Below are 1,080,818 nucleotides of genomic sequence, written 5' to 3'. Positions count from 1 at the left end.
AGTAGCACATTCTAGCTTTCCCCCTTTCTGTGTTTGTAGCTCCCTTCTCCAGCAGGGAAATCCTGGCTGCTTCTCTCCTCCATGTACTTACGTAGTTCCTCAGTCGTCTCATATGTCACCCATCTCCTGACTGCTCAGCCACCATCCTCACTCTGGCCTTGCCTGGTGGTTTTTTTGACTGAATTATTCAGGAAGGAAAGAAGGAAACACTGTTTTATTCTTGAGCGTTTTAAACACTTCTTGTGAATTTAAATAGTCTCAAACAACTTAAACTGCAGTCACAGATTTGGTATGCCTGATTGTGTTGACCTTTTCAAACTCCTTAAACAGCAATGAAGTATGCTTGACATATTAGGGTTCTCCAGAGCCAATAGGAAATAGATATATAGGACAGGTATGTATAAATGCATATAAGACCAGATTCATTATGAGGAATGGGCTCATGCAATTACAGAGGCTGAGAAGGTGCACGAGCTGTGTCTGTAAGGTGGAGACCCAGGAAAGCAGTCTGAAGGCCTGAGAACTGTGGGAGCTGGTGGTGTAAGTCCCAGTCCAAGGGCAGGAGAAGACCGATGTCTCAGCTCTGCAGTCAGGCAGAGAGAACGGAACCTTCCTTCCTCCGCCTTTTGTTCTCAACTGATTTGGACCCTCAACTGATTGGATGATGCCCTCCACATTGGAGAGGGCCATCTACGGAGCCTACCGGTCAATTTAAATGCCAGTTTCATCTGAAAAGACCATCCAGATGCACCCAGACATATTTAATCTGGGCACCCTGTGGCCCCGTCAAGTCAACACATAAAATTAACCGTCACACTTGACTACGATGATAAACACGTTAAAAAAAAATCTGTTTTACAAATCAACTTTTGAGCTTTATGTCTAATAATTTTTTACTTTTAAAAATACCTACTATTATGGCCTTATCATCATATCTTTCTAGGGATTCAGTTATGCTTTGTTATACTTCCTGGGCTTATAGTAATCTTACCAAGCCTGAGCAAAAGGAATGCTTGTCAGACTAACCGCGACAACATAATCTGGGTTGTTGACTGATTCTGACGTAGGCCATGGAGCCAGCAGCACACAGCCCAAGCTGGTTCAACCATGGTAAGTCCTTTTGTGATTCATTCTTACTTGCTTCATCTTGAGATTTTTAATATGTTTAACTCTTTGAAACTTGGTGTCTTTCCCAGAAACGAAGTATGCTGTAATTTTGCGTGGCCAGCATCCCCTAATTCATTGTCTTGCCTTTATGATATATTGATCTTGTCCATTAGCATTACTGAAAACGTGGGTTTGCCTTATCAGTATCTGGTATAATTATTAGGATCATACTGAGGTTTTATCTACTAATAGAGTTATCAAGTCTGTGTGGTGAATTCTTTGACTTGAGACATTTGACTATTTTCTTGTATGTACTGTTGGGTCCTTTTAAATTTACTATTGTATTTGATCAACTGGACTCCTTATTTGCTTAGTTATTCTGTATGACCACTGATGGTGGTCAATCTTCTTGTACTATAGCTTTCTAGTTTCTTTATTGTTCTGATTTCCTGTGTTTATTCGTTCCTGTATGCATAGCTAGAAATAAGCACATGCCCATAATTCATGAAAATGTATATTCTTAGTAGAACAAACAAAAATACACTCATATACCAATATTCCCTTAAATATTACTATAATCATCCTTGTTTTGTATTACGATTCCTTTTTCTCTTGAGTATCATGAATCGGTGGCTTAGTCCTTTATTTTTATTTTTTGAGTTTTATAAAATATTGCTTCTAGCAGTTATGAAAGCATCCTTATTTGTTACAACGGTAGGATATCTCAGACCATCTTTTTTTTTTTTTTTTTCTGACTTAAGATGTAGGGCTACGTGCCTTTCAAGGAGTCCTGGTTCCTCTTGATGGAGAATAGAAATAGAGGTCAGATCTGTCATGAGAGGTGCACCAGAGAGTTGCTGGTGGACAAAAATGCTCCTGCACTTTGAGTAGTGAGTGACAGAGCAGAAGGACATGACGTCACCCTGGTTTTTCCATTTTAACCCCTTATTTGGTTTTACTCTATTACAGTATGAGTCTCATTGAATCAGAAACCTTTTCATTGTCACACTTTACTGAGAGATTTTCTTTTAAAATAAGTATTATCAGAGCGTACTTGCCTGACCAGATACCAAAACACAGTTTCGAGCAATAGTAGTTTAACTGGCTTAATACTGGCCCAGAGGAGACAAAGAGCTCAATGGAACAGAATAAAGTCCAGAAAGAGACTCATTTACATACTGAAATTTGTGATTGAGGTAGAATTTTATTTCAAATTATTTAGGAAAGGATAAACAATTCAGTGAAAGGTTTTTGGGCCATTCTAACCAACAGCTATGTATTCCTCTGTGTAACACTATATGTAAAACTAATGTCCAAATTTATTGAAATGTTTAGCATAAAAATAAAACTATAGAAGTATTAGAAGAAAATATAAGGGAATTTTTTTTATAATCCTGGGAGTAGGAGAAGCTTTTAAGGATGACATCTAACCCAAAATCTATAGTGAAGAAAACTGACTGATTTAGCTAGTGAAAATTAAACATTCTCAGATAAAAAAGGTTAAGAGACGAATAGCAGACTAAGATGTACGACATATATAGCAGCAAATGAATAATACCTACACCGCATACAGAATCACTGTAAATGCCAATTCAATAAAAATGACTAAATATGTAACAAATGGCCCAACTATGTTACAAATGGCCCATTGACACATGAAGAGATGCTCAGTGTCACTAGTATCAGGAAAATGCAAATTAAAATAATAAAGAGGTAATTTTACCCAAATATTCACAAAGCAAAAATTAAATAGATTGATAATAGCTATTCCTGGTGAGGGATGTGGAGGAACAGGTACTATTATATACAAATTGGTAAAATTGGGAGTACAAACTGGTAACGTCAACTTTCAAACAACATAGTCACTCTCATTAGAATGGAGATAATAAAAAAGACAAGTGTTGACTGGGATGCTGGTGGGAATATAAAACGGTGCAGCCACTTTGGAAAAGTCTGGCAGTTTCTTAGAAAGTCAAACAGAAATCTATCCTATAGCTCAGCAGTTCTATTCCTATGTATATACCCAAGAGAAATGAAAACATACATCCACCCAAAATCTTGCACACAAATGTTCATAGCAGCATTATTCATAATAGTTACAAAGCGGAAACAACCTAAATGTCTGTTCACTGGTGAATGGATAAGCAAAGGCAGTCAACCCCCGTCATGGAGTCTTCCTCAGCCATAAATAGGAACGAAGTACCGATCCACGCTGCAACGTCCATAAACCACAAAAACATATAAGTCAGTGAGAGAAGGAAAGCACAAAACGCAACATCGTCTATGGTTATATTTATAGGCAACGTGCGGAATAGAAGGAACTGTAGGGATGGAAGGCAGATGAGTAGCTGCCTGTGGCTGGGAACGCGGAGTGACTGCACGTGAGCCTGAGGTTTCTTTTTGAGGATGATGGGAATCATTTACAATAAAATTGTGATGGTTTCACAACTTTTAATATGCTAATAACCTTATTAGTATAAATATACCAATTCCCACTTAAACAGGGTAAGTTTTGTGGTATGTGCATTATACCTCCATCAAGCTTGTAAAATGCACGTATCATTTGATAAACACAATTGCATTGCTAGGAATTTGGCCTTCAGAAATATTTGTGTGCACAAAGATTTTTGTTCAAAGATGTATTTGCAGCACTTCTCATAATTTCTCTTGGACACAACCCCTCTATCTAGTACTAGTTTACTAGACTAAGTATAATACATCTCTATGCCCTATTATGGACCATAATGCATGTCTTAAAAATGCTAAGATTATTATTATGTTATTCTACATATACAGAAATAAGACTTTGAAGCTATGCTGTTGCATAAGAAAAGCAAGCTGCAGAACGGTACACATAGTATAATCTCATTTACATGATAAAAATTGAAAGTATATATATCCACACATCCATATAAATACTTACAAACAGGACTGGAAGTTTATCATGTTGACAGTGGGGAAGGAAGGGAATTGCGGTCAGAAATAAAGGGGGGTCGCCCATGATTAATCCACATATTTTTATATTCAAAAAGAAATTTCTACAATACGAATCATTAGCATTTAAAAGGGCATCAGAAGCAAGGAAAAAACTTGGAAAGTAAGCGTGCTTCATACAAAATCATTTCTTAAAGTTTAAACGATGTTCATTTCATAATTATTTGTGTGTAGCGTGCAGATCTGGGGAGAAATGATGACACAATGATTTCAGTGTTCCCAAATAACAAAGTAGAAGTGACTCTGTTTGAAGAAACCGTCAAGAATCCAATCATTTTAAGCACACAGACCTACAATTGATGGAGAGTCAAAGAGAAAAAGGGTCCCGTGAAGGAAAAAAGAGAAGCGTAGTCCAGAATGGCAGTGAAGAGCTTAGTTCTTTGTCGAAGCCCTAAGGGTGGAACAGAGACCAATGCCGGGCTCACCATGGAAACAGCTCTGCCCTTTGAATGTTTCCTCTGCTGCTGGAGTTTTAGGTCATGTGGTTACAGGATTGCTTTTTTCTACTATTGCTTTTGTTGGCCAAGGTCAAGGTGACTGGGAACGTGAGCAAATGCAGCTCAGTGAAGAACAACTGGTGCCCTGTGCGCTGGGCCTCGGCGGGAACGCTAGGTTGGCCAGTCAAGGTCTTCCTGGCACATATGCTCTCTTGGATGATGGTGGGACTTCTATGTACCTTCTCCCTGGCTTCCAGGTGGAGCCTTCATCATGTTACTAAGAATGCTTTTACAGTAGTACCTCGGTTTTCGAACGTCTCCGTTGACGAACATTTCGGTTTACGAACACCGTAAACCCAGAAGTAAATGCTTCGGTTGGTTCTCGAACACACCTCGGAAGTCGAACATGTCACATGGCTTCCGCTGAGTGCAAGATCCTGAGGCCTAGCTGTCGGCTGTTTTCCAACATTCCAGAACTCAAATGGTCTTCTGGAACGGATTACATTTGAAAACTGAGGTACCACTGTACTGCTTTTTGTGCTTCCGGATGAATGCTTCCAATTTAAGCTTAGAAAGGAAGCTAGCCGAGGACTGGAAAATGATGGCCCTTTAGAGGCTGGCTTAGACTCGAATCTACAGCCGGGAACATAGACAGCAGTGTCGTCTGTCTGACTTCACTATTACTGAAGCCTGACGTGCCCACAGTCTTGATTTGTTCATTTAAGAGATTTCAGGAAACCATGGCACCTGTCAGCCAGGTGCCAACAAAGATGGAAGCAGCATGACCAAAACATCTCCTGCAAACCAGGAGGGCAAAATCTTGCACAATGAACAGGGAGCCAGAATCAGGGTTCATCCATAGCCTCTTTGGGGCTAATAGCCAACCTAGGACCATAAGAACAAGGAGAAAATTTACTATGTAAACTTGAATGAGGAAAGGCGGCTTTCTGGCTACCGTAAATTGGCTTTAATTTGAGGAGTCAGTGCTGTTACCTGGAGAGAATTGTCCCTGTCAGCACTCTTTCTTTCTACTCCTCTTTCCTTCCTTCCTGATTTCCGTGTTTCTCAAAGATAAGCAGCCAGATCAATCAACTAGAATTACTTACAGAATATGTTTACAAGATATCTTGCTAGGAGTGGGTTCCAGCCCTTGAGGAGTTTATAACCTTGTTCAGAGATAAGACATTGCATAGGATATAACAAATAAAAACAAGCATTCAATAAAATGCCACACGAACACCTAGAAGATAACCATAGGAGCAAATTAAGAAGAGAAAATAAACACACTAAATCAAACAGTGATTTTGTTGCATAGATGCCCACAGAAAAGTTCTCTGGAGGAGGTAGTGGAAATTAACCATTCAAATGATGTGTTGAATTAAATGTGACTCTCAGTTAGCCTTGATCGTCCTCTTTGTTTCACAGACTCTTCTTCAGAAAATAAGACTGGATAGTTTGAAAACCCAGGTTCTTCTGAGTGTCAGTGTGGGGAGGGGGCCAGCAAAAAAGCCGAGTCTCCCCATCACTTGAGAGTAGTGTTGCCAGGTAACGTCTGTTACTCTTTATTTCCAAAGAACTTCTGAGGTGCTTGAGGTGAGGCTGTGGTGAGTTTAGATTTGCTTCCCAGTGTGAAATCAGAAGATCAGTGTGGTTTGCTGTGGCATCGCTAATAACAAGCAGGTGGCAGGCTGTCCCCCTGAATGGGTCTAGAGCTGGTGCACAGGCACGAAGGGGGTTCTGGGGAAGCATGCGTTTCGTGTCCAGGCTATTGGTTCCTTTTATCCCAATGCTCAGTGTTGGGAATACAATGTTGAGCAAGGTCATATTCAGCACCTGCCTTTTTGGAGTTTAAATCCACTGTGGAGACAAATAACATTCATAGAGTCACTCAAATGCATAGGAAAGGACAGCTGTGGCAAAGTCCCCAGAAGAAGCAGAAGTCCAGGCAGTGAGGGTGGCCTCACGATGAACAAACCTAACCAATTAGAAACTGCCAGACAGACAGAAACATCCACAGACACTGAATCCACAGGGCAAGTCATGCCAACAAATCTAGCCAGTTAGAAACTACTCAATAGACAGAAAAATCATGGACAAATACAACTAGAGCGACACATAATGGCCCTCTCGCTTTTACCTTTTATTTTTCAGGCAAGGGAATTTAACCTATAATCAAGACTTGGACGATTCCCAAATGTTGGCTATTTATTAACTCTTATTCATAAGCTATATTAGTCTTAAAAATAAGTCCCGTCTCCCTAATGCTCAACACACTCATTAACTTTCCCTCCCTCTCTCCTTCTCCCTCCTCTCCCTCCTTCTTACATAACAAAGCAAAAAAGATAACTGTTGATCATAAATTATTTAGCCAGGCAAGTTCTTTTTTTGCAAACCTGTAACCTGGAGGCTGTAATGAATCACCTTTCTGTGTCTGAGGTCACTGCTCTTTTCTCTTATTGTCCACAATGGCCTGTTTCTCACACATGGTCACGAGGGACCTTCCCGACGTGATGTTCAAGCTGGTCTGGCTCTTCCTGCCGTGCAGTCTAGTTTTCTTCCCGCCTTATTTTACACACGATGACTTTTGGCCCTGGGTATGCTTTCTCACACCCCTCCTGTTCTATTGGGGAACAGTGAGAGAGGACCAGCTTGGAGGCCCCCACAGGCTCAGCGAGGGAACCATGCATTGGAGGGCTGCCATCCCAGGCAGTGAGGTGGCAGGAAGCGAGAGAGACCCATTCTTTCCTGGGCCCACCCTCTCCTCTCGTACGTGTGCCCCCCTTTATTTGATGCCAACTAACATTTACTGAGCACCACTGTACGCTAGTCAGCATGAAGATCAAATGTGACAAGGACAGAGTCCCCACTCTTGAGCTTATACCCCTTGGAAGCGCTGTGAATCAACAGTGTCCCCAACGTCCTAGGAGCCTTCCGAATGTTGACCTTGACAAAGGTGGATACAGAAAGTGTTGCAGGAGCCATGAAAGTACAACTTCTACTTCCTAAGAGCGTAGGAGGCAAGTTCAAACCCGCGCACCACAAGGAAGTACCATGGTCTTACCTGTGTCCCACATGCACACACCTACGGGCTCACACACACATGTTGTTTGTATGAGAGCAAAATGCAGTGCAGCCAAAGGCAACAGCTAACTCCCAGGTCTTGGTGCTTTCTTTCCCCAGCTCAGAACTAAAAGTTGGACCAACTGTCACTGGCTGACAGCCCGAAGCAGGAGATACCGGGGACTGGCCACCTTTAGTAGAAAGGCAGTGTGTGTGTGTGAGAGAGAGAAGGGTCTGCTTTCCATAACCAAGGTCAGATGGAGTTCACATTACATGTGGGTTTGGAGTTTTGGGAAAAAATGAGTGGGCAGTAGAGTAAGGTCAGGAGCACAGGCCCTGGTTGGAGGCTCAGCCCTACTGCTTTGTGATCCTGGGAAAATGAGTTCTTTGGCCTCAGTTTCCTCATCTGAAAAATGGGGATAAGGAATGTGTCTGCCTCACTGAGTGGTTGCACGAATTAAAGGAGTGAATCCATATAAAACTCTTAGTACACATTAGCAATCGATATTGTTGCTGTTCCTTTATTTATGTTTGTTACCTGTAAGTTTTTGTATTTATGAATTTCTAGCAAGTCAAGTCTAGGTCATCAGAGAGACCTGTGCTGGGTGGAATGGCTGCAGGACTGTGCGGCCCACAGATTCAATGCACAGGGCAATCTTCTGTACAAGGCTCTCTGTCAGGCGGTAGGATTTAAAGCCATAACACCTTCCCGCCCCTGAATTCCTCTTCTAAAAGCCTACAGCATTAACCTTTAAAATCCAACCACAGTTTAGATGTGTTAAAATTCCAACTTGCCATTACCTGGGGAGATATGACACATTTGCCTGTTACTGCTTAGCAGAGACCCCCTGGATGCTTTCTCAAGCGCTGGGAACAGCCGGGACAATCCCCTTTGGGTTGGGGAGAGAGGAGACCAGGCCAGGCTGTGAGCCCTCAGGCCTGGGGACACCACGCAGGAGCCCTGAGGAATCTGGAGGTGGGTAGGGATGGATTGGATCATGGGAAGGTACAGACATGTGGGGTTGGAGGCTGGCGTTTGGGGCACAATGCCTGGTGCAGAAGAGGTGCTCAATAAATATTTGCTATTAAGTGACAGGTCCTGGAAAGAGGGATCTTGGGCACTGGCAGGCGTGGGCTGTCACCGTTGTACCCAGGCCTGGCCCAGCTCAGCTGAAGTGAGAGGCCAGGAAGGAAGGGAGATGGGAGGTGTCGCCCATTCTAAGGCCAGCGGAAGCCTCCATTCCTGCCTTGCCTTCTTTTTTTGTTTTTGTTTTTGTTTTTGAACTTTCTTTTTTCATTTTTTGACTTTTTATTTTGAAAAGATTTTTGAGTTACATAGAAGTTGCAAATATAGTATAGAGAATTCTTATACACTCTTCACCCAGCTTCCTTCTTAACTCAGAGAAACCCTAATTAAGAGGTTTCTAGGAATCAAGGCATTCCCTAGGGGCGACTTCAGTGACAGGCTCCAGCCTAACGAAACCTCTTTCCATGCCTGCTCTGGCAACAGGAAGGTTGGTGGCATTAGGCTTCTGCAACTCAGGATTTGATCCTTTGCTAGGAGATGCGAATCTATGGTATTGAGTGGTTGTGAGGCTTAAATAAAAGAATAAATTCAAGCCCTAGCTAAAGCCTGGTCTATACAGACCCTCAATGGAGGGGTTCAGCGGCTGCTCTTACCGTCCTGAAAATGATGCGAGATGCTGCCATCTAGTGTGCATCCCCAGAACTTTTTAATTAGAATTGAAATTCATTCATTCATTGTTATTATTATGTACTCAGTTGGTCTTAGAATTTTGTTGTTAGAACGCTAATTTTCTGTTCTTGGTCTGAGGTAAATTGTGTAAAGCAAAGTCATCAGTTTGATGGGACGGGCTCCTGTACAAAGAATAAAAAGTCCTTTTTTCTAGTCCCGGGGCTGCCTCTTACGGTGGGGTGGTGGGCAAGTCATCGGGCCCCCTGATGTTTAGTTTTCCTCATCTGTGAAATGGGCCATGTAGCCTTTTCCTTCCCACAGCTGAGTCGTGTTGTGAGGATCGCAGTTTCACCCATTCAATCATTCACCTGGCGGTAAGCGGTGGGGCCAGCTGTGCACCAGCACTGAACCCCCAGGGGAGTAAGGCAGGCGGGGTGCTGCCATCGGGGAGCCAGCGTGCTGTGGAGGAAAGAGACACATACACACCGGACAAACTGTTAAACTTTTCCTCACACTGACTAATACTGTGTTTCCCCGAAAATAAGACCTAGCTGGACCATCAGCTCTAATGCATCTTGTGGAGCAAAAATTAATATAAGACCCGGTCTTATTTTACTATAATATAAGACCTGGTCTATAATATAGTATAATATAATATAATACAATATAATATAAATAATATATAATATATATAATAAATATAATGTAATATAATATAATATAACATAATACCGGGTCATATATTAATTTTTGCTCCAAAAGACGCATCAGAGCTGATGGTCCGTCTAGGTCTTATTTTCAGGGAAACATGGTAGAAGGCTCTCTTCCTCCATCCTTGGCTTCCAGTCTTTCTCCTTTCATAACACTGTGTGTTCTTTCCTGAAACAGATCTCAGCATATTACTGCCTTGCTCAGAAACCTCCTCCCATGTCAATGTGATAGAGTCCAGTTTGTCTGTCACAGAGGCTCTGGCCCCAGTCACACCTGCCGACTTCATCATGCTACTTACAGTTTTCTGAAATAATAGCAGGAGACCTTTTCCATGTGTCAGGTGTTCTGTCAAGTGCTTTATCTGCTCATCTTCACAGCAACCCCCAAACTACACCCTGTTATTACCCTCTGTTTATCTATGGGGAAACTGAGGCAGAGAGCTGCAGAGAGCACACCTAATAAACTGCTGAGCAGCAGCCCTGGAGCTCAAACCCAGGTGCCCCTGACATCAGAGCCCACGCCCTGAGCCACCAGGTCACACTGCCGCTTTGATTCCTGCTGTGCACCTCTGCTCATTCCCTCACCTCCGGCATGCTTGCCTTCCCACCCCCACGCCACCTGTTGGACCCTTGCCCATTGCTCATGAACTAGCTCAAAGATTCTGACCACCAGGCTGCTGCCACCCCAGCCCTAGGAAAGTCACGGCATGTGTTGTGCCCTGTCCCACATAACAGAGGTGGGACACACGTGTGCCTCCCTGGGCACAGTGCAGGTGTCTTGTAAACATGTCCAATAGTCTGAGCTAAGTGAAGGTTTGCTGGATTGTCATAAATGGACCGAGCAGGAGGACGTGCTCTGTAAATTGTAAAGCATCAAAGCAACATAAGCCAGCAGATGCTTTTAAACTTTCTTTATAAAACAGAAACAGATTTAGAACAGGAAACATCCTTTTGTGCCTAAGCCTTTTCTCTGTTTTGATTTTAGGCCATTTTCCATGCCACGTAAGGATCACTTCTGCCCTTTTAACCAGAGGTTACTACGTGGCGAAATGTTCTATTACTGTGAAAGAGATTGGAAACAATCCTACACAGAGTTTGCCCCAAAGCAAGCCTGACCTTCCTTCAAAGCTTTGAGAAGCTCCAGTGAAATGACAACACCTGGGGGAGAACCTCTCCAGGTAATGGAAGGGATCCTGGCCTAGTTGTGAGGTACTGGGCTTGTGGCAGGGCCCTGCCCCTCACTAGCTGGATCCCATTAACCTTTTCAGTGTAACCAGGGAGCTCTAAAATGATTTCTGACGTGCAGTCCAGTCCTACGATTCTTAGCTTCAGATCTTGGCCCTGCAGCCTCATTACTTGGAGTCACTTAATTGATAATCAATTTCCTTGCCTATAAATTGGAGCTGATCTAACTTATCGGACAATGGTGGGCAATGCAGAGAAATATGAATGTAAATTGCTTGTGCAATGTAATATCTAATAAGTGCAGAGAAGAACGAAGGAGCACAGAATGTTGCCATAGGTGTGGTAAAAAGAATGGCTCCCTAATGGTGGCCAATTTTCTCTTTTTGGAAGATGACTCAGGTAGGTTAAACTTGAAATCTTTTTTCTTTGGGGCGAATAGTGTAGCATTTTGTAAGACAAAAATTATAAGGAAGATACTATTAAAATGATAATTGACAAATGACTCACATCCAGAATATGTAAAGAAATCTTATCCATTAATAAGAAAAGACAAACCACCCAATAGAGAATAGGGTTAAAAGACGTGAACAAATATTGCACAAAGGAAGGAAAACTCAGTAGTCGAGAAAACATGAGGGATGGTCAGCCTCATTGATAATTATAAAAATGCAAATTAAAATCAGCATAATACCAGATTTGAAATTTTTAAATGACTGACAATATCCCACGTTGGCAAGAATATGGAGCAACTAGAACTACTGTACACTGGGAGGGAGTAAATACTGTTGCAACATTTTGGAAAACAGTTGGTATTACTCTGTAACATTGAGCATACAAGTATACGAGTATGCACTCTCTAGGACCTAAGAATTTCACTTGTATGGATGTTGTATTAGTTTTCTAATGCCGTGTAACAAACTAACCAGAAATGTAGCAGCTTAAAATATCATACATTTACTAGCTCACCGCTAGGTAAGTCAGAAGTCAGATGGGCTTCACTGGCTTCTCTGCTTAACCTCTTCTAAATCCAACATCAAGGTGTCAGCTGGGCTAGGCTCTCATCTGGAGTCTTGGGGAGGAATCCACTTCCAAGCTCATTCAGGTTGTTGGCAGGATTCCCTTCCTTGTGGTTTTCGGACTGAGGTCTCTGGTTCCTTGTTTTCTGTCAGTGAGGAAGTTTGCGGGGGGGGGGGGGGGTCACTCTTAGGTCCTGGGGTCCTCTCTTTGGTCAGCAACAACTCATTGAATCTTTCTGCTTCCAATCTCTCTGACTTCTCCTTCAGTGACGAGCTGGAGGAAACCCTCCACTTTTAAAGGGCTTGTGTGATTTGATGCAGCCTCTGGGATAATCTGACTTTGACTCAAAGCCAACTGATTAGTAACCTTAATTACCTGTGAAAAGTCTCTCTTGCCACGTAACTTAACATTATCACGGGTGTGCTGTCTCCTCATCGTCCCAGGCCCAGGGATTAGAGTGGGACGTCTTGGGAGGCATTTAGCCAAATACAAGAATGTTCATAACCCCCAAATGAACGCATGTCAGAGTTTAGCACCATAGAATAGATGAATAAATTGTGATATTGCGTAAGATGGAATTCTATAGAAATAAGTAAACTGCAGCTATATTCAGCCACAGGGATGAATCTCACGATCGATGTTTAGCAGAAGAAATGTATCACAAAGGAATGCATACAGTTTGACTTCTTTTATATAAAGTACAGATAGAGACAAAATGAGACTATCTTGTGTGGCAAAATCTATTGCCTCAGGATGCCTTACAATACGGTACAACTACATTTAAAAAGGAAGGGAATGATTCGTATGGAAATCAGGATGCAGTTACTTCACTTTCCTCTCAGGAGTTGGGGTCGGAGGAAGCGTCAGGGAGAGGAATACAGAAGCATCCAAGTTACTCGCCCGTTCTACTTCTTAGCCTGGGTCGTGGTTGCATCTGCATTTGTTTTATAAGAGTGTGACTTTTCAATGAAACCTTAGGATTGTTGTTACAAGAAAAGCCCTGGTCACCTAGGAAGTGGACACGAATATGTCTGGAGAGAAGAAGGAAGCCGGGGCTGGTGATAAGAAGTCAAGCTGGAGGTTTTCACCATGTGATGGTCGTGAAAGAAAGGCTGTTGTATTTCATGTCGGAGCAGGTCCCACTCCCCCTGCTCTGCAGTGATAGCAACCAGCAGTCCCAATGGGTCTAGCAACGGTCGGTCGGTACGCAGTGGTGGAAATACAATTTTACTGTTTCCAGGGACACAGGGGAGACAGTTAGGGTGCATGAATATTGCAGCAAAGGGATTTAGATTAGATTGGCTTTACCTATTAGTTTTTTTAAAAATCAATGCACTGGCAACGATAGCAGTGAAGCCGTCGAATGCGTCTTGGCCCGCTATGTGTGTCAACACAAACCCAAGACCTCCTCACCTTCTGCTCCTTTTAGTGGCCCCTTATCACGAGACTAGGAGAGTACAGGCATCTCCCATACTTATGGGAAAGTTCACTTGGAATTCCCTGGAAAAACCAAGGTTCTGGTCTGCTGAAGGCCCTCTATTTCCAAGTCCTCTCTTCTTTGCTTATTTTTATGTTCTTTGTTTATTTCAGTGGAAGCTGGAGAGGCAGCGGCAACCTGAAGATGATTCTAAAAGGGCAATTACAAAATGGCAACCTTGTTACAGTAAGTGTCCTCTGCTTATTTGAGGGTAAAAACTAGTTTGGGTGTAATGCATCGGTTACAGTACATTTGTTAAGAGACAAAGCCCATTCCTTTGAGCACACCAAGCACGCTTCCCCAGGGCCTTTGCACAACTCTTCCCCCTGCTGGGCTGGCACTTGCTTCAGATGCTCATGTAGTTTATCTCCTTTTCACTCAGTTCTCTGGTTGGGTGTCCCTTCGTTAGAGGGCACATTCCTAAGCACCCTTGCCTTCTTCTGTCTTGCTTTATTTTTATTAATACTTTTCACTCTTTGACATTGTATTATGTATGTATCTGTTTGCTTTTCGCCTTTCCTCTCAGCAGGAATAAACTCCGAGAAGGCAGGGACGTCATCTGCCAACTTCTCTAGAACTGTGTCTGGCACATAGGAGGATCTGTCAGTATTTGTGAGTGTAGTGACCTGTGACAGTGGAGAAAGGTGACGAGGCCAGCTGGAGTAGTGAAACCACAGTCTTCACTTCCCTTTAGGTAATATCAGATCATACAACAACTTGACTTACAGTTTTAGTAGTTTTTCGTTCCTGGATTAAAAAACAAAACAAAAACAAAAAAAAACCTTGCATTTCATTGCATAGTAATAAATTGTCATTTTGGTTAACATATAAGCCCTCTGTGACATTGAGTTACAAAGCCTGGGGAGGTAACCACGTGTGTACCCCGCTGCCAGTCTTCTTGGTGACGGGGGTGTCCTGTGAGTGTAACCTTTTGTTTGTGAGCACAGAGCTCGGATCTGGCAGCTGGATGATCACTCAGAGATAATAAGGCAACACAACAGGTCCCAGTGGCTGTGTTTGGTTGGTTCTGTCCTCGGCTGACATGATTTTATTAATACCCGTAGTCACTTTTTACCATTCTGTTATTTTCCAGTGTGATTAATGGTAAGCTTGTGGAGGAAAGGAGCTTTACAATAGCAAGCGATCCTTTAAGTCGTGCTTTGACTACCTCCAGCTGCCTGTTCTAACAGAAACTAACTGCTCAAGGTGGAAAGTAGTTGCTAGATGTAGAATTGAAGCACCGAGAGGTGTTCACGTGGGACAGAAGGTTCTGAGGAGGACTGAGCATATTTGCACACCAGAGGCTGACCTTGCGGAACCACTGGTAGGCGATGGCAAAGGTTGGCTCTCTCTGCAGGTACTGCTGGTACTGAAAGCCGCCAGGAGAGAGCCATAAGCCCGGAAAACTACACGTTACAAGGAAGGAATAGGGGAGAAGATGAGGCAGAGAGGAGGAATGAAACAGAGCAAAGTGTTTTTGTTGTGAAGTAATCGAATATCCCAATAATAGAATCTGGCTCACCGACCTCAGTGTGAGGTCTTCTATCCAGAACACTTAGTAAGTAGGGCAAGAATGGGTTCTCCCTTTTCTGTTGATTTCTGGAGATAATATAATACAGAAGTCAGTGGAAGTGCTTTGAAGTTGCCCCAATTGCTTTAGCGATCTCCAGCTCTTGAAAGAGCATTTTCAGGGCTCAGCCATCGGGCTTTGAGAGACTTGCAATTGTAAAGTAAAGGTGATGTGATGGACGGATGCGATGGATGGATGCAATGAGCGTTCTGATGCCAGCAGCCATGTGGGAGCAGACTATGGATAAAGATTAAGGCTAGCTCAAAGGGTACATTTTTAATGAAAGCCATGTTAAAGGAAACTCCTTTCTCTCATTGGAACATTCTAGAATTCCCTCTTGGTTTAGCACCCCCTGTTGGCACCAAAAATCAGACGTGATATTAATTGATGGGATATGATCAGAGGACATGGGAAGAATCTCACTGTGCAAGTTTTGCCTCCGGGTCAGCCTTTAAGTTGCCTTCTTGGGTTCTTCTGGTTCATGCTGAGTTCAGAGAGCTAACACGCTATTAGCACTGGAAACTTTCCAGACTTGACCTAACGTGTTGGCCACAAAGGTATTACTTGACTCTTGCCCTACCATGTTCAGTCATAATCTCTCAGCCAAATAACACAATTGCATAAATTCTAGCAGGAGGGTCGGCCATCAACAAGGAGACTTGATCAATGGTAAATATATATATATATATATATATATATATATATATATATATATATATATATAGAGAGAGAGAGAGAGAGAGAGAGAGAGAGAGAGAGAGAGAGTTAAAAACATGACCTTAGGAGTCTGAATAATCCAAGATCTCCCACTCAGTAGCAATATGAACTTCAGCTAACTATCTAGCTTCTGGGGGCCTCAGTTTCTTTGTCTGTGACATGAGGAGCCTCTCACATGGGTTCTCAGGTGAGGTTCTTAGAACCAGGCCTTGCATATTCTAAATGTACAATTAATCATTGCAGTGGCACCATTACTACTGTTACGATGAATTCGAGAAAATAATGGGAAGAAATTTTAGCCCAAACAAAACTGATTCCAGATCTTCTGGTCAAATTCCCCCAAATCGAATTTAGTAATCCCTCAACAGAATGTACCTGTGATCAATACAAACTGGATGATTGTGCCCCTTCAATCCATCTTTCATACAATCTCCAGTTATTATTTAAGAGTGTAACTTCCCTGCCCCCTCCTCCAGAGTCCCCCGAAAAGGCCTCTAGATCTCCCCACTGGGGCCCCTGTCTTGGTCGCCTGTAACACCATCATTCTCTCACCTCCTGAGCTGGATTCTGATCGATGGAACCATACGGAGTGGTGTTTGCAGAGGCCAGTCTCCCGGCAGGGTGTCCTCCTCTCCCTCTCTGCTTCCTATTGTCCACGTTGGGCGCTGCTATTTATCTTTAAGGTTCAACCCAAACGCGGCCTCCTCTGTGCATCTTTGGCTCGGGTGCAGCCAGTGGCCCCCTCCGTCCTCTGCTCCATGCACATAGCTCTCTGGCTCTGCTTATCTCATGGTATAGTGGGTGGTTGTTGACCCGTCTCCTCCCACAATCGAGACTGAGTTTCTGAGGGTGCAGACTGTGTCTTGCTCCTCTTGGCGGCCTCTCTGCAGGACCCTGGGCCTGATAACAGAAAGCGTTCAGCAAGTCCATTGAATGAATCAATAAATGATAATCAGTGCCTCATAGGAGGAGCTGGATGCATGCGCAAACCTCCCTTCCTGCCGTGCCCTGTAGGAAGCCTAACTTCTGCCAGACCTGGGTACCACCTGTGCTTTCCCAGGTCCAGCTTGCTCACTCAGGCCTTATACTTCCCGAGGTCCAGAATATCCTTCCCTGTTTTCTCTGCCTGTCCGATTGCTGTCCACCTTTGAAGCCCTGGCTAGAAACGCTGTGGTTTGGATACTTGTAATGGGTATGCTTTCCCCGATCATCTGTGGGCCCCTGAGGGTAAGGGCCGTGTCTTTCATCTCTGTAGTTTGGGGCTGAGTGGGATGTGTTCCACAAATGTTTGCTGAGTACATAAGCGGGAGATAAACAGTAACCTCATTATTATTCGTTCAGGACTCACGCACTCCTCGTCTTTTATTAGGTTGGTGCAAAAGTCATTGCGGGTTTCTGCAATTATTTTTAACCTTTTAAACCGCAATGACTTTTGCGCCAACCTCATCATTGCCTTTTGCATATCTTAGACTTCTTGAAATTACTTTTAGTGCCCATCTCAGGGCTGAAGATGTAATAGGCCCTTCATACATATTTTCGGTGACTTCAGGCTTTCCTGAATAGTGCATGTTGCAGCTTCTATTTGGCCATTCTTCAGTGTGTTAAACTTATCCCAGAAGGGAAAGGCACATGCTTCCTTGGCGCATTTACATCAAGGCTTTCTCAGAGACACAGTGCTGTCATCATTGTAGAGAACTAGATAAACACAGGGCTCAATAGTGCTACTGGGAGGCAGAGAACTCTCCTGGCACTAGAGGTCCCTCTCTCCGTGTGAGCCAGTGGCCCTGCCGGGGATCTTCACCCGCTTCAGTGGCCTCTGACGTGGAACAAAAAGTGAGGAGCCAAGGAAATTTGAACCAGCACATTCTTTGTGGCGTTGCAAATGGGATTGTGTACATTAGGCTGCATTGCGGAGGCTTTGGCCGGAGCTGCAGAAAAGAACTGTTTTCTTCCCCCAGATCCACGCCCAAGTCAGTGATACTCTATTTATAGCTGGCTCTTGAATGAGCCATGTGACTTCGCCCAGACCCTTTTATCTCCCCTCTATCCGGGAGGTAGTCTGGGTTTGGTTGCTAGTTTTACACGGAAATGTCACCGTGGAATGAAAGCAGGGGGTGTTGCTCTCCGTTCTTCATAGTAGCATGTCAAATGATGAAACCAACAGGTTAGGTAACGTGTGTGATGTCCTGTATTCAAGGACAGCTGACCCACGGATTGGGGGAGCACAGAGCCTCACAAGCAGTGGAGCGCTCTTCCTGAGGGATTCTGGGAAGAGTGAGTTTCATGGAGCATTAGAAGAGGCAACTCAGAAACAGGGCAGGGTGAGCTAAGAGGGCGGGGTCTCCTTAGAAGGTCAGCAGGTGCTGTTTTCTAGGGCAAGGTGAGCTAACTAGACCTGAGGGGGAAGATTATGAGTGGTGTGCATTCGGTTTCAGGGACAGGTGTCTAAATGCAGGCTGACTTAGGTTTGGATTTGTGACACAGGCTGGGCCACTGAAGTGGCCTCCATTTTGTGGGACCCCCACGTCCGCATTAATTTTATCAGGCATGAAGGATATGGGAATAAAGTCAAGGATTGCCACAGTCTTGTAGCTTAGGCTGTGCCTTCTCCAGGGCTGGCTTTTCATCCCAAGGGTCAAGGGCTCCCCACAACCATAAAGCACCTTCATTATCCACACGCACCTAGCAAGTGCTGGAGAAGAGAACCGGGGTGGTTCTTTGTCCCAACAAGTATCCATAACTCATAAGAAGTCAGTGCAGGAGCACACGGAAAGGCTAAACATTGCCTTTGAAATGAGAAACAGGGAATTTAACTTGTCAGGAAGTAAAGAATAGAAAGGTGACTTTCCAGGAAATAAGAAAGTCAGGTTTCAGTGTCTGTCACGATGGTGATGGAGCAGTGGAGACAAGGCGGCGAGAGGTGAAATGGTTGCCTGTGGCCTCCTGGTTGCTGAAGCAAACGTAACTTCCCCAGCACTAATCGTGTATAACTCCCAACGGACAGCATTGCAGGGCCCAGGAAAGAGCCCATCCCCTTCTCCATCTGCACCATGGGGCCCTCCATCCCCTTCCCGGCAAGCAGCCTCCCCTTGTCACTCTGTGTCCCTGTGATCGCATGCAGGAAGCACAGGTCACCCTACAGAGCACAGAACTGGGGAGGAGGCCAGTGTCGGCCCTGGAAGGGGGCCCTGGGCAACTTGATCATGGCATTCTGGGGGCTAGAAGTAGGAGTATAAGCTCTGTGACTTGATGGGGACATCCTCTCAGCCTAGTGAACCCCACTGTCCATGTGAGGGGCTCAGCCAGAGAAGGACCAGCTCAGGGCTTGGGCAGGGACCCTGGTTGCCCAGGTATAAGGTGGTCCTGGGTGATCTCCAGGTTTCCATTCTTGGTTTCCTTGTCTCCTTGTTCCATGTCCAGTGCTTCCCTGAGCTAGAGCCTTCCCAGCTCAGGACCAAGGAATATCCTGAGACTAACTTAACCAAAGTTGCTTTTCTCTTACCCAGTGGCTAAGTCGTGGAGGATTTTTGCTAAAGCCTGTGGCTTTGGACTTGGCACAGAATGTGTGTAGCAAAGGAAATTTGACCCAGTAAGTGCATGGCCAGGGCAAGCTTTCTTCTGATGGAGAGTGGGGACCTGTTTTGGAAGTGGTAGAAAATTGTTCAAGTTATCTGTGCAATTCTACATAATCGCTGGTGCCCTGACTTGCTCCAGAGTGAGTTTTGACTAGTTTTCAAATGGATTAATCCCAAGAGATGAGGTCACACACATCTGGGGCCTGTGCTGAGCACCCTTGAGTGAGTTTTACATCCATCACCCAAAGGACGACCGCCATAGTCACTGTTCCTGGGAGTGTGAACAGCCAAATAACAGGCTGGGAGTGGGGTAGGGGTGCCACAGACATACCCTGGAGTTGGGAATAGAACGGTGCTCTAGACATTTCTGGCGCCTCAATTTCAAAAGCCGAATGTCAGATGAGAGGTAGGCTAGTTTTACCCCCCTGGAATTCTGCTTGGGGTTTTGGCAGAGCCTCTTCGCTGGCTGTGACAGACCACAAATTGGGAGGAAGTTAATGTGTTTCATATGTTATTGGCAACTCTGGGCCCACCCACAGTAGTGAAATAACTCAGGAAATTCCTTTGCTGACTCCTTACTGCTTTTATTTTCCCTACAAAGAGACATAACTCAGAGGCCTCTGTGATTTCCAAATCAATGAGCAGGAGCACCTGTGAGTTGCTAATGGCCTGAAACTTGGGGGAAAGAAGCAACGGTATTAATTTAGGGAGATGCCATGTGCACACCCTGGACCCCGAGTCAGCTGCATTTTCTCAGCATGTCCTACCTTGTTTGGTGATGAACACATACAACGTCCTCCGAGGTGCACACGTTCGGAAATGGAATCCAATTAACCTTTCGCGATATTTCAGCTGGGAGGCTGGAACACACATATGTTTCCCCTAATTCTGCAGTTGTCATGATGCTAATAGATGATAGCACATTGAGGGACCTAATTGTCATTGTGTTTTTATAGCCTGGCAATTAACTTCCCCATTTCACTGCAGCCCAGAAGGCTGGAACCTGCAGGCAGGGCTCTCCCTCACACCTTCTTTTGCTTCTGAGCTGAATCCCTTGGCTTCTGTGTGCTTGTTTGGCAGGTGCCCGGAAATCCCCCCTGCCCCCGCTTTTCTCCTCAACGGGATTACAGCAAAACAGCTGTTAAGCTTCAATGAGAAGAACGTGGGTTTCAAAACATTACAATCTCTTGTCTATACGAAATGCATTCCTTTGGAAGGCGTGGAGCCTCTATTTTGCCAGTAATTAAAAAATATGTATTTCTGGGAGATTGAGGTATTCTGTTTATATATTGCTGTGTATCAAATTATCCCCAAATGTTAGTGGCTTAAAACAGCAATATTCATTTATGGTCATTGTATTGACTTGCTAGGGCAGCCGTAACACGGTACCACAGAATGGGGGGCTCAAACAACCAAAACTGATCTTCTCACTGTCCAATAGGGTTGGTTTCTTCTATGTATTTGCTCCTTGGCTTGTGGATGACCATCTACTCCCTCAGGGTGTCAGGCTCCTAATCTCCTCTTTGTATAAGGACGTCAATCACAGTGGGTTAGCCCCACCCTAGTGACCTCATTTTAACTTATATGGACCTTCTCCAAGCTTGTCACATTCTGAGGGACTGGGGCTTTGGACGTCAACTTATGAATTCGGGATGGACACAATTTTGCCCATAGTAGTCATGAATGGACAGAGGTCAGCAGATGACCGATTTCTGCTCCACAGCCTGTGGGATCTCAGCTGGGATGACTAAAGTAATGGGAGGGGGACCAATGGAGGCCACCTACACTTTGTCTCCTCATCTTCTCTTTCCTCATGTGCCCTCTCCAGAGTTGGCTGCTTCAGGGGTACAGGCTAAGTCAGAGATCCAAGAAAGCTAGAGAGAAGCTGCAAGGTCTTTACAACCCAGCCTGAGAAGACATTATTGTCAGTGCCCCTTCTTCTTGCTTCTGCCAGCCTCACCCGGATGATTCTCGCCCCCCGCCTCGAGTCTCACTCCCGACTGGCTCTGTGATGCCCTGGTCTCTCCGTGTGACTTTGCCTCTTTCGGTCAGTTCAGCCACTATTTCCAGAACAACCATCAGAGGCCAGGCACAGTGTCAAAGTGCCAGTGGGGCATGGATCCTTTTGGTCTGTAAGAAGCTCAGGGTCCAGGACCCATAAACAGAGGTTCAACATGTTAGCGAAATTCTGTGGCGGACAGAAGGCGAATGGGGGCAGGATCTGTGCAAGGTTCACAGTCCAGACCCCTAGAGCTGTATGGAGATAGCCAGGCAAGAACGTGCTGCTGGCACAGGGCACAGCTTTGCCTGAGACAGTGAGGTGATGGATGTACAGGGAGTCATGCAGTAGGGTTCTCGGAGAGAGGTGCAGGTGTGAGGTGGCATATACTGAGTCACCAGAGGGCAGCTAGGGGAGCAGCTAGGGCTGTCCTTGGACTCAGGAGCCAAGGAAGGTTCTCAGAAGGGACACGGAACTTTTCGTTTTGTTTTTAAACATATTGCTCTGGGGGTTGAGTGGAGGGACTTGAGGTGGCGGTCAGGAGCTGGGAAATCTGTGGGGAGATTCTTGTGAGACTCCAGGTCCTCCTGAGTGGGACCCAGTGCAGTGGTCATAGCAATGGAGGAAGGGAAAGATTTGAGCAATGTTTTTGAGCTAAAATTGGTAGGGCTTGGCCACTGGTGTGTGTGTGAATAAAAGACTTTTTTTGAGACTGAAAATTCAAGGGTTTTATTTATTTTATTTTTTGGGAGGGTTTATTGCCTTTTTTTTTTTTTTTAAATCACCTTTTTATTTGGGAATAATTTTATGTTTACAAAAAAAGTTGCAAAACTGGTACAAAAAGTTCCCGTATATCCCTCCTGCATTTGTTTCCTTTGATGCTATCATCTTACACTAGCGTGGTACATTTGCCAACACCAAGAAAGCAACACGGGTGCATTACTATGAACTAAAACTCCAGGCTTTATTTGGATTTTGCCCATTTTGCCTTAACTGCCTTCCCCCCCCCCCCCCAAGGCTCCAATGGACCTAAGGTTCCGTCGTGCTCTCAGTTGTCACATCTCCTCGGTCTCCTCTTATCTGTGATCATTTCCCATCCTTTCCTTCTATCTCATGACCTTGACACTTTTGAGGAGTACTGGTCAGGCATTTTGTAGAAAGACTTTCTACTTGGCTTTGTCTGGGGTTTTCCTCATTAGGCTGAGTTTGTGGATCTTTGGGACAAAGACTGCAGAGGGAAGTTCCCTTCTCCTCCATCGTCTCGGGGGTACACAGGCTTCACTTGGCAGCCTGGATAATGTGGACCCCATCCCTTCGATCAGGTGTTTCCCAGGCATCTCCACCATAGAATTACTCCTTTACTCTTGCCCTGGTATAGCTTTCTGGAAGTGATACAATGCATGGTTTTAAAAATGCAGGGTGTGTTTACTTCTGTCTCGAGGACTTCAGTGCTGAGCTTGGAGACAGGTGTCACTTAAGCAGTTCTACTCCTGAGGTCTTAGGTACTAAGTGGATTGAGGGCAGTTCCAGCAGCTGCTGAGCTCCAGGTGTTCCTAATCAAGCAATGAGTCATGTGTATTGATGTCCTCTATGGGAGGGGACATGACTCAATGCACGGATAATGAACCTTGTGGCCAGAACTGCCTTCCCACCCTGGCTGTGTGATCTAGAACAAATGACTTAACCTCTCTTAACCTCAGTTTTCTTCCCTTTAAGGTAGGATTTCTATAACTCCTGAGGGCATGTGAATTGGGGTTCACATCTGAATTGGGGAACTATTCTCTGTTATTTTTCCCTACAGTGGGAGAAGCAATTCTGGGATAGAGCTGCTTTACTTAATATTTCTTTCCTGTTGCTATCTGTGCACTTACATCTTCTTATTTTTAAAATAGACACCCGTCATGTTAAGCTGCATTACATTTTGTCTTTGACCATTTTGCTTTCATGTTTCCCCTACGACATAAAAGATTCTAGATTTGGTTCTTCATCTGATCTGGAGGTAAAGGAGGGTCCCAAGACCTAAATCTTTGTCTGAATGTGATAAGATGACAGGAGCCCTCTGAGAGGAAATAGAAGGAAGCTTCCAGAACCAATGTTGAGAGTGAAAGTTTTTGAGAAACGCTCATGCATCCGTATCTCCCAGCCATTTTCTCCCAACCCTTAATATGGGCTACACAGTGTTGGGTTTGCTTTTTCATGGACAAGTCTTGGTCAGAATGTCCATGTGGATGTAGATATCCAGGTATGGTTTCCATGATGTCCAGCTGATGTATAATCAACAAAATCTTGGAACACTCGGGCCAGATTGGTTTCAAGCTTTAAATTACTTTAGGACCCCAGAGGTCTCCTGCTATGGAGTAAGGAGACCTGGTGCTGTGACAATGACAACTTGGCAAGGTTTTCAGGAAGATTAAAGGAGGCTTATTTCATTTCTATGAAGGGCCTGATACCTCATAAGTGGTAAACCAACGTTCATTTCTTTCCTTTTACGGTCTTGTGATAATTTATGGTCTTAAAATAATTTATTTTAAAAAAAAAATCAAGGTTTTTAAAAATAGTAATTCTACTTTCCTAGAATTTCAGACAGTTTGTTTTAGGCTTAGGCACAGTTTATAACTCTATTTAATAGATGAACCAGTTTAGCGGGGGTCAAGCCAACGCAATCACCACAAAGGTATTTGAAAACTGACTTGTGAAAAATCCTTTCCATGATTGTAGCGACTCTATTTTTTCAGTTGGGTGGAAACCAAGGCCCAAGAAAGTACATAAAATGGTCCCCAGAGAAACGGTAAAATCCATAGGGAAGGATGTCAAGAAGCTATTCGTCTGAGTGCCAACAAGAAAGAATAATAAACACTACAGTCTGCCTTGAATCCAAAGCATTGCTTTTGGAAAATAAAGATTTACGATCTGGGTATGAATGGTGATGAATCACTTGACAGTACATGTTTGCTGGCCCAGCCTGTCAAAAGTAACGAGCCGTAGTGTGTCCCAGAGTTCATTTGGTTGTAAGTGTTCCCTATAAAATATGGAACAGAGTGGAACACAATGTGTCTGAGTCTTTGCACAACTCTCCTCCAATTACTGTGCTTCTGTCCCTGTCGTCAGTGGAAATAAATGGGCTGATAATTGCAGCCTCAGATACCGTCTCGTAGCCTGCATTTCCTTGGCTGTCGCCAGCCTGTGTGTCTAATGGGGTTACATTATGAGTCATAACTCAGATTTTATTGTCTCCTGCTAATGCCCCTGGGCCCCTCTGCTCCCCCAGTGACCTCCATTTCAGTGCAAGGTTCTTCCTGCGCATCTCAGGAGCTCCCTGGGGCATGCCTCACTGGCCCTTGAATAAGGCTACTCTTTGGAGTACTGTCCTTATTCTGGGCAGGCAGTGTCTCCCTGGGCACATCTGATGTCCCACTGCTTTTCCTGGGCCTTATGGTTTTCCACTGACATCATTGTATCTTTCTCTGGCCACTGCCCCTAATTCACTGGGGCCCTCCTTGTGCCAAAGATGTGTAGTGGTCTGTGGCAAGATGAAGGAGAACCAACACCTCTCTCTTTGGCACTCTATGTTGTGTGTGCCCGGGCCCACGCATGTGCAATCTGTCATGTGTGTACCATGAAGTTTTGCAACTATTTGAATGAAACAGCCTAGTTACTTGCACCCTTTCTGCCGCAGACCCAACTAAAAGGTGGTATGCCCTTCCTGTGACCCCCTGCTCTCCATGCCTGGCTCCTTCTCCCCCTAGAATGGGTTCTCTCCCCAGGAACTCAGTTCTTTTCCACTGAGGGTTCAGTGCCCAATGCAAATAGCGAGCCTGTCCTACCAGTTTGCCAGACAAATTCAACAGCTATAAATCCCAGCTGAGGCTCAAGCTGGGACCTGCATTGCATGTTATTTTAATGAAATATTTGTAGTCCTATTGCAAAGGTTTTCATGGTTACCCATGAGTCCCTTCTTGGAAGATGGAGGAATGAGCCGTGTGGACACTGGGGCGTTGTGGTACTTCTCCTGGCAGGCCCCCAGGGCATGTTTAATGATTGTGCAAGACCTTGACCCTGGCTGTGTCGCTGTATGTCCAATAGACAGCTGACTCCACCCATTCTCTTCTGTCTCCAGCTGGCTGTTAGCAGTGCTGTCTGTGTCCTAGGAAAGCCACTGTGAGCCATCCCAGATATAATGTCCCTGCAGGCCGTTCTGAGGAACTGTGAGGACAGAATGCCCGCATGACATATTCTGATTTATATTGCCTTTCAATCAACTGTATTTACATGTCTAACTTTAGAGAATAGTCATATATATATATATATATATATATATATATATATATATATATATATAGGGAAATTGAGAAAAAAAAATCCAGGAAGTTAAAAAAACCTCTGAGCCACGTCAGGGTATCTTTCTTACAATCTTCAGTGACCTGCCTTGGAAATGAACTTGAAGCAGAGATTGAAAATGGAGAAGACATTAACGCCCAAACAGACTGATGCCTGTTTCCTTCGAAAGGCTGGGTTCCAGGGTTCCAGCACGTCGTCTGTCTTCTTCCAAGATGACTATGTCGTACTGTGGGTTTTCACGAGCCATGAAGGACGCAAGTCCAGGTCACAGATGGCTGGTCTCAGTGAGTCATGCCTCCAGTTCCAAGTTCTCACTGTGTGTGGATGATTGATGGGTGCTTAGGGAAGATTGCACTTCACCTTTCCAGAGGTTACCATAGAACCAGCTAAGCCAAGCTGAGATGACAAAAAAAATCGCGAGAACCGTGCTATAATAGCAGTACTAACAGGAATTTGAAAGAAAAGCACCCAGAATTCCAACATCTCAATAAGTAACTTCTATTTTTTCTGTGTTCACTTGTAGTATAAGAAGCAAAAATAAAACAAAAAAGTATAAAGAAAAAAGTAGTTGAGTGAATGAATGCACTAAATTGACTAAACACATGTGAATAAAGCTACTTGGATAAAAACCTATAGTTGCTAGTGGATCCCCCTAATTTATTCAAAAGGATTGAAAAAAAATGGAAAAAATCTATTTTTACACACCCCGATGGAGTTTCCTTTTGTCTTAAAAGAAGAGGGATCTTAAATCCTTTTCAATGAGCTTATTGCTTGATTATAAAAGGAATATACACTTAAGGTAGGAAAATCAGTAAACATAAGAAAAAATCAATAAAAATCACTTGTAATTTCACCACCAGGGACAACAATATTTTGTTTATTTTTTATAGTGTCTTCTCAGTGCATGTGTACGTTAAAAACTAAATTTGGTCATGCTCTACTGACAATGTTTATTTCTGCGCGTTTCACTCATTACTATTTTCATAACACTTCCTCAATGCCATTAAATATTATTTGAAGGCATCATTTTAAGTGTCTGCATAATAGTTCCTCACAGGCAGAGATTCTCCTATTCTGAACATTTGATTCCAACATTTGTTATTGTGAATATCACTGCGGTGAACGAGTTTATGCATTGATCTTTGCTTGAGCTGCAGATAAATTCCTCAGAGAAGACGCTTAGAAGATGTCTTGCTCTTAGCTTGAAAGTTGACATTCTTTATTGTTTTTATTTTTTAATTAAAAATTTTTTTCTTATGCTTTGGTGGTTATCGTAGGTTTTACAACATAATCCTTAATTTCTCAAAACCTGATTAATGATTGATACTTTCAGCTGTTTTTGGCTAAAACAAGGTCCTTATAACACTTTCCTAAATTTAACCCCTTTTCAACTCATATGCCATTATTGCTGTATATTTTAATTCTTTCTGTATTTTACATCTCACAAAACTTTTTTTGTTTTGTTTTTAAACAGTCAAAACTTATTAATTTTTACTCACACATTTACGCTTTTCAATGTGCTTTATTCTTTCTGCAACTGTGAATTTTATCTGGGATAATTTTTCTTCTGCCTGAAGAACTCCTTGTATTTCTTACAGTGCAAGTCTGCTAGTGATAAATTCTTTGCTTTTGTTTGTTTGAAAATATCTTTAGTTCACCTTAATGCTATTTCACTGAACATCTTTGGGACTTATTTCATTCTATTGTTTTGTTTCCTTTTTTTTTTTTCCTATTAGTCTAACTATTGCTCCTTTAGAGATAATTTGCCCCGTTTTTTCAGGCTGATTTTAAGATTTAAATTTTTGCCTTTTTTTTTTTTTTTTTTTTTTTTAAGTGGTTTTACTAATATGTACCCAGGTGAGCCATTTCTTCTTACTTATCTTGTTTGAAATTTTTAGGGCTTGAGTTTATGACTTGATATCTTTTGTTAGTTTTAACCAAATATTTCTTCTCTCCATTTTCTTTCGAATCTTAACGTATTACTCTAATTGCACTGTTAGTCTTTCACACAGTACCCTATATGTTTTCTACCTGCTTTTCTGTATTTTATAGCCTGTCTCTGTGGTTCATTCTGGATCTTTTATCCTGAGCTCTATTTTATTCATTAATCCTTCATCTATCTACTCTGCTGTTAACCCCATCCTTTGAGTTATGAATTTCGGTTGTTGTATTGTTCAATTCTAGACTTTTACTTTGTCCCTTTTTTCATTTCAAATAGTTTCACCCTATTGAAATTCTCGATCTTGTTTATCTCCTTGAAAACTTTTGCCATCAAGTCCGTGTCTGATAACTACCATATCTGTAGTCCTGTAGGTCTCGTTCTTTTGTCTGTTATTACTGCTCAGCTGCATCCATGTTGCCTGCTATATTCTGGTGCTGGGTTATTTTTTATTGTGAATTTACAAGAGGATTTGTAAAAATATTATGAGGCCTAGGATGATTTTTATCTTCCTTTGACAGTAGGCTGGGTGGCACCAACCATCTGAGATTTCCTCCATACATTTTCAGAGATTGAGATTAACCAGAAGCCTAGAAGCATCTCCATATCTTCAGGTCACCCTACTCCTAGGATGTAGCTCTTTAAAGAAAGGGCATTTGTCAGGAATTCTTCCTCTTTGGACTCTGGACCCTAAACCATTTACTTATTCAAAAACGGTGCTCAATCTTTCAGATATGACCTTAGAAATTGGCTAACAATTCTAGGGGCAATCATTCCTAAATACCAGCTAATCTCCCTGGATCTCTGTCCTCTCCCAGGTCCTGGCCCAGTAACTCTTTACTCTCGTTAGCTCTCTCCTCTCCCACCACGGTCCCTCTGCTCTTTTGAGTCCGAGAATAGCCCCTGGGGAGACACTGCAGACAAGACAATGCGCCATGACCAACCAGCTCTAAGACAGAAAATCCATTTCACTGTCGGCCTGAAATCTTTTTTCTACTTATATCTTGAATTTCAGGTTTCATTGTATTTTTTTTTTCTGCCTGAAAATGAAGTCTAATGAAATACCATCCTTGACAGCAATATATTGATGCTTATGTCTTTGTTGTATCAGGTTTGTCAGCTCTGCTTTACGTGGTGGGGGGATTTCTAGTAAGGCTGGGTCCTTTGCCAACCTCATATTTATCTGGGAAAGAATACCAGGTACCAACCCAGGATAAACAAAAGCAGGACGTATGAGTCCAAAACCACCACTTCCATTGTCAAAGCCAGTCATGAGTTGATCTCAGTTCTGGTGTGTTCCATATCCTCAGAACAGCACTGCCTTATTTTTCTCCATGCCCATAACCAGTCTGACTTTCAGATCAGAGAACGTAAGCATGCTGTCAAGAAAGGAATGACATGAGCTCAAGTCTCTTTGTTGCTTTTCACCCCTGGGGACAGCACAGCACATTTCCCAGAAAACCACATTGGTGCTAATCTTAGTCATGGTTTCACGCATGTTACGAATGTTAGGGCCCCAGAGTGCAGAACTGCCCACGATTTTAAGGTGGGCACCATATGACTTCTTGCTATGCTTGATGAAATATCAGGCTGTCAGTGGGAAGGAAGAGAAGAAAATACAAGTTAGAGCAATTGCATTTTTTATTCTGCTTCCTTTTTTTTCTTTTTAACAGTATATATTCAGTGAGAAATGACAACGTGGAAGCTGGGAGCACCCAGGGCTGGATGGAGAGGCTTAGCCAGGCCTGGGGAAAGCTGGTGGGCTTATGTTAGAAGAATTCCATGCTCCAGTCAGCACTTTGCTCTCTGTACTGCCTGGCACATTCGTTCCTGGCCCATGTCAAGTGCCTGCCAGGAGGGTTGTGTTCATTCAGCGTGGGGCACGCTGTGTAGGGTGGAGCCAGCCCTCCTCTCGTGGTGATGGAAATAGATATGATGGTGGAGCTTTTCCAATGGGGCCCTCCACTCCCAGGCCTGGGAACGTGGCACCTTCTCCATGTCCTTTTTCCATCTTGTCTCCATCACTCCCTGACTGCTTGTTAGTTGACTTGAGTGTAATCCCTGCAGGGACAGGTATCCTGCAAGTGTCATTTGTGTCTCGTCCCCAGCGTCTGCTATTTGCCCCACAGACAGGCACAATGCTATGTGTTAGGAATGCAGCAGTGAACAAAATGCTCCCTGCTTCGTGGAATTTACATCCTAGTGGGAGAGACTGATAAAAAATGCATATGAAGGCTGTAATGAGTGCTATTTAAAGACATAGCAGACTAATAGGGAGAGGGCCTCACGGGAATGGGCACTTTCTATAGGGTGTTCAGGAAAGGACTCAAGGCCACCTGTGAGCAGAGACCTGCGGGAAGTGAGGGAGGCAGCGTGGGCATATCTGCAGGCGGCGTGTCCTAGGTGAGAGCCTGAGGCAGGACGTGCTTGGAGAGGCTGAGGCCCTGTGCGCAGCTGAGGACGCTGGAGACAGGACGGGTGGGCGAGAGGCAGGCTTACGGGAGTCAGCCGGTGCAGTGCCTGGAGGGCCATCCTAAGGAACTTGAATTTCACTGTGCCAGATGGAATGCCATAGGAGGAGATGATAGGATTCAGTGGTGCTTTAACCAGCTCACTGTGGCTGCTGGCGGGAGAAGACACCAACTGGGCAAAGGCAGCAGTTAGAGGCGAGTGAGGAGATTATTCTAGTACGTCTCAGGTGTGCTGGGGATCAGCATCCAGTTTACTCCCAACGTCTATATTCTTTTCTTGTTCAAATCCTACCGCTCAACAATTCTCTGGTGTTTGGGGTGTAGCCCCTTCTTGGGCCCTGTGCCTGAATAGTCTGTTTTCATGTTTGCCTGGAGCCTCAAGGCTTTCTTTTCTTACCTGTCCCCACACCCCACCTCAGGGAGGGAGCCTATCTCTGGAACCCAGACTTATGGCTGGGGCATTGTTATCTGTTCACTTGACAGAATCCAGCGTTCTCTCTGCCTCTTTATTTCTTTATAGCTAAGAAATAAGAAAGTCAAATTATAATAAATTCTGTTCAGGTTATTTAGACTTAAAATAACATTGTGAGTGTGAATTCACCTACTTTTCAAGTTTTCAATACTCTGAACTACTTTAGTGTTCTGAAAAATGTTAGTATTAAAACTTTCCATAAAAACCTGTGGATAGATGTATGCATTTTTTTAACCTTTCAGTTTATTTTAAGTGTGTTTTTTCAGGACCCATCAGCTACAAGTCAAGCAGTTGTTTCAATCTAGTTGTGGAGGGCGCAGCTCACAGCGGCCCATGTGGGGATCGAAACAGCGACCTTGGTGTTAGGAGCACTGCGCTCTAACCAATTGAGATAACCGGCTGCCCAAAGGTACACATTTTTCGCTTTGCTTCAGGCTCAGGGATAAGTTGGTGTGGCACTGTGTATCATATCTTTATTTACAATTTTGATTGTGGGGACAGAGACAGGAGGGCAGTTTCCAGGCTCTCGGCCTCACGTGGAAAGGTGCTGGCTCGGGTAGTAAATGGCCATCAACTGTGATTGCATGGGCATCAGCTGTGGCTAGTTGGCCGTCAGCTGTACCCAGTGAGCCATTGGCCACTAATATAACTGCCGTGGCTATGCTAGCAGCAAATGGGGGCTAGCAAGAAGATGGTGGCTGAGCTAGCAAGAGCGGATTGCAGTTAGCAAGTGGGGTTGGTTGGTTGGCAGAAAAGTGGTTGGCGGGTTGAGGATTATGTGGCTCCTGCTTCCTGTGTCTCCAACCCAGCCGCCAGTGAGAATATAGTGGTAAGACTCCCCTACCTATGGCTCCATGGGTGTTCCTTTTTGGCCTCACTATGTCCTGCGTTCTTATGTGGGGAGCGGGAGCTGAGACCCCATGTGACACCCTGCATGACATTGATATTTTGTTCATCATGGAGATATTTGCATTCACTTAGCCTTTTAAAAAAATATTGCCATAAAATATTATTTATCTTGGTTCCTGTGTTTTTTTGGCACCATCTTTTATTTTGCATCCTAGGTGACCACTTGCCTCCCCCTAATTCCAAAGCTGATGGACTCGGGGGGTCAGTGAGAGCCAAGTGCAGCCTCCCAGGTTCAGGACAGGTAATTTGCACCAGGTGGTGGAAATGGGAATAGAGAACAAATTGAAAAGTATAAATGCATGTATGGTGGCATTTTGGTTGCTTGTTGTTCTGAGGATAATAATTTACTGGTTCTTACTCTGACTTCTTTGGTGATAGGAAGTTAGGATGTAATTTTGCTTCATCAGTAGAGTTTTGTGGAAGCCGAGTTTTGACATCACATATTCATTTTTCACTTTGGGCCAACTCTTTACACCCATAAAGCAACAATTTTCTTTTTACCATTTTGGATATTGGAATAGGAATGCAACGTATTTTGCAGGCAGTTCTCTCTCCTAGGTAGGCTCTGCATACCTAATAAATGTGGCACCAAAAGCAGCTGATCATAATCGCATCAAGGAAATAATCCATTCCATTAAAAAGACGTGTGCCATAAATAAACCAACATGGCTTCTGTAGCCTTTCAGGATCATTTTCCACCTGAGACCCACAAATGTGGATGGAAATTCAGCCTGTGGTGGTTGCTATGAGTGTCTGATGAGTGATTTTTGTTAAGTCTTCTACATTTTAAATAGTGGTAGGAAAGGGGAGTACAATAAGAGTGCTGTGAGTGGTTCCCATGGATATGATAATTCTGGCATGGATTGGGACAGACCCTGGTGATCTTTTTCTTCTGAATGTCTCATTAATTTTCTTTCTTTCCTTTTTTCTTTTTTCTTTTTTTTTTTTTTTTTAAGGAAGCTCACTCTGGTTTAAATGACATGCTCCCATGGAAAGAACATGTGCAAATGATCTTTCGTTAGAAATGAAAGGGCATGTCATGAATGCTTCTCCACCGTAGGGTTTGGAAGAACACATTCGCTTTTCTGGACATGAGAAATAATTGGCTCCGAATTAACTATGCAGTGAAGATTAAAATGTAATTTTCAGAGCAGGGGTTCTTCGGGTACCTTACATTCCTGACATAGGTGAGGCAGGGCTGCCAGGCTTCTTTCTCTCTTGAGGTGCCATGCAGTGACATGGGACACATTTTGAGTCCTAAGAGGGTATTGAATGTAGGGGCCACAATGGCAGTTACTCCATTGACAGTGACCTTATTATTTGGTTCTTTTGTGTTCATTTGGGATCCAGTTTGGAAGCTAATTCAAGTACCGTGTCTTAGGAGAACTGGTGACGTTAAATGCCTCTCTTTATTACATTTGTTCAATAAACATTTGTTGCATGCCCATAACGTAACCTGCATGGTGCTAGGGCTGAGCACGAGGGCTGAAGGTGCAATACCGACAAGGAGGTTTATTAAACACCTGTGGATTTAAAACCTTAGGATGTATTTTTGGGGTGGATCAATTACACTGCTTTGTAGAGAGAATCCTGGGATTCTAGATGGCAGACAGATCCCTGTCTTAGGCAGCGTGACTGCTACAACAAAATACCACAGACTGAGGCTTCAACAACAGACTTTTATTTCTCGCAGTTCTGAAGGCTGGTAAGTCCGAGATCAACTTGCTGGCAGATTTGGTTTTTAGGGAGGGCCTGCTTCTTGGCTTGTGGACGGTCACTACCTTGCTGTGTGTTCACGTGGCCTCTTCTTTGTGTGTGAGCAGAGAAGAGAAACCTCTTTTGTCTCCTCCTCTGCTTATCAGGGCACTGATCCCATCAGGGGACCCTACTCTCATGACCTCATCTAAATCTATTTTCTCCCAAAGGCCCCACTTCCAAATACCATCACATTGGGGGTTAGGGCTTCACATATGAATTTGAGGGGCCACAAACATTCAGTCCAGAACAGTCCGCCTCAGAGAGGGGACCAGCCCAGGAAACGCCTCGTGGAGGGAGGGATGCTTGCTCCCTGCGTGAGCTCAGAGGAACCTGAAGAATGGAGGGAGACTTGCTCTATGAGCAAATCCCTTCCTCCCTTTGCCGCTCCGATCCCCAACCCTGAGCAGGCCTGTTAGCAGTTTCCAACTACAAGGAGAGGAAATTTATTCCGGGCCTTGTTCCCAGGCCCAGGCCTGCTGATAGCTAGAGTTTCCATTCCCCTTGGTTAATTGGGGTGCGTTGGGCCACTCTGTGCTCTGAGGTGACATGTGTCAGCTACTCACTCATTTCCCCAAACATCCACTCACTCCCAGCTTACCACTTCTTTGCTGGTAAACCTTTCACTTCTCTTTCTCCTTCAGCTGTATTTCCAAAAGAAAGAGTTATTCTGTTAATCTGTTAGAAGGACGAAGGCCTTTCAGAAAGGAAGCTTCCCCTGCCCGAGCCTGCTTTCAGACCCAGGCGTGAACTCCTGGCTCCTCGTCAGTCCCTTCACCGCCCTGCGACCCGTCCTGGCACCTGTCTTCTGGACATGCCTCTCGGCGTCCATCATCCATCTTCCTACATCCTGACTGAGGCCGTGGCCACGTGACCAGTGCCCTTTAGGAGAACAAAGGGATTGCTTTCTCTCAGCAGCTGTCCTGTTCCTGCTCCTTTCCCAGGAGGCTTTAGGAAGCATCTCTCTTCTGCTTGAGGCAGCGCCAGAAGCAGGAGTTCCAGATGTTGCTGCATGAGAGTGTGGTTCAATTTTTAAAGCCTTATCTATGCGCACGATTGCATTCTGGTCGGGTTCCCTCTCAAGCCCTCGTTGGCAAAAGCAGACTCAGTGGCTGGAGGATTTTCACAGGTGCCTAGTGGCCCAAGCCCCAGTCTTCTGGGGGCCGCTCTTTCTCGTTTCTTCCAGCATGCCCCATGCTGAGGCCTTGGCCTCTGATATACAAGGGATTTATGGAGCAGGTGCCTTGTCCAAGGTGACATGGCAGGGGCTGGGGTGGAGCCTGGTCAGGGCAACTCAGTGCCTTGGTTGTAAGGTCACTTCTCTTTCACCTCATGACACAGGAAGTAGCTCAGAATAGCGGGAAGTACAGTGAGTGGGCTGGTGGCCGAGGAGCCTGACTGCACTTCCCAGCTCGCCCACTAATACACTGTGGGGTCTTGGGCAGCTTCTCTGGGCTTTAGGAGTGTCGTGGTCAGCAGGGGCATGCATGTATTCCTGTCCCCTGCCTCCCACTGGCTGCAGAAGTCTCTGGAAGGTTGCTACCAATGCCTGGACTCGCTCACACAGCCGAATCCTATTCGTCCAGTCTCTCCTCATGTAAAACGAGGGAGAAAGTATATCACTTGTTTTCCAACCATTTTTGAGCAGAATTCTTTCTTCAGATGATATCAGAAGTGGGAACCCTACATATAAGTACAGTCATCCTCATTATTCCTGGAGTCTGTATTTGCACATTCACCCACTTGCTAACATTTATTTGTATGTGCTTCACAGATATACACAGAATGGTGAGATGTTTGACTGTTCCCACGCACACGTCCCAGCTGACGTCCAAAGGGCACTGCCCTTCTGTGTCAGCCCCACCCAGAGGTGAGCAGAGGATGGACATGGAGCACAGGCTGTGCGAGGAGCTCCACATGTGGGGCCAGCGGACGGGGCTCGCATCCCCACTCGGGGACCTGCCAGTGGGGCGGCCTCGGCAAGTTGCTTAATGCGCTGAACCTTGTTTTCTGTTTTGTAAAAACAGAATGAGTTGTTTTTAGGATTTAAGATTATAATGTGTGAGTGTGTGTGTGTGTGTGTGTGTGTGTGTGTGTGTGTGTGTGTGTACATACTTCCTTAGAAGCAGTGATTCAGTAGTCACGAATGCAGAGTTCACGTGACTTCATAGAAGATAATTACTGTGAATAACCAGAATAGACTGGAAACCAGATGCCGAGCTGACCTGGAGTCCTGTCCGCTGACCTTTCTCGACCTGAAAGGGGGTGTGGGGCACCCAGCTCAGCAAGGCCTGGACACGTGACCCTCTGGAACCCCTCTGTGACTGTTATGCCTGGCAGGCTGGACCCCCTGTGATAGAGAAACTGCCCTGCTCCAGCCAGGCAGGATCCCTGCAGTACTTGGAGGGTTGCAAAGACTCTTTCCTTCCTGAGGAAGATTTGCCACAGCTCTTCCGGGGGGTCTCCACAGAATCAATGGACCCATTTTCTATTCGTGTGCTCGGAATATCAGATCCAGAAACTCCTCTGCACTTGGCTTTCTTTTCTGCTTCCTTTCCTGGAATGAAGTGTGGACATTTGAGCATTAAATGTCACAATATGTGCATATGTATCTGTGTGTGCATGCATGTTTGTGTATGTGCACATGTTTCTGTGTTTGTGTGTATATATGTGTATGTGTGCATACATTTGTGCACATGTGTTGTGTTATTTGTATGTTGGTAAGTATGTGTCTGCATGTTTATGTGTTTGTGGGTATGTGCATTTATACACGTGTGTTTGTGTGTGCTATATTTCTTTGTACATGTGTTTTCATAGCAGTGTTTATGTGTGCATATTTATATGTGTGTTTGTGTGTGCATGCATGTGTGTTTATGTGTGTACACATTTGAATGTGTTTCTGTGTGTGTACGTGTGTGTGTATTGGGGGGGTATTATGATTTGAGGGGCAAAGGCAGCCAGCACAAGGGGTGAATTCAAAGGCAGAAGAGACATGTGAACTTCTTCAGTGAGGTAGCTTCCACGGCTGGAGCCGAGTTGAAAGAAGTCAGAATCCTTTCCTATCTCAGCTGTTTGAACCACCGCCCAGATGGTGTCTTCAGCACGATCAAAAGGAGACAGGTTCCCTCCTCTCCCTTTCATCTTCCCTCTCTCTCTTCCTCCTGCACCTCTCTCTCTCTTACACTGCTTCCTCTGCCATCGTCCCCTCTCCTGCCCAGGTCATGACTGGTTTTCTTTGTCGATAAATGTTCGTGGCTTTAAAGCCAGCTCCTGCCACATGTCCCTGCCCTCCTTCCCAGCCTCACTGTCCTATTTCAGTTGTAGAAGGGAGACCTTCGTTCATCCCCAGCAATCTTGTGGGGGATCGTGGCCAGCGGCACCAGGCTCCCCCTTTCATCCAGTGGTTCACAGAGCCATAAGTCAGGACAAAGTGGGAGGCCAAAGGGCAATGCAGGAAAATCCAGCATCCTCAAAGGAAAGCCTCCTCCAATGGGAGGACACCTGTGTTAACAACATAGTGTGAGGGGATATACAGGGCGTCATGCTCTGATGCTCATTCATTCATTTTGAACACAACAGATTGGCTACCAGAGGGTCTTCGGCTTGGGTGCCATATTGGAGGGTGGGTTAGTTTCCTTCAATAGTCATTCCTTCGTTCATTTGTTTAAGTGACAAATAATCACCGGGTGCCTACTATGTGCCAGGCACTTGAGACTCTGCCCTCTCCCCTAACTCAGTCAACCGGGAATTGCCAACTGGCCTTAGAGAAAGTGACTGCATACTTGGTACCAACAAAACACTCATATCTGGGGTCTAGACTGATTGCTAGGAAAGCCCCCGACTTCTGTCTTGCGCTCACTCTCAGCAACCTTCAAGGTCAGGAAGAGTCTCTCTGGGCTGTCAGGGCTTCGTGTGTGACAATCAGTCCCTCTTTTCTTAGAAAGAAGGGGCTGAGCGGACTGTCCCCAGATCTTTCTGCGCCAGCCAGAGTCACGCATTTGCTTTATTGGTTAGCACTTTACAGGAGTTTCATGTGCAAAACCTTTTATGAGTTTTTTGTTTGTTTCATTTTAAAGATTGAAAACCCACTATCCTACCTTCTCGGTTTCAGATTTGGGAGCGACTTCTATGGGAGCAAGTTTCTAATGCTGAGTCAAAGTCTAGCCGATGGCAACTCACTTGCCTTGTTTCCACTTGTTTTATCTGCGGGGATGAGGATAATAATAATTGGCAATAGCTTACATAGAGATCCCTTTATATATTCGAAGTAATTTTATATACAATATATCATTAGATGCACGTTTCCCCTCTCTCATGGTTATAGTAACAATGGACAAAGCAGCGATTGCAGTTTCTGGAAGAAAGAAGCAAAAGTTTAGAGCATGTTTAAATGGATAGTCTCTGTATGATGACAGCGTAGGCTACAAGAATATATTCTTGCTATAGCACAGTCACATTATTAGAAAAAAGTCCATATAGATTTGGGCCTTCAACATATTAATAATTAAACAGTATAATCAAATAAATATTGCAGCAATAACCCCTTCTCTTCTTCCTTTCCACATGGCACTTTGACATTTTGTGCTGGCGCAATGGCTGACAAATCTGTTTACCACTGAAAAATAAACTGCTGCTCTAACCCTAAGGGGCACCCAAACGCGGTCCGCTCTTATAAGAAAACCTAAGATATATACTTTGATTAAAAGAAAATGTCAACGAAGGGAAATATTGGGCTTTTCTCCTGACTGTTGCCAGTAGCCCTAAAGCAAAGGTTGAGACCATGAGAAATTAAAAATGACTACAAGAAAAGCCTCAAACCCCTCAGCACTTTGTAACACAATGTGCTGAAGGTATATTTTGTACAGAAGCAAAACTTTTCCAATAGATCTAAATTCCATGGCTATTTATTTCCTCCATTTAAAAATATTTTTGTTTGCTAATTTAAAAATTACTATGAAATTTTTCAGATAGAAAAAATATGTATCTATGTTTAAGATACTTGTATGAAGGATTATTAACAGCCACACACCCTCCTTCAGTTTAAGGATATTATGAGAACTTTATGATCACATTCCCCTCTTTTGTCTCTAAGGATAAATTAAACACTATTTTGATTTTTGTGTTCCTCATTCCCTTGCTTTTTATGATAGGTTTACTACCTAAGTATGCATCCTTATACAAGATGGCTTTGTTTTGTATTTTTGACCATTATATGACTAGTATCCTGTTTTTCTTCTGTGACTAACTTTGTTTGCATTCCATGTTTCATAGATGCATTCTTAGAAAAATCTATTTGTGTATGTAAGTGTCATTAGTTAATTGTGACCGGTCTATAATATTCCATAAATGAATGGGATGGGCCACAATTTATTTATCCATTTCCCCTTGAAAGACATTGATTTCAGTTTCTTTGTTTTGTTTTCTGTGTTACAGACAATGCTGTTATGAATGTCCCAGAGCATGTGCCCGAGCGTCCCAGGGCACGTTCCTCTAGGGTATATATCCCCTAGACATAGAATTGCAGAATCACACAGCGTGTGCAGCTTCAGCTTTACCAGAGAATGTCAAATTGCTTTCTGAAGGAATTATAACAGCTTACACGCTCAACCGCAGTACATAAAGGCTACCCTTGTTTGGTAAACTTGCCAGCACAAATTTTTGCCTTTCTGGGAGGTATAGACTGATTTTTTTGTGTTGTGGTTTTAATTTGCGTTTTCTGGATTATGATTAAGGCTGATTATCTTTGCATATGCAGCCATTGGCCATTGTATTTTCATTTCTGGGAAAATGTTCGTATTTTTTGTCCATTTTAAAAAGATTTTTATTAGAATACAGCTAATATACAATATTATATTAGTTTCAGGTATACGCCATAGTTATTCAACATTTATATGCCTAAAGAAGTGGTCACCATGACAAGTCCAGCAACCATCTGACACTGTACCACACTGTCACAATATTATTGACTATATTCCCCATGCTGTACATTACATCCCTGTGACTTACTTGTTTTGTACCTGGAAATTTGAACCTCTTATTCCCCTTCACCCCCCGCCTCCCTTTTTAATTTTTCAATTACGGTTGACATTCAATATTATTTTATATTAATTTCAGGTGTTTAGCATAGTGGTTAGACATTTATATAATTTAAGAAGTGATCCCCCGACTGGTCCAGTACTCACCTGGCACTATACATAGTTATTACCGTATTATTCACTATATTCCCTACGCTTTACTTTACATCCCCATGACTATTCTGTAACTACCAATTTGTACTACTATATCCCTTCACCTTTTTCACTCTGCCCCCAACCTCCTTCCCATCTATCACCCCAATAAAACTAGTCTCCATCTGACACCATACATAGTTATTGACTATTACTGAATATTATTGAGTATTTCTTTATGCTATACTCTACATCCCCATAACTACTTTGTAACAACCAATTTGTTCTTCATAATCCCTTCTCCCTTTTCACCCACTTCCTAAACCCCCCTCCCATTTGACAACTATTGAAATGTTCTTTGTATCTGTGCGTTTGTTTCTGTTTTGTTTGTTTATTTTGTTTTTCAGATTCCACACATAAGTGAAAGCACGTTGCATCTGTCTTTATCTTTCTGACACACTTTACTCAGCACAGTACCCTCCGGGTCCATCCATGCTGCAGGTGGCAAGAACCTATTCCCTTCCATGGCCAAGCAATATGCCATTGTATAGATAGGTGTACCACCTATTCTTTATCCATTCATCCATCAACGGACACTCAGGCTGCCTCCATGTTTGTTTCTATGTATTAGTTAGGGCTGCTATGCCTCACAGTCTGAATAGAGTAGCCTTATGTAGTAGGTGTCCTACGGGGCCCAGTGGCACAGCCTCCCTGGTCACAAGAGCTGGGTGCTCCAGGTGTGTCCCTTGTGCAGATTGTGTGTGTCCTCCTGTTGTAGTTGAGCCTTGGTTGCTGTTTGAGTGTCAACGGAAGAGACTGACCCTCAAGCTGATTGGTTGTGAGGATTGGCCATGACTGCAGCGGAGGAGCTGTGGTGAGCGAGCTGACCCTACAGAGCAGGGTTTGTATTAGCCGGTTTTTGGTGCCTGCCCAGTGCCATCCTTGGAGGCAGCCAGGTGACGCTCTGGCCTAGTCCGAAGGTGGCCACTGGGCCTGCCAGCCCCGGGGCCTCCTGGGAGAGGACCTCCTGCAGACCAAGGTCAGCTGCAGCCTGTGCCTTGCCCAAGGCCCCCTGGCATGAGCCTTAAAGCAATCCAGAGATGGCCACCACATGTGCTGGCCTTGGCGGTTCCTCATGAGGCCAACCCGCAAACCAAGGCCGGCTGTCAGCAGTGCCAGGCTAAGGCTGCTCAGCCAGAGGTACAGGACATGCTGAAGGAGATTGTCATGCAGGGAGTCATACAGGTTCTCTGGTCCTGCTCCCCACATAAGAACGCAGGATATGGTGAGGCCAAAAAGGAACACCCACGGAGCCATAGGTAGGGGAGTCACATCTCTATAGTCTCACTGGCGGATGGGTTGGAGACACAGGAGGCAGGAGCCACAGAATGCACAATCCACAGTCCACCACACTCTGCCACACTCCACCGTGCTAACTGCAATCTGCTCCTGCTAGCTCAGCCACCATCTTCTTGCTAGCCCCCGTTTTCTGCTAGTGTAGCCACGGCAGTTATATTAGTGGCCAATGGCTCACTGGTTACAGCTGATGGCCAACTAGCCACAGCTGATGGCCATTTACTACCTAAGCCAGCACCTTTCCATGTGAGGCCGAGAGCCTGGAAACTGCACTCCTGACTCTGTCCCCACAGAGATGCTGCTTGTTTGGGTTTTGTGAACCTTTGAGAGAGTTTAGGAAAGTCTGCAGCATAAGCCAAGGAGGTAGTTTGTATGGAAAAGCCCCTGGAAGTAGCTTGGGTGTGCCGGAAATTAGGTGGGCGGGGTCTGAGGGAATAAGTAGGGTGGGGCAGATGAAGGTGCTAGCCAGTTTGCTGGAGAATGCCGGGAAGGGGGAGGGCTCAACAAAGAAACAATGACTTCCATCAGCTCCTCTGTTTGGGAGAAAGCTGCCCCTCCAGCTCTCTCCCTGAAGTTAGACAATTCAGTTCCTCCCACTACGTCCCTGGTGCCATTTGAGCTATTGTCCCAGCATTGGAGCTCAGAGCCAGTGAGTTTGTCAGCGAGTAAGTCCATGCCCAAGCCCTTTTAAGGAGTGCCTAGGACTCCAGCCACCTTCGTCTCACTCAGCCACAAGCTCTGCTGGTTTTCACAGCCAGAAATTATGGGTACTTCTCTCCCTGGCACTGAAACCCTGGGCTGGGGAGGGGCTGGGATCCCTTGCTCCACCAGTGGGTGGGGTGGGGAACCTCCGCAGCTGAGATATCCCTCCCAATTTTTAATGGTCGCACGCAGGTGTGGGACCAGACCATTTCGTGTTTCCGCCCCTCCTTCTAGTCTCCAAGTGGCTTCTTCTCTATGTCCGTAGTTGTAGGGCTTCAGGTGGTTCTCAATGATGGTTGTTCTGTAATTTAGTTGTAATTTTGATGTGGTCATGAGAGGAGGTGAGCACTGCGTTTACCTACTCTGCCATCTTGACTGGAAAATGTCCCCTTGTCTATTAGTTGTCTCAATATTTCATGAGTTCTTTATAGATTCTGGGCACTAATCATTTGTTGGTTATATGGGTTGTGTATCTTCTGGCTGTGGTTTGGTTTTTAATATCTTTAGATTGTTGCTGGATAAAGAGATGGTCTTAATTAGAAGGTTATAATGTCAGAATTGTCAGTGTTTACTATGTGATTTGTTGTTTTTGCATATTGAGTCAGAATGCCTTCCCTACCCAAAGCTCCAAAGATGTTTTTGCATGAAAATTTTAAAGTTTTGCTTTTTACAGTTACTTCTCTGTTCTACCTGGAATTAATTTTTGCATGTATTGTGAAGTACAGGTCAAGTGTTATTCCCTAAATGAATAACAGGTGTTCCATCACCATTTTTCAATAATCTATTTTCTTCCCACCGTCTGCACTGTCATGTCTGGGTTTTCTCTTATATTGCATTGGTTTAAAGACTTCTCCCCCATTCATTCCCGATACAGAGGGTGAAGTGAATCACCAAATGCCCCAGTTCATGGCATGTTATTGTTGGTTCATGCAAGCCCCTCTATTGCCTACTCTCATTCTCTCCCCCACCCCATCTCTTTTCTTTTCCCTTCTCTTTTACTTCCATTTTTCCACTCCTGTTTGTCTCCTTTTCCCACAGGCAATATTTCTAAACAATATAATATGTATACTTTTGCTTTTGGGTATGCTCTTATAAATATATATATGTATATACACGTGTGTGTGTGTGTGTGTGTGTGTGTGTGTGTGTGTGTATATATATATATATATATATATATATATATATATATATATAATCAGCTTAACTGAGCTACAAGTGACATATGATAAAATGCACCCATTTTAAGTGTATAGTGGGATAAGTCTCTACAGGTATATATCATCATGTAACTATCGCCATAATCAAGGTACGGAATATTTCCATCTCCTTAAAAATGTCCTCTGTGGATCTTTGTATCCAGTCTCTTTCCTCTTCCCCCAGCCACTGGTATCAACTGATTTGCTTTCTGTCACTATATATTTTTTCCTTTTCTAGAATTAAATATAAATGGAATGATACTATAGTCTGATGTGTCTGACTTTTTTCTACTTGGCATAATGCTCTTGATAGTCACCCATGTTATGGCGTGTATCAGTAGTTCATTCCTTTTCATTGCTGCATCAGATTCCATTATATGGATATATCACTATTTGTTTATTAATTCACTGATTGATGGATGTCTGACTTGCTTCCAGTTTGGGGGATGTTGTGAATAAAATAGCTGTCAACATTATGTGCGAGACTTTGTGTGGACATATATCTTCATTGTTTTAGGTGAATATCTAGAAGGAGGACGTCTGAGTTGTGTAAGTATTACAGAGGGTGCCAAAAAAAAAAAAAAGGATACGCATTTTAAGAAAGGAAAAAAACTAATCACAATATATACCAATTGGTATATAAAAACTTAATATATACCAATAACAAAAGATGAACACAAGTCACATTTGACTTCTGCAATTACAAGAGGTGCTCAGAGTGGTTACCATCAGCGTCTAGACACTTCTGATTATAGCGAACTACTGCTTGAGCATATATAACATCTCATAACATGTGTATACATGGGTATTTAGCTCAGTTGGTTAGAGCGTGGTGCTGATAACACCAAGGTTGCCAGTTGAATCCCCGCATGGGCCACTGTGAGCTGCGCCCTCCTTTAAAAAAAAAAAGTTTTTTTGGCACCCCCGTATTTAACTTGATTAAAAATTATCAGTGTGATTTCAAAGTGGTTATATAATGTGAATTCTCACCATCAAAGAATTAGAATTCCAGTTTCTCTGCATCCACACCAATAAAAATGTTGCCAGTATCTTAAATTTTTGCCATCCTAGTGGCCATGTTTTGATATCTTCTTGTATTTTAATTTGCATTTCATTAATGACTAGTGATGTTGAAATTTTTTTTTTGAGGGGCTGTTTGCCATTCTTAAGGCTGCGAAGTATTGGTTTAAATCTTTTGCCTGTCTTGTATTTTACCACTTGATTTTCTTTTTCTTACTGAATTGTAATAGTTCATTATCTACTCCACTAAAAGTCCTTTATCAGATATATTTTGCATATATTTTCTCCCAAGATACGACTTGCCTTTTTATTTTCTTACAGTGTCTTTCAAAGAGCAAAACTTTTAAATTTTGATTTATCAAATCAAATTATCAAGTTTTCTTTGATGGTTTATGTTTCTGTGCCGTGAGAAGTTTTTTTTTTTTTTTTATAATCCAAGTTCACAAATAGGTTTTCCTATGTTTTTTTTTCAGGATGTTTTATACTTTGAGATTTTACATTTAGGTCCTTGATCCATTTTGAGTTATTTTTTTATATGGTTGAGTTTTAGATGCAGCCTGCTGAGATTTGGAGCTTCCATTATGTATATAGATTAATTCAGAAAGAATCGATATATTAACAGTAGTGAGTCTTCCCTTTCATGAAATGGTGTATCTCTGTATTAAATGGGGTTTTGAAAAATTTTTTCTATGCAGAGTTTTCCAGTTTTCAGTGTAGTTTACTTTCCAATTTGTTTGTTGATTGTACATAGAAAAGCAGTTGATTTTTGTTGTTGATCTTGTATTTTGTGACCTTGTAAAATCCCTTATGAGTTCTAGTAGTGTTTTGGTGGATTCCTTAGAATTATATCAGCCATTTGGGTAAAAACAGAGTTTTCTTTCTCCCTGCTCCAGTTTAGTACTTTTGTCTTTTTCTTTTTTTTTGCCTTGCTACACTGGGTAGGCACAATATTGAATAGAATTGGTTATGGATATTCTTGCTTTTTTCCTAAATGAACATAACTATGTTTGATGTTATCTATGGATTTTCAGTAGATGCCCTTTATCAAGTTGAAAAAATTTCTTCTAATCACAGTTGGCAGAGAGTTTTCATCATGAACAAGTGTGGAATTTTGTCAAATGCTTATTCTGCGTTAATTTGAAGTGATTGTATGGCTTTTCTTTTACACTTGTCAATATAGTCAATTACAATGAGTTTTGAAGAAATATTAAACCTATCTTAAATTCCTGGGATAAATCTCACTTGTTCATGATGTAGTATCCTTTTAATCTATTGATATATTTAGTTTGTTAAAATTTTATTAAGCGTGTTTTCAACTATGTTATATTGGTTTTCTGTTGCCTCTGTAACAAATGACCATAAATTTACTGGCTTAAAACATGCATTTATTCTAGATCACAATTTAGATCACAGTTCTGGGGATCAGAAATCCAAAAGCCATTTCACTGGGCTAACGTCAAGGTGTTGGCAGGGCTGGTTCCTTGTGGAGGCTCTGAAGGGAGAATCCATTTCCTTGACTTTTCAGCTTCTTGTGGCCCCTTCCTCCATCTTCAAACCATGTCATTCCAATCTCTCCTTCTTCATCAATCACCTTCTCCTCTAATTCTGAGTCCTCCTTGTACCCCTTTTATAAGGACCACTATGATTGCATAGGCCCAGCTGGATAATCTAGAATAATCTCCCCATCTCAAGATTCTTCCTGTAGTCACATCTGCAAAGTCCATCTTGCCTGTAAGGTAACATTCACAGGTTCTGGGAATTAGGACATGGGCATATTTTGTGGGGGGAGGAGGGGCAATTATTCTGCCTACCACATATGTTCACAAGGGTGTCTAGTTATCTTTTTTTTTGTAAAGTGTTATATAGTTTTGGTATCATGGTAATTCTGACCCATAAAATCAGTTGAGAAATGGTCCCTCTTCTTCTATTTTTTGAAAGTGTGTGGGTTGATCTAGTATAATCTCTTCCTTAAGGGCTTAGTGGAACTTATCAGTGAAGCTGTCAACTCCTCAAATTCCTTCCTGAACCTCCAATCTAGATCAGGGCCTCTTGTTAAACGTTCTACAACACCTTATACCTTTTCCTCAGAGCACCCAACACAATTTATAATGATTTATGTATTTGTGAGATTATTTTATACATGTCTGTCTCTCTACCAGAATATAAACAAGGAGTATGCCTGTCTCTTTCACTGACGAATCCCCAGAATCTATTACTGAGCTTGGCATATATTAGTTACTCAATACATATTTTTTGAATGAATGAATGAATGAGTTCCTGTTCCATGAGACTCTCTTGTAGTCATATTATAAACTCTCCCTCCCCCTTTTAAAAATAATAAGAATACTTACTTTTATTTATTTTAGTAGTCGTCAATATTTTTTTCACCTTCATTGAGGTACAACTGATAAAATTATAAGATTTTTTGGATTAAGTTAGCTCAAGTCAGTTTCTCTTTCTAGTAACGGAAAGTAACTTAGAAATGGTCAAGGGAAGGCTAGTACTTTGTGGAAGGGTGAGGCTGATATTATTATGTTCCAAGATAAGTGTAGATAGAAAGCTCCAGAGGCCAGAGGATGATGGGAAACTACCACAGTAGAAAGAAGCCAAGTGTATGAGCTAAATGTTTGTATTCCTTCAAAATTCATGTGTTGAAGCCCTAACCCTCATGTGATGGTATTTGGAGAAGGGGCCTTTGAGAAGTGATTAGGGTTAAGTGAGGTCATGAGAGTGGGACCCCATGATGGGTTAGCATTGAGGAAAGGTCATGTAAAAATATAATGAGAAGATAGCTGTCTACAAGTCAGCAAGAGAGCCCTCACCATGAATTGAATCTGCCAGCACCTTGATCTTGGACTTCTAGCCTCCAGAACTGTGAGAAAGAAATGTCTGTTATTTGAGCCACGCAGTCTGTGGTGTTTGTTCTGGCTGCCCAGGGCTGACCAAGACAGTAAGTCATATGCTTTCTGTTCCAGTCACTCCACTCAAGCCTGCCTGGACCAGTGTCCACCCTGGGGCTGCAGAGACATTGGGGATGAAGGAGTAGAACTGAAGCAGGCTGCAGCCTCATTTCCTTTAGATATTCCCAGATCTTCAACCTTGCTTCTGCAGGTCCGTGCAATGATGCACTCTCTCACCCTAACTTTTCTCCTTCCTTTCCCAAAGACACAGGCGTGCGCACGCTCATGGACACACACACACACATACACACACACGTCCCTCCAACTTTGCAAATACACCTTCAAATGCAATAGATGCCATGGATAAACAAAGTTTCTGTTGTTTAACACCGAAATTTCTTAAAATATAAAGAAATAAGGATCAGCTCAGAATGAACTTTTATTTCCAACTTAATTTGTTTCTTTGTAGGAATTCATCGACATTCTCTATTTCCCCAATTTGGCTCTACCACTTCTAGCTTAGAGGGCCTAATGAGATGGTATCAGTTAAAGCACAGGGCCTGTGGTGCTTGCAGCCAGACTTGCCTAATTCATTGCTGTTGCCCTAAGATTGGTCATCAACTACGAAACCGTGAAAACTGGCAAAGAATTGAAAAACCTCTGGAGAAGAAAGTCAAGGAAAATAAATGTGTCCTCAGATGGCTTTCGCTCACTTGATCTGACAAGTGTAGATTATGTTGTTTGAAATACTTTCCAGTCTGCTAGGAAGTGTCCCCGAGTAGAGTCTGTGGGAGAAATGAAGTCTGTGTTATACACTGCTCTGCTATTTGTGAAATGACATGGATTTGAAATGAAAGACTTATTGAGTCATCTGGTCCACTGTGCCAGGACAGGCTTCTTTCTTTCTAGTACTTCATTCAGCCTGCAGTGTTTGGGCATTTTACTGCCTACAATTTCTGCCACATAGCAAAGCCGCACAAGGCCAGGGTAGAGTCCAATTTATCTTTTGATCTGTGGTACCTAACTCAGTAAAGGTGCACAGTAAATGCTTAACAAGTGTTTGTCGAGTGGAATTAAATTGCTATTTTATCTAAAGCCTAGTCTCTGGCACATTGAATATTTCCTATTTTGCTCACTGAATTAATATTTATTATTTGCAATATATGAAGTACTGGTTACCTTATTTTTTGATAAATTTTGAAACACACAGAAAAACAGATTCATCCATCTTTACAAATACATACGATAAAACACGTGATACAACTGAATGTTTAATAACTGACCTCATGTTGCTTACCTGAAAAAATAGAATCAATTCTCTTTTTAAAAATGAGAGAGAACTGTGTGTAAAGAATGCAAAGCAGACTCTGTCTTGTGTCATTTTTTTTCTAAAAACAAGTCTTAATAGACACTGTAGGCAACGAACAAAAAAGGCTAATGAGAAACTGAAAACTACTGAATCTATAAAATGTTCTTTGTAATATGACAGATCTTATAGACAAATTAGAAAAGATATATCAGGCTCCTATAAAAGGGGAGGTTGAAATAACCAAGAGATTTTCATTTTGTGTTCTGCATGCTCAAAATTTTATCAACAAGAAAAAATGTATTCTGTTTCAAAAATAAATACATAAACGTGTGACATGTACACAATATTTTTAAAGAAATGCTTGCTTATGGGCAATGCCTGCATTTAGGTACGATGATTGTTGAAGATTAATCTTAAAGGGATTGTTGTAAGATGACTTCCGTCCCCAAATTGTTACTTTGCATATTTATTCTCTGGAAACTGTGAGGGAAGAGGTGGAGATTTTTCTTAGGCAACACTGAATAAGGCATATGGTAAAATTAAAAATTGCAAGAGCAGAGACTTGCCCCTTTGAACATTTCGGAGCCATTCCAACATTCCTTTAAAATCTTCCTTGGTGCATTATTATAAAATGGTGTCATCAGTTTTAAAGAGAATTCCTTTCGTCAGAACTCCCATAGGAAAGTGAACAATGGCCTCCAGAACCATAGCCTCACCACTCTCCTGGAAGCGCTTACATCTTTGTTTATTAGAACTCAGCTGGTTCAATCTAGGACTTTATCCCTTTTCACTCTTGCTGTGATGCCTTTTGAAATCTTTGGTGATATCTGATTCCATCCCTTAATTTTAGTTAACAGAGCTTGGGAAATCCAAATCCTTAAATCATAATTTCATATCATACTACATTTTTCATCTGAGTTCACATTGATTATCTTGCCATCATCTCGTTTTTATTTGCAATAAGAACTGTTAAGGGAGAAAACACCTCAGTGTATCGCCACGCAGAGCTGGCTTCACGGGCCACGCTCCTCATGCTTCTTTTAATGCTCTGTTTTTGCCATCTTGAAACTCTTAATACTTAACTGAACAAGGGACCCACATTTTCATTTTGCACTGAGCTCTTCAAATTACGGAGCTGGCCCTGTCGCCGCCATATGCCCCGATAGGTTTGTCAGACAAGCCAAAAGCTGGCATCGGATGAAACCCTAAAAAGTCTGCCTCAGGGTGGCTGAGAACACAGGGTGCATTTTGCTGTGTTTGTTCATATTTGCTGAACAGAATATCTCAGGGGATTCCTGATTTTACTTGGGGAAAGAAAGTGGGAGGGTCCCTCAAGCCACTGGCTATCATTCCTTACAATGTACCTGAAATCCAGCACATGTTCCAGGCAGCATGAAAGGAAAAAATGTGAAAGAGAGAGAAGCATATGAAATCAGCACAGTGCATGTTGCCACACTTTTTCTAAAGACTTGGCTGCCCTTGAACACAGAGTATAGCCAAGTATTTTAACCCATTTTGTGTTAAGTTCTGATATATCGAAGTAAATACGATCCATATGTTTCTGAATCGTTTATACCTAACTCACCAAAATATTATTCTTAAAAGCCCTTTGAGGTTGAGAAAAATCCGAGGAGCTCATAGAAGTTTTCTTGACCCCATTATGCTAAAATTAAAAATAGAAAGTTGAAGAGTATGCCAAATATCTGAAACCAAGACATTGTAGAATGTGGTTTGGAACTCAAAATGTGGCCAAGTGTTTTCGGTTAACCAGGGTAGTCAACCTCATGCTGTCCTGCTGTCATCTCCAGCACAAACTCTGTCACTCTGTGCACAAGCATGGCAGCTCCCACCAGCTCTGGCTGACTTGTGCTGTGTGTAAGTCAAGATCAACGAGCCACCTCCTTCAAGATCACCTGCTGTCATAAAAGAGAGTCCTCAGTGGGGGTCTGAACAGAGAGATTACTATATAGTCTCTGATGAGCAGATGACAGGCAGGGTGTATTCCATTCCTACCTCTGGGTTTTTGGTGACTTTGGGTTGCCGTTGTCCTGCTAGGACCCGATTGTCAGGACCAGGTTTAAATGGTCATTCATGCTGCCGAGGCTGCCATTTGCTCTTTGCTTCCCATATTTGGTCCCCAAGGTACACTCATCTGAACCACAAAGGACGTTTCTTTAGCAAAAGGTAGGCTCAAGTCTACGCTATTGAATAGAATTATGACATTGCCCAACCATTGTAACATAGGATAGGGTTTTCTTTTGAAACCATGGTGGAGGTGTAACCCACCAAAGGATAAGTTTACAGATATGTCTTACACATGTTTATATCCCCTCATACTTCTTAGCACAATTCCTTGCAACAGAAAAGTCTCTCAGTACATATTTCTGTTATGAATACAATACTTTCAGTACCCTGAGTAAAAGCACAGATGGATATTTTTAGCGATGATTTCTAAGGAAGTGCCAGAAAACATTTGAAAACTCTTTCCCAAACCTCACAACATTTTCTGCTAAACAGAAATCGATATGTCAAATAATCAAAGAGTGTCCAAAATCATATTTCATAATTTCCTCCAGAAAGGAAGCTCCAGGAGAACAGGCATATTTGTGTGTTTTGATCGCTGATGTGTTCCAAGAGTTTAGAAGAGTACCTGGCTTATGTAGGTACTCAAGAAAAATTTGTTGAATGACTATCATTAGGAACGGACGTGACATTGCACAATTTCTAGAAGCCATGACTCCTCACTAAGGAGGAAGGTTATGATTCATCACTTGCCGTAATCCCTTTTTGCTCTCATCCCAATTAATAAAAGAAATTCTCAAAAAAAAAAAAAAAAAAAATCTCCCTCTGGTGCAAACCAGTATAAGTAGTTCAAGTGTGGTCGCCAGACCTACCATATAATAGCTTCGGAAAATGTTACAATTAATAATAAAACATAGCTACTTGAATTCACTATTATTTATAGGAAAGTGCAGTGAAGAAGGGATTGAAAGCATTGGAACTACATGTTATTTTTCAAGAGCCCCGGTTTTTTCTGATGCATTTCCTTTTATGCCTGACTCAGTTTATTTGTACTTTATACAGAGACATTCACTGTGGTGTCTGAGGCAACATCCATCCGTTATCATGTAATTGATGTGGCTAGGGGGATAGGGTTGCTTTCGTAATCTTTTAACTGCAACTCCATTATTAATTTTTCTATTTATTTTCCCCAAAAGGAGGTTTTAAAATTCCAGACAGAATAACAGGACCGTCAAGAGTTCCACTGGATTTTCCTCCGACATTGTTATTAATTTTGTTAATAGTAAGATAAATTTTACGTCATATACATGTGTCCTTTGTCTCTATAAGATGAAAATTTGGGGTTTATTTCAGGAGGCAGTGCAGTAGTGACCCAGATTTCAGGACAGGGCTATGGCATGGCCGGCACGCATGGACCTAGTTTCCTTTCTGTGCGTGCGGCAAACGCTACCCTTCAGCCTGGTTCTCCCTCCTGTTGCTTGTGGCCTCGGAATCCTCCGTTTCCTGCTGCCATCTCTAACCTAGGTTCTTTGCAAAATGCCCCTCTGAAGAACACATCGTTTCAAGTCGTTTTTGTGTGGTGAGAGTCGGTTTTAGTGGTGTTCAAGGAGGGTAGGGCCGATGGTTTGGTTTTAGGCAGAAGGACTTGGAAGCTGTCTGCCATGTAAGCGTCCTTAAACCGCGCCTGCTCATCGTGTCTTCGGAAGAGCCTCTACAGTGCAACGCTGATGAGCTCAGACCAGCTGCTTGTAGCACGAACTGTGCTTCTTGATCATTCCATCAGCTCCTTTGCCTCTCTCAGACCACTTAGCAGTTAGGTTGGTGACGTGACTAGTTCTGGCCAATGGTCTGTGTCACCTCTGGTCTAGGGCCATCAAGGGTGATCTCTTTCTTCCCCTGGTGCAGTGGTTTTGTCAACTTTGTTGAGATGGCAGCATCATAAGTTGCAGGGATCCTCAATCTCTGAGTCACCAGCTGGGAAAGAGTCCTCAGAAACCTGTGTCTGTCGGACTTCTATTGCGTTACATTGCCGAGGCTCTGGGCTTTCTCTAATATGAAAGTGCTGTGTGAGTGAAATCCCACCAACATACAAATGAGAAGTATTAATCCTAAAATCAGTGTCTGACTGGTCTTTACCTACCAGTGAAAGCCAACATAAGCCTTGAGTGTGAACCTATATTATCTGCCTTAGAAATAAGAAACAAACGGTAAATACCCCAAAGAAGTGAAACCAGGGATGTGAGCAGGTATTTGTACACCCCTGTTCTCAGCAGCGTTATTCACAATAGCCAAAAGGTGGAAACACTCCAAGTGCCCATCGATGGGTGAAGGGATAAACAAAATGTGGTAAATACATACAATCAAATATTATTCAGCCTTGAAAAGTAAGGATATTCTGATACATGCTATGGCATGGATGACCCTTGATGACGTTATGTTAAGTGAGATAAGCCAGTCACAAAAGGATAAATACTGATTCCACGCATGTGAAGTACCTAGAGAAGTCAAATTTACAGAGACGAAAAGTAGAATGCTGGTTGCCAGGGGCCAAGGGAGGGGGAAATGGGGAATTATTGTTTAGTGGGCACAGAGTTACATTTGGGAAGATGAGAAAGTTCTGGAGAGGGACAGTGGTGATGATTGCACAACAATGTGAATGTACCTAACGCCACTGAACTGTACACTTAAAAATCGCTAAAATGGTCAATTTTATGTTACGTATTATTTTACCACAGTAGAAAAGAACAAGGAACAGAGAGGATTCTGTAACTTCAGTTAGAGAGGGCTCTCTGATCTTTCACCTCTCTGGGATAGATGCTTCTCTGGTTGTCTCAATTCTCCTTTCCCAGATTCTCCACACTCGCTCCCCTTGTAAGCTTCCTCTCCAAGGCTGTTGCCTCATTTCTGTAACTGGACGGAAAATGCTGGGAGCGCAGAGACTGGGTCTGTCTTGTTCACTATTGTGTCTCTAGAAAACAGTGCTAATCCATCCCTAAAACGTGGTAAGTACTCAAGAAACAATATTTGAATGAAGGAATACAGGAATTCCCTTCTTCCTTCATTTGTGCTCTCAGAAACCGCCAGGTGGGGGCAGCACTGCTCTAATGAATCCCTCCTTGCCGCTGGTAGAGATGAGGGCTGGGGTCTGTCCTGTGGCCAAAGCCAGCCTGGGACGGACAATGATGGAACGGTTTGGTGGCGTTATGGCTGTTTGCCATGCTGTCAACCTCCAAGAATTAAAGAGCTACCTTAAACATCATTAACCTTCTGCAATTACTTGTTCCAGATTTATTATGTGTTTATTATATCTGAATTATTCTTAAATTCATTCATTCATTCATTCATTCATTCAATGCCTATTAATTAAGTGCTTATTATTGTCAAGTACTCTTCTAGGCACTGAGTGAAAAAAAAAAAAAGGCCATAGTCCTGGCCTTCACGGAGTTTGCCTTCGAGTGAGGGAATACTGCCTAGATGAATAAATGAGTGAACACGTAGTATATTGAACGGTGATAAGAGCGGTGGAGAAAAATAGATAAGAGAAGAGGACGAATAGTGATCATTGCATTAAGTTCTTCCTTTCTTTTTATTTTTCCTGAGGTTTTATCTTGTTCTTTTGTTTGGAACGTATTCCTCTGTTTCTTCATTTTCCCTGACTCACTGTGTTGGTTTCTAGATAAAACAGCCCGCTGTCCCAGTCCTGCAGGAGATGAATGTTTTGTTCAGCCCAGCCCTTGCTCCTGGTTGTCTCTCAAAACGTTGTGATTGTCCAAGCAACCTGCTTTACTTTCAGGGGCTCCAGTAGTTGAGGGTGTGTCAAGACCTGTCAGTGTCTCAAAGGGGACTTTCTCAGATTCAGGCTGATTGGAAGCCGGACTCTCAGGCTGCAGATTTCAAAGTAGGAAAATATGGACAGTCTGGGGGGATTGCAAGTGGAAGCCATACTGGCCACCAGAGCCGGGTGATTTACAGGCGTCTCCTGAGTGGCAGCTACAAAAACCAAGGTGCCAGAGGAGAATTCCATTTAAGCAAACAGCAAAACTTTGTAAAATCTTTCCCAGTGTTCCATTCAAATCCCAACTGCTTTCAATTGTTGCTTTATTCTCCCAACAGTTCTACAATTTCTCCCCCAAATGGTTTGTTCTGAGATTTTCTCACTGTTGGCACCTACTTTGAGCAGCTCTGCTTTTTCCAAATACAAACCAGGTCTAGTTTTTCCGGCTACTTTAATTCTGTACCAGGTATATATACAGTGATGTGAATGTGAGAGTGTGTGTGTGTGTGTGTGTGTGTATGTGTAGCTGTAAAACTCAATTGCATCATTTTACAACAGCACACCTATAGGTGGGGTTGGTGAATATTGCAGGTCATCTTTCAAAACCCAGTGGCCAGAAGTACAGCTGTGTGTCCCAGGGAGTGGGAAGCTACGAGGCATCTATTATCTCCATCTTGCTCTTTTTGGGTCCCCTCATTTCTTCTTCCCTCTGAAACCTCCCTCCCTCCTGTATTCCCCACTCAGTTAACCTCTTTCTCAGCCAGCCTCTTAGATTCTATTCTCCATAATTATAATAGATAGACTGTGTCCCCACGAAATTCATGTGTTGAAAGCTAACCCCCAAAGTGATGGTATTAGGAGGCGGGGCACTTGGGAGGTGACCAGGTCCTGAGGGTGGAGCCCTCATAAATGGGATTAGTGCCCTCATAAAAAGACCCCAGAGAGTTCCATCATCCCTTCCACAGTGTGAGGAATCAGTAAAAAGGCTCTGTCTGTGAACCAGGAAATGGGCCTTCACCAGACACCAAATCTGCTGACCCTTTGATCTTGGACTTCCTGCCTTTGGAATTGTGAGAAATGAATTCTTGTTGTTTATCAGCCACCTAGTCTATGGTGTTCTGTGACAGCTGCTCAAACACATTAAGACAGTAACTCTGCCTCACATGTGGTTTTGCGAGCCATGTGGATCTAACTTCCCATGAACTTTCAGCTGTAGAACCATTGGACTGATTCAGTCTGTTTCTCAGTTCCCGACTCCTGCGTGGGAAGAGCTGAGAGCCCTATCTAGATCAGTGTGTGCCTTCACCAATCCTAGCAGATGTGGGTAGCCACCCATTCTGAGCTGGGGGTGAGGCAGACTTTAGGAAGAGATTGTCGATGGAGAGGAAATGATGGGCATCTGTGGTCCAGCAACACAAGTCTATGCAGTTCATGGCGACACTTAATCAATATTAGGAAGTCCCAGCGTTAGGCTAAGACAGTGCCTGGAGCTCATTATTTCTCCAGAACAACTGAACTAATCCTGTGAGCGGATTAGCTCGGAAGCGCCTGCAAGCTTACCCTGCTCTGTGCCTCCTTGGTGATCACAGAGCAAGTGCACAGCTGAGTTTTAGCTTTTACCTTGAGTTGTCCTGGTTTTCACCCAGTTTGCTCAAAATATTAATATTTAAGTTATAATATCAGGGGTGGTCTGATCATAAACACTAAGAAAAGTTGGGAGCTAGTGTAGACTCCTAGAATGGAAATGAGCTGCTTACTTTGTGGTGGTTCATTAACGCTGGAGCAGTGGAGATATTAATTTTAATAGTTTCAAAGCCATTAATGAATATTTAGTGAGAGCCAGTGAAGTGTAGTTAATTTGGCACAATGTGAAAAAAATGCAGTGTTTTGCTTCTAATATTTGTTGAATGGTCATCATATGAAACAATAGTCATTTGCATCATTGAATTGAAAATGAGACCATTTTTATGTAGACAAAAAGTTAAAGAAAAAAATCTGTCTTTGTAGTTATTATTCTCTTAAATCAAATTGAAGACTTCAGGAGTGCTACTAATACAACTAAAACTCATCTTTCTTGAAATATAGAAAGATAGAGTTGACTGTGACCTTAGATCTAATTGTAGTCTCTTGTTTTTTAAGAGGAAATTGAAGCCTAATGAAGGTGCTAAGTGACCAAAGTCCCTTGGCCAACGGGGTCTCTTTCCTGAAAATCACGTTCCCTTGGTGACTATGGAGTGAGGTTTTTAGATGCTCTCTAGGTAAAGTAGAAAGTTGCTTGGTCAGATAGCCCGTCAATATTGCAAACTGGAGAGATGGTTTCCACACTATTTTTGGTGCTTTCTTATTAGATGCCTTAAGATTCCCAAAACACAGGATGATGACCAACTTTATATTGTTTTTTTAAAAATCCTATAGTGTGTCTGTATGCTATATTCTTTTAGGTTTTATTTTGTAGCTTCAAGTTGCTAGGTTGTTGTTTTCTTCCCCCCAGAAAAGCAAAACAAATCCAGTTATCTGGGAATTATAAATCATTTAAGCAAGGGCTAGTGGGAAATCGGACCAGTATATAATTACTAATCAAATTGCAAATAAATAGGCCCAGGAATAAAGGATTCCCAAAACATAAGAGTAGAGAAAGGGCCTTCTGAATAGAGAACAAAACAGATTTTCACATAGATTAGAAGCATCAGGCTGTAATCATTTCCTTTTTGTAATTGAGGATATCACCGATATAGTAACGTGTAACACTAATCTTGTGTTTCCCCAAAAATAAGACTTCGCTGGACAATCAGCTCTAATGCATCTTTTGGAGCAAAAATTAATATAAGACTCGGTTTTATTTTACTATAATATAAGACTGGGTCTTTAATAATATAATATAATATAATATAATATAATATAATATAATATAATATGATATAATATAATATAATATAATACCAGGTCTTAATATTTGCTCCAAAACACGCATTAGAGCTGATTGTCCGGCTAGGTCTTATTTTCGGGGAAACACGGTCCTCAGAGTTTATGAAGATGAGTTACTGTGTGTGATACATATTTCCCCATGTAGCCACTACCCAGATAATACATCCAGCATTCCAGAAGATATCCCTTCCCAGTCTATACTTTCATCCTTACAAAGGTAACTACTGTTTGACTGCCAAATCATTGGAGCATTATATTTCTTATCTAAAAGGAATTGGTGTTTTAAACTGAGTCCTATAATTTATTTACCACTCATTAATTTAACAAATATTTCGACTACTCTATAATGAGCTTTACACAAACACTGGAGACTCAGTGGTAAACACGACAGAAACTATCTCTCATTATTATAAATAAGGCTGTGATCATTCTTACTATATTTTGAAAGTCTTTCTTTCCTTAAATTTTATTCTCATTGTATATCTATAAGAGATATTACATATGCCAATTTATATTATCTCTTATAGCATTAGTATTCGGTTTGAATTTTTAAAAAACTTTTTTTCGAAGTGTAACAAGTTTGACTTTGGACATAGAAAGAATTATGAGAACAAGATGCAACGGTTCCTTAGTTTATGTGCTGAGAATTCTGGCTGTCGGTACCAGGCAGCCATAGCGGTAGCACCATTACCAGTGAGGGACACCAGACAGAGTCAAGTCCACGTTCTTGTTGTGAGGTGTATCCTGAATCAGAAGGAGAGGGACCAAGGCCAGTTGTAGGAAGATGAAGATGGAACGTCCCAGAACACTGCATGGGCAATGGCTCTCTGTAGGTGGAGATAAATCTCCACACCTCAGTTCATTTTTGAAATATGTTAGTTTTGCTCTAAGGGCAAAATGGGCAGGTGAGTCTTGACTGTCGTATGAGAGATGTGCTTGCAGTCCCCATATCTCAATGGGGACTCATATCTCATATGTCTGGATCCTTGCTGAGTGTATTTCCCCAGAAAGGAAGTCTGTCTAAAGGTCCTATTAATTACAGGTCCTATTCTGGACCAGTGCTCTTGGATATTTCAGCCCTATTGAAGGCAGTCAACTTGCAACTTTGTTAGAACTGGATTTAAATGCAGGTGTTTTGAGAAAGGGGAAACACACTTTTCATTTTTTTACCTTAAGAAACAGAGATATCTACTTTCATTCTTTCTAATAAACAGTGGGCACAACTAAAAGTAAACCAATCTATCTCCATGAGCAATGGCATCTGGGAAGTGGGACTTGATCTACGTAGATTTATGGGACCTCCAGAAGCGATCAATAGATTGGCCATTTACCATTTGCAGAAGAGATTTGGGCAGGAAATAGTGGAGGGAGTTCCCAGATTAGTGTCCCAAGTAGGTGCTCAGAGTTTGCTCCTCTCTTTTATTTTTTCTTAGAGGGAATGGAAAGCTTCCCCAGATGAACATTTGTTTCGGACAATTAAATTGAGAGAGTCATGACTGACATGTTTTCATGTTATTCTTTCTTGGTTTGACATAGAAAAATCTACTGGAATGAGACTAATTTACAAACAAAGGGTTTTCTTTTCTCTTTGGTTTGTGGGCATAATTTTCCCCATTAACTTTAATGGGAGTTTGGGGGCCTGGTCTGAAGGGAGAATGGATGGCTTATAGATGAGTCCTGGCTCTGTGCTATTAAATCCATAGGGAGGAAATTCAGGGTACCTCTCGGCACCCAACTTCCACGCCACGAAGAAAAGAGAAGCTGTTTGAAAGCATTCACATTTTTCTCTATCAGTGCCTTTCAAAGAAATAAAATGAAAGCCCAGTGTGCACAAGAACAATTTTATGTAGCCATTGAAAAGATTAAGGATCGTCTTAAAAAACACCAGGAGCATTTTGTCTTGAGTAATGGGGATGTGTGTAGCAATAAATGTGCACCGATAATGGGGAGTTCAATTTTTCTGCATCTTGTACCCAATACAAGTCCATATTCAAAAGGTCAGGTTGGCCAATAAAAACTTCCATAAAATTCTGAGAGTGGCAACCTAATCTCCTGAGATCTGAGTATGAGATATTATCAGGGAAGTATTTCACAGTGAGGGTCTATGTTTCACCCTTTCTAAGATTGTATATCAACAGTGGTTTAGGCATCTAGACAAGATAATTAAGTTACATTTAATTATGAAATCTGCTTTATTAATGACATACCCATCACATGGCATGGTGTACTATGTGAAAATGACAAAAGGGCTCTGGTGAACGCAACTCTACTCAGGATTTAATTCATCTCTGCAAATGTTGTCTTGTTCACTGCCTGATGCATATTTGGCACTCAACAGCATTTGTTGAATGAAAAAATGAGTGATTGGATGAATAAGATGTACAATTCACTCTCCTAAGGAGGCGAGTCAAATACGGTCCTTGCTTTCAAGAAACCACGTTCGAATAAATACACATACACAACTAAAATGTCCTTTGTCCTAGCTCTAATCGTTTAAATCCAAATCCAAAGCATAGTATTCTAAGTGCAGTATTTTTTAAAAAGTACAAACCAGATATAATGGGAGAACATAGAAGGGAGTGCTTAATGCTATCTGAAGGGATCTGAGAGAGCCTCACAGAGGAAATACTGGTTGACTTACACATCTTGCGATAGAAAACGGAAAAACTGAGCAGAAGATCAGAGACGTGAAGACGCACACCCTTTTCGGGGAATAGCAAATAGTCTAGTGTGTCCAAAAGCTCACTAGGTCTGCATGGGAAGGCAGTGGTAGGTAGAGGCCGGCGGAGGCTGGTAGAGGTACAAGTTCCAACCAAAATATAAAGGATCTTGAATATCGTATGAAACACTTTGAATTTTTTTTTTTTTTCAAATGATGAATAATTGATATTTTTAAGAAAATGGGATGATGACCTGATCCAATCTGAGTTTCAGATGGATGACTCTGACATCAGTATAGAGAATATGTTAAGAGAGAGAAAAAAGATTGTGGACAGTGATGTTTATTATAACAGCCATTGTAATAACTTAGATGGTAATGATGACGACCTGCGCAAGAGTAGGATCTTTGGCAGTAGGGATGGGGAAATAGTCTGCTCATCTGTCCATCCTCCCATCCACCTGTCCTCCTGTCTGTCCATCCATCCATCCATCCATCCATCCACTCAATCAACAAACATTTGTGACGTGCTATAGTCAACACCAGTGTTTCTTTAACAGCTACTTTGTTTCCTTCATTTTTCCATCAAACCTTGCTTTCTTTATGATATTGGGTGACCATGTACTTTTGGAGAGGCTGGGCTCTTCCTCAGTCCTGGGCAGTTGATCTTAATTAATCTAAATTATTCCTTCCTTCCTTCAATATTTATTGAGCACCTTCTAGCATACAGGCGCTGTATTCAGAAGTGGGGATCTAGCAATGAGATGAATAATTATGATTCCTCCAATTAAGATGCTCACAGTCAATTATTGAAGACATTTACCTCGACTGGAGTACATCAAAATCAACTGCATTCAGACTTGTAATGCTCGTCCATACCTTAAGCCTTCCTCCTAGGTGCACACTCCCTCTTGTAGTTAGGCAGGACCCACGTGACTAATCCATCGCTGTGAGGTGGGATCCCTGAGTCTGCATGGAGTATGGTGTCCTGCTCACCATTACCTGAGCGGATTTGGCTTGAAAGAGAAATGAGCTTTTGCTTTTACAATAACTAAGATTTGGGGCCTTGATTGTTTCTAGTGCATAACGTGGCCTAACCTGACTGACACAGTGGTTATTCAGGTACGAACTAAGCGCTGGAAGAGCCCGGGGAAAGGAGTAACTCACTGTCAGAGGGAGTCAAAAGGACTTTGGAGATGACTGTTGAGCTGGGTCAGGGAAAATGACTGGCAGTTAGTTAGGACGATAACTCAGTGATCGGTTTCAGTGTAGTGGGAACATCCTGGGCAAAGGCTTGAGGGCTTGAAAAGGCTGGACATGTCTGAAGATTTCTTTGGTGGCGTAGAGTGTGTGGCTGGGAGAATGGCTTTTGTCAGGCCACGAGTCAGCTCATCACTGCAGAGGGCTGTCCCAGCATGCTGCCTGGGGGTGGCGAAGACAGCGAGAGCCCGTGTAAAATGGCACATCTTTTGCTTAATCACGATAATTGAGGGTAGAATAAAGGGTTTCCTTTCCATTTCAGACTGCTAGCCTTTGCTGTCACTAAATACCATTAAAGGAAATGAAAGAACCTATTAGGGTCTTTCAGACACTTCCCCCCTGGGGCCACGGAGATCTTTAGAGAAAGTAAATTTGAGTTGTATATATTTATAGTCTAAAAAACGAAGCCTAAAAATACCCTTGGAGCAGTGACATGTTTTGTGGCAGATTTAGTTCTATAGAGAGGGACAATTGCACCAATCATGAGGCATAATTATTTTTTAAATGTCTTCTCTATGGCTCACAGACTTTATAATAAAGTAGTACATGCTATCATAGAACTTGGGTGTCTCAAGGTAATGAACAGGCTAGAAAATACTCTTTCATCAGTTTGCAAAACTAAGGAGAATTTTGCTTTTCCCTCTTTATTTCTTCACATTTTCAAAAAGGACACGGTAACTAATAAGTGATTTCCTAACACTCAAGACTATAAACTTTTCTACTTAGAGGCAGAAATGTGCTAGTCATTTTTATATTTCTCCCAAAGTGTAGTGCAAGCCAGTAAAATAAGTTAATTCATTCAGCCTTGCAACACATATTCACCAAGTGCGTACTCCAAGCCAGGCAGAGTTCTAAGAGCTTGGGGTACAGTGGTCAACAAACTGGGCAGAAATGGTGCCTGAAGAAACTTGGATTTGAGTGGGGGAAAGAGACGATAACCAAGTAAGTAAATATAAATACTGTTGGATGGTGGTAGGGGCTATGGAAAAAAATAAATCAGGGAAGGGGCAGGGCACATTGGAGTTGTTTCCTAGTATATATAGAGTGGTTGGGGAGGGCTTCACCTTGATAAACTGACATTCATACAGACCTGGAGGAAATAAGGTAAAGACCACGTGGGTATCTGGAAAGAGAGATCCGGGCAGAAGAGCAGCCATGCAGAAACCTTGAAGTGGGACGTGCTTGCATGTTGTGGGAACAGCAAGGAGGCAGGGAGGTGGGAATGGTGTGAGCAAGGGGAAAACAATGGGATACGAGGCTAGAGCCATCTTGGGGTCAGATCCCATCGAGCTTGTAGGTCACTCTAGGAACTTCTGCTTTTATGCTGAGTGTTAAGGGGAACCACTGACAGTTCAAGAGGAGTGGGTGGTCTGGCTGGTACGAGATAAATTGGGTTTTTCCGAAATTCTTATGTTGAAGTCCTAATCCCCAACACCTCAGACTGTATTTGGACATAAGGCCTTTAAAGAGCAAATTTAAGTAGAATTGTGTCATATGGGTGGGCCCCGATCCAATATGACTGGTACCCTTATAGGAGGAGGAGACGAGGGCACAGACACACGGAGGGAAATGATGTGAAGACACGGGAAGAAGGCAGCCATCTAGAAGCCAAGTAGCGCGGCATCAGGAGAAACTACCCCTGCCCACACCTTGATCTTGGACTGTCGGCCTCCAGAACTGTGAGAAAATAGGTGTTGTTTAAGCCGCTCAGTCTGTGGTACTGTGTGATGGCAACCTGAGCTGCCTAAAGCACCGACTTTCCTTTTAGACAGATCCTTCTGTCCTCTGTGTGAGTCCAGACTATGGGGGACAAAGGCAAAAGCTGGGAGAGCAGGTTGCTATTATTTTAATAGTCCAAGTGAGATGTGATGCGCTTAGTTTTGAGAAGCTGAAGTGGAGGTGTGAAGTGGTCAGATTTGGGATACATTCTGAAGGCAGAACAGACAGACTTTGTTCTTGGCTTAGATGCTGGGTATGAAACAAAGAGAGGAGTCACAACTGTCTCCAAGGTTTTGGGCCTGAGCAGCTAGCACAATGACGCTGCCATTGGCTGAGATGGGAAAGACAGAATGCGGAGCGAGGTTGGGAAGGTGGTGTGGGAATCAGGAGTGTGGTCTGGACATGTGAATCTGATAGGCTTATCAGAGAACCAGCCAGTGTGTCTCCAATGCCAGGTAATGGGAAATAGAAGAGCTTTGAGAGCATTTGTCTACTGAGCACGCAGTAGGTGATTTACAGTGCTGCTCACTGAAGAAATGAGTGGACGAATCAGAAGGGGAGGGTTTTAGCTTTGCTTTTTTTGACTTTGGGAAAAGCACGTTATCTCTCTGTTTGCATCTGAAAAAATGTAAATGGTACTGCAGAGATAGCTTGCTGAAAGCTATATTTTTACAAATTGTGATGTGATGGTAGCTCAGGGGTTCACTGTAAAAATATGTGTGGCATTATGGTTTTGAGGGAATTTTGAAAATCTACTGAAATAGGACATATAATTCAAATAACAAAACATTTGTTGTTCAGTAACCTTTCTGGAATGGTTCTTGGTCCTTCCCTCCCAGTAAGCATTTCATCTAATTAATCCAGTCTGTCCACGTGAGGGCGTCCAGGGAAAGTACCTTTCAAATGTTCCCCTATGGTGACATGGCTAACAGTGGCCCTGTAACTGTCCCTAACAGTGAAAAACTGCTTCAAGATGACATGTAGTGTCCTCGGAAGGTGCTAGTTAGAGCAGGTTAGAAAAATCTCAGAATTCCACCCAGCTGACATTGTGACACAAACATGGATTAAATTTTTTCCAGCTGTGATTTTTTTCCCCCTTGATACAATTTTAATAACATTTTAAACTTATACAAAACTTTCAAGAACAGTAACAGGAACTCCTGAATTCTCTTTACACAGAATCACCAATTGTCTACATTTCACCCTATTCTCTTTGTACACACACACGCACACAGACACTGAAATATATGAAAGTTGGAGACACCATTTTCTTTTATCCCTAAATACTTCAATATGCATTTTAAAAAACATGAATAGTCAATTACATAATTATACTATCATTATAAAACCCAAGAAGTGTAACATTAATACAGTGCTATTATTTAGTCCACAGTCCAACCATGTTCAGTTTTTTTCAGTGGTGACAATAAGGTCCTTTACAGCCATTTTTTCCCTGACTGATGCTCTGATGATCCAAGAACACCTTTCTTTGTCATAATTTGTTTTCTTTTAATCTGGTTTCTCAGCCTGTCTTTATCTTTTTCACCTTGACGTTTTTGAAAAGTAGAGACATTTTGTAGACTGTCTCTGCACTTGGCTTGTCTCCTGCTTCCTCACAACTAGATTCAGGTTCTGCATTTTGGCGGGAACAGCTCAGTAGTGCTGTGTGTCCTTCTGAATGCATCGTATCAGGAGGTACATGTCTTTTGTCCCAGTATTGGTGATGGTGACTTTGCTTACTTGGGACAGACAGAATCTGCCAGCTCTCCCCTTGTAAGTTACCACTCCTCCATTTGTAGTGAGTAAGTGATTTGTGGGGAGACACCATGAATCTTACGTACATGTCCTGTTCCTCATCAAGCTTTCACCTGCTAGTTTTAGTATCTGTTGATGAGTTTCTGTTTCCAGGTTGATTGACTTTTATTGGTCTCCCATTGATGAGTGTATGCCTCCAGGCTCATTAAGGTGTATGTATGACATCTACGGAACTAAGCATTTGGAGGATAATTTTTTTCTAGATCTGTCGGTAGAGCTCCACGGATCCTAAGTGAGGCACACATGTACTCATGGCTTTCGTTAGTCATGAAGGCCATGATTAATTAAAATGCTCTGGCAAGGTGTCATAAAGTTAATGGACCTCCTGGGAAGCTGAAGTGGTCTGTTTCAGCCCTTGTTTAATATTTGAAGACTATCTTACGGAGTTGACAGTTCTGTATGTGCAGAATGTGCGTGATCTACACGTACTTCTGGGTGGTATAAAATAAGTGTTATAAAATCCTTGACATGAGTTTCCGTTGTTTTCATTTACCTTTTCCATTTAAAAGTGGAATGAGCGGTATTCCAGTTACTCAAAGATTTCATTTGTGTTTTAATACATTGAAGTTGCATAGCTAAATTGTAGACATGCCACTTTCTAAGCAATTTTAAGACTTTATTTCTTATGATAACATAGCAGTATGTAGATGCCATCACCCACACACGTGTCTGATGCCTCTTCCTTCTCTTCCTGTTACATAAGTTTTATATTTCAGGGAACATGCATTGCACTTTTATTTCTCTATTTTCACGAAAAACAAACTATGCAAAACCATGAAAACCAGATTAAGGTGCAAAACATATATGTGTTTAAATGAAAATTCATGCAAAACAGTGAATGTCATTGACCCAAGAATATTGGACCAATTCATAAACAATATCTTATAAATAATACAATTGCTTTGTAACTATTCTGCAAAATGATAAAAAAAGTATTCTCAAAATTTTCAAGTTCTCCTGTACATCTCAATGGCTTCCAGGTTACCAGGTTTTCTAGGTGACTATAACATTTAAATGTCAATTTTGCCCTCGCAGGGGGCCTGGCTATCTGGAGAGATCCTGGCCTCGCCCACTCAGGGATCTGTTCCCCAAGAGCTGGCCCCTTTCCAGCCTCTCTCCAGCCCTCCTAGGTACCTACGCAGACCGGGGTCTTGCATGAGAGGTCTGAATAAAAGAAAGAACAGAACAAGCAGTAGCCATCGTGGGTAGTGAGTGTAGTGTGACAGACCGCTTTTGCTGTGCCATTTGCTAGGGCTTCCTGCAGGACCGTGTGCCAGGTGTGGTGGAGCCCGGTTTCTGTTTGCATGCTGTCATGGAGTTCATAGGCAAGTCTCAGACATCACTTCAGTGAGGAAATGCCAGAGTCTTAGAATTGTAAATGTGCTTTTGTATTGCAAGATTGAACTCACAATCTGTTCAGAGACAGCACGAAGCAAGTTATTCAACTCAGATCTTTGTTGTATGTGCTTAAAATGAGAACTCCTAGGGTACAGTTTGATTATAGTGGAAAGGATGGGAGTACAGCCATCTCCCAGAGGGCAGGGGCATTTCATGATGATGATGGTTCAGAGTTAAATCTTTTTGTCTGACGTGAGATCCAGTAAATCTTCAAAGAGAGTAACACACACAGAACTTGTACCCCTGCCGGGAGTATCGTCTCAAGGAACCCCTAGCTTCTCAGCATGAACTGAGAAGTATTGCATCACAAAAGGCTTTTTTCTAATGTGAATCTGTACTTTCCATGCTTTATGTACAGGAGCAGCCAACCCAGCACCACACAAGTGAATTAATTCTTTTGTAATGTTTGGCATATGTCTGGGGCTGAGTAGTCCCTAAGACGACTATGTTCTTTTTACTTATGCATAATATGTGCTTGGTAACATTTTCAGTGTTCTTGAATCTTTTGAGTACTCACTGCTTTTTAGAAGAACTAAGTTAGGGTTCAATCACACTGTGATTTCTTTATGCAAATTCCAACAGGACATCTACAGATTCAAAGTGAAATCTTTACCCTCTTTGCGAGATGGCTCATGGAACACAGGGAGCCCTGCGGCCTTGCGTTGGTTGTCCCCACAGATACTGCTTTATCCTCCAGTGCTTCTTTATTGAACTAGTGGGCTAATAGGCCACTGCTTTATTAAGTGGAAGGGTTTATGGGCAGCTAGATAGTCAATAACATTGACCATTCATAAATCAAATAATTAAGTCAAAGGGAGCTCACACAAGGTAGGCTCACATTCACATAGAAAGTTAACTTCCCAAGGGCACTTTGACTGGTCCGATTTATTTTGTGAGACTCCAGGTTTTTCTTGGAGTGGTAGCTTTGGGTTTTGAGACTATGCAGGAATACACACATCACAGCTGTAACTGGGTATTTGTGGTGACTCCCCCTCTGGAGTGAAATAGGGCTGTCACATTTAGTGAGCTCTTTATCCCCCAAGGGTACTCCACCAGGGACGTCTGAATCTGCCAGGACTCAGACAGGAAAACTGAAACCACCACACACACCTCACGTTCCTGCAGAGTTTTAGCTGTTTCAAAGAGGAATTCTCATGGGCTCTTTCCTCTGGGGAAGAACAGGAATGGTCTCAGAGCCTTTCCTCATCTCTCCACAGCAAGGTCAAGGGCAGGAAGTCAGGGAAACACAGGAACTCCCATTAAACTTAGTGCCATCTTTAGCTTTAGAAAACATAATGATAATAATGCTGTATTCGCGACTTTTGAAGCGCCTGTGATGTACCAATTATTGTGCTATGCAGTTTACACTCATTGGCTCAGAGGCTCAAAATGGTCTTACAGGACAGGTAGTGTCCTCACTTTACAGATGCACCGGGCTCTGAATATAAAGCGATAAGCCTGGGATTCAAACCTGGGTCAGACTGCCCTCGGCAGGTATTTACATGGAAGGCTAAGCCAAGGCCAGATGACTCTGAGGGTGGTGTGAACCAACTTTTCTGTAACACACATTTCTAGGACTTACTCCTGAGCTGCAAGTGTGAGAAGAGGATGCTGAGATACGGGAACAAGAGTTTCACAGAGCTCGGTGGTCCCAAGAAGACAATAACTATTACTCATGTAGTGTTTCGAAGGTGCGGGCCATTATTCTAAGCTCTTATGTATATAATTATGGGATGAATCCTCACCATGACCCTATGAGATAGATTACTGGAACCATCTCGATATACCTTAGGTAGCCCACAGGCTCCTCAGTGCTTCAAATCTTGATGTGACGGCAGAAGCACACTGAAATTGACAGGAGTAAAAACAACAGTTTTTTTTCTATTCATTGTCCCTATAAAATTCCATTTAATAACACTTTTGGGTCAATGTGTGCATTACCTAATAACATTGAAGACAACAGTAGGTATGCTCATTTTGGTTTTAACATTTGTGTGTTTTAATGACAAGAATGATTTTTTAAAAAATACAGTTATTAATTTTTTTATTTTTATTTTTAATTTTTAACTAAGATCTTTTCAGTGGGAGGGCACAGAATCTCAGGAAATCCTTACTCTTCAAAGGAAAATCTGAAGGAAGCCATTGCACCTCGGCCTCCTGCTGGACACCAGAATTAATTACGAACAGGAAGTTGTTGTTGCCAATGGGGCTTGCGGAACACAGGCCTTTAACTGTAGCAAATGGTACGCCAGGCACTTTACCATTCTTGATAAAAACTGTGATTTTTATCACTTTCAAAACTACTGTGTCTCTGAGTTCCATGGTAAGGCACCCACAGGATGTCTGAGAGAGATTCCGAAGTCAGCAGCAGTTCACTTGTCAATAGATGTAACAATCCAGTTATTAGTTTACATAAAATAGCATATAATTTAGAATCGAACAGCAATGAAAAAAACCCACAAACATACATCATCCCCCAAAATTACATATTATAAAAGCTGTCATGAAATTATTTCCAGTGTTCTTACTGTTCAAGCAATATATGTCCCTTTAAGAAAAATTGGAAAATTCAAATAAACAAGAAGTACACTTTTAACTTAATTTATTTTTTTAAATTGTTTTTTTAAAGATTTTTATTATAAATATAGCAAACATACAATATTATATTAATTTCAGGTGTACACTATTGTTATTCAACATTTATATAACTAAAGAAGTGATCACCATGATGAGTCCAGCAACCGTCTGACACTGTACTATGTTATCACAATATTATTGACTGTATTTCCCATGCTGTATGCGTATGTTACATCCCCATGACTTATAAGCGAAATCACATTGCATCTGTCTTTCTCTCTGACAGACTCCACTCAGCACAATACCCTCCAGGTCTATCCATGCCGCTGCCAATGGCAAGAACCCATTCCCTTCCATTGCCGAGCAATATTCCATTATATATATGTACCACCTAATCTTTATCTATTCATCCATCAGTGAACACCCAGGCTGACTCCGAATCTTGGCTACTGTAAACAATGCTGCAATGAACATATGGATGCACATGTCCCCTTGAAGTAGAATTTTGAGTTTCTTTGAATAAATATCCAAAAGTGGGATAATGGGGTCCTTCTTTGTCTCTCGTTATAACCTTCATTTTTAAGTCTATTTTGTCTGGTGTAAGTATTGCTACTACAGCTTTTTTGTTTGTTTCCATTTTCATGAAATATCTTTTCCCAATCCCTTTACTTTCAGTCTGTGTGTGTCTTTCAATCTGAAGCGAGTCTGTTGTAGGCAGCGTATGTAAGGGTTTTATTTTCTTATCCATTCAGCCACCCTGTATCTTTCGATTGGGGCATTTAATTCATTTACATTGAAAGTAATTGTTGATAGATATGTAGTTATTGCCATCTTATTATATTTGTGACTTTTTTTTTTGTCTTAAAGAAGTCTCTTGTAATACTGGTTTGGTGGTAAGGAACTCCTTTACCTTTTTCTTGGCTGGAAAGCTGTCCTTCAATTCTAAATGATCGCCTTACTGGGTAGAGTAGTCTTCATTATATGTCCTTGCTTTTCATCACTTTGATTATTTTCTGCGATTCTGTTCTGGCCTGCAAAGTTTCTGTTGAAATATCAGCAGACAATCTTATGGGAGCTCCCTTATAGGTGACTAGTTGCCTTTCTCTTGCTGCTTTTAGGGTTCTCTCTTTGTCTTTCACCTTTGTCATTTTAATTATAATGTGTCTTGGTGTGGACCTGTTTGGGTTCATTTTGTTTGGGACCCTCTGTGTTTCTTGGACTTGTGTATCTATTTCCTTCACCAGGTTAAGAAAGTTTTCAGTTATATTTCTTCAAATTGGTTCCCAATCCCTTTCTCTCTTCTCCTTCTTGTACCCCTATGACGCAAATGTTATAATGCTCGATGTTGTCCCAGAAGTCTCAAACTATCCTCGGTTTTTAATTCTTTTTTCTTTTTGCTGTTCCAATTGGGTGTTTTCTACTACCTTGTCTTCCAAATTGCTGATTCGATCCTTAGCTTCATCTAGTCTGCTGGTGATTCCTTCTAGTGCACCCTTCATTTCAGTTACTGTATTCTTCACTTCTGACTGGTTCTTTTTTGTGGTTTCTATGTCCTTCTTTATGCTTGCTATCTCTTTGTTGAAGTTCTCACTAAGTTTCTTGAACCTCCTTATAACAATTGTTTTGAACACTATGTGGTAGGCTGCTTGCCTCCATTAGCATTTAGTTCTTTTTCTGGAGTTTTCTCCTGTTCTTTCATTTGGGATGTATTTCTTTGTTTCCTCATTTTGGCTGCCTTTCTGTGTTTGTTTCTGTGTATTAGGTAGATCTGCTAAGTCTCCCACTCTTGACCAAGTGGCCTTATATAATAGGTGCTCTGGACATGTGCTCCAGGTTCTCCAGAAGTATCCCTTGTGTGGGTTGTGTGTGCCCTCCTTTTACAGTTGAGCCTTGATTGCTATTAGCATGTCAGTGAGTGGGATTGACCCTCAGGCTGGCTGGTTGTGGGGTTTGGCCACATCCACAGCTTACAGGCTGCTGTGCGGGCGCTTACCCCACTGAGTGGAGTTTGCTCCAGCAGGCTCTGATGCCTGTTGAGATCATCCTTTTTGTGTGCCAATGGTGGGGAAAATTGGGTGGTGCTCTGCTGTGGTCTGAAGTCAATCTCCTTATATGTTGGTTCTGGGGCATCTTGGGAGGGGCTCCTGTGCAGGCCCAGGTCACTCACTGCCTGTGACTGCCTGGGCACTACCTGGCAGGAGCTACAAAGTGACCCATGGTTGTTTGCTGCCTGTGCTAAATCTGGAGGTGTTTGGGAGAGGATGGCTGCCACCAGTACTGGGCCTGAGGTAGCTTCACAAAAAGCCAGCTGCCTGCTGCCACCTGCCAGCTCCCTTAAAGTTCAGCCACTGATAAAGCCCCATGCAGTATTGGAGTTGGGTGAGGCAAGGTCTCAGGGAGTCACTAGAGTAGGAAGAGTTATGTTCACTATGTTAATGTAGGTTCTGGTTTGGTACCAGTTCTGAGCCTGGAGTGACTCAGCAGAAGTCTCAGAGCACACCATAGCCAGTTGCCACCTTCCAGGGGTCTGTGAACCCTGATAGTTTTCTAAGAAAGAGTACAGTGTGGGTGGGGCTGGCTGCTCTCGAGAAAGTGTCTCCAGCATTAGGGCAGTTGGTGGGGCAGGGTCCCAGGGTGACAGCAGGGTGTAGCAGCAGAGCTCGCCAGCCCAATCAGATTCAGATTTGGCCATGGTCATGGGGAGTGGGCTCAACACAGGAAAGATGGCGCCTGCCTGCCTGTGCATGGGAGAACCACACCCAGGGAAAATGGTGACAGTCCCTCCACTTCTTGCCTCAAAGCCACACAACTCAGTCTCTCCCCATAGGTCTCTGACACCCCCTGAATCACTGTCTCTCCACTGGAGCCCAGAGTGAGTGCCTGTGAACAAGTGAGTCTGTGTGCGGGCCCTTTAAGAGAACATCTGGATTTCCTGCAGCCTTCTGTCCCATCCAGATGGTCAGAATGCCCACTGGTTTTCAGAGCCAGGTGTTGTGGGGGCTCCTCTTCCCGGCACCAGTACTGCGGGTTGGGAAGCCTGGTGTGGGGCTGCAGTTCGTTGCTCCACTGGAGGGAACTTCTGCAGCTGCGATATCCCTTCTGATTTTCAACTGCAGGCATGGGGTCAGCCCGTTTTGGGTCTCTGCCCCTCCACAATGCTTCTTTATATTCTTAGTTATAAAACTTCTGTTCTGCTAGATTTCAGATGGTTCTCCAGGTTGATCACTCTATAATTTAATTGTAATTTTAATATGTGCATGGAAAGAGGCAAGCACAGCATTTATCTATTCCACCATCTTGGATCTCTACCTCAGGCAATCTTCAGAAGTACATTTTTTTAATTGTACACAATCCATGACTCAGAAAAAAATCTTTGGTGGTTGTTTTTCATGGTTTAATTTCCAAGGACATCTGTGTTTTTCTGATACAGGCTAGCAACTGTGTGATTCACTTTGGTTAATTACTGTTACTAGTCAGAAGCTGTCCTGATTTCTAGTCATTTCCAACGATCTTCCTACTGAGGAAGGTGGGATGGTTGCACTATTTTTGCCAAATGGTAGGAAAGAAAATAAGAATAATAAACATATTGGTACTTAAAGAAGATCCAATTTAGTGAGGCATATACTGCTGCTTGTAAAGTGATACACCAAATCAAGGACAAAGCTAGGACCAAACCAGAGCCCAAGACTTTACATTCTTCACTGTTTCTTCTCCATCCTTTTGGTTGACACCAGGAATTCTGCTAACGATGCACATATTCTCCTACTTGGCTTAATCTCTGTCTTCATCTCAACTCCAACTGCCTCCTATCGCAGGTCCTCAAATGAATGAGTTTTCTGCTTAGGAGCAGCTCCACTTAGATCTTTGGTTTTTAAACAAAGACTTTTCAGTGAAAATTTAACAGGGGTTTGTATTTTTAGCTTTTGGTGTCCATTTTAGCTTAATTCTCATAGTAACAAATGAGGGACATAGGGGTCATTTGAGAGGACAAAACTAAAGGGGCAGACAAAAGAGAGACAGCCACACACTGCAGGTCAGATGGCCATCTACAGGTGAAGGGCAGAGAAGTGAGAAGCATTCGTGGGAGTGGTGTGAGGGTAGAAATCAAGGGACTGACGGACATGAGGAAACAGAAGGATCGAGAAGCCAAATGAGAGGGTCTGGGCTCAAGAGAATCCAGGTTAACACACTTCTTCCATCTACTTTTATCATTTAAAAGTAGTGGTAGAGGAGTGTTTTTTACTGAAATGTAATTTCTTCTCTTTTTTGGCTACTTGGACACCCTGAAGACTGACTATTGTCATTATGTCCCTTGCTAACTGACATGTATAGTGAACAAATTTAAATGTCACGTGATATTTGCCGTCTTTAAGCTTGTTCCCTGTAGTATAAGTATAGTCAATGATAAATTTTCTTATTTGATAATAATCCATGAAAGTATGCCAACATTTTAGAATTCGGCATGGCTCTGTCAAAAGTGGAAAATATGTTTTTGGTTAAGTTAAAACAAAAAAGGAGTCCTTGGTCAAATGCCTGTTAAAATATAAATAAGAATTGGAATGAAGGAAAAAATCCAGAGAGGGTTGTAAAATGGACTGGTTTGGCGATGATGCTCCTCATGATTTCAATGGCCAGGAAAAAGTTATTGTGTGTCCCGTGCCATCCAAAGGCGAATGTCACAATTTATGGACCATATAACATGTTTTATTTAAACCCCTGGGAAATTTAAAAACTATATACCAAGATAATACTCAAGAAAATAAAGAACCCCGTGTTTTAATTGTAGGAGACGGTATAAACATTATTAATGTGTGGGAGTTCACAGCTCCACGAGCCCCTTCAGCATCTTCTCCAACCCTGCATTTTTCAAGGAGGGGAGAAAAAAGACAAAAGCCACATGCACAGATTCATGTTAAAAAAAAATAAAAAAGTTTCTTGGATGTGGAGGGAGCAGAGGCAATGTGCACGGGGGGAGTGAGGAAACTGGGGCAAAGATGGGACCCCTCCGGAGGCAAATTTGGGGGATTTGGTTAGGGAAAAAGACAGCAAATCCTGGGAGATTTGCAGACCAGACAAGTATAAAGGAAAGGAGATGCTAAGAAGAGTTGCATGGACTAATTTTCTGACCTACCTTAAATGTTCGAGAAAAAAATGAGGACTGAAATTCCCATCTTGGCCATTCTTCTTTCACTGTGATCCTGACCAACAGTTATGCAGTGACGGTCAGGGCTAGAGAAGGGTGGTTAAAGCAAAGTGACTGGAGACTAGCTCCGCCCTAAGTTAGATCCATGTAGGAGGACAAAAGCCCATTGGTTCCGAGTTTAATGTATGTTCTCTTATTCAATCCTTGTAACAACTGTCTAGTGCTGATGCTATTTGAGTTCATTTAGGCAAGGAAGACTGAGACTTAGGCTGCATAATTTGACCAAGTGCTGACAGCTTGTATCCCATATCCGGTATCCAACCAGCCGGCCCCATGCTCTGACACCTTTCCTTGCTTCCTAAACAACCTTTCAGTTAAGGATCGAATCTTCTTTGTTTTTTCAATCTGGAAGCCAATCACAAGACTTTCCCTTCTCTCCCAGGAGACGTTTAGCAGAGAAGATGAGTCATGAAACACCAGTCCTATGTGACGTTGCTGACTGATTTGTTAGACCTCAGGGGGCTGAAAATCTCTGTCTCAGATCTTCCCAAGTGAGAAACTGACATAAAAATGTTGTTGTTCTCAGTCTCACACAGAGTTTGTGAAGAACAGCAAGTCACAGCCTACCGTAAAACTCCTTAGGAGAAAAGCACGTAGTGGAATCAGCAAAGATCACAGTCTGTCCTGTGATCGTCCTGAGGTCTTCCAGGCCCTCCGATAAATGAACGCCTTGGCCAATCAAGGATTCACTGGGACTCTGGGTCTGTTGCTGAGGCAGACTTCAGAATCAAAGTTGCATTTCTGCTGTGTGAGACTTGGAGGTGAGAAAAGATGAGGCCAGAAATGCTCTCCCACATGTCTGCTAACGGGCAGAGGTCTCTGAGTTACGCCATGATTGTGGACTGGCTTATCGGGCCTCATAAACTAAACCCTATCCAGTCACATGACACGATGGAGCCTGCCCAGAGACACTTGTCATATTATATACACAAGTCATCCTTTGGTAGCTTCCTCCTGTGATAAGTGGCAGTGGCAGTAATATAGACTGAAATTTTAGACCTCGAATTAAATAAATTCAGAATAAATTCTCTTGCCATATTAATTTCAGGATAAAAACACATCCAGCAGTGGGGCACTTCTTCCATTGTGAGCTTCCCTATAATTCAGGGACGGCTCTTTGATGCCAGAAGTTACTTAAAACCCATCTGAAAAATAACAGAACCCGAAATATTTGGCAGTGGGAAAGCCACTGGATCTTGTGTCTTTGTGGTCAGGCAGCTTGTGGTGGCAGATTGCCTAACTTTCCTGCATCCGAGAGCAAGAAACTCAGAAAGTACAGTCACTCTCTCCAGAGACTAATAATTTGAAAGAAACTTCTTTGCTTTTTGTTAGAGCTGATCCATCACTGATTGGCCCCCAAAGAGGAGATATATTGATTTGGTGTCCTCTGGCTGACCCTGGTGATATACTGAGGGTGACCTACCAAGTGTGCAAGACAAGATCTTGATATTTTAGCAAAAGACAACAAAGCAACACAGTAGATCACAGAATCCAGGTTGAGCCAAGGCAGTCAGTGGGCAGTCCTGGGCATTTTGTCCTGGTGACAGAGACAGTTCACTTTAGATATAGGGTCCTTTCTTTAAGGTTCTGGAAACTCTCTAAAGGAATAGTTCCTCTCCTAGCCCAGAATCTTTAATTCTTCGGCAGGGACTTTGTACCTGCCCCTAAGAAGGAGAGAACATTGATGGTAAATTCAGTGTCTCCTTAAATTACCCCTTTCAACATTTAAATGTGGTTCATTTGTTATTGCTCTTGTGTTGTTATTTTTAAGCCAGAATGCTTATGCATCCTTCCACTATCTATTTTGGGCTCCCATGAGACAAGGAGCAGAGGCAGAAATCATTGCTGGCTGTGGCTTTCCAAATTAGTTCAAGGGATGCAACAATCCTTACATCCTAAGCATTGTGTGTTGATAGGGTAATAATGACTTACACACGTATGTAATGTCCACTGGTTGTATGGTTAGGAAGCAATGCACACTTATTTATAAACATTAGGAAATTCATAGCAGCTTTTTGCCTTATTCAAGGTGTCCGAGAGGATAACGATTATCATGGGGTAGTTTTTGAAAAGCACAAAGAGATTCTCGTGTTGAAAAAGGATGGAAATAAGTGGAACAGAAGGATGAGATTCCGACCAGCACCTAACACTCCGGACTCACCACCAGTTTGTTTGGTTCCTTAGAGTCAAGCCTGTTCCCCTGACAGGAAGCAGAGGGATAGACCACGGAATCAAATGCCTAGGGTCTGAATTCCAGCCCTGCGCCTCCGTTTCTAGCTATGTAACCCTAACCAAGTTCCAAGGCATCTGCTCTCCTCCATTTCTCATCTGTAATATGGGGACAGCAGTGGAGCTACTGAAAGTGTTGATCATAAATGTTGGAATGGAGTTAATAATTGAACAATCAATAACTACTGTTTTTAAAAATAATAGCAGCTGCAACTTTTCTGGAAGAGGCCGGTTTGATTGGACAGAAACCCTGTGTGTACAGTCGATGGGGCTGCTTTGCCCGAGCTCTGTCGCAGGGAATTCCATCTGTGGAAATGCCTGCCTCCCCACAGAGGGCAAGATGCTAAAATGATTCCCAGGGAACGAGGCTGATGAAAATGTTCAGCTTTGTTCTGATGGAACAAACTCGGCCCAGGTTTATTAGTTCCTTTCAGTTTTTAAAATCAAAAGGGAAACAGGAGAAACTGAAGGCTTCCAGACAGACCTGCCTGACAGTGTGAGATAACCAACCTAGGGTGGCCGCTGAGTCTCCACGCTGTCCTTCCTGCCTGTGTCCTTCAACTGACAGCAGGTTCTGGAAGACAACCTGGCAGCCCTCACAGCCCATTAAGATAGCAGATGCAAACACACACAGAAGCCAACTGCTGAAATCAGGTTAATTTCAGCCTCATCCTGCGGCTGTCCTCTCACGGCCCAATGCCAACTCAACCCAGAATTCTGCAAGGTTAGGTCATGGTAAGTCTCCCTCCAATGGGCTTTTTCTCAGGAGGGCGTGCGCAGAATCAATGCAAAACTGGGCGGCTGGATGGCTTCTGTTTGGAATGCGAATTGCCAGCCTATCCTTAGGAGATGGAAATAGGGTGGGACACAGAGAATAGGAGACAAATGCTCCGAAGTGGAGTTGGATGAAAAGGAAAATGTCTTAGATTTGATCTGTGTTCATCTCCTGGAAGCTAAGTGTGTTTTAGGAACAGTGGACTTAATTGGGGTATGTGATTGAACCTTTTATGAGACAGCAAGGTTTATTTGTATTTTGCCCTCGTGACAGTAGTGTGTCCATGTGGACAAATGGGAAGGCAGAGTTGAGTGATTCAACGATCCACCACCAGCCATAGTTGGATTTTAGATCATTTATCCGTATTGTCTTTCTCTGTACTCTATTTTGCTCACTTGTTGACCCAGGTTTGGACTTAACATTGAGAACATTTGCTATTAGGTTTTCTTTTGTGACTCAGAGTCAAAATGATTTGAATTTAAATTTGGGGAAGATGAAAGGATTTGTAGGCTGCCATCTTTCTGGTAATAGTACCTTCAGGGAAAATGCCTTTCCCATGAAAGGAAAAATGATGGGCTTTTTCTCCCCTGCTGTTAAATTGCTAATGTTCATCCACGCCAGGCTGGGTGTACAGCTGAGCGCTGGGGATATGCTTGCCCATAAAAAGCGGATAATCTAGGGGTGTCCGATGTCCCTGGCCCCAGAGGGTAAGGGCACAGCAAAGAGAGTGGGAAGACCCCAAATAAATGCTCTTGGCTCTGCAGTTCTTACCGAGGATGTACCTGAGTCTCATTTGGGTGCTGGGCAGACACACAAGGTGAATGGAAGCTTGGTTAACTAGACATTTCTGGAAGTGATGATTTAAATAGAGCGCTGCCCCTGGTTAAGAGTCTGAGCACTGGAATTAGATAGGCTGGCTTGGAATTCTGGCTTTGCCATTAACCACTGTGCAACCTTGAAAAATGTGCCTACCCTCTCTGAGCATCAGTTTCTGTATATCCCAAAATGGGATAATAATAACTGCTTCATAGGGCCGTTGAATAACATATTGTAAGAAGTCCTAGCAAAGGGGCTAGCATATAGTGGTAGGTGCTTAGTAAATGGTAACTGCTAGTATTTTCTAGTTATGCTTGTGGGTGAGATGGTTAACGTCTGCGTACAGGGTAGAACTGTGGTATTAGGAGATGGTAGCTGGAGTCGGTGACACGTAAGCTGAGGTGGATGCTCAGGAATCAAGGTGGGTGTGAGGAGGTGGGGGACACTGATGTCTTTGCTTTGGCAGCAGCTGGGTTTTCTCCTATGGAAGGTCCTGTTTAAACTGGCCAGATAAATAAGCTGTACAGTCCGAGAGCCTGTTTTTAAATGGAGCTTTGCGAATGTGCTCTGTGCAGCCTGCAGTAATGAGATTCATGCCTCTTCGGTGGTAATCCTCCACTAGATAGCATTTTAAATCTTTTCCTATTTGATGCACAGAACTGAGGTCCAGGATATACATATTTTCAAGTGTCATTTTTAATTTAATGCATGATTGAGCATATTACCACTGGCACAGCTAAATAGTTAAACTAGAATCCATCAATTTGTCCCAAACTGTTGACATGGAGGGCAACGCTACGGTTAAATTAAATTTACATATCAGAATGAGAGGCAGCTTGGTTTGCTGGCAGCCCTGGGGCCCGCTTTGTTGGTGAGGCCTGGCTGCAGGGGGAAAGGACATTTTAAAATATGAGGTGCATTTCTCCCCGCCCCTCCGTATGCTCAGGGAATGTGCTGATGCTGTTGCATTTCTGCTTATTTTCCTTGGGTGGCAAAGCAAACCAGGTGTCCAGATTCTGGCAGGAGGGCACGGTGCAAATGGAAAAGCAAATCACTGTTAATAGGAAACATCTGGTTTGCAAATCTTAACATTTCAGAACTAGAACAGATTTGGGAGACCCCAGAATGTGAGAGTCGGGGAGACCGGCCAGAGCTCCAGTGTAGCTCGGAGGGGCTGGGAAACCTAGACAAGGACATCTGAGCCGAGAAGCGGGCCTTTGACCCAGAGCGAATGTTCTCACCTCTGTGTTTCACCGTGCTTTATGCAAACATGTGGCAGAGGGGCCCTGCTGCTTATTTCTGTGAGAACCAGGGCAAACGAGTGAGTGAACCACTCTGACTTCAGTATGCTTGTCCGTAAAATGGGGTAATGTTACTTGTAATCTCATAGGATTGTCACGAAGACTGCGTTCTAGGTGTGAAATGGTTCGCACAGCGGCAGGCACTTGGTAAGAGCCCAGTAAATATGAATTTCTCTTGTTGTTTACTAATAAAAATAACATACTTTTCTTACTGACTCCCCATTTTCTCTGAATTATTTTCCCACGCATGGAATGCTTGTGTCACTGAGTGTGTACTCTATAGCCTGCGTCCTCTGGTGTTCCCTCATGGAAGATATCTAAGATGGCCTGTGACCGGTCTCCTAGGGCGGCCATAAGACCTCACTGGGAAGCTGGTAGGTTAAAACAATAGGCAGTTATTCTCTCCCACTTCCAAAGGCCAGGAGTGTAAAGTCAAGGTGTTAGCTGGGCTGTGCTCCCCCGAAAATTCTAGGAGAGGATCCTTTCTTGCCTCTTCCAGCTTCTGGTGGTTCCAGGAGTTCCCTGGCTTCTTCCCACGTTGCTGCGTTCTCCACCTCTGTCTTCACGTGGCCTTCTCCTCTGCTCCATGTATCTGCCCTGTGTGTCTCTTATAAGGATGTTTGTCATTGGATTTCGGACCTCGCTGGATAATCTAGGATCTCATTTTGTCTCTGATCTCATTGTGAGATTCTTAACTTCATGATATCTGCAAGGATATGATTTTTCCAAATAAAGTCACATTCATATTCATAGTCAGAACATGGGCGTACCTTTTTTCGCGGCCACCATTCAACTCACCTCAACTGGCTATTGTTGGGGTGAGATCTGGGTATTGGAAATGGAAAAAAAAACCAGAAGGAATTAATCCTATAGACTTGGCTTTGGTTGAACTTTGGACTAACCCAGCATACGCTCTGGTACTTAGAGGGGTGGAAATGGTATCTGGAAAGATTTATCATTCGATTGATCAAAATGAAACATGAATTGTGACTAGTAAATAAGGTGGGATCTCACTCATTCATTCCTACAACAAATAAACAAACACAAATTGAGAGCCTACTATGTCCTGGCACTATTGTATGCTACATGTCAGATAGAAAGATGGAAAAGACACTGTTTCTATGCTTATGGAGCCAATAGCTGGGGGAGCGACAAACATGGAAAAAAAATAAAAGCTTGAGCTATTCTCAAAGTATTACAAGTGCAGAGAGGGAGCATGCAACCCAATCGGGGGTAGGAATGCAAGAAAGAGAAGGGTTGAGTGCTATGTCAGTCAGTTCAGACTTGCTAGGGGAGGTGACTGAGGGAAGGAGTCAGGTCCGACACAAAAGGTGCCATGGAGAAAAGGGACGGAAGAGCAGAAGGGCTCCCCATGTGCAGGAGACTGACTGCATGAGCAAAGGCACAGGGACAGCTCAACAAAAGGAGGGCCCCAGGGCCAATACAGGGTTCTTAAAGCACCCAGTGGGAGCAGGGAGTGCTTAGTGGGTCTACAGAAGTAAGCAGGGCAGGTTATAGAGAGCCTTGCTGTGCTAAGTAAGAGCACAGCTCTTATCCTTTGATATCCTTGAAGGTGCTTCAGTATTTTAAGCATGGTAGAGTCAGGTTGCTTTGTAGAGGACACACTGTTGGCTCTGTAGAAATGATTTGAGGGAGGGGGCTTAGAATGGGAGCCAGAGACCAGCTAAGGAGGATTTTGCAGAAACTCAGTCAAGAGATGATGAAGACCTGAGTTTAGTTACTGAATACTGTGAGAGAAAAAGAGAGATAAAAATTGCCTTCCAGATCTCCAGCCTGGGTGACGGGAAAAACCATGGTGGCACCGCTGAGTGAAGGGCAGAGGGAGGAGCAGATGTGGAAGGGACGGTCATGAGCTCTGCTGTGCATGTCCACATATAACATCCAGGGAGAGGAGCCAGGTGGAAACGTGAGTTGGACATGTGAGTTTGGGGCTTGGAGAGAGGCTAAGGCGGTAATAGAGGTTTGTGAGTTATCAGCATCTGTATTCATTTCCTAGAGCTGCTGTAATAAAGAACCACAACCTGGGTGATTTAAAACAACAAAAATTCATTCTCTCGGAGTCCTGGGGGCTAGAAGCCCAGTATCAAGGTATTAGCATGGTTGGTTCCTACTGGAAGCTCTAGGAAGAACCTCTTGTCTGCTTCTGTGCTAGACTCGGTGGTTGCCTGCAGTCCTTGGTATCCCTTGGCTTGTCAATCCCTTCCCCCAATCCCTGCCTCCATCTTTGCATGGCCTTCTCCCTGTGTCTGTCTCTGTGCTTCTTCTCCTTCTCTTATAAGGACACAAGTCATATTGGATGGAGGGCCTACCCTATTCCATATGTCCTCGTCACTAATTATATCTGCAGAGACCCTATTTCCAAATAAACTCACATTTTAAGGTTCCGGGAAGGACATGAAGTTTGGGGGGAACACTATTCAACCCAGGACAGCATTTATGTGGTATTTAAAACAATGGGAATAAGTGAGATCATTCAGGGGAAGCAAATTAAGGGCAAAACAGCTCCTGAGGGCAGCACAGACGGAGGAACCTGTATCCAGAGAAGAGAGGGTGCGCGACAGTAGTCAAAATGAAGAGTTCAGGAGGAGATTGGGAGTGGATGTTGTCAAGATATTTAATGGACAGGGCTGTTATTTGGAATTGTCACTAAGGGAAAGGGAAGCTGGCCGACAAGTAAAAGACTGATCGGCAAAGCTGAGGACCCTTCCAGGTACTATTGCGAGCTTCCCCCTTTGTATTCAGGAGCAGAGAAGGCAGACCTTAGTATAGCTGCAAGGACGAGGGTTTGGTGGTTCATTGGGCGAGAGGGACTGGGCGTGAGAGAGTCAAGTGAAAGAGAGGAGAGGCACTCAGCCATAGAGTTGAGGCTGGCTAGAGGTGATCAGCCATAGAGTTGAGGCTGGCTAGAGGCACTCAGCCATAGAGTTGAGGCTGGCTAGAGGTGATCAACCATAGAGTTGGGGCTGGCTAGAGGTGATCAGCCATAGAGTTGAGGCTGGCTAGAGGTGATCAACCATAGAGTTGAGGCTGGCTAGAGGTGATCAGCCATAGAGTTGGGGCTGGCTAGAGGCACTCAGCCATAGAGTTGAGGCTGGCTAGAGGTGATCAACCATAGAGTTGGGGCTGGCTAGAGGTGATCAGCCATAGAGTTGAGGCTGGCTAGAGGTGATCAACCATAGAGTTGGGGCTGGCTAGAGGTGATCAGCCATAGAGTTGAGGCTGGCTAGAGGTGATCAGCCATAGAGTTGGGGCTGGCTAGAGGCACTCAGCCATAGAGTTGAGGCTGGCTAGAGGTGATCAACCATAGAGTTGGGGCTGGCTAGAGGTGATCAGCCATAGAGTTGGGGCTGGCTAGAGGCACTCAGCCATAGAGTTGAGGCTGGCTAGAGGTGATCAACCATAGAGTTGGGGCTGGCTAGAGGTGATCAGCCATAGAGTTGAGGCTGGCTAGAGGTGATCAACCATAGAGTTGGGGCTGGCTAGAGGTGATCAGCCATAGAGTTGAGGCTGGCTAGAGGTGATCAGCCATAGAGTTGGGGCTGGCTAGAGGCACTCAGCCATAGAGTTGAGGCTGGCTAGAGGTGATCAACCATAGAGTTGGGGCTGGCTAGAGGTGATCAGCCATAGAGTTGAGGCTGGCTAGAGAGGAAGAGAGAGAGAGAGAGAGAGAGAGAGAGAGAGCGCGAGCGAGCAGGAGGCGCTGATAGACCAGGGAGAGAAAGGAAACAATTGATTAGATTATGAAAAATAGCACCAAGTGCCTAAAAATAGGGTGCTCACTAGTTCGCTACTAACAATAACTTTACTTTTCTCATTTCAAGCAAGATAACTTCATATTTCATGAATTATCCATCTCACGTTGGTGAAAGGGGAACATGTAAGCTGAGTGAAGGTGTCATGTGTGGGTCAGGAGGTGTGGCAAAAAAGAAATTTAGTGGAATTAAAGAAATACGTGCAGCCCCAAGGGTTACTGATGGCTCATTAAACCTTTTCTTGGATCAGAATTGACTTACCAAAGTCACACAGATTGTCAGTGGCAGAGCCATGGCTAACTAGGGCCACAACGATACCTGTCACCTTGACTCACATACACAATCCATTACCAAACCCTGATAACTGTTCCTTCTCAGTGACCTTGTCACCTAGCCCTTTCTTTCCTTTCCACCACCTCCACCTTCGTTCAGCACCTCATCAGCTTGTGCCACACTTACCTCAGAAATGTCTCCCTGTTGTCCACACCCCTAGTTCCCTCTCTCCCCTGATTTTGTTTCATGGGCCACAGAATCATGGAGTTTCTTGTTCAAAACTCTTTTGACTCCCAATTTTCTACAAGGCCTCTGCTATCTGACTTCATGTTACTATTCTCACATTGTTTTCCTACAAATTGTCTTTATAGCTAGACTGGCCGAACAGTTCCTTCCCACCTTGAAATCCCCCTAATTATACGCATGTGTACCAGAATTCCATACTTCTCTCCAGCTGTACCTATTCTACACATTTTCAAGCCCCAACTCATGTCCTATATCCTTTGTGAATTCTCCCGTCACTATTCCAGCCCACTAGCAGCCTTTTTTCTTCCGATTTCCTTTGGCTTTTATTAACTGTACTTATTTACACGGAATATTTCATACAATACTTTGCATTAGGTATTTTTTGCATTTCTTTTCCTCCCAGCTATATTGAAAAATTCTTGAGGAAGCCAGCTTGGTATGGTGGAAAGTCCTGAAGAGAGAGTATGATAACTTGAGTTACAAACCTAGTTTCATAAATTGTTGACTCTGCGATTTTGAGTAAATCACAGGACACCCATTGTTGTGCCATTGTATAGATGTAGGACGTATACTCACCTCTCCTGCCTTTGTCACAAGCTTGCTGAGATCCACTGAGGTCACACACGGGAATGTGCTGTCCTGGTGAAGTGCCTTCACATGCTGGGTGCTCAATGAGCCCCAGGAGCTTTATTCTGAAACCCCCTTTGATGACTGTAAAATAACCAACATCTAGGGGTGAGTGGCCACTTTGATTTTCCATGTGGCTCAGAACACAATGTCCAGTCAAGTGACGTTATACCCAGGTTACACCCACAAAGATGGTCTGTTTTTTAAATTTTCAAGAGAAAATAGACTCAGAGTATTTTGTTACTGCTTTCTTTCACTTGTTGTTTGCCTTGTGCCGGGTATTACAAACAGAGCAACCGCTGCTTACATATCTGACATAGAGCAAGAAGGTTTGCATTACATATGTTCATGAAAATGAAATGGAGGTTTTGCTAGGATCCCTGTTGGATTTTGCAAATCCAACTTCCTTCAGGACTGTGCCGCAGCGGGCAGGAAACTGATAAATGCCCTGGTTTCTGCATTGTTTGTGTCTTTGATTTCTTTTGAAGCCCAAACTCATGAGTAGAGTTACAAGGAAGGTGATGTCCGTCCACATTGGGGGCATCATACACAGCTGGCCAGCCAGCCTTGCCAGCCCTGCTCAGCCTGCTGTATGCGGTGTTCAGAGCAAGTGAGGTGGCCGGCCAGCCCTTGGTGTGACATTATCAGCTGTGCTGCTGTGGGCCTGGCACATCACTGCTTGAGCTTGGGGGTAGCCTGCCAGCCACTGAATAGCTTGTGATTAGGATGAGATGCCCAGCAGATGGGTCGGATTTAAGCCATGCTGCTTGTGGTCAGGAGCAGCCATTTTTATCTCTATTCTATTCATGGAGATTTAAGCACTTTGGGTGATTTCTTAATTTTTTTGGCCCCTCGTCTTTAAGACGCCAGTTACATTTTGTGAGCTCTTGACACTTTTTATAGTCACAATTTCCCCAGGCCTATACTTTCTAATCTCCAGAATTAGGTGGAGCCACTGATGCCATCACTTTTCAGACAGATTGTGCCATGATTAGAGTCTAAGAAACTTTTGGCATCTTACATGATGCCAGAACTTGGAGTGTTCTGATCTCAGAGGGAATTTCAAAGCCGACCTAACGAATTAAACTGTGAGTTGGGAGGTGGGGGAAATGGATAGCAGACAAGTCAGCAAAACGCTGGTAGATTATGGGGCTTCCTGAAGTGTGATGTCACCAGGAAATCCATTCATGGCCATCAGGTCAGTGAATCCTGGATTTGAATAGCTGAGGACCCTTCTTTTGACTTAAGCGTGTTCCTTTATTGAAAAGCAAGTGCTCTTTAGAGGGGTAGCCAGTTCTTCTGTTTTCAGATCTGTCTGCTTACATGTGCATGAGTTTATCAGATTACTTCCTGAGATTAGGGCTTGTTGGAAGGATAAAGGAGGGAGAAAGACGACGTTGGGCATCTGCGTGGTGTGAGAAACAAGCAGAGGGACCATTGGTAAGTGAGGGTAAAGAGAGTGATGCTAGCCTCATAGATTTTCCTAGGCTTGTCCGTGTTAAGGAACAGAGTGATGGGAAATCTGGGCAACTTGGATGACAGTTACAGTGAAAAGAAAAGGGTTAGAATTCTGCTTTCCTAGAGAGAGACAGGGAGCAATTCAGCCTGTAGCTTAAAACATAGCATTGCATTAAGTTCCAGGGTCCCTTTCTTATGTAATGTGTTCCAGATCTAAAACACAGTCTGATACTGCTTCACACATCCTCCCTACCTCGCACCCAACAAGGCATTTCATAGACCACATGTGGAAGCTTAGTTCCCTTTCTCAGTTCTCCTGACACCATATAAAAGTAGAACAGAACTTCTTCAGTCATGCTATGAGGATTAATTTGTAGAAAACACAATATTACATCTATATATAAAATGACAGGTATGAACTGTTCTATAGCCCTGAGGGTGTAGATATTAATCTGTCTCCTTTACTTCCCCAAATGAAATTAAAGCTAGCCTGTGAAAATAAAAAAAATGATAAATTTAAAATTACATTATGGCAATCTTTGTTAAAACTGGAAAAAATAAGGTTATGATGGCTTTGATGGAGTCAAATCTTGAAGTAGAATAAACTTTGTTGATAAAACTGGTTCAAGAATTCCGATTGCAGGGCTAAGCAATTACATATTTCAGCAAGATTAAAAAGATTAAGTTAAGCAATGCTTATCTTTGATGGTTCATATAATACAATGGACCCATCACCCTCAGCCAAAGGAAGAAACCTTGTCTTTTAGTTTAAATGTTTACATGTTCTGACTCTTGTAGATACCCTACTTTTTTATTCATGAAGGGCAACAAAATACTTTGAAGGAGATCTTGTCTCTCTTTCAGAGATTATTTATTTTTGGAAAATTATCACTCAAGTTTGGAACCTAAAATCACCCGCCTGTGTAAACCTCAAAGTTGATTAAAAATTAGTTGTTAAAGGAAATCATATTTGTTCTCTTAAAGTTAAAAACTCTTCCATAGGAAGTTGAACTTACTAATAACCAAACTTCTAAGACTTCATTGGCCACAATAATACAAGCTGGGTCAATTCTCTGGCTGCTCAGAAAACTATTTGGGAATCCAGGGTTTCCTCCCTGAGGCCAGCCGCATAAGTAAGTAAGATACTATTTAGGTCCACAACAATAAATGCTCATTTCTTCATAGCTCTCACCCCAAGATAGGTGGGAAGACCAGTCTTTCTTGGGGGTCCTCGTCCTCTGGGTGATGAGAGAACTCAGAGAGCTTACACGGTCTAAAATGACGACTGTCAGACTTCTTCTTAAGCCTGCATGAGAGTGCTGTACCAGGATGCGTTCAGCCACGAGAACGCGAGACGTGGATACTTGGTCTTATGACTGCCATGAAGCAGATCTGAGCGACTGAGAACGTGCATATACAGCCTCTTCAATCAGATACAACAGCTTCACTGAATTGCATGAGATTAATATGTATGGATTTGTCCATCTGTATCCAACTAGGACTCTACAAGTAGGAAGTCAAGGTTATGTACTGAGCATAGGGTGCTCACGTCATCACCTAACATGGTTAGGACTACCATATTCTAGGCCTTTAGAATAAATATAGCCTAGTAAATAGTGTGTACGTATGTTGGGTGGAGTGAGTGAAGGTTCCTTCCAGGATTTGTGTGGTCCTTAGGATGCAATATCGTTTACCCAGCTCAGTGCACATTCTGAAGTCTTGAATAATACCCATCAGGCTTACTAAACCCCTAAGTGAGCACCACTAGAAGTGATAACTTAATTCTCTCAAGGAAGCCAGTTCAGAAAAGCAAACATATCAAGACAAGACATTCTTTGCTTACCTTGAGCTGCTGAAAATATATCAAGTTGGGGAAGTATGCATTTGACAAACACTGAAGTTGAGTTTTTGGCTTATCACCTTCAACTGAGGCTTCTCCTTGGGCTTTTTCGAGGTGAGTGTCCCCACCCAGCCCACCGGGTTCTGTTTACATTTTTGGATCTTATGCTATGTGAGCAGGGGTTTGTGTCACATCTCTTTGCACTAAATGCTCCCCTGTTTGAAGGAATCTCATAAGCTCTCCTCTCTTATTAAGTGTGATTGATTGATTGATTCATTAATTTAGTTACTCCGTTCTTTATTTAATAAATAATGCCTAAACAATTCTTGGCCATTAGTCCAGAGTTAGTCAACATGTACTTTTTAAGCTCTAGGGATAAAATGGCAAGAAAAATAGACATGTTTTCCACTCTCACGGAGCTCACAGTTTAGCAGGAAAGACAGACAGTAAGTATATATGGGCAACTAATTAAATGCATGAGTGCAGGTAGATAACATACCATAAAGAACAAATGGGTGCTATGGGAACATTTAACAGGGAGACCTGACTGAGTCAGGGGAAGTCAGGGAAGGTTTCTTTGAGGAAGTTGAAGCTGAAATAGGACGGAAGCATTTGTATATTGGTGTGTGGCATGGGTGCTGTTTTCACTTGGTTTTAGATGTGCCTGGAGCCCTGTCTTCCTGTTTCTGTGTTCTAGTGGCGAACTTAAATTGGTCATAAAATGGCTTCCCTTGTCACTGCCTTTCTGGAGGCCAGTGATTCAATGAGACATGCATCATGAGACCTCTGCCCAGGTTGGGGATTAGGGGTTTTTCCTCAACTTTGTGTCATGGTTGTTACGGACTTTTATCCCTATCTTTCAGGATTGTCAATGAACTTATTAAGAGCTTCCTTTCTACCCTAGCACTATGACTAGGGTAATTCAGGTTTGCACTCCCCTGGTAGACTGAGGGGGACAACCAAGCAGACATGGGTCTCTAACAATGGCTCTAGTCAACAGCCCCCTTTGTGAGCACAGTTCATACATCCTTCGCATCCCAGCCAGGGATTCTTGGGTTCTCTTCCATCTACTTCGGAGATTCCTTTCCTGACCGACCCCAACTGATCTCCTCATGTCTCTCACCATGTGGTTTCTTAACCGTGTCAATACCTTTGGAGCGCTAGGTGGTGCCTCTTCATATGTTGTTACCTTGGGTGTAAGTTCTCTTGTTTTGTAGAATCAAGGCAGCCACGTGCGTCGGGTTCCTGAGAACGTCCATGCTGTAGTCTCCTGTTCTTTGAGTCAAGGTTCCGATTCACCACTACCAACCCACACCCCCTCCCGAACTTGAACAACTCTTCTGGAAAAAGACAACAAAGAAGCCACGGAAATGATCGTATTTGGTGCTGCCCACCTGCGAGCCCCTTTCCTAATCCCTGCTAACCCCTCATGCATACTTGTTGGGTGTCAGTGTAGACTCTTTAGCTTGGAGAAAGAGGTTCAACCAAAATGAAAGGACATCATGTCTCTGAGCTCAATGCAGATAATTTAGTGGAGCGGGAGCCCAGTCTATTATACACAAGTTTAAAATTTCTGAAACTTCGTTTAAGAGCTGCTGTTATAAAACCTGTTATCTTTTAATGGGATTTGAGCCTGAAACGCCCACATGCTGCTTTGAAATTTTCCTCCATCTGTTCATTTCTACAAAGCTTATTTATTTATTTAGGACAAGAGAAGTGGCCTAAATGTTGCCAGCTGAACAATTGGGATTGTAGATCTGCAGAAAAAATGGATCAGCTTTGCTCGGGGGTGGGGGGCGGGGTTCCTGATACATCTTCTTATACCCACTCCTCTGGTGTCTTCAGGTGGTTCTGGTAGAAGTGCAGTAGGCACTGCTGGTGACTTGTCTATCCTCGGTCTAGGGATTCCTACAGATTAATGGCGTGGTGTGAACACGTGGTGTGAACACGGGTCACTGGAACGTGAGGTAATGGGTTTCAGATCACCGCACCGTGCGGACCGAGAAGTGATGGGCAAGTGCAGTGCACACACCTGTGGAAAATAAGATCAAATAAATACTTAAGAGGTGCAGTTGTGAATTGACCCAACTTAGACCTAATTCAGGAAGGAGTTTGTTCCTTAATTCAGCTTTGGGAAATTTCACCATAAAGGTTAGCTTTTTCTTTAAAAAAACGCAAATGAACTTTTGGAATTTTTCTCTGTCTCCTTTTTGGCCATGAGTCGACTGTACCTAGAAGGCTTATTTTCCCAGAATCACTCGCCGTCTTTTTCATGCCAGGAGGGGTTCCGTCCTGATTCCCACTCTCAGGCTTTTTGACCCATGTCTCCAGCTGTTGTGGACAAAATGACGCTGACGCTTTCAGAGCCCTGACCCTTTCTCTCACCCGTCTGCTGCTCTTGACCACAATACTCCTACAGACCCACTTTTCTTTTCCCACACACACAAATCAGAGAACTAAGTCTAGCAGTTACTTCACAATGGTAAAGCACTTCTTGGATATTGATTCCTTTCGTAGATATTTACTGAATGCCTGTTATGAACCAAGCACCTGGGGATACAGAAGGCACCTGGGGATACAGAAACATAGACAAGATTTTTGCTCCCAAGGAGTTCACAGTCAAGAGGAAGAGATGGACATGGAAGAAAGAAATACACATATACACGTCATTGCCCACTGTGGAAAGTATTTTGAAGAAGAGTGGGGGGAGAGGTCAACACTGGGGGGTCTGATTGAGTTGGGGCCTCCCAGAGGAGGTGAGTTTCGGGCATGAAAGGCACTACTTCATTTGCATTACGTTTAGATTCTACTTTCATTAAGGGTATGAATGAGAATTAAAACACCAGCTCTCGTCACTATTAAAAACAAATTTGGCGGAGTGGTGCTCTCTGTCCCTGTAACTTTTGGTGCTTGATTCCTGAGGCCAGGAACTACAAAACACCCAGAGATAAGTTATTTTTTAACATCACAGTTTCAGTGTCTGAGTAACTCATTTGGAAAGTGCTAAATTCATAGTTCTCCACACCAGCCTTTTCTAGGAAGGTGCTGAGGTTCCTGGGGAGGAAATCAGCTCGGTAGATGGTAGACACATAGGAGGAAGACGACTGACATTGAGGCCACAAGTGACCCTGGAGAGACCCTTCTCCCTGGTCCTTTAGGTAATGACAGCTGCCCTATGGGGGCGGGGGTGGGATAGAGGAGAATCTATGACATAAAATCTCTGAGATCTACTCCTTGAGTGTTTTCCGAGGGAAAAGTCCCGGATAGGAGATGAGTGCCCCCTACAGCGACAACTTGGGGTGAGCACAAGGATTTGCATTTCCATCCAGTTCCCAGGTGGTACTGACCTGACACTGCCGGTCCTGCAAGCCACCTGCATAGTCTTTCTCCTGGGTTTTCTCTGTTGTCCCTCTCTCCTTCCCTCAAATTTCTCTTTTCTCATGTGGACACTTATTATTTTTTACCCACAATTCTCGTCACTGTTTCTCCTTTCTATAATTCTATCTGGCCACAGCCACCACCTCAGCTCACACCCAGTCTTTTCTGAAATGAGTCAAACAAAGAAAAGATACCCTTCTTGCTTTCCCCGTAACACAGATATTACATCTGGGGCTTCGGGGTGCAAGTAGGGTTACCCCATCTCTAGGAAACATATCCTTTCTTCTTGTGTCTTTCACCATCTCCATCAAGATTGTTTTAGTGGTATAGTTTTTTCCATGGCTACAGTTATTTTCTTTCTCACTAATAGTTTCAACCTGAAACAAACTGGTTACAGAACACGATTACATAATGTCTACATGGCTGCACATTTATACTGAAGTTTCATTATAGATAATGCCACGCCAGTGAACCTTATTTGGATTTATTTGGCAATGAATTTGGAGAACTCAAGAAAGAATTTAGGAGCAATGATTTATGCATTAGAGTTTGGCTTAAGGAGCTGGACTGCAGTACAGTAATCGTATGCAATGGTGCTATCCCCAATATGAGTCACATGCATAACTTTAAAATTTCTAGTAACCACATTAACAAAAGCAAATGAAATGGGTAAAATTAATTTTAGTAGTATCTTTTATTGAAGCTAATATATCAAAGATACTGCTTCTACATGTAATCGATCTAAAAATCTATGAATGAGATATTGACATGTTTTTAAAAAAACAACAACACCAAGTCTTTGAAACCCAGTGTCCATTTTACACTTATAGCACCTTTCAGTCTGGACCGGCCACATTTCAAGTTCTCAATAGCTGCGGGTAGTTTGTGGCTTCTGAAATAGCACAGATGGAGCATTGTTCTTTGTTTCTTCTTTGGGTGCTCAGGTTGAAATAATGTTCAAGTTAAAACAGTTCTTCAGTCTTGTTTAGCCCAAATCCCATATTTTACAGATAAGAGATTTGCGTCTGGGAGAGATAAGGTGACTTGACAGAGAGTGCACAGTGAGCTGGGGACTGAGTGGGCTCCAAGCCCACGTCTCCTGCTCCCCCGGCCAGGGCCCTTTCCAGAGCACCCTCCATCCCTGGGATGTGGTGACTCATGACACTTGTCTAGACGAGGAACAGGCCAACCTTTCCCAATGCTGCATTCTGTGCTCTGCCTCTGACCTGAGATAGGATCAGTCTCAAATCCTTCCCTTGACAAATGTACTCACTCACTCAATTAATTTGACTGCCTACTACATGCTAGACACTAGGAATGCAAACACACCCCAGAGAAACTCAGTGGGGGACAGACAGCATGGACTGCAGCATTCAAAACAATGTGTTAAAGGGTGCAACCTGAATGTACGCGAGTTTCCAAAGGCTCTGAGACCATCAAGGACAGGATGGATGAAGACGTATTCTGTAAAATGGCGTGAGGGCAGAGGAGAATCTAACAGAGTGGAAAAGGGCCCCTGACACCTAGGCTGGAATTTGGACCTTTATTCATCCATACAGTATGTGTTTATTAAGCTTGTATTAGGCACTGGGAATTGCAGTGACAAACAAGACACACAGTTTGCATATCAAAGACGGTTACTAGCTAGTGGGGGAAACATATCAAATCCAATGTGTTAAAACAAATAAATAAATTTTAAACTATGAAAAGAGGACAAGAAGCAACATGGTGACACAGAAAATGATGGAGAGAGGGATAGCTCTTAGACATTGGTGGGACAGAGAATAGCCTGATCTGAGATTAGAGTGAAACTAGCTGTTTTAACCCCATAGGAATGCTCCAAAATGAATAATGGCTCAAAGACAAGTTTTATTCCTCAGAGAAAATCCAAAATGAATATTACCAGTCAGTAGGTGGTTCTTTTTAATGCAATGATTGAGGGACCCTGGCCCTTTCCATCTTGTGGCTCCTTAATTTTCAACATATAACTTCCATTGTTGCCATGCGGAGGGATTCGCAAGCCCGTAAGTGATGCTTTGCTCACGGTCACTTGACATGCCTAAGGCAGGCTGGGAAATAAGGTCTAGCTGTGTGTGCAGGAGGAACAGAAAGCTTCTTGGTGAACATCTAGTTAGTTTCTGCTACAGATTCAAAGGATTACAAGAACTTATCCCTGCAAAGAATGGAGGGAAGAATGTTCTCAACAGTGGAAAAGGTACTCGTATGTGCAAAGGCTCTGAGGCCAGAAATAGCATGGCATGTCGGAGGAACTGAAATAAGAATAGGGTGGCTGAAGCGTGGTCAGCAACGGGTGCAGCAGTATGAGAGAGTGGTGAGGAAATGAGTAGGCATCAGGTTAGGAGAGGGGTTTGGGATTAAAAGTTTATTATTGTGATAAAATAAACATAATGTAAAATTTACATTGAACTATTATTAAGTGTACGCGTCAGAGGCTTTATGTCCAATTCACCATGTCTGCAACCATCACCAGTATCCATCTTCAGAACTTTTTCATCTTCCCAAACTGACACTCTCCCCATTAAAGAAGAACTCCCCATTCCCCCTTCCCCAGCCCCTGGCAACCACCATTCTGCTTTCTGTCTCTATGCATTTGACAATGTTAGGAACCTCAAATAAGAGGAATCATATAAAATTTGACATTTTCTGTCTGGCTTATTTTACATATATAATGTCTTTAAGCTTTATCCCTGTGGTAGCATGTGTCAGAATTTCATTCCTTTTCCAGACTGAATAGTATTTCATTGCATGCATATAACACATTTCGTTTTTCCACTCATCCATCAGAGGACATTTGAGTTGTTTCCACCTTCTGTGAATAATGCTGCTTTAAACACTGGTGTACAAATACTTGTTCATGTCCCACCTTTGAATTCTTTGGTACCTACTGAGAAGAAGAATTGCTGGATCATATGGTAATTTTATGTTTAATTTTTTGAGGAATCATCAGACTGCTTTCCACAATGGCTGCACCATTTTATACCCCCACCAGTGATGTACAAGGTTCCAATTTCTCCACATCTCACCAACACTTGTCACTTTCTGTTTTACTTTTGAATAATAACCCTCCTAATGGGTGTGAAGTGATATCTCACTGGTTTTGATTTACATTCCTCTAATGATTAGAGATGTTTAGCATCTTTTCATGTGCTTATTCACCGTTGTATATCATCTTTGGTAAAATGTTTATTCAAGTCCTTTGTCCATGTTTTAATTGGGTTGTTTGCTTTGTTGTTGGTGATGGTGGTGATGGTGGTAAGGGGTTTAGGAATTTATTCTAAGTGCAATGGAAAGGCATCATGAAACTCAAACCAGGGAATGGCATTTTAGGAAGGACCTGGGCCTTTCTCTGAGTGACTGTGTGATATTTTCCAGTGACACTGGTGCCTGGGTCCAGAAGCAATGTGCATGGATATTTATGACATCATTAACAAACCGCGGTCTTTGTTCATTAGGAGCTAAAAGTGTAGTGTAATTAGGGCAGAAGGCCTGCGTTCTATTTTTCCTTCTACAAACTTCAGCAATGTCCTGTATTTCTTGGCTGCACCATAGTGTCCCACAGTTCCTGTGTACTGGGGCTGAAATGGGTAGGGGTGGGGCGAAGACAGCTCTGAGTCCGTGGAAGGTGACCCAATCAATCTCCAGGATCCACTCAGGCCCCGGGATTCTTTAAGGGCCTGACAAGGGCAGTCCAGTTAGTGCAGGTGGTGCTGTGACGATAGCACAGACACCCGTTCTTTGGGAAGCTGGTGACATTATTCATTCATTTCCTACCAGCCTGATAGGAACAGCTGGATCAGAGCAAAAGATCAGTGATGGGGAAGAAATAGGATTTCCACTCTCCAGACAGATTCAGTCCCCCTCGCCCCTGATGTTATTTCAGGTTTATACAGCCCGGTGTGCTCAAGTCAGAGCTCATTACTAGACTTCACGTGGCACTTGACAATTTTACCCGGGTTTCATACTTTCTGTTCTGCTCGTCTGCTCTTATTTATCCACTAAGGCAAGTGGTTCACAAACTTCAGGGCATCAGAGTTACCCTGAAGGCCTGTTAGAGAGCTGGGCCCAGGCCCCCAAACTTCCGAGTCACTGGGTCTGATGGGGTGAAGGATTCACATTTCCAGGGAGTTCCCAGGAGACTCTGCCGCTGCTGCTCTGGGCCCACACGCGGCAGAGCTCTCTGGGGTCATCGAGCAGGCTGATTTAGAGTTCTTAAAATAGTGGGAATTGTAGCCGCTGTTCACGGTGGCCTGGTGACAGACTGCCTACCTTCTTTCGTGAGGTTTTCTCGTGCACGTGTGTGTTTGTGTGTACACAGACATGTGAGCCCTTGACATTTGGGGATTCTTCAAAGACCTGGTTTTCTGCTCAGAAGCAGCAAGTAAGAACCCCCAGGCCCTGAAGTGGCTGGGCAAAAATCACTATATTCTTTTCCTGTTGTTTGTTTCATGTGACGAGAAAGAAAAATGACATTGTGTCTATCACTCAGGAGTACATGAGAATTAATACCCATTAAAACCTTTGATTTCACTCATACGGTTCATCAAAACTTATTAACCAAACACCTACTTTATGCCAGCTTTGTTTACATGCTGGAGACACAGCAAGGAACCAAACAAAGGCAATCCCTCATCAAGTCAGACAGTTTTTTCCTAGTGACAGGGATAGGAAACAAACAAATAGAGAGGTAAATATGTCATGTGCCCAATGGTAATAGATGCTATGGGGGAAAATAAAGTAGAATACAGATGACAGGCAGTGGTGGGAGTGGAGGAATTTGCCATTTGTGTGTGTGTGTGTGTGTGTGTGTACACAGTGGTCAGGGAGACACCTGTGAAAAGATGCCACTTGGGCATAGACTTGAAGTGAGGAAGTGAACCATGTGGGAATCCGGAGGTAGGCTGCTCTCGGCAGTGGGAACAGCATGTGCAAAGGCCCTGAGGTGACAGTGTCCTTGGCATTTCAAGGAATAGCTAAAAAGTCGTGTGGCTCTAATGGAGTAATGAAAAAGAGGAGGGAGTGAGAGAGAAGTTCAGAGAGGTACCCGGGACCGCTTTGTGTAGGACCTTCCAAGTTATTGTAAAGATTTTGGTGAGGTGGCTGTTGGAAGGTTTTGAGCAGAGAGGAGGGTGCAGTGGGATTTACGTATTCCAAACTGCTGCTGAGTGGGCTGCACTGTAAGGAAGGCATGGGAGAACCATCGTGCCCTTCCCATAACCCTGGCAAGTGGTGATGGTTGATTGGATAAGGATGCAGAGGTGCAGATGGTGACAGGGGGTGGGGTTTTGAACAGGAGCCAACAGGATTTACTCATTTGGATGGAGGAGGGAGTGGAGGGAAAGGATCCAGGGTGACTCCAGGTGTTTTGCCTTGAGCAATTGGAAGACCAGAGTTTCCATTAACTAAGACTAGGAAATCTGCAGAAGAGGGAGGCCTGTGGTCTAGGTGTGAGCCTAAGAGAAAAAGGAAACATGACAATAAAAGGAAAACAATATAGGATATAAAAGAAAACCCCCCAGCTCCTACAACCTCAACCTCAACAGAGCTGATGTTTTTATTTTTCCATGATTCTTTCCATTTCATATTCATATCCATTCTTAGTTTACAAATAGATAAAGTTAACATTGAGTGGATAAAGTTAACAGAGAGCATTTTCCAGGCTCTCGGCCTCATGTGGAAAGGTGCTGGCTCGGGTAGTAGATGGCCATCAGCTGTGACTAGTTGGCCGTCAGCTGTAACCGTTAGCCATTAGCCACTAATATAACTGCCGTGGCTATGGCGGCAGGTTGGTTGGTTGGCAGAGAAGCGGACAGCGGGTTGCGAACATTGTGGCTCCTGCTTCCTGTGTCTCCAACCCAGCCGCCAGCAAGACTATAGTGGTATGAACCCCCCATCCATGGCTCCGTGGGTGTTCCTTTTTGGCCTCACCATGTCCTGTGTTCTTATATGGGGAGTGGGACCAGAGACCCTGCATGACACACTGTAATAAGCATGTCTCAGGCATTATCTCATTGAATCATTGCAGCACCCTGGAATAAAGATGACAAAAGCTTAGACAGGTTCGTTCATAGCACCCAGGTTGAAAGTGGGGAGCTGGAACTTTCACCTAGGACTGTCTGACTGCTAAAATACCCAATGATTCCCTACTGCACTCCATTTCTTTATACTTAATTTTTATCTGTGTAACCCAGAGAACCAGAAGTCTTAAGCTTTTGGAGTAATTCCTCACCTTCCACAGACTGCTATGTATTTTCAGGGCTCACTGTCCCTGGAATATCTAAAGGACAAACCCCGGCATCACCAGAGACAAACGTATTTCCACAGTGAGGTTCACTGACTTGTCACAACCTGGAAAATGCACCAGGGGTCAGAGAGTATCTCTTCAAATAGAGGAAGCAACGAGGTTCTCATGGGACTTGAGGAAATGTGGGATTTAGCTAACATTCAAATGAAGCCACGTTTTGATGGGCTGGAAGCAAAGTAGGGCTGCGAGTAGAGGAATTAACATCAGCCTGGGCTGAGGGCAGACTCAGCGTCCTGTATCCTTGGAAATGACAGGGTTAAGAGGAATGTAGAATGTTCTGTCCACAACCTTGTTATCTGAAGCTCTGCCACCTGAGCTGGAAATCCAGGCTGCTTCTCTGTGTCTCAGACGCCTGGGATCTCCCAGGTAGGAATGGGATATTCCATTCTTACTGAAGCCACTTTGAATGGAAAAGTTTCTGGAAAGCTCCACTTCTAGAAAACAAGGTGTCTTAGTGCCATATCTTTTCCCTCCTTCACAAAAGCTGTTTTTCACAGGCTGGCACAATGAAGCTGGCTTCACTGCTCCGAGACCTTGTCCCTGTGACGGCTGTGTTCCTTGCCGACCAGACTTGCCCGCTGTGGTCCTGTGCCTGTCCATTCCAGTAAGTTCCACTCCCATCGGCCTGTGCATGCCTGTTTGCACGTTTGGGGTCATGGCATGGGACTACTGTACAATGCAGATGACAGCGCTATCAAGATGACTGTCTAAAAGCTCGTTTCCTGCCTCGATATCCCACGTCCTGCTTTCTGCCATTTTCTTTGGTCCCTCTCCCTCCTCAGGTTTCTTCATCTCTTCCTCTCCCCCATTTTGGGGCTGCTTTCTGTTCCGCCCAACACAATATTCTCAACTATGCTCCACTTCTTTATGCAGTGCAGTTCCACTCTTTCTGTCCCTTCTCCTTCCAATGCTTGACCTGGTGGCTGCCTCACCTTTTCCAGGCAAAAAGACTCAGTGGGGGATGGGACAGGAGCCTGGCTGCGTGGGCTCAAGAGAGCAAGGGAGGGAGGGACGTGAGCTCAGAGGCTCTGTGGGGTACATTCGTAGAAGAATCTAGATCCTCTGATGCCCGTTATGCCATTACGACAGTCTCTGAAAAGGCAAAGGCAGGTGTAGCATGTTTTTATTTAAAACACTGATGCTTTTCTTGGAGTCACAATAGCATGATATTAAAAAATATTTACCTGGTTTAGAACTGATGCACCCAGAGTGAGGATCTTTTATCTCAAAGACAGACGTGGGAGAAGGGAAGTGGAAAGAGGGAGCTTGAGCGATGGTGTTATCGCCCCTGACCAGGGAGCCACAGCCTCTCCTGCTTGGGTACATGCTTTATTTTTATTTATTTAGTCTCTATTTTTTAAATTACTTTCAGGTGTACAAAACAACATAATGATTAGACATTTACACCCCTCACAAAGTGATACCCCAGCAAGTCTACTACCCATCTGACACCGTACATAGCTATTACAGTACCACTGACTATATGCCCTCTACTGTACTTTACATATTTAATTATAGTTGACATTCAATATTATTTGATATTAGTTTCAGGTGTATGTCTCATGGTTGGGGATTTATATAATCTACGAAGTGATTCCCCCGATAAGGCCAGTACCCATCTGACACCCTACATAATCTTTACAACATTATTGGTTATATTCCCCACACTACCTTTTACATCCCTGTGACTATTTTGTGACCACCAATCTGTATTTCCTAATCCTTTTACCTTTCTCACCCATCCCGCAACCCCCCTCCCCTCTGGCAACCATCAGTTTGTTCTCTGTATCTATGAGTCTATTTCTAATTTGTTTGTTTATTCTGTTCTTTAGATTCCACATGTAAGTGAGATCATATGGTATTTGTCTTTCTCAGTCTGACTTATTTCACTTAGGATAATATCCTCTTGGTCCATCCATGTTGTTGTAGATGGTAAGGTTTCATTCTTTTTTATGGCAGAATAATACTCCATTGTGTCAATGTACCACCATTTCTTTATCCAATTGTCTATTGATGGACATTTTTGTTGTTTCTGTATCTTGGCTATTGTGAATAGTGCTGCAGTAAACATAGAGGTGGATATATATTTTTGAATTAGTGTTTTGGAATTCTTTGGCTAAATACCCAGTAGTGGGATTACCAGGTCATAAGGTAGTTCTATTTTTAAATTTTGAGGAACCTCCACACTGTTTTCCATAGTGGCTGCACCAATTGCAATCCCACCAACAGTGCATGACGTTTCCCTTTTCTCCACAGCCTCTCTAGCACTTGCTGTTTGTTGATTTATTGACGATGGCCATTCTGACAGGTGTGAGGTGATAGCTCATTGTGGTTTTTATTTGCATTTCTCTGATGATTAGTGACACAGCATCTTTTCAGATATCTATTGGCCATCTGTATGTCCTCTTTGGAGAAATATCTATTTGTATCCTTTGCCCATTTTTTAATGGGATTGTTTGTATTTTTGGTGTTGAGTTGTATGAGTTATTTATAGATTTTGGATATTAACCCCCTCTCAGATGTATCATTGGCACGTATCTTCTCCCATTCAGTAGGATGTCTGTTTGTTTTGTTAGTGGTTTCCTTTGCTGTGAAAAAACTTTTTAGTTTGATGTAGTCCCATTTGTTTATTTGTTCTTGTTTTCATTTGTATGAAATATCTTTTTTCCATCCCTTTACTTTCAGTCTGTGTGTGTTTTTCAATTTGAAGTGAGTCTCTTGCAGACAGTGTGATGCATGGGTCTTGTTTTCTTATCCATTCAGCTACCCTCTGTCTTGGGATTGGAGCACTCAATCCATTTACATTCAAAGTGATTATTGATAGGTACATAGTTATTGCCATTTTATTATTCATATTTTTGATCTTTGTTTTCTCCTTTCTTCTGCTTGTAATACTGGCTCAGTGGTAATGAATTTCTTTAGCTTTGTCTTGTCTGGGAAGCTCTTTATCTCTCCTTCAATTTTAAATGACAGCCTTGCTCGGTAGAGTCGTCTTGGTTGTAGGCCCTTGTTTTCCATCACTTTGTCAGTGGGAGGGATTGACTTGCAGGCTGACTTACTGTGAGGATTGGCTGCGCCCGCAGTGTCTGAGCTGCTGTGGGGAAGCGGACCCCTCAGAGGAGGCTTCGCCCCTGCCGGCTCTGGTGCCCGTTGAGACCACCCTCTCCTTTGGGTGCACTGCTTGTGGGGCTAAGCAGGTAGTGCTCTGGTGTGATCTGAGGTTGGCCTCTGGGTGTGTTGTTTCTGGTGTCCCTTGGGAGGGGCACCCATGCAGGCCAGTTTCAGCCTTGCCTGTTACCTGTCCGTGGCTACCTGGTAGGAGCCACAAAGCTGTATGTGGTTGGCTGCTGCCTGTGCTGGACCAGGAGGCATGGGTGGGTGGCCTCGCTGTGAACCAAGGCCAGCTGCCACCAGTAGTGGGCCCGAGTCATCTTAGCAAAAGGCCCAGGGCCCCCTAGGCCTATTGCTCCCTGCCAGCTGCCCGTCAGGTCCAGCCGTTGAAAGAGGCTCAATAGGTGTGTGGGACAGCTGCCCCGTTATTCCAAGTGCCCTTGCAGGTGCAGCACTAGCTGGGCAGGATGTAGTTCGAGGAAGTCACGAGATGAGGCCTGTCGTTTTTACAGCATTAATGCAGATTCAGTTCTGACGCCAGTGCTGGGCCTGTGACCATGTCACACAGCACCCCGAGAACACCACAGCCAGCCACCCCTCCCTCTTCAGGGGGAACCTCTGCCACTGAGGTGTCCCTCCCGGCATTCAACCACCATCTGTGGGCTTGGGGTCCACACGCTTCCCGTCTCCCCCGCTCCTGCCAGTCTCCATGAGGCCGCTTGTTTATATCCTTATAGGGATAAGAGTTCTGTTCATCTAGTCTTCAGATGAGTCTTGAGGTTGATCTATAATTTATTTGTTATTTTGGTGTGATCCTGGGATGCAGTAGGCTTAGTGTTTACCTAACCCATCAGCAGCACATGCTTTACATAATTGCCAGTTCCAACCAAGCTGCGGGGCCGACCTAATCTAAGCAAGGACACCAGTGCTCACTCGTTTCACAGAGCTGACGCGCATTTATTGGGCATAATCTTTTTGAGGGGTGTACTTTGTGCCGGGCACTGTACAAGGCTTTTGGGCAGGAAGGTGAATTAAATACAGACTTGCCCTCAAGGAGCATCGCCTAGAGGGAAAGAGAGAGAACAAAATAAGCAATTTAAAGAAAATGAAATCCACAGGGAAAGAACTTCAGTAGCGTCTTGTCTGGGAATAACTGGACATCAGAGAAGGAATGGGACTTACTCTGGATTAAAAAGTCCGATCAATCAGGAGATGACGTTTGGACAGAGGCTTTAAGGATACCAAGGGGCAGAGGGGGAGTGGTGGCTGCTCAGGGTGGAGGATACAAGTAGGAAAGTGACTGGTAACAAGGCTGGAGAAATAGGCAGAGGCTGCGTGAGAAAGACTGTTTGCCAGGCTGAAGAGCCAGCAGTTGTGGGGGAGCCGTAACACCCATAAACTGCTCTTCTTGAAGACAGGGGTGTCTAGTTCCCCCTTTATTACCCATCAGACCTTGCTCAATAAATGTTAAACTGACCTGTGGTGAGCGAAGCGGTCCCACTTGTCCTTTAGGAAGGAAATTCTGGATGTATGTGGAGGAAGTACCAGAGGCAGGGAGACCCGTGAGAAGACACTTGGGACACCAGGTGAGGACTTGGGAGAGCCTGGACTGAGAGAGCAGGGGGAGAACTGGAGAGGAGCAGAAAAGAAAACCCAGAAGCCACATGTGAATGGCTGAGCGTGGCCACTAGGGAAGCTTGTGAGAGAAGCAGAGCCCCACTGAGGACAGGCACACGAGGCACTCCCCAGCTGCCCAGGTCACGATTGGTTCAAGGGGAGAGCATTTCAGAGTTTTGTTTTCTGTTTTGTCGGGCTTGTACGTCTGACTTCGTAGGTGGACTGGGTGGACTATTGCACCCTCATTGCACATTTCTACCTCATCGCAGCCAGGCCGTGCCCACCAGGGCGTGACTGATGCTCTCCATTAGGCTGCCTGCAGCCATGAAGGGTGTTCCGTGGTGTGTAATTAATAACTGCTAACAGCTCTATTATAATGTACACTCAAGAGTGAGCTGTCGCATTTATCTTCACCACATGAATATGAAGCATCATTTAATGAGATGCTAGAAGAATTTACTGAGAGAAATGCTCATGATACAGTGTGAAAATAAAGAACCAAAAGAGACCTGGCTTTTTATAGGTACCTGATATTATGTAGTTGCTCCATGGCCATTTATTGAGCACCTACTATGTGCCGGGCGCTATACTAGGCACTGGAGACACAGCAGTGAAAAAGGGAAGCAAGACCATCATTCTGATGGAGCTGACATTTGGTAGGAGAGGCAGGCCACAAACAAGTGACAAACAAGCAAGATAATTAGATTGTGGTAAGGGCACTGAGGACAACACTTTAACAGAGCGACGTAATGGGGCAGGTCGGGTAGGGTGGTCAGGGCAGGCCTTTCTGATAAGGTGATGGGGAGGGAGGTTGAGCCCAGAAGGATGAAGAGGAACCAGCAAAATAGGTGCTCAGAGGACAAGGGAAATCAAGAGAGCCTGGGGGCTGGGCTTGTGCTAAAGCAGAGCCAAGGAGGGAGGGCGTGTGAGGGGAGGCAGAGGAGGTGGGCTTCAGATCGCAGAACCTTTGATGCTCATAGATGGTAACTTTATTCGCAAAGTAATTGGGGGCCACTAAAGGGTTTAAGTGGAGGAGAAACCTGGTTTGCCCTGTCAGAGCCTTGCGCTGTTACTGAGGGGACGATGAATAAGAGAAGGTAAGGAGTGAATAATGTACAGCCCAGTTAGGAGATGAAGACAGTTGTTCAGAGCAGATGATGAGGGTGGGAAATGTTACTGAGGCAGAGTGGACAGGGCTTGTTGCTCGATTCAATGTGTGGTTTGAGGGAAGAGGGATCCAGGAATAGCCCTGAAGTTGGGCTTCCACGACCTGGGTGGAGGGGTGCATCGTTTACTATGATGGAGCGTCCAGGTGAGGTGCAAACAACCAGGACACGACATTGGACATCTGATGTCCTAGATGCCCCTTGGCCATCCAGGTGCAGACACCAAAGAGGCAAAGTAGGGTTATGGGCCTGTTGCCCAGAAGCCAGGTGTGGGATAAAGAGTAAAAGTCATGTGTACACAGATGGTTTCATTCAGACTATAGGACTGAAAAGTACACCTAACATGGAGAAGCTGGGAGAGGAGGAATCTCCAGCCAAAGAATAGAGAAGAAGCAGCCGGTCAGACAAAAGGGAAATCCAGGGCCCATGGCATACAAAAAGGCAAGAAAGAGGGGCTTCTGGAAGGAGGTAGATTGAATGCTGCTTCCACAGCACGTCAGAGGGGATCTGAAAAAGAGTAGTGGATTAGCAACCCGTGGGGGTTGGGAGGATTGGTGACCTTGACTTAAGGATCCTGAATTTTATTTATGGCCCTGGTTGGTTTAAGACTGCAGGAGATGGCAGAACCTAGAACCTCTATTACATTTCAAATTGATAATGGCACTGCCGTCATGGATCAGATTAATGTAAATGATTAAGATATGTTACACACGGCCAAAAGCTTTTCTAAAGGAAAGAGTTTATTGAGCCATATGCTAGCCAGAAAAGGATCAGGTCCTGGGGCGTGCAATCTAACCCACCAGCAGCAGGGCTAGACAGAGAGGGCAACATGTCCATCGTCCTTCCGTGGACGGGGCTTCTTTAAGACATTAAGTTTAGGGGAGAAAGATGTTAGTTGTTTTGAAAGAATTTATACTGATTATAAATAAAGGGGGTGGGACAAGGTGAAGCTGGCTAGTTCTGGGACAGTCCTTCAGGAAGAAGCGTTGCTCTTTTGGAAGGTTGTAGGCAACCATCCAGGAACTTCATGCATAAGCAAGATGGGATGGCACCTGGTGGTCTGCTGTTCAGCTATACTCTCCAGATAATCATAGAAATAGTCACCAGGAAGTTAAATCAAAGTTTCAACATCCATTTGGGAATGTAAGCAGTCTTTCCTCGGTTTTGGCCCGCAGCTGTTGACCGATGAACCTTTCTCATCTCTTCCTTCCATCCTCCGGCCTGCTGTTATTTAATTTAGGACATCTCAGAATTTATTTCTTGTCAGTAATGATTGTGGTAAGAGCCGAGGATGTCTAGTTGTCTATATTATTGTGAAACAGATATGGGCTTTTACCATTGCATCCGTCCTTTCTTCAAATAAGCATCAGAGCAGACGGCGTGATCTGACACAGCGTGGGTGCCAGAGAAACATGGCCACTCGTTCATCCAAATAACAGTTCAGATCCAACTGTAAATTAGGCTCAAACCTCAGAAGGCTCGATGAAAGGCAGGTTGGGAGCTCTGCTGGTCTAGGCTTCAGGCAGCTTTGACTTGGAATCCATCAGGTCTCATATACTCACCGTCTTGTGGTTGCCTCTTTCCATGTTCCTACGTGGCCCAGAACTATAGGCAGCTCTGGTCTTGATGAGATGTGGCCATTTTGAAAAGATGTCAGACTGTGTCTAGCATGACACTCTTGTGATCCGCGCAGGAAACAGGAGCACGGGGAGTGACAGACCTCCCCGAGGTCTCATGGCTGCCGTGGAGGAAGAAAGGCAGCAGCCGACGGCTTTGGGCTTCCAGCTCCTGTGCTGTGTGTGTGTACAGGTCGTATGTAGATACACACGTGTGTATATGTATATAAATATATTTACATCTAAATATATTTATATATGAAATTTTAAAGATGTATTTTATTTTATTTTAGATATATTTTGACTTTGTGCTAGATAAAATAAAGTACCAACCTCCATGAAGTCCCCATAGAATTGAAATCTTTTGAAAGTGACTGGTGTTTGGCCTTGATGTCAACTACACACGAACTAGGACAGGTTGGCTTTGGTGGAAGTGGTGGAAAAAGAGCAATGTCCCCTGCTCTTTGCTCATCAAGGTCACAGCACCCGAGCTGTGGTGGCCAGGTGCTCGGGTCACACTCGGCTGACCCTCCTCAGGCGGACAAGGTCTGAGCACCTCCCAGCACGTGACGCGGTTCCCTAAGTGTGACATCTCATGCAGTTCTCCCTGGCTGTGCTGATCCACGGCAGAGACCTGTGCAGCCCTTTCAGTCTGTCACTCCCCGCGGCTGACCTGGGGCAGGTGGCATGGCTGGGCCCTGGACGGCGAGGAACACCCGCTGCCCAAAATGATCCCCTCACTGCGGTATGGGCCACCAGCGTAGTGGCCTTTCCCTCTCTGTGCAACACGGGCCTTCCTTGTTCAGAATGCAGCAAAGACAACGCGTCATTTCTGATGGCACAGGGCATGGACGGGGAGAGTGATCCAGCCTTAGTGTGCATGGATTTTCAGATGGTTTTCTTCTGTCGCTGAGATGAAATGCATCTCCTCGTTCCTGTATTCATGGATTCATTCGACAAACATTTGAGGTCCTACTGTGCCAGGCACTGTTTCAGATGTGGGGAACATAGTGGAAAATAACACAGACAGTATTCCTTGTTCTCATGGAGCTTGGATTCTAGTGTGTGTGGGGGGGAGGGGGGGTTGGATAATAAATGAGTAAAATAAATAGTGGATATAGGTGGGAGAAGATAAAGCACAGGGAGGTGAGGAATTTGAGTGGCAGGGGGATTACTAACCTCTTAAGTAGGGTGGTCAGGAAAGGCCTCAGGGAGCAGCAGAGACTGGAAGGAGGAAAGCCTGTGGTGATGGGGGTGGGAGGTGTTCCGGGTGGGGAATGACAGGTGCAAAAGCCATGATGTGGGACTCTGATGGTGATGGAGAAGCAGCACGGAGGCCAGTGTGTGGAGGGGAGGAGGCAGGGAGAGAGGGAGGGGGTGAGGTTTAGAGGCCAGGGGAGGCCAGCTCAGGCATGGCCCTTAGCTCTGAACGAGATGGGCACCATCGCAGGCTTCTGAGCTGAATTGCTGCGTGGTCAGACTTAATTGGGGGAGGCTCACGCTGGCTGCTGTGTGGAGGACAGACGAAAGTGTAAATGGCAGGTCAGCTAGGAGGCTCCGGCCACAACCCAGGTGGGAAATGACAGTGGGGACACTGAAAAAAGCAGTCTGGACAAAGGATTCAGAGACCCTGGAGAGAAGCACTACTTCTCCATAACTTGGCCTGTGCCACACTTGGCCCTGTCTCTCTGCCTCTGGCAGACACATCTGGCTCCAGAGTCACCTAAGAGTCCACTGGAGGCGCCATGTACTCACCCTGCTGCCCCAAGCCCTGCAGCTTGGGTCATCTCCACCACCTGCCCTGCGTGTCCTGGTGTGGCAGCTCCCAGGGCTGCCTGCCAACACAAGCACGCTTGGATTTAAGACAGGGTCGGAGGCACTGACGCTCTTTACCTCTTTCCAGTCCTCTACACATGATTAGCCCTGGTCTCTCTGTGACCTGGGACGTGCTCCTAAACATGTGAGCTCCCTGAAGACCAGGTCTGGTGGGGAGGACGTGTGTGTGCTTGTTCAGATAGGAGGCAGGGATTCTGAGCTCGGAGAAGGGCATCTGTTGATGGGCACAGATGGACCTGGCCCACGGCCCGGCCCCAGCACATTTGCTGAGGTCCAGAGAGGCCGCTCGTGTGCCTCCCCACCCATGGACAGGAAACCACAGATGGCCCAGAGATTTGATTTGCTGTGATGTTTGCAAAGCTCCCCGGGTAGCATGTGCGGCTATACTGCTTCCTTCCAGGAAAGTGCCTCCAATGTGGGAATTTGTCATTTTTCTATAACTCCTTTAAATGCCGTGTAGTAGTACAGACCCTGGGCAGAAATGGCCTTTTTATAAATGCCAAGAAAATCACTGAGTTCAGATGCACTGTATTTGTAAAAATAGCTAAGCCAGAGGGATTTTTCATAGCTGGTGCTTCCTCTGGTTCACTGTGAATGTAACAAAACATTCCAGTGACAATGAGATAATGTGACGTGTCTTCTGGGTCTATTTCCATAGAAAAGGTGATTTTAAAATGCTCAGAAGATAACCTTCTTCAGACTTGGGTTTTTTTTTGTTTTTTTTTTTACATTTAGGAATGCTATCCCATAATAGCTACAAGAATGACAAATGTGTTTGCCCTTTCATGCAGAAATTCCCACTTTTGGAATTTATTGGTTCACTTCCTTGTATATAAAATAACATCCTCAGCATGGTTCATGACGAGAAAGAGAAACTAGTCATAAAAGCAATGCCATGCCCACAGAATGGGACCCTATGTCACTAAAAGAGGACTCAGGCTGTGCTCTGTTTACTGACATAAGGTTACAAGGACATATTATTCATTGGGCTAGAGAAAGAAGCAACACGGTGCATTGCTAACGTTTGCATCAGAAATGGAGGAAAATAGGCATATATTCACGTTTGCTTGCATATGTGTAAAGACACACTGGAAGGTAGAAAAGAAATGAAAATGGTTCCTTTAGCGGACAAGAGGAATGGAGTAGTTGAGGGCTTGATGCAAGGCCCCTCCATGTATTCCTTTGTAAGAGTTTTGATACTAAAGTCATGCAAATGTTTTAGCCCCACAAACATTTTTGAAAAATAAGGAAAGACACACCCAACCATGTCTAGGTTTCAGGGGCTCGCAGCTTCGCTTCTGACAGTGGCACAGGGAGTTACAAAGAGTTTTTATAAACATGTAATTTTTGAATGCCATCCTTTGGAAGGCAGAGACAGAGATGGAGTTCCAGAGGGAGGAACAAAGACCTAGGCCCTGTCCTGGAGACATTTGTAGCCTAGGAGAGAGACAGGTGAGTGAACACCTGGTGACAACACACTATACTGAGAGCCACTGTGTGAGGAAAGTTTGGGAAGCTGTGGGGCTCAGAGGGGCAGCTAGCTGGGAGGAGGGCTGGAGAGGGTCCCCCACAGGAGAGTGGAGCTGGAGAAAGAGGTAGGAGTGAAGACGTTGGGAAGAGAAAGAATGTACAGAGGTGAACCAGGCAGAGAGCAGAGGACCCGAGTGTGGGAGAGTTCAGTGTTAGAAATGCAGGTAGTTCAACATGGCTGAAATCGGGGTGGCGGGGGGTGGATGGGGGTGGTTGTTGATGTGGGATTGGTAGGATGTCAAAGGAAGCGGAGAAATGACCCAATCATCAAGGTCTTTATCTGTCACTCTGTGACAGTTGGTGCTTGTTTTGCTACCAACATCCTTTCTCCCTTTATACAGTTTCCCATTTTTACTTGGCATATGGCCTCTTGGAATAAAGACTATATTTACCAGCTTCCTTTGCAAATGAGTGTGGCCATGTGTCTAAATCCTGGCCTATGGGATGTAAATGGAAGTAATGTGTGCAACTTCCAGGAAATGTCCTTCAAGGGAAGGAAGGAATGGGTCTTTTTCTTCCCTTTCCCCTTCCTGCTGACTGGAGTGCAGATACCATGGCTAGAGCCAAAGCAGCCATTGTGGGCCCGTTGGAAGATACATGTAGAGGTGAATAGAGCCTTGAGACTTAAATGCCTACATTTATATAAGAACGAGAGAAATTTCTGACCCAGTTTAAGTCATTACAAGGGTTTTCTCTTCCTTGCAATACTAATTAACCTGGGTTTTAAATTTCTACTACATAGCACCCTTGGTGGTTTAGGACAACATTTCTGATATATCTAACTTCCCGTTACTAGAGCTATCTCAAGTTAGGAGCCCTGAGTTCTTTTCTGTGAAAGCTTTTGGTTTGTACAATGTCTCTGAATGAACATCTCCTTAGTCTTCTTATCTGTTTGGTACATTTTATGTGTTTGGTAATGTTTTTTGAACCATTGAAAAGCGGTCTCCTTCAAGTTTGATATCACGTGTTGAAATCAAGTCAGTATCGCAGAGGGGCTAAAAGTATGGACTGCAGCCCCAAATTGCCAGGATTCAAATCCTGCCTCCATCACTTACCAACTACTGTGTTTCCCCGAAAATAAGACCTAGCCGGACAATCAGCTCTAATGTGTCTTTTGGAGCAAAAATTAATATAAGACCCAGTCTTATATTATGTGAGATAAGACCTGGTCTTATAGTAAAATAAAACTAGGTCTTATATTAATTTTTGCTCCAAAAAGATGCATTAGAGCTGATTGTCTGGCTAGGTCTTATTTTCGGGGAAACACAGTATGTGACCTCAGATAAGTTATTTGTTCTCAATAAGTCCCAATTTCCCCATCTGTAAAATGAGGACGCTGATAGTCCTTCCTTTACAATCTAGGTGAGAGGGTCAACTTACGAGGTCGGACAATTAAGTTCGTGAACTCATTCTAGAAATAGTGCTACATACCTCATTGTTGAATATCACTATGGTTACCTTCCAAGTACTCCCCTTGGGAAGCTATGCACCGATGCCAGCGCCTGGTTCACCCTTCAAAGTAATTTTGGAACTCTTTTTCTGGAATGGCCATCAGAACTGTTGTATTACGCTGAATATCCAGAATGTCATCAAAATGTCTTCTTTTCAATATTTCCTTTATCTTTGGGTGAAGAAAGACGTCATTGGGGGCCAGATCAGGTGAATAAGGAGGGTGTTCCAATAGGGTTATTTGTTTACTGGCTAAAAACTCCCTCACAGACAGTGCACTGTGAGCTGGTGCATTGTCGTGATGCAGGAGCCATAAATTGTTGGAGAAAAGTTCAGGTCGTTTTTGTCTAACATTTTCACGCAGCCTTTTCAGCGCTTCCAAACAGTAAACTTGGTTAACTGTCCAGTTGGTACAAATTCATAATGAATGATCCCTCTGACATCAAAAAAGGTTAGCAACATCGTTGCAACAAGTTTGCAAACTTAATCCTCAGATCTGGTATACGACACAGGAAGAGCAGTTAGCCCCGTTACTGGGGCTTGGTCACTACGCAATAAATGTTAACTGCTATCACATTTATGGTTTCCCATTTCAGAGAATCTCTAAGCACATTTCAAAAATAGACTCATCACGATACACAACACTCCCTGCCAAAAGTCATGTGAATCAATTACATGTATCTTCCTATTTAGAGGTAGAAAGAAGTGAAATCATAGTTCCCACAACACATAGGCATAAGTGTCATTTGACTCTTAGCTGTAATCCAGTGCGTTTATATGCACAAGTCTTTCTCCCCAGTGAGATGTGCCCTATAGTTTCTTTCTTCTTTTATGAATCTCAGGAATTCGCTGTAAAGCCTAGCATGCACCTATGTCAGTTAGCTTTTGTGTAACAAACTACCTTAAAATTTATAAACCTAAAATAATAACTGGTTATTTGGCTCATTGTTTTGTAAGTTGGCAACTTGTGCTGGACTTAGGCAATTCTGGTCTATAATAGATTGGGCTCTGCTGATCTCAGCTGGGCTCACTCATGTGTCTGGTCAGATGGCTGGCCAGCTGGGGAGGGCTGGTGTGTCACAGCCTTACGGTGGATGGCTGGAAAAGTGAGCCTCCTGTGCACATGGCCTCTGACCCTCCAGCAGGCTAACCTGGGCTTGCTAACAGAATGATTGCAAGGTCCACGAGCACCAAAGCGGCACAAGCACTCTCCAAGACTCTGCTTCTGTCACACTTTTCTGCTGTCTTGTCATACAAAGCAAGTTATATCGTCAAGCCTACAGCCAGTGTGGGAGGGGATCCCAAAGCATGGAGCTAGGGAGGTGTGAACCAATTAGGACCCATTATTGCAACAGGCTATCACACACCTCGGAGTAGAATTTTCATAACGGTTTGCCAGTTGAGTGGTTCTAATCTGGCCTCTGGTCCAAGTTGAATAGCTGTCTGAAGCCACTGAGTCTTCACTTTGTTTGCTTAGGCCAGCCTACCAGTCAGCTCTCTCCAGCAGCTTGAACTCCACACTGGCAGCCAGGTGCGAACTATCTCTCTCTCTCTCTCTCTCTCTCTCTCTCTCTCTCTCTCTCGTTGACTCCACTTAAAAAGAGAAGGTGTGTCCCTTTCCTCATGGAGAAGCACAGGGATCCATGTTTCAAATTTTGGAGCTGTCATTCACTTAGTTGTTTGTATGAATGCACTCATTAATTGTACAGTGCACAGCCTGTGCAACCATATGTGCCAATGCTGAGCAGATTCTCGTTCTGGTGGATGTGAAGGGATTCCAGCTCTACTGGGGGGCCAGGTCACTGTATAATCAAGAGGGAAGGGGATATATAGGGACTTGCACAGCCACAAATTCCTATGTGTTTTAGGAGGAGAGTGGCCTCTAGGCTATATCTTTATCACCTGTACACTGAGTTACTCACACCAGAGACTCAGGGAAGTTTCCTTCCAGCTCTAATCTCTCAGTGATTCACAAACCGTATTACATTAGTTAATGCCACTCTAAGTGAGGAGGAGGAATGGAAAGGGAGCTAGCATCTCTCTGAGGCCTGTCATGTACCAGGCACTTTATATATATATATGTTATCTCATTTACTCTTCACACCCCAAACTCTGTGAGATGGATATGAGGGGCCCAATTTTTACAGACGTGAACTTGGATTCAGAGAGGATCAGAGAGAATAAGTTGATGGGGCAGGGATTTGAACCCTGGCCCACCTGACCCCAGAGCACTTTCCCCTCTAGCTGTCTCACAGCAGAGCCCAGGTGAATGGCAAGCGACTTGTCTGTAACACGCTCCCCGAGTATTCCACTGAGCAACGCAGCTTGCCCACGGGGAACGTCAGTTGTGGACATGAAACCTGGCTGGGAACAGGGCCTCCGCAGTGACAACGCGCTTGGCACAGAATCATGAGGGAGGAAACGGTGCAGCTGATCCACCGGCCGGAGGGCACACCATTGGCTGAAAGCCGACTCTGTGTGGGGAGAATTGGCCGTTTACTGGAGATAACAAAACAGGAAGCATGTCTCTATTAAGGTATATGGGTTTTGGCAGGGAAGAGTTGATGACTTAATGACAAGCCCTGGACGGTAATTAGAAAGGCGCCATCTCCAGCTATACCTAAAATAGTAGGCTTAGCCATTAACACAGAGTGTGTCGACACTCCTGGAGACAGGCCTGTTTCAATTGGATGGGACAGAGAAGCTCAGTGCCGGATGGTGGCTGTTTTCTATTTAGGATTAATGATGTGCTGCTCGGCCTGTTCAGGTTGGTGGCCCAGCTGTGTGGGTGGCACCTCCGCAACTCTCAGTTGACTGGAGGCGGCTGTCAGCCTTGCTGGAGGGGTCCTCTGTCTTCCGAAACCTGGAGGGCTCAGCAGCTGGGTGTGGGCATGCCTCCCATCAGTGCCCAGCCTCCTCCTCTGCCTCTGCCATCTATATAGCCAGCTCTTGGTTACCTGCATCAAGGAGGGCAGCGTGGCTGATGGGCAGGCAGCTCAGTCAGTGTTTTGACCGCTGCTGCTGCTGCTGTACTCGGCTGAGGTTGGTGCTGGGGTGTGAAGATGGATTAAATACCTTCCTTATCCTGGCCCTGCCTATGGCATGGGTACAGGAGAAGACAAACAGGAAAGCGCCATGAGAGAGGCTTGGTGGCTGGGTAGCGCTAGTAAAGGAGCCAGAGCAGTAGCAAGCACTGTGACAGTCCCTGTGGTAGGGAGACTGCTGCTCTGCAGCCATGCTTGTGGCCCGTCACAGTCTGGGTGGGACCTGACGGAAGAACCGTCGCTAGAAGCTCCACAGCCAGCAGGCATTTATTAGTGGCTGTCCGGTGTAGCTTGTCCCTCGAACACCCCCACTGCAACCCATTTTTATTATTTTCAGTTGTGAGCGGCCACCATCTTAAGGGCACAGGGGACTTCCCTTGTGGCACGAGTGGATCTGAGTGATGTAAGTGCTAAACTGGTGCAGAGACTTCTGGGAAGCATTCCTCTACACAGCGAAGGCAGCGCACGGTGAAAAACGGTCTTTGCCCAAAGAGTTCTTCCTGCTCCTGGGAGCACACTCAGCCTGCTTTCAGGGCAAGCCAGAAATGCTGGAGAGTTAGTAGCCCCAGGACCATCTGTGAACCCCTGACACATGGAGTTGGTGGGAAAACACTGGCTTTCGTGCCCCTCACTGTCTCCCAGACAACTCTGTGGATTAGAGTTTTAGTTGCCCTTGGTGATAACTGGTTTGATAATGGGTCCTTTACTGCTGCTCTCCTTTTCCTATTCCCTTACCAGTGTCTCCTGGGTCCACTTCCTGGATATCTCTGATTCAGAGTCTGCTTCCTGAGACCCCCAAACTGGGACACTTGGGGTAATGACTCTAGGCTCCCACATCCTCATGACCATCCAGTTAGGTCCTCCAAATTTAGGTGCTTTTGCTTAGCGATATCTAAGAAGGCTTTTAAAGAAAAACAAAACACCTCAAACATTTGGGAAGGAAGATTCATAAAGAAAAGTACACAGAACAAAATATACAGCTCATGAATTCTCATGAAGTGAGTACCTAGATCAAGGTCAAGAATATTACCAGCATCCCAGGAGGGTTTGCATGTGTTCAGCTCTACTAGATACTATCAAGTGGGTTTCCAAATGGTTTTCCAAAGTGGCTGCTCAAATCTGCATTCTCTTCAGCGGTATGTAAGGGTTTCACTTCTCCATATCTTGGCCAGTACTGGATATTGCCTGTCTTTTTTGTTTTAGCCATTTGGGCAGTTGCGTAGTGGTATCACATGGCAGCTTCAATATGCATTTCCCTGATGGGTAGTGATGGGGAACATTTTCATTATGTTCATGGCCATTTGTAAATCCTATTTTACGAAGCGTTAGATTCCAGTCTTTTGCCAATTTTTCTATTGGGTTATCTGTCCTTTTCTTATTGATTAGTAGGAATTCTTTGTATATTCTGCATATGAGTCATGCATCTGGTATATGTATTGCAAATAGGGAGTTTTGATGAGCAGAACTTCTTAATTTGAATATAGTCGAGCTTTTCCCTTAAGTTCAATATTTTTGTGGCCTATTTAAGAAATCTTTGCCCACTCCGATATTCTCACGGGACTGCATACGTGAGTCTCTATCTATCTGGACCTTCTATTCTATTCCATTGGTCAGTTTGTCTATTCTTGTCTCTTCTATTTTTATATTATCTTAATTACCATAGTTTAATGGGTCTCAGTATCCAGAGGTAGCTTTGTCCATCTTTTTTAAGACTGACTTTGCTCTTTTTGGCCTTTTGTATTTCCATAAGAATTTTAGGATCAGCTAGTCAATTTCCAGGGGGGAAAAAAAAGGAAAGGAAATTCTGGGATTTTGATTGGGATTGCATTAAATGTATAGACTCATTAGGGGAAAAATTGATATGTTTACAATGTCATGTTCTGCAGTCCATGAACATGGACGCCCCTTGATTCATTTCATTTTTTAAAAAATTTCTCGTTAGTGTATTTTTAGTTTTCAGTGTAGAGGTCTTACATACAGTAGGGGCTGTTGAAGTTCTGAGTTGTTTCAAAGGCAGCAAAAGGATCGATTGAGACACTAGACACATTCTATTCAATGAAAGTTGAAATGTTTTTCAATGAACTCAGCAACCGCCAGACTAGGCAGCCAGGACCACGGTACAAATTTTGAGTGAACTTCAATCATTCTGTGCAGAGGAATAAAAGGATGTCTGTGGGCTGAATTGTGTCCCCAAAAATGATATGTGGAAGTCCAAACCTCCTTTTTCTGGATGCAGGAGAGTCTGCGAGATGTAGTTTTTCACATTTGAATCTGTGATGTAGAAAGGCACACAGAGGAGCGGGAATGGACGGTGAGTGAGCCTGTCTGCAGCCTCTGCTAGAGGTGGGAGGACGTTTCTTAACTGTCTTGACCAGTGTCACGAAGGAAAAACCCTCCAGGTCAATTCAGAGAGACTTCCCCATCTCACAACTTCTCCACAGTTCCTTCTTTGAGCACACTATTAAATTCTATCCCCCTCTCGATCCTTGTGCTCTGGCAGTCTCCGGTTTTGAGATTTAACTCTTTCCTGCCCTTGTCTTTGTGAAGGTGACATTAGCACTCTGGTTTACACGTTAGAAGCAGAAGGTGATTCTGGAAACCTCTCACCACCACCTCCCTTTGCTATGGCTTTTGTTCTCAGTCCTATTCCTGGGACAAGCGGCAGCTCTAACAATAGTGCCACATGGCCTTCTGCCTCTGAGCCCACCTCCGACCGGCAGTCCGTGTGTCTCTCCCATGGTGCAGCTGACTGCCGGGTGCTTTTGAAACAGGATCAACAGCATATGCTGCTAACTGGCTCCAGTCCTCACTCGCACATATGTAATGTGTGTGGTCTAGCCACTGTCTTCCACTGTAGCAGTTGGGGCACCATACTTATGAGATCACCCTAGCACAGCCCATGGCAGCCAATGGGGCATGGATAGGCTGTGGCAGTGGCACCCATGTGACCCGGCAAGGAAGAGCTTGAGGTTGCCGTGGTACCCCGTCTGTCCCTTCTCTTCAAGTGTGAAAATGGCAGACCCTGCATTTGTATTGCTTCGGTGTGAAGTGAGGAGAGGGGTTTTTCATGGGCTCCTGTGACTGTTGGCTCCGTTCTCTCCCGAAGAGTAAACTGCTCTCTGATCTTTCCTAAGCAATTTGCCAGACATGAATTTGCTGCTGCAGCTGCTCAAATCCTATTTAATTTGGGAGAAGGAGGCGCTGGCACTCGCACCTGACACTGGGGTGTGATTGGCTGAGTCACGCTGGCTGTTGCTTTCCTGATTCTCCCTTCCACTTGAATTTGTTTTTACTATGTGTATCAGTCAGGGCCTGTAGGAAACAGATGGGAGACTCCAATGGAATAATTGCAGAGAGTTAATTAAAGGGACTTTTTATAAAGCAGAGTGGGGAGTCATCAGGGGGTACCAACAAGGGACAGCAAAGGACCATTCGGTGAGCTGATGCTGTTTTCTCCGCTAAAGGGGCAGGGGGAGGGAGAAATTCTGAGAGCCTAGGAGAGTGGTTGTAAGGAGAGGGCTGCCTGACAACTTTCAGTTCAGAGATGCAGCCACCCAGTGGAGTGGGGCTGGGGGAATCAACATACTAACCTCATACCCTCCTGCTCTCCAGCCTCTTACCCCTCGTTGGCCCAGCCCAGCCAGAAACAAGCAGGCAAAGGAACCCTTATGCGGCCTACTTAGGTCAGCCTCCTGAATAAATCAATGAAGGCTACAAAGTGAATGTGGAGAAACACGTAGAAAATCACCAGTGCCTACACTGGAACATGCTAGAATGAACGTACCCGGCTACATGTGTCAAGAAAATGTTTCATTGATTTATTTTTCTGCATGAAGGTAGAACCCGCTCAGGATGCCGTTATTATTCTAGGTCACGAAGCAGATTTCAATCATTAGGCTTCTCTGCATGACACTGGGCCATAGGAAAATCCTGGCTCCATGTGACGCTGGGAATAATTGTACGGGGCCATTTCCTTAGCTCACGGTGGTCCCTAGCTGTAGTAGACACCTGTGGTCTGGCTGGCATGTTCCTGTCTTTCAGGCAGTAGTCCCTCATGTTCGTTTGGGAAATGACTCCCCGCTCAGTTGTGTACTGCTTGGGGAAGATGGTCAACTAAGTGTCCTGCCCTTCCTTGGCTCCAGGATGGGCTTCCAACCTGCCAGGCCAGTCACCCTCAGTTTTCTAGGCGTTTGAGTTAGAATCGAGTGCTTGACACGTGGACAGAAAATAGACGGAACCAAAATACCCCAGCTGTAGAACCCCAAGGAAAAGAGACATTGCTGATTTTCTAGATATCCTGAACTGCCCTGACTTCTGTTCCTTCCCGAGACCTGGTTTTCCAATTTTCTCTTTGATTCTGGGAGACACCTTTTATCCTTTTTAATCACCAGCGTTGTTTTTGTTGCTTACAACTAAAGCATCCTGATAGTTACACCATGGTTGCCATGGCTACATCTGCTACTTGATGCTTTTGTTGCTCTGGTCTCCAGCCAGCTGCCTTGGGAGAGCTGCAGGGAGCTCCTCGCAGAGTCTCCCCCCCGACCACAGGCTGGTCCAGAGGGGACCCTTGCTGCAGCTCATAAATCTGTGTCCAGTCTCCCTGCCATCCTGTCTCCAGGGAGCTGCCTGGGGACGGAGGGCTTGTCCCCAACACTTGTGCAAAATGCTGTCTCTTTGCTCTCCCCCTGTCCTGAGGAATCAGGACAGGGTTGGGCCACTTCTCTCCCTTCCAATCCTCAGGTCTCTCCTCTTTAGGATGAGTCACTTCTCTTTACCTTGGTAAATTATGCTTGGAAACAAAATCTGTTAACTCCTCCCAGGCAAGACAAGTCTTGATTTCTCGAGTTCAAAGGCCTTGGACTATCTTCTTAAATGGTGGAGTGCTGGGAAAATACATCATTCTGTGTTGAGAAAACTTGGATATGAAAACAAAACAATACAAAAAGTAATTAATTTTGCAATTAGTTTATCCTGTAACATTACTTTCTATCTTTTGACAGAACGGAACTAAATCTACAATATGAGTATCTGTATCTTTTCTCTGTGTGTGTGTGTGTGTGTGTGTGTGTGTGTGTGTGTGTGTGTGTGTGTATAAATGAATATAATTTACTACTAAGCTATAAAGATTTCTGTGTTGAAATAAATTATATTTATCCATAGTTTAGTATACGATGTCTGACAATTAGGTTCACAAACTCATCCTAGAAAAAGTGCTGCATACCTCATTGCTGAATATCACTATGGTCACCTTCGAAGTACTCCCCTTGGGAAGCTATGCACGGACACCAGTGCCTACTCCACCCTTCAAAGCAATTTTGGAACTCTTTTTCTGGAATGGCCATCAGAGCTGTTGTCGTATTACACTTGATGTCCTGAATGTCATCCAAATGCCTTCCTTTCAATATTTCCTTTATCTTCAGGTAAAGAAAGAAGTCATTGAGGGCCAGATCAGGTGAGTAGGGAGGGTGTGTCAATACAATTATTTGTTTACTGGCTAAAAACTACCTCACAGACAGTGCCCCGTGAGCTGGTGCATTGTTGTGATGCAAGAGCTATGAATTGTTGGCAAAAAGTTCGGGTCATTTTCATCTAACTTCTTCATGCAGCCTTTTCAACATTTCCAAATAGTAAACTTGGTTAACTGTTTGTCCAGTTGGTACAAATTCATAATGAATAATCCCTCTGATATCAAAAAAGGTTAGCAACATCATTGCAACAAGTTCGCAAACCTAATTGTCAGACCCCGTGGTCTTTATATACGAACAGTATTTCTCTTGAAACTTCTGGAAAAATGAATGAAATCGTGTCTACAGTAAATGAAGCCCTACCAATTCACTGGCATTTTCTTGAATGATCTAAGTCAACACAACTAAGTGAGCACAATTAAAACTGACTGTTTTGCTCTGACTTTTCTCATCAGGCCCATTTGTTATCATTCACTCACATTCATCACCACTGTCTCCCCAGTCCTTCATGGGAGGCTTTCTTTCTGTCTGCCATCAGAGCTGTGACCATCAGGTCACATATTTTACAAAGAGATCATTAATGTTTTACAAAGAGATCTCCCTCCAGTAAGCCTTCTGTCCTTCCATTCTTTTTCACACCTAAGTCATATCTCATCACCTGAAAAACATTTCCAAGACTGACTGACCCTTTACCTTTATACTACATGAATGTGCAATACAAATCCAAATTCCTGTTCTGCTTCTCTTGCACTCGTCTGTGTTTATGCCTGCCTGTCTATCATCTATACAGTTATCATTTTATGCTTATATCAGCGGAGAGGTTGTTTATGTGTTAAACACTTAATTATGAACAAAACTCATTTATAAATAAATAGAAAAAGCCTCCTGAAAGACAGAAAAATTCTTCTTTGCGTTGAATATGGCAATTTGCATTTATTGAAGTTTAGACAAACAGGAATCATTTTCTTTAATTTGTTGTTTGAAGAAAGGGACTCGAAACCATCTGTAATAATATACTGGTCATAGATTAGGACTCTATTGCCACAGGAATCATGAGGGCACAAAAAGACACAATCCCAGAGGTAAGCAAAGTTGCTTTAGAAAGAGCTTATTGTTGTTCATAATTAGTGATAATTCTGGTGGTGTGGAAGATGGGACATTATCCTGAATGGCTGAAAATTCAAGTTAGTATGGGGAGAAGACAATACCATATTGTGATGTACAATTATGAATCATAAAATGTCAAATTGCAATATCAAAGAGAGAGAAAATTAGTTATGTTTATGTTTTCTGTCCCACAAAGCAGAGTGATGTTTAGTTTCTCTGTGGGTTATGTCTGTCACATGCCTTTCAAAGAATGCTTGTAAACATATGCACGCTGGCAGCCGATGACTAGACCGTCAGAAAGGACTTGTGGGTACAAAGAGTCCTTCTTTACTATACTCAGGTGTCACAGAGACTGAGATTCTGTTGGAAATGATGGTTACGTGTTGTCCATTTTTCATCTGTTTATTAACTTCGCAAATGTTTATTGAGTATCAACACCTTCAGGTTCCTGCAGGAGAACATAAAGAAGCTGAAGACACGGTTCTGCCAAAGGATATACCGCCCAGTGGGCCCCATAGGCGGGTTAGTAAGTAACTGCATAGCAAAACAGGATATGTGCCCCCAAGAGTATATACACACAGTGGGGAAGGAGTGAGGATGTCACATGGAAGGTGTCTGCTTATCACCTGCATAGGGACCCAGAGAACAGTGGGGTGCAAGGGCTGAGAGTCACCCCAGCATGGTGACACTGAGCCCTCAGGATGACTTTGCATAGGACTGGCACTGTTACAAAACTACAAATGGAATACAAACTGGTTTTGCACACATGCCCTGACGTTTGGAAGCCGGCCTTCTCAGACAGATTTCTGTGGGACCTCACTAAGTTTTTTGAGCCAGTGGTGGGGGTGTTAGCTGGCAGTCTGACCTGTGAGGGTGGCAGTTTACGCCAATGCCTCCTTCTCACTCCAGAGGCCTCGCTCCTTCGCTCCTTCGCTTCCGAATCCTTTTGAATTCAGTGTGAGTGCACCCTCCTGTCTCTTAGATTTGTCCTCATGCTAAGCTGTCAATGCACCGGCCATCTAAGGAGCTGGGGGAAGTCAAGTAGCGTTACAGATAGCTTTCAGGTCAGGTCACTGATCTCAACCCCGTTACAGATTTTCCAACTACCCTCACCTGCCACCCACTGTACATGTCCCTCGAATTTTCCTGTCACTACAGGAAGCCATACCAACCAAGAGGGAGTGAATGAAAAAAGAAAAATCAATTATATTACATTTCTAATAAGCCCGTTTCCCCTAGCCTACCAGGCTATCACTGGTTTGGGGTCTTTGGGCTCTGGGTCTTCAGGCCAGTGTTGCTTTTTTATATTTGGCTTAAGGAATTGAATTTGGACCCTGAGAATAAGAAGGGGTCTGAAGCCCAGCACAGGTTGCTGCAGAAGCAAAAAGTGCTGCCTGCATTTCTATCCTCCCAGCCAGGACTGGTGACTCAGCAGCACTGCCTCCGGGCTCCTGTAACAAGGGATTTGTCCAGGGCAGTGAGCCAGCCCACCACCTGACCGGCAGGCGCCCTGGCCCAGAAATCCTCCGTCCTCTCCCCACCCAGAGGGGCCCTTTGGGAAGAAGCAGTTGCATGACCCAGTATGCAAATGAAATCCTTGGGGCACACTTTTGAGACTCAGCAGTGCTGACCCTCTGCAAGTTCTGAAAGAAGGGCTAATCTTGTGTTTAAAACTCTTTAGAAAGTGTGTGAGCCTGGGAATGGTTTTACAGGACCTTGATGAGCAGATAATTGAGACATAATGAGACCTTTTGGTCACTTTGATGAAAAATGAGAGAGGGGAATAGATAATATGTACAATTCATCTTAATCTTAACCACATTTTATCCATATACTCAACACCTACCCCCCACAGCAGCTACAAATGAAATGGACAAAACTCTAGTAATTAAAGTCGGCTTCCCAACATTCGTATGTTTTTTCTCATTTTCATGTGAGCAAATGGCATATAGGAGCATATATATATATATATATATATATATATATATATATATATATATATTTTTTTTTTTTTATTTTTTTTTTTAATTTATTGGGGTGATAATTGTTAGTAAAATTACATAGATTTCAGGTGTACAATTCTGTATTACATCATCTATAAATCCCATTGTGTGTTCACCACCCAGAGTCAGTTCCCCTTCCATCACCATATATTTGATCCCCCTTACCCTCTTCTCCCACCCCCCACCCCCCACCCCCCTTATACTCTGGCAACCACCAAACCATTGTCTGTGTCTATGAGATTCTGTTTCTCATTTGTTTGTCTTGTTCTTTTGTTGTTTTTGGTTTATATACCACATATCAGTGAAATAACATGGTTCTCTGCTTTTTCTGTTTGACTTATTTCGCTCAGCATTACACTCTCAAGATCCATCCATGTTGTCACAAATATTCCTATATCATCTTTTCTTACCACCGAATAGTATTCCATTGTGTATATATACCACAACTTCTTTATCCATTCATCTATCGAAGGACATTTTGGTTGTTTGCATGTCTTGGCCACCGTAAAAAAAGGCAATGGAAGTAAAAGCTAAAATAAACGAATGGCACTATATGAAACTTAAAAGCTTCTGCACAGCAAAAGAAACCATCGACAAAATAAAGAGGCCACCAACTGAATGGGAGAAGATTTTTGCAAACAGTGCCTCCGATAAGGGGCTAATATCCAAAATATACAAGGAACTCCTGCAACTCAACAACAAAAAAACAAACAACCCAATTGAAAAATGGGCAGAGGACCTGGAGAGATATTTCTCCAAAGAGGACATACAAATGGGAAATAGACATATGAAAAAATGCTCAACATCACTAATCATCAGAGAAATGCAAATAAAAAACACAATGAGATATCACCTCACCCCAGTCAGAATGGCTATCATCAACAAGACAAATAGTAACAAGTGTTGGAGAGGCTGTGGAGAAAAAAAGCATTAATATTTAACATAACTGCATGGTTAAGACCATTTCACAATCGAGGGCTAGAAGAGCCTGGAATTTACAATTCAGGTATTAACCCTTTGAGCATTTGTTATTAGTTATTTTATGTTGAGCACTCTCTGCACTGCCTTCAGGGTCTGATTAGGTTGCATTTATGTTTCCATTTGGGGAACCTAACGGGGGAAGGGTGAATTGACCTTTGGAAAGTGTGTAATTCATTCTTTTTCAGTTTTCAGTCTAGCGAAAATAGGAAGTGAAGATATCTCTATCATTTTCCTGTACTCTCTCCATCTGTCTTTTGTGCTTGTGTTGGGGCCAGCACAGGGTCTCCTAGGCCCCTCTTGTTAGAAACCAGTTTTGTTTTGACTGTTTCTCAAGTAGAAACACAATATTTAAATTTCATGTTAACACTGGGCCTGCCCATATACAGCCCTGGGAGAAGAACAAGTGACAAACATGGAAATAGAGCACTTAATGACAACTATTTCATAAGACAGTATAATAATATTTAGGAGAGAATGGGTAAGCTACATTGCATTTGTTTTTCCTTTTGGATTATTTATATTTTTAAGGTTTCTCTGGCTTCTGTACTACATAACTTGAATAATTTTACTTTTAAAAATATTATGGAATGGAAAATTTTCTTATTTGCATATAGCTAATTTATAACAAGTTTTCCCTTTAATAATTTTAGTGTTCTTAAGTAGACTTCTTCCTGGGAACTTTAATAGAAATATCATATTTAGTACATTCCTATGAAATGCTAATATTGATATCTTTTTATATTAGTAAATATTATAAGTATTTAAAATATAAAATCAGTTTTTAAAATAGCATGTCTGTAGTGGATTTGCCCATGGTCATATTGTAGAAGCTAGACCTTTGGAAACAACACCTGACATTCATTCCCAAACTCCTATGTACCTCTTTTATATTAAAACACTTTCCTAGGGAGTGTTTGCTCTTGATTCTCCTGTGAGGGAAAAGTCAGACATTCACCCTGAAAGATACAGACATAGAGAACCACAATTTAGGGATTTGTTTACTCAGTTTCACTGCCATGTTGAATTTATAAACCCAAAACGTTCTTTGCTCCCAACTCTTCGTTTCACTTTTCTGTCTTGCCATCAGCTCAGGGTAAGGAGTAAAGAATGCTAACTTCATGTTTTGGGTTGTATGTCTTCAATTTGTTGAGAGGGCCCAACCCCCTTAGCTCCTGTGGGATGGTGATGGATTTATTATTTGTTGTCAAGTTGTAGGAATTTCTCCTTCTGGCTGATGCTCTGTGTTCACCGGTTTGAGCAGGGCCAGAGCTCTCTGATGCATGTGGTTGTTACTTGACTGGCTGGCACCTGGTTCCTAAGATGACCTTTGGTTTGACACCACTGGATATACTGTATAGATTGCTATTTGTAGAAGTATGCATTGCTTTTAGTAAAGACAGTGCACAAAAATAAAGATTTACAAGGAGAAAAATCCAATGGTCACATATTTTACAAAGAGATCATTAATTTTGAAAAAAACATTTCTCATAGCATTTTTTAAAAGTTGGATCAAACATGTGGTGATGAATGGAGAACTGACTCTGGGTGGTGAACACACAATGTGATATATAGCAGGTTGGTGCAAAAGGTATTGCGGTTTAAAAGGTTAAAAATAATTGCAAAAATCACAATTACTTTTGCATCAACCTAATAGATGCTGTATTACAGAATTGTATCCCTGAAACCTACGTAACTTTATTAACCATTGTCACCCCAATCAACTTAAATTGAAAAAAAAAGTTGGATACATATCTATTCCTTATTTACTGTTCCGTTCATTAGTTGGAACCAGTGTTGCTATCTCATTTGTTTGGGTTTTTATCAAGATAGGTTACTTTCACAAATATAAGCAACATGGAATATTAAGACAATTCTCCAGATAACTCAAGCCAAAAATTACCTTGAAGTCTTCACAAAATTAAAGGAAAAATGTACCTGAATCTGTGTACCCACTTACCAGTAAAGTATGTTATTCGGTTTTTCACATATAGGTTTGAAATTCTTTTCATGAGCAATTATGAAAACAAATTACAATAATAATTAAATTAATATTTTGGCTAAGTTTCGGCCATGTTCTATTCTATAATTTTATTGCATTTATATTTATAACAAATAATGACCATAATGTTAATTTTGGGTAGTGAGAGATTGCATAGGTATGGAATAAACCAAAACAACTTAAAATTGACGAAATATTTGAATTTCTGACCAGGATAAAATTTCATTTGATTTTTAAATATTTCCAATTGTAAAAGCAACACAAAAATTATGACTAAGGATTCTGAATCCTATACTGTTATAAACATGAATAAACACCAGATTTTGGCCACTGAAAGGCAAAGGTTAATGTAATTTATTCATTAAAATATTCTAACATTTCTCATGCTGGTGTCACAGATACCTGTTAGAATTAAAACCTACATTTCACTTCTCACCCGTAGGCTTATTATTTGTAGGAAATAGTAGGGAATAGGGAAACTGCTAGATGTTGGTAAAAGAGTCAGGTGATTAAGGAGTTTAAAAGGAATTATAACTCATGGATTATGTAATAGAACTATGAAACATTGTGTACATAAAAGTGGTTGTTGATAACTGGAACTCCCATCAACTAACCCAGACATAGTCATTTATTAATGTTATATACACAAGCAAATAAGACATATTCACAGGGGTCAATTTGAAATATGTTAGCAAAGCATTTTCTCCTCATCTTACTTATTTTTCATGCTGGCAAAATCATTAGAATTTCCTCTTCTTTGCTCTCTAGTGGATCAACTGTTGGCCTGTATCCATGAAAGGCAAGAAGCCCAAACAACATAGCCAATATTTTTAAGTGTATCCCTGGAGATTAATTTCATTTAATCATTTAAGGGAGAAATGTTTAGTGAAATATATTAACCCTCTGTAGGGTGACATAGTACATAAAATGACACCTGATTGGTGAATTGTTTAATAAAATTCAGCACCAATTCCTAATCAAACCTATAAAAAGAAGGAATAAAAATATTCTTCCTTATTATAATAGAGAATGCCCACTTAATATCATGAGTAAAGATCATACTGAATTTAGACGTATTCAGAATGAGTCACCCTCAACCTGATATATAGATGTGCTTTCTTTTAACGTAATTCTTTATTGAACGTCTATCATCTAATGCTGAGGATACAGTAATGGGCAAAACAGACAGAAATCCTTGCTCTCTGAAGATTGTATTTTTGGGGGAGTGCGGTGCAGGGAGGGATGTGAGAAGGAGGTAAGTAGGGAGATTAGAGATAAATACATACAGTAGTCCTTCTTTATCCATAATTTTGCTTTCCGTGGTTTCAGCTGCCTGCAGTCTATCATAGTCCAAAAATATTAAATGGAAAATTCCAGAAATAAACAATTCATCAGTTTAAGTTGCATGCTGTTCTGAGTAGCATGATGAAATCTCGCGATCCCACCTCATCTTGCCAGGACGTGACTCATCTCTTTGTCCAGCATCTCCATGTAGTTCATGCCCCGCCTGTTAGTCACTTAGTCACCATCTTGGTTATCAGATCGACTGTCCAGGTGTCACAGTGCATATATTCAATAAACCCTTATTTTACTTAATAATGGGCCCAAAGCACTAGTGACACTGGTTGGCAATTCGGATATGCCAGAGAAAAGACATGAAGTGTTTCCTTTAAGTGAAAAGGCAAAAAAGTTCTCGGCTTAATAAGGAAAGAAAAAAAATTATATACTGAGGTTGCTGAGATCAACAGGTAAGAACAAATCTATCCTTGAAACGACCTATTTATAAATTAAACTTTATCATAAATATGTGTGTATAGGATAAACACATAGTATATATAGTATTATCCATGGTTTTAGGCATCCACTGGGGGTCTTGGAACATATATGCCCCCACAGATAAGGGGGTATGTCTGTACATAGAATCTCAGATGGTGAAAAGTGCAACAGAGAAAAATAAAGCAGAAAAGGCTTAGGGAGCACAGCAAGGAAAAGGTAATTTTAAGTAGGGGAGTCAAGGAAGGATTGGATGAGAATTTGACATTTGAGTAAACACTTGCAAGGTGTAAAGGGGTGAGCCATGCAAATACCCAGGGAAGAACTTTCCAGGCATTGGGAACAGCAAGTGCAAAGGTCCTGAGGCAGAAACATGTTTGGTATGCTCAAGGAATTGCAGATTTCCTATAATTGGAAAGAAGTCAATGAGGAGCAGAGTATACATTTAGACAGATGGAGGAGGCAGACCATGCAGGGCTTTGTAAGGAGGAGCTATCAGGACTTTGGAGGGTTTTGAGCAGAACTATATCTGACTGACCTAAATTCTCAGTGATCACTCTGGCTACTCTTTTGGATTGCGGTTATGAGGTCATTGCTTAATCCACATTAGAGAGGATGGTGGCCAAGAATAGGGTGGTGGAGTGAAGATGGTGATAAGGGTGGGGTTCTGGGAGTATTTTGAAGGTAGAGCCCCTAGGTTTTGCTGACAGATGAAATGTGGACGTAAGTTTCTTTTTGGCATGAACAGCAGGAAGGGTGGAGTGGCTTTCACAGTGACTACTTTGTAGGGATTTATATTTTCTTCTCCATGGAATAAAACCCAAAAAAGAAATAAGCTTTAAAAGGAACTCCATTAAAAACTATGTTTATACACCTAGAAGAGCTATAGTAATCAACAGAAAGCTATTAGAGATAATACAACAGTGGAGAAAAGCTGCTGGTCAAAAGGTAGAACAACACCTCATTTAAAAGGAAATAAATAGAAATTAAAACTGTCCTACACTCAAATGCCTTTATTATCCAGCTAAAAATATAATAATAAAAGACTTCCAATTTATGATAGCCACAAAAATGAATTATGTGTTAATTACACCTGTGTGAAGGTATATAATACATACCCCCCCCCAAAAAAAAATCTACAAAATTTTAATGGTGAGAAAAGGCTTGACTACATAGAGAAATATGTCGTACTCCTAGATGGCAAGATCAAATGGAAGTAGCAGTTATTTCTGGTTTAATTTATAGTTTTAACACAACTTCACTTAAAATACCGATGATGTCATTGACATTTTATAGAACTCAAAATACTTGATTCTATCTACTTGGGAAGATAGACAAAAATATTAAAGGGTTAATGAAGAAATAATCTCATGAAATAGACTATTTTTTAAAAAAACAATAATAACTAGCAAATGTAACACTGGATTAGAAGGAGAAATATAGACCATTAAAATAAAATAGAGCATGCATAAATAACATTAAGTATATATGAAAATGTAATATATGGCAAATGAGTATAATAAAATTAAAAAGAATATAATTATTTTATACATGCTGCTAGAGTAACTTTATTTCAATATGGCAGATAACAAATTTATCTCAAAGAATTAAAAATAGAAAATGAAATCATATACAAAGAGGTGGTTTATTTATCCAAAGAGGGAAAACATTTTTTGTTAATTCAAGAAGTTATAAAGAAAAGATGGACAAAGGCATATGCATTAAATCCAAACATCTGTGTAATTAAATAAAACAAAGACAAAATAGCAAAATAAAATATTTTTAAGTACTTGCACGAGGTCCAAGAATCACATGGGCAGTGTTATTAAATGTTCTTTAGAGTTTCTGATATTTTATAAATCTAATGCAACAGATGCAATAGATAAAATACATAAAGAGCTTATAAAATCAAAATTACACCAAGTCTCAAATAGACATATATGTGTATATATACACACAATTAAGGCACACACACACACACACACACACACAAACCCTAACCTCATTTAAAAGGAAATAAATAGAAATTAAATTTGCTCTGAAGTAAATTACCTATTTAAAGTAAATATTAAATAAATTATTAAATAAGCCAACATCAGGGGGACTGATGGTGAATTTTAAAGGAAAACTGAGTCATGCAATAGAGATGACACTACAAGTGGGTTCAATCCTTCAATAGGGCAATATTTTAGGCAGCATTAACACATTTTTTGTTTTATTCTAGGATCTCATTATGGGAAAGTTATTACACAGAAATAATTTAAGGAGAGGACAAATGTTATCAGTACAAAGGTGCATTGTAGTAATATAACCATAACTAAAAAACAAACAAATGTTCAGCAGTAGTTTAATAATCTGATTCAAGGCTGTTTATTTATGAGTCTGAGGTGGGAAATTAGAAAAATATTTATCAGGTAAAGTTTATAGGGAAAAATAGCAGAACACATTTTGACCGTGATCCAAATACCGGAGAGCATTTACCTCGGGTGAAAGCTGTGAGGTGCTATTGAGAAAGGTAGTTGAGTCTAGGTGAAGGAATTTGGGGTGTCATTTGTGTAAAATGTTAAGTCAAGATTAAAGAATGAGAGAACAAACTGACGGTTACTATAGGTGAAGGGCGTTGGGGGAAGGGGGAAAAGGGTGAAGGACCATAAGAGGCACAAATTTCCAGCGGTAAAATCAGTAAGTCACAGGGATGTAACGTACAGTGTAGGAAATATCATAATAACCTGGTACGTACAGAGTCAGACGGTTACTAGCTGTATCGTGGTGATCACTTAGGTGTATACATTTTGAATAACTAGCTTGTACACCTGAAACTAATATAGTATCGTATATATTAACTTTAAAAAAGAACAAAAGAATTCATGCAAACATCTGCATGTATAAATGCATTAATTGGAGGCATTTCGGCGTTATAAGAAAGGTGGGGGGTGGGGAGTGGGAGATGAGGGTAAGGGGGATCAAATATATGCTGATGGAAGGAGAACTGACTCTGGGTGGTGAACACACAATGGGATTTATAGGTGACGTAATACAGAATTGTGCACCTGAAATCTATGTAATTTCACTAACAATTGTCACCCCAATAAATATTAAAAAAAAAAGAAAAGAAAAGAAATGCTTTGATTTGACCCTTTCCTATGCTTTGACTTCCGTAAGCAGTGTTGCCCATTTTGTCTTGGACCTGGGGTGGTTTGAAAGCACCAAGCCTGTTGATGTTTGCAGTCTGTGGGCCCTTAGGGGTGGGGATCCAGGCTGCTGTGTGGCCTGTGATCTAGGTTTTGAGGACAGTCTGGCCGTCTCTTATGGAACTGGAATTCTGGGCAGAGGGCAAAGGCAGATGCCAGGTATGTGGATCCAGACACCACTAACAAGAATGAAACAGAGGGAGCTGCTAGTCAGGTCCACTCGGGACAATACAGGAAACCAGTGGGCTTCTTGCTCTGGTTTAGAGCCCAGAGGACTGCATCTGCTGGTGAGAGGCATCTGTAACCCACCCCCATCCCACCCCCGGAGGCCTGGGCATGCCAGGAGCAGCCTGGTGTCTGAGCCTGGGACAGGACAGGCTCTGGGCTGGGGGCTCTGGAATGGCGTTAGGGTGAGTGTCCTGGAAGCTTGGCCTAAAGCAGGCCTAGTGCGGGGCACCCTGAGTATTCCTTAGGAAGTGGCAGGGGTGGAGGGGGGAGGGGTGAGCCATCCTTCTGAGACCAGCAGCTTGTAGGGCAGGTTATTACGGGATCTCTGTTGCGATAAGACCCACGAATGAAGGTGCGTCAAGTCCTTCTTAGCAGATTAAAATATCTCTGTTTACGTTCCTCCTCTATGTTGTCTCAACATTGCTCTGCATCTTCACCTTTCTTTTTCTTTTCATTTCACAGAAACAGGCAACCCTCTTCCCTATGAAAAATAACCCCTCTACCTGGGACTGCATTGTCCCTTGATTTCCTCTGTATTTACAGAATCTTTTTGTCTTGGTGTCTTTCTGGCTTCTTGTTAGTGTGCCTTAAAATACACCTGGGGCTCCCTGCCTTCAGCAGCAGTAACAAACTACAACGTATTCTCCTTCTTCTTCCAGCTCCTCAGTCTACACCTTCCATCTTATTTAAGTAATAAACTATTTCTAAGAACATCGTTATTTTAATTGTTGAAAATATGTAGGGACAAGTCAGCAAATTTGAAACGGGGGAGAAGTTACTCTTCATCCCACCATTCTCACAGAACTAATTTTATTTTATTGTAATTATCATACCATTCGTGTTCCTTACAAAACAGCTTTACTGAGGTGAAATTGACATACAATAACCTGTACATATTTGAAGCCCACAGTTTGATAAGTTATGACACATTTATGCATCCATGAAAATATCACCGTAATGAAGATAATGAACATACTTGTCACCCTTAAAAGTTTCTCTGTGCCCCTTGGCAACCCCTCCCTCTTGCCCCAGGCTATGTACTCACCCATTCCCACCCCACCGCTATTCCCCAGGCAACTGCTGATCTGCTTTTTCTCCCTTAGGTTCATTTGAATTATCCAGAATTTTATGTAAATAGATCACACAGTATATGTTCTTTTTTGTCCGTTTTCTTTCACTCAGTGCGGTTATTTTGAGACTCATCCATGTTGTTGCCTGTATCAATAGTTTATTTCTTCTCTTAAAATAAAGCTCCAACTTTGTAAAGGTATAATTTACATATGATCAAATTTTAAGTATACAGTTCAATTAATTTTGGTAAATTTACAGAATGGTGCAGTCATCGACACAACCCAATTCGTGAATGCTTCTTATCACCCCAGAAAGAGACTGCAATTTGCAGCCACTGCCATCCAGGCAACCACTAATCTACCTTTTCTAGACATTTCCTGTAAGTAGAATAAACAGTTGTAGTCTTTTGCATCTGGCTTCTTCCACTTAGCTTAATATTCTTGAGGTTCATTCATGTTCTCGCCTGTAAGAGTATTTCATTCATTTTTATTGCTGAATAGGATTTCATTGTATGGCTGTACAATCTGTTCAAACATTAACCCATTGATGGACATTTGGGTTGTTTCAGGGTTTGACTATGACAAATACAACTGTCATGAACATTCGTGTACATTAATTTTCATTTGGGATGGTTGGCTCATAAGGCAGGTGTATGTTTAACTTTTTTTTTTTAAAGTTCTGTATCTTTATTTACATAAAGTATATCACAGGTGTATGTTTAACTTTTTATTTTTTAAAATTTTATTGGGGAAGGGGAACAGGACTTTACTGGGGAACAGTGTCTACTTCCAGGATTTTTCCAAGTCAAGTCGTTATCCTTTCAGTCTTAGCTGTGGAGGGCAGTGCTCAGCTCCAGGTCCAGCAGCCGTTGTTAGTTGCAGGGGGCACAGCCCACCATCCCTTGTGGGACTCGAGGAATTGAACCAGCAACCTTGTGGTTGAGAACCTGCGCTCCAACCAGCTGAACCATCTGGCCACCCGGGAGCTGAGCAGCAGCTCATTGACTTCTTTCTAGTTGTGGAGGGTGCAGCTCGCTGGCCCATGTGGGAATTGAACCGGCCGCCCCATTGCCCAGAGCTCATGCTCTAACCAACTGAGCCACCCAGCCACCCGTATGTTTAACTTTTAAAGAAACTGCCAAACTGTTTTCCAAAGTAGGTATATAATTTTATATTCCCACTGGATATGGTCAGTCTTTTTAACTGTAGACATCGAGTAGGTGCATTTTGGTGCCTCATTATTATTTTGATTTGCATTTTCCCAATGACTGATGGTGACAGGCACCTTCTCATGTGCTTATTTGCCATACGTATATATTCTTTGGTGATGTATATGTGTTCAAATCTTTTCCACATTTTTCATTGGGTTGTTTGATTTCTTGAGTATAGAAGGCTTTTATACATGCCAGATATAATATCTATGCCAAAAATATGCTTTGCAAATATTTGCTACTATACTATGGGTTGTGTTTTTATTCTCTCTCTTTCTTTTTTTCAATTTTGTTGGGGAATATTGGGGGACAGTATGTTTCTCCAGGGCCCATCAGGTCCAAGTCATTGTCCTTCAATCTAGTTGTGGAGGGCGCAGCTCAGCTCCAAGTCCAGTCGCTGTTTTCAATCTTTAGTTGCAGGGAGCGCAGCCCACCATCCTGTGTGGGAATCAAACCAGCAACCTTGATGTTGAGAGCTCGCACTCCAACCAACTGAGCCAACTTTTTCAAAGTTATTCTGGCAATTCTGTGTCCTTTGCATTTCCATATCAGTTTAGAATCAGCTTGTCAATTTCCACAGTAAAAGTGAGATAGAATACTGATTGAGATTCTACTGAATCTATAAATCACTTTGGTGAGAATTGATATCTTAACAACATTGAATTTTCTGATTCATGAGCTCAGTATATCTCTCCATTTAGTAAGTCTTTAATTACTCTCAGCAATGTTCTATAGTTTTCATTGTATAGCTCTTTCACGCCTTTGTCAGATTTCATATTGTCTAATGCTATTACAAATTGCATTGTATTTTTAATTTAAATTTCCTATTCATTGTTGCTGTATAGAAATACAATTGATTTTCAAATATATCCTGCATCCTTCAACCTTGTTAAACTTGCTTATTAGTTCTAGTAGCTTGTTTGTAAATTCCATCAGATTTTCTACAAAAAGATTAGTTTGGCTGTGACTAAAGACTGCTGTACTTTTTCTTTTCCAATCTGAATAGATTTTATTTCCTTTTCTGGTCTTATTGCACTGTCTGGAATCTCTAGTATAATGTTAAGAGAAGTCCTGAGAGTAGATATCTTTGCCTTGTTCCTTAGGGGGATCTTAGGGGGAAAGCATTCAGCCTTTTACATTAGCTGGAATTTTTTGTAGATGCTCTTTATCAGGTTGAGAAAGTTTCATTCTATTCTAAATTGGCTGAATTTTTTGTTTTTTTAAATCTGGAATAGATGTTGAACTTTGTCAATTGCTTTTTCTGTGTCTACTGAAATGATTACGTAGTTTTTCTTTTTTAGTTTGTTAATATGTTAATGTACCCCGGTTGCTTGTAGAATGTTAAACCAACCTGTACTCCTAGCATAAACCCTGGATCGTCATGATGCATTTTTAAAAAATATATTATTGGCTTTTATTTTCTATAATTGTGTTTAGAGTTTTTGTATCCTTGTTAATAAGAGATAATGATCCTTTGTCCCTCTGTTTGTGATATATATTTGCACCACTGTGTTACTTTCAAAATTTTCTCTTCGTCACTGATATTGAGCAATTTGTCGATGATATACTTTGGTATAGTTTTTTTCATGCTTAGAATTTATTCAGCATATAGTTTGGGGAAATCTTAGCCATTATTTCTTCAAATATATTTTGTGTCTCCCTTTCTTTAGGGATACAAATTACATGTATATTAGGCTGCTTGAAGTTGTCCCACAACTCACAGATGCTCATTATACTTTGTTTCAAAAAACTTGTTTTTAAATCTCTGTGTTTCAATTGGAATAGTTTCTATGTTTTCAAGTTCACTCATTTTTCTTTCTATAATGTCTAATCTCCATTAATCCCAAGAAAAGTGGGATTTTTTTTTCATTTTTGAATAGTTATTAATCTCTGGAAGTTTAAATTGGTCTTTTTTATATCTTCCATGTCTCTAATAAACGTTTCAAACAGATTGAATAAAATTATAATAAGTGTTGCAATGTTATTTTCTGCTAACTCTAACATCTGTGTTACTTTTGGATGAATTTTTATTCATTTGTCTTCTATTTAGTGGTCATATTTTCCTACTTTCCATACCTGGTCATTTTTATTAGATGCCAGACATTGTAAATATTATTTTGTTGGATGCTGGCTATGTTTGCATTTCTTAAATACTCTTTAACTTTATTTTGGAACACAGTTAAGTTACTTGGAAGCAGTTTGATTGTTTCAGGTCTTGCTTCTCACATTGGTTCGGCAGACACAGGGGAGTGAGCTGTCTCTGGCTAATTAGTCCTTACACTGAGTCAAGACTATTCTGAGCATCTGCCTAATGCACCATGAATTATGAGGCCTTCCCGTCTGGTTGGGATGCACAGGCACTACTCCCGGTCCTGTGTGAGCACCAGTCACCCATCTTCCTAATTCTTTGAGGCTGTTCTTGCCCAGCTTCAGAGAGTCTCCTCTCGTGCATGTGGTGGTCAGTACTCAACCGAATACTCAAAGGGGCCCCTCGTACAGATCTGTGAAGTTCTCTTTCTCTGTCCCTCTCTCTTCTCTCGTGCGCTGCTCTGGGAACTCTACCCATTTTGTTCTCCCCTGTCTCCTCCATTTAGGGAATCCATTTGTTTCCACCTGGGTTCCCCTCTGGGTTCTGTGGCCTGGAAACCCTGGAGCTTGGGACAACTGTAAAGCTTATCGTGGGCCGTTGCCCTTGGATGTCCTGTGTCCAGTGTTTTGAAAACTAATTGGTTCATATGTTTCACCCATTTTTGTTTGTTTCTGGAGGGAGGGTCAACTTCATCCCTATTATTCCATCTTGGCTGGAAGCAGAGGTCCTTCATGTCCTCTTAAAATATAAATATTTGCGTGATTGTAATTAGAGTATATGTATCATTTCATGGTCAAATAAACATTATAGCTCAGACAGACAGTTTCCATATTTCTAACTGCTTTTCATAATTGCCACTTTAGTAGCTGCAAAATATTCCACAGTGAGCCAAATTTATTTGAGAGCCATTTATACATGAAAGAATGATTTATGTTGTACCTCTTTCCAAAAAAGGATTTCAGATGGCTTAGTGACAAAAATGCCTACCAAATAAGAGTGATATATTCTGAATTAAAAGGAAGAAAACAAGGTTGAGAAAAGCTGAGGAAGTAATAATGCCAGCTATGATAATATCTGCTCTAATTGAAAGTAAAATTGGGCTTTGGGTGTTCTGGCAGCCAAATGTGCCAATAGTGATTCGTTCTATTATTTTTATTATCAAAAGGAAAAGGAGACTTAAGGGGAACTAACCATTATTGAATGCCTATTATTTGCAATTTAGCAAAAGGTATAATAATATTTGATTTGATGTTCACCTCACCCTGGGTCACTTACCCTGGGTCACAGAGCAAATGACAGAATAGACATTCTGATTTCCAAGAGTAAAATAGGCCAGCAGGGAGTCTGAGAAGCGAATGCAGTCCACAGGCTACCTCAGAAGGGAGAGACATTTTCCTTGTAGTAAATTCCAGGAGAAATTTCTCACATGGGGCAATTTATACAGGCAGGAGTGAGTGATCCAATGATGGGTGTCTTCACAACAGCTTCATATTAAATGCAAAAGAAGGTTTTAATGACTGGTTTTGTGTTTGTTTGTTTGTTTGTTTGTTTGTTTTTGTAATGGCTTTTGTTGGGTGTGACATTGAACTGTCCTTGAACTGAGGAACTCTTGTTAGGAGCTACACTGAAAGGAATTATGTTGCTTTCTTGGGAGGTAGATTAGCCAAGATTGGAAAGTAGTTACTTAGAGGGAAGGATGGCCATCCCTCATACCTTCTTCCTTCTGTGATTTTGATTCTCTTGGACAAGGTTTTAAAAAGAAGTAGAGAGCTCATATCTCCCAGGCTTATTTTTTGTTTTTGCATGCGGGTCCGTTTTACACTAATTAACTCCTCTTCCTCCCCAACTGCTCCATAACCCTTCACACTTTGGTTTCTGAGTTCGTGACTCTGCTAAAAGCTCAAGGCGTCTTTGTAGAACTACCATTGTCACTGGAATTCTGGGGCTCCCTCTTTGCCTGACCCCTCCGTCTCTGTGCAGTGCTCCTTTTTCTGCATGCTCCCAGCGTGCTACCCACCCACCCCACAATGCTGTGCTTGCCCTTTCTCCTGAACATTTTTGCATCTCCATGGGTGCCCCGTGTAATGTTATTGAGCAGCTTCTGCTTTCTGAGCTTGATGCTCTGAGCTATATGAGTACACAGAGAGGGACGGTACTTATTTTTGACATCAGGCTGCTCGCTCTCTAATAGGGGGATGCTAAAGTGAATAACTGTCATAAAAAGCAGGCAGAAAAATAAACAGTACATTAAAATTGTGCAAACAAAGAAAATAGGAATGCCCAAATGGAAAAATCAGGAAATATTTCATGGAGGATTATGACATTGAAAGTGATGTAAACATATACTCTTTGACCAGACTCAGTTTATGAACCTCTTGGATTTTCTGGCTCCCCCATGGCCCCTGGGGTTTAGGTTTTGGTGGGGAGTCCAAGTGCTGCCACTGTCATTCTAACTCCTGGCACTGCCAGCCGTCCCAGCCTCCTCCAGGTGTGGACCAGGCTTTGGGACAGTTTCCATAACATGAACTAAGGAAGAAACGTCAGCAGCTCCAGTGCCCAGGTCCTATCTGACTCCCCACAAAGGCTGTGGCATCTCCCTTTGTTCTTGAGCTCAGATGCCATGCCCTTCCATTCGCGGTTACCTAGAGGAGCTGGTAAGGTCGCTCTGAAGCGAGTGGGAGTTCATGCCCTCTGGAGTCAGTTGGACCAACAAGAGTAGCTGATGGGCAGCAACAGGCTCCTCTCCTGGATGGTCCATCCCAAGGAATGAAATTCCAGGCCTGTCTGGCAGCCCTCCCTCACGACTGCGCATGTGTGCTGTGAGCAGGTAACCGCCTTGTACCCACGCGCATCCCTTCCCTGCTTCTGCTTCCCAGCTCCTTCTGTCTTGCGGCACCTCCCAGTAATGTCTTCACAGGAGAGCTCTGCCACAGGCTCTGTTGCCTAGGGAATCTGGACAAAGATTCGGGGTAAGGCTTTCTAAGCAGGTTACAGAGCGGGAGGCAGGGGTGCGGAGGCCTAATGACAGTGGTTGACACATCCCCTGTCAGGCCTACCTCTACCTGAGAGTGTCTGGGACGTCTCCACACTGGGTGCTGCTCTGTGGGGCACAGCCTCCTTCCGTCCACATATACTAGTTGCAGTAGCACCAGTATTAACTTTTTCCCTTATGCTTTCTGTATTTTCCAAGCACATAGTCCATGGAGAATTACGAAACAGAAGTTATAAAAAAAGACATTCTGCTTTTCCCTCAAGTTCCATCTCAAGAACTACCATGGTTCTTGAAGCCAGAAGTAAACTCTCCCTGCTCTGGGCAGCCAAGACGATTTGTTTTTTAAGTCACTTTATAGTACTTGTCACATAGTGTCTTGAATCATAAATGATTTTGGGGTATCGCTGCATCGTCTGGATAAAAACGCTCATGAAGGCAGAGACTGTGATTTAGCATCTTCTCCAAAGCTTACCGTGCAGTACTACACACAGTAGGCACCCGGCAAATATACTTGAATACTAGAGCCCTATTTGCAAGGTTAAGGCAATGCTACAGATGTGTTCTTTAAATAATAATAATAATTATTATTATTTTAAATTCTTTTGTGAAACCCACCAGCAAGTCCAGAATGTTCTGATAACTCAGTGCCAGGTCACCCATGTGACTTAGATCATGCTATGAGTCTCCAAGCACCTGATAGTAGGGAGTGATTCTCAGCGTTCCCTGAGGTCAAGGGCGTTAGATTCCAATCAGACACCTGGAACAGAGAGGTTCAACCCTATTGGGCCACCATAGGATAAACAGTGAGAGGGGAATCTTTTCATTCAATTAATAAACATTTTTCAGCACTTGCTTTGTGCCGAGTACTGTGATGGTCAAATAAATGCTTTTCAAAGTATATATAGGGGTAACAGCTATACTTGTCCATAGAAACATTTAAAGGTTATTCATTTCTTCTTCCTAGTTTCTGCTTAGAAATTTCGTTTCTGTGTTCCTACATTTCACATTGTCCAGTTAATTTCAAAGAATTTTTGGAGTCATGACAGCAGGTGAGTGAAGGAAGAAATCTGTAAAGAACATGAAAAAATGTTACCAGAGGTATTAGTAATGGCTATTTTTAGTTGAATAAGTGGATTCCATAAAAAGATAGAAGCTTGTCAGTGCCCATAAAAAAGATGCTTTAATTTTCTTAAATCTTTGACTCTGGGAAGCCTTTTGAGCCACTCACTAAGTAACAAGACTGGGCAGATTTCCTGTTTTGTTTTTTGTGTTTTTTGTCCTTCCATTGACATCTTCCAAGGAAAATGCTGCATAATATAATTTTCCAGGCTAATTTGCCTGTTTTGTCTTAAGCAGTGTCCCTTGCTACAAATTGGCCTCCCGTGCCTCCCTGAGCCAGAAAGGCTCCTTCAAAATTCCTCACAGGCAGCCTGGTGGAGAGATGGGAGGGAAAGAAGGGCGGGAGGGAGGGCGGGAGGAAGCGAGGAGAGAGGTAGAGGGTGTCTGTATTCAGTATACATGTGGTGCAGGCAGGGAGATCTGAGCGCTCACAGAACAGGCAGTGTAATTACATGTTCCTCGGAAGTACGTTAGCCCCACCGGGCACTCAGCTTGCCAGTCCACTGGGGGAGGAAAAGTAGATTTGGGGATGGTGGAAAGGTCAGTTCATAACTGACTTCCTTCTCAGTTATGATGAGGGCATTTGCTGATCTCCAGTGACCGCCTGGTGCTGGTGGTCAGGCTGGGCTCCCCAGCTCCCAGAGACTTGATTTTGCAAAAGGGACACACCTTTCTGCAGGAAAGAAGACACTGACCAGATTGCAAGCGGTAGGTTGTGACATGCAGCGTGTTTATGCAGCAGAATTGCTGAGAGATGCAGAGAAGGGGGGCTGGGGTGCTGTTCGGGCTGGTTGATTTATCTGCAATAGGGAACATTTTATTTTAATTATCAGTTAAAAGAAGAGTTGCTGCCTAGGCTAAGGGATCAGTTAAAAATTCTGTGTTCTGAGCTTTGATATTTGTGGTTGATGTGGTTTCTGTGCTTGTGCAGCTTTAGCGTAGAAGCTAGGCAGGGCTCACCTTTAAATAACCTGCAGCTTCCTATTTTCCTTCTTTTTTTTTTTTTTTTTTTCCCTCCCTAAGCCCAGTTCCCACCCCTTCTTCCCAACATCCCCCTGACCTTCTCCCCCACCCCATGTGAAATGTGGCCTGTCTTCCTCTTGAGCTTTTTGCACCCTGAGTCTGGATTTCTGGCTGCTTTTCTGCAGGTGTTTGTGGATGCTTTGCAGCCAGCCAGGGCCCAGGCGGACTGACCATACAGGAGCGTGTGTGCATGGGAATCAGAGACCATGGCCGTGCAGCTGGTGCCGGACTCTGCGCTCAGCCTGCTGATGGTGAGTGCTCCGGGAGGGGGGGGGCAGGCAGCGCCCAGCTCCAGCCTCTCCGCATCACACCCGCCTGTGGTCTGCTGCTGCTGCCATAGCTGCAGACATGTTAAAAATCGCTCTGTTTTATTCTGCAGGCTCTTTAGAAATGATTTCTTGAGTACAGAGTATCAGCCATGACAAAGCACTCCCAGGGAAAGGGAGCATTAGATTTGCCATTTTAGAAACTTGTTGCTTAATGCTATTTTGAGAGATGTGCTTGCAAACAGGTGCTAAGAGCTCCTGGAAATACATTCCCACCAACGCCGCCCCCTGGCTCTCAGCATCCTTCCTCTTACCCCCTCCCCCCTATGCCTTTTGCTTCTAAATCGGGGTAATCCTGTTTGTTTGGTGGTTTTTTTTCTAAGAGATATATATATATATATATATATATATATATATATATATATATATATATATATATATATATATATATCTTCTCATGGCAACTGTGGAAATTTTTGCCCCTGGGGCAATTGAATAGGATTTCTTTCTATGCGCCCACATATCTGCTCCGATTTTCCTGTAGAAGCAGCCGAGGTGGTTGTGGTGGCCTTTTGTGACACTGGAGCTGGAGGAAGCTCATCTCCCAACTGCCATTGCTAGGGATACCCTGGCAGGCCTTGTCCAGGCACTTGTCCATGTGTGGGCCACTGGCCTGCTGTAAACCGCTCTGTGATCTCCATCGTATTGCTCTTGGCATAGCTAAGCAACCACGGACAGTAGTATCGCCTTGTTTTAAACTGGTTGACTTTTTGCTTGACACTAGGTTCGGTTTGCTTTTGCTGTCATGTTGCTCCTCCCTCCTTCTCAGCAGCAGCCCATGTGCCAGGGTAATGCGGATGGAAGTAGCCCCTGCCAGCTTGGTGTGGGAATGTTTCTCACAGTTGCACAGGAGACGTCACGAACAAAGCATAAGTGCTTTTGCTGTGTATATTGATCTATGTTTTCTGACTGAGAAGGGAAAATGCAGCTTTGCGAGGCCTCATGAGTTCATTAAGTTCACTTGGAAGTGAAATAAGGGGGGAGCCTCCTCCCCTGGTGGCCAGTCCCATCGAGTTAAGAGAGACAGATATCTTGGTTCTTTATTACCCCAAGTGTCATGTAGGCTACAGAGGCGTTTGAAATGCCTGAGGTCTCATGGGCCTCTGCTGACTTCCGATTGCATTGGGGAAGGATTGGAATGAAGGTTGTTTTCTGGAGAAATTACCCTTTACTCATCTAATTCTATTGCTATCACTAATTCTACTGCCTGATGATATTTTATCCTCATGGTCTACCTGTGGTCACATAAGTGGATGCAAAGGCTCTGAGCATTTGTGACAGGGGCAGGCACTGAAGTGGCAGTATCCCTGAGGACCAGGAGACCCCAGGGTTCTATGCAAAAAAATACAAGTGCATGCGCTCACATGTGTGTGCGCACATGCATACTGTCTAACACTGTTAAAGGGAAATAAATCCTGCATGATGTTCATATAGAGAAGAAATGTGTTCTTGAAAAATCGTTCCTGGGAGAGCTGGGCCTTATCGCCTCCAGATTTCTGAGCACTCAGGTGTGTGTGTGTCGGTTTCACTTGTGCCTTCAGGACAAATCCTTGGTACCCAGACAGCATCTCAGCTCAGGATCCTGGTCCAGCTGCTCCTGTCCCCCCCCCCCCCCCCCCGCCACCACCGTGCGCGCGTGCGCGCGCGCACACACACACACACACACACACACACACTCCTGGGCCTCCCAAGTATTAGGGTCGCTGTACTGGGGGTCGTCTCTGCAGCTCAGACTTTATCCTCCATCGTCGGCAGCCTCTGCCCTCAGATCTCTCACTAGTGCTCACGTCCTGCCCGGATTAAAGGATTGTGTGCAGGTCTCTGTGGGAAGTCCGGGAAATAGCTCTTGACACTGCGATGGACCGTTAGATTAAAGAACCCCAGAGCACCGTGTGCAATTGGAGTCAATGCACGTTTTCTGCTTCACTACTGATTCTGGGGGATTTTGCCCTGTAGACGTCATTGCTTTTCCATTTTTAGGAGTAAACCCGAACGGAATTGCCTCCCTGACCTATTGCATGATGAGTCTCAAAGTTTATAGGCGAGTCAAGGAGGAAAGAAAGAAGAAAGAGAGGCCATTTAGCAGAGTTGCTTTGGCTGTGAGTTCAAGAAGGAAGGCGTCAACATTATTATTTATTAGCTAATCAATCAGCCAATTGGATCTCAGTACTTATGGACTGCGGCCAACTGAGGGAACTAGCAAAGTGTAAGAGCAAGAGCGGGAGGGACCTTGTAAACACCCCGTCTGAGGGGAGGTCGATATCAGGTGGCCTGATTGCAATTTTGATTCTGTGCCATAGACTCACTGGGCTTCAGGGAACCAGGGGAAAGCATTTGGCCGTGCCCCTTGCTTTTGATAAAGATGTACCATAAGTTACATTCAGTGTAGACGGTAATGATCCAGGGCAGAGTGTGTTTATTTGGTTCTGGAAAGGGCAGAGTCTGGAGTTAGAGACTGTGTGCTCTCTTCCCAGCTTGGCCACTCACTGGGTCATCCTGGGCGTGTCGCTTCCTCTCTCTGTGCCTTAGTTGTTTGCTAAGGCAGGGATCATACTCACCACTAGGGTCCCTTTCAGCTCTGTTAAACACCATTTAAGACCTCTAGGAATGGTGTTTAGAACAGAGCTCCTTGACAGGCAACTCTGACACTTTATTCAGCATTGTCTTATTTGCCTCCTCACACATGACCAGTGTCGCTTTTAGATGTTGGGATTTGTTCCCATCCATATGGCTTTTATGCCAGGGCAAGTATGTTTCAAATTATTTGCAGGAATGCATGCTCATTAGGGTTCATTCACACTGCTGTCAGGAGTCCTACCCCATGGGAGCCTGATTTATTCTGTGAGACAAGAGCAGATAACCTCTGAGAAGTACCTGAGGTGACTCTCCAAGCGGGTGCTGGGTGTGGGCATCTGGGAAGGGTCCTGCCTTGTGAGCACAGTCTGACTGTCTGGAGGTAGGAGCGTTTCACTGACGCTTTCAATGCAGAGTTAGCACAGGGGCTAACGAGTGTCTGTTCAGGATGGAGCCCCTTAAGCAGGGAGGAAAGGTGGAGTCGGAGAGAGGACAGGTGCCCAAGGCAGATATAGCCTCATAAGCCATGGAAAAGCCCATCTTTGCAGAAATACTGGCTGCGAGGAAAGCTATTGCTGTGTTCACCGCACTGTTGGGAGTCTTCGGCCTGATGTGACTAATTGTGGAGCAGGAAGCTCTTAGCTGTGTGCCATTTGCTGAAGTCACATGTGTTGGGGACCGCTGCAAGGCCTAGAATGTACTAGAGCCAGGGATTCGGTCATCATTTCTATGACAGGATATGGGCGCATAACCAAAGGGCTGCAGAAGTGGCATTATGGCATTTTGGCTCTTAAACTCTGATGAAAGCTCAGATAGCTGCATTAAAATCGTTTTTAATGTAAGTGAGCTGGCTAGGTTATAATGCAAATTAGTCTTTTCTGCAAAGTGTCATTATGTACTTTATCTCATCCAATCCCTTCAAAAACCATACTTTTTGGACAAAAAGAAACATTGATAATCAGAATTTGGGAACCTGTCAATGGTCGGTCACACAACTGAAATTGATGCTGCAAAGTCTCAAAACTGAGGTCCTCAGACTTTTAAGTCAGTGCTTTCTCTGAAACCATCATCAAAGCTTGAGAACTTGAGTACCAGGATCTTCTAACACTTGGGATCAGTGCCGCAAAAGGCCCTCACCTCTGAGCCATTTTGCATTTTCCACATTTCTACGCAGGTAATGCTGTCTTCCTGTTTATCGTTATTCTTTTCCATGTTGAAATGTAAAATCAAAAAGTGATACCAGAAGTCTGGCTCAAGACATCTGTTTTGACTCTTATACCCATAAAAGACTTGCCACGTTTTCAAGGTTTTATTCTCTTGGACTCTGTTTCTAAGAAATTGCCAAGAGTCATGTTTTACAATAGAAAAATAAATATGTACAAACTTTAATTCATAAATTAGAGATATTAGTGGGTGATTATTCCCAATGAATGAAGGGTATAAATTTGATTATCCTGAAGATTCTTTCCATTCCAAAAATTTGACTTCAGATTTCTGGGTTTCTCTTGCTCTCTTGTTTTCCCAAGTCATTGTTTAGTACTGTTGAAAATTTCCCCTGGCTACCTTACTCTCTGCCATCACAGTCCCTAAATTCCCAGGGTTATGAAACTAACATAAAGGTATATTGAAATGTAACAACACATTGGGTCAAACAAGCTTAAGGTAAGAATGCTTAGAAGTTTGTGTGTTTCCAGAAAATGTGTTCATTTTTTTCCTGACCATACTTTATGTTAAAATCTAAGTGGCATATTAAAAGTTGCCAACTCCTTGTTTTTTGTTTTTTTTTTTTAAATTAAATTTATTGGGTGACATTGTTTAGTAAAATTATATATGTTTCAAATGTACAATTCTATAATACATCATCTGTATATTGCATTGTGTGTTCACCACCCAGAGTCAGTTCTCCTTCCATCACCATATATTTGACCCCCTTCACTCTCTTCTGCTCCTCTCCTCCCTTACTCTCTGGTCACCACTAAACTGTTGTCTGTGTTTATGAGTTTTTGTTGGTTGGTTGGTTGGTCTTGTTCATTTGATGCTTTCAGTTTTATATCCCACATATGAGTGAAGTCATATGGTTCTTGACTTTTTCTGTCTGACTTATTTCACTTAGCGTTAATCTCAAGTTCCATCCATGTTGTTACACAGCATTTCGTCTTTTCTTACGGCAGAATACTAGTCTACTCCTTCTTAAACCACGCAAGAACCCATTTCCCTTTCTCATTGATGATGTTTGAATACTGCCTGATGTAAGACTTGCCTTTGGTACAACTTTGATCACCCAATTCAAAAATTCATATGTGATAGAAGAAAGTACGACACAGCCAAAGATTAAAGGTTAATGATGAAAAATTAATTTTGCCAGAACCTTTTTAATACTATCAACAGAGGAGGTGTATTTAAGGGGTTTTTCTTTTTCACAGATACTTCCTATTTAAGTCCCTGAATTGAAAAAGAATATAACATTTGGATGAAATTTGTTTTGGGATTTTCTTGAGTAAATCAGCTTTCTGGTCTATTTTGAAGAGATTCCAATTTATAACCTGCTATCCTATAACTTTACCTCTTTCATTTTATTTTCTTTCATGTAGATTCTTCTTTCCTCAGCCATTTTTCTCATTTGGACATTTTTTTCTTTTTAATTAACAAAAAAAATATGTGTTAAGTGTCTACTCCGTACAAGAAGGATACAAGCCAGTTGCTGGCTTTAGAGAACTGACCCTCTAATTGGAGAGACAAGATAGAGACACGTGCAGACTGTAATAACAAGGAAGTGACAGAACAACTTCAGAGAGTCATGTCGGAACTAAAATAAGACAACGTGTAACCCATCACCACGGGAGCCCTGGGTGCTCTGAATTCAAAGGCCCTGGATGCACTGCTTGTCAGCATGGAGAAACTGGTTCTTTAGGTAGCATGTGGAGAGATGGATGAGTTAAGAGAGTCGATTTGAAGTGAGGAGAGTCGTTGAATTACAATAGAGTTTGGACTGTGTTTGGGAGATGGGAAATCCACTGGTTTGGACAGAGTTCCTGTAGGTGACAAAGGGCGACATGCTCAGAAAGGCAGGTTGGAGGTGTGACCGAGGTCCTAGTTCTATCACTGTACCCTAATTTTTCACTACATTGGACCTTTGACAGGTCTCTAATCAGAATTTCTGATGGCACCTGTGGATTTTCTCCAGCTCCCAGCTGGTAAAAGGCGTAGGATAGAATCAAGTTCTGTCTTGAGGAGTCTTGCTCTTGCAATGATAATAATAATCCTTCTGTTTTTCAAAATGCTTTTGCACTTATTGTCAAACCAGACATTCTCTCCAAGGCAAGCGGGACAGGTATGACATCTTTCTTTTACACAATGAAGCCGAGACCCAGAAAAGTGAAATGGCTTGCTCAAGATGGCTCGGTTAATTAGTGGTGAAATTGAGATGCTACCAGGTTTCTGTGACAGTTAGCTCGTAAGTTTGAAAATGTGATATTAATGACCGTGATGGAAGTGTAGAGAATGATAATGATGTAGCAATACAGGGTGTAGCCATCTCTAAAGCACTGTATGGAGAGTGAGGCCATGGGCCCTGGGCCCTGCATATTCACATCCACAGGTGGGACTGGCTTATTATCATTTATCTTTGTGGTTTATTTCAAGTAGGATAATTGTCAAAAAGTCTATGGGGACTGTGTCACGGTTACCTCTAAGTCAGTAGCTAAAATCCTTCTTTAGCTGAATTATCCACCTTCTAAACTTTTCTAATACTTTTCTAATGGGGGTATATGAAATCGTGATATTAACAATTTTTGTAGTTTGTGTTTAATGTACACACAGATTCGTCTGTCTCAAGGTGAAGTTTGAAATCAATGTTAGTCACCTCTCTCAGATCATTTTTTTTTTTGCTTTGCTAAGTGTATTGGCATTTCATTTTATATAAATCTGTGTCTCTGGTTGTAAGTGACAAAGACCTACTGAAACTAACATTAGGGAAATGTATTGACGTAACCGGGAAGTCCAGGACCAAGAAATGAAATAGCTCCAGGACAAGTTGCATCAAGGTCTTTAGGTGCAAAGGTCGCTGTTTCTCTGCTTCTCCCCATGTCTTCATTCTACTTTGCTCTGTGCTGATTTTCAGCTCTGGCAGATTCTTCCCCCCTCAGCAGCTCCCCATTTGTCCTTTGACTCAGTGAACCCACGTAAATGAGCAGGACTTTCCTTGCAAGATCATCTCTTACTGTCTGTTTGGCCCTGTTGGATAATAGGTTTGTCCCAGGCTCATCACTGGGTCCAGGGATGGGTTCCCTGACCAGAGAAGTTGGCTTCTATGTCTAGACCTGTGGGGCGGAAGGAGGTGGGTCAACTGGCCGGTCACTCCACCTGAGTCACACAGAGTGGGAAGGGTAGGTGCCAAAAGGAAAATAATTCTTTTACCAGAAGAGGGGAAGGGATGTAGAAAGACAAGAACAAGAGCCTTTGCCTCTTACACGTGTAACATTATAGGGCTTCTACAGAACTAGTCAGGGAAATAAAGCATCAGTGAACCCTAAATCATAGGTTCAGCTTCCCTCAAAATAAATATAAATGGAAAACCCCAATAGTTTATATCATTTATGCTAAGTTGAACAAGCCTCCCCATCTATAAAGTGGGAAAACAATAGCTACCACATACATTTGGCATAATTAGTAACATGTGCGTGTGAAGTACTTAGCACGTTCCTAAATACAGTAAGTATTAGCATTTGCTTGTTTTATCTAAAATGATATGAAATGACCATCGGACTGAACTCATTTCACCGGACTCCTGAAGGAGCCACAGTCAATCTAAAAGAAAAAGTTGCCCAGTACTCTCTTTATCTGCATCCCAGTATACGGACAATCACTGACCATCTTTGGACAACTAGCCAGTAGTTTTAGAAAAACAGATGCTTATGGGGTCAGGCAAACCATTCCAGTCACGAGCACATTCAAATTGTTATTCCTGTCTTGAATAGGTAACTAAATTTTCTTACCCTTCGAGGGGAAATGACTAAAATATGAGCTGCAATATGTTCTCTCTGGCAAGTGCAGGATGCGTGCCATCCAGTTCTGCTACCCATGATTGCCTGGCTATTAGTGCATCTCTGCTAACAATTAATTGTACGCTGCTTTGCAAAGTTTAATAGTGGTTTGGAGAGCATATGTTACTGGTGCAGGTAGCATTTTCTCATTGAATTCTGTGCCAAAGTATGAAGTCTAATGGAACATACGGTATTTAGCCCAATCGTAATCAAGGTTCTGGAAACATGCTTGACTCAGGCTATGTGGTACATACCAAGTAAGGAGACTGAATTCCAGTGTCAAAGTAACACTGGCCTGGGACTCATGTTGCATAGTAACGACTGCACTCTATGACTCTGGATATTGAAATCTTCGTCCTGCAGTCTAGACCTGGAGATGCAATTTCCTGAGCCAGAGATCCAATTCCTCTCCCCAAGCAACGTCATGCGCGCCCATGGTTTCAACTGTCGTCTGTACAGTAAAGACTTGCTAATCGTGTCTGGGGCTCAGCGCCTGATGACTGCCCATCCAAAGGCTGATCAGCTGTAGCCTCCTGCTTATACCATGGGTACCTCAAACCCAATTCACCCCAAAGGGAATTTACCATCTTCTTCCTGGTCAACGGGTCTTACCTTCACTGGTGGTAACACCATTTTCCCTGTCATCCCAGGATTCACCTTTTTTTTTTTTTTTTTTTAATTCAACTTTTTTATTTTGGGATAATTATAGATCCTGTGCAACTTCAAGGAAAAGTATATAGACAGATGCCACGTACACTTTTCCCAGTTTCCCCCAAATGGTAACATCTTACATAAAGCAAGTGCAATATACGATGTAAACCAGTATGTTGACATCCACACAGTTGAGATACAGAACAATTCCATCACCACAGGGATCCTTCTGTTTCCTTTTTATAGTCACACCCATTCCCAGGATTCACCTTTGATGCCCTCCTCTTCCTATCCACCTTGTCCAGTGACCCCTGGTCCTGTTCCTTCTGCTTCCTCCTTTTCTTTCGAATCTGGCCCCTCCTCCCCTTGCGTTGCCACCACCTTAATTCAAGTCTATCATCGCTCACACCTGGGCTCTCTGCAGAGCCACTGACCTGCTTTTCTGCTTCTCATGCCTTCTCACAATGTTTGCTCTCCATAAATCTTCCAGAGTGATATTTATAAAACGAAGATCTACTTTCTTGGCCCGACATCCTCTGATCATACCTGATTATGCACGAGATAAGGCTCAAACTTTTCATGTACCATGTTGGCCACTTCAAGCTCTGGCCTCTGCCACCTGCTCAGCCACATGTCCCCTGTTCCATCCACCACACCTAAAAATTCATACAATAGTGGTGTTGACTGGGTCCTCCCCCGCAAATGCCATGCGGCTTAAGCTTGTGCCCTGTTGGATGTGTTCTTTGTATACACATTTTAAGAAAAGAAAACTATTAAAATTGTAATACTCAATATATACTGATAACAAAAGATGAATACAAGTCACGTTTGACTTCTGCAGTTACAAGAGGTGCTCAGAGTGGTTCCCATCAGCGTCCAGACACTTCTTATGATGGTGAACTACTGCTTGAGCAACGTTGAGTAAAGTGTCCACTTGTATACATTTTTTTGGCACCTTCTGTATCTATGTAAAATAAATATATGTATATATATTCTATTATTTCATGTATTGATAACACTGCTATATGATATTTGGCTTTGGTACCCGTTTTCCTTAATAGAATTTGAGCACATCAAAAGTATAGCGTATTTGTCACCCAGTCCTTCAACAAATATTTATTGAGCACCTACTATCTTCCAAATACTGTATTAATGTGAGGGAGGCAGTATTGAATGAGACAGACAAGGCTTTGCTGTCCTTGAGCTCATGTTCTCCTGGGGAGAGAGAAAAAATACATATATTGAAAATAGAGCTATCAGGGGGTGATAAGCACTCTATCAGAAATTAAAACCGATGATGGGAAGACAATATTGGGTGACAGCTTTGTCATGGGTGATCCAGGAAACCTTCTCTGAGGAAGTGAGATTTCAGCTGGAGGGTGACTGGCAAGAAGTAAACAATGGTGGAAAGTTATGAGCGGGGCATTCCAACCAGAGCAAAGGCTGAAGGGCAGGAAGGAGGTTAGCAGGCCTCAGCACCTTGCACTGTGCTCAGTAGGCTGGTCAGTTAAAGTGGGGATTGATGGCTTCTGGCAGCCCAGCACTGGACCAGGCTCTTGCAGGAATTGGGGGTGAATAGAACATGTGGTCCATGCCCCGGAGCTTACATCTCAGTAGAGAAATAAAATTACAGAAACACCACGTGGGAGGAAGTGACCCCACATTAAAGGGTGTCAGCGTGTGGGAAGGCATTCAGAGGAGTGGTAGGGGAGGGACAGGGAGGTGTGACCTAAAGATCTAGTTAAGACAGAGTCTGAAAGAAAAGGCCATCAAGCCATTTTGAAGGGTGCGTTTGTGCTTTTTCCAGTTTTATTGAGATATAATTGACATGTAACATTGTGTAAGTTTGAGGCGTAAAATGTGTTGATTTAATACTTGAATATATTGCAAAATGACAGTGACACCTGAGTGTTAGCCAACACCTCCATCCCCTCACACATTTACCACTTCTGTTTTTGTGGTGAGAACATCTACAATCTACTCTCTCAGCAATTTTCAAGTATGTAATACATTATTGTTCATTGTAGTCACCACGCTTTTCACTGGATCACATCCTCACAACTTACTCATCTCATAACTAGAATTTTGTACATTTGACCAACATCTATTCATTCTCCTCACTGCAGCCCCTGGCAACCGCCATTCTACTCTGTTTCTGTGAGTTCGGCTTTTTAAGATACCACATGTAAGTGATATCATACAGTATTTGTCTTTCTGTCTGACTTATTTCACTTAGCATAATGCCCTTAAGATCCTTCCATCTTGTTGCAAATGGCAGGATTTCTTTCTTTTTATGTGGTTGATATATATATATATATATATATATATATATATATATATATATATATATATATATAATCACATTTTCTTTATCCATTCATATGTTGATGACCACTCAGGTTGTTGCCACGTCTTGACTGTTGTGAATATTTCTGCAATGAACGTGGGGGTGCAGATATCTCTGTGAGATCCTGTTTTCATTTCCTTTGGATCTGTACCTAGCAATGGGGTTGGAGGGCATTTATTTTTGGTGGGGGAGGGAAGAGAGAGAGTGTCTTTCCAGCAAAGAGAACAAAGTGATGGGGGAAATTCAGGAGGCAATGATTATGAAGGGCCAAAGGTGGGGAGGGGATGAGGCCAGAGGTGGGTGTGAAGGAGAAGTTAGTAGGAAGGTTAAGGCACTGAATGAAGAAGATTTGCCCTGCGTTCAAGGAGAGAAGCTGAAGAAGCAAGTTGAGACCAGACAAGGGAAGATACTGCAAATGGTCCTCCGAGGACCTGGATCAGAGCCACAGGCACTTAGGAGCTTCTCTGCGTCTTGGATTAGAACTGACTTAATGGTCCTGGGTGGGGAAATTTCATCTGGTGGTTGTATGCAGGGTGCACTGGTGAGGTGGAGGGAGTTGTCTCTCACGCAAAGAGAAGAGCACGGACTCAAATGGGTGGTGAAGAGGCAGCGTGGTGGTGGCTGTGAGAAAAGAAGAAAGTGGATGAATTCAAGGAGCATTCTCAAGGCAGAATCATGGGGCCCACAGGGTGGATTGATGGCAGGGGCCATGCCACGCACCGGGAGGAGTCAGCCAGGACTGCAGAGTGTCGGACACTAGAAGTGCAGGGACTGGTGACAGAGGAACACCTGTGGGGGGTGGGGTGGGAAATGTGATTTGAAGGAGAATGTAGCTGTGAGGAACGTAGGACCACTGAGCTGAAGGTGCCGAGGTAGTGATGGGATTTCCCAGCAGAGATGGCTGATGGGCAGTTGGAAATAGTGGTCACGTTAGGTCAGTGATTAGATTTGGAGGGGCAGACCTGGCAGTGAGACTAGAAGCTCGGGAATCCTGAAGAAAGATTATAGAGAGGAAGGACCAGAGGGTCAAACCCAGGAAAAGGGAATTCTACCAGCCAATTTTTAATTTTTGGTCTATTAACACTTAGTTGCCTTTGCGTTTTCTGATTATCATCCAAACTGAACATCTAGGGAATAACATGTGTTTAGTCCTTCTGTGTTATACCTTCAGAGAACACCCAGAGAACACACTGAATCATGAGGAATGTCCTCACCTGCCTCCTCGGTGACCTCTACGGTCCCCAGGTTTAGTTTCCACTGATGATGGGGAGCTAATAAAGCAATCGTGTGGCTTCTATTGCATGCTTGGTACTTGGACTAATAACTTGTTTTGTGTCTTTATTGCCCATGTGTCAAGGTAAAAGAAGGGACATAGCTTGGTATTAGGACCGAAGTGATTTTTTTTCCTCATGAGGAGTGTGAGCATAATTGAGCTGTAATGAGCACGGCTGAGGTTGTTTCCCAGGGATTAATGAGGGGGAGAACGTGTTCATGGCCTGAGGCTCAGTCTTCACCATTAACCTCGTTGGTCATTAATATTGTCCGGAAATGCTTTATGTTAAGCCATTACAACCACGGCCATATGCTGCTACAACTGGGAACATGAACATTACCTGTATCAACAACTATTTGTTTCCTCTTCATTCCCCACGATGACTGAGTGAGGCAGCCCTTTTAATACCTGCTCCACAGGCAGGAAGCACCAAGGGCAGGACAGATTTGAAGCTTTCTCGTCCTTCTCTCCCTTTCCCTTCCCCCTCCCTTCCCCGCCTCTTCTTTTCTGTTTTTAAAAACATTAATGCAGGGTTGAAATCAGAGACATTGCGGTAAGCAACAAGGGTATGGGGACATATGTGTAAATACCACCTGGTCCCTGCTCTCAAGAAATTTGGAATCGAGTGCGAGAGTCCAACGCACAATTTCAGCAGTGATATACATGTTGTGACAAAGAAATCGTCAGAGTGCCTTAGCGCGCAGGCGCCCGGAGCGGGAACCTCTAAAGGGCACTGAGGTTTCAGGTGAGTTGTGAAGGACGAGGGGAGGGATAGGTGGATGATGGTGGGGGCAGTTCCAGGTATAGCGAAAAGCATACGCAAATGAGTTGCCTGTCCCTGCAACTATGTGACATGTTGGTATGGGCAAGGCCAAAGGGAATGAGAAGGTAAGGCCAAAATCCTGGCGACGGGCAGACATAAACTATCCCAGGAGCCCGTGTCACTCTGGAAAGTAATATGGAAAATGGCTTGAAAGAAGGGGTGACCTGAGGGGAAACCTGGATTAGATGATACGGAAGTCATGCAGTCGAGAGACAAAGTGGGCTTGAACTAATGCCAGCGGTGCCCCCACAGTGACATGCTTCATCATGTGATCAAATCAGAGGCAGCTTGCAAGTCATTGGAGAGGGAACAGGAGGTGAACAAGTAAATACAGAGAGGAGAATATAGGAGATGGGGAAAAGAGACGCTGGCTGGTAGCCTAAGGAGTCGGGGGAAACAAGGCGGGGAGTTCAGAGGTGAGCAACTTGGGAGCATTATTACTGATTCCAGGACGGAGGCTCAGAGAGATTGAAAGATGAAAAGCATGAGGGGTTTGGGGAGAATGTTGGCAGTGCTTGGAATCTCCTGGTGCCAAGATGGCTGCTGCAGCTCCCAACATCGTGTCCCTTATTCCTGTGTCCAAAAGCAAAAAGGAGAGGAATGGTAAAGAGAGCTCTCCTTGTCTCTTTATTTCTATCAAGAAGGAAACTCTCCCCCACAAGCTCCCCAGAATACTTCCCCTTGGTTTTCATTGGCCAGAACAAGTTGCTTATGTGACCTGTTGCATATTGGTTTGCTCAGCCCCCTCCCACAACCCCTCTATACAATGGCCTCCTAAACTTTAGAGACTGGGGACCTAAAAAAAACAAAAAACGCATATCCCAAGCTCCCTTTCAGCTAGGATTCTGTATGTGATCTGGCTCTCTGAGCAAGTTCACGGGTGCCAGGCCTGGGGAGGGAGGTGACGTGTACCTCTTGAAGTGGCAGTTGCAGATCAGATTTCGTTGCAAACAAGGTGACAAAATGTTAGGCTCTTTGGGACCAGCTTTTGTGGAGGTGTCTGGTCTCTAGTGTCAGAGGTGGTGGCTCAGTGACACTACAGGGTCTCTGCTCTTACAGTCTCAAGGGATGCTCTGGCCTTAATCTTGACTCTGTGGCAAATGACCTTGATTATCTGGTTTTCCCATATATTCTTAAACTGCTTAATACCCTGTAATAAATCCCATTGTGCTTATCCTAAGTAGAGTAGATATTTTGTTGTCTGCAACAAAGAAGCTTGAACAGCACACACAAGACCACTCCAGCTGTAAGGCAGGCTGGAGAAGACAGTACCTGGATTTTTTATGCTTTTTCCAGTAGGGATGAAGGTTCAGGGTGAGAGCTGTTACATAGGGAACCAAGAGGATTTGTTAAAGATACGTATAGACATAGGACAGACTAGGTGATTGCTTTATTTGGTACATGAGGTTTTCAGAGGGACATCAAAATATTTACAATATAACCGTCATTCTATGAAAGTGGCCTTTGTGAAGGAGCTATTAGTAGAAAACCTAAACCTATCTCATTTCTGTTGTCACTGCTGACACAGCTTCGGAAACACCAGTGAGGCCACCAGTCCAAATCCAAGGATGACAACTACAAAATAGAATCTTGTGAACCAGATGGAATGAGGGAAGGAGGAAATAGTGTATCTTTTTAATGAATATTATAATTTTAATTATTATGTAGACAAACAGGCAATAAGCTGAAGATATTTTGAAACTCTTGGTAGCTATTTATCCATACAAATCTTGGATCCGAATCCTTTCAACAAATTAATTTTTTACAAATTAATTTCTTTGGCTACTTTTTAAAAAATAAAAACACTTGCCTCTCACCCTACTTCCTAAATCCTTTATATTCTTATGTATCCTTCCAGAAATTCTCTACACATACACGTCTTTCCTTGTCATTCCCTAAAGTGCGACCTCATTCTTTGTAAAGGCTGTGTGATATTATATTGTGTGAATGCCTCATAATTTATTTAGTCACTCCCTTCTTAATGAACATTAGGCTATTTTCAATTACAGACAATCCTACAGTGAACATTTGTGTACATCCATCTTTTTGCAGATGGCTTCAGTATTTCGTAGGATAAATTCCTAGGTGGAGAATGCTGAATCTTGGGGATAGCATTGACATTTTTTAAAATAGATAGTGTCATACCTCTGTCTTCAATAAGGTACTGTGCAAATTTGTTTTTAAAAATTTGCTTCTATTTTTGAAGCTCTAGGATTCTTAACGACTGGTAGGGAATATAGGGATTAAAGGAAAGTGAGCTCCTCTCCAAAGGGTATTTAGAATCATACCGTATAAACAATTACAGCGTTAAATTTCTACAAAATTCAAGTGGCAAATGAGCAGTGAATATCAATTACACATCTGCTGCATCTCAAAGGCAGATGGCCTTTTAATTTTATGTCCCAAGAATTATACCCAAATTTCGTCTCTTCCTCAGATTGCTCTCCCCCCCCCTTTTTTTATTTTCATGATAAAATGGTTTATTGCACTTTTTTTACATAACCAATTAATTTTAACCAAAAGCACAAAGAAACTATCTTACACATTTTACTAAGCAGCTATGTGGGGTTAGGATTTAATTCATTAATATAAATTGAGTCCCATAATTATTTTACACCAAGGTGTGCCATACAAGACAAATTATAAGACATGGTCCCTGCCTTCAGTGACCTGACAGTCTGGGTTGAGAGATCAACATATAAAACTTAAATGATTAAAGGCCAACTGAAAAGCAGTATCTAAGTGCTCGGCTGTGTAATGTAATTGTCCGTGCTTGGCAATACAAAGAAGGAGGGGTGGCTTTGGGTGGGAGCTGTCAGAGATTCTGTGAGACAGACGGGTTGTGGCTTGGTTTTGTGGGCAGTTGGGAGTAAGGTGTGCTTGTCATGAGCAGATGGAGTTGAGTAAGTCCTGGGTTGAGCAGGGAGAGGAGAGTAAGTTTGGGTGGATGGGATGGGACAATGTAACGAAAAGGCCATGCTTGGTAGGAATAGATGGGAAATAATAGAAAACAAGTGTGAGATACTGGAAGGAGCGTATGAGGGAAAGAAGTTAGCGCACTGTATGCAGAGTGGCCCTGGAGAACCAAAACGGCTCCTGCTCTGAGCTCTCGCACTCAGCACTTTGAATTTGAAGTGGACCCTTCTAGTGTCCTACACATAAAAATGACATCTTTCTTATGTTCCAAAGCTTTGTGAATTTATCTAAATTGGTCGAGTCTTTAGAGGATGAGACAGCTGTTTTTCAGGACCTGGATAAATGTGCAAGAGACATTTCTTTAAGCAAGGACTTGGGGTGTTGGTGGGAGGAGAAGATTGAAGTTGGGGTGATGTTTGGGGGGCCTGGGAAGTACTGCAGGCTTAGAGTCTGTGTTAGTGGTGTGCTGGTGGGGATGGACCGCATGGGTGTGACTCAGGAGGAATTTCAAAGCCAGGAGCCACAGGCCTTGGTGATACATGAAGAAGATGAGGGGTGGGTCTTTATAAACAATCCAATAAGTATTCATTGAGGGTTCACTGTGTTCACACCCCATCCTGGGTGCTGGAGGGGAGTAAAAAGCTGACCAAGAGAGTTCCTTCATTCAAGGAGGAACAGTGTGTGCAAATTGAATGTACCAAGGACACAAGGCCAAGGTCAAATAAGGTGGGAGCCCAAGAAAGGTGTTAATAAAAATGAAGAGATTCAAAGAAGGAAGAGACCCCAGCTGGCTGGAAGTGTCAGGGTGACATCTGAGGTGGTGAGCCTTGGGGACACGTTGGAGTTCATCTTGTCAGGTTGAAGAAGAGGAGATGAGAGCGGGGACATCAGCAGGGAGATGACAAGAACACGGGAAAGCAGTGGGACGTCACTGGTGCATTGGAAGAGTAACGAGTCATTCCGAGGGTTTAGGTAGATGGAGTGGGGGTGGGACATCGGGCCAGAAAGGAATCGTCTCTCAGGCTTTGAATTCTACGCTGAGGAGTTTGTTTTGAATTAGGTAACAAATGACCCCTACGCATCCTTGAACAGAGGAGTTATATGGCAAAAAGATTTTACTGGGAAGGGGAAATGGCGGTGAGCCAATCAGTTGGGAAGTGATCACAGGCATCCTGAAAGATACAAGGAACCTGAGTGGTCACACTGGCATAACATCTACTGGATACAGAACCAGGAAGAAGGGCCAGGGGGGCTGCAGTTTCCAATGGCAGGTCGGCAACGCCCTAAGGACACTGGGCTACCATGGAGATTCTCAGAACTTGAGACAACCCAAGAAACACCTTGGGAGTTCATTTAAAATTCAACTTTCAGGGCCTTCATCTCTGAGATTCTAATTTTCTGAGTCTGGTATGGCTCTATAAATGTATAATTTTTTTAAAACCACCCAGATGATTCTGTGGCAGGTGGTCTGAGACTCACACACTGAGAAATTCTTTGTGCCCGGACATGTCTCACTGTGAACTGCCTGTGGCTTGCAGAAAGCATTTTATTTTTCCCCCTGCAAAGAAGAAGGGCATGGAAGGAAAAGCAGTGTCAGAGAGGAAATACTAAAATCCTTGAATAACCCTTCAGGTACATAAAAAGTGGGCATCGCTGAGTGAATTTTCCCAGTTCTTCCCAATATTCGCTGTGGCCTGTGACAGTGTCTTGTAGGATGATTGTTCTAAGGGTGATTTGATATGTCATGTGTTGAAGTTATGTGAAAGCAATCTGTCTGGTTTCTCCAACCCCAGCCCGATTGTGTCAGTATCCTGTTGTTACGGGGTAGTGGCCTTTGGCGTGTCTCCACCGGGAAGATGCCAGCCTATCAGGGCACTATTTCATGGCAAAAGCAGTGATGGCCATAAACACACCTCCCAATTCTTGAATCTTTTCAGGGTGCATTTGTCGTTCAACCTGAACATAGACTTAAAAGAGGTCCCATAACTACTCAGGGGCCAAAGATGTATGTGCAGGGAGAGAAAAGCCTTTGAATTTAAAGAGGAGTTTGCTAATTCATAGGAAAGCAGAGTTATATTTTCCCCTCAATCAGCTCCTTGCATAATTTTATTCTAGTTGCCTTACTATGGTAACAGAACAAGAAAAATCCAGACTGCTTTCACATTCTCACTACTTTCTTCCAAAAATAAATAAATTGGTAGTCAGTATGGGTGCCAGAGAAAGGGGAAACAAAGACCGGATGTAAATTTTCTTTGTCTGAGTTTTCCTTGGCACGGTTATCCTTCTTCTCTTCCCAAAATCATTTTAAAAGGGTGTCACTCAAGAGCAATTAAATGGATTTGGATGGGAAACTGAACGTACAGTTGGTACCAATCAATAGTACAATTTGTCCATCAATAGACTTTGAAAGGCTCTTCAGAAATGGCTGCATTTAACTGTGGCTAAACGATTAGAAAATGAAGTTTCATCGAGCAAATCCTGCTTTGTTTGAAAGACTGATCTTCAGAGCACTGAAAATCAGTTTTTCCCTTTATTGTTCATGTCAAAGGCTGTTGACTAGGTAAAAAGAAACTGGTGCATCTTAGATACTTTCCAACACAGGTTTTACCACTGACTTTCAACATGTGTCTCATAATAAATCCTGCAGAGAAGGGAAGCGATACATCAGAGTCAGGACCTTAGTAAAGAACTAGGAACCAGGAAAAAATTCAGTTCTAGGGAGAAGGCAAGTACGTCTTTCTTACCCAGTCAGTGTACCTGGAATTTAAGGTTCCATGAAGACTTATCCCCTTATCTTCTCTGGAGTGTGGTGAGAAGGGATGTTTGGGAAGGGAAATAAATGTCACCCAACAAAAACTGTCCATGGGGTTTCCCCCAATATTTTCACCTCCTTTCTGAAAGAACCTCAATGGAACCAATAGGCCCTGCCACACAAGTTGTCACTCTGGGAAGGGAATACTTTTATCTCTTCCCTTTGGGTTTTCTTTTGCAGTTATTAAAATAGGTGTAGCAGGTAAGAGAGGTGTTTCTCACCTCCAACATGAGAGTGGCAGGGTAGGTTTGTAGTTCTGGCTCTGGAAGGTGTGGAATTAAAAGGAGAAGAAGCAGAGGCTTAGCGTTTGCTCTTCAAGATAGGTTTCAAAAGCACTGTATCAATGTCAGTCATGCCAGCCTCGAGCCAGAACAAGTGGAACCTGTCACGTACTCATGGTCTTTTGCTATTCGTGGCTCATTTTTGGGGAGAGTGATTTCTCACGGGTTGGGAGGGGGGTCTTCTCTTTGACTGATATTATTATTAATCAGCGTGGGCTGTCATAAAATACTGCAGATGGGGGGACTGAAACAACAGAAATTTGTTTCTCACAGTTCTGACCGCTGGAAGTCCAAGATCAAGGTGCTGGCCCATTCAGTTTGTGGTGAGAACTCTCTCTGAGCTTTCAGGTGGAGCCTTCTCTCTGTGCCCTCACATGGCAAAGAGAGAACTCGGGTGTCTCTTCCTCTTATTAGGACACCAATTCCATCAGACTAAGGCCCTACCTGCAGACCTCCTTTTACCTAATCACTTCCATAAAGGCCCTATCTCCCACTATAGTCACATTAGAGGTTAGGGCTTCAGCATGTGCATTTCGGGGGGGAGGGGGGGACGCGAGCATCCAGTGCATAATAATTGGTTAGCATAGCATCACGCAAAGCCCAGCCCCTTTCTGAGGTGTTGATTTTCATCTCTGTGTAATTGTCTCTGATTCATCCTTCTGTTGAAATTAATTGTTTTACTAATTATATATATATTTTGTTCCTCATGACAAATGGATGCCAATGTTTTATCAAAGAGCAGTGTCAGAAGTCAGAAACCAAGAATCAAAGAAAATTAATGAACACTATTAATGACTAATAAGTGTGAATGAATTTGTAAATAGCCAAAGCATTTGCCTTCACCAACATGGTCACATTTCAACTAGTGTGCATTTTCCTGGCTCCTACGTTAGTCAGAGAAGTAACATCTTATTAGAAGCTAAAAATTGTTTTTTCTGTAGGGTTATTGTTTTGCCAAATGCTGTCTGGGACTCTCCCTGTTGCCCTCCCTTCTCCCCACCATGGCCCCACATACACACACTGAAAACACTTTGGGCTCCGAGGTTCAGATGTATAAAATGAAATCATGGCTTTTGAATAATAGACAAATCACTTTATCTTTTCAAGGGCTGGAGAAATTTAAATTAAAAATTGTAACAATTACACCTTAAACAGAGATGACTCCGTGGAAAGCTTACTGAGTCATGACCTCTGTATTTCTTCTTTTTTTTAACACATGAGTTCCCCTTACTGGGCATAGGTTCAGATTATGGGTTTACATCAACAAGTCAGAATAGACCTCCTTACCTCATTTCCAGGGAGAAAATGAGCAGGTGCCTGGTGGAGACATCCTCTGTCCCTGTACCCACATCCAGAAATTCAGAGTTACTTGGCTATCACAGCTACCTGTTGTTATAATGGCCATAACCCTGAAATGGAACATTGGATTTTTCCGATGTGATCTCATTTTGCTCAGCTGTTTGCTACATTATAAGCATCAGCTGGTTACTATTTCTGGTTCGCTTAGAGCCGTCTCTGGGTTTCTCCTGGGTAAATTTTACTTTCCCACAAGGATGGCACTGGTGACCTCAGAAAAGACATGCCCCCATTCCTTCCTTTCTTTTTCATTTTGAACTTGGCTAATTTTAATTTTCGTCCTCCGACTTTAAAATATGTCTATAAGTCCCTTCAGGAAAAATTTCTGTGTTTCTCATAGAACAGTGGCTTCCCATAATCTCACTCTTTACATAATGGTTCCGAACCCGATATTCATGAAGGTCCAGCTAGCTACCAAGAGCAACCCAGCACAGAACCCCTGGATGCAGGGTTGCCATGACTACCAAATGTATTGCCTTATTACTAGCGTTAAACACTGTGAAGACGTTTCCTTGACATGAGAGATATGTGGGTTCTAATATATGTTATATTGTTATACTGGGGACTCTGTTTTTAACAGGAGAGGGTATAAACCATATGACTTAGATAGAGAAACTGCTTTGTTACTTTTCAGCCATTTCCCGTGTGCATTATGGTACCTTCAAGCTTTTTGTAATTAGAGGAGAGTGTATGGGGTATATGAATCTCCTCCAGGCATGTGCATGTTTGGGGGAAACGCAAATGAGGGAACCTGACAGGTGGGTGAAGAGCATACACTCTCCTGAGCATTTTCACAGAATTAAAAATCTTTCACTAACTTTTCTTCACACCAACCAAGGCCGGGCATGTGCTGGTAAGAAGGATTGGTAGCAGAAAGAAGTACACTATTGCCTGTATTGATTTCAGTTCCCCCAGAAACAAACCCTGAGGCAAGGATTCGAACCCATGTTCTTTATTTAGGAGGTGATCTGAGGAAATACTTGAAGGGAAGTGGGGCGGGGAGGCAGGGACGGAGAGGAAGTGGGAAAAGGAGGTGTAGTCACACCAGCTTCCACTGTGAGCCTCTGCTACTCAGTCGGGAAATCCTTGGATCCAGTGTGGAGATACCTCAGCACCATCCCAGCATGGGGAGGAGGCAGCTGGGGAATGTACCCCCCAGCCTGCCATCCCCAGCCTGCCCCTCCTGCCATCACTGGTTGAAGGCTGCCCTGGGGCCATTCCTTCTCCAGAACGTCTCATTGGCACTTCCAACATACTCTGTGGTGAAAAGGATTCTCCCGCCTCCAGGCAAAAAAAGCCCTCAGGTGGAGACTTTAGAGAGAGTGATTGATCTAGCAGGACACAGAGTGCTTGCCATGGTATCAGCGAACCACGGGCCACTTTGGCTTAGCTGAGCTCACATGAGGCCACAGGAGACAGAGGACACGTCTCCTTGATTCATGCAGTCTGAGTCTAGCTGGAAGCTAAAGCCAACACTCCTGGTAGTAAATCATGGGAAGCTGCCTATAAATGCTGCGTGAGAAGATCCATTTTTATTACATCTACTCCTCCCAACACCACTGATCATTAGAGGAGTGCAAATCAAAACCACGATGAGATAATGACCTCACACTCATTAGAATGGCTACTATGTTTTCAAAAGACAGAAAGTAATAAGTGTTGGCAGGAATGGGGAGAAACTGGAATCTTTGTGCACTGTAGAGGGGAATGTAAAATGGTGCAGCTGCCATGGAAAACAGCATGGCGATTCCTCAAAAACTAAAAATAGAATCACCATATGACCCAGCAATTCCATGTCTAGAAATGTACCTGAAAGAATTGACAGCAGGGTCTCAAAGAGATAGTTGTACACTCATGTTGTTAGCAGTGTTTTTCATACGAGCTAAAGGGTGGAAGCAACTTAAGTATTGCTTAAGATGAATGGATAAACAAAATGTGGTCTGTACGTACAATGGAATACCACTCAGCCTTAAAAAGGAGGACTTTTGGACACATGCTACAATATGGATGAACCTTGAGGACATTCTGCTATGTGAAATAAGCCAGTCACCAAATGACAAGTATGGTGTCATTCCCATTCCCTATATGGAGGTATGTATGATAGTCAGATTCATAGAGCGAGAAAGTAGAATGATTACTGTCAAGGGCCAAGAGGAGAGGAGAAAGGGGAGGGGAAAAATGACTTCTGTCAAACACCTGGTTCCTCTGTCTCTTTTGAAGTCTTAGATCCCTTCATTCTGCTTACAAACGCTGCCTCTGTCACCCCGTCTCTGCTGCCCCAGCCCTGCACAGTTGAATTCTCTGACTGCCCATTTGTGCAAGTGAGACCTGCCCCAGCATCCTGACCATCCTGGGAAGGATGCGATGGATTTCAGGCTTCTTCCTTCTTCTCCACGAGGGCTCAGAACCAGGGCACCCTTCCCAACCCTCGGACCTAGGAGCCAAGCTGCAATTACTGAGCACCCACTTTGGGCTTCTCTCCAAATGCTGCCTGGGGGGGCCAGGCCCCAGCGCCCACGGTCCATCACCGGCAGCAGCAGTATCATCTGAGAGCTTGTTAGAAATGCAGAGTTTTGGGTCTCACCTTGACCTACTGATTCAGACCCACATTTCAACAAGGATCCCCGGTGATTCCTATGTGCATTATAATTTGAGAGGCAGTGGGGTGGACTCTGGATTGTGGGGATGGCAGAAGCTTTTCAAAAATGTCTAATACTCTGGAATTCTGATTTAATCATTTATTGAACAATTATTATGTGCTAATACTATTGTAAGAAGTCCATATGCATTAACTAAGCCTCACAAACCCCCAGGAAGGTGGGCCCTATTGTCTCTATTATGCATTGGAAGCACAGAGAAATCCTGTAACTTGTGTGAGGTCACACAGAAAGCCAATCTATGGCAGAGTTGGAACCCGGAGTCGGACTCCAGAGCCCATGTTCTTAACCATTGTGCTATTTTTGAATGAAGTTCCTTTACTACGAAGTGAGCAGGTCTTAGGGAATATGTTATATGATCAGACACTTAAATATCTTACGATGTGAACACCACACTGCCTAGTAACCACCATCTCTTACTGTGCAAATTCATCGCACTGTTGTTGACTATATTCCCCTTCACCTTTTTCAACCGTCTCCCTACCTGCCTCCCCTCTTGGGACCACCAGTTCGTTCTTTGTTTCTATGAGTCTGTTGTTTTGTTTTGATTTTTTAAATCCCACGTATCAGTGAAATCACACAGTATTTGTCCTTTTCCATCTAACTTACTTCGCTTAGCATAATGCCCTCAAGGTTTATTCAAGTTGTCACATATGGCAAGATTTCCTTCTTTCTCATGGCTGAATAATATTCCGTTGTGTGTCTACACCACATTTTCTTTACCCATTTATCCATTGACAGACACCTAGGCTGTTTCCACGTCTTGACTCCTGTGACTAGTGCTGCAATGGACATGGGACTGCAGATTGCTCTGTGATCCTGATTTCAATTCCTGTGTGTATACACCCAGAAGTGGGATTGCTGGGTCATAGACGGTTGTTCTTTTCATGGAGTCAGGAGAGTGTTGCTTTCCTCCTATTAATGTTTGACAATATGCATGGAGTATTACCAACCAGGAAGCTCACCTGGAGCCTTTGCTGTCCAGTGTTTTTACTGGCGCGCAATCATATACTTCCCCATGTGGCTGACCTTTAGTTTCCAATCCTTCTGGAGACAGAACTAACACAATGTGGCCCGAAGCCCCACCATAAATCGTATTGCTAGACTGTCCCATGACCAAAGCCCCTGGCAAACCAAGACACTCTTCCCAGCAAACCATGACAGTCCAGGGGCCGAGAGATCACCTCCCAGTAGGTGAGGGCAAAGATAAAATCTCTTTATACAGCACCTCACCTCCTGCCTCAGTTTCCCTGTTCTTTCCTCAGGGAAGCCTTCCTTTCTCCTCAGACTGAGCTTTCCTGGTGATTTACAGTCTCAAAAACACCACAATATTTTCCTTATAGTATTTCACACCATTTCCATCAATGACTTGAGGGAGTATCCCATTAACGTCTGTCTCTCTTCTTGGGTTATACATCCCATATGGGCAGGGACCAAGCCTGCCTTGATTTCACTACAAGCCCAGCTTTTAGCACAGTGCTGGGCTCGTAAAATGACCTAAGGAACAAGCAAGTATAGACTGGGGCCTGGAATTATATATATATATATATATATATATATATATATATATATATATATATATATGGTTGGTGCAAAAGTAATTGCAGTTTAAAATGTTAAAAATAATTGCAAAAACCACAATTACTTTTACTTTTGCACCAACTATATATATATATATGTATATATATACACACACACATATATATGTATATATATACATATATATATATATATATATATATATATATATATATATATATATATATATATTTGCAGGCTAGCTAACCACTTATGTGACCTTGGAGAAGTGAATGAAGGACTGAATGTCTATATGACCTGTGGTCTGATACAGGGCCTGGCAGGGTGGGTGCCCCCTCATCTCCAAACCTGTGCTCTCGAGTAATTGACAATGACTGTGTAGAATAAAAGCAATTCAATTCCAGGTGTGATGGACCTGGGGACATTCTGGAGGCTGGAGAGATGTGGGAAAGACCTTCAACTTAATGCTTTTCTGAGGAAATGCATTCCACTTGGAAAAAGAGAAAACAGAGCTCCTGAGCTTTCACACATTCACTGACCCTAGAAGATCTTTCTGGATTAGAACACACAGGGTGTGTGTCTAGACTGGGTGTCTCTCTGAACCCTGGGGCAAAATTTATTCCATAGGAGATCATTCTAGAACCTTCTCGGTATGCTTCCACTCTCGCATGTCTTCCTCTCAGCTATGCTACCTTATGCAATAGTGCGTGGAAAGTCCACCCATTCCGTGATGACTTTGGTTTCTTGTTCTTCCCCACCCCAGCCTCCTCCGCCCTCTGTCTCAGCTTAGCCAAACTCCACATGTTAAGTTTTCTAATCTTTTCTGACAGAGCAATCCTTCTCAGCCCTTAATTATTCATGTGGCTCTCCTCTGAGTTCCCTTCAGTCTGCTGCCTCTTTTCTGACGTTTAATATGTCTTATCTAAAGCAACTCATTTCGTTTGTGGGAGGTGGACGTCGGTACTTATGGCCAGGATCCCCAAAAGGACAGACGAGGGGATGACTGGAGTGAGGGAGGTAAGGGGTTTTATAGGAGCAGAAGTTATGATGACTCTCAACTTAAATTCTGGCTTCCACACTGAATATTAGGTTGGTGCAAAAGTAATTGCGGTTTTTGCAAATTTTTTTTTTTTTTAAACCTTTTAAGCCTCAATTACTTTTGCACCAACCTAAGAGCTGCGTGACGCTAGCAAGTTACCTCTTCAGCTACCTCACTTGCAAATGGGGTAAAACTAGTACTGGCATTGTGTGGGTTGTTATAAATAGTAAGTGAAGTACTGGGCGATTGCAAGTCCTCCCTCTGTGGGAGGTTTTGGTATTAGCAGCAGCGGCAGCAGCAGCCTTTCCCCCTCCTCCCCACAGCTCCCTGCCTGGTACCTCCTCCAAGGGCCAGCCTTATGCCCTCATTCCTGCCACGAAGTCAGTGTAGTCCTTTGGAGTAAGGTTTTGCTGCAAGAAAGTCATGGTTAGACTGCACCTGGAACAGGCATAAGGAGAGTAGAGGAGGCCATTCCTCTCCATGGAAACTTTGGTGTAGAAGTTGTATCCAGACAGAATGGATGAAAAGCTCCTGAGCCTACGTGGATGACAGAATAGCCTCCGGACAGGCCTCCTTGTCTCTGTGAGGCTGAGCAAGTGTTCTGTGCCCAGGACTGTCTGCACTGAAAGGCCTGCAGCCCAGGAAACTCTTCTCAGTCTTAGGGAAATGGGAACCGGATGTCACCCTACAGGAACCCTTTTCCTCAATTCCTTAGGTAATGCTACTGTAAAAATTGATCTCAGAACACCATTTTATCCTGTGAGTAACCCAGAGGCGCCACTTTGTTCTGTCTGGCAATTGCGGCCATTCCCAAGATGGACACACCTTGCCTCCCAGCCTTATCTGAGTGTCCCCGCCCCCCACCCCCATATTTGCTCTTGTCAGCTCCTCCCTGGCTGCCTGGTGTGTTCCTCCTTCCTTCCGCTGGCCCTCTCCCTTTCTGAAGTGCCATCTCCTGTAAAATCTGCTAACACAAATCCAGCCGATCAGAGAATAGTTAATCCCAAAGTCACAAGTGGTTCCAATGATGTCCCTGAAACCTGGTGTATCTCACTGATTTCTGTGACTTGTCTGATTCATGTAGGCATTGGGGCTTGGCCGTTAGGATATTGTTCAGGGTTGGCCTACAGTACTTTAACCTACCTTCCTCTGTCCACTGACTGCCACCTTCGGGCAAGAGAACGCAGACAGCTAAAGAAATTGGGAAAATAACACATGAAATAAAATGAGAATTTGATATAGAAATAGAAACCGTAAAAATAAACCAAACAAATATTACATCCCATAAAACCTAAAATATTTAGGGCTTTGTGGGACATAAAGCTACTGTTGTAGCAACTCTACTTTGTGCTGATTGTGTGAAAGCAACCTTAGATAATATGTAAATGAGTGAGCATGACTGTGTTCTGATAAAACTTTATTTACAAAAACAGTCATTAGGTTGGATTTGGCCCTTGGCCCATACTGGTTTCTATCTAGTTTATCTCCCTTGTTTACAGATGAAGAAACCAGAGAGATCACACCAGTTGCTAGTTTGTGGCAGAAATGATGCTAAGATCTTAGTTGTTTTTTGTTTTATTTTTTTTAAGTATTTTTTTTATAGGGGAATATTGGGGAACAGTGTTTTTTTTCCAAGACCCATCAGCTCCAAGTCAAGTCGTTGTTTTTTTCAGGTCTAGTTGTGGAGGGCACACTCCAAGTCAAGTCGTTGTTTTCAATCTAGTTGTGGAGTCATTTTCAATTCAGTTGTGGAGGGTGTGGGGGCGGAGCCCCAGAGAGTAGTTTCCAGGCTCTCGGCCTCACATAGACAGGTGCCTGGCTCAGGTAGTAAATGGCCAACTGTGATTGCATGGCCATCAGCTGTGGCTAGTTGGCCGTCAGCTGTAACCAGTGAGCCATTGGCCACAATATAACTGCTGTGGCTACGCTAGGAGAGAGGAGAAGGAGAAAAAAGAATGGGGCTAGCAAGAAGATGGCGGCTGGGCTGGTAAGTGTGGGTGGCGGTTTGCGGACAGTGTGTATCCAGCCTCCAGTGAGAGTATAGTGCCGCCAGAGAGAATAAAGTGGTATGACTCCCCCATCTATGGCTCCGTGGGTGTTCCTTTTTGGCCTCACCATATCCTGCGTTCTTGTATGGGGAGCGGGAGCAGAGACCCCGCAGGCCTCCCTGCACGACAAATGGCGCAGCGAGCAGGGTCTCCCGCATGACAAATGGCGCAGCGAGCAGGGTATGGTGCCGGCCAAAGCTCCCCGAAGGACGGTGGAGCAGTTTGTGTGTATGAACACTCAGTCTCAGGAAGACCCGGAGGAGCAGCTGCCGGAGACCTGGACCCCCGTGGAGGGGTGGGAGGACGTGGACAGTTCTCCCACCAGCACAGGAAAAGCCATGCAGCTGCTGGAGAGATGGAGCCCCGTGGAGAGGTGGAAAGATGTGGACGGTTCCCCAACCAGCACAGGCCGGAGAAAGCGAAGGTCGTTGCAGCCCTGTGGGCCGGGGAAGTTCCTGCTCAGGCAGCCCGGATGCAGGACTTACAGTCCCAGGAGGTAACGCTTGCTGAGTCCTCCGTGGGAGATGAGGGTGAGGTCAAGGTCATCCCTCACCCCCAGGACAGCCCTGGTGAATGACTATGGACTATGGGGAATTGCCTTCCATCCCTAATTTAATGGACCGCTTGACTGTTTGTTTGGGAACTGTTGTTAGTGGAACTGGGGGATATTTGCTTTTGTCTTGACTGGCCGCCATTGAGAATATGTAAGCACCTTGATTGTGAGTCGCTGTTGTTCCAGCAGGGTACCCTGAGAGGCACAGAGAGAGTGGCAGTGCGCTGAGAGGTCTGGCTGAGCCCTGAAGATACCCTGGCTGTGCCCAGGAAGTCGGGCTGTTCCCAGAGAGAGTGGCAGTGCCCTGAAAGCCCTGGCTGAGTCCAGGAAGTTTGGCTGAGCCCTGAAGATACCCTGGCTGTGCCCAGGAAGTCGGGCTGTTCCCAGAGAGAGTGGCAGTGCCCTGAGAGCCCTGGCTGTGTCCAGGAAGTGTGGCTGTGGCAGTGCCCTGAGAGCCCTGGCTGTATCCAGGAAGTGTGGCTGTGCCCACAGAGTGGCAGTGCCCTGAAAGCCCTGGCTGTGTCCAGGAAGTGTGGCTGTTCCCAGAGAAAGTGGCAGTGCCCTGAGAAATCCTAGCTGTGCCCGGGGAAACTAGTGGTACCCTAAGAAGTCCAGGAAGTCTGGCTGTGCCCAGGAGTACTGGTGGTGCCCTGAGAAACCCTGGCTGTGTCCGGGAAGACAGGTAGTACCCTAAGTAGTCCAGGAAGTCTGGCTGTGCCCAGGAGTACTGGTGGTGCCCTGAGAAACCCTGGCTGTGTCCGGGAAGACAGGTGGTACCCTAAGAAGTCCAGGAAGTCTGGCCGTGCCCAGAAGCACTGGCGGTGCCCTGAGAAACCCTGGCTGTGCCCAGAGAGCCTGGCTGTGTCCAGGATATTGCATGCACCCCCAGGCTCCTCGCACAGGTCCCCTCGCGGAAGACGCTTGTCACGTAGATTGTGAGGCGAGAGCCTGTAGGGGTGGAGTGTGGGGGCGGAGCCCCAGAGAGTAGTTTCCAGGCTCTCGGCCTCACATAGACAGGTGCCTGGCTCAGGTAGTAAATGGCCAACTGTGATTGCATGGCCATCAGCTGTGGCTAGTTGGCCGTCAGCTGTAACCAGTGAGCCATTGGCCACAATATAACTGCTGTGGCTACGCTAGGAGAGAGGAGAAGGAGAAAAAAGAATGGGGCTAGCAAGAAGATGGCGGCTGGGCTGGTAAGTGTGGGTGGCGGTTTGCGGACAGTGTGTATCCAGCCTCCAGTGAGAGTATAGTGCCGCCAGAGAGAATAAAGTGGTATGACTCCCCCATCTATGGCTCCGTGGGTGTTCCTTTTTGGCCTCACCATATCCTGCGTTCTTGTATGGGGAGCGGGAGCAGAGACCCCGCAGGCCTCCCTGCACGACAAATGGCGCAGCGAGCAGGGTCTCCCGCATGACAAGGGTGCAGCTCACGGGCCCATGTGAGAATTGAATGGGCGACCTGGGTGTTATGAGCACTGAGCTCTAACCAGCCACCTGATCTTAGCTTTTAACTCTCAAGAGCCTGGCATACATACCTCATGCCACCCATCATCCACTGCCAGGTCGGCCTCCCCTGCTGGACACAGTGATGTGATGGTAGCTGTAGGAATAAAGATGGAAGGGAGAGGGAAGGGAGCTTAGCAGAGCATGTGCTAAAGTGATCTTTCTCCCTTGGTGGTGTATGGCACCCTGACACTCATGTGCCTTAGAATTTCTACACCCTTCACTTTTGCTCCAAGTATGATTTCTTAAAGACGAAAGCCTGAGTGACATGCATATTCTTTATAGCTTCTTTATCTTTCTAAGAAAACAAATTAGAAAAAGAACATCTGAAAAATGCTTATGGAGAGCTGGGATTCTCTGGATCTAACAGAGGGGCGGGGCAGATGACAAATAAGTTTCATCTTGTAGGCTGTTTCTGTTCATTTGTTAACCAGCATCCAGGATGCCGGCAGCACGGTAGTGAGAGGGCTGTGAGGCTGTGTCCAGGCTCAGGGAGAAGAGAGAGCTCTGTGATTGACTGGTGATGTCTGCCATGGCACAGATTCCTTCCGGAAGGGGGCTCACAGGCTCTATATTCCCATCACTAATTTAGGACAGGAAGACAATTGGGGAAGGAGGTGTTGCAGTAGCTTTCTTCCCCCTTGCTGTTCCTCTCTGGGACAGTAATGAAGACAAATCTATAAGTAAGGAGGATGCTGTGATGGAGAGATGCCCAACAGGGGCCTGAGGCAGGAAGGAGAGTGGTTGTGAGTCATTGTAATGGCTCTCAAGAAAGTAAATGAGAAGGTAGGCAGGAATTCATCATTAATCTCTCTTTGCAATTAAGCACTCGGTCTCTCTCCTTCTCACTTGGTTTCCACATTCTCATTTTCTCTTAATAAGCAACCAGGGGTACTAACCCATTTTGCTGGTGAGATCATTTGAGTGTTTCAGGTATTGTAGGGAGTTGGGTCTCACTGATAACCCAAGGGTAGATGGAGGCTGATAACAAAGGCTTAGGGGTCAAAGACGTGACCTTGGGATGGACAGAGCCATAGGCCTGTCGAGCAAAGACAGGTGGGTCCTTCTGAGCAGACCGCAACAGGGATGTGAGGAGACAGGGCATTCCTACTGCAGGTCAAAGGGCGCGCACTGAACCCCACCGCCTGGAGCAGGACACCAATCATTAGTTCTTTCCATTGGGCACAGGCTCCTGTTTTTCCATCTGCGTGTGCCTACCTGTGAGTAGCCTCGTTGGGTCAGGCCAAATTTTATTGCTTTGGCCAAAGGCCTTTACAGGAAATATTCTCATCTGACAAATGTTTATGAGTTTGTATATGTTACCCAGTCCCCCTCGGCTCCTTTTTTATTTTTTGTGAGAGTGAGAGGTGAGTTATGACTACAGTCATTCCCCTGCCCTGCCAGGTGATTCAGTTTTGCATTTTCTCTTATAAATGTAAAGACACTTCTTGTTAAGTAAGTAAAAAGGCAGAAACAATAGGAAAAACAATTTTCTTAATAAAATGCTTAGACAAAGCAGGGGAACATGACGCTACACTTCCAAAAGGATTTTTTCATTTTGTTTATTTTGACCTAATTTAAACTGCCACATCCCATTTTCTGAAACTATTTTTGAGATAATAGAGATTTTTGTAAGCTTACAGTGTTGAATTTATGTACATATTTGTATATGCAGAGGCTTTTCACATTCAGCAGTTAATTTTATTCCTTGAAATATGAATTAAACTAGTTTCTGTATTGCCACCCACCTCCTTCTCCCAAACTCCTAGGGGAGAACTGCCCAGTCAGAGCCCTGCGGTAGCCATGTTTTATATGTCATGCCCCCTCCCCGTCTCCTCTCACCCCAGTCCCACTGGACAAGGGGTAGCCCAGAGTTTACACAGCGTCTTTGGCGTACGACTCTGATGCGCCTGCCTCAAAATGTGAGTGGAACTGGGGAGCATGGACAGACAGAGGTAGCAGAAATGGAAATGAAAAGTTCAAGAAATATATGGGGTCAGAGAGATGACAATGGGCCTAGTCTTTGCACCCCAAAGCAAACAGAAACAAAATCAGCCATATTTTCCTCTTGATTTGCGTCATTTGACTTTTTAGCAAATCAGAGCTTCCCAGGGAGTTAGATCTTTAGCGGAAGTGAGGTGTTTCAGCAGCTGCTGTAACTCCTGGGGCAGCGTTCCCACCTGCCTGTTGCTGCTGTTCCCAGGGATTGAGCCCCTGGGGCTCCCTGGGAGTGTCACATCACGTTGATGCGTCCTTATCCCTTCTGCTCCCCGTACACTTCTCCCAAAGCCTGAGTTTAGACAGGCTGACGCTCCTCGGAATCACTACTTTGAGGAGGGAGGAGTTCATTTTATTACTAAAAGTACTTTGTCTCAGACTCTAGTTTCCTCATTTACAAAGAGCGGGAAACCTGGCTTACTTATCCCCAGGTGGCCAGGGTAGATTGACGACTAATGTGAGACCCTGAGTGAGACAAGCTGAGTGACTCAGATGCTATGCAAATGGAGGATGCAATAACAGCCGGGCTCAGCACACCTGAGCCCACTGTCACCTTTGGGCGACCTTCTTGGAGTAAGATGAGAGCTGATATTTAATAAAGCTCATGTTTTTGAGAAGATTGTGGTTGGGAATTTTGCTGAGCAGATTTAGGCTTTGGTGACCTTTCTATGCCATTACAAATAGTGTCAGCAGGTTAATGCAATGCAGAATGTGTTCACTGTTGTAGAAAAAAACACACCTTTATGTCTTTATTAGACATTCCTCTTTTTTTTTGAAAGATACTAAAGGCTTCAGTTTCACTGGTTTGTCCATTTGAATCTGCCTGAATTCAGGGCCAGTTGAGGCTCCGCATGAAGGGAGCGTGGTAATCATTCCTGTAAGAAGGGTCAGTGAACTATGGATTGCAATACTTTGCAGAGATATTGCATTTGCTGCCACGCCGCAGGCATGGCCTTATTACTTTATCTGGGGGATGTGGAGGACACTTAATATGTTTGTTTACTTGTTTGTTTGTTTTTTACTAGTCCATGCTAGGCCATTTGGACCTCTGGTCTTTGAGACCCTGACTTTCAGCATCCCTGATGGCTTAAAGCAAAGCATACATATTTCTTTTATTAAAAAGTAGAAAATAGATCATACATACAAAAGAATATGTAAAATGTATGTCTAGTTTAAAGAGGAAAACTAAAGTAAACATCAGTGCACCTACCAATCTGAGTAGGAAGCAGAATGTCAGCAACACTTAGAAGTCACGGTCCCCTCCTGGCCACACCCTTTCCCACCCCACCTGGAGGAGGGAATCCTTCCATTGTGTGTCAATCAGTCGTTTCTGTTCTTGGTCATTGCAGCGTGTAGCTACCTCCAAACAATGCATTCATTTTTGCCTATTTTTGAATTTCATATAGATGGATTTATCCAGTGTGTATTCCTCCCTCACTTTTTCTTTAACTTAACAGTATCTTTGAGGTTCCTTCCCGTGGATATAATGTTCAGTTTTGAATATGCCCCAGTTTATTTATTCATTGGACTGTTGATGAGCATCTGGGTTGTTTCTGGATTTTTGTTGGTGTAACAATGCTGCGTGGACATTCTTGAATATGTTTCCTGGTGCACACATGCAAGAGTTTCTCCAGGGTTTATACCAAGGAATGGAATTGCTGGGGCTTAGCATAAATACAGCTCGCTTAATGCAGAATGCTTTATTAATTTAACCTCTATCCATCAGTGGTAACACGTCACCTGCTTTGTCTGTATCTTCATTAAAAGTTGGAATGGCCAACCTGAGAGTGTGAAATGATAATTTAACTCTAAGTGTGAAATGATTTTTGTTATTTCCCTGATTGTCAGTGGAATAGGGCATTTCTGTTCAGTGGACGTGCACATTTCCTCTTCTGTAAAATTCCTCTTTTGTACATTTTCTGTCACTATTCTTTTCCTTATTAATTTCTAGCAGTTTGTTGCATATATAATACTTACTCTTTGTCAGTCACAAGTGTTGTAATGTCTCCATTTGGTGGCTTCTGTTTTTCATTCTTCTTAACATAATAGCTTTTAGTGAACAGAAATTCTTGATTCTAATGTAATCAAATTTATAAATTTTTTCTTTATGGATTACACATTTGTGTGTTGTATAAGAAATTCTACCTGGCGATCTTAAAGATGAACTCCTACTTCCTCTAGAAGTTTTACTATCATTTTCCCTATGAAGCTTAATAAAATCTACCAGGGACTTATTTTTGTGTAGCATGAGGAAGATATCCAATTTAATTTTTTTTCATGTGGAATGATGTCCCTGTATCATTTATTGAATTGCCTATGCTTTGTGCCTTTCTGTGATAAACCAAATCCCCATATATGTGTGGGCAAATTTCTGAGCATTTTATTCTGCCCAATTGACCTGTTTCTCATACCCAGTGCCAATATCTCACTGTATTAATTACTATAGCTTCATAAAAAGTGTGACATCTATAAAACAAGTCCTCCTTCCAAGTTCTGTAGGAGCATCTTCGTTATTCCTAGCCCTTTATATTTCCATATAAACTGTAGAATCAGCTCATCCAGATCCATAACATATCTCTTTTGGTGTTTTCAATAGCACTGCATTGACTACATGGATCAATTTTGGGAACATTAACATTTTCACTACTTGAGTCTTCTTATCCGTGAATTATTTAAGTCTCCATTTATTTAAGTCTCTGAAGTCGTCCATTAAAATTTTCTCATTTTCTTTTTAATGCTCCTATAGGTACTTAGTTGGATTTATTTCTGAGAACTATGTATGTGTGTATAACTGTTGTAGTAGCTTTAATGCATAACATTTTAGAATTATTAAACCTAATATGTTATTTTAGTTAATTTTTGTAAACTCCCCTGTTAATTATTCATTCATCAAGTCTTTTGAGTTTTATGCTCAATGGTAAATGTTGACAGTTTGGGGTATTTTTCATTCCAATTTTTATGTGTGTATGTATTTTTTATCTTACTGTGCTAACTAAGACTTCTAATGGGAGTAGTCATGGTGGGGATTCTTAGTTTGGTCCTGGTCAATAGTGCAGCAGAATGTTTTTAACATTTCACCATTAAATGTATTATTTTCTAAAGGTTTTTATATAAATATATTTTATTAAGATATCAGGGAAATGAAGTTCCCTTCTATTCCAAATTTGCTAAGATTATTCTTACCATGAATGGATGTTAAATTTTGTTGGATTATTATTTTGCATCTACAGAGATGATCAGATAGTATTTATCTTTTAAGCTATTGATGGGATGAATTACATTAATCTATTAAGCCAACCTTGCATTCCTGGCATAAAACTAAGAAAGTATGATGGATAGCCTTTTTAGTACCTTTTAGTGTAGAAGAAAGATCCAAATCCTGAGTCCAAATATCTATTTAAGTCTCCTTCTTGCTTGCATTTTTTTTTAAATAATAAAACCCATGTCTCAATGTAGTTGTCAGCCACCAAATTTTAACTGAATAAACATTAATTCCCCTCTCATTTTCAGTTTCCTCATTTGTAAAAAGTCAGAAAACCCATTAAAAATTTTAGCTGGTATTACAAATACATATAATTTGTATATTTTACAATTTGTTATATATTTGTTATTACCATTACTCTGGATCAATGTCCTGGAAAAAAAAAATCCATGTTCTTCATTTTTACTATCTGGATACAAGTTAAAGATAGCAATAAAATCAGTGATTTAACTTGTGTCTTCCCTTTCTCCAGGTCTCACTTTTAGGAGGTAATGTTTGAGTGTAATAAAGCACAATCCAGGTTTTCTCATTTTAGTTTCTCTTCCCAACTTGCTGTGGATAAATTCCACATTTCTAAGGTATCAATTAATTACAATGGAGTCAAACCCCAATTTCACTAGTAGTAATAGACACCTCTTATTGAGTTCTTATGTGCTAGTCATTGTGCTAGGTATTTTTCATATATTTTACATATTTTGGAAAACTAAGACCCTGTGAGGTAGCTATCATCATTCCCATTTTACAGATGAGGAAACTGAGTTTTAAAGAAGTTGCATAACTTGCCCCAGATCCTACAAAATGGAGCCACACAAGACCATTCCCCTCTCACACCACTGCTTCCCTCAGTTTATTGGAGAATGTAAAACATGGAGATGGCTTGTTTAGACTGTGGAAAGTCTAAATTCCCAGTGTAAAACTGTACATATTCCTTCTTGTATGTAAAATTGTAATTTAAATAGAGCAAACCTATCTCCCCCTTCTTCCTTCCTCCCAAATCTAGGCAAACTACCTCAGAACATTCCAAGAAAGAGACTTAGTTTACGATTTTGCAATTTCTTTTTGGGAATAATGGAATAGCTTACTGATTCACTATTGGGATTGTAAACTTCATTATGAATGCTCCCACTCTTAACTACCTGTTTAAATACTCCAGGTCATACTCACATTTCTTGAAAAAAGTAATGGTGAAGATGAAAAGGTTGATGAGAGGGATGGGTCTTTCTTCTCGGGGCTAGTGTCTTTCTATCCCCATTTCTTCACTGGAGAAAGTAATTTCATCTAGGGAACCAATTCCTCTGAAAATGAAAGGTAAACATGCAGTGTCTCCCCAGGAGTCTAGGGAGGACTCCTGTCGTTAGTCTGCAAGGCTCTTTGAGCTTCTTAGTAAGAGTTGTTTTGTCATTTTTGACATTCAAGAATTATCGTCTGAACACCCTGTTTCTCTCAAACCTGACATTTACTATTCTTCCTATCTGCAAGTCTTTGCAAAAGGGACCTCAGGAACGGGCAGGGAGGAAAGCTTTGAGAAGGTAGAGCATGTTGCTTCAACAAGACAGGTGACACTGACAAGAGAGAGATGTGGGCAAGGATGATCAGAGACCCCGTGTCCTCATTAGTGAAAGGACAGATATCTGTATGACAGGGACTTATTTGTAAGAGTTGTTGGTGTGATTGAGTCTGAGAAGGCGTTGGGTGGACCATCCTGCCCCCACTGACTAATACCTCATGCCTTGGATCCGAATGGGCTTGTAATCCTTTGTAGTCTCTTAAAATGTATATCTGAGAAGAAATGTACTTAAGGTGCTGTCAAGTAGCACATATATTTGTTTTAAAATGTATTTAGTAACTATTAAGTGCCCAAACTGATGCTAAGGTCAGGGGATATCAAAAGAAAGGAAACAACCTTCTCCCTCAAGGACTTTGCAGGCTGGTGAGATACGCATAAGAAAGCTGTAATTGCAGCGGTGAGATCAGTGTCTAAACACACACACACACACACACACACACACACACACACACACTTTCTATAGAAACAAAGAAGAGGGACATCATAATGATCAGTTTACCCCTCAGAAGGGGTGACCTGATGGCCATTGGGAAGCATGAATGGGTCCCAGAGGAGGCATGTCAAAGAATAAGATGTCATCAAGAAGAAAGATTGGGACCCTGGTAGGTGAAACTAGAAGATAAACTTCACCTGCTTTGCAATTTTATGAAAGATTGGCCCTCGTAGAACAGAACCCCAAGGGCAACTGGACACACAGTCTTTGTGAGAATATAGATAAGCTGTTCCCATCGCTTAACAGAAGGCCATGTGCCCGCCACCATTTCGAGTCTTTCACTGGCCCCACTAGTGAGGCCACCCGGGTTCCTGGCCCTCCAGAGTCCTTGGTAAACTTCCCCACAGGGACTTGGTCTCCTCCCACCTCCTCCCGGGCCTCCTCCCTGCCTCTACACCAGCCTGGTCCTTTTGAAGTGTTAACCTTTAGGCTTACTTTATACAAAACATTTCAGGGCTTTCCAACTCCCCCTGCTGGGGAAAGACTGTGGCCTCCAAAAGACTCATTTGCAAAACTGAAAGTGGCTCTGGCATCTCGGAGGGCGTGCTCCTGCTCTCTAACTGGAAAGCACAGCTGCCTCACTTCTGGGGTGTTGTCAGATTCACTGCCTCACTAACCGGTGGGGAGTCGCGTTCCTCTTCATGTAGCTCTTTCCCCATTGTAAAAAGTTTCGTTTTTCTGGCACATTTTTTTCTCAAGCCATTGCTTAAGAGAGAGCAGCCTGGATGTGAATAATGCAGTTTCAGCAGAACACTTGTAATGGCACAAGGCCGAGCTGCAGAGGCTCCCCCAGCCTGGAGATTGGACAGTACGGCTGAGGAACCCAATGCTTTCCTGCCCCTGCTTTCATTTAAGAGACAAGTAGGGGAGAGTTGAATGAGAATAGAATCCAAAGCTATCATCTCCTTTCCCCACCTCTGTTTCACTATGTTTTTCAATGTTGAGAGGATGAGAGTAGAAATATCCACTGAACATTTGCAAGTCCTTTTCTCAGTCAGCCAAATACAAATCCATTTACTGAGTCCAAGAAGAACGGGGGCTTGGATGAGAATGCCAAAGCTTTGGAAAGCAAAAGATGGAAGGGCAATTTCTGATCTTAAATTAGCACCATAAGGCATGAGGAGAATTCTAATGGTCCATATGTTGTGTTGCATGGCTATGATATTTTGGGAAGTTTGAAGTTCTTTTGCAGAGCGGCCATTTTGTGGTTTTGATTAGAATCTGTAGTGAACTAGTATTTCCCAACCCCAATTGTTCAAACTGAAACATCATCACCGTCCTTTGATTGCTTAGTTTACTGGCCGCGGAGGCAAATGGAGACTTTGCCCCATCGATCCAATCAGCGGGCTCTGACCCATCGTCTTACATCATGACATGAGAGGATTCGGTTCCTTCAGGAGGAAAGCTGCCGTGGGGCAAGGAGAAGAGCAAGGAAACTGGTACTTACTGAGCATACTCAGCGCTATGTCCTACCAGAGGTGCTTCACATGTAGTACTTTCTATAATCCTCACAATAGCCTGGAGATATATTATTATCCCATTTCACAGATGGTCAGATAAGTTGAGTCACTCACTTATGGTCTCATACCACATGTGATAGAACCAGGGGACAGACCAGGAAGCTGCCCTCGTTGCACTAAATCACGGCTGAGATGGAAGCAAGAGGCTGCTTCCATATGCCACCATGGGTGGGTGTTGTCTCACTAGTGAAATGTTGGAAACTTCCATTCGGCGTAAAGTGAAAGCCCCCCCCCCCCCCCAAGGCCTCCGATGCTCTTGTCAGGGGCTCCAGTTGAACCTCTCTGTCCACACTAGTGTTTTCCACCCACGTCTTTCTCAGGTCTAGAAAATTGGTAGCTGCTGGAACATAGCCTGTAGCTCCAAAGCAACTCTGACCACTAGAGGGGGTTTTGTGAAGACAAGAATTGGGCTCAGACCCAAGAATGTAAATAGAGAAACTAGGCAGGTGAGTTGGAGAGCCTACTGGGTGGATTCACTTCGGGGTCTGTAGTCCATACGCTTTGCTAGCTGCTCCACACCTGACCCTTCACTACAGCCAGACAGAGAAATGGCATTGCTCATTTTAATGCAAAAAGTCTAATGAATGTTGGAATCTGCATTACTTATATATTAAACCTTGCTTTACATGACCTCAGGGATTCAGGTTATTAGGAATTCAAAATCAGCACAAATTGTTCCTTCATTAAATAAACAATTATTGTTCACCTTCTATCTACCAGGCCCTATGGTGAACCCGGGTATCAAATGTTTCTTAAGCTGTAGCCCTGCTCCAGAGTACCATCTAGTAGAGTTCTGTAGTAGTACAGAGGGCAGTTCCCTTTGCCTAAGAGAAGGCTTCCCAGAGGAAGGAGCATTTAAGATGGGCCTTGAAGGATGAATAGGAGTCTTCCAGGATGAGAATTTGGGAACAAGGACTAGAGGTATACAACCACCACCCAAGCACATGGAATAAGTACTACATGAGTGCATATAGCACCACACAAATTTTACAGTCACCACACCTACTTTACTGCTGAGAGATCAATGTGTTTAGCTCTGCAACAATATTCTATAATTGTTTTTTGTCATTGTTGTTGTAATATATCCCAGTTAAAATCATCCCTATCTAAAAGTGCTATTTGGCATGCCTACATCAAGATTGAGGAAGCAGAGCTCATTTGATGGCGATATGCATTGTGATAATTTTGGTCACCTAGGAAGGTGTACAATATTAGCAACCTAATATTCATTGTGCCCTACTTTGTGCCAGCCTCTATGCCAGTTACATATGTAACCTCATTTAAATTTTACAACAATCCTATGAGTTGAGGAGTTTTGTTCATATTTTACAGTTGAGATAATGGAGACTCAGAGGCAAAATACTATAGTTGAATTTTTTGTGTTAAGATAACTTTTCATTAGCTGTTTGTTTGACCGTACACAAGTTATCCCCTCCAAATATCAGTTTCCTCATCAGTGAATTGGGAGTAATAATAGTATACTTACCAAACGGTTGTTGAAGGATTAATTGAGAAGATCTATGTTCTGCCCTTGGCCCAGTTCGTGTAAGTGTTCAGTGAAGTATAGCTATTTTTACTACAGAGGTTAAGAAACTTGTTCCAAATTGATCACCATTCTATATGGTTCCAAAGTATGTACTTGCATATTTTAAAATTAGAGCTCAGATTCAATGACCTACAAGGCAGATTTGCAAGATAAAGTTGTTGGACAACACTTACCATAAAGAAGTAAGTCAAGGTATACTTATTATAAGTAAATAAGTGAAGGGCAACATTATACATAATCAAAAGAATTCTGGTAATTATGAGGTGGTGAGTAGATGGATGTGAACATAAGAGAAAATAAATACTTAAGAGTTTTGAATACCAATCTGGGGGGCCAATCCAAAAAACCTTCCCTTCTTGGATTTTTTCCTAGTCTCTGTTTTTGTCACACACACACACACACACACACCCGGCAGTCTTTTTCACCTTTACCCTGGATATAAAAATGTAAAGAGAAAGCAGTGCTATAAGTCTGTAATTAGGTGTGCTGTGGAATTTCTTTTATATCGAGCCTTATTTCTTTTCAGTGATCAATTTTTCTACCATTCACTATTTGAACTCTGCTGCCTTAACAATTGCAACATTTCACAGAGGCCATTCCGGTTTGAAGCCATTGCAACCCCGAAACCGTGCTAGGTTAAAGTCAGCTCCCACTGGGAACCCAAATCCGAGATTGAGAGCGTTAGCTGAGGGCTGTGGTTGGAGGAGAGACTTGTGAATGACGTTTAGGGAGCACTGCTCTCTGCTGATGCCAGTGTTGGATAATCCCTTCTTATTTGTGCATTTGAGCTTCAGGCTCATGCCCAGAAGTCACAAGAGACACCAATGTCCTTTGATGACACAGCTCAAAGTGTCCAATGGCAATGTTATTTGGACTTGAGCTTTCACAGTCCTTTCTGGAGGGATGCACATTGATGTGACGTCAAACCCCAAGAAACCACTTTTTCTGGTTGTAGCGAAGGCTTAAGCAGGGACCTGGCGCAACAATCGAGGGAAAGGAATGGAAAGGAAGTGTAAGAAGATCTCTCTGAAAGCAGTAGGCAGGAGGGAGAAGGTCATATGTACATTTTCGCTTGGAAGACCCTGTTTTCCAATTCTCACTACTGCGTGTGGTTGATCAAATGGTGAACAAAGTTGTACATATCCCTTTTCAGATGTGTTCTCATCCAACCCATCTCTCTGCAGTTACAAAGTTCACCTATGACCTGGTGTCTGAGCTCTGTTGATTCTCAGTTTCTTCATATAGTTGATTTCTGCATTTTGTCCTGGAAGGTTCTCATACGTTCTCGGATTGTGTTTAGCTCCATTTAACTCCATTTAACATTGGAGCTAACGCAAGAGGATCTCTTTGGAAGCCAGTGACAGGGCTGTATTAGAATGCATTCGTTTCCCCACGTCTCCTACCTAAATCTGCTGAGCTATTGTTGCTTCCTCATGGCTAAAGCACAGGCGATTACTCATTTTATTAGAGTACTTGTCTAGAGACTCCTGAGCCTTCTGAAAGGACAGATGAACTCCAGTTGCTAGTCTTTCTTGTCTGCAAGCAGGAGAGTTGACTTTGCAGGCCATGGGCTTCTTTGGATCAGGTCTGAATCGAATCCCAAAACCTTTCAAAAGAGCACTTGCCAGACCCTAAAAAATATCCTCACATGTGTTTCCTTTACTGTCTTGACCCACTTGTTCCTACATGTCCCTCTATGTCTGGGTTGGAATCGAGTTAAGAAGAGTTTGTGCTAGCTCAGATCTGGGAAGAAGTATGAAGGAAGAAAATTGTGAGTAGTCAATTCTGTGTTTTGCAAAAGTTGAAAAACCCCACTTCTTCTGGGAAATGGTTTCCTTTGATGGTGAGTTTGGGTTGGATCTACCACACGCCTTCTAACTACTCACAGATCAAGGGCAGCAGGGACACTGTGATGGAGCAGAGGGCAGGCGGTCAGCCCAGCCTGAAATGACCAGGACCCTGCTGGGTACCGGTGCCTTCGCCAGCTGATGCACCAAGGAAACTCAAGTACTAAAGGGCAAGGGGAGAGGTACACCAGCACCGCTGTGATACACTCGGAGAAAGAAATCTATACATTTCATCCTGAGAACAAAACATTAAATGCAAAAAAACAGAAAATAAAGATTGCCCTCCTGCTCTCTTAGCTGCTGGTCTCCTTGTAACATCTGTCAGACAGGATGCAATCAATTGCTTCATCTGACCAGGCACAAAACTCCAGGAGCTGTAAAGAGTGCATAGACTATTTCAGACGTTCAGCTGGAAAATGCTGGCCTCATCCAAACTCCAGGCCAGGGGCAGGCCAGGTCTTTCCCCATCTTCTCCTCAGAACCTCTCAATACCTGCCACTTCTTTGAGACGTTAAGTCCATTTCTAAGAAAATGGAGTCTGGCTGTACTTATTTATGAAAACATATAAGAATAAATATGTTCCAAGCTATCTAGAGTAGTGGCTAAAACATAGACTTCTGTGAACGTGGGGAGATTATTGAATTTTCATGTTGACTTATGGTAATCTCAAATAAGTATTTTCAAAATATTGGGGGGAAATTACTTCTTGCCTTTAAAGCCACCTTGGGGTAGGTGGAGACCCACCTGGGCATTGGGGACAGTTGTGTGATGAAGAAATTAAATCATGAGGGTTGAAGTTATTTGTAAGTTGGGGGGACAAGATTGGGGTGGGAAAGGCAATCTAGAAATAAGTTATTTACCTCTTTGTTTAAGTCTCTGAAAATGGTGTTTCAAGCAAGAACGGCCTTTAATCTTTACCTCTTGGACTCAGTTACTCAGTGATATTAGATTGGGGACCAACAGGGTAGATGTCTGCCCAGAGGGTTCCCCAATGTCAAACTCTCACAGCCTCCTAACTGATTTGAAATATACGGACCCAGACTGTCAGAGGTCCCTGTAGTTAGAATATCAGAAAAAGTGATTGACATTATCGTGGAGGGTCATGTTGCTGGGACAGGTTGACAGACAGGTCAGGGGTAATAGGGTGTCATTCAAAAACGGGCAAGTCATGATGTTCCCCCCTTGGTGTTCAACGTAACCTGCAATGTTTAGAACCAAACTGAAGTCTTCCTCGTGGGGAGCTTAGGCCATTAGGAGGAAATAACCTGAAGAAGTCAGAGAAAGCCTGACCTTCCCTATCCCTGGACCTGCACCGCCTTCCCTGGCAGGCAAAGAATGTGTGACTCAACAGAGTGGCCTCAGTAGGCAACTTGGCATGTGGAGAAGAGACTCTGGAAGGGGAGACCGGAAGGAGAATACAGCAAGCGTGGGTGGGGAGACGCCTACGCCCAGTGTTTGCTAGGATGATTCTGTCAATTTCAAAGCCAGGTTTCTCCATCTTTCCTGGGGCTCAGATTCAGATGTGACCTTTCTTCCCTGATGACTATGAGCATTTCATCTGGTGGGGACAGGAGGGTACTGTGCCTGCAACACCCCCCACAAATGTGGGAACTGTGGGACGTGAAGAATGGAGGGGGCAGACACACTGCTGATCACCTCGCAAGGGAAGGTCAAGGCTTAAAACCGTAGAGAAGCCAACACACAAACAAACAGAAAATAAAGCCCTCCCTGGCTCTGGGGGTGTGAGGATTCTCACCCCTTCCTCCTGCCTGTGGGGGCCCGTGACACGGAGGCCAGCTTTCCTCACATGATTTTATACAACTTTGAACTTCCCAGGGCAGGACTGGAAGCCAGAGGCAGAGGGCCAGAGCGACAAATTGGACCTTGAAAATGGGGACACAGAGTTCCTGAGCTGAAAGGCCAAAAGACTGGGCCTTCTCATTAAGAGATTCTGAAGGGAGCTCTCCCCTTGAATAGGTTTCCCAAGAGGTGGGCAGGAAGGCAAAGGAGGGGGGGGTGAGGTTTGTGCCAAGAGGCTTTTTATGGGGGTTCTGGGAAGGCTCCTTAGAGAAAGTGCCCAAGTTGAGTCAAACACAGATTGTGAAGCTGGTCACATTTAACTTCTACTCAAGTGTTCTCCAGCTCTCGGAAGCACACAGTGCCCTGGGATGGCCGATGTCTCAGGCGGTGTTTGACAGTTGTGACACTGAGGCATGACTTTTAGAGCTGAAAGAGTCCTTACAGGTTAACTAAAATACTACTTTCTGGTGGGAACTAAAAAAAAGAATCCCCTAGAGGTCATATGACTTGGCCAGTGTCAAAACCCCCAAGGCCATTGCTTAGGAGTCCTGAGGCACTGTGCCCTCTTGAGTGTTTAAAGACTTGGGATGGACTCCTGTTAGAGAAGTCTTAGAATTTTATCTAAACACAGAGATGTTTGCGTTTCACCACCTTTGTTATCCAAGGGCACTCTGGTTATACATAAGAAAAGGCAAAGATGTCAGGACACATTGAAATGACTTAGATATCATTTGAAGTGTAAATTGGCTTGATTCTCTGCTCTCCGACATTTTCCTTTGTTGGTCTTTTCTATAGTCTCCTTCTTTGTATGGCCTGATGTCTTTGCAAAGGTTTAACATATTCAAACGGCCACCAGTCGTGTGGTTGTTATGGAAATACAAGTTGTGTTTGAATATATTGACTCAAAAGGAAAGGCTATATTGCTGAACACACTTCCCGTCTATTTTGTCCATCTGTGCCGTGTAACATTGTGCTTTTTTGATACCTGCCCTATAAAGTTTAAGTGGACTTCGTTAGCTTTAGTCCTGGTGGGAGAGCCTGAGACTTTGGCTGGTCTAGGTCCTATGACCTGATTGTAAGCTCTGGAAAGTCTGATCCAGGCGAGGTCTCCTTGATGGTCTCCATTAGCCAGGATGGGGCAGAGAGCTTGGCACCCAGGAAGTCAGACTCTACCGTCATAGAGACGGGGTGGAACGACCTGACACTGGCCAGCAGCTAGAGGCAGAGTTTGGGTTTTGAAGTGTTGACCTGGGCAGGAAGTGTCCTACCGGAGACTGTGGGAAGCAGAGATTACCTGTGAGAATGGTCCAAGCCCAAAGGTTGAGATGTCAACCTAGAAACTGAAATTCCAAGGCCAAGACCAGAGGACAGGAGTAAGAACTGATTTGGGCTTCAGGTCTAAACTGGGACAAGAAAAAGGAGAGGCCCTGGAGAAGGAAGGGTCGAATAGCTCTTGGGAACAGGCTGGTTCCCCCTGGCCTGCCTGGTTGGCTGGTCCAGGTTGCTACCGTGGTGTGGAGTTGGGCCAGACAAGTAGCAGCTGAGAAATCCACATTTAGTTATATGCTCATTGTTATGTTTCTAAAATGTGGAAGCGGATCCTCTTCCTTCGTCCTTTCTTTCATCCATCTCTTCCCCTCCGCACCCTGGTTGGAGTTCAGCCCTTGTTTTTCCAGCCATGTAGATAAATATGGACTCTAACCAGGACTCTTCCTGGTTAGAGTCAGAATCTTTTGGCTGAAGCCACATCATCGTGACCCTAACAGCCTCCCAGGTGACGGGCTGCGTGCTCCTCTCTCCTTCTCCAAGCTTCAGGACTTCCCACAGCCTCTCCCCTCCCCAAAGTGGGCCGTGTGTCTCTGAAGGTAAAATAGCAGAGTGGATAAGAGCATGGGCCCTGGACTCACAGTCTGGGTTTGACACCTGGCTCTGCCACTGTGTGACCTGAGCTGATTACTTCCCTTTTCTGTGCTTCAGTTTTCTTATGTGTAAAATGAATTTACACACGTGCCATGCTTAGGGCTGAGATCAGTCCTCAAACCATAGTTTTGATCATAAGCTGCAAAGAGATGGCAAGAGGGTGGTTCTTGAGTTCTGCCAGTCCTCCAGGGAGTGTGTGTGACCCCCTGTGAACTGATGGCCTGTCTGGCACCTCCCCTGAGTTTGTGTATGGAACAGGACACCAGCCCTTTGTCCACACTGCTCTTCAGGGGGGCATTCCCCATTTATGCACAACACCTCCCCTTGGTACTGTCTGTATTAGCTAGTGTAATAAACATTAGCCCTCTTTATTTTCTCCATGGCAATCAGCATCACTCATAATTGATTTATTGGAGCTTGTTTCTTCCTTTCACCATCTCCCTTAGCATCATTCTCACCAGACTCTAACCTCCAAAGGTCAGGGATGGTGTCTTTCTTGTTCATTGTTGTATAAGAGATTCTAGCACAATGCAAGGGCACTGGTAAGGTCGCTAAAGAGGGACTGAATGAATCTCAACTTCTCTGTGAGATGGTCTGAATCTTGATATCCAGAGATTTTATCAAAGAACCCAAAGTCCCCGTACTCATTCATCCAGAGGACAGATAAGAATCCTAGAGCTGACTCTGACCATTCATAGCCCCAAGCTGAAGGTATGTGGTTCTACCATCACTCTTGTCACAACTGTATCTAGTTTGGATTTGGAAGGACCTATGAAAAGGTGAGAATTCACTTCTACCTTGAATCCAGGCTGTATTTTAATTCGTACAGGCAAGCAGGGTAGACTGCTAATTTCATTCACCACCACCACCCCCAGAAAAAAACACCAGCTTATGTGAACTGATACATTGTGTGTCGTCTAGTTCAATACTTCATTTGCAAAATTAACTTTGTTGAACTCTGTAAGAAGCAAGTGTTATGACTAAGAGACAATTGAATACTTGAACACAGACCAACAGAATAACAGGGAACCTTTAACTGGCATTTCTCCATCTGGCCGTGGAACTTCAAATCCCCATAGCTCTCTAAGTGGCAAAATTGGGTACTTCATTGTCCCAGGAGATGTATGTTTTGAAAAAGCAACAGGAAGCTCTTTCAGAGCCTAAGATGTCTGAGTAAACTATTTGCAAATTAAATTGATTAAAATCTTAACTTCAAATGTATTTGAGAAAGGGGCGTTTAAGCCCCTTGTGAAGTCTGAGCTTTGAATGAGTCAACCTTATTGACTATCCTAAGAGTAAATCATTCAAAGGGAGACAAACGGTGTGACTTCGAAGTGTAAATCACTGAAATTGCCATGACTTGGATGGGAATTAGTCATATTAGGCAACCTTGAGAGACTCTGTCTTAGAGGAAATTATCCTGCCTTCAGAAAATTCCAGAGCTGGAAACTGGCAGAACCCTCATGGAGGTGTTAGGACAGAAGGTGTCTTGGGTGGTTGAGCTGCAGATCACTTCTGGTTCTACTTCCATTTGCTCCTCTTTCACAACGAGAAGACAAAGGAAGTCAGTGAAGGGGATGAAGGGGATGGGGGGCACCGACAGTCCTCGCCAATGGACCATCCACCCCCCTCTATTTCCCAGCCTCCTTTGCAGTCAAGTGAGTGTCATGTGATTATTTCTGGCCAATGGCCTGTGAGGGAAAATGCCATAGGCTATTTTATAGCGGAGGCAGTTAAAAATTGGGTCTGCATTCTCCATCCCTCTCCTCCTGCCTACAGTGACCTTGGCAACCATACTTTCCTGATGGCGTAGCTACAAGATGGGGGAAAGATAACCTGAACTGCATTGGCTTTGAATGAGAAGAAATAAACCCTTATTTTATTAGATTTTTTTGAGATACTACGATTTGTTTGTTGTTGTATCATAGCCTATCCTAACCTGACCAGTATAATAGGTCTCTTTATGATTCTTCTGCCAAGGTGGTTGGGTAAAGCTCAAGTTAATTATAAATGTACTAATTAAACTAATTATTAAATAACAGCCAGAAGAGTTCCACTGATAAGACTTTAGAAATTCGATGACATTGGCAGTTTTCAGAGCAGTACTGGTTACTTTTACCCCAATAGCCACTTATAAAGTAGGTTTTTAACAATGCAGATTATGTCACAGAACACATGGAAAATGCCTCACTGCCCTCTCAGTTAAAGATTTTTGCAGATTGCTGATCATTAAATAAGAAAATGACTTAATACAAGCATATCCCAAACTCAATATTAAAAGAAGATGTTGCTCTTAAGAATAAAAAAGAAGGTTGTGATAGAGCATAGCTGTATCCTAAGAGGTGTCATAATGGCATCCATCAGGAAAACAGCTGAGGGTTTGTTATCAGGTCTGACAATAAAGTTCATGAACTTGTTGCAACGATGTTGCTAACCTTCTTTGATATCAGATACATTATGAATTTGTACCAACTGGACAAACAGTTAACCAAGTTTACTATTTGGAAGTGCTGAAAAGGCTGCGTGTAAAAGTTAGATGAAAACGACCTGAACTTTTCCCCAACAGTTCATGGCTCTTCCATCATGACAATGCACCAGCTCACATAGCACTGCCTGTGAGGGAGTTTTTAGCCAGTAAACAAATAACTGTATTGGAACACCCTCCATACTCACCTGATCTGGCCTCCAATGACTTCTTTTTTTACCTGAAGAAGATAAAGGAAATACTGAAAGGAAGACATTTTGATGACATTCAGGACATCAAGGGGAATACGATGACAGCTCTAATGGCCATTCCAGAAAAAGAGTTCCAAAATTGCTTTGAAGGGTGGACTAGGCGCTGGCGTCAGTGCACAGCTTCCCAAGGGGAGTACTTCGAAGGTGACCATAGTGATATTCAGTAATGAGGTATGTAGCTCTTTTTCTAGGATGAATTCGCGAATTTAATTGTCAGACCTCATACCTTAATGAGTAATGATGATAGTGGTTCTCAGGGTTAACATGCAGCAGGCAAAATCACTCATTTCCTGTTAAAGGGAATGATGGGTAATAGATTTAGAAATATTCAGATTCTGGACTCTTTTTTGGTGTGCAGGTTAGTAGCTCCCTAAAGATGTCCTCATCCTAATCCCCAGAACCTATGTATATATGTTACCTTTCAAGGCAAAAGGGACTTTGCAAATGTGATGATGGTAAAGGACCTTATGATGAAGGAGCTGGGGAGAGTAGCCAGGATTATCGAGGTGGACCCACTGTAATCATATGAATTTTTAGAAGCTGAGAACGTTTTCCACTGGGGTCAGAGAAATGTGAACATGGAAGTCAGTCAGAGAGATTCTTCTTTGCTAGTTTTGACAATGGAAAAGGGGGCCACAAGCCAAGGAATATGGGCAGCCTCTAGAAGCTGGAAAAGACAAGAAAACAGATACTTGCCAAGAGCCTCTAGAGAGGAACACAGCCCTGCTGACACCTTGATTTTAGCCCAGTGAGACCCATGTCAGACTTTTGACCTACAAAACTTCTTGTCCTACAAAAAAGGTAATACACTGGATTGTTTAAGCTGCTAAGTGTGTGGTGATTTGCTAGAGCAGCAATAGGAAACTCACCCAACCAAGTATATTTAGGGCTTCTCATAAAACAGCCATGTGCTAATGCAACTAACCTGTGATGTAGTTGCATTTCAAGCACCTCCTTTGTTGGGTTTATGACTTGTGTGGCATTCGGGATGCTGCCCACCTGTCCCTCACTCCTTTGCTGCCCACCTGTCCCCATTCGATGGCCTGCCCAACCAATGGCATCCACAGAGCTATTGTAGCATGACTTCACAGGTCGGTAAGCAATCATTTTAACACAAAGGGAAACAGACATTTCTCTTTCTGTTTCTGAGGGTCCCCTCTCTTGTCCCCTAATTTCTTGACCCGAGTCTCAGATAGTTTTCCCACTGGCCACCTGTCCTTGGATTTTCTCCCAAAGGGCTGTGCTTAGTGAACAGCTGTTACCCAATAGTTGCCTCAAATATGGGACTATTTTTAAAGGCAATTGCAATCTGATTGGGACCATTTATAAACAGGATAAGCACAAAATGTGTGGAAACTCTGAAAAATTAGCCTTGGCCCCCGGATGGTTTGACATCACAGGAAATGCTGACTTGCTTCTCTTGGCTATTGGGTTAGCCTGGGCAGAATATTGCCTCTGATTGTCATGTGCATGCACATGAATTGCAAATGAAAAGCCCCCAAGCTTTGCATTTCCATAGGGATATCACGTAGATTTCATAATGCATCAAAGATTTCAGAATATAAGTGGCTTTCTCCAAATATTAATCTTCACTAGTTGGTTTGAGCCTCTGGCAGGTAGGTGGCACATGCAGAACTATAGCAATTTCATTGCTATTTTTTTTTTATGAAGATGAATGAAAAAAATAAGTGAATTGAGGGAATCTTACAATGTATTACATTTGCAGTGTTTAGGCCAATTTGCAGAAAATAAATAGATCTAGGGCTGAAGCATTACGAATGAAGAGAATCCAAGGTGTTCATTGATTAGACGAAGACATCTACGTAAAGAAATCTACAAAAAGAAATTAATGACCTGTTGTGTGTGTTATCGTAGGCAGTACAAGTGGCTTATAATATTGGGAAAACCTGCTCTTTGCTGCATGACATTTTAATTGAAAAGTATCTTTTGTTTCTTAGTTTACAGCTATGCCATGAGTTGGCAACTGTATTTTAGACATGAAGCAAAAAATAAAACAAAACAAAGCAAGGCACATATATGTAATATATAACGCAGTAATTAATTTCTTAGTTGAAAATCACACACACACACACACACACACACACTCACACACACATACATTTAACTAACAATAATACCTCCCTTCTGATCATTTTCCAAGATACTTTGACACGTATTAGCACATCTGATACCCGTATCAGCATCATGACAACACAGGTGGAGTAAGTACCATTGTATGAATTATGAAACCCAGATAGATTATTCCACTAATAAATGGGTAAACCCAAGAGACTTAAAATCTAAGTATCCTCTATTTAATGTTAGGATGCATTCTAGCATTTATAAATCAGTTACTTAGAATCCAGAGGCATTATTTCCTTTACAATAATCCTGTGAGAGGTCTAGGTGGAATCACAAATGACAAAATCACAGTAAGGCGCCTGAGTCTCGACCAAGCTAAGTGACATTCCCTAGGAGACACAGCTAGTAAACCAAAGAGCCAGGACTCAAATCGAATTCTGAAAGCCTGTTTCCCTTCTTGTATTTATTTATACTACCACATACACGATTTATAAACATTTAATCCAGAGTTTTTAGACTTTTAAAAGTGGTTGTTTGTTAGCTTAAATGAACTTCTAACTGGCTGACTTGCAAACATTGAAAGAAAATGAAAAAAGTAGTCCATTCTGGAAATAAAAGGAGATATTTTGGCCAGAGAGCCTACCCAGACTGCCTTCTGAGTAAGAGAAGGAAGGGCCTTGAAATATGAGAGTCGAGCATGAACTAAAGTGTCTTCACTTTCTCTCTTGATATTGGGCAAGTTACTTAGGGGGTCCCTAGCTTCCTCTTTTTAAAAATGGATCAATAGCATCTACTTCCCAGGGATATTATAAGGATTAAATGAGATGATATATGAAGATACACCTCTGAGCTACATGTGTTTTCCCTTACTTCTTCTCTTCCTCCTTTGAAGCCTCCAGGCACGTCTTCACAAGAACCACATTGCACACACACAGCCTCATTTGTCTGAAAGAGGCACGTGATATAGAAAACAATCACTTCAAAAAATCCCAAGGTCTTGACCTCTTATTTTTTTTAGCCTCCCTTTCTCTCTTCAGCCATAGACTTAATTCCTAGAATTCGAGCCAATCATGTCTTCTCCGCCTGTTTTTGTTCTGACTCTGGTCACTGCGGTATCTGCCTGCCCCAGGCATTGAGTCTCTCCAATAAAATGTGTTTTGTCAGTACACAGTGCTAGCAACACTGAAACTTAAATGCTGCCCAGGAATTCCACAGAAATAGTCCTGTTCTTGATTGTTTCCATGGCACAGTGTGGGAATTCATTATACTTAATGCTCGCTCAATGATGTAAAGTGTATATTGACTGCAATGTGCACATTTATACACATCTATTCACCCTAAAATTCTTAGTGTTCCCCAGTGAGTAGTAAAGGAATATAATTTATAATACTGTAATTAACTTTTGACTATATTTCTAATTACATTTCTTGTAGTCTCTTCATGATAAGAAAGAAAATGAAGGCAGTTAAACTAATGTGTACTCTCAAGTATGAAAATGTTTTTTTTTCCTCCTTCCCCATTTTTTCTCTTTTATAAATGTATTCTGTTTATGTCATTAATCTTTTGGGGAATATTTTTCAAACAGTTTTTTGTGCTTTATGCTTTTCTAAGTGTTCGTGTGAAACCACCCTGCATAGCCTTACACACACACACACACACACACACACACACACACGTGCACACACACCTGGAGTTCTAAGCATCCAATGAAGCAGAGATGGGATCCTTTAATTAAGTAGGTCAATGGCGTTGTACCTGAAAATATTATTAATAATCTTAAGGTACCTCCTTAAACTTTATCTGACTTGGAGAGAAGCTCCCTGAGGGATAAGCAATGTTTTTTCAATTGGGGGCTATTTTATACCCCCAAACCCCATCCCTGAGATGACATTTGTCAATGTCTGGAGAAATTTGTGCTTGTCAAAACTAGGGGAAGGTGCTACTGTCATCTAGTCAGTGGAGACCAAGGATACTGGCTGTCATGCAGGGTGGCATGTGGGATCTCTGGTCCTGCTCCCCACATAAGAACGCAGGATATGGTGAGGTCAAAAAGGAACATCCACGGAGCCATAGATGGGGGAGTCATATCTCTGTAGTATAACTGGTGGCTGGGTTGGAGACACTGGAAGGAGGAGACACATGATCTGCAACCTGGCATCTGCTCCTCTGCCAACCAACCTCACTTGCTAGCTGCGATCTGCCGTGCTAACTGTGATCCGCTCTTGCAGGCTCAGCCACCATCTTCTTGCTAGCCTCCATTTGCTGCTAGCGTAGCCACGGCAGTTATATTAGTGGCCAATGGCTCACTTGTTACAACTGACGGCCAACTAGCCACGGCTGATGGCCATCCAATCACAGATGATGGCCATTTACTACCTGAGCCAGCACCTTTCCACGTGAGGCCGAGAGCCTGGAAACTGCTCTCTGGGGCTCGGTCCCCGCACTGGCAAACACCCTACAATGCACAGGACAGCCGCCACTACAAACAACCAACCAGCCCAGAAGGTCACGACATGGAGATTCAGCCCAGGTATTTTATACCCTCTTCAGGGATAGTCATATCAGTGGGGGAGCTGGGAATAAAGGGAAGACAGAAATCATGCAGCTCATGGACCTGTGCTCTGCTTTGCAGACTGAGAAGGGCTGCCGTGTGCCAGGGACTCCAGACGCGTGGTTCATCTCTGCTCAGGTAGCCCACCTCTGAACTGGGCATGATAATAAGTACCAGCTTCACAGGAGGGCAGTGAGGATTAATGAGCTCATCTGGCAAAGTGCTTGGCAGGTGAAACGTTCTTGAGAGATGCTGTGATTGCGCTCATTAGTTTTCGTCGACACTCCGGGAGAGAATCTTTAGTCAGGGGACGTGTCATTAAGGCAGCTGCTCTTTGTGCTTACCGGGATGCTTGCGCAGGGGAGAAGAGCCTGGTGCCGCGTTGACCGGCTTCTTCCTTTGATGCCCACAGACTGTGCATCCCTCTGCCCCAATCTACCTCCGTGTGCCTTCTCTGGGTTGCCTTTCCTGACAACTGACCTGGCTGCTGGAATGTCTTAATTAGGTTTGGGATTTGCTTATTGCCTTTAGTCTGCTTGGGCTGCTATGACTGAATCCCATAGGCTGGACGGCTTATAAACAACAGAATTTTATTTCTTACAGTTCTGACGGCTGGACATCCAAGAGCAAGATGTTGGCATATTTGGTGCCTGGTGAGGCCTTGCTTCTAGGTTCAGATACAGCCGTCTTCTCATTGTGTTCTCACATAGTGGAAAGGTCACGGGAGGCCTGCGGGATCTCCTTTCTAAGGGCACTGATCCCCTTCCTGTAGGCTCTACCCTCAGGACCCAATAGCCACCAAAGGCCCCAACTCCTTAAACCATCGCCTTGGGGTTTAGGTTTTAACATAGGACTTTGGGGAGGACACATTCATTCAGTATATAGCATTTCTGCAGGGTAGGCATGAGTCACAATGGAAATTGGGTCTTAAAGCTTTTCTAATGGCTCCCAGGTCTTCCTCACCCAAACTCTCACCCCAAACCCTCACCCCAGAATCCTAAGGAGTTTAGAGAATCAGCTCTGGGATCCGAAGACCCCACCACGGAGATGACACCTGTGTGACCTTCCCTGCAGCACCCTCCTGGGGCTGTGAGCAGATGGGGTGTGGTGCAAGGGCAGATTCAGGAAACTCAGAGCCCATGGTGAGTGGTGGGACTTTCTAGGGAAGGCGGAAGGACACTGACAGTGAAGAGCCTGGATGTTCTGAGGTGCCAAAGCACATGGAATGGAGCCACTCATTTAAACAAATCATTTTTTTAAAGTTTATGAATCCAAAGAAGAAGATGGAATTTTTGGCGATTCTTAGCAGCGAGCCTGCCCAGTGGCTTCACTTGATTTATGTGGCCAGCCCCCACGTCCCCCTGAACTAGCCAAAGTCAAGGCTACGAGCTCTGTTTCTGTGCAGGGGCCCTGGCTCCGCCAAGCAGGAGCTTTACTCGGACGGGGCTGGTGAGGAGGGAACCAAGCGGGGCCATCGGGCTGTCGTGCCAGCTCCTAAGAGTGGGCATCAGAGTCCTTTCTCAGATCAAGTTGGGCCAAACTTTATGGCTCTATCACCTTTAACACAGCCAGCGGCAAAGAGCCCATGGGTCCCCTCCAGGCCATTTGTCCTGAAAGGAAATTTCTGAGCCAGGGTGGGACAGGGACCCAGGCCAGGAGACTCCGTGCTGCTTTATTTACCGCTCTTGCTGGCTCTGACTGACAGAATGAGAACAGCAGGGACTGGCTTTGCCGTTTCCTTCCTTTATGGCTTGCCCTCTGGTTTTCCTGATGAATCAGAGAGCTATTCAGTATCATGACTTGTTTAATGTACTCGTAAAAGAAAACGTTCTTTAGGACTGTGTGCTCCTCACTGCGAGGCTTACACCCCTGAGGTCGTTATTAAACAGCAGAGCGGTCTGAGAACCCAGGCGTGTGAGGTGCTGTGTGTGTGTGTTTCCCCATCTCTAGAGCAGTATCATCTGTCTGTCCATCCCTCCAAGAAAGGGAAGAGGCTCATTTCAAATTCCTTCTGCTACTCACCACCCAGGAGCCTTTGTGTATTTTTAAATCCTGAGCTCTGGCAGGGGTCTGAATCAGGAAAATGAGGGCAATTTAGCCCTGTGGGGAAAAACACTTCGCTGAAGCCCTTCACGCCTCCGACCATGCTGACGGCACCATATAGACTCACATTCCAGGGCCTTGTGGAGAAACCTCATCACAGAAAACATCGCTGCTGATATTTACACATAATAATTACTCAGAATTTATACTGTGCCAGAGGCTAAAATTTTAACATACACAACTGCATGCAATAGGTATTTGAACCCCATTTTGCAGAACCAGGATTCAAATAAGGACGTAACTTGCCCAGCATTTACCTAGTTAGTATCAGGGTCCAGGACAAGAGATAAACAGGCTCGGTGGGTAATAGCAATTTCTCTACCGAGTTTTCATGTAGAAATTTGGAGAAGGCCACGGACTGAAATATGACCTCTGTCTGCATCTGTGGTTTTGCCATGTGAAGATTTTCTACTTGTGAATCAAAAATTACTCTTTCAATTTTTGAAGTTGGTACCATGTTTCCCCGAAAATAAGACCTAGCCGGACAATCAGCTCTAATGCATCTTTTGGAGCAAAAATTAATATAAGACCCGGTATTATATTGTATTATATTATATTATATTATATTATATTATATTATATTATATTATATTATACCCGGTCTTATATTATAGTAAAATAAGACCGGGTCTTATATTAATTTTTGCTCCAAAAGATACATTAGAGCTGATTGTCCAGCTAGGTCTTATTTTCAGGGAAACATGGTACAGGAAGCAGGTTGAGGAATAATAAAAAGAGATAGGGAGAGAGACAAAGAAGTAGAGCGTGGGAAAGGGAAATGAGGTGTGTGTGTGTGTGTGTGTGTGTGTGTGTGTGTGTGCGTGTGCGTGCGTGCGTGTATGTGTTGGGGAAGAGTGTGAATACCTGTCTCTCACCGGCCTCAGGTGGGGTAACAACCCCCCTTGAGACCACTGTCTGGATTTGGAGCCTCTTAGTTACTTTGTTTTGGATTTGAGTGGGCACTAAAGAACCCAACAGAGTGAGTATTAAAAGACCTTTACTAACTACATTAATTCTGGAAAACAAACAAACAAACAAACAAAAAAACAGATCCCTCCTGGCTTATCTATAACCCCTCAGGTTATAGATGAAGGGACTAAAGTGCAGAGAAGTTAAATGATTTACTCAAGGACACACAACTAACAGCCGGCAGAGCTGGAATGGACGCCCACATCTTCTCTGTTGCATGATACTTGCTTCTTTGCTCCCTGGGGGCTGAGGGACATCAGGTTGAAATGGGACAGGGTGGCACTGCAGTGGCATGCTCCTTGAAAGGGACAGTACTTGGAAAAGGCAGCTATTGGGAAACTGCTTCTCTAACAGCTATTTCAATGATGGAAGTGGCAGCTTTGATTTGTGTGCTCGAAAGGGAAGAGGTGGGCACTGAGGCCATTGGTGACCATCAGTTTTCCAGCAAAGTCCCCTCTGGGCACACAAGAGAGCATTGTCTAATCATGTTGCAGGACAGTGGTCAGAAAAGGTAATCACGGGAAAAGGATCAGCTTTAAAGTGATTCTGGATGCCAGGCAGGTACTTTGCAGTGCTATGGCAATGGCTGTTTCCTTTGAGCTTCCAGACCGTTTTGTTTCTTTGTATTTTCTCTCTCCTTCTAAAGGGGGAGCTACTCAATGGGGAATAATAACACTTCCTCTGCATTTCCCCCACCCCCAGATGTAGGAGTTCATGGGCAGGGCTGAGGACGTGGATGGAGGACTGTGACTGGCTGGGTTTGAATGCTTGCTATGGCTTACGCTGCGTGTAAGCCTAGAGTTAACCTCAACTTTTGTCCCTCACCTTCCTAGTCTGTAAAATGCGGGTTAGAATAGTACCGCGTTTCCCCGAAAATAAGACCTAGCTGGACCATCAGCTCTGATGTGTCTTGTGGAGCAAACATTAATATAAGACCAGGTCTTATTTTAATATAATATAAGGCTGGGTATAATATAATATAATGTAATATATAATATAATATATAATACTGGGTCTTATATTAATTTTTGCTCCAAAAGATGCATTAGAGCTGATGGTCCAGCTAGGTCTTATTTTTGGGGAAACACGGTACCTATCCCATAGGATTGGCCATGAAGATTAAATAGATTACCATTCATAAAATGCTTAGAAGGACCTCTCACACAGACAGCACTAGATCTGTATATGTATTTGTTAAAATACATAAAAATAATTAAGAACTACAAGCCAAACAGAAATGCAGAGGTTGTGTTAGAAGCTGAATGTGGGTGAAGGTTTCATGCAGTTAAGACAGGGTCCTAGATTCCCTTAGAGAAATTGAAGGTGGCCCTTGCATTGGTAAATGCTACAGCCGTGAAGATAAATCCACTCTTTCACCAGTTTGGGTGAGAGATCCAAATAGCACAGCATCTACCAGCCTCGGGTTAGTATATACCAGTCACTCCTTTTGATACCTACAGCAGAAGGAATGAGCTGCCACTGGCTTCACAGCTGGAATTAGCTCCTCTCAGTCATGTTTCCCAGTTGTTTCTGGCAGCCTTCCCCCCAAAGAGGGGCCTCATATGTCACACACACCCATCAATCCTTCCCTGTTCCCACAGGCCCAAGACAGCTGACCTCAGAGCTGCTTGGAGCAGCTGCGTCCTTGCTCTTGCTCTTCCTGGGAAAGCCAGCCTGGATGTCCAAATAAGCCAGTTCACAGAACTAAAATCAGGCCTGGCAAGCCATACGTGCTCCATATATGCACACAACCATCAGTGCTAAGACCATTATCTCTGGATGCTTCTCAGCCTTCTACCTCTCAAGGTGCCATTGCTCGTTACTTTCCGGGCAGACACGAGGAGAATAGATGCCTCCTACTCAGAAACCATTTATCTTCTGGGTATACCATGCCTAGTCATTTCACAAAGTTTTCCTTGAATAGTTGGGTCATTTTGTGGCCCATGCCTCTCACTCAGACTCTCATTAAGTCTCTCCTGAAAACCTTTTCTAGCTTTCCCTTTCCTAACCATATCCATCTCTATCCAAGAGGCCAAATCATAGTAACAGCCAACATTTATTGAGCTCTTACTATATGCCAGACACTCTTTTAAGTGCCAGGCAATGGTGATGTTATTTAATCCTCGCAGCGACCCAACACGTTGGATTATTAGCATCCATTTTACATATAATGAAGCTGAAACCTAGAGAGCATACCTTTCCCATGGTTAGGTAGTGGGGCCAGGAGAATTCAAACCAGAAACTGCTTCTGGATCCCAGCTCCTAACCAGTGCACCACACTGGTGGGGAACAGGTATCATGCTGCCCTCATCAGACTCTGACCCTCATTCCCTTCCTACCTTGCCCAATGATACCAGAAATCCTTTACTCCTCAGTTTCAGTAGGAATCTTTCCCAGGATCTCAAATTGATGGAAACATCTATTGGGATGGGTTGGGACGGAGGAGTTAATTATACATTTGGAGCCCCAGCTAGCCAGCAAAGCTAACCACTAATAGGGGCTTGGTATCATAAAACACAAATAGTTTATTCAAGTGGCAGAAGTCTTAATCCCAGCACCCAGACTAGTGTGAATACGTCTTCTGTGTTATCCTTAAAGACTCTGTCTATTGTTCTATATGCATCACTATGCTCATTTAATAATGGTGTCGTAATGCTTACTTTGTATTAATGATTACTCCCTATCTATTAGCAATGCTTACAAAAGTTCTCATCTTTACATTTCAAGGTCTGTTCTTTCATTTCTTGGTTTCTGCTGATGCCCAAGGAGACAAGAGCAGTCATGTTAGCGACATTAAAATGTGGTCCACAGAATTCACATTTCATTTGTTCATTCATTAATTCACTCACCAAAAATGTATTTAGCCCATCATGTGTAAGGAGTCCATAAGCAAGCATATAAGCAGATGTAATGCGGATAACATTCCTAAATATTTGATGCCCCCTTAAACTTAAATCATGATTCCATGTAACCTCTACTTCCAAGGCCCCAAGGAAGGAATGATTGGACACTGTCTGGAACAAAGAGACTGTAGGTCACTTGTAGGGCTCAAGACCAGGGTCTAGCCTCTCAATACCTTGAATCCACTGACTGGATGCCATCTTATGTTAGAATTGTCTCCAGCTGGTTAGCATAATTCTTCTGGAGATCGTCACTACAACACACTTATTTCACCAATGAGAAAACTGAGACCTGGAGAGGTGAGTGACATAGCCGAAGAACGTTAGTGGCAGAACCAAAACTTGACCCCAGGGCTCTACTTGGAATCCAGCATTCTGAACTGTCTTCTTTGTTACTTGGGGAAACGTCCAGGTTTTAGACATATCCATGGTTTACTGTAATGCATTTGTGTGGTCCAGGGAATAGTTTGCTTTGACGAAAGCCATGTGTCATCATTGCTGGCGTTTCTCTTAAAAACAAAGGTGAAGATACTGAGCAAGCCTGGGAATGTTTTCATGTCTTCTGTTACCTGACGGGAGGTAGCAGGGGCGGCCAATTTGGAGCGGTTAAGATCAGCGTGGGCCCTGAATTGTAATCATTCTGTTCATTCAGTTCTAATCTTAAAAATGATTCAACCCTGTCATTGAGGTGTCCAGCCATGAAAGAAAGTCCTCTTTAAAGTTGTGATTTAATGAGTATTTAGGACAACTGATAATCCTCTGATTGGATCAGTGTGTGAACCCTGAGCCCAAGAGGACAATTCCTGCCTTCTCTCTGTGGTTCCAGCTGTTCGGCGGCTTGACCCATTGACACAGTCACTGTTTGGTGTCAATATTTGCTGACTGGGCGGTCTCCCTCTGCCAGATGAGGCAGCTTGTGCGGACTTAAACTCCTTTATTAGTTTTCTTGAGAATAAGTGGATCTCCATCTACAAGTTGGAATAGTCTGAAAGCCGATGAGCGTCCGCATGGTACAGAAGGGAGAGATGGCAGTGGTTGGACATGGGATCATGGCAGGTTGTTATACCAGCAGCAGCCTCACACAGCTCTGTATTTTCTCTTGTGCTTGATTTAGTCTCGCGTTGTTTTGTAGAGTAACATGCTCTACAGGCTTGTAGCCTAGGAGCAACAGGCTGTACCATGGAGCCGGGGTGTGTGGTGGGCTAGACCATCCAGGTTTATATAAGTGCACGCAATGATGTTTATATAATGAAAAATATCACCTCACGATGTGTTTCTCAGAGCATGTCTTCATTGTTAAACAGCGCTCGACTGTATAATGTAATGTAAAGATCAAGTTTTATTTTTCCATATGGCTAGCCAATATTTCTAGTACCATTTGTCGAAAATATTTCCCTTTTCCCACTGAATTTTGTGTTAGTGTTCTAGGGCAACTGTAACAAATTACCACAAACTGGGTGGCTTAAAGCAACAGAAATTAATTTTTCTTAGAATTTTGGAAGCTGGAAATTCAAAATCAAGGCGTTGGAAGGGTCATGCTCCCTCTGGAGACTCTAGGAATGGATCCTTTCTTCTTCCTTCTCGCTTCTTGTGGTTGCCAGCACAAGAGTCCGACAACCCTCAGAGTTCCTGGCTTGCAGCTGTGTCACTCCAATTTCTACTTCCTTCTTTACATGATGGTCCTTTCTCTGTGTATTTCTGTTTTCTTTTCTTATAAGGGGGCTTTACAGCTTTCAGCTTGGTTCAGATTGATGAGCAGAGAAAGCAGACAATGGGAGAAGCAGGAATGGTTTTTCTCCCACTTTTAGGAGGATGGTTGGTTTATTTGCTAGCATTTTCCATCTTCCTTGCAGATATAGAACCCCCCCCCTTCGATTTTAGCAACACATTGATAACCACTTCTAATTTTGAAGGGGTTGTAAGTTCTCAACTTTTTCTCCTACTTGATCGGTATTTCGATGGAAAGCTGGTGTGCTTGCTTTTTGGGCAGCAAGCCGGATGCTCTTCTTAACAGGAAGTTAAACAGTTTGGAGGCAAATGAAATAAGACTTGGGAAACTAGTGTTCTGGAGATTGCCATCCTCCATCAAGAAACCTTCATCAAAAAAGAAAGAGGAGAGTTTTCTCAAACATCTGTACCGCTCCACCTACCTTTCCCCTTGAAACCTAGGCTGCCATTCTGATGAGAATTTAATCAGTAATGAGGAATAATGCGATTCACAAAGCATTTCCTTTAGAGCAAGTGTCAGACCACACTTTTCCTGTCATGAGGTCCAGAAGGTGACAAGAGCCTTCCTATTCTAAAGAAAGGAAAACAGGTGACTGAAACTGGTCCCTCTGCCCTTAGCCAGCTCTCACTTCAAGCCTATATATATAGCAGAAGGCAGGACTGAGATGGTGAGGGAGTCGGGAGCTCTTGGGAGAGAGTTGTCAGGTTATTCTGTGTTTTCCCTCCTGAGAGGGGAGGTGCTTCTCCCACCTCAGACCCAGTGAAGGGCGCTTCCAAAGAGTCACTTGGAAAGTCAGGATGCATTCCAGGAGGAGAAACTGGCATAGCATTCTCAGTACATGTGTTCTGAACTGGAGAAACCTATAGACCCACCCCAGGGTGTGTAGTGATGAGTTTCTGAAAGAAGCTGACCTTGGTTCCCTGGAGTCCAGCTAGGACATGGTGCTGCACGGACTTGCCTGGAAGGAAGTCTAATGGTGCAATGCCGATTGGAGCTTGGTGAAGGGCTGCGGTGGGAAGGATGTGGCCTCTACTTCCAGAGTTCGGGGACAAAGTCACTGAGTTTTCTCTCGAGGCAGTGGGTGTCACAGAAGCCAACAGAGGAGCCTAGTCCTGAGAGGTTAGTGAGAAAATGGATCAGCCGAAGAAGGGGACTACACACTCGAGGTACCTGAGAGGGGCTGTCTCAAATAGACCCACAAAAGCACCCTGTGAAAGAAAGAGTCGGCATTTGGGCCACTGCCTCACAGAGGACACAGCCACATTACATTACCAGTCAATGAAGGTTTTGCTGACTCCCCCAGCTTCCCCACCCCGCTCCTTCCCATCGTTGGCCTTGGAGGAGTCAAGGCAAAATCATGAATAGGAGGATAAGGAAAAGACTGAGATGATGGAAGAGTGAAAGAGACCGGGTTCCCTCTCCCCTGCTGCACGTCAGGGAACTTCACGTGTTTGTCCTGAGCTGAGAAAGGGGAGAAGCTTTAAAGCAAATGAGAGTTTGAAGTGTTTATTTCTGTTGGAACTTGACTTTTGGGTGCCTTAGTGAGGTTCTTCTGACATCAGAACAATTTGACAAAGCTACAGGATGTGTTCAGGACTGGGAAAGGGAACTTTGACAACATTTTTTTAAAGGAAGGAGTTTTTTTAAAAATGCATCTTTTCCCATTTTGCACTGTATGAATTCAGTCCATTCTCTGTATCAAATATACTTGTACAAAACTCTATACAAAAAAATATAGTCATGTTGGAATTCTTTGAAAAATTGCTGGTAAAACATTGGGATGGAACTAGGTTTCTTAAATTCTTAGAAGAGATGCCCACTGTTTATCTCCTATGCTTCTTGCTGCCATGTTCTGCAGGAATAATTAATTATGATGCCAGCCCAGTTTCTCAGTCTTCAGCACTAATTTTGACCAGACCAGAGACAAGGCAATGAAAAAATTCTTAACATGAGCAAAATCTCTGCTCTAATCAGAAGGAAATACACCTGTATCTTTTAGAAATGAATATATCTTTTCTTGGTCCATAAATGTCAAAGGAATCTATTTGACTCAGAGTTAGTAAGAATTATATTTGGTTTTAATACAAATTATGGATGGTAAAATATTATAACCCATTGACTAAAGTAAGAATCCATGAGCCTACAATAATATAAATAAAAGAACAAATTAATAAGTGAGAAAAATAGAATGCTCTTCCTTATAGCAGAATGTCAACTAATAAATGTAAGTGAGTTATGGAAGTAGATAAATACCATTTGCCAACCAGCACAGTAATAATTTGTTTTAACATAGTAGATCCAAGTTTGAGGAATAAAAGGAATATTTACATAGTCTCAAAGAGTATTCCCCACACGATACTTTTTGTTCCAAAGAGTAAAATAGTCAGATTACAGTAGAGCTACCTGGCAGACACTACCTAACCAATGATCAAACTGACATTGCCAGACATGGCACTAAGCCCCACCATGTGCCACGTGACACCCTGCACTGAGAACAAGGCATCACGGCGGGAGTATTCCTGCCAAAGGTGAAACCTGAATCTCATTGTGAGGAATCATTGAACAAACCCAAGTGGAGGACTAGTCTCCAAAATAAGAAGCGGTATTCTTCAAAAATGTCAGGTAAATAAATAAAAGAAAACACAAAAAGAAAAAAGAAAAAGAGTCAAGAACTGTTACAGATTAAAGAGACTAAAGAGACATGACCACTGAATGTAGCATGCGATCTTGGATTTTGATGATTTCCTGTGGTTTGGAAGAAGCATTTCTACTTTTTGAAAAAAAACATGCTGGAGTATTTAGGGACGCATTTTTCTTTAAATCAATCTGAAAAAAATATGAAAGGAAAAGAGGGAGAAGGCTAAAGCAAATTGAATAAAATGTTCACATTTCAGGAATCTAGACGAATAGCTGTTTATTCTTTCTCGAAATTTTTATATAAATCTGAAGTTTTGTCAAAATAAAATATAAGCAAATAAAATTTTAAAAATACAAAGAATGATACTGATTTCTCATTTTCTATTATCATATTTTAATTGTCATAATAACAAGCATGTATATAGATAGCACTTACTCTTTGCTGGGCACTGTTGGAAGCCATATGTGTATATATATTCACCTCATCTTTATCCTGTGAGCTAGGTGATATTTTATCCCCATTTTCAGACCAGGACATTGAGGGACAGAGAAGTTAAATAACTTGCCTGTAATCACATGCTAGTAAACAATGGGCCTGGGACATGCATCCCCAGGAATCTGGGTGCAGAGTCCATGTAAGGACTGAGTGAACCAGACAGACTTATCTCAAAACCCACTAACACAACCTGGAAACCCTCTTGGGACGTTTCTTCTATGTAGAGTGTGTATTTGTTATCTCCTTCTGTGTAACATGTTACCCTGAAACTTGGTGGCTTGAGACAACAGACATGTACTATCTCAAAGTTTCTGTCGGTTAGGAATCTGGGTGGCTCTCCTTCAGGATCAACTGAGTGGCTTCAGGATCTGGGTGGCTCAACTGAGTGGCTCTCCTTCAGGATTTCTCAAGAGGCTGAGAGTCAGGGAGAGAGAGAAAAAGAGAGAGAGAGAGAGAGAGAGAGAGAGAGAGAGAGAGAGAGAGAGAGACCCCAGGATAGAAGCCACCATTCTTATGATTGCATCTCACAAGTAACACCCCATTAGTATTCTATTCATTTAGAAACAAATAAATGTACCCCATTCTGAATGAGAGGGGACTCCCAGGAGGTGCAGGTCATTGGGGACCATTTTAGAGGCTGCTTACCACAGAATGTATGTATTAGTTGCATACTGTATGTGTTTTTCTGTCTATTTTTGTTGGGCATTACGAGCTCTTGGAAGAGGCCAGTGTTTGAATGCAGCTAGGAACCTTGTGACGGTGTGGAATGGTAAGCCTTGCCTTGCCCTGGCAGCGAACACAAATTGGCCTCACATTACCTCGTTCCATGCAGTACCATTAGCCCCCTAGGTACTGGACATGACTTCTACATCCCATCAGGTGACCAGCTGTGACTTTGGGCCACCTCCAGAGATGCCCATTCCCTTTCTGCTCACTGTATCCACGTCTTCATCAGCATGTCTGTGCTAGATGAGTGGACCCCCTGAGGGTGGGGAATGTGTCCATTTTGCTAAATCTGTTATTTCCCACCTAGCACAACCCTGAGCCAGGGCCTGGGTTAAAAGAGCCCTAGCTAATTCTCTCCAAAAGCTTGCTTGGGTTTGGGCCATAGCAGAGGGTCTGACATGTGGCCAAGTAGTCTGCACACTTAGTTGGGTCTGTAAGACAGGCTATTATACCTGTGCAGTTGTAATAGAGACCAAACAGATTTTGAACTTGATAGCTTCCCAGGATTACAACCTTAATCTTTTTTCCTTAATTGGAAAAATCCTTCCACAGGGCAATACCTTTGTAATAGTAGATAGGCAACGGTTTATAAAACAAGACGCCCAGGGATTTGTCCAGTCATTCCATGTGACACAGTTCCCCTTTCTTTACCCCCACATTCTGAAGGTTGAAATGTCTCTTTTGGAACCGGCAAGATTTGTGTGTGTGTTTGTGTGGTGGGGTGGGGTGGAGGGGCAGAAAAAATCAAATCAGCAAATAACTGTCTCATTTAATTCTATCACCCAGAGATTAACAACAGATTCTTATGTTTCCCTCATCATTTTTTGATGTATATATGGTTTTATCAAGAAATAAAATAAAACTAGGCTATATTCTACAACTTCTCATTTTTCTATTTAAATATTTCATAAATGTTAAACATGGCTGTTTAGCATCCCGTTGTGAGCATACAGATAGTTTAACATCTCCCTCATTGTGGATGTTTAGTTTGTTTCTAAGTTCTTGCCCTTAGACTTATGGGGGGGATCACTTCACAAATCGTATAAATGTCTAACCACTGTGCTATACATCTGAAACAAATATAAAATAACTCTGAATGTCAACTGTAATTTAAAATATGTATATATAGTCACGGGATATAAAGTACAGCATAGGGAATATAGCCAATGGTTTTGGAATAGCTACGTACGGTGTCGGGTGGATAGTAGACTACTTGGGGTTATCACTCTGTGAGGGTTGTAAACGTCTAATCAGTATGTTGTTTTGTACACCGGAAACTAATAATAATACGCTATCACGAATATCCTTGGGCTTAATTATTGTGCACATTCCTGATGATGTTCTGTAAGTGAAATTACTGGGTCAGAGGAAGGAAGGAGACTCTCATGGATTCTGAGAGCAGCACGGAAGCTGTGGAAAGGGACTTGGCTGCAGAACATGGACGTGAGGTCAGGGCCACACTGGGAGTCCATGGGCAGAGCAGCGGTAGGTGCCCCAGTGGCCTCCGGGCCTGCAGTCCCAGCTTCATGTCATTCAAGCACTAGCTCTTTGATCTTAGCAAAGTTCCTTCCATTCCTGAGCCTCAGTTCCATGATCTGTAAAATGAGATCTCCTTGATGATCTCATGTAAATCAGAGCATAGGTCCAAACGCCTTTACTAAAATCACCCCTTAAAAAACAAGGCATGTCCAAATACTGGAGTCCTCATAAAGTGTCTCAGATTTCGGGATGCTGTTGCATTTACTTAAACAAGACAAAACAAAAAACATGGCATCGTTTAAAGAAAATCCACGGGCCTGAAAGAGCTTCGGCCAGTGCTTGTTTGGGAGGCTTACAGAGGTCTCCTGATAGAATCAATGAACAGAAAAGAGGCAAATGAAAGGAACACAGATTTAGCGATTATTTCTGGGAATATGACCTCATGAATGCAGACATTGGAAGCCATTGTAAACAAACCTTCTGAATTTTCCTTTAAAAGGCGATAAGGTAAATGGTTACATTGTAGAGCTCATAAATATACACCTATAGTTTGAATCAATAAAACGGCTGTCCTAATGTTATAGTAATGGGTTTTCACATCTTGAGACAAAATTTCCAGTGACAGTGTGCTATATCTCAAACAACTGAGATGGAAATGAATATTGTATCCCAGAAAAAAAACAAATTGAATGACTCAAAATTGCCTCTAGAGATAATGAGCACATTGATGAATAAAATTATGTAATGATCTGTTAAGACTGGGAAAAAGGCAATATTTCTACATTAATGTATTATTTAAATAGTATGTGGTTTTAAATATGTATGTGCAGCTGAATTAATAAATTCGATTTCGTAAGTCATATTTACTTTAGCTGCAGCCCTGAATTTATGTCATTATCTAGAGAAAAAAGGAGTGTTGGGGGAGTCTTCTCATTAGGTTAGATGGGTCTCCTTATATCTGGGCAGATACGTTAGGTATCTAACACACAACAATGTGTGAGAATAAAACTGGGATGTTTATAACGCACTGAGCCCTCTGCCTAGCATACAGCAAGCACTCAATTAATGCTAGCTCAGGTTGTGCTGGCGGTCGGATGGCAGATGTGAACTCTGGGTGAGCACCTGTTGGGGTGCTAGGGATGGAGAGAATCAGGAGGGTTTTAGGACAGAGGCAACAGAAGGCAAACTTTGCTTATTTTATCATTTGGCTTAGAATAGGGTTTGGCCTGTTTCCAAAAGAAAAAACATTTTTTTTTTTTTCTTTTTAACTCATGAAAGTGCTGTTTTGTATGAGGGTCCATCCGAATTTTCTGTGCTTGCAAGCATTGTAAAAATCCCAACCAAGTTATCCAATGCACTCATAGCAAATTTCAGCAGCGGGTGGGGCTGGGCCTCAGTGCTAGGCCAAGACTTTTGCAGTCACAGCTGGTCTTGGGCTCCAGGAGGCCTTCCACTCCCTCTCCTTGTCTTAATTTGAACCTCCCTGATTGGGGCTAATTTCCCAGGGCATGGTGAAAGGAAGAGAATAATTGTGTCTTTCCTACCAGCCTCCTCAGCCAGGTTGTGACCGACCTATGACTCCTTGGGCCACTCTCCGGGAAACTGTGTAGCAGTGAGACCGGAAGAGAACGTGCTATCTGCGTGCTAAGCTAGCTAGTTTAGCAGAAAAGGGAAATGGCAAGAATGTTCATGTGACCTTATTTCTTTTGACAGGTGCTATGAGCTGAGTCTTCATTTTGCCATTGCTTGGGGGGCACTGTGTGAATGTCTGTCTCCCAGGGTCTGAGGCCTGAATTCAGTTCTCAGGTGCCAATGCTTAGCCGTGGGGGCCACTGGGGAGATACCCGACTGTCTTCTGGAAGTTCTCTCTAGTTGTGCAGGTAGTCCACCGACTTCCACCGGAGATGGTCATCCAGCCTCCCACTGGTCTCTTTGGGTCACTAGACCCTCTGTGTAACCAGTAATTTATATTAATATATGCGGTTGCTGGAGATCAGCTGTTTAGTGTGTACCCCAACTCATATTGGTGCACACACAGAGAGAGGGAAGTGGAGACGGCCATCTCTTTAGATCCTTTGGAGAAGCCTGCTTTGGAGAAGGTTTATAGGGCTTCGCGTGTCCCTAGAGGCTACGGCGCCCCTCCAGCTAAGCTGTGTGCCTGCGACCATAGCTTCCTCCCACGCCAGGCCCCCTTCCTGCCACCCGTTTCCTCCCACTTGAAGCACAATCTTTCTTCTCCTGCAAGCGTTCATTCCCTCACAGCCTCCATATTTTCTCTCTTCTTGATTTCTCTTGGGAAGGGCCCTCACCTCCCTCTTTCCACACATCGTTTGGGAAAGGAATTAAACATTTTTGTCAAGTGGACTTGGTATTTTGTCAAAATAATTACAGCTCAATGGGATAAAGGGTAAGGGTGTGTGTGTGTGTGTGTGTGTGTGTGTGTGTGTGTGCGTGTGCGCGCGTTCTTAGTTATTTCTGAACCAGCACTTCTTAGGCCCCTGTGTGTGCTCGAAAAGTGCTTTCCTGATCCTAGTAACATTAGTTTTTGTGTACAGCTGTGATATAGTTTCTTCTTGATAAATTGCCTTTGCCTCAATTTCTCTATAACAGTCCTAAATTGAAGACCTAGATCTTGAATCAGACCTGAGAAAATGGTGGTGGTTCAATAAAAAAACCAAACACTGGCCAACCATTTCTCCAGAAGGTTCCTGCTGAGCCTGGGACTGCATCAGTCTTTGGGGAGGAGGGAGCTGATCTGGGGCAGCTCCTGGGAGAGTCCTTGAAGCCTCATCTTGCATCAGTTCCCCAGACAATTACAGCCAAGGCAGGTGAAGGTGGGTGGGACGTGGTTGTTTGCCTGCTGTGCTGCTATGTGCTCTCTAGGCCTTAGGGCAAAGCCACGTTGGGTGGTCCAGCATCAGAGTATAATGAGGGTTTTCAGAGTTCTTCTGGCCACTGGGGCATCTATTAGTTTGCTAGGGCTGCCATACAAAGAACCACAGACTGAGCCGCTTAAACAACAGAAATTTATTTTCTCACAATTCTGGAGGCTGGAAGCCCGAGAGCAAGCTGTGGGCAGGGTGGGTTTCCCCTGAGTCTTCCCTCCTTGGCTGGGAAGGCTGTCTTCTCCCCGTGTCCTCACCTCGTCTTCCTTCTGGGTATGTCCGTGCCCTAACTTCCTCTTCATATAAGAACACCAGTCACATTGGATGGCAGCCCACTCTAATGACCTCATTTAACTTAGTTACTTCTGTAAAGATCCTATCTCCAAATAGAGTCACCTTCTGAGCAACTGGGGGTTAAGGCTTCAGCATATGAATTTCGGAAGGGGGACTCCATTCAGGCCACAACTGGGCTCAAGCAGCTTCCAGAAAGAGCTCTCCTCTCTTCTAATGCCCCCAAACACTGACTAGGTTTTTCTCTCAGAGTTATAACTGGGAGGAACTCATTTTCTCCACACATCCATCTTTTAGGGTAGATGTTACTTTTGTCCCCATTTCACACCTGAGGAAACAGGAGAAGGACAAGCTGTTGATGCCTCTGAGCTGGTACTTGGCCCGTGAACCAGAGCTGACTCCAGCCACATGCTCTTTCCCTGCACTGACCCACACCCCTCCCTCAAGCTGCCACCCTCCAGCACCCCCACTGATCCTGGCCATAGGAAAGGCTCACGCTGTAACCTCTTCCTTACGACCCAAGCTAGACTCTGGCTGTGCAGTGTCTATGAGCAAACTGCTCATGAGAAGAGGATTGCGCTCAGGAGCCCTCACGTTACACCTTGGGTACTAGGACATTGAGCCTTTTGGGCAAGATTCTGCATTCTAGAGCCCAGAAGGTCTCTGCCTATCAAAGAAGATTGTTCTTCTGGAAAGAAGGTGTTTATTTAAATGGTAACAAAGTGAGGCAGAGAAATCATCTATTTTTATCTTGAGGAGAAAGAACGTGATAGCGATTTAGAGGTGACCAAAATGACTCGTCATGGTTCTTAGTGGTTGGCTGAGACAGGAATGTTAAAGGCAAAGTTCTACTACGGTGGAAAGCGAACACTCTTGGAGTTTTAATCGTTAAGCTCTGTCTTACTGGGTGTAATGTTTTGGTCACAACTGCTTCATCTGAAAAATGGGTATATACGATCTCCCTGCAGGGTCACTGTAGGATTATAGATTATTTTTGTCAGATGCCCAGTTCACTAGGTTGTCTATTTGTTTTGCTTTGTTGCAAAAAATAGGCGAGGCTCAAGAAACTCCAGGGATAAATGACACCTAATTTTAGTGGTTTGTAACTACAAATATTTGCATCTCATTGTATGTCTACCCTTGACTCCGCCCTCTGATAGAAGAGCCACCCTCTCAAGCATTTCTGGGCACCAGAGGTCTCTGAAGAATCTTTGAGAAGCAATTAAATGCTTCAGTTTGGAAGTGACACAGGTCACTTCTGCTTAAAGCTCATTACCTGGACCTAGTCACAGGGCTCCACCTGACCAAGGCGGTGGGGGCATCGTGTGCAGACCTTCCAGTGCATGCAAGGTGGGCCAGGAGTAGCTGGTGAACAGCCGTGATGACACACTTCACTTGGAGAAAATGGTACCAGCATTTTTATGATGCGTCCCGCCTTTTCTGAAAGCAATTGTATTCTGTTCCATTTACTCTCTTTCATGCAAGACTTAATTAATCCTAATTAAGTGGACTAATTGATTTAACCATATGTCCTCTTGCCCCCCATCACCCTTGGGGAAAATTATCTATGAATATCCCAAAGTCAATTATTATTCTCTGAGCTGTCGTGATGGAGCTGTGTAGATTCAGTTATCAAGAGAAGGCCTTTTGACCGTACTTTAAAAGCAAGATTTTAGGCAGGTGTGACGTGTTCTGTGTCTCAGGCAGGGACTCAAACTCAGAGAGGGTCGTTTTTATTTGAGACGTATGACTGAGGCCCACACCACTTCTTAACACTGACCTGAATGTACTTAGATTGTAGTCCCAGGGCTGATTTCTTCCTTTTCCTTTTTTAAAAGGTGTAAAATACTCATAACATAAAAGTTACCACTTTTAAGAGTTTAGTTCAGTGTCATTAAGTCCATTCGCATTGTTGTGCAACCATCTCCACCGTCCATCTCCAGGACTCTTCTCATCTTCCCAGACTGAAACTCCATGCCCGTTACAATAGCTCCCCACCCCTCCTTTCCCAGCCCCCTGGTAACCACCATTGTACTTCCTGTCTCCATGATTTTGACTACTCTTGGTACCTCGTGCACGTGGAATCATACAGTATTTGTTGTGGGTGAGTGTGTCTAGCTTTTTTCACTTAGCATAAAATCTTCAAGGTTCACCCATTTTGTAGCATGTGTCAGAATGTCCTTCCTTTTTAAGACTGAGTAATATTCTGTTGTGTGTCTAGACCACCTTTTGTTTATCCATTCAGCCATCAATGGACACTTGGGTTGCTTCCACCTTTTGACTATTGTGAATAATGCTGCTTTGAACACAGGTCTGTAAATATCTGTTCAAGTCCTTGCTTTCAGTTCTTTTGGGTGTGTATCTAAAAGTGGAATTGCTGGAGCTTATGGTAATCCTGTTTTTATTTTTTCAGGAGCTAGCATATTTTTTTTCCGTGGCAACTGTCCCACTTTCTGTTCCCACCAGTAGTGTCCCTTTTACTCTTTGCTCCCTGGCTGAACTCCTCAGGGAGAGTTTGGGAGTACCAGTCGTTTCTTTCACATTACTGTACAAAGGACAAGGGCCCTCTTGCATCCCATCTGTCATGACTTTATTTGGCATTTATTGCCTCCTTATCCTTGTTTTACTTTGTAATTTTGTTCAGAGGTCATGTGCTGAAGGCATAGGTTATACTTTAAATCCTCACAAAGAACACGTGGACGTGGACGTTATCCCTTGTACGTCTTTATTGGGCTTTTGTCATTTTTCGTTATGTTTAATATACTGCCAATACCTGAGGGCTATCTATCACTGAATTTCTTCACCATTCTTAGTAACAGCATGTAAGAAATATCTGCAAAACCCAATATAGAAATGCAGCCCCTTAGAGATTTGTAGGATTAAAATGAATTTGAGGAATGTGTTTGATGTTTAGTGTCTGACTTTGAGGTGTATTAAATGTATCTGACTCTATGCTACTATACTGGAAAAGAACACTGGGGGGACAGAACTACATTTGTGGAAATTCTTCTCCCTCATGTTCATTTCCATGACTCTGGATGGTCATAAATAACCCATCAGTGGAGTTTGTCCCCATTTTCTCAAAATAATCTGCTTGCAAAATGGCGAGACGTTTTTCCCCACCATTTCAAATCCACCATTTTGGGGATCTCTTAGACCTGGGAGGGGGGTTAATGTGTTAAGATGGTGTGCTTAGCCTGGGAGGAGAGGTACAAACGCTTCAAGGAATGGTATAGCGACAACAGCAACAAGTTCTCCCCCAGTGCGGTTCTCACTTCTGCCCTCACGCTGTCTTCCACCAGCAGCACTGTCTTAGCAAACAGTCTTTCCCACCTGTGTGTCTAGCACTCCAAGAAAAGCAACTCCATGGTGACACAAGCCTAGGAAAATAAAAGCTATCCTAAAGATGGCCTTGCTCTTCCTGAATCACCCCCTACAATCCCTACATGGGTGTTCTTGGAGTCCTCAGGAAGCCACCTTCCCATCCTTCCAGGCGCAGGGGCACATGCAAGCCACAGTTCTTCTGTTACTTAACTTTCTCTTGTTTTTGCCATCTCAGTTCCTGGCACCGCCTCTGTTTAATTCTCAGTGGCTTTTTTGGGGGTGGGGGTGGGAGGGGGGGACAAATCCCCTTTAGTGTTCTGTAGAAGGGAATTAGAATCACTGCGAAATTCCATGCTGGCTAATAAATTAATTTGAATGTAAATTATATAAACTCTGAACACGTGTCTGAGCTCATGGGTGTCCTTCAAACCATCGCAATTTCCGTATTTCTGTTCTTTAAGAATGGAAGGCATTTTTAAAACCAAGCATTCAAAATTAACTCATAATTGAAATCCCTTTTATGCTAAATAGGAATTTTAATTATTGTTGAATGATCAGCCTCACCTAAATTGAAGGTTAGCCTCAAAAATGCAGACAATAACAAAAAGGTTCTAGTAGCTATTTCAGGTAACTAGTTCAGATAGTTCCAAATGCTTCACTATTGAGTAGGTTAATATACAGAGCTCATGTCAATCAAACTTGTTTGCTATACTTTCTCTTTTTCTCTGAATGGGGACTGATGGCGATTTTGTACATATGGTGACATGAAATTAAATTTTACACTACCTGGCTATTTATAGGCTATTTTTAATATAGGCTGTTTTATGATATAACCTCGAAAGCACTGCATTCTGATGGAAGATATCCTGCTTTCATTAAATCAGCAGAAACCTAGGTAGACTGAATTAATAGCCAACAGAACTGGCTTAACTGCCTCTTCATTTGCAAAATGCTGAGCCATTAAGCGGATCAATCGGTAGGGGGTGGTGTAATCCACAAATGCGCACGTTTTCAGCAAGGTTCTGTTGATGCATCTGAATGCAAAATTGTGCAGGTTTTTTTCTTTTTAAGTGCATTAAAGAGAAAAATATCCCAGCAGGGGCTTAATAAAACACTTCCCCCCCTCCTTTTTTTACTTTTTATTTTTATACCAGGCTTCATAGTATGGAAACCATTTGAAGTCAGTGGTGTGAATACTAAGCAGGGAGGGAGGTGAAGAAACCAAGCTGTTACCTTGTGGTGACAACCAGATAGGAACCCTTTCCCAGTGTCTGTGTGGATGGTGTGATATGCTTTAAATGACCCTTTTGATGTTGGGAAATGTGCAAATTTAGTAATAATGGTTAAACCTTATGCAAGTGCAAGGGGGGTTATACCTGGTGTGGATTTGTGAGGGAGTCCTAATCTCCAGGGCATAAACTTGAACCTCCATCAGGAGACCAAAGCTGTCCTGTTGCACTGAATGAAACTAAACATGCTGGTGTTGCCCCTAACAACAGTTGCTAGGCGACATTTGCCAGCATGTGGGGAGCGGGAATCACTGCAGATCATGGCACCATTTATCGTCATACACCAGCAGTCTTGTTTAGGGAAAGGCTTGACACAGATATTGAGTGTGCCACATGATAGAAATGTCACGCACATACTAGGAGAGGAAAGCATTGGGGGAAGGTCTGGGGAGTGAGAAATAGTTGTCATGTAGCTGATATCTGATTCCTGCCAGTGCGATTTCTGACAAAACTTCTAATGTGGTGTTTCAGTTGTATGACAACATTAAATTTGCTGTGTGACCATCCTGCTGCCATTGGAGGAGGCTTGGAAGGGAAGGGAAGACACAGTGGGAAAGAAATAATGATAATGTCATTGCTCTGTCAGTATCGGGATTGTAACTCTGGTGACAGTCAGCGTCATACATTATCAATAGGCAACCCAAGTGAGCACCCACTTTGAGCATCCTCTAAATCAACACATGACTTGATTGACAGATCACCAAATACCTCATGATGTCATTCACTCTCTGAGGTGCAAAGGACCCTATTAAGACTAGTTGCTCTTTGAGAGGTGTTACATCTAATCCAACACAAAATGTCACCACTGTTCATTGAACAGATGAGCTCAACGTAATGAGAACCCAAGCAAGTGTTTCCAAAAATCACACCACTCTGAGTTGAGCAGTTGCTTGGAGCAGCAGATTTCCTTTTTCCTCCTGTTCTCTATCCATTTGGCCAATCTGTGCAATCTCAGCGGTTGGGCTGGGACTCATGTGGTTTGAGTAGTTAGATTGTAGATCAATAGAAACCTGCCTAAACCGACTCTGCCTTTACCAGTTTTAAAGGAACAGTTCTCAACAAGACTTTTTTTTTAACCAATTAAAAAGCTACTTTTAATTAGAGCAAAAAAAGGTGGTTCTTAAATGTATTATTAACCCCTGTAGTGTTATACAACCTAAACAACCTCCCTGCTTCAGAGATTTCAACCTTTAAATGGTCCAACTATGTTATCACAAAGGAAGAGAAAAAAGCATCTCTAGGACATTTTTCTGTGAATGTGCCAGATAATTAAAATGACAGTAGCTTCAGGGGGAAATATCCTACCTACCTTCCTGTGTTCCCAATATTAGAACTGCATTTAGAAGAGACTTTTATAGGTCAGCAGGAGGGAAGAGCAGAAATAAATCAATGGGAAAAAAAAGTGCATCTTGCTGTAAAAAAGAACGGGGAAAGAAACACATATTTAAAAGGTCCTTTGGAGAAGGATAGGTCAGAGTATGTTATTTCCCTAGGGAAGAAATAAAATGGGTGATGATCTGATTTCTGGATGGAATGTCACACATTGGTTCAGGGCTCTGGCTCTGGCATCAGGCCTAGACTCATTTATTGTCACCACCACGTACTGCTGAGCCACTTTAGGCAAGTTATTTAATCTAGATATGATATATAATTGCAAGATTAGATGACACACAGTATATAAGGCGCTTAGTGCGGTCCCTGGCACATGGTAAGCTTGCAACAGATGTCAGAGCAGTTAACGCCTTATTTCACTATAAATGGCTGAGAAAGAAGTGCGTAGGCAGAATTCCAGAAGGAATAGTGAGTTATTTGCATGTTGGGGAGTGATGCTTGCAGCCTGCCTGTCCCGTTAAAGACCCTGAGCTGAAAGGCAGGTTGGAAAGATCCTGTGAGGGGCACAGACCTGCTGCGGGATCCTGGAATGACACGCGTGGAGAAGGGAGTGAGTGCCACCTCACACTGCGTCTGCCTTGCCGCTCAGAGAAGCTGTCAGAGGGGGGAACCTTCACCAATAACCTTAGCAGCCTCACAGTGTTCAATGCTCACAGACCCGGAGTAAATAATGGATTCCCAAAAGGGACCTTAAGTGGTCAGCATAATGAATAGATGAATAGTGTTTGCCCAGCGCTTCGTAGCTCCTCACATGATCTTGTTCCATCCCAGCAACAGCCCTGGCGCATACACAGGGCTGGGGCTCTTCCCTTCCTTTCTGATTCCAGAAGAGAGATTGATGCTCAACATCTGTGACGTCTCCTGATTAAATGGGTCAGCCCAGGAAATGTAAGGCCCAGGACCTAGCACACGTCTTGGGTCTCCGCATCCCACATCCTAGAGCCTTGACTTACTGTGACAGAGCTGATTGTGGCGGTGTCACATCCCCGTGTCCCATTTGGCTTCAATGCAGCTATGGGAACAGCACCTACATGTGGGCAGAAACTCACTGCCAGCGCAGAACCTTGCTTTCTCTCGCCCTCCTCTCGGATTTCCTCAGAAGCCTCCCGACCTTGAAGTAGGAAAGTTAACACCCTTGGAGGCAGCAGTCAGAGTGGGAGTTACTGGATAAACTCCCCATCTTCCAGTCCCTAAGGGGACCATTTGGGGGGACATTCTACAGGGCTTCTTAGAGGGTCCCCCATGAGACTGAGCCCCCTTCCACAGCATAATGAGCTCAGTAATAAGCCTTTTTTGACTTTCCTCCCTTCTGTCTCCCTTACCTGTGCTCTCACTGCTAAATCTTGGGATTTTCTCTCAAACTCCTCCCACCCTGCATTCCGGGAAGCCCAAAGGAGGACAGCTTTGTAAACCTTTAACAAAGAAGCTCTCACACTGACCTTAGGCTTTCTTTTATAATCAGGAAGGACCAAAGCCATATCATTGGGAAGGTGCCAGTTTAACATTGAAAGCTGCTCATTTTGTAAATTTTGGAAAATTGGAAAACAATTCTATTGGAATTTAAAACTCAGCAGGGCACAAGGAAGATTTGTTTTTGCCATGGGTTCAATGGGTTTGTCTTCTGTGGAGCCAGATGGCCTGTGTCCCTGTGGGTTGCTGTCCCTTAACTGTGGTCCTGCTCAAATTCAGGATGTACTGGAGCTCTGCCCTTTCAGGGCCCTTTCTGCTGCCCTAGAGTCTATTCCTTTGGCTGGATTCATGCAGAAATATAACAGGTTTCACTCCCCATCCCCCTTGGAAATCCCACCACACAGCTCTGTGTGTGAGACCAGTAAGGGCCAGTAAGGGGACCAGGAAGGGCTGAGCTCTTGGATTCAGGCACCTCCCCCCAGCTGGGCCCCCCATCATCACTGAGTGGGATTTGCGGGGATGTAGGGTTAGAATTCCTGGGTTTCAGTTCGGGCTCTTTTTACCGTGTGCTGTGTGGACACGAGCAAGCCCCTTAAGCTCTCTGGGTTTCCAGTCTTCATTTGTAAAAAAGGAGCTAAGATAATAAAGATGTAAGTATATACCTCCTGGGTTGTTGTAAGCCTAAAGGTGGAGTATATGTGAAAGCATTCAGAAAACCAAAGGAATAAACAAGTGCCAGTTTTTAGGAGGGGGATAGGAGAAAGAGGGAAGAAGAAAGGTGACAAGAATGTTGTTTAGTTAGTTCCATCCCCTAAGGCTGTTGCTTCTTCTGCCTGACCACTCCAGTATCCCCTCCATCTCCAGCCCCTTTTGCTGGCCTCCATCTCTCTACTTTGGTTCTCAGTTGAAAGGTTACTTCCTCCAGGAAGCCTGCTCTGACCACCCCTTCACTAATTCTCTGACAGGTGCCTCTTTGCCCTCATGCCACCTTGAACTTGACACTCGGAGCCCTTCCTTCATTGCCTGTTGTTTTGTCTGCATTCTCTCCAGCACCTCAGTGCGTAACCAGTGCTTAGCGCACAGTGTGCTCAAAATAGGGGATAAGTGACTAATACGAGAACGCACATGTTCTTTTCATCACACTGTAGCTGAGATTTTGGAGACCCCATATAGTTGGCATGAGTCATCTTAACCTCAGTAGTAATTAAATACTATAGTTACCAAGACACCAGAAAACAAAAACCATTGGGTGGAATAGTTTTCTAGAAGAGGAACAAATCATTTGTTTATGAGCATTCGAGTTGCTTTATTCAAGTTGAGAATGAGGCGCTCCAGCTTTTCCTCAAGGGTAAGAAAACCCTAAATTCTGCACTCCTGGAGATTTGATCTGTTGTGTAAACATTGCCTTTTGAAAACATGTCAGCATACAAAACATGCCATCAACAGCTTATCTAATCAATGTGCTATGTAGTAAACTTTGATTTCACTCCCATCTAATTTCACTTAGTAGAAGGGATATTTTTTCTTTAGTTAGTGCTGACAGCACAGCAAGCATTACGATAATAAGAGACAGAATCTAGTGGAATTTCAGCATGTACGTAATATGTATCTTTTAAAAATGCCTTAAAATCTAAATTAGGAAATACTTCTCTGTTCTTAGTGTCTAAATCTTTTTACATTTTTCCTTTAGGACAAATCACACTCACTGCAGTTAGTCTGGTAGCCAGTTTCTGTAGTGACTTAACACGTGTGCATGTTTTCTTGTAACTTGCATGTTCGTAACTCATCTTAATAAGTATACCTACAGTATTTCCCCAAAAATAAGACCTAGCCAGACAATTAGCTCTAATGCGTCTTTTGGAGCAAAAGTGAATATAAGACCCGGTCTTACAGACAATAGTTTAGTGGTTACCAGAGGGTAAGGGGGGTGGGGGTTGGGAGATGAGGGTAAGGGGGATCAAATATATGGTGATGGAAGAAGAACTGACTCTGGGTGGTGAACACACAATGGGATTTATAGATGATGTAATACAGAATTGTACACCTGAAATCTATGTAATTTTACTAACAATTGTCACCCCAATAAATTAAAAAAAAAAAGATTAAAGACAGATAAAGAAAAAAAAAAAGACCCGGTCTTATTTTACTATAAGACCGGGTGTATAATATAATATAATATAATATAATATAATATAATATAATATAACATAACATAACATAATATAACATAATAATATAATATGAGACCGGGTCTTATATTAATTTTGCTCTAAAGGACTCATTAGCGCTGATTGTCTGGCTAGGTCTATTTTGGGGGAAACACGGCACTACTGGCCTTGTGATGACAGCTGGTGATCTTGGCGGCCCAGCTAAGTAGCAAAGGCTGTGAAAGGTGGGAGGTGAGCCGTGGGTGCACTTGGCCTCACGTCCTGGTCCATGTGCATCACTGAATCCTGTGAGGCCTTCAGGTCCTAGCCCCACTCCTACCTTCACTTCAGCACGATTCACAGTTGCCACAATTTGGAAACAAGCTAGATGCCCCTCTGGAGATGCATGAATAAAGAAAATGTGGTATGTACACATCCAATGGAGTATTGTTCAGCTTTAAAAAGGAAGGAAATTCTGCAATGTGCAGTATATTGGCTAGACCTTGAGGACATTACACTAAGTGAAATAAGCCCGTCACAGAAAGACAAACACTATATGATTCCACTTAAATGAGGCATCTAAATTTGTCAAGTTCATAGCATCCAAGAATGGAATTGGTGGTTGTTGGGGGCTGGGGGTGGGGGGTGGAATGGGGAGTGACTCACCCAGGGGCAGTTGCAGTCAAGCGAGCTGAGACCTGCTGTACAGCGTGGTGCCTATCGTCAACAATAACGTGCCTTTAAAAATTGGAGAAGAGGCTAGAGCTTATATTAAGTGTTCTTACCACCATAAAATTAAACAAACCAAACAAAACCCTCCTCCTGGGGGGCTCCAACTACAAAGTGTTTTGGCACTAGTTGGGATTTGCTGTTTCCTGTGGTCATTCTTTATTTTCCTTCCTGAGGCAGAAAAGCAGATTTAGAAGAGCAAGGGGGTGAGGGGGTGGGGCGTCCAATCAGGATCTCTGCATTGGTTTCAGACGCCTGTTAAACATCAAAGGAGTGATTATGCACACAGTTGGGTGTACCAGTCCAGCTTAGGAGAGAGGGCTAAGGTGGAGAACAACATCCTGGCAATATGGACGCAGCCATGCCATGCAGAGCGTGGGCTGGCGCAGGAATCTAGGGCGCACAGCCGCCGGGGACCGATGGAGACTCAGCCGGGCCCTGCAACATTCGGCAGTTAGGCCGGTGCTCCTCCTGCGTTCCGCCCCCCTTGACAGTTCCTCTTAGCAGGGCAGCCGCCCACCCCCACCCCCCCAGAACTCAGGGCTCCTCTCCAGGGTGGAAAGAGGCCAGTGGGTACCCAAGTACAGTGACTTCGGTGCGTGCAGCGTAGTCGGCAGCCACAAGCCAGACACATTAGTTGTGCCACCGTGGGAGCCTTCGCTACAGCGTTCTTCCCAGGACCGCCTGGGACGTTCCCTTGGTCCTCCCCTGCATTTGCTCCTGGAAATGGAGGTGTCCGAAATGCCCCACATCTACCTCGCTTCTGTTCTATCTCTGTCAAAATACTCCGGCCCCCACGGCAGGTGGAGGGTGGCTGTCCCCTGCTTCTACCCCATGCCCCACTGCTGCCAGTTCTCTGCTTCCACCTGGCATTTCCACTGCAGATCCAGCCTAACGCTGGAAGTAGGGTGAGCAACGTTGCCTGGGCAGTGCCACATTCCAGGAACACCCTCCGTCCAGGACAAACTGGGACTGTTGGTCATCCTAACTGGGAGAAAATCCAGAAAGTCACTTCTACCACCCTCTTTCTAAGCGATTGTTAGGTATGTCCAGCCTGGCCGTGGACCTAAGCCATGGACTCCAGGTTCCTCATATCTCTCCACTCTGCTAGTAAGAGGTCTCTGCCCTCCACTGGTCTGGCTAGGGTGGTGCCCCCCAGCCCACGACTTTCCCACCCTGCATGGCTCTGGAGCACTGGCCTTGCCAGTCTCTTCCACAGCAGACTGGCCCAGGCTTGCGAAGTCATGAGGAAGTCTGTCTGACCACCAGCTCCTACTCCCTAATTCCCCCTTCCCTGCACCAACCTCACCTGCTTTCAGCTTCATTTCAGCAAGCTCGCCCTGCTACATACGGACCATGTGGAAGCTGCCTATCCCGCCCTCGTCCTTCCCTGCCCAGTGCCTCCCGATTAGAGCATGTGCCGCCTTTTTATGTCTTCAGATTGTGCAATTTTGCTTCTGAGACCCAGAGAGAAAGGAAATGACTCAAGAAGTGTTGACCTTTTTCTTACTACCACCTTCGTTGGTGAAGTCATTTTTCATGTTTGAATTAAGAAGAGTAAATCATTGTTGACTCCTCCTGTGGGCGCTTCATGGACAGTGTTTGTAAACTTCACAGCAACTCCTGAAATAAAACCTTTTTTCAGCTGTACTTTACAGATGAGTAGACAGAGACCCTAAAACCCTGAGTCATTTGACCAAGGACGGACCAGATTAAAGTGAATTTTTCTGGAAACACTAGTTGTCCTTATTGCTAAATATCATCTGTTCTGAACGTTTTGCCTCTTGGGTTGTTTGTTAATTTATTCGTAAGTCGGCCATCATCTGAAACCCCAACCTATTTAAGGGAATGTTTCACGCAATACGTAAGACAAGGTGGGAATCTGAGCAGGGCCGGATGTCTCCTCTCGCTGCCTTCTGGCAGCTGGACACAGGCACGTGGCCCAGACCCAGCCGATGGCCTGTCGTGCCTGGTTCTCTGCATTTGCAGAGACAATGCACCAGCACAGGGGCAGGTAGAAACCATCAGAGGTACTGCAGCATCCGTGGGGTGGGGCCAGCTGTCCTAACTAAGTGGTTGTGGGGGGACCTCAGCTGTCTCCTTTGCCACCTAGACGCCTCGCTCTCGCTCATTCTCTGACTCGCCCTCTGGTCTCCCTCTTGGTGCAGTGAGCTACGCCCCAATCCTCCCAGTGATGCCTCTTCTGCTTGAATCGGCCAGGGCTACTTTCTTGGTTCCAACCAAGAACTCTGATCCATGTGAATTAGAAATCAAGACCACATTCAACTGTCGGGGTGGTCTGCCTGGGATAAGATGCTCCCTTAAGGATCTATGAACAGGGGCAAGGCTGAGGCAATGGAATGGCACCAAGGACAAGGGCTTTTCTTTGCTCTTCTTCACCATGAGATTGAAGGCAAATACAGCAAGAGGAACAATCCTTTTAGAAAATCCTAAAGAATCTGAAAGAAAGAGTCAGAGACCCCATGGAGAAAAGCCACACATGGGACTACATGGAGCTCTTTCTGTTTCACCTTTGTCCTGGCCCTGCTGAATTCTTGTTATGGAGTTTGGTGAGACTCACATCTCTCTTTTGGTCTGTGTTGTTGCATCTTTAAATGTCAAAAGTTGGATTTGCTGCGTGATTCTTAGAAGAGTTGCGGCTGAGTATAGTTTGCAATGAGGATAAGACTTATTCTGTAGAGTGCTGACAAAGACATCTTAATTATTTCCTTTGCCTCTCAGATGGCAAAACCAGCAAATAGTCTTAAGGACAGAAGCTATCCTGCTGTACCCTGGGGTTCTCTACTCATTTCTGTGAACTCTGCAGCAACATACCTGTCTCAGGCTGACTGGAGAGTGATTGGCAGGAAGCTTGCCTGCGGAACACGTGGCAGCGGCTGACGCTGAATACACATGTGAACAGGCATAACAAACAAACATTCAATAACCAAACCCCACAGACGCAGCGAACGAGCAGCTGTTAACATTAATCTGGACAATGTATTAGAGTGTAATACGGGAAGTCACTCTAAAGCACACCACTTCCTAGCAGTGCCGAGGTGGGTGTGTGTGGGAAGGTGAGAGGTACCCAGAAAGGCCCCCCACAGAAGCAGCCCAGACCCAGAAAACATCACTGCAGTGAGCACAACAGGTGGGCTTATTGCTAACTGCGTGTATCTGTGTATTAGCAAATAAGAAAAAAGTTGCCAGCGCTACAAAAGTACGCTTGATAATGAGGACAAATGCTTTAAAGCCTGAGCTTGGAGCAAGTTGAGAGCAATGCTAAAAATTCCACTAAAAATTTCCTGTAATCATGGCTCCTGCATGAGACACAGAAGTGACTGATCTAACGTAGAGCCACAGGGGCTGCGAGTAGATGTGAGATGGTGAAGGTTGCAGAATTTGATCGTAAAGGGAGAGGATCTGAACACCGAGCACAGAGACATTTCCCCCGCTGCTCTTATAATAGATGAAAATGTTTGCCATCTTAGTCCAAAAGAACTGGCTGTTAGCACTGTAATCATTGGATTCTGCTTCTAGAAGACCAGTTTCCTTTTGATTGTGGTCCACATCCCACATTCACAGCCCAGAGCACACAGGACCTGCTTTGGCCTTGAACGTGCCTTCTGATTGGCCAAGGCCAGGGTGCTGGGGCTCCACTTGGGGCAATAAATCTGAATAGCCCTGTGTAAGGTGGGCTGCCTAAGAGAAAGTTCCTCCTGCCCATTTCACATCAACAGTGAGATCCCTCTGAGGGCTCCAGAGGACCAGTGACGAGAACTTCATATGAACACAAAGGTAAGACAGATGTCTGATGTTTTGATCAGTGGGATGGCTGCTCCAGAACGTACAGACTTTTCATCAGAGACTGACGCAAGCCAATCCAGAAACATAGGGTTGCAATGGTTGATTCAACCAGTGCTGATTTTTTTTTTTTCCCTTTCCCTGAAGTCCTAGCGAACAGGCAATCAATATACTAGACACTTATCTTCAGAGATGCTGTGTCAAGAGTTCAGAAAAAGAGATGCATTTCATTTATCTCCTCACTGCTCCTGGGCACAGTGAGCGTATGGAGCTGTCTGTGCTTAGTCTCACGACGGAATGTGGTAGCTTTCTATGCCATCAGCTTGGGATTTCTTTCTTTGCCTTTCATGTTGGCACGACTGCAAGGAAGACATATTTGAATTCTCTGCAATGGCAAACCATTGCCTATTTAGAATCGTTTCCCTTTGTCACATTGATTTATTATTTCAGATTCACTTATGAAAGCATCTTTCCGGCCCTTACATGCTGAATGAAAACCTGAAATGGATTGTGATGCTGACTTCTGCTCTCCAAATTGCAAAGGCCCGTCAGCTGCACGACTCTGTGGTCTGACTGAAGCTCCCTTTGCTCCCTATGCTGAGCGCACGCTTCTGTAGGGCAGCGAACCCAATGTGCCTCTCAGCTCACCTGTTTTTATTCTTTTCTAGTCTGTTCCTGTTCTTGTGAATTTGCATATGTGTTTTGTGTGAGAAGAATGCCACCAAATCAGACAGTTTTAGGGACATATATTTTTATGCCTTGGTAGAGGTAGCAGGGCATCGTTATTCTATTCTATTATTCTCGAGGTAGAAGAATATCACTGATAACAATATCAATAGCAGTCATGTAATGAGCGCTTACTCTCACTTTCCCAATTACCTTTACAGACATTACTTTTAATTCACAATAATCCTGTGAAGTATTATCCCCATTTTACAGATAAGGAAACTCAGAATAGTTGAGAAAATGACAGAGGGTTATATAACTGTTATGTGTCAGAGCTGGGATGGAACACAGATCTGTCTGATCACAAAGTCTGTTTTTTCTCCTGTACCACTCTATCTGTACAACTAAAAGTTACGGTGGGCTTAGCAGTGCCAGTGATAGCTCTGCTGAGCGGCAATCATAACAGCCATGACCAAAACCGACAGCAGCAGTAACACCTAATATCTACTGAGCACATACCACATACCAGTACCTTTCTTTGTGGTATCTTTCTAATCCTCATGACAATTTTGTGATTTGGATATCATTTTTATTCCGATTTTACAAACAAAGAAACTGAGACCTATGATGGCAAAGAAACTTGCTCAGGGACATGCAACTTGTAGCTGAGCTGGGCTTCACACCTGGTTCTACAGGATACGGACTCCAAGTTCTTCACCCTTCCTCAGGGACAAGAACGGGCAAAAGTGTCTCCACATTGGGTGTTTCTGGGCCGTGAAGGCTGGGGTAAGAGAGTGTCCCACATGTCTTATTTATGAAATGAGCAACTATAGTGAACCTCCTATAGATTGGAAAGGAGAGCTACACACCTTGGTTTGTGTGTTATTCAGGAATGCATTCACAATGTTGTCATTAGAAAGATGGGCAGTGACTCCCTGAGCGGTTGAGATTTGGAACCTTTCTGACCATTAGCAGCCTGTCTTTGGAGACAGGGGTGGAACGAAGCAAAGTGGATTTTCCAATTCTCAAACAGCATGGACTCAACTTTCATAGTTCACAGGACAATTCTAGTTTTGATTTGGGGCAGAATGACCTCCTGTGAAGAGCACAGGCTAGATAGATTGAGTGTTCAGTTCTGTTTCAATATCAGAGCCCTGGGGAGTCAAACGTTAGTTTTACATATAATAGAATCCATTGACATTAAATTGCTTGGTTTTAAAATAAAGTGTGTGTGTGTGTGTGTGTGTCTGTGTGTGTGTTCGTGATATTCTATAACAGCCCTGTGTAAGCCTTAAGAAAAAAATACGATATTAAAATTCATTTTACAAGGAAGTTCCTCTGGTTGCCATATTTCCATATCTGATTTTAGTTTTTAAAACGGCACCACTTAAAGAAGTGCAATATTTTGGAAAGCACAAGTTTAAGTGGTGGTTTAGACATGCGCAGACGTGCCCACATACCCACATATCCTCTCATGGAACCCACTTGGCCTTCAGTTAACATGTTTAAACCCTATGCTGAAGCTTACGCAGTCTTCACTTCCACTATTAGAACCTATGTTCCTGAATATGCTTCTAAAATGTAAACTACCTCAGTCAATAGATGGCATAGTAGTCTTATCCTGGATATGAATCCAGCCCACCTCCCATCATTAAAAAAGATCCATTCTTCTCTACAAAACATTCCTCCAACACTGGTGCTGGGGGGAATGGGACAAAAATAAGAAAATCCACATGAGCAGAGAACCCCAGCAGTGCTTACATTAGGCTGTGGGGCGTATTTTTGTGCTTATATTACACTGTGGTTCAACAGATACTATGGGAACTTCCGCTCAGCACTTGAAACTAAATCATAAAGCAATCTTGGGAAATCTGAAGTGGGATTCTGAAAGTCGACCTGCGTCCCCCTTCTAGCTTTTTGTTTTTGAACTGAGGGCTTGATCAGAATTTTTCCAAATATAAGAAATTCATTGGATGTATTTCTCAGTGACTAAAAAACCAAATAAGCAGATTTGTGATAGCAATTTGTATTAATTTAGAATCGAATCTGCTTTAATGCAATTACTCCACATACGTGAATCACAAGTTGATTCAAGCTTATTGTTTCACTATTTGCTTTCTGGCAAAAGTCTGCATCTTACAAACCTTACCACTGTGAGCCTCGTGTTTCTAAACCCCATTGTCTCAAACAAATTGCATTCTGCATTTAGGACCGTAGCTATTTATTTTCTCCTAAGAAAGCAGAGTTAGGAAAATACTATTTCCATCTACAAAATGAAACATTTGTAAACTGGCTTATGAGTAAGTGACCGCATAATCAATCACCCCAACCAATGTGCTTGTGAGAGTGAATCGGAGTGTTATTAATAATCACGCCTCGACAATAGACTGAACCCAACGGTCCCAATGAAAGGGGGACATATGGTCACCACACTTGTGTGAAAATATTGTCATTGTATTGCCGTCTGGGAGTATATAACTTCGATTCGAATTCCTAGGCCCTGAGTTTTGCAACTAAAACCACAGAAGTCTTCCAACATTATCGCCTGCTTTGAATCTAAATTGATTCCATTAAAATTCGATTTGATTAAAATTTGAGGTCAGACAGCTTTGGCAGAAAAAAAATGGTAATGAAATGATTCTTTTCAACAACTGTCTAGCGATGCTATTTGACACGTAGCACAAGCCAGGAACTTGTGCTAGGAAGTAGGGGCGTGATTGTGTACCAAATAGATACAGTCCGACACAGCGCGAAGCTTGTAGTCTAGCAGAGAGGACAAAATAGACGTCCTCAGTATTTCATGATGAGTGAAGGAAGGATGTCATGAGAATACAAAAAGATGACACTTCACACAGCCTTGATGTGAGCACTACCCAAGCTGAGAGCTGAAGGAGGCATAGAAGAGATAAGCAGAGCCCTGGGCCGAGGGAAGGGCGGGTTCAAAGACCTGGGGACAAGAGAGGTCTTGGCACCTTTGGGGGCCTGTAAGTGGGTCAGTCTTCCTGGGGTGGGGAGGGGTCTGGCAAGAAGTCTGGGTAAATGGGCCCCGACGCTGAAAGGCCTTAAAAACTGTGGTGAGGAATTCTGATTTTAGACTCTGGGTAAGGGGGTACCCCTGAAGTGCTTTGGAGGCAGTAACAAGTGCGGTAGAGAAAGACCTTTCAGTCTGTGTATGAAGAATGGATGATGGGTCCGGGGTGGGAGGGCATCAGGGGGCAGTGAGAAGGAAATGACAGCGGCTGAGCAGAGGGCAGGGGCGGTGATGGGGAAATAACTGGGAGGTGGAGTCAGCAAGACTCCTTCATGGCTTTGATGTGGGGGCTGAGGGCGGGCAGGAAATTAAAGATTTTCTCATGGGTTCAGTTGTGTTCCCTCAAAATTCCTGTGTTTAAATCCAAACCCCTCATGTCCTTATGAAAAGGAGAAATTTGGGCACAGGCATAGGCACAGAAAGAGTCATTTATAAGTCAAGGAAAAAGGTCTGGGAGAGTCTCCCTCACAGCCCCCAGAAGGAACCAAAAGCCTTGATCTTGGATTTCAAGCCTCCAACATTGTGAAACGATGAAGTTCTATTCCTTAAGCCACCTAGTTTGTGGTACTTGTTAGAACAGCCCTAGAAAAGCAATGCAGACGGCTACTCAGCTTTTAAGCTTGAACACATGGGTACGATTCCCTGAGCAGTTTTATGCAGGAGCAAAGGAGCAGGATCCCGCTGAGCGGAGGGTGATGACTCAGTGTGACGTGTTGGCTTTGAGGCTCTTGTCCAGTCTCTGAGTGGAGAGGTCCCACTGGCCGTTGGGCAGTGAGGCTGAGGAGGGCCAGCTGGGCTGGAGTTCCCGATCCGGAGTCATCACATGTAGACAGACAGTGGCATCGGGGAGTGGACTTCGGAGAGAGTGTGCAGGGTGAGAGGTGACCTGAAGGGAATTCCCTACTGTTACTTTGGTTCTGGACACTGTCTTCATGTGTCCAACCTACAAGAAGGCCCCGGTATATGTTATTTTAGAATGTTTGCGTGAAGAATATTAGCAAGAAAGGAGTATGTAGCAAGGTCAGGATGGCACGTAGAACGGCTGGCCACTGCAGGCCAGCTTGGCCACCCCTTTGCTTAAAGAATTGCCCCTTTGAGATGGTCCCAGAACAGACTAAGAGATTCGGACTCACACTCACAAAGCTTACAGGAGACAATATCTAGACCTCAAATACCAATTATTAATTTATAATCAGTAGAAGTAGCAAGTAGAGCTGATACATGTATTTGCCTAACCAGCCTCTTCTGTTATTTACCAGGAAGCTCCAGAGGGAAACCGCTGACCAGCACTAGGGGATTAGTTGAACGATTTGAGTTGGTAATGAAATCAGGCTCTCCCCGTGATCGAGGGGTGGCTGCCAAGTGAACTGTATGTCCTTCTGTCCCCATCAGCCATCAGCTGGCTGCCCTCTGCCCTGGACAGTGTGTGGGAGGCACTGCCAACTTCCATCTCTGCGATTTTCCTTGCTTCCACGGATGACCCACTCCATCTAATGAAGACATGGTTTGTCTTTGGAATATGAGTGTCTCCAATCAGATTAAAGGCTTGTCTTGCTGTCTCAGGACCCGTTCACTTTCTTTGAAATAATTCTGTATCTCTCTGCTTTAATCCATTATGTGTTGATTTTAAAGTTTCGTCTTCCTCATTTCTACATTCTTGGCCATGAAGTACGAAAGGGGCATTGGAATGCCGCACTGTAGCTCTCATTTCATTTTCTTAAATAGGTATAAACATAATATTTCCAAAGCAATGATTTTGGTAGTGATTATTTCAGGCTAAATGTTTTTAGGCAAATTGTAGAAGATGTTAATTTGTAAAATATTGTTTACTCTTACCTGGTTAATATACACCCTTTCACTCTTCCTACTAATTCTAAGAAAAATGCCAAGTTTCTTTGGAGTCAGGTGACTCTTACTCTGGGGACACTTTTGCTTTTAGAGCTCCTTATAATTCAGATCACAGGGTACGGTGGGAAAGACAGTGTGTATTTATTTAAGGTTTGCTATGATGCTGCTCTGAGACCACTTGAATATTTTCCTTTTGCTTTGAGGAGGTGACTAGTGTTTTCCTCTGGGGCCTTCCTCCATCCGTTGCAAGTTGGACTTACCAATAAGGTTGACAGATGGTCAGGCCCCTCTCCCCATAGCTTCAGGCCACTGAAATTAAATGAATCAAGTGTCTGCTCCTAACACAACCTGTCATCAAACTTCATAAGCTCTAAGGAGATAAACAACGAGTCTCTTTTAAGCTTCCTCTTTCACTTTTTGCTGCTTCTGGATGGTGATTCGGGTGGAGCCCTGAATGGTTGATCCTGACAGTTGGAATTTTATCCACGTAGGCTTGTGTGCAAGACGCTGCTGTGTTGGAGCTCTTCTCAGGAAAACTATTTCAAAATTTAGTCAAGGTGCAATTTTCACAGTTGAAAACACTCCCCTGGTAAATGTATTAGGTTGGTGCAAAAGTAATTGCAGTTTAAAAGGTTAAAAATTGCAAAAACTGCAATCACTTTTGCACCAACCTAACATTATGAACTTGTCTTTTAATTGGCTAGACCTCAAATCTTTCTTCCTGGTCTGAGGAGGGGTGGAAGCGAGGGAAGAAAAACAAAGTGAAATACAGCTTTGCTCTCCAGGGGCCCTCATCTGAGGGGAGACGGGACACACACACGCCAGTAACAGTCACAGAAGCGGTGTTCTGAGAAAGCCCCAGGATGTTTCAGAAGAATAAGGATGTACAGACAAACCCACTTGGGGGACGTGTGGTTCTGCAGATGTGCACGGCTAGTTTGGAAACAAGGACCTTTATTTGTAAGACACTCCTTAGAAACTAGGCTATGTCTGTGGAGGTGGCTTTCTGCATACTTTGGATGAGGGGACCTGGATTTGAAAGAGAGGGGCTAGTTCTTTCCATCAGAGGGAGCAGAGCAACCCAGGCCCGTTAGTGAGATGGGTGAGACTTCTTCCCTGAGAGGAGCGATGGACAGTGAATGTCACCTCAGCACAACACCAGCTTGTCAAAGGGGACGATTTGAAGGAATACAGGGCCAACATTCCACTGATCAGGTTTAGAGAGGAGTCCCTTGAAATCCTTTCAGCTCATCCCTTAGCAGGAACAAGTTAATGGAAAGGAGGGGGTATCCCTGCCACAGGAGAGTTCAATTATAGAGGTGGAGGGATGCCAGGGGGTTCCCTCCTAGTCGCAATTAACTCTGCCATATATCGCATTTGGCTGTTTTTAATATTTCTCTAAGAACCTCAAATAAAATACACAAGAGCCAACGGCAGTGGAGTCTGTTGTCTTCCAGAGAGCAGCTCCCCGAGAGATAACCATGGATTTGGCTTAAGTTTCGGGGAAGGAGAAGGAAGATTCTCCTTGCTCTCCACAGTGGGGGCGTACATGATTCTGGTACCAACGGAGAAACAGTGGTGTGAGGCAGAGGGCGCTGTGCTGACCTAGCTGAGCAGCTCACCTGCTTTCCCTCCAGAAGTGGGGACCATGGAGGTACCCCCCCAGGGGAAGAGAAAGTCACCAGGCCAGTGGTTCTTACCAGCTTACTAATTTCAGAACCCCATTGCAACCACCAATAGCCAGCAGTGCCACCTGAAAGCGTAAGAAAACAGGAAATAATGTTTACCTTTTCAAGGTGCTTTCTCTTCAGTTATCTCCTGGATGTCCTCATTTCAATGCCGAGGTCTAATTCTGCAGTGGGGAGCGGGCGAGTAGCACAACTTCGTGGGAAGGGGTCATGTGAAGAGAATCACATTTTGAATGTCATTATAAGAAGTAGCTTCTAATTTCTAAGTAGGTGTTCTTACTCTTGATTTAGAATATCCACTGTACGGATGGCTTAGCTCTCTCTCCCCTCCCCTCCCCCTCCCCCTCCCCCACCCCCACCCCCTCTCCCACCTTCCCCCTCCCCCCTCCCTCTAATCACATCAGGCTCTCATATGTTCTGCTCTCCAAAGATGATTCTGATTACTGAGCAACTGGATCACCACCAGGTGCCTTCTTCAGGTGTGTTCCGCGGTGGGCACAAGCTGAGCTGGTATTTGGCATGCCAGGGAGGGCCGAGCCAAGCTGCGCTCACACTGTATAATGAGACCTTTTGCTAAGTCAGGCTGCCTGAGGTTCGTTGAAAATTATTCTGCACTGCCGATGAAGAATCCTAACACACAAGAGTTTCAAATGATTTCACCACTGATTTATATGCACAACGAATAATTAGCATCATGTAATTTTCCTTGCCAGATTTATTCTCATTTGAATATCGAAAGCTATGTTATTTTAAAATAATTTCATACTTCACTGATGAACTGAAATTGAGATATTGGACACATACAGCCCATGTGTGCTAGTGGGCAAGCAAATCCTCTTCTTTTTTAGGAAGGGAGGGAGAGCAAAGCCCACAGGAAGGAATCACCTACTTTCAAGAGAAGCAGCCATCATTGTTAAGCTTGTTTTCTAGAAAAGTAAAACTGGGCCTCACTACGTGTTAGCCAACCGCACCCCTTCCAGTAACACAGATAAGTTCAGAAATAAAATCATTGATGTGAAAACTCCACGAATGAAGAATACAGACGCAGTGAGCGTTTCCACTGATCTTTTTAAAGGGAATGCTTTTAGAGCTACAAGAAACTGACTTGGTTTTGAAACAAGGAAGATGTTGAGATCCATCTTCCCAGATGACAGCCATCCATGGCTGGCCCTGGCACACTGGGATCAGACAGCCCCTCCTTGGTGCCTGCCCACACACATCACTTGGCATCTCTGTGGCATCCTGCCCAGCTACGCAGACCTCTGCCTCCACAGTTCTACGGAATATGAAATCAGGCCTCCGTTCATTACCTCCAACACTTCCTGCGTGGCTCCCTTCCTGAAAGTCCTCCCCTGCCCCTGGAGATGCTGCAGTCAGCCCTGAGCTGTCCAGGGCAGGCCCGGCGCCAGGCTCCCTCGGTGGTGCTCTTCTGGTTTAAGTCCCCTCTGGTCAGAAGGGCGGCACCCACGCGTCAGATCAGCTTGGCCTCGTCTCTGTCCCACCCAGGACCCAAGGTTCCTTGCTTCCCCTTACACCTGCGTCTCGCCACCGCTGGCTGCGTGATCCCTTGTTTGTTTGCTTGGTTTTCGCTTTGTTTGTTAGGACATCTTTCCGACTCAGCCTTCCTGCTCCTCACCCCAGTCCACGTGGCGGGCGGGGGTTCTGCTCCCTGACGTCACCGCGTGTGGCTGCCTGGTGGCTTTGCCCTGCCTCCCAGGTCAGGAAACCCCATGCAACCCACCCCTCCGATTGCTTCCTGCACGTCAGGGCTGCCGAACCTCCCACTCAACCACCACCCACCCCACCAGTCTGGCTGGTCCTGTGTGGAAGGACCTTGGGTTCTGACACTCCCATTTCCTCACTGATTTCGGCAAGAGTCACTTACGTGCTGAATCAGAACGCTTTCCAGCTAAGTGAATGTTCTCTCGTTGGTGGGACTTCAGAGCATAGGGCAGTGAGAAGACTTTCAGGCCATGTACCCAACACATACAAAAAGTCAGTTATTGGCAAAAAGGTTGGCAGTAGAGATGGGGCCACCCTGTCCCCTTTCTGGAGCGTGAGGGACATGGCTAACTGTGAGTGTCACTTCCCGAGAAGTCAGACTCACATTGCCCTGCCCACAGTGGACTTCATAGAGTTCATGTTGGCAACTGATTTCATTTCCGAATGACTAGTAATAGTATCAACAATGAAAGTAAAGTTAAAACTGTTGGCTGGGATGGGGCTGTATGAATGCGTCAATTCGAGGCTCGGTTTGATGACGTTCAGTCACGTGGACCTGGCTGTAGGGGCCTCTTTGGAGGAGAATGATAAGTTGCAGGTGGTCAAGGCTGAGCAGCTTTGTCACTTAGAAGGACCAGAGCAAACTGACGTGAGTCACTAGAACCTAAGTTCTGGGGTGACCATTAGAACAGAACCGAGCTCAAGCCTTCCAGGTCCAAGGGGTCACCATGACAGTGGGTATAGCCCGCCTGGCTTGAAAACACGTCTCTCACTTCGCAGGTACTCTCTATGATGAGATCCCTCACAGAGCATATACACATGTGTCCTAAGACCCTTCACATTTCCTCTCTCGTCTTGATAGAGGCCCTTGTGAGCTTCAGGCACCACTACTAATACGGTTCATCTGAAAAAATCAGGCCCTGACCACGATGGAATTTCCTGCAATCAGGTTTTGTTCCCTGAATGAGTTTGGACCGTGAATGTCCAAGGCCACTAGCCCTCTTTCCCTCAGCACTTCTGAAATTCTTAGCATCCCCGTCTGAAGCCATTCCATTGAGTTTAGCTGTGTCTGTTTGCTCCTCAGTTCTTGAAAAACCAAACCAAACAAAAACGTAGTTATGGGAGACAGCCAGGAGCACACGGGGCAGCAGAAGTCAGTTACAAGAGCAAAGGTGTGTCGCAGGAGACTTGCTGGGATCTCAGGTGGGCCACCGCCTGCTACAGTGCTCTCAGACAGATGTCTTTCTCTCTGGGCCAGTTTCCTCACTGGAGAAGACAGTAATATCCTAATAAACTAGGAAGAGCAATTGTTACTTTGCAAATCTGTGGAAGGGTTAGAAAGTGCTGGCACATAGTAGGTGCTCAGTAAACATTTGTGGAGTGTGGTGGATTAGCTCATTTCACAGAAGCCAGTCCTGATACATGCTCTGGGATGTTCAGATCCTCATGAAACGCCACAGGCAGAAAAGCCAGAAGGGGTGTCCTTCCATGGAGATGAATACCTGCCCCTGACAAAGAGCATCCGGAGACTCAGGTGCCCATAGTCACAAGGACAGCTCGCCCTCGTGCTGAGACATTGCAAAATAAAACAGAAACACTGACTTTGGAGATGTCTTTATGATTTTGCTACAGTTCTCATGTCACAGAGGCTGAGCCCTGTATTGCCGGCTTTCTCTTATTTATTCTTTGGCTTCCTCTTACCTCCTATTTTCTTAGCCCCCTTTTTTGTCCTTCTCTTCTTTCTATCATGAGTGATTCCATGGCTAAGATCCGTCTTAATCAGCCCTGTGACCTACCACAACTTAGGTGAATCCCATGAGACAGCATGAGCTTCCACATACAGAAAACTTTGTAAACTGTAACATCTTATACAAATGTAAAGAATTATGAAGTCGGTGGTAGGGATGGTGCTTAGAATTGTGACTGAAACCCAGTGGGTAACCCTAAGGATGGGAACTCAGGAATTTTGCATTCAAATCTAGGGTAGTTAATGAGCATTAAAACAACTGTGCCTTCTGGATGGAAGAAGAAATTTGTCCAATAATCAATTAAATTCTCTGCTGGTGTGAATGAGCGTGTGGGATGAAAAGGGGATCCGTGTGTATAATCTTTAGGAAAATCTTCAACTGCGTTTCACACCAATTTCACACAACTAAATCATCATGGAATTGGGAAGTGATTAAAAGTAGATAGCAGAAGAAAAGGAGAGAGGAGAGATAAATGATGTGGTTTCGAACCCTGCTAGCCTTCACAGAAGCTTTGTGAGTCCTTTCTGTGAATGGAAAGAGCCCTGTCCTGAGAGAAGGAACTGGTTGTGAAGAGTGGGCACCTCTGTAACCTGGGCAGACCAGACCTCTCAACTCTGCTGGGTGGTCCAGAGTGGGGTCCTCTCAGGATCAGTACTTGGGGGCTATTTCCTTTGACATCTTTTTAAGGTGTCTACAGGAAAGAATATACATTTAGTTTGAAAACTTACTCTGTATCATACAATGTTTGAACAAACGAAAACGAGTGCATCAGGCGTAATGACAGAAACAGGAGAAAGTGAAGGTACCGGGAGTAAATCATGTGGAGTTATTTTCAGGAAGAGATTCTAGCACCTTCCTGTGTCCTTGGCAACCAGTATGTTTCAGGCCCATAAGAGACCCTTAAGGAAATGTATGTGAAAGAACTAAAGGAAGGATGGGACATTGGGAAAAGGGGGAAAATACAGAAGGAGGTTCAGGATACAAAGGGTTTAAGGATTTAGTCCCTGCCTCTGGGATCTCCCCATCTCACCCAGGAGAAGGGCTCTCTGGTAAATTGGTCATTAGTATGAGACTGGAGACTCATACTTTGCATCCTCCTTGGAACTTTTAAAGCATCACTCTCTTCCTGTGAGTAGAGGTATTTCAAAAACCCACAAGTCTATTCTGCTTTTAAGCAAACCCAGGTCGTGTTCCTGCGTGGAACTGGAAGTGAGATTTCTGGGAGATTTACCTTGAGAAGAGTAAGAAACCAAGAAAAAGCCCTAAAATGTTGGGGTGTTTAGGAAGAGAGGAAAGAAATTGAACTGAGTTTGGTTGTTGGAAGTCGTTTCCATCATGAGTGGTAAGGCTCGGGTGACTACTTAGTCAGCAAATCTCAGAATACCGGAGGGAATTCTGGAATAACCACAGTGTATGCGAAGCTGGTGGGTTTCTGAAACCCGAACAGCATCCCCGTCCTAAAGCCACAGGACGTGGCTGTCTGTGTCGCCTTCAGAAAGCATGGTTGACCTTCTTTTCCCCAGTGGGGACTGCAACGCTAGCAAACGGTTTTCGAAAAGAAAAGAAATAAAAGCGTATTTTTTTTTTCTTGCAAAAAGAGGATGGAAAGACCTGCTTAGGTTTGCTAGCTAAGGACGTAGAGCAGCCAGGAAGCATGGAAAGTAACAACTGAGAATCAATCCCATGACTAAATTCTTAAAAAGTGTGACCATGGTTAATTTCACAGTAGGCTTTCCTTGTTCTTTGCTAAAACTTTGTGAATTTGCTGACTGCTTGATTAATATGGACTTGCACTCACTCATTTATATGATTCTTTCAAGCTTTCCACCAAGCTCTTCAAATAAGAAATCGCTAAGGAAAGCTTTCAACATGAGTGAAGAAACAGCTGAACGCCTCGCCATAGTATTCTGTAGGGGATTGTGTTATTACGCTCAGTTTTATTAAATTTGCCTTTCTTCCCACTTACACAATACTATTTTTCTCTAAAAGAGGGAAAGTAAAAAAAAAAAAGTCTAAAATCACTTTTGTTCCTTTTAGTTTACAAAGTTGAAAAATTACACCATAAAAGAAAGCTTTTTTTTAATGCTTTGGCTAAGATTAGGCATTCTGTTGTCCTAATAATTATAGTCTGGTGTTAAATTAACTTTTAAACAATACCCTGCAATTCAAGGAGCAGACGGCAAAGAAACTACATTGCACATGGTATTTCATTTTTTTTTTATGAGTCAGAAATATTGGTCCCTTTCAAACCTGAGTAGTTCATATTGATGGCTTTAATTATTTTAGGGTCTGGCTTGTTTTTCACTTACGTGTACACATGGAATTTAAAATAACTTTTGAGCTGCTGGACGGTACTTATTTTCCATGGCTTTTCCATTAATGTCAAGACAATGGCTTCTAGAGTTAATGGCATCTACCTTTTTCCTACTTAACTGGCTGCTATCATGCCGTTTTAATAGTCCAACCGTTGGCGTTTTTAAATTTCACATTCCTTTATCTTAAATCTAATCTGATTAAGTGACCCAGTTCATCATGCTTGCTTTAATTCAGCCACAGTAATAAACTGCAAAAAATTGGGATAATATCCTTTTTATTACATGCCTTTTAGCTTTATTAGTATGGTTCAGTCTTACAGATTATGATATTAAAGTGTAAATTAGCAAGGCGCTATTACTTAGATAATTCTTTGTTTACATGTAGGCACAATACAAAGAAGATTTTTAAAACCACAGTTGGTTTCCTTCCTTTCTGTTTTTCCCAGAAGGCTGTAGTTTTGCTTCTGTCCGTGTGATACAATGATGGTGGACTTCTAGAAACGTGGGAAATACGTCAAAGACAAGGTTATCTGTGGACAGTGGGACTCTGAACATCAAAATTCAATAAGTATTGATTAAAACTCTGGAGAGACCCTGCCTGCAAGAAACTCACAATTTCTAGAGAAATAGGCTAGAGAGAAATGGCGACGTGTGGAAATAATAATGCCATATAAGACAAATGTATACTAAGTACTGAGTTACGAATGTTTTCCATTCACAAGAGACAGGTTACAGAATTTGAGAGCTAGGAGGACCTTTAGACTCATCTAGTCCCATTCCTTTATTTTCCAGAGAAAAAAACTGAGGTCCAGAAAAGTTAAATGATCTGTCTAGGGTCGCCCGCTTATAATAGCACAGTTAAAGCCAGACCCAATGCCCGCTAACCCCCAGCCCAGTACTTTAGGTCCCCTCAATGCCACCCACCCTGCCCCCCACCATCTCCAGAAGGGCGCTCAGGGATTCATCGCTGGCACAGGATTTGCACCCAGCTTTCCACATTCAAGGCCTCTGGGTGGGGTTGTACAGGTTGGGCACTGAGCATCTCCACTAGGTGCCATTCCCAGGAGTCTCAGGACCACCTTCCAGAGGGTACGTTCTCACCCCGGGTGAGACTTATCCAGGCTGAGAACATGAAACGCTTGTATGTTGGGGTGCTTTCACTGCTCAGGCTCTACTGTTCCCTGGCTGTTTGGGATTGAGTAGACCACCTTAGCTGTAACCCTGAGGGACGATCTAGTCAACTCACAGGACGTCACTTCAGGGATTAGTCACTTGGCATTGCTTATAGCTTGATGAGGACTCAAATACAGGCTCACTTGCTTACTGTCTGTGTGATCTTGGGGAAGTGACTTAGCCTCTCTGAGTCACGAGATTAACATAGAATGCACTTCACAGGGTTCTTGTGAAGGTTAATTGTGATCATGCTTATAAAGCAATGATCAGAACTGATCTATAGGAACGGTCTTAGTCCGTTCTTGCTGCTGCAGCAAAAATACCATAGACTGGGTGGCTTTCAACAACAGACCCTCGTTTCTTATAGTGGCGGAGGCTGGGAAGTCCAACAGCAAGGTGCCAGTAGATTTAGTGTCTGGTTCATAGGCAGCTGTCTGCTCCCTGGGTCCTGACATGGCTGAAAGGAGAAGGGAGCGCTCTGGGGTCTCTTTTACAAGGGCACTAATCCCATTCATGAGGGCTCTACCCTCAACACATAATATACCTCCCAAAGGCCCCACCTCCAAATACCATCACCTGGAGAATCAGGTTTCAACATATGAACTGGGGGCGGGGGAGAGGGGTACACAGACATTCAGTTTATAGCAGTAAGTATAAAATAACTGTTTGCTTTTTTAACCATTAGGGTTCTGATCCACCCCAGATTTTGGAACCCAGCGAGTGGTTTACCCTGAGCAATCCCTCTGAGGAGTCTGTGTTCTTGGGGGAGATTTCCACTTTCTTCTTCCTGGCAGCAAAGTTAAAGGCATGTACCTGGGCCATCGTGAAAACTTGCTTTCATGAGCAAAGCCCTTCTGGTATCTCTCCCTCAGTGACCACAAAGCACAGGGCCATTCATTTAAGTGGCATTAAGTCAGTTACAGTTTCCAAATTTGAAATACCTTCTTTAAAAACAGCTTGCTGTGTTGCCCAGCACAAGCATCTCTCACAAACTTACCAAGAATCGTTCCCCTGCTCCCTTGCTCTGGTTTTGAGGCATCTCATGTGCTTGAAGGATGCCTGTAATTTCTTGTCCTGGTGTCCTGGAGAAGAGCTGGCTGAGCCTGTTGCTGGCACTGCAAGGACTAAACGATTTTCAGTATCTGGAGTGCAGATCTGTTCTTCCATTAAGGGGGAGATAAGATCCCTGGGGGCTGGGAGTTCAGAGCTGATATCTGATACAGCCCCCTTCTTCTCTGATAAGGTGGTGGGGATGGGCATGGGGGGCACTTAGGTGAAGCTGGAAGGACAGCGGGAGTGGTTCCACCTCCCACTAGAAGCAGGAGGTTTAAAGAGGCAAACGGTGCTGATGTACCATCTCTTATCATTTATATGCTCCCAAGGCTTTCTTACCAGGGCTGCCGATCCAAAGGCCCAGTGCCTCTGAGTGCTGAGCAGCCCTTGTTAGGGGGATCCCCTAGGGAAGGAGAGGGGGGCACTCTACAGGGAAGGACTGCTCCCTTCCTCCTCCTGGGGGAGGAAGGCCAATTGGGAGCTACCCTGAGGCACCTCTGCAGCCTAAACAAAGGCTTATTGTCTGGAAGCATCAAAGGGGATGTCTGTTCACACCCTGGGTATCATTTTGGAGCTTGATTCTGCCTCATTATACCATGTCGACTTCCACTGAAGACAGATGAGGAAAATCCTGCAGCCCATTTCCCTGTGCTGAGGCATCCCCGAGATACAGTGGGGGCTTTTAAGCACTTCAAATTTAAATCTCTCTCATGGCAGCCTGTCTACAGCTTCCATTAGGAAATTGGATTATAATGTGTTGTAATGTCTGACAGTTTTTTGAGTCACTTCATTTGACTCATTCCTGTGATTCTGAAGTGTTAGATTCTAGCTCCACACACTCTCTGGTCTTGGGAACTTCGAAATTCCTCACGATCCAACCTGGCCCAGAGCAGACACTCAGTTGTCATTTGCTCTTTCAAGGACAGTGGGTAAAGCTGCAGGGGAACCCAAGATAAGTAAAGTATAATCTGTGCCCCCTAAAGATCTTATCATTCTTATCGTGGCAGGGGAGGGGGAGGAGCAGGGATTTAAGAGAAAAAGTAAGTAGCCCTTTACAAACAATATGCATAAGTAAGTCTGATTTCTATCGCAGTGTAGAAATATTTATGGACCTCAGTTTCCTAGTCTGTGAAATAGAAATTGATCCCTCACGGGGCCCTTGTCCTCACACAGTAATTAAAGCAGAGGCCCCAACCCAGACTGTGTGAGTTCAAATCCTGGGTCTGCCGCTCAGATCCAGCTGATCCAAGTATTAGCTCTGGAACCCTGAGCAGGTGACCTAACTTCTCCAGGCTTCTGTGTCCCCACTTGTGTGGTGGGGTTGATGACAGTCCCCACATCAGGGTTGATGGGAGGATTAAATGTACTTAGAATACATTTGGCACAAGGTAAGCTCTGGATAAAAGTTACCTATTGGTATTATTCCTATTCTACACCATTATAAATTAACATACTTCACTAGTACTGATGAACCAGGCAAGTGTGAGTGGGAGAGAAACCCAGTTTGTCTAAGCTAAAAATCCCTTTTTCTTTCTGCTTTATAGTAATACTTCCCTAAAGTACAAATAACGATGGCACAAGGTCTGACATGAGTGCTGCTGTGTTTCCCCAAAAATAAAACCTAGCCGGACCATCAGCTCTCATGCATCTTTTGGAGCAAAAATTAATGTAAGACCCAGTCTTATATAAGACCTGGTATTTATTATATTATATTATATTATATTATATTATATTATATTATATTATATTATACCCAGTCTTATAGTAAAATAAGACCGGGTCTTCTACTAATTTTTGCTCCAAAAGACGCATTAGAGCTGATGGTCCGGCTAGGTCTTATTTTCAGGGAAACACGGTATAAGTGTTTTGAAGATGTACAGACGTCTTTGGGAGTCGGGACCCTAACTTCATCATCTGTGTTTCTCTGGCACCCATCACAGATGCTGGCACATAGTAGATGTTCAGTAAATATCCGTTAAGGACATATAAGAAGGCAGGATGTCCCATGGCGTTGTCAGGGATCTAAGTCCAGGATGTCTGGAGGTAAGGGGTTGTTTGCTAGGGCTGTGACAAATTGCCACAAACTTCATGGCTTAAAACAATAGAAATTTATTCTCTCACAGTTCTGTAGGTCAGAAATATGAAACTGTGCGGGTGGACAATCTTTTTTCCTTTACCCTTTTAGGTTCAGTGCCTGGAGCCCTGCAAATTAAACCAAAAAAGACAGATTCACAGGAAAAAAAGGCATACACATTTTATTTGATGTGGTCTTGGGAGCATCTTGGATGGGGGCACTCAGGGCAGCAGCTCTTTTCCATCCACCCTAGAAGTAGTTCCATATTTTAACACCAATTCATGGTTCAGTTCCCTTGTGTACTGGCTGAATGTCAGCTCTGCTTGAGTCCCCAGTTTCCCACAAGTGAAAGGAAAGCTCTGTGTTCAGAGTCTTTCTGGCCTCACATTCCCAGCCTGCAGGTAGAGGGATGACGGGCACACTGGGGAAACATACCAGGGTGGGGAGAGGTGAGAGGAGCAAGTGACTTCCCTTCAGCCCAGTGAGGAGGTTCACAGAGGCACCCCTCCTTTGTCCCCCAGGCAGGATGTGTCACAATGAGCTTTAGGCTGTTAGGTGTAACTAGACAAGCCCTCACTCACCCTTCTGCCGCTTCCTCGCACTGGTTGAAATGAGAATGTATGAGTATGAACATGGGTGTGAGTGGGTCTCCGAGCGTGTTAATGAAACTCTCTATTATGGAGGTGACGTCCCTCGCCAGAGCCCTGGGGTAGCCGAGAGCCATGGCAGCCTGATCAGATTTTATTTCTTCCTTTAGCAGTTATGACCAGAAACCTCCTGCGACCTCTCCAACAGGTCGTGTGATAGTTAAACAATAATGTTATTTTATCACATTATGGTGAGGTTTGTACTGTCTGCTTAGGATTGCCAAAGTAATACATGCTCATTGGAGAACACTGAAAATTGGAACAATAAAGAAGGAAATAAAAAAGGAAGGAAATAAAAATCACTAGTACTCCTAGTATCTCCTGATACTTTATGTTTGCTTTCTAGTCTGTTCTCTCTCTCTCTCTCTCTCTCTCTCTCTCTCTCTCTCTCTCTCTCTCTCTCTCGTGTGTGTGTTTTGTCACATATAATGACAACAGCTAACACATACAGCTCTCCTGCCAATGTTAATCGCTGTGCTAAGAGCTTACATGGCGTATTTCACTGAACCTTTACAGAAAGCCGAAGGCAAGGAGGGGACCATAATAACAGCATTTTACAGGTTCAGGGACTGGAGCCTTTACTGAGTTCCCATTTCATATACAGGTTTATATCATGCATTTGACACTTTAGAACACAAGCATCTTTCATAGTATTAAATATTCTTTGAAAGCATGGTCTCTAATGGTTGTGTAACATTCCAGAGTGTAACCACGTCCCTCTCGAACACTTCAGGTCCCCTCTCTGACTCTTCAGCATTAGAAATAATTCTGTGATGAGCATCCTGGGCATCCATGTGTGTGTCTTTAGGCTTGTTCCCCAGAAGTAGATGTATTAGGTCAAAGGTTGGGAATGATTTTAAAGCCATTTATTGGTCCTGATGAAATTTCTTCTCAGAAATATTGGACCATTTTGGATTCTTGTCAGTGGGGCTGAGCCTGTGGATCTTACCTCTAGCATTTTATGCAATTTAAAAAAATTGTTCTGTTTCTCCTTTTAAAGCTTGGGTTTTGAAATAGTCCTTTAATATGAAATATTTGGGCCCACAAATTAAGAGACAGTAAAAAGAAATGAGGACTAAAGTGGGCAATGAAGCCATATATATCTATATCTATAACTCTATCTATCTATCTATCTATCTATCTATCTATCTATCTATCTATCTAAGTGAGTGTGTGTAAATTTAAAACACAGGTCGCCAGTATGGAAAAGACAGATGCAATAATTTTTTTAAAACACCTATAGGTGGTAGATTCTTCTTTTAATTTTTTTTTTTCTAATTTAAGTGCTGGCTGGTTGTCAGTTTGTTGCCAGGATGGGAAGAAGAAATGTGACCTTTTATGTTCAGAACGTTATGAGAACCTCGTGTGTCTGTGTATTTACGGGAGAGTCTGTTCGATTATTCTGACTATTTAGCTTTGAAAGTAACCCAACAACCAGTCAATCTCTGGGCAGTAGCTGGCTGTGCTGTACATTGAAGGAAGAGGCAGATGGGGTCACTGACACGAAGGCTGGCCCCTGGGAAAACCGGAAAACCAGCCGAGAGCCAGCTTTTATCTGTCTGAATGCGCTCCCTCGAGAGTATGCTGTAAATCATGGGAAGAAGTGAGTCTTAAGGAGCGACCCATTCTGGGGTTAGTCGTTGTTGTTTGATAACCGCACAGCAGATCCAAACAGTCCAGACCAAACCAGTATGAAACCTCCCATCGCCCAGGGAACCAGGCTGGAGACTTGGCGCCCCACGTAGTTTCTATTCACCCTGATCCTATTTATCCTTGGTTTCCAAAATCTTCGTTGCATTTCAAAGACTGGAAGCTTGAGCCCTCCCCCTGCTAGGCATTAGCTGGTGTTTGTGCCCCAAGGGAGGCCCTTTGCAAGACCAGAAGGCCTCCTCAGCATCCTGTCCAGGAAGCTCAGACAGGGCAGAGTAAGTTTATGGATTAGCCTTCGCCCAGGCTTGAGCGAAGCATCTGCGCAATTGCACACTTACCGTGAGGGGAAGGCTGATGGGAATCGGCTCACGTGGTTATGGAGGCGGAGAAGTCCCCCAATCTGCCATCTGCAAGCTGGAGACCCAGGAAAGCTGGTGGTGTGATTCAGCCTGAGTCTGAAGGCCTGAGAACCAGGCAAGCTCATGGTGGAAGTTCCAGTCCAAGGGCAGAAGAAGGTGAGACGTCTCCGCTCAAGTAGTGAGGCAGGAGAAGAAGTGAATGCCTCCTTTTTCCTCCTCTTGGTCTGTGCCGGCCCTCAATGGACTGGACCGTGCGCATGCATGCCGGGAAGGACGATCCATGCTGCTGAACGCCCCTAGTCACCTGCTGACCTCAGCTGGAAGCAGCTTCACAGACACACCCAGAAATAATGTCTCATCTGTCCACCCTGTGATCCAGTCAGGCTGGCACCCAAACTTAACCATGAAAGTGCTGTCAGGAGGCTGCGTTAAAGATTAGGAAAAGTCTCCTTTTGCATCCCAATGAAGCAGGTGTCCTAGCCTGCCAAACTGAACACAGTTTCTAAATAATCCAAGTCAGGTAGGCCAGGGGAATTCCTGGTATCTGAGTCCACTTAGAGGTAACATCAGGGCCTCAACCAGGAAGCCGGGAAGGCAGACTCCCAGAGTGTCAGGAAGTTCATAGGAAAAGTGGAGTCATTGCCTCGAGAACTTTCTGCCTCGTCTTCATTAACCAATAGAGTAGCCACTATTGAGTACTTGAAATGTGGCTAGTGCAACTGAATGATTGAAGTTTTAATTGAATTTTAGTTAATTTTCATCTAAATGGTCCCCCATGGCTGTTGGCTGCTGCACTGGATAGCACAGAGATTATAAGCAATACAAAGCTTTTGAGTTCGATGGCTACCAATGTTTAAAGCCCAAATGCTGTTTTAGGTGAACTTTTGATTTATACAAAGAAGTAAAATGGTGTTACCATTTGTTCAAAAAAGAGGAGACTGCTGCGTGAGCAGCGTATTGGTAAACTGAGGCAGAGGTACATAACTGACAGTTGAGAGGCACTAATGAATTTGTTTGAAATGCAACCAAGTTTCTGTCCCTCTCTGTGCTTTGCTGGGGCGTTGATTCCTTTCCTTCCTGGTTAGAGCTTTTGATGCTTTCGTGTTCAATAGGCTTGATTTTTCACACAGCTGGGTTATCTTGGGCAGGAAAGCTCTCTGCTTAACCTTTTTGATTTCTCCCTGCTCATTCCAGCTGCACAGATGTGAGCGTGACGCTTTCATCTTTCCAGGCACTGATCAAGTATGACAGTTTCTCTGATGTGCCCACACAGAAAAATAAACAAAACGCGACTTTATGAAGAGAAAAGAGGGCTCCACGAAAGGAATTGCGTGGCCCCGAGTGCCACTTACCTTCTTATTCCTTGGTGAAGTGGGTCCTAGTGGACTCACTTTACAATCGTGAGAAAAGGGGATTAGCTCTGAGTGGCAGCTCACTGCGCAAGATAATTTAGTCTGTTGTGCGTTTCCACTCTTACATAAAGCCGTATTATCCCAATAATAATTGTTTATGGATGGATATAGTGGTACCTTTCATCGAGTCACCCTTTCTTCTTTTCAGTGCTTTTTCAAAACAAAGACACCTGGTTAAATAAGCAAGTTGACTAGCCAAGTACAACACTAGCTTTCCCATTGCCTACAGAGAACCCTTCCATCCACTTCTGCTCCGAGTATATGCAGACATGAGACGGAAGATTGGAAAGATTCCTAATGATAATGGGACACAGCCAAAGGACAAGGTGACAAACAAGGCATGTGACATCGTGGGAAGCACTGACTGATTCAAAAACCAAAATAATCAGGACCATAGGCAAATAAGAGTAAAGTGAGCTGAGTGGATATCTGTTATGTTTATTAGAGAGGGGCAAAAGCCTCTTGGCACTGTTATTGTGAATTAACTAATATCACCGCTGACTTTCTAGGTTCTACCTGCTTTCTAGAATCTGGTATTACCTTCCGTCAGATTTTTAGTGGGTCCTCCCTAGGACACATGTGACACTGCAGGAATATTCTCCATTAACTGCAGGAAGACAGCTTGTGTAATAATGAGGCTTATTTTAGGAGAGCCCATCCCTACCAAATTTGGAGATGGAAAATGAGAAAATAAGGATACCAGTTGTCAATATTTTCACTTCAATTCAATTCGCTTCACTTCCATTCACGTCTTTTTCTCCTCACTCCGGAGCCCCTTTACAGTGTCTTCTCCTGTCGGGGGGCATCACCACCTTCTGCCTCCTGACCAATGTCAGGCCCACGCACAGACAGGAAGGAGTCTCCCTGGTCACACCCTCCCTCCCCCCCTGCCTTGCACCCCACTGACTTGCTTTCCCAAATCCAATGGTTCCACGTGGCTTTCCGAAACTGGAAGGTGTTCCTATTCAGGACGGTTGGGGCGAGGTGTCAGGAAGCAGCCCTGCTGCAGTAGAGCCGTGCGCCACCTGTGTGGGGAGACCCACAGCCCCCGGGGAAGCACTGAGCAGGGGTCTCCCTTGCTTCTCAGAGTGGGGCGTCTTGCAAGGTAGCTTTGGAAACAGCCAAAGGGAACAAACCTGGGTTAGGTGAGGAGCTTCTCTTCCCCAGACCCCACTCTTTGCTGGGCGTTATGAAAAATAAATTAGAAGGTAGCAGAAACTAAGGGAATTGGAAGGGAAGACAGTATTAATGTAACTGAAACGTGACTGTCATTTTCTGAGATACCTTAGGATTTCCCCCCACTCGAACCCTGAATTCTTTGCCTTCCCCCTGAGAAGAAAACCCACTTTTAGTAAGTGTGTCTGTCAGGGTCCAGGTAGGAGACGGAACCCACACCAGTTATTTCAACAGGGAGAATTTGATACAGTGATTTGTTAACTGGGGAACTTGGAGGGCAAAGAGCAAAACGAAGAGATTCAAGAGGCAACCACTGGGGACACACAGTGTGGCACCACTCCCAGTGCAGGGGAACCAAGGGAGGAGGTGGGGCTTATTGAGACCTAGATGTTCCAAGGAAGAGCCATAGAGCTGCGAGTCAGACGTCTGAGGAGGGGGCACTGTGGTGCAGGGGCTGTGAGCTGGAAGGAGAAATCTGGGGGGAACGGACCCTCAGCTCTGAAAGGGGGTACTGGCACGTCTGAGGGTGTCAGCTTGAGGCTGGTCTGCCAGTGTTGGAAAACTGCAGACTGGATCCAGCTGCTGGCACGAAATGCCCTTCGCAGGTAGAAGCGGCCAGACTCCTCTGAGAACCGGAGGAAAACTGGATAAAGTAAGCCCCTCTCCCTACCCAGCCTTGCAGGCTCCCTCCAGCAACCCCTATGGGCAAAGACTGAAAGACACATGGGGTTAAGGTGACCTGTAAACCTGCACAGGCATCAGGAAACTGAGAAGCAATTGTTTCGCTACTAGCACAGCAAATCATACAGATTTTATGGAAGGTTCAGTGGAGGAGTCTGAGAGGCAATTTCCATTGAAGGGTCTTCAGCATTTTATGACTACCTTTTCCCCCAAATAAACCCCCATTAAGTCTCTTTCCTGGAGTTTCTTCTCTTACCCTCTTCTACAGCTGTATTCTCTTTTCATAATGACCCAAGTTGCCTCCCCCTACACCATCACCCAGTAAAAATAATCAGTCTCCCTCAGAAGATAGAGAAAATCTGTACATTTGTTTTTCTGTCAAAAAACAAGTTCTTTTCTTCACATCAGCAAAAGATAGAAAATAATTAAAGGTTAAGATTAAAAACTGTAATGAGATAAGAAGAAATTAAAAGAAACAAGAATAGAGAAATGTTTGAAAGAAGAAAATTAGTGGAAAGGACAGGCATAGGTAGACAAATACGGCATGGTATCACTTATACGTGGAATTAGAAAAAAAAGTCAAACTCCTAGAAACAGGAAGTAGAAAAGGCAAAAGTCATTGCCGGGAGGTGGGCGAAATAGGGAGAGGTTGGTAAAAAGGTACAAACTTTCAGATAGAAGATGAATAAGGTCTGAGGATGTGATGTACAGCATGGTGACAATAGTTAATAACACTGTATTGTGTAATTGAAATTATCTATGGAGTAGATCTTAAATGTACCAGAAGTTAATTAATTCATTAAATAAAATAAGAAAATTAAAAATTTAATGCATATTAGAGTTAATGTAAAATAGTAAAGGGTAAGTGAAATAAATGAGCGTTAAAACAATAACTAAAAACAAATGAGATGAAAAGTTTTAAAAATGAAACTTGAACGACATAAGAAAATCAACAGATAATATTTGAACATAACTCTAGTAAAGTGCAATTAAACTCTTTTTTGGTTAAGAAAGGGAAATTAATTTTAAGTTACTTTTTTTGTTGTTTTTAATTTTATTGGGGAATATTGGGGAACAGTTTCTCCAGGGCCCATCAGCTCCAAGTTGTCCTTCAGTCTAGTTGTGGAGGGCGCAGCTCAGCTCCAAGTCCAGTTGCCATTTTCAATCTTTAGTTGCAGGGGTTGCAGCCCACCATCCCATGAGAGAATTGAATCGACAACCTTGTTGTTGAGAGCTCGTGTTCTAACCAACTGAGCCATCCAGCCACCCCTTAAGTTACTTTTTAAGAGATGAGAAAACAGGGAAAGGTAAGATAGAAACAAAGAGCTAAATGTAATAGAAAATAATTTCCATTTATTAAACATTTAAAGAATGAATGATAGACACTGTGTTAAGTGCCTTCAATGTAGTGTTTCATTTCCATCTTGCAGCCCCGTTAGGCAGGTACTATTATGGAAGACTGAGACTTAGAGTATTCCTACAGCTCATAAAATTATGGAGCAGAAATTAAATTCAGCTAGATTTATTTAGATGCAGAACCCAGGTTTTGAGGAAAGCCCCAGGAAAATGAGCAGTGAAAGAGGAGAAAGCAAATTCATCAGTACACATTATGTCAGTGAGATCCCAATGAATGCAGTTACTGATTTATTCACCAAAACGTGTGATAAGATAAAGTGAAGGCGAACTCAGAAAAGAGGATAAGGCAAAAATGGTAGGAAATAAAATCACAAAAATCAGGGATCTGGGGAAATAAAGTTTCCTATGAAACTGATTTTTTCCCCAGGTCCTCACTTTCCTTGTTGTCTAGTCCCCTATTCACTAGAGCCTGGGGTGTGTCCTTTGACCTTTGCCTCAAGCTTAATGAAATGGCCTAGGCCCCTCCCTTAGCCTTGCTTTTATCTTACTTGAGAAAGAGGACTTACGAAGCTGGCCCTTCAGAGACTCCGGTCATGTCCCACTGCCTCATAGTTAATGGCAGTTGCCTCAACATCCGAGGCCTCACCAGCTTGTAGGTAATACCCATAGTTTCCTGGCCCTGAGACTCAATGCTCATAGAGTCAGTCCTTGCAGAGAGACCTGCTCCTCTAGGAACCCCAAAGGAAGGGTCTTCTATGTGTCCCAGCAACTACTCCCTCTGGTATCTATCGCTTCGGGTTGTGCCACCAGCTCGTCTTATGCTTTGGGAGCATGTTTTGAAAGTCTGGGAATTCCAGGAAACTGTGTGGGCACATTTCCTACTAGGATGTTCTTTGATGGGCTGAAGGTGAGTGTTGGAAGCCACCAGAATGGTATGGTTGGTCTGACAGACTCCAACTCACCAAACAGCCCGGGCAGAAAGATCAGGAAACAAGTTTGAGCTGGCCTGACAGGTGGTGGGTAATGAATAAGTAGGACTTTTCTGCCTCTTTGGAATGTTTGGGGGCATTTGTTCTCAAGTCTGAGTACTCGTACAGGTTCTGCTCATTTTCTAGAGTTAGTAAGCTATGGACACTCAGACGTTAGCAGGATGTTGGCATGTTAGGCACCAAAGTTTACGTGTGTTACAAATTACTTCAGAGCAATATAATTGTATAAAATAATAATGTTAATAATAATATAATAATAATAATGATAACGTAAGACTTGCCATGACATGTCCTATTTGCCCTGAATAATTTTGGTTTCTGTCTTTTGTTCCAACATTATTAGTGTGTCCTTTCACCCTTAAAAGTTATAACACAAGAACCATGACACGGTAAGTCCGTTCCAACTTACCGGCTGTATAAAATATGAGGTTCCTTAATTGTGAGGTTAACGCGTTGGACGAGTGAGCTTCTGGGTTGGGCTGTTGGTTGCAGCCTTATTGTGGCGCCACCTGGTGGCAGCTTTCTGAGCTGCCTTAAATATGCGCAGGGACCCTGGGGTATTGTGACTGGCTGAGACTTTGAGGATAGTAATAGCAATTCTAAGATTCTCCCAATTAGTTGGTCTCCAGTTCATGGAGATTGAGCTGGCAGGCTTGTGGGATTTCATGGACCCACCCTAGACAGTGTTGCCGGTCTTCTCTTGCGGATGCTTAGCCTCCCTGCCACGTCCTCTCTCAAGACAAGAACTTAGCCCACCCCACTTGGAGGACTAGGGCTGGACACAGAGGATGGGCGTGAATTGCCTATCACGTTATATGTGAATTCACACAGTTAGCGTTCCTAATCACAATCATAATTAACATTTATCGAGAGATTTCTGTGGGCCAGCAATTTACATTAAGAAAGGCATTACTAATCAAACACCAAATCCACAGACGCAGAAGTACGCTGGAGGCTGGACTGGGATACACACCCTCCAACCCCGTGGAGGTCAGGTCTCTCCATGTCTACGACATATATACTAAGTATTATTTTCATTGGTGCTTGAATTTTTGTTCTTTTGTAAAAATAGAACCTTTAAACTTTGATTTAAATTCAATTTTAGCCTTTGATTTGAGTCTTTCTTCATGTACCCCAAAAGTATTTGATAATAGGTACATTTTGATGTTTTACAACCTATCTGGAATTCCTGAAGCCTAAGCTATTGGGGCCATGGCTGAAAGTCAGCCCGGTGAGAGATACTGGAATCAGTCCTTGGAGAGTAGGTCAGGTTTGAGTAGGTCAAGTTTGAGTTAATGTTAACCGTTGGTCCCATTCAACCCCACGTATCCCAGGTTTCTACAAATGAGATGTCTGCCATATTCCTCTGTGATTACGTGCATGTGTGAGGGTGTGTGCACACACATGTGTGCTTGTCGTTATGTTGGAAGTGTTTTAACATGGAAATCAGAATATGTTTTTGCAGTTCCTGGCCATCAACTGACTTGCTTTCCCTAGGCAAGTCTTTGTTGAATTGCTGCCTCAGCTATGCTTTCACAAAATGTTAATAAACGATAGACATAATAGCTGGTTTCTGAACATACTGAATGAAAAATTTCAGTGTTGTGAAGTAGTACAGAATGAATTGGTTCGGATTCTTAGTTTGTATATATTCAATGCGCGCCCAGGAAACGATGACAATATACAATAGCCACCTTCCTCCATGTAACCTCTCCTGGGCTATTTGCATGCTGAAGGCTTTGATGGATCTAACCCAGGGAGTTGCTACAGTGAATTTTATAATGGGGGACACCCTCAGAAAAGGAGCCAGTTTCATTCTGATCTTTTTTGTCATGAATATTACACCTCATGCCTGGCAATCATGTAAGATATTGATTGGACCCAGCTTGACTCTTCCTGTAACAGGGAACACCTGGAGATCTCACAGCAAGAAAAGTCAGACTTAATGTTCAAAACTTAGCAAGTTTATTTATTATCTGAGGAGAGAATGGGATAAATGGGAAACCTTAGGGAAATAATTTTTACAGGTAGTTTTCAGTCTCTAACTGCAGCCCTGAGTCTCTCTGCTGTTTCCTGATGGCAACTGTTTTTTTATGCAAGGAAACACAGGAGAAATGTTTTATTTTTGTGCAAAAGATTTACTATCTCATGCAGATATGCTTCTGTCCCAGGAAGCATGTCTTTTTCAATTTCACAGAAATTCTGGGCGGGATTTGGCTTCTGAATCTTATTCTATTTCTAATTTATTGGATTATAATAGACAATATCCTTAAACCCTCTGGGCATTTGCACTCAAGCAAAAATAAGAATTAGGACATCTAGCCTACATAAAAAGGAATATCAAGGGAATATAGTAGATTATTTTAGATGTTATGGAAGAAAGAAATAACAGATACCACTAATAATAATTCTCGTTCTATTTAAAGCTGCTTTGAGAATAAGCATTGCCATTTAATTTTTAAGGAGTGAAGGGAAAATAAAAGAGAGCAGAGAGATGATTATTTCATGCTTTGATCAATCTGACGTGGAATAGGGGGCATTCCTCTCCAAAACCAAGATGTGGTTCATAAATTTCATCTAACAGTGTGAAAATCAGGTCAGGCATTTTTCAAAGGACATTTGAAATACAAATAGAATATTTTTTAAGAACAGAAAGAAACTTTTTACATTTTATTTAAAGAGATGAGAGAAAGAGGGGGATCATGAAATGAGATTTCTTACATGTCATCCTCTCAACATCTCAGATATGAGAAGGTCCTAAAGATAAGAAGTTCCTTATTTTTTTATCACCCCAGTGCCCTAGCCTGGTTGATGAATGAATGAAGGGGTGTAGAGGTGGATGGAGTAATATAAAACAAACGAATGTGCTGTCATCATCTCAGTGGTTTGTCGTTTACTTGTTTTTGTTTTCGCTTGATGTTATAGAAGTGCATTGTAGGAAATGTGAAAAATGAAGATAACTATGAAAATGAAAATAATAATCACAGAGGATCCCATTGTAAATATTTTGGCACATTTCCCTGTGTTTTTCAGACATGTATGCACACAGACACACACATATGGATGTTTCTGTATGAGTCTATAACATCATTTTTATAACTTGACATCATAATAGAAATGCAGTTGTGATTAACCCTTTCTCCAATTACTATTCTATTGTGAGTATTTTCTCAGATAAAATATTGTTAAACATGTGATTCAATATACCATGATATAATTAAATTTTTCTTGCAGATTGGACATTTAAGTTTTTACTATGAAAATAATTATGTAATGATTTTCTTGTCTGTAAATAGTTATGGCATCTTAGGTGACTTCCTGAGGATAATTTCTAGACTGAGAAGGGAAGCCCCTTCTTCCAGCTCTTGGTTTGCTTCGCCCTGTAGTCATGGCCCTCTTGGATTTCTCCTTTTGCCTCATCACATCCTCTGCCTACAGGTACCTGTTTTATTGGGGAAGATGAAACTTTTCTCTCCCATCAGGAAGCTACATATCCAGTTCTCTCCCCCAGTTACCTGCTGGGGGACAGAAGCTGGCAGAGAGCAGCATTAGAAATCCACATAGAAATTTCTGGGGCTCTCAGTACTTGCCAGCTGGAATCCAGTTGTTGGACCCAAATAAATGTATGCATGTTCATAGCAGCATTATTCACAATAGCCTAAGGGCAGAAACAACGAAAATGTCCATCGACTGCTGATTGGACAAAAATTGTGGTACATACATTTCGTGGATATTATTCAGTCATAAAAAGGAAGAAAATACTGATGCATGCTGCGACATGGGTGACCTCAAAAACCTAATGCTAAGGAAAAGAAGCCAGACACAAAAGCGTCACATATTCTATGATTCTGTTTCTGTAAAATGCCACATTAGGTGAATCTTTAGAAACAGATCAGCTTCGTGGTTGCCCAGGGCTAGGAAGAGGGGGAGCGAGCGCTTAATGCGTACACTGTTTCCTTTTTTTTGAATGGTTAGGAATCTCATTTTTAATGAGGTCACAACTGTTAACTTATTATTCTGTTTTCTCAAGACTATTACTATACATTACTAGGTTTCTTTTTTTTTTTTAAATTAAGATGTAATTGACATATAACCTTATATTAGTTTCAGGTGAACCATTATAATGGCTCCATATTTGTATATGTGGTGAAATGATCACCACAGTAAGTCAGTCTAGTTAACATCTATCACCACAGGCAGTTACAAATTTTTTGTCTTATGATGAGAACTTGTAAGATCTATTATCTTAACAACTTTCAAATATACAATACAATATTAACTGTAGTCACCATGCTATGCATTACATCCCAGGACTTATTTATCTTGTAACTGGGAGTTTATACCTTTTGACCCCCCTTCACCCATTTCACTCATCCCCCAACCCCCACCTCTGGCAACCACCAATCTGTTCTCTGTACCTATGAGTTTGTTGTTGCTTATTTGCTTGTTTGTTTGTTTGGTATTTTAGAGTCAACATATAAATGAGATCATATGGTATTTGTCTTTCTCTGTCTGACTTATTTCACTTAGCATACTGTTCTCTAGGTCCATCCATGTTGTTGCAAATGGCAAGATTCTCTTTTTTCACGGCTGAGCAATATTCCATCATGTATATGTACCAACTCTTCTTTATCCGTTCATCCATTAATGGACACATAGGTTGTCTCCATGCCTTGTCTATTGTAAACAATGCTGCACTGAACATGGGGATGCAACTATCTTTTCAAGTTAGTATTTTTATTTTCCTCAGATAAATACCCAGAAGTGGAATTGTTGGGTCATGTGGTAGTTCTATTTTCGATTTCCTAAGGAACCTCAGTGCTGTTTTCTATAGTGGTTGCCCCAATTTACATCTGGGTCAGCAGTCAGTGTACAAGGGTTCACTTTTGTCCACCTCCTCACCAGCACTGGTTATCTCTTGTCTTTTTGGTAACAGTCATTCTAGCAGGTGTGAGGGTATCTCACTGTGGTTTTGATTTGCATTGCCCTAACGATTAGCGATGATGAGCGCCTCCCATGTACCTGCTGCCCACCTATACGTCTTCTTGGGGAAAAAAATCCATTCACATCCTCTGTCCATTTTTTGATCACTTTGTTTCCTTCTTTTATGGAGTTGCAGTTTCCTTTCAGGTGTTGAAAATATTTGGAACCAGATAGCTTTGGTGGTTGTACAACATTGTGAATGTACTGAACGCCACTGAACTGCTCACTTTAAAATGGATACTTTTATGTTATATAAATTTCACCTCAATAAAAAGAAAAGAAACCTGAATGTTTGTGCGAAATGAAAACTCTCTTCTAGAGCCGGGGTGCAGCTTTATGCATATAGCACATACCTAGGTGAGCATGAGTCAACCTAAGAGCAAACTGTGAGGTCTGAGCACCTGGCAGGCATGAGGTGATGTGAGGAGCGTATGAGGTGGGAGTAACCGTTCCTTTGTGAATACCGTAATGGGAGGATATTTGTGAAGGTCCACATCCTGGAAGTGATTCTCTTCCCGGGAAAGTTCAGAGTCGTCAGTGTTTACCCCACATGCATGCACGCACACAAGTACGCAGGCGCACACACACACATACATGCACCCACGCATGCACACACATGCATACCTGTCTTTGCACGACAACATAGAACAGGGGTCATTCCTGGCTATCAGCAGCAGCAGCAGATCATTTTACAGAGTGCGTGATGGAGGGACATGACCCTCCCTTGGATTTTCACTTATGGGCACGTGCCTTCACCAACACATATAACTAGCTATATAAATCTGACACACAAAAAATCTATTTATTTAAAGTCTGATCTTGAAGGAATTAGGGAAAGAATGGGAATTTCCATAGTGTGTGTGTATGTATCAACCTTGACACAGGGAAGATTTCAGATAAACACGGGGCATGGGACACAACAGAACCAACTGAGAAAGAAGAACACAGAGGACTTGGAAAGAGGCAGTACGTTTCCTTCAGCCTCACCAAACTGAGAGGTGTGCCCATGGCTTAGTAGGAGGAGTCTGAAGTTCATAGTCAAACTTCATAGCAATAACTCTAAGCATGCACGTTTGTTCAAAAACTACAAATAAAATAGCGCTCTAACTATGACTGTGTCAATATATCATCTCATAGACGTATATACACACAGCTGTATATATACACACACAGGTAATGTTTAGTTTATTGCTAAGGTGCTATGCTAAAGAAAACTGATTAGCAAGGTTTCCATCTTTCATTCTGTGGTACTTAGTTGTTGTTGTTGTTGTTTTTTAAAATGAACCCTTTTGCTTTTATGAAGCCTCAGGTTTAAAGAACTGCTTTATCGCTGATGAGGCAAACAAGAAGCATACTAAAGATCTAAGTGACAATTTACGACGAACAATATCCCTATGCAATGGTGTCTAAGCAAGGATCATTCCGTACTGGATGCTTCTGTTATCTTTGCCCTGCATAGAGCTGTCCTTGGAGGTCATTTGTTCTGTCTTTCACTGTGCTGTCTCTGCCCTGCATCTCTAGATTCTGCCTACAGTGGAGAATCCAAACCACATACATGTCCAGGGGGCTCTGAAGTCTTCCCCCAAATCCCCTCTTTCACTGGCCTCTCCATTACAGCACTTTTGGTCTCTGCCATATCATCTTGTATGTTGCATAGACCATCTTTCATTAGTTATGAAAGGTTTCTGGTCTCTTTTCTACCCAACAAATTTGAAAACTTCTTGAAGACTCATCTGGGTCTGCTTCTGCATTCATTCCTATGGTGTTTCATTTACTCCTTACATTTTTATTTCACGTTTGGTATGTGATAAGACACGGTGAGGATGAAAAAGCAATGCACTGTAATAAGACAAGGTCTCCAGACCTGAAATAGTTAAGTGAAAGTGTCAGCAAAGCCCGTCATTGCCTCCACAGCACACAAGTTCTCAATCGCTCGGTACATTATTCTTGATTGATCGATTGATTAATTTGTTGATATTGATTTCCTGATTAAGAAGGAGAAAGCAAGGTGGAGTGCAGTCCATTGGTTTACAGATAGTCAAAATGTGTTTCAAAATCTACTGAAGTAAGGATGTGTTCTTCACCAGATTGCGATTGCCAGAAATGGAATTCAAAGAAAAAACAAAATTAGCCATGGTGGGCCCAGGGTGGAATTTCTGAACACAGTGTTTAACGTGACCTAGATATTGACAGGGAAACCTGTGCAGCCCTTGCTGCTGGAGTCAGCCAGGCTGTTATGCTTTCTTTCTTTTTGTGGCATTAGTCTCTGTGCAAATAGATCTAGTTCACCTTGCTATGTACACAGCCCTGGCAACTGCAGCCTGCTGGGGGTGAGTATAGGTGTAATCGTGAATAAATAAATCATCCAGAGGATAAATAAATCATCCAGAGGATTCAAGTGACCTCTGGAAGAAGGAGTTGACTCCAAAATGCTTAAGAACTCTTTCAAGGAATTCATTATATTTTTACATTCAGTGATGTAGAGGCAGAGATGTCAGTTCCTGGAAATTCAGAGAGAAAAGTCACATCTTGGTAACGCCACACTCACCCGTGCGCTTCAGTTTATTGTCTAATACTGTGGGGAGAGCACGAAGGCTCTTCTCTGGAGAGTTGTAAAGAGGGGAAGAAAATAAATAACCCTAAGAGATCCTGAAACTCTCTTAAGGGAACAGGTCCAAAGACGAAGCCTCTCACACAAATCAGAAGGTTTGGTGCAGATGCTGCTGGATGAACAAAAGGAAGGTGGAGGAAACTTACAACACAACAGAGTACTAACTTAACAGGTTTCTTAGAGCAGAATTTGTATTTCCTGACTATCTATTCAGAATTTTCACATTTTTTTCTGAGCTAACTGGGTTGTGAGTTGGTATTTTTAACAAGCTGATCAATTTATTTTAACACCTTTCAAATAAGATAAACAACATATTTGCGACTGTGTGTGTGTGTGTGTGTGTTTACTTATGTCCAAAATGGTGGTGCATAGAGTTAAACAAAATTCTGGTAGCAATTCTCATAGAGGAAAAGTGGAAATGACACACTTACTATTCTAGAACCAAAAGAAAGATTTCATACACAGCCTGGCAAAGAATCAATTGGGATCCCCTTAGATGATAAGAGGAGGGTAACTTCAGAGATAAACAACCATCAGGGGAGCAGCTACACACCTTTGACTGGGGCTCACAACTCTTGGCTATTGGCAACTAAGATTTACAGTGTGATCAGTTTGGGCCAGAGGGGATTCAGACCTAGGTAATGTTTCAACGAGGGCCTTGTAACATAACTAGGAATAGTCTGGTGGAAGTACAAGTAGGCAGCCACAGGGGAAATGATTTTAATTATAGAATAAAGAGAAAATAGAAAGCAAGAATAAAGCAACATCTAGGAAATTAGTATGTAAAGAGCTGCAATCACTCAAAAGGAGACAGAACATTTACCAGGAGAGAGAAAAAAAAAAAAATCCAGCCTGTTGAACTGAAAAATCCCATCTAAATATGAAAGCAGGGAATGTATTCTGAAGCTGGAAATATTCATCAATGTGTTAAATGTCACACATTCTAAAAATATGAGATAGATTTCAACAGCCCTATCGTTAAAGACTGATGATTGGAATTTTGCTTTTATGATGCCATAGCAATTCAGATGGTTCCGAGGTCTCCATAGCAACAGCCCAATGCTACTTTTTGTTCTTCTGTGTAGTCACATGATGCCTGATGCTGCATAGGAAACAGAGACACAGTTGATTGTATTTCCTCATTAATGACACAGAGACCAGGAGTCACCATGCAGGACTTTCATTAGCACTGGTTCTGAACCTTATAAACTAGAGCTATCCCGTGATAACCTTTCTTCTGCGAGCTGGCACTGATGCTGGGTATGAACCTTTGCCTTAATGAGCCACTGCTCTGTATCAACACTACTATTTATTCATGAAGTATATGTCCATCTACACAAAGTCTTAAGCAGACGATTCCTTCTTCTTATGATGCCCAATTGTCTTAGAAGTTGCCACCAATATATAAGTGGAGGTCATTAGCCATGAAAAGACGATCCTTCTCACTCGAGGAGGAGCAACAGACAAGTCTACTAGGGCAGAGCCACACTGCTGTGCCCTGAAATCTCAGACAGGTCACTGTAATGGTCTGTACCTCAGTTTGTTCATCTGTGAAAGCAGAGTGATGACCAAAGCCTTTTTCTTACTCACAGGGTAAAGTCTATAAAACATTTACACGTTTTGCCAAATGTGTTTTGGAAGATGACATACACATGGAGAGAACCCCGACCTTATAGGTTTATGCGTGAGAGGGAACAAGGCGCTGCTTGGCTTAACCTAGAGACAGGAAAGCACCATGAAGCTTGCAAGCATGAGACAGACAGACAGACGTCTCTCCAGAGCACTCGTTAAATTTATAAGTGTTTTCTTCCAGAGGCAGATGCACGTTCCCAACACTTGACCATCATTCTCATTAATGAGCATTAGGCTGAGGGAATTTCTATCTAAACTCACCTTGCTGTTGGCTGTTTTTCAGGGGGAGTCAGAAGTTGATGGGCTCCAGTCCTAAGTGATGGCACCAATGTTTGTTATCCTGACTGAATCAATTCGCTCCTTCATGTTACTTTTTCTTGGCACGAGAGGACATTTATAAAAGAACAAAGAATATTACCTCGTATACAGAAGGTAGCCAGTAAAAGTTCATTTCCTCCTCCTTTTCTCTTTGTCCATCTAACATTTTTGCACATATGGAATTTTGCTCTGGAAGTTAAAATGTGAGCCAGTAACATAAGCATGTTTGGAGCTAAGCATTACATTCTGGTGATGCTACAGCATCATCATCAATGCAGGAGTCCTGAGTATTAAGTAAGAGTATTAAGCTCTTTCTATGTGCAGGACACTATACATAGTGATGGAAATACAAACCTGAGAGCCTGTGCTGGAGGGTTAAAATGCAGTTCATGGTTAAACGATAACAAAGGTAACCTAAAGTAACTGTCCAATAGGCACTACAGAGAAGCAGTGGGCTGGGTTGCTGAGGAAAAGCTTCCTGAAGGAGCAGGAGTGGCTGTGGACTTTGAAGAGAGCTACTGTTTATTGAACGCTTATTAAGTAACGGACATTGGGCCCTTTGCCTGCTTTACCTCATTGAGGAAGGGGGAGATTCTTTTTTGTTTTCTGATTAGTTCATTCATTTATTCTTTTCTTTAGATTCCACATATACGTGAGATCATATGGTATTTGTCTTTCTCTGTCTGACTTATTTCACTTACATAATGTTTTCTAGGTCCATCCATATTGCTGCAAATGGTAAGATTTTATTCTTTATGGCTGCGTAATACTCCATTGTATACATGTACCACAGTTTCTTAATCCAGTCATCTACTGATGGGCATTTCAGTTCTTTCCATGTCTTGACTATTGTTTATAGTGCTGCAATAAACATAGGGGTGCATAAAGTTTTTGGATTTCTCTGGATAGATACCTAGGAGTAGAATTGCTGGGTCCTAAGGTAGTTCCATTTTCAGTTTTTTGAAATACCTCCATACTGTTTTCCATAGTGGCTGCACCAATCTGCAATCCCACCAACAGTGCACGAGGGTTCGAAGGGGGCAATTCTTGACAAGGGAATGAAAGTGGGATGGTGGATATGGTGGCCTAGAAGTGAGAATGACTGAATAATGAGTTTGGCAGAAGAGGAGGTAAATAAGAAAGAAGGTTTCCTATTTAGGTGACTGTAAAAGCCAAATTAAGGAGTTTGAACTTTATTTTAGTGTAATGGGGGGGGGGGGCGTTATACATATTTTAGTAGGGAATGTTGTGTATCCAATTATAAAGTTTAAGAAACAATGGGGGAAAATGGCCAGGAGACCACTGAAATGGCTCAGATACTGGGTCATGGGACCTTGGTATAAAAGCATACTCAGTCAACCTTGAGTATAACGTTGAATGGAAGAATTATTACCATTGGTGACAGCATTTGGAAAGTCTGGGGAGGGAGCTCATTTGGGAAAAAGAAGGTTAGAGTTGCGTTTTGATGTATGAAATTTGAGGAGACTACAGTAGATGGAGCTATCCTTCCTATGAAGTGTTAGAGATGGGGAACTTGCATTGTGGGGACTGCTTGAAAGCACCCCTCTCATCTTTCTTGTGGGGAATTGGGAAGCCCAGAGCTGCACGGCCCATAAGGCTAATGGCACATTGTATCCTCTCTTCAGGGAATAGCAGAGCTTGGCCACCACTGGAAAGTATCTTCTGCTTGGGCAGCATGTAATTCTCTCGGATTACTGGAGCAGAATCGTACCTCGCTTTTATTTTCTAGCAGTGCCCTAGGGGAATGTGAGCCATATATTTCTACTTACTTCTATCTCTTTCTTTTCCTATCTTTCTTTTCTCCTGGTGAATTATGGATTCAAAAAAACCCAAATTCTATGAATCTATTTCTAACCCCAAAGTATGTCATTCAGCAATTGTTCATTGAGCACCTTCTCTGTGACAGGCCCGCGTCCTCTCCATCATTTCCATTCACCATGCCTGGCTTTCCTTTTCCTTGTGTGCATTGGAGGGTGAGAGGAGAAATGCATTGGCCACAAGTCAGAGCAAATGTTTATGGAGAGATTCCAAGTCATTCCACCAGCATTTGTAAGGCTTGTCAAAATCAAATACCTTTATTTACAAAGGACATATATAGCTGACAGTATGTTGGAGAATTAGGAGGGCTGAGAACTCATGTAATCTTAGCAAATTCAGTGCACTCCCTGAGACTCAGTTTACTTATCTGTGAAATGGGTGGGTGGACTAGTTGATAAAGAATTCAGCTCTAATATCCTATGCTTTTATATCACGGAGTTAAGCTTATAATACCTTTGACAAGTGGCACGCTTATATTTACAGAATATTAGCTGTTTCTTATTGTAAATTATTTTCAAGGGTACCACTTATGTCCAGTGTCACCTTGAGCAGTAGAAGGCTACAGAGTCCCTTGGCTGAATCCTCTGCCCACAAATCTGGTGGCTCCACCCAATTGCTGCAGCCTCAGAGGCTGAATAACCCTCTCCTCTCTCAGGAGGATATGAATATAATTAAGCGGGATGAAGATACACGGTCTATTCCTGTGGGTCCGTTGTGGGTGACATTGAATACAAGAGCCACAGGGTCTCCAGATCATCATGTTTTCTTTACTCGACTGCATGGGTCTGAGCCCGCACCTGTTGCTTCGTTGACCACAGACTCTGTGCAGCTGAGCTTCCTTCTGTCATCACTCTTGGCCCAGAATGGTTTTGCTCTGGCTACAGTCTCGCCTGCTACTTCCTGGAAGCTGTTTCCATGCCTATCTCAGCATCACTGCCATTATCATTCTGTCCCATTCCATAAGGAACGTGGCCATCGCTTCTCCTGAGTCCAGCCCAGCTCAGCCCCACGCCTTCCCAAACTAGTCTGAATTACATTGTTTGGGCTGGTGCCACCCATCTCTACTGCGACCACTGTCGCATCCTTCGGTCCTTCAAGAGCTGCCCAGAATGCTTCTCCCTGATGCTACTACTGCAGACACAGTTCCCTTGTGGATGCTGGAGGTACTGCACCATGATCGCCAGGCACGTTCACAGAGGTGTCCTGGCTACTATAATCAGCCCACCTGGCACGCTAACTGCTGTCCCTATGGCTTCTTACCTAGAAGGCACACTTCCTCTCAACATTGTGCATCTCTTTTTCTTTTCCCCTCTACCAAAATATGTCTTTGACACTTTAGCAATATAGTGCTCTGGTTTGGTGGATCTAGCCTAAGTCCTCAAAGGGTTAACTTAGATCAGGAAAACCACAGGCTGTGGCAGGACTTGCCAAGGCTCTTGGGTCCCCCTCTGCTGCAGGCTTCTGACCTTTAGTGCCTCTCTTTTCGCTTAGGGTGGTTGCCCAAGAACACACTCTAGATGTTGGGGGTTACATCATACATATTTTTCCTGTGGATGTCTAGGATTAGATCAAAAAACAAAAAGAACAATTTAGTTCTTCTAAGTGTTTGGAAATCCTTCTTATGAGGTCTTCCAGGAAGCAAGAGCCTTATGCAAATAGCGTTTCCCAGGCTACTTAAAACAGACATACAGGTTAGACTCCACGGTGGCTCTGGGCTATGCCTTATTATACAAGTAATAGGAAAAGGAGGATGAAAGGTTATTTTGGAGCTATATACCTGGGAGAAACCTGTCTAGACACAGCCTCTGGCAAAGGCTGATCAATGTGTATAATAGCTTGCGTTGGTTTCGCCAAGAAAAAGTACGCGAAGTAAAAGCCCAGCACCCCAGATCCAAAGCATTTCTCTCTCTTGGGTATTGTTTTCTTTCATTCCAAGCTTTCTGGTTGTGTAACTGTCTAAGCATCTTCAGACATGAAAGGGAAACCCCCTGCCCTACTTTCGTGGTCATGTTTGTGTGTGCTCCGCTCTGCCCACAGAGTTGCATCCTGGCCATCGTTGGGTGAGGATACGGTAAGGAAACCCAGCACTTCCTTTAAAACAAAGAAACGTGCCTTGTTTCCCCAAACTTCTCTTCCTTCATTTCCGACGCATCGCCATGTAGCACACATCTGGGCTTCTGTGGAAGGAGGCTTCAGGAGATGCATTTCATTGCGAGGTGAAAAAGGAGTTCTGTCTTGCCCAGCCTGGGCATGTGCTTCTGCAAATATTCAGCGTGCCCCTCGGGAGGTGGGCACTGTGCCCGCAGAGAGAACTTCAGTCTTTGTTGAGCCAATGAATTCACTTCAATTGGAAAGAAAATACGTTTCCCTCCCACCCCCAGGGAGGTTTTGGAACATTTGAAAACGAGCCATTTTCCCATTTTGCGTTTAATACAATAGAAAATTAGCTAAAAGAAGCTAGGGGAATAACCAAGATTATACAACAAGCTAGATGTAGAAAGTACGTTTAGGTATAAATGCTTTGATCATCTGGTTTCGGAAGGTTCAGGCCCTTCCCACAGACCATGACCAGGTGGTCATTCCACGAGCATGCTCAGAAGCCACAGCAAAGTTTTCAAATAAAGACTTGTGTCCAGCAGCTCTGCTCCGTATCCCCTCATTTCTCTTGGTTCTTATGATTAATTACATGTTTAAAGTCAATACTCTTCATCTTCAAAGTTTGGTTTCTCAGATTCTGGCTGAGGCTCTGAATCAGAAAAATCGTATTTTATTAGAATGGAGGCCTCCTTTTCAGTTTATGAAAAAAGTCAGTAGTTTTGCTTTCAAGACACATACTTAGATATCAAGGTTAAGATACAGTGTGCAAAACAGAGTACTCTTCCAGGGTTTTGGATAAAAGATGCCCGTCAATACCTACCATTCATTTCATGATTTTGACACAGTGAGAAATGGAATCAAGCGATTATTTTCCTTTGTGCCTTGGGTCAAAACTGGGCAACAAAATTTTAAATGTAAGATTGATTTGAAAAACTCCTCAGAGCTATGAAAATGGTGCACATAGAGGCACATTCATTGTCTGAAAGGTCATATTGTTAAGTGTAATCCCATTAACTAGGTGGTCTCACTACTATTAATTAAGAGACCTTCAAGTACTGTGCAGGAATGCACACTTCAACTTGTAACATTAAAAAACTTAGAAGAATGAGCATTCATCACGGAAAAGAATTTCCTGCAGAATCTTAAATAAATTAACATGCAACTTGCAAGAGAACACTGATGGTATAAAGTGAACTGTGCCTATTATTTCATTTGTGCATGGTATATAGGGTTTTTTCCAAACAAGGTGAGATGTAAATTAAGTTTTAAATTAAGAAAAATAGCATCCGAGGTCATATAACCCGGAGATCATTTCTCAGCACTCTGCACACCTCAATGTCTTTACCTTCATCCTCAAACAATGTGTTATTTTCTGCCTCTGTATTTCCTCTGCAATCCCACGTGTCTCCATGCCCATATGCCATCCAGACACCCCTAAACACCAATAGAGTGACCTCCTTTCCGTGGCCTTGAAGCCACAAGAATAGCCCCCTCGATAAAGTTTTAAACCACAATATCAGGTGAATGAGTCCTTCCCCCAACCATGGGTTCTCCTTTCATTATCCAACCCTCTAAGCTCGTTCTCCCTCAGAATAATTCAGTTTGCTTGTTAAAGTGATTGTCGTATCCAATCCTTGGAATTCTTTAAGAGCCATGACCAGTGTTCATGACTGTGGTCACCTCAGGACAGAGGCCTGACATAGAGTCGGTTCTTGCTATAGACTGATGTGTATGTCCCTCCACCCCCCAAATTCATATATTGAGACCTAATCCCCAGTGTGATGCTATTTGGAGGTGGGACCTCTGGGAGGTGCTTAGGTCCTGAGGGTGGAGCCCTCATGAATGGGATTCGTGCCCTTATAAGAGGGACCCAGAGAGCTCCCGTCCCCTTTCCACCATGTGAGGGCACAGCAAGAAGCAGGCTGTCTATGAACCCAGAAGCAGGTCTTCCAAGATACCAAATCTCAGACTTACAGCCTCTAGAACTGTGAGAAGTCAGTTTCTACTGTTGATAAGTCTGTGGCATTTCTGTTATAGCAGCCCGAATGGACTAAGAAATTTCTTGACACGTATGTGCGGTGTGAAGGAATCCTGCAGTGTCCCAGTGCCAAGCCTAGATGAATGCCATCGTTAATGGGGTGCTTTTTGGGTGGCAGATGGGGGTCTCTTTCACATCGCCAAAGTAGGAGATGGGCCCATTGGAGACAAAGTGCTTGTTCTGTTTGTTCTGCACAGTCTCTGAAGCAGAAACTGCTTAGCTTCCCATCCATCTTGATCACTGTCATTTTGGTCCCATCCAAGACCAGGTTTTGATAAACAATTGCAGGACAACTTTGAATGCGATTTGTCTAAGACCTGACCTTCCTGACCATTTGGAGAGAAATATAAAGAAAAACTGTTTTCCTACATAATATCCTTCTGCACATGCTTTACTTTGGAGCCTTGGAGCCCGTGAAGAAACAGGAGGCTGTGAATATACTAGTGGATGCCCTTTTTGGGGGGAGGTGGGCAGAGAAGGTTAAAGGAGCATCTGACTGTTTCCCCTTCTGTGGGGATTAGAAGGAAGGAAAGCACCAGCAGCTTCTGGGTACTTTCCACCCGGTTGGCTGCCCCCGCTCAGTTCTCTCCTTATCTGAGCTCCCTGAGGTCTTCTAAGCAAACACCAGCGTAATGATCTGAGGCCACGCAGCTGTTGGTTTCCTCCCTCTTGACAGAAGCACTTAAACTAAAAACCTGAAAGGAAAGGAAAGGGAAAGGGAGGAAAGAGAGGGGAGGGGAGGGAGGGAGGGAAAGAAGGAAGGAAGGAAGGAAGGAAGAAGACAAATGTAAATACCTTTTGTCAAACACTTTGCAAAGTAATGTCACTCTATACTTTTTCATCAAATACATGGGTAAGTAGAGACCCATTTTCAGGATAATTGAAAAAAAAAGCAGTTTCTTCCCCCCACCCCCACCCCTGCTGTGTGATACTTTTTCCAGAAAGACACGAACTGCTGAAGGCAGAAGTCTCCCTGGGCTAGATTCCAATTAACTGCTGTACTGATTGCTGATAACGCTTGGCAATCTCTGTTCTTCGGAAAATGGGACAGAGTCTGAAAGATCATAAAAGACGACGAGGTGACCGATGAACCGACACACAGAACCTAACACCTCTGGCTCCCCAGTTTTCTGTCATTTTAGCGTGCACGCAGTGGAGGAAGAAACACATTGCGAATGAAATGCCGTAGGTCTGATACTTGACATTCAAAAACATGCAAGTTCTGCTATATGTGTCTCGAAACTCAGATATTGTTCCAGGGGTCTGGAACATACTTTCAGCGTCATAAAGTATTCCCATCACTCGACATGACTCGTTTTCAGAGCTGTGGCAGAGTGGGAAAACTTGAAATTTGGATTAGTACTAGGTCTGAGGTTCTAGTTCTACTGTTCGGGAGCTCTGTGATTTTGGATTAGTGATGGTATCTCATAGCTGCATGACGAACAACTGCTTGGTGCCTCACAGGGGCAGACGTCGGTTGTTCAGAAGTTTGCAGGGTTTCGCTGATCTAGACTGGATTCAGCCTCTCTTGCTTAGAAGTCTGCAGGCTGGATCTTCTCTCATTCTTCTCCTGGGATCAAATGTCCTTCCCATGGGTAATGTCCAAGCTTCTGTTTGTACCACATTTGTTAACATTCCATTGGTCAAAACAAGTCATCTAGCCATGCCCAGAGAAAGTGAGAGACTGTGACAAAGTGTGGACGGCAGATGGCATGGAGAACAAAATGCATGCGTACAGGAGACTAAATGATAAAATCTACCACAACACTTAATTCTCTCCATTTCAGTTCTCTCATCTGTGATATGGGGATAATCCAATGCCTTTGAAAATTAAATGAGATGACACTTAAAAGTAATGAATTCAAGGCTGGAAAAATGTTGATGCTCAATAATTGTTACTTTCTTTCTATTCACCTCTCCCACCTTGCAAAATGGAAATGAATGCCTGCCAAACTTAACAGGATTATTGTGAGGTTTTAAAAAGATAACACGTGAAATCCTTCGAAAGCATGTCAATCGCTATATAATTTTTGTATTGCAGTAACATAGGATGCTTAGCCTTACCCAGATACACGCATACATTCAAACATTTGGATATTAAATCACGTTTTAATTGAGCTCTCTAGCGTAGTGTGTAGTGAGTGGAAAGTTTCTCTGTGATGTGTCTTGATATTTGCAAAGCAGATAAGTGTGGCCTAAGATGAGGGCAGAGGCAAAGGAGAGTGAGAGCAGGCAGGGGATTTGTATCATTAGCTAAGTAACTCCCTTAGTGTTGCCCAGGATATCTGGAGCCATAAGGTCTTTTTTATTCTTTATCACCCTGATGCCTAGGTCTTAGTGAGGATATTTCCCAGTAAGAATTAAAGAGCGATGGGTCACAGAGGAGAAAACCTAAATGGTTGTTAAGTCACAATCCTCTTCCCTTAATAAATCGAACATTGTTTGTGAAACAGGCCAATACACTCCTCAGATAATGACCCTTAATTGTGCGCCTGGCTGCAGTCCCCAGAGACTCCAAGAGGCCTAAAGAAATTAACCTTGAAGATGACAAAGACGTGGGGAAGAAAGGGTCAATGTTTTAATGCAGCAAAGAGGGGAAATCTGAGCCTCTGGCCATGACCTGTCTAATGGCCTTTGTGACATGTCCGAGTGCTCCTGGTCCAGAGAGCTTTATTATGATTTCTTTTTTTTTAATGCCAAAATGGGGAAGAAGAATGGCCCATGGGACAAGGGCATTTGCTAAGACAGGTTCAGGGACATTCCCTCTGTAGGTCAGAAGCCCTCGCTGCACACTGGAAATTTCTTGAGTCAGATTTCAGCTAAGACTCCCTTCCCCTGCAGTGCAAATTTAATTGATTATTTTACCAGTTTCTACATATTTGCTATTTATTGACTTTTTCTTCTAAAGCTGAGTTAATCCAGATTATAAGTGCTGCCCTTTTTGCAGCTGAAGGAACTCTTTTGGAACATGACGTTGCAAGCACAGAGCACTCCATCTAAAGAAATCCGAGCTAGAGAAATGGGAATTATCATGCCTACCTCTGAATATTTTGGCGACACGGAACATTCTCCAGTGTCAGCATGGCTAATAATCTGATTATTGTGCACTGACTTTGCACATCTATTGCCCAGGTTGGAATGTTTCCTAAACCCCACCATGCTGCCATCTCTGCTCCTACCCCCCTCTCATCCCCAAATAGATCGAACTACTTTATACACGTATGTGAGACATGGAGTGATCGGTTCTTAACAGACTTGGAAATGATAGCTAATCAATTGACTGGTGCGCTCCATTTTACAGATAACTGTTTCTTTTAATAGCATAAGACTTTGTGTGTGATCAGTGTCATGTAGGGTAACTGGCATGAAGTAGATGACCAATGGATACTGGTTTCATGAACAAAGAAGTGAAGGAGGTACTAAGTGTTCACATAGTGGTCTAAAACGATACGGTTTCAAATGCTGAATTTGCAGCCCCTGACTAATACAGAATAGACCAGTAAATGTGCATTTAACTCTTTATACTCGTATGTCTGATATTGGTGGAGGAGATGAGAAGGAAAAGGCATTCTCATTAGTGGTGGCCTCATTGAGCTAAATGTCGGTATAGTCTGTTGTGTGGGCACATTCCTTAACGGAAGCTTCTGGGAAATAGCAAGAAGAGTAGGCCCTCCCTTGTAGGGTAGCTGAGAGAGTTGTATGAGCTAATGCGTGAACATCCTGGAGCGCAGTGCCTACCTGGTACAGGTGAGTATTCAACAGTGGTTGTCATTTGTATCAGCAACATCTCAAAGTCCTAATGTGGTTCTGGGACCTGTCAGCTCCCAGGGGTTTGGTGTAGCCAGGGACCTCTCAGACCACTGTGTAAACGCTGACTCCATGACCAGGGGGGCTGGGATGTGAACAACCAGAAAAGTTACATGTTTCTAATGTGCTGTGATGATATAGGGTATTCAAAATTCCTTCCTCAAAAGGCTCTTTCTCTCACTCAGGAAAGCTGTTCTGGTTCTGAAAACTGTGCTTGGAGTTTGTCAGAAAGCAATGAGCCTTAGACATGCAATCAATCTAATTTTTTTTTTTTTTTTTAACCTTGACATAGTCTCACTCTGTTCTACCTACTTAAAGTAACCCTTTGGGAGATTTAGGGTCAAACAGAGTAACAATAAGCATGGGTGATCAGTTGTGTCAAAGACCAAAAAAAAGGTCGAGTAAACTCCAGAGAAGTGGTCCTGATGGGCAATTCTGGTGAGAGGGTCTCCGGGATTAGGGAAGGACAAAGACGAGATCGGAATGCTTCAGACAAATAGTTCTTGAAAGAAAAAGCCAATAATGGATACACCTTGTTCAAGCCACTGTGGAATCAAAGAGGATGAAGGCTAAGTGTGGCGTATAGAATGAGTGGTGTCTCAACATTGGGCGGGTAGAAAAGCCTGTTTTAATGTGCAGAGCTGGTAAGGGAGGCAGACGAGGAATGATATCTTGACTTCCTCTATTCCCCCACCCCCCCAAAAAAAATAAAACCTTTGAGGGGATAGAGGAAGGATGTGAGAAGGGGAGAGGGAATAGAATTAACAGCGGAGGTAAAGGAATAGAATTCTTGTGGAACAAATCAGTTTTTAGTTGCCTCAAAGGAAGTTAGTAATGCGTATCCATTTAGGAGAAGGGTTGCAGAGACAGTGGAGCTGTATTAGCAGAAGGGGGATCTCACGGGAGTGTTTACCATCCTGTAGAGAAACACAATAACATGGGTAGAGGTTGATATAAAAAACGAGGTGACAGATGGAAGGGCTTGATGAGTTGGTTGAGCTTTGTATCAAACCTGCTAGAGAACATAAAGGCACAGGATGAGGGCCTTCTCTACCCTGTTCTCTACTGTTGCACCTGAAACTAGAATAGGTCCCAACACACAGTAGGTTCATTGCAACTATTTGTTGAATGACTGAATGAATAAAACAGAACACAAAGAGACCCCCAAACACTAGGAGACGGAGTAAGTAAAAGTAATGTTTAACAAGACACGCAAGGTCCAGAGGACCCCAGAAACGGCAAACATCTTTTAAGTAAGGACAGAGTGTTGCACTCCGTATTTTAGGGCTACTGAAGATTTGTCAGGATGTTACAATTTTGATCAAAGGATGTCAGTACCTGGTTTTGTATGACGTTGCAGTCATGCACCTAAAATATAGTAGAGAAAGGTTAAGAATGGAGAACTGGAGACTGGGCACAGACATGCATCAGAAGTGTAGGCTCTGAAGATATTTAGAAAGCAGATGTCTGAATTGGAGGAGAAAACATGGGTTACTCAAGAATTAAGAACATGAATGACTATACAGCTGATATATTATAGAATTGTGCTCTTGAAACCTATATAATTTTGTTAACCAATGTCACCCCCAGTAAATTTAAAACACTTTGTAAGCGGGCATTTTCCCGCCAAATCACATCGTAACGCGGGGCTTTTTTGACATTTTCTCGCCCAAATTAGACTTTCCGTAAAATATTCATATCTTTCTATCTATTTGATATTTTTCTATGAAACTTTCAGTGTTTTAGTTTAAAAAGAGGTCTCTATTTATTTACTTTGCAAAATTTTTGCCGGTTCCAACTAGAGGCGATATGGCGAGTTTACTCGTTTCCCGCAAATTATTAATTAAAAAAAAAAAAACATGAATGAAGAAAGAAGTGGGGTTAGAGGGCCAGCCTGTGACACCATCTGAAGGACAGAGTATGGCTTGTCCCATCTTGGAGATGCATTGAGAGCCAGGCGTAAAGACAGCAGAGGGATAAGTTCCATCCAAGGGATGAGGAAAGGGGGCAAGAGCTTGAAATATCATTGATGAGTTCTCAGATGGTGTGCGTGTGTCATATACATGATGTGACACTTTTGGTGATGGCCTTGTTCTTAGTGGCAACGAGGGAGTCACCAGCGAAAGGAGAGATGTTGAATTATTTCTACATAGAGAATTCCGCAAGCATAAGAAAGTTCAGGCAAATCTCATCGTTTCAACTTAATTATGCCCTGACCCAGGTCTTAGCAATATTTTTTTCATTGTCTACTTTTTACAAGTTACCAGCGGTGCTGTAGCCGATCCTGGTTTATTTTGAGTCCTATACAGCACGCACCCTTATTTTTTAATGCTCAGCTCTTCAGGAACCAAGTCCATTAATCTGGCTTTGAAACTTTTCCTGAGAAGAAGCGATGCTGATATGCTTCTAAACATCTGGTCAAACAGAAGAAAAAAAGAAAATCCAGTTAACGATCCAGATGTTATGTTAGCACTGAATTAAACAATTGGCATTTAGAAATATCCAAGTGGTGAGATTTCTTTTTCAATGTTCTGCACTCAAACCAGAAAACCCTCTGAGTAATGGTGGCAACTGGACTCACTGCTGTCAGGGTCCCAATTCTTACAAGAAGAATGAATGGGTAGCGGAAAACACTGTCTTCAGCTGTCAGCTCTGGAGAGCAAACCTGGGCAAAGCTCAGCCCCCCTGCCGCCTGTCCTGGGTGAGTGGCCCCTGCGCTTTGGTTCAGATCACTGTTCTTGGCTCCAATGTGGTACCTAAGACGGGGATCATTTGTCAAATGAGCATGGTACACAGAGAGCTCTAGGCAGATTATGGAAAGAGAGGGAGGAGAGAGAGGGAGGAGAAAGAGCGCGGGAGAGAGAGAAAGAGAGAGAGAGAAGAGGACACGGAGAGGAGCAGGCTTCTCTGGGAACAGCGCTTTTCAGGCACTGGGGATTCAAGTTAGACAGGGTGGCGGGGCATAGGCGCCGCTGGCTGGGAGAGGGGGGTGACGGGCGCCTCCCATCAGGGCTCTTTGCATGTGGGATGCTTCAGGACTGCACACAGAGGGAGTAACTTGGAGAGCAGAGCAGCTGGCATGAGGATTCCGCCAAAATGGAAGGGCTCCTGTCTCCGATGAGGACGAAGGTAAGGGGAGTGAATCTTGATTTCTCTTGATTCAGCTTGGAGCTACAGAAAAGGCGGCAGAGGTGCCCAGCGCCTGTGAACGGGAGGCTCACTGAGCTTTTGTCTTGTTTCAGAACTAGGCTGGCGAATGCAACTGGATCTCTCAAAGAATAGGCTTGCCTCTAAGGCAGCGCGGTGTGTGGGAAGGGGAGAGCAGGGGGGAGAGAGCCATCTGTCAGTGTGGACAATGGGAATCTTAGTAAATGAATTCTCCCCTTGGTTGATTAGACAGCCATATTTTAGCAGGATTTCCAGTCACTCTTCCTTGGGGGCTGTGCAACTCTGGGAGCTGTTCGTTGCAGGAAGTACCAATTGCTCAGGCTGCATTGCTATATAACAGGAGGAGTAACACGTTGGAGGAGCACGCCCAGCTCCCGCTTGAAATTTCTTTCCTCCTCTTCTTCACAGCAAGAAGGCCAGGGAATCTTCTGTGGAAAGTAGGTTAATGCATTCTGGAAGCCAGTGTGTTTTCAGAGAACTATCAGACTGGCAAAGGAGCGTGCTGAATGCTGGACTAACCTGACGTCTTGAACTTGGACCTGAAACATTCATGGGGAACTGCCGACCCTCTCCTGGAGGCTTGGGGAACTTGTTCTGCCTGGGTGGAGCTTGATTTTTCACTTGAGAAAGGGTTGCTTTGAAGACGGGGCTTTCCATTGAAAGCGCAGGTGGTGACGAGGCTGTTTGATTTTGGCTATATCCACAGAGGACTCTGAATGGGGGGGCCAAAAGTTCTAAATTGTGCTAGAAATATTACTTTTCTTTTTCAGACATTTCTAAAAAAATCAGGGAGAAACTGTCTGTATACCCACGTGCAGAGTTAGAGCTGATAGTGGAAGGCTTTGACTGACCTCGTCTCTTTGATGCTCTATATAGTGAGTTCAGCACAAATAGATTCTTTTGTCATCGAACATTTTCTTTTCTGCTAGTTAGGAGCACCGTCCCGGTGTTTTAAGAGAATGGTAAAACTAGGGTCTTAAGCATGAAAGCGTCCCGCCCGTGAGGAGCATTCCTGACTCCCTGTCGTGTTCCCCAGCCCTCTGACCGTCATTCATTAGAAGGATAGCCCCAAGTGAGAGTCTGTTACCAAAGGTTCTAATCCCAGCCCTCGGCTGGCTGGCTGGTCAGCTGGGAGAGCCCCTCTGTGACCCATCTGTTCTCCCTGAGCACGGAGCTGAACTCATGGTGCTTGCACGCAGCACACCTCAATTCCAGGTGCTGTGGGAACAGCATGTCGTGTCGTATAGAGGTACTACTGCAAACGGAATGGCAAATGGCACTAGATCCCTACTTCCCTTTTTTGACAGAATGGGGTTTGAAAGCTTCCGTGGATGGCATTGTAATCTGTTCATTCGACCTGCTTTGGTAATCGCTGCCTCAGACCCTTGGTCCTGGTATTGTGCACTCTCCGGCTCCCATCAGATCCATGCATCCGAGTTCATAACCTTAGGCAAATACAGTTCTCACAGACTTCGGGGGGAGTTCCCTATGCAAATGAGTCAGAGCCCAGCACTGGGTAAATCACACTGCTGGCAGGTTAAAATGATATGTGGTAGCAGGGGGAGAGATGGTTGGCAGTGGGTCAGGCGACTCATATATTATGTTTATCAGTTTCATTTACATCATAGCTTATTCCTTAACCATCACATCATCTAATGAACATTGAAACTTGGGGGTTTAGGTCCCACCAAAGTTCAAACATAAAATTTCTACTATAGATCTATAGTAAACTGACTTTCATTCAAACCCTTTAATTTTTAAGTTTCAGGCTGTGTGTTTTGTGTGTGTGTGTGTGTGTGTGTGTGTGTGTGTGGTGTGTGAGATTGCTTCTGTGAATTCTTTTGTAATCTTTTTATCTCTGGCTCTGGAAATTGACATTTCCCTATTGAAGATTCAAATTACATTTGAATTAGATGAACTATACTATCATCATGACTCAGAAAACAAGACCCAACTGTGTAAAATTGTAAAAGGAGGTCCCATTGCTGAGACTCAGCTTTAGTTCCAAAATTACTGTATCTTGTATTGTTGAAATTACCCAGTGATTTTTAAAAATCGATCCAAAGACATATCAGTGACAACACGTTGCCATTCTTAACCTTTGATCCACACTCTGCCTATTTAAGTGTATTCTGGAATATTCTCCCCCTTTAGTAAGGATTTAGCTTAAAGTTTCTGATTTCATGGCATCATGAAGGTTTAGACAAAGGAAGTCTCCTAGCGCTCGATTCTGGTGTGTTATGGTTACTTAATAACTTACTGACAGTTTAAAGCAAGTGTTGAGGTAAATTGGACATCATGCAATAATTTCATTATGCCATGTAATAGACTTAACCAGTCTAAATCATGGGTGCTTAATGCATTTTTATCTTGGGATTTGCATAATTGGCACATAAATATGCATGAGATTAACTGGAAGTGGCAAAATGGGGTGACCACAGTGTTCACGACTGTTAAAATTAAGGCAGTTGCACAGAGGGCAGTGCTGTCCCCTGGGTGGTGGTCACACTTGACATACCTAGAAACAGACAGGGTGGCAGCTGGTCTCCCTGGGTCCCAGTGAGTGTGGTGTCAGCGATGCACGGGCTTCGCACAGCTTTTGGCTTTTGGCTGGATTCACTTTGGGCACACTGCTTAGTCTTCCTTTTATATATATAATGCAATCTCATAGAGTCTCTAGGCTGATGGATATACTTCTGGCTGGCCTCCTGGCAGGCCGTAACACAGGCCTCAGGACTCTAACCATAATAAATGATGTTTGCAGAGGCAGGTGGAAAAAATGAGAACAGAGAAATGCTGATTGAGTCATTTCTCCAATGAAGGTAAAGGAAAGGATTTTATGATTAATCATCTTTGCGTACTTTTTAAACATCTCCTTTTTTGAATTTGATTTTTAATCCTCCGTCTTTCGTAATTCTCTTTAAACGTCTGTGCACCACCTCCAGGAGATGAGGTTGGCAAAAAAGTCCCCCCATTTTCAGCTTCTTGTGATTTTTGCTCCCCAATGCCTGCCACAAAATTTGCAATGAGCCACTGGCTAGGGCCACGTGAAATCAAGCCACATCTGTACTTTTCATCGAAGTAAGCAGCATGTTCTGGAAGAATTGCATCATCAAACAACAATGATGAAGAAGGAGCAGGGAGAGAAAAGAAAAGAGGAGAGGGGAAGAAAGGAGAGAGGAAAACAGGGAGGAGAGGAAAGATGGCTTGGTTGAAGGGCCGTCTTTTTTTTTTCTTTTAGTTTTATTGAGATATAATTGACCTACAGCACTATATAAGTTCAAAGTGTACAGCAGAGTGACTTGACTTACATACGCGTATATTGTGAAATGACTACCACAGTAAGTTTAGTTAACGTCCATCATCTCATATGGTTATCAAAAACATTGTTTTTTTCCTTACGATGAGAACTTTTAGGATCTACTCTCTTCACTTTCAAATATGTGTACCATGTAGCCGTGTTAGCTCTAGTCATTCATAGTGTCCATTACATCCCCAGAACTTATCACTCTCATAACTGGAAGTTTGTACGTTTTGACCCCATTCATGCAGTTCTCCCCTCCCCTGTCTCTGATCTCTTTTACTGTGAGTTGGGTTTTCTGCTTTTTTGTTGTTGTTTCGATTTCACTCTAAGTGAAGTCACACAGCATTTGTCTTACTCTGTCTGATTTATTTCACTTAGCATAATGCCCTCATGGTCCATCCATGTTGCCACAAATGGCAGGCTTTCCTTCTTTCTCATTGCTGAATAGTATTTGTGTGTGTGTGTGTGTGTGTGTGTGTGTGTGTACACACACCACATTTTCTTTAGCCATTCATCTGTCAGTGGACACTTAGGTTGTTTCCATCACTTGTCTATTATAAATGATGCTGCAATAAACATAGGGGTGCAGATATTGCTTCCATATAGCGATTTTGTTTCCTTGGGGTATTTACCCAGAAGTGGAATTGCTGGATCATATGATAGTTGTATTTTTAATTTGTTAAAGTATTGCAGACCCATCTTTTATATCCAAAACAAGGATACAGATTTATTTTTTTAATCAAATTCTTGCACAGTAAACGGAGAGTGGATTGACATGAACTTGGAGAGTAGATGTTAACTATGCTTATTGTAGTGATCCTGTGGCAATATATACAAATGTTGAATCATTATGTTGTATACCTAAAACTGATATAGTGTTGTTATATGTCAAAAAAAATTAACCTCTTTATAAAGGATGGAGTGTTAACTTTTAAGAAGTTGAATTTGACAACTCAGTCACTACTGTGTATGCTAACTAGGGTTTTTAGAATGCTGTGATCCTGTTGCCTTTATTATCTGCTCTCCTTTACAATTAGCTCACTCTCCAGAGAAGGTGCTTTTTATATGTCTGAACATCTCATTTCTGCCACAAAGACATTGTGTCATTTACGGCACTACCGTTACTTCTTTTTTTTTTTTTTAAAAAAAGAGATGACTTCTGATTTGTGGCAAAAGGTAGTTTTCTGAAGGAAGTGTTTTGAAAGGATCAGGCCATTTATAAAAGGGACACTTATTGGGAAATGGAAGCTGAGCTTATAAAGAATGAGTATTTGAAATTAACACAAAAACTCTGTCCTGCGAGTCCCTCTCTTGTGTACCCAGGGTAAGTGCCACACATAAATAGCTACAGTGAGTTCAAGAATTGTCCATCTCAACCACTCTGCGATTTGGGAAACGTGTTAGATACAGATGTGAGATGTGAATGTTCTAAAAGTGCAGAATGTGTAGATAGCCAAAGGAAGAATAAAATGACAGCACCAAAGGCTCTCTGGCTCTTCAGACCAATTATCATACAGTCTATGCAACCCTTCAAATCACTTAGAATTATACCAGATCTGCTTGAAACTTTGCCAGGTCTCCATGGAGAATAGTGCCTGAAATCCTCCATTTTGTCCCACCTACTTGATACATGGGTTCTGATTGAATATTGGACTCTCCCTTTTAAAGAGCTCTGTGAACTTAGACATCGGCGAGGACTGACGCATGATGGAGCTTGTGTAGGGTAAGACTAAGGGGGGAGGAGGGGGTCTTCACAATTACTTTCAAGCACATTAAATATACAGAAGATTATTCACCAGCTAATGACAGGCTATACTTTATCTGAACGGAGGCTTAAATAAAAGTAAACCTGCTGGAGTGGAAGCATGACAGGTTTAGATTAAATTCAAGGCAATGTTTCTTGACATTAAAATGCTTTCCAGAGGAAGGCTGATACAGTTTGCAGACCGGGGGCGTCTGAGACAGGTAAGGAGACTCCTACCTGAGAAGCCAGGAAGGAGCCTTTAAGGCATTCCAGATTTTTATGGTGCTGTGAATTTTTACCATAAAGCCAATAAAACCAGACTAGGTTTGTTTACAAGACATACATCAGATTCCTTTTCAAAGGGCTATTGTACTGGAGTGTTTTTATTGAACCACTGAACTCAGTTGGGTGAGAACAGGAAGCAACTTTATTCTTTTTCAAACGACCCCTTTCAAGGCATATGTGAATTGTGGAAAGGAAGTCGGGGGCTCTAGGACAACTGACTGAGTTAATAAAAAAGAGAGGTGCGAAGCCCAACAGCTTATTCTAATCACCCTCTCTAGGTTCAAACCCCAGCTCTGCCACTCAGTAGGGAGTAACTTTTCTGAGCCTCAGTTTCCTCCTGTGTGAGATGCATGCAGTAAGAGGACCTGTATCATGAGTGTTGTAAGAAGTAAGTTAACGCCGGTAAGCTTTGGGCACACCATAATACACGTTAGCTGCCACTAGTATGAACGTGTGAACAAATATACAGACGAATAGGTGCAGATATGCAAGACATGACACACATGTGCAGTGGCCCATCATAGTGGTGAATGCAGTAGGAAGGGCAGGTCATCTGTCTGCAGGAGGAGGCTGTTAGCTCAGACACAGAGGGACAGCTCCCTCCTGTGGGATCCCCGTGAAGCTGGGACTTCCTTGCCTGTCAAGAGCGCAGAATAAAACAGATGCTTTTGTAGCGTCAGTCAGCTTTCATTACAGTAAGGCCTTTCACAACAAATCATTATGATAAGTAGATTGTTTAGAAGAAACGACGTCAGATTCAGCCCAGAAGTTTCAATTCTGGGGCCTCAAGAAAATCATGTTTCTACACTGGCCCTTGGGTTTTGCCGTGTCTTGAGTGACCCCTTAATTAAACAGCAACAACAACAGCCTTTCTTTTATGCTTTAGATCTCGCAAAGTTGAACATATATTATTAGCTCATGTGGTCTTCACGACTGTAGTTACAACCCAGAAATCAGGCAGCGCCCTCCCGCCCAGGAGCTGGTTGTCAGCTATTTACCAGCACACCACTGCCTGGGGCCTGCAAGCACAGGTCCAAGCGCAGTATCTGGACTCCAGGCTCACCTTGACCCTCCCTCACGCCCTCACTCTGCCTCTCGCTCTTCATTCTCCTCCCAGACTCTCCCCTGGCAGTTCTCAGGCTTCTGCTGAACAGCCCTGTCACCTGGAGTGTATCTAACAGTACAAGTTCTCAGGCCCCTCTTCCAGAGATCTTGATTCAGTATGTCCGAGATGAGGCCCAAGAACCTGCATGTTGTCAAAAGGCTGGAGGACTCGATTTGGGTGATTCTTTCAACATGGGTCGAAGAAACACGGCCCCTACCCAGGAACCTCAGGGAAGGCCTTGCAGCTCCCTGAACATTCCAGATCTTTGAGCATGCCCTGCCCTCACCTCCCTGCCCTGTCTTACCCCTCTACCAGCTCGAATCTCCCCTCTGGCAAGTCTGTGACACCCCAGACTTAGGTGGGTCCACAGCATGCTCCGCCTACCTCAGCCCCAGCCTTCCCCACGGTCAGTCACCAAGTGTTTCTTTGTTTCCCTTCCGATGGACCGGGAGCTTCTTGAAAGCAGGCTTTACTGTACCTTGCTCATCCTGTCTGCCTAGTACCTCGCCTGGTGCAAGCAAAACTGTAGGCTTTCGCTACCTAGTGATTGATTAAAAGCAGGACCCAGAGCACTCACACCTCTCTAAGGGCTCGTGTAGGTCTGATAAATCCTGGGCTCGAGCAGATGTCATGAGGCCAGAGTAGCTGGTTAGAAACAGTATAGAACCATCTGCACAAAGTCAGTGGGGTGAATTCCACAGGGTGAGATCCCCAAAAGGCACGATTTTCAGGGACAGGTAGTGGGTAAGTTATTTTGGTTTTTCTTTTCCTGTCTTGCCTTTTCTGGTTAGGAATTGCAGTGAGCATTGATGGAGCACTTTAATAGCTGCCAGGGTGGGACGCTGAGGAGAAGCCCCAGCTGAGGACTACCACCAACTTCAGCCCGGGGTCACGGTTCTCCCTGACTCACAGTCAGAACTTTCTGTTCCAGAATGTCTTACGACTGTACTTTTGTTGAACAAGTAAAGAACTCTTGTCCAGGTTAAACCAGGCTGTGGTGACTCTAGGCAAATGGGGAAAAATGCTGACTTTTTCTTTTACTGCCCGAGTATCTCAATAGGGAGCGTAAACCAACTGAAAAATGGTAAAACAAGTTAATTCCTTGCATTATCACAAAGCAATATTAATCAATGCCTTGAAATAACTGAATTAATGGTAATATATTAATACAATGTAGCAATATATAAATATAATAGCTGTAATATATTAACAATTTAATATGATATATACATTTCAGTAGATATGTATTAATATATTGATAGAACATGTTAATATAGTTATATAATATTGGTATTGGTTGTAAATATAATATATTAATAAAGTACACTGATATATTAATATATATTAAAATAATATATTTTAATTATAGTAGTAATTGCCATTTGTTGAGCATTTACTATAAGAACAAGGTTTTTTTTATATATATATCTCTCTAATTCTTATAAGAATTTTGAAAAGCAGGCATTTTTTGACCTCATGTTGTAGATGGGAAATGAAGCCTCCAATTGATTGAGTTCCTCAGAGGTACGGAAATCATGAGTGGAGAAAGCAGGGGTTTCAACCTAACCCTCCCTGGCCCCAAAGCCCTGCCTCTTTCTGACGTCTCCCTGCCTGCCGTGACCAACTTAGAAATGAAGAATGTGGAGGGAAAGAGGCGGACTTCACCATCGCCTTGTTGTACACGGGCAGTAATGGGAGAGTGTAGTGTACAGGGTTAGCTTATTCTAATGCACCAGTTCATTTCATTTTAGCCACATGAATCCTGAGACAGCTTGATTCCTAAGAAAACCTTACCGTAGAAGCTGCAAAAACTGGTTCAGAATTGCCTGGGGTGCAGTACCTGGGGCTCTTTGGCAGTGTCCTGAGAGGAAGCGCGGGGGCCAGGCAGGGGATACCCCTTCTAGGTCTCCCCACAGGGAACAGCTCTCTTATTTCCCCACAATGACAGCTTTGACACTTTAAGATGAGGCCTGGGCAAATGCAGGAGGCAAGGCTTGTTCCACAACCCAGAAGGCAAATGAAAGAGACAGCGACATACCTCCAGTACCAGCCTGCTAAATGTGGGGCTCTCAAGGCCGTGGTTGGTTTAAAGCCCTTTTCTATCGTGTGCCAACAAAAATCCTGTTGGCCCAAGAGAGTTTATGAAGTCACTTGGAAATTCTCTGGAGAGCCCTGATGAATGAGAAAAACACAGGCCACTCGCTTCATCAAATGGGATAACAAGGCCCGGAGTGGCTACTCCCTGGGGCAGATAGGCCAGGGTACACTTGTAGGGAAGGGGCGGCCAATTGCTTAAAAGAAGACAAGAGAGAGCCCCCAGACCCCTGCCTCATGCTGTGTAATTAAACTGGAATATGAGTGTGGCAGGTAAAATTGGAAGATGACTGAGAGAGGGGAAGAGATAAGATGAGGATTTGTGACATACAGAAAACCGGGAAGTTGATTTATTGATGGTAATTCTATTCATTTTCTGGTCAGATCTGTTTGCCGTATCTCCAGCAGGGAGAGAGGAGAACTCTTAGCAGCAAAGCTGTGGAGAAGGAAAAAGTAATTTGGCAGTTCTTCTCTCCTATTTACTTATTCATTCAACAAGGATTTATTAAGTGCTCATATCGAGTGGCAGGCAGTACGCACGTTTCCTTCTGTCAAGGTTGTACAAACAAAAGGGGAAGTGTGAGAGTCCACAAACAAGACAAAACAGCACAATCACTTTCGCTTGAAAACAAATGGGAGACCGTGCGCTAGAAGCTGGAAGCAAGAAACAATCATTTTTCCAAAGGCCATACTCCTTTCCACTAAGTGTGATGCTTTTAATACAAGTGGATGATGGCAGTTGGTTAAATTAACTTCACATTGATATTCAAAGGGAATTTCCACATTAATATAATAACTGAGTGTCTTCAAAGGGATAAAAATGCCTGAAGGAGGAACCTACTCGTAGTGAGTCTTCGAAGGTTTCCTTTATTTTACACGGAGAGCATGAACTCAGGACATCTTTTCTAAATGGGGAAACTGAAATATAGTCATTTCTCCTAAGATTTCCAAGCAAAACACTGTATTTAACACTTGGCAAAGCAGTTTAGAAAACAAAGCGTGGGATACTATGCAATTTGATAAAGACTGAAGTCTTTAGACTAACCCCAAGCACATACATGGACTTTCTATTATTCTTTAGTCTCTACAGATTATCGGCGGGAGATTCAGATGTACTGTGTGTGTACGTGCAGTTGTCATTCACTTTCAAAATTGATGCTTCTGGCGGGGATTCCAGTGCCCGCGTCTGTGGGAGGAGGGAGCAGGATTTAGGGGCTACAGGCTCTAACGCAACCTTTCATTGATTTCATGGGTTGAATAAATCGTGGATCACTGTTGGGTGGGGCTCTTGGGCATGTCTATCCTGGGTAGATTGAAAAGATATTAACATTTACTGTAAGCTACTTTGTTTTTAATTTTAGGGATAAGACAACGGAGCGTAGTATGTGCCATAGTGTATGCTGCGTGGCCAGAAGTGAAGGACATCTGAGTTCTCTAACTCAGTGCTGGCCAGTAGAAATGTAATTCCAGCCACAATGCGAACCACCATGTATCATCTCGTAGATTTTCTAAGGAACCACATTAAAACATAAAAAGACACAGGTATAAGTCATTTTAATGATACATTTTATTTAGCTAAAGATATCCAACGTATTATCATTTCCCGATGTAATCAATATAAAACTATGAATGAGATACCTTACATTCTTTTTTTTTTTCATCCTGTCTGCAAAACCCAGGGTGCATTTTTTGCTTACAGCATGTCTGTATCCAGACTGACACATTTCAAGTGCTGACAGACACACGTGGTTAATAGCCACTGTGCTAGATGGGGCAGCTCTAACTGATTTATTAGTACAACCAAAGAAGCCATAAAGCTGGGATTTGTCTAATACTGGTAAATTGCAGTTGCTGTTCTAATAGCTTATTTTGACCATGTAGTCTCTCTCTCCCCAGGGCTATTTTGTAGCTGGGATTGGCACAGCCTGGGACCTCCTGTACAAGCCTATTTGGTGGGATGACTGCCCAGAGTGCTTTGCGCTGGGTAGTGAAAGCTGATGGTCACACACAAAGAATGAATTAGCTCAGTGTTCCCATTGTGCAGGAGGGACACAGGGTCAGGTCAGAGGGGACATGTGGACACAGGGGAACAGAGCACTTCTAACCAGTTAACATGGTTATTTTCCACACTTTCCTCCCAGGCAATGTAACACTAATCTCGAATTTCTTTCTTTCTTTCATTTTCTTTTTTCTTTTGCTATTCTGCGTGTTGTTTCAGATCGCTCTCTCTCTTTTGTATAATGGCATTCCTGTAGGGATTATCTATAGCTAGTTACTGCAGATACCCAGGTATTCCATGTAGAGCCATTGTCAGCTGAAGGGAAGGGGCATTGCCTCCATTCCCTGCAAAGAGCCAGGTCCAAGTTCTCGGCCTTGCTAAGCACTTTATATTATGTGAGGCTTCCAGAATCTCTACCCCTGAACCACACCTCTCTCACAAGTTTCATGGCTACACACCTGAATCATGGTTGATTTTTGTTATAGGTTTTTCATGTGTTTGTTTTTGTCAACACCAGGATATTCCAGAGATATTTTTACCTTCAAAGAAGCTTGGACTTATTGTTAAGCCTTCAAGCTGCTCCTCGGTCTCTGTCTCCTGTCTCACCAAGAGGCAGCCCCCTCCACCAGGCGCAAGCCAAAACCCGGATCTTCGCATACCTCTCCTTTGCCTTTACCCGTCCTACCCCACCGGTTCCCACACCTGTTATTCTTATCTGCTCAATATATCTTGGGGCTGTCCCTTCCCTTCATCCACGTGGTTGGAGTTCTGCTGCAAGGGGCCACTTTCTCGCTGAATTCTTGCCATAGTCTCCGAGCTGGGTTTCTGGTCTCCACGACTCACTCCCTCTTATCCATCGAGTCATTACTGATAGAATGATTGTTCTTAAACACAAATCTGATCATGTCATTTTTTTCTTTTCAAAATTCTTCTCTTAGCTGCTCTCACTGCCCACAGGAGAAAAATTTCCCCCAACTGTGCCATTCAGGCCCTTCGTAATTAGGTCCCTGCTTACCTGTTTAGTCTCTGCTGCTGCCACCGCCCATCGGAATGTTATGCTTGAGCATTACTGAGGTTTCACCAAAAATCCATGGTTTTCCTGGTCTCCGTGCCTCTGTACATGCCAAGTCTTATGCCTGGATTCTGCTCCCCTCTTCTCTGCAGGAAGATTCCATAATCCTCCCAGATGTGACTCAAGTATCACCCCTCCCCAGACATGAGGGCAGACATAGAGTCACCTTTTCCCATGTCTCCACTGTCTCACCATTACACACATTATACCTGTTACATAGAGTTGACGAAAAAGGAAAAGCTGTCATTTAAGAATGAAGGTCTGAGGACTGTCCCACATGGAAAGTAAGTTTGGCTAGTTGTAGTGTTAACATTCCATTCATTACATACCTGTCTCATGTGCTGTGTGTACCATACCATAGAAATATTCACCTACAGATGCATGGGTGCCAGATGCACAAGACCAGGTGGCCTTCACCTCAGCCAGAGCAGCGGGGCTCAGCAGCAACAGAAGTGGGTGGGTGCCCGTGTTGGCTGGGATCCAGGATGGTGGGGACGATGATGTCACCTGCTGAGTTCCAGCTGCCATTATTAGTGCATGAGTTATGTGTTTTCATCCTCATGGTAACACTGAGGAAACTGAGGCTCAAACAAGTCAAATAACTTTCCCAAGATCCCATAGCCATGAAGGGCATAGAGCCAGGATCTGAACCATTATTTGGCCACAAATCCCACATTCTTTCCACTGTAACAAATACCTCCCAAATGTGTCTGTGGTGGGTGGTATTCTGAGTATGACAGATCGGTGACAAAGTTCTTCAGGAAGAAGAATGAAGGATGAGCCGAACAGCAGTAGATCCTGGGCACATGTGGCTGCAGAGATAGACCAGGGGCCTTGGAGAAGACTCACAGGCTCTCTCTGCGAAGTCCAGGTCACACCACAGCACACGGTGGCGTGCCGTCTGTGAGACTGGTCCGACGAATGGGACCTCCTTTGAGGAGCACAAGGGAACTGCCTTCCAACTTAGTTTTAGATTCACATTAGACTTTTTTTTTTAGTTAAAGTTTATTGGGGTGACAATGGTTAGCAAACTTACATAGATCTAAGGTGTACAGTTCTATAATACATCATCTATATATCACGTTGTCTGTTTACCACCCAAAGGCAGTTCTCCTTCCATCACCATATATTTGACCCCCTTTACCCTCACCTACCACCCACCTCTCGCTTTACCCTCGGGTAACCACTAAACTATTGTCTGCGTCTATGAGTTTTTGTTTGTTTGTTTTTCTTTTTCCTTTGTTGTTTTCAGTTTTATATCCCACATACCAGTGAAATCATATAGTTCTCAACTTTTTCTGTCTGACTTATTTTGCTTAGCATAATAATCTCAGGATCCATCCACGTTGTCACAAATGGCACTGTTTCATCTTATGGCAGAATAGTATTCCATTGTGTATCTATACCACATCTTCTTTATCCATTCATCTATCGAAGGGCACTTTGGTTGTTTCCATGTCTTGGCCACTGCAAATAAAGCTGCAATGAACATCAGAGCACATATATCTTTATGGATAAATGTTTTCAGATTTTTTTTTTGGGGGGGGGTAACTCAAGGTGGATCAAAGACCTAAACATAAGACCTGAAACAATAAATTGCATAGAAGAAAACATAGGTACTAAACTTATGGACCGTGGATTCAGAGAGGATTTTATGAATTTGACCTCATAGACAAGGGAAGTAAAAGCTAGGGGACTATATCAAACCAAAAAGTTTCTGCACAGCAAAAGAAACCATTGACAAAATAAAGAGGCAACCAACTGAATGGGAGAAGATATTTGAAAACAACACCTCTGATACAGGGCTAATATCCAAAATATATATGGAACTCATACAACTCAACAACAAAAAACCAAACATCCCAATCAGAAAGTGAGCAGAGGACCTGAATAGACATTTCTCCAAAGAGGACATACAGATGGCCAATAGACATATGAAAATATGCTCAACATCACTAATCAGAGAAATGCAAATAAAGACCACAATGAAATATCACCTCATACCAGTTAGAATGGCTATCATCAACACGACAAGACCTAGCCGACAGTCAGCTCTAATGCATCTTTTGGAGCAAAACTTAATATAAGACCCGGTATTCTATTCTATTCTATTCTATTCTATTCTATTCTATTCTATTCTATTCTATTCTATTCTATTCTATTCTATTCTATTCTATTCTATTCTATTCTATTACATTCTATTCTATTACATTCTATTCTATTACATTATACCCGGTCTTATATTATAGTAAAATAAGACCGGGTCTTATATTAATTTTTGCTCCAAGAGACGCATTAGAGCTGATTGTCCGGCTAGGTCTTATTTTCAGGGGAACACGGAAGTGTTGGAGAGGCTGTGGAGAAAAAGGAACCCTCATACACTGTTGGTGGGAATGCAGACTGGTGCAGCCGCTATGCAAAAAATTAAGAATAGAGCTACCATATGACCCAGAAATCCTCTCCTGGGTATCTACTCCAAAAATCTGAAAATATTTATCTGTAAAGATATATGTGTTCCGATGTTCATTGCAGCTTTATTTACAGTGGTCAGGTTAGACTTTTGCTTCAGCTTTCAAACCTGAACCCCAAGGCTCCCAAGGGGTGACAGTTTTCGTCAGTGAAAATATATGTGTTCCTTTGTACGGCTCTCAGGAGCTTTTCCTCTATCAAGCAAATGAACCACCACCCGCAATAACACCAGCTACGTTCATAGGGTGTATTTGCTTTAAGAAAACACTTACCCAGATGGCTGTAAGTGTCTTTTGCTTTACAGACTAATGTTTTCACGTGGAGAGTCTTGATAGAATCAGAAAGGGGTAAATAAGCCTCTTTGATAGAGAAACCCAATGAGCTCATCAGGCAAGGCTTGTGCTCAGCTTTATGAGCTGTGTTCCAGGAGTCTGTGGAAGCTTCAAAGGTTTCCATTAAAAAGTTTTCCAAACTGAGTTGAGTTTTATGTAAGGCGACTGACTGGTTTTTAAAATGTTTTATGTATCATGACTTATTTCAAATGCACAAAAGCACATAAAGGGCATAGACCTATATACGCATCATCTGGCTTAAGAAATACAACATCGCCGATGGAGTTTAAGCCCCTGTGTACTGTCCCCAGTTATATCCCTGCCCTCTCCTCCCAGAGGGAAGGCCAATCCTGAATTTCATATTTATCATCTAATCATCTCGTACCTTTAATTATATATTTATTACAAACTTGTATAATAAAAAATAATAATAATAGTCTATGGACCTTTTAGTGTTTCCAGAAATGGTGCCTAAGTGTACTCGTATGTATTCCACAGGTATGAACCTTCTGCAACTCGTTCTGTCACTCCACAGTTTGTGTGTACGAGTCTCCAACATGAATGCGTTTAGTTGTAGTTCATTCTCCCTCCTGAAGGAACTGCTTGAGCACAACAGTGCATGAATGCACCACCAGACATGTATCGATTCTCTTGTGGTTGGACATTTCTCTCTCTCTTTTCAATCATTGCAAACATAGGCCATGTCCATTCTTACATGCATCTCCTTGAGCTCATGGGGAAAGCTTTCCCCAATGTCAACACGTGGGAGGAGAATGGCTGGGCTGGGAGGAACGGACATCCTCACATTGACTCGTAAATTGCTCTCCAAGTCAGTGACTATGGAAGCATGTGTCCCTCTACAACACCTCTGCCTTCACTGTGCTGTGTGGTATGAGGTAGGTACACAGTGAAGGACGATGCCAGCAAAGGAACAGGGTAATGTTCCTGTCTACATATTGAAATTGGTTATGCTTTCATTGCATCCTAAAAGCAAAAGTAAGAGATTGGATTACTTTCCTCCAAAACCTCTATCTACTATCATTCTACTCTTGACATGTACCTTCCACATCCTCGTCCCAGTATCTCAGTGCCCTCCCTAGTGTGAAATGTGTTATATGTATGGCGTTACTATGTCATTAATTAATGTATTCATCGGTGTGGCCTGACCAGGGGTTACTAGATTTTATTTTCTTTACACGAAATTCGTAGAACTGTAAGGAAACCTACTCGCCTCTGTTACTATAACGAAGCCCACGTCCTGTAAGGCTGTCCAAGGAAGAAGAATCTCTCTTTGGAAAGGGATGGCAGATAATCCTTCATTTAATCCTTCGAGCTTTCCTTTCTTTTCTTGAGGTCCAACTGCCCTGGGGATCGTTCATTATTTATTGCCACCACTACTCGGCTGGCCTCAGGGGCGTTAGCGCTGATTCTCAGCGGGCCTCTGTAAGAATTTTAATTTTACCTTTCAATACAATAATCTTCAAAACACAAAGAGCAGGAGAATCGTGCACCATCTGATGACCATCTCATAGCACTGGCCCACGATGGCACCATCATCATATTTCTTTCAGGCCAATGAGGAAAGAGCAGAGATTTAGTTAATAATAAATGATGTGGCACTGCCAAAGGTAGGTCAAGGGCATCACCCTGTATTATTAAAGGTTGTGCAGAGGTTTGAGCAGGAAAAAAATGATAGGAGAATTGACTCCTCACCCAGCACCTGGTAATATAGGCATGCCACACTCAAAAGAACCTGCCATGTGGGAGTCAGAAATGTATTCATGCTAAGAGCAGCAAGTTCATTTCAGTAAAACAAAACAAACAGAAACATCAGATTAAATCAACAGTGTTAATTTGAATTTTATTGATTATACACACACACATACACAGAGGGTACCAAAAAAAAACTATATACACATTTTAAGAAAGGAAAACTGTATTAAAATTGTAACACTCAATATATACTGTTAATGGGGCAGCCGGATGGCTCAGTTGGTTAGAGCGCGAGCACTCAACATCAAGGTTGCCGGTTCAAGTCCCGCATGGGATGGTGGGCTGTGCCCCCTGCAACTAAAGATTGAAATGGGCAACTGGACTTGGAGCTGAGCTGCGCCCTCCACAACTAGATTGAAGGACAACGACTTGGAGCTGATGGGCTCTGGAGAAACACACTCTTCTCCAATATTTCCCAATAAAATTAAAAAAAAAATTATAGATAGATAGATAGATAGATAGATAGATAGATAGATAGATAACCAATAACAAAAGGTGAATACAAGTGACATTTGACTTCTGCAATTACAAGTGGTGCTCAAAGTGGTTACCATCAGCATAACTTTAATATAGTTTTTTCCTTTCTTAAAATGTGTATACATTTTTTTGGCACTCTCTGTACATTCACATATATATGTATTTATTTAATTTGCAAATTTGGCCTTATAGTTATGTAAAAACTCTATGTATAAAGAGATTAGTTTTATGTTTGTACACATTTAAGTAACTAAACTTATGGTAAAGATAAATTAGGTCAGCACTAGACATCTGGGAGTAAGTCGTCCTTAAAAGGGGTCCACACATTTCCAAAGTGAAATCAGACCTCTTAGTGCACCTTAGACCCACCTAGCACATTGCCATCTCACCTTTAAAGTGTCCATGATACCAAAAGGGAAACAGGTTTGCAATGGTAATCTCTGTGAGGAGATTCACTCATCTTCAGCTCTGGGTCCTTGTGGCGTCTACTGTTTGCCCCTTTCTTTGGTGGAGGCCCTCCTTTTTCATTGCCCTGTAGTTCCTGCAAAGCTGATAGAGGCTCTCAAAATCCACACTCTAGAGCTTGAAATCAAGAGACACAGAGCCTCCCTGCCTGACCTCTTTGGGATCATTTCTGTTTCTGTCAGGCTCCAGTCAAGTATTTCAAATAGAGATCATTGAAGACAGGGAATTGGTTACCCAGGTGCTGGAAGAGCTAAGAAGCCAGGCAGGGGATGGGGAAGTGATAACAGGAAGCTACTACTCCCCATATGGCTGTCGGGACACAGGGAGGAGGCGAGGTGACCAGAACACATCAACCTGAGTCATCAGTCAGGAGTTAGAATCACGAGGAATTGCCTGCGAGGAGCCAAGTTCATGGAGGAACAGGCAGCTGGAAGGGGAGGCAGCAGTACTGGAAGCAGAGAGAAAGGTATTCCTTTTAATCTTCCTTCACCACTTCCCACTGACAAAGCCGCAAAACAGGCAAGTGAGCCTCGGGATATTCTTTCCTGTGACACAGAGTGGGGGGAAGGGAGGGAAATAGGCACATGAAGGCTTCCTCCCACATTCTGTGTTCTTGTCCCAAGACTCTCCACTTCTCTCAGATAACTGACACTAGCAATGACCTTTTATGGATGCCTCCACCTTCTGCACACTGGTATGGCTCCACCCTAGAGAAGGAAAGGCAAATAGGATTGTACCAGTTCCAATTGATTGCTCTGGCTGCCTGGAGCCCCATGTTGAAGATCCTGTGACTCTGTCTATCATGGATTGATCAGTAATGTCTGCCATGGGTGCAGAATGCGAGTTTTGGTACCCATATTTGGTGTCTACCATCCCTACCTTCTAGATTCACCTGAAAACTCTTTCAGGAGACAACATACAAAAGTTAGCATCTATATGTAGTAAATATTAATCTTAGTCTGTCCACAAATGCAGGCATGCAAGAATGTCTATTTCTTTATTTTCTTAATTAATTTGAATCGGAGTCTTCATCCCTCTGGATGGGCAGGGATTTCAATCTCATCACTCTTCTCATAGGGTGCATGGAAAGTGGAAAAAGACCTCTCCACTCCCGTCCATCGTGGTCACCACTGACCACTGACTATCAAGTATGCACAAGGGAAGTCAGGTAGCTCTCTGCTTTCCTACCTTGTTTGGGGCCCAGAAATCTTCGCCATGGCCTGGAACCCAGCATTCCCAGGAGCTCCTTGACACCACCTTTCCCTTGGATCATGCCTCCTTCCTAGGGCTCTGCTAGAGAGTGAGGTAAAGATCTCTACTACTCATGGAACACAGAAACACCTGACCTCTACAACCTCCCCAGCCTGGGACAGGCTCTCTTCTCTCCATTCTTAAATGTTCAACAAAGGGGGTCCAAAAGGAAGACATTTGTCCTTAGGGTCCCCTTAGTCAGTGTGACTAAGGTGCTAGCCAGACATTTTTATTTTGACCTCACGGACTGAGTCGTCATCTTCAGACTTCTGTGAGGGGAGTACCTGAGTATATCCTGAATCATCTACATGTTTATTTATTTCCTGGCAAATTCGAGTGTACTGAGAGACAGTATAAATGCATTACATGGCCTTCTCTTAATGCCACTCACAGTCCCATCTCCTCTTTCTTCAGCCCCCGGGACCCCTGGCCACACCTTTTCAAAGTGCTTGGTTTTAGAAAACTAGAGCTGGGGTCTAAAAGTTTCCTGTAACCAATTTCTGGCTTTGGACTGGGGTGGAAACTTTGCTTAAGGGAGGGGCACAGTGACCTGCTGCCTTTCTAAAACAGTGGAGAGAAAAATAGGAGGAGAAAATAATTAATTGAACATCTCCAAAAATTAACATACAGCATTTCCAAGAAATGTACCCTGGGGGTGGGAAGGAGGGAGGGAGAAAGGTTTAGCGGGCGAGTGGACTGCCCCCACTGGAAAACGTTCTGTCCTTTTAATCAGACATTTGTTCTGCAATGGGAAGACACTGTTCTGGATACGCCAGCAAATAAACCACCAGAACTCCCTCATGGAGCTTTGAACTGGGAAGTCAAAGAACTTCAATAATCTGTCTTAGCCTCTAAGCAATATGTCAAATCCCTAAGCATTTGACAAATCCAATACTTAGGATGGGAGGTGTGATTCTCAACTGAGATTTCTCTAGAAAAGCCTATCGTCTGCAATTACTTTGTCTTTCCATGAATGAATATGAAATCGGTGGAGTAATTTGTAGAGTAATTTTTAGAAGTGCTGATGTATTTTCACCCGTGTTACTAGCTAATGCTTATTGGGAGAGGAGGTGGGGAGGGAAGTGGAAATGTGTAGTTTGGAGTTCCCGGCAGTAAGCGTGTCTCCTAGGAAACCATGTGTGTGCTAGGCTCTATGAAATGGGAGAGGAGGAGTGAGAAATACAAAGGAGAATATGCACAGGAAAAGAAAAAATAAGTCACTGGCTGAGCCCCAATTAATAAAGAAAATGTTCTTAGCGGAATCTTTTGGAACTGCTGATAAGGTCAAGATGGGGGGTAGGTAAAAATGAGTACATTGGCTGGACAAAATACAGTCTAGTCTCATTAATACGCAAAATAGTAAGCAATGTACACATGAAATAATAACATCATTTCTCCTTCAGCTTTGCAGTGTAATGAAAATAACGTAATTATCCTCTGAGAATGAAGCTGCTACTAATTCTCTATCAGCAAGTCACAGGTGTTGGTTTGCTTTTACTAATGGAAGCCATGTAGTGCATGTGTGAAATGTCCCTGCTCCTATATCTACTTCCTTATATGCTCAACGGTACCGATCTAGGACCTAAATGAAAGAGAGCGCTGGCTAGGACAGGGCTGCCCCATAGTAAGTTAACCATCTGTACCTGCCCCCTTTCTCCACCCTTCCTGACGGTGGGATATGGAGCTGACTACCTGTTAAGGTGATGAGGGGGGCTATTTAAAAGACATTTACATCAACCCCTCTGGATATTTCTGTGCCTCTAACATAATTAATATTGAAATATTAAGCATATTATTGGAGGCATCCAGTTGCATGATGAATACTGTAATTTATTTCTCCAATTGAAATTCTTCTATGACATGAGTTTTCTGTGAAAGCACTGGTCCCTGAAAGTCTGCAGTTTAACTGTAAACAAGTACAGCTCAGTAAGTTTTAGGAACTTGGCTTTTGACTTGCTCATGATGTTTATTGTTTCCTAGAATCTTCTTTGTCAATATTTTGTCATGGCTGTGCTTTGGCATGTGAATTAGGTTTATTTTCAGTGATGTGGATATAATTATGTATTTAGCTCATTTGTAATTACAGGCGTGTGAACGTTTGCATATGTCTGGAGATATGTATATATCAAAATCTCAGTGTAAGCCACTAATAATCCAAGAAACATGTTAACACTATAAGGTCTTAGCCCAAATCTCAAAGTTAAACATTCTTGGATCTATAAGTCCTCACAGAATGAGGGGAGAAAGTTTATTTTCATTGTTTCTTTAAAAGGTGGGGAGGTTCTCTTGATTCTTAATCCCTTTGATAATGTCTTCATTGTTCATTCATTGTTCGCAAAGGAGAATTCCTGGTTGAGGCCATGGTCAATTTATGACCATGAGTTTTTGGTCAACTGTGTTGAAAGATGGAGTGATAGTTTCTATATAAAAGAGATGAAAAGAATAAAGCAGTCATGGCATATAAACTCCCTGAAGCTCATTAATCTAGAAACTGAAGAAGGGCAGTTAAAACACTTTATTTTCTTGCAACATCTGACTATATCTCACAGACTCCAGAATGGTAAATAGGGCGTGTGCTCTCATCAGATGCATGGGGGTCTGAGTCTTCTCCAGCACCTCAGAAACATTGTAACAATAGCATAATGCACATTGGCATGCGAGTATGGGATACCTCTTAAGGCAGGGGTGTCCAAACTTTTTTCAACGTTTTTTTACCAAGGGCCATATGCGGTAAAATACACAAACAGCCAGGCCACTCACTCGAGGTGAAGTACGTATTGCCTCACCTGGTTTATTTAAGTACACTAAATATGTTTTTGGAATTTCCTGCGGGCCAATTAACAATGGATTGCGGACTGCAGTTGGCCCCGCGGGCCGCAGTTTGGACACCCCTGTCTTAAGGGAATGATAACAGCCAACATTATTGAGAGCATATACTGCCCCAGACAGGGTCCTAAGAACTTGCTGGGATTAAATTATACTGAAACACCTTGAGATAGGAATTATGTAGACTATTTACTCCTTTAGAGACAAGGAAACTGAGGCACAGAAACATTAACTGTCCCAAGATCATATAGTAAGTGGAGGATCCAGGATTTGAACCCAGGCATTGTGGGTCAGAGCCCACTTGCATAGCTCTACGGCCTCTCTGGTCTGGAGCTGTGGTTTGGCCCCAGCTTCCAGAGCCAACTGACTGCCCACTGGAACATAACAAATGCCCATCAGTGTTGGCCCTGGACCATTTCACCCCCTACATGTCCTTCAGACTCGCACCTTTTTTGGCTCATATGCTATTCTTCAGCTTCAGATTGGCACGAGGAAAGGAAAACTTTTCCAAAAGATAATATGTCCTAGGGTTCCTAAATCCTGCAAAATCCAGGTCATCTTTCAATGAACTGGCCTGTTTGGCCTTTTGTTTCACTTGTCTATAATGCATACCTTGTGTCTAAAAAGGAGCTTGGAAGAACTCATAATAAAGACATGTATATATGTACTGATTGAGTAAAAATAGAAAACTACAAATTTGAAAAAGAAATGAAAGACATACATGATTATATTTACTGTATTTAATCATTACGTTAGGTTATTACTTTGTCATTTACCCCAGCTGATCACGTACAGAACTGCATATTTATTTTCAATCTAATCATCAACTCATTTTTTACTGGGAATCCACCATGTGCCAGGCAAGTGCTAGGTGCTCTAGATAAGACAAAAATGTTTAAGACATAGCTACACGTTGACATTTAGCCCCAGGGAAGGGCTGGCACACATGAGCCAATAGCTGAGAACTAGATTGCAGATAATACAATGCCTTATTGTATCAGATGCATAAATGTTATAAGTAAGGTTTCTGAGGTAAAAAACCAGTCAGGTATGGAAGAGCTAATCCCTAGGTTTTCGGGATTCTATGAGGTAACGGTCATTGTATATCGGTAATGGCCATGACAGGAGTCAAAGGCTAGAAGATGAATGGAGAGCTGATCAAAATGCTAGATCTTGTTTCGCTATGTATTGCATTATGTTGTGTTGTGTTGAACTGTATCATATTGTAATGTTGTTGGACTCATAGATCTTCGGAGGAAATGACTACCTTCCACACCATGTAGGAATCTTTTCCTTCCTGTGTCATTCCTGTCACATGGTCGTCTAGCTGCCACATTCTGTGTAGTTGAGGAATGATGACAAATATAAGAGCTAATGTTTATGGAGCACTTTCTGTGAGCCATCGTTAAAGCACTCCCCATGTTATCAACTCAATCCTTACAATGAAATGACTATAGGAGGTAAGTCCTGTTACTCGCCATGTTACCAACATGAGGAAACAGACGCGCAAAGGTGTTAAGTAATTTGCTCAAGGTCACATGGTCAGCAGAGCCCTTAACCTCAAGCCTTTTGAGATGAGTATCTTGTTTCTAGATTGTATTGTTAGGAAAGTGTTCTAAATTTCATTTGAAATCTGCCTTCAAGTTCCCACAATCTACTGATTCTCATTTGTTGTATCAGTACAGAGTAAGCCCACTCTTCCTCCAAAATGACAGTGCTCCCAACCCTGTGTCAGAGACCTGAAGTCCTAGCTTCTAAAGAAGGTGAACACCTCCCCCCCAATTTTTTGGATCAGTGTCTATCTCTTGAGAGGTTAAGAGCCTGTCTTCTGGATCCAGGCAGCCTCAGGTCAAACCCAACCATCAGCTTTGTGACCCTGACCATGGTGTTTATCTTCTCTGTGTCTCGGTTTCCTCACATCGTAAAGGGAATACAACTTTTGCAGATATAACTACGAACCTACTGATGGTAGCTGCAAAATAGCCTTGTCATAACGTTTTGATCATTTGCATATGGAAAAGATGCCCAAACACGATGCAAGTAGGTGTTATGACCCCTGGGACCCTTCCCCAGACACAGGATCTGAGGCACTAAGCCTCTCAATGATCCATAACTAGAACCCATTTTTTACATCCGTGAGTGTTAGCTAACTGTGTACATTATCTCGATATACAGGAGAGAGTGATGAGTTGATCTAGGGGAGGTTGATTAAGAGACTCTTCCACAGTAACTCAGTAAATCAGAGGTACAACTAGAAATAGAATTCTAGTTTTCTGTGGCTTTTCTTGCTTACCTAGCAGTTTTGTTCTGTGGTTGTCATCCTCCTTCTGTGTGCTATTTACACTTCTTCCACTGGTCCTTGTATGTTAGTATTTGTTCCATCTCTCTATTTCGGCGTAAACTGTCTGTTCATGATAATACCATTCTTCTCCAAGTCACCCTAGGAATGAACATTGAAATGGCCTTGGATTCCTTTTCCTTCTCTGCCACCAAAATCTACCAATCACCAACAGCTTCTCTAGGCCTCAGTAAAATAAAGGAGCAACATTAGATGTTTGTGAAGGACCTTTCAGTTCTAAGCGTTTGTCTTACCAAAGAAAATTAGAGTTAAAAGTAGTAAGAACAAATTTTAATCAGTACCTATTGCAATAGGGGAAAAGAGACCCAGGAAAAACGGAATTGGGTTCCACTTGCAATCCAGCATGAGATTTCTAGCCAAGGACCAGGGTGGGGTCAGTGAATAGAAAATCACTAAGAGATATCAGGAGTAAGGGGGCATTCTGGCTAAAATGACTTGGCAGGATTCTTGCCGAAGGGTGACCGGGGTATCAGGCATCATCTGGGGGATGATGAGGGAAGAGGACTTTGATCAGATATCGAGAGGGATCAGATATGGAGGGTGGGGATCCTGGCTAAACCAACTTGCCAGGATCCTCGCTACAACTGGGTGATGCTTGACCGACAAGACACAAGGAAGGACACTGAATGTCCAGTTCTAGAAAAGCCTAACTGAAGTTTCGTTGAGGAAAGAGTCTGTCAGTTTCCATGTCTTTGTCCTAATCCAATAATTTCCATCTCCAAACTTTCTCTTGATCGTCTCTGCAGTTTTGCCATCCCTACCTCGCCCAGAACCAAACAATGTGAGACAGTCCAGGTTTTTCTCATTCTGAAGCTACTTCCCAGTCGACCCAAGGCTGGGGAAATTGTCCCCTCTCTTTCAGGCCCCTAGATGGCCATTCCATCCATCAGAACAGATTCCCACATGGCACCCCAGCATGATAATACCCTTTTGAGTGACACAAATTATGCTGAGACAATTACCAAACTTAGGATAACGCCACCGGCAGCAGATATAAAACTGCCATAAAGACACATTTATTACCAGTGGGGTGGTTTAGAGCAGAAACCCATCAGGGTTTTGTACTTTTCAATTTGTGGAATGTAAATTGTGCATGATGCAGAGCAAAGATAATTACTTGTACTGTTTGAAATATTCACCTGGACGCACTATAGATTAAAAACAAAAGAACAAGAAAAGTAAGAATTCTTTGAGTTACTAGACTCTGCTTTCTCTCCTCCCCGCCTCCCCTCTCCTCTCCTAGGACCAGTTCCCAGGGGAACCCCTGACAAGTGATTGTGTGACTGATTGTACTGGGGTTCCCAGAAGCAATGCTGGTTGCATTTTAACACAACCTCAAGTCTAATGAATGAACTTCCAAGGAAGACATTTTGAATATCAGCCAGCAGGTGTAAAGAACTCCGGGCGGAGGGGGGGGGGTCTCCAATCCTCCCCAGAAACACATGGGGCCCCCTCTTCCACTTATGTATGTTGCTCACACTTCAGCATCTTTTCAGTTTTAACATTTTATTCCAGCTCTTCTAAACTCTCACCCTTTCTCCTCACTTAGTGAGAAAGATGCATCCATTGTAGCTCTGTGCTCCGTTTTTGTTACACCAACCACACTACCTGGGCAGTCAGAAACGGCAGGAGCATCCAAGCTCATATATCTCTGAGGCTTGGGTTGTAATTCTACCCATTAAAATACTCTCTGGCATTAAGTACTTCTCTGCACTCGGTTCTCAGTTTCCCACGTCTGCAAAGGAGGGTATTGGGTTATAGTATCTCTCAAGGTCTCTTCCAGCTTGGAAAGTCCTTCATGCTAATAATGATTCAGACTCTGGTTTGGGCAGCTTATTGTATGCAAACCCTTCAAGTCCATGAGCTAGAGACAGATTTCCAGTTAAGGATACATATATCGGTGTTTCTGCTTCTCTTCATTCTCTTAGGTTGTGTGATGGGTTTTTTGACAGTATTTGTACTCTAAGAAGCAGTCACCATGAGATTACAGTTTCTGAAGGGTCAGCATTTTACTAAGTCACATTTTCTGCTTAAATTGCTTGACAGTTTTCCTTAATAGCAGAGAATATGCTTTATGTAGAAAACCTGTGCTCAATGATTTAGAGAAGATCACCAGAACATGTACATAAATGATGCACACACCTTGAATACCCATTATTCCATGGCAGGGAGGAAGCCACTCAATGGGTTAAAGCTGAGAAAGCTGGAAACTTCTGACCAAAAAATTATTTCCTGTTCGTAGCACCTTTGTTTAAAAAAACATTTTTCCATTCCTTGTAATGTGTCCATCTGTAACAGAGCTTTTAACATATAGTACTGAACCCAATAAAAGCCAGTCACCCAAACCCTGCCATTTCATGAACCTTCTTTTCTGACAATATAGTCTATTAGAGCAAATACACATGTGGGAAATTAGATTTTTTTAGTCAACCATCCTTTATTGAATTCAGTCACTGCCAGGCATAGAGGATCCAAAGACATAGGAAGGTATGTGGGAGACACACACACACACACACACACACACACACACACACACACACACCTCTAAACTAGAACAACCACATGTTAAGAAGCACTAGCAAGAAGGAAAGTGGAAGCAACCAACTTCCATGTGAAAGTGTACAGGAAGGAAGCGAGTCATTTTGCCTGTGGGTGTGGACGAGGCGTGGGGAGGTGGGGTAACCTCGGAGGTGTACCTTAGTGAGAAGTGGGGACAAGAGCATGACGCCAGGCTGTGGAGCTCAAGGACCGGTTATCTACAAACCAGTCACCGTGAGATTACAGTTCCTGTGTGTCAGTATTTTAACAACCAGTACAGCCATGGATCTTGTACTAGCTGAACATCATGTAGATAGGTTAAAGTTAAAATTACTCGGCCTCCAATTTTCGACTGGTCCATTGTCCAAGCATGTTATTTTATTAATCTTGTCATCGTTGTCATCAAACCATCACTGTGTCACTAGAAATAGATCAAAAAAGTCATTTTAGGGAGAAGATGAGCCACTTACAAAGCAGTAGAGAATCTTTTCCACTAGACACAATGGATTCAGCCACTTTGTCCTGCCTGCCATGTTGTGAATTCCTGGAGAGCAAGGGCATGTCATGGTCACCTCGGTGTTTCCAACCACTAACACTGGGCTAGGCACATAGAAAGTGATCGATAAACGTTTCTGAATGAATGAACAAGCTTATTCTGATTCCTTCGGAATCCAGAGCTAGTTGAAAACTCAATGACCCATTTCCCAACCCCTTCAGGTAAATATGTTTGACACCTCTGGTCCCTTGGCTTACCTGCTAGGATGCTGTCCTGTGTTGGTATCTCACAACTGGCTGCTTCTTGTGAAGAGCTGGTCCAGGCTTCCTTATTGGCGGGTACAGGCAGAGCAGCTTTCTTCACAGTATTTTGGTGGCAAAGCGAAAAAGCACTAGGGGCTTAAAAAATTCCGTCTCATGAGAGAAGGAAAAGAGGCAGGTATGCAAATGTGTTTAGATAAAATTAAAATTAAATTAGAGAACAGAGAAGGAGGGCAGTAGAACATCTTTGCATATTCAGAGGTACAAAAAATATATAAGCAGTTAATGAGAAAAGAGATGATAAAGGGTTGGCGAGGAAGCTGGGGCCGGGAGGTCAGGGTGGGGAACCACATCTCAGAGGTGTTTGTATGCAGTGAGAGCAGGTTTTCCTGGGCTGTGGAGCATGAATTTTTATCTTGCGTCTCTACTCATCTCAACTTCAGTCACTTCACTCATAGCAGACAGACAGCTTCCTGATGTTGAAATCAGTGTGTGCTGATAGCTCTTGAGTCCCAAGGCAGAATTCAAAGGGTGGGAGTTTCAGTGGGAGAAGAAAGGGAGAAAGGCACCAAACCCACTCAAAGCTTCTATTCGGTCAAACTTTTTGTCACTTCAAACCACACACGTTCCCAGGCAGAATGAAAAGCCCAGCTCACGTGGCTTCATGTGGTTGCACGCAGACTGTGAATCTTGTTTCTGAGTCACAATGTATTTTGCCACTGGGTGGGGCGGGTGGGGGGAGTTCTTCCCACTAAGGAAGATGATTTTTAAGAAATTGAGGTCCACATGATACTTGTTCCATTCCATTTGAAGGGCAGCAAATCGAAAGCAGTGAGACCCTCCTTGTAGGAGTTACCTTCTGGAAATCGTCCACGTGTGCTGGCTTTTGGGAGATCAGAATAGCAAGACCCTTGGTGGCTTCTAACGCCATGGCTCTTGTTGAGCTGGAATAATCGGCAAGTTCTGATCATGGAGGGGGAGAGGGGGAGCGATGTTGGTGATATGAAGTTACCTGGTGAGGAGGTGGGCAAAGTATGTGCAGCCACAGGAATTGCTTCGCTGGCAGTGCTGGAGCTTCTCTCACTTTCACATTTCTTCAAAATGCAGAACACTAGTTATGAACACTTGCACCCTACCATTTCCCAGGGCTTAATTAAGGAGGTGATAAGAAAACCTTGAGCAGCTTCCCTAGAAAGGGCAGTGAGAGGGCCCGGCAGTGACCTTGACAACAAGAGGGAATCAGGGTTAGGGAGGGTCCAGGATATGTTCACAATTAGTAGAGTATTTAGAATTCATCTCTTGACCCTGAGAACATGAAAAAATGAATCAGAAAGCTGAAATTCCAGTTCAATTCCTGCTGATTATACAGAGTGTTTATTTTCTTATCTTAAAAATAAAACTTTTTTTTTTAATGGAAATGGAATAATGGCAGGTTATCTGTGTAGCCTCGAGTCCAAAAAAAAAAAGCAACCCTTCAAAATCTTTTTTATTTCCCTTTTACATCGTTATAAAGGGCATCATATTCTGAGATTTGCCATGATAGGGTTTGTGACCCTGTGTTTCTAACCTTAGTTGAGTTCTCGTCCTCAGTAATCATTCTATTTTTCTTTTATATCTTTTGTCAACAGTCAGACAGGGGTAGGGTACACTTTCCCCCACTGTCTAAGTGTCCATCACTACCTCTACCTCATTTATTTTTTTATGAATATGATTGTGCATCCATTCATTCATCCACCCACCCATCTATTCAGGCTTTCCAAGGCTCATTCCAGAAAGATTTAAAGACTTCTTACAGAAAACATGCTTTTACTGCAGAAAAGGAACAAATAAAGAAATACAAAGGGAAAATGATAAAAGGAAGCCCGAGATTAAGTTTGTCTGCAGAAATATTTACCAGAAGTCTTGTAAAAATTGTCAAAAGGTAGATCCCAGATGTGGCTCTAAATTTTCTAGTAGTCACAGCAAATAGAAGAGGTCAACCTATCCCAAGAATCACGGGTCAGACAAACAAATTCTTCAAACGTCACCTAATTTTCACCTCTCTCTGCCCATCACCACTTGGTCCCAACAAACTCCATTTTTCCATCTGAATTCCTTCTATGTGGAACTAACTTTTTAATTCCAGAGGTGGAGAAAGAGGTAGCCCTTTGTCCTCTAAATGATGGGCTTTTATTTAGAGGTTACAGATTCGTAAGACACAGGGCAAGTAAGCATGCTTTGAAGCCACCTCCCATTGTCCAAAACAGTGAGGAAGAACGGGGCGGGTCCTAGACAAGCAGGGAGAAAAGGTTTATCACGCCCAGCTCTCCACGCTGGCGATGGCACACAGGAAAGAGTGGACCATAGCGTCCTGGACCATAGCGTCCTTCCTCCTTTAGTCAGCATAGGACTGGTACATCTGTCAGCCAGGACTTGGCAGCCACTAGATGGATTTGAAGGGGTCCTGCTGGCCTCAGGCTGTCCTCCAGGCATGGCCGTCAGACCCTCCCTGTATGACCCATGGTCCTGTGTCTTACCGAGATGGCCAAACCTTAAGGACTGAAGGACTGCACATGAGGGACCCACGGATGCTTTGAAATCCTATGGCCAAATGCCCGCCTCACTTCTACGTTCCCAAACATTGCTTTGGCACTTAAAATCAAACTGTTTCATTATTTACTCGCGTCTCATAGCCAGCTTTAGATTTAAAGCCTGCAGGCTTTCACAAATTGGTATGAGCTTGTCCCAAAATAGCAATGTCCCAAGGACCCCTGAGCAAGACATCATCTTTCCCTGCTAATTCAACATCAGTTGACGCTGTCGTAGGCTATATGGAAATCACTTTTGTCAGCAACATTCTTCCTTCCACAGTCAAGTCCTGAACCAAATCTTCTGAAGTTTGGTAAGAACTAACTTATTCAAATGTCACTGATTTCCCCCTTATTCTGATCTTACTGAGGGCATGAGGATAGAATAGGACCAGCTCTTTATGAGTTAGATATCCAGGGTGGCTGCTTTGTCTGTCTAATTCTAATGGTACGAGAAAGTACTGTGGTTCAGTCTACTTGAGACGATGAGAAGAGCTCCACTGCTGTTCACTAGGTCACAGGAGGGCCAGATTGTCCCTAAGGTGGAATAAAACGAGCTTCCCCCATCATGATGTACCTCACAGAGGGCAGGACTGGGCCGGGATGCGTCACTCTTGTAGCGTCTCACAAACAGGCCCTTGCATAGCCAGGCCGGTGTCTGGGCTCCACAGTGGCCACAGGTTGTCCTGCTCCTCAACTCGCCTGGACAGTCACTGCCTGCCTGCCAACACCAAATGGAAGGTTTTAGAAGAGAGGAATGGGTGGTGGTGGGAAAGACTCAAAACCCAGCTGTTAGTCAGCTCGGGCTGCTATCATAAATACCATAGACTGAGGGGTTTAATCAGCAGACATTTATTTGCCACAGTTCTGGAGGCAGGGAATCCAAGATCAAGGGGCTGGCAGATTTAGGGTCTGGTGAGGGCCCATCTCCTGGTTTGCAGATGGCTGCCTTCTGTTATGTCCTCATGTGGCCTTCCTTTTGTGTATGCACACAAGGGGAGCCGGGGGGAGATTGATTTTGTGTGTCTTCCTCTTTTTATAAGGGCCCTCATGACCTAATCTAACCCTAACCACCTCAGAAAAGCTCCAGGTCCCAATACCATCACGTTAGGAATTAGGGCTTTAACATAGAATACGAGGGGGACACAAACCACCTATAGCACCAGCCATTCCTTCTTTCCTCCTGCCTCCCATTTCTATGGCGAGAGCCTCACAAATTTCCCAGGTGCCTGAGGGGAGGCTCAGAGTAAACAGTGTCCAGTGAGGTTGGCATCAGCGTCGGCGGGGTCAAAGACATTAAGAGGTGCCCGCTGCCTGCTGTCTGGTCCCGTGTGCTGTGGCACCCTCCTGTACCCGCAGCACACGCCCTCTGCTCTCCTTTCCCTTTAGTATTTTCCGGTCTGCTTAGTTAACAACTTGGAAAGTGCAGCTCCCTGGGACCTCCCACCTGACTGTTTTCTGCCCCATTGGTCAAGGATAAGAAATTGGAAATTGCCGATGTGACTGCAGACCAGAGGGTAACTGCCAGCAAAGCAAAGGTCTTCAGATGGCAGTACAGAGGTGGGGTGTTTTTGATCAGGAGTAAGGAGGTCATTGTCGTGGTTAAAAACACAGGACAGAGGTCCCTGATTTCAACAGCAAGTCTCCCGGCCCTGATAGAGTTTTGCAGGCCTTGCAGGAAAGGAAGAATGAGGCATCCTGAGCCGGCGAAGGACAGAAGATGGTCCCACCCACCTAGGGGTCCAGTATCTTCGGTGCTGCCATCTCCTGAGCCAGGATTTTAAAATGTGTTTTTGTCTGTGCCCAAATTCCTTGTAATGGGCCAATAAGCGGGTCAGAAACTTCAGATGAAAGCCCCAGGCATCTGTTTTGGGAGCCATCACTACTTAACTGCATGGTACTGTCTGTTTTGTTCATGTTTGGATCTGTGTCCTTTCCAACAGTCTCCAGAACAGACACACTGAACTGGAGTTCATTATCAAGGCTGAGCATGGAACCTAGGTGGCCCAGGAGAGACACCAAATAGAGGAGACGACAGAGTGTCTGGGGGATGGTGACTTGGGCTCACTCGCTGAGCAGCCCGAGGTTCTCCCGCCTCACATCTTCCGCCCACTCTGGTGCTTCTGTCCCTCAGGGCTCCCACATCGCCTCAGCTCTCTTCCCTCTGGTGATTTTGCCAGTCCTGGTACTTTGGGTGTGGCATAATTAGAGGAGGGAGTTGAGAACTCTGCAATTCATTGTTTCCTTTGTTCTAGCAGAAATATAATTTTGGGATCTGTGTGGTTAAATTCCGTATTACAAATGCCGCAGTTAGGTACTCCTGGAGTAACACGGCCAGTTATAGAACCGTGGAGATGGTACATGAGGGTTTAATACTCTGGTATGGCCGACCTATTCTGAAAGAACGGCTGTCCTGCGCTTCCGCTTCAGATGCCAGGCATACACACCAAAGAGGTGAGATCCTACCTTGGTACCGTACACTTATATGGAACCTTGAGCTCCAAGTTAGACTACAAGTTGCTACAAGTGTCCCATGAGAGAACTCAGACATGGGAGAGGCTGGATCCCAGGCTAAGCAGATTTAGGGCCTCCTGGGAGCCAGGAGTTAGGAGTTTTGAGATAAATGTATAAAGCCTTGTGTCCTATGTCACATAAACCTACACATATTTATAAATGCAGACAGGTAGCAATGGCTGTCTGTATCGGGAGACTTTTATACAGTATTGAGGTCTGTGATCACCCCATCACAAGCAATTGTGAGATTGCGCTTAACAGTCTCACCTGGAACTGTTTACCGACCAAACATTGCAATAAATCCTTAAGAGGAGATTTAAGATATTGACTGTGGCAAGTGTCACAGAGAAGACTCTCTCCGTGTGGTGGGGGGAAAAGGTCTCTGGATATAGTAAAACAAAAATGGGAGACATGCTAGGGAGGGGGAGAAAGAAGTGCTGGTGACTGCAAAAGGACGTGCTCCCTTCCCCTGTGGCCGTCACTAGGGGCTCGGGGAGAGGACACCTTGGGTTGGAGAGCAAGGCGGGTCCACAAGCACTGAAGCAGCTTAAATCTAGAGGTAGAACCACAGCCTCGAGAGTGAGCAGTGAGGACAGCCCCAGGGAACCATGAGAGTGGAGAGGGCATCTGCAACATGCAGGCAGCTGGACGGAACAGCTCTCCAAAGCCTCAGCCCTGGAGAGCCAGCAGCCAGGTGCCCACAGGCTGGAAAATGTGGCAGCGTGTGGGCAAAGAGGTTAGCTAACTTCAAATGTCAACTACTGGCTTCTTGTTGTTAAATGTTAGTTAAAGCTGTTAATATCTCCCAAAGATGAAACGGAAGACTTCCTGTCTTCTATTTGAGATATTTCCCATGAGTGCTGAAATGCAGAACAGGAATAGGTCAACTCAGCAACAGCACACAGGACCAATTACCCAGGGCAATGCATGCTTGCCCTACTGGCAGAGCCATTAGAACTGATTCTCTTGCCCAGGTTGGGGGTGGCCTGATGCCAGGTCTCCTGCCCAGTGGATGGGCCACCTGGGGATATTCCTTCCTAGCAGGGCACTATCTAAAGTCAAGCTTTGGTCCTGAGTGCTCTTTCTAGCTGGTATTGACCCTGTCTGTGACCTTAAGCTCGTTTTTAAATTGCTGATTCTAAATTACGTTCTACCGTTCACACAGACCCAGGAATAATAATGGTATTGTTATAAACTATTGGTGATTTTTAATCAGTAAGCAACCCTGAGGCTCTCAGAGGGACTTTCTGTGTGGTTGGGATTTTTTCCTGATTTAAATCAGATGATCAAAGAAAAAAATGTCTGTATGTGTTGGTGCTTTGAATTATTAACTAGATATACTCTAATGAGATGCTTCACTACCATTCACAATGGTGGGAAAAGAGAGAAAGATTAAAGGCTATTGGGATGGAGCTGCTGTCGAGGGAAAGGTCTTTCCATATCACGCAAGATATGGGGTCGGGAGGAAGGGCAGAGGAGGCACAAACATGGTGTTTGGGGAATAGCACCTGCACGGTTTATAGGCAAACTTGCAAAGGAAGCTTATTTTCTCAGCAAGAAAATAAGCAGTGTCCCTTCCATTCACGCACCGAGCACTTTTCACATTCATGATCACCTGATCCTCACAATCCAGTCATGAAAAATGTAGGGCAGATGAGGTTAAGTGAGGTCAAAGGAGGCTGAGTCACACTGGAGATGGTGTCAGGCCCGGGGGCAGTGATGCCGCCCGTGGTGGTGGTAAATGGCGGTGGTAATTAATATGCAGAGAGTGCTTTACAATCTACAGAGTCGCCACATGCCTTTTCTCATTACAAAACTAGAAGGCTGGTCTGCAGTAACAGGGGACACAGAGTAGGAAGCAGAACACCTTAGATCCTAGATTGCTCAGCGACAATATGCAAAGCCATGTGCAGACCAGCAAATCTGTTTAATTTTCACAGGGGAAACATACCTACATTTGCATCAGATTTGCGTACCCAGGATTCTTGGGATACAATGACTATGTAAATGGTGATTGCCCTCAATAGCTTCACGTTTGAGGGGAGAATTCCATGTGCCTATCCCTGTGTGGGAAAGCCAAAGATAAGAAGTGACGGGAAAAGTGGCCCAACGTATATAAGTGAGCTCAGAGGGAGCAAAGATGGCTGGGAGGGAGGCGTAAGGGAGGTGGAATTTGAATGGGGTTTTGGAAGATGAGTTGCATTTCAGCAGAAGACGGACCAGTTATTCTGGGAGGAGAACATGTTTTGAGCAAAGGCATGAGAGAGAAAAACGTGACCCTGATGAGGAAATAACGAGTGACCCAAGTGGGATACAGGCAGGGGAATAGCAAAGAGGGTTCCGAGTGAAAAGGTAGATAAGTGGTCCAATGGCTAAGGGTTTGGGGGGCAGAGGTGGATGCTATCATCATCCCATTTTACAGATGAGGAAATTGAAGACAGAGAGAACCCGGTCACCAAGCCGGGGAATGGACCTGGGTAGCCTGACTCCAGAAGCCGTCCTCAGGCTCTACATGACAGGGCTCAAAAAGCCTCCTCCACCTTTAGCTTCTCCACGTGTGGCGAGGCCTCCTAGCTGCCTCACAGGACCACAGTCAGTCATTTTGCTTTTGGTTGTAACAGACCCCAATTCAAACTAGCGGAAGCAAAAAGGAAATGTGTGACCTAAGAAAACAAGAAGTCCAGAGGTCAGGCGAGAGCCATCGCTGGTTAATGATGCCTTTTCCCGGATGTATATTACTATTGGTTTCTTCCCCTGGAAGCATTCTCCTCTTTCTCCTTCCATGATTTATTCAGATATCCATGCAATCCTTTGTTCCAGAAGGAGATTCTGATTATTCTACCATCTCAGAGCATTTGTCTGGCAACTGCTGTTGGCTCAGGAATGGCCCAGCACCTACACTGCCCAAGCAGACTGAGGGAGGGATATTCTCGTGCAGGTAAACAAGGCTGGTGGTTGCCTCCAGCTATTGCTGCTAGTCTTACAGCCGTAGTACTGATGCAACTGGAAAAAACTGGATAGAAATTTAGTAGGTAAAAGCCAACAGGACTTGGTGATGTTTGAGGATGTGAGGGATGACGAAGGTGGTCGTAAGGAAGACTCCTTGTTTTCTGGCTTGGACCACTGAGTGTGGATGGATGGATGGATGGATGGATGGATGGATGGATGGATGGAGGTTCTAGTGACCAGGATGGAAAACATGGATAAAACGAGTCATCTAGGCCAGACTTCCATGCAATGTTCCATAATTGGTTTATAAGTTAAAGTGAGTCCAAAGTCATCTCCACTTCTCGTTTGCTTCCGTTGTAGTGTGTTGGGCCATCTGGTGTCCTATTTATCACAGTCCTCCTTGTATCGGACTTAATTTAATAATGTTTGCCTTTCCTCCTTGGACCAGCCTGAGAGCTCCGAGATAGCAGGAGACTGGCGTGCACGTGGAAGCCTGTGCGTGTAGGATTGCACTCCCCAGGGAGATTATTGTTTAGTCCCTAATAAGTAAGTGATGAACAAATATTTGCTGGATTTGGCTGAGCTGCAGCATTGTGAAGGGCAGATAGCTACACGTTGGTAGAAAGTTGCATTTAACCTTGGAGCTGACAAAATGCCCCCCTCATCAGCCCCCTTCACTCCTGATGGTGTCTTTCATGGCTGCGTGTTTAGAGTTCATCCAGCAAGCTTCTCCAAAATGCAATTGGACCTTTGCTAGCCTCAGGCTATGTGTCAGGGTAGTCATGTCTTTGAAAGTCCTGGAAGGAAGCTTGTCACCCTTTTGTCTTTGGGAGGTAGGTGTACATGCACCCCAACCCCTTTTCTTGTTAGTGGGGTTTGCAATTATTTTAACAGAGCCAAAATAATATTTCAAAGGCAGCTGGGGGACATTACTTGTAATTGCTGAATATTGTTATCACATTTGCTTACAAGAAAAGAGAGGCAACCCGCCATCCATCAAGGGAGGGAATATTCATAGTCGGTGATGGTGGTGCATGCTTTGGAATGTCATGGCAACCGTCCCGCGGTTCAGACTTGATTACTTGCTGCTGTGTTCCGGTTGTAGCTGAGTTGCTTCATTAACGTTACTTTCTTCAACCTCATTTGTAAAAGGAAGTTGGAAAACAGCCCCACGTAGGGCTTCATGCTTCCCTGCTCAGCAAAACTGATGTGACAAAACAAAGTAGCACCCCCTGTATCCTTCTGCTAATAGAGTCTACAATTGTATTCAGAGGCTCAAGGTCCTACTGTGGGCCACCAAGGAAGGGCTCACCCAAAGGTGACAGGGAATTATACACAATCCAAACCTGTCTTTCTATAGGTGAGAAAAATGAAGCCAGGAGGCACGTACGCAGTGGTGGAGAGAGTCCTGTTTGGTGGTCAGAGACCCCTGGCTTCAAATCCTTCCTTTATCACTTACTGCCTATTAAACTACTTAACTCTATCTGAGCCTCAGTTTTCTCCTCTGTGAAATGGGAATAACAGCACCTGCCTTGTGAGAATCACAGTTCAAGCCATGACCGTGGTACCGGGCACAGAGCAGATGTTCATTTCCAGGGGACTCTAATTATGATTATGTCTGAGGTCGCAAAAGGAGTTTGTGGGAAAGCTGGGATGCATATTCATGTGTGCTCCATCTGGTCTGATTAGACCACACAGCTCTGCTCGAGTAAGGAGACCCCGGCATCTGGGCATTTGTAATGTCTGCTCAGTACACAGTTTCACTTATTTTATACTCAGACTAGTACTGTCCAGGTAGCGGGGGATACTGGTGTGGGTTGGTGGGCTTTGGATCGAATATTTGCCATGAATCCAGCTGTCTGTAGCGTTTGGCAGGACCCTCCATATCCTCCTATGGCACACTGGAAGAGTAAATGCGTTGTGCTATTAAGTTGCAAATAAAATGACCAATCAGTGAAAGACTCAGGGGGCTACCTAAATGAAGAGAAAAACCCCTCCCCTCAGATACAAGCAAACCTAAGTGACCGCTGAGCACGCCGGGGAAGATAAGATGCCATGCAAAGACATAATGATGATGGATATGGAAACATGAACTTCAACTCCAAAATAGCCTGGTGGCCTCTCTCCTAGGGCAGGAGCCAGAGCGTAGCAGAATACTTGAAGGTTCTGAGAGGTGAACAGGGTTTCTAGCGTACAGAAGGCTTTTCCACTGAGGAAAGGCTGTATGTGGAATGTAATTTAGAAAGCCCAAGGCGGGGTCCCTTCACAATGGGATATAAAGATGGGACAGAGGCAGGGGAGAGCCCAGTAAGGTGGCCCTAGAGATTGCAGAGGACACTGGAGAAGCCCCATTTCCTTATGTAAAGAGGGGACGGAGAGCTCTCAGTCCCGTGGGTTTCAGCTTTGTTTTCACGAAGTTAACCCTCCCAGCTATAAGAGAAATGGACGCTGGAGTGAAAGAAAACTCTGGAGCAGAGCAGAATCACAGAGCAAGCCTGTGCCTGCAGCTCGAACCCACCGCTTCTTGGCATATTAGACACTGGACCAGAGTGGCTCCAGCCGATTGCCTGGCTACGTGTGACAGAGCAGGAGTGTGTCTAAAGTACAGCTTGCTGTCATTAATTGTAGCAGCAGCTACCTATGAGCCAAGTAACGCTTTCTACACATTTTCTCATTTGATCCCCACGACATCCCTATGAAGCACGTACTTTTACTTCCATTTAACAAACGGAGACAATGAGCTGAGAGGGGTTAAGCAATTTGCCTGGGGACCCAGTTGGTAGGTAGATGAGCGAGCATTAGAACCCAAGTCTCTCTCCTTCTAAAGCCCACACTCGCACCTCTAATCATGCCGTAGTAACTCCTCACACTGATAGAGAATCGTTCTGTGCCAGACACACACTTGCCATACATCATATTATGCTCACAACCACTTGATATGGTAGATTCTCATACAGGCATCATGCCCATTTAACTGATGAGGAAATGGAGGCACCGGGAAGTTAAGTAATTTGCTCAAGTTTGCACAGCCAGTGAGTGTCAGGGCCAAGTTCAAAGCCAGCTGGAATGGCTCCCAAGTGCACGCTTTTAGCCATGAAACCCATGGCTCCCAGTGTGTGGTCCTGGGACCCACATCCTGAACAGAACCGTTGACCTTGTTAGAAATGCAGATTGTCAGGCCTGGCCCCAGAATCAAGGCCCCAGGTGATCTGGCCTTGCCCTGTCACACCTGTAAGTGGCATTCTCTCCAGTTGACCAGTGACAGTAGCTGACACCCTCGTCTTACATTCTTGCTCCTCCAAGTGTGATCTGTGAACAAGCAACACGGGCATTCCCTGAGGGTTTTCTAGAACTCAGTCTTGGGCTCCATCCTGATCTACCGGACCAGCACCTGTGTTTTACCAAGGCCCCAGGTACCATATATGTGCTTTAAAGGTTGAGAAGGGTTGACCCAGGCTAGCAGACTGAGATGGCACCAACAAACTGCTTCAGGTCTCACTACTTCCCAGACAGGGTCACCTGAAGGGACATCAGCCAGGAGACACAGTCCTTAGCGAAAAGGTTGTGTGCTCGTTAAGGTAGCAGCAGCTACTGTAATGGGTAATCTAAGTCTCCGGGACTTAATGTAATAGATATTTCTTGTGCAAAATCAAATCAGTGGGAGAGCTCTGCTCCCCAGCAGACTAGAGGTGATACCCATGACTTCCTCCTCACACTGCACAGCCACCTCCATCTGTGAAGGACAGTGGGCGGTGTGACCAAACCGTGTGCTCAGCAGGCTTCACCACGGGCCAGTGGAAACTTTTAGCTCTCGACTGTTTGTTTAGTCATTCAGTGAATGAACACATGTGCACAATAATGAATGATGAGTGAGATTGACTTATTCACCCATTTGTTCATTTCTTCATTCAACAAACATTTCTTAAGGCCTGGTACATGAAGGAACTTGGAATAACAAGGCGAATAAAGCCTTTCCTCCTGGCAAAGTGCCCAGCATCCACAGGGGAAGATAACGAGCAGCCCAGTGACTGGAAACTGTGATGGCAATAAATAGGAGCGCTCTGGGAACACAGGAGAGGGAATCCGCAACAGGCAGGGCCATCATGGAGGGCTTCCTGGAGGAAGTGACACTGGAAGGAGTAAAAGCAAAGAGTGCAGTTTGAAGACTCAAGACTGCCAAACGAGCAGCTCAGTTTGGGAAACAGATGTAGGTGAGCTGAATGGTGGTATCAGAGATGATGAGGGACACGAAGGATACAATCCAAAATGGCTGGGTTGCCTGCCTTCTGGGAGACTGAAAAAATTGAACCTGTGGTCTGGCCCACACTGACAGGAAGAAATGCAAATAGTTCTGACCACACACTTGCATGGCACCCTCACGCCTAGTCACCCAGGAAACAACACACGTGCCCCCGACAGTGAAGTTCCTTACTAAATTACCCTTTATAAGTCAGCAGGAATGAGGTGTAAGCTGCTTTAAACTACCCCATATTTTATAGTCCTGGAACAGCTGTCACCTGCCTCACCCTGGGGAACTCATTACTTAAAGAGCGATATGCAGATTTCACATGTTGCCTCAGTCTTGGGTGGTGATGGGCTTTTCTGAATCGCTGGAAACCACATCTCCACCCAACTGCGAGCCCCAAATATATTCTTTAGAAGGATAGGATACAATGTTCTGTCTTTCATAATTAGGGAGTGATTAATAACTTGATCAGAACACAGAGCAGTCCACACGATGTCACCTCCTCTCATTTGTCGGGCTGCAGGGCCCAATTAATCACAGGACGTTCCGCATGTGAAAGAGACAGGTTGATTTGAAGCTTAGTGTTGGGGTAACCTTGCCACCGCTCCCTGATCTGCTTCAAAACCGCTGCCAATATATCACAGCTAACATCACTGCCATTGGCCCAGCCTCTGTTCCTGATGAACATTTTGGGAACAGAATAGAATATCTGCACATCAAGGAAGCTTACGCCATCACTTCTCTTCCTTCTGTGGGTCCGGAAAGTTACGCCACAGTAAATGCACAGGTGAAGAAGTTTGTGGAGGTTGGATTCCAGCCAAGGTCCCACACTGTCTCCTGTAGACCTCAGGTTTTTGTACTGCAGGGTCAAGTCTTGTTTGAAAGGACCGTTGCTCCTTTTCTGACCTTCCCTTCTCTCCTAAGGATGCTCCTGCAAAATGCTTTCCTCAAAGCTCTTTGTGCACAGAAACCTATAGCCTTGGTGACAAGAGGGGTGAGAATGAGTCATCTCCTGCCATGTCTGTCACTGGTTGAACGTAGGTGCCCACCTGGCTTGCCCTGGCTGCTGGCAGGTGACTCCCTGATCCCTCAGCTCTGCTCATGGCCACTTCCCTGAGCTACACGCTCAGGGGGAAACCAGGACCTCCTCCCACAAAAGAGTACTCAGTCCGTTGGGGCTCCTAGTTCCTCACTGTAGAAACACATCTGACTGATTATACAGGAAGGAAATTTGTAAAGGGGAAGGTCACTCAGGAGGTCACAGAATTTCCACAAGAGCCAGAATATTGCTGGTTGCAGGGTAATATGGCCGGGAAAGATGCCCCAAATCCCACCGTCAAATGGGCACCCTGAGGACGTGACTGCCTCCACACCACAATCCTGTGCTGCAGCTTGTACCCCAGAGCTGCCAACCTGCACCCTAAGAAGACTGCCACTCCTGTCCTGGGGCCAGACACTGTCCCACTGTCACTGCCACTGGGATGTCTCTTGGTGCCCAGGATTCCTTGATGCCAGGTTCCCACTCCAGGTCTAAGGCCAATGTGTGTGCCCTATCTCCAGGGAGCCTGGGAAAGTGAGTGAGCACAAAATATTTTTAGCTTCCATGGCAGGAAATTGCCTCTGGCCCACCGGGACATCCATACGGTGGGCGTGCCCTAAACAGAAAGGAGGTTCGTGGTTGGCTGCTTCTGTTTACACTGGCTGGCTTGTAACATTATTCATCACAGGCAGTTAACAATTTCAGACCTCCACAATGGATGCATTGTCCATCTCTCCTGCCACTGCCCCAAATTTTTTGCTGGCAAACATCTGCTGTTGTCTCCTTAACCTCCGTGCTGCAGGGGCTCTGACGTTCTGAGTGTTCAAGGGAAGAAGGGCCTGGGAGCTTTGATTCTATTCGGCTACCAATGGAAGTTCTTTCAGTTAAAGTTCTGTCTGTAACCTCCCTACCTTTGCAGTTTGCTGCCAGAAGTGGGCTATGTCTCTCTCCAGATTGCCAGCTGTAGTGTTCTCAACATTGGCTGTGTGGCCTACATTTGGGGCCAAGAATTTCTTGGGTGCTTGTTACCATTCAGATTCCTGGGACCTAGATCCAGAATTATGGTGTAGTGTTTGCTAAAACTGGCCAAGAGCTTCTGAGTTAAAATTCTTTGGCAATTTCACAATCTCTCCGAATATCACCATTACTGTCCTCACGGCTCATTGCTTGAATATTTAGGGGATCTCTGCATCAACCCAGGCTCCAGACAGGATCACCCATCCAGAGCCAAGGAGATACACCCCAGTTTCCCTAGACTTCCAGGTTGTGCTAAATGTGCTCCATGAGTCAAGAGGATGGTCTATGGGGCGGAGTCAAGGCTTCCATTGCATCACTGGGTATCCACACTGTTGACGTTGAGATAGGAGCAGCTCCTCAACGTCTCCTTCTACCCTCCCTTTCCCAGGGTAACCAATCTGTCTTGATTGGAGAGAACTTCTGCCCTTACTTGGCAGTGCTGGTCTCTTGATGGGGCCTCCTCTCTCTGGCCCCACTGGGTGAAAAGGTAATGTTTTTTTGCCTGGTGCCTTAGGACCACAGAGGAAGTCAGCTGTTAAATTCTCAGTTAGAGTCTCAGAGACCTAGAGTCACTGTGACTACTCTGGCTTTGGAAGAACCCCTCTCCCCCTCTATGTCTAGGAAATAAGACTCCTGCTTTCTTAGGAATAGGGGACAGTGGACCTGATAAAAAGGAGGACAGTGTACCATGTCATGAAAAGATTCATCTTTATAGCTAGGCTACCTCCTTAGCAGTGTAAGGGTCTCTCATTCATTTACTCGCTCACTCATTCATTCAGCAAATACAGAGGGTGCCAAAAAAATGTATATACATTTTAAGAAAAAAAAACTGTATTAAAATTACACTGATGGTAACTACTTTGAGCACGTCTTATAATTGCAGAAGTCAAACATGAGGTGAAGACCCTCACCTCACTGTGCTGGTGCTCTGATCTGAGACTTTCAGCTTCCAGAACTGTGAGAAATACAGTTGGCCCTTGAACAACATGGGGGTTAGGAGCACAGACCACCCCAAACAGTCGAAAACCTGTGTATAACTTCTGACTCCCCCAAAACTTAGCTACTAACAGCCTACTATTGACTGGAAGCCTTACCGATGACATACACAGCTGATTAACACGTATTTTGTAAGTTATATGTATTACATATTGTATTCCTACAATGCAATAAGCTACAGTAAGGAAAGAGTTATTAAGAAAATCACTGGGAAGAGAAAATACATTTACAGTATTTGTTGAAAACAATCCATGTATAAGTGGACCCGCACAGTTTGAACCCATGTTGTTCAAAGGTCAACTGTAATTATCTGTTATTGATAAAGCCACCCAGTCTATGGTATGTTGTGACAGCAGCCCGAACAGACGAAGACAGGGAGAGAAGTTTGTGTGGAAGTGTCTTAACCTGCAGGAGAGCTTGAGCCGCTGGGAAGTGATTGAGCCTAAACTGGCCAACAAATGAATTCAGCTTCTTCCAGGAAGGGTCTCCTTTAGGATCTCTGCTGCCTTCAGTCACCGATGGGGGGCAACTCATGGAAGGCAAGGCCTCAGTGGCTTTCAGCACATAGCAGAGGGCTCCCGGTCAATTATGCCCTGTGCTGTCTGAGGTTTGCCAGGTACCTTCTCCTGGTGGCCACAGAGCCATGCATTTCACCAAAACCAGAATGAGAAGGGAACATGAGTAATTTTGGGCATGAAGTCAGATCTAACATAGGTGGAAGTTACATCCATCTTCCCAAGATGGCTTCAGTTTGCTCAGCCAATAGCCATTCCCTGTCTTCTAAAGGCAAGTAATAATTTAGGGCCGATGGCTATCAATTATGCCAGGTGCTGGTTTGAGTTCACTCTCTTATTTATGAAGGCAGGGGGACTGGAAAAAATGTTTTTATGAGATGGCCTTTGTTTACAGCTGAGATGGTCTTTGCATGGTGAGGAAGTTTAGTTCCAGGACCTCCAAGGCTGTTTTCTACCTCAATCCTGCAACCAGGAGCCCTCTTTCACCCCTTCTGCCATCTCATACATCAGGGCTTCTTTATCTGCAGTGTCAGAGGTTGGTAGAGCCCTATATTAGCAAATATTTGGGTATTTCTCAGTATCTGCTTACAGCAGAAGCAGAAAACACAAGAGGCATAACACTTGATTAAATCTGTTCAACCCACCAGTTCCAGTGGGTCCAATTTGATATTAACAGAGGAATAAACATGCACAAACCACCCACCAGTGTGCATTCTTCACTTGAATCCTGAGGTGAAAACCAAGCTGTCGTGGCAGCATTCATTCAGGTTTTCCCAACAGATGCTACCTACACACGTTTCCGGAGTGAAATATGTCCCTGTTTTTCCGTGTCAGCTCTGGTCCCTAATAGGGGGGTGCAGTGAGGCAGGGCATGAAATTTTCATAGCCAACCCCTCATTTACCTGTACGAAAGCCAAGATAGCCCAGGGAGAGAAACAACTAACGCACAGGAGATCTGAAGTGTTTTGGAAAATCGGTGCTTTTTCCCTAGTGCTTTGAACTTGATAAGTGCGGATGACAGTTACATTTTTCTTCAGTCATTCATTCAAAGATGTTTACTGACTATCTATTATGGGCAACGTTTTTAATGAGAGAATGTGGTACCACCAGAGATGCTGACAGACAGGGGGCTGGGCTCAGGGGAGATGAATGGAGTTTTCCACTGCTTTCTAAGCACAAGGTAGAGGAGAGAACTGTCATCTAAGCCATCTCTTAGTCCGTGGCAGGAAGACTGGAAGACAAGCCGTGCTCTAGCTAACTGGGTAGAAGAGCAAGTATTTAATATTTTTCCTCTGTAGTTTGTGATTTCCTGGGAGCTACAAGGTAAATTCGAAATAGTCCAACTGCACTGCATTAGGACTTTTGATGCTCAAGGAATAGGCAGATATGCCCAGATCTGCACTGTGCCTTGGGGTAGCCCTAGCCCCTCGTACAGGGGGCGACTGTACTCTTGCCACCCCTTGTCTGAGTTGAGGTGCTCTGAGCAGAAACCACACACAGAATTTTGAAGATGGGGCTGCTCTGGACTCAAAGCTTCCAGGAGATGAGTTCTCATCTTTCATTCTCGGAACACAGCACAATGCCTGTATGATGTGGTCCTTTGTCGGTTGGATGAGAGTGTGAGTTCAGTACATGACAATGCTGTCATCGATAGGAGACCATTTGTTACCTCACTGGGCACCCACTGTTAGCATCGCATTCATTCTCCTTCCAGAGGACTTTGTACCTTCTGACAAGCATACGCATATATCTGTTCTGAGGCATCTGATATGCCAACGTCCATCATGGATCCTGCACTGAAGCCCCGCCCCACTCCCACATGTGCTAATCCGGGCAGCTTAGATGGGGGTTTTGCAAGCAGAAACACCTACCAGCGGGTCTGTGGGATTCAGAAATCCTTTGAAGGGGGCTTAGCACTCCATACTCAAATTTCCCTTCCTGCTTTCTTACTGCTTAAATTTCTCGAAAAATTTCACTTGATCCAACAGAAGTGTGTTCCATCCTTTCTTTTCTCTGATCGTTATATAGCTGCCTTTCTTGTTTGGAATTCTTCCGACTGCTCCCTCATTGTCAGGTTTCCAGTGGTCATTTCTTCCTGTTCTTTGTGGCTCTGCCTCTCCTAAATTACAGGCTATAAAGGAATGAGAGCTGAGGAAACAAAAATGGGCTTTTTAGAACTGTGCCTAAAAATAAGAATAAATCTGTTGTGAGAGTGTGCCGGGCCATCTTACAAAGGATGCATGTAGGCTTTGGAGCACAGCCTCTGTGTCCTTTCTGATGGTTCTACCCAGGGCTTCTGCTTCCTGCCGGTCCCTGGCTATATTTGAAGACAGTGGTGAGCTCTGAAAAATGAGTTTAGGTGGTATCTAGGGTAATGAAATATTTGAAAAGTTAGAAGCGAATGGGGGGAGGTTAAGATACTCTTTGGCCAAGGCATTTAAATCTACCCAACCACACCTCCAAATGACTGTTTTAGGAACACATATGCACTGAGAACCAAGAACAATGAAGGAAGAGCTCACAGCCAGCTGGGCTGTGGTTGCCTGCTCCACTGCAGAGCTCCAGTAAGCTGAGGCAAATGCCCTCAGGGGGCTCTCTTGTTGCAGCCAGGGAGTGCTGTAGGAGTAAAGCAGGCTTGAGTGATGCTCTCAAAGCCCAACCACACCTCAGAGAACATGACCCCGCTGGTGGAAAGGCCCAGAGTTTGCCCATAGAGAGGAGAGTCCAAGGAAAAAAATAAGGGAGAACAGGGAACAGAACTAACTCCCTGAGTCTGGGTGGCACTTGCCCAAGCCATCCTCCCTGAATCTTTGTTGGAATGCACAGCGGGCCGTGGGCAGCGGCAAACTTTCAGAGAAGCCCTGGGGAGAAGATAAAATTTCCACAGGAAGCCATACCCAAGCATGCTGAGCCTTGAAAAGAGCCACCCACTGAGGCTGTAGCCCAATCCATGTGCTGGAGTCTGGCCAGCCCACAGCAGCTCTCAGCATCCTTGGCAATAGGAAGAGTTGGGGGTGCACTGGGGTACAGAAGAACAGATCTTCTTGACCCTTGACCCTGGAGGTCAAGAGGTCTGACTCCAAGACTAGTCAGTAGGAAACAAGGGTGTTCTCTTCAATAATAGAAATCTGCTGAGAAGAACAAAAACACATACATACATACATATATATGCATTTCTAATTAAGGCTTTACTAATTAGTCTTTGATCTGGAAAATTTGAAGAAATGGTCAACAAATGACTTCTGAAAATGGGTTTATTGTGTGTAGTTGCATTTTTTTAAAGGAATGTTTAATTCAATAATGCTGATGACAAATAAAATGAAAACCAATGCACTTCAGAGCATTCTTTGAGCTGGTAATTCCTTCAAGTATGCAAAATACAGTGCCATTCAAAAGGGTTTTAAGTACAAATCTGTACTAGACACAAAAGCTCCTCTCCCCCCAACCTCCAAAGTCATCAGGGTGCCCTCTTGGTGTGTATTTCCCAATCAGCCTGCACTGAGACAGAGCCCCGATTTAATAACCCCTCCGTATGCCTCCTTAATTATCATAGTTAGACCCACTACGTAAAGATGGAGATGGAAGCGTCAAATGGGACGTCCTCCTGAATTTGGAAAGAAATAAAGTTTAGTCATTACCTTCCCATAAGCACCGCCTAAAGTGTGAAGGTGGCGAGGTCCCAGGGGAGCTATTGTTATCTCTTAAAGGCCATCTCATGCTTCAGAAATCAATTGAGAGGAAGTGCAGACATGGCCACCTCTAGACCACGCGAGGTGTTCTTAATGGCACGCTCTTCCCTGCACTCATCCATCGCACATACCTGCCAGATTCATTCTCCTGAAGTGTCACATTAATCATGTTGCTCCTGCTCACCCATCCTCATAGCTCCTAATTACTTAGAGAATTGAATTCAGGAACGGATCTGGCCGTTCCAGGCCCTCCCCAGCCGGGCCCACGTTCTCACAGCTGGTGCCTGCACTCCGGGCGCCTCCACGCCATTCCCCTTCTTTCCCACAAACCAGTGTTTCCCTGCTAGTGTTTCTCAAGTAATCCGCGGACTTTCCCAACACCAGGCATTCGCTCACACGATTCCCCAGGCCCTGCATCTCTTTCGTCCTTCTCTTTGCCTTTTCGCATCCTACCTTCCTTCCTCCTTCTTTCAGTAACTGTTGAGCACCTACAGTGTATCAGGACCCCTGTGTGACCCCTATTCTCCATGGCCTGCCCTGCAGGACGGCCCGTGTGCTTCTTCAGAGCACATAGCACTTAATTTGTTGTCATTCATCTGTCAATCATAGGACCTGTGCCAAACTCTCATGCTATTACAGTACACTTTGTCCTGCCGGGCTGCTATAGCCTAACACCACAGACTGGGTGGCTGGTAAACAGCAGGGATTTATTTCTCACAGTTCTGGAGGCTGTTAAAATCGAAGATCAAGGTGTTGGCAGATGTTAGCAGTGTCTGGTGAGGGCCCCGGTCTAGGTTCATAGACAACTGTCTTCTAGCTGTGTCCTCACATGACAGAAGGGGCTAGGGAGCAATCTGGGGCCCCTTTATACATACTCTAATTCCATCACGAGGGCTCTACCTTCATGACCTAGTCACTCCTGAGAAGCCCCACACTGGGGATTACGTTTCAGCAGATGAATTTTGGGGGGAAGCAAACATTCAGTCTATACCATATATTATTCATTTTTTAAATGTTTTTACCTCATCTCTCAATGAGATTTCAAGTTTCTCAGTGCAAGGATCATGCCTTATTCCTTTTGGCACCTGACATAATGCTTTGCCTGTGGTAGGTATGCTCAGTAAACATTTCTTGTATGGATGAACTAATTTATCAATGGAAAACGATTTTGATACTCTGAGCTTTCCCACAGTAGGCCCAACCATAGCATTGCAAGCTTAGATTTTCCTCCAGGAAGAGACAGTAGTGCTGCTGAAGTATCCTTTGTCTTGAAGGAAGCACTGTGTGAGGAAACGGAATCTGTAAGGTAGACATCTGTGTACTTTATAACTATCCACTGGCAACAACAAAACCGTGAGCCAGATCACAGCTTGGGATATTATTCCATCATTCTCAGTGGATCCATGCCTCAGGGAAACCCGTGGGATGGAGGCCTGTGACTTTTAAAAAGCAGAAATAAATTAGAGCTCAAATATTACCTGTAACGGAGGACATTATGCTAAGTGAAAAGAGCCAGTCACCAGAGGAAAATGCTGTGTGATTCCACTTATATGAGGTTCCTAGAGTAGTCAAAATCATACTGAGGGCAAGGAGAATAGTGGTTTCCAGGGGTTGGAGAAGGGGAAATGGGGGGTCGTTTAATGGAGACAGAGTTCCAGTTTTGAAAAGAGTTCTGGAGATTGGTTTCACGACAGTGTGTATGTATTTAACACTACTGAACTGTATGTTTAAAAGTGGTTAAGATGGCAAATTTTATGTTATGTGTATTTTATGACCATTTTAAATTCTTTTTTAAATAACCATTAAAAAGGAAAAGGTTGCTCAAGAGAATTCTGAGACGTGTGTTTGGCAGATTAAAATCATTTCAACAGTGGCAAAAATTGTTCTTATCTATTGGTTATCAGCATAATAAAGGGATTCACAGGTGTTTTGTAAAATAAGTGAGAAATCTCCTTGAATATAGTTCAGGTGACTAAATGGGCCCTTCTTTGGGAGGCCTTCCAGTCTTGCCTTTTTAATAAATAGATGCATGCGAGTATATCTCAGTTGTCCAGAATGTTTATTTCTGCATTCTTGAATAATGAAAAAGAAGAAACCCTTATGAATCACTTTACAGCTTATAAGATCCCTCACATTGGCTGTTTTCAAAGACCGGAACGTCTCAGACTTTGTCAGCGTCCCATTTCCATATTTCATCATGGGCAAGAGGGAGTTTTTTGCTTTCGAATGCATTCTTTTCATTCTTTTTATAAACCAATTTCTCATTTGGTCTTCTAAACTAGACCGAAAGATCTTAGCAGCCATTTCGTAAAATCCTTCTTATATTTGAAAGCAGTGTTTGTGTGTCCATACATTGTTTTTTAACCACCACAATTTTCAGTGGCTCATAGGTAAAACATTTAGGAATAGAGGAGAGACCATTTGGAAGAAGTACAGATAAGTAACGACTTTTATGTGCCTATACTAAGCAGTTTGCCAATTGTGGATGAATTTTGCTACAAACTTTTCTGGCAGCTTAGACACAAATGGAAACACATTCCCTTATGTGTTTTGTTTTCCAGCAGTAGAATCTGTTCAAATTTAAGTGCACTTAAACAGGAATGGGACACCTCCTTCTTGCTTTTACTTTCTTTAGAAGAAACGAGTACACTTCTGTTTCCCTTTCCTGATAACACTAATTTCCCATCCTTTTGTTAAGTCCTTCTTCTTTGCAGATCTTTTACTTTCTTTGTAACTTCCATAAGACGGTAAACCAAAGTGGACACTAGAGAGCTGACTGTGGAAGAGAATAAATGAGTGAGTTCTTCTCAGCTTGTGCAAACTCCAGTATCTCCCCCATTGCTGTGGCCTCCGAGGCTTTCTCTGAGATGCTTTCACTGAACCAGCATTTTCCCAGCCCATATTTGTTATTCAATTCAGAAAGTACATGAATGCCTACTATTATTCTGGAGGCTGTGTAGCTTGAGGGACCTCATACTTGATGGGAATGTAAATTGGTGTAGCCACCGTGGAAAACAGTATGGAAGTTCCTCAGAAAATTAAAAAATGAAACTACATATGATCCAGCAATTCTGCGTTCTGGGTATTTATCTGAGGAAGATGAAATCACTATCTCACATAGGTATCTGCACTCCCATGTTCATTTCAGCATTGGTCACAATAGCCAAGACATGCTAGCAACCTAAATACTTATCGACAGATGAATGCATAAAGTCGTGGTGTATACACAGTGGAATATTACTCAGTCACGAAAAAGAAGAAAACCCCACCATCCATGCCAACATGAACAGACCTTGAGGGCATTATGCTTAATGAAGTAAGTTGCAGAAAGGTAGTTGCTGGATGATCGCACTTATACTTGGAATCTAAAAATGTCAAACTCATAGAAACAAAGTAGAATGGTGGTTGCCAGGGTCTGAGGGGTGGGGAAAATGGTGAAGTGTTGGTCAAAGAGTACAAACTTGCTGTTATAGAATGAGTAAGTTCTGGGAATCTGATATACAGCATGGTGAGTATAGTTAACACTGTATTGCATACTCGAAAATTGCTACGACAGTGGAGCTTTAATGTTCTTACCATAACAAGAACAAAATGGTAATTATGTGAGATAAAGGACGTATGAACTGACCTTACTGTGGTACACATTTTGCCTTATATACGTGTTTCAAATCATCAGGTTGTAGATGTTATGCTTACATATGTCCTACGTCAATTATAAAGCTGGGGGGAAATTTTTAAAGAAAAGGCCCAAAGAAAAGAGGGGACAGTGAGAACACATTAAGCTCAATATAACCCATTGCTTTTCTGTCAGGCTCAGTGCTAGGGACCAAGTGGTGGGTCAATGGGACTTCTGAGCTGCGATGCTAAGGATGAAAGGGAGCCTGCCATGCGAAGGTCTGGAATGATGGGCGGGCAGCCAGCAGAAAGGCACCCCGTGCCCGGAAGTCCTGCTTGCGGCGTGGAAGCGGCTGGTGTAACGGAGGTCGGGTCCCTTAAACACTGATAGTCCTTGATCTTCCCTCCTCAGAGGCCATGTAGGACGTCATTCTCAGCCCTGCTCCCACAGCACATGCAGCTCAGAATCTTCTGAAGGTCACTGTTCTGAGAGGATTGTGCGAGATGATTCTGTGTCTCCCCTCACAGGAGAGGCACAGACAGTAAGACCTACAGGAAGTACTGAGTTGAACCACAGGCCCTTGGCTGTTTCATGAGCCCACAGTGCTCAGCTCTGGGCAATTTCACAGGCTCCGGCCTCATCATTCTGACTATGGGGACTGGCCCATGGGGACAAGGGGCGGGGAGGAATCTCTTGCTTTATGTCTCTCACTGCTCTGCCCAGGCCAGGCTGGGGTTCCAGCACAGGCGTGGGGCCTGGGGCACGGAGCAGGACCGCGGTGGAACCCCAGTGCCAAGAAGACCTAGACAGGAGCTTTATGACCTCGCCTTCACTTTCTGGGGTGCAGACCATCTTGGAGAAGAGGGAAGCTGCTTTGGGAATAGATTAGGGCTCTGGACGTGCAGCAATTCTAACAGCAAGGACTACAGTCTGTGTAGTTCCTGGTAATACTCCGTTAGGACAGGCAAGAGGCGTCACATACGATCTCTATGGCCTGAGAGTGGCGAGGTCCAAGTAGTAGGGAAAACAGAATGAGGAAAGAGCTTTCGCTGAGCTGATGTTTGCTTCATTTCAGAGCCAAGGAGGAACTAGAATGCCCCATACTTTATCGATAGCAGGTTGGCTTAAGCTTAGCAGGAATTGTTGACAGTATGTACTTTATTTTGCTGTGTAAAATGCGCTCCCGTGTATAATGCTCACCCACGTTTTTGGCCCCCCAATTTTTTTTCAGCGAAAAAAAATCTTTCGTTTTAATTTTTTAATTCAAATTTTTATTTGCTTACATTTAGGTGTTGTTGTTTTTTTTTTGTATTATATAGGAATTTTAGCATTTATTTTTAAATATATTATGATACAAGAAATTTTATGTGTCAAATAATTACAAAACACAAGAACAGACACAAGGTACAAGAAATGTTATGTACCACTAACAAATTTACAGTATTTACGCATCACAGAAAGCCAAGAAATTTTCCTCGTTGCAAGTTCGTCATAAGTTCAACAAAACTGATTATCCTATTCCAGGCTATTATTTTGCATACGGATATCATTATTGATTTCTAGAGTTACACTTTTAACTCATAAGCATAAATAAAAGAATTTAAGTTATTTAGATAGATAAAGAATTAGTACTGCCCATGTATAATGTGCATCCTTATTTTTCCCTCACAAATATGGGCCAAAAAAGTACACATTATACACAGCAAAATACAGTAATTCTTGTAGCTTAGACTGGGTTTCATCACTTGCAATTCATCCTTTCAATGTTGTCTTTATGAAATTTGGAGGTGTTTTTCTTTGTTGTTGTTTTTTAAATTTCTAGGTGTTATTATAGAAAGAAAGATCAGTGACAGGAAGGAAAGTAAATATCTGGGTAACCTTTCAACTCACCATTCCAAATAAAATTCTGGACCATAAAGTGGACAGACAAGGTGAGCCCTCTACCCCCTTAGGTGCTGCTGCCTTAATTTAGGAATTATGTATGAATTGGAACCTGATATTTGAAAGATACTAATTATATCAGTTAGGTTTATATCCATCTGCTAAGGCTTCCCAGGGTTACTCACAGGGGCCTAAAGAGGAAAACTATTTACGTCTGTCTCATGAAGCACCACGTGCAGGCAGGCAGTCCAGGGCTGGTGTGGGGGCTCTGTGGTTAGCAGGGACCCAGCCTCTTGCATTTTGTGGCTCCACCCCCTTCAACATGTGACGTCATGGCCCCAAATGGCTACTTGAGATGGAAATATCACATCTGCATCCCAGACTGCGCTATGGAGGAAGGGGGAGAAGCCTGTGGCCCTCCTGTTTAAGGGCACTTTCACCAACACCCCTTTAGGCAAAGCATAGTCACAGAGCACGGCTGCATGAGAACACGTGTGTATCCCCTTTTAGACGAGCTCACTGCTGAGCTGACTAAAGCACACAGGGGGTGACATGGAGATGAGGACAGGAGAACGCAGGATGGGGTTGACACTGCAGCCTCTGTCCCTTTAGCAGTGCAACCTGCTGTTGTCCAAGACAACTGCCTGAAGGAAAGGCTTATGTCATGAAGCCAGATATGGAAGGCACCCAAATAGAACAAAAAGTAAATCATGTCATGCTCCATCCCCCACCCCGCTCCCCAACATACACACCTATTTTTTTAAGTGCCCTTGATTTTCTATAGGCTGGGTTTAGAATTTTAGAAAATAAAGCTTCAGGAAGTAGCTGTGACGTGTCCACATAGAACCTCCTCACATAGAACATACTCACTGCACCAGATATAATTGGGAGCTAATTTCATATTTCCTGCATATCATATTGGAAAATTGAGCTGTCAGATCTGTTTAAGGGCTACATGCCAAATGTGAACACCCAAGCCCTACTTTGTTCAAGAATACATTTCTGCAAGACTCTTTTTTTTTCTCTCTTCAAGACTTAATAATATGGTACTACAGCCAAATCCATTTAATTGAGTAAACCTTTGAAGTTCAGATATTTGCTGTATATAAAATTTAGAAAACTTACAGAAGACAGCATCGCTGAGGGAAATCTATTCCTAAGTATCTTTGCCCATAAAAAGTCCCTTAATTTCCAAAACTTTTAAAATTGTGAATTGTAATCCAGTAGACCAACATCTCATGCATTATATGAGGTTCAGGGAGGTCTGGATAGTCCGTGGGCAGGGTGCCCTGACATAACTGCATCATCAAAGCTTGGTTAATAAGAAACAAGCAGGGCATATTCAGTCTGTCCTTGGAGAGGGATTAAGCTACGTGCTGTGAATGTATGTTACGCAGCCTCCCTGCTTGTGGGGGCCCTTACGGGCTGTCACTTAGCAAAGCTTCTCCCTGTCACTGGATAGCTCCACCTGCGTTCTTTTCCCATAGCTTTTTCTGAGCTCTTTTGCATCTTGTGCTTTTTCAAAATACGCTTATCTGGGAGGAAATCTGCATCTTCTATTCCCTAACAGCAGGGTCGTCCTTGGGTTGGACTCCAATCCAGTAAAAAAAGCAGCTTGATTTTCTCATTTAGGGTCTAGAAATAGTTGAGAGATGATGGTCATCCAACATCTGGTGGGAGATATGCTTAAAATTAGATGAGATGACCTCAATAGGAAATGACAAAATGAAGAGGAAAGGAGGAGGTAGAGAATATACTTATGTGATTTGCTCTGTAAATAGTTTATGGGCATTGCTCATGAGGGAAGATGTGCTTGTGTTGTGCTGTGTTGTGGCCTGTTGGGTTAGCATTCGAGGCCAGGCTTAACACTGAAAGATAGGTTCTCAAGCATAGGGGTGGTAACCACACAGCCGAGGTCCAAAGACGGCCAGGACAGCAAGTAGGGAGAAGGTATCATTGGTTTGCTCTTCATCTCCTTTCTTCACCACTCTGCCCTTTACCTGATGTCCTTTCCCCTTCAATTCCCAGTGTCGTTTTTTCTTTCCTTCTCCTGTCTCAAAAAGATCTGCTAAAATTAATTCACACCGAACTTGCAATAAAGTGTAAATGAATTTCATTGGCATTTCAGCCAGCGGTGAGTAGAGGAAGGATCTTTTGAACAGCAGATCACATCGGCCTTTTAAACCTGCTCCTAAGACTAACTGTGCAGCACATAACTCTTTTAAGGAAATAGTCTGGGAAATGGCTTAGCAGAGTTAACTAAGTCAGTTCTGTCCTCTCATTGCCCCCGTGAAGGATAATTGTAGGAAGTTCTGAGAAATCCAGTCATTTTCATGAGATACAGCGTGGACGAAAGGATTACGAAATCCCAGGTGAGAAGCTTCCTAACTTTCCCTACCCCAGAGGTTTACAAACTTTTTGGTTATAAGTGGAATATTTTTTAATAGAAACAGCATGGGGATTCTTAACATATAAAACATAGAACAGACAAAGCAGAGCAGTTTGGGGAGAAACCTGGGTGGGCATCAAGTGGGTAGGGGGAGAGAATGCCAGAGGTTTTGCAGGTGCCCTGAGACTTGGGACCTGGAGTGCAAGCATCGCTTTGCCATCTATCCCACACGTTGTGAAGATCCAGAAGCTTGGTCTTTGAGATGCTAAAAGACTTGCCCAAAATTACATAGCCAGGAGGGGCAGAGGTAAAACTGGGTCCAACACTCCAAACTTCTTGTTCAGAGTTTTCCCACAACAGTGATCAAATGACAGATTTTCCCTTAGATGTTTATTTTTTTCAGATTATTAGAAAATCTAGAAAATGTAGGAAGTATAGGGAAATAAATGAAATCCATCTAAACTCCCATCAAACAAAAAAAATTCTATGCTATATTTCCAGCATGAAATAAACTTCAGTAATCTTAACTTCCACAATCTTAAACAGATCTGAGTTTTCCCATGTCAATTCAAACGTGTGGTTCATCCTGAGACCCAGTGAGTATATAAAATCAAATTCTAGTCCTACATGCATACAGAAAAGTTGAGCTGTTTCATTGATTCAGATTTTTTAAGGAGGTGAAATATATGGTAAAACCGTCTTCTTGAAATATCTCTTCCTAAAACCCCCCGAATTAGGTTTCCCAGAACCCAAACCCAGCCTTTCCTTGCAGGTAATGGTGGGATAATTTGAAAATATTTGCCACAGGGAAGTTTTCTCATCCTTTCACCCCAGTGTGTGTGTGTATCAAGCTCTGGCTACAGCTGAATATTGCTAATGAGTTCTTTGAAGCTCCAGCATGGATGCTACTTCCAAATAAAAATGTGATAGCAGATGACATCCTTCTTTGACCACATGTATGAGGTGATTTTCAAGCTCTTAAGTTGTGGTGAAGATGAAAGTGGAAATGAGGATGACGTAAATGGCAGGGTAACCCGAATACCGCAGCTGGCTTTGCTGGGCTGAGAATAAATCAAGGACTGGAAGAGCTACCCATTTTGGGGGTGGAAACCAGAGATCTGTGCTCACCTGAGAGTCTGCATAAATGCCAAGGGCAGGGAATCAAGGGGCAAGTCAGACAGTGGATGGGGGGAGAAGGTGCTGGTCCTAATGCCAAGTTGCCTTGCTTCAAATCGGGCTCCGTCGCTTAAAAGTTATTTAATCTCTGACTGTTAACATCTCCATCTATAGAGGGATAATAAAAATTGCACCAGTCTTTTAAAGATTTAATGGGTAAACACACGCGCATTACTTAAAGCAGGTGCTGACACATAGTCTTCAACGGGTATTGGCTGTTTTGATCATACTTATTGCACAACTTTCCCACTTTTACCCGCTTCTCCTTCCCATGACTCTGTCCTGTAAATTTCGACGATAAAGATTGTTTTACTGGATGCATCTGGAAGAACAAAAGGAAGTCGACTTTTTGGCTTATGCCAAAAGTCAGGCCTACATCAGATACTGATGGAGTATGAAGCTCAGTTGAGACAGAGAAAACCCTGTATGCCTGGGTAACCCCCCACCTTTCCCCCAAACGCAGATCTAAGAAAGGACAGAATTCCCCAAGGCAAATGAAGGTAGCTTCCATTCTGCTAAGTGGAATGAGTCTGTTATTTCATTTGATGCTCTCAACAATGCATGTTTCAGATGAAGGTTTAGAGAAGTGATACAACTAGTCCAAGGTCACACAGCGGGGAGGTGGCAAGCCGGGAATCCAATTCAAGAGCAGTCAGGTTCAAAGCTTACAGTCATGCTCACTATGCCGTGCTGTCACCCGGAAGGGAAGCCAAAGTGAGGCCATAGCATGATGGAAACTCTTGGGCCTTTTGAACATTGAACAGAGGTGTTTAAAGGTATGTGAAAGATGCAAAAGGACAGGAGGCTGGATCGCAGGGTCCTTGAGCACCATATGCAGAAATATTTGTCAGTCAAGTGAAGGGAACTTTGAGAGCTTTGGGGTATTGGAGGGAATGAAATGACCCGCATTTTAAGGACATAACTCGAATGGCAGCGTATGGGGATGGATTTGTTAGAACAGAGATAGGATTCATCGAGTGACCAGTTTGAAGACTATCACAAGAGTTCACAGAGCTTTCTGGGCCAGACAGGAAAATAGGAGTAGAGAGAAGTCTATACCCGAGGTGTGACAATTAACTTTGCTAACTTGTTGCAGTAATGTTGCTAACCTTTTTTGATATCAGAGGGATTATTCATCATGAATTTGTACCAACTGGACAAACAGCTAACCAAGTTTACTATTTGGAAGTGCTGAAAAGGCTGCATGAAAAAGTTAGACAACCTGAACTTTTTGCCAACAATTCATGGCTCTTGCATCACAACAATGCATCAGCTCATAAGCACTGTGTGAGGGAGTTTTTAGCCAGTAAACAAATAACTGTATTGAAACACCCTCTCTACTCACCTGATCTGGCCCCCAATGACTTTTGTCTTTACCCAAAGATAAAGGAAATATTGAAAGGAAGACATTTTGATGACATTCAGGACATCAAGGGTAATACAACAACAACTCTGATGGCCATTCCAGAAAAAGAATTCCAAAATTGCTTTAAAGGGTGGACTAGGTGCTGGCGTCAGTGCATAGCTTCCCAAGGGGAGTTCTTCAAAAGTGACTGTATTCAGCAATGAGGTATGTAGCACATTTTCTAGGATGAGTATGCAAACTTAATTCTCTGACTTCGTATATGACATAACATATCGATTAGTATAATAACTAAGGGCACTATTCTATCTTTGGAATCTGACAGTACAAAGTCTGAATATCAGTTCTGTTATATAGTAGTTGTTTAACCTTAGACATTCATCTTCCTCACGTGCAAAGCCGAGCTAATGATTGTCTTAGCCAGTTTGAGCTGCTATAACCAAATACCATAGACTGGGTAGTTCATAAACAACAGATGTCTATTTCTCACAGTTCTGGAGGCTGGAAATCTGAGGTCAGGATGTCAGCATGGTTGGTCCAGGTGAGGGCCCTCTTTCAGGTTATAGACTGCCAACTTTCCATTGTGACCTCACATGACAGAAAGAGGGCATGAGAGCTCTCTGGGTCCCTCTTATAAGGGCACGAATCCCATTCATGAGGGCTCCACCCTCAGGACCTAAGCACCTCCCAGAGGCCCCACCTCCTAACACTGTCACACTTGTGGTTAGGATTTTAACATACGAATTTGGGTGAGGGGGAACACAAACATTTAATCTATGGCAATGATGTTATCTTATAAGGCATTGTGAAAATTAGGATTAGAAAAGATGAATCACTTCAAAGCAATTATAATACGGTTGCCTAGCACAGAGTGCTCCTTTATTATCATTATAATAATTAACATTTCTCACTGTCTTAGTCCTGTCTGTCAACCAGAGGACAAAAGTCGGCAGAGAATCAGAATAAATGAATTAAAAATATTTTATTATGACTTCATTTAAACAATTACAAATTTTCAAGAATTCTATTTCTAGTGTTGTTTATGGACCAGTAGGGTAGAGAATCTGTCGTGTGTAGTATGGTGTCACCAAAAAAGGGACACATTTTTGTTCTCCAGTGAATAATAAAATGTAGTGGTGCTAAATAAGCTATGCTGCTGAGGACCTCCCGCTGAACGGGAAAGAAACCATGCATTGCTTAACTTTTTTATTTCACTGCCTGTTTGGCTCAGACCTATAGGTCCTTCCTGGGCTCCCAGTTCCTGGACAGCTGAGTCCAGCTCTGCCGGTCTCATTTCATGGCCAAGCAGAGTGAGCCCCATGCAAAATTAGCAGCTTAAAAGTTACTCTCTTTAAGTGAATGAGCTTTTGGAGTGAATTACCTTTTGGAGTGAAATAGCTAATATTGAAAAACATATTCGCAAAGTCAGGTTAAGAAGTAATTTTTCCGTGGGGGGTGGGGGGGTGGGAGATGAGGGTAAGGGGGATCGAATATATGGTGATGGAAGGAGAACTGACTCTGGGTGATGAACACACAATGGGATTTATAGATGATGTAATACAGGATTGTACACCTGAAATCTATGTAATTTTACTAACAATTGTCACCCCAATAAACTTAATAAAATAAAATTTAAAAAAACAAAAGTAGTTTTTCCAAAAGTTGTCCAGACGATTTCTGTTAGGTCAATTCCCTCCATCTAGTGGGATTTGGAGATCGCAGAGTGTCTCTATGTAGTTGCTGCCAGGGAAATAACTGATTAAGAAGGCTTGGCACTGTTTTCCTCCAAGAACAGGATGGTGATGGTTATTTTTACAGCCTCTCTCAATCGAACACAGATGATCCAAATTCACAGTGTTACTGTAGTGTTCCAGTTTTTCATTTTTACTCTTCGAATCTTGTTGTTGTTCTCCTGGCTTATTGATCCGTGGAGGGCGAGTGCTCTGGTTATTTCACACTGGTGCACTTCAGGCTGCCCTGGGTCGGGGAGTGGTGGTGGGGAGGGGGGGAGATCGCCAGCCTCTGGGAGAGGCCCAGAGCGATCAAGCTCTGGAGGAGCTGGTTATTGTTCGGGAAGCATGTTTGCTTTGCTTAATTATATGCATATCGTATCAGGCTAACACCTACATGTGTGGCCTTTGTTTCATTACTCATACTGCATAAGGATTTGATTGCTCATGCAGGACAGGAACAATGATTTTGGAGAAATGGATCCAGTGAACCACACTGGCCCACAGGCTGCAAATGCGTAAGTTGAGGTTACGTTTAGAAGTCCATTTATCAGATCATTTAAACTGAGTGATCCCCTGCTATACAGTCTTTATGCATTTGCTCTATTAATAGCTTGTGTCCCCACAGATAGTGCAAGCATTCCAACTCAATTGACAACTGTAAATTACAATACAAGTGGCATCAAATCAGTGAATGGCCCTGTGCCAAATGATATCCCCAGTTTTCAATGGGGCAGATCCCTTCTGAATAGGAAAGTGATGGCTAGCAGGAGGAACTCAGTTACAGGCAGAATCTTTTCAAACTTGAACTATTTCCTAGGGAGAAAAACATATACACTGGGGGATTCCTCGGGGAGAGATGTCATGAGTGGAATGGTCTCCTGAGTGAACAAATAAATCTCAGAGTCTCATTTTGGCCTCATTTAGTAGTTAAAATCATTGGGTTCTTTTTCTTAGTGTCTGAGCCAAATAGCCTTACCTATCACAGTCATTAAAATTGACATTTCAGAGACAGTGTGCAATAAGACGGTAAGAGACTCAGTGTCATCAATCAGCTCCTTAGTGTTCACACATGCACACACATGTAGGCACACACAGTTCTCACATGCACACATATGCACACACATGCACACACATGTCTATACACACATTCCAATGGCAATAGCCACTGCAAGTCTTGTGTTTCTCTCTAGAGTCCCTCACAGGAATTGCTCCCCGAATCTGAGTGGTCTGCTTTTCCAGCATGAGCATAGACACTGGGCAGGTGCGAGGGCTCTCAAAATTCCAGTAGAGTCCAGGGAGACGCAGAAGCAGAGGGGAGTTTCCCAGGAAGACCAAACTAAGCCACGCATTTCTCAGTGAATCAGCGTGCATGCCCACCTCTCTCATGCAGTTTTGTGTGTGGGTGATGGAGAAAGACGCATCCTTTCGGTGCTGGGTGACAGGATACCGGGTGTAGAAGGTGAGCCCAGCCTACTCTGGATTTGGGTTATTACAGCCTTTATGTTCGCACTGAGGGGAGCTTGGCCAATGACAGAAGTGGGGATGCAGGAAGGCTGCACACTATTACATTTCCGTTCTCATTACATTTCCTTCACTTCTGTGATCGTCCCCCCAGGGGGCCTCGTTAACATAGTTTCAATGCCTCACATGTACAGGCCTTGTCATTCCAACCACCCTTCCTCGATACCAAGCACCTAACATCTGCCCGGGCTGGGCAGCGCGACCTGGGGCCAACCAAGGGGCAATCAAAGGAATGACTGATTCTGTGGAACCAGACAGCCCTGTGCTGTCACGAATTGCTTCCCCCAGCCTGCTCTTTCCAGAAGGCTGCACTGGACAGTGACTTTGTTTATGTGTTCCGCTCCAAGGGGTTGATTTCATTATCTGCTCCACGGCTCCACTGGCTGGAGTTTCCACCTTCCTCCCCCAGGCACCCATTATAAGTTGTCAATTAAAGCCCTGTTTTTAGCTGTTGCCTTTTTATAAAGCATCTCCTCCTTTTCCATCTATAGTTTCTTTCCCAAGTAAATTCACTAGGTGGCAGTGGACAGTGAGGGAAAGAGGGCTGCTTCTGAAAGGCGTTCAGAGCCAAATGCAGCTCAGGGGTCCAGGATATTGAATCGTGAATTTAAAAAATCCTTCCGTGAGCCACGGGCTCCGACATACATTACTAATGGAGGACCAACTGCGGTTCTAAGGGGAACACTTTGCTTTTACCAAATGATGAAGTGCAAGATTTATTGTCAAACCTCTTCTTAGCACTTTGCTAAGTTCCGTTCTGGTTATATTCAGAATATTGTCAAAACCAAAGATATGTATTTATAGCCTATAAACAGATTTCCTTTACAGAAAATCATGAGTACAACTAAGTCCCACCCATTGGGTCAACACTTCTGTTGGGTGTGTAAGTGTGAGTGAGTGTGAGTGTGTGTGAGTGTGTGTGTGTGTTTTCTTTTGAAAGCAGAAGAGTCTCACGATCACTTCCAGGACTGAAGCATCATTGTTCTTTGATTCATTTCTCTACGTAACCATCATTTCCCTTTCTCAATCAGGAAGGACCCTCCTCTCATCCTATTAAACTCAGGGTCACAGCTTTCTCTGCTTAGGGAAGACTCTAAAACTTTAAATTCATGTAATGACACTACAATCTTAGTGCATACCCTCTCGATTAGGTTACTTGTATGCTGCCTGGCTTTTATTCAGAAGGGAAGAACACAATTATAAATCAACGGAAAAGGTGTTTTCCATAAAGTGCTGAGTCTTAACTGCGGCCGGAGAGATTGACCTCACCGGATCTGGAATGCAGGCATTGTCATTTCATCACCTTCGCACCCCTCCTCTCCATCCGTAGCCCTACCCTGGCCCTGGCCCGGGGACCTTATCAGAAGGGACACAGGGAGCTCTGGTTCTAGCCAAACATTCTTGAACTCACAGCATCATTGCATCAGTCCTGTCGCTGCTCTACCCCTGACCTCAGACTCCAGCTCTCAGGACTAGGCTTTCCCGACTTCTGAATCCTTTTCTACACCCAGGTCTCTGCCGTTTCCGAGGCTGGAGCCCGTATCTTGATAAGCTGTCGACCCCTCTCGCTCTTGCCAGGTCATCTCCGAGTTCTGAGGTCCTGCCTTTATATCCCATCCTGGTGACAGACGCCCTCTCCCAGTGCCAGCCGCATGCTTCGGATTGGTGGTTATTGCTAACTTCTGAGCCCCAGCCATGTCCTCCACTGAGCTGTCATCACCATGAAAACCTCCAGCTTTGCTGATGTTTGCACTCAACTAACATTTATGAAGGGTTACTGTGTGCTAGGCTTCGAGCTGGGTACTAGAGATACAGTAGAAATGAGACGCGGTTCCTCTCATCAGAGAGCTACCGCCTACCTCCAAGGTATGTTCTGCTTTGGCACCTTCTCCCGAGGCCACGGCTGTCTGTTCCCAGCCCCGCCCACCTTTGCTGGTAGATCAGTCAGCCCAGTCCTGTTGCAGCAAACTAGGCTGTGGCTGGTACTACGGGAAGCCATTGAAGTGTCCTGCTCAATTTCAGGTGAAACTCTTTCAATAGCTGTCCACAGGCAGGTTGGGGCTACCTTTATTCAGTGTGAGAAGGGAACCAGAGTGCTGAATAATCAACTAGTCACCGCCTTCCTGCGTCTGCATGGTCAGTTGTCCCCGCCAGCGTGGGCAACCTGGAGCAGACATGAGGAACTGGCCTGGCTTGGGATGGGAAACCCTGGACCACTCAAGTTCAGCTTGATTAACTTGCTGTAAGAGAGATGAGTATGTCAGGAGTATAAAATCACCCCTGCTTTTCCTTTGATCATGTAGGGGATCAAGAGATCTTCAGGTGGCACAGAGCAGAGCGTAAGCTAACCCTCGCTGAGAAGACGAAATCCTCTAAGGTTGTTTCCATGTGCAGTGCATAGTTATACCATCTAGGAAAACTGTGCTTCTGATACGGTGTTAATTATCTTGTAAATGAGCAGCGTGGGTTGTTAATAATCTTGGTGATTCCACTTGAGACTTAAAGATACACATACTAAATCTTAGTGATCTACTAGCTGAAAGCCAGTAAGTAAATGCCAAGCTCCTCCTTGGTTCTCCCATTGGAATGAGACAGATGTGGAAAAATACCCCCAACAGGGAAGCTAAGATTGGAAAAATCAGTTCAGGAAGAGGTGCTCTTTAGGGGGAAAAAAAAATCTTTACATACCTGGTGCAATTTTTTCATGCAGCTGTTTTCTCCAAGATTGGGTTATGGTAACATTTTGTTTTTAATGCTGTGTGGTAGAGACTTTTTCTACTACATACATGCACATGTACCACCTGATTGCTTTTTATTGCAGTTTTAAATGATAAAATGACTTAAGAAATTAAGTATCCAAGGAAATCCCTTTTAGGAGTCTAAACATCCTTCCCACTCTGTCCTGGAATCTTATTCATGCTTCGAAGTTCCAATCAGTTTGGGGTCATTTCGTGTTTTGCTACTCTGTGCTGTTAGGACGGAGGGTAACGAGTTCGGTGTGAATTTGGGTACTTCTCATTCGTGAACCCTGAAGCTCGAGAATTTAGAACAATGACAAAAAGATTTATTGCAACATACTGAGCCCATGCTACAAAGTACAACTGATTCGGTTCATAAAGTTGGAAACATACGAAAGAAATTACAAATAGTACCCAGGCATAATTGCAGGGTGCTTCCAGCGTTAATTAATAACCCTACTCCCTGGGCAGCTGGCGAAGGCTTTAGCACAGAGCAGCGGGGTGATACACCCCCATTCCACCCCGTTCTCCCTGACCCAGTTCTATGTTTCTGCCCTGCCTTGCACAGGTCCCTGCAAAGCGCCCACCGTAGTGCTGAGTGTGGGGTCCTCAGGCTCTTTCTCAGCCACTCCTCCGTGTGCAGGACAAAACGCACCTAACTACGCTCCTAATAATCTTGCTACATCGCTTCCTGTTTGCATCCCCTATGTGTCCGTTCTGTGCACAGGCTAGAGGAGGCATAACTTTTGTGCACTCTGTGAATACCGTCAATATTCTCTCCTGGGTGGCAGTGGAGGCCTGGCCGGTCCTCCAGGACTTCAGACAAAAGCAAGGATACCTTCTGGATCACGTGGCACCTTGGCGACCTGTCCCCTATTACTCAGAAAGCTTTTCCTTCACTGTTATTTCTAGGCCCCTGCTATAAATACCCTCCTGGCAGCCATCTGCCCCTGCGGCGGAGTTTTACTATTTTATGCTTGCTGTTTGGGTTACACGATCACAGTACTGCCATCCCTTCTAGAGCTGTTTCAACAATTCCCCTCTCTCCTAGAGGATATCAGCCCTGCTCTGTCAGGAGAGAGCAAGATTTATTTTAGTTACATGAAAAATCTGTGCAATTTATACAAAGCAATCAGGAGCTTATGGACCCATGAGGTTCAATCCATGGACTCATAAAAAGGACGGAGGAAACAAAACAAGGTCTGGAAATTACCTAGACATCTGGACCCATAAGCTCCCGCTCCATGGAGCTGGGCCAGCCCCCTCCCATAAATCCAAACAGTTGGCGATCACATCTCTCAAGGGGCCAGGTAGATATTTTCCCACAAGTGAAAAATTTCCAGTAAAACTAGAGCCTGGTTTTTTGTGTTTTTTTTCAAAAGCTTGAGAGGGTAAACTTTTTTTTCAATCCACAATAAATAAGGTGTTTTGAGGCCAAGACCCTAATGAGATAATCACCATGAACGTTGCCACTGAAATGAGCATGTTTGAAAACTTACTGAAAACATAGAAGAGGGCTGGCTCTGTTCCCAGGATACTGACTGAGAGGCTGGGGGAGAGGGTCTTTGTTGTCTCTAAACAGGTGACAGTTCAGAGTAGGGCCAGTCCATCCTCTCTGGGAACCGTGCTGATATGTACATTCGGGGCTGGTTGGAGGCCCCCAGAGGGGAAAGAATGAATAATGGGTGGGAAGCCCGCCAGCGGCAGTCACGCTGTTCACTGTTCTCTCCCCGTGGAAACAGAACCTTCTGAGAGTCATCGCCAGGGGCTTTGGGAAAATACGCAAAGTTGGGAGCAACCTTTGTGACTGTAAAATCAGCTGGGAAAGTAAATGGACTTCAAGCACTGGGGACATTCCAAGAAAGAGACTGTGAAGTAACGGTGACCCAACAAGTTGGCTGAATGAGATCCACTGGCTTTCTCATAAATAAGGACTCATCTTTAGGGGCCTTTCCCAACACCTCCCATCCCACCCCTGCCCTCGCTTTTGCCATTTCAAGACAAGCTGGCATTAGGCTCATCGTTAGAGCAACAGGGAGAAGTGATAGGAACCCCTTCCCCAGCATGCTTTTGGCACATGTGCCTGACCCCACACACTAGCTGTGTGCTTGTGCATGGTGACACACTTCCTGTGCCTCCGTTTCCTCGTGTGCAACATTGAGTGGCTTGGCGGTCCTTCCAGAAGCAGTCCCTGAACCAAGGATTTGAGTGGAAGTGATTTATTGAGAAAGTGCTTCCAGGAACAGCAGGAAAGGAGTAGGGTGAGAAGGATAGCTGGGCGAAGAAGACGAGTCAGGTGGGACTGCCGGTGAAGGAAGTCTCGGCTTCACCGGTCCTGTGGGCAGCTCTGTGCTGTAAATGTCTCTGAGCTTGCGCCTCTGGAGGAAAGAGGTCCAGGCTTCTGTATTTTCTCAGCAGTCAAATCATTGTGAGGGTGGTGGGGTGAACTTAAGTTCCCATGTACCTCTGGCTCTTGTCCTTTGAACCAAACAGCTCCAGCAGCCCCAGGATAACCCTCTGGAGAAGGCAGCAAGTGTGAGCTGTGAAGCCCACAGAAGCTGGGACTGGACACGCGATGGAGGGGCTCAGGGCCGGCACCCGCAGAGGTGTCTGCTGCACTGTGGCATAATAGTACCTACTTCATAGTGGTAATGTGAGGAGTAAGTGAATGGATTCCTGCCTGGAACGCTCTACATAGTCTACTTTCAGTAACTCTTTCTAGTCTTGCCCAGTGAGCGTCATACTCATAATACCCAACCTGTTCTTTACTCAGCATGCTGGGAACAGGGCCGGTCCCAGTCTATGTTTTTAAACATACTAGTTTCAGTGGCAGCTTTCACAGTGATTCCCTTATAAGACCACTCAATACCGTTGGGCGATGACATAGCTGGGAGGAATCGGGAACCTGTCAGTGACAGAATGAGTACCTAGAAGGGACACGAGAGGCTGGAACAGTGCGATGAGCACGAGAGAGAAAAGCTGACCAACCCTCAGTGTGCAGTAAACTGTGTGGAAATGGCACAGAGGATTTAGCTAACTAACAATAAGCTCCCCATGAGTCAACACATAGTTGAAATGGTCGAAACTGTTAATATAGACGTTAGCTGCATTCGTGGAACTGTCATTTTTTTTAACTCTACAAAGGAGCAGTTCAATCTGACTCCCAGTTTACCACGCCCCTTGGGAGTTTTATGAGCAATTCCCATCACTGCCCTCAAGAAGGATCATGGGAAATCTGCAATATTATGTTTAGATCAGGAGGGGGCCACATGTGGTTAGCCGGACAAGAAAAGTTCATGCAGTCAGGACAGCATCTTCAAGTATTTGAAGAACTGTCATATGAAGTAAGATGAAAAGCAAACGAGGGGGAGGCCTGATGGGAGGAAGTTGCATGAAAGTTCTTTATGAGCTTTCCTTCCGTCTACATGTTCCAAAGACAGCTTAACTTCCAAGATGTGGTGGGACAGAGTCTCTCCCATCACCCAGGGCACTGGTGCAGGTGCTGACACGCAGAGCATGGGACTCAAACATGCAATGGAGACCCCGAACCTTCCCCCAGCTTCCAACAGAAATAGTTTATCAAGGGTCAATAAGGCATAGAGAATACATGATAATACATGATACCATGTTTTCCCAAAAATAAGACCTAGCCTGACCATCAGCTCTAATGCGTCTTTTGGCGCAAAAATTAATGTAAGACCTGGTATATATTATATTATATTATATTATATTATATTATATTATATTATATTATATTATATTATATTATATTATATTATATTATAGTAGACTCGGTCTTATAGTAAAATAAGACCGGGTCTTATATTAATTTTTGCTCCAAAAGACTCATTAGAACTAATGGCTCGGCTAGGACTTATTTTCAGGGAAATACGGTAGGTAGTCAGATCAAGTAGATAGATGGATAGACAGATAAACATATAGATAGATAGGCAGGCACAGGAAGATAGATAGATAGATAGACAGACAGACAGACAGACAGACAGACAGACAGACAGATAGATAGAGCAATAGACATGTAGGTGGATGTAGGGCACGGGTTCCAATAGAAATAAATACCAGAGAGTCTATTATAACTAGCCTTGCTCCAGGGAGAGAAGTGAGTGGAGACTTCACTATGGTTTGCATAAGGTTTAGGGCTGATCATGGCACACTTCCTAGAGGCAGAATAGATGGGTCTGAGTTCTGACTAAGAGATGTGTGAGCAGGTGGGAGGCAGTGTCACGAATGCCCAGGCTGTTTGGTTTGCACAGCCTTCGATTCTGCTTTATGATTGTCTCAGAAAAATCTCCCTGTTTTCCTTCCCCTTCTTTACAGATAAGGATATTAATATAAGACGAGGCCAAGTAAATTAACATCCTAAACTGCTAAGTAGCTCTGATAGCTTCTGCGATCCTTCCAGACAGCAAGGTGACTTCATGAACACAAAGGAATCTGATTCCCACTCTCGTGAATGACAAATAATCCCCAACTAGAATTTGCTTTTTAGTATCCAACAGAAGCCGCTGAAACACAAGCCCTCAAAGGGAATTCTCTCCGTCTCTTTTATGTTTCTTCTTCTGTTTTAATAATGTGGTGTACATAGTACTATTTAGATTAATTCTTGATTGTAAATTACTTTGAAATCTGTGCTGCATATAGGCTGTTTAAATCACAGCCATCTTCTGAGTTAGGACTTACAGCACCATGTGAAATGGATTTTCACAGTTAATGTCTGTTTCTCAGGGAGGTAAATTGAGTAAGTGTACCAGGGTGGGTGCTTATTCCAGCCCTTCGATTCAGAAGGCTTTCTGTCTGCTCTGCATTTCACCAGGGACCACAGGACTGTCTCAGCCACTTCACCTTCTGGAGTCTAAGAGCTTCTGCCTGACTCACAGAATGGCTGTGAAAACGTATGAGGTACAAGCTGTGGAAACACATCAATAATAATAGCTAGCATTTACTTAGTGCTTATATGCCAGGTATATGCTAAGGACTTCACCGCAGTAAACTCCTTTTCATCCTCACCGCAACCCTCGGAGTTTAATACAGTTACTAACACAGCACGTAAATCAGAGCCTGTGCGCTCACGCACCACACGTCATGCACCCACCTTCCAGTCTGGTGGCCAGCATGTTCCGGTTTCCTAGTCTTTCCCAGGGTTCCCACGAAGAATCTCGAGTCTCAGGAACCCTTTGTAATTCTGGGCAAAGTGGGTCTCTCTCTCTCTCACACACACACACACACACACACACACACGCACACTCATACACAGACTTATGCACACACACTCATGTCCACATGGTCATATACACAAACTCGCACACATTCTCTCACATACATTTATGCACACACTCTCATACACGTCCACATACACACACTCATACACACACAAACTCTCACACACACTCATGCACACACACTCATACACACACACAACACAAGCATAAGGCACCATACATTCCTAGAATTCCAGAGTTGGGAAGGGCCTGAAGACACACCCAAGAAATCAGAAAGCTGAGCTGGAGAGCCGGGAGATCATTTATCAGCTCCCCGCTGGGTCTGGGTCTAGTGGAGGCAGGACTAGGGGTCTCCTGGAGTCAGAAAGAAGCCCGAGAAGGAGTCCATTCAGTGATGTGTGTGTCCTGGTGAGTGCCCGCAATTCTCAGAAAACATACATCACATCAATAAACTCTCAAAGGGGATTTACGCATAAGCGATTGTCGAGATAGGCTTTCCTGGGGATGTTAAACTATGCTCTAGTCAAGGAGGGCCACAAACTTTGCCTCAAAATCGACCCCGAGAGTCTGTAAACCCATTACATCAATGTTGGAAATAGCCCTTTCCCTTTGAGCAGAAGTTGAATAGGTTTATGAAAAAACACTTTTTAACCGACCTTGATTTTCTCAATTCAATTAGTGGGAAATAGCCCCCATTTTCCACTTATAAAAGGTAAGATGCAAAGCACAAAAAATAAATTATGAAGAATTTTTTAAAATAAGTTTTTTCTAAACTTTGTTTAGAATACATGAAAATTGACTAAAATCTTTTCAATTGACAGACTTGATGTTCATATTAGTGAATTTGAGGCACTATCAGAAACTGAATGATCACGGAGTAACCAAATGTTTGGTCTACTAAGGCAGGAAAGCAGACTGGCACATTGGAAAGATTTTTTGGGGGGAGTGGGGGCAACCACACTGAACTTCCTGTTTAGCCTGTAGTTAAATAATAACTAAATTAGTCAGTATATTACCTTCCTCAGACTACCTAAGCAGTTTTATTTCTTTAAAGAGAAATAGAAACCCTTATCATTTTCATTTATTCTGCACTTACGCTAAATGTGTGTACAGTTACTAGAGAAATATATACCTAGGGTGGAAATACATGCCTTTAAATATGGTGGAGGGCTCCTGAAAGACCTGGCTACAAAAGGCTCACTGCCAACCCCATTAAAGTGGAAGGCAGAGGATTTTGCAAAAAACAGAACAATTGGTTGCAATGCTAATTGAAATGCTAGAGCGATGCATGCCTGCAACAGTCCAAAAAAAAAGGTATGCCGATTCTCAAAGCTGTGAAATGAATTGATAATTCCTGTTGCTGAAATGAGCAGTTAATGAAATCCCTCCCAAGTTCATGAATCACACTGGGGACCAGGCAGATGGTCCATCCCCAAAATCGAGACTGCACCAATTTCACAGAGAGAAGGTTTTCACAGGACAGTGAGCGCTAATGAATAGATGGGAAAACACATACCCACAAGCTCCATCTCATCCCGCAGGCTGAGCTCCTGCTGGAGTGTTGTGGTGCCCAATGCGTGAGGCGGTCTCTTTTCCCAGCATACCTTTGGGCATTGAGTTGAAAGGCAAGCAGTTCTGAGACCTGCTCAATTTCCCTGCCGCAGAAAGAATTTCCTATAAGGACGCGTACTCCCTGCAGAGTGTAAAAGCCTCACCCAGAGGTTGTACTAAGGTATGACAGTATCAAGACCACTAATTGGAGAAAATCAGAACTGCTGAGAGCTACCCTTTGTGTAGTACTAACTGGAAGCCAAACAGCATGCTGCATTCTTTACATACGCCACCTCACGTAAAGCCCACAACCATAGGAGGTGGATATTCACATCGGCGTTTACATGTGAGAAAGCTGAGACTTAGAGGGAATACCTTGTATAGTCACACAGCAAGTACATAGAAGTTAGGATTCAACCACTTTCTCTGTCTCCATATTCGTAAGCATCCATATACTTAACCACTGTCCTATAATGGCACGGGATAGCCACCCTTCTGAGAAGGTTTCAGAGCTTGGGACGAACACCTCTTGATTTACAAACAGACGGAGGAGTGATTCTTTTAATAAAAATTAGGAGAATTTATTCTGGCATTTGGTAAGGAAGTGTTTCAAAACGTACCCAGGATGTTGGTTCTGTTCAGGTGTGGTGAGGCCAACAGATCGGGGGATGACTGCCACTGAAAGAGACTTTGTTACTCACCGTTCCTAAGAGGAGGGGGCATGGCACGCTGGGCACAGCCACACAAGGAGGCACCAGCACGGCCCAGGAGGCAGCAGGAGCAAGGAAAAAGCATGAGCAAAAGCCTTTATGGTGGTTTTTTCACGGGAAAGAACAGGCAAGGCCGGGCAAGCTGCTGAGCAGGCCCAGGATAGGATACTCCGATTCATTTTGGCAGGCTCTGAGCTGGACAGGTGTTTTGTCCTGTACCTGGCCCGAGGGTGATTTCAGGCAGGGGGATAATATCCCATGGGGATAATATCCCGGGCTGCAGGATCCTGACAGAAAGAGGTACGTGGGAGTTTGGACTCAGAATTTGTCGGTTTGCATACCAAGCTGGGCTTGCAGGCAAACCGTTTGCTACCTCTAGGAATGAGTTAACCCCCGGAGAAGCAATCTGCCTCCCAGTCCACAGGCGCCAAGATTTCAAAGCACCATAAAAATATAGAAAATAAAAAAATAGGGTTAATGAAAGAGGCACCTAAAAGGCCTCTGTGCATGTGCGTTTTTACTTTCCCCCGTGACAACATAAGCAACAGTCATGGCTACAAACATTTTATGGGACGATTTTACCATTTTCAGAACACACTGCATGTGGATTGCTGACAAGCCTAGGGGGACGGCCATGTGCCCATTGATTCTTTTCCTCTGGCTGTCACCTCCCATAATTGAGGCTTTATTAGCTCGGGTACTTGAATCATGGAAATATTTCTTTAGAAAAACAATCATCTGTTTCTTTACCAACCCAAGTTTTCATTACCTGGCATTTTGGTTGAACAGAGACAGGAGAAGATGCATAAGAAAGTTACTGATGTTGTTATGAGCTTCTCATATGACACATGCTCACACCACGTTTTGTCACTTCCCGGCTTAGCTCAGCCCTTAGCTGTGTCCCAAGACTGAAGCTGTGCCTGGAAAGGCTGCCTCTGTCAGCCTTCCCTCCACCTAGAGGTGCCTGAGGACCCAGATCCTTTTATGCTAAGATGAAACCCAATGGGGGCAATGACAGTTTGTCACACTCCACCCTCCCGCCGCACTTTCCTTGTTGCAGAGCCTGATGGTGGCTGAGGGCCAGCGCTGGGCAGCAGGACAGGACAGTTGCATTCCGGTTCTGACTCCACACATTACTAACTCAGTGACCAGGGCTGCTCGCCTAACCTCTCTGTGCTTCAGGGGGTGTTGGTTTTTGTTTTCTTAATCTATAGAATCCAATGATAACCATAGAACCTATGTCATAGGGTTAATGAAAGGATTAAATATTGCAGGGACAGAGTAAGGGCTCCAAAATATCAGCTGTTTATTAATGATCTTTAAACAGCATTTTCTCCAAGTGTGATCCATGGTCCACCAGCACCAAAATTACCTCAGCTGCTGTGACCAGGGTCCTAGAGAACTACAGTTTCTAGGGAAGGCTCCAGGATTTTGTACCTCTGCTGGTTCTTACGCGTACACAGCCCACTGACGTGTGAGAACCACCCCCACCCCACTGCTTAGAATTTAGGGTTGCAATGCAGGTGGAGTAGGGGCTTTGCAGGCATACAGACCTAAGTTCAGATTTCATCTTACCTCTTAGATCTGTGTGACGCAGATCTAGATTTAGCTTCTGGGAGCTGCTGTTTCAATACATTGAGATATTGATATCTACATAATTCACTAAATATTTATTAGTGATGCTATGTATAAGACACCCTGCTAGGCACTGGGGATAAAATAGTGAACAATCTTGAAAAAAATCTACAGGGGGGGGTTCCAAAAAAATGTATACAAGTGGACATTTTGGTCAACGTTGCTCAAGCAGTCGTTTGCCGTAATCAGAAATGTTTGGACGATGATAACCACTTTGAGCACCTCTTGTAATTGCAGAAGTCAAACGTGACTTGTGTTCATCTTTTGTTATTGGTGTATATTGAGTGTTACAATTTTAATAGTTTCTTCCTTTCTTAAAATGTGTATACATTTTTTTGGCCCCCTCTGTATTTGTTTCGATCTTTGTCAGACTTTTGCAGAGCACTATAAATAATTCACCATCAAACCCGCCCAAATTAATGCCTATTCATTGTGGCATTGGTAGGTCTGCAAATGCCATAGGAGAGATAATTGGTGAGTCATCTCTGGCTGCAGGGCCATTCTGTTTATATTTTAAGAGTGAAGAGCGGTCACCAACTCAAATGCACCTAAGTTTCTGGTTCCTCCTCCTCACCCAGAGGCAACCCTGGGGCCCTGTCTGTCTGCGGCTTGGATTACAGTGAAATGCCATAACAGTGGGTCATTGATTGACTCCTCAGCCCAAGAGATAGCACAGCATGGAGGAAGGGACCCCTGGGGTTAGAATAACCAACCCAGTACTGTCACCAACTGGCTGGTAATCTTGGACATAGAACTACAAACTCCTTGAGCCACCAAACCCTCTTGTGTGGAATAAGGATTTGGATTCAAAGACCTCTACAATCTCTTCTAACTTTAATAGCCCCTTAGAAATCGATTGCAAGTGCCACTGGGAGTGCTAGGTCTTGGCTTCCAGGATTCCCAATACCTACCTGTCATCTCCCATTCAAGTCTGCAGGTCTTGTAGTCACTCTTTGGGAAAAAGATTGAGTTCTGTATGAAGCCTTTTGTGTTGGTTATTAACAGAGATCGTACATCTTTTGCAGCATACAACCCTGGAATATTAATAAAAATATCCTAGGTTATAGCTGTGTTTTTAGCAATTATTAATAGCAGAAAATCTTTGACAAGTATGGGCTGAATTAAGACACCTGTATCATCATAAAAATCACATATGGAATGTTCTAGGGTAGTGCAAGACCATGACTGGACCACGACTGGAGCCAGACAACCAGCATTAGAAGTCTGAATTTGCCACAGTAAGCTAGCGGTGTCACCTCAAATGAGTTCCCCACCCACTCTGAGCCGGAGGACAGCAATATGTGCCTCCTAAGAGAACCGTGAGGACCGAAAACAATAACGAATGTCCAGTGCTTCACACAGTGTCTTACATGGTAGAAGACACTCCGTATATGATAGTTATTATTATTGTTGTTATTATTATTACTCTGTCCCATGACATAGAGCTTGCTACTGAGCTTTCACTAATTTTATCCTCAATCACCCCTATGAAGTAGGCAGAGTGGGTATTGTTTGAGATGAGAAGTCACTTGCTGCTGCTTCAGAGGATGCCATCGGAGGTGGCTTCCTGCGTGCTCTTCTGTCCAGCGAGGTGCTGGCAAGACCCTGTTGCAGGCACCCGGACCCTGGGAGAGGCACAGCGGCCTTAATCCAGCTGCCTAGTGGAGTCAGCTAACACGTCTCGTGGCCTAATCTTTGTTTTCTTATTGGCCTCTTCACCTTCACGCACACATGTACAAAAGAAAGTCGATATCAGAAATGTCACTTTAGCGCGGACCAAAAATTGGCCACTGTGGTTTTACAAGTCACGGAGAGTTTATTAAACACTAAATTGATAGCCAAAAAGGACTCTTGAGTAGGAGCAGTTCATAAACTTAATGGCGTGTGTTAATTTATGGGCCATTGTTACAAAGTGAGGACTATTTATACATAAGCATCAAAGACCCGTGATGTGGTTAGGCCGATGCCGGCTGGCTCCCTTTATAGAGAAGACTACCCACCACCCACCTGTGCGTCCGTCAGTAGCATGCTCCCCACCGCAGCCAGGGTGCCCTTTCTCCAAGCCTCTCTTTGACTCGACACCTTTATCTCCTTGAGATCCGTCCCTTACGCCGATGACACAAGCCCGGCAAGGGATCAGGAAGGCAGCAGATGGAGCCTAGAGATCACAGCTGGGCACTGAGCACCTGGGTTGTTTCCCTATATTCAGCCTCTTGTTGGCAGGATGTGCTCCCTCTGAGGCTTCAGTGTCTTCGTCTGCAAAGGGAGAGGCTTGCATTACTGGCCTCCAGTGTCCCTTTAATATTATGTCAGGATCCAAAAAGGCCATCTGGTCCAGTGAAGTGTTGTCACGCAGTCCCCAGGCCATGAGGGGCTTGTCTTCTTGGCACGGGCGCCACCGAGACCTGAGGAAGGAGTGAGGCAGCAACACAGAACACACTCGGTTTCTCAAGCCGCTGCTCTCGCAAGTAGGATGCAAGGGTGCCAGGCACTGGGGGGCTTCCTTCCCAGTCTGATCCTTGCAGAGGAGCCAGTCCAGTGTCCACAGGTGGAAAAATATGGAGGAACAGAGAGGGGAACATAGAACATCATAAAAGCCTTCAGTTGGTTCGTAGGGAACAAATTAAAAAGTGGGAAAGTAGCAGAGAAAGTGGATTGTTTGGAAATGCCTCTCCATAGGACACTCCGGGAGCAGCGGGAGGCTGGAGTACTCAAGTTGCCTAATGCTATTATCACAGTTTTGCTGAACGGTGGGCATTTGAGGGACCAAAGGACATATAGAACCTAGTCTACACAGCCTGATCCTCTATGGCCACAGTAAATTTGTTGCTTAACAACCGTATAGATTTCACACATTCTATTAAGTGCCATCACTCTCTAGGCTTGATTATCTGAAAATTAGTGCTGAATGTCAGGATAGAATCTGATGGAAATATTAGAAAACACTTGTATCATTTTTATCTCATTTATTTGTCTTTCCTTTTTGAGACATAATACCTAACGTGTATTGAACACTTACTCAACACTGGCCCCTGTTTTGAGTGCTGTCTATGGCATTACGTGTTTAATCTTCATGTTGACCTCCTGCGGTATTTTCTGTTGTTACCCCTGATACTTAGGTGAGGAAAGTGAAGCACGGGGCGTTTATGTGCCCAGGTGGCAAGAGACAGAGTTGGGATTTGAACCACCTGCCTGGAGCTACCCTTAACCTGCCCACTGGGAGCATAGGCTGGGCCCCTGCTTCTGTGCTGCAGCACTTGACTGCTGGGGTCAGTGAGAAGGAAAATGAGGTGTCTTGGTGCCCTGGACACTCTGAGATGACGAAGCCCTGGACGGTCCCAGTCTCTGGGGGAAATCTTTCAGGACCTAGCAGTAGTCATGCTTCCCTCTTCCAGTGAGGAATCCTTAGGACTCATCCAGAATATGGAGCCTTAATAGGAACAGCCAGCTGGAAGGGGCGGAATGCAGAAAGGGATGACAGTCCAGGGCAGAAAGAGGTTGACGTGGGTAGAACAGGAAACACATGGGTTTGGAGCCAGAAGACCTGAGTTTGAACTTCTCTGTCTTTGGACTTTGGACAACTCACATAGTTTCTTTAAGAGTCAGTTTCTTCATCCATCTTGATGAGAGCATGACCCTTATCATGCCCTAATAAGTAAATGTGTTGTGAGAATGACAGGAGAAAACAGACGTCAAATACTGTAAAGTGCAACATGTCCCAGAGAGTTCCTCACACATAATAGGTGTTCAATAAATGCCCTTTGAATGAGACAGTTTCCACTCAGGCAGTAGATCTCCTGAGCCCCTGCCTATTCTGGAGAGGGAGAGAAGTCAGCTTTCTTCCTTGTGCCACTGAAGATGAATCCCATTGCCCTGGTTGTGGCTGGCCCTGACTCAGTGTGAGAAGCATGGAAGATTTGACACACAGGAGGAGGGCTTCCTGACAGCGAGGGTTTTAAAGCATTGAGCATGTTCTCACAAGAGTGTCAAGGCGGGTCCTACCCCCATTTGAATTGGTTTGGGGGTGTTACCTAGAAACCAGGAAAAAAGCAGGGAAACCCTCTGGATCCTTCCTACCCTTGGGACTCCAAAAAAATGAATCTGGGAATGCTACACCCAGGGCTGTTGTTCACTCGGGGTCCAGCAAAGCTGATAGGGGGAGATGAATCTCTATATTTCTATGTATTATGTTTGTATTTATTATGATTATTCATTCATGGAAATGGTCTCCTTCAATGAGATGTTGTCTGCCTCAGAAATCGAATGACAAGGGTCATGAATCCCCAAAGCCAGGGAGATCATCAGCTGGATTGAGGCTGAAATTACTCACCATCACCTAATGTTTGGCACAATTTGGTTCATTTTATGACATTTTCTCATCTCCTGTCCTACCTTATGCCTTCCTGACACGTGGGTGGAGTGCACACACGTGCACACACCGCATAAGACATATATCTCCTAGCAACAAGCAATGGGAATATGCAAGATGGATGTTCCACCTATATGAGAATGAGACTCTTTTCTGAGTATTTCAGAAGATGCAATCTATGATTTAATTATATAATCCTCTGAGCGTTAGACAGAAAACCTCAGTTCAAACAGATCTGCTTGCCCTTGTGTTTGCTTCTCAAAATTAATGCATTCATCAAACCGTAAGGGAAGTTACTCCAAATGGATCATTCCTCACCCGATGCAACACCAAACTCCGGTGTTGCAAAGGGCCTCTCAGAATTGACACGAACGATCTCCTAATAGCAGGGTGAGGGAAAGGCTTTCCACTCGGATGGGAGGGCATGCAGCCATTGACATTTAGCCAATACCAATCGCAATGACTGCAATGTGTAGGCACTTCAGCCTTTACCAAGCACCTTCACATGCATTATCCCCTTGGAGCCTCATAACAACCCAGAGAGGTCAGTGCAATAGGCATTGCTATTGCAATTGTCATTATGACGATGATTATTCTCACTCGCTGAATGAGAAAGCCAAAGCTCCAGGGGTCCACAGGCATCAAGCAGCAAAGGAAGGACCTGCTTCCAGCTCACCAGGTGCAAGTCGTGCATCCCCGTAAGGAAGAAGAGCGTTTGATAGAAACAATTTGGGGCTCAGAGTACAATTCCCATCACGTGTATTTCTTGTTTCATGGATTGTCCTCAGTGTCTGCCAGCATTTTTAGTTCCTCGTGGTATCTACCTGGTACTGTGGCAGAACCTGGGGTTCCAGGCATTTCCGTACTTCCCTAAGTGTTTGAGTGGCACAGAGCTGGCCCCTATGAAAACTGCAAAATTCTCCTAGATCCAGGCCCTCCATTAAGACGATCAGAGCTCGAAACTCCAAGGGCTGCCTCCACGAGCCCCGGATGCTTCTCTCTCCTTCGTGCACGCTCCATCTTACACACCTCCTCTCTCAGCCCCACATCTCCTCATCACTCTGTTCTCTCCCAGCTCCCTACTTGAGAACTCCCTGAGGACTAGGACCATGCTTCATTCACCTTTGTGTCCTAAGACTGGTCATCATGGTTCAGGGAAGGTGTCTGTGAAATGAACAAAGGAAGGAATTAATTACATAATTAGTTATTAGCAAGAAAGACGAACAAGTGCTGCAAAAGGTAAATTTGTGGATTTTATCCATGTTGATACTTTCTTTCACCCAAAACCAGGAGTAATGTACTTGACAACTATCCACATTGCAGCTTCTTGAAATGAGGGCTTTAACCCAGCCCTGGAAATGACAAAGTCACACCCAAGCACATTGTATTCTTTAGCCATGCTCAGTTACTCCCAGGTTCTTAGTAAGCATGTAGGTGACCTGGGAGAGACTGGTAGGGATTTGTACATAGGCCTTTGGGACACAGCCATGGGCTGCTGCGTTAGAGCCACGCTGGGTGGGAGAACAGGAAATGGGTGTGTGCTGGGTGCGTTTTAGGCCAGCCTCATAGCAACGAGGCTGGTTTTCCAGAGGCTCAGGAGTAGAGGACGCACTTGATCAGGTAGCCATCCAGCTAAGGTCAGCTTCATCTGGTAAATATTAGTACCTCCTGTGGTTAGAAGTAAGTGGTATATTGCAAGACAAACAAGTCTTAGTCCAAATTATGCCCCGCATTCACACATTTATCAGCAAACAGTCACCAACATAGACACACAGCCCAATCTCAGAACTTGGGGAAATCCCACTCTCTGTCTTTATTTATTCTTTTTTCAATTATAGTTGACATTTCAATATTATTTTATATTAGTTTCGGGTGTACAGCATAGTGGTTAGACAATTGCATAATTTATGAAGTGATCCCCCTGATAAGTCTAGTACCACCGGCAGCAAGTATCCTTATTACAATATTCTTGACTACCTTTCCTATGCTGTCCTTTACATCCCTGTAACTGTTTTCTAACTACCAATTTGTACTTCTGCATCCCTTCACCTTTTTCACCCAGGCTCCCTACCCCTATCCCATCTAGCAACCATCAATGTGTTCTCTGTATCTATGAGTCTGTTTCTGTTCTGTTCATTTGTTTTGTTCTTTAGATTCCACATATAAGTGAGATAGTATATTTGTCTCTCTTTGTCTGACTTATTTCACTTAGCATAATACATTCTAGGTCCATCCATATTGTCACAATGGTAAGATTTCATTCTTTTTTATGACCAAGTTATATTCCATTGTATGTTCATACCACATCTTCTTGATCCAACTATCTATTGATGGGCACTTAGATTGCTTCCATATCTTGGCTGTTGTAAATAATGCTACAGTGAACATAGGGGTGCATATTTCTTTTCAAATTAGTGCTTTGGATTTCATTGGATAAATACCCAAAAGTAAAATTGCTGGGTCATAAGGTAGTTCAATTTTTAATTTTTTGAGGAAACTCCATACTGTTTTTCATAGTGGCTGCACCAATTGCAATCCCACCAACAGCGCATAAGGGTTTCCTTTTGTCCGCATCCTTTCCAGCACTTGTTGTTTGTTGATTTATTGATGATGGCCACTCGGACAGGTGTCAGGGGATACCCCATTATGGTTTTAGTTTGTATTTCTTTGAAGATTAGTGATGCTGATCATCTTTTCATATGTCCACTGGCCATTGATACGTCCTCTTTCAAGAAATGTCTGTTTAGGTTCTCTGCCCATTTTGAAATTGGATTGTTTGGTGTTAAGATACATGAGTTCTTTACAAATTTTGTATATTAACTCCTTATAGGATATATCACCGGTGAATATCTTCTCTCAGTCATTAGGTTGTCTTTTCGTTTTGTTGATGGTTTCCTTCACTGTGCAAAAACTTTTTAGTTTTATATCCACTCCTTGTCTTTATAACAATGCAGGAACATCATTCATTGATGCTTGTGGTTCCTAGACCAATGTTTAAAGGAATGTACATATATATATATATATATATGTATTCCTTATGTATGTATATACATACACAGATTTTACACACACACACACACACGCATAACATATTGCACACACGTGAATGCACACCATATATATTGCCTATATTTAAGGACTTTGCATCATACGTACCCAGTGAAACTTCACTCATTCATAGGTAAAATATTTAAGCTCACATGGGCTAAAGTATACTTTTTCACTGTTAGTTTTGAGAAGCAATGGTATCCTGGAAAGAACAATGGCGCTAGAAACAGATAGATGCAGGTTCCAATTCTGTCTGTCCTTAGTGGCTGGGAAAGCTATGTAAAGCATTTAGATCTTGCTTTCTTGATTGGAAAGTAGTATTACTGCTAAGTAATTCATAGTATTGTTCTGATGATTAAATATGATCATGGATGTAAAGTATTTAACATGTGCCTAGATTGATTAGATGCTAAGGAAACAGTACTTCCTCCCCTCTTTGCCTCTCCTCTTCCCAATATAGAAAATAATCAGATGAACAGGATTTCATTGGGGCATAAGTGCTTCCTGGAGAGAAAATAATTTTTTAAAGATATGTAGACCATACATTGTTTGTATGCAAATGTGATTGTCATTGAAAATAAGCCAGATCTAGTCATTGCTGATGGTCTTGCCGACCGTTTTCTTGGCAGTGCTATGTTAGCCAGAAGTTGGTTTGAATTACATAGTTTTTTAAAAAAATTATGATGGGCATGTTTCTTTGACTCTACTCTGTAGAATATGTAGAGTGTCAACTGAGTCTGGGTAATTTCTGGCCTCTGTCTATCGGACTTTCTGTGTTATAGTCTTCTGTTGTCTCCAGATTATACCAGCTAAGTCCAGGTTCCTTGAAGTGAGGACCTGCGGGCTTTTCTCTTCCACAGCCTCCTATCGCCCTGCCCCCTGGGTTAGCCATGGCTTACCCGTGTTACCTCCTTATCATCCCCTCCTGCCCTGGGAGTCTCCTCCTCTCCCCCAGGGGAGTCATCTCCGGTCCAGATGTGTGTGACCATAAGTAAACAGAGGAGCTAATTGCTGGACCCTTTCTGGACTCAAAAAATGTTTAAGGGGAAGGAACTCGTTCTACAATCAAACATGCATGCAGCTCCTCCAACACCCTGCTGGGTGAGACATTTCCTCTTCACTGTGCTCCCTGGGCTTGAACTCTGGGAGCATCAATCCCCGGGGTGTCCCAACAGGGCACAGAAGTGCTCTGCACACTCGTTTCCAGCCTTCACAATAGCTGTGCTGTCTTCTCAACTGTTGATTTTGATCACTGTTGTTTTTTTCCTCTGTGTATATCCAACATTACATTCACGAAACAGCTGATAATTCATCTTGTCGAAGACCCAGGTCTTAAACATTTGCACTGCCTGGTTCTGCTCTTCAGCTCCGGCACAAGTAGAAGATTCGAGCACAGAACTTAGGTCAAAGGGAAGGTGGCACACCCTTGAGGCCCTCCCCTACCCTCCCATTTTCTACTGCTTCCTACTTTGCTCTGTCCACTGACACCCCATTTGATAACCTGTACCTTTACAACTCACCTGGACCACCATTTTTCTAACCAGCTAAGTGTTTTGCTGGTTCCATGGGTACTGCCTACACAAAATTTAAGGGGAAGAACTTTTGTTGACTCAGCTCATACAGAGCACTTCCAGTCTTCCAACACCCGAGATTTCAACTTGACCATTTGATTGCTCATAACAGGATCATGGGGATGGCATACTCTTGTCCTTGAACTGCCCCTCCCTTCGTCCCCTCCCCTACAGCAGCCCTTGGACCAGGCAAGACACCACCAGTCACATTCGCCACCATGAGAGATCTTCCCATCATGGATACCAATCATCTAATATCTGACCTCAGGCCCCAGGTATATTTTCATTGTGGAGGGTATAGTCAAGGTCCTTTGCATTTAGTTTTAAGCACACAAACACAAAGCCAGCCATACAAGGACCGATTGCCTGGGAACTTGAGGAATGTTACATTTCTCATAGACAACCCAGTGTACCTAGTTCTCAATGAACTAGAGCACCTCCTTTCATACAGAAGATGCTTCCAGGCTTCATCCCATCAACTCCTTGCAACCCTTCCCTCATCTCCATCGTCAACCAGTGTGCACGCTATCCCCACCCCCAGCCTACTAAAGGGACTGTAGGTAATACATCAATCAGCAAGACCCGCAGGGAGGGCACATGAATAGAAGGTACTCACTGACTCGCACCAACGTCTGAGCCAAAAAATGGGGGCACCCTGGGTTGCCAGGGAAGCTGGCATGGGTGCAGGATACAGAGTGCCCTAATAAAACAAACCTTGTCCTTGTAGCTTTCCTCTTTTTCTGATACTGTGTTATTTTTCTTTCATACCTTCTCTTTGAATCTTTCTTTCCCTTATCTAATTATAATCATATGTGTATATATTTTTTGTAATGAGTATCCCCAGCTACACTTTACCAAGACTTGCATTGAAGAAACAAACCTCATAACTGGGAGGTGAGGAGTTAGAAAAGGGTAGAAAACTATTTTCCAGAAGCATGTTTTATTTCTTTTATGACTCACATATCTCCAGCTCACCTCATTTTCCTTTAAGGCTAAATATACAGCAAACTGAGACTTAGACTGATTGGGATCTCAGTGGGAAATGAGTACAGACGAAAAGCATATTAACATAGTTTCCTGTCTTCCAAAAAAAAAAAAAAAATCCTCCCTTTTCCCAAAATAACTGATAAGTGATCATTTGTGATGATGGTGGTGGGGCTGCTTCTACTACTGTCAAACGCCTACTTTGCGTCTTGCTGAAAATTAGAGCTACATGTCTGGACAGCAAATGTGGCTGCTGCATGTTGGGGTAACGCCACAGAGGCTCAGAAAGCACTCGGCTTTTGAAAACCAGTTGAGTCCAACTCACAGAATTTTAATCTTTTAGAGTTTTAATTTTCTAAAGAATGCTTAGAACTAAGAAGAGTGAGGGTTATGTGAATCCTACATTATATGAAAAATTGCATAGCCTCAGCTGTTACATTTGACGTATTCCTGATATCTCCTTTGCTAGGCATTTTGATGGCATTATCCCAGAGAATTAGAAACTTCTGATTTCCCAAGACCCCACTTGCTCTGGAACTCAGCCCATCATCTCCTTGACCCTAAATTGTCTTGCTTCTTCTTATCCACTGGGCTGTCAAACTCTCATTGTTCCACTGGTCTCAAGTGGATATACAGAAGAAAGCAGTCGTGTTAAACATTCATCGTCGCTCCTTCGGACCCACAGACCTGCTCTAGAGATGTCTTATATAGGCTGTTGGTTATGAATAAGTATCCAACACTCAAAAAAAATTCATCATAAAGAATGAATGGTCAATTGACTTGAAACTTCCCAAGAGAATTTTTATTCTAAGGAGGAAGCTATTAACATTAAATCAATGTCTAAGCGGTGGGACTTCAGGTATACACACCAACACCTATTGAAGGCTTATTACATTATCTCAGTCCTTTGTGCTTTGTAGTAAAGCCACAAAACTAAGAGAAGCAAATTTGCAATACAGGGGAAATAGTTCTTCCCAATACCACTTTCTTGCACTCTTCCTCTTCTCCCTGTCACCAGCTCCCACCTCATCCAAGTGTCCACCCCAATGTCCACCATCACCCAGTCTCTCCATCAAGTCTTATTCGACATGATTCAGTGCTCACTTTGGAGAAGATGCCCCGTAAGTGCCTATCTTCCCGCACACGCATCTGGCCGTTATCTCTGCCCATTCCTACCTGTATTGTAAGCCACCCCGAGCACGCAAGTCCCAGTATACTCACCTCCTAAAACAGGTTTAGGGACAGCAAAAATTTGGGTGTTAGCCTTTTTGCCATCCCACAACCATATCTTCCTTTCCTGATTTAGACATGTTCCCGAATCCAAAGTAGTTCCTTTCTTCTCCTCCTAAATTGGTTTTTTACATGAAGAATTGTCAGATGATTATTTTTTTTTTTTTTTACCAGAGGGTAAGGGGGGGGTGGGGGGTGGGGGGTGGGAGATGAAGGTAAGGGGATCAAATATATGGTGATGGAAGGAGAACTGACTCTGGGTGATGAACACACTATGGGATATGTAGATGATGTAATACAGAATTGTACACCTGAAATCTATGTAATTTTACTAATAATTGTCACCCCAATAAATTTAATAAAATTTAAAAAAAATTAAAAAAAAATTTTTTTAATCCCTGAATCATTTACAAAGAAAATGTTTCTGTTTAAAAATATTCTAATGTAGGGGGTGGCCAGATGGCTCAGTGGGTTAGAGCGTGAGCTCTCAACAACAAGGTTGCTGGTTCGATTCCCACATGGGATGGTGGGCTGCGCCCCCTGCAACTAAGATTGAAAATGGCGACTGGACTTGGAGCTGAGCTGCACCCTCCACAACTAGATTGAAGAACAATGACTTGGAGTTGATGGGTCCTGGAGAAACACACTATTCCCCAATATTCCCCAATACAATTAAAAAAAAATTCTAATGTAATTAATCCAAACCAAAGTTTTTTCAAAGTTTTCAGTGTTTTCATAACATAGGCAGGATATATGAAGGGCAAACGTATCTTTCAGCTGAAAAGGCAGGATTTACACAGTGGGCAATGTTACTATGAACTGATTTAATTTTGGTCTCTTGGAGAATTGGTTTTCTTTCTACGTCGTGGTTTTTCGTAGGGTGGTGGAGAGGCCATAAATGATGTTTGCTCCAGACTAGCTTTTGAGAAACTGAGATCTAAATGCCCTCACAGATGGAATGGCCACTCGTTGTAGCAGAGAGGCAAATCAAGAAAGTGAGAAGGACACAAGCGTTTGGGAATCTGGGGTCTTTCCTGGAAAAGGGGTGTTTACTTTGGTACATCCAGGACCTCAGTTTCTGCCTTTTCCTTAGAGAATAATTACTAAAGACTCACAGGAGAGATCTTGTCTTGCAGTCTTTGATTCCCTTTGATTAGTACATCAATCTTGGTCTGAAATCTTTGCATCTCCTTTTAAGACGCCAACAAAACTTCAAAACTTCCTTTGGCCATGAATCCGTCAACTCAGTGATCTGGAAACATGGCCTTCTCGATCCTGTTGACTTGGTGTCACTCGGAGCCGCTGCCGTCTGCAGCCACCAAGTCTGCATTTGCTCAGTTGCATCCCCAGTGCCTAGCACACAGCAGGCATCCTATAGGTAGTTGCCGAATAAGCGAATGAGCCAAGACGGAGCTACACTGCTACACGATGCCAGGCCAAAGAGGCATCAGAGCCCTGCAGTACGTGACTGGTGCCACACTCCCAAAGCCGCAGACAGACACACTCCATTATCAAGTCCTTTCCTGCTCTTCCCGTCTGGGGCTCTCCTCAGGGCTTGGCCTCCTTCTCTGCTTTACTTTCACCCAACTCTTTGCCAATGGGCTGCCCCCTATACTGCTAAGAAAATGTTGGTAGAAGGAACATACTAGGGGAAATAATAAAACAGAAAATTAAGATGAGGAATGTTTCTAGTCATCATGTTTGTGTCTCACTTATTTGAACCGTACAGGAGTCCCCCACCCCTCTTACCTGTGGTTTTGCTTTTCATAGTTTCAGTTACTCCCCGGTCAACCACAGTCCAAAAACATTAAATAGATAATTCCAGAAGTGAACAATTCCTAAGTTTTCAGTTGCATGCTGTTCTGAGTAGCGTGATGAGATCTCACCCTATCCCATTTAGTCCTACTCTGCCCCGCCCAGAATGTGAATCATCCCTTTGTTTAGCCTTTCCACGTTCTATACACTCCCCACCCGTTAGTCACTTAGTAGCCGTCTGGGTTATCGGATTGACTGTCACAGTAGGGCTTGTGTTCAGTGCTTGTTTAATCATGGCCCCAAAGATCAAGCATAGTGATGCCGACAAGTTGGGCATGCCAAAGGAAAACCATAAAGTGTATGTATGTTTAGGAAAAATTATAGTATCTATAGGGTTTGGTACTTACTATCTGCAGGGTTCGGCATCCACTAAGGGTCTTGAAACCTATCCCCCTCCGATAAGGGGGAACAACTGTACTTGTCTTACAAGATGGAGGATTTTATCTTCCAGAATTCCAGGAGGGCTGCTTGGGGGAGGAGGGAGGAGCAAGGAGGTAAAGTAGATGCTGGATTGCACCGCATTGGTGTCTGTGCTCCATAGAGAGGGGCATTGGATGGAGCATGGTGCCACATTCTGAAAGAGGTGGAGAATGCAAGGGAGGTTGGCAGCACAAGGACAGAGAGAAAGAAGCTGAGCAGTTCTGGTCATAGAGAGATTTGAGGGGAAAGAAAGTCTAAATACACTGCGACGGGTTGTGTGAAGCATCCCTTTAAGAACAGCCATGGGGGCGACCTATTCATTCTTCAAGGCTGATGGCTATTGATTTGTGTTGAATAGACTGGCCCAAGAGGCAACCCAATGATACTGGACTAATATGACTCTCAAAATAGCCAAAGACAGACAGCAAAATTTAGAAGCAAAAATAAAGGACCAGGAGAATATTCTATACAGGCTGTTTCCCCCCAATATTGGGTTTCATGAAGTATGTAGAAGATTTTTGAACCTCACTTTTAAATTTTGCCAAGGGAAGCCTGTGGGGCAGAGAGAGAAGTCACCTTCCTACATGACGCTATCAGAATGGTGAGGTAAACACCAAAAAACGGGAACATATACACTTTTAAAATAAAATACAGTCTTTAGAGTCACATACATTTAGCTGAGTGGAAACGCCCTTCCCATTGTTCTTATTTTTCACATTTTGTCATGGAGCAATGAAAACATTCTTCATGGTTCCCTGGACCAGAGTTTACGAACAGCTGCCCTGGAGACCCCAGGGTACAGAGGCTGCTGTGAACTCTGATGAAATGTGTGGATTACTGAGATCTCCCAAGGAAATATGCAAATGCACACACGCTTTTGTGAAGCACTGCAGAGTCCATCTCTACGATACGCACGGACGCTGCAAAGAACCCTTTGCGGTGTAGGGATCTGTCGTTGGAATGAAACATACCACGGCCAGAAGTTTTTACAAGCTTATGTTAATGTTATAGCTGTGCATACTAAGGCATGGCACTTCAGTAACTCATAGTCTCTCACCACGTGAATTAGTGGCAGACCAAGGAATACAATTCACATGACCTAAGTTCAACATTGACTGAGCCAAACTGTTTAACACGCTGAGAATATAACACAGAGGGCAAACAGTATTTCCCTAGCAGTACAGGAAAGTAAGTCAGCAAATCTACTTTCTCCCACCCCTGGAGATAGGAGTGAGGGTTGGGAGTCGGGGAGGGAGAGGGGGAAATTGGAAACTGTGACACTAAAGAGAGAACAGAAGCAAGGGGGCACTGTGCCATGTCACAATAATACACCCACAAATTATTCAGTAGATTTCTAAGACAGAACTGACTAAGACAGTTTCCCTCATCTCACTTAGCCTGGGGGAAAAAAACAGGAAACAATTCCAATTAACCCTAATAATAATAACGTCCTAATATGTGAAAATCCTGAGTTCAGCAGCTACCCAGCAATCTATGATAATATATGTGTGAGAACTTCAAACTCACACATATGTAAGTGATATCAAATGTAAAGTATTATTGTTTCTGTACATGTTAATTACTTTCAGTGGGAAGGAAACTTTTCCCCCATAACCTGTTTATCTATCCCAAGTTTAAGAATTCAGAATGTAGCTACTTAGCACAGACCAAAGTCAGATTTAAATACAAACACGGTGAGCAAAATACAGCAATATAGAGATATGCTAGATTATAATTTATCAAAGTTTGACTGAACTAGAATTTTTCTGCACCACATTTGAATTGTAAAAATCACAGGAAAACGGACACATATTTTGGAGGCGGTCTGGTGTATATTATCCAGTCATGATGTTAATGGGTTCACTCTCCCAAAAGTTACCCTCAGATATGTGCTATAATAACAACCTAGAGAAGCAACCCACGAAATGGCTCCCGTTCCTTCCATGGACACCAGCCGAGCCTTTGAGCACCCTGGAGCCTGATCCCAGAAAAGGTTACCTTTATCCCATGCCCAGCAATTCCAGCTCAGGTGTTAGTGGCTTCATACCTTACCCTCTCAGGCATATTTATATACCAAAAGATAATTCTAGAAAGCACATTGCTGAATTTATTAAAATGAATTTCTGGTGGTGAAATTTCAGGTGGAATAACTCCTACACGGAGGAGGTATTTGGGGTGGAAGGGAACTTTCCCAGCTCAAGTTAAGTCTCGCTATACTAGTGATTATTTTTGATATCTGGACTTAGCCCTGGCTCCGCTAGTGCTTACTATGACCAATGAGATGACTGTTGGCATATATGCATACATGTGTGGGTTCATTCCAGGGTTCTCAGTAATGCCGCAGGCCAGGGAACCGACGTGTTTGTGTTATTTCCTATTTCTGCTGTCATAAATAAGGCTCATGTTTTGGAGTTTAGCTTTTCTGAAAATACCTAGTCTTTTCATTTTCATTTTTCTCCTCTATGCTGGTTGTTAGCGTTTAAACGTTCGTTAATTTCCGTGACATACTTATTTTCTCTGTGCCTTACTGTATCCCTCGTTTTTGTTTGGGCTCCTGAGAAGGAGGTTTATTCCCTGAAGGATAGAAGGTTAAATGTGCATCTGTTGTTACACCCTCATGATTGTTAACATTCTCCACATTATGATTTGATTTTGTCAAACAGCCAGAGGCTAAAAGATATACATTCAAGTGTCTTGTAACAATAACATCTGTTTCTTTTCATTTCTATGTGTTTAATGGTTTTTGCTTTCTGTATTTTCAGGTTATTTGCTACATACAGTTTCCTGACTTTTATTGTTACTGTGGATGCTGTATCCTTTTCACATGTGCTTTGACCTCCTTAGTCCTCTGTGAGTCTTTGTAACACAAGTTCATGTACAGTACACAGATGTAGGCGCCACCTCTGATTCCTCCAACGCTGTGTGTCACATGTTCCTTGTTCCTCTATGTCCTTTTTTTCTCAGTCTTCTCCCCATTTCCACCACACATGTATGTAATTTCTATCCTCCTTAGTCATTCTATGGATCCAGACTCAAAGCATGTTCTTATTTCATTAACAAATATCCATTGCCTACCTAAGTTACAATCCTGACCTCAAGGTGCTGAGCCGAGATCCCTCCATACCCCGAGCACACAGGTGGGCCCCCCAGTCACCTTCATCAGAGGAAGGTGTGATGCTTTGGCTCAGTGGTGCTTTGGGGGAGCCAGTCCCCCATTCTGGTCTCCAGCAGGAGCAGCAGGTCTACGCGCACAGCTCCTCACCCAATTCCTAGTGCGGCTCTGTCGTACCAAGCTGGGTCTCATCCTTCATAGTTGCCCAGGTCTCTGCAACATTGAATCAAAGGAGTCTTTCTGAGCATACTTTCCCTCTCGATGCTTCTAGCAGCCTCTGCCCATTATGCTTCACATCTGAAGGTTATACATCACAGAGGCATCGAGCTGCCCTGTCTGTGTTCCCCACCCCCAGCAACATACAGACATGCCCACACTCCTCCCCACTTCACGTTTTCTCTTGTTTTCCGGAAGTCACAGGATGCTTATGCTGGTATAATTACGTTAGCAGGGAGAATTAGGGTCCAGGACTCTGGTCACCTCTAAAGCATTCCATGGAGAAGAACGTACTATGATCCTTTATTCAGCCCCTGAGTCTGTGAGCTGAGGGCACACAGAGGAGGCGGAGCATGTGTTTCTGTCTCCTTTCAGGGGGTAGGGCTTCTTTATTTCATAACATTCAGCACGACTAAGCCACTATTCATTTAACTTTCATTCCAACGGCCTTTTCTGATAGTCGAAATTTCTACCAGGTTCTATGTCTTGATGTTTCAGTTTGGGTACTTGAGTGAGTTCTTACCATTTTCTGTGACTTAGGTATTCCAGTGGGGGATTGGGAAAGACTGCATTAAGGTCTCAACTCAGAGGCTACTTCCAACGAGAACTAGAACAACCAAGTTGTACTGAATGAGGGAACGCTCCCCTTCTCCATCTGTCTCCTCCTGTTACTGGTGGAATGAAACACCAGCGATGGGTGTGAGCTAAGCCCTTAGGTGCCAACAACATGGGTTGAAGATACTCTTCCACTCAAATTAGCTAGCACTATGAAAATGCCTAAAAATGGTATAATATGTGATATGTGTGTGGTGGCATTAATATAATGTTTTATTATCCCTGCAGGTTTGCCTTCTAAAATTGCCCCTCCTGGTATTTCAGTGCCTGACCCATTTCCTCAATGTGAAAAGTAAGCATGATATTCTGATGGCTGCATTTCCCCAGAAGTACTACAGTAACGGGTACCAGCCAAGTGCCTTTAAAAGTTCACACAGAAGAAATCATCATTTCCCGAGAATAAGCGTTTATTGTTTCCCAAAGTCTAAAAGAAAAGCCTTCTCCTCCCGTGGCCATGGCAATGTCGGTGGAAGAATTAGATACTCAGATGGTAGCTTGCACATGGCACTGTTTTACAATAAGAAATATTTCTGGGGCTACTGGAAGTGCCTATAACAACATGTAATTTAAAAGCACTATGGGAGGAAAAGTGGGACTGGAAACACATGCATTCTTTCAGTGAAGCTGTCGTTGGGGAAAACACCAATGTAAAAATAGGCTATTTTTAGGACCTCAACATCTCCGCTCGGTGAATGCGTCTGAGTCATATTTTATGAAGACGACACACTTGGCTACTGTTGGGCTGTAGCTCCATCCAGCTGGGGTTGGGGGAGGCAGGGATTAAGTGGCATTCCATCCTGAACACTTCCTGCGAAATTGCTAGTACACTTCTGATTGCGAAATCTTTATCCTTGGTATTGACTGAAGTAGCAGGAAGAACATGACTTGACTTTTCAAATCCCTGGTAGATATACTGCTGCTCTTAAGCCTTTGAGTCATTCAGTTGGCCTCAGAAGTCTTAGGGAAGCTGTAAAAATTTCTAATTTCAGATTCTTAATTTTTCAGTGCCCTTAAAACTCCTGGGGTAGTTTTTTTAATGACACACATATAACAAGTAGATTTAATTCTCATGTTTTGACGACAGCGTCTTAGTGTCTTTTCTTTTTTATTTTTTTTTACTGAAGCACATAGCAAATCCTAAGGAGTTGAGAACGCATACCAGATGGGAGTTGGCTAAATCCAAATTCAAGACTGTGTGCTTTAAAGCAGTGGTCCCTGGTCTATCCTAGTTTGATTGGATAGTGGCTAGATAGTTATTAAGAGAAAACGACATGCCCAGCGTTTGATTGGACTCTGGTGGGTTTCAACAGAACAGAACAATAAGGAGTTTATCGCTAAATTAAGGTTATACAATTAAAGCATATAACATAAGACTTTTTTTTTTTAAATGAGGAAAGGGAACCCAGTGGAAAGAAGTTCCTTTTCCATGAGCATTGGCCATACAGACGCTGTCTACGTTTGTTTTTGGGAGTCTTTTTTCCTATGCATTTATGGCTCAGCCACCCCACACTCACCCTCAATGTGGTGAATATCCTTCTACATCTCTTTAATCGGATACATATAATTTTACATAAATGAAATGTTACTGACATATGCTTTTTTGTAATCTGATTCCACACCACCACCCCCCGAACACAATGTCGCAAATAACATTTTTTTGTCTGTAGATATAGATCTACATCATCATTTTATTGGCTGCGTAAAAGTGAATGATGTCACCAAATATTGAATCGATTTCTTTTTGAGGGGCATTTAAGTGGTTTCTGCGTTTTTCACTACTATCAATAGTGTGTTGTATATACATCTCTGGGTACTTGTCTGATTATCTCCTGGGAATCAAGCTCTAGAAATTACATTTTGGGTTCAGAGGGTATGTGCCTTTTGAGTTTTGATTCATGTTTTCAGCTACAAAAGAAAGAACAGGAAATCCAATTAAAGGAATAAGAAAGTATATAAGGAACTGATTATGTCCCTTAACAAGAAGTTTGGAAGTCAAGGCATTCTAGTGTTAAGTCAGCAACTCAGTAATGTCACTCACTGCAAGGTCTTTTTCTATATTGCTCATCTGGTATCTTCAGTGGTCGGCTCAGCCCTCAAGCTTGCCCCTCATGCTCACACAATGGCGCCACAGTTCCAGGCATCACATAACAATACTAGTATGAAGAAGGGCATTTCCTCCTAGTCATCTCTTTTTTTTTTTTTTTTTCACAAGGACACTATTTTCCAGAAGCTCCCAGCAAAATTTGCTTGGCATCATTTAGCCAGAATGGGCTGAGCAACTAATGGAAATCGGAGATCTGTCACCTCAGGAACGTCTTGGGGTGGGGAGAATATTAACAAACGATTTTCCAGAAAGTTTGTATTTTTACCATTGGTGCCTTCTTTCCCACCTTTTGACAATCTGATAATACACAAAGAATGATACCTTGGGGTTTTTCTGGGGTTTTTTTTGGAAGGGGGTATTTTTTTTTATTGAGAGATAATAATACCTTGTTTTTATATTAATTTATCTGATTATTGAATATCTTTTCAAATAGTTATCGACTGCTTTGGGCTCTTCTTTTATAAAATTGCCTGATTAGATCCCTTGCCCTTTCTTCATTCTTTTTCTTTTTTTTCTTTCTTATTGGCTTCTAAATGCTCTGGGTATATCAGGAAAAGTGAATGTTGTGTATTGGGATCATAGATATTGCTCATTTTCCCACTAATTTGTTATCTGTCTATTATGGTGGATTTTGCCAGACTGAATTTTTAATTTTTTGTAGCAAATTTATCAATTTTTCCTTTATGGTTTCTGGCTTCATGATCATGCTTTCAAGTCCATGCCAACCCAAAGATCAAAAAAAAGAAAGAAAGAAAGAAAGAAAGAAAGAAAGAAAGAAAGAAAGAAAGAAAGAAAGAAAGAAAGAAAGAAAGAAAGAAAGAAAGAAAAAAATTTCACCTGTGTTTTCTTCTAATGTTTCTTCTTTTGAGTGGCTAGCTATCTGTCCCAGAAAACGTTAATTAAATAATTCATCTTCTCCCCACTAACTAGCGAATGGCATCTTCATCACATACTAATTCCCATACACGGACACAATTTGTGGGCACCAGTTTTAAAAACGAGGTATTCAACCAGTATTTACTGATTTTCTCTTTCAGCATATGGCTGAAAGTAGAAACAGAGATAAAATTAGACCCCGTGTTAGTGTTTAATCATGCTTATGTCTATTATTAGTAAAAAGTGCAGGCATGTACCAAGAGTGACTGGTTTGATTCCCAAGTTGTCCACTTATAAAGACCGTGACCTCATAGGACCTCAAGCATAACACTTAGCTTCTCTGTGCTTCAGTTTTTTCTTAAGCGAAATAGGGTAATAATAATAGTACCTATTTCATAGGATTGATGTGATAATGAAATGAGTGAATTCATGTAAAATGATTAGAGTATGACTAGCTTTGCTTACACTTAGGGGTCTGGCATCACAGTGGTGCTTAAAGGCACAGCCTCTGGAAACAGACTGCATGGCTTGGAATTCTTCTCCCAACACTCACTAGTTGGATAACTTGGGGTCAGTTAGTTAATCTTGCCCTGCCTCAGTTTTCTCATCTGTAAAATGGAGATAGTAATAATAACATCAACTTCATAGGGATGTTGTAATGTTTAAATAAATTGATGCATGTAAAGTGCTTAGAGCAGTGCCTGACACTTAATAAGTAGAAAATATGTAAAAGCTATTTTTATTAGCCAAGAGGTGTCATCGCTACATTCCAGACCATTTCAGATCTTGACAATGGACTAGAGAAGGATGGAGAACGATTTGGGGGTGCTCACGGGAAACTTCCATTATTGAAAAAATCCATCTGAATAGGCAGAGGAGGTCATTTCCAAGAAATTCCACCTCTGGCTTCTACATTATTCTTTCTTTTGAGGTCATATTGGGGTTCCAGAGGAGACAGAAGCTAACACTGCCACCTGGTTTCATTTACACACAAACACTAACTCCACAATGATGTTTATAAAACATAACTAGACTTGGACGACCAGGTTTGCTCTCTCTTTCAATCCTGATATGACTTAGATTGAAAGAGCTTTCCAATCTAAGCTTTTTGTTTTTCAGTCTTCTTTTAACCAAAATGATCAGATAAATCAGGGACGCTTTGCATTTTGTTTTCTCCTCAATTATATCTAACTCCATCATTATCACCTTGACTGCAAGAAACATTTTTAGTGCGACCAGGGCATTTTCTCCCCTGTTCCCACCCCCTTTCTAAGCCAAGGGTAAACATTCTACATGACTGTGGCGACCTGAAACTCGGCATGTGGCCTCGGCTTGCTGCACGTTGCCTTAGGATCTGTGGTTTAGCTGGTGGGTGTGTGTAAGCCCACCACCCAGCATGCAGCCAGTCCGCTCTCGGAAAACCCTATAATTGCAGAGAGCTCTGCAGCTTGTTCCTTCAGCAAAGGGCTGCATGCTGACCATGAGGAGTGCCATGATGGGGTGTCTGCAGCATTCCCGCCAGCCCATCCCCTTCTGGTCACACAAGCTGTAGAGAAAGGACCAGGAGAATCCAATCTCTACTCACCTAAAGTAGGTCCTCAGTCGACAATGAATGTCTGTATTTATCCTTTCCGTGAAACACAGTCAATTTTTTCTCTAGTTTCTACCATACTATAGAAAACGGAACATTCTAGATGTGAATAACATTTACGTTAATAAATGTTTAAAAAAAAGAAAACTTTTACATTTCTTCTCGTTCAGACGCCTCCATTTTCTGCCAGTGTTTTATCGATCCAGATTATTAAAAAATATTTTTACAATGTACCTAAAAGATAAATGAGGAAAAGATTCCAGAATGATAAATGAAGATTTTGAAAGGGCGCATTTCAAATTGCATATCTCTAACTGCAATTTGTGCTTGAAAAAAAGCAAAGGATGTGTAAGAGCAAACTTCACATTGACTCGAAACCAATGAATCCTATGTGATAGGTGAATTTAGGATGAAAATAGCCAAAACTCCCCTAAGGGGTTGGGAAAAGAAGGACAGGCAGCCAGCATTTGGGGACAGACTGTATTTGGTAAGAGGAACCTCCCACCCTCCACGACCTCCCTCAACCAAGCTTGGATTTTTCTAATCATTTCTCTCCAGTTCTACCCATTGAAGGAACGAGAAAGCACACACATCCATGCCAGGCTCAATTTAAGACCTAGGTGAAAGTGAATGAATTGTTTCATTTGTAGGAAACTAGGTATTATTTCCTTGATCGAAACTGTTCTCTTATTTCTGGGAGAGTTTTAAGTTTTTAATGTCCACCACACAGACAAGCAAACGAAACTTGCTTCCAAGAGTTTGCTTCCAAACTAAACTTGATCCGTCTGACGCATCAAGTGAGTCAAGAGTGTAAACAAACACAGTAGATGGGAAAGGAGTCCTTTGGTCTTCAAATTGGCTGTAGCGTTGACTTTTGTCTTGTTTGATTCATGTTTCACTTTTCTTAACATGTCTTGGAGCAATAATGCAAAATGGACACAGAGACTGGTGTTCATTATTCTCTTATTTGTCAACATGACATATTCTCATAAACCTAGCTTTAGGGTGATGACGGTGTAGGAAGAAGATACTATATTCAGATTGTGCTGAAGAAGAAAAATCTTCTCTCTTATTGCTTTCATTTAATTAAGAATGTTGCTGTACTTATTGGAATTTGAAAAGTAAGGTACCACTGTGTGTTCTGAGAGGCAAATAACTGAGTCTAAGATCTGTATTGAGAATTTACATGCCTTAACTTCCACTGACCTAAAACCAAAATGCCTTAATTGCAATGCTGTTTGAGGCTTCATCCCTCCGCCTGACTGAAGAAGATTCTTGCATTTTTATTGTCTGCTGCTTCTTAGATATGACAAGCCAAAAGAGATACAGAACACATAGGTCCACTCGCTACGTCTTCAAGATTTTATGACAGAACATAATCAACTAGGCCCAGCAAGGCTAAATATTTATAACCACAGAAAACTCACTTGCTACCTAGGGACATGTGGGGAACAATGAATTTTCAAAACATCCTATAAGTAATAATTTTATTTTCCTTTGGAATTTATGAGGAGCTCTTTCCTCTCACTAGAAGAGACAAAGAAGCAGCAAAGAGCTTAGCCATGCATTTGAAATGCCTGAGTGTTTGCACTAGAATGAACCTCAGCAGATGGTGGGGCGGTCTCTGATGGACTCTGGGTTTGGATAGGGTCGCAGGTGTATGAGTGGCAGTTTAGAAAGCCAATGGCAAATTAGTGATACCACATATCCAACAGGGGGCCAGGAAAGTGGTAACTGGGACTGAGACTGGTACTGGAGAAATATTGGGGGGGAAAAATCTTTAAAAAACAAGTTTTTTTTCAGTGTAAGAAAGGGAATGAAGTAGGTGTGTTAAAACTGAAAAGAGCAAATATCTTTAGAATGAAGGCAGGCATGATTTACAGTCTTGTTAATCCTTCAGTTGTTATTTCAGAAGCTTTGTGAGAAAGCAAACAAATCTGGTGATGATTCAGTGCCTGCTGTGTGCACCTAATTCATGGATTTTAGGTCTTGAGTACATGCGTAAGTGTGTATGTATATCTCTGTGTGTGTGTGTGTGTGTGTGTGTGTGTGTGTGTGTGTGTGTGTGTAGCTTGAACAGTGTAGGGTTGGAGGGTATGGGGAAGTCAGAGGAGATGGAATACACGCCTTGGTCTCTGTCACTGAGGGTCTCATTGTCTAGATGGAACACAAGATGAACATGGCATCTGGAAAGAACAGATCCACTAACGCATATTCATGTAAGGTAAACTGATCATCTAAGCTCCTTGAATCTTCCTTGGAAGAAAGAAATTAGAGCATGAATGTGTTAATTTGTTAACAGAGGGACAGTAGTTGGGTCCCCGAGGACCAGGACCAAATGATAGTTACGTGGTTGAGGGGGTTTTCTCTGGAGTGAATCAGTGCTCTCACTTCCCATCATCCTGGGAAGAAGCACAACTTAAAGATCCAGTAAAGTGGACTTGAGATAGGAGTGGCCACAAACCCTCCCTCTCGTGGGATTCCAGAAGGCAGTTTTTCCTAAACCGAGACCTAGAGAAACCGGGGTCTGGAATTGGTAGGAGCCTCCCTTGTTCATCGGAGATTGTCCAGGCTCCAGGAGGGGTGCTGGCCATGTACCAGACTCTAGGGTGAGCCTACACCTGCAAAGCAATTTTACTATTTCTTTTCACTACTGTTGAATCTTCGATAAAGCCTTATTAAAAGCATTGGTCTAGTCTCAGGTGTAGTTTCGAAAATTAAGGCAAGGCTTGTGTCCATTCTCAGGACACAGTTATGTAGGCAAGAAAGAGCAGCGTCTGTCCTCTGTCCACAAACCAGAATTAGGTTGGCAGTGTCTGGGCCAGGAGAGGTGATCTCTCCAGGGTCACCAGCAGAGGAAGTGGCAGGGACATAGCAGTCGATGCAAGATCCAGAGCTGAGGAAACAGAACTGTTTGTTACAGAGCATACTGAAGACAGGGCCTCAGGAAGTACTCAGAAATACAAGGGGTCTTTCTGATGGAAGTGGGGTGATACCATAATAACCCGGGTATAAAAAGCAAGTGTGACCTTTCTTAGATATCAAAGGTGGTGACTCCTAGGTCATAGGGGTGAAAAATCAACAACTAAAACCAAGTACATTAGTCCATCCCTCATCCCCAGTTTTCTTTTCATGGTTTCAGTTACCCGCGGTCCACCATAGTCCAAAAATATTACATGGAAAATTCCAGAAATGGACAGTTCATAAATATTAAATTGCATGCTGTTCTGACGAGTGTGATGGACTCTCGTGCCTCCTGCTCTGTCCACCTGCATGTAAATCATCCCTTTGTCCAGCTTATTCACACTGCGTATGTTACCCACCCGTTAGTCACTTAGTAGCCATCTCAGTCATCAGATCCACTATCATGGTATTGCTGTGCTTGTGTTCAAGTGACCCTTATAGGAGCCTAACGCTGTGTCACAATGCCTATGTCATTCGCCTTACTTCATCTCATCACATAGTAATTGTCATCTCATAGCATCACAAGAACAAAGGTGAGTACAGTGCTATAAGTTATTTTGAGAGAAAGACCACCTTCATGCAACTTTTATTACAGTATATTGTCGTAATTGGTCTATTTTATTATTAGTTAGTGCTGTTAATCTCTTACTGTGCCTAATTATAAATTAAACTTGTATGTGTATAAAGGAAAACACATAGTCTGTATAGGGTAGAGTACTCCCTGTGGTTCTGGTATCCACTGGAGGTCTTGCAACGTATCTACCGTGGGTAAGGTGGGGGGGGATATTGTACTCATGTTATAGACTGCATCTGCATCCCCCCAAATTCACATGTTGAAACCTCATCCCCTACCCTCAATATGATGGTATTAGAAGGTGGGGTCTTTGGGAGGTAATTGGGATTAAATAAAGTCATGAGGATGGAGCCCTCATGAGTGGGACTAGTGCCCTTAGAAGAGTCAGGACAGCACTGGCTTCCCCTTTCTGCTCTCTGCCATTTGAGGGTGCAAAGAGAAGGCTGCCTCTGTAACCTGGAAGAGGGCTCACCAGAACTCCGCCAGGCTGGCACTCTGGCCTCAGACTTCCACCCTCCAGAACCGTAAGAAATAAACTGCTATTGTTTATAAGCTGCCCAATCTATGGTATTTTTATTATAGTCACCTGAAGGGACTAAGCCACTCAGGGAATGTAGAAGCAGTCACCTGAGTTGGGGGAGGATAGTGAGGTAAGGTTCATGGGAAAGGGACATTGGAAGTGGAGTTCTAGGGAAAGGAGGGACACAGAGAGGAAGAGTATCCCAGCTTCCAGCTGGGAGAAATCTGCGGGGCCAGGCTCTGCTGATAGCAAAGCCGCCTGATGTACAGAAGGTGCTTTCTGCACAGCCTTGCTCCAAGAGCCTCCCGTTTTGACCATTGTTTACTTATGCTGGAGCAGAATTACTCACAGTGATCTTATCCTCCTTGGATGCAGCCGGCCAGCCAGGCTCTGCCATCACGGATCAGTGGTCCTGGGTCTGTGTTAATATGGCACTGTGCGGAGAGAGATGCAATTCCGCGAACTCCTTTTTCTCATAGCTATTATTAGCCTGAGAGAGAAAACAAAAATCAGAAAACCGAAACATGGTGTTTCTGTGGTTCTGACCCCACCATCTCTGCAGGAATCCTTCAAAATGTTTCCCCATGTGGCCGGGGCATGCCCAGGAAGATGTCTAAGGTGTATGTGTCAGTTTCCAAGAGATGCTATAATAAAGCCCCACAAACTGGGTGGCTTAACCACAGAAACGCTTCTCTCACAGTTCTGGCAGTCCAAAACCAAGGTGTCGGCAGAATTGGTTCCTTCAGGATGTTCCAAGGGAGAGACCGTTCCATGCCTTTCTCCCAACTTCTGGTGTTTACCTGCAGTCCGTGGTATTTCTCGGTTATAGGTCCATCCCTCCAATCTCCCTCCGTCATCATACAGCCTTCTCCTCTCTGTGTGTCTGTCTCTGAATCTCCTCTCTTTCTCTTACAACTTTAAAGATAAAATCCAACAACCCCTAAGGAAATTTGGGAGGAAAAAAGATTTGCTTTAGACCACTATGAATTGTGAGGAGTGGAAAGACACTGTTTGGCTGACCTCTTTCCTAATGCGCCAACAGCTGCACTGGGGGCTTCCCACCGGAGTCCCCTTTTGTTCTTAAAATTCCAGAACGCTTGCCAGCACGGTTCTCCAACTTCCTCTTCTCAACCTATTTTAAAGACTCCATCTAGTGTGAAACTGTACACTTTACCATTAATTGCTGTTTTATATTGACAATTATCTCCTCAACCCCCCCCAAATTGCCCATTGTATATTTTTATTTCTAATGAGCTTCATGACTCTGTTTACCATCTTCAAACTTCTTTATTTGAAAAAGGTATGAGAGAAGTCTCAGGTACCAAATAAACCAGTGCATTAAACCAGTAAATCGGGAATGCCGCACTGGGCAACGCCAACACTTCTTTCCGAGAGTGAATGGCTTCTCAGCGTCTCTCCACACAATTCTGTGGGCCCCAGGTTCTTCCTGAACACAGGACACTAGTGGCCATGGGCTTTCCGTGCATCCTGCTTTTTGAGCCACAAGTGGGGTCTCCACATTCTGCCAGTAAGAGATTTTGTTTCTGCGGGCTGACTCCCGTCACGTTTTTGAGCAGACTTTCAGAACAAGAGGTGCAGTCAGTGAATGGCAACTCCCAGGCCCAGGAGGAAAGAAACATTTTTGACTTAGTAACAACCAGGGAGAGCTCCATGTTCTTTGTAACTCTGCCATCATGTAATAAGTGGGGGAGTTTCAAGAAAAAAATCAGTCGTGCGAAAAGGGGGGATTGTGCTATTAAGAGGCCAGTGCAGTGAATAAGGCAGTCTCCAAGCTCATTGACCAGAATTTCCTCAGTGCCTGTCTCACCATCCAAATCCACACAGCCCCAGCAGTTGTGTGCTCGGGCTTGAATATCTGTGGGGGCCATCCGGGTCCCTCAGCTGGCTGGGACTTTCAGCGCAGTGGCAGCCATCCTAGTAATATTGTGGGAAACTGGTTAGTTCTTCTACCTGATTCAGGGCCATTGGCTACTGCCCCACCCCCACCCCCCACAGTCCTCCTTTATTTCCACTCCGTTTCCTTCTCCCCCATAAGAACTCTAATACCCTCGCCCCTATTCTCTTGGGATCTTGCTGATTAACAGCACAGAATTAATGTCTATTGTTTCTTGAGTGACTGTGTGCTAGGCTGTGTGCTAAATGCCTTTCCATTTTTTATTAAATGGTTAAAGCAGCTCTATGAAATGGGTACTATTTTCCGCATTGGTGTGGGGAAGGAAGCTGAGACTGGACTTCAAAAGTCAGCCACAGATTCCACAGTGGGGAAGCACGATGGCACGATTTTCACTGTTCTGCGTAAATCCAAAGCCTTTCTATTTCACACCACTCCCTTGCTACTCTGTGGTATTAAAACCCAAGAGTCACATTCTCCCATGCTTCTTGGACTTGGAAATCCCTCAAAGGAGAAATTTATAAGATGGAAAGTACTTTTCATCCCTAAAGTTTCACATTTCATGTTACAGTCAGTTTTGTTTTCTGGATTCTTCCGTCCTAGTACAATGAGGTTCTTCTTTGAGTGTTCAGAGCACAGCTGGGAGAGAAATCAGCAGGGATATTTAAATCATCTTCCCCATCAGCTGATACTTAGCTGGGAAGCATTCAAGACTATGTAAAGATGGTTTAGAGTTCGTATCAACCCCCTTGCATGTACATTTATTTACACACATTTTGTGTACAGTCTTTGAGGGTTCCCAGTCCCCTTGACGCCAAGAGCCCCCAAGATAAGAATCCCTGTAAAGACAATCAACACTGAGTCAACAAGTTTTAAAAGGAGACGCTCCAGAAGTCATCCGATGCTCAAGGTTAGGCCCAGGCCATGATTATGGTGTGACTCTAGCTTTAAGACCCTCTTCTTCCCCTTCTAGCCATTCGCAAAAGAAATACCAAATTAGTCACCGCAGGCCTGGGCTCCAGAACACAACCTGTCACTTTGTCCTGGGCGGATGGGATGCAAGCTCTGGGCCACTTTCCAGTGTGGGCTGCAGAGTTCAAGGCCTGGCCCTGTGTCTCCTGCAGACCCATGTGGCTGCCACTCCAGAAATCTCCACCAAGGCCAGTTCCTCCAGAGCACTTTGAGGGTAGCATTCCCATCAGGGGACAAGGGGAGAGCTGACCGTGCCATGGACTACAAGCTGGTAGGTGGCCATAGGAAGGACCTGCTTGCCATACCCTGGAGCCCAGGCCTCCGTGACAGTGTTGTTTAGGGCTCCACTGTGAGATGCTGGTCTACTACAACCAGAGCACATCTGAATCTGTGGGCAGCCATCGCTCCTGAGGAACCAAGGAGCTGTTCTCCTCGTTTCCACCAGGCAAGGACAACAAGGAAAGCAAATCCCAAAGGATAAAGAAGTTAAAGCAATTCACACTGGCATATTTCCACCAGGAAGAATCTATTCTTTGCTTCACAAATCTATTTAATGGAATTGAAATTTTGACACCAGAGCCATCAAAATTCTGTTCCGATCAGGACGTCACTTTGCCTCCGGGGGTCATTCCACAATATCCCAGAAGTAGTGTCGGAGGTGGAAGCCTCACCACTGCGTCTGACAATGCTGAAGGAATGTGGGTAGCGTGGCCCCACGGTGTAACTCCTCAGCTTACGAAGACCTCGCTCTTTGTCTTGTCCAGGAAATCTCCAGGGATCAGCCCTGATGACCATGCTTCTCAAGAGCAGCAGTGACTACTTGCTGGGAACTTTATATCTCCATGTTTGGATCAATTTGGATGTTCCTCATTAGAGCAGGCCACAAAGTCATTCCCGTAACCAGTCTTTGGGCTGCTCTGGGGCAGAGCAGGTGGGCTCCTGCATCCCTGCCCATCCAAGCATCCTAGCGGTACAAGGTCAAGGGCCTGATCCTCACCCTGAACAAACAAAGTACTTCCTGTATGGAGTCAGAAACCAGAAAGGCTGGAGCCAGGAGTCGGATCACCAGGAAAAGTGTAAAGCTGAAACTCACCTTCACCTTGGCATTACCAAGTATTAAATTAATCCTGCCTTTTGTTTTCTTAAAATAGGGTCAAAGTAAGCCCTTCTGACGCAACTGGTCTAGAGAAGACTGTTTCACAAATAGTTACAGAAGAGCTTTGCACGTTCCCCTGTGTCCTTTTTAGAAGATTTTAGAGCAGTCCTGCAGCATAATATAGACAAGGAAGATCGTGGCTCCTCTTATTACATTAACACGCTTTCACCTCAAGGTTGTTGTGTAGAGAAAGGTGTCACAGTGCCTGGTGACTGCAGTCCCTTTAGAGCCACAGTGATTATGACGTTTGATCATATCTTAAGCAAATATTTGAATTATTTTAACAAATGTGTGGAGGAAAGTGAATCAGAATGTGTGTGTATGACAGAATACATCAGAGCTAATGATAACAAAGATTGATTGCATTTGGTTAGTAAACTTGAAAGTACATTTCAGTGATTCAATCTACTGAAACAGCATTTATTTATATTTGTGCCCTAAATATTTCATAATAAATTTCTTTAAAGTATATCAGTCACTATAAAACAGGGAAAGCTCTGATCAGTATATAATAGAGGTGCTAACCATTAAAAGAGGGAAGACCCACCCCTGGCTGAACCAAGACACTTCAGAAAGACAGCGGCATTTGAACATTTCAAAGAATGTCACAAGAAAGGCTTTTTGGAAAACGTCATAAAGAAACCAAGTTAGCCTTCCTTAGAAAACAACTCTGAAGAATTTTAAGGACTGAAAGAACTCTTTTTTATGTGGAGAAAGCAGAAGTGTTCTTATTGCCCAATTTCAGCCTGACAACTCAAAAACAAAATAAAACAGAAGAGTGGAGTATAACTCCACACGCGTGTACTCCATGACTCTTTCAAAGTATTGCAAGTTGCTGTTCTCAGAGCTTCATTATGATAAAATAAGTCATTTTGCTTTCTCACAAGGGAGTCATCTAATTCCTTTAATTAAGAGGAAGTACAACAGTTATTCCACTCTGAAGGCCTGGCACGTGCTACCTCACAGCCCGGAGAAATGTATTTACACAGTCTTGTTGGTAAGACACCTTGCTATTCCGTCTCCACACACCCTGCATATTTCTGTTTCCGCCACCTTCCCATCAACACCTCATTAAATGGAACACCTGCTTGAGTGAACACTGAGCCACTGTGTCCAACATAGAGCTGAACGCTGTCTCCTTCTGACCTCAGTTCCTGTGAAGAATGCATTTGCAGGGTGGTCAAGGAGACGCCTGAGCTAATCTGTGGTGTCTGAGGAGTCCACAGTTCTGGTAATAAGGGATGGGAGTCAGAGTACTGCACCTGGAGATAGGATGTCTGGATTTGGGTCACCGGCTCCAAGCTGACCTTCCAAGTCCCCGAGGCCTGTTCCCTCATCTCCAAAATGCAGTTCATCTCAGATGAATTTTGTACTTCTCCCAACTTTCAGAATTGCATCACTCTGTTTTTTGCTCTAACATTCACTTCAACTAAATTCCTTTAATGCCATTATTGAATCTCTCCATTACACAATGGAGATGCTATTAAGATGATCTTGTAAATGAATACCAGGCATTTTCCAGTAAGCCCCACCACCACACACACTTTCTAACCAACTTTGCTTCCTCACAAGAACTCTCTCTGTTTCGTTCAACAGACGAATGACTTTCCCTCAGTGACAAGGAACAAGTGATTGTTCACAAAACTGGATGGCTGGACACACACAAGCCCAGTGTGGTGGTTATGTCACCGATTCAGAGTCAGAGGGTGGGGCTCATATTCAGGCTCCACCATTGAACTGGTTGTGTAATCCTAAGTGACTTAACTTCTCTGTTTCTGAGTTTCTCCAGCTGTAAAATGTGGAGGGTAAAAATAATAACCACCTCATGGGGCTATTGTGAGGATTAAATAAGTTCATATTTGTAAGGCACTGAAGATCATGCCTGATACAGAGTAAAGACTAGATGGGTGATGGATAGATAGGTAGGTAGGTAGATAGATAGATAGATAGATAGATAGATAGATAGATAGATAGACAGATAGACAGACACTAAGCAAATGAGCAATCAATTAGATCTTACTTAGACATTAGAAATGCACTTTCTTAGATGTGAAAGATCTGCCTCACCTATAGAATATATAACATCTAACTCATTATGAGCAAAATGGATATTATTAAACAGCAGTACCAGTAAATGGTCTAAGAACAGGTCATAAAAGTAGCCTTCTAACAATTCACAAATCTAAGCATTTCAGCCACAGGATTAATAGCTTGGTATTTGCAGTACCTGACAAAGATCCCTACAACCTCAATGAACGTTCAACAAAAAGCAAGCTCAGTAAATATTTAATATGTATAATTAAGTTAAATTAATTAATTTAATGATTTAGTTTGTTGGCTGCTGTTCTGTAATGATTTTTTTATGTGTCCGAGAATGTAAAGGTGGTCCCTTTCAAACATGCTCAAGAAATGGTGTCCTGAAAGTCACCATTATTATTGTTTTGTCCAAACACAGCCAGTGACCTTGAGAATAAGTGGAAACAGAAAACAGATATTAGCAACAGAATAAAATAGAGGCCCGCCATAAATTTAGGGAGGCAGTAGGATCAGCCTTACTGATAAAAGTCATTAGTAACAAGTCTTTGCTCAACAAAGTCTCAGGGGGATCTGCAGCCCTACTTAAGGTGGTGACACTGTCGTATATCTTGGCACACAGTGGAAGTTCTAAGTACCTTTCTTGCCTGCACTGCTGATTCTTTTTAAGGTTAGCTTCTGAGTTTGGTAGCTTTGAAACTGAGTGGCTGACGGTCGTGAGTGGGATGTGGCTGTCCAAGTAGTCTCACACTCATCTGTGTCTTTCCACCATGTCAGACTTTATTAGGACAAAGCCATGGATCTAGTCCTACTGACTCGGTTTCCCACGGGCATTAACCAAGTCTCCGGCCAGAGGACAGTCTCCAATAGTCGAGGTAGAGCCATTTCACAAAAGAGGGTCACACAGGTTTGCAAGCGATAGGGTTAGTTTGGCAAGGCAAACAGAGTCTTACAGAAGATGGATGGGACAGAGTTTGGTGTTCAGCGAGAGTCCCTTTTGTACTGGGGTGTGTAGTGTTGGGTGTCAGGCCGGGCTGGTGAGATGGGTAGGAGGCAAGGCTTCAAGCGCTCCGTCTGAGACGAGTGCTAATGTGGCCATCAGCTTGTCAGTTGAGGTTTGAGCAATGAGCTGTCAGAGAGCTCTGATTTTATGCCCAAGACTGGCGGTGGTGCCCCCATGTACAGTCCAATAAAGCTATTCAGATGGTCCCACTCCACCCTGTGTCTGGAGTTACCTGGTTAGGGCGGTCACTGGGTACACCTTTCACTTGACACTCTGGCATGACTGTCACTTGGTAACTGACATAGCTATCAGAATTATCAATGTCCATTTTGTGTTCATAATTAATGCTCTACACACTGACAAATGTTATCAATTTTATACAGTCTGCATCTGATTAGGTTTCATGGTCCAAAGTCGTTCAAGATTCACCCTTCTCATTGCTTTGGTGTCTTTTCCTAAGGCCAAAGGGAAATTTTACGAAGGTGACTATTTGGATGAATTACCCTTTGTTCTTGCTTAGAGTAGTTTAATTTCCATTCATCCTAGCAGGTGTTTTTTGGGGCATGTAATACAGAGATGCAAAAGGGAACCATTAATAAAGATTCTTTTAAATTGCCTGTAAATGTGGCCCACCATGGGTAGAGGGATCTCACATCTCGTTGCTCATCATTAGTTTATGCCCATTATTAGAATGTTTATGGGACACGGCTAGACCCATTTGGATCAATGAAGCCTTGGTTTAAAAAAGGGAATTAATATTAGGGAACCTTATGAACCAGTATTTTCACTTATTGAAAGAGATTATAAACTGAAATAAAAATGAGATGCGATTTTTACTCATCTCTCTGCCCCAAATTCAAAAGTTGGCTGTCATACCACGTGGCTGATTGCAAGGCGCTCTTTATATTGTGGGGGTGTAAATTGGTACAACCGCTATGAAGGGTAAAACTTGCAGTATCTATTTATTTTTAATGTGCATGACTTTTGAGACAACAATTCTACTTCTAGAAGTTGACCTTATAAATATTTGGGCAAAATATGCAAAATACGTTTTCGTATTAGCAACACATTCAAATACCCATCGATAGGGGATAGATTAAAAGAAATATTTCAGACAGTGATGTACTATTTACAGTTGTAAATATGTTACCATTTGTGATATGTATTACATATACATTTTATATATGTAATATATATTCAGGCATAAAATTTTACCATTTGTATGTGAGATACATATCACACAAATGGCAATATTTGATGCCTGAGTGTATATATGTGTGTGTATATATATATATATATATATATATATATATATATATATATATGTAACATATTTACAATTTATTGTCTGGAATATTTCATTTAATGATGATATATATGTATTTACATACATAGATAGCTTCTCATTTCAGACTAGCTCTAAATGCTTTACCTAGCGTTATCTCATTCATTCTGAAGACAACCCTGCCAGGCACGGAAATCCTTAAATTTTGTGTAACTTTTACAGATGAGAAAGAGTCATCAAAAACCTGCATAAGATGTGAAAGAACGTGGCAAGGCTCTGTGCTTCCACAACCTGCAATGAGCTCTAGAAAGCACGGTGCCCCAGAACATGCAGGTGGTAGGGCTGAGGTTGGTATTCTGGCACATTCCTAGGGTGCCCTGCTGGTGCCAAGCTCGGAATCTCTACAAATCCCTTTTACTCCCAACAGTAGAGCCGGTGACAGGTGGCAAACCTGAGAGGTCAGGCGAGTTATTTTGTATTTCTCTCCATCATCTGCCCAGAGCACTCTGCGTATGCCTGACACCAATTTCACTGCCTGTGAGTTTTGAAAGTCTTGAAATTCATCCTTATGAACAGGCAGGGCATGAGGGTGTGAGAGGCAGGGCTGGAGTGGGATGGGTGGGACAGATGTGGAGGAATAGAACCTTTGTACTTGTCAGAGAGGCTGTCCAAATCGAGAATGCACTGTGAGTAGGGAAGACAAGGTTGGTTGTGTAAGCCGTCTGACACAAACATGGAGAGAATAGGGCAGACACTGCTGGCATGGTCTGCTGATACCACTTCCCTGATCCATGGCTGTGCCAGCCTGCGGGGGGCCCTATAGAGGCAGGCTTTTAAATTAACGTCTGTCCTGCGAGAGGCAGCTAGATCAGACAGGCAAGCTTCTGTAATGATAGGCCCAGACAGGCAGCAGTCTGTAGGGCCATCAAAAGAGCCTGTTTTACTTAAACAAGCATAATGCCTTTAAAAAAACTCATCTCTCTTTTTAGTTTTAGGGTAAGGCAGAAGCTTGACATACAAATACATCAATAGGACATTAATATCAGTCTCTTATACACGTATTGTTGGGGCATGGGGGTTGGCACTATAAACTGGGTATAAGGGACATAATTGAGTGATCAGAATAAAAGCCAGTGATTTTGCTTTAAAAAAAAAAATCTCAGCAATCATTTAATCCTTGTTTCAAATTGCTGCTTAGATTCACCAATTGAGGCACGAAAATGGTTAACTAGGTTATCTTCATGACCAATTCTGATCAACTCGATGGTAGTCTGATCCACTGCTTTGTACCTGACCTTCAGATAAATGGTTTTGCTGAGTAGAAAATCACTGCACCAGGACAGACAAAGAAACCATTCCAAAAAAACGTTTTTTGCATATTCAATTGCCTACTGCCTTGGGTTTGCACACCACTGTACTTCATAGAGAAAGTTTGGTATGAATGGAACTGTGGTCTAGTTGAACCATAGATCTTACCTGTGCCAAGTACTCATACTTTTGTAATATAATATAATGTAGTACCGGGTCTTATATATTAATTTTGCTCTAAAAGACACATTAGAGTTGATTGTCTGGCTAGGTCTTATTTTCGGGGAAACATGGTAGTTCTCTCTAGAAGGATGGTTTGCCCCCAGTTTCCTTAGGGAGGGCTGAGGGGTGACTGGCTTCTTGTTCATACAGAGAATTCAGCCAATGCCCCCCACCCTCCAAAGACTTTCCTTTTACCTAAGTCCCATCACCAAAATGTTGAGCCTGTTGGAGGAGATTTTTCATAGACGTAGGAGAGGGAGATGGTCGCCTGAGAGTCAAACATAAAGAAACTCAACATGTAAAAACATAACCATAAATGTTATTATTTAAATGTGCAGAATGAATTCTACTGTTTGCCTACCATAGCAGGCATGTCATTGATTAATTGTTCTCCACTAGCGAGCCCTGGTGCTGTGAGTCAGATCCTTGTCTGGTGGTCACTAAGCTTTGATCAATGGGTCAAGTGTATTTTTTTCCAACTGTGATGTATGCCATCAAAGTGATGTCTGTGGGGTGGTATCAGGATCTTGTGCTGCCGATATTGAGTCCTTGGCTGCCACATCCTCAAACCAAGTGGTCTCTGGGCTCAGGCCCCTAGGATACATCATGGCCCCCAGCCATGCACCTGTCACTGTTGCTGCAAACCCCTTCCTCAGGGGGTGTGTTCAATACCTCACTCATTCTTGATCATGGCCTTCCCTGTGGGGTGGCAGGAATGTTCTCCTCTCCTCTATTTTCAGTGAGCTCTCCCTTATCTCCCAAGTCCTGGAGTAAGTGCCGCCAATAAGGAAGTATACTCTTCTTTTATATACTCAAGAAAAGATAGTACAGTAGTCCCCCTTTATCTGCAGTTTCACTTTCCATGGTTTCAGTTACCCGGGGTCACCAATGGTCCAAAAACATTAAATGAAAACATCCAGAAATACACAATTCATAAGTTTTCAACTGTGTGCCATTCTGAGAGGCATGATGAAATCTCTCGCCATCTGGCTTCATCCCACCCAGGACGTGAATCATCCCTTTGTCCAGCGTCTCCACACTATGGACATTCCCCGCTCATTAGTCACTTAGTAACCATCTAGGTTATCAGATTGACTGTCAAGGTATCACGGTACCTGTGTTCAAGTTATCCTGATTTTACTTAATAATGGCCCCAAAGCCAGTCACATAACTTTTATTACAGTATATTGTTATAATTGTTCTGTTTTACTATTAGTTATTGCCATTCATTCACTGGAGGTCTTGAAACGTACCCCCTGTGGATAAGGGGGGATACTGTATAAAATTACAGCACATCTTGCCATCTCTTATCCAGATTGTGAGGTCTTGAAGAAGGAGCGAGGTGTCAATCTTCTTAGCAGAACTAATACTGGTCCTAGTATTTAGCCGAGTTGCTGAATAAATACTTGTTGAAAGGACGCATGAATAAATGAACGAATATATGTTCAGATTTCATATAATCATCAACAAAATTTCTCATAGTTACCAAAAATATATATCAATTAGACAGAATGTAGTTACTAAAAAAACTTCTGCGTTCAATCTGCCCAAGTCATCTTTTGTCGTATTCTCATATACCAACCAATAAGCACTGACAGCAGTGAGTTTGCCTTTTAATAATGTATCTTCAGCCACTTCCTTGCCTTCCGACTGGTGTGGTCCTCCTGCTTCTAGGGAACCAACTTACCCCACGTGACTCCTATCATCCTCTGACACCATCGTGAATGTGTCTTATGAATGACATCCATAACCCACCACCAGTTTCCTCATTAGCTCTTCATGCTAATTCCCTTCTGGTCAATTTCTCTCTTTGGGAAATGGTGAAAGTGATTCCGTTCCCAAAAGTAAGATGTTCTTAATACGGCCTCCTCAGATGCCTAGCTGAAGGATGCCAACCACTGACATTGCCCAAAGGATGTAGTTTCTTGTTCTTGAAGTTTTATGTTTATATTCTCGGACAAGCTATTGTTATGGACTGTCCTTAAAGCCTGAGAAATTGTCTTAGAATATAGCCATGTAAAGCCATTACTGGGACTGGAAAACTGACTGCCTTAAATGAAAAATATTAACTGTTCTCTATTGGCTAATCCCGGGTCCATCCCAGGAAAAGGATTAATGAAATTGACAAGTATATCTTTTATGGCATTCCAGCTATTTGAAATGTTTTGTCCAAATGTAATTCACAAGGAAAGAGGCTGGAGAAAACCTGATTTTGAAAGCCCTCCTGAGGTTTCTGGGAGACCAGAACGATATTGCATCTATTTAACACCTTTCTTCCCCAATAGTCTCCCAGTTATATGTCTGATGGTTCAGCCATCGCTCTCTTACCTGGTGAGAGGAGGTGTCTGGCTTTTTGAGTACCTTCAGGACAGCTATAGTTTTAACAGAAGATGGCAACTACATAGCGATAGCTAATGGAGTCTTTGTTGCTGACAGCGCTTGCTCTGGTCATTGCATGAAATGCAGACATGGCAAATGCATTAGCTGATCGGAAGATCTGTGAATATGAGTTCGCTCATCAGCGAAATATATTTTCTATACGTTGTTAGCTATTGGAGCCATTCATCACAGCATTGTCCCCCGCCCCCGGTGCCTTTGCCTAACAAGAAATGCCTGTCGTGAAGCCCACTCCAGTTCTTCTATTAGAGGAACAAAAAACAGAATCCAAACCATAACTCAAAGAACATTTATGTACAATTTATGACCGACTGTCAAGCCAAACTACTCGGACAGACTCCAAATCTGCTTTAGAAATAATACGATGCTTTTTGTCCATTTTTTCCTTTGTCCTTTACTTTATGGCTGCTTCGTTTGAATGTTAAATGCTAGATTAAGTGGGTCTGTCTCTCCTTTGGGAAAATGAAAATTCACAGGAAGATATTAAATTGGAGCGTTTCATCTGCTCCCACTTTAGAGAGCTCTGACAAGAAGAGGGGAAGTTTTATTACAGAGCAGAGACGTATTATATTTATAGTTCCTTCTTAAGTTCATGTGGGCTACCGTCTTCTTTGTCATCAATATTGACTACTGAATGGTCCCATCCTATTTGGAATCAGATACTGGAGTTTGCATGGGTCGTGCAGCTTGGAAATTGTAGACCAAGACTGTTTTTTTATAGGACAGCAAGAATGGCCACCACAAGCTTGACAGGCATTCCTGAGAGATTTTCTCAGCCCTGAAAAATTGTCCACAACAGTGGTCTTTCTTAGCATATAGGATTTTAGCCTTGAAAGAGAAAGGAATTCTGACACATGCTACAACATGGATGAACCTTGAAAACATTAAGTGAAATATCCAGACACAAAAGGACAAATACTGTATGATTTCACTTACGTGAGGTACCAAGAGCAGTCACATCCATAGAGACGGACAGTAAAATGTTGGTTACGGGGGTTGGAAAGCAGAGAGTATTGGAGAGTTATTGTTTAATGGGTACAGAACTTCAGTTTTACAAGATGAAAAAGAGTCCTGGAGATTGGTGGTACAATGATGTGAGTGTATTTAACACTACTGAACTTTACACTTAAACACAGTGAAGATAGTAAATTTCATGTTATGTGCGTTTTACCAGAATTCAAATTTTTTTTTAAGTAAAAAAAAGAAGCAAGATTTGGAGGCAGCAAAAAAGAAATGACATTTGCAAGATTTAGCGGATATTCTTTAACTGGCAGAAGCTTGAGGAGTTGACACAAGAGATTAAATTTTTTCCTTGATGTTTATCTACTCTTGCAGAGGAGGGGGTGGGGAGGACAGAGGACGGGGGAGAGTGTAAGGGATCTAATAATATTCCAAGGAAAAATGTAGTGCCCCCACGACTTTCGTTTCCTTGTTTTTCACAAGACTATGTGCTTTTCTGTCATCGCATACAGCACAAGGTCTGATGCGTGTTTTACAAAGAACTATTGATGGTGTGTCTGTGTGAATTGCCCTAGCCTTGGTCACAGCCAACTTTTGTGGGACCCACTGCCCCCGTTCTACAATACACTCCAGTGTGCTGGGCCATTTATGAAAGGTCAGAAATGAACTGAGAAATGGCTAGAGTCAAAAACATGTGGCCCTATAAATATCAGAGTCAGACGGTTGCTTTATTCCGTTTTTTCCCACTCTGCCTTTCCCCCCCATCTCACTGTCTCTCTCTTTCACCCACTGTTGAGTTTCCTTGTTTTTCGCCCAGCACCTCAGACTGTGAAGTTATAAAGAGCAGGCAGTGGCCCGAGTCTTCACCTGGTGACATCGCGCTGTGCCCAGACTGGTCCCGCAGCACCATTCGTATAGCTTTTTTTTTTTTTAAAGTCCTTTAAGATTTCTGGCTACAAAGCTCCGGCAATACAGTCTGCGATGTTCTGTTTTGTTTCAAGGGTTTCCACGTCCCATTAGTGACAATTCTGCCTTGCAACTAAATTTGACGCCTGCCGTGTTTTCTGAGTTGAGGGTTTGCAGGTTTGGGCTGTCAGCCTAAGAGCCAATCAGAACGCGCATGATGACTTTAGCTGCCAAACTGGAAGACTTTGAAGTGACGCTGGAACACCTGCTCATGGACGTGTTTGTAAGTAAAGGCTTTTGCTTATTCCATGCACAAGGGGTCCTCCTCTTCAGCCACTTCCTTGCCTTCAGCCACTTCCTTGCCTTGTCACCCCCACAGTCCTTGAGGCTGTCCCCATTACTGAATCTGATTCTATCCCACAATTGTCCAGTTCTCACACAGCATCCTTACTTCTTAATCATGTGCCTTGGAGGGAGAAAACTATAAAATCGCTAAATGCCTGAGTGGGGCGGGATGGTCTGTACAGATTGCACAGCAGAGAAGTGGCTTTTTAAATCAAGTAACTTCCAGGGGTCTGAAAAATGGGGTGAACATAAAACAGTTGCCAGAAGAGGAAAAAAAGCAGCTTCAGTACGCATTCTCTGGGAGAATCAGATTTGTGAAGTGAAGCGATCGTTCCAGAAAAAAAAAGGGGGAGGGAGGGCTGAAAAGAGTGTGTTTTTCAGATGGAGAGTGTTGAGGGCAGGATAGAGTGAGAACTTCACTCTCCACAGAGCCCCAGCACCTGGACTCCTGCCATTTCTGTAGATATTAGGTTACCAAGACTTCCAAAGGAATTGATTTTATGGGATGAGACTGTTTGACTGACTCATTTTTAAAGAAAAACCAGCTGACAAGGACATTTCTGTTCCTGTGATGATTTTAGAAACCCCATCTTTGAAAACCCTTGGTATTCATAGCAACTAAAACGTCGCTTCTCCCCCAAACCAACCACAATCATTCTTCATCTTTTCTCAGGGTTTTTTGTTGGTGACGGTTCTGTCCATTTTGTATTATTGATGGGGTTTGGGGAACTACAGACTGTGTGAAACATGCAGGTGGTAACACAGCTGAAAGGTGTTCTCCTTCCAAGAACAACACTGGCGCTGCCCTGGGAAAGGCAGCTGTGGTACAAGCCAGTCTGCCTCTCGAATCTGGAAAAGACTGTGGCGGGTGGGCTCGTGCACCATACATCACGGAGTCCCTTTCAGGAACCTTTCAGGAAATGGTGTGTTTTGGCAGACGGCAGAGTCTGGGCTTTCTTTTTTCTCTTCATTAATTTATAATTTGTCTTCAAATTGAGGCACCATTCTACTGGCAGGATTCCTAGAGGGAATTAGCCTTTCCAGGGCTGGGTACGGGGTCTCAGTGACTTGCATTCATTTGACCATAGGGTCGGGAGTTATGCCTTAAAGAAGAATGTGTCAGGAATGTGGAGCATGCTCTGGATTTCCAGTGATGGGAGATTCATGGCCAGCAGTGTCCTTACTTTATCTGTAGTACAAATAGAGATTGAGCAGCAGGATTGGGGAGTTTCTCTACCAGCTGATGTCCTCTGCCCAGCACCTCCACTTTCACGGTGAGAGTGTGGTAGGGTCGCTTGTGGGGGCAGTCTGTGGCATACCAAAGGGCTGCTGTGAGTTTGGTCATCTCTGGGGGAAAATTAATGAGAGAGTGGTTTAATTAAATACCACAAAGTCATTAATGTATTCCCCTTCTCTCCTTAACTGCCTCCACCCCCAGGCTGTTTCCCCAATACTTACGCCACCAGGATCTTGTTTGGAAGCTCCCAGGTACACTCCCTCTTGGAAGGGAATGCAGTCATACACACCATCCTTTTCTGTAAATACAACCCATAATGTCATGGCCCCTGTTGAGGTCCTGGCTACCTCTCATTTGGACTAACCATCTAAATGTTCTCCTGCATTAAGTATCTCTCCTCCAATCCACCCTACCCTTATTATCTCCAGAGCAAGTGCCCCACACTCTATTTTTCTAATTAATAAAAAATAATTGTTCAGACTAGTTTTAGGTTCACAGCGAAACTGAGCTAAAAGTTCAGAGATTTCTTATACAGCCCCCGTCCTCTCCTACATACACCCTACCTCACTATGGACGTCCTGAACAAGAGTTGTTACAATCGATGGACGTACAGTGATTGACACATCATTACTCAAATCATTGGTTTACATTAGGGTTCACTCTTGGTATTGTTCACTCTCTGGGTTTTGACAAATGTATAATGACATGTATCCATCATTATAATATCATACAGAGTTGTTTCACTGCCCTAAAAACCCTCTGTGCTCCAGCTATTCATTCCCCCCTTCCCTCTAACACTTAGCAATTATTGTTTTTCTTACTGTCTCCATAGTTTTGCCTTTTCCAGAATGTCAGAATCATATAGTACATAGCCCATTCAGATTGGCTTCTGTCACTTAGCAATACGCAGTTAAGTTTCTACTACGTCTTTTCATGGCTTGCTAGCTCATTTCTTTTTAGCACTGAATAGTGTTCCATTGTCTGGATGGACCACGTTTATTTATCCATTCATCCTCTGAAGGACATGAGTGAATAAAGATGCTATAAACATCTGTGGGCAGGTTTTGTGTGGACAAAGTTTCAATTCATTTGGGTAAACACAAATGAGCTCCATTGCTAGATCGTGTGGTAAAAGTATGTTTAATTTTGCAAGAAACTGCCAAACAGTCTCCCAAAGTAGTGGTGCCATTTTGCATCCCCAGCAGCAGTGAGTGAGAGTTCTGTTGTTCCACATCCTTGCCAGCATTTGGTGTTGTCTCTGTTTTGTATTTGTGCCAATCTAATAGGTGGTACCTCATTGGTAGTATCTTCAATAGGTAGTGGTATCTCATTGTTGTCTTAATCTGCAGTTCCCTAATGATACCTCATGTGGACCATCTTTCCATATGCTTCTTTGCCATCTGTATACATATCTTCTTTGATGAGGTGTTTCTTCATGTCTTTTGTCCACTTTTTAAATCTGGTTGTTTGTTTTCTTATTGCTGAGTTTCAAGAGTTCATTGTATATTTTGGATACCCGTTGCTTGTCAGATATGTCTTTTACAAATATTTTCTCCCGGTCCATGGCTTGTCTTCTCATTCTCTTGACAGTGTCTTTTGCAGAGCAGACATTTTTCATTTTAACGAAATTTAGCTTATCAGTTATTACTTTCATGGATCATGCCTTGGTGTTATATCTAAGAAGGCAGGAACATATCCAAGATCGTCTACATTTTCTCCTATGTTATCTTCTATCTTTTGTGTTTTACATTTGAGTCTATCATCCATTTTGAGTTAATTTTTTGGGAAAGAGATGAGGTCTGTGCCTCGGTTCAGTTTTTCTGTATGTGGATGTCCAGTTATTCCAGCACCATTTGGTGAAAAGACTATCTTTGCTCTATTATACGACACTTGCTCCATTGCCAAACCACTTGACTATATTTATGTGGGTTTCTCTGTTCCATTAATCTATCTATTTTTGCACCAACACTACACTGTCTTCATTGGTGTAGCTTTATGGTAAGTCTTGAAGTCAGGTAGTGTCAGTTCTCTGAATTTGTTCTTTTTCTTTGATATTGAGGTGACTAATCTGGGTCTTTTGTCTCCTATATAAATTTCAGAATCAGTTTGTTGATACCCACAAAATAACTTGCTGGGATTTTTATTGGGGTCGTGTGGAATCTGTAGATAAAGTTAGGAACAACTGACATTTTGAGACTATTGAGTCTTCCTTTCATAAACATGGAATATGTGTCCATTTATTTAGTTCTTCTTTGATGTCTTTCATTAGAGTCTTTTCATTTTCCTCCTTAAGGTCTTATATTTTGTGAAAATTATACCTAAATATTTTATTTAGGGGTGCTAATGTAAATGGTAATGTACCTTTATTTTCAAATTCCACCTGTTCGTTGCTGGTATAGAGGAAAGCAATTGACCTTTATATACTAAGCTTGTATCCTATAACCTGGCTATAATAGCTTACTAGTTCCTGGAGTACATTTTTCAATTCTTTCAAATTTTCTACATGGGCAATCATGTCATCTGTAAACAATGACAGTTTTATTTTTTCCCCAATCTGTATAGCTTTTATTTCCTTTTCTTGTCTTATTGCATTACCTAGGACTTCCAATACAACGCTGAAAAACAGTGGTAAGAGGGACATCCTTGCCTTATTCCTGATCTTAGTTGGACAGTTTCACGTTTCTCACCTTTAAGTATGATGTTAGCTGTAGTTTTTCTGTAGATATTGTTTATCAAACTGAGGAAATTCCCCTCTATTCCTAGTTAATGAGGGTATTTTTATTTGTTTGTTTGTTTGTTTTTTTCATGAATGGACGCTGGAGTTTGTCAAATGCTTTCTCTGCATCAATTTCTCTGGTAAATATTTCCTCCTGAGGGTAGATCTTGTTAAGAACAGATGCTCGGACGTACCTACATGTACACATCCCTAAAGAATATTGAGAGTGAGCTTAAAAGTTGCACGGACTTGGGTCTCAATCCCAGCTCAGCACCCTTCCTGGGCGTGTGACTGTTGGCAAGAGTTTAATCTTTTTCAGCTTTGATTTCCTCATCAATACACTGTAGTTAATACTACACAGTTTACAGGAGTACAGTGAAGATTTAAGGGAGGTAATTTAGAGCCAGTGCCTAGGGCCGTGCCTGGTGCAAAGGAGGAACTTGGTGAGTTAGCCCTCTGCCGCCCTTTGCCTTCCCCTAGAAAAGGAATCTGTTTTAAGTCTCTAACTACAAAAAGTTATTACCCATTCCTTTGCTCCTAAAGCACTGTCGCACTGTTACCACCTAACCTTGAATTATCAGGGGTTTTGATTCTCTCAAAGCACAGCATTTTCTCCCTACTTCAACTGCAGCTGTGGCTGTTTGTCCTGCCTACTACCAAAACTGCAGCAGGCGCCTGGTCCTGACGTCTGTAGCCAACAGGGCAATGGAGCCCTGGGGGACAGGTCTGTGCTTGGCTTCCTCTGCTCTCCAGCTGGGCTTCTGTGGTGCAGCCTCTGAGCAATGTGGCTTTTAGATGCATTTCCAGAGCCACCTCCTAGAAAAGAGTCAGGGAGAGTGTCTGACGTCCCACAGGGCTGGGGAGGATAAAAGCCCACACGAGAAGGAGGGCACTTGACATCCATAGACCAGTTTCTCTTCTCTCATCCTTGCTGGGGACTACAGGCTTTCTCACGCGAATCTAATTGTCTAGAAAGAATATTTCCATCAGAGTGCCATTAGCCTTGAATTTCCTCTATAGCTCATCGCATACTCATTAGGATGTCATCCCACTATCTCAAGAACAGCTGTTTCCATATTGACACTTCCTTTCCAGGATTTCAAAAGGCCACAGGGGGGGTTTGTGAGGGAATGCAAGGCTTCTGCAAGATGAGATAAAAGGGACACATCAGATCTAGTGTTTCCTAATTAGTTGTCACCACTCTGGGGCTTCTGTAGCTGCTACAATGCTGCTGGATTCGTGAGCAGAAATAATACATACATGAGTGTGCACGAGCACACACACACACACACACTCACACACACACACACACACGAAAACATGGTACCAAAGTAAAGAGTACAAAAGGTAAGGTCAGTCCCAGGGCATGAATGACTCTTCAGGACTAGCTCCAGAATGTTGGCAGTGCCCTTGCTGATGGACTTGTCTTGTTTCTTTTGTCTCTCTGTCCTCATGTTGTTTCAGAGGATTTCAGGGGCTTCTGTCTAAAGTAGAGTTTGGAGGCTTTGCATTCAGTAGCCATTTGAATAGCAGATCCATAGACTAAGAGCCCTGTAACATACACTGAAGGAAAAGAAAACAGGTAATCACACAGCTCTCCTGAAACCTTAGTTGTTGCATTAAATGACTCAATATCTAGACGCAAGTCTGTTCATTCAGAAAGAGGCTGGGCAGCGCTCGCTCTCCCTCCCAGCACTCCACGCACACCTTCTCAGAGGTATTGCTTCCAATAAACTCCAGATTTTGTAACAATATGTTTATACTGTGATGCTGTATACTGTTTATACTGTAATTACTCAATTTTGACATTTTATGCTGTTAAAGATGAGTCTTTAACTTGCTTAAAGCTTTATTCCACATCCCTACAAGCACACATGTATATCTTTCCCTCTATCTTCTCAGTAGGTCTGTATCAGTTTAAATCAGGATTCAGTTTTATTCTGACTACAAAATATTGTTTACAGTTGAGAAGCACTGTAAATTATGATTACATATCCTGGATTTTACATCTATATATTTTTCCAGGAGTTCATAATCACCTTGTTTCATTGTTTGCTTATTACCCATCAATCATTTTTCTCTAAGATCCTCCATAGTGTTGTGCGTCTCCTCTCAATTTGGTAAAGTCAACAAATATTCAACACATGCTCTTTTTTTCCTTCTTTTTGAGACATTCCTCCGGAGCCAGTTGGGCTAGCTTCTAAGTCTCATGCACAACTGTCTCCTTGAAGCTCGTCTTTTCCATTATTCTGGGAACTCCCTTTTCACCTCTCCTGTGATTAGTTCTCCTTTTCTTAGAACTCATGTTTTCCTCTCTGTAGGTCTAACTTTCTTTTGTTGGAGACTATCTTCCGGTAAATTCCTGAGAAAAGGTGCGGAAGAAGTAATTGTTTTGTTCTTAAATGTCTGCCCTGACACTTATTAAGTTGTCTAATGGTTACTTGTCTGCTATGGAAATTCAGAGCTGCATTTCCATACTTGACCCTTACGTTCCAGGTCAAAATATTCAGGTACCAGCTCTGTATTCCAGAACTAATCTTTTTCATCTCCTCATATCTTCCCCTCCTCCTGTGTACTTATCTTAACTAATAGGACCATCCTTCCTCTCGTCTTTCAGTATAGAGAAACACTGTGTACATCCTTCCACCAAACGTAACTCCCCGATATCTTGTATTTAGCCTCTCACCACTTAGTTCTGGGCTTAAACATTGCTTGTTTGGACAATTGCAATGACTTTGTAACTGCTCTCTGAGCCTCTAATATACCTGGGTTCTCCATTCTACAATTTATCTTTTGTCACTCAACTGCGAAAAATTTAGGTTAGGTAGTATCATTTCCTTCCAAAAAGTAACTTCTAACGACTTCCTCTTGCTCACAGAATAAGGTCTATAATATGTTTTTATATGCTATACAAGTCAGGATCTGGTCTCATCGTCATTTCTTCCCACCCTTGTTCTCACACATGTGATTCTATTGTCTCATTTAATTGTCCCAACAACAATGGATTGTCGTATTCACAGTGTCATGCAGGATGTCATGTGGGGTCTCTGGTCCCACTCCCCACAGAAGAACGCAGGACATGGTGAGGCCAAAAAAGAACACCCATGGAGCCATAGATAGGGGAGTCTTACCATTACATTCTCCGTGGTGGCTGGGCTGGAGACACAGGAAGCAGGAGCCACATGATCCTCAATCCACACTCTGCCACTTGCTAGCTCAGCCACCATCTTCCCCCCATTTGCTGCTAGCATAGCCATGGCAGTTATATTAGTGGCCAATGGCCAATCACTGGTTACAGCTGATGGCCAACTAGCCATAGCTGATGGCCATCCAATCACAGTTGATGGCCATTTACTACCTGAGTGAGCACCTTTCCACGTGAGCCGAGAGCCTGGAAACCGCACTCCTGGCTCTATCCCCCACATGCAGCTTTGAGGTTTAAAATTAAAGTAGAATGGAGTACCCCTAAGCAAGGAGTAACAATTAGAATCCCCTACCCATCCTCCTTTATATCTAAAGATTTGTCCATTGAAGGCATTTTGCCCATCTGGTCATGATCTCCTACTGGGAAATCCTTTGGCATTCCGACTCCTGGGATGTGCAAAGTCCTCTAGGGTACATTTAAGATAAACCATATTCCCACAATGTGAGACTTCTGGGCACCCATCTTTCTAATACAGCAAGTGCTTTCTTTCTTCACCTTGGGAAAATACGGACCATGTCTCTTATCCCAGAGACCCCTTGGCAAATGGGCAGTTGCCCTTGGGAGTGACGTGTTTCTGGGTACAGGAGAGCAAGTTATCTGATGGCCCCAAAGAAACCATCCTTTTTTGCAGGATGCAACGGTTACTTAAACCAAGATGAGCAAATCTCCTGTTGAAGAAAATGACATGTTGAATTTCTAGAAATGGGAAGCATAGAAATGAGAAGCAGATTTAAGAGTTGATCATTTGCCACCAATGCTTATCTAAGACACCTGAAATTTGGGAGCTAAGCCTACTGTATTTCCCCAAAAATAAGACCTAGCCGAACAATCAGCTCTAATGTGTCTTTTGGAGCAAAAATTAATATAAGACCAAGTATTATATTATATTATATTATATTATATTATATTATATTATATAAGACCTGGTCTTATTTTACTATAATTACTTATATTAATTTTTGCTCCAAAAGATGCATTAGACCTGATTGTCACACTAGGTCTTATTTTCGGGGAAACATGGTAGTAAAAATCAAAAGTCAAATCCATTGACTATTTGAAGGTGTATTATATATATTCCAGTAATCCTAGGTAGTCAATGCTATAGATAAGGACATAATTTATTTTGCCATTCTAGGTGCGATTAACAGTTTACCCTGTGCAAACTACACTTTATAAATATGGCAAATCAATGCTGGTTATCAAAATCCATCCACAACTGATAGCACAGGAAAACGGGCTTTGCAACATGGCCTTGAAAGCCAATCTACCCGGCCAGCCCCACACAGGTTGGCTTATCGTCTAGTTAATCACACAGGCATCCTGGCAATCTTATTGATTTGTCAGGACCTAGACATGACATCACTCCTAATAGCACATGCGCTAAGCCATTGCCACATACAGAATAGCATCATCCCAGCCTGCAGCCAGCCACTGACTGCATGACTTAGCCTCCTGCTGGGAAGGGCAGGGGCACTCTGGGGAGCAAAGCACATCAAAGGCAGATGTGAAGGACCTTCGTGCAGGGGGATAAACTCTTCTGCTGCTGGTGTGCAGATCTCTGCCTGCTCCCCTTCCCATGGATGAATAGTTGAATAATCCTGTCAGGAAGCCTGGTATTTGATGTCCGTGAAGCAAGGCATGATGCTAAGACAAAATATAGACTCATCGTTCATTAATATTTTCCATTTGACATTCTCTACAGCTTGATCATTGCCATCCAGATTGAGTAAGATGAGGTTTCCATCCAGCAAAGGCTACATTTTCTTCTCTACCCTGGCAGAAGGAAGATCTGGTTTCCTTTGTGATGGGGAGTCTGTTTTGGAGTTGGTTATAGAGTGATTTATTCTGGGCTAATTCTCTTCTCCTAGTTACTCAAATGAAGCATTCTAAACAGGGGCTTCTGAAAGGTCCAAGAAGAAGCCTGTTTATCACCCAAAGTATGTGACTAAGCCGGAAGACTTCTAGTGAGTTCAGAGGGACAAGACACGGATGTCAGAGCAGAACATGTACGAAGAGGGAGAGAAGTAGATGGTGAAGTCCAGGAAGGTTGTTGTGATGGAGGCAACAGGAAAACCGTGTGCAGAAGTGGGAGTGGAAACAAATGGTGTGTGAGAGAGAGAGAGAGAGAGAGAGAGAGAGAGAGAGAGAGAGAGAGAACTTTCATTCTATCCTGTTGGGTGGGTGTTCAGTAACCTTCCCAGTGCGAATTCAGGTATGTTTCTTTCACTTAACTATGGACATCATCACAGAGGGGAGCTGAGTTTGAGGAAGACTTCCAGTAAGCACAAGTTATCTTGCATCCTCAATTCTTTTCTGTTTTAAATTTTTATTGGGGAATATTGGAGAACAGTGTGTTTTCCTAGGGCCCATCAGCTCCAAGTCTAGTCGTTGTCCTTCAATCTAGTTGTGGAGGGCGCAGCTCAGCTCCAAGTCCAGTTACGGTTTTCAATCTTTTGTTAAAGGGGCGCAGCCCACCATCCCATGTGGGAATCGAACCAGCAACCTTGTTGTTGAGAACTCGTGCTCTAACCAACTGAGCCATCCAGCTACCCCTCCGGAAGTTCAGGGGCAGCTCGTTGTCCTTCAATCTAGTTGTGGAGGGCACAGCTCACTGGCCCATGTGGGAATCGAACCGGCGACCCTGTTGTTTCAGAGCTTGTGCTCTAACCAGCTGAGCCAGATGGCCACCCCACGTATCCTCAGTTCTTGGCCCAGCATCTGATACACAGCAGCCATACAGGGAAATACAATAGTTAAAGGACTCTGTAGCCTCTTACAATATCACCTGGGCAGATTACGTTACTTTTCTATGCCTTTGTTTCTTCATCTTCATCTAGGAAAAATAAGAGTACCTATTTGATAAGGTGTTGTCAGAATCAAATGAATTAATGTACTTTAAAACCTTTAGAATAGTGCCTGCCACAGAAGGTGCCATGTAAGGGGTTGCCATTATTTTATCAGACACTCAGAAAAATAATTGGTGAATGAACGATGTGGCATAAGCAATAAAAAGAAATAATAAAATTGCTTCAGGCAAGGGCAAGGCCAATATCGGAGAGCTTGGTATTGAATATTAGAGGAGTACAGACAATGTAATTTCAGAAACAAGTAGGAGATACACTTTTCTAGTCCACCAAACCTGTACCAACAACGATAATTGTTCAAACTGAACATTTCAGTTTAAACTTATTGTATTTTCTTTACCTGGGTGTCCACACAGGAGAACTATTAAATGAAGGCCACAGTGCAGCCCAAGTAGACAAGGGAAGCTTGGGGGCAGTGAGAAGGGAAGGGAGGGGAGGGGAAGGGAGGAGAGAGGAGGGGAGGAGAGGGGAGGCAGTGAGAAAGGAAGAGAGGAAAAAGGAGGGGAGGGGAGGAGAGGGGATGAAAAGGGAAGAGAGGGGAGGGGTAGGGAGAAGGGAGGGGTAGTGAGAAGGGAAGGGAGGGGAGAGGAGGGGAGGGAAGGGGAAGGGAAGGGAAAATTTATCTGCCCACCCAGGCTAGCTACAATTCTACCTGTAGTTTCTTCCCACTCCCATGGGAACAGGCAAAGTCTCTTTGAATACAGTAACGTGGACAGTGCACTGCATCAATGCAAACCTTAGTTAAAACCAAGACAAACCGATGCTCTCCTGCTCTGGTGAACTATAGATAATCTCCCAAGCCCTAGGCATAAGGTCTGGTGATAACTGTGTCGCTTGATATCTTCATCCTGTTCTTAGGGATATTAGGTTTCACGTTTGGCCTAAATTCCAGCCACTTGTCAAACAGAAAATTATGGATGTAGGCAGCATTTCTGTTTGCGTAACCTCAGTCACATCTTCCTCTAATAAGACACGACGTGAATTACCCAGGTTAGCTGAGTTAGGAGCTAATGGACGTGGTGATAGGATGGTGAAGAAAGACAGGCCTGCCCTTCCAAGCTTCCCTCCCTCTTACTCTAGGAATTTTCCAAATTGGTCAGGACTATGTTTTCTTCGTGTGTGTGTTTGGATCAATCTCATCCTATTTATCTTCTCACTTAGCTTACACGTCAATCATAGATAGACAGCTGCAAACTTCATTCAAGGCTCCAGCTTCTCCCCTCCCCCAGTTCAGGGTGCTGTGGGGTGATGCCTGCCGTGGGAAAGATGGGTGAGTGTCCTCCTGCTCCCTGAGCAGCCTCTAACACTCCAGGGTTGAAGTGGACGGGAGCAGCCAGGGCAGGAAAGTCTCTCTGGGACTGACAGATGTCTAAACCCAACCCTTGTTTTTGGGGAGCGCCTTGTGGGGTCTTTGAAGACCCTGCCTCCCCTTTCCCTTTGCTGGGGATTTTTCTCCTCAATTCCCTGGCACAAGTGATACCCCCTTCCTGTCAGTCATTTAAGATTCACCTCTTTGCCTGGGCCCCACACCCCAGCCTCTTCCAGCTGGGGTTCCCCTGCCCCTCACAGAACGCACTAAGCCCCGCCCACCAGGCCTTAGGTGAGGGGACATGAGCATGGCTCCCACCTCTTCTTCCTCCTCCTCCTCCTCTTCCTCTGACAGCCTTGAGGGTCAGGTCACCTTAGGGCTTCAGAACTGGTCTCGGACCTGCCTTCGCTAGCCCCTGAGTGGAGGTGGGAGAGGGTGGAGATGGTTGGTACCCACTGTTTCAAGACCGCCAATAAAATTGAGAAAGACCCCCCTTTGAACATCCTGCTAATTTACTTGAGATGACTGTCACGAGGGGCATCTACACTGTCGGCTGTCTGTTGTCTTTGTTTCCTTAATGTAAGCGAAGTTTTCCCTTTTTACCAGAGAAAAATGAAAAGGAACGAAAAGATAAGAGAGAACAGTTTTCGAATGAATTCTGCCCATCTTTTCCAGAAGGGCACTTCAGCTCACTGCCCTTTGCCCCTGACTCCGGCTCACAGTGGCCTGGGGCTGCCCTCTGACCCCACGCTTCATTCTGACACCTACTGTGTTCATTACGGGGCACTGTGTTCCCAGTCACCAACCCCTTCTCAAATGGAAACCTCTCGGTCCTATGACCCATTCTTTTCACATTCTGCCAAAGGAACAAAAAAAAAGCAGTGCAAATGAGCGTGCGTGGTGCCAGTGAGTTACAGTCTGAGGTAAGATATGCATACACGTGGTCTTTCAGATTGCCAACGGGGAGAGCCTCACACATGGTCATTTCAGGCCCTGGACCAATAGTTGGAACAAACACCTGAGGCCGATCCGTCAGGCTCAGTCTGAGCAGAGCCCAGAGGATGCAGTGACCAGCCCTCATTTGTGTGCCAGTGCCCAGTATTCTCAGGGATGACCCATCCTTCCCATGGGTTCTTAGCGATCCCCAGCCCTGCCAGGGCCTGTTGTGTAAGTCAGCTGTGACAATTGTGCCCACACACACTGGCCCTGGGGCATGCCATCCATCTCCTGCTTCCTTCCAGGAGCACCAGGGCTGTCAGATGCTTTCTGTCTGACCGGCCACCATCCCCATCCTCATTCCCTGCTATCTGTGATGGAGGGTGCCCGTTTGATTTGATACATCTTGCTTCGGTGTCACAAGACCATGGGCTTTCCTGAAGTATGGTTCAATCAATTCCTATGCATTTTTGTTCCAGAGTTTGAATGTAAACATTTTCATTGAAACAGGAAGGAAATGTTCAAAACAACCCACCAAAACCCCTGCCTGCTGGCCTTGAGTACCCTCTTCTAAGAAGCATTATAAGTAGCAGCTTCAGAGACCCTAGGGTGGAAGTGTGTCTTCTTCACCCTATGTCCCCAGGGTTCATCGACACCCTATCTCGGTCCCATCTTCCCCATTTGTCCCGTGGCCCTTATGCTGTTGCCTGGTTGCTCAGGTAACCCCCATCCACCACTCCAGCAGAAACATGGTCTCTGTAAGGGATACTCTGTTCTCTTTAAGTTACTCCTAATTCACCATCTCCCAGTCCTTTGTTCCAGTGTCCCTGGTTCCTCAGTGCTGGTTTGAGGCTGCTGACCCTCAGATCTGTTCCATAGCCTTTCCTTTCCCTGCCTGAGGGGCTAGTTCCGCAGCTCTCCGTCAATCTGTGGTTTCAGTGCATGGAAGACAGTGGTGGGTGAATGGAAGTAGGTGAAAAGAGAGAAGCAGGGCGGTGCTCCCCCCACCCCCACTCAGCCTTGGCAGATGGCTCCAGCAGTGACTGGGTCCCACCTGATGTGTCCACAGTGTTCCAGCCTCTGCCAGGTGGCCCTGGCCCTTGGCTCTAGGAACCAACTCCTCCCTCTGCCCCTTAGGCCAGGGCTTGTGCTGGCTTCCTGCTGCTGTCCCAGCTCTTGTGCGCTTCTGGGCTCTTCCACCACCTGCGTTTATCTCCAAGGATCATTGAAGCAGTGATTCCAGAGACTCCAGAACTGCTCAGTCTAACACCGTTTTCTGCATTTAAATTCTCTGTTTTTTACAGACAGATTTTTTCATTTTCTTGACAGGCCCCTTAGATATATTAATACCTCCTTTCTGGATTTCCAACCTGGTAATCTGATAAAATCCTCTGTGATAGTCAAGGGTATAACAGACCAAGCCAAACCCTGAGATCAAACATATTGACTTTGGTTTTTATCTTGACTCTGACAGTTCTAGCTGTGATACCTCCGTCAACTTACTCAACCTCTCTGAGCCCCAGTTCCATCACCTGTAACATACAGATAGTGAAACTCAATTCTACCATTGAGACAGCCCTTGGTAACCTTCTAGCCTGTTGCCTGGTAGCTGCTAGGCACTTAGTAAACATTAGCTCCCCTCACCTCTCCTCAAGTGATCATATCTGCTGAAGTATGAATGCATATCCCCTCCCAGGAAATATATTTGTACTATAGCAACGGCCTTCTAGAAATAAGTACCTTAGACTTGATCATTAATTTTAGGTGTGTCCATTTCAACCCAGAGCACCCAGTGCACCACAATCAGAAAGATAGTATTGGACACGCTGACCTTTGAGAGCCTTCACGTCTCTCTGAGGAGATGGCCACCTATTCTGTGGAAGCCTCCTGAGCCACCTTCTCTCCATTAGCTGGGCAGAGGCACCGGTGCTGATATGAGAAATGATCCTGCTCCCTGCCCCCCAGGAGGGTGGAATGTGTGGGGCTCCAACATGTGGGAGTCTGGCCCAGGCTTATTTTTGTTTCCATTAACATTCTCCTCTATATGTATTTTAACCTTAATCAGTTGCATATGTTTTAGTTTTATTTGCACTTAGTTCATCAAAGTGTCCCTTACGATCTGAACTATGCCATGAGGCCTTAAGCTCTTCAGTGAAATGCTCATTAATACCCCTGGGAAACAGGAAGTTGCATTTAGTCAAATATAAATAAAGACAGCTCCCAGGGGCTTTGCCCTGGCCTGGGTCAGGAAGGAGCCAGGGACTTCTCCGTTGATCCGATCCACTGCCCCCTCTCCAGATGCACTGGAGGCAGACATCACAGGACTCCGGACAAATAAGTGTTTTGAAAATGTGCCTGTCCTTTGTTCAACACCGTTATGCAGTCAAGCAGGGTTTTACAAAGGAAAGAGATTCCATTGATTTGGCCAAATCATTGGGTATCATTCCAGATTTATTTCCAACCCCAAGTAGCTTGAAACCAGGGAGTGTAGGAAGGAAGTGAGAAAAAGGAGAAAAGGTCTGGAAGCCTAAACTACCTCACCAAAGACGCTTACAAGTCGTGTTGTAGAGCTTTCCATCTTCCCCTGTCTCCCCCTTCTCTCTCACCCTCTCGCTAACTCTCCGACTGCACATATGGAACCAATTACCAACAAAGCCCGATTGTTATATATTTGGAATTTCCCACATCAACTTGATGCTTTCTTTAACTGCCTCTTAATGTGTGTCTGCGTTGGGTGACCAGACCTATAGCCTGCCCACCCCCGCCCCTACTCACAACCCCCCCTCCAAGAAACTCCCCCCCATTCATTTTCTAGTGGTGTAAAATTCCACTTCTTCCCTCGGCATCCCACCCTCCACTTCCTATTAGATTCTTTGAATAAACAGAACTTTCTATCGTTTTCAATAAACTGGTCTGTAGAAAGTAAATACAAGCTAGTTCCCAAAGCATGTGAGTGATAGCGGGGTAACACCAAAAAGCAGGGATTATTTACAAAGGAAATGGCATTTCCTTCATAAAACCCAGAACGGAGAGGAGCAGTGGATGCAGGAATACGTTTAAAAGCAGAAAAACTAAAATATGATACCTCCAATCCTGGAAGCCCCCTTACTTGTTTTTTCTTTATAGTAATTTTCTCTGCTATTTGAAACAAACAGATTTAGGGAAGAGTAGAGGTGAGGGGCCTAAGTGAACAATATATCAGTTACGAAATATTACAGAAAAGTTAAAACCTTCGACCATGTGTACGCTCAGTCAGAGAAGGTTGTCTGACATGGATAGTGCAGTAAGATTAGAAAATAATAGGCACACGTGATGGATGGATGGAAGCTTGGACAGCTTTACTCAGAGCCTCGTAAAATCAAACGTAACTTCTTCATGTGTACTGGAACACATGAACATGCATGTTCTAATAACAAACATTTAAATGACGAGGTGCCACATGCAAGTTTGCCTGCTAGATTTGATTTGATTCCTCTGAACCACGTGATACAAACGACACAGACATTTTTCCCCTTCCTTCTCTCACGCTTTCTCTTTGTGGACTGCATTCACATATATAATTAATTTCATGCTCGCATTTATTTTCTGTGCATTAGACAGCAGAAGGGAAAGCACATATGCATGTCTGATGCTCAGGGTCGTACATATAATTTATGACTGCAAAGAGGGATCTCCCCCAAGTTCCCACTGTGTTATGTCACTGGTCTTCAAATATTTCTTTTTCCTGTGCTGGGAACAGAGTGAAGTCAGAATGCAGGATTTTACAGTAATCTCCACACCAGATGGTGATGTTCCAAATAGTCTTTTTAAGGTGAGCATGTGACCTATGGTACAGCCAAGGGGCTTCGGCGTCACGTGATGGAATGAATAATACGTCTGATAGAGCTTTGATTAGACGACTGACCTGGTTACCATCTGTAGGCACAAGAAGCAGAATTGACATTTCTGGATCACTCTCCCCAGAAGCGTCACTTGCCCACTTCAGGGACCTGCAGTCTCACGGAGGGACTGACATACAGGGACAGACAGGAGGCAGCTAAAGTTATGCAGCTAAAGGCACGCTCAAGTTGCAGAACTTGGGCTATTTGTCTTCTTCCCCATCCCCCCACCTCCCGACAAACCACATCTTGACTCATGGTCGAAAGAAAAACTCTTTCAGTTATTTGATATTTGGGAAACCTCCAGGAGACCATAACTTAGTTTTGAGGAAGCCTCTGTCTCTCCCTTTGCCGGGAACGCGCGCGCACACACACACACACACACACACACACACACTCACTCCACTCACTCATTCACACAGCTCTACACCATGGTGGTTCAAGCTGCAGTGGCTCCAAATAGATCCCAAAGACTCTTACTGAAAATTCCTTATGGATCTCTGAGAAGACGCAGCGTGGAGAGGGTAAGGACGCGGCGGCTGTTTGTTTTCAGGGAGCAATTCCTCCAAAGAGGGAGATGTTTGTTTTCATTGTACGTAGCATCCCTGTGCTAGTGCCGTTTTCCTGAAAAAAATCAAGTTCCTGGGACTGTAGCATACTAAGTCATACGTAATTTTTTTCTTAACAGATAATGATGAGAAATTTGAAACATAAATTTTTGTCAGCTGTGCATGTGGGGGTGGGAAGGGGCATTAGAGATGAAAAACGGACAAGATTGGGGTGGGGGCTCCCCTCTGGAAGTGGTGTGGGAGGTGTGAGTGCACGCTGAGAAAAGCATTGGGCTGCGAAACCTGTTTTCTTCTACGGTTAGTAAAACCGATCTATTAGGGCAGCAGAGCTGCAAATTTCCTCCCTGGGTGACAGTGTCTTCAAAGGAGGTGCCGATGAGGTTAAGGAGCTAAAATGCCTTGAGGGTTGCAATTGTGCACCCGCTTGATTAAAATCCCCTCTGTTGTTTTGTTGTTCTTGTTATTTCAGATACCTTGATATCATTTTGGGGGTTTTCTGTTTGTTTGTTTTTACTCTTATGGATTTCGGCTCAAAATTACTCTGTTTTCTGAAAGCGTGCTGACTTTACAGTAGCCCCTGGTAGAGAAAATCCTGTAAAACAATGTAAAGGATTTGTCCTCTGGAGTGACTAGTGCAGTTTTGGGGGTGACTATTGTTAATGCAAAGCTGGTTGTCGTCGAGATGGTGGGCTCATTTGTGTGGTGACACGCAGGGGTGGAATGGTTGGTGGGTCTCGGAAACCCCCAAAGCCCCTGTTTGAATCATGCAGGGCCCTCTGTGAGCTGTGGACATGTACTCAGACAGCTAGGGTTAAGGTGTCATCTGAGATCGAAAAGGCAAAGAGCTCCCTTGATAGATAAGCAACCTGTCACATCTTATAAAGAGGGACAACGTTTAATTCAAATGACTTTTTCTGGTTTCTATATTTACTACTCCGTAAAACATAATTAAAGCTTTGAAAATACGAGGGGCTGTGTAGACTTCCAGGCTGTGTTGACTCCCTGGCTTTTGATGACTTACATTTTTTCTGCCATTTGAGGAATAATGAAAAAAACTTCACTTCCTGTTCTGGGTGTGTATAGGTCTTTATTTGGAGACATCTTTCTTGTGCTCAAATGAGGGTCATCAATTCATATGTATTCGATGTCTACTGCAGGCTCCCTTTTGCACCCAGAGCTTTAGCGCATAGGACCAGCAATTATTGCAAAAGTTACACATTTCTCAGGCTTATTATCGCAGATGTGATTTTAGGTTCTGGTGAAAATATTTTGACCTGTATGGTAAATCAGTTTATATAGTATGCTCTATTCATAAATACTCACTTGGAAATATGAATTGCATGCACTGAATTTGCACAACATAGCGATACAAATGACAGTGTTATCCTACACACAGGCACAAAAAAAATCCATAGTAACCTGGTAACCTCGGTTTAACCATTAGAATCTCCAGCTGGATGTCTGATAAGTCATATATGTTTAATAAATCAAGATGCAGTTACCATTTCTGCTTTTCATTGTTCACCGATTTAAGAAAAACTGACAAATACATAAACACAGAGTCATACATAAAACGTGTCGGTTGTTGCACATGCTGGCGTCTACTTACATTCAAATCACACAGACCTGTTTTCTGCCCTTGGCACACATTAGTGTTCCCCAGGCCTTAGGAGACTGATCTGCAAGCTTCTTGGCCCTTAAGAGAAGCACACCTGTCACTGGAGCATCAGACGTGCTGTTACTCTCCGTTGCCAGATGTGAATCAGTGGGGCTGGGGCACCCATCACTCACAGGAAGAGTCTACTATCTCACCCTCCACTGCACAGGAGAGTGAGACTAATGGAGTAGATGATGCTAGGTCATTTCCAATCGGACGTTTTATATGATTGCTGATTTTATGACAATTTTCAGAACCGGAGTCATCTATTTATATAAAAGGAGGGCAGGAAAGGTGAGAAACCTCATCTGCTTTAAGGGCAGACACTGAAGACCAGTTGGCTGTCTGTTCTGGGGACTCCCTGCATACAAAGCAATGACACCTTTTTCAGCTACATCAGCAGCCTAAAGGGTGACAGACAATCGAGTTGGCCTCTGTTGTCTCGCGATATTTAATGCTGTAAAGGCCTCACATTTCTATCATGCTTTTATACCAATGCATTTCCTTATCTATTACCTCACTTTCATTGCTAAGGAGACACAGAGAACAGGGGTTATTACCTTTGTCCTGTATGAACAGGGAAATCAAGGCATGGAGGGGTTTAATCTTCTGTCCAGGGACATACAGTCAACGACAGAGCAGGACCTAAGTTAGGGACCCTGCCCTCGAGCCTGTTGTCCATCACCTTTGCCCTCTGGGGAGCTTTGACATGGCAGCCTGCCCCTGAGAAACGGGTTACAACCAATTTGTGACCAGTACATTCCATGAGAGGAAATATGGAAGACTTACCAAAACCAGGAGACTCGTGACTTGTAGGCACTGACAGCCAACGACCCTTAGGTGTCCAGGATGAAGCAGTTGTTTCTGTTTCCCAACTGCCTAGCAGTTGAGTTGAAAGAAAAGAAACATGCCGTTTTCGTTCTGCTACCCAGACGTTTGTCAGATCCTGATTGTGGAAACCCTCGCTCAGGCTGGGAGACCAGGCTTAGTTCTTGTTCATATGTTTTCACAGACTGTCATGAGCCTATCACAGTGCCATGCAGAGCAAAATAAATAAATGAATGAATAAACAAATTAAATAAATAAATAAATAAATAAATAAATAAATAAATAAATAAATAAAAGAAATAGAAGATTTTTGTGTTTGGAGGTAGGAGAAATTAGGGATACAGGTTCATATAAATGAAACCATTTTAAGTCAGTATAATAGGGCTCTAATCCAGCTACAAAACAAGTAATGAAGACAATTTAGATGCTACACCGTGAAGCAAGGTACCCTGTTTCCCAGAAAATAAAACCTAGCCAGATAATCAGCTCTAATATATCTTTTGGAGCAAAAATTAATATAGGATCCAGTCTTATGTTATAGTAAAATAAGACAGGGTCTTACGTTAATTTTTGCTCCAAAAGATGCATTAGAGCTGATGGTCCAGCTGGGTCTTACTTTCGGGGAAACACGATAGGGTGGAATGGCTTGCAGCCATGCCATCCCTAACTATTTATTAACTGGGGCACAGTGTCCCGGGCTTTGTCAGCCTCGGCTTATTCCTCTGCACTATCCACCAAGGGTGGTTGTTAAGGATTAGAGATGCTATGGAAGGACCTGACACAACAGCTGCTGTACAGAAGGCCGTTGTTAACGCGAGGCATAGTTTTTAAGTTTGCTTGTCTTTGAGTGGATGAACACTAGGCTTGTATTTTTCATATAGCCTCGTACACACACTCTTAGTCACACCTCATTGTCACCCAGAGAGGTCCTTGAGGGATATTCATCTGATCGAGCCAAAACAGTAGTCTTTCCTGGGGATTACGTCCCCTTTTTGGAACTCCCAATGTGATGTAAGATGCGTAGAAAACAAAGTGTTTCTAATTCTTGGCGCACTAATGCCAAGTAACTAAACTTACTCAAGCCCAGATATGTCTACAGGGTCTCTTGCTTCTAAAGCTGGATGTTTTTTGCTCCAGAGGTAAAAATGTTCGTGGAAAATTCTAATGAATGTAAGAACATAACATATAATATAAATGAGTTAAGGAAAGAGCACATGTGGACATTTTTGTCTGGGAGTTTGCCTTGGGGAAGTGGAGGGATGTTTTTATTCAACTCCTATGACCCAACAGATGAGGAAACGGTTGCATGTTGGAGATTACCATTATAGATTCAAAACCTAAGAATACATAGGCAAGGCTTGGTGTGGCCCAGCCCGTGTTGTTTTAGTGTATGCTCATCTCCCTACTGATTTATTGTCTCTACCATCCAGGCCCACATATCCTAGGGGGATCTGGGCATCTCTGTCGTCTTGAATGTCTCGACACCTCAAATTTAATATGGAATTTATCATCTCACTCACAATCCTGCTCCTCTCACACGATGAGCTACCTAAACACCCACACTAGCACCCCGGCATCATCCCTGCCTCCTGCCTTTCCTTGGTCTCCCCCATCTAATCAGTTACCATGTGGCCAGTTCTAGCTCCAGAATCTCTCTCACACCTAACTACTCCTCCCCACATCCCTTAGTTCAGGCCACCATCGTTCCAGGAACAAGACTGGGTAGGTTGCCAGTCTTGTTCCTACCCAGTCCCTGCTCTGTTTTGCAGACAATGTGATATTTCTAAAGCATAAGCATGAGTATGTCACTTGTCTCCTTAAAACCTGTAAATGGTTTCCTGCCTCAAGATAAGTACAAATGTCTAAATGTAACTAAAAACCCTTCATAATAAGGACCCTGCTACCCTCTCTAGCTTCATCTATCCCTGTACCTTACCCTGGGTATATTATATTCCCACCATACTGAAATATGTGCAGTTCCTCCAAAGTACCATGCTCTGCCTTGCCTCGCCTCAGGGCCTTTGCATGGACTTTTGTCTGCCTGATACATACTGCCTCCTTCCACCTCCTTAACTTCCTATTCACACCCTGTAGCCCAAACATAACATCCGGTTGGAAACTTTGCCGGCTACCCCATCCCTTCCCCAAGTCTAAAAACGTGCTCTTCCTTCAGACCCCCATAACACTCTTAATTTTCCTTACAAGAGCACAAATCACACTGCACTGAACCCACCTTTTTCCATCCTATTTCCATTATGTCAGTCCTCCACATGATGACAAGCTCTGTGAGCGCAGGGAGCGCATCTTGGACCCTGGTTCACAACAGGAGGATAGTAAGTGTTCACTAAATGTCAGGATGAATGACATCTGAAAGTTTTTTTTTGTTTGTTTGTTTTTTTAAGATTTTATTGGGGAAGGGGAACAGGACTTTATTGGAGAACAGTGTGTACTTCCAGGCCTTTTTCCAAGTCAAGTTGTTGTTCTTTCAGTCTTAGTTGTGGAGGGCGCAGCTCAGCTTCAGGTCCAATTGCCTTGCTAGTTGCAGGGGGCACAGACCACCATTCCTTGTGGGAGTCGAACCGGCAGCCTTGTGGTTGAGAGGACGCATTCCAACCAACTGAGCCATCCGGGAGCTCAGTGGCAGCTCAGCTCAAGGTGCCGTGTTCAATCTTAGTTGCAGGGGGCAGAGCCCACCATCCCTTGCGGGACTCAAGGAATTGAACCAGCAACCTTGTGGTTGAGAGCCCACTGGCCCATGTGGGAATCGAACAGGTAGCCTTCGGAGTTAGGAGCACGGAGCTCTAACCACCTGAGCCACCGGGCTGGGCCCCTGAAAGTTCTTATCCACTTCCTGCAGTGAAATTATTTGGGAAGAGGATCAGAATTAAACAAGTCTCACTTCTTACGTTAAATTACTACAACCCCATTATTGCTGGTGGAAAATGTGTTCAGTTTTACATGTTAATACAAACTGAGAAGATGGATGCTGTTCTCCTATTTGTTCTGAACTGTGCCATGGAATGGGGAAGAACAAGACTGGCAACTTAAAATCTTACCATCAAACAACAAGTGTATGTGAACAACTGACCAGACTCAGATGGTATGTCTCTTTAGACTAACGTAAATTTAACATTTTTGTTTAAAAAAAAAAAAAAAAGATGTAAGAACGCACTCTCTTTTACCACAATTATTTGAATATTTAAGTGAAAGGGTTTTTGGTTTTAGTTTTTTTGTGTGTGGGTTTTCTTGTGTGTGGGTTTTTTTTGTTTTTTTTTGTCTTGGAAAGACTGAAATGGTGTGATATTTCTGGAGCAGTATTTTTAACAGTTAAATTAAACCTTTTTGCACCCACATTATTCATTATTTGATGTGTTATTCCAGGTTGACGTATTGCCAGTCTATTATTTTGCAAACCATTACATTATCACAGCTGCTAAGCTGAATAACTTAAGAATTCAGAATACAACAGAGTCTCTATAATCGAGTGTGTGGTGCTTACATTCTGAATGTATTCATGCAGGGAAGTGTAAGACTTTACCAAAAACACATACAGCAGACGGCTCTTAGTGGATATTTATTACCATTGAAAGCAGACAGCCAAAAAACTGTTCAGACAGATCAGTGCAGTCACACATATTATTATCCAACCCCTCATCCTGCATAAGGTTTCGTTCCTTCTATAAATATACACCGCTCTGGAAAAGAAAGAACGTGGACTCTCAGAGACTCCAATTCTCTGGTTCACAGGCTGCAATGAAGACTATTTCCCCCTTGTTGGTTAGTTCCATACGATTTTGAATGACCCCCATCTTGGCAAACCAACACTGATTTTATTTCTTACAGCAGCTTATGTCAAGTTAAACCAATGACTTTTATCCTGGCAGAATGAGATTGCATAGTGGAAAGGCTGTTCCTACTGGTTCCACTCCAGAGATTTTATTCCTCACGCTGGAGTGGAAAGCAGGACTGGGAATCTCTCTTCACCATCCTCTTTCACCATTCCGCACCAAATGGTAGCTGTCAAGCTGAGTGTGAAAGCAGGCAATGATGTCCCTCTTTAGACAACTCATTCCCAAGTCCTGACTCCTTCTTAGAACTCTCGCTGATGTCAGGGGCCGAATGCCGTGACTCCTCCTCAAGTAGTGCTTCTCAGCCTTGGTTTCACGTTAGAAGCCCCTGAGGATCTTTAAAACTCCCAATGCCCAGGCTGTGCCCAGACCACTGTGTATCAGAACCTCTGGAGAGGGGCCCCGCGCAGCAGTATTTAAGCCTCTAGATGACTAATTTGCAGCGACATTGAGAACCACTGCTTGAAGGTAAGATTATTGTCAAGATGGATCATCTGGGCACGATGCTGGCTTAAGGACATTAGCTAGTTTCTGTGCTTTTGTTGTCTTCACATGAAAAAGAAATACCTGAGTTCTGTTTGCTTTTTAGTCAAGAGTGTCATTCCCAATAGGAGAAAAAATATGTAAGCTCCTTGCAAGTTGGGTCTATATTCCTGAGACATCCTATGCAGTGCCCAGCACTTTGAGGTCACTTTCTGGCTAACTAAACGCAGCCTTCTGAAGTTATAGAGCTTGGGATCATGCAGGACTTCCAGGTAATCTGAGATCAGAAACACCCAACTCAGCTGCTCCTGCAGAGTTCCCCACTAGCACTTGGAAGAGCCCCTTCCGGGTTTCTCTACCCGCCATATTGCAGCTGTGTTCACAAAACCAGTCATGTTCTCAGAACACTTGCTATAGGAGTTTTGAAATCAGATCTCTTATAAATTGCTCTAGCAGAGTGAATACTATCCACCTGTGTAACATAAGTGTGCCTTTAAACACACAGTTAAAAACAGTCCACTTTCACTTGTATTGATTCATCAATGCGCCTCTGAGAACAATATTATGTTATGTGTAGGAAACAATATAGAAGAAAGTGTGGCTGTGGGTCTTTGTTTTCTAATCTGGGAGTAGATGAAACACATCTGTGAATTTTCATTCTTTTTTCTTTTCCTTTCTGGTCATTCAGTAATTAACTGCCTCAAAGGATTTGGTCAGTTTTCTCCTACGCCCCAGAGCCTAGAATAGTGCCTGGTGTGTGTGAGTGTGTGTGTGTGTGTGTGTGTATCAAATAAATGTATATTGAATGAATGTGAATAGATGAATAAAGAATGTCTTCATGGTCACAAACTCAAACATTTAATCAAACAGAATTGTCACCCAAAGGATAGGGTCGCCAAGTGCCTGCCTTTCTTATTCAGGTGAATGTTTCTGTCATGATCAGTCCTAACAAAGTGACTTATTTTGGGATGCTAGTTTTTCCTTTTCTTTTAATTTATATTTTTTATTGAAGTATAGATGGCATACAATATTGCATTAGTCTCAGGTGTACGACATAATGATTTGACGTTTATATACCTTACGATGTAAGGATGCCAGTTCTTCTTGGTAGAGAACTTGATCATGAAAAACTTCTTGAAATCCGACCATACAAGTGCATGAAAGCCCTTGTCCTTTCCAATCAGAATCTGTGTGTGGGTATTTTGAAACAGTCCATAAACACAACTATGATCATTTTCCTCCAAGTATTTACTGACTTTTCTCAAAAATGCCAGTCATACTTCCACAAGGAGAGATTACTTCAAAATGGTCGCTCCAATCCCTCTATTAGACTATTAATCAGGAAAACTAATAAGGCTTAGAAGTAAATTGGTCATTTCTGGAAAGTGTTGTCTAAGTTCAATCAAACCAAATCAGTCTCGGAACATAAATACCATGGGAAATGTAATATCTAGGCCCCAACACCCTACTTATTAATTCCAGACATTTTTTATTTAGTACCTATTACATGCCAGGCAGTGTGCTAGGCCCAGGGGACATAGCAAAGCCTCTGCTTTCATGTTAAGTAGTGATAAGGTCTCTAAAGAAAAATGCAGCAGGATACGGGGCAAAGAGAGATAAGGAGAGCTGTGTTCTGATGTGATGTGGCCTCTGTTAAGATGATGTCTGGGGACAGACACGAGGGAGTGAGGGAACAAGCCAGGCAGTCGTCTGGGGGAAGCACATGCCAGGCAGGGGAAAACGCAAGTACAAATGTGTGATGCTCCAGCACACTTGACAAATATGAGGAATAACAAGGGGGCAGCCAGAGGGGTGGGGGGACGTGGCAAGGAGCATCAGTCAGAGAAGTGTTAGGAGGCTAGAGCCAGAGGGCTGTGGGGACCATGGTGAGGACTTTGGGGTTTTACTCTGAGTGAGACAGAAGACCATTGGTTGGGGGGAGGCAGAAGGATGGTATCAGCTGACATGTTTTAAAGGAGTCACTGTGACCACTAGGTTAATACAGAAACAGCTGAAAGCAGAGTGACTCTTTAGGTCATTAGTGTAATAATTGTGGTAAGAGATGGTCATGATTTAGACTGGATAATACTCTGGAGGTGATAAGCAATTGGTGGATTCTAGATTTATCTAGAAGGTAGAGTTGATGGGATTGGCTGATGGATTGGATAGGGAGTGAGAGAGGAAGATGAGAGTCGAGAATGACTCCTAAGAAGCTGGAGACTGGAGCTGATGCTCACTCAGGTGGGAAATGCTGCAGGAAGAGCTGGCTGGCGAGGACGCCAGGGGCAGGGGAGATTAAGAGCTGTATTTGGATGTGTTAAACTTGAGATGATCATTAAAAATTCAAATGGAAGACACTTGAAATATAAGTTTTGTGTTTAGGCGAGATATGAATGTGGACATTACCTGGGAATGTGCTGGAGCTGGCTTCTCCGGGCTCTCATGAGCTGCTCATGTGCATCTTTACCCAGCTCACATTCAGTGATGACACGTGGGCAGCTTGAAATGAGCCCCGTGGGGAGAATTTACACCATGGAAATTGGCACACATTACAAATCAAAGCTTCCTTTTGTTTTTTGTTTTTTCTAGAGAGTTGATAGATAAACATTTACCAGTACACCCCTGGTGGATGGTGTTGAAAGCCGCAGGACAAGGTGATCTCACCTGGGGAACATGTGTGGATGGGCAGAAGGGAATGTCAGAGGACTAGACCCAAGGCCATGCTAAAATTGACAGTTCAGTTCTGTGGGGAGCCACCTACCAAGGAGACTAATGAGGAGCAGGCAGAGAGGTGGGAAGAGAATGGAGGAGAAATTCCCGGAAGGCCATGTTGCACTGTCTCATGCTGCTGATTGTCAAGGAAGAGAAGGACTAAGCACTCATCTTATTGCAGTGTTATCAGGAAGCTTGGGTGCAAAGCATGTTCATCAGCTTCCCCAGGTGTTCTTTACATACGAGATGCATGGTCTCTACCCCAGACATACTGAGTCTCAACTTCTGGGACATATGACATGGAGGCAACTTTGAGAAACAGGACCTGATATATAGTTTTCCAGAAAAAGGCACCAGGGAGGTAAAAAAAAAAAAAAAAAAAAAAACAACAACAACAAAAGCACAGCATAGGCGTGGGAAATGAGGCAGACAGGAAAAGAGGCAAAGTGTCAGGACGATTTTTACTCAACCTCGGATCAGAGCCAGACAGAGCAAGTTCAGGCCATGACGGGGAATAACGGGTGAAGGTTATGACAACGACGCCAGCAGGATTGCCCCCTATAACACCCTAGAAACACAGTGTGCCTATTCTAAGGAGGACCCCCTCAAACCACTGTGTCAGAAAAGTGGAACTGCAATTGTCCCTTAGAGCTTGTCCAGCCAAAAACCAGGCAAGAGAGAGACGATGGAAGAGCACAGATTTCAGTATCTTGCATGTATGTTGGTTCCCTGAGTCAAAGCCAGTACTCTGCTCCTAAGTCTTAGCTTTCCTAAGATCTATCTGAAGAAAATCTCTTTTGTTTTGTTTCGTTTAAAACATGGGTTGATGTTATAATGTGTCCGGACTTCATAACCCAGCTGAGTCCTAGAATATATATTTAGAAAGTATAATTTAGGGTTGAGCCAGCCACCAAATGCCAGAAATGAGCAGGTCCTAATTTGAAGGGACTCAGGCCTACTCTGTAAAAGCAAATGGATTTGACATGAACTCGAACAAATCATGTCTTTGCTATCTGTTTCTGCCTCCTCGGGTCTTCATGGCATTCTTGTAGAAGAAAAGCTTGCTCGTATCCGCCAATCGGGGCTCAAGGAAAGTGACAGCCTTTAGCAACTTGCACATAGTCCTTTACGTAGAGCCCATCAATAAAAAGTTTTCTATTTGGGAAAACGGAGAGTATTCACCCAGTTACAGCACGCATAGTTCCCTTCTTCAGCCCCTTTCATTTTCCTTTTAGGTAAGAAGGTGCCTCTAGCACATGAAAATTCAAATCAGTGAAAGAGTAGTTTTAACAGTAATCCTGTTGTGGGTTCCTCCCATGATTCTGGGTTAATGTGGGTGAATGAGTCTCTTTTGTTTCCAAAGCGAATTGTGTGGACAAGCTTAGCCGCCAGTGTGCTGAGAAAGCTCTTCTTCTGCCCATGTGCGCTAACACCCTTGCTTTTGTGCTGCCGTGTTGCATGGCCAGGTCCCTCCGTGAAGGCAGCTGTGCGGGTTCCAGTTCTGAAACACCTCTCCTTAAGATGTCAACCCTGGAAGAGGTGAGGACACCCCCTCATCCTACTGGGCCCCAGCTCTGGGTATTCAAGTAGCAGAACATTTATGGAGAGGAGCTACTAAAGAAAGGAAAAATCCTCTGGAAACACACAAGGGCACTTGTAGCTTTGAAATGAGCACACAGAGTGATGTACTCACACCTTGGCCTCCAACGGCAGCTCTGAGTCCCACCTAAGGACCAACCAGCAGGAGCCAGGTTCCCCTGGCCATGTGCCGTCCCATTCAGCGTCACATCTGGGGACAATACCCATAACCTGTGGCCTTTTGTTCAACCTCAGGTCATTCACAGATCACCTTAATTTTCCTTTATTTCTAGTACAATCCCTGGATGTGTGTTCTGTGGTCCCCTCTGGATAGTCCTGGACCAACACGTCCAACAGCAAATAACACTATCTTCCGGACGCGGTGGTTTCCTTTTTCCTTCAGTCAAATGACCTAGAGGTGGCATGAGAGAAACATGTGTGATGTGTCTCAGAATAGGGCCTGGGCTCGGTAAGACTTTTCTTGCTCCTTCTGAGACTCACCAATCAGACACAGGCTATTTTCAAGAGCTTATATCTACTTCCTACGGTAGCCGAAGGGCCTAATCCTTCATCGTAATCCTGGGCTGCCTCTATTCGCTCTAGTCACCCAGTAAAATAGGTCCCTGTACGGGTACTATCACTCAAATGCCTAGAGGAGCCAGGTTGGTGAAATACATGTAGGGCAGGAAGGAAGGAAGCACACTGCAGACTGGAGAACTCGTGTCCGAGCAAATGATGTTTGCCATCGGGAAACGGGCTGCTGTTTCTAGAAATTCTGATTTTTCAAAAGGAAATCTTTGTGCAATTTTCTTATAATGAATATATGTATGAGAGAGACAACATATCTCAACTTTTATATGCTGGCAACTAATCCGAGCTTAAAGAATACCACTGTGTAGTAAACAAAGCAGGTTTGCAGGCCACAAGATGCCAGTTTTCAACTTCTGCAAGAAACTGAGTGCCATCCCACCCTAAAAATCTATACTGTGTATTCTCGCTCCCCAGTCTTGAGTTTCATAAGAAGGAGACATCTCAATACAAAAAAAGTAATCGGAATCATCTCTCCAGCTGTCATAATCCTACTGCTAAATCAGATTTTTTTAAACAATACTCTTTTGACAGGTCACATGCAATTCTAAATTATATTTAAATAAATTGAATACATGTCCTCCAGCTATGGGACATAGAAGACAGTGTCACTTTTGTTGAGAGCATGGTTTTATTACCTAACAAAAGGAAAGAAACTGAAGCAACTGAACCCACAATCTAACCATCTCCGGATGGTTAGACTGTAGAGTCAGCCATACTCTTTTGCTTTTGGCACCTGTGCTCCAGTGGTAAAGTGGACCATAGCGAACAATTTCATCCAAGAAAGCGATCGCTCCACCACCTAGAGGTCTAGTTTGCTGCTAACTCAGATTTCCAGACCAGCAGTGTGTGGTCCTACTCTAAACCAGAGGCTGCCCGAGAGCCAAAATGAAGTTCTTTTAAGATCAAGGTGGTCAGCTGGCAACAGCTGAACTAAAACCTTTGTGTTCTAAATCATCTCTTTCATCCTCAAGGGAGGAAAATTCTGGGGGCTCAGCCAAGTCCTTGAGCAAGAACTTGAACGGATTCACAGCTCTTTTTCTGATGAATGCATGGACCTTACCCATAGGAACTCTGGACCTTACCAGGATATCAAGGTGGAATGGTGCTGCAACTGGGGGACAATACAAGTCACACTTCTCAGCTGTCGCTTATGAGTAGCAGCCCTCACCTGTCATATCCACAGCAGAGATGGAGCTCTTTAATTTTAATCTCGGAATAGCTTCACTTCTGCCTCTTGAGGGATAAGGCAGCTGTGAATTGACTGCCTTCAGCACTTAGCCAAAGACCTAGGGACATCTGACACCAAGAGAAGCAGGTCAATGGATATATTAGCTGCTCATTGCTTGAATACCTTTATACTATATCCTTATGAAGTTAAAGAGTCAAATATCAATATACCTGGATCATATGTTCTCAACTCCCTGCTGAGATTATTTCATTGAGCTAAGATTTAATTCATCTTTATTGAGGACTAATGTTTAGTAGCCTTTTTTATAGATGAAGCACCCTATTCTGGGCCTGAACTGGGGCCGTGTGACCCAGGCCTTGGGCAGGATATGGAGTGGGGTGGGCAGGATTTACAGAATATAAAACCCTGGCAAGACGTGAGACTGCTGGTGGCAGTAATCTCTAAAACAAGCCCACAGACAGGTGAACGGGTCACAAATCTGAAAGTGTGAGAGGGAGCTGGAGAAGTCTGAACTGCAACAGCTAGATGGAGACCAGAGAAACTAGACGGGAAATAGGTTCAAAGCAGAAGATAGAAGGAAGAGTCTTAAGGAATCATATGAGCCATTTACGTAGCTGCAGGGCTGTCTGGGCACAGCTGGGCTGTGTGCAGGGAGCAGTAGGTAAGGTACCTGGCTCAGAAAGCCAACTAAAGAAACATCTTTAAAAATGCTTCTGAGGCTTTTTTTTTTAACGACAGTTAAAGATAGTGTTGCTTACTTTTGTCAATCTCTCTTACTTAAATTCCACCCTGTTAATTCCTTTTAGGAAATAAATACATGATTCAATGTGCTTACCTTTTTTACCTTGGCTACCAGGAAACTCAGAGGTAACGTTGGGGTCCAACTTGTTCATTCTAGATGCCTTTTCACATTTATTGCATCCTTTTAAGTGTCTCGTTTCTTTTTTTTTTTCTATTTTAGATTATCCTTAATTTCCTACTTTACCCTTATTGTCCAAGTGTATATTTACGTGCATATATTTTGCATCCCTGCCAAGCAGCATGGAATCCTGTAACTTTCCCTCCTGTTTGTGTTAGTTTCTGTAAGGGAAGCCAACACAATGGAAACATAGTCCCTTGAGAGTGAAAAAATAGAACAAAGGATGCTACTTTCCTTCTCTTGGCAGAACTAATGAGCCCAACAGGTGTATCAAAAAATGCTTCATGGTAAGCTGAGACATGGGAACATCGTGCTCTGAACAAGGTGGTGCTTTTTTCCCAGACGAGAGTGAATTCGTCTGGAATGTTCGGCTCTGATAAAACAGAGCCACTCCATCCCACCCCATTGTGTGCTGTGTGTCCTCGGTGACACAGTACAGCTCCTGGTGGCTGTTGAAAGGCTATTCCTGGGAAGAACAGAGAATACTCTACAGAGGGAGCTCCCCAGTGGAGGTCAGAGGTGCACAGTCTCATCCTGAACCTCCGAGTCTGACGCCCACCTTCCATACAAGCTGCCCTGTGCCTAAGAATGACTTTTCTATAGAGTTCTCACGTGCTGTGCTGTGGGCCGAAAGAGGCGGTTTCTGCTTTGCAGTTCCCACCAGGATGTTGAAAGCCTGCATTTTTGTCCTTTTCACCTATACTTCTTTTCTCTGTTTTTGGTTTTTTTTTTCCTAGATTTTGCTGTCAGTGTGCTCTGTTATAAACTGTCAGATGCACAAATAACAATAGCTTCCTGGGAAAGACTTGCTGCTGCAGGGCGATGGGTCGGTGCCAAGAAGACTAGGGAAGCCAAGAACACAATGTTAGGAAAACCGCAGCGTTCAGGCAGCAGTTTCGGGATAATTGTCCCATTCCATTAGGGACGTAGGCTGGGAATATACCCTGGAAGTTGGCTCCAGTGTCTCCTCCAGAGGAACTTTGAGCCCCACACACCCCCAGATACCTTGGTTTTCTTGTTTTAAATTGTTTAATGTTTAAGAGAAGTCCATTGCCCGAATCTTGGGGTTCATAGAAAGAAAGATGGGCATGAAAGCTGGGAGACAGTGAGGCTTCAGTGGCAGGTCAGGCTTACACCAGGAGGAAGAAATAATCCTTTCCCAAATGCTGGCTCCAGTACTTAGCAGCTTTCTGAGAATTTCTGACCCTGAGCGATAAGATGTCACTGTTCTAAAGTTTTTCCCCTACCGGGCTGTTGGAACTCCCAATGCTCAGCCTAGTGTCCAGGAAGCAAGAGCTCACTCTCCGATTGCGAAGACGTAAGCCAAGAGCTCAGGCAAAGGAAGGTCTCCTGAACGTGCTTCCTTCCATCCTGGAGTGAATTAACCAGGTCAGCCAGGGTCAAGGAGCAAATATCAAGTGACACGTTTTCCTCCCTCCTTCCCTAGCAAATCGCCAGACACAGCCCTCTGGGAATGGGAGGAAGGAAATGCACTGACCGGAAGGAGAGAAGGACGCGCCAGGCCAGGGCCCTCGGGAAGGAGTAGAAAGCGCCTCCCTCTCCAGATTGGTCTCAGGTCCCAAGAAAATGACTGGGAGCAAATTCAGACAGCCAGGAATTCAGCGAGACTTGGAGACTCTGCCTTGGTAGATAGCAGTGTAAATAGGTTTTCTCAATGAGCTCCTACTGTGCGCAGCGTACTGTGCTTTACAGGTCTTTTCTCCTTTACTCCAAGACAGCCCTGTGAGGCAGGCTTATATGCGTGTCTCTACTTTATAGAAGAGGAAAACAATAGAAAGATTAAATCATTTGTCCAGGGTTGCACAGCCAGCATTGGCAGATCCAAGATTTGAACCCAGGCAGTCTGACTCCAGAGAACTCTCCGGAGGGGAATCTGCCTGAGGTCTAAATTGGAGTGAGGCTCTTGGGACCCACACTGCTGAGAAAAGTATCCTTGAGAGAGGAACTGGGGTTGCCAGATTTGGCAAATGAAAACACAGGATGCCCAGTGAAAGCTGACTTCAGAGAAACAACAAATAGTTCTTTAGTACAAGTATGTCTCATGTTATTTATCTGAAATTCAAATGTTACTGAATAGCCTATAGTGTATCCGGCAGCCATAGCCATGGAGTCACAGCCATTTCTCCGTCTCGGTGTCTTGCCTTCCTCTCATGTTAAGTCAGCTATCTCCCTGTTTTCTTTGATTTCTCCTCCTATGTCCTTCCAAGGATCTTCTGAGCTCTACTCCTGCGCACAACTTTGCTTTAAAATCAATCGTTAATCATCATCTGCTATAGTTTGACTACCCATAATATGCCAGTGCTCAGATGTTATTTGGAGGACTCCAAGTGATGGCCTGTGTCCTCTGGGTCACTAAGTGTTAGGGTACATGCACGAGGAATCCTTGCTGCCTCACAGAAGTAGAAGCAACTGCCGGAAAGAGGTGGTGCAGGTGGGGATGTGCCACCAGGGGCCTGGGAAGACAGACCCCTCACCCCTGCCTCTCTATCAGAGGCATTCTGCTTCTGAGATATTTTTTGTTTCCACCTAAGATTTCATTTGGGTGATTTCCATCACTGAAAACAAAAGTTACTGAAAATCACTGTTCCAGGCTGTTATGTTCTAAAGCAGTGCATCTGAAACGTAAGTGTACAAAGGAATCACCTGGGGATCTTGTCAAATGCAGGTTCTGATTTGGGGCAGGGCCTGAGAATCTGCATTAATGACAAGCTCCCAGGTCGTGCTGACGCTGGGGTCCATGTAGGACTCTTTGAATAAAGCAAGACTCTACTGTCCTAACTGAGGTACATGGACATAGATCACTTTTCTCATCTTTATTTCCGGGATCATCATCCATCATATATATATATATCTCTATCTGTGTATCATCTACGCATATCTATCCTATCTTTGTGTATCTCTATATCTATCTCTGTGTATCTATATAGCTGTGTTGTCTATCTCTCTATATCTGTCTATATCGATCTACAGTATCTATCTATCTATCTATCTATCTATCTATCTATCTATCTATCTATCTATCTATCTCTATCATCTTTACCATGACTACTTATACAAACATTTGGGCAAGATCAGTGTGACTGTCCAAGCCACTCAATGAGAAATGAAATTGCCGTGGTGTGTGTGGAGGTCGTAAGAGAGCAAGGAAGGGACGTCGCACATTGACATGTTACTTCTGAAAAGCACGCCTTCCTTGGATACCATGGGTACTGAAAAATGTTACCCACTCTGAAGTAGTCTCTCTCTCCTTGACGTCCTACCAAGGTCAAAGAGTCCACTATGAGAATTTGCCAATTTTGGAAGTCCTGCGGACCTGAGACAATCCTGGGTCTTAAAAAAACATCTGTAACCCTTGTGTGACCAGATGGGAATCTTTGTGGCTTGTGCATAACCCTAAATACACCCTCTCAAGGATTAGAGGCGTATATGAAGGAGATCATTTCCATTTCCCTTTATGTTTTTTGAAATATTAAATAACATAAATAGTTCTGAGACACCAGCCTTTACCTATTAACTAATCAGATTATTTTTTTAATCTATCATATCACAAACGTTCTTGTTTCTGTAAGATTTAGACCTTCTCCTTTAAAAAAAAAAAAAAAAAAAAGGAAAATGGAGTATTTATTTTTTGTCCACAGATGATATCAAGTGCTCCTGCCTTGGAGAGATTTAAATTTTTTTCCCCTCTTCCTGTACAGCTGTGACCTAGTTAATTGTAGGTGGGAAGCAAACTCTGACATCATTCTACTTTCTGCTTTGCTGAGAAATCTTGCTCCCTTAAATTGTAGGATGTCCTTAACAGGGAGTCAGGTTCTGAGATCAGCAACGTTTGTGTTTCTTGTGCACTGAGATAAAGAAGACTAAGTGTGTGCCCTGCAGTTTCCTCATGGTTAGGGGAGAGCATTGAGAAAAGGGAGATAGACAAGAAAATGACCGAGAGATGAGTCATTCATTTCCAAAAAGGAGTCTAAATGCTCTTTGTTGAGGGCAAATTGTAACCTCTGAATGTTCTGGCCTCCGGGCCTCTGGGACAAAGGAGTGAGTAATTCAGGGTCTGAGTGTGGCTGCTTCATTCCTGCCTTTGGGGAACTCAGGCACTGACATATCACATCATAAGAAACCATTTTAATTTAGAAATAAACATGTGTTGCTAACTGTCAGGCTTTCCCAGTCGACAAGTGGGCCCTCATGGTGAGAAGAAACATTCAATTCCTTTAAACAAAATGTTTCTTTGAACTACTTAATTATTTTTTCAGGGTAGAGGGCAAGGAATAATTGGGCAGAAGGTCCTTAAGTGCTGATTTTCCATTCTGTGTAAGGGGCAGGGGTCACTTATTAGCCCCTACCATGGGCCAGCCTCTCTGCTGGAATATTTCTTCCATGATACTCAGAGGCAAATGGCAGTTCTATAGAAACAGGTGTCAAAGAATGAAACTGTAAACAGTAAACACAGTGAGTGACACTGTATTTCTCACTTCCATTTCTCTCAGTCGTCCTAAATCCAAGAATTAAGGAGTATCGTGGACCTACATTAGTAGTTCTCAAAGCGTGGTCCCTGGGCCTGCAGTTTCAGCTTCATCTGAGAATATGGTAGAAATGCAAATGCCTGGGGCATTTGTGACCAGACCTGCTGAGTCACAACCTCTAGGGTGAGGACAGCAAGAGCTGTGTTTTCACACGCCCTGCCCTTCAGGAGATGTGAAGGCAGGCTAGCATGTGGAGTGGGGCCTGGGTGAAAGCATTTTGTAAAAGCTTCCCAGGTGACTCTAATGGGCAGCCAGGGTTGACAAACACTGGTCCATGGAAAGGAGGGACCAGGTAAGGGAAGGTTACTAACGGAGCTGAAATGATGATTCCTGGGGGAGGGAGCAGGCAGTGATTAGTGCGAGATTCAGGCAGGCCCTACACACTTGCCATTCCAGGTAATGGAGACCCCCAAAGCCACTGGTGGTTTCTCTGTCATCAGTGGGCACACTAGGGGTGGAAACGGGCCTCAGTTAGAGCCGATTGGCAGACCTCTCCTTGTAGTGCTGCCCAGCTAAGGTGTGAAAACTGCCAGCACTCCATTCCAAAGTCGGCACTGATCGAGTCTGGCAGAGTTGCAGGAGGCAGAGTCCGTTGGCTCAGAAGCCTGGTACCCAATGGCTGAGGACATGCCAGGGAGCCTAATGACCCCAGGTTGTGGTTGTTTCTTCCGAAGCCCAGGCAGAACCAGGAGGCTGGTGCCCTCAGCCCTGATCTGTGTCTGCTTTCCCACAGAGGCTGGAGCCGCTGGGGCTGCAGTCCTGACACCCTGCCTCACTCTTGCTAACCACGTTTCTAGTCAGGGGCCCTTGTTCAGATCAGAAAGGATCCTAATCGCTCTGCAGTGGTTTCCACGTCCTGATGCCTGACGCTCACTCACACCCACTAACCTATGTTCAGGGTAGTTCAAATGGGGCCGCAGCCTCAATCAGCCTGTAGCCAGTGCCATTTGCTCAGTGGGCACCACCCATGCCCATCTTCCTTCCCTTGTCCCTGGCCTTCGGTAGAGGGACCAGCCTGCCTCACCACGCAGCGCCCATGGTCATGACAAGCAGAGTGGTCAGCTGAGCATCCGGGAAGAGGGAACTGCGAGGTCCGTGCAGGTGCCTTGGCCCCAAATACAAGGGCTGGATGTCAGAGCTGGACTCCAGTTCCAGCCGAGGAATGAGAATGCAGACCAAGGAGCTGTAGGAAAGGGCAGGGCAAGCGTGTGCATGCAGCTGAGCACAGACTCACCCAGGCCCACGCAGCAGGACTCATTGGGGCAACAAGTGCTAAATGCCAGCTTTGCATGTCTGTCTGTGGGCAAAGGCCCAACCTGCCTCAGGAGAGGCCTGGAGACCAAACAGGGCAGAAGCGGTAGAGAAGATGAGTATCTAATGCTATGGTAGTTCCTCAAAAAATTCAATCTAGAATCACCACAGGACCCAGGAAGTCCCGTTCTAAATATACACTCAAAAGAAACGAAGGCAGAGACTCCAACAGTTATTTGTACACCCAAGTTCATAGCAGCATTACTCACAAAAAAGCCGAAAGGTAGAAACAACCCAAGTGCCCATCAATAAATGGACGGACAAACAAAATGTGATATATACATATGACGGAATAGTATTCAGGCTTAAAAAAGAAGCAAATTCTGACATAGGCTACAGCATAGATGAACCTTGAAGACATTATGCTAAATGAAATAAGCCAGTCACAAAAGCACAGATACTGTATGATTCCACTTATATGAGGAACCTAGAGTAATCCAATGCATAGACAGAAACTAGAATGGTGGTTGCTAGGGTCTGGGAGGAGTAATTATTTAATGGGTACAGAATATCGGTTTTGCATTCTGGAGATGGACGGTGGTGATGGTTGAACAAAAGTGTGAATGTACTTAATACCACAGAACTGTACACTTAAAAATGGTCAAAATGGTAAATTTTATATTATGTATATTTTACCACAATTTTTTATTTTAAAAAAAGAATCAATGTCTGAAACCCAGAAGGTTGGGGAAGTGTAAAACCCAACAGGTAAATGCTTCCATGCGTCACACAGGGCATGAGGAGGGGTTGTCAGCCTGGGTCTGGGCTCTGAACACATGCTCAGTTTCATGAAACCCCTGTCACGTGGGCTGCCCTGGCTTTCACATTTTGAAACCCATTCTGAGTTTTGGTGGAGGAAGACTGCTCCCTTGAGAGAGTACCTCAGATCACTTAATTGTGGTCAAATTCAGGAGGAGATTGCAGACCTGCCCATTACTGGGGCTTAATTAACAAGAAGCCTGGTCCCAGCTGTGGTACAATGAGGCCATTGTCCCGCATTTATTAAGAGACACTAACAGAAGGCACTTAGCTCCTAAGCGGCAGAGGCAGGCGAATCTTAAATCATCACCTTTGTTTCTTCATCAAGGGGGAAATAAGCAACACCCGGATCCAATTTCCTCCTCCTGTAGTGGAAATTACCTCAAATTATACCACACAGAGACCTTTTTTTTTTTTTTTTAAAGAAAAAAATTCATTATATTCTGGTTTTCATGACAAATCAAACAATAAGGTCTAAGCTGGTTTCCCTTATAGATTTTCAGATGCCTTCATGTCCTGGATGGCTGTAATTACATTTTTTTCTCTTGAATCATTAAAGGGAATTCCATTTCTTTCCATCTGTTATTTCCCTGGCCCTCCTGCCTCTCCAATTTCAGGGTTGCCAGTTGAGGAAAAGAACCTCTTGTAAATTCAGGGACACACTGAGCCTTGGGTTAAGTCAAATGTTGCACTTAGATGGTTTGCTTGGCCTCTGTCCGAAATCGGGAGGACATAGAAAAGATCCAAATACAGTCACGTGTCACGTAATGACTAGGATACGTTCTGAGAAATGTGTCTTCGTCAGGTGATTTGTACAGATGTGATAGATCGCACGTACACACACCTAGATGGTCTAGGCTACCACACAGCCGGGCTCTATGGTACAGCCTGTTGCTCCTAGGCTGCAAGTCTGTACAGCCTGTAACTGTGCTAAATACTGGAGGCCACTGTAATAGTGATATATGTGTATCCATTTGTGTATCTAAATATATCTAAATAGAGAAAGGTACAGTAAAAATATGGTATAAAAGGTAAAAAATGGTACACTTGCATAGGGTACTTACCATGAATGGAGCTCGCAGGACTGGACGTTGCTCAGGGTGAGTCAGGGAGTGAGTGGGGCGTGAATGTGAAGGCCTGGGACGTGACTGTACACGGCTGTAGGTTTTATACACGCTGTACATCAGGCTACACTACATTTACATCTAAAAATACTTTTTCCTTCCATAATAAATTAACCTGAGCTAACTATAACTTCTTTACTTGATAAACTTTTCGATCTTTTTTCACTTTTTGGCTCTTTTGTAATAACACTTAGTTTAAAATACAAACACATTGTAATAACATTAGAACAACAGCTAAAACGTCACGGGGAAATAGAAAATTTTCAGCTCCATGATGATCGAGGCAACACCATTGTATATGGTCCGTCATTCACCAAAACGTCATTATCTGGAGCATAACTGTAGCAGGCATTTCAGATGGCCATACAAGTGACCTGGCAGGACCTCACTTCCTTCTCCCCTGCACACTTGCACTGTGGCAGGTCCTCACTCACATGCTTCCACCTGCAGGTGACTTGTGTCCCACAGGGAGCTTGACCACTGTGCTACCAGGAAGGACATAAAATCTCCTGGTAGGTAGAGCAGGGTCTGGGCTGCTTTGCTTTCCCTTCAGTCTTCCGTCCAGCCGTGAGCACACCAGCTCGCCTTGTCACGTATCTCTCATTGTGTTTGCTCTCAGTCCACCGAGTGGTGGACCTCCTGGTGGACCTGAGATCTGGATTCATTATTCACAGATAGTGTGATTGCCTGCTTTGAATTCATTGATTCACCTTGACCTTTCAATTCTGGAGACTCTGTCCCGATTTCCTAACTATAATTTGCCTAGTTCTCTAATGCCGATATTGTTCATCATTTTCCAAGCTCTGCTGCTAAATCCTAAGCCATCTCTACTATTCTCAGCCAGACGCGATGGCAAACAGAGCACACTACGTAGTGTTTAAATAGCTCCATAAAGCAGCACTCCAAATAAATACTTTCATCCACAAGGAAGCTTAGTGAGAAAGTATTAAATTCTTCAGTGGTAGTCTAGGCAACTCATAAACTTAAGCAGCTTATCTTAAAACAAGTCTGATTTGGTATAAATCAAAGGGTTTGCTTGTAGGCTCACTCGGAATTTATAATACAGAAGTTCATTTCATTAGCGAATCCAATCCCCATTGACCAGCTCAACCCAGGGAACTCATGGTTGCTTTTGGTTTTGTGTTATGTGTGTGGGGTTTTCTGTTGTTGTTGTTATGGGTGTTCTTCATGAGAGGACTTTTGTTAAGTTTAGAGAACACAACGGACTAGAATAAAATGGATTGTTGCCATAGCTACGCTGGAATACAGTTTCTAGAACCAGACATAGCTGTGGGCTTGTTGGAGTCCCGACCTTTGGACTCGGTGATGCCAAGATGCAGAGCACAGGGTGGGACCACACAGTACTGTCTCCCAGCTGGGTTCCTCGGATGGCGAGACTCCTTTTACAGCGCTGCGTCCCCTTTCCCCTTGAGAATAGCATTCTAAGACATTGGGACGAAAATGTAGCCTAGAAAAATGGCTTCCCGAAGTCATTAGCTCTCCAAAATTGCATCTGACCCACAGAAATTACACCGACCCCACCTACATTATTAAGGCTATTCCATGCCCATTCATCAGCCTCCTGCATTGTCTTGTCAGTGTGTCATGTCTTCATTACCAAATAAGAAAGGGGGAGTAGGGCTAATGCTAATGTTCTTTCAGAAACCAAAACACAAGGAACCGTTAGGGAGCTTAAACTACTGCAGGGTGGATGTTGTGAAGGCGTGTCACCCAGGAGCCACAGGAAAAGTGACAAGCCTATGCTTTTATATAAAACACACACTTTCATTTATTCGGTATTCATTCCATTCCTATTAAGTGCAAGACACTGGTGATAAAAGTAAAGGTAAGATTGCTAAATTAGGAGTTTTAGAGAGAAAAAAGACTACTAGAAATGAGTAACTTTTTTTTTTTTAAAGAAAACCCTCCGACATTATAAACAACATACGTATTAGAGCAAGCCTTTACTTGACATCATTTAGTTCAACTTCATTTGCTTATAACATTGATGAGCTCTTGTGGATATCAATTAGCCTATGGTAAAATTGGTTTCATTCTATGTCCTTTCTCTTGAAGTTACAGACCCTATCAATGACATTAAGTGAGAACTTACTTTACCTGCAGTCGAGTTTAGCCCTTGAGTCAAGGGCTAAAAGGAATTTAAGCTACAAGTAAAAACTAAGGGTACTTATCCCTATTTACCTCTTGTAGATTCCACTTGCCTTCCTTTATGCCTGGAGAAGCAATGTTAACTTCACCACTTCTAGACACTGATTTTCTAAGGTCTTGTCAGTTCCCACTTGGAGGAAAGTGTTAATTATCTCTCCACAACTCTCTTCTGAGCATTAACTCCTCTTAATCTTCTGTGAGAGGGAAGTGGTTCTCCAGCTCTTGCCATTCTCATTAGAGACCCGTTTCTCAAGCAGGCAGACCCTTGTTTTTTTTTTTTCTGTGACTAGGACCCCCCATCTCACAACTCCACTCCTGACAGGCCCTAGATGATTGCTCTTTCAAGGGTCTGTAACTCCTGAAAAACAAACAAAAAACCAAAAAATAAAAGGAAGGCCTATATATGTTCACATAAGGCTGTGGTCACGTAAACATGTGTTGTAAAATATATGCTTGAAAACCATCCTTGGCCACTGAGTCCATAGGAACCAAATGATAAGAGATTAAGAAAAGAGGAGTTGGGGTCATTGACTTTCTCATTCAGAGCCTGGACTGATTGAATTCAGATGTCCCTGATTTTATTTCTACTGGGGTCTGGCATGTCTATGAGAACTTACTTTGGTAACCAGGGTAATTGATAGGATGACATCACTTTTACAGCCGTAGGACCACTTGTATAATGGTTTGTAGAGCTTGGGGGAAATATTTCTAAACATAGCTCTTGGCACGCAGCTCTGGAGAGCTTAAGCCAGAGGGCAGCTCCTGCCTCCCTCTACTTTCCCAGGACCCAAAATATTTTTATATACACAGCCAAGCATTTTTTAAAAAATGATTCTCCTACACCCAGATGACCGGAGTGCATTCCCTAGCATTTATATAAACGGGTCTCTCGGGTTCTCAGGTTGAGGCATGATGACGCAATGACGACTCTTTGTCAGAGCTGGGACATTTTCCAGACGCAGCTATGGGATTAAATGTGTTAGTGAGCAGTCCTGAAACGCCTTGAGATTTCAGAAGATTGTTTGGGTTTGGGTTTTGCATGTCGCCCACTCACTTTACCTTGCAAGTGTTATTTCTAAATATCCCTTTCCCAAAGAGCTGGCAGAGGGATTATAAAGTGACAAATGGGAACTTCCAAAAGGGTCTGGACTTTTGCCTCAGATGGTGGGCGTGAGTGTGTCAGGAGCAGAAGGAGTAGGAGGGGAGCTCTTAGCAAAGGAAGAGAAAATGCTGGGCTCTTCTGTGCTGTCTATCTCTCTTTCCCCAGAGTCTGTCTGTTGCCACATGCTTGCGGCTAAGTCAGGGGACGGCAGGCCAGCACCTGCAGGCCAGTCCTTTCTGCTTGCTGCCCACACCCAGCCTACCCAAAGGCCATGTGACAGAATTCAGTTAGGAAAGCAAGAATGCTACCACTTCATACCCACAAGAATGGCTAAAGTCAAAAAGATAGGCAACACCAGGGTTGGCAAGGATGTGGAGAACTTTGAACCCTCATACATTGCTGGTGGGAATGCAAAATGGTGTGGGGGCTATGGAAGTCAGTTTGGCAGTTCCTCAAAAGGCTAAACATGGCGTTATCATACAGTCCAGCAGTGCGACTCCCAGGTGTCTGCCCAAGAGAAATGAAAAAATTACACCCACCCAACACGTATACATGAAGAACCATAGCAGCATTAGTCATACTAGCCTCAAAGTGGGAACAGCTAGATGCCTACCACTGGATAAATGGGTAAGCAAAATGCGGTCTAGCTATGTAATGGATTTTTATTCAGCAAGAAAAAGAAATGACGTGCTGATACTTACTACAATGTGAATGAACCTTGAAGACATTATGCTAATAGAAAGAAGCCAGTCCCAGAGATCACAGTGATATAAAATGTCTAGAATAAGCAAATCTACAGAGACAGAAAGTAAATTAGTGGCTGCCAGGGACTGGGGAGGGTGGCGAATGGGGAGAGGTCATGCCAGCAAATGGATACAGCGTTCTTCTTGGGGGCAATGAAAATGTTCTAAATTTAGATTGTGATGATGGTTTTACAACCCTGTGAATATACTAAAAAAAAAAAAAAACCCCACTGAATTGTATGCTTTAAATGGACAAAGTGTACGGTATATAATTTATATCTCAATAAAATGTTTTTGTTTTTTTTAAGTACTAACAAAGAGTTATGGGCCACCTTCATTTCACGAATAAACTTCCAGCTCTCTGCCCCAGACCAGCATTTGGTTACACATGGAGATTTAATAACAAATGCATTCAATGGATGGAAAGAACAAAATGTACAATAGATTTAAACCTAACCTTGGGTCCTATATTCGAGGTCAGAAGGAGAATGCAGAATTAAAATGTGAGTTAGTAGCTAAGAGCTGAAAAGCTCCACATGTGGCACAGAAAAGTTAACTACACACAAAACCCAAAAGGAATCTTCCTTCTACAAAGCCTGAAAATATGGTTGACGGGTGTTTCTGAACATACCCTGCTTTCTGCTCACTGTTGTGGATGTTTTTATTTTCTAGCACCTTCTCGGGCTCACTTTGCAGTAAGTGGTCTACTGATCCTCTTTAGTTCTTCCAAGAGAACAGCTGTGGCTGATAATAAGGCCTTTATTCTGGTTGAAATGTCTTGGTACTGGGCCTCAGTTGGACTGGGCTTTGATGTTGGAGAAGCTGCCCTTTACCTCCAGATTCTATCAGGGAAAGATTAAAAAAAAAACACATTTAAGAGACTGTTTTAAAAAATGCTATTTGTTCCTCACAGTAGCTGACTTCTTACAGCTGACGTTTCCTATATGGTAAAATAAAATCCGTAAATAATCACCAAATAATTAAGACAGGTTACCTTACATTGCATTTCTGAATATATCTCTTTGGTGACTATAAATATCCTTCTCCCTGGGTGTGTCTTTATGTGTTTGCAAGTTTTGTTGATAATTGCGCTGTGTTACTTGCAACTTAGAGTTTTTCCGAGTCCTTCTCAAGGCGGCGATTATGTCTGAAAACATCCCTAAAGTCAGGCAAAGGCATTTATGGCTTTAAAAATATATATTCTTCTGTCTTTACAAAAACAGTGAGTGAGAACCTAGGAGCAGGGACAGAAAACACAGTGACGTGGGCATGGAGACAGGGCAGGTGAACAGCTGGATGGGTGAGAGCAGCTGGAAGAGGTGGGTGGGGGCACAGGCGCCAGTCCGTGCGTGCCCTGCGTGCCCCCTCGTGCCATGCAAAGTCCCACTCCTCACTCCTGCCTTTGTGCTGGGCGGGAACTCCGGGCTTCACAATGCCGGCGGCCTCCCTCCAAGGTCAGCACCAGATTTAAAGTCCCCAGCCTAGGTCCCTTCCCCCAAGTGGGACCCCAGCACCAAGACCTCAGCTCTGCTTGTAATGTCCCCCAGGGCATATGATCGGCAAACCCACAGCAACCGACTCAATCCTTGCCAGCTAACTCCATCCTTAGACTCTTTTTATCCTTTAAACATTAGCCAAAAAGTTCATGAAAAGAGGCGTGATAAGGTGATTGCCCTTAATTATATCTTCCAGGTATCCCAGTGGTGTTGCCCACCTGTTGGAGACCCAGGAAGTCCCTGAGTCATTACTCTTATGTTTTGTGATTAACTGCCTAAGTGGTGAACGGCCTAGAAAACCCCAAGTCTCTATGTCTTTCAAGGAAAGAATAAAGGAAGTGATTGAAAGGAGTTGGGAGTCAGTAAGACAAGTCCAGATCATTTATTTGCCTGGTGAGCCCTGCTCAGTGAGGTCCCGGCTCTATCACGATATGCATGTGGCCCGGGCAGGCCACTCTGACCCTCTGCACGGTGGTTCACTCCTGTGTAACATGAAGGTACACACACACACACACACACACACGACACACACACAGCTGCACATACACATATACACAGACACACATGCAAACACACACACAACACACACAGTTACACATGCGACACACAGACAGATACACAGAGACACATATACACATAGACACACATATACATACACACAGATATACACAGACAGACACATATACAGACACACAGAGACACATACATACACACTCACACACACATCTGCATCTAATTGCTCTGAGCATTGTAAATCCCTTTTAAAAGCAAGGGCAGCATGGTGGATGGTCATATGCTATTTGCATGCACAGCCTCTCTGATGCCATTGGGGAAGCTGCCCTGTGAAAGTCTGAATTAGCAACCTAAAGTCTAGGGCAGAATCAGAGGTGCGACTGTGGGCCAGCGAAACGACAGCATCCTCCTCCAGTGATGGGGCACAACCAGGCCCTGTCACCTGTGCTCTCCAGGGCTGGAAGATGTCTGCTGGTGCTGCCAGGCTCAGACTGCAGGCTCCAGAGCCGGTCTCTGCAAAGGATGTCCCCGTCCCCACGAATGGGAAAGACTTCAGGGCAGTTTGAGGAGGTGTCTCTGTTCTCAGGAATTAATACGTTGATATTCAGGCATGGTTTTAAAAAGCTTATCATGGCACCTTTAGACTTAAAACATTCCTGAATCATAAGTTAAATATAGATTTAACTTTACAAAAACGTTAAAGTCACATTATTTAATGTAGAGAGTAAACAGTGCCTTTAAAACTGTCCCTATCGATTCCATAATTACACTTTCTGGATAAGAGCCTGGTTCACAGCCAAAATCCTCAGAAGGGGGAGAGCATGCGCTGGGGGCACAGGCAAAGATATAACTGGTCTTCTTTTTTTTTTTTTCCAAATACCAAAGCTAATGTTAATGGAACAGTTATTTTCCACAAACTGTTTTTAAATTTAGCTTCTTTCTATCTTCTTTTCATGTCTTTTCTTTCTTCTTCCTTTCTTTCTTAAATAAAACTATCTCTGCTGATGGGGGTATTTGTAGCACAGCAAGATTCCTTAGGATCCCCCCAGCTTCTATTACAGGTATATGGAAATAAAGAAATAATATACAGGAATGAAAGCATGCATAGTGTTGTACTCCACAGCTGTTACTCATGGAAAAATGATAAAATTCATCAAGGCAGAGTTTTAATGAACATTGTCTTCCCATTAAATTAATTCATGAATGAATCAATCCATAGCAGAAGGAGAAAAAGGATTAAGAGAAGACAATTTCAAGAAACACAAATTTTGCAATGATCCAAGAGTTTCATATTATCAGTGGTAGGTAATGTCCTTGAATTTCATGATCATAAGTGCTCCGAAAGAAAAAAATAATAAAACCAGCTACATGCTACACCCTGTGTAATCCACTTTAAGTACATGACCTCATTTAATCCTCACAACAACCCTGTGAGGTCATATGATTCCTATCTTACAGATAAAGAAATAAATCAGAGAAGTAAATTAATTTGTCTAAGGTCACACAGTAAGTGGTAGGGCCAAATTCAAACTCAGGTATGTCTGACTTCAGGACATTCCAGTAGGTTAGTGAGTTATATGCTGTACTACTTTTCTGATGATATTAGAGGTTCAAGTTGAAGAGATGTGAATGAATGAATGAATGAATGAATGAATGAATGAATGAAAAGAATATGCAAAAGATAGCTATGCCTCAGTAACTTCCATGGTTTTTCAGGGCCATGCAACCAAAATGCTATTAAGACTAAACATGCCCCTTCTCTTAACTGGCCAGGATGTGTTGTGACTGAACCTTTTCTACCTGTCGCCTCCCCTTCCTGCTCTTGAATCTGTTAAATTAGGATGCAGATGCCCTTATGAAACTCGGTTTAGAATAATGAAGCTCGAAACAACTGAGTTGACATCTCCAATAGCTGTCCCATGCTCAGGTGGGTGTCTTTCTTTGGGTCAAGGTTCGCAGAGGACTTCTCCAATATGTAATAAAGTCCCAAAAGCTTTTAGAGAAAGCAACCTATCGTGGGGAAATGTGGGGTATGTTGCCTTTATCGCCTTTAATCTGCTTTCCTCCCAAATTGTGGAAGTTGATAAGTTTTCTTACTGCCCTTCTGATCTTAACCTCAACTTGGGAAATTTCCAAAGAAATTGCCTGGGTTTTTACAAACTGGCCCCAGAAATGGCCATTTCTCCAGGGTTGGTGTCAGATGGGGCTTTCTGCTTCACCCTGCAGACACTCTTTGGTCCTCTAAGTTTGAAAGAGTTAAGAGAATGGATGGAATGCGTCCGGAATGTTGGCCTGGAGGCTGGCTCTCTCCTCTTTGCTTCTCACCCTAGACGGACTCCCGGAGCCAGGAGAATTCACTGATGACTCTGGGTTCACGCTCTTCCCTCCATGCGGCCCAAAAAGCCGGCTTTGTGTCCTGACAGTCCATGGAGACGGATGGACGTGCAGTTATCTGCAGGGTGAGACTTGTTTTCACCTTGTCCCTGGAGAGTCCCCAGAGACAGGGAGAAAACATTTTGATTTAGGAGCTACTTGCTAATCCTTGTGGGAAAAGAGTCCCTAAAGATTAGTGGAGATGGTGGGGAGGGAAGGTAGGGGAGAGGAGAGCGGAACAGGAGGGAACAGAGTTATTTTGACTGCATTTTTCCTTCCCCTGATTAAATCTAGTGACATTTGAACTTTGCATTACTAAAAGAACCCAGCCCTGTATGTGGGGCCTGGGACCAGAGGGGAAAGGCGGGGCCTGAAGCCGGCATGGCTGCAGGGGCGCTTGGCACCGAGGACCTGCTCTGTAGCTGGGACCGGCTGGTGTGGGACCTCACTTGCCAGGCGCTGAGGACGTGCCGAGGGGGAAATCTCCTGCAGCTGATGCTGAAACCATGGTGCTTCTCCAGGGCTGTCTACCAGGTGGGACCTGCAGCTCCTCTTATGTCTCTTTACAGCATGAGAAATGGGGGTAAATGGTGGGGAAACTGCTGTCACATGTGTAGGACTATGAAGCCTGTTAGAATAAATAGGGGGCGTGGTTGCATCCTCTTCGAGACACCAGGCATTGTGAGAGGTTCTTTGTAAGCTTTATCTAAGTCAGTTTCCCAAACACCCCAATAAAGCAGGTACTTATGTCACCATTTTAGAGATGAGGTTATTGAAACTCAGAGAAGGACTGAAGTTGTTCAGTCACCCAGCTGATCAATGACAGAGCCCTGTGATTTAAACCCAAGTGTGTGTGTGTGTGTGTGTGTGTGTGTGTGTGTGTGTGTGTGTTTGTTTGTTTGTTTTCTGGCCCCAAAGATAAGAATGCTGTTTCCATGAGTTCATGTTCCTCTCACAAGAGATGCTGTTTTCTCCGTGTGTGTGTGTGTGTGTGTGTGTTGGGGTGGTGACAAGCTGGTAAGGGGCATGTGGCTGTGGAGACAGGCTGCAGGAGGAAGAGTGCTGAGCAACCACATGGCGTCTTTGTCCTCACCTCCCTGTCCCTTTGGTGGCGTACACAGCAGCCTCTGAAGTCAGACATTCACACAATCTCTTCTCAAATGTGGGAAAAAGAGAACATTTTCTGCAGAAAGGTGGCCCTTCTGAGTCAATTGGTTGGCCCTGCAGAGCGCTTAAAACAGAGGAGAAGGTTATCTGGTTTCCCCTTCCATCTGTCCAGACGGGAGTCATTTTGCCAGGGGGACTTGCATCCTGACAGCCCCAGCCCAGCCTGAGAGAAGGAGCCAGACGGACTGAGGGGGGCCTGGAGGCAAAGCAGCCAGGGCACAGCCCTTCCCTGACCTGGTTCTTGAAGGGGTGTGACCAGCTCTTCCTCAGTTGACAGTGTTTTGTAACCTAGTGTGTTTCACTAAGTCATCTTGAGTGGTTTTGGCCCTCTGTCCTTGTTAGCTGGCTCTCCACACAGCTTGGAACCAAGCAGGCACAGCTGGCCTTTGTATTTTTAGGCGTAGTTTGGCGGTGCATAATCCCTTAATGAGCTGTAATGACTAAACAATGCAGGACCGTGTAGCCATCCTTCCCCCACCCTTCCTCGTGGAATGTCTGGGCTTGCACTGAAGTGACAGCTCCTTGGAAGATGTACCCAAGAGCCCTGGGTTGATTTCACAGAGGGGCAAAGCCCTCCTGGGACCCCTTCAGGGTCCCTGCTCCTGCTTCTGCATCTGCCCACAGGCAGAGGAAGTGAAGCTCTTTCAGGTGTTTTCTGGAATCGAGATTTTTTTCCCCCCAGAATTCTTGTGTTTGAAGGGTACATACCTCTAGTTTGACTATTAAAAGCAAACATGTCTGTAATCGATCGTATAGAAAAAATTGAGAGAAATCTTCCCAAATTTGACAGCAATCAGAAAAATGTATACGATATTTCCAATGACGAGATGTGAATCTGAAAGAATTCTGGAAAAGAAATCTCCCAGATGGAAGAGTCAGTCAGTCACATGGTTGGTGGGTCCATTTGACTTACAGTCAAATCGCAAGCAGCGTGGTGTTTGGGAGTAATTTCTTAGTCCAGATAATTCTGTCTTCTTAGCTGTTGCTGGGATTGCAAATGAGTTTGGGAGCCTGGCTTCTTACCTCATCTCCCACTTTCTGTTTATCTCCTGTTTGCCTTCTCTCTTGTCTCCACTAGTGATATAAAAACCAGGACTCTAAATCGAGGAAGCAGGGTGGACTAGCCCCCCTCCGGGGGCTTTTTCAGGACTTCCCTTGATATTATAAGTGCACTGAAGAGAAAGAACATTGAATTGTTTCCACCAGGCTCTGGGGGAAAAATTTGTTTCTGCTCAACCTCTATTCAGTCCCTCAGACACTCGCTGAGCAGCAGTTGTCGCCTGGCCCTGGCTTTCTCCCTGAGAGAGTGGGGGTAATAGCTTCACAGCAGTGTAAGAATTAAACAACGGCACATGTGTGAAAGTGTGCTGCAACTACGCGAGTATGTATGAATGGCAAATGTTTTTTAATATGTTGTATTCTTACATTTTCTATCTTGGGCAAAGTTCACCAAGCGTGCCTTTATTTATCAGTGAGTGATAAGGGGACTAATAGCTATTTTTATATATTTTGTTCAGGCCGTTGTCTAGGAAAAACTCTGTGTGCCCCTTTACTCTCAAGCTACTCCCACCCACAACACTGTGACACCACATGTGGGGATTTTCCACGTCAAGCAATTCTGACACTAACCAGAGTTAGTGCAGACCCCACAGGTGAAGGGCTGGGTCCCACAAGCCTGCCCCCACTTCAGACAGTGACTGCAAGTAGTAGGTTCCCAGGTTACCCACACCTTTTGTCCAACGTGTCTACAAATCGTAGGTTCCCATGACCTCCCTCTTTAGATTTCATCCTTTCCCAGAGAGGCTCCCAGAACGCAGGGAAGCGCTTACACTGACCACTTTTATTATATGATAAAGGACACAGATGGACAGCCTGATGAAGAGATACATAGGGTGAGGTCTGGGAGGGTCCCGAGTGCATCAGCCTCTGTCCCCAGGGAGTTCAGGACTGACTATCACCCTCCTGACATATAGATGTGTTCGTCAGCCTGGTGAAAAGCTCTCCGAAACCCGTACTTTGGGGATTTTTATGGAAGCTTCTTCAAGTAAGCATGATCGATCAGTAACTAATCCCCAGCCCCTTTCCCGTTCCGAGAGGATGGCTTTAAGTTCCAAGCTTCTAATCATGGATTGGTTTTTTTCGGTGACCAGCCCCCATTCAGGAGTCCAACCAATATCATGTCACTCAAACAAAAGCCATTCCTATCACTCAGAAAATTCCAAGGTATTTAGGAGCTCTGTGTCAGGAGCCAGGGTCAAAGACCAAATATTAGAACAAAAGGTGTTCCCGATGCTCTTATCACTTAGGAAATTGCAAGGGTTTCAGGAGCTCTGTGCCCGGGACAGGGGTCAGAGATTGAGAATATAGTTTTTCTGTTATTTCATAGATTTCATGGTTTACACTCTCTCCATTGGCTGAAGTGGTGTCTGTCAAACACTGGCTGGACTTTAAATCCATCTGGGGACTTTTGTTTGTTTTTGTTTTTGTTTTGTTTGTTGGTTTGTTTTTTGTTTTTTCAACTGGGGACTTTTATTGCCACCCATGCCCAGGCCTGACTCCCAGAGATTCTTATTTAATTGATCGGGGATCTGCATATTGGTGTGTTGTGAAAGCTTCCCGGGTGATGCTAACGAGCAGTCCATCTGGAGAGAGTCTGAGCCGAAGGAGGCTCATTCTACTGTCAGCGGTCAGCAGGTACTTTTAAAAAAAAAACCCAATAGGCAGCATTAGAATCACTGGGGACCACTTTAAAAATATATATGTATTAATGTCATGAGCCCCACCTTACACTTAATGATGAAAAATGTCTGAGGGCATAGCCTGGCAATCTGCATTCTTAGCACGTGACTCATGATATGAGTAGGAACCGCTAATAGAAGACAAAAACTATTAGGTGGGCCCTGGAAACTAAGGCTCAGAGGTAATGACTTGACAAGCTCATCATGAGGATTAACTCAGAAGCACTCAATCAGTGGTAGCTGCTTTTCTGATCCTTGCAAGAACGAACATGTTTACCGCAAACCACAAAGACGGTGAGATTTGTTACTCAGATTGGCAGCGACCTTCTCCAGAACAGGATTCAGCTGCAGCTCCGGAGGGAAACTGTCCTCATTTCCAGACCCCGGTCACAGTCCCCAGACAGTGGCTGTGGTGTGCTGCAGCATTGCAGACAGCTCCCAGCTCTTTTCTGCAGGATCCTTGGTCTGTCTGAAGGGCCTCTTCCTCAGGACGTCCTGATGACGTTTCTCTCCCAGACCAAGGTTAATTATGCAGCCTGAAACCCCCATAATCACGGGGCAGTTTTAAAGGGAGAAACATATATATGTGGTGCCAAAAAAATGCATACACATTTTAAGAAAGGAAAACGGTATTAAAATTTTAATACTCCATATATACCAATAACACAAGATGAATACAAGTCCCGTTTGACGTCTGCAATTACAAGAGGTGCTCAAAGTGTTACCATCAGCATCCAGACACTTCTGATTACGGTGAACTACTGCTTGTGCAACATTGACCAAAGTGTCCACTGGTATACATTTTTTTGGCACCCCTGGTATATACAAATTTAGGTGTGCAAGGAAGATTACAGCACATTACAGATGTAAGAAAGCTGACAAACCTCACAAGCATACGAAATCCAGAAAAATCACACAAGTTTACTAATCAGTTGCCAAACACATCTCTTAATACTTTTTCTTCCCTATTTATTTTGGTTGCCTACTCTTTGATCTCTTCAAATGATTTTGTAATATTTTCTGTAGAGAGACAAGAAGATAAGTTGGCCTTTCCTCTAGCATAGCTGATCAAAATTTGTCCTTTCAATAGTGTTAATTTAGAAAAGTTTCTTTCAGCGTCCCAGCTGGTCATTGGAAATATTATGTGATTTTTTTAAAGTTGTTGTCAAATTAGGAAAGCCTTCTCTCGTGCTTCTTTTGTATATTATGTATTACTGAACAAACGTGCTGTTTATAGTAAAAGTACAGGCATGTATCCTCTAACCACCGGAATTCTGGAAAAATTCACTTGCATTCTATTTCTTTTGATAAAGAAAAAAATTACATGGTGCTTTTATAATGGTATGTTGTATATTTATGTACTCCTGACAGGGGACAAGCTTCCCCTTTCGACTGGGGATTATGAGAACTGAACCCTCTACTTATAATATTACCGTCTGATACTTAGAAGATTTCTCCACTGACTACCTTCTGGCTCCTAGCATTTTCAACCTTATTCCTCCTATGTAGATGCCACATAGCTCCATAGCTAGGCGCTGTGAGCTGTAGCGATACCTGGTTAAGATCTCGCCCCGTACTTTCATGGACAACTTTTGGGTGAGGGGGTCTGACTGGAAGCCATGCCTACACTGGTACAACTCATTTCTGTCTTTTCATAGATGGAAGTGATTGTGAACCTCAAAAACACATCCCACTAAACCCAAAGTACATGCATCCAAACTCAACTTCCCCTTATCAGAATTCTGAAAAATGCCCACAGCCATTCCAATGCCACCTGATCAAAAAGGAAAGTTTAACAGAGGGGAAGTTATGGTGGAAAGAGACATTAGTCACAACTGAAGTGGAAGCTTCACAGAGCATCCAGCTTTGTACCCTCCCACCCCACCCCCCCGTCGTCTCGTCATCTCTGGTTGTACAGTATGAACTACAGGAAAAATAAAATAAATAAGACCAACAACCAGAATTACTGCCATGCCATAAATTGCTTCTGGCCCCAAAGATGCAGAACATGTGTATGGCATATGGAAGCCTGTTTTAGATTATTATTTTTCTAAGTTGGATGTCATTAGTTATTTTTTTTTGACTTTTTAATTTTTGGTCCACTTGCTTAAATTGCACACTTCATGAGAGTTGTCCACGTTGTGTTTTATTTTCTAATACCTGCTGGACAAAACACAAAAGATGCAGAATACCTGGTCTTCCTGATTTTAGGATGCAAGCTTTATAGGAGAAGCCAAGAGAGGGACAGCGTCCCAGGCACCTCCCCATGTTCCTCCAAGAAGTGTGGTTTATTACACCGTTTTTAAAATCAGCCATGGTTCACCGATCACTGCTGCTTCTAGAAGGAAATATGGACCAGTAGCTACAGGGACCATCCAAGTGTCAGGAATTTGGGGAGAGTCCTTTTGAGACTTTATATATAGCAGTTCTAACCCAATGCTCTTACAGTAACCCTTGGTGGTCCACAGAGCCAGACCTGCAATGACCTATATCTACCATATTTTCTACAAACACTTTAAGAAAAACAAGACAACAAGTGAGCTAACCTATGAGATCGCCTTGTCATTCCGGGAGGGGGTTTGTCGTCCCAGAGAAAGGTGTGTGTGTTTTCTTCTTAGTAGAAATTGTGCTTCTATACTGAGAGGTTCTAGAACCGTGATCTATTTTGCAAATGCAACTGTATCAATTAGCTGCATGATTAGTTACAACGACGCTGGTAAATTCTCCTAATGATGAGAAACTCCTCTAAAACGAGTTCGAGTTTTCAATGATTCATTTGCATCCTCTTAAACAACTAGTACAACCAGTCTGGGACGGATGGATTATGCCATGATTCAAACAAACGTTCCCACATGTGGAAAGTTAGGCTTTGATTCTCAATTTGCTATTTTTGCTGTTCCCCTTTCATCATTTCGTTATGGCGATGTATGTTTTCAAAGGGCTGTGCCCTTTGTATTATTTAATGCCTGCATATGGTATGGGGCTTAGACTTTTCTCCAATGATCCACAACATGTGTTATGGTTAAAGGAGGGAAAAAAGGCTTGCACTAAGAAGAACAATTAGCGAATTTATTAGATTTGTTTGTAACTTTTGTCAAGTGTGTGCGCTTGTTTGTTTGAACCTTTTCTGGCAGTCATTAGGGCTGTTGGTGTCCATCAGTAAAGGATGATGTGTTTGCATTCCCACCAGTGTGCTAGAATGTCACACAGCCTGCTTGTCACAGTATTTTCTTACGTTGATACAGAATCACATCTTTGCAATAGGATTGGAAGCAAAACTCATTCTTGAATTTTCTAATTGCTCTTCTTTGATGTGGACAGTATTTGCAAACAATGTAAGAGCTCTGTTTTTATGTTGCTCATAAAATATGTTTGAGTCTGACATGTGGTATGTTTTCATCCTCCTTGAAAGCACTTTCCTGGTTCCAGTGAGAAAATAATACTATTGGATGTTTAAAGTTCACTGTCAGTTACATCAACCATCTCTCACGTTAGGTCAGTTCTTCCCAACATATGCTAGTCGACTTTCAAAGCATTGTGAAAATCAAGTCCGCGTTTTAGCTTTTGACCAACATCAAACTACCTTTGAATAATGAGGGCATCTAAATTTCTACTTAGGTGGGGTCTGGAGATAGTAATCCCATTGGAAGGGGTGTAGTCAGTTTTTTACTTAAATTGTATGTTTGTTTGGTGGGGGATCTCTTGGGATGGGGCTGACGGAGAATATGGGAAACCTAATTTCTCTGCCATTGTCTTAAAAAAAAAAAAAGATATTTAACTAGATGGAGAGTCTGCCTAGCAGCCTCGAAATGTCCTATTCTTCATAAAGTGGTGTGATTTCAAAATCCCATCAATTGAGAGACAACTTTTCATGCATCCTAACTTCAAGAAAAACATACCTGCATTTCTTCTTAGAGTTCACAGAGTGCTTTCAAATGCATTTTCTTACTTTTGGTTCTCAATACCCCTGGGGAGGGTTATAAATGAGGACACTGCATTGGGCTCTGAGAATCTCGTGGCTGGCCTCCTATGGGGAAGAATCTTGGCAGCCATGCCATCGACATTTATTGTGGGGGACAATCAGCGAGATACGTGCCAGGAGATTTGGAGTAGGCCCTGTCAACAGACTCACTTGGGAGAAGTTGGCTCGCGGCAGATGCTGACATCAAGTATTCTAAATTATATTTCTAGCTTTCATAACGAAGTAGGGTGCGACATATTCCTGCCTCAGCTTCCCCATTAATTCAACGAAGCTTCGTTCATCCTTTCCCTCACTCATTTATTCATTCATGTGTTTGTTCATTCATCTAACAAATGATGAATGAACAGCTGCCATGTGCCAGACAGGTATTGTGCTCGGTTCTGGAGATGGGATGGTGCACAAAACCAAACATGATTCCATATTCTTATAGAGGGTACATCCCAATGGTGGAGACCTGACAATCATTCATTTGCTCAACAGCGCTAACACAGTAATTACACAGATTCATGTAAAATTAAAATGAGGTGTCAGTGCTTTGAGGACAAGGTACCTGGTGGCCTAAAAGGGTGTAACAGGGGAACTTACCTGTTTTGAGATAAGGGAAAGCTTATAACAGGGAAGGCTTCCTGAGGAGGTATTTCATGAGCAGCGATCGTTAATCAGGCAGAGGGAGTGAAAGGGGGTTGGGCAGGAATAACAGCGTGCCAACCCACAGTTGCTACAGCAGATGGGAAGACAAGAATACTGAGTTGGTTGGGCCTACCAATTAGGTATCCTTATTTAATAGGCGTAATGTGTTTTATATCATTTCTAAAAATGGTGGTCATACTGCCTGACCCCTGGACGCTCTTCACTAAGCATTGTCCTAACCCCTCACTGGACCTTGTGAAAACCAGCTGGCCTATTTTGGAAACCTCACCAACCAGCCTCAGCTGGAAAATGTCTTCATTCCCAAGGGTATGAGCTCATTACCACACCAGATGGGTCCCCAATAAATGATGATTCTGCAAGCTGATTATTTTCATGTCATGCTGACTCCTTTTGGAAGATGGAAACGGGATATGGAGCCTCTATCATCTTTCTGAGTTAGAGGAGAATATCCTACTGGCCTCACATCCTGCAGATGGATAGAATGAGAGAAAACATGCAGTTTAGAACTAGGTGGCAATTCTGGCATAAGGATGCATTAGCAATCACTTTTTAACTGTGGATAATTGATTCATTTTTATTGTAGAGTGCCTCAATTAAAGTAACTTGAGCTTCCTCAGTGATACCTTAGAAATCTCCATGACTTGCATAACAGAAATGTATTTCTCACTCATGGTAAGTCCAGCAATATTCTGGTTTGTAGACAGCTTCCCACAGGATCATTCAGGGTTATCTTGTGACTCTACCCTCCTCTGAGGTCCCAGCAGCATGTTCATTGAGTAAAAGAAGACAGAGAAGGGAAGCACCCTTAAGAATTTTTATGGGTCTTCCCTTCTGCTCACATCCCATTGGCCAGAATGTGATCACATGGTCGCCCCCAACACCAAGGCCGCTGGGAAGAGCCAGTGGATGAGTAGTTGGCATTTCTATCACAAAAAGTCAGCTGAGCCTGGGGTAAGGGCGTGTGCCCTGGACTCAGTGAATTAGGTATAAATCCCAATTCCCAGACCAAATCTTCTCATCTATAAAATGGAACTGAGAACTATACTCACTACATAGTGCTATCTTTAAATTGAATGATACATTATACGTAAAATACTTAGACCAAGCCTGATAAATAGTGCATGCTCAATAAATGTTAAGCCTTCATTATCAATGTATTCATTTGCTACCAAGTAAAAGCAAATATAATCCTTTTATATCATTTCACCTCAGAAATGAGTGCAGATACAAAACAATATTCTCAAAGAAGGAAAAAAAGCCCTCGGTTATCAAACTTTGGATAGAATTATTATTTCTGAGCCTCCTTTAGGTTTCCAGGAAAATTTAAGGAAGTTTTTCACAGCTTTATCAGGAAATAAGCAAGCTGCGACCCAAGATTCTAAGTCACCAATTTTTGGTGTCGTAGGTAGCAGATGCCTTGGGGACTCAGCTGAAAGAAAGTCACAAGATGAGTGGTTCCTAGAAATCTAAAGGGCCCTGTGTTCTCTCCTTCCTGCGAGCCTGATCCAAGCGTGGGGGCTGCCTCTCCCACACCACGCAGCTCTGTTTGTGCTTCCTTAAGCGAGCATTTTGTTTGTGATTTCCCTATTCTGGGGCTTTCCCACAGCATCTACTGGTCTGGGCCAAATAACCTGCAGTTTGTTTTCTCTCTTGGCCAAGTTTAGAGCGCAAGGCACCCGCAAGCATTTTCTGAAAAATAGGAAGTTCTTGTTGATAGTCAGCCCTGGGAGGCAAATTGTAGCTGACACCTCATTTAAGGGCTCAAATCGAGGCCAGGAAGCAGGACTGAAGAGCCAGCTCTCACTGTGTACTCCAGGGGAGGTATCGAGGATGCAGATGAGGGTGGTGTGGCCTCCTTTTAACAACTGATGTTATATTTAGTTCGCCTCCTGTGCCCATGAGGCCTTAGGTAAACCCTTGGGAAAAATTGGCTCAGCTGTTGTGATACAACTTAGCCTTCCTCTAACAGATCTCCACAGGATATTCAGAGCCTACCACCTGAGGACATCAAATCTTAACAAAAATCACAGCTTTTGAACACAAATAGACATTATCTGATAAACACTGGAGGGAGGGGGGTGCTGAGAAGAAGGGATTCTGAGAATTCCAGCCAAAGCTGTCCAGTAAAATTCCCACATTTAAGCCACTTTATAAAATAAAATACTTGGAGTGCTGGAGAATCTTGTGAACTCATAGGGTAATAATCCCTTCTCTTCAGTCAAGTCCACATCTCAACCTCCCAAGGAAATTACTTGTCTAGACTGGTTATAACTATAAATTGTCAAGTAAATTAAAGATGTTTATTTAGTTCTGTTTCAAGTTCTTTACCTGTGCATGAGTTCTCCTGATGATCCCATGAGGTAGCAACTATGATTACCCATTTTACAGATAAGAAAATGGAGGTTAGGTCACCCAGCCCAAGATCACAAAGCTGGGAAGAAACAAACAGACCAGATTTGAGCCTGTTCTTCATCGCTCTGTCTAGTAACTGTAGAAAACACCAGTTCTCACCATGCAGCGCAGCGTTCATGGTCTACCAACAGGAGGGCTTCCAGTGCCCACCCTTGGCTAGGACAGCCATCTAAGCATAGCCTCTCTCTCACCCCAGTCATGATGAGTTTCCGGTCAGCACTCGCTGTCATGTTTAGTAATCCTTAAAATACAGTCATCAGGTTGCCTTTCTCTTCTTCTAAAATGATCTGTCTGCCGTTTCTTTGTTGTGTTTGGGATTGAAGGATAAAAAAAGAGGTGTTTCCCACATCCTTCTGGGGCAATGCTCAACTTCTGGCTTTAAGCATAGATTCTGTTACTTTGGTCTTAGTTAAAGGTTCTTGATAATAATAGTGGACATGTATTTAAGGCTCAATATATGTGCATATATATATATATATTTAATCGTCAAGGTAATTGACGATTAGAGGAGGGAGGTACCATTACTATGGTCCAGTTTTATACACAAGGGAACTGAGTCACAGGGAACTCTAAATCACTTGTCAAAGATTCAAACCCAGTCAGTCTGACTTCAGAGTTCAGGGTTTGAAGTATGAGGCAATATGGCCGGTCCTCGGGGTCCAGTGTGCGAACCTGCTGACGGCACAGCTGTTTCCCTGGAGTCCTTACATCATCTCATTCTTCCTTCTGTTCTGATGGCCTGCCCACCATTTCTACAGCCACGTTAGCTGTAAATTCAGGTGTCCCTGTCTTGTCTCATTGTTGTTTGAATCAGTCACCAAGTATTTCTTGATGGGAGCGGGGTGGCATGGTACTTATGGAATCCTTTAGCTCTAGGACCAAGTCTCAATTCCAGCACCTACTAGTTGTGTGACCATGACATTGTTACTGGACTTCAGTTTCTGCCATTGCAAAAGGGGGATAAATAAGACCTCAAAATTTCGTTGTAATGAGTGAGCTATTGCATGTAACGCTCTTCGCATCGTTCTGGTCGACAGTGTCTGGCTGGGGAAACTTGCCCCTTTAGTACTTCTGCCTGGTTGAGTAATTCAAATGACAGCAGATTAACAGGAGAAAGTCAAATTTGAATACATGCATCTGAGGAATTCACATAAACATGGAAATTCCAAAGACTGTGAGGCAAAATGTGATACACATGTCATTTTGGATGAAGGAGGGGACGTAGGCAATTCACAGGTAGAAGAGGAAGAGCAAACCTTTGGTAAACAAATTCTTACAGGGCCATCCAGAAACAGTGGGACACAAAGGGAAATCTAGCAAATGGATTTTTGCTTGGATCCTCTGTCTGACACACCTAATTCATATGTGCTAAGTTTCTTTTCTTGAAGCAGCTTTTTCTATCTGAACAGGTTTAGATAGGAAAGGGGGACGTAAAAGAAACTCTCCTTGAGTTTATTGGGCTTTAATTTTGTTCCCAGTGTCAAATAATCTACACACCAGGGTGGTACCTTCTGGGGAGACTGTTCCTAATCCCACCGTCCGCAAAAGTAGGGTGCAAAAAAAGGTGGTTGTTGCTGCTGTTAACATTACTGCTTTACATTTCAAGCAACACACACTGCTCAGTTCCGTGCAGATACTGAGAGAAAGAAGGGAATAAGGTACTTGCTACAACTCTCAATGCGACTGGTAAATCAGGCAGGGAGTTAGCACAAGGTAACTAGCATGCATAGCAGTAGCCTGTAGAGGCTAAGCGAGAAGTTCCAGCAGCAAATGTTGGATTTCAGAGGAGGAAGGAACAAGTACTCAGCAGGATTCAGAGGAAGATGAAGAACAGACAGGATTTCTTTAGGCCGTAGGAAAGGGGAGGGTTTCCATATAGGAAATACATTGCCAGCAAAGGAAAAGGTGTGGGAGAAAAAACATACAATGTGTCCCTAGTTACCATATATGATCAACTTTCTAAGTGGCTGACAGTACAGAGGGAGAGAGAGAGAATTGGGGGCGAAAGAGACACAAGGACAAAAATAGAAATGAATGGAATGGGGAACTGAAGGCAGATAAAAGCTAGTGATTGGCTCATCCTGATTAATATCGCAGCCAGAAATAGAACCAAGGATTCCCAGTTCCCACTAGACTCTCAATGGGAGACATCGCGCTTTCCCCAGGAAAGGAAGAGTTACGCTACCTCCTTTGTGTTTGGACTCTGCTTATGACAAAGGACAAACCAAAAACAAGTGGTGAGATTCATCAACATAAGAATCCCACACTTGGGCAGTGTAACCTCTGAAAGGGACCTCCTTATTCATTTCATCTTTCAGCTTCAAGGCAGTCTCCTTCCCACACACGTCTGAGCAGAGCGAGAGCCATCCATCTGCCAGAGAGAAGGTCGAGCGTGTTGTCAATAACCAGTTTGGGTTACCCTCAGGTTCAAAGCCTGCAATTCCTTCCGTGACTTTCTAAGCCAGTTATTTAACAAGAATGTTCTGGAGAAGCAGACACTGGGTTCTCAGGTGTGAGGAGGTGACCCAGGTTGGGGGCGGGGCGGGGGGTGGGGCAAAGGGAGCATCAGAACTGAATGTGGAACCTACTGTACACCTCAGTGTTCAGAACTGCTCGGCGCCTCCTGCTCTCTGCCCTCCCAGGTCCTGCTGAGGGCGGAGACCCGGGAGCAGCCATTTCTGTCTCCTCATCCAGCCTTGTGCTGTTCTCCTGGGGCTTACTGCGGCTCCGAAATTCAAGTCAGTGCCTTTGAATCTTAAAACCTACCCCTAACTCAACTTGCAGCTTTCTGTGCCATGGCGAAAACTAGCCAGACATACATCCACAATTATTTTCTCTTTCCTCAGCTAGTAATTTTCTTTTTTTCCCCATTTTTATTGAGATGTAATTGACACATACATCATGGTATAAGTTTAAGGTGTATGGCAGGATGATTTGACACACACACACACACGCACACACACACACACACAGAGGTGATTACCACAGGACATTTAGTTAACATCTACCATCTCATACAGATACAAAAAATGAAACAAAAATATGGTTTTTCCTTGTGATGACAGCTCTTGAGATTTGCTGTCTTAACTTGACTATACACCATACAGCGGCGTTAGCTATATTCTCCATGCTGTCATTACATCCCTAGTACTCATTGCTCTTATAAACGGAACTTTGTACCTTTTTTCCCCCCTTTCTTCTGCCTACCCATCCCATCACTCTGGTTCAAGCCAGTTGTTTCTCAGTCTAGTTGTGTAGGACACAGCTCCCTGGCCCATGCTGGTATTATGAGCCTTGCGCTCCCCCGGCTGAGGCAGTCGGTCACTGGTCGTCGGTCGGCTGCTCACAGCAGCTCACGGCAGCTCTTGCCAGCTGCCGGCCACTCACGATGGCTGCCAGCCACTCATGGCAGCTCACCGTAGCCCGTGGCAGCACTCAGCAGCCTTCGGCAGCACACAGTAGCCTGCAGCAGCACAGGGCAGCTTACACCAAGCTCCCGCTGTTCATGGCAGCCCAGCTCCAGGGAGAGCTGTTGTTCACAATCTTAGCTGTAGAGGGCGCATCTCACTGGCCTATACGTGAATCGAACTGGCAACCTCGGGGTTAGGAGCACAGCACTCCAATTACCTGAGCCACCGGGCCAGCCCTGTACCTTTTGACCACCTTCATCCAGTGTCCCCTTCTCCCACCCCCATCTCTGATAACCACAAATCTGATCTCTTCTTCTGTGCCTTTGCCTCATTTGTTATTTCTATTACTATTAGTTTTTTAGATTTCACATATAAGAGAGATCGTAACATTTGCCTTTCTCAGTCTGACTTACCTTACTTAGCATAGTGTCCTCAAAGTCCATCCATGTTGTCATAAATGTCAGGATTTCCTTCTTTTTTGTGGCTGAGTAGTATTCCATTGTGTATATACACCACCTTTTCTTTATCGGTTCACTGGTCAATGGACATGTAGGTTGTTTCCATGTCTTGTCTATTGTGACTAATGCTGCGTTGAGTATGGGGGTGCAGCTACTGATTTCAGGTTGCATCATGGCATATATGGGATGAGCAGAGACTTTGGTGTCAGACGGATACAGGTCCAATTACCTTTCTCCACCAAATACAGGTCCATCATCTACCTGTTGCATACACTTGGCAAGCTACTTTGTTATGAGGAGCCTGTTTCCCTTTCTGTAAAATGGGGTGAAAATAAATTTCTTATAAAATTGTTTCGAGGCTATGCTATCCTACATAAAGCACGCAGCATAGGATATAGCACAGCCAAGGTACTCAATAAATGGTAGTATTAATAGTTTCATTGTTAATCCTGTATTCATCATTTAAGCACTCCTGGAAGTTTAGCTTTGCTAGGAAGACACTTTGCAGCAGCTTTAGAGATGAATTGGAAAGGGCTTAAAATACAGACAACCTTGGTATTTTTCACATGCGTTACCAATTTCAAACCAAGGGTGGGAAAGCCTGGAAGATAGAAATATTCTCGATACATAGTGCTTTATGTATAAGGACAGTGTCTCCTCCCCTCCCAGTATTGACTACTAATCAACCCCCACCTCCCCTCACACGGTGCTGGTCTGAAAGGCTGAGGATCTCCACATATGGAACGCAGTTTCTCTGTAGGGCCTTTAATACTAGAAATTCCAAAACAAAAGAGACCCTGGCAGGGTACTGGCTCCACGTTGACAAATCAGCCTGCCATCAGGCGCCACCTCAGGTATTACAATGTGCTTTTAATTAAGGAGGGAACAGCAACCCTAGACTTCAAAGGTTAGCTCCTCGCCCTGTGCAAAATCCCGGGGGCTAATAGTCCCACTCTGCAGAATGGGGATACCTAGAGCCCGAAAGAACCTCTCTGCTCCTGCTGTATTGTCATCCTTCTTGGTGCATTGACACCTCAGTAACTTGGCTTAGGAGTACGATGGATCATCCATTAAATGGCATTTAATAGAATTATTAAAATTAGGTTGGATGAATACCTCACACGATTAAATATGATATATGCTTTGTTAAGATGCTGTGACATTTGAAAAATGGGGCCTGCCTGTCCAAGAAAAAAATTTGTGTCTAGGGCTAAAAGAACTGAAGTCATGTCCTTTCTTAGAAGAAAATGCAAATTGCTTTTAAAGACCTGCGTGCAATCTAAAGTATCACAGATTAAAAAGGTAGCAACAGAGTCAAGTTTACATGGGACCCTGCATTTCACCCAGGCACTCTGGGAGGGTCTGTCATAGACTTCCTGCCTGGAAGGACCTTCACCCGTGAGCCCCACAATCACGCAGCTGCCACGGGAGAGGATGGGGAACCGCTGCCACAGGACAGTGGAAACCCTTCCGGGGGGGCGGGGGGGACCTGACAGCATGGGGGCCATGTTTCCTTATCATCCAGTGACCCTTTCCCGTTACTTGAGCAGCCAGAGCCACTGAACGCCGCAGGAAACTGATTAGAAAGAGCGCTCTCCTTTTATTTATGTCTGCACAAACACAGTCCCAACTAAAGAAATGCAGCAGAGACTGGGCAGAACCTGGAAATGGTACCATTTTGGTGCATTTCTGCCCTGACATCCAGCACAGCGTGGATCGTTTATCTTGCTTGTCTTTTATTTCCATAAAAAGGAATAAGGACTGGCCACTGCCCTGTGGTGACTCTTTGTGTAGTGACCCTCTCCTATGAGTATGATAGGCCAAGTTCTTCAATTTTACAAAGCGTAACAATAGTGGATACCGCAACGGTGATGGCAATACACAGTATTTTTCGTTTCTTGGGGGAAATCCTGCCATAGCTCCCTTTCGAATAAAAAGGAAAGCGTTGTAAATGTGGTGGGAAAATGTTCACAAGTTAGTGGTAAATGGGAACAAAACCAGGGTACACACCTGTTCATACAAAGCAATCCCCATTTCACAAAAGAAAGAGCACCTATAGGGAAGCGTCAGGAAGAAAATGTCCTTTTTTGTCAAAGTACGTCCCATATGCCAGGTACCAGGTGAAACGTTCTGGAGACGTTGTCTAATTTAATCCTTGTAACAGCCCTGCTGGCAGTGATTGTTACGGCTCTCTCCATCTTACTTGTGAAGACTCTGAGGCTTTAGTGTTTACGTAATTTGCAGGGGCCCCTCAGTAAGAAGTGACGCAGCCAAATTTGAACCACAGCAGGTGCTTCTAGAGTCCATGCTCTTTGCCACTATGCCGTAATATAGCAGAATTTCTGGGTAGTATATAATAATTACAGATGTATTTTAACTTCCTTTCACTTTTCTGTGTTTTGTTTTTTGTTGTTGTTGTTTTACAATGAGCATATATTACCTAAAAAGTCAGAAAACAAAAAGCATTAAAAATGGGGGGTGCAGAAACATATGTGTTGTGAAAAAAATCACACTTGCTTCATCTAGGAGATCTTAAATTAACCAAATTTAATTAGCTCTATAACAAGCCACTTCTAATTTAAGATGAAAGGCTTCAAGAACATTCTTAAGAACGCCAAAACTTGGAAAGGCAAAGAGAACAGATATTCTCGCCTAGCACTTCTCTGTAAAATTTTAGATCATAATACCTGACCATCTCTAACGTTTTCCCTATTGATTAGGATGGCGCCCCGCCCCCAAACGTGGCTAGTTGAATCCCATCATTGTATTCTTTTTCTCCTTGTCCCACCTCTTATAGTAACTTCCTCTATAAACACTCCTTTGCTTCTTTCACCTCCAGTACTTCCCCTCTATGGTTTCCTCTCAGTCTGCCCATCTAACCTAAAGCTTAGATCTGCCCATCTATCCTAAAAAGCAAGTTGTCTGAAGCTGCTGGAATCCCAGATGGCACACTAACTCTCCTTCCTTCCGTAGTGAACATCAGGTAGAATGCGCTATTCCTAGAGTCCCCTCCTTGTCACCACTCACTCTTTAAGTCCTCGTAGTTTTGGTCTCTGCCCCTACTGTCCTGTTTCCCACAGAAAATCACCAGTGACCATTCACTTGTCACATGCAATGCCGATGCCCCATCCTCCTCAGTGTTTCCGTACCTTTCACCACCTTTTTTCTGGAGGTGCTCAGCACCCTTGGCTTCTGTCTCCCTGCACCATCCTCCTCTTCCTTCTCAGCTTCCATTGCCGGTTTCTGTTGCTCCTCATGCCACCGGAATGGATAAACTCAAAGATCAGTCCTCAGTCTTGTTTTCTTCTCTCTATACACTCCCTTTGAATCTCAGTATTTCGGGGGTGCCACATGTTATGGCATAGTTTACCTATGACCCCCACATGTATATGGGAAGCTTACATTCTATTGAACAAGAGAGACAATAACTAAACAAATAAGCAAGACAAGCAGGGCGGGCTTCCTGACATGATACCATCTAAACTGAGACCCAAATGATTAAAAAGAATGAGGCAAGAAAAGTTCTAGAGGAAGGACAGAGGGCAGAGGGCAAAGCAAGTGCAAAGGTCCTGGGGCAGAAACAAATATGGCTTGTTCTAGGAAGAGGAAGAAGACAGCATGGGTAGACTATGGTGAGCAAAGAGGAGACGGGAAGAAAGAGTGATTAGAAAAATAGACTTCTCTGTGAAATGTTAAATTCCTACATCACTTGAACTCTATTATTATTGTAATTCTGCCTTGTAATGGCACTACTTACATAATGTCTATATCTCCTACTGTAGGCTTCTGGAGTGGAAAAATCAGATCTTACTTGTTTTTCTATCCCCTCTAGCACTAGTTCAACACAATATTAAATGAGTTGAATTTCAGTAGAGATACAACTGAAATGAAATCTTTTAAGATTCAGACTTACTCCAAGTTAAAACCTCCCTTTGAGTCACTAATCAAGTGATGCCAAGATAACATCACACTGAAATATCAGTAAAATTTAGCCAGAACAACAAAGGCAAATGTCCCTTTCTTTTTTGCCTCCTCCTGGCTGGGGATTTACTATCCCCTGGAGCCGCCCATCTGGGACAAGATTTCAGGGTGTGTACATGTTTTTCATCTCCACAGGACCAGCTGTGGGTGGAGGAGAATTCCTAACACAGGATAAGGTCACCCTGAATTAACCCAGAAGACTCTCTCCTGGGGAAATTGTCTACATGTTGCAAAGTCAGTAACACTGCTAATTAAAGCAACATTTTCTGAGATGCTGCGATCTGTCATGGGAAGTGTTGACTGTTGATGACACGGAGAAGGACTAGCATCTTAGTTCATACATTCCCAACAGAAAAATACACAGATGTGAATGTCTGCTTTCCGTATCCTTCGCTTCTGAAACAAGATGCTGAGAAATCTCAGGGGTTTAGGGTACAACTTGGAGTCAGAAAACCCAGTTTTGTAAAGCGGAAAGACTTTCACGTTTTTTTCTTTCCTCCCAATATTGCTTCACTTCTGACACAACATGAGTGAGTTTTCCACACATCAAACAGCGCTGTGACACCAGCTGGGTACCATACAATTTAACTCAATTCTGAGACTCTCTACCTGGAGGTTATGCCAGATCCCACAGGTTGAGGGTTCAGTCCTACACAATTGCCCCGGTCCCCCCACCCCCTTTTCAGATGCCAATCACAAGTCCAGGTTGTCAGCTGTGCTTCTGACATACTGTAGATTGGAGGGTCCCACCATCCATCCCCTCCTTAGGTTCCATACATTTGCTAGAGCAGCTCACAGAGCCCAAAGAGACATTTTACTTACTAGAGCACCAGTTTATTATTAAAAGACATAACTCAGGAACAGCCAGATGGAGGAGATGCACAGGGTAAGGCGTGGGGAAAAGCATGGAGCTTCTGTGGCCTCTCCCAGGGCACCGCTCTTCCATGTGTCCACTAATGAGGAACCTCTCCAAACGCCATGCTTTTGAATTTTTACGGCGGCTTCCTTACATAGGCACGACTGATTAAATCACGGACCACTGGTGACTGATTCAACCTCTAGCCCTTCTCCCCTTACCTGAAGTCAAAAGTTGGGACTGAAACTTCCAACTCTCTAATCACACAGTTATTTCCCCTGGCAACCAGCCCCATCCTTAGGGGATTTCCAAAGGTCATACATAAACACATAACATGACATAACACCATAACACATAACATAAACACCTTTATCACTCTTCTCACTTAGGAAATTCAGAGGGTTTTAGGAACTCTGTACTAGGAATAGGGGTGAAGACCAAATATATATATTTCTTAGTATAATTCACAGTATCACACCTAGGTTCAGGTATCAACTTGGTATTTTGATACCTGATCACAACAGTTTATTAACTGTTACCCACTCTGGGCCTCGGTGTCCTTATCTACAAAACAGGGCTTTTAAAAATCTGCCCCATAGAGTTGATGGGAAGATCACAAGTTTGTGAAATTGCTTTGTCAGTCATACAAGGTCTTACAAAATTTAAGTATGTTTGAAGTTTTCGGAAAATCTTGGCAGTTCTGGTCTTCATTACGTGGAACTGCAAGAACAAAATATTCCCAGAGTTCCTTTTGATTAAGTCTGGCTCTAGACGTGCGCTCCTAGGCCCCTGCTGTATTTCCCAAACCGGGCGGATGAGCACACAAAGGAAACGCACTGGAAGTCATGTACTCGTTCCCATGTGATGCAAATCGCTGTGGAAGCCAGCAAAGCTGCACCTAAACAATTACGTGGTGGGAAACGCAAGCAGAAAACCTCTCGCTTAGAACGGGACACCAACTCCTCTCACAAATTGTCCCACACCGGGACCAACTTTTTTTACCCTGAGCATTAATCAGACTTGCCTTCACTGAGTTAACCAATCCTGAAAGGGAAAGGCCTTTAAAAGTGGTTACACAGTGGCGAAAGACCATTCGATTTCGTGTTTCTAATTGTATATATTCAATGCGAGATTTAATTAAGTACGAAAAATCAGCGAGCTCCACATCCTCTGCCCCAGCAAATAGCATACTTTAGGGGATGCATCTAGTGTGAATGTCATAAGGTGTTTGAACGATCAAATAAATTATTTGTGTTCTAATTTTCAAAAATCTTCTCTTTCCATGGGTTTATCAATTCTGCTGATGTCTTTTCCCCATCTCCACCACCTGCTCCATTGTTCAGACCCTGAATACTCATCCTGTACCTTCGAGCTGCCCACTCACTGCCTCTATCTCCTTCCCCCATCTTTATTCTACAGCCTTCACCTCCAGTTCATTTTACTCATCGTTGGATAAGTCACTCGTCTGCTAAAGTATCAATACCTTTCGTGGTTCCTGATTGCCTATTTCAGAGCCAAACATTTAAGCGACAAAATACTTTTTTAAATGTGGAATCATATGCTAAACTCCCAATGTGTAAAACAGATTTGAAAATGACATTTTAACAGCATAAACATGTAACATTTGCTTATTACAAGGCCATTCAATGGGAACCATATTTGGCTCCACAATAACAAGAAAATCCTAGCCTACTCTGATAAGTATTTTTTTTTTTACATGAGTGGACATGCACAGGCCTGAATATTTGAAAAGCCAGGACTAAGTTATTCTTGTTGACCCATCAGGCATTTGCAAAGATTTCAAACAGATCCAAAGTGTCTATGACAGACAGATTGACTGACTAAACACATCATTCATTTGGCATATACTCTACTTCATCAGTTCTTTTATATACATACAGTTTTGTAAAAGACTTTTTTTTTTTTTTTTTAGAGCACTTTTGGGTTTACAACAAAATTGAGAGGAAGGTATGGCGATTTCCCATGTACCTTCCCCACCCCCCAACACACATACAATCTCTCCCATTGTCAACATCATTCACCAGAGGGGTACATTTATTACCGAGGACAAACCTACATTAACACGTCATAATCACCCAAAGCCCAGAGTTTACCTTAGGGTTCACTCTTGGTGTTGAACACTCTATGGGTTTCAACAACATTCAGTGACATGGATCCATCATGACAATAGCATACAGAGTCTTTTCAAGGCCCTGTAAGTCCTCTGTGCTCTGCCTGTTCATCTCCTCCCCCCACCCACCCCAGCAACCACCGATCTTTCTATTGTCTCCCTCGTTTTGCTTGCCATTATATAACCAATCTTTTCACATAACCATTATAAGCTGTCCATACTGATTTTTATCTGATTCATCACTTTATTGCTTAACCAAGAGAAGGGTATTAAGAGAAAAGAAGTGGAAGAAAAGGTGTAAAAGAAAAAAGACAAGTAAAAAGAAAGACTAGAGTCTATTCCCATGGTAAAGAATCACTAAAAAGTGATTCAGTGGCCCCTAGAGTTTATAGAGTGACCCAAGGGAAATGAAATGTGTTCAGTGAATAAAAGGCACGTTTATATGACTTGGGAAAATCATACTAGGGTCAATAAACAAGGGACTATCACACGGAAGTATCTTGAAATCTTTTTTATAATAAGAAAAATGTTCTCCTATCCTGAGAAGCCGCCGGCATTGGCTGACTTCTGACAAGATTGAGGAGGTAGAGCAGAAAATTCTGGGTATTCAGTATATCTCAGCCTCCCGGAGCCAGCCCCAGGCGTGCAACCCATCGGATATGTTCCTTGAGTTCAGGAAAGGGCCTGCCTAGAACCTCCAGCTGAGTTTGTTCTTCTAGCTCTTAGGTTCAGGAAGTATTTGCAGGTGCCTCTGACTTCACCATCCCAGCCTCCTCCATTCTCCTGGTGGCTAGGCGTGCAGGGTCAGAGCAGGGTTATAAGCAAACAGATTTCAAAGTCGATCAGATCCCTTCCTTTGACCTTGTGGATCCCAACTCATAGATGTGGGGCCCAAAATTATCCCACACTGGGGCAATCTTATTTTTCGCCTCCCTGAACCACTTGGTATATCTCTCTTGGAGAGGAGAAGGCAAACCCCAGGAAGTGTGTTAATAATGATTGGGCTCTGATTTATAACTTTGGTTTCAGCCGGAAGAAGGGGAAAGTGGGGCACCTGACCCTGGCCTGGTCTGGCTTCTTCTTGAAGCCTGGAGTAATTAATGTGCAAGGAAATGAAGGATTTAGTTGGTAGTGATAACTGGATAAGGAGAGAGTAACAAGAGCTAAACACATAGTTCTCCCATACTGTTTCAATGTGGAAGTGGAAAGATTTCCAAGGGTGACCCTGGGTCTATAATCAAGCAAGTCTTTATTAAATGACTCGTCGCACGGAGCATGTAAAGTTTCCCAGCCCAGTCTATATAACATGCTGTTTGAGAGGCGGACACCAATCGAATTTGAACCTCCGCAGAGCCGTGCCTGGCAGATTTGCAGACAGCGGTGCCCATGAGACATCTCAAAGTTTACGACTACATATTTAAGCATTTATGAGATTTGAACTGTGTTCCATTAAAATGAAAATTTAAAAAAAAGAAAAGAAAAGATAGAGAGGCAAGGGAAAAAATCCTGAAACTTCGAGCAGGGGTAATTAACCCCAAATGTTTCATAAAGGATTTGATAGCATTCTGGATTTAAACTCCTTTCCCAGGCCTGCTGTAGAAGGGAAAGAGAAGAAAGGAACTTATTAAAAATCCACCATTGCATTTTTTAAAAAATCGTATGACCAAACTTAGCAGCTGGACCCATCTTTAGAAGGAGACTAGCAGAGCTCATCCTAAGGTAACAGAATAAAATTTTACTGGAGAGAAAATATTTACGACACGGACTGGCAGTTTCCACCAGACCCACCCGAGAAATGCCTTTCTTTTATCCCCTCATCTCCTTACTGAACATGTTGCCTCAGGTCTGGGTTTGGCAGCAGCCTGGGCAGCTTGGCGCCTTCCCAGACGCCCGCCAGCTCGGGTGTGTTTCCCCTTTCCTCCAGCCCCACCATTCCTGGTGGAGAGGCATGGAGGGGCCACTGTAAGAGCAGAGACACTTGAGTAAAGCCAGTGCTAATCCCTGCTCACATGACCCTACATAAACGTGGCTGCACCTGGCAATGCTGACCGTCCCACCATTAGGGCCACACCACTGGATTGTCCTCGTCAGACTGGGTCTTGAAAAGACTTAGATAGTCGATGTTCTTTACTTGGAGGGATAGGGACCAACTTCTATTTGTTGCTGTACACAGACAGAGAAAGAACATCATCAGTATGTATATATTAAGCCTTCCCATTTTACAAAAGAAGCTTCCAGAACAATCACTCAGTAACTACGAATGTATAAGCAGGAGAGTTTCCTGTCTAATGGCCAGGAAAACACCTGGAACATTAAGCAGACCAAGCAGTGACATGCTCTATTACATCCCGCTAAGAGATGTGTGGTCCCTTCCTGTAAAAGGTCCTCAAGAAGTAAACAGATCACCTGATGATTTCGATAGTCACCTGCCTGAAGGCCTCTTCTGGTTTCTCCAACTCCTTTTTTTTTTTTAATTGGGGAACAGTGTGTTTTTCCAGGATGTCAAGTCGTTGTTTTTCAATCTAGTTGTGGAGGGCACAGCTCACAGTGGCCCATGTGGGACTCGAACTGGCAACCTTATTGTTAAGAGCTCGCGCTCTAACCAACTGAGCCATCTGGCCACCCCTTCTCCAACTCGTTAATTCTGTTTCCTCTAGGTGGAAGAAACAGTTGAATGTTCTTACTGATAGTCGTGTTATTTATGAGTTTATCCCTTTCCTGCCTCAGGGAGTGTGCCTTTCTGCCCCCCTTACCAGGACCCCTCCTGCAGCTCACTCTGAGTCAGACTTTCAACAGCAATTTATGCCAAGCTACTTCCATATCAGGGATTTTTAAAGACATAATAGATCCTTGGCTTCGGTATTATCTAAAAAGAATGGGAATTATGCATTACTTTTTAATTTAAGTCTATTTTCATCAAATTGTTTATTTTGATCAAGAGTTGTGATTGGCTTTTATGTCCTTTGCAAATGTCAGAAATTTGAATATGAAACATATAACCAATAATTTTAGAATGACTTCACAGCATTTTATAATTCATTAAATCCTCCCCCACCTTTGTATGATCAGACGTTTTATGACATAAACCACAACACATCTTGTTTCTCTCAAGGACAATAAATGCAGAAGACACAGCTTTTTTTTAACCCTTTCTTTGGCATCAGGGAAAAAAGCTTTCTGTTTTTGCACAAAATTCAGAGATCTTTGTAAAATTGGTGTGAAATTGGTGTCACACATTTCCTAGGCATCTTGGTCAATAAAAATTCAAGCCGTATGCCTTAGTCCATTCGGGCTGCCATAACACAATACCATAGAGTGGGTGGCTTAATCGCAACAGAAATTTGTTTTTCAGAGTTCTAGAGGTTGGGAAATCCGTGATCAAGGTGCCAGCAGACTCAGTGGCTGGTGAGGACTTACTTCCTGGTTCGCAGACAGCCATTTTCTCTCTGTGGCCTCACGTGGCAGAAGGGGCCAGGGAGCTCTGTGGGGGTCTCTGAGGTATGGGCACTAATCCCATTCATGAGGGTTCTTCCCCAAACCTTCAACACCATCACATTGGAGATTCGGTTTCAGCCTATGAATTTGAGGGAGACACAAACATTCAGTCTTCAGCACCATAAGTCCTGTATACTGTTCTAACAATGGAAATCGGGCAGACCTCCGCCATCCTCACTCCTTCCCTCGTGAAGCCTGTACCTGTAGCTCCATGATCTCTTTCATATGTCATCTGAACAGACCTGCCTTTCAGTCTTGTTTCAGATTTGGTTCATAGAATTCAACCTCAGCCTGTCCGCCCTTCCCACTCTCCCGTGAAGAGCACAGGGTGGGCCCAGCATTGCAGCGACAGCATTGGAGAAATCAAGATAGCACCGGGGAGGAGAGCGAGATCTCATTAGTGCCTCTAATGAGCCTTCCCCGCTTTCATTTGCTGCTGAATCAGAAACTTTCTGAGTCATTTACCCTGTCACAGCGCAGTTTTCAGAGCGGGTAAGCATCATTAGAAAGGCTAGGGCTCCTCCATCACAAAGAGACCCCAGTGAAAATGGAATGCCACCCAGAACAGAGGTCACAGGGCTGGCGTGGGGATCCTGGGCACCCGCCTTTGCCTCGGCAGGCTCCATTGGCAGCACCTTTCAGAGGTTACCTGAATGAGGAGCTAAGGGTGCTTCCTGGGCATGCTGGGCGCCTAACCTGCCCCTTCACGTGAACCCTCTGGTCTCTATCTCAGGTGCAGGGACTATTAATGGACCTGGAACTGGGTCTGATGTCTACAGGCCCCCCCTACTCCCAGGATCAAGCTAGATTTATGGCTCTGGAAACCCTCAAAACTTTTGGGGTATCCCCCTTTCTCCTCAGAAAAATAGAACGCTTCCCGGTCAGGGTGAAATTGATCCTACTAATATAGTAGGAGAGAGTTCACTGCACTCTAGAGTCAGTTATGAGGTTGTGGCCACCTTCCTCCAAGGGCAAGGACAAATTCTAACATAGTTCTACCAGCCTGAGGTAGCAGAAAAACTCCCCTGGGTAACCATCAGGAGTCTCCCGTCCCACCCGAGAGTCTTCCCTCCCTCTCCCTTTAGTTTTGTCTTGTTCTGGTTTTGGTTTTGTTTGTGTGTGTGTGTGTGTGTGTGTGTGTGTGTGTGTGTGTGTGTTTTCTTTTTTTTCTTTTTTTTTTGAGCCTTCCTATTTCTTCAGTATGCCATGTTTTGAGAAAGCAAGACCATATGTTTTCTTTTCCACTTTGTATTGATGTAAATTGGACTCTCGCGTCCCGTGATTCTGGGGCACTGGAATTTCAAGACCTCAGTCTCTTCCATCCTCCCATTCCTGAGTTCTACCATCCTGCTTATTTCTATTGCCATGAGTGGCATCATAGAATAGAGGGCTAACCCCAACCTGGCCACTGATGGCTGAGTAACCATTAACATGTCCAACCACTCTGTCTCATAGTTTACTTCAGGGTTGGACTAGACAGCCCTATGGACATTTATGAGCTGTAAGCTTCTGGAAGTCCATGGATAAGGCAAGAGGGTGATTCTGTGTGGAGAGGCAAAATGCATACGCCCCATCATGAAGCTGTCCTTGCAGACAGCACTCAGACCTTTCCCCTGAGAGCATTCTCTTCCCCTCACTGCCTGGGTCACTCTCCATTCCTCAGTCCCTTCAGAATCCATCAGGTAAGAGAGGTAATGTGGTGTGAAGAAGCAGAGATGCAGCCATTCCTGCTCCAGACTCACAACATCGAGACAGAGAAAATGTTCCCAGGCCAATAGATGGACATTGTGCAGAAATCTAATTTTAACACGATGTCATATTTTTTAAAAAATTGGAACAAGAAATGATGACATATATGGCATCGTCTTAAATTTAAAGACTCCTGTGTTTTGACTATGATGTCAACAGTACATTGAAGGATGTCCTTTCTGGGAAGTGGCCCAGTAGGAGGGATCCCACATTCTTGCTCCTTCCAACTACAGCAGTTCGCATAGTCTTAAAACAACAGCTAGAGAAGGCGAGGAGGGCTGGCTTTGGCCACAGGACTTGAAGAGTTTGACTGCCCCTGGGAGCCATCAACCCCTGACCTTGGCCTCGGTTGACACTGCTCTGAGTGACAGAGGGTGAGAACCCAGGGAAGGAAGGATACTGCACAAACTCCTTCAGGTTCACCCAGCTGAACATGGGTGGTAGCAGTATTTCTCTCTTTCTAACTCACAGGGCCAGATGGTTCATGGTGGACAGGACTTCAACAGGTATCAAGAGGTTTTCCCATATTTATTTCCGTCCAAGAGTGTACTGTGTGCTTTGCCAAAGCATTGGAAATTAACACCTTGACAAGTCTTACAAGTGTGTATCCCTCTGCACTTGACAAAGCACTTCAGCTGTGTGTCAGGACATCGAGCCTTTTTTTCCAGCCAAGGTCATGAGATGGGAAGATGTTCTCCCTGCCAGGATGGGAAATCTGATTTAACAGAGGCTCCATATCGACTTCCTTTGTGGCCATCCTGTTGAAAAGACATGTGGCATTTAGAAGTTGTCAGGGAACAGGGTCGTTGTGTGGTACCATAGATTATTCTTGTTGTTATTGGCTCCACGGAGGCATTTGAGGGTTTGTTTCACTCTATATTTAGCCACGCTTTCCATGAAGTTAGAAATACTTTTATGTCATTGACATTTAACACATAGACATTTTTCTGGAGGCAAAAAATAACACTCAGGCTCTCACATTAATGTTGGGAAAGTACAACCCCTCCGCTTACCCCCACCCCCCCGCCCCAAAATGTGGCCGTTTCTAAAGTTGGATCCAGGGACTAACCAGCCAGAAGTTTATATTACAAATCCATCCCAGTTTTATGCCAAGGAAACATATCAGAGGCTGACAGTTAAGCTGGCCAAGCCAAAACTTTTCCTGAAAAATTAGAATTCCCAAATAATGAATTACTTTTTGCCTGATGAAAAACAGAGGCAGATTGGGTTGGTAATCTTATGATGAGAAGTTGTTCCAGAATATAACTAAAATCACGTGGTTCATAATTTTCAAAACCTCAAATGATCTCCAGGTTGCTTTCTCTCCCTAATCTCACTCTACATTGATTAGGCCCACAAGACTCTCATCAATTTGAACTGCACAGTTAATACCAGAGTGAAATCCCCACAGCTGCCTCTAGGGCCTTCCCTTCCCATGTAGCCCCCACTTTCTCCTACCCTCGTGTTTCTCAACCTCGGCACTATTGACATTTTTGTCCAGATAACTCTGTGTTGCAGGGACTGTCCTGCGCTTTTTAGGATCTTTAGCAGCATCTCTGGTCCCTACCCACAAGATGCCAGTAGCTCCTCTCAAGTTGTGGCAATTAAAAATGTCTCCAGCTGTTGCCAGATGTCTCTTGAGGAGGAGGAGGCAAAGTTATCCTCAGTTAGAACTGTTAACCACTCCGTGCCCAGCACAAAGCTTTGCCAAAACTTAACCTGGGTTTGTGCTGTATGAATATAATGGGGTGCCAAAAAAATGTATACACGTGACTTGTATTCACCTTTTGTTATCGGTATATAGTGCGTATTACAATTTTAATACTGTTTTTTCCTTTCTTAAAATGTGTATACATTTTGTTGGCACCCTCTGTATGTCACTATGATCTATTGAGACTATGTAAGACCAAAACAAAAATCAGTACATTGAAACCACAACAGGAGTGATTTCTGAGCACAAGAAAAACTTTTCTAATATTAAGAGTGGTTAATAATGATATATATTCAGTGCCACTCTTTGAAGATCTTTAAAAATTAGATTAGAAGGCTATCTGTAGTAGGTGGTTTAGGTAGGGGATATAAATAGACCAGGATTCCCTTAAAGTCCTTCTTCAAAGTTTTTGTTTGGTTTCTTTCATTTTCAACAAAAAGGATACACAGAAAGGCCTGTGAGTATACAAGAATACAAAGGAAAAGTAAATTATTTCACAAGAGGATTTTTTTTTTCCTTCTTTAACTAAAGAACTGGGCAAATGGAGGTGGGGGAAACAAGAGCATACTTAAATGAGAAACAGCGGAGAATGAAATTGAGAGATTAGTGGATCATTCATAGCATAATATAATGGTTGCAATTAGGAGATTTGCCTACTGATAAATGTTTCAGAACATGCGTGGTGCTAACTGCTCTTCCTTTCACTGGAAATGGATTTACAGATTGAAGAGCTTTTTAAATTTTAATTTTAAGTCCTTTTTTTATTTCAGTTTTATTAATCTTCATCATAAATATTAATTTTTGAGCTCTCATGCCCAAAGGGCCTTAGCGCACTCTCTCACAAAAGATAATGAATATCACTACCGCATTTAGCCAAAAAGCAGCGTGAGTGTAAAAGAACTGACAGTTTGTTTCTCAATTTGAAGCAGATCTAAACCTAAAAGACACCCTTCCTTCTCCATGACCACATTTAAAGGGACAACACCCTAAATACAAGTAGGACATTGAAAGGCATGGCACTGGGATGCTGGGATGGGTTGTAGTTTGGGTTTTCATTGTTTATAGAGTGAACCTGAAATTGTTTTTTATCTTCTGACTATTGTTTTACCTTGTCCCTTTCTGCTTCATTAAGTACATTCTCCATGGGGTCAATTATTTCAGATCTTTCTGGAAGCACCTCTGTAATCAGAGAGAAGGTGCCCCTGTACAAACCACCTGAGGTTTGCTATTATCAAAATGAGTGTTATTCTTTCCTGTCTCTAAAGACAGGTAGCTTCTGGGCATGGCAAGCATTTGATGCTTTCCAGGGATAAAGAGCGTAACTCGCCAAAAGGTTTGCAAAAATGTTTCCCCTGGAGGACTTGTTCAGCCTTTCATTTGCTGTCAGGAGCCTCCCCATCTTGCTGAGAACCAAAGACTTCTTCAGCTAGCTCAGCCAAAAATGTTATTGGTGCCTGTCTAGTCATTTGCAGCATTTTATTAAATGGATCAGATGTAGCACAAAGAAATGTCAAAACGGTTTATTTAAGGGGGAAAGCTCAGTTAACACATGAGTGTGCTACCTAAGTGATGAAAGTGTAACAAAATAAGAAAGATTTTTTTTTTCTTTTAATTAAAGTGGAACGTAGAGCCTTAGATCTTTGGGGCTCAAAGCAAGCCAAGCATCCTGGGTTCACCCCATCATTTACAATGAAGAGCCATCCTCAGTCCACCCAAAGCGAGCGGGTGACCAGTCCAAGGAGCCAAGTTGGGGGCTCAGACTCCAATTCTGGGCCATCCTTGCCACGTCACCCGCTCATGGTGATTTAAAACAATCACTACTGTCTTGCCTGAAACAAGGAGGCCAGTTAAGCTCTTGACTTTCCCCTAGGCTCATATGCTGATCTTTCCATGAAGCTTTCCTGGATGCACACATCTGTCTTACACTTAGAGTCCTGGGCTACTTAACGATGAGGATACATTCTGAGAAACGCATCTTTAGATGAGTTTGTCGTGCAAACATCATTGCGTGCACTTAAACAAACCTAGATGGTGTAGCCCCCACACCCAGGCTCTATGGTACAGCCTGTCACACGTAGGCTACAAGCCTGTACAGCCTGTTACCATAGAAAACAATAGATTAAATCATGCACAAGAAAAAAGGATGCAACCAAGAGACCATGGTAAACATGGGATGTATGGGGTGTGATACGCCGTACTGTTTTACAGCAAACTTTTTATTCTCAGTAGAAAGTGTACACTCTAAAATAACGATTAAAAATATAGTGTAGTAAGTACATAAACCAATAACATAGTCATGTATTATCATTATCAAGACTTAGGTACTGTCTGTAATTGTATGTGCTACCCTTTCATACGACCAGCAACACAATAGGTTTGATCACACCTGCATCACCACAAACACACGAGGAAAGCGTTAAGCGAAGGTGTTGTGATAACTATGACATCACTAGGCAATAGGAAAGTTTCAGCTTCATTATAATCTTATGGGACTACTGTCATATATGCCATCTGTCGTTGACTGAGAAGCATGGAAAGCCCATGGACTCTAGAGGTAGACTGACTTTGATTTAAGTCATGGTTTTCCACTCAAATGATGCATTTCTTTAGGGAATTTGTGTATCTTCCTGAGTCTCAGTTTCTGGTCTGTGAAAAGGACGATGCAGTGGCTAAGCTGCCACAGCTGGTGTGAGAACGCAGCAACGTGCTAAGTGGCAAGAGCGTGATGTACCATCTGGCACGTAGGGGGTGCTCGGGAAAGGAATCTCAGGGGCTCTTCTCTACTAACTGCTCTTTGCTTCACTTCACCACTGAAAAATAAATATCAAAGATGAGAAGCTTGTCTTTATCCATTCCCTGGAAACTATGGGACATCTTATATAAAAATATTCTTAACACATTGCATGCGGATGATTCTGAGACTTTCTGGAATACCATCCATCAATTGGCATCACTTCTAGAATGAGGGCTGCTGTTCCGGTCGTGAATTTACACAGTTCTCATCATTACCTGATATTGATTTTTTTACAAAGTAGTTGTCATGTGATCTATTTTTGGTTTATCTAGAAGAAAACCAAAATATTATTTAACATTCTAGTCTCATGCTATATGTGTAAAAATGTCTGCAAATGATTGACAGCAAAGGGAATGACCATTTTATTTCAGCAAGTGTGTAGGGAAAAGCTTATACTCTGAGTAAGTGTCAGTAGTTACCAACACAGATGTTAAGTGGGATTATCCTGTAAAGTTTGTTTTCCTCTGTCCTGTGGTCAATGAACGTTAAAGAACAGTCAACTCCTCTAATTTTAAAAAATATTTGGAATGGATGGCAAGGACACATTTAGAACCCTGTTTTTCCAGCGATAAAATTAGGCTGTCTATCCAGCAATTGAATGAAGTGGATCCCTAGATATTTATTGAGGGGAAAAATTCAGACTTTTTCCCAAGTTCTAGCATCCACATGTTGAAACGAATAGTTCTCGCTGTTTGGCTGGCTAGCACAATTAGAAGCTAGATTACCTATATCTTACTGGAGTCTGTTCCTGGTTCTGGCTGTCATTTGACTAAAACATGATGAGAAATAAAATAAACATGTCCCTAAAACTCTGCTCTTTCCAGTCTTCTTCTAGGCCCCCTTCCGTATTTCTCACCACCCTCAATGCTGTCATTGTCAATGTTCTTTAAGCATAAAACTCATATATTTCCTTCCAAAGTGTGAAAATTTAATTAACCCCACATACAGGTGCTTGCCAAATCCTGTAGCACTTTTTTTGATCACGTCTTTTAGAGCTTCATTCATAATGGTTTTAATGTTTCTTTACAACCTTGGATGATTCTGGCTGTTACTATTTTCTGCATAATAGTTATCGAGCTGTCAAGGATATTCCATTTCCCCACATAATCACACTGGTGATGTTTCTATATTTTGCTCAGTTATTCCCAGTGTTCGACTTGCCTGATGGTAGAATGAGCTTTTTTTCCTTGTCTGTCTCACCACCTGCCAACCCCTCCCTGACAAATACGTCTGTTGTCCAAATCTTTGGGGATTCCAGGTCCTTTCTCTCTGTGCCCCGAGTGCCTCCAGGGAAGAGATACAGGACACAGGCGACATATGAAGTCTGACAATTAAATCCACGAACTTGTTGCAATGATGTTGCTAACCTTTTTTGATATCAGAGGGATTATTCATTATGACTTTGTACCAACTGGAGAAACAGCTAAAAAAGTTTACTATTTGGAAGTGCTGAAAATGCTGCGTGAAAAAGTTAGACAAAAACAACCTGAACTTTTCACCAACAATTCATGGCTCTTGCATCACGACACTGTCTGTGAGGGAGTTTTTAACAAGTAAACAAATAACTGTATTGTAATACCATCCCTACTCACCTGATCTAGACCCCAATGACTTATTTCTTTACCCAAAGATAAAGGAAATATTGAAAGGAGATATTTTGATGACATTCAGGACATCAAGGGTAATACAATGACAGCTCTGATGGCCATTCCAGAGAAAGAGTTCCAAAATTGCTTTAAAGGGTGGACTAGGCACTGGCATCGGTGCGGAGCTTCCCAAGGGGGGTACTTTGAAGGTGACCATAGTGATATTCGGAAATGAGGTATGTAGCACTTTTTCTAGGGTGAGTTCATGAACTTAATTGTCACACCATGTACATTAACCACAACCAAATATCAACAAAAACAATGCAATTGCTCTTTACATCAAAAAACTGGGAGCTAAAAGTTTAAATGTAGACAAATCTGAGGTTAAATAAAAACATCTGATTCCCTGTTGCTATGTTATGTTTAGAGTGTGACTTCTATCATGCATATAATTTAGAAACCCTTCACTCTTCTAAATGTAGTGAAAACTGGTCTTTTAATTACAGCGAATCAAATCAATTACTTGTTTGAGTATTCCCACACATGTCTTTACAATGTGTCATCTGCTATCATCCACTATCCACTATTAATTTTTCAGATAGACTGTAAGTTGCTTGAGATCAGTCCCTTCTAGAAATACATGGCGATCAAGATGAGCCAAGAGTGGTGCCCGGAGGTTCAGGGAGGCGAAGCAATCTTAAGCCTCATTCATAGAAATATGGGAGCCAGCTGGTGGGAAGAATGAACCAGACTGACCAGCCCGCTGCATCTGGAGTATGGCATAGTCCCTGTGGAGTCACCAGCTAAACAGAACTTTGAGAACCTGTAGTTTGCCCAAAGAGGTTTTCAGGTGATAAAGGTTCTGGAAACCATGCTGTATGAGAAACAGAAAAATAGGGGGGGGGTGGGGGGGGGAAGACCTGGGGAGAAAGGATTGATTCTTAGTTAAAATTAATACATTTATTCAACTTTCATAAAACAAACAGTTTTTGAGCACCTTCTGTGTGCCAGAGAAGCACACACCAAGGGCAAAAAAGGGACCAGGTTGCTGCTTTTGCAAACTCAGAGTTAGTTAGGCAGGGACCAGACGAAAAGGTTTTCTTAGGAGACAACACAGTTTGGGTTAGGAGCCACTTCTCTACAACTCTGGTGGAAAATGGCCATTTGCCTTATTGCTTCTTCTTTTCAACTGAGGTATAATTGACATATAACAGTACATTAATTTCAGGTGTACAACATGATTTGATATTTGTATGTATGAGGTCAGACACCTAAGTTCGCAAACTCATCCTAGAAAAAGTTCTACATACCTCATTGCTGAATATCACTATGGTCACCTTCAAAGGACTCCCCTTGGGAAGCTATGCACCCACGCCAGTGCCTAGTCCACCCTTCAAAGCAATTTTGGAACTCTTTTTCTGGAATGGCCATCAGAGCTGTCATTGTATTACCCTTGATGTCCTGACTGTCATCCAAATGTCTTGTCATCCAAATGTCTTCCTTTCAATATTTCCTTTATCTTCAGGTAAAGAAAGAAGTCATGGGGGGGGGGGGTGCGGATCAGGGGAGTAGGGAGGGTGTTCCAATACCATTATTTGTTTACTGGCTAAAAACTCCCTCACAGACAGAGCCATGTGAGCTGGTACATTGTCGTGATGCAAGAGCCATGAGCTGTTGACGAAAAGTTCAGGTCATTTTTGTCTAACTTTTTTCATGCAGCCTTTTCAGCGCTTCCAAATAGTAAACTTGTTTAACTGTTTGTCCATTTGGTACAAATTCATAATGAATAATTCCTCTGATATCAAAAACGTTTAGCAACTGGGGTGGCCGGATGGCTCAGTTGGTTAGTGCCCAAGCTCTTAATAACAAGGTTGCCAGTTCAGTTCCCACATGGGATAGTGGGCTGCGCCCCCACTACTAGATTGAAAATGGTGACTAGATTTGGAGCTGAGCTGCACCCTCCACAACTAGATTGAAGGGCCACGACTTGGAGCTGATGGGTCCTGGAAAAACACACAGTTCTCCAATATTCCTTTTTTTTTTTTTAAAGGGTAGCTACAGAGTTACAACAAATTCACAAACTTAATTGTCTGATCTTGTATTATGAAATGATCACCACAATAAATCTAGTTATGAACTATAGTCACCATACTGTACATTACATCTCAGGACTTATTTATCTTATAAATGGAAATTTGTACCTTCTGACCTTCTTCACCCATTTCACCTCACCTCCTATCTCCCACTTCTGGCCACCACCAATCTGTTCTCTATATCTATAAGTTCAGTTATTTATTTACTTATTTATTTTTAGATTTTACATATAAGTGAGATTATACAATATTTGTGTTTCTTTGTCTAACTTATTTCACTTAGCATAATGTCCTCAAGGTCCATCTACATTGTCACAAATGACAATATTGCATTCTTTTTTATGGCTGAATAATATTCCATTGTATATGAGTGTATGTACCACATCTTCTTTATCCAGTCATCCATCGATGGATGCTTAGGTTGCTTCCACGTCTTGGCTACTGTGAGTAATGCTGCAGTGAACAGGGGTGGGGTGGTGGGGGGAGGGACAGATATCTTTTCAAGTTAGTGTTTTCATATTCTTTGGAGAAATACCCTGAATTGGAGTTGATGAATCACAAGATAGTTCTATTTTTAATTTTTTGAGGAGCCTCTATACTGTTTTTCCACAGTGGCTGTAACAATTTGAATTCCCACCAGCAGTGTACGAGGGTTTGCCTTACAGTTTCTTAACTCTGGGTCTTTATGTTCCTGTCTAACTGCTTTTCCCTTCCTCAGGAACAGGTATTTATCCCCAAGTGTGAGATGTGTGGTGATGGCGGGGTCACAATGGGGGCTTTAGACGCAGAGAGAGGAAACATGCAGCCAACACTCAGGGTCAGGAAAGCCCTTCCTGAGCGATGATGTGATGGGTGCTAAGCCCTGAGATCTGAGGGTGCTGAGGAAGCAATCAGGGAACAGCATCGATGTAAAGAGTCCTCAGGGCTGCAACGATGTGTAGAGAGGGCACATGGATGTGGTCAGTCCTGGGACGAAGTGCCCAGTTGGCTGGAGCCATCCTAGTCCTGAAGGCTATGTGGGGACCGAGGGTTTTACGAAAGGCCTGATAGGAGATCAAATGACAAGGGTTCCAGTCCCAGGAACTGGGGGCGTCAGCAGCTCACCAGGCTCTCCAGACTCAGCTCCTTTCCTGTCAATGTGTTGATGGACTGAATTATCTTGAGCCTCCCCTCCTACCTAGCCTCTACCTGGCTCCATCACACCTTAGGTCTAAAGTTAAAATTTCAGAACATTTTCCCGGGACCAGCGTGGTTTAGATGACGGACCATTGCTCTGGGTTTCTGTGGCAATGGAACAGTCGGACCCGTTTACCCTGTTATTCTAAACGCCATATTGTGATGTTCCTATGTACGTGTTCTTTCACTCCAACAACACTCTCCCCTAAAGCTGAAACCCGTCATCTGTCTCTTTCCCTCAACCCTTTTGGGAAAGGATAGCAGTGACGCTCTTTGCTTGTGATTGGATTTTACAGTAGATTAGAGAGAATCATCTACACCCTATGAAGAAACTGCACCTCGCTGAGAAAACAACCCACAGCTTGTCTTATCTGCCTCCACAGGCACCAACGGGCCTGTGGAGCTGACGGCTTCCTGTCTGATTCCTCAGAAGATTCACACAGGACAAGTAACCCCTGCAGTTTATCTAGTATTGACCAGCATTATCAAATACTTAACGGAGAAGTCGGATAGCGGCAGGAAGCTACACTCTTGTCACTCATCACCTCTGTATTACGGTTCTCAGCCAGAGCCACACGAGCCACCAAATCCAGTGCACTGTCTCTGATTAAAGCAGGCTGTACTGAGTCATGGAGAAGGCACTGATTCCAGACCCGTGAATACCTGTCTTAACCTGTTGGAATTTAGCTAGAAGCTCTCCACAAACACATAATTCTGTGCACTCATAGTTATCTGTCTTCTTACTAAGTTGAAAATGCTGCATTATCATTACGTGTCTCTTCTTTTTGAAAATTCAAAGTATTGGAGAAAAGGATTAATGCTCACTGTATGTCCAGGCATGGGATAATAATTATTAGAATCCTTATCACTAATATTTATTGCATGATTACTACAGACCAGGCTCTAGTCTGTGATTTTCATGGAATATCTTATTTAATTCCCACAAAAACCTTATAAGGCAGATGTTGTCCCCATTTAATGGATGAGCAAACTGAGGCACAGAGGGTATAACTTAATTTTGCCCCATCATAGAGCTGGTCCATAGCATGGCCCAGATGCAAACCCACAGAGGCTGACCCCAGATCCTGTCTTTGTACCACAATGCCCTACTGCCATTTGCCTGCTGAGAAATTAGATACCGAACATCATAAAAAGTTTGGAAAAGTACAACACTTGGGAATGCCTTACATCCAATATCAGAAACTAGACCCCCAACCCTGGGGAGCTCCATTCCCCTCCCCCTCTTTTTATTCAGGTAGAAAAATTAGGGTAAATGCCAGCTATTACTTCAGTTCTGGGTTCTCCTTCCAGTAGTGACTTTGGTTCTTCATAAATTGGTTTTTACTTCACAAGTGACAACACTTCTCTCCAGACTTCACCATCGAAAACCATAAGGATGTCTCAACCCTGAGAAACCTTAACGGTGACCCACGACATGGGCAGACATAAAACCAAGGCTGGACAGCTGGACCTGGAGCTCGGGACAGTCTTCGGCCAGAGCTCATCCTGGAGAACACATAAGCAAGTTTTCTAGACTCCCTGCGCATCATTCCATGTGGACAGAGAACAGACTGGACAAATTGTGAAACACGGGGCTATTACTGTTACTAGATGGTTATGGAAATTTTACATTTTGTATGTCAAGTGGCAACTTCATTTAAAAATGAAAAATTGCTGCTGGCTGCCATTCCACAAAAAATTTGTAACTTGCTTTGCAGCCAAACACTTCTACAAATAATAAGGAAATCAAACGTGAGAATAACAAGATGTCTTGGCACAGGAAGGAGCCCAAGCATGTCCTGTTGCTCTCGGACCAATTCCGAATGTGCCACGAAACACTCAATCATGTTTGGAGCAAACGAGAGGCCCTACCAAATTAGAAATTCCATGTAACTTTATTTTAAGTAGGCCTCCTGCTTCTTACGATTCTGTCGCACATCTCTGGAAAGGCAGAAGAGAGAGGAAAGGGCCAATGGAGAAAGTCCTTCGTGACGTATCCGCACTGGGCCTTCTGAGTGGCTGAGTGTCCAGCCGGCCCTGGGGCTGATTGAAAGGGGAAGGGCTGGAATTCCCAGCGGTCCCCCATCTCCTGCCTGGCGACACTACCACACATCCTCAGAGTGGCCATCAGCCAGCCTCAGCGCTGTGTGAAATCATAGAACAGGCTATTAAGGAGAACATATAATTTCCATTTATCACTGAATGTAAAAAGAAATGAAATGGAACCATTAAAATAAAAAACCAACTGTTAGTCTTCTAGAAAGAGTCTGTATTTTTTTAATTCCACTGTTTTTTTGCTTGTTTGTTTTTTTTTTACTGTGTATCTAGATCATTCGGCTCAGCCCAAGATATAAATGCCAAGCCAAGTGTTTGTGAAAATATGTGGATTTTCATGGACTAGAATTTGCAGTTCAGGATTTTTTTTTTAAGAGAAGAAAACTCAGTTGTGAAATCCACTAAAGATATGCTAAGTACAACCATCCTTTTCATTCCAGCTGAACTTCTACTTTTTAAAATAGATCACTGAGCTGTAATTTTAAATCCTAAATACAATTCAGTTAAATTCTGAAAATTATGCTAGGGGAAAAAAATCAATTTTATTTCATACTATCACTGGCTTAACCTACATGTTCCAAAAGAACTTAAATTCCTTGAACATCCAGCACTACCAACTACTTTAGAGTTTAGAGACCTAATTGTGTTCGCTTTCCATATGTCGTTATGAAATGACAGTCGGTACTGACAGTCTCTCCCCATATATGGAATTTATGGGGTCTCCATTCATAATCATGTTAGCCTCACTTTTTTTATTTTTATTGGAGAACAGTGTGTTTTTCCAGGACCCATCAGTCATTGTCTGTCTATCTAGTTGTGGAGGACGCAGCTCACTGGCCCATGTGGGAATCGAACCGGCAACCCTATGGTTCAGAGCTCATGCTCTAACCAACTGAACCAACCATCTGGCTGCCCCTAGCCTCACTTTTAAAAGAAGACAACCTAATGCAAATAGCTAGACTTTTCTTCCTGGTGCTATTTCTTGGCTCTTTTAAAAGTCTCTTGCTCCTTGTAGAACCTGTGTCCAGATAAAAAGAAGAAACTGACTGAACCCAGTTGAAATTCAAAACTCTTACTTCTTCAGTGGTGTGAGAAAAATCAGATACCAATATACGATTCAGTAGGCTGTAAAATCAATCTTCGAGTACAGAGTCATGGGCAGACATGAATTTAGGGTAAGTCTGGTGTTATGGTCTGAATGTTTCTGTCCCCACAAAATTCATCTGTTGAAACCTACCCGTCCATGTGATAGTATTAGGAGGTGGGCCTTTGGGAGGCGATTATGTCCTGAAGGGCATGCCCTCAGGAGTGGGCTTAGTGCCTTTATAAACAAGACCCCAGAGACCTCCCTCACCCTTTCCACCAGGTGAAGACATAGTGAGAAGTCATCCGTCTCTGACCTGGAAAAGGGTCCTCACCAGACCCTGACCATGCTGGCACTGTGACCTCCCAAACTGTAAAAAATAAGTTTTGGAGAAGCCACCCAGTCTGTGGTATTCTGTTATAGCAGCCCAACCGACTAGGACATCGAGGTCCTAGGAAACATTTCTGTGACGGTAGAATCAGCCTTTCTGAATAGATGGGGTTTGCATGCGAGGGGAGAGAGCGATGATATTTGGGCTTCATTCTACATAGACATTGTAAATAGAGATTTATGCTGAACTCTTTGGACTTGGAAGAACTTACCTATGCATCTTCTTTGGAAAGGTGAGGGATTCAGTAAGTAGGAATAAAATGGACATTCCTACCCAAAGGGAACTTGTGGTGACTGTTTCTCTGTTCTGAAAGCATCTGGTGCTTGGTGCCCCTGGATGTCTTTATTCCCTTCATTCTCTGTATCCTTGGACATTCTCACCTCTAGAATGTGGCCCTTATTTGTCCATGTAAGGAAATTGCCTCAGTCGAAGAGGACGCATGAAGATAGGCATGCTCAAGGACCTGCGAGTGGCACAAACTTCCCCTCTGACAGCTACAGCCAAAACTGTTCCAACAGCAGTGGGTGGGCCTGGGAGGAAATACTGGGCTTTATGCTAGTGTTTGGGGAGATGGCATTAAGAAGCCTACAAATGAATACCCAGGCTTCTAATCGTTAACTTTGACCTCTAAATTGAAGGCTGATTATTGCCACAACCGTTGTGTTGCCTTTTTCATATGGATTGGAATTGCTTTGGGTGTTGCCTTGGCATTAATCAATATCCATCAATCAATATTATCATCTGTGTCCTCCCCGCCCCCGCGTCTTGAGGGATCCAGACCGGATTATTCCCTAGAGTAAAAGTCTCAAGTGTCTGGACCAGTCTGGCTGCAAATGACCTAACAAGGAGCTTTTCACTAACTCTCCGGGGATCTGTGTTCCCGATCCACTAAAGCAGGTTGAGAAATGTTTCCCAACATACAGCCTTTCTTTCTCTTCTGTTGTTTCACGGGACTCTCAGTTAATAACCAATATGCAAAAGCAGAAACAGGCCAAAAGTGAATGTGCTCCTTCATTATGGTTTTCAAATCTCTATAGCCAAGAATTTCTTCTTTGAACCAAATACCTACAGGGAAGAAATGCAAAATTGATTTCCTTGAGTGGCAAAATGTTTACCATGCACTGTATTCGATCATTTCAATACATGTACTGATTGGTAACACATAATTACCTAAGTAAAGGGAACATTTATACTAAAAAACAAAACAAAACAAAAAAACCTTTCACTACAATGAAACACTTCATACCGTTACACTGAAAATGGATTTTAATGAAGAGAGAGAAGCTAAAATGAAAGAGATTTGGCATTCTCTCTCTGGCACAAATTAACTTTCCTAGAAAAATGGTCTGAATCAACAAGAGTGGAGAGTGGGAAATGATCTGATCAGTGCAGTTGAATTTTGCACAGAAAAATAAACATACAGTCAGCTTTGGGGTGACTGTGAAAATTGTGATTGGAGGAAATTCCTCATATGATGTCTATTTTTCTCTATCTCCTTTGCCCCGTGGTCAAGTTCAAGCTCCATCCTGGGTGCAGTGATCGAATCCTGAGCAGTGATGAGATCAGTCCCAGCTATCCCCTCCCCGGGATCTCTCCAAGTGATGCAGAGTCTCGCCAGTTGTGTCACCAGGCAGACCAGCATCCTATACTAAGTGAAGAAGTGCATTCTCTCTCGTGTCATTCTTTCAACAAATGGCTGTTGAGAACCCATTATATGCAAGATCTTCCTCTAAACACTGGGGATAAAGCAGGAATACTGCCTGCCCATGTCTGCTCATTTTGAGAGGACTCAGGGAGACAGAAAATAAACAGGTCTGCACTGTGTCAGAGGATTGGGCAATGCTGTGTAGAACATAAAGAAGTCAGGACCATAGAGAGTGATGGCAGGGGAAGGATGTTGTTTAGATTGGGTGATCAGGGAAGGTTTCTCTTCGAGGGAAGTCCTATATCAATGGAGAGAGTATATCTGGGGGAGGAGAATTCCAGGTGGAGAAAAGAACAGTGTGATGGCCCAGAGGTGGGAGCATGGCGTTTCCAGTGGTGGGGATAAAAGGAGGGAGAGAGAAGGAAAGTGGGAGGAGATGAGATGGAGTAGGCAGAAGGTATTTCAAATCATGTTGCTTTTTTTTTTTTTTTTTTTTAAAGATTTTATTGGGGAAGGGGAACAGGACTTCATTGGGGAACAGTGTGTACTTCCAGGACTTCTTCCCAAGTCAAGTTGTTGTCCTTTCAATCTTAGTTGTGGAGGGCGCAGGTCCGGTTGCCATTGCTAGTTGCAGGGGGTCTGCCCACCATCCCTTGCGGGAGTCGAACCGGCAACCTTGTGGTTGAGAGGACATGCTCCAACCAACTGAGCCATCCCGGAGCTCAGCGGCAGCTCAGCTCAAGGTGCCGTGTTCAATCTTAGTTGCAGGAGGCAGAGCCCACCATCCCTTGCGGGACTCGAGGAGTTGAACCAGCAACATTGTGGTTGAGAGCCCACTGGCCCATGTGGGAATCGAACCGGCAGCCTTTGGAATTAGGAACATAGAGCTCTAACCGCCTGAGCCACCGGGCCGGCCCCCATGTTGCTTTTATGTGTGTGTGTGTGTGTGTGTGTGTGTGTGTGTGTGTGTGGCTGGTGTAAGCCTTTTGGCTATTATTCCTAATTCAATGGGAAGTCTTGGAGGGATTTGAGCTGAGGTATAATGTGATCTAGCTTATGGGTTTAAAAGATTGCTCTGACAGCTGCCGGGACAATATACTATCAGAGGTCAGGCCCTACAGCCCAAGTTTGTTTTCACCATCCCCTGACTAGTCAACATAGGAAACAGATTCGTGAGACTTGCAAATGATACAAAATGGGGAAGAAACAGAATCAAGATCTAAAAATGTTTCTTCTTAACTTTGAAAACGCAGCTAAGTAGCAGCCTCCCCTGGGAAGCCTTCCCTGCCCCCACCCCCTCCCAATGGTTAGACACGCCCAGGTGACTCGCCATGACATCGGCACACACTCAGTCATGTGGCTCTGTGACTTGTGTGTTTACTTGTCTCTGTTCCCTTAGACACTGCGCCCTCCTTAAAAAACAGGATGGTAGCTTATTCACCTCCCCATTCCCCAGGACTGGCACACAGTAGGGATTTAATAAAAATTTTTTGAATCAGTGAATTCTTTAGCAATCTGTTGGGACTGACTAGCACCAAGAAGATGAACTATATTAAAAATCAACCATTTGTGAATAAAACAGATAAGGCCCACCTTTCCAATAGTTTAGGTAAAAAAAGAAAAAATCTGATGCGTAGCAGACCTTGAACTTAGTATGAGGCATACACGTAATATAGCTGCTTTAAAAAAGTAAGTTAATGAAATCTTATGATCGAAGCAGTTTGGGCCATTTGCTGATCAGATCAAAAGCACCATATACAACACATAATGTATTGGTTTCCGTGTGTGTCTGTGTGTCTGTGTGTGTATGTGTGAGCAGAAATAACATGATCTATTTCATCAGCTTAGGGGCCTGGCCAACAGAGCCCAAATCTGAAGTCATGATACCTGTAGTTTGGAAGCAGGAAACCCCACACTCAGAACACCTGTCTGGTGGTGGGTGTGTTGTGTTCCGTGACATTTTAATGTGGCCTTGGGGTTTGCTAACACCTGAAGATGTACCCTGTCAATTCCCCTGAGATGCAAGTGAAGACCTGATTTCGTTATATCTCCCCTTCAAGGAAACATGTGTGGAAACTTCTCAAATTGAAACAGATGGACATTTTTGATAAAATTGCCCCCTGGAAAGCCTCACTCTCATAGACCTCCCATTCTGGAGTCTTCCACCACACTATTTATTTTGTGTCCAAGGTGTGCATTCATTGTTGTTTCTTTCAAGAAAATACTTGATCACTCTCGGTTATCATTATGGATGGAATATATGTTTTTTCATCCGATTTTATCACTCCTTGCAAGCATAATGTAACCAAAGAATGAGCTACTCGTGGTCAGTTATAATACTGAATAGAAAATCAGTCCTACTGTTTGAATATAGTCTATTTATTGTTGACAATTACCAGAGTCTAAAGAAGTCATAAATAGACAGGTATGGCTGAAATAGTCAACATTTCCGTCACATGTCTCCTTGTAATGATTCAGTTCCACTGTGTCCCAGAGAGAGAAAAAAAAATTACAAAGCACTGAACTTGTTTGTTTCTAAATAATTTTTAAGTGACATAATCTGATTCTAATAGTATCTCATAGTTTGGCTTTTCTAGTCAGAAGCAGTGTGATCTTGTTATTAGAATAATAAAAGAGGAATTTTACCTACTATGCTAAGTCAAGCTTTGAGGACAATGAGAGCTTTTTATTTTTAGACCAGAGTCCACTTACCTTACAGATAGAAATAAGTCTTCTCTAATACTACAAAATAAACAACCATCTAGTCCTTGTACTGACTTCTGTGCACCAGTGAGCAAGTCATTTACCTCTTTCTTCTATAAAATAAAGGAGTTGGACCACATAGTCTCAAACAAGTTTTCTGATTCTGTGAAATTCTTTTATCTTTGTCATAATACATGTATTGGCATTGATCTTAAAGACCACTGCTGACTTTCATAGTGCCTTCGCTTTTAATGCTTCACAGCGTATCACCAATATCAGAAATAGGTGGATAGACGGATGGATGGATGAATTGTCAGTCTTAGGCCACTTGGGCTGCTATAACAAAGTACCACACACTGGGTGGATTCAACAATAGACATTTATTTTTTTTTTGTTCTGGAGTCTGGGAAGTCTGAGACCAAGGCCCCAGCTGATTTGGTTCCTGGTGAGGGCTCTCTTCGTGGCTCACAGATAGCCATGTTCTTGCTGTGTCCTCACATGGCAGAGAGAGAGAGAGAGCTTGGGTCTCTTCCTCTTCCTAGAAGGAGACTAATCATATCATGGGCCTCATGACCTCATCTAAACATAGTCACCTTCCAAAGGCCCCCCTTCTAATACCATCACACTGGGGGTTAGGGTTTCAACATATGAACTGGGGGGGGCACAGTTCAGTCTATAGCAGTCACCATATAAAATTTCAAAATTCTTAACATAAGTAGGCAAGGGCACTATGAGAAACAATAGAGAATAGCATAGGAGCGCTGGACTCACCCTGTCCGAGTTTGAACTTCACTTCCGACACTTGCTAACTCTGTGACTCCATTCCTTATCTGTGAAATGAGGATGTTACAAAGATTAAGCAAATGAAAAGAGATAAAGTGCCAGGCGCAATGATGCTTGACGCACAGTAAGAATTTATTAAATGTTCTTTACTACTCTGCTATTGAAACACCTGTACATAACCGGTCCCATTCTGAGAGCTACAGGAGGATTAAAAAGATAAAAAGAAGGACAAAGCATTGAACAGAAAAGTTGGTTTCCAGGCCCAAACAAACATGGTATATGTAAAAAAAAAAATTTTTGTAATAATAATGAAAGGCTCCAGACAGGAGAACCCAGTGTTTAATTTCTGACTCCTAGGAATGTCAGGGGAAAACACTCTTTAGATACCATCATTTTCCAGAATGCATCTAGAATATTAAAATTCTAGTGCTGAGAATTTTGGGTGCAACCAAAATGCGCATTGTTATAGGTTCTTACCTCTTGAAAGAATTCCTGTAATCACCTTCAACATCTGTATTCTGGCTGAATGATTTTAGTATACTCTCTAATGGGGTCGGAGTGGATGAGGGCAGAGGCGTCGCAGATGTTTTGTTAAACGACCTCATCTCGGCCCTGAGAACACTGCCCTAAACAGGAAAACCTTTGGATGGCAAGGATAGCATTGAGTCAGTAGCTACGCAGGTTTGCTTCCATCAAACAAATGCCTAGATGTTAGAGGAACGCTGAAATGCCTGACGCTTTTTGTCTTCATCTAGCTGGTTTCGCAAAGGTTGAGTGCAACTCGGTGACTGCTTACACTGAGGGCTTTCTTCAATGGGTGTAAACTGACTACTTTAAAAATCCTGCCCCCTTCTGATAGATAAAAGGAATTTGGGACTACGGAGACACCATTTCTGGCATTTTCTTTGGTTTCTTTAATGGTCCTTATTGTACTATATAAATCAGGTCTAATGTTCATCCAAGGACATAGTTTCAATCCAAAGTTTTTAAAAAGTACTTAGGGTTTCGAAACAAGTATCCTTCCACTTAATTGCTACACTTTAACATATTGGTGATTTTTTCTTTCTTTCTTTCTTTCTTTCTTTCTTTCTTTCTTTCTTTCTTTCTTTCTTTCTTTCTTTCTTTTTCTTTCTTTCTTTTGTATCTATATATCATTGTGAAGCATTTTCTATACTACTAAGTGATAAGGTGTTCTTTTTTGAGACATACATGCCACAAACGTATTTCTAAAGGTTCTGAGCTATTTCTACGTTTTCTTTCCCTCTCGGATGCTTCCTTTCAGATGGTTGCCCAGAAATAAAGTGGGCACGTCATTGGGAAATACAGGCGTCTAGTTACTTATTAACTTATTAGTACAATTATGAATGAACAGCTTCCTGAGCAAAACGATACCCAACTGCAGTATAAAGAAAGTCACAGACAACTGATTCGTTTCAAAGTCATGTCAGAACAAAGATTTTCTTCTTAACCTATTCTGCTAGAGGACTTTTTCACACATCAGCTGTACTCATTAATGCTATCTTTTAAAACCACCTATCTGTGGTAATTTCAAGTATTTTAGAAGCATGTATGGAAGAAACCAGAGAATACAGTATCGTCCCCTCAGCACCCAATCAGCTGTCCCTTTGGGAATTAAGACAAACCTCTTAAATATATAAAAAGAAGCCACCAAAAGCAAAGATGTCCACACATGGGCTGCAAAGACACAGAATAGAATGATCCCTGGGAATTAAGGGGACACTTAGCATTTAAATACATTTTTGAAATCTTTTTCTTCTTCCCTTTTTTTGCAAAGCCCATTTTGCTTTGTTTTACAACACTTTTGATGGATATTCATGACCCATACTTAGCATAGTTCATTCATTGCCTAGCCCAGAGCTATCCACATAGTAGATACTCAATAAACGTCAGTTAAGTGAATGAATAAATTGATGAACTAACTGCTCTCAAATCCCACTTTCAAAGCTCAAGTCCCTGAAACTATAATCCTGTGACCAACTTATTCACAATATTAGAGGTGGGGCTAGGATGGGAGTTATTTAGACTAGAAACATCTTTTGGTGTGCATTCATTCAAGTACAGTTTATTGATCCTAGTATGTGTCAGGCACTGTTCAAGGCTCTGGGATGCAACAGAGAGAAAAAGAGATAAGAACCACGCCTTCATGGAAATCACAGTCTGCTATGGGGAAACAGACAGTGGACAGATACATAAAACAGTATGTTAAGAAATAATAAGCACAAAGGAGAGAAACAAATCAGTGATGGAAAAGAGAACGCGTTGGGCAATTTTAGAGAAGGGATCTCCTTTTCAATAGCAGGTCAGTTGAATTCTCCCCATTAGAAAGAGTCTGTAGACGAAAGTAACCAGGATCCCTTTGTGTAGAGTGCTGTATGGTTCACTCTGACATGTCCCCTCATCTGAACTGCTCTGTAGCCCTGTGAGGTCTCCATAGTCCCCGTGTTATTGATGGTAAGACTGAGGGTCAGAAACTGATTAAACAGCTTGGCCAAAGCCGTACAGCCACTGAGAGGTGGTGCCTGGAACTGGCCCAGATCTCCTGTCCCCTCTGCCTGGTGACATGAGGAGAGTGTCCATCTGTGTCACTCCAGCCAACAGCGGGTGAGGAAGCCTGTGATGGTGTGTTTGGGTTTTGCTCCGAGTTACTGTTTCGTGGAGTTTGATATATATCGATGGTGGGGTTTCTTTGCTCCCCAGGGGGAATAAAATACAAGGTGTGTTTATTATTAAATAAAATCTGTGAGGAGTATTGAGATAGAACAAGAGAAAAGAATTGAGTAAAATTGAAGACTCTCTCAACTATCTGGGTATAACCCTACTCACCCATCCATACGTACAGATCTAGAATTACACGCTAGCTAGGAGCCACTGTCTCTGTCACATTTGGTACTTCATACATTTGTCATCTGGGATGTCACCTGACTTGTTACTCATCAAACTAAAGCCCCTTCTGAGGGACCAACGTCTTTATCAGGAAGTATGACTCACCCTGCTATACAGTACTGAATTTTTAAAAAATCTCATCCATAATTTAAGTTTTGAGAGCCAGAGCTTCAGTAGACCCACAGAAGTTATTCTTTTCCTACTTAGAATTATCCAGAATAAAACCTCAAACAAATTCGTCAAACATAAAGATTTCATTGAATGCTCTCAACCTCCATTTATATAAAAATCATAAGATTACAGCCTGGTTTTTGGAAAATGAGTGGAATATTTTCCTTCATCCCCTAACGACAAGCAAATCAAGAGATAATCAACCAATATTCACTGAAAACCTGGCATAGTTTTAATAAGGTGCTGACCCAAATCTGGAGGAAATTGTAGATTTGGGAAGCAGATAGAGGTTTGAATTCTAGCTCTACTTTTCATTGAGTGACTTGGGTAAGTGCCTTAGCTTCTGAGCCTCAGGTCGCTCTTCTGTGAAATGGGCATAACACTCTGAAATGCCACTAAACGGAATAAACGAAATATAGTCTGTCTGGCACATACTAGATTGTCCAGGAGTGACACAGTTACCGGGCTAGTGAGTGTCAACTACACACCTGGATCTCCCTCCAGGGTAGTAAAGGTCTTGATTTAGGCTATGATCCCCCAAATCCAGAGGGGGTGGGCAGGGCTGAACCCCACGAGCCGATGTGATGCCAAAGGAGCAATGAGGCTCAGGACTAACTGGATGAAAGGAGGGTCAGGAAGTGAGGGATCATCCAGAAGACTAAAGAGAGAAGACAGAAAGCTAAACCGAGTGGAGACTCCACAGCAGTGGCCAGGCAGATTGGAGTGGGCAGTTCCGGTGACAGAGCTGAGGCGGGCTTTCTGAAATAGACCACAGGGGAGGGAGGATGGGACAGGACCTTCTGAAGGCCTCCAAGACCAAGCCAGATCAGATAGTCAGAGAGGGGACAGTGCTCAATAAGTGAAAAGCAGGTGTCTATCTTGAAGAGATTTGTATTTCTAAGTTACCTGCAGTGAGTAGCAGTCCAGATGGTGCTTACTTCTCGAAGCCCAACCCTTCAGTGGTGGTTAAATTGGGACAATGTTGTATTTGTTCTCTGAATACAAATTACTAGTGTGGAGACCTTCCTCAGAGCCTGAGCCACTCAGTCCACTGGAGTTCTTTGTTGGCAGGGCTTGCTCCCTGCCTCCCACCCAGTCAGAGGGACCTCAGGGTCAGGAGCCCAACCACCCACCCCGGGCAGGGGTTCCCACCACTGCATGATCGCCGGAGGCGCCTGGCCTCTGCAGGGACACTCCTGGTGGCAGGATACCCCGCCATTTCATCGCAAGGAAGCCCCCCACCAGTTAGCAGCTCTGAGTTACACAAAGTCCTCTGTACATCACGGTGACATCTGCGCTCCTGTAAAGCCCTCTCCCCCTGCAGTGAGTGGTCCTAGCTTCCTGTACCAGCACTCAACGCACCTCATGTCCCTGAGAGCAGCTCTCCAGGTAGCTGACTCCTGCCTTCCCTTTCCTGGAGCTCTTCTTTCAGGGATTACACTTCACTGTTTCCTTCAGCCGCTGAAGGTGGGTGGCCCTGAATGTTTCCCCATCTTGACATGGCTAATTTTGTAAACAGTCATCTTAAAATGTGGCCTGTAAAACTGAACACAGTTCAGTTTCATCCATATATGTTCTGACTATATGGGTCCTGTGAACACCCTTGCCTGCGGACACTGCGATTTCGTCCCTGTACTAATATTGCACCAGCTTTTGGGGCCACTGCATGACCCTTTAGGCGCCTACTAAATTTCCTGTCAATAAAATTCAGGATATCTTTTTTTGCCTTGTTTTGTTTTGTTTGCATACTAACTGCTTTTTTGCATCCTACATATATGCAGTCAGTTTGGTGAAACCTATATTTCTCGTTGTTAAATCCATCAACCTCTCTTCTCAGACCTTTTTGAATCCTGCTTTTCAGCTTTAAGTTTTCGGTCGCTTTTAAATTTGATAAGAATTCTTTATAACTCATCCAAGGCATTCCTAAAAACAGTGATCTGTACATAACTGCAACCAAGTCCAAGGTCTTGTGCTATCAATGAAGCTCTTATTAGACGATAGCTGTTATCATAAATAATAGTGAAGGTCATTGCTGACCGATATAATTAATCAATAATACTAAGTGATCATACCGTTGATAATGTTACTAGTGTGAGGGCTCATCACAAGCCTATTGGATACATTTACTCCATATTAGCACATTATTTCATTCATTGACGTTCTTTGCATGTGGTTACTTTACTAGCTATGAACCTACCCATGGTAAGGATAGACCCCTATCTGAATGTCTCCAGATCTTTTGTTACAATTACAGAATTCAAGTACATATGAGAAACTCTGTAAAATGTTTCACTGATACTAAAGTATATTCTGCCTAGTAGCGCTGGTAAGAAGGACATGAGGCCGGTGCTCACCGCCAGCTCCCAACACCTATTTGCAACAGGAAGTGTCCACTGGTGCCTTCCCTTCTTGGGCACAGCTGAGTTGCTTGACGGGTCTTTCTTCTTGACCATGGCTGTCTCCTTCCTAGAATGCAAAGGTCTTCCAGGGAGGTGTGGGCCCACAGGTGGTCAGGCCTCCTCTCCCCTTCCAGACCTCCTCCCCTGCTCATGACCCTCGTCTGTCAGAGGCTTTGTCCTCTCTCCCTGAGTGTTTCTTCCACAGCATCTCCCTTCCTCCTGGCCCATTCCCATCCCACACGCTCTGTACTTATTTACTTACGTGTTTGTTGTCTGATTCCCTACTGGACTGTCAGCTTCCCAAGTGCCAGGACAGGGACTTTTGGGGAGGCTCTGTTTTGTTCACTAACTGTATGTTTAGTACTAAAAATAGTACCTGACCCATTGTAGGATCTCAATACGTATCAGGTGAAGGATTGGGGATCATGTATTTGACTCCTATTTGAATGTCTCCTGACTCTGTCATATCACAGCGTTCCTTCAACACCCAGGACGCTAGGCAGAGAAGAGCAAAGGCGTGCACCAGCGCTTGGGGACAGTGGCCCTAAGAAAGGAGGGTGCTGCTGATTCACATGCCCTGCAATTCATCTAGGGACGTGTACCATCCAGTGGTTTTCAGCATAGTCACACGGTAATGTACCTATCACCACAATCAACGTTAGACAGTTTTTAACATCCCCCAAAAGAACCCTGTACCCATTAACTATGACCCTCTACCCTGTGATCACCCCTCCCCTCAACTGTAGGCTACCACTAATTTCCTTTCTCTGTAGATAAATTTGTCTCTTTCGGACAGTTCCTATAAATGGAATCATACAATATGTTGTCTTTTGTAATTGATGTCTTTCATTTAGTACAATGTTTTCACAGTGCATCCACGTTGTAGCACGTGTCAGTACTTAATTCCTTTTGATGGCTGAATATTATAGCATTCCATTGTATGAATAGAGCACACGTTTATCCATTCATCAGTTGATGGACATTTAAGTTGTTTCCATTTTTGTCTATTATGGTTGAGGTTGCTATGAACACTCATGTACAAGTTTTTTTGTGTGCTGTATGTTTTATTTATCGAGGATATATGCCTAGGAGTGGGTCATTTGGTCAGTCTGTGCTAAGCGTTTTGAGGATCGGTCAGACTGTTTTCCATTTTACATTCCCATCGGCAATGTATGAGGGTCCAATTTCTCCCCATTCTCACCAACACCTATTATTATAGGATGCTTCTTTTTACTCTCATTGTTTATCTTATACCCCTTATAAAGTATCATTCTTTTATATTATATAAAGAATGCATTTATTGAATTTAAATGATTTACCATCAAGGACACAAAGGAAAACCCAAAATGGGACACATTTGGATTGTACCTAGATGTTTTGGAAAACTGAGCTGCACTGAAGAAAGCTAAAGCTGTCACGTTCAGTGTCCAGAGGGTTTCTTTTCTCTGTTTTGGTGCCTCAGCATTTTGAGGACCTGAATGCCCACAAATATGTGGGTAGAAAGAGCGCCGTTTCTCTCCCTGCTTTACACGCCATGCCAGCACAATCACTACAGACTACCTTGGGTGCTACCAAACTATGAAGCATTTTGAGGCTTCTGCAGCTGGAAATGTCAAAAAATGCATCTTCCTGTACATGACGAACTAAAAGGGTCTCTGGTCCACTCATCAATCTTGGGGATCTAACACTTGTTCCGTGAAGTAAGATGACTGAGGATGGTTTTCTTTATCTTGCCCCCAATATGAAACAAGCTTAGAGTTACAAAAGACTTACTGTTCCCCATCAACTCCCTGCATTCATTTGTAGAACATTCTCTTTATAGATGTGATTTTCCCACACAAGGGAAAAAAACTGTTCCTAGCTTTGCTTAGCATTGGTTAACTATGAAAGTTTAGCTTTGAAAAAAAGCCTTGTGAGCCTCTCTTCCATCATTATTAATTTGATGTATTTGGATTTTCAAAGGTTGTAATATGGGTTTTTGTTTGTTTGTTTTCATTTGCTTTCCATGAATAAAACTAACAATTCGTCTCTGAGTTTGAAAACGCCAGCCAGCCACGCCCCTGGCTGGGGGAGGGCATGTTCAGAATGCTATTTTAAAAAAGGTCAAGCTTCAGAGGCAGTTTTCATTTTCTTACATATTTCCTTAAAAAGACAAGTTTTCAAATAACTACATGTTTGTCAGGAAACTCCCAGAAGCTTAAAAGTGGGGTTTTCTTGGTGTCTGCTGCAGTGGCTGCTGGGACAAGCCTGGGGGGAAACGGTGTGACACAGCGATGTACATGAGTGTGTATGGGTTCCAGACACTGTTGTGCTCAATAAGGCATTTGTGTATTTTGTTGAAAAAAAAATATCAGTTATTTTACCATCAAGCCCTTTGCAAATCAGGATATATTCCCCCATTTTGTCAGCATGAATATAGCAAAAGAAAGGAAACTGAAGAAATTAACAGCTCAGCTTTCTGTAGGGTGAACCAAATTAGCCTGTTTTTTCGGTTAATCAGTGTGGTATAACAAATTATCACAAAATTTAGTGGCTTAAAACAACAAGCATTTATTCAGGTCATGATTGTGTGTGTTGGCAGGTTAGGCTGGGATCAGCAGGGCGGTTCTTCTGGCCATCCCTCATGCTGCTGTGGTCAGTTGCATGTCAAGGGGTAGCTTTGCTGACCTTGGCTGGGCTTTGTCACTTCACTTGGGAGAATGAAGTCTCTCATCTTCCAGAAGGCTAGCCCAGGTTTTTTCATATGGGAATGAGGCAGTGCTACAAGACATCAAGTAGAAGCATGAAAGACCTTTAAGAGCTAAATTTTGAACTGGTATATGAGGTCTGACAATTAAGTTTGCGAAGTCATCCTAGAAAAAGTGCTACCTGCCTCATTGCTGAATATCACTACAGTCACCTTCGAAGTACTCCCCATGGGAAGCTATGCACCAACACCAGTGCCTAGTCCACCCTTCAAAGCAATTCTGGAACTCTTTCTCAGGAATGGCCATCAGAGCTGTCGTCGTATTACCCTCGATGTCCTGAATGTCATCAAAATGCCTTCCTTTCAATATTTCCTTTATCTTCAGGTAAAGAAAGAAGTCACTGGGGGCCAGATCAGGTGAGTAGGGAGGGTGTCCCAATACAGTTATTTGTTTACTGGCTAAATACTCCCTCACAGATGGTGCCGTGTGAGCTGGTGCATTGTTGTGATGCAAGAGCCATGAATTGTTGGAGAAAAGTTCAGGTTGTCTATCTTTCCCACACAGCCTTTTCAGCACTTCCAAATAGTAAACTTGGCTAACTATTTGTCCAGTTGGTACAAATTCATAATGAATAATCCCTCTGGTATCAAAAAAAGGTCAGCAACATCGTTGCAACAAGTTTGCAAACTTAATTGTCCAACCCCATATTGTAATTTCTTCTGCATTTTATCGGCCAAAGCAAGTCAGAAGCACAGTCCAGATTCAAGAGGAAAGATAACAGACTGTGTCTCTAAATAACACTTCACAGTCACATGACCAGGGGCCTGGATACAGGGAGAAGGAAGGGATTGTGGCCATTTTTGGAATAGATCACAACCTATTTCATGACTTCAAGAATATATTAAGAACATATTAAAATGTGTTATCTAGTTGTGTCCTTTGATCACACAGCTTTTCATACATAGCTTAAATTCACCTTTTGGACCCAAACGAGATTGACCATATGTATAAGAAAAGACTTTATCAATTTTTTTCTATTGCTACGAGTTTCATATTTCTGACCATTCTGAATCTGATCTTAAATAGCATGCTGTGCCATTTTTGTGTGTTTTCACACAAAACACACAAAGGTAGGGCCCTGAACCACCAAGATTTCCTCCTTTTTAGTTGAAAAAATAATAATAAGGCAGTTTTTCCTCAAAATTTGTCTAATGGCCTTTACTATGTCACTGCAATAGTAATGGATTTGTGCAATTTTTCTTTATTTTCTTACACAAGAGAAACCATAGTTCAGGATTGTTTGCACTTCCATGATAAGTAACCTGTCTTTTAAATAAGCACCCAAGAACATCTGACACTTTTTGGATAAGCAATCACTCTTTACTATGCATTCACTAGCCTATGGTCAACAACTAGTAAGTTGCTGACCTGTGGTTCCAACCCAGGCAGTCTAGTTCCAGAGACTGCTAACCGCTACGATGATTTCCCCAGCTTCTTTAGGCAGGAAAGTGGGTCAGAACACTAGTTTCAGCCTGCTGTGTAAATGGATTAGGAAGGCCCTGCCCAAAGACTCAGAGTGACCCTTTCAAAGCCTTCAAGGGATGAGGAGCAGAATCAGAGATGTGACTGTGCGAGCTCCAAGGATTATGGTGAAAACAACTACTGCAAAAGGACAACCAAGATTATGCCAGGTTTGCAAGCTGGGGCCAGCCATGACTCAGTGATGCCCTGTCATTGGACTTGGCCCCGCTGGAGAATACCTCCGTGTGTCTGCAGAGCTTGGCTTGGGGTGGGGATGATGTTAGTAACCAGGGGCAGCAGGGAACAGCAATCAACAAAAATGTCACCTAGATGAATAATACCTTTGGTGCTTTCCGCTTCCCATTTCTTCCTCGAGCTCCCCTTCCACCAGAAACCCAATTGCGAGACTCTTCTCACTGTGAGCTCTTGATTGACGGAGTTTTGCTTTTGCTCTAAATTAAGTCTCCGTGGAAAGAGCACAGTTTGGAGGCCTCAGAGACAGACTCGGATGCAAACCTGCCTCTTTCTGGGTACGGACTTTTGGCAAGTTACTTAATGTTTCTGGGCGTCAATTTCTGGACCTATACAATGGGAATGAATATAGCCAGGCACCATTTAATGACCGGGATACCTTCTAAGAAATGCATCCTTAGGCGATTTCATCATTATGCGAACATCACAGAATGTACTTCCACAAACCTGGGTGGTGTAGCCTGTCACATACCTAGGCTCTATGGCACACCACTGTCATTGAGCACGATGTCATTATGCCCCACATGGCTGTTATATCTACTGTGCAAGGATTATAGATAATGCACCTCGTGTGCTGGTACCACTGAATGCATAATAGCTGCTGCTGCTATTATTATTATTATTATTATTATTATTACTATCTGATCACACATTAGGTTATAACCATTTTCAGGGGCAAATTTCCTTTGTAAAGAGCACAGGAGTCTTTCCCTAAAGATTCTAAAGACACTTCCCTTTCTCTCCACTGTACATCCCCTCTTCTACCAAGAACTTGTGACCAAAATGGCCCTCAGGCATCTGGTATACTTAGGCTCTGCTGTTCGCACCATGGTGTTTATTTGCTTTGTTTTGCACTTTAGAGAGTGAAAAAGCTGATGCAATAAGAGTGGAGACCTGTGACATCTCCCCAAGACCTCACTAGAGAAGTTAAAAGAACATAAACAAAAGAAGCACCTTCGGTTTCTGAAAGCAAAACATGAAAACTATTTTGAGTTTACTAAGTAGGGACTAAAACAAGTGAAAGGACATCCATCTCAAGACAGAAATTACACCTGCTGGATTACTAAGTGCTTTTGTTAGACCTCCGTGCATGCTTTTAGGAATCTTCAGAACATATTACGGGGATTCCCCAAACCGGGCTTTGATGTTAGCATTGCCCCATCGAATGACCCTAGCTCCTTCAGGAGACAGCCCACTTACCATCTCAGATGGACTATAATTGAGGCCGCCTTTATGAAGATAATTATATGGAATTGCATATAGACACTGGTCACACGCTGCTATCTTTGATCACAAGGGCTTCCCCTGTTTTTCATTCACTGGATGGATTTAATTATTTTAAAAAAAATCTATTGGGTAATTATCACAATGCTGGGCCCAAAGGAGGTGGTAAAGCAAAGTCAAATATGCTGTGCACAGAGCAACAAAATTTGAGGACTTAGAATAAAATAGAATTCTTCAAATAAAAACAAGCCAAGCATTGCTGTGATTTCTACCCATGAGGGGTCTCCAACAGAGTGAGGAACAGACATGAGCAGAAATGGTTACAATAAAGTGCTACACGGAGAGGCGTGCATGGGTTCTTTGAGAGCGCTGGAGAGGGGACTTCTGGGAAGGCGGCCAGGAGAAGGAGTGTGCAGCCTGAGGGGAGTTATCCAAGTGACAGCGAGGGCAGGGAGGCCTTCTGCCCGGAGGTATATATAGTGTGAGCCGAGGCAGGAAGCCAGCAAGGACTCGCATAGGCTTCTCATTTGCTGGTTGGTGACATGCCAGCAGGGAAGAGTGAGGGGTGAGGCTGGACAGGCAGGAGGGCCCTGTTTACAACCAGGTTGTGAGCAAAAGGAGGACAGGGACCATGCAGTGTCTGTTCCCTGCCTCGTCCCCACCCCAACCGGTGCCTACTGATGAGTAGAATACCTGCGAGGACCTTCAGCTTTACCCCAGGGACTGTTGTAGACTCAGGAGAGTCAGCAATGAAAGAAGCACAGACATAAATCCCTGCTCTCCTGGCAGGGACAGGTAATACACAAACACCTAAGTAAATAAGTTGTATAGTCTGTTAGAAGGTGATAAGGGCAACAGAGAAAAGTAAAACGGGGAACGTATAAGGAAGAGGGCAGTAAGAGGGCGAGTGGGAGGACTTGCGATTTTTTCAGAAAAATGGTCATAGATTACTGTGATTTTTGGTATTTAAAATCTTGAGTGATAGCCATGAAAAAAAATAAAACTTCCCTCCATTTGTCTCTACTGAAAAAAAAAAAAAAAAAAAGAATGAAAGAAAGATGGTCAGAAAAGATCTCACTCACTCATAAAGTGACATTTGAGCAGGGACATTAATATGGTACAAGCTTGATTCCTGCTAATATCTGGAGAAGTGCAAAGGCCCTGGGGCGACAGTAAGCCTGTGAAATTGGGAGGCCAGCAGGGAAGCCAGGGTGTGTGGAGCCAAGTGAAGGCCTAAGTGGTGGAAATGTGGTGCTTACTGACCGGCTCCAGCAACGTCACCTGAACTTACTAGAAATGAAAATTCTTACACTCCCAACCCAGAGCTATGAATCAGAAAGTCTGCGGTCACTGGAGGGTGAGATCCAGATTCTGTTTTGACAGCCTTCCAGGTGATCCTGGCTTATATCTGAGACCCACTGCCTCAGAGCTAGGTCCCGAGATCTCCTTTCTCCTGACAGTGTCTTTCCTAAACAATCTCATCAATTCCCATAGGTCTCAATGTCCTCTAGGTAGTGTCAGGGAGGCAGTTTTCCTCTACTCTTCTAGGTTCTTCTGGCTGGTCTAAGAATTAACTTGGCGTGAGACAGATGAACAGGAGACAGAAGAAAATCAAATTGAATTACATACAGACATGAGGAGGTCTCATAGCAATGGGGACCTAACGAAAATGAGCAAAGCAAGCAACTTTTATACTTTTGGGGCAAAGCAACAGTAAATGTGTATTTGAAAAGGCAAAGAAACTTAGGTTTGGGTGCTTAATTAGTAAGGAATCTAAGTAGACCATGCGCTTGGGACAGTAAATTAGTAAAAGATAACAAGATTTGTTATTCGGGCTTCACCACCCTGGAGTCTCCATTCTGGTGCTAAGGGTGTCTCTTCTCTCCTGGTGCAGGGAGGGTACCTTTCACTGAGGAGATTTATTTCCTGCTCTCAGAGGGACAGAAGAGGGTCAGAGTGCCCTTTCTGCATCAGCTGCTTTTTAAGTAATTTTAATTCAAAATAACCAACATGCCACTTTGGCATATTTGGGGGGCAGCCTAACAATGGGCATCACCAACATTTAAAATTTTCCACCCAGATATCTCTTTGTGAGTTCTAGTCTTGTGTATCTGATCCCCATCTCAACAAATAGCCTAACCAGCTTCCTAGCTGGTGAAGTCACAACTTTAGAAATGTGCTACACTGAATGTGGGGACAGAGTCCCAGAGAGCAGTTTCCAGGCTCTCAGCTTCACGTGGAAAGGTGCTGGCTCAGTTATTAGATGGCCATCCGCTGTGGCTGGGTGGCCATCAGCTGTTACAGGATAGCCATTAGTCACTAATATAACTGCCGTGGCTGTGCTGGCAGGTGGGTTGGTTGGTTGGCAGAGAAGCGGACAGCAGATTGCGGATCATGTGGATCCCACTTCCTGGGTCTCGCCCAGCCGCCAGCGAGACTGGGGTGCGGGAACACCCCGTGTTGGGGTACTAGCGGATGTTTGCCTTTGCGTCTCGACCAGCCACCAGCAAGACCATAGTGGTATGACTCCTCTATCTATGGCTCCGTTGTTATTCCTTTTTGGCCTCACCATGTCCTGCGCTCTGGTGCAGAGAGCGGGAGCTGGGACCTTGCATGACACATGGCGCAGCGAGCAGGGTGTGGTGGTTGCTCCTTTTCAGGCTCCATGTCTCCCGCGTTCACCTGCCGGGAGCAGGAGCTGAGTCCCTGCATGACACTGAACTCTGTCTATAACAGAATTATAATGAATCCTTTGATGTTACAATTTGGGGTAGGTGTGATTTGTTGTGGGGACAGAGTCCCAGATAGCAGTTTTCAATGGTACAAGCAGTTTTCAATGGTACTCAGCCTCATGTGGAAAGGTACTGGCTCGGGTAGTAGATGGCCGTCCGCTGTTGCTGGTTGGCCATTAGCCACTGATATAACCACCGTGGCTACACTAGGGGGTTGATTGGTTGGTTGGTTGATTGGTTGGTTGGAAGGCAGGCAGAGAAGTGGATGACAGATTGCGACTAGCAAGTGGGGTTAGCAAGCGTGGATGGCAGATTGTAGATCATGTGGATCCTACTTCCTGTGTCTCACCCGGCCGCCAGCGAGACTGGGGTTCAGGAAGACCCCCTGTTGGGGTACTAGTGGATGTTTCCTTTTGTGTCTTGACCAGCCACCATTGACAATATAGTGGTATGACTCCCCTACCTATGGCTCCGTGGGTGTTCCTTTTTGGCCTCACCATGTCCTGCGTTCTTATGTGGGGAGCGGGAGCAGAGACCCTGCATGACATTTGTACTTGGTGGCCCGAGAAATCTTCGCATCACAAGCCATCACTCCGTTACAGCCTCCAGCCCCATCTCACCTTCCAGAGACTGACTGGCCTTTGCTCCCCACAGCACAGGGGCCAGGGTCCCATGAAATCCTGGGGCGCTTCCTCCCACACTGACTCGCCAGCTCAGTGCATTCTTATTATTTCCTTGAGAGACTGATTGATTGATGTCACCTGCACAGAAGCCTTCACACTCTTGAGAAGGTACAATTGGAAAAGGAATACGTGCTGGCAATTTTTTTCCATTCAATTTCACAAATATTTCCGTCTTAACTCCCTTGTGCAATGAGGGAATGGGCCATCAAATAAATAACAAGGACTGAGTTCCAGCTGATACCCAGTGGGCTAGACATGTATAAGGGATGTGACGCCTCCAAATACTTCACAATTGGAAGATAAGGTCAGTGAGGATTAATAATGCAAACTCTGAAGTCAGACTGCCTGAGTTTGATAACTGGCTGTTGCCTGTATATCATCTGTGGGACCTGAGATGGGTTATAAAATCTTTCCCTTCATTCCCTCCCCTCTAAATGGGAGGTTATACCAACCTCCTAGGGCTATGGAGAAGATGAAATAAGTTATTATACATAAAGCACATAATCGCTTTCTGGCACTTAAGAAGTGCCAATACGTATTCACTAGTTATTAATATACAGTTCTGAGTAAATAAACAGAAAAGGTTGGGAGAGAGAGCTAACCTGCGTACTTGAGTGTACTTGTAATGCACACCGATTTTACACTACGGTCCTCACTGTACTACAGCTGCTCACCGGGTCTCCAAATTATATTAATTAGCTTGTGATGTTTTGATTGATTCTTGTGTTTCAGAAAGACTTGCCCTGGGTTTTTGTTGCCATGTGTGGAGGTGGTCTAAACCGTGATTCCCAACCAGGAAAGAATAATAAGCAATAATCTAATATAATGAGAACATAGCAAGATTATAAAACATAGCTATTAAAAAATGACATTGCTATTTTAAAAAATAACAAAATAAAACACAGCTATTAGATGAGTTCTTCATATACCCCAGGGACCATGGTTTTAAGTACTTACTCTCAGGCCCTGAGAGGAGCTGGAATTCTTCCTTTTTGATTGAAGTGGTTCATCATTGGCCTGTAATTGACCTAGGAGTGGGGAGAAAAAAAGATTGGCTATATATAAAAATAGAATAGGGTTCACTTAAAACCAGTCAAGCACTTTAACCTGCCCCAAAGGGGTCTTTCTCTATCCTTCAAATCTGGTTGGAGTATGAAAGGAAAGATGCCAGTGTTATTCGCTAGAAAGATAGGAAATGGAATGCAAACCTGTGTCATATGGGGCAGGTCAGGAACTAATGTAACAATATAACTTACTGTCACCTCCCAGGTGGCATCCAACTTCAACTGTGATTTGCTCTGCAACTTCGAACATAAAAAAGGTCATATTGATTTACTTCTCTAAACCCAATTAAATCTGACTACATTCTCACTCACCAAGGAGGCAGGAATTCACTTACTCTTTCCTCTCCCGTAGCTCACATTGTACCTCAAGACAGGAAAAGGGTCTCTTGTCATCAATCCAGACTAGTTGCCTGTGAGATGCTCAGTACCCAAGAACTTGAGGTCCTTTTTAAAGCCAAAGACCCCATCCCTCCAGGCTGAAGCCCAAGATGTTTTGCCTAAGACACACCTCTTAGAATTTAGTACCCCCCTCCAGTGTCCACATGCTACCCCATCAGGTGCCCGGTGCCCGCTTGAGGCACTATGTAAGACATACAGTATGGGTCTCTCCAATCACAGATGTCACCCCTTTCCTTCTTCTGGGGATGCCACAGCCTTTCTCCATCTCTTTTAACATCCCCCATTCCCAAGCCTCAGAGTACCCACTTCCCCTCTCTTTGAGAGTTCAGCTTTTTTCAAAACAAAGCTCCCTAACTTCTGTGTGAGAGAGACAAGGGGAGCCCCAGGTATCCCAGCCTCAAAATCCAGCTTGCCCTCTGGAAAGGCAAAAAGGAAAAGTCTTTCTCTTTCTGAATCTTCTCTAGCCGTGAAAGTAAAACACAAAGGCGGATGTCCAGAAACCAGCCGGCAGTGTTTCCTTTTTCAGTTAGACTCTTCACAAAGTATCAAACTCCAGCTGAAAATGGAAACACTATATCTTTTCATCACACCCTCATGTTAGGGCTGGTGGATGGACCAACACTTTGCAAAAATCCTTTGATTCTTTATGCCTTTGCAAGTAACTGCCTGAATTCTCAGGGGGTGGAATCGGCTGCTCCTCGGAAAGCAGACCATACAGAATTCTGACGGGCAAAGCTTCTCATCCATCAACTCCAAGAATCACAACGGGTGAAATAGAGAATGTATTTCCTTCATAGTTCCATTAACGTCCAGATAATCTAAGTTTGAATTTTATCTCATTCATCAAGGTTTACCATGGCCTATTTGTCTTAGTACTTAAATTGTTCAAGTAAGGTTTTTTTTTCCCCCTATATTTTTATTCGTCTCTGTGTGGGCCCCAAACACAAAAGGCTTAAGGGATAAAAAGATCCTGTGCCAGGTACTAGTTCAGGCCTCGTGGGGAAATAGTGAGAATAAAACACAGAAAGCCCTCACAGGGCTTATGCGAATGCAGCCAGGCCCTGTTCTAAGTGCTTCATATAAATTGACTCATTTAATCCTCATGACAACCCTGTGAGGTAGGCAGTGTTAGTATCTCCATGTCGTAGATGAGAACAGTGAAGCACAGAGAGGTTAAGAAAGTTGCCCAAGGTTGCACAGCTAGCAGGTGCCCTAGGCAAGGTGCTAACATTAGTCTGTGCTCTTATCATGGGGCTGTGAATACCAATCGTGGATAAGTGCTAATTAGGAAATAAACAGGATGGTACAGAGTACCTGAGAGGGGCCACTTCCCATGTACTGATCAGAGAAGGTTATCTAGGAATTGGTGTTGGAGCTAAAACCCGAAGGATGACAGTGGGGTTGGGAGGGTTGAAGAGCATTCAGGCCAGGAGGAATGAGACATGCAAAAGCGAAGAGAGGAAAGGAGTCATTCAAGGGTAGAAAGGTGGCCTGCGTGGCAAAGCATAGAGGGATGGGGAGGTTAGCATGTGATGAAAATGGAAAGGATGCTTCAGGAGCAACGGGAAGCCACTGACAGTCATTAAGTTGTACAGTGACATAATCTGAATTGTTTCTAAAGTCACTGGCTGCTGGGTGACAAAGAGATGAGAGCGAACCTAGCATCTAGGGGACCAGGAAGAGGGTTATGGAGCTGTGGGGCAGAGGGGGATGAGGACCCTGGTTAGGTCAGGTGGCAAAAGATAAGGCTGGATGGATAAGGAGGGCCTGGTGTTCAGGCCCTTCTAGCCATTCGAAGTGTGGTCTTTATTCCTCACAACAAAGGGCTGAATGGTTTTAAGCAAAGATGTTCTCTGATCAGATCTGGGTTTTAGGAGTTACTCCAGCTGGTGTGGAGAATGCATTTCAGAGACAAGACAGGAGGCCTGTCGGGGGCTGCTGGAGACACTTCGGTGAAAGATGGTGTGCACTGAACAAGGCTAGGGCAGGGATCACGGGTCAACAAGAATTAACCAGCACCAGGCACTGTTGGAACAAGTCAGACCAGGGGCTGCTCTTAAGGAACTTTCCAGAAATATTGATAAGGAAAGCTGGTAACCTGAATGTGAGCAATGAGTGAATGGAAGGTGATAGAAGACCCCTCTATCCCTGTTTCTGGCCTGTGGGGGTGGGAGGAGGGAAGGTGGCGGGGCTGGGAGGACGGTGTTGTGTAGTGAATAGGGAACCTGGACAGAGGATTTGCAAAGGGAACAGGTTCCGTTTAGGACATACTGAGAACTCCAGTGGCCAAGGTGGGAACGCAGCAGGTGGATATAAATGGAATCCAGTGACTCTTCTAAAAATGGGAACTAAATCTTGGAAGAGAACCACTAGGTTTGGACATTTCCTCAATCCCCACCCCTAGAAACAGTGTGCATCCAAAGAAGTAACATTCCCCTGAGGGCCTCCCAGGAGGAGATGGGCCTCAATTGCCTTATGAAAGAAGGGGGCTTCGCATTAGAACGATCCTCAGGGACTCCAGAAGTAGAGACACATCCAATTCAGACGCAGCTTTCCTCCCGTGCCTCTGATTCCGAGAATCCGGTCACGTCCCCCAGTCAGGAGCATGTGACCAGGACAGCTTGAAGTAAGACAGGTAGTCCTGACACAGGCATTCACTCTTTCCACTGTGGTAACTGGGTGCTGAGTTTCCCTTTACCGGGAACTCTTGAACTCTCAAAAATTTTCGTTAGCGATCTTTAGAGAACACACGTCCTGTGTCTGGAGAGAACAGTTGGAAGATAGGATGTGTGAGATTTCTTTTTATTACCAAGTTGGTAAGTTTTCACTCCTGCCAGTGCCCTGGAAATAATGGTGCTGCCTCTACCAGAGTCTCCTTCAACTATGGTGAGGAGAACCAATCTCTCTCCCTTTAAGAGGGGGTGGGGGGGATGGATGGATGGATGGATGTTGGGAAATCCAGCGAAGAGAGAGTTCTAGAAAAAGATTTTACCCGAGACAAGCCGCTTTTTCCACCTTTGCTAAGCAGTGCTCCTGTCTGCTTCTCCCTTTATTTTATCAATGGTGTTTTGACAATTCATGGGGGGGAAAAAATGTGTGTTGGGCAAATTGAGCTCCTGAAGCAATAAACATTTAGACATGCCATGTGAATCGAGTTATTGTTCTTGGTAGGGATAGTCTCCGAGTTTGTTTCTCTTTTTTTTTTGGAAGGAGAACATGTCAGCCCGTGTTCTTCCCCCGGGTGTCTGGAAATGGAAATCTCCTTTCTCCAGTAATTGGTGCGAATCCTTGACAATAGCCCCACGACTAGTAGGTTATCTCCAAGGAATCTCCATTCCCAAAGAATTGAGGGGAGATTAAAATTCAAGAAAACTGGACTAGATCGCAGGAGAAGAGCTGCCCCTTCAGCCAAGTCCAGCCAAAGTCGCCTCTTTCCCGCTTCACAGGGTGGGTTTTGTTGGGGTTGGGGGGGGGGGGGGGGGGTCGTCCGTTTCAGATTCCCGTCTCTCCCTCCCGCACAGCCTCTCCCGCTCCGCGGCCTCCTTCAGGACCTAACTTTGTCCCGACTGCATGTGCGTGGCCAGCTCCGGGCGACCGGGGCTCCCTGGCTTTACCGCAGGCCGCGCGCGGGCGGGGGCGCTCATTGTTGTCCGCGAGCGGCGGCTGGGGACCCTGTGGGACCCGCGGGAAGCCGGCTGGCGCACGACCCCGCGGCTCCGACTGGCGGTGGCGGAGGAGCGCGCTCCGTGCGCGCGGGGGGCGTGGCGGGGCCCGAGGGGCGGAGGCGCGGAGGGCGCCCGCACCATGCGGCGGGCCGGGCGCGGCGGGCGAGGGGCGGGCCGGCGGCGGGGCGCCCTGGCGCGGGGCCAGGCTCGGCGGGAGAGGCGCGAGCGGGCGATGGGCTGACGGAGGGCCAGCGCCGGAGCGGGGGCGGAGGGACCGGCGGGGCGGCTGTGGGCGCCGCGGAGGAGGAGGCGGGGGCGCCGGGCGCGGATGCCGCCGGGTAGGCCACGGGCCTGCGCTCCCGGGGCGAATGGGACGCGGGTTTCTGTGGATCGGCCGCTGCAAACGTGAAGTTCCTCGGCTCCCTGGGACGCGCAACAAATAAAAGGTAATGTGTCTTTGTTTCCCAGCCGGGATCTCAGGGAGACGATTGACTAGGCAACACTTCTGTGTCCTTTTTTAAATGCGGGGCTGGTGGCGAAAGGGACATGACACTTCTTCCCGGAGGACGTAGAGTATTTAATGTCGCGGTTGTGACATTTCTTTCTAATGCATACCCCACGTGCGGCCCACACTGTACTCCCTTCTGCAACCGCCGTCCTCCCCCACATACACTTTCCTTTGGCACCGAACTCTGAATTTACCCTGAGAGAAAGGAAAGGACACTGCTGTAGCTGGAATTTTTTTTTTAAACATCCATTTTTATGGAAATGACAGGGGAATCTTGTTCTTGGGTGCAGGAGGGAGCAAATTCAGACGAGGGTGCCGGGAGGGAGGCAGGCAGCTGATGGTTGGCTGCCGGGGACTGCTAAAATGGACTGCTCTGTACATTCCAAATGGCTGCAGCAAGTTTGATGCAGAGAGAAAAGGGAGGAGGAGGAGGAGAGGAGGGAACCCCTTTTAGTACCTGGTCATTTAAAAATGACCCCACGCAACGCTACCGTATTGCAGGCAGCTGCCCACACGTTCGGTACATACTGCGTTGAGAAAAGATGAGCCAGTCCTATACTTTGAAAGCTGTGGGGGGCTGCTGGTGTGTAATCAAGAACCGGGTGCCTTTCTCACCATGCCTTGTTAGCAGAATAACTGCTCAGTAGATTCAAGCAAATTCTGCGGAATTTCCAAAGGGTGTCTGTGCTAATAAATAGCATTGGCGGTGGCTTCTTAATAGACGTACTCGTTCTGAATGAGTTGATGAAAAATGCAGCCACGCCAGGCCCCCCGGAAGTCCTGCTCGCTGAGAAAGGCGATCCAGTGCGGTAAAAGGACTCCTTGACCCCACCGTGAATGCATGAGGCTGTCTCTCCCCTCTGAATGGAACAGCCCAACACAGGCTGCCGCTGCTGTTCTGGCTTCTTTCATTTTGAATCCTAGCAGCTTCTGATGGCAGGGATTCTCAGAACACCTAAGACAGGCACTTGCTAAATCTGAGCGGTTCAAAGGTGACAGGCTACTCAATTTTGGAGTGGCCTTGGTTGTATTTAGACCCCTGGCCTGGCTCACTTGCTCTACGTTCACCTGACTGAGTTTTGAACAGCTGCTCATCAGCCCCCACACACCTCAGCATCCGTTAAATCGTGTCCTTTCCAAAAGCATGACTGTGACTTATGGGAAAGCACCAGAGAGCCAGGAGCCAACTTCTGACTTCACCCAGGGAAGCCACCGCTGACCCTGGGGAAAGTACCTCAGGAGCTGGATGCAGAAATCTATTCTTTACACACATACAACTTAGTTATGTGTGCTCTCTTTAAAGTGTGCAACAAAGTGGGGTTTGGCAGGGGCACGGGAGGACACAGTTCATTGTTTTGTTTCTTCAAACTGCTTCAAGTTCATTCATAGCTTTTGGCCCCATTTTATTGGCGTCTGACCTGGACAGGGCCAGAAGAGAAGACCTTCAGATCAGCAGAAATCTGATTTTGATCCTCAAAGTGTCACTTGTCTCTTGCCATCTAGAGTGTCAGGGATGAGCCATTTCGGTTGGCTGAGGGATCCAGTCCGGCGCAAAAGAAATTTGGGGTTATTTAAGGCACAACAGGAATAAGGGTGCTGAGGCAAATAGCTTAGAATCCTTTTGGTCCTGAAAAATTAAATAGCTACAATTCGTGTAATTGGAAGCAATATTTCGACATCCTTTGACATCAACACTATGTGTCAATGAATAGAATGTTGCTTCCGATAACTTGGAATGAAGTAATGCCTAATGTGCAAAGTTGTGTGGCTAGAAGTAATCCTTTAGAGAAAAAAATAAAAACCACTAAACTATTTTTGTATTAAAGGGGAACCGTGTGAATAGAAATGAGGATCATAAAACGCTCTCCGTCCTTTGTTCTGACCAAGTGTGATTTGCTGCTGCTATGGCCCTATTCTTGTTGGTGCTTATCTTGAATTAATTTCATTAATAAGACTTATTATTTATGGCATAGGGCCTCTGTGTAATTCGTAGACATTGCTGTCAAGTCCCCTGATAGCCTGGCAGGTGGCTAGTGCCATTAGCATGATCTCGTTGTTGGGGAAACTGAGACCCCTCGAGGTTCAGTGAGTTGCTGATTTCATAATCCATGAGAACTGCATCCCAGAGGCGTACGGTGCTCCATTTGATCGTAACAGCAAAGTGACAATCTGAGGTCAAAGGCAAAGTCAACGATGAGTCCTTGCTTGGGTCCTGGAACTTGGAAAAAGCTCAGTGGAATAGTGACTACACCAGAGTTGTGAAGGGAAGAGCTCTTGAGTCAACCCTGATGAGCTGATGAAAAATGTGTGGCCGGTTTGTGATGGGAAAGGCAGTGATGAGAAGGAAAGTTCCGGGAAATACTGTATTGGAGGAACCTGTCGGGCTACCTGGGTCTTTTAGTGAGTGTAGGGTGGAGTGAGACCTCCAAGGAAGATCATTACTGACTTTACTCCAAAAATATACCACTTGTGGTTACATTATTGATGCTGGTGTGTTATGTGTGTGTGTGAACTACTTATAGTTCCATTCATGTGCCATAGACTTATCTGTTACAAGAGTTGCACGTAGTCTGACAAACTAAAGGACTGAAAAGATGAGAGGGCACTTTCAAAGCTTTAGATACTTTTGCATACATGAATACTTCGTTTTTAAAAAAGCACGGTATGGCTTCTGGAGAATTTCCATTTAAACATGTCAAAATGAGAGCTAGACATAATGACAGTTAAATAGCTAATGAAGTTATTTTAAACCGAACTCTACACACTATCAAGAGTGTGTAAGTCTGGCTTCACCGATGACGTTAATTCATAACTTTTGTTTTCTGGACATCACCTAATGTGTCAATAAAATTTGGGGCAGGAATGCTCAATTTAGGTGTATTCGTTGTGGAACATTCCAGCATCTCAATCAGAAATGATTTCTGAGATCTCATAGGAGGATGGCCATGCGATAAAGCTCTTCCAGTGATTATTCAACCTAAATTATAAAAACGATATTCTTCTTGAGCTAAAGGAGGAGAAAAAGAAGAACTACTTTACCTGGATAGGCAGCAGCTCAGGCCCACCTTCCCTGTGACGTCCCAGGACACTATCCATTCACCATTCACTCCCCCTTGCCCTCTCTGATTCTTTGCCGGCCATGGCTCTCTGAAAAGAAGATATTGAATGTTTCCTAAAAGGCAGGAGTTAGAGTGAGAAAAGCAAGAGAAGGGATCATTCCATCCTCTGTGTAGGCAATGTAAGACACTTGAATTTTTCTTCCAATTAGCAAAGTCAAAGACAGAAAGAATCTGGGAAAAGAGGCCACTAAAAATTGAACCTGTTGGGGAAGGGTAAGATTTGAGTCTTTTACCTTGTGGTATTCCTTCCGGCCATAACCAGACTGAAGTACCTTGGTAGTGGGTTTCATTTCTGTGGAAACAAGGTTGTTTAATCTCAAGAGCTGGTCCAGCAGCTCCTGGAACACTGGGCTTCAGGGTCACCATTGCACACAAGGCCTGCTGGTTGCACCACTCTCTTCTGTCAGAAGTTTTCCGAATCAGCATAAATCCGGCTTATCCAAAATTCCCTCCACAGCAGTTTCCTTTCGGTTCTTTAAATCCTTCAGCTGCCACCCTTCCTCTGGGATCAGCATGTCTTTCTCTTATAAGGAATAATTTAGACACACCCTTACATGTGAGGCTGTCTGTTCCACCACTAGTAGCCTTATCCTAAAAATATCTGTCATTATGTCTTTCTCAGAAGATGATCAGAGCTGTTTTGTGAATTGTGTTCATGTTTCTTTTGGGTGCTAATGAGTGTGTGTGTTCAATTCTTAATTGGATCAGTGGGAATGAGGTATTTTCCCCCAAAACAGAAATGCTTTTCTCTTTGAAGATGGAAATTGCGGCTAAGCATAAAGGCCGTGATTGTTGGAAGGAATATGAGGGTCCTGGTTCGGTTCAGTGGCCTTATTACTACCAAATAATCAAGAAGCAGTAAGCTGGTGGCCTCCGTTTGAACTGAATGAGGACCCCTCTGCAAACGTCCAAGCAGAGCCCACTCCAATTCAGACATGTAGCGTGTGGGATATAGCTGGTTAGAAAGCCAGATCTCTCTCTGTGGTGGTTTCTGGATTGGGTTGTGTTGTTGTTGTTTTAAAATTGGAGCTCTGATGATTCCATGGTGCATCACAGGAAGAGCTAGTTGTCCAGGGTCGAGAATATTTGTACCCGCCCCTCCCCCCCAGCCTTCCCAAACTCTGACTATGTTCACGTGTACCTCATTGCTCCGGTCTTATTAGCAATTATTAGCCAATCCAGGGTTCTTGCGTATTTGCTGTTCTCTCAGTTCTCCCCATAGGACATTGAACCCTGTGCCCATGACGGACGCCCCCGATAGATCCTATTTGAATAAGTAAAGCACTGAGTGACTCTCTCATACCACTTTCCAACATGGATATACTTAGGCGCCTTTAGAAACCTGGAAATCCCAGTGGTCTAAAGTGTCTGACCTTTTCCTAGTCCACGCTGTGCTATGGCCCCTTTTTCACAGTTAGCATCACCTTGCCAACCTTGAGGCCAGAAGTCTTGATACTAATGCAAAATACTAAACCTGTTCCCAATAATTTTCACTTCAAATGAGCCCAGAGCTGTTTCACTTCAAATGCGCAACATGAGGCTGTCACCCCACAGTTCCCTTCAGAACCAGTCTGTTGTTCTGGTGATGAGTCTTCTTTGCAAGGCTCTTGCCTCTCTTTGTCCTTACTGGATGAGGAATGCATGAAAAAAAAATGGCGTGTAATGGGGAATTAAATTGATAATGCATGACAGCGAATGGAAATAATAATCGGAGAGTTGCCAGGCTGTGCCATTCATAACCATAAAATGCACAGTTATGCTCTCACCACATGCGTGTGAACAAGTATTACAGATGTGATGAATCCAAACTAGGAAACCAAAGAGTGCAGAGCCACCTGGGCTGGGCGATACACCTACAAACTGAGCCGAGGGATGCGCTGCTGGCTTACCCGTTTCTCTGCACCCACTGGCTACCCCCAATAAATATTAGACATTTCTTTCTCTGTTGCTCAGAGAGAGTGAGAGAGCAGAAAAAGGGGGAGGGTGGTGAGGACAAGAACCAGATCGGAGCTGAACACAATGGAGGGCAGTGTTCTGCCTTCTCAATTCCCTTTTATTGGGATGGTTGAGTGTTTTGTAACAGAGTAACTACAGAGTGACCAGTAGCACAGATGTAGCCTGCAGGTCTTGGCAGGAGAGCAGAGACCTCAAGTATAGCAGAGGCAAGGGCTGAAGTCACAGCAGATGTGCCGTGCAGTCTATGGACCGCACACAGATGATTCTAGGGGTTATCGGTGAAGTCGAACATTTCAGATAGGGGGAGTCTTACAAATGACAGGCAGATCAATAGATCATTTTTGCAAATGTGGAGATGCTTGCAGATGTCCAGGGACCTCTCCAGGGTCTTGGGTGCAGTGCCAAGACAAGACAAGGCTTTCTGTGATGCAGCCTGGCATGGCGGAGAGAATGGAGCTGTGGCATCATCGAGCCTGGGTTTGATTTCTAGCTGTGCCCCTTACTAGTTATGAGGCCTTGGGTGAACTACTGAATCTCTCTGAGCCCCAGTTTTCTTATTTAGAAGAAAGTTACATTCAGAAGGGCCATATTTGTGAAGCACCTAACACTAAAAAATATGGGAGATGCTTTTAGAATAAGAAATTTGTCTTTGAATTCTGCCCCCCCCACCCCACCCCCCTTTGACTGACTTATGCCCTGGGAGGCCAACATGCTACCTGGGAACACACTAGTGTGGAAGAAGCCAGTCGCCATGGAAGTGGAGGTACCACCCAAAGAAATGGTACCTCCTCGCCTACAATACTGAAATGAATTACACAAAGAGAAAGTAGCATTTAGGGGAATGACCCTTAGCTCTTTCCAAGTTTGAAAGTATAGATTTTCATTTATTACCATTAAGTAGGAAGATTTTCAACTCCTATTTTCTTACTTATATTTCACTCAAGTAATGAGTGTGGCGCATTAATGGCAGAAATAAGCCTAGAACCCGAGTGTACTGGATGCTTGTGGGAGTTTTTTTTTTTTACCATCGCACCCATTACCTGACCACTGCAAAAATACTGAGAGAGTTTCCTTGTAGCCACTTTGCCTAATACTTATCAAAAATGTATGCCCTTCATAACCTTCTAGCTGTTAACTAAAATGAATCAGAATGATAGATGGTCCGTCCTCTGGAGACGGATTCAACAGGCACACACAGGCAGCAGAATCAGAGCACTAAACAAATATAAAAACAGAAAATGTATTTATAGAACATTATGGCCACATCCAGGACAAGGGTGTATTTTAGGTGACGCCTCAGGGACAGCATATGGGCATCGTTTGCCTTGACAGGGTGGAGTGTGTCTGTCGTCCTAGGGAGAAATTATAAGCTGATATTTGTTTGTGGTTCCTTCTTTCTTTACTGTGGAAAATACGGTTTCTGTTGCCCACCACAATTTGGTCTGTCTGCCATCCTGCTCCTAAGGTTGTAACTTAGTCAATAGCGATTTTGTGCTATTTAGACACAGAGATCTTACAACTTCCAAGTTGGAAAGATGTTGAAGTACTTGGAGAATTAAGTCCAAAGCCACAGTCCTTTGTTTCTTATATAGCTAGATTCTTCTTCTCTTCTTGCCAGTCGAGCTGACCATACTCCTAGGGAACTCACAAAACCCAGCGGAAAAAAATCCATCAACTGTTAAGTTTTATACTATGGCTTTTGGTTTTATATTGGACATAGAAAAACAGTCAATAGGTGAGCATGGTTGCTTGTTTGTACTTCAGAAATGTGGGAGTGAGGTGCCCGTGTTAGCACAGGCTGTCCCTGTGACGACAAGGGGAGGATGGGACCCACACGCGGCATTATTGCCCCCCTTCTCACCAGAACCCCACTGCCGGAGGTGGCCCGGCACACTGGCCTTGAAATGGTTGACTCCTTGTTTGGCGATTTATCCTTTTCCCTACATACAGCTCCCCAAGGGAACCTGTGTCTGAGAGTATGCTGGGTGAGCAAATGCTCTCCCGTCTCCCTTCCTTGTCGCTAGTTCCACCCGTGGTTTTTTTTTATTACTCCTCTTCCTCTTCCTTCTGCCACTTAAAACTCATTGTCCTATGATAAGTGACTCACCACTCCTCTGCCTCACTCTTCCTCTTTGCTCCATTGCTGGTATTTGACTCTTCTGGCCTTTTACAATACATTCCTCTAATGCCTTGTTCATGTTTCCTTCCCGAATTCTTTTGGGGTGAGGTGCCCACAGCCACCATCCCAATTCAGGGACTCCTCTTTCTTTCCTGGGTTATTATACAGTCATCACAATGTATCCCTTTACCAGCAGCCTCTCTCGCTCTCTCGCTGTCTCGCTCTCTCACACACACACACACACACACACACACACACGCGCGTGCGCGCGCACCTTTCTCCAAGTCCTTTCCTGGACTTCAGCCTCTTGCAAACACTCATCCTTCCTTTTCAGAGGCCCCTCTGTCCCCTCTCTATGGGCCACCCCTGCTCACTCCTTAATTCCAGCTCCAGTGTTACCTCCTCCTCTTCATCCGAACAGAGCCAGTCTCCCTGCTTTATTCTCCCAGAGCGTCCTCTCCAGACGCCTGCTCCTGTTCAGTCTCGAAAATTGGAACGACCTGTATACATGTCTTCTCCCCCTCATAGCTTTCTAAGGGCAGGACCATGTTTTCTTTATCTCTGATCCCACAGCATCTAACAGTATGTCTTTCATTTGGTAGGTGCTCAAAATATAAATGAGTAATTATTTCAGGCATCTCTCGCTGCATATTTCTGTGTCAAAGAGAAGAGAATAAGGATGGTGTGTCCTAGCTATCCTTTATATGGTGGTTAGCCTTGCAAACCCCTGCTGGCAAAATGGCAGAAAGTGTCTGACTACCACAATTTGATGATTGATTGATTCATTTATTCATTCATTTAGTCAGTCAGTCAGTCAACACACACTTGTTGATATACCCCTATGTCCCAGGAATGTGTCAGTGAACAAAACTGACACAAATTCTTGCCCTCAGGGAATTTGTATTCTAAGAGGAAGAGGCAGGCAATACACATTATAAATCAGTAAATTATATCTTGTCCTAAAAGGTGGCAATTGCTATGACGAACAGTAAAGCAGTGGATGGGAAGTATGGCCACGTTGCTGCTTTACATACAGGAGTCGGACGCGACATTATGAGGAGGTGATATTTGGGCAAAGCTTTGAAGGGTGTGAAGAAGCGAGCTGTGTGTTTCTGGGGGAGAACACTCCAGGCAGAGGAAAGAGCTCGCCAAAGGCCCTGAGGCAGAAGAGGGACATGTAGGGCACAGCAAGGAGAAGAGCGTGGAAGGGCAGACGGAGTGACGGGGGTGCAGAGGTGGGAATCCGTGGGGCCTTGAAGACTCTGCCCTGGGAAGACGTGCCTGTTGGAGAGCGTGGGTGAGGGAGCGCCCTGATCACACTTGGGCTGCACAGGGATGGTTAGGGTGCCATGTGGGGATGAGACTGCAAGGGCACAGGTGACAGCAGGGGCAGCAGTTGAGTGGCTGTTGTAAGAATCCAGAAAGTGATGAAGTGATGATGACGAGAAGTGTTCAGGCTCTGGGTATTGTAAGAGAGAACCACCAAGATTTTCTGGGATGTGGGAGGTGAGATGAAGAGAGAAGCCCAAAGTTTGGTGATGGAAAATTGCCATTACTTGAGAGGGGAAAGCGGGGGGTAGAGGTGGTTTGGGAGAGAAGACAAATTAGGAGTTCTGTTTGGGACGTGCAGACTGTTAGGTGTTTAACAGCCATCCAGATGGAGATGCCGAGTGGGCAGTTCATATACAATCGCACACAAGCCTGGGAAAGGGAAAAGTCCCAACAGAGACACACAGTGGGCCTCAGCCACCTGGAGGTGACCAAGTCCCAGGGCCTAGTCCTGAACATGACAACACCTGAGAAAAAATCATAAGCACCACACTGCAAATAAAAAGAATGTAAGATAGAAAAAATGAAGTAATTCCTTGAAATGTGGAAAACCCTGTTGAGATGTGCTGTTGCACAAACTGATGGCCTATCTCTTTTTTGATACGGGAAAGCAATATCTCTAACTCGTGTTTTAAATGAATTTATTGATGTATCATTGATATACAATAAGCTGCACGTATTTAAAGTGTACAGTTTGATAAGTTTTGACATCCGTCTACACCTGGGAAGCCATCCCCCAAATCAAGAATTGTAACTCCATACCTTCAGTCAATCACATTGACCGAGACTCTTGTGTTTAAAGCTCCAGGCAGACACTATGAAAGATATAAAATGTAATTACTATCCCTGCCTCGCATCTTTGTTCTGATTTAAACGTTTGGCTTTCCCTATGTAGTGATCTAATCACAAACTTCTTTCTAGGTCTTTTCTGAAGCATATGCTGAAAACACACTCGAGTTTGTTCCCCAAAGGGTTTGCAATGACACATGTAAACCCTTGGACACCAGCATTAGTGATTCCGTCAGGAAAGAGGAAAGCTCAGGGACCCTGCTATCTGTTAATCAGTTCAGGCACAGGCAAAAACATATCCCTGGTTCCTTCTTTCAAGGAACCCCAAATAGTAGGCTCAATTTCACCCATTTTCATTATGTGTAGTCAGCCCAGTAATTCCCTCTTCTGAAAGCTTTGGGAAATTGTTCTGTGTCCAATTAGAATTTTTGATTTGACTGACAGATACAACCTAACATGTTCATTGCTGTAGCTGCTCATAATGATATGCACCCTGGGTCTTCGTAGAACTCTATTTGCAATGGCCATTGTGTTGGAAGGTACTGCATGACTTCTGGTGACAGCATTTTCACCACTGAGAATGGGGTGAAAGGAGGGGAGCCCTTCTTTTGTTTCAGAATCCTCTCTCTTCCCCTTCCCACCCTTCCCCATTTCCCTTCCTCTCCCAGCCTCATGCCCTGCCCCCCCCCCATCTTTAAATGTTTGGGGAGACAAATGCATCAGCTTTGGAAACTTGTTCTGAGCATGGCTCTGGGACAATAACATCACGAGTGCCAGGAATAGGTCTCTAGGAGGTTTCTGGGGTGGCTCACAGGCAGCTGGCCAGTGTCAAAGCCTCGGACAAGGTGAATGGAGGGAGGGAGCTGCCAGCGCCTGTCCTGCAAGCGGGAGAAACCCTGCCACTGAGGCTCCAGCAGTGTCCTTCCCAGAGAACTTGGTCATGTAAAGATGCAGGCGGCCAACCGCAGCCCAGACTGCCTGCTCCATATACACAGCAAAGATAGCTGTGAAACCGTCCCTAACGGACACACTGCATCCTCCCAAGCTCTCCCCGCACCTTTTATGGGGATACCTGGTGGGGGAGGGGCGCATGCTAGAGCAGGGACCACCTAATGGGGGGACCCACATTCCTTGGGTCTGCTCTGCTGTGATGTCACTGGAAATTTGGTCTGATGTGAGCATGAGTCTCACAAGGGTCAGCTTTTGGGCTGGAGTGCTTCCCTCCAAACCTGCACAACTTGGCATCTGGGCCCTGGGCCCTGGATTTAGGCACGTAGGACAGGAGTGTCTGCTTCATGCCCCGTGCAGGTTCTGTGAAAGCAGGTGGACTGGACGGCCATCCCACTTTCGTAGGTGGCCGTTCTCCCACTGTGCTTCAAAAGTCACCCAAGCCCTAAGGATGGAATTCCAACAGCTTGCAGATGGTCTAGAATACTGTTCTGTGCAGCTCCATCACCCCACATTTCCAGGGGTAATGGAGAGCTTGATTATGGTGGTACACAAAAAGTGTTGTTTACGGGAAGGAAAACCCATTCCCAGACTCATATCTCTATGGCAGGATGCGCCAGCTCTCACCGATGGCAGGTCAATGTCAATTCTGCTCATTTGACATGTGGTCGTGTGGATAATATAAACTACAGAGAACGCATGTGTTTCTGAGCCTGGGCTTGGGGGTACGTTTGTATAGAACGGGCAAATGACAACATATCTCATTGAATGCAAATTAAGTTGCAAAGCATCTATGTTTCGTAATTGCCCTTGAACTGCTGCATAAGGATATATGTTGTTTGAACATATATTTATTAATTCATGTAAAAATATTTATAAAGTGCCTGTTATGATGGTCATGCCATTCTGTTTCACTCACATATATATTATTTTAATGTCAACAAAATATTTGCAGTAAAAATGTAATAACCTATTGCTTAATAAGACCCATCGTTGTAAATAGTGTTGTCTCATCCCAGCATAAGCAAAAAAAATTTTTTTATTTTAATTTAAAACCGCAGATTGAATTAGACATTGGAGCCAAACAGGCAAATATTCATGTTACCAAGAAAACGTCATGGAGATTCTTTGTTATAAAATACATGAATTCCAAACCAGCAACAGACACGTGTAGCCATTCCACACAGCATCATATTTTAAATAGAGGACATTTGATTGCGCATTTATACAAAGGAAGTTGGTAGGAGAAAAGTAGGATACTATGCTTGTGCCTACCAGTCTGTAGTGCTATTTTTTGAAGAGCTTTCTGAAGCAGTAAATGGATGATGTGAATATTTGTTTCATGAAACTACATATAATATTGTAACAAGAAACATCATCAGTACATACATGCGTTATTAGAATGAATGCATGTTCTTGGAATTCTTATCCATAGGTGTGCACAAATGTCCATGGCTCGTACCTTAGGGTGTGTTTGTCCCATCTTCTCCCAGGGTTCAGTGATCCCTTCTGCCACAGCCCAAGCTAACAATCTTGTGGCCCCGTCCTCAACACTTGCAATGATGATGAGGGAACCCCGTTCATTCCATTTTGAACAATGTTACTTGTTTGAAAGTTCTCACTTCTTTTGAAGCCAGATGTGTCTTCTGGAACTGATTCCATTTCTGCCCATCAGTGTAGTGTTTTTCTTCCTTCTTGTTACATGATCAATTTCATCATCAAATTAGCAAGGTCCCGCCCACAGGCAGGCCCGGGACAGTCCAGTTTACACCTGTCCTGGGCATGCTTCGTGGAATCAATGATAGCTCCCTTTTCACACCCAAAAGTCTTTCGGCAGGGCCAGTTGATGACAGGGTCACCCTACCACGAGAGCCTCTGCTACTTACCCATTGGTCCTGAGAAGACCTGGCTTCCGTATCGTTACCCAGTCTGATTACGCCTCTTTGGCACTGCTCCAGCTTTTTAAATGTTCATGTCCTACATAAAATACGGTGTCCTGATTTGAAACACAGATTTCCAGAAATGGTTTAGCCACAGTAGAGTGTCGGAGGCCTCTTAAACCCATTATTCAGGATGCTATGTTTCTAGCTTGTGAACTGAAAATAGGATACAAAACTACACACAATATGATCCCAATTTAAAAATTGTAAAGGTACCATCTAAACCTGTTTGTCAACTGTAAATTTGATCAGCACACTTTCTGTGTCTGGTTACAAATCGTTGGGAGGTCATACAGATGCTGAGAAAGTATGTTTTAGTATCTCTTTAGTTTTCCAAGTGCTTATATATAGCTCCTTAGGCACTGAGCCCTCTTTCCAGACTCCCCTTATTTCTGCATCAGTTAGGATTAAATTCATTTGAGAACAGTGTTCAGTGACTACTTATTTACTATTTCATCCGTGATTTAGCCATCCTCAGCTCATTGGCTATATGGTTGCCCCTCCTTCTGGTTACCGTAAATAGGGCTCTCTCGTCCAGCAGTATTTCTCACTACTCCTCACCCACCAACCACTCTGTGCTCCAGCTATACCACATGGCTCTTGTTTCCAGAACATTCCATGTTCTCTCCCATGCCAGGCCTTCTTACATCAGGATGCCTCTGCCAGACATTCTGTTCTGCAGATACCACTCCCTCACCTAAGTATGGACCAATCCCCCATGTGTGGGTTAGGGTCTCCCCACTCCCCACTGCCCAATAGTGTCTTGTCACATGGATTACACTGTACTCACCTGTTAACATGGGTAATTCCTTTATGGATGTGGAATCTCCTTAGGTATGGGAACAAAAACATATCCATCATTCTATGTCTAATAAAATGCCTGGAACATAATAAATGTACAATTAACACTTGTTGAATGAACACACACTGTAGTGGTCATTATTACATATAATCCTGTGCCCCATTTCTCTTATTTCATTAAAATAGATTACTAGATTACTGTCTAGATTACTAGAGAAATATAGATAGCTCTCTTTTCTAGAAGAGAAACTACTAAGTCAAGTGATAGGAACTTTTCAGCCATTTGCATTTTAGTTTTGTTTATTTCCTGTAGGGCATTGCAGTCTTCTAATTAATTTGTAATTATCTACTAATTAAATAACTTTATCTTTAACACATTAACCCATCCTTATAGTTATCGTCCTCCCCTCAAATTTGGATTTGTTTTTTTCTTTTTGCTTCCAGTGCTTTGTGGAGTATAATTACTTGATTTAAAAAATTATTTTTAATGTAGTGAGATCTTTACATTTTTTTTTCCTTTTGGTTCATCCCTTGCTTTTATGCTTAGAAAGACCTAATAAATTATTGCCTATCTAATTTTACTGTGTTTCCCCAAAAGTGAGACCTAGCCGGACAATCAGCTCTAGTGAGTCTTTTGGAGCAAAAATTAATATAATACCTGGTCTTATTTTACTGTAATATAAGACCCGGGTATAATATAATATAGTATAGTATAGTATAATATAATATAATATAATATAATATATAATATAATATAATATATAATATAACGTAAAATACCGGCCTTATATTAATTTTTGCTCCAAAAGACGCATTAGAGCTGATAGTCTGGCTAGGTCTCATTTTCAGGGAAACACAGTAATATTTAATTTTATGAAACACCTGGAATTTATTTTGGGGAAAGAGGTACAGTTGGTTTATATTTTTTCAGTAGTTTTTCCTGCCATTTCCCTTCTTGGTCGAGAAGATTAAAAGAAAACAGGAACTGAGTAGTTCAGTGGCTCATCTTTTAACAAAAATCCCTTGGCACCAAACAATGAAAACATTCCTTTCCTCGATCTTCCTATGTTCTTGCTTTGAACCTATCTTTCATTGTCCTTAACTTTCCTTGTTTTAAACCTCAGCTTCTGTTCTCCACTTCTGTCCTTATCAGTTTATGACACACCCTCATCTATGTACATAATGCGTATAATGTACTGTGCCCTTAACACATTGTATATGCTATTCTGAAATCTGGTCTCCTTTGGGATCTCTATGCACATACTTTGTGTTCTTTGGGTGTCTCAGTCTTCACTTTCTCATTCAATTTAGTTTTACTATGTTATCAAATTTTTACTTTTAAAGTCTCCATGTCATACAAAGGCTATTGTTTTAGATCCATAGTCAACCTTATCCTTTTAAAAAAAAATAAAAAAAGGATATGATGACCTGAGCACATCAGCTATTTTATTTATGCCTCCTAATACCTGTCCCTGTGGACAATTTTATTGGCTGCCTGTTTTTCCTTGAATTTCACCTGAATGACCCATCAGGTCTCCTTTTCTACTATAAAAATTCCGAGTACTGTCATCAAAACCAAAAAAAGTTTAGATACTTGCCTTTTCCTTTGGAAAAAGCATCTTCATTCCACCCAAAACACTCTGTCACTAAGATACGGAAGCCAAAACTCCGTGTGACAGAGACCAGGTGTTTTCGCTCACCTTTCCTCTCTTTAAGGAGAAGTGTGGGATGTCAGATGAGTACAGAGGTCCTTGCTGCTTCTTTGCATGTTTTGTTTCTTCGGGGTTCATACCTCAGCCAGCTCCCTTTAAAGGACGTGTGCATGGACACCTGTGCTGTGAATAGTGTATGTGTAAGAAAAATACCCTGACCCTGCTGAGGGAAGAAGGTGAGGCCTCTCTGCTATCACAGAGGCCTGTGTCTCCCGTTTATGGTGCACACGGTCTGGCAGTTGTTGTCCACTCTGCATTGTCCCACGTGGCTCACACTGATATTCCCAGACCTCCATTCATAGGCCGGCTTGGGACGCCTCCTGTCAGCTCCCTGGGGATGATTGCCAGCTAATGACTCCGGGAACCACTGCTGCCAACAAGGACGGGGCCTCCAGGCACCCTCTCCAGACATGACCAGGGCCCCGGGGAGCCCTGCTCTGCCTGGTTTATGGGCAGCGAATGGATGAATATTTTTAAACAAATTTTAACTTGCCTGAAGCCCTTTCTATCTGTACATTTGCTGTGGGGTTGAGTCTCTTGAGGCCGCTGTGAATGTGGCACATTCATTCATCTCCTGGATGTGATGGTCTCCAGATTATTGAGAATTTATGGTCTTGCAACTTTTTGGTACCTAGATGGGTCATGGGACCTTCACATAGAGGAGGAGGGAACTGAAGTAGAGAGAGGGGTGTGTAGTGATGAGGTGACCCCCACATTGAGTCACACTCGGAAGTTGTAGTCACGACTCTGGAATTTCCTTCTGAGCCATAAAATGCCCTGGGTCAGAGGGCAGACGGTGAGGTGCTGCTGTCATACTTCCGGGCCTCCTAACGTTTGGTGCCTTAGGAAACCATGCGTAGGGAGAGCATGCTGAAAGACTGAAGGCTCTGTGTTTGGACCTTGGCTAGGATGCTTTTGAAATCTGAATTTTCTATTTGATGGTAAATCAAATAGGCTGTTTGGGGGAGCCTGGATAATCTTCCTAAGTAAAGCATGTTTTGGAAATGTTAATTCTTCCTTTTATACAATTCTAGTGAGTCTTTAGTATTTCTTTTTGTCTCATAAAGGTATTGTCTCTAAATGAATATGAATCGCAACTTGGTAACTTACTACACACAGGGACGTGAATAAGTAGGCATGCGTAACTAGGTTAACACGTTTTGGCAGGCCTGTGAACGCGGAGCAGCTCCCCTCCCCATGCACACCCCCGCCCTCACCCCACCTGCAGTGTCTCAGTCATAACAGTTTCAGTATGAATTAATGTCAGGAGTATAATGGTGACATGTGTTAATTGAATATTTTTTAGTTTTTATTGTTAAAAACCATGTGTGTTTTTTTTTTCCAAGTTCAGGATCTGTTACCCTATAGTCATTTGCACAACTGCATTAGATTTCTATGAAAATGTTATCAACAGTGGAACTAGGGTTATTTCTTCAGAGCACTTTCTCTACATGTATATACCGTAGTATATAAATTGTTTGGCAAGGGGCAAGAAAAAGGGAAGAGAGGACATCCAAAAAGTGTGTGTGTGTGTGTGTGTGTGTGTGTGTGTGTGTGTGTGTGTGGAGAGAGAGAGAAAACACATATAGAGATAAGGGTGACAATGTACAATGGAATATGACTCAACCTTAAGAAAAGATGAAATACTGCCATTTGTTACAACATGAATGGATCTTATGATTATCATGCTAAGTGAAATAAGTCAGACAGGAAAAGTCGAAAACCATATGATTTCACTCATATATGGGATATAAAACTGAAAGCAACAAGTGAACAACGCAAACAAAAACTCATAGACACAGACAATAGTTTAGTGGTTACCAGAGGGAAAGGGGGGAGGAGGGTGGTAAAAGAGGGCAAAGGGGGTCAAATATATGGTGATGGAAGGAGAACTGATTCCGGGTGGTGAGCACACAATGCAATATATAGATGATGTATTATAGAATTGTACGCTTGAAACCTATATAATTTTACTAACCAATGTCACCCCCGTAAATTTAATAAAAAGATAAGGAGTAAGAAAATAAAAAAGAAACATATTATCATGGGTATTACTTAGTTTTGAGTTTAAGAGAAAATATTCTTAATTAAGCGTAGTTTCACAGACTGAGCTCTATACCCTGTACCTTTCCATGTAAAGCACCCTGAAACCACTGCTTGGGGTTGTCATTGCTAATTAGTTACTTTTTCAGCAAATCCCTCAGAAGGGGGACTCCCCTGTCACATTTGCACAGGAGCACCTTCCACCATCAGGAATAAATCAGGCTTTTGTAGACGGATGCCCTCAAACACAGATATTTATAAATCCCCCCTCTGAGATTCTGTGTTCCCTGAACCACTTCTGTTCACAATTGACTTCCTATTAATTCCACTTACAGGGAGAGAATGTGTCAGACTTTCAATCTTCCGATTTCTGACCTATGTGACAGTTGTAATTCTCATCTGTAAATTAATTAGTTTGATTTGATATGTTAAAAACATGGGCCATCTAAAACAAATTTGCTGAGAAAGAAGCTCCTCAGCTACATTTCCTATGGCTGACCTCAAACACCGTCATTCGTTTTTCTAGATAGTTTCTTTCTTACAGTTTTTAACTGAAAAACAAACAAACAAAAACATGTTAAGTAATCTTTGGTGGGGGAGGGGGAACCACCCATAGGTCTACTACCCTAGCACATCAACTGTTTTATTTGTGCCTCCTAATTCCTGTCCATGTGCACAATTGTATTGGCTGCCTGTGCATATTATTTCGTATTCTGCTCTGCTCACTTAAGCTGGTATCATAAATGCATTTCCATGTTTCTGCATGGTTTTCATGATTCAGTGTGTATCTACACAGGAAAGTTGGATAAATGGGTAGACATCTCACTTTCAAAATAACACTATTCGATACGTTCTATAGACTCATAGCACCCTTGGCAGACCTCTGTTTGATGTAGATTTGTATTGTAATGAGACGATTTATGGCTAGAGTGGTAGCCAGCTATGTAGCTGAATTCTACGAGAAGCCTTGTTCTCCAAAAGGATTTCCTTTGAGGGTGATGCCAGCTCTTCAATTGTGCCTGAGAAGCTGAAAAGGAAAACAAGGAAAGCCGTATTATTTTACAATTGTTAGTATTCCAAAGGAAATTTCAGTATGCCGGGCAAGCCAGACAAAGCTACAGATGTCCACTCTTTTTCCGTCTACACCCAGAATGGTAAACCTTTGTGAACTTGATAACAGGATACTCCCATCTTACTTCAGTGCACAACAAGTGGGTCCCCCTTTTGAGGAGAAACCACAGCACTGCTGTCCAAAGAACATTGTCCTTTGCAACACATGATGATTCAAAGCTGAGTTTCTGTTTAGACTCATGTTTCTGGGCTGACTTTTTTTCAGGAACATACTGCCAAAAAGGGAGGCAGCTTGTAAGTTCCCTATTAAAATAGGGAACGTGCTTATAAATTCCCCAGGACTTAGCTATGGGGCTTTATTAAAGAGAAGCATGAACTTGGAAGACCTTGGGTAGATTTTAACATCTCCATGCATGTTAATTCCTTCAAGTGCTGAGCAGATAAGGTGAGGTTAATGTGACAAGAATTTTATATTCCAGATGAAAACGAAAACCTCAGGGTAAACTCTTAGACGTGGGTATGAACTCAGGGTCACGTCACACTTGGCATGCTTTGAAATATTTTGAGAAAATGATATACTACCTTGTATTACTGTGATTAAAACTTTATTTGATACAGTAATGTCTTTCAGACACCAATTTTTCTGTTTTTATAAAATTTATTAGAATGGGAATAAGAAACTCAAGAATGTGTTTATATCCCTAACCTTTCACACTACAGTGAAGCTCAAAACTTGCTGTTTTAAAGATGCAAAGGACAAGCGCATTTCTTTCTTAAAATTCTCCCCTGGCCCCTTCAGAGAATTTTCTCTAACTTGTGAAAAATGTTTTTAAAGTAATTTCAAAGTGCTGTGTCGGTTGCTTACAGCACTTTCCTTCCTAGAACTTCCACTCTTACTGACTTTAGGTTCTTTCTAAAAAGAACCGAATTGCTCAATATCTGAAATTTTATTCAAAGTACCTATGCCATTGCTGTCGACTGATGAAAGAATTGTTTTTCCATTTTGGTCTGGTAGCACATATTTTAGTCTAATCTAAAATTGTAGCAGCTTTTATTGAACTTAGATAGGAGAATGACTGAAATGAAGATGGTGGATTTTTTTTCTAGCAAAGTCATTCATTTGCTTTGTAACATTTTTTTATTTTTTTCTTCAGATATAATTGACATATTAATGTTTGGTGTACAACATAATGATTCGATATTTGTCTATATTGTGAAGTGATCACTATAATAGGTAGTTAACATCCATCACCACACATAGTTAGACATTTTTTCTCTTGTGATGAGAACTTTAAAGATCTAGTCTCTTAGCAACTTTCAAATATACAATACAGTATTATTAACTATAGTCACCATGCTGCACATGACAACTCCAGGACTTATTTGTTTTATAACTGGAAGTTTATACCTTTTGACCACCTTTACCCATTTCCTCTGCCCTGTCCACCACCACTTCTGGCAACCACCAATCTGTTCTCTGTACCTATGAGTTCTTTTTTTGTTTTAGATTCCACATATGAGTGAGATCATATAGTACATGTCTTTCTCAGTCTGACTCATTGCACTTAGCATAATGCCCTCAAGATCCCTCCATGTTGTTGCGAATGGCAAGATTTCATTCTTTTCCATGGCTCAGTAATATTCCATTGTATATATGTACCACAGCTTCTCTATCCATTCATCCATCAATGGGCACTTAGGTTGCTTCCATGTCTTGGCTAGTGTAGGTAATGCTGCAGTGAACGTAGATAGGTTCATATATCTTTTTGAATTAGTGTTTTCATCTTCTTTGGATAAATACCCAGAAGTGAAATTGCTGAGTCATAAGGTAGTTCTATTTTTAATTTTTTGAGGAACCTCCATACTGCTTTCCATAGTGGCTGTGCCAATTTACATTCCCACCAACAGCACACAAGCGTTTCATTTTCTCTATATCCTGGTCAACACTTGTTATTTCTTATATTTTTTCATAATGGTCATTTAACAGGTATGAGGTGATAGCTCATTGTGGTTTTGATTTGCATTTCCCTGATGATGACTAGTGATGTTGAGCATCTTTTCACATACCTGTCGGCCATCTGCATATCCTCTTTGGAAAAACACCTATTCAGATACTCAGCCTATTTTTTCATTGGATTGTTTGGGGTTTTTTTGTTTTGTTTTGTTTTGTTTTTTCCTGCTGTCGAGGTGTATGAGTTCTTTGAATATTTTGGGTGTTAATCCCTTATCAGATACATGATTTGCAAATATTTTCTCCCGTCTGGTAGGTTGCCTTTTCGTTTTGTGGATGGTTTCCTTTGCTCTGCAGAAGCTTTTTAGTTTGATGTGATCCCACTTTTTTTTGAAGCTGATGAATTTTTTAATTAAGCCTGTTGGCTCAGTCCAATGCCTACTGTGTGCAAGGTTGATGGATTCTAATGGAATTTGAGGTCATTTTCGTGCTAAGACAATTAACACCGGAAGTTAAGAGTTCAGAGAGTGAAAAAGGACTTTGCATAGGCCCCTCCCATGTCCATAACTGCCTGCTTTGGCTGATTTGTGCAAAATGGAAATCCTTTGCACTGAAGTTTTCCCACAATTTTTACTCTATTTCAACCTCTGTTAGAGTATTTATGAGTATGTGAAACTTTCCTTGATGATTTTTTTTTTGAGAGCTGGGTACTGCTGAGTCATTATTATAACTCCAGTTCAAGACACTGTTTAGCCCCATCCTAGGAGGACATGCTGCTTTCTGGTTCAGATCCCGTAATTAGGGAAATCTGACTTTTGAAGGTTGATGGGTTGGCTTCTTTAGAGGAAGGACTCAGAGGATTTTCTCATGGGAGCACATGACAGCTCTAGATGTATTGGTAGTTGGAGAGTAAGTCCTGTTGAACGAGAAAAGCAGAGGCTATCTTTCTATGTTTCCTGGAGAAAGGGCTCATGAGAAGGGACCCTGATGGCCATGCAATGAGGCGAGGCCAGGATCTGCTCCTTCCTCTGCATCTGCACGAAGTGGCTGGTAGCTGGGGAGAAAGAGAAGCTGGCTTCAGTGAGGGCTACAGAGTCATCTAAACATACGGAGGCTGGAAGGAACCTTATGGATCTTCTAGTCCAGACAGTGGGTAGGAGCCAGTTCATACTAGGTGTTACATTTTCAGGAATTTTGCATGCCAGTTATAAGACACAACCATTATTAAAATTTAATTATATAAACAGAGTTTTATTAAAAACAAAGGTAATACATACTCAAAATCCATCACTTCCTAATTATTTTACTGTACTTGTTATCATCTACACTCTTCAAGTTATTTATGTCTGTTGTATCTGTTGGAAATACTCAGTGTGGACGTGACCATAGCTTGAAATCAGACGATTTCAAGATATTTGGAGTACAGCAAGATAATTTTGGTGAGAGTGGTGGCCAGCTGCCATCTGTGAAAAGCCTTGTTCTTCAGAGGATTTTCTTTGAGGGTGATGCCAGGGATTCAGAAAATGCTACAGGTTAAGAGATTTTTTTTTTTTTTGGTCCAGAAAGCCATTTATTGAATACTCACCAGCAGCCACTGGGCCGAGCCCACTCATTTTTGTGTGTGTGAAACAGGGTCAGGGAGATGAGCAGAGCTTGTCCAAAGTACTGATCATAAACGAGGAGACAAGACAATTAAAACAAAAGTCAAATGCACTTGCCAGAGGAGTGGTTAGTCATCTGCTCCCTGGTGATCAGTGTACATGAGACAAGTCCAGAGGTGGCAGAGACAATATACTGAACTCCGTCGCACAGGCATGGTGATAAAATTATTGAATTGAAGAGTGACTCAATAATGAATAACACTTATCGCCACCTGATACTATGTTATGTATTTGCTAATTTATTTTACATCTCCCCCAGAAGAATGTAAGCTCCATGAGGGCAGGGACATTGTCTTGTGTGCTGCTCTACACTCAGCTCCCAGAATAGTGCCTGGCACATAGGAGGTGCTCGATAAATATTTTTGAATGAATGAACCAATCCTGCCGCTTCTTGGCATTCTATAGCACCAACTCCTCGAGGAAATTTTGCCCAGAGGAATGTGCTGGTAGAGTCCAGTTTGGGGGACCCTCTAACCATCTGTCAGGCTGCTCGACTCTCAGTGACCATCATTTCTCTTTCTTCTCAGATGACGGAGGGCCGTCGATGTCAAGTACATCTTCTTGATGACAGGAAGCTGGAACTCCTAGTACAGGTAAGTGGCTTTTGGCCAACTTTTTAAGTTTATTCTGAAACCATTGTTGTCTAGACTTTGATTCAGCTGAGGGATGGGGGAGGATATAAATTGTTTTTAAATCTGTCTGTGAAAATCTATAAGAGTTGGAGTAGGACACACCCTGATATTTTTGTGTGTGTGATTACTATTTTTGTTCATTCTGTTTCTTTGTACACCACGCCTAAAGCAGTCAAGGCCAGATGTACATCTAACCTATTGTTGCAAATCTCTAGAAAAGGAAATTCCACAACTGCCATTAGCTATTCTTTCTGCTGGGAAGAAGTTAATTATAATATAACCTAAATAACTCTTGCTGCAACTAAAACTGATTGAGTCGTCTAGAAAACAGTTCATTATTTTCAAGTTAAGCTTTCAGAGATGTGAAGAAAGAGAAGCGATCTCTTGGCTCTGCCTCCATTCTAAGAGCTGAGTAACTTCCTTACCCCATCCCAGGGGGCAACATTGTGGAACATCTGGAGAAACTGACACAGGAAATCAATCAATTTATCCTCAAACTAAGAACACATTAGTGTCAGAGAAGTTGGAGAACTAATTAGAATCACAGTCCCTGGGCTTGTTTAGCTTACTCTTGAAAACACCATTGTTTTACCCAGGGCCCTAAAGAATAGTGACATTTCCAAACTTGATTTAAAGAACTTACTTCCAATTCTGTTTTTCGGTTCTTACTTTTATAACTGTACTTCCTTGATCTCCTCAAATGTCAGTCAGATTCCTAGGGCAGTGCTACTTATCGTCCGTCACATTTTGCCATGACGAAGCTAGAGTTTATCAGTAGGTTTAAGTGACGCCAACACGCTCAGTTCACTGGGGGGAACAATACTGCTTAGTGGGGAATCACATATAAATACTCTGATCTCGTGTTTCCATGTACATGCTGCTTGGATTTCAAAATGTTACGATTGCTAACTTGAAGAGTTAATACTTTTAATAGTATTTAAATTATAAAGGCATTATACATGCAATGTAGGAAACAGAGGAAATAGGGAATATCACAGCACACTAATTCAACTACTATTCTCATTTTGGCAAATCTCTTTCCAGTAGTCTTCATATTTGTATTTCTTACATGGTTGTAATCATAATGAATGCATAATTCTAGTATTTTATTTTCCCACCTAATAGTGTCTTTTACTAGCCTTTTCCATGTTATTATAAATTGTCATTTCTGTTAATGGCTGCATAAATCCCAGAAATGGATATACCATTATTATGTAATCATTCACCCGTTGGTTTACATTTAAGGATTTGGGTTTTTGTTGGTTTTTTTCTTTTTATAATTTTTCCACTATGACAAGGAAATACTGGGATTAATTTATCCATGTGTGTAGAGTTCTCCCACATTTTGGATTATGTCCTTATTTGGAGTCTTATGAAGAGCCAAGCTTGTGGCGTGGATCTGGGCTGTGAAAGAGTAGAGGGGAACTGGGGTGAGTGTGAGCTCTTCACTTAGCAGGATCAGGAGCTTTAACAAAGCATTTGGAACTTTAAGTTGTTAAGAATCAGTGTGAGTTCGCAGGTGAATGGTCTGTTGTGTCTTAGATGCTTTTTTTAATATCAAGGCTTGGAGGCTTAAAACGCAGCTGCCCTCTGAAACAGGAAATGAGACCTCAAGTGACAGTGAAGTTAATGTCTCTTGGCCAGCCCGCCCTGGGAAAGTATGAATGGAGGCATCCTAAAAGGACTTAGTCACAGAAAAGATATTTAATTACTGATGTGCAGTCATCTCAGCCCTTCACCATCAAGAAAATGATGAATTAGGCCAAACAAGAGGCGTTCGTGTTCTTTCCATCCCTTTTTAGAACAGGCTTCGCATTTTATTTCCTCTTCCTAGAACACTCTCTTCCCCAACCCCCATGCCTGTACCTGTCTGGTTTCTGTTAAGTCTTCAGGTCACAGCTTAGAAGATGCTTCCCCCTCACCCCATACCAAGGCTTTTCCTGGCCTTAACCTCTGCCCCTCCCAAGTCTGGGTTTTAACTGCCCTCTCCTCCGCCAACGGTTTCCCTCTTACAGCACTGTCACAATTCATTGTCACACACACTGTCATTGCCTCTTTACATGTTGCATTTCCTAGAGCCTGCAACAAATTAAGGGCTAGGTCTGTGTCTTGATCACTGTATCCCCTGAACCCAGCCCAATGCCTGGCACAGATGTTACTAAATAAATCTTTGTTGAGTAAGAATGGGTGACTCCTAAGGTGCCGTGTTACTACTTTCCCAAATGACTTCTTGCTACAGAATGATTCCTTACTAGGGGATTTAGTTTAACACCAAAAAAAAAAAAAAAAAAAAAAAAAAGGAAAGATAAAGAAGGAACGATTCTGAACTCCCTTCTACATTATTGCAGAGAGGGCTTCAGAAAAACTTGGAGAAATAAGGTTAAAACTGTTAGACAAAAACCCACATACATATATGACTTTTCTTTCTCCTCCACAAAGTTCTATTGTCCAAGATTATGTTCTTTTGACAGAATCCTTTGTAAAGGGAGTCCCTATTCTCCAGCTCAATCTGGACCCCTCTCTAGGTTTTCAATAGCATAAAACATTTTGACTTCATACCCTTCTTGTTGATATTTTAAGTTCACAAAGTGATAGGGTTTGTTGTTGCTGAAGGTTTTGTTGTTGTTGGGGTAGTGGTGGATGGGGGGGTGTTGAGAACGATTTCAGAATGTTTGTAACAAGCCTTGGACTCAGCAATGCCCTTCACAATCTTTTGATCTGGAGTCAAGGAGATGGGAGGTCCGGATGCTTCCACGTTTACCTGACAAGGTTTATAAGATGGAGGAAAAGTTTACCTACCATGGAGAAGCACTAGGGTTTAGACAAGGGTGATTGCCTGCCACATTTGTGAGTAGCTGCAGAGTTCAGAGGTCTAGTTTTTCAGCCATTAACTGTAGAGGTAAGAGACACCTCAAAGGCTATACCTCACAAGTGTTAGAGACTGAGCTGACAGAATCAACTACTAACAATTGCTTCCTACAGGAGGATGCAGGTAACCAGTCAACCACACAGATGATTTTCTGTGGTGTTGTAGACCTGACCACAGCCATGGTAGCATTTTCCATCTCAACAAAATGGCCACAATCCCAACATTTAATGCTTTTTCTAACGCCCTTTGAGATTACCAAGTGGGATCTGTGCTTCCAAATCCCTGAGTGCCCCGAGTAAATCCTGCATTACCTATGGGGGATGGGCAGAGGTCAAGAGTGCACATAGTAGGATTTACTATTCGAAAGGCTTATTCCTAAATCCACAGGCCGGTCCCTGACACCCAGGGAATTACCATATGACTCCTAAATCCTTATATTTTCCTTAAGGACAGCTGGAGTGATGAAGTGAGCATTCAGTAACAAGTCACCCTTGGTCATCGATATAGGGGCAGATTGTCCAGCCAGATCACGCTCCCATCCAACCCCGAGATAATGTCTTGTGCTCCGTCATCCAAAATTGTTTCAACCAATTAGAAATGTCCTTGAAAATATCTGCATCGAAACAAGAGAGGCCACCATCATGTATATCTCTCAGTCAGTGTCTTTCTGAACCTTATAAGAGGGTGCCATGCATGTTTTATATTCAACTTCTCAAGTCTTGTCTTCATATGGTTACTCCTTTAAAATTACTTTTTTCACTTTTTTCCTGATCTGAATGCATATTTAGGGGAGCATTTTGAAAGCAAAGAAAGGGACATGTGGTTGAGCCTTCATAAGAATAATTTAAGATCACGAAGAGTTTCCTGACACTGAGGGTCAATAGATGGAAGCGTTTAATAGGGAAGGCTCCGGGCTCCTTCTCTTGGGTAGCCTAAAAATAGAATTGATTTTTTACCAGATTGGAATGGCTGAGGTGGGCCCTTCCTTATTAGGTTCCCTTGAAGCTCAAGATACTGTGATCTCCTGTCTTATAGGAGGACAGGCCAGGACAAGAAAAACAGACATGAGATGCTTTGTTTTAGGGCTTCCCCCCAGCACTTCAGAACACACATTATACTCTGTTGGCAGAATGTCTTCCCTTTGATGACAGAGCTGTTTACAAATGGGAGTCCTCTCCATCCCCCCAACTCTGCCACAATGAATCCCGCTTCTTTTTTTTAATTAAATTTATTTTCCAATTACGTTTGCCATAATATTAATTTCAGGTGTACAGCATAGTGATTATACATGTATACACCTTATGAAATGGTCACCCTGTTCAGTCTAGTACCCACCTGGCACCACACGTAATTATTACCATATTATTGACTATATTCCCCATACTGTATTTCACATCCCCCTGACTATTGTATAACTACCAATTTGTAGTTCTTAATCCCTTCCCCTTGTTCACCCAGCTCCCCCATCCATCTAGTGACCATCAGTTTGTTCCCTGTATCTATGAGTTTGTTTCCGTTTTGTTTTTTAAGATTCCATATGTAAGTGAGATCATATGGTATTTGTCTTTCTCTGTCTGACTTCTTTCACTTAGGATAATACTCTATAGTCCTATTCATGTGGTCGCAAATGGCAAGATTTCATTCTTTTTTATGGCAGAGTAATAGCCCATTGTATAAATGTACCACATCCTCTTTATCCAGTTGTCTATTGATGGACGCCTAGATTGCTTCCATATCTTGGTTATTGTAAAGAATGTTGCAATGAACATAGGGGTGTGTATTTCTTTTCGAAATAGTTGAACCCCACTTCTTGTTTTGTTTAGGAAGCTGCTCGGTGATGTGAGGCAGTATTCTAGGATTGCTGTGTCTCTCCTCTCTGACCCCCTCTCTCAGTGACCATTGGCAGCACAATTATAACTGTCTACTTCTGCTAAAATAGAGGAACCAAGTGTCCTGTGATTCTGAGAAGTGGAGCCAATTTCAACTAGTCAGTATTTTTCAAAAGAATTAAAGATAGTACCTGGCTTTTTGTTGTATGTGACATGGTGTCCCTAATCTTGAGGAAACCAGTGGGACAGAAACATCAGGAAAGATTTAAAGCTGCTCTGTGTAATACAGTTGGAGCGCTTGAAATGTGGCCAGTCCAAGCTAAGATGTGCTGTTATATGAAGGCCTCATATTAAAAAAAGTAAAATGTCTTACTAATGATTTTTATAGTGACGATTCCATATTGAAATGATATTTTGGGTCAATCAGGTTAAAGGAAATATATAATTAAAATTTATCTCACCTATTTGTTTTTCCTTGTTTAATATGGCTACTAAAAAATTTTAAATTTCGTACTAGGCTCACATTTGTGGCTCCCGTTATATTTCTGTTGAACAGCTGTCTCTAAAGGACGGAAAAAGATCATTTAAAGCAGAGAAAATAGTTATGAACATAGACTCGTTTAAGGTTACCCAGATGCACTGGTTGTCCTCCATAGTAACGACTGCCTTTTACAGTTGTTTGTAGAGACTCTGTGGAGCATATCTTATTTAACCATCATGTTGACTGTGTAAATTAGGTGCTATCTCAGAGAAGGGAACACACTCAGAAGGTTTAAATACTTGCTTGAGTCCACAGAGTAGGACATACAGCTTGAACACAGGTCTTATAATGTTGTCCCCTTGTCTCTTTTCACTGTACCGTAAAAAGTGTATACAATGAAAACCTGAGACATGATATAGTTCACCTCTAACGTGGCTGAGACATTGGCCCTTAACACCAGCATGTAAGTGACTGGAATGAAAGACTTTGCACCTCATCTCAGGTCGAGAACTGATGACGGGCTTACCCAGGTCATTGCATTTCTTTGAACTCACTTTCGAAAATTTAAACATGTGACACATGATAATGAAGGATTTTCACATCATGTGTAAGCCTGAGGGTATCAGGTGTGGAAGGGGATTAAATAAGCAGATTAAATCCTTGCCGTCTCATCACTTCATCGGACAGGGGTGCAGTGATACCCCACCTTCAAGGTTATGTAACTTAATATGGGCTCCTAGTGAAGCAGCACTGAAGGTAAATTAAATATTCTGGCCTGTGACGGGGGAAAAACAACAACAACAAAAAACAACCCTTTATACGACTTTAAAAAAAATCGGGAACTCTGTGCTACATTGAGTAAATGAACAGACCTGGATTTTCTCCAGGTACCCTCTCCTCCCGTCCTCAGCTACTTCCGTGGTTTATAATGTTCTTCTGTAAAAATACGTTCCCTACCAAGTAAACCAGGAATTCCCCTGAAAGCATATGTCATCGAGAAAAAAAAAGAAAAAAAAAGAATTGATTCCATATCTTCTTAGCTGAGATGGGTGGCCCAGTTTGCTGGCCCGACCACGGACGCATGAGCCAGGTCTGCCATCTGCTTCTGTCTGGTCTGAATCTACCAGGAGGTCCCGTGTCAGCCAGGGCTGGGAAGCCACGTGCAGAAGCTGGGCACAGACCAGAGTCCTTGGTGTTAGGAGCCTTCTGTCCGGGGCCTCCCAGGCCACCAGACCACCTCATAAAACAAGAGCCAACGCGGTGCCAGGCAGCACTGCTTTGGGCTGACCTCAAACTGCACCATGAGTGCCGTCATCATTTATTAGGCTGCAAAGCCAGCCACTCTGTCCATGAGCCAAACAGATGTCTTTCCAACCCCTGGGGGTAGCAGACAGTATTTAATATTTTAAAGGCACATGGTGAAGCCAATAGATTTTAAGGGATAGATGAGAGACAGATAACGTAAAGGCCACTCTACCTGTAATCAAAAGTTCGCTGAGTGGCTTGGAGGAATCAGAACTAGACCATAAAGTATCCCCTGGGCTGACCCGAGCAGCTAACCAGTTTCCCCCTTGGTGAGGAGGGCGGGACCTGTACATCTCCCTTCTCCAGCGAGGGCGGTGATGGGAAAGGTGGTGAGCTGTGCACTAGTTGGGAACAAAGGAGAATCCCAGTGTCCCTGTGGAGCTGTGAGAGAGGAAGGAGTGTCAGGATACACACACACACCTCAAGGGCCAGACCGCTCAGCCTGGCCGAGGGTGAGGAGAGGAGACCAGCTCGCGGCTGTCGGCTCCAGACTCTGGTTGTTGAGCAGACAGCCTATCTTTGTGCCTCTCTTCCATCTGACCCTCCTTCCTCACCGTCACCCCACTTCTGTTTCTGTTCCCCATTCTCCGGATGTTAATTTTAACTACTTTTAAAATGTATTCATTGGAACCTTTGAAATGGCCAGTATTTGGCCGACATTGTCCTACTGAAAGGACTTTTCATGTGGTTTCAACTGAATGTGAAGGGAGAGAAAGGAAAGGGAGGAGAAGACACGGCACAGCCCCACCCCTTCCGGGAACAACCCCCAGAAAGTGGGTTTCATGTGTTTGTTTTTGCTTTTGTGTTACTGCTGAGTTATGTTTTTCTTTGATCCCTTTACGAAAACATTTCCACATATTCTCTACGGTAGCCCAATGGGAGTGTTTGTAGATAAGGAACCTCAGGAGATGCCTGCAAGCTGTGGGCTCCTAATTTTTGTCTCCCTACTCAAGAGGGTTAAGAAAAGTGTGGGGGGGGGCGGTCAAAACTAAATTAATACACCACACAGTTCAGCAAAATGTGAATAACTATGTATATAGGGGAAAGACACACATAATACACATACCCCTAAGAAGCGTGTGGAAACAGAGCGAAATCTGGAAAAGACGGTGGCCCAGGAATGTGAGAATTAATCTGAGTGTTTTTTTGTTTTTCTTCCATTCCTCACAGATTGATTTTTGGCACATTGCTCAAACACTTGCTCATTTGGTAAATCTCTTATTGTTTGTCTATTAGTATCCCATGCAAATCTAAATGGGCCCACCGTAGGGGCAAGAGGTCATGTCTAGAGGAGATAAGTGATTATTTTTTGTACAACTTTTTACAAATCGAGGGGAGGGTGTTCTTTTTGTCCCTCCTGTGGGCTCCGTGTTCTCACTACTTATTTCCGTGGCTGGGACAGCCCCATTTCTCCGTGCATTTATACCAACTGCACCCTATCCTTCCTTATAAGGAGGGGCTGCAGGAGGATGTTGGGGGCAGCCTTTGCTGCTGCGTGTCTCACCCATCAGATGGAGGAAAGGAAGGGAAGAAAGGGAGAGAGGGAGGAAAGCCCTCTCCTGAAAAATAAGGAGTTACCCAATATCAGGTGGAGAAAGAAGAAATCGAAAAGTCCGAGGAAATCTAAGCTGCTTTCTATTTTTTCCTGACTCTTCCACCCTGATGGGCCTTCCTCATAGCCCTTGAATCTCTCTGCTTTTCTGTTTCCTCACTCACCCAGCACAGAACTAACACATTAGCTGTTAAAGTAACTCAGATTTCCCCATCTTACCAAAGCCCCACTCCCAGTTCCCGGCCGCCTGCTAGGTATGTGTCAGGGAGCACCGAGGTGGCAGCCCCATCCCACACACACAACTCAAACCCAGTATTCCCCACTCCTCGTCAAACCCAGGGCATCTTTTTCTTGGACCTGCTTTGAAGGCAAGCCCCACTAGCCTCCGAGGCAACCAAGCTTCAGAATCCAGACTCCTTTTTGACTTACTCAACTCCATCCCCGTCCTGAAATCTTGCCAGTTTTTCTCCCCCTTGTGAGGAAGTGACCTTCCTTCTCCATCCCCACCATCCCCCTTGTGTAGACATTTACCACCCCGGACTCCTCATCAGCACGTCCTCTGTCCCTGCTCTGTTTGCCTGGAGTCCTGTAGCAGCCTCCCCACCGGCCTCTGTAACCCCATGCTCTGGACCGTCTGTTCTGCACATCTCAGGTGGGTTATTCTTCTCAGAGCCTTCAGTACTTCACCCTTTTTGAATTGGACTCTCCTGTCCCTCCATAATGTGACCCTGTCCTTATAAGAGCAGAATATTAAGGAGATGAAGAAGGTAGTTTCGCCCCTGAGTGCCTCCCCTCTAGGTGTACCCTGTGTTGTCATAGCTGCCACCCTTGGCCCAGCAGAACTGAGGTCCTGAACTAGACAATGGTAGGAAATTGCATCTATAGTGATGGACAGAGCAACCATGGGACCCTTCTGTCATCTTTTAGACCACTGGTTCCCAAACTTCTTTTTACTTGCAGAATCCTTTGTCCAATATCATATACGTGCAGGCGGTACGAACCCCACCGGCTTTTCCCCCACGACTAACAGGGATCCACCCACGGGGCCTCAGCAGACACTTCAGGGTTTAGAAATCACTATTCTAGGTAGAAACCAGATGATAGAAAATACATGTATCTTTTACTTTATGCAATGAACACATTCCTGAACAGTTAAATGTAAATCCAGTTCTAACGATATAAGCCATCTTTTAAATGCTTTGGGAAATTTGATAGCTTAGTGATTAATCATCACATTAGCTAATGGGGCACTTCTCTCTGTTCCAGACTGTTCTAAGGGCTTCACAGGTGCTAAGTCATCCCCTGATAATCAGCTCCACAACTCTTTGAGGTAACTGTTACTGTCCACATTTTCTAGATGCGGAAATGTAGACACAGAGGAGTTAAGGAAAGTATTCAGAGGGGCACAGCTGGTAAATTGTAGAGACCTGATTCGAAATCAGGCCTCTGGCTCCAGAGTGAGAGCAACTTGTAACCAGTGCATTGAGAGCACAGGCTCTGGGGCCAGGCGGCCTAGCTTCAAAACCTGGCCCAAGTTCAAAATTAGCCAAGGTCACAGAGCGACCAGCTCCAACACTACTAGCTCCATGACCTTGGCCAATTGCACAGCCTCTTTAAGCTTCAATTTCTTTGTCTGTAACCTTGGAATGATAACTGCGTCCAGTCTTCCTGTTGTAATTGTATCTGTAAATTGATACTGGTACCTGCCTCATAGAGTTGTGATTAAGATTCAATGAATTAGAACATATGAAGTGCTCAGAGACTTCTTGGCACCTCACGTGCACTCTCTTAGCTGGAATCAGATGCCCAGGCTGGACCACTTAGTAGCTATGGTAACCTGGGCAAGCCTTTTGCCTTTGCTACCAATCTGTAAAATGGGAATGTTAACTACCTCAGCCTTTTGGGGAGAAATGCTACATAATTTACTCTATTATTATTCCTAGTGATTTGGTCTTTATTATGACCCTGTGCAAGCCTTTATGGATAATTTTTAGAGTCAGTGTAAGTTCTCTTGAGAAGTGATGGGTTAACTGTCTATCAAAAATGTCTTAGCTGTTGAATCTTCCAGGCTTCGCAGTGCATTGTCCCCTCATCTTTTCATGAACTTCTAATCCTTCCAATGTCATATACAACTCATATGACAAGGTCATACAAGGACAAGCAGTATATACAGAGGATGTCAAAAAAATGTATACACATTTTAAGAAAGGAAAAATCTGTATTAAAATTATAATACTCAATATATACTGATAACAAAAGATGAATACAAGTCACATTTGACTTCTGCAATTACAAGAGGTGCTCAGAGTTGTTACCATCAGCGGCCAGACACATCTGAGTACCGTGAATTGCTGCTTGAGCATAGATAACATCTCTTAAAATGTGTATACACTTGGTATGTATATGTGTGTGTGTGTGTGTGTGTGTGTGTATATATATATATATATATATATATATATATATATATATATATAGAGAGAGAGAGAGAGAGAGAGAGAGAGAGAGAGAGAGAGAGAGATATTCATGCAAAGTACTGATAACCACCCAAATAAGTGAATTTGGTTTTGACCTTCAGTTCTGTCAAAACATGCTAATCACTCATCATTCCTGAAGATGAAATAGAAAAGCATGACTGGGGTGATTTCAGCCCAGTATCTTATCAGTAATGCTTATCCAGTATCTTATTCAGCCCATCCATAATGCTATACATTGAAATGATCCTGAAGCACAGTTATATACAAATAGATTGTATTGGCTGTGACCTGGGGGAGGGTAAAAACTGAAGACAAACACTATACTGTCCCTTATACACAAGTTAGTGATTGGTTTCCCAGCCCGTGACTCGCAAACTCAAGTTCTCACAAGTTCACGTTAGCTTGTTTCCCATTCAGGACTGTATCCTTTACAGAGGTTGAGGTGCGCTAGCCAGATTTAGTAACGCAGAGTGGGATGGACGTTTTGGGGCTTTCAGATGTGTTCTGTGTGACTCTGCGAGGCTCAGAAGAACACGCGCCTAACCAGGCCTGCTGGGTCCCAACGATCTTTGATGATTCCTGGGCGAACCTTGGCTCCAGAAATGCCCAACTACCCGTTCAAAACTGGTCAACACTTTTTTTTTTAAGTGGAAAAGATTTAAAAATCTCATGCAGAGTTCTCTGAGGGTGGCAATAGATCTTTACAACGACTCTTATATTTTAAAGTGTTGATATATCCTAAGATACGTTACTAGATTCAAGTGAGCCATCTGTTGGTATTATAAAAATCCATTATTAGCCTTCCTTACTCTTGTGATAGTGTCAGTGATTTATAAAATACCAGAAAGAATATCAGTAGGCTCATACAAAGGTGTGATCAAACTGTAATAATCCTCCAAATTACCTTAGTTCCCCATTTCATTTTTATCATATATCTGTAAGTTGGAGAGGTGGGTAAATCACTGCCTTCTCACCCACCTTTTAGAGATTAAGAAAATGATACACAGGCACACCTCAGAGACATTGCGGATTGAGTTCCAAAACACCCCAATGCAGTGAATATTTCAATAAAGCGAGTCACACGAATTCTTTTGCTTTCCAGTGCATAAAAAAATTATATTTACACTATAGTCTGTGCAGTAGCAGGATGTCTAAAAACGGTGCATTTCTTAATTAAAAAACACTTTATTGCTAAAGAATGCTAACCATCATCTGAGTCTGTTGAAAACATGGCACTAATGGACTTGCTCAGTGCAGGGTTACCACAATCCTTCAATTTGTAAAAAATGTAATAAGGCAAAGCATGCTAAAACGAGATTTGCCTATATAAGCTAATGATATTGTGATATCGAGAATGCCATCCACATTAAGTCGGCTGTTAGACACAAACACACACAGACACCCCTGCGTAAATCTTAGGGGCTTGCACAGCTATGTAATCCTTAGTTCAACAACACTGTTCTCACTAAATTGTATTTATCAACATGAAAAAAATAATAATCTTCCATTCATCTTCACTGTGAGTGCATTTGTTCCAGGGACGTGCTGCAGGCGTCCCACCTGTACGGTGAGACTGGTCACACGCTGGCTGCAGCAGCCTCATGCACCACACACATCTTTGCACAACAGTATTCAAAAACAGGAAAGGGCGTTTCTCCTCCTGTCAACTCTCTGATCATGGAGGAAGACCCTTCCCCGCCCGTCACACCTTTGCTGCCCCCTAGACCATATAGACCATCCCTGAGAACCAGGCACTGCCAAGGGGACAGAGTTAATGGGATGGGCTTCACCCAGCGGTTCTCAGTGCGGTCCTGGATTGGCAGTATCAGCATCACTTGGGAACGTGTTAGAAATGCGAGTTCTCGGGCTCCACCCCGCACTGGGCTGGGGGCGGATAGAGGGCAGCAGTCTGCCTCGGGGCCTGCGTGCTTTTCCCGCACTCTGGACCTTGAGGCAATAAGACCTGAACGCAGAGGAGACTACAGATCTGTGTGCCTTTCTGGAGCTTCCCTCTGTGGCTCACAGCCATTGGGAGACAGGGCTTCCCAGGTTTTGGGACATACAGGACCAGAACATTTAATGATAAAGGAAAGTGGGGCTGGAATGTGTTCTCTTTTTTGCCAAGTAAAGATATTAAAAAATATCGCTGACTATTGTAACTTTATGTAATAAAAAAGGAAAACACTAAAAAGGATATGAAAGCAGAGTAAAGAAGAGTCTTTTAAAATAGGGTACATTTAGCTTTATGAAGTTTATGTACACTAACCTTATTTTTCTTTTTTCAACACTTGCCCATGGAGAAATGTACCAAGGCTTAGGAGGCATGGACGTGATGAAGCCCACACTTTGGATAGAGTCAAATGCGGGTCCGAATTCCGGCTCTCTCTCCCCATGTGGATGGTGTGTGGCCTTGGGAAATATTTGCCCTTATGAACCTTAGCTTTGTTGTTGCTAAAATGAGAATTAGAATAACTACCTTGCAGGATTGTGACCAGAATTACAGATAATCGTAATTTGAAAGACACTCCTGTTCCTGAGGAAATCACAGGAATTTAGAGTCTTCCTTCCAGGAACCAGGGACAAAAGTCAATCAGATTCTTTATTATACAACGGGAGCTAACGATGCAGGCGCCCTAAATCTTAAGGCTCATTGAAGCAAGACCAAAGTTAATATATGATGTCTCTACTGCCCCCAAGCATGACCTTTGACATCAGACCACGTTTTAACTGTGTGACTCTATTTGTCAGCTCAGGCTGCCATAATGAAGTACCACTGACTGGGAGCTGAAACAACGGATATTTCTTTTCTCACAGTTCTGTAGGCTGGAAGTCCAAGATCACGGTGTCAGCAGGAATTCTTTCTCCTGAGGCCCTTCTCCTTGACTTGGCCGCCTTCTCGTGGTGCCCTCCTCATGTCGCCTTTTCCTGTGTGCATACGCCTGGTGTCTCTCCCTCTTCTTGTAAGGACACCAGTCCTATTGGATTAGGGTCCCACCCTATGATTTTATTTAACCTTCATTACTCCTCTAAATACACTGGGGTGAGGAGTTTAACCTATGAATTTGTGAGGGGACACACACAATTCAGTCTATGACAGTAATCTTGAGCAAATGACCTCTTGAAGCTTTAGACTCTAAGTCTTTTGTTTGTTTGTTTTCTAAAGAAAGTAAGTCAAAGAAAATAAAAAGTGGGTTCTTCAAAGGGCGGTTCTGAGGCCTAAAAGCCGCAGTGTGTGTAAAGCTGCCAGCCATTGACGTCCTGTGGGCCCTGGGTAGCACTCATACATCCTTTTTACTGGGGCACCTGCTAGGCTACCTGGGATAAGCCTCGGGTTTCTCACCTGGGAAGTGGGCGAGTCACAGGGCTGGTTCTCTCTGTTCTGGCTCTGAAGGCAGCTGTTGCCCTCAGACTCAGGGTTTCACAGAGGGAGTCAGAGCTGGGTCAGCACATGCCAGCTCAGACCTAAGTCTTTGCTGTAATGGTAGGTATCCACTCTTCCCTAATCTCAACCCCTAAAACACATGGGTGATGGCTTGTAAGGCTTGTAAGGTGATGGCTTCCTCCCCTGAGCCCGGAGACTGTGAGGTGGGCCTGGGCTTGACGACCATTGAGCCTCTGTCTTTTACATGATCACGCGGCAACCAGGAAAAGCACGTGAGGCTTAATCTTACACTCTGGTTGTTCAGTAAGCTGAAAGGAGAAAGGAAAGAGAAGAATGCTAATTGTGCCCAAAGCCAAATTAACGGGGACCTCACTGAAAACCTTAGAACTTTGCAACTACATCTCCAGACTTCCTCAGTTATTTTAGTAGGCATTTCATGGCAGGAATCCTGGTGGCTAAACTTCACACTGTGGAGTGACATTTAAAAAATATTTCCTCGTAAATATAATTTCCTTAGTCTTCTGTATAGATGGATGACTAAAATGTCTTCAGAAGCGGTGATTCTTCCAGCCAAGCCCTAAAGTTCTGGTAACCATTGCGTTTATCTTGAGCATCATCAGATGGCTTTTATTCAGTGTCATGGCCAGTATTTTAGACTGTGTAGTAAAGGACAACAGGCATTTCCCCCATCCCCCAGGAGCCTACAACCTAAAGAACATAATGTCAGTACAATCAGATATGCAAAAAGAAATTCAGACAGGAAACCAAGAATGCAACAAACCAAGAGTGCAACTGCAAGAGATGAGTTGATGAAGGTAGAGCATAAATGGTGCGATAGAATCAGAGCTTCTTTTTTTAAAATATTTTTTTATTTTTCAATTATGGTTGACATTCAATATTATATTAGTTTCAGGTGTACGACATAGTGATTAGAAATTTGTATAACTTACGAAGTGATCCCCCCGATAAGTCTAGTACCCACCTGGCACCATACATATTTACTACAGTATTATTGACTCGATCCCCTAGGCTGTACTTTATATCCCCATGACTCTTTTGTAGCTGCCAATTTGTACTTCTTAATCCCTTCCCCTTTTTCACCCATCTCCCCAACTGCCTTCCCATCTGGCAACCATCAAAATGTTCTCTGTATCTATGCATTTGTTTCTGCTTCGCTTGTTCATTTATTTTGTTTTTTAGATTCCACATATAAGTGTAATCATAAAGTATTTGTCTCCCTCTCTCTCTCTATCTGGCTTATTTCATCTAGCAAAATACCCTCTAGGTCCATTCATATTGTTGCAGATGACATGATTTCATTCTTATTTATGACTGAGTAATATTCCATTGTGTATATGTACCACTTCTTTATCCATTCATCTATTGATGGACACTTTTGTTGGTTCCATATCTTGGCTATTGTAAACAATGCTGCGATGAACATATGGATGCATATATCTTTTCAAATTAGTGTTTTGAGTTTTTTCGGATAAATACCCAGAAATGGGATTACTGGGTCCTTCTTTGTCTCTTGTTATAGCCTTTGTTTTAAAGTCTATTTTGTCTGGTATAACTATTGCTATTCCAGATTTTCTTTTTTCATTTGTATTTTCATAAAGTATCTTTTTCCATCCCTTTACTTTCAGTCTCAGTATGTATCTTTCATTCTGAACTAAGTCTCTTGTAGACAACACATGGGTTTTGTTTTCTTATCCATTCAGCCCTCTTATGTCTTTTTATTGGTGTATTTAATCCATTTACCTTTAAAGTTATTGTTGATAGATTTTTATTTACTGCCATTTTATTATTCATATTTTTTTATCTTATTTTTCTTTCTTCTTAAAGAAGTCCCTTTAACATTTCTTGTAATACTGGTTTGGTGTTGATGAACTCCTTTAGCTTTTTCTTGTCTGGGAGAAATCAGAGATCCTTTCCCAAGATGTTTTGAATAGGGGAATGACTAAGGAAGAAAAGTTATATCCGGTCTTTCATGCAAAGGATGATTTCTGGTAGAATTAAGCCTGCTTTCCTCCTCCATCCTATTTAAAGATGTTCACTGGGTAGGGAGCCACAGAGGCCAGGGAGAAATGTTCTGACAGCTCTGATGTTTTCAGAACATGAAGCAGAAGGAAGAGGGTGAGGAAGTGAACAGACGATTCCCGGCAGTGCTGTGTAACTGGAGTCATGTGGCTCAATGGCACACCTTGCGGAAGAGAGGTGGAACTGGGATTTGATGAGAAGAAAGCAGGAAGTCACGATGGCACCACACTCACACATTTCTTATTGGTGAATGTGGGGTTAGATTATCAGAGTCAGACCACTGCGCGAACATACATACGATAGAAACATGGGGGTGAGATTGACTTGGAGGGGAAAAAAATCAGAAGCTGCCCATTCTGACTGTTGGAAAGAGCATGGTGGCTGAAAGCAGGACCCTGTGATCTTTTGTAACGGTCGGATATTCCCCACTGCTGACTTTCTGATCCATGGAAAGCTCTAGACAGTTTCATTAAACAGGTCAGGAATCTTGGCTGGAATTCTTGGCTTCTTGGCACTTGTCAGGGAGAGGCAGTGATTCAGAATCCAGTTGGGACTGCAGAACCCAAGTGTCAGGGCCCTCGAACCTTGCCGGGCTCAGCCCAGTGTGCTTTGGGAGAAGTTCTTTCCAGCTCAGTGACCATATTAAGGGAACAAGAAAGGAGGCAGTTTGGTTGGTTTAAACTTGTATTTCTAATTTTGGATGGTCCTCTCAAAGGGCCACCTTCTGAGGAAACTGCATTCCCAAAAGTGTGTTCTGTGGAACATGAGGCCCAGAAGTTTCTCCGTGAGGGGAGCGTTCTGTGTCATGTGAGTTTGGAATACACCTACCAGTACATTTCCATCTGAGACATGGGCACATTTCCCTGTTCAAACCACTGAGGAGGCCTGCTTGGAAGGTACCTGTTAGCCTGTCTTCCAGGCCTCCCAACCCATGAAAATCCCTCCCTCTTACACCACAAACTTCTTTTGGGGGTTCCAGCTTATTAGGTTCTGATGGAACCAGGGCTCTATGTTGTAACACTCTGGGAAATGCTACGTCTCACTCCATGTCAAGACACGTGTCCTATGTCAGCTCCACCAGGGGCTAATGGGATGGCTCTGAGTAAGCCGCCTGGCCTTTCTGTGCCTCAGCCCACCCTCCACCCCACCCCCCAGAAAAAAAATGTTGATTTTTATAGAGGTGGCTCTTTTTCTTTCTCAGGAAAGCTACCAACACCAAGGAAATGACAAAAAGTGTTTTCAGCTCTTTAGGAAGATGGTGCCACCAAAACGTTAGATGAATGTCAAGAGTTCCTTCCAAGAAAGACTAACACTCATTCCTTAAAGAAAAGTTCTGAGCTGCACAATGTGAGGCCCGCTGTAGGCCCGTTGTAGCAGCCGGACCCTTTGGTCTCAGACAGATGACGCTGTACGGATATGTGTGTGCTCTGTGCACATGGCCATCACGGGGAATTATCTGATCGTCTGGGAGTGTGTGTGCCAAAGTGGGACTGAGGGGAAACGCTGAACAGAGAATTTCAGAGGCAAGAGCGAGGTCTGTGTAGTCAAGAGGGAAAATGTTGCCCTGTTGGCTTAAAAAGCCATTTGGCGCTCTCTCAAACTCATTTAAATCACCCCCTCTTAATAGCCTCCCTGGAATCTGTCGTGTGTTAACACGGGCCTGCCTCTGTTCCCCGTGCACCTCCTGCATCCCCCCCTCCTTGCTCTATCAATGTTCTTTGTAACCCTGCAGACTGGGTTCTCTGGACCAGAAATTTCAGCCACATCCATTTAGTTTTCCCTATGCCCTGGGGGATGGAGTCAGTTTCTTCAAAACTCTCCTGTCTAATGTCAGGCTTCCTTTGATTATTCAAAAATTAATACTTGCAGGAGCTAAAAGGAGCCTCGGGGGTGAGGGGGTTGGTTCCTCCCCATTATTCTTCCTCCTGGAGAAGAGGACAGGGGATTGAGCTCATGTCTGCAGGCAGAGTTACGTTTTCAGGAAGACTAAACTAATGTGTGTCCAGAGACTGGTTTCTTCGGAGAACCAAACGCCTCTGCTGCCTTGATTCTTGGTATTTTTCAAACCGACTTGCACATCCTCAGGGAAGAGCGCTTCCTCCTAACGTGTGTCCACTTGGGACTTGACTTCTAAGTACCTAGAGCTGCTTCTGTGTGTGACCAGAGCATGTGTCTGAAAAATCCCCTAGAACCGAGGGCCGGGCTGTGGCGGGCAGGGGGCGTCAGGCTGGGGAGGGACTTGTTTTTCTGTGCTTTTCACCATAGATACCTTTTACTGTTTGTATCATGTACCATCTTTCTGTTTTTAAAAAAAGAAGTTTCTAAGTATCTTTATCTGCTTTGTTGGGGCATAATTGACATAGTGAAACTGCACATGTTTAAAATTGATCTTTTTTGATGTGTGTATATATCTATGAAACTATCTAAAGTCTGGCTAGTTCTGCAACCGGACTCAACAAGGGCATCTGCCCTGAGCCCACCCGAGACCCCCAACCACTCAGTTTTCCTCGATAAAGCTGTTGGTCCCGAGACCCCACAAAGTGGTCCCTGGATGGTCAGGTGAGCAGTTTGTCACGGGGTGCTCGTGGGCATTCTGGAAACCACATTAGGAATTGTTAGGGGCTCTGTGAAGAAAAGGCAAACGTTATTTACTTCTCCACGCCTCTACCCCCCCCCCCCCCCGATTCTGCGCTGTGGTACTCAGGGTCATGAATGCAACACGGGACACTGTCCTGGCCTTGGAAAGCTAGTGGGGGCGGTGGGGGTGAGAAGTGACCCCTTGTTCCCTTGTACGCTGCTGGGTGCTAGGGCATACTCAGCATGGGTGGAGGGTTTCACTTCTTCATCGGCACTAACACAGGAAGACTGGGCAGGAAGAGCCCTAGGAACAGGGCATTTCAACAGGAACCAAACCTAAAATAAATGCTGGAGGAGGGCTCAGGCGGCGGGACTGGGGGTGGGTATAGGGTGTGGACACCAGAGCAAATGTCAGTGCAGGAATTTGACCTGCTGTGTTTATCGGGCTGTCCCACGAACCCCTCCCCCCCCAAACACACCTTTCCTGTCTCCCTTGGTTTGAAAACTGCTTCACAGTGGGGCTTTCCACTGCTGAGATACCTCCCTGTTGTCGTCCCAGGTGTATGCTCCAGAAACCAAAATGAGTCAAGATTACCAGGGTTCTGTTACTTTTAAGATGTTGAGTTATGAAGTTTCAAACATATCCATCTTATTTGTGCCTCTGACTCTCATACAAAGGCAGTTACTATTTGAAATCCAAGTACAAAAGGTCGTGCCCCGGGCTGACAAGTATGGACCCCCTTCTTCATAGTGTGTGTGCGGTTCGTGAACAGTCCACATAACTTTGTTTATGGCTTTGTAAACAAATTTAATCCAAATTATGTGTCTCACCTGTTTGAATTGCCATCATGCCAGGTGCCCTTTCCGTGGCGTGGCGTGGTGTGGCACATACTCCCTCCGTGAAAATTTGAAGTTTGTTCCTGTGGCGTGCTGTTCAATGTCAGGGTTGTGGTTTTTTCATAAAGAAATGGGTAAAGATAAATTGAGAGTCAGACCTTTGGCCTAGTCCTGTGTCAATTAAAACTGAAAAACGATTAATGTCCGGTATGCTGAAGAACAGGGCCTGCTACTTTGAGCGACACAGATGTGACATTTACCCCCCAGTTCAGATTGGGAGTAAATTTGGTTTAGTGTCTCCATTCACTAAGATTTTCCTTTCAGACTGCTGTTTAAAAAAAAAAAAAAAAAAAAATTAATTCCATAGTTTTCAGATTCAGTTTAAATAGCTTAAATAAAATGTGCGATTCTTGACCCTAAAGTGTTGGTGGACTACAAATGAAGAAGATATTCTTAAGGTCAGATTCTTGGGGAATAACTGTGTTTTCTGCACAACTGGACTTTCATATTTATTGAGAATCTTTATTTCTTACATTTTTAATATGTTGTACGCACGAAACACTGGAGTGAAAGATCAGGCAATAGAACTGGAGTAAATGATGCAATTCTGAATTAATGGTATGGAAAAAGACCTGTAAGTTTGTGTACTCTATGTCCGTCCTTCCTCTAGGCCATACCCGCTCAATTTTGAAAATGTCACTGATTTAACTTCCCTTTAAAATATACTTGATACCTGGTTTAATGGGTATAGAGTTTCAGTTTTGCAAAATGAAAACAGTTCTGGAGATTGGTTGCACGACAGTGTGAATGTACTCAAAGCTACTGAACCGTACGCTTAAAAATGGTGAAGATGGTAAATTTTGCGTAATGTATGTTTTAGCACAGTTTTAAAAAATACTTCGCAGCTTTCTGAGGAAGCATTTTGGTAGTCAAAACCTTTTTAATTGAGGGACTTCTTAATGTCTGTGTTAATTCTCTTCTCATAGAATTTTACATCGTAGGCTCTTTAGGGGAAAGAAATAAGGAGGTGCTTAATACCACCTATAAAATGCACTTTCTTAAGCACAGACTTAAAGGGTAACCGTGCTTAACATTCTCTGATTCACGTGATACACAGGAAGAGAAGAGGAGACAGACAGTTCCTCAGAGGCTCTCAGACCCCACGGTTAGAGTTTGGACCATTTTTCCTCCAGACGTGCTCCCTTAAGGAGCTCTGAGTTAGCCCACTGCCCTGAGGGTGCTTCCTGGAAATCCAGATAAGAACAGTGCCACTCCTGCTGCTGAACCAATTCCTGGGACAGGAAAGTGGCCAGGAGCTTCCAGAAAAGGGAGGTCCACAAAGCCATGGTCAGAGGCTGCTCCCTCCTCTGCCTCCTCTGCCCACACTCACTTCCCTCCCCCCCCACTTCCCCAAAGCACAGTGATTCCTGTTGAGTCCTAACGTAGTGCCCTCTGACTTTCTAGAATGTTCTACTGAATAAAAGCATAGACCTTGGCCGTGGTCTCCCAGATGTAGTGCTGGACATTTAAGATACCCTAAAGGGCATTCAATTACAGCTTCTCTTTGGAATGGAAGTAGAGATGTTTTAAATATTTCCCACTGACAGGAAGTGGTATCGCATGTGCTTGAGAGGACTTAGTCGTCAGTCCACCCCAGTTTCAACTCAGAATCCTCCCCTTGCTAGCTCTGTGATGGGTGGTGCTCTGTCTAGCCTTGGTGCCTCAGTCTCTCCAGGCATAAAATGGGGCTATTTATGTTCTCCTTTTGTTCATCATAGTTGTAATGGTCACATCTGATCATGTTCCCTGTGCCCCAAAACCTGTAGAATCAGACCCCAACTTTGTGACAGGGCTCAGATGTCCATTATCTTCCTTATGGGGCCATCCTCTGTGGGCCCCCACCTTCCTTCAGGTGTGTTGTCATTCATCCAACCAAGTTTTATTGAGTCATGGCGGTCCTGTTTCTATGACAGCCCGCACACATTGCATTGAGTTTAGTGGGTTGTTTTTTAGTTTTTAATCCTCCCTTTCCCACAAGCAGCACCAGCACAGGGAGGTGTGGCCTCGTGGTTAAATGCACAGCAGCCAGAGTCAGACTGCCTGGGTCTACAGCCCAGCTCTGCCACCTAATAGCTGCGCGACCTTTCCCGTAGGAATGACACCGACAGCAGGACTGCCTCATGGGGGTGTTGTCAAGATGAGCTGCAACAATGTGGGTATTACTGAGCACTTCTAACCACCTTACTGAAGGCTGGACACTGTGCTCAGGCTTTAACTGTTATAAACCTTTTAATCCTCACAACACATGATGAGATACTGTGATTTTATTGAGAAGTCAGTTTAACTTGCCTGAGTCCACACAGCAGTGAGTGGCTCTGGAATTGGGGCTCTTACCCACGCAGCATAGGGTGCCCCGTAAGTAGCTGTAACTGTGGCCGCTTCACTGTGAGCTCCTTCAACTCGGGGATCGTGGCTTCCCGTCAGGTCCCCTGGCACCGAGCCCGCCGCCCAGCACATGGTGGGTGCTCCATGAAGGCTGTACCATGTCCAGGGGGGGACCACATGTGTGAAGTAGTCTGTGAGCAGTGAGGTGTCAGAATTCTGATAACATCACAAACAAAAGTCCCCTCAACACAATGATGCTTTCTTTGGAGCAGAATTTCAATTCAACTGCACATTAGAATCCACTGATTCCTGAGCCCTGTGGAGACCAATTTCAGTCTTTGCAGGCAATCCGCCTGTGCAGCCAAGCCTGCAGCTCACTAATATGGACCATCTCAGATGGTATTTCCACCCAGACTTTCTGCCTCCCCTTATAGAATCTCCGACTCTGCACAATCTACCAGGGTCTGTTTGGAGGAACAAACCTTTAGAGCACAGGCGACAGTCTTTTGACTGTTATTGCTATTTGTTCACCAGGAGGGCACTTCAATCAAGGAGCTTGAAAGGACAGTCTAGGGTGTCTCTTCAAAGAGATGCTGAAGGACAGGAGTCAGTGCATGTAGGAAATGCAGCATCTAGGTTGACTCCCAGGGACCTGAGTGGGGAGAACTGGTTCTCCTGTCCAATTTATCACCAAAGCCTCCCTCTCATGCATTAGAATACAAGTCAGGGCAGGCTTTTGTTTTTGTTCTGTTTCGTTTTATCTCCACCCTCTGACTAAGGAAGTGAAAGTCTTGAAGATGATGTGCTAAGAAGAGATTCTAGTTTTTTCTGGCTCAGCTCAAAAGGTCCTGTGGTATCGGGCTTGATGAATTCGTAGAGACATGAATCCATGTGATAGGACAGAGAGGACTGTCCCAGAGTAACTCGTCCCCTCCCCAGTGAATGCCAGGATGACAACTTGCAGGACCTGCACCCTCAATAAGGCAACGTGACATGAGGAGGTTATGAGGTTGGGGTGTGGAGGGGGAAATGCAGAGAGAAAGTGTAGATGGAGTTAACAAGCGTGCAGTAATAATCACGTGCTGAGACATGAGTTCCATTTTGCACGTACTGTCGTACTTCATCTTCACAACATTTATAAGGTCGGTAGCATCGTTCCCATGTCACAGAAAAGAAGCTGAAGCTCTGAGATACTAAGCTACTTGGCCGTGACCCCACAGCGGTTCCTGAGCCATGATTCCAATCCAGGTGTCTGACTCCAAAAGCCTTCCTGTTTACTAACGCTGCTCCTGGGCTCTTAAGATCGTGATTCAATGCCCGGGGCTCCAGGTGGCAGCCTGTGAGGTTCGTGTTATCCAGGGAGCTCTACTAGGAAGTCAGGTTTTGTCTAAAAACCCAACAGGGGCTGTGGAAGTGAGGGTCCCACTTTTCTCTGTACCTCCTTGTCACACTGAGAAGTGTCATGTGGAACGCTGTAGGTCTGGAGTCATTTTTAAATATCAAAAGTTACCATACTGAGCGCATGTGTGCATGAATGCATATGTAGGCTCTCTCTCTCTCTCTCTCTCTCTCTCTCTCTCTCTCTCTCTCTCTCTGACCCTGAACATGAACTTATAGTGTCAAACTTCCCTTTCCTTTCAGCCTCGTATACAGTGTTAGCTGGCAGCGCTGGGGTGGTGTTCATTTGCCTCGTGCTGGTTCTGCAGGGGTGGGGAATTGGTGTGAGGACGCAGTTGGAAGTTGACTGCAGATCCCAGTGTCTCTGCTGCTGGAACCGTGGACTGCGTGGCCAGCACACTCAGGACAAGCACGTGGTCTCTGATCTCAGCCAAGGGTTCTTTCTATGGCACTGTGACTTAGGAGAAGCTGTGGGAGAAAGGTCCATCATATTGTCCTTATTTTTTCACCTTCTCACTCTGATGCTAGTGTCATCTCGAATCCTTGACTTCTGTGATAGCAGTCTTTCAGAGAAGCTGTGAAAGGCAGCAGCATAGACAACAGAATCTTTTATGCTTGTGACCTGGGCATAGGCTGACCTTTTCTCGTAGAAGTGAAGGAAAGGGGGGTATAAGAGTGACAGCTCCCTGCCCGGAGGACACCCTGCCTAGCAACCAGTGACACTTGCTGCCACAGGGTCACAGCCTGTGATGATTTCCCTCTCTACAGATTGACACACTATTATGAATGTAAAACGTATTGATGCTACTCTAGAAATGAAAATGCAAGGCCTCAAAGAGACAGTGAGCAAAGGCAAGATGGAGAAGCACACGGTCCGACCCCCAGATGGACCATCACGAGGCACAAGCACCAGTGACAGGAGGGGTGGGGGGTCCTTTCGCATTGCATGTAAATCATCGCACTGACAGTCTTCCAGTTAAATGTTGCAGATGGCCCTCCCAGGCCCCTGATTTATTTTGATGAAATGATTTTGACACAAAGAGACAGGCACGTGACGAGAACAAAGACTGGGATGCCCACCTTCATCCTGGCCTTTCTTTATTCCCACGGACGGACCTCCCCACACACTTCCTCAGCTGCACTTATCATGGGTGGATGGGGCTACCAGAAGAATCCACTGAGAGAAGGGGTTTGCCCTAAGCCAGACCCTTCTCCAGGGGAGTTTTAATGAGCAAGCGGAGAAGTTCCGTCTCTGTTGCCCCAGCAGTTGCAGATGCCTCTCTGGTGCCTGCGGAGGAAGAGTCTCCACTGGCTGCAGGAGGCCCTTGAACTTGGCGGGAGGTAGGAGCAGAAGACATGAGCCCTCTTAAGGCCCGTGTAAAGATTCAGAAGGGACTTGACCCAGGAATGGAACTCAGAGGACACTGGTTTTTAATCAGTGTGAAGGCTTCTCTTGTTCAGACCCTCTCTCCACGTCGCCATTCATTCATTCATTCATCCATCCATCCATCCATCCATCCATCCATCCATCCATCCATCCATCCATCGTTCATTCACTCATCTACCAGTAGTCATTTAGCATTAATCGTTTGAGGCGGGCTTTGATACATAGGACACTGTTCCTGCTCCCAAGATGTAGCCATTCTTGAAAAGAAATCAACGATGAACAAAGATGAAACTGTCGTGGGAGGTCTGTCAGGAGAGGCTGACAGACCTCTATGAGTGTAGGGATTCAGAGAGGCCATCACACTGCTGGGTCCACCAGGGTGGGACCCAGAGGCAGGTTTATGAGATCAAGGCAGCTGTCTCTGCAGAGGAGTTACCTCGCAGGCTTTGGAATAGGGGTTCCGGCAGCAGAGAAGGAGGAAGAGGCATGGAGGCCATGAGAGCAGCTATGCAGTAGTGGGGCCCAGCAGCAAAGAGCAGGTCCCCTCAGACGCAGGTGGAAACAGGGGTCCCCCTCTTCCTCTTGCTCTCCCCCCACCCCCGGCCGTGCGGGCCTCCCCCTGCCCATCTCCAAGCTATTCCCTGCCTCCTGGCTGACTGTCCCAGTGCCTCCCATCCATACAACTCCGATCCAAGAGTATTTGGCTCAAGTTCACCTGCTTTCGCTTTTTTGAATGTGATTTTTTTTGGACGCGATTCCTTCCTCTCGCCTTATCAGGCCGCAGAGGGCTGTTACGCTTTGCCTGATTTGGGACTGACTTCACATTTCTTATGGGTCTTGGCTTCAGAATCAAGACAGAATACCAATGCCAAGCTGCCTAATGGCCACCTTTAGCATGTGTTAAAAACCTCATAAAATGCTGCCCCTAAAACTCCTGGCCAAATTCACTTATGTAAATACCTAACAAAAGGTCTCTCCCAGAATATCCCATCAGGTGTCAGGACATGGCTTTAAAATCTGCCCCAAGCGGGGAGAGTCATGCACAGAGTGCCTGTGTACGGGGCTCCAGGGGACCTGCACTCTGAAATAGGCCATTTCCGTCATTCCTGGGGACTAGGTTGAAGCCCTGCTGTCTGCTGTCCTGTACTTTCCTGCGGAACCATACGGTAGGATTCCTTTTGGGTGTGCTTCCAAGAATAGGCCTGCCTGTGTGTGTGTGTGTGTGTGTGTGTGTGAGCTCAGCCCGCATCCTCGGTCTCCTAACAAAGCCTCTGGAACCCAGTCAACTCTTATGCCAGCGTCAGGCATTAGTTATCTCATAGCCGGATCGTCTCCACTGGACTCTGTCATATTTATGTTCTTAATCCCTCTATTTTATACCATGAAAAACTGTGTAAGCCTCCTTCAAAGCTTGTGGAACAGAGGCAGGGGGATGCAGGTAAATACTAGAATATTTTTGATCTGAGAACGAGGGTATTACAAGCTCGCGATTTCTCTTTGGACCCTGAGGCACAGCATCTGTCCTCATCCACTTAATTAGCTCAGTGTGTGCAAGGGAGGGGCTGTTGTGCCTTTTGCATTGTTGCTTGTCTGACTTTAATGAAACTGCTCTTCAGGAATAAATATTTTTCAGCCATAAGTTACTCTTCCCTCCTTCCCCTTCTGGGAAACCAGTACCTATGCACCTTTTCATCCCTCTCCTGCCCCAGCGAGTCCCTTTTTAATTATATTGAAGATGACATCATCAGCACCGCTCAATGCATCTCTCCATCACATACCTGCCAGCAATTTGCAAGAGCGATGGGGAAGGGACCCACAGGGAGGAGACTTGGGGAACTTCCAAGTTAAAATGCTGACAAACATGGGAAAGCCAGTGCTGTGTCTCCGGGCGTCGCACTGAAGCAGAAGAGAGACTTCTTGCTTTTCTTTCTTTAGCCAATAAATGCCATTTTAACCCTAAAGAAGCAGGAGGCAGCGACGGATGTTGAGAAGGTAAATTACTCTAGTGCTTGGAGGCAGGTGTGACTGAGCAGACACTGTATGCTATTTACAGTAAGTCTGCCTGTGTAAGTTCAATTCCAAGGGAAGTCGTCTGCTTTCTGTTCTCCTCACTGCATCATGATGCTTTATGCATGGTTCCTGAGATAAAGGGATATGAGTTTACTCAGGAGAGGATTTAGCTTCTGATCAGAGTTGGTCCTTGTCACAGTGATGAGAGGATAAGTGATTTCTATGGGGATTCAGTTACTGATCGAAGGAGAAAGGGGAGCCTACTTTTCCTGAGCATTGTCAGGTACTAGGTACTGTGTAGGTGATCGCTTATGGAATCCTCACAACCCTCGTGCAGTAGGTAATTATCATCCGTTTCAAAGTGAAAGGAAATGCTCATCAATTTACACATTGGATAGAATGACTACCCAGATTTCATGAAAGAGGCACGTATATTTTAAGATCAATCACAGAAAAAAAAAGTATATATGTTTGTATACACACATACATATATTTTTTACGTCCTTGAAACTCCCTCCTCTCACCACCATCATACTAAAAGGCAAGCCATGCTGTTTGAACACCAGCCATGCCCTAGGCAAAGGACAGCAGGTATCTCCTGAGCCACCCTTCTGTACATTACCTGGAAAGGTAGCAACCAACCTACCTGTCCCCCCATATAGCCCCACCTTCTCTCATCCTCTCCTCTCTATTGCTATATATGCCTTTACTAATGAAACTCCTAAGAGCTGCTAGCTCCTGCTGACTGCAAAATTGATGATTGAAATGAATGAATGAATGAATGAATGAATGAATGCCTCATGGCCTTCATATGTACCACCCAGAGCCCATTTCAGCGCTCTGATTTCCTGCACTCTTGGGTGACATCCTTTGCCATTGTTCCTTGAGCATCAAGTGAAGGGAGCAGTTCAGTGTACAACGTCCTGACGACCTCAAGTTTGAATGTGTCCTGTGCCATTTGGCCCACTGGAAAGGTACCCAGTCTGCCAGTTTGATCCTGGAGAACTCACTTCACTGCCCAGTAAATGTATGGGCAGTTTACATCCAAATAGTAATTTATATCTCTGGAGGACAAGGTAGGGTCATTATGGAGTATGCAGAGCAGGCTTTGTCTTTTTTTTTTACAGTAAAAAATGGGTATGGTAGACATGACCATGGAAGAGGAAGCTTGAATCCCAAGAACGTCGCATCCCCATATTTGCTAGAAATATGTCAGAACAGGGGCTGCAGATCTGACAGCCCTACCTGGGAGAGGCCCATTGAGTACTTGTGTGTCTTTTTGAGTTTTTGCCTCACCGAAACAGTTATCATTTCATTAATGCAGAGAGGCCGCCCAGGGGAGCCCCCCATGAGCTGTCCTGGTGACATTGCCCTGAGCACGCTGGAGTCTGGGGGTTTCTATGTTAATCAGCAGACACTCCCTAATGAACACCTGCCCGCAGCTCAGAGTCCCAAGGGGGCCAGATCCTGAATAAAGCAGGCTCCCCAGCCGGCTGGCAGAGTGCTTTGCATTTCTGGAGGTGCAATAATTATGTATGCCTGTCAAAGCCTTCCCATTGGCATCATGCAAATGCATGGAGAAGACCAGCTTCCCAGACTGATAGCAACCCCACGTGTTCTGAACCTGAGGCAGGGTGTGGAAGAAAGAATGTGGGAATATGAGGAAGAAAACCAGGGAATAAACTAGTCCAGTGTAAAGAATAGTATATAGAGATAGTTATGAAGCGGGGGAGGGGAGATGACTGGGAACCTAAAAAGGTTGTTCTCTGGGAGTCCTGATCCCCCGGGGTTGAATGGCGGAGTCTGTTGGAAGGAGAGAGAATGGGGAGGGGAAGAGGTAGAGAGAAGAGATTAAAGGAGCTGATTGTGACCACAGTGGGCGGCAGCAGAAGTAGAGGTAGGAGGAAGAGGAAATAGGTGTTAGGAATACAGACACTGCACTTCCTTTCCTGGGTTTACAAGTAATGTCACCTAAATATAGATTACCGCCTCCGTCATGGGTGCCGGGGGTCACCTGATCTGATGGAAACACAGCCACTCGCTCGCATCTGAGCATATGGCATCTGGTCCCATCCAGCTCCCTGCCGCGCCACCGTCTCTGCCTCGCAGTTCTGTGCTTCAAACCAGCCTGCAAAGAGTGCAGGTTTCACCCTGCACTGGTCAGCTTCCCTGCTGGGCCCATGTAACAGTCAAACAATAACCGTTTAGTCTACCCACTCTACCAGCACGCAGCCTTTATTAGGCACCTACTGTGTGTCAGGCACTGTGTCAGGGTGCAGGGCTACGATACGGCTAACACCTGATCCCGACCTCTGGGGGACCTGGCAACATTCTATTGTATTTAGAAAAAGCAGCTTCAAACCCCTCCTAATGGCGCTGTCTTGTGTTTGTTCCTTGCTCTGTACTCCAGTGTGTAAAACCAAAGCTTCGGAGTCCATCTCAGACTCTAGCCCTTCCAAACTCAAGCCCTTCGAGTATCCTGTGACCTTGGGGGGTTGTGACTTGGGCACACTACCCTTTCTAAGCCCCAGTGTCCTCACCCATAAAACGTTGCGGGGTTGCTTTGAAGATTAAATGAGATGCTAGAAGTGAAGCACAAAGGCCGGAACCCAGTGGGGGCAGCCTGCATGGGATGGTGGTGCTGGGGGGAGAGGGTGGCAGCAGCCAGAGGAAACCTGGACCTTGGCCTAAGGTGTGCCAGTGACAGTTTTGTGCCTGCCAGGACCCCCTTGTACCCTGGTGCACTTTTTCCCCCCTTCCTGCTTCAGAGCTTTGCAGCCTTTTCTGAAACGACCTGCTCAGTCCCCATTTTGGTGGAGCAGAAGGGCTGGTCAGGCACTTGGGTCCTGGCGCCACCTATGCTGCCTCTAAGGTGACGTCCTTTGTCCTCAGACAGGCTTCTTGACTCTCCAAGCCTGAGTTCTCTCCCTTGGATGTTAAGTGGGGTGGGTCCCTCGTCTCTGGCTCTTCACGTAATCCAGCGTTTGTAGGTGACCTACCCCCACCTGACTGTAGGGTTCAGGTATGCCAGTGACTAACCGTGTGCATTGGACAAGTTACCGCTCTGTGCCTCTGTGCTCTTCCTCTATCCAAAGTGGGTAATCCTGGCATCTACTGCTCAGGTGACGGTTGACTCCGTCAGTTCCTCTGAAGCACCCAGTGTGGCACTGGGACCCAGGCTGCACCCAGTAAATGGAAACTTACTACTGACCGTGTCTGCGGCCAGCTTTGCTGAGATGTTTTGCTACTGGTCACTCCTAAGCTGAAGATAAAGCATTTGTCTCATGTCCACTAATGAGCTGGGGTTCGGGCTGGATGGGAACCTCTGAGATAGACGCTCCCTCGGGCAGGGTCCTCGTTGTCCCACCCACCCCGGAGAGCTCAGGCCACATGGTCCCTCAGGTCAGCCTGCATACAGGAAGTAGCCTCCCCAGGACCCAGGGGCTGCTTGGAAAGGGCAGGAAGGAAGCAGCCTCCCAGCTAATTAGCAGGAGCATCAGGAGGCCGCCTGGGAGGGGGTGTGGCCAGACCCTTGTCTGTGTGCAGGATGACCTCATGCTTTCTCTGCATCACCGCGCCCCCTCCCCAGGGATGCTGAGCAGCCAATGAGTGTAGCCTGCTTATTACCGAGCCCCCCAGGGCATAGTGAGGGCGGGAGCCAGGCTCCCAGCTGCTGGGGAGACACAATAACAGGCCGGGCTTCAAAGAGGCAGTATGCTCCCACATCATTTATTCAGAGCTGCCCTTCTTCACCTCCCTTTTTCTCCCTCCAGATTTTTAGAGAAGTTGGAAAGAAAGGGCAAGCTCACCATGCTCTCTCCCTGCCGTCTCCATGGCTGCAGCCACTCCTACAGGACAGTGAATCACCTTTCATGGGTCTTGGGGCCCTGGCAATGCCATCAGGGTAGGCGGGTGTGGCCCCACCAGGGAACTGTCCTCTGGCAGCCCAGCAGTCACTGTATGTGAAGGAAATTGTCCAAAGCAGCCTTGGGGAAGAGGGCGAGGTGACAGGGTCAGTCTTCTGATTCCTTGTGAAGCACAGATGGGAGCCGGTTGATGTTTTCCATTTTTTAGTGCAGTTAATTCAGAAGTGGCAGTTCCTTTGATTTAGAACCTAGGAGATGCCCAAGGGAATGGCGGGTGACAGGATGGCGCTTGCAGGGAGATTGCACTAAGGTGAAGCCCACTGAACCATTGACTGGCCCGTGGTCAGCTCTGAGAAAGGCTTGCCCACCTGAACTTCTGGATGTAACGTCACTGGTACTCTAAAAAGAGAATGCAAAAACTAATAAAGGGCTTTCACCTGAGGCCCCCATTTACTCACATCTCAAACAACCAACAAATACTGAATTTTATCCAATTAGGAAGCATATGCTGGGCACTGATGGGGGAAATGAGATTTGGGATTTCAGTCCGAGGGTGTGTGTTCGTTTCCTGTGGCTGCTGTAACAAGTCACCACAAACTTGGTGGCTTCAAGTAGGAGAAACAGATTCTCTCATAGCTCTGGAAGGCAGAAGTCAAAACCATGCTGTCAGCACAGCCATGCTTTCTCTGGAGGCTGAAGGGAGGGCAAAATCCATTCCTTGCCTCTTCTGGCTGCCCATGGCGTCGTCACTCCAATCTCTGCCTCTGTCTTCACCTGGCCTTCCTGCATGTGTCCCTGAGTCAGAACCACCCCTGTGTCTCCCTGTAAGGTCCATATGGTTGTATTCACGGTCCACCTGGATAAACCAGGCTAAGTTCCTCTCAGGAACCTGACTCACATGTTTTGTAAAGTAAGGTAATAGTCACAGCCTCCAGTGGTGAGGATGCAGATATACCATTTTGAAGGCCACCGTTCAGCCCACTACAAGGTGTAACAAAATCACATCACACAAAATTGTCTATGTTCATAACAGCATTAATCACAACAGCCAAAACAGAGAAGCGACCCTCGTGTCCAGTGTTGGATGAATAGGTGAACACAATGTGGTACACCCATGCAAGGGAATATTATTTTGCCTTTAAAAGGAAGGGAGTTCAGACACAGACTACAACAGGAATGAACCTTGAGGACATTATGCTACGTGCAATAAGCCAGTCACAAAAGGACAAATACTGTATAATTGCACTTACATGAGGTACCGCGCGTAGAATAGTCGTATTCATAGAGACAGAAAGTGGAATGGGCATTGCTGGGGGCTGGGAGGAGGAAGAATGGGAGCTGTCGTTTGGTGTGGACAGTTTCTGTTTTGCAAGATAAGGAGTTCTGGAAAATGAGTTTCACCACCGTGCAAATATACTTAACAATATTGAACTATACATTTAACAATGGTTCCGATGGCAAATCGTATGCTCTGTGTATTTTACGACAATTAAAGAAAAATTTTTTAAGTAAAATAAATTTATCCCAACACAAGAGCATGCATGCCAAAGGTGGATGAGGTACACGTGGTAAATGCTAGAGGGATTCAAAGGGGAAAGACACCATTTGGAATGGGATGGTCAGGAAGGGCTTTCTGAAGGAAGTGAGCTTTAAATAGGATAAAATTTAAAGGGGAAGGAAGAGGGGAGAAGATGGAGTGGACAAAGGTTTGGAAATAAAAATGAGATTGGTGTTTTCCTTAGTCTAATATAGATTGAGTAGAAATGAGTGATTTTGTCGGTAATTGGGCAGAAATGAGGTTGGCTGGGTTAACTGGGCCTAGATTCAAAGAGTGGCCTTAAATACCAGGCTGCCATCTGATGCCATCTAGAAGTTTATTATCATAATTCCTCAGTGAGGTAATGAGGGTCTGAAATAATAATGAACTCATAGAACACTCCCTTTGTGCCAGGCACTGCCCTAAGCATCTTCTGCAGATCAATAGTAATTCATTTCATCCTCCAAGCAGCCCTGTGATGAGCGTATAGTTGTCACCCTGATTTTGCAGCTGCTGAACCTGGGGCACAGAGAGGTTTAAGTGACTTGCCTGAGGTTATATAATAAAGATGGTGACTAGCTTTAAGAGATCAAGGCAGAATCCAGCATGCTTGTGTTTTCACATGGGCTAACAGACCCCTGAGAAGGCAGGGCAGTTTTTAGGGAAGGAAGAATCTACATTTAATAATCACGAAGAATAATATTTTAGGGCAGGAAGCAAGTTCATCATTTTACAGATGAGAGCACCTCGGCTCAGAGAACACAGGCCCGTCCGGAGCCCTCTGTGTGCTGATGTGTGTGTGGTTCCCCACTGGGACAGTCCAGGACCCTTGGGAACTCAGATCTGGGTGGCAGAGTTGGAGCAGTGATGACAAGTTGCTATTCTGCCCTCCTCCCTGCTGAGTGTGACCGAAGCCCAGGTTTCCCAGCTCGCGTTAGTGTTGGAAATGCCGCCCAGCTAGCATGCTGAACAGCTTCACCGAGCAGTGCATTTTGAGTGGGACATTTATAAAGAGAGTCTATTTGTCAGATATCAGGAGGAATAAACGCTTAGAGAGATAAATGGGGAAAGGATCTGAGATGGAAAAAGAAAAACGAGACGAGAGAAGCGATTGCGTGAACAAAGTTAATTACAGGCGAGAGAAAGTCAGTCTTAAATGTCATGACCTCATAGGGCCAGGAAGTCACGTGACCCAGAGCCAGCTGACTAACCCAAGATGCACAGGGCTTGCCTTGCCCAGGTCCACACGGAGGCCCCTGCAGAGTTTGTCCTGTAGAACTTGACTGGGCTACAGCCTTTCTGGCCTGGCTCCCAGCCCGATCCCTGCACACTCCACAGATGTTTATAGCACAAGTAATTGGCAAATTATAATCAGCAGGATTCTGTAAACATCCCTTCAAAGTACACAAGAGCATAAAGCTTTCTGCTGACCCAGCAGCTTTCTCTAAATGAGTTTAAGAAAAGTTCGGAGCAATGTAGTCCATTAATCACCATCGCTTCAAGGTAGGACACTGTCTGAGTTTGCAAGATCAGGAAATCACAGGGCTGATGCCTTAAGCGCTTTTAAACCAACCGTACAGAGAAGTAAAGGTTCGGTGCTTGATCTGTCAGGAGAGACTACATTATGCTGTTGTGGGGACAGAGCCCCAGAAAACAGTTTCCAGGCTCTCGGCCTCACATAGACAGGTGCTGGCTCAGGTAGTAAATGGCCATCAACTGTGATTGGATGGCCATCAGCTGTGGCTAGTTGGCCGTCAGCTGTAACCAGTGAGCCATTGGCCACTAGTATAACTGCTGTGGCTACACTAGCAGCAAATGGGGGCTAGCAAGAAGATGGTGGCTGAGCTAGCAAGCTGCCAGAGACAAGTGGATGGCGGGTTGCGGATTGTGTGGCTGCTGTTTCCTGTGTCTCCAACCCAGCCACCAGCGAGAATATAGTGGTATGACTCCCCTATCTATGGCTCCGTGGGTGTGCCTTTTTGGCCTGGCCATATCCTGCATTCTTATGTGGGGAGCGGGACCAGAGACCCCGCCTGGCACCCTGCATGACAGCTGTGATGACAGACAACTCCAGACATCGTGGTGGCTTCACAGTGCGGTCCATTTCTCACACCACACGTCCATCTAGCTGGTGGGAATGCTCCCTCTCACAGAGGGCACAGCCACCATGACAGGGGAAGAAAGAGTGTGGCTTTTATTATTATTATGGAGGTATAATTGACATGTAGATTTATATTAGTTTCAGGTGAACAACGCAATGATTCAAGATTTATGTAGGGTATGGCTTTTAAAGGGACTTCAGGTTCAGGAATTATAACCTCAACTACTTCTGGGATGTGGTATCAACCCCATTCAAGGCCTTTATTTCCTCATTTGTAAATCGGTAATAAATTCAGGTTTTTCTTTACTGAGGGGGTGTCTTATAATCTGTAGTAACTGTTTTATGAAGTAATAGGACTTTTTACAATTTTTAACCAAAGCTAGGCATCCAAATGGTTACGGTCATTGTAAAGGGCGAGTTTGAGATAACGTTTATTTCAGTGGTGCGGCTGTTGCTCAGAGCCTGTTCATTGCCTTCCATTTATGAGTCACCAAGAAAATTCATTTTCTCACTGTAAACATTTCAATATAAAAAGGGTTGTGGCAACAGGCTAAATTATAGGAACACATCACCATGAAGAAGCCAAAAGTCAGTCTCCCCGAGGATGGCAGGTGGCATCCATTACTCCGGTGAATTCCTCGGCGTGCTGAGCCAGATCTTTAGCTCTACAGGCTCAGAAACCTGATTTTTCATCCTCATGGGAAGACTCACATTAACCAAGTTCAAAGTACTGATGTATAGATGAGTACCAATGTCTAAAATGTCAGTGTACTGGATTCAAGTGAGCGTACAACCCGCACCCAGACCAGCCCCGCTGGGCCGTGACCCTTGACCTCTCACCCAGGAAGTAGAAGCAGCAGAGGCAGGCTGGCGAAGGAGTTAACAGGGACCTTCGAGGACAGCTTGACTGCCTTTGGGATGCTGCCTGGGCTGTGACACGGCCTGCCTGACATCTCCCAGCCAGGATCGTCACTGGCAAAGGAATGCTGTTGTTTTATTCTAGATGGTAATGCAGTCCTACACGATTCTCAGCACCGTGTCTCACAGCAGTGCCACACTACGTTTCTTGGAAGGATGGATATTCATAGAAGGAAAGTTAAATAGGTAATTTGAGTGTTTAATATGACCAGCTGGAGTAGCCCCATTTCTACCACTCATACCGTCCACTCACCCCCACCCTTTGGAATGATTATTTAATCATGTTATGAACTATTCTAGCCCTGAGAGTACAGTCATGCTCCACATAATGATGTTCCGTCAATGATGGACGAAAGGTCGAATGGTGGTCTCCTAAGATTATAATGGAGCTGAAACATTCCTATCGCCTAGTGACATCGTAGCTGTGGTAACATCTCAGTGTAACGAACCACTCACGTGTTTTTGGGGATGCAGGTGTAAGCAAACCTACCGCTCTGCCAGTTGTATAAAAGTGTAGCACATGCAATTATGTGCAGTACCTAATACTTCATAATGAGAAAAAATGACTGCTATTAGTTTATGTAATTACTATACATTTTATCATTTTAGAGTATATGGTTTCTACTTATATTTTTTAAAAGTTTGCTGTAAAACGGTATGTATGCCGTGTTATGCCAGCAGCAGCCTCATACAGCTTGTGTTTACTGCATCTCAATTAGATCATTTTTTCTTATGCTTGATTTAGTCTCATGTTGCTTTGTACAGTTACATGCTGGACAGGCGTGTAGCCTAGGAGCAATAGGCTGTACCATAGAGCCTGGGTGTGTGGTGGGCTAGACCATCCAGGTTTATACAAGTGCACCTGATGCTGTTCACACAACAAAATCTCCTAACTATGTTTCTCAGAATGTGTCCCCGTCATGAAGCAGCACACAATTATAATTCTTTTTCTTCCTGGGTAAATTTATATATCTCTGGTCAGTTCCATTGAGATGGTGACTTTCCAGTTTAACTCTCAAGGAGAAGGAAACGTACTTCTATTGTTTCCAACTCTGGGCTGGAAGCCTCACCATAACCCCCAAGAACCCACAATAATTTATAGTCACAAATCCAATCCATTATGAGTGCAAGAAGACTCGTTACCAGTGAGCATGCTCTTACAAATGGGACATAAGCTTCAAAGGCAAACCCAAAAGATTATCAAAAATATTTTAAGAAATAGCAGACATTGTAGAAATACCCAGACTACTTTGAAAGGGATGGCAGTCATTTGGACAGATAGATTATGTGGCATTGCAGTTTAAAAATCAGCCATACTGCCTTACATTCAGTCACAACTCTACTTTAAGTGCTTCTGGGGTGCGGGCTGACAACAGAACTTGTACCAGCCCATAGCAGACACAGCTAGGAGCCTCAAGAACTTTCCCCCTCTACTTAGATTGTACTTTGTACTTTATCAGTGACGATCTGAGATGGGCCACACGTACTCCACTGCATTCCTTCTGGTAGGTGTCTACTATTTATGAAGGAGAGTCTTCTAGAAAGTCTTGAATTCCTTGTGGGTTACAGAGATTGCTTTTTCACTTTTTCAAATTTTAGTGTGAATAAAAGTACAGAACATTAGATGGCTTTGATAGATCAAGATGGATTCTCCTGTTGATTTATGTCTTCTGGAGGGAGGAAGCTGACCTCACTGAAAACCCACTCCTGTCCTTTCTAGCTGTTTTCACCGGTAAATTGGTGGTCATTGAGGCCCAGAGGCTGCCCCGCTGTGAGCCCAGGAGTGAGGCATCTGTTTTGGCTTTTTAAAAGGATCAGTAGCTCCTGCTCTGTGTCCTGATGATAGTCTAAATCCTTGCTGGCAAGTACGGCGTGCCACTTATTTTGTATCTCCTGCAGTGTTGGCTAGTGCCCTGCACATATTAGACATTCAGTAAATGCCTTTTGAATTAAAAGAAGTGCACTGTTCTTAGCAAGGGCTGCTATAACAAAATACTGGGAGGTTTATACAACAGAAATTTATTTTCGCACCATTCTGGAGGCCCGAAGTCCAACATCAGGGTGCCAACCTGGTCGAGTTCTAGTAAGGGCTCTCTTCCTGATGTGCAGATGGCAGCCTTCTCACCGTTTCCTCTCACGGTGAAGAGAAAGTATAAGCAAGCTCTCTGGTGTCTCTTCTTCTAAAGACTCTACTCCCATCATGGGGGCCCACCCTCAGGACCTCATCTAAACCTAATCATCTCCCATTGGCTCCATCTCCAAATATCATCACATTTGGGGGTTAGGGCTTCAACATATGAATTTAGGGGTGTGAGGACACAATTCAGTCCATAGCATCACTCAAAAAGTGAAATAAGAAACAAAACTGTCATGTAACTCTCTTTCTTCTTCTTGTTTTTTTTTTTTTTTAAACCACCTTCACCCATTTCAACCCTAACCCTCCCCCCCTCCCCCCCAACACACACACCCTTGGTAACCACCATTCAGTTCTCGGTATCTTTGAGTTTTGTGTGTGTGTGTGTGGGGGGGGGGGGTTAGGTTGGTTTTTTTTTAAGATTCCACATATAAGTGAGATCATATATTTGTCTTTCTCTGTCTGGCTTATCTCAGCGTAATGCCTTCAGGTCCATCCATGTTATCACAAATGGCAGAACTTCCTTCTTTTTTTATTTATGACTGAATAGTATTTCGTTGTATATATACCACATCTTCTTTATCCATTCATCCACTGATGGACACTTAGGTGGTTTCCCTTCTTGGTTATTGTCAATAATGCCTCATTGAACACGGGGGCACAAATCTTTTTCAGTTGGTGTTTTCATTTCCTTCGGATATACACCCAGAAGTGGAAATGCTGGGTCATATGGTAGTTCTAAAACTGTCCTATAAGTCATGATTTACATGTCTTATCCACTCTCCTAGTAGAGAAATGCAACAGAGTAGCCACCAGAATAGGAGGTATACTCAGGAAGGGTTTATTAAGGTGCATTAATATGCACACATGTACATATACACACAAACACATTTTCTCTCCAGGAATCTGGTTTTGCTCTGAGGTTGGCGATGTCCAGTGAGTGTGCTTGGAGCGGAGCAGTTGTCTTAGAATGAAGGCAATGCATTTGCATATGACTGACCTGGGAGCTAGTTCCCCGTTAGCCCAAGTCTCCAGCTTTTCCCTCTCCCCACGTCCCCCACCTCAGAGCCTGGTTGTTTGTGGTCATCTCAACAGTGACGGACCCAAGTGAATGACATACACGTATTGGCAGAGCTGTATAGGAAGGAGTTTATAATAAAAACATTCTTAGGTAAAGCCTGGTCTCCTCTGGAAAGGTAGATGGAAGGTGGATTTTCAGTTTATTCTTCAATACTGTTCCCAAGGCCCTTTGGCCTTAATTTCTAATGTTTCATGCAGGAAGGTACTTTTATTGTTTGGGTTTTAAATTGTGGGAGCACATAGAGTAGTCAAGGGCAGAGTGTCTGGAGCCAGGATTCAAACCCCAGACCCAACACTTAAAGATATTTAGTCTGGGTGCCTATTTCCTCCCCATACGACAGGGTTAATACAGGACCACCTCATAGGGCTGCAATGAGGATTCAAGAGGCTGGTATTTGTAAAGTGCTTAGAACAGGGCCTGTCACATAGCAAATACTATATAAGTGTATGTTAAATATATATAATATATAGTAGATTAATTATCATATATTATAACATCTATGATAAACTATATTAATATATTTTTAAATAAATATATTTTTATTACGTTCTATAATATATTTGTAATATATAAAATTATATATTTATGTATAAATATATGTGTAAATTAAATATGTAACATAAACTACATAATATATTAATTATAATGTTAATATTAATATAATGATAAAATATATATTATAACATACAGAGGGTGCCAAAAAAATGTGTACATATTTTAAGACAGGAAACAACTGTGTTAAAATTGTAATACTCAATATATACCGATAACAAAAGAGAAATACAAGTCATGTGTATATATTTTTTGGCACCCCTGGTATTATTAAATATATATGTATAATATTTATATGTTATATGTTATTACATGTTATAAAATATACTGTGTATATTTATTATATATGAATGTGTAATATATTTTTAAATAAGGCATCTTCCCGTCAGTTCGGTGTAAAATGTTCTCCTGTGTAGGGAAGGAGAACCCATGGGTTCTTGAGCCCTGTCTGTGAGGGAGTACCATTCGTTGGTAGAACAAACTACTAGGAAACAAGGCAGTAGTTCTCCATCTGCGGATGGCCTTGTACTTGGCTGTTTGCTCAGTGACCTCCTCATTGTCTACTCCTTTGGATTTAATTCACGTACTTGAGCTTTGAGACATTGCCATTGAAAAAAGTTATGTAAACCTGAAGTTGCATCTTTTAGGAAGTGTAATCTCCCACCACTTACCCTTTTTTCATTCTGTTCTGTCTTCAGCCCAAGCTTTTGGCCAAGGAGCTGCTTGACCTCGTGGCATCTCACTTCAATCTGAAGGAAAAGGAATATTTCGGAATAGCCTTCACAGATGAGACGTAAGTGCCCCCACGAGCCTTCAGAATCTGAAGGGAAACTGGAAATTGCACTGTCCCAACTGTCAGCAGGGAAATCAACTACAGGCCACTTGGGTCCTATGGGATGGGGTCAGTTCAAGTTCATCATCCAAATTTCAAAGGCCTTTGATCATTCCTGGAACGGCGAAAGGGTGTAATCAGGGTGATGCTCATATTATGAAATTATTAGGTAAACTAGTTTTTATAATCAAGCAGGTTTGTGTTCAGACCCAAAATGTTTGCTTTTTTTAAGTAGATAGATTTGCATGGGTTTGTTTTCTATTAAAGTTAAATGAAAACTTCTGGAAATTAAACTCTTCTCCCCAGTGTTAGAATAACAATAACAGGAAGTGAATTTGATAATAAATTCAAAATGAAAAGTATCTGTACAGTTTCACTGTCTAAGCTGAAATAGAATATAAAAATAAAAAATTCAGGTCACTCAGCTGATGAAAAGTAAAGTACATTTGCTTTCAGTGGTTTTTCAGTTTGGCTCTATAAAATTGCGTTTTGTAATATAAATAAGGCATAGCTTTACTAAAATTTCAATTTCCTTCTTAATATATTGTTGGCAAGAGCGTGATGAAAACCTGCACAGATTGCTAGATAAGCTGTTCTAAGCAAATGTTTCATGATATATTTTCCTCTGTGTGTACACACACACACACACACACACACACACACACACACACACTCCTCCAAATCTTTAGAATTATAAAGATGATTTCCTAAAATACTAATAAATCAGGGTTGGGTCAGTGGCTGGACAGTACAGGGGAGGCCATGCCCCATCAACCAGATGGTGCCATCGAGGCAGGATGGGCTCAGAAGCAAGGCTAGGAGACAGCCACTCTGGGGAGTAGGAGAGGCGATCAGATGCGTCTGCATGTGGATACGCTTAGCCTGAGGAGCCGCAAATGGGCAGAGTGGCCATAGCACTTATCCAAATGGCGACCCTGGGAGTAAAAAGGGGTGTAAATTGGGACTGTCCTGGCCAACCTAGAACATCCCATTGCCCTCTAAATTAGCAACAGTTCAAGTAGTGGGGTGGCCAGGGGGTAGGTGGCAGGAGCAGTCACATCTTTATTGAGAAAACCTGTAGGCACCATGTCAGCCCCTGTCCCTGAGCCTCTGGGTAGCCGAGCCAGGAGGAAGGGAGGAGGGGTGGCCCCTGGTCTAGAGGGATTGCTGTGCCTACGGTTAGGGCCATGCGAGGAGGGGTGTGACTGGAGCGGGGCGGTGGGAAGGCGCCGGTGGGGTAATGGAAATAAAAAAGGCTTTAAGACAAATCTATATTGAGACCAGCTACTGTCACAGGTGCAGGTGTTTCTACTCTTTCTCCTGAGAATCATGGTAAACCCCCTACATTACTGTTCATACATTTGTCACTAATTAGAAGAAAACCAGGAGTTTCAATTAATCATATCCCATTGTTCACATTTCCCAAGTATGATTACGCTTCTCAAAGATCGAGTGACCTCTAGATGAGTCCCAGTTAGACTTCCCTTTTGAATAAACAAGAATCAAAGAGTGAGTATGTTGTCCCAGGCCAACGAGGAAGAAATCCTGAGTATTTCAAATTACAGCCCTAACAGCACCAGCCAGAAGAAGTCGGCTGTAAGGTAGAAAGTCCCTCTCCTCCTGGGAGAGATGAGAGTAGAAACCACACATCCCAGAAGGGCGAGTGGGGATGTACAGACAGCCCAATCGCCTCGTCCCATCGCTGGCACCTGGTTCCTGGGCTGGCCAGGAAAGCGTGTGTGTGCATATGTGTGTGACACCAGACTGGAGGAACACAACCCACACCCTAGAGTGGAATTGGAAACGTGGAGGGCTCTGGGGTGGGGGGTGAGGGTGCGGTTATGAAGAGGATGTGAGCCATTTCCTGGCACGGTCCAGAGAACGTGTGGCCACCATCATCCCCACCTGAGTGCGGGTGGGAGGGCTTCTCCAGTGACTATAGGCATGAAAAAGAGATGCAGCTGGCAGACAGTTCCTGTAAAAGAACTGACAGGTGGGCCTGACTCATGAGGGGGAAACGGCGAGTGTCGGGGCCCCCAGGAAATTAAGAACAAGGGCCTGCAAGGGACTAGGACAGGAGACAGAAACAAAGGGGGTGGCCATGACTCAACGCAGAGTCATGGTCTGACAACACCTGCAACCAACGGACATTGGCTGGTGGCCTCTTTGGTCATCTGAACCTTTCTCCTTTTCCTGATTAAAAAAGGGAAGACTAGAAGCTGCCACCAAAAAGTAGTGCCTATGGGTATTAGTCTAGGCTGGTGATCATATGTAAGTAAGCACTAGCCTTATATGCTATAATATGTGCCCCTAAACATGAACAGAAGATGTTTTAATATCCTTGTTTTCAAATTATGCATGTGACTTCTGCAGGTGCTACACTGCATATTTTATAATAAAATGCAGAAGTTTCATCCTTGATTCTAGCCCATGGTATACCCTATATATTCCCTATTTCATCATGAAAATCCAACAAGGCTGACACTTGGAAAGTATTATAAACTATAAAATACTGTATAAGTGTAAGATATTACCAGCAGCGTCATGATTCCTTATAACAGCATATATGACTTTTATTAAGAGGTCATATAGTATTGTCAGTGAGTCTTTCAATAGTAACTGCTGTTGATGACATTTGTAGGATCTGGATGGGCCTGGAGAAAAGAGATATAGAGCCGACGGTAGCCAGGAAATTAGAAGTTTCTCTGAGCTTCTCTTGCCCCATAAGTTGTGTTCATTAATAAAATCTACAGTGCAAAACTTTATGCCCAAGGATATTTAATATTCTTAACTTATCCACAATTTTGCGACATCAGTAATAGCTCTGCCTTTTCTTTTTTATATTTAAATTTTGAGCTTTTTATTTGGAAATCATTAGACTTACAAAAGGGTTGCAAAGCTAGTACAGAGTTTCCATGTACTCTTCACCCAGCTTCCCCAAGTGTTGACATCTTACAACCTATGTTAATTAACATTGGTACTGTATTATATTAGCATATTATTGGTACTAAACTATAGACTTCATTCCAACGTCACCAGTTTTTCCAGGAATGTCTTTTTCTGTTCCAGGATTGAATAGCACGCAGCCCCTTTTATTTTAATAAATCTGCCCTAATAAAAAGATACAGATGGTTATCTGATGATTATCTGTGAATGATCTGAATTGTGGTGATGCGTGCAAACAGTGACACTTTGGCAGTCTTTAAAGCATTCCGAAGCAAAGGAGGAACCTAGTATTAATTTTGATTCTAAAATAATTGTTTATGTTTTGCTAGAGTTGTGATTCTCAACCGTGGCTGCACATTGGACTCACCTAGGACATAATAAAATTCAGTGCCTGGGACCTGCTCCCAGAATTGTGATTTAATTGGCTGGGAGTGGCCTGAGCATCGACATTTTTCTAACATGCACCCAAGTATGGAAACCCTTGTTCAAGAGAGAGGGGAACGTCAGAGTAAATTTCCTCTGCTTCCTCCCTCCAGATCCAAGAAGAGAAGCTGATTTCACTCAAACTCTGAATATTTGGGGCCAGTCATGACATGTGCCAGGGGCCTGCAAAGTCACAGGCACTCCATTCCAGAAAGACTCTGGAAACCTGACAGTATGAAACCAGTCTAGAAGTTTAGCTTTAGTGTTTCCATCAGTCCAAATAGTGTAGCTGAGATTTTCATTGATAAAGCATGGGTGTCCATCATGTAAGAAAAGTTATTATTACATTTTATTTTTCACATATTTCCATTGCTGTTTTAACACCCAAGTTCTGGGGTTTTTATTTCAGAGCTCATAGTTCTGATTATATAATTTATATTTTATTTTATTTTTTTATTAAAATTTATTGGGGTGACAATGGTTAGTAAAATTACATAGGTTACAAGTGTACAATTCTGTAATATGTCATCTATATCTCACATAGTGTGATTTAAATCAGTGAAGCCCTATTTTTAATTATCTGATCCATTCTCAGTCATAATTTTTGCTTCCTCTATTTGGATTTCTTTTTTTAAAAAAGAAACAGTTTCACCAAGATGTAATTGGTACACAAGAATTGCACATATTTAATGTGTACAGTTCAGTAAGTGTGGACATACACACGCACCCAAGTTTTTAATTTTCAAAATTTTTAAAAAGTTCTTGAGAGAGGGTTCCATCATCAAAAGCTGTAACTAAACTTTTAGACTATTTAGCAGAAACAGTCAAACACACCTCAAGTAGAAGTAATAATTAGCACAATTTGTTTAAATGGAATTTGAATTTCCTATACTAAATTTTAAGAATTGTATGTCTAACGCTGTAAATGAGTATCCATTTAATGAAAACCTTTAAGAAGTATCCAGAAAGTTGAGGGAGAAAGGCAAAAACTTGGTTAGCTATCATTGCACGTTTGAAAAGCCAGGTACAGTTAGAATGTATTTTCACTGAGTTGTTCTTAATCTCTTATTTCATCACAGAACCCTTTGAAATTTGTTAAGAAGGTACATGACCTTGCCTCCTCAAAAGTTGACACACAAAATAATTTACTCTTAAATTTGACAGGGTTCACAGACACCCTGAAGTCAGAATCCCTAGTTTAAGACTGAATTAAATGCATGACCACTGTGCTGTATGCCTGCAGCACACACACATACATGTATGTATATATATTTATAGTTGACATACAATATTATATATCTGTATATGGTTGGTGCAAAAGCAATTGCAGTTTAAAAGTTTAAATAAAAATAATTGCAAAAAACGCAATTACTTTTGCACCAACCTAATATATATATATATTATATATTATATATATTCATTATATATATATATAAATTATATATATATATTCATTCACGGGAGGTGGAGTACAGCATAAGGAAGATAGTCAGTAGTACTGTAACAGTTATATAAGCTGTCAGAGGGGTAGTAGCTTGGGGGAGAGGGGTTATCACTTTGTGAGGGGTATAAATGTCTAACCATGATGTTGCTTTGTACACCTGAAACTAATTTAATAAAAAACCCCACACAACTAAGGGTGTTTTGTTTTGGTTGTTTTTTAAACAACATGCTGTTTCAATTGTATCATCAATTGGTACTGTCTGCGGAGAGTGATTTATCGGGATGATTAAAGTCCAGTGTGCCCTTAACTGATTGGGTCTACAGACCCAATGCTGGGACGACAGGGAGCATCCTTGCTCTGCAGTGCCCTCAAGTCCTTGCATACCTTGACTGGAACCAAACCTGGCATTGACCAAGCCATGTGAACAGCACTTGAACAGAAATTGGAGGTTTCAAGCTACCTCCAATTTTAAAATAAACAAAGTCGAAAAGCAGTTTTCCAATTGCGGAAGAGACAACAACACGCAGCTCTGGGAAAGCAATTTAGTATTTAGAAATAGGTTTGGGATTTCCATTCATTAAAAGCCCTGAACCATGAGAATGAGTTGAAAATCAGTAGCCATAGTCTCTGGGTCTGGGTTGTAATAGCTGCTTCTGGGAACATGGCATTCAGCATATATTACCACCTTGGAGACTGGCAGATGTTAGGGCAAACAGCCGTCCCTTTTATTTAGTGACCAGGAAAGGGCTTTAGCACAGCTATTTCTGTGTACAGCGAGGATAAATAAAAAAGAATGGGGTACTCTGAGGATACCTCAGGGATCTAGTTTTCTCCTGACTTTTTCCTTCTCAATGCAAGTGCTACGGTGGAGTTCAGACACCAGACTAGGGGAGCAGAGTGAATTCTCAACTGAATCTGGAGATTGTTTACTTGGGGCAGGAGCGGTGTCTCCACATGGATGGGTGGCTGTCACCGAACTGACAAAAATACTGATCTATGCAGCATATTTAAAGCCAACATATTCATTCCTTAACAAATGTTTATTTTGCATCCACTGTTAAGCACCGGAAATGCAGAAATAACTACACTTTGACCCTTTGTACAGCTTGTTTTTAGCTTAGGAGGTAAATAAGATATAGTGTAGGAGGGGCTATAAAAGAAAATTTGGAATGCCTTTAGGAGAATGTAGTGTAGAGCACAAAGTTCCACAAATAAAAAATTAAAGCCATAATTCAGTTGGACCAAATATCCCATAGTTTATCATAGTTATCTGGTCTCACCCTTTATCTTAATTTTTGTATGTGTCACTCTCTGGTGTAAGTACATAGGTACGTTCTCTCTCTCTCTCTCTCTCTCTCTCTCTCTCTCTCTCTCTCTCTCTCTCTCTCTCACACACACACACACACACACACACACACACACACACTTGACAACCACCAGACCACTAGTTGAGGGTTTCTAGCGAAATCAGTACCCCTGAGCTGTCCTTGATAAGCGCATGTACTTTTGAATCAGGACACTAAAAGCTAAACATTGTGCCATTTGAGGCGCTCCCCATGCAGCCCCTCTACCCAGGGACATCTGTAAAATTTTATACTCTTCCTTAGGCTTTCTATAGAAACTCATTCTATATGAACGCAGTTATCTACAATAAAAACCTCTAAAAGTCACAGCGTGGCATTCTCCCCTGGGGTCCAAGAATGATCCATTCAGAATAGTCTTATCACACACCTCCACCCTCCAATAACTCTATACAAACAAAGCTTTCCTTATGGCCATCTCTATTGAAGGTGCCAACACTTGGACCAGAAATCTATTTGTGTTACATGTACAGGCTAAAAGCAATCTGTTAAATAAATGCATCCAATTTCTGTTGCCCGGAAGCAATTGCATATTTATTACTGACCCAACAGTTTGACCTATTGCCACCATAAACCGAATGAGTGTTATCTCGCTCAGCTTTAAAGATAGTTATCAGTCAAACAATAAAAAATACTGAGTGTCTGCTGGGACGGTTTTTTATTTTTCCCCTTTGTTATTAGCAAATGCATTGATGTGCATTCTCAAGTGAAAAATCAATGAGAATAATGGAAACCAAACGATCAGTCATCTCTCAGTTAACCTGTACTGAGAAAATGTTTCTATGCTTCTTTTACCTCTCAGCTCCCCGATCCACCCTGACTTAAATTTTTGAAAAAAAAAAAGACTTGAGGAAGGGACTTAATGTCAGGACTGTGAGATGTCCTGTAGGAAAGAAAAAGTCCTGGACAGTGAGAAGTCCTTGATTCTGCCAGACATAGGAACTGTGACTTTGAACCCAATACAATGAGCAGAAAACTATTTTAGCAAGTCCGATTGCAGCCAGGAGTGGTAGCTTCAGAGCTAGTGTTTCCAGTTTACTTTTTAATCCATCTCTTAGCTTTTGCCCAGTTATTGGGCAGTTATCATAAGAGACCTTGGAGGAGTCACTTGCCCCTTCAGTCTTTCCTTTGTAAGCAGCCTTCACTGGAGAGATTTTTATAGGCACCTAAAATGGAGGGCGCTGACTTCCTTCCCCCTGAAGGTCCCAGGACGCGAGGTGTGGGGAAGCCTACCTCTCTATGGATATTAGAACCCTGCAAGTGTGTGTGTCATGCCAACCCTCACAGAACTGGGATCGAGGAGTTCAAGTAAGGGAAATGGAGAAAGGAAATTCATTTTTCTTCAGAGACTGTTCAACTTGGGGTGATTCTGGCCTCATTGTTCTCTCTGCTTCCTGACCATTTTCTTACTTGGTGGTCATTTCATTACTTGATAAATGCTAAACCAATATATGGCTGGGAACCAAGGAATTTCCAGTTAAACAAATCCATTGCTAAAATGCCATTCTTTATAAAAGCTTAACGTGGGGAGTGAAATTATCTGGAGAGGAAATCCACCCCTGTGCTTGTCCTCTGTTAACTTGGATGAAGGAGAATGGGTCGTGAGCAAACCTAGCACAGTGCTAGCCAAGTGACACCTATGTCAGTGTCTCTTCATGTAAAACGTCCCCACTTTGAGGTTCTTCACCAAGCGAATTGTGCCCCTAGAGAACCCGCTGAATCCCAGAAGTGTGCCACTGCGGTGGGGTGAGGATTTATCTTGTGAAGATCATGGAAAGGTTATTCCCACCAGACCATTTACCAAGAATTATTCTAAGGCAAAAGATTAAAATTGAAATCTATGTGGTCATTGGATGGATTGCTTTTCCGAGTTTTCTGAGATTCTGTCTTTATTTGACACCCACTAATTACAGTGCCAAACTAAGAGCTGAAGTTGGTGACGTACCCCCCTCCCTGCTGTCCAGAGCCCATACTGAGCCACTCCCTTCCTCTAACTCTCATTCACCAAGTCAGTATTTCTCCTGCCCTAAATCAGCCCAGGGCCAGGTACGAGACAGCTGGGGACAGCCACTGTGCCCCTCAGCCTGCCAGAATTATTCAAACAAGCCAATTCTAAGCTGTTTCCTCTGCTGTGTCTTGCCTTTCCCATGGAAAACCCTGGCCTATGCCTCCTCTTTCCTTTTCTGCCTCATGACCTACCCTGGTGCTTCCTCCTATGGCCCTGCCTGGCATGGTGTGCCTCTCATTTCTAGGGGAACTGTGAATAACCTTAACTTCTCTTTCCATAGCATTGACTGCTTCATGTGGACATTCAGTCACCTTTTCATTAATCAAAGTTTGAGCACAGATCAATTGCTTCAGGAGGTAGTCATCGAATCCGTGAGCAAGGGCTTGGAGCACTTACTATTTGCCAGGCACTGTGCTAGGTTCTGGGATGATGTTTGTAAACATTGAAAAGTTACAACATAGTCCGAGAGACGGGTCATAGTTTTTAAAAAAACTAATTGTACACAACTATGCTATATATGCCTTGCAGATGACACAAACCGGGAGCTCTGGAGAAGTTTTAAATAAAGCCCAGACTTAGGCAATCAAGGAAGGCTTCACTAAAAGACTGCACTGAACTTAGCCTCGAACAATGGCTAGCGTTTAGTTAAAGAGGATGGAGAGACTGTTCTAATTAAGGAGATACAACATGATCAAAGTCATTGTACAGCGCCTCCATGTGGCATGTGTGCAGGAGGTTGAGCACACGGAGAATATCCTGGAAGATTTGGGACATTTTCAGAGGCAGGAAAGGAGTGGCTGGAACATCTTACTCCCCAATCATTAAGTCTCACATATGTCTGAACACCTTCTAATTGATCAAAAACACACACACTTTTCCCTTATGAGGTAGATCTCCCATATTTTTTCAGATGTAAAAAGTCTGTTGGAGGAAAAGAACACGTCACAAGTCAGTTCTGTGGATGACAGGAAGTGCAGCCGCTGAGCTGCACCCACGATGGGTGCTGTGAGAATCCAGTCCCAGGTCGGTGTGTGGTGTGGAGAAGGTGCATCAGGGAAGGCTTTCTGGAGGAGGCACAGGAGAGCTGGGTCTTGAAGGATGGGTCAGACTCTTCTGGGTAATGAAGGAAAGGAAGGGCATTGTAGTCAGAGGGAACAAGATGAGCTAAGGTACAGAGATTGACGTTTCCGGTATGACCAGAGACAAAGTTGGCACCCAGGACTTCTCTTTCCAGATCTGTGTTCTAGTTGGATGAAATTTATCCCACCTTTCTGGAAGACGTTTGTCCAGTCATTTTACTTAGAACACTTTTTTCTCATTTTTTTACCGTTACTACATGCAGAGAAGAGTAACCAAAAATGAAAAATGAAGCTTATAGACAAAATTTATTTCTAGATGGAGATTCTTAGAAGGAGAGAAAAGAATCAGATCTAAACATCATCCCTAGGCCACAAGTGTGAGTTTATTTGAAAGAGATTTTTTTTCTTGTGCAAACGGTCAGCTTGAATGAAGTCTTACAATGGAGACGGAAGCCTCCTCCATGTTTTCTTTCATTCTTTAGAGGCACGCATGTGCTTGGAGGAGCAAAGATTTTAATAGAGTGATGCAGACAGCTTTTGTTCCTCATTCTCCACAGAATAGGTTCCAGCCTTCCACATGTGTATGTGTATTATAAACATCGCTGCCACATGGCGTCAGGCACCTGAGGAGATTTTGTGTAGTCAGGTGTGTCTGTTCAACATGAGTTTACTAAGAAAAGGTGATTATAGGGCTCTGATCCTCCAGAATGATGGACTGAGATTGGGTAAGGAGAAGGGTGGGTGAGGGGGTAGATTCCTCTGCTTATACTTGTTCTGTGGCTCTGTCTTGCTCTTCAGAGACCAGCCTTCTCCTTGTGGCTTCCAAGGGCTGCCATGGTTAGTCCCCAGCCTCATCCCTTTCTACTCACATGACAGTAAGGTGCTAGGTTTCTTTCCACCTCAGGGCCTTTGCACAGGCTGGACCTTCTGGTTGGAGAGTTCCCCTTCCTCTTTGCTGGGTTAACTCTTGTAATTCTTGAAATCTCACTCAAACACCTGGCAGTGTTTCTCGGACCCCCAATCTAGATCAGGTCCTTACATGTTCTCAAAACTCACGATCCTAGTCCTGTTAGTAATTATGTAATTATTTGTGGACATAGTGGTTAACTGTCTCCTTACACGCATATAAGCTTGTGGGGAAAAGGGATCGTGTCCATTTTTCTCCCGGCTGCATCTCCAGACCCTTTTTTCAGAGAATGTGGTCAGTTGACATTTATGGAAGGAAAAAGAGATGGAGGGAGGGAAGGAAGGAAAAAATACACCAGTCACTTCATTTGTATATCATCAAGTATCTGTGTGGTTCACTGTTTAAAATAGCTTTAATTAGGTATAACTGACATACAGTAAACTACACTAATATTAAAGTGTACATTTTAATAAGTTTTGACACATGTCTATAGCCATGAAACCATCACCACCATGAAGATAATGACCATACCCATAACTCTCCTAAATTTTTCTTCATACCCCCTTTAATCCCTCCCTCTCATCCATCCCCCCTCCCCAGGCGACCACCAATCTGCTTTCTGTCACTGTAGATTAGTTTAAACTTTCTAGAGTTTTATATAAATGGAATTACATAATCTGTACTATTTTCTTGTCTGGCGTCTTTCGCTCAGCATAATTATTTTGAGATCGATCTATGTTGCTGTATATATCAGTAGTTTGTTGTCTGTATTGCTACATAGTATTCTGTTATATAATTATATCGTAATTGTTTATATATTCCCCTTGTTGATAAACATTTGGGTTGTTTCAAGTTTTGAGCTATGAAAAATAATGTGTCTGAACATCTGTCTGTAAAAGTCTTTGTATGGCCATATGCTTTCATTTCTCTTGGGTAAATACCTAAGAGAAGAATGGCTGGGTCATATGGTAGATGGAAATTTAATTTTTTTAAGACACTGCCTGTGATTGGCTTTTCAACCCATCTGCTTCCAGCAAGATGTTGTAAAGATTGCTACATAACATGTTTCTAAAGTGTGTTTTGAGTCCTTCAGGAAAAAAAAAGGCAGGCCGGAGTGTGGTAGGAAGGGAATTCCCAACGAGAGAGAGAGAGAATATGATAACATTTTAATTTCAGTGCAGTTTAGGATGTGGACAGCAAGTCTCTAACCCTGACTTTCTGAGTGTCACTCTCCTCCCTCATGTCACACAGTATCTCCCCCTCGTGCAGGGTTCCCCAGATCATTCCTCTGGGTTCTTCACATATTAAGAACTCAATCGTGAGGCAAAGGGCCGTGTTTATCTGTGAGATCCAGCCCATTCTGCTACACATATACCTTCGTCACAAGAAATTTCTGCAAAATCCAAAGCCCTGAACAATTTGTCTCTATTTTCTGCAGGGGACACTTAAACTGGCTTCAACTAGATCGAAGAGTATTGGAACATGACTTCCCCAAAAAGTCAGGACCGGTGGTTTTATACTTCTGTGTCAGGTATGTACACCTGGTGTCCACCCTTTTGATTCTTTTTTTTTTTTTTTTTTTTTGTCAGGAAAGTCTGGGAGGGTAGAGTGATCAAAGGAAAGGGAAATCAAATTTGTCTTGGTTTATTACCAGGACTAGAGGTCACGGTACAGCTGCATGCCCAGTAGCTGCAGACAGAGGGCTTGTCAGTGTGTGCACACGTGTTTGTGTGCACTTGCGTAGGGTGCTTGTGAGGAATGAAGATAAGAGCCCCCCCTTTTGTTTTGCTTTTGGTGGGGGAGGGGGCATATATCTCAAACTAAACTGAATCTCTTATAATCTCTGTAATTGCTTGAAGCTACAGAACAATAACTTGTGTATTCTTTCCTTCTGTCACAAGTGCCACTTGGCTTCTTGAAATGTGCCTATTTTATCCCCAACAAAATGTAGATGCCTGATCACTGCACTGTACACCTGAAGCTGAAGCTGAACAATAATGAATGTCAACTACAAGTTTGTGTGTGTGTGTGTGTGTGTGTGTGTGTGTATACACATATATATATGTTTATATATGTATGTATGTATATATATATATATATATATATATATATATATATATATATATATATTACGTATATAGTTATAAGAAGCGGAGTACAGCGCTAGGAATAGAGACAGTGGAAATGTAATGGCTGTGTGCGATGTCAGGAGGTAGTGGATGGGGGGAGGGGGTTGACACAGTGTGATGGATATAAATGATAAACGTCTAACTATTACATTGTTTTGTGCACCTGAAACTAATAAAAAAATGATTAATTAATTAATTTAAAAATAAAAGAATAGTTGAACCCCAGCAGTAAACCACAGATCAGTGCATTTCCCAGTGAGGGAAAACATGGCATAATAAAGTATCAGAAAAAATGGACCCTTTCTGTTCGTTAATCTACTAAAAGAAGTTTTATTTTGTGACTGGGAAGAACTGGATTTGCTTCTCGTAGTTAATCTTTGCAACAATCTTAGGAAGTTGACGGGACTTATCACGTTTGTTTATAAAAGGTTGTGTGAAGCCAGACCGGTTCATGTCATGCATTCAGAGGCAAAGTACAAATCATAGCAAAGCCAGAATCTGAGCCCCCAGTCGGTGGAGCCACAGGCTGTTTGTATCCAGAACCTTCATTGCAGCACAATGGCAGAGGCGTTTAGCTTGAGTGCCTCAGTCTTCCTATGGACACTAACCCTTCCACCCAATACACAGACCCAGCTCTTTTAAACTATGTGAACGGAAGTTCAAGGGCAGGACACAAGTGATTTGCAGTGCCATTCTTCCCAAAGAGCATGGCCAAGAATGCAGTTTTAGACGTAGCCATCCTCATACCACAGGAGTCATTAGAAGGGCCTAAAATCAGAATTAAGGGCCCCATTTAATAGGCAGGAGTGTGTATCTTTGCCACAGCTGGCAGAGTAAACGTAAACTTGCATTTAATGCCTTTTTGATTTGTTTAACAGCTGCGAACATATCAGAGCTAATCTTAGCCATTTTCATTACGGATGGGCATGATTTCAATGTCATGTTCTCTTTAATGGTATCTGCATTTTCTCAGATAAATGGAAAAGTAACCCTATAAAGCAAAAAGTAACTTGTAAGGGGAGGTGGCTGAGCACACCTGCCATACATTAGGCTGCCCCCTCCTTCCTGGGGCTTTTCAACAACCTTAACCAAGAAGAGAAAACACTGGGCTGGTTGCATGTCAGGTCTTTTTTCCAGGTGTCTGTGATGAGCCAAGTTATTTGTGGATTGGGGGAGCCAAGCCTTGGAGGAAAGCTTGGGGTGCTATTGAAGTGTTTGTTGCTGAGAACATGCAGATGGTTCTAGATTGTTTCAAGCTGACTTCTATCCGTGAAACGAGATACACAGAGAAAGCTGCAGCTGTAGAACCAGTGTTGACAACAGACAGAGCCAGGAACGAGGTGACTGGAGACCCCAGTGATGCTTCTGCCATTGGCCTCCCATTTTCCTAGTTGGCCATAGCAGGCAACTCACAGAATGCTCCTAAGGAAAAAAATCCAAATACACATTTAGAGAAAGATACCTAGCAGAGTATGTCCACGGGTAAAAAGCTCCTGCTTCAGCTCATTGCAAAACCAGAACTTTCTGGAGAGTCTCAGGTTCCTATTTCTAGTTAACTCTTGGCCACCTGCATACTTCAAACTCAGCAGGTTCAAAGCTAAATTCATCGTCTTCCCAACCACCATTACCTCTCCAAACCTCAAACCTGTGACATTCTTATCCCCTCGGTCATCTAGGCTTTCAGTCTTGAAGTCTTCCTTCTTCCTCATATTCTATGTGTATTAATTCTGAGCTGCTACTTCTAGGATTTCTCTCTGCCCTGCTGTCTCCTCACCCTATGTTACTTGAACTATTGCAACCGCCTTCCAGGGTGGGTGTCAATTGGGCACAAGGCACAGAGGACTCTGGTTTCCAGGACCCCCATGACCCTGAGTGCCCCACTTTCCAGCTAGCTGAGCAGCATAGGAACAAAACAAGAATTTGTTTTCTCCGAGAGGGGAGCACATTCTCCCGTGGAGGCGAAGTCGGCATATTTACCTCGGTTTGTAGCCTGGGAAGAATTCCCGCCTTATAAGTCGGTGCCTTGCTAGGGATGCCCAAGGCCATTTTCTCCAAAGGAGTGGTATGGTAGATGATTGTCATAAAAGCCCCAAGCCTGGCCTATGCTGGAGTCCATACAGGGGCTCCCGTCCAGCTGGGCGTCTCCCTGTTCATGATGCCGACCCTTCTAACAAGAGCAGCCCCAGCCCAGCCTCCATCACACGCGCGCACCTGGCAGCAGCCTGACCCACCAGCCCCTCACAGCCTTTCTGCTTTCATATAAACATCTATATATCACATCTGTTTAACATGTGTCCGGTTCGCCTTCATGAAAAAGGAGAATAAAACTGCCTGATAAGAGACCGTGGGAAACCTCGACTGCCTTCAGCCAAGTTTTAGGAATTCATTGAGTGGAAATATTAACCCTTTGTCACTGAGGATCTACGCTTGGGCTGCCGGCCCAGCGTGATTTGTTATTTGACATATATTCTTTCTCTGTAAAGCATATTCAAAAACAAAACATCTGTGAGAGTGAGGGCAGATTTATTGCCTCCATTCAACCGAACAGGAAAAATCAGACCCCGGTATATTAAATAACGTGAATTTGAATTCAGAGAATTCTGCTTCAGCCTTGAAGCCAGAGTAAGTCTTTTTAATGAGCATTTTCTCCTTGGAGGGCCTCGGGCTGGTGTGACACTACAGGACATTCTCAAAACGGCAGGACGCAAGACTAAATCATTGACCTGTGATTTAGCCTAAAAAGGACCCGTTCCCTCCAACTCATCAGTCAAATCACTAGGAATGATCACAATGGCTTCTGGGTCTTAATCATTATCCCAAAAGGAAAATAATCATCCATTATTCAGGATGATTGTTAATCTTCACAACAACCCTTGAAGCATGTATTATTATTCCCAATGAAAAATAAGGAGATGAGGGCCCACAAAGGTCAGGTAAATTCTGCCCCCAGCATGACTAATAAATTATGATCTCTGTCAGGTAGATCGGACTCCAGACCTCAGGCTCTTCCCCATTCACCACACTGCCTGCTCTCACAAGTGAAAAGAAACACCGTGATTGCTTATCAGAGACCGCCATGTAGCTCCCTTTGTAGGCAGGGCCAGAGGCACCCAAGTCAGGACCCATGACCTTGACTCATCTCACATTCCACACTTGGCCGCGTCTGCAGAACCTACGTCCATCTGCAGAGATGGTATTAAGGACAGATGCACCCAGCACTGGGTGAAGTGTGTGGAGAGCAGCACCCCCAGGCCTGACACTGCCGACTCAGGCACCATTGGCACAGCACCCCTGCAGGGAAACCCACAGTCACAAAGCTTGGCAGCCTGTTGGAAACTCCACACTAAGTGCAGGAAGGACATATATGCATGTTCCCCAACTTCCAGGGTCCCATCAGCCTTGGCTGCCATCATCTCTTTGCCAGTTCAGTCTAAATCCAGCTATGCACCATTGCAACCACTCCCTTACCCTGGACCTCACCTCCCCTTGCTGCTTGGTGCGTGCCTGCGCACACACATGCATCACACACACACATATACACACACACATACACACAAAACACAGGGTTGGATCAATCCAATCACACATTTCTTTTATTTCTACCTCTGGGCTGCTGAGTGCAGTCAGGGGGAAATAGCACACAGCTGCAGGCTGGCGCATGATTGTGACCCATCTCACAGAAAACATCAGTTTTCCTAGCTGGTTCCATCCGTGTGCCTGCTCAGGGTTCCTGCATGCCCACAATGGCTTTCATTCCTTCCTGCTGCAGACTCCAAACTAGAAGCTCACCACCTCTGTTCTGAGAAGTGACAGTGCTTATGATTTTGCACAGAAAACGAAAGCTTGCATGAGTGAGCTCCATCAACTTCCTGCTCCCTTACCCACAAACCTGATTGTATCTGCCTCAGCTTTGTGGCCTTCTCACCCACCCACTGCACACGCATGTCCCCAACCTACTGTTTCTGTAGCGCCTCCTGTCTCTGTCACAGGCACTACCACCCGTCCAGCCCCCCAAGCCAGAAATGTGGGCGTCACCCGTGACATCAGCTGCTCTCTCCCACCTGCACCCTTCTCTAGCCTAAGTCAGTAATTCCTGTTATCTCTGTTATTTTAAGCAGCTCTTGGACCCATCCCTTTCTCTCCATGCACACCCCCTTGGCTGTAATTAATCTCTGTGGTCATCTCTGCTTCTGGTCTCGTCCCCTTGCAATCTCTCTGATGTTGCTTACCACTGGGCCTTTTTATAGAATTCTCCTCTGTTCCCCTACTCACAATTCGCCTGTTTGCCCATTACCACACTAAGGGCAAATTACCCGGCATGTGCTGTCTGGCCTCACGTCTGCATGCTTGTCCTGGTTTATCACCCCCACCCCCTCACCTCTCACACACATACTTTACAAGCAGCCCCGTGATCACTGTACAACCGAGATCCCATTCAACTAAAGACTATTGTTCCGGGCTATGAGGCAAGCTCCCCAAATTAGAGAACAATGACCCTCTGAGTGTTCACCAGGCAGGCTTCAGAAATAGCTCAAGAAAAAATATATAAGGAGCTAATATAAAATAATACTGAATGTCCACTATAATTAAAAATAATATATATAGTCACAGGATGTAAAGTAAAGCATAGAGAATATACGTAGCTATTATAATAGCTAGATATAGTGTCAGATGGGTGAATATAAATAAATAAAAATATAAATAAATACAAATTAAATTAAAAAAAATAAAATGGGAATGGTCAAAAGAAAAAAATCTAAGGAAAATTTGCCAACCCACCCAAGGAAGCCTCTCTGACTTTTCAGAGACACAGTTTGTGCTCAGAATGCCTCCTCCATGTCTGGACTGTCCCCTCCATTGTGTCATCTCCAGCCAAATGTCCCTGGAACTCTGGTCATATACACTGTTTGTAGGAAAATAAATAGAGATGAGATTTGTCTCCTCAAACTAGACTTTCACAAACAATAAACTGAGCTGGGCAATAGAGGAAGAAAAAAAAAAGGAGAGGAGATGCCAGGAAGCTTTAATCCGGGAGAGGGGATTTTACAACCAAGTTCATGACCTGACTGTTGGTGTCTTTCCTGTCTTGTGGAGACACCGAGTGCTATTTCCTGTCACTCACAGGAACAATGATGGCATGGATCTAAAATGAGAGCCTGCTAGATCTCAACTGGGTGTCCGGGTTAAGATTTCAGCGCAGCTGAAATTCTAATCAGAGAGATTTGGCCACAGAAACTCACAGCAGTCTCAATTATCCTTCTCATTATGATCACTCCTTTTTGCTACCAAAAGTCAGCCTTCCCAATGTGACATTTGTGTTCATTGCAAAATGAAATCACTGGGCCATTTAATTAACACTTGCTGTAAATATTCAGGGATCCCCAAGTGCCAAGGGGTGGGTGTGAGAGGGACGAGGCGAAGTGAGGGGCCGGGGGAGGAAGTCTGGCTGCTGTCGTCTGGCCGGACAGTGTTCAGTCCCCTGCATTCTGAGGCGTCCACAAGTTAAAGGCTTCAGGGCCTCTTGAGTATTTAATGTATGTAAATACATGATGACATCGCACGCATTACTTCAGACCGTGTGATAAAATAGTCTTGGGTCGGGGTCACCGGGGCCAGGTTGGGTGTGACATTGCTCGTGGAGCCCAATGAACACTCTTGGCCAGGAATGTCGTGGCGTGGAATTAGCCCCTGGGCTTTCACAAAAGGTGAAAGCATTCACAGACTCTACAAAGGAAGTTTTTATGCAAGTTAGAGCAGAGAGAGAACGCCATGGCAGTGTCCAAAGATGATGGCTGCCTCGGGTAGGAAGGAGAGAAACACCGGCGGGGGTGAGGGGGGGCCGGGGGGATGTCGCCGAGCAGAGTCCAGAGTCTCAGAGTGGACAGCTACGCTAACTTCAGGTTAGCTTCTCCTTACACGTACAGGAAAGGGGGAGTAGGTCAGGCAGGTTTGAGGGCTGACATCCTTCCTGGGGTCTGGTCTGTTTGAAGATGATGTTATCTCCGGACTCCGGACTCCGGATTCGGGCTTGGCCACAGCAGCCTGGGACTTTAATGTGTCACCAGTAAAAACTGCAAGAAGTTGTAAATTGGATTCCAGTGTCCGGGTGCCTGAGGCTTAAGAAATTGCTCTTTCCCAAGTTAGGATGTTGTTAATTAACGAGGTATGGGTTTACTTGAGAAAGGGAACAAGCAGAGTTCTTCAGTTAATCTGTGAGGGGAGAAACAGACAGAAAACAGATGAACATCAGGATGGATCAAACTGCACACAAATTCGGTTTAATTACAGGTGGCTAGATAGCGAGTTATGCAGTGAGTTAAACCGCAGACTAGCTAAGTCTAACTGTGTTACTGATTGCCTGAATTTCACCCTTACAAGGAGCACTGTTCCCTTTGACTCAAAAAGAAGCCTGAAGATTCAGTTCGGCTCAATCTGCTGAAGGACCTGTCTTAAAGTGTAGGTTTTATTATGATTCGGGTATGATGAGGCCAACGGATCAGGAAATGGCTGTCATTGAAAAAGACAGTTCATTCACTACTCATAGTTCCCAAGAGAAGGGGACACACCAGGCCAGGCTGGGCTGCCCAGGGGTGCCCCAGGCTCTGTCAGGAGGTAGAGGGGACTGGGAACTGTGGGCAAGAGCCTATATTGTCGTTTCTGCAGGAAAGAATGCATGAGGATTGGCTGCTTTGAATAATTTCAGAGGACTCTGGGGCAAAGCGGCTGTCCTAAGTCTATGATTCCTGGCCCTGGGGTCCGTAGGGCAGGTGAATAGTGGCCAGGAGTGTAAGAGTCCCACAGAGGAGCCGGAAAGGATGTGTGGGCCCCCGGTTGGCTGGTCTGCATATGAAGGGCGGGCTCAGAGGAGTCCTTCAGTATCTCTAGGAATTGGCTAATGCTGGGAGTGCTGTCCCTCCAGGGTCAGCAAGGCCCAGATGTCAAAGCACCAGAAACCCATGGTTAATACAGAACCGGTCTTGCAATTGTCCATGAAAGCCCTTTGAATCTACAAGAAATCATTCATTTCCTTGGGTTTACCCAGAGACCCAGAATTTTCTTTGTGAACCAGGTCTTGGAGGCAGCCTCGCACGGGTAGTTAAAGAAATGCAACATCGCCCCCTGCTGCTTAAAAAGTGGACCTTTGACAAGGCTCTCAGGAAAAATAAAAAATGACAGCACTGGTTTAAAAAAAAAGAGGAAAATCTCGACTTTGCACTCAAATCAACAGCATTTCCCATTTCCACAGAACTTTCTTTTTCCTAGTACACTGGGCCCCGGTGTGTGAACTGAGATGTCTGAGGTCTGTTTTTCTCTAGGCGTTTTTGACTCGCCAGTTCCCTAGCCCAGATGGAAAGTTCAGAGTAAGTTAAATAGCCAAGGTTACAGAATAATACCATGACAGACCTAGAAACTCATAGGGTTTTCCAGGCTGTTTCTTGGTGATAAAGGTTAACAGGAAACTGCTTTCCAGTTTCTGTCAAGAGGACGTGATTTTTTTTAATTTTTTTTTCAGAATATGCTTGTTATTTCCTCTGCCTTCCTGTCTCTTGGACAGGCAGGCAACACAGAACTTGGTGGAAATAAATGCGGTTGCAAAAAAACAAATGTAAAATTTGCCGTCTCATTTCAGTTTTTCATTATTAGAAAGTTGAAAAGGGAATTAGTATGTTTCCTTAATATACTGTTGAGGAGAATATTGGGACTGGAGAGACAGAATGCCTTCACTCCTTAATACTCAAGACTTAAAACAAAATGCAATACAGACATTAAGGCATTGCTTCAAAAATTAAGTTGCTTCAGACCCAACAGACTTAGACTCCGAATATTATTACAGAGCTGAGGTCACTCAGTGTCAAACTCAAGAAGCTTCGGCTGTTGTTCTGGCTTTAGGAGTCCAGGTGATTGGCAGCTTTGAACAACTTTCCATGTTAACAGTGAGAGGAGGGGCCAAGGGGCAAGGGCTGGGCATGGAGTATAACACCCCTACGCTGGACTTTCATGACATCAGGGAAGTCATCTGTTTCTTCTCCCTCCTGAATTGCCTTCATGGCCCATTTCACTGTCCAGTCAGAACTCTGACCCAGCGCTGAGTGGAGAGGAGAGCAGTTGAAAATCAGTTTCATTCGCAGATACGTACTGAGCTGTATTAGTGCTAGAGATGCAAAAATGAATAAGATTTGGGCCCAGCCTTCCAAGAGGTAGCAGCCCAGTAAGAAGACATCCCCAGAAACAGAAAATGACAGGACCATGGGACAGCACAGCAAGCAGAGGGCGTCATGGGAGCTCTTCCCTGGGGACAGTCAGCAGAATCGGCTAAATCGTGGTGACGCTGAGCCAGGGCCAAAGGGAGCAGAAGTGAGTTGGGGTGTGGGGGATTGTGTGGGGGGTGAGAGGAAGTTTGAACAAAGGGATGAAGCAAGATTTACCTGCAATAGGACAGGCCTGCAAGTTGTCCAGGTGAAAGGCATTTTTCTGAACCACCTAGAGTGGCGTCTGAGGCTTTGTCAGCCTTTCTCCCTCCGCTCCCCTCCTCTCTTCTCCCTTGCTTTTCTTTCCCTTCCCTCAGTGCCCCTTCTTCCTTCCTGCCTTCCAATTTTGCTATTCTGACAGCCCCTCTCCAAAAACCCTTTACAATGGGTGTAGGTTTATAATTAAATCAAATGTAACTTCGTTTGCTTTGAAATGTAGAATTTGCTCCTGCATTTCAAGTCCCCACATTACTAACGACCTGAATAGTTGTACAACTTGAGTTTCTCCGAGACCACTGCAAGCCCTCTGCAGAGGCGTGTGCATGTCCTAAAATACTTGCTCCAAAAGCAGGAGGCAGGTGCTTTTTTTTTTAATCTGCAGGGGGAGGAGGGTGGTAAAGATCAGCCAGCCTTCTCATTCCCAGGCTTTGCAAGAATGAGGGTCATATTGTAATTTCCAAAAAGTCTGCAGACTGTCACACGTGATCATAATTGTATTAATGTCTGTTGATTGAAAATATCTGCTAATCTCTGACGTTACCCTGGATTCATTCCCAAATGTAAATGAATCTGTTATCTTATTAATTGCAACAGCCTCTGCACACACTTGAAAAATGATAGAAAACGTGATTTACTGAGTCTGTAGACAAGAGGTTGCTAACTGGACTTGGCCTTATATTAGGTTGGTGCAAAAGTAATGGCGGTTTAAAACGTTAAAAATAATTACAAAAACTGCATGTTTGCACCAACCTAATAAAATGTTGGTTTGTTGTTTTTGCTGTTGTTTTTTTTTAACCGGAATTACTTTCCAATATTTGAAGGCAGTGGACTTCTTAGGTGGAGAACCACGGACCAACTCGCACTGTCATCTTTTACAGTCTGAAAAAACAAGGCCAGAGAGATGACGTGACTTACCCTAAATCAGCTAGAGCTGGGACCAGATCCCTGGTCTCTCAACTTGCTCCCCAGGAGTCTTTCCACCCCCTTGTAATGCTGTTCTAGAAGACCACAGCACTTGTTTCTTCTCATTTCACCTTCGGGCCCTCTCAGTACACCCAGTTTCCACGAGGCAGAGTTGTCACACCCACTCGGAGCCTTCGCCCCCTCCAAGGCTCCGCATTTCCATCATCTCCTCTTTCCCTCTCTCATCACAATTCCTCTCCCCTTAGTGCGGCTGATCCTTAGACAAGTACAAGTACCTTATCTAATTAAGGAATTCAATAAACTCCCAAGTCAATGTGCAAAGGCACATTTAGTGTAAACAAATAATATCAGCATGTTTCAGCTTGAAAGCAAAAAAATCTATGCACTCCGTCGGGATAAAAATCCAATTCTCATTTGGCTTACTATCCATTAATATCACAGTGTTAAGAACACTTGCTCCAGCCCTTGGGAAGAACAGAAATCCAACCACACCTCACCACCTTCAAGATGATAGTTCGTAACCATTTCAAAGAGAAATAGGGCCCCGTATTGGATGAAGCAGAAGAAATTATCTTTTAAAAATCCAACTCAGCAATGATAAGGACAAAACAGTAATGTGTTGAAAACAAATCGTATGAAAAACTGGAAAGCAGATGCGAAAAAAGAAAGTAGATGGTCACGCTGAAGACCACTCTAAGAAGTTGATGGCAGGCCCAGGTCTTTCTACGGTAAGGGCTGTCAGGCATGATGGTCCAAACCTACCATAAATGGACTTGAAAAACACTGTTTTTCTCTCCAAAGTGAATTATATATATGAACACAACTGATGATGGCTTTTTTGTTTAAGATTGGGAGTGCTAGTCGTCCTGTCACATCCTGTGGCTCAGAGATCAAGTTGATGATGTGCTTGGTCAGTTGATGCTTCTGTGGTTCATTTGCAGCTTTTGTCTTCCAGGTTCTACATAGAAAGCATCTCATACCTAAAGGATAATGCCACCATCGAGCTCTTCTTTCTGAACGCGAAGTCCTGTATCTACAAGGTAAGAACTTTCTCTTCCTGTTTGGAGTTTCCCGTTGAAATCTGAAAGCATCATTTGAAGTTGGAAATCCCAAGTCATGGTCCCTAATGCGATTTTATCGATTAATAGAAGAAATTTATAAATTAATTACTATAAATAAATGAGAACTCCATGAAACTAGCGCTACCGGTATAATCACGTGACTCCTTCTGATCCCAGCACTGTACTTTTGGCTCCTTGACATTTTCCTTAACCTGACCTTAGGAGTCGCCTTAACCTGGCAACTGAGACAAAGAGGAAAGCTAGACAATTATGACAAATGCAGTAGTCAACGTAGTTCTCGCTAGTGTGGATGAACTTGGATCCAAATGCAGGTATATCTGACGACTTTCAGACAGTCTAGCAGTATCTCTCAAAGGGACGCTCTTGGCCTTTTGGGTGGGAAACATTTTTTTAATTGTGCTAAAACACACATAAAATGTACTATTATAATCGCTGATAAGTGTCCAGTTTGGTGGTACATTAAGTATATTCACATTCACGTCGTCACCCCCCATCTGCAGAATGTTTTCCATCTTACAGAACTGAAACTTTACACCCAATAAACACTAACTCATCCTTCCTCCCCTCGCAGCCCCCGGCAACCACCGTTCTTCTTTCTGTCTCTATGAATTTGTCTACTGTAGGTAGCTCCTGTAAGTGGAATCATACAGTAGTTGTCCTCTTGTGACTGGCTTGTTTCACTCAGCATAATGTCCTCAGGGTTCCTCCATGTTGTAGCCTGTGTCAGAATCTCCTTCTGTTTTAAGGCTGAATAATATTCAATTATATGGACATACCACAGTCTGTTTATCCCTTCATCCACCAGTGGATGATTGGGTTGCTTCCATCTTTTGGCTCTTGTGAATAACAATTGCTCTGCACGTGGGTTTAAGAGTATCTGAACACATTCCTGCTTTCACTTGTCTTGGGTGTATACCAGAAGTGGGGTTGCTGCATTGTATAGTAGTTCTATTTTTCCTTTTTTGGGAACCTGCCATACTGCTTTCCATAGCGACTACACCAATTTTATATTCCCACTAATAGAGGTTCCAATTTCTCTACATCCTTGCCAATACTTGTTATTTTCTGGTTTTTTGGATAATTGCCTTCCTGATGAGGTGGTATTTCATTGTGGCTTTGATTTGCATTTCCCTTCTGATTAGTGATGTTGAGCATCTTTTCAAATGCTTATTAGCCATTTGTATGTCTTCTATACAGAAATGTCTATTCAAGGGACATTTCTTAATTGAGTGGGACAGTCTCTTACACTGCATCCAATTCCCCCATATGCTTGTAGAGTTCCCTGTCGTTGAATAACCCAAATGCCCACACACATGTCCAGCACACACCTCCTCCCTGGGGAGAGGGGCTTGCAGAGCACACACCCCGGGTTGAGGACCACTACTAGGAGAACACATTTCAAGTACACACCCGCTCTGCCAGCCCCCAATACACCCCACGACTGCAGCCTTCAGCACCCTACCTTGGGCTGGCACATAGAGAAGGACAGCTGACTCAGCCTCGGTCACAGCATGGCAGACTTTGCCCCAAGGGCTTTCTGTAAGTTGTGTGGCTGAATCTTCACGACACCTCTGCGAGGAATGCTACATTTTGTCCCTGTCTTCCCTGAGAGGAGGAAGGTACCGGGAAGTTAGGAGATGCACCCGAGGACACATGTCTCGTGAATGGTCTTGTCCGTCAGGGCTGATGCTGGCCGCATGACTGCAGATCACAGAGCTCAGTCACCCCGCGTGCACCCCGGTGGGCAGACTCCACTTAGAGTGGAGGATGCCCCCGCAGCCAGGGAACTGGAAAGCCACGTACACACGTAAAGCGGGCGGTGACTGTAAAGCGGGAGGAGTTCGGGAGATCCCACTGCCTCTATTTTCATGGTTAAATAAACCCAGTTTTGGGGGATTGCAACAATCTACTAATCATTAACACACACACACGCACGGACACACACATGTTGCAATGGCGTATCAGCCATCACTCTTCCTTCTGGAAGTACTTCATACTCATTGCACAGAATAGTTCCACCAATTGCAAATATTCAAAATAATGAGGGCCTGGTAGCAATCAAATTCAGTTCTGTGAAAGGACCTCACTTGGTGACAGTTGCTGAGCCAGGACTTAAACTGGGCTCAAACCCAGAACACTCAGACTAAAGTATTTTGGGGTTTTGCTGAATGGAGGGAAATGTCACTAAATGTAGCTCCAGGAACTTGCAAATTCCTTCCTCTCTCTAAGCCCTTGTTTTCTCATTATAAAGTGGAAATAATACCACCAACCTCACAGATTGTAAGAGGAACTGCTGGTTTTTGTTTAATGAACGCGAAAGCCCTTTGAAAACGTTCAGGAGTAAAACGTGCGCACTGGCCACCAGGTGGCAGACGTGGGCAGTAAATGTCTGGAAAATCACGGAACTGATGAAATCACACTAAACCTGGGCAAGTAAAAGTTGCCCCCAATCGTGCTTGTAAAGACAGTTGGGCAAAGGGACAGAAACAGTTTCTCTCTCGGGGTTGCTCAGTTAGTCTAGTCACAAATGCTGAAGGCTACGGTGCTTCTGAGGACTCTAGGATTTATGGGAAATAATACAATAGAAGGAATCCTCAAAACTAAATAGTCCACGTTACCCGATTGCAGGTGGTGATGCAAATAACCCAGGGGTTGCTGTTCTAAAGTTTACATAGGAGGCTAGATTGTATCACAAGACCGCCTGTCTCCATCCTGTCATCAAAAATAATATTTTCATTGGCATAAATTGACACGTAGAGTTTATAGACATTTTTCACATGTATTATCTTATTTGAGCCTCATGAGTGAGGTTGAGCGGGACACATTAGCTTTCCAGAGGCAAGAAACTGATGTCAGAGAGGTTAAGGGACTTACTCAAAGACAATGAACCCAGAAGTAGTTGAACCAGGCGTGTGACCTATTTTGCACAGCTGTAAATATGTAAAGATATTGGGAGTTCCAGTAGCAGAGTGATTGTGATTTGGAGTTTAGATTTGGTGTCCCACAGACTTGGGTTTCCTTCCCAACTCCGCCTCTTAGCAAGTGCAGTAAATGTAAACACCTTCTGTGTTATCTCCAAGCTTAATTTTCCTCTGTGCTTTGCAAGGATATTAAAAGACCCTACCCACGACCTTCTTCAGAAGATGAAGCGAGATAAAGCATGAATTCCATTAGCACCGTGCCAGGCACACTCTTAGCTCCTGTGGGGTTCAGACCCAAGGTGTTTATCTTGGCTGTGACCTTCTTTGTGCCATCCATGCTGCCCTCGGGCCAGGGGTGGTGCCAGACATATAATCTGCAGATGATGCTGAGGTTCCCCCAGCACAGGTTCACCATCAGCTCCCTCCCTGTTTCTTGGGGAAAGATCCCTGCAATCGCCAAGTTGTTCAGATAAAATAAGCAGTTTATTCCTGCTCCTTCCAAGTCCCTGTGTCATTCACTTTTGAAAGCATTACTATTTCTTTTTATCAAAGTAATCTATGCCACAGCTGGGGAACATAGGTGGCAGCAAGAAAAGAAAAAGGCCAAATGTAAGATGGATTGACTCCATAAAAGCAGCCTCAGGCAGGAGTCTGCAGGAGCTGGGCAGGGCTGTTGAGGACAGGACATTGGGGCATCACCCACTCATAGGGTCGCCAGGAGTCAGAGCCGGCTCAACACCTTGTAACACACAATCTTTAAAAGCCAAATGGTTCTAAGAGACTGATTATGAAAATGAACCCCCCTCCACCCCCGCCAAGTCCCGCCACTTTCAACAATTATAGCTGTTTCTTCTGGTATTTGCCTATTTCCAAATAATTGGCATATTCCTGGATTGATCCATTTTCGATTAGTTGACTTCTTGTTAAGATAGGTGAGGGTTAAGGTCTCCTATACAACCATCCACAGGTTCCCTTTCCCCATTTTCACAGTGTGGGGTGAATGCCACAGCATTCCATTATTATGACTAATCCAAGTAGCATCTTAATGGTGTTGATTCTTTTTTTAGATAACCAGCTATTTACCTAAAGGTAATAATTGTCTTGCTGTTACCTGTTTAGTTTCTATGTACCCATCCTTTTTTCCCAAAACACCTACAGATTCCAAAATTCATTAGCAAAGTTAATTTCCAAATACATCAGGTAATAATTCATCAGTTCCCCTCTGGTTTGGTTTTGCTGCTCTGCCTTTATTGTTTTTCCGGGGACCTCCCTTTTCGAACCATCTGTCCTTTTGCTTCAGTCTCGAAAGGGTCTCATTTGCAGCCCTCACCACAGGACACCCGTTCCCTCTCTCTTGTCATTTCTGCACCCCAACTCTGCAGTGGGTTCTCTGTTTCCTGGATCCCGAGTCTTCCTGTGTTTTGTTGTACACCATTGTTTCACTGAAGAACAGCCTGCAGTAAATCCAGAGAAAGCACCTATGTGAAGTAAAATGTTTGGGTCCTTGACTATCTGAAAATGTCTTATTCTACCTTCATATTTGATTAATAGTGTGACTGGATATGGAAATATGGAAGGAAGATTTCTCTCAGGATATCAACGGTGTTGCTTAAGAGTCTTTGACAGTTGCTCTGCGGAAGCCCACTGTGCTGTACGTTGCATGTGGACCCCACCACCACCACCACAGATGGGGTCCCTTAGGCTCTCCTCTTTATTCTCTTCATCTGAAATTTCAGGAAGGTGTGTCCTGAAGTGCGTCTTTGTAAATCCATTATGTTGTGTATTCAACAGGCAGTTTGAGTCTGGAGATTCGTATTCTTCAGTGCTTGTAGGTTATTTTGTATTATCTCCTCTGTTTGTATATATCTCCTCTCTTATCTCTGTGCTCTTCTTCTGGAACTCTTGTTAATCAGACGCTAGGCATGGCCTCCTGGCCTCCTGCTTTGATACCTCAGCTCTCCTAGTTTCCATCTGTCTTTTTATTCTTTCTAGATTTCGTCAACAGTATCTTTAATCTCCTTCGTTGACTTTTTAACCTTTGCTGTCCTGTTTGCAACTTCCCAGACCCCTTACATATTATCTGGTTTTCTTTTTTTATATATATATGTGATGTGATTATTGTCTTTGTAATGAATATCCTCTTATTGCCCTGATAATATTAACGATCATGCACGTTCTGTTTCTTTCCAATTCTTTTTCTTTTTCCTGTTTATTTATTGTGGTCTCTGTCTTTTGTGTAGGAGGATTTCCTCAATTGTGTGTTGATCCTGGTCTCTCCGTCCATATTTAAGAATGAGGCACTGAGAAGCTGACTGGGGGGATGGTCCCCTGCTGGGTGACCTGTGGAGTGATCCCCTGGCAAGCTGGTTAACCCCACCTGTCGGTGTTTGGTTGTCTTTCCTCTGTGGCTCTTCATTCTCTGCAGAAGAGAATCTTCCCACTTCTGCCTGCGGCAGGCCATGGCCTCCATTCTGGGTATAGTCTCCCTTTCAATCCCTGCACTTTCAGTCTGCCTCATCCCAGCTTCCTGTTTATCTCCTCCAGGGGCCAAATCTCGGATCTCTTCAACAGCAGAAAAATGAGGAAAGAGTTTTCGTTTTATTGTTTTTCCCAAACTATGAATACTACTCTCCTACCGTCCCCTCTTTCTTCACCAGGAGACAGAAAGCATGGCTGCAGTAGATGGATGTCTCTCCTACTTCCCGTGCTTTACAATCCCCCCATTTTCTACAAAAAGAACAGGAAAATAGCAGTCACAGTGTATCCAAGTTGTAGAAAATTAGACTGTGGTCACGAGAGGGCAGGGCTGTAATTGTCTAGTTTAAGTAGAGCAGGAAGGAGTACAGAATGGTGTCACTGACACCTCACATGGCCACATGCTCTGACAGCACTTCTGATGTGTTTTAACTCATTAAGGTGACAGGTGGGTGATGGCAAGGAAATTTATGACCAGGGGATAGCTAGAACTCATTTAGAAATCTGCCTGGTTCCAGGGAAAAGTCCCATAGGAACTCTACCTGGGGATGTTGTGTGCTCCCTGGGAAGTGACACGACAAAGCAAGACTCTGCTGCCAAGATTTCCATCTGGTTCTCTCCCTCTTTGGATGTGGCCTCCTACATCGACTGAAGAGGCCCACTGGTCAGCCTCCCAGGAGGCAGTGGACTTGTCACGCTATGTGGGAGCGGTTGGATGGATGTGGATTCTCCTCAGCTCTGTCCCCACCTTCAGGCTGCAGGATCCAATACTGCCTGCTCCGAGTTCTCCACTGACAAAATCAAACGGCTGTCACAAATTAGTTGCCACGATAATTTACAGTAGCCATGCAAACAACAAGTACTAGGCCATAAAATGTTAGTGTCTGTTTCATTTTTTTAGAAGGATTCCCATAGATTATAGACCTTGAAACTGTAAGGCAAATAATGAAATCTGAGATCCAGCCCCCAATATTCTTCACATAGAGAGAAGAAAATGGGCTCCCACACTGAAAAGTCTTTTATCTCTATTCAATTCCTCATGGAAGTAATTTGATACCTATATGATTGCAGCTGGGCGAAGTGAGGGACTAATCAGAATGGCTAACTGTGCAATCATAAATCTCATGTCTGAACTGTATAACCCTGTCCAGACCTCAAAGGGTTAACCATCTCCTCTTTATTTGTCAAACTTAAATCGTGCTCGATCTCAACACTTACGTTGTCCAACAATGATAACCAAAGAAACAGGACCCATGGTCACCATCTGAAAAGGGCTTCTTTGGTTGGAGGAAAAGTGTGCACGAGCATTTTTCTGAGTGAATTTTTATGATCACCTTCCATGACCTGTCACTGAACTAGGCACATAGTCAATGCTCAATAAATTGTTTTTCACTGATTACTTTCCAATCCCAGAGAGCAAGAATTCATGTATTTCCTGTGAAATTACCAAGTTTGGTGCCTACATATATTCACTGAGTGCAGGTCATGTCAGAAAAGGCTTAGTTTTATGTGTGCTGGGGGATCTTGTCCAGCCTTCTTTTCTGAGATGTCCACATTGGTCTGAGAGCTTCACATATTCTTGGAGCTTAAATAATCAGTCTTGGGCCACATTTGCCACTTAGGTCTAAATGTCATCACTCTTATTAAAATTAAAATAAGTGGTCTTTATCCAAAATCTTCAAAGAGCTTTGTTAATGAGCAGATGGTATTATCTCCTCTGAAGATGAGAGAAACAAAGCCCAGAATCAAGTTCCACAGGACTAAGGAGCCAATCTAAATATTAGTCTCAGACATGCAGAATCCTCGTCCATATCTCTTAGTTTGATTACTACAGGTATAGTGTATATACTCTTATGACAGAGAGCGGAAGGAAAGAAGGACAGACAGGGACTTTCATTTTCAACTCTAGAAACTCGTGAACTCATCATGTTGTCACAAATTAGTTGCCACGATAATTTACAGTAGCCATGCAAACAACAAGTACTAAGCCATAAAATGTTAGTGTCTGTTTCATTTTTGTGCCCATGACCTCTAAAAGATCCCTTGCGCTCATGATATGGGCAGTGTGCAGTAGACAGCAGGAGTGATCCCTGTGCCACAGAATGAGAGAGTGGGGGCCCGGCGTGAATGGCATGTATTCCAGTGGGTCATTAGACAAACATGAAGTGACTTGCCTGACGGAAAACTGGCGAAGGGCTAAGAAAGGAATTGTACAAGATCACATCAGTCTTACGTGCCACGGCTCCTGTTTGCCTGGAGGTTACTTTTGTGTAGTCATGGTGAGTTATGCAATGAGGCGGGGCAGGTGAAATGTGGGCATCAGGACCCACTTGAATGACATACACAGTGACTGATACACACACGTGGATACACGCGTACACACACACAATGCTGTCCACCTCTTTAAAAATATCTATCTTACTAAGGACTCCTGTATATGCCAAAAAATGCTTGCAGAGCAGAGGCAAAACTGTGAAGTTCAGATTATCTGTAAACATTAGGAAGCAAAATACATAATACAGACATGATGTTTATAGTGTGTCTTAGAGTTTCCAAATCACCTCTACATTTATGTTTCACCAAACTCGGTAAAATAATTGGAAAAGAAATTGTTGTCCCTGTTCTACTAATGAAGAAAATGAAATTCAAGGAATCAAGTGATTTGTCCAGTTTCCTAGAGCTATTGGGGGAGAGGAGGCTTGGGGGGGGGGGGGTTCGACCCAGAACCTGGAACTTTCAGGTGACAGTAGAAATGATACTAAGCAGAACAGCAAAAAAAAACTGTAGTCTTTAGATGTTTTGTGGGTAGGAAGAACGTTGGTCACAGTTGGTGAGGATTTATTAGGAAAACCATTGAACAGCCCTGCATGTTATTCTGAATGGACTTTGCAAAGGTCCTTACTGGAATCTTCTCAACCTACCATGTGGTTGTGAGTCATATTTTCTGTTATAAGTATTTCATTAATCTTACGTGAAAGTTGGAATTTCTGTCATTCTTGACCATGGAGGAATGCTTTTCATTATGATTCTTGTTTGAGTGGAAAGACCACCACATCCCACAGAGCCAGGGGACCATGACGCGATACTTCGGCCTTCAGGACTTTGGAGAAAGTCCATCACACCTGCCACTTGGGGTTCTCATGGGGCTATCTGTTTGGAACACTGGAAGGCCCTCAGATAGAAATCTTTCTGAGAATATTGTTAGCCATTATGTTGCTGATAAATGACCTCAAGCCTCTTCCTCAGCTACTTAATCACCTAGGATAAAACCATGCTGAGTGGGAGGAAGTGGGGCCACCTTCCCCCGCTTCTCTGAATGCACACACCTGCAGATGGTCACGTTTTGTCTTCCCCTACCATTTTTCAAAAGATCAAAGAAAGCGGCACACATTATTCAGTAGTACGTGAAACAGATGCCCCAAACACACACAAAAAGGGGCACCAGACATCATATTCCCTTCTATCAGCTTCCCTTTCTTACTGGTGAGTCTCAAGATAAAATTATTACATGCCCAGTGGACCACCTTAGATTCCCAGGCAAGATTCTAGCTCAGCAAACTCTGCAGACACCCTTGGAGGCATAAAGAAATGTCACACCACCAGCAGCTGGGTGGTGCCACATGGAAAGTGCTCATTGGTTTTCCCTGAACGGTCTTTTTCTGCTCCCCCTCTTTCCCCATTTCATCCTCAGTAAAGGGAAAACCCAGTGCCCCAGGGAAGTATGGGATTTTTACACATACTACAGACGGTGGAAAAAAAAATGTATACACATTTTAAGGAAAGAAAAAACTGTGTTAAAATTGTAATAATCTATACCAGTAATAAAAGATGGATAAAAGTCATGTGTATACATTTTTTTGGTACCCTGGTATTTCAGGTCCCAGTTAGTTTATTTTCACAGCTTGAGCAGAAACACAGGAAAGAAGCCACCTCTGGTTTGCCAGAGAAGACAAATGAGAAACAGGTAGAGTTGTCCTTTTAATGTTATATGGCAGCATGTGTCTGAGAGGAGGATCCCTGGCAATATTTAGTCACTTTTCTATGTGGGGAACTCAGCTTTCGGGTTTTGAAGTACACCGGGAAATGTGTGGCGTTGGCGGATGGTCTAGAGCTCTGTGCCATCACAGTGGAATTTTAAAGAGAAAACCTCCGGGGAGGGCCAGGTGTAAAAGGGGGGGAAAGCATTATGAACAGGAGACATCAGGAATCAGGCAGATACTGCAAGGTCGGCATGTGTCTTCCCGTTGTTCCTAGATTGGTTCTTACACACACCATGTAGATCTCTGTACTGACTCCTCTGAGGACAGACAAGATGATTCTTGAACGCCATGAAGATTAAGTAGCCATGGTGAGAAGGCATAATGCAGCTCTCTTTTCCATCAGATTCTGCAAGGGTGTGGGATGTCTGGGCCACTTGTTTCTTTAATCCTTTTCCCTCGAACTGGCCACATTTTGCCTCTCACGGTGTTTAATACCTTCACTGGGAGCTGGGCAAGATTAGAGAAGGTGAAAACTCACCCCAGTTAGAGGTGCTAGTTCCTATTTACCCCGATGACAAATATGGTGAGAGAGAACTTGGGTAAATGAGCTCAGGCAGTTAATTGTGCATTGTCGGTAGCTTTACTTTGAATAATAGTACATTACAGTTAATGTTTACCGCCATATTCATGTCTAGCAGTCTCTCCAGGGACTGCACAATAGGCTGTGTAAAATAAAATAAAATTAAAAAGACCTCCCTCTGCCTTCCCCACCTTGCTTCCCCCCACAGTCCACAGTGTAGACATTCTCATTTAGCAGATGAGTCAAATAATGGACTCAAAGTTATGTTCACACTGAAAAGAGTTGTTTCCTGTTGGTTGGTTTGGCGTTGCACATTAGATAAGCCTCTCCTTGGATGTTAAATATTAGCCCACCGTTGACCATTGGCTACAGCCTAGGTGTAAATGTTTGACAGAAGAGCACACATCCCGATACACTAAAGCAATGCACGAACAAGCATACACAGCAACTGAAGGACACCGATTGGTGGGGATGGAAAAGAACGGAGTGAGAGTAGAAACGATCCTTTGTGAAAACTCTGGACAGTGTTTCTGTTGAACGTACATTGTTAAATGATTTACATTCTGATGGGACCTGGTAATCCCAGAAATGCAATTCCAGGCATTCCTCCACAGCCCAGCACTGACAGTCGGTATCAATTCCAGCAGCCATAAAGCTCCTTCAACTGGTTAAGCAAAAAGAATTATTGTTCCCCATTCTTCCCTATGCTCTGGTAGGTTCTCTTAGCCCACATTTCTAAGGGGGTTCGGTAGCAAACATTATCATCCATCTTCAAAATTCCTAAACCCCAAAGAGCCTGAATGATATCCTTCCCTCAGAAGATACAGGCATGCATAAGTGCATTGTCGTGACTTACAGGGGCCCATGCTGGACCACAAAAAATCATTAGAAAATCCATGAATCAGAATTTGGTTTATAATTCAAGTGAAAAGTAACTTTTGTTTTAGCTACCTTCAATGATAGATGTGGTTCTGAGAATATGTGGCCAAGACTCAGTCCTAATTGGTTGTGGAGAATGCACATCCCCGGGAAGGTGACACCTGGACAAGAAGTTGAGGGGTTGTTTCCAGCCCCATCAGGGCCAGCAAGGCCTTGCGACTTTGGGCAAGTCCCTTACAGCCCTGGATTTCTGTTCTCAGTCAAACCAGGGGGCTGGGTAGGCTAGCTGTATCTACCGTGTTTCCCCGAAAATAAGACCCAACTGGAAAATAAGCCCTAGCCTGATTTTTCAGGAGGACATCCCCTGAACATAAGCCCTAATGCGTCTTTTGGAGCAAAAATTAATGTAAGACCCGGTCTTATTTTCGGGGAAGTCTGTCCAAGCTCTAACTTTTCTGTGATCCACTCACTCAGTGTAGGATCTAGTGATATTAGAAAGAGATGAGAAAAGTGGACATTTCTATTTAAAATCTTGATAACGGAAGTGTGACATCAGTTCATTTGGTTATTATTCTTACATGCTGATGGACTCCAGGTTTCCCTTTGTCTTTAAGCTCTGAACTATACATAACAATACAGTGTTGTGCACTTAAAATGTTTTAAGAGGGCAGATCTCCTGTTAAGTTGTTTTACCACAGAAAAAGAAAAAACCACACACACACATAAAGGGATGCAAGGAAACTTTTGGAGGTGATGGATATGTTTATTACTTTGAATGTGGTGATGGTACACGGGTATTTGCGTAATGTCCAAATTTATCAAATTGTATATATTCAACATGTGCATTTTGTGTGTGTTATCAATTACACCTCAATAAAGCTATTTGGAAAGGAGATATGAACTATATACATATTAAGTATATATGCATATGTATATTATATGTATATACATATATATTGTATATACATATACATATATTAGATTTTTTTCCAAAAGGTTTATGTCCTCTTACAACCATGTCCATAGATCATGACTAAATATTTGGGGGAAGAGCTAGTAGGACAGAAGCATTTTTAAACTTGGACCCTATAACAGCGCTGACTGATAGAACTTTCTGCAGTGACAGAAATGCTCTGTATCTGCTCTGACACCATGGTACTTGGAGCTACTGAGTGCATAAAAGAAATGTGGCAACTGAGAACTGTATTTTTAATTTTATTTCATTTTAATGTACAGAGTCACAATCCTATTTTAACATTTTTTTCAATAAAGCCTCATTCCTGGTTCTGAGTAGCGTTTATAAAATAATAATAATTATTATTACTATTATTATTTATCAAGTAACCTTACTCCATTGATTAATCAGATTCACAGATTTGTAAAAAGGTGGGGACTGGCTCACTCCTTCATTTCTCCTGAAGATTTAAAGATGAGGCCTTTGAGACTGCATAGACCTCAGACCGCCGTGTCCCTGGCTGAGAGCTATAAAACAGATATCAGGGAGTATTGGGGGCCAAGTAATTCAGAGAAGTTGCCTCGAGGACCAGAGATGCTCTATCAGATTTTGAGATTCAGGGGATTCCCCAGAAAACAAAGGCCAGGCCTCATTTTAGGGAGATGTCATACAGAAGTTATTAAAGTACCACACTTACCATTCTTGTTGGTTGTTCCTTGTAGGAGCTGATAGATGTGGACAGTGAAGTGGTGTTTGAATTAGCCTCCTATATTTTACAGGTAAGCTGTTCTGCTCTCCTGACCATACACAGAAGGAAGGGAATTAAGACTTAGCCTGCATGGCCAGCCGCCATATCCACTAGTGTCTTCTTAATTATTTTCGCCACAAGTAGGAAAGAGCTACTAGGGACAATACACTGTGGCAGTACATAGGCGCGTCTGGTATTCCAAAATTTTAAGACAGCATCTCTCTGCAAAGGGAAATTGTGTGTATTGCCTGACCCTGGGGGAAACAGATCATTCTGTGAGCCCATCTTCTTCATCTTTGGCGCTCTCCTCCATTCTGGAAAAAGCCAAGTCAATAGCAAGAATTAATTGCCAAGAGAATCGCTTTGTGCCTCCTGCAAAGACAAGGAAAAGACCTCTTTATTTAGCATTATGCAAAGAAGAGGTATTACTGAGTATTAGCAATGGTGACAATTTAGTAACACTGGCAAGATGAATTGAAAGGAAGTCATTAACTTATCCCTTCAACAAAGATTTATTGAACAGCTATGTTCAAGACATTGTGCTAGGTTTACTACAGGTGCCATGGTCGCTGCCTCCAAGAGTCTTTAGAATGATGAGGGCATAGCCTGCAATATGACACAAAGCAACGAGTAACACAAGGTGGACATTTCTACCCAGGCACACATTCAGATCCAGAATCTTTAAACTAGAAAAAGTTAGACCAGGGCCTGCAGGTGGGAATTTGCAATTTGTCATTATGACTCACTTTCCTTGCATATAACTTTCTAAAGTTTAATTTAGTGTCTCATATTTAAGTGGCAAATGCACACGTCCATTCTTAATTACATTCCTGTAGCAGATAAGACCATAGCAGTCATAAGTTGGACTTATTCAGGGAGACCATCCTGACTATCAAATGTGTTTTAGAGTCTGTAACACTATGTTGGAATGTTTCACTGATATTGAATGTTTTTCTTCTACAGGAGGCAAAGGGAGATTTTTCTAGGTGAGTTTACAGAATTGTTTTTTTTCCCCTTAAAAATGTATTCTGTTGCGTCTCTATTAAAAGAAAGTAGTGTATCTTTTGTGGGAGGGCAATTTATTAATAATATATATTTATGATGTGCTCCAACTCTCAACTTGTCAATGAAAACAGATATATCAGGTGTAGAAAATATAATAATAGCAAGGAGAATATTCTGTACTAAATAAAAAGCGAGAGTTTACTAAAATGCTGAGATGAGAGCCCAGAGTCACACATGGCCATTGTATGGACATTTGTCACATTGTCCAAATGTCTCTCTGAAGCCTTGAATCACCACTAACTATGCTGTGAATAAGTCTGCAGATGACCCTGGAAATCCTAACCCAGCTGTTGACATCTTTATTTTTCTTTCTGCTTTAGTGTCCTACCCTTCAGGGATAAAATGCTATTCCATAGGGAAAATTTGTTCATGAAAGTGTTACCACACAAATATTCCATGTCGTCTGCTTTCCTTCCTCCTCCATATATTATGTTAGTGAGTGAGAACATAAGCAGACCTAACCACTGGGGAACCTGCTTTTTTTGTTTGTTTGTTTGTTTTAATTTTTTATTGGGGAATGTGGGGGAACAGTGTGTTTCTCCAGGGCCCATCAGCTCCAAGTCATTGTCCTTCAACCTAGTTGTGGAGGGCGCAACTCAGCTCCAACTCCAGTTGCCGTTTTCAATCTTTAGTTGCAGAGGGCGCAGCCCACCATCCCATGTGGAAATTAAACCTGCAACCTTGTTGTTGAGAGCTTGCGCTCTAACCAACTGAGCCATCCGGCTGCCCCTCCAAAAGCTCAGCAGCAGCTTGTTGTTTTCAATCCAGTTGTGGAGGGCGCAGCTCATTGCCCCATGTGGGAATCGAACCGGCAACCTTGTTGTTCAGAGCTTGTGCTCTAACCAGCTGAGCCATCCAGCTGCCCGAACCTGCTTTAATAGCCTGGTGGAGCTGCTAACTTCAGTTGTCTTGCCATTTATTCCATCAGGCACTGCCCGTTGACCAGCGTGGCTGACTTGCCTCTCAATCTCTCAGAGTAATTCCTGGAGCCTTCACAGAATAAGGGATTGTATCCACTTACCAACAGGACTGTCTGCTCAGAGACAGACATTATTCCTGAGATTCTGTTGTATCCAACTACCCTAAGGGAAGTCCAGGAGAGCCCACTCTTGAGAATCAAGGTCTAGGAAGGAAGACCAAACCACATGTCCAAGAAAACAAAGCCTCAGGGCAGAGGATTCTGGCTGATGGACAGGAAATTAGCCAAATTGCTATTTAAAAGAAATACAAATCGTGTCTCCGCTCCTTGAAGGAACTTATATGTTTTCTCATGCTTTGTGGGATTTGATCTCTAAATGCAACGTAAACTATGTCAGCTGGGGGCCTACCTGTACTTGTTTAGCTTTGTCAAGTTCATGCTGACTGGTTCTCCAGGTCTTAGCTGCTTTCTCTTTGCGTTTCCTGTGCATTCCTAAGGCTTTCCAACAAAACCTGAGGGGTATGTTCTCACTCAGATATCTCAGCAAAAGTAAAAAAATTATTTTACGACCCAAAACAAGGATCAGCAAACATTTTCTGTAAAGGGCTAGACAGTAAATTCCTTGGGTTTTGCAGGCCATACAGTCCTATTGCAGTTATTCCAATGTACCTTCCTCAGTGCAAAAGCAGCCATAGACAATCGGCAGTGTCCAAAAAAAAAACAACTTTATTTATAATACTCAAAAATTTGGATTTCATATTTTGATACTTCTTTTGATACGCCCCCCAACCATTTAAAAATGTAAAAAGCCATTCTAGGTTCACGGGCCATATGTAAACAAGCAGAGCACTAGATCTGGCCAGTGGGATGTAGTGGGCTGACCTCTAAAATGGAGTCCCTTTAGCTCAGTTTGAATGTTTGCATAACGAGACCTGCAGGCCTCTTTTATTTAGGTTTCCCAAGTTATTTCCATAATGTGGAGGTAGTCATAGTCCTTTTTTAACTAAGGATTTTTTTAAAAAAACTAAGAATTTTTACTGTCAGTGGCCAGTCACTACTCACTGAATTTGTTGAATGAAACATTTTCAGTATCTAGAAGCAATAGATACTGTTGTGTTGTTGTTGTTGTTGTTGTTTTCCCTCTGTTCCTTTTTTATGCCCTTCATTTGGTATTGGAATTTGGGGATTTTGATAAGTACAGATTCATATCTACTTACAAACATTTTTTTGGAGTCCCATGAAAAATGGTTTAACAACCACACATCCAGTGGTTTCCATTGTCTGCCTTACTTTCTCCGGAGATACTTTGACCCCCTTTTCTTTCGCCAGCTCTGACCTCTGCTGTAACTATTATTTATTTTCAACAGTACCCTGACAGGATGGAATGTGAACTGTGGACAGCATTATCTGGCCCCGCAGATCATGGGAACGTGCGGCCACAGAGATCACCAGGGAGGGGGAAGCAGAGGCCTGGCCTGGCAGTAATTCACGGCCCCCTAATGAGCTTGTGGAATGCCAGTTTGTTGGCTTCAGAGAAACAAAGGATCCTGGTTTGGCTTCATTTGTCAAAGGGCTGCCTGGCAGTTTGTTTGGAACAGCAGCTGTCTGGGGAGAGAAATAGCTGTCAGGGGAGGGAGAGGTCAGACACCTTATCCAGAAGGTCAGTTTATCTCCCAGCATACAACTCCCATCACCTGCCAAGGTGGAGGTGATCTGTCACCTAGGACTGACTCCCTGATAAACACCCATTGTCCCTGGCAGGTCCATGGTTAGGAGGCTCGGGTGGCCTGGAGTTTGGGAATAAGAGAAGTCATTCTAAATTCCTCATTGGTGCCTCTTCCCATCTACATCCAGGAAAATCCCCAAAACATTGAAGTTGTCCGCATTTGGTTTGGTGGCTGAACATTGGGCATTCTAGATGTCCTATTCTCACAATTTAGTGTTATAGAAAGTTATTTTTGCTCTATTAATAATTCATGTGGGACTGTTAGTTGTAAACTGAATGGTGTTGACTTGTCTACATACCCCATCAATAAATGAGCTGTCAGTTTGGAACAAGGCTTTTCTATAACACACAACCCAGGGCATAATTTTAACGTAGTCTAGAATCTAGAGGATCGAGTAAACTTTTAAACTAATGGTCTCACCCAAAAGGCAAAGTAGAGAACCTCTTTCATAGCCTGAGGGTCCTGAATCTATAATTTCCTAAAAGGCTATTTTGCCCAGGATGCTATTAGTCTACATATTTACGTTTCAATGAATATATAAATTACATTTATGTAGAATGAGTATTACAAAGCTCCAAGTTATGGGAACAATTTTACAAGAGTAAGAGGGCTATTTTTACAAAAGGGAGAAGTAAAAAGTGCTGATATGATTTCATAGAAAGAGAACTGGAGAAGGACAACCAGGAATCGTAACTACTCTTCCTCATGAAACCCACAAGCTGTTATTTCTTCTTTTGGACTCTTTTTGCTTAGCAGACCCCTAAAGCCTTATTCTTATACAGCTCCCTTTTCTTTCCAGTTAAGGGAAATGTTTACTTCTGTGTCTTACTGAACGTTATAAGGAAATCTTGGGTTCAGCGTTGCTGAAAGAAAAGGACTGAGATATAGATAGATAAAAAGTATTGCCTGTGCTAGGAAGGAATATATGTCATACATGTTCATATTCTCACATGGTAGACAGATTTGTAAGACAGCTTCAGGAAATAGTTTAGGAAATAGTCCTATCTAAAAACAATATTTTCTCACTGGTATTATTTTCCTTAGTACAGCATGTAGTCGTCGTTTTTCATTTCCTGTTGTATATCTGTAAAAAAATGAATGCCAATCAACAATCAGGAGATCAGCAGAGTTGGCATTTCTGTTTAAAAACAATTGACTAGCCTGAGAACTGTTAACCATGGCAGCTTTGCAGACAAATATTAGGTTGCGAGGGGTCAATACAGTTTAAAAACAAAATGTTCTCACTTGATAATCACTGCTGAACATTAGTCAACTAACTTACATTTTCTATGATTTCTACACACTTTATTTAGCACAAACGCTGCAGTGGTTCAAGTACTAAACACTGACATTTCCTATTTTTGAAACAATGTTTTTAAAACCTTGGTTTATTGTAGGAAAATAATATTCTCCTCTTTAAAAAGGTCAATGCAGGGAACACCTCATTTAATCTGAACAGGACATTCAAATTGTATAGATACATTCTAATTAATAGGAGACTTAGTGCTATACTATAGCAAGCAAGGTGATATAAGAACTGGATATTTTTGTTGTTTGTTTTGTTTTGTTTTGTTTTTCCCTAAGGGGACTTTAACTGAAAACCCTGGTAGCCAACCTCCATACTCTGATTTTGAGAATCACCTCATTTTTTTTTACTTTTTTGTCAGCCCTCTTGAAAGTGTGCCACCAAAAGAGAAGAAAAAAAATTATTTAAAACAATATTTTGCCAAATCAGTGATTTGATTCAAAAATACTTTATGCTGAACAGTACAAATAAATGCCCAAATCATGCTATCTTTAATATAAAGAATCATCCATACATTAATGGAAACTAGTGGAAAAAAAAAAAACATCTGTTATGTAGAATTTTTTGCTAACAAGATTTATTGAAACCAGATCACTACAGCTGTGTTACTCTGGGCCGTCTGTTGGGACCTGGAAATATCCTTGTTACAGAGGACCGGACGTACTGATGCTAATCATTAAAACAGGATCCTACCAGCATGAGATTTATTAGGACCAGTAAGCAAACAGCACCTGAAAAAGGCTGATATTAAGGAGAGTTCCCGTAAAGATCCATGTGCCACATTTTGCTTACCTGTTCAGCCTGTCGTGTGCAAGCAAGGCCTTACATCTGTGGACTCTCTGTTCCAAATAAACACAACAACCAGAGAAAAAGCAGTAAAGCTGTGATTGAATCCTTAGGGGTCAGTTTATATGACATCTGTACAAACTTAGATGCTCGTCCAAGTGAGAAAGTGTCAGCTTGTCAGAGTTCAGTGGTTGGTAAGAAACCTTACTGTGTCCCTGATCTATCAGCCTGCAGGTTTCTAATTCTATTTCTTAAAAAAAAAAAAAAAAAATAGTTTTTAGAGATAGAGCAATGCATTGCTCCCTCAATAGAAAGGAATAGCGGTCTTTCGTTAACAAAGGAAATTGATTTTTCACCTCCATTTCAGAAGAGAGGTTAGAGTATTTATTTGTGCTGAAAAGTTCCTTTCACTTCCACAGACTGCATGTTCTTAGCGCTCTGGGAGAGCAGTTAGAAGCAAAAAAAAAAGAAAAATACAGACCTTTTAATATTTTATTTTCTGTAAACCATCAGACCACGTGTTCACTAGTCTGGAAAGACAAAATGAAATTTCTGTGACCAAAAAAATAAGTACTTTCTTGATTTTTTTGTTCTTTGTTTGAAATCTGTTCTGCCTTTTTAGAGAGCGTTTGTGAATTAATGTAAATGAAACTTGGCTTACTGGTATCTGAAAATTCCAGGTTTGTGGGCTGTTTTTGTCAGACTAGACGATGCCGTTTAGGCAGTCATAGGTTAAAGGAAGAATTTTGGAAGATCAGCAGAAAAAGCAGTCAAAGAGCTAGTTTTCTTCTAAAAGACTTTTTTGTTTTTAATTTTATTGGGGAATATTGGGGAACAGTGTGTTTCTCCAGGGCCCATTAGCTCCAAGTTGTTGTCCTTCAGTCTAGTTGTGGAGGGCGCAGCTCAGCTCCAAGTCCAGTCGCTGTTTTCAGTCTTTAGTTGCAGGGGGCACAGCCAACCATCCCATGCAGGAATTGAACCGGCAAACTTGTTGAGAGCTAGCACTCTAACCAACTGAGCCATCCGGTCTCCCCTAAAAGAATTTTTAGTACCGTGTTTCCCCAAAAATAAGACCTAATCAGAAAATAAGCCCTATGATTTTTCAGGATGACATCCCCTGAACATAAGCCCTAATGAGTCTTTTGGAGCAAACCTTAATATAAGACCTGGTCTTATTTCTGGGGAAACACGGTAACATAAACATTTGTAGAGATTGCTATCTTTAAAAAGATGACAACATTATTTTCTTGCCCAGCTAACAGACAGCATTGAACGAAAATTGCTTAATTTAAAGCAGCAGTCTATAAATCACAATTTCCAGCCTACTAATATCATTACTTTGCACTTACATAAGTGGTTTTACTGCTGCAACTCAAAGCAAGCTCAATTTTATATCATTGTTAGAGCATTTGATCATTTGGGGTATATTTTCCTACAGTTTTTTAATTGGCCTCTTGAAAGAAAACAGCTGACACTCATCATGTAGTAAGAGAGAGAGATTTGCTGAGACTTTTAGATAGTTAGTAAAAAGTACTCAGACAGTTGTGTTTGCAACAGTCAACATTTGGAATACAACTTACATAACCTAATAATATCTTAAATACCCAAACTTGCAAATGTCCCTATTGGAAACGTCCTAGAAAAAAGTTATCTGTTAAGCTTGAAACACATCTGTCAGCCCAAAGAAGAGTTTTTGTGGGGAAAAAATTAAATTTATATAATACTCATATATTTTATCAAAAACAAAGGAAAGGTGTGTGTGATGTTTTCCTATGATTTAAAAAGGACTTTGAGGGAGAAGCAGCTAGAACCTTTCAGCCAGCAAGACCTTTTGAGAGGAACAGAAGCTGTGAAACTTTGAAACAAAATGTTCAAGTGGAAAAGTTACAGATTATTACAGAAAGCTTTGTTTTGTGCACAAAAGTCCATTTTACTGAGATTTTTCAAGTGTATAATTCACATTTTGCAAGCATAGAAAAGTACTCAGGTGGGGGATTTTGCAGGATGGTATTCTTTAAATCCTATGGAAGTTTAGATATAAAGTAAGGAGGAAATTTTGTATTAGGGCAGCTTGTCTCTTTTGTTAAGCACTTATTTAATATCAATATCATATTTTGAGTTGACCTTTTGAATACTAAAAAGGTTCATGGCTGTGACACTATGTCCGTTTTCTCAGAGTTAAGGTTTCCAATCTAAAGGGTGAAGTTGTAGAAAATCAGTTGCTTCTTGTGCTTTTGAGTAAAACTATTGCCTCAAATTGTAGACTTATAAAAAATGTTTTAACTTGTTTTGAATTTTATAAGTTTAAAACTATGTTAGAAATTCACAAAACTTTTGTGTCACCCTAAGAAACCAAACTCACTGATCAAGGAGGACATGTTTCCTTAGATAAGTTAGCAATTAGCATCAGAAACAAAGGAATATAATTCATAAACATGTTCGTAAATTTGTTCCTCAATGATTGGTAAATTAGTGTGGCGTATTTATGAACGACATATCCCAGAATCCAGAATCCCAGGCTGGAAAAGCCCCAGAGGGTCCCGTGGGCCTCCGAGCTTTGCCAGCCAGTGGTCACACGGCAAGTGGCAGGAGAAGCTTCCCAGAAAACATGCCCCGCCTCCAGCTTTGCGAGTCCTCCCTACCCACCTGAAAGAAAATGCGCGATAGGAAGGAAAGAGGCAAATTTCCATTTTCTTTGCTGCTGCCTGAACTTGGTTCACAAGAGAAGAAGAGGGGGGCAGGAAAGGAGAGAAATCGCTTTCTTTGGAGCTTTTAAAGATCAGCCAAGAAGAAAAAAACCTACAACTTCTCATCATAAATCTGTCTCAGAGTTTTCTAGATTCATGTACCACTGGCATAAAGTAATACAGATCCACAATGCATCTCTGAAACTGTTGAGGTCCCAGTGTTTCCAAATTCAGAAATTTGTAGGTTTTAGACGGGAAATCTAGGTATTCTTCACTCCCATGGCAGAGGTTGGGACAGACCCTGCAAGTGTGTGAGTTACTGCTCCCTGGGCCCAAGCACACGTGGGAGAGAGAATGGTCACACGCTGCCCCACGCAGAAAGGTTAGGCTTGCCACCAACTGGGTTACAAAGGTGTGTTTCTTCGAGCTTTGCAGATTTGGGGATTGTGGATGATGAAGACCTGTAACACTCCTTTTACTTACGAAACAGCTCTCCCTGGAGAACTTTACCCTCTTATGATACGCGCATACAATATGGAGGCGTTGGTGTGACATTAGCATAACATTACTGTTTCTGCGATTCAGGCTAATCCCTTACGTTACACTTGTATAACTTTCTGGCTTCTGTGTTCTGTTGTGTTAGTCCCGGCGCACATTAAAACCACTGGTTTGGGGAAGAAGGCCCCCACACTAAGCAGGTTTGCCCCAGGTTTCTCCTGCCAATTACCACATCTCATTTGAGCTGAAGGGAATCTTCTGAAAAAGCATTTCCTCATTTTTTATAGGAAAACAAATACAGTGTGTATTTTGCTAATCCTCCTCTCAAATTTAACTTTTGCTTTCTTTACTTTACGGTGTTTTGGTTACATTTGTTGTTGCAAATTCCCTATTTGATGTATTGCTAGAAATCTTAGTTTTCTGCTGTAGATCATTCAAACTCCCATGTTTTATAAGCAGTGTAGGTAGTAGAAGAGACGCACGTTGTTTAAAAAACAACAACAACAACAACAACAACAACAAAACACCTAAGTCAAATATCAACACAGCATTGAGAGACCACTTTTTTGATGACAACACTAAAGATTTGGCATAAAACCTGGGTAATATTAAAAATAAGAAGACTTCGGTTGTATTCTCAGTTTAGCAAATGACTCTTTCAGATCCTCCACTGTTTTTCTTTTTCTGAAAACAGAATGTGACCTCTGTTGGAACATGAACTGTTTTAAAGGGCTGTTTTCTAAGCTGGCATTTGTCAGGTGCACTGGAGTCAGGAAAATGGAAGACCCTGAAAGAGGAAGCTGGGAACTTGTAGCCCATTCCTGAGGTTTTAAGTTTTAGGTTTTCACAAGTCTCTGGAGATAGAGTGACCAGTCCCCATTTAGGGCAACTTTGTGATCTGCAGCCACAGAGTTTGGCCAGCTCTCATCTGACAGGGCTGGCCACCTCTAAGTCACTGCAGATGTTTACAGACGGCAGAAAGGCAAATAGAACATTTCTACATAGCTGTCCTTGGGGAAGGTTTAAGAACCATGGATACCTTCCAGAATGTAATGGATTTGGACGGACTTCACGCCTTAGTGATTTCTTATTATATTTGTCTATGTAACCTTGCCCTGGGGGAAAGTTCCAGAACCCACTGCAAGCTCCAGCAAGGAAGTCAAACCTGGGACTGTCATCAGGGAAATTTGTTTGCCAACAAACTAGTGTTTGGTGGGTAAGACAATCCCTTCCTCCTTTGGCTTCTTCCTTTCCCAAATATACTTTGGATGTGATGAGTGTGAGTAAACCCAAGCTCCAACGTCAGCTTTATTGCCTTTCTCGGTTTCATCCCCTAAAAGTTCATCCCGGAAAAGTGCCTTTTGATACTTAAGGTACCACGCTAGACACTGATGAGTCATTGACTCCAATCCCTGTTCTCAGTGACTTTATAGTTAAACAGGAAAGATAAGACCCAGAAATTCATCCTCAAGAGCTCTCGAGTGTTTGGTGAACTGAAGATTTGCTTAAACTATGCCTTGACAGCATGTGAGTAAAAATTCCAACCCTGCTTGGGAATTGAATTTGCCTGACCACCAGGAGCTCATCTGTTTGAAAACCTCCAGGCGCTGACCACTGTCGACGGGATAAATTTGAACTCTATCAGCCTAGCAGTGAAGGTCCTCAAAATTCTGTGTCTAATCTGCATTTTATTTAGCTTTATTCTCCCTTACCGACCACCCATTCCAACTGATCGCTTTGGTTCCAGTTACATGGCCTCCATACTCTGCTGTATTGCACCGAGGACGGAAGTGCTACCCTCGCCTTCTCTCCATGCAGGCCCTGCCCCAAAGCCTCTTACATAACAGCCTCCGGGGGCCTTTCTTTCCTCTGAACTTTTCAATTGGTTGTTTGAATCAACTTGATCAAACACTGCCCAAGTTGTCAGTTGTCTTTTAATTCATACCTCTCACCTCCCACAGTAAATTTGGAGCCCCTTTTGGACGAGGAGTATGGCCCTTCCTTTTTTGATCCCTTTCCATACCTTCCATGTAACAAGGGCTCCATAAATACCCCCAGCTCGTTGGTTTATTACTTGATAAATTCTTACCTTCCACGTAGATAACAGTTCCAGGACTTGGATTTATTGATTCAAGCAGTAACAAGTTGAACGTTTCCTTCTGGTTGGTTGTTAAAAGCCAGAATTTGCACTGTTTCTTAGTCCACTTGAAAAACGCCTTTTCTGGGAGCAGCTATAATGTCACCACCCACCATCTGTGTGTGTCTTTGTCACCACATACATGAACTGAAAGTATTGGAATGGTTTTGCCCGATGGCACTTGGTATCCAAAGGGCAGCTGCTGATTCCATTGCTGTGGGCAGTATTTCCAGCTGGGGAGGGACTCATGGAAAGGCACGTCCTCCAGTTAGCAGCGTGGGTGTTGGGGTACTTGCCGTCCCAACACCTCAGGACCTCCCCATCTGTGACTATGATGTTCCTTACGTCCTTCATATTTACTTACGAAGCTGCTACCTCATTGCTTTTTAGCTCTTACCGCCCAAAGTCCCGGTGGCCAGTATTTGCCTTGCGTGGTGTGAGTAGCACAAAAGCTGCCAGCACAGCCTAGGTTAGAACTATGGATGCAGGACCAGCTCCCCGGGGCGAGCTTCTGCGACCCCTGCGAGGGTCTCAGGTGCTTTGGTAGACAGTATAGGGAAACACGCTTTGCACACCAGGACCACCCCAAACGGGGTGCTGCAGATCACAGACACCCAGTTGCCCCCCTGGTCTGCTCAGTGCCGGGGCAGGTGGAGCATTCGACAAACTCTGGTTACAGCTGGGGGACTTGACAGCGCCATCCAGACCTGAGAACATGTGAGTCTGTGGGAAGAAGAGTTTCTGATGCCAGGACCACTCCTTGTACCAGATAATCCACTTCACACTTTCACCGTTGTTTCCAGGTGTCATCAAAATCAAAAGTTATTTATTTGTCATCTTTTGGAAAACAGTTTCCAGCATGTGATCAATCCTGGCAAAGCAAATCAGCATTGTGTGCTAGTGAGGAGAACAGCGAGCTCGCCAGGAAAAAGCAGTCAGGTGGCCCATCCTTGGAGCCCCGTGAGCCCACAGCGGGGCCATGAGGAGCTCCTCCTAGAATCCTTCCCCATGGGGTCACCAGTGACCCTTCTGCTCCCAGATCCACGCTGCTCGGGGGTCCTTGGTCTGTGCCCCTCTACACGTGCAGGGTTTGAGAAGGCACTGCAGCCATTTGTGAGCTCTGGGCTCTCTGCATGTTGTGTGTGCTTTTTCTTTGCAAATAAATGAATAAATAAATAAGTGGAAAGCACCCCTTCCTCCCACCACTTTTCATTAAAAGGGGACAGATGTGGGGTCTCCTGGACCAGGCACGGTACGGTGGTTTTATTGGAGGGTGAGTTTTCTGGCCCCACTCGATCTTCTGCCCCCTCTATTTCAGCAATGAAATGGTGAGGAGTGACCTGAAGAAGCTGCCAGCGCTTCCCACCCAAGCCCTGAAGGAGCACCCTTCCTTGGCCTACTGGTGAGCTGCCCCTCTCTGCCGGCCCAGGTGTCCTCTCCAGGAGCAAGCCCTTCCCGGGGGGCATGGGGCCCCAGCCAGCCAACTCAGGGCCACCTCCCAGGGCCACTGCAGGGTCAGCCTGGACCCCAATAGGAGAGCGACTCCAAATTGTATTAAGTGGCTTGGGTCACCATGAAACTGTTTTCTGTATTTATTCAACTGACGTGGTATGTGTGAGATCTCTCCCTTCCCCCTTTTCTTTTCTTTTTTTTTTTTCTTTTTTCTTTTTTTATTTTTTTAAGAAAACCTTCTAAGATTTCACTTTGGAAGCTTCGCCTCCCTGGAGATCCTTTCATGTGCTGCTAGAGTTTCCTTTTGGAATCCTTGTCATGTGATGACAGGATGTGTGAGGGTTTGAGGTGGGGGAAAACTCCAAGGTGGTTTTTTTTTTTTCTTTGCAGAAGAGAGAGATTGATGCGTTTAGTTTCCCATAATGTTTCATATCTCCTAATTTAGCTGCCAGGTAACGTTATGCTGTAGTTCATCTGTCAAGCCTGAAATTACAGATTCTGAACGAATGGGGCATTTGAAAGGTGCCCAGATTGTGGTTTGGGTCACATTTGAGTGGGGCTTGCTTGCATTCCTAGCTAGTGTGTTGAAATCCTCCTGACCACTGTCCTTAGAAATAGCACAATGCAGCACCCCCCATGTTCCTTCTGACTTGGGGGAAAAAAGCATTGTAACTGCTTTTATAAAAAATAATAATAATAATAATAACATGAAAAATCGCAGAACAATTCAATCCTAATCAACGATAACATGTGACGCTTGTGAGCGCTTCTGTAATGCGCTTTATGAAGTTTACAGATTCCTAATACTTCATCTTGTCTGGATGCTTTCCTAGTCAGCAAACGGGTTGTTGAGGTGTGCGGTGGCTGTAAGAGATTCCTTCAGCCCAGGTAGTGTGCGTGGGGACGCAGAGGGCATTAGCAGGAGTAAACTCCGGTACAGAATCATTTCTCCCCAAGAGGCCAAGGGATGGGATAGCGGGGCTGGTATCCCCCATCTCATCTCTCTGTTTTTTTGTCATTCTTCTTTCAGTAACAGACTTCAATAATAGTGGTTTTATATCATTGTAATGCACCCCCAAAGAACAGAATCTGTTTCACCTATGGGGACTTTGCATGTGTCAACTTCCAAGCTTCTAGCCTGGCAGTCTGTACATGTGAACAACAGATGGCACTCCTGTTCCTGCATTCACGGAATGCTATTGCCCTGTCCCCAATTCCTTATGCCCCCCCGGGCCTTGTTTGCTCTATCTCCCCAGCTGTTCCTTCTCAGGAAACCCATGGCAGAGAAGCTAGAGGCACAGGGCTATAACTCTAGAGACCAGTAGTTCCTACATGAAGGGGATGTGTTTGCCAGCGGGGCTGGGGGTGTGGGGTTGGGGGGCTGTCATACTGATGGGTTGTCTGGACTCAGTTGCCCGTAGCCTAACTCATCCCTCAATTACCTCCTCATTCGTTTCCAAACATTTTTTTTATCTTATGCTTATTTCAGTTATGTATTCTTCCTCCTTTCTGTCTCTCGCTCTCTCTTCCTCTCTCTCTCTCTCATTATCTCCGCAGTTGGTTCCATCTCACAGAGTATCACTGATACCCAACTCCGTCCTTCATGTTCACACTCCCCCTTTGTCAGTGTGAACATCTTCCCCTCCATCCACATCTGTAGCTGGCTGGCCGGCCCATTTCTCCATCTCTGACCAGGCCAGCCTCTCCCCGGGCGCCCTGAGACCCACAAGCACCGGTGCCTGACTCCGTGCGCTGAGAGGAAGGCTGGATGATGGGAGGGGTGGTTTTGGAAGCAGGTGCCCTCCGGCTTCATAGCCCAGTGGATATATAAACAAGCCGGTAGCACGGGCTATTCTGATGATGCATTGCTAAAAACAAAACAAAACAAATAGCACTTTTCACCTTATTTTATTATCATTGGCGGGTTGTGGTTGGCTTTAACATTCCGATCTACTTATTTGGATTTTTAAAAAGCAGAGACGTCAAAGAAAAGGGATAAATGCTGTTCCTGCTTCAAATTAATACAGACGGGAGGCAGCGCCAGCTGCCCGAGCTTGTTCACAGTTTTCCGTCCCTGCCTCGGCATCACCAGCCCTCTGCAGGATTAACCATGACCCATTGCTGGAGGAGACCTTCACCCACTCCTCATATCACAGTCTCAATCACGTTGGCCAAATTGCCCGGTCATCCCGGAATACAGGATGCTTATGCACCATTCTTTCGAGCCCTTCAGCCCTTGCTGACAACATTCGGGCCAAAATAAGCTATAGGGAGTCCATCATACTCATCAGGAGAGGCGTTGCAGCCTAACGAGCAGCGCAGTGGGCATCAGAATCCCGGCCGAGTCCCTGAACTGTGGGCTAATGACCGTCCAGGAAACTTGGCTTACTTCTCTGCTGCCTCAGTTCCCTACCTGTAAAATGGAATGAACTTGACCAACCAGATTCCAACCGTGGTTGAGAGAGGAAGTGAAAAGTCACATAACGCAATTAGGAAGTAGTGCTGAGTAATCGTGTAATAATCCTTTCTGCTAATTTTCCCCAAGCGTTTTAACAAGCTTGGGCTTCTCACTCCATGTGATTTCCCAGTTGGGGCAGCATCTGAGGCAGAAAGTGAGCATTATGTGCCGAGGGCCACAGAACAAGGTGGGATCCTGACCTGCATTCTCTCAAGGGCCTAGTTGCACCCCCCAGACCCCCCAGGCCCCCCAGACCCACATGCAGGGACGTCTTCCTTTACCCCGCAGTCACTGACCACTTCAGGCTGACGGCTCCTTCCAAGACAGGGAACCATATCATTATCACCTTTCCATCACCCATGCGTTTCCTGGGCCTCTTGTCTGCAGAGATGATTTAACTTGACAGCAGCACCACCCAGCCCATGCCTAGGGCACAGTAAGCTTTAGTCATTTGTCTTTTTCCTTCATGAAATGCTGTGTCCTCCAAATAGTGTTTTGGGATTCCCTTTACTTTGGCTGGTGAGTTCCTGATGGTTATCCGATTGAGCCCCTACCACAAACCTGGGGTAGCTGGGAAGCTGTCTGCAGAACTCAGGGCCCTTGAACCATTTATAACTCCCAGAGGAGGGGCTGGAGCAGGCCCCGGGGCAGAATGGGGTCTCAGTCAGCAGGCGTGTGTTACGACACACTGGGCCCACGGCGTTTCAAGTGGGGCAAACAGGGTGGGGAAAGCTGAGGAAGGAGAAGGTGGATATTGTGGCCTCACAGATGGTTTCAGACAGCAGAAGATACAGGGCAAGGTAGGGAGAGGGCGACGATTCCCGCAGCTGTCAGACACGCTGAGGCCATGTAGTCAGGAAACAGCGGAACAGCTGCCTGGCAGCGTTTCTGACTTTGGTGTTCTTCCTGAGCCTTGCCTGTAGTCACAGCTTCAGCGCCATATTGATTTTCACCTCCACACCTCAGCCCAGGGGTCCTCTCTCCCAGAGCTGGGAAGGAAATAGGCCCATATCTACACTGAGTTGCCTGACCCTGGTTCTCAGAGTCGACCTCACAACATGCCCGATCACGTGGGAGGAAACGTGCCAACACAGCTATTGATTCGGTAGGTGGGTGGGGAGGAAGCTAGAATAGCAACCCTGGAACATCCTGACACAACTCTGAGGGTCTGGTAAGGCTGGCGTCTACCGCAAAGAGGACAGTCCTGGAGAATTTGCTCAGGAGAGGGCTTTGTCACAGTCGACGTACAACTTCCTTGGTGCATGGGAGCTGAGGAGAAATATGGCTGCATCTGCCCCTTTCTGAACAGGTGCCCAGAACCTCACAGAAACAACTCTCCAGCTAGAGAAAGGCCCTTGTAGCTAGCTATTCCCCGTTCTGGATATTTATGAAGACACTTCCTTGTGAAGAGTCAGACAATCTTACATGCACCAAATTTCAGAAAACTAAAATGAGGAGATATTCATTACAGATTAAGATAGTGGTTGTAAAACAAATCAGTTATACCCCCCAGATAGTAAGTAATGAACATATAGAACGTGGTACGCCCAGAAATGGCCTAGCTGAAAATGAAAAAGGTGGGCGACAGAAGGCTTTAGATCAATCCTGGGATACTAAGTTAATAATAGGTAATAAATGTCCCCCACTGAGGTCTTGAGGGTCCATCCTCAGGATCGCATCCCATCATGGTGTCCACTGGCCTGTGGTGAGGAAGAATGAGGCAGAAGGGTGAGAAATAAGGTTCCAAGGCAGTGTGGCCATGTCACAAGGCCAAGGCTTTTGGATCCCCCTCCTCAGCAGGGGCATGTGCTTCCCCTGTGATTGCCAAGGTTGGCTCCGTGCTTCTGAAGGCAAGAGTGGTAACAGCCACAGCTCCCACCTCGTTATCAGAGAGGCCTTTCACACACTCCACTCTGTCAGAGAAGGGTTTGCCTCCCATTGTCTCCCAAGGCTTGAGCTAATAATCTCTTATATTTTAGACCTCAGATTTCAGAGTATGAAGGAGTTCCCGCTGACCCTTTTATCTCCTGCTGGTTTGTGTTAACCAGGCCCCAGTCCCAGAACTTTGCCATCTTTCTTGGGAGCCATCAACCCTGACTACTAATTCAGGGTTGGGTAGGCCATGTTCTGTCAAGGTCAATGCCTCCCCTTCCCCCACAAAGCCTTGTGTAGACAGGATTCTGGAAATGAGGAGGGCAAGAAGGTCAGCCAGAGTGTCCACTCCCACGTCCGGCTAGTCAGTCCTCTTCCAGTCCCCTCTTCTGTGTCCCTCCCTACTGAAACGCCTGCTCACCACTTCTTCCTCTGCTCTCATGGTAGAATTTCTTCCAAGAAGCCCACCCCAAAACCTGAGCTCTAATCTTATTTCAATGATTACAAGTCCAAGATAAAGAGAGTGCGAGTCCTCTGAGGGGAAATCGGGCTTTTTTAGATATGCTGTTGCTTAAGGCATCTCGCTTAGGCTGATTTTGGAAATGCCACCTCAGGACAAATCCTTTTTCCAGGACCTGTTGGCTTCTTGGAGCGTCCCCTGAGGTTGCTCGAGCCCAGAAGTATCTCCATTAGTAGGGTGCTCGGCCATTGGCCTAGGGACTGTGATAATAGAATCCTTTTCTTGTCATTTTAGTGAGGACCGAGTGATTGAGCACTACAAGAAACTGAATGGCCAGACCAGGGGTCAAGCAATTGTAAAGTAAGTGTCCCTTCCCATACTGTGAGGATGTGTTTGTGCGTGTTCACATAGCATATGTCAGGGTTGTTCAGTCCAGCTCAGAAAGCCGTATCTCCAAGGGGATGATGATTCAATTGAATTTTCAAGTAACTAATCACTCTGAAAACTTTATCATGTACACACATGCAAATATGTACAGGATATCAGTTCTGTTGAATAAACACCCTTTGTGTGTGTGTGTGTGTATCTGTCTCTTTCCAGCTACATGAGCATCGTGGAGTCTCTCCCAACCTATGGAGTTCACTATTATGCAGTGAAGGTAAGTAAACTCATTTGGTGAAGGTTACCAAGCCAGCCCTAAAAAAAAAAAAAAAAAAAAAAAATCTTTTTTTTTTTTGTAATTTTCTAGAAGACTTTTTTTGGGGTGTAGTGGGTGGGGAGGACTTGGTCAGGAACATTGCATGCTTAGGGGAATTGGGACAATGGAACTTTTCCCATAATGTAGTGAGACTTGATTCTTTGGCGTTATTCTCCAAAACACAAGTTTCTTTTTTGTGAAGTGGGTATAATAGATCCCTACTTCCTTTCATTCTCAGGAGGACCCTGGGAGATCAGGACCACAGAGCCTCTCAGTAGGAAGATTCCCTCTAAATACAAGGAACTGTAGAGAACAAATACTTTAAGCAGAATCAACAGTGTTTTTCTTGGTGGTCAAATGCCATGTAGGCAACTTTAGAGGAGGAGAACTGGGGTTGAAGGCTGACAAATGGAGTGCGTGGCTATTTAAGAAGACAGCATCTGTCGTCTTAAATTTTGTGATGGCAAGTCCAATGTGACGTGGACTTCATTCTCAGTTCTCTTTCATTCTATCCTTAATGTCCCAGACTAGGATCTCTTCTTTGACATAATAGATAATGATATCCCCCACATCCTCTTCTGTGATGAGAAAGGATAACTTCCCCTCTTTAATTTATTGCCAACGTGAAACGTTTAACTAAGTCATTGCCCAAAGTCCAGCCAAAAAAGGCAGGAAAGACTTCTGAACTCAAGACAGTTTCACTAGCCAACCTGAGCTTCTCTTGCTCTTCTACCCATTTATTTCCCCAGGTTTCCTTCCACCCAACTATATTTGTAATTCCTTTAGACTAGAAGGTGCGCCATGTTTCATTCATCTTGTATCACCCGTGGCAGCACACACAACACTTTACATGTCCTTGGTACGCACTTAATCACCTACATCTTCCACTAAACCACAGCCTTTTGATGGCAGACTGTGGGTTGTGGTCTGTTATATATTCCTGGAACCTAGTGTAGTGCCTGGCACCTAGTGGATGCTCAGTAAGTTTTTACCGAGTGTTAACTGAGAATTGAATTGAGTAGTTGGATGTATACATTTCCACGATGGGAATAAATGTCAGAACCACATTTGTGGAGCCCAAATCTGAGGCATATGTGGGAACTCCAGTCCCACCCAGCTGCTCAGCTCAGAATCTTTAATCCTGCAATAAATTCTTCCTGATATCCTACCAAAGCTCTTCCCACCAGTGGAAGCTCCAAATCCCCCCTCACCATCATTTATAGAACTCATAGAACCATCACCATCATTTATGGGACTCACAGAACCATCACAACATCCATGCCCTTCTCCAGCATAAGCTGTAGTCGGTCTTTGAGGAGTGTAACCTGGCCTTTTGGCTGTCTCCAATCCCATATGAGAAAAAAGAACTCTCTAGGGAGACTATTTCATGTAAGGCCATGCCCCTGGGATGTGGCCATTGAAGTCAGGGGGCAGTCAACTCCCCAAAAGGAAACTAGATTGTTCATGAAAAGAGGCTCAAAACCCACTGAGCTGGTTGCCAGTGTCCAACACACCGTTAGTGAGAATTTCGGAGCACAATTCCGTTTTGCCACCTTGTTACCATAAAGGAAACATAAGGATCCAACAGTAGTTCCTGACATTATTACAAGAGGCATTTTTATAGACATCAATAGTGTGAGTCTGTCTCTCAATTGTGGAAGTATTCTATGATGATGTGTAGCATGGGGTCTGCTTTCAAGAATGGGAACCAGGAATTCAGAAATTCCTGGACCACATTCTCTGTTTGTTCATCGTTTGATCTCATCTCCATCGCTCATAATTAAAAAATAGTTTAAGAAATTTACCTCAGTGAGTACTAGATTTATTGGGGTAATTGTGTCGTAAGTTATATAAATGTCTAATCACTATGTTGTACACCTGAAACTAATATAATATTGTATATCAACCGTAATTGAAAAAATTTTTAAGTTGTATTTAAAAAAAGAAATTTCCCTCCCCAGCCACCACCACAAATGTCTTCTAGATATTGGAAGACATTGAGACAGATTGTTAGGCGATTGAGATGGATTGCGGTGGATAGATTGGAAGTCTGTGAGATGAGACTTCACCCAGTCTTACTTGCTCACACCTGTGTTCCATTTCTTTGTCACCCCTGGAACTTGACAAAAAGGTGGCCTCTAATATTAATATATATGCTTTCTGCTTCCAATAAAACTTTAGAAATACGCTCCTTTGCAGCGTGTTAGACCAGAAGCAGACCTTGTGATTTTCAGAGTGCCAAATGTGCATGTGTGTTTGGCTCTTGGAATCTCCAGATGTAAGCAAATGCTCTCCTTACTTGGAGAAAGAGCACACACATGCAACAAGCCTACACCTTTATAGCAAGACTCACTGTTTGGTGGCCTCACGATTTCACAGATGCTATATTTTATGGTGTCATGACAGCTCTTACCTAGTCAATCTGAAGTTGCAACAGCATTGGGTCTCCTCTGGTTCTGTTCTCCACAACCATTGCAGTGCGCAGAGGCACTTTTCTGAGATGGGGTTTTATAGCTTTAAAAAAGTATTTTTTTTTTAAATTCTATACCCTGAAACTTCTCAAAAAATTTTTTTAATTATTTATTTATTTTTTTGCCCTTTATCTTTGTGCTTGAAATTACTCATGCCCCACAAATATTTGAAAACCATGAAGCCAATTTTGGGTTTTCAAGACACCTCTGATCAGGCATATTAGGTTATTCACAGATGTGACAATTAGGACAAATCCAGGGAAAGGCTGCTTGATATGCCCGCTGTCAACTCCTAGCATTTGGGAGCTTTAATTAACAGCTCAGCCATCCGTCTTGAATGTAGAATTACAACTTACAATCTGGTGGCAAGACATCTCTGTTGAAGAAATAAACAGAGGGATTTGGTGCTTCTAATTCAGTCCCCAGAATGTCTCGGCTTCCATTTTCCTACTTTGTCAACGGCATGAGTCACACGTTCCTGCCTAGTACCTTGCTGTCCTCTCAAGGTGAGCAGGCCTGCGTGGTGAGCATCTGCTGGGGCAGGGGCGGGTCCTCAGCAGAGCAGGATCACCGACCCTTTCAGTTCCTTGTCTTTACTATTAAAGGAGTCTTAAATGTATGTGACTACGTGAAAGAAGCCAATCTAAAAAGCTGCTGTGTGATTCCAGCTGTATAGCATTCTGCAAAAGGCAAAACTGGTTGCCAGGAGCTGGGAGGAGGTGGAGGGGGAATGAACAGACAGAGCACAGAGGACTTTTAGGGCCGTGATGGATACATGTCATACTCGTACATTTGTCCAAACCCACAGAATGTCCCAACACCACGAGTGAGCCCTGATGTAAACCATGGACTCCGGGTGATTCTGACGTGTCAATGCAAGTTCATCAATAGTAACAAATGTACCCCTCTGGTGAGGGGTGTTGGTCATTGGAGAGACTATGCATGTGAATTGGGTAGGGAGTAGATGGGAAATCTCTGTCCTTCCTTTCAATTTTTCTGTGAACCTAAAACTGCTCTAAAAAAAAGAAATCTTTAAATTTTTTTCGAGGACACGCCTTCCATAGTTTCGTGGTCCCTTTTAGCTCTGACAGTTGATGACAGTTTCTTTGCTCAGAAGGTTATATTTTTTGTAGAATGCTCACCACCTCTCAGCTCTTCCCTTGTGGTGAGTGAGGGGCCCAGCACTGAGAACTGAACGTCCCAGAAGAAGAACACAGAACAAGGCATTCGCTGCTTACTCGCAAAAGGGGAAAGGACCGTGGCTGCACTGCTGGGTCCCCAGCCCAGGGCATTTTCCTTGTCACCTGTTCACATAACAGAGTGTCATTTCATGATGAGGCACATCTGTTCAGGTAAAAAGTAGAGTGATGGGCTCCATCCACTTCAAGGAATTTGCATTGTCCTTTGTCTTCAGATGAGCCAGGTGAGCTCTGGTTCACGTTTATCTTCTCCAGCCCCATACTTACCAGTACTACTTTTGATATCCTAGGACAAGCAGGGGATACCGTGGTGGCTGGGACTGAGCTACAAAGGAATCTTCCAGTATGACTACCACGATAAAGTGAAGCCGAGGAAGGTAAGCGTGCTCTCCTCAGTGACACTGAGAGAGGAACAGGCGGAGAAGGGGTGACAATGGTACGCCGTGTAGCCTGAGGGACTCTGGGCTCACCAAGCCCCTGCTAATTTGAGTGTGTACAAATCACTGCACAGAAATCCAGTCTGAGCTCCCTGGGTATATGTTTTTTCTCTCCGTCACTAAGGAAACCTAAGCTGTTATAATTATTTAAGGTAAGGAGACTGGCTCAGCTCTTTCAAAGCAAGTGGGCGAAAGGACTTTGAAGAACTGTCCTGTCCCGTAATTTCGTGGGGTGCTATGCCCTTGGGAAATGGGGAACGTCACTCTTGAATCCTGAGGCTAATCTGAGCCTTCCCAAAGGTGTTTTGTTTTTTCTGTTTTTTTCTTTTGTGTGTGTGTGTGTGTGTGTGTGTGTGTGTGTGTGTGTAAGGGAGCGACAAGAAGATATTGTAGGTCAAAAAGAGGTGAAAAATAAAGAGGAGTAAGAGGAATCCCTGCAAAGCTGGTAAATATTTTATGGTGTGTTAGAAGTGATCAGAAATCTGGAAAAAATAAGGTCATTTGCCAAAAATAAAGGGAAGAGCATAGAGGGATCTGCAAAGTCATTGTAAACACAGAGCAGAATGTTTTGAAGGGGGCACAGTGCTTGAATTTTCTCTGTTTTCGTTTACACACATTTTTCAAACCAGAACAAATTGAAAAATTATAATGGAAAAATATCTCTAAGGAGAGAGCTGTCATTCAGCTCCTCTGGCAGAGGCGCATGGAGAGAAGACAGTATGCTATTCAAACCCTGAAATACATATTAAAAGTGTATCAAAACCACACTTGCTTTAGGAGAGAAAAAGCAATGCTGGTCCATTATGTCATTCCAGATTGTTCTCCAAGTTCCTTTATCCACGAACAGGATTCAAATCCATACTACATATCTGAGCTTATCCTCATCTATCCGGTTAACATCTGTCCTTTAGCCAGCTTCTTTATTAAATTCATAGAAAAAAAACGGCCCTATGTTGGAGAGGATTTTTACTAAATTCATCAGTAATCCAATTAAGTTCTAAAAAAAGATCCTGAGCAAATGATATAAAGGATTTCATCCGTGGGAACAATTCAGCAGGAACCTGGCTGTTTAGGACATATTATTTTGTGGCTCTGTCTCCCAAACTCCCCAGTTTCCATGTACATGCTTCAAGACATGAATTGAACCCTGCGTTTTTATTTTACCCTCTTTGTTTTTCTCGGCTTCGGGGTCTAAACCTCTTCCCCTCTGCCTCATTCCCATGGGGCCTTTGTGTCTATGCTTTTTCTTCTCAAGTTCTGTCTTCAATCCCTTCTTCTTTTCACACCGACTATCCTCTATTCTCAACCTACCTGACCGTTTTTCTGCTTGCAAGAGCCAAGATTACTTCTGGATCCTTTAGCAAAATCCTAGTTACAATATATCCAGCTCTTGATGGCCCACTCTGGTGGAAAGCCAAGGCCAACGTGGACATTTGAGGTCCACAGCCAAGTTCATTAAAATTCAGTGGTTGAGTTCTCTCCCTTGTAGCACTGTGAAAGACGTGCTAACGAATATTCATGCATGTTCAGTTTAATTTATTAATAGGTTTCAGCTTGCCTTATTTCTCTAATTGAGGTACTAAAGATTAAAGAGGTAACAAGATAATACTTGATATATGTAAAAAGCAGGGCGTGACACATTTCAAGGGCTCCATAAATTGTAAGTAAATTGTAACTCGATAAATTTAGAGTCCCTTAAGATTCTAAAACAGGTTTCAAGATAAGAAGTAGGAAGCCAGAGGTGTGAATAATCAGCAATTGAATAAGAATTTGTGGAATTTATCATTTGTGGAACTTATCCAGGTCATTTAACATTCAAAAGTTTTCAAAGGTCTGTATATTTATTTAGGGTATTGGCTCTACTCAAAGTGAGTTGTTACTTAGAGTAACGTATGCTTCTGTGGCCTCTGAGGAAGTAGTTAGGATCCTCAAGTCTACTGCCAATTGAGGGACAATCAAGCCATCAGAGTCACTGTTGATTGATGGATTGATTCATTGATTCATTGATTCATTCATTCATTCATTCATTCATTCATTTTAAAATGTTTATTGCATAACTGTTATGTGCCAAGCAGACTGCAGGGCGCTGAGATACTTAAGACAGACATCATATTTTCAAGGCCTGCCCAGGCTATCGGGGAGAGCGCTGCGTGACAATTATATCAGTGATCCCAAGTGGCCTCACTTGGGATCACTGATATAACAGAAGTCTGTGTGGAGATCGGGGGTGAATTAAAGGACAGAGTCATTAACTGGGTTCAAGAAGGAGAGACAAGTCTTCACAGGCAACAAAGTGGGGAGCTGGGTCTGAAAGGGTGGATGAGATTTTGCAGATGGATGGATGGGGTGGGGAGACATACAGGCTGCGACCACGTGGCACGATGGGGAAACATGGCGCTGCCGGGGCTGGAAAGTGGGGGGCGGGGAGGGCTGCTGGAGAGAAGGCTGATGAGGCTGCAGCGGCCAGGAGCCCGGAAGGCTTTGCTCAGAGGATTTCATCTTTGAAGCAGGGCAGTGTCCACATCAGATTTTCATTGTCACAGAAGCATTGTCTGGCAGCTGTGTGGAGGTGGGATGAAGGAATGCAGGGCAGGACCGTATTGCAGTGGTGTAGGCCGCACTGGTGGGGGCTTGGGGTTGGCGATCAGTCATAGGGAAGTGGAAGCGAGGTGTTTAGGAGGTAGCTATGACCTACCAGGTATATAGGGGAGAGGGTGGCAGCGCAGGAGGGGAATCTTGAATGACTCCCAGGCGTCTTGATCAGACAAATCACGGGACATGCAAGAACGAGAGAGAACTTCAGTTTAGGACATACAGATGTGAGGCTTGATGGGACATCCAGGTGGCTGTGACAAGCCAACAGTTGGGTGTGTAAGAGTATCGAGACTTTCTAAAGCATAACTGAACCAGAGACTGAACAGAGAGCAGACAGGGAGAGGCACTCAGCACACGGGGAAAATTCCCAGTAGCCGCAAGTAGATTTGAGGTTCCTCCCGTGACTTTCCTGTGAGACAGAGGCAGGCCCAGGTTGTGTGGGCCCAAGACCTCATATAATTTGGGGAGCTCTCTTTAAGAAATGGATGTACAATCTGAGTATGAAATTAAGAACAGGCCTGTGAAAGGCCTGTCGGGAAGAGAAGTCTAAGTTTCATTAGCCCAGGGGGTACCCACCTCTGCTAAGACCTGGGATGGGGCCCAAAGGCAAAACCTGAGTCTAAACAGCCATAGGTAAGAAGTCGCAGCTGCAAGAAGGACTAGGCAGGGTGCCTGTTCCTTTTTCTCACACCCACCCTCATCACCGTCACAAAAAGACCGTCTTTGTTTTGTGTAAGGCAACTGTGAGCCTCTGAATGCAAAGACTGGACGCCCTGGCTCCAGAGCTGTGACTCTGCAGAGATGCACGGTCGAAGTCTGTTGTCAGTGCTCCAAGCCAGTAATGCTTAATCTCGGCTGAAAATCAGAAGCTCACATGAAACTGTTTGAATGTACAGATGCCACAGTCTCCCCCAGTCCCACTCACCCCACCTCTGACCTGGCCGCTGAACATTGGGAAAGCCTCTCAATCAATTCGACGTGCAGCGGGAGTTGACTACCAGCCAGCCATCTGTGTTTCCTTTCCGCACTCACACTCGGGGAGGGTCAGCCAGGCTCCTCACGTGTGTCTGGCAGTGCCTCTGCACACAGAGAGCTGGGGTGTCCTGAGGCACAGGCTCAAGGCTGGGCTTGCCCCCACTGACGGATGGCCCTGCAGGTGGCGCCACACCCTCTTACTGGGGCCAGGCAGAGCTCTCTGTGCTGAGCCCCCAGCAAAGCTCAGGAAACCTGGAGTGGAGCCCAGTTCTGGGCACCTGGAGGCCCGTCTGCAGCAACAGCTGCACGTCCAGCCCAGGCAGAGGTCCTTCCTCACACTCTGACCCAGTTACTGCAGCTGTGTGGAACTCATGTGGTGCCATGAGACTAAGAGCCAACATTCAAGTAGAGGCAGTGGCTGGGGTGGGCCTGCTCCCTTGCCCCTGGAGGGCCTCAAGGCACCCTGCTGTGCACAGCTCTAATGGTGTCAGCAAACCGTGAGCCTGCCAGGGAGCTCAGCAGCCTCCTGTGGGAACCCACACAAGTGTTTCCATATGGCCCACCAAAAGCAAAAATAAATGGGTGGCTGATTGCTGCGCAGAAGTGAGCAGGACGGTGGCTTGTTCCAGATTATCTGGTTGGGGTGCAGTTTGCCGTTCTTGTCTCAGAGTCTACCCTAAATTGCTTAATCCTCACTCTGAAGCCTTGGTGGTTTTAGGGGAGATGGAGTCAAACATAGGGTGCCTCACAGGTGGAATGGAGGGAACATTTTGGTCCTTTCCGTGAGCGCCTAGCCTTGCAAAAGTGTAGCCCAAAATGCAAGCTGCTGCTGTTTGTCAGGGGGAGAAAAAAAAAAGCCTCTCTGCACACGTGTCAGGAACATTCAGACACGTGGGGCCACCCAAAGACAGCATTTTGGCTTTTGTGTACTTGCAGACGCTCAAGATCAACTTCAGAAGTTTTAAAACTACACGTGGAGACTAGCACCCCAAAAGGCCTAAAAATCAGCAAATAGGACTACAGTCCATCCACATGCCCCAGAATACTGGACTTTGCTTGGATATATGAGTTCTTTTAAAAAGATCAGGCAGAACCCGAAATAGTATCTGAGGATAGGTTGCAGAATTCCATAGAAAGTTCTGAATATCCCCCCATCGACTCTCAGTAAATCCTTCCATTTCTCTCCATCACCCAGTGATTTGTCCTTCTCATTCAGGCCTGCCCCCCCCACACACACACTTCTCCACTCGTGTTCATGCTAAAACACTGTATAATACTTTGAAACATTCCTTCTGCTGATCTCAGTGTGCTTCCCTCCTGTCCCACACCTATGGTTTGATAGTTTCTCTGCACAGTTTTGTGTGTGGCATCAGAGTACGGGATTGGCAGTATCTATGTGTGTAGCTGTCTTGGTTTAGCAATGCTGACAGAAATGGAAGGAGGGTCACAGAGGTCCAAAAACATAAACAATCTTGCAGCTGCATAGATTATTTTACCCTACTTTCTCCTAGCTGCCACATCCCAGTTTAGCATGTGTACACGCATGCAGAATTGGGGTGCTGCGTAAGAAAGAGGTCCTTTATTTTACAAGTTACCATCCTGTTGGTTTCAGGGAATAACGAAACATTGTCAGATTGGCATTTGGGCACTTGACATCAATCTCAAGCTTCGTCTTAGTTTACATTTATGGCTAAGCAATGAGACCCACGCCATCAAAAAAAGAAAAAAAATGCCAGGGGCATAAAATGACCACCAGCGGTGACATGGCTCCAATCGGCTGTCCCATCGCTTTCAAGCAATTGTGCTGGTACAAGCAGGACTTCTTTGTTTCTCTTCCCTGAGAACATTTAAATGAAAACTCAGTGATATATATTGAAGAGGCATTGTTTATTAACTCTTACAGCACTGGAATCTGTCACAAAGGGCTGCCTCTTTTAAAGGAGGACTTGCATTTCTTAGGTCAAAGCCTGAGAAAGTCCGAAAGCTGTGCTCTCTGGGATGTTCGGCCCATTTTGCAGCACCGGGACCAAAAGTGTTGAGAAGTTAGCCTCTCCCACACTCCAGATTCAACTCCCCACCCATGTCAAGCTGAGCTGCCTTCTCTGTCGTATCCTGTAGTTGGCACACTTCAAACAGACCAGCCACCTGATCATGAGAAACAATGACAAATTACAACAGAAATGCTTTCTCAGCGGGGCGCCAAGCAAGTTAGAATAAAGACCCCTCCTGCATGCTTTGTCTGAGGTTGTAAGCATTAGAGCACAAATAGTGTGAAACATCAACTCCAAGGAAAAAAACCTCCCTAGAAGAAATAGTCAATATCTGCAAAGCATCATTTATGGCTGCAGCCCACTCACCAGCCCATATTTAATGAAATTTCTCCTCTGGGGAAGAATGGCAATGCCGGTCCTTGTTACATATTCAGCAGACGGCATTTACTTATTTATTTCATGAGCAATTAGGGGTGCTTTTATGTACACTTAGATGCACAATTAGGAGCACTGTGGGGTCCCCTTTGAGACATTAGGAGAAGGAACCAGAGTAAGTGGTGTGCCCCCGTCCTGGAGCAGCCAGTGTGGCTTCCTCTGGTTCCTAAGAGTATTTCGGAAGCGGGGGCATTAGCTAAGGGAATTGATGCATTACTGTCACCTCCTCAGATTAGTAAAGATTTTTGAACTGTCTGAGATGATGAGACAGGAAGAGAAAATAATATTTACAGGAAATATTCCATTAACTGTGAACCGACTCCCAGTGGAGCCCGCCTGCTAAATTATTCAGTGTGCTAAGCACTCCAGTAAGTGCACTGCTGACTTTGTTTTCAGCTTCTGTTTGGATGCACTTGACTTATTTTGGGGCTGCTGAGCCCTCTGCCTTGGCTGGCCCTGAGTGTGTGCCTCCCTCATTCCATTATCTGTATTCCCCTTGGAAAGCACACCCTGTGCACCCCCCGGGAAGGAAAAACTCCACTTAATGCGTTTAGCATTCTTAGGATTTTGCAGCCTTTGCTCTTTCACAGGGTTGGATCAAAGGGCCTCCTCCAATTGCCCCCTATCAGTTCTTCAGATCTCACTGCGGTGCTGAGTGGACCTGGAATGGTTCAGTGCCTGTGGGTGACAGGTCCCTACCATGGGTCATCGGGGGGCACAGCTGAGGAGAAGGTCCCCTGTGGAGGGATACTGGCGTCGGGGATGAGTGGCATAGAGAGTCTGCCCTCTTAACTCTTCAAGAAAGAAACGGGGGGGAAACAATTGTATTCTAAGAAAATTGAGATGCCCTTCTCAAAACATCAATACTAGACCTGCCTTTCCTAAAACACCAGTATTAGGTGTGGCTGAATCCTTTCTCTCTGGACTACGAACCCCAATCTCTCCTCCCATACGAGAATCGCAGTCCTCTGCGAGCCACGAGCTAGAGCTTTGGACCTTCGGTAGAGGGTGTTGAAAATGAAAGCCTCTCCAATACAACTCCCATATGAGAATTATCGAGTGCCTGTCATGTTCCATGCCCGGTGCTAGGCCCTGCAGTTGTGACAGTGAGTAAAAGAGACAAGTCCCTGCCCTCCCAGAACTTAGTCTAGTGGGGAAGATGGTAACGTCAAGTACATCTATAACGTATAGCGTCAGAATGTTCCATTCTATGAAGACAAAAAATCAGTAAGGAAGTGTGGGAGGGCGGTGGATGGTCAGGAGTGGCCTCTCCGAGGAGGTGACATTTAAGTGACTCTACTTCTCAGAGCGTAACACACTGGGCTCCCTGAGAAGCAGAGTCTGAGATGGATTTACACTCAGGAAGTATATTGGGAAGTGCTGTGGGATTAACTCCAGTGAGGAAAATGAAGGAAGGCAGGGCCAGAATGAGAGAGAGAGAGGCTGGGCTGTAATGAAATCCTGGATTAAGCGCTGAAGCTGGAATGACCCTCGGAGCCATCGCTGTGAGGCTGGGGGCTGAGCCTTACCCCAAGCATCAACCAGTCATTAGATGCAGGGGACCAGAGAGAAGGGGTCTTGACCTTGGGCAAGGTGGCAGTTCCTGGAGAGAGAATAAATCCTTCAATCCTGAAGGGAAGGGCTGGTCAGTACAGCACAGAAGCTTTCACAGCAGTGGTTCTCAACGTGTGGCCCTTGGACCAGCAGCATCTACGTCACCTGGGAACATGTTAGAAATAAAAACTGCAAGTCCCCACCCGAGACTTACAGACTCAGAAACTCGGAGGATGGATGGGCCTCACTGTTCCTTACGTTGATTCAGACCTAGACAGTAAAGTGTGAGGTCCACTGCTCTACAGACAGGTAACAAGGAACTTTCTATGCGATTTTACTTTGTTCTTTTATTGTTGGAAGACGTTTTAGTCTGAGCTAAAATCAAATCCCTTTCTAGAGCAGTTACACCTTCAAAACCAAAAGACGTTTTGTAAGCCAGTGGCTTCCATGGGCACTCCAAGGCCCAAAATAAATCTCAAAATCTCAACCAAAGAAGAATTTTGATGCTCTTAACTCACTTCCAGTATATTAAAAAAAGGTGTGATAAACAACTTGTTCAACCTCTCTGTGCCTCTCTCTTTATGTCTATGAAATGGAGACCCTAAGACACCAGAAATAGTCTAATTTTCTCCCTCTTGAATACGTTTATATCTCAAAGAGTTTCCTGTTCACCACAATTAAAGTGCTTTTGCCCTTGACATAGCAAATATCGTTACAGACTTTCATACTGAATGTGGGAGGCGGGAGTGCCACTGAGAGCAAACAATGTCCCTTTGTGAAGAGCATGGATTTTTTTCTTGGTCATCGGATCTGAGAACCTACAGTCTCAGTGCCCGCAGGTCCCTGTGAAGGCTGTTTCAGAGCCCGATGCTGAGTAAGCCAAGGCTCCAAGGACACCAACTTGCAAGCTTGTATTCTTATTGAACCTGTCCCTACAGTACCCATGCTTTGAAGAAGGTGATGCTGTGAGCAGAAAATAAAAGCATTTCCCCATCCAGGTGGATAACCCTTCGAGGAAGCAATGATGTGAGAATAATTTCTCTGCAAAGGTATGGAAGGCAAGGGACATCACCATCCCGTTGAGAAGAAGCAGGGCCACACCTCCCCTGGGGACATGTATGGAGGTACCTCTGAGAGAGCAGTACACTGTGCTCTGAAGATCCCACCCACCTGGGCTGTGGGGTAGTGGTTGCACGGTTCATCTCCAGGTCGGCATGACTCTTTGGGTGCTATGTTCCTGCCCCTAGCCTCAGGTACCCTGTTATTTTTTGTAGCAAGATATCTGGCCTGGTAGTTGAGACATCCCAGTTCTAGCTCTACTTCTTCAAGACGAGTCACTTTCCTCATCAGCAAGGCAGTTCATACAGATGATTAGGAATCTTAAAACTAGAAACAAGTCAGAGAGGCAAACTCATTGTACAGCCAGACTGGAGTAATGAATAAAAGGAAAAAGGGAAAGCAGCATGTTCCCAGAAGAAAGTGGTAGAGGGAGAAAAATGCTAGTCTTTAAGTAGGTCTATCCTTGACTGTTCAGTGTAACCAAAGCCCAAGCTAGATCTGATTAAATGACTAGAAGTCATTTTTCTGCCCTCCCCAGACAGACACATCTGTCTCTTTTGTGGGGTTTGGGGTCTCCAGGGCTCATCCACTTCCCACAGCCGTGCCTGGCCTCAGACTTGTCCCTAGATGAACAGGCATATGTGACAGCCCTGAAAAGGCCATGTACACAGCCACATGGACTGTGAGGATTGTCGGGGTTAAACACAACACTCGGTATTTGTCACATGCAAAAAAACACCCCGCCACACAGGCCAGCAGCCCCCCGCCCCCCCAAGACCGACTAGCTTCCAAATCACTCGCAGAAGCAGATTCCCACCACTCAGGGAGCCCCCACTGACTTTGGATGTAATTTGAAGAAGCAAATCAAAACCAAACGCTCTTGTTGGATCTCAGAGCTCTGCAAAAGCGCATCCAATAGCCCCGCCCACTCCAAAGGAAGCATGAACCAAGTAACTTAGGAACACAGTTGGTTTTTCTGGCTTAAAAAACCAAAAACTTTGCTAGGCTGAATAGAACATTGACCACCTGGGACTCAACAGACAAAATCCTTTGATCTCACACCGTGTGTTTTTTAAATGGGCCCTTCCCTAGATAAAAATGCAGGCAGTCCTGTGACTTTTCGGCTCACTCCCCGGTAATAGAAAGTCACACAGTCACTTTAAGTAGCAAAATAAATTTTATTAAGAAATTGGGAGTGCCCCGTCCCAATAACAACCAAAGCTCCAAGCTTGATTTAAAGTTAAACTGTCTCCCCATCCCCCAGCTGCGTCCACCTGTCAACCTTTGGCCCATCTGATGGTAGCTAGCTAGCCAGCCCCCTCCTCATCATTTAGATTCCTTAAGTGGTTATAGGTGTCCCTTAATTTCAGGAGATGCCTGTCAAGCTCTCCAGATGATCCTAATGCCCCCTCTCACGAGCTTTGCAGAAAGCGACCTTCACTGTCCCCCTCCCGGGAGGGGTGGCTCACCGCACATCTCTCCCTCTGAAATCCTCCCTCAGTTTCTACCTTCCTAAATGTTTTATACCACAGTTGAAGGTAAGGGGTTTTTAGAGTCATCGAAACTAAGATTTAATTTTTTTTTAAATTTTAATTGTGATAAAATACACATAACATAAAACTTACCGTCCGAACCATTTTTAAGAGTCCGGTTCAGTAATATTAAGTGCTTTCACATTGTTGTGTAAACAATCTCCAGAACTTTTTCAGGTTGCAAAATTTAAACTCCACGCCCACTAAACAACTCCTCATTCCCTCCACGCCCCCAGCTCCTGGCAGCCACCGTTCTACTTTCTATCCCTGTGAGTCTGACTACTCTTGGGAGCTCATGTAAGTGGCATTCTGTAGTATTTGTCTTTTTGTGGCCATAGGGTATTACTATCAGAACCAGGACACTTTTGAGAGTGAACAAGGGCACTGGTTGATAATTATACCACCTCAGACCAACCGTAGCTGTCACAGGCAAACCAAGGCCCATGGTGGCCTGTCACACCAGCATGGTGAGCTGTGTAGCTAACTCTCAGCCTTTCTTTTTTTTCCTCTCCTACCGGATGGTTTGCTCACTACTCGCTTTAAGGAGATTGACCATTTTAAAGTCTCAGGCAGGGCTTCCATTTTCATGTCCTGCGGCTCTGGTTTTACAGTGATGTCTGTTCCCACAGACAAAGCTGTGCTAAGCCAACAACTGGGGGCACCCCCGAGAGCCCCTCCAGTGAAATCGCAGACCATCCAACCACCTCGGTCTTTCCAGCATCGCCAACAGGTGTTTCTAGTGCTACTGGGGGCAGGGGGGTTGCAAGTCGCCTACTCAGCAGTCATGACGACCATTCGAGAAAGCACTGGCATCGAATGTAGCCCCTGGGCTCCCCACAAACCCCCATAGATCGGACTCAGCCTACTCGTGATGAGAGTTCCTGTTCCAACCTTTTAGGAGGGCAGAGAGCCAGAGGGATCTGGAAGCCATTCTCTCCAGGCCTTATGTTTGCCTGGAAAACAAACCCCAGCCCTACCTGCAACGAGCGTGGGGAGTCACAACTGTGTGAATGTCCTCTGCAAGCATGCGCACACCTGGAGGTCATCATGTCATCGAGTTGACGCTTATAGCTGTGGGGTTTGAAAAGCCGTACAAAAGGGGTCAGTGGCCAGAGTTCTCACCAGCCGACTCTGTGAAAGACTGTGGGGTCACACAGTAGAGAGAAGGACACCCCCCTGAGGTGTCTCCGCTGTGACAGCCCAAAGCTGTCAGGCTGGGGTAGGTCAGCTGTCATCTGCAGAGACCACCACGGAGATCCCGGAGGAGGGCCTGGTTAGAGAGCTGCCTGACAGTGTGGGGGCGTGTTCTTGATGGGCGTCAGTGGGGGGCGGGGCTTCTTATGAAGAAAGGGCATCCCTGGGGAATAGGGGGCTTTTGTCCTGGACTGCCAGCTTCTTTTAAGCAATTCATTTTACTGAGTTTTTACCAAAGAGTGTCTTATGAGTCATGATTAATCCAGACTAAGATTTACCAGTCAAAAATAGCAGAAAGGCAAAACGGAGCTCCTGGTCAGTCTGTGTTCCTCCCCAAGCCCTAGGCACCCACAGACCCATTTTTCTGATTCTTTGCCCTTGTCTGTTCTGGACATTTCATATCAATGGAATCATAATCTGTGGCTTTTTGTGTCTGGGTTGTTTCACTTAGAATAATGTTGTCCCAGAGAGCAGCTTCCAGGCTCTTGGCCTCATGTGGAAAGGTGCTGGCTCGGTTATTAGAAGGCCATCAGCTGTGATCAGATGGCCATCCGCTGTGGCTGGGTGGCCATCAACTGTAACCAGGTAGCCATGAGCCACTAATATAACTGCCGTGGCTGAGCTAGCAAGCGCGGATTGCAGTTGGCAAGTGGGGTTGGTCGGTTGGCAGAGAAGCGGACGGTGGGTTGCACATCATGTGGCTCCTGCTTCCCGTGTCTCCAACCCAGCCGCCAGCGAGACTATAGCGGTGTGACTCCCCTACCTATGGCTCTACGGGTGTTCCTTTTTGGCATAGCCACATCCTGTGTTCTTATGTGGGGAGCGGGAGCTGAGACCCCGCAGGCCACCCCGCACGACACCAGGCTGAACTGATCTTCCTGACAGTGTGAACCTGTGTGACACCAAAGCCTAGCACCGCCAGAAACGTATCCCTGTAAACCAGCCCTCACTTCCCAGTGCCCGCAGGTGGGGCTAGAGGACTCAGGGAGGGTCCAGCCTGCCCCAGGCCATGCCTGTCAGGGAGCCTCAAGCCGTTGGCGGCCGTTCCAGGTGGCATGCTTGGTACGGAGTCACTCCAGTTCAGGACTAGGGTTCCAGCTTGAGCCCATGAGCTCCTGAGACCGTAGACTTCCCCCTTTTACTTTGGAATCCAGTGTAGTTCAGTTAGAGCAACCAGAATGAGGAAGGGTTGGGGTTCTTGAACTGGCCCTCCCGGCCACTTGCCTCTTGCCACAGCCCTTGCAGTTTAGAAATGTATTTTTAACCAGATGTCGAAGCTCAACCACTGATGGTTCCTAATGTCGTGGAAGTTGTCTGAATTGTGAGCAAACAGATAAGGGTTCAAATACCAGCTCCTGCCATTTACCATCTGTGTGACTTTGAGAAAGTGATTTAACCTCTCTGGACTTTGGTTGCCATAATACCTACCTCATGAAACTCTTCATTCATTCACTCAACTCAACAAATAATTATTGAGTGCCTGATATGCCCCAGGCATTGTGCCAAATGCCAGGAAAATACTTTCCAGAAGCTTAGTCTGGTAGAGAAGACATTTGAGTAACAAGGACAGTTGCAGCCGAGGATGATAACAGCTTTGGCAGAGGGGTGCATATGAAGACCTGGGAGAAGCAGCCCAGATTGGGGCTGGGAAGTGTGATGGGTTAAGAACAGCCCTGGTGGAAAGAAAGTGGTTTAGGGCAGGCTGCTGAGTAGAAGGATCCATTTCCTCCTTTGCTTTCTCCCCCCACCCCAGAGTCCCAGTTTTCCAAGATGACCTGCCTGCTTCACAATTCCTCGAGGCAAACAGGATCAAAAGCAGAGCTTTAAATAGGAGCAGCCCTCCTGGAAAGACAGAGATTCTAGAATGAAGTCCTCACCTCTGGAAAACATGCCCTCAGCTCTCTTCTTTCTGGGAGGAAAACGTTATGGAGCAGATACAAAATTGCTCCAGCAAAAGCATCCAGAGAAAGAAGTCAGCTGCAGAGATGGCTCCTCCATGCCTCTAGCCAGCTGAGGGTTTGGACCCTCCAGCAGAAAGTCAGGCCTGAAGTGGGGCAGACCCTGGGCTCCCCTCTCTGCTGGCTGCAGCCACCATTGCAAAGCAGCCAGCAAGCCCACAAGTGTTCTCAGTGGCAGCCTGACTTGAAAAGCAAGCTGCCAACACCTGGCCCAGTGCCTGCTCAGCCTCCAAGCTTCCTGGGACGCTTTCCAACCAGGAGAGACTGGAGCTCACACCTGACATCTCTGCCTCCACCTGGTACCCACAGAAACCACGTCTCGAGACCTTACCCTCCCTGGCAAAACGGGCCAACTCTTGAAGCACTGAGTTTTACAGTGCACACAGGCCACTCTTAAATAATCATTCCCAAAGAGCCTTGATGGCTTACTCATTTCTTTTAACTTTGTGTCACACAGATAAGGGGGTATTGTCAGTTCAACCTTTTTTTTTAGCTTGATTACACAGGTTTTAGTAATGAGCACATACCTTTGTTTCCACATAGAGCTAGTGGCCAACCTGTTCTCCATCCTATCTCTGTCTTCTGTGGAATCAGATGCGATGCCACACCTCTGGCCAGAGCTACCAGGCATAAGAGGCAATGGTCAAAGTGCCAACTCCCCACTCCAATAAAGAAAAATACAAATTTTCCCCAAAGTCTGCCCTCCAAAGTAGTCAAAACAAAAAAAGCCTGAAAAACAAAACAAAACAAAAAAACAACCTACAGCAATCCAAAAAGAGGCAGGTTTTTGCCGTTGCGGGTTAACTGGCCTATCAGAATTCAGGTGTCAGGTGCTCCTCAGACTAATTCCTTCTTTGAAGCCTCCCATTGGCAAAAGTCAGCAGGTATAATTAGCCTTGACCTGTTTTTAAAGGACAGCCTGGAGCAGAGGGAGGGGAGGCTGCACACAATTGGGCCACAGTGCCTGCTGCTAGAAAACCCAAAGCCAGACCCAGATGCTGGATGACTGGCCGGCTTCTCCAGTTGAACAGAATCCTCAGACATGCCCCAGAGGCCACTCTGAGGAGGGAGGAAATTACATCAGGAGGCTGAGGATAAGACAGAAAAAACACTTTCAGCTTCTCTTTAAAGATTTTATATTTGTCAAAGTTTATGGTACGTCTTTCTGCAAGAAAAGCCGAAGTACACAGAAGAAAATCATATATATAGAGAGGGGCTCTCCCGGGAGAAAAAGAAAAGGAAATTGAGTCCAATGGGGAGAAAAAAATGGCCTGTTTCTCTCTAGGCCTGCTAAGTACTTGTTGACCCCTTTTCTCTGTTTTCCCTAGTAATGGCTCATCAGGCCAAAGCTAAAAGGGTTTTGATGGGTTAAAAAGAGCCCATCCACGAAAGGGTCAAGGCCTGGTGCTCTGGGCATCTGTCATTGAATTAACTGAATTAATTTAGAGCTTGTGTCCTCCGACCATGAGGAGGAGGCAGCTGGCCAGGGGGACATCTTGCTCCCATTAGGTCTGGCTGTGGAGAAAAATTAGCCATTGTTTTCTTTGCTGGGGTTGTGGCCCGCTCAGGAGATAATCGATGCCAGGAGCTCTTTCGGTGCAGGTAAGGAAGGATACACTCATACGCACTTTGTAAGCGAATTATCTGGGAACACAGTCCGCCTCTGTTGGAGGGCCTCGTTTGGTTCCCAGTATAGTCCATTCCATGCACTACTGAGCCGTATTGCAATAGAGCACTTTCTTCCCGGGGCGAAGGTTTTAAGATGAGAAGTCAAAGCAGGAAAATGGTCAAAACTGCCACAGGTCAGAATTGCAGAGGACCCAGGAACTAGCTGGGTAAGAACTGGGACTGACGAGCTCAAAGACAATTGAGTGAACGCCAGCTCACATGGCTCCAATGAGAACCCGGGTTGAGCCTATGCTTACATTGTAAAAAATCCAATTAATAGAAAACACTTTTTAAAATGCCCACAGTACCCTATCAGCCATCTTTTAAAGAAAATTACGCAAACCTGTACTTTGGGCTGATACATATTCAAAGTATTCAGAACTTTATTTTTTATATTAAGAATAATATTGGCATGTAAATGGTAGAGGGGAAGGAACATACTAATAGCTAGTATTTATTGAGTGCTAATGCAATACTAAATAATAAATGTACTGGGTATCATTTTAAGCACTTTATATGTATTAATTCACTAATATGGCAGCCCTATGAAAATGAAACTCTTGTTAGTAGTAGTATTTCAAAGGTGAGGAAACTAAGACAAATTATATTGCCAAGGATACACAGCCAGTTAAGTGGTAGACAGTGTGGCTTTGAAAACCATGCTTTTAATCAATGCTATTCTGTATTGTCTCCCATAAGTAGGAAACGTTTAAAACAAGCTACTTTCTTTTTAAGTTGCAAAGAGAAGCAGTGGGACATTCCGGGGATTTGTAATGCTGACCTTCATACCCAGGCATAGGCTGTATGAATGCCCACGACACACCTCGCCTTGTACAGAAAAGAAAGCTGAGATGCTGAGGGACTTACAGATCAGGACTGTCACTGAGGCCTCTTGACTTCCAAGCCAGCATTCTCGCCCCTAAAAGGGAGAAACTGAAGCGGTGGAGAAAGAGTGATGATCATGAATGTGATTATCTGAGACAGAAGCAGAAGACACAGCTTAATACGGGGGTGCGGCAACGTGCAGTTGTAAAAGCCTGATACAGAAACTGTGGATGACTTCTTTCTTTCTTTTTTCTTTGAGATTACATTGGTTTATAACGTAAGTTTCAGGTGTACAGCGTTATAAATTGGCATCTGTACGCAGCTGCTTGCAACCAGCGTCTGGTTTCCATCCGTCACCATACATGTGGCCCCTTTTCCCATGTCACCCTTCCCCCACCCGCTGCCCCTCTGATAAGTACCCATTTGTTGTCTACATCTGAGTTTGTTTTTGTTTTTGTTTTATTCCACATACGTGTGATGTCACACAGTATTTGTCCTTCTCCATTTGACTTACTTCACTCAGCACAATACCCTCAAGGTCCATCCATGTTGTCACAGATGGCAAGATTTCATCTTTTTGAAGGCTGAGTAGTAGTCTGTTGTGTGTGTGTGTGTGTGTGTGTGTGTGTGTGCGCGCGCGCACGCGCGCGCATATATACACCACATCTTTTTTACCCATTCATCCATCATTGGACACTTAGGCTTTTTCCATATCCTGACTCTTGTAAATAATGCTGCAATGAACACTGGGGTACATAAGTCTTTTCGAATTAGTGTTTTGTATTCTTTGTATAAATACCCAGAAATGGAAATGCTGAGTCATAAGTCATTGTATTTTTAATTGTTTTGAGGACGCTCCATAATGTTTTCCATAGTGGCTGCACCAATTTACATTCCCACCAACAATGCACGAGGGTTCCCTTTTTCTCCACATCCTCAACAACACTTATTTCTTGTCTTTTTGATAATAGCCATCCTTACAGGTGTGATGTGACATTTCATTGTGGTTTTGATTTGAATTTGCCTAATAATTAGTGATGTTGAATATCTTTTCAGGTGCCTGTTGGCCATCTCTATGTCTTCTCTGAGAAAATGTCTATTAGGTTCCTCTGCCCATTTGTTCCTCTGCCCGGGTTTTTTGGGGTTTTTTTTTTTTTTTAAATTATATGAGTTCTTTATATATTTTGGATGTTAATTTTTTATCAGGTGTATGACTTGAGATTATCTTCTCCCATTCAATAGGTTGTCTATTTGTTGTTGTTGTACAGGAGCTTTTTAGTTTGATGTAGTCCCATTTGTTTATTTTTCTTTTGTTTCCTTGCTGTTGGAGTCAAACCAGTTAGTGCCTGTGTCGTCTTCTTTGTATTTTATGGTTTAAGGTTTTCCATTCAAGTCTTTAATCCATTTAGAGTTAATTTTTGCGTATAGTATAAGGTAGTGGTCCAGTTTCATTCTTTTGCATGTAACTGTCCAGGTTCCCAACCCGACTTATTGAAGAGACTTTTCTTTCTCCGTTGTATGTTCTTGGTTCCTTTGTCATGAATTAGTTGTCCCTATATGTGTGGGTTTATTTCTGGGCTCTCAATTACCATGTTTCCCCAAAAATAAGACCTAGCTGGACAATCAGCTCTAATGCGTCTTTTGGAACAAAAATTAATATAAGACCCGGTCTTATAATATAACATAAAATAAAATAAAATAAAATAATATAATATAATATAATATAATGCTGTCTTATATTAATTTTTGCTCCAAAAGATGCATTAGAGCTGATTGTCCAGCTAGGTCTTATTTTTGGGGAAACACAGTTGTCCCATTGGTCTGTGTGTCTGTTTTACTGTCAATCAATAAAATATAATTTTGATTTCTATAGCTTTGTAGTATAGTTTGAAGTTGGGGAGTGTGATGCCCCTGGCTTTGTTCTTTTTTCTCAGGATTGCTTTGGCTCTTAGGGGTCTTTTGTGGTTCCATACAAATTTTAGGATTTTTTTTGTTCTATTTCTGTGGCAAATGCTATTGGGATTTTGATAGCGATCGCATTGAATCTAAAGATTGCTTTAGGTCATATGGGCATTTTAACGATGTAATTCTTTCAATCCACGTGCATGAAATATCTTTCCATTTCTTTGTGTCTTCTTCAGTTAACTATAGATGATTGTAAACTGCATGATGAAGTTCATTACTATATCACGAATACTGTCTACTTTGTGTAATGCATATTGATATTTTTAAAGAGCTTTGCAACTAGATTGCAAGCTCCTTACAAATATAAATATGCATTAGACATCATGTCCTTCATTTTCCTAGTAGCATAGGGCTGTACATAGTAGACCCCACTGGAATGGTTGGAAAGGGGATGGGATTAGATGTCAAAAGCCTCAGGGCCTTGCTGCTCTCTTCTTTAAGCATAAAGAAAAATATATTGAATGCCTATGCAACTGATATAAATAATCACTGACATATGGTGTTAACCCACTAAAAACATGTACTTGTTTCTGTTGTTCCCTAGAATTGGTTGTCCCATAATAGCAGAACCTCATTAGGGCTCACCTGATAATATTCTCTAAACGCACAGGCTGGAGTTTCTGTGGCACACTAACATTTTAACTAAACTATCTAGTTGGGGTTTAGCGACAGCTCCTTTTGTCCTGTAGCCCTCAAGATGTGTGGCAACTCATTTTTATTTGCTGAAGTTATACATACACCTAGAGATTAGTAAGTGACAGCCCGGCTTCTAGAAAGTGAACAGAGCAGAAGTGAAATGAAGAAGTAAATGTTTTAGTTAGTATGTTTCATTCTGAGCTCAGAGGCTATTCCTGGTCACAAGTCTAATTCTTGTAAGACAACTCCTTGCTGGTATCTGGAAAGCATTCAGCATCACGGAGACTGCCAACGGCCTCTGAAGGAGTGATCATTTATTTAACCATCAGCTTGAAACAACTCAGTTCTCGCTCATCATCCAGTCTTCCTGGTGTGTTAGAAAGAAGCCAGGACAGAAGTCGCAAGAGTGTGTCCCGACACCAGTTAGTTATTGAAACTCTGCCGGTCCCTTTACCTCTCTCAGCTGAGCTTCCTTTATCTGCGGAAGGAGGAGGCTGGACCAGATGGCTGCTGGAGTTCTGTATAGTGGCTCCTCTAGGAGAAGCAGGAAGTTACTCAGAGAGAGGTCATTAAGAGGCTCCGTGACTCAGCCTCAGAGATAGGAGGAAGACAAGGCTCCCTGCAGTCGTAGTCAAGAATCAGAGCCACTAGAGTAAGCTTCCTCTCAAGCCTTTATTTCCACATGATTCTGAGAGCTCGACCACCACCCACATGCTGTCCGGCACTCAGTAAACATTTGTAAGGAGGAAGTCTCATGGAGTCAAGGCCTCTTCGTCTGTCCATGCTGTGCCTTCACCCACTCAGAACGGGGTGGGGGGACATTAGCCCTTTCCTGCTCCGACGTTCAGCTGTACACAGGATGTGGGAATCCAACAGACCAGCTAATAGGATCCAGTAACCAGGTCCTGTCCAGTAAGTGTTTACATGTAGTCTGTCGCACTCAGGGCTCAAAAGTGATATTTATTAGCCACTCTTGTTTGCTCTATGAATAAATGTTTCCCATCTCCTATTTTATACATTAGGACATCGAGGCCCCAAAAGGGGAAATAGAGGATCCGTGATCCCTTGGGAATCCCAAGTCTAGGTCAGAAACTATGAACCCACTTCTCGTACCAGCCCTGGTCCCACTGATGGTAACAGGCACCGTCTCACTGAAACCACTTCGGATGGTTTCTCGGCACGTGTTTGCAGTGCAAGCCCAAATTATTTTCTTTTTCAAAGCCCAGATTATTCAGGTTGTTCTTCATCATGGTTTCTGTTGTTTGTTAGTCCTGGATTGAAAGCTCCTGAATACCAAGACGTCCTTTTGTAGACCACCAGAGGAATCCAGGTCTCTAAGAAGAGAAAGAAAGAATATTTAACATTTACAGCATAAAGGGGAAGAAAAACCACTATATAGGACTGCAAAGATTTGGTTTATACTTCCTACTTACAGTCACACTGTTGCTCATTTGTAAAAATCATTCCAGTCATAAAGTTAACCAGCCATTAGTGAGTAAGAGCTCTTCCCACTAATTGGTGGGCCTGTGTGGAAAGGAACATAGTTAGAGGTTGGAGTAATGGGCCAGGTGCCCTTGACTCGTATTTCTGGTTCTGTCACTGACTTTCTGTGTGGCCTCAGGCAGTGTCCCCTAGTTTCTCTGGGCCTTGTTTTCCCCAAGAAGAAAATTTTCCCACTCACTCTTCTTGGGGATGCTGAAAGATCAAAGAAGGAACATTTGTAGAGCTTCTAAAGATGCCCAGATGAAGTGTACTAGAGAGGCCTTGATTTAGTAGGCATGAATTAATAAATCCTTTGATTACTGATAGCCCATGTGTTTTAGCTTCTAATTAGCTCCACGGTGTAATTGGCAATAGGAGTTACACTGAATCCTAAGGGAACCAGCCCAGTCATAGTGATTGTCACCTGTGTCTGATGGGTCTTTACAGTCACAAGGTACATGGAGGACGTCTTTACTGGTGGCAGGGTTATGATGCTGCACTGGGCAAGGAAGGCTCTCCTGCAGTGAAACTGAGTGTCAGCAGCTGCCCCAAAACCAGCACATCAGAGCCCTGTGTAGCCTGTTTACAAAGGGGAAGCAAGGTCAAACGTCTTCTGTTTATTTGCTTGTTTTTACGCTGCCAGCTTCAGTGGAGGCTTTAGCAGCTAGGGCCTCTGAGCTTTGGGGCACAGAGGCCTGAGAGCTAGAAACATGCAGCCCTCCATGAAGAGACAGTGCATTTATAACAAGGGGTGACCACACTGGGGGCCAACAGTCCCATCCACTGATTTCACAGATCTGCTCCCCAAACTTTCCCACCCACCCTCCCCTCCCCAAGTAGGGAGGAAGGATCAGGCTAGCGTGCCCACATGTACACCTCTTCTTCGGTTCCTGGGACCCTGCAAATGTCCCAATGCCATCCTGTCCTGAAAAACTGTCCCCCAGTCACCTCATTCCCACCCTCCCTTCCCAGTATTTCATTTGTAAAAAACAATTTTTGAAGCCTGCTTCCAGCAAACACAAGGGAAACCACAGCTCTGCCACCTGTTAGAAGATGTCTACAGGCCATATGTCATCCTTGGGAAAGGCTGGAGCCGGGGTGCCATGCCCAGGGCAAGAGCCTGGGTGGCAGCGGGAGGGTGCATGGGAGGCCCACAGCAGAGCAAGATGGCCTGGTTTGGGCCCTTTGGCTGAGGTGAGGCTCTCCCCCGCAACAGCATGAGGAGCACTTTAAGGGGAGTCCCCATTTGTGTTCTGTTTTGCAAGGATTGCGGGAGGGAGGAGCTGCCAGGAAGCTAACCCCTCTGAGGATTGACTCAGGGGTTATTCACCAGGCCAGATGGGGCTCCGAAAGAAAGGCCCAAGAGCTGTTTGCAAGCATGCTCACACCAGGTTTACTTTCCTCCTGCTGGAGAGGAGAAAGCTCCTGGAGGTCTGCCCAGCAGACACAGGGTGGGCACCTTACCCCAAGTGCTGCCTGCGGCGCCAGCACCAACAGAGACCAAAGATGGAGACCGGGGACATAGTTTTCGGCCCCAGAGCAAAATGAAAATGCAGGGCCCCTCCATCTAGACTTATTGAGAATTTCAAGATGGTGACAGCAGAGTGTTAAACCTGGGGCTCTCAGGTCACATGCCCATGAAGTAGTCCTGGCCGAGGTGGGTGCAACACAGGGGCAGAGGGTCCCTGAGGGACTGCCTTCCATCCACCCTTTTCTTCAGAGGAAAGGGACAAGAGAGAGGGGCAGGGAGTAATTCTGCACACTTCCCTAGAGATTTCTAGTCCGCAAATAATCAAATTGTATTTTCTTAAAACCCAAAGTCAGGGCTTGAGTTAGGAAATTTAAGAAAAGGATAAATTTGGTATGCTTTTATTTGCCATGATTTGGGAGAAGTCAGAACAAACAGGACTCATGATAAGGTCTAAGTTCAAGCTCATTAAGCACTTACTTTGTTTCGATGCTGTGCTGAGCATCTGTTGCTGCTGAGATATACCCAGAAGGGGCCATTTTTACCATTTTACAGATGGAAAAACTGAGGCTAAAAGAAGTGCTGTCACTTGCCTAAGAGCAGAAATACAAGTTGGATGTAGATGAGCCTGGATTCAAACAGATGCCTACAGGCTGCAGAGACTGTGTGCCTGGCCACTTTAGTCTGTATGCGTGCAACGTCCAGGTTGTAAGGTCGGTGTCAGGATCCGATGGTTCTGGTGCTTTCCGTTTCCGGGCTGTCTGTAAGTCCAGGTGGAACGTCTATAAATATCTAACAACCTGGGGTCAGAGAGGAACTCTGGGTGTTTTCATGGAGGGATTTAGTATAGCAGAGCATCAGCTGGGAGCTGAGACTCCGACCTGTCCTTTGAGTCATACCACCTCTCCTCAGATGGCATTTCGTCTGTGACCTGACACAAAGCTGTCTGAGCCAGTGCAGGGCTTTGGGTCACTTGCTTTCCTTGAACTTTCTTTTCACCCACTTGGAATTACCCCTAAAGGGGGAAAGAAAATGGCATTTTCCCTTGGCTTCAGAGTGTCGGGTACTTGGAGCTGTGGGCCAAGGAGGTGGCTCTGTAAAACAGGAGGATAGAGGTTCTCTACCTGATGATGCAAGACAAATAAGCATAAAATTCTGCCAAGCAGGTTATGAGGAGAAAAGAATGCAGCCATTCTAGAAACCGTTTTTTATGCCAGCCCCTTTGACAAAGGGGTGGAGTCCTCTGACCAGGCCCTGACTAGCAGTGTCCTGGGCCTGGGAGGGTGGGGCTGACGGGACTGGGGAAACTGGCATCACATGTTTAAGGAGGGGAGACCGTGAGCAGGTCAGAGAGAGTCAGGAGCCCCAGATGAGAAGGTTCTGGGTTTAGGAAGAAACTGAAAATTATATGCCCCTGGCAAGACCCTGGAAGGGGTCAGCCACTCCGGGATGGGGGAAAAGGGCAGGGTTCTTGCTGTACCCGTCTCTGAGCAAAAATAAACTCAAATTCTAAATATACGGAAGGGCTGCAGTATGCATCGAGTATAAATATAAATAATGTGTGCATAACTTGAACCTCTTTTGACATCTCCCAGAGGGTTAGGAAAGGCAGCCCCCTCCCAGAGCAGTGCTGCAGCCTTAATTACTCCCAGTCACTCAGTCAACTTCTTAGTTAAGGGTTCTAACTCTTGGAAGGAGGCATGCCCACCAGGGCCTGAGGAGGGGGCCATTGGAAACCCTCCTTACTGCCCCCATTTCCGAACTGCCTTAATACTCTTTCTCACCCTCCCTGCGCGAGTCCGTGGTGGCTGCAGCAGGACCCTTGGCGTTCTTTGTGCTGCAGAAAGAAGCCCGGGCTTGACAGGCTCGTATTGTTATCTTGAGTTGCCTACCCCAAAATAAGGTCAAGGCAGCCCCCGCCCTACGCGAAGAAGCTTCCTGAGCTGCTAGAGCACCAGGGTGAGTCGGAGCGCTCACACATTAGTGGGCAGGAAGTGGAGTCCCGGTGGGAGGCTGGGAATTTGAGCGCCTCCCCATTTCAGCACTGGAGGGAGGAAGCCCCAGGCAGCCCTCCGCGCAGAAGGCTACTGCTCAGCACTCGCTCCTCGGCTCCCTCCCGCCAGCCCGCCTTCTCGCTGCTGCTCTCCCCGCTCTCCCCGCTCTCCCCTCCCCTTGGAGGGAAAAGTCTGCAGAGCTGGGAACTGTCTAGGAGAACTCAACAAAGGCAAAGCAGCTGGCAACAACTTGAAAAGAACTGGTTTTGTTCCTGTTCAGAAAAACCTGCAGGAAAATCCACACCCACGTTGCCGGGTTTTGAACTGGAGAGCGGCGTGAGTGTGAGTGTGTGTGTGTGTGTGTGTGTGTGTGTGTGTGTGTGTTAAGAGCCAGAGGAGGCGCAAACAACTGTGCAGTCTTTGCTTTGATAAGGAAACTACCAGCTGTACGAGTTCAGTAATAAAGAGAGGACGGGGCCGTGAACCAACCACCCCTGAATTTAAACTGCATTGTTTCCTGTCCAGATATTCCAGTGGAGACAGTTGGAAAACCTGTATTTCAGAGAAAAGAAGTTTTCTGTGGAAGTTCATGACCCACGCAGGTAAGCTAGGAAAGTCCTTTTCTTCTGGGATTCCATGGCCCCCCCCCCGGCATATTACTTATATTCTTATTTTTGTGCTGTCATTGTTGCTGTTCATTTTGGCAGGGGGAGGATGGGTGGTCATAGAGAATAGAGGTCAAATCAGACGTAAAGCTTTGTTTTGTTTTGTGTATGTTGATAGATGTGGTGGGTTCAAGTGTGTGTGTGTGTGTGTGTGTGTGTGTGTGTGTGTGTGTGTGTGTGTAGTTAGCGATTCCACAATCATCGCGTCTGCCTACACGTGTTACATGCTCAGATGTGTGGAGCTGTCTTTACATGCCGGGGCATTTAAGGGAAGGTCTGTAGCTCTTCATCACCAACACCAAATTTAACTGGGCAGCGGGCTGCGTCCTTTCTTTGCCAGAGGAGAGTCTGAAGGATGGCTCCTCAGAGCTTCTGAAAATGTGTCAGGTCGGATAGTCTGCCCCCAAAGTGATTTGCATGTGAAACAGTTGAGCTAAATTGCTTGGTTCTGTGAGCGGTAGTGTTAGGTGTTAGCCTTGGGGGTGGACGCAAGAGGAATGCAGTTCTTTTCCTCGCCACCTCACACCGTACTTAACCCAGGCAGCACTGTGTAAAAATCGGTGTTCCGAGTCAGATGCCAAACAATAGGGTCCCCGTTTGCAGTGCAGTAAGCCCTGCGTGGAAGGTTCTGGGGGCAGTATGCACCGGCTGCTTTTCCTCTCTTTGTCTGCTGGTGGCCCTGGAGTTTAGGCAGCCCAGAAACAGCAGCAAAATTCCCTGAAAACAGTACTGACACCTAAGAATCAATCGCTTTTGATAAGTCCAAAAGCGGATTTACAGCAAGAAGGCAGTCCTGGGAAGACAGGGAAGATCAGACTCTATAGAGGAGCAAATGTGGATTTTAGGAGCCATTGGTTCCCCCGCCCAGGCCTGGGAGTGAGGAGTTGACACAGCCCCTCTCACACATGGCCTCTAGGCGCTTAGGAACAAACTGCTGTGCCTCTCGGAGAGCTGAGGACAGGAGACACAGTCTAAGGCTTGTGTGTGGTCTATCCCTGCAGCCGGTGATAACTGACGTGTAATCTGCATGAAACAGCCCCTCTGGGTAGGGGAAGAGCTCAACCCATGCCCCACCGTCACTACTGGATGGGACGTTCAAGCAGAGAACATTTTAGTGCTGTGTCCCGGCAGTCAGATGAAGATGCATGGTAGCACTGAGCAGAAGCAGGGCTTCTCCAGCTTTTCTCAAGAACCTGTGAGGGGTCTCACAGTCCCCAGACCCTGCTTCCTATGAGTAGGGACCCACTTGTGCAGGGCGAGTGGGGGAGGGAGAGACACCGAAAATCACAGTCCAGCCAGGAAGGAAGGCACCGTTACTTGTCCAGGTGAACTGTACCAGACCAGAGTTTCAGGAACGTGGGAGGAGGGGAAACTTATGTAAAGAGAGCGAAATAAATGTTGCCACAGTGGCTCAGATGCAGCAAGGGGATGCTGGATAGAATGAAAACTAGAGATAGGAGAGTCTAAGGGGCCAAGCATGCGGACGAGACGGACTCTTCATGCCTGTGCTCTGTTGGGAATTCTGCTAACTCAGGTGCATTGGACAAATGCTTGCATGGGTCGCTGTGTGTGTAAATTCCCTTCCCTTTGCTCACCCAATGCCCAGGGATATAGGAAAGGTCCAAACCTCACACATTACTATTACATGGGCTTTTCACCTATTAAACAAAAGTGATCGATCTCATAGTTGTTGGGTAGCTTCTGTGTTTGGGCACATGGAGACAGGGTCCACTGCCCTTAAAGAACTTGTAGCGCATCTGGGGAGACAGGCAGAAGAAGGAACATATTCACCGGGTGCAGGCACTGTTCTCAACACTGTTCTCATTGGGTCTTCCCTGTAACCCCAGGAAGTGGGTACTGTAGTGTTCCTGTTCTATACGTGGGAAACTGAGGCACAGAGGAAAGACGTGGCCTGCTCTAGGTTACAAATAGCTAGTAAGTGGTAGAAGCAGAATTCGCACCCAGGGAATCTGACTCTAAAGCTCACGTGCCTTACTGCTGCGCTGTGCACAAGTCAGCAGACACGACGTGCCAGGTGGCGCAGGCCATAAATGCTGAAGGTCACCGGAAGCCACGCTGGTCAGGAGAGGCTTCCTGAGCAGGAGAAATCTGAGTTGAACCTTAAAGGGTGACCAGCAAAGCTCAAGATGGGCCCTCAGGAGGACAAAGATGTCAGTCAGTTGGGCAGAAGAGAGAAGAGAAAGTGAGGAGCCGGAAGCAGCCTGAGCACAGAGCGGGTCCATGTTCCCTGGAGGAAAATAGCCTCTGTTAGTCTAGAGGCAAGCGGGGAGGGACAGGAGGCTAGGAGAAGCCAGGGAGGGGTCGCTTCTGATGTCAGAGGTGGAAACGCACATCGACTACAGCTTTAAAGATACCTTTTCCAAATACGCTGAGGCAGGCAAAGGGAATTGCTTCCGGTTACTGGCAGGGACAAAGCTAGAAGCCTGCTCTGTGGCCTCACAAGGCAGTGAGTAGTCTTCACGGCCTCCTGGCGCTCCTTACATTCAGTGAGGGGACCTATTTGCTGTGGCCTTGTTTATTTGGAGCAGCGAAGACAAATCTAGTGGACCGGATGTGGGGATGCTTCAGAGGTCAGCCCCTCCCCCAATCCAGGAAGGGAGTCAGAACCGAAGTAATAGGATGGCAAGCACAGGACAGAATCATGGCATGTAGGTGTCATGCATGGGACACGGCAGGGACAGGGGAGTCACTCAGGGCAGAGGGTGCTTCCTGAGTGGATGAGCATGGGTGGAATCACAGAAGATGCCATGGGATTTGTTCTCCTGTACGTGTACCCTAACCGTTCTCAATGCGGTTCTCTAGGCCGGGAAAATAGTCAGTTTCTAAGATTTGGGCAAAGCAGAAAAGTGGGTGCGGTGGGAAGAGCCTGAAGGGAAAGATGTGTGGAAGAGATAAATTAATAATGGGGCAGGAGAATGGGGCAGTGTCTGGTTTAGGTGCCCCTGGGAATAATCTGGAACCACCCAGACCTGAAAGCCTCTTCGCTCTTCCTCTGGCACCTTACCTGAAAAAGAGAAGCGTCCAGCCTGATACAGCTCTCACTACTTTCACTAAAATACATTTGAAGTTACTTTCCTCGGGAGAAACAAAAAATGTATTTACTCCTAGAAGCAGCCATTGCTGTAGAAGCCAAAATGGACGTTTAGATCACAGTTTCTTTCTTCAATCTGCAGAAACTTGTGAGGGTTTCCTCCTCACTCCCTCACTGGCTCCTTTTCCATTATTTTCAACCATGTACCCTTTCGTGTGCTGGCATTTTCTCTTTTGTTTTAACCAACAGGAGAAATACCCTGCCTAAATTCATATTGCTAATCACCAGATTTGAATTTCTCCTTAGAAGTGGATCTGAAGACCACTGTCAAATCTTTAGGCCCCAAGGGAAGGCGATGGCAGCAACTTTAAATTTTCTTCAAGGGCAAAGGTGCCATGAAAAAAAAAAGTGATTATTTAGAAGTCCTGACTACCCTAAATTTTTTCCAAATTAGATTATCTTAATCTTGAGAACACACATTTTCTTCTGACGTACACATCAGATACCCCACCCACTGTCCCATCACCTTGACACACACACGAAAACACATGTTCTCACATTTCACTTGCATAGTCTGCCTATGTAATAAAGTATACTTCAATGAGAACACGATCATATAACCATTTTCCCCCTTGCCACTGATGTGATGTATTATGTTGGGACCCGTGTTTCTACTTTCATTTTCAAAGCCTGATTGCCTCTCTCTACTCCACACGTATATTTTCTGTATCTCCTCCATAAGTGTATATGTGGAAGTGGGGTAATTGGGAGGGATTGACTGGGCACACCCCTCTTTCCACCTTCCCTCTCCTGACTCTTTATACCCTCTCTGCCCTCAGAATGTATTGAAATTGATGACCAACTCTTTCAAGGAACATTGAGTTAGAGTAACGTAAGAAGTCCTGATTCCCACAGGACTTCCCTGCAGGCTGTGGCCTGTCACATCCGGATGACAGTTTGCTCACCCTTCACCATCGGCAGCATTGCCTGCTTCATAAAGGACATTTCTATCTCTGAAGTTTGTCCTGGCCCAATGCCAGGAGCTGAAGACCAGAAAGGGCTGTCCAGTGACCTAGAATGACCCATCTTCTCCCAGACAAGGCAGCGACTTGGCCCAGTTCTGTACCCTAACAAGCCAGTAAGTCAAAAGATTAGCTCATCAGCTTTACGGCAGGGCATTTAGGATCCATTGGGCTCTCGATCAAAGCTGTTGGCTGATCAGTGGAGTTCTTCATCATAAACATGGTTGACCCTTCTGATTCTTGCTTTCCCAGGGCTTCCGTGACGAGGAGGACATTTGGACACAGTGGCATTGCGGTGCATACGTGGTACGCGTGCCCAGCATTAATTAAGTCCATTTGGGCCATGGCCATTAGCCAGCACCAGTTCTATCTGGACAGAAAGCAGAGTAAGGTAAGTCCCTGCCCCGGGACTGGGAGGGGCTCTGGCACGACCACACCTTTCCCCAAGCTGAGGGCCCTTGTTGGGATCCTGTCATTTAGGGATTGAGGACTGAATGGGTGGGGATGGCACTGCGTCCCTTGCCCTGAGAGGTGCACAGGTATGGACCTGCCTTCTAGGGCTATGCTTGTAGGAGGAATGACACGAGTTCTTCAGGAGGGAGCGCATTCCTTGCAACTTGGTCAAGGGGCTCCCGCTGGACCACAGTCAGTGCCACTCAAGCCATTGACTGCAGCCAGGTAGGGCCCTGCTGAAGAATTCCAACCGTGCTTTTGAACCTCAAGAACCTCTTCTAGGAGCAAGCAGTTAAGCCCTTTTAGGTATTCAAACAGTGGCATATTGTTTTCTTTTTGAGGGGAAAAAAAAGTAACCCGTTCTCAGCTAATAGACACCACCTAACTGTTTAGAATAATTGCTGTGAAAACCCTCCGGGCTTTTGCAACTGCCAACTCCATTTTTTTAAAAAATACAAAACTGGAAATGTGAAAAAAAAAACAAAAAAAAAACCCTGTTTCCCTCAGGTAGACCTGGAGCCTGGGGCCTTGGTAAACAGTCATCCTCAGAGGGAGATTGGACCCAGCCCCACTCCAGACACACAAGGGTGCATTTTCTGTGGGTGGGAGAATGACGTCTCCTTGGTTCACACACAGCTTATATCAACACTCTGCCCCCTCTTTCTCCAGCTGTGTCTGCCATGCTCCCCTTGCCTTCCCCTTCAAAAGCCACTCCCATTCGTTGCCCCTCAGGGAAATCGTATCAAGATGGGCCCTGCACCTTTCTCTGGATCCTGTCACCTTGGGCAGGGGTTGGGGGGCGGGGGTGAGGGCAGAATACAGAGCTGCAAAGAGAAACCGACCTTGGCCCCTGGACTAGTTGGTACCACCACCTGTGGGAGGTTTTGTCCCATTGTGTGAATGCTTGGGAGAGGAGGAGGTGGCAGGATCCTGAGTTTATTGAGCCCAAGATTCATTGGATCGATGCCGTCTTGGGTCCTTTTGGCTTCCTCTTTTGCCTTATTTTCCATCTGGATGGAGTGGGAGGCAAGAGAAAGAGAGTAAGAAAATAGGGCGGGAAGAAGGGAAGCAAGCCTTCAAGGTGTAACTCAGTTTTAAATCAGTGCCTGTCCAATGTAGCAGTCACTTTCTCCCTTGTAACACCTTTTTTCTTCAGTCTTCTTCCTGGCCCCCTTTTTTGGTCATTTTCCCAAGTGAATGGGCACAGCATGGAGCATTTTTATTGTCAGGAGCCATGAGAATGCTCCATGGCTCTCCTGGTGGTGATGGGCATTGGCGTAGGACTTTGAGGCCAGATTAGATCAAAAGATACAGGGCCAAAGTGTTTTGACTCATGCTTTAAATTGAGACGCAGATGGGTGTCAGCAATTTGCCCTCCAGTGGCAAGAGTTGGAGGTCAAAACCTTGATTTCATCCTCTGTGTTGTTCAGCGATGGGGGAAGAGGGTAGGTGATGGGTAAAGTTTGGCAATCCCCCTGAACCCCACTGCCAGTTCATCTTGCGGGCAGACCCCCCATGCACTGATACCACAGTTTTGAACAGGGAAAAGGAAAAGCATCTTTCACCCTAATGATAGTACATTAGCTGTTTGAACTCCTTCCCCCATGCTGGGTTTTTCTTTTTCTTTTTTTTTTGTTTGGCGAGTCTCTTGGGTAACTCAGGAGGCCTGTTCTTAGGGCTCTACAGCCCCTTTCTGAATGATGGTCTTACTCTGCAGATGGAGAAACCTTATTCAGCAGGCTTGCTGGTCAACCCACTGATGGAACCAGTAAACCTCAAAAAGTAATGATCAAAGACCACTTATTAACAAGACGTGTCTTTTAAGAGGCCAAAACAAATACCCACAGTGATAGGAAAATTTCAGCTGTCCTGCTCAGCAACCCCTGGGGGACTGAAGGAGGTGCACCCACTCCCAGAGGCAGGAGAACTTCCGCCAAGTAGTCTTTGAATGCTCACAGATGCTTCAGAGCCCTTGCATTTCTCATAGAACCAATTCCCCAACCTACAGGGACAGGTGAGGAACAAGTTCCCCTGTGTGGAAGCCTAAAGACTCTGTTTTCCAGTTCAGTGACCCTAGGCATGTCTTTCATCACTCCTGCTTTGTTTTCCCCAATTAGAGAACAAGGAAGAAAATTTAAATTCCTGACCAAATGACACTGTGTCTGTGAAATTGCTTTAGAACAGGCATGCTATCTTTCATCATTATTATTAACCCAACACACTATTCCCTGGCCAACATTTGCGTAAAGTTTGAATTCTCTGAAAGGTCCCCAAATTAAGTCAGAGATGATAAAATTCCCCTTCGGAATTACAGCACCTTTTGTTTCTGGAGTTTCATTCTTTATGTAATGGTGATGTGATTCTCTCTGGTGGGTAGAATGGCCTGTGGTGAGTGGCGGCCGACAGGCCTGGGATGCAGAGCTTCCAGATATTTCTGAGCAGCCACTGTTGGCTGGCACACTGTCCATTGCTTCACACTCTACTGTATGGGGCCATGCCAACCATTCCTCTCCCTGAAGTGCTTCAGCACAGCCAGGCCTCCCAAGTGATGTTATCAAGCCCAGAAACAAGTGCGGTCTATTGGTTTGAGTCAGCAGAGGTGGGTAGCCAAGAAGTCTCATGTTCTTCCCCTGGCACTCGGTTATTTTCTTTTTTCAGGGTCATTAAGTAAATCATTTAAGAAAACCAATCCTTTCCCCTCCTTCCCTCCTCCCCTCTCTGTCTCAAACACACACATACACACACACACCCTCCATCACCAGAGACAGAGTGGAGGAGAGGCTATGTTGTGTGGTTTCCTGTGGCTTCTTCTGAATGAGAGACTGTGCAGGTGCCCGTTACAACTGGTCACACATATATGCTGACCCCACAGGTCAGAAATGTTGTCAGCTGGATCCCGGCAACTTCTGTAGCCCAGAGCCAAGGAACGTCTTGTACACTTCAGAGGAAAACATTCGAAAGCTCAAATTGTTTAGAGTAAACGCTGGACACATTTCCTCTGAACTCAGAGTGGCGACTTCTTTGCTTGGCCTCCAATCCAGATGTCCTTCCTTCTTCTTCATCTTCCCACCCCCCCACAACCCCCCTGCCCCGATCCAGTCTGCTAGTCTTCATTCCTTCTAGATCAAAGGCAGAGTGAAAGTATGGTAGCGGACTATTAAACCTTGCCCACAGACTATCAGTAATGACACTTTATATGGCAAGGCCCTTGCTCACAGCAAAATGGTCACAAGCGTGGAGGTTCCTTCAGTTGGTCCAAAACCTTGACTTTGCAAGGAGACCATCTCCCCATCTGTACTCATTTCCTCTTAGCGTGCTCTCCTCGTGGGATCCATTCGGTCATTGTGATATTTCCATTCTAGAGAAGCTGGCAGTTCCTAAAACCTCTAAGAATCTAGTCTCCCTTGGGTAGGGTGTTTGTTGGTCCTTTTCCATGTTTTGTTTTCTGCCTCTGAGCTTGATGTGTGGCAAAAGTGGAGACGGGGTGGGGACAGGCCTTCATGTGATTAATGAGATCCCCAAAATATCAAGTTGTGTCATCAACCTAACCTCATTTAGCAAATTACTGCCAGACCCTGACTTATATTTGATTCTTGTTCCTATCCCAAAGGCCTTTACGTGTGTTACCTAATTTAGTCCTTATCACAACTCTGTGCTGTGGGTTTTAAGATCCCCACTTTACAAACAGGGATCTGAGGGTCAGGATCCAGGTCAAACAGTACTCAATTGGGAAGAGTCAGGATTCCTATCCAGATCTTTCTGACTTCAGAGCCTGGGGCCTTCACCACCAGGCTGAACTGGTCTATGTCTTCGTAACTGCAAGCGAGGGCTCCTTTCTGTTAAAGCGTGGGCCTCGGTAAAAATAACGCTGAAAGGAAGTTACGGATTGTGCTTTCTGTGCTTGCCTGGAGGAGAAAGCTCAGGCGGATGGGTGCTGTTGATATGGTACGTCAGATGAAATGAAAGGCCCTTCCTGCTTTTGCTGCCAGTCAGAACCCTGCCCGGGCCTGGCAGCCGGCTTATTTTATGAACAAGGAAGCCCTCAGCTGAGGAAGGTGGCCTGGTTCTGAATGCAGGGATAAAAGCTGAGGTCAGAAGGAGAAAGTCAGTCCCGGAAGGATTGGTGGAATTGAGAGTGTGGAGGAAGGCAGTTCGTTCGTGCCTGGTGAACAAACCAAACAAAAAGTCTCAGCATTTCCTTTGTCTTTCATCTTGTTAACATGAGGAAAGTGCTCTGAGGTTGGACGTCGTTGTCTTTCACCACTGTCAGCATCAACATGGAAGCCACAGGAAGAGCAAAGCCAAAAGGGTTCAGGCAGCCTTTGCTGGACGGCTGAGGGCACCTGGGCCCAGAATGTAAATGTGAGAGACAGGGCAGGGGTACGCTTTCCCCTCCGTGGCTTCATCATCTACCCACCCTCTGCCGACTTCTCCTGTGTCGGGGAACAACTTCGTCTCATCCAGGCCAGGTGTGAACACACACGAAGTGACTGAAAACCTTACCCAGTTCCATCCATGTGCCTGCTACCGCCCGTGGAAAGACGAGCAAATGTATGGGTTACACCAGCATTCATAGTTGTTTCCATAAAGTCTGTGGTGTAGTTTCCAGAAAGCCCATTGCCTTAAGCACTTTCACAAAAATTGATTTCCTGAAGAAGGAAAAAACACAAACGTCAAATTCACGTGCAGGAAATGCTAACCCACTTCATTCACCAAAGGCAATGACTGCAGCCGGCGGCTTTCCTACGAACAGTAACTTTCAGGAATAATTGTGAATGCAGAGTCCTCTTCTGATTATTCTCGTGAGCTGTTACTATTAGCCAAATTGGGCCCATTAATAATGTGGAGTGAATGGAGTGGACTGTTAAGCAGAATCTGAAGACTTTGGTGGGTACATTTAGGTGTCAGAATAGAAGCAAAGCATGGTGTCGGGCATTTGGGTGGGACTCGAATATCCCAATGAGCAGCTGTTCCAGAGACTTCTACACCTGCACACACTGTGCTTACAGAATCTCAGTGCTGTCACTTCCCTGTCCTCTAAACTTCCCATGGCCACATGGCTGACAATGGAAGAGGTTTAGATCACCTTAGAGTGTAGTGGAATATCAAGAATTTGTTTCAGATAGCTGTTACGTCATTCACAAAGCTGAAAAAAAAATTTCCCTCCTTCTTTAAATACAAAATAGTTATAATCACTACTGTTTATTGAGAGCCATGGACCAGGTGGAGAGGAGAGGACGGAGAGGTGGGGGAAAGGTCTGTTTGACTCCAAAGTCCCTGCCCGTAAGCACTGTACAGTCAGTCCAGCCTGTAGAGTAACAGGCTTGGAAAAGCCATCATTTACGTCCGCACTCGAGCCTTACCTGCTCCTGCAGAGAGCTCCAGCGATTCATGATGGATCCGAGGGACACACACACACAAATGCTGCAGGTCAGGAGGTGATTCCGTTTGCTGAATTTCAGGACTACCAGCGGGCAAGTAATTGCTGTTGTCTCCCAGGGGTAAATGCCCCTTTATGACCTGGTTGCCTGTTTCACTCTAGTCTAAAATCCATGCCGCACGAAGTCTGAGCGAGATCGCCATTGACCTGACTGAGACGGGAACGCTGAAGACCTCGAAGCTGGCCAACATGGGGAGCAAAGGGAAGATCATCAGCGGCAGCAGTGGGAGTCTCCTGTCATCAGGTAAGAGAGGCCTGGGCTTGGGGCTTTGGGAGCTGCCTTCCTGAGAACGCAGAGGAAGTTCCTGCAAAGCGTGGCTTCCCTCTGAGGGTGGCGCCTGTGAGGGCGGGGGCAGGGCAGCCGCTGAGGAGGCAGCTTGGCAGGCTCACCAGGAGCTGGCTCTGGTTTTGAGACTGAGATTTCGGGCCACATGGGAATCTGAGAAAAGTGCCCAAAGTATCCAAGGGTGGGGGTTGGGGGTGAAAAAAAAGAAGCAGTGGAACTGCTGAGTGTGGGAGGGATTGTTGGTCATGTACATGTCTTTGAGAACCCTCCCGGAGCCTCCTGAATGCTGACAGCTGACTGTCAGAAGTGTCAGCTACAAGGAGGGCAGGTGGGGTTCACTGGTGCGTGCAGTTAAAGGAGAGTAGTCCTGAGGCGGGGCTGAAGGCCAGGGTCGTGGCACTGTGCGACACTACGTTCTGTTCCTGCATGAACTGCTTAGGAATTGAAAATGTTCAGGCTCCTCTAGATTGTTGGGAAAGGAGAGACTTGCTGTTACAGAGTATGGTAGAGCCATGAAGCGCCTTTTGAAACTGAGGGTCCTAGGCTGTGATTCTGCATCTGTTTCTGCGGGCCCTGGGCCAGTCATTTTGTCATTAGATGTTGGGAGGGACAGAAACCTCGAGGTTTCCGATCGGCCTGACTTCAGGAGAAGGGACCCTACGGGCTGACGTGACAGGAAGAGGAGCAAGTCTGAGGAGGGCAAGGAGAGAGAGGGAGGCCGTCATTGTTTGGAAATGTTAGCAAAAGTATCACTGATACTTTTGTAGGTCACTCCCCAGGCCACGTGGTTAAAGCCTGCTTGTTCTTGGGGACAGTGTGCACTTGCCTCTGAGCCATGAAAGTGCAGCGAGAAGTCTTTGCCCTACGTCATCTTGCAGAGTCATTTCTATAACTATGTCTAGCAGCTGCACACAACAATAAAATGAAATAAGAAAGGAGCAGAGGTAGGAGAGGAGAAGCTGAACGCTGTCTAGTTGGCTTCTGGGCTGGTGGAGTTGTAGTCAGCGTGAGGAAAAAGTGTGGATCTAAAGAATGGGAAAGAGCGTGTGTGCCCTTCCAGGACTGGGGTGCCGACTTACTGTGGGGCTGATGAGTCAGCTCAGGACCCCTCATTGCACAGGCTTTTCTGAAGCCCCCATGGCCATGTGTCCTCGTCAAATCTGCGAACGTAATACATTTTGCATTCTTTTTCTTAAATAGAGCCACCAAAATTACATAAGCTTCAGGCCCCACAAAACCTGAGTCTGCCTCTGCCAGGTCACCGTAGGGTCCACTGTAAACCCCTCCCTGCCTCAGATTCTTCAGAATGTTTTCATCAGTGCTGTGGGCCAAATGATCATTATTTCTGAGTCTTGGAGGTTTTCAGGGGAAACGGAGAGAATGCTGTCTTCTTTTATCAAAGAGAATGCCATTCAGAGCCTGGGCCCCTGCCTGAGTTCTAGCCACTCCCAATCTCCTGCTGAACAGCAAAGGGTGGGCCAGAGCCCACCCCTGGCTTTGCCTCTAGACACTCCTCACCCCTGCTAAGACCCAGAGTCTCAGGTTCCAGCCTGGACTGATTTCCCCGCCCACTGCCCTTCTTATCCAACCACAGATGGGCCCGACTCATCCTTCAGTCTCGGGGAGGGGGTGCGTTCTGGCTGTGGTTACATATCCATATGGAAATCTGGGTCCTTTCGGAACATGTCATGGATCATCGAGCTCAGGCTCTCCAACCTCCTAGTGCATGAGAACCACTTAGAAGGCATGTTCAAACACAAGTGCTTGATTCTGTAAGTCTAGGGGGTGAGCCTGAGAATTTGCATTTCTAACAAGTTCTAACAGGCCCCAATTGATGATGTACTGCTGACCTGGGGGCCACACTTGGAGAGTCACTCTCCTTCCTGCAGAAGAGAGAAAAGCCTGAGGTAGCTGTGCTCAGGATCATGGGACCCAGGTATTCCCACTTCTACACCTGTGCCCTGGACCATCTGCTCGGCCCCTGTCTCTGACAACCTCTGGGGTACCTAACAGCAGGTAACCTAACAGCAGGTACAGATGAGGTGGTGAACAAGAGCCTCAGACTTCCAGACATGGAACTGGTATCACTCAACCATCAGAAATGAGATCCAGGCATCTTTTGGAAAGCAGTCGCTCTCCGTTACTGCCATCAGCGGGACATTAATTCAGTCTGGTGGGCTAGAAGACAGAAGGAAACCTTCCTGCTGAATCCACTCCTACCCCTGATAGGAGCATCTTTAACCTAAGATATAGTAAAGCAAATTTCACATGTTTGGTAACTTCGGGATAGGAGTCCCAAGCTAAGCTGTTTGGCAGCTAAGACTCCCCCCACTTTCAGTGGCTCCATTTGTGGACACGGACTCCCTCAGCCGTTTCCCTGCCTCCACTCTGCTGCACCACTGAGCAAGAGGAAAGATAGGCAGAGGAGACGGCTGGGAGGTACGAGCCATGCCCTGTGACCAGGCCAGGACCCACGTCCAGCTCTGCCCAGCCCTGCAACTAGAGCCTGAAGAATGGTTCTTGAATGTGGGGCTGAGGCTCTGTGGGGAGGCCTCCCTCCTCTGACTCAAGAAAGACAATGAGACAATGGAGAGAGGGAGAGACGGTAAAACAGGAAACTTCCATCAGTCAACAAAGGGAATTTCTAGGACCTGTGGATCTGGTCACCACTCCTTCTGGGGCTGGCTGATCACTTTCCTTGTCTTTTCTTGTGCCAGGAGGACACACCTTCACTTGAGGCAGCCTTTGGCAGCTCCACCTGAAAGGCACCGGTTTCCCATGGCCCACAATGCAAAAATCTAGGCTAGGCTCCCACCCTGTTCATTTTGTCTTTTTGTGTCCTCTTGCCTACCTGCTTGTTGACAACGCCTTTTAGTCATGTGCTCCCACAGACTGAGAGGGCATTGCTCCTCCGGGAGAGCCCTGATTTTAGCCACTCTCGTGGTATCTCATTATGATTTTAATTTGCATTTCCCTGAGGACTAGTGACATTGAGCATCTTTTTACATGTCTATTGGCCCTCTGTATATCTTCTTTGGAGAAATGTCTGCTCAGGTCCTCTGCCCATTTTTAAATGAGATTGTTTGTTTTTCTGTTATTGAATTGTATGAATCCTTTGCATATTTTGGATGGTAACCCCGGATAGTGACCAGACTGAACTGGGTCTGAATGCTCAGTGTTGCCACCAAAAGGCCACTCAGAGATGCTTTTATTGGAAGAAACTTTATTGCAAGCCAACCAGCAAGGACGCAGTAGGGATCACATCCCAGAGTCGTGTGTCTCTGAACAAAGCATCTAATCCATCTTTATTACGGGAAGTCGTGCATAAACATCAAGCTAGACTTTGTCATTGCATGGATAGGTGGGGACATTCCGGGGCCCGGGCAGTCAGTACATTGCATGCTCAAACATGGTAGAAAATTTCTGCCTCGGATAGAGATTTTAGTATTCTAATGAGGGTATAAGGAGGAAAGTCCACAAGGAGGTTACTGGAGGGTCCTTCAGGCTGCTGCAGCCCATCTCAGACAGTTTCAGCTGGTTCACCCCCCGGTCTGGCAAAACATCCTGGGCTTGTTCCTGAAAAACAGTTCTAGCAATCATCCACGTCAGGGATTACGTAGATATGGGTAAACATCTGACTAAGTCTTGGTCTTCCTATGAAACTTACAGCAAATTATAAGATAGAATTACACAGACCTTACAAATTGTAGAGTGATCTACAGGTTAATGGAGGCAAAGTTATAAACTCTAAACAAAGGTTAATCTGCGCTAGGTTACCTGCTAGGCTGCATGTGTAGGTTAGGTCACATTATCAGATGTTTTTCTCCCATTCAGTAAGTTGCCTTTTCTTTGTGTCAGTGGTTTCTTTCACTGTGCAGAGAAGCTTTTTAGTTTGATGTAGTCCCTCTTGTTGATTTTTACGTTTGCTGCCTTTGCTTTCGTTGTCAAATTCAAAAACTTATTTGCAAGACTAATGTCAATGATACACGATTTTTGAAGTTAAATTTTGAAGAATACTAGTAATAAGCCTGCAGGTGCGTGATTTTAACAACTTTCTATGTTCCCAGAGTGTGTAGTATCTTGGGCCTCCCAAGAACTCTCATATCTGCCCGCAACATTTTACCTCAGATTGTATTGTATCGCTTCTGTCATACCAGTTTCAGACGTTTAAAGGTTAAATCTTGTCAGTCAGTCTCCTACTGCAACTCATATCCATCCTTATCTGTCATTCATCCTTCACCCTTATCTATATCCAAATTGTGTAACTGAGCCATGTAACACTGTAATATTTCTGTGATATAAGCAGTTTTTCTAGCTCCCAAACTTTGCCAGGGACTATACGTGGCTTTCAAAAAGTTATAGCCCCTCTCCTTACGGAGTTTGCATATTGTTTATTGATGGAACACAAAGATAAGACATTTCCAAGCTATTTGTAACTTTGAAGGTGATTTTCCTATTTAACTAAGGGCATATAATTACCTTTAAAATTACTGAATTCCAGTATATGGTATCTGAGGTCTCAGATACTAAAAAATGAGAAACATCATTGTTAACTGTTAAAGAAGCCAGGAGTTCAGTTACTCATACCCTGAGCCAATGGCTAATATTTCAAATAGAAAAGGTCCATGTAGTTGAAATGATGTATTAGGGCTTGTAGCCAGAACCCCCGAATTCTTTGGTGGTGATACATAGGGCTCCCCCACGTGAGACCTGGAGTCCTGTCTCCTAGGAGGTACCCTTAGAGGCAGTGAGCCTCTGAGCTCGAGCTGCAAGGTCCTCAGAATAAAAGGGATCAACTCCTTACCTTCTCATGCAGCATTGGATGGGATTCAGACCCTAGCAAGGTTGTGGAACCCACATCCTGAATCCATTTGTGAAAGGGCTCTAGTGGCCAGGCTTTAAAAGGACGTGAGGACCCTTGTCCTCCGAACACATCTGCTGAGAGACTGGCTGGCCTTCCCAGAATCCCTGGAAGGGGGGATGCTGAGGCAGCCCCCCAGGCCAGGCAGGCAGCACCCTACCTCTGCTCTCCACAGGCCTGGCGGGGCTTGGTCTCAGCAGCTCCAGAGGTCTGGGTGCTCCACAAACCTGCTGACTGACCACTGCTGGAGGCAAGAGGGGGCAGTCTTGCCGCTGCCCCTGGAGAGGACAACTATGAATTTGAACCATTTGGTTTTGATGTTTTCAGAGTGTCAGGAAAAAAAAAAAAATACAAAATCTTTTTTTGTGGGAGCTTGGAAGGGTTTATTCCTCTCTTCCCTAGCCCCATTTCTTGAAATCTCAGAAAGGATTATAGAGGAAAAACACACAGAATAACAAAACAAAAACACAAGGAAACAACTGATTTGTCCAGTAGCTGAGCACACATGGCCTTTTCACAGTTCCTCTGAGGGTGGGAGAGTGTGTAGGCTTGTCCTCAGCATGATTTCGGGGAATCTGCTGTCCCCAAAACAATGCTGATTTCAGTAGGCGTGTAAGAGCAAAGGGAAGTCAGCCTATTTCAAGAAAGTGGCGCAGACTCGCTTAGGAAATACCCACTGTTCTGCAGGCCCATGTGGCTTATTGCATTAACCACCCAAACAAAAAATGTGACTGTGCATTCTTTCTTTAAAAAAAAATGGAACAAAAGGACTGATCAGTCACCTCCTTGAATGGAAATGGAGGGGCATAAGCCACCCATTCTCTACAAAACAAAACGACATGTTGTGGCTATAAATAGGAACGCGATGGCAGTTGAGTCATCTTCACTGTGATCAACAGGATTGTGAAGAATGTGGTGGCAATTTGGTTTTTTAAAAAAGTAATACACACACACACACACACACACACACACACACACACACACCCTGCAGTCTGCTATTATGTCCCAGCGCTGATACCTTGTACTCTGGAGAAGATGTGTTGTGCTAATTGTGGGGCCTTACTTTGCCTGGGATCCGTCCGCGTGCATTGCTCAATGCTTCACACATTCTCATTCTCTGAATACTAACACTTCCTCCCATTGTTAGGAAGTTTATTAATAACTAATGTAACAATGAGGATGCCAGCTATCTGATCGCCCCATACAGAAAGGGATCTGATAGGCATCTGCCAGCTTTATGGTCCTGGCTCCGTTCAACTCAAAACACAGTGCCTTTCAAAATACACTGCCTTACGCGGGTATAAATCACAGTGTTTTGGTTTTTTTCATTTTTCTCTTTATTGTCATCCTTTCTTTTTTATTCTCCCTTTATCTCCTTCTTATATCTCTGTCCAGCCTTTTAACATTCTCTGTGATCAGCTGTCTGTCCCTCACCTTTTAGGTCTCATGACAAGCAGGATGCCAGGGGCTTTAATTTTGGTCCTCACCTCGGGGCTCTGCAGACGGGTCTAGCCCTGCAGGCACCGCCCAGGACTCGGCTTCTGCCAGGGTGAGTTTGCACTGGACTGTGTAGCCAGGGAGGGCTGAGGAATCTCTTTCTGTGGGGTGGATATCCTGCACTTGTTTCAGCAGGACGGGCCTGAGTCAAAACTGAGACAATAGAATGTTTGTCCCTTTCTGCTCTCATATTGGGGAAATAAAACCCAATCAAGTCATTTATACTGATACATTTATGCCCTCAGGTGATTCCTAGTAAAGGAATATTTACCTACCAAGGAGAGCCAGGACAGAATGGCAACGTGTAATCTAAACGAATGATTTTCCAGTGATGAAATTTTAGACCCTGAAAAAGAAATATCGCTATCAGCTCTCATAGGCATTGCTTTGTTCCCATTCAGGCCAGCCCTCTCACTATTGCAATAGAATAACAGAATCTTGGAGCCAGAAAGATAAGCCCCCTCATTTCACAGTATAAGAAATGGAAACTGTACGAGTTACTCATAAAGCGTAGTTTCAAGTAGGTGTTTTACAAAATGCTGCTGCTAATTTTTATAATCAATTATTCAGTTTCCTCTCTCTCTCCCCTCTCCTTCCCTCCCACTCCCTCCACCCCCTTCTCTCATTATGTTCTCCATCATGTGGCAAAAGTGCCACGGAGCCATGGCTCCTGGCCAGACACTCCAGGCTATCACTAAAAGGTGTCTGCGTCTCAAAGAGCTTCCATTTCTACTCTTTTAAGTGAACTGTTTTATATTTACAATTTCTGACCCTGGTGAAAAGTTTTCCGAGCATGCATTTTTCATGTTAAAAATCACAATGAATCCTCTGAGACGGTCTGCAGGGACCACGTGTTCATCCTGCAATCTGCAGTGTGGCCCTATTTCCCATGGTCTCGTAGGACATCTGTCTTTTAAGTAAGGAATTCATAATTGAGGATCTGTAAGGCAAATAAATATGTCTTCATCATAAAGAAGAGTTCAAAACCTTCCCCTGTATTTACTCCTGGGGTGTCTGCCAGAACTTTTCCTGACAGCTTTTACAGACCTGCCGGGAACATGCCTTCTTTTTTTTTTTTTTTTTCTTCTTTCTTGAAGGCCTTTACAGACAGATTGTCCCTACTTTTAGGGCAACAGATTTCTTTCTTCTTTGGGATGCTGTTTGTTTTGAATTTCACCTCCTCTCAGAGAGGAAAGCACCTCTCCTGTCTTCGGAGACCAATGGTCATCAGTGTTCCATCTGTGTGAAAACAGCTGAGCCACAGTTCCTGAGGACATGCTTTTCGTAGGATGCGCTCTCATATCCGGTGCTGAGTTGTCCAGGGTCTTTTGAAAGATTGGAGCAAATTCTCCTGAGTGAGGATATCCTTCCATGTGCTTGCTGGCGGGAGGGGAGCTGCTGTGTGTGCCCGTGTCCCCCACATCCTGCCCAGGGAGCTGGCTGCCCACTGGGGGGAGTCTGGAGTTCCCCAGCTGGGTGGAAAATGAGAAAGGGAGGGGGGAGTTTCTCCAGAAGTGGCAGAACAGGTTTTCCACGTATTCCACCAATACTGGCCACATCATCGGGGAGTTCACTACAAAGATTCTCAGATCCCCACTGAAAATGACTTTCTGACCTTGAGCACATCTCCCAAACTCTCCTGGCTGTGTTTTGGAGGACTTATCTTCTATGAGGTCAGATCTTTTTCTTCTCCCTCCGGCCAGATGCTTGGTGGTCTGCTTCTATAAAATCGTGTGGATTCGGAGAGAAACATGACAATAATAGCCAAAAACAAAAGATTGTATTTTCAATCTAGTGTCATTCAAATAGGTAGCTCCTGAGTGACAAGTGGCCTGGAAGGTTTATGAGAGAACGAATCTGCCACTGAGTCTCTTGGCAGAGAAATGCAGGGAGCAGCTCCCTTGCGCAGGCCAGACGGGTGACCATGAGCTGTCCAGGTTAATTATCTACTGGCCCGGGCTGCGGACCCTCCCTGTGGCAGCTGCTGCCTCTGCCTCCTTCACATGGCTTGTCTCCTGCCTCCTCCTGGCAGCAGCTTTTCATGTCCAGACGAAGGCTCTCTGAGGCCGGGGCCCCGTCCGGTCACCTGTCTCCCCCACCCCACCTGCACACAAAGGTGCTCCAGAGACTAGTCACTGGCACGTCAGAAGAATCTCCGGCTCCTCCCCCTCCTCCCTTCTGCCTGCATGTTAATCCATGCAGTACTGTGGAGGGGGTCTGGCTGGAAAGGCAGGTATGACAGTTCACTACACCATTTTTATGGGGGTGACCCAGCAGTGACCGAGACAGAAAGTTCCTCCCCTCATCGTGGTTCCATCCTAGGGACCAAACAGTCCACACAGAGCTGTGCTGGAATCCCAGCTCTGCCTCCCTACGTGCCAGTGGCTTCTTCTGTGAAAACGGGGACACTGTGTTTGTGAAGATTAAATGAAGTAGAACATGGGGGAAGCTCCTGTCAGGAGTTCTGTAAAAACCCACTTCCTTCCCCTTCTCCTCCCCTGTTTCCTGAATGTATAGGCCTGGAACACTATTTAATACAAATAACTACAAATAGTCGGGTAGCACTATGTTCTGAGCTCTGTTCTAAGCATCTTGGAAGCATTGTCTCATCTAATTCTCCCAACTTCTGAAGACGTCCTGTTTTCATTCCCCTCTTATAGGGGAGGAAACTGAGTCGTAGGTCGTGTAACATGGCCAAGTCCTTGCAGGTAGTAAATCGCGGAGCTGGCACTCAAGCCCAGACCTGCTGACTCTAAACTACTAGATTGTCGACTTCTGCCTCAGGAGGCCACAAGGCCAGTGTATATTTGCCAAAGCATATTTAGCGCATTCTTTCCTATAGGCTTGGGTACTGCTCTCAACTTTGGTTAACAACAACAGAGTATTTATGTATTACTAATATCTTTCAGAAATATGCAAGTCGCCTCTGTTTTCCTTTTGCTTCCTGCGCCATTCATGGTGCATAACTTGGCTACAGTTTGTTCAAGGCACAGATTTTGAAATCTCACTCTTCTGACCCCAGTGCAAAGGTCCCATGTACCTTCTTACATCATTCATCCCCAAGACAGCTCGGATCAAACGCTTACTTAGCATTCAAGCTTACAAGTATTTGCTTTGGTCGGTTGATAAGATGACAAAGGAAATTGTTTCGGCGCTGGTTGCTCGTTAGACGTGCCCTTACAATTTGAGGCTAACTGTCTCAGTAACTGGGAGAAGGACCAGAGCTGGCAGGACACTTGTCTTTTCTAGAGGCTGGATGGCAAAGAAAACAAGGAAAATAACACTGTGTGAGCGATTCCTTTGGTAGAAACTGCAAAGATGACTGTTAGAGGCAAGAGGGAGCCATCTAAAGAAGTAGTGTCTTCAGTAATAGATTTTTCAAGTTGGGAGGAATTCTGGAGACTGGTTAATTGGTCATTTCTAGATGACTCCTAGAGGTTAGTAAGTCAAGGTGTTACACCATTTAATAGCAGACAGGTGATGGAAATCCAGGTTTCTTTCCTGTCCTTCACTGTCCCTCTCAAAGATAGCAGGTTTACATCTTTTTAATTTCTGGAGGGCTAAACTTGTAACCTTGGAGTGGTCTTGCAGACGCTCGTATGTGTTCAAATAACTGGAAAAGGAGAGACCATAGCAACAGCTTCTGTTCGCCAAGTCTAGGAGCTGAGTTGAAGTTATTTCTGTGTCTGGAATCCTTTTTGATATGCTCACGAACCTTTAGTTTGTAAGATTCCCGTTGACGTGAGCCCCTGAGGCTCTTTCCTGATTGGGTTTCTTCCTGGAGTCACTCTGTCACCTGAGGGGATTAACAGTGAATCTCTGCCTCATGATTTCTGGCTGACTTGCTGGCCCCCCTTTTAGGATGTCAACCATGCCATTCAGGGGGTGCCCAGAGGGCATTTGTGGAGGTGGCAGGAACCTCCTCAACGTCCCCGAGCACTTGGAGCTCCTTTTCCTGATGCCTCTGAGATTCTATCTGTGGAATTGTCACTGGGGCATTTTTGTCCTGATGCCTCTGAGATTCTCTGTGGAATTGTCACTGGGGCACCCACCTCCTCTTCTCCTCATTGTCATATTTGCCTGGTTGCAGGTAACAGCCCCACAGGCTCAGATCCCACAAGCTGTGAAATAGAGCAGCCTGGATTGCTGAGACCTTGCCCTAGACCAGGGGATTTTCTTTAAAGAAACAAAGGCACTGGGAACCTCTTTGTGGTGCAATCTGACAAGAACCTAAATGCATGAGACAGGTCAAATCGGAGCTGCCCCAGCTTGAGGTGTGCAGAGTGGGGGCCCCAGAACCCACGTAATCTCTTAATCCCATTCCCACCCTCATCCATAGCAGCCCCAAAGGCATGTCTGCAAACCCAGCTCGAGAAACATAGTTTTAAAATACTGCCTAGACCCATATTGCTCCTTTTAAAGGAGAGCTTTGGAACCCAGGGGAATGTTGAAATGCACAGTGAGGTTCTTTTCTTTAACCAATACTTTCCCGAGCAATGGCAGGGAGGGGGTTTCAATGATTTCTCTCTAATTCTACTGGGGGGTTTTGTGTGTGTGTGTGTGTGTGTGTGTGTGTGTGTGTGTGTGTGTGTACGTGTACATAAGCATATATGTGCTCACTTGTGTTAAATTTTTACTCAACGTTGAGTAAACAACACCAGACACAGTGGTGTTGTATGTGCATTATCTCACTTAGTCTTTACAAGAAATTAAGGAGGGCAGGTCACTTGCCTAAGGTCACGCATCCAGTGTGGTTTAGAGTTCATCAAACCCAGAGCTGTTCTACCCACTACTCAGCCATCCAGGTACCACTGAAATGAAAATGCACGTGTCCAGGCCAGGTTGACTCAGTTTGCAGAAACAAGTTTTGTTTTTTTTCTCATGAAACAATTTTCAGAATAAAGGTGTGAAAGAACCAGCCTTAGTCATGCCAGACACACAGAGGGCCTCTTGCGCCGCCCAGCCTTACGTGGGTTGGGTATTTAGGCTAATTATTATAAACAGTAATAATTTCGGTAGCACTAATGAGCCCTGTAACTCAAGACCAAAGCTTAACTAATCTCGTAACTAGAGACAAGATGATCTAAAGACTTATGCTTTACCTTCCAGTATTTAATGCCGTATGATATATAGTTATTTCTTGCACATAGTTGTTTCTTCGGTTTGACTTACTATAGCATCATTTCCTACTGAGAGGATAGGCAGGGTGAAAGGGAAAACAATGACATTTTCACGCGAGCGAGAAATCCTTTTGTCTTTCTTGGACCCAAGTTTTCCCAGACCTGTTTTATCAGTCTAAAGTCTGACTTCCGTTTGGTATTAGTTTACATTCTTAGTAATTCTTTAGATGATGGAACAGAGAGCAGTACCTCATTAAATGTTCCCGTGTCTTCGAGTGTGGTTGGTGACTGTAACTCAAAGAACCAGATGAAGATTCAGAATGATTTAGCTAGTGTGTCATAGCAGATGGATGTAAGCTTGGAGGTAGCACTGGTGAGCATGGGTTCATTGACTTACGGAAGCAGAAAACCTGAACCATTCAGAAAGGGGAGCCTGTCCAGGTTCTGTATCCATGAACGTGACACTCTATGGATTTAGTGTCTGAGAACCATGAATGAATGGAGCTTTCACTTTTGTTCGAGTTTGCTGTGGGATTTGGAAACCTGTCATTGAAGCATGACAAAATCCAGGGGAGAGGTACAAAAATGATTAAAGTTTTGGAAGGCAGCTTCTATAAAGAAATGACTTAGAGGTACTAGGTTTCTTGACCAAGATGAGGTACAACTTAATTATAACATCCAAGTGTATGACTGACAACATTTATCTGTTTACTCAAGTTAATATTTATGAGCTACTGGGGAGGCATAAAGACAGTATGTTCCTGCAGTGACAGATTTTTCTGTTTCAAGCTAGAATGGGGTGGGGGAGAAAAAGGGAAAAGCCCAAATTAGGGTTAAAATGTAGGGAGACATTGAGAATTCTTCATTATTAGGGTTATAAGAAACTAAGTGCATGGTAACTGAAGGAATATGGGGTTTCCAGCTCAGAGACTAAATAAGACAGTAGAGTAGTATGTTTATGGGACGGTTTGAGTATGGCAGAGCTTTTGATACAAAGGCAGAATCCTTTCTAGCCTTATTCTGAGATACCTTCTTTACCATTAGAAGACACAGACCAATTGACTCTGGGAATTCTGATTGGATTATTCTCATATCTATCAACCATTCACTGAATTGTCCAAAAAATGTTTCCTATGGAAATAGCATTCCTACCTCCTTCCCCAAAAAAATCCCACTGGGATTTTTATTGGGATTGCCATGATTCTCTTGTTTAATTCCTGGAGAACTGAGATCTTTATGATGTTAAGGTTCTAATCCATGACCATGGTTCATATCTCTATTGTTTGTTTTTTTATTTTTTTTTTCAATTACAGTTGACATGCAGTATTCAATAATTGAAACCTAGGTTCTATGTCATTTCAAAAAAATGTGCTTCCCACACCATCTGTCTTTTTTTATTGAGATATAAATGACATATAACATTATATTAGTTTTAGGTGTCCAAAACAATGATTTGATATATGTATATATTCCAAAATCATCACCACAATAAGTTTACTTAACATCCAAAACACACATAGGTACAAATTTTTTATATTGTGATAAGAACTTTCAAGATTTACTCTCTTTGCAACTTTCAAATATACAACACAGTATTGTTAGCTATAATCGTGCTGTGCGTTACATCCCAGGATTTATTTATCTTATAACTGAAAGTTTGTACCTTTTAACCACCTTCACCCATAGGCCTATTTTCTCCATCCTCTGTCTCTGGAGACAACCAATCTATTCTTTGTATCTATAATTTCAGGATTTTTTTTCTCAGACTCCACATATAAATGAGATCATAGGGTATTTGTCTTTTCTCTGTCTGACTTACTTCACCTAGCACAATGCCCTCAAGCACTGTCCATGTTGTTGCAAATGGCAAGATTTCCTTCTTTTTAATGACTGAGTAGTATTCCATTGTAGGTACACCCCATATTTTTTTTATTCATCTGTTGATGGATGCTAGTTTGTTTCCATATCTTGGCTACTGTAAATGATGTTGCAGTGAACATAGGGGTGCATATATCTTTTCATATTAGTGTTTTGGATTTCCTCGGATAAGTACCCAGAAATAGAATGCTGGGTCATAAGGTAGTTCTATATTTAATTTTTTGAGGAACCTCCATCCTGTTTTCCGTAATGGCTGTGCCATTTACAATCCCACCAACAGTGCAAAAAGGTTCCCTTTTGTTACATCCTCTCCAACACTTGTTTGATTTATTGATGATATAGCCATTCTGACAGGTGTGAGATAATATCTCATTGTGGTTTTAGTTTGCATTTATCTGATGATTAGTGATATTGAGCATCTTTTCATATGTCTATTGGGCATCTGTATGTCTCTCTTTGGAGAAATGTCTACTAAGGACCTCTGCACATTTTTTAATCAGATTGTTTATTTTTGTGTGTTAAGTTGTATGAGTTCCTTATATATTTTGGATATTAATCCCTTATCAGATGTATCATTGGAGAGTATCTTCTCCCATTCAGTAGGTTCTCTTTTCATTTTGTTGATAGTTTCTTTCACTGTGCAAAAACTCTTTAGCTTGATGTAGTCCCATTTGTTTATTTTTTGTTTGTTTGTTTGTTTCCCCTGCCTGAGGAGACATATCCAAAAAAAATATTGCTAACAGTAATGTCAAAGAGTTTGCTGCCTATGTTTTCTTATAGTTTTATGGTTTTGGGTCTTACATTGAAGTCTTTAATCCATTTTGAGTTTATTCTTGTATAAAAAACGTGATTCAGTTTCATTCTTTTGCATATCTCTGTCCAGTCTCCCAACACTATTTATTGAAGAGACTGTCTTTACCCCATTGTATATTCTTGCCTCCTTTGTCATAGATTAATTGACCATATAGGCGTGGGTTTATTTCTGAGCTCTCCATTCTGTTCTATTGATCTGTGTGTTTGTATGCCAGTACCATGCTGTTTGAGTACTATAGCCTTCCAGTATAGTTTAATAATCAGGTAGCGTGATACCTACAACTTTGTTTTTCTTTTGCCTTTTATTTTTTTCAATTAAAGTTGTTGGGGTGACAATGTTTAGTAAAATTACACAGGTTTTAAGTGTGCATTTCTATAATACATCATCTACATATCACAATTGTGTGCTCACCATCCAGAGTCAATTCTCTTTCCATCTCCATATATTTGACCCTCTTTACCCTCTTCTACCTCCCCGCTCCCCCTATACCCTTTGGTAACCATTAAATTGTTGTCTGTATCTATGCATTTTTATTTCTTTATTTGTTTGTCTTGTTCCTTTGTTGCTTTCAGTTCTATATCCCACATATGAGTGAAGTCATGTGGTTCTTGACTTATTCTGTCTGACTTATTTCGCTTAGCATAATAATCTCAAGATCCATCCATGTTGTTGCAAATGGCAGTATTTCATCTTTTTTTTTTATGCCAGAGTCATATTCCATTGTGTATATACACCACATCTTCTTTATCCATTCATCTATCGAAGGACACTTTTGTTGTTTCCATGTCTTGGCCACCGTGAACAATGCTGCAGTGAACATCAGAGTCCATATATCTCACGAATAAATGTTTTCAGGTTTTGGGGGGTAGATACCCTGGAGAGGGATTGCTAGGTCATATGGTAATCCTATTCTTAATTTTTTGAGGAACCTCCATACTGTTTTCCATATGGCTGTACCATTTACATTCCCACCAACAGTGTGTGAGGGTTCCTTTTTCTCCACAGTCTTTCCAACACTTGTTGTTTGTCTTGTTGATGATAGCCATTCTGACTGGGGTGAGGTGATATCTCATTGTGGTTTTAATTTGCATCTCCCTAATAGCTAGTGAAGTTGAGAATTTTTTCATATATCTGTTGGCTGTTTGTATGTCTTCTGGGGAGAAGTGTCTGTTCATGTTCTCTGCCCATTTTTTAATTGGATTGTTTGTTTTTTTGTTGTTGAGTTGTACTGTGTTTCCCCGAAAATAAGACCTACCTGGACAATCAGCTCTAATGCGTCTTTTGGAGCAAAAGTTAATATAAGACCCGGTCTTATTTTACTATAATATAAGACTAAGTCTAATATCATATCATATCATATCATATCATATCATATCATACCGGGTCTTGTATTAATTTTTGCTCCAAAAGATACATTAGAGCTGATTGTCCGGGTAGGTCTTATTTTCGGGGAAACACGGTATGAGTTCTTTAAATATTTTGGACATTAGCCCCTTATTGGAGGCGTTGCTTGCAAATATCTTCTCCCATTTGGTTGGTTGTCTTTTTGTTTTGTTGATGTTTCCTTTTGTTGTGTAGAAGCTTTTGAGTTTGATATAGTCCCATTCATTTATTTTAGCTTTTACTTCCCTTGCCTTTGAAGTCAAATTCATAAAATCCTCTTTGAACCCAAGGTCCATAAGTTTAGTACCTATGCTTTCTTCTATGCAGTTTATTGTTTCAGGTCTTCTGTTTAGGTCTTTGATCTATTTTGAATTAATTTTGATATGTGGTGACAGATAGCAGTCTAGTTTCATTTTGTTTTTCTTTCTGAAGATTTCTTTGGCTATTCGGGGTCCTTTATACTTCCATATAAATTTTTTGATTATTTCTTCTAGTTCTGTGAAAAATGCCTTTGCTATTTTGATGGGGATTACGTTGAATCTGTAGATTGCTTTGGATAGTTTGGACATTTTAATGATGTTGCTTCATCCTATCCATGAGCACAGTATATGCTTCCATTTGTGTGTATCTTCTTCAATGTCTTGTAGTTTTATGAGTACAAGTCTTTTACCTCCTTGGTTAAAATTATTCCTGTGGGTTTTATTCTTTTTGATGCAATTGTAAATGGTATTGTTTTCCTCATTTCTCTTTCTGATAGATCATTATTGATGTATAAAAATGCAATGGATTACTGAACATCAATTTTGTATCCTGCTACTTTGCTGAATTCATTTATTAGTTCTAATAGTTTTTTGGTGAATTCTTTAAGGTTCTCTCTATATAGTGCCATGTCATCTGCAAATTTTATTTCTTCCTTTCCAAATTGGATGCCTTTGATTTCTCATCTGATTGCTGTGGCTAGGACTTCCAGTACTGTGTTGAATAGAAGTGGTGAAAGTAGACATCCTTGTCTTGTTCCTGATCTTACAGAAAAGGCTCTCAGCTTTTCCCCACTGAGTATGATGTGAGTTCTGGTTTGTCATATATGGCCTTTATTATGTTGAGGTATGCTCCCTCTATCCCCACTTAGAGATTTTTATCTTTTAGCTTAGAGATTTTTATCATAAATGGATATTGTGTTTTTGTCAAATGCTTTTTCTCCATCTATTGATATGATCATATGATTTTTATCCTTCATTTTGTTTATGTGGTATATCATGGTAGTTGATTTGCAGATTTGAACCAGCCTTGCATCCCAGGAATAAATCCCCCTTGATCATGGTGTATGATCTTTCTAATGTATTGCTGAATTCAGTTTGCTATTATTTTGTTCAGGATTTTTGCATCTCTGTTCATCAGTGTTATTGGCATATACATATATTAGTGTCTGTCTTGTTTTGTTATCAGGATATGCTGACTTTATAAAATGAGTTTGGGAGCCTTCCCTCCTCTTCAATATTTTGGAATAGTTTGAAAAGGATAGATGTTAATTCTTCTTTGAACGTCTGGGAAAATGCACCTGTGAAGCCATCTGGTCCAAGGCTTTCCTTTGTTGGGAATTTTTTAACTACTGATTTGATTTTGTTGGTAGTTATTGATCTGTTCAGATTTTCTCTTTCTTCTTGAATCAGCCTTGGAAGAATGTATGATTCTAGGAATTTACTCGTATCCATTTCTTCCAGGTTGTCCTATGTGTTCCCATGTATATAATTGCTTGTAGTATTTCCTGATAATCCTTTGCATTTCTGTGGTGTCAGTTGTCACTGTCTTTCATTTCTGATTTTATTTATTTGGGCCCTCTCTTTCTTTCTTGATGAGTCTGGCTACCGGTTTTATTTTATCTTTTAAAAGAACCAGTTCTTCGTTTCACTGATCTTTTCTATTGTGTTTTTAGACTCTATTTTGTTTACTTCCACTCTGATCTTTATTATTTCCTTCATTCTACTCACTTTGGCCTTTGTCCTTTTTCTAGTTCCTTTAGGTGTAAGGTTAGATTGTTTATTTTAGATTTTTCTTATTTCTTGAATTCAGCCTGCATTGCTAAAAATTTCCCTCTTAGAACTACTTTGACTGGGTCCCATGGGATTTGGGGGTCATTGTATTTTCAGGGTATCTTTTCATTTCTTTCTTGATCTCATTGTTAAACCATTCATTGTTTACTAGCATGTTATTTAGCCTCCACGTGTTTATGTGTTTTTCAGTTTTCTTCTTGTAACTGATTTCTAGTCTCATACCATTGTGATTGGAGAAGATGCTTCATATGATTTCAATCTTCTTAAATTTATTGAGTCTTGTTTTGTGGTCTAACATGTGGTCTGTCCTGGAAAATGTTCCATGTGCAGTTGAAAAGAATGTATATTATGCTTCTTTTGGGTGAGAAGCTCCAAAATTATCAATTAAGTCCATCTGGTCTAATGTGTCATTTAAGGTCACTGCATAGTTGTTGATTTTCTGTCTGCATGATCTATCCATTGATGTCAATGTGGTGTTCAAGTCCCCTGCTATGACTGTATTACTGTTGATCTGTCCCTTAATGTATGTCAGTAATTGCTTTATATATGTAGGTTCTCCTACATTGAGTGTGTAAATGTTAACAAGACTTATATCCTCTTGTTGGGTTGATCCTTTTATCATTATGAAATGCCCTTTTTGTCTCTTGTTACAGCCCTTGTTTTAAAGTCTTTCTACCCTGGTTTTTTTGTTTGTTTGTTTTCATTCCTATTTGCATGAAACACTTTCTTCCATCTTTTTACTTACAGCCTTTGTATATCTTTAGATCTGAAGTGGGTCTTTTGTAGGCAGCATATGTACAAGTCTTGATTTTTCAATCCATTCAGCCACCCTGCCTTTTGATTGGAGCATTTAGTCCATTAACATTTAAAGTAATTACTCATAGGTATGTAGTTATTCCAATTTTATTGTTTTCTGATGGTTTTTGTAGTTCTCCTCTGTTCCTTTCTTATTCTCTTGCTCTCTTCTCTTGTTAACTTTCTATAGTGTTGTTTTTGGATTCCTTTCTCATTATTTTTTGTGTATCTCTTATAGATATTTGGTTTGTGGTTACCATGTGCTTCGTACATATCAAGCTATGTTTATAGCAGTCTGTTTTAAGGTGATTTTCACTTAAGTTTCACACGTTCTAAAATCACTGCAATTTTTACTCTCCCACTCCACGTTTATGGTTTTGTCCTTATTTTTTACTTCTTTTGTGCATGTGTGTTTGTGTGTATTATTTATTATTATAATTATACCTGGTCTTCCTACATTTGCTTTTTAACCTTTGTACTTGCTTTATAGTCGGTGGATCCACTGCTTTTACTAAGTGTTTGCCTTTGTCAGAATGTTTTCCTTTCCTATATTTTCTTATTCATATTTTTTATCTTTTCTACTTAAAGAAATCCCTTTAACATTTAGTGACAATGAACTCCTTTAGCTTTTTCTTGTCTGGGAAACTCTTTATTTCTCCTTCAAGTCTAAATGATAGCTTTGCTGGGTAGAGTAATCTTTGTTGTAGGTCCTTACTTTTCATCACTTTGAATATTTCCTGCCAATTCCTTCTGGTCTGAAAAGTTTCTGTTGAGCTCCCTTGTGGTAACTAACTGCTTTTCTCTTGCTACTTTTAAGATTCTCTGTTTATCTTTAACCTTTGCCATTTTAATGAGGATGTGTCTTGGTGTGGGCCTCTTTGGATTTTTGTTTGGGACTCTTTGTGCTTCCTGGGCTTGTATGTCTATTTCCTTTACCAGATTAGGGAAGTTTTTAGTCGCTATTTCTTCAAAAAGGTTTTAAATCCCTTGCTGTCTCTCTTCTTTTGGCACCCCTCTGATGCAAATGTTAGTACACTTAACGTTGTCCCAGACGTCCCTTAAACCATCCTCATTTTGTTTAATTCTTTTTTCTTCTTGCTGTTTGGTTTGGGTGTTTTTCTGCTACCTTGTCTTCCAGATCACTGATTTGATCCTCTGTCATCTAAGCTGCATTTGATTTCCTCGAATGTATTCTTTTATTTCAGTTATTGTACTCTTTATTTCTGACTAGTTCTTTTTTATGGTTTGTATCTCTTTGTTTCCATCTCTGAGTTCATCTTTTCTTCCCCTATGTTCATTGAGCATCCTTATAACCAGTGTTTTGAACTGTATCTGGTAGATCGCTTGCCTCCATTTCGTTTAATTCTTTTTCTGAAGTGCTGTCTTGTTCTTTCATTTGGGGTATGTTTCTTGGTCTCCTCATTTTGGCCAACTCCCTGTGTTTGCTTCTATGTATTAGATAGATCTATTATGTCTCCCAATCTTGGCAGCGTGGCCTTGTGCAGTAGGTGTCCTGTGAGGCCCAGTGCACGATCTCTCTGTCACCTGAACTGGGTGCCCCAGTAGTGTCACATGTGTGGGTTGTGTGTACCCGACTGTTCTAGTTGCACCTTGATTGCTGTTGGCACATCAGTGGGTGAAATTGACCCTCAGGCTGACTGGCTGTGAGGGCTGGTCATGGCCACAGTGGACAAGCTTCTGTGTGGGAACTGATCCCACAGAGCAGGAGTAGCTTTAGTGGGGCCCTGATGCCATCCAAGTCCACCCTTCAGGTGTGTTGTTTGTGGAGCTGGTTGGGTGGTGCTCTGGTGTGTTCTGAAGCTGGCCACAGAGTGTGTTGGTTCTGAAGCCTCTTGGGAGGGACTGCAGTGCAGGCCAAGGTCAGCCACCAGTTAGCCCAGCTTGGGGCCACTTCTGGGAGCTACAGTATGGTCTGTGATTGGTTGCCGCTTGTGCTGGGCTTAGAGGTGCTTGGGAGAGGCTATGCTGAGAACCAAGGCAAGCTGCCACTAGTACTGAGCTTGGGACCCTTTTGTGGCACCACCATGTGAGCCGAGGCCAGCCACCTCTTCTGCTGGGTTTGTGGCCAGTTAGTTGAAGCTACATTCCAAGCCAACACAGGCTGCAGCTTATGCCAGGCTTGAGGCACCCTGATGAGAGTTGCAATGCAAGTTGAAACCTGTCGCCATTTGTACTGGGTTAGGGCTGCTTAGCAAGAGATACAGGGCACACCAAGGCCAGCTGATGCTTGTTTGGGGTTTGTGGGCCTTTGTGGGATTTTTAGGAAAGTCTGCAGCAAGAACCGAGGCAGGCTGCTCCTTTGAAAAAGCCACTGCAAGCAGCTTGAGCCTGGCATGTGAGCTGTGTAGGATGGGGTCTCAGAATCACCAGGGTGGGGCAAATGGTGTTAACCAGGTTAGTGGAGAGGTCAGATTTAGTACCTGCCAGGGCTTCCATCCCAGGGGAGATTCCCCCGACCCATGCCTCTCCAGCCCTCGCACTGAAGTCAGTCAATTCAGGTCCTCCGTGTATGTCCCTGGTGCTTTGTGAGTTGCTGTCCTCTTGCTGGAGATTAGGGACAAGTGTTTGTGAGCGAGTGAGTCTGTATGTGGGCCGTTTAAGAGGATGCCTGAGTTTCCAGCAGCTCTCTGTCTCACCCAGGTGGAATCCCCACTATTTTCTACAGTCAGATGTTGTAGCGACTCCTCTTCCTAGTACTGGTGCCCCAGGCTGGGAAGCGTGATGTGAGGCTGGGACCCCTCACTCCTCAGGGGTTCCTCCATGGCCAAGCTATCCCTCCCAATTCTTAACTGCTACATGAAGGTGTGAGACCAGCCCATTCCGCATCTCCACCCCTCCTACCAGCCTCAAGGTGGCTTCTTATGTCCTTCGTATTAGGACTTCTGTTCAGCTAGATTTCAAATCGTTCTAAATGATGGTTCTGTCATTTAGTTGTAGTTTTGATGTGTTCATGGGAGAAGGTGAGCGCAGTGTTTACCTACTCTGCCATCTTGGCCTGAAGTCTCATTTCTTCTATTGTTTTAGGTCTTTAATCTTGCTCAGCTAGTATTATAATTTCCACTGTAAAGATATTGCTCATCTTTCATTACATTTCTCCCTAGGTGTTCGATGTTGTTTGATTCTGTTGCCAATGGCATCAGGTAATCCCCTTGAATGCACACCCAGTATCAGCTGTCCATTTCTAACACTTCTGCTCTCCATGAGCCTGAGAAGCTAAGTAATAACCAGCTTTTCCTTTTCCAGGGAGTCGGTGTATCTTGTCGAACCCATCAAGGTAGAAAAGGTGTAATAGTTTCACTGCAGGAAACCTAGTTTGGAATCCAAACATTGCAGCCCAGAAATTATTCTTTTGTTCTAACCTAAATCTCTCCAGTTGGCATTTCAGCTTATTTTCTTTTAGTTTGGTTCACAGTTTGCCTTCCACAAAGGGTTTCATATCTAACAGTCCACTATTTGAATTATCATGCAGGTATTTCTGCCATGTTGTAAAAATATGTGTAACCTTTATTAGGAGGTAATTTACTCATGATACAGTATACAGTTAAAAAAAAATACAATAAAAATCTAACATTATTTTTTAAACATACATGCTTAGATAAAAAGGTCAAAAGAAAATGCCCGACAGTGGTTATCTCTGGGTGCCTAGCTTATGGACTAATTTTTGTACATGTCTACATTTTCAAAATGTTTATGATATTCATGCACTATCTTTGTACTAAGTAAAAAAAACACAGCATTTTAAAATGGAAAAATAATTAGAGCTACATATGAAAATTACTGGCTTGAACTTCACTTTCCCCTTCATTGTGTAAAGTCTATTAAAATTTGCTGGTGCAATTAAAACAGGTATGCTTCATATTTTAAGATAACCAAGAAAGAGAAACTTCTTTTTCAGGTGTGTAAATTTCCCTGCCAGTGCTTCTGATTAGCTATAAATTCTGCTAAGTGCTGAGAATTTACTCTTTGCACTTGGAACCCTGCAACACCTGTTTTATTTCACACTCGCTTGATTCCTGGGTAAATCCCAGCTCCACCGTGTGGGCTCCAGTTAAATTCCTTAGTGGTCCAGATGTGTGTCCCCCCATCAGCTGGCCTAGTAACCGCTCTGTTTATTGATAGGTTCTCAGGAATCAGATAGCTCTCAGTCTGCCAAGAAAGACATGTTGGCTGCCTTGAAGTCCCGGCAGGAAGCTCTGGAGGAAACGCTACGCCAGCGGCTGGAGGAACTCAAGAAACTCTGCCTCCGAGAAGCTGTAAGCAGTTACTGTTTCATGATGGGGAAATCTGTGTCGTCTGTGCCCTCATCTGTCTTCACATATTTATAAACGGTAGTGGTGGGGATTATAAAGAGAGCATAAGAGGGAAGCAAGACCTCTACTGATACACAAATGTTGGAAATGCCCAACCCCTCTCATGTCCCCCATCAGAAACACAAGTAGTGGACGTCAGTGCGACACTAGGAGACCAGTTAAAGCGGGTCCTCACAAAGTCCAAAGTGGGATCCCACTAGAGGCCAAATGACAAGTAATGATAACTGTTATGGTAGCAATTATAAATAATAACAACATTTGCTTGGTGACTCTTAGTTTATGAAGCATCTCCTCATATGAGCTTACCTCCTAGAATATAATGGTTGGCACCATCTTCCTAAGATTTTGTGTCTGAGTTTACTGTTATGATGACTTTTGTTTCTCTGGAGGCTGTGTAAGATTTATCTTTGGGATTCATACTGAGAAGCATCATTGGGGATCAACAAGGAAACCAGGATTTCACTTGATATATAATCCCCTTTAGAACTCATCATCTAATATTATACTCTTTTTTAAAATAATGAAATCTTAGCCTAGTGATATTTTTGTTTTATTCCAAGTAATGCTTCCTCAAGCCCACGTATACGCTGGTCTCCAGTTTCATTGGGATTCAGAGGCTGCCACTGTTGTATTTATTTGAATGTCCATTTCCATCTTCTTCTGTTTATTCCACAGCTCTCTGTTAGCAAGTTTGAAGAACTGAATTTTTAATGCAACATACATTACTGTGCATGTGTGTGTGTGTGTGTGTGTGTGTGTGCACGCACACGTGTGTGCATGAGCTTGTACATGGACAGGATGTGCTGGGAGCCCTCCAGAGAGATTATAGTCCACATGACATTCCATAGAGCTCTGTTAGTGAACATTTGATAGTGGGAAATGTAAAGAGGTTCCCAAGCTGTAGTCCCCTCCCCCACATAATAGTGCCTTGCTGCAGGCAGAATGAACAAGGGGCTGTAGAATGAGATTGCATTACATTTCAACTTGGCTTAATTACACTCTGGATTAATTTAAACCGGAGCCAGCTCAAAGTAGACCCACATTCGCACAAACCGATTGCAAACCTTAGGAAATCAAGTGGCCTGGCTGGGGGATGTGCTCTGTGGTACCATTAATATTAGCAACCTTGAGTAAAGAATGTGCTGGAAGGGTTGGAAAAACACAGGTTTGGGTGTCTGCATTTAATAATTTGTAAAGCCTTATTTTGTTTTTAATAGAGGCAGTGTCCCTAAGCCCAGCAGGGAGTCAGCCTAAGAAAATTGGAGAAACATGTCAGGGCAAGGTTAGCATGCGTTAAGGAAGGTCTCACTGTCTGTCTTAAAAATAAAAGCAAAATAAGGAAAACAAAGCTCCCACTTCTTCCGATGTTGACAGCAGAAAACAGGACTTGAGCAGAAGAAATAACCTCGCTGGCCGCAGGCAGGCTGCTTCTGGGCTGGCTCCCACGACCACCTCCCGCCTCATCTGTAATCAGCCACAGGAGAACCTTCCAGCTAACTCTGTTCCATATCACACACACCACACCCCTCAGCCCAGAATATGGAGAAGCACTCTTTGTCCCCTGGGGAGCAAGCGGGGGCAGCCAGACAGGTGGAGTGGGAGCATTTGGCAGAAATAACAATAGAAGAGGAACCGAGCCAAGCCCCCACAACAGGGCATGAAATTCCTCCTTCCCCACGCGGCTCTGGTTACAAGTGAAATCAGATTAAATGTGGAGAATCGAGGCCTTGACTCAAATACCTTCAAGCAGATGGCGAAAAATCAGTAGCCTCATTTTTTAACATATTTTGTTTTAAAGCCTCAGGTACTTTAGACTTAACAAATCAGTGGCCATGTGAACACCTTTCCCCGACTTTTTATAAAGTTCAGGGTAAAAAAGAAAATCCTAACAATATGAAATCCTCAGTATGTGTGTTATTTGTGGACTGACTTTTAGGGACGCAGATAAAAATATTGCAGAATAAACGTATAAGGACTTTGGTGACATTTGAACTACGTGAGAGAGAGGAGAGAGAGAGAGAGAAGGAAGAAAGAGGAGGAGGGAGGAGGAGGAGGAGGAAGGAGGAGGAGGAGGAGGGAGGGGAAAGAGAAGAAGAAGAAGAGGAAGAAGAGGAGGGAGGCAGGGAGGGAGGGAGGGAAATTACAGAACACTTCATACGCAGATAGTTGGCCATTGTGCTCAGAAATGCTTACAGTGAGGAATAAAAAGGCCAAGAGTTCATTTCCCCGGGGCCTGAACACAGAAGGGAAGGGACCCAGGAGAGCATGGAGTGGGGTGCTTGTGCACATACCCATGCACTCCAGTGCGTGTGTACACACACACTCCAGCACACACACACACACACACACACACACGCACACACACCTCAGTGTGAGCATGCACACACATAGAGTGGTGGGGAAGAAGGTCCAGGTCACGCCCCCTCTCAGCATTTGGGTCAGTGCCTGGAATCTGTTGGTTCGGGCTTTCCTGCCTGTCGGACACTTACAGTGGGCCGCCCGGCACAAAAGCTTTTTGTGTGGATGAGGGACTGCGAGCTCTTCTTGAGTCTGTGCAGCACAGGCATTAGTTTGGGACCAGAAACCAGGGCTGGGCTTTGCCTGGAGGTGCCCCCTGTGCCACTGGAGGCACACACTGGCTCTCCCAGGGTTTTCTGGTCCCCGGAAGTGACTCCTTGCAGCTGATGCCTTGGCTTCACCACGTGGCTTAGCTGCTGACTCAGGTTTGATCTTTATTTGGCCCGAACACATTCCTCTCGTAGAGCCCAGTGCTAACCCAGACCAATTCCATGGCCCTCAGAGTTTGCAGGATCATTGTCACGATGGCGTCTGTCAGCTAAGTTCACTGTCAGTATACTCACGGCAATTAGATTTCCAGAGCCCAAAATACACAACAGATCTGTTTTAATACCCTCATCAATAATATGAGTGATATTTTCAGTTTCTACTGAAAATCTTATTTGTATACATTTAATATCTTTTAAGCTCGGCCTATCATCTGGCCTGCGTAGAATAATTAGTATCATTTTTGGTTTCTAATTTACGTCCTATGCCTTTTTCTGGGACTTGCCATATAGGTACCACTCTTCCTAAGAAAGCTGTTTGAAAGACATTTTCATCTGAGATCATTGTGAGGGAGTATTCAATGCAGAGGAAAGAGCACAGGCGCTCGAAAGAGTGCACATCATGCGCGGGCTATGCCCCTTACTCGCTGTGCAGCCCCTCCTGGCACACAGTGGGCATGCAGGAGACTCTTGGGAAACTAGAAAATGAATGAAATGCAGGTTTTACAGTGACAACCAAGGGTGATTTTATTTATCTGACAGATTTACTTTGGGAGGAACTTTCAAAGTGCATCTGTTCTGTAAAGAAAGGACTGCTCCTGTCCATTTAGAGCAATGAAGTGATGTTTCAGAAGTTCCTTTAGGCATTTTTCTGAAGGGTCCTATTTTGGATCTGTGCATTGAAGTGTGTGTGTGTGTGTGTGTGTTCATGTTCAAAACCAAGCACATGCCCCCCTCTGATCCATCCTCTCCTCGCGCTATTGCACATTTAGGAGCTGACGGGCAAATTGCCCATTGAGTATCCCTTGGATCCAGGGGAGGAACCACCCATTGTTCGGAGAAGAATCGGGACAGCCTTCAAACTGGATGAACAGAAAATCCTGCCCAAGGGAGAGGTGCGTCCTTCTTTCTGTGGTTGGATTCTCTCACGTTATCCCCATTTTCCCATTTGGTAGGGCTTCCAGGTTTTCTATAACAGTTCCTTAATTCTACCCAGGGCCAAATGCCCTTTCCCATTTCCTCCTGAGGATCTTTCCTTTTGCCTCTTGTTGTGTTAGCTGGTGGGTCAGTAGGTGGCTCCCTTGGTGGGACTGGTTTGCTTCCATTCATAAGCATCTTGATTTTAGTGGAAGTTGTTTCTGACACGATAGGCCTGTGGCAAGCTGCTAAATTAATCCTGGGAGAACGTTCTAATACCACCCATTACGTCTCCTTTTAATGGCCTCCCAGCCCTTTATTGCACAGAGCCAAGCGTAATGTCTGATCTATGGAAGAAAACCAAAGAGGAAAGAAAACTTAAGCCATGCCCACAAGGGGCAAGGATGCCACTGGCTGGCTCTTCCCTCGGTGGTCCCAACTTCTGCCTGCTGCTAAAATCATGCCTGGGCATGAGCAGGGTGCTGGCCCCTCCTGACCGCCCTTGTCTGTTTGGAGAAGTCACCGAAGCATCTCTCATTTCTCCTCTCTGGATGAAACATTGGTGGGACTGAGACTGGACAGTTCCAATGTGGGGTGGGGGAGGGGGAGACTTGCGTATCCAGCTGGTTAATAAGTTACCCAGCCTCAGCCCAAGAGAAATTCAAGCCCAGGCATACCTTCAGGCCTCAGGGTCATGTCCAGGAAGTGTCTTTCCAAATTTATTCTGAATAAAGTTATTCATTAAAATGCTATTGAACAGAGGGCTTGCAAGGGCAGCCGTCAAAGACAATGGAGAAAGGAATACTATACGTGTCTAGTCATTTAGAAAAGTAACCGGGAGAAACCAACATTCCCATGTAACACCACGGTGGGAAAGCATGATGGTGAATCCATAAGAAGACAGGTGCCCTGGAGCCAGTAGAAGGGGTGGACCAATCCCCTGAGATTGGCACCAGCAGGGCCCAGGGGGCTGGTGGCCACACCAGAATGCTGCACCCAAATCTAAAGCTTGACCAGGCAGTTTCCTCTCCTGTAAAACAAAGTTCAGAGTCCTTATTAGGATTTAGGAGACCGTGTGGTTATGTATTTTTTAAATCTGCTGTGATTGGAATTGCCTGAGGAACTTCCTCTCGCTGTGCTGGGCAGACACCAGGCACGCCCCTTTTACGAGGAGACCTCACGTAGTAATGGTCCCATTGCCCTTCCCACAGTCCCCTGCCCCCACTGCACCTTCTCACCAGCTGCTCCTTCATACTTGTCAGCAAACGATGCCATTGGGTCCCCGAGAACCCCACATGCATCCATCTTCCTTACCTGTCCTTGCACGTGTTGTCCCAAAACCCCTCAAAGGAAGGACCACAGAATGAGGTGGTGCCCTGCAGAGTTCCTCTGGGAAGGAAGAGCTCCCCATTCCTCCTAGAAATGCGCTTGGCGGCCTGTTCACACAGCAGGCGGCCATCTGTGCAGACAGGCTGCCAGCCTGTGCTTGTCTCAGTCAGTTGATGTAGTAAGAATTTGTCCTCGGCGCCCACAAAATTTTGGGGCAGTGCCTCGAGCCAGGGCTATGGGAACAGTCCCACTCACAGATCAGTTTTTGTCCCTGGAGACTTGTTTGTTTCCAGGCCATGGGCGGGAGTCCACCCCAATATTCTCCTCCCTCCTAGAGAACAAATGCAGCCAGCATTGGAAGGATCTGGAAGGAGATCATGATGGCCTAAATAGTTCCGTTTGATCTTCACCTTTCCCTCTCACCCCTGGTCCCCATTCCCTTCAACTCAGAAGGAGACCAAGCTAAGAGTTCCCTGCTGGACCGAGGCCCCAGCCTGCTGCGTGGTGCCCAGAGGCCAGCACGTTGTACCCGGCCACTAACTAGGAACATCTGTTGATTCGGCAAACTTGCCACGTGCTCCTCCAAGGCTGGATGAGTTCCTGTCAGCCTTGGGCGTGACCATGGGTCACCACCTAGGGCAGGATATGGTGTGGTCTCCCAGCCTCACGGGTCAGACTTGAAGAAGCGTGACTTGGTCCGTACCACGTTGTAGAAAGGCCAGCTGCAAATGTGCTGCCCTGGGTTTCATCCTGTGGGGCCACCAGGCTTTTTCTGACACAGCTTCATTTTTTTTCTGAGACCAAAACTCTGAGGGAAAATTCACCCATCTGCTCCTTCTGGCCAGAGTAAGGGGTAGAGGTGGGAGGGAGGCACCCAGGGAGAGGAAGGAGACTGGCCTGGCACCATCCTAAGAGTCGGGGACCCGGGCCCCACCGTCACCCTCCACCCAGGCGTCCCGGTCCGAGCAGAGCTGTTATGAGTAGCCAGTGTGAGAGGGACACTGGGGCTCTCAGAAAGGGCTCCCAAAAGGACATAGGTGAGTGGGGCTAACCCACCATGCAGGGCTCAAAATCTGAGTCGGGTGAGCAGGAGGGAAGGGCATGCGCACGTGGGAGGTCTCTGTTTGCAGACCAACAGACGAGCAGGGCAGAAAGCTGCTCTGGAAACAGTGCTTCAGCCGGTGTCTAGCGTGGAAAGCAAATGCTACCCGGATGGGGCTGAATTTCCACAAAGGCTCGGTCTTCCTGAACCTTGCTGGAGACGGTAGAAATGAAGCCAGGCCACCCCAGCTCATGGATTGGGGACTCTGCTTCTCGGCAATGGTGCCCATGAGGGGACCATCGCTTGTCTCCAGAATGGACCAGGGGCCACGGGTCTTGGAAGTGAGTGTGCCCAGGGCACTGGACGCCAGAGATTTTAGCCATGGGGCCACTGGGGGGCCAGGCAGGGGAGGGGTTAGGTACCGGGACTGCTGCGTTCCTAGTCTGCATGTCCACCAGGAGTAGGGAATGCTGGCGGGCCTTGGATCAGTGGCAGAGGTGAGGGGGACAGGTCTGCCCAGCGTCCCCTAAGTATAACCGTGGCTCTCCCGCCCTCAGGAAGCTGAGCTGGAACGCCTGGAAAGAGAGTTTGCCATTCAATCCCAGATCACAGAGGCTGCCCGCCGCCTCGCCAGTGACCCCAACGTCAGCAAAAAACTGAAGAAACAAAGGAAAACCTCGTATCTGAATGCACTGAAGAAGCTGCAGGAGATTGAGAATGCAATCAACGAAAACCGCATCAAGTCTGGGAAGAAGCCCACCCAGAGGGCCTCACTCATCATCGATGGTCAGTGCTGAGCCCCGCCCCACGGTGGGCACACTGCCCCCACTGCCCCAGGGAGCGGGCACCAGTCCTGTGAGTGGGCTGAGAGACCAGCTCACCATGTGACCTAAGCAAGTTACATAACCTCCCTGTGCCTTCATTTTTTTCATCCATAAAATGAAGCTAATAAGGCCTGAGGCCAGATGAGAGTAATAAAGTGCACTCAGGTCCATAGACGCAAGCGTTATGCCAATCGAACTATCATTATCACTATTTATTGCCTCCCTAAGGGAGCCTGCAGCCATGAGCGAAACACCCCTCCCCGCGAGCTGAGCCCAGTTAACTGGGCAGCCCTAGTCGTGCCCGGGCTGGCCCAGGCCTTAACATTCTCAGGGACCTGATCAGCCTCCCCAAGTCTGGGTGGAAAGGTGTGAGGCTGGGCTACACTGCAGGCCAGCACCCCTGCCAAACCTCTGTCCTGTCTGCCTCAGGGGCTTCTGTCCCAAGGCTGAAGCTGGGGAACACACTCTGATTGTCTAGAGCCCTGAACTCGGCTCAGAGGGGTTAGGAGTTTGGATGATTATATTTGGTAAACACTAGGAGGAAGGACCCCCCCAAATCTACCAACAACCATCAAGTCCCCCAAATTGTTATAATCCTTTTTATCCCTAAGTCAGCAAATTCTTTGAAATGCATATCAAGTGTTCTTTCATTTATGCACATTTAAAATACTTTTGCTCCAAGAAGACAGAAAGTACAATAGAGGTTACCAGGGGCAGAGGTAAGGCGATGGGGACTTAGTGTTTAATAGGTGCAGGGTTTCAGTTTGGGATGATGAAAAGTTCTGGAGGTGAAGGGTGGTGATGGTTACACAATAATGTGAATATACTTAGTGCCACTGAACTGTACAGAAAAAAATGGTTAAAATGATACTTTTTATAATATGTATATTTTACTGCAATTTTATGTATGTGTGCACATGTGTGTGTATACACACGCACATGCGCACACACACACATACCAAGGGTGCCAAAAAAATGTACACAAGTGGACACTTTGGTCACCATTGCTCAAGCAGTAGTTCGCCATAATCAGAAGTGTCTAGACACTGATGGTAACCACTTTGAGCACCTCCTGTAATTGCAGAAGTCAAACGTGACTTGTATTCATCTTTTGTTATTGGTATATATTGAGTATTACAATTTTAATACAGTTTTCCTTTCTTAAAATTGTATACTTTTTTTGGCACCGTGTGTGTGTGTGTGTGTGTGTGTGTGTGTGTGTGTGTGTTATGCAATTATATATATATATATATATATATATATATATATATATATATATATATATATATTTTTTTTTTTTAACTGTAATTTTATATGCATATTTGGGCCTACTGGGGAAGCAGTGCTGTACCAGAGACTCCTAGATGCCAAAGTCTAGCCTCTCTGTCTCTTAGGCATTCACAGTCCATCAAGCAACATGAATAAAGTAAATTCCTGGTTTATAAAAGAAGAGAAAGAGACCATAAAAAAATCCTTTTGCTCTAGGAAATTTGGAATAACCAGCTTTCCCCATCTCGCCCTGTTTTCCTTGGCCAAGACTTTGTCACTTCCCCCCACTTCCTAACAGAGCTGCAGTCCCCAGACCTTCTCTATCTGATACCTCTTCTGAGACGCCCTTCTGCCCCCCTGAAGGCACTTGGGGGTCCTGGCTCCAAGAAAACATCCAGCGTGGCCGACAAAGCCGAGTCTGGAGGGCCCTGCAGGGAAGGGCGTCTCGCTGGTTGGCCACAGAAGAGCCTGGTTCTCCAGCCAGCCCAGTGAGGGCTATTCTGTTACAGCTGCCAGCAGTCTGTTTTTAAACCATTATCTGTACTAACTGATGACTGACTGGTCCCATCCAAGCCTGCAGCCATTTTTTTTAACCACTCAAGTATATATCTTCTCTATTTTGCTGCCTCATTGAAATAATGTTTTCATCTCACAGGCCCATTTGCATTAGAGGAGCAATTAAGAGTCTTCTTAGCACATTAGCGTGGTTTTTATTTTTTTTTATTTCAAGAGATAAAACACTAAACTTAGTATCTGAAGACCTGGGACTATGTTACCAGGAAAGCAAAGAACCCTGGACAGACCTGCTTCCTAGGTGTGCCTCAGTTTCCCCAACTGTTAAAATGGGAGGATTATCTTACTATTTCCCTCGTGGGCATATTCTCATGGTTAATTGATTATTGTCTATGAAAATAAGCTTTGGAGAGATCGAGGCTGTATTTAGCAGCTTGTTTTCTCTACCAATGGCTTCAGAAGTTTATTGAGAAGCCATTTATTGCCCTGCTAGCAAAGCCAAGTTCCTTGCCCTGGTTTCACTTTCACAGAATAAATAGTTCACTTACTTTGGTTCAGTCAGAACATGCTGTGGGATTGGGCTGGGACAGACGTGGCTCCGCCAGGCCCGGGAGCCTTTATATTGGGTGTCCTGTGAAACAGCATTGCAGTGTCCTGTGAAACCAGAGGACAGAGACCAGGGCACACTGCAGTGTCGGGTGGGGGGTGAGCCAGTGACCCGCGACTGGCAAAGGAAATGCCTGACAGCATTTTGGTATTTCATGGGTTCTTTCCGATGAGGAAGCGAAGCGTACGGGATGGTGCTAAACACATGATTTTCACAGCGAGGGCTTTGTCTCAGGGATGTGCTGGACTCTTAGACTTCTGCTTTTTGTCTTCTCAGATGGAAATATTGCCAGTGAAGACAGTTCTCTCTCAGATGCCCTTGTTCTGGAGGATGGTAGGTTGTCCATTTCCTGCTTGAGTAGGGGGCACAGATTAATCTGGGATTAAGCTGTGTGTGGTCTGGGACAGGTCACTCTAAAGGCAAGAGTCAGGCCAAGATGGCAGCCAGGTTCCCTGCAATGCTCTCATTTCTCAGTAGTCCCTGGGTTGCGGGGGGGAGTGCATGGCGCCACGTAAATATTGGAATTTTAGTATTTCCTGTGGCTGAGAGGTAAGATTTAAGGTGCTATTCAGTGAGTGGTACTTTGCATTTTTAGTTGCCAAAACCACATTTTTAACTCAACAGAGAATCTGAACACCATACATAGTTTCCTTTTGAGTATTCATAATTTCTGGAGGAAAGAGGCAGACATTGGTTTGGATCACAAATCAAAGGTTGAAACCTGCTAGGAGAGCCTGGGGGCAGCAGAAAAAAGAAGTGACCCCACCCCCACCCCCAGACCGCCCAGCTCACTGCCACATGTAGGGGAGGAAAGGATTCCAAACACAGGACCACCTCCAAGCGTATTCCTGCGGATTTAACCTCCAGCTCACAAGGCCAGGGCATTAATGACATGGAAATATATTAAGTGGCAGTTAATTTTTTTGCCCCGTAGGGAAACCTCAGGCGGGCAGTGATAAGTGGCTATCCAGACAGAAAACATAACAGGTCCAGCCAAGTCAGAGTAATGAGGATAATTGCAAGAATAATAATAATTGCTGTTGATGTGGGGAAGGCTGGTGGGTTATTTACCCAGTCATCTTGGTCCTGCTATATTAGCAATCAGATCCTAATATTTTTATTGTCAGCTTACATGGGTGAGAGGAAGTGGGGCTGCAGGGGAGCAGGGAGCTGTGTTTTCAATATCAGAAGCCCAGCCCTTGTTTTGGCCTCTGAGGACTCGTCTCTCCAGGGGAGGGAACAAGAACCATTGGCTGTGATTCCGTTGTAACAAAGGCATTGGCTAATTTTGATGCATTATTTATGATTAGTTTCTTCCTCGTGTCCTAGGCCCCCAGACTACCTCGGGGCATTACTGGCTCACTTGGACCCCCCCACACACATAAACACACGCGCACACACACACACACACACACACACACACACACTCACTCCCGTTGCAGACTCACTCCTTCTGGGGGCTCTTCACACTTTGAGGGTTGCAAGAGGCGTGGAAGCATAATGCATGCCTAGGTTTCAAGTACGGGGAATTGAGAAGTAGACTGTGGAAAGAATACTACTTGGAAATGGATTTGGGTGAACTATTGTTTGGGTTTGAGGTTTGCTTCTGAGTATTTTCCCCTCAAACACCCCCCTCTGCCTTCACAAGGGACACTGAATTTCTCCTGCTTGTCTCTGCTCCGTGCCACCCTCCCCGGGGCTCTCAACACTGGATCTCTTCCTTCACCCACTCCTAGCCCCTCTCCTGGTTTTGTCTACTTTTGAACCCTGCCAGATGACTAGTTCTTAAAGCATTGCAAAGTTTTCTTGTGGTTTTCAGACTGAATCCTTAGCCTGGAATTAGCCCCATCAGTAGGGGCCCCTTGCTCATCTCAATGCACATAGTAGGTCTGTTGTACTTGCACTTGAGCAGAGCTCCTCCCTCTCTCCCTCTGCTCCTCCTCCCCAGCTGCTGTCCCAGCTGCACATGGTCCTGGGCTCTTCCTCCTTCCTCCTCTCTGTCTGTCCACTGCTGAGGTCCCTTCCGGACCAGGCTCACCCACAGCTCCTTCCTTGCCTGACTAAATTCTCCTTCTCTGAAAGTCCTCCAGCACATCGCTATGTTAGAAGGCTACTCCCCTGAAGGCAGGCAGTGGCCTTCTATTCATCTGTAATCTTTGTAGCCCATCTCCTTCCCAAACAACTTAAAGCCAATCCAAAAGAAAAATGTATGCGAACACATTAAAAGACAATCACGTAGATAGTTCTGGAAAAAGCAGAGAAGGTACCTAGAGCCACCAGCAGATAATTACATTCAACAGATATGCTTTCATTCATTTTTTTGAGCACCTACTATGAAAAGATATTTATTGAGCACCTACTATGAAAGATATTTATTGAGCACCTACTATGTATCCACAATCATTTTAGACATTGAGGATATAGCAATGGACAAATCAGACAAAACTCTCACGGAGCTGAAACTCCTAAAAGCAGGTTAGACACTTCCTTGTCTTTTGAAAGAAAACTTAGAATGAAGATGACATTTTGCTGTTTGGTGTGAAGCAATCATGTGATGGTATTTAATGAAATTCAGGCTTTACTCCATTTGTAGCTAATCAGCATTGAAACTTCTCTTCGCATTTAATGCTGCTCAAAGTTTAGGTTTGGTTTGTTCTGAATTGACGGGTCTTGGCAACTGGGGAAGTATCATGGGACGGCTTTAAGAGTGGCTGCGGGTCTGGCTCCCCGGTGTTGGTGTCGGGCAGAGGTGGGTCTGCCTGGGGTCGGGGGGAAGGACGCCCCTTACTCAGTTCCTCTCTTTCCGTCTTTGTGCAGAAGACTCTCAGGTCACCAGCACACTGTCCCCCTTACAGTCTCCTCACAAGGGACTCCCTCCTCGGCCACCATCGCACAACAGGCCTCCTCCTCCCCAGTCCCTGGAGGGACTCAGGCAGATGCACTATCACCGCAACGACTATGACAAGTCACCCATAAAGCCCAAAATGTGGAGTGAGTCCTCGTTAGATGAGCCTTACGAGAAAGTCAAGAAACGTTCCTCCCACAGTCATTCCAGGTGAGCTGGGTCGGGAAGACCAAAGGAGGCCAAGGTCAATGCTTTTGAAATCATCAGGCTGTTCCAAATAGCATCCACAAATTACAAAATCCAAATCAACCTATCTCCTCCTTCCTGGGCTTGCCTTTCAGAAGGGCTGCGCTCACAGCGCCCTCTGCTGCTCTCCCTGCTGAGGTGCAGATGTGTCATTCAAAGGGAAATTGGGGTTTTGGCTCAGGATCAACCTGTTGGCAGATGGCTTTAATGTTGTTAAATTCCACAGGAACTAATTAGGAAGTCTTGGGCAACACTATTCCAAAATGGCAAGTGAGCGTCCACTCGTAGGAAACCTCAAGTGGTTCAGAACCCCAAGTCACCAGCCAACAGAATTCTGGAGCCAAACAGCTGTAATCTCAGCTGTGCGTTATCAGCTCATTACTCGGCTGATTGTCGAGAGAGGGTTTTAGAAGGCATTTTTGGTCTGCTTCTCTGCTTTTCTCATTTCCTTTAATTATACCCTATAAAGTTCTAAGTGGGTGCCCAGACAGGTAAATATTTGTCTCTTGGAAAACAGAATGTGTGGTTAAGGGCTTCACAGAACAGTCACGCTGCCTATTCCAGCAAAGGCTGACAAGGGTCTTCATCTTATATTCCACCCCCAACCCCCTCCCCCCCCAGACACCCCATTCTGAGGGAAAGGCTGAGAACCAGAGTAGAGATCTCAGGGAGGGAGGGTGGGAGTCCTGGGCAAGCTTTCCCGACACGAAGATGGATGTCCCAGGGTTAGTCAACTTCCCGGGAGCAGGTGCACTCCTGCCTGGCGGTGACCAGCATGGCCTCCTCTCATTTGCAGCAGCCACAAGCGTTTCCCCAGCACAGGGAGCTGTGCTGAAGCAGGAGGGGGAAGCAGCTCCCTCCAGAACAGCCCCATCCGCAGCCTGCCTCACTGGAACTCACAGTCCAGCATGCCGTCCACCCCAGACCTGCGCGTCCGGAGTCCCCACTACGTTCATTCCACGAGGTGAGTCCACCTAGCCCTTGGGCCACTCCCTCCCTGGACCAGACCTTCCTTTGTGAGATGTGGCATTGCTGACCCCCCGTTGGCCCAGATAATAGGTGAACTAGAGTCAGACCTGGACCAGTGAGGTAGATTGTCCTTAAAATGAAGTGGAATAAAAAGCTGAGCTGGCAGTGGTGAGCCCAGGTTAGCCAAAAGACCTGATCGACCCATTGTCCATACGCAGTGGACACCGGGAGTCGGCCAGAGTCCCCTGCACACAGAGGGCATGGGAGGGGCTTTCCTAACAGAAAGGCAAACCAGAAGGGCTAGCTGGACTAGCAGGGGCCACGCGGGCCAGAACAACCTTGCACCGATGGGGTGATCTTTACTGGATAGTCCTCATGTAGCTCTCTGCGGGGCCGATGTTTGTCCTGGACTTAATGCCTCAAGGTGTAAAGTCATTAAAGAGCAAAAGGAACGAGCAAAATGTGGGCGCCCGTGAATTACACCTTCATTTTCTACAGAGGCAAAACCAAAGCCTCCTTCCATTTTATGCAAAATGAATTCATAGGGATGATATCTCAAAGGACAGATGGTGTGATATTCCGTAAATAGTGAACCATTTTCCATGGGACAAGATGGAGCTTTCCAGGCAAGATTCCCTCATTCATTCATACATGCAGTCACGCAACAAATATTCATGAAGTGCCTATATGTACTAGGTACTATTCTAGGGGACAGAGCAGTGAAACAGAAAACAGACCACACCCCTGCTCTTATGAAACTTCCGTTGTAGTTGGAAGAGAGTCCTAATAAAGAAATATATGTCAAGTGGTGATAAGCACTAAGAAGAAAACTGAACATGACCAGGGGCTAGAGAGTGAAGGGGGAGGCCATCTTTTAAATAGGTGCATTGGAGAAGGCTTGTGTAGTAAGGTGACCTTTGAGCAGAGAACTGAATGGAGGAGGGGCAAGCTCTGAGCATATCTCAGGGAACAGCAAGGTCAAAGCCCTGGACATAGGCCGGCACTGGCATGTTCCCAGGAGGTCAGTATGGCCAGGACAGAGTGATGGAGGGAAGTGGGACCAGAGAGGAAATCAGGGACCCAGTCGTGGAGGTCCACCTGGGGGGGGGGGGGTGCTTCACATTCTCCCCCGGGTGATTGATAGGCAGAGCTGGAGCTCCCCCTCTTCCTGTACTTGGCCACCCTGAATTTCACATGTGGTCCTCACAGTGTCTGTCCCTGCAATATTGATGGATACTTACAGTGTGGGCTCAGATAAGCAGTATGGGTTAGAAACAAAGTAGCAGCATGGTAAGTATTTGCCTCAGTCATTTTTAAGTGTTCCACCAACCTTCCATTTTAGCCTTCAATGAGAAATGGAAAAGTTTATGTGGGTTTCATAATTGTATTTGGTTGAACTATATGAAGTGCCCCTGCTGGACTGTTTTTCGACCTACAAAAATGCGCATTTCATCTGCTTCAACTAGAATAGGCATTCTCTTGGTTCTCTTTGTATGTAAAGAATCCCTCCCCACTTTTCAAAGAAAAGAAAGCACTGGTTATTGGCATACGCTTTTCAGAGGAAACCCTTAGGTGGCCGCTGACTTCAGTCCTACCTCCCACTGGGAATGAAAAACCACAGCAGAGGCCAGTTCGCCTCCAGGGAACAGCCGCCCCTCCCACCCCGCTCTTTACCTGGGAACAATGGGAAGCCCCTGGATTCTCAGAGCAACCCCGCTTTGGCCGTTTCCTAGCCTCACATTTGCAGGAGGCTCCGGGCGGTGGCATTTTGCTCTGTCCTAAGTCTGGCTGCAGAGTCCCCACCCCCTCCCCCGGGTACCCCTCTCCTGGTCCCCCAGACCCACCGGCCGTCTCCCCACAGGTCGGTGGACCTCAGCCCGACGCGCCTGCACAGCCTCGCCCTGCACTTTCGGCACCGGAGCTCCAGCCTGGAGTCCCAGGGCAAGCTCCTGGGCTCGGAGAACGACACGGGGAGCCCCGACTTCTACACCCCACGGACTCGCAGCAGCAACGGCTCGGACCCCATGGACGACTGCTCATCCTGCACCAGCCACTCGAGCTCCGAGCACTACTACCCGGCGCAGATGAACGCCAACTACTCCACGCTGGCCGAGGACTCGCCGTCCAAGGCGCGCGCGCGGCAGCGGCAGAGACAGCGGGCGGCAGGCGCCCTGGGCGCGGCGAACTCGGGCAGCATGCCCAACCTGGCGGCGCGCGGGGGCAGCGGCGGCGCGCCCGGCGTCTACCTGCACAGCCAGAGCCAGCCCAGCTCGCAGTACCGCATCAAGGAGTACCCGCTGTACATCGAGGGCGGCGCCACGTCCGTGGTGGTGCGCAGCCTGGAGAGCGACCAGGAGGGTCACTACAGTGTCAAGGCGCAGTTCAAAACCTCCAACTCCTACACGGCCGGCGGCCTGTTCCGGGAGAGCTGGCGCGCCGGCGAGGAGGGCGACGCGGGCCGCCTGACGCCATCGCGCTCGCAGATCCTGCGGACTCCGTCGCTGGGCCGCGAGGGCGCCCACGACAAGGGCGCAGGTCGCGCCACCGTGTCGGACGAGCTGCGCCAGTGGTACCAGCGCTCCACCGCGTCGCACAAGGAGCACAGCCGCCTGTCGCACACCAGCTCCACCTCCTCGGACAGCAGCTCCCAGTACAGCACCTCCTCCCAGAGCACCTTCGTGGCGCACAGCAGGGTTACCAGGATGCCCCAGATGTGCAAGGCCACGTCAGGTGAGAGGGGAAGTGGGGGGCCAGGGGAGGGCTGCGTTGACTCATTTCAGGGGCTTCCAGATTTTCCTAGCGCCTGCAGGAGGAATGTAACTATCGGATGTGTGCAACTTGAGGTTTTTGACCCCCTCTTTCACCCCTTCCCATTCTGGCACCGGTTTTGCCAAGTGACAAAAACCTCGGAGGGGGTGGGACAGCACATCTGACCCTCCCCGAGTGTGCTGGGCCAAGAGGCTCCCATTTCAGCTTCCTCAGAAGGGGTGCAAACCATTCCTGCAACCACTTCTCCTGGAAAGGACAGAAATCAGAGAAGTTAGGTGAAGCCGTGTCTCAGGGTTTACCCAGCAAAGACTCACCTGACTCCCGTATAGAGTGAGACACTAGTAAGGTAGACACCTGGGTGGCACCTTGTAGAGGAAGGCTTGCTTTGGGCCTCAGCTTGGTCTGGAAGCCCCGACACTTGGCCAGTGTGTCCCCAGGAGGGACAGGCTAGCTCAGGCCCGGAGTCTGGAGCACTACCCTTGACGTCACCTGTGACCCCATCAGCATCTTCTCCTCGTGTTCCCATTTCAACGGTGCTATGATATGACCACAGTAATTTTTGTAAAGTGCTTTCAGTACCACTATTACATCTTCAAATTTTCATAACCAAATTAAGGGTTACCTTATTCTTGTAGTCAGAGCATCAGGCAGTACCAAATCAAGTAAAACACAGACGAAACCAAGCTCTCCCTTAAGAAGTTACAGTCCCTTCCCACTCCCTCGCCAAGAGAATCCTGGTGACAGCACTGGTTCAGCAGCCACCAGATGCTTCAGGGCTCCGTGCAGCAGCATATTCTAACTCATTTACATACAGCACCCATAAGGAGACGGGGACTCATGCAGTGACAAGCCTCTGCCTCATACTGACTGTAGGAAAAGAAGGGGGGGATGGTTTTGAGACATAATAAAAATGACTTTAAAACTGGAAGAATGAGAGCAGCAAGTGGAAGGGACCGCAAGTCAGGATCTGACTTGCACCTAGAAGGAGGATTAAGTAAGGGTCAAGATGTGGGGGAAGGGGTGACCCTAAAGACAGAAAACGGGGGGCTCCTCTTTGGGGAACTGAAGGAGATTCTGGGGGCCTGGAGAGAACAGGGCAAAGAGGAAGGACCGACCGGCTGCCTTCTGTCCTGCATTCTGTCCCCGTATCCCCGTTGGCTCTTTTATTACGGCACACTGGCCAAATGACAAGTTCCAGAGACGATAATGAAAATGATTGCGGCAATCATGAGAGAACCATGGGCTTCAAGGTCCTAGAACCTTCTCCATAGTCCTCCTTTGTCTGGAAAACAAGCCCAGTGACGTCTGCCATCGACTTCCAGGAGCACTTTGAGTGATCGAATGGGGGGTACGTTATCCGTACTCTGTGACCCAGTTAGCAGCTGCAGCGCCTGACAGAGGGCCAGGCGAGTGCATGTTCCCTGGAAATTGTAGGACTTGTCTAGTAGATTTGCTTTACTTAAAGAGATTAGGTAAATCTTCGGAACATATTTTAGACTAAAACGTCTAAGAGGCTGTACCTGAGGTTTCCTGATGAAAAGGATTCCATTCCCAAGAAAGCAAAGGATGCATTTAAGGAGGATTTACTTCCTACTAAATTTTCCCAACTAGAAAAATTCTGCCCACATCAATAAACTCCTCGTCGTCAGATTTGGATGAGCTCTGACAAGCCCCGAACCTTTGAAGTGTCCAAAGGGGTCAATTATAAGCCCGAACGCGGCAGAGAGAAGCTCTGAGAACCTTTCTGGAGGTCCTCTGTTCACAGTGAAGGCAGTTTTGACACTGGGGCCACATCTGAAAATGTCCTGAGCTCTAATTCCCTGGTGTCCAGAGAAACAGGCCGTCCTACATTAGCCCTGCCCAGGACACCCTCAGAGGACGGTGGGGCGTCAGGTTCTTTGCTTCCGTGGGGCTGTCATCGTCCCTGTGGCCATGTCCCAGTGGCCAAGCTGGGACCTAGGATCCCAGGTCAGCTTGATCCAGGAGGGAGCTGCGTGCTGGGGGTGGGTGGGTGTCCACAGTGTGGCGCTGCCATGGAGTCAGAGCCAGCATCTCTGGAATGCAGCTCCTTCACTTGACCTGTGTCTGACCGCTGTCTTTTCTGTGCCACCTGCATACAGCTGCCTTACCTCAAAGCCAGAGAAGCTCAACTCCGTCGAGTGAAATCGGAGCAACCCCCCCAAGCAGCCCCCACCACATCCTAACCTGGCAGACGGGGTGAGTTCCTTTCCGACCTTTCATCTTCCTCTTCCAGGTCTAGAATGCGCCTCAGCCTTCCTTGTCAGTTAGGGAGAGTGCAATCAATGCGAGAGCCTAGTGACAGAGGGTTCAGCAAGACAAGTGTTCTTCATTGCTGGGAGATGTCCTTTCCCAGAAGCCCCACGAATTGCACTTCCTGCTATCCCTGTCCTTTCCATCCCTGTCCCTTTAGATGGAGGAATTCTCTCTGCTCTCTTTTAAAGTTGGTGGTGGCCCCAGAACGTGGGGTAGGTGGTTGCCGGAAGCCCAAGTACGCTGCTTTGGTCAGAATTCCAGACGGCATTTGATTCGGCCTCCAGTTATACTAGGCCGACGTCAAAATGCCAGGCGAGGAAGAGGAGGGAGGGGAGAAAGAGACCCGTGTAAGCACCCCATGCTGGGCTCAACCCTCGTGTTTTATTACCTGCTTCTCGGGGTGCCCACTGTCTTGTTGTCGGGATGCATCTGAAGGGAAGAAGGCTGGAGGCTCAGATCCCATCTGTCCTGGCCAAGTGCCTGTCCTTAATCAGCATGCAAAGGGGACCAGGGACTTTGAGACCTTTCAGAAGTGGCCCACAGCAAAATAATGAAACCAACATTCAGCTCCTTGCACAGCTTTCAGTGCAGGCAGACAGCAGAATCTCATGGACATTTGGGTTGTTCTGATCTGCTGAGGACTCTGGCAGACGCACGTAGCCTGCTTTCCCCCCAGTTCCTGCCTCTTCTGTTGCTCCTAAGACATCACCGCTAAACGGATGTTACGTTCTGTCAATGCCTGTTGGGTAAAGGAGTAAGGAGCACCTTTATCCAGCTTTATTGTTTCTGGTTTGCTGGAGCAATGGCGGGGGTGTCTGGAAAAATCTGACAGCCGTCTGTGAGTTAATTATCGGGAAACAACAGGGCCAGAATTGGCTCCACAGACTATATTTCTGGCTCCCATGTTCAGCAGACATTATTTTTTTCCCTGCAAATTTATCTGTAGTAATTTTAAACCAGGATTTCTGGGGCCTTAGGATTAGGGGAGCTGTGTATTCAAAGGCTGGGGGCTTCTTCTTAACACAGAAGAGCTCAGATAATCCTCACTGCAACCTTGTGCGGAACGTAGCAGACGGTTTAGGTTTCTAGGTGAGGCTGAGAGAAGGTAAGTGACTTGCCCAAAGTCACATGGGTGGGTAGAGGGTGACTTTCCTCTGGCCAGTCGTTCTTAACGTGCAGTCCCCAGAGCAGCAGCACGAGCGTCACCTGGGATCTTGTTCCAAGTGGGTTCTCGGGCCCATCCGACAGTCAGAAACGGGGGGTGGAGCCTGGCAGTCTGTGTTTAAACAAACTCTCCAGGGGATTCTGCTGCCCACTCCAGTGTAACAATCAGTGTTCTCGTGTCCACTCCCACTTTAGGGCAGCAGCGGCCCCTCTGCCCTGATTACAGATAATGAAAACACTCCCTTCCTCACCATCCACACCCCAGCTCTAACAGGTGTGGTCAGGGAGCCGCTGCCAGGCCTAGGGCACAAGAATCTCACCAAAATTAATTCATAAAAGAGTGACAGCTCTTCTGTATCTGTGGTACCTCCGGTGGCTAAACCATCTTCCCCGAATAAGGAACTGTCGGATTCTAGGCCCTTCCCTGGATCCTCCAGATTTTCTGGATCCTGCCCAGTCTCCCCTGATCCAAACATTTTACTTGACTTGTCAGCAGGCTCTGAAATTTACAGGCATCCCTCCCATGCCTGTACACCTGAGCTGGTCTTGAAACTTGCCTACCTTTCACCTCTTTCAGCTACTGAGCACCCAAGACAAATTTGAAACAAAAAGATATCTTGGTCCTTGAAGTAAACTCTTTTATCAGATTAAGTTGAGTTGTCATTAACAACTACTGTCTGTGATGTGGTAAAAAAAAAAAAAATAGAGAAATGGGTAAAAGGTGCCAAGCCTGCCTTCCTAACCAAAACTAGAGAGGTCTTTTGACTCACTCACAGGGTTGAAAGTTCTTCATGCCTTATTTGTCACTAACGCTTGGGCGTATAGTCAGCTGGTCTCTCCAGTGTATTAATGAGCTACTAACCATGTCTGTGTCAGTTCCTCGTTTTAACATGACATCTCTTCTCTTCCTCCTTCTGCTTGCCTTTGTTCAGAGAAGCAACAGAACACTCGCCCATTATGGACGGGTCTGAGTCTCCAACTCACCAAAGTCCCGATGAATAGAGGTATCGTAAGGGAACGTTTTGTTCTTATAGCCCCTCCCCCTTCACAGCTTAGGGGTCTGTGATTCAGATGTGCTGCATATGTGGTGCCGTTGCCCATATCATAATTTCCAGAAGGAAACATCTGTGTGGTGTGGAAGCCATTATTTTTATGTCTGATTTCTAGCTACATGTGGAACTCGATGTTTATATGTATGTTTTTACATCAGATGTTAGATATTCTTATGCTACTTCCCAGAAAAGACCTCAGAGTATGTTTTAGACCTTCCCAGGCTCTTGGTACATGCACGTGCTTGTAGGTGCTTTGACTGGGTTAGAAATCGATGTCCGTGAAAAGAACAGCGTCACGCAGTGTGTTTCAAAGCACCAAGGGCAGACCGAGTTGATCCAGAAGCACCTGAAAATCACCCACAATGTCATCCCAGCATTCTTGAGTGACAGTTGTGTCACTCTACCAAAGACTGTAGGGTCCTGCTTTCCAAATTATGGTCCATAGATGAGCGTCATCATTTGGGAGATAGTTAGTAAAGCTTGACTCGGGGGCCTACAGAGGTGGAATCTGCATTTTAATAAGATCCCCGGTGAATGAAATGCACTGTGATGGTGGGCATGAAAACGGTACCGCCTGGTCTGGGTTTTAGCCTCTGGGTCCAGAAGCTAACTGGGAGGTAAGACACTGATACTAAGTAGCGTTGCAGGGATTAACTAAAAGGGTAAGGATGCCATTCAGAAGTGGATAAAGAGTTAAAAGTTTATTCAATCAAACAATTGAATCCTGACTATATTCTAGGAACCATGCTAGAGACCAGAGTTCCAAGAGTTCAAGTTCAAATCAAAACTCTAGCATGCATACAAGGGAGATGTACAAGGGAGTAAGAAACTTGTAGCACTTATATATGAAGTGCTCTGAAACTTCGAACTAAGTGCTAAAAGGAACCCAAGGGGAGAGCACTTGTGGCTTTGTGGAGATGTTGCATGAGCTTGGCTTCAGAGGCTTGTGGTGGGAAGTGGGGGTTTGACAGGAGATGGCCATTCCAAGGGCAAGAACACAGGTGCAGAAATGAGCAGGGTATTTGGGGAACAGCAAAGAGTCTCGTTTTGTGAAGAAAGAGCTGGACTTCAGGCTGAATAGCAGGATAGGACAAGATCCTGAACAAATTAGGAGACACGGAAGTTGTTACTACAAATCCTGAGTTGGCAGATGGGAGATTAGGAAAACGGGCTTAGTCTTTGAGAGGAAGATAGTGGTAAACAAAATTCGACTGAGTAAATTTGAAAGATCTTACTGGCTTTGCTCCATGGTCCAGGCAGTATCCCACCTCGCAGGCTGGGAGGAGCTCCGAGGAGCTCTGTCCCATGGAAAGCTCACGTAGGCAGAAGGGAGCTGATCAGGGAAGCTGAGCGAGGTGGAAAGGTGGGTCGGTTATTGCAAGGCCACTTTCCTTTAGGGGACAGCAGGGCTCTATCAGGCCGGCGATCTCACCAGTGCTGACCAGGCAATTCCTGGCTGACTGGTTTAAGATTTCACTTCTGGGAGAGAGCTAAAACTGCAAGGCCTGTTGTCTTGCTCTTAACAATTTCTCCCCTTTGATCAGACACTCAGCCTGGGAGATGTGATCAAAATTCAAGGCAGTAGTGTTACTCCCAGCTTCCGCTCTGGAGTCCTCTGCTGCATTTTTTGCTGAATTTGTGTGGTAGCTACAGGTCGTGACGTCGGGTTCACATCCTGTAAGTGCATCATTCTCTGACATTCAGTTCTTAGGGGGATCATTTGCTTGATGGTTAGTGGCCACAAACATGCCTTTAAAGCTCTTGAGAGAATACAGTGCACCACGGTACTGTGACTATAAGTAGGATTATTCCCAAAGGCTGGGGTGCACTTTGGAGCCATGGTCCCCAAGAGCCAAACCAACAAGAATCAAGTCAAAGAAAGACCCTATTGAAGGAGTTACTTAAACCAACTGGCTTGTTCAGTGATCTTATGTAGCTGAATCTCCAACGCGTAGCTGACACAGCCCCACATACAGCCAGTGGTGTTGGTCACAGCACAGTCTGTGGGTCCCAACTCAAAAGGGGACGGTCATGCAGGCCAGTAAAACGTAAGGGTCTGTAGACTGCACAGTTTGTTTTATTCTGGTCAGCCTCGCCTCATGTCCCTTTCTTTGTACTAAGCCAGGACGCAAAGTTCCCCGGGTCTGGGGTTGTTAACCGGACACAGGGAACTGGAAGCTGAGTTTAGCCCAGAGCAGCGGCGGCACTGGAATCTGGAGAAGTTTGGGACAGGCAGGGCTACAGCCTCGCCAGCATCCAGCAGTCCCGTGGAGGCTGGGTTAACACCTTTGCAATGGCCTCTGGTATGCGAACACGGTATTACCTTCCCAGGCCAGAGCAAGACAGATGGATGGACAGGGAATCATAAAGCCCTTCAGGGTGTAAGAATTAGGACAGGGATGGTCAGAGGGAAGGAGGAACACAAAGAAACGTTCTTGGTCTGTCTGACCTCTTGGGAAGAAGCGGTCTGCCCTGGTGTGGGCTGCTTCTCTTCGTCAGTGTGGATGTGGGATCTCCAGCTTTCGGACAGGACCAGAAGTCTATACCCAAGGGTCCACACCTTGTGATTTGAGAGTGGTCAAGAGTTCTTGGTATGCCCATTGCTCCAGATCTCACCAGACTTCATTGTAATGGGATTGACAGGGAAACTCAGTTATTTCTGTGACATACAGCATTTTAAGATAATAACTGGAATTATGACTAATAATACCAGGACATACCAGATTTCTAGGAATTTCATAATTTCTAGAATACATTGATTAAAATTATTAACCCTTAGAATCCTTAATTCTTAGTGAGAACTGAAAAGTAAGCAATTGTGAACTGTTTGTGATACTAGCATTATGGATCGGCAAACTTATAATTACAGTTTGTAATTTCTAGACTATTCTTCCTCGTAGTAAATTTTTCAGTGTGACATGAAACGTGTTGACTGATAGACCCACATATCTTTAGTTCCTCTGTAAAAGGAAGCCAAAGTTGATAAAACTCCTTTCAGTAATTAGTGTCTTAGTCTTATCTGATTTGGAAATGATCTAGATATTCAATGACTATCTATCATTTAACTTATCTCAGTATAATGTCAAGATTTCAAGTTACCAAAAAGCTTTTGGAAGCTGTTTTTTAAGTAGACATCCCATAAGTATAATTACTGTTGAAAAGTTCACTTAATTTTTTTTTTTTAACTTTTATTTATTTTTAAGTGTGGTTTTCCAGGACCCATCAGCTCCGAGTCAAGTAGTTGTTTCAATCTAGTTGTGGAGGGCGCAGCTCACAGTGGCCCATGTGGGGATCGAACCAGCAACCTTATTATTAAGAGCACCTCGCTCTAACCAACTGAGCTAACCGGCCGCCCCCCACTTCAACTTTTATTACGTACATCTATTTAGTTTACTTGTTCTTAACAATTTAGATGACCCATGAAAATTTCATGAAACATTAAACAGCCAATCATCTTCAATTCTCTTTCTTGCTGACAAAAGATACTACCCTCCCAAGATCCAGAGTCACTCCCAAAGAAAGATAGCTGTCCCTGGGAGAGAAAGAGCAATAACCAGGGGGTCTGGATTTGGAGAGGAGGGGACAACATGAAATATTACCTGTGTCTCGTGACCACACACTACCGACAGAGATCTGGGAGAGCCACTCTGCTAAGAATTCTCATCCTTCGCCGGCTTCTGCCAGTTTTCCCAGGATCCTGTCTGCAGGCTCCAGAGTGAGTGGGGTTTAAAGGAGAGAGTGCAGCTCTGATTACCTACCAGAATTTGGCAGGGTTTCCCACTGACTGAATTCTAGTTTCCCTTGGCTGTCTAAGGGAATAACTGGTAGCAGGTCCAGGAGAATCCCTTGGAATCCCATCAGCCCCTGGGAGGGGCCCATATGGGGGTCCTCCTTCCAGGGAAGATGGGGGGGTCTGTAAGGCCACTAATTTGGCAGACCTTTGTTTACGGTCTTACAGTTTCTTCAGCGTGGAAAGGCAGTTCAGAGAGGATGAGACTGCGGGTACTCGGGTAAAGGCCGATGAAGGGGAGGAGGAGGAGTCGTACACTCTTGTTTTACCTGCCTCTTATGTCTTTACTTTCTCATTACCCGTTTGCAATGAATCTTTCAATGAAGCTGTTTTGGAATCGTGAAGCCTTTTGGAGGTTTCTGCATGCCAATTAAAATAGGTATCCCACTCGGTCTGATTTGGAAGCCCTTGCTTTCAAGTGTATGTCTTAAACGAATGCTCTTGTCTAATTGGAACATTCCCTATAATGGCTGCCAACCTATGTAAGGAGGTAAACTGATGCAAGCTCAAATGAACAGAAATTGGGTTTATGCGGGAACAACCCTTCTGGAAATGCATGCTATAGCAAGCTACAGGTGAGTCCATCGAGGGTTTGGGGCAAGCTATGTTTATGGGTAAGGAATGCAAAGTGGGGGGAGCCCAGCCAGAGTCCAAGCAGTCAGTTCATTAGCTTGAGGATGGAGAGAGATTCTTGGAGGATGTTCACTTGTCAGGAAATACGTCTCGGTTTTCTGTTAATCAGGCATTTCCAGGAAGCTGGTCTCAGTTCTTAAGTTCTGTTCTCCTGAGGGCGCATGTGTGAGACTCTCCAGTTCGTATCTTCCAGCTCCATTTTAGATTGAATTCCTTTCACATGTCCCCTCTTGATCAAGATCGTTTGCAGAAAGCTTCACTGAGCAGGCATGTTGTTTAGTCGTTGTTTTCCTTCTGCCTTTTGTTTGATTCTTGATCAAAGACGTTGTTAGATGGAGTATATGACCCTTGGGGCTGAGAAGGACCGTCCTCGGGTCTAGTCCCATGGAGGAGGGAAATGGCAGGTGGCTTTCATTGGTTTTATTTGAAAAAGAAATGTCAATGACCAAAACGCACATTTGGCTCAGGGAGCTGGAACAAGGAGTCCAGACGTGGCATGAACAGACGTGGCAGTTGGGGATTGGCTGGTGTCTGCTGCTGCTTTGAGAAGAGCTGTAAAGTCCTGTAAGATCAGGTTAAGCTTCCTGTATGAGCCTGTTGACCAAGTCCCTTTTAATTTGGTTCCACGTTTCTAGTTTTTGATCAAGGCCCTGTTAGGGGTGCTGATGACTCAATATATTGCTAGGGGTTTCTTCTGTATGGACTTCAGCCATTGTGTTTGTCTTCACGCCATGATTGGACAGCTTCCTTCAGGGTAGGAGAAGCTTTTGGAATTAGGAGCAACTAAAAGGCTACATTTGAGCAACTTCTTATAATGGGTGAAAATGGAGGGTTAAGGCAGGGAGACGTTGTCAAGGGCACAGGTGTTAGATATCATTTCAAAACATTGGGCAAGCAGTCTATTAGTTTTGTTATTTTCACAAAGACTGGATTGACAACAACTGAGGACTTGAAAAAATCACAACCCAAAATCAAATGACAAAGAGCCCACGAGCCCAATCCTGTTGGTAACCGGCTGAATAAATCAAAATTCCAAGATGAGTCAGATTGGACTTGTAACCACTGGGCTTGTTCTAGGAGTTTATGTAACTGAACCTCAACTTTCCCGGAAGTGTTAGTACAAGTGGTGTTCACTACAGATACCGTCCTGTTCAGCTAAGGGATAATCAAGGCCTGTGCTACTGCACAGGACAACTTGAGCTCGAGAGTCCAGGATTTTATTGGTAGCTATGGCCTTAGCAGTAGAGTGAGTGTTGTTTCCAAGGGTTAAAGAAGTTTCTGATCACAGCCTCACTCGCGCTTAACCAGAGAAGTAGGGATCTGCCAAAGGAAGTGAATTCTGAATGCCTCCTGCTGAGTCCTGTCTAACTCGATGATGTGAATTCAGGGCAGTTGACTCAGTTTGGTGGTGGCCAGCTAGCCGCGTAGTACCTAACCTGAGAGATGCTGCCCGATGATGCGCCAGCCTTTGAGGCATTCGTAGCCACAAGGGGCTTGATAAGCGCCACAGACAGAGGCAGACCTGCCAGGCACCAACCAGTTGTTCATGGATTCATTCGCATGGATTGTTGTACCTGATGATTCAAACCAGGGTAAGCTCGGAAGTAAATCTCCTAGCCTGAAATAGAAAGTTGTTCTAAATTTCCTGCAAAGGTGGTAGCTGCTGGTGAGATTTTTTCACAATAAGGGCAGCCAATTTAGATAATTACCGGAACGTGGGGGTGCAGGCATGCTGCGGTTTGCATAGGTATTTGTGTCTAACTGGACCAGTACAGTTACAATCAGAGAAAGAAAGAAAAAAAGGGCACTGGGAAGTCTGACTGTAACAATTTAACTCTGGAGCTGACATCGAAGGGAATTAAGGTACTATTTATGGTAGCATTAGGGATAGAAGGCTGGTCCCAGGAAGGGCCAGGCGTCTCCAACATCATGAGAGACAGAGTTCTAGATGGCAAACCCAGCAGCCTGCAGGTTGCCTCCCTTGGCAATCACTGGGGAGATACGGATGGGGGCGTAATAAGACAGACGAGGGCATAATGGACAGACGAGATCAAGGAGCAAGGGAGACGGTAAGTAGAAGAGTGTGATTTTCATAGTAAAGTGGTGGAGATACACAGGCCTGGTCCGGTGTTTGGGATAGCTGTCTACAGCCCATGTGGTCTGTTTCTGGCTGCGCGGAGATCCTGAATCGGAGGTCATCAGTGGCTTTGCTGGTCCAGTCCGGTCCTGTGACTCCTTTCAGTAGGGACGGATGAAGCCAAGGTTGAATGAAGCCAGGGTCGGACGTCTTCAAGTTGAGCTGTGCAGGACCTGGCGAGCAGTACCTGGAAAGGTCCTTTCCAGCAAGGGAAGAGGCAGCGCTTTAGTTGATGTCTTTCCCAGTACACGTATTCTCTAGGAAGTAGGTCAGGAGGGGAGTCCCACGGCAGCTTACGTTCTTGTTTAGCTTATGTTCTCCTTTAACTTGTGAGAGATGTTTCTGGAAACAGAGAAGAGGTAACTAGCAATATTTTCATAGGTCCTATTGGGCAGTGTGATGGTCAGAGTATAGGGAATTAGGCAGATGCATGGGTCTGCCAGTTACTATTTCGTAGGGAGTGAGCTTAAGTTCTTCAAAAGGTAAGGACTTAGATTCTCTGGACCAGTCCATTTCAGTCCTCGGTCCAGGGAAGTTCTGAAGGCTCACAAAATTTTCCTAATTGGGTTTTAATGATGCCACGTTAATCGTGAAGATTGAGGCTGGTATGGGCAATACAGCCTCCGAGGCACAGGAAGGACTCTGCCGAGGTCTTGGATTACCTGGCCGGCCAGTAAAATGAGTTCAGGGGTCTCGAAGCAAAACAGTGGGGTCACCCCATGTAGGGATGGTGGTTTCAAGTAATTTCTTTACAAAAAGGCAATTGTTAGTCAACAGGGAAAAGCTTCTACCCAGTGAGAAGCATACAGACCATGCGTAACCAATACATATTTGTTCCCTTTGTCTTAACAATTATGTTTAGATTAATCATGAAAATTTCTCAAGATATTAACAGTGAACAACCAATCTTATCTTCCTAGCTGAAAAATTTTATATAACAGAGATAACATGAACTTATTTGACCAGTAAACCCAGGTAGAATAAAAGTTATATGTCTACATTATATTTAATGCCGATAACACTGAAGACATACCTGTTTTAATTAAAGCAACAAACTTAAACTAGCTTTTATTTACTAAAGATTTATCCTAGGTCGCATGAACTTGAAAAGCACTGAGTTCAGTTTCTATATTTCTGAGAGTTTAAGAATACTTAATTTGATAAGTGCTTATTTTTTTTAAGCCATTTAAATAGAGCTCTTTTACAAATTAATTTTGGCAATAACATCCCAAAGTAGAAAAATATACATTGATAACATACATAAACATAGAAACAGGTGCAAAACAGAGATCTTAGTTTTCATTTAAAAATTTTAACCTTGAGACGGGTACGATAATGCACAGCTCACTAGTTTATAAGAGAATAGTTGGATCTAAATCATGTGTCTGGCAGAAACTTGAGGATTCCGTTTCTTTAGGTAAGCCTTAGGTCTCTCAGAGGCAAATCCATTGCATGAAAATTTTCTTGCGGTTGGCAGGTGACCTGGTGTCAAGCTAGCCTGTTGCGTGACCAGCTTATCCTAGCGTGGGAGGCTTAGCGTTAGGTGGCATGCACTCCAAGAGCTTTTAACTGCTCATTCTGTACCATCAATTTTGCAGTCTTGGCTTCCGAGAGTCCCATTAACAATAGAACTATTACTCCTTTACGTCATGTACATACTAACAGAAACTACCAGTGACCAAAGGTGAAACTGTGGACTGAACCAGGAGACCCCAGCAAATGGGGACTGTGGACCATTCACAGGCTGGTGACTCAGTTACAGGTGGCTGACCCGCTAAGCCCTGGACTGCGGGCGCACCAAGGGCTCAGGACTCCGTTAGCGTCTCCTGTCAGTCTGGACTGACCCATTAACCCCAGACTGACTGGAAAGCCAATTACACTGATAGTTCAGTGCAAAGAGAGCAGAGCTCAGAACCCAGAGGAACTTATCCCTGGCCCTCGGAGATGGCGAGAATGGGAACTCAAAGGGTTTCTAAGTACCAGCGCCTGTGTTTCTCGTTGTCCGTGCAGCCAAGAGACACTGCCTTTGGGTTCCATCACTGTCACGAAACTGTTTTAAAAAAAAAAAAATTTAACTGAGTAACTCTTCAAGATATTTTGGGCTTCATTCATTGAAGTGGCAACCCAATTCCACGAGGAATTAAAAACGGCACTTGTCTTACAAATCTAGTCTTTCCAAGAACAGAAATGCAGCACTCAAAGCCTACCTATCCTTTTTGCCAATCCCAAAACCTCCCCTAGTTCTCTCTAAAGGCTTGCAGATGCTGTGAAAGATCTGCTTTTAGGAGACAAAAGTCCTTCTTGGAGGAACTTGCAGTCCTAAGTGTGCTACCCGGCATTCTTCAGGGACTCTTAGCGAGGCCATCTCCTTGAAATGCAAGCTTCAGGGAGGTGATTCTTATCAAAAGGAAAAAAAAGTAGAGGAAGGCTATTTGGAACTTAGGCGAATGAAAAATCTTAAGTGTCTTTTCCCCAAATATTAATAAAAAGTTTTTGCCACCTGCGCAGGTAACCTTAATTTATTCCAACTTCCAGAAACACGATTTGGACCCTCCTGTTCTTTTATAAACTAGTGAGTTGGGCATGATCGTACCTGTCCTGGCAAAGGGCAAATGTGGAGCGTGGCCTGCTACTCCTTTCCACCGCCACTTCCTGCTCCTGGGAGCTGCATTCCCAGGAGGACACTGACGTCCTCAGACTGTGCCAGCCACCTGGGCTGGCTGGGCCTGTGCACATCTTTGAGCCAGTGACTGCGGCTGGAGGACTCTAACTGGCCCACCTGGGTCCCTTGGCCACCCTTGGCAAAGGTGGGGGGTGACATCCTGGTGGAGAACACCATGCGGCTCCAAATGTAGTTACAAAGGGACTCCATCAGGGTGTCACCCCCCCCCCCAATCCTCACCCCCAAAGAACAGCATATGTCCACTGTGGGGTCCAACCACCTTTTGCCACGAAAAGTTTCTTAATCCGTCAGGCACGATGGCAAAAGTCAGTTTTGTCAGGGTGGAGAGGGAGACTGCAGTGGGTGTGTGATGGAGTTGGCCATTTACCACCTAAATACAGTAATGTACATCCAGAGCCAGTAATTAAGGGACTTTGTAACTCTGCTTCTGAAGCCACATCTACACAGCGTTAACCCGGGTATATGGCAGGGGTTCCACGCACAGGACTCTCAATAAAGCCCACAGTAGGCTCACGGATACCTTGGGATTTTCCAACTTTCATGGGTTTTTTTTAAAGCCAGATGAGAAACAGTTACAAAATCCAGAAGGCCTTCATCCAGTTGTTTCTGGAGCAGTCCACAGCTCAAACAGAAAAGGGGTGACTGACCATTTGCAATCACAAACTGGTTCATGAGGCTGTGTTTAAGACGCTCATCAGCTTGGTTTTCTTTGAACCACACTGGATTAGGGTCTCTTCCTGTCACCCATCCCCAACTATAACCCTAGCACTAGGTGTAGGGAGATCAGAGGTGGGGAGAAAATCTTCTGCGTTTATGGAAAGTCCTTATGCTATTTCCACATAGAGCTTTCTACCTCCTAACTGGCAGATGCCCTGAGGAGGTCAAACTTGAAAATCCAGACTTAACGAAACACTGACCCACTAACTCAGAGCCACAGACCAATGTCACTCACAGGAACGTTACTTCTAACATGGAAGGCTAAGGCCTCGAGGTTTCATCCCTTTAGGAATCGGCACACATGAGCAGCATGAAGGACATTCCACTATGAGTAAAAGCAAAACACACAAGAAAGAGCACACAAGACATTCAGGCCCGTTTGTAGCTGTTCCTGAACAGAGCATCCAGGTTGGCTGTGCCCACATCGGGCTGCGGCCGGCAGGGCTGGGGGAGAGGAACAGCCCCGGATCCCACCTCAGGCCGCAGGGACCCAGCCCCTGGGTACCTACTGGGCAGATTCCATCCATTCCCAGTTCACCGAGATGAACTTTGACCTTTCCCTTGCCCTGAAAGAACTAGTTCAGGATCACTAGCCAGGGGCTATTTTTCCTGAAAATGATACCCCTAGTAGTGACTATTGGCTCCAACACACGTAGCTATGTGATCGCTTCTCGATGTGGAAAAGTTACTTCTACTCAACCTACATAGTGAGGCCTACCTGAAAGACCTCTTTAAAGTCTTATTTTCTATATACTTTCCTATGTACTTTCAATAAACTTTTTTTATAATCACAAAACGTGTTATTTAAACAGTCAACACTGCTTCAACATTTTTCAAAACTCAAAAAGATCACCTCAGTGTCACTGTAAGGCAAACCTGACATTTCACATGAGCTTCTAGGACAGTAAAAACCTACCTGTGAAATCGGGTTACCCTGAGGGTCTCACAGAGGAAAACCCAACACAGCTGTTCTGTGGAAAAAGAATCCTGAGGAATCCAGCCTGAGGGGTTCTCAGCCTTGGCTGCCTGGGAGAACCATGTGGGGGCTTGGGAAGCTCGGATGCTCAGGCCCACCCCAGACCAATTAAACCAGCATCTCTGGGGTGGGGCACAGACGTAAGTACTTTCGAGATTCCCCCACGTGCTTCCAGCACACAGCCAAGCTTGAGAGCCACTGCGTAAGGAAGTGTTAGCTCCATTTTCCTCCTTCACAGACGCTCGGGGCCCAGGTCCCGTTCACAGGGAGGTTTTCCCGTCTACCAGAGCCTTCCATGGACTCAGGCTGCATCAGGCCTAGTTCCTGTGGATGGGAAGCCTGCAGACCAGTGTCAGGCCCTAGATAAGTAAGCATGACTGTGAGTGCTGCCCGGTAAATGCCATTCCCCACTAACCATCTCATCTCCTCGTGTTCTCGGCAGGAGCTACAGTGACAGCTGTTTCCTGGATTCCTCCCTCTATCCAGAACTAGCTGACGTCCAGTGGTACGGGCAGGAAAAGGCCAAGCCCGGGACCCTTGTGTGAGCCAGCCGGCCTCAATCTGACCGCCTCGGCGCCATTCTGAGATCACCTCACTGACTCTCATTTGCCTTACCCAGACGCACTGTCACCCTGCACCAGCTTCGGCCCTCAGCACTTTTCTTTTCCAGTCTCCGCATCCCCTCACCCTCCAAAACCTGACTGAGGAGACATTCTGGAAGGTTCCGGTCCCACTGTGTGTCCCCTGGCTCGCCTGCCTGGAGGGAGCCAGGCACCAATCCTCAATGGCACCTTGGTGGTGTCCCCCTGCCAAGCTAGCCCCCAGGCCAGGAACCGTCAGGGAAGCTGGCTGGCACCAAATTCCTGTGGACAAGTGGCATAGATAGAGAAGCAGAAAGGAGACATAAGTACAGGGTGATCCAGAAAGACTATTGAGCTGTGGCCAGCCTGCCACCTGGAGGCCAACCAAGCACTTGGCGAACACGCCGCCTGGTGGGGATGTTCAGATGACACCTGCAATATTCCTTGGGGGAGTGGCTGTGGGGGAGAGGGGAGTGAAAAAGGAGCTTAACTCATCAGATGCATCAGAGATCACAATCAGTTCTATGGTGCCAAAGATTTAAAAAAATGAAAAATGAAAAAAAAAAGAAAAAATCAGAGGGGCCAAGAGGAAGACATTCTTTCTGCAATGAAATCTCTTTTAAATTCTAAACTGCTACAACACACAAGTGAAAGTCAACCATTTGTAAATTGTTTCCCTCTTTATGCCTCTCCCTTAACATTCCACCTTCTCTCTCAGTGGAGAGCCGGAGGAACTAACCTGACGTGATGGTCAAGGCGGCGAGTCTTGGCTGGCCTGGCCGACGGACGTCCGGGAGTCTGGACGTGAAGGAGAACAGACCCGTGGGCGTAGCAGAGTGTACTGTTAGCCCTGGTCTGTACAGGGGGTTCAGCCCAAGTCCAAGACACAAAGCAGCTTTCCTCTTGGGGTTTGTAGGAAATGTAAGGTGATGATTGCCAAAAGTGGTTCTCTCATTAAAACAACCAGTAAAAGTGTGTCCTATTTTTCTTTTTTCTTTTTTTTTTTTTTTTGCACAAGGTGTTTCATTTTATTTTTTCTGGGAAACCAAGGGAAAAGCACACTGCGATCCATTCAAGTGTTTAACTGTTGTGGCTCATTTTATGTTTGTTAGCACTTGTGTGACAAAGAGCTCAGATCCAACTTTGGTTACCAATGTGTCACTTACTCAAAACACCCAACTGTGCCCTTAGGTAGAAAGATTTTACTCATGCGTCTACTAGGCAGAGCAGGGCTGAGACAGTATCAGCTCCCAGGGGGCCCGTATGCCTACATCATCAGCTACCCTGATACACCACATTTGTGTGCAGGAACCAAAGGAAGAAAGAAGAGCAAAAAAGGGTATGGGAGCTGCACGTTTACATGTGTTTTGAGCTATGCTTAATACACAACTGGAAAGCCATCAATCTTCAAAGGCCTCAAACTACTTTTATAATAATAACAAGTGCAAACTCTTAGTTGGGTCATTCCAAATGGCACAAACACGGTCTCCACAGACGTGGTATGCTGTGCTTATGGGCGCAAGTGGGGGGCGGGAGGGTATTTTTTTCTCACTTGTAATGACTTCCTATTGGAAAGGCATTTGATAGCCAGAGACGGGAGCTGGGGTGGGGGAAGTTTTATGGGAAAGCAGAACTGAAGTTAGCTTTAGTGTAAAAACAAAAACCTTTGTTCTTTATGTATGTGTGACCTAAGAGTAACAATAGACCACCAGACCAGGAGGGTAAGAATGGACATTAACGAGTGACTAACCTTGGTGGGCCGTGTGCTGCAGCTGGAAAAGCGCCATGGACTCAGCAGGTGGGGACCGGTCTGGGCTACTCGGGGCCTGGTCTCCCCAGCTCTGTGTGCGGCTGGGCTAGGGATACCAGCTTACAGAAGGGATTAATACAGAACACTTTGGGGGAAAACCCTGCAGGATAAATAAAACTGGTTATAATGCTACTAGATGATTCTGGGGATTAATTGGGGGCAGGAGGTATTTTGTTGCCCTTATTTTGATGGTCAGAGCTACAAACAGCAGGGTTTTTTCCTTCCCTCTTCGGAAACATCATACATTGGGCCATTTTTCTTTCTCTTAAAAGAAAATACATGGATAATCCAACTGAATTATGTGCTACAGGAAAAGTCAAAAGGGAACTAGAGAAGGTGACAAGGTTATACAACACGTACAGTAGTTTGATCAAGTCAGAAGTCAGTCAGATGAAGCTTTTAGCCCAGTTCAAGGAGTGAGCGATGAAAACTCTAAACACTTGGGTTCTGGATTCGGGGGACAGAAAGGAATGGAGTGAGGGGGGAATTACAGTTCAGACAGACATCATGATAGTCTGGTAGTAAAGACGGAGATTAAGTAAAACAGGTTTTACTGTTTAGCTGCACTCAGTTACTACAAAGTGTACATAAAGTATTAGTCCTTTGAGACTGACATGATTAATGAACGATTGGTGTGGTGGGAAATGGTATAGTTATTGTATACAAGCACTTGCGAGCTCTGTATAGAGCCCTGTTTCTTTAAGACAAAGCAAGATGAACCACGAAGCCCCTAGTCCGATATAAAGCCCCTACTGGATTCTGTGGAAACGTGTTAAGAAATTGCCTGTTAAGCCAGAAGACTGGTGAAAACACCTCCATCAGACTTTGTTATGAGACAGGTGGATTGATTTGATTTGATTATGTGGCGGTGAGTGTTGGAACTGTTAAAATCCTAATTTGTTTTCATTCAGTATTAGTTTAGTTCTAAATATAGCAAACCCCATCCAGGTGCTATCAGATGACCAGTTACTGCTTAGTTAACTAGGTGTAAAGTTTTTCATACACATTAATGTCGATAGTTTATTACAAGTTGTGTAAAATGGACTCTAGTTTAATAATGGGGGAAAAAAGGATTAGGTTGCTCCTGAAACTGTAGAGCATGTAAAATGATTTTACTGGATTCTGTTCAACTGTAATCAATGAAAAAGATGTATGTTGTAGACAAAGTTGCAGAATTAAAAAGAAATCTGCTTTTAATTTATTCTTTTTGTATTAAGAATTTGTATAGTACCTTTACATTTTGCAAAACAGTGTTGTCAACACTTATTAAAGCATTTTCAAAATGAAAAGATCTCAGTTGCCTCCTGGAGATTTTGTTTCTAAGTGATAAATGCTTCAGCATGCTCTGGAAATCTGTAATTTGGGTGTCTGAGTCCTCATTGGGCTCTTTTTTAACGGTCTACAGACGCGATTCTTACCGGCTTGCTAGATGATGTAGACGAGCTTGGTTCACGGAGCAAAGGCTAACTCCTCTTATTCTAGTTTCCTTTTGTTACTTCTACAGATAACATATTCTCAATTGTGTATTCCTCCTACTCCAAGAAAGGATTTGAGATTAGCGGTCAGTCTTGGTCGGGATGCTATTTCAGTATCTGTATCACTGCTCATTACAAACAGTCCCCATGGGCAGCATGTACCAGGCATGGGCACTATTCCCACACAACAGCCCCCGATGGAAGACACTGAGGGGATCTGGGTTTGGGGGTCACCTTAGTATGTGTCCATGTGGCCCCTGGTTCTGGGAAGGATGCAGAAGGCCAATCAGGGAGACAGGCAGGACGCTCACGCTCTTTACCACCACCGTCCACCTCTGTGCTCACACCGCAGCTCAAACTGTCACCCACTGTCCACATCCTGTCACCCAAGCAACAGCCTACTGGGCCTGTAGGTACAAAATGCGCTACGTTTATGGACAAAATGGTAACCAGCTGATTTTAGTAGCGACTTTGCTGCAAGTGAATCCCTGACCCCCTAACCTTACCCAACACCATCTCTTCACTAGCAGGGTGCTAGAAGTCTGGTGGCCAAGACGTCCCTGGATGGAAAAGCCTTGCTGAAGTATTTGCCACTGGAGTGGCCTAACCCCTGCCAAAAATGAGAACAATCCACTGAGAATGCGGAGCATGTCTGGAAGTGAGCCCATTACAAGAGTATGTTATACTTCCTAAGCCTCTCCTTGGGAAAGCGGCCAGGAGCTCTGTATCTCAACATAATCTACACTAATTTCAAACAAACTGGGATCTTCTAAAAGCTTTTTACATGTAAATATGTCATAGCTCAGGAAATCTAGTATCTCCTCATTAAGCTCTGTCATCACATGAAAGCAACTGGCACACAGGAAGGTGGGACTTCTCCATTTCTTTCCCACTCCTTCCTACCTTTCACACACACACACACACACACACACACACTCACTCACTCTCCCCACCTCTCTCCTTACCTCTCGTCTCTCCCCCTCCCCCGCCACCACGCCACTCACACAATACCAACAAGACAATTCCAAACAGTTATTAGTTTGGTTATTAGAAAACACAAAATATTAGAGAACAAAATAAACACGCAGTGGCAGTAGAAAGTATTAGAAATAGCCAAACCATTCCTTCCTTTCTCCTAAAATACCAGTTCAAAGCAGCTCATACATAAAATTCTAAAAAGAGGGATGTAAGAAAACTACGGATAAGGACGAGCCTGCAGGCCGTGGGCCGCTGCTGAAGTCATTCATTGCGTGTTCTGTGCTGGGAAAGCTTCCACTCTCCTGGATTAGACCAACAGGCACACAACCACAGTGTAAGGGGAAATCGGGTCTCCTACAGTAGACAGAAGAGATTCAAATGGGTCCCACTGCTAAGACATCAACAAATGTATAAACAGGATCTCTCACTGCTCTTTCAAGGAGGTGACTGGTCAAAGAGATGGCAGAGAGAAGGCGAAAGGAGCTGCAGAGGCCTCGTACAAAGCCCTGCCCCCAGCATAGTGTCTATTCAGGCAAGAGCTGAAGGGCCTGGATTGCGGCTCAGGAGTATAAAGAGTAGATGAATTGATACGGCTCATACATTTATAATTGCATTATGATTCTTTTTTATCAGAAACCCTTTCTCCCTTCATAAATATTTATCCACCAATACTAGGAGTGTCTGTTTATTTTTCATTCATTCATCCATTTTCTGTGAAACTCACTCCACTCATGATTTCATTCCCCCCATCCTACCAAAACCCTCGTCAAGGTCAAGGATGACTCTCCGCAATGCCAAACCCAGTGATTAATTGTTACTTGCCGGTAACACAACACAGTCGATCCCTCCTGCTTCCTTCATTGTAATAGTTGCTTCACTGGGATCCCAGGTTTTCCTCCTTGGTACAGTAGAGGGATATTCCTCCCAATCCCCTTGGTAGTTTTTCTTCATCTCATTTCTTGGTTGTAAAGGTCGTCTCTATGCCGATGACATCTGCACTTACCCTACATCCTGGGCCTCCTCCCTGAAACGTGTGCATTCTGCTGCCCACTCAGCCCCTCCACGTGGATGTGTAATGTGCCAACATGTCCAGAACTGAATTTCTGACCTTCCCGTCCAAACCTGCTCCATTATGATCCTCCTCAACTCAGATACAGGCAACTCCAGCCTCCCAGGGCTCCGGCCAACAATCCTGGACTCCTCTCAGATTGTTTTCGTTCCCTCACACCTCACGTCTGCAGTAAAACAGGTGGATGTAAATTCCCTGCTCAAGAGATTTATATTATATTTGGGGGTGGAGGGAAGGAGGAAAAAAGTAAATTATATAAGATAGTAGTAAGTGGTAAGAAAGCAGGGACGGTGGAAGATTTAGCCTCTGACAAGGAAGAAGAACACCTTTTTCTCCAAGTCAGATAAGAAAAGCTGCTGGCAGGTGTGGAGGTGGAAAGAGACCGTAAGTTTGCTCCATATTCAACCTGGTACGAGAAAAGGTAAGTGAAGCCAGCCTCCCATTGAGAGAGTCCAGAGGGAGCAAGGCAGGGTCAGGATGGAGCGTGGTCACAAGGGTTAGAATATAGACTAGCCTGAGAGATGAGAGGTGGGGTTGGGGGCAGGGTGAAAGGTGAAGGGACTAAGGAGTACAAATGGGCAGTTACAAAACTGTCATGGGGATGTAAAGTAAAGGGGGGATGTCATAGGGCGTATAGTCAATGATACGGTAATAACTATGTATAATAGTTGGGTGATAGAATGGTCAGGGGAATCACTTCTTAAATTACATGTCTAACCACTATGTTGTATACCTGAAATTAATATAAAATAATATTCAACTCTAACTGAAAAATTAAAAAGGGGGTAAAGGGTGAAGTGGAATAAGAGGTTCATGGGGATATAATATACAGCATGGGGACTATAGTTAATAATATTGTGCTAGCACGGCACGGTGTCAGGTGGTTGCTGGACCTGTCATGGTGATCACTTCGTTAGGTGTATAAATAGTGAACAACTATGGTGCACACCTGAAGCTAATATAATACTGTATGTTAGCTATTCTTAATAAATATCTTTTAAAAAATAAAGTACTCAATAGCCACAGGTAGCTACTGGCGCAGCACAAATGTAAAGCATTTTTATTACAATAGAAAATTCTGTTGGACAGTGTGGTTTGGAATGTTTAGAGCTATCAAAGTTAGAATAAAAAAGAAAAGCAAACAACAGATTGTTAGAAAGTATTAGACTTTGGTCCATTGATTTTTAAGTATACATTTCAATGTGATTTGACAAATATGTTACCAACACAAAAATCAATATACAGTTGTCCCTTGGTATCTGCAGGGAATCGGTTCCAGGATCCCTCACAGATACCAAAATCGCACAAGCTCTAGTCCCTTACGTAAAATGGTGCAGTATTTGCTCATAACCTACGCAATCCTTCCGTATACTTTAAATCATCTCTAGATTACTTACAACACCTAATACAGTATAAATGCTATGTAAACAGTTGTCATATTATACTGTTTAGGAAATAATTGTTTTTTTAATTGAGCTGTTAATTTTTATGTCAGTTGTAGGAGTTATTTACATGTTTTGAAAGTATTTCTCCTAGTTTATGGCTTGCCTTTTCAGTTTCTTAACTGTAGTTTTAAAAAAAGTGAAGATTTTAATTACAATTAATTTTATCAAATTTTTCCTCCTATAATTCATGTTTTTAAGTGTCTTCTCTAAAAAATCTTCAATTAATCAAAAGTGGTAAAGGTATTTTTTCCTATATTTTCATCTAGAAGTTCTATCATTTTAGCTCCTTTGTTCATGTATGCGATATATTCTGAGTTAATGTTTGTATGTGGTGTGGGATGAAGATCAAGAAGAATTTTTCCAGGGGCGGACGGGCGGCTCAGTTGGTTAGAGCGTGAGCTCTGGGCAACAGGGTTGCCGGTTCAATTCCCACATGGGCCAGAGAGCTGTGCCCTCCGCAACTAGAATGAAGACAATGAGCTGCAGCTGAGCTGCCGCTGAGCTCCCGGATGGCTCAGTTGGGTGGAGCGCGTCCTCTCAACCACAAGGTTGCCCATTGGACCCCCACAAGGAATGGTGGGCTGTGCCCCCTGCGACTAGCAATGGCAACTGGACTTGGAGCTGAGCTGCGCCCTCCACAACTAAGATTGAAAGGACAACAATTTGATGTGGATGGAGCTGATGGGTCCTGCGAAAAACACACTGTTCCCCAATGAAAAATGTCCTGAAAATACACACCGTTCCCCAATAAAGTCCTGTTCCCCTTCTCCAATAACAAAATCTTAAAAAAAAAAAAAAATTTCCATAGATACGAATTGTTTCAGGAATACTGAAAACATTTTCTTCCCCATTCAATTATCTTAGCAAATATTTCAAACATCAATTAGCCATGTAGTTGTGAACTGACTTCCTTGTCTGATGCACTCAACTATATCTGTATTTACTCTAATACCACATTGTTTTGATTACTGTGACTTTACAGTAAGCTTTAAAGTGGTAGAACTCCGACTTCCTTGCAAAATTGTTTAACTTTTTAGGTCCCTTACACTTCCATAAAGTTTTAGAACTTGTTTTACAACAACATCAACAAAACTAGCATGTTAAAGAAGTTGTGTTGGATTTATAGACCCACTTGGGGAGAAGTGCCAAGTTAACAGTATTGAATCTTTCACTCAATGAAGATGGTTACCAATATACGTATTAGATATCTTTACATTTCTTTCAGTAATAAATTATAGTTTTTAGTGCACAACTTTTGTTAAATCATATCCCTAATTATCATCTCAGTTATCATGGAACTGTGCAAAGCAAGGATATGCTTCCTAAGTAGTTTATTCCCAGCATGAGTTTTGTGAAGATGACACCATGCAAAATGAGACTGTCTGTGTATCATGTTTTTATGTTATTGTAAAGGGTATTTTTAATTTCCAAATTTTTGTTGCTACTATATAAAAAATTCCGTTTTCTTATACTGACCTTACATCCTGCAACCAGGGGAAACTGACTCACTAGTTTAATTGCTTTTCTTGTATAGTTCTTTGAATATTCTGCATACATATTTTCTGCAGAAGTAAAAAATAATTTTACTTCTGCAAAAAAAAAAAAAGAATATAGACTAGCCCAAGAGGAAAGGAAAATGGAGAATGTCCTCCAGACATCACTTAGGGCCCAGATGTCACTGGCCACCTGTGGCTGAGAATCCCTCCTGGCATTTACTAGCCAGGGCACGGGAGGAGACTGAGGGCACGACCCCGGCTTAGGTTTTGTAGTGTGGATAGCAGAAGGATAATGGGGTAAGAGAGGAGCCGGTCCTGGTGAGAGTGACTGAAATGATGACAATGGGAGAGAAAAAGGCAGCCAAGAAGGTGCTGATAAAGCAGAAAACAGAGGAATGAACAGGAGGCCCGGAAGAGGCTGAGGAACAGCAGAGTGGGAATAAAGGAGTGAGGGGGCAAAGTTAGGACTCCATGACCAGACAGTAGGTAAATACTCGATTGCCCACAATCCCCATCGGGGTGACTCAATCTCATCATCAGAACATGGAAAAGTCCGTTATGCTGAGCGGGCTAGTGGAGCATCCATCTGAGCTTGGGGTTTCCGGGAAGAGGACCTGGGTGTCGTTCCCTTTGTGCAGGGCCTACAAATCTGGGCGCCTGTTGTCATCAGGGGACCAAAACTGCACTGATTATTTTAAGTGATGATTTGATAAAAAACAATCGTTAACCAGATGGTGAAGAGGGGACAGAGCAAAAAGGGGACAGTGAGATGTCACAGAGATAAGCACAGGAAGCAGCTACTGCTTTTAGGGGTGGGACACAAAGACGGGATCGTTAGAACATAGAAGCTTGAAGGAGGCGCCCCGTGGAGCTGCAAGTCAGACCAGACGAGTGGACACAGCTCGGCTGACCCCAGTACCTCAGGACCTTGGCAGGAGAGCGGGTTCAAACTTCTGAACGGGGGGCGCCGGCTAACGGTGCTGTGATTCTTGTGGCACGATGACGCTGGTGCTACAAGTGTGGAAAAACAGCAAACCGGAACCTACTCCTCCTTCAGGAATGAACTGTCACCGCTGGGCAAGCGAGCTGTGGCTACGCCATCGCTGTTAGGGACAGGAAGCAAAGGGGGAGGTGCAAATGCCTCCTTCCCTCCTCCGGGTTCCAGCCTCACGTGCCCACTGGCAGTGGAACCTAACAAAAGGCCAGCCGGCCAAGGGGAAATGTGGCCTACCGTCTTGTCACCAAGCAGAGTGCAGAAGGCACGTGAGAGCTGAAAGAGAACAGTCACGAGCAGCACCGACTGACCAGCAGTCTGGACGTTCCCCTCTCTGAGTTGTGGCTAAACTCACTCGTCCCGAATCCCAACTCCCCAAGTCCCGAGGCAAAGGACAAACTAAACAGATCAAAAATCAGATCTCTAAACTCTACTGCTATCATATAAAGGGCAAGTCAATTTCCAAATTTCAGATTTAGAAACAGTATTTACAATGGACAGAAAACACCTTTTTGGCCCACGTCCGTGTACTGTGAGTCACTGTCTCAAAGGAGTTGGAGTAATAACCAGTCAAAGCGTTTCAAGATCCTTTTCCCAAAATGGTGAAATCAATCATGTATTTGTCTCAAATATATTTTAGATGCATACAGATATTCAGAAGACAGTTTGTTCCTCTCAAAGCCATTTCTTACTCTAATGGAAATTTGAAAATAACACGAGAGGAACAAGAGCTCGTCGCTTCTGTCCAATGAATTGGGTGACGAGAACCTCGACGACCAGCCAGCAGCACTCCTTTGGGGCTGTGCCCTAATACCTGGCTATCCCTGACATGCCTTTAACATTTGTTTGACCAGTGGCTTCTCTGCAGGTGCAATGACATGTGCCAATATCCACAGAACACATTCGCGTGAATGCTGTTATGCTTATTTATATCTTAGTAGGATGTACTATGACACACTTGTCACGAGCCTCAATGATTTTGAAAGCCAAGAAATCTGAGTAATGTATATGCTTTGCTTAGGGACTACATTCAGCAGAATATATGAACACACTGCAGAACCTTCCCTAGTGTTATTCTCAGAACGTGAGGCCCAGAGGAAAGCAGCTATGATGGTTACTTTTATGTGACAACTTAATTGGGACATGGGGTGCCCAGATGTCTGGTTAAACATTACTCTTGGTATGTCTTGTGAAGGCATTTCTGGATGAGATTAACAATTGAATCAGTGGACTGGGCAAAGCAGACTGCTCTCCCCAATGTGGGTGGGCCTCATTCAATCTATTGAGGGCCTGAATAGAACAAAGGCGCGGGAAGGGAGAATTGGCGCTCTCTGCTTGACTGAGCCGGACATGGGTCTTCTCCTGCCCTCGGACTGGGACTGTTGGCTCTCCTAGGTCTCAAGCCTTTGGATTCAGACTGTTTTTATACCATTCGCTCTCCTGGGTCTCCAGCTTGCAGACAGCAGATCAGGGGACTTCTCAGCCTCCATAATCACACCAGGCAATTCCTTAAAATGAGACATATATATATATATACTTTTCAATGTCCTACTGGTTGTTTCTGTGGAGTACCCTGACTAATAAAAGCAGTTCAAGGTCTGTGCAATGATTCCATGATGCCATCTGAAAAACTGCCTCTGGCCCTTTCTGCTGTAGGTCCAGTGGCTGCTGTCGAAATGGGCGAGTTTATGAAAGCCGGGAAGGTGTGCTGGTCCTGGCCAGACATTACTCTGATATAAAGTGGTCGTCATGAAGAACGCTGATGATAGCACCTCAGCCTGCCCCGACAGCCCTACTCTCTGGTGGCTGGAATTGACAGCTATCCCTGAAAAGTGACAGCTGCCATGGAGAAGAAGAACATTGCTCAGAGGTCAAAGCTCAAGTCTTTTGTGTAAGTTTTTAACTACAATCACCTCGTGCCCACAAGGTACTCTGTGGATATCCCTTTGGACAAAACTGTAGTCAACAAAGATATCTTTAGAGACCCTGCTCTGAAATACAAGGCCCAACCAGCAAGAACAAATTATTCTTTCAGAAGCTGCGGTTTTAGATCTTTCTTTTGTTTCAGTCATTGAAAGTAAAAAACAAAAAAACAAAAAAAAAAACACACGCCTCTGCCATCTTTAGCATGTGCCTCTCACCAACAAGACTGAAGGATGGCTGCAAAGCATCTAAGTATCATGACCATCTTCCAGGAAAGAATAAAGAAAAGGCAAAATATGACTGTCCACTAAGTCTGTCGCTTCTCTTTGAAAAGCAATGGTTTTCCTGGAAGTCCCACCCTAAAAACTTCTATTCAAGTTATTGGCAGAACCATTATCATATGAGCAACCCAAACCTCAAAGTGTCCTAGGAGAACAAGTAGTTTTTACTGTGCACACTGCCACTCTGAACAAACTGGGGTTCTGTTAGCAAAGAGAAAAATAAAACAGGGTAAGCAACGAGCACAGATATGGCATATAAACTTGCACACCAAAAGAAGGTAAAAATAGCCAAGTCGTAAATACTAATCTAGTAAACAAAAATACATGATTTCCTCTTCTCTCAAATTCTATACTCAGGCATACCACTATAATGGTGTCATTAAACAAGAGGAAAAAAACGTTAAGATTGACATGGTTAGATTTTTATAAAATCTATCTGGCAAAGATAATTGACAAAGGCTATGACAATATCTGAACTAGTTATGAGATTATTTCCTCTTTCCATAAAAAGCAACCTAGCACAAAGGCAAGCCACAGTGTGGGAGGAGTATTCGTAATACGTTATCTAACGAACTCATAGCCAGAATATACAAAGAACTACAAACCAGTAAGAAAAAGGCAGGCAATTCAACAGAAAAAGATGGACAAAAATAAAATCTTGAACAGGAACTTCACAAAAGATAATATGCCAAATGGCAATGAAGCATATAAAAAAGCATATAATAATACTCAATTTTATTTTTCATCAAGGAAATGCACATGAAAGCCACAAATGTGATACCATTTTAACCCTCCTGAAAGGCTAACGTGAAAATGACAGAGCATATATTGAGTGTGGCCAGGATATGGAGTAGCTGGAACTCTCAAATCCTGCTTGTGGGAGTGTAAACTGGTATAAATAAGCCCCTTGGAAAACTGTGACAGTGTCTTCTACAGCTGAAAAAATGCATATGCTGTGCCCCTGAAATTTCACATCCTGGTATATACCCTATAGAAATTTATATTCACAAATAATGTATATCATGTTCATACGTAAACTGGAAACAATGCAAATGTTCATCTACAGAATGGATAATATGTGTGGGTAACAGTAGTGAATGAACCACAACTACACACAAGGATGAATATCAGAAACCATAAATTGAGACAAAGAAATGAAAGATAAAAGAAGTCAAGCTTACTCTTTGACTCCATTTATAAACGGGCAAATTGAAAACTAGGCAAACTAAGCCATGCTGGGAATGACTCCCCGTGGGTGTAGGGGTTCTTTTGGGGGATGAAACGTTCTCAACTTTGTGCTGACTCGGGTGCTAATTACTTTGGGAGGCATTTACTTTGAAAAATGTATCATGATGTGGTTTTGTACACTTCTGATTTGTACACTTTTCTCTACAGATGTTTTATTTCAATAAAAAATTTACATGAAAATAAATGTAATCCAGCCCTCCCCAAATCTTGGGAAATAATCTTCAGAGGGCTGAACAAACCCTCAGGAGATACTTGATACATAATACTGGACCCCTTATATCTCTCTCTGCCTTCACCCCATCTCATACTTTAGATGACCTCCCATTTATTTTACATTACCTTGTTTAATCTTGCTTTACACAATTTACAACCAGCCTGAGGTAAATCACCTATGGTCACTGACCATTGTTTTACAGATGGTTTATATGCTGCTTGTCTTGGTTCTTCCTCTTTCCCTCTCTGGAGTCTCCTCATTTGAAACCTAAGAATTTCTGCATCAAAAGTGTTGAGCATTTGAAGTACTCAAGGTTTTATAATCTGCTAAATTTCACACTAACCTTGAGAGCTAAGTGTTAACTCTATCTCTGTATAAAAAAAAAATTGTAGAGTCCTTTTGCCCTGAATTCATCTACCAGGTCATTTCTTTCCTTAACTCTGATGATAATTTCTTTTAATTGGTGGTTTTCAAATTGCTGGTCACAACGCATTAATGGGTTGCAAGCCAATTTAGAAAGTCCCAACCAGCATATATCTTTTAAAGAAACACAACAGAAAAAAATATAAGAATGCATTGCACATAGTACCGTAAGCGCTTTTGTTTCACAAATACATGCATATATGTGTGTAATACTGGGTCTCCTTCATTTGTTATTGTTTACTGTTGAGTTGTGGTCAGAAAGTTTCAAAAGCTAGACCTTTCACTCTCCTGCTTCATAGGATGGCAGAAACTCTAAGCCAGCCTCAGACTACAACACGAATAGTTCAGAATCTCTCTCTCCTAAGTCTTAAAGGAAGAGCAGTTTGAGAGCAAGGGCAATTTGGTTTTGGCAAGTTGTAAAACATGGAGTCCAGAAAGGCAGGGAGAGCAGACTGTGCAAACGACTCTGGCCTGCTGTGGTTAAGAAGTTCTCTGCCGCTGAGCTTCCCGAGGGGTGGCCGGATGGCTCAGCTGGTTAGAACGTGAGCTCTGAACAACAGGGTTGCGGTTCGATTCCCACATGGGCCAGTGAGTTGCACCTTCCACAACTAGACTGAAGACAACTAGACTGAAGACAACGAGCTGCCACTGAGCTTCTGGAGGGGCAGCTGGATGGCTCGGTTGGTTAGAGTGTGAGCTCTCAACAGCAAGGTTGCAGGTTTAATTCCCGCATGGGATGGTGGGCTGCGCCTCATGCAAGATTGAAAACGGCGACAGGACTTGGAGCTGAGCTGCGTCCTCCACAACTAGATTGAAGGATGACTTGGAGCTGATGGGCCCTGGAGAAACACACTGTTCCCCAATATTACCCAATATAGTTAAAAAAAAAAAAAAAAGAAGAAGCTCTGTGAATGGACCTGAGATCACCAGTGACATTCAAAAAGATAAAAAGCAGCTCCAAACTTCTGCAGGTTAAAGTATGTGTTAAGTTTGAATGTCTTCACAACTGGTGCTTAAGGACAGGGAGGAGAGACTAAACAAAAGGAAATGGCCTGGTTAAACACACTAACCATTATCTGCCACACAAGAATTAGTTTAAGCCAAGTTGTATGACGTCCCCCAAAATTCACAATGAGAAAAATCAGAGTTAAGTAATTAATGCGTTCATAACTGAACTCTTTGGGGTAAACGTAAAACACATTTTTTTAAACGAGCATGGTTCCAAAATCTTGAATGGGGTGGGCTCACACCACAGCTGCTGCTGTTAGCCACGCTGCATTCCTCCTGGTTATTCCACACCACCAGAACTTATTTTTAAATTTCAAAAGATTTTAAGGTTACTGTTAACCATGAACGCGCTAGTGTGTGGTTATAATTCAGCCAATCTAGCTGCAGAGTCTGTGATGAAAACCAGTTGCCATAACAGTGTTCCCATAGTGACCCTCGGGGGACTGGTGCTGGCTCCTCACTCTGGACAGCTGGAAGCTCTTACACAAATATGCCGTGAGAAAGTGCTTTCAGTTCAAGACTCCCAGTGTGCTCCATACCGTGAATTTCTATGGGACAGAGTTATTCTTCCAGCAGCTCCGTGGGAGCATGCCGGGGGAGGACAGAGCGGGGGCGGCATAATCCATTAAGTTATGCTCTTCACATCATGCACACAAAGCAAAGGGCCACATCGCGACTTCATGCTCCCCTTTCACTGAGACAGCCCCACTTAGTTCTACTACCTTCTATATTAAGCAGTATTAATGGGGATTACTGTACGGCTGAAAAGGAGCCCGTGACAGCAATCCCCAAATTCAAATCTACCCAAGACTCTGAAACATGTTTTTTTTCAGTCTTTCCCAAGCTGTTTACTTTCAGAATAAATGGCTGCTTTCTTTCAAATAAGAAGACAGTTGTATTTCTAAAGTATTTACTGAGGTCAAATCGCAGGACAATCTGAAGTGCTAGAGGTCAGCCAGCCAGCAGAAGGAAGGACCTGACAGTAAGTGTGCTGCTATCAGCCCTATTTCCTGTCCTTCCAAATGCTGGGGTTCAGAGCACACAGCAGACCCCTAAGGTCTGTTATTAGTGACAGTTGCCTTCCGAGCTCCAGTCTCTCGACCTCCGTCTTCCTACAAGATCCAGACCTTTTTCTCTCCCCCGCCTACTATGTGGCAATTATCTTTGACCTCAGCTTTCTTTTCATTTTCCCCAGACTGAAATCGCAGCCACGACTTCCAGCGAGCCGCAGGCTCTGCTGCAAGGCTGAAAAATACTGCTTCACGGTCGGCAGGGACACTGCTGGGAAGTATAGTGTGTCCTGCTGAGGGAAAACCAGTGTTTTACTAAATTTGAATCCAGAAGACACAACTCCTTTGAACAGGAGTCTGGGGAGCTGGGTAGAAAGAAAGGGAAGAACACAGTTATTTCAGGATTGGGAATTGATTTTAAAAGATACGTCTTTGTTTCAGAAAGAGCTAAAAACTGAACATCATATCAGCTGAACTAAAATTTTCATGATTTGGAGAATGCACGAGGTCTTTTCTTACCTATTCACATATTTGTAGTCGTCTGAAATCTTTCGTTTCAAGGAAATGGGAAATGTCTGTGAGGGAGCCACATCTCTGAGCCTGCCTCCCTCTTCCGCAGCCCAAATGGTTAACACTCACAGCGCTGTAGAAACTGTTACCATTCTTTTTTTAAACCATCTATCCATACTGATCAATCTTAGAAGGTACTGCTGTCACATAATGCAGTGTCTTCTTCATATGGGATATTAACTAACAGCAAACAGGAAGACAATGTGAAATTGACTACCATGCTGTGTGGCCTGATGGTGAATAAACAAAACATATTTGGGGAGTGTTCATTCAACAATATTTAAAAACAAATCCTATACAAGACTACATAACAAAAGCCTAGATTGTCTTATCTTACAAAAGTGTGTCTCTCATTTGCCCTAGTAGCTCCCTAATTTCTAACCAATTTAATCACAAGACATGGTTTCTAGAATGGGAAGCAGGGTAGGGTAGGGGCGAGGAGCCTGCAGCAGGCCTCAGCCACCATCATGCAAACAACCAGCAGAAACGATCGGACAGGCTCAGCCATAGACCACACGTGGCCACGCCGGCTTTTGAGCCTTCCCAAGAGGGGCCAGAATAAGTGACTGTGTGTCTACACGCACCTTCCTACGCCGCTGACCAGCTCCCACAGCCTCTACCTTCCAAAGTCAGAACTGGCTGAAAGTGGGAGCACCACAGAGCCCGCAGATAGGAAACGTTTCCACTATTCCCGCTGCTGCTACTAATACCACCACCATGGTTATCACTACGTGAGCGCTCACTGCCCTGGATCATGGCGTCCATGACAGCTGCTGCGGCTTCACTCTGCTGATAACAACAAGGACACAAGGACGAATAATTACTGAGCTGTTTATTTGCCAGGCAGTGTGCTAACTAAGCATTTTTTCAATTAAACACAATGATGCTATGAGGTACGTATTACTATTATTAACAACCATTTGCAGATAAGGAAACTGAGGCTCAGAAACATTAGGTGACTCACAGTGATACAGTCAGTAGGCGGAGAGCTGAAATTTGCGGCTCAGAAGTTCTCACGTCGGAGCCCCATTCTTACCTCTAATATCACCACTACACCTGGTCAGGTGACATTCTATTTACCACCTTCCTCTGCTACCTGAGTCTTCTCAACCTTCAAAGCGCAGTGATTCACCACGCTTATCTGGGTATGACACTGCCAGATTCAGAAGTCCTCATCTGTGGGAAATGGGCCGCGGGACCTCCTGTCTCAGGCACCTTTCTCTGCAGTGTGGCGGGACGGACGTGAGAAGGCGGCCCACCGTCTCACGAGGGTGACACGTGCAGGCGGTCCTTGTCTAGAAAGCCCCAGCAGCATGACAATGTCCCCATTCGTGGCTGGCTTGACAATCCATTTCCCCACCTTGACCCTGATGCTCTGGGGTGACTTAATTTAAACTTTTGTTCGTACAATATACCACCTTTGTTTTTCAAACTTCTATTTCCTGTTAATTCTATCTGTCCCAAGAGATGACAAATACAAAAATTTATACTCCATAGAAGATAAAAGCAAGCTTTGAAACACAAGACAAAGAACACTTGAGTTAAGAGTAATAACATTTACATTCAAATTCTATTGCAAGATGGCAAAAGTTCAGCAACACTTAAGGACTATAAAGTTTCATTAACTGCTTCCATATTTTTGTTGAAATGTATAAAAATATCTTCTAAAAATACAACATAAAAGACAAGTGAAAATCACCATATTTTACAGAAACAATTAAGTCCCTCCTCAAATGTTCCTTTTAAAGCATCTAACGGCGACTTTCAGGTCTAGAGGGAAAGAGTCATTTTAAATCCCCTTCTGTGCCTGTTGCCTACACATTTAAATTATGGGGAAAATTCCTTTCAAACCTCATTGTTTGACTATTTAAAATAAAAGCAAGACACAGAAGCCAGTTTGCGGGCCAATGTGATATGAGAGCCAGCACAGTTCTTAAAACCAGGAGTTGCATTAGGTAGAACTCAGTCCAGAAACGCCACATTTCTTCTCTTATCCTGTTTGCAATTCCAAGGTCCACACCATGCTCCCAGAAGTTTCTTCTTGGTATTTACACACACCATCGGCAGGTCTCATAGTGCATTGTACTCCACACACTTCGATGGATCTGTAGGGAAGTGCTTCTGGCAAATGGTCATTAACCTCTTCAATCCCTAAGAAAATAAGGGAAATAAATGTTGGTTGTGATATAGTTAAATTATTCTTACTTGCCCTCCTCAGTACTCACTCCAGCTTACCAAGCTCCCCACTAAAATGCGGCAGTCCCCAGCACTCAGATATGCACCCCGAGAAATGTTCATTCACACGCACCCAGATATGTACAAGATGGTCACAGTGGCACTGTTGACAATAACTGTATCAAAAGACCTGGAAACAACCCAAATGTTCCTCATAGGAGAACACGTAAGTGTAAGTATGCTCACCGATGGGATGTTTTACAGCAGTCAAAATGAATTAACTAGAGCTACATGTAACAAGTCAGTCTTTCTCCACCAAGTTCCAGAAGAGAATTCAACCCCACTGCCTTGGCCTAAAGCATCCACTGTACGCAGTGAGACAGCCCCGCTCCTGTGTACCTACAGGGTGCGACATAAGCACCACCCCCGACAGAAATGAGAAAACTGGCACTCAGGTCATCTCCTGTGTTCTACGGTCCAGATGGGGAGAACAACTGATATATTTTAATCTCGGAAACAATGTTAAATGTCAAAAGCAAGTGGCAAAAGGCTGTACACAGTATAATACCATTTTAATAAAACTCAAAAGCAAGTTAAAATATATTGCTTAGAAATACACACATAACATGGCAGCATTATTTGTGAAAAAGGAAATGACCAATCTTTCTCTTCTGTAATTAGGCCAGTTCTTACCAGTCTGTAAATTTACGGTGATACTTTTACCTGATGACAAGAACCATCACTCTTAAAATTCATTCAGCCTCTTTCAACACATCCTTCAGTCTGTGATCTTTTAAAACCCTTAGTTGGCATTTCGTTTTCAGTTATTCCCCTCAGCTCTCTCATCCACCAGTGCGCAAACATGCCTCTAAGTCGTTATCCCAAGTCAGGACAAAGGCACACACCTGTGCCATGCCCCTCTAGATCTCTCCAGACAAGCCTGGGAAGAGTTCTGCAACCAGCAGTGCGTCCTATTAACTGTTTTATCTATCAGCCTACAAATGTCCTTGTTTACAAGGAGACACTTTGTCAAATATCGTATAGAAAACTATATCTACAGCAATATTGATTAGTCATTAAAAATAACAACAAAGAACAGCAGCACTTAATTTTAATGCCCTCCAAAGACATTTTGGCACAGATTATTTTAAGGTTTCTCTTGGGTTCACAAAAATTAAAATCACCCAGTTCCTGTCACAATAAGAAAAGCAATGAAATACCATCAGCGGCCAAAGGTTGACTACGTTGAGGCCTGCATTAGATATTAAATATGACAGTGAACTTAGCACTCTGCCTGGTACTTAACTAGTATTCCCCCCAAAATTATTTTCTTTCCTCAAAATAATACAATAAAATATCATCTGCTCTTAAAAGAGCTTGATGACCTAAAATGAAAAGCAGAGTATGTGGCTGTAACTGCACAACCCAGCAAGAGAAGAGCACATCTGGAAGTCTAAGGAGGAAAGGTGAAAAACTGCCTTGAAATGTTGCTGATATAACAGGTACCAGAAATACCATTAAGCATTTAGAACTCTTCTCTAATCACCTAAGTATTCAAACAACTCTTAAGCTCAGTGAAACCACCAAAAACAAAACAAAACAAATAACAAAAGTTCCTGCAAAATCTCTTTGGTCCCATAATAAATAGACAACACAAATATAAATTACTTCCACAAAATGAGCTACAATCTCACAGATTCAACATCAGAGAAACATGTTTTTCAAACATTTTACTTCAAGTCCTTGGCGGATTCAAAGATTGTCCATACTGTGCTGTTTAAGAATTGGGAATATGGGGGGAGGTTATCTTCCAGCTGATATCCAAGAAGAAAGACTTTTGCAGGCAGTGCAATGAAAGACCATGTAATTTGCTTTGCTCCTCATTTTTTGTTCTCTGCACTAACCACGTATTTGCTTTAGATAAAGGCCATTCCTTCTTACAATCCAGCTTCTCCTGCTGTGAATTCTAATCATGTGTGTGCAGAATTGTGATCTGTAGCCATGGAAATATAGGTGATATCACTAATTTGGCATCTGAAGTTTCCTGAAGGAATAGGTGAGAAAAGAGGCAAAGCTAAGAAAGAAAACACCCTGATGAAATACAAATAGCTTTAATCAGCAGCAAAACATGGCAAGAATTATGATGAGCAAATAAAAAGCAAACTGATGTTAAGATTTCTGGAGGTAATTTTCCTTGCAAGAACTGAAATTTTAAGTGTTTGCTCCTTATAGAAGGTATCTGTGATGTTTATTTACCCTCATGAAGCAGAGTCTATGATTTAAAAATAAATATTAGAATCCTGCTTGAAATCTTAGCTGCCAAAAGGTTTGAAAATCAACAGTCTGAATCTTAAATAGTTTACATTACAATAAATTTTGGCAATAAGGAGTGACAGTACACAGCACAGATTTTTAAAGAGGCGTAGTAATCTCAGGGTAGCATATGGTTATTTTCCAAATGGAAACAAATCTTTTCAATTAGATCCCTCAGGATTTTCGTTTTCAATTGCTTGTGGATGCTTAAACCAGTAAGACAATGAGCTGCTTGGCTTAGCTTACTGCAAATAGTTCTTAAAAACTGGTGGTATCTTTAAATATAATTTTTACTTTTCTGAAAGCAAAACATTTATTTAATAAATCTTTTTTCAGTGCCTACTATGTGTCAAGCTCTATTCTAGGCTCTAGGAAACAGCAGGGAACAGAAAAAAACCCCACCCTTGGTGAGATTAAGTTCTAATAAGGGAAGACAGACAAGAAACAAAATGACTATGTAAAATACCTACTATGTGAGATCAGAAGTGCTATGGAGAAAAGTAAAGTAGGAAAGAGGGTGCGTGTGGAGGTGGGCGGGGTGGGGGGGGCAGCTGGAATGACTCTGGCTCTTACTCCAAGTGAACTAGGGAACCACTGGGGGGCTTTGAGCAAGAGAGAGACATACTCTGGGCTGTGATGGAGCTGGATCACTGGGTGCTGTGCAGGTACCGGACTGAAAAGGGGCAAGGGCAGAAGCTCAGAGACCACAGAGGAGACACTGCAATGATCCAGATGAGAGGAGAGTGGCTGGACCCACGTGGTGGCAGTGGAGGTGGTGAGAAGGGATCAGATTCCAGATGTCCTTTGAATATAGAAGCATCAAGGTTTGCTGACAGGATGATAGGAGATGGGCTGGGACAGAGAGAAAAGTCAAGGATAATTCCATGTTTTATGTGTATTGTTTTTATCTTTTAAAAGATTTTTATTAAAATGTAGCTAACATACAACCTTATATTAGCTTCAAGTGTACACCACAGTTGTTTAACATTTATACACCTAAAGAAGCGATCCCCATGACAAATCCAGCGCCACCTGACCTCGTACCGCGCTATCACTATATTATTGACTATATTACCTATGCTGTATGTTACCGCCCCATGGCTTATTTACTTTATACCTGGAAATTTGAACCTCTTATACCCCTTCACCTTCCACCCCTCTTTTTCAATTACAGTTGACATTCAATATTATTTTATATCAATTTCAGATGTACACATAGTGTTAGACATTTATATAATTAAGAAATGACACCCCTGACTAGTCTAGTACCCACCTGGAACTGTATAGTTATTACATTATTGACTAAATCATGTAGTTCTCATATCAAATAATAGCAGTCCTCTGCCTCACCCTTTCCAATCTCTAATCCAGCGCCCCAGAGGCAGCCACTTCAAATCTCTTAAGTGTTTCTTATGGTATTTACTGCCATATTTCTAAATACTATGCTAACAATGCTTGATTTACTTCTGTTTTTATTTTTTTATCTACTGACTTCCGACTATGAAAGCTGAGGATTTGATTCTTTTACTTCACGTGCACTGGCCCCACATAAGCACGCACACACCTAAACTCACTCTCTCTCCCCAGACTCTCCACATCACAATTCTTAGTGAACGCAATATTCAGGATTTACCTCATAAGGTCTACACAAACACTCTTCAAAACAGAGCCCACAATATATTATAACAATATCTCTTTTCATAGATATTTTCCCTCATCTTTTTGCTCTTCTATGTAGAGATCACAATTCATTCTCCAACAGGCAGACGACTCTCCACATGATGAAACACATCTGGGGGTGTATCTGTCCCATTTTTTTCCTGGAGCCCTCTATCTGTTCCAGTCCAGACCGACTGGCTGGCTTCTGGACCTCCTTGTCCTGCTACGATCCTAGAGCACACCTTCACCTTCAACCTGGGAGCGCCTTTTCCCTGCTCCTGGGCTGGATCTCATTTCCTGTAGCTATTTTGTTTGTTTCCCTCGCTTTGATGGAGCATATCCTTAGGTACAGGCAATGGAACATAGTGGAGTTAAGACAACTCAGGTTCAAACCCCAATTCCACCACTTACTAGCTATGTGGCCTCGGGAACTTGATTCTCTATGCCTTGGTTTCCCCACTTGTACAACAGGGAAATCATAATATCAACCTCATATTGTTGCTCTAACGTGGTGAACTGAAGCACATAGTAGGTACTATGTAAGTGTTAGCCATGATGATAATTCCAGAGAATGGGTATGGGGGAAGGCATTTTTGAGACTTTACCTGTCTGAAAACATACTTAGTCTATATTCATTCATACTCGATTGATAGTTCAGATGGAAATAGAATTCTGAGTTGGAAATTATTTCTTTTGCTATTGCAAAGTATTGTTCCACTGTCTTCCAGCTTCCAGTACTGTTAATGAGAAATATGATGGCATTTAATCCCTGAGACTTTCTAAGTGTCCTGTTTCTTTCCTGTAGAAGCATTTAAAAATCTCAAAAAAAAATAAAAAATAAAAATCTCTTTATCCTTATCCTCCAATATTTCATTATATTTTGTCTTGATGTGAGGTCTTTCCTATTCACCTGCTATGTATTCAGTAAGCTCTTCTTTTCATACTAGAATCTCATGTCCTTCGGCTCCTGGAAGTTTACCTGCATTAATTCTTTACTTCTTACCCTCCAGTTTCTGTTCTCCTTTTCCTGGAATTTGAATGGTTGCAGACCTTATAGATCGACTGACTCCCTCATTTTCTTCTCTTTCGTACTTTCGAGATTGCCTCAACTTTATCTTCTAATGTTTTTATTTAATTTTTAAATTTCTGCTATAATGTTTAACTTCTAAAAGCTCATTTTGATTCTCTGGATTTTTTTGTAGCACACTGTTCTTATTAATATTTCATGGCTACACTCTTACCTAAGGGTATTACGTTTTGAATTGAAGTGCATTTTTTTCTGTGCCTTTATACTGTAACTGTTTCTCCAAACTCCTCCTTTTCTGTGTGTGGGTTCTGGTCTCAACATGTCTGAGCATCTGAATAAGGTAAACATTCATATTTGTGGGTAAGGTGCTACACAGCTAAAGGAAACTCCCTGAAGAGGCAGGGCCTGTCAATGGAACTTCATTTTAGGATAATACGGTGGCAAGCTAGTTTTTTCATTGGAGTAATACTAAATGTAGCATTTACATCTTTTCTTTTGGGTCAGTTCACCGGGAAGAAACCTCCAATTTCCTGACTGGGGTTAAAAGCCTGGCTGCCAGCATCAGAGGAACCCGTGAGAACAGGAACTAGAGGCTTCATTTCTCAATACACAGACTTTCACTTTAATCTTCAGTTCTGCCATGACATCACCGCATCCTGAGCGGTACAAAGCCCTCAGAAAGTTACCCCGCTTTCTATCAGAGTGGGCAACGGGCAGGAAGGCCCCTTGTGCAGGGCAGAAGGAACCTCTGGACTACTTAGCCTAATTCTCAACCACTCCCTTGTTTTCAGCCCCACTCTGTGTCTGGCCTTTTAGAAGTGCCTCACAGCCCCGGGTCCTGAGCCTTTCCAGATTCTACACGAACGGGTCCTTGATGACTTCTCCATACCATATTTAACTAAATTAAGGTGTTTTTTAAATCAGTATCTTTCTAGGAAAGTATTCTGCATTAAAAGTAACTGATGAACTATACACTTTAAAAATGGTTAAGACGGTTAATTTTATGTTCTATGTATTTCATTTTTTAAAAAATCTAATTGAAAGCATTCTAGAATATTCTAGATAAGGTATTAAATATCAAATACAGATACAGTTTGGTGTATCATACCATGTAATATAGGATACAAATTCTGGATAATGAGTTGTTTCTTTCCAGATAAATGAAGGAACCATTAAAACAATAATCGGCATCCACTAATTTATTCTTATCATTGCAGAAAACAAAAACTTTTAAAAATCAAACCGAACTATAATCAAAACTCGTTACCTAGATTTTCCTTTTCTTTTATAAGCTATCATTAGTTAATAGAACTTTAGGATATTTTTGTTTTTAAGTAATTTTTGTATAAATTTAAGTATAAATAAAACATTTTATTAAATAAATTATTTCTGTACCTGTCACTAGTTCAAACTGTAAGAGCAAAGTCTTAAAGATGAAAGCACAGATCCATTTAGTGGAACACCCTAAGAATCTGAAGAATAAGGGATAAATTCAGTGACATTTTCCATCTAGCTATTTAAACAAATCCTGTCAATGAACTGCCAAAGTTCTAATAAAGGAATAAATTAACATGCGATACTTAAGTTTAAAATTAATGCTAACTTCAGACTAAAGGAATACTAATTTGACTTGGATTGTCATGGTCAAAAATACGTACTTAATGATTAAAAGTTACTTTCTACAATTTCAACTAACATCCATAGTTAGGCAATAAAAAGGACAATCTTTCAAACACTGTCTACAAGAATTGTTTTCACACAAGGATATCATTAAAGTTGAATTCATCTAAATAATTCATTCTAGACTGTGAACTAACTAATCTGGACCTAGCCACTTGGGATGATGGCAGATAAATTACACACTGCTTCTAAGGACAAGTTCCACTGCAAGTACTAAATGTATACAATTTTTCAGTATCTGCAGGACTTAATGGAAAATAAAGATAACTGATTAACTTGGGACTAATTAATCTGTTTTTATAGTCTACGGAAAGAAAGAGCGCTGCTGTCATTTTTCACTTGTCTAAGTGTTTGTTTTCTGTAAGAGAATATATTTCCAGTTCAAGGGTTCATCATTTCACAGAAAGTAACAACAAATTATAATTTCAAGTGATAATTCCATTTTGAAAACAGCACTCACCTACTTGGCTATGTTAGGTAAAAATCTATGCCAAATAACCAATTTGGGGTAAGATTTCATTTATTTGACTACCAGGCTTTCACTTTTTTTCAAGCATGTGGTTGGGGAAAAAAGATTTAATACCCCATGTAAAATGTCTATTTGCTATCAGTTAAGCTGACAGCTAAAAAGAAGCCTGACACAGTTCAGATCAGCATTCCCCAAAATGTGTTTTTACCAACACTGGTTTTCTGTGATAGTAAAAGCTGATATATGTGAAAGATAAACGGTAGCAGTATTTTTCTCTAAGTATTTGTTTTAATATGCTTGGGAGTATTAAGTGGGCAGACAGTTTGTTGTCACGAAGTAACTTCTCTTTAGGAAATGGCTTATCTGGGGGTGGCCGGTTAGCTCAGTTGGTTAGAGCGTGGTGTTAGTAACACCAAGGTTGCCGATTCACTCCCCACATGGGCCACTGTGAGCTGCACCCTCAAGCTGCACCCTCCTTTAAAAAAATAAGAAATGGTTTATCATATCCAAGAACGCCAGGAAGTAGCATGAAGCCATGTGACCCACAATGTGTGACGTATAACGTCACGCATGGGACTGTTTACCACTGACCATGTTGTCATGTTGCATATGGATCAAGTTGTGACCACTCATTGCAGTAATGAATGTTTCTGCTGTATCACTCTGGCAATACATGAATATATTATAAATTTATAAATGTTCCACGAACAAATAAATTTGGTAATGGTGACATATGCCAAAACCTGAAATATGGACAGAAATCCACTGACATAAAATGTTGGAATGATGTCTTTACTAGGGAATTTACAAGGTTACAAAAAATAACTTGCCAGAGAAGAATAACATAAGACACTTTGCCTTCTGTAATAGTGTAAGCTTAAGAAAAATTACTGGGAATATTATTCCTTAATCTTCTAATCCCTAAAGAAATCTATGTGGTAACACAGTTCAAAGATCAATAAATCTATGCATATCAGGGAGGATATCAGCAAGAAACAAAGGGTACACTCAACCTGAATAATCTGGTGGTAGCAGTTCCAAGGACTTTACAAAGCAGTGGGAAGGACTTGGGACCAATAAGAGCTGTACAGTACCCCAGAGCTGACAGTACTGGGAAGTGGTGGCAGCCTGAGCTCTGAAGGGGCCTGGGAGGAGAATGATTACCGAAACCCAGAGAGGGTAACTGCATGGAGACAGCCATGTGACAGCAGCTATGGCCTAGGGTGGAGGGTGCATTCAACCCAGATGACTCTATAGGCAGGAAGCCAGGGAAACAAATACTCCAAACTCGTTCTTCTCCCACCTACAAAATGCCTTCCAGTTCTTCTCATTGCCTGTCCCCATCAGAAGCCAGAGGGCAAGGGAGCCTGTCAAGGTTGCTCGTCCAAGTCAGGGTTCCAGGGCACAGGACAAGGTGAGGAAGGATGGAGACGGGATCGGGAGAGGCAAATAGCCATTTGATGTCAATTTCACCTTTTCTACCTTCTCTTCTTTACCGACAAGTAAAGATGCCCCAGATGCGAACCTTTTCAAGAGACACTTGAAATGACTGAATTATAAAGTCTCTAAATAATCAAGAGCTTCTTATAATCTGTGTAAAAGAAGCTTTACCCAAATCCACGCCAAAGGCTACGTCTGTATTTGGCAGAACGAACAAAGTTCTTGAAGTTTCTACCATCAATTTAAATCTCACCCTTAGATTTGAGATTACCTAATAAGCTATACAACTTTTCTTTGATCTGCATGATGAGAAAACCCTCCCTGTGGTGTGTTTAATTTTTGTTAGAAAGGGAACACTTCAAACACTTCCAATTTAAATTCTGGAGAGGTTTACATAAAACCAACAGATGAAATCATGTTACAGTAAACTAGGCCCTTAAATTGTTTTCCACCATATTTCATAAAACAGGTATGTCTCACCAGAATTTCTAAGTAAGAAAATGACCACACATTGCAAGATTCCACTAAACGATGTCTAAGATCAGGCACAATTAAACAACAATGACACAAATCAGAGCAGTGCCTAACTTCTGACAGGAGGCAGAGTGTAGGCTGGGAAAGGCATGAAGGAGACTTCCGGGTACTGCTAGAAACGTCCTTTACCTAGATCTTGTTTTATGTCATGATATATATTACATATGTCAAGAATGACGGAGCTCCACAACTAAGATGAGTACACCTCATGCGCTGCACTGTTTGTTGAGGTATGTTCTGTCTCATTTTAAAGAAGTAATTACCTTATTAAATGACTGTCACATTACCCATCAGCAAATATCTTAAGGTAGAAATGGTTTGGGTTTATACATTACCGGGATCAGCAAACTGGCCCACAGGCCACCTGTCCCTTTTATAAATGGAGTTTTAAGGGAACACAGCCGCAGGCTGCTCTCACGCTACAGCTGCGGGGCTGAGTAGCTGCGACAGAGACCTATGAAGTGCAAAGCCTAAAATACTTACTATCTGACCCTTTAAGAAAAGGTTTGCCAATCCTGGACTTAAATTTCAAATGATGTATTTAAATTGTCCCTTTTTTAGGATAATTCAAATAAACCTCGTCTAAATACCAAAGTAACAAGAAGGAGACTCATAAGACAGCTTAGGCAATGACTCAGTTAACTGTAACCAAGAATTTCATAAAATTCTATCATGAGGGCGGCAGCATTCTTTTGCCTTGAGCTGCACCATGGTTTTAATGACACAGATCACCAACTGGGATTTTATTTGGCTTTATACAATGTTCTTTTTTTTCTTTTTCTTCCTTCCTTTCTTTCTTCTTTTTCTTTTTTTTTTTTTTTTGGTACTGTTTTTAAAATAGGAGTGTCCACTTTTTTAAAAAAAACCAATCAAGATTTTGGCAGTTCATAAAAAAGAAAAAAAAGACGGAGCAACATTGGAACCATATTCCTACAAGGTAACAATGAGCTAAAGTGACTCCATCAAGACGAAGGCAAAGCATTGGCTGACACTTACACAGCGTTTGCACCGTCCACTTATCTCATAGCAGAGCTGAGAAGAAATAAAATACTACTTCTATTTGTACCGACATGAAAAGTAGGAAAACAAAAGACAGGGTCAGGTGTTTCTTAACACTCAACTCACTTGTAACAATCTGACTGTCATGGGAATATAAGGTGACAACTTTAGGTTTAAGCAATGACCTCTAGGAAAATGGCAGGAAAGAATCAGAGAAATCTAAAGGCCAGAAGGACCAGAAAAGGCAACAGTTAAAACGTGATGCTTGCAAACATCACGTGGTAGGGGATCTCCCCCATATTTCCCAAAGTGGCCCTATTCCTATCTTAGGGCAATGCTGCCTGCTAAAAAGCTTATTCGTAGTATTTTGCAACCTTTAGTATTTTGCAACCTCTGTGAGTGTATAATTATTTAAAAATAAAATGGAAAAAAAAATCAAAAAAAAAACAAAACAACTTTCCCTTACACTGATTAGAAATCTGTTTTCCTTCCTGAACCTTAAATTGGTCCCTAACTGTATATGACAGGTTTAATCCCTCTTTCACCAGAAAGCTCTTTCATTATCAATAACACTCTTACCCAGACCTCAACCAAAGTAACCTTGCTCAAGGACACTCCTGTCCTATACTCAGTCAATCAGCAAATACTCACTGAGCACCCCCCGTCAGTATGGCAGGTACTGCGTTAGGCTCTGGGGGTACGACAGTAAACTCTCTTCTTGCCTTGTGGAATCAACACTAAATTATTATGCTTAATAATGTAACGTAACATTAAATAACATTATTACTTATATAATAATGTAAGCTATCATTAAACTTTCCAGTGACCATATATTACTAACTTTATTGCACTTTTAGTCCACTAAATTACAATTCTTTCTCTTACACATTGCTCAGATTGTATGCTCCAGCAACTAGGTTATTGCATCCAAATTCCTTTATGGTCATCCTTGGTAAGTATTAATGTATTTTTAGAATCTGCCCTTTACTTCAGTCTGCCAAGAATGTCTAGAATGCCAATTTCTTAACACACACTCTATGCCTTCCAGTTTCTCGCTGTCTGTAAATCTGATAAATATACCTCTCCGAATAATAATAATCATGCAAATCAGTCATTAAAAGGTTGAAAAGGTCAGTGCTGAGGTCACCCAAGTAGACATGGATCCATTGCTCAGCACTCCCGGGCTTTCCTCCCTCAACCAGCTATGCGTCACCTGACTGTATGTATTAGCATGTCTACGTCTGTCCACATGAGAGTTTGGGGTTTAGGTCAAACATCTTCCTAGAGTTCAGATATATTAATAGTATGTTCAATTTTCCCTAATCATCTTGGGAAAAAAGGAGAAATTTTTTTAAATGAGAAGGTAACATTTTAAAAGGATGACCAATGGAGTAGGATAGGTCATTATATAGCTTCCAATATAAACCAGAAAGCTTTAAAAACAAATACTAATTACATTAAACTAAAAAGCCCCTACACAGTAAAAAAAACATAAACAAAACAAAAAGGCAACCAACCAAATGGGAGAATATGTTTACAAGCAATACCTCCGATAAGGGGCTAATATCCAAAATATAGAGAGAACTCATACAACACAACAAAAAAAGAATCCTATTACAAAATGGGCAGAGGATCTGAACCCTTTTCCCAAGAATACATACCCTGTTTCCCCGAAAATAAGATCTAGCCAGACAATCAGCTCTAATGCGTCTTTTGGAGCAAAAATTAATATAAGACCCAGTATTATATTATATTATACCTGGTCTTATAGTAAAATGAGACTGGGTCTTACACTAATTTTTGCTCCAAAAGACGCATTATAGCTGATTGTCTGGCTAGGTCTTATTTTCGGGGAAACACAGTACAAACAGATACTATATGAAAAGATGCTCCACTTCACTAGCTATTAGGGAAATGCAAATCAAAACGACAATGAGATACCATCTCACTCACACCTGTTGGAATGGCTATTATTCACAAAACAAGAAATAAGTGTTGGAGAGGCTGTGAAGAAATAGGAACCGCCACTGCTGGGGGAATATAAACTGGTACCGCCACTATGTACCAGTTTGGAGGTTCCTCAAAAAATTAAGACTAGCACTACCATATGACCCAGCAAGCCCCGTTCTGGGTATTTACCCCAAAAATTTGAAAACATCTGTTTGTAAAGCTATACGTACCCCTATATTCCTTGCAGCATTACTCACAATAGCCAAGGCATAGAAACAACCAAATGATTGGATAAAGAAGACGCAGTACATATACATAAGGGAATATTACTCAGCCATTAGAGAGGATGAAATACTGCCATTTGCAACAACACAGATGGATCTTGAAAGTATCATGCTAAGTGAAATAAGTCAGATGGAAAAGGACAAGAACCGTATAATTTCACTCATATGTGGGATATAAAACAGAGCAAAAAAATGAACAAACGAAACAAACTCATAGACACAGATAACAGTATGGTGGTTACGAGGGGAAAAGGGGTGGGGAGGAGGAAGAAGTGAAAGGGGATCAAATATATGGTGACAGAGGGAGAGTTAGACTACAGGTGGTGAGCACATAATACAATATGCAGATAATGTGTTATAAAATTGTACACTTGAAATTTAAAACAGAAATGCTATTTAAAACAATTTACTAATTATATGAACTTTTATACACACTATAGCTTTGGCCATGGTATAGTTGAACACAATTAGCAAATTTAATCACTGAAAATTGTTTTCTATTGTTAAAGCCAAACAACTTTTTTTCCCAAGGAAAAGCTTTTTGCCTTCAATACTGTCACTAGTAGCTATTAAAAGAAACGGAAATGTCCTAAAATTTCCATAAGTATATTTGAACTCTATAAATTCTACAGCTCATATCAAGGAGTCAGGTTGAAATCACTTTTTAAAATACTAATATATGTGAATAAAGCATAACACAAATTAACATTTATCACTTGGAACTGAAATACAAACAAAAAGATAATTCATGAATATGGTAACGATTGTTCTCTGGCACAAAATCTGAAATCACTTCATGCATTTTAAGTGAATTTTAAATTTCAAGTAAACTTTCAGAGTATCATCTTCAAGCTTTGGAATTAACATCCAGCAAACAGACACAACCTGGGATTCTTGACAATTTGGCAAAACCTAAAAATACAGTTATTTTTTCCCACTAAGAGTTTAACCAATAACATGCCAAGTTTATGTGAGGCCTGTATAACTTTAAGAAAATAAACTGTAAACACTTTAGACCTACTCGTGTAGAGAAGTGTTGATATACATTACGTAAAAATTATATTCATTAAAGCAAAATTTTTACAATTCATACCTTTTTATCCTAGTAAATGTTAAATCTACCTTGAAAGTAACAAAACAGGATTTACTGCAAAATACTCTAAGTTTGCTGCTTCTCTAAACTCCCAAAGCAAACTGCAATAGTTTTAATTTAATGCTAAGATAATGAATGCACACCACTTCACCCTGTCTTGCATCACATACGAAGCTTGAAAGGTTTTAATTTTATTCAGTGACGATGTCTCATCTACAAGTATTTATAGAGTGGACTTGCATCCTATCATGGTATGTCCCATTTGCTAAAATTCTTCTGCTCTCAAAATTTACAGTTTGGGAATTGGACAATGTTGTCCTCCAGAGAAATGTTTTTCCCTCAAACTGCTTACCTGAATATATTTCCGCTGTGTTTCATCATTTAAAACATGTGCAACATGCTTGGAGAAAATCTTTTCCCTACCAGTTCTGGCGTGAATACCAACCATAGTCACACCGATGGGCCAAGGTGCATTTCCAATGGCCATCTGAAGATAAGCATCATTCGCCTAAAAAGAAAGATTAAGAAGAGAGATCAGACAAGCAAAAATATTGTGTTGGTCCAAATTTTTAACTCAAGTATTTCACAGCTCTTTATGATGTGATGTTCATCCATCTCTTGGGCACGTTGAAAATATTACCATTCCCCTTAATCAAACAAACGAAGTTAAAATACGGATGACTGACTGCCCTGCCCAGGACCACAAATGTCCATGGTAAAACAGAAACCAAAGCTAAACGTGTGAGTAGACAAACTTTCCTCAGTAGCCTTTGCGCACTGCACATTAACACATTTCAGATCTGGCATAACCGGATAGGTAATCTGATGTCCTGACAAACTCTTGTTTGGATCCCTTTCGACCTAGTCTTCTACACAGGTGGTCACACAGAAGACAGAGGCTCACTGCTTTCTCATAATTCAACCTGAAACCACATTCACTCCCTGCACAGCAGTGCAGACCTCTGAAAGCAGTGGGGGCTCTGTGCGCTGGGACTGTTACACAGGGTCCACGGCAGATGTGTAAACAGAGATTAAATACCGGCCCTTGAGTCAAATAGCTAAAGGATGAGATCGGCTCACTTTGGCCCCCCCCCAAGCCTCCCACCTGCCAAGAACCTTAAAATAAAAGCTACAAAACATAAAGACAGAAACCAATGAAGACAAATGGCTCTTTTTCTAAACCAAGCCTGGCAACCGATGAGGAAGAAAAAGAAGAAAAACAAAAGAGAAGGCAAGGAAATTCTAAAAGGCCCTGAGGGTTTTAGAGATGCCTATATAGCCAGGCTTCAAGGAGATTTTAGTTTCAAAAATCAAACACCTATGTGATTGATATGCAGAGTTGATTTGAAAAATTTAGGTACTACAAATAGGATAACTAGAAGATCATTTCTACCCTAAAGATAGATTTCAATTTGCTCTACTCAATTTTTTCAAAGCATAATTTTAAAAGGACATTTTTATCACTGATTCTCAAAAATTTCCAGTATTTAGTTTCCCTAAATTTCCAAAGAAAACTGTCCAAATAGATTATTAAAGTTTCTTTGTTCTTTCTGTAGTTTATACAAAATAAAACTTTCACCTGTTTCTCATATAAGAGAACAAGAAAAAAGAACAAGGAAAAAGCAAGTGACATGAATTCTTTCTGCCGTGATGGTGTCCGTACCCACCCATTCCAATGCAGGCATCCTTAGTAAACACCGTACAGCTAACAGAAACTATCCAAGAATCAAGTTTATAGCCATAACACAAAAACATTTTCTTTGATAAAACTAACTGGCTCTCATATAGAGGAAGTAAATACAACACTTTAGCCTTGTTAGCATGAGGCTCTGATCAAAAAGATCAGCCAGTCACCCAGGAATGCCAGCAGTCCCTTTTCATGAGGACAGATACTCAGAGCACAGAAATAAGCAATTCCCACTCTTCTGTCAGTGCCCTGTCTACTTACTGCTCTGGAACTGTCACTGGAACTGCAGCACTGAAATTCTCTACTCCTCCGCCCGTGGGCGACACAGCCACCAGAAGCGCCCCTCCTCACACTCAGCTTATGGCCCACCAAGCAATGTCCCATTTCCAATCTCCACCACTGGTGCATTAGGCTCTTCTCTTCTTATTCCCCCCCATCAACTGACAGCCTTCCACTCTCCCCTTTCAAAAATCTATCCCAGCAGTACGTGGACACCAGGGCTCTTTCCCCATGGCACCTCCTCCCAGAGCCCATTTGAGAGGAACGATATTGGAAAAAGGGGAAGGTCTTCCCTTACAAGGCTCTGCTACTGCTGCAGTCCTGAGATGACACTGGCAGCCTGACCTGGTACATTTCCTCATAGAAACAAGTACAAAGGATAGTCAGATTCCATTGTATCATTAGTATAATAATTCAGTTATATTATGGATTAAGTGGGTTTTTATAGCTGGCCTGTGAAATGAATCTGCTTAACAATATTATGGCTTGGAACAAATTTTCCCACAGAAACAATCTACAAACTTTGATCCCATTCATGAAATGAACACTGCCTATATCCAGTCCATGATATGAAGAATCTTTATATCTACTTTAAAAATGACTAAACATACTGTGTGGTCTGAAAGTTTAATCTTCAATGCCCAACAATAAAGCTGACAATACATCAGAAAATAAAAGGTTTATTTTACTACTAATTCATTTCACACCTATTCTTCAATCACCTATGTAAAATACTCCAACACTAAATGAAGACATTATGTACACAATCTAGAGAAGCTCAACCATAATTTCAATGCACAGTATGGTAATGTACCTTCACATATTCTCTCTGCAACATGAATTTAATAATATCTGTTATGGATTCTTTAATATCAGCAGGAAGATTCTGGAAAAGAAAAAAAAGAGCATAACTAATTTTGGAAGCTACTGTGTGCAGTTACAGACTGCATTTATTCTAATTTTATATATTCGGTTTGTTGAACCCGTTAATAAAAGCATTTTTTAAGACACCTCACCCTCTTCCGCAGCTTCCTGAAAAGGGGTCTGAGATAGGACTCGGTCTGTTTCTGAGTCGCACTGTTCAGTTTACCCTGCACACTGCGCTTCACGTAATCTTCTCTGGCATTCAATTCTTTAGCCCAAACACCAAGAAGGAACTGTTGAAAGAAAGGGTAAATTTAGACTACAATGCCACCCAGTGGTTCAACAAGTTTAAAAGTTCTCTAACACACAAAACAGTATACTATCATCCTAAGAGTCAATTTCTTGACTGATTAATTAAATATCAGTGGGCGATATTTTAATCAACTATTTCTGCTTATATTGTCATGTATGTTTTGAAGTAGCACCTTTGGCAAGTCACATACAAACTTCCCTATTCTACATACATTCCTACTCAAGGATAATCTATTCCCCCTAAAAAGAACTATCAAATTACATGGATAACTATTAATATTTGGTGGAAAACACTTTTATTTGTATTTCTGTTACATAAAATTCAACCCCCCATATTATCAGCCATAATACTGTACGTGCTATGATATTTAAGCAATCTTCCAAGTATGTTGTAGTATTTCAATTTTCTCCTTTTGCAATAAAGACCACAATTCAATTTAAAAATCCCACTAAAGTGCCTGATTGAAGGAGAAAGAACGAAAAGAAGGAACAGAAATGAAAAAAACTATGACCCATCCCCCTCCCCACTCCAGAAAACTACCCTAGTGCCCCCAGGGGTTTAACTGTACAAAGAGCACCTTTTCTAGAGGCAGGGAAACAGTGAAGACTGAGGAGCACATACTCCGCTAGTGGCGGTCCCCCATGGAATTGTATATAAGGAGAGGCTGTCACTCTAAGAGAAAATTCTAGTTCATAACTAGTTCCCATGCCCTATCTAGTTCCATGTCATATCCTCACCAAATTCAGAACCTTGATGAAGCATATGTTGTATTTAAACTGTAAATACAAGTAAAAACATTTCTTGCATTTAAATCTCTTGGCCTGAACATAAATAATATATGAATAACTGCTCCACTGAATCTGGGATTTGCACACCGTCTTAGCCACTAAATAGAGAAATGCTGAGAAGAAAGACAGAATGACTGATCATAGCAAGAATAAGCAGCTATCTATAGAACTGAGAAAATGAACAGTCTCTGAAAGGTTACTGATGTGTTTGCTTTTTGCAATGACAATGCCTTTCCACCTCCTAACTTTCCTTACTGTCATCACCTCTCAAAAAAGCTTCTGGAACCCTCCCCTCATTGTACTCCTTCCTAGAGTGTTTAAAAAAAAAACTGAACTCCCCAAACTTCTTGTTCATTCCACGGCTGTGATTCTTTTCTGTGTGTTTACATTAGTATGTCAGCTTTAAAGAAAAGTGCCACGAACCACGTAAATACACACTGTCTTTGATTAAGCTCTATACCCCCGTGCATAGCAATATCATAAACAGTGCACATGCCAGAAATGTTTACTAAGCTTTCCCTTCCCAGTCTTTAACTCTTCGTGATCCAAACATATAAAAACAGTTCTTAAGCAATCGAGACGTCCCCCTCTCCTGGCCTAAAGGTACGTACCTTCAGGAACTTGGTAATGATGTCCATGTCTTTATGGTCGTCACCTTTTCCTAAAGATTCTCCCAAAGCCTGAAGAAAAACAACATTCCACTTGTTAGTTAAGAGCAACGCCTGCATACACGGCACCAACACCAGTCTCAACACGGCTTTTTATTACATCGAGTGTCCAATTTGTATTAAAAAATCTGATAGAATTTCTACATAAGTTTAAAAATACTCACCAATCAGCCATTTAAATTTAGAAAAATGTTATCTTTCATGAATCAAAAAACCGAAGAGGGGGTAAGGGGAGCGACTGCTAATGGATGTGTCTTTTCAAGAGAACAAAAATGTTCTAAAATTAGATGCTGGTGATGATTGCACCATCCAATCTGATGATTATACTAAAAATCAGTGAAGTACACACTTTAAATTGATAAATTGTATGGTAAGTGAATTTCTCAATAAAGCTGTTAAAAAAAAAAAAAAAAGAAAAGAAAAGGAAAAAAATAGCCCAGAACTGGTTGCTTATCCCAATTATTCCAATACAAAGTAGGGTCCATAGATAGGTGTTGGGCAAGGCGGGTACAATTAAAAGGCCATCCTCCTCAACTATGGTCTCACTCACAGAAGAGTGTAACATGTGCAAGGGCCAGGAATGAAAGAAAACAGAAAATTATCAGTTTACATTTTATTAAGTATAATATTAAGAGATTTAAAATAGGCCATATTTTTTGCTTGAGCTAGCTATTTAGATGATCAACATTGCTTTTTAATTAAGATTGTATATATCATTCCACATTCAACACACTGGCAAAATTTAGAAAGCAAAAGATTGCCAAGTGTTGGCAGGGAATGTAGGGATACAAGACACTCACACACTGCTGGTAGGGTGCAGACTGGTACAGCCATTCCAGAGAGCAACTTGGCAGTACTTAGGCAAATATATACAAATCCAGCAATCCCACTTCTGAGTCCGTAGGGGTGATGTACAAGATTATTTACCACAAAGCTGTTAGTGGTAATAGGGAGCTGGGAGCAATCTAGTTGTCCATCATTATGGGGTAACAAAAGTCAAAGGCAGTGAATGCCACAGAGCATGAACTACTACTTAGCAGTTAAAAGCAAAGGTTTAGACATACAAAAGGCATCAAGAATGGATATTAAGACATAGTTCAAAGTGTAAAAAAGTGAAAAACAGAATGAAGAATTTCATAGTACAATATCATTTATGTAAATAAAAAACAAATACACACAAAGAGGAGCACTGACAAATAAAAGGATACACATCAAACATATTAGAATGATTACATTTCAAGGCAGGAAGTTGGAGAATGAGTGTGGAGAGTGAGAAAAAAAGGAGTGAATAAATAAAAGCATGAAATGAAAGAATGGCCTGTATAATGACCAAAGACGACAGTGTGCTCTGAACTGAACAATCTGATGAACTCAACCATCTGCGCCAGGGAATGAAAGGTATGACAGGGGATGAGGTAAGGTGGGGGTAGAAATTACCTCTAACTCTTCAATTGTGGTGTTTTCTTCATGAACTTTCAAATCATTCTGTGTGTCCTCCTCTCCAGGTTCTTGACCACCCACAAGTTCATTGAGGTATTGCTGATCGATCTTATCCAAAGCTGCTTTCAGATCATTCCTCAATCCCTGAGAAAGGTGAAAAGTTATACCTAATGTGAAATGTCACTGCTGTTTCCCTTTTGATTTTTCACTACTAATAAGTACAATTCATCTCGGACTTCCAGTCAAGATGGCGCAGTAGGTCAACACTGTGCTCACATCTTCCCATGACCACATCAAAATTACAACTAAACCATAGAGCAACCACCACTGAGAACCAACTGAAGACGACCTGAACAGAAGTCCCGTAACTAAGGAGTTAAGAAAAGCCATGTCGAGATGTCGAGACTGGTAGAAGGGGTGGAAACGTGGAAAAGGCAAGTCCCACTCCCAATGGAATATTACTCAGCCATAAAAAAAGAATGAAATCTTGTCATTTGCAACAACATGGATGGACCTATATGTGGAATCTAAAAAACAAAATAAATGAACAAATAAAATAGATACAAACTCATAGACACAGAGAACAAATTGAGGGTCACCAAATAGGAGGAGGGTTAGGGGGCTGGGTGAAAAAAGTGAAGGGATTAAGAAGTACAATGCCAGTTACAAAAACAGTCACAGGGATGTAAAGTATAGCGTAGGAATATAGTCAATAATATTGCAATAACTATGTATGGTTTCAGATGCATACTAGACTTATAGGTATGGGTGATCATTGGTAAGGTACATAAATGTCTAATCACTATGTTGTACACCTGAAACTAATATAACATTGTATGTCAACTGTAATTGAAAAATAATTTTTTTAAAAGTATAATTCATTTCTTTTTCCACAAGGAGTTGAGCTTAGTAAAACCAGAGACTCCAATAAGTTTTCATATATTATACAGCTATCATCACTGTCCCAAGTTAATTCTTATGAACATATTTAAAGGAATGTACGCACATTACCTATTCTGATTGTAAAAGAATAAAACATATGAGTGACAAATCCAAGTAAGAATATTCATAAACGCTGTTATTTTCTCATAAGGCCTGGTGAAAGTGACCAGGTCGCCATTAGAGTCCCCAAACCATTTTCCCAGTTCACTTAGATTATCTGGCCTCACTGCAACTGCTCTGAACTCCCAAAACATTCGGAAACGTCAACAGTATAAAACTAGTGTCTCATCTATATCCTATACCATCACTACATTTCTAACACCAGCAAATTCCACATTCTATTTCACATCCAGTTTGTGACAATTTGTGGCCAATAAAATTAGATGCCTTAAAGCTAGACCCTTACCTTATACCATATACAAAAATTAACTCAAAATGGATCAAAGACCTAAATATAAGAGCTAAAACTATAAAACTTATTAGAGAACACGGGAGAAACCTTCATGACACTGGATTTGGCAATGATTTCTGGGATACAACACCAAAAGCACAGAAAACAACAACAAAATAAATTGAACTTCATCAAAATTTAACTTTTGTGCATCAAGACACTATCAATAGAGTGAAAAGATAACCCATGGAAAGGGAGAAAATATTTGCAAATCACATATCTGATAAAGATTGATATCCAGGAAACATAAGGAACTCCTATAACTTAACAACAAATAACAACCAACCTGATTAAAAATAGACAAAGAACTTGAATAGAAGAAAACGCCCAATAAGCAAATGAAAAGATGTTCAACATCACTAGTCGGTAGGGACATGCAAACCAAAACCACAATGAGACCCATTAGGAAGGCTATTATACAATAAAATAAAAAAACACAGAAAATAACAAGTGGTGGCTAGGATATAGAGAAATGGAACACTTGTGCATTGCTGGAAATATAAAATGGTGGAGAAGCTGTGTAAAACTGTTGGCAATACCTCAAAAAGTTAAACATATCCGGAACCAAGACACATTGCAGTTAAAATGTCAAAAGTTAGACAAGGAGCAAGAGAAAAAGTTCTTAAAAGGAGCAAGAGAAAATAAACTTGTTACGTACAATAGACCCACATAAAACTATCAGCAGATTTTTCAGCAGGAACTTTGCAGGCCACAAGGGTGTGGCATTACATATTCAAAGTGCTGGGGGATGAAAATTTCCAACCAAGAATATTCTACCCAGCAAAGTTATAATTCAGAATTGAAGGAGAGTTTTCCAGAAAAGAAAAAGCTCAAGGAGTTCATCGCCACTAAACTGGCCTTACAAGAAATGTTAAAGGGACTTTTTTTAAGCTGAAAAGAAAGTGTGTTAATTGGTAACAAGAAAACATCTGAAAGTATAAATCTCACTGGTAATAGCAAATATACAGTAATGGTAATGAATTAATCATTTATAAAGCTACTAGGAAGGTTAAAACAAAAGTAGTAAAAATATTTATAACTACAATAATTAGTCAAGGGATATACAACATAAAAAGATGCAAAATGGGACATCAAAAACAAAATGTGGGTGGGGTAAAGTAAAAACGCGTAACTTTAGAATGCGTTTAAACTTAAGCTGTTATAACTTAAAATAGACTATGCCAGTTATAAAATAAATGTCATGGGAATGTAACGTATAGCATGGTGACTACAGTTAATAAGACTGTCTTGCATATTTGAAAGTTGCTAAGAGAATAAACCCTAAAAGTCCTCATTACAAGAAAAAAATTTTTAACTATGTATGGTGATGGATATTAACTAGACTTATTGCGGTGATCATTTGCAATATATACAAATTTTGAATTATTGTTATAAACCTGAAACTAATATAATGTTGTATGTCAATTATACCTGAGTTTATTTAAATGTACAAAAAAGAAATTCTGTATTATTTGATACAGGCTTGAACAAGATTGTAATAGAGATAGAGCAGATTGTAATAAAATAATATTAAAAGCTAGAAGATTTTTCAAGTAATGAAACATGAGTAGTAAAAAAATTAAATCAGAAACAAAAATTTAATAGTTCACATTAGTATTTTATCCTATCTTTTGATAAGGAAAATGACTCAGGATAGAAGAGAAATAAATGTTGGTAAAATGAAGCATTATAAAAACCACTCTTTCCAAGAATTTAGATTAAGCAAGTGTTAGAAAAGACTAAAAATAAAGGAAAACAAATTACTGTTAACATTAGTAATATAAAGAAAGACTTAAAAATTTATTTATGCTTTGGGAAAAAAAGTGAAATATAGAATCACCATATGATCCAACATTTCCACTTCTGGGTCTACACACAAAAGAAGTTAAAGCAGGGCCTCAAACAGATATTTGTATACCCATGTTCACAGCAGCACTACTCGCAAGAGAAAAATGGCAGAAACAACTCAAATGTCCACCAAGGATGAATATAAACAAAATGGGGTTCATATATACAATGGAATATTATTCCACCTTAAAAAGGCAATTCTGACACATGTTGCAACAGGGATGAAATTCTGACACAGGCTGCAACATGGATGAATCTTCAAGGTATTAAGCTAAGTTAGAAGGCGGTTAGATGGCCTCAGCCACAGCCCTCACTCACATGACTACATATGCAAGAGCCCAAGCCAAAAACTGTCCAGCTTAGTCCACTCAAACCAGAATGAGACAGAATAAATTATCTTAAGTCACTAGGTTTCAGAGTGGTTTGTTACAGTCATAGATGACCGAAAAAGATTTTACAATAATAAATTATGTCAAGCTGCTAAGTTTTGGTGTGATTTGTTACATAGCCATCGATAACCACCCTTGCTTCTCAGTAATTGATAGAACAAGTAGATGAGTTAATAAGGCCACAGAATATCTGAACAACACTATAGTAACTGACATTCACCTAAAGCATAAAACAAGAACCCATGGAATATTCATCCACACAGGCCATATGCTGAGACATAAAACAAGATCAGAGCCCTAAATGCAAAAGCTACAACTATTAAGATTTTAGAAGAAAAAGCTGAAGACTATCTTTTCAAGACCTTGAATAGGCAAAGATTTCTTAAGCAAAACACCAAACGCCATAACCATAAAAGAAAAAAACTGATAAAGTAGACTTCACCAAAATTTAAAACTCTGCCCCTCAAAAGACCACCAATAAGAATATAGGTAAGCCACACACTAGGAGAAAATAGTTACAAAATATATATCTGTATCTCACAAAGGACTTATATCCAGAATATATGAAAAACTCCTATGATTCAAAAATAAAAAGACAAACAACCCAATTAAAACATGAACAAAAGACTAACACATCCTGCAAAGAGAAAGATATGGTCAATAAGTCTATGAAAAGATGCTCATAATTTTCAGTTATCAGGGAAATGTGACTAGAAGCATGATGAGATACTATCACACATCCATGAGAATGGTTAAAATTTAAAAGACTAACAATAACAAATGCTGATGACATTTGGAAATATTTGGCATTTCTTAAAAAGTTAAGCATACATTTACTCTTACTATTTAGCAATTCCACTTGTAGGTATTTACCCAAGAGATGCAACATATTTACCCAAGAGAAATGACATAGGTTCAAAAAGCTTTCTATAAGAATGTTCAGAGCAGTTCTATTCATAACATCCCAAAGTTGGAAACAAATTGTGGTATATTCATATAATTGAATATCATTGGCAATGAAAAGGAACAAACTACTGATATCCACAATAACATGGATGAATCTAAAAAATTATGCTGAGCCAAAGAAGCCAGATATGTACTCTGTGACTATCTATATAAAATAGCAGAACAAGCAAAATTAATCTACGATGATAGAATTTTAAAAGGTAGCTGCCCAGGAGTGGAGAAGGAAGAATATGGGATTGGTAAGAAGGGGTGCTGAGGAACCTTCATAAGCGTAGTAATTACATGCTTATACGTATCTGTCAAAATGCACTAAACTGTATACTTAAAATATGTGTTTTGAAAATGAAAGAAAACACATTCAGCAGCAATCTGGCAACTTTATTTTTCCATTTTTGCCTATAATAATTCAGTTAGTCAAACTCTGTCAAATTCCATACTATTGTAGTTTCTGAGGTACAGTGATATTCTTCTAGTTTTGTTCTGTCTTATTACCTTGTTAACTTCTGGTGTGAGGATCTCTATTTTTCTTAAACGTTGAAAAGCATCATAATCAGTTTCTCCAAATAGTCTGATTGGTTCCCCTCTTTCCCTCAATCTTCTGATAACCTATTAAAAAAGCAAATCAAAAGACAGTAGTAATTCTTTATGTTATTGGTAATAGTAATTCCTGTTTTAGGTGACCAAATACTTATTTTGAAATGTCAATGCAGAAAGTTGTGTTTGTTTTTTAATTTTCCCTAAACAGATATACTGAGTTATTACTGTCACACTTTAATAACCCGAACAGTTTAGGTCCTTTGGCTGACTGTTTCAGGAAAGTAGCAAGCTGTATAGTAGAATACCTATAAAAAACATTAAGATGGGAGGGAGTGATGGTATTTATAGAGAGACGGAAAATAAAGTCTAGAGTCAGCAGATAACTCAATGATCATAGCCAAGAACAGATTGCAACACTACATGTAAACCAAATACTTGTCCCTCAGAAGAAAACCTGAGTTATGATCAGAGTGGAGCACATGTAGGGCTTTTTGAGGGGCTGATAATACCCTATTTTTTGACTTGAGTGATGGTTATATGGATGTTCATTTGCAGTTATCCATTATATTGCACATATGTGTTTTATACACTCTTTATATACATCTTATAGTTCATAAAAAGAAGAAACAAAAATTATGATTAATAAGTTGATGTAATTTTTCTTTTTTAAATATGAAGAACTTTACCTGGAAACGGAAATAGCATCAGACTTAGAAACCACCCTTAGGGCTCCCTCCCAGTGAATTAACTGAAGCGTGGCATTAAAAAGAAACTTAGGAAGTCATCTGTTGCTTCCTCTATTTAATGTAGAAATGACCTGAAAAACATCTTTGTCAGGTCCCTGTCTGACCAACGACAGGAATCACATCTCTTCATGAAACAGCTTATCCCATTTTTGGATAGATATGTCTTGCTTCTCAGAATGAACTAAACTCTACCTCCCTCAAACGCCTACTCATTTATCTTAGTTCTATTTTATGAAACCACAGAGAATACTCAATTCTTTTTCAAAATTAGAGCTGTTGTCAATGGATTCTTTTAAAAGTCTCTAATGTTCCTCTCTTCAGACTAAGTATTCAATTACTTCATCTAATTTTCACATGACAGCTTCCAGAGTCAGCCATCCTTTCCTCCGAAAATTTTCTTTTGTTCAAAGTTCATTTTTGTTTTGTACCCTTCTGTACAGTTTGAATTCTTTATATCACATGGATATCCTAAAATTTTGTTTGTTGGGTTTAGGAAAATAATAGTTGATAGTGACCAGGGTATAGGTAAATGCTACAGGTGAAAGTATAAACTGGCGTAACTGGTATAGAGCCAGGCCTCTCGTAAGATGTATCAAGTCTTAGAAACGTACATAGTCTTTAATCTTTAGTACATAGGCTCCAGAAATCAAGCTTCTAGAACATTTTCCAAAGCAAATAATAATCAAAATTATGCACACAATAACGTCTGTATATGATGTATAGTCTGATTTATAATAGGGAAAGTTTGAAGCAATCTAAATGACCATTAATAAAGAATTGTTTTTAAAAATACTATGGGAAATTATAGTCAAAAAAATATACAGATCTCTATATTTTGACCTAGTAAGATGTATGAAGAAAAAGTTATAAAATAGTACATTTAAAATAATTTCGACAAATAATTTAATTATTTAGAATATATGCATTTAAAACATGTTTAGTTTTTAAAGTTTAGAAGGATTCTTTAAAACGTTTAAGATAATAGTATCAAGAAAAGCAGATTAATTTAGAACCTCATGAAGAAAACTGGCTAGCTGCACAGTATTTTAGTTTAATAAAAGTCATCTTATATGGGAAATAATGACATAAAACTTACTGGAAAGAACTGGAAACAAATGCAAATGCTATGGAGAGCTTTCCTTCCTCCCCCCCCCCCCCCCAAACATTCTATATATATAAACTTACCTCTTGCCTAGAAAGGGTCATGGGTAATTTTTCCTCCGCCAGTTCAAGTTCTAATACTGGATTCGATGAAGTTAATGGTTGCTCGTCCTCTTCTTTTGGCTGTATCTATATTAATGGCCAAAAGAAAGGAAATTCAGCTTTTAAAATATAGTTAATATTTATCATTCTATTAGATTAGCTATTTACGGAAGTTAAACATGTTTTAAATATTGAAAGTCTTCTAAATGTTCCTCTGAGGAAAGAGCTCATAATAAATGTACAGCTTTTAAGAGCTTCTCAAACGAGTCCACTTCAGGGACAGCACAAGCAGAAAGCGTATACATCCAAAAGAGCATTCTGCTACAGAAGAGTGAAATAAGTATAATGGTTCCAAAATAAAAAGCTTAAAAGGTCTGAAATTTAGACTCGTTTTATCCCTAAACTGCAAAGAATTTTACTGTTTTCTTAAAATCAATCAACTTGCTTCTCTTCTTTGAGAAAATCATTTTACAGGGTTATCTGATCCTTGCTCTGAGTTTAAAATGAAGGCCAAAGAAAAGAACTGCTTTCTAACAGAAACCTGTGAAGACTCAAGCCGCAGTTTTTTCCTAACCTGCTTTTTGAAAGCTCTTATTCCAAGTGCACAGAAATCACTGTTGGACATGTAGAAAAAAATCCCAATGCTATACAGAACTTGCCCACTAACTGAGCTACGAACCTTGTGGAAAATGATGAAAAACTGCACCTCTCTACTCATACCGCACAAAGAAAAGAGTGGACATTTTTGTTCATATGAACCTGCAGGGAAAAAAAAATCTCTTCATGTATTTTCTTGAGTCTGCTGCCCAAGTCAGTTTAGGAAAATTGAATTCAGCAATTTGTAAGCCCCATTGTGTGGTCTATAAAAAGATATTGAAATGTGGTTTCCCAGCTGACCATAAGACAAATCTAAAAATGCCAAGAATATGAAAAAAAAATTTTTTAAATCAACATTAAGAAAAAACTCACAATTTAACTAAGGCTATATGGTTAAAACTGTATAATTTATGATTCTATAGCGTATGGTTAAATGTTACATTTATCAGCGTTAACAGTACTAACAGAAAATTGATATAATAACTAAACTTTCATATTTTCACACGCCAAATCAGCATCAAGTCTTAAAAAATGGTAACTAGTTTCCTATAATGGAATAAAAGTAATACATGCTGTATTTTCATTACTACCAAGAAGGAAATATTAAAAATGTTTTAGAAAGAAAAACCTGTGCTTTCTTTTTAAGCATAGAACAGGTAATTTCTCAAAAAAAACTCAGGATGAGAGCATTTTTAATTATAGAATGGCAGTTAATAGCTTTAAGGAAAAGAACTAAGACATTTTGTCAGCTGGGCTCAGCATTACAAGCAATACCTGTACAGTAATTATTTTGCCTCAGTGCTTTCCTCTATACGAGCAAGAAAGCACTGTCATATCACTGATGCAATCTATACAAAGCCACACTGCCACTGTTTTAATTTATGTTCCTACCTTATCAAAAAGTTGAAAGGTTCAATTTAGGGATCTGGGAAAGCAACAAGTCAGCAGACTAAATTCAGGGTAAGTAATTCTTATTCCAAATCAAGTTTGAGTTAGACAATGGGCAAGCAAAAGATGAGAATTCTTCTTTCTGAATATCTATTCGATGGTTATTTACACAAAACATTTTAATTTCCTAAATTAGAAGCAAATGAAATCAATTTATGGAAAATATCGAAATACAAACATAAACTTTCATATTTTATAAACCTACCAGAAATAGAATTATATTTTTTAAACTTGCCCTCTCCCAACACTACAAAATAAAACCAAATGCATATACATACCATTTGCATTCCTCATGCTTCCCTCTAGAAATGCTATGCCAGATAAATTAATTTCCAGAACTTTCCCCATGTCATGCACAAGAGTATTATTTTATATAATGATGTTTCACAAGCAAAAAGTTGATTTCAAATTTGTGATTTGGCAAAAGTATTTCATAGAGCCTCTCAACTTTTGCTAAAAAATTATTAAACTAGACACAGTCTTTAAAAAATAATCTAAACATAATTTCACCTCATAACCTTTAACCCCTCCCAATAAAAACCCCATTATTCAACTAGACAATCTCAAAGACAATTTCAGTCATGCTTCTAAAATATACAAAGTCTTCCAGACAACTAATTTGTTTCTAACAAATATTTCACGATTGCATTTTTCTATCCAACAGACTGAGCAGTATTTGAAATGTGATTCCTTATTACACAAAAGCGTATAAATGTTACATGGCACTACCTTCAGGAAGAGGTATAGGGCCAAAATGAATCACTAACAATGCAAACATAAAAACAATGGCTTAAAATATTCAGGAGAAAGCAGGGAAAACATCACTGCTAATACCACTGTTGTTGAATGAATAAAATGTTTTGAACCCTTTAAAAATAGACTTTTATTGGGAGAGGTGGGAGAGGAGTGGTAGTGGAGATGAAAATGAGGCACCATCAGACCCAGGACTTAATTTGAAAAAAAAAAAAAAATTCAAGCTGTGATCTCAAGCCACTTCATGCTGTCCACAGAAAGCCAACCATTCCAAGCCAAAAGTCATGCATGTATTTTCCTGAATTCAAGATTAAAGAAAAAAGAAAAACAAAAACTCATACCTCTCCAGATGGCTTCTCATTTATAGGCTAATGTATAACATTGATAAATTGAACAGAGATCAATAATTTTGTCACTTTAACAACAGCTGTATAAATTTAAACTCAGAAATATACAATTTAACTTAAAAGCAGGCATGCATACCTTGTAGCCACATCTTTCGTAATATGCTTCCTCTTCCTTTTTTGCAAGATCACTACGCTTGAAATACTTTTTATTTTCCTATTGAAGAAAGAAATAAGTTAATAATATGTCCTTGGGTAAAATTTCATGTCCCATAGTCAACAACCTGAAAACACTCTTCAGTTTTTCAAGAAATTGGTAACTTTACACTGATTTTCTGAATATGCCACCTGTCCTCCACCCCTAGTCTAAATAAAGTATGTACTTTTCTTGCAGTAGCCTTTCAACAGATATATCCAATAGCAAAGAGAAGAAACTAAACAATATTTTGCAAATGTTCACACTGTTTTGATTTAATTTCCCAGTGTGAGTTCAACAATTTCTACAAATGGATTCATTATGAACCACATAAAATGGGGAGGCTTTAATTATTTTCTCCTAAGAGAAACAATCAAACAAAAATTATGATATCTGTGGCTCACTAACATCTTAAATCTCATTACCAAGAGAGCTCCAAGGATGTGTCTAAATTGTCATCTGGAATCTTAGTGTATCAATTAATTGTATTTGTATCAATAGATTCTTAAAATAATCTAGACATAGAATGGTTTTGAGAGCCTTTTTATTATAGAGATGGTTTAAAAGCATTTGTTTTAATATGATTTGATGTTAAAAGATAAGCTCTAAATCTACTATGTATGTATAACTTTACCCTCACCATTAACTCAACATCCCTAATTTAGAGGTTTGTTACTATCTACAGCTCTGCCTCTTGGATATTATTCCATTGATGACTTTGTTCAAATAAAGTTACTGCCCTATTTTATTATAGTTATTATAATACTATCTCCACTCAGATATTGAGCACCTCAGTTCCAAAGCTCATTCACTCAGGCAATGACCATCAATGGACGCTATGACCATTACAAGAAAGGATGATGGTGAACAATAAAAAGGCCAGGCTGCCAACACTTGAACCCACTTCTCAAACTTGGCATCAAAAAACCTTATGCACTGCCTATTGTGATACACATAAGAAGAACACAGCACCATCTAGAGAGTATTCTTGCCAAAAAGCTAAATGTGAATCTAATAAAATACTTAGGTCTGACTTCCAGTTCACCAGAAATGTAGGGAATAGAGGAATAAGCTAAAAAACGCTACAGGGAAACAATCAAACTCTGGAAAGTTTTACAAAACTAGGCCCAGTTTCTCCAACAAGTTAATGACATAAAAAAGGGAGGAGCTGGGAGAATGCAATTGTTCTTGATTAAAAGAAACCAAGAGTCATAAAAAACTGCAATGAGTGGACTTTGTGTGGATCTGACTTGAATAAATCAACTGTGAAAACATCTATATGTACATATTTTATTTCAATTGGAGATATTTGATGATATTAAGGACCTAATTTTAATTTTGTTGGGTGTCATATTTTGTTTACATGAAAACATGTTCTTATTTTCTAGAGTTACAAATTTACTAGGGGAAGGGTAGACGGGTTCATTACACAATTCTATTTTTTGCGTATGTTTAAAACTTTCATAAACAGTTTTTTCAAAGTTCATTCATTAACTCAATATACATTTACTGACTTATCTACCACACACCAAGCACAGCTCTACAGATGGAAAGATGAAGAAAATATTACCCGGGGTTAAGGAACTGAAGGTATCATCTGAATATCAAAACTACCCTGAGAAAGTGGGGGCAAATAATATTAATCCCATCCTAGAGGTGAGAAACCTGAGAATTAGAAAGGTTAGGGGACATTCCCAGAATTGAGTAAGCCTCGTGAAGCACAGAGGCAAGGCTAGGAACTCTAGTCCTTAAATCCTTTGTACTGTCTAGTATTCCAAGCTACAATTCTTCACTCCCAAAATGTTATTTCAGCATCATAAATTGCTCCTTTGACTACCATGTTTCCCCACAAATTAGATCTACCCAGACAATTAGCTCTAATGCATCTTTTGAAGCAAAAATTTATATAAGACTCGGTCTTATTTTACTGTAATATAAGACCGGGTATAACATAAAAATAAACATAATATAATATAATACAATATATACCAGGTCTTATATTAATTTTTGCTCCAAAAGACGCATTAGAGATGACTGTCGGCTAGGTCTTATTTTCGGGGAAACACGGTATGTAGCATGCAATTGTCATACTTCAAATAAATAAGTTGAAAAGCACATATGGTATCCACTCAGATAAAGCAAATATGTAGGAAGAAATTGAAAGGACTCCGCAGGCCAGAGTCCACGGTCCACTCTATAACTACGGGGTTTCTTACTACCATGTCTCAATTCCACTTAACACACCTAACAAAATCTTAAGCCTAGACCATCCATTTTCAAAATATGGTTCACGGATCTCTGGGGGTCCCTAAGACCTTTTCAGAGGTTCTGCAAGGTCAAATTTATTTTCATAATAATATGAAGACGTTATGTGCCTCTTTTTCATTGTACACACACTTGTACTGATGGTGCTAAAGCAATGGTGAGGAAACTACTGAAATCTTGGCATTAATAAGGTTAATTAAGTACATTATTCTTGTACCAGTAACGCTGTACTCTCTTCACCATTATGCACGTGCAGGAACATAAAGAGGCCAGTTTCTCTTGTGTCTTGATAAAGCACAACTTTACTAACTCTCAACAGTTAAGTACATAGCCTTTTGATATCTGCTATGATGAAATGAAATGAAACATACAAAGCACTGCTGCTACAAAATGAAGTAGGGTAGGTGTCTCAAAAAAAAAGCACTTGTGCAATTGTTTGATTCTTCAGACTTGCATATTGAACAGACATTTTCTCAAAACTGAACAAAGCAAGCCTGTCACTTCAAGGAAAACAATGACAGGATTTATCGCTTATGATAAAATTGCATCTTTCAAGCAAAAATTAGAATGGTGCAAAATGTGTATCCATCACTGTGAATTTGATGGCTTCTCAATACTTAAAGGCTTTTCTAATGATATCAAGGGTGATATTAATGAATGTGATTTTAAAATATTGTCTAATGAAGCATATCACTTAGAAGATCTGCATAACTCCTTGAACCACAATGTTACAAGGGCAAGATATTACAAAATCATGCATAGGCAAACGAGCTATGCAGAATAGATGCAGAGCAGAATAATCAACAGAATTTTATATATAAAAAGTCCATGGATAAGAGTCAGAATCCAAACTCTTAACTAATCTTTAAGAAACTTACCAATTGTCTAGTTTTGGTGTAGTATCAAAGAAGAACCACAATTATCTGAAATGGCTATTAAAATACTCCTTTTTCCAATTACCTATGTGTATGAAGATGAATTTTCCTCACATAAATGAACAAAAACAACATATTGCAACAGGCTGAATAGAAACACAAATTCTTCACTCTATGCTGGGTGCCGTGCTAAGTACCATTTACAGCACAACTACACTAAAATATTTTTCTACTCTGTCTCCATTTGCTCACCTCCAATTCTCTTTGCAGCCCTCCAGCAACTGGGTGTACATTCTTACTGCTCTACTGAAAAACCCTCTGAGGTCATAAATAACATCCCAGGTGCAAATCTAAAGGATCTTCTCTTACTCATCTTAGGATGTGTCAATTCAACTGCTAATTCCTTTCTTCTTCAATTGCTTTCTTCTCTTGGCTGTCAGGCAACTTCCTTATGTCTTCCTCACTTACTGGTTCATTCAGATTTTCTGTTTCTTGTGTTTTTTAGTCATTTCCATCCCTTAGATTTTCCAATTTACTAGAGAATATTGATGCATTATTCTCCCTAATTACCTTATTTATTTTCCAGTATCTTCAATTGGTTACTATAGTTACTAAAGGAGTTCACCATCACTAAACCAGTATTACAAGAAATGTTAAAAGAACTTAAGTAGGAAAGATCAAAAACATGAATAGAAAAATATTTTTAAAAATTCTCTCTGACAAAGGCAAACATTTAGTAAAAGCAGTGAATCAACCAATTATAAAGCTAGCACAAAGGTTAAAAGGCAAAAGTAGGGAAATGACGTATAATCACAATGAATTATGGAATACACACACACACACACACACACAGACAAGTTAAAAGTAATGACAAAAACACAGATGTGGAGGGGTGAGTAATATTGTAGTGATTTTAGAATGTGTTCAAACTTAAGCGACCATCAACTTAAAACAGACTGCCATAAACATACTTGGTATATATGAAGCCCTAACCAAAAATCTGCAAGAGATACACAAGACGTAAAGAAAAAGAAATCCAAACACAACCCTACAGAAAGTCATCAACATATAAGAGAGGAGAGCAAGAGAATGAGAAAGAAACAGAGAAGAACTACAAAGACAATCAGGAAACATTTAATAAAATGGCAATAACTAAATATCAATACTTACTTTGAATATAAATGGACTGGATGCACCAATCAAAAGACATAGGGTGGTTGAATGGATTTAAAAAAAAACAAGACCCACATATGTGTTGCCTATAAGAAACCCACTTCAAATCAAAAGACACACAGAGACTAAAAGTAAAAAGAGTGAGAAAGGTATTTCATGCAAATGGGAGTAAAACAAAGCTGGGGTAGCAACACTTACATCAGACAAAATAAATTTAAAACAAAGGCTGTAACAAGATCTAAGAAGGGCACTTCATAATGATAAAGGGATCAATCCAACAGGATGACATAACTCCCGTAAACATCTACAAGCACCTAAATACATAAAACAAATATTGACAGATATAGGGGCCGGCCTGGTGGCTCAGATGGTTAGAGCTCTGTGCTCCTAACTCCAAAGGCTGCAAGTTCAATTCCCACATGGGCCAGTGGGCTCTCAACCACAAGGTTTTTTTTCATATGTATGTATCTGTCCAGTTTTCCCAACACCATTTATTGAAGAGACTGTCTTAACGCTATTGCATATTCTTGTCTCCTTTGTCATAGATTAAATGACCATATAGGCATGAGTTTATTTCTGGGCTCTATATTCTGTTCCATTGATCTATGTGTCTGGTTTTATGCCAGTACCATGCTGTTTTGATAAATGTAGCCCTGTAGTATAGTTTAATAATCAGGTGGCATGATACCTACAATTTTGTTCTTCTTTCTGAAGATTGCTTTGGTTATTCAGGGTCTTTGTGGTTCCATATAAATTTTAGGATTATTTGTTCAAGTTTTTTGAAAATGCCATTGGTAATTGCATTGAATGTATAGATTGCATTGAATCTGTAGATTGCATTGGGTAGTATTGACGTTTTAACGATGTTAATTTTTCCTATCCATGAGCATGGTGTATGCTTCCATTTACCTGCATCTTCGGTTAGTTCAATATCTTATAATTTTTTTGAGTACAGGTCTTTTACTTCCTTAAATTTATTCCTAGGTATTTTATTTATTTATTTGTTTATTTATTTTAAAGATTTTATTGGGGAAGGGGAACAGGACTTTATTGGGGAACAGTGTGTACTTCCAGGCCTTTTTTCCAAGTCAAATTGTTGTCCTTTCAGTCTTAGTTGTGGAGGGCAGTGCTCAGCTCCAGGTCCAGTTGCCATTGCTAGTTGCAGGGGGCACAGCCCACTATCCCTTGCGGGAGTCGAACCAGCAACCTTGTGGTTGAGAGGACCCGCTCCAACTAACAGCTATCCAGGAGGCAGCTCAGCTCAAGGTGCTGTGTTCAATCTTAGTTGCAGAGGGCGCTGCCCACCATCCCTTGCGGGTCTTGAGAGTTGCAGCGAGAAAAAAAGATTTTACTTTGTATCATGTAACCCTTTTCTTTATGGCAACAAAAGGCTGTGAAAAACAAAAGATTCCCTACCATGTTTCAAATGTCATTCTAAATTTTTTGTTTAGAAACAAAAGAGCATTTTTAAGAAAAGCAACTAAAACATTGACTTCTAATTATAAAGCATTAGTTTATCATGTATATTGAAAACGCACTTTGAAATATAAAGTGCTGTGGATACACTTATGCCAGAAATAAAATTTTAGGATTTTGTATCTTAGAGAGCAGACTGATGGTTGCCAGATGGGAGGGGTTTGGGGGGCTGGGCGAAAAAGGGGAAGGGATTAAGAAGTACAAATTGGTAGTTACAAAACAGTCAAGGGAATATGAAATACAGAATGGGGAATGTACTTAATAATATTGTAAAAAGTATGTATAGTGTCAGATGCTTACTAGACTTATCGGGGAATCACTTCATAAACTATATAAATGTCTAACCCACTACACTGTACACCTGAAACTAATATAATATTGAATGTCAGCTGTAATTAAAAAATAAATAAAGAAACTTAACCATCAGTATTATACCCCCTTCATAGGTAACTCAGGTAGGTTAGATAACGTGCCCAAAGTTAAAGAGCCATCTAGGAACAGAACCACAATTAGACCTTAGGACTCACTGACTCCTTTTACAAGTTTAGTTTCCTTTCTAACTATATTCAAAAGTTTCTAACTCTAAGTTTGTTGAATTAACTACAAAATATAAATAGAGTCCTAGAAACACAAAGTCTAAAACTGGCTGGTATGTATTTTAAGACAGCATATGAACTGATGGTTAAATATCTTTGGATTCTCTCCTAAAGCACCTAATATTTCCATTGGGCCTTTCATTCTGGCAGATTTTAAAAACAAATTGCAAAGGGTATATATAAATAGTGCTTCTCCTTTAAAGACAGAACCTGATTCCTACATGTGCTTTACAAATGTTACTCTTGGACTCTGTCCAAGTTGGACTTTCTGGATTATAAAACCGAGACTCATAAGTCTTAAGCACAAAAACCTTTCTATCATATCACCTGAAATGTCTGCCCGTACTAATAAAGGAAAATCAAAATTAAAAACATGCAGCCATGACGGCCAACAATTCATTATTTTAGAATCACTCCTTTAATCACGTTAAGGCTTTTTGTGTATGTAAATTGCACACAAACATCATCAGAGCTCTACAAAGTCACTGGAGCACTAACAAATATATGCTGGGATATGCAAAGCAAGACAGTATGTGTGAGATCACAAACCATGTGGCAGGGTCAACATCTTCTGAAGAATGAAACTAAGCCTTAAAGAGTCTGAATAGGTCAAATGGGCACACAAACACAATTCAGAGACACAATGCTTTTGAAAAAAAACTGAAGTGCCAATGAATACGGTTAGCTAGGCAATATGTTTTTTTCAATAATGTCATCCAAAGTAGAAAACTACATCAAAATCTATCTTGCATAGGTAAATTCTATTTGTTTTCTATTTATATAATTATACACAATATAAAAAATATGAAATTACATAATGTATGCAGGAAATAACACCAATCTTACTAAAACTCTCTAAGAAAATGAAGCTCAACATACACTTACTATATGACCCAACCGTTCTACTCTTAAGCATTTACTGAAGACAAACAAAAGTATATGTCCATTAAAAAAATAATAAAAAAAACCTTTACACCAGTGTTCATAGCAGTTTTACTATAATAGCCAAAAAAATGCAAACAACCCAAACGTCCATCAACAGGTTCATGAATGAACAAATTGTGGTACGTCCACACAGTGAAGGAATACTGCTCAGTAACAAAAATAACGAACTCTGATCCATACAACCACATGAATGCATCTCAGATGATTAGGCTGAATGACAGAAAGCAGACAACAGAGAGAACACATTGAAGGAGTCTGTTTACGTAAAACGCCAAAAAATGCAAACTAATTAAAAGTAACAGAAAGCAGATCAGCGGTGGCCTGTGAACTGGCTGGGGGTGGGGCGCAGAAAGTGGATTACAAGGGGGCAAAAGAAACTCTGGGCTGAGATGGATATGTTCACGCTCTTGATAGTGGTGATAGTTTCACAGGTATATACATATGTCAACACTCACAAAATTGTACGGTTTACTGTATGGCAATTATACCTCAATAAATCTGCTTAAAAATAAATAAAATACCACAAGGAAGAAAAATTAGGAGAATTAGAAAAAGCAGGAGGAGGAAAAGGAGAAGGGGGAAAGAAGGGGGAGGAGGAGGGGGGACCCTTGAACAACGTGGGCTTGAAGTGCAAGGGTCCACTTATATGCAGATTGTTTTCAATAAATACTTTAAACATATTTTTCCTTCCTTATGATTTTCTTAATTACATTCTTTCCTATTGCTTACATTCTTGTAAGAATACAGTACATAATACATATAACATACAAAGTATGTGTTAATCGACTATTTATAGTATCAATAAGGCTTCAGTCAATAGTAGGCTATTAATAGCTAAGTTTTGGGGGAGTCAAAAGTTATACAAGGGTTGTCCACTGCAGTGAGGTTCAGTGCCCCAACCGCATGTTGTTCAAAGGTCAAGAGTATTGAGTATTGATTTTTGATGACACCAAAATTATCCAAAGGGAAAAGAAAAATATTTTCAGTAAATGGTGCTTGAATAACTGGATATCCACATGGAAAACAATAAACCATACCCCTGCCTCTTATCATACAAAAACTCAATTAAAATATTTTAAAACTCTTTACATAAAACCATAGCTTTTAGAAGACAATATAAGAAAATATCTTACTGTTAAATAATGCTTAGGAGTGGAAAGGCTTGATCATGTAGCAGGTATATATCTATATTTTAAGAAACTGCCAAACTGTTTTCCAACAGGTTATATGCCATTTTATATTCCCAGATAGGACATAGTAAACAACCATAAAAAATAATAAATTGGACTTTATCAAAATCAAAAGTGTTTGCTTTAAGAAATGAATAGAAAATCCACAGTCTGGGAGAAAATAATCACAAAACATATATCTGGCAAAGGACGGTATCCATGATATATAAAGAATTCTTTCAACTCAGTAAAAAAAAAAAAAAAAAAGAATATGCAAGCAATTTTAACAGACACTTCACAAAAGATATACACATGATAAAAAAACACATGAAAATACTTAACATCACTGATTATGAGAGAGATACAAATTAAAACCATAATGAGAGATCACAACACATCTACCAGATGCCTGAAATTAAAAGACGTGACAACACAAATTGCTGACCACAATGCAGGGCATCGGAACTCTTTGCTGGTGGATATGTAACAGTCCAACAGCCACTTTGGGAAAGATCTGCTGGCTGTTTATAAAACTAACTATATACATACTCTATGACTTACCCATTCCACTCCCTGGCATCTTCCTAAGAGAAGTGAAAACATAAGACTTGTACGAGAAGGGTCACAGCAGCTTTATCCTAACAGGCAAATGCTGGAAACAGCCCAGCAGCCATCATCAGAATGGATCAACAAACTGGGTGTGCAGCCAATGGAATACTACTCATCAATAAAAGGAATAAACAACTGACACATGCAACATGAATAAAACTCAAAACATTATTCTGATTAAACAAAGTGGGACATAAAACAGTACATTGTATGATCCCATTTACGTGAAGTTCTAGAGCAGGCAAAACTAATCGATGACGGAAAGACATCAGAACAGTGGTTGCTTCTGGGGCAGGAGGGGCAGGACCGACTGGAAGATGGAATGAGGGTAATATTCTCTATCCTGATGCAGACTGGGTTACACAGACACATGCATTTGTCAAAATTCATTAAATGACACACCTATGGTTTGTGTATTTCTTCAAATGTGCATTTTGCATACACTCCAAAAAAGGTATAAACCAACACCGAACACTAGTTGATGATATCAAACCAAACTGTTCAGGGGTGAAGTGCATCAATGTCTGCAACCTAATCTGAAATGCAGAAAGGTGAGTACATTGTTTTCATCACCCTCCCTGCAGCTGAAAAACACCTGTCTATATGGAAGAGCTGCCGCATCTTCCATCAATTCAAGTGGTATCCCAGATTTTTATTGCAAATCTCTGATAGTTGAAATAGTCACTACTTAGTTTGTGAGTGCCTCTTGGCCAAGTGTGGAGAACCTGCTAAAATAGCCTACCACCTATTCTAAAATGTTCTGCCTAGTGTAACTATTCTGAGGCTGGTTTTTGCATTGCTAGATGAAGTGATGAATGAATATAGAATGATGGATAGTTACATGATAAAGCAAATATATTAAAATGTTAACTGCAGGTTTAATTGTAGAATCTAGGTGGTAGACATATGGGTGTTTCTGTACCTTTGAAAATTTTCATAATACAATATTAAGAAAAAAAATCTATTTTGCGGATGTCAAAATATGGTGTAATATAAACATAACAGCAACTCCCTACCACACTGTTTTGTGGGATTTTTTTTTTTTAACTATACAATACTAAAAAAAAAAACAAACAAACAAAAAACGTTAATTTCTAAGGCTCCTCACTAACTGCTAAAGAAAGAAAGGAGTTGGAAAGGGTTATAGAAGACTGTTGAAGTAAAGGGATGAACAAGTGTGAGGAAAGACAAGTTCAAACAACTGAAAAACTGAAAAAGTTCAGTAGAGCTGGAACAAGTATGATTGATGCTAGGAGTTAATGGGCATGGAGATTTTCACCAGCATTGAAATTACTAGTTCACGACCTTTTTGAATCAAAGATCTCTTTAATAATATCATAAACAGGAGAAGGGGAAGAAGAGATACATATATATATATATATATATATATATATATATATATATATATATATATATGAAAACATACATTCTGATTTTTTAATGAAATTTTAAGGAATTGATAGATACTCAAGTCCACCCAAAGGCTCCATTTAAAAACTCCTGATATAGATTGTAACTGAAATTAACAGGTGAACGTAAAATTCACGTAAGAAAATTCAGTGTGAAGAGAAAGTGGCCTAGGCCTCAACTTTAAGGTAAACCAACAGTCAAAAGACAAAAAAAAATAAAAATAAAAAAAGCAGCAGCCTGTCAAGGACATCAAGCACAAGCAGCCTGAGGAGTCAAAGGACGAGCAGGAAGCTGTAGCACAAGAGATGTCAAAGGAACTATCAGACTAACAATAAAAAGCCTGGACACCACTTGAATTGACCAAGGTGAGGAAGCTCTTCTGGAAGAACAACAGAACATAGGCAGGTATTTCCCAGCTAGATAGGGCAATGAAAACTATTCATTGATTCCCCCAACCATTTATTTAAAAAAATAAAGAAAAGAAACAGAATGGATTAAAACAATAAAGCAGATGATAGAATCACGAGTTAAGGTAAGAATTGTTACATGAAACTGTTTTCATATACACACCAGAGCAAAATATGACTATTTCTTACTGTGGCTGGGGCAGTGAAAAGTTTGAAAGTTACTGACAGTGTGATGCAGAAAGACAAAAGCTATGAAGGAACTGATTCTATATAAAATTATACAGCTGCAAATCAAAAGACTGTCTTCCCACACACACATAAAGAGAAGATATCTAGCTACACATATTCTCTCATACAGGCAAACCTCGAGATATTAAGAGTTTGATTCCAAAGCACTGCAATAAAACAAATATCACAACAGAGCAAGTTGGAAGGGGTTTTTTTGTTTTGTTTTTTGGTTTTTTTTGCTGGTGAAGGGTCTTGCCTTAAATTTGTAAAACATGACATCTGTGTATTTATTGTGCAATAAAGCAAAACGCAATCAAGTGAGGTATGCCTGTTTTATTCAAGAGCACTCACCTGATTATGCAAATACCCACGTTATAAACCCCGAGGGAGAGCTCAGCTTTTCGTGATTCAATTTTCCCTCTAAAATACTTAGATTTCAACATGCTGGCCCTTCCTAACACATGCCAACATCTAAACCACTCTTCAAATACTCCCAAATCACTCGTCAGAAGATAAAAGTTTCCTGAAGGGGGGATAAAAATATTAAGTTACAAACACGGACAACTTTTCTCCCCTTATCTGCTAAGTGACATTCTATTTAATTAGCTCCACTTTGCTGATTGTTTTTAAACTTTCATTGACTATGAAATCTGCCATCTGCCAAACAATCCCAACTTACTTATACGTCATATTCATTAATCACACATTACATGCAGAGAGGTAAGCAGATATTCTCAAAGTGTGGTTCCCAGACCCCTGGGGTTCTTAAGACCCTTTAAGAGGGTCCGTGAGGTCAGAACCATTTTCAGTACTAAGGCATTATTTGCCTGTTCATTCTGAGGACATTTGCACTCCGGGGGGGCGGAGGGGGGCAGGGAAGAACTGTAAGTCTCCTGAAGCCTCAGCAAGAATCAAAACAGTGGAACAAGAGTGTACCAGCAGTCATTGCGTTCTTCAATGTTAAACACTGACTTTGAAGGGAGTTGGGGGCATCAGATTCACTTAATCTCCTTGACAAAACAGTAAAATGATTAATTTTATGGAATCTTGATACTGGACATCTTTTTCATACCCTGTGATGAAACAGGAAGTATACATAAAGTACTTCTCATTTATACCAAAGTATGAATTGGTTGTCTGGAGGGAAAGCACTTGTGTGATTAAATTACAAACTAAATCAGCTGCTTTTCTCATGGAACACCATTTTTACATAAAAGAATACACAACAGACATACTATAGTTATTCAGACTTAGGTATCTGGCAGACAACTTCCCAAAAGTGAAAGTGACCCTGCTACTTGGGGAAACAATGATAGTATTTGTTGCCTCTGATAAAACTCCAGCTTTCAGGTGAAAATTAAAATTGTGGGGAACCTAGATCTGCCCTCATGAGCTTGACAGTTTCCCAATACTTAAAGATGTTTCTCATGACATCACTGGAGATATTAAATAATGTGATTTTTTAATATTGTGTAATCAAACATGTAAACATTTGTAAGATCTACACAACTCGGTGAACCAATACTTCCCAAATGGTCAATGAATTAACATACAGTTTTTAAATTTCTCAACTTTAACTTCTAATATGAAAGTAAATATCAAGAAACATAAACAAAAGCCCTTTGGGATCCTCAATAATTTGTAAGAGACCCGGTGATCAAAGTAATTGTTATGCAATCAAGTACTGGAGATCAACTTAAGGAAATTCCTAAATTTTCCTTAAGACGTAACTCGTCTTTTTTCTCCCTTTTCTCCTTCCTATCAGTGACAAGCGGACCAACAGACTTTTCTATGTGTTTAGGGAAGGGAGAGATAATGCAATAAAAAAGCAGGTTTTACTAGTGGGAAGGAATCAAAGACTTTTAAAGACTAATTCTGAGCCTGCCCTTCTTCTGTTTTAGTCAGGCACAGACGCTTAGTAAAACCACAGACGTGAACGACCAGAAGAATTAGGACAGAAGTCCGAAGAATACCGACAGCTGAGAAGTGGGTATAAGAGGCGTTAGGGAAACTGCGAGGGAACAAGAGTCGGCTGGAGGGAGATTTGCCCGAACCTCGGGTTTTCCTGCAATTCCCCACTCCCTCCCTGAGGCTCCCGAGTAAGGTGTCAAGCAACGGATACAGAGGGGCCGCTCCGGGGCACCGGCGGGGCTCTCGCTGAGCCCCCGGCCCCCCCGGAATCCTCTCAGGGCCAGTCCGCTCCCTCCCAGTCTACCCGCCCCCACCCCGTCCCCCTACACATCTCCTCGGTCGCCAACGCCCCACGACCCCAAGGCTCCTCACCACCAACAGGTTCCTGTCCTCCACCAGCTGCCGCTTCCGGAGGATCTCCGATTTCAGAATGTCCATCTCGCTGCCCGGGTTTAAGCTCGAGTTTCCCTCTCCGGCTCCTCGGACCAAGCCGCGCACGGCCAGACGCCGCGAAACCACCAAAATCGCCAGCCCAAATACAGGACGACAACAATGACAGGGGCCGCTTCCGGCGGAAGCTGAGGTGAGCGAGAGGAGGGAAGAGAGCGCCCCAGGTCGCCTGTTGTCGACGAAGCCGTCGTGGAGTAGCGCCCCCTGGCGGCTACCTCCGGCAGCGCGCCTGTAGTTACCACTAATAATAGATACAAATGAACGTGGATCTAAACGTGAGTCTTCTGAATCTTGCGGAGGCTGACATTAAAATATGGAAAGCTTCGTTTTTAATATTAGTATACCTGCTTGTACCTGCTAGTTCAGGTCCAAAAGTCTCCTCGCAGAACACCTCAGTTATGTTAAGTAAGGCCAGATCCTTACTTATTATTCCAGAAGTTCATATCAGAGTTTCTGAAGTTACCTTGCCAAAATTTACGTACCAGCGAGTGAGAAAAACATGAATAATACTACTAGCTCATTAATATAGAGTAGCAGTTCATCGCTAGTCTGTTAAATTCCCTGTAAAGTTAAGCAACTACATCCACTTTAGTCTTTTTCAGAAGTAAATTTGTCTTTCCTTCCTCAGTTTTAGATTGCTTACACATCTTAGTGATAATCGAACAATTGCCCCTACCTTTTTGGTCATGTGTTCAGCAATCAAGATTTTCAGTGACATGATTGGAGATGTAAGCAGAAATTATTTTTTTTCATTCCAACCCAAAAAGAAAAATTAAATTAGAGAAAAAATTATATCAGATATTTTATTTTTAGAAAGACCCTAAAAATTGTTTACAATGCATTTATTTTTGGTTCTATGCCATTGAAGCTTTTTAAAATTCTATTTAAGTCATGAATGAACAATATTTGACATAATAGTTTTCCCACACAAAAGGAAAGAAATATCATTCAGTTCAGTCAATTGATAATGGGTAAGATGTTTTATAAAAATAAAAGATGATAAAGAATTGTTGATTTCAATTTAAGAAGTCTTTATTGTACGTGTGTGTGTTGCATCTAAAAGACATATGACTTTTGCCAGAAATAAATCAACATAGGAAGTTAATTCACTTTCTGACCTAAGATGCTTTGCTAATTTTTAGGGCTTTTGAAAGCTTAAGATATTTTACAAAGAAAAGGTTCTTGAACTAATAAAGATGGTAACATTCTTACATGGATACCGGATATCTGTTTTCTGAGCCACTTACAATTTTATAAGCAAATTATAATTTATTAGGATTTTCCTGATTTAGGGATTAGAGATCATGACACAAAAACCTAAAGGAATGACACAAAAGATAGTAACAGTAAGGAAAGTTTACAGAGAACACAAAGAAACAGTTGGCCAGATGGGAGAAAATTAGTGTAAACCAGAGAAGATACTAGCTACCATAAGCAAGCCTTCTATTAAATTTCAGACTTTCATTGATTTTGATGTTTATGTAAACATGTGCATTAAATATTGATTAAGGCCTGAGATGGAAGAGTGAGAGAGGTGAGTACTTGAACAAGCAAACTGATGAGTAAGCTTTTCAGTATAGAAGGGGAAAAAAAATGACCAGGAAAGTTTAGAAACACTCAAGAGAACCAATCAATCTTGACTCTAAGGGACAATGTATTCATTTTTAAAATATATTCCTGCCACTGAACTGCACACTTAACAATGGTTAAGATGATAAACTTTATGTGTATTTTTACCACCAAAATATGAGTTAATAAAAAGACACCATATCTGCCATAAAGAAAGAAGGAAAGGAAGGAAGGAAGGAAGGAAGGAAGGAAGGAAGGAAGGAAGGAAGGAAGGAAGGAAGGAAGAAAGGAAGAAAGAAAGAAAGGCATTCCATTCCATCACAACAGAACTTAAAAAGTGAAGTCTTGGAAACAACCCAAATGTCCTAAATGGGAGAATGGTTATATAGTTTATAGTTCATACATACAACTGAATGATATGAAACATTAAAAACCATGTTTCAAAAAAATATTCAATAATATGGGAGTGCTCATGATATAATATTTAGTAAAAAATAGAATTAATGAAACTAGAAATATGGCAGATAGTCTCTATTTGGTAAGAAAAGCATAAAAACCTAGAAAAATGATTGGGAAAAAAATCAAAATATCAGATTATCTGGCAATAGTACCACTGATGATTCTTCTCTTTTTAAAACATAATTTGGCATAAATTCCATAATTTGGAAAATAAATATCCAGACAGCAGTCATTTTGTTTTATTCATTTATTACTGAAATTCTTTACAAATTTTTCCATGGTAACTACTTTTGAAATTATGTATGACAAATTCTAAATAATGCCAGTAAAAGAAAACAAAGGATTAGGCAAAGAATAATATTTTTTAAATCTTCATAATGATTCAATCAATATTTGAGTATCTTCTATGAGCTCTGTACTATCTTAGATTCTGTGGCCTAAACCAAATATAAACTCTAGCCCAACCCTTGAGGATATTACCAGCTGACTTGGGAATCAAGAAATATTAATAGATCCTGAAAAGGTAAATTAGGTAAGATACATATGATTTAAGAGCATATATGAGGCCTTAATAAAGTATTCACAGAAACTAAAGACAAGTCATTTTCTAAAAGAAGAAATAGTAAAAATCAATATATGATTGATGCAATCCAGAAGACAAAGGAGTGACATTTTTAAAGTACTGAAAGAAAAAACTGTCAATCTAGACATCTACACTCAGAAAAAATATGTATTAAAAATAAGGTGAACTAAAGATTTTTTTCAGCCAAATAAACATTGAGAGGATTCATCAGCAAACCTCCACTACAAGAAATGTTAAAGAAATTTCTTCAAATGGAAGAAAAATGATGCAAAAGGAAAAGAGTGCAGAAATGAAAAACGTATATAACATATAAAAGATTTTTTCTAATTTTTAATCTCTTTAAAAGAAAGGTAATTGAGGGAGTGGCTGGTTAATTCAGTTGGTTAGAGCGTGGTGCTACTAACACCAAGATTCCCAGTGCTATCCCCACATGGAGCACCGTGAGCTGCAACCTCCTTGAAAAAAAGAAGAAGAAAGAAAAGTAATTGACTATTTAAATCAACAATTGCATTAAATGTAAATTGCCTAAACAGTGCAATTGAAAGGTAGAGATTATCAGACTGGATTTAAAAAAACAAGATCCAACCATATGATATCTATAAGAATCCCACTTTAAATATAAAAGCACAAATAAGTTATAGGTAAAAGGACAGGAAAGGATATATGTATGCAGCCATTAGTAAAAAGAAATTGGGAGCAGCTGTATTAATATCAGACTAAGTAAACTTCAGAAAGATAAATATGACTAGGGAGGAAGAGGGATATTTCATAATGATAAAGACGTCAGTGTATCAAGAGGACATAAGAATCCTAAATGTGTATGCACCTAATAATACAGCATCAAAGTATATGAAGCAAAAACTATTACAACTGTAAGGAAAAGTTAACACGTCTACAATATAGGTAGAGATTTCCACACATCACTGTCAGTAATTGTTGGAATAAGTAGACAGAAAATCAGTAAGGATATAGTAGACTTAAACATTGTTAACCAACATGACCTAATTAAAATTTATAGAACAGTCCACCCTAAACTTCAGAATGCATACATGCTCTTTTCAAGTCCATTTGGAACATGTACTAAGACATATCATATTTGGGGACATTTAAAAAGTATCAATAAATTTAAAAGAATTAAAACCATACGATGAATGTTTTGTGATAACAAATATACTAAAGTAGAAGTCAATAACAGAAAAATCCACAAAAATTGGAAGTTAAACAATGCAATTATATATAACCCATAGGGTCAAAGAAGAAATCACAAGGGAAATTTGTAAGTATTTTGAGCTGACTGAAAACGAAAACACAGGGTATCAAAATCTGTGGGATGGAAACAGAAATCTACAGGCCCTGATAGAGTCACTGAAAAAGTTATCAAATATTAAAAGAAGCAGTGACACAAATTCTGAACAGTTTCTTCCAGAAAATGGAAGAGGAAGGAGCACTTCCCAACTCATTTTATGATGCCAGCATTGTCCTGGTACCAAAACCAGACAAAGACAGTACAGAAAAAGAAAACTACAGTGTCTCTCGTGAACTTAGACACAAATTTCCTTACAAAATGTTAGCAAATTGAATCCAACAATGTATAAAAAGAATTATATACCGTAATAAAGTGGTATGCAAGGGTTGTTGGTCAACATCCCAAAATCAATCAACATAATCCACTATATAAATAGGCTAAAGAAGAAAGATCATGTGACCATATTCATAGACAGAGAAAAAAAAAGCATTTGACAAAATCCAACACTACAGGGCTGGCGCGGTGGCTCAGGCGGTTAGATCTCCATGCTCCTAACTCCGAAGGCTGCCAGTTCGATTCCCACATGGGCCAGTGGGCTCTCAACCACAAGGTTACCAGTTCAATTCCTCGAGTCCCGCAAGGGATGGTGGGCAGCGCCCCCTGCAACTAAGATTGAACACGGCACCTTGAGCTGAGCTGCCACTGAGCTCCCGGATGGCTCAGTTGGTTGGAGCGTGTCCTCTCAACCACAAGGTTGCCAGTTCGATTCCTCAACTCCCACAAGGGATGGTGGGCTGTGCCCCCTGCAACTAGAAAACGGCAACTGGACCTGGAGCTGAGCTGCGCCCTCCACAACTAAGACTGAAAGGACAACTGGAAGCTGAACGGCACCCTCCACAACTAAGATTGAAAGGACAACAACTTGACTTGGAAAAAAGTCCTGGAAGTACACACTGTTCCCCCAATAAAGTCCTGTATCCCTTTCCCAATTAAAAAAAAAAAAAATCTTTAAAAAAAAAGAATCTGCGATCTACTTAAAAAAAAAAAAATCCAAAACTACAGCAAAAGACAGCAAACTAGGAAAGAACATTTACCAAAAGACCTACAGCTAGAATCACATTTAGTAGTGAAAGACTGAATGGTTCCCCACTGGGTTAGGGAAACAACCCAGATGTATGTCAACTAATGAATGGATAAATAAACTGTGGTACAATTCATACAGAGGAAAACTATTCTGCAATGAAAAGGAATGAACAGCTGAGACATGCAACAGCATGAAAAAGTCTCAAAATGTTATGGTAAGTGAAATATTCCAGACACAAAATACCACATACTGCATGAGTCTATGTTCAAAAGTTAAAACTACAGTTTTAGCAGTTTAGTGACTGCCAGTAGCTGGGGCTTCACCTGGCAATTGACTACAAATGGGCAGGAAGGAACTTTTTTCAGGGGATGGAAATATTTCTACATCAGGGAGTGGTAAAAAGACACTTCCAGACCCTCCCCAAACTTTCTGTCATCTGGTATATTCCACACGCCTCTGACTGCATCCATCCTTAGCACTCTCTACCCCTCTCTTCTCCTGTGCTAACCATCACACCCGAAATATACACACTTCACCAATTTTTGGTGGAGGAAACTATTTGTGACAGCAGCTGCTACAGTTCATAGCACCCAAAAGGAGGGACAAGACATTGCAAGTTGGCAATAGCAAAGCTGGCTACGAACAGCCCCACGTGTAAGAAAAATCTATCAGAACACAGTTATACCCTATATTTTATCAATTTTAAGACGCTCTTTTTTTTCACGTTTTAACTCCCCTGAAACAGGGATCTATCTTTCCATTGATGGCATCATACAATTATAATTGGGTATGTTTTATTTTTCTTAGAGGTAAACTTTTTTAAACACTGCCATCTTAGAATTGGTGACAGAATTCTGACTCTGAATTTCCACAGAGTCAATAAACCGCAGAGTGACTAGACACAGGAGGCACAGGATTTTGCTGTGGCTTATAAGGGTAAGAGAGCAGAGAAGACTGCCAAGGCAGAATCCAGAGGACTGGCAGCCATGCCATGGGCCAGAGTCTCCATGTTACACTTCAAATTAACAGCTTTGTCTCCACCTATTCCTGTCCCTAGTTAAAGCTGAGGAGGTACCCTGGCAAGTGGTGCCAACAGACTTTGGAATAAGTCACTCCTAGAAACTGCTGGAAAAGAGAGTGGTAGGGAAAGGTAACAAGAGCAGGTTCCATTTCCAGCAGATGGCACCATAAACAGAGAAGACAAATGGATGAGCTTGGGCTTCACTTGCTCAAGGTCGAGTATGATGGACTGCAGGGCAGGGCCTCAGCAATTACTTAGTCCTTCTGGATTTCAGTTCTTCATCTGAATGAAGGGATAGTGGGGTATAATAATACTAAACCCTGTAACCTTTCAAAATACCTAACAGAATTCGTGTGTTGATTTAAAAAAAAATAAAAACATGTAAAGGGCTAAAAATAGTGCCTGGCATATGGTCAGTATTCAATAATTTTATGTACCATTATAGTCATTTCCATAAATATTTTAAAATTCATCCATTCATTCTTTCTTTCAAAAAACATTTATTTAGCAGTTATGATTATATGAGCTGAATAGTTTATTATATTTTGTTATTGTTTTTTTGTGTCTCTTTAATCTGTTTAGAAATAACCAGTGGGAAATGCCAATTCTTTGTAATTCTTACTTACACTCCTCAATATATTTTATTTCTATCCCATCACCCTGTCAGTTAAGCAGTTAGTGAAAATAGTGCCAGAATTTTTACTCTTTACATTGAAACCAATAATTTTGATTCATCATAGAATATACCAGATGTTAGCATGCCAACAATGATCTAGAAAAACACACAGGACTGAAAAAAGAGAAGTAGAAAGTGGCTTTGTCACTTAAGAAGGTGTGACTGTAGGGGAGTCATTTGCAAAATAAAGATAATACTTGATTTAACTGGCAGAGATTTTTTGAGAAAAACAAATGAATTTATGTAAGTCAAAATGCATAAATTTATTTTACAAGTAGACTTTAAATCATAATAGGTTTTTGTTATCAAAAATAATATGGTACACCTGAACCTAATATGTTATATGTCAATTGTACCTCAATTTTTAAAAATTTACATTTAAAAAAATAACATGATTTTCTTTTGATTGTTGAAGATTTTTAGTAACTAAATATATTTACACAATAACTTCTTACAAAAGAATACTCAATTTTTGTTTGTTTGTTTGTTTGTTTTAGAATCCTCAAATTTAAGTCTCAGAATTCCTAAGAGAGATACAGGACAGAAATAATATTTTACTCTGAGTTTATATACTACATTTTATTGTATTGAGAGGAAAGTATCCAAGATTTATTAGTGGGCACTAGTGTTAGATCTAGAATCTGTATCTCCTACTTCCCAAATTTGCATTTCTACCCTTGAATTCTAAACCCTGTAACCTTTCAAAAGGGAAAACCTACATATAGACCAGAGGTTTCTCAAACATGGCTGCTCACTAGAATCATCTGGGAGCTTTTGGAAAATACGAATGCCAGGCCCTATTCCAGACCAATTACGTCAGAATCTCTGAATGTGGAGTCCAAACACCAGTGATTATAAAAGCTTCCCAGGTGATTATAATGTGCATCCAATATTGAGAATCACTAATAGAGAATTAAACATCAGCTACTCAATGTGAAAATCACACAAATATCAGCCTCTCCTGAAATGGTTTTGTTGAACACACGCATACTCCATACTCGTACAAGGCACTAAATGTTGACTGTCATGGTATCTTTTTGTGTGTGTGTGTCCCCATCACCCTTTATTTGTACTTTTCTTGTTGTGGTCAATAGTCTGCCTTATTGTATAGTTATTTTTGTATTTATTTTAGCCATCTTTCAGAATATACCTTTCTTTGCTTTCTTTTCTTTTTTAAAGGCAAGAACTATGACAGCACCTTTTCATGTCAGTCCTTTGCTAACTGTTTTAGTAACACACCTTATAATTGCACCTTTGAATGGCACTTTATCCCATCTTCCTGGCCTTCAATTCTGCCATGCACCTCCCTTCTGACTATTGCAACTATTTTCTTTTCCTATTTTCAACTCTCACATCCACACACTTTATTTTTGTTCTTATAGAATTCCATTTGCCATCTATCCTCCTTATTTCAAGTGTTTATGCCCCCAAATATTACCTGAGCAGCTTTACAATTCTTCCTCTCCCTCTATAGTTCTTCCCTGACATTTTCACCTTTTCCATTTCTTACTATCTCTTTGCCTCATTCCATCCCCTTATCACTTAACTATCTTTCTTCTAAATTCCCCGCAGGGGAGTATTAGCTATATTCAAAGGTACCAGTTATCCATGGGAGGGAACTGGGGTGCTCAGGAGCATTGTTTCTGTTCAAGCTCCTTGAACTAGACCTTAGAACAGAGGAAAGGGTGGCTGTTGGGGGAGGAGGACCTGATCATGCCATACTGGATAGGCAGGGTGGGGGACAGGTGGGGAGATAGATATTGACTGTTGTCAAATGCCAAATGAGAGAGGTAAGCCAAGAAGATAGCCAGCAGGTTCAAGAATCCAGCAAAGAGGAGACAGGCAGATAGAGAGGAAACATAGATAACAAAGTGCAGAGATCAGAGTCCATGAGCAAGACAGTTAGATGAATGTATTTATAGCTTCCTAGTTGTAATGGCACCCTACAACTCTTTTGCTGTGCCCTGTCAGCCTTAAAGTGTTCATATGTAAATGCTTTGACTCTGCTCTCTATAGATCTTTCTCCTGAGTGTTACTAGATTGGGACTTTATGGAGTAAAAGAGGTGAAAATTATGGTGAAGCTATAGTCCTTACCGTAGATGGTGGACTGATGTTAGTTCCTTATATGTGGCTCCTATTAACAGGGCTAGGGTGAAAGTAGCTGCCATGAGGAGGTAATGTCAAGTGTGGTGGGGTCTGGGATGGACCAGGCAGAAGTGTCGACTCAGAGAGGTGGAAGCAGAGGTAATCATAGGAGCAAATGCAAGCTGTTGTCATGAGGAAAAAATCAGAAATCTATACCCAAAGGACAGCATCAAACATGAAATCAGAGGGATCAGTATATGGCCATAAATGGGAGGTGGGGCAGGGGATTGGGAGTCAAAGGGATCAGAAATGTTTTCATGCAGCAGAGTGCAGTCATGAAACAAACATTTGGCATTCCAGGCTGTGCACACTGTCAGAGCAGCCATGCATTTTACATTGAGCACTGGACTCGGGTGCCGGGGGAGCTGGCAGTCTCAGGGCACTGGATCAGGTCAATCTCCTCCAATAGGTCCCTCGTATCATACAGGATAGGTGAAGTTGCCCATCTAGGTTTTCTTGATGGATAGTGGAGTGCTCCCTGGGGTGTGTATGCGTATCCTTAGAGCATCCTTCCATCTGTGCCACTACCACTGGACCAGAGCTGCAACTAATGTTGGAGGCTGTGGCTACATCAATCTCACTAATCATTTACTTGGGATTTCATATAAGATTGCTGGGGTGAGTCTTTAGAGGATGTAATAGAGGACAGGTGCTGAAATTTGAGGTGGAGCAGTATGTACAGGGGGAACTAACTGCATATGGAAGGCAATCAGAGCTATGAACTTTGTAATTACAAAGAGCCCTAGACTCTCTGGCAAGGACAGATGGGAAGTGCGGTACGAGGAGAATCAGGAGATTTCCCATCCAAATCATTCCCTTTGCTATTTGGTACTTAATGATGATGGCCTTGTGTTGCAATGTCCCTTGTGGTGACAGGAAGTCCTGTAGGTGTTTCTGAGCAGCCTGAGCTCCTACATAGATTTGACCAGAAGCTGGGTTCATAGAGGTTCTGGACGATACCAGGAAGAGGTGGTGGTAATGCGATAAACACCACAAAAGGGAGTATTCAGAGGAGATGAGTTCACAGAGCTATTATACATAAAGTCAGGGGTTATTTCTGGACTACTCACTTATCTGTTCATCTTTGCTATCATTAAGGTGTACAAAGAATGCCACTTTCCCAGCCTCCTCTGAATATTGCTGTCCTCAATAAATTCTGTAGCTGCATAAAATATCTGGACATTGGATGATGGTGACTTCCAAACTGTCTCAGGAGAGTCATTAATGCAGACAATATTTCATAGCCCATTGAGCCACAAGACTTAAGGTCTTTGAGCACAGCCCTGCCCTAACCTCCCCCAAATGGGGGGTACAGGATCCACTTAGGAGCCAGCACCCTTCCCCCTCAGCAGTAAATTGGTGAGGTTGAATTTATCTATCAATGGTTCTTCCTTGGACTTTTTACAACCACCCACCAATCCCATAAGGTAAACATCACCCCCTGAGCAAACAAAGACATGGCACGATTAAGTAACTTTCCCACAGTCACACAGCTATGGGCAAATAACACAGAATTTGAACTCAGGTCTGCCTTATTTCAAAGTCCATGATCTTATCAGTTAAGTTAGTACTGTGTCAAGGTAGAGATAAAGAACAGTACTTTCATAGGTAGAGATAAAGGGACAAAAAAGCACAGCTGAAGGCCAATGGTTATGGCTTGTTGATTTCAACATTAGTTCCCATCATAGCCAAAAGGAAAGGAAGGGTGACTACTGCAAAGTACAGGCACTTGGTGTGTCTAGAAGGGTACTGAAGCCCAGCTAGGCTAGAAATCAATATACTAAATCCAATGTGGACATTTTCATTAAGTAGGTGCCTGGAAGTAAATGTTTTTTGTTGTTGTTGCTTGTTTGTTATTATTTTTTAATCAGGACCAAACCTGCTATTGGTGGTTAAATGATGACCTGTTCAAAATGGCTACATTTATACGCACTCAAGGCTCATTCCAGGACCTAGGGGACATCAGAATACCAATTAATTTATCAAAACAATCGTTTAAATCAGAGATGGAATTAGTCTAAGCAGGCATTTAGAATTACAGAATCTTTAAAACCAATATACGAGGTCTGAAAATTAGGTTCGCGAACTCATCCTAGAAAAAGTGCTACATACCTCATTGCTGAATATCGCTATGGTCATCTTCAAAGTACTCCCTTTGGGAAGCTATGCACTGACGCCAGCGCCTAGCCTACCGTTCAATGCAATTTTGGAACTCTTTTTCTAGAATGGCCTTCAGAGCTGTTGTCGTATTACCCTTGATGTTCTGAATGTCATTTTTTAAATATTGAAAAAAAATGTTTTTTTCAATATTTCCTTTATCTTTGCGTAAAGAAAGAAGTCATTGGGGGCCAGATCAAGTGAGTAGGGAGGGTGTTCCAATACAGTTAGTTGTTTACTGGCTAAAAACTCCCTCACAGACGGTGCCATGTAAGCTGGTACATTGTCGTGATGGAAGAGCCATGAATTTTTGGCGAAATATTCAGGTCATCTAACTTTTTCACACAGCCTTTTCAGCACTTCCAAATAGTAAACTTGGTTAACTGTTTGACCATTTGGTACAAATTCATAATGAGTAATCCCTCTGATATCAAAAAAGGTTAGCAACAGCGTTGCACTAAGTTAGCAAACTTAATTGTCAGAACTTGTAACCATATTATAGAAATTTGGAAAATAGAGATTATAAAATCACACATAATCACAACTGTATCATACACTCGCCCTTACCATATGCTACAATTTATGTACATATTTTATGTGCATATCTATAGACTTTATAATAATTGTATGCGTATCATTTTGTGTCTTGTTTTTTTAAACTTAATATACGCACTTTCTCATTTTGATTAAGTCTTCATAACAGTTTAATTAGTTAACATAATATTTCATTAAGTGGGCTGTAACCAAAATTTATTTAAATCATTCCCTTGCTGTTGAATATTTAGGTCATTGCAAGTTTTTGCTATTATAAATTATTCTGCAATGAACATCTTTATGCAAAAGCATTTTATTTGCATAAAGTGTTTTAGATTCATTACTTCTTTTTTTTTTTTTTTGGTTTATTACTATTTACATTCACTCTAGGCCATCTTAAGCACCACACACGTCAATTAATGGATCAACATGCAGGCCGATCTCCCCTGCTTCTATCCTGCACAACACTAAGAGATTAATCATCCTACGATGGCACTTTCAACGTGTCACTTTCTTATTTACAATATCCTTATCTGCCTATCTTCTACATAGTATGATTTGACTACTCTCATAACCCTTACAGACCAAAATGTGAAGCGTGTTGGGCCCCAAAAGGCTAAGCAGCGGGAACCAGGAAATAAACTGGAAGTAGTGGGACTAGATTTAGGATACACCAACCCAGGAAATGTTGGGTCCAAGATACATGCCACAGTGTCCACTGGATCAAGAAAAAGTTGGGCCATTGGAAGCTGGACCCACTCAGGCAGTCTCATGCGGTCAGTGAGGGCAGGATTTCAGTGGTCACTGAGTAGTCGTAACGCACACAGTCAAACAGAACCAGAAATCAGAGTCCAAGAGACGTCTATCCAGGTTGCACTAGACTTAGGGTGAAGTGAGTAGTATCAGGCACCCTCAGGCACAGAAGTCAGCAAAAACTAGGCAGGGGATCAGAGCCCCGCTGAAGATGTCTAGTTTTGTGGCATGGTTCCAGAGCTACCACACTGCTAGAGTGCAAACATGAAACCAGGGCAGAAGCTGGCTGTATAAACCAGGCCTTGGCGGGGAACAGTAGGGAAGGCTGAGCCCACATGCAGCAGGCAGGTTTGTAAGCAATCAGATTTGGAAGGAATTCCCCACATTAGATGTCTGATTGAGAGCAGTACATCAGGAACTTGTGGACCCAGCTTCTTTTTCTATCAGCCATAGACTGAGAAAATCTGTGAGAGACTCTGAAGACAGCCTGCTGACGTACGTGCCCACTACCTGTAGGTGGCAGAGACTGACATCCAGAAAGATCCTCCACCAAAGACAAAACACATATCTTCGTATGTCTAATCAAATGCTTACGTGTGGTACAGTCCACGCTAAGTGTACGATTAAAGGGGTTTTCGTTACTATATACTCATGTGTAACCACCACCCTGGTCAAGATATAGACATTTCCATCACTATAACTCTTTCCTCATGAAACTGACTTTTTACATTTCCTCTCCTCCTGATCTTTTTCTTTATCTTTTAAATTAATAGATTTCTTAGAGTGGTTTTAGATTTATAGAAAAACGAACAGAAAGTACAGAGTTCCCACATACCCCTTCACTCCCTTCACTGAGAATCCCCTATTATTAACATCTTGCATTAGTGTGGTACATTTGTTATAATTAATGAGCCTATATTGATACGTTATGATTAACTAAAGTGAAAAGTTTACCTGCAGGTTCACATTCTGTGTTGTACATTCTATTGGTTTTGACAAATGTATAATGACAGGTATCCACCATTACATTATCATACAGAATAGTTTACTGCCTAAAAATCCTCTGTGCTCCACCTCTTCATCCCTCCCTCCCTCCCACAACTTCTGGAAACCACTGATCTTATTATAGTCTCCATAGTTTTGCCTTTTCTAGAATGTCATGTAGTTGAAATTGTATAGCTTTTTAGAATAGGCTTCTTTCACTTAGCAATATGCAATGAAGCTTCCTCCATGTCTTTCATGGCTTCATAGCTCCTTTCTTTTCATTGCTGAACGATATTCCATTGTATGACTGTACTCCAGCCTGTTTATCCATTCACCTACAGAAGGACATTTTGGTTGCTTCCAAGTTGTGTGCAAGTTTTGGTGGACATTTTCAACTCATTTGGGTAAATACCAAGGAGCATGACTGCTGGATCATAACGTAAGAGTATGTTTAGTTTTGTAAAAAAGAAAAAGTGCCAAACTATCTTCCAAAGTGGCTGTATTCTTTTGCATTTCCACCAGCAACGAAGGAGTTCCTGTTGCTCCACATCCTCACTAGCATTTGATGTTGTCAGGGTTTGGGACTTTAGCCATTCTGATAGGCGTGTAGTGGTATCGTGTTTTAATTTGCAATTCCTTAATGACAAAAGATGTTGAACACCTTCTCTTATAATTACTTGTCATTTGTATATCTTCTTTGGTGAAGTGTCTGTTCAGATCTTTTGCCCATTTAAAAAAAATTTTTTTCCTTATTGTTGCATTTTAAAAGTTCTTTATAAATATGTGTTTTGCAAAGATTTTCTCCCAATTTGTGGCTTGTTTCATTCTCTGAAAAGTGTCCTTTGCAGAACAGTTTTGTTTTTTGTTTTTTTAATTTTAATGAAGTTCACCTTATCAGGTTTTTTTTTTCAGGGATCATGCTTTTTGTGTTTTATCTGAGAACTCATCACCAAAACCAAAGCCACTTCGATTTTCTATTTTGTCTTCTAGGAGTTTTGTCATTTTGTAAAATTAAGTCTATGATTCATTTTGAATTGCTTTTTGTGAAAGTTGTGTAGATTCATTTTTTTGCATGTGGATGTCCAATTGTTCCAGCATCATTTGTTAAAAAGATACCCTTTCTCCACTGAGTTGCCTTTGTTCATTTGTCAAAGATCACTTGACTATATCTGAGCAGATCTATTTTTTGGTTCTCTATTCCGAACCTATACTCACAGATCAAATTGGGAAGAACTGACATCTTGACAATATTGAGTTTATCCATATGCATGGAATATCTTACATTTATTTGGATCTTTTTCTGATCTCTTTCATCAGAGTTTTGTTGTTTTCCTCTTATAGATCATATATATATATATATATATATATACATATATATATATATATGTATATATATATATATGTATACATATATATATATATATTCTTAGCTTTACACCTAAGTATTTCATCGTTTGATGTTAATGTAAATGGTATTGTTTTCATTTCAAATTTCACTTGTTTATTGTTATAGAAGAAAGCAATTGATTTTTGTATATTAACCTTGTATCCTGCAACCTTGCTGTAATTATGTATTAGTTCCAGGAGTTTTTTATGGTTGTTGCTGATTCCTTGGGATTTTGTACATAAACAATCATGTCATCTTCACACAAAGGCAGTTTTATTTCTTCCTTACCAACCTGTATTCCTATTTTTCCCTTTTTTTTTTTTTATCTTATTGCATTAGCTAGGACTTTCAGGTGATGTTGGAAAGGACTGATGAGAGTGGACTGGACATCCTTGCCTTGTTCCCAGTCAAGTGTGAAAGCATTTAGTTTCTCACCATTAAGTATGATGTTAGCTGTAGATTTTTTGTAGATACAGGAACCTCCCCCCATCCATGGGGGATGCATTCTAAGACCCCCGAGTGGATGCCTGAAACCACAGATAGTATCAAACCCTATGTATGTACTGTTTTTTACTATACACACATACCTATGATAAAGTTTAATTTACAAATTAGGCACAGTAAGAGATTAACAACAATAACTAATAATAAAACAATTAGTAGTTTTATTAGTTAACATATACTGTAATAAAAGTTATGTAAATGGCTTTGGGGCTATTAGTAGGTAAAATAAGGGTTACTTGAACACAAGCACTGCAATACCACAATAGTCAATCTACGTGACTAACAGGCCGGTAGTGTATACCTGGATACGCTGGACAAAGGGATAACTCATGTCCTGGGTAAGATGGAACAGGATGGCATAAGATTTCATCATACACTCAGAACAGCACCCAATTTAAAACTTATAAATTGTTTATTTCTGGAATTTTCCATTTAATATCTTCATACCGTGGTTGAGCGCAGGTAACTGAAACCAAGGAAAGTGAAACTGTGGAAAGAGAAACTGCACCTAGCAGGGGACTACTGTATTCTCTATCAAGTTGAGGAAGTTTCCCCCCATTTCTACTTTGTTGAGGGTTTTTATCATAAATGAGTGTTGGATTTGTCAAAATATCTTTCTGCATCTATTGATAGGATGTGACTTTTCTACTTCAGCCTACTGATGTGATGGATTACATTAATTGATTTCACATGTTGAACCAGCCTTGCATAACTGCAATAAACCTTATTTGGTTGTGCTGTATAATTTTTTAATACATTGTTGGATTTGATTTGCTAATATTTTGTTGAGGAGGAATTGCTTTTTAAGCAGCAGTAAAACAAATATTATTTTACAATAATCCACATGAATTTGTGCAAGAAAATTCCTTTTTACATACTGTGTACAGGAAAATGATTAAACAGGCAGGTTAACTGGGGCTACATATTTGAGGATATAAAGTAAAGGGGTTGTGTTGAAATAATGACACCTATAGATCTTTCGTATTTGTCCCATCTCCACCTGCTGCTGCTCTCTCCACAGACTATAGCTAAAACCTCAGCACAATTCTTCCAGTTTATAGTTGCCACTTTTCCACTGGGCACATTGTAGTCTCCCCAACTAATGCATATTTCAGTGGTCAGAACAGAATTTGAGCAGGGTTTATATGCAGATTTGGGGGTTCACCACCTCTATGGCCCCCTTCCTTCTAGGATCCCCTACCTGCTTCCCAGCTGCTCTCCCAGCTCTGAATGCTGTAATCTGACACCACCATCTGTAGTAAGGCTGCAACCCCATCCTGGGCCACCTACTGGGTTGGTGAGCATCTCTGGGCAAAAACCACAAAGTCAAAAATCACAATGGTGTAGTTCCAAGCCTTTAAGTGTAGACTCCTCTCCAATTTCTGCCAGCTTTTGGTCTCTATTCCAAAGTATTCAAATAGTTGATTTTTTATGTTTTCATACAGATTGAATCATTGTTATCTGTCGGGGGATGGTTAGTCCAACCAAGTTGTACCACCATTAGCAGAAGCCAAATTTCCTAGTATTAGTTTTGCTCCGTACTGGAATCATGCTCCCTTCCCCATCCCATTTCATTGTCGTTGTTGTTGTTTTGGGTAGAATAGGAATTTTGTTCAAACGTCCATCCTCTTCCCACAGAACTCTGGGGGTAAATCCTGATGAGTCTGCGTCAGTGTTGCATTTCATTTCCTTTGCATCAGTGATACATTTAGGAGGGGTCATATATCAGCCACATATCAGAAGTACTCTTCACAGTCCAGATATAAATGGTTTTAATACAGGGAATTGGTGGCTTACCCAAAAAAAAAAAGGCCTAAGGGAGCAATGATCAGAGAAATCACCATTGATTGACCCGCTCAACTTGAAGCACTCAAGCAGGTTGCTCTCCAAACTCTCCTTGAAGTTTCTAGGAGTGTCACACGTGCTCACAACTCTGGCTGTGAGTGGAGAATAATGATCTCCCTGGCACTCTGGCTCACGGGTGCCTCTCATTGCCACACTCTAGCCTGGAACCCATATGACAAAGGGGATTCTGGCAACTGTAGCTCCTGGCTTCTGCTCTTCAAAGCAACGGAGACCTTAGAAGGGGTCATGGTAATGCCAAGTTGACAATGGATAATCCAACACAGGGCATGTGACCCAAATTAGCTGAAGGCACAGGAGGGGAAAGGAGCTGGAGAGCTTCTGGAGGAGATTTATTTACTGATAAACTAAACAAAACAGAGACTCACAAGAACAGTCCCTCCTCCTTTCCACTGGATTTTCTTTTTTCATGTGATTCTTGGAACCAAAGCATCAATCTTGTGATCACGAGAGGAGCCAACTGAGATGGAGGGAAACACAGGGTCTGAAGCCTGTCCAATCTGGACTTGTTATGTGAGAATAAGTGCGATTATTTAAGTCATTGTCAATTGGTTTTTCTGTTACTTGTATCAAATACAGCATATTATTTAGATCATGGAAGCAAATCCCAGAAGAAACCATTTAAAACGGTAAAAGTGAGGGCAAGACTGGGGTTAATGGCATATGCTATTTACTCTATGCCTTGTGCTAGTTTCCATTGTAAAGAAGACATATGAACTACTTGGATAACAAAGTAAATTAGAAAAGAGACAATCTGACAACTCATCTTGATCCCCACATCGTGTTTTTCTTGATTTCCTCTGATCTATAATACAAAAAGAAGTGGCAGCTAAAAGCAACAGTTCTGCCTTGTTCCTATTTCAGGCAATCATCAGTTCTCGCCACCTTGAAGAGCTTCCTAAGGGAACCCTAGCCTCATCCCCCTCCATCTACACTCACTGTCCCCAAAATAATCATGGAAGGGCAAATAGGACCGCAGCCTTCTTCTGTTTACAATCTTTAATTGGACTCACACTGTCTCTACAAGATCAAATCCAAATTCCATAATATGGCATCCAAGACTCTTTGTGGTGTGGCCCATGACACTCTCTCATGCATATATTCCAGGTGTTCTCACAGTCTAGCTTTTCTCTTAGTGTTCTCTCAGACCCCCACTCCTTGGCACATACTCATTTCTTTGGTTTGGAATGTCCTTCTTCATGAGTCCCTTCTCAGCTACCTCTTCTATGAAGATTTCTTACTCCCCCATTCCTTCTACCAGCTCTCCTTCTGGATATGTTATGTGTACCTATCACCTCCATTAGCGTAAAATATACTACACACCAAAAATCACTTACTGGAGCCTGAAATCCAGAAAATCTATGAAAACTAAAATATTGTTTGGTAACTCATTTGACAGCAAAAATGGAATTGAACTATTTAAATTTCTAATCTCAATTTATTCCACTTTGTGTGAATACTTACTAATTTTGTAGCAGAAACATTAATGTAATTTCATTACAGAGTGAAGCCTCAGATCCAACTGGTCGTATCATGTAACACATAGCATATGCACCTGTGGCCCATTCCAAAAATGACTATGCAATATTTTTTATCCCACAAGTTCTAGAACTTTCACTGCTCATCAAGAGGTGAGGTCTATTTCCTTTCCCCCTTGAAACCGGGAGTGATTTTATGACTGCCTTAATGAATAAAAGCAGCGGAATGACACTGCTTTATTATGGCTTTTTTATGACTTTCAAAGTAAACTCATAAAAGGTGATATGCCTGTTTTCCTTTCTCTCTCCAATGCTTGCCCTGGGAACCCAGTCACCATGTTGTGAGGAAGCTCGGCCTCATGGTGAGGCCACTTGGACATGGTCTGGCCCACAACCCCAGCTAAGGTCTCAACTATGAACCAGCATCAACCACCACCCAGCACTCACTGCCATATGTGCGAGTGAGTGATGCGTTCAGGCGATGCCTGCCCTCAGCTTTCAGGAGCCCCAGAGTGGAGCAAAACCACGCTGGTGCTACCAAGCCCCGCCCAAAATGCAGATTCATGAAAAAAATGAATGTTTCTGTTGTTTTAAGGCTAAGTTTTGGGGTAATTGTTCTGGAGCCAAAGTAACAGAACACTATCATATTACTTTGCAAAAATATGAAATATTTTAAATTTCAAAACCCATCAGAGGGTTCAGATAAGATCGATATACTCTAATTGTGTTTTTATATATCAAATTTTCAACAGAATTAGTTCTTTGAAAACAAGAACTACGAGGCCTGACAATTAAGTTCGCAAACTTATTGTGACCATTGTTGTTAATCTTTTTTGATATCAGAGGGATTATGCATTATAAATTTGTACCAACTGAACAAACACTTAATCAAGTTTACTATTTGGAAGTGCTGAAAAGGCTGCATGAAAAAGTTAAACAAAAATGACCTGAACTTTTCGCCAACAATTCATGGCTCTTCCACACGACAATGCACCAGCTCACGGGGCACTGTTTGTGAGGGAGTTTTTACCGAGTAAACAAATAACTGTATTGGAACACCCTCCTACTCACCTGATCTGGCCCCCAATGACTTCTTTTTTTATGCAAAGATAAAGGAAATATTGAAAGAAAAACATTTTGATGACATTCAGGACATCAAGGGTAATACAAGGACAGCTCTGATGGCCATTCCAGGAAAAGAGTTCCAAAATTGCTTTGAAGGGTGGACAAAGTGTTGGCATCAGTGCATAGTTTCCCAAGGGGAGTAGTTCGAAGGTGACCATAGTGATATTCGGCAATGAGGTATACAGCACTTTTTCTAGGATGAGTTTGTGAACTTAATTGTCAGACCTTGCCAATCTTTTTATCTTGGTATTCTCAGAGCCACTGGTTAAGAGTGGGTGGGTCCTCAAGGCCTGTCTTTTGAATTAATGCGGAATGAATGGCTGAATAAATGAATAAAAACAGTTCCAAACAAATGGTTAATTTGAACTAGTTTTTTAGGAGGGTATCCTTCCATTTAACTCAATCCATTGCTCGAAAAACACTTAGAATGACTTATTTTTATAATTATTTTCAGTTGATGAGCTATATTAAGTTTCATCAATCTTGCCATCTTGTTTTCAGCCAAAGTATTGTCTACTATGATTACATAATTTCCATCACAATGTTCCAGATTACCCTTGGCTGTTTCTAAAAGTCAAATGCATCTTTAAGGATGAAGATTTTTCCATCACTGAGGATAATTAAAATAATCGACATACACTCTGAAGGTAATTCCAAAACAGGAGATCCCAATGTTGTTGAACAATGCCAATAGATGCAAAGATTTCAGCACCCATGGTGACAACTTTGGGAAAAAAACTCCCATCAATTTGGAGTATAAATTTTACTTTGCTCGACAAAATATGTTTATTTATCTGATGGACACGTCATGTCACACATATATTCAACTATATGAGTGAAAAGGGAGGAAAGAAGGCAAAGAAAAAGTCTAGAATGTCATAAAGACATGAATATATAATGTCTATTTTTCAATGTCCCTGTTGGGAGTAACTGTTTTAGCTCTTCCCAGGGAATGTTAAAATGATAGAAGAAATGAGACACTGGTTTCACAGTTTTGCTGCCCAACATTTGGTCAGAATTTAATGGGTCCTTACTGCCCTCCTTTTCCTCCTCCCTCACTTTGTGGAGATGGCATAAGCTAGGTTGTATGTAGGTGTATCTCAGGATAATTCACACTCAGAGGAAACATCCCTGCGACCGCAAAAAGTCATTAGATAAATATTAATCAGTGTCTCAAAAAATGCCAAAAGGGGACAAATCTTACAATTCACATAAAAACTACTTGAAAATCTTTTTCTTTCTCCTCTCTGATATCTCGCTAGGCCTGGCAGGAACACTGCTGCCAAGCCTCCTTTGTTCTCCTCATATTCCTCCAAAACCCCCTCGCCCCCTCTCTCACATGCCCCGTTACACACACACACACACACACACACACACACACACACACACACACACACACCGCCTTGTTCTTTTTCTGCACTACCTCTCTCATCTTCTGAATCCATTCCTTTCTCATCTAGCCGCTCTCTGAGATCAATCAGACTGGCCTTGGCTGCATTTAATTCCCTCCCTCTCCCATTAACCTGGTCCCATGCAATCCTGGGACCAGGGACACAGTGCAGGTAAAGACAGAATTCTCCTGTTCAAGGCGAGGAGGGGGAGAGACTGTGAATCCTCAAATATTAATTTTCTTGTCATACCAACATCTTGCACGCAGAATTACGTTTCACTAACCAGTAGTGGTATGATGGGTGGTAAGTGGTAAGTATAACCAGATATACTGTTAGGACTTCACGAGGTAGCACGTGGCCTGGCCAGAGGCTGCAGATGAACACCTCAGGGACCTCATATCACGGATGGATATTGCTGCAGCCCTGCTGGTGTCTGGATAAACTGGTATTGATTTAAATGGATGGGTAAGGTCCCGTGAGGAGCTGTGTCATTCCTGGGGTCCCCCTCCTTTTACCTGATACCTCAGCATCACTTTTCTAGACCCAGAAGGGAGTTTAAAGCCCCAGAAATTGCCAAGGACCTGGCGATGAAAGTCAACCCTCCCTTCCTCTGTTCCCACCCCTGTCCCTCCGTCTGGACTCTGAACCTGGTGAAGTTCTGGGGACCTTCATCAGGTAAGGAAGCTACAGGAGCAGAAATTCCCCTTTACGGTAGGGTAGCCTAATAAGACACAGGACACCAGTTAAATTTGAATTTTACATAAAGAACAAATAATTTCTTAGTATAAGTATGTCCTCAAAATTGATGGGACATACTTATAGCTTTTTTTTTTTTTTAAGCATTTATTCTTTATTGTGAAATTCAAATTGAACTGGCTGTTCCTGTAAGATTTTTTACCCCTAGATCTGGTAACCCTAATCTATGACAATCAGTGAGAGGACTATCAACTAGGAGCGATAACCTTAGGCTTGAAAATGGGAATCTTAGGTATACACTGCCTCTACAATTCCTCACAAAAAGTGTACCTAAAACATCAGAATTATCAACAACAACAAAAAAGTAGTCTCTGGAACAGCAAGATGAGACAGACGCAGTCTGGAGCATTCAGATGCTTAAGGAGCTGGGAGTGTTTTCCTGGTGTACTATAAACGGAGACCAGGGCTGCTTGTCCTTAAAGAGTCTGTGGTGCTGTGGCCATGTGGAAATTTTCTTGTCAGCACACCCTGTATGGATGAGCTCAAAGTCTCTCCTCAGTGCCTGGAAAGGGGGTTGGGAATTTCAAAGCAAAGTGCTTGGAGGGATATTTCAAACTCTGAAGAAAATCTGCATTGCCAAATTGAAACATATAGGTAAAGATACTGTAATAAAATGTAACTACACTACCTGGAAAACTTAAAGAGGGGTGAGGGTAGGCATCAGCCAAAGTGCTCAAAAAAAAAGAAGAAAAAAAAATTCACAGCGATGTAAAGTATACATTAGGAATATAATCAAGGATAATATAATAACTATGTATGGTGTCAGGTGGGTACTAGACTTATGGGGTGATCACTTCATAAGATATATAAATGTCTAATCACTATGTTGTACACCTGAAACTAATAAAATATTGTATGTCAAATATAATTTTAAACTTAATTAATTTTAAAAACTCATGATTCTTTTTCTTAAAAAATACTAACACAGATTGAATAGAAAAGAGAAAAATTTGAAGTGAGAAATACAGTTTGATCTGGCTAATTCTCACTTTCTTATATCTTCAATCCTGATCATTCTCATATAAAAAGAAAAAAGTAAGAATCTCACCCTAATTCTTCAAAGACTGAAACTACAGCAGTGTCACATCATTATTTTAAAAGCAAATACAGGATATTTTTATATTTCATTTGTCCTGTAATTATAAACTATTTCAGTTAAGCTAGTAAAATTTATTAGAAATGTTTAATTGTATCTATATAGAATTACCTCAGTTTCACAGCAGTTATCCAATTTATTTGTTTTCCTTTGCTATTTTTAAAAACTGTATTATCCCCATACGATACAGATCTTGTCAAAGCATTCTTGAGCAAAGTTGCACTACAAAAGATTCTGCAGATGAGATGAGACCCTTTGGTCACCTCAGGGAAGATGGACCGGACACGTGCTGGTCCATGTGCAGCAACTGCCATGTGGGTGATGACTGCTAAGCGGCCTCTGTGCCCGAATGGCATGGCGACTCGCAGGGAGGTTGGGTCATGATGAGGTTCAGCCCAAGGGAAAACGGAACTGCCTTGAGAACAGAGCAGAGAAACAGGGAGAGACATTTAGAGCGTGTCAGAGGAGTGGACCAGGACGACGCTTCGGACTGAAGACCCAGGCAGTCACAGATAAGACTGTCCTACTTATGCCACCCTGAAGAAGTCCAAAACTCATTTCCCACCTGGAACTGTCTATTTGAAAGGAATGCTATTCGCCTGAAATATGACATCAGAGTTGTGATGGTTAATGCTATCTGTCAACTTGACTGGCCATGGCGTGCCCAGATTAAAGGTTATTCCTGGATGTGGCTGGGGTGGAGGGTGTTTCCAGATGAGATCAGCAGCTGAATTAGTGGACTCAGTAGATGGCCCTCCTCCACGTGGGTGGGTATCATCCAATCCACTGAGGGCCCGAAGAAAGCGAAGAGGCAGAAGAAAGGGGAATTCACCCCCTTTGCTTCCTACCTGCCTATTAGAGTTGGGACATTGGTCTTCTGCCCTTGGACTGGGGCTTATACCATCAGTTCCCCCAGTTCTCAGGCCTTCAGACTCAGACTGAATTACACCACCGGCTTTTTTGGGTCTCCATCTTACAGACACAGCTCATGGGACTTCTCAGCCTTTGTAATCACGTGAGCCAATTCCTCAAATGAATCTCTTTCTCTCTACGTGTATCTATATATACATCTATATCTAAATCACTCCTATTTGTTTTGGCTCTCTGGAGACCCCTAACACAAGAGTAAAAACAAGTCCATTTAAAACGTCATAGATGGCAATAGACTTATCAACCTGGCAATCCCCTCTGCATGTCCCCTCTCCCCCATTCTACCCCCCTTACTCACCTATTTGAATTCTATTTTCCATTTTTCATTTAGTGTTTTAGAAGTGATGGCCCATGTAAAGACAGCGGCTCTCTCTCATTTTAGCAGCTAACCAAACTGTATAGTCACTGAAGGCGGAAGCACTGTCACAGAGATGAGTATTTCCTACACGGCCTAAAACCTAGAAGCAAGTACTTGGCACAAAAATAGGAGTTTCAGTGAATTAATGAATGCAATCTCCAAATTAAATGCTAACATTTAAAAACACGAATTAGTGTTGCATTGTTCATCTTGAAAAATCAAAGAAAACCGAATCGCAGAGAGACCATGCTGCCTTCACAATTCTTACCCAGATGCCTTTAGAATGAGACTGAAGTACAGGTCAGTGGAACAGACTGCAGTCTCCAGGCCATCAGTATGACCCCCTTTACCAGCATTAAATTAGCCATGAGAAAATGAATGAAAGTCCTGTCTGCATGTTATATACACTGGCAAAAAGAGTAAATGAAATCATTATGACAAAATCTGTCTCAATTTTCTACAGATTTGTTCATTTGGTCTTTATCCCAAACCTTCTTTGACATAAGTAACCAAAGATTGAAAACTGAAACTAGGAGACACACAAAAAGCCTGTTAGATTATCTAGTCCACATTTTAGGCCACATAGACTATTATGCATTACCTATAGAAACATTTGCTGGAACTTTGTCTAATTCTTTTCCAGTATACTTCCTCTAATGTTTAAAGTCTTTTTCTGAGGAGCTTGTTCCTATTAGCCACATCTTGGATGCCTGACAGTTTTTTTGAAACATCTATTTCAATACGTCATATTTAAATGTTGCCCCATTACTCCTTCTTAGCCCCTTTTCCATCATCATATTGTAGATAGTTTTCACATTCCTTTTTAGGAATAATTTAACCATGCTTCACACATTAACTTGAGTAGACAGTATATGGTATAAATTACAGAAAACATCGATGTGTGAAGACATTCTTGGTGAATAAATTAAAGCGTTAATTTCAGACATATCAAACTAACACTTTTAAAATTTGTGGTTTCTATAATTTTCAGACCTGTTTCTAAAATCCTTGGAAGGGGCAATTAAATGAAAGAGATTAGTCAAAAACTTCTCCTTTTACTTCATAGGTTGGAGATCAGCCATTGCCATGAATATTTAAAACAGGAAGAATTTTAAAAAGAGTTTAACACAGAGGACCTCCTCAGACTTAAGATGTTCACATTCAGACATACAGGTAAAAAAGATTGGATTTAGCAACTCACCAGACATAATCACCATCAATCTGGCAGGTAAGAGATAATTAAGACTATTGCCGATCGGGAAAGGGCTTTATCACCCCAAGAGCATGTGCGTATTGGTACAATGCATCTGAATTGACTGAAAAAGCGAACATGTTTATAGTATGGAGGGAAGATTTAAAAAAAGGAGAGCTTAACTCAGATATAACCAAAATTTGTATGTGAAAAGGAAAGCATTCCAGCACAGGCTCTCCTGGGATTTGGGGGGTTCTCATTTCCACAGGAATATACATGGAACTGGCACCAACACACACACTCACACACACACACACACACACACACACACACACACACTGATTTTTAAGTAGTGAGACTTGAGATAAAAAATCAAGTTTATCCTCATTCCCAGTTTTATTTTTCTCCATAGAATGGATCATTTATACCACATTTTCATTTATTTTGTTTATTGCCTATCTCTCCCAGCCCTCCCCCCTCATAGAATCTAAGCTCCATGAGGCTATAAGTGTTTTGTGGTGTCTTGTTCGCCTCGGTATCCCTAAGGCCTAGAACAGTGCCTGAGCCATAGTGGGCAGTCAATAAACACTGAAGGAATGAATTCACTTGTCATTAATTTTCCTATTTAAGGAATCAGACAGAAAAATATCGTGCATACTTCTCTTTTAAAAAGAGCTAGACCCCCCCATCCCCCAAGAAAATTGTTGGCCTAATGGAAGAAGTTCTTTAAATTCCTAAAGGTAGGCTTTGAGATAGTATTAATCCTTAAAATACAAACTAGGAAGCATCTCAAATCTGACTGTCTAATTAAAGGCACTAAAGATGAAGCTCCACGAAGGCAGAGGCCGTGTCTCAATTTTCTCTCATATCAGATGTGACACGGGCCTGAGGTGAGGTAATATTAATAAATAAGAGCCAATTGGAATAGCTCACCTAGACTGTGCTAGCCATCGGTCTAAGCACTTACATACATTCATTCATTCACTTTTTACAATAATTCCACGTGCGGGGTACAATTATTGTCCCCAGTTCCCAGAATGAACATAAGGCACAAGAGAATAAATAAACGCCAGTCATCAATGTATTGTCTCTCCTACAAAGCCACGCCTCTTTGCCTTGCTTCGTGAGCTGGAGCTGGTGGGATGTTATGCTATGTCAACAGAGGGCACCAGAGGGACACTGCAAGGCTGCAGCCCCTGGAAGACCCTCCCTTACAAATTCTGACCCTCCACGGTCTTTATTCAGCGTGAGAGCCCAGAGGCCAGCTGGGAGGAGTCCCAGCTGTACCTCAGGCCACATTCTCCTCACTGGTAGCTGCTTCTGCACACTAGCTCTGACCTCACCTTCAGGAAAGTCTTCTGCTACCAGCAGGCTGCCTGTTTGTGTGGTAGCCACAGTTACTCTGCAGAGGACTGAATCCCAGCCTTGGGAGGGGTTGGGGGTGGGGGTACTTAGTTCCTTTATTGTGCCCTCTCCCTCAGCCAAGAGGGAGAGGCTGCACCTCGTGTACCCCTTAGATGCCTGATCCCTTTCTACTAGTTAATAATTCTTTATATTAAATTATCCCTGGATATAGTGCTGGGAGGGTACTATATTATATCAGTCCCCAAATTGCCCAAGATTGTGCCTCTAGGAAGCAATCAAGCTTGGCTTCAAACCTAAGAGGGCTGATAGTAGAGGACACACTCCAAACTATGATGCTGCACTGTCTCAAACGTTTGGGACAAAATTCAGGCTAACTTCCCTACAGCCTGAGCACCTCTAATGGCACAGGAAGTATTTACTTACCTAGGAGTTTCATTCAATGGCATAAATAAGAATTGTGATACCTGGGTAAGGTATTCAATTTCATCTTCTCAAGTATGATGGGGACTAATACCACATGACCCAAAATTTTAATATTTCAAATCACTTTGGCATGCAAAATTGCACCCAAACAAACTGTGTGAAGCTGATAAGGCATATGTTATTATAAAACTGAGGCCCACAGATGTTAAAATTTTCATGGGTAGTTGCACTCATTTCCCAACTCCCAGCCAGAACTTTGCCTATATCACCAGGTTTAGTTACTGGTAACTAAACTTGAGGTTTAGTTACTCTGCAGTCGATTTGGGTGGGAGATTGAAAAACAGACCCCAAAAGATTCCCGTCGTAATCTTTGGAGCCAATGAATATGACCTTATATGAGAAAAGGGTCATTGCAGATGTGAGTAAGTTAAGGATCTTGAGAGGTGGAGATTATCCTGGATAACTGGGGTGGGCCTACCATCACAAGAGTCCTGTAAGAGAGAGGCAGAGCGTGACTTCACACACACAGAGGAGGGGTATTGTGAAGACAAGGGCAGAGATTGAAGTGATGCAGCCACAAGCCAAGGAATGCCTGCAGCTTCCAGAAGTTAGAAGAGGTAAGGCACAGAAAGAGGCAAGGAACAAATTCTTCTCCAGAGCCTCCGGAGGGAGCACAGCTCTCCTGCTACCTTGATTTTGGCCAGGTGAGAATGATTTCTGATTTCTGGCCTCCAGAACCACGAGAGAATAAATTTCTGTCATTTTCAGTCACCAAGTTTGTGGTAATTGGTTACAGCAGCCTCAAAAAACTAATATGTTGACAAATTCAAGTTTAAAAGAAAAGCATGCAGGCAGAAAATAATTTGTTTAACATGACATAAAAAGTTCCATAAACCCAGCTTCATCAAAATTCAGAACTTTAAGAATATTGAGAATGAAAACACAAGCTACAGATTGAAAGAAGACATTTGCAATACAAATACCCTACAAAGGACTTGTATCCAGAATATAGAAAGAATTCCTTTAAATTAATTTAAAAAAAAGACCAACAACTCAAAAACTTTTAAATGGGCAAAAGCCTTGAACAGGCCCGTTCCCAAATGACTAACAAGCATATGAAAATGTCCTTACTGTCATTGGTGAATTGGGGCATGCACATTAAAATCACAGTGAGACTATTATCTACAATACACCCCTGATGACGCATCAAGTGTTGGTGAAGATATGGAATAGCTAGAACTCTCATACACTGCTGGTGGGGGTCTAAACTGGTATAACTACTTAGAAAAACTACTTCACAGTATCTACAAAAGCTAAACTTATATATATGCTATAATTCAAATATTCTACTCATGAATTTATACACAAGAGTAAGTGGGCTTATGTCCATTAAAAGGCATGAACTAAAATGTACAAGAATATCCACTGACAGTAGAATGAATAAAAATGTGTGGTATGTTTCTATAATGAAATAATATACAGCAATGAAAAAGAATGAACTACTATTATAGTCAACAACGTGAGTGAATCTTACAGACATAATGTTGAGCAAAAGAAGCCTGACAGAAAACAGTACGTACTGTATGATTCCATTTATATGAAGTTCAAGAACAGGCAAAACCAACTATAGTTAGAATTGTGGTTTTTTGGGGGAGTTATATGCTGTCAGCAAACGGGAGCCTGCTGGTATGCTAGAAATGTTTTCTATCCTAATCTGGGGGAAGGGGGCATTACATGGATATATATACACAAGTGAAAGAAATTGATTGAGCTGTACACTTAAGGTTTATGCTCTTTACTGTATGGAAGTTAGAATTAATAAAAAAAAAAAAAACATTAAAATTTATGTTAAAGAAAGGACAGAAAAGTATTAAGGTTAATGCATCACATTTAAGATAGTGAGGAACCCAGCATGCCATTCGAGTTTCACTAAAAAAATGGTCTTATGAAAACTGACTTTCCTCATTTGCAAAACTGGAATATTAGTATCTACCAACCTCATATAAATTAAAAGAATTAGATAATGTATAAATTTCTTTGTGTTCCTATAAGAGAAGCCCCATATAAAAATAAGGTAATATTATTTGTAGAGTATTCCAAGATCTCATTTTCACTTAAATAATCTCTTATAAATACTACTTCTCTTTCTTTTAAATTACAATTGTTAAAACCCATAAAGTAAATGAAAGTGGAAACTTGAGTTAGGCTAGCAACAAGGTGACATATTGGAGCTAAAGTAGAGCTGCCTATTCTTTCCATGAGCTTTCTGATGGGCAACTGTCATAAAACTGAAAAGTTAATATGTATACTTATTAAATCTTCTTGGAGTTGCCCCAAATCTACTTAGTGACAGGATTTTCAATTCCAGAGACTCCAATCAAAGATTTACAAACAGCACCAAGCCCAATAATACCATATGGTTTATCTGCTGCTTTTTGAGGATTATTGATAAAACAATTACACAATAATCTGATTGTAGTCATATCTCTGCATATGGTTCAAATCAGAGTCCTTCTCAATCTGAGCTGTCCAGTATGGTAGCCACTGGCCACATGTAGCTATTGAGCACTTGAAATTTGGCTGATCTGGATTGATTTGTCCCCTAAGTGTAAAAAACACATCATTTTCAAAACTTCGTACAAAAAATGTGAACTATCTCATTGATATTTTATATTGATTACATGTCAAAATGATAATATTTTAAATATACTGGGTTAAGTAAGATAGGTTATTAAAATGAATTTAACCTGTTTATTTTTACTCTTTTTTAATATGGCTATTAGAAAACTTTAAAACTCTCTATATGGCTAGAATTACATTTCTATTGGACAGCAGATCTCTAAATAAAGGTGGAAATTTTTATAATGCTATTCTTTTTAAGACAGAGTTTTAAGAATTGGGGTTAAGATCACCTAATGTTTTCTGGCCAATTTTTTCTCCAAGATTAAAACCTTCATTTAATATTTATAAACAACTGAGTTTAGAAATGGTCATATGATAAGATGTTTTGCCTACGTGAAGTCACAGAATATTTGACATATATATTGACATGAATATTTAATAGCATGTAAAGCTGAAGTTCTAAAACTTTTGAGGGCTTTGAACTATAGAGGCAGATTACCTTACTACATCTCCTACAGGACTTCCCAGGACAACCCAACACAAAAACAGTATTCAATTAACCGAAAATAATACTGATATGGATTGAATTGTGTCCCTCGAAAATTCATGTTGAAGCCCTAACTCCCAGTGTGATGGTATTTAGAAGAGGTCATGGGGATGGGACACCGATGATGGGATTAGTGTCATTATAAGAAGAGAAAGAGATCAGAACTCTTTCTCTGCCCTTCAGAACTATGAGAAAATAAATTTCTATTGTTCAAGCTACCCAGTCTATTGTCTTTTGTTATGGCAGCTCAAGCAACAAATACAGATACCTATCCCTTAAAGCAATCTCTTTCCATTAAATAATTAATCTTTATTTAATGTTAATTATGAATATATACATTTGTGTTATATAATAGCATGATGATTTGCATCACATGGAGAATAAATAAATATTTGTTGATTTTCTCTATATGTTAATAGGACAGACCTGACCTACGGCCTCTGGTGATGAACTGACTCATAGACCATCTTTGGAGAGCCAGGAAAAGTAGTCAAGGAAAATGATTATTACTTAAAAACATGATTACTTTGAAATATTTTCTTCACTATATCAAAAATGTTTTCTTTAGTATATAGAATTTATATTCCCACTTGAACTGAATATGCTAAGTTGTTAATATCTCCCCTAGGAATTTGCTTCTTGGTATGGCAACTTCAATCATTTCATCATAGTTTAAACATAATAAAATCTCATTTTATGCTCCAAGGCATGAATGATTGATCTTAAATGTTCAGTTGGCATAGTACTCAGCCTTGTGGCTTTTGGACTAACATTAAAAAAAAAAAAAGAAAAAATTACAAAAAAAGAAAAAGGAAAGGGTCCTAGCCTGAGGAACAAAATCATATGCTTTGTTTCTTTAGAAACACTCAAAACATCTTTGGGTTTTTAACTGCTTGGTTTTAAAGAAAGAAAGAGGGAAAAAATAGAAGAGAACAAAAGAAAAGTAGTTGAATTAATCCCTGTTATCACTTTCATCCCTTCTGCCACCTTTTAGAGCTCCAAGGGGGTCTAAGAAATCTATACAAAATTTTGTTTGTCCTAAACATATTTTCTGGGAAAAGGGCCTTGAAGTTTGAACATAATCTTAAAGGAGATAGTGACCAAAAAGGCTAAGAACCTCTTGTTTAAGGGTTTGCTTGAGTGAACTGAATGAACAATTCTCCTGGTACCTGCCAGGTATAATCCTCCTCCCCACTTGCTCCCCACTTAAGTCTCACTGCCTAAGACCTCAGGATGTGTACCAGGCCCTGCTTCTACTACGTGGTTGGTTATCTTGTTCCTTGGTTTTGTTTCCCAGTGTGCGCATGTTTATGCTGGTTGCCTCCAACATCCCCCTTCCTGAAAGTTGTCCTACTCTGCTATGTCCCTGATCAGTAAGAGTGGACCCTGAGTGGCTGTCACCTCATTTGAGTGAGGCCCACCACAGAACTTACTACATTTATCAAGATACGCTTTTCCCTTATTCCTCTCTACCCTTTTGGGGCCACCTGAATCTGCCAGTGCTGGATGGGTTGTCCATCTTTTTACTCTCTGTATTTGAGTCTAGAAATGATCAGTTTGGAGAGGTACTTTAAAGCATGTCAGATCCTGTACTGCCATTCCCAGGTGGTGTAAAATTCTTTTCCATCCCCAACTTAAAGATGTTGTGAGAAGGAAAAGGGGTGCTCTTAGCTCCCCAGACAAGAATATTATATAAAAGTAATAAAAGTATTCTGTTTATGTCAATTATTTTGGCACTACTACATCAAGTGGCAGAGTCCCCTGTGCCTGCCTTGGCCATTTCTTCCCTAAGAGGCAGCGGAGGGCTCAAACACCCACTGACATTGCACCCCTCATCCTTCCACCCTCTCAGAGTCCCACATTCCAAGTTCTCTCCTTGAATATAACTCCGGATCTTCCTACATCCCTCCTTGTATTGGGGTAATAAATTGAAGCTCACTTTCAATATACTTCTCACCAGTAAATTCTAAAATCTCTTCGTTTCCTTGCAGAGCGCAGATGGGTAAGTTTTTGGTATTTGTGTTTCCTAAAACTTGCCTAAAACCAGTGAGTCTGGCCCTTGGATATCCTGGATCTCAAGTCAAGGAGGGGCTGGCCAGGAAGGTCCCCGATACCCAGGACGATTTATGACAAGATCCGCCTCAGGAAGCGGCGGCCAGAGGCCGGTGGGGAGCGGCGCCCCGACTCCTCGACCCCCGCGGCGCCGGCCTAAGGATCCTGGGGGAAGGCCGGCCGGGCCCGGCCGAGGGCGCTGCGGCCTCCGGCTCCTCTTCGAGGCGCGCGCGGCCAGGCCGGTGGGTGGCGGCTGCCGGGGCCCCCAGGGATGGCGGCGGCCGCGCTCCGCCAGCAGGTGGCCCTGGGGTCCCGGCGGCGCCGCCTCCTCCCGGTGCCCCTCCTCCCGCGGGGGTGGCCAGCGCCCCGACCCGGCCCGCCCGCCGCCCGCCCGCCGCGTCCCCGGGGCCGCGCTCGCCACCGCCGCCGCGTCCGGAGCTGCGCCCAGGCCGGCCCGCGGCGACATCCCGGGGCGCCCGCGGCCCCGGCCCGCCCTCCCCGCCCCCAACTCGCTCCCCAACGGAAAGTTCGGCTCCGGCCGCGTTTTCCCAGAAGCCGGGAAGGAGCCGGGGTCGGGGGGCGTGTGGAGCGGACCCGGAGGCGGCGGCCGGGAGGGGGCAACTTCTCCCGGGAAAGCACCTCCTGCCCAGCCCCGCGCGCCGCAGCCCCCGAGCGGGTTCGAGGTGGTTCTTCCCTTCCCTCGGCCTCCCCCCTGCGGATTCCAGAGACGGACGTTGGTCCGGGCGCTCCCGCGGCCGCTTGACAAGAGCGAACGCCGCCGCCGCCGCCTCGGCTGCCGCTCCCTCCGCCCGGCCGCAGCCCTGCCTCCCGCCTCCTGCCCGCACCATGGAGTTCTCCGAGAGGAAGAGGAGCAGGAAATCCCAGAGCTTCAAACTGGTGAGCCGAGGTAAGCGGTGCCGGGCCGGGCGGCGGGGAAGGACGTGGCGCCGCGTAAACAGCCCCGCGCGCGGCCCGCGTCCTGGCGGCTCGTCCCGCTCCGGGGCTCCGGGACCCCCGAGTCCCCTGCCGAGGCGGGCCGTGGCCGCACACGCCGGGCGGCGGGCAAAGTTGTGCCGGGGGAAGGCAGGAGGTTGTTGTTCCGCGTAAACAAGTCGCAGGGCACTAAGGAAATTAGCAAACAATGACACTTGGGGAGCAGAGAGCCCTCTTTGGTATTCCACTCCTGTGGCCAGGTTGGCGGCTGGGGGGAGAACTGCCTTCCCACCAGGCCGTGTGGACACATCATCCCGACCAATGGTTGTGGTCTTGGGTTTTTCGTTTTTATTTTTGTTTTGGTTTTTTTCCCCCCCAAAGAGAAGCAAAAAAAGGTGGTGATGGTTCTTTTAAGAATGAGAAAGAAGCTCATGAGGCGTACAAGCCCACGTAAGAATTGTTGATATCCAGCATCTTTTCTAGATACGTTATTTGGAAAGGTGTTTCAGAATAGATCACTTAGCAGTCAAATAAGTATTATTTAAAAAATAAAAATCCAGCCAGTTCCAGCCGATTTAACAGGTGTACACCAAGTTGGATAGTGTCATCAGTTGAACAGTCTGTGTTCAGTTACTTGTTAGTCTTTATTTTCCTGATGTGACTATTTTAAAAAAACGGTCAGAACTTAAGAGCAGACGTAAAGCTATGTTTATCAAAATGCATTGTGTCACCTTAAATGACAGGCAGGTGACTTTTTTCGTGGTAATGTCACAAGTCCTAATATTGAGTTTAGAACCATCCTGTTGAAATACCTTCTTTAAAACAACTTGAGGTCAAAACCAAGCTACAGAACCTGTCCACTTTTTGCTTTGTCTAGCTATGGAATCAGAGTAGCGAACAAGGCAATTGTTTTAACAACCTGGAGAAGTCACATGTAGTAAGCAGATGAAAATTAGAGAGCAGTTGCAAGTAATAGAGCATTTCAAGCTAAGCTAAACTACAACTACCGGTATGATATAGATTCGATAAAGCCTACTTTAGGTTAGTCTGAAAATGGTTTTATCATAGACATTTTGAAGATCTATTCATATCTGTTTCCCCTGATTTAGTTTGACACTGTTCAATGAAAGAGACCTGAAATAGTTTTATGTATTCAAAATTATTTGCCCCTTTCCTTTTTCTATGTACATTTTCCCCAGCACTGTCGATTACTCAGTCATTTGTACTTTAAATATCTCCCCCTCCATTTGTGACTGGCTTATGGGTCTATCTGATTCATTCAGGAATGTGAGCTGCTCTTTTATTTATGACCTCAGGGAACTTACTACTTTATCTTAAAAGTGAGAGTAGTTCTGTAGACTTTGTCCTGAGAGGTCCAAGTCCAAAAAAAATGTAATGGTTGTTAAGAAGGAACCTCTATTTTCTTACCTAGGCAATCCTACATTTTAGAAACAGATTGCCAAAGCACAGTAGCCTCTATAGAGAAGCTTGTAAAATACTGTATTTTTAAAGTTTGACCAACATAGCAAGTTTTTCTGTTGTTTTTTTCCCCCCACGAAATTATGGGTCTGATTCTTCTCTCTGCACTGCAGGTGCATTTTTAGAAAATAAACTACTGCATATTAAAGTGCAGTAGCGGAATGCAGGAGAGTCACTTGTGTAAAAGATGAGAATCTTGCTTTCTTATACAAATTATACTATATTTGAAAGAACAAATCAGTATTTTTCCAGTGTGATTGCCTGTACGCTACTTAAAGGTGGGGACTTTTCTGGGTAAACTGAGAGTGCCACGTAACTCTAAAGCATACTGTTACTCATATGCTCATGAAAATGGGTTGTGGAGATAAATTTGGAATCCTCCCCTGGCCTAGGATTGGGCAAGGTTTCTTTTCCTTATAAACATCTTTGTCATTTGAAAGAAAAGAAGCCTAATAATTGGCATCTATGGGCCAAATTGACTGTGAAAACCGTGTGATCCAACAAAGCTAAAGTCAAAGTAATATTTTCAAGTTTGTGTACTTTAGTCAGAGTAAGCCAAGTTTTAGGGATGCTCAGTGACTACAAATTCTATGACTGACCGAGTCCTGGGACATTATATTTACAAGTTAAAGTATAAGTTATCCATAATATATCTAATGAGATTCTAGTCTTTGTTGCTTATTCATCTGTTGCAGGCCATTAGAATCCTAATTTTTGGTTGTTTTCTCGTCCCAGATTATCACCATGAGGTGTATAAGATTTCAGAATTCAGCAACGATGTCAATGGGGAGACCAAAGAGACACAACCCATTTTTTTAGGTAGGTCCCTATGTCAATGAAATTCTCAGCAAAAGAGCGTGGCCATTTGCAGTTGGGGGGGGTGGGGTGGAGGGGGAGGCAGGGAAGGGATTGTTCCAGAACGGGAAATGTCAGCCATTCCTTAATGTATGACATTCTTTTCAAGACCTTTTATTTTACAGATTGCCAATATATCCCGTATTAACATTGCTAAAAGTTGTAATTTCAGACATAAATGTTTATTAGTGTCTACACACAGTGCTAATTATCACTCACTTCCAGAGCCAGATGCTGACGGTGCATTTTTGTCGCTCTGCGTTCACCCCATTTACTTTGCATATTTGCTGGCATGCTTCACTGGCAATAGTTTGTGTAATTGGGGTATTACATCTTTGACATCTGGATAACAGAAATTCAATTTCCAGGAAGCTGCTATTTGTTTGGTTTTGCTTCTGCCTTGGGTGGGATAGAGGATTAATACGCTGTCTTATTATAATGTCCCTTCACCTTTGTGGCCTGGTTGCTAATCCTGCCATGGCAAAATTGAATTAAATCTACAGTCAAAAAGCGTAAGGAAAATAAAAGTGTGATTGTCCGCCTAACCCCCTCTTGATAGTCCTAGCTCTTCGTTTTCCTGGCTTTCTGCTCATTTCATGCCAGCATTGGGGTCAGAGACTAGCCTTGCTTTGCTCTCACCATCCTCCTTCCCAGCTCGGCTTGGGGATGAACAGAGCAGAAGCAGGGTCTTTGAGACCTTCTGACAAGTGTAACTGCATGATGGAGGAGTGGGTAGCCCAAAATGTTGCTACTCTTTCCAGGTGTAGTTTTGGGTACAAATACCGTACACGAAGGACCTTGCGCGTGCAGTTCGTTATCTGCAGACCAGGAGCCAAAAATTCAGCGACTTAGGATTTTGCCTCTAAGAGTGAAGGACCCATGAAATCAGAGTGGAGAGTAAATGGTGGCATTTGGCTGTGACCTTGCCCATCCTGAATGCCTCTCCACCGTTGGTAATAGGGGGAGGGCTGGATGCTGCACTCCAAGGAAGTAGAGAAGGGCAGAAAGTCTGGGCAAGAAAGATTAAAAGCAAGGGGAAGAATTGCCATATCCTTGGGGAGAGCTGATAGGGCTTAAGGAAGCAGATTGCCTCTCAGACCCATGGTGAGTAGCATTATAAACTACAACAACTTGGAAACCTGACGGCGTGGGGTTGTGACCGGGATCTCCCTATTTTGCTTTGAGGAAGAGGAGGGTGGGCTGCAATGGACTTACTAGAGGTAAAATAGGAGGGAAATATCAGCATTTCTTACACAAGCAATTATTGAAAGAACATAGATCTTTCTGTCGAGGGAGAGACTAGTACTGAGGGCGACAGTGCTCTCAGGACGTGTTTACTGGTGAGACAACTAAAACCCCAAAGGTTCATAGTCAAGTGAAATGCTAGGACCCAGAAGGAGAATGGCGCTTGCTTCAGTTCCCTAAACTTGAGCACTTGGAATTCTGTATCTAGGTACCACTCGATTTAGCCGTTTGAAACGAAGAATTTGCCTATTAGAAGAAAATTTACGTTTATCATAGAAATGGAGGGTCATGTTCTTGGTTGCGTGTTCTCCAACAAAGCTGGCTTTACCCCTACCCTTCTGCTGTGTAGTTGCGAAATAGTAAGGATACTTTGCAGTAGGTGGATTCTGGGTCTGAGAGAGTAGAAGATGAAGACACTAGTGCTCAGAACTCAGTAAAATGTATACTCTTGAAGGGGCAGACATTGCTGCTTTCATTTTGCCTTGCTCGAGTCCAGGAAGGTAAGGGAACATCAAAGAGAGACCAGGGTTGGGACAAACTCTCCTAATTATTGGGCAGGAAAACCTTAGACATCAAGAGATAAAAGACAACAGCGTGAAAGAGTGCCCGGGTTACTTCTCAGTCTTTTGTTCATGCTGGGGAAGGTGTGATATGGTTCCCAGAAAACATTTTTCTTTTGTAATCTCCAGGTCAATTTTTTTTAAAAAAACTTGGACGAGCAAATGATTACACACACAATTTCTAATGCAATTGGGAGTAGTTATGGATAGCCTATGAAATTAAGAATTTTGTTGTTGATGGTGTTACAAAATGGACATTCTTTGTTTACAGTTACTCTTCCCAAAACATAGACTTAAATCATGTCTGTTTTGCAAGTCACTAGTGTCTGTCCATAATATTATTTATTCGGGGTAATATTCGGGGTGTAGAATTCAGGGTGAGGTTTGTGACATCCAAGGGAGTTTGTTCGCAAAACACAGGGAGACCTGTTCCACCCTAAAACATGGCCCTCAGGATGTTGTATGGGATTTTCAGTGTTCAAACACATGTGCTACCCTTGATACTATCTGCTCCTCTAAGATTCAAGTTCATGTCTCACGGAAAGAGAGTGTCCCAGCATTTAGTAGAGGTTCCCACAGGAAATCTATTCCTCTGGAATATTTTTGGGTTATGGACGATGGAGGACATCGGACATGGTTGGACATCCCAGTGGTGCGACTGGCTTGGCTGTGTGCTTCGGGAGTCACTCTCACACTTTTAATGTGATAACAGGGCCAGAAGAGGTTACCTTTCCCTGTGGGCACTGACTTGGTCAAGCTGGCTGTGATCGGCTATAGTAAAGATTTGAGGCCTGTTTGGAAAATAACTTAAATCCTTTTAATCAATTCAACAACAGGTGTTTTGGGAAAGATGCTATGCACTCAGCACTTTTCTAGAATGGAAGTGAGGTTGGGGGTTCCCAAAGAAATGGATGGGATAGAGACAGCTGGGGAGACGGGACACATTCAGGACACAGTGAAGGAGCAAGCATCCATCGTCATAACCGCTACAGTTGTTTGAGCGCTTACTGTGTGCGCAGTACTTGACGTGAATGATCTCAGTTTACTCCTCTCAGTAAGAGTCCTTATCATCCCCGTTTTGTAGGTGAGACTTAGACGTGCTAGGTGGCCTGCCAGAGGTCTCTCACATAGCAAGTGCCACAGCTGGGATCCCGTGCAAGTTCCCCTGAGCCATAAACACTCCATTGGACCACCTCTCTGTGTGACCTATACTTAAATGACCATGGTGAACCATTAGGGCAACGGGCAAAAGCAGAGTTGGAAGGGAAGGAGCCAATTCAGGATCCGGGGGAGAGCTCCTGAAAGGCTAGACCTTGAACTCAGGAAAGATTTGAACAGGCAGAAGGAGCTGGAGAAGATTGCAGGTGGGAGGGTGATGTGAGCCACCGAAGAGGGTAAAGGTCATTATAATCTGACTCTCAGTGAGGGTTGCACTGCCTAGTTCAGAAAGTGCTTTCACATCTGTCATCTCATGACTTTCACAGTGTTCCTGTGAGGTAGTTAGGGTGGGTGTTATCTGCCCCACTACCCAAAGGAGGAAACAAGCTCCGAGTTAAGTGACTCGCTCATAAACAGCAGAACCTGAATAGGCAAGTTCAAGATCATCAAAGCGACCTTAGCTGGTAGCAAGGCACTTTTTGAAAGTATTTTAATGGGACAATTAACTTATTATTCAGAGTAATAATATAAACATTTAATAAAATCTCTTTTTATACATTGAATGTTGGTTTAGATTTATGATTATGGTATATAAATTTGAAACATGTCTATTTTTCAGGTGTTTCATCGCATTCATTTATTCATGCAACAAATATTTACTGAACTCCAACTATGTGCCAGGCCCTGTTCTTTTCAATAGTCAGCCTCCAGAAGATGAAGCATAGGGTGTCATAGCCATGCCAAGTAATCAGGGTTGAGATCTCTGAATTTTTGAGTCTTTTCAGTGGCTTTCCTAGTGACAGCCGCCCCCACCAGGGTCCCCAGAGTCTCCTCAAAGATGACACACTCAGAAAAATTCCTTCCCTCTCTTTCAAATGAGAGAGTGAGGCCCTAACGGCGGTGTAATTCTCCTCCCTGAGAAATGGGAGGGTCCATGTGCGACATGGGCGGGCTTGTCCCCTAGCGTCCAGTGGCCTGGGTCCCGCCCGGTTCTTGTTTGGCCTCGAACGGCTCAGGAGCTGGGCCTCCTTCCAAGAAGGAGGCTGTGATGTTTCACTGTATCTGTGGCCGGAGTTCCAAGAGTGAGAAGCAACCTCAAATAAAACCAAGTTCCAAAAGAAAGAAAAAGAAAGTCCCCACCCCCACCCCACCCCCAAAAAAGGTACGTCATTTGGAAACCAGAATGTTTCACCTCTGCTTCTCCTCTCTGAAGTTCCACCCTCAGCACCATGGCCGCACTATGTTCTCATGTCCCTAACATTTTTCATGTCACTTCTGCCCTTTTTTGGTGGTGGAGTAAAGGGGACAGGACACTAAGAGTGGCTCTTGGGCTTAGGAATGTGGCCAATAATAGTAGGTGTCATGTATGGAGAGCTGGCTGTGTGTCAGGCACTGTTCCACTGGCTTTGTATATTTTATCCCAGTAATTGTCCCAAGAAAGGTGTTCCCACTCTATGGATGACGAATTTGAGGAGTTTGCAGTTACTCAGTGACAGAACCAGGATAAAACCAGGGTCTGTCTGTCTTCAAAACCATGCCCTTAACCCCAAGAAATGCTTCATTCAGGGAACTCACGTGTGGAACCCCTAATATGTCCAACAGGTAAAAGGGGGTGCTGCTTAAAGCAGGACTAGGAGACCCAAGCACCTTGTACCATACCCCACACTCCTCTGCCTCCCCCCTCTGTGGGCCTTTGCAGGACTTTCAGGGTGCCCTCATCACAATTTAAAAAGCTCTGGTCTCGTCTAGCTGGTTTCCAAGGTTTCCTGCGGCACTAAAAGTATACCTAGTTATACGATAGATCCAAAAGAAATGGCTTCAAAAACAATTGCCAGCAAAGTCATAGATGAGAGAGCCGCTCAAGGAAACTTCAGCACTGACGGTGTCTTTGAACAGAAGTGCACAGATTAATGTGTTTCTGCAGCTGTGGACGCGGACTTAGTCCTTCTTAGATAGTACTTACTGCCCAGAGTTTGGGAGGCGTTTGCAGTTAGGCCTGTCTCATGCTTTCCTTTATTGTTTAGTTAGTATCACAACTATATCATGAGGTTGGTGTTATATGTGTTAGACAAACAGGAAGCGGAGCTCAGAGACGGGAGTGATTTGCGCAAGGTCACACAGTAATTAGTAGTTATATCCAGTTCAGCACTCTCTTCACTCTGTCAGAGCTGCCTGCAGTCCTCTCCCCACCTCTCCCATTCTGCCCACAGGGGCTGATCTCAGTCAGTAACCCCCCAACCTCTCCCCAGCAGAGCACGACTTCCAGATGTCAAGGGGGCACCATAGGTAGAAGGAGCAGGGTGGGCAAGCCCAGGACCCCTTGGGAAGAAAGGAACTAAGGTTTGTTTAACATCTAATGTATGCTGGCCACTTCCTGTACTGCATCTTATTTACCCCTTGCACCAATTCTGAGAAGGTATTATCATGCCCATTTCTACAAAAACATGGGCCTTTGGAAATGTCCGCTTGCCTAAGGTCCTATAGCTGGTCGATAGGGGCCTGGGTTTGGACTCGGCTTCCCACATTCTTTCCGCTTGGCCGTGTGCAGCCTCTGAGGAAGCGAGGCCCCGCTCTCCTCCCTTTGCTGTTCCCTGACTGTTTCTAGCTTACCTTTCTAGCCTCGTCTCCTCCTCCCCGCTTACTAAAAGCATTTGCTGGTGTCCCTGGTCTCTCATCATTCCTCCCCGGAGCACCTCTCCCGTTTTCTCACCTTCCTCCTTCCTCCACACCAGCCTCCAGTCTCCTCCCGTGTCTTACCCCACGGCCACACTCTGTCTGTGACCGTCCTGCCTCTCCTCTTGGTTTTTCAAGTCCGGGTCAAACACTGCCTAGATACCTTTTCAGTTTCTACAGTGGAGAGAAGTCAGGCTTAAAGTGAGAAAACCATGGTTGGGATCACAGGCGAACAGCTCATAACACCTTGGACAAAACTCTTAAGGGATGTCTTATCTTCTACAATAGAATAGTAACGTTCCCCCCCCCCCCCAATCGGGTTCCCCTACAATGTGTAGGAAATCCTATAGGGTAAAACACTTTTTCAAAGTAGAAAATGCTGTATTCTTATTCCCTTCTCCTTCTGAATTGGAAGGTATCTCAAAAAAAAGTCCAAATCTTTGTTATTTAAATGTCTGAATATATTGGACTGTTGCATGGGACTGTGCAGATTTGTTTTAACATACACTGCTATGTTGAGGTTTTAGACACTTTCAGTGAGCCAAACTAAAATATGCCTCATTTAAATGGAAGAAGCTTTGTGAATATACTAAACTAGCATAGAAATTTGGGATTTCTGATGTTGATGTGTGAGATTCAACTTGAAATCTTTTTGAAAGCCAGCTACGTGTTGAAAACCAAAACTGAAAAGTAACATATGCTCTTCTGGTTGCGAATACTGCTGTAACGTTGGTACAACTTTATGGAGGTACTTAAGATAGCTTTTGCCCTGTTTATAAATTGATTTTGACATTATTAGTTCTTGGGTGCACAAGAGACAAGTTTCCTTACTGTAATTTAAGATAATAAAGGCATGCATTAAACAACAACAGACCTTGGCAAAAGTCACGTTTGTTAGGGAATGGCCCCTGCACACAGCTTCCCCAGTTTTGCCTGCTCACCAGGGCTCGTGTCTTGAGGGGAAGCTGCCTCCTTCTGTTTTGGGGCTCAGCCACCGCACTGGGAGTGAAATCATGTGTTGGGTGTTGTGATCATTTGCTTTTCCTACATGATCGTGACCAACTCATTAAAAAAAAAAAAAAAAAAAAAAAAACTCCACGAAGGGCAGAATCTAAGGAGATGTATTAACAATTTTTAGCCTCTCTGGTTCCCATGGGAATATGGGTTTTTACATTTGGGAGAGAATAATGTGGCCATCTATAAGATAAAGATTTTGGAACAGTGTGTTTGCATCTCAAAATAGACCTAGGAGACATTTACAAAGCAAGTCTGTTGTTCTTATAAGTGTGCAGATTAGTGGCGAGAACAATACCTGGGAAGGGTGTAATAGTAGTTGGGGGCGGGTGGGGGGGGAAGGGGGCGGGCTGGCGCAAGGAGCAGATGCTACACCTACAGTGATTCTCCCAGGGGGTACCTTTAAGCTCCTTCGAGCATTGTGGCCCCCCCTGCCTGAGCTTCTTCATTGTCTATGGCTTTTGGAGGACAGACTCGCACGCACCCCCAGTAAGACCCTGCATAAACTGGCACCTGTCTGCTTGCTTCGAGCTTATGCCTGTCACTCCCCTTCCCACCTCCTCTGCTTCCTCTTCTCTGACTCTTTCTTACCTCTAAAGACTCCAAGCTGATGCGTAACTTCCTGTAGGTAGTCTCCTCCATTCCCTCTCACCAGCCTTTCCACAGCTTCCTGCACATGTTGCTATCCTGGTTGACTTTTATAATCTCTCCCACTGGGATGTAAACTCCCTAAGGACCATCTCTATGTCCCCCCTGCCCAGCGCCATGCCGGTCACATAACAGACATCAACAGATGGTCAGTGCATGAGTGAGGAGTCCAATTTTAAACTCAAAATAAAGTGTCGAAATGAGCCATTTTGAAACTTTTGTGACTCAATTCTTTCACTTCTAATTTCCCACCCTGGCTTTCGAGGTGAAAATTGATACATTCTTCTTAGTAGCCAAGTGGATCTGATAATTCCAGAGTAAAATATGTCAACACTGACAAGGGGATGTTTATTTTTCATTATGTGTTTTTTTCATTAGGTTAATGGCAGGCCCCGTCTAAAGTGTAACTCTGAAATAGGATGCACCACTGTGCCCTTTGTGGGTGCCCACCCCGCCCCACTGGGGCCCTGCAAACTCATGTAGAGTGTCAGGGCGCCTCTGGAATACTGTAGGACTGTGGTCCTGGCATCTGCTCTGCTGGTCTCTGCCTAGAGTAACATCTGCCACCCTTGTCTGGATGATCCTTTTATGTCCCTCGAGTCTCAGCTTGAATTCCTGCAGGACAAGACCTTCCGCGTACCGCGTTCCTAGTGCACAACACTCGGCGCAAAGTTGACGCTCAATAAAAAATTTTGAATAAGTGCATGAGTACCATTTAAAACATGTTAAAATAGGATTTGCCTCCAGTTAGCTGATCTGAGTGGGACACTCGAGTTGAGACAGTTTTCTTGTGCAGGACTATCCCGTGCATTGCAGGAGGTCTTCATCCCGGCCTCTGAACATCGGCAGCGTAAATACACGTAAATGTTGGGAGCACCCCATCTAATCACTGCAACAATCAAAACACCCCTGCATATGTGAGCTGAGCGTGCCCTGGCCTTGGCAGGCCAAGGGCGTGGGGTCATTTAGCTTTGAGCAGAGGAAAACTATTGCATTGCCATAGACCTGAGATCCTTCCATCTTGGGTTGTCTCTCACATGCCCGTATGAAGGGGGAACAAGTGAAAGGCTGTGATGGACCGGCTCAGCCGTGTCACCACCCAGGAGAGAGATCGAAGGGCACATTCCATTCATGGTCAGGTTACTGTGCCTCCTCGCCATACAAAGGACGGCTCATTACATGCATGTTGGCTCATACATTATAAAATCATTAAGAAATTTAGACAGATTTTCTTTCAGTATTCCCATCAGTATCCTTCTAAGTAATAATCCATAAAATTGTTTTGTTAGTATTGCCTTTTTTTTCAAACATATACAAACATACTGTGCTATTTAAATTCCAAGGGTTTTACCTTTTTTTTTTAACTTGGAAATCAAATTTTATATCTGAAAGGTTAATGGAGAAAACTAATTATGCTATCTGGTAACCAAATGTGTGATGAGGCATTTGTCTCTGTAATTAACAGCAAGGAACTTTTATAGTTTCATAAAATCGAATGCTGCATAGAGGATTCTGTGAGCATTTGTTTGGACGAGGTGTCCAAAACTGAGATGTTTATGAATGATATAAAGTTGAGCTGAAATGTAATGCAGGTGTCTGTGCATCTCACAGCATTTCTCATTGTTGAAATGGAAGCCAAAAGATTAATAACTTTAGTTTGTCATGATGAAATAAGTAATGTGTTCTTGGAACAGTGGTACGGTACATAAGTTACTCAGTAATTCCAAGAATTTATTCTGTTCCAGGAATAATATCCTCAACAATTTATTTCTACAGAAAAAGTTGATGCAACATAATAGCCTATGAAGTTGCTTGTATGGCTAATGGAATTATATCTCAAATATGACTTTACACCTACATATAAAATGTAAAGAACCCCACAAAAATGCAAGGTCAAAGTATAACGTACAAGTAAAAAAGTCAGGAGATGCAAAAGTTAAGGTTCTTCTGTTAACATTAACTCATTCTCATTGCACATATATATTTTTTTCAATTACTAGCAAGACTTTAATGGGCACCTTAATGAGTATTGCATGAAATACAGTCCAGAAGGAGTTGCTACAGGAATGGTAGCTGTAGCATTCTCAGTTAGTCTGGAAGACAGAGTCTGTTGCCTGGAGCAAGGCAGATGTGTGGCCCACATCTGATCTGTCTTCCTCTGGTTTACGCTGGTCATTTTGGGCAAGCCAACTTAGTCTTTCATTTGTCAAATGGGAGAAACGATTCCCTGTCTATAATCTCTGATGAACTAGGAAGACAATGATGAGATACGTTCCTTCGGCAAAGCTTCCATAAGAAGATGATTGAATATAGGCACCAAGTGCCCTCTGCTTGCTACCCCTACACACTCCCTAGAAATGAGGAGAATTTGTTTCATAGATGTCACAGATGTTGATCTACATATTGTGCACTTTGTTTAGTTGATTGGTTGGTTTTTATTTTTTTTGCACATAGTGGCTTTTTTTCTTTCAGGTTTCTTCAACTGTAGCTTCCTGTCATATCTTATACTAGAATTTACTTGTATTCATTTAATAGGTATTTATTGAATTGCCATTAGTGGCAGGCTAGGACAATTTAAAGCCTACTCAGTCGTGATAAGGGAAATTAAGGATTCTATGGGAATGTGGAGCCCGGGGGCCTTGCCAGGCCTAAGGGATTAAAAGGTAAGACCCTTGAAAATGTGACATTTAAGCTGAGTCCTGAAGGATAAGTGTGGGGGTGGGGCTGAGGATGTGTGAAGTCCAGGAAGTAGGAGCCTTTCCGAGACCTTTCCTCTATCTGAAGCAGAGGGCCCTCTGGCTGGCTGCCTATTATAGTCACTAATTAGATTTGGATTTAATTGTCCTCAAGTGAGGCCTGGGCACTGATGTTTTCGAAGTCGTCCAGGTGCTCCTAATGTGCAGGCAGACCGGAGAGCCACCGATTTAGAATAAGGAGAGATGTGGCAAGAGGCTAGGCTGGAGAACGAGGCGAGTGAGACTAGACACAAAAGGCCACCCGGTAGCTAGGTGGGGAGCTGGGCTCCATCCTGAGGTTGGCATTCTGCTGAGGCAAGTCCTGCAATGGATCTGCATGTTTGAAAGATCACTCTGGCTTCAGGGTAGAATATAGAACGGAGGGGAACAATACTAAAGGCCTTTGGCGGTAGCCCCATCAAGTGATAATGGGAAGAGAGGTAGAGATAAGTGGAAGGATTCAAAGTAAGTTAGATGTCACAATAAGCAGGCCTTGGTGCTTAACTGGCTGTGAGAAGGAAAGGAAGGGAAGAGAGTTAAGTCCCAGGTTTCTGGTTTAGACAGTGAAATTGGTGCTATTTATTAAGGCTCGGGGATGGTCGTCATACAGTTTTTGGACATGATTTTAAGGTTGCTCTGGAAATGTCCAAGTGGGCTGTCCAGTAGGCACTTGGATGTATGAGTCTAGAGCCCTGTAGTGTGGTCAGGACTGGAGGCCTCGCATAGAGACGGTCATTGGAGCCAGGAGAGAGGGTCAGTGGGTCCAGAAAGAGTGTGGAGGGCGAGAAGGCTTCCTCGCGCAGTGTCCTGAGAAACTTCAGCATTTAAGGCAGTGTTTTTTACAACCGTGGTCGTGACCTACACGTGGGTCATGAAATCAATTTGGTGGATTATCACCAACACTGACTACAACAGTAACAATGGTAGTAGTAGTAGTAGTAGTAGTAGTAACAATAGTAGTAGTGATCGTAGTAGTTGTAGTTGTAGTAGTAGTTGTAGTAGTAGTAGTAGTGAAATAGAAAAGAATAGAAAATACCTGAGTGCATTTCATGCAGGAATAAATTCATGAGACTTTTGTCTTAGTTATGTCCATGCCATACATATGTATGTGTTTAGGTCACAAAAAATGTATTTCTTGCTGTAAACCAGGGTCAAAAAGAATTTGGAAGCCACTGGTTTAAGCTATAGTTAGTTGCCTTAGCCTGGAGGTTTGCTGTGAGTCTCACATTGGGAAGTGTGCCCCTCCCCAGGTGCCTTTGGACCCAAAGTTAGCAAAGTTCCTTGAGATCCTTTGAAGAAAAAGGTGCTGGGAATGTGATCCCTTTTTCATGATTAATATTATTTACATTGAAGATGAAACTGTACAACAGCATGTGTATTTATCTTGAAATATTTAAAATTTTTGAATGATTGAAGACAGGTAATATGGCCAGTACTTAATCATGTTCCTACTTAACTGACCCATGATTAGATGTGTAAGTAATATCTCAGTAAGGAGGAGACTGGCACGTCTGTATTAGCATCATTTAAGAAGTTTTCTGTACAGGACAGCACAGGATCAGCATTTCAAATTATATTAGAAAGGATCACCTCTTTCCAAACAGTAAATTAGGAATATTTATTTTTTCCCTTATTGAATGAAGGCAAGATTTTGGTTACACTACTATAGGAACACAGAAGCAACTCTGAATCTACAATTTGTTATATTTTTCCTATGTGTATTGTCATCCTTTGAAGACTTCTGAAATATGCTTCACAGAATCATAAACACAAATAAATTCTTATTCCACTTTTTCCAAGTTTTAACATTTGGCTTTTGTAAACTAACAGGATTCCCATGAACCATGTTTCCAATTTAAAATGAAATATCTGAACCTTATTCTTAGTTTCAAACAGTACAACTAAGTTGGAATCCGTAAAAATGCTTTGGTCTAATGATTTCATTGTTCCCACCTAGTTTACATAACTAGGTGGTAAGGGTGGTGACCAGTTCACACAATGCCCAGCACATGTCATGACAGTTTCCTGGATGCCACACAGTTCAGCTCGTGTGAATGGAGCCCTTCTTGCCATTCAGCTAGTTCTTGAGCAGTTTGTAGAATTAAGTGAAGTGCTTAGACCTCAGAGCCTGATGGAGCCAGTTTAACCATATAATCTCAAAGTCTCTGTTTTCTCCTAGGTAAAATGTACTCATCACATTTAAACCTCTTAGCCAGTTGTCAGGATTATGTCCAGGCAGAGTGTTTGCCAGAGGGCCTTTTTCATGGTAAGCGCTCCATAAATGGTATCATTAACGCCTTCCCTCCCATGTCCGTCCAAATTCCTTTTAAAATACATGGCTTGTCAGAACAAGACAAACAAATGAGAAACAGAAACTCATAGACACAGACAATAGTGTAGTGGTTACCAGAGGGTAAGGGGGGTGGCGGTGGGAGATGAGGGTAAGGGGGATCAAATACATGGTGATGGAAGGAGAACTGACTCTGGGTCGTGAACACAAAGGGATTTATAGATGATGTAATACAGAATTGTACACCTGAAACCTATGTAATTTCACTAACAATTGTCACCCCAATAAATTTAAAAATTAAAAATTAAAAAAATAAAAATAAAAAAAATACATGGCTTGTAATGAGCTTCAAGAGGAAGTAATTTTAGGCGTGTACACCAAGGGTTGCAAAATATGCCACACCCGGCACCCTCCTTTCTTGTCTTTATTCTACTGCCGTCTGTAACCACCTATTTCTTATTCCTGCGCAACTTCCCTGTTTCCTGAGTAACAAAGAGGATGGTTTTATGTCCAAAGCTTTATGCCCAGTAGCCTTATATATACCCAGCTTTAGAATACCAAAAGGAAAAGGGTGTACATAACTCTTTCAGATTATTTTTTTCTTACAAAAAAGTAATACACATTTCAAAACCATTTTTAAAATTAAAATTTATAAAGTTGAAAACAAGGTAAAAAGTAGAAGATCCTGTCCCAGTCACACTCTCCAATGATAACCACTATTACCAAGAGAGTGTGTGTAAAAAGTATGTGTATGTGTTACAAAAACTGAAAATGGAATCTGACTTATCATATTTTGCAATTTTTTCACTTGACGGACTCTCCATTCATTACACACAGACTGAGTACCTAGTTTCAGCCGGGCAGTTAGGCCCTGGTTATCCAGTAGTGAATGAAGTAACCATGATCTCAACCATCATGGACTCTACAGTTTATCCTGCATGTATTTCCAGATGACTATAAAGGGGTCTGTATCATTCTTTATTTTTTAAATTTAGTTTAATTTTTGTATTAGCTTCAAGTGGACAAAACAACATGTAGATGAGACATTTACCCACCTCACTAAGTGATAACCCCAACCAGTCTACTACCCATCTGACATCACACATGATTATTACAGCACTGACTATATTCCCTGTGCTGTACTTTATATCTCGTGACTATATATGTTTTTTTAATTACATTCCATATTATTTTATATAAGTTTCAGGTGTACAGCGTAGTCGTTAGGCATTTAGATAATTTTTGAAGTGATCCTCCCCCCAATAAGTCTAGTGCCCATCTGACACCATACATAGTTTTTACAATATTATTGACTGTATTCCCCACACTGTACTTCACATCCCCGTGACTATTCTGTGACTACCAATCTGTGCTTCCTAATCCATTCACCTTTCTCACCCATCTCCTAACCCCCCTCCCACCTAGCAACTATCAGTTTGTTCTCTGTAGGTATGAGTCTATTTCTGTTTTGTTTGTTCATTTACTCTGTTCTTTAGATTCCACATATATAAGTGAGATAATATGGCATCTGTCTTTCTCAGTCTGACTTATTTCACTTAGCGTAATATCCTCTAGGTTCCTCCATGTTGTTGCAAATGGTAAGATTTCATTCTTTTTTATGGTTGAGTAATACTCCATTGTATAAATGTACCACAATTTCTTTGTCTAATCATCTGTTGATGGGCATTTCAATTGTTTCCATATCTTGGCTATTGTAAATAGTGATGCAGTAAACATAGGGGCGCATATATTTTTTTGAATTAGTGTTTTGGATTTCTCACAGAAGTGGAATTACTGGATCATAAGGTTGTTTTATTTTTAATTTTTTGAGGAACCTCCATTCTGTTTTCCATAGTGGCTGTACCAATCCGCAATCCCACCAACAGTGCACAAGGGTTTCCTTTTCTCCACATCCTCCCCAGCACTTGTTGTTTGTTGACTTATTGATGATAGCCTTTCTAAAAGGTGTGAGATGATATCTCATTTTGGTTTTTATTTGCATTTCCCTGATAATTAGTGGCACTGAACATCTTTTCATATGTCTAATGGCCACCTGTATGTCCTCTTTGGGGAAATGTCTGTTTAGGTCCTCTGCCCATTTTTAAATTGGATTGTTCGGGTTTGTTTGGTGTGGGGTTGTATAAGTTTTTTATAAATTTTGGATATTAACCTTTTATCAGATGTATCATTGGCAAATATCTTCTCCCTTTCAGTAGGATGTCTTTTTGTTTTGTTGAGTTTCCTTTGCTGTGAAAAAACTTTTTACTTTGATGTAGTCTAAATGGATCTATATCATTCTTTACAGATATATAAGGATACATCATAATTTTCATTATACTGATATATCAGAATTCATTTATTTAATGCTCTTTGAGCAAATTATTTAATAAATGTTTGGATTGTTCTCAATGTTTCACTAATAAAATGACGCTGCAGTGAATATCCTTATACATATGTCACAGGTAGTTGTTTGGGTATTTCTGTAGAATAAATTTCTTCAAGCAGAATTGCAAAAATTTCTCTCTAGAAAGGTTCCCCACCAGCAGCCTGCAAGAGTGGTATAACCCTCCACCTTCACCAGAAATGGGCTCTATGAATATATAGTAGTCTTTGCCAAATTCAAAGGCAAAGAATTTCACATTATTTGATTTTCATTACATTAATAATATGGGAGATTAAGGGATTTAAACCACTTATTTCTCTTGTGAATTACATGCTCATGTCCTTTGCGCATTTTTCCATTGTTAGTATTTGTCTTCTTCTTCACTGACTTATGAGACCTCTCCCGTGTATTTGGGATTTTAACTCTTTGGCTTGATTATTCCTGAACACTACTTGAAGTGGTAGCCTCTGACCTAGTCACTTAACGATGCCTGGAGTTACACATGAAAGGAACATTCAGTTGGGCAGCCATGTGACATTTATTATAAAAGTTAGTCATCCATGATACAAAAACATCTGGGGGAGAGATGAGTAGATAAACTGAATTGGTTGGGTAGTTCTAGTGTGCCATATCATTCCCTTATGAAAAACCTTCGCTGATTTCCTGTCGTTTTCAGGACAAAGTAGAAATATCAAGATCCTTCTGTTTTTGACTTTGCCCATTCAGTGCCTAAACTTCACCTAAGCTTATTTACCATCACACACTGTTTTCCTCTGCCCTCAGTGCTGTTTCTTCTTTTCTCTTCCCAAAAGCACCCAAGGAAATGCTGGCCATCTTTTATTGACCAGCTCAAATCTTACCATCTTCCTGCAGCCAGCTATCATCTTCCCAGTTTAAAATGCTCTCTTCCTCTCCTAAATTCCTAGAACACTTGTAATTTATGCAATGTCTAAGGCATTTAAAATATATCCTTTTGGTTTTGCCTGTTCCGTCATGGACACTATAAATGTATTCCTAGAAAGTGTAGCTGGGGACGTTTAAAAGGCTGACTTAAAAGCAGCAGCTCTTTGCTTTCTGTGATGGCCCCGTCCTCCCCTTCCACTGGCCAGTGCGTCTTAACCGGCAGACGTGTAACGGTGGGGGCTCAGTGCTGTTCCACGTGCTATGGGAATCTGCCCATCTCGGTAGGTGGAGAACAAAGTATAACATTTGCATTTTTTTTAAGATAAAACGAAGACATCAAAGAAATTGTTCCTTATTCCCCTCTTGGGACTTTGCCATCAAACTTCTCGTAGATGTTTATCTCCTTTGTCTGTAGGTGTTCTTTGAGGAGCACATTTGAGAAACAGCGTGACAGCCTATTTCCACTGCTGGTCCTCGATTCACTTCCTGGTGCTTCTCTCTTCCTTTAGGCCTTAATGCCCGTCTCAAGCTTTTAGCCTTTTTTGCTTTGAAGATCTGTTTTCCAGCTAGGATCCATGGCACTGTTTCTTAGTACCTGTCCTGGCTTCCTGGTCCTCAGCCTGAGTAAAAGAGCGCTAGCCCCCCGCAGCAGGTGGCCCATGCTGGGCAAGCCTGCCTGTTTGTTCCGAGAGACACCTGAAGTCTCAGAATAGTTTGTGCATTCGTCTTCCCTGCTCGACTGCAAACTCCTCAATGGGAGAGCCTGTATCTTATATTTCTTCTCTTCTTTTTTTTGGTCACCCAGTATCTCATACTTAGTAGTTGTCCAATATATATTTATGGAATGGATAAGTGAACCTGATATTCTCTAAATAGAAAGAATCTTGGTTGTCCTTTCAATGAAAATGCCATGTATACATTGGGCTGCTTAATTATTTTCCACCTATAACTTTCAGTTTAACAGGGTCCTCAAACATGTGGCAATGAATTTGCAGTTTAAATGCTCCTTATCATAGCATTTGATTCATCCAGTTAAATGATCTGTAGCCACTTTCTTGCCTCTTTCCTTCTCAGTGGCATTTAGACTATGTGGTGGCGCCCTTGGAATTCTTGAATGTATTCCAGGGAGTGTTTCAGGAATGTGGGTTCTAGCACGCTCTCATCAACAGAACTGTGCTCCTGTTCATTTATTGGGGTTCCACTTAAGACTGCACTGGGAAAAAGGGGCTTACTTGGAAACCATTGCACTCTTGTAGAAACCAGTGCTTTTCAGACCATTTTTGCTGCGTTGGAATCCCAGTCTTCCCTGTGCCTTGTAAACATGGCTGTTGTCCCTGAGGGCGGCCAGGTGGGACCTTGATTGCATCTGCATGGCAGTGGGTTTGGTCAGGATGCCAGCCTCAGGCCCTCTCATAGCACAGAGTCGGCTTCAAATTCCTGTGCTTTTAGGCTCATTGGCTGAGACTTACGGTGAGAGCTGCCGCATGGGCGTGAAGGACCGGGTCTCCTTTTTCCTGTTCCTCCTCTTACTGCTGACAGGCTGTAGTTTCATTTTTGTCTACAGCATGGCTCCACGCCAACTTCTACTAGTATTTGAGAGGAGATATTTGGATCATTTAGTACAAATCTTGGTCATTTCAGTGTTTTTCCCTCATGCACTCAACTTTTTTTGCTGTTTATTTTAACATGTCATTACCTGAAAAAATGCAAGAGTTTTACAGTCTTTTTAAAAAATATGTGCACAGGGTTGTGTAACCATTACCACCATCCATCTCGTACACTTTTTCAGCATCCCAAATAGAAAAGACTTCTTATTGTCACCCAAGCTAGAAATCTTGTAGTTATCTGTAATGATTCTTCTCCTTCACCTCCTCTACCCCCACCCCCACCCCTAGTTAATCAGCAAGTCTGTGTGATAAAACAGGTGTTTCTCTCTTCAGCCCACCCCCGAAGTCCTGGTACAGACCATCATGTCATTCACGTACCCTTAAACAATAATATTGTAACTGGTTTTGTCTCCCACACCACTTTCACTATAATTTTGGTGAAAGAATTGTTATTTTCAAGGATGGATGTGATTCTTTACTATCCTTATGTTAAAAGAGATAATGAATTTAAGATTACCCAGAGTAATAACCCAATCCCTCCAGTGTAAAATTACTCTTCCTTAGCCTGGCAGGTAAGGCCCTTAATGGAATGACCTCACTATATGTGTCAACTTCATCACCCGCCACTTCCCGTTAGGAATCTTAAACCCCTAGCACCCGGAAGTGCTTTCAGGAAGAAGGGCATCAACTCAAACAACAGTGAGCCTGGGGCCAGAAGAGTGAAGTTTTGGGGAGATACCATCCCCAGCCCTAAGAGAATGGGAGGTGAATTAAGTTTCACACAGGGAAAGCAGGCTCCCCAGGGAAGGTCTGTTAGCTCTAGCAGGGAAGTAGTGTCATCTGCAAATAGTAGGGCAGTTTGCACCGGAGCTCTGGGGCACCCAGTTAAAAGAGGTAGGGTTAACAGGCTGGGGGAAATCAGGACCATTTTTCAGAATTAATATAAAGGATGTTGGTAAAAGATGTTGAGAGATGGGGGAATAGCTTTTACTTTGTACCAGATCGTTATATCTCGGGGGGCCTAGGAAGTGCTCGATAAATGTTTGTTGAGCAATTTATTTCTGGTACTTTTTCACTCCATTCTATCAATATATTTTTTGTTTATAACCTTAGCATTACACTGAATTCTACTTGATTCATTCTGGTGCTGAGAGGCCATGTCTTTCATTTATTTAAGAAAGGTTTACGGAATACCTACCATACATCAACACTAGTTCATTTGTAGGGCAAAGATATGATTTCTTCATGAATTTTCATAAGGAGTCATATGTACATGAACATACAGTGTTTACATACAACCTCTCAGTACATGTTCATACGTTGCCATCTTTTTCTTTTATCATCCCAGACCATGAATTACCGTGTTCTGTGAGTATATCCTTCCCTCCTGGCCAAGTGAAGGGAGATCCTGTATGATGACTTCTCTGTTGCAAGACTCTGTGTGTATTGTATACATTCTTTATGTGACGGATCCGGTAGAGTCTTGAAATTTAGTGAAGGGTAGAATTCAGGCTGCAATCTTTTTCAGACTATGTCCAAGGAGCATAGTTACTAAACTCTCAAAAGGATTTCAGTTCAGGTTGTTTTACCTACAAGGGAGCCACATAGCATGGCTCCATTTTAATAAGATTTCTTTTCTGTTCATTTTGCCCAAAAAGATTCAGCCTCTTGGAGTTGAGTGTAAGTGAAGAAATAGAGAGGTTTGGACAGAAGTCAGGAAAATGTACAGGTTTCCTTGTAGAATCATGCTTCTTTAGAATTCAATCTCCATTGCCCCTAAGAGCTTCTTTTTCCTGGCATTTACACAGGGAGAAGACATTGACTAATTACAACTGGAAAGACGAAGGGCAGCTAATGCTTCAAATCTCAATTTCATATATATGTCGCACCGTTGTTATTTTTTAAATTTTTTAAATCAAACAACTTGGCTCCCTCAATTAAAAAGCAAACAAACAGAGTGGGCTCCACGGTGAGGACAGAATACGCCCACTTTTTCTGAGAAGGACACATGTGACTTTCAGAGGCATCAGGGGCTGTTAGAATCTTGTAACTATGAAAGCCCTGCCTCCCCGACTGCTGCTGGTTCAGACCTTCGTTTTACGATTCAGGAAGCTGAAATGTGAGAAGAGTGGGTGACTTGTCTCATATCAAGTAGCAAGTGAGCACATTGAAGAACTGAGGCCAGGGCTCAGGAGTACAGGCCAGCCCTGTCCATGCCCCAGACTGGCATCTGGGGGCTGAGCTTCTGTCCGGTCACCTCCTCACCTGCCGTCAGCACCCACTCCACCCCAGCTGATGGGGTTGACTCAACTTTGTTGGTCATCGCTACTTTTAGTCTTCAGGTCTCATTTCTGACCCTCTGCTCACTCTGGCGGAGCCCATCACTGAAGTACACTTCAGGGACACTGAAGGACAGTTCAGTTACCCTGGAGACCATTTGTACACATCTGGTTGTACTCTGGGGACACCCAGCCTGTCTCATCCAGGAATCGGTCCCCAGCCTTTCTTCAGCCTTCCTCACAGTCTCCCTACTCTCATTGCCGTATGTAGTTTTCTGTCCTTGCAAATGTCCTCGCGGTCAGATGGGCTGTGAGCACCCTGCTGAGGGAAGTCCCTCAGGCCCGCCTTGGCCTCTGCCGTCCTCCTTCACAGCACTGTTTGTTTTTTGTTTTGACTTTGGAAGAAAGTTTGTTTCAAATGTCGCAGGGGCTGCCGACACCCAGAATCGCCCTTTATACTTTTCCCTTCTTTCCTCGACTCAGCTCGCTGCTTAGGATTCTGGCCCTCCACATGAAAATCCAAATCATGCAAAACTCAAGTGGTATTTTCAGTCTTGTGATTTTCAGAGGTGTAAGTTTTAGAACTATGAAACTAAGGTCATAACAAAGCAGATTTGCTCTTAGGAAGTTCCAGAAGCCTCGTGACATTTTTTTTCCCCCCTCCTAAGTTAGCACTTTTTCATAGAATTCACTCTCCAGAGTGGAGGTGGAACCGTTGAAACAGGGAGTATCCCTTTTGCTGTGATGTGCTAGGGTTCGTGTGAAGTCAGCTGGCACTGACTCAAGAACCAGGCAGCGTGTGGCCCTGCCGGTGCCGCTCTTGCCAAGGAGCCAGGAGGGAGGGGAGTGGCAGCCACCAGCCAGTGTGCTGCAACCCCTGGTCTAGAAGATTGAGGGTAAAATTCCCACAGGATAGAAGCTGTTTCTTGCCCACACTGTGCTGTTAACTAGCCGGGAAAGTAGTCTGGCTGTTGAAATTACCACCACATTCACTTATAGATTTATCTTTCAGAATTCTTCTGGGAGCAACTCCAGACACACCCTGTTCCATAGACATCGCGAGGAGGTTGTAAATTCTGCTGGCTCTGCATTATTTAAATCGTGCTTGGTCATTCTCATAAAATCTGCAATATGATTTACTGTTTCTACATTGGAATTTTCACAGGTGTTTGACGTAAAAATGGTTTTATTAAAAATTAAAATATTTCTCCTCCTCTCAAGCATAGACCAACACTGAAGAGTACTGTAATTTTGGAAATCTGTGTCATTTCTGTGTTCACCCATGTTTGATATTCAGGCAGAATTAGCATTTTTATTACCATTTAAACAATTGAAGATACGTATTTCAAAATAGTATATAATAGTTTCCTTATAGTCAGTAATATGTTTATATATTAATAAGCTAAATATCTAACTGGACAACAAAAAATACCTCGATTTGTTGTACAGTTACCAGTTCTATAGAGAAATATGGCTTACATGACGCTAAGTGCATTAAAACATCATTACCGTGTTTCTCCGAAAATAAGACCTAGCCGGACAATCAGCTCTAATGCGTCTTTTGGAACAAAAATCAATATAAGACTTGGTATTATATTATATTATACTATATGATATGATATGCTATATATGATATGAGATATGATGATATATGATATGATATATGATATGATATGATATGATATGATATGATATATTAAAGACCCAATCTTCTATTAAAATAAGACCGGGTCTTATATTATTTTTGCTCCAAAAGACACATTAGAGCTGATTGTCCGGCTAGGTCTTATTTTCGGGGAAACACGGTATATTGAATGTGCTGTATTTATTTGCAGGAGCTGTTTTTCCTAATAAATACCTTCTGTGGGACTTTTCTTTTTCTCATAGTTTAAATTTCAAGCACTAAGTAGAGTGACTGCATGAGTGTGTTTATACACCCTGGCATGATAAGATTTTTGTTTTAACACCCAGATTTGCGGGGGAAAAAAATCCACTCTTCTTAACCTTTGTGAAATTACTGGCTGATGCATAATTTAAGAAGTTAGAATGTTTGAAAATAGCTCCTAATTGATATCAGCATCTTCTAATGCTCTTATTTATAGAACATATTTTATATCTGTATAATTTTAGAGTCATCTCTAAGTAATATTTATTAAGCACCCACAGTGCATCACAGAGATACTTTAGTGCAAAAAAAAAAAAAAATTCCCTGAGGGAAAAAGAATCTTATTTAAAAAGTTAATGTAAAAATTCTGGAGATCTGTTACACAACGTGAATATGCTTAACTGATCTGTGCACTTAAAAATGGTTAAGATGGTAAATTTTACGTTATGTGTTTTTTACCACAATTTTTTTTTTAAGTCAATGCATACATGAGGTGGGGTTTGAAGCAACCTGGTCTCTTTTGCACAGTTACCAAGTGGAGGTGGCGGTGGATTTGGTCCTGGCAGGTCCACGGTTGGGGTGGGCAGAAGGGGAGGATGGGCTGGGAGCAGGGCAGGGGTAGGGGCTGCACTTCTCCTTCTGGTGCTTGTTCCGCCAGGGACCCCTGGATACCACCTGGCTGAGTCACAGTTCCAGGGGTGTCTCCCTGGGGAGCGGGGCTGAGAAAGACCAGGCCTTCCTCCATTGCCCCAATGCCTCTCTTCTCTTACACTGTCATCTCTGTAAATGTCATCTCTGACATGTCTCCACTGACTGTCACACACCCTCTGTTATCGGTGCTGCTGCTGTGCCAACACCGGGTCCTCAAAGGGCTCTCTCTGCATCCCAGCCATTGCCACACATGCTCCCAGGTGCCTGCACCTGACCGCCGGCAGGTGAGTGAGCTGCCGCGCTGGCCTGGCCATCACAAGTGAATGGTGGTAGCAGTTCCCAGCAGAGGATTTCAGCCTTGTAGTCCCATCCTTGGTCTTCTGCCTCAGACTGTTTTCTTATGATGACACCCTCACCCAGAAACACTCCCAAAGAGGGAACTGAAAGTTTGTCACAGGTGAAACCTACTCAGGAAACCTCTCTTATTATGAGAATTTTGCCAGGAAAAGATTAAATTGAGATGCACGAGGAATATGATTAGTTTCTTCAGACGACAGCTGGTTTTCTTGCCTTTAATTTTTATGGATTACTTAAGGATCTAGAACTTGTGTCTGGAATCAGTAATCTTTGCCATTTCCAAAGAAGTGATGGTGGGTTTGTTTTTTGTGTGTAGGGATTGTTTTTTGTTGTTGTTGTAGCTTATTTTTTCTTTTACTAACTTACAGTGATATCTTTGGCCCTGTTCCCATTAGGAGGTGAAAGCATGGAAATTAAAAAACAAATTACAGGAATGAGAAGATTACTGAATGACAGCACTGGGAGGATATATCAGCGTGTGGGCAAGGAAGGAGAAAAATTAAAAGAAGAACCCCAAGATTTGGACTCCATCTGGCCTCAGCGTCTGAACTCCTCTGCTGAGACCCCACAGAGCCTCCACCGTTCTTCACGGGGTGTGTGGACCGAGTTCCCGCCCCAAAGTGGGCATTTCTCGGGGCAGACTGGTCCCCGCTCTAGAACCTTCCAGAATCAGCCACACACGGCTGGGAGCTCCAACGGTATGGTCGTTGTCAGACGTGCAGAATGCTTTCATACGGGTGGGGAGTGTCTAAATGTGTTTTATGTCTAAATGTTCAGTATGTTCTTTGAGTTTAATACAGAAGTCCTCATGTAACGTCATCAGTAGGTTTTTGGAAACTGACTCTAAGCAAAACGACATATAATGAAACCATTTTACCATAGGCTGATACTAACAAGAGTTAAATTCCTACACCCTATTTCTGGTCACCAATCTTCAAAATAAAAGCCCAAAAACTTTAACATTGAAATAAATGTGACCTATAGATACAGTTAAAAAAGACGAATAAAAACAATTAAGAATTATTTTCCAACCTGCTTATTCTAGTTCAGGGTCACAGGTGGCTGGAGCTTCTCTTGACAGCTCAGGGCGCCAGGCAGGTGCCCACTCCGACAGGATGCCTTCCATTACAGGGCCACTCACACACCCTCAGACTGGGACATGCACATCTTTGGGATGTGGGAGGAAACGGGAGTCCCCGGAGAAAACTGACACAGATGTAGGGAGACCATGCCAACTCACAGACAGTGGCCCTAACTGGGAATCAGTTTTGTTTTCTCCTCAACATTATTATAAGAAAACAACATTATTTGAGGACCTGCTGTACATTAAACCCTCCTTTAATCACCTGTCTTCGCTAAGTTATTTTAAAAGACAGGGAAGACATAGCAGAAAAAGTTGAGTATGAAAAAACCAGAACTGAGAAGCAGGAAAGACTGGGGGTTCTATAATCAAAGTGATGATTTCTTAGTAGAGATTTTAGCCCTTTAAGACGTTAAAGCTGTCGTTTGCCAATACAGAATATTGTTGTCACACAAAAAACGGAATATTAGCGCAGAAAGAGCTCCCCTTTGTCACTGAAAGAAGCTTTCTGATCATATGCTGTGTTACTAATACATCCTCTCGCTTGTGCCTCTGCTTTTCTTCATTATCAGAAGAGCAGTGGTTAAAGCGAGACTAACCTAGCACGCAGGTACGTTCACTTGAACCCCACCTTCCAGCTACTGAACCAGATGATCCATATTTTATAACTTGCTTCATTAGGGTTGCAATTTATTCCTTTAAAGTAAAATTTCCTTAATTTAAATTTCTAATTGGCAAAAAAAAAATTTTCAAAGCTTAAGGAAAAAAATTAATGATTTTTTTCTGGTCATATTAATTTCCATTCAGTGACATTGAATGTTACTTGTTCTATAATTTATGTATAGATGTGCAGATCTATAGTTCTCACAAAGAACAAGAAAAAAGTAGGAATGCGTTTTCAGTTTCCTTGAAAAGGATTTTTTCCCCATTTGTTATCCTTCAGCATAAAGAGACCTGTTTTGTTTTTAAACACAATTTGCAGTAACCAGTTCAGAGGCATGAAAAGCCATCCTGAGACACTGCTGATGAGACAGCAAGGGACCCCAAGAGATGTACTGGTGTCTTCTCTTTCTCTCAATATTACATAAGCCAATATCAAATTCATGAGCTGGCATGCTTCCAGGTGAGAGGGAGATGGCTCTTGAAAGAGACTCCTCCATAAAAATAAAAAGTCAGTTCTCTTTCAAATTAGAAAATGATTTATAACAAGCTGAAAAGGGTTGGTTTTGTCCTCTATAAAGGATAAAGATAGTACTTAGAATAGTGACTCGAAATACTCTGCCAGGCCCTCCTAATTCTATGGAATGGGAGAAACGAGAAGAGAAATAGTAATATACCCTTAGGAATGGATGGAGTTAGCGAACCCCACATCAGTAAGTTCTGGGTGAACAGAATTCTCTTTTCCAGTTTACAACAAAGGAGGTGCATTTACTTTGGAAAATGTTATGTTAAAAACTACAAACTATAAATTCCCTCGTATTCATTTGAAAATTGGTCTTTGTTTTCATATTTTCAATAGAAAATCATTATCTATAGCTATAACTACTTTGGTATTTCATTGCAATTGTTTGAAATTTTAAAGTTATAACAGTCGGTTTGCTACAACTTTGATTATAAATGATGGCGCTGCTCCACACATTAAGCTATTTTTAAGTATTTCATAGTTTTGCTGTGGTGAACTTTTCTATAGTATCCCCAAATAGTGCATGAGATTTAAATAACATGTAATGTATAATAAAAGCTATAATTGGACCAAAACCTTAGCGCTTACCTCTTCCACCTATGAGGAAACCTAAGTGATAGCAGTGTCGCATATGGCCCACTTTATTGGAGTGGGGTTGGATCCTCGTGTTAGAGGGAGAGCCACTGAAAAAGGGGTTTTCCAACTGTTCCATTTTATTCTGAGGACAACAGGAAGATACTTGTTTACTTAAAAAGGAAACAGGACAGGATAGTTTTTTCAAGAAAAAGATGTTGGATTTAAACAGTGAAAGAGAGACTAAAATGAGGGAAATGTAAGAAATTGAGAAAAGAAACGAGATGTAGGAAGATCGCCTTTATGAAGTTGGAGAAAAGCCAACACACCAGCACCCTCTAACCAATCACGTTCAAATGCATCCCCCTATGCCTGCTTCCCCACTCTTCCACACCCCAGACACACCACACCCGGAGAGTTCTAATGTACTGACAGTTCTTAAGTTTTGAAATAACATGCTCAACACTAAAACTATTTTTAATAGTTAGACACAGTTAATTCTAACTACAAACTCTTATAACTCATGCAGCTACTAGGTTTTTTGGTAAGGCTATTTTCAGAGCTAGTTTTTTTGTGCAAAGTAGCATGAGCGCGTTTCTAGTGAATTTTTACAGTATTATTGTCTGAGATGAACTGGTGTGACCATAGGGAAGCCTGCTGTGACAGTGCATTGTGTGTGGACATTCACACAGGCTCCACTGCCCCACGAGACAGCGTGCACCTTGTAATACAGAAACCTGGATAATTAGATCAAATCAGACCCCAGAATTTAAGTTGTGAAAATTATTGGGTGCATTTTCCTTAGGCACAGTCTCATGATAATTGCACAGGTTTCAGAATCCTGTAAAGATATCTTTACCACCACTCCCTTTTATATATATATATATATATATATATATATATATATATATATATATATATATATAATTTTGTTGTTATTTGGAGTATGACATGCTTTTCTTTACTGCTTAGGAGAACTTCCAGCGGTGAATTCGCCAGTTGGCTCAAACTGCTGTACTTGTAACTGCCAGTCAACATTGCAGGCCATTCTCCAAGAACTCAAGACCATGCGGAAATTAATGCAAATCCAAGCAGGTACAAAGATCAGGCCTCTGACTGAGTCCTCTGAGTTTTAATACGTATCTGACATCTTCAGGTGGGGTGTTTATTGTACTTTTGTTATTTAGTTCTTCCCTCTGTGCTGTCCTCCTGTGATTTTTCAAATGTCCATTTTTCTCAGCTTTGTCTCCAACCTATGTTTCCTTTAGCAAACCTAACACATTTTTTAACGCTAAGAATACTACCTCTGTACTTACGTACATGTGCTCTGTATGCTTCACCCCATGATCTCCTAGCACCTCACAAATGTCAGTCATTAAATTTTGAAACCGTTATACATGAAGGTGGGCAGAGTTCTTTAGCTCACTGTTGCAATGGAAATCGGCACAGAGGTTCAGATGAGGAATGAAAGTGAGGCCACCTCATCTCACCCACCCCCCAGGTGCTCCATTTGGGGGCTGCCTGCATCTCGACAACCCCCACTCCTGCACTAGTCCGTTAGGGGCTTGGTGAGAGTGTGGGAAGCCACACATTTGTATAGACATGGAGGAGCCCTTAGGAAGGATGGGCCCCCCTGGTGAAAAGCATAAGCTGACAAGAAATGGCCTTCAGGCTCTGCTAGTGGCTTTTCTCCCTAACACTCAGGACATAGAAGCTCAGACACCTCCAATTTTGACTTCTTTATGTACATGACGCCCTTTTTATCCTCATTTCTGTTAAGACACGTTGAAGAACAGAAGAGCAGTGAATTTATAGTTTGGGGTCAGAGTTCATTTTCTCCTCTTTATAGCTGTGTGACTCCGCTGAGCCTCAGATTTCTCCTCTGTCACTGGAGTATTGGTATGTAACTCTCAGGGTTGTTTTCAAAAGAGAATGAGACAGTAAATGTAAATGAACTCTGTAAAGCACCGTAGGAGCATAAGCTATTTCATTAAGTCTTGTTGCAAAGACAATGAAACACTTCATAGAGGTCTGGAAGTCTTCTGGAGTCTAGTGCCCTGTTTTCTCATCTTCACAATTAGGGGGGAAAACTTTTTTTCACAGGTACAGAAAATAATCAGTCATTTCATTAGTCTTTCCTCTTGTCCCGGAAAACTGCTCCTTGATCTTAGCCTAAGGCAGGAAGCAGCACAGTCAGGTATCACTAGCATCCCTGTCCTGTCGTCATAAAGGCTTTCGTGAAAGCCATTGTTCAGAAATCGTACTTGGTGCGATTTGGTGAATTCTAGTAAAATTTTAATATTTAATGATGTAGTTTTAATGTAAAAGGCTTGATATTTAGACATATCAGTCACCCAAGATCACATGAAAGGTGAGCCAAAGGGTCTCTGCAAAGCAGCATCTAATTGTATGTGCTGAATTTGGTTTGGTCCCCAGGGGAAAAAAAAGCATTTGTTCAGGCCAGTAAGCATTTAACTCCCCTTGTTCCACTGGTGTTCTTATTAACCCAGCAAAGGTTAACATCTCCTAAATAAGGAGCTCAGAAAAAAAAGTTACTTCATTGTATACAGATTCTTTTTTCAGAGGAAGAATTTGTAGCAACTAAGAAAATATGCATAGGAAATTGCAATGATTTATTTTGTTACTTAAGCTCCTTACTACTGAAATGGCAAACTGCATATTGCAACCATTTAAGTCCTTGACTAAAGTTTTTTTAGAATCTATTAAGCAAATACCACTTTGTCACCACGTTTTCTTTTCTGAATTTTTACAGTTTAGGGCAGGACCTGAGTCCAAAGGTGTAGGAGAGCAGAAAGGTTCAACTGAATTAAGTTACTCTTATTTCATTTTCTTACACTTCAGAACTTGTGCTATGTGGCTAGATTTCCTTAAGGTTTATTGCCTGTAAGACTTGGATTTAAATTATATTTAGTATGTTTCACCTTTAAGGAGAAGACGGAGTGATAAGATCTAGATAAAAGAAACTACAGCAGGGGTGTCCAAACTGCGGCCTGCAATCCATTGTTAATTGGCCCGCAGCAAATTCCAAAAATATATTTAGTTTAGTTAAATAAACCAGGTGAGGCAATACGTACTTCACCTCGAGTGAGTGGCCCGGCTATTTGTGTATTTTACCGCATATGGCCCTTGGTGAAAAACGTTGAAAAAAGTTTGGACACCCCTGAACTACAGCAATGTCTAGACTTACAAAAGGAGAGGAAAACTCAGATAGTCCCTGTGTTCTTGAAACCAAAATCATTTTCACTTTTAATTTAGAACAATGCGGCTTGGAGAGGAGTGTGTTCTAGACTATCTGGACAATTGCTTCAGTCGTGCACTTGACTTTGGGGAGAGAGACCTAGCCTTGGGTGAAAATTCGGAGAGAACAGAGAAAAGTTCTCCACTCTGACTTGCACATTAAAATCACTTGAGGAGTTTTAGAAAAATCTGGATGCCCAGGCGCCACCCCTGGAAATTTCGATTCAATTAGTCTGGGGTGAGGCTGAGACTTTTTTTAATGTGCTCCAGGGTGATTCTAATGTGCATTCAGGGTCGAGAAACCAGTGAGCTCCATGAATTACTGCACGGGTGATTAAAAACTTTTCAGTTTATATGCAGTGCAAGTAGTTTGTTTCTAACAGTTATAAATTTCTTTCCCGCCTGGAGATAAAAATATCAAGTTCAAAGTATAAGTATTCTTTATTTGCCAACGGATACGGAATGATCCATATTTATGTGCATTTAAAGATCTTCAGTTTTCATTTGATTTATGTTTATGAGTATATTTCTGTAAAAAGGCAGGCATATCCTATGGTCACATTTAGTAAGCCATATGAATACATGAAGATTTAAATCACAATGCCATATTTTCCTGTTAAACGTTCCATGAGAGTATTTTTAAATGGCTCACAAGACTTCACAGAGTGTACCTGTGAAAACTATAATTACCAACCTTGTTTCCTTAAGCATATTTTCAATATTAGTGCTTCGTTCTCATTCAGTGCTTTTTCATCTTTGGAACGCAAACTGTTTCTAGACTTTACTCATTGGCTTGACTTGTACAGAACTATATATTCCTGTTTTTCAGCCACATAAAACTGAGGTATAGTGAAACAGCCTGGTCTGAACCAGCAGTTTAGGGCTGTGGAGATAGTTGATTTGTGAAACGTATTGGTTTACAAGGAAGGAGTACTGGACCTCACAAGTTACTAGCAGGCTCTGCCCACACGCTTACGAGTTATTCATCCAGACTGATTCATTTGATGTCTTGCCCAAACGATTGTCCTTGTTCAGTCTGTCAATTTCAGTGCTAGCAACTGATCGGTTTAACCCCAAATGACAACTGGAATACTCCTGAGATTGGCTTACCAGAAAGCATGGAAATCTACACCTTGATCTATGTTCCGGAGTCCCCATTTATATGAAAATGCCATGTGACTGGTAGAATTGTGCTCCAGTGCTTTCTCTTTCTCATAGTTCATCACCGTTTTCTTCCACTGAACCCAGCAGTAGCAGTACAATCTGCTGATTCACCCACATCTGGATCAGAGCTCTCTATTGGCTGTTTTCTGCCTGTAGGACTTCAATGTGCTGTAGAGCCTGCATTTGGTACCCTTCAGGTCCCATGTGCTTTGTTTGTTTGGATGTGCTTCGTCCTTGAGTGAACCCCATTGCAGCCTCAACTTGTGGAGCATGTAGATAGGCAGGTGATAGGTTTTCCTAAGTTATACACAAGTGCCTGTATCACACTTTTGTTTATTGTTCACAGTTGGGACCCAAAACAGACAACAACCCCCAATTTCCCTTATATGCTCCCAGCGAACTGCTGTCTCACGCAAGAGAAATAAAAAGAAAAAAGTGCCCCCAAAGACTGTTGAACCTCTTACTGTGAAACAGAAGCCCAGTGCGTTAGAAACTGAGAAGAAGACAGCAGTGGCCTCAGAGCAATCTGACCTCCAGGCAGCTGAGCGCACCTCCACTGGGGAGAACCGCGTCCTAGGATTTGGCATTGTTCTCGAATCACCTTCCTCAGATGTAAGTTGATGTTTTCTGGCTGCTGACGCTAATGTGATGTACCTGTCCTGTCAGGAATTTTATAGTATTACTACACTTTCCCCTTAACTCGCGCTGCCCAGGCAAACTGGGAAAACTTGCAGAATACACGGGGGAAAGGGGATGAATATTCTCCTTGCCGAGAATTCTCTCTTCTGAAAATCTTATGCCTTATTTATTTAAACACGTTTCCATTCTGTATCTTTGCAAGAAGAAGGGGGATGGAGTAAATTATCTGCTCACTAATTTCTTTAACATGTCTAATTTTGAAGTGGCCATTTTCAATTTCCTCAGCGTAGAGAGCTAAAAGTACGTAATTAAATCCTTTGTAGATGGGCATAAATGAACTGAACCTTACAGATAAGGTCACACCTTTCTAAAAACACAAACTAATAATAAAAAAAGGAGCTGTAGTGCTAATTCTATTTTATAGATGCAAGCTGCACTGCTAATTAGGCTGTAGTGCCATGGCATTTACTCTGTGTAATGATAGGTTGACTCTGCAAAGGTTTTTCTATTTTAATATGATAGCGAGGATGTTGTCGCAGTCCAAGATATTGGATGACATCTAAGATACCCATCTGATTTGCCATTTTACATTTGATGACCATCAATTGCACACTCTCCTCACAATATCTTCATCTAAGTACATTGATGGTGTGAACCCCAATTGTTGGGAGTTCTTAAAATAAACAAGAATGAGCGATCTATTATTATCAGATTGCATAGGACGAGAATCCTGCTGGGAACTCCCACAGGCCTATATGGGATTGGAGTTTGGCCTTACCTTTTCAACTTTAAAGGAGAAATAAATTGTTGTTTTTAGAAGTGTTCCCTTTCAAATTGCGGAAAGACCGTTTGCTAGCACGTCTCCACACTGGGTCTTTAATAAAGGGAGGTGACACAAATAATCACCTTGTGACTTTTTTAGACTAGAAACTCATTTGAACTTTTATCCAATCTGTGGTATCAAAGGGTTTTTTGGGTTTTTTTATTTATGAACATATACCATAATTGTTAAGAAGTTCTTTCAGACTAAAAGCTGAATTTAAAATATCATTAATGATAATGTTCTCCCCTGGACCACTCAGCTCCTTTGATTAGATCAGATTTTTTTTATTTCAAATGAGGCCCTGGTTTCAAAACCCGTGTAGATCACGTATTTGCAAACAGGTAAATTATTCCGTAATACAAAGTACATTCAGTCTTGAGCAGTTTTCTTAATACTTTTATATTTTTCTTAGCATTCTTTTGTGATAGGTATTTATGTATCAAGTGCAATCGTTTGAGTTGTATAAATCATCTCCTAAATGGATTGATCTACTGCTAATAACTGAACTTTCTCCTCTTTTAATTTTTAAGCTCCAAATGCCCTTAAGGCAAACACAAATTGCGGAATACCATATAAAGGCCTTATGTACGTTAGTGAAATACAATTTTTCTTATCTTTACCAATATCAGTATTATAATTTTATTTATATGCCACATAAAAATAATTTGCCTTTTAGTCATGATTATTTTTGCTAACAAGAGCTATGAAATTGAGTACAGTACATTCAGAATTGTCCACGAAAATTCATTGAGGTGCTTATTACTTTGATGGAAGAATAACATGCTTCTAAAGAAAAGCAAAAATATATAGAGATATTATCTTAACAGTATTCAGCTGATCCGCCATTTGATTCGCCTTTCCAACAGAACCGCATTGCCCCTCCAGGACTGTGCAGTGAGTTCCTTCATTGGATAAACACATTTTGTCCATGGATAGTGCACACTGGCACTAAGGAGGCTGGCATTTGCAGTCCCTGGGAAGGGAGACTGACTCGCTTAGGTGATGGGACTCTCAAGGCTAGGACATCCGAGCGTAGGTGCTTTCTAGTCTTACTATTGCTTAGCCACGAGCACTTCAAAATCTGGCGGAAGTCAGAGGAGAAAGCAAAATATTTAATAATATTATAGGAATTTTTCTATAAAACAGATTGGAGAAAATATAGTTGGATATATATATCCAACTATATTTTAGTTGGATATATATATAGATATATATATATATATATATCCAACTATATTTTCTCCAATCTACATATATATACATATATATGTATGTATATATGTATATATATAGTGTGTGTGTGTGTGTGTGTGTATATATGTATGTATGTATATGTATATATAGTGGGAATTGTGTATTTGAAGATGGACTCTGAAGAGCACCAAAGTTGTATGACTGACTGGGCAAGTAGTGTTGCTAGGACAGCTGTCTGACCAGCATTGGTAGCAGATGATGATAGAGAAGCAGTATGGGGCCAGATAGAGAAAGCCCTGCTGTGTCATGCCAGGCCCCTTGGCCTTTATCTCTGGATACTAGGGAGCCATTGCAAGTTTCAGGTAGAGGAATGCTCATACCTGTGTTTTAGAATGGAAACTGGAACAGTGTTGTGGATGATGGATGGAGAGAAGATACTACAAAGAGACCAGGAGGAAGATAATTAGTCAGCCAGGCAAGAGACTGGGAGGGTCGATGGATGAGTAATGAGCCTAAAAAGAAAGAAATGAGAGACACTTAGGAGGTACCTATACAGACATCTTGGTGACTCCGTAGAAAGCAATCTAATTCCTATCTTGGAAAACTAGGTTGTTACCAGATGGTAATCTGTAGCCCCACGTGAGGCTATAGATTGTTGCAGGTAGACCACCAGGAATAATTATCTGTGCTCCAAGGCGGGAAAACAGTGAGCTCTCATCAAAACCAACCGCAATGTCAACACCTCAGAGTATTGTAAACACTAAATGGTATAGAGAATGTGGGAAAATTCTATTGCAGTGCCTGGCACATAAAAGGTACTCAATAAATAGTATTTAGTCTGCAAATGATGAAGCATTTGTATTTGCATTAAGCACAATATACAGAATAAACTTACGAAACTTTGGGTCTAGGACTTTATTAGAACCCTCTCCTCAATTTAACTCCCATTTCCTCATTCTTTCCTTATTATTTCTCCCTGCAATGCCCCCCACCCCCTGCCCCAAGGCAGCAGTATACTTTCAACAGTCCTCCTTTGTAGAATTTTCTGTTCTGGTTTGTGATTATTTACAGTTCCCCTCCTCCCTCCCCAGCTTCTCAAGGTCAGGGACTATATAATTAATAGCAACAGTAATAATAATAATAATAATAATAATATTTGTGTGCTATCCTTTGCTAAATAATTTATCGCATTTCATCCTTACTCTTTGAGGCATAATTATTATCCTCATTTTATAGATAAGGAAACCGTGGCATAAAGTACTTAAGCAGCCTGCCCAAGTTCACACAGGCGGAAGGGCGGAGCTGGTTCTCAAACCCAGGTCTGCAGTGAGCCCTTATCGTTGAGTGAAAGACTCGAGCACCTGTCCTAGCACAGTTTTGTACATGCCCAAGACCCAGTAACTGTTCATGGCATAATTGTTACACGAAGGAAAACTGAAAGTTTACTCTGGCTGTGCGTTCTCTTTCCTTGGAAGTTTATGGGGAGGAAAACTTAATGGTTTAAGGGTACAGGCTCTGAGGCCAGGCTGTCTGGGCTAGAAGCTCAGGTGGGTGACCCTGAACAAGTGCACCTACCCTCGCCTCCGTCACTTTTCTCTCCATAAAATGGGGAGAATGATAATGCAGACCCCAAAGAGTTAGACTGCTGGAAGAGTTAAAAGAAGTAATCTATGCAAAGCACTCTGAATAGTACCTGGTACATTATAAGCACTGAATAAATATTCATTCTTTGTTCAACCTTAGCACTCCTAGCTAAGTGCCTTTATAAGGATAACTTTAAGTATTTAAGTAAACTTATGTGCACATATAAGTGAACAAATACACTTGAACAAATAGCATTGTTAAAAAAGAGTGGCCAGAAATGTTTCTCTTTTGGGGCAGGATTATTTGACCCATTTTAAATTAGTACGTTAAATAGAATTGAAACCTGAATTACACAGAAGAAAAGCAGAAACCCAAAACTATATTTCAGATTTAAATACAATATTTCTTTTTTCATGAGTTCACAACCCAGAACTCTACTAGTACTCAGACAAGACAGTTAGGAATTTTTTATAGTTGCTGTTTTTTCCTGCTCAGCTGAATATATTGGTTTGTGTTTTCCAGGGAAGATATACATGGCTTACATTTTTCTATTTATGTAATGACTATGGCTATTTTCCAGTAATCCTAGATTATACAAAAGTTATCAGGGGCTGGCCCGGTGGCTCAGGCGGTTAGAGCTCCGTGCTCCTAACTCCGAAGGCTGCCGGTTCGATTCCCACATGGGCCAGTGGGCTCCCAACCACAAGGTTGCCAGTTCAATTCCTCGACTCCCGCAAGGGATGGTGGGCAGCGCCCCCTGCAACTAAAATTGAACATGGCACCTTGAGCTGAGCTGCCGCTGAGCTCCCGGATGGCTCAGTTGGTTGGAGTATGTCCTCTCAACCACAAGGTTGCCGGTTCGACTCCCGCAAGGGATGGTGGGCTGTGCCCCCTACAACTAGTAACGGCAACTGGACCTGGAGCTGAGCTGCGCCCTCCACAACTAAGACAGAACAACAACTTGAATCTGAACAGAACCCTCCACAACTAAGATTGAAAGGACAACAACTTGACTTGAAGAAAAAGTCCTGTTCCCCTTCCCCAATAAAAATCTTTAAAAAAAAAAAAAAGTTATCAGAAGATAAATCCATGGCCATCCCGCAGTTTAAGATAATTTTGTTAACGTTTATTTTATGTCATTCTTAAAGTAAATACTTTAAAATATATTGGTGCTTTCAACATAAATAGCTTCTGAGTTCAGAATCTGTTTTCCTAACTTCTTTTTAGCCCAATAATGAAGTAATCCACCAGAAACTAGTAAAGCAAATCAATCAAGCAAGTTATTTTTAAATGTATTCATTGACCCATTGAAATTGAGGCAGTATATACTTTTTAGTGTAAATTCTAGTGCAGACTGCCTGGGTTCAAATCTTTGCCTCATCATTTATTCGCTGGATAATCTTAAAAAATTACCCACTCTCTTTTGACCTGAGTTTTTGCATCTGCAAATTGGCGATAATGACAGTAGGCACTTCATAGGCTGAGAATTAAATTAGAAAACCCACATGATGTGTGTTAGTGTAGGGCCTGGAAAATAGTAAGTAGCAAATAGTGATAAATATAATACAATTCTCCAGGGTGTCCTGAAATGAGTGAAACGGTCCTTGCCCTTCAAGGAGCATATGAGAAAAACACATAACCAAGGTGGACATTATAATAGGACCTGAGCTCTAGCACAGGCTGTCAAAGCAGCGTGGGGCCTGAAAGAGCAGGGCCTCCCCTCTCCCTGGAGGCTCAAGGACAGGCTCTCAGAGGTGGACATCTTCTTGGAGGAGCCATTGCGGTGGTGTTATGATGGAAGAAGCTAGAGTGCGGTGGTTAAAATCTTATGTATTAAACATTTTGGCTCAACTATCTTTAGCATAAATCAAGCTGTAGTCCTTGAGTCATTAATTTACCACCGAGAAAGGAAACATTTTCAAACATCTCGAAAAGACTTTGGAGTGTCTCATTATGCAGTGCATGAGGAAATTTCCAAGGAACCCAACTGCATTGTCTTTTCTAACCTCAAATTCTTAGTTCTACCGAAATTTTGTCAAGTAAAAAAAAAAAAGAAAAGCTATAAAGGATTGGCTCTTTAATGACTTCTTGTAATTTTTATGCTATTCAAAATTTAATATATGCTAGTATGTAGATTCTGTATAATTTTCGCTACAACTTTTGCCTGTGTATTTTTGACTCACTACAGAGCAACCCCCTTGCAATATTAGTCTTGATGTGGTGGAGCCTGTGCCCCCGTGACACGGTGATTCTCACCTCTGCCACGTCCCCACATCACACCTCTTTTGAGCTGGTAACAGCTGTACTGGCTGGACCAACTAGCGCAGGACTGCCTTTCCACCTGGTGTGTTCTTGAGGCCGCCCAGCTCATTGGCCATGATCTTGGAACAGCATTTAGTAAACGGTAACAGTAGTTCTTGCTAAATCCACCTGGAGCAGACCTGGGTTATAGGGAACAATTTTTTTCTCAAACAGAAGCAGATCCCGTTTGTGAGCAAAATAAAATCAATTGTAAGGGGGTTTTGTGTTTTTAAAAAATTTCATAAAGTTCATTTTCCTAGAAGTATGTCTAGTATATTGCTAAATAAATACTAAATGAAAAGAAAGAAACAATGTATATGATAGTATTCTGAACAGAAAGACTAAATTCACAGCCTTTTAAAAAAAATTTTGTTATATATTTCTGATCCAAAATCTGTTATTTTGTTATTCAGCAAAATCCTGCCTCTTCGTCCATAGTTTTCTTCTAGATTTCAGTCTTGAGTCTGTCTGAAACTTGACTAGCTGGCCAGTCAAGTATACAAACTTCTGTATATAATGTATTGACAATTGAAAATCTGGGGCTATCGCTTCTCGGCCTTTTGGCTAAGATCAAGTGAAAATCTGGGGCTAGTGCCCAGTATGAATATTCATATGCTTCTTTTTCCTCTTTTAACCTATGACCATATATAGCTTTTTACTACCTGTCTTACTAAAATTTGGTATTGAGGACACCTTATATAAAATAGCCTATCTCAGAAATGTTCCCTCTGTGATTAATTTGCATGATCTCTTTCAAATTGTTACATATTTTTCTAAAGATTATACAGGGGAGTCACATGATATGTTCATAGGGACTCAGGGGAGAAAATCCTTTAATTTACCTGCTTAGGGGATCTCCCACCACAGGCAGGTCTTGGCCCAACTATTGTTGACCCTTGAACAACATGGCAGGTGGGGGTGCTGACCCCATTCAGTTGAAAATCTGTGTATTACTTTTGACTCCCCCAAAACTTAATTACACAGCCGTCCCTAGATATCCGTGGCGGGGGGTGAGGGGGTTCCAGATCCCCACTGATACCCAGATCTGCAATGCCCAAGTCCCCGGTATAAAATGGTGTAGATCAGTGCACCTGCAGATTCCCAGCCGCGGACCGAAACAGTACAGGTATTTACTGAAAAACATCCACGTGTAAGTGAGCCTGTGCCGTTCAAACCCGTGTTGTTCAAGGGTCAGCTGTACTTCCAAGCAAAGGAAGACCACAACCGAAGTGGAAAGAGAAACAAAATCGTTAATGTCCACAGGCCTGGGTCCAAGGACATTTCCCAGAGTCCTTGCGATTACACATGCAGTGTCTGCCTCCAGAACTTCACCCAGTGAAAGATGGAATGCCACCAGACAAGGAAAATTCAACATTTGATACATTATTGTGCTAAGTGGCTGAGGTACCTAAAATAGGCAAGGCATACATGAAAATCCAAATTTATAGTGGGAATTCACTTAGCTCTTAAAATGATGACTGTAACTGTTGCAAATTCTTCCCCATACTTTGAATGTCATCATTTAAAGATCTTCAGTATTCAGTAGAATTTATTGAATACATTATTACTTCAGTAATCAGTAAAATCTGTAAATTAGTGCACTGGCTATCTGTCTTCATGCCAGTATCAAACAGTGATTCTGTCAAAGGCAACTGGGTTTTTTAAATGATATTCCTGGTATAGTGGTGGTTTCTATCGCATTATTAGTAAGCAAAAAGATCTCATTCAAACCAGAGACAGTAAAAAAAAAAAAGATTCAGTGATACAATTAAAGAGTTTTAACCTGTTTTTAAATATATGCACGAAGTTGTGGATCATTACATGGCAGTAGTCCACTGACTATCTTCAGAAAATGGAGGAAATAAAAAGGTTTCATAGTGAAAATTTGGGATTAGTTACCCTGTTATCTTTTATCATGTCTTAGAAAGTAAAGCTACCCGCTTTTTTTTTTAAGGAATTGGTTTGCTTTGTGGCACCTTGTAGATATAATGGTAGCTCTCACTCACTGCCAGCGTAAGAGAGAGAACGTGAAGAGCGGGAAGGGGACAGACATGGGGCACTTTTGCTCTTGCTGCTGCCTCAACTGATAAAACTGACTCCCTTGTAATGGGCTCATAAGTGAGCCCATTTTTTGTGTTCTTGATCTGGAAAGAATACTTCAAAATAATATTTTTCTGGCAATAGAAAGTGGAACAGGAAGCACGGACAGCTTCTGCTTTGGAGAGCATCTCAGAATTCAAAATACTATTATGATCCCACAGGGAGTCTCTTGGCTCCACAGAAACCTCTAGATATTTAGTTTTAGGGGTCACAGCAGATGCCAGAAACAGCCATTGCCTCTGCCTCCTAAATCCTCCCTTCAGGGCCCTGATGAAATGCTGTCCTGCCCGCTCCTGGACCCTCCCCTCTCACCAGCCAGATGCTACCTAATACTCTGCACCTCTTTTGCAGCATTTATCACTTGCACTTGGTATGGTAGGTATTTATGTATACGTCTCCTCTACTGAGCCCAACTTTCAACTCCTTACACGCAGAGGGTGCTCAATACATACACACTGATTCAGGCAGGTCTGCATTCATGCGGACTCCGTTCCTTGAGTCAGCACAGGTACCCTTTGGTATAAGTCTGGGAGACAGAACCATGGCACGCAGACTTTCACACCCACTTCCTCATTTGTATGGGGATGAAAGATCACTACATCAGTACTAGTCATGTTGAATGAATTCCTACATGGGTTTTGTGTCTCCTGTCAAATACCTATTGGGCACTAACTGGGTGTTTGGCACTCTGAATACAAAAGAGTGCACATTCTGATGAGAAATACAGACTCCCAACTAAATGATTGCAGTGTGAAAAGGGCCACAACCGTCATAGAAAATACAGTGAGTGTGTGAGGAAGGGAGTGGCTCGTTCTGCGTGCTGGCTAGTTCAGGGCAGGGTACAGGTGCTGAAGGAGAAGTGCAAGGGGAGGTTCCGGGACGATCGGCCGTCAGATGGCTGAGTGTGGAGCCCCGTTTGATGCTATCATAATCCAACAGCGATATGTGAACGAGACAACTTGGTTTCTTTCCCTTCTCTTTAAGAGCTTCTGTACCTCCCTAGCTGGGAGTAGCTGCTTCCATAAAGTAAACAGTGATTCTTCCCCCCACCCCACCTATGGCTTTCAAATGATATAGGAGCACTTAGCAAAAATCTGTGATCAGTTCATTTGGAATAAAAGGTCTAAATGCAGCCATAGAACACGCAAACTAAAACCTGGTAATGAATAAAAAACTTCATCTTAGAATATGATGGTAAACTGCTCTCCATCCTAGTATTTCTACTTTGAATCGTTCAACAAATATGCACCGAGTGCTTAGTGTGTGTCAGCTTCTATTCTAGGAGTTGGGGATCCAGCCCCCGGCTCCCATCAGCCTCCTCTACCCACCTTTACCAGCAGCAAGATGCAAACGTCAGGAAACAATCTGACAGCACTGTTTTCATAGTGATATTTACCAAGCATTCAGAGACCCGGAGTTGAATGGCAGAGTGAAGCGGAGAAATGAGATGACTTTCTACACAATCCAGTCGGGAATTCCATATGGGAGAGGCAGACCCCACATCATCGGAATTAGTTAAGCCCTTCTCCGAGCCCTCTTTCCTCTGATCATAATGTGCTAGGCATTTGGAGAAGCCATAGAACAAACAAAAATAATAATTCCTGCTCTCCAAGAGAAAAATTAATCCCAATTCCTCACGTTTCTAATATGATTTAGGAAATCTGAAGTAGTGCCAGGTTTACAAAGTGATAAATAAAATAACGGAGAAAAAGCTTCTGTAGTACATTTTCCTTAAGTGAGGTTTCCTTCTGACCTTTTTTCTAATGGAAGTTTACCAATTACATTTCTTCATATTAAAGTGACTATTTTAAAACTATGTTATGACCAACAGCAAATAACTTAATAGTTTAGATTACGACTAATGAACTTTTATCTATTGACAAGAATTTATTGAGTGCCTACTATGTGCCAGGCCCTAGAGATACAAAGTCTGAGATCCAGGTTATCAGGGAGGGCCGCAATCTAATAAATAATTATAACACCGTATAGTAAATACAATTATATAAGCATGTCAAATAAATAGCAGCAACAAAGAGCGCACAGCTGCCTCCTTGGGAAGAAAGGAGTTAGGAAAGGCTTTGAAGAGAATATGATGTGAGCTGGGTGGAAAGATGAAAAGGCGAGTTGTAACATCCATGGTGTGATGACAGAGAATGTATTATCAGTGTCTGAGCGTATACGGTAGAGTCCAAGTTGAGAATCACCTTACAGTTCTTCTGATCCCAAATCTCTGACATGAAATCCCTGACAGGGAAATGGTGTGACTAGTGCATTGGTCTTCCAGTGGTGCTCTGGGGTATAGCTTTAGATTCCTCCCCTAAGTATGGGTCAGCGGTGGATTTAAACTGCCTGGGGCCCCTTCTCGTCATTTTTATTTATTTTATGTATTAGTTCACATAAGTTTTCACTGGAGGGAAAAAAAATACAGTTCTGCAGCTAAAACACTAGCCTAGTACAAAGAGCGTGGGGCTTATGGGAGAGCCCCATATCTGTGTCCTTAGGCACATGAAATTAAATTGTTGGATGTAGGAGAAAGTGATCTGTCAACTGTAATGCACTGAGTACATTTAAATTATTTTTAAGTCATTTGGGCCTGAGTTCCTCCACTTAAAAAATGAGGGTGTTGCACCCAAAAGTCTCAAGTCCCCTAGCTCTAAAATTATATGATTTTATGATTATCCAGCTTTCTCTTGACTGTTTCTAAGGACAGAATGCTTTTTCAGTGTATTCCTTTCCATTGCGTTTGACAAGACTTAACATTAGAATTAGAGCATCTTGTTTTGTGAATTATAACCAGTAATTGGTTTTGTAAATTGCGAATCCTGGCACACAAAGCTGAGACTGTATGCTTTGCAGGCTGTGGATATTGCAGTAGCTACTGATGTGTGTTTTTTTGTCGCACATATGCCCAAAGTCAAATGCTTCAAATCTTGCTTTTAATGAAATATTTATGTTCTTTTGGTAGCCAGAAGTGCAACTTGCTGAAGGCTTTGATGTGTTTATGCCTAAATCTCAGCTGGACTCTATATTGTCAAACTACACTCGCTCAGGAAGCCTTCTCTTTAGAAAACTGGTGTGTGCATTTTTTGATGACAAGACTTTGGCTAACTCCTTACCCAATGGGAAGAGGAAAAGAGGACTCAATGACAACCGGAAAGGACTAGACCAAAATATTGTGGGTGCAATAAAAGGTTGGTCTGCATCATTTCATTTTATGGTTTCTATGCTGAGCTTTGCTTCATTCCGTAAAGATGCAGCTGAAATTGTAGTAAACCAAGTAGAGGCTCGTTTTGTTGGCCTTTGGCAATTTACCCACTGGCATGGCTTCGGGGTGTGGGCTCTGTAATTCACCACCCCAAATACCACTACTATTTGGTATTTCAAGGTGATGTTCATTTGTTAAAATCATAAATTAAGAGCCAGTTTGATCTGCTGCAGAACCAAAAAGAATTTTTTTAATTGATTTTAAAAATGAAGGTATTTTTCCTGTCAGTAATTTCTAGCTAAGAACTTGTCAAAATATGATTTCGACTGAAATTTTTAGTTGTAAATAAGAATAAAGCTATGATACTTTTTTTGAAAATCAAATAAAACAGTTCTCTCCAAAGGTCAGAAGGTCATTGCTTCGAAAGATGTTGACATGTAAGTGAACCCACTGGGAAGCCAAACCCTGCGCCTCCCCACATACTCCTGGCCTCCTGTGCTCCCCAGGCTTTGTGATACGGAGTTGTGCCAGTTACATGCAAAGAGGACCATGGGTCCCTCCCCCTCCACGCCTGGGAACATGTGTCTGAATCCCACTGCCTTGCCTTAGCCATGCAGGTGCATGAGTGCGTCAATGTTCGTTTATATCCAGTTCCACATCCTGGACCTATTGCTTCATTTTAAAATGTCCTTCCTTAGGATTCTGATACGTGTTATTTTAGGTAATAGAAGTACATGAATGGTATTTTCCAAGAGACGGTAAATGAATTCTCAGATATCAACACAACTACCATGACAATGAAATTGAGGCCGCAATTAACACTAGAATCACTAATCTGGAAGCTCCTCGCTGCCTGGTTCCCGCATTTTGCGCTTGGGAACTGAGACTGGACGCAGAGAGCCTTCCCTCCCTACCCCTGCAAAATGAGGAAGTGCATTTAATAATGCTTAGAGAATACTTTGAAACCCAAAATTAACTTTACAAAATAATACGATTTTTAAAGGGAGCCAGCAAGTACTAGACACCCTTTGTTCATGGCCAGAAGGACATAAGCCTTCATTAACGGAAAATTTTTCATTCTCCAACGGAATTTTTTTCACTTAAAGTGACAGTTGGGTTGTACTAAATAAGAAAAGCTACAGAGATATCACAGTTGGTGTCATTTCTGAAAAGAATGATTCAGCCTGAAGTGACACCAAAAACAAGATTACAGAATTTGAAAAATGGTCAGTGATGTAACTGGGACTCGCTGAAGTGAAGAAGGCTCCCATTTCGATTTAATATGGCTGGGGCCTTCTGGAAACATGAAGGTCAGGGCTGCGGATGCTTTTCATTGCTGAAGCTTTTAAACACACTGAAATGTAGCCAGGATTTATTTTAATTTTCTTCAGGACAGTATATTAAGATGATGAAAGTGTTTGGAAATTGGGGAACCATAAAAGATCGTGTCCTAATTTAATAACAATAGAAAAGTTACCCTAATAATAGATGGTAGGGAACTATGTCATTATAAGTAGACTGATAAGGGTTTATTCTACCATTTTCGATCTAGACTGGACATCCTACAATAGTTTGAAAAGGTGTATTATATAGAAGATGCCTTAATTTTCTTCACAGCCCTACTCTTTGGCAAGAAATAAATATGGCAGTAAGGCTTCTACTCCCAATACATAATAAAGCAGATGATTCAACTCAAAGAACTTATATTTTCTATATACTTCTTATTTGGTTGAGTTAAATCTGCATTAAAATTCTTTTAAAAACAACAAAATAACTGTAAAACAGACAGAAATCTACCCATAAGCCACCAACAACCTAAGGCAACAAATATTATATGTTCACTTGTTTCCTTGTTTATTCATAGACATATTTTTATTTTGTTTTTTCCCATGATTACCAAAAAAAAAAAAAAATACATGCTTGTAAAAATTCCAACCCATAAAAAAAAGTATAGAAAGCTGAAAGGCCTCCATAATTTCAGTCTTCAGAGATTATTGTGTACTTTCCTACAATTTTATTTCAAGTATGAATGTGGTATCAGGTTTGTCTTTCTTATAAGAATATTCTCTCCGTACTGATCAGTCAACATTTTTACCTGATTTAGTCTCATAATTTCTTGTAAGCACCTTGAGGACAAGATTTGTCTTAATTATCTTTGATTATCTGTCGCACTTCACTGAAAGCTTTACACAGAGTAGGGATTCCATAAATGTATGTTGGGTGAATGAACAGACCTAAGTTTTTATTTTCCATCTTGTCTTTGGCCTTAACTTGTTGACCTAATAGGTCTAGTACAACACATCCATCCCCATGTCTTCTCACAACTAATTTGAAGTAACCAACATCAAACATTATTATAAATTTCTTTCCAGTTAATAAAATGTCAATGAGTGTAAAAACAAAAACAAAAAACAACAACCCAGAAACCAAATTTGAATATAAATTTGAATACACTTCTCTTAATTCTCTAATACTTTTTTCCTTTGCATGTCATACTTTCACTCACTGTTTATTGACCCACATAGGGCAATGTGAAGTGATTTTTGGAAGTTATTAATTGAAGTCCTTTTAGAATAACTCTATTCAGTGTTTCTTGCTATTGGTAGAGATAAACAAATTTATTTTCTTAACCCAGGTCTTTTGAATCTGAGCAATCTGGGAAAGTGATAAAGTGTTTTCTTTCTACAGAGTAGTGGCAAGTAGTCGCGTTACTACTGCTGTCTACCACATACGTCCTCTGTCCTTTGTGGGATAGTACACTAATGCTGTATTAATATGAACACTTCTACAACCTAGGAATATATGAAGACTGGTCGATTAGATAAAATCTTAGAAGTAAAAATAACTGGGGTCTGGATTTTGTTTCAAAGTGATTAGGTTGGTTAAGACAACAATGGGGGGGAGAAAAGGTGAATAAAAACCTGTAAAATGCTTATAAATAGGAACAGAAATGGACTGAAAAGGAAAGAATGTATTGTGCAATTATTAACAAAGCTTTTCGTAGCGAGAATTAGTGTTCCCCATGACAATGTCTTGTACGTAAAATATAAGCTTCTTTGTAGAGATCACATTTTTCACATAGTCTCATCTGTTTTATGGTGGCTGACACTTATTGGTAATCCATGAAAAATTCATGTGTAAGTATGACCCAAGGATCCCTAATTAGAAACACACCTGGACACTTTGTGTGAACTCAAAGAAGCAACGTGTGACCTTAGGTCTTGGTGCTGAGGAGAGTTGAACATTTGGGGTGTAACTCGGAATTGATTTCACAGCCAGAATGCAGAGTGCACCCTCCTCACTTCATGCAACACCTGCTGAAGGCCATCTGAATCTTGATATCACACCGGGAGACCACGCCTTTGACTTAGTGAGAGCCAGCTAAATACTGATAGAATCCTTGGATTTCTGAAGGCTCTTCAGAAAATACAGTTGTAGTTTTAGAACCTGGGCCTGGGTCATGATTTTGAATTTGGCTTCATACTGATTAGTTGAGAAATTTTTATTACTATCCAACTACATTAGATTCTTTAGTCGTCTTGCATTCAAAGGAAATTATACGTGCTTGTCAAGTGAAAGAACGGGTCGGCTGCTCTTAATTTTATTGCAGGCAGCACACGCTTGCAGCACACGCAGCTGCTTTCCCAAGCAGCAGTCAGCGCGGTGGCCTGCCAAGGTAGACACCAGGCATCAGAGCAGCCCTGGGATCCCTCACTCTTTGGTGGGTGGGACGCCAAAAACTGAATAATGCTTCTTAGGAGATTAAAAAGCCTGACTACATTTGACATCCCCTTATCATAGGCTCTGCTGGACTGACCCCCAAAACCTCTCATTTCATTCCAGCAACTCCCGAGACTTGCAGGTCTATATTTGTCATGTTAGAATGTCTTCATTTTCCATTTTTATTGCACATCATCATTCATTTCCTTGCGATTTAATCAAGAAAAGTGAATCGCTGTTTTCTGTTTGATCTTATGTAGACCTAAATTAATATGCTTGGGCATGCAATTTACATCTGATTTATTATTTATTTCTTGATAGTAACTTCTGGGTTTTCTCAGAATTCTCTGTAAAAACAAGGCTGACACCTCAGCTTGCCTTTGAATACTCTGACAATGTTGATGATTTTATTTTCCTTGAACAGGAAAGGAAACTGAGGCTATGAGAAATTAAACACACTTACTTAAACAGCTAGCAAGTGGCAGAGCCAGGATGTAACCCCAGGCTTCTCTGACTCCTAAGCCACCATCTAGCACACTTCATTCCTTCTATGAGGCGTATTTCAAAAGAAAGAGAGAGAGGTGTCCCAACTTTAAGGTTCTATCTTAAAATTTAGCATTCTGGATTCTTTATAAGTTCCACCAGAAAGGCTGTCCTACTAATTATTTAAAATGACCAGTCAGTGGTTGTGCATGCAAAATATACTCAGAGTGAATTTTGGGGTACAGCAGAGCTATACCTCAGTTTATTTACTAGCTTCAAGGGCAGGTCTTCCCTTGAAGACAGCAAGAGTCGGACCCATCCCACCGGGGAGGTGTGACCTCTTCCCTAGGGAAGGAGACACTTCTGAGACTCATCCAGGACAGAGACCCGCAAAGAAAGAGCTCGGAAGTCACACTGCATGTAAGCAGTCTTTCAAAGGATGTAAATTAAAGTCTAGTTTAAATGTTTGGCAGTTGGAACCCATTGATGAATGCTTTAATTCAAAAATCCTTTTGGAAGATGAATAATCACTGTCAACTTCTCTGTTCATATTTCTACATATCAGATCAGCTTAAGACAGGATACAGCTGCATAATATATAACAAAATAATATAGCACAGCTATATAATGACATGAGATACACAGCTTGTCTCTCAGCTCTGCGTAACTATTATGTAATTGTTGTTGTTTGTATCTTTCCACGTTTGGTGGTGGCCCAGTGATAGACTGATAGGTGATGTTGAATCTTGGCCATTCTATATGACAGTCGCTATATGTGCAGCCCCTTCCGCGGCAGTTCTCATATTCCATTTTGCATCAGAATTACCTGAAGTGTTGGTTCACAATTCAGATTTGTGGGTCCCATCCTCAGAGGTTGATTCCATAGGTGTAGGGTAGTCCCAGAAATCTGACTTTGAACAGCAACTGCAGGTGACTCTGACACAGGCTGTTTTCGGGTCACCTTAAGAAGCAGTGCCACCACAGCTCCTGATGCTAGCAGCTGATTCTAACGAGTCATAATCTACACCAGCAGCATACGACAGCCCTCCTGTGAATTTGCCTCCCTCTGCTGTTCCTTAAGCGCACCCCATTTTCTGAAGGCTGCCCCTACTTCTCTCCTGGAACAAATGAGACCATAGCATGTGGCAACGGCTCTCATCCTTTGAACCTCTGGGCCTTAAAATGATTTTTTTCTATTATGTCACACAAGGGTCCTGGTTTCAGGCATGCCTGCTGTGCTTTACGAGGACTGGACTGGATAACTGCCTAGTTCACCAAGGTGAAAGTAACGTCAGCACAACCCTAACGGATGGTCACGAAACAAATAATGTGTCATTTTCCATATGGCCTTAAAGAAAATGTCATCTTCATTCTTGGCAAGCTCTTGGCCAATCTCCCTGATTGCACAGTCGAAGGTCTTGTTCAGCCAACTTTCTTCACTAGTGATACAGAAGACGTGGTATTTGCTGCTTTTCCAATACCGTATAAGTCATGAGAACACCAAAGCATTCACAGTATTTTCGTTGACCTCACAAACTTACAAACCATCAGCAGGCATGAAATTTCTGTTCACAACACTAACGTTTATTCCCCACGCACTGCAAGTCAGGCACTGGTGACACGAAGATGAGTAAGGCTTGGCCCCGACCTTAATGAATGTGCAACCTACTGGACGTCCAGATATGTAAATGGTGAGCCATCACACAGAACCATACTCCCAGGTAGAATAAAGTAAACACCAAGTGCCCATTACTGAATGGTGGGGGAAAGCGCAGAGATCCCTCTAAGAGAAGACCTCGTAGAATAGGTGACATCTGAACTAGACCCTGAAGGATGAGCCGTGTATCAAACACAAAGAGAATGGAAAAGGCTAACCACAGAATAAGTTTAAAGAAGCTTACATAAAAGACTGGGGGAAAGCCTTTTGCTTCCAGAACTGTTTCAAGTCTGTTCTAAGTGATGGACCGTGATTCCTCACCAACCTGATTACCTTAAAGTGTTTGTCTTCGTGAATATACAAGCCAGTGAAATGGACTCAAGTGTACTTTACCCCTAGGGGTTTTCAACGAGAGCGGGCTTCTCAAAGCTTCCTGGGCCTCATCCCAGACCTAATGAATCAGGACCCTTGGGGTTGGGGACACAGTGAGTTGAAAGACTGTCCCTGCTTTGTCACTGGTCTTCCCTAAGCTCAAAAAGGAATCTTCCTCAAAATTACAGATCCATCTTCTTGCTACCTGAGGAGCAAATGGAAACATGGGGAAGTTTGTTAAGAAGAAGATTGTGGCCTTTCTTGATCTTTCTTCAGCCTATCATGTAATGGACAGGAACCAGTGGTGGATTAACTCGCAAGAATTGAACTCTAACTCCCAGTTAGTGACTTACAAAACCTGCATTTAAACACCACAGTCAGCGTGGACAAAAACAGCCTTCCATCAAAAGAGATCAGTTTCTGTAACAGAGACAGGGCCACCGCAGCCTGACTGAGCATTGCACGTTACAGGCACCCTTCCCGCTGTTGCCATTGCCGATTTGTATATTTAGTATGACAGTTTTCTGGCACAGACAAGTAAAATGTCCTGGGAAGGAGCACCTTTCTGATTTGCACAATGGCACCAAATGGGCTAGCTGTGGCCCTGAACATAGAAAGCAGTGTTTTCTGCACAGCCTGTCCCCATTTCCTGTGAATCCCTGACTTGCGTGGCTGATGCCGGGTGCTCTCCAGCATCGTAAAGCGATGCCACATCTCTCCTATTTCCTTCATCATGGCAGGAAGGCAAAATCATGGACTACATCCAGATTGGCTGAATTACATTCCTCATAGCTTTTCTCCTGGACCTGTGGTTGGTGCCAGTAATGTGGCAAGTGTTTCAGTTCCATGAACAGTTAATTAACTGTCTCATACAAGGAATGCATCACAAAATCAGAGAGACTCAAGAACTGAAATTTGCTTCTATTTCTGTCCAAAAGGTGCATGTGCAAATGATCGTGGAACGTTTGTGGTCACTGCAGTACTGTGGACTAATGGTAAACCCACAAAAAAGGGAAAAATCTATGTCGGCTCCTATGAAGAAAACCCCTTAAAAATCCATAGGCCTTCATTTAATATTGAACTGAAAGCTGCATCGCTTTGGGCTGCCTTTAAGATATCTTTGTAGAGGAGCAAGCGTGGCTGCATCTGTCCTGCTGTAAACACCTAGCAAGGAGAGATGCTGCCTCTTGGAATTAGTCATGGTTTTCCCACTGACTGCTCCTTCCTGTCAAATCTTCTGATAACATTGCCTGTGTTTCCGGGTTCTTCTTTCTTGCATCTGTCTCTTGGTTAGATTTTGACAGCTCTCCATGGCCAACTCCTGGTATTTCTCAGAACCTTAGCATCCCCTCATCAACCCTGCCCTTTGATCTCAGAGTAAATACAGTATTGGTTATTTTAAGCACATCCCTCCCCACACGCACTCCATTGTGGATCAGCTTAGCCACGCCCACCTAAGTGGGGGCAGATCCTCATTAGAAATGCAGACAGAAGTCAGGGCCAAATGACGTAGTGGACAGTGGGAACTAAGACATGCAGGACAGTCCAACTTAATCACCAGCCTTGAGACCTGTCCTGGCCTTTTTCCAAAGCGTCCAGTGTGGTCCCTCTTACCCACACATTGCACCACCTGAATGGTGGCGTGGGGCTTCTAACGCTAACACCCCCTGGTAACCATGGTACTTTTGACAGAGACATCAACATTCTCCTACTTGGCAAGTTGGAAAGTTCAGGATCACCGTTAATGCCTTTCTTTCCCTTGGCCCCTAATCCCGCTTAATAACCCGGCCCTGTCAAATCTATCTGCCCTCCCTCCCTCATTCCTTGTTTTTCACCTTCTCTTATACCACCCTAAGCCAGCCCTTGAATTTCCACAAAAAAAACTGTTTTTGAGACATAATTCATATATAACATTATACTAGCTTCAGGTGTACAACGTGATTCAATATTTGTATATATTGCAAAATGATCACCACAACAAGTCTATTTATATCCATCACCATAAAAAAACTAAATATCCTCCCTGCCCCTCATTTTGCCCTTCCAGTTCATACTGTGTACTAATAGCCAGGTAACACTTGCAAAACAAAATTCCGCGGTATTTTCCTACCTAACTCCTCTTTGCCTATTAAATCAAGTCCAAACTCTGGCCTCTTCCAGACTTCCCATGACTTGGTGTCTCTCTCCTTGCAGCTATGTTCCTAGGGCTGCAACGCTCTCCTCTCTTCTCTCTTTGTAAACAAATCCAACTCATTCTTTATGGCCCAGCCCAGGCCTGTCACCTCTGCCATGAGACTTTCTCCAGCCTGCACTGATTTCCCCTTTCTCTAAATTCCTACAGTGCATGTTACCTTTGTATAGTCCAGCAATAAAGCTTAACCCTTTGCTTTGTTATTTGTGGTTTATGTGGAGGATGACTATATCATTTGTTTCCCAAACTGGGACACTTTTGAGAGTGAAAATGACGCTGTTAATCATTTCACCAGGAAAACTGTCATTTTGAACTGTCCTGGACAAATCAGGACATATGGTCAGGAGTTTGTGTTTGGACGTCTTATCTTCCCAACAAGACTGTAAGCTCTTCTGGGGCAGAGTCTATGTTCCGTATATGATTTGCCTATTCCTTGATTTGCCTATTCACTCACCTAACTTAACGATCAATAAATATAGGAATGAAGGGACAAGGGATGGAGGGGATGAGGCAGTCAATTTATCTACTGAAAAAGGTGGTTTCTTAAGAAACAAAACTCAAGTCCAGTACCTTGGACGTATATAGGGCATGAAGAACAAGATAGCCTCACAAGTTCTTGATGACAATTTGGAAGAAGGCAGCTGAAATTCAAGAATATAAGTTTGAAGATGAGAAGAAACAACCACCAGGAGGCAGATGACGTGAAACACAGCATTCAAGGATGGTAGAGATGTTGGCAATCAAAAACGCCACGGGGATCCCGAATATAAAACCCAACGTATATTCAGTAGGGGCTGTGAAAGCACGGATGATCGTTAATTATCAAAGAGCAGTCTATACAACACGCAACACAGAAGGTGTAATTTGGCATGCTTTCATTCATACCAGAGAGGAATCACCTTCAAAAGGTAGAGGATAATCATTTCAGGGTGGGATTTTGACTTAAATAAACCCAAGAACAGGACCTGTCAGCAGTCTAAATGTGCCTGCTTTTCTGTTTTTACCATCTCAAGATTTCTTAATGCATCGGTATTCTTATCCATGCGTATGTTTTTGTTTTTGTTTTTTTGAACATTCATCATCATAGCAACTGGTGTCTCAAAGAGAGAGCATGTCAAAGAAACGTATGGGACCTTAGTTATTGTCAGCCTCAAAACCGAGAATTTTTCTAGAGCTCATCTCGATTAGAGGGGAATTGCCACCATTAAAAAAAAGAGAGAAAATCAGCTCCTGCCTCTAAGGCGTCAGCCCTGTCCTAACGCCCAGCATCTTCCCCCTGACGTCCGCTGGGCCACAGGTATAGGTTGTCGTGGCAGAGATGGGGCGAATGTACCGTCCTCAGAGGTGAGCCCCGCATCTCCACCACTAATCTCCTAACTCAGGGCTCTTGTTCTTCTAACCATGGCCATCTCTGAATTTGGGTGCCTGTGAGGGATACTTCCTGAATGTCATAGCTTATTCTGGTACTGTGGGGAGTACTTCCAAATTTCCGGCTAGTAGGGAAACTCCTGCCTCAGAATGACTTTGAAAGTTCATATACCAAGAAACGCTACCTTAAAAAACTGAAAGAAAAACGCAGTCCTTTCTCATGCGTTTATATAAAGAACAGATAAACACAGGCGTGCTCCACAAAACCGTGCTTGGCCTCAGAGGAGCATAACTGCGCGGGAGGTTTCAGGGCACTTGCCTAACTATTTGAGCGGACGATTCCCAGTCTTTTCAGTTTTATTTCACTTGAGCCTCAGTTCCTGATATGTAAAATAAATGAGTTGTACTGTTTCCAAGATGCCTTCCAAGTGGAATTTCTATAAATCTATGATTTTCCAACATGTTTCTTTGCCCAAAAAAGGGGGGTAAATAATAAGACACCATTACATCAAAGCTTGTTATTGCCCAGATCTTAATATTTAGCAGATATAATTTATTCCCTCGAACTCTACCAAACAGCTAGACAAACGTAAGTTGTAACTCAGCCAGCCAAAGGAAAGTATCCATCATTTTCCTAATAGCTGTGTTATAAATGAGGTCTGCTGTGGACTTTCTTAAATCGAAGTAGATTAAAATTAACTTTAATTTTGAGAAACCACTAAAGGCACTTTCTTATAGACAGAGATGCCAGTGTAGCAAAACCGAACAAAGGAAGACAAGGGGTGTTGTTCTTTTCCTCCACATGACTCTGGCCTCAAATCTTTGGGGAGCACGGTGATTAAACAAGATTGTTCAAACCTCAAAGGCCCACCAGTTTGGGAATAATGAAAGGAGCACTGTGGGTCTGGAGTTACTCCTGACTCTGCCATTTAAGATCTTGAAACATTACCTTCTCTTGAAAAAATTAAAAAAAAATAAAAGGTGTGGGTTGGCTAAATTTGACAGTCTCTTCCAGTTCAGAAATTGTATGGTTCAGTCATTTTCATCCAAATTCTCAGAAGTAAACCAATAGAATGAAATAAATACGCCTGGGAATCAGTTTTATGGCTATCTAGGGAGGTTTCCATTACAACCACCAACTGAAAGTGGCAGCCCCATACAGGGAATGGCACAGAGAGACAGAGTATTCAGTGGTCATCGTGGTCAGCTTTTACTCTGCTTGACCAGCTGACTGCCCCGCATACGTAATTCAGTAGGATATTCTCATTTCATCAATAAATACAGTATTGTGTGCATTCCTGTATTTCCTTAACTTTGCTTTTTGAATTTAAAGATTTCATTTTTTGGTATATCTGTTGATGAACTCTGCCAACTCTCACTGTTACATCAAATCTGAAATGACTTTCAGGGCTCACTTTATTTCAAGACCTATGGCTATGTACTGAAGAAATCCTTCCCATTTTTTCAAGTCAAGTCACAGGGCAGAGAAAAAGAGTGTCAGGTGTATTCTTTCATAAACCATACATCTGTGCTGCCCGTTATGTGCCAGCAAGGAACGAGAGAGCCGGGGTCTCTGCCCTTGCCGAGTTTCTAGTCAGGATGATCACTAGACGTAATTATTTAAAAACCACTGGTTAACGAGCTCCGGGTGGCCTTGCCTCAGAAGGTCGCATTTCAGCTGAGACCTGAAGGGTGACGCCTCCTGTCTTCACCCTGTTACTCTCAGCTCTCTTTTAAAGAAAGCTTTTGGTGCTTATCCCAGCAGAGAGGATATGTAAAAAGTATCCTTGACATAAGGTCAGTATTGACATTTGCACAGTATCATCCTAGGAGACATTTTTTGATTTGTTCAGCGACTGGTTGAAGGATGGCATTTGTCCCCTTTACACGCGTCTTTAGGTCAGAAGTGGAAATAAGCATATTCCTCTTCATATTGTGTTGAAGACATTTTCCAAGATGCATTTTCTCTCCACCTTACCACTGCAATTTAAAACAGATGTTCTATTTACTTCCTACCCACCCTCCCTTATTGTTTTTTTAAGAATCGAAATGTTCCTATTCCCTTTTCTCTTTCTCTTTCTCCCTCCTGCTCCAGAGTAACCTGAAGTTGATGGGACTCTTTCCCGTTTGTCTTTTTCTATTTTACTGCTGACGTGTATATCCATAAACCACTCTTACTATTATTTTGTGAATTTACAAATCTACATACACAGCCTCTTGCTGTACTTTTGCAACTTTATCTTTTTTTCAAGATTTACCTCATTTATTCATTTTGATTGTTAATCACTATATAAATAAAGCAATTTCTTTCTCCAGTCTTCTATGAAGAGACAGGTTTCTCACAATTACGTATGGCAGCAGTCATCTTCATGTTTCCTGGGCTCATGAGTGACAGTTTCTCTAGGGGACGCACCAGGGAGTGAAATGAGTCACGGGGTACAGTACGGTCACTTCCAGTAAGCATTGCCAAACGGCTCTCTAAACTGACCAATATCATTCATCAATCCACCAGCAGTGTTTAAGAAATCTTATTTTTCTGCACTCTTGGCAACATCTGGTATTAACAAACTTTAATGTTTGCCAGTCTGATTGGTCTCAAATGGCACCTTAGTGCTGGGTTCCCTGATTATTAATGAGGTTAAGTGTTATTTCATGCTCATTACAATTTGGTTAGTTTTCTGTGTGAATTTCCATCCTTTTCCAATTTTCCCATTAGGTTGTTGTTTTCTTAGTGACTTACATGAATTCTTTTGTCAGTTCTATGTGTTACAAATATTTTCTCTTATTTTTCAACTTGTGAAAGCTTTGCCTATGATCTCTTTTATCATACCAAAAATTAGATAATCAGATAGATTATCTTATGCTTCGTGCTTTTTTTGTGCTTGTTTTAAGAAATTCTCCCTACCCTGATGATATAATGGTACTCTCTTAATTGTTTTTCCAACAAAGGTTTAAAGTTTTCTTTTCTATTCCTATGTCTCATCCACCTGAAATTTACTTTTGCTTAAAACGTGAGGGAGAGATTAAATCTGTTTTCCTCTATTAAATCTGTTTTTCTCAATCATTCTAACGCCATCCTTTTTTTTTTCTTTTCTTTTTTTTCTTTTTTTTTTTTTTTTTACATGCATTGTCATTTCACTTCTGTCATATACTGAGCTCCCATTTTACTTGTTGACACTTGGTCTTTTATCTACCTCCGAGCCAGTACTACACAGTTTTCATGAGTTTGGCTTTGTAATAATTCTTAATGTCCTCTAGATCATGTCTTCCTTTCTTCTTCCCCACCCCCAATTCTTTCATCTGCTTTCAGTTTTCTTCTTCCTCAAGTACAACCTTCAGTAATTCTTTGAATGAGGGTCTCTGTGGTACATTCTTTCCACCTTTGTTCTAAAATTTGTTTTATTTCACCCTCACTATTGAAAGATGTGGCGTTTAGTTGGGTAATTTATTCTAGATTGAGAACTTCTCTCAGAGCAATTTGAAAATATTCCACTGTCTTCTAGATTGTGTGGCTGTTGTGAATCTGCCATCAGTCTGCTGCTGTGTTGTAGAGGATGTCTTTTCTCTTGTTGCCTTTAAAGTCCCTTTGCCTTTAGCATTCTCCAGTTTCTTTATGTCACGTCCAAATATACCTTTATTTTTATTAGTCGGCTTAGTTGCTGTGCTTCTCGAAACTGAGGGTTCATGACTTACCAATTCTGGAAATTTTTCATGTACTGTACTGAAAGGAAATTTTTACCTTTCCTCCATTCTTTCAATTTTCTCCCTCTGAAACATCTGTTAGTATTTGTGGGATCTTTTCATTCTGTCCTTCATATCTCTTCATTTGTCTGTTATATTTTCCATCTCTGCAGCTCTCAGGGCCACATTCTGAGTACTTCAGATCTAGCTCCCTTTTCTATTCAGTGATATTAATTTATCGATTAATGTGTCCTTTGAATTTTTAAGTTTCAGTTACTATGTTCTTAATTTAAGTTCATTTTGGTTCCGTTTAAAATCAGCCTCATTGTTTTCTTAATGATTTAAGTCCTTCTTTAATATTGTTCATCTTTTTAAACATAATTACTTTGCTACTCCAGTGCCTACACAGTTTCCCCAAAAATAAGACCTAGCCGAACATCAGCTCTAATGCGTCTTTTGGAGCAAAAATTCATATGAGACCCGGTCTTATTTTACTATAATAAAAGACAGGTCTTTAGTACAGTACGATATAATATAATGTAATATAATATAATACCGGGTCTTAATTTTTGCTCCAAAAGACACATTAGAGCTGATGATCCAGCTAGGTCTTATTTTTGGGGAAACACGGTAGTTAGTGGGGGGTCTAATTCTGCTTTTCATGGGTCAGCTGACTCTTACTGATGGTGGACTATTTCCTTGTGTGTTGCACTATATTCACATGAGAGCTCATCTGCAGTGGGCCTGTTTGTTTTGTTTGCCATGAGAATCTGTTGGGGCCCCAGAGGGGCCCCAGATGTAGGAGCATCCCTTCTGAGTAACTCTGCATTTCCTTTTGTCTGCAGTCCAGGGTTATCAATAGCAATGCTTACATTCATTCATGCAGGCAATATTTCAAATTCCTATGTGAGATTCAGGCCAAGCACTTGAATTTTCTAAGGAAACTTTCTTTTCCTCCCTCCAAAAACTAGACAGACTCCCTGTACTGGCAGGTAGGTGGTTCCCCTTTTCCCTGCAGTGCAGCCCTTCCAGGTTCTCAGCTTCATACAGAGGCTTCCATTCTAACCTCCCCGTATAGGCCCAAGACCTCCTTCTCTCTTTCCTTATCGGTGTAAAGACCTGAGTATCTCTGCTATTGAGACTCTTCCTCCCTGTACCCCGCCTCAGGCCAACTGTAGGGCTGTCTTGGTCTGCACATGCTTTTCCCTGAATCTGGAACATTCTCCCCCTTCTTTTCCCTCTCTTCATCTAACCTCCACTCTTTCTTGGGTTTCAGCTTAGCCACCACTTTATCCAACAGATTTCCCCAACTACCACCCCACTAGGGGTGGGTTAGATGCCCCTTCTCTGTGTGTCCCGTACCCCCTTCCATAATAGCAGTTTCTCTCTGTCCTCCTCTTGATTTCCCTTGTCTTTATTCTCCATTCAAAGCCTTTTGAGGGCAAGTGACCATCTGTTCACTGGTACCTAGCATCGTCTGGCATGTTATGGGTGCTGGGTAAATAATACGTCTCGAATGAATGTGTGTTGTTTTTATAGTAGAAACATGAGGTTCAGGTGCTAGTTGTGAAGAACCCCAGTTTGTGTATAGGATCAGGAAGCATCAGCCACTGTCATTGGTCTTAATAGGATCAACACAAACAGGTGAGATAAACGATACACTGAAATAATCGCACCTCAAAAGAGCATTGTGCCTCACAATGTGGCTTGAAGATCTGTGCGCTGGTGACAGGAAAGCACAGAGGAGACTTGTTGGTGCCCAGTCGGTACTGTGAGGCGGGGACATTAGAGTGTAGTAGTCATGACAGGTCACTGATGGTGCATTAAGAATCAGACGCCAACCTCTGTAAAATGTTCTCTTGGAGAAACAATGCCACTCAAATTCCCTTAGGAAACAGCTGGACTGAGAGGCTGCCCGTTAAACGGTAGGAATGGAGGCTGCTGTCCTGTGCCCACACACCACAGCCCTTCCTCACCAGCCACGCTGTCAGTCTCCCTGGCTCCCTGCTCTCTGCACATCTGCCTCACCCTCCTCTCCTCACCAGCTGGCTTCCACCACTGAGTTTCTGGTTTGCACAAGGTGTGCTGGGGCTACTCACATCATGACATTGCAGCTTTGCCAACTCATCCTCACTGCTTGCTGTTCTGGGGAGAAGGATGCAAGATGGTCCTGCTTATCCTTTTGTGCAGTCTGCATCTTGGCTTCTCTGAGCTCAAGTGCCCATCTCTGCTGCGGTCAGGCTCTGGCTTAGAGGGCACTGGCATGAAACATTCCTTCCCACGCTGGCAGCAGGGGCCAGGGGTGGGAGGTTTCCCATAGGTGTCCTTAACCTTGGCCAGCCCCATACCATTTAGCCACCTCTGGTTCAATGCCATGCTCACCGAGCAACCTTCTTTTAAGGCATTCGTTCCAGCACCTCGATGCCCAAAAGTAGAAGTACTGGGTTATGACATCAAAGGTTTTCAGATGCTAGGAAGATAGTCACCTCCATTACCCAATAATTGTCATCCTAATTTATTTTTCAATTTCTTGTAGGTTCAGTTATTGTGAACTGGTTTCTCAGGCCTGAACCCCCAGTGGTCTGCTAAATAGATTTCTGAACCTGCACCGCTGGGAGCCAGTCCCTAGACCAGTAACAGTTGCACCTAGATATGGAACATTTTAGGCCCTGTACAATAGCCAGCCTTATTCTAGCTCCTTTCTCTCATAGTGCCTTAACTGTCACAGTTATTGTTATGTTAATAACTTACTAGAATGGATGTCAAGCCTACAATGTATATGTTTCAGCTCTCTCCATGAAATTGGGAAATGAAGCACTGTATCATCAAAGAAAATACACACTCTATTACCATGTTTCCTTGAAAATGAGACCTAGCTGGACCATCAGGTCTAATGTGTCTTTTGGAACAAAAATTAATATAAGACCTGGTATTATATTATATTATATTATATTATATTATATTATATTATATTAATTATATTATATTATACTGGGTCTTATATTAAAATAAGACCGGGTCTTATATTAATTTTTGCTCCAAAAGATATATTAGAGCTGATGGTCTGGCTTGGTCTTATTTTCAGGGAAACACAGTAGAAGCATATAAAATTTCGGCCAGAGTCATCAATCAGAGCTGAAAATACCTAGACACCATTCTACGCAGGCCATCTCCCTCTCCCTTCCTTGCCATTGGCCAACTGGCCCCCTTAATTGGAGGGGAGTGGTGGTCTCACAGACCCCACTTGGTCTTCTCTCCTCTGTTGCCCACCAAGCCTCTGTTTTGTGTAATTGACAGTCACACTGTCATTCACAACTTTCACATGGACGTGTTACCTTAGCTACTGATTTGCTTATGCTTAGAATTCAATTATTTTTCTTTTACACAACCTGTGTGTTCATCTACAACGATAAGTTAAAAATGATATCATTTATGTGGAAAAGAACCCGTATTGGCTGTGTCATCTTAGGCCAGTTGTGTAACCTGTCCATACTTGACTTGTCATCGGTAATATAGGACACAATACCTGCTGCATCAGGTTACTTCGAAGATGAAATGAGATAGATATAAAGTGCCTGGCGCATGGGAAGTTTCAAATAATAGCTTTAAAGAGGAAAAGAGGAAAATGTGGGAGAGGTGCTGGTTTTCTACTCACTCAGACGTGAGAAGGTAGAATACTAGCAGCCTGGAGGGAATCTAGTCTTCTCCACCCCCACCGGTGGGCTGGTCCCAGGGTTCCCTCTCCTTTGCACACCCCCAGCCACGAGTCACCCCCAGGATCCCACTGCGGACAGTTCTTTCTCATCCTCGTCCTTGACCCCTCTCAAGCTCTGGGAGTTTGGCAGATCTAATGAGGACCTGGGTTTCGATACTGCTTGATGGCAATCCTGACTTCCACTTGTCTGACCAGAAGTTAAAACTGAGTCATCAGAAGTTGGGTTCTGACTGCTGGCCAGAGTTTTTGCCTCGTTAGAGGATTTCACAGTGAAATTAAAGCTCTACTACACTCCTGCTTCTTCAAATGTCTGTGTGATCCAGTGACTCCTTTGAAAAATCCATACCATATTCTGCTTTTCCTAACATAGCGAGCCAGAAAAATCCGAGGGAAGAGTCTTCTACGTAGGAACTATTGTGTGAACAGATAGCTGTTTGGGGAAGCCTGCCAATCCGCTCTGTGCTCAGCACGCCATACACTGCCGTGTTCATTGATGATTATATTAAATGTCACGTTCCTCGGGCAGGGTGTGCTCAGCCACCACTAGCTCATTCATTATTTATATACAATTAAAGGGCACGGTTCAGATGAATGCAAGCATCTGAGAAAAGTCATTATTCATGTACAGATCAAATTGAACATTTGTCATTTCCCCAGTGACTTAACATACTCTTTGTGCCGTGGGACCTCAAATTATATTAAGCAGTGTAGATGCTTTAACTCTTTTATTTAGTTTAATTATTGGCCTTCATCCACTTGTTCCGATGACTTGGACTTGTTTAAAATTAGCTCTTGCTTCTCCTTAATATAATAAAATAGAAAAGGCATCAAGCAGATTTCTTTTTAGGACCTATTGCATTCTAAGGATAAATGCAAATTGTTCTACTATGATTGTTAATGACCCACTATTACCAGAGTAGGAAGCCCAGTGCATTAATGCAATACCTCTTTCACATCATTACTTCTAATGGAACTGTTACCAGTATAATAGTATGACCTTTAGCTATAGATTCAGATAGCAAAAATATATTCTGCTTACTCAATACCTCTATTCACATGGCATATTGAGCGTTTTCAGATCGATACAATGACAATCTTTTGGCCTTGTTCTAAGGCCTCATCTAAGCATGTAAGAGAATAGGTTTTTGTCTTCAGTAGATAAATTCTAGTTAAAAGTCTCTTTTAAGTGTGAAACCATGGCATAGAATGTCAATAATAGGCCCAGAGGAAATATTTGTTTGTATAGGTATTTTTCGAGAAGCCCAGTGCTGTGCTTTCAGTGGTCTCAGACACACAGACCCAGGAGACAGAGCCTTCCCTGGCTTCTTTTTCTTGAAACAAGTTTTAACTGAAAGGAGAGAAAAAATAACTGGAAATTGTTGCCTTTTTAATGAGGAACAAAAGTACTTGAGCTCCAGATTAGATTAGAAAGATTTGCTTGGGAGCCACTCACAGAGTGGGAAGAAACATTCCAGAACCTTCCCTTTGGTTTTCCTCATCCTGGCTGTTGACACACATGGTGGCCGGGAGTCATTTTGATGTGGGCATGACCCAAATCCACTTTATTAATTTGGGACCACTGCCTTCTAATGGGTGCTCATTGAGACACCTGCATTTCACGATCTAAGAAAAGAGGGGTTGCTATGGAAATTCATTATGTAAATAATATTACAAGGAGAGGGATGTTTACCGGCTAAGATGGTGTATTCAGTCGTTTCTGTAGTACACATTTTCATATAAACAAATAGGGTGCTAAGTGCAGGAATTTTTTTCTATTCATTAAAACAGGATTTTGAGAACGTTTTGGCAATCCTCTGATGAATAAATGCCATTTGGGCATTTGAATGTAATAAAACCTGTTTCCTTAACTACATGCTGTTAACTAAGACTTCTGTCTAATTCAGGTAGGCCTTTCTCTCCCAATTAGTCTACATTTGTGAACTGTGGTATTGGCTTCCCTTGGAAACAAAAGTAGAAAATACGTTTGTTTTCTCATCAAACGTTTGAGTTCTTACTATCAGTACAAGGCACTGTCACAGGTGCTCTGAGGGACACAAAATAAATGAAGACCCTGAGGTGTCTAGATTCAAAAGCACAGTCAGCCCACGGGTGTCGTTTCCTCTACACAGCTCCCGAGTGGAGACTGCTTACTCACTCAGCCCACATATCGTGTATTGGGCAGTGGTGGCTCTTTTCCCTGATCCTCAATTCTGCTCCCTAACCATCACTCCTGCTCGACTTATTTGGGGCTGGGATGGGTTCTTTCCACTAAGGCGCTTATCACAGCCACATGTCTTCCTCCCACCCCCATGGCCCACTGTCATCTTTGTAACATCACCATCCACGTGAAAGATCCATCTGACCACGGCCACACAGGTCCGGACTCCACCCACAGTGACATTCACCTCCACTGCGTTTCAGTCCATCCCAACCACACCTTAGCGTTCTCTCCAGAACTGCTCCTGTGGCACCACTGACACTCCAGCATTATACTCCCAATTGTTTTCCCGCCATGGCACCACCTTGCCAACCCTGTTGACATTTCCATCCCTTGGTCTAGATTTTTTTCCTAGTTGGGGAGCCTTTTTCTGGCTTCCCAGATTTGGGCAGGAAGGGAGAGTAAAGAAAGTTGAGGCAATTTATTCCAGGTGGCAGCTGCACCAACATCGTCAAGAGTTTTGTACCCCTGTCCTTCTGCCAAAACTGTCCCGCAGAATCCTAACCCAAGACGAGCCGTACCACTCAGTGTCTGTACTCCTATGGAGGAGCCGCAAGGAGCCAGGGAGAAAACAGCCCGCCCCTACAGACAGTTGGCACCACCACAGTTTTGCTCGGCATCCTCCCATCCTCCGTTTCCTGTTCTTCTCAGAGGCAATTCCAGACTTTGCCCGCACTCTCCATTCCCCTCACCATGGAGTTCAGTGAGGTCTCCGGAATGATGATTCTAACCTATGACCGCTTCTCAACCTGCACCAGTCTTCCTTCCTCTGGATTGAGAGGAAGAACTTTCCCGCTGTTCGAGGGCAGCCCCTCCATTTGTATCCCGACCTATCACCTCACAGTTCCTCTGGGATGGTTCCTTTGACAGTACCCTTCTTTTTTCCTGGATCCGTCTGCTCCTGCAGCTCAGCCTGTAAACATGCTCGGGTGTCGAGTCCCTCAGCCCACCTCCCCTTCCGGCCCTTCTTCTCTTCCTTCTCCCACTGAACTCGGGTGTGTCATCCCCACCATTCCCTGGATGATCTCCCTTCCTGGCCCTTTGGCACTTGGACTGTAGGTCCCTCTTTATCAGCACCCCTTGTTTTCCTTCACGAGCCCCCCCCCCCATGTCTCCTGACTATAGCCCACCCTGGGCTCCCTCGTGGGCTCCTGTGCTTTCATCTCCTTTCAATGACGGGAGTTCTCTCCAGCTCTGTGCTTGTGCCCAGTGCTCTGTTCACGCAGTATGTTCTCCTCCATCAACATTTTTTCTCTTGTTTTAATTGCTACATACATGTTGATGTCTCTCAAATTGTAGGCTTCTGTACGGAAATGCCTGCTAGCCATCTCTGCAGGGGTGCTCCAAAGACACCCCAAACTCGGCATGTCCCACACCAAGCCGAATACATCTTTCCCCTCACAAACCTTCCCTTCTCTATTTACCAGGTCATGTGATTCACCAGAAATGCCCATGCTGGATATTCCTCTGGTCCAGCTTCACTAACATGGCCCTAACTCAGACAATTGCAGTAGCTTCCTAGAAAGAATCCTTCTCCCCTTCTCCCTGAGATCCATCCTCCCCATTGGGGCCATGTGTCTCTTCTTGCACAACTGCACTTGTATTTGGAATTTTTCCCCCTTTGTTCACATTATTTCCTTAGGATAAATTTCTGTGAGTAAGATTCCCAATATAAGGCTATAACAGTTTTATGCCTTTCATTATATATTACCATCGTTATTTCCCCCCAAAAAAGGGTTTTGCTAGTTTATATACCACATCCCCACAATTGTATCACTATTAAGTATTCACTTTTTAACATTGCTTTTCTAATTTAGTAGGTATAAAGTATGCTTTGCAATTTGGAGGCTTAGGTGAACATTTTTCCTCATGTTTTTTTTTTTGCTAAATACATTTTGTCCATTATCTATAGAGATTTTGAAGTTGCTCTTTTATTTGAATGAGCTCTTTTACATGGTGGTACATATTAAACCTTTTCAGTCAGATTAGTGTGATCAGCTCTTCTCATTCTAATGAAATGTTTATTTTTCATTCAGTAGAAATTTTACAGTTTTATATAGTTGAATCTGTCAATATTTTCCTTTGTCATTTCTTTTTAAAAAGAAGCCTTTAAAACACTAAAATCACCAATACTGGGAAAGCAGTGTGATGTTGACTGCATACTTGGTCTTGACCTTACGAAGAGCAAGCTGAAAAGATCGTGTTGGAAAGTGCTCAGGAATGGTGTGCGAAGCAGACATGTCAACACCAGCGCCTGTGTGTGCAGTCACACACTGTGTGGCTTTAGTAACACAATTGTCTGGCCTCCCTTTTGTCCTGTCATGTGACTCTCCGTAGTTTCTTTTGTGCTTAATCGGTAGCTCTTTTCCAAGGAACCAATACAATATGCAAGACGTTGACGCAAAGTAGAAATGGAATTTTCATTAAGACACAACTGCATCCTATTTATTCTGAGTACTGATTGAGTTAGTAGGAATCACTATGAGAACATCTTTTTGCATAATTTTGCATTAGATTTTGAATTAACAACAAAAAAGTGAAATATTTTAATACATTTGCTGAATTTTGTCATGGGGCCAGCGGGCCCACAGGAAGCATTTTCTTCTCTGCCGATAAGTCTCCTACACATGACCGTGGAGCAAGTAGAAAAGGCACTTTCCACTTTCCATAAAAACTACTAAATATTTATAGCTGGTTTCATTTTGAAATCAGTACATTTTATGTAGCCCTGCCAAGCTCCACCTTCACCAAAGGAATGTAATACGGACAGGAAAGCTATCTACGGCAGAACTGATGTCTTTTAGCAATATACTTGTTTTTTCTTCTTGGCATATACTGCTATTTCAGATCTGCCTATTTTATTTGTTAAAGCATATAACAATATTTCATATTTTCTTTCAGTCTTCACAGAAAAGTACTGTACTGCTAATCATGTGGATAAACTCCCTGGCCCAAGAGACTGGGTACAGATTCTACAGGATCAAATTAAACTGGCCAGAAGAAGGTTAAAAAGAGGCTCAGGTACGAATAAACTGCAATAAAATAATTGCAGAAGCCTTTTATTGAATTCTCAGACATTGCAAACTATAGTGCTTTGCTCTAGGGTGTCCCGTTGTCTCTTGTCTTTAGAAGGAGACGTGTTATGTAATGTTCTATGGTGTTGTACTTTAAAGTCTTATTCAAATGAATTTTGAAATTCACCCAAAAATTAGAAAGTAAAAAATTATGTCAGGCCATTTACCTTTAATAGTATAAAGGAAAAAGATTGCTAATCTCATCTGTGGGCTTACGTGTCTTATGTATGAAACTGGGTCTCTAATTTGTGAATTGTGTCTATTGCCTATTGATTTTGCTTGTTTGGATCTGTGTGCCTTTTTAAAAAGTACTAGTTGCTAAACGTAGTACTAAATAGTAAGCATCCTACCAGAAACACCACATGAAATAGAAAGAGATTTTAAGTCAAATATTTATTTATTTTAAATATATATATTTTATGTATGTGTATTTTAACTTTTATAATTTGGGCTTGGTGATTCTGGAATTATCTTCCAGGAAAAAAATAAATTCTAGTTGAATTATGACCATTCAGTCATTTCAAGTCTCAATTTCCCCAAAGTGACAGTGGGCCAATTTACCAATGAAGAATCCCTTTGAAGTCAGCTTTCTGCCTTTGTATGAGAATAATCATCTCTAGGAGGTCACAGACCTCTAGATATTATTATTTTTTTAATCCTGATCAAACATCAGGATGCTGGGCCTGCTCAGAGCCTTCTGTGCTTCTGTGGTTAGAGTGTGAGAGTTTGGGAGACAGACCATAGATGCTGAAATGTTACAGGTTTGGATGTCATGAGGGTCCATGAGAACAAATGCGTGAGACTGTGTCACTAACAGATCCCTTTCTGTGAGCTCCCAGGGCATAGTGGTCACCATGCCTGTGGAGGAGCACAGCTGACGGCCTCAGGGAGAGATGCGGGCACAGGCTGGGATGCCCTTGATGTGACAACAAGACACACGGGCATGGAGGGACCAAGTGGTTTTTCAGTATGAAAAGCCTTTCAGCTCTTTTGTCTAAAAGTCTCTATCAGTACTCTAAAATAGTCAGCCATGGGGTCATCTCTGGAGGCTTAAGCTCCACCTGCGCGTCCTCTGACCGACCTTTGATGGAGCTATATAAGGAATTTACAAAGCTCCACATCCCAAGGTCATGTCCGAAAGAAAATATTCAGCTGTAGCTGATTTTTTTATTAAAAATCTTCCCTTCATCTCTTTTAATCTTTTGCTTCCTTTCATACTTAATTGATGCTGTTTTTATAAAGAGCAACAGACTAGTTATATTTCTAATTGCTAAAAAATGTATTATTGCCTTAGGTAATAAGTCATAGTGGAGTCAGAAGACCTGGTTTTCAAGTCTCACGTCTGCTCTTTACCAGCTCTGGGCCTTGGGCATGTTACCCCATCTTTCTAACCCTCAGTGTCCCTATCATGAAGCGGACGGAAAAATAAAGCCGGGCTCAGCGTTTTGTGAGGCTCCAGGCATACACTGTACAAGAATGTCTTTATAAACGAAGCCAGTATTTCCTCTCTGAAAATGTCCATGTCGTTCACAGCAGTGCTTGGCAGGTGGAGGTGGCTGAGAAAGTCATAAAACTCCGTGGGCCCCTGGTGTCCTAGGTCAGGGGACCAAGCAGCCTGCTGTGCCTGGCCAGATGGCTTTCCCGCTCTTGTCCCCACGTACTTAGTAATAATGCCCAGTTCACGCTCAACAGCTTTCAAGCTTGGGTAATACGTGATCTGGCCGTCTTCCTCCTAGATCTCTCAGCTTTCACCACCTTCTTCTCCTTCATCTACAAATCATCGCAAATAAACACAGCATGCTATCGTGGAAAGAACAAGTCTGAATTCCTAGCTCTGATCTGTCACTTACAGATCCCTGGGACTTCGGACAAATTAATCAACCTCTCTCAGCCTCAAATTCTCTGTTTATACAAACAGGCTAACAGCCTCCTTGGGAGTTTTCAGAGTTAGAATTAGACAATGTAACTAATGCCACTAATGCAGAGTTGACACATAATGATGCTCAAAAAATATTCACGACCTTATCCTCCTTCCCTTTGCCAACCAAAAGCAAAACAACTCCTTTATGCCTGCCATTTCTTAAAACCACTGCCATCTTTCTCCTAACGTTGTTGGTCAAATTCCTTCCAAAGGGTTGCATCCCCTGTGGGCTCCCCCATCCCAGTTCACTAGAATCCAGCGCACTTTCCCTCTGACCTCACTTCTTGATGTGCGCGCTTGCTGGTCCCAATGACCGGATTCCACTTTCTGTTTATATTAACAGTCCGACTTGACCTCCATGTGGATTTTTACTCTGTTGAGTCTCATCCTTCTGGAAACTCTCTTCCCTTGGGCTCTATGACTTCATTCTCTGGCAATGCTTTGGTCTCCACTGCCTCACTCTTCCAGCTGTCTCTTAAACCCAGCATTCCCAAGTTCCCACCCTTGCTACTGTTCTTTCCAGATCCTCCCTCCTGACTTGAAATGTCCCCTCATCAATGGCTCCCTGGTGAGCAGCCGGACATAGCCATGACCTGAGACCCTAGACTTCGTTTTCTGTGCCTCTGCTAATGAAATGCAGTCATGCCCACCACCACTGAGCACTTCTGCTAGCTTCCTGTCAGCTCAAAGTCAAGTCCCTTCTACACTCCCACCCCCAGCAGGGCAAGCAAGGGCCTCTGCTGGGAGCCGCACCCCCTTGCCAGCCTCACCTCTGGCCACAGGCCTCGTGCCTCCTCGGGCCACCCCAGACCCTCCCCATTCTGCAGTATGCTGGGTTCTCGCACTCATGCTTTCTCTCTGCCTGGAAAACAATGCTTCCTCCTGTCACAGCGTCCCCAAAGTTCCTTTCTCCCGGAGCCCTCATTGATGGCTTCTGCCACTGGAATAGTCACCCACCTGTTTGCTCCACTGACCATGAGATCCTCAGGAGCAGAGACTGCATCTGAGTCATGTTTCTATCCCAAGTGTCTAGAGCAATGTGTGGCACAGCATGGAAACAACGAAGGAACCAACGAATCAATCAAAGGAAAAGCAGGGACAATAGTCCACAACTAAGAGGTCTTATTGTTTAGCTCATCTAGGTCATGTGAGATCCCAGAGAATATGCCATCCATTTGTTCCTTGAGGTTCAAATACTGATCCCAGGACCATGGGGCAGCAATGTCCCTGAGCTCTGTCCTCAGAGAACGAGGTCCTCAGGGCTCCCGGGACGCATGTGGCAGCTCACGTGGCTGTCCCACAGTGCCTGTCCTTTCTCCTCCTAAAGCCCTTTTTCTTGTTTCCTTCTCTGTCCCGGGCCCATCTTCTTAGTCCCCTTCCCAGTTTCCTCTCTTCTCCCTTCCTCCTGGGGAGGTTCAGAGTCTTGTATCATGGCGCCTGACCTCACACAGGGTATGTGAACCGAGGAAGACTCACTCCTCCCAGTGGGGTCTCTTAGCCCCTTCTTGTGCTAAACATCTCCTGCCTCAAGCCCTAAGTTACCTCACAAAGGCCCTTTTTTATTACTTCAGCCCCTTTAGATTTCAGTCTCCAAGAAAGGGTTGGGGTGGAAAAAACATTGTATTTTACAGTTGAACGACAGGTGTTATCAAACACAATTGCCCAGTTGGTTTACACAGCAAGCATCTGCTTATTGAGCCTGGAAGCCCACGTAGTCTCCTTGCTAGTATTAAGTTGGTCTCGTGTTGCCTAAATCCTACCTTGCCAATCTGCCTGTTTGGATATGTAAGAACTTCCATTTGCCTATTGATTTGCAGGGGCAAACTGTTGACCCCACCTCCCCCCTGCCACCACCCCCAAGAAAAAGATGATAAATATTCAGGTTTGAGAGAGATCCAGAATTTGTCAGAGTGAGGAGACCTACGTTTAATACTCAGCCCAAAGGAAAGGCAAAGGGCCAGTGTAGCCCAAGAACCAGCCACACAGCCACCCTTTGGTTCTCCACACACTGGTCCCAACTGTGCCACCAGCTTCTAGCCTGAGGTAGGCTAGCAAATTCCTCCACTCAGAATCCATAGACGCTGGCCCAGTCCCTTCCTTCTCCACAGTGGGGGGGGGGGGGAGGGTGTGGACGTAATTGGAAAATGTGAGAAATACCGGAGTTCCTTGCCACGTGAGGGGAAAGCACGATGAGCCCAGAATGCTGATGTTACTAACTTAGGCGCTGCAGACACAACCCAGAGAAAGGAGGAGAGGACTTTGTGTTAATAGAACACGTGCCTCGAGCTGCAGAGATGGTTACGAGTCCCAAAAGGACATGAAAAGTTGAAGTTTGAAGAGTAACCTTTAAAGACGCAAGGCAAAAAGTGGGAGAAGACTGTTGAGTATCTACTGAGCGTACTGCAGAGCAGGCCCCTCTCAGGGACACAGCAAGAGCTTTCCTGGCAACGGGCCACGTGACGGAAATAGGAAGTTCGGTTTAAATTTTGATTCCCCATACAATGTATTTTATACATGAATGCACCCTTTTTTTTTTTTTCTATTTCAGATGCTGAGACCAATTTTTATGAGTTCTGGTCTCTATTCCCATTCTCGTTCCCCCCCAGAAAACACACATGCACACAATGGGGACTTTCCTGCACATTCCTGCCTCTCCCGCAAACAGACTGGCCAGCAAACACATTCCTCAACCCTCTCAGTATTTGTACTGGTCATTCACATGACACCTGCTCATTTGCACACACGCGTGCCTGTCTCTACAGAATGGGACCCAAGCCACACTGTTCCCCACCCCTTCCCTCCTGCTGGGAGCCTCTCACACGCTCAGGACATTGTCTGCCCTGTTCCATAGCTATCACCGTACTTGATTTTGTCCATTTTCTCTTTGACCACTGGGTTTAGGTTATCTGCCTCCATTTTGGGGGTTGGCACCTTGGCACTTCTCTGCCTCGCTAGCGGATTCTTTTAGCATCTGAGAAAGAGGAAGGTTCCTACAGGACCAAACCAACACCGACATATAGTTCAAACCAGACCAGGATGACAGCACATCAGCAGTGACCTACTAACAGGTTTTGTCTCCCAATTTTGTCCTCTCCTCTTACACTTCATTCTCCTCAAGGGCCACAAAAGTGGGACCCCAACAAATGGAAACTAGAGCCACTTGCATTTCCATTGTTGTGCTGATAAGAACTGAGAAGCCTCTCAATACCTCTTGCTCTCCTGCTTTTGGTCTTGATTATTTTCAGTCTAAATGATAGATAGTACAGTGTCTCACAGACATTCCACAACTCCGGCCTTATTTATCATGTTTGTCTCAATTCCTGGAATTAGGTACAGACTCCACCTGGGCAAGCTAATCAACTCACGGGTTAAGAAAGCCCATGCTGCCTCTAGAACAAGGAAGAGCCCCACGCAGCTCTGAAAGGCTGTTATGTGAATCCAAATAGAAATTCATCTGAGGCTCTCATCACGTGTAATAATTTTTTTTTCTGTAACTGGAATGAGTCCTTTCCTGGTCTGGATTTTTATCATTTTCATTAGATTATTTCCTCAGAGCTGAAATCGCAATTTTGTGTGTGCGTTAGCTCTCAGAGTAAAGCTGTCATTGCTATTAAATTTTTATTGGACTTGCTCAATCTTTCCCAAATTCCACAACTTCACTGTCACCACGGAAGAAAGACTGTGAGCTTATTGTTACAGGCAGATGTTACAATTAAATTTAAGTAACCCAGTCATGTTCTTCATCCCTGACACGGAGCCCTGTTGTATTTAGCTAGCATATACATATGTATATATGTATATATATTTATTTACATACATATGTATATTTATTATTATATGTGTGTGTGTATATATATATATATATATATATTTTTTTTTTTTTTTTTGGTTGTATATGTTCTGTTCTCACTAAAGCACATAATTGCATAGCCTGTTTTTTAAGCCAGGATAACTGAATTACAAAGGGAAGAACAACTTAGGCCCAGAATCAATTTTTGGTATAACTAAATGAAAAGCAATTATACATGTAAAGTGGAGAAAGTTACTGAAGTATAAAATGAACTAGAACTTGGAGGTTTAAAAATTAGCTCATAATGATACATGTGATAGATGTTTGGACTATTAATAGCAAAGAGATTAAGAGCCCAGACACTAACCTGATTCAAATTCTTGGCAGTGTCACTTACTGGCTCTATTGCCTTAGGTACATTTCTTAACCTCTCTATTTCTCAGTTTCCTCATTTGTTAAAATGGGCATAATAACAAACAGACCTACCTTATGGGGTTTTCTAAGGGTTAGATGACACAGTGCATGTAAAATGCTCAGTAAACAGTAAGCATTTAGTAAATGGTAGTGGCTAGCATTGCTATTATTATTATTAGTGAGGAATTTTTTAAATCCTATACAATGAAAAGAAATACCATGTAGTTCATCTACCTATTTAAATTTACTCAAACCAATTGAAAGAAAATAATGTCTTCTAAATATGTTTGTTATTTTTTAAATATATAGAGTAATTTAAAAAAACCGAAGAACAAAATTTGAAATACCTATAAACCTTTCATCCAGAGAGAAACACTGTTAACATTTTAGTATGTCCTGTATTCCATCTATAAGCCTATTTACAAAATTTGGTTCTTACCATTTTTCTTATTGTTTGGCTTGAATGTTTTTGTTATTAAACATTCATCTACAATATCATTTTTAGTGGTTCCTCCGCTTCTCCAACCAAAATTGGTCATGACAATTCTGTCTTTTCTCAGTGTTTTCTCTTTGTGGTGGGTTGAGCAGGTCAGCAGACAGTGTGTCTTTCACTGATGTCAGTGTAGCAATCGGAGGACAAGATGTAAGAGTGTGGACTAGAGTGGAAACCTTTGAGCCCTGATTGTGTTTAAAGCAGTAGCAATAAAAACAAGAGCACCCTGTTAGTTTGCTTCCCACCAACTTAGCAATCCATTGTGATGCAAATGGAAGCCCTCATTTGACTGGCCTTTGCTGCACACGTGCAGAGACCAGAAGGTGGCTACGGGAAGGGCAGGAAACTTCCCACGGGGCCACTAGCCCTGGGACGTAGGAGCACCGCCAAAATTATCCAAATTGCAGTAATGAAATGTCTGACCGTCCACAGCGTGCAGGGGAGAGTGACAAGCCCATCAGTTCTCAGGAGACATATGGGCACCTTCTTTTTATGTATTTAGTGGAAGGTTTTCTGTGACTGAAGGATCTATCTTTTGGGAGACTTTTAAGGAGACTGAAACAGATCAGAGATGAACAAAAGTTTGCTTGCATTTTAAAGATAGACATGACGAATCTTCTGAAGGAACGCTTATTCCTTCTGATTTTCTTTATGATTTAATTGAAGACAACTTAGACTGGCAGCTCTAGAATCTGGATTTCCAGTCACTTCCAAAGAAAGATTCTTTCTCAAGATTTCCTAAGCCTGCCCCACAGGAATGGTTCTGGGGACGACAAGCAAAATTCTACCATAGCAATTCACTGACCTCTGTGCCATCCATGATACTTAAACCACTCATCCCAAATTCTGGGTGGATATTTAAGCCTATGTAAATAAGAGAAAATGAACTGAAATAATCAATGATGGATAGAATAAGGTTCATACGGTAAATAATTTTTACTACAGGAAACTTTATATCATATTAAAAAATATTTTAAAATATTAGTACTAAAACGTGTAATGTGAACCGACTGCAGCTGAAAAGGGAAAAGAAAGGTGAAAACTATCATGTGTACTGGAGTTTTTAAACTGTATGACTGCAGTCAGTAAAATGGATATGTTCCCTGAAATTAATGAGATTTGTGTTTTATGTTTGTAACCAGCAGAGGTAGCTGACGGTGATGAAAGACTGGACGGCATTTCTCTACCACCAACAGGTAAAAACACATTTACATTTTCATCACCCACTGGAAAATACAGCACATGGAAATATTTGCACTGAAAATGTTTTTAACATAAGAGATACAGATGCTTGAGCAAAATGGCTTCTGTGACAGACTTAGACTCTAGTAATCAAAGATCCTCAGTGCCCTGTCGTCAGAGGTATTTTTCACATTGAATGTGAAAAGCTACATTTTTCTCCCACTCTTGTTTCATATTCTTCAAAACTTCAGAACAACAAGTCCTAAGTACTTAGTATCGCAATATTGTGCCTCAGAAAACCTTAGGACATTAAAAAATATTTTCAGAGGAAATGACATTTCTCTTTAGAACGGGGATCACCAATTTTATGATAAAATTCATGTCCAGTCTGTCCTTTCCCACCTTTCCCGGAAAGGGCTTTGAGAGGCAGTCATTGCTTTTCACAGACTGGGTACCCAGGGAGGACTGTTTTAACTGAGTGACTCAGGAAGCCAAGCCATCTAGCATGGGGGGCACATTGCTAATGTTCTAATCAGATTGGCCGAATGCAGCATTTCAGTGAAGCATCTGCCACAATATTAAGCCAGAGAGACTCTGAATTCACATATTTGACTCTCAAGTGACACTTCTGACCCTGGCCTCCTGCCTCTGCCTGGGTTCACACCTGAGAGCCTGAGGGACAGGTGTCTGATCAGTGAGCCATGTGGCCAGCAATTGAATCCCTCCATTCGCCTCAGGACTCTTTATTGACTGCCCCCAGTCAATACCTGAAGAGAATACCTGAAAATTATCTGCCCACAAAAGCCAGATGCGCCCCCAAAACCCTCAAGTAAAAAAGCTCAACTCAGTGTTTTCTCTAGATTTGGGCTGGTAAGTTTTAAATGCAGTTCAGCAAACATGAATGGAGTAGCTAGTCTGTGTAGGCACTCTCCTAGCTCATGTGTTCACTGATGGCATGTACTCTGTGACAGCACCCCACGCAGTGAACACAGGTGCAGGACAGACGTATGTTACTGAACTTCAGAGCAACGAGAAAGCTCAACCATGTAAATGATAAAGTGCTTTCTGTCACTGAGTAACCAAGCAACAGATCGAAGGATAAATGAAATGAGCTGCACAGTGCAAAAAGGGCCTGCTTATATCAAGTTCTTACTGTATACAGTCATTATGTAAAAGGGGGTTCTCTTCTTGTTTGCCAGTGTTTCCACACTTATGAATCAAGAGAATTGAAATGCATGATCTCTATTGTTCCTTCCCATTCTGTCATCCTAGTATCAGGACCACTCATATTAGCCGTGTTCTTATCACCCCTGGCCCACTCCCAGTGGAAGCATGAGCTACAACAAGTAATGAACTTGTGCACTTCGGGAGGCCCTTTGGGGGAATACCACGCTGCTCTGGTCGGGCTTTCCAGGTTTCCTCCCCTCTTTCCCGTTGCCCCAGGGCAATTGCACTGCCGGTCTTCGCTGTCATCTGACACAGTGGGCTTTTAAAAATCATTACTTGAGAAATTATTACGGTTTGTTCCCCTTTGCATTTTCCTGTCTGAAGATGAAGGCAAAGAGATGTTTCAGATGAGAACATTGAACACGGGGGTGGTAAAACCACCTCACGGAACTGAAAAGAGTTTCAAGGAATCTGAGGTAGAAGGAACGTTAGAGATCATCTAGTCCCATTCCTTCTTTTTATCCAGTCCTTTTATTTTACAGGTAAAAAAGCCTGAGGCCCAGAAACACTAAATGACTTTCTCAAGGTCTCACAGCTGGTTGGTGCCTGGCCAGAGCGCAGGCCTCTCGACTTCCAGCCAGTACATCGCATAGCTTTCTTATACCAAAGCCAAAGCCAGCTTTTCTCTGCATGTTTCTTAAAGATCCTAAGAGTTTTGATGGATGCACTAATCCCTGTAGGATTCCATTTCAGTGTCTCCCAGTCTCCACAATTAGAATGTCCATAGTAAGTCCCCCTGAAATCCACTGAGGCTTAAAACTCCTGGAATTCTTTCTCAAATCTTGCCCAAGCCTGTGAGGTCATGACAAAGAAAAGGAGTAAGAACCCCTGCAGGTCTTTTCACTAGACTATTGATAGATATTTGATCAAATTCCTAAACAACATGAAAAATAATATAGTTCATCATTTAGAAAAGGGGAAAAGAAGTCACAGATTAGTGCCCACATTTTGCACTACTGAAATAACCCTGATTAGACTAGCCTGTCTCTTGATTGCCACGGAAGTGACACCCCAGTTTGGTGGCTTCTCTGAATACAAGGCGACTACTAATCCCTCCTTCCTCATGTGCACCCCAAGGAGACTGTCCGAGAGGTGAATCCCACCTTTCTTGCACAAGGAGCTTCATTCTGGGATTTGAGACTCACTTATCGTGTTTGTCTGAGCTGGCAACAGTTGATCCTTTTAAAAGACTTTCCAATGCCTTTATTAGCTTTGCAAAGTCTTTTTTTCCTTCCAAATTTGCGTGTATTGAGGAGGGTGGGGAAAGATATAAATCCTTAGTGTTTCTGTGAACCAGAATCAACCAGGTCAGGGCAGTCAAATTACATTTGTTTCAATCCATTACATTTATGCAAATTTCTATGAAGTGCGATCAGACAAAACGGTGAATGTTTAAATAAAAACAAAATTTATTATAGTAAAAGACACCTTGCTATTAGTCTTCCTTAAAATTCTTCCCCTCTCTTCGAACACATATATCCCATCATTCTTGCCACTTTCTGAGGCAGTTCTGGAAGTCCTCTTTCGTGTCTTTAGTTGCGTTGTTGTGGCTGCCTCGATGTCTCGAATCATTTTGACTTTGGGGAAAAACCAGAAGTAGCATGGTGCCAGATCCATTGAATAAGGTGGATGATGACACACCATAATGTTTTCTTTGACAGAAATTGCCATATACCAGAAGTGATGTGTGACACGGAGCGTTGTCATGATGGAGGATGAAGTACAGCACACTTTAAAACACACCTTCTCTCAACCGTAGCTCACACCCGACCGACTGCACCGGACAAGTTGAAACTTGTCACACACTGTTACTAAGGCTCGACAGGCCACTTCCCATTATTGAAAATACCCGCCTTTCTGTTGGATGACACTTGGCAGCAGCATTCACCGTATGTTTTGATCACAACGAAAGGCTCCGTGTCACATATCACTTCTGGTATGGCAACTTCTGTCAAATAAAAACATTACAGTGTGTCCTCATCCACCTTCTTCACCGGATCTGGCACCGTGAGACTTCTGGCTCTTCCCCAAAGTCAAAATGACCATGAAAGGTAAACGTTTTGAATCGATTCAGGATATCAAGGCAGCCATGACAGCACAACTAAAGACACTCATGAAAGAGGACTTCCAGAACTGCCTTGGAAAGTGGCAAGAACAATGGGATAAGTGTATTCAAAGTGAGGGGGAGTATTTTGAAGGAGATTCAAGGGCAATGTGTCTTTTACTGTAATTTTTTTTTTTAAATTTAAACATTAACCGTATTTTTTGATCAGGCATTGTATATGTCTAGTTTTAACAAAAATGGATACAGATTTTATGGTGAAAAACCTATTTTAATTTATTTTTCCTCAACCTTGTCAGTGAACATTTTTTAGCAGCTCCCAGATATCCGCACTGTGTTAGGTCCTGGTGAACAAATGCCCGCCCTCAGCGAGTCCCCAGACCAGTGTGAGAGGCAGAGGCCATGACACACTGCAGTGCAGGTGTGGAGAGAGTGCTCTGATAACCACAAAAAGCCACCCAGGATTTGGGAACAATCTGTGGTGGGATAAGAAAAGAGTATAGAGAAAATAAAATCGTAACGGTGCTTTCTAAAATTTAATAAGGAGGCTTCTGAATTTGAAATAGAGTACTGCAGAGCTCATCTGGGCTTAGCAGTTTTTGTCATAAATTAGCATTTTTTATATACTTCTTAAAAATTAAGAAACTAAAATATAAGGAAAATTTAAATTAATTTTACCACCCAGAGACTACCATTATTGGGTGTCTTTTCCCCAGACTTTTCTCTATATTTATTTGATTTACACAGTGGAGATCAAATACATAAAATTCTGTTTCCTGAGTTTTGTTTTTTAACCTAACAAGCATTTTCCATTTTATTACAAATTTTCATACACATTATCTTAATAGTTGCATGATTTTCAGTTTTACAGGTAAATCATATTTTTATCTAGTCATTTTCTATTGGATAACATATGGACATACTCTAATAATAGCATACATTCATGGGCTTTCTTGTAAAAATAACATTACAAATGTCTAATAGCTGAAATTGCTCATTTACCACAACTAAAGCCTTGGCTAAACATTAGTGATTTAAGTATTAAACACGGACACCTCACCAACAATGTTCTTCATTTACCCAAAATATCTACCTCTAGCCATGTCATAAAAAAGTGTGCAACTCTCCTTTAGAGAAGTGGTTCCCCTTCATTTTCTTGTCTCTATTATAGGTAATATATTTGACACCAGGAGAGAAAACACGGAAGACACAGAGCCAGATTTCACTGCCTAGACTTCCATTTAGTGACACTGTTCATTAGCATATGTACCTCTTCCGTGTGAAATTTCCTCAAAGACCCACGTTAGCATTTCAGGTCACTGCAAAGTGTGAGTGTTCTGTGAGGTTCACCCATCCTGTTTGCATCGTTTTCATATACTATCTTTGTATTCTGTGATAATCAAGCCTCTAATTTGGTATAAGATTTTTTACAATCATTTTTATAGTTGATTTCTCACCCTTTAAGTCCAACATCTGATCCAATTGGTTCATTGCCCATTAAAAAGAAGCAGCTCTCTCTTCCCTTTTTCTTTTTTTAAAAAAATATAACCTCAATGTGAATATTTGGAGTTTTGAAGCATATTTGTTTTAACTTAAATTGTTTAGACACAACGTAAAGGAGACTGGCTCTTACTAATAGTGAGGGAGGAGTTGTGAACGCCAAGCTAGTTGGCCCTTCATCAGCTTAAAGGATGAAAAAGATGTTTTGGGAGACAGGATAATTCTGAGTTATTAGATAAAATAATTTGTGACATTAATCCCCCCCCAAAAAATAACTATTTGTAACTGAATAGGTGCAATACATATATGATCTCTTAGGAGAAAAAAACCTTTCACGTAGGTTGTGTCCACACAGTAACAAAAAGCTCATAAAAAGGTGAGAAACTGAAAAAAAAAAAAAAAAAAAGGGAAACTCCAAGTAACCTGTTATCTACAGGATACCTAACAACTATTTTAACAGATGGTTTTAACTGAGTGAGTGGTTCAGTGTTTCGGCATTGTGTGGCAACCAGCCACAAATGTATTTAATTAATATTATGTATTTTACTTTGTTCTTGTACACTTTACACTCCACTTTATATAAAACCGATGAATTAAAATCTGGATTCATTTTAAAGATATATCATGCCATGTGGGTATTTGTTTTACAGAAACATTTCTCCAATAAGTTGGTAAATTTAAAATGGCATTTTATTTAGAAACATCGCATTTATACCTCATTTATTGCATAAAGCAAATTACCTTGAATCTTTGGCACTTGACCCAAAGGCCAAAATTTGGCTTGAAAGACATTTGAACTAGAAACAGCAAACCCCAGGGAGTAGAAAAGAAGAAAAGCTGTGCTGCTGTTTAACGCATTTCCCTAGCACTTACTTCAAGTCATACAGTGTTAGAACCCAGAGTTGTTGTAGCTGTCCCTTAGTCCCACCCCCTCGTTTTGCAGGTGTGGCAGCTGAGGGGTGAGGAGTGAGGTTGCCCAGGACGAGGTAATCCATCAGGATGGGCCCGGGCGGGCCTAGCACCTAAATGCCTTTCTCCCCTGTCCAAGGTACTTGTGCCATATCACACTGAACAGCTAAGCCTGAGCTCGGAGGGGAGCTCTGCGATGAATCAGTTTTCCACTGGAGGCCAGCTCATCAACCGAAGATTACAGGAGGCATCCCTGTTAGGTGACAAAGCTGGTTCCATCCAACTGCTAGACAGCTACATCTCGTATACTCGTATGTGAGTGTGTTTGTCTCCTTTTTGAAGCTAGCAGGAAGGTTTAGCGCAATTGTTTCCATCACTCCCTTAGTTAGCCTTTTACATTTGAGGCCAGCGAGTAACCCCTCCTCTGAAACCACTTCCTCTGCTCATCAAATATTTGAAGTGCTGTGAACCAGGGCTTTTGTTTTTCTGCAGCATATGTTTTAAAACTTGTCTGCTGCCTCTCAGCAGGAAACATTTCTCAAGGGAATTGAAAAGATTAATTAGTGACCTTTCAACTCTATTAAAATAAGATGACTATGTCGCTAATAAAGGTAGAAACATTCACCTTACAACTGTGGCCTCTGTTAAATATACACCACGAATCTTCAAAGTACTTCCTTCCAAGACTGGGCAACAACTTGAAGTTTTCACCACTTTAGTGGGGGTGGGGGTTGTTCAACTCACACGTATGTGCAATGGATCCCCCAGTTGGAAATACATATCATAAAAGTGCAAGAGTGAAATCATATTTTGTAAATTAAAATTGTATTTGTGTTTACTTACTGTGACTACTGTTCAGACTTTATTCAGAAATCCTTTTTATAGGCTTTCTTAGCAAAAACAAAAAAAAGAATATTCCATATCTATGAATAATGTCTCAATCTTCTGTATATATGTTTTATTAATATGTAAATATTTAGATTTTTTAAAAATTACTATGTTCTTTAAAAAGATTCAACGCAAGGCTAGTTGTGAAAATGGTGTATAACATTGTGTTGTGTTACCAACCCCCAAGATGCTCCTGATGTCCGTTCTGGAAGAATACAATAAATTACTTTAATTGAACGTGCCTATTTCGTGCCTGTGTTTGTCCTCCTGTGTTTATGAAGAGGAGTCAATGCTGGACATTAATTAAAACGTATTTATTATTACTCTGCTGATCTTACACAGGAATTTCTATCTCCTCAGGAAGTAAATTTAAAAAAACAAAAAACAAACTAGATTGCTACCAGAAAGGGCGTCTTCAGAGGTAGAAAGTCACAGGCTCTGCCTGGTAGTCAGATCAATGTCTGTAGGAAGTCCCCCAGTAACACTTAAGCATTAAGCACTGATATACTTGAAGCCTAATTTTAAATGAATTAGGTAGCTTTATAATCTTCACTTACAAGGTTAAGCCCTGCTTCTATGGAAACAACACATCAGAAGGACAAATCAATCTTCTTTAATGCCAAGTGCCTGTAAAATCATAATCGCTTTACTCTCCCCTCTGACCACAGGAGGGCGCTACTCCTCATTGGGTACTTGCCCCCATTCCACAGGCCTTCCCAGCCCCCCAGCCAAGAGCGCCGCCCCCAGATTGTCCACTCTGTCAGCGCTTCTCTTCAGGGTCTGGTTTTGGGGCCCTCATTTCAGTAGGCTCTCGGCTACTCCGCAGCTGTGAGGAGAGGTGGCGTAGGGTGGTGGGGAGTAGAAGCTCCATAAGAAAGCAGCTGGCTTGCAGAAGTAGAAAATCTAAACTACAGGCAGTCTTTCCAGTACCCACACCTCTGGGAAGCTGGGAGCCTGGCACCAGCCTGCCCTCCTGCCACAATGCTCCCCAGGCTTCATGTGGCCCTGTGTGCCATGCTATTATTTGTAAGGGGGCCTATGTCACGTTAGTTGACCCAAAGCCCTTGGGATGCCCTTGCTCCCACACGCTGGCTAAGATCTGTGCTTTATGTCACCTGGCTGACAGCCCTAAAGGGCTTTCCAATCCAGCGTGAGGGGACCCAATTCCACCACAGGAGGCTCCACCAGAAGAGGGACTGTTTGTGATCTCGTAGAGGAAAAGCTCACACACCTGCCCCTGTCGTCGCCCCTCCTATAGGCCCAGCCATATGGAGTGAGATTGCAATCCGTACAGGGCTTGGGACCAGGCAAGAGGAAGACCCGTCAGTGCCATAGCCAGGGAGGTTGGCTGGGGGCCAACCACTCGGTCTTGTGTGCGGGGGGGAGCTGGGAAGGCATGGGGGACCACGGAAGCCTCCTAAGTGAGAAGTATGATGGGATTCATATGCTATATTGCTCCATCTGGCTGAAGTGGGGAACATTCGCGGGAGGACAAGCCTAAAGCAAGGAGTCCATGAAGAAGCAGTTGGAATAGCTAGGGGTAGATCAAGAAGGCCCAAGAGGATAAAACTCCAAATGCCCAAGAAGCATAAGAAAGAATCAACAGGACCTGGTGACCAACCAGCCTGGGCTGGAGGAGGGTGGTGCAGCTTTAGGGAAGAGGGAGGGTGTCAGAGCTGACCCACAAGTCTCTGGCTGGGGAACCACATGGGTGTTATTTGCACACTTGCAAAGACTGGGAACATGGGGAGGAGCAATTTGGAGAAGGATGGCACACGAGTTCAGGTTCAGATATTACTCCATTCATTCATTCACAAGCATTTGCTGGACACTTAGGGTATGCCTGGCATCGTGCTGGGGGCCAAGTACAGCAGTCATAGCACTCACTCCCATAATCACACATGGCATGTGACCCTTGGGAGGGAACACTGGCAGTAAGGCACATTGTGTTCCTGAACTATTAATAAATAACGCAACTTACGCTTGGTATCTTTGTCCCAAACTAGAGGCAGTCAAGATTTGATGCGCCATTCATCCCACATAATTCAAGTCTCCACTAAATTTCATTGTCACAGAGGAGTCTGTAACTATCCGGTCACAAGTAGCCATGACTCTCCATCATGTCACAGTCGTTTAGTTCCTTCATGTCACTTAACACTCTCAGAAATTGTCTTGCTTATTTATGTGGTTGTTTATCATCTGGTTTTCCTCCGGAATCTAAGCCTCACGATGTCAGGGATCTTATCTGTAATAAGGCCATTAAGATTTCAGGCCTTGGTGAAGATATATTTCAGGAGCCCCACTTCCCCCCTTCCCCAGCAAGTGGACTGGGACAAAGGAGGAGTGTTTACTAGTACACACCCTCCCTTCCTCCCTGGCCCATAGTCTTCTATCACGTGCACTTCATTTGTCCCTATGTTGCCACTCTTCATAAACGGTGGCGAACTTGTGTCAATGGATCCACCAAAAAAATACTGGCTATACTCCATGAAGATCTGATACTAGTGATTCACAGCAACACTTCAAATTTACACAAGTCAACACCTTCTGTATTTTGTAACCTCAAAAACACCCCTAGAATATATATACAGAGGGTGCCAAAAGACTATACATATTTTAAGAAAGAAAAACTGTATTAAAATTGTAATAACATACACCGATAACAAAAGATGAATACAAATCACGTTTGACTTCTGCAATTACAAGATGTGCTCAAAGTGGTTACTATCAGCATCCAGATACTTCTAATGATGGCGAACTACTGCTTGAGCAACGTTGACCAGTGTCCATTTGTATACATTTTTTGGCACCCCCGGTATATACACATATGTATATCTGTATGTTTATTATTTATTTATTACCGTTTTATTACAGGGAAATTAAATGAATGTAAGAGTCAATGAAAAAGCCAAAGAATGATCTAGAAATGGAGCCTCAGTGGGACAGCCCACAGAACACTGTGCTTTTGCACATACTGATGTCCCAGACAGACTGGGTACTCAAGGGCCTTTTGCCATTTTTATCTGTTAATTCTGAGAAATTGAAGGGTATGTTAAACCTAAACCTGGAAACTAAACGACTTTAGATAATTCCTTTGAAATACTTTCCACACAGCTGCGAGCGTCAGCTGGTCAGAAACCAGCTCTCTTGACTTCCAGTGTTGCCGACTCTCCACCACGATGCTGTAACAGACTCAAAATGTGGAGGGCCCTCGATGTGATAGGAGAGAAAAATCAATTTTCCAAAGGAAATTGAGTATCCTAAATTGGTTCAATGAAGTAGTGGACCAATTGCATATTCTGGTAGAGAAACTACTTTCTGCTATTCTCTAGCAATGGCAGGAGAAAGAGAATGTTATAATAAATGGCACTTACTCTATATTACTGAATTAAGCATCCTCCAAAAGTGATGTTTCTAACCACTGGATATGAAAAATCATAAGTGACTCAATTAACGACCCCCATGCTAACCCACCCCCCTGTTGTAATGAACATGGTAATATGGACCTGTCCTTCAGAGAAACGTTTCACTGGTGTGAGACAATGCCACCTTCCTCCAATCCTACCTGTCACCTATAACACCAACCTACAGCTATGGGCGACTTGGACTCTTATTAAGATTGTGTTTGTTTCTGTGGTTTATGTCATGTACTGTTCAAATGTGTTTGTCCCTCCTACCCACGTACAGTGTTCCCTGGGAGCGATAACCACAGCTGGTCTTTCCCTTCCTGCGGCCCTATGGGACTGGCTCACCAGTCATGGCGATGGGCATTATTAAATGTCAGATTGACTCCTGACCATATTAAGAGACAGGAGCCGAAATGCACCTTTATCGCGTCTAGGCTAGCACTATAATACACAGCTTTAGAAATTGAACAAAAGGAATGAAGAGGTGGGGGGAGTTGACAAAATTAGTCTGAATTCGTTTGAAAGATGGAATACAGGAGAAAAGCCAAGAAATGCTGTAAAAATTGTGAGAGGGACTTGGTGCTTTCCCCTCTTTCCCCCATTTAAAGATATTAACCTACAAAAATTGAAGCTGTGGTTTTGGTACAAGAATAGATAGGTCAAGAAAACAGAATAGAAATTTAAGGAAAAAAAATGTGTCACTATAAACATATAGCATATATTAGAGGTATTGTAATAACAAAGAGGTCCAAAAATAAAATGACTCAAATGAAATACAATTTTTTTCTCTAACTCATAATAGCTCAGAAGTGGGTGGGTGGGCCAGTGGTGCTAGACAGCTCTACTCCATGAGGTCATCTGGAAACCCAGTTGCATCCATCTTATTGTTCTGCTGCCCCCTAGGAGATATCCACGTTCACGTGGTCAGAGCTGGCTCACCAGCATGCATCTGTAGCTAAGCCCAAGGGCAGGGGGGAAGGATAATGGAGGGGTAACAATTTCCTTATGAAAACATGACCTCGGGGTTACATACATCACTTCTGCTTACATCCCTTTGGCTACACTTAGCACCACAGGAAACTAGGAAACATAGTCTCTAGCTGGGTGGCTACATGCCCAGCTAGAACTTTTTATTCTATCACTGTCAGGAGGAGAGGGAGAACAGATAATGGGAATGATTAGACGTTGGTACCACAGGTGCCATTTTAATTGGTGGGAAAGGATGAATTGTCCAATAAATAGTGTTGAGAAAAATTAGCTAGCCATTTGTAAAAATAAGTTTATACATATACAAAAATTAACTCAAAGTGGATTATAGACCTAGATGTAAAAGCTAAAACTATAAAACTCTTAGAAGAAAACAAACAAGTAAATCTTCATTCTTTTGGGTTAGGCAATGGTTTCTTAGATATGACACTAAAAGCACATGTGTCAAAAGAAAAATAGATGAACTAGACATCATAGAAATGAGAAACTTCTGTGTTTTAAAGGACATGAAGAAAGTGAAGAGACAACTCATACAAGAACGTATTTGCAAATCATGTATGTAATAAAGTACTTGTACATAGAATATTTAAAGAACTTTTACATCTCAAAAATAAAAAGACAAGGAGCAGCCAGATGGCTCAGTTGGTTAGAGCACAAGCTCTGGACAACAGGGTTGCCAGTTCAATTCCCACATGGGATGGTGGGCTTCGCCCCCTGCAACTAAAGATTGAAAATGGTGACTGGACTTGGAGCTGAGCTGCGCCCTCCACAACTAGACTGAGCGACAACTACTTGGAGCTGATGGGCCCTGGAGAAACACACTGTCCCCCAATATTCCCCAGTAAAATCTTACAAAATTAAAAATAAAAAGACAACCCAACTTAAAAACGGGCAAAAGAACAGCCTGTTCTACAGAGAAGATCTATATATGGCCAAATGGCCAACAGACTGAAAAGCATATGAAAAGAGGCTCAACATCATTAGTCATTAGGGAAATGCAAATCAAAACCACAATGAGATACCGCCTCACCTCACATCTATGAAGATGGCTATAATCAAAATGACAGATGATAACAAGTGTTGGTGAGAATGTGGAGAAACTGGATGCTCAGACATTGCTGGTGGGAATGTACGATGGCACAGGCTCTTTAGACAAGATTGGCAGCTCCTCAAAAAGTTAAACATAGAGTTACCATATGACCCAGCAACTACACTCCTAGGTATATGCCCAAGAGAACTGAAAACATATCTGCACACAAAGACTTGTACATGAATGTTCAGAGCAGCATTATTCACAATAGCCAAAAAGTGGAAACATCCTGAATACCTATCAACTGATGAATGGACAAACATAATGTGGTCTATCCATGCAATGAAGTATTATTCAGCAAAAAAAAAAAGGGAATGAAGCACTGATACATGCTAACATGGACGGACCTTGAAAACATTACATTATGTGAAAGAAACAAGATACAAAGGCCAAATATTCTCTGATTCTATTTATATGGAATGTCCTGAATAGGCAAATCCATAGAGGCAGGAAATAATTCATATTATCCCGGGAGAGGGAGTAGTAATGGGCAGTACAGGGTTTCTAATGGGTACAGGGTTTCTTTTTGGAATGATAAAAATGTTCTAAATTTAGATAATGGATATAGCGGCACAAATCTGTGAATATATTATTAAAATCCACTGAGTTACACACTTTAAAAGGGTATAGCATGTGAATTATATCTCAATAAAGTAGTTATTAAAAGTAATAAGAGTTAGACCTTTCTACCTTACTCTATATGTGGCAGTTGATTCCAGATGTTTCAAGGATTTAAGTAAAAATCATAAAAATGCTAGAAAACATTTAAATTAATATTTATAATAAGCTCATAATAATGAGAAGATAAAGGATTTCCCAAATATGAGGCCACAGGGAGAAATTATCAAGTAAAGATTAATTCATTTTATTAACTAAAAATTTTAAATCACACTTCAAAAATTTTACAAAATTAAATAGCACATGACAAAATGAGAAAAATATCTGCAGAATAAATGTTTTTAAGAAAAAGTATACTTATTACATATCCAACTCTCATAAATCAAATGGCCAATAAACATTGAAATACTAAATTAAACCAAGAAATACAAATTTTAAAAGGAGTAAGGAATATTTCAGTTGTTCAGTTGGCAACATTTGAAAGAAAAGAGGCACCAGAGTTTCCTGTGAGGAAGGGAACTCCTATACACTGACAGACATGTTAATTGGTACAATATTTCTGAGGGCAGTTTGCAAAACAAATCAAATTTGTTTGAAACCTTTGACCCAGCAATTCTACTTGAAGGAATCTATCTGAAACAAAAAAGATTTGCCCAAAGATTAAGCTACAGGGTGTTCATCACAACATAGTTTAAATTGTAAAATAATTTTAAAATGAATACATCCAATAATAGTTTAAATTATAATACCTCCTTAACATGGAATGCTATGCAGCCATTTTAAGCGGTTTACATAGAGACCCACAGTCAATTAATTGAAAAAGCAGGTCACAGGACAATAGGTACAGCAGGATCTTTTTTCTTTTGAATACACTAACTCATAGAAAATTCTAAGAGCACAACACCAAACCATTGATGATGGCTATGTCTGGAGGGTGAGATCATGGGTACTTTTACATTTTCTTTCTGTTGTTTGCCTAAATTAATGTTTCTGTAATGAACATGTGTTGCTTTCACAATGAGAAAGTTATTTTTTAATAATGTAGAAGAATATTTAATGGCATGGAGAAATATCCATAATATATTTACTGCTAAATAGTATGTTCAGCTTGATCACATTTTTTTTATTTCAGAAACACATTTTTTTATAAAGTTCGATTTCATTGTAATTGTGAGTAACTACAAACACCGACAAATTGCAGCATATCCAAAACATATATGCCAACAGCCACCGACAGTTTTAACAAGGTGCAGACGATGTGTTAATTAACCATCAGCCTGATGAATTTTGTAAAAAAAAAATTTATACATATATACAGTAAAAAAAGAACAGAAAGAAGTTGTTAACAGTGGTTTCTGGGTGGTAAAATTATATGTGATTTAAAAAATTATTTGTGTAAGTTTTCTAAAACATGTATCGTTTTTAAAATAAATAAATAAAGGTAAAGGAAGAAAGAGGCTCAGTGGTCTACATATCTGCATATATGTAATACTCGCCGCTTGGATACTGTTAGCAATACCTGAAATATAGATGTAAACTTTTGTAATATAGGCTTTTTAAATATCACAAGTGCTAGTGAAAACTTCAGCTTGTTACTCCAATAATGTGCATTTCTTTGTTACTCCAATAAAGTGTACTTCCTTGTTACTCCAGTAAAGTGTACTTCCTTGTTACTCCAATTATATATACCTTGAACCTATTTACAGGACTATGGAAGTTAACACTTTAATTTGAAGGGGAAAAAACCTCATTCTGCAGCTTGACAGAAAAAGGATATCCTCTCTGTAGCTTGAAAGGAAACTGGAGACAATGCTTTATGAAAAATGTAGTTGCAAGATAAACCTATCTGAGGTATAAATGCATTTAACACATCAGTTCAAAGAACAATTCTGTCAGGGCCTCTAGGATTTGCAGAGAACGACTACCTGAGAAACAGAAAACACAAGTGAGTTCAGGAACTTAAGCAGTCAGATCATGCCTGTCGGCTCTCCCACAGGTTTCTATTCACCTGTGCTCATAGGCACTGACCTCTCAGGTGATGTGCTTCTGAAAAACAGACCTGTGGCTGCCATGTATCGCAAGCTCTGAATACCGGTGACCACATGTGGGACACAGCACATGCCAGGCACTGTTGTAATGCCTTAACATACAGATTGTCTCCTATAATCCTCAAAATTATCCTAAGTTGATACTATTATCCCCATTTAACAGATGAAAAAACTGAGATAACTTGTTCTAGCTCACATATCTAAGGAGGAATTTTTAGACATGATTAGAACCCAAGTGGAGACACGTCATCAAAATGGCGGTGTGAGGTGAGCCCCTATAAATATCCCCTGGAATTTATAACAAATGAAACAACTATAAATCCACAAAGGACTCCCTGCACAGCAGACAGGCAGGACGAAGAGGCCCACTACTGAATTCACCTAAAGGTGGGTGAATCCTGCGAGTGGGGGAGGAGGGGAGAATTGCGGAGATGGAGCCGCAAGAGCGCAGGACGGAGACCTAGCTCAGTGCTCCGAGCTCACTGCTTCCCGGACCTACCACAGCTGCGGGAGAGGGAAGAACTCGGACTGCTGGCAGAATTGGATAGCCACGTGCAAAAGAATGAAACTGGACTGCTATTTGTCACCATGTACCAAAATTAATTCAAAATGGCTCAAAGACTTAAGCATAAGACATGAAACAATAAACTGCATAGAAGAAAACATAGGTACTAAACTTATGGACCTTGGATTCAAAGAGCATTTTATGAATTTGACTCCAAAGGCAAAGGAAATAAAAGCTAAAATAAATGAATGGGACTATATGAAACTTAAAAGCTTCTGCACAGTAAAAGAAACCGTCGACAAAATAAAGAGGTAACCAACTGAATGGGAGAAGATTTCTGCAAACAGTGCCTCCGATAAGGGGCTAATATCCAAAATATACAAGGAACTCATGAAACTCAACAACAAAAAAACAACCCAATTGAAAAATGGGCAGACGACCTGAAGAAACATTTCTCCAAAGAGGACATACAAATGGCAAATAGACATATGAAAAAATGCTCAGCATCACTAATCATCAGAAAAATGCAAATGAAAACCACAATGAGATATCACCTCACCCCAGTCAGAATGGCTATCATCAACAAGACAAATAGTAACAAGTGTTGGAGAGGCTGTGGAGAAAAAGGAACCCTCATACACTGTTGGTGGGAATGCAGACTGGTGCAGCCACTGTGGAAGGCAGTGTGGAGGTTCCTCAAAAAATTACGAATAGAATTGCCGTATGACCCAGCAATCCCTCTCCTGGGTATCTACCCAAAAAATCTGAAAACATTTATACATAAAGACACGTGTGTGCCAATGTTCATTGCAGCTTTATTTACAGTGGCCATGACATGGAAACAACCAAAATGTCCTTCGATAGATGAATGGATAAAGAAATTGTGGTATATATACACAATGGAATACTATTCGGCAGTAAGAAAAGATGAAATAGGACCATTTGTGACAACATGGATGGATCTTGAGAGTATAATGCTAAGCGAAATAAGTCAGACAGAAAAAGCAGAGAACCATATGATTTCACTGATACGCTGAAACTAAAAACAACAAAAAACAAGACAAACAAATGAGAAAGAAACACTCATAGACACAGACAATAGTCTAGTGGTTACCAGAGGGTAAGGGGGGGCGGCGGGTGGGAGATGAGGGTAAGGGGGATCAAATATATGGTGATGGAAGGAGAACTGACTCTGGGTGGAGAACACACAATGGAATTTATAGATGATGTAATACAGAATTGTACACCTGAAATCTATGTAATTTTACCAAGAATTGTTGCCCCAATAAACTTAAAAAAAAAAAAAAAAAAAAAAAAAAACTCAAGAAGTGTGACTCCAGCTCCCACACTTAGAAGCTTCAGAATAACCCCAGTGAGGGCTGGGCCTGTACGATTTGTCTGTACCACGCTCTTTCTACTCAGTTTGCACAAAAGCATGGAACCAGGCATCATAGCACATATTTACTGAGTGCCTGTTACGAGCCAGGACTGTCTTAAGTATTGTACAGATAGTAATTCAGTTAATTTCCATAAGCCTGGAAGTACTAGGTATGGTCATTCCCATTTGACAGATGAGGAGACTGAGTTACACAGAGGTTAACTAACTTGCCCACAGTCACATAGCTAAGTGGCAGAGCCGGGACTCAAACCCAGGCAACCTGACCTCCAACATGTGCTTCTAATCTCTGTTTTTGCTACAGGATGTCCTTCCACATAAATGTGTTAGATGCCTATTCAATGTCAGGCCTTGTTTTACTTGAATCGTTTCCCCAACACACTACTAGAAAGAGGCTGAGAAATAGCTGGTGTCTTCAACCTGACAATAGGTTCTTTATTAAAAGGTTTCCAAGAGAACATAGCAGAGTGGTTACAAGACAGAGTTTTGTAATCAGAATGACAAGGGTTTAAATACTGGCTCTACCACTTACTTAGCTCTGGTAGTTTTTATCCCTGATTTCCTCTCACTCCCTATTGTCCACCCATCCACCAAAAGACTTAGGGGTGAAATGGAACTCAAACTATCCCCCAGAAAGAGGAAAGCCACTTAAAATCACTGAGAATACCCTTTAGTGGGGAGACACTGGCTGCAGTTGGCAGGGCTGGGGTTGCTGCAAGGAGGTGATGCCAAAAACCAGTGGTCCCCAGGTGGGCAGCATCAGCTCCTCTTGGGAACTTGTCAGAGATACCAAGTGTGCAGCCCGGCCCGGGACCTGTGGAACCGGAAGCTCTGGACAGGGCCCAGGAGTCTGAACAAGCCCTGCATCTCCTGATGCACAGGGACGGGGGAGCCACAGCCCTCAGACACCTGGGACATCTGGCAGAGCCCCAACCTGAGAGTGGTGACGTAGATTCCACAGTACCTGTGATTACTGAGAACAATGTGGGAATTTGCTCTCTTAGGGAATCAGAGCAGAGTCAAAGCTTTGCCTGTGATTGCATCACTGCCCCTTGCATCCTGAGTGGAGAAAACTGGGTGGCGTTATAGAAGTAACGAGAAGCATCAGTACTCCTCGACCCCACGGAGGTGGGGCAAGTGTGGGAATATGGAGAGTCCATGTTTCTATGGGGAAAAGGTGAGACCCAACCCCCTCTGTTTTGGCAGCTGGGGTGAGGCCCCCGGAGGACAGGGAGGAGTTAGAGGCAGAGACCGACCCCCGAATTTTCTCACTCCCTTAAGCCACATGATCAGCCTGTGCCCTCCTCCCCAAGCCCCACTGCGTTCCTGCTGGACCTCCCTCCACCTCATTGCCCTAGAGAATTACGGGACCTCTTCAGCGGCCTTGACCAGCTCTCTCCTTGCAGAAGGACCTGGGATCCCGCTAACATTATCCAGAAGGGGGTAGCACCAGTCGGAGGAGAAATCAAAACCCAAGATCCAAAAGACATGACGCAAACCGACAACTATTTACTGTGCACCACACAGGCACATAAGAACCTACATATGGTCACTGCTGTCAATGGGTCGATGAGGACACAAGATGGAAGCCCCCCTTCCCCATTACAGCGGCAATACAAGTTCCAGGAGCTCTGTACAACGAGAGGCCACAAGGGGCCACGTGGCGTTTGGCATTACAGAAGTAGAAACACCAGTACCAGACAATTAACAAAATCAGGAGTTCCAAGGTGGAGGCTGATTGGAAGCTTTGTGGAAGACGAGGGCCCCAGGCTGAGTGTCGGAGGACGGTGAGAACTTGCAGAGAGAGAGAGGAGGGGTGGAGGTCACCCCAGCAAAACCACCCGTATAAGAAGTCTCAGCGTGAAAAAAGGGTTACATGCACAGACCCAGAAGTCTGTCTTCATGAAGGGCAGGAAGTTTGGCGAAAGTTGGAGATGTATGTGGGGTCATGGGAGGAAATGCAGTTTGGAGCCAAGTGGTCAAAAACCTTGGAAACTGAAGGGCAGAATTCTGAAATTTATTCTATCGGCCAGGGTTTCCCAAAGTGTTTGAGTCTACTTCTCTGAATATTCTCTTGGTAGAATTTTAATAGATGTTAGAGGACTAAATGGAGTCTGGTACAAAATCCAGTGTGGGACAGGTTTCCCCAAACCAGCAAGCAAATCTGAGACACCCGCTGGGTGTCCTACCATTCACCTCAATTCTGCTGCTCGCTCCCCAGAGAGAGCATCCGATTCCACAGTGTAAGGGCTCAGTCCTGCAAGACTGTCCCCTAAGCCCCACTTCAGACGCCAGTTGCAAGCCCAGGTCACTTGTGCTTCTGGCCCACCAGCTACAAATCAGAGGTTCCTAAAGCCCTTCCTCAGGTTCAATTAATTTGCTGGAGTGGCTCACGGAGCTCAGAAACCATGTTACTTACTAGATTACCTATTGTAATTCAGAAACAGCCAGACGGAGGAGATGCTTAGGGAAAAGCGGAATCTCCATGTGTTCACTAACCCAAAAGTTCTCTGAATTCGGCCTTTCTGGGTTTTTGGCAACAGAGGTCGGGGGTGGGACTGCAAGTTCCAATTCTCTAGTCACAAGGCTGGTTCTCCTGACCAGCCCCCACCCTTAGGGGCTTTCCCAAAGCCACCTCATTAACATAACAAACACCTTCATAGCTCCGACACTTAAGAAATTCCAAAGGGTTTGGGGAGGTCTGCACCAGAAATGTGGACTAAGGCCAAATACGTACGGGCATACCTCAGAGAGATGGTGGGTTTGGTTCCCGAACACCACAGTCAAGAGAATAGCATACTGGTAATAAAGCAAGGCAAGCATTTTTTGATTTCCCAGTGCACATAAAAGTTATGTTTGTACTGTAGTCTGTTAACTGTGCAGTAGCATTGTCTAAAAAACAATGTACGTCCCTTAATTAAAAAATACTTTAACATACATAAAAATTCATCAAGCTACGAAAAACAAGCTTTGCTAAAAAATGCTAACCACCACCTGAGTTTTCAGTGAGTCATAACGTTTTTGCTGGTGGAGGGTCTTACCTTCAATTTGCAAAAAAACATATGTGAAGCGCATATGTAAAACACAATAAGACAAGGCATGCCTGGATCTCTTCATATAAATCAAAATATCACAGAAGAGTTTTAGGTCTTAGACATTCTAGGTTGGATAGTTTCACAGGTGTCTTACCTGCAGGAATTGTGAATCTCCCAGCGGCAGATGGATGCAGCGTTTTCCAAACGTATTTCAATACAGAACCCTTTTTCGAGGACCAGGTCACCAAACTCGGCTTGTGGATTCCAGTCGGAGGGTCCGTTTGTGCTGTGCTCTCCCAAGCAGCCTGGTAAGACTACAGTTGCAGAGGGCATACTACACGCCATGCCTAGTGAAGCCCAATTACTACCCCAGGTGAGTCCAATGTGGAATCAAGTTTGGGAACGATTGGTTTCCAGTGTTGCAGCTAAATTTACGGTGCCAGTAGTGATGGGAAGGAAAGGGTGGGAGGAGGAAGGTGGGGGAATAGTGAACAAGACAGGTGGCTTGGATATAGGGGTGCTGAGGGGATACGGAGACCCTGAGGTGACGTGGGGCCCTGAGGAGATATAGGGGCGCTGAGGGGAACAGAGGTACAAATGGTCAGGAACAGAACAGAGATTGAGAGAAAAACCTCATTTTATAGTAGAAACAACCTACTCTTGTGGAGCAGCTCATGGTTTACAAAGTATCTTACAAAATACCAGCCGTTTTCCTCACAATCCATGAGGGGGGTAGGAAAATTATCATCTCCGTTTTTTTTCATGGTTTAAGGAAACCAAGGCTAAGCGACGTAGACAGGTGCTGTTCTCCTTGGCAGTGTCCCATAGCCAACTTCTCTTGTCACTCGTAGGGACTGCCAGTGCCCCACCTCCCTCAGACAGGTGATGGACCTGAGAAGATTCAGCATCCCGGACAGCCGGGGGTCCTGCCCAGACTGCTCAGGTCTGGCTGTGCCAACGGCTGTGTAGCCCCTGCAGTGCCACACTCACTGCTCCTTTTCTAAATTTGGTTCCCCAGGCTTCCTTCCTGCCTGTTGTATGAGCTACCCCGTCCCCCCATACATGCTTTTTCTAAATTAGCCAGAGTCGTTTTCCGTGACTTCCAAGAAACTTGACTTGAGTCAGAAAGGTTAAGTGTGGGTATGACCTCCCATCTCAAGATTCAAAATACAGCACATCTGCTGTGTTGAGAAATGTAATGAATGGTTTCAGTCATGCCATAATGTCAGTGACGAATATCCAAGTGGGAATTTCCAATAGGCATTTGGAGATGCAGGACTAGTCTCCAGGATAGAGGGCAAGGTAGAAATAGGGATTTAGGAATCATTCCATTGAAATCATAGATGTTAATGTCTTACAACATAGGACAAGTTGTGACAGCAGGCACTGAAAAGTCCTCTGGTGATCCAAGGTGATCAGATTAGTTTCGAAAGTCCTCCGGAGAAGAGCTTTGGGAAGAGAAGGAATACAGCTTGGCAGAGAAATATGGAAAGGCTAGACATTTGAGAAGACTTAGAATTGATTCAATCAATGTGTAGAGAGGCAATTTCTTAATGTAGAAAGGAAAAGTAATATGAAAACAAAGTTTTCACTAAACACTATGTACTGTATAAACCCATTTCATTTTTTAGAGATGTATGTATTTCCATAAGAGCCTGGAAGGATCTATATCAAGACATTTGCAGTGCTTATCTCTGCATACTGCAATTGCAATTTTTGTTACCTTCTTATTTTCCACATTAAGCATTCATTGATTTTTTCCCCCAACTATAAGTCATATACCATAAAATTCACCGTTCAGTGGTTGTTAGGATATTCACAAAGTTGTATAACCATCATCATTGTCTAATCCCAGACATTTTTCATCATCCAAAAATAAACCCTGCATCCATTAGCAGTCATTCCCCATGACTGCACCCTTTCCCAGCACCAGGCAACCGCTACTTACGTCCCATCTATGAATTTGTCTGTTCTGGAAATTTCATGTAAATGGAATCATCCATATTGTGGCCTTTGTGACTAGTTTCTTTTGTTTAGCTAATGTTTTCAAAGTCTATCCACATTGTAGCAGATATCAGCACTTTGTTGCTACTTGTTGCCAAATGATATTTCACTGCATGGATAGACCACATTTTTTTGTCCATTTCATCAGTTGTTTCCATCTGTTGGCAATAGCAAATAATGCTGCAATGAACATTTGTGTGCAAGGTTTTGTATGGATGCATGTTTTCAATTCTCTCAGGTATATACGTAACAGTGGAATTTCTGGGCCATATAACTCTGTTTCACATTTGAGGGACCACCAAGCAGTTTTCCAAAGGGTCGGTACCATTTTACATTCCCACCGGCAATTGTAGGAGGGTTCTCGTTTCTCCACACACTCGCTAATGCTTGTTAACTTGTTAACATCCCTTCCTAGAAAAGGACAGAGAGCACACATGCCAACGGGGCCCAAGGGATACTTTTATTTTCCAAAAACTTTAATCCTTGTGATTTTTCCACAAATCAAGTATAAACATGCGAAGATTCTCAATAATAATAATAATAATAATAATAAATAATAATAATAATACAAAGGCTGACATTTACTGGATTCTGAACCCAGGGAGGGCTCACACAGATCTTCCTGCATACATTGTCCCATTGAATATTTACAAAAACCCTGACTTTGGAACCTATTCTCTAGAGTTGAAGAAAATGAGATTCACAGGTAAAGTCATTTGATGAGCATTATAACACTGCCCCAAAGCGGAAACTCTTAACCATCCATGATGACATCTAAAACCCCACCCCCTCTTTCTTCTGCAGAGTTTTTCTGGCTGAACACCCAAAAAACAGTTTCAATAAAGCACCACCATGTATCATCTACATATTTTCCCACTGGAAAAAATCTTTCTCAAGATGATTTTTCATAAGTAAGTCAGGTACAATTTATCATACTCTGAATGCTAACAAATTCTAGAGATGCAAAACCCATAGCATATGTATAAATAATTTGACTCAGCAGTGTAAACATTAATTCAATGCTTTAAAAAGAAATGAACAACCTTGTTTCTCTGAATTGTTATTATGTTCCTTCTTTCCTTCTGGATTTTTTATTGGTTCACTGGTGCCAATAGGAACAGGTTCTAAAATGGATTAGCCCCGCGAAAGACTTTGTCATCAAATAAATCTAAAGTTAGGCATACTTTCAATTTTGTTTAGAGGTGAAATATTTTTTCCAACTATGCCTCGTTTCCCAAAGGAAGCTTGGTATCTTTTGTGGTCTAAAACATGTCCACTTCTGTGATTTCAAAGGACAGCAAAACCAATTGTTTGTAGCTGGCCAATTTCAGCTCCTAAGAAAGAGGTATGTGAATAAGATCTGAATAAAGCATATTATTAGATCTCAAAGAGAATCAATAGACTCTAATGTCCTGTGCCTTGCACTGCATCATTAAAGCAACATTGTTAGAAGGCATTATAATCTTGTCTTCTCTCGTTGGTTTGAAAGCTTGTTTCTTTGTTGTGGTGGTTGATTTGCCTCTGAGTTGTCTGTCCTAAGGACTAATTTGTTTGGTTTCGCAATGCATCCTTGCTGCAACCATAACAGAAGGCTCCGAACACCTAGGGAGATAAATAGATGTTATTTTCAATATCTGTGCTTTATAAATAAATTTTAACCTGGAAGGATTATGTGGCCTCAGTCACACACTCAGCTACATTTGGAAGGTCGATGCACAGTTCTACTGAGCCTTAATCTACTTAAAATCAGGAGGAATCTGGGGGAATCATGGCTCACCTGTTATTTTACTGCTCATGAAACTGAGACCAGTTCAGGAAAGGGCTGTTATGGGCTGAACTGCTCCCACCTTCCCAGAACTCATGTTGAAGCCCTAACACGCAGGACCTCAGAATGTGACTGTATTTGGAGACAGGGTCTTTAAAGAGGTGATTAAGGATTAAGTTAAGATGAGTCAACAGAGTGGGCCTGTATCCAGCCGCCAGAACGGTGAGACAATAAATTTCTGTTGTTTAAGCCATGCCATCGGTGAGACTTTTTTATGGCAGCCTGAACAGACTAACTCAGAGGCCTTTGCTGCCACTTTATCAGAGATGAGTCAGAGACCCCAGGTCTCCTGACATGCAGCCCACTGCCCCAAAATGGTACCGGTGAGGCTTACTGTGCTACAGCCCAGAAATCACAGACGCACCAGTTGTTACGTGCTCTAGGCCTCATGTTTATCTCAGCTACTGTGCAGAAACGAGAAATGCAAAGCTTCAGGCTCCTCCTCAGCCAGGGCTTCCTCCCACAGCAAATCTTAATGAATGATTTGAAATTTGAGCCTTCTGGTCAACTGGTCAGAGGTTGGGTTGACATCCTACCTTTCTCTCTCCAGTTCTCTTGCCTGGGAAATCTTCCCAGGGGTTGCATCCACCCAGACACCCTGTTCTAACATCCAGTGATTCTGAGAAAGAGGCTCCTTTGTTCTTGTAAAGCTCCCAGCTATGCTACTCTCTCCCCCCGGGAGCAGTCCTGCCTCTTCACCGGGCCCTAACTTGAGTCTTTTTCTGAAGAAGGAGGAACAGAGAGGAACAACGCACTGTGCTAAGTGCTTGCCAGGCATGAACTCATTTAAACTTCACGACCACCCTGAGGGAAGATATTATCATCTCCATTTGCTAGATGGAGAAACTGAGGTACAGACAGGTTAAGAGCTAACCCCAAATTCACATAGCTCACAAGTTGGGGAGATAGATTTGTCTTCCAGACTCTGACTCTAAGGCCTGCGCTTTTGCCACTACAGAATGCAATTACAGTCGTCCCCCCCTTACCCACAGTTTCAATTTCTACAGTTTCAGTTAACCTGCAGTCAACCAAGATTTGAAAATATTAAATGGAAAATCCCAGAAAGAAACAATTCATAAGTTTTGAATTATACACCATTCTGAGCCACGTGATGAAATCTTGTGCCATCCCACTCCATCCACCGAGGACGGGAATGATCCCTTTGTCCAGCGTCTCCACACTGTAGACGCTCCCCACCTTAGTCACTTAGTCGCCGTCTTGGTTATCAGATCAGTTATCAGAGAGAGGGAGAGAGAGACACCACAGTCACCTAACTTTCATTACAGTATACTGTCATAATTGTTCTATTTCATTATTAGTTATTGTTGTTAGCCTCTTACTGTGCCCAACTTATAAGTTACACTTTATCACAGGTATGAATGTGTAGGAAAAGACACAGTGTATGTAGGGCTCGGTACTACCAACAGTTTCAGGTATCCACTGGGTCCCGTGCACATGACATCTTGTCTCCGGAAGCGTCAGTGTCCCATCGCCATGGGGCTGACTGAATGCTCTCCATGGGGCCCTAGAACAGAGCCACTCCAAGGGTTGTCTACATGGGAGACCCTCAAAGGCTCGGTCACGCAAAGGCTCCACAGCAAGATGAATACAGAGGGGATGGTGAGCATTCAGAAACATCCACACCAATTTAACAGCAACGCTGTGTTGGTGGATCCTAATAATTAAAAAACAAATGAGCTTGTATTTCGAACATCTTTTTTATAGAATAATTTCACTTTTCTCGTCACACATGATACTCTACTGTAAATGAGGAAACACTGGTCCTCTCCCACGGAGAGTCTGAGAAGCGCTGCCTAGAGACCAGTGTCACTGACTGAGGAGACGCAGAGATAATGGAGAGGCACAGAGCTCAGGTATTATGGACTGAATGTCTGTGTCCTCCCCACAAAACATTCTATGTCGAAGCCGCGACCTTCGACGTGACGGAATTTGGAAGTGGGGCCCTTCGGAGGAAATTAGGTTTAGATGAGGTCATGAAGGTCAGGCCCTCAGGATGGGATTAGTGCGCTTATATGAAGAGGAAGAGAGATCAGAGCTCTCTCTCTGTCATGAGAGGACACAGTGAGAAGGCGGCGTTCTGCAAGCCAGGAAGAGAGTCCTCACCAGGAACCAAATGGGCCTGATCTCAGACTTCAGCCTCCAGAGCTCTTAAAAATAAATGTCTGTCGTGTTAGTCCCCCAGTCGGTGGTATTCTGTTATGGCCCCCCAAATGGACTGAGACCCTGGCTCTGCTTCTGACGACCCAAAGAGCGCGGCTTGGGCAAAGCTTCCTGCTGTCTGGCGCTACCTCCACTGGCAGCATTTCTTCCCCTGCGTCTTTATCAAAGTTGACCTGGGTTCCCATGACATAGCATGACAAAGCCAGTTCCGCAGGACACAAACCCGCCCGTACAAGGTGCTGTGTTTGAAGGCAGGTCCCAAGGCACAGCATACCTCATGTTCCGCCTACTTGCTGACGTGGTGGCCACACCATGCCCTCATGCCTCCTTCTGGCCGGCCACCCCACAGGTTTCTACCTCAGGATGGAAGGGCTGGAGCTCATGGTCTGTTCCCATCCACAAAGCTGGGCCCACCTCCACCTGGGGTTCCTTTCGGACACTCTTCTACTCCTTTCTTAGCAACTTAAAGCTCCTTACAGCAATAGTTTTCTCCTCATCAGTATAAACGTAAGTTCCATTTTCCCACATTTGTATAATAAACCTGTATCAGAAAAGACCATTTTTATATAATGGAATCCACACAAGACATTGGTAGTTCTTGTTCTAGAAAAACATCCAGATGCTCTCAAAGTTGAACAGCATCCAAGCTCTTTACAACAAACCTCATCCTGCAGTCCTTCATTTCTCAATTCTCTTGGGAGCAGTAGGTCAGGGAGAAGACTAGGCCTCGGGTCTCGTGGTGGGGGGCTGGGGAGGGAGTAGGACAGCAGGAGCCCAGCCCTGACACCAACGAAGGTGACCATGGGCAAGTCCATGAACCGCCCTATACCAGGCCCCCCCACAGGGTTTTGGGGTCAAACAAGCAGCCGGATGGCCCGAATCGAACCTCCCCCTCTGCTCCCTGCATTCCCCAGGCCGTCCTGTTAACAGGAAAATAGCCACAGGATAAGCCACAGGAAGAAGAAAAAGACCCGATGACACAACAGTCAGCCCCTAGAGAGGACCTCGCCCCAGGGCAGGTGAGGTGACCGGTGGCTTCAGCCTCCTGGAGTTCCCCAGGAAAACCTGCACTCCTGTGTGGTTGCTCCTGCCCACAACGCAGCATCTGGCCTCCACCTGGCCCACTTCTCTTTCCTGCCCAGCAAGTACCTGTGGTTTGTAGGTCTCCTGTTACCCCCTCCCTGGAGTGCCCTCCCTCCTTCCAGCCCTGCCCCTCCCTGCATCCCTGCAAACTCTTCCTCCTATGGACCCACTCTCCAGCGCCCTTCCTGCGACACACCCTCCATATTTGCACAGCACTTACAGTGGACAAAGCACATTTGTTAAATCCTCATAATATTGATTTATTGACTTCTGAACAAAAGTCACCAGATCTGGGGAGCTGAGTGTAATTTTTGCCCTGCCTCTCCTGTCTGCCCAGTGCCACCATCATAGAATGGCCAGGGGTGCAGCTAGGGGCCATCACTCACTTTACATTTATATGGTACCTACTGTGAGCCTGGCAACTCCTGTGAGGTGGGTGGTACCTCCTTTTACAAACATGGAAAGCAAGGCTCACTTAGATGCCTGGGTGCAGACTGGATGCCCTAGCGTGTCAACCAGTCTTAAAAAGAAACAAGCACAGGGTGGTCACGTGCTGACTTGGGCCCAGCCCGGGATCTGTTTGATGCCCCATCTCCTCTCCTCCACCAGGCCTCCTCCTCTGACCCCTGCCCTTGCCCTCGGTGGTTTGGGCTCTAGGATGCCCAGCAGTGAGGGAAGTAGGCACTAGGAATCCAGGTCCTCTGCGATGCCCAGTGAGGACGTGGGTACAGGCCAGGGCAACTAGCTCTGCACCCGGGAGCCAGAGAAGGCTTGCCTTCCCCCTAGAGAGCAGATCAGAGGCAGCTTCCAGGCATGGGGGCTGGGTGGTTCTGCCCCCGGGAAGTGTGTGGGGGCATCGGGTTGGGTTGGCCCCGTGACTTGGGTCTGGATACTTAAAGGGGTAGAGGACACTGAGGTCAGTCCTGCCCTAAATGCCAGTAGGACCCCGTGAAGCCTCACTGAGCCCCTTCAGCCTGCTTCTCCTTTTGCATTCACCCCCTCACTGCTGTCCCGACGATGGCCCAGAGGACGCGTCCAGCCCTTCTGGGGCCCACTGCCTGCTTTCAGGCTCCTGGAGGAGCAAGGATGGCATTCAGAAGCCTGTGACGGGCCTCTCTGTGCTCCGGGCTTTTCATCTTCTTAATTGAAATTGATTGGCCTCTTGGGAGGCAGCTCTGCATTGGCCCTGAGCTTCAGCATGTGATCAACTTCTGCTTCTTTCTTTTAAAGACCAATTGCTACACCAGGGCATCTAATCTTCTCCCTGAATCCTGGGCCCCTTTCCTGACCAGGAGCAAAATCAGAAAGAGGCACACTTACAAAACGAGCTCAGGAAATAAACACACCCGATAAAAAAAGAGAGAGAGAGAGAATCTTCTTGTCCCATTGTGGCTTAGCACTATACAAAAGGCTGGTCAAAACCCCATTACCAAGGAAAGATGTAATCAGATGGGGAAGGAGCCATGGGAGGGGGAGGGGAGTGTGTGCCTTCGGAAGCTCACAAGATAAATAGACTGCTGGAGCATATCTAAAAACCAGCTGCAAAAAAAGATAAAAAAGGGAAGAAAAGAGAAAGCTCTTCTTAAGTTCAAAGAAAACCAAACATGGAGAGAATTGTTTGAGCATCCAGATTTGTGTTCATCCAGAAACACAACAGTTACCCCAAGGTGGCTAGAGCTGGTTTACAAACCGGTTTGGCAGGTCATATCTCTTGGCAAAGCCTCTGATAGGGCCCCTTACTTACCCAACTGATCACAGATCCTGGAAATATCCCTCTGGGGACTCTCCAGAGCTGGTGTCGTGCTGATGGGACATTTTACCAACTGGGCGCTGGGCCTGAAAGTGGCGAGGCTGGTGAGCTTTGGGCTGCCTCGTGGCTTCTAAGCCCTGGTAAGGAAGCATAGCACTGACAAGTCAGTAATCCTTCTGACTGACAAATTCATTCTAAGAACATCTTGCTGCCTGGCCTTCTAAAGGTCAAGTTGAAGGGGGTCAGGAAATGCCACCCCAAAACATGCCACTTTGGCATAAGGATTATTTTAAGCTGACGGCAACTGAGAGTCAACGAGATGCAGAAAGAGTTCTCTTCTGCCCCCTTTCTGCCTAAAAGCAGGGCATACATTTCCCTTGTAAAGGTGTCCCCCTCTCGTACGGAGAGTAGTCACTGACATGAGTTTGCATAAACAGACCTTACTAAAATAATCCTTATTTTCCATTAGTTCCCCATACATACCTTAATTACTGCTCCACAATGTTATCGTCCATGAAGCCCAAACTCCCTTTCCTTGGCATATAAGCCAAGTCAAGTCTAACCATCTCTTTGAGTTTCACTTCTTTTCTGTGAACTCCCATGCAAGTAAAATATTAATAAATATTAATAACGTATTCCTTTTCTCCTATTCACCTGTCTTTTGTTGATTGAATTTGCAGGTCCCTGTCACTGAACCTAAGAGGATAGAGGAAAGTTTTTGTTCCACTCTAACAATGTCCAGAGATCCAGATTTAAAAAGCAGGGATCCAGCTTGTTTGCTGCAGAAAGCTCCATTTTCAAGTGAAGTCAAGTTGAAAGTGGCTCTCTTAGTCTCCACTTTCCCTAGCAGCTGGAATGTGATGTAAGGGTGAAGGAGAGGGTGTGTTCTATACACGAGGGCTGTATTTGTCTCAGTCATCATGGAACTATTATATAAGGGTGGCTAACATATAGTGGACACTCAACAAATCAATGGATGGATGGATGGAGACTGGATGAAATAGGATTGGAGCAACTGCATAGTGTAGAAGTTAAGATTGTAGCTTATTAATATGAGCTCCCATAAAATACCACTGAGACAGCCTCTTGATAAGGCAAAGCTCTTGGTGGGGAGGGAGGTCACACTTGGCAGTCCTGACTGTCTTCGATTTGGGAAGGTAGGTGCAGGATATCCCTCTCGTGTAAGGTAGGTATTTCAGTGTACCGTGGATTGGGATTGGGTAAGGCTCATGACACAATGGTTCAGGATTTGGGCACAGCAAGGTGAGTTAGTCATTTGGTGCTATCTACTGAAGACATAAGCAGTTTTAAGTGGGTTTGGGGGAGTTCCTAAAACAATAGCATTATTTGCGTCATTTCTCTTCCTGCACACGTGTTTCTGCAATAGTCAAATCATGGTGGTAAAGAGCGTGGCATCGGGTCACCTTAGTGAAGACTACGTGGTCGTGGTCACATTCACGTAAATGTAAGTGAGCTATGTGGGCACTAATGGATTCGGTCCTCAAGCCAATGACCTTAAATAAACCATTCTCCTTCCACAGTATGACATATACAGACAAGTAAACCAGGTTTGTCCAAAGGAGGATGGAACACCTAAGTGGTGCTCTAGGACAGGTGTAATGGCTAATTGCTGATGCTATAGGGCTGACACATGCTGAGCCATCCAAGGGAGAGGTCATTCGGATATGCCTTAGACTTTGATATCCTCTGACAACAGACCCAAGAAATAGGACCAGCTACATAACTCACAGAGCCTACTACAAAATGAAAATGCAGGGTCCCTTGTTCAAAAACTAAGAATTTCAAAGAGTTTGGCAGTTCCTCAAAAAACTAACCATAGACTCACCATGTGACCCAGCAATACTACTCCTGGTATATAGCCAAAGGAATTCAAAACAGGGACTTGAACAGATATTTGCACACCCATGCTGACTGCAGCATTATTCACAATGGCTGAAAGGTGGAAACAACCCAAGTGTCCATCAAAAGAGGAATGGATAAGTGCAACGTAGTCTATATACACAATGGAATATAATTAATCCATAAAAACGAATGACACTCTGACATGTGCTGTAACATGGATGAACGTTGAAAACATTATGCTAAGGGAAATAAACCAAACACAAAAGGACAAATATTGTATGATTCCACCTATACGAAATACCCAGTAATAGGCAAATTCCCAGACCGAAAGTGTAGTAGAGGTTACCAGGGGCTGAGGGAGGAAGGGAATGGAGGATTATTATTAACAGGTTTAGAGTTTCTATTCCAGGTGAGGAAAAAGTTTTGGAAATAGTGGTGATGGTTGTGCATTATTGTGAATGTCATTAATGCCACTGAATTGTTTGCTTTAAAATGGCAAGTTTTATGATGTGTGTGTGTTTTATTTTTAATTATGGTAAAATACTATTGTCATTTTTTTTTTACTGCAATAGAAAAGGTATTAAATAAGAAAAATTGAGGATTTCAAGAGGGCGGCAACAAAGCATTAACCAAATGCAGAGCCCTTCTGAGTAGGAGGTTCTGTGTGACGCCAGCCTCGCTGAGAGGACAGACACACTCGAGTTTAGGTGGCATGCCACCTTCTGGAGCCCAAGAGTGCTACTGGGTCACTGAAGCCCTACTGCCCAGGATCCGGAATCCGCTCAGCACTCACCAAGGATGGGAAGCATCTGAAGCCCTCACCTTCCTGCTGCCACCCACGCCCTTCCTGGCTTTCTAAAGGTCAAGTCCAGGACCCAGATTCAAAGCTCAGGAGGCTTCCCAATGTCAGCCCTGGAAGTGGCAACGTTTACAGATGTTTTTATTCCTACCGCCTATCTCGGTGATGTCACTTTAACCCTCCAGGAGTGTCTGTGGGGCACAGGGGGAGCAGTCATCTACCCTGAGTCACCTGGTGGATTGTTAGGTGAGCAGCCACTGCCTGCATTTCCTCACCTGCCTGGCATTCACTGAGCACACTACCTCTCACTTCTTCCGTTTTTCCCTCGCTGGGCCTTCCTTTCACTGCATAGCATGTTCTGTGACTTGTTTGGTGGGACTTACTGGAGTCCGCCAGAAAGGCGCTAGAGTGGATAAAGACAGGGGATGAGAAGGTGACAGAGACAACTGTGGAGACCACCCAGGGTAGCCAAGAAGGATTTCTGGCCTTGTCGTCCAATTCAAGCAGTCTACTAACGACCTATCTGAGGTGCCGATGAGAGGTGGGAAGACGATAGAAAGGTGAGCAAGGCAGATTGCTGGCCACCTTTGCCCACATGACTTAGGTCATCAGCCCTTCACCTGGAGTTTACTGAGCAGAAAGACTGCCCTTCTTGTGAGCCAGACCAAATCCAGGTACCACAGGTGAGCTTTCTGAGTCCTGAGGCCACCTCCTGCTACTGCTGCTCATTGGTGGCCTTAAGGTCTTCTGCCTCTGGTGACCACTCAACAGGATGGTTGGGACTCTGCTTGCTGGCAGAGGACACACCCCAAACGAGACATTTCACATTGAAGTCATAAGTAGTCCCCTGGCTCCAACCCTGCGTACCATTGTAGGATTCCGCAGCCACCACAAATCCCCTCTCGTCATTTCTGGGACATGTCAGGGGCATCTTAGGGGTATTGGCGTGGCCTCTCAAAACCATGTGACAGGCGCTACTTCCTCCAACTCGAGCTCTGTTCTACACAAGGATACGTGCTGTGCCAACCTCTAGAGGCCCGAAGGCGCCTCACGCCAGTCCTGTCTCCTTCTCACGTGTCTGCAGCCACACAGAGGCCGCCCTGCAGAGCCCTGGACATCGACGCAGCCCACCTGGCTGACATGTGCTCCCCAAAGAAGAGAGAAGCCGGGGGTTGGCAGGGTGGCTCAGGTGGTTGGAGAGCCATGCTCCTAAAGCTGAAGGCTGCCAGTTCGATTCCCACATGGGCCAGTGGGCTCTCAGCCACAAGGTTGCTGGTTTAACTCCTCAACTCCCACAAAGGATGGTGGACTCCGCCCCCTGCCACTAAGATTGAAAGGACAACAACTTGACTTGGAAAAAGTCCTGAAAGGACACACTGTTCCCCAATAAAGTCCTATTTCCCTTTCCCAATAAAATCTTTTTAAAAAAAAGAAAAAAAACAAGAAGAGAGAAGCCCGAATGACGTTCCACCCCTTGCCAACACTGGGCCATTGGGCGATTGTGTAGGTCCCCGAGCACTCTAAATTCTCTGAGGAGCGTCTGGGAGGACGATGTGTGGACTTGCTGTGTTACAAACGGCCCTTCAGGGTTGGCGCTAGGCCTAGGGTCTGCCCCACCTGCCCTCCAGGCCCACCCACAGGAGGCCTGGAGATTTAAGTCTGGTCTGCAACACCCGGCACACTAGACGTGTAGGGCCGTGGGGTGTTGCAACAGGGAGATACCAATACATTGCATCCTCCTCCCCTTCTCCTCTTTGTGCATACGTAAGTTTTAGCACCAGAGGGACGAGCCTGGTTTGGGAGATTGGAACATAAAACTGGATCACGCTCCAGCTACCTTTGCTGGGGGCTTTAGAGTCAAACCCCTCTTCTTCCAATCATACATTGAACAGACCTGCATTTTCTAATTTTTTCTTTTTTTTTTCTAATCAAAAGACAAATTTGAAAAATGTGTTGACATAGCTCCCCCAATGGAGGGGGGTCTTCTACCGCCACCCCCTGCTTTCACATCGCTACTCCTCCGCCTTCCTTTGCAAAAAACGTACCCTTAATAATAAGAGCCAACATTTACTGCACTCCTTTCCAGGCGTGGTCACATGATCTCATCTGATCCACACAATAACCCTATAAGAGAAGTATTACTATTATTCTCTCCACCTCACAAATGAGAGTCATGTGCAGGGGAAATTTAGGGATTTCCCCAACATCACAGAGCTCATTAGAGGTGGGGCCACGATGCTTCTTTCTCTATACACTGTCACGATCCACACCCCAATTTTAACTCGGAGAAACCACTGGCAGGCTTCAAGCATGGTCACTGTAGGCTGATCAGTAAAGCAGCCAGCATCTGAGTACCTACTATGTGCCGGGCGCTTTACATATGTTCCCTTTCATTTCAATACATACTGCTTGCCAAGGTACGGACTCGTCCCCATTGTATAGGTGAGGATGCTAAGGCTCAGAGAGGCTGAGCAGTATCCTGACACCACATAGGCTCTGGGGTCCCACTGCCCGAGTTCAAATCCTGACTCCCCTCCTTAGTAGCTGTGTGACCTCAGGCAAGTTATTTAATCTCTCTCTACCTTTGTTACCCCATTATACTATAAAACAATGATCGGGCTTTTCTCATAGGATTATTACAGGATTCAATGAGGTAGTACATGTCGGGTGTTTAGAACTGTCCCTACTACATGGTCAGAGCTCAGTAAAGGTGAGTTATTATTATTACGTACTCCAAAGCCCGTGTTTTTTTATTAGATTATTTTGTCTCCCAATCTTTACTGAGAGATAAGAATAAATTACACATTAAAATAAATAGGATTGTTTTACTGCAATGATGCAAAATGCTTAGATACAGGCAGCCGGTTAGCTGAGCTGGTTAGAGCGCGATGCTCGTAGCACTAAGGTGGCCGGTTCGATCCCCACAGACGCCAGTGTGAGCTGCGCCCTCCACAACTAGATTGAAACAACTACTTGACTTGGAGCTGATGGGTCCTGGAAAAACACACTTCAAATAAATAAAAGTTTACAAAAAATGCTTAGATAAAGGAAGAAAGATCGACAACAGTCCAAACTCATCTCTATTACAAGGCCCCCTGAATGTTCTCAGGGCAGTGTAGCCAATGACAAAAAGGCCCAGGGAAAGCACAGTTCATTTGGAGCATGAAGCACATTTAAACCTCTCCTTCCTCCATCCCATCTGCTTCCTTTCCTCCTCATCAGGCTTTAAGGGTAAATTCATCTTTTTGGCCTTGCAAGGACACATTTGCTGTAAGTGCCCAGGCTCTTCATGTTTTCGTAGGCTAATCCCTTGTCTGGTACAGGGAGAAGGGTCTAGAAGTCAGAATCTGAAGATCTGGAGTTCATGCCTTGCCCAGTTTTTTTACTATGTGACCAGGCATAAGTCCCCTAATCCCTGAGTTTCTATTTTGTCATCTGTGAAAAATAATGAGGGTGAGGATCAAATTAATAACGTGCATTAAAATGTGAGATGCTTTGCAAACCGTAAATCACAGTGCGTGGAAGAGATCATGTCCCTTTGATTGGCCGGGCAGGGCCGTTTTGGTCTCGGTATTCCCAGCGATCACATTCGGGAGAGGTCACTCCCGGCGTCCTGAACGTGTTCCTTAAGAAGCTGCCTAGGATGTTGGAGTTGGGAGAAGGTGTTGGGAGACCCTTGCAGTAAGACCCTCCCTGCTGAAGGAGCTTTTAGCAATGGCGGAGTGTGACGGAGGGAGCTAAATGTGGGGACAGGGAGGATGGCAAGGGGTGAGGGGAACCCCTAACAGGTAAGTTGTTTAGAACAGCCCAGTGCCTACTAGATCGGAAAACAAGTGGGGTACCACGCTAAGTTCAGAACAAACTTCTCAGGCTGGAAAACTTGACCCTACTTTAGAGAGATTAGAAATCTCTTAGGGATAGGATTCATTGGGTGGAAACATTTGTGTTTGAAGACAGAATCCCAACTTAGGTAAAGGGTGAGTGCCAAAGAAGAGACATATATCCCTGTGAAAATACCCAATCAGCCTGCTCTGAAGTGGCAAGCTGCGGCTTAAGAACAGAAAAACTTATCATTTCGTATCTTGTCACAGGAACCAGGGACTCTGCCAAATGAGCTGTTATCAATGGCTGGGGCATGTCTGAGTTCTCTATTAACACTGTGCATAAATGAAGATGGACACTGTAGGCAGAAAGAAGCCAGTATGTGAGAGCAACTCATCCAGTCAATGCTTGGAGTGACGGTCCTGACAGGGCAGACCCAAGGGCACAAAGGAAGAAGGACAAGCCAGAGGGGTGGGAGAAAGAGGGAGGAGCCTGAGCAACAAGGTGCAGCCCATCCAGACCCCGAAGAGAAAACACCAGAGCGTGCTAGAAACCAAAATGGCCTCCTCACTATACCTTTATGCTCTTCCCAAATTGCTTCCTTTCAAAAAGTCATGGAACCCAAACAATCCATGAAAATGTTCGCCAACATTGCTGTCAGACCGGCTTTCAGGTACATTAGACTCATGGCCTGGAGCAGTGACTTACTCTCCCCCTGAAATGCAGCCTGTGCAATCCCTTGGTTTATGTAAATGTCAGCCAATCATACAGAGCAAACACTACCCTGCCCTGAATCAGATGAACGCAAAACCAAGTGAGTGAGTCTTATCAGCGCATCTGTGTAAATGGCCACTAGCATCAAGTCAAAGGTTTTAGACACCGTGGGCCAGTTCTCACAGCCTACCCATTGGTGCAAAAGTAACTGTGGTTTTTGCAATTGTTTTTAACCTCTTAAATTGCAATTACTTTTGCACCAACCTACTACATTACCATGGTCATGGCCTTGAGCACCTACTGTATGTTGTACAGGCCATAAAATTAGGTCCTGTAATTAGATTATAGTCTAACCCATACTTAGTGATAGCACAAAGACCAGAAAAAGGGACAGAGCTGTTCTTAAAGCATCAAGTGATAAGACGCTTTCGACATCCTGAATTTAACTGCAGGAACATGTCCCCAGCTTCCTACATTTTTTATCTCGGAGTGACACCACCTTCCACCTTTATGCTCTCCCTGCCTTTCCACCAGCTTTATGACTAAATTTCCTGTATTCATTCCCTCTCTGTTTGAAACACCTAAAGTGATTTCTGGTTTTTCTGACCAAACACTTACTGATGAACCTTTTTCAACTGTTTTTCTTTTGGACATTTGTGTCAATACCCAGGTTTGTGTTTGGTCTCTGTCCTCTGTCTTCATTTTGCTGAGTTCTTCAACCAGATCTTTCTGTTTTTAATTTTTCGCTTGTTGATATTTCTTCCCACCACCTTCTCAACATTTGCAAAATTTGTTGCTTGCCTTTAACTGGCCTCCTCTGCTTTCAGACCACTGTCACATTAAACTGCCAAACAACCTTAAAGCACTGAGCAGGCCCGATCTCTTGCTCTGGGGACACCTCTGGGCTCCACTGAACCTTTTGTTCCATTAGGTCATTAAAAAAAAGTTCTGCCACAGCAGGATTCTGCCCCTGGGGATGAGAACTATGCATAACTAATGAAGAGGAAAATTGGTAGCAAACCGGCCTGATCAGTCTCAACACGTTTCTAATAACTTCTACGTCTCCCAGTCTTCATTTCCCTGCACATCGTCTTTCCTTCCTAAATGATTTCTCCGAATCCTCTTTGTCCCACAAACACTTTCAAGTCCATACTTTCACTTCCTCTCCTCCCCATGTTCTGGCACTGAGTTTTGTTGAGGATTACCCCAGTTTCTCGGTCACACTGTACACATTTTAAATCTAGTTGCCTTCGTCTCTCGTTTTGGACGCGAAAATGTCATGGACAGCCAGCACCCTGGGAGATGAAGAACAGATTTTATCTTAAGGTACTGCAAATACCACAGGCTATAGTACTACGTCTGTGTTTCAAATACAAGGTAGTTATGCTTCCATAATGCTCAGAAGAGTTCATTCCTTGTCCAAAGTCATGGAGATTGTAGGAGGCAGAGCCAGAATCTGAACCCAGATCTTTCTGATGCCATCGCCCCTGCTGGTTCCACCATCCAGAGGCAAAGCTTCTAACAGGGACAAGGGGAGCCTGGAAAGACTTCCCATGGGCAGCTGTGAATGACACAGACCGGCAATCAGCCAAGAAAAAATAAACAAGCACTGGGCTTGAAATTTCTGGATATTAGATGAAACAGACTTCAGGGTGAAAAAGGTAACAAGAGACAAAGATGGACATTTCATAATGGTGAAGGGGACTATACAACAAGAAGACATAACAGTCATCAATATTTATGCCCCCAATCAGGGAGCACCAAAATATACCAAGCAACTACTAACAGAACTAAAGGGAGAAATTGACCAAAACACAATTATACTAAGGGACTTAAATACATCATTGACAGCTATGGATAGATCATCCAAACAGAAAATAAATAAAGAAATAGCAGCCCAAAATGACACATTAGATGAAATGGACATAATTGACATTTATAGAGCACTTCATCCTAAAACATCAGACTATACATTTTTTTCTAGTGTACATGGAACATTCTCAAGGATAGACCATATATTGGGACATAAAATCAGCCTCAGCTAATTTAAGAAGATTGAAATCATACCAAGCATATTCTCTGATCACAAGGCTTTGAAATTGGATATCAACTGCAAAAAGAAAGCAGGAAAAAAACTCAAAAATACGTGGAGATTAAACAACATACTTTCAAAGAACGACCAGGTCAAAGAAGAAATAAGATGAGAGATCAAAAGATACATAGAAACAAATGAGACTGAAAATACATCCTACCAAAATTTTTTGGATGCAGCGAAAGCAGTTTTAAAAGGGAAATTTATATCATTACAGGCCTATCTCATGAAACAAGAAAAATCCCAAATAAACAACCTCACTTTATACCTTAAAGAACTAGAAAAAGAAGAACAAATGAAATCCAAGGTCAGCAGAAGAAAGGAAATAATAAAAATCAGAGCAGAACTAAATGAAATAGAGAACAAAAAGACAACAGAAAAAATCAATGTGACAAAGAGCTGGTTCTTTGAAAAGATTAACAAAATTGACAAACCCTTGGCTAGATTCACTAAGATAAAAAGAGAAAAAACACTAATAAACAAAATCCGAAATGAAAAAGGGGAAGTTATCACGGACACCACAGAAATACAAAGGATCATCCAAGAATACTATGAAGGAGTATATGCCACCAAATTCAATAACCTAGAAGAAATGGACAAGTTCTTAGAAACATATAGCCTTCCAAGGCTGAACCATGAAGAACTGGAAAATCTAAACAGACCGATCACCAGTAAGGAAATTGAATCAGTCATCCAAAACCTTCCCAAAAGCAAAAGTCCAGGACCAGATGGCTTCACTAGTGAATTCTACAAAATCTTCAAAGAGGATCTAATACCTGTTCTGCTCAAACTCTTCCAAAAAACTGAAGAAGAGACAGTACTCCCTAACTCATTTTATGAGGCCAACATTACCCTGATACCAAAACCTGGTAAGGATAACAGAAAAAAAGAAAACTACAGACCAATATCTTTGATGAATACAGATGCAAAAATTCTAAACAAAATTCTAGCAAATCGAATGCAACAATACACTAAAAAGATTATTCATCATGACCAAGTGGGGTTTATCCCAGGGGCACAGGATGGTTCAACATCCGCAAATTCATCAATGTGATATATCACATAAAATAAAGGACAAAAATCATATGATTATATCAATTGATGCAGAAAAAGCATTTAACAAGATACAACATCCATTTATGATTAAAATACTTAATAAAACAGGTATAGAAGGAAAATACCTTAACATAATAAAGGCCATATATGACAAACTTTCAGCTAATGTCATAATTAATGGTGAAAAACTGAAGCCCTTTGCTCTAAGTTCAGGAACACGACCGGGCTGTCCCCTATCACCTCTGCTTTTCAACATAGTGTTGGAAGTCCTCGCCAGAGCAATCAGGCAAGAGAAGAAATAAAAGGCATCCAAAATTGGGAATGAAGCAGTTAAATTGTCACTCTTTGCAGGTGACATGATGCTATATATAGAAAACTCTAAAGACTCCACCAAAAAGGTATTAGAAACAATCAAAGAATACAGTAAAGTTGCTGGCTACAAAATCAACGTACAAAAGTCCATTGCCTTCCTATATACTAACAATGAAATCTCAGAAAAAGAAATGCAAAAAACAATTCCTTTTGCAATTGCAGCAAAAAGAATAAAATACCTAGGAATAAACTTAACCAAGGATGTGAAAGACCTATATGCTGAAAATTGTAAGACATTTAAAAGAAATTGAAGAAGACACAAAGAAATGGAAAGACATTCCGTGCTCATGGATTGGAAGAATCGACATAGTTAAAACGGCCATATTACCCAAAGCAATATACCGATTCAATGCAATCCCCATCAAAATCCCAATGGCATTTTTTAAAAGAAATAGAACAAAAAATCATCAGATTTGTTTGGATCCACAAAAGACCCCGAACAGCCAAAGCAATCTTAAGAAAAAAGAACAATAATGGAGGTATCACACTCCCTGACTTGAGCTTGTAGTACAGGGCAACACTAATCAAAACAGCATGGATTGGCAGAAAAACAGACACATAGACCAATGGAATAGAATTGAGAACCCAGAAATAAAACCACATAAATATGGACAGATAATTTTTGACAAAGAAGCAAAAAACATACAATGGAGAAAAGACAGCCTCTTCAATAAATGGTGGTGGGAGAATTGGACAGCCACGGGCAAAAGAATGAAACTGGACTGCAATCTGTTACCATGTACCAAAATTAATTCAAAATGGATCAAAGACTGAAGCATAAGGCCTGAGACAATAAACTGCATAGAAGAAAACATAGATACTAAACTTATGGACCTTGGGTTCAAAGAGCATTTTATGAATTTGACTCCAAAGGCAAGGGAAGTAAAACTAAAATAAATGAATGGGACTATATGAAACTTAAAAGCTTCTGCACAGCAAAAGAAACCATCGACAAAATAAAGAGGCAACCAACTGAATGGGAGAAGATTTCTGCAAACAGTGCCTCCGATAAGGGGCTAATATCTAGAATATACAAGGAACTCATGCAACTCAACAACAAAAAAACAAACAACCCAATTGAAAAATGGGCAGAGGACCTGAAGAGACATTTCTCCAAAGAGGACATACAAATGGCAAAAAGACATATGAAAAAATGCTCAACATCACTAATCATCAGAGAAATGCAAATAAAAACCACAATGAGATATCACCTCACCCCAGTCAGAATAGCTATCATCAACAAGACAAATAGTAACAAATGTTGGAGAGGCTGTGGAGAAAAAGGAACCCTCGTACACTGTTGGTGGGAATGCAGACTGGTGTAGCCGCTATGGAAGGCAGTGTGGAGGTTCCTCAAAAAATTACGAATAGAATTACCACATGACCCAGCAATCCCTCTCCTGGGTATCTACCCAAAAAATCTGAAAACATTTATACATAAAGACAAGTGTGCTCCAGTGTTCATTGCAGCTTTGTTTATGGTGGCCAAGACATGGAAACAACCAAAATGTCCTTCGATAGATGAATGGATAAAGAAGTTGCGGTATATATACAAAATGGAATACTATTCGGTGGTAAGAAAAGATGAAATAGGAACATTTGTGACAACATGGATGGATCTTGAGAGTGTAGTGCTGAGCGAAACAAGTCAGACAGAAAAAGCAGAGAACCATATGATTTCACTGATATGTGGTATATAAACCAAAAACAACAAAAGAACAAGACAAATGAGAAACAAAAACTCTTAGACACAGACAATAGTTTAGTGGTTACCAGAGGGTAAGGGAGGAGGTGAGGGTAAAGGGGATCAAATATATGGTGATGGAAGGAGAACTGACTCTGGGTGGTGAACACACAATGTGATATGTAGATGATGTATTACAGAATTGTACACCTGAAATCTACGTAACTTTACTAACAATTGTCACCTCAATAAACTTTAATTAAAAAAAAAAGAAAAAGATATTTCTGCAAAATTCTATCACTACTCTGTCAACATGAGGTAACTGCTGGGTGAACATTTCACTCTGGTGTTTCCCAGCAACTCCAGAAGGATTATCATGAGGACCTCCAGGGAAAGAGAAGTGAGGGGAGACTGGAAGTAGGGAGATTAGTTTTGCCTTTATACACCGGTTTCACTTGTCACAACAAGCGTACCTTATTTTATAATTTGAAATGCATCAAATAAAAAAATTAAGAGCTTGTGGCAAAGACAATACTCTATGTTTACCAAATACCATTTTATTCTCTTCCTCCTGCATATACAAGATGACATTTCCCAACCTCCCTTGCGCTTAGGTTGGGATCATGTAACTGGGTTGTGACCAAAGAGATGTGGTAGAAGTAACGTACACCCCTTCCAGACCTGGCCATAAAAATCCCTACGTCAGCATCCACACTCTCTCTTCCTCTACTGTGGCAAACTTTTGAGGCTGCATGACTAAGGTGACACCATTGCAAAACGGATGGAGCTTAGAACCCAGAACCATGGAGAGCCACGAAGGAGAGCAACCTGACCCACATCAGAAAATGACCTGTTGTATTAAGCCACTGAAAACATGGAGTTTCTTTGTTACTGCACCACAACCCTTCCTATCCTGACTAATGTGGTGTTCATACATGCCAGAGATTTTCAATGTCCCACAGAAGTCCTGAGAGAGCCTCTACTTCTCACATGGAAATAGCCATTCAATGTTTTTGTTAAGCGGACTTTTTCAGATTGTAAGTTTATATGAAGACATATTTCTGACTATAGTTCCTTTCCTTTCTACCTCTGAGTTACTTTCTCATTCTCACTTTGTTGTGATGTGTTTGTTCCAAAGGGAAATAAATCAAGGACTTCTCAGAAAGGAAATAGTGCACGCACATTACATTTTTGTTTAAACAAGACCTGAAAAAGAGAGGAAATTTTATTATAGATTTTATTCCCCCTCAGGGACTATTCTGAATTTTACTATCTTGATATTTACTTATTGTTATAGTAAAACCTTGGATAAACCATCAAGGGCTGAGTTGTCCTAAAAAGCCAGTGTTTCACAGACCTGGAGTTTATACATTTAGGCAATAAAATGCTGTTGGCTTTAAAATGTTTTGAAGAAAGTATTTATGAAGCATATTAAATGAAGGATGGTGACATGTTTTACCTTTTCTTGGTGATTCAGGATTAGCCCAAGTTCCTTGAATGTGCCACGCTCCCTTGGGGGCTTGTGCATGCAGTTACCTCTGTCTGGAATAGTCTTTCCTTGCCTTTGCCTACCTAAATTTTCCTCATCCTTTGGTTGTCAGCTCAAAAACCAGTTCCTGCAGGCACAACGGTATAAATTTCCTAAAGCTCATTATCTGTTCACTTAAAACAGGCGATTTTTGTGGTATGTAAATTATACCTCAGTAAAGCTGTTAAAAACAAAACACACTGTCCAGAAGGTAAAACATAACACACACACCCCTCAAATGTGGGCCGCAGTGTAGTATGGAAAGGGAGAGGGGAAGTAGTAATATCTTCACATTGGAGAAAGCTGACAACTATGTCAGCCAGCTGATCAAGGTCAACAACAGGGATGTCGCATTAATAGCACCCTGATATGATGGTACTTCACCTCTGTGGTCTTCCTCTCAGAAACCATAACCCCAGGCTAATCATGAGAGAAATTCCAACGGAAGTGCATCCTACCATATACCTACCTAAGCTGTACTCTTCAAAACTGTCAAGCTCATCAAAACCAAGGCAAGTCTAAGAAACTTTCATGGCTAAGAGAAGCCAAAGAGACCACTATCACGGGCAATCCTGGAAGGGATCCTGGAACAGAAAAAGAACCTGGGGTACAAACCAAGGAAATCTGAATCAAGTATGGACTTTAGTTAATCATTAACGTATCAGTATTGGTTCATGACTTGTGGCAAACGTACCATAGTAATGTGAGATGTTAATGATAGGAGAATATGGGTGTGGGATTTTTGAGAACTTTCTGTGCTGTCGTCACCATTTCTCTATAAATCTAAAACTATTCTAAAGACTAAAGTTCATGTAACTGACATTTGAAAAGATTTTCCCAGTCCCTCAAACCAGATCAAGTCCTCCATGCTGTATGTTCATGTATCAAACTAGACTATTGACTAAATGGTTGAATGAATTCATCACCCTTTGCAATTCTATGTTTGTGCATTTTGCTCACTGTTGTATCCTTGGTACAAGGTCCCTGACAGGTGCTTAGTCAGACATATAGTCAGTGCAGTGTCACAGAATGTAAGTTCCATGACAGCAGGATTTGTTGTTTTGTCTTCTACTGCAGCCTCACCACCGAGAGTACCTGGCCCATGGGAGATACTCGATAACGACAACTACTTCCTCTGTGGGCCAAGGAATCCTCTCCCCAGTGGTTGAAGCTTGGGATACAGACATTTTAGCTCACTCTGCCTGATTTCTTCAATAAAGCCTACGGAGGTGTTGATGGCAGGTGAACTGAGAGGCAGAGCGGACTGGTCCATAACTAGAGAGGAGAATGACGCCAACTCTCAAAATGAAGGAAAAACAGCAGAAAGAGCAAGATGGCCTCTGGACTCCCACCGGAGCTGTCCTCTCTGGTTCCAGTCAATCCTGGGACCCTCTGTCCTGGGAGACCCGCCTGCTCCGTGTAGTCCAAAAATCCCATCAAATCCTGCTACTCAGGTTCAAAGTCACCAAGATTTTATCTGTACTGTGTTTGTCTAGTCTGTATTTCTGTTATGAAAGATGTTAAATCAAATAAATGTACGGAAATACCACCTGTGGTATGATGATAAGAGGGGGGAAAGGCCATAAGGATCAGACATGGGCCAAAAAAGGGAAAAGGGAGTCTCTAAAAGGGAAAGAAGAAGAACTAGAAATCAGTGAAAATGGCCTAATAAGGACACAGAAACGAAGTGTTGTGAATTCATTCATTCAGCAAATATGTACTGAGCACAGGCTATGTGCCAGGTTCCACTGTTAGGAATACAGCCCTCAACAAAACTATGGAAAGTACTGCCCTCAAGGAGCTTGCATCCCAGTGGGAGGAGAGGGCAGCAGAAAGGAAACAAATAATTAAGCAAAAGAGACATCAGAGACTGGTGAGTGCTCACACAGAGCTAAAATAGACAGCGTGTGGCTAAGTGGTTACTTTATATTGGTTGGTCATGGAAGGCCTCCTTAGGAACATGACATTTAAACGGATATCTGAAGGATAAGAAAGTGCTGGAAGTGGGAAGGTGGTGGAGGCTGAGTGAGGGGACAATCTAGCCGGAGGGCAGAAGGAGTGCCCTAAGGCTCCAAGGATGTATCCTGAAGAAGAGGGGAGGGGCTGGCCCCCAGCGAACATTTGGCACTGTCTGCAGACTTTGAGGTGATCACATGTGGTGGTTCCGAGTGGTGCTACTCCTGTGCCTAATGGTTAGAGATCAGGGATGCTGTAAACATCCCACAACACACGGAACAAACCCCTCCGCAAAGAATAACCCAAAATGTCGATGGCGCCAATGTTGAGAAACCCTGCCCTGAGGCCTTCACAGGCTTGGTATCTTCAAGGTGCAGGAAGCAGGACCCCACGCCTGGAGGACAGGAGGCGGTGCTGTGAAGTAAGGCAGGGAAACAGGCAGAGGCCAGACGGTGCACACCTTGTACACCACGGCAACGAGCTAGGATCTTCTTCTCCGTGTGGTGAGGAGCCCGCGGATGTTTTGAAACCGGGCAGTAAACAGATTTCATTTATTTTTGGAAATAATTACTACGACTGTTGTGTGGAATGTGGTGGGAGGGGGCAAGTGTGAGTGAAAGAGACCTGCTGGGTGGTTTTTGTAGTGGAGAGGTGATGGCGATTGATACAGGTAATGGCAGTGGAGATAGAGAAATAAAGATTTGCGATTTAATTTGGAGGTAGAACTCACAGGTCTTGCTGATGACATTAATATGGAGGGTGAGGGAAAGAGAGGAATCAAGGATTAATTGAAGGCCAGTTTCATGGGTGTGTGACCAGTGCAACAGCTGTCCCCAGCCCAGGCTGGCAGTGGCCTCCGAGGAGAGGTCTCGGCTACCCTGGGTCCAGGAACCCATCACACTCCAGCCCTGAGGCTGCAGTCCCCTTGGGGTGGCCTGTCCGCTGCGGGTTGGGTCCACAGACCTGTGGGCAGGGGGCACTGCCTGCCGTGCTGCTGGCTGAGGTTCCACATCTTCATCTGCATCGGGCCTGGCAGACTGTACAGCTGGCCCTGCTGGAAGGTTTCCAGCTTGAGCAACTAGGTGCTTAGTGCCATTTACCGAAATGGGGAGGAGTAGGGGTGGGGTTTGGGACATGGTATAGTTTGGGACATGTCTCATCTCGAGACGCCTGTGAGACATCTAATTGACAAGAACAAGTAGACAGTGTGTCCACCTATCTACAGCTCAGGAAAAGTATAAAGTGGTTGGTATTAAGTCATGCGAATGAGGGTGCAGCTGCTGTGAAAACCAGTACGATGGTTCCTCAAAAAATTAAACATAAAATTACCATATGACCTAGCAATTGCGCTTATGGGTATACACCCCAAAGAAGTGAAAGCAGAAACCTGCACAGGTATTTAGACAATCACGTGCACAGCAGCGTTTTCCACAATAGCTGAAATGTGGGAACTCAATTGCCCATTGATGAATGGATGGATAAACAAAACATGACACACGATTATATGTACCATGGAGCATAATTCAGCCTAAAAAGGGAAAGAAATTCTGACACAGGCTACAATGTGGATGAACCTGGACGACATGATGCTCAATGAAATAAGCCAGACACAGAAGGACAAATAGTGTATGATTCCACTCACACGAGGAACCTGGAAGAGTCAAATTCATAGAATGGTGGTTACTGCAAGTTGGGGGAGAGGGAGGTGAGGAGTTAGTATTTAATGGGCACAGAGCTTCCGTTTGGGAAGAAGAGTTCTGGAGGTGGACAGTAAGTAATGATGGTTGCACAACAATGTGAATGTACTTAATGCCACTAAAGTGTACACTGAAAATATTCAAAACTGTAAATTTTATGTTATGTATATTTTACCACAATAAATAATACAGCACCTACTTATTATTCTATGTTGAATGTTTCCTGGATGCCCAGCTCTGTTCTAAGTGCTCTCCTTGTCCCCGTCAAGAGAAAGAGTGGAGTGGTCTTAGATTTATCTTGTGGGTGGGAGGTGGCAGAACCCCCCCAACCTGCCAGCATGACTGCTTTACACCCACGGAGGCCCATGCAGGGCTCAGCCTCACAGCACACGAGCTGCCTTTCCTCAACCTCTGTTAGATGTGAACCCTGCACTCCTTCCCCCCCCCCATAAAGTCAGAATTTCACTTTATCGCTCCCTCTTACCTTTGACGTATTCCTTACATTTTTGGCCCCAGTTTGCGTTGGGAAGACCTTTGATGTGTTAAAGGAGCCAGGTAGGACGTTCTGTGTGGGCAAGTCCAAGGCTCTCAGGGTTAGTGAGCGGTACCCTAGTTACACTCACGTGGAGAGAAAGGGGATAGAAACAGGGTGCCCTTCTCTAGTCCCAACTCCGAGGAGGGCAATTTAAGTTCTAGTTTAAAAACAACCATCCGTGTCTCCTTGCTTTTCTATTCTTAAGCACAGCACTTCAGGCAGAGCTTTCACATGCATGAATATTAGTTTGCTGGAGCTGCCATAACGATATACCACAGATGAGGGGGGTTAAACAACAGGAATGTATCTTCTCACACTTCTGGAGGCTGGAAGTCTAAGATCAAGGTTGGTTTCTTTTGAGACCTCGCTCCTTGATTTACAGACGGCCACCTTCTCCCTGTGTCTCATAGGGTCTTCCCTCTGGAGGTGCCTGTCTTAGTCCATGTGGGCTATTATGGCACCTGCTATATCATAAACGAGGTGGCTTGTAAAGAGCAGGAATGGATGGCTCACAGTTCTGGAGGCTGGAAAGGCCAGCATCACAAGGCTGACAGATTGGATGTCTGCCGAGGGCTGGCTCCCTGGTTCATAGACAGCTGTCTCCTCTCGGAGTCCTTGCCTGGTAGAGGGAAGAGGGAGCTGTCTCAGGTCCCTTTTAGGGCACTAAGCCCACTCACAACAGCTTCATCTTCATGACCTAATCACCTCTCAAAAGTCCCAACTCCTAACACTATGGCCCTGGGGGTTCGGACTTAACATATGAATGGGGGACACACAAACATTCAATCTATAGCAGTATCTATGTCCTAATCTCCTCTTTTCCTAAGGACACAACTCATACTGTGTTAGGTCCCACCCATCTGACCTGCTTTTACCTAAATTACCGTGTTAAAGGCCCTCCCTCCAAATATAGTTCCATGCTGAGGTTCTGGGGGTAAAAGTGTCAATATATGAATTTGGAGACAGGGGGGCACAATCCAGCCCATAATAGCATGTGAATGACTGGAGAGGTTCTGCTGAATATAGCATTAGCACTAGTTCAACCAACTTTGCTTAACTTACTGGAACTAGCTAAATTTTTAGCAAGAGAGGCAGTGAAACTGCATTGTTTTATCATCTTCATTTCTACTCTCACTACTTTTAAACAAAATTTCAAAAACAATATTTACAGTAGTATAAATCTCAGCATTGGTTAGCTGCGGTTTTGTACTAATTTTTTTTTTTTTTTTTTAATTCTTCAGCTGTATAATCCGTCCTCAGAGCAAGGCAGATATCGAAAAACAACCCAACCTGTTATCATCAACGGCAGCAAATAGCAAGAGAGTAAGCAAGAGGATCTAGCTCCCAAGGGCATGTTGAACCCACGTCACCCAGAATGCCACCAAGTGGAAATGACAACCGTTAACATTAGGTGTGTTCCCTTGGTTTCTTTCTATGCACCTGTATCTTACACTGCTGAGAATACCCTTCATATTGAAACCTGAGTCACTTTTCTTTCTGTTACTTTTTATCATACTTATTTCCTAACATCCTTAAAAATTATTCATTGCCATGTCTAATGGTGGCATAATACTGCAGTGTTTCATGCCATCATTTCCTTAACCATTTCCAATTGTTGGACAGTTAGATTGTTTCCAGTTTCTAACAATTACAAGTAATGCTGACAAACAACATTGGCACATATCCTTGCCTGCATTTCCGATGATTTTTTTTCAGGCTACTTTCCTGTAAGTGAAATCACTATGTCCAACGTACACACATTTGTTTTTAAGGCCTTTGGAACACAGGAAAATAGCTGTCTTTTCAGGTTCCATGACAGACTCTCCCCCGATGCTAATCCAGTATTATTTGGTCCTATGTTCTTACAGGGTGTATCCTCAGCCTCTGCACCTTTCCACCCAAGCATAATTTTTACTCCCGGTAATTACAGTGTGCTGTGGTAGGTACGGGTAATAAAAAGACAATACAGCTGCTCGTAGGGAAAAGGGTAAAGAGATGCTTCTTGCATTTATGAAGCACCTTTCCTTTGAAGAGTTCAAAGGTTTTCAGATACACGGTTTCATTAATCTTCACAGATCTGTTGTTTTTCCTTCTGATACAGATCCAAACATAAGCCTTATTTATTGGCTAGTATTTATGCATTCACTGTGCTCCTATTTTCCTACCATTCCCTCAAATGGCTTTTATATTTGGGGCTTCTGGTTCATGCGGATGACAAACAGCCCCAAACTGAGTCCACGCATCTCTCACCTTTGAGACAGATAGGAGGAAAAGAGGAAGGACAAGTAGTCCCAGTTTAAAAATGATAAGAGACATTAAGTAACCCGGCACAGGGGCATTCCTGGCCAGAAAAAAAGGCAGAAGCCCTAAGTGAAAGGTGTACATGGGCAGGTTGTTTTCTTTCAAAATTGCTTGCTTTCACCTTTTTGCATAAACACATTCAAAATTTCTGACCTTGTAGACATTTTTTGAAATGGATTATGGTAGACAGGCTAATGGCACCTTCAAAAATGTCCCCGTCCTATCGTCAGAACCTGTAAGTACATTACCTTAAATGGCAAAAGTGGCAGACTTTGCAGATGTGATTATATTACGGATTTTCAGAGGGGAAGATTATCCCGGATTATTGGGTATAATCACAAGGGTCCTTAAAAGAGGGAGGCGAGGCGAGAGTCGGAGAGATGCTTGAAGATGCTACGCTGCTGGCTTTGAAAGTGGAAGGAGGGGACATGAGCCAACAAATGTAGGTGGCCTCTAAAAGCTGGAAAAGGCAAGGTAACAGATTCTCCCCAAAGCCTCCAAATGCACACGGCCCTATTAATGCCTTAATTTTAAACTCAGACCCATGTCAGACTTCTCACTTCCATAACTGTAAGAGAATAAATGTGTATTGTTTTAAGCCACTAATTTTGTGGCAGCACTAAGAACCTAGTAGATGGTATATATCTTAATACTCCAGAGACACTATAGCGATTTCATTAAGATGGCTGAAAACTGATAAATTTAAAGCAAAAGAAATACTACATTTAAAACTCTAGAGTAAAACTACAAGGAAATGAAATGCACATTATTTTTTTGAGTTGAAAAAAATACAATTGTTTCACCTTTCATGGTCACTACGGGCTGTGAGCACCAATTGACCACAGAGACAGGGTGAGGCACCCAAACTGAGAGAAAGGGGAGAAAAATAAGCACCAGGTATGATTGAACCTGGCTCCAAATTTAAAAGAAAACTCAGAAGGTAGGAAACATATGGGTACCAGAGCTCTCAGCAAGGCGGCTGGCTAAGCAGGTGAGACCAGCGACCTGATCATACAGGAATCCTGAAGCTCAAGGCAGGGCCAGAAAGTAGGAAGAAGAGAATGACAGCAGACACAGGGCACCCGCACAGGGAAATCTGTAAAGGAAGGGGCTGTCTTTGTTAGCCAAGATGTCTCTGACATACTTCCTGCTGGGTCAGCAGCCATTCTGGGGGCAAGAGGTGGGATCAGGTAAGAAGTGTTGGGGAGATACCAGTCAGGTTAGCCTTGCTGGCAGGGAATGTGGGGCCGCAGCAAAGGACACATTTTTATATTTGCTCAATTATAGAATAAGTGATTTTATTTATTTGGTCATTTTTTAAAAACTTTTTCCTGTGAAAAATTTCAGACATATACCAAAAAGGAGAAATAGCCAATTTTATTTGCACCCTCAATTACTTTCCCCACGGAAGTAAGTCCCAGACTATACGGACCTGGTCCTCAGGCAGAAAAGCTAGCAGTCAGGGTCTCCTGGCTCCATGGGGGGGTGGGGGTGGAAGGGAAGGGAGGCATCAGAGGACACTATGGAGAGAGTGAAAAGAGAGAACAGGAGACAATATCTGCAAATCACATGTCTGATAAAGAGTTAACATTCAGAATATATAAAGAACTCCTGTTACCAGAGGGTAAGGGGGGAGGGGAGTGGTAGAAGAGGGTAAAAGGGATCAAATATATGGTGATGGAAGGAGGACTGACTCTGGGTGGTGAACACACAATGTGATATATAGATGATGTAATACAGAATTGTACACCTGAAATCTATGTAACTTTACTAACAATTGTCACCCCAATAAACTTTAATTAAAAAAAAAGAACTCCTACAATTTAACAAAATGATAAACAGCCCAATGTAAAAATGGACAAAGGGCCTCAGGAAACATTTTCCAAAGAAGATACAGGAATATTCAACAAGCAAAGATGCTCAACATCGCTAGTCGTTAAGGAAATCAAAACCACAATGAAGAACTAGCTCGCACCCACTAGGATAACTAGAATCAGAAAGACAGACAACAATAATAAATGTTTATTATTTATTATTGTATATAGGATGAGGAAAAACTGGAACCCAGGTACATTGGTGGTGGGTATGTAAAATGATGCAACTACTATGGAAAACAGTTTGGCAGTTCCCCAAAAAGCTAAACATAGAAACATAGAGTTATCATATAACCCCACAACTTCACTCCTAGGTTTATACCCAAAAGAACTGAAAACAGAAACTTAAGTAGATGCTGTACTCCAATGTTCACCATTCTTCACCATAGCCAAGACATGGAAACATCCCACGTGTCCATCAACAGGTAAATAGATAAACAAGATGTGGCTTATACATACTATGGAATATTATTCAGTCATAAAAGGAATGAAATTCTGACATGTGCTGTAACATGGATGGACTTTGAAAACGTTATGCTAAGTGAAATAACCAAACAGAAAAGAACAAATAGTGCATGATTATTCCATTTACATGGAATATGTAAAATAGGACATTGGTAGAGACAGCAAGCAGATTGGAGGTTACCTTCAGCTGGGGTGAGGAGGGAATGGGGAGTTACTGCTTAATGGGTACTGAGTTTCTGCTTGGGTGTGGAAAGGTTTTGGAAAGAGTGGTGATGGTTGTATAACATTGTGATTATAGTTAATGTCACTGAATTGTACACTTTAAAAAAATAACTAAATGAGAACTTTTATGTTATATATATTTTATGACAATTAACAAAAAGAGGGAGGCAAGAGGTCAAAGTCAGAAAAACAGAGATGTAAGGACGGAAGCAGAGATTGGGCGTAACATAATTTGAAGATGGAGGAAGGTGCCAGGAGCCAAGAAATGCACGCGGCTTCTTGACGTTGCAAAAGGTAAGGAAACAGATTCTCCTTTGGAGCTTCCAGAAGGAACACAGCCCTGCCAACATCTTGACTTTAGCTCTAAGACTCCTTTCGGACTTCCCACCTCCAGAACCATAACATAATACTGGTTGTTTTAAGCTAAGTCTGTGGTGAGTTGTTCCATCAGCCATAGGAAACTAATACATGGATGTAAAACCTTAGTTATCACAGTTCACTAAGCATAATACACTAATTCACCTTTCAGTTGATCCACGTGACTTTTAAAGTTCCACTTCCAGGAGTCCTACAGTCTGGATACGAGCACTCAAAGCAGGCAGGAGGGGCCCACTCTGTGTGTGACCAGCATGGGCTCAGACTGGAATTGGCCCGGGCTGTCAGACAGCTGTGCCTTTGTATGACAAGTTGGGGAATGGATTCAGTTACTGACATCCGAAGGATGATTCTCACTCCAAAAACAGCCCTGCAGATTCACGCACATGGGGGTTGTGTAATCCATGAAAATTATACCTGTGTCACACAGGTGGGACACATTCTTGTGTTTACTGCCTCACACGTCTTGTCGCTTCTCTACACTCCAGAAGCATCGGGCCCAACCTCTTACCACACTGCTCCCTTGAGGGCTGGAACCGGGTCTTACCACAGCACAGAACTGACATTTTCATCCTTATCTCTAATTATGGAATAAAGGGCTTTCTATTTGATGACCTACTAGGTGGGGTGGTAACGTTCTGAGAGAATCCTAAAAAATTGAAAACAAACAGGATGTCCCAAGGACATTACATCCTAATAAGTGACACCTAGAGATATAATAGCATTAACTTCTAAGAAACTACAGAACTTCAATATCTGGTCCCAATATCTCTCTCCAACAACTCTCCTAACACCAAGAACTTTATTCCTGAGACACCAGGAGGTGTTTCTCTAAAAACACCAGCCGATAGCTAGTTTCAATCCCTAACGTTCTTTATGCTGAATTCCAAAGCTGCTTCTTATTCATTTATCACCCTTACATGACTTTGCGCCATGAACTTGATAACTGCTAATCAAGTTACAGACAGGTGCAGCGGGCTCAGTTACCTGAGCTCCAAGCCAGGGGCTGCAGATGTCCTTCAGGTGGTAACACAGGTGGGTACAAGGGCTCTGCTGGCAGGGACTGTCAATCAGTATCCCCAAGGCTGAGCCACCATGGCCCATGGTGGAGGCAGTGGGTTTTCTGACAATCCCAGGGTGCCCTCGTTTACTGTGCTGAGACACACATAACCGAGGAGTGGAACCAGGTGGGACGGCAGTGGCCCGACGCATTATTTACCACTCGGCCAAATCACTCCTTCCCAAGAGCTACCTGGTCAGCCTTTGGTTTCTTGCACTTTGCTTACAGGCTAAGGTAAATAAAGGAAGAGTGGTAAATCCACCTGCCCTTTCTTTCTTCCTGTTCGCCCCATGAAAATCGCACCGCATGTACAGGGGATCAGTAAACAACAAACCAGAGACTTTTGTCAAAAATAAACTAGGTAGAAAGTAAAAGAAGTCTGAAAATCAGTCCTTCCCATTTAATAGAAAACTCCCTCCAAATCACTTTTATTTTTTTCTAATTACAAAAGACATGCATATTTTCTGTAAATAATTTGGAAAATAGAGAAAAACACAAAGAAAAAAACATAAATCATCTGTAATCCTACCATCTTGAGATAATCACGGTTTCTTCTCCAACACCCTCTATACTCTTACCCTGCCTTATTTTTGTGCATAGTTCTATATTATTATTATTATTATTATTATTATTATTACTTATTGTCTGTCTACCTTAGTCAAACGTTAAGTCCATGAAGGCAGGGAATTTGTGTCCCTGAGAACCAGGAACAGTGCTCAATAAGTATTTAGCAAACGAATAAATAGACACTTTGGTGTATCACCTTCTAGTCTTTTTTCCTAAAAAATATGCATAAATTATGTTTCTAAAGCATTATTTTGGTTAATTTTCAAAACCATTCCATTATCAAGAGCCCCAAGAAGAGTATCTGAAACACTCACGATTTGAAACGTAGAGCCCCACTTGACTCAGCTACACTTATTTTTCTCTCGGTGATTTCCAAAGCAGCAGCAGCTTTGGGGAATGGCTCCTGGAGAATGGATGGCAATACTGACATCCCAGCTAGGGCTGGAAGCCTTTAACAGGCATGCTTAGCATGACCATGTGGCTCCCCTTCAGTGTCATGCAGCTGCTGGCATGTGCACAGATAAACACAAAAGGTGACTGGCTTTACCCAGAGGTAGAGGTCCGCAGACTGGACACCATGGAAAGTCAAGGGCGTGGGGGCACCAAAAAGCAAGCGCAAAATTAAGGCATCTGAATGGTGGCTCACTGCCGCGCCAGCTGACCCCATTCCTCACCCTCAGATTTGCCTTGCCTTCGAAAATTTGAGAGCATCTGAAGTGACCGATTTTAACACGCTCTCACTTTACATTAACGTTCTTGTGACTCTTCATCTACGCTGTCATCTTTCTTCTCTTCTCAGAAACAAACATCCTCGTCCCTTCCCATGGTTCCTTCTTCCTGTGTGCTTACTGATGTCCCCTACAAACCTCCCTACAATTCTCCATCAGTCATCTCCTCTCTCTGTTCATTTCTCCAGTCTTTCCTGACATATCAATTCCTTCCCCTCTTTTTAGGACTGTCCTCAAACTACCCAATCCTAAAAAAATCCTCCTTCCCACTCATGCCACCATCCCATCTCTTCCCTTCTCTTCCTATCAATCTGATCGAAAGAGAAGCTTATACCCGTTGTCTCCATCTCCTCCCCACCCCCTTTCCTTAACCTCCACCTCAACCCCAAGACCTCCAATGACCTTCTAGTTACTCTATCTAAAGCCTTCTCTCACCTCATTCTTCTCTACTCCTCTGTAGCGTCTCACACTGTCAGCTCTCACTGTCAACTACAAAACCACTGGCAAGCCGTCTCCTTGGAATTCCGTGCTCATGTTTCTAGCCACCATCCTAATACATCCTACACACTGATGACAAATTAATCTTTTCAAGGTGCAATTGTGTTGATGTAAGATTAATTTAATTTCTTTTGATGGCTAAACCAGTAAATTAGAACAAAAGTGTTAAGTATACTGGGTCAGGAATTTATCAAGATATTTAATAAGTCTCTCACCCTCAGAGAGAAGGCTGAGAAATATGGGCTGGAACATACATCACACAGAAGCTTTTCAGCAGAAGACTTTTCATAGATGCAAACAAAGCCGGTCCAGGGTGAAAGCTCAATGGCTCTACCCACCATCAACTGGCATGCATGGCCATTGCCATTGTCACTAGTTTTTAGTGAATTTGAACATGTAAATGCTAAGGAGTGTCCTGCAAACGTAATGCAATTTGTTGCCCCACCTATCCTGTTCCTTCTAAAATTGCCTTTCATGCAGCAAAAGCTGATGGGAGGCATTGTGGAGCCATACTTCTGATTTATCATGTACTCAGACCAAGAGTACTGGGATAAACCACGTACCAAGACTGGGATAAACCACCTGTCTGCCATATCCAAGAAGGTCTCTAGCGCCCAGGCCTTCTTCACCAGCTCTTACGGTCAGAACTCCTTTCCTGCCCAAGATCTCATCTTCTCACGGCTGAGAAAGTCCCCTCTCAAACCCCTCCGCTGCTTCCCCAGGTACACTCACTAGACGCCACAGAGCAGCTTTATATTTCGCACTGTGGTTAGAAGAAGACTTAAATTGTCTTAAATGTGCCACCAGGACACACATTTTTAAAAGTAAAATTAAATCGCTCCGTTAAAAAAAAATTCACATTTGAATTTTTCTAATTCACATTTGAATTTTCCAATGCAATAATGCTCACCCTCCTGTACATATATTAGCTGTGTCACCTTTACAGAAACTCCTCATCAAAACTATCCTCTGGCTCATGTTGTAAAGTACAGCAACTACGTATATAAAGCTAAGGGTCGAAAACCATCAATTAATTGCTTCAGGGATACATGTGCCGTATTCGCTAGTTTTCTTTCCTCTTCCTCTATTTCTAGATTTTCTCCCCATTTCTGTTTCTGAAGGTTTTCTTTTAAAAATTGCCAAGATTTTTAATGAATCTACTCACTTTCATTCCCTCTCTCTTAACAGCTTCACCGACGCGGTCTTCCGTCTTTGGACCCTGGATAAGCCCGTAGCGCGCCCGCAGATTGGAAAGTGTGGCTCTGTCCCTTAGGTGACTGTCAATTCCACAGCATCCTCAAATTTTGCTAAACTTACGGATGATATGTTTATGTCTTCCCTGTCTGTCTCCTGCAGTGGCCTCAGATCTAGAACACAAATTCAATTTTAATTACTCAAAACACTTGGCAGATAATTCAAAACGTGCAAAGGGATATACCTCCCTGTCCCAATCCCTCGGTGTCCTACACACAGGTTACCATTGTCACCAGTTTCTTGCAGCTCATGATATCATTTGCCAATTCAAGCAGGTCCGGTGTGAATACTGTATTTTCCCGTGTGGCTTTAGGCTACTTACGAGAAAATGCCCCCATTCTATTCAGCGAGCTTGAATAGCCATTCCACTTTCAGTGCCACTGAAATGGCACTTCCTCAAAGAAGCCTTTCCTTTCCCTCCCCAGCCTGTGTCAGGTGACTCTCCTTTGTGTTTTTGACACTAGTTACTTCCACTGCTTATCAAGCAGAGTGGAAATCGCCTGCCTATTTCTTGCCGTGGGGCAGGGAGCAGTACAGCACCTGACACATGGGACACATTCAGCAAAGAATGTGTTATCTGAATACCTACATATATTCCAAATTATGCTAAGTCCTGGGAATGCAAAGGTACATAAAGTATGGAATCTACCCCAACCTTTATAGCATCTTCACAATTTACCAAAAAAAAAAAAAAAAAGCACAAAGAGAAGGGTCCACTTCTATTAATTCTACTCTTAATCTATGCTCATTTGGTAGCACAATCAGTTGTTCTCATTTGCATGATGTGTGCTTTCTCTTCCTGTGACTAAGTGGTCTACAGTCCTCCTTTATTGCCAAACTGTAGCCCAAGACGCCCATCCGCCCATCCGTCTGACTGGCCCTGTGTCAAAGGCGGACGATTTTCCCTTGCCTTGCCTGTTTTCTTTCTCCAAAGCGGCACCTGACTGGTGCTCCAGTGCCAACTACTGAAAATACTGCAAGGAGATAGCTGGTGAGAGTGTACCACCTGTTTTTAAAACTTCCCTCGAAAAGTGACAGTTTACAAATATAATGTCTCGACAAAAACCCTCAGAGGCAGCCTGTGTGTGGGTGCTTTGGGTGTCAGAGCAGTAAAGAGATAAAAAGGCTCAGCAGAGTCCCTTCTGGGTCTTCAGCCAGCCACCAGACTTGGGGCAGGCAGGCTAACAGCTCTGAGCTTCTCCTGTGTGACAGGGACCCTGCGGCTCCCTAAGTCGTTCTGGGCTTTGTGAAAGCATTAACTGAACTAACAATTGCAAATGTCTAGTATAGCATGTGGATGGAAAAGGGGACACAGGTTAAACCTGACAAGCTCAGGAGACTGAAAATAACCACATAGGATGGCGTGAACATAAAAATTCCTAACTAAGGTGGGCCATGGCGGGAAGTCACCCACTTAGTATGTAGCTTCCTTGACAAAGGTCAATCTCTCTCTACCTTAAGTGAGCCTGTCTATTGTCTTTTTGCAGCTAGGATAACATGGAATGTCAGTAATCCCTTTTTCTGGACGAGAGCAGGAAACTATAGAATCCTACACCATTATTTTTGTCCCCTGATTACCATCTCTGTGTGCTGTAAAAAGTGAACTATTAACTATCCTGTAACCACATATGTAAAATAAGTACCTGTCTCTCTAATTTACTTTCATGGAATCCCAGAGAACCCCCGACCCCACCCCTTTGCTTTCTCCCGCCCCCTTAATCTACCACCAACAGACTTCACATAACCCTCCTCCTTTGAGTCTAAAATAAGCTGCAAACCACCATTTTGCGGAGCATTTTTTTCAATCAGTTGAGATTTTTGCTTCCTGGCAGTTATCGTCAGTTTAGCTCAATTAAACTCTTACAAGCTTTCTCTTAGACGAGATGTTTTCTCGTGGACAACTATCTGACACATCCTGAGGGTTCAGTATTGCTAAAAGGAGGAGTCATTTCTGTGTTATGACGACATCTTTGATACTTAGCTTTTTTTTAATTATTAGTTTCAGGTGCACAAAACAGCATTTTTTAATTATTTAAAATTTGAAAGCTGTCTTTAACTAGACAATCCTACTTAAGTAAAATGGAGTGTCTGCTCCTCTCAATGACCTGGGGCAAATCCCCTTATCCCAACAGTATTTTTTTTGCAGTCAAACAGGATGGGGTTGGGCTAAAAAGATGATAGACTCTCAAGAGACAAAACAGTCAAATGCAATAGGTGAGTCTTAATTGTTTTTTTGGTTTTTTTTTTAAAAAAACCAGCTAAAAATATTCTTGGCATTGCTGATATTTAAATATGTCTGCCTATTAGACACTATGAAATTCTTTTTAGTTTTCTTAGGAGTGATAGGGGTTTCGTGGGTATTCTAAAGGATACTGTTACTCATAGGACATGCATACTGAAGTATGATGGCCACAAATGTTTAGGAAAAAGAATATATGATTGTGTGTGTGCACGAACATGTATGTTTGTGTATACAGAGAAAGATTGAAATAGAGCAAATATATTTTTTGAAATGATCTCTCAATTTGCTTTTTGCTGTCATTTCAAATTTCTAAAATGCATCAAAACCCTATGACCAAATATTGGGGAAAAAAAATTTAAATCAACAGTAAGTCTATTTGAACAAGAAACACATTCTTTATCTTCTTTCTTACCTTTCAGGTTCTAATTTGGGCCTTTAAAATCTAAATAGTCTGCCCTACCTGTCACATCTTAATAAAGTCTCAAAACTTCTCATATGCTAGAAATTGTATCTTTTAAAAATCTTCCCATTAGTTTTCTTTATCTTCATTTTTATCAACATTTTTACTCCCTTCCCTTCTCTCAATGGCCCTTCATGCTTCAGGCTTTAATCAGGACCTGCCTTGCCTCTCCTTAGATTTTATTCTTAATGTGTGTTAGTCTTCATTTGTTCTTCCATATTCATCATTTACATAGATTTCCCTCCTTCTTCCTGGCTGACAATATTTTCCTGCAGATTTGTCTCCTGTTCTGGGCAGTAATTTAGTTCTCTAATTTGCCCTGCCTTCACCACACTTCTTATTACCTCTTCATCTTTTTCATTATCTCCTATTCCCCTGCACTCCCAGGAGAGGGGGCCTGCTGGGCACTCCCTGCTGCCCGCCCCGCACCTCTGCCTGCCTTTCTCACATCCAGTCCTCTGAGCTCCTTTGCAACCTGGCATGGTTTTCTTTAAAACAGAAGTGTGTGTGTGTGTGTGTGGGGGGGGGGGGGGTGTTGCACTTAAACAGTTTTAACTGAAAAACTGAAATGCCATGGCATTTCACCCTCTCTGAGGGTGTAACAATGGCGCCTGCCCAGAAGCAGCCCTCCATTGTCATCTCTGGCCTGTTTTTCCGGAGCTTATTTGGTTGATTCCGAGCGTGGAGAGAAGCAAGGCTGGCCCACCTCAATCTGTTTACTTAGGTTCCTGCCTTCGCCCTCCCGGCACCTCACGGTGGAGTTCACGCTAAACCAGCGCTCTGCGCCCTCCCCATCCGCCCTGCCCCCGCTCCAGCTCCACCCATGGGTTCCAGTCACTTCACCTTTTCTCTGGTTCACAGAACCCTTGAACGATAATCCTTCTTTATTTTCCTGAACTTCTGAACTCTTCCTAAGTCCTTACCTCCGGTCTTTGGCAATCAGCCTTGGACTCCTTTATCTGTCCTTGGCCTGGCTGGAACTTTTGCCCAGGGAGAACAACAGTAACAGTTTTCCCTGACTGTCAGTTCTTTCCCGCAGTTTCTTGCAGTTGACCACAATGACATGCCAGGCTGCATTTTTCTTTTCCCCTCTTCTCTCCTTCCTTTTAGCTAACCAAAGTTCACCTGTGTCTGTACTCATAAGCCAGTGTTTTGTGGTGTCTTCTTTCTCTTTGCGCTCTGGTCTCCATTGTGGGGCTACTTCCCCCACCCACCTCTTCTGTTCTGATCCTGGGCAAACCGAAACCTTTGCTTAGGTCACAGAGATTATTTCACCACCTCGAGGAAGGATCTACCCGCAGCCTGCACACCGAGGTGGTCAGTTTTAGGGGGTCCCATGTTTAAATGCTCCCTTTAGTAACCCAGTCGTAGGGCTGTCCTCTCAAAAGTGGAAGGATTATTCCACCACCTCCCTGCCACGTGCACTGTACATTCCTCTGTCCACACCCCAACTGGCTCAGTATTTTACTTGGCTGGCTTTGTGGCTGCTTGTTAGCCATACTAAAATAGCATCTTTTGTGACCATATTATTTCTCATTGAAGACCTGCGGTAAAAGCATCTGTTTCTTGTCCTGCTTGGTGCAGTGCAATTGAAAAATTAAATCAGAGACTTCCATTTTGAGCCCTAAATATTTTTAAAGATGTTTCATCCACTGTCCTTCTCTAAAGGTTTACCAACACACTTATTCTAGGAAATTAAATTTTATTAACATATCTTTTGGGATTACAATCAAGAGATTTTGTACTTTGAATTCTCTAAACAAAATTCCTGCCTTGGAATATTTTAAAACATCCTTTTTCAATGACTGGGTGATCAGTTCTCTTCAAATCAACTAACAACATGTGTCACTCCTTTTTCCTTGGGGGAAGAGTTTCCTTTCTTCTTGTGGAAATCGAGGGGAGCTAATTACAGTATCACTTTGTACCTCCGACTGCACGCAGTAAGCACAGCGTTTCCTGTGCTCTCCCAGGCCCACCGTAAGGTCTGACTGCCTCTACTCCCTTTTCCATCCTGAGTCGCTGACTAAAACTCAGTAGAAGAAAGCTGTTCTCTGCTGATTCCTGTGAGCATTCCTGTCATCAGCCAACCGGTCAACAGGTATTTATTTACCAAGCAATTCTAGTGGACGGTCCTCACGAAAATAGCCCTGGCAAATTCCTACAATGCCAAGGCATTGAAGCAACTTGTGAGGAGGCACCCTCGTCTCCAATGGCAACATATAGAGCACCCCAGGTTGTCCCCCCATGTTGTAGGTGCAGTGTCAGGGAGGAAAAACTTTTCTTCTACCCTCTTAAGTTCTATACACGGAAGTCTGCAAATTGAACTAACAAAAGACAGATTAACAGGAGGAAAGGCATACAAATTTAATTAACATTCTATAAGCACAGCCATTCATAGAAAAGAAGTGAAACTCAAAGAGGTGATTAGACTGGGGGCTTATATACCATTTTAACAAAGGCAAGGGGGTTTGGGTTTCAAAGGATGATAAATTGTGGGGAAGTAAGTAGAATATATACGGGGAACTAATGGAAGATAAGAGTTATTTTAGTAACGTCTGTTTATGCAAACACATCTCAGTGTGATGCTGTGTCTCCAGTGTTATGAATCTCTCTTCTCTTGGTACAGGGGAGAAGGACCCTGTCACAAAGGGAAATGTATGTCGTGCTTTCAGGTGGATAAGGAGAGGCCAGAGAACTCTTCCTGCGTCTGTTGATCCGCAGTTGCCTTCAGCTCAACATAATCTTTATGCCAAACAAAGTAGCATATTTGGGGATGGCATATCCTAATCCCCTTCAGTACACACAACCAGCGCTGACATTTTCCACTGGCACCTTACACTGGACAGTGCCTTTTGCTCATCATTCCCATTTTTCAGTTGAGTAAACCTCAGCTTTGAGAGGTTAATCCTTTTCTGATCTCCAATTCAATCACCTTGTACAGTTCTATAGTCTCACTTTCCTTCCCTCTCCAGCTCATTCAGGTAGCTGCCATTGAAGTTGTTTGTAAAACCTGTTCTGTTCCTTACCTTCATAGCGGCGGCCCTCGCTTTCTTCTCCCTGATTTCTCCCACTACACCTGAGCAGAAGAATTAAAGAAACTGAAGCAAGGAGAGACCCAAAGGAAACTCAGCTCTTGCAACCAGGGACAAGAACCCATACCCTTTGCTCTGCAGAGCCCCGTGTCCTGCAGTTTAGCCACAAGCTTGCTTTTGTGACTGTCTCTTGCGTTAGTCTCAAGTGTTCCTTGAGAGCTAAACCCTGTCCTCGTTTCCTCAAGGGGTGTTCCTGAGCAGACTTTCCAGCTGATTCTTCCCATCAATTAAGATTTTCCTCCCCAAACATCCCAATATGAGGAAATAAGAGCACTTTTGAGCAGAAGTAAGCGGAGGACCTGCAGAATCACAAATGTTTAGAGTTGGAATAGCCCTCAAGCAGGACGTGTTTCTTCCCCCTGGAACAGTGTGCAGGCTGGATGAGTGTTTTTACTGATTTTATGTGGGTTGACAGTCCACATTGTCAGTACGGACATGCCTCAAAGTAGAATTAAGTCCACTCAGAGGTGTTACATCTGTTTTCTTCTGCCAATAATCCTCCATAGTGCCCACATTTTATGATGTTACAATTATTTGAGTAGAATTAAATTGAACAGCTTACATTATCTGATGGATTAGAATCGGCTTTGACTCTTATGATTAATAGGTCCAATCCTGTTAGTATAAAAGTCTGCCCGTCAGGCTGTGGTTACGTAACACTCTGAAGGGCAGGTATAGACTGTCAGTCTATTCATTTCTAGATAGTAAGTAATTAACCTTGTAGGAGGGCAACAAAATGGAATATTATTTAGCCATGAAAAGCAATGAAGCACTGACACATCCTACAACCTGAATGAACCCTGAATCATTATGCAAGTGAAAAGAAGCCAGATACAAAAGGTCACAGATTGTACGGTTCCGTTTATAGGAAATGTGTAGGGTAGGGGAACCCACAGAGAAGGCTGGCAGATGGGTGGTGGCCAGGGGCTGTGGGAGGGGGAAATGGGGAGTGCCTGCTTAATGGGTATGCCTTTATTTTTGAGGTGATGGAAATGTTTTGGAATTAGATAGAGGTGGTGTTTGCTCAACATTAAGAATGCACTAAATGCCACTGAACTGTTCACTTGAAAATGATTAGCTTTATGATATAGGAATTTTACTTCAATTGAAATACACAGAGAGACAGATGGACAGAGGGAATAGGAGCGTGTCCCCAGGTCTGATGGATTTTATTTGGCCCACACTCCACATGGCCAATGTCAGGGGTCTGTGCCAGTACCCACACTCCCTTACTGATGAGGGATGTAAGGGTCGCACAGCATATAGCCCAGCCAGGGTCCTGTAGTTGAGGTAGGACCCTGGTTTCCCATCCTCAGGGCTGGTCCTGTTTCTACTACTTTAACGGAAAGAAGAACTGTCTTAGTCCTGGAAAGAATGTCTGCAGTAACTACTCATAGAGCGTCTACTACAAGCCAGGTGCAGCAAGTCCTTTCACTCGAGATCGTGGGTGTGCTTAACCAGCCCTTCTCTCCCCAGTGTGTGGGTATCATGTTTGTCCCTTGGTAACACCCTGTTCTAATTTTGATCTTTAATGGGTCCAAGTGGTATAGGATCTGAAACTGTTGCTATATGACTTAAAGGGATTTTGTGTGTGTGTGTGTGTGTGTGTGTGTGTGCGCGTGTGTGTGAGAGAGAGAGAGAGAGAGATTGATTTTAAAACACCCAGAAGACTATTAAGGTTAATAAAGTGGCTCTAAGCTCAGAGCAGGTCAGCAGATGATGCTCAGGTCCAAAGCCACAAATGTTATCTGAACACAAGTGTTCCAGAACCACTGCCTAACATAATGGGGAAGTAAAATGACCCGTCCACCCACACTTGACATTCTCAAGGAGGGTGTGGGCCCAGGAGTGCCCAAAGCAAAGTGCAATCAGTGTGCAATAAAAAGTATAGGTATGACCTGACGGACAGTCTCAGCTTCAGGCCCCCACTGTCGGGGCTGCACTGGAGATGGGTTTGGGAGGATGGAAGGAGGAGATGGTGGTGTAGGCCAGGCAGAGGATTCACGCAATAAACGTGGGGGGTGGAGACCCTGTTTAGGGGCCTCTTCTCCAGTATGGACTGGGAAGAATTGGAAATAAGGTGAATTATACAGGTGTTTTCACTTTCCATTTCAATTCTAGTCTGCAGTCTACTTTCTCTTCAGTCACTCCTGTGTCATATTTCTCAGACCCTCAAACGATGCCTATTTGCATATATACATATATATCTATATACAGATACACACTGAACTACGGATCTCAGTATTGACCTTTGACCCAGTGTTTTCTAATATACAGGTAGTTTGAGCAGTTTCTCTGCCCCCCATCTCCTTGCCTACCTGTTTCTTATGCTTATGTTATTTTAACCAAAGGCAAAGGTTATCATTCTACAATTGAAGCTAAGGTTTAAAACATAAGTATACTCAAAGAGGTGAGACAGCGTAAAAATGTCCTAAACACAAGGCACCAAACAGAAAATAGATAAATTGGTCTTTATCAAAACTAAAACCTTTTGTGCTTCAAAAGATGCTATCGAGAAAATGAAAAGACCCACGTAATGGGAAAAAGTATATACAAATCAAGTATCTGGTACGGGTCTAATATCCAGAATACATAAAAAACACTTACAACTCAACAATGAAAAGACAAATAACCCAATTGAAAAATGGGCAGAGAATCTGAAGAGACATTCCTCCAAAGAAGACATACAAGTGGCCAATAAAGACACAAAAAGATGCTCAATGTCATTAGTCATTAGGAAAAATGCGAATGAAAACCACAATGAGATACAACTTCACATCTAATAGGATGGCCATAACCAAAAAAACAGACAATAACCAGTGTTGGAGAGAAGGTGGAAAAACTGACACCCTCATACATTGTTGGTGGGGATGTAAAATGGTATAATTCCCACTGTGGGAAAAAGCTCGGCAGTTTCTTAAAAAGTTAAATATAGAGTTACCATGTGGTCCAGAAATTCCTCTCCAAAGTATATAACCAAAAGAAATGAAAACATATGTCCACACAAAATCCTGTACAGGAATGTCCACAACAGCTTTATTCACAATAGTCAAATGGTGGAAACAACACAAATGTCCATCAACTAATGAGAAACAAAATATTACTCACTCCATAAAAAGGAGTGAGTACTGATTCATGCTACAACAGGAATGAACCTTGAAAACATTCTACATGAAAGAAGCCAGACACAAAGGTCATATGTGTGATTCCTTTCACAGGAAATTCCTGGAATAGGCAAATCTCTAGAAACAGAAAGTTGATTCGTGCTGGGGGTGAGGAGACTGGAGAGAGTGACAGCTACAGGACACAGAGTTTATTTTGGGGTGATGAAAATATTCTGGAATTAGTGGTGATGGTTGCACAATTTTAGAGGATACTAAAAACCATTTTAAAGGGGTGAATTTTATGGTATGTGTATTATAGCTATAAAAAAAAAAACCCAAGGTATAAATTACCTGTGTCAGCTTCTGAGAGCATTCGTGAACTGGGAGGAGAGAGTAAGGTTGCAACAGCAGGAGTCACAGGAGCCCCAAGTTGGCACTGTAGACAGGCCCAGACAGGAGAAACGGGGCGCCGTGCCCTATACTATTCTCCATTCTTTTCTGTTTACAGGCCATTTTTTTTCCTGCCCACCTTTCTTCTCCCACTGGAGGAGGAAAGGAACCTCAACCACAGGAGAGAAAGTCGCCTTAAAAGTTGTTTTAGCCACCAAAAAACAGGTAAGAGACTTGCAAAAAGTGCAATCCACAAACTATGTATATATTTTTCTCACAGCTAAGACAAGGAAGGGATAATGAGAAATCCTGGCTTCAGGAAGTGCTTACTTGCCAAAAAATTTATCGAAAGCATGTGGTCTCCACTCAATTACCTGGATCTACACACAGGTCTCAAGATGACAGAGTAAACTGTGCACGTTTACATGAAACAGGTTCCTCTGAGCCCAGCAGGTGTCTGCTGCCTTCCGAGAGGGGCAATCGGATAGCTGGCTTAGTTCCGTGGCGCTGCCCACTTGAGAAGGTAACTTGGGAAGTTGGTGCTTAAGGAACATCCTAGGGAGAGCCGGGGACTTGGATCAGGTGTCTGAACCAGGCCAACTAATTACACACTTTCTTTTCATAACAAAAGGAGATAACGTTGGGTAACCCGAGAGGAGCCTCTACCTTTTAAATTGTTAACAGACTTTGGACCAAGCGAAATACCTGAGAGGGAAAAGCAAACCTCGTTCAGATGACTTCTGAGGTAGGCTACACATTCTCTGAAAGACTCCTAGTCTGAGGAAACTTCTGCCATCTTCCCGCCTACGCGGGAACTGTCCAAGAGCAACCACTAACTAGAGAAAGGTCAAGTGGAAGTTTTTGGCTTACGGTGGAGGTTCATGGTACATTTATACAGTGCTGATAAAGAACCACATGCATTAAAAGGTGGATCATAAAATGTTTTTACAGAGGCACGCGAGAGGAAGTATTCCCGAACAAGTTAGGAGGAACCAAACATTTCAAGTTTGTCGTTTTTTCTGTCTGTGGGAAGACAGCTGGCCCAACAAGGAGACACAGGACAGGGAGTCTGGGTGGCAGTAAAGAGAATGGCAGCATGCAGACATAGTCCAAGTTGGGGTACCAGAGACAGGAGCTAACATGGTCTCTTGCTGAAGAGCTTGAGGAGTAACTGCTGTTAACACACACGATTTGCAGATTTTTAAAAAATCACCCAACACACCACAGCCTCAACCTATAGTCAATCACCCAGAAGCAGATAAACACGAGACTAAACTAGAATTCAAAGCAGCAAATAAACACTAGGCAATACCACCTTGGCCACAGGTGCTTCTGCTGATTTCTGCCTGGGGTTTTAGAGACGTGCTGAGAGTGGTCATTAATTTACAACAAGTTTTTTTTTTTTTTTTTTTTTGTTTTTGTTTTTGTTTTTTTTTTACAACAAGTTTTTAATCCTAACTTAAGTTACTGTCATTTAAGCTTTTCCCCCCCAGACAGGCTCTCCTCTGAGATCTTGGCTGTTAAATTCACCTAAATGCACTTTCTAGTCTTTTCTCTGTAAGTTCTTGGTGACTTTTCAGGTTCTACTTGGGGTTCCCACTGGGGTACAGATTCTCACAGCCCCCACCATCCAATGAAGTAGCACTAACCACACGCATGTACTGAGCACCTGAGATGTGGTTGACCTGAACTGAGATGGAAGTGATACTCTCACTATTTGGGGCATATTGGGTGCAATAAAATATATTCACATTCATTTCATCTGTTCCTTTTTTTACTTTGTTAACGTGGCTGCCAGAAACTTTTAAATTGCATCCATGGCTCACATTCTCTTTCTAGACAGAGCTACTCCGAGTTTTTAATGCACAAATGTGCACTGTGACTCTCTAAGGACACTGCAGTAGCGGGTGTCCAAACGCATGTGACCACACAGCCATTTTCCACATAACATCTTAGTCTAGTTGTATATTTTATCTCCTTTGTGGGCCGAACACATAATCAAGTCCGTGAATTCCCTCGAGCTGCTTGGAGTCCACTCAGTGAGTGGCAGTCATTTCAGTGTCTGCCCAGAAGTATTCAATGTGCGGGTGGTTTTAGCAAAACCAAAATGAAATTACATGTTGTCTTTTCACCATCGCCCATAGAATTGATATTTGGAAGGTATCTAATCCAGTCGCTTAGGTCATATTCCAGATTAGAGACCAAACATCCAGCTGCTAATAATACACTGAATATTTATTGAGTGTCCACTACGTGCCAGGCACTCATTTCATCCTCACCAGCAAGATTACCAAGTTGGTACTATCATGACCAAGTTCATAGATGCTGGGAAGATCAGAAAGGTTGGACCACCTCTCTGAGGTCACACAGCTGGAGGGAGGGGCTGGCTACACTTCACTATGCTTTGCTGCCTCTGGCAAGTGAAGACTTACGTAATAGTCTAGTTATTGCTGATAATAATACACATGTTTGCACTAAACAAATGCTACAACGCATTCAAAAGAGCCATATATGTATTTTAAACAATTTTAGAATATTAAGATCATACTATGGAAACGGAAACCCTCGCTTTTCCATTTTTTCATGCGTACAGGTGGAAGTTTGCTGTGATGTGTACTTTATTATATGGATGTATTGGAGATCTCCCAGGCATCTTCCCGAACTTTACATTTTACGTCTCTTGTGAATTTACATACTAGAGTTTCCATTTGCAGAAATGGTAACAACACTCACCTAGAAAAAGCTTCAAGCTTTTCAGATTTCAGGGCCCAGTCACAGCACCGCCCAGGCAGAGAGAGAATGGTGACATCTTCAGCTGTGATTTCTGCAGTGATGCCTGGCATCCCACAGCAGTTACTGTTTGAAGATGTTTGCCTATTGGTTAATTCTTACCTTTTTCAGTTCATAGAGAAGGAAAACAGGCATCAAACTGATGAGCGTCTCCTCCTTCGCGGGGCCAGAGGGGACACCAGCCAGGAGCCTGACTCGGAGCATTAGGTTCTGCTGCCTCCTACTGGCCAGACTGAGACCCTGCACAAAAACCACCCGCAGGAAAATTCAGTACTTCTCAACTTGATTAATGAATACAGACTCTTTAAAGGCGGGGGGGAAAGTCTGTTTTAAATATATCTGCAACCCCCAGATTGAAAACGCCATTCTAAATCATACAAATGGGGAAGTTCAAATAGCGACCAAGCCTTACATTCTAAGAAGTGCTTTAAATTTCCATGGAGGATTCTGCAAGACACAGATGTTACCTTTATTCTCAGAGTTAGGTACCTTGTGTAATTCCCACAATCTTGCAGTAATGATGACCCTTTTTCTGGGCACATCTCTATTTAATTTTGGTGCTCTTTGTAACTCTAGTCTCACAGAAATGTACTCCTCCCTGTTTCTGTGAAACTGAATATATTTATTTTCTTTGCTCTGTGTTTCTGATATTTGCCTTGTCTCAATATTTTCTTTTGACGTTTTCTTGTTGTGAGATCTCCTCACTCTGACAGCTTCCAATATCACCTTCTCCATAAACTCTTCCACCTCCACACAAGCAAAACCAGCTCTGCTCTCCTCCAGGTGACCACGTCACCTTAGCTTGACAATAGCTGCTGTCACTTTGTTTATAGGTGTCTGACTCACCCACTAGACTTCCAGCAATGTAAGGACAGAAGGTCATGTCTTAGGCATTTTTGAAGTATGCTCTTGTTTATATCACTTGAATTTGACAATATGCTCAGCATTATTAAAGGAACCATCTTGACTAAGATGTTTGGAGAAGAGGTTTATGACCTAAAGAGACACAGATATAAATAACTGGAACACAAGACGGAATGTGAGCGATAAATGGCAGGTTACAGAGCTGATAAAGCCACAAACACAAAGGAACACAAAGAAGCAATTGCGTCCACCTAGAGGAAATGGCATTTGAGACTCATCTGAAATAAGCTACATATGTGGGGGGTGGGAGGAGTTGTCATATATGGAAACTTCCAGAGAGAAGAAATGCATATAAGATAAAATACAAGCCTCTGAGACAGGAAAGTGTGAGTCTCTTCTATGAATAAGGAGAAGTGCTATTTTTCCAGAGCCTAAGGTGTTTTCAGTGGAGAGAGAGAGAGAGAGAGAGATGAGGTCGGGTCTCTGAGGGCATTAAAAGCCAAACTAAGGAGGGTAGCAGGATATCTTGGCCAGGCAGGAAGTAGGGTGGAGTGTCTGTGGGCCAGTAGAGCACAGACACTCCTGTACCCAGGCATCCAGCTGTATCCCACTTTTCCATGAGAGTTGTGGTACTTCTGGGAAAGACTGTCTGCCCCTGGAGTTGGGACATATGGAGACATATGAGGTCTGACAATTAAGTTCGAGAACTCATCCTAGTAAAAGTGCTATGTACTTTATTGCTGAATGTCACTATGTCACCTTCAAAGTACTCCCCTTGGGAAGCTATGCACCGATGCCAGTGCCTAGTCCACCCTTCAAAGCAATTTTGGAACTCTTTTTCTGGAATGGCCATCAGAGCTGTCGTCGTATTACCCTTGATGTCCTGAATGTCATCAAAATGTCTTCCTTTCAATATTTCCTTTATCTTTGGGTAAAGAAGTCATTGGGGGCCAACTCAGATGGGTAGGAAGGGTGTTCCAATACAGTGATTTGTTTACTGGCTAAAAACTCCCTCACAGACAGTGCTGTGTGAGCTGGTGCATTGTCGTGATGCAAGAGCCATGAATTGTTGAGTCGTCTAACTTTTTCATGCAGCCTTTTCAGCACTTCCAAATAGTAAACTCTTTGTCCACTTGGTACAAATTCATAAGGAATAATCCCTCTGATTTCAAAAAAGGTTAGCACCAGTGTTGCAACAAGTTCGCGAACTTAATTGTCAGACCTCGTAGTACCTATGTGGGTATCTTTGAGGAAGGGTCCGCAGAAGCTGAGTCTGACTTGGTAAACCAGGCAGAGCCCGTAGGCTGAGCATGAGGGAGAAGGTTCCAAGCAGCCCAGGGCAGCAGGTACCAGAACAGGGCTCATCCTGAGATGGCAGGTGCAACTGTGATGAAAGGGCTGCGCTCAGGATTCTAAAGAACATTCTTTTCCCCTCGGGATCCTTCAGGACACAAGCACCTCTTGGAGGGACACCCCAGCCCCACCCCACCTCAGAAAGGAGGCTGCATTCTCTTCGTTATACAAGAGCAGTGGCTCCCACCTCTGCATGTGCACCTGAATCCCCTGGAGGGCTTGTAAGGCAGCTCACCAGGCCTCAACCCTATAGTGTCTGAGTTAACGGGACTGGGGTGGGGCCCCAAATTTGCATTTCCAATAAGTTCTTGGGTGACGCTGATACCGATGCTGCTGGTCCGGGGACCACGCTTTGAAAACCGTTGTATAAGAACATCCCTGGGAGGAAAATGCTGAGAGTAGAACCCGTGCCTGTTCTTCTCATTGCAGAGAACTCAGCACCTCACCAAGTGCCTGGGACAGAAGAGGGCCTCCAGAAACATGCAGATTAGATCTGTTCATAAACAATCGTGTCGCTGGTAGCACATGACAAGATCAAGCCCCACGTGACACGCATTCATAGGAGGGAGAGGTTGCTCCCACCTTCAATACAGAGACTAGTGTTAACAAACACCCATTTTGTTCTGACATTTGAACTGATTTTCTTAGATTTTTTTAAAAACAAGAAAATGTCACCAGATGGAGTTCAAGCACAGCCCCACTTCAGACTTTCCTCCTCTCCCTCCCAGAAGTCAACATGTCTTGCATTTGGTGTGATTCCTTCTCATCTTGTTTTTATACATTTATCACATATATACATATTCAGTAAGTCATTGTATTCGTGAATGTTTTTAAACGTCATGAATGCATCCTATAATGCACTGCACGGTGCACTAATTCTGTTCAATATCGATTTATTGTGGTAAAACATACATAACATAAAATTTACCATCTAACCATTTTTAAGTGAACAGTTCAGTGGCATTAAGTACATTCACTGTTGTGCAACTATCACTAGCGTCCATCTGCAGAATTTTTTCATCTTCCTGAATTAAAACTCCATACCCATTAAACAATAACTCCCTTACCATGATGTTTTAAGTTTCCTTCATGTTGACGCATTTAGAGTTATCATTTGTAACTGCTAGATAGTAGCCCATGATCTAAATATGCAACATCCATTTTTCTACTCCCATTTTTGATGGAGACTGAAGTCATTTCTAATTTTCAGCTGTTACAAATATCCTTGTATATCCCAGACAAGAGAAAGCTAAAGGAGTTCCTCACCACCAAACCAGTATTGCAAGGAATGTTAGAGGGACTTCTTTAAGACAGAAAACAAACAAACAAACAAAAAGGTAAAAAATATGAATGAAATGGCAATAACTATATATCAACATGAATAATGAAATGGCAATAACTACATATCTATCAACAATTACTTTCAATGTAAATGGATTAAATGCTCCAATCAAAAGACATGGGGTTGATGAATAGATAAAATAAAATAAAATAAAATAAGATAAAATAAAAAAAAAAAAAAAAAAAAAAAAAAAAAAATGCTGTCTACAAGAAACTCACTTCAGATTGAAAGACACACAAAGCCTCAAAGTAAAAGGGATGGAAAAGGTATTTCATGAAAATGAAAGGAAGAAAAACCACAAAAAACTGGGTAGCTAGACTTATACCAGACAAAATAGACTTTAAAACAAAGGCTATTAACCGAGTAGCCGAAGAAACCCAAAACACTAATTCAAAAAGACATACGAGTATGCATCCATACGTTCATTGCAGCATTATTTACAATAGCCAAGATATGGAAGCAACCTAAGCATCTATCAACAGATAAATGGATAGAGAAGTGGTACATATAGACAATGGAATATTACTTGGCCATAAAAAAGAATGAAATCCTGCCATCTGCAACAACGTGGATGGACCTAGAGGGTATTATGCTAAGTGAAATAAGTCAGACAGAAAAAGACAAATACCATATGATTTCACTTATATGTGGAATGTAAAAATAAATAAATAAGTGAACAAACAAAACAGAAACAGACTCATTGATACAGAGAACAGACTGATGGCTGCCAGATGGGAGGGGTTGGGGATGGGCAAAAATGGGGAAGGGATTGAGAAGTACAAAATGGTAGCTACAGAATAGTCACAGGGATGTAGGGTACAGCACAGAGAATATAGTCACTAATACTGTCATAACTATGTATGGTGTCAGATGAGTATTAGATTTATTGGGGGGATCACTTCGTAAGTTATATAAATGTCTGATCACTATGCTGTACACCAAAACTAATATAGTGTATGTCAACTGTAATTGAAACATAAAAAATTATTTAAAAAACCAGAAATCTTTGTACATGTCTCACTGTGCACACATCCATCCGGAAGAGGAACACAGACGTGTTCAACTTTACTAGAGAATGTCCAATTTCTTTTCAAAATACTTACCTGTTTTCTATTCCTGAAACACAAGAGCCTCAGTTTCCCCACATTCCTGACATTTGGTCTCACCGCACTTTTAGTTTTGGCCAATCTGGTGGCTATAAAATGTAATCTCATTGCATTTTCTTGATTACCAGTAGGTTGAACATCTTTTCATTTATTAGCAACTCAGATCTTCTTTTGTGTATTCCCTGTTCAGATCTTTTCCATTTTTTCTATTGTTTTCTTCTTACTGATTTTTTGTTTTTTTACACATTCTAGAAAATATTCATTTGTTGATTGTGAGTTACAAAGATGTACTCCCAGTCGGTTGTCTTTTAACTTGGGTTATCTTTATATTACACAGAAGTTTCAGATACATCGATAGTTTCCTTCCTGATTTGTGCTTTTTGCATCTTGTTAAAGAACTCCTTCTTGCTCTGAGGACACAAACTCTTATACTTTCTTTTATAAGTGTAAAGGTTGACTTTTCCTCTATAAAACCTCTAGTTCTCTTGTAACTAGCACAATACCGCATTGATATTTGGGTGTGAAAAGCATTAATTTACTAACATAGACACTTTATTCATGCCATGTCTATTTGTAATTTTGGGCAGTTCTAATTGTTTAACTTAAAGCTGAAAAACTGGAAGACACTGTGGCCCTTCTGGGCCTTGACAAGTCTCTGCCATTCACCTTTCACATCCAAAAGTGAGGACAAAAGTATGTGGCGTTGGCTGTGTGACGGGCCACAGCGTGAGCAATAAACTCAGCTTCATTTGCAGGACAGGTAAACATCTTGGACACGTGTGGGAATTTCAGAGAGGGAGGCACTGCAAAGGGCAGGGCTTTCTTTTGCGAGTTCGGTGGGGTCTTGGACTCTATTAACACTGGGTGTTAATCATAATGGGCTAATGAATACTTCTCCGTTAGCCAATCAGGGCCACTTGAGTTAAAAGATGTGGGCTTGACTCCATAGGCAGTGGTGCGGAGGCCTCCAGGTTTACAGGCTGAGGTGTGCTCAGAACGGAACTTGGGGGAGAGGTGTAGACATGTAAGAGGGTAGGGACAAGAGTGTGGAAACAGAGATGTCACTTTAGAAATTGTCTTAGTCAGCTTAGGCTGCTATAACAAAATACCACAGACTGGGTGGCTTAAACAAATATTTATTTCTCTCAGTTCTGGAGGCTGGAAGTTCAAGATTGAGGTGCTGGCAGATTTGGTGTCTGGTGGAAGCCCTCTTCTTAGTTGCAGATGGCTGCCTTCTTGCTCCATCCTCACATGGCAGAGAGCACATGAGCGAGCGAGCTCTGCTCTCTTCCCATAATGGGGGCTCCACCTTCTAGGTTTCAGCTAAACCTAATTACCTCCCCAAAGCTCCACCTCCTAATGCCATCATATTGGGGACTCAAGCTTCAATGTATGAATTTTAGGGGGTCATAAATGTTTAGTCCATAGCAGAGACCACTGTAAGCCACTCAGGCAATGACATGTGAATTTAGGAAAAACCAGTGAAGGACAAAAAGTGAGTGGATTTGAACAACATTCAAAGTAGAACCAACTGGAAACCAGACTGAGCAGAGGAAATCACCACCAATGAAGTGTCCAAGTAGCTCTTCCCCTCAAAGGAATCCTGCCATCTCTAGGCCGAAAGGATCTAAAGGCTCATCCAGCCCAAGCACCCATGTGTTGTTGCATCTGCCTGCCAAGTGTGGATATGGAAACATTCCGATTCACTCTTTGAAGAAAACAGAGTCCCACAAAGGACAGGATTGGCTGTACTGAGAAATCCGACCCAATGAGGACCAAAGCTGAACAGCATCCAAGACCAGGCAGGGTCCTGTGTTCCAGATGCGGGTGCTCTGCGCAAGTTAGAATACACACCATGACAGCCTCTGCCGGTATTTATTACTCCTCATCTTGTATCACGTCTGTCTGGTTTCTCGTCAAGAGGCTGTGAGGCCAGGGCCACTCTGAGCCGTTTTCAGCATATGCCCAGCACATTGCTAAGGCAGAGTCAGTGCCAGACCAGGACAGCACCGTTGGGTAGGATGAACTCAATTTATAATTCGAAGTGGCCTCTGACCAGAGGAGGCAATAGGAAGATGGTGTATGTGGGGGCAAAGGGATTAAGACCTGGGAGCAAAGACTGAATAAATATCTGCTCCTTTGCTTGGGGAACAGTGAACTCTAGTAAACGTAGGGCTTAGTTCTGAAGCCAATTTTTATTTAATAATTTCTTAGAGCCGGAAAGTGACAGTAAGCATGAAACATACAACCACACATATGTCTTCTGAACCTATCTTTTCTGTATCTCTCCCTTCCTCACTTATCCCTCTCTTTTCTTCTCTCCCCACCAAATACAGAGGAGACTTTGGTGTCTAACAGTCATGATTCATTACAACGTGACCATGTGCAGAGGGTCTGAAACACTGGGAGGCAGAGAGCCAATTCCATGTAATTCAGAAATATGTGAAGGAATGTACCCGAACCAACGGACTCAAGACTCTCCATTTATTATATTGCAGAATCCCTGAAGGACAGGAAGCTGGAAATACTTGGGATAGGATATCTGGCTAGAAGGCAAGAACAGCTTTTCTTCAAAGAGGAGGAAATGGAGTGTTCGAGTGAAGAACTGGATAATCAGGAGTGGATGGATATCAAGGTCTCAGGATTTGCGAGAGGGTGATCTATGCATTTATTTTTAAATTACGTGCAAAACTTCACTCATTCTAATCAGGCAGCCAGGAGAAGGAAGGGATATGAAAACACAATAAAAGAAAATAAACTGGGTTTTTTCCCAGTGCTCTCTTCCATGTACCAAAAAGACAAAAGGGAATGGTCATTTTGTAGCCTTTGATACTCTCTGGGTGCAAAACAATGAGGTCCTCATTTTACAGCACTGAATCCATCACCTTTGTGGTCAAGAAAACTGGGATCTTGTGGAACGTGGCTACATTTTGGGAGGTGCAGAGCCAGAATGTTGGAAAGCATCTCATTGTTAAAGGTATTTCAATGAAGAGCACCCTCCTCGACTGACCACGTGGGGGCGTGCTTCTGTCCATCTTCATCAGCATAGAGGACCCCTTGCCTTACTTAGTGCCTGGACTGAGTTGGAACACTTCATCCTGCCACGGTTCTGCCGCCATCCTGAGCCCAACCTCAGAGCCATGCTTGGGCGGTGCTGCAGGAAGGTCTCAGAGGGAGCCCAGGCTTGGTGGGGAGAAGGGAGACCCTTGGAGGAGCCTGAAGGGGACTTCACTAAGGTCAACTCCAACGAGTGTCCTTCATTTGGAAAAATCAAGTCACCCCTTCCGAAATCAAACACAGAAGAGCCAATGTATAACTTGAATTTCTTGTGACCTTTTTTCTTGCCAAAAAAGCTATGGTTTTTACACAAGATTGTGAAACACCACCAATGAAAATGAATGGTTATTGAAATTACCGAAGCATTAATGAATTAATGGAATAATAATGTACTCCCAGTATTTCAAATTTCTCCAAATTTACATTCTGTTCTCACACAGCATTTGCCACCCTACCACTCACTTTTAGGATCACAGACCCCTTTGAGGAGCTGGTGAAAGCTAGGAACTCTTTTCCCAGTAGTGCACAAGTAGACACAACTTTGCACATACCTTCAGAAGGTTCATAGATTCCCCATGTCCCTTCAAAAAAATAAACAGATAGATAAATAAAAATAAAAAATCTCTGAGACCTCGACCTAGCACTTGGCATTCCAGCAATTCTCTTCCACTCATTAGGTTTTTGATTTGTTCACACGGCCCCAAAGCTGACCACAGTGCCTGCAAACCAGTAGTTGCTCAAAGATAATGCTTGTTATCCTGACTCTTTAGACAACAGTGGTGACATAAGAGAAATGATACTTAGGAGGGAGAAAGCATGTTTATGCTGTGCAAGAAAAAAACTTATTGGCCTCTCAACTGTTTCCATTGTTATTGGGATTTCGATCCCTTGGAAATTTCATAGCATGAAAACAGAGCCGGTCTCTCTTCTAGACAGGGATCTGGAATGTCAGTCCTTGGGGAAGTTAAACTGTTCTGGAAAGATGTGTGGTTATAAGAATAAGCTTAGACGGAGTCTAGGGGAAAACAGTGTGTGCCCCCAAAAGATCAAATGCAGTCAAAACTGCCGTAGGGGGTCTTGTTCCTTTCCAGAACCTTCCCCCAGGACGATGTTGCTGCGAGGGCATGGGGAATGGGCGGTTCTAGGGACAGGGTCTATCTTGTGATATAGTCCAGGCCCCATGGCTTTCCCACCTGATGGCCAAGGCCCCATGTCACCTTCCCAGGATTTGAACCTATTACCTCTGGCCCCCTGGTTCTGGATCGGAATGTCTGCCTTCCCCATTGAAACCGACTTTCAGTAGCGTTCTGACACGTGCCTTCCCCCCCACCCCCGGCCCAAAGCCCTGCAAGCAGAGAATTCAAGGGCTGCAAAGCTGGGCATGCACATGGAAAGCACACTCCTGCAACCAGCTGGGAAGCAAGGGAGAGCTAGTGAATCCCAGTTCTGGCCTGGGATGAGCTGGAGGAAGAGGGCAGAGGGAGGTGTCTGGGAAGCTGTCATCCTGCTGGAACCTAGTGAGCATTTTGGGCTGCTGCCTCGAGGTGGAGGTTAAGGGTCAAATCTCAAGCACTTCTGTGGCCTTGTGCTGGTCCAGCAGACAGCTACCCTTTCATTCACACCTCAGATCTGAGAAGTTCATGCTGATAGCCCTGCGTGGGGGGCAGGAGGGAATAGAGAACAAACACATCCTGCTATTTATGGGGAGCACAAGAAGCTAGCTGTCACTCATTCACTTGACAACAATTTGCTGAGTGCCTCCATATTTTGAGTGTGGACTTGGGAGATAGATGGGCTGGATTTAAATGCAAGTCCTCCACTTTCTTCCTTTGTGACCTTGGACAAGTTACTTACCCTCTCTGGGCCTTGGTTTCCTCATTTATAAAATGGGCTTAATGGTACCTACTTCATAGGGTTTTTATGATTAAATGAATTAATATAGGCAGAGCTCTTAGAATAGTGACTGTCACGTAGCCAGCGATTTTAAGTGCTGTTATTACTGAACATGTGGCCATGGTCTCCCCACCCCCACACGCAGAGCTTTCAGTCTCGTGAGGAAGGCAGAAACAAAACCACCACAATATAATCCCCCAACTGAATACTTAACCACCAAAGCATCCATACTTACCTCCTCCTCCCCCCCCCCCCACCCTTTAGGATCTTCTCCAATCAGAGACCCCTCCTCATTCTCACATCTTTAGTTTCTTCTGCTCTGATGGCTTACATACCTGCTCAAAGCTTTGCAGGTTCTAAAAATCCAACCCCTCTTCTTCTCCCTCAAGGAAATGTCCTGTCTTCTCCTTCTATAATACGCTTCTTCAAGGAGGTATCTACACTCAGATCTCCACAACTTCAATTCCTACTCGCTCCTCAGCCCATTACTACCTGTCTTCCCCACCCCACCTCGGCCCCAGCATGTAAGTGTCCCCGCCAAGGCTACCAGGGACCTTTTCAGCCCAATCTGTTTTCAGTACTTGTTTCACCTTGCTTTTCTGTAGCACTGGACAATGTCGACTCTTCCTATCTTCTTAAAATGCTGTGTCCCCCGATTCCAGAATACCACTCTCCTGCCATTCCTACCACAGGCCAGGCACTGCAGTAAGCACTGGGAGGCAGACACCTAAGACAGTCTCTACACGGAGCTCATGGCTTTGGTGGGGGCAGGCGAGAAGAGAAGTGGAGGAGCGACCAGGTGTATGGGACAATTGCAAATCAGCAGGATAGGTTCCACGCTGAGGACCAAAATGGGTTGGCAGGGCTGCGTTCCTTCTGCAGGTTCTAAGGGAGAGAATCCATTTCCTTGCCTTTTCCAGCTTCTAGAAGCTGTCCACGTTCTTTGGCTCATGGCCCCTGATCACTGACTCCTGCTTCCTTTGTCACATCGCTTCAGACTTGCCTCCCTTTTTGAATTCTAAGAATGCTGGTGATTACGTCAGTCCACACCATTATCCAGGATAATCTCCCCATTGAAAAATCCTTAACTTAATCACGCTGGCAAAGTCCCTTTTGCCATGTGAGGTGACACTTTCACAGGTGACTAGGATGTGGATGCATGCCTACCACACACGGGGTGGTTGTTCCTCTGGGAATAGCCAGAGAACTCTGGAGAGAAGGCTCTTGGAATGGAATCTCACTGGCTTACTTATCATTTACCAGAAGTGGGGACGAGTTGATATAAAGTTCTGAGATGCTAAGTGGAGAAAGAGAAGGTGAGCCTGGAGATCTATAAGCGGCTCAGGATGGCTATAGAATAGGATGAGGGCACCTCCTGGAGATTAGACAGGAAAAGCAGAAGCTGGATCATGAAGGTTTTGTTGTTTCTTTTTTAAACCACATTAAGGAGACTGAAATTTATGTACCAGACCAATGCTATTACTTAGCCTGTGCTACTGTTTCTTTAAAATTTTCTTTGAGTCGACACACTTTTTGTCCTAAAGAATAATGTCCATGAAATCACAGGTTTTATATATGTTAGGTATTCTTTCCAATATGTGTTGAAATGAACACACAACTGCAAAAATAAAAAAGTCCTTCCACGTACCCCCTAAAGTCATCTGTGCATACCCGTGAGTGAGTATGAGACTTAGAGAAATGGAGCCAGCGGTAATGGGAGCCCCATGAAGGCTGTATGTAGGAAAACAACATGGCCAGGTCTGCCTTTGATAAATATCATTCCAGCAGCATTTGATAAATATCATTCTGGAAGCAAGTGAGTATCACAATAAAAAGACCACAAATTAGGATACTTCCACTAGAGTTGAGATGAGTGATGAGAAAAATGAACAAAGACAGGAAGAGTGGCAGTGGAGGGGAGGGTCTGGGTATGAAGAACATGCAGGAGGGTAGAACTGATAATAATTAAGACTGGAAAAAGAGAGGAGCTGGGGATAAATGCCAGATTCCAGCATGTGCCATGCAGCAGAGAACTGTCTGTGGGCCAAGAAATGAAGAATACATGGGGGGCTGGGTGGGGTTGGAAGAAAGATGATTATTTTGGTCTGGAACATGCTGAATTTGAAGTGTTTGTGGAACACTCAGGTAAGGGCTTGAATACCTGAGCCTGGGGCTTGGAGCGTCCTCTGGAGCAGTGTTGTCATGTAGAAATATACTCTGAGCCACCTAAGTCATTTTAAATGTTCAAGTGGCCATGGTAAGAAAAATAAAAAGACACAGATGAAATTAATGATGTATTTTAAATAACCCAACATATCCAAAACATTATATTTCAAGATGAATCAATAGAAAAACTATTGTGATATTTTACTTTATTTTCCTTTTTTCTTTTCTTCTTTGTCGTCGTCTTCATCTTCTTCATCTTCTTTGTCTTCATCTTCAAAATCCAATGCATTTTTTCCACTGAGAGCACACGTTAGTTCAGACCTTCTGGGCACTCAATAGCCACCCGCGGGGAGTGGCTACCATACTTACTGGACAGCAGGGCTCTATAAGCCACGTGCAACGTACAACACAGGATGAGCATGAGGAGAAAGGCCAAGACAAACCTGATGAACATCAGTGATGGGGTGTGTGAGCAAAGGATAGTGAAGGAGGACGCATCAAAAAAGGTTAAGAAGTAGCCAGAGGTTAGCAGGAGAACGAGGGAAGAACTAACATCAAGCCCAAAGAATTTCAAAACGAAGGACTACTTTCATGGCCTCGTGTGCTGCGGGGAGGGCCCCCGGGGCAGGCAGTTGGGCTCTAGACTTAGCTCCACGTTAGACCCTGGCTTGACTGCCTCCAGCTGGGCACTGTGGCAGAGGCTGCTGACGCCATGGAGGCCTGGCCCACCTCTGTGTCCACCTGAAGCTTCTGGGACAGTTTCTAGCCCACTGAGAGCATCCCACCTCAATCACCAGCATGCCCGGTCCTCAGGGCTGCTTCTGTGACCAGGAAGTCTGAGTCTCCCCTGGTCCAGTGAAAGGGACGGGGAGGGGCTCATCCCTTAGCCATTGAAGGATGAAAGTCAGTGGATAAACACTATTTTAAGGGGGTATATTCATTTTCTATTGCCGCTGTGACAAATTACCACAAACTGGTTTGAAACAACACACATTTATGACCTGACAGGTCTGTGGATCAGCTAAGATCAAGGTAGCAGCAGAGTATATTCCTTTCTGAAGGCTCTAGAGGAAAATCTGTTGTTTCCTTACTTTTTCCAGCTTCCAGAAAGCTCCTGGTCTCCTGGATTTGTGGCCCCTTCCTCCATCTTCATAGCCAACAAGGGCTGAACTTTTCTCATGCTGCCATCTCTCTGGTTCTGTTTGGATTCCATCTTCCACTATTGAGGACCTTTGCGATTCAATTGGGCCCATCCAGATAATCCAGGACAAGCTCCTTAAATTAAATGATTGGCAAACTTAGTTCCATCTGCAACCTGAAGTCCTCTTTACCTTGTAACATAACATGTTCACAGGTTCCAGGCACTGGGATATAGACGTCTTGTGGGGAGGTGGGGGGTCATGGCATTATTCTGCCTACAGAGTGGGTTCTGTACAGCATCTCAGAAAGGCACCAACTGGGGTGCATCCTGCTGCCCATGGTGGAAACCCACTCATTTACTTTTTTTTTTGCTTTCCCTTCCCTGTGTCATTTTGCCCACTTCCTGACTTGCGCTTCCTGAGACCACCTCACAAATAAACTCCTTTCCCCCAAATCCTCATCTCAAGATCTGCCCTGCAGGGACCCAAAGTAAGACAGTGACCTTGGGTAAGTTAGTCAATTGGTCGGAGCCGAAGTTCCCTCCAACATGAAACATCCATAATCGTACCTACCTCCTGAGGCTGCTGGGAGACTTCTGAGATGATGTTCAGAAAACACTCTGTAAGTGGCGTTGTAGTAAGTCCTCAAGAAGAGTTCGCTGTTGTGGGCGGGGTGGCAGCTGGAGCGCAGCAGGAGCCAGCCTTGTCCTTTCTCTGTGACTCTGGACCTGACGCTCAGAGAGGGTGGGGTGGCACAGGGTGGGACAGCTGGAAGGTTTTCTCTGAGGGCACCTATTTTTTTCTTGAGGTGTTTCTGCTACTGAGGTCAACAAAGTGTGGCGTACACGCTGTAGAGAATAACGAACGTTAGGAATACATACTTTAGGATTTTGGAGCTGCCAGAAAAGCCCAGTTGACACCAAGGCCTACGGGGGGGGGGGGGGGGGAGGACAGAAAGAAGCCTGCAGTGAGGACAAAGGAAGGCAGGAAACATCTGGTGGATTATCTGACCCCACGGTTGTAGAGACTGGCTCCAGGTGTCCATGGCTTAGTCTACAGCCTCTGCTCAGGAGAATTTGACTCAAGTGTTTCGGAGCTGCTGGCTCCAACCACGTGAGCTGGCTGAGCCGGTTCTGAGATGGCTAGCCTCTTGCAGACTCAGCAGGGACCAGCCTCCTGCTCGTCCAGCCATTCCATTAGGGAGCACCGCGGGGATCTGTCCAAGGTCTCACACTTTTCCCCCCCAGAACTTTCCCTCCTGTTTAATCTCACATCTTTCCAAAGCTTCAAACTCCATTTGCATGCTGATGGACCCACATTTGCATCTCAAACACAGAGCCCACCCCTACCCCAAGAACCAGACCTGGTTTTACCAATTGCCTCCAGCCCAGCCTATCTGACAGGCACCTGAAATTTAACATTTCGAAAGCTGAACTCACCCCAAAACGTGTGACTTCCAATAGTTCCTATTTCAATTAGTAGCATCACTACCCACACAGTCCCCCAAAACTGTATGTCTGGGGGTCATCTTATGCTTCTTTCTCCAACCACACATTAAATCCTCTCCCTCGTCTGCATTCCTGCTGCTTCAGTTCAAAAATCCTCAACTCTATGCTTGACTAATACAATTATCTTCTCACTAGAAATGTGGCCCAGCCTTTTTACAAACTAAACTTGTAAAAAACAAATCTGATTGACTCTGCTGACTGCGGCATAAATACCCAAATCCTCAGCACGACACACACGTCTGCACATAGGGCCCTACTCACCTCTCGTGTCACCTTCCCTACTTCCCAAACTTTTTCCTAGTCGTGACATTTTTTGTGAAAATCCAAACAAAACCAAAACCCCACAATACCAATATAAAAAGGGAGGGGGGTGAGGAGAATGAAGGTATCTGTATCTTCCTGCCCTGATACGGGAGGTCGGAAGTCGGAAATGTTGCCTGGGGGTTGCGTGTATCTGTGCCTTCCCAGGTGATTCAGAGGCAAATCTAGGTTTGTCAACCACAAGGTTATGCCATTCGTACAAATATCCATCGAATCACATCAAAGAATCCAGGCTACTATGTTCATTTTTAACTTACTGTAGGGGTACAGAGAAAGGACACAGAGAGGAGGAGCCTGCATCAGCCAGGTTTTCCAGGTTGCAACACTTCTGCATCTTCGCCTAGATGAAACCGCTGGGCGTTTCAAGCACAAATTTTAAGAATGAAAAGTGCATCTGCGTCGCCTGCAAACCTGACACACAACATAAAGCACTTTACGGCTACCCAAAACACCCCTGCCCCAAAATGCATTCGGAGAGTGCTGACCCGCTCTAGAAGTGTGGTCCTCCACACTCCTCGGTTTTAAGGGAAGGCCTAAGGGATGTGGTCTGAAACCACTACGCTTTTTTTTTTTTTTTTTTTTTTAAGCAATGCATTAGAAAGTTGAAAACCTGAAAAAAGTTAACTTCGCAAGCTGAAGCTCTGCTATCTCTTGATAATTCAAACACAGACAGTATGAGGCTGCCATGTTTACTTGGACGTGTGAAGAGCGAACAATGTAACTGACGAACATTAAACCCTGACTTCCTACCAAGCATATTATCAACGCTCAAGAAACTTTGCAGGATGCTTGCATGTTCACGAAGGCTCATGTTAACTCCTGAGCCAGACTAAACAATAGAAGGGGAGAGGCGATGAAGTCATTATTCACAAAACGCGCCGTTTGTCATTTTAAATCTTTCACGTTAGCTGTGGCATCTTTTTCCCTGCTCCCACTTTTTCAAGTTGTTTCCACGGTCATTGTCTTCCCATACGACACGACAGGCGCGCGCGGGGAGCCGGTCCAGCGTCCCGCAGAGCGCAGCGCGGCTGAGCCCGGCCGGGTTTTGGAAAACATTCCGGGCCCTTCCAGCCGGTCGAGGAAAAGTAGGTGGCCCGGGCGCCAAAGGCTGCTGCCAATGCAGCTCGCAACTTTTGAAATCAATCCTTTTTGCATCATGCAACGGATGCCACCCCTCCCCCGAGACCAATCATTGCCGCGCTCCGGCCTGCACAGCGCCCCCGCCCCCTTCCCGGGCCGCACACAGCCACCGAGCCGCTCCGGCCGCGGCCCGCCGCCTCTTAAAGGGAGGTGGCCGGCCCTTAAAGGCCCCTCGCGGCGGCGCACGGGGAAGCGCGGCGGCCCGCATCCCCGCAGGGGCCCGCCGAGCCGGGCCGAGCCCCCGCGGCGCCCAGCGCGGCCCGGGCCCTCCCGCCCTCCGCGCCGCCGCCGCCGGGAGCGGCATTTTTATTCAGGCGACGCTTAAGGGAGCCCGGCGCGCCCGGTGCATTGTGGGAGCGGCGGCGGCCCGTTTTCGGGAGGAGGCGGAGGGCGCAAAGCGAACCGGTAAGCGCCCGGCTCGGGGAGGGGGGGCGCGACACCAGGCTTAAAGGGGAATATTCGTCCGCAGGCCCCGAGCGGCCGTGCAGATCCCCCTCCGGGCCGCCCGGGCCGCCGGGAGCTGTGCACGGGCGGCGCGCGCCAGCGCTGCCTGCAGAGGGGCCGAGCCAGGGCTTGGTGGGGCCGCTTTAAAAAAGAAGCACCGCCCGCGCCGCCGCCGCCGCCGCCGCGCGGGGCCGGGGAAGGAGGGAGGGAGAGAGGGCGGGGGAGGAGTGGAGGGGGAGGGCGGCGGCGGCGACGCAGGGGTTAATTTTTTCGCCCGCCGACATTTTTGTGCGGCTGCGGCCCGCGCGCGCGGCGGGAGAACCCAGGCGGGTCTCCCTGGCGCGGCGCCGGCGGGCCCTCCCCGCCCCCCGCGCGCGCCCTCCGGCCCGCGGTCGCCGCCGGAACCTGGGGGCACGGGCCCGGCCGGCCTGCGGGCCGGGTTCTCGTTGCGCTCGCGCTCGCCCCGCCGCGGCCGGTGGGCCGTGCGCGCCTGGCTCCCTCCCCGCCGCGTGGGCCGCGCGCGGTTCCCGCCGTCGCCGCTGCGGGGAGGACCGGCGGGCGGGCATGGCCCAGCCAGCGGCGCCGCGCTGCCTCCCCCGGCCGCGGCCAGCCCGCCGCGCTGCACAAAGAACCCAGGCTCGATTGGCCTGTAAAGGCGGCAGCCTGAGATTTAAGGTGTCCCCGAGTTCCGTGCCCCGCGCTCCGGCGGCCTCGACGTGTGCTTCATGGCAGGCGCCTGGCCGCTGCACCCACATCGCCGTGTCCCCCCCATTGTTGATGTCCCGGGCTTAGGGGCTTGGGGATAGGTAGGTATCGGCCGCGGCGGCACCCCCTCCCACCCCCACTTACCGTGCTGCACCAGCCGTGCGGCCCGCTTTGCCATCTCGTCTAAAAATTTAAACGTGGCGGAGAAGGAAAGGGTTAACCGTTGTCTTTAAATATTCATGTCATTGTTTTAAAGGTGTAAACAGGCGGCTTTTGGGCTGGAGTTGACTGCCTTTTATTATGCACAAATACACGTTTACTTTCACCCCCATTAATTGCTCATTTTCCCAAGCACCCCCCTACTTCCTCATCTCCTCCCCAAAATGTAGGGATTTATTTTTTTAATAGTCGGATATGAGTGTGTGATTCGTGTCCCTCGTTCCATTTGGAATTTTAAAACTTCTGAGTGTTTTCTGGACTTCTGATGTTTTAAACTTTTTCCCCTTCGAAATCCGGGAAGATATAAAGGATCTTTAAAAGGAAGTTGGTCCCCCCTATTCCAAATTCCTATCCCTGCCTTTTCCTTTTTTTTGGATAGGGATTGGAGGTAGGGACATAACTGGATACCTCCTGAGTTGGATTTTTTTTTCCTGGTAGAAGTGAGGCGGTGTTAAATGTGAGGCATTTTGAGAGGAAACGACTGTTGTGTTTTGTTTCAAACCCAAGTCAAAGCTGTTGGACTTTTCCTAACTCTAAAATGGCTTCAAAATTCCCATCTTGGTTACTTGCTTGCTTTGCTCTCCTGTGGCCCTCTTAGGACAGGTTGTTTTCTTGGAATGTTGGAAAGTTTACTCCTGCACAGTTGTAGCTTTCAAACCAAAATCATCGTTCACCCCAAACATGTTTTTGTAAAGATGGTTTGGATTACTGCCCAAACTCCGGCTTTGTGAGATTTTCTTTTTTTAATGAGTGATGTCCTTCCCAGGAGATTGAAAACTCTATAAATGGGAATTATGTTCTTGGTCATAAATTTTATAAGGGAAACCGACCCTAAAACTTGGGGTGTGTATAATTCAGTGCCAACCTGGAGGTTTGTAAACCCTTGGAGCACATACTGAGTTTTTGGTATAGCCCCAAAGATTTCAAATTCAGAAGTACTTGTTTCAGAAAGTTCCAGTGGTACCAAGTACCATAAATGCTAGTGATTTAGTACAGCTTAATTTATCATTTCAGTTCTGCAGTGAAATGGTAATGAGCAGTAGCATATTTTGTGAATGATGTGTGTGTACTAGTTTGTTGGGCGGGATGTTTGCTTTCTAGGAACTAGCACTGCATTAAAACATCGGAAAACTTTTCCATCACTCTCTTGAATAAAATGAACCTTGCTGTGTTACACAGCCATTTCAGTTTTCAAGTTCTTTTCTTTAGTAAGACTTCCTATTATGGGTCATGTTGTGTACTTCTGGCTCAGAGTAAAAACATATTTTCCTAAAATTGAATTTAGCATCATGAAGAATTTCATCAAATGCATTTCCATCAACCTCCTTTTCCCACAAAGTATCCAGCAGGTGTTTTATTTTTCTATGTGAGAGCACAAAAGATATCAGAAAAGTTTTCTAGAAAAGTCACTTGAGCCAGAACGTTTAATTTCTAAATCATAGTGCTTCTGAGTTGACAGATGAAATGACTGGATGTTTTTTTCATAATGCTGCCCACTAGAATAACCTTTGGGACTTACTGTTCAAGATGGCACTGTATCCACTGGCCCATAGTTCCTTCTTCAGAGGAGATCTTCCTTGCTGCCCCTCGGAGCCACAATTATAACACAGACATCAGATCTTCTGTAGAACATGTCTGTGATGGCATAGTCACTTTTTAAAAATAACTTACTCTGGTTTATGCATCACTGGGACGGACTCCTGTGGCCCCAAATCACTGTCTCCCAGTGGTCTTGTTGATTTCAGCCCTTTTCACATTTACTTTCCATTTTCAGGTATTCATTTGATTCTTGGCAGGTACTGGTGAGAATTCTTCTAACGGTATTTTTGTGTTTTGGTGATACCCAGGTGAATCTGTAAAGAAACCAGCTGACTAAGAGAGGGAGGGGAAGAACCCAGCTGTGAGGTGTGTGCGCCCCAAGAACCATGTCTACACGGGAGTCCTTTAACCCGGAAAGTTATGAATTGGACAAGAGCTTCCGGCTAACCAGATTCACTGAACTGAAGGGCACTGGCTGCAAAGTGCCCCAAGATGTTCTGCAGAAATTGCTGGAATCCTTACAAGAGAACCACTTCCAAGAAGATGAGCAATTTCTGGGAGCAGTTATGCCAAGGCTTGGTATGTGAACCATTGTTTCTCTTACCTGAGTAAAAGCATCTTGGCTGCAGTGTAGTCAACGAGTCAAAAACCTGATTTCTCTCCTCCCTGTTGCCTTTAAAAAAAAAAATTCTGTAAGGATTCAAAGAACAAAGCAATGGTAACTGTTACATTATTGTAACTATGTTATATTATTGTAACTTATTTGGAGGAAGTACTTGAGCTCAAGAAGTGTGCTCAAACTATTTTTGTACTATTAGGTACAGGATTCAGACAATTATAGTAAAAGCATTTTTTATTAAATTGTATTTTCTGGTCAGTTAAGGATTAAGAAGAAACTCCTTTATGCCTTTATCTTAAAATTTTCCTTAAAATGGTTGCATTCTCTTCATTGCCTTAGGAAAGGTGGTGCTTAAGCATCATTGTTCAGTGCATTGGCAGCAGTGATTGGTTTGGGGGGGGTGGGGTGGTTTGGGGTCCCAAGCTCCTGTGGTGAGGAGGGAGAAGAAAACTGCTTCAGACACAGAAGGGGACCCCGAAGATTGAATTGAATCTGTACTTGACCCCAGGATGTCATCTGGAATTGAATTCCTGATGTCATTAGTAGTTTGCCTTTTCCCAAATATAGGATTTAGAAACAAATTCTAAGCTATTGGGATATTGTGTGATTTCTTAAGTATGTGACGCAAGACTGTGATCACTTTGCTTTTTGAATGTTTGGCATGTGTTCTAGGAATCTGGATGTTTTATAGTCACAGTATGACTGGATCAGCTTTCTTATGTAAGGTTTTTATTTCATTTATTTTCACCTTGTATTTTCTTGTAAAGTTCTCTCTTACAACATTGGTTGTGAACCCAGGGTAGTCCTTTCTTCCCTTATATATAAAGCAGGTAAAAGCTGAGTTGCTTTGTTTGGGAAAGAGAAGAGTTTGTCGTCAGGATTCTAAGTGCAAACGTGTTCAAAGTGGGGAGAGGCGCTGCATCAGCTATAACTCTTAGCAGTGGCAGAAAGGGACAGGTGTCGACAGCAAGAGTAGAGGCAGGAAACAGCAGATATAAGAACACAAAGGAACATAAATCTGGTCACATATGGCTTTTGAGAAGTAAATGAAAGCTGTTGCCCTTTCCCAGAACAATCCACAAAATTTTGCATTCATGGCATTTTCTGGGGGTAGCAATGGAGCCCAGGTTACAAGCAAAAGGATGCTGAAGGAAGCATAGTATTAAAGCCATGTACAGAAGTGGAATACACACTAATGTTACTCTGCATCTTCTTAACCCTCCTGAGCCTGTTTCCTGATCTGTACAATGGGACAATAATACTTTGTCTGTAAATTGCTATACCAGAAATTATCTAAGTGTGTATATGCACCGTGTGTATATGTACCCACATACATAATACATGTATGTATGTATGTTTGTCTATGCAGGTATACACACAAATGTACTTACGTGTTTTTAAATTTTTTTCTAACAGTGTCACATTTCCTGGATTCTAAGATGGTATTAATTGAAGAATGAATCATACGGTGGTTAATATACACATGCTTATTAAATGTATTCTAACTGAAGGAATGTTAACACCTGAAACAAAAAAAACAAAAAAAAAGGAATGTTAAAATAAGTGTGTCTTAGCACCTGGTCCGCCTGTGGCCTGCTACTTCAGGGGTATCTTTGCAACTGGTCGTTGCTGGCAGTGGGGGTGGTGTGAAGATTTGGGTTTTCTGGGTGGATGGTTTCAGTGTTTCTGAAAACCCAGAATTCCCCATCACCCACTGGTAATTGAACATGCACTGCTCAGACTGGTACTCGAAGCTTCCTCCACGCTGGCGTTTCCCTTTTTTCCCATTTGCCCTCTACCTGGACTGTCCCTCTTTCAACTTGACACCCAACTTTTTTCAGGCCCATGGCGCATCTCAGACTCACCCTCTTTCTCTTCCTCCTTTGAAATTTAGAAGTGATTTGTAAACCAATCACTATACACCAGTGCTGTCCAAAACAAATATGTAAGCCACATGTGTAATTTTAAATTTTCTAGTAGTCATATTTTTAAAAAATAGAATAAGGTAAAATTAATTGTCATGTTTCATTTAACCATGTATAAAAATATTATTTCAACACATCATTAATATAAAACATCACTAATGAGATTTGGGTTTTGGATACTAAGTGTGTAAAACCTGGTGTGTATTTTACACTTACAGTGTAAATCTGTATTTGGAATAGACACATTTCACATGCTCTATAACCACGTGTAGCTAATGGCTTATGAAAGCAAATGTGGATGATGTGAGCTTCTTTTCAGCTCAAGAGTCATCAATTAAGATGCTCTGATGCTGGGTATAAATAGAAATTAAATGCTTTACATATCAAATGTATGTAATTCAGATTTAAGATTACCCAAAGTAGAAACATTTAAAGCTGAAATTTAGCAGCTATTTTTAGCGTCTCTTTCAGTAGACCTGTAGTTGACACGAAAACCTGAAAGAACTACATTACACTCCTTTCCAAAGTGAATGGTCATATACTTGGGTAACCAGTTAGAATGATCAATTTAGGGAGAATCAATATGAGTTAAGTGTGACTCTTGCCCTATTTCTACTTACTAAAGTAAGGGCTAATGAACAATTGTTAGGTGAAATTCCTGAGAGGCTACACATGTACACGTTTAGCTGAAACCTCACACACATTCGCGTCTCATACATGTGAAAACCGATCACTGGTAAACATGTCACAGATTCGTGAGACTCGCCATTCTGAAACTAAACTCCATTTCCTAACCGGGTCTTCTACCAAGAGCTTGCCATCTGGTATCGTGAAAAGAAACCAGCCTGTCTTCACAGAGTCTGGGACTTTGTATTCGATTCGATTTGATTTTTGCATGAATAATAATGGACCAAGACCTGGGGAAATAAGGTTCCCCTGTGCCCGGGCTCTGTTGGGTATGTTTCTATCACGGTCCTGATAGTTGTGCCACAGCAGTCATGCAAGATACAGGGATGCTCGTCCTCCTTTCATGGGATTCGAGATGAGTGATTCTTGTTCCTTTGGAATTCTGAGTAGCATCGCCTTCCTTTTGTACTCCATCCTGACTTTTTCTCTGCCTTTGGCCGATGGGCTGCACTGTTGAAATACTTCGTCAGAGTGCAGGAAGCATCCTTTTGAGAGAGGTGCAAGAAAGCATTGTTCAGCCTACCTGGTGGGAATGCCAGTGTGAATCTGTAAAATGCCTGCATGATAGGTGATTTTTAAAGAATTGTCGCCTAGAAGAGCGAGTCTTGACTGTTTCTAAACTGATTTCAGGGAAATAAATTACTTCTAATTAGCCAATCAGTTGTCTATATTTTCCTGTTGTTTAGCAACAATTTTAATACATTAAAATATTTCCAATAGACTTGTTTAGCACATTTTCCCCCGTTCATATTATAAGTTAGTAAAAGTGACATAAGTTTTTACAAGGGGAATAACATGCAGTTTTAAGGCTTCCTCTTAAAAAATGCTTGTGGGGAACCTATACAAAAGACAGGTCACGTAGGTGCCATAGTGTTTAAGTACATGCTTGGTTGGAAACGATGAATCCCTGTTATGGTTTTGTCTTCCTTTTTCTTTTGTTTTTTTTAAACCGTCATTTTCATTTTTGACTAAAATGTGGAGGTGTAATAATAGCATTTTATGGTGTGTAACACATTTTACAAATTTTCCGTTGGGAAAACATAATAATGCCCGAGATAAACTCAAATGAACTATAGAAAAAACAATCCAAGTTCTATGTATGCAATTCTCATCTTTAAAGAAATTCTCTATGGTGCCAGTCACATGATATAGTAATACAAAGGAAAGTTTCTATTCAAGGCATCGTTAAGGGCTAAAAATTATACCGTATTGAACTTGAGTCTTCATGACAAACAAATTTTACTCCCATTTTCTATTGTAAGCTAGTTATGTTTCACATTTATTTCAGTGATGCTTGTTGATAGGAAACACATTGCTGTAGTGGCAGCATGTAGTGTTCCATAAGCTTCTCATACAAAAGTCTTCCTATTCGGAACACTGGTGGCATCAGACGAAATGGCATTTCCTGTTGTTGTGTGGATGATGCTGACTTCCCTCTTTGCAGGCATCGGTATGGATACTTGTGTCATTCCTTTGAGGCATGGCGGTCTTTCCTTGGTTCAAACCACCGATTACATTTATCCTATTGTCGATGACCCTTACATGATGGTAAGTTTGACCCATGTGTTTTAACACCTGGAACTGCTGTTTGTTTGGTTATGGTTTATGGCTGGGTGTGTGTGTGTGTGTGTGTGTTTTCTTGTTTTTATATCCAAATTGTTCTCATCCCCCTTCTGCCTTGAGTCCCATAGTTGCAGCCCATTGGGCCTATTTCCTGCTCACACTTGGTACTGCTCATGAGCAGTCGCCACGCTGCTTGTACCTGAGTGTGTGTCTGTGCAAGAATATTTGCTGTCTCCTAACAGTGTCTCCTGACTGGCGTGTGCGTAGTTCTTTCTTTGACATTTGTAAACTCTTCACTCCGTGTTTCAGGCCGGAGATGTTACCATACCCTATAACAGGTCTGGTCCTAGATGTTTCCTTCTGGAAATAAAGAGCTGAGCATCTCATCACCATCAAACTTTTTGACCATTCTGATTGCGGCCGCTCCCTCACCCCCAGCTATGTTTTATACTCACTATGTAGAAAAATGTATCTGAACGGCTGGATTGAAGTTCCTAGCTACGGGTCATGCCTGGTTACATATATTTCCTACCTGTTCATCTCATGGTGCGGGCACAACCCTTTGATCTCGCCAGCTTTAACCTTCCATCCTACCAAGCAAGAGGAGCTGACGAAGAGATTGGGAACATTCTGTTATTAGAAAATCCTAGCAGTTCTTCCTGTGTGCCAAGGGCATTGAGATCAAGCCATACACATAGGCACTTGGGCCATGAGGCGGCTGAATTAGGGTGGGGGTGGGGTGTTCGCCTCTCAGGTGCTGGTGACAAGCACACAGGTGATTAGAAACCTGTTTTCCCTGCACATCCATCTGTTCTCCCTAGAGCAGTGCTCTGGAGCGACTGAGGGATGTCCACCTGACCAGGTGGCAAAGGTGGCTAGAACCGGAAGTCCTTTTTCCAGCATCTCTTAAAAGCATATGAGATGCTTTACTGCTCCAGAACAAGGGGCAGCCCTCAACAATCATCGCTGCAGCCCTCACCAGTGATTGGCACCTCTGAGTTGCAGAGCACCTATTGCCTCATTACTGTTGAGAATGAGACACAGAAGACTATTGAGCTCACTGCCAGTCTGCCAGGAAGTCATAAAAAAATCCTAAACAAGCAAAAAACAACTACTGAAAGTGATAATGCTTGGGAGTTTGATTACCCTGTGTCAGAAGGAAAATTGTCATATTCTCCTTTACTGTCCAGATAATGGTAACTTACATTAAAAAGACCTCCAATGGCGATAAGAAAAATCTATATTACCACATTTCTGTTGAATATTCTTTTAAAGTTCTTTGATGAAATCAGGTAGTTTACTGGGAAATACTTCTGTTTTTCTTAGAAATCAATCTGACTTCAGGCCTAGATGTGTTTTATTTCTTCTATTATTTTCTTTTTTATTCAAGATGATTTTTCTGTTTATCTTCTACAGTCTTGAAAAGAAGCTACAAAAATTTCTTCAAGTATATAAAAACTATCTTCCCTATAACCAATAAGTCCACATTTTGTTAGAATCTGTTTAGGATAAGTGGCTGTTTCCAAGTTTGCTTTAGGACAGTTGCTTCAGATGTCTTCACTCTGTAGCTCTTCCTCCCAGACCACCAGCTCCAACCTTGCTCTCCCTGACGAACCCCCCGCCCTTCCACCCCCAGGCCCGTTCCCCATCTAAATAAACTTCAGACTTCTCCCAATATTTAGAATGGGAAAGAATAAGGAAATTGTTTGATCTGTTTGAGAAAGAAGAGGTGATGGTAACAGGAATATCTGAGAAAGAGTGAATGGTCTAGTGGTTCTGCAATTAAGGAAAAGTAACTAGTCTGCAAATCACAGAAACTGAGGACCCCATCCCAGCAGCTACCAGCCCTGGAAAGTCCCTAAGTTATGGGAGGTGTTGTGTAGGCTCGCTCTTTGTTTCTACACATGGGAAGTCCCCCTGTTCTTTCTCACGTCTCCCCTTTTTTCCAGGGCAGGATAGCCTGTGCCAATGTCCTCAGTGACCTCTATGCCATGGGGGTCACAGAATGTGACAATATGCTGATGCTCCTTGGAATCAGTAATAAAATGACCGACAGGGTAAGTAGGAGATGGGCCAGCTGCTTACTTGTCTGTTGTCTTGGTCACGTCACTTGACTTGTCAACCCTTCTTTTCCCAACTGTAAAGTGAGGAGCCCAAGCTGCATGGCTTCCATATTTTGTCTGGCTCTCCACTTTTTGGCAGTTGTCAGTGAATTAAAATTTTCATTTCCACCTCCTGCTTCCCTTTCTCTCTTCTGTATAGACTGAAGCCAAGACATTTATGTTTGTTTTAGTAAAGTGTAGGCCACAGTAATAGCACCTCCATGCCAGCCCTGTGGCCTGGGCTAGCCTTACAGACCCAGGGCACATGGGCCCCAGGGGCCTGGCACCCTTCCCCTTGGGTGCTGGTTGGGTGACTGAGGTGTCACGTGTGTTCCCATGCTTACCTGGCAGTGTCTATGGCCTTGCTACTGGCGCCTCATGTAGATTATTTTTGAAAAGTTTTTGTTTTTGTCCCCCCACAAGAAGCTTGCCCTGCGTCACAGAAATGAGAATTTTCAGTAGGCCCTTTTCTGCCTGCACAACGTGAGCTGGGGCCATCAGTTGCGCATAGAGGGAGGGCATATGGGTGTGTAGTAAACGAGTCTTGGGAGTTCTTAAGGACCATTTAAATTAAGAGCTGGTCAGATTTTGGGCAGCTTTGTGCATCCAATACACTACATTCCAGTTTTTATTTCTTTGTTGTCTGGGCTTCATTCACCTTGTAACCTAGAACATCTTTCAGCTTTTGATAAAATGGCTACAATGTAAACTATTTCCTCCTCCTTTTTTCCTGCCTGGGCCTATAAACTTTCAGGACTTCCTTTAGGGTTTTATGATCCTTTTTATAACTACAAGTGTAGATTATTTTCTCAGTTTTGACCAGAATTATGTGACTTTTAATTTGTGTCCTTTTAAACCCTAGGAAAGGGATAAAGTGATGCCCCTAATTATACAGGGTTTTAAAGATGCAGCAGAGGAGGCAGGAACGTCTGTAACGGGCGGCCAAACAGTGTTAAACCCCTGGATTGTTTTGGGAGGAGTGGCTACAACTGTCTGCCAGCCCAATGAATTCATCATGTAAGTTGGTTCTGTTCCATGTCACCTGGCCTGGTTCGTTTTCTTTTCCTAAGACTCATTGAGATAAAATTCGCATGCCATAAAACTCACCCATTGAAAGTATACAATTCAGTGGTCTTTGGTATATTCACAGAGTTTTGCAACCATCACCAGAGTCGATTTTAGAACATTTTCATCACCCCAGTAAGAAACCCTGTCCTCCTTAGCTGTCACTCCCCATTCTGGCATCTTTCACTTCACATAATTTTAGCAGAATATTTTTAAGGTTCTTCCATTTTGCGGCATGTATCTGTACTTTCTTTCTGTTTTTTAAATTTTTTATTTTTATTGAAGTATAATTCATACAACAAAATTTTACATAACATAAAATCCAACATTTTAAAATATACAACTTGTTGGGTATTTTTGTATTCGTAAGGTTGTGCAACCATCACCACTGTCCAATTCCAGAATAGCCCAATCACCCCTCCAAACAAGGCCTGTATCCATAAGCAGTCACTCCCAATCGCCTGGAAACCACTGGTGTACTTTCTGTCTGTGGATTTGCCATTTCTAGGCATTTCATATAGATGGAATCATACAATATGTGATGTTTTGTGTCTGGCTTCTTCTACTGAGCATAATGCTTTCAAGGGTTCTCCATGTTGTGGCACGTATGGTACCTCATTCCTTTTTATGGCTGGATAATGTTCCATCGTACGGACACATCACAGTTTATCTATTGATAGGTGGTAGACCTTTGGGTTATTTCCACCTATTGTGAATGATGCTGTTATGAACATTCGTGTGCAAGCTTTTGTGGATGTATGTCTTTCTTCTCTTGGGTATATACCTAAGAAATACTGGGTCATGTGGTAACTGTTTAACCAACAGCGATGGAAGAGAGTTCCAATGTCTCCACATTCTCTCCAGTATTTGTATTACTGGTTTTCTGATAACAGCCATCCTAGTGGGTTGAGGTGATACCTCACTGTGGTTTGCTTGGCATTTCCCTGGTGGCTAATGATATTGAGCAGCTTTTATGTGCTTTTTGGCCATTTCTAGATCTTTGGAGCAGTTTCTCTTAACACAAGTTATCACTTTCCACATTTGATGTCTTGTTAAGGAAAGCCACTCTGATTATTTTCTGAAGGAAGCAGAAACCCCATTTGTTTCTCCTTGTTCACGAATAGGTAGCGATAGGCACCGTCTTCATAAGGCTCAGAATTCAAAAGGTAGAAAAGGCTGCCCAGTGCGGCCCCTCACCCATCATCCCGCGTCACCAGTTTTCCTTCCTGTCTTCATTCCGTACGCTGGGTGCCAAGTGGGAAACTTACTATTGGTCAGTCTGAGTTTGAAACTTTGCTGAAATCACCAAAACATGATACCCACAGACTTGAGCCAAATTGCAGAGCCTGAGAAACAGTCTTTGTTTCGGAAGTCTCGTTGCCTCAGAAGCATGGTGGGTCTGTACTGAAAATGGCATACAAGCATGGTGGAATCAGGGCCTGATGAGACCTCTGCCTGTGGAAGCTGAGTGATTTGTTTCTTTGTAAACTTTTGGGGGTGAGGGTGGACTAGTAGGTAATTGGTGGGCGCTTCAGTCCTCTTTCAGTAATTTTGTTCCAGTAGTAGCAGCCTCAGTAGCAAGTTGCAAAGCTCTAATACATGGTGGCAATTGGCTTAAATTTAAGTGTTCGTAAATGCAAATATGTTTTAGCAGCCTTTTCTTTCTCCTGTTTAACTGACTGATGAGTTTAACTGATGGTTAATTTGACCAGACCTTGCCCTGATTCTTTGCTTTAGGCCAGATAACGCAGTGCCTGGGGACGTGCTTGTGCTGACGAAGCCCCTGGGGACGCAAGTGGCCGTGGCCGTGCACCAGTGGCTGGATATTGTGAGTGACCCTGCCTGCTGTGGGGGAGGGAGAGCTCAACAGGGATTCTCAGGATTCTGATAGTTTTCATTGGAGGGTTTGGAGAGAAGGGCATTCGTTTACACATCAGACCAAGTGAATATCTCTTTCGTCTCCTAGTGCTGGAGCGTGCTTTCACTAGAAGGTGTAGCTCCTCCTGAAGTAAGTGCTGCTTCTGTCCATAAAGGAAGCCTTGCCCCTTGGACATGTTCTGGCTCCTCTTAATGTCATCAGCTGTCTTCTAAAACTGAGCTTTATTTCCAGTGCCAGGGAGTTTAGTATCAGTCATGTCCTTATAGAAATCCTAGGAATTGTCCATCCTCTTTTATTAAATCAGAGTTTCCTGCATTGAATGGTTAAAGTAGGTAAGCTCCAGCTTAGGGTTTCACAGAAGCTCTGAGAATTTGGGAGACAGTGAATTTGGTTTATTTGGTGTTGAGCTAGCTTTATCTTTCATATCTTCAACGTCACTAAAAAATAATATGGAGGAGAATGTGTAGCAATGTGTGGTGCTTGGGGATAAAGAATGCCAGGGTTACCGATAGTTTAAATTATTCTAGTCATGAGGTTTTTGGCTGTTTTTGTTGTTTTGTTTTTCTAAATTAATTAGTAACTCAGAACATTTTGATAAATAATTGCCTCATGGAGAAAGCATCTAGAATATAAAGATATTTATCCCAAGTCACTCTTCCACTGAGCTATAATCGTACGTCATTTAAGATTTCCTCACTGCCATAACAACTCAAAAGTTAATACGATTGTGGTGTATTTCACATATCTTGGTGCTTTTAATTTCTGCAACTGTCATCTAAAACTACCAGTCTTGATAAACAGTTGAAAAAGAAGAATAATTTTATGTTTTTCATCAAGCAAGTGTATGTTAGCTTGATATAGCCGAGCAGAGTAAATCTCTATGGCTGCCACAGTCTTCAGTTCTCTTTCCGTTCTCCCCCAGTGGTGGTGGGGTGATTTCCCATTGGGCACGATCCTCTGTAAGGCTGACGGGAAGGCTGTGACAGGGCAGGAATCCAGAGTTGCTCTGCAGACAGATGCCCAGGTCTGAGTCATTTAGCAAGAGAGTGGGAGGCAGGTGAGGCAAAGGTGCATCAACGATGAGGGATCTAGGATCCTTCTGTCGTCCTACCTCCAGCTCGACACCTCCTTTGCCTTTTTTTTACCAATTTTTAAAAAATGCTCAGAATTGAAAAAAGCAATTTTCAGTGACTATGCAATAGCACAATACCCTTTCTGTCAAAGTCAGAAGCAACCAAAGAGCATATTGTTTAGGCATCTATATGTCTGAGAACACTAGTTTTTGAAAGTCAGGGAAATGATGAGTCTAAATTTCAGAATAGTTGTTACTTCTTGGGGCGAGGTGGGGGGGCAGTAGGGCAAGGGAGGAACACACAGACTTAAGTTACTGCACCGAGTGGTAGATTGGTGGGTGTTACTAAAATACCAATGGATGCATGCATGTGTGATGGCCATTTGTGTACCATGATGACAGTGTGTCAAGAACCCATAATCGTGATGCTCACTTCTTTGAAAATCAGACTGAGGAAAAAGGGAAACACTTTCTTCTCCTTACTTGTATGATACCTTTGTGGTCACTCCGGCCGTCCCCGGTGCACATGCAATCCAAGTTCCTTTCACATTCATGTGTCCATCGGGATGACTTGATCCAGAACTCAGATGAAGTCAGTAACAGCAGAATTATATGAAAAATGAAAGCCACCGGTTTCATAGGGGCAGTGGGGAGGAGAGCCAAAGGACATTCCGAACGACTCAGATGTGATTCACGCCCTGGCACAGAGGAGACGCGCACCAGTGGGAGCTCCTCTTACTGCCTGCGCACTGCGGCCATGGGGCCCGCGGGCTCTACGCATCCCGTAAATCACAGTATTTGACCACAGTAGTGTGGGTTGAAAGCACAAAAGATACCATGATAATATGTCTAGTGGACACCTAAAATGATTGTCATAGGGAAGAAAGATAGAAAATTTAATATTGCTTAGAAAATGAGATAAAAATTAGGTTGGTGCAAAAATAATTGCAGTGCTTGTATTTATTTTTGACCTTTTACACCGCAATTACTTTTGCACCAACCTAATAAAACTCCCCATGTGACTAAGGAAACGTAGACCTTTTCTTTCAGTGGTTTGAAGTGAAGATTAATCACATCTTTTCCCTCCTTTCCCCCTCACCTGTGTTCCTGTTACTAGCCTGAAAAATGGAATAAAATTAAACTCGTGGTCACCCAGGAAGACGTGGAGTTGGCATACCAGGAGGCCATGATGAACATGGCGCGGCTCAACAGGACAGGTACGGGGACACCTGCCGCAGGCGCGTTGCAGGCGTTGGGACAGGCAAGGTGGGCAGCGTTCTGGGCTGGGCTGGCCACGGACAGTCTCAGTTGTGGTGGGTTGTTTTTCCTCCACATCTCTTTTTATGTTAAAAAAAGACGATTCTTAGCCGGAGGAGCAGGCCCACCTTGGGTCAGATTTGGCCAGTGACTGCAGCCTGTCTTTTAGACAGATTTGGGTTTGAGAATGAAATGTGCATGTATGTCTTGTATGTATTCCCTTTTGGCCAAAGGGGGAGAAACAGGATCGTAGTCACAGGATTATTAAAAAGAAAAGGTCCATGAAGCACCAGAAAGAATGACCAGCAGCGGTATACAAAGTTCCCGCATTCAGTCCACGTTTAATGAGCCCCTATAGTGTCCTTCACTCTAAGCTCTGGGGACACTGCAGTGAACAAAATGGAACCCCTGCCCTCTTGGTGTTACATGGTAAATGCTCATTTGCTTCCAAATCATCTGCACAGAGCAACCCACGTGGTTCTCAAGTAAAGCATGTCCAGGGCTCAAGGACCAGCAGGGCAGCACCCACGTGCAGAACGTGGCCTTGGGAGCCCAGCTGCCCCTCCCACACCCAGCTCCTGGGTTCCCACGTGGGGGTAGCCACTGTTTATTCTCATGCATTTAAAAATTTTTATCAATGTAGACTTGTATCCTTAAGCAATAAATTCGTTTTGCGTTTTTTTGCTTTATTGAAGCATACATGTATCTGTCTATCTTGTTTTGTCCACTGATATTCCTGAGTAGAATGCCCAGTGTGTGTAACTTGCATTTTCACTGCTGTATCGTTTTCCACTCCGTGACTTACTTCTCTGGCCTATTGCTGTTGGGCATTTGGGTTCCTGCTGAGAACCTGCTCGGCCCAGACTTCTGGTGCACATGTCTGCGAGGTCTGTGCTGCCTCAGCTTTATAGATGGTGCTAATTGTTTTCCAGACTGGTTGTTACAACAGTTTACAATGGTACAGCTACATTTAAATTTTTTATTTAATATATTTTTTCTTCCTATTTAGTGTATATATTTTTCTACTGTAAAAAAAAAAAAGTCACATACCCATTACAGAAAAGTTTTTAGAAAATGAAAAAAGGAGAGAAAAAACGTTGTCTGTAGTTCCACCAACCAAAACAGCTTCTGTGAATATTTTAAAGTGTTCTTCCGGGATTTTTTTTCTGTTTGGTTGGTGGTTTACTGTTGTTTGATTATCGATGTTTTAAACTCGTGGTTATCATACATTTTATATGTGTTTGCAATCTTTTTTCATTTAAGTTAACAATACTAAATTCTTTTTTCCATATTTATATAACTTGAGAACACATATTTTTTAATGGCTAGATGTTCTTCCAGAGAGATATGCCATAATTAATTTACCTTTTGCCACTTCTGAACAATTTATTTTGCGATCAAATTTTTCATAAGTCTTTTCTGCATTCTAGGACTATTTCTTTGGATATAGTCCAAAGTTGAATAGTAATTATTTAATTCTTTGTCTTCAGATGTCTTATCACTTACAACCATGGCTTTTGGGTTTCTGTTCCTGTGCCACTTGAACTGTTTAAGGAGTCTTTTTTCCTTTTTTGGTCCTTCAAATTAAGTAGGTTAACAATGAAAAGGTGATTTGTAATGGGTTTACTTTTATCCATCAGTTACTATTTTGCGTATATTTGAGCATTTAAGATTCCCCGTCCATATTTTTTTTATACAGTGTTGGCAGCGGTACAGTATGGCAGAATGCTTCTGGAGGAGTATTTGGTCATATCTAGCAAAAATTATGGGTATATTTATTTGACCGAGCAGTCCCATTTCTGTGAATCTGTCTCAAAGCTACAGTGGCCAAAATATGAAATGACATGTACAGGGCCATTCATTGGAGCACTAGTTATTATTGCAAAAGAAGAAAACAATCCAAATGTCCATCAACAGGTGACTGAATTCTCTAATCCACGTGCACACAGTAGACCACTAGACAGCTGTAAAAGGGACGAGAGATCTTTACTACTAGGGATCTGTCTCTAGAATATGATCAAATGAAAAAAGCAAGGGACAGAAGCATATATACAGTATGCTACATTTTGTGTATTCATATGAATATGAAGTAATGCATATTTTACACTTTCAAAAAAAAGCAATGGAAAAATAAATCATTAAATAAAAATTGTTACATGTAAGGGAATAAGGAAGCAGGCCCTCTCTGAACATGCATTGTTTTATAAGTTTGACTTTGAAATGTTTTATATAATTTTCTGTAATTAAAAAAAATAAAGAGCACACCTTACAAATCCAAACCAAATAAAAAATAAGTTGCCTAACATATATCCACTTAGTGGCAAAACCACATGGGGAAGAATTATGTGAAATCACCTTGAGCCTGTTTTTTTCAGTGTATACCCTCAGGACAAAAACCCAGGAAAATACCTCATTGTATTCAATGGGTTTGTGTTTGTGAGAATGTCAGTATAGTAAGGTAAAGCAAATATGTGAATGTAATTAGGAACAAAGATTTTAAGAATAAGAAAAGATAAGATTAAAGAAGCTAAGTAAAAACTGTAATCTTTGGAATTATTGGTATGAACTCGGGATTTTTTTCTTTAAAAATGCTTATTTCTGAGCTTATTGAAAAGGCCTCGAAGCAGTGATAACCCATTAGTAATCAATTCTAGTGTCTAGAATCGATTCTAGGGCTAGAATTGATCAATTCTAGTGTCTAGAAGTGAAAATTACCATTTTCCACTAAAAAATGCCAGGACTCCTTGGGAAAATGGCTGATTCCAACTCTGGGATAGGAAATAGAAAAGATAAGCCAGGGACATCCTGTGCCTGAAAGTAATGGAAGAGCTGTCAACAACTAATGGGATCCTGTCACCTCACATAACTTGTCAAACAAGGGGGCAGACAATTTGAGTATTAAAAAGAAGAGTAACCAGTTATTTGTAGTATATCAAGTATCTAAAAGTCAGTGAGTTCATAGTGATAATTAAAACATTTCTGTTCACCTTTGTAAGTTGCTAGGGCACCACCTTATTCTGAAAATAAGTAAAAGCAACCAACCACATATTTTACTGATCTTGTATGGACTATATTTTGGGAGAACCACATACATTTTTTTAAAAATTCTTTATAAAAGAGTCACATCAAATAAGTGCAGAAGAATGACTGAATTACCAATTTGCTATTTTTGCTGCTCCTTTGATTAAACCTCAACAACAAACAGCAGTGGCTGCTAAGACTAGTTATCAAGACAGTGATATTGGTGAGAAAACAGAACAGTGTATCAGTGGAACAGAATAGCATCCAGAAATAGACCACATAAATACGGTCAACAGATCTTTGACAGAAGAGTGAAGACAGTTCAGTGGAGAAAGATAATCTTTTAAACAAATGGTGCCTAAACTACTGTTGGTCCACGGGCGAAAAATGATTATAGTACTGTTGGTTCACAGGCGAAAAATGATTATAGACACTGGCCTTACACCTTTCATGAACATTAACTCAAAATGGATTGTAGACCTAAATGTAAATGCAAAACTGTCAAACTCCTAAAGATATCATAGAAGAAAATTTAGGTGAACTTAGGTTTCGTGATGTCTTTAGATACAACACCAAAAACACTACCCATGAAAGAAAAAAATTGACAGGTTGGATTTCATTAATATAAAAAACTGCTCTGTGAAAGACACTAAGAGGATAAAAAGACAAGCCACAGTGTGTGAGAAAATCTTTGCAAAACAATTCTGACAAAGAACTAGTTTTTAGAACATAAAAAGAACTCTTAAAACTCAACATTAAGAAAACAACTCAATTTAAAAAATGGGCAAAAGATCTGAACAGACACCTCACTAAAGATATACAGATGACAAATAATCATATGAAAAGATGTTCCACATTATATGTCATTGGGGAATTGCAATTTAAAACAACGAGATACTACTAGTACATACCTACTGTATTTCCCCGAAAATAAGACCTAGCCAGACAATCAGCTCTAATGCGTCTTTTGGAGCAAAAATTAATATAGGACCTGGTCTTAGTATAAGACCGGGTCTATTATATTATATCATATCATATCATATCATATATCATATCATATCATACTGGGTCTTATATTCATTTTTGCTCCAAAAGATGCATTAGAGCTGATTGTCTGGCTAGGTATTATTTTCGGGGAAACAGGGTACTAGTAGAATGGTTTAAATCCAAACCACTGACAACACCAAATGCTGCCGGGGATGTGAAGCAACAGAACTCTCATCCATTGCTGGTAGAAATGCAACATGGTACAGACACTTTGGAAGACAGTGGCGGTCTGTTACAAAACTAAATATATTAACACTTTGTAAGGGGGCATTTTCCCGCCAAATCGCGTTGTAACGCGGGGCTTTTTTGACATTTTCTCGCCAAAATTAGACTTTCCGTAAAATATTCATATCTTTCCATCTATTTGATATTTTTCTATGAAACTTTCAGTGTTTTAGTTTAAAAAGAGGTCTCTATTTACTTTGCAAAATATGTTATTCTATTTTTTATGTATACAAAATTACTACATTCTAGGTAAACAGAAAAAAACACTTTCACAATCAAAATAATTTTATGTATACAAAATTACAATATTTTTTCGAAATTTTCAACAGATCTTATAAAAAAAAACTATAACCTAATAGTGCTTCACTGTGTGGTAGCGTTCGAATCACTTTCCTTTGTGCAGGGGTACATTACAAAACTTGCACATGTACGCGGTACGCTTTCGCTTTGGCAGGAATAATTAGATAAATTGTCAACAAACAATTCATCGTCACTCTCGTATGTATCTTGATTCATGTCCAGGGATAATAAATTTATCACTTTCAAAAATAATATTTATCAGAAAAGAAACTAGAGGCAGTTCAAAAAAACTGATTTTGCACCAATCACAACAGTAGCTAGGTATTTTGTACGAAATTTCAGTAATTTGAAACAAAAAATATTTTATAAAAGCAGAATGAACTCAGAAACACGAAAGTAAGACGTCCGAACGAAAGCAGTATAATGGAGTCACTGGAGAAACGAACAAAAATGCAAAAACTAAATCCTTTGTTGGAATCATTGTGTCTTTTTTTTGTAAATATTACCGCTATTTATTTTTATGGCTATTGTTTTTGTTCGGTCCCAAATTTATTGTATCGGCAGGTAGACGCATAGGGTACCGCTGACAATAGATAATGCGTAGTCCGTCACCCGTTTGGCGCCCTTGTTTACAAGTTTCCCGCGCCCCACCGCTTAGCGGAACAAAAGGAATTAACTCGTCTCCCACGCTTTGGTATAAAAAGCGATATGACGAGTTTACTCGTTTCCCGCAAAAATGTGTTAATATGACCCAGCAATTGTGCTCCTTGGTATTTACCCAAATGAGTTGAAAACTTCTGTCCACTCAAAGATCTGCACACAGATGTTTGTCTGCACGTAGCTTTACTCAATAATTGCCAAAATTTGGAAGCAATCAGGAGATCCTTCAGTAGGTGAATGGATCAACAAACTGGTCCATTCAGACACTGGAATATTATTAATTGCTAAAAAGAAGAGCTATCAAGCCATGAAAAGACATGGAGGGACCTTAAATACATTATTACTAAGCGAAAGAAGCCAATCTGAAAAGACCAAATACTGTGATTCCAACTCTGACATTTGGAAAAGGCAAAAAAGTGTGGAGACAGTAACAAGATCAGTGGTTGCCAGGGGTTGGGGAGGAGGGATGAATAGGAGAGCACAGGAATTTTAGGGCAGTGAAACTACTATGTATGATAATGTAATGATGGACACGTCATACATACATTTGTCAACACCCACAGACTACATCGAGAGTGAGGCCCTTTGTGAACTGTGAACTTCAGTTACTGATGTGTCAGTATTGGCTCAGTACTTAAATGTGCCACCCTGATGGCAAGGGACATATGGGACCTTCCTGGACTGTCCACTCAATTTTCTGTAAATGTAAAACTCCCAAAATAAAGTATTATTTTAATTAAAATACAAGAAAACCTTTTAGACAGTTCACTTCCAGCGAGATTGCCTTGAATTTAGGTTCAGTTTTTAAAAGTCCTCTTCTTTGATTTTAGGGTGGTTTAGACAAGTTTACTTTTCATTGTGATTGTAATTGTTCTTTACAGATGTTTTAGTTTATTTGGAAATTACTATTAATTGAAGTGGCTGATAGTTCTAAGCGGTTAAATTACAATAAATCAGCTTCCAGAATTTCAGCATTTGAAACACTGTCATACCCATAGGTTACAATAAACAGGCTGGTTTTCTTTCCTTGAAAAAAGGTCTAAAATTGCTGTTTCAAGAATGAAATCGTATAGTATAGTATGTCTCCAAAGTGCCATTTTTTTTTTTTTGACCCCTTTTTTTCTCTCCTCTTCACTCTTGTATTTATTTTACCCTTTAAGTCTGGGTTTTGTTGATTTTTTTTAAAAGTCCATTTTCCATGATTTCAGTATGTCATCTCCCTGACAATTAGGAACTTTGAGAGCAAAGCATATTTAAGACCTTGAGGAAAGGTGGGTTTTTGGTTTTGTCTCAGAAAGTCTCCATTTATTCCACCAGATAACATATTCCTTTTCTGGTCTCTGCCAGCTGCGGGACTCATGCACACGTTCAACGCCCACGCCGCCACCGACATCACAGGCTTTGGAATTCTCGGCCACGCGCAGAACCTGGCCAAGCAGCAGAGGAACGAGGTGTCCTTTGTGATTCACAACCTCCCTGTCCTGGCCAAGATGGCTGCTGTGAGCAAGGCCTGTGGGAACATGTTCGGCCTCATGCACGGGACGTGCCCGGAGACATCAGGTACAAGGATCCCAGGCCCAAACCTGAGGATTAACTAGTGAGGCTAACGGAAAGTTCCGTGAGAAGGAGGAAGCCAAGTAGGTGAACGTGACCCCATTTTGTGTGAGGTCAGTGCTGACGACCTTGGCCTTCTTAGCAATGGACGTTCTCCTCCCCTCCTGTGCTGTAGGTGACCCGTCTCCCGCCGTCCTGTGTGCGCTTGAGCAGCGTCAAGTCCAGCGCTTCTGTTTGGTGATAGGATGGGAGGGAGGAAGGTTATAGGAAATATACGTCCTTACTCGGTTTTTCAATGGAAACCTGGTGTTTGAAATAACTGTCATACCCATAGGTTACCTTGAACAGGCTGCTTTTTCTTTCTTCCATGGAAAAAGGTCTAAAATTGCTGTTTTAAGGATCAAATAGTATAGTGTCTCCAAAGTGCCTTTTTTTGACCCATTTTTCTCTCTTCACTCCTGTATTTAATCCTTTAAGTCCTCCCCCTTTTCAGTCTCTCATTTCTATTTTCTTTCCTCTATACCTCAGTAATTTCCCTACCCTGGCAAAAGAGTCGAAATCTTCTGGACATTTGAAAAATATATATGCCTACACTTGACCCCCAGGAAACCCAATTGAGTCAGACCGGGATAGGCCTGGGCCATCAATAATTATAACAGCTCCCCAAAAGGTTCTGGGGTGCAGCCAGAGTTGATGACCACAAATCCCTGCCCACACGTCAGAAGGGCTGTGGTTCTCTGGTAGGCCTCTCAGCTTTAATAGAAGACCCTGTCTTTAAAAAAGAAGCAAAACCCGTTTTCTAGAAATAAGCTCAAAGAGGGTAACTAAACTTTTGGTTCTGCATCTGGCTGGCTAGCATGGTGCCTGCCACCTGATGGGCTACTAGCGCCACCTGGTGGGCACTGGGTGAATGTTGAATAAGTTAACCAATATTGCCAACAAATTCAGTTTCCTTTATTCAAAAATGAGAAGTTTTTACTTTTTGGTAAAAGTATAGTATACCTTTTTTCCTGATTGTGTTATTTCTACTTACACATGTGAAATTTTCTGTCCTTGCTACTGAAATAGCAATGGTTTATTTTAACGTACTCTATACCTTTTTGAAGATAATGACAGAGCCCATGAGAGAAGCTAGATACCTTGCGGTATACACGCTTTCATGATATTAATTTCCAAATTAAAAAAAATACCCAAAAGCCTTTTTTGTAAAACGAGGAATCCATGTAGGGAATTAAATTGAAAAGGAAAACATTTCTTGTGTGTTTAAATATTTCAGTGTAGCCTGGAAAAAATAGCTGCCACAAATATATGTCCTTGAGGCCTCAAACACCTTAATCCTACACAGCGTTCAGTGACTCACAAGTAGGTCATTTTCACAGTTTAAAGTTTGTTATTGTGTGTGTGCTTTTTTTTACTACAGGAGTTTTCCAAGCAATTGCTTGATGAATTTACTCTGTGGAAGAGGGGAAGGCGGCTCTTCGTGGCTGAAGGGAAGGGGCAGCACGCACGCAGGCAGGAATGCGTGCTTGGTTGAGCACAGATCCGGGCAGGAGTGTTTTAGAAAGACAGTGGCAGAGAAGCTGCTCACACAGCATCATACCTAACGATCATCCTTTTTTTTCCCCCCCTTTGCCAGGAGGCCTTCTGATCTGTTTACCACGTGAGCAAGCCGCTCGGTTCTGTGCAGAGATAAAGTCCCCCAAATATGGTGAAGGTCACCAAGCATGGATTATTGGGATCGTAGAGAAGGGCAACCGGACGGCCAGAATCATAGACAAGCCCCGGATCATTGAAGTGGCACCGCAGGTGGCCACTCAAAATGTGAATCCCACACCTGGTGCCACCTCTTAATCTAGACCGAAATAGCTGTTTGGTTTTGTTTTTAAATAGATCTATTTCCTTTACCATCATTTCAATTAAAGACTATAAACAACAACAAAAATCTCATTGTGTCTACACATCTGGTGACCTGAGGTCGATTTGTGAATGGATGCAATTAATCAAATCAAATCCATTGCCTTTTTTCCCTGTTACATTAACTGAAGATGCACCTAATCTTGAGGCAGCTTCTGAGTTGAGAATTATATTGTTATCCAATACTGTTGATTCATTTTGAATCTTTAGACACTTATCTCTTGCCGCATAGGCTCTTTTTAAAGGTGCTTTCACATAGCACAGACGTTACCAATCGTAGTGTCAAGTCACAGTGTGTCTTTCATTTCATGTGTATTTATCATCAGTCTGATCTTTTTTAAGTGTCTTGAATGGTATTCTGGAAAGACGGGATTGGTAAGTGACACAGTGGTATCCCAGTACGGAGAGGGTTGCATGGTCCCTTCGACTCTGATTTGTAAAGCGCTCGGTCCTCTAATTCAAGAGCATCTCTTTGACCCAGGACATTTCCCAATAGTGCACTCAGTTAAACAAGGCAAGTGCTTAACTCTGCATGGAAAAGCACTTGGAAGACAAAAAAGATACTTTATTTTATTTTTTGTAGCCTTCCTACTATTTACAGTAATATCAACTGTTTTCTTTATCGATAGCAAAAAAGGATACTTTTTGCAATGTAATTAGATGTTCTATAGTGCAGCAAGGAATTGCCTCCTGAAAGGGCATTCATGTATAATACTCATTTACAATTCAATATATAATTAACAACACAAATAATTTTTAAATAGAATCAATAATAAAGACTGTTCTGTGGATAGTAGTGCTTAATACATTTTATATTTTGTATAGTGATTTCAGGCCTTTTGTTTTCATAAAATCAGCTATTTAGCCTAATTCTGAGCATTATTTTGTCCTTTGCGCCAGTACTTTTTTGTGCACGCTTTTTGTGATGTGTTAAAAACCTGCATTGCCAACATTGCAGCTCGAACTTAAACTTGTTATTCAAATAAATATTTAATTTTTTTTATTGCTCTTGTATAATCAGATGCCCCTTTTAGTATTATTTTAGAAGCATCGGGAGGGTTTTGGCTAAAGTACAATTTATTGGGGAAAACTAGATTTTAGTTTTATAAAACTTTTAAGTCTTTCACGGGACCTATATTTTCTTGAATTAAATTTTGTAGTTCTAGGACAAACAGGTGATCTAAAAAGGTGTTTATCTGTGTTACTTAGAAACAGAGGCTTCCTTATGTTGTAACCTACTAAGCAGTTTGGAGGGATCCCTGTTGTTAAGCACAAGTGCACCAACCCCCCAAGTGTCTGCATCAGAGAAAAAGCACCATGTCCCTGCAAGTTTCCGAATGCTTCCCGCTTACAGGCACCAAAGCCCTGTCAACTGATCAACTTGCCAAAGGAAACTGCCACTCGAGAGAGGGAGCCCCTGGAAGAGGCTTTCCTGTGGACACACACCCCTCTCAGGAGCCCAAGGGCAGCCTGTCTGGCATGTGTCACTGGAACTCAAGCCATAAGGACGAACGGTGTGCAGTACCTGAGAGGCTGCGACAGAACTGACATTGATTGGACTTTTTAAAGGGATTTATACAGATGTTGGTCCTCAAAAGTTACAAACCAGTGGTCTGCAAAATAAAATGTGGTGGAAACCTCTGAGTAAGATGAATATACTGGAAGTTTTGTTGTTTTTTTAAAACACTAGTGATAACTATATCTGAACAACTTTCAGTGTAGATCATGTCTTGAAGGCTGACGATTTCCTTGGTGGCAGGCCAGCTGAAAGCTAGTGAGCAAAACGGATTATGCACTTGCGGAAATCTTCCTTGTGAAGAGCCATGTTGATAAAGAGAAAGTGTTGGGTACTTAGAGGTCTGTGTCATTCACGGGCTCCGAGGAGGGAGAGCAGTTAGAATCACCCAGCAATGCTTGTCAAAGGGAAATTCTTAGCCCCACCCCAGACCTACAGAATCAGAATTTGGGGGGTGTGGGACCAGGGAATCTTACATGAGTGCCCTAAGTGTCTGTGCACTAACGTTGGAACCAGAGGTATAAAGGAATGGTGCAGACAGCAGGGAGAGGCAAGGAGGAAAGGGACCGGAAATTGCTTTGACAAGACACTTTTCCCGGAATTTGTCTTTTACATCTTGACCATTCTGTGTACTGACATCTGGGCCCAGCAAAACAAACAAAAGCCCAAGAGTCTTGCAATTTCCTTGAATCTGTTGGTTGTCAATGAGTATTTGTGTTCTGGGTAAAACATGTAGGCAACTTTAAAATTCAGTGAACAGTTAATACACGATTTTTTGGCTTCCAGGAAGCACTTTAAAAACTACATTGAGGTGTGCTCATCATGGTAGAGTGACATTATCTTTAAGCCCTACAACAATGGCATCTGGAAACAGTTTGTTAGAGTGCAGCCCATTAGTGAATACAGACTGAAGAGGCTGGGCCTTGGTGAGGTGAATTCCTTCAGGCAACAAGGAGTCAGTCCTTTGCCCAGGAATACCAGCCTGTGTTTAAGCATTTATTGTGATTCAATCCAGGAAAAGAACTGAAATATTGTGCAACCAGTATGTACTTTTTCTTTTTGGCTCAGTATTTTAAAATAACTCCGTGTATTGTAGTCTCCAAGTTCTGCATGTCTTATGAGTAAAAGCGAGTGTTTAAAATGGTTCTGATTTTAGATGGATGAGCCAGCCATTTTCAGCCTGAATTTAGCATTGCCTTTAAGAGTTATATCTGATGTCTACGTTTAAAGAGTGTGTTATTCTGTTAAAGAGACCAGAATAGCTAAGCTTATACTATTTATTTTTAGAATAAAGCAAGCACAGATATTGATGCTTCAGATACGTAGCTGTCGTGTGTGTGTGTGTGTGTGTGTGTGTGTGTGTGTACACGTACCTGTATATATATCCTTGCGTTCATTTCTACCACACCCAGCCTACCCTTTTTCTCTAGACTAGGTACTGGCTGCATAGACAACATAATTTACTTTCAACAGTAATTTATACCTTTTCTTATTAAAAATCCACCTACGAACCATGCAATTATTAAACATACCAGGTTCCACAAGGAAAACCAACAGATTCAAAGTCCTATTCTTAGGAGTGGAGCATGGGAATATTATTTTACCCCTGGGGAAGTCTCCATGTCTTGAGTGTGAATGGGAGTGGGTGGACTGGACAGGCCATCAAGTAAAACAGTAACATAGGGTGCTCATAGCTGTCTAGACATGTTCCAGAATTGCTGGACTCCAAGCTTACCTCCAACACCCTTGCTGTTAAAATTTGAGGATTTTTTAAAGTATTTACAGGTGGTAGTCTGCCGGAGTCCAGTTCTGTTCTGGGCAACACCTGTAGACTCGAACACAGAACTTTCTACATCCATGGACATGAATAGCTTAGGAGGCGCTGCCAAGTAGGCCTAGCGAGGGAGGACGGGCTCTCCAGCACTGGCCGCCAAGCCCCGCGCGCACAGCAGGCCAGGGCCTCCGGTGGGATTGGGCGGGACCTGCTTTTCTGTAGAGCAAGGATCCGCTAGCTTACTGTGGGCCATGTTGTAGAGAAACATCCAGTCCCTAAATGCTTGAATCGTTATGCAGCAGGGAAATTCTGGCCATGACACACCTACGGCTCTTTCCCTTTTCTGCTTTACAGCGTTTCTCTCTGACCCACCAGCTTCCAGACCCTTTAACTAGTGTCCCAGTTCTCAAGGCTAAGCGTTTGCACCAGCCTCTTGAATTCTGTCAGGGGCCACCATGATGGTCACACGTCCCTTTCACTAGCGTCCGCAGGGGTCATAGGTTTAGGGTGGCAGCATCTCAAAACAGATATGGGGACCTCTGAACCACTGCATGGAGGGCTGCCCAACTCCCGCTAACAGTGACACGACTGAGCAGTAAGCTTTTATTTGCGGCGCTATTAAGATTTCATGGTTTCCTTGTTACCACAGTACAGCTTAACCTACCCTAATACAGAAATCAACAAGCAATTCCCAGAAACCCTCATACCAGTGCGTATACAGAGACTTGTTCAACCTCACTAGACAGGCAATTTAAAACACCAATATTTTTAAGTTTTTTAGACCTACTTAACTGGCAAGGATTTTTAAACCTGATAGAACTGGCAAGGATTTAAAAATGGATAAAGTCCAGGATTTTCTTATCAATGCTCATGATTGCTGTCACATGGTTGAAAAACGCAATAAAAATTAAAAAAAATTATCCGTAATTCTAGAAAGTAGAATGGTGGTTGTCAGGGGATGGGGGAGGGGGAAATGGCAGACGTCGGTCACAGGGCACAAACTTTCATGTATAAGACGAGGAAGTTCTGAAGATCGAATGTACAGCATGATGACTACAGTTAATACTAACGTTTCAAATTTGCTAAGAGAGATCTTAAGCGTTCACACACATACACGTAACTATGAGATGATGATGTATTAGTTAACTTGATTGTGATCATTATTTCACAGAGTATAAATATATCAAGTCATCCCCTTGTACACTTTAAATATATACAATTTTGTCAATTATACCTGGGGAGGAAAAGAAAATAATCTGTAACTCTACCTCCCAGGAAATCATGTGTTGGGAGAATATGCATTGATTGTAAAATGCTTAGGCTATAATATCAGGTTAAAAAAAGATACCGATTTTATAAAAAATGTATATGTACATATTCCAACTATACACGAATGGAGAAAAATACATGGAAATTTAACAATGGTTTTCTTGGAGAGCAAGAGCAAAGTGAATTTCAGTTTTTAAAAATTTTCTTGATATTTTCAATTTTTCTTTGATGCAGATGGAGTATATTCGATGACAAACATCAGACTATTTAAATATAGACTTATTTCATATATTTAAATATTAATATGATTAATGGCAAGATGAAATATACATGAAGGGCCATAGAAGCACAAAATTCTCCTGGGAGACGGGTAGGCCCCTTTCTTCCTTCACTCTTGGGTAATTTGGCTTTAGAACAGAAACTCCTGTTCCCCCAGCAGTGTCCCTGGTCCCACCTCTGTCCCCCTCCTCTGGCCACACACAGGCCCTGTGAAGCATTCCTCCTGCAGTTTGCTAAGTCCTTGCCAGGTACTTACTGCCTCTCTCTGTCCAGATGTGACCCCTCTGCTACCAGGGTGGTTGCCTGCACCCGTTCCCGTATTTCCCTGTACTTTGTAGACAGCCCTGCACAAATACGTCCTCAAGAAGTGCCGAAGGTTTCCTGGTTGACTTATCTTCATGTCACGCTACGTAATTTACACAAGTCCTCTTAACATTTCTCAATCCAAACGATTCCATAAGTGATAATTTTATCCTTTCATCTTCTCCCAGATTCATAACTATCTATCTTTTAGTTACCAGTTCATGCTGAAAGATTAAAAATATCTTTGCACCATATATTGTCTCAGTTCTTCATACTTGTTTCAATTATGGTTGACATCAGATATGGGCTTGGAGAAAATAAGCTTGCATCTCTTTGTCTGGAAATGATTCATAGAAAGTTTGTCTTACAGCTACAACTTACAGTTTAATTATCTTTGTGTCCTTAGGAATATCTCTATTCTGTTTTTCTTAAATTATTTTCATAAGAGAAGGCCATGATCTTATGGGACAGATTCTGAAATTCTAATTCAGATCTAAAGAATGGCAATGAGTGCAGTGTGTGTGTGTGTGTGTGTGTGTGTGTGTGCGCGCACACACACTTTCTTGCCTGTTTCCTTCATCCTACCCTACCTTCACCTCAAAATACCAGAGATCAGTGGTTCTCAGCAGGATGGAAGTGGGGGTAGCAATATGTCATAGTCACCGGGAGAGACTTTTCTTTAGGGTTAGGCCTCACACCCAGGTAATCCAGGATGAGCTCATCTCGAGATCCTTACCTTAATTAATCATATCTGCCATACACTTTTCCCAAACAAAGTCACAGTCAGCCTTTCCAGGGGTTAGGACGTGGACATATCTTTTTTAGAGGGGTGGGGAGATACATTCTGTTTTGAGCTGTCTGTTAGGAAACCTAGTGACGATGTGAAGCAGGCAGCTGGACACACCGAGTTCAGAGTTTATGGCGAGTCCTGGCCAGAGATGTAGATTGCGGGATCATCAGTTTCGAGAAGGAACTTTTATAGTCATGAGATGAAGAAAATTACTGAGGAAAGTAGTATTTATAGACAGAGACATCAACGGACTGACTTAGGAGCCTGGGGAATGAGGAAGAACCAGCAAAGGAGGATGAGAAGGAGTAGGGAGTGAAGTCACTTCCAGTAAGTTCCAAATGAGAATCCATCCATTACTGGATGCTGTACCTGGTTAAATAATAGTTAGTGAACTTGAAGAGAGCAGTTTCAGTCAAATGATGAGGGTAAAAGATTGACTGGTTTCTAAAGAACGTGAGAGGAGAAAAAAATGGAGGCAGTGAATTTGTACCATTTTTTTCAAGTTTTGCTGCAAAAGAATGGAGAAATGTGTGAGTGGTAACCAGAAGGAGAAGTGGTATCAATACAGGGCTTTTATAAGATAGGGGAACTAAGAGCATGCTTGTATGTTGAAGGGGGGGTGGAATAACCAACAAATAGGGAGAGGGTAGTTGCTGGAACAAAGTTCTAGAATAGTCCAGACAAGGGATGGGGGTTAATGCACAAGGGGAGGGCTGGCTTTTTAGGGGGGCTGAACAGTCCTACTCGTATGGTCAAAGAAAACACCAAGAATGAGCAGAATTGCAGGAAGATGGCAAGTGTGTTTGCTTCTGTTTGGTGCATGAATAGCTTAAATGAAATTTAACACTTGCTACCAAATTACCTGGCCTACAGTCACATCTATTCTTCTCAGAAGGGAATGGCCTTTGGGGGGGGGGGTGTGGGGGGGTGGCATTTTTCAATCTGGAATTAATGATTTCTCATCCATACGATGACATTTTCTTATGTGTGCACAACACTTGACAATTTAATCCAAGGTCGTCTTAGGTCATACTCTTTTTTTTTTCTTAGTTGCTCAAATATGGCTATTACTGAAAAATCATTTTATTTAACTTCTTATACATTTGGGGGAAACTATTTCTTAGATAACTTTGAAAATGGTTGTGTTTCAACATTTGTCTTCAAGGTTACTTTCAGTATTTGTGAAAACCAAGCACACTGCTTGGGGGGAGGGTCAATTTGTAATAATCTTCAAAATTCCAATTTTAATTTTAAAAAAATGAATAAATACCAAACTTTGAAAGAGAAATGACCATTCTAGTGATAATGTTTACATTCCATTAATGTTCTGTTTCAATAGTCATCAAAACATTTTAACACAATTATTAAAGATCCAAATTGCTATTTTAAAAAACTCATAACATCCATCAAATTACCTCTTTATCTAAGGAGAAATTACTGTTTTAATTCCCCATAAGATCTTAAATGAAAAAATCTTAAACCCAGCACCCCTCTAATTTAAAAAAGGCAGATAACAATAGGAAGTATTCAAGGACTTCCTTCATCTCTTGTCACCATCATAAAAGTAAACACATCCTTTGTGTTAATGTCATATGGTAGAGAGGGCAGGGTTTTCCCATACTTGTAAAATGAAGCCATTTTAAGGGGTCAGTAAAGTTACAGGTGTAGATAGCTGCATCTCTCTGGTCAGGAAGGCCAAACCTTTCAAGGTCTGTGAGAGCAAAAGTCCTAACCTTTAAATATTTTGGGTATGTGTGAAATGAATTTATAGTTTTAGTGTTTTTCCCTCCTCCCAGCAGTCCCCACTTTTCACCAGGTGAGGGCAGTAAGAAGACAACTATTCGTCTGTTCCTAGTCCCTTCAGGGTTTTTCTCAGAAGCAGAAAGATGCAGATTCTCTTTCCTGTACCTGCAAAAGGCCAGATACTTCATTTTAAATTACGAGAAACCTAAATGCTTCTCCTTGTCCAGTCAACAAGTTCAGAGCTAATCAGGGGAAAGGCCAGGGCATTTCTGTTAACCTAAAAGAATCTGGGAGTCTGGATAAGGAGGAATCATGGAAAAAGAATGAAGAACTCAGAGGTCAAGGCCAAAGGGCAGGCCTTGCTGGGACACTGACTTTCTCCTTTCTGTCTCGGAGAAAACAGGCAGTAGTCAATAATTCTGAGTCCTGGCCTGCTTCTCTCCTTGACTACCACAGTTTCCCCACATGGTATTGAGACAGGTTAGCTAGCAAGTTGTTAGGTAGACAGGAAGGTTCCTGGTGGAATAAACAAAAGACAGCCGTATCCTGAAATTCCAGGTTCTGAAGTAGCCCTGAGGTCAATAAGGTATTTCATAAATTCCTTTTGGCCAGACAAACAGAGCAGATCTGATAGATAGGAATGGGTTATTTCATTAATCCCTTCAGGATGGGCAAATAGGACAAACCTGATAGATGAATTCCATAAGAAGGCGCCAGCCCCCTTCCCCAAGCAGGCAGGGGAAGGTATAAAAGTAAGAACTTTTGCCTCAGTCACTGGGCACCCCCATTCGGACCCCCTCCCATTCGGGAGCTCTGACCCTTTGCTTTTAATAAACTATCCTCTTTTACAACTCTTTGCCTCTCCTTGGTCCGTGCTTCCATTCAAGACACAATCCTGGCCCTCACTCACAGAAATTCCCCACATCATTTGGGGACTCACAGGAAAAATTATCCTACAGCAATATAAAGACATCATTTAAGAAATGATAACATGTTTATAAGAGCAACATTCTGGAAGCAACTCTTTAAGTTAAAGAAACAATGAAAAAAATGAGAGAAAAAAAGAAACAATGAGATACTGTGTCACTCATCTGTAGAGACTGGATAGAAAAGAGAAAGTACAGAAAAAATTTTTAGTTCATATAGCCACTATGAAAAACAGTATAAAATATCCTCAAAAACTTAAAAAATAGAACTACATATGATCCAGCAATCCCACTTCTGGGCATTTATCCAAAGAAATTAAAATCAGGATCTCAAAGACATATTTGCACTCCCACATCCATTTCAAAATTATTTCAAAATTATTACAATACCCAAGATCTGGAAACAACCTAGATGTCCACCCCCAGATGAATGGATAAACAAAATGTGGTCTAAGCATACAGTGGAATATTATTCAGCTGTAATAAAGAAGGAAATCCTGCACTTGCAACAACGTCGGTGAACTTGAGGTCTTTATGCTGAGATAAACTAGTCACAGAAGGACAAACTACATGATTCCAGTTACATGTGGAATCTAAGAGTCAAACTCATTGAAGTAGAGAGCAGAATGGTGGTTGCCAGGGGCTGGCGGGGAGACTGAAATGGATGGTTTTGTTCCAAGAGTACAAAGTTTCACTTACGCAATATAAATAGTTCTGGAGACCTACAATACAGCCTAAGGCTTATGGCTAACAATGTTGCATTGTACACTTAAATTTTGCTAAGAGAGTCAATGTTATGTATTTTTACCATGAACACACACAAAAATAATGATAAATCGTGTGAGAGGAAACTTTAAGAAGTTTCCTCTCACATGGATGTTTATGACCTTGATGGTAGTGGTTTCACTGGTATGTATTTGTTAACCGCAAAATCATCAAATTGTATTGAAAAAAAAAAAAAGATGTCTAGTTCTTCAGGAAATGTAAAATTATACTAGGCTGTGTGGATCAGACATTTCAGGGAGTCACTTATTTCATACGCTTAAAAAAAAATGACTACCCAGTTTCTAATATTTTGTACTGGACTCCCACTAAGTTAAAGGCCTCTTTTGAACAGCACGTGACTTCTAGGGCTGGACATTTAAATTTTTGTTCTTTCAGCAGCGTAGTGGAAGGAACGGCGTGGAATCAAACATCCGAAACTATGCAGTTAGGAGTGTGAAGCCACGTTCTGGTTCCATTTCTCCTTGGGCGACCTTACCCGTTACCGAGCCCTTCCAAACCGGGAAGTCACAACAGTGCGTGGCCCCGCGCGCGCCCTGCAGGCCGAGGGGCGTCTCCGTGCTTCGCTCGGGGCCGTGCCCGCCCCCGTCCTACCGCCGCCTGGAGGCGGGGCCACCCCCAGAGTTAAGTGGGGCGGAGGTCCCGGCGCCCGGTCTCCCAACGCCCGCAAACACCATGGACACCGAGTGCGCTGCCTCCCGCCTGAGAGTCGTGCTCGGCCACCTCCGCCGCCCTTCGGCCGCGAACGTCGTATCCTTTGGGCTGCGCTGGGCTCCGGCGGGGAGGGGGGCGGCCTCCAGGGCGATCGCACAGTCGCCGCGCCGGTTCTTCCCCTTGCTCCGCGCCCAGGTCCCGGTGACGGTTGCGGTCCTTGCCGAGGCCCGGGGCGGAGGGGTGGGGAGGAGCGCGCATTCCCAGGCGCTCCAGCATCGGGGCCTCTTAGGCCTCGGTTTCCCTGCTTGTCACCAAGAGTGCCTGCTCTCAGCGGCCTGGTCATTTTCTGCACTAGGCCGCGCGTGACTTCCGCGGCCGCCGGACATCCAGAAATGTCGCAGCGCAGTCGCCCTTTGAGCAGGAGCGCAGAGCGGCTCGGAGGAGCCAAGACTGGGGAGCGGGCAGCGGGGCCTGAGGGGGCGCCTGGCCTGGCCGCTGCAGGGCACCCGCGCCCTCAGCTCTTCTTTCCCCAAGGAGCCCAAGGCTGCGGTCCCCATGAGTTCACACTGTCCCCTGTTGGTGCCCTTGGTCCGCCTCCTGATTTGGTATCAGAAGTTAATCAGGGAGGGAATGTGTGCGCTGCTGGCGTTGAGTCCAGAAAGAGGTCACTACAGCATAGGGCACATCAAACTGCTTTATAGATTTGTTCTAGCTGCTCAGATGAAGTGTTCTCTTCCAGGGTGCACTTTTGGAAGCTCCCTACAAAACTGCTTGGGATTGTTCCTAAAGCGACCGGATTAGCTTCTGTGCTGCTCTATTTAGGATCCTGAAATCTCTCATAAAATGGTCACGCTAGCTGTTTCTTTTACTTTCACATTGCTGTCCCGGGTCAGTTCCAAGCAGCTATGTTCCAAGCAGAACTACCCTTTAAAATCCCGTTCATGGGCTGATGAAGGGAACCCAAGTGATTAAGTCATCTCATTTCACATGCGAGAAAACAGAAACTGAGGCTAGAAGAGGTTAAATCTCTGGACGGGGTTCATTTAACGAAGGTTGTCAAAGTGTGGTCTCGGGACCAGCAACTCATCATCACGTGGGAGCTTGTCAGAAATGCAGATTTTCAATCTCTACTCAACCTAAGAAATCAAAATACCAGGGGGTGGGACCGCTTGTTTCTAATACATGCTCAACCGAGAGAACCACTAATTTATGGGGAATAGCTATAACTGGAACTACAATGAAGGTTCCCGTACAGTTTCTTACTACTTTTAAAATTTGATATTCCGATCTGGCCGGTTCTTCTTATAAATAGTGTCGAGGTCAGAGCTCAGTGTTTTCATCTGCATTTCCTATATTTTTTCCCCAAACCACTTTGTGATATTCATATTCCATTGCACAGAGATGGGTTATACAAATTAGTAGTAATACAAGTTATTTCTTAAATTCCAAACATCTTTTAAAATACTATTACAGCAGATGCTTAGGCTATTAAAACATCATGGCGGAAATCATACTCTAGTCAAATATTACACTGAAAACACTGCACATTTTAATGAGAGGAAAATTAAAATGTGCTCAAATGCTCTAAGTAGCAGGGCAACTAACAACTAAAATTAAGTCACTGGTCCGTTTTTATGTATCCATATATATGATTGTTTAGATAACCACTCCTCTTGAAAATGCATAATTAAAACATAAAAATGTAAATAAATGATTTAAAGAAATTTCAATTCTTCTGATCACCCAAGTAAGATCTATGGTGTACTAAACAGCGCTGCCCAATACAGCTTTCTGCCATGGTGGGCCTGTTCTATACACAGCGTCCAATAGGGCAGCCACATGTGGCTATTGAGCACGTGAAATATGACTAGTGCAGCTGAGGAACTGAAGTGTTAATTTTATTTTAAGTAGATGTGGCCAGTGGCTCTAGTGCTGGACAGGTCTCCCTCGATTTTCAGTGAATGTGTGGTTTACGCGTCAATAGACTCCTGGAAATGTTGTAGCCATTTCTTCTCAGCCTAAATGACGCTCTAAAGAGATGTGGATTCTGGAATAAGGAATAAATATAAAGCATAATGTGGTTTTTAAATGCAGATAAACATAAAGGATAAAATAAATATAACCCATAATTCCACCACTCTTAGATCATTGTAAACTTTCTGGTGTGTTTCTTTTCTATGCGTTTACATAATTATATCATTAGGATCAGACTGTATGTACATTTATTTGCATCCATTTTTTCATGTTTACTAACTTTGTATAGTAAACATGTACTAACTTTATATAGTAAACATAGTAAATGCTTATTAATTTGATGTAGTAAACATTTACACATTAAAAACATTCTGCAAAAACAACAATGGCAAAAAAAAAACACATAAAGGGAGAGGCGAAAATAACTTTGAACTAGAATGCTGACGTCTGAAATGTCCTGGCAACCACAGTTTTTTAATAGTTGACAGAGGTCATTAACTTCTTTGCCACAAGGAAAACAGACAGTAGCCAGTAATTCTGACTCCTGGCCTGCCTTTCTGTTTGAGTATTACATTGTTCCCAGTTATCCAAAGCTCACTTAAAAATAACATGTTTACAAAAAGTGACATTCTGAAAGTAACTCTTAAAAAGATACAATGAAAAGAATGAAAAGCACAAAAAGAAACAATAGATGCTACGTAAACAACCTGTGGTTATTGGAGGAAAAAGAAAACTAGAAAGAATTACTAGTTCTTTAAGATATTTAAAATTATACTCAACTGTGTGGATTTTACTTAAGAGTTGTTTATTTTACAGATGTTTAAATGGCCAGCCAAACCATTTCTCCTTACTTCCAGAATTGAAACTTTTCAGCAGTTTAGTGGAAGGAATAGTCATGTAGAAAAACACAGAAACTACAAAGGTCAGCCATTTTCTGCTTGGTGACCTACAGGGCGCTCCAAGCCTAGATTTCCAGCTCTGAGCCGCAGGACGGATAACAAAGCTCTTGGGTTTCCAGCCACCTCCTCAGACATCTGTGCAAATGAAATGGGGTGATGTAAACAGTGGTGTGTAACTGTCAGAGGTTATGTGTGTAACCAGGTTGCTTGATGTCTACTTAGCACCCATCCTCCCTTGTGAGAGCCAATCCAGGGCAAACTGTTGTTTCTAGAAGAGGTTGACTCCTGAATTTTACTTTATTTACCTTAATTCACATCCTAGGTAGCTCACTTAACTTCACAGGCTATTTCTCCTGCCAGTTTCCGCCCTCAGCAATTCCAGTAAGTAGATCTAATTTTAATTTTTAACCAAACTGTGTATAAAGGCTTTTCTAGTGGTAACTAGGGTATGAAACACTACTTATCATGGTGCCTGGTAAGAGTTCATTATGCAAAGCCTCCATTTCCAGGACTTGTTCTATTTAGAACAATTGTGGAAAATTTTGAAGATCCTGACTATAATTTTCTATTTGTATTTATAAAATTCAGAAAGAAGAAAATATATCAGAAAGAGTGTAATCTGGTTTTTAAAAATTCAGGCATGGTATATCTCATTTAAATTCGCCTGTCCTATGGTCATACCGTGTTTCCCTGAAAATGAGACCTAGCCGGACACTCAGCTCTAATTAGTCTTTTGGAGTAAAAATTAATATAAGACCTGGTATTATATTATACTATATATTATATTACATTACATTATATATTATATGACCGGGTCTTATATTAATTTTTACTCCAAAAGACACATTAGAGCTGAGCGTCCGGCTAGGTCTCATTTTCAGGGAAACAAGGTATTGATTTATCAGCTAGCATCTTTTGTTTATCTCAAATTACTTTCGAAGGGGGAGACATTTGATATCCATGGAATATTCTCATCCAACCACAATTCAAACTAGAGGAATGGACTGGGTGATTTGAGTCTGTGTGTATGCTGTACACTTATTTTGATTTTGTTACTTTGATTTCTTCGGAGAATGTATGAACTACATAATTAAAAATATAAAATATATTGAATTTGTTTCCCATCTGAAAAACTATACATATACATCACAGAACAAATTTTAGAATCAGAAAAATAGAATTTTTAAAAATCATCCATAATTCCATTACATAAATGGAATCACTGTTAAAATGTTTTTTGTTGTATTTCTTTGCATTTTTTTTTTTTACAAATAATGTCTTAGTTTTATAAATCACAAACATATTTTATTATAATAAACACTAGCCATGTTATATTATATGCTCTTCATTTTAATGCCTGAGTGGAGGTGACATAATCATTCTTCCATTTCTTGGTCACATTAATTAATGCTTTGGATTTAAAGCTTTAAAAAATTTTTCAGAGTTCCTTAAAGTCTTTGAAAGAGAAATGATAGGTGAATGAGTATGAACATTTCTTGGGTTCTTGATACATATTGTTAGTTGTAATTTTTTAATTGGACTTATTTGAGATTTTTTTTTTCTCCTTTAGGTATACTCAGGATAATAATGTTCTAAGCCTAGAACAGAGAAGATTTTATGAAGAAAATGGGTTTCTTGTCATTAGAAATTTGGTATCTGATGCTGATATTGAACGCTTTCGGTACAGTAACACTATTCATTGTTTTACAGAAATATGTTACATGTATGTGATGGGAATACAGTAAGATTAGCTTGTCCACATTCATACATTGTTCAGTGATTTGGTTCCTTAGGAAGTGGTTGGGAACATGGGCTCTAGAGCCAGACCTGCTGGCTTTAATCTTAGCCCCACCACTTAATGCTGTGTGTCCTGGGGCAATTTATTTAACCTTTCCAGGCCTTTGTTTTCTCATCTGTAAAATGGGGATAATATTAGTACTTATGTCCTAGAGTTGCTGTTAGGGCTTAAATAAGGTAAAATATTGAGAGAAGACTTTGAACAGGGTCTGGCACATGGTAAATGCTGTGGAAGTGTTTGCTCTTATTCTTCAGATGTAACTAAATCATATATATTTCCCTATTGGTTTGCTGAGCTAAGGAATATTTAAATTCTGGTAGTGAACGCAGCCTCAGAGTTAAGAGGCAGGGACTTCTGAGTGGGCCATGTTCTCCTCCTTCCCCACAACTATTCAACCTGGGGCTGGAGGCCAGTTTAGCACAGAGAGCACCCCAGAATCTTTCCCAGAACTAGACCTTGGAGCCAGTGGTGATGACATTATTTGCCAATTTAATTTCCTAGGAATGAGTTTGACAGGATCTGCAGAAAGGAGGTGAAACCACCTGGATTACAGTTAATGAGAGATGTGACCATTGCAAAATCAGAACATAATCCAAGTGAAAAAGTGATTACCAAGGTCCAAGATTTCCAAGAAGATGAAGAACTCTTCAGATACTGCACTCTCCCTGAGGTTCAAGGCCTTCCTGCATTTTCTTTCTCTTTAAGCTAATACCCCATCTGCATGCTTGCCTCTGAAATCTGCTCTTTTTACTTTACCGGTGTCTTTCTGCTGTGGCCCTAGAGCAGTGGTTCTCAATGAGAGGTGGCATTTGCAGTGTCTGGAGACATGCTTGGTTGTCACCCATAGACCAAGGAGGAATGGTGTGCTCCTGGCTAATGGGTGGAGGGCTGGGGATGCTGCATGCAATGGGGCCCAGGGATCCTATACTGTACAGGATAGCCCCCTTCCCCCAAAACAAAGAACTACCCAGCTCCAAATTTCAGTAGCTGTCAGATGGAGAAACCACACTCTAGCCTTTGCTAATTAATTATCTTTGGTTGGGAAGAGCAGGAATCCTGTGTTAAAGAGGCTTTCTCACACTGGGTGCAGGCGTGTCAAAGGGTGAGAATGCTGAGGCTATTCACCGCAAATCTATTTATGTTTTCCCTTTTGTTTTATGAACCTGGTAGGCAGAACTGTGAGTTTGTTCTTACATTTAAACTAGTTTTGGGCAGCTGGTTAGAGCGTGGTGCTCTTAACAGCAAGGTTGCCGGTTTGATCCCCACATGGACCACTGAGTTGCACCCTCCACAACTAGATTGAAACAACTGCTTGACTAGGAGCTGATGAATCCTGGAAAAACACACTTAAAATAAATGAAAGTTAAAAAAAAAATAAAAAAAAATCTAAACTAGTTTAAAAAAAAATTGTTATTCTTTAAGAGTAATTCATATTTATGAAACTATTTAAGCAGTCCAGAGGGGCATAAGGTATAAAGTAAGGTCTCCAACCCCCAGTCCCACTCACTGCTCATCTCTTTTGTATATTCATCTACAATTATTTCATGTATATGCAAGCATATTTGTATATCCCCACCTTGTGTGTAATGTGGGAACATACTGGTTGTCACCTTGTTTTTCCCACTTACAGATCTTCGACATGTTTCCACCAGTATCTGTGCATCTACTTCATACTTTTAAAACGGCGGCACAGTATTCCATTGCATATATGTACCACAGTTCATGACCCATTTACTTAGAATGGATTTAAAGGAGATATCACATATAGTACTTATTAGAAGTTATAACCCCAAGTGCTGTTAGAGAATGTGACTCATGAAGAAAGGCTGTACAAGTAGCCACCTACGCTGTCCAGCCCGTTGTGTTGGGGAACGGACAGGAAATGGCCCCTCTGGACCATCCATTCATCCCGACCTCAAGTCCTGTTATGGACATGGAAGTTGTGTAGATGGATCCAGGATGAAAAGCTTGAGATTAGAGACAACCTGGGGTAAATGAAGCATTATCAGGATTTTCAGATTTTTCTACATCTGTAAAGGATGAACCATGTATCTGGTGGTGCATGCAATGATTTTTAGGAGGTATGCATTATTTTAATAGTTATCTATTTTAATGTGTAATAGGAAAAAATAACCAGCACATTTAACCCATGATTTCAAGAATCAGGATAAAACTAAGTAAAATAAAGTGAGTTAATTTAAGGAAATCGCTAGCTAACTGTATTGGGAAATTCTGCAATGTGTGGCAGAAATGTGGAGGATGGTTCTTGAATGACTGAGATTTAGAAAATACTGGCCTACGTGAAAACCAAAAAAAAAAAAAAAAAAAAAAAGACAGCTTTATAAAAAATAAGTATGAGGCCTGAGGATTATTGTAATGTTTCAGGTGTTTCATACGCAAATTGCCAATGTTCCTTATACACAAGAGATCCAAGAGTGAGAAAGCAGTAAAATGTGCTTCTGTTTTTGAAGTCAGACAGAGTTGGAGTGTGACTCAGCTGTTTCATGTAACTGGTTCTGCCAACTTGGGCAATTTATCTTCAGGGATTACGGTGAGGCTTAACTGTGGTGGGGCTGATGTATAAAGTCCCTGGCAGGTAGCAGGCATTCCATGTAAGTCCTTTCTGCTTTTCACCCCTCCCAAGAAGGGTTCCATGCTGGAGGCAGCACCCCAGCTGCCAGAGCCCGTGACTAACTCAGCCCTCCTTGTCACGTGCTCTCTTTGCAGCTTCTTCCTAGCATGTGTCTCAACCACAATTGCCCCTGTCATTAGTTAACACTTCTTTGCACCGGACTATAAAGTCCGTGGCAGCAGGGATCTGCTTATCATGTTCACTGTCGTGTTCCCCTTCCCGTCAGTCTGCCTGGCTCACAGACCTCAGTAAAGAGCTGTGGAGTGAACGGCCGCACTAGTTGCAAAGTGTCCTCCTAGTTGCCGTTCTCCTTTCTTCTGGGCTACGCATGACAGTTGCAAATGGGGGTCCTTTCATGGTCTCTTCTTCTGAAGCCTCCGTGAAGGAAGAGGAAGCTGGCTTCTCACTGGGCAACTGTCCACGGCTTCCGTGACAGAGGGCCGTTCCTGTCCTCCCAGCTGATCTCTCACAGACACTTCTCTCTCTCTTGCAGAGAAAGTGCTTAGGTTTCCACCGGGCTCCAAAAAGCCCATTTAATTTCCAGTGTTATAGATTTCCAATGATTTCCAAGTGCTGACTTTTTCATGCTTTGTTTGCCATGTCATGAAATACCAATTGGTTTTTTTAAACTATTGCCATCTTGGTTCTCATAAAGATAGTTGTATTTTGTGCCACTTGCCTGTGCATCTGATTTCCCATGAATTTCTTTTTTTTATCCTTTTCCCTTAGATTCTGAAATATGTGCAGTGCTTCACTGGACCCAATATTATGGCCATGCACACGATGCTGATAAACAAACCTCCAGATACTGGTAAAGGGCTCTTATTTGTTAACGAGAAGAAAAAAAAGTTTAATTAAGATACCTAAGGTTGATGTTATAACTATAGCTATGTGTATAACTGCTAAACTTGCATAAATGGATATGTGTGTATTGTTTAAAAAGAGACAACGGCCCCCAAATGGTTAGTCACTTGTGCTAAGTCTACAGCACCGAATGCAATACGTAACCTGACTGCAGTTTCCACTTTCCCCCAGGAATAAAACCTTAGTTAATATTTTGTATTAGCCACTTAGCAGGTTATCAGGGGAACCTCAGATTTGACCACTTTCTTCAATGTAATTAACCAAATTTTTTTTGGAATACTAGGCTCTGTGCCCTAACCAGAGTTAGCAAAGAATAAAGCACAATAGAGATGATGACACATGTACTAGAAAACAGTGTAAGTATCTGGCTACCAGAAACCCAGAAAAAAGTATAGGCTCTGGGGCCGCTGTGTTCACTGGATGCTCCGATTTAGTGCTTATGTCTTGAGGCTGATTTTCTAGAGTGCTGTTTCCTTTGTTTGGTTTGGGTTTTGGGGGGTAGGGCATTGTTCTGGGTTTTTGGGCAGAGGAGAAGAATTCTGAGGCTCGGGCATCTTTTAACAGCAGGTTCCTTTTCAGGCAAGAAGACGTCCCGCCACCCCCTGCATCAGGACCTGCACTACTTCCCCTTCAGGCCCAGCAACAACATCGTTTGCGCTTGGACGGCCATGGAGCACATCGATCGCAACAACGGCTGTCTGGTTGTGCTCCCCGGCACACACAAAGGCACGCTGAAGCCACACGACTATCCCCAGTGGGAGGTAGGTCTGCCTGGCAGCTGAGTCTGGATCAGAATCTTTTACTGTTTTGATTTCACAGCAGTATACATCAAGAGCTCTACCAATGAGCTGGCGTTGCCTTTCACAGCAAAACACTGTTCTAGCATTTGGAAATCAGGATCAGGGAAAATTCAAGGATGTCAGATAAAATCATCATTGGTGTACTTACAACAAGGGTTTGAACTCTGGTAGGTGCTGTACAGGATCCGAGGTTGTAAAGCCTAATTGTAGAGGTAAGACATAAACACTGCAAAACCAGAGGCATGTGCCAAGTCTTACACTCTGAGTGATGGCTCTGGGAGTAAAGAAGAGGGCGGGAGCGTCTCCTTCCAGCTGGAGAGACCAGCACATTCTCTGGGGAGGACCGAGCAGGATTTCACTGCGTGGCTGTTTCACAGTTTATCGATTCAGCTATTGATGCTGAAGGACTATTAAAAGCTTTTGAGCCCATGAGCGATGAGATCAAACTTCTTCAAGAAGGTTGTTCAAGAAGGAGGGGCCATTAGGGCCGCTCGGAGACAGGATTTAGTGTGACTATGACAGGCTTATATTTTCAACAGAGTGCTACACATGAAGTGCTACTCATTTGTATTTCAAGAAAGGGAAAATCTTCCTGTTGCAGAGGATAACGCTGTGAAACTTCAAGTGAAAGCTTGTGTTCTGAGCCAGATAAATACAAAGCTTCTGGCAGAAATGAAGAGGGAGCAGAATTTCTTCCCTGTTGGGAGAGAAATTGCTGGAATGGTGTGAGATGTTGGAAGCAAGGTATCATTCTTTCAACCAGATGACGAAGTAGTCGGAATTTAAACCCTGGATTCTGAAGACCCTGGACTGAGTGAAGTTGTGAGAGGACGTGAGCACTATTCACAAGCCAGGAAAAGTCACACGCACAGAAGCTGCTGGAACCATTCGGGATGGAGTAGGAGCCTATGCAGCTCTGCATTGTCTTTCTCATCTCTCTTCAGGGAAACCAGTGCTGATAATGGACGGAACAGGAGCACTGGCTACAACAGCTGTTCAGTCAGCACACCGCAGAGGAGCCAGTGACTGCAGCAGCAGCAGCACTGATGACAGGCAGTCCCTTGAAAGCCTCAGGCTTTCTATAGCTGAGTGATGGGAAAGCCATGATGCTGAAAGCTGTTTAGAAGAAACAGGTGGCCTGGGAGTAGATACTGTCCTAGATGCTGGAAATTAGGATCAGGGATGTAAAGATAGATGGGATAGATTTATAAAGATGATGAACTAGCTGTAAAATTACAGCTACTGCCACATAAACATGGTGTCATCACACTGCGTGGTGTCAGAGGCCGTGAGGTAACAACAGAAGAACACCTGCCATTGGCTCCTCCCAACAGCCACTGCCTTTTCCGTAAGGGCGCAATGGTAGCTTTCCTTAACGATGAAGTTTGGAATTTGTCAAATGTACAATAAGGAAAATATCTTTGTATCTTAAAAGATGTGATGGAGAAGTTATCAACTGGTGTTTTCAGGCCTCAGTCGGATGAACCCACAATATGAGATGAAAGTTTCCACGGAAGTTGTTCAGAAAAAACAAGGAAGAAAAAAAGCAAGTTGTTCAATTTTAATTTTGTTTTTTTCTCAGACCTCAGTTGGATGAATCCATCTCAGTATTTGAGGCCAGAGTTTCCTTGGAAATTGTTCGGAAAAGTCAAGGAAGATAAAAGCAAGTTGTTCCATTTTTAAGCATGTTTTCCTGCTATCTGTCAAGACGTTCCGAGTTATCTCAAGTATTTGAAAAATTACTATACAAACAGCCAAGACAATTCTATAACATCCAAAGGGAATAATCAGTCTTAGTGTTTTAGTTACAAGGCAATAAAGTTTTGAAACCCTGTGTTGACAGTCAGAATGGGAAGAGCACCTGTTGTTAAGGCAGGAAAAATGAATGTGCTTCTGCAGGAAGTAAAAACGATGGCTTTAAGAATGTCTGGCTCACTTAGAATCCATGCACTGATTAGTGCCAAGTGAAAAGAATTTGAGTCTGGATTCTGATATAAAATCTGAAATTGTGAGATTCATCAATTAAGGTGAGGTTTAGGGAAGGTATGGTGCAAGCAAAAGGGAGTGTTTTGGAGAGCCGTGGGGTCATGCTGAGTCCATGGAGGGCTGACTAGTTCTGGGCAGGAAAGTGGGCGTCAGTGCTCAGTGGGAAGAGTGGGGGTGGGGTCCTTGGTGTGGGCCGTTGAACCCTATGTCTGGTCTCTTCCATCCTCTTAGATTTAAAGTGGCCACAGTGAGAGGTCAGATTGGCTTAGCTTGGGTCACATACTCTATCCACCCTGGTCAGGAGAGAAGCACACGGGACCATAGTCCCCAAACAGCCCAGTAGGGAATCAGTCATTCCAAAAAGGAATTTGGGATAGTCTTAGGAAGGGGAATGCGATGAACGCCCAGCCTCCATCCTAAAACAGCAACTGTCCCTCCCCCAGAAAGGCTTATAAACTTTAAATCACTTTTCACTGTAGTTTGTAATAAGATATAACCATTACCTAAAGCAATAACTAACTTTGGAAATAGTTATAAACAAATACAATGTTTTAATGTATTCTTCTTCTTTCTTTACGCTGGATGTGACATGAGTGGTTTCTGAGCTCAGCAAAATGGATCATTTTCTCTCCCCTAGCTCAGGAGAATAGCTTCTCAGAAATACTCCTGAGTAACAGAAGAATGATTTATGCAAAGTTCCAGGTGAGGACAATATCATAGTGGGAAAGAATGTTTACAGATTCAGGCTGGAAAGGTGGTCTCCTGCGCTAACCGAAAAAGGCAAAGCTGACCTAGATCTTCATTTATAAGTCAGTAATAAAGGGTAGGTGGAAATTCCAAATTTTAATTTGGTCCAAAAAACCCACGATTTTTAATATCAACATGTGACTTTCTAAAACCAGACATCTGAGGAACTTTTGTATATTTACTTTTTTTTTTTTTTTTTTTTTTTAAAGAATCTAATTTATTTATCTTTTTCCCTTGGAAGAACTTAGCGAACCTTTGCTTTTCGTGATAAGCCATTGATAAAGTTTGTAATTACTGGCGTCCTCAACTACAGATGTGGCTTCTCTTATGTGTTCTAGGGAGGAGTTAACATCATGTTCCATGGAATCCAGGACTATGACAGAAACAACGCCCGAGTGCACCTCGTGATGGAGAAGGGGGACACCGTTTTCTTTCATCCTTTGCTCATCCATGGATCTGGTCAGAATAGAACTCAAGGATTCCGTAAGGTATGCATCATAACATCACTGCGTTTTCCAAAGATGAATGGTTAGAAACAAAAATGTCAAGATATATTGAAATTTAAAAGATTTGTGATTTTTAACTAAACTAGCATTTAGTCCAGTGTATTTACCAGGAGGCGTATTTGCCTACCTTATGCTTTTTTGCTCCAATCAGTAAGAAGCCAGGTGACCTCAGGATGCCAGCCCTTAATAGTGAATCATGATCACTCATGGAATTGCTTCAGAGCAAGGGCTTACTTGGTAGCCTACAGCCTATGCTTCGAAGGCAAAAACCATCACTGGCATACTAAAATAATAAAATCTGGAATGTATACAGCTCATCGTAACCACATAAGAGGAAGTTTATAAGTATCATTGCTAATGGGAAAAATATTACTGATCTGAAAGAAAGGTTATTTATGTCTGAATTGGCTGCCCAGAAATCAGAGTTAGCAGGCAGCCATGTTTTTCACCTTAGTCTTGGAGTATTTTAAACTTAATGATTTCATTGCTTACATTAAACACTAACAAATTTCTCATAAATTCCCAGGTTTCTCATTTCTCTAAAATTCAGTACACCTGACAGTGCTGTGGACTCACATTTTCCCCATGATAACATGACTGTTGATACTCAATTTCGGGGCCTTCTGTGAGGCCGAATGAGGCTGTCCATGTTACACTAACCCCTTTGGTCTTCTTGAGGCCAAGGGTTAGTTGCCAGATTTCATCTTTCATTCATTTATATTTCCACCAGGCTCACCAGGGTCAGAATGGGGGTGTGTTGAGAAGGCACTCTCCTCAGGGGCAAAATTTAGTGGGGGCAACTAAAAAAACTCAACGATCAAGTTAATTAATATTTTTAAACTAGAATTTTTAAAAATTAAAATTAAAAAAATCCAAGGTGAGCACAATGCCAAAAATTTAAATACAGGCAAGATCAAACTCTCTATTATCACAACCCTCAGAACTGTGCAACTACTTTGATGTTTTGGAAAACATTAACCATTAAAAATACAGAAAGACTGTATAAAGGAAAGCACAGGTTCCCTTTTGCCTCAGGCTCCAGTATGGCTCGGCATGGCCCTGGGGCTCTCGTGGGAAATGGAGTTTGTGACTCCACTACCTAGAGATGTGATGCTTTGGGCAAAGCAGGAAGTCCTTCTGACAGGTGTGGTCACCTTAAGGTAACTAACTGGTGACAAGGAAGGTGAGTTTTAATTATTGCCTTGCAGCAGATGTGTTTGTAACTTTTTCAAGAACAGGGAAGCCAAGTTACTTCTGTCTCACCTTCATAAGGAAATAAGATAGGTATCTTATGTGAACACTATCAGACTTTAAAAGCCCTTTTGAGTCGAGAGGAGTGTGTGTATTACTTTCCTTTGCAAGGTTTTTTTTTTCTTTTTTTCTCCCCATAATTTGTGGCCATTGAAATAACAAACCATCACAAACTTGATAGTAACTAACTTCTGTGACTAAGAAGATGATGAAAAACCCTGGAATTCTTCCTTTTTAGCACTTGGGGATATCCACTTTTTAGAAAAACGAAATGCTAAAAAGTTAAAGACCTCTTACTTATGTAATTATATTCCCTGCCCCATTTATACGTCTTATAAATAAATATCACAGCTAGTTAAAAACCTTGTAATTTCTCAAGTAGGCTTTAGCTGGGGATAAAAAGAGAGACTGAGCCACAAAGAGACTGATTTAAGACTCAAGGGAGCAGCTTTCAGTCTAGAAATCGAATGCTGAGTGAAATAAGTGGCTTTCTCAAAGAAGACTCCTTGCTGGGGTGCTGGTGTTAATGGGATTTGTTCCTTAATACTAATTGGTTCCCTTTGCTCAGGCAATTTCCTGCCATTTTGCCAGTGCCAACTGCCAGTACATCGATGTGAAGGGCACCAGTCAAGAAAACATTGAGAAGGAAATTGTGTCGTTAGCAGATAGATTGTACGGAATTAAAGGCGATGTCTCCATGAAGGTAAAGATTTCGGTTTTTGTCTTTTCTGCAGGTGCTTCATGCTGCTCATACTTGATGTAATTTGAAAGCATAAAGTGCGTGGGTTGAGAGCTCCACATGGCTGAGACCCACTAAGAAAGACAGTGGAGTTTCTGTTTATTCTTGGTTCCCCTGTGCTGTCTCTTTATGGCTTTGGGCTGTCCTGGGGTGTGCAGGCCACCCTGGTCCATGACAGACAGGAAGGAAAGAAAATAGAAAACAGAGGAGAGGAAATGAAGGACAAAAGGGTCCCTTCTGAACACACACAAGGAAAGTTAAAGGTTTGGAATATCAATCACAGGCCTGCTTTATTCGTACATAATTGAATATTGATGCATTTGGGAATCCAGTAAGACTCCCAGAAAGCAATTCTCAAGTATGTTTTTGTGTTTGTTTGTCACTCTGCACCCAGAGTGACTCACAGGCTATGAGAGGTACCGCTTGCTTGTTGCAGAGATTAAAGATCACAAATGCTTATCGATAAGCGGTGTGAGACAATATTTCATGTGCTTTCCTAATTCATACATCACTTGTAAATTTATTTTTACCTAGTGGACATTCAATGCTGATGAGGATCAACAGAAAAATTATCAGTCAAGGCAAAAAACCTATTTGCTTTGTAGACTATGTACGTTTTAGCCTCTGAACCAAGAAGCTGATCCTGTTTTTTGTTTTTTTTTTGAAATTTGCGTTAGGTAATCATAAATGCATGCATTTCCTATGGGGTGACGTGACCTCCACATAGACTGGAACGCTGGGCCTTCCAGTACTCTGAAGAGCAGTGTACACCCATGGCAGGCTTCCAGTCCCTTGGGGGTTATTTCTGAATACCTTCCCAGCTCAAGAATCTTATTTCACCCTTCCCCCCATCTCCGTTTAGAATCTAGGAATCTATGAATGCACCCCATATCTGAAAATGCCCAGATTTCACATTTGCAGATCTTAGAAAGCCTAGTCCTTCCTCCTTTGTCCAGTACTTAAAAAGCCTTACAAAGGCAACACAGTTGTTTAATTGGGGCTTCCACCCCACACCCTGAATTTTAAGGCAGAAACAAAACACGTATACACGACGTTCGAGGTTTGTCAATGTTGTACTAAATGAATTACCTACCCCCTGTATTAATTTTAGTTACTCTCTTAAGTTATAGTTTATAAGCTATACTTAGAATAACAATACAACGTTCTGCTCTACAGTTCTTTGTCAAGTACAAAAGAACTTTCATAGCCCTTTTCTTATTTTCTTCTCCAAAACCCAATGGAGCAGAGATTATAGCTCCATGCTCTTAATGAGAAAAAGAATTGTCCAAGGTTGGCCTAAGTTAGGTTAAGATGACACAGCTAGACTTCAGAGTCAGGTCCAATTCCAAAATCACTCTTCCGAGCATACCTTGCTGGTTGCTCAAAAATAAACAAGAAATAGGAAATTAGAGAGTCTAAATTATTTTATTGAGAGCAAAGAAGAAAAAAAAATGCCCAGTAACTCAATGACACCATTTTCATGATTATGATCTAATCAGGAGGCGATCACTCACAATGGGGCAAGGAAATGACCTCAAGGACGGCAGGGAGATGGAGAGGGACCGTTGCTAGTGCATGTGGCCAAGCATAACACTCAGCCAGTTACAATACGTACGGTGTAATCAACAGGAGGACCAACAAAAACAGGGCTGACAGTTGGGGACTCTGTGTCTTAGATTATTTAACATATTAGATGTTGGCAAGAAAACTAATCAGAGTCTCAAAATATGGTTTATTTTCTAAGTGTATGACTTAGATTTTTTTTTATTATTATTATTATTATTTTTAGCCATTTGTAGATGTTAGAAATTTCGTTTCTGTTACGGTAAAGAGACAAATTGAAGTGTTCTATAAACTCATTCTGTTTGGCATTATTTCCAGGATATTTGGCAATTTCGAGCACGACTTGTGAAAGGACAAAGAGTCAACCTGTGAGACAGCCCTTTGCTAAAAGTCTTCTAAAGAAAACCAAAATGAAACACGATGTCTAAGGAAAATATTTTCCTAATGATATGATGTAATCTTTTCCATTGCTTGTTAACAAAAATCAAAATGCATGTGATCAGATACTCAATTGCATGTGGGTAATTTTGCAATGCAGCCGTGTTGCTTTAATGAGTGTAAAAATAGTAAGAGTGAACTATTACTGTTTTAAGGAAAATTGACTTAGGATTACAACTAAATATAGAGGACTGTTGTATAATTGAAGCCTGTTAAATCTGTTTCTTTCATTCATTTAGCTCTTTGCCCTAGCAGAAATAAATGCTTTGAAACTCAGGGTGTGTTGAGTTTTGCATCCTTCTCCTGGAAAACAACCCACCGCCTACTACTTTCATGTCATGAGAGTCTTCTGTTCAAATCTAGAATAATGAATGATGCAGGAACATTTACTGAGGGGCGTAAGAAGGGCACCGTGGACTAAAAATAAGGGTAGATACAAATGCTGTCAGACAGGAGTCCTTCCATGATATCTCCAATCCAAACCACCCTCCTGATGAAAATAGACTGGCCTGTCCAAGTGTTCCTAAAGAATGAAGACAAGGTAACTTATCTGCTATTTAGTATTGGGCAGGGCAGCTGAAAACCTGCAGCATTTACGAATGAAACCTAACCTCTTTCAAGGTACAGGGACATTTTTAGATACTTTGGTTTGGATTTCAAATGAGCAAGAACTGGGGGAATTTATTTTAATAATAGAGCATCGTATTTCTATACCAGCTGAGGGCAGCAAGGAGACACAGACTTTTTTTTTATTTTATTTAAATACCAGTTAGAGCTTTAGTAAGAAAGAGTCCCTTTCTTGTCATTCTGCAAAGCACAAGTTTTCCTAAATCTACTTGCACTGCCTTTTTTTGGTTTCTCTTGTAAGGACACCCAGTTTAAGTTCAGTGCCAGCTGGAGACTGGGGAGGGCAAGATAATTACTGACAAGGTTTAAGGAAATTTGATTATGGAATAACTGAAAACAAAATGTACGTAAGGAATGCCGTGTGAACAGTATGTACATGGCATTGTTCTATAACCCTTGGGCTTCTTACCATGGAACCAGAAAGAGCTGACTGCTAAGTCTGCTGAGATGTGTCGCAGACCTAGACTGACAGTCTCTTGGGGCTTGTCTCTCCACAAGGAATGAAGGCAAGGACCTTTGCTCTGCCACTCGTGGCAGCAACTAGAGCAGAGCACTCGGCCCCCACCATCCAGCCTCCACTTCTGGGGGCGCTGGGCCAGCAGGTGGCCTGGGCCCCTCTCCCGGAGCCTGAGCTGAGCGACGCCTGCTTGCTCCCACCTTCCTCTGCAGCCTCTTGCCTTTTGACACAAGACTCAGAACCACTGCCCATTTCCTGAGCTTTCACGGGCTTTGGGGGTGGCACCGCAGTGCCCGGGGTGTTGGAGCCACAGTTAAGCCCCACTGCGCGTAAGTTGACCTGGCCGAGATCTAAAGAGCACCCCAGTCAAGGTGGCTCGAAGCCCCTCTCCTGAGGTGACACTGAGGGTGAGAAGCCCACGCCCAAGGATCCATTGCTCCAGGAGGTGACGACAGCTTAGCACTTGCAGCCACTTTAGGATGAGGACTCGCGCCAGCTGCTGACATGGACACGCGTCACTGAGGCCAGGTTCCAGCGCAGACCCCGGTCTCACCGGGCCACTGTCCCAAGGCCAACCTCCCAACACGCAACCAGGGCAGGTGGTACTGCACTGAGGTACAGAGGGAGAGACTGAACTCCTGGACTCTGCTACTGCCACCAGACGGGGGACTCAGGTGTTCCCACTCCCGGGGATGGGGGAGGTGCGTTAGCTTTGCTCTAGAGCAGGGGTGTCCAAACTTTTTCCAACGGTTTTCTCCAAGGGCCATATGCGGTAAAATACACAAACAGCTGGGCTACTCACTCGAGGTGAAGTACGTATTGCCTCACCAGGTTTATTTAAGTAAACTAAATATATTTTTGGAATTTGCTGCGGGCCAATAAAAAATGGATTGCGGGCCGCAGTTTGGACACCCCTGCTCTAGGGGGTCTGGAGGAGTGGGTCTCAGACCTGATTACACACTCGAATCTCCCTGGTGCTTTAAAAATACCAATGGCTGGGCCTCAACCTCTAAGATAGTGTGTGTGTGTGTGTGTGTGTGTGTGTGTGTGTGTACAATTTGAAAAATTCATGTATTTCTACCAGCAAGTGCTAATTAAAAAGTCCCTGAATCATCCAGCTTGAGCTATAATGGACAAATAGAAATTGTATACGTTTAAGGTGTATGATATAGGCCCCTCTATTTCTATTCTCAGGATATCACTACCTCCCCCAAGACCACACATCACAGTGGGGCTGGGATTGCCTCAAAGCAAGATCAGGTTACTAACACTTGTATCATGCCTTACTATGTGCCAAACACTGTTGTAAGCACTTAATTAGTACTGATGCTTTTAATCTCATAATGACTCTATAGGGTAAATACAATCATTATCCTGATTTTATAAATGAGACAACTCAGGCACAGAGAGGTTCAGTAACTTGTTTAAGGTCACACAGCCAGCAAGTGGTAAAGCCAGGATTTGAACCCCAGCTGTCAGGCTCCTTGCCACTTTATCACTGGAATAATTCATTAAAAGATCATATATAGGGGCCGGCCCAGTGGCTCAGGCGGTTAGAGCTCCATGCTCCTAACTCTGAAGGCTGCCAGGTCGATTTCCACATGGGCCAGTGGGCTCTCAACCACAAGGTTGCCAGTTCGACTCCTCGACTCCCGCAAGCAATGGTGGGCAGCACCCGCTGCAACTAAAATTGAACACGGCACCTTGAGCTGAGCTGCCACTGAGCTCCCAGATGGCTCAGTTGGTTGGAGCGCGTCCTCTCAACCACACCACAAGGTTGCCGGTTTCAACTCCCGCAAGGGATGGTGGGCTGCACCCCCTGCAACTAGCAACGGCAACTGGACCTGGAGCTGAGCTGTGCCCTCCACAACTAAGACTGAAAGGACAACAACTTGAAGCTGAATGGCACCCTCCACAACTAAGATTGAAAGGACAACAACTTGACTTAGAAAAAAGTCCTGGAAATACACACTGTTCTCCAATAAAGTCCTGTTCCCCTTCCCCAATAAAATCTAAAAAAAAAAAAAAAAAAAAAAAAAGATCGCACATAATATCATTTATACATTTTTTAGCTAATTAACATTTTTTGTATAATGTTTAAGAACTTCAGATTTTTCTAAAATTTTAGCTCTACTAGAGTAATCTCTAATCGAGACACTGGTGTGTTTATGGAAGCTAGTGTTATAAAGGGATTCTGCTGTACGTACAGAAACTGTGTCTAGCAATCGGCTGATAAACCATTGTCAGCAAACGCACAGGTTACAGAACCATAGAATACACAGAACATAAGAGCTGAAGAGGGTCTACGGATCATGTAGTCCAAGCCCCTGATTCCATCCATCCATCCATCCATCCACCCACCACTCAGTCAATTATCAACACCCTCTGTGCGCTTTTCCTGTGTCAGGGCGCAAAGCACATAAAGATGACTAGGCACTCCTGACTGCAAGGAACTCAGGCCTGGGCTCTGAAAGCCCTGAGCTCAAAGGAACTTCTGGGCTGATACATGTAGCAGCAATTTACTGATTGCTAACCAGGAAAGGAGACTAAAAGTCCCCCAACAATATCTTAAAACATCTATGATCCTTTAGTTTCTATAAAGAGAATGTATTCATATATTACTATATTTAAAATTTAATTTTGAAAAGTTCATGCAAATTACTCCTGGTTGTAAAAACACAGTGGAGCTCATTAGGCTAAGCAGAGAGGTTTGATGTTTTTTGGGGCCCTAGTGAAAGTAGAAGATACTATTACAGAAACAAGTTATTCAAAGTCTTGTTTGACTTGGGCACGTCTGTTTGAGTTGCGTGTACCTGTGTACTGGCTAGGACCTTAATTACAGGAACCAGCTTGAGCACGATGGGACCTTTACAATAAGGATCCTGGGCCACCGAAGATCCTCCTAAGATGACATCTAAGACAGGTGGACCACAGGCCCCTGGCAGCGCCACAGGGTTTCCGGGAATCCAGGGCTCCTCCTCCCCAGATCCTCATTCTGCTCCTCTGCGCAGCTGCTTCATTCTCTCCCCCCACAGATCAGTGTCTCTGGACTCCCAATATTCGGTGGAATTTGGCTTCTGCCAGCAGTTCTGAGTCTATAACTTCCCCTTTCCAACAGAGCAGTCAGACTGTGGAAGTCTCTTACTTTCAATTCCAGATCCCTAGGGAAGGGGCTCACTGGCGCATTTGAGATCAGGTCTCCTGCCCGGATCTGATTACTTTTGAACATTGTCGGCTTCTCCCTTAAAACAATGCTAGCAGTCGCTAGTAGTCCCAAGGAGAGTGTGCGTCAGTGTGTGGGGATGAAGGTCAGGGCACAACGGGGTGTGTGCTAGGTGAGGGCGGGCAGGGCCAAGAGCTGATGAGATAAAGCAACTGGCCAGGACAGGCACCTTAGGCAAACATCTCTATTAAAGCACACTGATCCCTGAGAGACCAGGATTGACCTAGAGGGCATTATGCTAAGTGAAGTCAGTCAGAGAAAGACAAATACCACATGACCTCACATGGGGAATATAAAGAACAAAATAAATGAACAAACAGAACAGAAACAGGCTCATAGATACAGAGAACAAACTGATGGTTGCCAGACGGGAGGGGGGTTGGGGGCTCTGAGTGATAAAGGGGAAGGGATTGTGAAGTACAAATAGGCAGTTACAAAATAGTCCCGGGGGTGTAAGTACAGCAGAGGGAATATAGTCAATAATATGGAAAAACTATCTATGGCGTTAGGTGGGTACTAGATAAATCGGGGAATCACTTCGTAAATTATATAAATGTCTAACCACTGTGCTGTACACCTGAAATTAATATAAAATAACACTGATTTCCAAACAAAACAAAACAAAAAAAACACGCTCTAATCCAGCAATTCCACTTCTGGGCAGATAGCTAAAAGAACTGAAAACAGAGTCTAAAGAAATATCTGGACACTTACGTTCAGAGCAGCACTACTTACAGTAGTCGAAAGGGGAAAGCAACCCCAATTGTTCAAGGGATGAATGGATAAACAAATGTGATCTAAACACACAATGGGATATTATTTAGCCTTAAAATTCTGACTGTACCTGACTAAATTCTGACCATAGCATAGATGAGCCGTGAGGACACTCTAAGTAAAATACTCCAGTCAGAAAACGACAAATATTGTAGGATTCTACCTATGTGAGGTACCCACACTAGTCACACTCATAGAAACAGAAGCAGAAGGGTGGTGTCCAGGGGCCAGGGGGAGGAGGGAATGGGGAGTCGGTATTTAATGGGTGCACAATTTCAGTTTGGGAAGATGAACAGAGTTCTGCAGACGGGGGGTGTGGGTGGGGTGGGGTGATGGTTGCACAACAATGTGAAGGTACTTAATGACACTGAACTGCAAACTTAAAAAAAATGGCTAAAATGGTAACTTTTATGTTATGTGTATTTTACCAAAATTAAAAGAAATAAAACCAAAAAAAATTAACTGTGGAAAAATAAAATGCATCCAAATTTCCTAAGATGCTGTGAAGACGTATACACCCAACTTCGGCACTCTGATGGAAAAGGCTTGTCACCACTTGGAAAGACTTAGAAAAGGGCGCCCAGACAGAGTCCTGCCCGCCTGTGGCTGGGCCCCTGCATTAACTCCACGGCGCCTCAAGTCCTTCCCAAGCAGAGTTAGGTCAGTTCCTCCTGGACACAGCTCAGCACTGACTCCAGGGGCTGTGTGACTCGGCCTGGGGGTCACTGGAGACTTGATTCAGCCCTGAGGAAACAGCTTTCTCCTCACCAGATGCGTTGGACAATCTCTTCCTGATCTTAAACCTGCCTTGCCTGGTTTGTGGGCATTTCCCAGTCTGATGACAGAGCCAAAGAAACAAAAGCAAAAACAAAATAGTCCCCAGTTCTCCTCAGGGGCTTAAGCACCCCCCTCAGAGAATCAGGAGGTGAAATCCAAGCTCCATTATTTGCTCACCGTGCAAATCACTTTACATCTCTAGACCTCAGTTTCTTCATTTATAAGATGGGGCTCCATGAGGTGGTCTTACATATTAAAGAAGAGTGTTGGGTATATTTCTTTTCCATTCTGATCATTTGTTGAGGAGCCTGTTCAGACTTTACTTGGTAAAGATCTTAAAAATGAGGTCCCCGTTCCCAGTAAAAACAAAGAAAACCACTCGCAGATCAATAACAACTATGCCTAGGACGTTGCTAGAACCTTGCAAGAAACAGGCCAGGGTGCCCCCAAACCAGCTTCAGTTAGGGGGACTCGTGGGCCCACTATTTCATGTTGGTTCCTTGTTGTGCTGATGGACCAGGCATCTTCCTCCAAAACACCAAACAAGAACAACAAAAGCCAAACACCCACATTTCACCCATCATCCAGTCTGGAGGCCCTCAGATTGTTCCCATGCTCTGCTCATAATTAAAAACACACACACAACCCCCCCCCCCAGGGTTATATATATAATAATATTGAGACAGTTGCCTCATTAAATTCACATTACCTGAAAGGGATGTGGAAAATTGGGTAGAATGAGTGGGAATGAAAATAATCAGAGGGTTAGAAACTCGGACTTCACAGATGGCAAAGACAGCTTTCGGAAAAAAATCTCAGGCTGACCAAAAGTTGGAGTAATCTGAAAATTTTACGTATGTTCCTTTCACACTTCTGACTCAGCCCTCAGAATTTCACAGGCTCATAAACTCCCTTTCATACCATCCCTGCAAGAGACTTCACTCACACAAGCCCACGTTCACCCCTTGTTAACACCTGTACTGGTCCCACAGACACCCTTTCATGAATTCCCTCAACAGAGAAACCCAGACGCCGGCCAACGCGTGACCTGTGCACACACTGTCACACCATATCCCAGCACTCCACGGCCGCTGAGATTTGCCTGGCCATGGTTCCCGCGTCTCTCAGCTGTCATCCAAGTTCTCCGCAGAAATCCCCTTCCACCAGTATTTACTGAGTGACTACGATATGCTGGGGACCATCGTGACTCCTGGGAGCAACAGAATGAATCAGAAGTGGGCTTTGCTCTTAAGTTGTTCAGAGTCTACTGGAGAAGGGGGTTGTGGGGGGGGAGGGAAATCATGGAAAAATCTAAATGCAGGGGGTGAAGTTGCACCTAAAATTGAAGTAGGGCACAAAGAAGAGAAGGGTTTTCCTACATGGAAAGGTCGGGAAACAGAGGTGCTGATGAGAAGAAGTGCTCGAGAATAAGCGTGAAGAATTAGAAAGCCGGCCAGGTGGGCAAGGAGGACATTCTCTGAGAGAGAGAATATGAAGAACGGAAGAACCTGCGTGGCACAGCAAGGGGAAGACAGCACAGAGGGGAAGACAGTAGGCGGGGGTCGGAGGTAAAACAGGGACGATGATTACAATACTTTCATGTTATGCAAAGTAATTTGGAATTTATTCAAATTCAGTTTTGAATAAATGCTTTTGGTGGCAAGTAAGAGAAAACGTTGACTCTGGAGGTTTCAGCTGTGAACAAAATGGATTACATCACATAAGTGGAAGCCCACAGTAAAGGCACAATGTGCTGTGTCACCAAAGACCCGACTTATTTCCACCTGTTTCCTAGTCCGCCCTCATCAGGCTGCTCAGTCTTCTCAGGGTCACAAAGCGGCTGCAGTGGCCTCAGGCCCTGCATCGTCACAGCAACACCCAGGGGCAGAAAACAATTCTCTTTTCTTATGGCTCCTTTACAGGACTCACAATCCCTTCCTTGTGTCTCTTTTTTAAAAAGTTGTTGTTTTTTTTTTGTAAACTCCTTTCCCAGACTCTCCCCCACTCCACCAGGCTTCCTCTCACCCCTCAAACTCAGGAGCCCTTTCCTAAGTCATCAATTAGCAAGGGGATTTACTTGATTGGTTGACTAATCAGCACCCATCCCCTTGGGCTAGAGGTGGAGTCCAGGGGTGTTGGAAGCTCACAGCTGACAAAGAACTGGACAAAATCTTGCCTTTGTTGGCAAATAGGGTGGTAGATGCCATCACTGCACTGTGCATCCCTGGAGGGTTTTAGGTGGTGGTGTGATATGATCAAATTTACACTGTAGAAAGATGAATCTGACAATAGTTCACAGGATATATAAGAGAGAGAGAAGAATGAGACTAGAGACAGGAAAGCCAGCGTCGGAACATTTGAAATGGCATCCTCTATTAGAGCAAATGCATTCAGGGAAAAAGGGACAAAATGGATGGTACTTAAGACACGGAAGTGATGGAAGTTAGATGCGATGATGAGGGAGAAGGAGGAATCCAGGTGACCGCTGGTCTCTCAGGGGCACTCTCTTTTCCTTCTGCCAAATTCACCTGAGAGGCCGCAGCAAAGCCACTTTGGGACTCTCCAAAGGAAGGGCTTTCCAAACCCTTAGCGACCCCACTGAGAATGCGTGTGTACACGTGTACGCAGTTCTTTCTGCCATCAGCTCATCTCCCTCTTCTCAATCTTCACACCCACTGACAGGTCCTTCTCAGCTGCCTTTGCTGGTTCTTTCTCCTGTCCCTGATCTCTAAACCTGTGTCTGCCCCACCTCTTCTCTCTTCTCTTTCTGCTCGAGGTCATAAACTCCAGACAGGGGGTGCCTGAGGTCTCTCTAGGTGTGTGGGCCACAGAGAGTTTTAAGGGGCTCAAGACATAGTCCCTCAACGCCCACACATTCTCTTCCCCAAACTGTTCTGCCCAAGAGCGTGCCCGGATGGAGGTGTGGGTTTTCCTCTCCCCTTTCAACTGTGTAACAAATGATCAGCACTTCCTGATGCAACCTTTCTGAAACTTATTGAGATTCACTGTTCCAGGGAGTATAAAACTCGTGGGGGTATCGGCTTCTGAGGAAAGTCTGGTGAGAATAAAGCAAAGGGAATATCAGAGAAAAAAGCTGTAGGCAAAGCGTTTGATTTCATCATAGAGATGAACCCATGGTGAGGCTCTGTGCCTTACTTATTTATCTTAGAAACATAACTCAGAAGTGAGATGGTTGTCCCGGGAAGTGTATTAGGAGGTTTATTTCATCTAAAAAATAAAGTCAGTCTTTTGATGACAGAAAGTCTGTGTGGGCTGGTGTGACCATAAGATGGGACAATGCAATGTGTCTTGCAATCTGTCTAGATGGCAGGCTTTCCCCTAAAGCAATGAGCAAAATATGCAGCTCTACTGTTTGATCAAAACATATGCATGTAAGACATGCTTATGATGAAATTTTTGTTAAAATATTTTATTAGCAAATGTTCAGTAACAAATAATTTTAGACATCTCAATTAAAATTATTCTTATTCTATTTTCTAGAAACTGGGAAAGTAAATGACTTTAGTGACAGGTAACAAATCCTTTTCCAACTCTGGTGGTTTCTAATTCTTAGCTTTCATCAAAATGGAAAGAAGATCTAATAAACCTATCAACTGATAGGTCCTTACAAATAATATTTGATGATGGATCACTATGTGATTTTTGTTATATAACTCAGAAGAGTTTCAAAGAATTGAGTGACACTGCTATACTAAAACTCCTTGCTTCATCTATTTATGAAAAAAGGCTTCATCAGCTCTTGTATTGATAAAAATAAAAAAAAAATAGGAAGACTACTGTTGCTGAATCTTGTCTCAATCTAGCAATAATAGTCATCCACATATACAGAGGGTACCAAAAAAATGTATACACATTTTAAGAAAGGAAAAACTGTATTAAAATTGTAATAATATATACCGATAATACAAGCCACGTGTATACCTTTTTTTGGCACCCCTGGTATATAAACTAAATGGCAAATAACTACACTCATTTCATGAAGAACTGTTTAATGACTATTAACATCTATAAATAATCATTTGGTGTTTATTATTTAATAGATAATAATAATGTAGTTTGCCCAGTTATGATATACTAACATTAATGGTAAGGACAATTCAATCCAGAGGAAAAAATGTAACACTAAGGATTATGGCTTTAGAAAAAAAATTACTGGCATAAAAGTATGACAGGGTGAAAAATGAAAGACAACCTTAAAGATATATTGCATTGGGAAAATATTTTGTGAGGAAGTGGAATGGAAAGGCCCTAGAGCCTTGGCACTTGTTATTTCATCCCAGGACTGGAAATAAGAGTTCAATGAGAGAGAGGAAAATATGTCAAATTTCCAACTCTTAAAGAAGAGCCTGTTCATGTATTTTTTATTAAAAATGAATGATGATGGCTATAAATCAATACTGTATTTCAATTGCAGTGAACACATTTAAAAGAGCAATGCAGCAACTTTACTTAAAAATGTTAATGCCTATAACATGCCTAAAATTATTTGTAACTATTTGTAACAAAACTGTCGGTATCAACTTAAAATGTGTGAGAACCATAGTTTTTCAAATTCTTTTAGAGGCCAATTGACATCTGTAGGACATTGCCCTCAACAACTGCAGAAATCACTTTTTCTTTATAAGTGAACCCAACTTTTCTCCAGATACACTATATGCTGGTCGTGAAACAAGTCTCAATAAATTTCAAAGTACTGAAATCATACTAAATATATTCTCTGATCTTAAAACTGATCAGGAGGAGGTATCTGGAAAATCCCCAACTGCTTGGAAATGAAATAACACACTTTTAAATAATGCATGGGTGAAAGAACTCACAGGAGAAATTAGAAAAAAACTGGAAATAAAGGACAATAAAAACACAATATATCAAAATTTATAATATGGAATTAAAGCAGTGCTAAGAGGGAAATCTATGACTTAAATGTGTGTATTAAAAAAGAAAGAAGTAATTTTCAGTGACTTAAGCTTCCCTCTTAAGAAGTTAGAAAAAAAAAAGACAAAATAAACAAAAAATCAGAAGAAAAGAAATAATAAAGATAAGAGTATAAGTCAAATATAATACAAAAGTGGTTAAGCAACAGGGGGAAAAATCAGTGAAAACAAAAGCTGGTTCTGTGAAAAGATTAATAAAGTCAATAAACACCTACCAAGCCTAATTTTAAAGAAAGAGAAAATAAGAATTTCCAATATTAGGAATGAAAGAGGGGACATCAATACATGTCACAGAAATGAAAAGGTTAATAGCACATTTATGTACAGCTTTTTGTCAATATATCTGACAGCTTAGATGAAATGGGAAAATTCTTTAAAAGACACAATTTTCCAAAACTGATATACACATAAATAGAATATCTGAATAGCCCTATATCTGTTAAAGAATTGAAATTGTAATTGAAAACTTCCCATAAAACTCCAGGCTCAGATGGCTTCACTGGTGAATTTTATCAAATATTTAAAGAACAAATAATATAAATCTTACACATACTCTGAGAAAATAGGAGGAGAGAATACACCCTAACTCATTTTAGGAGGCCAGCATTAGACTGATACCAAAACCACTAAAAGGTATTACTAGAAAATTACAGACTAATATCCATGAACATCGATACAAAAATCCTGAACAAAATGAGAGCAGTAGAATTCAACAACATTAATAAGGATAATTCGGTATAACCAAATAGGGTTTACCCCAGGAATACAAGGTTGGTTTAACATTTGAAAAAAAATCAATGTAATTCATAACATTAACAGAGTAAAAGTATATAATTATCTCAACAGATGCAGGAAAAGCATTTGACAAAATTCAATAACAATAACAAGACTCTCAGCATACTAGCAATAGAAGGAAACTACCTCATACGGGTGAAGGACATCTGCAAAAAACCAACTGCTAGTACCATACTTAGTGATGAAAGATTGAACACTTTCCCTTAAGATGGTACTCTCCCAATTCCATTCAACATTTCACTATAGACGCTAGCCATTGCAATAAGGGAAGATAAATAAAAAGCATACAGATTAGAAGGAAAGAAGGATAACTGTTTTATTCATAAATGATGTGACTGTGTACATAGAAAATCCTAAATATACAAAAAACTACTATAATTAATAGGGGAATTTAGCAAAGTTGCAAGATGAAAGGCAAACTTATGAAAATAAACAGCACTTCTATATATTAGCAGGAAAGAAAGAGGGAATACAAATTTTTGATTCCATTAAAGAAACCATATACTACTTAGGGAGAAATTTAACAAAAGCTAAGGCCCCTGTACTAAACAGTATAAAACACTGCAGAGAGAAATTAAAGATAAAAACAAATGGAGAGAGATCTCATGTTCATTGATTGGAAGACTTTATATTGTTAAGATTAAAATTCTCCCCAAATTGTTACTAAAATACATATGAAAATATAGAATAACCTTGAATAGTAGAGGAAGAACAAAGCTGGAGGTCTTATACTACATTATTTTAAGACACTATAAAAAGGTACAGAAATCAAGGCATGTGGTATTGACATAAGGGGAAGACAAAGAGATCAATGGAACAGAATAATCCTACGGGCATATGGTCAACTGATTTTTGAAAGGGATCAATGCAATCCTATGGGGAAAGGAAAAATTTATTATCAAATGGTGCTGGAAAAATTGGATATACATAGGGGAAAAAAATGAATGTTGACTCCTATCTCATACCATACAGAAATCAATTCAAGGTGCATCATAGACCTAAGCATAAAAATTGTCTAAGAAAATAGAGAAGATCTATGAAACCCTGGAGTAGAGTTCTTAGAACACAGAAAGCATAAACCATTTTTAAAAACCCACAAATCATATTTTATTAAAAACTGCTGCTCATCAAAAGATGCAGTGTTGAAAATAAGCAGTCAAGCCACAGACTTAGAGAAAATATTTACAGACAAATTGTGTGTGTGTGTGTGTGTGATGTGTGTGTATCTGACAATGTATTATATCCAGGACCTAGAAAAGCCATAAAAAGACGAAGCAATAAAAAATGGGCAAGACTTGAATGGAAACTTTACAAAGGAATATTCACAAATGGCCAGTAAGAACATGAAAAAGTTCTCACTATCCATGGTCATGAGGGAAATGCAAACTAAAACCCTAATGTAACATGGTTTTATTAATACCTTTCAACCACATCAATTAAAAACACTATAACCACCAGATGTTGGTGAAGATGTAGAGCAACTGGAACTCTTACACACTACTGGCTCCTCACACTCTATATTTTGAGATATAAAGATGACAATTTAGCCTTCACTCTCCACTGTTTTATTTTTTACTTTGTCCAGACCCCAGAGAGAAGAAGGGACCCACAGCTTATTACATTGTCTTAAAAGAAAAACAACAACAAAAAAACGGTTTCCAGTGAGTATTATCTCCCCAGTTGGACTGTATATTATTTGAAGGTAGCAGCCCAATTATGTAATACTCATTAAATTATGCTTGTTTCTGGGGCGGCCGGATAGCTCGGTTGGTTAGAGCATGAGCTCTGAGCAGCAAGGTTGTCGGTTCGACTCCCACATGGGCCAGTGAGCTGCACCCTCCACAACTAGACTGAAGACAACGAGCTACCAGAGGAGTGGCGGGATGGCTCAGTTGGTTAGAGCGCGAGCTCTCAACTACAAGGTTGCCAGTTCAATTCCCACGTGGGATGGTGGGCTGAACCCCCTGCAACTAAAGATTGAAAACGGCAACTGGACTTGGACCTGAGCTGCACCCTCCACAACTACTTGGAGCTAATGGGCCCTGGTGAAACACACTGTTCCCCAATATTCCCCAATAAAATTTAAAAAAAAATAAATTATGTTTGTTCCTGAAAATGGAATTGGGTAACTGACAAGTACTATTCTAGATATAGACTCTCTTTGCCATTAAAAGACCAGTTCAGACCTTCCCAAAAGAGTCCATGGGATGTTAATAGGTGCTCTATGAATACATAATGGTATGGTTAATTAAGTTCAGAGAATGCTAAACAAAAACAGATTTTCCAGCTGCAGGACTTGTCTGAACCTTTAAAATGCTCCCGTGCATTGTGAACCTGGTGGGGGAGAGTCTGTAGTTATTTTCCAAATTTATTTGATCCTGGAACCCCTTTATCTTGGAGCATCTTGTAGTACTAGTGTGTCCAAACTTCGGGGAACCTACACTCTAATATTTCCCAGTGCTGGGGTGCAACTGGAATGAGATGCAGGATGATGCTCTCTCCCTCCAAGTAAGTAAGAGGCCTTCTGACATCTAGTAGGAGGAAGAGGGCCAGGGGTCTACCTGCCACTTTCCAGTCCTGTTGGTTCCCCAAGCCTGTGGTGCAGGACTTCGCCTACCAGAGTCCCCACACAGGCTCACTTTCAAACCATCCCCACAAGGATGGCAAGATGGGGGCCTGTGTGCCTTTTTCCTTTGGCATGGCTCCGCCGCTGCCCAGGCTTCCTGAGGTGACTCGGTTCCTCTCCTCCCTGGCCTGCCTCAAGCAGTGCCTAGACACAGCTGTGTGTCTGGCCCAGCTGCCCAGAACTCTGGCAAACTCAGAATACACACCATGCATTAACCGGATTCCTGGACAGCCAGGGACCCCAGCCAGCTGGAGCCACACTTCTTATCCCACAGACCTCATTTATATGCTCTTCCGTGGGCCTTGCCAGTGCATCCTTTCCTTTCCGTTCCCCTAGATAGCCCATCCTGCAACCAGAAAGCAGCTCTGTGTTTCATCTTCAGAGAGAGAGCCCCTTTGTTTAGAGAAATGGCTGACTCTCCGGGTGCCAGTTCGGGTCCACATTATCAATAATACCTCTGTCCCTGCAGAGATGTGCCAGACCCTGCCCTCGGGGCACTCTCCAGCCAGGAAAGCGGCCTGATACCAACAGGGAACAAAGAGCAAGCATCTGCTAGTGTCTAAGTGCTGGATGCACTGGGATGACCACAGGCCAGGAGGGATTCAGAGCGGACACTGGGCATCAGTGTGGCTACGGAATAGCTCAGCGAGAGATGAGCCGGATCTAGAAGCGTCGGTAACTTGTTTTTCACAGTATTTTTGGCTTTTTTCCTCTCGATTATAAAATAATTGCATGATCACTGTACAAAACTTAAAAAAATACAAAGAACCCTCCCCCCAAAAAAAAACTAAAGGAAATAAAGATTGACTCCTTATTGAACGTTTTTTTCTCAATGCATATATGTATTTTTCATAAAAATTGGATGAGTCTGTGAGTGTGTGTGTGTGTGTGTGTGTGTGTGTGTGTACTCTTAGCAGAGGTTCTCAACCTTAGCTGTTCATCATAATCACCTCAAATGTTTATATAAAATACTGACACCCAGACCGCAGACAAACAGAATCTTGGAGGTTGGGATGATGGATATGTTGATTAGCTTGACTGTGGTGATTATTTCACAATGTATACATGCATCAAAACATCAAGTTGTATACCTTAGATATATACAATTTCTATCTATCAGTTATGCAACAATAATGCTGAAAAAATTAAATGATTCAGAGACTTTTTAATCAGCACTTGCTAATAGAAGGACATGAATTGTTCAAATTACTTTCGCGTACACACACACTATCATAGAGGTTGAGGCTCAGCCATTGGTATTTTTAAAGCACCAGGGAGATTCGAGTGTGTAGTCAGGTCTGAGACCCACTCCTCCAGACCCTCTAGAGCAAAGCTAACGCACCTCCCCCATCCCCGGGAGTGGGAACACCTGAGTCCCCCATCTGGTGGCAGTAGCAGAGTCCAGGAGTTCAGTCTCTCCCTCTGTACCTCAGCGCAGTACCACCTGCCCTGGTTGCGTGTTGGGAGGTTGGCCTTGGGACAGTGGCCTGGTGAGACCGGGGTCTGCGCTGGAACCTGGCCTCAGTGACGTGTGTCCACGTCAGCAGCTGGCTTAAGTCCTCATCCTAAAGTGGCTGCAAGTGCTAAGCTGTCGTCACCTCCTGGAGCAATGGATCCTTGGGCGTGGGCTTCTCACCCTCAGTGTCATCCTCAGGAGAGGGGCTTCGAGCCACCTTGACTGGGGTGCTCTTTAGATCTCGGCCAGGTCAACTTACGCGCAGTGGGGCTTAACTGTGGCTCCAACACCCCGGGCACTGCGGTGCCACCCCCAAAGCCCGTGAAAGCTCAGGAAATGGGCAGTGGTTCTGAGTCTTGTGTCAAAAGGCAAGAGGCTGCAGAGGAAGGTGGGAGCAAGCAGGCGTCGCTCAGCTCAGGCTCCGGGAGAGGGGCCCAGGCCACCTGCTGGCCCAGCGCCCCCAGAAGTGGAGGCTGGATGGTGGGGGCTGAGTGCTCTGCTCTAGTTGCTGCCACGAGTGGCAGAACAAAGGTCCTTGCCTTCATTTCCTTGTGGAGAGACAAGCCCCAAGAGACTGTCAGTCTAGGTCTGCGACACAGCTCAGCAGACTTAGCAGTCAGCTCTTTCTGGTTCCATGGTAAGAAGCCCAAGGAATGCTGGGTCAGGCCCTGCTCGAGCCCCCCCTCACTGACCTGAACTCTCTCTCTACCCCTGCTCTTCTTCTCCTCCCCTCACACAAGACTTGCCCAAGTGATTCATTTTCCGAACAATGAAGATATATCCATTGAAGGTGCCCTTCTTCCAGAAAAATGGGCCAACTTACCCTTCTTACTCGACCCTACTCTAAAGTGGGGAAACCTTCCTGGTAGAACATTCATCTACCTACACTCTCGCAGCTTCTTCTGTAGGTGACTATTGTATCATCATGTTTCCATGTCTTTGAAAACATTTCTCATAGATACAAACAATTCTCTCACACATATACCATAAGTGAGCCCTACGGTTTTAGATTGTTTCCAATTTTTCACTTTTATGATAAAGATATTTTAACTATCCCTGTAATGAATATTTGTAATAAGTATAGGATTTCTGATAGGGGTTGGGAGTAGTATTTCAGTATCAGAAACAGAACAGAGGCGGCAAAGAGGTGAAAAAACAAAAAAATGTAAGGCAAGTCCAGGGGGCCACTGAGTGAGTAATAACAATCCCCTGAATTCAGAGTGATATTAAAAGTGTTTGATTGGCAAACGGCAGACGCTGACCAATCAGAATCGAAGCTAGCTATGGGAGCTGAGCGGGGTTCTGGAGATTCCCTGCTGGGCCAAGCATCACCCCTTTTGATAATGGGTTATGGAAAGTGGGGGTTCCAGGGGAAAGCTTGGGGCACCTGGGGCGATAGAGGGCATTGTGAAGATGGCCCAGAAAAGCAACTATTTACCAACTGGTGAGGAAACATTTTCATATTTTTGTCACTTGTATAGTCATAACATTGTTTGTCTGCTGCATATCAGCCCAGAGGCGGGTGATTTCACGGCAGTATTCCATGCAGCTGCAGAATGTCCCAGGCCTTTTTCAAAGCTTTTCTCAGCTAACACACATCCTAGTGGTGATGACAGAGGACAAATGTTTCTCCACTTCCTTGCATGAGAGATGGGAAAAAGCGAGACAGAGAAGGGTTTTTCATTTTCTCTATAGACTTAAGGAAGTCATTGGTCACGCTGGGAAAAGGGCATGAGGCTAGCAATGCTGATTCACTTGGAATGAAGACATCTCCTGTCACACTTAATTTCACTGGGAGAATTCTAGTCATTATTTTCATAGGGACTGATAATATTTGCATGGCACACGAGGGGGAAGCTATAAAGAATCTCCATGACACTCTGGGTAGGTCTTAGAGAAATGAATGTCTTTCACAGAAAAATGAGAAGCCAGAAAGGTTTTAGAAATGTCCTGACTCACGAAACCCTCATTTTCCACACCCACCTGTGTCAACATATTCAGCTCCAGAGGGACTTCAAATGAATTGAAACTTTTTTTGCAAACTGTCACTTTCCTGCCCAACAAACAAGGCTTCACATTCACATCTAAGGTGTTTCCTTCTCACTGCTCCCGAAACCTGAGGAGGTGGCAAGAAAGGCGTTCATCTATATGCTTCATGGAAGGCATGAGTCCCCTATCAAATGGGTGGGGTGGGGAGTGGGGCTCAGGAACATAATTATTCCATTGAAAATGAAGTGAAATAAAAGAATATGATACATTCTTAATATTAGGTACAGACAATGGGCTTTTATATATTTATTTCGGGACAATGCTTACTTTGGGCTATGGTATCTAATGATGTCATCTGCATGGATCTCACCAAGGGTCATTTCCACTTACATGAGTTATACAGTCCCTGGTGGGTCAGGTGATATGTTGAGTTAATGGCCTTGTCAAAGTTAAAATTGCACCATTAATTGCACTGACAAAGTTAAATAGGTAAGGAGGACTTTATTCAAGACGATTGCAATAGAGGAGAGAGACTAAACTCAACTCCACTGAAACAAAGGGCTAGGGAGTTTTTAAGAGCTGGGGTGGGGGGAATAGTAGGCCACCTGTACTTTCTAATTGTTCTTCACAATTGGAGCGAGGTGCCTACCAAAGTCAGGCATGCATCCTCCTATAGAGACTGGGGAGATGGGGGTGTTATCGCCTTCAGTGTTTTCATTTCAAAAATATGGTTCCCAGGTCATTCAGAAAGGCATTTCCTGGGTTGTAAAACCAGCAAGAGGCTTGAAGAAGATTTGCATATACAGAGCGTGGCAAGAAAATGTATACATTTTAAGAAAGGAAAAAACTATTAAAATTGTAATACTCAATATATACTGATAACAAAACATGAACACCAGTCACGGTTGACTTCTGCAATCACAAGAGGTGCTCAAAGTGGTTCCCATCAGCATCCAGACACTTCTGATTATGGCGAACTACTGCTTGAGCAACGTTGACCAAGGTGTTAACATCGCTTAAAATGTGTATACATATTTTTGGCACCCCTGGTATTGCAAAGGGGCAGAGTAAGAATTTATGTTTTCTAAAGTAAATGCCCTAAGAAAAGAAAGGTCAGGGGCCTAAATCTGTCTAAAATTCAGTCAAGCTGAAAGGAATGTAAAGGCTGTCTTGCTCACCCTCTAAGACAATCCATACGTGAACCACACATTCCTGCTGCTTGGGAAGAACCCTGGACCCAGTGATACAGAAACTTGGACACCTCAGGTCCCTGTATGAGTACCTTCTTATGAACGGTCTGCTGAAATGAACTCATAAGTGCTTCTTTTTAATACCCTCAACCAAGAGTATTTTCATTGATTAAGTCAATAAACATTTATGAAGCGTCTAGCCTGTGCCAGACACCAATTTAGGTATGCACATGGTGGAAACTTCTCCTAAACAAGACCTCATAGCACTGAGGGAGCTAGATGAGTAAAAGAACATTTTAAATATAATGTGAAGAGTTCCTCAAAAAAGTTAAACATGGAGATACCATATGACCCAACAATTCCACTCCTAGGTATCTACCCAACAGAAATAAAAATGTCTACATAAAAACTTGCACAAGAATGTTCTTAACATCATACATAATAACCAAAACGTAAAAACAAGCCAAATGTCCATGAACTGATAAAATATGGTCTGAGAATATTATTTAGCAATAAGAAGGAATGAAATACTGATACATGCTACACCATGGATGATCCCTGAATAGTGTTTTAAATGAAAGAAGCCAGTCACAATGGGCCACATATGTTTTCGTTCAGATGGAATGTCTAGAATAGGCAAATCCAGAGTTAGAACGCAGAGTAGAGGTTGCCTAGGGCTTTGGGCGTTGGGGGAAACAGGGAGTGACTGCTAATGGGTATAGAGTTTCTTTTGCGGTGATAGTGTAGTATATTCACAAAACTATGGTTGTGAGAAAATGGAAAGAGCACTGGATTTCACCTCAGAAGACCTGGTTTGAATCCCACCAGTTTCATATACTTGATTTGTACAATGACATGTCCTTTGAGCTTTCTCTTCTGTTTTCTCCACTTCACGGAACGATCTCACCATCCATCCACCCAGTTATCCAAACTAAACCTGGGAGCCATCTGAAACGCACACCTCCCAACCCCTTTTTGCCCCTAGTTAATGTCTCATCAAGTCCTATTGATTCTATTTCTTCAATCTTTTTAAATGCTCTGTCCTCTCCATTCCAGCTCCTTCTGCCTTTTGCCGACATCATCTCTCACGTGGACTTTTGCAACAGCCTTCTCTCAGTCTCACCACTGGAGTCTAATCCCTCTCAGCCTCCGTATTGGTGGGAGGGTGCTGTTTATAAAAGAAACCTCATGTCACTTCCCTGCTCATTCAGTGGTTCATTACTGTGTCATGACAGCAAACACGTACACACATACAATGCTTCGTGCCGTGCCGGACAGGCACCATTCTAAGGACTTTAGATGCATTAACTCTGTGTGATAGACAAAGGAATCAGGCACAGAGAGGTAAAATGACTTGCCCAAGGCCATAAAGCTGCTTAAGTCCAGAGTTGGGATTTAACCCAGGGAGCCAATCCAGGGGTCTGTGCTTACAACCCTCACACAAGGCTGTCCCACCAAGATGGAGGCCAAACTCCTTCCCGTGACCTCGGCCTCTCTACCTCCACCCCTCTACATCTCCTATGCTCTGGTATTACTGAGCTACTTAGAGTTTCTCAAAAGGGCGTCACTCCTCTGGGCTTTTGGACAATGCCTTCCATTCTAACTGGACTCTGGAAACCCTTTCCTTCAAGGCTCATCTTTGGAGATGTTGGAAAAGTTTACCCAAAGCTGGTTAGTCAGTGACTAGCACAGGTGCCTAGCTTAAAATAGGTGTTTGGTAAATATTTGTGATTGAAATGAATGGAACAGAAAAAGGCAGCTAGAGGAATGAGGGTACCAAGGACGGCACAGGTATTTCACAAACCCACTTTCTCACCCAGGAGTCCCATCAAAATCGCTGTCCTGCGGCCCTTCCCTCTCCCAGAGGACATCTAGTTAATCTGATAGATGAAGCCTGCTGACGTGTCCTCACGTGCTGTCTTCCTGAGCTGATCATGCCGAGTCCGCCTCCATTAATTGGGGTCAGCCAGTGTCGGGGGGGCGGGGGGGCTGCGTCTGCTCCGAGCCACCGACAGCCAGGACAGGTGTCAGTGGCACTTTCCTCCATGGGAAAGCAACCCGTTTATTTTGTTTACTCTGCCTCAGTTGTTTTGCTGTCTTTAACATTCTTTTCCTGGCCAATGGCGAGGTATATGTGGGATGTCACCACGCAAGTCTAATGAAAGGGGAGCTTTGGTGAGTGTGGTCACCATTAGGGAAATTTTAAATAATGCCCAAAGTCAACTCTTTAGCTGGTATCGACAAAATTGGGGATGGTTCATAATAGAGGACAATGTCAAGACCACATCTCCAAAGGAACTGTGCTCTGATGGCCCCACAGAGCTCTAATTCGATTGGTGCTCCCATTTCTGGGAACCCATTTCCTCCCCTACAAGGGGTGTGCCTTTGTCTCCTTCTGGAGAAGTTGCCCAGTTGAGGGGGCTTTGCACACACTGTGTGCTCCCCCACTCTGCAGAGGAAGGCTGACTCTGCCTCTCTTCTTCAATGTCTTGAAAGGGCTGTGAGACCACAGGCTACGGGGCCCTGCTTTGCTTAACAGTGAGCATCAGCTGTGGATGTGTCAAGGTGAGGGACACTTTGGTTACCAGGAATGTCCCACGCGTCTGTGAGGGCGTCACCCGCAGGGGGGTCTTCCTGCCGTTCTGGTTCGTCCTGGCCTGAAGCCCCCTGCATCGAAGCCCTCCTTGAGCCCCTCTTCCATCCACAGGCTTCAGTCTCCAGGATGAGTTCCCACAGCAGATGCCAGGACCTCTCTGAAACGTGCCTTTGGTCTCTAGAATCCTGACCCTGAGGCTGGGCATTCCAACAGCAACTCCTTGGGTGCGGATCATGGAAAGGCCACTTCAGAACTGTCCTAGCCTGGGCCCTAACAACAGGCTCTGCTTCTGTGAGGTTTGCTAGGTGCCAAAAACATCTCTGGTGTTCCAGCAGGAGCAGCCAATGGAAGCCACGGCCGGGACCACTCCCACTCACCCCCCAACCCCCCCGTGGCATCCCAGCCTCCTGAATCTCTCCTCCCTCTCCTGGCCTGTCTGACACAGAAGTGAGGACCCAGGAGCCTCAGGAAACCCTCTATCTGCCCTGTGGCTCCCAGACGGAGCCTCAGCCTTTCCAAAGATGACCTGGAGAGAATTGCTCCTTGTCTCCTGTCTCTCGGCGGCCGTGCTCCTGTGCAGTGAGTATGGGGAGGCTCCAGGATGGATTGGTGTTAGGTAAGGCCATGCAGGTAGCCTAACCTAACCAGGGAGAAAGGGGGATGCTTATCTGTAAGGCAGGTGTACCGGGTATGTGTGTGTAACATAAAACAACACAGAGAAAACAGCTTTCCTGGGCACAGCGGCTCTGGGCTGGTGTATGTGGGATTCAGGAGCTCACACCAGGGCCTGCCAGGTCACAGAGCCTGGGAAGGACTGTCCTGGACTGGCTGGGGGTACGGGTCCCCTTGGGGTGCTTCTGCCCTCACTCTGCTCTCCTCCCACAGTGCTGCAGGAAGGGACCAGTGCATCCGTGGGCACCAGGCAGGTGGCCGGACAAGAGGCCCAGGAAGGTGAGTGCAGGGACCAGCCAGGGGTGCAGGCTGGGTGGCTGGCTCCTGCGGTCACCTTGGGGAGCCCTTGCTGGTTGTCACCGGCCTCTCTTGGGTTGTAGACGTGGAACAGAAGATCTTCATGCAGGAATCAGATGCCTCGAATTTCCTCAAGAAGCGCAGCAAGCGGTCCCCCAAATCCCAAGAGGAGGTGAACGGTAAGGACGCTGCTGCTCCCCCTGTTTCCTTCTCTGCCCAGCAGCTGGACCGCAGGGACTGCAAGGGCCCAACAGCTCACCCTAGGTCCTTCGGGATCACAGCGACTGCAGCTGCGATTGAGAATCTCCACATTTCCTCGATCGCAGGTCACATCTTTGACTATGCTGTCAGAATAAGGAACAAAAAGGGACGGTGCCACATGCACTTAACACTGATGAGCTACATCCTGGTTTCAGAAAGTTAAAACCATAAAGGGGAAAATCTATAATCTAGTCGAGAGGAGCACCATACCTGTGTGTGCTTTTTTGGGGTACTGCACAGTGAACCCTCAGATGCAAGAGCAATAGCGTTGCAAGTAGGGAGAGGGCATGTAGGACTTGGAGCTGGGATTGTGGGTTTGGTGACAGCTTTGCTGCTAAGTGGCCTTGGCCACTTCCTCTCCCTGGGCCCAAGTTTCCTTATTTACAAGCCCCTGAAAGTGTGGTGTTCAGCCAGCAGTGGTTTTTTTTAGTTTTCATTTCCAATGCATTCGGGAGGCTTTTAAATTTGGAAGCATATCTTCTTCTTGGCCTGAAGTAGGCCCTGGTGTCCCCTGCCTAGCAGGGACCCTCATTTCCATGACCTGCTGACCCTGGGAGGCATTTGAGTTTTCTGCCCTTGAACCAGATTCTTCCAAGGACTCTGAGCACTGACTGTCTTTGAGTCTACGGCTTGATTCATTACTTGTGCGTGGGTCTCAATAAACTCTTTGTGTCGCTCAGCACACTCGGCAAGGTAACTTGCTCAGTAAAAATAACAGGACTGTTTACAAATGATGGGGAAGAAGAGAGGAGAAAAATGCTGGGAGATACAATCCCCCCTCCCTTTAAAATTGGATACATATTAATAACACTGGGGAAATGTCCAGGTCTCACACAACGTGGGATTTAAAAGTTAGCAAATGTCAAGAAACACTGAAAAGACTGATGGAGGTTGGGCAGTTCTTGATAGAAATCACAGAAGCAACCTTCTGGCAGACTTCCAGTGGGGAACAGTTGTAAATTTAGGAGAGGCAAATAGTTTCCATCCTTGGACGCTGAGCAGAACAATGAGACACGGGACGAAGCCAAAGGGCCCTCACCTCACACAGAAGCTCAGTATGTCAGTCGTGGGGGTGGGGGTGAGGCGCAGGCAGTTCAGGACAGCATGGTGAGTATCTAGGATGCACCTGAGTTCATCTGCTGTCCCCTGGTCACTCCTGTGGATGGGCAGGAGAACAGTGCCCAATTATGTCTCGGGTTGGATAAAAGGCAAGTGACACTTTGATAAACTTGAATTTGGAACCAGGAAACAGGCATCTGATATCTCCAAGCTTCTGGGTAAAGATGCAGGTCATTTGAGGTGAAAGGAGGCAGTAATCCGATGAAATGCATGTTCCTGAGACGGGATGGACACGATGCATAGTGTTAAGAACAGCATCTTGTCCCAGGAATTAAATTGTTCTTACTCATTGCTGAGTTAAAGGTCTAATTTGTGGCACCTCTGAAAGGGCAGTTTGGCCAGACTGTTGCTTTTCTGGAGTACACAGAGATGGAAAATGCTTCTTTAGGAATTGGTGGTGGCTCAAGCACCTGCTTCCTGGGATTTAAGCCCCCTGTCCCCCCACAGCAGCTTTCTGGTGTCTGGGAGCACCATGGAGGCTTATGGTGGGTCATAAGGGAGATACTGCTACGCAAGGTGTGTTGTATCCAGTAGTGGAATGTGGGCGCCTGGGGCTCTGGCTCCAGTCCCAGTTCTGCCCTGACCCTATGACCTTGATTAGGTCACTGCTCCTCTCTGAGCCTGAATCCCCTCCTCAGAAAGGTGTGGATGTGGGGCAAGGGGTGAGGCATGGGGAATGACTGGAGTACCAATCCCTTCCGCCAGACTAAAGGTTCCTGCAACTTGGTAGGTAAAGGCACAGGTGTGGGAAAAGCATGCGATTTACCTAAGGAAACTGCACTGAGATCAATTCACAGACACCTTGGTTTTTCATCAGAGTTAAATAATAAACGCATAATGTAAACAACTAGCATTTAATTAATTTACTTATTCTTGAAAGATTTCAAGAAGGATTTGAGATGGTTTACAGTACTACTGTTTTGCAAAGTGATACTACTTGTTTCTCCCAACACCTCTGCAATGTTGGGTGGGGCAGGAAACCAATGGCTTTCCTCAGTTTCTCTGCTTCCATCACCAACCCCCCACTTCCTCTGGCACATGCAAGCTGGTGGGGGCAGCAGCACCTCAGTCTCCCCACTGTGAGGTGAGGGGAGTCACACCTCACATCATGGGAGGGACGAGGTGCTCTGAGAGACCCGTTCCTCCTGCACCAGACATGGCCTTCAGGTTGTCATAGATTTTTCCAGCGGAAGCCCAGTTAAACGAAGCATCTTGAAACTCAAGAGAGCTTTAAATAATTTCCACTGGATAATCACAGCTCGCACACCACAGGGATCAATGTGAAGACTTAAGGGCAGAAATGGATGAATTTGGGAACTACCTTATTTTACGTCTAAAAATCTAAAATCTAGGGAGATTTTTTTTCTGGGCTACATTAGAGCAGGTGAGGAGCAGCTGCACCGGCCGGTGAGGTGCGATGTGGTAGTGTAGGTGGGGCTTCCCTCTGGGGCTCAAGGTACTGTTGGCGGGCTTCACTGTTCAACTGCCAAGGAATGGTCACCATGTGTATGTGTTCTCAGCGAATTTTCAGTTTTCACTGGGTGCACCTCCTGTTTCATAATGTGGAACTAGGATTCCTCATAAGGAGGTTTACAGCCAACTTTGCTGGAATGCACTGCCTTACAAAATAAGGGATACCTACGGTTGGTATTTCCACCAGGAAGTTTGCCTGATATCCTGTACTAGTTATCTACTGCTGTGTAACAAATAATCCCCAAATTTAGCAGCTTAAAAAAATTACCCCAAAATTTAGCAGCTTGAAACAATGAATGTTGTTGTCTCAGTTGCTGGGGTCAGCAAGGTAGCAGTACGGCTTAGCTGGTAGCCTAAAGCTCAGGGTCTATTAAGAGCCGAGGCTACAGGCATCGCATATTCTGATTGCGAGAAGATTCGTTTTCAGGCTCATTCACATGGCTGTTGGTAAGCTTCAGGTCCTGCTGACTATTAGTGAAGGATATCAGTTCCTTGCCATGAGTGGGTCTCTCCATAAGTCAGCTTACAATATGGCAGGTGGCTTCTCTCAGAGGGAGATGATAGATATGTGCAGGGGTGGGGGGAGAAGAGCCCCAAACGGAAGCCACATCTCATCTGTAACCTATCTGGGAAGTCATATCCCATCACATTTGCTATATTCTGTTCATTAGCAAAGAGTGACTAGGCCAACCCCACACAAGGGGAGGGAATTACCCAAGGGCATGCATATCAGGGGATCATCTTAGACCCCTATCACAGGCCATCACGGTGCCCTGCATAGATTCCTGTCACAGCAGCCATGCCTTTCAGTAGAGGGACAGAATCTCTTACTTGCTGCTGTAATCCCAGTGCCTCACATACATTATGGCTGTGATAGGTGCTCAAAGGTGTGGCATGGACCCGGAGGTATTAATTAACGTGAAACGACCTTTAAGTTAAATTACTTCCTCATAGAATTCATTTCTGATCATCAGACTTCTAGTTTCTAAGTGCCCTAGTATACCAGGCTTCACCGTGAATTTTATGAGTGATGCTAAATCGCTTCGTCTTTTCGAGTCTCAGTCTTCTACTTTGCAAGATGGGAAGATCTCCTACCTGGGTCCTTCAAGTTTGAAAGTCTATGTCAGGCGTAAACCATTTCAGTGAAGCCTGCATCCTTACCCCTCACAAACAACCTTCCCAATCAGACGAAGTTTCTTAGGCAAAAATGATCAGTGTTCCCCTAAATGTGTGCAGCTGCCTCTATTCCTGGGGGCAACTTCCGTCTCTTCCCCTTCCCCAGCGGAGAACAGGCAGAAGCTGTGGGTTGATGAGCTGCGGAAAGAATATCACGAGGAACAACGGAACGAGTATGAGAACTTCGTGGAAGAGCAAAATGACGGTAAGCGCTCTTCAGCCAGCATCTTTGGGGAAGTGGGGCTTGGTGGGAAAATCAAGACTTGCCTGTTTCTTCCCCCTAAATTTTAATTAGAGGAAGAGAAGCTTTACTTTCATGTCTACAGGAGTCTTGAAAAGGGAGAAAGTCATAAAATGGCCATAGAACTTGAAAAGGGACAGAAAAGGACAGCACCCCCTCAGTTACCACGGATTCAGGGACTGGGGATGGGGGAATTTGGGGCTCACTGTATTTTCTCCTCCTACTTGGGAATCACTGTGGTGGCCTGTGTTCTCTTAGCGCCTACGCAAGTTGCTTAGCTCTGGTAGACTTGGGCTGGGAGGATTTCAAACTGACTTCCAAATGCCTTGGATTTCTATCAAGGTAATGGCTCTAGAAACTACTCATCGTGGCAAACCAAGGCCTTCGTTCACCTGTTCTCTAGACTGGTGGAAGCAAAGCAGAACTCAGGAAGCGCTGGTCACCGGTGCCCTGCCTTGTAGCTTCCCCACCTCCAATACCAACATTTACAGCTGACGTGAAGGCTCCAACTCACCCACAGCAGCGGGCACTTGCAGTTTCTACATGTTTTGCTTGTGCCCTCACCCAGCTGCTGTCAGTGCCTTCCTTGCTAAGCCATCACTTTTGCCTCAGTGTGTCACCTGGCATTCAGTGCATCTCGTCCCTGCCCTCAACCCTTGGGCAGACAGGGCTCCTGCCTCCCTCAGGAAATGCTGATTTCGTCAAGGCCTCCGTGGAGGCAGCTGGGTGTGGGTGTGGTTGTGGGGTAAAGGGAGGCACCATCTGAACCAGTCTCCCATGGGGTTGAATTTGACTTTGGACTTAAGCGACCTCACATGTCACCCACAGCAAAAATCTGTAGGTACATTTAATAGGGATCAGAGCAGCAGACGTGTGTGTGTGTGTGTGTGTGTGTGTTCCCTTCTTTTCTGGTCTTTCTTCAAACTTCAAGACTGACATGCTCCTGAGCAAGCCCCTTACGTACATGACCTTGGTCAGAAGGCCCCAGTTTAGTGACCTTTGTTAGAGAAGTCAGTGATTTCAACTCTGAAGTTGTCACCTTCTGGCTTGTTTGCCCTGCTGTATTTGGGAGGTTACACACTCTTAGGGGCTCTCTTAGTGAAAGGATATGATCACCAGGTGCCCGAGGGCTGCAAGCCATGCCCATTGCCCTGCAGACAGGTGTTGGGCTTGGATCCTGGCAAACCAAACTTTCCTGGGAACATTCTTCAAACAACTCAGGCTCTTGTAACTCAGAGGCAAATAGTTCTGCTGGAGATTTGTTTACCAGCTTGGGGAGAGGCATTTAAAAAATGAAAATGTGGCCTCCAAAATTCCTTCGACATTTTTTTTCTTAAACTCATAGTATTAACAACAGCGTTTCATTTTGTGTCTTTTCAAATGTTTCAAGTCCAAATGTCTAGCATCTGGGTGGAAAACATTCCCCATTTTTCCTTTCATGGTGAATCAGGACGAGGGCTAGGCATCTCAGGGATGGCAGGTCCTCCACCAAAGCCAGAGGAGACTGAGAGAGGGGACCTCAGGCCTCGCCCAGAAGACGAAGATGCTGCAGGGCCGGGCACAGGCCTTTGGAGGCTGCAGTGACAGCAGCTGCTGGCATTCATGAGCACTTGCTCCAGCAGGCTCTGGACTGAACCACCTAATTCGTAAGACCAGCCTCTGAGGTCTCACAATTTCCATTGCAGTTCTCTGAGGTCTCACAATTTCCATTTCGAAAACAGCCTTAGAAAGGGTACGTGAATACCCAAGGTGACATAGCTGGTAAGGGGTCCGAACTAAGCCAGCAAAGCTCATGTTCTTGTACATGGATGATCAAATGCGTAGAGGTCCTGGAGATCTTCGGTGCAGAAACAGACCCATGAGGAGAGAATGACGGAGGGAATGACGGGAAAGCAGAAGGGGCCCACAGGGGGCCTCCCCAGAGATTGAAGTTGGCAGTGCGGTGGAGCAGGCCCAGACGGCCTGAGGGTAAATGTTGATAAAGGAAAAACATTTCAATGTTCTCCTCTTCCCGTGACTCTGCCCCAGAACACTGGCTGCTGCTTGGTGCCCAGGCTGCCGGAAACCTACCTCCACCCAGGGGCGGTGCTCAGAGCCCCTCTCTGAGGCCCCCACTCTCCCCCGTCAGGACTCTGGTTTCAGTTAGCTGTCTTGATCTCACAATGTCACCTACTCTCTGAATAACTGAGAGCACTTGGATGTTTGTCCTCTCCCTAAAATTATTGCTTCATACAAGCAAATGCTGAGGGATTACCAGGGGTAACCAGGAGGACTCGGATTTCCAATGGAGGGGTTTTAGGCAGAAGGTCTGGAGAGAGATTTCTGGACAAGAGTGATGTTCCTAAAGGCCTTAAAATCCCATCCCAAAGGCTCTGTATCTAACCACCCAGGACCTCGGTCCTGGCCTGGGTAGGGGGCTGGGAAGGGTTAGAGCCTCACTGGGTTCTGCCATGGCTCCTGGTTGCAACTCTACTCAAAACCACCAGCTTCACGTGGCAAAAATAACTTTGTCTTGTGCCTTTGAAAGCTCCAGGATAAACAGCCTGCCGGGCTTCCACTTCTAAGGCCTATGTGGCAGCCTACGTTGGCTTCCACTTTCAAAGCCGGAAGCCTGGGTCAAGCTTTCAGAGGCTGGCTGCGTGACAGAGGCTGGTTGGTCACAAGTGGTGCCCTACACCAAAGCCACACTGTCAGGGCCTCCGGTCTTCACTGGGGAGGCCTTACCTTTTATCTAGTGAAAAGGTCTAAGAAGACTCTGGCATGGCCTGGGGGGAAGAATCAAATCCTGTGTCACAATCATGCTCTCAAGATAGGCAAAAAGTAGCTGGTCTGAGAAAGGTATGAACGGCCGACACCTAACACCCAAAGCTCCAGCCTAAGACTCACTCTGAGCTCCAAGCTGTCCCTGGGGTACCAAGTCCCTGTAGGGATTTTCAGCACCAAGGTTAGCACCCACTCTCGGCTCACACAGGAAAGATCCATTCCCAGCAGCCACAGCGCCTAAACACCCAGTGGTAACCAGAGGCCCTTCCTGCTGGGGGCGTCCGGCTCTCACAGGACTCCCTTTTCCTCCACACTCTGAAGCCACGAGGCCATTCTGTTAGCCCAGTGCCATAGAGAATGCATTTCACCAGCACTAAACTTGGGTTCACAGGCTTTTTGATCCTTGATATTTATAATCTTCTTCTGTTAGGAATGTCCATCCTCCCAGCATTTTTCAGATACTTTCAAAAAAATTATGGCAAAATATATGTAACACAAAATTTGCCATCTTAGCTAATTTTAAGCGTACAATTCAGTGGCATTTAGTACAGGCACAATGTTGTGTAACCATCACCACTACTTTCCAAACCCTTTCGTCACCTCAAACAGAAACTCTGTACCCATTAGGCAATAACTCTCCATTCTCCAGCCCCTGGTAACCTCTAATGTATTTTGTCTCTATGAATTTGCCTGTCCTGGGTATGTCATAGACGGGGGGAATCACGTAATATTTGTCTTTTTGCGTCTGGCGTATTTCACTTAGCATGTTTCAAAGTTCATTCACGTTGTAGCATGCATCAGGTAACCCCTTTTTATCGCTGAATAATACATACATACGTACACACACACATACATGAGTGTGTGTGTGTGTATGTATGTGTGTGTGTGTGTATATATATATATATATATATATATATATATATATATATAGCTCACATTTTATTTTTTTATTCATTTGGTCCTGTCTTCAGTTCTTTTAGGTATATACCTAAGAATGGAATTGTTGGCTTATATGGGAATTCTGCTCAGCTTTTTGAGGAGCCACATGGATGCTTTTTAAACATTTAAGGCCTTGTGGTATCTGCTTGAGCTTGGATGGTACTTAGCAACACTAGGCAGTCTTGAAGTGGCATCAGGACCCTAATTCTACAATTGCACAATCATCAGACATATGTCTTATGAATGGCAGTAAAATCAGGACTTTCTTACTCATTGAAAATTCCCTTCTGATCTTTTTAGCCTTTTGCTATGAAAAATTTCAAATACATGTAAAAATATACAGGATAATGAACCTCCATATGCCCAGAATCAGCAATTATCAAGATTTCTCCAGAGTTGCTTCAACCATTCCTTTTTCCAGTTAGTGTTAAAAACATTATTTTTAAAGCTTAGAAAACACAGAAAAGGATACGAGAAAAAATTACTCATAATCCCTCAAAGTTGACAATTATTTCCTTCCATGATGTTTTCAACGGTATGGCATGTAGCCTCTGTGTATTATTTCTATTTTATTACGTTTGTATTTTGTTTCTTAGTAATAACTTTGAGCCAATGTCTGCATCAGGCCCTTCCCCCTTTGCTGGTTGTGTAGGGGAAGCACTGAACGGGATGCCGGACCCTGGTCTCGGCTCTCTTGGCAACCAGCTCTGTGACTGTCACCTGCCTTGGCCTGAGCCTTAAAGTGCAGCCTTTGGACTCAGGGTTCTCAGGCCCTACCAGCTCTGACACCTCATGTCCGTTGACAATGCACACAGGTACAGCTGTTTCATGCCAACACGGTGCTGGCTGTTTTGAGCTGACAGCTGCCAAAAGACCTTGTGGCTCTCCTGAGATCAGAGTCCTCTCCATCCTAACATGACCTCATCTCTCCTCCCCAGAACAGGAAGAGAGAAGCCGGGAGGCTATTGAGCAATGGCGCGAGTGGCATTATGACGGCCTGTACCCACCGTATCTCTATAACCGTCACCACATCTGACCTCGTGACAAACCCAGAAGACAGAGTTGGAAACACACGGCGTACCCACCCCAGGTGTTCCAGTAACTCTCTCCCACAAACACAGGCCCCTTCAAAGCATCTCAACTTGGGGCCTGCTGTGGGAAACACACAGGCCTTTTGTTCTGACAGGTTAAAATGTCCTGGCTTTAGCTTCTTTACAGATGAATTCTGAGATAAGCAAATGCCTGCAGGGCTGCCTAACACCAAACCTACAGTGGTTTCCCCTTGCTTAGCCATTGTTCGCAATGTTAAGATTCCCATCCCACAGAACATGAAAAGAACCACAGCGAAGAGAACAGATTACATGTTTGCTTATAACTTACAAATAAAAATGCTGAGTCAACCTTGTGAATTATCTTCTCAAATCTGAAACTGAGCAGGGGTCACCTTGTCTCCCCTGAGGGAAAAAGTTACTCTCACTGACTTGTGCATTTGAAAGCTTGAACTCAGGACTACTGCTCACCATTTCCTCAGCACGAATCAGTAGTCTCATGAATGCGAGAACAATGCTAATACAATTGTTTTGGTAAAACCATTCTCTGAGGAGGTTACTGAACCCAAGCACTTCTCTGAAAAGAGTCTTAAGGTTCAACTGTGGTGTTTAACTGCACTGATCAGGAGCCAGGGTTACAGCAAGGCCAGCTGTAATCCAAACTAGAAATTAAGTTTTGGTGTCATCTCCTTTTTCTTCACAGCACCTGTATTAGTTTGCTAGGGCTGCCATAACAAAGTACCACAAACCGGGTGGCTTAGAACAATAAAAATGTATTCTCCCACAGTTCTGGAGGCTGGAAGCCTGAAATTATGGTGTTTGCAGAGCCACACCCCTCCAAAGGCTCTAAAGGAGGATCCTTCCTCCCCTCTTCCAGCTTCTAGGAGCCCCAGGCATTCCTTGGCTGGTGGCTGCAGCATTCCAATCTCTGCCCCATTGTCACACGGCCTCTGCTCTCCTCAGGTCTTCACATCATCTTCCCTCTGTCTGTGTCTCCTCGTCTCTTCTTATAAGGGCACCAGTCATACTGAATTAAGTACCCTACTAACCTCACCTTAACCCGATTACGTCTATAAAGACCCTATTTCCAAATCAGGTCACATTCATAGGTACTGGGGCTTAGGACTTCAACGTATCTTTTTTTTTTTTGGGGGGGCACAACTTAACCCATAGCAGTGCCCCTTTCTCCTCTCCTTACTACTCTGCCTTCCTGCTCCAGACTCAGCATCTCTCCTGCATCCATTCTTGCTCTCAACTGCCTTCTGGAATTCCACACTAAGAATACAGAAGACTAAGAACAACTTAAGCAGGCACTGCTTAAGCACCTGTGGGGTCACAGCACTCATGATGGAGAGGACTCTAGATGAAGAATAAGCATCCACTGTTGGCCATCTCCCGGTCCCCACCCCTGGCCCTTACCCCATGACTAGGGTCCCTGGCTAGCCAGTCCAGCCTGCTTTTGAGGCAACTTTCCTTTGAGGAAAAGCTGCTCCACTGTAAAATACCCCACCAGAGGTGAGGCTATTTATTATATCAGGACAGTTTGCAATGAATGTGTATATTTTAAAATAATATTTAAAAAGTGACAAAATCTTTAAAAAACATGCTAGTGATAAAGTGATTATGCATTTTCCAAATGACCTCATATATATATAGTCTAGTCAGCACTGCATTTTCTCACACCAGACAGGCGTTGAACAGGCCTTGGGAAGTTAAGAAAGGCAACAGGCAAACCCCATCAACTGTTACCAAGGCACATAGAACAGAGGAGCCATTCTCCTCTCCGCAGTCCTGTATTCATAATCTGTTGACTCGGGCTTGGGGCACAAGTCCTGTCGCAGCAAGGGAAAGCAGTGCCCAGTTTTCCAGTGACATGATGCACTTGTGTTCAATGTGCCTTAAGTGACAGGATTCGAAGCTGAGACTCCACAATACTTTGATTATGCTCTTTTGGGGATTACTAAGGTATGTGCTCTAAAGTTATGTGACCAACACATATCTTAGATATCTGTGGGTGTCCAAACTGGATCAAATAAGAATGCTCCCAAAGGAAACCAGGCGAGTAATGAAGTTTCCTCAGGCTTGGAAAAACGTGCACAAAATATTCCACTGAACACTGCAGTTCACCACTTAAAACATTCTTTACACTTTCATTCATCCTTACCCAATCTTTTTTTTTTTTAAAACAAGATATTTCTACTGTAAAATTATTTTGGTTATAATATGTGCTCAGAGTAGCAAATTCAAGCAATACAGAAATCCGTTACCCCAAAAGGGAGTCTTTGCCTTTGCTTCTTTAGTTCTATCCTGAGGTGAGCCCTGCTGGTGGTTTTGGTGTGTATCCTTCCAGGTTTTCTGTTTATACTCACATACTCCATCCTTTACAATGGCCACGTCACATGTCATTACATAAGTCCAGAGAGCCCTTCCCTCAGTAGTGCAGGTAGGAGCTACTTAGCAGATCTGAGTTGGTGAAACAGCACTGGCTGATATCAGAAGTTGAGCTCTGAAAGCTTCCTCTTACTAACAAGGTCTAACATGAGTATTTACCTCAACCAAGTAGCTCCATTTTCGACACCACGTTCCTTGCTTCTTTCTAGTAAGCAAGGAAAGCATTGTGGAATGGGGGCCTTTTACCAGAACACTTTTTACATTGGATCTGCCCAGCTTACGCACGCTTCTCTGTGAGGTAATGGGTGCTCAGAACACTGTGCTCCTCCAGTTTCCCTCGGTAAGCCCTAGTTTATATTTATATCACATGGCACTAGTGGGGTGTGTGTGTCTTTTCTCCCTTTGCATGTTAGTGAATATACTAAAGTTTAGTTACCCTATTCCTCTCAGTAAGGTTTCTGAAAATAAATACAATGCTGGGTCATAACTACACACATATTAAATTGGATAAATCAAAGAGGTTATGTGTTTATCATCACTGAACATCTTTGGTTTAAGAACAATCTTTTCTTAAACCAAGCAAATGGAGAACATTGGCAGAGAAGTCAGAGAGAATCCTTGCAATGTACACTGTTCATGGTGTCTCCTTAGATCACAGATCTCACCGTCCTCTAAACCAGACCTCACGAGGTTACTGGTGCACAACCACCGGATCCACATATTCCCACCAGCCACCCCACTGCCCTCGCGCCTGTTTGCCACAGAACAGCTCTTTAGAAACCTGCTGCTCTGCACGGCCCTCACGGAAACTACTAGGAGGAGCTTGAAATGAGAATGCTACAGCAGTGGGACTAAACTGGCGTCAAGAGCTGTGCAGATACCTCAACATTTTATGACTATTTTTACTTATTACCTGATGAGACTGAAATGATTTGGGAGGAAGTAGTATTTCAAAGTTTGGAAGCATGTATCTCAACAGAAAGGCATGGAGCTCTGCTGTTTGCCTTGTATCTCCCCAGGCTCTGATCTGGATGGGAGAAATCAGTCGGCTTCAGTGGAACAAAGGTCTGGGATGTTCCTTCTGGAATTACGCAGCAAGAGATGCATGCGCGGATCCCATCTGCCTCCTACCACACTCCAGACAGTGGCAGAACAGGGAGCCTTAGGCAAGCCAGCCAGATATACCCTCAGGCTCAAGGTGTGTGCTCGTGGGGGTGAGGCTTCGCACGGCATCTAATCCCACCTAGATTGGAAATTCTTGCTAACAGGCATGTAGGAACAACATGTGTCTAATCTTAACTCGGTTGCCAAGTACAGCAAGATGGGGAGCCAACCAGCTGGGGCAGCAGTACAAGGTTAGCCATTGGCTAGCTCAGATTTAAGGTAGGACTCTGGGCTATTGGGCCAGTGATACAAGTGAGGTGCAGTCTACGCACACGAAACTGCCCTCTTGGTTGACCAGGGCCTCAAGCCAGGCGCCTGAGGGTCAGGTTCAGTCCCTGACCCTTTAGATTGGTAACCCCAATTTATGAGGGGTCTCTGTGTTTTCACACCCAGCTGGGCAAGAAAAACAAAGCATTGCTCTCTCCCCTCAGCCAGGAAACAGAAGCTGTGACCTGGCCTGTTATAAGTGATGATAACCCATCCAAACATCTTCTGGCAAGAGGGCCAGCAACCAGGTAGATGGTGGCTGAAGCCTCTGACTCACAGCCATACAGAGAAGCCACCATCTCAAAAGACTGGCCCTGTCCATAGAAAGAAACACTGCTGTCAAAAACCAAGAATGGTCTGGGTGAGTGGCCAGCTTAACAGAACAAAACAAAACAAAACAGCCTGCCCTTGCCTTTTCAATGACCGCGCTTGGCATGTTGGCTGTAGATAAACAACTCTGGCAGAAATGGGCTCCCTTATTTCTGGCAGAAATAAGAATTCTATTACCTCGTCCTACCCCATCCTTAACAAGGGCCCCATTATTCCTCAGGGTTTTCAAATTCCACCCAGAATTCCTTCACTAAAAGCCAATCACAGTCATTTCTGGACAGGGGGAAGCATGCCAAAGGTAACAGGAACAGGAGGGAGTCTGGGCAGCCACATTTAATAGGAAATTAGTAATGAAGCAATCTGTATTTTTAGACTGGCCTTGTCAAAAGTGTGGTCTTTGGGACATTCTTTAAACTCTTCTCTGTTCTTACATGACTATCTCCTAGTCCTTTAGGGGTTTCAGGAAAGTATTTGAAAACAAAGCTGTAAAAGGATGGATTGGTGAAAACTCATTTTCTGTTCATTAGTCTTGCATATCATCATTTTCTTTTGTATGCATGTGCGTGCTCTCCAGGGGAGGTACCGCAACTGATTACCGGGTACTTTTGCTTAGATTTTTTGGGGAAGAGGTGGTAATTTTTGTGAGCCAGAGAATGATTAAAAAAATTTTTTTTTTAACTTTTTATATATTTTTATAAGTTTCATTTGACTGAGTTATTTCATTTCTAATTCATTTTCAACCAATTACATTCTAATTCTTAGGAAGTTTTTCATAATTTAAATGTTCTTAAGGGATTTTTCTAAACGCAAGTTGGTTAAATGTGGAGGATCTAGTTCAAATCTCGTAACTCTGGTGTACGCTGAGATCTTACAATGTAGACTCTTTATAAAAGTCCACTTTCTACATTTTGAAATTTTTAATTAAAAAAAATTTGAATCGGTAATGTATAGACCAAGTTTAAAATTTTTAAAAGACAAAAAGGAACAATGTCTCTCCCTTGTCTCCCAAAAAAACCATGATTCCCAAGTTTTGAGTACCCTTCAAGTCACCTGTGTACGAGCTCTGACAAGTCCATGAACTCATCCTAGAAAAAGTGCTACAGACCTCACTGCTGAATATCACTATGCTCACCTTCGAAGTACTCCCCTTGGGAAGCTATGCACTGATGCCAGCACCTAGTCCACCTTTCAAAGCAATTTTGGAATTCTTTTTCTGGAATAGCCATCAGGTCTGTCACTGTATTACCCCTGATGTCCTGAATGTCATCAAAATGTCTTCTTTTCAATATTACCTTTATCTTCAGGTAAAGAAAGAAGTCACTGGGGGCCAGATCAGGTGAATAGGAAGGGTGTTACCATAGTTATTTGTTTATGGGCTAAAAACTCCCTCACAGAGTGTCATGTGAGCTGGTGCATTGTCGTGATGCAAGAGTCATGAATTGTTGGTGAAAAGTTCGGGTTGCTTTCATCTAACTTTTGCACATAGCCTTTTCATTACTGCCAAATAATAAATTTGGTTAACTGTTTGTACAGTTGGTACAAATTCATAATGAATAATCCCTGATATCAAAACATGTGAGCAACAGCGTTGCAACAAGTTCGCGAACTTAATGATCAGATCTTGTACATCTACCGTGTTTCCCAAAAATAAGACCTAGCCAGACAATCAGCTCTACTGCGTCTTTTGGAGCAAAAATTAATATAAGACCCGGTCTTATTTTACTATAAGATCCAGTCTTATATAATATAATATAATGTAATGTAATGTAATGTAATATAATATAATATAGTATATGTAATACCAGGTCTTATATTAATTTTTGCTCCAAAAGATGCATTAGAGCTGATTGTCCAGCTAGGTCTTATTTTCGGGAAACATGGTATCTAGCTATACTTTTCCATTTTTATTTTTTAAACTTGAAAATTCATTTTTGACCAATGATGCCTACTTTACCTAAACAAATTTCTTACCATTAAAAAACTCTATAGTTCATTTATGGTTAAGCATTTTTCAGCAAGCTTTCTTAAAGTAAGAAGCCTCCTACAGAAATGGCAGTTTGAGGGGCCATGCCTGACAAGAACACCAGTTTAGTACGTAAAACAAAGGCGAAAAATATTTTTCCAGGTAATTTCTCATTAATTTAGACACTAATAATGAGTCTCAAATAACACACTAGTGAGTCTAAATCATTCAGTGTGTAGACCCCCAAATTAAAAACTTTCCCAAATAAAAATGGCAACCTCATTAAGTCAAGGAGGTTGGGGCGCGCCAGCTTGTGATTTTATTACCTCATGTTTGGTTGTTTATCATGCACCCGGTGTAGAACTATGGTACTGAAGGGCAAAATATTTTATATTTAGCAAGTGGATTTAGATAATAAACAACTCAAATATACACTTAGGTTGACATCCAGAAATCACTGTTGAAAAAAGAGAATAGTACCTTCCTTTAGAAACATCACTGAAGACCATTTGTACCTTTAATTCTACGTACATGAACGACATATAACTGGACACTGCTGTTTTGGTATAATAATTATGTAAACATAAAGTCAGCATCACACCCTGAAAATGCACTCAATCCAGGTCTTGAATTGGCTGTCTGCTCCCTCTCAAGGTCAAGCCCACTAGTGTCCAACTGATAACATCATTCTAGGGGATGCAGAAGACATACAAAACCCACAATATTATTTACGGATCTTCTTGTCCAACCTTACTCAAAATACTTCCTTGATACTTAACGGTGAAACAAAATGCTTTCCTCTTCAGACTAGGAACAAGAAAAAAAGTCATATAGACAAGAACAGGAAACATCCTAAGGAATTTATTAAAAAAAAAAAATGGTGTTTGACTAATACCTGTATGTACATTTTAGCATAAACTCAGGATACAAGGCCAACAGACAAAAATGCATTTTATGTCTATATACTAGCAAGTAATAATTGGAAATTAAAATGTAAAAAAATACCATTTATAATGTCAAAACTATGGAATATTTAGAAATAATCATGACAAAATATGTATACAATATGTACAGTGAAATTACTAAACATTGCTGAGAAAAATTAAAGAAGACCCAAATTAGTGGATAGATATATATTATATTCATGGCTAGACAGTCTTAATGTTAAGATGTCAATTCCCCTCAAATTGAGCCACAGATTAAACACAAAATTCCGGCAGGATTTGGGGGACAGAAATTGACAAGCTGATTCTAAAATTTACACTGAAATGCAAAGCACCTAGAACTGCCAAGACGAAATTTGAAAAGAAGAACAAAGTTGGAGGACTAACAGTATCTTATATATTATATAGCGCCAGTAATAAGACAGTATGGTACTGCCACAAGGAGTGACATATACATGAATTTAACAGTACTGAGTCTAGATATAGACCCCAAAGTTTATGATCAAGTGATTTTTGACAAAGAAGCCGAAATAATCCAATGGGGAAATTATAATCATTCCATGGAGTGGTGCTGTTAACAACTGAATATCCATTTAGAAAACAATGAACCTCAACTCTTACACCTCACAACTTATACAAAAATTCACTTGAAATGGATCAGACCACAAAGTGAAAGCTAAAACTATATACAAAATTCCTTAAGAAAATCTTTGTGACTTTAAGGCAGGTAAAGATTTCTTAGCTAGCAAAGAAAATGCATGAACCAAAAGAGAAGAATTTGATAAAATGGACTTCAACAAAATGAAAAACTGCTCTTTGAAAGACATGTTAAAAAAAGTGAAAAGGGGAATGCAAATTAAACGACAATTTCATACCACCACACACAAATCAGAATGGTTAAAATTAAAATGATTGACAATATCAAATACTGGTGAGGATGTGGAGCAAATGGAACTCAAATACATTACCAGTGGGTATATAAAATGGGATAATCACTTTGGAAAATAGTTTGGCAGTTTCTTAGAAATCTAAACACAAACTTATCATATGACCCAAAAATCCCACTCCTAGATATTTATCTGAGAAACAAAAAACACATATCCAAAGAAAGACTTATATCTAAATATTAGTAGCAGCTTTATTCATAACATCCCAAACTGAAAACATCCAACCAAAATGTCCATCATCATGTGAATAAATCAATTGTGGGGCATATCCACAGTGAAATACTCAACAATAAAAATGAATGAACTGATGATACATGCAACACGCATGTACTTCAAACATGCTGAGTGAAAGAAGCCAGATACAAGAGTGTATTCTGTGTGATTCCATTTCTCTGAAACACTAGGAAAGACAAATCTAAGTTATAGTGACAAAAAACAGATCAATGATGGCGGGTAGCGAGGGGTGTGGTACAAGGCAACCTTTTGGGGTGATGGAAACATCCTCTATCTTGCTTGTGGCGGTGGTTACATGGGTGTTTACATTTGTCAAAATTTACTGAACTGTGCCTCTTACTATGTGAAATCAGACCTTAATAAAGTTGCTTTTAAAAAGTACCAACAGAGAAGTCTTGGCAACATTACTGCAAACCTGGTTTCAACCCACAATTTTCAAATCACTTCATCAATCGTCTAATCTACAAAATGGGGACACTCCTGTCCTGGTCCTGTTTTGGGAAATACTACAAAGTGGCTCCTAATTATTTGTGGATCCACCTAATTGCTAAAATGTATTTGTAACTCCAAAATCAATATTTATGGAGCTTTTGTGGTCATTTATGAACATGTGCATGTGCAATGAAAAGTTTGTTCCTGTTGTCTGGCTTTTCTCTAAAATGTAAGTCAGTATTTCAGATATGGTCTGAGCTAGTCAGGACATGGCATGACTCTTGGCCCATTTTGATCTAGGTAGTACAGCAGTGTGGCTATACTCTTGGTTCCTTTTAATTTTCACAAATTCCACAGCTTTTTCACAAACTACCGTCAACTTAAGCCAACTGATTTCTTTAATCTTTTGTGCTTCTCTATTATTTTCTTTAGATATATCACCATTTCTTTCCTCAATATTGGGAAACATAGAATTTCCTTTTTTGAGCCATCCATCCTTCTTTAGAGCTGTATTGTTTCCAAATCTCCCACGGGATCAGAGATGTCTGTGTTACTTGTAGAGTACAAGCTCTGATGGGCTGCTGTCACTGACTTAGGCAAACAGATTTACTCTCCTGATTTTTAAAAATTAATGGTTTAAATTTAAAAATTTAATCTGCACCAAGCTTTACTTCTATCATCTATTTCTACACAAAAACCCAATCCATGCACTCTCTTCCTGTCAGCTTTGCTGTATATCAGTCACCTTGCAATGTTTTTAAAACTTGAAAACTTGAAAAATTTTAAAAGCTGTTAACTTTTAATATTTTAAGTTCCCTTTGGGGCAGATTCCACACCAATCATTCAGAAGTTTCTTATTTGCTGTTCTGGATTATTGTTACCTAAATCACTTCAGTTTTCCTTTTGTGGTGTGGAAGGGAAAATGTATTTTAACAAAACTCAAGAGAAAGGTGGTTTTTCTTTAGAAAGCCACTTATTTCCTCTAAACAGAAAAAGGCAGCAAAAAAAAAAAAAAAAAAAATCTTTTGTGATGCTCAGAACAGAACATGCTCACGGAGGACAGTTTTTGTTGTGTACTTACCATATTTTGATTGCCTGTGATTAACACAATCAGCCCTACATTGCCAATGACAGGGAAAGAATAATAACACACATTTTGCTTTTATAGGAAAGCATTTACACGCTAAGAAAGAGGGTAGGATTAAGAGACTGATCTCACTGATGAATCCTATTTTCAATGTAAATAAGTCGCCTCTCTGGCCCCTTTTTTCCCCTGAATATTCTAAGAAAGCCCCACCCCCCTTTCACACATACAAATCATCTCAAAGGAAAACTCCCCAAGATCCAGAGTAACTGAGCAGTCATTCCATTATATTTTTAAATTATTTCAAAATGTAAAATAAAACTTAAAAAAGAAAGACATCCAGATTCAGCTCACCATCAACCTCTACAAGAATATCACACTACTTATACACAATACACAAGTGAATATGGACTCGGACGACACACTTGGTTCAGATAAGAAAATGTTCTCACATGTGAAGGGAATTACTCAAAGAGCAACCTGTAGGTCAAGTTCTAGGCAGCTGCTCAGTTGTGACCCATTTCAAACATATAGCTCTGTTTGAAGTTTACGGAATAGATAATCTACTCTAAATGACCCATTAAAAATATCACAGTTTCTAGTGTTTTTGGCTCGTATTGAGAATGAAACACTTTATTCTTTGTTAGCTTAAAAATAAAATTTAAAAACCCAACGCCTCGTGGAAGGTATAATACTCCTAAAAATATAATCAGGATATGACATTAGAGGGAACACAAAGGTGAGACACAGCACCTTCTATCCATACACAGCAGAGTCTTGTGAAATCTAAGGCACGTGAATTGTATTCCCGGCTCATATACCTAAATCAACCATCTCTCTCGACCACCTCCTATACTTGTTTTATTCCTGCCATATCACCATCTTGGGAAAATCTATTTCTAGCAAGATCTTAAATCTTAGTGTAAGAATCCTACCAATTTACCCAATCTTTATGGGGTACCGGGATTCACTTGGGTCAAATGGTATTTGGAAAGTCAGGTTGCCCTCGCAGAAAAATCTCCTAAGTGGACTTTTTGGTGATAATTTACGTGGAGACTGACCTATAATTCTTGATGTGTATAATAAAGTCTCTGTGTAAATTCCAAACTCTGTGGATTCTGTCTTTAACGGGATGTTTCTGTTTTTCAGCCATGCTTCACGACTTCTCAAATGTTGCATTCATCTTGATTAGAAGTTTCAAAGTTTCTTTGGGCCATTTTAAAAAAAAAGCCATATTTAAAAATGATACGATTTTAGGTTATTTCCATTACAGAACTCCACAACATTGTAAGGGGACAGACAACCATACAGAGATATGAATTGAAATGCCACGTGATTCAATGACTTGATAAATCTTAAAGAACAAAACCCAGAAAATAGAACAGAAAGAAGGAACCTGGCTTGTAGGATCAGTACATCAAGACCAAATCAAAGGCAATGACCATTATTATCTAGATGAAAAAAAGTTATATATATTTATAGAATCTGAGTGCTAAAAGACACATTTAAAGATCATTTAGTCCAACCTTCCTCATTTTAAGGCAACTGAAGCCCAGAAGTTAAGCAACTTATCTGGGGTAAACTAAATTAATTCTTTTGCCTCTGTGTCCATATAAACACAAGGTAGAACCTTACTGGGATAAAGAAGTGATACTGAACATACTATCATCCAAGAGATACAGAAACCAGCTCTTGATTTACCTTCCAGTTTTTGGGCAAAAAAGTTGTATGAATGCAGCCATCAATGCTAAGAACACAGAAGACAATAACATCTTGATTTCCCACTTAAAGATCAATGTTAAATTTGGTGTCAAACCAACACAATGGAGGGAGGTAAGTAGGCAATGCGTGTAGGCTGAACAAGTATTTGTTTTGACTGTGTCAATCAGGAGCAGGGCAACACAGAGTCAACGCTTTGCTTTCCCAGAACCACAGGAAGCAACGTAGGTTGTGAGTACCTGTTTGAAGGCAGGGCTATTTAAGGCTATTCAAAAATTTGGCATGTTCTTCTCCTCTTGGTAACAGGGTTTCTCCTCCTATCTTTGGACCTGTCTTTTCCTGGAAAATTGAAAGTAGTTTAATAAGAAATGGGTCAATATTATTTGTATGGGTCACTAAAATTAGTCATCATGCAAATGCCATACCTTTAGCATTCCATCCCGCTCCCATTTGAAGAGGCCACAGTTACTGAAACAGAAAAGATGGGATTTACTCAGCATGAGGTACGGGCCCACACACATACAGACAGACACCACGAGAGTTCCCCCATTCAAGCAGAAGCTGATATAGATGACACATATATTACAGGTTATGTTCAAATGCCACTGAAAATACACACGCCAGTGACTGGAGAAATGGTTTTCAACTCTGTAATATAAGTCAGGCACATCAGAGATGGAATTTCTGAAGGCAGTATGACAGGGCACATGGTAGGTGATGAATGCAAGCTTGGTGCCTCACAGCCACCAGGATGACACTCAGATTTAGGAGCTAACACCCTTTTCTCTTTTTCTGGAACTAAAAGGTTGGGATAAAAAAGGATTAATCTTCCTTCTAGTCGGGATAATCCTTCCTCCTTTTTTTTATAACCCAAATGTGTTTGCTTTCTTATTATCCAGAAGGCACAGATATTCTTGTTCTCCTTTTTTAACATGGTGGGTGAATCCAGTCCTGAGAAGAGATGTGGCTAGTATGGGGAAAGCTTATTTCTACCAAGTGCATTCTGGAGAAGAAAGAGAGAAACACAGAATACAGGAAAGTCATGGAAGTATGTCTTCCCCTGGGCACTGAGAGGGTCTGGGGCTTAGGGGACGACCTACCTGCTTCATCCTTCTTCCCTGTCTAGTTTTGTAGGGTAAGCCCTGACATTTTCTTTTTCTTTTTTGTAATGCAAGTGCATGACTTAAGCTCTGATTGATGAGGCATCCATTTCGAAGAAGCATCCACTTCGAAGATGGCTAACTCAATAAACACATTGCCAGCCACAGGGTTAGGTAGGCCACCTGCCACCCCATTGAGGTTCCTTGGTTTTAGAGATCTCTATTACCTTCAACAACTGACCATTTGGGCTACTTGTTTTCTCTTCCTGCGCTTTAAATCCCTCCTCTTATGTTTTAAATTCACCAATAGAGAGTGAGCCCTGGAAACCCTAGACCCCACCCTGACCCCAATAAAAGTAGAATCCCACCTGAGACCTGTGTGGCCCCAGGTGTGCTGTGTAATTTCCAGCTCTTGTAAATAATAAACCTGTATCTTTTCAGAGTTCCCTGATGGTTATTGCTGAAGGGCGTCTTGCAATCACAGTAAGAACCACTAGGGCTGGTCCAGACACAACACTGGCTATTGATAGGCTGAGACCAATACAGAACAAAGTTAGACTCTCCTCCTGCCCTGACAGTCAGCATGCCATAGCCTTAGCCTTGAACCTCTCCATCACCTTCCCCATCTAGAGACCAGTTCAAGATCTACTGAGAGAACTTTTGCAGCCTACTATGGTAGGAGATCAATGACGATACTAAGAAAAAAATCAGTTTTAGTCCGGGGTCAGCAAAAAAAATGCAACCCATGGGTCAAATCCAGCCTGGCACGTGTTTTCATAAATAAAGTCTTATTTGAACACAGCCATGTCCATTTGTGGCTGCTTTCGAGCTACAATAGCAAAGCGGAGTAGTTGTGAAAACCGACCATGTGGCCAACGAAGCCTAGTATTTTTCCTATCTGGTCTTTTATAGAAAAAGCTTGCCTACTTCTGCTCTAGATCAAGAATTGACAAGAGAAAGAGCAGAGAACGCAGCTGTTCTTCACAAAAATAACAGTGCCACCTGGAGGCCAAAAAGGCATGTTGCTCTTCCATTAGTGAGCTGTACTTACTGCTTATCCTTAATGCAGTATGCAAATGTCTCACGTAAGCTGTCATTACAATATTTTGGAGAGAAGTCAAGTATCAGTATACACATAAGTACTTAAAACAATTATAATCTAGACTGCAAACAGTTCAAAAATCAGCTCCTGACAAGGTGATGAACTAGCATGTAGTCCGAGCCTCCTTTCCAACAGTTCAGCTTTGGAGAAACTTGAAGTGAGAGTGAATACGTTTCAGGAAGCAAACAGCAACCAAAATCAAACAAGCAAAGAAAAGGGTACTGAGACTATCCTGGTGAGACATCCTCAGGAAGACTAAAGGTGATCCTGAAATTGCTTCAAATCCCAAAGGATCAATGTCATACAAATTATGTCCTCTAAGAACACTGCCAATAAAATCAGACGTTAATGACAAAAAAAAAAAAAAAGGTAAAAATCAATCCCATATGTTTGGAAATTAAACATTACTAATCCTTGGGTCAAAAAAGCAATCATTGGGGCCATTAAGAAATACATGTAACTACACCTAACTACACTTTCGTGGGGACTTCTAGAACAGCAGGGAAATATGACTGGCCACACAGCAGGTTCTTTATACCAGCATCACCACAAACATGTGAGGAATGTCTTGCTCTATGACATGATGGCTATGGCATTACAACAGCTACCATGTCACGATGGCTATGTTGTCACTAGGTGATAGGAATGTTTCAACTCCATTACAATGTTACGCAGCCACCGTCATGTATGCGGTCCATGGCTGACTGAAACATCATTATGTGGCATGTGACTGTCCATAAATGAGAGCATTGAATGGACCAGTGACAATACTCTACAAGCTGCACGTGATCACCCACCCTGAAGCCCACAGGGTGTGCTCTATGTGAGTAATGCTCAACACAGCAGCTCTGCCTCTGCATCTGAAGTTTCCCACAAAAGTAAAAAAAAAACAACAAAAAACTGCTGAACAGTGGAGGGAAAAAGTCCAATTTCCCAACCCCCAGCAAATACACACATTCCCGAACACACATTACCCATACTTTATTTACTCAGCAAATATTTCTGAGGACCTACTATGGGCCGGGCACTATATTAACAATTGGGGATAAAGCAGTAACGAGGGCAGGGGTCCTTCCCTCGAGGAGCTACAAGAAGGCACAGAAATAAGGTTTGACCGTCACGTAAGACTGTCCAATGTTCCAATGCAACAGCAGCACACTGGAATTGGGTTCCAGAAGCCCAGACAGGACAAGGAACCCTAGGCAGTTCTCATACCTGCAGTGCTTTTTGGGAAGCCTGGCAAGGGAGATACATCTGTTTCCACAGGGACACTTGAAAAACCTCTTTATGCCGTCATGCCAGTGGTAGTTGTGTTGCTCATGGACACAGGTCTCCAAAGGCTTGAAGTGGGTGTAGGCACACTGCATAAAACCAACAGAAGGGCGCACATCTGGTCAGGAGCTCTGAAGGAGAAACTGGTTAGCTGCTACGAGGGCAACCTTTGGTTCTCTCGTCACCACCCTGGTGCTTGCTAGTAGAGCTGCCACCTTATCTACTAGCTACGGCGACCCCTGTGTTTCTTCTTGGGTCCCTCATACTGATACCACTTTTTCTCATGTTTGTCCCAATTTCTGGTCAGGCACGAAGCACACCATAACCTTCTGTGACATCAAAACAACAGCAAGGGCAGAGGAAGAAAAATACTAGAAACCTCTAAATTGCCTCACAGGTCTATTCTATAGTCGCTGCAGTCCCTTGGCTATAGGGTACTGAGACATGGGGCCCATTTAGGAAGGTTGATCAGCAGCTCAATTATTTTTGCTTACAAGGCCTCTGAAAAGGGCATAAGCTTATTACCACTCTTATTTTTTAATCAGCAAAACCAAGACAGAGGAATGAAGTAATTCACTTAATTGTGATTCTCAAAAGGGCTGTAGAGAATAAGAAATGGTAGGTGAAAATCGAAAAAGGTTAATTTCTAGGACAGTGCAATGTTAATTTCTGCTAATTACATTGAGTCTAGATAAATAACTTCTGACTTTGGCAACCGCAACACAGACAGAGTGGTATGCCAGCTGTGTGGTAGGCAGAATAATGTCCCCCTTCCCCAAGGATGTACACACCTGATTCCCTAGAACCTATGAGTCTGTCAGGTTACACAGTAAAAGGGGATTAAGGTTACTAATTAGTTGCATTTAAGATCAGGAGATTATCTTGGATTATCTGGGTGGGCCCAATGAAATCACAAGATGTCGTTAAAAGTGGAAGTGAATACAGGGCAGGAGGTTGGAGAGATGCCATGAGAGGGCTCAACCTGCCATTGCTGGCTTCGAAGAAGGAGGCAGGGCCACAAACCAAGGAATCCGGGCAGGATCTAGAAGCCGGGAAAGACAAGGAAACGGATTCTCCCCTAGAGCCTACAGAAAGGAACACAGCCCTAAGGACACCCCGATTTTAGCCCTGTGAGCCCCACAAAGACTTCTGACCTACAGAACCATAAGATAACAGGAGGTTGGTGCAAAAGTAATTGTGGTTTAAAAGGTTAAAATTGCAAAATCTGCAATTACTTTTGCACCAACCTAATAAATTTGTGTTGTTTTATGCTACCAAGTCAGTGGTCATTTGTCAGAGCAGCAACAGGAAACTAACACACCAGCCAGGTGCTCATGTTTCTCACTTTGTTAGAATAAAGCTGTGCCATCTGTGGTAAAACCTTTACTTACTCTTCAAGGCCTGAATCCTCTCCAGGAAACCCTACTTTTTGGTGGTGGCTAGTTCAAGGCTGCCCCCTAAATATAAAGCAGAATCTAAGGATTTTAAAGGCATAAAGAGAAAATTGTACTTGGTAAGCTAAGCCTCTTTCTCCTCTTACACATGTATAAGGCCAATTAGCTGGGCAGGTATAAAATCAGTGGTAATGGAAGCAATAGTGCTCAGCAAGAGATTTTTTTTTTGGGGGGGACATTTTTTATTGATGTTGAGGAATAGGGGATATTATATTTTCTAATAGACTTAGGGTAAAAATTCTGCAAACATAGACAATAATTCAAATTCTGCATTGAGACTCATTTAGTACATTAAGCCCCAAGTACAAAGGGACGAAAGTAGTTTGTCATAACACGTGATGCCAGATCAAGTCATTCAGCCAAGGTCCCAGGGACTGTGAACTAACTGTGTAGACTGAGGACACCCTCAGCTAGAAACGTGAGCAAGACGTAACAATAACTTGGGTCCAATGGGCAGAGACGTTACGTCATAAACGAAGGACCTAAGCGGGTCTCTGGTCACAAGACACGGCCGCACATGCCACAGACCCTCCATGTCCTGTTAAGTCACAACAGCACATGACAGGGCCCACGGTCAGAACCGTCTCCCGCACTCACCGTCCTGCATGTCACCACTCGACATTTCACTTCTTTGATACTTCTCATCTTTTCTTCCATTTGTTCTTTTTTCACCAGTGGATCAAAGTAGAGTTCCTGCAGCTCAGCCTCGACCTGGAATGACAAGGCATCCAGGAGACCTTATGCCAAATCCAGCATATATTCAGGCAGCAGTTCAGTAATAATCAGAGAGAACTGAAGAGGTAAGCTCACTGTCATGAGGGCTGATCACGCAAACCAAAAGATGATCACAAGTAAACACACGTTCTTAACATGCACAGAAAAAAGGGTATGAAAGCATTTGGTGATTTTTTAAACCATTAAATGTAAACTTGAAATGCTGTCATCACGAACAGTGCAACTAGGTCAGCTGCACACGGGAAGGGACTCAGTCCTACCGTCCCAATACAGGCTTGAACATGGAAGGCATTCAATGCCTCCCCAGGGATTATAGACCAGTCTTTTCTATACATTTCTGCGGACCAAGCACTTGGCAGGAGCAAGCCCCGGTTGTTCAGAACAACAGGGAGGAGATATGCGGGCGGAGAGGTATTCAAGGCAGAAAGAGGTCACAGGTCTGGTGTCAGCGCAGCTACGTAAGGCACAGGGTCCAGGGCCTTTGGCGGCCACTAGAGGCAAGAAGTGCTTTATGGTCTTCCAAGCATCTCTCCTGATTGATTTTCAAGTCCAGTAGAAAGGCATGATATATAACTGATAGGTGACCATTGCATTAGTCATTTGTTAATCAAAGGAAGAGCAGATCAGAGTATTGGCAGTAAATGGGGGCAATACTGCCGCCAAGGGGCCATTTGGAAATCTGTGGGAGCACTTTTTTTGTTATCCCAATGATTGCTACCGAGGGTACTGGCAGGGGCAGGGATACCATGCCATCTGCAATGAACAGAACAGTTCCTCCAGACAACAAAGGATTGTTCTGAATGTTTTATGAGACACCAAGTGGATTAAATACCTGAATATAACCCTAAACCTAACTGCTTTATATACACACAACCCTACAATATTTGTACGTGGTTTTAATACACACTGAATATTGCAAGAGTGCAGCTAGGCAACTCCTGGGTATATGGAAGTATAGTTGCACTTTGTTGTTTTTAAAAGTTTCCCAGGATTATTCACTGTTTAAAAAACAACAACCATATTTTCAAAGAAATACACCCATGGTAATTAAACGACCAAGAGAACATATTTATATAAGTCTTCCTTTCTAGCTGTCTCAACTATTTACAACTCTTATAAATCCAACACTGACTACTTCATTATTTCTTCTAGGTTAATTGTGCCCATGTATTTACATAATGAAATACATATTTTTAATGTAAATACTTTCCTTTTTTCTTCTTTATATTACAACTAGGCTATCATATTGACATTTACAATATAATTCAACTAGTTAGGTGATTATATTATCCACAAATTCTATTTCAAGATAATTAGGGAGCAATACAAAATACTTATTATTAAAAAGGGGCATTGCAAGTGTTGAGCTGGTAACTGCTGGGCATTTGAGAGGCCAATATAAAAATATTTGAATGGAAAAATCTCTTCTCACATTGCAAGGCAGAAAATAGTAGATAGTGGTAAGCCATTCAAATGTTAAGTTCACAGCCATCACTACATGTAAACATTTTTTATAATACTGAAGTCTATTTAAGTAATGTTAAAGATATTCTTCAACGCAAGGACAAAGGTAAAACTAAAATCTATTGGAAATATTTGTTCTTCAAGATGGACTCAAACAAATGGACATACAAAAGAAACTGATTCTTAGCACCCTGACAAAGCACTATGAGTCTGAAGGGCATCTCTACCATCTTTGATCTTTTGAGCTCTTACCTCTTTTAGGATCCCTGTGTGCTTTGATTTTGCTTTTAGAATTTTCTGAAATTCCCCAGATTCCAGGTAAGCAAGCTGTTCTCTCCTTTTTTTCCTGGCAGGCTCCAATTCATCTTCAGCTAGAGCAGAAAGAAAAAGCATCAGCTGTTCCAGAGTAATTTCAGAAGTCAGCATGTCTCAACTCAGCTTACCCCATTATCTGTCTCTGTCCACCAGGCCCTTCAAACTTAATTCACCCCACTAGATACCAGGAGAGGAAGACTCTTAAAAAGTGAGCTGAGAAGTAGAAACTAGAATATAGGGGAACGACAGATTTGACCACTGGATGAGAATCTTTTTCACTTTAAAACAGGAACTGATTATAAGAATAGATAACAAAAATCTTATTTACAAATTGATGTTAAAATGACACTGCCAAGTTCAGAATTTTAAAAATAAAAATAGGGCAATTCAGAACAAAGGAATTCTACTTCTTTCAAAGTAAACCTTTATACTAATATATAGGAACAAAGATTCAATGAGTAATCCTTTTCTCAAGTTTTCAAATTGTGCATAATTTCAATTTAATGTGATTATGAAAAACAATCAGTTCTAGTTGTGGAAATTCTATTTAGGTATTCTACCTAGAGGTTAAACTGAAATAAAATAGTGACTTGGTATCAGGGACACTGGCTATGGTTTAAACATTTCCTCTATAAAGGTTTTCTTTTCTGTTGTGAACTTTGAAATTTACAGTACCTTGAGGAGAAAATGTGGCGCTCTTTTCTACACGTTCCTTCAGTTCCAGGACATCCTGGGGGTCACTTTGCTTCTTTTTAACGCTGTTTGGGTCTGTTTTTGTAAGAATCTGGCCTTTTGCTCTTAATTTGGTTATAGCAGCTAACTAGAAAAAAAAAAAGAGAGGGAGATAAAAATCTAAAAGATGAGATAGGCATCTGTAACTCTGTACCCCTTTCCTGTTACTAACCAATGAATTCTAGCTGCTCTCAAATATAAACTGGCAAAAATATATCTTCATTTTACTTAGCATTATTACAATTATTGAAATTTAAATGCACGGGAGACAGGTCTACAGTTAGTAAAGAAAGTCTCAGCTTATTTAAATATCGGCATTTAACATCAGCTAGCCTGTAGCCTTCTAGTCCCATCGAGGGACATCATAAACATTTCGGAAATTTGTTTTAGAATTCCAGCTCTGCCACTTACTGGTTTCCAACCTTAGTTACTTAATTGTTCAGCCTCATTTTCTACATTTATAAAACGGGGGTGACAACACTTACGTATCTCTTAGGGTTGTGGTTGTGAATGAAATGCGATAATGTGCAAACTATGTACCTGGACATAGAAAACAGCATGTATGCATCCATCACAGGTACAGAGCCACAGTAATGAAGATGTGCCATTGTTATGATTATTACTGTGGGCACGGCTTTGGCTTGCAGCTAGCCTTTGCCCTCCATGTGGTTATAGCTGCTACCAGAACAAAGAGAAGACAGCTTAAGTCGGGGGCTCAGGAAGCAGAGGGGTGAGCAGTGCTCAGCAGGCGGGGTTCTCAGTACCCTCACCTCCATTTCAATCAGAGCAACTTAGCTTTTTATGTCTACAGACTGGGCTTCTGTGTGATTTGTTTTAAAGACGGATTCTTTAAACCACTATTTTACAATCTAGCTCAACAATTCCAAAAATTTTTTCCTGAATGCCAGTGTCTCCAGTTGTGAAATAATTAACAGCTAATTTTTTTGGTAAATGAATGGCATTATGTTGACACCATTATAATTTAAAATTCCTTTGACTCCATCAATCAATAAATAGCTATTAGGTCTCTGTGTTTCCTGGTCATAGTTATATCAAATTTGAAACTCCAGCTATGTATTATGGAATGCAAATTCAAGTGTTGACAGAAATAGCTGTCAGTTACCTTTTTGGCTTCTGCTAAAGCACTTAGTTTTGGTTTTGGAGGTGGTGACTCATCAAAAAGAAGAACATCATCTCCTTCTGAGATGCCTCGCCCCAGCTTGGGCGTCTGTGTGGCTGGGGTTCCTTTCAGCCTGGGGAACCCAGCCCTCATTGGTGGAGAACGAGACAGCAGCTGTCGAGAAGACGATGGCATAGCTGGGCTCACCTCACTTGAACTTTGCAGAAATCTTTAAAGAAAAATGCAGTCACAGACTATATAAGCACAAACTATAAAGAGGGAGACTGTAGGCAGGATACCAGATGAGAAGTAGGTGTCAGTAAGATAATTTCCCCTCCTTGGTTAATAATTCTGGTTAGACTGCAGTAAGAAGAATGCTAGTTTCACTAACTCTTCAGCGACTGATTTTTCATTGAAAAGCTCTAATTGTTTTACCAATTTAGAAGTGATTACTATTTTTATCAGTTGGCTTTCCAGTGAGTGCTGCTACGGAACAGCCCTGAAAGGTGAGCTGTGGACTGTATTCCTAGCCCTCTGGTTAGACCGTCAGGAACTCATCGAATAGCTCTGTATTTTAATTTACTCTACTGGGAAGAGATAACCACATGTGATACATTTGGACGCCCTTAACAGAAAAGTTCTATAACTCCCACAGTGACCATTTTAAGGGCTACTTAAAAACAACAAATGTCAGAAATCATCTAGTCCAAACCCCTTATCTTATAGAAGAAACTGGGGCCCCAGACCCCACTGCTCATAGTTACAGGCTCAGGACTAGCACCGGGGAATCCCAGGCCACTATTCTTTTCACTACATATACCCACTCTTGCCAGCTCCAGGCTGAGTCTGCAAATTGCTTATCACATCCTGCCCAAAGATATTGGGCAGCAAAATTCTGAAAAATTACAAATTATAATGCCTTTAAAGTGACAGGTGCTCTCTTATTTCCCACAAGGTCCACAATTCCACATGCACTTTTGTCATATGTACATATAATTTTGCCACCTGTTGGCACATGATAAATACGTCCATAGATCCCCATCAGCACTTCATGGATTACTGTACGGACCGGACAAGACACTGCGCTGATGGAGTACATAGCACAGTGCTTGGTACATGTTAAGTGTCTACCAGCAGCAGCTCTTATTACTATTCAGATAACTTGAGCTGAAGAGCCTTTGATTCATTTATCTTCCACATCCATTTCCACTTGATTTTGCCTCGACAATGACTCCATTTTCAGTGCCTCTTTTTTACCATTTACCTGAACAACTGCAAAATCTACTCACTGGCTCAGCCTGTAATTAAAAACCTAACTGTGGTAAAATAATGAAACAGGAGCCAAACAGGTCACCATGTGCTTTCCCCTTTCACAAAACCCATTTCAGATGGTCATTCCTTTCTCTTTTCCGCAGTGATACTAATTACTGTAACCTGTACCACTTGGTCTCCAGATTGACTAGCATAAGTCAGAAATACATTACTTTAAATGCTATTTAGGTTATATTAAAATTATTTTAACACTTTCAAAGTTAAAAAGGTAGCCAATTATCGAAAATCTAAAGTTGCATTTTTGAACTGCATGGTGACAGTCTGAGGATTCCTGAGATAAGTTATCCAAGCAGGGGATAGTAAATGTTACTTTTACCGTTTCTCTATTTCTTCTGTTTTCTTTTTCCTTATCTCCAACATTTGCTGCTTCTGTTGCTTCAAGAGGGCTGATGCCGAGATAGACTGGAAAGCAGGCTTCGGGCTCCCCAAGATCCCTAAAACAAAAGCCACAGACTGAGGGGTTCGGAGAGGCTGCGGGAACCGAGGTATGGATGCTAAGCAGTTACCAGCTGACTCTACCTGGTGAACTGGCTTTGGCTAAATGTTGTTTTAAATTTCTGGCTCCACAGGTAGGCAAGTCCATCAATTCCCTGAATTCCTCAGAGCAAGACAAGTTCTTTTGGGGTATTCCTGGAATATAGAAAGATCAGCTTTAAGAGAACCCAAAATTCACACTGCTTGATGTCATGTGACTTACTCACTTTTTAATCTCCGTATTCATTAACTCAGTCATTTGTAAATGAAGGAGATGGAATACAAAGAGAAAAAAAGAATCCTTAACCTCTAACATCAGACCAGCAGGACTGCAAGGATATGACAAATATATCTTATTTTGAGTAATGGTTGGATTACTAATATCCGCAGGGTCATTTCATATGCTGTTTCTGGCATCTGTACTATGGGTAAGGGTCCATGCTGGGCCCTGACCACTCTCAGGAATGAAGCCCAAGTACAAGGTGAAGGCAGCATTCTCTGACCCAGACATGTTTCAATGTTTCAACGAAAGACAACAGGTAGGTTTGACAGAAACGTGATACTACTGACTCTAATACTGGACATTTAGACTTAGATCCAGATACAACAAGAAATTTTAAAAAGTATACTAAGCTAAGACACAGCCAAGATTAATATGCTGTTTTTCCATAAGATGCTGTTAACCAAGCTTGACTCTTTCAGCTTAGGCCACATCACTCACTAAAATAGCGACGAATGGGTATTTATAACCTAGAGGATGAACTGTGACCATTTTCAATCCTAAAGAATACACATTTAAGCTGGAGATAGAAATGTAATCTTGAGAAACAAAGTTACCAAGTTTTTGTTGAGTTTCCTGAATGATCAAGTCTGTGCCCTTCACGACCAAATTAGTCAGAGTGGTTTGAATCTTCTTTTTAGGAGCTACAGCTGCTGCACTGTAATGACAAGAGTCCCCCCCCGCAAAGGAAAATCACTGAACTTCAGTGCTCTGATGAGGTAAAGAAGCCAAGGAAGTACCGTTTCCCTGAAAATAAGACCTAGCCAATCAGCTCTAATGTGTCTTTTGGAGTAAAAATTAATGTAAGAGCCGGTCTTATGTTATATTATATAAGACTGGGTCTTATATTATAGTAAAATAACTGGGTTTTATATTAATTTTTGCTCCAAAAGACCCATTAGAGCTGAGTGTCCAGCTAGGTCTTATTTTTGGGGGAACACGGTACTCATTTATTACAAACTGTCAGAAGTTTTTCAAAGTGGGAGACAACTAGACCTTCTTAATACCATGGCTCTAAAGCATAACTGTTATGAGCATGTGTCACAGCTTTGAAAGAATAGCAACCAACGAATTTGCTTGAGAACATCTGTAAGGACAATTTGGCAAAAGAAAATTTTTAAAATGCCAACAGTTTAACCAAGTAGGCTAGGAATTTATCTTCAAATAATTGAGGACTATTCAAAAACAGGATATTAATGGAAGCTTTGTTTGTAATGTTTAAAAATTGGAAACACCATTAAGGTTTATCTGTGGGGAACTGTTTAAATTATCGCAGAGCCATGTAAAAGAATACTATGTAGCCACTAAAAATAATGCCACAAGTAAATATTCGATAAGGAAAACATTATTTTATGTTGAAAAAAAGATCATAAAGTACAGGTACTTTCATGATTTCATTTCATATAACTAAAAATTCATACATATGGAAAAACAAAAACCACCTAGAAGAAGCATATATACCAAGGGCCTAACATATACATACATAATAGTTATTTATAATGTATTGTATTTTTTGCATTTTGGAAATTATTTTAAATATTAAAAAATGTGCTTGCTATTACAAAATAGGCAGGAGGTAAGAGTCCCATTGCCTAATTTCTGTTGAACTAGGAACAAAATCTACGTTTTGTTCTTGGACCAACTGGAGCTCCCTCGTGCCAGATCCCCACCTGTCACGTCCTCAGACGTGCTTTCCACAACACAGGACAAGGCCATCAACCACCTACTGCAGGGTCTCCGTGGAGAGACTGAGATCCCCAGAAGAGAGGCTAGGAACACCAGCCTCCCACACCCGTGTGAGGCCGCACTGCAGATTTGTAAGAGCTTTGCAATTTCACTAACAGCTGTGAGGGAAAGGACTTAAAGGATGTCGACACAATGATTCAGACTCTTTTAATGGCCAATTAGCCCTGACAAAGGTCCACTATTCACATTAGGACCCAAACAGGAAGCGTGGGTTCTCTGTTAAAGACCATCCTGACATGACTCGATTTCTCCCCATTCTGTGCATTTCCTCTGTACCTGGGAATAAAAAAAAAAAAAAGCCCTCATCTACCTTGTTCCAGGCAGTGACTTATGAAAGACAAACCTATATAAGTTTTCTAGGACCACTACAGAAATGTACAACCACTGGGCTTATTATTTATAAGCCAAACAAGATCCTTGTCCCAAAAGCAGCTCAGGAATGTCTTACAGTGAGGCTGCACACGATGCTGAAGAAACCCCTCCATAGTAAAAACCATCCTGACAGAGCCGTTCTCTCAAGCTGGCGCCTTTGCGGGCAAACTTCTTTGGAATTCGTCCTCCAGAGAAGGTGGACTGCAAGTCAGCTCGCTTGGCACTGAGCTTCTTGTACTGGGTCTGGATGTGATACTGACAGTAGTCGCAGTCGTTCTGCAAAATGGAAGACAGGCTGCCTCAGAATAAGGGCAAGGGCCCAGAAAACAATATAAATGTACACGGTCCCTTTCTCCCAGCTTTGTGGGGCACCATTCTGTGTGCAAAGCCTTCCTATTAACCTCCAAGGCTATTCCCAAAGTGCAGCTATGCCGTGATGAAGGGGAAAGAAGTTCTTCCCTTAAGTTGCCATTAAAGCACTAGTCAGGCGGAAGAAAAATTGATATAATTCACTTCCTTTGCCTTCTTTCTACAATCGAAATAAAAGCAGCTTCTAGGATGAACCTCGAAAACATTATGCTAAGTGAAAAAAGTCAGATACAAACGGCCCCATATTGTATGATTCCTCTTATATCAGATATCCAGAGCAGGCAAGTTTAGAGAGACAGGAACCAGGTTAAAGGTCAGCAGGAGATGGAGGTAAAGAGCATGAGGTGAGGTTAGTTACTGGGTACAGTGTGTTTTTATGGGGTGATGAAATGGTTTTGAAACTAGAGAGCTAGTGGTTGCACAGAGTGCGTACAATAAATATCACTGAAGTGTACATTTAAAAATGGTTACTTGTACATCATGTGAATTTGACCTCAATAAAAATTAACTTAATAAAGCAAAACCGGCTTCTAGTGAGATTTTTCTAGTTCTCTGGTTGACTCTTGGAAAAATGCTACCCATTCAGTGAAAGCAACAAAAAGAAATAAGGTGCTGTTCTATTGGGTGAGCCCCTAGATATGTGACAATGAAGTTCTAGTTCTTACATGGAGATCTGTCGGGTACTTCACTCTGAGACCCCTTTTACCCACTATCTCCCTCCTTTCTATTTCCTGCTCACCAGCTCATCTGTTAGGCAGGAATGAGATGAAACCAAAGCCTGTCTTTTAACCCTTTCAAAGAGCTCTAAGATGTACCACTTCACACCCACTAGGATGGCTGTAATCAGTGAGAGACAATAACAAGTGTCAGCTGGCTATGGAGAAACTGGAGCCCTCACATGCTGCTGGTGAGGATGTAAAAGCCACTTTGGAAACCAGTCTGGCAGCTCCTAAAAAACCTAAAGTCAGCATATGACCCAGAAATTCCACTCCTGGTATACACCCAAGGGAACTGAAAAAATATAAACCTACACAAAAACGCACACATGAATGTTTACAGCACCATTATGCATAATAACCAAAAGGTGGAAACAGCCCACATGTCTCCTTACTGATGAACAGATGTGGACTATCCACACAATGGAATATTATTCAAACATAAAAAGGAATGAAATGCTGATAAATGCTATATCATGAATGAACCTTGAAAATGTTATGCTAAGTGAAAGAAACCAGACACAAGAGGCCACATATCATATAAGTCTATTATATGAAATGTCCAGATGAGCAAATTCATATAGACAGAAGGTAGATTAGTACTTACCAGGGGCTGGGAGAGGGGAATGGGGGGTGACTGGGGAATGGCTGTTTTTTTTAGGGAGGTACTGAAAATATTCTGAAATTACATAGTGGCGAAGGTTGCACAACTCTGTGAATATACTAAAAAATTACTAATTACACACTTTAGAAAAGTGAATTGTATGGTATGTGAATTGTATCTCAATGAAGCTTTAAAAACAAGCTCTAAGAAAAGGTATAATGGAGTGAAAGTATAGATGAAAATAAGCTTTTCAGTGTATTTTATCATAGTGCTTGATCACTGACACTACAAAAAAATGGATAAAAGAATGGTTGGTAGGAGTTAAGAATTAAGAGCAAACTAAAATTCTGTTTCTTGCACCTCCTAGTCAGCCGACAATAAAAGATGACTTTCCTTAGAGGTTAAATCTTTCCTCTGCCCTCAGTTTTTTAAACTGGTAATTATTAAGCACACATTCAATTTTTCACTTTGACAGTTCCTGTTATGTAGGAAACTCAGTTCCAAAGGTCATTACCACTAAAGTACCTATAATTTATTCCTATTAGATCCTTTCTTTAGCAGAAACCATTTGAATAAGGCTGAAACCAACCAAATTAACAGTCTGTGTACATGGTTCTCCATTCTTCTTCTTTGCTTTACAGGTTCCGAGGTCAACGGCTTCACCCATAATTAAGATCTTTTGAGGATGATCAATAGATAAGCATACCTGTAGAAAAGAAGTGGAATTAAAAGCAGACAAAGGTATGGCCTTTTATAAGCAAGAATGAATAGAATGGTGGATATGAGTTAAGAAGCCTTTATGAGTCTAAAGGAATTTAAAGCCAGTGCCCTACAAAACAGTTTTAGAAATCAGAGGTGTATAAGACACATTTAGTTTCCTACCCAACAGCCATCCTCTCCTATGTCTTTGGTATCAGAATCTTGATTTTATTTGAGCTGGCAAATGCTCAGCATAAGGTAATGGATCTTGTTCCCAGTTTTCCCAGCATCCCTTCCAGGTAGCAATGATCATGTGACTATAATCTAGCCAATGAGACAGAAGGAAGAGTCAGTAGGGAAGGTAGCTGGGAAAGCTTCTGCTTTCCTGATAAAAGCAGATAGAGGAGGCTGGCTCACTTTCTGCCTTAAATGGAGATGCGATGACAAGAGCTCAAAGCCACCTAGTGACCAAGAGGAAAAGGCTAAGAGACGTACAGACACTGGCCCTGACATCACTTACACTATGTCTGGATTTTTTTATTATGTAATAAAAGCAAACCCCACTCTTCACTATTAAAAGAAACTGTAGTGTAGATTTTCTGTTACTTGTAGCCAAACACATTGAAACTAATAAGTAAAGATTTGTTGCCTTTCTCTCACAAAAACAAGGAATGAAAAAACTTTGTCTCTAACTTCTCCTGATAATAATAATCTGTCTACAAGGTGAAGCTTCTTGCTGGGTCAGATGGAGAAATGGTCTGTCTCATTCACACTGTATCTAGATTTACAATTTACTGGAGAATCAGTGGGCAGTACGGAAGCTGTAGTGCTGCTTGAGAAAGGTAAAAATTCACTTTGATTATAAGTCGTAGCTGTGGTTGTATTAAGGGAGCAAAGTCCTCTCAAACATAAAACCTTGCCTTCTTGATGCTGCCATGGAAATTAATGAAAGAGATCTAAGAACACCTCAGTGTAACAATTCAAAACACTCCAGGAACCTTGGAACTGATTTGAAAAGAAATAATGAAAGAAGATGATATAAAACACTTGAGCAGGTGGAAATTCAGAATACTGGTGGATGAAGGATGAACAAGCAAACGAAAAAACAGATAAATGGAGCTAGAATAATATAAAAGTAGGACTTACTACCTGGAGGTAGACCAATACAACTGTTTTTGACAGAACTTGACTAAGTTGCAAAGACTCCCCTCCCTCCCCTACATCACAGAACCAGATTCTTACCTCCTCTGAACCATCCCTGGGCTTCATGGGGTTAGCATTGAGGAGCCCTATGACGGTACCCTGCTCAGTCTTCCAGAGTTCCTTGTGAACCTCTCCAAACAAGAACAATGACACGGTCCGTGTCAGGTCACGAAGATCATTCAGTCGCCAGATGCTGAATGTCTTTCCCTGGAACAAGTATTTATTCTTAATTTTAATAATTTTTGAACAATGGATTGTATTGTCTCCATTATTTATGGTTCAAGCATTCTACTGTGGGAAAATATATAAGTATAATCCACCCTGAATATATAACCATCAGAATGTCTATTATAAATTAATTCTTTCTCTAGGCTTTAGTATTATCCTTTTCATTTTGGAGATGAAGGTGAGGTAACGCAAGCCAGTAGCCAAGTTGTTACTTGAGTCTCTAATTCTCAGGTCTAAATAGTCAGTGGGATAGCACCGCCTTTCTAATCTCTCTCTCTCTCTCTCTCTCTCTCTCTCACATTCACACACACACACACACACACACACACAAACATACACACACAAAACATTAAAAGGACAAGAGGAAGGTGTAGCACTACTATTTAATAATTTACTAATATAAATTTAGTAAATCTATTATCACTAATTATATTATTATTAATAAAGAGGTTTCAGCTCTATGCTTCTAAATTTTTGCTTAGCACAGAAGCAAAAGCATCATTAAAAAAACTGGTTGTGTTTAAGTGTAAAATTTCAGAAGTATTATTAAATATCTGAAGAAATGCAACTCAAAGTCCTGACCACTTATAATACGCACATTTACAGATTTTCAAAAAAATAATTCAAATAATACTGAATCGAGATATTTCACAAAGGCATCCCAGAGTGGATATGGTTATAGGTTATAGAGATCTATTGCCTGAACTCAAGTATTATAATTATTCTTCCATGGATTTGTACAATGCCTTTCTTGGAAGAGTTCAGATAAAATTTCCTATCAGTTATTTCAATGTCATCATAACCAGCTGTGATACAATTAAAAACTTAAATAAAAACCAGACTTGTTCACGTTTACCTAGACAGAACAGGGTTAGAGCAGGACACAGAATCTAAAACTCAACCCGTGATGTCAGAACTCATAAATAAATCTAAGGTTGGTTGAGATCGATATTAGAGAATCAAATCAGTATTGAGCATGACTAATCAAGAGTATTTTAGAGCTGGGAGTTTCCACATACTCAAAAGAAAGTTGCTTCACTTTTACAGAGAAGGAAATGGAGGTCCTTAAAGAAAGATTAAAGGTTACCCTAAGCCCACATAGCTAGTTAAAAGGAGAATGAGATTCAGAACCCAGGTTTTTTGCCAGGACACAAAATAATTTTCCTGTTATGCCTCAGTTGGCTGCAATTTTAAAACTTGCTAGATCTTTTGCAATATCCAGCAAATTAAATACATCATACTGTGCTGGCACAGGTCAGCAATTTCAGAACTTTTGCGATGGGCGTCACACATCTAGTAAGGCTCTCGAACGACTGAGCTCAGTCTCTTCTATAACTTGCTCGTCCTCCACAGGAGGGATTATAGTATCACAGGGGCAACCATGTGTCACCGAAAACAATGACAAGTAAAATGCACGCGGACAGATGTGAACAATGAAAAGCCCAAGAAACGTATACACCCAGATCTTCACAAATTCCTCTTGGACAGCAGCCCAAAGACAGAGTGGCAAATTGAGAACTTACTAGCAATTATTTCACAACGAGATACTGATGGGCTCTGGATAACTAATAAAGAACATGAGTCCTCACTGCAAGTTTGTCACGAAGCAGCTTAGGAAGCAATAAAATGGCTCACACTGTTACTGCTTTGTGGAGTGACTTTCTTCAGTATAACCCCAAATGTCACCCAGTCTATTTCTTCCAGCTTCTCATGCGCCATCTTTTCCTTGAGCTGAGATAGTCTGATCAGTTTTCGGCCAGCCATTTTCTTGTTCATTTCTGTGGAGGATACTCGAGGACACCTGGGTCAAGAAATCAGCAATTAGGAGATTATTCTTCTAATAAGAGATTATCTGGCATTGTGGCCGATTGGTTAGAAGAGGTATTATGGGCAGAAATCTCGAATGCACCTGTTCTCAGTGGTTTAGTTATGTAGTAAGACAAGGCTCATATTTTTACATCTGATAAATAGAAACAAGATTTTTCCCCCCCTTAGGGGAACAGGACTTTATTGGGGAACAGTGTGCACTTCCAGGACTTTTTTTTTTTTTTCCAAATTGTTATCCTTTCAATCTTAGTTGTGGAGGGTGCCATTCAGCTTCAAGTTGCTGTCCCCTCAGTCTTAGTTGTGGAGGGCGCAGCTCAGCTCCAGGTCCAGTCGCCGTTACTAGTTGCAGTCGGCGTTGCCCACCATCCCCTGCGGGACTCGAGGACTTGAACTGGCAACTTTGCGGTTGAGAGCCCACTGGCCCATGTGGGAATCGAACCAGCAGCCTTCGGAGTTAGGAGCACGGAGCTCCAACCGCCTGAGCCACCGGGCCGGCCCTCCAAAAAACAAGGTTATTTTTAAAGCTAGGTTTGTATAACCTTCGATGTAGAACTGGGGCTTATATAGCAAATAAGATCACAAATTCTTTTAAGTTTTTATAAATTTAATACAAAATCATGAAGTAAGTCATTAAGATTTAAATTTTATCAATGCTGCAAGAATTCCACAGGTTCTACTATTTTCAATCAGATTTTTAAAAATTCAGATTTTCACATAATAAAGGTGTTGATTCAGCTTCAATTAAAATAGCCTTGTTCGTAATGACTGGTCAAAACCTGGTGAATTTGCATATTGTTTTTCTCTCGAATATTAATATCTGTTCCATGTTTTACCATATTATACGCATATATTCAAGGACAAGAGAAAACACAAATAAGCATGACTTTTGACTCTTTCAGAAGTCTTCTGGACTAGAAAGCCCTAGAGCTAGCTCTGAACAATGAAGAATATTCTGGAGAAATCCTATTTTTTGCCTGATTTCTGTGAATTAATAGGTTACTATCAGGTTACTATCCTTTGGAGTAATTTTAGGGTCTGAGGTTCAGGTATAACAATTATAGAGACCCAAATAATTCTGCTGCCTCCTATATTTGTAGGCCATTCAGAAGCTCTGGCATTTGTCTACCTCCATTCCCTTCACACGTGTGGTACACTTGCACCGTGACCAGCTCGCATTACTCACAGGGAGTTTCAGCTGGGGGGCAGGCAGGAAGGGCATGTTTACCTTGAAGAAAAAGAACCCTGAAGCCCCTCAATGAGCTTTTATTTTACCATGTATTCCATCCCTCAGATTCTGTCTCAAATGTAACGAAGATACGGAGTATTTTTTTTTATTTTGGAGATTAGTGAATCTTCACAATACACTTCTACTGCATTACTGTGTTTACAGTACCGTGCTGTAGGACGGCAGCCGCTTGTTTTCTCCCTTCTTAATCACGCACAGTTCAAGCCCTTGGCAGTTTGGGTTTAGATCGACAAGGTTTAGGTGTTTTAGACTGGGTGCACTCGGCTACTGCTCTATCCTGGGCTCCAGAAGTAATGAGGGAGACACAATGCAGTAGTGGCACAGAACACAGTGAAAAGGCCAGTCTTCCCACGGATGTGGTCCTGGGATTCATTTCTATTTTAACTGAATATCTTAATCTGTCCACGTAACATGCAAAGAATATAAATTTGCCTTAAAAGTGATTAGGAAGAAAAAAAGCATAGCTGTTTTTCTTGACATCAATTACAAGTAGTGTTATCCTGGTTAAACTATATATACCTCTGTGTATTTAAAAACAGTCTCTATCACTGTTTCTGTCAGTTTCTGATTAAATATACTATCTGTCCATTTCCTTTTATGTCTATCTTCCTATATAAACAAGAAAAAGTCTTCCTTAAACATTTCATATGCAAATATACCCAGAGCTTACTGCCAAGTTTTGTCCAGTTCCAGAGGTGCTGGTGTTCTGTGACTCTGCTATACAAACACACTATTTTGAAAAGGCTCAGCCGTTGGGAAGGAGGGACCCGTATCTATCTGTCTGGTGGGGCATGTGGGCAGATGCGGGGCTGTCACGGTTACTGACCTGAGCCTCAGGCCAGAGAAGGCTTCCACGGAGACCGGCTGAGCCGTTTCCCCAGAACTCCTGGGGGTCCCTGGACCCGGATCTCTAGTCACCCTGTTAGGCTTGTTCCCAGGAATCATTCGAAGTGGTTGTGATGGGGCACTCATCATCCTTGAAGGTGAGCTTTTGGGCGCTGGGAAATTAACATGAAAATTAAGTGCAAAGAAAAGCACAGTGATAACTACAGTGATTTTTGTGGAACTGTCACTTTTCTCATCACTGCATACAATAACCGAGTGTTGAGAGAACAAAGGAAGCCAGAGGCATTTCCGTACCACCCTCAAAATCCCTGCAGTGTAGTCCAAAAGAACTTGCTGCAATACCAGAAATGTTTTTTACTGCTACTGTCCAATACAGTGGCCACCAGCCACAGGTGGCCATGGATCACTTAAAATTGACTAGTGTTTCTAAGGAAATGAATGTCTAATGTAATTTAACCTACTTTAAATTTAAATAGCCACATGTGGCTATGGGCTGCTGTATTAGACAGTGCCACTCTAAAACACTGCTCTTCTGTGCACCGACATTTGCTGGGTATTCACCATGTACAGAGCAGGAAGGGATGAGGGCTCTGTCAGGAATCAATAATTAATGGAGACTGGTGCACAGATCAATTTCCACCTGAAGAAAATCCAAAGTTAGCTCCCCTTTCTTTTGTTTGTTTCTGTTTCATTTTATTTCACTCCATTCCATTTTACTTGTGGGGTGGGGGGAATTCTACTGACATGGTTACTTTTCATATTTTAGAGGCATTTGATAATGCTCCTAAAGGTGAAAAGGCTTGGGTATTTTCCTTAATAAAGTATCACCCTCTGTGAAACCAGATTTTTGTTTACCCTCGAAGAGACTTGGGATCACCGTTCCCAGGCTACAGGCCAGGGCAATCCTAGAACTTTAGGATTTCTCGAAACCACGCCCAGGCCCCCATCCCTTAAAACCAAACTTTGGAAATTGCTTAATGTAATACCTTAGTAATGCAAAGGTCCTAAGGGGATGGACACTGTTCACAAGGGCATGCATGAAATACAAATTTGTTGTCAAATAAATATGAGCACTCAGAGGCTGCAACTATTCTCTACTGCTGTGCCCTAATGCCAATGCTATTCCAAAGGGCCTTTGTGAGCACATGTGGTCAATAAAATGCTGCTTATTCTGTGTTATTTCCAGACCATTTTGTCTTCCATCTTCCAAAGAATCATCACTTTGGGCAAACTGAAGCAGTATAACAAAATCAATACAGAGAGCTTATAAATCTTTTTAATTTTATTTTGTGTGTATATATGTGTGCGCTGAAACAGGCTTTTATTTGCACACCATTCTAGACTCCTGGCAAAGAAGCCTTTTCTAAGGAATTGAGCTTCTGGTTTCAAAAAAAAACACGACCACTTCATAAGGGAAGCTGTGCCTCAGTCTCATAAGCCTAAAGATTAAATCTCTAGATTGCTAGCATGAGAACTCAATCCAGTGGTTATACTTACTATAGTTCAAGTCAACTACAGGGCTATAGAGTTAAAAAAAAAATTTCAACCCATTAAGTGTTTAGTAAATACCTACTCTCGACCTAAGGATTTTCTAAGCACTTTGAGACATAGAGAAAGAGCACAAAATACAGCATATAGTTCCCTTTCCCAAGAAACTTACTTTTCCAACAGGCAAATAAAGTAGACTGACTGACACACTGACACACACACACACACACACACACACACACACACACACACACACACACACACACACACCAGAGCCAAAATGTATGTTAAAACAGAACCAGGGCAGTGAGAAAACAGGGAGTCTCCAGTACTACACCTGCAGGTGAAACCTTTGGCGTGCGAGCCACTCGCTTGGTTTTTGGTAGAACAGGGACATCAAGCTCTGCAGAAAAGCACGTTGATTCCTGAATTCTCTGAACTTTTTTCTCCTTAAGAGGGGGACGTGGAGACTTATCTACTTGATAAAAATTAAAAGAAATTAGTAAAGCAAATTTAGAAAGAGGCTCAAAAACTATTTTACTAGGAACTGGATGCAGAAGTAATGTTATAATTTCCTAATAACAGAGATGCATTCTATTCCTAGAATTACTGATTACCAGGTTTATGTGGATGGGCTGGACTTGCACGCTGTTTAATTGTCGCCATTTCTAGCTGTTGTTGTAAGGACTTCATTTGCTCTTGCAATTTCTTTAATTCATCTAAGAAGAAGAATATACTGCTTTAAGAACCAGACCAGAGGAAATATTATACAGGATGAAAGTGCTGGAATTATTTTGGGCATTTACCTCCCCTGACAAAACCTTGAGACGATTAACTTTTGCACTTCAAAAGGGTCTCCTTAGAGAATTAAACTTCCTATTTCCAGTAATCAAGCTTCTAATACCAAAGCTAGTTATGAATTTGTACTAATGACAGACATCACAGATCCACATTCACAGCTAACTTTTGAGGAATCAAGAAATTATTATACTTATTTCACAAGTGGAATATCAGAATTAATACAACAAATGCCTGCTCCTGTATTAAAAGAAACTGCCAACTATACTGAATATAATAATTTAAAAATACATCAGAGAAGATGCCAGGAATAAGAAAAGGGCACTGCTCAGGAATGGTCTCCTACTCAAAGTAAGGAGCTTTATACTCTTATCTCTGGCTCCACATGCATGTAAATCCCAAAGTACTAGTTTTCTGCATAAACATGAACATACAGAGTCATTCTGTGAAGAGTCAATTGTAGTGGGCTGATATAAGGGACCTTTGTACGCTGGAATGCTGGCCTTCAATGTATGATCTACTAACTCAAGAAAAAAAATTTTTTCCCCCAAGGTCATTTATCTCCACCCTTGACTCAGCAGCTATCTTGACGAAAACTGCCAGACTGGTGGTTTCCATCTAGTCTATCATAAAGAAATGAGAGAAAGCCAGTAGTGAGGGCACCTTGCAACTCTTGATTAGTTTTCCCTTGACTGGGAGCAGAAGCAGGAGCAGGGAGGGCTCTGTTTTTAGCTGACTGCAATGTAGGAATTTCTTCCTCATCTGTTAAGTCCCCCATATCTCCAAAGAGAGTGGCCAGATTTTCCTTTTGGTCTTCAGTCTTTTCCACTTCTCCATCATCAGCCTCCTCTGTGTAAGATTCACCATCACCGTCTGCATCGAAGAGCTCATCAAATGCATCAGGTTTACCGTCATCCTGGGTTGAGGGCTGGCTCTCTTCTGGGTTACAATCCAAGGCTGACTCATTCTCCAGCAGTGCGGTCAGCAGAGACAATTCATCCTCCTCCACTATGGGAAAAAAGGAAGAAAAAGGAGAGAAAGTAAGCCCACCTGAGAAAGACTGTTAATGACAAGCATAATTACAATAGTCAACATTAATAAGGCAATTAAGATGACTGCAGACTCATCATTTTGCCTGGTATAATTATTGATCTTGTCTCCACCTTCGCTCTTCCCAAGTGCTTCTTAGAGGGCACTGAGCTAAGGAAGGAGGGGCCAATAACTGCTTAGAGACCACACTGGGCAAGTCACGGGGCTACATCTTTTGTCCCATGCTACCTCAGCTGGAGACAACTTCCTGCATACCAACTTCCACGAAATTCAACCCACAAGGGAATAACCAAAAAACACACTAAACATACATTTAGGCCCCTGCTTTTTAATTGAACATTTAAAAAAAAATATATAGAAAGGTACAAAGAATTATATAAAAAGCCCTTATATCCTGTCACCCAGAATTAGTCATCCCTAACATTTTCTCAGGTTTGCTTTGGGCCTTTATGTTAAATAGTTTTTTAACCGCCCCTACGCCAAATCTTATCTCGACTCCTTCCCACAGCCTCCAGGTCCCACTGCAATCACTATCATAATTTTGGTATATCATTCCAGTCTACTTTTTATACTTTTAATACACATATATAGGTATTCATAATCAATACATAGTATTGGGTGGTTTAAAAAGTATTTACATAAATTATTTCACACTATCCGTATTATTCTGTACCCTGGTTTCATTCAACATGGCACTGACTGATCCAAATTGTAAGACTGAGCCAAATCAAAACACATACTTCAGTTTATTCCTTTCAATTGCTGTACGATAGTCCATGGTAAGACTGTATCACGTTTCACTAATTCATTTTCCAATAAAGGCCATTTCTAATTTTTCCAATGTGGGCAATTTCTAATTTTTTCACACTATAAACTATGCTGCGATCAAGTACAAACCTTCTTGCACATGTGTGAGAGCTTCTTGGGAATACATTTCAGAAGTGAAATACCTGGATTGTCAGGTACACGTTTTTCACCTTTACTAGATATTGCCAAATGGTTCTCAACGTGGTTGTACTCTCACTAGCATTGTATACAAGTACCATTTCTTCCTACCACCTCACCAATGTCTGGTAGGTCACCTGATTTTTTGCCAGTCTGATGGATGATTTAAAAAGGCAGTTCACGGTTTTGATTTGCATTTCCAGGATTATTAGTGAGGTAAAAAATTGCTTATGTTTATTTTTAGCCAGCTGGATTTCTTCTGTCTTGACTTGTCTGTTTATTTTCTTTGCTCATTTTTTTTTTCCTACTTGGGCATTGTTCCTTTATGAAATCAGAGGCATTAAAGTAAAAATGTTAAGGATATTTGATCACTTCCTTCATTGCAAAGACAGGGGCTGAAATCCACACGGGGTAGGGGCCTGTTCAGGATCACTGGTGAAAAAGGTCAGTGCAAGAGCCAGGGTTAGAATGGAAATCTTCAGATCAGGAAACCTATATCCTATCCTTTCCACCGCTCTGCACACTCCTACCAGACAGAGAAGAATAGCCAAATTCAAGACCCAGAACCTGATGAAAGAGTGTAAACCTTTCATTCAGAGGTTGCACAACAATTAGTTTGAATGCTTAGTCCACAAAGATTCCAAGACTGCAGGGTGCAGTAAGATAGAAGAGGCAACCTGGCTCCCTGTGCTCCAGGTGAGATGGTCACATCCCCGCAAGGGAGCCCAGAGCTCCCCAACAAGAAGCCTTGGCCCACACCACTGGGAAAAATATTGCCTCATGGCTTTATACTCTTGGCCCTGAACCCACCTTTTCTCATGAGAGCACCGGAGCTAATCTGTGATGTCTACCACCCCAGTTTACTTCAGTCACCACCAAAAATCCTGTTTTCCCCACGTTATGTTGACCCCATCGTCTTGCCTCCTTACTCCCAAACTCCTGGGACTCCTCCCAAACTCTCTGAAACTCAGAATCTATTACCAGCAGGTTTCCCTACCTCAGGGGCTCTTAAAACAGAAATCTGGCTGCCCCTGAGAACCTCTTGAGTGGAATTTGTTCAAAGGCCCACACCTCATATTGCAAATGCTAGAAGAGTGCTCAGCATGCACCAGGCATGCAACAAATATTTGGTAACCAACTCCAGGGCTCTGATGTCTTCTTGCTTCTCCCTGTCACTTTGGAAGCATTAACCTTTCTTCAAGCCCATCAGGACGTCAGGTTGTTTTCATCAAGAAGCCTTCCTGGCTGCTATCATCTGTCGTCTTCCCTGGATGCCGCCCTACTCCCCTCCCTCTCCCTCTACCACTGTCACCTCCCCTCCCTCTACCACTGTCACCTCCCCTCCCTCTACCACTGTCACCTCCCCTCTCTCTACCACTGTCACCTCCCCTCTCTCTACCACTGTCACCTCCTCTCCACCACTGTCACCTACCCTCCCACTACCAGTCACCTCCCCTCCCACTACCACTGTCACCATTCCAGGTCGTGGTCTCTCAGCCTCCTGACCTCCTCACCTTCTGGTTGAGAGCCCACTGGCCCATGTGGGAATCGAACCAGCAGCCTTTGGAGTTAGGAGCATGGAGCTCTAACCGCCTGAGCCACCGGGACGGCCCAGTCCTACTTTTTTTTAAAGGGCAAGTATAATAAACTTGGATTTAAAAAAATAGTTTCAGACATGAACTCAATTACACAAGAAGAAAAATAATACATTTTACTTGTTACTGTCTTTTCACAGCCATCACAATCAGTTTTGTGCTGCTCCTTGGTTAAGCTCCGCTAATTAGAGCAACATCTCTGTACTAGGTAACTATTTTGCACACATCCCTGCAAAATGAACGAAACTAGAAAGGACTATAAGAATTGAAGTAAAAGCGAGACTAAAACCACTTTGGCAGATTTCAATATCAAATGTGAACTCTGAAGTCTGACGTGCCTGAGTTCCAGTCCCTTCTCTGACAGCTTCCCCTGTGACAAGTTTCTGAACATCAGTCTTTCTGTCTATAAAACACGGTTGCCGCGACGATTAAGTCAGTTAATATGATTAAGAATCTTAGAGCAGTGTTTGGCACATAGTATTGTTAAGTACATGCCAACTATCATGATCATGAACGATCATCACTGCTGCCAGGAGTCTCAAATCCCACCTGATTAGAACAACTAGCATATACTGACTGAACCACTCAGACAATACTGGAGAAGGAGGTAGCTATTTCACCATTTTGCAAATAGAATAACAAATCCACGCACAAAAGGGTAGTTTTCCAAAAACAAAGAAAAACTGAAAAAAGTTGCCAGGACTTACCGTCCATGCTGTCTAGGAACAGTGGTGAGAAAGAACTTTGAAGGAGGACCAGGAGCCCAGGAGACAGCAGTAATGCAGAATCTCAGCTGTGTGAAATCATCATTAGAAAAGTCACTCTTGATTCTCTCATTCTCACACTGCTCATCCAAAAATTCCAGAATCCTACACATTCCAGGGACTCTAACTGTAGGATTTATCCAGAACCTGACCATTTCTCACCCCCACCGCCAACACCATTTTCCTCCTACTCTGTTTCCCCCAAAATAAGACCTAGCTGGACAATCAGCTCTAATGCATCTTTTGGAGCAAAAATTAATATAAGACCCAGTATTATATTACATTATGTTATATTATATAAGACCCGATCTTACAGAATAGTAAAATAAGACTGGGTCTTATATTAATTTTTGCTCCAAAAGACGCATTAGAGCTGATGGTCCAGCCAGGTCTTATTTTCAGGGAAACACGGTTGTATGGAAGCAGTCCTCTTTTTTCTTGTCTTCAAACTATGGTTATAGAAACTTGGGTGAGGTACAGAATTTGTGTGATACTGGACCCCACGGATGAGACAAATGGTGAAGAGTATTACTGTGTTATCCATCTATTGGGGAATCTGCTGGATTGTAAGCTCCTTGAGGGTTAAGGAGGAGGAAACTTGTTCATTTCTATAACCAACCACCCTTTCTCTCCAGCAAACACATGCACGTCCTCATCCTTACATTTAGGGCCAACAGACAAGTGCTATGGGTTTTATCTCCACAATATTGTTCAAATCTCCAATTCTCCCCAACTTTACTGCCAAAAGCCTAGTCCAAGCTACCGTCCGTCAGTCTTTTAATTGGACTACTGCATTTGCTTCCCGTATTGGTCTCTTTGTCTCTGTGTAATCTATTCTCCACACAACAGCCACAGCAATCTTTCCTTTCCCTAGGAATCTTTAAGAAACATAAATCTGATCATGGTTTTCCTTTAATAAAAATTCTATAATGATTTTCCATTGCCCTTAGAACAAAAGTTTCAAAGCCTATGAGGCAATGGGTACTCTCTCTCTTGCCTACTTCTGCTTCCCCATCTTTTCTGTACATTCACTCCACCCAACTCGACCCACCTTCCAAACTGTTTCACCAAGATTAGCAGCCTGCATTCAACTTCCTGAACACACTAAGTACTCTCACGCCTCAGGTGCTTTGAAAAGTTCTTTCCTAGCTCCTTCTCATCCTTCGGTCTCCGCTTAACTGCCAATTTTTCTAAGCCTTTCCAGACCACTCTGTCTATCTGGCTAGGTCCCACGGACACCCTGTCATCTTATCCTTTTCATTCCACTATCATATACTTGCTTGTTACCTGTTATCCTCTTTATCTATCTATCTTATCTTTCTCTCTCTCTCTAGATATGTATGTATGTATTTATTTAAGGACGGCGCAGCTCACAGTGGCCCATTCGGGGATCGAACCGGAAACCTGGTGTTATTAGCACCACTCTCTGACCAACTGAGCGAACCGGCCACCCCTCTGTTATCCTCTTTAGACTGCAAGCTTCACAGGGAGGGCAGAAGTAATGTGTGTTTGGAGTCCCGTACATCGCACGTATTCAATAATTATTAGTAAATCATGACTTAGAAAATGAATGAATAAAAGAAGTCCAAAAGGCATGCATTTGACAATCGTTTTAAAATGCTACTTTCAAAAAGAAAAAAGCATGGTCCCTTAAATAAAGTAGACGGCACCTCACGATGAATTTCAGAAGTGCCGCGCAACTCCTTAGCCCTCGAACCTCCCGGTGGCGACAGCCTGGCGCTCGCCCGAGGCCACCCCGCTTCCCGTCTTGCCCACCTGGGCGCCCGCGGCTTCCGCGCCTCTCGCTCTCCAACCTCTCCTGCAGACGCGGGTGGCGCCCGCTCTCCCGAGCCTCCCAAGGGCCACCCACACACCCAGACGCCATCTCTTACCCGGCTCAGCACCCCTTCGGTTTCTACTACCAGACGCGCCAAAATTCCAAGTTGCCTCCACCCCCGCCTCTGACGTTGACGCACGCCGGCTTGGCGTCGCGCTGATTGGCTACGTCAGAGGTCGAGGAGGACTCGACCTTTGAGAGAGGGCGCGATACACGCCTTTCGTAGAGCAATCTGATTGGTTCACGTGACCGGGCGCCCTCTGTGTTGGGGCAAGGGAACTTCCGGTCGGCAAATCTTGAGGCTCCTTTAGGTAAGATAAAAATGTTCTGGCGCCCTCCAGCGCCCTGAAATGTAAGTATTCCTGTATGGTATTTTTACACGAGGTCAGAACTCAATTCCTAACATTCTCCGGGACCATGTCATCCAATCCTGAGCCTCATTTTCTACTACCTCAGGTATAACAGGAACAAAGACTTGGTCCGCATTCTAGGAATTTACTGTCTAATTTGGGAGATGTGACGTATGTGTAACATAAGGTAACTACTAATAAGCGCCAATCTTGCTGGAGAGGAGATAACAGAAGACGAGGTAGAAACATTAAAAAAAGTAGGTAAAACGAATTGTATGGAAGATGATGGACTCGAGGGCAAGAACTTCGGTAAGCAGTGAAAAGACCGTGTTTGAGCAGGTGGGGGAGGAAGGCAGACGTATAGAGGAAAGGTGTCGCCAAGTGCTTAGACTCTGGAGTTGAGACTGCAAGATTTTTCACTGCCACATACTACTGTGTTTCCCCGAAAATAAGACCTAAGCGGAAAAGAAGCCCTAGCCTGATTTTTCAGGATGACATCCCCTGAACATAAGACCTAATGTGTCTTTTGGAGCAAACCTTAATATACCACCGGGTCTTATTTTGGGGGAAACACGGTAACTGTGCAACCTTGAGTAAATTGCCTAACCTCTCAGTGTCTCAACTTACTCACCTGAAAAATGGACAGTAATAGTTATTTCATAGGGCATTGTGAGGATTAATGAGAAAAACTTGAAAATATGTATAGTGTGCTCAGCACAGGTAAGCATTAAATGTGTATCAACTTATATTCTTACTACTTTGTAAGTAGTAAGGCATTGCTTTAGGGAGACTTTATAAGGCATTGCTTAGGGAGATTAAGTTAATAAAGATAGGTGCACAGCAACTGAATATCCCAGAAACTGGAGGCAGAGAATCTCAATAGAAAATTCTGATAGTCGCAGACTATAAAAGTTGAAGGGAAGGGACAAACAGGAAATACATTCTGAAGGAAAACCTATCTGCTTTGGTAACTGCCCAAAGAAAAACTACCTTTGGTGGGAAAAGGAGCAGACAATGGCCATATTGGCAATACCTGGGAGACTGGCAGAATTATAGAAATGGACTAGAAGTCTAAAGGAGGAGCTTGTTTTGGACGGAGGAGAGATGATGATTTCAGGCTGAGGGTATGCTATGGAGATTTCAGCAGGGACCTTTAGAATTGTGGTTGAAGACGGGGACATATCAGGGCTTCAGGTATAGGTTTAGTGAATGCAGTTCTGTAAAGTCTGTAGAAGCAGAATATTTGAGTATGTTTACTTGGTTAATACACCAGATGCTTAAATCAATTCTTCCGTCCTTAGCCCCAGCTAAGGAAGCAATGTTGTTCAAAATCAGAAAACCAGACCTACTGGGAGAAATAGATGGTTTCCCCAGCTTCCCCCATCCACCCCACTAAACATACACCATAGATATCTGTTTACACCTGCCTTTACACCTTCCATGTTCCATGGTGCAGAACTCTCTAGAGTCTTATCCCAAACTTGAATTTTTTCAACTACTGGACAAGGACCCTGTACTAAGAAAAATGTTATCCCTGCTCAGAGGCAACCCTCTACTTAGAGATCAGTGGCCCTTCTGAGAATGAGGAAAACCCAAGTTCCTTGATTTTTCATAACAGAATATTGTCTTTACTGCCCAAATAAATGTCTATTTTCAACCGATCTAAAGGTTGAAACAGCAGAATTATGTTCCTCCATCTAGTTACCTCAACTGGTGTTTTCTGAAAGGGAGCCAATAAAAAACTCTAGCCTTGGTGGTTTCAATGAACTCAGAATGTTCAACACATTCCTTCTTGGTTTTGCTGGGTTAATAACCAATATATATTTTAAATATGTGAAATAACTACCCATAATCATGGCTCCATATATTTAAAGGACAAAATTACTACATAAATCTGTCTACTAATTGAGGGTTCCTGAATCAATACTTTTGTATTATAGTTCACGTCTTTGCAATTACTTAGCTAGAAAAGCTAAAACTTAAATTACTCAGCAATGACTAAATTTTCATAGCAAGAGCACATAATATTATTTCAATAAATAAGTGATCAACTATGTAAGTCAAAGGGTGCCAAAGAAGATCATTAAATTATCTCTACTTTTTATTTGCCTTTTATAGCAAAGCAATTTGGGTACCTTATGTTGTCCCACTAAATTATTTGAATATTGGTTCATACACTTAACTAGCTGCTATATCAGCTTTCCTCTATTGAATCAATGATGGCATAATAAATTTGATATTTCACTAAAGTCAATTCCAAGTTAGCACTTTCAGTATGGGGTCAACTGGAAGTGCTAGCCAATCTTCACAAGAATAGGGTATACACAATAAATTTTATGTACATTCATATTAAATATTATAGTTCAAAGTTGTTATTTTTCTCATTTTTTAGAAAATGAGACTTTTATCTTTTAGAGCAGATTATAGGATTACAGAAAAATTCAGTGTAAAGAACAGAGTTCCCATAAAGCCCCTTCCAGACACAATTCCCCCTATTATAACATCTTGCATTAGTATGGGACATTTGTTACAATTGATGAGCCAATATTGATACATTATTATTAATTGAAGTCCATAGTTTACATTAGGGTTCACTCTTTATGTTATACACTCAATGGGTTTTGACAAATGTATCCACAATAACAGTATCATGCAGAATAGTTTCACTGCCCTAAAAATTCTGTGCTTTTACCTATTCTTCCCTCCTTCCCCACAAACTCCTGGCAACCACTAATCTTTTTACTGTCTCCATAGTTTTGCCTTTTCCAGAATGTCATATGGTTGGAATCATACAGTATGTAGCCTTTTCAGATTAGCTTCTTTCACTTAGCAATATGTATTTAAGGTTCATCCATGTATTTTTGTGGTTTGATAACCCATTCCTTTTCAGTACTGAATAATATTCCATTATCTGAATGTACATTTGTTTATCCATTTACCTACTGAAGGACATCTTGGTTGCTTCCACGTTTTGGCAATTATGAATAAAGCTGTTAAAAACATTCATGTACAGGTTTTGTGTGGACATAAGTTTTCAGTTCATTTGGGTAAATGTCAAGGATTGCATGCTTGGTTTTGCAAGAAACTGTCAAACTGTCTTCCAAAGTACTATTTTGTATGTCCACCAGCAATAAACTAGAGTCCCTGTTGTTCCATATCCTCGTCAGCATTTGGTGTTATTGTTTTAGAGTTTAGCCACTTAATACGTATGTGGTGGTATCTCATTTTAATTCGCATTTCCCTAATGACATATGATGTGGACCATCTTTTCCTATGCTTATTTGCCATCTGTATATTTTCTTTGGTGAGGTATCAGTTATCTTTTGCCCATTTTTAAATTGGGTTATTTTCCTATTGTTGAGTTTTGAGAGTTCT

At 43.0% G+C, this 1,080,818-nt stretch overlaps 8 protein-coding genes, 1 long non-coding RNA gene and 2 pseudogenes across 44 annotated transcripts; 7 read left to right on the top strand and 4 right to left on the bottom strand.

The window, feature by feature from the left end:
* Positions 1-137,463: 137,463 nt before the first annotated feature.
* On the top strand, positions 137,464-703,070 carry FRMD4A (FERM domain containing 4A). Of its 11 annotated transcripts, XM_019738288.3 has the most exons (25): positions 137,465-137,774; positions 138,215-138,340; positions 515,864-515,929; positions 555,382-555,476; positions 567,122-567,214; positions 578,160-578,244; positions 590,799-590,855; positions 591,788-591,810; positions 603,268-603,351; positions 608,486-608,551; positions 608,792-608,849; positions 612,849-612,935; positions 636,852-636,928; positions 641,318-641,456; positions 647,061-647,202; positions 669,784-669,917; positions 673,531-673,653; positions 676,604-676,832; positions 679,536-679,592; positions 682,077-682,314; positions 683,147-683,314; positions 685,181-686,049; positions 688,209-688,305; positions 690,459-690,530; positions 701,957-703,070. In XM_019738288.3, the coding sequence occupies exons 2-24, from the start codon at positions 138,296-138,298 to the stop codon at positions 690,526-690,528; spliced, it is 3,102 nt and encodes a 1,033-aa protein (XP_019593847.1). In that variant the 5' UTR covers positions 137,465-137,774; positions 138,215-138,295; the 3' UTR covers positions 690,529-690,530; positions 701,957-703,070. The 11 variants fall into 11 exon arrangements, with proteins under 11 accessions (XP_019593845.1, XP_019593847.1, XP_074180883.1 ...); XM_019738286.3 differs by lacking the exon at positions 690,459-690,530 and having other exon boundaries at positions 137,464-137,774; XM_074324782.2 differs by lacking the exons at positions 137,465-137,774; positions 138,215-138,340 and adding an exon at positions 269,249-269,502.
* LOC109450702 (uncharacterized) lies at positions 571,379-580,126 on the bottom strand. Its single transcript, XR_002137878.3, has 3 exons — positions 579,749-580,126; positions 577,031-577,159; positions 571,379-574,022 (listed from the first exon to the last, which is right to left on the bottom strand). It is a non-coding gene; the product is annotated as an uncharacterized LOC109450702 (long non-coding RNA).
* Positions 703,071-713,038: 9,968 nt separating the features above from the next.
* LOC148759244 (large ribosomal subunit protein eL27 pseudogene) lies at positions 713,039-713,538 on the top strand (annotated as a pseudogene).
* A 5,316-nt stretch (positions 713,539-718,854) lies between these two features.
* Positions 718,855-763,264, bottom strand: PRPF18 (pre-mRNA processing factor 18). Of its 3 annotated transcripts, none has more exons than XM_019738310.3 (11): positions 763,058-763,264; positions 749,565-749,642; positions 749,423-749,449; positions 746,766-746,870; positions 744,790-744,903; positions 739,699-739,845; positions 738,205-738,273; positions 736,645-736,785; positions 736,443-736,514; positions 734,015-734,170; positions 718,855-720,190 (listed from the first exon to the last, which is right to left on the bottom strand). In XM_019738310.3, exons 1-11 carry the CDS (start codon positions 763,121-763,123, stop codon positions 720,110-720,112), a joined length of 1,056 nt encoding a protein of 351 aa, XP_019593869.1. In that variant the 5' UTR covers positions 763,124-763,264; the 3' UTR covers positions 718,855-720,109. The 3 variants fall into 3 exon arrangements, with proteins under 3 accessions (XP_019593869.1, XP_019593870.1, XP_074180878.1); XM_074324777.2 differs by lacking the exon at positions 718,855-720,190 and adding an exon at positions 723,222-723,379 and having other exon boundaries at positions 763,058-763,258; XM_019738311.3 differs by lacking the exon at positions 749,423-749,449 and having other exon boundaries at positions 763,058-763,258.
* A 32,554-nt stretch (positions 763,265-795,818) lies between these two features.
* Positions 795,819-877,298, top strand: BEND7 (BEN domain containing 7). 8 transcript variants are annotated; one of them, XM_088788988.1, is made up of 9 exons: positions 795,819-796,343; positions 798,584-798,667; positions 821,487-821,789; positions 824,901-825,023; positions 828,697-828,962; positions 839,957-840,182; positions 862,503-862,622; positions 870,439-870,489; positions 874,936-877,298. In XM_088788988.1, exons 1-9 carry the CDS (start codon positions 796,283-796,285, stop codon positions 874,995-874,997), a joined length of 1,296 nt encoding a protein of 431 aa, XP_088645114.1. In that variant the 5' UTR covers positions 795,819-796,282; the 3' UTR covers positions 874,998-877,298. The 8 variants fall into 8 exon arrangements, with proteins under 8 accessions (XP_088645114.1, XP_088645113.1, XP_074180865.2 ...); XM_088788987.1 differs by having other exon boundaries at positions 870,436-870,489; XM_074324764.2 differs by having other exon boundaries at positions 795,822-796,333.
* A 15,292-nt stretch (positions 877,299-892,590) lies between these two features.
* On the bottom strand, positions 892,591-955,862 carry LOC109450700 (uncharacterized). 11 transcript variants are annotated; one of them, XR_016018065.1, is made up of 8 exons: positions 953,537-954,443; positions 952,024-952,298; positions 951,403-951,586; positions 938,633-938,770; positions 926,364-926,565; positions 898,985-899,127; positions 896,432-896,698; positions 892,591-893,753 (listed from the first exon to the last, which is right to left on the bottom strand). XR_016018065.1 is itself a non-coding variant. In XM_088788958.1 (6 exons), exons 4-6 carry the CDS (start codon positions 951,562-951,564, stop codon positions 893,694-893,696), a joined length of 360 nt encoding a protein of 119 aa, XP_088645084.1. In that variant the 5' UTR covers positions 951,565-951,586; positions 952,024-952,298; positions 953,537-953,690; positions 955,713-955,846; the 3' UTR covers positions 892,591-893,693. The 11 variants fall into 11 exon arrangements, 3 of the variants coding, with proteins under 3 accessions (XP_088645084.1, XP_088645086.1, XP_088645083.1); XR_016018066.1 differs by lacking the exon at positions 896,432-896,698; XR_016018061.1 differs by lacking the exons at positions 896,432-896,698; positions 898,985-899,127.
* Positions 954,687-979,870, top strand: SEPHS1 (selenophosphate synthetase 1). 2 transcript variants are annotated; one of them, XM_019738282.3, is made up of 9 exons: positions 954,687-954,824; positions 957,635-957,905; positions 962,002-962,105; positions 964,070-964,177; positions 965,085-965,239; positions 967,025-967,115; positions 969,356-969,455; positions 976,096-976,308; positions 977,939-979,870. In XM_019738282.3, exons 2-9 carry the CDS (start codon positions 957,713-957,715, stop codon positions 978,151-978,153), a joined length of 1,179 nt encoding a protein of 392 aa, XP_019593841.1. In that variant the 5' UTR covers positions 954,687-954,824; positions 957,635-957,712; the 3' UTR covers positions 978,154-979,870. The 2 variants fall into 2 exon arrangements, with proteins under 2 accessions (XP_019593841.1, XP_019593840.1); XM_019738281.3 differs by lacking the exon at positions 954,687-954,824 and adding an exon at positions 955,194-955,669.
* Positions 979,871-988,074: 8,204 nt separating this feature from the next.
* PHYH (phytanoyl-CoA 2-hydroxylase) lies at positions 988,075-1,004,726 on the top strand. Its single transcript, XM_019738280.3, has 9 exons — positions 988,075-988,349; positions 991,449-991,507; positions 992,697-992,807; positions 993,426-993,594; positions 996,286-996,367; positions 997,000-997,181; positions 1,000,292-1,000,441; positions 1,002,279-1,002,413; positions 1,004,331-1,004,726. Exons 1-9 carry the CDS (start codon positions 988,275-988,277, stop codon positions 1,004,382-1,004,384), a joined length of 1,017 nt encoding a protein of 338 aa, XP_019593839.1. The 5' UTR covers positions 988,075-988,274; the 3' UTR covers positions 1,004,385-1,004,726.
* Positions 997,189-1,000,282, top strand: LOC109450699 (ferry endosomal RAB5 effector complex subunit 4-like; annotated as a pseudogene).
* Positions 1,004,727-1,026,331: 21,605 nt separating the features above from the next.
* Positions 1,026,332-1,036,256, top strand: UCMA (upper zone of growth plate and cartilage matrix associated). The gene is made up of 5 exons (XM_019738276.3): positions 1,026,332-1,026,494; positions 1,026,801-1,026,866; positions 1,026,968-1,027,063; positions 1,031,020-1,031,118; positions 1,035,795-1,036,256. The coding sequence occupies exons 1-5, from the start codon at positions 1,026,437-1,026,439 to the stop codon at positions 1,035,890-1,035,892; spliced, it is 417 nt and encodes a 138-aa protein (XP_019593835.2). The 5' UTR covers positions 1,026,332-1,026,436; the 3' UTR covers positions 1,035,893-1,036,256.
* Positions 1,036,257-1,044,084: 7,828 nt separating this feature from the next.
* MCM10 (minichromosome maintenance 10 replication initiation factor) lies at positions 1,044,085-1,077,256 on the bottom strand. 6 transcript variants are annotated; one of them, XM_074324760.2, is made up of 21 exons: positions 1,077,149-1,077,256; positions 1,075,200-1,075,285; positions 1,071,566-1,071,910; positions 1,070,722-1,070,823; positions 1,070,442-1,070,582; positions 1,068,597-1,068,768; positions 1,066,333-1,066,498; positions 1,064,509-1,064,676; positions 1,063,157-1,063,273; positions 1,060,955-1,061,154; positions 1,059,318-1,059,418; positions 1,058,526-1,058,636; positions 1,058,323-1,058,440; positions 1,056,678-1,056,903; positions 1,055,498-1,055,642; positions 1,054,760-1,054,878; positions 1,052,906-1,053,019; positions 1,050,798-1,050,943; positions 1,047,806-1,047,848; positions 1,047,620-1,047,719; positions 1,044,085-1,046,867 (listed from the first exon to the last, which is right to left on the bottom strand). In XM_074324760.2, the coding sequence occupies exons 2-20, from the start codon at positions 1,075,204-1,075,206 to the stop codon at positions 1,047,636-1,047,638; spliced, it is 2,625 nt and encodes an 874-aa protein (XP_074180861.1). In that variant the 5' UTR covers positions 1,075,207-1,075,285; positions 1,077,149-1,077,256; the 3' UTR covers positions 1,044,085-1,046,867; positions 1,047,620-1,047,635. The 6 variants fall into 6 exon arrangements, with proteins under 6 accessions (XP_074180861.1, XP_019593883.2, XP_088645073.1 ...); XM_019738324.3 differs by having other exon boundaries at positions 1,044,085-1,047,719; XM_088788947.1 differs by having other exon boundaries at positions 1,044,085-1,047,719; positions 1,071,812-1,071,910.
* Positions 1,077,257-1,080,818: the final 3,562 nt, after the last annotated feature.

Source organism: Rhinolophus sinicus, chromosome 1, assembly GCF_057876585.1.
Source record: "Rhinolophus sinicus isolate RSI-liver-muscle chromosome 1, RSI-T2T, whole genome shotgun sequence".
In the NCBI taxonomy this organism is placed as follows: domain Eukaryota; kingdom Metazoa; phylum Chordata; class Mammalia; order Chiroptera; family Rhinolophidae; genus Rhinolophus; species Rhinolophus sinicus.
Note: the sequence above shows the minus strand (reverse complement) of the source record. Positions and strands in the feature narration are given on the sequence as shown.

Coding starts and splice junctions, on each gene's coding strand:
- FRMD4A (XM_074324778.2), top strand. CDS start 429,019: ATGGCTGCAGGGGCGCTTGGCACCGAGGACCTGCTCTGTAGCTGGGAC. Junction 686,050..688,208: donor GATGTGCAAGGCCACGTCAG/GTGAGAGGGGAA, acceptor ACCTGCATACAG/CTGCCTTACCTCAAAGCCAG. Junction 688,306..701,956: donor ATCCTAACCTGGCAGACGGG/GTGAGTTCCTTT, acceptor TGTTCTCGGCAG/GAGCTACAGTGACAGCTGTT.
- PRPF18 (XM_019738310.3), bottom strand. CDS start 763,123: ATGGACATTCTGAAATCGGAGATCCTCCGGAAGCGGCAGCTGGTGGAG. Junction 736,786..738,204: donor TCATTACCAAGTTCCTGAAG/GTACGTACCTTT, acceptor TTCTTTCAACAG/TTCCTTCTTGGTGTTTGGGC. Junction 734,171..736,442: donor TGCAGAGAGAATATGTGAAG/GTACATTACCAT, acceptor CTTTCTTTTTAG/GCGAATGATGCTTATCTTCA.
- BEND7 (XM_088788987.1), top strand. CDS start 796,283: ATGGAGTTCTCCGAGAGGAAGAGGAGCAGGAAATCCCAGAGCTTCAAA. Junction 796,344..798,583: donor CTTCAAACTGGTGAGCCGAG/GTAAGCGGTGCC, acceptor TTCTCGTCCCAG/ATTATCACCATGAGGTGTAT. Junction 798,668..821,486: donor GACACAACCCATTTTTTTAG/GTAGGTCCCTAT, acceptor TGTTCCCATTAG/GAGGTGAAAGCATGGAAATT.
- LOC109450700 (XM_088788960.1), bottom strand. CDS start 951,564: ATGGGCCCAATTGAATCGCAAAGGTCCTCAATAGTGGAAGATGGAATC. Junction 938,771..951,402: donor CTTTCTGGAAGCTGGAAAAA/GTAAGGAAACAA, acceptor GTTTTTGTGCAG/GGTCTCAGTCTGGCCAGTAG. Junction 893,754..938,632: donor TTCTCTATGAACTGAAAAAG/GTAAGAATTAAC, acceptor TTATCTCCCTAG/GTGTTCGGAGCCTTCTGTTA.
- SEPHS1 (XM_019738282.3), top strand. CDS start 957,713: ATGTCTACACGGGAGTCCTTTAACCCGGAAAGTTATGAATTGGACAAG. Junction 969,456..976,095: donor GGCGCGGCTCAACAGGACAG/GTACGGGGACAC, acceptor GGTCTCTGCCAG/CTGCGGGACTCATGCACACG. Junction 976,309..977,938: donor GACGTGCCCGGAGACATCAG/GTACAAGGATCC, acceptor CCCCTTTGCCAG/GAGGCCTTCTGATCTGTTTA.
- PHYH (XM_019738280.3), top strand. CDS start 988,275: ATGGACACCGAGTGCGCTGCCTCCCGCCTGAGAGTCGTGCTCGGCCAC. Junction 991,508..992,696: donor TTCCGCCCTCAGCAATTCCA/GTAAGTAGATCT, acceptor TTTCTCCTTTAG/GTATACTCAGGATAATAATG. Junction 993,595..996,285: donor GATACTGCACTCTCCCTGAG/GTTCAAGGCCTT, acceptor CTTTTCCCTTAG/ATTCTGAAATATGTGCAGTG.
- UCMA (XM_019738276.3), top strand. CDS start 1,026,437: ATGACCTGGAGAGAATTGCTCCTTGTCTCCTGTCTCTCGGCGGCCGTG. Junction 1,026,867..1,026,967: donor CGGACAAGAGGCCCAGGAAG/GTGAGTGCAGGG, acceptor CTTGGGTTGTAG/ACGTGGAACAGAAGATCTTC. Junction 1,031,119..1,035,794: donor CGTGGAAGAGCAAAATGACG/GTAAGCGCTCTT, acceptor TCTCCTCCCCAG/AACAGGAAGAGAGAAGCCGG.
- MCM10 (XM_019738324.3), bottom strand. Junction 1,055,643..1,056,677: donor CTTTAGCAGAAGCCAAAAAG/GTAACTGACAGC, acceptor TTTTTTTTCTAG/TTAGCTGCTATAACCAAATT. Junction 1,047,849..1,050,797: donor CTTCCCAAAAAGCACTGCAG/GTATGAGAACTG, acceptor TTTCTGTTTCAG/TAACTGTGGCCTCTTCAAAT.